We start from the raw sequence: 1,153,433 nt of genomic DNA on the forward strand, positions 1-1,153,433 counted from the left end.
CCTCATGTGGATAATATGAGGAAGGGCCTAGTGATGCTTGAGGAATGATACGGAATTTGGCAGCTAAGATTTAATGCTATAAAATGCAAGGTCATGCATTTGAGTTGCAATAACCAGAAGGAGCACGAAAGAGGAGCGCGACTTGGGTATGATAGTAGGTGATGATCTTAAGGTGGTCAAACAGGTTGAAAAAGTGACGGCAAAAGCTAGAGGGATACTTGGGTGTATACGGAGAGGAATGGTCAATAGGTAAAGAGATATTGATGCCCTTGTATAAGACTGGTGAAACCTCCTTTAGAATATTGTGTACAATTCTGGAGACTAAATCTTCAAAAAGATGTAAGGATGGAGTTGGTTCAGAGGAAGGCTACTAAAATGGTCAATGATCATTGTCACAAGACATATGGTGACAGACTTGGTGACAGACTTAAGATCTCTATATGTATATTGTGGAAGAAAGACAAGAGGGGGAGATATGATAGAGATGTTTAAATACCTACGTGATGTAAATGTATATGAGTCGAGTCTCTTTCATTTGAAAGTTCTGGAATGAGAGGGCATAGGATGAGGTTAGCAGGTGATAAGCTCAGGAGTAATCTAAGGAAATATTTTTTTTACAGAGAGGGTGGTAGATGCATGGTACAGTCTCCCAGAAGAGGTGGTGGAAACAGAGACTGTGTCTGAATTCAAGAGGGCCAAACAGAATTCCACCAGAAACAATAATTAAGACCACTCCAATTTTTCCAATTATAAGTGATCTATTGAAAGGCAATCCCAATTAAAATTAACAACAATTTGTTATTATTAGATAATATTTGTTTCTTCGCTCTCATTTCTATACCAAATAAAACTGTGTCATAAGATAATGCCACATGATTTTCTAAATGTCGTTAGCTGTTCAAAAAGGGAATTATAGCAAATTTAAGGATGTGTGGAGGCCATTGATGGATTTTTGTAAAGATTAAAAATTATTCTTCCCTGAATTAAAAATTTTAAGGAAATAGGGGAGGGAGGAGGGGCGGGTATTTTTTGATTATAATAGAATGAATATATTTTTCATAATTATATAAGGAAGGGGGATATTATTATATTTTATAAGGGTTATTTATAAGATGTCAAGTGTATTTGAAAGTGAAATTGATATTTGTATTTATTGTACTTGATTTAAGATATGAAATGAATAAAGTATTTAAAAAAAAAAAAGAATTCAAGAGGGATAGGCACGTGGGATCTCTCAGAGAGAGAAAGAGATAATGGCTCATCTAGTCTACCCATCCGCATTAACCATTTGGCCTTTGTCTGCCATCATGTTTCTATGTTAGGCAGACTAGGTAGATCATATGGTATTTTTCTGCCTTCATTTTTCTCTGTTTTCTATCTAAATTTGTTATCACAAAAAAAAAACAACTCTGGTAAAAATCTATGTTTTAGAAAGCAAATTGATTGGAGTGGCAACCAGAAATAGGTGAGCTCAAGAAGTCAAAAGCAAATGTGGTACAACAGTGGGAGAAATAATAAAATAAACCATCTTAGAAAATAACTTATCAGCAAGAAAGTGGAAAGGGAGCCCAGGCAAAAAAAAAACAAAAACTATGCAGTGGGAGCTTGAGTCAATAAATTATAGCTGCAAAGCAATGAGCACAAATGCTCACAGTGTAAGCAACAAAGTGCAGGACCTGCAAGCCTAAGGCAGACTTAGATTTTGTTGCTATCATAGAGGCATGGTGCAGTGACTCTCAATAGGACAAAACAAACCAGACTATAATCTTTCTAGGTAAAATACATATGGCCGAAAAGGTAGAGAATTAACACTGTATGTGAAAAACAATATAGCAGCAGCTGAAGTAAAGGACAACTAGGGAAAGGAGGAAACGATGTGGATTATCTAGGAGAAAGAAGATGTTTGCTTCTAATATACATATTTAGAGGTTTCTACTAAAGGAGGAAAAAGACTTCAAGGGGCTCATAATCGAAAGAGAAAAACGTCCAAAAACCGGCCTAAGTCGGCACTTGGACGAACATTGTCAAAATACGTCTGTGTCGATAATGAAAACGGGTTTTGGACGTATTTCTAAACGACCTAGGTCTTCATAGTGCCACTGAATGACCAAAGCTAAACAAGGCGTTTCAGGAGGAATGTCGAGGGTGGGAGTTGAGCAGGACGTGGGCCGGCTTAGACTTAGTCGTACAGCATGTATAACCGAAAATTTTACAACAGAGCCTAGATGGAACTTGGACGTTGTGACTTAAACCATGTAAAACATGGTCTAAGGCACAAAAACCCACCTAAAGTCACCAGATAAGCACTGCAAACACATAAAACAGAAACCCCCCCCCCACTACCCCAGTGATCACCAAACCCCCCACCCCCATAAAAATCTCATTTATGAGATATTGTCGAAGCACTGATAAAAGAAAACATCGATGAACATTTTGAAAGAAACAAATTTCTGATAACCACCAACATGGTTTCTGCAAGGGGAGACTGTGCCTAACGAACTTATTGCACTTCTTCGTAGGAATTAACAAATGGATGGACAAAGGAGACCCCATAGACATCATATATCTAGATTTCCAAAAAGCCTTTGACAAGGTGCCCCATGAAAGCCTACTCCGGAAATTGAAGAACCATGGGGTGGATGGAAACGTATATAGATGGATCAGAAACTGGTTGGCGGGTAGGAGTGAAGGGCCACTACTCGGACTGGAGGAGGGTAACGAGTGGGGCTCGGTGCTCGGGCCACTGCTATTTAATATATTCATAAATGATCTAGAATCAGGGACGAAGTGTGAGATAATAAAATTTGCAGACAACACCAAACTATTTAGTGGAGCTCGGACTAAAGAGGACTGCGAAGAATTGCAAAGGGACTTGAACAAACTAGGAGAACAGGCGAAGAGATGGCAGATAAAGTTCAATGTTGAGAAATGTAAAATATTACATGTGGGAAGCAGAAACCCGAGGTACAACTATACGATGGGAGGGATGTTAGTGAAAGAGAGTACCCAAGAAAGGGACTTGGGGGTAATGGTGGACATGACAATGAAGCCGATGGCACAGTGCACAGCAGCCGCTAAGAGAGTGAATAGAATGCTAGGTATAATCAAGAAGGGCATCACTACCAGAACAAAAGAAGTTATCCTGCCGTTGTATTGGGCGATGGTGCCCGCATCTGGAGTACTGCGTCCAATATTGGTCGCCGTACCTTAGGAAAGACATGGCATTACTAGAGAGGGTTCAGAGAAGAATGACACGACTGATAAAAGGTATGGAAAACCTTTCATACGCTGAGAGATTGAAGAAACTGGGACTCTTTTCCCTGGAGACTTAGAGGGTATATGATAGAGACTTACAAGATCTTGAAGGGCATAGAGAGAGTAGAGAGGGACAGATTCTTCAAACTTTCAAAAAATAAAAGAACAAGAGGGCATTCGGAGAAGTTGAAAGGGGACAGATTCAAAACCAATGCTAGGAAGTTCTTCTTTATCCAACGTGTGATAGACACCTGGAATGCGCTTCCAGAGGACGTAATAGGGCAGAGTATGGTACTGGGGTTCAAGAAAGGATTGGAAAATTTCCTGCTGGAAAAGGGGATAGAAGGGTATACCTTCCATATACTTTCGCAAACATCTCTCAGTAGCTTGAACATCACATATTGGGAAAAAAAAATCATTGGCATATAGCTGATACTGTAACCCCATGAGCGTAGGGAGCAGCACGGAGCATTCATCGCAGCTCCCTGCGCTAATAACTGCTATCACGGTTTAGTAAAATGGGGAGAGGGGGTTAGTTAGGCATGCTTAGGGCAAATTCTATAAATTACATTGCATTAGTGACTTCTATTCCGCCAGTACCTTGCAGTTCTAGGCAGATTACAAAAGAAGATAACTGGACATTTCCAGGAAAATTAAAAATTAGGGTGCTGTTTACATGGTTGAGACTTTGAAAGGAAATCTACAAGAGTGGGGACAGACATGGAGATGTGTTATGATTTCTTGATAAATTTTTTGAACAGGGTTTTGATTTCTTTTCGAAATGATTTGAAGTTGGTCGTTGTTTATCAAGAAATCATAACACATCTCCATGTCTAGCCCCACTCTTGTAAATTACCTCCGGCGTGCTCCTGGCAATGCCTCCTTTTCAGATCCACAAAAATGAAGTTGTGAGCCTTGTTTTACAGAATAGCATGCGACGAGATGCACGCAAAAATATTTTGGAATGGCAAATATTGTTATTAGCACCTTTTTATTGATGTTCTGGGGCTCATAATTCAATTTATTTGCGTATGCATCTGTGATATGCATGCAAAGTTATGCACCATTTTTTGAGCACTATATATACAATCCATCAAAGTAAATGCTGCAGTTTCTGAGCACCTACATGTACGTGCGTGTCTGCACTGCAGTAATTTTTTAAGGACCTACTTGAGCATATATAACACTGTTCTAAACTCTCAAACTGCTTATAAACTGCTATGTGCCTAGATGTGCTGTGAAAGAAGTAGCTGTTTGATTTGTGCATTTTAAATGAAATGGAAAAGCACATAAACAGAAAGAAAGAAAAGATTTTAAAAAAACATATTTTCACTGCAAACCCTCTAACAAAGCTACGAACTACAAACGTGATTCACAAGATTCATCTTATAAGCAGGCTGCTCAGGATAATTCCAGCTCCTTGTGACTTTAGGTAAGTCACTTATCCCTATCCCCCTTTTATGAAGCCGAATTAGGGGGTTCTTTTAATGCAGTGGTTCCCAAACCTGTCCTGGGGGACCCCCAGCCAGTCAGGTTTTCAAGATATCCCTAATGAATATGCATGAGAGAGATTTGCATATAATGGAAGTGAAAGGTATACAAATCTCTCTCATGCATATTCATTAGGGATATCTTGAAAACCTGACTGGCTGGGGGTCCTCCAGGACAGGTTTGGGAACCACTGTTTTAATGCAAGCCGCTGCAGTAACAGCTCCAAAGCTTAAAGAATTCCTATGAGTGTTGGAGCGTTTAATACAACCCTAACACAGCTTCATAAAAGGGAGAAGATAATTAATCCTTCATTGGCCCAGGTACAAAATATATACCTGTACATACAATATGTAAATTGCTTTGATTGTAACCATGAAAAGGCAGGATATCAAATCCTATTCCCTTTCCCTTAAAATATAATAGTTCATCTTTAACCTGAGATTCTTTGAAGGGATACACTTTTTTGTGTGCAATGTGAATTCATCAAGTTTACGAGTGTGGCATTTTTGGGGGATTGAGGTTATGGAAAAAGGAAGAACTGTGCCAAAGCTTCTGAGAAAGTGGTGGAAACAGATCGCGGGCATTCTGCCCTTGGGAACTGGGCCTCAGTAGTGTAGTTGGGCAGACCAGATATGAAGGAACCAATACAGTGGCAAAGCCAGGGATGAAAGAACTACAGACAAGTATAAGTTGGAATGATCCAAGGCAAGGGGAAGGGAGCTAGAGGGATAAATGAGAGTCCAAGGAATGCCAAAATAAAGCAAAGTAAGCCAGAACAGATTGGGAAGGTATGCAGCAGCATGTCTTTGGTAATACTTTCCTTTATAAATTTGTAGAAGGGACGATGGGATACTTACATTGCATACTGAATGAATGGTACGCATCAATTTGGCTTCTGCACTTGGGTCAACCTGTTCAGTATAAAAGAAAAAAGAAAAGAAAAATTGCTGAAGAAGAGGAGACAGGGCTGTTTAGAATAAAAAAAAATTATGCAAAACTGTTCATGTGTCTCTGTCTTTATTTCTGTGTACATAGTGCACATGCATTTGAATTGAGGTGTTTTTGAGGCACAGCTGAATGCTGGTATGCACTCTTTTTCTTTCAAGAGCTTGGACTAAGAAATAAAAAGGAAATAAAAGAGCTCAAGCAATATCCTCATGTGGATAATATGAGGAAGGGCCTAGTGATGCTTGAGGAATGATACGGAATTTGGCAGCTAAGATTTAATGCTATAAAATGCAAGGTCATGCATTTGAGTTGCAATAACCAGAAGGAGCACGAAAGAGGAGCGCGACTTGGGTATGATAGTAGGTGATGATCTTAAGGTGGTCAAACAGGTTGAAAAAGTGACGGCAAAAGCTAGAGGGATACTTGGGTGTATACGGAGAGGAATGGTCAATAGGTAAAGAGATATTGATGCCCTTGTATAAGACTGGTGAAACCTCCTTTAGAATATTGTGTACAATTCTGGAGACTAAATCTTCAAAAAGATGTAAGGATGGAGTTGGTTCAGAGGAAGGCTACTAAAATGGTCAATGATCATTGTCACAAGACATATGGTGACAGACTTGGTGACAGACTTAAGATCTCTATATGTATATTGTGGAAGAAAGACAAGAGGGGGAGATATGATAGAGATGTTTAAATACCTACGTGATGTAAATGTATATGAGTCGAGTCTCTTTCATTTGAAAGTTCTGGAATGAGAGGGCATAGGATGAGGTTAGCAGGTGATAAGCTCAGGAGTAATCTAAGGAAATATTTTTTTTACAGAGAGGGTGGTAGATGCATGGTACAGTCTCCCAGAAGAGGTGGTGGAAACAGAGACTGTGTCTGAATTCAAGAGGGCCAAACAGAATTCCACCAGAAACAATAATTAAGACCACTCCAATTTTTCCAATTATAAGTGATCTATTGAAAGGCAATCCCAATTAAAATTAACAACAATTTGTTATTATTAGATAATATTTGTTTCTTCGCTCTCATTTCTATACCAAATAAAACTGTGTCATAAGATAATGCCACATGATTTTCTAAATGTCGTTAGCTGTTCAAAAAGGGAATTATAGCAAATTTAAGGATGTGTGGAGGCCATTGATGGATTTTTGTAAAGATTAAAAATTATTCTTCCCTGAATTAAAAATTTTAAGGAAATAGGGGAGGGAGGAGGGGCGGGTATTTTTTGATTATAATAGAATGAATATATTTTTCATAATTATATAAGGAAGGGGGATATTATTATATTTTATAAGGGTTATTTATAAGATGTCAAGTGTATTTGAAAGTGAAATTGATATTTGTATTTATTGTACTTGATTTAAGATATGAAATGAATAAAGTATTTAAAAAAAAAAAAGAATTCAAGAGGGATAGGCACGTGGGATCTCTCAGAGAGAGAAAGAGATAATGGCTCATCTAGTCTACCCATCCGCATTAACCATTTGGCCTTTGTCTGCCATCATGTTTCTATGTTAGGCAGACTAGGTAGATCATATGGTATTTTTCTGCCTTCATTTTTCTCTGTTTTCTATCTAAATTTGTTATCACAAAAAAAAAACAACTCTGGTAAAAATCTATGTTTTAGAAAGCAAATTGATTGGAGTGGCAACCAGAAATAGGTGAGCTCAAGAAGTCAAAAGCAAATGTGGTACAACAGTGGGAGAAATAATAAAATAAACCATCTTAGAAAATAACTTATCAGCAAGAAAGTGGAAAGGGAGCCCAGGCAAAAAAAAACAAAAACTATGCAGTGGGAGCTTGAGTCAATAAATTATAGCTGCAAAGCAATGAGCACAAATGCTCACAGTGTAAGCAACAAAGTGCAGGACCTGCAAGCCTAAGGCAGACTTAGATTTTGTTGCTATCATAGAGGCATGGTGCAGTGACTCTCAATAGGACAAAACAAACCAGACTATAATCTTTCTAGGTAAAATACATATGGCCGAAAAGGTAGAGAATTAACACTGTATGTGAAAAACAATATAGCAGCAGCTGAAGTAAAGGACAACTAGGGAAAGGAGGAAACGATGTGGATTATCTAGGAGAAAGAAGATGTTTGCTTCTAATATACATATTTAGAGGTTTCTACTAAAGGAGGAAAAAGACTTCAAGGGGCTCATAATCGAAAGAGAAAAACGTCCAAAAACCGGCCTAAGTCGGCACTTGGACGAACATTGTCAAAATACGTCTGTGTCGATAATGAAAACGGGTTTTGGACGTATTTCTAAACGACCTAGGTCTTCATAGTGCCACTGAATGACCAAAGCTAAACAAGGCGTTTCAGGAGGAATGTCGAGGGTGGGAGTTGAGCAGGACGTGGGCCGGCTTAGACTTAGTCGTACAGCATGTATAACCGAAAATTTTACAACAGAGCCTAGATGGAACTTGGACGTTGTGACTTAAACCATGTAAAACATGGTCTAAGGCACAAAAACCCACCTAAAGTCACCAGATAAGCACTGCAAACACATAAAACAGAAACCCCCCCCCCCACTACCCCAGTGATCACCAAACCCCCCACCCCCATAAAAATCTCATTTATGAGATATTGTCGAAGCACTGATAAAAGAAAACATCGATGAACATTTTGAAAGAAACAAATTTCTGATAACCACCAACATGGTTTCTGCAAGGGGAGACTGTGCCTAACGAACTTATTGCACTTCTTCGTAGGAATTAACAAATGGATGGACAAAGGAGACCCCATAGACATCATATATCTAGATTTCCAAAAAGCCTTTGACAAGGTGCCCCATGAAAGCCTACTCCGGAAATTGAAGAACCATGGGGTGGATGGAAACGTATATAGATGGATCAGAAACTGGTTGGCGGGTAGGAGTGAAGGGCCACTACTCGGACTGGAGGAGGGTAACGAGTGGGGCTCGGTGCTCGGGCCACTGCTATTTAATATATTCATAAATGATCTAGAATCAGGGACGAAGTGTGAGATAATAAAATTTGCAGACAACACCAAACTATTTAGTGGAGCTCGGACTAAAGAGGACTGCGAAGAATTGCAAAGGGACTTGAACAAACTAGGAGAACAGGCGAAGAGATGGCAGATAAAGTTCAATGTTGAGAAATGTAAAATATTACATGTGGGAAGCAGAAACCCGAGGTACAACTATACGATGGGAGGGATGTTAGTGAAAGAGAGTACCCAAGAAAGGGACTTGGGGGTAATGGTGGACATGACAATGAAGCCGATGGCACAGTGCACAGCAGCCGCTAAGAGAGTGAATAGAATGCTAGGTATAATCAAGAAGGGCATCACTACCAGAACAAAAGAAGTTATCCTGCCGTTGTATTGGGCGATGGTGCGCCCGCATCTGGAGTACTGCGTCCAATATTGGTCGCCGTACCTTAGGAAAGACATGGCATTACTAGAGAGGGTTCAGAGAAGAATGACACGACTGATAAAAGGTATGGAAAACCTTTCATACGCTGAGAGATTGAAGAAACTGGGACTCTTTTCCCTGGAGACTTAGAGGGTATATGATAGAGACTTACAAGATCTTGAAGGGCATAGAGAGAGTAGAGAGGGACAGATTCTTCAAACTTTCAAAAAAATAAAAGAACAAGAGGGCATTCGGAGAAGTTGAAAGGGGACAGATTCAAAACCAATGCTAGGAAGTTCTTCTTTATCCAACGTGTGATAGACACCTGGAATGCGCTTCCAGAGGACGTAATAGGGCAGAGTATGGTACTGGGGTTCAAGAAAGGATTGGAAAATTTCCTGCTGGAAAAGGGGATAGAAGGGTATAGATAGAAGATTACTGTGCAGGTCCTGGACCTGTTGGGCCGCCGCGTGAGCGGACTGTTGGGCGCGATGGACCTCGGGTCTGACCCAGCGGAGGAAGTGCTTATGTTCTTATGTTCTTAACTTTAAAATTCAGCCTCCAGACCATCATCACCTGGCCGCCTGGCATAGGAAAGCCTAGTCGTCCAGCCCAGAGGCAGCTTAAGTCATCTTGGGGGTGGGTTAGGAACTCATGGAGAGGAGGACCCATGCCCATACTCCCCTGTAATCACTGCATTGATACTTAAACATGTGCACTCCCCTATACACCCCCAAAACCCTTTTGTACTAGCATATAAGTGGCTCCTGCAGCCATAAGGGCTATTGGGGTGGTAGATAAGTGGGTCTAGGGGATTCTAGAGGTGGTTTGGGGGGCTCACCATAACCTATAAGGGAGGAGAAGACATGGCACCCTTTTTGTGAAGTTCACAGCAGTGCCCTGTAAGGTACCCCACTATATAGGTGGCATGTCTGGGTGTGCAGTCCATCACTTTGCAGACCCCTCCCACATCCAACAGGGATTGTTATAAGCATTTTGGACTTGGACGGAAAGTTGGACGAAAATGTGGTATAAAGATAGACAATTTAGTGGCTTGGATGATCAGATCGGCAGGACGTATAATTAGACGATTTTCTAAACAAAAAAAAAGTTGGACGTATCTTTCCTAAATGTGTTTTAAGCTGTTTTTTTTACTTTGGATGACTTGGGAGATGGACGTAAACGGACTTAGATGTCCCTTTCAATTATGCCCCTCCACGTGCTCACTGTTGCTGAACATTACATTGAACTTGTTTGGTCACGGGGGGGGGGGGGGAGGGGGTTCAAGACTAACGAAAGCCCACATAAGGGTGACCGAATAAATTCAATCTAATGTTAAGCACCCATGAGCACTTGAAGTCTTTTTCCTCTCGTATTTATGAGATATTGTCGGATTTGTTCCTCTAACGAAGATTATAAACATAAGTCAGTGGGATTAATGAATACATTTCTAGAAAGAGATTATCCTCGTGATGTGGTTAAGAAGGTGGCTAAACTACCATTGTTTAACCTTAGAGAATGTTTGCTGGAATATCGACAGAAGGACTCAGTGGAGAGGATTGTTTGTGTGTTCCAATATAATTATCACACTGTCTCTTTGGTAAGACACATTAAAAAAAGACACATTAAAAACCATCTGAATGTGTTACGGGCCCATAATTTGAATCAACTGTGTGGCTGCTGTTTGGGACAAACCAGGAAAGACAAACAGTGTGGCTCTTGCTCTATTTGTCATGTGATGTGGGAAACTGTCTCTTACATTGATCCCAGAGTTGTAGGGCAAGACCCACTTAGGGCTCAGACTAATTGTTTTTCTAAGAATGTGATATATTTGCTGCAGTGCCCTTGTGGGTCATACTATGGGGGTCAGACATCACTGTTAGATTCTTCTATTGAGCAGTACATTTATGAAGAGAGGAAGGGTACTAGCACTACCACCTTCTGCCCTTCTTATAACTCCCTTTTTTCTTAACTTCATTTATATTTGCTATAACATCTTCACTGAAAAATACAGGCCAAAGCGGTGTACAATCAAAGCAATATAAAGAAAGGAACTCCAATAAAATTATAGGAAAAGAGTGCATAGCAATCATTGACAAGGCAATCGCCAGATTTCATGCCAACAATAATAAACTATGCAGCTTGCATCAACAAGACAAGCTTCCAGTGCCTAAACCAATTCTACCAAAGCTTATTTCAAAAATAACATTTTAAGTTGGGTATTAAGGAAAAGAGAATTCTCTACAAATCTGACAAGAAAGATTGTTCTACTGAAAAGGTGCCAACTCCAACCTTGTCAGCCTAGGACCCTTGTAATAATGCTTCTCTTTTCTCTGGTTTTCTACCACATTATCATGGGCAATGTTAGTAACCTTTTTAGTCTGGTCTCTTAACCCCAGTAAATAACAGACAATATTCTGAGCCTCAGGTTCTCTACTTTCCCAATTCTCTTTAAGGATGTCCAACAATTCGCTAGGCTAGGGGTAGGCAATTCCAGTCCTCAAGAGCCGGAGCCAGGTCAGGTTTTCAGGATCTCCACCATGAATATGTATGAGATGGATTTGCATGCACTGCCTCCTTGAGATGCAAATCTATCTCGCGCATATTTATTGTGGATATCCTGAAAACCTGGCCTGGCTCTGGCTCTCGAGGACCGGAATTGCCTACCTCTGCCCTAGGTGGACACCAGTAAAACACCTCAAAGGACTAATGTCTAGGGATGCCTTTATATTCTCCCTCAATGTATATTAAACTTAACTAAAGTGTCCTGTACTCAGTACCATTAAGTTCAATGCAACTTTACATCCACTCTTCCGTTCTTTCACATAACAAAAGTATCTCACAGACCTTAGAACCACCACTTGAGTAGCATAACTCAATGTTGTATCGTTCCTCATCAATCTCAATACTAACTTGTTGGCATTCATAACTTTTTTCTTTACTTTTTTTCTTCACTGTGCATTATTATTCTTTGTGAATTAATAAATACTTTTTATAAGGTACATATCAATGTGAAATCCTTTCTCTTAGCTTTATAATTGATCATCCCCTCATTGAAGTGTTTCCTTATTCTTCCTCAATGTCGGAGAGATACACATATTTTTACTGCTATAACTCTGCAAACAAATGCAAATGCATTTGGAATTGGCAGCGGCAGTTTTGCAGTTATAACAGTAAAAATATGCGTATCTCCCTGGCATAAGTAATTTAACTGGTTAGCAGCCATTTCTGGCTGGTTAAATCATTTTGAATTTCAACCAGCAAGAGTGTTAGTACAGTACATGGATAAACTTAAGCTTTTATCTACGAACATAAGAATTGCCACTGTTGGGTCAGACAAGTGGTCCATCGTGCCCAGCAGTCCGCTCACATGGCGGCCCTTGGTCAAAGACCAGCGCCCTAACTAAGACTAGCCCTACCTGCATACGTTCTGGTTCAGCAGGAACTTGTCTAACTTTGACTTGAATCCCTGGAGGGTGTTTTCCCCTATGACAGACTCCAGAAGAGCATTCCAGTTTTCTACCACTCTGAATGAAGAAGAACTTACTTACATTTGTACGGAATCTATCCCCTTTCAATTTTAGAGAGAGTGCCCTCTCATTCTCCCTACCTTGGAGAGGGTGAACAACCTGTCCTTATCTACTAAGTCTATTCCCTTCAGTATCTTGAATGTTTCAATCATGTCCCCTCTCAATATCCTCTGCTCTTTCTTCTGTGGATTTGTAGTATGGATCTGCTGCGGTTCTCTAGCTTTGGCTGTTGCAAACCTCAGCATCTCTTGTTTGGTTAATAAAAAGGGGAGCCTCGCACAGAAGCAGCACTGCTTCCAAGTAGAAACTACTGGGATCATGCTATTCACTTTATCCACGTGCATATTTCTAAAATGGCTTCTTCCGCTGCAAAACCATCAGAAAGGGTACATCTCAGCCTGAATGTCTGATCTCCATGTTCTATGTAAAACCAGGCTCCACATAAATATCCCATGATAAACAAGTGTCTGTATTTTAGACATAAATGTCTTTGCTGTATTCGGCATTTCTTGGATTCTACTATTGTGCAGGTCTTATCAACTTCCCCAGCCAGTATTTCCTTTCAAATGTTTTCTGATCAGTTATCAGAATTACATATTTTTCATTTATGGTATCTTTATGGTATAAGTCCACCTCTTACCATGCTTACATAATTTCCTTAAGTGATATACAATCCAGTTATTTCCTCCCTGCAGCAAGAACAGATTTTCTGCTTGCAGAGACTTACCATAACAAGAGAGAACTAGCTCTCAGGACTGGAACAGCAGGATCCTTGCCTATGACATCACTCACTGAGCTATCTTTTTGGTGATAGCCCCCACACTTTAGAATGTGCTTCCAGTCTCTTTCCGATTAGAATCATCCATAGCTAAATTTGAGACTAACCTGAAGACATTCTTATTTTCTGATGTCCAGAACACTAACTCATCCATATTACTTAAAATATAATTTACATATCACTAAGGGACACCTCATGACCAATGCGCAACAGCAGGGGTCACCTGTGAGAGAAAAAATCCCTTCCTCTTCCTTCCCAGCTTTCCCTCCAATCTTTCCTATCAAAAAACTATATTTCCCTCTCCTTTCTTATGCTATTACATACACTATTATTTTCCTCTCATTCTTTTCTTCCCTTAATTTATAATTTAATTTGTATGTAAACCGCCCAGATGGCTGTGATGGGTGGTATAGCAAGTAAATAATAAACTTGAAACTTTACATATAAAAAAGCAAAACTGCAATCATAAACAACCAAAAAAGAATGGTGGAGAAGATTACAGAACTTGAAGATATACGTGTGGAGGGGCATAATCAAAAGGAACATCTAAGTCCGTTTTCATCTAAATCTCAAGTCGTCCAAAGTAAAAAACAGCCTACATCACATTTTCGAAAAATACGTTCAAAATTTTTTTTGTTTCGAAAATCATCTAACAATACGTCCTGCTAATCTGATCGTCCAAGTCCCTAAATCGTCCATCTTTATACCACATTTTAATCCAACTTTTTGTCCAAGTCAAAAATGCCTAGAACAAGCCTTTCATTACTTTTGAATTTTTGTTGTGTTCCTGCCAGCAGATATGTGGTGAGTTATTTGAGCATGTATGGGACTTAACTTTTGTTGCTCCCATATGGTTATGTTTTTGTTGGGTTTTTTTAAAATTTCTTTATTCATTTTAAAGCCATGATTAAGTGCAGGATATAATACAATCATATAACTCTATTGGTTATGTTTTTGTATTTTATGGAGTCTTAACATTTTTTGTACTTTCTACAATTTCATATTTTGTAAATTATTCTCAGTACTACCCCCTGTGCCAGCATTCTTTGCTGAAACTCAGCCATGGAGGGCTCAGTATGCTTGCGTGTGAGTAGGTATGTCTACAAGCATATGTTAGCCAATTTTGCAGTAAAGAAATCCAGCAATGACATGTGTTTCTTCACCTGCTAGTATTTATCACTTACATGTTTTATGTCAAATCTCTGAAAATGCAGCAAAGTTTAGACATATTATTGATAGAGCCCATCACTCAAGGTAAGCTATCTTGGCTCTTACTGATAATTTAAATTCCTTCAGTCTAGGATGAGTTTTCTTCTGACAAAAAGGGTCAATGCTAGACTAGTTTGTAAGTTTCCATTTCAGTATTTTTTAAAAAAATTATTTTTGCTGTATCTATATGCAGAGTTAACCCTTCTCTTATCCCCATGGCCTTTCTGCTTTCACTCAAAGCCACTTATTTGTTTCTCATTGTGTGTGTCTTGTCTGTCTTGACTAGGTTATTGTCTCCAAATCATGTGGAAGATCAATTCATCTGGCAAGAGTTATAAAAATACAATAACAATCAGAGATAAAAACAGCAGAAAGGTGTCTCTTGCTGAAAGGATTTTTAGGACAGATATAATACAGCAGTGTAAAGATATAGAAATTATATAAGCTGCACACTTTTAAGGACAACTTCAGTAAGGAATATATCAGTCCGTGTGGTCAGTATTTTTTTTATTACATAACAGCTGCAGCATTTTTTTAAAAAAACAAACCTGCATATTACCCTGCTGGAATGTGCTCTAAGAATAAAGAGTAGAGCAGATATATAAAAGTTTCCTTAAAGTTCCCATAGCTAGTAACTTGATAGATCATGGCTATAAAATACTATATCAATGGCATTACAGTACTCCCCCGATATTCACGGAGGTTCCATTCCAGGAAAACCCCCCCCCCCCCCCCCGAATCTTGAAAAATCGCGAATACATTTTTTAGCAGGGGAGACAGGAGAGAGCAGCCGGAGCACTGGCAAGTGAAGGAAATCACTCACAGTATGCTCCAACAGCCTGTTCCTGCACTAAAGTCGGGCCTCACCAATCAGGAGGAATCCGATCCGATCCGATCCGTGTCCGGGAGGCTGATTCACGAATCGTAGTCGTATAGCGCTCTTTATCTATTAGTTGTCCTGGCACATGTCCCACTGATGTCACACTGTCCCCAACAACGTCCTGCGGGCACAAGGGTCGCACTTCCACTTGGTGGTTTATATATGGGCATATATATAAACCACCACGTGGAAGTGCGACCCTTGTGGGTGCAGTAGGAGTTTAGTGAGGAGTCAGGAGAGTGTTTGGAGTTTGGTGGAGGTTAGGATAGAAACATAGAAACATAGAAACATAGAAATTGACGGCAGAAAAGGGCCGCGGCCCATCAAGTCTGCCCATACCAATGACCCACTCCCTGACTTTTACTCCTCTAGAGATCCCACGTGGATATCCCATTTTCTCTTAAAATCTGACACGTTGTTGGCCTCAATTACTTGCTGAGGTAGCTCGTTCCAATGATCGACCACCCTTTCGGTGAAGAAGTATTTCCTGGTATCACCATGAAATTTCCCTCCCTTGACTTTCAGCGAGTGCCCTCTGGTGACCGAGGGCCCTGTAAGACAGAAGATATCATCCTTCACCTCTATACGTCCCGTAATATACTTAAAGGTTTCAATCATGTCTCCCCTCTCTCTTCGTTCCTCCAGTGAGTACATCCGCAGTTTTTTTAGCCTTTCTTCATATGTGAGATCCCTGAGCCCCAAGACCATCTTGGTAGCCGTTCGCTGAACCGACTCAATTCTCAGCACATCTTTCCGGTAGTGTGGTCTCCAGAATTGAACACAATACTCCAGATGAGGTCTTACCATGGATCTGTACAGCGGCATTATGACTTCAGGTTTTCTGCTGACAAAACCCCTACGGATGCAGCCCAACATTTGTCTTGCCTTGGACGAAGCCTTCTCCACTTGATTGGCAGCCTTCATATCATCACTGATGATAACTCCTAGATCACGTTCCACCATGGTCCTGGTCAAGTTTTCACCATTTAGTGTATAAGTTCTGTGTGGATTTTTTTTCCCTAGGTGCATCACTTTACATTTTTTAGCATTGAAGCTTAACTGCCAAGTTGACGACCACTGTTCCAGCTGTCGTAGGTCTTGTGTCATATTGTCAGGCACACTGCTTTTACCTACTATGTTGCATAGTTTGGCGTCATCGGCAAACAGTGATACTTTTCCTCTGAGCCCTTGGGTCATATCTCCTATAAATAAATTGAATAGAATCGGCCCTAAGACGGAGCCCTGTGGTACTCCACTCGTCACGGCTGACGTTTTGGAGGGGGTACCGTTTACCATCACCCTTTGAAGTCTACCGCTTAGCCAATCCTTAACCCATGTAGTGAGTGTATCCCCTAATCCCATCGATTTTAGTTTGTTCAACAGCCTACGGTGTGGGACGCTATCAAAAGCTTTGCTGAAGTCCAAATATATCACATCCAGGGACTCCCCGGCATCCAGATGACTAGTCACCCAGTCAAAGAAGTCAATCAGATTTGATTGGCAGGACCTTCCCCTGGTAAATCCGTGTTGGTGTGGATCGCGTAGATTTTCTTCGTCTAGAATTCTGTCAAGTTTCTGTTTGATCAGTGTTTCCATGAGTTTACACACTATGGATGTGAGACTCACCGGTCTGTAATTTTCTGTTTCTGTTCTGCAGCCTTTTTTGTGTAGTGGAATTACGTTAGCCGTTTTCCAGTCCAGGGGTACTCTTCCCGTGCGCATGGAAAGATTGAAGAGCACTGATAGTGGTTCAGCCAGAACATCACACAGCTCTCTGAGCACCCTGGGGTGTAGATTGTCTGGTCCCATGGCTTTGTCTACTTTGAGTCTTGAAAGTTCGTAGTAGACGCTACTGGGCGTAAACTCAAAATCCTGAAACAGGTCATTTTGGCTGTCTTTTGTCTGTAGTTGTGGACCAGCTCCCGGCGCTTCACAGGTGAATACTGAGCAGAAGTATTCATTTAGTAGTTCTGCCTTGGTAGAATCAGATTCTGCAAAGTTTCCGTCTGATTGCCTGAGGCGTTCTATCCCATCTTTGTTTCTCTTCCTGTCGCTAATGTACCTGAAAAAGGATTTATCCCCTTTTTTAATGTTCCATGCTAGATCTTCTTCTGTTTGGAGCTTAGCCTCTCTGACTGCTTTTTTGACAGCTTTAGATTTGAACAGATAGTCTTCTTTTGCCTCCCTCTTCCCAAGATGTTTGTAGGTGATAAATGCTTCTTTTTTCTTTTTAATGAGTTCCGAAATTTCCTTGTTGATAGTTAATATTGATTACGGAATGGGATCGAGTGATTGGAGAGTATTTCTGTGAGTGTGTGTGTGAGAGCAAGTGAGAGAGATTGTAAGGGAGACAGACAGGAGAGACAGTGTGAGTGATTGTGGGAGTGAGAGATAGTGTAGTGAGGAAGGGCGTGCCAGGAAGAGTGTGTGGCCACCAGGGTGAGTGTGGGAGAGGGTGTGTGAGTGTGTGTGTGAGAGCTTCTGTGAGTGCGTGCGGGTGTGATGGTGGAGCGAAGGGAGCCCAACTACTCCCTAGCGGAGACAGAGTCTCTAGTGGAGCTCTGTCTCCAGTATGAGGCACGGGTCTTTGGCCACAATGGCAGGAGACCACCCCGCAACGTCGCTATGAGGGCCTTGGGCAGAATACGGGCCACCCTGCATAGGTGAGAAACCCTCCCCCAGTACCTATCACTATGTAGCCAGTGTGTCCTAGTCACTAAACCTGTCACCTATTGCTCCCACCCCCATCTGTCAAGGACCTGCTTGCTTATACTGTGTTGCATAAAAATAGATATATATATATATATATATATATATATATGAAGGAAACAGATAAATAATGAAGGATAACAATATCTTGGCAGGCAGATGTTTAATATCTGGATATGTCCCTACCTCATCAGCATATACATGACAGATGTGATGTGCTCAGTGCCCTTATAACGCTGCATATGTTTGAAAAGGACTGTCACCTGACCCTATTCTCCACCATATCTTTCTTCCAGGCGTTATGGTGTGTACCGGGACCTCGAGTTCCTGAGGCACAGGTAGCGCAGGGTCCACCGTGAGAACCCAGCCCTCATCCGGCGCAACAGACACCGCCTCCGAGCTGGATGTAAGTGGCAGCCCCCCTCCCCCATACAAAAAAGTCAGTAGCACAGGTATGACAGCTGCCTTGTAAGAAATACCAGATATCCTGAAATGTGTAGGTGACTATCAGATGCTAAAAAGCTATAATGGAGGAACGGGAGGTAATGGTTAGATCAATGAATATCTCTCCAGTTGATATCGGCGCTGGTAGCATCCTGAGTGCTCATTCTCTGAAGCCCCTTCTCTGCAATCATCTGCATTGTCAAGGAGGCATACCTGAACAAGGGATATAGACCTCAGAAGCTGCCGGCCACATGTTGCTCTGGAGGTCATCCTCATACCTCCAGACCAATGTCAGGCCTGCTGTTGAGGAGGCATATATCCCTTGGTCAGGTATGCCTCTCTGACAATGCAGTTCAGTGCAGAGAAGGGCTTCAGAGAGACACGATTAGATTGTAAGCATTATGTGTAACTGTACACAGAAAGTAGTTTACATATGTGTTCACACACTGGCCTGACCTGTCTCCCACTTAGTGCCACTGGGTTGGGGGGGTGTTGATAGGTAATTGTGTATATAGTATGCAATCAATGCACGATATGGTAACCCTGACTTCATATTCTTACTGCACACAGGTCGCGCACAGCATGCTGCTGAGGGCATAGCCCAGGAGGTGGTGGTGGAAATGTGCCAAGAGGTAGCCAAGGAGGCAGTGGCGGAGGCTGAGGCAGAGCAGGAGGAGGAAGGCTACTCTGCCTCCGAGGAAAGTCTGCCACCTGAACATGTGTTGGAGGTGTCCGATGGGGAGGACCAGGCCCAGGTGGAAGTAGTGGAGGTACAGGTGGTGGCGGAGGTGGAGCAGCAGCAGCAAGTGCTGGAGGAGCAGGGCACATGGGAGGTCCCTGACCTCTATGAGGATATGCCCCCTCTTGAAGGGGATGAAGAGGTGGTCATGGAGGCAGCAGCCCCGGCCCCACCCCATGAATTCCAGCCAGCGGCCCCAATACCTCCTCCCCCTCCTGAGGCATATGGACAGTTGCTGAATGTAGTGTCACAAATGCGCAGCGAACTGCAGGAGGGGAGGAGGGAAACAATGCAGATCTTGGGAGAGATAGTCAGCCTTCTGCGCCAGCTGGTTGGCATCTTTCAGGAGCCTGTTTAGGAGCCGAAGGGGCAAACCTGAGGGCCACGCTGCCAATGGACCATTGAGGCCCCAATCATGTTATCAACAGTGTCCCTAACAGCTCACAGGTAGCTGGCAGAAATCCAATGACTGAAAGGACATCACACGGCCTCTCCTTGGCATATTCAGGAGACTTTACCTACTGTATCTCATTTGGACTAACTTGGATGTTAACCTACTTGATATTACTGGCTGTGGGCTACAATGCTGTCACTATATTCTCTGCCAATGATTGCAAGTATTGAGATGTGATGTACAGATGCAAACTGTACAGTGATGGTTAAGGTGTGCAATAGTTGCACTGAAGGTGTGTTTTAATCCCATGTCTAGGGTAGGAAGACATGCATATGGTGGGACAGTGGTATACGCAATATAGAGTACCTTCCCCATATCAGTGGTAAACAGGTATGCAGTGAAATGGAAAGACCCTGCCATCAGATGGCATGTGGTGAGGAGGCCCTAACGATTGACACTGACAACATGGGAATGGTAGGCTGCATATTTGAGGTGACAGATAGCTTGCCTAACCTATGGGCCAATGGATGATGATGTAACCAGGCCAGGGGTACAGGGAGCAGCAGTGAGATTAGAAGCCACAACCTCTGGAGACAGAGGCTGTTGCAGCAGGACAGCCCTCACACATATTTGCTGTCCCTTACAAATAAAAAAGTATGTGAGGCCGAGAACTGCTCGCTTACTTTGCACAGGTCGGAGCAGTTTCAGGCATGTTGGGCCAATCAGCCTGGCATGTGCCATGTTGTTACCATAAGTATGATATTGTGTTTTCTCATAAAGCGTACATATATGATTGTTCAATGACAATCTTTTGTGACCAGGTGTTCTAGCATTCATGTCTACCTCAGCAAAGGTGTATGCATTTATATTTGAATCATGACTAAAAAAAGCAGAACAAAATAAATAACAGATATCTACCTCTAAACTGGGTGTCATGTGTGATCCCTGATGTCATGTCACTGACCTGCACCTAACAAAAGGGCAGGCAGCCTACTGAAAGTGGGAAAGAGCCCATCCTGTAAGTGATATGTGGATGAGACCATGTCACATGCAGGACCTGAGACAGAGGGTGTGTTAGTAAGAATTCTAGAAAGAGAGGAGAGATGTAGACTTGTGGGTTCCATGATTTGCAATGCATATACCACCTGACTGCTTGAATAGCTCCCCCTCTTTCTAGAGGCCTCTGCTAACCTTAGACTGATGGGACATCTTAGGACTGAGGAGTCATGTACAGGAGAGCTAGTGACTGCTGTGCAATGCTGGGAATCATATGCAATCAGGTAGATGCCATAAGAGCAACACATGTGCAAGGTGAGGCACTAGGAAGCAGAGCAGTGACAACTGAGAAAGTATCCCCCCTCCCAATGACACCAAAAAGCTGTAACAGCAGAGCCACCAACAAGGCCACACATACACCTGTGGCCAGGATCAGGGGTGTGTAAGGCAGGTATCCCAGGGGAGGGGAGGGGGGTGAGGTGAAGCAATCATTGGAGGAAGGAGGTGGCATTGTGGGATAAGGAAACCCCCCCCAGGCAGGGATGGAGGACAGGGAGAGGGAAGAGGTGTGTTCCCCAATAAAAAGTGCCTCTACCCCCACACTCTTCCTCTAAACGGTGTTTCACACAGCCTTTCCAGAGGGTGACCAGCAACGTGAGCCCCAGACATGTCTATGAGCATTCCAAACATCATAGCTGAAGCAGGAATACTTGCTTACCTGAATACAGCCACAGGCTTGAAAAGGCAGCCCATGTAATGTGTAACATCCAGCAAACGAGTTCGGATGGCATCAGTAGATAGGAAGTTGTCTCCGAACAGACAGGAGACGGAAGTTCGTGGTGATGTAGACGTATCTCTGAATTTAAACGTACCAAGGAACGTGGGCTAGACGTCTTTCGGATTTGTCCATAACCGACCAAATGAACGTATTACGTCAGGTCGTCTAACGTACAGCTTGTTGGACATGCTTAATTGTGTATAAATACATCTAACCTCATATTATCAAAAGTGTGGGTACTTTGACACCATGGCTCCCAAAGCACTGAAAACCATGTCGAGAAAGCCTAACTTCACCCAGGCTGAGACCGAAATGCTGGTGCAGGAGGTCCACACTCACCACCAGCGCCTCTTCTCGCCCCAGGGAGAGAGACTCGGGGCATACTCCAAGAGCAAGCTCTGGACCGAAATTGCTCACCACCTCAATGCAGTCCACCACCATAAGCGGGATGTGGAGGACTGCAAGAAGAAATGGCGAGCCATTAAAAGGGAGGTGCGAGCAAAGGTGGGGAACCGGCCTCCGGATAGTGACATGTCAGACCTCAGCCCCACGGAGCAGCTCGTGCTGAGCTTTGTATCAGTATCCTCCACCTATGGTGTGGGCACCCAGGACACCTCAACTGCCCCACCTACACAGCCTTCTGGAAAGTACCTGTCTTCATCCCCAGTCTCACAGCTATGTCCCATATTCTGAGAGCCCTCTCGTTCATCCGCCTTCCTCTACCCCTCTAATGGGCCAGTGAGTACACCTGCTGTTCAAACCTTCACATAACACCTGTTTGGGACTGCTGATGGCACAGCATGGAATTAGAGTCCTTCACCCTTATACTCACAAATTGGAGCATTTGCTATGATCAGCAGGTGTGGTCACGTAAGGTGTGTGCACATACACTGCTTTCATCCCCTTCATAATGTCACCAACACACCGCCCTATGGTTGCTGGCTATGTGGTACTACACCTTTGGGATGCATGTTACTGCCTACTCATCTCACGTACACACAGGTAGCGCACCTGTGCTATGCGGTGACATCTATATGTGCTTTACCCCAATGTAGATGCCAGCTCTGATGAGGAGCAGCCCTGCGGTAGTGGCATGGACACAGCAACTCTGCAGGATAAGCCAGCCACAACAACAGGCAGCCAGCAGGAGCTTGAGGACTCCCAGCACACCCTCACACAGGAGCCTGCGAGTGGAGCTGAGGACCTGCCAATTCTCCCACCACCTGAGCAGTTTGCCACTGTGGTTGACGAGACTGAAGACGGCAGTGAGGGAAGCCAGGCTGGCCGCTGGAGGGCACCCAGTCGCCAGCGTCGACACTTGGTTCGACTGGCCCAGAAGCTACTGGGCCACAATCTGACCCTGGAGGGGTATCGCCAGCAGAAGCTCCAGCTGCTGGGAGAGGCAGTGGAGGCCCAACGGGAGACGAATGACCTTCTGCGCCAGCTTGTGCATACCAACACTGCCATCGTTGGCAAGCTGGAATGATTCCGTAGTGAACTGCGAGCTGCACACCGTACTCCCTCCACAAGCCACCACACTGATGAGGTGCCTGCACCACCCTCCAGCACTGGCTCATTGCCAACAGGGCGCAAAGCCACACAGAAAACAAAGCACCCCCAGGTGTTGGGGCCTGTTCCGCGCTTGCCCTCCTCGGCTCCTTTAAGATGGCCAGCTTTTGAACACAACAACACTACCTCCAGCAGTGAGAGTGGCAGCTCAGACACTGATGTGGCGCCAGTTGTTCCAGAGACTACATCTCTACCTAGAGGGGGTGCTGGGAGGGGTGTCAGGGGCCATGGGAGATCATGTGGGCGAGGGAAAGGGAAGTAGGTGGGGGCTGCAATTGTTTGTGTAAGGGGTGGGGGTGGGTTTGGTGAGGATGTGTGTATGTAGGGGTGGTGTTTTTCACAATATGTGGGATAATAAAGGTGTTTTTGGAAAAGAACCTATAGTCAGTGCTGTTTTCCAGCTTCGGTTTATGTACACTGAAGCTGACTATTGTCAGTGCTGTTTTCCATTTTCGGTTTATGTACACTGAAGCTGACTATTGTCAGTGCTGTTTTCCAGCTTCAGTTTATGTCACTGAAGCTGACTATTGTCAGTGCTGTTTTCCAGCTTCGGTTTATGTACACCGAAGCTGGCTTGGTTTTGCAGTCCAGTTAAATGGCACTGGACTGATATAGTGTCAGGTGGCTAGGGTACACCATCCATGTCAGACGAAGTGGGTCTGTATTAGACGGTGCCTGGCGTTGAACCCTTTGTGGACGGCACTCTGCTTGGCTCTGCGGTGTGGGGGTAGAGGGGGGCTCATCATCATCAGCATCAGGTTGTTGCTGTGGGGGATCCAGCAGTGGCTGCTGTTTGCGTAGTGCAAGGTTATGCAACATGCAGCATGCCACAAAGATGTCAGCCACCTTCTCAGGCCTGTACAGCAGCTGGCCCCCCGAGTGATCCAGGCATCTGAAGCGGTTTTTTAACTGGCCAAATGTTCTTTCAATGATGCTCCTGGTGGCTCTGTGACGCCGGTTGTATTCCTTCTCAGCTGCAGTATGAGGGTGGACAATTGGAGTCATCAGCCAGACTCGCTGCGGATACCCCCTGTCCCCTATCACACATAGAGGGAGAGAGAGAAAACAATGATGAGTGGCAGTGATTTACAGGTGCAGGAGGAGAGTGTTGGGATGGGGGGAGGGAACAGGGTAGCTGTGTCCCTGAGGTGCTTATCTAGAAGCCAAGCCCCATTGAACTCCCCCTGGGTTGCTCTCCTGTGGAGGCCACAATGTTGCACTATATAGGAGTCGTGTGTGGAACCAGGGTATCGGGCACACACATCCAGGATCTCTCCCTCTGAATTGCACACCACCTGCATATTCATGGAGTTGAACGCTTTCCTATTACAGTAACTGACCTCGTCCGCCCGAGGGGGTCTCAGGGCAATATGAGTGCAGTCTACCACTCCGATGACAGAGGGGAATTGTGCCACATTGTAGAACCACCTCATACTGTCTTGTAGGGCCTGGGGAGTGGTGGGGAAGGAGATGTAGTCACGGGTGTGGGTTAAGAAGGTATTAAGAAATTGGGTGAGGCAGTTGGAAATGGCAGGTTGAGTGAGCCCAGTGCTGGAGGCCAACACAGACTGGAAGCTCCCAGTTGCCAGGAAAGCGAGGGCTGTTGCTACTTTTAGATGCACTGGTATTGGGTAATTACGGCGAGTGGGGGCCTGTAGCAGGGGCTGCAATTGGAGGCAGAGATCCTGGATGGTGGCCTTGTCGAATCGGTATCACTCCACACACTGCTGGTCGGTGAGCTCAAAGAAGCTGGAGCGCCTCCTAAACTGCCTCCTACGGTGCACTCGATGTTGGGGCCTGTCATTCTCCATCTCCTCCTGCAGAAGGAGTTCCACAGCAATGACCACATTGATCCCTTCCATGGGCCACAAAGAAGCACCTGGCAAAGAAAGCACAGCTCATTACAGTGTAGACAGGCACCAGCCAAGCAGTCGCCCCACACTCCCTCCCTCCAGGGATTGAGCCAGGTGGTGAAACAGAACACTCATGCCACACGCTAGAGACCACAGTGCATGAGTAAGCTGTAATAGATGTAAGAGAATCACTGGTGATGGTGATAGGAGGTAGGATGAGAGAGGGTTGTTTGCAGAGGTGGATGACACGTGGGGAGACACACAGCAGTGAGACACCTCCAGGGTTCCTCCACACCCTGACCCATAGAGCCAGAAGGTGCAATTTGTTTTGCCATGCTTGGGAGGGCACAAGTGTTCTCATATATTGAGAGAGTAACATATTTTATGATGTGGATACATCCATAACATACTGTATACTTAGTTTTAATAGTAGTTTGCTGTTTCAGATATGTAAAATACAGTATAAAATGTTCATGTTTTTCAAACAAAGCTCTTTGGCATCATTATACTTATGATTTGATATGCACTGATGACAACAGCTGTTCCAACAGTGACAGAATACCCCAAAGGAAAGGAGACTGCAGGTGCTGGGCTGGAAGAGGCAGGATATAGGATGTGACTGGCCCACTGTATTCATAATTTAAAAAGTTTACTTATTACTGACAGGGGCTCATGCTGTATCCAGGCTAATGAAGGGTCATATTATTGGCCAGATTCACAGGAAGCTGTAGCAGGCCACTGGCCAAGGCATTAGGCTATGTTACCCCTGCAGCATCTGACACAAGTTGGACGTATATATGATCTGCTAGTAGGATCTACAGTGTAGATCAGGGGTGTCCAACCTGCAGCCCAAGGGCCGCATGCAGCCTCGTGAAGTATTTTGTGTGGCCCCGGTCAAGGGCGATGCAGTGTTTTCCTCTGCTGCCTCTGGGTGTTTACCGTCTTGCCGGATCCCTCCTCTGTCTTGCTGCAGTGTTTGCGCGGTCCCAGAAACAATTTTTTTGGCCAATGCGGCCCAGGGAAGCCAAAAGGTTGGACACACCTGGTGTAGATGATAATGTTTCCTTTCGAGTCTCCTTTCCCAATTAAGCGGTGTACAGCAAGGTTAAAATATCCCTAATGTATACAAGATATTTGTTATGCTCTAGCCAAATGGCAGACCTCGCTAACAGCTGGCCAACAACCAGAACATGGCAACATTACTTCAGGTGGATGGGAGAGGGTGGTCAGATACAGCAAAAAAATGCTAATTTGCCATTATGTTGGTACATATACATAGGCAGCACCAGGAACATTCAGTGATACAGAGTGTGGCAGTGGCTAATAAAGCAAAAAGAATATTAGGAATTATCAGGAAAGGAATGGAAAATAAAGATGAAGATGTTATCATGTCTTTGTATCATTCTATGGTGCGGCCGCACCTCAAATACTGTGTAAAGTTCTGTTTTCTGCATCTCAACAAAGATATTGTAGAATTAGAAAAAGTACAGAGAAGGGCAGCGAAAATGATAAAAGGAATGGGACTATTTCCCTTTGAGGAAAGGCTAAAGTGGCTAGGGCTCTTCAGCATGGAGAAGAGATGGCTCAGGGGAGATATGATAGAGGTCTATAAAATACTTAGTGAAGTGGAGTGGGTAGATGTATATCGCTTGTTTACTCTTTTCAAAAATACTAGGACTAGGGGGTATGCGATGAAGCTCCTAAGTAGTAGATTTAAAACCGACCACATTTTCTGGCAAGAAATTCCAGAGTTTAATTTCTCAACAGGTAATTAAACTCTGGAATTTCTTGCCAGAAAATGTAGTGAAAGCAGTTAGCTTAGCAGGGTTTAAAAAGGTTTGGATCATTTCCTGAAAGAGAAGTCCATAAGCCATTACTAAGATGGCTTAGGGAAATCCACTGCTTGTTCCTAGGATAAAAAAGATATGCAGGGGTAACTCATTCAAATCAAAATTACTATCGAGTGACTCAAGAGGTCAATAGAACAAAAATAAAGTCACCACTAGTTCATCAATACACTTAAGGAACTAATTTTTATTTAGAACTCTGCTCAGAGACATGAAGGCTGAAAACTCGGCCTCACCTACCAATCATTGCAGTGTTCAAAAAGGATTTTAAATTTAAAGTACCTTTAAATATGCTAGCTAAAAAGCTATGCTGAGAATATAAATGCTTCCATGAGTTTTATAGTTATGAAAAAAGACTTAGCTTTGAATAGTGACTGGTTCCGACGTGCACGTTTCGTGGCTGCGTCAGGGAACCGACAATACAGCTGGATTTAGAGCTGGTAGTGAAGTCACTGAAAACAAAAGATAAATGCTATGAAACAACAATTCTTTACAATAAATTTAGTTTACAAAAACGCTATAGCTCTATCTTATGGCTATTTAAATCTGTTTTAATCCTTGAGGGCCACTGTTGGAAACAGAATACTGAGCTTGATAGACCTTCGGTCTGTCCCAGTAGGGCAACTCTTATATTTTTATGATGTTGGTACTATAGTGAGCATTAGCACAAAGCAAAAGATGGATGTTTTTCTTGACAATATTGCTTAATTGTGATGTTCAAAAAGGAAGAATTGAGACAATTTTCACTAAGTTTATCCAAATAGCAATGGGGCAGGTAGAAGGTGTGTTTTGTGCAGGACATGGGCAGGCTTTAAATATGGATGTTTCTCAGTGATAATGGTCCAAAGCAAAAAAGTATGTTTTTATCTAGACCTGTTCAGTCACGACTAAGTCAGAAAAAGCTCACCACTGGAGGGATGAAGGCGTATCTCCCCTCCCACCTCCTAAAGTTGTGACAGTGACAGTAAGATACCAGGCTCTAGGACAGCTCCAGATATTATGGCTATTCTTAAGAAAGCAGCAAACAAGTTCATAGAGTAGCCTAATGGTCAGTGCAGTGGATTGTGAACAAGACCCGGGTTCAACTTCCATTTTAACTCTGTCATTTCAGTACAAATAGGTGAGCCTTCCTGGAACATAGAATACCTCCTGTACCTAAATATACCATATAAGTGACCTATAAGCCTGAGGGTTATTGTGGTGGACCTTTAAGTACAGGAGGTTTTCTCCGTCTCTGAAGATCTCACAGTACAATATGAAGGGGTTTAGGTGGGTTTGGACCTGTGACCCTTTATGGGTAGACCACACATAGCATTCATAACTACAAGAGGAAGAGGTATGTTTTTAGTCTTTTCCTGTGTGTGGGAATCAGCCAGTTTGAGCTGATAGATTGTTCCAGATGTATGGTCCAAGGAATTCAAAAGTGGAGTTAAACTTTTTTTTCTGGCATTTTTGTAAAGAAGATGGGAAAGGTATTTTAAATTGTTGTGTAAGTCTTGAATTGAGGAAAGTGTGAGAGACTGGAATACAGGTCAATAGTCCATCTCCATAGATGGCCTTGTTGATAACACAAGCTAATCTGAAGTGAATATGGGTGTGTTAAGCATGCAACGAGCAGCTCCAAGCCATAATCCAAGGGACGTGCAACCTCAGCCTTCGCCAGGTTGGGCTTTCAGGATTTCCACTGTGAATATGCATGGAGGCAGTGCATTCAAATAGATTTCTTGCATATTCATTGGGGGAAATCTGGAAAACCCAGTGAGATTGTAAGGACCGAAGTTAGAGATCCCTGCCATAACTGAACCAGAAACGTAGATGCTTTTCTGGTTCCATTATGGCTGTGAGCTGTACATTTCGAGACATGTTCAGCAAAATGTCTCAGTTCAGGCTTAGAATCATATCGAATATGCCCCATCCACATGTTCTAGCAAGTAATTGCAAGGTGACATTCAGATGGGGGAGAAAGGCATAGGAAAGCTCTGGGTGTGTCAGCAAGCAACACATGCAACTTATAGACTATTGTCAGTGGCACACATGAGATACCACATTTAGGTGTACACATTTAAGCCTGGTATTGATGTGGCATAAGTGGGTGTGCCTAGATGTTGGTACATAAATGCCAACTTATACTAGAATTCTATAGCAGATTTGGTGCTAATTTATCCCTCAGATTTTCAGCGCCTATATTTTAGCACACTCTAGGGTCATTCCATGTCATGCAGTTCAGAGCTCCCCAGCTAGAAGCTACGTTGGATGGCATCTGCACATGCGTGGATGCAACGTTGTGATGTCACATGCAACGTCATTGCGTCACACCAGCACACGCGCAAATGCCCTGCCAACAAGTGAGCAGGTTGAGGGGGCAGGGCTGGGGATGATTATGGGGGCCAAAAGCGGCGTGACTCAGGCTGGAACTGGAGGGGCCATGGGTCCAGTTTTTAGTTCCATAAAATCTGCTAACCATAACCACAACCCCCTTATATTTTAGGGAGATGTCTGCAAAACCCACTGTACCCAACTGTACACCAAAATAATAGCCCTTATGCAGGTGTCACCTATCTGTGGGTCCAGTGGAATTAGGATGAGGTTTGGTAGGCTAACATGTTCTACTACAAGAGTAATAGTTAGAGTGGAGTACAGGCCTGAGTCCCCAACTCTATGGTTCAATACACCACTCACCAGGCTACTCCATGAGCCTGCTTGCTGCTCTACTAGGACTATGCATAACATCTGACGCTGTCCTACAGGCAAGTATGTACTGTTTCATTCACATCTTTGGAGGGTGGGAGGAAGTCAGTGACTACTGGGGGAATGGGAGGGTCATGCTTACATCTCTCCAGTGGTCATCTGGACACCTTTTTGGGCACTTATTAAAATAGTTCCAGCCCCAGATGTCTAAATTGTGCCCTGGCCATATTCTTAAATGTTCGATTATGGCAGAAAAATGTCCAGGTCATAAGCCCTAGTCCTGCCCCTAGCAAGCCTCTAACACACCCCCTTGAGACTTAGACTTACTGCGGATGAACAAATTGGAAGGGAATGGCGAGAAAAGCATCCATCTGCCCCTTTATGCCACCCTTTGAGTGTCTTTCTTTTTTTGAAAATGAGCCCCCCAATTAAGGAAAGCAAAAGTACGCTGTGTCAAATTTTGGGTGACACACCAGTGTGTTTCAATAAACTGGTTGAGAACCACTGATCTAGAGGTTATGCTAGAGGGGCAAGAGGTACAGATAAACAAATAGTAGGGGGGATAGAGATGTTTCCACAGGGGCAAGGGACAAATTGAGGGTATACATTCAGAAACTGAGTGACGGAGCAGCCATTGCAAACACAGAGAACTGCAAAGTAGTGGGGCAAAGTGGATTCATGGTAATGGCATTAGGATAAGAGAAATATTAGGAAAAGGAAAATACAAGTAGAAATATGATCAGAAATAAGATGGAAGCAATAAATTGAAGATGAACTCTGCAGATCCCAAGAGAGAAAGATGATAAGTTTAAACTATTTATTGCAATATGTATCCTTATGTTTATGTTTGCACCGCTGTGTATGTTCCCCTGTAAACCACCAAGAACTTTGCATTGTGTGGTATATAAGTGCAATACAAAAATCCAAAAAATCACTCCAAGACAAAAGCACCACACAAGCCAAGAAAGCTAGCTTATTACTTAAGCGAAAGAAAAGCCTCAGACAAATGGAGAGGTGTACCCACACTCTTCCACTCAAGCATAATAGGCAAAAAACTTTTGCACAAGTTTAAAATTAGAAGGTGGGAGCAAAAAAATAGCTGAGAATGATTAATTGAAAAACCACTAAACACAAACAGGCCAGACCAACGATCATTTTGTGGCCTGTAACCTCTGCTTCAGGGCCTTAGTGCCAAATCCAGGCTATTCTATAACACAAAACCCAAACCCAAAAGGGAAATTAAATTTCTCACCTGCTGAAAGTTGAAAAAGAGCAGAAGCTCATTCAACTACTTACAGTACGCAGATCCTAACTGCTGCTTTCAACCACAACTTCCAAAGCACTGTTGTGGGGCTTATAACCATGTCCAGCCCTGTCAGGAGAAAAATCACATGACAGGTCAGCTGAACACGAACCAGCCAATCTGGGCAGACCATGTCAGCTCATTCACAAAACAGAATGATTGAAATCACATGAGCTAGAAACAGCTGATACACAAAAGACAGCAGACTAGACAAATGTTGCAGACAAAATAAAACTAAAATGATGGCATGATTAACTGTAGAAATGCTGACTTGTGCAAAAGTTTTTTTGCCAATGATGCTTAGGTGGAAGAGTGTGGGTACACCTCTCCTTTTGTCTGAGGCTTTTCTTTCGCTTATGTAATAAGCTAGCTTTCTTGACTTGTGTGGAGCTTTTGTCTTTGAGTGATTTTTTGGATTTTTGCATTACACTTCCCTCCATTCCTCCCTGTTTTTTGTGGTTGTATATAAGTGTAAAACATAAATAAATAATGTAAAAACTAAGATGCAATCTGAATCAGGAGCAGAGCAATGGCGGTGCAGGAAGAAAAAGGACTAAAAGTATTTCAAAAGGCATTTAAGAAGGAAAAAGCATCCAGTATAAGATAAATTGAGAAAGCAATGATTTTTCCAGTATTTTTGGAGGATCTCTGCTGGCAAATCTTCAAATGCCATTCCTATGCATTTAAAAATGTTTGACCTGAGGGAACTGAATTCCCTGGCTCACTTTCATTATTATCGACATCTACTTCACCAAGTCTGTCAATGTGTCACACACATATCAACTTTGTGAAGCCACTGAATGTGGTAAACTGTATCAGATGTATTTGGAATAATGTGCAATCACTGCCTTAACATTTTAGGAACAATATCAAGCTTTCAGTGAAGCAGAGGTGCTACAGCTTGCCCATAAGAAAATCAAAATTAACGCCACAACAATCTAAAAGATAAAGTCAGAAGGCAAATGTGAATGTGTCATCCTGGAAATCCAAGGGAAATGCTACAGAAAGAAAGCTTTTCATTGTATTTTTCGGGGGCCTGAACAATGGTCCAGGGCCATTGAGAAATATGGAAAAAGGATCAGACAGATTGCAACAAATACAATTAAAATTTGACAAAATGTAAAACTCACTCTCGTCTCACACTCTGCTTACTCAGTTTTGAAAGCCCCTCTAATACCCTTATTCTCTTCCTATTTTATGTTCTCCACTTCAAATTCCTTTTCACACTCCCAAACATCTCTGTCCCCTATCTTTAAGTTACTTCTCACCTTTACTTTTTTACCCTTCCACTGGTACCCTCTCCAATCATCTTACTTACTCTACTCACCCTTCATAAATAACCTCTACTTCCTTTACCTTCTCTCCCTTGGAATCCTATCATTTTGTCCCCACATCCTGTAGTCCTCTGATCTCATTTATTTTACTTCCTCCACCCATAATCCCAAAATCTCTTTAATCCCTATGATCAGGGGGGAGGGGGAAGGGCTGTGAGTCAGGGAGTGGAAGCCTGATTGGGGCTAGGAAGTTCTATACCAAGGGATGGAAGTGCGATGATGGAGTGGGGGGTGGGGGTTTGGATAGTTGAGTGGGAACATGATCAAGAAGTAGTCTGGATTGGCACCACAGCCTCTTAAAGCTCTGACCAAGGAGCATCAGGCCATGGTTTTGAGACCTGTTGCTTCCAGCTCACTTGTATAACACCACTCGCAAGGTAGCTCTTAAGCAGACCTTGATAACTTCCCCCACTGTGGCAATTATATCCAAGGCCAAAAACCAAGAAAACTGATATCCCAGTTCTATGCATTAAAGAATGCCTGCTGATAAAAATAAGTTCTACATGAGCAGCAAAAGGATTCCAAGTTATTCAGCATAAACCTTTATTCAGCATTCCTCTGGCTTTACTTTAAAAAAAACAACCCTCAGAAATCAGAAAAATGTCATTAATCCTTGTATTTGACACCCATAATGGATGCAAATATAAATCCTACAGAGGGCAGAAAGCACAGCTACTCTATAACTGTATTTTAACTCTGTGTTAATCTAAGAAGTTAGTTCTAAAATCAGGATTAGGATTAATTTACCACCGTTTTGATGAAATTCACCCAAGGCAGTATTAAAGCTCTTAAGAATAAGTTAAACATAGGCAGTAGTTAATTATAGCAGTAAACATATTCAGATAAAAGATACATTGAGGCCAATTCTATAAAGCAGTATCTCTCAATTTTTTTTTAGCTCCGGCATACTAAATGGAGCAAATGTTTTTCGCGGCATATTATAATTGAAATTATAAAATTGCAAAACCAACAAAAAAATTGAGAGTTATTTATTTAAAGTTCTTTAAGCTATATATGGGTAATTGTAACAATGGTGAAACTAAAGTAGATAAAATAGAATTGCTTATCAATGCGATGGATGTGCTTGTTTTTGAGTGCAAATTAACTCTAAATGCAGCTCGATAGTCGACAAGCAAACACGCATGTCATCATCCACCATCTACAGTCGTTCTCTTTTTTTCAATTTAATGTCTGTCAGAACTGAAAATCCAAGTTCGCAAAGATAAGAAGATCTAAACGGTAACAAAGCCTTGATTGCTTTGTTGCTCAAGTTAGGGTAACTACTGCATAAAAAATTAAACTAAAATTACTTGTTAGTTTTCAAGAACCAGTTACATCAAAAAATGGGCGATTGTATCCTTGCGCACACAGTCACTCATAACATTGACAGACTTTTCTGTATGCAACGTACATGTAATCTATTCTAGTGTATATTTATAAAGGGCCTATTTAAAAATAAAGTCAAATTCTAGAATCTCTCATGGTACACCTGGAATCTCTTCGGGGCACACCACTGTGCCGTGGCACACAGTTTGAGAGACACTGCTATAAGGGGTAATTCATGTCAACTGTTCCAATTTCAAGGAGGGTCCCCAGTCGACATCTTTAACAGATGCAAAATAGTGGCCTAAATAAAGGAGATCCTAACTCTGGACCTAGTTGAGATCATGTCCCAAAATTTGGATAGCTCCTGAAACAATGTCATCAATTTCTGAGATGGCTGAGTGGGGACAAGGTGCCGGGTTTTGAAAATCTATCCAGATACCCAGAAATGTCCTCTAAAAGGAAACCCAACACTCCTAGATGAGATCATAATAACCCCCTCAGACAAAGAATCAACAGCAGCATATGGAACCTGGTCCCTCTTCCCCACTATACAATGGTCAGACTTCAAACAAACTCTACAAAAAATACAGTCACGCAGCCATTGTCTTTCATATCTACTAAAAAATGCCAGCATCAAATTCAGCTCTCTCCTCCTATAATGGACGCAAGCAATGCTTACAGACAGCCTTTTCCCACAAGACCTCAGCAAAATCATCGTCACCCCAATTCTAAAAGACTCTAAAGGAGCAACAGATCAACCATCTAACTACAGACCCACATTATGTCAAATACTGGAAGGCCTAGTAGCCAAACTCCTCACTGACTATCTAGAAGACCACAACATACTCCACCATACACAATCTGGCTTCAGAACCAATTATAGCACTGAAACTCTACTAGGATCCCTCCTGGACACAGCTAGACAACACCTCAGTACAGGCAAAAAAAATGTTCCTCATACAACTAGATCTCACCGCAGCATTTGACCTGGTAGACCATAACATTCTTCTAAAAATTCTGGATGCAATTGGTATCATGGACAAAGTACACACATGGTTTCAAGGTTTCTTAAAGTCCAGATCCTACAGAGTAAAATCAGGCAACGAAAAGTCAGAACCCTGGTCTAACCCCTGTGGCATGCCCCAAGGATCCCCTTTGTCCCGCACACTCTTCAACCTCTACATTGCATCCCTCGACACCTATCTAGATAAATCAGACCTAATCTCCTACAGCTACGCAGATGACATCACCATTCTTCTCCCTTTTGATCAACCAAAACCCTCCATGAAAGACACTCTACACAAAACATTAGAAACAATAACAACTTAGATGAAAGACCACAAACTGAAACTAAACCCAGACAAAACTAAATTCATTCTCCTCAAAAATGATAAGACCCCATCCATAACAGATCTAGTAATTAAATCAACCACATTTCCCATGCAACCCACTCTAAAACTACTGGGAATGATGATTGATAGATGCTGTAGCATGCAACCACAAATCAATAAAACAATACAGAAATCCTTCGCAATCATGAGAAACTTAAGACAAGTGCAAAAATTCTTCGACAAAACACAATTCCGGATCATAGTCTAGGCTCTAGTGCTAGGTCTTCTAGACTATTGCAACATTCTCTATGTCCCCTTCCCCGCAACCATGATTAAACAACTTCAATCAGTCCAAAACACAGCTCTGAGACTCATCTACTCACTGAGGAAACATGACCACAACACTGAGGCGTACCTCCACTCATACTGGCTACCAATACAAGCAAGAATACAATTCAAGTTCTACTGTCTACTATTTAAAACCATGAATGGCGACAGCCCAACATACCTGAACAACCGCCTAATCCAAACCACCTCAACCAGACAAAGGAGAACCCACTCTCCATTCACATACCCCCCAATCAGAGAAGTCAAATAGAAAAAACTGTACGATGGCCTCCTGGCGACACAAGCAGCGAGATTGGACCACCAACTCTCCACTTTGCTGATAACGACCCCAGACTACAGAACATTCAGAAAAGAAATAAAAACCATACTATTAAAAAAAAAAACCTACTACCCAACAATTCCTTGAAATCAATCTAACACCATCACTATTCTCAAAAACAATCTAACGCCACAAGAAACACCTCATCTCTTTGAACCAACCTCACTGTTCTCAAATTCCACTGAAATGGCCAGATATATCCTTATGTAATCTGACTTGAACTGCAAGGTAACGGTGGAATAGAAATCACTAATGCAATGTAATGTAATGTATTCATGGTCACGGTCACCGTGGATCGGTTGGAAGCGAAGGATGGAGGGTCAACGGGGGTAATGCGATTCGGCTGTGCGGCGGGGGAATCGCAGCTGCCTACTACAAGAGCTTATTTTCAGGGGTAGGGCTTATATTAAGACCTACCTGAAAATCATGCTAGGGCTTATTTTCAGGGTAGGTTTTATTTTCGGTGAATTTAAATTTTGATGATTTGTTTCTCTTTTGCATTTTTTTAAGGTGGGATATTTGTAGGTGGGATATTTTCCATGGGTGATGGAAAATAAAGTAAAAGGTGTAACGAATGAACTACATTTCCCAATCAGACAGTTTGGGATGCTGAGCTTCGTAAATTGTTCTCGCTTTCATCATCATACATATACTTTAGAAAACTACTAAAATCAACTTTATTTGTCAGATTTTTGGGAAATTAATTGTCTTAAAGGATGTTGTTGTACAGTTTCTTTACCTTGTAAAAGGCCCTGCACTCTAGAAATGAAATGTTATGTTAAATGTTACAAAACACCACCAAAAGTCTAGCAGCACGCAATCCCACAGGTACCAAACAGCAAAGAAAACAGTGGGAATGGACAATGACAAGAGCCAGCACTGTGAAGTAAAATCTTGTTTATTTCAATCTGGGACGTACTATAACATGGGCCCAACACAGTACTGTGTTTCAGTGAACATAAGCGCCCACATCAGGAGTCACTAACATAGAGAAGGCCTCGTCCAAGGCAAAGCAAATGATGGGATGTATCAAGAGAAGCTTCGTCAGCCGCAAACCTGAAGTCATAATGCCACTGTATAGAGCCATGGTGAGACCTCATCTGGAATACTGTGTGCAATTCTGGAGGCCACATTACCGTAAAGATGTGCTTCGAGCCGAGTCGGTCCAGCGGATGGCCACTAGAATGGTCTCCGGACTCAAGGGTCTCTCATACGAAGAAAGACTGGGCAAATTACAGCTCTATACTCTAGAGGAACGCAGGGAAAGGGGTGACATGATTGAGACATTTAAATACGTCACAGGTCGTGTAGAGCTGGAAGACGACATATTCGTTCCCAAGGGACCCTCGGTCACAAGGGGGCACCCGCTTAAACTTAGAGGAGGGAAATTTAGTAGTGACACCAGGAAGTACTTCTTCACAGAAAGGGTGGTGGATCAATGGAACAGACTTCCGGTGCAGGTGATCAAGGCCACCAGCGTGCTCGACTTTAAGAATAAATGGGACATCCACGTGGGATCCCTACGAAGGTCGAGCTAAGGAACTAAGTCATATGCACTCAGACTTAATGGGGTGGGTCAGTAGAGTGGGCAGACTTGATGGGCTGTAGCCCTTTTCTGCCGTCATCTTTCTATGTTTCTATGTTTCTATGTTTCTATAAATAAAAAACAGAGTTAAAAATATAAAAATTTAAAAGAATGTACATAAGAGCATGACATTAAAAATACATATAAACAATAAATACATTAAAAATATGTACATAAGATGAAATGTTATGTTATATGTTACATCAATTACATTAACAGAGGACATTTTATTGGTAATATATTAATTTAAGAAATTAACATGAGCGCTGTGCTTACAGAATGTATTCACAATTAAATTATTGCTCGATGATCAACAATATATTGATTTTTTTTTTCTTTGAGGAACATCATACAAATTTTCCTCATTTCAACTCCTGAAGTAGCAATGTGTAGTTCCAGTTTGATTAGTTCAGTCACACTGAATTCCTCTACTCTAGCTATGAATGTTTGCCTTAGTAAAAATGCATCTGTGGATATCATTGGTATTTCTGGATATAGTACATTAAGTAAATTCTTCTTTACGGAGAGGGTGGTGGATGCTTGGGATGTGCTCCCGAGAGAGGTGGTGGAGAGGAAAACAGTAACGGAGTTCAAAAAAGCGTGGGATGAACACAGAGGATCTAGAATCAGAAAATAATAGTAAATATTGAAGAACTGAAGCCAGTACTGGGCAGAATTGCACGGTCTGTGTCTGTATATGGCCGTTTGGTGGAGGATGGGCTGGGGAGGGCTTCAATGGCTGGGAGGGTGTAGATGGGCTGGAGTGAGCTTTGACGGAGACTTCAGTAGTTGGAATCTAAGAACAGTACCAGGCAGAGCTTTGGATTCTTGCCCAGAAATAGCTAAGGAGAAGAAGAAGAAAAAAAAAACCCAACAAATTTTTAGATTGAATCAGGTTGGGCAGACTAGATGGACCATTCGGGTCTTTATCTGCCATCATCTACTATGTTACTATGCTTCCCCTTTACACAGCCTGTTATTGTTGTTATTTCATTTACCGTATTTTTCACATGGAGATGGAGTTCTCTAATTTAGAAGACTGGGAATATGGATTCCTAATTACATTCATCCAATTATTACAGCTATAAGAACATTAAGAACAATATTTTCCACAGGAGTTCCGATTCTTTCATTCTACAGTGCTGGTAACATTTTTTGTGTGATAGTCTATCATCATCCGAGTTCATTTTTGAAATATGGATTACAACACATGTGGAAGGGCATTTTCAAAAGAACATCCAAGTCAGAATTGGGACGTCCCACCTAACGTCCAAAAGCATGTCCATCTCACAGCCATTTTCAAACAGGAAAAACATCAGGGCTTCCTGTTCATAAATACATGAAAGTATCCCAAGTGGACAGCCATTTTCTAAAAGAAAACTTCCAAATTATGCATTCAAAAAAACCCGTGGGCCAAAGACAGCTGGCTGGCAGCATCTGTACAAAAATGACCACACAGACATCCCTGAAGAACAGAAAAGCAGCCTAATGGCCAGTGCAGGGAGCTTTAATCCAGGGCACCCAGATTCATATTCCACTGCAAATCTGGTATTTTAAATGATGAGACCTCCAAAGACAAATAAATACCTATTGTACCTGATTGTACACCACCTCAATAGCCCTAAGGCTTGCGGGTATCATAAAGATTAAGGTACAGTCAGTGGCGTAGCAAGGGTGAATGGCGCCCTCTTTTCCACCCCCACCCCCTGGCTTCTTCTCAACCCCCCTGCCGCATGCATGCCCCCTTCCCCCATACCTTTTTAATTTTCCAGGTGCCAGCAACAGCACAAACTCGCTGCCTGCATTGTGCCAGCTATTCCTCTGATGTCACTTCCTAAGCGCGGGGCCTGGAAGTGATGTCAGAGAGAGGCGACACCGACGCAGGCAGCTTGTTCATAACGCTGCTCACGCAGGGAAAATTAAAGAGGTACGAGGGAAGGGACACACGGCAGGAGGGCGGAGAGGAGGACGGATGCCTGCGCCCCTTACAATGACCATGCCCCGAGCGGACCGCCCTCCTCTCCCCGCACTCCCCTTACTATGCCATTGGCTACGGTAGGTATATCTCTGTTTATGGAGGGCTCAAAATTTAAAGGAGCAAACAAAACCAAAGCCCAGATGTTCCACAGTCAAAGAGCGGGAGTCCAAAGCACAAAAGAAGAACAGACTGTGGAATACAATGATCTTGTTGAGGCGTTTATTATGACAAGTCAGCTAAAAGTACAAATCCAAAATGAAATCATCTTCACTTCATGAATAACTGACGTGTAGTGTGATACGGACCCTACACGCCAGTTATTCATGAAGTGAAGATGATCTCATTTTGGATTTGTACTTTTTAATCTGACTTGTCATAATAAATGCCTCAACAAGATCATTGTATTCCACAGTCTGTTCTTCTTTTGTGCTTTGGACTTTCAAAATTTAAAGGAAAATGAATTCAAGGGGTATTTGAACCTGGGTCCCCTGATTTACAGTCCACTGCGCTAGCCACTAGGCTACCCGTCAGACCTGCTTGGTGTTATATTTAGAATAGTTGCAAAATATGTTGCCCCAACCTTTTATCTTATGAATCAGATTTATACATTATTATTATTATCTTCATCAGATGCTCAGAGACATAAAGTTCCTGGGAAACAAGTCCCCGTTAAGGAACTTACCACCCAATCATTGCATATGACCACGCATGGAATATGCTTCTACTTGCATTCATGAAGTGTCTTATTAATGACCCCCAAATTGTCAAAATTAGCACTAATCTTGAAAGATGCTTAAAGGGTCTCCTCGGGAAACCCAAATTCAAATGTTAGCGTGCTTATCTGGATAAATCCACAAAGTGGTTATCGTGTATTCAAACGTGTCATGTATATTCCATGCAATGCAAGGTCAGGTCTCTGTAAAAGTATTAGGGCTCCTTTTACAAAGCCGCGCTAGCGGTTTAACGCATGTACGGTAATAGCGCGCGCTAAATTGCTGGCCGTGCTAGCCGCTACCGCCTCCTCTTGAGCAGGCGGTAGTTTTTCAGCCAGCGTGGGGTTAGCGTGTGATGAAAACTCATGCGCGTTAAACCCGCTAGCGCGGCTTTGTAAAAGGAGCCCTTCGTTCAGTTTATTTTTAAAATTTCTATACTGTCTAGGTCCTAGGCAGTTTACAATATACCCACACACACAAAATGCCTTTAAAAAATACAAAAGAGAAACAAATCATCAAAATTTAAATTCATAGTACTTCCTCAAACAGGACCTCAAACCCTATAGAAAAGTAAAAAGTCTTATCAGTAATGCTTATATTCCAAATTCTTAGTACTTTCAAATGTACATAAGAAGATCCCTGTCAGAAAGTCCTGATTTAAAGGAGATTTCAATGCTTTGCACATGTGCACATAAGCGCTGTCCAGTCTTCCAACTGCTGCACTTATGTGAGGTGTAGGTGGGATATATGGGTTATATATTATGAACCCGATTCTATAAAATGCACTAAGCATCACAGCGCATAATGGCTGTCTACCTTGAGTTACGTGTCAATCACGCCTAATGGCACCTAAATTGGATCAAAACCTTAGGTGCCTGCTATTAAGCTAGGGTTTTTCTGGCCTAAATACTGGCCCATGAGTTAGGTGCCTACTGGCACCCAAGTCCATTTTAGGCACTGTTAAGGAAAACACACCTAAGATCCGCCCCCAACCATGCCTACTTTCTTGTAGGTTCCTCGGGCTAGGAGCCTACCAACTTAGGTGCCTACCATCTAATTAATTGTTTTTTTAATCACTATTTACAGTAAAACCTTGGTTTGCAAGCAAAATTCGTTCCAGAAGCATGCTTGTAATCCAAAGCACTCATATATCAAAGCGAATTTTCCCCGTAGGAAATGATGGAAACTCAGATGATTTGTTCCACAACCCCAAAACTTTAATACAAAATACTATATGTACTTGTATTGCAAGACCTTGCTCATTTAGACACTCCCACAGTGTCAGAGAGAGAACCATTGGCTCAGTTGTGATGATGCGACGCATGTATACTGTATGTACTCATATTGGAAGGCTTTGCTTGTTTAGAACAGTCACTACACTCCCGCAGCGTCAGAGAGAGAAGAGCCATCGGCTCAGTTGTGACATTGCTTATATATCAAGTTAAAATTTAATAAAATGTTTTGCTTGTCTTGCAAAACCCTTGCAAGCCAAGTTACTTGCAATCCAAGGTTTTAACTGTAATAGCAATTTTCAATTAGCATTACCAATTAAGCCTAACTTTAGACATCTCTTACAGAATCGGGATCTATGCATGTGTCTGGGGGTGTGGAGTTGTATTTATGTACACTTCCCCCTCCGTATTCATGATTTCGTCAACAGTGGTTTCGATTATTTCTGGTTTTTCATTCCCTGGCTCCGCCCCCTAATTTATATCACAGGACATCACTGCTCCCAGCATTGCACAGAGGAAATTGCTGCTCCCGGCGTTGTACAGAGCAAATCACAGGTCAGGTTATTCGGGTTTTGCATCTTTGTAGTTTTTTTAACAGAAAACCGCGAATAACATATGAAAAGTTATTTGCAGTTTTTCTGTATTCGCGGCCATGTTGTTCCCCTATGACCGCAAATGCGGAGGGGGAAGTGTATGTGCAAATAGGCATGTTTGATTGTGTGGATGATGGCAATGCTAGTGTAGCTACGTGTAGGTTGTGGATTTGTGTGTAGTGGCTTGAGGTAGAAGACTAGAGGGTAAAAGTATATAAGAGTTTGTGTGTGCTGTCTATATATGGTGCGTGTCTGTACATGACAGGTGAATGGGTTTCTATGGAGATATGGGGTGTTGGTGTGCAGAAATGGAAGTGTGTCAACGTGTGTGTTTGGGTGGGGGTGAAGATGCACAGTTCCAAACATGGGGTTTGTGGGTGGATGTACTTGTGTCCTTTTGAGGCTCTGTGCAGTGGTATAGCAAGGGTGGGAGGCGTCTGGGATTGTGACGCTACCCCCCCACGCACGCTCTCCTCTCTACCTCCCACTACTTCTGCGCCAACACACACACCCCTTTCCATCCCCGTACCTGCTTAAATCTTCGCCAGTGCAAGCAGCTTCTCTGGTCTGCTGCTCGCACTGCCTTTGGCTTTCCCTCCGATGTCACTTCCTGGCCCCGTGACCCCGAAGGGATTTCAGAGGAAACCAGGCTGACACAAGCAGCATGCTAGAGTAGTGACTCCCGCTGGCGAAGATTGTGAAGAGGTACGGTGGGCAGAGTGAGGGAGGGTGTGAGCGTGGGGTGGGGGGAGCTGAAAATGGCACCGAGGGGCGGTCTGCCCCCTTCCCCCCTTACTACACTACTGGCTCTGGGGGAACTGACTTCAAGTTATAATCAATTCAGTTAAGTAAGGATATAAATAGCATGTTTCAAAAATTGTGTTTCTAGCTCTTATTGTTTCAGAGAGCTTACGAGATAAATAGGCCAGCAAACAAACTTCCAAAAATATTTTCTGGAAAGGAAATCCTAGATTTCTTGGAGTATTCATATTTAAGCATTATCTCTTCTCCCCAATTACAGAACTTATTTTTCTTATTAACAAATATCAGTTTAGTGGATTAACATGATACTCAGGGCTCCTTTTACAAAGGTGAGCAAGCGTTTTTAGCACACGCACTGGATTAGCGCGCACTACCCGAAAAACTACCGCCTGCTCAAAAGGAGGCGGAAGCGGCTAGCGCGCGGCATTTTGGCGCGCGGCATTCCGCGCGTTAAGGCCCTAACGCACCTTTGTAAAAGGAGCCCTCAGTTCTTTAAACCAAATCCTTGACACAGTTCAAGACTTCATTTATAATTAATTAAAATATATATCCTGTATATCTCTGTCTCCATGTGTCTAGATAGATACACACAATACATTGTATGCACTATCTTTCTAAAACTCTCACACCTCGTTAACCTGAGGCTGTAAGATTCTCAACACAAGCCATATGGATCCCGTGAGAGATTGCACAGGTACAAAACTCCCCTTTCAGCGGATCTCTTCAAGGTTTAGGACTGATGCTGCAGAATGTGGGAAACACTGTGGCAAGTGATGGGGGAGGGGATCCAGCTTAAGTCTCCTACAGTATGTTGATGTATTTGATTTTCCTCTCTGCAGTTTGCAAAGTCAGGTCACTGAAAGGGTCAGTTTGTTTAGGGAAGCTCTTACTCCCTCATTTTTCTCATACACACACACACACACACACAGCTGTTGAACTGGTAATATATATATATATATTTAATTATGATTTAACTGGGCTGGACATATTAGCAGTAAACTTCAGTATGGCAGAAGACTGTATGGCTCTCTAAATTGAAAAGAAAAGGGGGATAATGACTCATGGTTAGGGTTGGCAGAATTCCTAGCAGACTCCCTAGTATGTATCCAGTTAAGGTATATGTTTACTAAAAGGTGTTAAGCTCTTAGGGCCCAATTCTAAAAACGGCATCCCGATTGTAGACGGCAGTAAGTATCCTACCGCCGTCTAATGGACCAATCGGGACACACATTTTTCTAAAAACTCAATGGGGCGAAGGATGCCTTCAATGTAGGCATTGTTTGCATGTGTACAGAGATGTCTAGGCACGCTTACAGATGCCCAAAACCGATGTACGCGTGGTTTACGCTGGAAGTAGCCTTAAGCATCCGTAGGCGTGCCTAGGCATTTCTCATAGGTGTGAGTCAGATGCCTTAAATGTGGGCCTATAAGATACATTTAAGGCATCTGTAGAAAAAAATAGATTCTGGACACATTGCCTACCGGTGACTGACATGCGGTAGGCCCCTAATTTGGCAGACGCTGTTTCCAGAATCAGGCTCTTAATGCACCCTAACATGGCTGTGAAAAACCATCCTCTTTACAAACCCGGCTCCTTGAAGACCCACATCTGCACCCCGGATGGATGGATCTCAAAGACACCACCAAATATAACAAATAGAATGTCACTAAAACTTGCATGCCACCACAAATGTAACCTGCATTATTACCAAATTCTCTGACAACAAAGATGAACCCAGCTGCAAAGAAAAGCTATTTTACCTCCATGTTATATCTACATGGAAAACGCTGCAATTTAAACCACCCTATACCACTAAGGCTCTCTTTTACTAAGGTGCGCTAACCAATTAGCGCATGCATGCTAGTCTATGGACACATTAGCGCACATTAGTAAAAGAGGGGATAAGTCTGAATTTTTAAGTCTGCATGTTATGTCTATACTGTAAATGCTGTAATCTAAACCCCTTTGTCCATATTGTAAATACTGTAAAGTCTGTATTTCTCACTAAAATTTGTCCTACCCATTCTATGAATGTACTCTTGTAACCCGTTCTGGGATCCTTTTGGGAGGACGGGCTAAATAAATAAATAAAGGTGTTAAGCGGTAATATACCCGTTAGTGTGCGCATTGGATAATATTTCTGGGAGAAGGCATAGTCACTACCCACCCAATATTCAGTGCTAATTTATTTAGTTAGCTAATTTTATAACCCGTCCTCCCCAGGAGCCTAGAACGGGTTACAGCGAAACATTCACAATATTTTGGAGGCCCAGGATTAAGGGTACATTATACTGAAGGGTGGAATAAGGGAGGAAGTGGCATATTCACAATATATTGGAGGCAGAGCATTAATGGAACATTCACAATAAACTAGGAAATTGGAGTGAGGGTTACAGAGGTACATTCACCATAGGAGGGGGGCTATAGATTGACAAGGCAGAGGTGGTTGTTAGATCAGCACAAGTTCTAGAGGTATCTGTGGATGTACTGGAAAAATATAAGGATGCATTCACAATGTATTGGAGCCATTTGATTAGATTAGCCGGCCTGGAAATGTTTTTCACTCAGAGAATAGTTAAGCTCTGCAGCGCATTGCCAGAGGTTGTGGTAAGAGCGGATAGCGTAGCTGGTTTTAAGAAAGGTTTGGACAAGTTCCTGGAGGAAAAGTCCATAGTCTGTAATTAAGACATGGGGGAAGCCTCTGCTTGCAAACACACAAAAAATATATACCAACTCAACGCTATAAAGATTTGTTTGAAAATCATTTCATGAAACATTGCAACTACTGAATTTAGTATAAGGAGGAAAAAAAGCCTCAGAACCCCGTCTTCAGATAGATGAAATCTTGCTGAAAGACTGGAAAGGATAAGTACCTCACTGGCTTTTTTTTTTTTTTTTTTTAAACCCTCCTTAAAAAGTGTTGATAAATGCTTGTTAAATTTTGAATGAAGTGATCTAAATGTTAAAGTCCATTAAATTGTGGTAAAGGTACACAGCCTATCAAACACTTTTTCAACAGGCTTATAAATACAGCTGCAGCAACTTATCCTTTGAAACAGGTGTGCTGGGCCGCTTGTGCAGGGCTATGTAAGCGTCCCTTCAGCCTTCGTCCTCCGATGATGGTAACCAGTGTTTCGCTCAAAGCTGCGTCAGAGGGGCAGGAGGGGTAGGACGTGATCTTTGCAAATCGGCATCAAACGGAATGCTTGCCCTGGATCAGTAGCATGGAATATTGCTACACCTTGGGTTTTGGCCAGGTACTAGTGACCTGGATTGGCCACCGTGAGAACGAGCTACTGGGCTTGATGGACCACTGGTCTGACCCAGTAAGGCTTTTCTTATGTTCTTATGTTCTTATGTAAGCCGGCTAACTGCCAATATTCAGTGGAAGATATCTGGCTATCTCCCGCTGAATATCCCATCCAGCTACTACTACTACTATTTATTACTTCCAAAGCGCTACCAAACGCACACAGCGCTGTACATTAAACATGCAAGAGACTAGCTGTGTCATGAACTGTGATAATGTTTAAAGTGTCATTCTCCCTCAGGGAATTGCTCGCAGCAAGAATGGGAGTGGAGCAGGGAGGTCATTTTCAGCTAGGGTGTCATTGGCACTGGTGATTATATTCAGAATTTTACCTGCATTGAGGGAGGGGAGTGCAATTTTATAATATTTCCATGGGTAAAGTGCTGTTCTACCCCCCCTCCACCCATAAAGGCTTTGAAAATGTCCCTCCCTGTGTCACTGTTAAAAAATAAAAAGGTAGATCCGTCTCCCTTCCCCTCAGCAGAAAGAGATGGCAATCAGTTCAAAGCAAACTAGTAAAACAGAAATATGAATGGAAGCTGGGTAAGCTGATTAATTTAATGCCTAGGAAGGGTTTACATTTTTTTAAACTGATACCAGCTCTGGAATGAAAGACCATACTCAAAAAAGAAAGAAAAAAAAAAAAGTTAACTTTCATCCTGACTTTAGCATGCTGTGTTGTATTATTTGAACGAGTAGCTTGCTGTTAAGATGTCTGTAAATGGAAAAAGCTTAAGCTATTTACATATTTGCTTTAAAACAAATCCTGTAAATGGACAGGGCAGGTTTAATTTTGATAGGCACATTTGAGCATACCCAGATATGAAGCCGAGTGTTATGGTAGACTTCACAGCATAATCCAGTCATTATTTATTACAATAGGCTAATAAAATATAGTTGGATGACAACTAGCCTGTACGTGCTAAACTGACTGAATAGAAAGGGCTGAAGACTAAAATACTATTACTACTAATACAACTGCTTTCTATAGTGCTAATTTCCCCCACTTGTTCCCCCTTTCCTTAAGTTCTCTCAACTTGTACTTCACTCATCTTTTGTAAACCGCATAGAACTTAACAGTACTGCGGTATATAAACTGTTATTTATTATTCAGTGCTGTACATCAAAACATAGAAATTACAGTCCTTGCTCCAAAGAGCTTATAATTTAGTCAAGACATAGAAGAAATAACAACATACTTACTAGATTTATTGCACTTAAGTTATATTAGAACATTTATTAAAATGAACAATGAATATAAGAATATAAAAGTTGCTATACTGGGACAGACTGAAGGTCCAGCATCTTGTTTCCAACAGTGGCCAATCCTGGTCAAAAGTACCTGGCAAGATCCCAAGGAGGAAAACAGATTTTATGCTGCTTATCCTAGGAATAAGCAGTGGATTTCCTCAAGCCATCTCAATAATGGCCTATGGACTTCTCTTTTAGGAAATTAGCCAAGCCTTTTTTAAACCCCGCCAAACTAACTGATTTCACCACATTCCAGAGTTTAATTACACATTGTGTGAATAAATATTTTCTCCGGTTTGTTTTAAATCTACTACTTAGTAGCTTCATCGCATGTCCCCCAGTCCTAGTATTTTTGGAAAGAGTGAACAAGCGATTCACATCTACCCTTTCCACTCCACGCAGTATTTTATAGACTTCTATCATATCACCCATGAGCAGCTTTAGCCTTTCCTCATAGGGAAGTTGCCCCATCCATTTTATCATTTTCACCACCCTTCACCTTTTCTAATTCGCTATATCTTTTTTTGAGATATGGTGACAAGAAGTGCACACAGAATTCGAGGTGCAGCCATACCATAGAGCAATACAAATGCATTATAACATTTTATCTTTGTTTTCCATTCCTTTCCTGATAATTCATAATCTTATATTTGCTTTCTTAGCCATCACTACACATCGCACTGAGGGTTTCAACATATCTTCAACAATGACACCTAGATTCTTTTCCTGGGTAGTGACCCCTAAAGTGGAACCCTGCATCACCTATCTATAGTTCAGGTTCCTCTTTCCCAAATGCATCAGTTTGCACTTGCTCACATTAAACATCATCTGCCATTTTGATGCCCAGTTTCACATCCTTCCTCCCATGGGACATCAAGCAGGGTGAGTCCTGGCAGGAGGGAGTGGGCATCCCTCCTGCTGATGTCAGGGGGTCCCCTGCCGCAGCTGCGCAGCTGATTGTGGCAGGGGTATTTTCCTCCCAATCAGATGAGCCAGCAGGACGCCCTGAAGCTGCAGTTTCAGGCAGCCCTGCTGGCTCAGCTGACCGGGGATAACTTCCCCTGCCGTGATCAGCTTATGGCTGCTGTGGACTGGTTTCAGGATCTCACAGCGGCATAGATAGGCAGCTAAAAATGTAGGCCAGGGTTTTCTGGGCCTACATTTCAGCTGCCTATCTTGGTTGCATCAGGTGCAAGTCTGTAACCGGCACTGACATGCGATCGGCAGCCACTTTTAAGGCAGCCGCCGACATAGGCACTGGTTCCAGAATCTGGGCCTATAGAGAATCAGGCCCTAAGGACCTGATTCTATAAGAGGTGCCTACATTGAGGACGCCCAGCGATGCCTAAGTTAATTGTTTTAAATTGGGTTAACTGGTATGGTAATTGACCCTGCCATTAAAAGCCCATTAAAAAAAAATAACAATTAAGGTTGTGCATGGAATACTGTGTGGTGCCTAGAGATGTTTCAGTCGAGGTGCCCTGCGATGCCTAACGACGTCTTCCTGAAAAGTAGGCTTGGTTAGGGACAGAGAATAGAGACTAGGCATCTGTGGTAAACGCCAGGAAATTAGGCCAGATAAAATCTGGTCTAATATACCGGCGCCTACCTCTAGGATGTCTAGTGATGCTTAAGTCTGCTTAGACGCCGCTAGGCATGATTCTAAAATGACATCTAGCGGTTGATTGACAACCACACGGAGCAGGACCAACAAGTTAGGTGCCGCCAGGCACCATTTATAGAATCAAGCTCAAACAGGACTTTGTGCTTTATTGTGTTGGCACCAAACCTCTGGAACAATCTTCTCCTCTACCTCAGGATAGAATCCTCTCTTGCCAAGTTCATATCTCAATTAAAGGTGTATTTGTCTCTTGCCTTTACCTCATCAATTTAAGATTATTATATTCATCTGTCCATTCATCTTGCTTGCTGCTCGCCTCTCACTGTTGCGAATCTAAGATATCAGATGTAACCTTCCCTTATGTTTTTCTCTCCCCCAGTTTTCCTGTTTGCTGATTGGATCTTCCTTCCCCCTTTCCCATTTTGTGAATTTTCTGTTTCTTGAAATTTAGGGCTCCTTTTATGAAGCCGTGTTAGCGGCTTTATCGCACGTAACTTTTCAGCGTGCACTAACCCCCGCACTAGCTGAAAAACTACCGCCTGCTCAAGAGGAGGCGGTAGTGGCTAGCGCGGCTGGCAAATTAGTGCACGCTATAATGCGCGTTAAACCGCTAACGCGGCTTCATAAAAGGAGCCCTTAGTCTGCATACTTTAGCCCTTTTTATCATTTTAGTTATGTTAAATGCGTGGAGGGGCAAAATCAAAAAAAGCGTCTAAGTCCCCTTTTGGCCTAAGTCCCTAAACGTTCAACCCAGAAGCAGGGAAAGTGTCCATAACCAAAACAAACGTCCATGTTTTGATTATGGCCTTCCTCTGCCTAAACGCCCAATCTCCACTACATCTAAAAGTACCCCCACAGTACGTCTACACTTTTTAGCCATAATGAAACAAAAACACGCCTAGGCCACAAATGTCCAACAGAAGGGCTTTTAGGCGAAGGAGGAGCCAGTCCTTCGCCTAAAAGCTGGATTCTGTAACAGGTGTCTGTCAAAAACAACACCGGTTACAGAATCCCCCCCCCCCACAACGATCCAGGCAGGAGGGTGCCCAAGCCCTCCTGCCATGTTAAGCTGCGACCCCCCCTCCCCATCCCGACAACATCGGGGCAAGAGGGAGCTCAAGCCCTCTTGCCCCCCTCCGACTCCATCGGGGCAAGAGGGAGCCCAAGCTCTCTTGCCCCCCCCGACTCCCCGACTCCATCGGGGCAAGAGGGAGTCCAAGCCCTCTTGCCCCCCAACTCCCCGACTCCATCGAGGCAAGAGGGAGCTCAAGCCCTCTTGCCCCAGCCAACAGCGACACCCCCGACATATCGGGGCACGAGGGAGCCCAAGCCCTCTTGCCCCCCCGGCTCACCAAATCCATTGGGGCAAGAGGGAGCCCAAGCCCTCTTACCCCCCGACTCCATCCAAGGCCCTCCTGCCCTCGATGAACCCCCCTCCTCCCAACGTCCACCCCCCCAAAACCTCCGATTGGCCCCCCTCCCAGCTGACCCGTGACCCCCCGGCCGACCCCACGACCCCCCCACCCCCACTCCCCTTCCCAGTACCTTTAGGTAAGTTGGCCGGACAGACGGGTGCCAAACCCGTCCGGCCGGCAGGCAGTCCTCCGACGAATGTGGCCGGATTGGCCCAGCCTAACCAAAGCCCCGCCTACTGGTGGGGCCTAAGGCGCCTGGGCCAATCAGAATAGGCCCGGAAGCCTTAGGTCCCGCCTCAAAATAGTACCTGGCGGGCCACATGTGGCTCCAGGACCGCGAGTTTCAGACCACTGATATATATACATATATATATATATATATATAAATATATATATGTTGTACCATTAAGATTACATATATAAAACTAGTACTGAGTAATTCTGGGAGTTTTTTTATTTGTGCTGACTGAATGTAAAAGGGTTAATTGAACAAAGTATAAAGCTGTGCAGAGGTGACAGCTGTCTCCTAAGGTCTCCATTTATCAAGCCGCGCTAGCGGTTTAACGTGCGTAATAGCGCATGTTAAACCGCCGACTGCACTAGCCGCTAATGCCTGCCTTGAGCAGGCGGTAGTTTTTTGGCCAGCATGGGGGTTAGCGCGTGATTAAAAGTCACCCGTGCAAACCCCTCTAGCGTGGCTTGATAAAAGGAGCCCTAAGTTTTATTGTTTTGTGACATTCTATCCAGTATTTTTCTTTTTTTTTTAACATTTGAGGACAGTTGAAAATTGATGTATGAGCTTCAGTTCCTATTAAACTGTTTGGTCAATAAAATTGTTTTAAAAGAAGCATTGTATTTTTAATATTAGAATCTAGCCTTGAGAACCGCATTAGCGGTTTTAGCACATGTAGCTTTTAAGCATGCGCTAAACCCACGCTACGCAGCTAGAACTAACGCCAGCTCAATGCTGGTATTAGCGTCTAGCACGGCCGGCAGTTTAGCGCGTGTTAAACCACTAACGCGGCTTCGTAAAAGGCGCACATAATTTTTCCTTGACACTGATATTTTATTAAGTTGTGGGTGGGTACAAGCATAGGGGAAACTTACCCCCTCTTCTACGAAACCGCACTAGCAGTTTTTAGTGCAGAGAGAGCAAGAGAGCCACACTGAATGGCTCGCACTGCTCCCAATGTTCATTGAGTTCCTATGAATGTCGGGTCATTCAGCATGGGCCATTCAGCGCAGGCCATTCAGCGCAGCTCCCCCCGAAGAGGTCCTTAAATTATCTTTTTTTTTTATTATTTGGGTAGCTAGTGTCCACAGTAAAATTGACTCATAAGAACATAAGAATTGCCGCTGATGGGTCAGACCAGTGGTCCATCATGCCCAGCAGTCCGCTCACACGGCGGCCCTCTGGTCAAAGACCAGCACCCTAATGGAGACTAGCCCTACCAGTGCACGTTCTTGTTCAGCAGGAACTTGTCTAACTTTGTCTTGAATCCATGGGTGTTTTTCCCTGTGACAGACTCCAGAAGAGTGTTCCAGTTTTCCACCACTCTCTGGGTGAAGAAGAACTTCCTTACGTTTGTACGGAATCTATCCCCTTTCAACTTTAGAGCGTGCCCTCTCATTTTCCCTACCTTGGAGAGGATGAACAACCTGTCCTTATCTACTAAGTCTATCCCGTTCAGTACCTTGAATGTTTTAATCATGTCTCCTCTCAATCTCCTCTGTTCGAGGGATAAGAGGCCCAGTTTCTCTAATCTTTCGCTGTACGGCAGCTCCTTCAGCCCCTTAACCATCTTAGTCACTCTTCTCTGGACCCTTTCGAGTAGTACCGTGTCCTTCTTCATGTACTGCAACCAGTGCTGGACGCAGTACTCCAGGTGAGGGCGCACCATGGCCCAGTACAGCAGCATGATAACCTTCTCTGATCTGTTCGTGATCCCCTTCTTTATCATTCCTAGCATTTTGTTTGCCCTTTTTGCCGCCACCACACATTGCGTGGATGGCTTCATCAACTTGTCGATCATAACTCCCAAGTCTCTTTCCTGGGTGGTCTCTCCAAGTAACGCCCTGGACATCCTGTATTCGTGCATGAGATTTTTGCTACCGACTCCAATTAGAACAACTTATAGGGATATAGGATCTTGCCTTTTTGTGTTATTAAAGGTAAGGAGTAGGTATACTGTTTTTGTTTTTTGTTTGTTTTTTTAAGAGTGCTGGTACCCAACGGTTCTCATCAACAGAAAAAGAAGAAAACTGCATACTTACCTGTGCATACCTGAAGGAATCTAGTTTTGGAAAACCACATTAGACTACCTGTAAGAGACAAAAACACACAAAGATTCAAATTCTTATAAAACTATTTAGTAAAAGACACTGATATAGATTTAGACTGATTATTTAAATATCCTTGTACTTATCTGATTTTGTTGGAGGTATTATTTAGTGAGAAAGTACTTTAAAGAATTTCTTAGCTATCTAAAAAGAAAAGATACAGTAAGAAAAAATGTTAGTGTCAATTCTGAAATTTATTTTTCACCCGGTAAATTCTCTTAAGGGTGAAGTATTGTATTTTGTGTTACTCTCTTCTCCCTTCTTGAAAGAAGTTCCTACTCTGATACTCGATAAGCCTGACTACAAAAATTAGAAACAGTAGGAATTCTCTAATCAGGAGAAAGAAATGTTACACGTGTTAATGGAAGAGAGGAAGGGAGAGATGCATGGAGAAGAATAGAGAGGTTTGACCCAGGGCACAAAGCAGGGAGAGAGAGAGAAATGGTATACAGTGGGAAAGAAATAGAAATGTTGGATATAGCAGTGGAAGGGAAAGTACAAAGACAAAAGATGAATGGTGAGCATGGGGAAAGAAGAAAGTGTCAAATGGGCAGGAGACCCTGGTGAGTGAGTTAACAGAAGACAAACAGAAACCAGAGCCTGGGACCAACATGATTTGAATAATAAGATGACCAGACAACAAAAGGTAGAAAAAATAATTTTATTTTCTATTTTGTGATTACAATATGTCAGATTTGAAATGTGTATCCTGCCAGAGCTGGTGTTAACGAGCATAAGCTAACAGAGAGAGGAAAAGTATTTTTGTTTTGTTTATACCACAGCTCTGTCATGGGGGTTGGAGAGGGCAAAGGGAGGAGGGGTTGAGGAGGCTACAAAAATAAACCCGCCAGACTATTTTAAAAAAATTCCCCATGGACACTTTTTTTATGCTGCAGAAAGGCCTTGATACCGAGGTGGTTGTGGGTGCTAATTTGCTAGAAGAAAGCAGGATGGAGGAAGGAGCTGCAGGGAAAAAGAGTCAACTAGTGGGCATGGGTGGCATCCTGATGCCCTTGGAGGTAACTTTGCTGGATGTCTGGAAGACGCTCCAGAGAATGGACAGTACTATTCAAAAGCCAGCAGAGGAAACTTTGACATTGGTAAGCAAGGTAGACTCTTTAACAAAGACTGTTGAACATTTAAAAAAGGAAAATGAAGCTAAGTTTGTAAACATCAATGAAAAAATAACTGCTCTAAAGTATAATTAAAGATAAACTGTTGGTTCACAAAAAAATAGAGCAATTGGAGAACTATAATCGAAGACTGAACTTGAGATTATTAAACTTCCCGAGATCTTCAAAGATTTCTTCAGTAGAAATGTTCAGGAAATATCTATTAGAAGTACCGAGTTTTGCTCCTGAGACTATACCTTCCTTAAACAAAATCTACTATTTACCTGGTCCTATGAAGAGAATTGGGAGCGAGACTCCAGAAGTCATTCAAGATCCACAAAATCAACCTTTTGATGGGGGAATATATCTGCAATCCTTGAAACGTCAATTGAGGAGAGAACAACTTTGCTTATTTCATTTGTTTTTCTTAAAATCTTATTTTCGGAATGCACAAACTCCTTTCTTTGGACAACGGATTTGGATTTATCCCAATGTTAACAAAACTACCCAAGAAAGGAGGAAAATATTTCTGGCAATGAGGCAAGAAACAAAAGATTTGGGGGCTACTTTTCAATTAGCATACCCATGTAAGTGCCTCATTAAATATTTAGGGTCAAAATATACTTTCTTCGTGCCAGACCATCTCCGGAGCTTTCTGGATATGAAGAAGATCTCCAGGATTTAAAGGGTAAAATAATGAGGAAAAAAAGAGGAGTAATCTCCGTTAAAACCATTTCTTTTCTTTTTGTTATCTTGTAAACTAATTAAGTTCCCAAGTTTCAGGGTTCTCCCACACACACAGGATTGTTGGGAGTCTAAGAAGATTATTAATTATTGCTTTATATGATTTTCCTATGTATTGTTAAATTTCATTTTGCCTAACCAAGTGTATTACTTGTTAATGATTCTCAAATAAATAAATAATTTTTTTTTAAATTGCTCGATTGGGCAGGAAAATTAAATCAAATCAAATTGAAAAATCAATTCAATAGACCAAATCGAATCAAAAAAAATTTACCTGAATCCGGCAGCACTAGCCTGTAGTGGGACCGACAGATGAGAGCATGACAATAGGTAAGAACAATCCATGCTAAATTGCAAATACAATGTTAAAATTCATGCTTCCTGGTTGCTGAATTACTCTAAAAGTTGTTTTGTTTTGTCTCCCTTCCCTTCTCTCCCCCCCCCCCCTTTATGGGTTCAGCATCCATCCAACTCCCCTTATTTAATCTATGTATGTGTAATTGTAACAATGGTGAAACTAAAGTACAATTAGATAGATTCTCATAACATTGACAGACTTTTGCATACCTGGTGTACATGTCATCTATTCTAATGTATATTTATGAAGGGAATTTTTTAAAATAAAGTAAAATTCTGGAAATAAAACCAAGGTATTTTGACACCCACCAGACAGGACTTAAGAGACCTAGCTTTTCTTTTGCATTACAAAACATTAATTTAAACTGCTTTGTCACCTTCCTATCACCCATCCATATCTCTCTATCTCCCATCCACCATCCCTCTCTGTTTCTCACCTTGCTCACCCCTCCCTCTTTCTGTGAGACAGTTTTGCTTTGTTTTATTTCTATATATTTCCCAGGAAAAATGGTCATACTGACAAGTGTGCCCCTGGAAGGAATAGAAAAGGTTGTCCCATTATTCTCCCAGTGATTGATGTCCCCTACTGAAAGCAAAACTTGCAAGGGATACCGAGCTCTGTGACAGCATTAGAAACAATAAATATTTATGGGCCAAGAGAGGTTCAGGGAGTCTTCCTTATAATGTTACATGTACCTTAGTGTGGTGAATGGAGGGGCAGTCCAGAGGGAGCTCATATCTTTTAAAGGAATCGATACATCGAGGCTATTTTCCTGGGAGAATATATTTTTTAAAATTTACAAAGTTGCAAAAACAAAAAAACAAAACAAAAAGCCAAACCCATGAAGGTAATCATAAAGGTTTGAATTCAATTTGAACTTTTTGGGGAAGAGATGTGCGGGATTGATTTGTCACTGACAATATACATCCATAAATCTGAGGCGTTTCACATCTACTGTGTGTGTCCTGCAGTTCAAACCTACAGTAGTAACACTAATATCCTTTTATACTTCTCTTTTCTCCAAGAGATCATAACCTCTTAAACATTTTATTGAATAATAAAAATATCAGATCATACCCATCTAGTCCCCTCAGCACTTTCCTCAGCATACTAGGAAGAATGTATAATTATAATTGAACTAAGCCATTCTCTCTCTTGGATTCTTTACCAAAACATTTCTTTCAAGGACAGAATTCTTTCTCTCCAGGGTGGGTTAAGCATTCCTGTGTTATACTATTTAGCTTCCATATTAAATAAATCTTTCCTTTGAAGAACTGCTGCAGTATGATGAATCTGCAGGAAACTATAAAGCACTGTATCTGCTGTAATTTCCATGCTCTTTGCCATAATATCGTGTTATTTGACTTCTGGAGAAAATGATGTCATGCAAATATCATTGTTTTATCTTTCTGAGGAGCTAATGCCTGTTAATTCATTAGGCCTTCAAGTTTCTTTTCCTATGTATTCTTTTAAACTGGAAGGAGTGCTTCAGGAACTCTAATTACGGATAAGTCTGATATTTCAGTTGACAACTAATATACAGTACATCCTCAATAAGGGCTTTTACTTCGGTACAGCAAAAAATGACCTTACATGCCTTTGGCTAAGTCTATGAGTTTTACTACAACAGTAAAATAGCTGATTTTCCAATTATTGTATTAATGATCATGCATTAATGTTTCCAGGGCACCAGTTCATACCATATGTCAAAAAAACTTGTATATGTGCATATGTGATATCTGCATGGGTTTATAAATTCAAGAAAATACTTGCACTCCAACAGTAGCTACATATAAAAAATAGTACTTATTTTCCCAATGGAGGCTAAAGATTGGCTTAGGCCTCTCCCATGATGCACCAGGGAGTGGCCTAAAGCTCAGTGGCATAGCAGGCCGGGTGGAAGAGCAGGAACAGGAGGTGTTTGCGGTACCTCCTTCTCCTAACAGAAGGTAAGGACACTGGGGTGGGGAGGAGGAGGGGTGGGGAGGGGGCACTGCAGTGGCAGGAGGGAGTGGGCATCCCTCCTGCTGGTTTTTTCAGGGGAGTGGGTGGGCCAGTGGGAGTCTTCATGGGAGGAGGGAGTTGGCATCCCTCCTGCCAGTTTTTGGGGGGAGTGGGTGGGTGGACGGGAGACTTCGTGGCAAGAGGGAGTGGGCATCTCTCCTGCTAGGTTTTTCGGGGGAGCGGGTGGGGTTGGGGAACAGTGGTTCAGGGGGGGCATGCCATTGTCAGCTTTTTTAATGGGACAGATGGTGCATGTTTAAGCCGCGCAGAACATCTGTCCCATTTTTAAAAAAGAGCAGAAGCCCTGACAGCAGTGACAGGAGTCTTCTTCTCCTGTCACTACTGTCAGGGTTTTGCATGTCTCAGTCACTTACTGAGCAATTGAGTTGGTGGGTTTGCATGCAAATGATTTGCATCTCCAAGCAAATTATTTGCATGCAAACTTGATAGTGAATCAATCGCTGTTTGAAAATTGGCCAGAGAATCTAGCCCTTAAAGACTTTGGCTTCCTTTTATATTTGATTTCCTTGGCTAATTTACTACAAGATCTAAAAGTCAAGTTTTATATCTACGCAGATGATATTACTATATTATTGCCTATGTCATTACATTACATTACATTAGTGATTTCTATTCCGCTTGTGCCTTGCGGTTCTAAGCGGATTACAAATTAGAAGATATCTGGACATTACCGAGAGAATTGTATAACAAAGATTCATGTACATTACATGATACAGTTGATAGTTACAAATTAGAGGATATCTGTATTTATCCAATGGAATTACATAGTAAAGATTCAAGTACTTACAGGAAACAGTGGAGAATAACAATATATTCGGGTAGCTGAGGAGGATAACCTAACATTGAAGGGATAAGTTTATTGGATATATGTGGTAGATGCTTATTTAGCGGTCTGGATATTTTTTGGTTGGTATGATTCGAGGAGTTGACTAGTGTGTTATTCACAGGGGAGAAAGCATATACGAGTGGGAGGAGATTAGTAAGTAAGGAAGTGTTTTTTGAATAGAACTGTTTTGATTTCTTTTCAAAACACTTTGATGTCTGTTGTTTTGATCATCAGTTTGGTGATGGTGGGGTCAATTTTCGCTGCCTGAGTCGCCAGGAGGCTGTCGTAAAGTTTCTTATGTCGGGTACCATTATGAGGGGGGAAGGTGAATAGGTTCTGAGTTCTCCTTGATCTGGGTGAGTGGTAGCGGTGTAGGCGGTTGTTTAGGTAGCTGGGGGCAGTGCCATGGGTTACTTTAAATAGTAGACAATAGAATTTGAACTGAGTTCTTGTTTTATCGGAAGCCAGTGCGCGTCTACATAGGCGGGAGTCATCTTTTACAGATGATATAAAAGATCAGATCACTATAATTCTGGCAAAGATAAAACTTTGGATGTTCAGAGTCAAACTTAAACTTAATTCTGAAAAAACAAAATTTTTTCTTGCTAGTTCAAACGATATTATTTCAGACAAACAAGTTCTAATCAATGACCAAACTTTTGAAATTGTCCCCTTTATTAGGATTCTGGGGGGTATATTAAATCGCCACTTAGCGTTTGAAGAGCATACAGATTTTATGATTAAGAAATGTTTTCTGATCCTCTGGAAGCTTCAAACTATTAAAAGATATTTCGACTTTGCCTCTTTTAGACTTTTGGTACAGTCTTTAATTCTATCTGTTCTCGACTATTATTTATTTGGCATCCTATAAGAAAAACTTAAAATGTATTTGTTTAATACAGAATACAGTGATGTGCCTGATTTTTGACCTAAAGAAATATGACCACATCAGTCCTTTTTATTGGCAATTACATTGGTTACCTTTCGAGGCATGCATTCTTTTAATATTAGGCTGTCTTTGCTTTAAAGCTCTTTTTGGTCTGGATCCGGGATACCTAGCCTCTCAATTCAACTTTTATAGATCATTAAAAAATACTCGTAATAATTTTATGTTTATGTACCCTTCTGTTCAGGCTTGTCGTTACAAGAGATTTTTAAATAAGACATTTGCCTTTCAATTAGGAAAAATGAATTCTTGGTTAAGCCCCCTGATCTTTCAAATGTATTCTTATAATATTTTTAGAGAGCTTTTAAAACCACACTTGTTTGATAAGTTTGTTACATAAGTTTGTTCTTAACTGTATATTTTTATCATGTTTTTTCCTGAACTTATGTATATTTCACTGATTGTACAATTCTTCTTCTTTGTGAACCACCCGGAACTTTTATGGAGGGGCGGTATGCAAGAATAAAGTTATTATTATTTATACTACAAAGAAATTTAAACTATTTTGCATAGAACATAGAAACATAGAAACATGATGGCAGATAGAGGCCAAATGGCCCATCTAGTCTGCCCATCCGCAGTAACCATTATCTCTTTCTTTCGCCGAGAGATCCCACATGCCTATCTCAGGCCCTTTTAAATTCAGACACAGTCTCTGTCTCTACCACCTCTTCTGGGAGACCACCTCTCTGTCTTCTGCTTACTCACCCACCCGTCCTTCTTCCTGTGAAACTATCATTGAAATGCTTTCATGTTTCCCTTATACTATACAGTATATACTGATTTGCCAACATTTGCTTATTTCTGATCTGAAGAAGGGGTCACATTCGAAAACCAATTATAAAATGCATTTAGTTAGTCCAATAGAAAAATGTATTACCTTTGTTTTTGTTTCTAAATATTACCTTAAAAGGACTCCAAAAGAGATAACTTCAATTTTCTATGGAAAATATATTAACATTAGATATTATACAGATAAGATTCATATAAAATTACAAGGTGAGTTTGTGTAGGCCATCTAGATAGGAGATAAGATATTCAGGTCAGGATTTTCACAATTCATGGAATATTTTACAAAAGGCTTAGCAGGAGCAGCTGTTTTACAAAAATACACATGAACATAAAGAGCAGTAATTTCTATGTATAGATGTCAGCAAATATATGTCAAATGCCAATTTTTGATACTTGTTCCTTTTCCTATATCATTAAGGGCTCGTTTTACAAAGGTGCACTAGTGTTTTTAGTGCACGCAACAGATTAGCGTGCGCTACCCGAAAAACTACCGCCTGCTCAAGAGGAGGTGGTAACGGCTAGCGCATGCAGCATTTTAGCGTGCGCTATTCCGCGTGTTAAGGCCCTAATGCACCTTTGTAAAAGGAGCCCTAAATGTTTATCCCGGTGCCTATCCATGTAATACTCCTTTATTCATTTCATGGTAGACATGTAGGAGTAAACAATCATATTGCTGAATTGTATAGGGCAAGTCTTACCAGAAATTATTTTTGGTGAAGTACTCTGGAAATGTGAGAATGGCTTTATGCATCTAGTCTAAGTTCTAACTCCAAAGACATAATTATACTTCAAAACAAAATCAGGAAACTGGTGGAATTAATAAAGATTTTATTTACATAGAGGAGCATTTGCAATAAGACGTCTAAGTCTGATTTTGGATGTTTTGAGAAAGACATCTAGAAATCCAGTAGAGAAAATGTTCATTTTCAAAACTGTAAGACGTCTATCTTTTTTTCTTATTTTAATGAGTTATGTAAACGATTAGTATATCTATCATTTTTGGTCATGCTCAAAAATAAAGACAACCACATGAAAAATGCACAAAAGCAAGCTTTTCAGACGTTCATGCAGCCAGCATTCTTAGCAAACTGTTCACGGACAGTTGAGCACAGCAGAGGGGAACTCTTAAGAGGTACTGTAGTGAATGTCACATAAAAAGTCCAAGGTACACGTCACTATAACATGCTTAAATTGTATGGTGAGCCCTCCAAAACCCACTCAAAACTTACTGTACCCCCTTTACACCACAACAATAGCCCTTATGCCTGTAGGTGTCATCTTTATGTAAGTATTGTAGGTTTTGGAGGGTTCACCATACAATATAAAACATAGTAACATAGTAGATGACGGCAAATAAAGACCTGAATAGTTCATCCAGTCTGCCCAACCTTACCCACTCTTTAAATTACTGATTTAATTTAAATTTTCCTTCTTCTTAGCTATTTCTGGGCCTGAACCCAAAGCTCTGCCCAGTACTGTCCTTAGGTTCCATCTAATGAAGTCTTTGTCAAAGCTCACTCCAGCCCATCTAAACTATCCCAGCCATTGAAGCCCTCCCCAGCCCATTCTCAACCAAATAGCCATATATGGACACAGATCGTGCAAGTCTGCCCAGTACTGGCCTTAGTTCTTCAATATTTACCATTATTTTCTGATTCAAGATCCTATGGGGCTTATAATCGAAAGAGAAATACGTCCAAGTGCCGATACCAAAAACGGGTTTTTGACGCATTTCTAAACAACCTAGGCCTTCATGTAAAACATGGTCTAAGTCACAAAAACCCTCCTAAACTCACCAGATAAGCACTGAAAACACATAATATAGACCCCCACACACTACCCCAGTGATCACCAACCCCCCCCCCCACATCCCATAAAAATATTAATCACATCTTTAAAATTCAGCCTCCAGACCATCATCACCTGGCAGCCTGGCATAGGAAAGCCTAGTCGTCCAGCCCATAGGCAGCTTAAGTCATCTTGGGGGTGGTTTAGGGACCCATAGAGAGGAGGACCCACACCCATAAACCCCTGTAATCACTGCATTGATACTTAAACATGTGCACTCCCCTATACACCCCCAAAACCCTTTTTTCCTGGCATATAAGTGGTTCCTGCAGGCATAAGGGCTATTGGGGTGGTAGATAAGTGGGTCTAGGGGATTCTGGAGGTGGTTTGAGAGGCTCATCATAACCTATAAGGGAAGTGTAGGGAGGAGAAGACATGGCTTCCTTTTTGTGAAGTTCACAGCAGTGCCCTGTAAGATACCCCACTATTAAGGTGGCATGTCTGGGTGTGCAGTCCATCACTTTGCAGACCCCTCCCACGTCCAACAGGGCTTGTTCTAGGCATTTTGGATTTGGATGAAAAGTTGGACGAAAATGTGGTATAAAGATGGACGATTTAGCGGCTTGGACGATCAGATCGGCAGGACGTATAATTAGACGATTTTCGAAACAAAAAAAATTTTGGACTTATTTTTCGAAAATGTGTTTTAGGCTGTTTTTTTACTTTGGATGACTTACGAGTTGGACGTAAACAGACTTAGACATCCCTTTCGATTATGCCCCTCCACATGTTCATCCCACGCGCTTTTTTTTTTTTTTTTTTTTTTTTAACTCTATCACAGTTTTCCTCTCTACCACTTCCCTCAGAAGCACATTCATCAACCACCCTTCTCCGTAAAGAAGAATTTCCTTACATTACTCTTGAGTCTACCACCCCTCAACCTCAAATTATGTCTTCTGGTTATAGTGACATCTGGACCTGGGACTTTTAATATGACACTCACTGCAGTAAACCTTGGAATGCCCCTCTGCTCTGCTGTGGAGATGTATATGTATATGAGTTATGTGAATCTGTAAGACAGGCTGGAAAGCATTGGTTTTAGGTGGTGGGAGAGGGTGGTGACCTCTAAGGGGTTAATGCCTTAATCCCTCCAGTTGTCATCAGTCTAGCGCCATTTTTTCAACTTTAAAGTATGGGCTTTAACAGCTCAATAAACTTTTTGACCCCTGAGGAAGCCCCTAGTAGGTTATGCCTAGCAACAGAACATAATACCGGCAGTGACAACACATGCTTAAAGCTAAGTGCCGGTTTTTCAGTTGCATTTTTTATATAATGATATAATGTTTTAATTTGCACATAGCATTTGAAAAAACTTAAAAAATTTATAAATTTTCAAACTCTAAAGCTCGATGAAAGATACCTCCTTCCTGCATAAGTTGGCTCACAAACAATGTTATAGCTAACGCAGGCATCTGAGAGCTTAAGAGATTTATTCAAGTCCACTTCGATGACAACTTTCTAAGTCCTTGTTTGTGTTTGCAAATCCTAAGCCCACCATAAGCCTGTCCAAAACACGTCTTTTTAACATGCTCCATTAAGATTTAGACGCATTGGAAAGTGACTAGAAAGATGTCTAGAAAGTTTGTTTTGAGAATGTCCACTTGGAAGTTTTGACTAGAAAGACACCCAAGTGCTGGTTTATGCTGTCTTGAGATGCAGGAGATGCGCTTCGTGTCCCACTTTAAAGTCTGATTGGTCGTGTTATACCCTGAGGCAGCAGACTTGTGAAACGCTGGATTTACGTTCATCTATCTTTTTGAGTTTTCACAGCACAGCACAGAGATTTTTTCAACTAAAAGGAAGGTTTTTGCTGATGAGGTGACCACTCAACCACCTTTAATAGCCATCTTAATGAAGGTGGGAGGGCCCTTTTCTGAGGCTTTTCCTTCTATTTAACCTGTAGTGGAGCCTGTGTTGTTCTTTCGTTACACAATTTGACATCTTGCATCACTTATGTGAAAGTGTTATAATATATTATGCTGTCTTTTGGACATCTATCTTTTTTTTAAATAAGCCCATAAGGAATACAATTATTTACATGAAGTAAGGCGTAAACAAATGAATGAAGGCAGAAATAATAAATGTCAGTTTAAAACTAATTGAATTTATTTTTAAAAAATATGCAACTCCCTAGACACAATGGGCCAGATTCCGTAAAGCAGTGGTCCCCAAACCAATCACCAGCCAGTCAGGTTTTCAGGATAGCCCTAATGAATATGCATGAAAGAGATTTGCATTTAATGAAGATGATAGGAGTACAGATCTTCCCCATGCATATTCATCAGGCCTATTCCGACTGGCTAGTGGTCCTCCAGGACAGGGAACCACTGCTATAAAGGATGGCTAACTTTAGGTGTGTGGATGTCCACTGACTTAGGCATCTAAATAAAGTGGATAATAAGTTAAAATAATGACTTTAGCAAGCCTTAATTGGAACTTAGATGTCTAAACGCTGGACACAATTCTACAAATAAACATCCACAATTTCATGGATGCCCTTCAGGAAAAGCTGTACCAAAAAATAGGTGTGGATGTGGCATAAGTGTGGTATGGTAATAGCTTTGATATGGGCATCCATTTAGAGAATTACATGCCGCTCAACACCTGAAGGTGGTTAAGGTAAAAAAAAAAAAAAGAGAGTGGCAGTGAGGAGCAAGAAAGACTTGTGGGACTTGCAGTGCTACCCCTAGCAAATCTTGTACCCACAAGTCCTCCCGGTGTGGCACCACCTGCTCTGCTTTTCATTTAAAGACAGCTTGGCCAGTTGTGTTCACAACCCACCATGGTTTTTTTTTTGTTTTTTTTTAATTCTAAGTTCCAAAATTTTTATTGAAATTTTTTATAATAACATAAAAAACTGCTCATAACAAATACTCTAATTCATGTTATATGAACTTGGTAATTTATGGCGAGCACCCCCAATCATTTTGAAAAGTTGATTTCTATGACCCAGTTTAACAATATTTCTGTACTTCTCTATTCATTGTATTTATAAATCACCTATAGTTCTGGAAAGCTCTAAGTAATACATAACATTATATATAACATAAACCATCCACAATTAGCAATCAACTGTGCTGGAAATCTAAAGGAGCAGGAAGAAACTACTGAGCCGAAAAGAAAAGAGCACATCTTGTTTATGAAATCATTTTCTCGATATAACACAATTGAAAGTACACTAGAGAAAACTTATACTTCCATTCTTGGTGGCACTCTAGGCACCTGCTGAGTTTATTGGAGACAACCTTGAGTTCTTAGAGCAGCTGTTTGTAAGAGAGCCAAAAAGAAAGCTCTGAAATCCTACATTTTCATTAGAAAGATATAGAATGCTATTCCTCTGCTTTCCACTCATGGGAAACATTTCAGAATAGCTGAGCCTGCTTAGACTGAACTGAAGTGCAAAATTAAAAATCTGCTGATTCTGTGATTCTATTATTTATAAAAATAAGTCTGAGATGCACGATATGAGCGAGGCCTTTTCTCTATTAACTAAAGCCCCCTTTTTATCAAGCTGCGTTAGGGATTTTTATCACAGGCCACTGCGGTAAAAGCTCCGACACTGATAGAATTCCTAAGAGCATCGGAGCTTTTACCGCAGCGACCCACGATAAAAAGAACCCTAACCCAGCTTGATAAAAGGGGGGCCCAGGTTATAAATCGTGAGACTCTACACAGTTGCAATGTATGGAAAATCTTACATGATGCATTGCATTTTGCTAATATATACAGCAGCCACTCAAAACCAGAGAAAAACAAAGTCCACATGAACAAAAATAACATCAGGATAAAAAAACCAATACAACAACCCCATAGACAAACCAATTACAAACAAACTTCAATACTGAACAACAAGCTTAAGAAATGAGTCCAACTCGCATCAAATTCAACTAATGTATTAAAAAAAGGCAGATACCCAGTTTTATAAACCATTTTGCATCTGAAACACAGTTTTATAAATGTGGTTATAAAATTAGGTTAATCCTAAAAGTAAATAGGGTGCAGGTTGGTAGATGCTTTTACAGTAGATGAGCACAGAGGTGGAATTAAGGTAGGATGTGAATTGAAATGCATTTTATAAATACACTTTAACATATGCATCTGTTTTCAAGTAGGGCAAGCATACATGTTTGGAAATTGGATGTGGTCATAGTTGATGCTGAATTTGCTCTAGAATTTCATAACATCACCAAATAGGCACCTTCTTTCCCTATTAACCTGAATACCCTGTTATTAAAAATAACCAAAGATCAAAATGGCCTCTTCAGTCTGCTAAGTTGCAATCTATACACTTATTCTTGTGTTCTTATGTACTCTGGGATGCGCATTAATGATTTTTTAGGATTGTTCCTGGTGCATTGGGCCTTTCCCTTCACAGTGCACCTAGGATATCCACTTTAGCTTTTTGTCATGTACTGTTGCAGCTTTCCACGCACAAAAATCTGCACAATACGTTTATAAAATGGAAGGGAACAGCATGCTAGCCTGCCAAACCTAAAACAACAAAGTTAAATATTTTTATTGAAAACTTCTATACTGCTACAAATGACTGTGTTATCAATTCAGAGCAGTTTACATTAGTTTCAATTACAGTGTTGCAATACATGAGCTTCAGTAATGATGAAACTGTACCTGAGGTACAGTTTATGAGTTTCTATAATGATGTTACAATACCTGAGCTTTAGCAATGGTGTTCTAATACATGAGTAAATGATGTTACAATACATGAGATTCAGTAATGGTGTTGCTGAAATTATGTTTATTGTGGCCTAGGTGGGTTCACTGCTAGAATCAAACTTGCAACTGCCCAGTCCACAAACCTGACCAGGCAAAATTTTGGAGTTGGTAGTAAACTAGATACTGAATAAAACTAAGCAATCTTAAGCCTTTGTGAACTAAATGTGTTATTACATGTTTAGCTTTTCCTTTTAAGCAGTTCAAAATTTCACCAAAACATCATACCAAATCAAAATCACAGGCTCTTCTCTCCTATAGAACTCTAGGCCAATTTGACTTAGTTCAGTTCATAGATGCATGCTTAGTCTGAATTCAAACATTGAACACACACATACAAAAAAACCATTCTTCTTTTCCTTTTTTCAATTACATTCCTGCCTTCAGGTAGACTTTGGCTTGGCCTATGCCAGCTGCTCCAGACCAGAATGCTTCATCCAAGGCAAAACACATTAATATCTTCATTACATCTAAGCACTGCTTTTATGCTTTATAGTTTAGGCAGTTTTCATCTGAAAATCACTATTGAGTTTTCCAAGGAGTCAAACTCAATGGCATGGGATCAACCACCCTTATTGATCAACTATAATGATCCCACCCAAAAATATTCCATTCAAGATCTTTCATTTCAGTGTACGCTGCATTGCTTAGAATCACTGCAGCAGGCTTGGCATGATGTACATTTCTTATCCTCAATGAAGTTATCAGTCTTTGTTCTCTCCCCAAAACATAGTGGCTTGGGTCTTGTACCTTGGTTAAAATTGTACTGCTTCTCTATATTTTGTTAATGAACCACAGTCTTCACATTACTAGCATATTCCCAAACAATACCTTTTTGAGTCTTTTTAGCTTCTTTAACTCTGCCCTCAGTAGGTCAGGAAAACAACACAGCTTTAAAGTTACTGCCTTTTAAAACAGTATACTTTTAGCCTTTTAAACAGTGTCCATGTTCAGCATCCTTTCAGTAGAAAATAGTCCATGAACTCATCTACCTCCTTAATTTCAGCATTCTCAGAACATAGTGATATTCTTATCCAGAATTCCTGACTCAGGGGATTCTGCCTGTGGTTCAAAATGCTGTTTGACTTGCTCCCTTGCTTGAGCTGAATTGGCTCTCCAAGCCCTACAAGGGTTGCTTTCAGATGTCCAGCTCTGCTGCTCCAGGGTGTTCCTCTTCCTTTTCCCCTCCCTGCAGTAGGTAAGTTAAAGTCAGTACCAGATGTAAGCTTTTTCCTAATTGGCTGTGGCTTTCTGAGGGATGTGTGCTAGTTCAAACCAATTTTCTGTCTAAAGCACAATGGATCTTGTTTAACCGTAGCATCTGAATTCCCTATTCCTAGCCTAGCAGAGATTTTCAGTACTGTTTTTATGTTACTGGACCCTGAGCTAGGAAAAGATAAATAAGTACTAGGCTGCATACATTCAGACTGTAAAGTACTTTTTGGCTGTGCCTTTTCTCTCTGCACTAACCTGGGCTGTGCAACGGGCTTATGTTTAATAGAAACATGAGCTAGCTTAGCTGTACTTTTATCAGCATCTGGCTTCTTTAGGTCTTCCTTGGTACTCACAGGAACTTCCCTGAGCTGTGAAATAGAAGAAAAAGTAGATGTTAAGAACTGAAAATTTTAACAAACCTAACAAATCTTTCAGGATATATGTTATCAAGATTCTGTACCACACAAATGGGTCTTTTAATTTAAACATTTTTATTGAAGGAACAAAAAGAAAATACATTCATATAATATATAAAGATATTCCTTACAAATAAATTCACATATTTAAAAATTCCATTCCATATAATACATATTATCAAATAATATTATCATTCCTCCAATCATTTTATATTATAAACTATAATCCCTCATTATCACCCCCTCTCTCCCCTTCTCACCTCCCTCCAACCCATTTGCTTCCCCCCCCTCATCCTATTCCCCCTTCCCTCCATCCCATTTTCCCCTCCCCCTCCCCGGATAAAAGGTGACAAAAAACAGCCAAGATCTGGAATGCAATTAAGACAACCATAGCTTCGATGTAATTCATTGAGAATTAAACTTCTTGCTCTAGGTGAAAGTTTTTGAACATAGGGATCCCAAGTCTTCATAAAAAGACGAGTTCATCTAGGAGATTGATGAACCTCTTTTTGTAACCAATATTACATAATACATTTATGCCCAATCATGCATGCCTTCTGAAATAAAAGTCAACCTGGGCCATCCAATCTGACATTTTATTTAAACTCCCCAGAGCCATAGAATTTAACGTGAACATCCATCTCAGTTCTCTCAAGTTTAATCTCCCTCCCACCCTACTGAAATCACATCAAGAACGTACCACTTTAAGTTCTGCAATTTATGCCCGCATAGTTTCCAATAACAGACTAACGGAAATGTTTCATTTTGATTATATACGCGGGACTTATGTTCTGTCAATTGCACTCGAACAGGATGCATAGTGCACCCAATGTGCAGTTTAGGGCATGGACATTGGATCATATATATCACATGATCCAAATTGCAATTTGTCTGATATTTCGAATGGTACAACTCACCCATGCACGGATAAGTCCATGTTTCCCCTGACAATGTAAAAGGGCACCACTGGCATTGGCCACAAGGAAGATGACAACCTATATTCCTAGGGAAGACTTCCCTTAATATACTATGATTAATATATTCTCCTATATTCTTCCTTCACTTATAGGAAAAGATGAGACAATCAGCTATATTCGGATTGGCTAATCTTACAATGTGCCAGTGTTTAGCTATTATTTGAGTGATAGTATGGGCATGAGTGGAGAATTGTTGAATGAACGCCACTAATTCAGTTGGACTCTCGTCCCGTTGGTCTTATTGGAGTAACCATTCGCGGTGGGTATATTTTGCCCGCAAGTAGGCATTCTTAACCACATCCCTGTTCGTTTGCAGAAATTAGATAGTTCAAAATCTAATAGATGCTGGCACTGTCATCTTGACATAGGGACACTGGATCATTTATTATTCTATTGTCCTTTGATATTCAGATTTTGGAGACTTATATGGAGACATATTACTCTGATTTTGGAGTCTGCAGTTCCGCTGTCATATGACGCGGTAATATGTGGGATGTTATCTCCTACTCCTCCAATAGACAGACATAAAAATAGGTTATTGGGTATGATAACTGGGACAGCCATCCAAATGATTATGAAAAATTGGAAGAATTGTGACCGCTTAAATTTCATTTTTTGGTGGAATTCGTTATGCTTGTGTTATCGATACGAGAAAATTATTTCTGAACAAAGGGGTAATATTAAATGGTTTCATCTGACGTTGGATCCATTGACCAATTTTATTGATTCTAATTGAATGGTTTTCCCTTTACTTGTGGTTATAATTTATACATACAGGGAAGGGGGTGGGTGGAAAGGTTAAAGGATAATATATAGGGTCTGGTTTATTTATGAGTTGCAAGTACAATTGTATGGTTATCATGAATACATTGAAATCAGGCAGATGGGGGTGAAAATTATTCTTCTGTATTTTATTGATGGATGTAAGTGCTGTTTTTTTCAGGTACTTTGTTATGAATTTTATTCACATAATTCACCAATTGCACCAATTGCATATAAACAAATAAAGACCCAGGACCCCCCTCCTACTGTTAAAGAAAGGGCAGGAAAACTCCTTATCTTCCCTGTCTCATCCAGTACTTGTGCTAAATAATAGACTCCCTTATACCCCCAATTTCTAAAAATCCTAGATGTCATACCAGGTGTAGCTTTCATTACCTCGAATAGGTAACATATCAGTTACACGTGGATTGTAAACCCATAATGTAACTAAATTACCCCATACTAACCTCATTGGATTTAAAATAGAATTATATCTTAAATGAACTGGTAATTTAGACTGATGTATCTGAAGAAGAAATAATAAATGAAAAGGATGAAAAAAATACTTTTTTTTAATAAACTATTGGAGTAAATAAAACATCATCCAGAACCCAATCCCTAATATGTCTTAATAAACAAGCCCTCCCATAGATGCAAAAATCAGGAAGTCCCATACCACCTCTCTTCCCCGATCCTAATAAAATATCAAAAGATAATTTTGGTTTCTTCCCGGCCCAACAAAAATTAGTAATTGCAGTTCTTAATTTCCAACAACCTCTACTCGTTAATTCCAGTGGCAGCATTTGAAGAGTATATAGCCACTTGGGAAAAAGAACCATTTTAAAAAGAACTATACACCCACCTAGGGATACAGGCAAAGACTGCCATTTCAGCAATTTCTGTTTGGTATAACTTAGCAAATATGGAATATTAGATTTATATAAAAATTTAGGATCTAACGGTATATGGATACCCACTGTATACGTAAACTATCATTTGTAGCTATAGCTTCCGATTTATCCATATTCAATTTAAATCCCAAAAAGTCACCATATTCAGCAAAACTTTCCAAAAGGGAATGTAATAAAATCCTAGGATTCTTTAAATGAACTAAAATATCATCTGCAAAAGCAACAATTTTAAAAGTAGAAGCCCTTATATCCACTCTGATAATATCGGGATTAGAAAGAATCTCACGAATCAATGGGTCCAAGGTCAAAACAAAAAGTAACGAAGACAAGGGACAACCTTGCCTTGTCCCTTGATCCATATTAAAAAATTCTGAAGGACAGCCATTAACAAAAACTCTAGCCTGTATATCTAAATAAAGGGTCTTAATAGCCTCCTGAAAATATCCCGTAAAACCATATTTAGTCAAGACTGCAAATAGGAATTCCCATCTAACCCTATCAAACACTTTCTCAGCGTTAAAACTAATCAATAACGAAGGCAGATTCTTATGATGTGCCCACTCCAAAGAATACAAAATTGAATGAATATTCTTAACTGCCGTTCATCCTTTTACAAAACCTACTTGAGGTTCAGCAATCAAATCAGGTAGTAACTTTGCCAGTCTATTAGCTAAAACCTAAGCTAAAAGTTTAGCTTCATAACAAAGAAGAGAAATTGGTCTATATGTCTCCACTTTATTAGGATTTTTACCTGATTTCGGAAATACAATAATTTGAGTTTGATGAAGAGTTTTTGGTAATATTTGCTTCTTAATCTGATTATTAAACATTAACACAAAAGGAGTCACAATATTTTGCCCAAGAATCTTATGAAACTTGGCTCTACAGCAATCCAAACCAGGTGCTTTACATAATGGGCTTTGTTGTATAGCTAATAATAGTTCTTCTTCCCCAATAGGACAATTCAAATTAGTTTGCTCCACCTGCCCAATACAAGGTAAATTCAAACTAGACAAATATATATCACTGGATAAACCTTTATCTGGATTAGGAGCAAACAAAGAAGAAGAATAATCATGAAATACTTTATAAATATCTTTATCTTTTATATGAAATTGACCTTGAACTGATTGAATTCGTGAAACTCTAAATGGAAAACATTTACCCGTAACTAACCGAGCCAATAATGCTCCTGTCTTATTTCTGTGTTTATACAATTGATATTGATAGTATTTTACAAATTTAATAGCCCTTTGATGAAGGAGCTCATTCAGTTGGAGCTGTATAGCCAATAAGTGAGCAGTATTATCTTTTGTGGGACTTAGACCATGTTTTAAATGGTCTAAGTCACAACATCCAAGTTCCGTCGATCCTGTGCTGTATAACTTTCGGTTATACATGCTGTACGACTAAGTCTAACCCTGCCCACTTCCCACCCAAATCCTGCCCTCGACACTCCTCCTGAAACGCCCCATTTAGCTATATAGCACTACTAGTTGTTTAGCCCGTTACATTAACGGGTGCTAACAGCCCTTCTCCCTTATTTTTACCTCCTCCCTGTCCAGCAACACCTCCCCCCTTTCCCTGCTCCCCCCATATAGCAGTAGCCCTTCTCCTTTTATCTCCCCCTGTCCAGCAGCACCCCTCCCATTCCCTCCTCCCTCTGTCCAGCAGTAGCTCTTCTCCCAGGAAAAGAGTGAGGATCACAGGACCAAAGCTTTTACTCCAATCCTCTTGATGCCTGACATCCAAGTAGGGGAAATCCACTCTCCCCACCTCCTTGCTCCTGCTGCACTTCCTCCTCGGCTATACACACGCGCACACATACACTTACATACAGCTCTCCGGCTCCTCGCGCCCCTCCTCCACCTTCCACTTCTTCGGCGGGGGCCAACGTTTTCTTTATTTTGTTTTCTTTTCACGTGTTCCTCCATCACGGAAAAACAGCACTACTGGCCAACTTAGTCCCTTGCCGCCCCCTTCCCGCAGTCCCAACAAACGTCCTTACTCAAGCAGGGGCCGCAGCACTCTAAACACGCTGCTTCACGGCCTGCTACTGCCCTGATTTGCTCTGCCCGTGTCGGGCAGAGCAAATCAGGGCAGTAGCAGGCCGCGAAGCAGCGTGTTTAGAGTGCTGCGGCCCCTGCTGGAGTAAGGACGTTTGTTGGGACCGCGGGAAGAGAAGAGGAGCGGCGGCAAAGAACTAAGGGAGCCGAAGGGAGGGTCAGATGGGAGGCTGAACAGGGGTTCGGGTGTACCGGGGAGAGGAACGAAGACGACGCCGACGACCGGAGAGAGAGAGAGCCGCTGCAGCGTCTCTGAAATTGAAAAAACCTTCATTCTTTACTTTTTTTTTTTTTTTAGTTGAAAGACGCGGCGGTGGCTCCTCTCATGATCCCCACCTGCGTCGGAAGTCCAACGCAGGCGGGGATCGTGAGAGTAGCCACCGCTGCTTCTTTCAAAGAACCGTAAGCCGCGCATGCGCACTTCCTATGTGTCGCTACAGCTCATGGAAAAGCGGCACACACTTAGGAACTGCGCATGCGCGGCTTACCATTTTATTATATTAGATGAAGGCCCAGGTCATTTTTAAATATGTCCAAAACCTGGTTTCATTATCAGCACTTGGACGTTTTTAACTTATGATCGTCCAAGTGCTGACTTAGGCCAGTTTTGGACATTTTTCTCTTTTGATTATGAGCCCCATAGAGTATTAATGAAAACCAACCAAATAATGGGAACCGTCCCAGCCACAGTCCCCATCAAAAACTAATAAACATATCTTCAAATGTATCTCAAACCAGTTGCCAAACTGTATAACCCCATCCCCCCTCCTATATATTCTCCATACTAGCCAAAACCTATACCCCCATCTCCCCTTCCACCTGAACCCAACCCCCCCATCCACTTTTAAACTGTTTCCTCTTATTATTATAAGGAGCTAAAGAAAGGAGATGTGGTCGATGGAAGATAGTTGATTGTTATCCAAGATATTTCTGTGTTTAAGCTCTTTTCCATGTATACATAATTCTTGAGCTATGAAGTCATATTTGTGGTTTCCTTTTGGCAATGAATCTGTTCTGTTTTATTTAACTAGGTGTGAATTACATATCCCTTGAAAACTTAAGGCACATGAGGATTTTAAAAAAATTTTAAGTCATTGCTTATACCAGACACTACAAAAACTTTAAATCAGATGCAAAATTAATGCAGTTAATATACATTCATGGTGCTTATAATAGCTTGGCAAACAAAAACCTGGGGAAACCACTCTGATTCCAATGCAAAGGTAACATTTATTATGCATCCACTAAAAAGACTCAATGCAGACCTGCGTTTCAGCACAGTGCACCTACCTCAGGAGTCAAAATCAATTTGGGAGCAACCGTTCACAAACTTATATAAAAAAGTGTGCCAGGCATCACTCATGATATTTTGAATTGCAGTAATAAAAATAAAAGAAACAGCAGGAATACGCTGCCACAACAACACAAAAAAACCTAATTACACTTCTCCCAGAGTACAGATGAGTAGAGATGTATATGTTCCATTAGAGAACAACATTCTATGCTACCAATTCTGGGCAAGCATTCCCCTTCTTTTAAAATAATGTAATTTCTATTATTTATCCTCTCTGGCTTTTTTTAAATGTCACGTCCTTTAAATTTAACTTTGAATTGTAAACCGCCAAGAAGGTTTTACCATAAAGTGTAGGATAGAAAGTTTTAATAAGCTTAGAAATTGAAACGCAGACCATAGACTTTTCTTCCAGGAACATGTCCAAACTTTTTCAACTTGTGTACTTTTATTCACTTAAATACTGCTATTCTTTGCACTTTCAAGCACACATTGTAACTACATGCATCTAGTTACAGAATTTCCCTTCATGTTTGTACCTGATACAATAAGAGCAGCAGTGAGATTGATTTTAAAGCCTGACTTTCCTCATTTCCAGCCCACTGTTCTAACCACTAGACTACCTCTCTGGTCCATTTTCATGCAAGATTCATAAGAACATAAGCAATGCCTCTGCTGGGTCAGACCTCAGGTCCATCGTGCCCAGCAGTCCGCTCACGCGGCGGCCCAACAGGTCCAGGACCTTTGCAGTAATCCTATATCTATACCCCTCTATCCCCTTTTCCAGCAGGAAATTGTCCAATTCTTTCTTGAAACCCCGTTATTGTACTCTGCCCTATTACGCTCTCTGGAAGCACATTCCAGGTGTCCACCCCACGTTGGGTAAAGAAGAACTTGCTAGTATTCATTTTGAAGTTAACATGGGTGTAACCCCCACCCCCTCCCTATTTTAGTACAAAATTATTTTTCCAATTGACTTTAATAGAGCTGAATGATTATCTAAAAATGAACTGAATGTCCCTAAATCCCACTTTTTGGGTAGTAGTTGACGTCTTTCTTCTTGTTACTCTATTTATTCTTATTACAGCAAAAGATGGTTAACGATGCAAATGTACCACTTATAAGCCAACACAGCAAAGCATAATTTGCTCTCACTAAAGTGCAGGTTGTGTTTGATTCTTCTTAGCAGTATGAGAGAGGACAGTGTGTTCTTGATAGTTTAGGATATCGTTTCATTTGGGCATTATTAACATGCTTTACGGTATATTTCAATAATAGCTACATGTTCTAAGTATAACATTGCTCCCCAGCCCCCTGTTATCATCCTGCCAAATACTCTTTGCAAACATACTCCACCCCTTGCAACAGAGGCGAACACACACACAAAAATGTTACTGTTTGAATTAGCAAACATACCTGCCCATGAACTGTGAGTCTGCAGGAGGAATGCACTCCGGCCCTAGCAGACCTTTCTCCAACTTCCCCAGAAAAGGCACTTGTGATCTTTCTGTAGATGCTGTTTGCGGAGGCTTCTTTGAGCAACATCGGGAGAATCACAGATGACTGAAGAGGCTCCCATTTCAGCTCTGCCATGACCCTTGGCAGAAAAGCCAATAGGGTTCTCAATAGCCAAGGACAAAAGCTTGCGTCTTTTGGTGTCAACGGGAATGTGCAATTTAACACTACAAATGTTTGCTTAATGCTGCTACTCAGGGAAGTTTATTTGAGCTTGTCTTTTCACCAAGGCAACCACTGTTTGCATTTGGGTTTATATACTAACTTGCAACTTTATTTACATTTTAGGAATCTTATGGCCGACTGTGTGTTCTTCTGTTTCCCACTGATACTCTGACTAGGAAATGATATGATTGCAACCAAAGCTTACTGATAACAGATCTAAAATTAAATTGTTATAAAGACTATTTCTAAAAGTCATTGTACAACATTATTTAAATTTCAAAGTTGTCTCTAAATATAGGCCAAAAAAAAATCCCAACATAATAGTTTTTATATTTTGAGATGCTTTATTGAAATAAGCCAACAGAACACTAAAGGCCCTTTTTACAAAGTTGCGGTAGTGAGTCCCGGCACAAAAAATGTGATGTAGCCCATAAGAATTGAATGGGCAACAACACATTTGCTGTGTGGGAATCGCTACTGCAGCTTTGTAAAAGGAGCCCTAAAATACAACACTGAATAAAAAATTATAAAAAGAAGCAATCACAAGCATACAGCTGGAAGAAGAACAATATTAGGGGCATAATCAAAAAACTAAGGCGTCCAAAAAAACGGCTTAGTCGGCACTTGGACATCCTAATCGCAAAGATGTCCAAGTGCCAATTTTTTTTAACCGTTTTCCTATATGTCTAACAAGATGCTTCCCCTGCTGTGCATCCAGAGTTTAAGGGGGATGTTAAGAGGTGCATTATAGGTGGACTTTGGGATTGCTAGACTTGGACATCTTGTGGCAAGACTCTAGCAAGACATCCTGGACTGAACTTATGGGCTAGACTTCTTTTGGAAGTGTCTAAGTGCCTAAAATGTACCCAAATTGACCATAGGAGGGATCAAGTAATGACACCCTTACACGCCTCCATAGGTCACTTACCCCCTCCCACCCCACAAAGATCTGAATGAAATAGTACATGCATGTCTTCAGAACAGCAGCATCTAGTATAGGGAATTCCACACAGGTGTCTTAAGCATTCCACACAGGTGTCTTAAGCAGCCAGGTGGGTGGACTAGTAAACCATAGAGAAGAGGAGCCAGACCCATACACCACTCTAACCACAACATTTAAGGTGGAAAGTATGAGCCCAATACCCTACTGTACTGCCATATAGGTGCCAACTGCAGTCATAAAGGCTATTAGGGTGGTAGACAGCTAGGTATCATAGGTTCTGGGGGAGTTTTGGAGGGTTCACCATAAATTATAATGGGTATATGATGAGATGTATATCTGGTACTCTTTATGTGATGTTCTTAGCAGTGTCTTCTAAGGTGCCCACTGCTCTGTTGGCATGCCTATATGACCAGTCCATTAAAATGGTGGTCCCTCCCACATCTAAATGGTGCTGATTTGGATGTTTCTAACTTGAATGTTTTTGTGGTCAAAAATGGAGAATAAAGTTAGAAGTCCTGGCGGTCTAGCTGTTTTGGCGGCTAAAAAGTCTGAGTTAGTGATTTTTTTAAAAAATGTGGACATCCCATTCTAAAATGGACATTTCTCTGCTTCCAACTTTGGATGTCTTGTAGGAAATGTCCAAATTCGGACTTAGACGTCCTATCAGAAATAGCCCTCTATTTCACCTGCATGGAATACAGAAAAAAATCCTAGTCCAGTCCAAGGAGGGGTAAGCCCAGTTCTTGTCACATAAATACAAAAAAAGCACTAGCCTTTGCTCCACAGCCTATGTGAGCCACAATCAGGACATAAACTAACAAAAATTTAACTCAGATAAAAAGAACATTGTGTCCCACTCACACATACACATTGCTAAGCAATGTCTGACAATGAACACTAAAGTAAGAGATGGGCTATTACAAGATTACATAATTATACAAGAAAAAGAAAAGAAGATACCTCTTTCATTGGACCAACTTAATACATTTTGTGATGAGCTTTTGAAGGTAACCTTTCTTCTTCAGATCAGAAATAAAGAAATGAGCAAATGATGGCCTATATCAGAATACATATGTGGAACATAAAAGCATTTAAATGACAGTCTCATGGGGAAAGGTAGGAATGTGTAAGAGGAGGTGAGAAACATGGAGGAATGGATGGATCAGTGAGTGACAAAGTAGTATAATGGTCTGGTTTACGAAGACCACACTGCTAAAATGGTTTGTGGTCTTCTTAATAAGGTGTATGGGGACAGACTTAAAGATCTCAATATGTATACTTTAGAGGAAAGGCAGGAGAGAGGAAATATGATAGAGACATTTAAATACCTAAGTGGTGTAAATGCACATGAGTCTCTTTAATTTGAAATGAAGCTCTGGAATGAGAGGGCATATGATGAAGTTAAGAAAGGGTGGTAGATGCATGGAACAGTATCCCAGATGTGGTGGAGACAGAGACTGTGTCTGAATTCAAGAAAGTATGGGATAGGCATGTAGGATCTCTCAGAGAGAGAAAGAGATAATAGTTACTGCAGATGGGCAGACTAGATGGGCCCTTTGGCCTTTATCTGTCATTATGTTTCTATGTGTCTATAATGTGAAAGGAAACCCAGCTCTTTGTCCTGTCTGGTGGATGCCAAAATATTTCATCATTTTAACTTCAAAGATTTTACTTTCCTGGATGGTTTTAATACAAAGCTCTAGTCTGGCAAAATGCTATCCTACAGAGGATTATTATACCACCTATGACCAATGCAGACTCTAAAGTCCATAGGGTTATTGATGAGCTAACAGTAAGCCAGAAATTTACCTACCTTTTGTTGAACTGCTATTTTGTCCTCAAAATAGTTTTAACCACTCTCATGAAGGAAGTCCTGAAGTGCTGTAGTTAGGTCCAAAATTGTACTGTCTTCCTTCTACTGTAGCTTTGGAATCTGGGGCTTCTTTGTAGATTGAGTTCTAAGTTATTGGGAGTCCTTTTTGATTCCTCTCTTACCTTTAAGGAGCAAATAAATTCCCTGGTCAAGAAATGCTTTTTTAATTTACGAATGTTGAGGAAAGTTAGATATCTTTTTCATCATCGACATTTCTCTGTCTTGGTCCAATCAATCATATTATCTTGACTAGGTTATTGCAACACCATCTATCTTGATATCACAAAGATCTGCCTTCAAAGACTACAATTAATCCAAAATACTGATGCAAAGCTGATTTTTGGAAAAAGTAAATTTGACCATGTTACCTCTTTGCTCCTGAGTCTTCATTGGCTCCCGGTTTATCTTAGAATTCAATTCAAATGTGCTTTCAACTCTTTCAAAATTTTATATGGTATTTTTATTCCTCTTGTTTCCTTATTATAGAATGCTTACAGATTTTTTTTTTGCAAGAGGCATCCAACAATTCAAACTCTCCCTTCCTTCTAGAAAAGGAATTAAAGGAGTTAAGATCTTCAGTCAATATCTGGCTTTTAAACTTTCTCAACTATGGAATGAACTCCCCTTAATTCTGAGGAGCCCCAGTTCTATTCAATCTTTCCGCAAATTTCTAAAAACTTTTCTTTTTGCCAAACATTTTGAAAACTAATTTCTTTGAAACTTTAGCTATTACTTTCTTTAGTTTTATTTAATCATTGTAAACTTTCTTTAGTTTTTATCTAATTGTTGTAAACGAGGGATCTCAAAGTCCCTCCTTGAGGGCCGCAATCCAGTCGGGTTTTCAGGATTTCCCCTATGAAGATGCATTGAAAGCAGTGCATGCACATAGATCTCATGCATATTCATTGGGGAAATCCTGAAAACCCGACTGGATTGCAGCCCTCAAGGAGGGACTTTGAGACCCCTGTTGTAAACTGAGTTGAGCTTCCTTAGGTTGATGACCTGGTATATAAAGTTAAGCCTTAGTTTAGTTTAGTTTAGTTTAGTTTAGTTTAGTTTAGTTTAGAAGGAAGGTCAGTGCAATCTTTTAGCCTTTCTAAAGCATTCCCTGGCTCACTAATGTAACCAGTTATATAGTACAGTATATAGCAATATGTGTTTAGTTCAAGCACTTGCACCAGTCAGAGAGATGCTGTCAATGCTCTGGCCTACAGTAGAGTAGGGGGATATACAGGTAACTTAAAGTATTGTATACAGTTCACATAGAAATGTGCGTCCCACCTATGATCTACCCAGATTGTGTTCTTCTGTTTCCCACTGATATACTCTGATACTCTGACCCATATTTATTTATTCATTCAATATACTGTTCTCCCAGGGGAGCTCAGAACGGTTTACATTCATTTATTCAGGTACTCAACCATTTTTCCCTGTCTGTCCCAGAGGGCTCACAACCAATCCAATGTACCTGGGGCAATATCCATTTGCAGTATACATGCTATCTAAGACAGGTGTGTGCTTACAAAACAGTGCAAAGCCAGATTTGTTATTTATTTATGCATGTCTAAATAACTAGAATATCCAGCATTTACACAAAGATTTACATGGCTCCTTATAGAATTACCTCCACAGATGGCAATTTTATACAACTTTTTCCACAAATAAATTTGTTTTGCTTGCAGAAAATTACCCCACAGATGTAATCTGGGTGTAGGTGCATTCAGGAGGCACAATTTAAGCAAAACATGAATGGAGCGAAAATTAAATTAAATTGGGGGATAAATTCCCCCTGAAGAAGCTGATTTGGTGAAACATAGGCCCGAGTCAAGACAGAGCCATTGATTTTTACTCAGGGCCCGATTATATAAACGGCATCTAAGTTGTAGGCGCTGCTCGGTGTGGTTGTCAATCAACTCCTAGGTGCTATTGACACGTTTATTCATTTATTTCAATTTCTATCCCGTTCTCCCAGCTCAGAATGGGTTACAAATTGACATTCACAATCATTAGAAGACAGACTAGTCATGACAACAAATAGGTTACAGTAGACAATCACAGAGCTTGTTCTAGAGTCCAGACTGCTCATAGAGAAGTATATTGAGGAAGTAGTCATTGATGGCTCAATTGGCGGAAGAGGAAGGTCTTTACTGCTCTACGGAAGGTCATTAGTGAGTCTAGTGATGCCTAGGCATGCTTAGGCGTCATTATATTACACCAGAGTTTTCCTGCCTTATTTATTGGCACCTAACATAGACACCTAACAACGCCTACTTTTCAAGAAGATGTTATTAAGCGCAGCTAGGCACCTTGACTTAGGTGTCATTAGGTACTGTGTGTTATTTCATGCATAACCCAAAAGCATCCAAACCTGCAAACTTGAGACCAACCACCGGAATGCAGGAAGTGGCTGGAGATGCTGACTCCTGGCAGCTAGTGACTTCCTCCACAGGAAAACGCAGAGGACCTAACTCTATCTCTTTTTCTCACATACAGGACAGCTCTACATCGACACCACAAATCGCCCTGAGGAACAGGTATCAGCTGCTACAGGAAGGTCCTGAGAACGAGGTGCAACAAGTTGTTCAGCAGACGGTTCCAGCTCCGGAATCAACAGAAGCCACCCTCAAGAAGCGCAGAATGGTGGTCATCGGGGATTCGCTGCTGAGGGGCACCGAGGGACCAATTTGCAGATCAGACCTACAATCAAGACAGGTCTGCTGTTTGCCAGGGGCCAGGATCCGGGATGTAACCGCTTGCCTTGACAGACTCATCAAGCCCCGTGATCACTTCCCCATGATTCTAATCCACGTCGGAACTAACGACACCGCCAGGAGCACCACGAACAGCATACCTGAGGACTTCAGAACCCTGGGGGAGAAGCTGAGGAGGATGAATGCACAGGTGGTCTTCTCCTCGATTCTCCCTGTGAGGGGCAAGGGCAGAGCCAGAGATGATCGAATACAGAGGGCAAACGACTGGCTGCGAGGATGGTGCAAGGAGATGAACTTCGGGTTCCTGCACCATGGGGAAGCTTTGCATGGACTACATGGACACGACGGCCTACACCTGACCAGAAGAGGGAAGAATGTCCTTGGACACCGTCTAGCCCGCCTACTTCACAGGGCTTTAAACTAGGTAAGTCGGGGGAGGGTACAGACACAAACAACATACCTGACGAACTAAACTGCAAATACTGTTTTGAGGATGTGGTAAGTAGTCACCGAAAGTCTGGGTCAGGGGCGAGTACACACACCTTCGAGTCGGGGGTAGGTTCACATCATAAGTATGGGCCACATTGTAATTCCAGGTCTAGGGGGAGTACACATTGTAATTCTGAGTCTTTGGGGAATACACATTGTAGATCTGGGTCTGTGGGGAATACATATTGTAGTTCTGGGTCCAGGGGGAACATATACAACGCAAATATTGCTGGGTCTGGGGGGAACATATATAACGCAAATTATGCTGTAGGTGTTCAAGTAGCTCAAGCAGGTATATCCCCACTGATATGTAACAAAAATACAACATGGAGGGTTATGTACGTCAACGCACACAGTTTGGGAAACAAGATCCTGGAGTTGGAAACAGAAATAAGGAATGCCGACCTGGATGTGGTGGCGATATCTGAGACCTGGCTCACAGACTCCCATGGGTGGGACATGGTCATACCGGGTTACAACTTGCTTCGCCGGGACAGAGAAGGCAGATTGGGAGGAGATGTAGCATTATATACTAAAGATGACATTAAGGTCACAAGAATCTCAGATGTCCAATACACTGGAGAATCCCTTTGGGTTAATTTGGCCAGAGGGAAGGACAAATGCTTGTATCTTTGCGTAATTTACAGACCCCCAAGACAACAGGTTGACCTGGATATGGAAATAATCGGGGATATAGAAAATATCACCTTGCGTGGGGACACAGTATTGTTAGGTGACTTCAACATGCCTGATGTGGATTGGGATACACTAACCTCCGATTCTGGCAGCAACAGGAGGCTATTAAACTCTATGAAGGGAGCTGTTCTGAAGCAACTGGTGTTGGACCCAACAAGGGATCAGGCAATACTGGACCTATTACTTACCAACGGAGAAAGTGTCACAGAGGTCTCGGTGGGCGACACATTGGCCTCCAGTGACCACAACATGGTATGGTTCAATCTTAGGAAAGGTTTCACTAAATCTAACACGCTGACCAAGGTCCTCAAATTCAAGGACACAAACTTCCAAGACATGGGTTCCTTTGTTCACCAGGCGCTACAAAGCCAAGCAAAAACCGATAGCGTGGAAGAAATGTGGTCGACTTTGAAAGCCACCATACAAGAAGCGACAAACCGCTATGTTAAATTAGTAAGTAAGCGGCGAAGAAACAACAAGCCGCAATGGTTCACTGCGGAGATCTCGGACCTCATCAAGGAAAAGAAAAAAGCATTCATCTCTTACAAACAATCGGGGAAACAGGACTCTAGAGCAGACTACCTGACCAAGTCAAAAGCAGTCAAAACAGCAGTCAGGGAGGCTAAATTCCACATGGAGGAGTCTCTGGCAAAGAACATCCAGAAGAGAGATAAATCCTTCTTCAGGTATATCAGTGATAGAAGTAAAAACTCTGGCGGAATTGTACGTCTTAGGAAACCAAACGGAGACTATGTGGAAAAGGATTCTGAAAAAGCCCAGCTATTAAATGAATACTTCAGCTCAGTCTTCACCCGTGAAGCGCCGGGGCTTGGCCCTCAACTACAGACAAGGGCTGACTCAGTTGACCCGTTTAGTAACTTCGAATTCACGCCCAGCAGTGTCTACGATGAGCTGTCAAAACTCAAGATTAACAAGGCAATGGGGCCTGACAACCTACACCCCAGAGTGCTTAGGGAGTTGAGTGATGTCTTGGCAGAGCCACTGTCGGCACTCTTCAATCTCTCCCTTAGTACAGGAAGCGTCCCGTTGGACTGGAGGACGGCTAACGTCATTCCACTCCACAAGAAAGGCTCAAAGATGGAGACAGCAAACTACAGACCAGTGAGTCTAACATCTATAGTGAGCAAACTTATGGAAACTCTGATCAAACGACAATTGGATAAGATCCTGGATGAGGAAAATCTACGGGACCCCCGTCAACATGGATTTACTAAGGGGAGATCATGTCAATCCAACCTGATCAGCTTCTTTGACTGGGTGACGGGGAAGCTGGATGTTGGGGAGTCCCTGGACATCGTGTACCTGGACTTTAGCAAAGCATTCGATAGCGTACCACACCGCAGGTTGCTGAACAAGATGAGCTCTATAGGATTAGGTGACACATTGACGAAATGGGTTAGGAACTGGCTTGGTGGTAGGCTTCAAAGGGTAGTGGTGAACGGCACCCCCTCAGAAATGACGGAGGTGATCAGTGGAGTGCCACAGGGTTCGGTCTTGGGACCGACCCTATTCAACATCTTTATAAGAGACTTGGCAGAAGGGCTTCGAGGTAAAATAGCATTATTCGCCGATGACGCCAAACTAAGTAATGTTGTGGGAAAATGCACAACGGACGAAGATTCAATGCCCAACAACATGATGCACGACCTACTCCTACTGGAGTGCAGGTCTAGGACCTGGCAACTCAGCTTCAATGCCAAAAAATGCATACAAGACTTATAATAATAATAATAATTTTATTTCTTATATACCGCTGTACCGTAAGGTTCTAAGCGGTTTACAGTAGAAACAGAAGAAATGCAATAAGTAAGATTAATTAAGATGAAGAGAAAGTACTTAGAGTTCCCTGACTGTCCCAAAGGCTCACATTCTTGCTAAAGTACTTGAGAAAAATAAATTAGTTAGGTTATAAACATAGAGTAGAAGAAGGTAGGAAAACAGTTCATAGGAAAATTAATTTCGAATACATTATACATTATATATTGTTCAAGGCGGAATACAAATTATAGGAATTACCAAAAGAATTGCGTAATAAAGATTATCTAGATAAATTACATAACAGTGATTCGTGTACATTAAATGGTGTGGTAGAGGATTCAATTTTGAGAATTACATATCAAGGGAATCAAGTGATAACAGAATATAGTGGAGATTATCAGTATATACGGTTTACAGATTGGAAGTTACCTAATAATGAAGTAAGATATTTATTGGATAGTGTGGAAAATGTTTATATAGGAATCAGAGTATGTATGATAGGAAAGGTTCTAAGAATTGAATTAATGTGTTATTCTATCGAGGGAGAGCTTGTGCATAAAGGGAGGATATTAGTTGGTAATGACGTGTTTTCTGAATAGAAATGTTTTATATTATACTTATATTATGTTATACTCTTAATGTCATGTCTTGTGTATTCCTTTTTTGAATTTGGATTAAAACAACATGAGTGGCAGTTTTCTTTGAATATCATCATCCATGACTTTTAAGACTCCTGAGGCAGGCCCGTGGGCCGAAACATGTACATGTCGAGTCATTGAGTCGTTGAATGTATTCATTGTGATATTGGAAGAATAAAGATCTTCATATTACCAGACGAGTTGGAGGACACTTTTTTAGTGCACATCATTCTGATCCATTTTGGTTATCTTGTATTTGCATTTGTGGTTTTGTTTTCCCCTGTTTTGTTCTTATTATTATTTAATTAAAACATTTTGAAACTAGACCAGACTGTAGGAAAAAAAAATTAGTTGATAAAACATGCATGTGCGCATGTACTTTATGAGTTTATGTCTATACCTGCTCCCCTCTAGGTGAAAATGTGCATGGGTTCATTTTACTGATGAATTCAGCAAGCTTTGTATGGCTATTTTGTTAAAGATGCATGGGCACTATTGCTCCCTCTATGGATTGGCTGGGTGCATGCAAATTTTTTCTCATGTGAGCAACAAATTCTAAAAAACCTTTTGGGTGTGAGCAACTACAGTTCTAAAAATCAACAATTTTCCAAATTTGCAAGTATTCTTGTGAGCGAAAATGTAAAATCTGTGAGTGATACTCCTATAATATATGAGCGATTGCTCATGTGCTCAGCTTAGAGCAGTGTCTCGCAAACTTTTTCAAGCCGGGGCACACTAAACCTAGTGTCCCCGGCTCTAGACACCTGGAAGTGCGCTGGCATTGGTGTGATGACATCATGTACATGTGTGATGTTAGCGCGCCAAATGGGCCTTGCGCCGACAGAAAGACCTGCGCTGGAAAGAAGGGCCGGAAGAGAGAAGAGGTGCCGGTGTCAAGAGATTTCTTACAGGACGTGCACTTCTTCTCTCTGCCAGCCCTTCTCTCGAAGATTGATAGGTTGGGGATTGGGAAGATTGATAGGTTGGGGATGAACCTGTCATGGTTTTGAAGCAAAGGCAATCAAACTTTAAAATGACCCTTGCTTCCACAGGCAGCCAGTGTTGTTTTTTGTAATACGGGCTTACATGATCTGATTTCTTGAGGCCATAAATGAGATATACTGCAGCATTTTGGACGATTCTCAGTCATTTGATGGTTTTCTTGAGAGATCCCAAGTATATAATATTGCAGTAGTCTAAGGTACTTAAGATCACGGATTGAACCAGCAGTCGAAAGGAGAAGAAATCAAAGTAATGTTTAATGGTACAAAATTTCCATAAAGTGAGAAAGCATTATTTGACTTGAGAGTTAGTGTGATCTTCGGTCCAGGGTGATGCCAAGGATTTTGGTTGTAGGATTAATTGGGTAATCTGACACATTTAGTCTCAAGGAGGTGTTCACGATCTTGTTATTGGGACTTGCCAAGAAAATCTTGGTTTTTTCAGGATTCAGTTTTAATTTGGAATGCAATCCAATGTTCTACCTTGGTAAGGACAGATGAGATGAATTGTTCTGTCTCTTAGGTCAATGAGGTTATGAGAATAATAATTGTTAAGTCATCCACATATATGTATGATTTCAGTTTTAAATCAGATAACATATTTCCCAGCGATGCCATGTAGATATTGAAAAGTGAAGGGGAGAGTGGGGAGCCCTGTGGCATTCTGCAGGGATTTGACCAAGCTTGAGAGTAGGTTCCTTCGCTGTTGACCTGGTAAGTACGTTTTTTTAGGAAACCCGTGAATCAATTTAGTACCTGTCCGGAAATGGCGATGGAATCAAGGCATCTAAGCAGGATGTCATGATCAACAAGGTCGAAGGCACTGCTAAAGTCGAACTGCAGTACTAGTGCGCCTTTTCCCCAGGAAAACAAATGGAAAAGATGGTCAGTCATAGAGGCTAAAACTGTTTCAGTACTGTAATTTGTACAGAAGCCAGATTGAGAATCATGTAGAATGCTGAACTTCTCTAAATATTTCATGAGGTCAATGTTAACCAGACCTTCCATTAGTTTAAGAAAGAATGGTATGTTGGCAATGGGTCTGTAGTTGGTAGTCAAGGATATGGACTCTTTTGGGGTTTTGATAATAGGAGTCATGAGGATATGACCAAGTTCCTCCGGGAATTTACCGGTACGCATGCACAAAGAAACCCAGTTAAAAAGTGCAGTCTTGAAGGAGATAGGAGCTGTTTTCATAATACGGTGGGCAGTTGTCCATTAGGCAATTGGATTTTACATATTTTGAGAAAACCTTGAGGAAGTGACTCCAGTCTGGGTTTTCAAAGTGATTCCAGATCATGTCAACAGCTGTACTTTCTTTGTCTAAGGCAGTAAGTGTGATAGGTAAATCTATGCTTGAACCTGCAAGAGATGATCTCAATTTGTGAATTTTTGTAGTGAAAAAGTCAGCTAAGATTGCCACAGGGGGTGGGGAGTCTGTATTAGAGCATTTGTGGAATTCAATATCAAACAAAGAATTGACTATTCTGAAAAGTTTGTGACTATTTAGAGTAGGAGAATTAATTTTCTGGGAGTAATGTTTGCTACGCATTTTTTTAATCATTATTTTGTTTTCTTTAACCTTTAGTCGCCAAGAAAGTCTTTCCTCATCTTTCCCTGATTTGTTCCATATTCTTTCCAATTTGCATAATTCTCAATTTAAGACCATTAAGTCGATATCGTACCAGCTGTCTGAAAAAAACATTGTCTTTTTTATGTTTTTTCAGAGGGGCTATGTCATTTAAGACCTGATCACTGAAGTTTTTCCATCCTAAAATGAAAGAGTCAAAAGCTGGGTTGGAAATTAAGCTATAGTGCGTCCAAAATTCTACTGGGTTCAGCTGTCCTCTTATGCAAATAGTTTTCTCTTTGAAGTTGTTCCTTGGTTTAGTTTTAAGTTGTCTTTTAATCCAGCATAATTCAAAATTGCATAAGAGATGGTCCGACCAGGGAGTATTGGATCAGGTTTCACCTTTGAGACTTATACTGGGGGTCATTGAGGCATTAGAAAGGAATGAGATCAGATCATTGTAAAATAGCCCCAAAACAGGCAGCTATGCCTTCCTATTCTGTGGCCTTCTGCTCAGAAACATGAAATACTATTTCCTTTTTCTTTGTTAGGCACCTAAACAGGGAGATAACCTATTTGACATTGACTTTAGTAAGCTTAACCAAATTTGCTTCGGTTAAGTTATTGCTGTTCCACTTGAACAATTTACTTCTCATCCTTCCTCTCCACTGCTTCCTTCGAGCATGAATGCCCACGGTCAATTTGTTAAACCACTTCCAAAATCTGAGTCACTCCGTAACACTGGCTGCCACTGGGATATATTGTGTCATAACATTATCCTTGGGCTATAATCAAAGGGCACGACTCCTCTTTTAAGCAGCCTGGAAATGAACCTTATCCTTTTAGAACTACAGATTACTAGAGAAGAAGACTGATAGAAAAGGAGCACTCTCTGCTACATGCCAACAGATTCAGGAAGTGTTTATCACAAAATCAATTTGCACTAGTTTTCATGAACTTTAGGTTTCTGTCTGTCAAGTAAGCTGGCAAATGTGTGTTGTTTTTTCTCTGAACCGCTGACATTGAGTGAACCATACCCACATAAAAGATTCCACTGCCTTACAGTGGTTCACCTCTGTTCTGGAGATTTATATATATATATATATATATATATATATATATATATCTCCTGTACAGCAGTGGTTTCAAACTCGCAGCAAACCAGGTACTATTTTGAGGCCCTCGGTATGTTTATCATAATCTCATAAGTAAACTAAAACAGTTTCTTGATCATATGTCTCTTTAGCTATAAATTACAATATTATTATTAAGACTTAGCCAAAAGGAAAGATTTATAAACTATAAAGACTTTTACCTCATGCAAAATTGTAATTTCTTCAATAAGACATTAACTATATTTTCCGAGGCCCTCCAAGTACCTACAAATCCAAAATGTGGCCCTGCAAAGGGTTTGACTGCTGTACAGGTTTTCTCTTCTCACGCTTTCTCTCACAACCTCTCCTCCCCTTCAGGTCACAGCACCGTGATATGCTGATAGCTCAAACTGTAACCGCAGGAAATCTCATTTCACTGCAGGATCAAACAGAGGTCATTTCCTCTAGTTTTAAATATCACCTCTAATCCAATGACAAGCAGATATGTTTCTCTGTCTTTGACCTTTTCCCCTGTCTAGCTCTGTGTTTGATTTACTCCCCAAACATCTCTTCATGTGTACTCCTTACTTCGACATTCTGCTTTTGGCTTTCTGTATTGCGAAGCATGGTCTCACCAGTCAGCATTTAGTAATTCTGACTGGTGTACTTAGAGTACGGGGGTCTTCAAATCTAGTCCTCGAGGTCCACAACCCTATCTGATTTTCAGGATTTCTGCAATTAATGTGTATGAAATCTATTTCCATGCAATGCATGCAGTGAATGCAAATAGATCTCATACCTATTCATTGTGGAAATTCAGAAAATCAATTAGGGTTGTGGACTGGATTTGAGGACCTCCTTCCTTAGAACCACATTTTTTTACTCCTTTATTCCACCTTCCGCCCCCCACCCCCACCTCACCCCCGACACACACACACTTTCTTCCCAAATGTCCCATTTTCTATCACAGTCTAGCAATATCTGTCATTTTTGTTGCTCTCTCTCTACTGGACAAGAAAAACACATGATGGACCTGGGCCATATTTCAGCAATATGCCTGCTGTTATTGTTCCAAAAATAAGTAATCCAGTTCTTTGTGGCAACGATTGCATTGGGCACATCACCACTGAGAGATATTTTAGTTTGTCATACACTGTGTTCTACAGTTCAACCTGTTTTAGCATCATACATGCCGTGCTTTACAGTTTGAATACATGTTGACCCATAAATCATTAGATTACTTATCTTTGGACCAACAACAACTAACATCTGAAACAGGCATACTGCCGAAACACAGCCCGTGCCAGGTTTTTTATTAAAGGTTGTTCCATTCCTGAGCCCCATTGTGCCATCTTTTTATTGTGCCATTTCTGCCACACTACTAACTCCCTCTCCTTTGGTTGGTCTCCTTCTACTTCTGCTGGCAAATTAATAATCTTGCTTCCTCATCTCCAACCTCCACATTTTGTACATGATGTTTAATATTATCACCTGCAAATTTGTTTTCTTAGCATCATTGGAATTTAGTTTTGTTTTTTACAAACTTACCCAGCTCCCCTTTTACTAAGCCACAGTAGACGTATCTACTATGGCCCAGAGGGCTAAATGTTCTGACGCTCATAGAATTCCTATGAGTTTTGGAGCAGCGTCAAGAGCATTTAGCTCTCTGGGCCATGGTAGATATCTCTACGATGGCTTAGTAAAAGAGAGCATTAGACATCTCTACAAAGGAATCAAGTCTCAATCTTGAAGAGACATGCCATAGGCCTTAATTTTTCTGCACAGTTAAGGAGCTCTTCTTGTATAGTTGTGTGCCTGGACTTAAGTACCAGAAGACATCCATTAGGATTCTATTCTATAAAGAGATCTAGTGCCTACATTCTTTTATAGAATACTAGCATAACAAGATATCAATGTGCCTATCATTTAAGCACTCATTCTTACACCAGTCATAGAGCTCGGGTGAAAGTGTCAAAATACTGTATGTTACACGTTAGCCACATAAGTTGGAGCCATGTCTACTTTTTGCCTAGGCCCCACCCTAATATGCAACCCCTTGTAAAAATACACTGTATAAGTTAAGTGGGCATTTGGAAAATAGTGCTTAGGTATCATGCTGACATATGCGTATGAAAGTATGCAGTTCTGTGTATTATGACAATCAGATTAGGAAGAGCTTATCATGTGATGAAACGGGAGGTAAAAATTAAGGTTAACTTGTCCTTAAATATAAGGAAATGTAAAAACAACTTCTTTGAGAAAGCTGAACTGCATTTCCCAGCAGGCAATAGGGTTGGAATTGGAAGGCGCAGGTACTTCAGGAATCTGGGAAGAGGGCCAATTAAAGGGATCTTTCAGCAGCCGCTTGATTACTGACCTATGTCAGGCTATGAGGAGACTTTAAAAGAAGGTTTAGTCTTTTGGAAGAAACACAGCATATGGGTAAAAGAGAAAGGATTTCCTCAAGAGAGTGGATTTGTCACTGTAACAAGGCTCCCTCTCCTTGCTTGCTTTCCTAAACACAGGCAGATGAGCCTAGGGAGTTGTTTGGTATTCAAAATGGGTAGCTGGGAGCCTGAGGAAGGAGAAGAGGTTTGTGTCCAACAGGCTGCCATGTCAACTGCTTAAGGAGCTTAAGGTATTTAAAAGACTATGGGCTAGATTCACTAAGGGCACTGATTGGACCCAATCCATGAGGGATCTGATCTGTGTCCAGGGGGCTGATTCACGAATCGCCTTCATGCAAATGAGGGCGATCGTAATCACACCCCAAATCAACTGCAGGTATCGCTGAATAGCGATCCCGATGCATGCGCAGACCATCTATAGATGGTCAGCGCATGCACTGGCCTCCCCATGCCCGGAAGAGCTTTTTACTTTTTTTTCGCAAGCCCATGGTTTTAACCCGCTTTAAACCCACAGGTTAAAAACACGGGTTTGGACTGCAGGGAAGAGAGCAGATGGGGCAGAGAGCAGATGAGCAGGGCAGTCAGAAAGGACCTGAGCAACTGGTCCTCAGCAGTCGCTTATTTTTGGATTTGTCAGCCCAGTCGGTGTCCTTCATTTTTTTTTTTTTTGTGAATCACTGCCTGCCTATATTTGAATGCCGTTCCCCCTCATTTGCATGCATGGATCGGAGGATGATCGGGACCAGGGCAGGATTAATTATTTGAGGGCCCCTAGGCACACAAGTACACTGGGCCCCCACCCTGGGCCTGCCCCGCCCATGCCAAGCCCACCACCCCACCCCCATTTATCTGTTTTTTTATTTACTTTTTTATTTCCACTTATATTTCTTTTTTTTTTAAAATTCAAAACAAAGATTAGCATACCAGTGCACAATTTTTCTTCTATGAACCCCCAAACATCTCTAAACAAATTCCCCTTCCTTCACTTCCCACCTACTTACCCAGGACATTAACACTGAACCCTTTCAATATGTATATAAAAGCGTTCAAATCAGGGCCGCCATCAGAAATTTCTGGGCCCCTTACTGAGCAATCCTATTGGGCCCTCCACGCACCCCTTCCCCCCCTCGACGCCCCCCCCCTTCTTCCATGGGCCGAATACACACATACTTTTCTGCTAATGCTCCACCTAAGCCAGTCCCGTAAAATCTTCTCACGTCCATTGGGTGATTTGGCATAGAGGATATATTCATAAAAAGAACGTCCGTCAAGATCTTTACTCATAGACTGTGCCATTTGCTTTAAATCATCTTCCATCATTAATCCAAATTGCACAATTCTTTCTCTGTCTTTGTCCTGAATGGCATCTGGCCACATTTCTGGATCCTTCCAGTCAACAAATTTATGAGCAGGCGCGGAGAACGCATTTTTAAACAAATGTAGTTTATCCTTGTACTCCTTATGTAATTTTAATCATCTATGGATATGTTTGTATGTTTATTGTTCAAATGGTTTTATTTATTTCCCCAAATTTATTTTTGTTATACGCATTGAAAATATTTGATATTGCGTTTAAATCAAAATCTCAATAAACTTGAAACGAGTGCCCGTGAGATTGTGGGAGGGTTAAATACTCAAAACTTAGAAGAATAACAATTTACTTAAAGTTTTTGCTATGCCAGCTTTCTGGTATCTTTACATACAGTGGCGTACGTAGCATATGTAACACCCGGGGCCCATCATTTTTGGCACCACCCCCCCCCCCCCATCTGTAAGAAAAACATGATTTTTAGTAACAAACCACATCACACATGAGTACCTAGGAAAAGGCAGCATCTTACATATTGCAGTAAGCAGTACATCAGTACACCCATTGTAAAACTAAACAAGCCAGACCAGCACAGATCAATCCTACACCGTCAATCCTAACAGAAAACCATGTCTTTCGAACACACAGAACACAGAAAACACCTTCGCCTAGTATGGAATATGTCATCACAAACTAACCCCTCACTCTTTTACAAAACTGTAGTGTGGATTTTAGCCACAGTGGTAACAGCCCTGACGCTCATAGAATTCTGAGCATCAGAGCTGCTACCACCACGGCTGGCGCTAAAAAACGCTCCACAGTTTTGTAAAAGGGGAGATAAAATAGAAATACACAGTTTCAACGCTCTAGCTCAGAGGTGCCCAAACTTTTTGAGCTTGTGAGCTACTTTAAAATGACCAAGTCAAAATGATCTACCAACAATAAAATTAAAAAACACAAAGCACACTATACGTTGAGAAAATGTTAATTATAATTCCTATTCTGGTTTTTTTTCAAAGAGGTCAAGGCAGATGACTCTATGCATTGTCACCTCAGTAACAACCATACAAAAATAGACAAATATACCCTCCATCCTTTTTATTAAACCACAATAGCAGTTTTTAGCGCCAATATATTGGTTCAAATATATTGGTTCAAATATATTGGTTCAAATATTGGTTTTTAGAACCAATATATTGGTTCAAATATATTGTAAAGCAGTAATACTATCTGAAATATAATTCTATATTAATAACCAAATTTACATCACCTAATTGCCTCACTCTACATCAGGGGTGTCAAAATCAATCACATAAGGGGCCAAAATCTGAAAAAAGGCTAAGTCAGGGGCCAAATTTTTAATTAAGATACTTAGGGGTCCTTTTATTAAGGTACGCTAACTGATATTGTGCACGCTAAATGTGCACCTTAATAAAAGAACCCCTAAGTGACTAAGGTTTAGTCTTAGCAGACATATAGGGTTACAACATCTCCAACCTCATACCGGCTCTGTGGTGGAAACAAAATAAATATTGTAATCACAAAACAGAAAATAAAATTATTTTTTCTACCTTTTGTTGGCCCCAGGCTCTGGTTGTCTTCTGATAACTCGCTTGCTAAGGTCTCCTGCCCATTTGTTGTTTTCTTCTTTCTCCATGCTAACCATCCATCCTCCTTCAGCGGGCCATCCTATTTCTTGCCCTAGGCACGTGCCTAGTTGGCCTATTGGTTAATCCGGCCTGATCGGGACAGATGTTAGTGAATCAGATCAGAGGGAAATCGGGTCATAAAGGGATCGCTAAATGGTCGGAACTTGATCGGTGGGCTTAGTGAATCTAGCCCTATGTGTGAAAAGGTAAAAACCAGTCCAGAAAGAAGGGTATGCAAGAAGCTACCTGTGAGTTTGCTTCACAGGAAGTTGTGGTTCTAGTTTGGGGAGATTTGCTTTCCTATCCAGATTCTAAAAGGCAAAGTTTAGGGGTACACCTGCAGATGCAAAAGATTGCCCTGAAATATGAAGCAGAGGTGCATAACATGGAAGGTCTGTTAAAGTTGGGTAGTACTGGAAAGAGATACAAAGTCTATGAGCTGATACTACAGTATTAAGGTACTGTTGTCAGTGTGTGTGCTTGGTGAGTCAGAAAATCTGGACTTGAATGTCATGAAAAACAGGAATTGCAAAGGAGAAAATAAGGAATTACCAGTACCTGTTGAATGGTTGTAATTGTTTGTGATATGGAGATGTCATGAATTTTATTTTATTAAGAAGCATAAAAGCTTTTGATTTTGGAAAGTTTTAGTGTGGGTCTACTGAGGCCCTTGAAAGTAGAGGGACTGCTTAATAAGGCCTTGGCAGGTTTGTCTTATTGGTCTATGGAGAACGCTAAGCAGAGAACACTGAGGATCTGGGACCAGGATGGGCAGAGATCACCACATTATTATTATTTACCATCTTTTCATGAAGAGATTCACTCAAAGCAGTTTATAATTCATTGAATAGTAATTAGGTACTTTTTAAGTATTTTCCCTATCTGTCCTGGCAGGCTGGCAATCTAACTGTGGTACCTGGGACAATGGAGTATTAAGTGACGTGCCCAGAGTCACAAGAAGCAGGCTGGGATCCAACTCCCAACAACTAGGCCACCTCCTCCAATTTATAGGATTTCCCCATTTGTGCTTAAACAGAAAGTCTCTTATTTGAGTCTGATGATGTCGGTTAAGAAGGCAGAAACCATTATACTAGAGCAGTGGTCTCAAACTCAAACCCTTTGCAAGGCCACATTCTGGATTTGTAGGTACTTGAAGGGCCACAGAAAAAAATAGTTAATGTCTTATTAAAGAAATGCCAATTTTGCATGAGGTAAAACTCTTTATAGTTTATAAATCTTTCCTTTTGGCTAAGTCTTAATAATAATATTGTAATTTATAGTTAAAGAGATATATGATCAAGAAACTGTTTTATTTTACTTTTGTGATTATGATAAACATACCGAGGGCCTCAAAATAGTACCTGGTGGCCACATGTGGCCCCCGGGCTGCAAGTTTGAGACCACTGTACTAGAGTAACTTAAAGTGAGGAGATCCACAGAAAAAAGTGAATATCAAAATGTAGGAGCTGTGCCCAGAGATGGAATCTAGAAATGATTACTGTATTTTACACCTACTTTATACTCCCAAATTCTATATATGGTACCAGAAAAATAGACACTGATCAGAACAGCACTTAGCTTGACTCTTTAAAAGGCACTTGCCATATACAGAATCACATTTAGTGGTCATAAGCATCAACAACCAAAAAAACAGGCTTAAATATCTGTGCCTATGTTGTGTGTGGATCAGGCGTATCCTATAACAGTGTGCTTAACTTTTAATAACGCCAATGACTCATTCATGTGCTTCCTCTGACCACGCCCCCTTTTGAGATTCACACACTAGGATTTACACACATAAAGGCCTAGATTCACTAAGGGCATGGATCGAATCCGATCCGTGTCCGGGGGACTGATTCACGATTCGTCCTCATGCAAATGAGGGCGATTGGAATCGCCCCCAACAGCCTGCACGGATCACTCTATAGCGATCCCAACACATGCACAGACTATCTGTAGAGAGCTTGTGCATGCGCTGGCCCTCCTTGCCCAGCAGAGCTAAATTTTACTTTATAAAACTTAAAAAAAATTTTTTCACAAGCCCTTGGTTTTAACCCGCTTTAAACCTGTGGGTTAAAACCACGGGCTTGCACAGTGAGGAAGGGCAGGAGAGTCGGGGAGAATCAGGCAGGAGAATTGGGATGGAGCAGGGCAGCAGGAGAATCGCAGCTTGAGTTGGGGCAGAGAGCAGGATATGCAGTCGGAAACCACTGAACGATTGGTTCCCAGCAGTCCCTTGTTTGCTGATTGGCCAGCCCAGCCGGTGTTGCTTTTTTTTTTTAGTGAATCGCTGCCTACCTACATTTGAATGCTGTTCCCCCTCACTGGCATGCATGGTTCGGAGGATAATTGGGACAGAGGCTAGTGAATCGGGACAGAGGTTAGTGAATCGGGTCAGAGGGAAATCGGGTCGCTAAGTGGTCTGAACTTGATCAGTGGGCTTAATGAATCTAGTCCTTAGTGCTTAGAAAGTTGTGCAGGTAACTTCTAATTAGTGTCAATTAGCATTAATTATTAGGTTTTAAATGCAAATAATCAGCACTGATTAGCTTGTTAAACAATTGTTGCATGCAAAAATCTGTGCTGCGCACAGATTTGCACACACAACTTGACATGCACAATACAGAATCTAGGTGATAATGCACACATGCATATAGTGCATTCAAATTGGAAGTCTATCTAATATAATAAAACCCTAAGCTGCGCATGCGCACTCCCATCTGCGTGCTCCCGTTTTCTGTAGGGCACCGCAGGTAGGAGTGCGCATGCACGCGAATCTCTCTCTCTGGCCGGCAGAGAATCTGTACACGGGACTCCCTGCTCTTCAGCTCCTCCAGGCAGTGGCAGACCAAACAGGACCCGATCGCAGAACCCAAGTTAATGTTCTGACCGAAGTTAGTTTTAAGTTCTAAGCCGCCACGGCGGCTCCTCTCATGAGCCGCACCTGCGTCGGAGAAGGCTTCCGACGCAGGCAGGGATTGTGAGAGAAGCTGCTACCGCGGCTTACAACTTAAAACTAACTTCGGTCAGAACTAAGGAAGTCAAGGCACCAATTGTAAAGGTCGTCATCGGCGTCTTCGCCTCTCTCCCCGGCACACCCGAACCCCCATTCAGCCTCCCATCCGACCCTCCCTTTGGCTCCCTTAGTCCCTTGCCACTGCTCCTCTTCTCTTCCCACGGTTCTGACAAACGTCCTGATTCCAGCAGCAGCCGCAGCACTCTAAACACGCTGCTTCGCGGCCTGCTACTGCCCTGATTTGCTCTGCCTGACACGGCAGAGCAAATCAAGCCAGTAGAAGGCCGCGAAGCAGCGTGTTTAGAGTGCTGCGGCCACTGCTGGATTCAGGACATTTGTTGGGACCGCGGCAAGGGGGCAGCAATGGACTAAGGGAGCCGGCCGCACCGCAGGAAGGGAGGGTCGGATGGGAGGGAAAGGAGGCTGCTTTTGGGGAGGGGTGTGCTGGGAGGCAGACAGCTTTACTTGGGGGGGAGACAGAAGGGGGGCCACGGAGAGACAGTCAGGGAGGAACTGGAGGGGGAGAGGGAAAGGGGGCTGCTTTCTAGCACCCGTTAATGTAACAGGCTTTAACACTAGTGTAACAATAAAGTGCATATAACATGTGCTATACAAGTTTATTATTCTAAAACATGCTACATTGACAAAGTATCCTCCCCCACACACACACCTTTTACAAAACCACAGAACCAAGAACCACACGCTGAATGCTCTGTGCTGCTCCTGACACTCATAGGAACTCTATGAGAGTCGGGAGCAGCGCTGAGCATTCAGCATGCTGGCCTGCACTAAAAAACGCTTCTGCAGTTTTGTAAAAGGGGGGGTGGGGGAGATGAGCTTTTTAAGGCTCTTTTTAGGCATTATTACTGCACAAAACATGCAAAAATTGAAAAAGAAAGAAGAAGCTATAAAAACAAATGTGCAAATTTTGCAGTAATCACATCTTAATAAAAATAAATGGTATAAAGTGCCCATACATATAGCATCATTTCCCCATAATGGGCTACAGATTTGCTGTGACCAATGAAGTGAAACTTGTGGTCAGCCCAAAGGAAAATAATAGAGCTGATCTGTTTCCTCCAGTGAACACAAAGATTTATTACAGAATAAACCTTTTTAGCAATCATCGCAAAACAGGATATTGCTTTGATCTCCCAAACTCTGACCATTTCATGTAGGAAAGGTAACAAGAGGCTCTAATTGCACGCCACATAAGCATGAAATGTAAGGGTGTCTGGCAGATTCAAATCGTGTAATCTTTAAAAAATGCTAATATATCACAACTATACTTGACTCCAAGAAACACCAGCAGCCAATATTTCTTTTTTTAATCAGGCTGAGACAGCAACATAGAAAGGGCACTTTAAATCTATAGCTTTCTGCTGCTTTTCAAATGTTATTTATCACAATATGGTACCCTGTTCGGATTCAATATTAAACAAAACTGTTGCTACTATTCTATATAATACAAGGATGAATTAAGAATTAAAGACAATTGTTAAATTATGCCATAACTAGAAAAGAGCTTACGAAATGTATGCATTCGTACATTGCCTGTTGGATAGTTTGTCCATGCACAGTGCAGTGCTAGGTATTTAGTAGTGTGGCTGCCACAAGGTCAGAAACATGGATGCACCATTGCAAGACTGCATCATCGAAGAACAACATGCAGTAGTGCGCTTTCTTTGGGCAGAGGAAGTAAAACTTATGGAAATTCACCATCAGATATTGACTCAGTATGGACATAGTACCATGAATCAATGAAAGGTTTATGAGTGGGTTGTTGTTAGGTGCCATCGACTCGTGCTCGAGTCCTAGCAACTTGATGAATTGCAGATCTAAAAAGAAATTGGTTTTGTGCTAGTATGGAAAGGTCCGTCAGTGTCATCCCCATGGTTGTTTTCAACGTGTTCAAATATTAGATTGCAGGTCACCCTGTTTGCCTGGTTCCTTCGATCTTCCCAGACATGATGTCCTTCTCCAGTGATCTCTCTCTTCTGATGGTGTAACCAAAAATAAGACAGTCGTAACTTCATTATTTGGGCTTCAAGTGACATAACCAGTTTGATCTTTTCCAGAATCAATACTTTAGTTCTTCTGGCAGAATCGATATGTTAGTTTTTCTGGCAATCCTTCTCCAGCACCAAAGCTCAAATGAATCAATCTTCTTTATGTCTTGTTTCCATAGTGTCCAGCTTTTGCATCTGTAACTGACCACTGAGAAAATAAGTGATGGACAAGTCTGATCTTTATTTGGAGTGTTACGTCCTTGCATTTGAATACTTTGTCGAGATCCTTTATTGAAGAGTGACCAAGTGCTATTCTGCAGAGTATTTTCTCCCTGCTAGTTGCTTCTTTGTTTACAAAAGAGCCGAGGAGATTGAAATCCTTTACAACTTCTATTCTATCACCTTCAATCTCAAAATCTTAATCATTTTCCATGTTCATGATCTTCATCTTGTTTATGTTCAGTTCTAATCCCATGTTATGACTTTCAGTTTTGACTTTTCTCAGTAGATACAGCACGGCTTTGCTGCTAGTGATGAGCATTGTATCATCTACATAGCACAGATTTTTTATATTTGGACCACCAACTTTGAAACAGATACTCTCTTATTCCAAATTTGCTTTTCTCAAGATGGTTTCATTATACAGGTTGAACAGGTAAGGTGACAGGATGCGTCCTTGCCTGATGCCATGTTTTTATTGGAAACCAATCAGTGTTACCATTTCAGTTGTCACTGCAGCTTCTTGATTTTCATATAGACTCTCTATCAGCTGAGTTATATGTCTGGGTATTCCCATTTGCACTAGAGTTCTCCATAGTTTATTGTGAACCACATAGTCAAAAGCTTTTCTGTAGATGATGAAGCAAAGGTATAAAGTAGAGAATGACATGGTGAATACACTCTGGAGCGAGCCCCGGTTTACCCATGGCAATGGAGATGCCAAAGACCATGATTGCAGATAAAGGCCAAATGGCCCATCTAGTTTGCCCATCCGCAGTAACCATTATCTCTTTCTCTCTGAGAGATCCCACATGCCTATCCCAGGCCCTTTTGAATTCAGACAGTCTCTGTCTCCACCACCTCTTCTGGGAGACTGTTCCATGCATCTACCACCCTTTCTGTAAAAAAGTATTTCCTTAGATTACTCTAGAGCATATCACCTCTTAACTTTATCCTATGCCCTCTCATTGCAGAGTTTCCTTTCAAATTAAAGAGACTCGACTCATGCACATTTACATTACGTAGGTATTTAAACGTCTATATCATATCTCCCCTCTCCCGCCTTTCCTCCAAAGTATACAAATTGAGATCTTTAAGTCTGTCCCCATATGCCTTATGATGAAGACCACAAACTATTTTAGTAGTCTTCCTCTGGACCGACTTCATCCTTTTTATATCTTTTTGAAGGTGCGGCCTCCAGAATTGTACACAATATTCTAAATGAGGTCTCACCGAAGTCTTATACAGGGGCATCCTTTCCTACTAGCCATACCTCTCCCTATGCAACCTAGCATCCTTCTAGCTTTCGCCGTCATCTTTTCAACCTGTTTGGCCATCACACCCAAGTCCCGCTCTTCTGTCGTGCACATAAGCTCTTCACTCCCTAATCTGAACCATTTCCTCGGGTTTTTTCAGCCCAAAAATGCATGACCTTGCATTTCTTAGCATTAAATTTTAGCTGCCAAATTTCAGACCATTCTTCAAGCTTCGCCAGGTCTTTCTTTATGTTATTCACACCATCCAGTGTGTCTACTCTATTGCAGAGTTTGGTATCATCCACAAAGAGGCAAATCTTACCCGACAACCCTTCAGCAATATCATTTATAAAAATGTTAAAAAGAACAGGCCCAAGAACAGAACCTTGAGGCACCCTTTCCTCAGAGCGATCTCCTTTGATCACTACCCTCTGTTGCCTTCCACTCAACCAGTTCCTGACCCAGTCCATCACTTTGGGACATTTGTGTATAACACTGTCAAAGGCTTTGCTAAAATCTAAATACACATCTAGCGCACATCCTCTATCCAATTATCTGGTCGCCCAGTCAAAGAAATTGATCAGATCTGTCTGACAAGACCTACCTCCAGTCCTGTAATCCACAGGATTCCAGAAACTTGACCATTCTCTGTTTTAAAAGTGTTTCGATTAATTTGCTTACCACAGAAGTCAGACTTACCGGCCTATAACTCCCTACTTCTTCCTTACTTCCACTTTTGTAGAGAGGGACCACATCCACCCTTCTCCAGTCCACCCTTCTCCAGTCCTTCGGTACCACTCCCGACTCTAGAGACTCACTGAAAAGGTCAGTCAGCGGAGCTACCAGAACTTCCCTAAGTTCCTTCAGCACCCTCGGATGTACACCATCCAGCCCCATCACTTTGTCTACCTTTATTTTAGCTAGCTCCTCACGAACACAACCCTCTGAAAATCAATTAGGGTCTATTACTCCTCCATCCCTTTTCACATTTGTCTTCTGCAGTTCCGCTCCCAGCTCTTCAGCCGTGAACACAAAACAGAAATATTTGTTAAGCAATTTGGCCTTTTCTTAATCAGCTTCTACATATTCCTCTCCTTTACCTTTGAATCTCACCTTTTGCACTTCTTCCTATCACTAATATATCTAAAAAATATCTTGTCTCCCCATTTTACCATGTCTGCAATTTTTTCTTCCATTTGCATCTTTGCTTGCCTGACTACACAACCAGCCTCTCTTAACTTTTCCAGATATTTTTGCCTGTCTTCCTCTTTCTATGATCTTTTGTATTTTATGAAAGCTAACCTCTTATTCCTTACCTTCTCAGCTACTACTTTTGAGAACCAGAGCGGCCTTCTTTTCCTCTTAATTTTACTTATTTGCCTCACAAAAAGGTTTGTCGCCCTTACAATCACTCCTTTCAGTTTTGCCCACCTCATTTCCACTCCTTCCAGATGTTCCCATTCACACAATTCCTTGACATAAACCCCCATCCGAACAAAGTCTAGAACCTTTGCTTTTGAATGAGCCCTCTCTATACTTATCTTAATATTAAACCGTACCATGCAGTGATCACTGGATGCCAGATGATTACTCACTGTAACGTCAGAAACACTTTCCCCGTTTATAAGCACTAAGTCCAGTATGACCCCCATCCCGTGTGGGTTCTATTACCAACTGCTGGAACAGTTCTCCTTGTAGAGAAACCAGAATCTCCCTACTTCTAAAAGACCCTGTAATAGGGATACCCCAATCAACATCCGGCATGTTAAAATCACCTATTAGCAAGACTTCCCCTTTTTTAGATATATTCTGAATGTCTACTGAATGTAAATATATTCACCATTCCCTCTTTCCAAATTGATCCACAGTACCTCCTCCTTTGTTCTGCAGATCCTACAATTGTGTAGCTTTAATATGATCTTTAATATAACACGCTACTCCCTCTCCTTTCACCATCCATGAGAACTATGAAAAGCTTTGTCCCTGTAGTTGGAAGCATCCCCTAATTCCTTACCACCATTAACTGCTTGCGGGGGGGGGGGGGGGGGGGTAGGTACTGTGCGGGTCTCTAGTGCCCTTCCCTCCCATTTGCCGCCACTGCCTGGGATCCAATTTGTAAAAAGGCCTCCTTCCTGCCCTCCAGCTGCATGCCCCCCTCCACCGAAGCCGACCTAGAAGGCTTTCCTCCGATGTCAGAGCTGACATTGGAGGGAAGCTTTCAGGATCAGCCAGGGATCCCAGTTACCTCAACAGTCCTCCTTCCAGGTGGGCTGCTCTTTCCTGCCTTCAGCTGCACTTGTTCTTTGCAGGGACATGGGCAGCAATTCTTGCACGCTGCAAGTGGCTGACCTGGAAGCCTTCCCTCCGACAGAGCTGACATCAGAGGGAATGCTTGCGGGTCAGCCATGTGCAGCACGCATGAGTCACTGTCTGTGTCCCTGCAAAAAACAAATGTGGCTAAAGGTAGGAATGAGCAGCCCAGCTGGATGGCCCTGAAGAGAGCAAGTGCGGCCATGAAGGGAACAAATATGAGAGAGAGGGGATATGAACGTGGGACAAAGGGAGAAAGGTGAGAAGGAACATTGGAACATGAACTTGGGACACAAGGAAGGGAGGAAGGGGGCACTAACTTGAGCTATAAGAGAGAGGGAGGGAATAGAAAGGGAGAATTGTTAGGCATGAGTGTATGAGTGAGAGGGAAAACATGGGGAAAGGATAAAAGAAGAAAATTGTTTGGCATATATATACTGTACAGAGAAGAGGTAGAGCTGCATGGGGAAGAGAAGGATGAGATGGAGAAATGTTGGATATGGTGCTGGAGAGGGAAACAGAGGAACAGATTGAAGGGAATGCAAGGGGGAGGAATGTTGGGCATAGTGATGGAGGGAGAGGTGTGCTATGGTGCTGGAGAGGGGTGATAGGAGAAATATTGGGCATGAGGCTGGTGGGCAGTGGTAAAAAAATGCTGCACATGATCCAGGGGATGAGAGAGGGAGAAATGTTGGATGTGGCAGTAGAGGGAGTGGTTTACCATGGCTCGCTCTCTCTTTTTCCCCACCATCTGTACACAGGGGGAGGGAATCATAGAATGGTGAAATGATGAAGGCAGGGAGATGGGCACATGAGAAATACTAGAAAGGGATGTAAAGGAGACATAGAGAAGGAAGATGCTGAAAATGGGGAACAATACATACACAGAGATAGAAGATGAATGGTAAGCATTGAGAAAGAAGAAATGTCAAATCGTCAGGAGACCCTGGTAAGTGAGTTAAGAGAAGACAAAAGAAAACAGAGACCAGCATCTGAGACCAACATGATTTGAAGAATAAAATGATGAGACAACAAAATGTAGAAAAAAATAATTTCCTATTTTGTGATTAGAATATATCACATCTGAAATGTGTATCCTGCTAGAGCTGGTATTAGACATAATTGGGGACCGCAAAGCCCAGGCCATGCTTCTTTAGCTTCCAGCTGGCTTAGGGCTCTCTCTCTGACCAGGGGGCAGTTGCCCTAGTTGCTCTCCCCTAACACTATTCCTGCCGTGTATGAGTAAAGTATTCTTTTAGCTTGATTTTTCTCTATAGCATTCTGTAGTAATTTGGTTTGTTCAGTTTTCTCAATAATGGAGGGGATATTTGTGAAGGGGAGGGGAGACAGGGGTTTTGTTGATCCTTTCTGTATATTATTTGTGTTTATAAAATGACAATTGTACAGAGTATTGTTTATTTTTATACTTTAATAAAATAAGTTCAGTACAAAATCATAACTATTCAAGACTTGTGCGGATAGGATCAGATGGCTTGCTTGGATGGGGGCAGGGACTGAGCTCTTGGGAACCGAGCTTATGGGAATGGGGCATGGATGGGGACTGAGCTGGCGGGGACGGGGTAGTAACGGGACCAAGCTCGCAGAGACGGAGTGAAGACAGGGACAATTCTTTTCCACACATTATTCTCTAGTTTCGACCTTTTCTGAAACCAGCTTGAACTTTGGGTAGTTCTTGTTGAATGTATGATTAGAATATATAGACCTAAGATTTAAGAAGCTTGACTTTAAAGGCTGTAAGAGAGAAGGGAAATTATCCCCAGAAATAGGACCAGCTATACTAGATGTTGCAACAGTCAGTCAATAAGTTCTCTTACCTGAGAAGACCATGGTGGGCCCCATTAGACTGGAAGTTAGCAGATATGATCTCACCATAAAGGAAAAGAATGGAATCACCCCCAGAAACTCCAAATCTCCCATCAAGGAGTGTAACCTCCTTGGGTGTGTACCAACCAGCATGAAATACCACACTAATCATTTTAAAAACTGACCGATGTCAACTTCTATAAGAGTAGGTGATACAATGAATGAAGCAATGTGGGGAAAGCCTCAAGGTAGCAATAGCCTGAACAGGCAGGGCACAGATTCTCCAGCAAGAGAGGACAGTTCAGGAGATGGAACAATGGATAATCTTGGGAAAACATCTTTATTAACAATGGGCAAGATTCTAAAACAAATATATAAATGGAGCATACGAGTGAAAAATGCAATCCAGAATGCCACATTAACAGCTTTAAACCCTGGCATCTGTATACCAGCAACAAATATGTGGGTTTAACAAAGCAAGCCACTATTATCAAGCCATTCTAGAGAACTTTGCATTGAAAGCCAAACCTAGAAATAGCAAGGATAAATTTATATGGGTAAGCTGTTCGATTTGAACAAATAGGAGTTCTGAAACCTGAATAGTTTTATGTGGATAACTTTTCCCTTATGAAGTTATACAGTCGGGTTCACATTACATATTGACCTCATTGTTCCCTGCCTCTACCCTGTTCCCAACTTCAGTTGCTCCTTCTTGGTTTTTTCAATTTATCATCATCATTGTTATCATCAGTTCTCTTCTGATTGGTGTTATCAGTTACTGACATTTTCAAGGTATTATGAACATGTTTATTTCTGTTCCCCAAGTATATGACTTCATACATTCTCACATTAAATCACATCTGGCATTTCTCTTCTCATTAGTAGAAAAGTTGTAATTTTATAAACAATCTCTCATACATCAGATCTTGGAGGCATCCTTTACACCAGTGTCTCAAACTTTTGTTTAGCTCTGGCACACTAAATGGAGCAAATGTTTTTCACAGCACATTATAATTGAAATTATAAAATTGTAAAACCAACAAAAAATTTAATTTGAGAGTTATTTATTTAATGTTATTTTGTGGGTAATTGTAACAATGGTGAAACTAAAGTAGATAGAATTGCTAATCAATGCAATGGATGTGCTTGTTTTTGAGTGTAAATTGACTCAAAGCATGGCTCGATAGTTGACAAGCAAACACACATTTCATCATCCACCATCTGCAGTCGTTCTCTTTTTTTTCTATCAGAGCTGAAAATCCAAGTTCATAAAGATAAGAAGATCCAAATGGAAAAGCTTTGATTGCTTTGTTGCAGAAGTTTGGATAACTACTACATAAAAAACTAAAACTAAAATTACTTGCTGTTAGTTTTCAAGAACCAATCAAGTCAAAGAATGATGCTTGCTGGACGGTTGTATCCTAACATTCACAGACGCTCATAACATTGACTGTTGCATACGCGATGTACATGTCATCTATTCTTTTTTTTAAATATCATTTTTATTAAGGAGTCAACAAGAGAAACAGGAATAACACAATGAACAAATATGCAAACAAGAATAATACAATGGCTGCCAACAGTAGCAGATCCTCTTGTTATGTATTCCAGCCAGGACTCTAAGATCAACGGAACAGCATTTGCTGACTATCCCTTCTTTAAAAATAATAGGTACCAGAAGAGCTACAATTTTTTCAGTCATAGCACCCCAGCTTTGGAACAATTTATCAATCTATTTGCGTGGAGAAACCTCATTAGAAAAATTTAAAAGCACATTAAAATGCTACCTGTACAAAGACGCATTTGAGTCATAGATAGATAATTCTCCTATCATTAATCCCAGGCTCAAATACCTAAATTTAACCAGACCTTATGTATAGGTCACAACCTCCCCATTCTCTTTTTAGGCTTAGCCATATTTGTAAAACATTTTTTATTACCCTCCTGATTTTGTTTTTTCCTTAAATGTATCTTTACTTTCCTTAAAAATTGTAGTTCACTCCTCTTCCCTTATGTATCACTAATTATTTGTGTACATACATTGTATGTTTACTTGTACAAATTGTTTTATTTTGTCTCCCAAAAATTTTTGTCATACGCATTGAAATTACAGTCAAACCTCGGTTTACGAGTAACCCGGTTTGTGAGTGTTTTGCAAGAAGAGCAAAACACTCAGCAAACTTTTGACTCATAAACCAAGCATTGACTCGATTTGCGAGCCCCCACCCGGCCCAACCCGACCGTGGGAACCAACAATATTGCCCCTCCTGAGGCCACCGGCGCTTCTCCCTCCCTTCACGATCGTCTCCTCCCCATCTACCGACCGGCCATGTCCTTACCCGTGTGTCACCGGAGTTAGAAAGGGCCTGCCGCCAGTCTGCTGCTGAGCCTTGAGCATCTGCACATGCTCAAGGCCTTCTGGATCTCATCCTCACCGAGATCTCATGATAATCTCGGAGAGGGTGAGATCCAGAAGGCCTGAGCATGCGCAGATGCTCAAGACTCAGCAGCAGACCGGCGGCAGGCACTTTCTATCACCAGCGGTGCAGGGGTAAGGACAAGGCCAGTCAGGGAGGGGGGGAAGAGGCGATAGCAGCACCGGTGGCCTCAGGTGGAGCATGGGAGTCGGGGTGCGTCCAGCAGGAGTGAGCCAGCACCTGAGAGTCCCAGCAGAGGGGTTAGTGGCATCCAGGGGGGGCAGCGTCCGGGAGCGGCAGAGCCAATAGTGTCCAGTCGGGCTCTGTGGCGGCGTTTGCTTAGCCAGCACCACCCGCAGTGAGAGGCAGCGAACAGCAGCAGAGGAGGAGAATTGGAGGAGCCGCGTGGATGGGTCTGTGGCAGAGGCAGTGGTGGAGGTGTCCCTAATGGTAATTAAGTTTTTGGGGATGTGGAACGAATTGTTCAAGTTTGCACTAACTGTTATGGGACAAGTTGCTTTGATATACGAGTGTTTTGGTTTAAGAGCATGCTTCTGGAACGAATTATGCTCGTAAACCAAGGGACCACTGTATTTGATATTGCATGTATAACAAACTTTTAATAAACTTGAAACTTGTATCACATCTATTCTAGTGTACTGTATATTTTTTAAAATTCCCTTCATAAATAAAGTAAAATTCTGGAATCTCTTTGGGGCACACCACTGTGCCATGGCACACAGTTTGAGAGACACTGCTTTACACAGTACTGTACATTGTTACAGTCAAAAGCATTATAGCAACTGGAACATAGCACAAAAAGCTCACTGACGTCCATTTCATAACGCTGATAAAATACAGTTTAGGAACTTTTCTAATATTTCCCACATTCTTCCCACCATTAAAATATGTTATAAAAATTCTCCACCAATAAAATATATCACTCTCTGGCTTAGGGCGATATATATTATAAAGAACTATTAATTTGGGGAAAGTTAGCTCACTTGATTAAAACAGCTCTATAATAACAATTAAAACTATATGAATACTTATTCAAGAAGTAAGACTCAGAACATTTATAAACAAGCTAAAAGTTTAATCAAGCAGGTAGGCAGTTGTTACAAATGGAATCTTTTTTTGTTTAAATCTTTATTAATTTTCAAACTGTAGATAGTGCAATACAATTGGTAAATCATAAAATACTGTATAGAACGCACTAATAACTATACAATTATTACATTAAACAGTCATTTACTCCAATCTTCATCTTAATTATTAATACAATAAAACAAATGGGATCTTTTGAGCTAAGACAATCAGATTGCACAAGACAAATGTTGCTAAAGCAGAAGGAACAATATATCTGGATTCAAAAGTTACTTACAACGTGAATAGTCCTTGAAATGGAGCAGAGGCCGCATGGCCTAGTAAAACAGCATGGTGATCCAGGGAGGAGAAGAATTGTAGCTTGATCCAGGCTGATTCCCAAGGGAGAGTGAACATCTTTTTCCCTCCTGAGAACGGATTTTGTTTCATTTTTATAAGGCTGAGACCAGTTCTAAAAATAGAATCCTAGGTCTTTTTTCTCTGTTCCTAGGTGTGATAATTGAATCACAATGGCTTAAAAGGATGTCCCCATACAGAGTATTGTTACTCGTCCTTGCTGAATGTGGTGTGGATCTATGTCTGAGTGGTTTAAAATGGAGTGATGAGCTTCTACTGTTCTTGCTGATTGGTGTAGCTCAGAGATGAATTTGATGCGAAGGGCTCTAATTTGATCTTGCAGACCAGAAATGACTTTGCCCCCTCTTCTATTAAACTGCGCTAGTTTTTAGCGCAGTCATGCTGAATGGCCCATGCTGCTCCTGATGCTCATAGGATCTCTATGAGCATTGGGAGCAGTGCAATCCATTCAGCGCAGCTCCAACGGTAGAAACTGCTAGCGCAGTTTAATAGAAGAGGTCCTTGGTGTGGAGGCTTCTATTGATCTTGCAGATCAGACATGAATTTGGTGTGAAAGGGCTCTTGTTTGATCTTGCAGACCAGAGATGACTTTGGTATGGAGGGCTTCTGTTTGATCTACATCCTGTTAAAGTTCTGTTTAGCTCTGGTCCATGTCCTTTGTCTTACCTGAATAGGTGTGCTTAACGCTTTCTGAAGGCAGTTTGCTCAGTCCTTGATTTTGTAATAGGTGCATTTAACACAAAAATTAGCTTCCATTGTTCAGCCTGGGGTATATAACACCTTTATAACAGATGACTGTGCTCAGAAATTCACTTTTTTAAATCCATTAATTTTTAATAATTATAAAACCATCTTAAATCCAAGCAGAACTATAAAAACATTTTAACTCCAAACAGAATTATTAAACCATATCATTTTTACCTTAAGTCCCTCAGAATAAATGATCTATTGTGTCAGGCAATAATTCAAATTCAAAATTAACATTAACTATAGTATGCTAAATATTTTAAGATCATATCAAAATTATAAAATCATGTCATGCTACCGAACTACTGAACCTTGAGTCTCATCTGTACATAATTTTAAAAAATATGTAATATCATTTTATTTCATTCTGATGCATCCCAAAACACTTTCCAGAAACAACCTAAGTAATTTAGTTCAGAGAGAGGGAAAAGGAGAATAAGAGTAAACACATCACAGCAAAAGAACAAGGTAAAAGCTAAGATCTAAAAACAAAAATTAGATCAGAAGGAGGACTGCTGGAGAGATTACAGCAAAAATCAAAGACATGGGAAAAGATGAGCTTTCAACCATCATTTGAAAAGACTTGCCCCCTCCTTTACAAAGTCACGCTAGCATTTTTAGTGCCAGCTTGTGGCAGTTAACAGTTCAGATGCTCATAGGAATTCTATGAGCGTTGGAGCTGTTACCGCAGCAGCTAGCACTAAAATTGCTAGCGCAGCTTTGTAAAGAAGGGGGTTGGTCAGATATAGGCTAGTTCATGTTTATAATACTGTGCCTTCAGGTCGAGGGTAGAGCGGGAAGAAGAAGCAGGAACTATAGCAGTGGTAGGGACAAGAGGAGGAATTTTAAGCTCATATAAAGTTTCCTGTGTATGAAAGATATATAAAGATATATATATATATATATATATATATTTTTTTTTTTTTTTAAATTTATTTTTTTTTGTTACTGGATTCAGAAAGGCATAAGGAGTCAGTGGGGCTTTCTGAGGTCATTCCATTTTGCTGCAAGAAACCAGACAGCATCAATGCCTGGAAAGTTGGAACTAAAAGAGCTAAAATAATAAAGCTTTGCTATAGCCTAAACCCAAGGAGACACATAGCTGAGTACATCTGCAGAGGAAGTATCATGGGCATAGTGAGTAATGTGCCTTATGTGATTTATCTATGGCCAGGCTCCTATTTCCCATTTAATTAACCTTATATGACGATCTTTTCCCAGTTCAGCAAGAATTTCATTGTAAGCTGCCTAGCACAACTAGATATCAGGTTCCATCAAGGCCTTAGGCTAATCTTTAAAACAAGAGATCTTTGATACCCTTGTACATTATACAAACATATTTGTATATATAAGGACAATCATTAGGTTTATGTTTATCCTTGGGTTTAGGCTAATCCTTGGGTTTAGGCTATACCACTTACTTTCAGCAAATTGTAGCTCTATCCTTCCCCCCTTTCTCTCCCCCCTTCTACACATAAGTTCATGTAATCCTTTTTCTTCTTCTCTACCCACTATTTTAAGTTCTTGTAAACCGTGTCGAGCTCCATTCTCATGGAGATGATGCGGTATATAAATTTAAGGTTTAGATTAGATTAGATTAGATTACCAACATTCAGTACCCAGCAGTTTACAATAAAATACAAAATACGAGTATAAACAGGGGTTAAAAGAACTCAAAATAGAAAAAAAAAACCAAAAAACCTGAACCATACATAAGCACATTCTTAAAATCCTTAAAAAATAATCATTCTAACTCTTGCTCTTATATAAGTTATATCCTGCAGATCATTTAATAAATCTTTTTTGCACCCTCAATTTCTAAATTAAAAGCCCCACTAAAAATGTTTTTTAATACTATCTTAAATCTTGAATAGCTTTCAACTTTTCTTACTGCAGATGGGAGACCATTCCATAAATGAGGTGCTAGACAAAAAAGGCCGTATTTCTAGTTGAGGACTATTTTGCTTTTCTTAATGTAGGTGTTAATCTAAAATCTTGTTATGATCTTAAAACAGATAAATATTGAATAACCATCGATTGTAAGCATTTGGGACATAATGTGTGATAAACCTGATGAGTTAAAGACAATATTTAAAAAATGAATCCTATACCTTACTGTTAACCAATATTTTAAAAACCAAGTGGTAAATGGTCATTTTCTATATCTCCCTATTAATTTTGTTTTTTTTTTGTTTTTTTTTGAAAATATGTTTATTAAAGGATCAATGCATACGAGAAAATACAAAGTACGACCATACAAGAAAGACATCAGATACAATTATCAAAGGTGCATGTTAAGGATAAACAAACGTCGATAAATCCACATCATATCATCCCCCATGCAGATCCAATTTTTGAATGAAACCCTCCCCTCCAGCCCCTCCCCCCCACCCTGTGCACCCATGATCTCTAACCAGCCCTAAAAGGAACTCCAATAATCCAAATAGGTCCTAAATTTCCAGCTCGAGCCCCCCGACGGTGCTGCTGCTCCCACCCAGCCATCAGAGACATATTAGCCCGCCACTGTTGCACCGATGGCTGCGTGGTACCAATCCAGTGACGAAGAATTAGTTTCTTTGTGATTCCTAAGGCCACTAAAAGGAAGCGCCTTCCAGAATTGCTAACACCCGCTTCCACCAGGGGACCCGTGACACCCAACAGCAACGTCTTATAAGACCAGTCTATAGATAATCCCATAACTTTCTCCAGCTCTCGAAGCACAAAAATCCACAGGGGCCCTACACGTGAACACTCCAAAAAGTGATGTACCAAGGTGTCCCGATGAGCCGGACAATGGGGGCAGCAGTCATCAGGCCATAGCCCCATCGTTCGTCCCTTACATCTCGTTAAATAGGATTGGTGCAGAATCTGCAGATGTACTTCCCGCAAACTCACATTAGGGGAGGCAGAGGCACACTTTCGAAAACTCAGAACTAATTCATCAGCAGTGACCTGCTCACCCAAGCTGAGGCCCAATCCGATGCCATAGCATCAAGAAACCTATCAGACCGTCGTTCCCTCCCCACTTTATACCACTCCGAGAGCGTGTTAAACTCAGATGGGGCTGACAAAAATTGTTGAACCAAGGAAGTGAAGGTGGGCAATCTGCCCTCCGGCGAACGGAGCACCAAACAATAACTACGCATCTGCAGGTACGCAAACATAGACCCTGCGGGCCAACCCCAGCGGTCCCGGCATGCCAGAAAAGAGGGAACCGATCCCAACCCCACTTCAGCAACCTGCCCCACAAAGCGACACCCAGACGTCCGAACCGAGGCAAAAAATGCATGTAACGAACCAGCAGGAAACTTAGGGTTACCCACCAATTCTGTAAAAGGCGAAGGACCCATCGCGCCCCCCAAGGAAGACCGCCACCAGCACCAGGCCATTCGTAAGGGTCGAAGCATAGAAGGGCAGGGTCCCGCCCCATGCCACAGGAGGTTAAAAACTGACACCGGAGCTGACAGAATGTACCAGAATCCAACCGGGGCAAACCTGGCAGCTCCCGTATATAATTCATGCACCCATCTCAACAAAGCAGCAACATTATAAAGACGCAAACCGGGCAAGTTCACACCTCCGTGCTCGCGCCCCCTAATCAATTTGTTATAGCCAATTTTCACCAGGCGGGAGCGCCATATAAAGGATGAAACGATCCCCCTAGAGGCCTGCACATCTTTCTGTTTGATCCAAATGGGCACCATTTGTAGTGGATACAGGAGCTTCGGTAAGAGGACCATTTTAATAAGGGCAACACGTCCCAGGAGCAAAAGGGGAAACTCCATCCACTTCTTACACAGAGCTCGGACTGCATCAAATTTATCAAGTACGTTCTTCCGATAGACCACCCCCGGATCTGCATGCAGATATATTCCCAGATATTTGAGCGTACCCTTAGACCATTGCAACGGAAAGGAAGGATCCTGCCATAGATTACACGGGGGGCGGACCGCCAGAGCCTCTGACTTATCAAAGTTAATTCTCAACCCAGAAAAGGCTCCAAATCTCTGTATAAGATCTATTAATCGAGGAACCCCCCTCTGCAGCATCTCCCAGAAAGATGAGCATGTCATCCGCAAACAAATTAATTTTAAATTCCTGGGAACCCAACCAAATACCACGCAAGTCGGTGCTCTGACGGAGCTTAGCCGCAAGAGGCTCTAGAGCCAAGACAAAAAGCATCGGGGAGAGGGGACAGCCCTGGCGCGTCCCCCTCTCGAGTTCAAAAGAAGAGGTAAGCTCCCCATTAATCAGGATTTGGGCTGTAGGATGAGCGTATAATGATCGAATCCCAGTCAGAAAGCTCCCCAAAATGCCGAACTGAGGAAGAACCCAAAAAAGATAATCCCACAACACTTTATCGAACGCTTTTTCCGCATCTAAACTAACTATAAGAGCGTTCTGCTGTCCCGGGTGTTGCCCAACAAGTCCAGGATTCTGAAGCACCGAAAGCGCCCTCAGCACATTAGCAGAGGAATAGCGGCCCGGCACAAAACCTGCCTGATCCGAATGAATTAAATTGGGCAAAACCCGACCCAGGAGAGCCGCCATGATAGCAGCAAACAACTTGATATCTTGATTGAGCAGAGAAATAGGTCTATAGGATCCCAGCTGATCTTCCGCTCGACCCAGTTTCGGTAGAACCACAATATTGGCGTGAGTTAGTCTATGAGGAGGCATTTCACCTCTACCAAGAGCCCCACATAGGGCTTGAAATGGGCCCACCACTCGTACCCCCAACAACTTATAATATTCAGAACCCAAACCGTCAGGCCCAGGGGCTTTAGCCAATTTTAAGGCCCAAATAGCTTGTTGAATTTCCAACCCTCGCACCGGGGCATTTAACACCTCTCGCTGCTCATTTCCCAGGGACGGAAGCTGTAGGTCTTGAAAGAAAGTCATCCTCTGTCCTGTGTCACAGGTCCCCTTGTCATATAGCGCCCTATAGTAGTTAACAAAACTTTGCTGTATTCCAGCTTGGGCAGTTACCTCACCACCATCAGGCGCCCGAATCCTTGAAATAATGCGCTTCGGAGCCCGTGCGGTAACCAAAGATGCAAGCAGTTTCCCCGCTTTGTTACCCCAGCGATGGAGGCGATATTTATACAATCTGATATCTCTAAGGGCTCTTTCTGCCAATAAATCATTAATTTGCCTACGTAGGTCAGAATATTGAGTTCGAGCTTGCGTAGCACCCGGAGCATGTAAACTCCCACGCAGCGCGGCCAGACGCTGTGTTAAGTCCAACAGTGTCTTATCTTGGGCTCTGCGCTTGCGGGTAGTGTACTCAATAATTTTACCACGCAAGACCGCCTTGCTCGCCTCCCAAAACACCACCTCTGATACATCAGAAGCAGGGTTTTCGTTCACAAAGAAATCCCATTGTTGTTCCAGGAAGTCCTTGAACTCATCATCTTCGTACAATGTGGGATTCATACGCCAGCTAGTAGTCGACCCCTGGGACCCCGGCCTATCAATGAGCTCCAGCCAAACCAAGTGGTGATCTGACAAAACACCATCTTCAATCACCACTCGTGGAATACCCGCCAGCAGAGAAGGATCCACCAGCAGGTAGTCCAAGCGACTATGAACATCATGCACGTGAGAGTGAAAAGTGAAGTCAGATTCAGTAGGATGCAATGTGCGCCAGACATCAATCAGACCCAGTTGGTGTAGCACAAAGTTCACCCCCTTGTGATCGCCTCCTTTCAATCGAGGCTTAGGCGGCTTGCAATCAACAAGTGGGTCTGCAGTGATGTTAAAGTCCCCACCCAGTACCAATTGGTATTCAGAAAAAGGCGTCAAAGCCGCTACTAATACAGAAAAAAATCTATGAGAATATACATTAGGTGCATAAAGAGAACAAAACACATATTTCTTCCCCAAGAAAACTCCGGCCCAGATCACATATCGCCCCTCAGGGTCCCGTATCACCTTGTGCATAGTGCAAGGATGCTTTTTATGAAAGAGGAGAGCAACACCTCGCTGTCTGGAGTTATATGAAGCAAAAACTACTTCTCCTACCCAATCCCTCTTCAGTTTAACATGCTCTGCCACGCTGAGGTGAGTCTCCTGAAGCATTAAAACATCTACTTTTAATTTCTTACAGTATTGAAATAATTTGCTGCGCTTCACAGGGGAGTGCAAGCCATCAATGTTGAAGCTGGCAATCTTAACAGAACTCACAATAGCAGTTGATAGGAAGAAAGTCCCCCCAGAGACAACAGATCTGTGGGGCAGCAGCGCCGGCCTCCCAGCCAAACCAGCACGCCACCCACTGAATTATCAGTACATTCCTGATCAGAGACCCCAGGTGCATCCCACCCCCATCCCGCCCCACCAAAACCCCCCCTCCCACCCCAATCTCGTCATCTCTCATCCCCTCAGCCCTACCCCCAGGTCCCCAATGCATCTCAACCATGCTCACACCAAACAATCCCCACACACACAACCAAAACCCCAACACTACTTCCATCCCCTTTCCCTTCTCACACGAACACTCTCGTCCTCCCCCCCACCACCCAGCCCCCCGGGTGAAAACTAAAGTGAGAACCCCCACACCAACTCTAGAGGGCTAAAACAGCCAAGCATATAGAAAACACATTAAAGCAGTGCAAAGAGAGCTGCATAAACAACAAACTGGCAAATCTCTCAAACAGGCACTCAACAGAATCTCAAACCAAGAGTCCAGCGGCCAGAAGTCCTTGCAGTGCAGGTCCCCTGCTCCCGATGGGTGTCGAGACGGTATGGCCTCCACTAACTCAAGGAGACTGTATAGACTGGAGTCATGCCACACAAGCAGGTCACACAGGCGGCAGCAAAACATAGGCCCCCAGCAGCAGTGAGCAGGACAGAATCAGCACCACACTGTCAGATGACCCAGACGACATGATAGAAGAAACACCACCAGAAACCACACGATAGACGCCCATCAGCGCTCCTGATGTGCCGGCAGCCTCTCGAGGAACTTTTTCAGCTCATCCGCCGTGCTCATGGTGAAAGTCCAATTTTCATGAGTTAGTCTCACCTTAGCGGGGTATAGAAATGCAAATCTGATTCCCCTCGTGACCAACTGCGAGCAATACGGTGTAAGGGCCCTGCGCTGATCCGCGACTTTGGTGGAGATATCTTGAAATAGCATAATCTTAGCCCCTTCATAGGACAGAGATCTATTTTTCTTGAACAGGTCCAACAGGCGCGCTTTGATTGCATAATTGTGGAATCTGGCCAGCACCGGCCTCGGACAGCCCGGTCCGTCTCCCTCGCGACGTTGACCAACACGATGGACTCGCTCTACCACCACCGGGCCAGCCTGCTCCGCCAGGCCCAGCTCCTTCGGCAGCCATCTTTCCACCACGTGGAGAAGCTCAGAGTCTTTAACTGACTCCGGGAGCCCTATCAGACGGAGGTTCTTTCTGCGGGCCCTGTTCTCCTGGTCCTCCACTTTCTCGAGCAGTTGGCACACTCGGGTCTCCAAGGAGTCAAGCCTGCTATCTGTGACCCCCGCTTTATCTTCTTGTGCCGAGACCCGTTCCTCCATCTGGTGGATCTGCGTCGCATGGCCCGCCAGCACGTCTTTGATTTCATCCATTGAAGCATGCAACTTGGCCAATTTATCATCCAATAATTGAGAGAGGTTCCGCATGGATACCTGGAGCACCTCGTCCGAGGTGCGGTCCACTGGCGCCTCCATTTGCGTCCCCGCCATTTTAAGAGCCGGTGCCACGCTGTTTCTTGGGGTCTTCAGGGCTCGAGTCGGCATCCCCCGCGCCGCCACCGTGAGTCGCGCACCAGACGCTCCCGACGCTCCCCAGCTCAGCGGGAGCGATCCCGGAAGTGCATGAGCCAAAAAAAACCCACAAGTTTATCGGTGGCGGCAGGCGTTAGGGGAGCCGAATGGTGCAGGGAGGACGGAGCTCCGTGTTCAGGCGTCCGCTCAGGTGCCGGCCATCACGTGACCCCCTCTCCCTATTAATTTTAATGCAGCATTTTACATCATTTGCAATCTCTTCAATTTTAAGAACATAAGCGATGCCTCTGCTGGGTCAGACCTCAGGTCCTTCGTGCCCAGCAGTCCACTCACGCAGCGGCCCAACAGGTCCAGGACCTGTGCAGTAATCCTCTATCCATACCCCTCTATCCCCTTTTCCTGCAGGAAATTGTCCAATCCTTTCTTGAACCCCAGTACTGTACGCTGCCCTATTACACCCTCTGGAAGCACATTCCAGGTGTCCACCACACGTTGGGTAAAGAACTTCCTAGCATTTGTTTTGAATCTGTCCCCTTTCAACTTTTCCGAATGCCCTCTTGTTCTTTTATTTTTCGAAAGTTTGAAGAATCTGTCCCTCTCTATCTCTCTATGCCCTTCATGATCTTGTAAGTCTCTTATCATATCCCCTCTAAATCTCCTCTTCTCAAGGGAAAAGAGTCCCAGTTTTTCCAATCTCTCAGCGTATGAAAGGTTTTCCAAACCTTTTATCAGACATGTCGCTCTCCTCTGAACTCTCTCGAGTATCACCATATCCTTCTTAATGTACGGCGACCAATACTGGACGCAGTACTCCAGATGCGGATGCACCATCGCCCGATACAACGGCAGGATAACTTCTTTCGTTCTGGTTGTAATACCCTTCTTGATTATGCCTAACATTCTATTTGCCTTCTTAGCGGCCGCTGCGCACTGTGCCGTCGGCTTCATTGTCATGTCCACAATTACCCCCAAGTCCCTTTCTTGGGTACTCTCATTCAATAACATCCCTCCCATCATATAGTTGTACCTCGGGTTTCTGTTTCCCACATGTAATACTTTACATTTTTCAACGTTGAACTTCATCTGCCATCTCGTCGCCCATTCCCCTAGTTTGTTCACTTTGCAATTCTTCGCAGTCCTCTTTAGTCCGAGCGCCACTAAATAGTTTGGTGTTTCCGCAAATTTTAGTATCTCATACTTCGTCCCTGCTTCTAGATCATTTATGAATATATTAAATAGCAGCGGCCCGAGCACCGAGCCCTGCGGGACCCCACTCGTGACCCTCCTCCAGTCCGAGTAGTGGCCCTTCACTCCTACCCTCTGTTTCCTACCCGCCAACCAGTTTGATCCATCTATGTACGTTTCCTTCCACCCCATGGCTCTTCAGTTTCCGTAGTAGGCGCTCATTGAGCACCTTATCAAAGGCTTTTTTGGAAATCTAGATATATGATGTCTATGGGGTCTCCTTTGTCCATCCTTTTGTTAATTCCTTCAAAGAAGTGCAATAAGTTCGTTATGAAGGTACCTTTTAGGATAAGGACCTCCGTTAGTAGTGCAGAGACTTGAGCCAGAGACTGAAGAGATTTAAAAAGGCTTTTATTAAACAAGCATATGCTGGACTTCTGAGCAGAACTGGCTGCATAAACAGAAGACCCTGAGAATTTCAAACACAAAGATTATATAGTGTCCTAACCAGTCCGAACCAGTTTGACCAGTTCTGACCAAAAGGTAGGAGCAAAGAGAAAAACAAAACCATAAATCCATCCTATAATCTACACATCTTAGGCTAACTAGCATCTACATTCCTCTGCCTCCTGGCTGTACCAGGCACTAAGACAGATACATAGTACAGGCCTGCATGCATACGTGATTTCTCAGAGCAGTAAAATGGAGTCACAACTTGTTCTTTGTACTGATTATGACCCACTGATCTAAAATAAAGCTTTCTTCATCTACACCGTGACCCAGCCATGTCAGCTAGCTAGGGATCCTTCATTCCCAACTTTTCTTCTGTAGGCTAGCTGACTAACTGGGTTACGGGAGGTCAGGGCCATCTGTATCAGAGGTGGGGACTGGGTGATAGGAGGAAAGGGCCAGGACTAGGGCGGTGGTACTTTAGTCAATCGTAGTCCTAATAGTACGGTTAAGGGTTTTCAATAAACATGGTAACAGGCAAGGAAGAACACAAAATATGACAGAGAATACCAGGAAAATTATGGTGAGGGCTTTAAAGAGTCCCGGTTTGGAGGCCCAATCAGTCAGTGAGTTGAGTCCAAACATATCATCATCAGCCCAAGTAGCAGGACCGTAGACAGCAATGATGCGCTCCGGGGGCCAAGTGTCATCCCATTTACCGATTTCCAAACTTCTTTCAGGACGGGCCCGTTGATCGAATACTGGGACAGCCAGATGTTCTCCTTCGGATAACGGGAGGAGGAAGAAGGCTGGTTTGATAGTGCCCAGAACACAAGTGCCAGTCCAATTTGAGGGTAGAGTGGGGTATGCCGTTTTCCCACAGATCCAGTAGTATCCTTCCGGTGCAGCCCAAGGGGCAGAAGCAGGCAGGTTGAGGTAGACATTTAATGTGGTAGCATTGCCAGTAGTATTCCATCGTCTGGGTATTTTTAACTTAGGATCTCCGGTCCAATAAGTCCAACCGGGCTGAGAGGTGCTGTTTTTAGTCCATAAGGATTGGCACTGCAGGTGTCCAACACGAGTGGTAAAGGATGGTCCGAGACGCTGTATGCAGTGTTTTGCCAGAATGGAGTTTTTCAGAGGCCAGCTGGGTGGCCCCGCAGACATAACAGTTTGTCAGATTTAAGGTGGCTCCTATGGCTTCAGCGAACTGTATGAAAAGGTTGCAGGTGGTGACAGAGGGCACAAAGTCTTGTTGGTCAAGTTTCATAAAAGTCTGGAAACACAATGCTGTGTTGTTCAGGGATTCGGTGTCTCTCAACGAGTTTGATGTGCAAGACAGTACCAGGGTCTGTGCCCTTACCGTATATCTGTAGGCCCACAAGATAGCGAGCTTTCCGGAGGCTATCATCGAGGTTCCATTTAAACGGCTGTAGGATAGTGAAGTTAAGTGGATTACAGTTCTGGAGGCCACAGTCAGAGGTAGTCACCACTTTGGATAATATGGCTCGGGTGGTGGGCAGTCGGGTCATACCCCAAGTAGCCCAGGATACACATTTCCAGTAGTTACAGTAGTAGTGTTCGGAAGACCCTTCACAGTGGGACGGCTTCTGTCCCGCCAGGCACATGTATTTATCATTGTGCATATATTCCCTCCTCCATGCTAGGGCACCACAACATCCAAGGAAGGTGGGGTTCTTGTCCATGGCATGGCAAGCATCAAAGAGGACTGAGGCCGGGACATGGGGATTAGTGACCAGGGTTTGTTGAATCAGGGGGGCCCTGATCCCAGACTGACCTGACCTCTATCCAAGTATCCCTATTAGTTGCTTTGGGGTCGAAACAGATCTGTGAGTCTCCATTATTACATATAGAATATTCAACCTTGTTATATATACATACAGGGGTCACTAGTTGACCCTTACACTCATAATTAGTTTGAAATCTAATAACATTTTCCGTTTTGCCCCCATTGTCCACTAGTGCCACACAAGGGGCACACCCAGGCGTGGGAGGGGTAGGGGACATGGACAATGTTGGCAAGACGTAAATCACAAGCAGTAAATATACACAACAGAGTTCATATTAAATATCTTGACAGATCTCTGGATCAGACGTGCGTGATTACTCTTCCAGAGTGTGGGGCAGCCGTGTGATTTTCAGTTGAAGGTCAGTAGGCCCTTTTTCACAAATATACTCAGCAGCGGGCTTCACACGGCTGTAGTGAATCCAAGACTCGTGGCGGGACAATTTGACAGCTGTGGGAGAAGCAAGTAAGACAGTGAAAGGCCCTGTCCAAAGGGGTTTCAGCGGTTCTTTCTTCCATACTTTTAGCCACACTTGATCCCCAGGTTTGTAGAGGTGAACAGGGGTTGTAATTGGTAGCGGGGCTCTAGAAATGACCCAGTTCTGTAATTTCATAATGGTCTTTCCTAGCTGCTTTATCTCTGCGTCTGTGATAGCGTTCCCTATCTGTTCAAGAGACTCAGGGTCTGGGCTGACTATCGGCGGGGGTCGGCCATACATGAGCTCAAATGGGGACAACCAATTGCGTTTACCTGGGGTACAGCGGATGCGAAATAGAACAGAAGGAATCAGTTTGGGCCATGGCAGGCGGCTTTCCTCTGCCGCTTTTCCGAGGAGGGTTTTAATAGTTCTGTTGATGCGTTCAACTTGGCCAGAGCTCTGGGGGTGATAGGCCGCATGTAATTTCCAGGTGATTTGCAGAGCCCGAGAGACAGCTTGTGTGACTTGTGATATGTAGGCGGGGCCATTATCGCTGCCAATCACTAGGGGCAGGCCATAGCGAGGGATGATGTCATGGAGTAAAGCCTTTACTATTTCCCTACTTTTCTCTGTGCGCACTGGGTAGGCCTCTGGCCACCCAGTGTGGGAATCAATGAAAACCAGGAGGTAACAGAACCCATGGGAGGGGGGCAAGTGGGTAAAATCAGTAGAGAGGACTTGCATGGGGTGTGAACCGATAGGCTGGTGACCAGGAACGGGGGACCTGACAGAAGAGGGGTTGTGTCGGAGGCAAATGACACAGCGGAGCAGGACATGGGAGATGAGTTGAGAGAGATTCGGGATATAGAAATTCTGTCAGAGAAGAGTGCGGAGAGCTGGGTTACCGGCATGAGAAAAATCGTGTGCACGTTGGACAACAGTGAGGGCCAGGAGTTGAGGGACGTACAGGAGGGGGGTGGATGTGTGAGAGGAAGGTATAGTAATCCATCCAGATGGGAGGGTACAATGGCCAGATTGCTGCACGGCCCACTTGCGCTTGGGGTCAGTGTACTGGGGGGAAAGGGAATGAAGGAAAGGTTGAGGGGAGGAAAGGGATAACAGAAGAGGGGGTGTGGGCGGACCTTGGAGGGCCGCCTGGCGAGCCAAGCGGTCAGCCAAGGCATTACCGCGGCTGATGAAATCATGGAGGCGACGGTGGGCCCGGCAGTGCATGATAGAAACTTTGGAGGGTAGCAGGATAGCATCCAAAAGGTCCAGGATGAGTTGGTGGTGTTGGATAGGGGATCCAGAGGAGGTGAGGAAGGAACGCTGGCGCCAGAGGACAGCGTGGGCGTGAACAGCTAGAAAGGCAATTTAGATAGGAAAAAAAACAAAAATGCAAAAAGGGAGAGAAAAATCTCCAAAAATGGCCAATGGTATGGTTGGTTTCCCTGGGGTACCCCACAAACCAAACAGATAGACAACACAAAGATTACAGGGCATAAACAAACATAGAAAACAGAAAAGACGTGGAACTTTTCTTCCAGCTGGCAAGGATTCAGAGCTGAACTTAGATCTGCAGAGAAATGCACAGTTATACAAAAACAAACGTCCATCATACCACGAATCATAATTGTGTGCACACAGTGGCAAAGTAAAGTGCGATATAACACATGGCATAATAATCACATAATCATAAAAGGTATCTAAATGGTTACTGGAACGTCCGAAAGAGAAAACGTAAGAATGTTATCACTCTGGCTTGGTGCCCTGCCAATTACATTCATAAGGCAGACAGGGACGCAACTGCTAGGGTGTGCTTCAATCTTGAAAAATAAGCAAAACTTACTAGGTACAGTGTACAATGTTAAATATAGAGGTATTCTGAAGTATGGCAATGTCAATTCAAAGGGGAAAAAAAGAAACATGTTAAATGTTAAGTGCAAGGTCATTTCAAGGTTACTGAAAGCAGAACATTGTCCTCCTTCTCTGGGTAGAAAAAGACTCATTGTAACAGGTCCAGAACAGCTCTGTATGTATGACTGCGAAGGAAAAGAAGAGACATTTTAACGTGACACCACCCCTGAGGTCACTTAGCCATGTTCCCTGCAGGCAGACCTGGAACTCTTGTCTGCCATCTGGGTCCCACTACACTCTGAGGAGTGGGCACTGCTGCAGACTAGATGTAGCTACTTTACTCTGCACTGTCCTTACATAATAACTACCCCCTTCCTCTGGAGTTTGAGCTACCAAGTTTATTTTAAAGGTATTTCTGTTTCCAATTGTATTTAGAATCTGATTGATAATAACACTTTATACAAACATGCATGGGAAGAAAGGATTCATAAAGAACACCAGGATAAAGACACAATACGGGAAAGCAAGGGAGACTGTTAGCACAAAAGAAGTAATCTCAATCCATCCGTTATCAATAAAACTCATTCATAAAGGAAAAAAAAAAAAAGTTGACCACATTACACCGCTATTGATTAAGTCCCATTGGCTACCTATTAGCCAACGAATTACTTTTAAGATATTATTCTTGGTTTTTAAAGTTCTAGCTTTCAATGAGCCTCAATTCATGTCTAGAATGATCATTCCTTATTATGCCCCTCGTTCTCTACGATCATCATCACAAGACTTATTAATTGTCCCTTCCTTAAAAATTGTGGGTACAAGAAGAAATGACATGTTTTCTGTTACAGCGCCACAAACGTGGAATGCACTGCTACTGTACATCAGAAAAGAAAAAGATCTTATCTCTTTTATAAAAACTTTGTTATTTAACTTTGTACTTGTGTCTTAAAATTGTTTGTCCTCTAAAATGTGTTTTTTTTTTTTTTTTTTTTTTTAATTGTTCAGCGCTTAGAATGTTTGTATAGGCGATTCATCAAATAATAATAAAACTTGAAACTTGAACTTGAATTATCAAGCCCATGTTTAGCAAATATTTCAATTTTCAGAAAAATATGGATACTTAACCTCTATCATTGTTAGTCTTGTACTTTAAATCCCCCAACACTGGGATACAAAGGCAGGGTGTGCCCAACACAAACCCCACATGTCTGACAAACGGTTGCTTTTTTTTTTTTCTTCTTTTTTTTTTTATTACCAGCAGACACACTTTGACAACTGCGAGAACACGTAAACTATCTGGCTCAACTTTCTTTAAATTACTCACTGTCTGTAACAAATCCACTGCACGCAACATATATCTAAAATCACAGTCTTTATTCTCGTTCATCAGTGCGAACTCACATTCTTAATTCTGTCTTGATCCACATGCATTTTACCCTGTTAAGCAACTTACACTATCCTGTCTGCAACTTTCGGCAAAACAATCATGCTGGCTTGCTTTACCAACTTTTCCCAGGTTTCCAACCTAAATGCTATTTCCATCTCCCTGGGTAATTTCTCAACATCACCAATTTCTTGTTCTCTGTGTCTTGTCAGGTGTCCCCAGAGCTTTTGTTTTATTAATTTGACAAGTATGACAAAAAGTTGATTAAATTCCAAATACTAAGCCTCGGACAACAATAAAAATAAGGGTGAAGAAAACAGTAAAGAATTACAAAATTACAAAAAAACCTCTACAAACCCAGAATTAAACGTATAAGAAACAATGAAAGAAAAAAAAGAACTTCAAGGAGGAAAGGAAAGAGGACATAAATGGGGGTGTTTGTTTTGTTGCTTTGAATTGATCTAAATGGTGCTAAACCATAAGATGAGGAGAGTTAATCCAGTCCAAGCATGACTGTGTAAAAGCCTGAACCAATTCAGAACTAATGAGCATACCTTAGTTTATTTATCATAGGCAAAATACATTGCAATCCCTAAAGCCAAACACTAGTGTTTGTTGTTTTTAGTGAGGGTAGACTTTGCCATCTTAGGGTCACCATAATCGCCAGAAAAGGCGGTTGTAAAATGTTTAAGCATGATCTGAAGGGGCTCGATGGTGTTCTGACCCATATTATACAATCTATATATGCACCCAACAAAAGTTCCAATTTCCAGAAACCAGAATCCTATATACCTCTCTGTGCTTCACAACAGATTAAGAAGTTACTAGACAGAAGAGATAGAGACAGGATAGAGAAGGAATCAACTTCTCACTTACCAAGACAGGTCCGGTACCGGCACAACAAAACCAGGAGCCAGAAATCTCCACCGATTCGTTCCTTCTCGAGGTGCAATCCGTTGTCTTCGACGAGAAACCGTTCCTGATCAACCATCAGGCTAATGCCGGCTATTACGGGTCTCGTAGGAGGCAAGGTTTGAAATCCTCCGAGGGAGACGATCGTGCCAAACAGGCTCAAGTCTGTAGATCAAGTCCCTGTTCGGCTGCGCCAAATGAAGGTACCTTTTAGGATAAGGACCTCCGTTAGTAGTGCAGAGACTTGAGCCAGAGACTGAAGAGATTTAAAAAGGCTTTTATTAAACAAGCATATGCTGGACTTCTGAGCAGAACTGGCTGCATAAACAGAAGACCCTGAGAATTTCAAACACAAAGATTATATAGTGTCCTAACCAGTCCGAACCAGTTTGACCAGTTCTGACCAAAAGGTAGGAGCAAAGAGAAAAACAAAACCATAAATCCATCCTATAATCTACACATCTTAGGCTAACTAGCATCTACATTCCTCTGCCTCCTGGCTGTACCAGGCACTAAGACAGATACATAGTACAGGCCTGCATGCATACGTGATTTCTCAGAGCAGTAAAATGGAGTCACAACTTGTTCTTTGTACTGATTATGACCCACTGATCTAAAATAAAGCTTTCTTCATCTACACCGTGACCCAGCCATGTCAGCTAGCTAGGGATCCTTCAGTTAGACACGATCTCCTGGCAGAAACCATGTTGCCTGCTTATCAGAAGATTGTTTCTTTCAAAATGTTCATCGATGTTTTCTTTTATCAGTGCTTCCGCCATTTTCCCCGGAACCGAGTCAGATCACCGGTCTGTAGTTTCCCGGGTCACCTTTTGATCCCTTTTTAAAGATGGGCGTAACGTTGGCTATCTTCCAGTCCTCCGGGATCATGCCTGTTTTCAGGGATATATTGCAAATTTGCTGCAGTAGTTCCGCTATCTCCTCCTTTAATTCCTTCAGAACCCTTAGATGGATTCCATCTGGACCCTGGGATTTGTCAGCTTTTAGTTTTTCTATCTGCCTGCGTACATCTTCAAGGCTCACTTCCATGGATGTTAATTTTTCTCCTTGATTTCCATTGAAGAATTGCTCAGGTTCCGGTATGTTGGATGTGTCTTAGTTTGTAAATACAGACGAAAAAAACACGTTAAGTCTCTCTGACACTTCTTTCTCCTCCTTCACTACTCCCTTCCTGTCTCCGTCGTCCAGCGGCACCACCCCCTCCCTAGCCGGTTGCTTCCCTTTAACATATCTAAAGCACGGTTTGAAATTTCGTGCTTCCCTGGCTAGCCTCTCTTTATACTCTCTTTTGGCTTTTCGAACCAATCGGGGACATTCTTTTTGATGCTTCCTGTGTTCTTTCCAGTTCCCCTCAATTTTGTCCTTTTTCCATTTCCTGAATGAATTTTTCTTATTGCCTATCGCTTCCTTCACTATTTTAGTTATCCACACCGGGTCTTTTGTTTGACTCTTTTTGCACCCCTTTCTGAATCTGGGGATATACAGATTTTGCGCCTCGCTCACCGTGTTCTTGAGAAAAGACCAGGCTTGTTCTACCGTTTGCCATTTTTGGGAAGTGTTCCGAAGTTTCTTCCTTACCATTTCCCTCATTGCTTCGTAGTTTCCTTTCTTGAAGTTGAAAGTTGTCGCTATGGTTCTCTTTCCTTTCAATATTCCTACCTCAACCTTGAACTTGATCATGTTATGATCGCTGTTTCCCAACGGTCCCACTACCTCTACTTCCTTTGCAGGTCCCCTTAACCCATTTAGGCTTAAATCTAGAGTGGCATTTCCTCTTGTCGGTTCTCTAACAAGCTGCTCCATGAAACAATCTTGTATAGCCTCCAGGAATTCTGTCTCCCTAGCGCATTTTGAGCTTCCAAGACTCCAATCTATCCTGGGGTAGTTGAAGTCTCTCCATAATAACCGTGTTACCGCTTTTGCATTCTCTCTTCATCTCGGCTTCCATTGGAAACAACTCTCTTCATCTCGGCTTCTCGATTGGAAAAAACTTGCATATACAGAATTACAGTAATCTAGTTTAGTCATAAATAATGAATGGAGAATGTGTGAAATGAGTGTTCATCAAAAAATGTTCTAATTGAACGTAACATTCTCAATGCAGTAAAACCTTTTCTGATAATATCAGAGATTTGATCACTAAAAGTTAGATCCGAGTCTACCCATACTCCCATATATTTAAATTTCTTCACTGGTTGAAAACATGTATATGAATATATGTCCACACATACATGTAAATGCTGGACACACGTCTAAGTACAGTTCTCTAGCTATATACATATCACCAATACCATGTAATTTGCAGATTTGTATTCAGGAGTGAGTGGAGTAAATTATATATATGGCATCTAAAACATCTGTGCTGAGCGGTATTCTACAAACACTGCCAGAATAAATCAACAACCACTGGCATTTAGGGGTAACCAGCTGCAGCTTTATTAAAACTAACACAGCTATACAAGAGGCCTTAGAAAAGTTCTCAGTCCAACCAACAAAGTTGAGGCAGGCTCCATTGAGGGCTAGACACGCGAGTCCAGCAATTTTCCACTTTTTTTTTATTGTTGTTTCATCGGAAAAATATGACCTACATATTCTGACAGTGAAACAGCTAAAGCTAGCTGTGTCTAGAGCTAGCATGTTTTTGTGTGAGGGTCCTCAGGAGTGGAATAAGCTTCCGGGATATTTACGACAGCAAACAAGTTTGAATAGTTTTAAGAAAAATGTTGAACAAACACCTTTTCTGTAAGATGAAATATGGGACTTGATCTAATTTTTTGATGTGAGGCACTGGTAGCCTCTTTGTAATTTTAGGAGGCTTTTATGTTCCATCTGTTTTAATGTACAGTGGTACTTTGGATTACGAGCATAGTCTGTTCCAGGAGCATGCTCGTAATCCAAAATGCTTGTTTATCAAAGCGAGTTTCCCCATAGGAAATAATGGAAACTTGCTTTGATAGGTTCCCCCCCCCACGAGAACCAGCATTGCTCCCCCCGAAGGCCCCCCTGCGATCCGGCACCCCCCTCACGATTCTCCCTCCCCCCCCCTGCCGCGATCCGGTACCCCCTCGACGCGACTGGGCACCCCCCCCGCCGCGATCTGGCACCCCCCCGCCGCGATTGGGCACCCCCCCGCTGTGATTGGGCACCCCCCCCGGCTACTTCTTACCGTCATCTGGGCACCTGCACCGGCATGTCCTGTGCTTGGTGCCGGTGCCCGAAGATCGGCCTCCTCTTCTGCTGGGCCTTGAGCATCTGCGCATATAACACAAATGTAATAACCTAAAATAATAACTTTTAAATATTATCCTTGATTAGTAACAAACTAACCAGTACCCTTAAACAACACCTTTGCACAAAACCCATGGCAGAGTCTGCAGTGACGCGAGACCTTGACTTTCTCCTTTTCAGGCCCATGACAGTATCAAAACGAAAAATACAAATAAAATCCAACACAATCTGTAGTAAGGAAAACAGCACAAAGGAAAACAAAGAAAACCTGCAGACAAGCGTACAAGAATGCAGGCTATATTTATTATACCAAAAAATTGAAAGCGGTTAATGTTACCACCTTTAAACAAACCAAGGGACCTGACAAGGTATCAAATAAAACCGCAAACAAAAAAAATAAGCCTGTGTGAATCGGAGATGATTGCTGAACAGCAGTCTATGTATGAATTTGCTAGTGTCCAGAAAGCTACGAAGGTACTCGAGAACAAAGAAAACATATTTAATCCCGGTGTATCTTATCAAATATTTGCAAGGGTAACTAAGCAGAAATGTTGCCCCTAAACTCTTCACTTCCTCCCTCATGGCAAGAAACAGCTTCCTCCAGTCTTGAGTAGACTTTGTCACTTCAGGAAAAATCCATATTCTCTGACTCATAAATACAGCCTGGGAATGCTGGAAGAAGATTCTCAATATAGCATTAAGATCTTGTTCAAAGATTAGGGATAATGTAAGTGTACCACGATATTCAATGTCTTCTTGGGTGGTTTCCAATATACCTGTAAAGTTATTTAAATCAATAGGTTGGGATCCGCCATTTTGTTTAACAGGTGAGGAAAATTCAGCTTTCGTTGGAAGATAATATACCTTATTAATAGGTGGAATTGCATCCAGAGAAAATTTTAAATTCTCAGTAAGGTATTTTTTAAACATGTCAAGTGTGGTAATAGTTAAAGATTTAGGAAAATTTAGCACTCTAAGATTGAGTCTCCTGTTGTAATTTGCCAGTTGTTCAATCTTCTTTTGGAAAAAAAAAAAAGCCTGTCTTTAACCAATGTTCCTGTTAAATTTTGGACTGAAGCAATTTCTTTATTAATCTGATCAAATTTTGCAGTGGTTTCAGTTTGAATATTGTGTACAGAAGCAGAAAGATCATCCAGTTTACTCACAATTGTGGTGATATCACTGGCAGATTTTGTAGTCGCCACTTCTAATTTCTAAAGCACTTGCCAAATGTCGTCCAATGTCACCTTTGATGAGCGGCTGTCCTCTGCTCCTAAACTTGATGAAGACTCGACGCTCAGAGCAGCGTCAGGCTCCTCACTGTGTGAGAGTGCTGGACTCGCAAGGACTGCGGCACTCACGCTCTCGACATCCTCCGACGCCGGTTTATGTGGCAAATGGGTAGCCGGAGGGGAGAGCAAGATTTCAAGTCCCAAGGCTCTGGTGGCTCCCTCCAAAGGAGTCATCGTTGGGTTTCTACCCCCTTCGATACTGGCCTGAGGAGCTGGTGAGAAAGCGATCCATCGACGCTTGACCGGGCATGGGGGGATCTACCCAGAGAAAGCCCTTGCATTTGGTATGGGGCATCGAAGGAAAGAAATCCCCCTTCAAACTTGAGGTATTAATTAGAAGTTGCAAGGCGCGATGGAGCTCAACTCACTAGCTGCTATCACGCCACCGCCATTTTGTTCCCTTCCCTTCTTTCTATGTGTGGCTTAGTAACTCTGCAGAGCCAGATCAGAGCCCAGAAGCACATGTTGCATACTGTGGTCCTGGCATGAGTAAGCCACAGAAGAACACTCCTGTATAAAAACACTAGGTCTTTATGTTTGTTTCCCTCACCTGTGACTTGAACAGGACTCCTGCCTGACTAGGGTTACCAGATTTTATTTTTGTAAAATCCAGACCCATGGCCCCCACCCCCAGGCCCACCCAGCCCTGCCCCATTCCGCCCACACCAAGCCCCATTCCGCCTCAGCCTCACCCCCTAACCCCACCCTCTCAAGTGCTTGGAGACTTGTCGGGAGGGCAATCTGCACATACGCAGGTGTTACATGATGACATCATGCGAATGCATGTGACATCACCGTGTTGCATCCGCACATGTGCAGATGCCCTCCCAATGCCATCCTGAGCTGGAAGCTTTTCAAAACCTGGACAAAGTTGCCCAGACTTGTCCTCTATAAAGAGGTCGTGTCCAGGTAAATCCGGACTTCTGGTAACCCTATGCCTGACACCTTCAATAAAGCATTATTTTGTTTACCTTAATCCCCACTGTGTGGCTCCGGTTCTGCCTAGCTCCAGGGCCTACCCTCACTCATAACACCACACAGTGGCATAGTGTGGGTAGGAGGTGCCCGGGATGGTGGTGCGACCTGCATCCTCCTCTCTCCCCCTATTCCTTCCGTGCACCCCCGCTCCTTCCTCACCCCCCATGCAGGGCCAGTTTTAGACATGCTGGGGCCCAGGGAAGAAATTAAGGAGGGGGCCCCTCTTCCAATTTCCATACTCACCATTACTACCATATACATATAAAACAATTTTAAATGACTTCTTCACACAGAACACACAGACAAACCTTCACCAAATATAGAACAATGGATCACAAATTAAAAATAGAAATATGAATACCATAACTGAACTGGAAACCTTTAAACAAACTCAGCAAGTACTTCATTTTATATTAAACACAATTGGTGGCATAACCGCGAGAGGGGGCTGGGCCTCCCACTTTGATCTTAGGCCCCCCTCAAAATGAACATCTCCCTTGCTGTAGCTGGTGGGGATCTCTAAGCCTCACCGGCTGATAACCAGCTCCTCAGGTCCAGAGACCAGAACTTTCCAAGTTCTGCAACTTGCAATAGTATTTCAGAGCTGCTGCTGTTGCCTTCCCACCCCCTTTGCTTTCATGCATGCATGAAAACAGTAAAAGAAGCAAAAACCTCCCAACCCCAAGAATAAAAATGGATAAGAGGGAGAGACAAGAACAAGAAGGTAAATCTACTAACGCTAATAATAATTTGTGGAGTCGGGAGAGCCCTCAGTCACACAGCCACCCACTGGGAACTCCCAGAGGAAAGGCTGTCACTGGCTTACACCCAAAAGAGTGTTAACTGTGAAATATCCCCGGGCTCTCTCCGTGCTAATTAATAAATAAAGTGCACCCCAAAAGTGCTAAGTGTGAAAAAAGATATAAAATAAATAAAAAAAACACACTCTTATACCATAACTTGTAATTGTCTCTACCCCTTATCCAGGGGGCCAAAAAGGAAAAATCCAACGTCCAAATTCAACAAAGCATACACAATCTGGAAGTACTTAGCTTCTCCGTGTGAAAAACAGCCAGCAGATGTCAACTACGTCCAACAGGACTCCGTTTCGGGAGTGCACACCCCCTTCTTCAGGAACGGCTGGACTGCGCTGTGGCTCCCAGCTCCTCTGACACAGCTTAGATAGCAAGGCGGAAAATGGCGCTCGACTGAAAAGAACACCTCTGATTTAAACTGCAGACTCAAGTACATCATTGGTTAAACGAGTCAATGACTCGCATGTTCCGCGGAGGAAGAAATAGTCATCATCCTCCATCCATGAAAAAATAGTCCAATCAGATAAACTATAGGAGAATAAGTCTTCAACCGAAAACCAACCACTAAAAAGTATGTTGCCATTCGATATAATCATTATGTCCAATGGGACCCCTCTCCCAATTTCCATACCCACCATTACTACCATATACATATAAAACAATTTTAAATGACTTCTTCACACAGTACTGAATATTTGAACTCCAAGCTCTGATTCCCATTGGACATAACGATTATATCGAATGGCAACATACTTTTTAGTGGTTGGTTTTCGGTTGAAGACTTATTCTCCTATAGTTTATCTGATTGGACTATTTTTTCATGGATGGAGGATGATGACTATTTCTTCCTCCGCTGAACATGCGAGTCATCTGACTCATTTAACCAATGATGTACTTGAGTCTGCAGTTTAAATCAGAGGCGTTCTTTTCGGTCGAGCGCCATTTTCCGCCTTGCTATCTAAGCTGTGTCAGAGGAACTGGGAGCCACAGCGCAGTCCAGCCGTTCCTGAAGAAGGGGGTGTGTACCCCCGAAACGGAGTCCCGTTGGACGTAGTTGACATCTGCTGGCTGTTTTTCACACGGAGAAGCTAAGTACTTCCAGATTGTGTATGCTTTGTTGGATTTGGACGTTGGATTTTTCCTTTTTGGCCCCCTGGATAAGGGGTAGAGACAATTACAAGTTATGGTATAAGTGTGTTTTTTTTATTTATTTTATATCTTTTTGCACACTTAGCACTTTTGGGGTGCACTTTATTTATTAATTAGCACGGAGAGAGCCCGGGGATGTTTCACAGTTAACACTCTTTTGGGTGTAAGCCAGTGACAGCCTTTCCTCTGGGAGTTCCCAGTGGGTGGCTGTGTGACTGAGGGCTCTCCCGACTCCACAAATTATTATTAGCGTTAGTAGATTTACCTTCTTGTTCTTGTCTCTCCCTCTTATCCATTTTTATTCTTGGGGTTGGGAGGTTTTTGCTTCTTATGTGATTTTTTACCTCCCTTACTCTTTTTGGGTTTCACTATTGTTCTGCATGAAAACAGTGGCAGCTTGAGGATACAGCCACTAGCTGCAAAGCTTAGAGATTTCTGGTTGCTAGCCTGGAAGAGGAAATCTTTAGTTGGCAGGACTTGGGGATCCCCACCAGCTCAAGTATTTATATTTTGCATTCAGGTGGGGAGCAAATTTGGTGCCCATCCACCCATTTTGGGCTCCAGCCCCCCCTTCCAAATTAGTTGTGTGGCTATGCCACTGAATATAATACAAGTATATTTGTGATGCACATGAACCAAAGCCAACATATTCTAGTTAATAAATTCAAAAATAAACACTTTTTTCTACCTCACCTGGACATTCTGTTTTTCCATCATCTTAGTCCTAGTTTCTCTTTCTGCTTTTGTCTATCTTCTACTAATTCTGTTTCCAGTGTCTACTGTCCATTTTTTCTCCTCTTCTCTCTTGCTCCATTCCTTCACTATGCCTGTCTCCAACATATTGATTTTGCTCTTTCAGCTTTCCTCCCTATTTTCTTTAATACCTCTGTCCACTCAAATCTCACCTTCTTTCTTACCCTTCCTTTTACATTTTCAGCTACTTATGAATTTTACACCTCCTCTCATTCTGTAGCTCTTTCATTTCCCATATCACTCTTTCCCAGCCTCCTATATCCCTCTATATACTCCCCATTACCATATTTCTATCATTGTACTCAGTGCTCTCATTCATCTTATCATCCGCTTTTTGACCTCTTCCATGTGGCTCACCACTTCCAGAATCACCCTCCCTCTCTCGTCAGGCTATATATCTCCTTATTCCTTTCTCTCCTTCCCCTACCATCTTCTTATCCCACCTCTCTTCCCTCCTATGAGTCCATTTTTCATCCTGTCTCCCCATGGTCCAACATCTCTCCCTCTCTTTTCTGTTCTTTTCTCCCTTCTTGAGGGAGGGAGAGAGGGAAAAAAGATGCTGCATCTGTTTCCCTTCCACTCCCAGACGTAACATTTTTCCCTCCCTCCTTACCCTCCCTTCCATCACCAAGTTCAATTCTCTCCCTTTCTGTTCCCAACTGCCCTCCCATGCAATATCTCTCACTTTCCAACTATCCTGTCTTCCTATTCTATACATCTCCCTCCCTCCCTCTACACCACCCCCAGGTTCACCATCTCTGCCTTTCTCTTTCTGTCTTCCCTTCAAGTATCTCATTCTCCTTTCCTTCACAGCACCCCACTCTCTCATTTTCTATCCCTCCAGACCATTGCCCACCATCTCTATCTCTAGTTCTCCCATGTTTCTGGCCCTATAAATCCTTCCCTTTCACTCTCCACCTGGCAAGTCTCTGAAACCTATTCTTAAAAAAACCCCAAAAACAGTTCTGGGGGCTTCCTGGCATGGCATGTTCTCCCCATTCACCTCCACTCAAATTTTTGTTACAGAGGAATGCCGGTTGCGATAGTGACTCTGAAACACAGCCTGCGGCCTTCCTCCCTGCTTGTGCTGCATGGTTTATCCAGGCTGAAAAAGGAAGTTGCGTCATTGGGGAGGAATGCAGCACAAGGGATGCTGGGAGGCAGGCCATAGGCTGCGTTTGAGAGTCAGAGTTGCTACTGCAGCCAGCACCGCATTCCCCTGTAACAACAAATGTGAGCAGTGGTGAAGGCGACGTCGGACTGGCACACATAGAAGGGGGAGGATATGCCAGCTCAAGGAGGCCCCCTAGAGCCTTGGGGCCCAGGGAAACTGCCCTGTTTGCACCTCCCTAACGCCGACCCTGACCCCATGTTACACTTACGACCTCCCTTCTCCCCATAAATCTTTGCCAGTGTGAGCAACTTCTCCGGCCTGCTGCTAGCACTGATATTGGTTTTCCCTCTGATATCACTTCCTGGCCCTGTGACCAGGAAGCGGTATCAGAAAGGAGCTAGGCCAGCACGAGCAACAGGCTGGAGAAATCGTTCACGCTGGTGAAGATTTAAAGATTTACGGGGGGGGGGGGAGGAGGAGGTAGAGGAAGGGAGGACACAAGTGTGGCATGGGGGAGTGGAGAGATGCTGGTGCCCCCATCAAGAAGGCAGTCCACCTCTCCCCTTACCACGCCACTGGTACCACATGCTGGTTTATGCACACCTTAAACTTTAGTAGTGCTTTTAAAATAAGCACCATTAACTGCTTTATAAAGGCGGTTAATAAATCCAAATAATTAAATAATGATTAGTTGCTTTGCATAATTCACAGCTTATTATTTAGGGCTCCTTTTACAAAGGTGCGCTAGGGACTTAACTTATGGAATAGCGCGCGCTAGCTGCTACCGCCTCCTTTTGGCGGTAGATTTTTGGCTAGCGCGTGCTATAGCGCATGCTAATCCGGTGCGTGTGTTAAAAATGCTAGTACACCTTTGTAAAAGGAGCCCTTAATGTGTTGTGGATAATGTGGTGAAATGTCTGCATTAATTACATTACATTAGTGATTTTTATTCTGCCATTACCTTGTGGTGTAATGGCAAATAAAATATGTTATTGCCATTACACAGTTAGTTATCAGGCTCTTAGGTTTTATATTTGAAGCTAGAGAGGATGAAGTGATTTCCCCAAGGTTAGTCAATGGGAGAAGTGGGATCTGAACCCTGGCTTCCAGACTACTGTTCTAGCCATTAGTCTATTCTTTCTACTTTAAAGCTTAATGTTGTAATCCTTGACTTTTGCAGAGTGATTATACAGGCAAGAGGCAGCCATGCCAGAGTTCAGGCAGATAGAATGGATTTTCCTATTCAGAATATCATTGGTCAGAGGGAGAGTGCTTTGGCTCAGGTTCTGCCACGTAAACTTAAACTACAGTAGGATCGGATGGTTTTTCCCTGACCGAGGTACAAGTTCCATCAGAAAGACTCAAGTGGCTGCATACTGCAATAAAACTCACTTATGAATTCCTTTACTTGCTTGTATTTGGCATCAAGACTACCATGAAGACCCAGGAGGAAACAGATGTCGTTTTCCTTAAACGGAAACGTGAACTGCAAGTAAGTACTGATCCAAACTTTGACGACTGGCCCATAGATCCTATATAGAAAGGAATTAGGTGCTTAAAAAGGAAAGTAGACTTGGACAATCAGATTAGTGAGTTTGGGTTATCTCAGAATAAATTCTTATCTTCACAATCCTAAGGAATTTAAAGTATACATCAATGAAAACCAGAGATGTTTAAGATTATGTCTATAGAGTTCTGGAGATTGGGGGAGGGTGCAGGGCAGTGTTTAATTATCATATGTTATTATTCCCAGAAGAGGAATCAAGTAATACCTATTGGGGATTTTGCATTTCTTCCAAACATCTGGCTTTTATGCTGTGTGCCATTAAAATAAGCAGATTTTAATTATGTCCACTTTTCTAGGCCATGCATCCTATTTTTTTGGATTTTCAGCAATTGTCCTGTAGATTTCGGTGTTTTTTGTGTTTGCACAACAAAAAAAGGCATTTCTGCGTGCACTTATCTTACCTTCCCATCTCCAGGGGACATCGTATTATCTACAATAAAATGCCTTGCCTCAGTTCTACGGAACTCTGCCAATCAGATAGCTTCAAATCAAGTACTGAGGAGTTTTGACATTCCTTCAACTCCTAAAATCAGTTTTTGGAAAATGTTAGTTATTAAAAAAAAAAAAAAAAGCACACACACATGTTCTGCGAAAGAGGTCTGCAATCTAAACAATATGCCACACATAATGTGGTATTTCAGGTGTGCCCATAACAAATAGTTAATATTCACACTATTCCAGTGAAAAAGTTTTGTTCTGTATCTTCTATAAGTATTTGAAGTTTTGTTTTTGTGCTAAATGCATATATATCCATATCGCATTAAAAAATCATCTCAAACCCCCTTCTCTACCTATTGCAGCTCTTTGTAAATTTTGGATCAAACATTTATGATAAAACGACTCTTTGCTTTAAAAAGGTTGCAGACCCTGCCCTAGGCTTTCACTTATATATGTTAAAAAGCCATAACAATCATGATAGAAATACTGCAATGCAACATACACCAATGTCACAGTAAAACAAGATTGCACTTGATAACTTCATTGCAGGGACGCCCACAATTTTTTACAGCTCTTAGTTCCTAAGATGACCTAGATAATTATGCAAGGATTTTGACCACTGTAGAGTAGAAAAGTCTTTAGGTTTGTCCAGTGGCGTACTTAGCATATGTGACACCCGGGGCCCATCATTTTTTGACCCCCCCATCTATATAAAAAATATGATTTTTAGTAACAATTCACATATCGCACAACAAGAGTGTACCTAGGAAAAGGCATCTTAAACACTGCAGTGAGCACTAGAACACCAACACATACATTGTAAAACTAAACAAGCCAGATCCCGCTCAGTCAATTGATCCTGTAGTCAATGCCAACTGAAAACTATGTCCTTTTCATGCACACAGAACAGAGATACACCCTCGCCCAATATGGAATAATCACAAACTAAAAATAGAAATATGTAGACAAAAGTTAAACTGAACCGCCAAGAAACCAGACTCTGCATACAATGCAACACCACAATACCACAAAAACAGTGACACATGTCCCCTAATACTGTGCAAAATATAAAGAAAGTAGATGTAAATTTGAAAAAACTGATACATAACAATCACCACTTTACAAATTAACAAATAAAAATAAAACAAATAATGAGAAATAAGAAATTAGTCCATTTTATTGGACTAATCCATTTTCAATTAGCTTTCAGAGGCCAAATCTTTCTTCAGAACAGTACAGTATACTGCTGTTATGGTATCCTGTCCTGAGGAAAGAGGTTGGTAAGGTTTGGGTCGGTCTCGAGGAGGACTAGGATGTCGTCGGCATAAGTGTAAATTGTTTCTAGGGGGGATAGATGGAGGAGTTTAAGGGAGGACATATAGATGTTGAAAAGAATAGGGGAAAGAGGTGAGCCTTGCGGGACTCCACAAGTTGGTTTCCAGGGGGCAGATGAGGTACCATTCATGTTGACGGTGTTAGAACGAGAACGTAAGAATTTTGAGAACCAGTATAGGACTGTGGAGTTGATGCCTATTTCGGAGAGTTGGTAGACTAGGATGTCATGGTGGACAATGTCAAAAGCAGCGGAAAGGTCGAATTGAAGGAGGACAGCAAATTTATTTTGAGAGTGGAGTAGTTGGACCTTTGAGATTAGGGAGGTCAGTAGGGATTCAGTGCTGAAATTTTGGCGAAATCTGTATTGGTAAGGTAGGAGAATAGAGAATCTTTCTAAGTATGATGCGAGTTGGGTGTCTATGATGGACTCGAGCATCTTGGTTAATAGAGGGATATTTGCTATTGGGCGATAGCTGGATGGTGTGGAGGGGGTCTAGGTCAGATTTTTTCAGTAGAGGGGTCAGGGCAATATGACCCATTTCAGAGGAGAAAAGGCCCGAGTGTAAGGCGGAGTTAATGAGTTCGGTAATAGATGAGATGGCCTGCGCGGGGATTTTCTCATATAGGTAGGAGGGGAATGGGTCTAGGGAGCAGTTGCAGGATTTCAGTTTGAGGCAAAGTTTGAGGACCAGGGATTCGGAAACGTGCTCAAAGGTGGACCAGGATCTGTCGACTGGGATGGGGTTGGAGGTCATTAGGGTAGAATTGGAGTCAGTGGGCACCAGAGAGTTGTAGGGGACTGTAGGTGAGAAGGAGCATCTCAAGGTAGTGATCTTATCGTTGAAGAATTTCTCCAGAACACCAACTGAGGGAGAGGAGGGGACCAAGGTGGAGCCTTTTTTGGAAATTAAGGAACACCAGATATTGAATAGAGTACTGCTCTGGTTGTTGGATCTGGTGATTTTATCTCCGTAGAAGTTCTGTCTTGCTTTTTTCAGAATTGTATTGTAGAACTTGATATTGACCCTCCAGGACTGTTTATCTGTAGGGGATTTAGATTTTTTCCACATACGCTCCAGAGCTCGACATTTCTGCTTTATTTCTCTGTGATAGGGGAGATACCAAGGGCCTTTACGGGAGTAGGAGATGGATTTAGTGGAAAGAGGGGCGAGGGAGTGATAGGTGGACTGGGAGAGAGTGACCCAATTTTGCCAGTTGGTTTCTGAGTCTGCAGGCTGAGGAACGGAGGAGAGAAGGTTGAGAAATTTGGTCCAGAATAGGTCGTTCGTAATTTTTTTGCGGAAGGTAATGGAATTGGAAGTGCTTGGTGGTGCTCCAAAAGGTGACATGAAAATTGAGAGACATAAGATCCCTAAGAGGTGGTCCGACCAGGGTACATGTTCCCAGCGAGTATCACCGGCTAGAGTTTTGTGGGCGGTAAGATCGAGGAAACTGATGATATCTAGTGTGTGCCCTTTTTCATGGGTTGGGGATGGGGCAGGGGGGGGAAACCAAGGGAGGTGAGGAAGCTAATGAATTCGGTTGTGTCCTTGCTGGTGAGGTCGTCTAGGTGGAGATTGATGTCCCCGATAATCAGTAGTCTTTAGAATTTGAGGAAGGCATTTGTTATAGTCTCGATGATGAGTTCAGAGAATTTGTTCCAAGGGGTAGGTGGGCGATATAGAAGCAGGATACCCAGTGCATGAGGGTGGAGTTCATCGTTGACAGAGGCTAGCATGTATTCTAGTGAGGTGTGACTGCCTTTTTCGAGGAGCTGGACATCAAAAAATGATTTGTAGAGAAATGCCAGGCCACCTCCTTTTCGGTTGGTTCTAGGAGAGAAAAGGCCATGGTAGCCGTGGGAGTAGAGTTCGTTTTGGGTAAATTGGTCATCTGTTGTGATCCAAGACTCTGTGATGCATAGGAATCCAGGATCAGAATCCTCAAGTAGATCCTTCAAAATTTGGATCTTGTTGCATGCGGATCTGACGTTGCAATAAAATGGGGTGAAAGAATCGAAGGCGAGGTTTGGGAGGTTGGCAGGGGGAATAGGCTTTAGAGAGGCAAGGTTGGTTCGTCGAGGGTTTTTTTGGGGGGAATGGTTTCTGGTGCGTATCAGCGTGGGGATTCTGAAGCCAGGGCAGATATTACTGACACTTGCGGAATTGAGGAGGTTGGGAGAGGGAGGTAATAAGCAGAGGGCGATGTTGAGCGAGGAGCAGAGTAGGAGGAGAAGGAGCCACACGGGTGGCTTCATGGTAAAGGATTGGGAAGCTTTTGGGGGTGGGGAGGCAGGACTTTTTTTTTTTTTTTGAAAGCTAGGATGGAGGAAGAGCTAGGCAGCAGTTAGGGAGTTAGGCAACAGGTTTTTTTTTTTAGAAAGCTAGGATGGAGGAAGAACTGGCAGCAGTTGGGGAGCTAGGCTGCAATTGGGGAGCCTTAGGGGTAGGGAGGCAGGACATTTTTTTTTTTTTTTAGAAACAAACCCTCAGGTTTAAGAGGTGTGGGGCGGAGGAAGGAGAGACCAGGAAAGAAAAGGAGCTTCCTCCTTCCTCTGCCTAGAGGAGAACTGGAGGGAGAGCTTTGAGGACCCTCAGTGAGCTAAGGGGGAGTCCAGGAATCCAGTACTGAGATGGGTAGGGAACAATCCTGTACAGATGGGGAGCTTTTCCAGTAGACCCCAGAGGCTGGAGGGAACGGGCTCAGAGGGAGTAGAAGCAGAGCCGATCCGGCGGCCCTCGGGGGCTGAAGATGAATCCGGCGCTGGAGAAAAAGTCGGAGTAGAAGCGGGCAAAGTCAGCCCGGGTAGTCCTGCACAAGCAGGAGCCTTTAGAATCGGCGATCCCCAGAGGCTGGGGAAAAAGAGGGCTCTGAGGGCAGAAGCAGAGCCGATCCCTCGTGCTGAAGCGGCATCGGACGGAGGAAGGAGGGACAAGATGGAGGAAAGCTTCATCCTTCCTTTGCCTGGGAAAGACACTGGGGGGGCACCGTAGGAGGGGGGCGGAGCAGGGCTCCCACGCTCCTCTCCTCGGTGTGAGGGCCGGAGAAAAGGCCACGCTGTGCCGGTGCAGGAGATTCGAAGTCGGCTCTCCTGCTGGGTCAGGAGGGGGGCGGAGCAGGGCTCCCACACTCCTCTCCTTGGTGTGGGGCCGGAGAAAAAGGCCACGCTGTGCCGGTGCAGGAGATTTCAAAGTCAGCTCTCCTGCTGGGTTGGGAGGGGGGCGGAGCAGGGCTCCCATGCTCATCTCCTTGGTGTGGGGCCAGTTTTGAGAAAGAAAAGATATTAAACTTTAAATGTGAGTGCTGCAGAAAAAATAGAGTACTTGGAGGGCTTCAGAAAAAAATAGTTAATGTCTTATTAAAGAAATGACAATTTTGCATGAGGTAAAACTCTTTATAGTTTATATATCTTTCCTTTTAACTGTTAAAGGAAAGTTTTATAAACTATAAAGAGTTTAACCTCATGCAAAATTGTCATTTCTTTAATAAGACATTAACTATTTTTTTTCTGCGGCCCTCCAAGTACCTACAAATCCAAAATGTGGCCCAACAAAGAGTTTGAGTTTGAGACCACTGCTCTAAACTATTATTGTGTCCAGAGATCTTCAGTTAGCTGTACTATCCATCCATTCGATACATCTTAAAACCATGAGAGGGATGAAGCCATGTCTATTCATCATCATTCCGCCCTCTGTACAAGGCCTTTTTTTTTTTTTTTTTTTAAACAAGCCTTAATACATAACTTTTAGTACAAATAAAGCATCTTCTACTAGCCCCTTATGTCAAAAAACAGCAAAACAGCGTGCTGTTTTTGTTTCAAAGCTCCAACTCAGGAAGTGCTTTTTGCATTATCCAGGCCTGCAGCTTCTGTACTCACAATATCAGGCAAGCATCAATAGGTGACAGTCTCATTATAAGCCTATTTTAGCGCTGAGATTATCTTCAATGGGCGGAACCCAGGAGTCACTTTCTCTCTCCCCATCACATCATATCCTCCGCTCCCTGGCAATCACTAACTGCGTCCTTGATCCCATCCGCAAGACCAGAGCAAGCCAAGCATACTTGTGAAGATCAGGAGCACTCTGGGCATTTATCTCGATCAGCTGTTGGAAGCAACAACGAACTGCCACAATCCTGCTCCATTCTCTCTCTCTTGCCACACTCCTTCTCCACATCAACACAGTCCCGCCTTTTCTTTAGATTCCTCAGCACATCTCACCTCCACATGATGACTGTGCATAAGAGCACAACCACTTGGCTCATGCTGGTTCCCACAACCACTGTTGATTACCAGAAGAGGAAGTCAGTCAAGCGTATCGTCGCAGCCCCCAATGCTTCAAGGCGCCTCAGGAGTGATTGCGCCACCACCGGAAACGCCAGTGAGGAGATGATCCGCTGCCTTATGAGAGGGACATTGCAACCTGCGATCCATCCAACTCCTGCAGGCATCCCTCTCACCCTCATCTTCCAGGGGATTATGACACTTCCTGGCTGTGTATCTGAACTCATCAGAGCAAAGAAGCAGAGCGGAGGGAACAGAACCAGAAGATCCTATGATTCCACCCTTATATTCCTCAGATGTCATCGCATTCCTGAACACATGAATTACATCAGCAACGGGTAATTTTGTTCTAACTTAGAATTTTAGCCTGTTTAAAAATGTTTCCAATTCCAAACAGCTCCAAATCAGTTGAAAATAAATTGTAGCGGCCATCTTTGATGTTAAAATAAATATTAATATATATATAATCATTTATTTATATAGTTCTAAATTCCTTATATTTTCAAGCCTAGTTTTTAAGTCTTACCATTATTTTAATTCTCAGTTCATAGGTGTTTCTTGAGAAGATAAGAACTCCTTAAGTTTTTCTGGGTCTTCAAAAAGATGAAACTTATCTTTATAAGTAATTTTCATTTGTGCTGGATAGAACAAAACCATATTTTGCTCCTATTTCTTTTAATGGCGGTCTTAGCTGTAAAAACTTTTGCCTTATTTGAACAGTTTCCTTGGCCAAATCCAGATTAAAAATCAATTTAGAGTCTTTATATACTATATTTTATGTTTCTCTAGCCGCTTTTAAATTATCCAGAACATGTTGGAATCTCAATACTTTGAATATTACTGTTCTTGGCTTACCTTGATTTTGGGATTTTTTTGCTCCAATTCTATGAGCTCTTTCTATTTCTATTGGTGTTTTTATCCTGAGTGGAAGAATCTTTGGTATAATTGCTAGAGAAGGACAAAAAAACATCCCTAACAGAACTGGAAGTAAACTCAATCAAGTACCCAATACAGAGCTCCCTCAAAATCCTGGGAATACAATTAGACAGATGCTGCACTATGCAGACACAAATCCACAAAATCATCCAAAAAGCATTCTTCACAATGCGAAATTTAAGAAAAATAAGAAAATTCTTTAACAAAGATCAATTCAGGATCATTGTCCAATCCCTTGTGCTTAGTAATGTAGACTACTGCAACAGCCTCTACCTACCATGCCCAATCAACACAATAAAACAACTACAGACCGTCCAGAACACAGCCCTCAGACTCATATACTCACTCAGCAAATATGACCACATTGCCAACGCATACTTAGAATATCACTGGCTACCAATAAAAGCAAGAACACAATTCAAATTCTACTGTCTCCTATTCAAAGTAACCCATGGCACTGCACCCAACTACCTAAACAACCGTTTTTACTACTACCTCTCACCCAGAAGAAGGAGAACACAGAACCTTTTCACCTACCCACCCCTCAATGGTACTCGACGTAAGAAACTTTACGACAACCTTTTAGGGACACAGGCAGCTAAAATTGACTCTGCCATCTCAAAATTACTGATCAAAACAACAGACATAAAAGAGTTCCGAAAAGAAATAAAAACACTACTATTCAAAAAATATCTCCCATCACTCTAACCGTCATCTAATGAGTTCCCAATCAACACGTTTGGGAACACCACCCATATAGTAACACTTTGTCCAACCCTCAAACTAAACACCTCTACAGTCTATATCATCAACATTAAGTAACCAACGTCATGTAATCATCAACATTATGTAACCACCTTCGCTTATAGGTATTTGATGCTACTCTCTACCCGATGAAACTTGATTCAGTTGTTATGTAACATCTTCTATGATCTTGAATGTATTGTAATTCTTTACTCTCCATCCGATGTAACTTGATTCAGTTGTTATGTAACATCTTCTGTGATCTTGAATGTATTGTAATTCTTTACTGTTACCTGTAATTTACTCTTCTCCTGTAATGTAATTCTACTGGAAATGCCCAGATATCTTCTATATTGTAATCCGCCTAGAACCACAAGGCACAGGCGGAATAGAAATCTCTAATGTAATGTAATGTAAATCATATTTTTCCCTTCACATCCTTCTTTTAATCCTATAATTCTCAAATTCTGTTTTCTAGAACGATTTTCAAGATCTATCATCTTATTCTGCATTATTTCTAACATTTCATGATCCTCTTTATTCTCTTTGTTCTATTTTTCCTACTCTAATTTCCATATTATCAATTCTGTTGGTAATTATATCCAGTTTGCTGTTCATCTGATTCATTTCCTTTCTCATCTCCATCAGAGTCAAACTTATGTTTTCCAATTTGACCATAACATCTATAACATCTAAAGCATCTATAGATGATGAACTGCCACTTGATGTCTGTGGATCTTCTTTTAATCTTTTGTTTTTTCCTAAAGACTTTGCTGAGATTTCCTGCAACTTCTGTTTAGTAGATGTCATCTTTGAAGATTTTTCCCCAAACAAGACAAAAAATATTATTTATTGTATATTGAACTCTTGTATTAGATGCTCAGAAGAGGGAGCTCAGTCTTCAGCCAGCCATTCACTCAGCCTCCAAGTTCTGGAATCATTATGAAGACTTTCTAAAGAAATAGAGTCACCTCAGGGGAAAAAAAAAGCAATGCATAACAATTGGAAACAGATCTTGTTAATTGTGAGTGATTCCATCATCCGTGGGCTCAGCCAGATGGATACCTTCAATTGTTCTTTAAAAGACACTGCTACCCTTCTTAATCTCTGAGACCTGACTGGAAGGGTTCTATAGTAGACATGAGCTGCCATCTTTGTTTTGATGGAAGAGTAGGACAGATGGAAACCCAGGTGTTAAGGTGTTATGAAGTGAGGCAAGAGTTCATGCAGTGCCTATAATCCTGCTTAGTGTATTTATTACAACCTGTCACTGTGCTAAAGTCCTGGCCTTCAATTAGGGTTTCCATGTATTTCATACAATCACTATAAGACACATATGTATGCCTATGGTATTCTTAATGTGACTATAAGTCCCATTTTGAACGGGACCGTCCCGTTTTTAGATCCCCTGTCCTGTTGTCCCCACACACAGCTTCGGGACACTGAAATGTCCCGTTTTCAGAGAGAGTGTCCCAAAGCTGTGCAGGGGGACAATGGGACAGGTGATCGCGGAGGCTGGCCTCTCTCCCTGCTTCCCCGCCACCGACACAGTAACAGGGCCAGGCCAGGCGAGTGCAACAACTGCACAATTGTCGACCAAGAAGCCTTCTCCCCGTTGGATAGAAAGTTCAGGGCCAGCCAGGCAGCGAGTGGCTATCCCAGAACTTCCTCTCTGAACTCAGAATTGACGTCGGGGGAAGGCTTCTGGGCCGGCCGTTGTGCAGTCGCTGCACTCAACTGGCCTGGTCCTGTTGCTGCGTCCGCAGTGGCGAAACTGGGAGAAATTGTCGGCGGCAGAGAGAGAAAGAAAGAAAAAGTTAGGGGAGTGTGGCGGCGGTGGCAGGGAAAGAGAAAGAATGACTGAAAGAAAGAAGGGGGGCAGAAAGAAAGCACAGTTAGAAGGAAGTGCAACCAGAGACTCACCAGAGAACCAAGGTAGGAAAAATGATTTTATTTTCAATTTAGTGATCAAAATGTGTCAGTTTTGAAAATTTATATCTGCTGTCTATATATTGCATTATATTTGTCTATTTTTCTATAGTTGTTACTGAGATGATATTGCATATTTTAAAGTCATCTATCTTGACCTTTTTGAAAAAAATCCAAATATAAATGATAATTAACATTTCTTTCTGCATACAGTGTGCTTTGTTTTGTTTTTTAAATTTTATGGTTACCATTATGAATTAATACGATATTGTGTGTACATGAAAAATGAATGGAAGAAATTGGGGGTGGGGTGGGGCTATGGTGGGATTGGGGCAGGACAAGGTCGGGATTGGGGGACAGGACTGAAAATCAGTAGATGTCCCGTTTTGATGAAAAAAATAAATGGTCACATTAGACATAACCAAAGAGAAGAAAGTGTTGTTCATCTGAATGGCTGTAGTCTGCCAATAGTCTGCCGCAGGGCTCAGTTCTTGGACCCGTGCTCTTCAGCATCTTTATAAACGATCTGGACATTGGTATGGCGATTGAGGTGATTAAATTTGCAGACGATACGAAGTTATTCAGAGTAGTGAAGACGCAGGGGGATTGTGAAGACTTGCAACATGACATAATCAGGCTTGAGGAACGGGCATTGACATGGCAGAAGAGGTTCAACGTGGATAAGTGTAAAGTGATACATGTAGGTAACAAAAATCTCATGCACGAATACAGGATGTCCGGGGCGGTCTTGGAGAGACCTCCCAGGAAAGAGACTTGGGAGTTATGATCGACAAGTTGATGAAGCCGTCCACGCAATGAGCAGTGGTGGCAAAAAGGGCGAGCAGAATGCTAGGAATAATAAAGAAGGGGATCATGAACAGATCAGAGAAGGTTATCATGCCGCTGTACTGGGCCATGGTGTGCCCTCACCTGGATTATTGCGTCCAGCACTGGTCGCCGTACATGAAGAAGGACACGGTACTACTCGAAAGGGTCCAGAGAAGAGCGACTAAGATGGTTAAAGGGCTGGAGGAGTTACCATACAGCGAAAGATTAGAGGAGATTGAGAGGGGACATGATTGAAACATTCAAGGTACTGAAGGGAATAGACTCAGTTGATAAGGACAGGTTGTTCACCCTTTCCAAGGTAGAGAGAACGAGCGGGCACTCTCTAAAGTTAAAAAGGGATAGATTCCGTATGAACATAAGGAAGTTCTTCTTCACCCAGAGAGTGGTAGAGAACTGGAACGCTCTTTCGGAGTCTGTCACAGGGGAAATCACCCTCCAGGGATTCAAGACAAAGTTAGACAAGTTCCTGCTGAACCAGAATGTACTTAGGTAGGGCTGGTCTCAGTTAGGGCACTGGTCTTTGAGCAGAGGGCTGCCGCGTGAGCGGACTGCTGGGCACGATGGACCACTGGTCTGACCCAGCAGTGGCAATTCTTATGTTCTTATGTTAACATCAGCAAATGGAAGAGCAGAAAATTGTAGAACAATGTCCTTGTTTTCAAAAATATGTAAACATATATAAACTTAACTCTTTCCAAAACTGATATAAATTGTATATAAGGTGTGTAAAAGTATATCCTTCATAATAAGAGCTTAACAGTCCTTACACAGCCCAGCCAGGCTTGACAAACCACTAATTTAATGAGAGAAAACCAACATGGATTTAGTCAAGGGAAATCTTTCTTCACCAATCTATTGTATTTCTTTGAGGGGTGAGTGAACATGTGGATAAAGGGTGAGCTGGTTGATATTGTGTATTTGGATTTTCCAAAAGCGTTTGACAAAGTCAAATTAGAAGGTCATGGGATGGGAGCAGTGACATAGTAAAGGGGCGGAGGGAGGGAACGCCCCAGGCACCGTCTTGATGGGTGCGCTGGCACTTTTCCTCCTCTCTGATCCTTGCTCCTTCCCACACCTCCCCCACCATGTGTGCACCTTCAGTTCCCTGCCACCATACCTCTAGTTCTTTGCTGGCGAGTAGCAGCTCCAACCTGCTGCTTGGGCCGACCTTGGCGCTCCCTTGTGATTTCCAGGTCCTGCAACTAGGAAGTGACGTCAGAGAGAGAGCAGATGCCAGCCCGGGCAGCAAGTTAAAGATGTTGCTCGTGCTGGGGAGCTAAACAGGTACGGGGGAAGGGAAGAGGAGTTTGCATAGTGGGGGGGGGGGGGCAGAGAAAAAGATGAGGGGTGCTACTCCCTCAGGCGCCTCCCACCCTCGCTTCGCCACTGGATAGGAAGTTATGTCCAATTATGGATTGACAAAAACAAAAAAGAATAAAAAGGACTAACTTATAACAAGAAAATTTTATCCATATTAAAAAAGGGAATTATTTATCCATGTAATATATTCATGCACAATTATGTCTACAAATGGTGAAATAACAAAATAGTTAACAGATACAAAAAAAGTTAAGTAAATGCAAAAATAAACTATTAATAATGACATTATATGAGAGGCATGCATTACTAAATCTTTAAATATATTTACATATGAAATTGAACGCGGTTGGCGGGGTAGAGATGGAAGGGTCAGTAGTGCGGGGGAGGGGGGTAAGGTGGGGAGAAGCGCTGCTGACGGCAATTAGGGATTATTTTTGTGGGTAGGCTTTATTTTCAAGGTAACACGGTACATACATACAATCTTACCATACAACTGAACCTTGTAAAAATGAAATAATCACTTGAAAAACTGGTACAAATTTCAGTAAAGAGTATACTACAAATAATATGAAAAATAAAGACAAAGAAAGAGTGCCATACTAGAAACATGATGGCGATAAAGGCCAAATGGTCCATCCAGTCTGCCTATTGGCAGCATCTACTATCTCCTCCTCTCCCTAACACATCATAGATGCCTGTCCCAAGCTTTCTTGAATTCAGACACAAGTGTGTCTCCACCATCTCTACTGGGAGAATATCCCACCCACTTATCACCCTTTCTGTAAAAAAAAAGTATGCCCTTAGATTATTCCTGAACCTATCACCTCTTAACCTCATTCTATGCCTTCTCACTCTGGAGTTTACTTTCAAATGAGACTTGCCTCATGTGTATTTATGCCACATAGGTATTTAAACGTCTTCTCCTCCGCCTTTTCTTTAAAATATTCACTGTGAACCAAAAAAATTTTTTTTTGTTGTGTCTTCCACAGAACTGAGTCAATTCTTATGGAAATTTAGTGTGTCCTGTCCTGAATGAAGTTGATGTAAAATATAAATATTTCAAATCGCAATGATACTCTGCTTCAGTTCAGCCCAAACAGAGATGAGGCACTGTTTAAGGTCTTTGATGTCAGATAATTGCTGTCTGGTAGATGCATTTCTATTTCAGTCCCCAAATCCAGTAGTCAACTGGGTTTAGGTCTGGTGAATTTGCAAATCAGAGGTCTGGACCAATGAAGTCTGGGGTCTCCAAATGTAGAAGTTCTTCAATGTCTTTTGCCCACGGTGCTGGGGCATTGTCCTTTTGGAAGATAAAAATAGTCTCCCAATGTACAACGGATTGCTGGCAACAGCTTCTGCATCAAGAGGACAACCTAGTAATATGCACCATTGATCCTAAACCAAGATCAATGAAGAGCAGATCCATGAATCCGAGTTTTGAGATTGTGACCAACACTGAAAGTCTGGGGGATCCGTAGCAGGCATTTGGCATTAACCTCATGCTTCAGTGTTGTTTCATGCTTCAGTGTTGTTGAAGGCACGTACAGCCAATCATTCTGTATGTTAATCAGCGGAGCTACTGTAAATATCTTTTCATCTGTAAACCAGATGAAGCCGACGCTGTGCTCCAGGTACTTGATCAAAAGCTGCTTACACCATTCCAAATGTGTGGCTTTGTTGTGTAAAGTTAACTCTTGGGCACGATGCTTTTTAAGCCACTTTAATTTCAGATCATGAATTATCCTAACTACAGTTGTCTGGCTTATTCTTGCTTATTCCTGCTTCTCTTCCATTTGGCGAGTTATTCAGTGTGGTTGTGGCATATCCTCCTGGCTCAGTACAAGATTGCGTACAAAGTCAATATGCTCATGTGTGCAAATCGAGCATGGTCATCCACTGCCTGGCATATGATGTGCACATTGCTTGGATCTTGTGTACCAGCACATCAAGGCCGATTTTGTTCCAACCCTTCCGTGGAAACCTTTTCAACAATCGTCAATGGCTGTAACCTTTTAACGGTACCAATTTCTTTATCAGAATTCGGTCTTCTGCAGTGAAAACCATTTTGATGCAGAGACTGTTTACAAGCTATTGTCTGCTACTTTATGTGTCCTCTAGCAACAATTCATTTTCACAAGGTAGTGTTGTAGTGCAGTGGGAAATATTTACAGCATTTTACATCAGCTTCATTCAGGACATGACACTCTACATTTCATAAGAATCAGCCAAGTTCTGTGGAAGATGGACAAAAAACATTTTGTTTTGGGTTTTTTCCCAATTAACAGTGTAGAGTATATATTGAGATCTTTAAGTCTGTCCCCTATGCCTTATGACTTAGGCCATCGGCCATTTTGGTTGCCTTCCTGTTTATATTTTTTTGAAAATGCAGTCTCCAGAATTGCACACAATATTCTAAATGAGATTTCACCAGAGTCTTATACAAGGACATCAGTACCTCATTTTTCCTACTAGCCATGCCTCTCCCTATGCACCCAAGCATCCTTCTAGCTTTCAGAGTCACCTTTTCACCCTGTTTGGCCACCTTAAGATCATTATTTATTTAAAACACTTGTAGCCTACATATCAACCATCTATGTCGATAACAATACATAAATTAAAACAAAACATTACATACATAATAAAACAGAATATAACAGATTATTAAAATAACAGCATACAATAAACAATTTACACATGTGCCTTAAAATAAAAAGCCAAGCAATTACAAGATTACAACGTAACCACATTTGAAAAAGCAAGTTGAGAAAAATAGGCTTTCAAACTTTTCAAAATGCCAAAAAATCAGGTCGGACGGATAGAATCTGGAACCAAGTTCCATAGTAAAGGTCCGGCTATTTGGAACATGCATGATCGATTTGCAACTTTGGTGACAGAATGAAGAGTGGGAGCAGCCAAAAAAGCTCTGTCTTGTGATCTCAAAGAATGAGAAGGCACATAAGTCTGCAGCAGAGAAGCAGTCACCTTGGGCAATATATCCTGGACAGATTTGAATACCAAATGTTAGAAGCTTAAATTGTATTCTCCAAACAACCAGGAACCAGTGAAATTCAGCCAGCACAAGTGTAACATGGGATTAACAGGGCATAGAAGCGATATTGCAGGCCACAGTCTGCAAACAACTTCCCAATAGGTGCCAGGAATAGATTAAATAACAATGCAAATAATGAAGAGCTCTGAGGTACTTCACATTTCAATGGAAAAAATGGGGATTGATTATTTCCATTAACCACACAAAAGGATCTATCACACAAAAAAGATTGGAACCATTTAAATACATTACCAACAATCCCATATCCACGTAATCTGTCCAGAATTATAAAATGGTCTATGGTAGGGTTGATTGCGATCGACCGGTAGATCACGAAGGCAAAGTGAGTTAGTTGCGGAGCACCTCCCGGGCTCCGTGATAGACTCTCATTGCCTTCGCAATATACCAGGCCGATCAGCCTTCCTCTCCCCGACGTCAATTCTGTCATCAAGAGGAAGTTCCGGGCCAGCCAATCGCTGCCTGGCTGGCCCTGAACTTCCTCTCCGACGGCAGAATTGACATCGAGGAGAGGAATTCTGGTCAGCCCGATGCTTCTACAGGGAGAGATTGGGGCAGCGGTGGCTTGGGGGCCTGTTCCCTGATGGCGGCGGCAGTGGCTTGGGGGAGGGCATGGAGAAAGAAAGAAAGGGGGCAGGCAGGGAGACAGAAGGAAAGAAGGGAAACAGAAAGAAAGAAAGAGGGCATGAAGAGAGAAAAAAAGAAAGGGAGGCAGGGAGAAAGAAAGAGCAGGGAGAGAGGAAGAAAAAGTTGGGGGACAGAATGAGGTCTGGAGGAGAGGAAGCATATAGGAGGCTGAAAGAAGGGCAGAAATATTGGATGCACAGTGAGAAGAAAAAGTTGGGGGAGAGAATGAGGTCTGGAGGAGAGGAAGCATATAGGAGGCTGAAAGAAGGGCAGAAATATTGGATGCACAGTCAGAAGAAGAAAGTGCAATCAGAGGCTCATGAAATCACCAGACAAGGTAGGAAAAATGATTTTATTTTCAATTCAGTGTTCAAACTGTGTCCGTTTTGAGAATTTATATCTACTGTCTATATTTTGCACTATGCCCCCCCCCTTTTACTAAACGCAATAGCGTTTTTTTAGCGCAGGGAGCCTATGAATGTCGAGAGCAGCACGGGGCATTCAGCACAGCTCCCTGTGCTAAAAACAGCTATCGTGGTTTAGTAAAAAGGGTTGTTACTGAGTTGACAGTGCATAGAGTCATCTGCCTTGACCTCTTTGAAAACCCCCCAGAATATAAATGATAATTAACATTTTCTCTGCATACATTGTGCTTTGTGGTTTTTTAAAATTTTATTGTTGGTAGATCATTTTGACTTGGTCATTTTAAAAGTAGCTCGCAAGCCCAAAAAGTGTGGGCACCCCTGATCTATGGTGTCGAAGGCTGATGCCACATCGAGTGAGACCAACAAGAAGTGTTTTCCATTATCAAATCCTTTATGGATCTCAGCACAAAGTCAATAACAGTAAATCCATACCGTGATCCTTCTGGAATCCAAGGATAACATACTATCACAACCAATTCCTGCTCCTCTTTCATGCACAAAAGTTCTTCACCCCCTAAACTGTACCATTCCCGTCAGTTTCTGCAGCCCAAATGTATGACCTTGCATTTCTTAGCATTACATCTTAGTTGCCAAATTTCAGTTGCCTCAAGCTTCTCAGTCTTGCCACCTCCTCTCTCAGTTCTTTTACTTCCTTCATGAGAGACTCAGGCCAACAGCTTCTACATGGAACCACTCCCTCTGCCTGGGTAACATTTTCTGTCTGCACAGAGACAGAAGTTGTAACCTGAGCAGCAGCTTTGGTGATACGATGTTTCCCAGGCATACTGTAGTGCAGTACTTACACCTGTAAGAATAAACGGCAGAAAATTCCTACTAAAGTAATGCACTGTTCCTGGTTGGCTTAGAAGCCTATAAATCAAAAGGCATTAAACATACACCAGAGCCTTTCCTCAACAGCTATTTGTTCCTTAATCTGATATTATGCCCTGAAATGCAACCTAAATCTAGGCTAAATAACTGTTTTGTATTACACCCTAACAGAGACTCTAAAGCCTACACTATTGCCTAACTTATTTTGCTGAGCTAAAAAAGAAAACTACAATAATATAACCTACTAAACCTGAAGTTTACCTTTCCCAGACAGTAGTTAATGCTGAGCTGCTACAACCTCTTTCTTAGAACCAGGCTTACTGAGGATTAGGCACTAGGCCAGCATTCCTCCCCTCAATGGTCACCTATGGAGTCAGACTGGATAGATAGGTCTTTATCTGAGCTCTGAGGACTTTCTTAAGAGATCAGACTCCATAGGTGACCGTTGAGGGGAGGAATGCTGGCCTAGTGCTTAATCCTCAGTAAGCCTGGTTCTAAGAAAGAGGTTGTAGCAGCTCAGCATTAACTACTGTCTGGGAAAGGTAAACTTCAGGTTTAGTAGGTTATATTATTGTAGTTTTCTTTTTTAGCTCAGCAAAAATGGTTAGTCAATAGTGTAGGCTTTAGAGTCTCTGTTAGGGTTTAATACAAAATAAGAAGATATTTTGGATGTTATGGCAACTTAAGATCATTAGAAGTTTTATCCAAATTGAATTATGGAATTTGGCTTGTGCAGGTTTATCTTCTGGGAAGTCAAAGTGCCTATAAACCCTTCAGAATGTGGCAATTCGATTATTAGCAGAGCCCATTTTAGAGAGCACATGACTCCTTTGTTTCCAATGTTCCAGTGGCTTCCTGTAAAATTTAGAGTAGATTTTAAAATACTTCCATTAGCACCTCCTTATTTGTCATCTTTGACAATAATATATGTCCTTAGTAAATTGCTTAGATCATTAAAAGATAATAAAATGATAATGCCTCATATATCACAAGCTCATTTGGCATCTACTAGGGATTGTGCATTGTTTTATTTGGCATTAATACTCTGGAATAATTTGTCTATTGCTTTACATAAAGAAGAATCTTTCATGAATTTTAATAGGCAACTTAAAGCTCACTTTTTTAAAATTAGCATTTAATTTAGATTGATGGGATCTGATTTTCATGGAGAATGTCCAAAATGGATGTCTGGATTTAATTTTATCTAGCATGGTTGATTAAGTGGTAATCTTCACTATGTAAATGGAGCTCCTTTCTGTTTATTTTGTTGCTTGAAATTTTTTTTCAAAGCCTCTTTGGTCTTTTATTTAGCTAAGCAGTACATAATGTGATTTATAAACAAACTGTTCCTCATTTAGTCAATTGATCCCTATCTCTTTAAAAATTTGCCATGCAGAATCCAGAAGAGACGTATTTTGAATATGTGCTCTCCAATCACCCTGCAAAGGATTTTCTCTGCTTTCTGACCCAAAGTGGTTGCTGCAGTGCTCATATGGAACGAAAAGGAGAAGAGATGTAGATCAAATAATGCATCTATGTCTTCAACTGCTCACCTCACCCCATTCCTCTCCAGTCTTCATGTCTATATTCTCCAAATTGGGGGGGGATGTTCATAAATCCCAAGTATGATAAACAAGATGAAGGCCCCTGAAGGACCACCTTGGTTTAGACATTGCAACCAGAAAAAGCCATTGTACAGATCCAAAGGGTACCTTAAAGGAACATCATAGGAGAGACAGAAATTAAAGACATCATGGAGTAGGGTCATATGAAGGCTAGAACTGCAGTTGCCAAAATGTGATGCTAAAACTTTAACCAACATTTCTATCAACATAAATCAGTAAAAGAACTATGGAATCTCAAGGTGGATCCAGATGTTCAAAATCTGTTACCTCTGGATAACACTGGATGCTTCATAGATTATGCCAACATGATATGAAAGCCTCATTCCAAAAGCAAAGAAAGAAAACAGCACCAGAGAATTGATGTGGTCAAGGAGATTCTCTCTTCGATAAGGAAAGTGTTTTGAAAATCAATTAAAAACGCAAGCCTCTGCTTATAAAGTTAGAGAAACAGAACAAATCCTATTGTTGGCAACTTCATAGAAAGGGCTAAGCAGTCAGAATGATTACAAGAAACAGGAGGGGAAAAAAAGAAAATTTGGAAGGCACAGTCAGGACACAAATAGTTTAATGCTGGTGAAAATACAAAATCTGAGCAACAATACAGCATGGAACAAGCAGAAATAAAATTTCATCCCAGTTTTAAATGGCGCCGAAAGGTTTATAGAAATAGGCTATTAAGCAAAGGTTGCATGCCCCAAGGAAGTACATTAGAAAATGGAGAGAACTAGTGCGTCTGTTCATTCCCATCTAAAATGCCATAGAGCATTTGAATTTACAAATAGTAACAAGTCTAGCAACTAGTGGAACAAATAAAATACTCTGACTTCATTTATTTACTACCTTTTTGAAATAATTTTCTCAAGGTTCTGTAAACATGTGGATAGTTAAGATAGAGTAACAGAAGAGGGACGTGTACATGTGTGTACATGTTTTCTTATTTTAAAACCTACCTACAAGCCATACAACTTATATCTTCTGCCTTATATCTCTCCTTTTTCATCTTGATGAAAATGCTAATTTTAAAAAAGTGAAGTTGCCTATTAAAATTTATCAAAAATTCTTCTCTACGTAAAGAAATAGGCAAATTATTACAGAATATTGATGCCAAAATAAAAGAATGCACAGTCCCTAGCAGATGCCAAATGAGCTTCTGATATATGAAGCATTATCATTTTATCATCCTTTATCAACCTGGAAACATTGTTTGTGGATCTAAAGGTGTCCATTGTTAGGAGGATATCTGGAATCACATCATCCATCTACACAAGAGTTCCATAGTGACTAAATAGCAGTCACATTTCCCATACTATAGAAGTATTTTTTAAAAAAACAACTAAGACCAGGGGGCATGCAATGAAGATACTAAGTAGTAGATGTAAACCAAATCTGAGAAAATATTTCTTCACTCAACATGTAATTAAACTCTGGAATTTTTTTTGCCAGAGAATGTGGTGAAAACAGGGTTCAAAAAAAGGTTTGGATAATTTCCTAAAACAAATGTACATAAACCATTATTAAGATGGACTTGGGAAAATCCACTGCTTATTGCTAGGATAAGCAGCATAAAATCTGTTTTACTCCTTGGGATCTTGCTAATAGCATGCTTTTTGCAGATGAGTATTGTCACCGGGCGTGGCCACACCCACATGGGTATGGCCAGTAGTGCCCAGAACATACAGTGCTGACCGAACAGTTATCAGCTCTTTGGTGTGGTGATAAACTTTTCTGCACGGTTTAAGTTCAAAGTCAAAAAAGTCAATTTTCTAACAAAAAAAACAAATATTCTCATTAACAGCTCATACAAGCACTGCTATGGTTATTCACAAACTCACAAAAATAAATAGCAACCTTTCGTCACCACGCCTTTCCAGTGTTTTAACAATGCTTAGTCCATCAATCTATCAAAAACAAGAACCACATTCAAAACGAAAATAGTTTCAAAAGAGTGGCCTAGTAAGCCTATGCCTACCCTAAGGCAGGTCTTCCTTCCATTTCACTTCCCATCGGGCTAATCCTTCTAGATGGGGAACACATTCAATTCGTTCAACAAAACTTGACATTCAAAATGCTTCTCTAGGCAGTGCCAGACTGGATTTTCCCCCCTGAATTTTTTCTGGCAGCTAAACTCAGGGGTGGAAAGGGCCTCCTTCCACAATGACCACTGATTTGGTCCCTCCCCAAAATAGGACTCGCAATCCACTCAAGATAACAAAGGTCACTGCCCTGACTGTGCAGTATTAACTGCCACAGCCAAACAACCCCCCCTCCCCCACTTTTCCTTTTCAGCTTTACAGCTCATTAAAGGTTCTAGAGCAGCAGATCATAGCACTTAGTCCCTTTGGCAGGCTTCCACAATCAATTTCTAGCCAAATCTGAAGGTACTTTTATCCTTAGGTTTGCTACAATGTCCAAGCTCAACACGATCTAGTTTCAGACAAAGACTGTCTCCATAGCACATTCTAACAAGATGGCGGACAGTTAAGTCATCTACTGTTCCGTCTCCTTCCAACTACTTTTTATTTTTTTTCTTTTATTCTTTTGTCTTTATAATTTTATTGTTGATTTCTAATTTTTGCTTTTGTCTTTGATCTTAGTTTCTTTTCCTGAGTTTCTTTTCTTTTGTTATATATTTATTTTTCAATATACTTACTGTTTTTGTGATTTGACAGTTGGGTCAAAATCGGCAGTTGAGGGGCCCTGCACTTGTGGTTTGATGGACTTTGTGGTGGCAGCTGGAAAAGACCGAATTGGGGCCTGGTTCTGGTTGGGGTTGTGGAGGACCTGGTCTGAGTCCTTTGCACCTATGTGCCAACGGCTGCGTGTTGTGGTTTGCCCCTGTTTGAGAGTGGAAAGGGAGATGGCAGGTTTCAGGCGGGCGGCCGGAGGCAACGATCGAGCCAGACTCCTGGGGCGAGAGCAGCGCAGATGCCGCACTGCGATCGACAGCCTGCAATTGGAGGAGCTGGAGGGAGTTTCCCACATGTTTCCTGGTGTCCAGCTTCGGCGCCCCAAGATCGTTGCGGTCCTCTTCGCTGACTCCGCTTGTCTCCTGCGCACCTGGTTCCAGCGGCAGCGGACTGTTTGGCGATTACCCAGCCCGGAGTTTGAGGACTTCTACCCCGAAATCCCAGCGTCTCCAAATTTCACCAGAATTTCTTGCCAGTGTCGCACAGTCCGTGCGCAGTGGGGAACGCAGCTACAACAAGGCAGTGGGTTCCCTGTCAGCCCCAGCTCCTGCGGCACTAACGCACACCGAGATCAGCACCGGGCGGCTTTTCCACAGAAGAGGAACTTTGGCAACCACCACAGGCCTCATCTAGGGCAGTCTCCTTGGAGCAGCCGTTCAGGGTGGCGGCTGGAGCACGGGCAATGTGACATGGGGAGGATTGCATGGAGGAAACCATCGCAGAGGAGGAGACGTGGACATTCCTACAAAACTTACTTGCTCCACTTCATCACCGAAGCTGAAACAGTGGATTGAAAATAATGTTTTATTTTTTTCCAGTTTATGAATTATTTTTAATCTTATTCATTGTTTTGCCACTTGTTTTTTGTTTTGTTCTATTTCTACCATTTAAAATTCTCCAGAATTCTTTTGTCCAACGGTTCCTCCTTCTGCATATATTCCTTTCTCTCCTCTTTTCTACCTTCAAAAGTACTTAGTTCAATACAGTCTTGTTAGAATGTTTATTTGTTTATTTTTCCTCTATCTATACATTTCACTTCTTTATTACTCTCTAGGTACTTTAGTTAGATTGTGAGCCTTCGGGACAGTAAGGGAATTTCTAAGTACCTTTCTTTCTTATAATTTTAATGTATATTTTCTGTAAACCGCTTAGAACTTAACGGATGTAGCGGTATATAAGAAATAAATTACAAATTACATTACATTCCACAGCTTCTATATTACTTTCATCAAAGTCCATGATCTCTTCTGGCTCTACATTTTCATAGTATTCATGAAATTCAGCCAGGTAGTGGCGTACCAAGGAGAGGTCGGGCGGGGGGGGGGGGAGGTCCGCCCCGGGTGCAGCCTTAGGGGGGTGCACAGCCAGCCCGGTCCCTATTGCGCTCCCACCCTCCCAGCGAGAGCATGAAACCTCCCTCCAGTAGCGACGGTTGCTACGCGGCTTTCTCCTCTCTCGACCGCGTCACTGATGACGTCATCAGTGACGCTTCACCGGCAGGAGAAAGCTGCGAAGCAGCCAATGCTACTGGAGGGAGGTTTGCTGCTCTCACTGGGAGGGTCGGAAAGGTTCACTTGGGGGGGGAAGAGATAGGAGGGTCAGCAGGGGTTCAGCTGGGAGGGGGGAGACCCGGTCTGCCTCGGTGCTCCAAGGCCTCGGTGCTCCATTACCTTCTTCGGGCAGCAGCAGCTTTTACAATTCGCTGCTGTTGCCAGCTTCAGGCTTTCCTCTCTGCCGGGTCCTGCCTACTTCCTGTTTTCATGAAGACAGGACCCGACAGAGAGGAAGGCCTGAAGCAGGCAACAGCAGTGAATTGTGAATGCTGCTGATGCCCGATGAAGTTCAGGACACCAGGCCTTGGGTGACAGAAGGAGGAAAGGGAGCAGAGGAGGAGAGAATTGGGGAGAGTGTTGCTGTACCCAACTGGAGGGAATGAAAGGAGATGCCAGGACTTGGAGGGAAGAAGAGACGCCAGGGCATGGAGGGAAGGAGGAAGGTATGCCAGATCAAGGGAAAAGGAAGGGGGAAAGGAAGGAGGAGATGTCAGAGCATGGAGGGGGAGGGAGAGATGGAAGAAAAGGAAAGGAGAGATATGCCGGGAATCAGGGAAGGGATGATGCCAGACCATGAGGTGGGAAGGAAAGAAAGGAGAAGAGAGAGATGCCAGAGCATAGGGGAGGGGGTGGTGACAGAGAGAAAAAACGGAGAGTTAAAATCAATCATGTAAGTTTAAGTTTTAAGTTTTATTAGGATTTTATATACCGCCTATCAAGGTTATCTAAGCGGTTTTACAATCAGGTATTCAAGCATTTTCCCTATGTGTCCCGGTGGGCTCACAATCTATCTAACGTACCTGGGGATATGTACAAAGGAGAGAAGGGGCACGGGATAGATAGTTTATGGAAGGAGCATAGAAAGAGGGAAGATGCCATATGGAAGAGAGAGAGAGAGGGTGCACATTGGATAGAAAGAGCATAGAGGGCAGTGAATGGAAGGGGCGAGATAGAGGGTGAACAGTAGATGGAAGGGGTAGAGCGAGGGAAACAGACACTGAATGGAAGTGTGGGGGAGAGGAAGGACAGCTGCTGAATGGAAGTGTGAGGGAAAGGGGGAGTAGATGCTGGAAGGAAGTGGGGAGGAAAAAGAAAAAAGGGCACATGCAGGATTGAGGGAAGAGGATAGAGTTAGTTACTGGAAGGGGTGAGGGAAAGAGGTGGCAAGCTATAGGTAGACACAGTGAAAGAGGGAAATTGAGGACTGAATAGTAAAAAATAATTTAGATAGAGGCAGAAAATAAATTGAGAAGGAAGACCAGGGAAGAACAGGAGGAAGGGAGCAGAGAGAGATATGCCAAAGCAGGGGGGAAGGAGAGGAGACAGATACCAGACCAATGGGGGTGAAAGAAGAGATGGAAGGGGGAGGCATACAGTTTCTGGAAGGGGCATAGAAGGAGAGAAGATGCCATATACGGGCAGAGAGATGGCAGACAGTGGATGGAAGGAAGAGAGTAACAAGAAGATGAGGAAAACAGAAACCAGAGAAGACAAAGGTAGAACAAAAATTTTCTATTTATTTATTGCTTTAGGAGACATGTGTCACTGTTTCTGTGGTATTGCATTGTATGCAAAGTCCAGTTTCTTGCTGGTTCAATTTAACCTTTGTCTATGTATTTCTATTTTATCCCCCCTTTTACAAAACTGTGGAGCGTGTTTTAGTGCCGGCCATGGTGGTAGCAGCTCTGATGCTCAGAATTCTATGAGCGTCAGAGCTGTTACTACCGTGGCTAAAATCCACACTACAGTTTTGTAAAAGGGGGAGGGGTAAGTTGTGATCACATTCCATACTAGGCGAAGGTGTTTTCTGTGTTCTGTGTGTTCGAAAGATATGGTTTTCTATTAGCAGTGGCGTATCTAGAATGTGTGATACCCGGGGCCCATCATTTTTTGGCACCCACCCCCCAACTGTACGAAAAACATGATTTTTAGTAACAAGCTACATGTCACACATGAGTACCTAGGAAAAGGCAGCATCTTACATACTTCAGCGAGAAGTACAACAGCAATACACCCATTGTAAAACTAAACAAGCCAGACTAGTACAGATCAATCCTGCAGTCAATCCTAACAGAAAACCATGTCTTTTGAACACACAGACACAGAAAACACCTTCGCCTAGTATGGAATGTCATCACAAACTTACCCCTCCCCCTTTTACAAAACTGTAGTGTGGATTTTCTCAAAGAGGTGGGCTTTTACTCTGGATATGAATACTTCCAGGGACAGAGCTTGATGTACTAAATTTGTTGCAACTTAAAAACAGTAACAATTGAGGGTGAAAGAAAACTAAATAGGTATGTCCAACAATTGTTATCAAGTTTATTTCCAAGTTTATTTAAAAATTTATATCCCACCCTAGGGAGAACCGTCAGGGCAGCTTACAATATAAAACATAGTAAAATACAATACACAGAGTAACCACATGTATATTCAAAACATAATAAAACAACATAATATACAAAACATACAAAATGCATAAAATTTAGCTTTAAGGGGAAAACACAATAAATTCAAAGAAAAAATTAACACTAGGGATATTCTTCTATTTTTCAGGACACTATTAGCGCTACCCGTTAAACCTGAGAATATACATCAGAAAAGAGATAAATTTAATAAAAATCTCAAAATCTATCAATGGAACTCATGGACCTGTGTTTTTCTGCTATAACGCTTTCATATTTCACTGTGAGGCATACCGTATTCCACCAAGTGGTATAATCTGTCTGGGATAGATCCTTCCAACAGTGTAGGATATTTTTGAGAAATCGGAGGGTGTTAAGCAATCTCAAATGATCTGACAATTGCCGGAGGCCATAATGTCCCAATATAATAATGCGCGGTTTTATGGGCTACTGTATATTCAGGATTGAAGAGATGGGTGTTGTATTACATGGATATTATTGTATGATTCTTTTTTCTTTGTACAACTTGTCTGTATCTTGCCTCGTTAACATTTCTCTTTTTGTACTTAATGTATATTAAAATCAACGAAATCTTTGAACTAAAAAAATCCTATCAATGGAAGTAGTTGATTTAAGTGCCAATGGTATCAAATTCCAATTGGACCATTAAAAGAAAAAATAGCATCTCTTACGTGTTCATGGATGATTTCTTTGTACAATGGAATGATAAGCAATTGCTTATTTCTAGATCTCAAGATTTCTGCCCGCCACATAGGGGTTCAACAAACATGCTAAATACAGTGGCTCATCTGTACTTAGTACCTCAGATGTTGTTTAAAAAAGGTAAATTAAATTTAAATATAAACAAATAGCAAAGTTAACTTAACATTCACCTGTGATCAAATTTGCATAGTTAGTGACAATATTCAAATCTCAAACAAACATGTCATGCCTTTCAACTTAATACCAACATTGTACCAGGATATCCAGAACCACAGGTAAGTTATTTGACTAGGTGACTCTTAAAACCAGAAAGTGTTTCTCAGCCCCAAAGCTCAATAAAATAAAAAAGTGTATATATGTGTATACATAAAAATAAAGGTTTTTTTAAAATTTTTAAAAAACCTGTTTTCACTGGTATCACCACTCTCTTGTATTGGTTACTGCTGAGTTGTTCTCCTGTCACCTGTCTGGAACCAGCAGCTCCTCTGAAGATTCTGAAGATACTATCCTATCTGTAAATAAATGAAAGGAAGCAAAACCCTAACCTCCCTAGATGAATTCAAGCTAGTCAGTGTCTTCATAGGCTAAGGCCATGCATTTCTATCTAAATGTGCAAAAGAACACATATTTCTTTAATCCCTAAGGTGACTCTTGCATGAAAACCAAAAACAAGCGTAAGTTATTTCCTGTAGCATACCTGTGTGGGGATCCTTCAGTCTGAGTTTTCCAGCTGCTTGAGCCAATATCAGGCTTGCTCCAAGCTGCTGACTTCATCAGGCAAAACAAGGCTGCCCCAAGTGTCATCATAGAGGGTCTTGAAGCTCCCTACAAGAGAGTTGCACTCCTGTGGCACACGGCCACAGGCACGTGACCAGAGGGGCATGCCCTGCCTCTTGGGAGCTCCTTGGAGATCTGTGGAGTGACAGGGAGTGAAAATAAAGGTATTTTAATTATTACCTTGATAATGGGGAAATGTAAAGATAAAAACCAAGGTTTCTACTCCAATACTGGTAGATCCTATGGATCACCATGCTGCACCTCTTGGCAGTTTAAATCACAGCCCAAATCAGGGTTCCTTGTCCTCAGAGCTTTCATCATCTCCTCTGGGACTTTATGATAAGAGGAACTTACTAGAAGATCCGTAATCAGAGACACAATCTCAGAAGGCTTTACAAAATGTTACAAAATTAACCTTTATTAAAATGCCTCAGGTTGTGTCTTTGTTGGACCCTCTATTGAATACCCTAGTATCTGATGATAAGCAAGATGTTATCCTTAAAGATTTGTGAGATATTAATCAAAGGATGGAAGATATGTTAAAATTTGTTATATCTCAGAATAAGGTCTTTTCACAAGAAGTAGTTGATAAATTTGCTAATGTGGACTAAAATGTTATTTTATTGGATAAATGTAGCACTGTGGTAGAATCTCAGGTTTCAGCTCTACAAGCTATTTCAGCTTCAGCAATAAAACATTAATATAATATACACTTTCAAATGGAAATGCTTGAGAATGCTGATAGAGCTAGGAACTTGAGATTTGTTAATTTTCCTATTATATGTTTGCTTTCACCTGAAATTCTATTGAGGAAATACCTCAAAGAGATTCTAGGTATAAAGAATGCTGCCAGGGGATTGATACTGTAGTATCTTCAGAATTGGATTTGACTGCTTTTTTTTTTTTTTTAGATGACTCTTAAGATAAGATATAAACAAGATCTACCCTCTTAGTAACTTGTCTTAATGAAGGTGATAAATACTTGGTAGTGAAATTAATCTTTAAAAAGAAAATAAGATTTTCTTTAGAGCCAAAGTAATGTTGTTTCCTGATGTAGCCAGGGCAATTCAGTTAAGACAGAAGGTTTTTTTAGCTTTGAATTCTAAAGTGCTAGCCCTGAAAGCTACTTTTTTTTCTTAAATTTCCTTGCAAATGTTTAGTTAATTTTCAGGGTAACAATTATATTTTTTGGGATCCACTACAATTAGAAGAGTTTCTGATAGACACAGAAAATAAAATGTCTTAACAAAAATAAGGAATATTAAGTTAAAATAATGCTGTTAAATGTTGTTAGGATGTGATATCCTAAGTGGGTTATTTTTTTTAAATCATTTCTTTAGGATTTATGAAACAACTTCTACCTTGATGTGGACTAGATAGTTTCTCTATTTGATGAATTTTCATATGATTCCTTGGGTTTTCTTTTTTTCTTAATTACTATTTTCCTTGTATTTTATGGAATTGTTTGTAACAATTTGGAAAAGTTAGTAATAAATATAAAAAATAAGAAAACCAAAACGCTTCTGATATGAAATCAGCACACAGAGATTCAACAAACACATTCACACAATATCTGAGACACCTTGATTTTATCTGTATATCCAAGTATTTTTGATTCAGAAATAATGAAACTTCTCAGTAATTACCTCACAGTTTCCTCACATATTCCTCCTATTAGTATAGGAATACTGACTGGACACAGCTCTGCACCACAGAGCTTCTTAGAATTCTAAGACAAGAGATCACTCTTGACCTTCAGTTCTCAAAAGAATATTTAGGGCTCCTTTTACAAAGCCGAAATAGCGCGCGCTAGCCGCTACCGCCTCCTTTTGAACAGGCGGTAGATTTCCGGCTAGTGCACGCAATAGCGTGCGCTAATCCGGTGCGTGCGTTAAAAGCGCTAGCGCGGCTTCGTAAAAGGAGCCCTTAGTTTTCAAAACAATAGTTTCATATTCTCCAAGCTTCACACAACTTTGTATACTGGCTAAGGTCTTAGCAAAGTCGTAATCAGAAAAGATTGCAGGAATGCACTCCAACACTGCAGCAGGAACCCCCCCCCCCCAGCTAAATACTAAATTAAATATCAAACATTTGCTTTAAGCACCAGTAAAATTAGGTAATCTGAGCTGAATTAATGGTCTTACACAGTAAAAGGATTAAAATTCTCTATTTCCCAGTACTTAACACTTCTTTTTAACAACAGGAGTCACAAAAATCCAGTTTATTTTCTGAAGCACACTGTAAAAGTTCTTAGCTTACTCCAAACTTGATTTAGCAATATTAATAAATCATGAGAACCAGCAGATATCAGATTGGTTCTTGTCCCACAACTCACACAAACTGAGCTGTATCCTCCTTCATAGCCTTCTTACTACACACCTCAGTTCAACAGCCCATGAGCAGGTTTAATTTGCAATATTTCTCATGAAATCAAACATTTACAGGAAATATTATTTAAAAAAATATTCACTCCTTACACACACACAAACTACAGAGCTAAGTTTTCAGAGCAGCCACATACCATTTCCTCACCAGCTCCTTATACTGCCTTAAACTCTCTGCTCTTCATCTCACAATGACAGTCCTGGGGCTCTTAATGAGACAGCAGGTATTAACTGCAGGGTCCCCAAGCTTCCTGCTTCTCTGTCTTTTTTTTTTTTGTTTGTTTGTTTTTTTAATCTCCCTGCAGCTTCCAGGTTCTATGTATGGCCCAGCCTCTGAGCAGCTCTAAGCACTACCCTCCTACCTCTCCCCTGTAAGTGCTTTAAATGTATTTATTTTTTCTTCCTGTTATAAAGGGAGAGTTTCTATGGATGCCTGCTACTATGCCACTCACTCTTCAGGCTGCCAGCAGCATCAGCAAGGTAAGCCTTCTGACTTTGACCTTCCTGGAAGCCTTGTCTTTGCAGCATCCCACCTATGGGGGAACAATAAGTTATAGCAGAGAGAAAACTTATGGGACAGGCCAAAGACAGCAGGGTTACCTCGCTGACGCTGCTGGCAGCCTAAAGATTGAAATGCAGTGCATAGGAGGTAGGTGGGAGAGCAGCTAAACCCGGACAAACATCTTCAAGTTAAAAAAAAAAAAAAAGTACGGACAGTCCTCTTAAAATAGGACATGTTCAGGTAACCCAGGACATATGGTAACCTTAGTCAAGATCAACTAAGGAAGCTGTTACATCTGACTGCTATTGCAATCTGTGGTAATCAGGGTCAGGGACTGTAAAAGCTAAACAGAGATGCCAAGTTATCCAGTTCAGGCTGCACGTAAAACAAAATAATTGCTTACTTTTTATTGCCTTTTCCCAACTGAGAGATCAATATAATTCACTTATGATTGCTCCAACACTATGGCCCCTTTTACAAAGCTGTAGTAGCAATTCCCATGTGGCAAATGCACAGAAGTCTATAGGAATTGAATGGGCTTTGGTGCATTTGCCAAAGGGGAATCACTACTGTGACTTTTTAAAAGTAGCCCTATGTTAGTACTTTGGCCATCCAAACTATGGTGGAAGAGAATAGGTAAGAAATAGAAGAGTGAAATAGAAGATTTTTCACAGTTGCAACATAAATTTGATCTTGATAAATCACAAAGTTATAAATGGTTGCAACTGAAGCAGGCAATTCAGGCGGGGTTCCCTGAATGGAAAAATCTTAATAATCAATATAGTTTAGAGTTCTTATGCTTTCAGGCAGACTTCCTGGGACACCTTATAAATTAAATATCTGGATTTATGAAAAAAAAAAAACCCCAAAGACTGGTCTTCGGGACATTTGGAGCACTGAGATTAAGCATCAAATTACTGCGTCTCAATGGCCACAAATTTGGTCTTGGAGGATGAGATGTACAATGTCTGCATCTATGAGACAAACATGGTTTTTCCTGTTGCACAGAGCATTCTGGACCCCTGTTCGTTTACAAAAATTAGATGGCTCTAAGTCTAATAGATGTTGGCATTGTCATCTCGAAGCAGGGACTTTAGATCACCTATTATTCTATTGTCTATTTATTTTGGCTTTTTGGAAATCAATTTGGGGCCAAATAAATTGTATGTTAGAAAATCATGTGGCATTATCATATGATACAGTATTATTTGGCATGTCTATGAGGGTTAAGAGCCAAATATCTTCCAAAAATAGTAAACTTTTACTTATTTTGACAGGAGTTGCCATACAACAAATAACATGTAATTGGAAAAATTGGAATAGATTGAACTACAGTTTTTGGTGGAATTCAGTGTGTCATATTTATAAAATGGAAAGAACATTAGCTATTCAGAAAGGGAATTTTAATAAATTTCAAGATGTGTGGGGGTCATTAAAAAATTATTGCAATGAATAGGTATTATTTTCCCTGATTGGTACAAATGAAAGAATGGGGTGGGGGAGGGGGACTTTATTATATGGTATGAGATATTGAAAAGTTGGGAGAGAAAGGGATAAATTTTATTTAATATGAAAAAATGTAGAATTTCAAGTGATGTATTTAAGTTAAAATGTGGTTACTTTTTGATGCACTTGATGTAAGTTATAAAAATGAATAAAGAACTTAAAAAAAAAAAAAAGAAAAGAAATAGAAGAGTGTTTGGCTTTCTACCTGACCAGGGTCCAAGGGGGGAGGATGGCTTGCTATCTCTCTCTCTAGGCATCACCTTAACAAATGAAAACATAACATAACTTTATTCTTCTATACCGCCATAACCGGATGATTTCTAGGCAGTTTACACTAAAGCAGGCTGGATAATCAGCGAAATACAAAATAGTTTAAAAAGTACAAAATATTTCTTAAAAGTACAATACAAACTTTTACTTAAAATACAATTCATTACTGATAATACTCACATTAGGAAATGAATCTATGAAACAACATAGTCTTAATTACTTTCCAAAATGGCTTGACAGATACATTTATCCAACCAAGACTGCTGTTTACTTGCTTGAAACACAAGGGTCTTATTCAAAAAAGTCTTGTATCTACAACCATTAATTTTTGGATAAGCAAATAAGTATAAGCTTCTAGTTTTCCTCATCGGACTCTCTTTTATGATTTTTCTGAGGGGGTGAGATTTAAGAAGTTGGGAGAGAAAATTAACAATGAAGATGATTTATGAAACAACTGGTAAATGTTCTGTGAGTGAAATAGACGTTATATTTGTGGAATCTGCTTGTTGGCCCTTTGGGGATAAGCTGATGTGAGAAAGTGTGTGAAAACTTCCAGGTGTGGCTGTTATTTAATCTGTGTGATGTGTGTGCTTTTTCTTTCTTTTTTTTGATGAATTGCCTCTCTCTGCTGGTTTTAAATGGCGTCATCTTATTCCTAATAACGGTTGCTATACAGTCTATTTTGTAAATCTTTCAATCTCATGCAGCATATTGTGATAATAGAAATGGAAGTGTCTTTGCCTTCAAAATTTCTGCATTTTGATTATGTTGAATTTTTTGATTGTATACTACTAGTACTATGAATTATTCTTTCATAAGCTATTTTTTCTATGATATGAAAAAACTGAAAACTCACTGGTCTATGTATATAGCCCTTGATGGAGACTATCCCCCTGTTTTATTAAGGTGAGCTAAGCGTTTTAGCGTGTGCTAAATCTATACACACGCTAAACGCTAATGTATCCATAGACTAATATGTATGCGTTAGCGCAGTGGTTCTCAACCCTGTCAAGTTTCAAGTTTATTCAGTTTTTAATATACCGACCATCAACAGGTATCTGGCCGGTTTACAATAAAATTATAAAAAGAGAAAAGAGTCATAAATATAAAAAGCCGATGGGTGAACATTAAGAACATAACTTGACTAACATGAAAGTGAGGATAAGAGGGAAAGGAGGGGGAAAGTTACATTAAGAGGGAAAGGAGGGGGAAAGTTACATGGGGGACCCCCAGCCAGTTGGGTTTTCAGGCTATCCCTAATGAATATGCATGACATATTTGCATGCCTGTCTCCTCCATTATATGCAAATCTCTCTCATGCATATTCATTAGGGATATCCTGAAAATCCAACTGGCTGGGAGTCCCCTAGGAAAGGGTTGAGAACCACTGCATTAGCGTTTAGCGCATGGTTAGTGCGCGCTAAAATGCTTAGCGCACCTTAGTAAAAGGAGCCCTATGTTGCTTAACTTGGGGTTTTTTTTAACCAAACTTTTCAAATCACACTCATATATTAGAGGAGAAATGGCTGAGCAGAAGGGAGCCCGGGGGGGGGGAGGGGGAAGGCTGATAAAAGACTTCAGAGGGCACAGGAACGGTGGAGATGTGTGAAGGAGCAGGATGGGATGATCTGAAGTGAAAGGCAAGGGAGTGTTCAGCAATGAAAAATCAAAGATGACTTGTTTGAGGAAGGAGAGAATCTAATTTAATCTTATACAGAATTTATTAATCACACTATACCAAAAAGAGTCAAGGCGATTTACATCCAAAGAAGCCGTAAAATCTACGGGAGAATACATAAGCAATCAATAATTAAAACACCATCATACCATGAATATTACAACAAATCATATTAAAAAGATTTCAAATTTTTATGGAACCTTAAGTAATTATTATCAGTCCTAGTGTGAACAGGAAGATTATTCCAAATTGTAATAGCAGTATAAGCAAAAGAGGAGATGAACTGTTGTTTATATTGTACTCCTCTTATCTGTGGAAAATGTAGTAATAAAGTACCACATAATCTGGTGGAAGAATAATGCAAATGAGAAAAAAGCAAAATCAGATTATCTGAAAAGTCAATCTGTAATATACGATGAACTATGCCAGCTGATTTAAACTTAATTCGCCTCTCAACTGATAACCAATGAAGATTCTTTTACGCTAATGCAATACTTTCATATCTTTTTAGACCGAAAATTAATCTAACTGCAGTATTCTGGAGCAACTGCAATTTTTTGATCAGTTTTGATGTTAAGTTCAAATATAAAGAATTACAGTAATCAAGATGAGGTAACACTAACATCTGAACCAATAGTGCAAATGATGTTCATAAAAGCACAACTTCACTAACCTAAGTTTCCTTATATAAAATCTTCCTCCATAAATTAGAAATTTGATCTTCAAATGTAAGAGAAGAGTCTAAAATACCCCAAATTATAGACTTTTATCTATGTGATGGAGTATATGTCCCATCACATGAGAAAGTGTTTCCTCAAGGGAGTGATACACCAGAGCTTAACGCTCCAAAGGGATGGCTGATAGGTAACAGGAGTTAAATCCGCCTGGGGTGGTACTAGTCATTGTGGAAGACTAGGTGGGTGGTGTTAGGAACAGGCTACCTGTTTCCCTAAAGCAGGGGTAGGCAATTCCAGTCCTCGAGAGCCGCAGGCCAGGTCAGATTTTCAGGATATCCACAATGAATATGCATTAGATAGACTTGCATCTCAAGGAGACAGTGCATGCAAATCCATCTCATACATATCCATTGTGGATATCTTGAAAACCTGACCTGGCTGCGGCTCTCGAGGACCGGAATTGCCTACCCCTGCCCTAGAGGATTGCTTTCCCCAACAGCAGAATGACAAAATGTAAAGTTAAAACATTATAGTTAATTCAAAATGCAGCAGTTCGAGTTTTAGTAAGTGACACCTTTTCAATGCATATAACACCAAAACTGAAGCAATTACATTGGTTACCAGTGAAATGTAGGGTTGAATATAAGATTGTATGGTCAGACAGAGTATCTGAAAAAAGCATTAGCTATGTATATGCCAAAAAGATCATTAAGGTTGGAAACAGCAATGAAATTGGTGGTGGACTCATAGAAACATAATGGCAGATAAAGACCAAATGGCCCATCCAGTCAGCCCATCTACAGTAACCTTTATCCCTTTCTCTTTCTAAGAGATCCCACATGCCTATCTCCAAGACTTCTTGAATTCAGACACAGTCTCTGTCTCCTTCACCTCTTCCAGGAGACTGTTCCATGCATCTACTCCTCTTTCTATAAAAATATATTTCCTTAGATTACTCCGGAGCCTATCACCCCTTAAGTTCATCCTATGTCCTCTTATTGCAGAGTTTTCTTTCAAATGAAAGAGACTCCACTCATTCGCATTTACATTACATTACATCTCTATCATATCTCCCCTCTCCTGCCTTTCCTTTCAAAGTATACATATTGAGATCTTTAAGTCTGTTCCCATATGCCTTATGACGAAGACCACGCACCATTTTAGTAGCTTTCCTCTGGACCGACTCCACCCTTTTTATATCTTTTGAAGGTGCAGTCTCCAAAATTGTACACAATATTCTAAATGAAGTTTCACCAGTGTCTTATACAGGTGCTCCTTTTCCTTACTGGCCAAACATAGTAACGTAGTAGATGACGACAGATAAAGACCCGAATGGTCCATCCAGTCTGCCCAAGCTGATTCAATTTAAATTTTTTTAATTTTTTCTTCTTAGCTATTTCTGGGCAAGAATCCAAAGCTCTACCTGGTACTGTGCTTGGGTTCTAACTGCCGAAATCTCTGTTAAAACCTACTCCATCCCATCTAAACCCTCCCTTTGAAGCCCTCTCCAGCCCATCCTCACCCAAACCTCTTCCTATGCACCCTAGCATCTTTCTAGCTTTCTCCATCACCTTTTCAACCTGTTTGTTTTGTTGCTGAGCAAGGTCATATATGTTCATGTCAAAATGTGGAGCATTGAAGATGACTGCTCAAGACTTATTAAGCTGGAAGGGATGTTCAGTTGCTGAGCTCGTTTTAAAAGAAGACATGTTTTATGTGTTAATGTGCATTGTTGTAACTGTTGTTCTTTATGCAAATGAATTGTGTATGTTTAATTGTGACCTGCCTAGGCGTTAGGTGGGTAAGAAATTAAAAATAAATAAATAAATGTGCATTATCCAGCACTTCTGTGATGCTTCTAATGATTCTGTTGTTAGAAAGAAAAATATTTTTCCAAAGTTTAATTTGAATGCAGACCTTAAGAGATAACAGCAAGGAATGTGTTTTACTATGCCACTTGAAAAAGATTCTTAAATATAGGCTTCTAGAATCTGTGTGTATTCTTCTATTGTCCGGAGGAGGAATGTGTGGTTATTTATAATGTGACTACTGGAACCTTGCTTCAAACAGATGGTGTAGGTTGTGCGGTTGAGACTTTTTTTTTCCAAGAGTTAAAATTATGCTTTACAAATATGGTTTTCTGCATGTTCCTAAATTTGTGCTGCCTGATTTAATTAATGCAAAAACAGCTGCATACTCTATTTTTTACTTAATTGCAGTTATGTGCAGTATTTGCCAAACTGTTAATTGTAGTATTCCAAAAGCAGAGGGATAAAACAATAATTAGACTAACAGAAGAAAAAAAAAAGTTGATACATCCTCTTGTGTATCCTCAAGAACATTTTTGTCACAATGAATATGAAGCTGCCTGATTTCAATACCTCAGAATATATGAATAATAAATACTTAAGAACATAAGCAGTGCCTCTGCTGGGTCAGACCAGAGGTCCATCACGCCCAGCAGTCGGCTCACGCAGCGGCCCATCAGGTCCAGGACCTCCATAGAATCCTCTATCTATACCCCTCAATCCCCTTTTCCTTCAGGAAATCATCCAATCCTCTATCTATACCCTTCAATCCCCCAGGGCTGACTCCAGCACGTGTTTCACTCACAGTTTTTAAAGACATTTATTCTCACTCATAAATGATGCATTAATCAAGGAAGACTTAGTCATGGGCGGGTAGACACTTTTGCCTCAGGCTCATCCAGCAGGCAGACACAGCATCCATGTAGCTGGTGGGGGATCTCCAAGCCCTATCCCCAGACTATAACATTCAACAGTCTCTGGCAGTAGCTTGAGCTGCTGGCATTGGCACCTCAAGCACACTCATTTTGGTGCATGCTCAGTTCATGGGTGGAAATGAGCATATTCACAGTGTCAGCAGCAGCAGCAGCAGCAACAAAACGTGTTGCCATTGGCTGATGAGCTTTACAGACTGGATATAGGCTCCATGTTTCTACACCTGTTCTACACCTGGTGAGGCTTGGGTATCAGTTAAGTTGCTTCTAATGGGGAAGTGAGGGAGGCAGAGAAAAAGAAGAGCTTAGTGCCCACCTATATTTACCATTGCTCCCCCCGCGCCCACCCTCCCCCCCAAAAAAGAAATAAATTCATGTCTGGGTACGTTACTGGTAATGATACACGTGAAGTGAATCTTGCGGTGCATGGACAAAGGACCTTGCCAACAATAGCAGACCTGGAGCAGAGAGAGTGTTATAGAAGCTTGGGGAAGGACTCAAGCCTTTAGTTTAGACTGTAGCTTCTTCTGAAGTTATTCCGACATATGATAAAGGGAGAGGAAAAACAATGTAAAACAGATCAGTTGAATAAGTGGCTTGAGGTATGATGTAAAGAAGAATACGAGTATTTTAGATACATAGAAGGATGGGGCGGTATGTGGAAAAATAGCAGGCTGTACTGTAATGATGTTCTACATCTTTCTGTGGTAGAAAAAAGAAGCAGATCAGTTGGAAAACAGATTTTTATTAAGGAACTATACTTAAAATCAACAGTAGCCTGACACAGCCATGTTTTGCCCCCTCCAGGGGCTGCATCAGGGAATGAAAACTGTATACTATGGGGCTCATAAAAACCCACCCAAGTCTGCACTTGGATGACCTAAAAGACAGGTTCCTGAGTTACAATTGTTACCGAAGATCCTTCATTTGACCCTCAAATCCCAGCTATTATAGACCAGTATCAATTCTAAGTTTCCTCTCAAAGGTTTTGGAAAAGAGTACATTTGAATGTAAACTTTCTTCAAAAACATCTCCTGCTCTTCACCCTACACAATCAGGATTTAGAGCTGGAACAGCTCTCACCGCGTTACTCAGTGAAATCTACTCCCATCTTGATCTTTCTGCAGCCTTCAACCTGGTTGACCATTCTTTACCACCTTTTTCATCATTTGGTTTCCTGGTTCTCATTTTTCCTCTTGAATCACATCTCTGAGGTAATCCACTGCTTCCCCTCACTCTCTGACCTGTGGGGTTCCATCAGGATCAGTTCTATCACCACCACTTTTTAATTTATTAGTCCTCTTGCCATGCTCATTTAGTTTACTGGTATCTCATTCCTTTTCTACAAAGATGATATTCTTTTATTTTTTTCTGCCAACCCATACACCGCTAAGATTAGTCCCCTCCAAGACTGTCATGACTTACCCCCTCTTCTATTAAACTGCGCTAGCAGTTTTTAGCACAGAGAGCCATGCTGAATGGCCCGCAGTGCTCCCGATGCTCATAGGAACTCTATGAGCGTCGGGAGCAGCACAGGCCATTCAGCGCGGCTCCCCACGCTAGAAACTGCTAGCGCAGTTTAATAGAAGAGGCCCTTAGTATCAGATTGCCTCTCTGAATATAAACTAGTCCTAAATCAACAACACGATACTGGAGGTCTCTCTACCCCTACTATAACACTAAGGCCCTCTTTTCCAAAGGTGCGCTAAATTAACACGTGCGCTAACCGCTATCGTGTCCATAGGATAACATGCACGCATTAGCATTTAGCGCTTGTTTAGCTTGTGCTAATATTTAGTGCGTGCTAAAAAGCATAGAAACATAGAAACATAGAACATAGAAGATGACGGCAGAAAAGGGCTATAGCCCATCAAGTCTGCCCACCCTACTGACCCATCCTCTTAAGTCTATACCTAGCGACCAATATTCCAGTTCGACCCTCGTAGGGATCCCACATAGGTATCCCATTTATTCTTAAAGTCCAGCACGCTGCTGGCCTCGATCACCTGCGCTGGAAGCTCATTCCAACGGTCAACCACTCTTTCTGTGAAGAAATACTTCCTGATGTCGCTATGAAATTTCCCGCCTCTGAGTTTGAGCGCATGTCCTCTAGTGGCAGAGGGTCCCCTGAGAAAGAAGATATCATCTTCCACCTCGATACGTCCCGTGATGTATTTAAATGTCTCAATCATGTCTCCTCTCTCCCTATGTTCTTCTAGAGTGTAGAGCTGCAGTTTGTTTAGTCTCTCCTCGTACGAGAGACCCTTTAGCCCCGAGATCCTCCTGGTGGCCATCCGTTGAACCGATTCGATTCTAAGCACATCCTTACGGTAATGTGGCCTCCAGAATTGTACACAGTATTCCAGATGAGGTCTCACCATGGTTCTGTACAATGGCATTATGACTTCAGGCTTCCTGCTGACAAAGCTTCTACTGATACATCCCATCATCTGCCTTGCTTTAGATGAAGCCTTCTCCACTTGATTGGCAGTTTTCATGTCTGCACTGATGATTACTCCTAGGTCTCATTCCGCCGAAGTACAAGTTAAAGTTTCTCCATTCAAGGTGTAATTTCTGCATGGATTACCGCTACCGAGGTGCATAACCTTACATTTACCAGCGTTAAAGCCCAACTGCCAGGTCGAGGACCATCTTTCCAATGTAAGCAGGTCCTGTGCCATACTATCCTGTAAAGTACATTCCCTTACTATATTGCATAGTTTAGCGTCGTCGGCAAATAATGTTATTTTACCATGAAGCCCCTGAGTCAGATCCCCTATGAATATGTTGAAAAGGAGTGGGCCCAGGACTGAACCCTGCGGTACTCCGCTGGTCACCTCCGATGTTTTAGAGAGGGTACCGTTTACCATTACCCTTTGTAGTCTTCCACTTAGCCAATCATTGACCCAAGTAGTTAGTGTTTCTCCTAACCCCATCGATTTCATTTTGCTCAACAGCCTGCGGTGTGGGACGCTATCAAATGCTTTACTGAAATCCAGGTACACGATGTCCATAGACTCTCCCAAGTCTAGCTTCCTTGTCACCCAGTCAAAGAAGCTGATGAGATTAGATTGGCAGGACCTACCCCCGGTGAATCCATGTTGATTGGGATCCCGTAGGTTTCCCTCAGACAGGATCGTGTCTAATTTGCGTTTAATTAAAGTTTCCATGAGTTTACACACTATTGATGTAAGACTCACCGGCCTGTAATTCGCAGCCTCTGCCCTGCAACCCTTTTTGTGTAGAGGAATGACGTTGGCTGTTTTCCAGTCCAAGGGTACTCTCCCCGTGCTTAGGGAGAGATTGAAGAGTGCAGCTAGCGGTATCGCCAGGACATCGCACAACTCCTTGAGCACTCTTGGGTGCAGATTGTCTGGTCCTATGGCCTTATTTACCTTTAGTCTTGACAGTTCACTGTAAACTTCACCTGGTGTAAACTCAAAATTCTGAAACGGGTCGTTCGCATTTGACTTAGCCTCTAACTGAGGACCGTGTCCTGGTGCCTCGCAAGTGAAGACAGAGCGCACCTTTATAAAAGAGGGGGGTAACTCTTCTTGGAAATTCTATTTCACCTGTAAATTCTTTCCACTATTTAGGAATCATCCTCAATTCTCAGCTCACCTTTACACTACAGATATCCAGTTTATGTAAGATCATCTTCCTTACCCTTCATCAATTATGCTCAGTCAGATGATACTTTCCATTCTCTTATTATTTGCCCTGTTGATTACTAGGTTAGACTAAGGGCTCCTTTTACTAAGGTGTATTAGTGCCTTAACGCGTGGAATAGCGCGCGCTAAATTGCCACGTACGGAAGACCTTAATGCCAGCATTGAGCTGGCGTTATTCTAGAAGCGTACCAAGCGGTTTAGTGTGCGGTAATTTTGTGCGTGCGCTAAAAACTCTAACGCACCTTAGTAAAAGGAGCCCTAAGTCACTCTCACTCAAGTTTAAGGCCCATAGGCCTACTTATCAGCTCTCACTATTTCATATTCTACCGTCTGACTCACGCATTCTGTAGACGATCACCACTTGGTTCTCCCCAAAATAACTGCACTGGGCCAAAGCAGAGGAGACAGTACTGGCTAGAGTTCAAAAGATCTTGTACTTTTGTGAAGAAATACAGTACTGGGAAAGGACTTCAGCAGATGGACTGGAGTTATTGTTAAGGTTTTTGTAATTGTTATTTGAAATGGAGCTCAAATTATAAAAAATAGAAAAAAGTTCCTTGGACAAATTTGGGGCTTTTTTTTTTTTTTTTGATTGGCAAAGTATGATGTTTTTGCCTTCTGTAAAAGAAAATTATAATCCTTGAGCTTAAAAGTTTATAGGCTAATAGATCAGTCTTCATTTTAGTTTTCCTCCAAAGAGCTGCTCTAAATTGTTAAAGGGTGTGCATAAATAATAATAATCTGTAATCTATGCATAGAATTGTGTATCTTGCATATGATCTGCCTATACCTTTCCCATATGAATGCTTTCCTGAAAAGTCTGTAGCATTGAAGATTGGTGCATCTAATATAATAAAACCCGACGCGCATGCGCACTCTTACCTGCATGTTCCATGATCTTTGATCCATGATCAGTAGGTCTGTGGCGGCAGGAGTGCGCATTCACGAGTCCCCAGCCCTACAGCACCTACCTACACTCACCGTCAGGACTGGCCGCCAGCGCTGGACTCCCTGCTTTCCACAAGATCGCAGTGTCGGCTCCTCTCACGAGCCGCACCAGCGTCGGAGAAGGCTTCCGACGCTGGTGGGGATCGAGAGGAGCCGCCGCGACACCTTTAAACTTTTTAAAAAAAATTCGCCCGGAGCAGGCCAGACCGCGGGGCGGGCAGGGAAGTGCCATCAAAAAAGACTCCAGCCGCGAGCCGCTCAACGGGACCAGGTAGACAGGCAGCCACGCGAGGGAGGGCAAAAGAATGAAAAAAAAGGTAACATGCAGGGAGAAGCTGGGCCTGCCTGCGAGAAATGCAATAAGGGAAGGGGGGCCCTTGGAGCAGGCTAGACTGCGGGAAGGGAAGGGGGAGGGGCCAAAAGGAGCAGGCCACATCGTGGTAAGAGTAGGGAAGGGGGGTGAGGGAAAATGCTGCTACTGCTGCACAGGAACCTGGAGGGGAAGGGAAATACTGCTGCTGCTGCACAGGGAAGTGGAGGGGGGGGGAGGGAAATGCTGTTGCTGCTGCACAGGGAAATGCAGGGAAAAAATGACAGACAGACAGCAGGAGGGAGGGAGACAGAAAGAAAGGAAGAAAGACACAGGGGCAGGGAGAGGGACAGAAAGACAGAGAAAGGGGGCCAGGGAGAGAGACAGTGGGAGGGAGAGAGACAGAAAGACAGACATATATTCTAGCACCCGTTAATGTAACAGGCTTCAAGACTAGTAGCTGGAATATCATCATTTACACATTTAAATGACTAGAATTTATATGTGTGCTTCCAATCTAATTCTAGTCAGCTTTATATTTATTTTAAAAATTTCTATACCGTTTAAAACTAAACGGTTTACATAATTTACATACATAATTTTAAAAGAAAAACATGTTAAAATAAACATACAAACAATCCTCAGAAATCATGTATACAGAATAATACCATAGCTTGCATAGTAAAGATCATGAATAATTCATCAACTCTGCCAGAGAGGAAAATTATTGGCTAGAAAAAGGCATCTACAAATAACTGCATCTTAAGTAATTTTCTAAACATGCCCTTTTCATGGCAATTTCGTATCTGACCCACCAAGGAGTTCCATATCTTAACTCCTGCACAGCAAAAAGTCATTTTACCAGTCTCAACATGCCTTGGATTCACAGTTGTCTTCAGTAAAGCAAGATTCTCAGAGCACAATGATCTTTTTGGTGTATAGCTAAGTGAATTATTTTTAAACAATTCTGGAATGTTTCCATACCCTTGCCACACTTTAGTAAATGGGACCCTAATTTGAAAATCAGGTGTTGCATTTTTCTCTCAAACTCTTTGCACAATAGGGCCCATATTCTAAAAGATGCCTAAAATTAGGCACCTAGATCAGTGTGCCTAGCTGATCTGGGCTTCTAACAATTATTTTAAAAGCTTAATTGGCACCAATAAGCACCTCATAATTTATTTAAAATTAATTGGTTGGTATGCACTTTACTCCTTAGGTGCCTACAAGAAAGTGAGCATGGTTAGAGGTGAGTCCTGGGCAGATCCTGGGTATGCTTTGCATATAGGTGCCTAACTTAGGTGCTGGTATTAAGGCCAATAAAACCCTGGCATAAATAGAGTGCCACTAAGGTTCAGACACCTATCAATGCCTAAATCCACTTTAGGTGCTGCTAGGCACGATTCTATAAATGGCATCTAACTTAAGATTGACACTTGCTATGTGTCACTTTCCTCAGTGCCTATGTTTTAGGCACTGTTTATAAATCGAGGTCTAGAAGTCTTATTTTAAACAGATAAATATAATTTTAGAATATTCATAAATGGTTTCTGTACTTACATTTATCGCCTTAAAAACACGACAGTTAAAATACATATTTCTCCTTCATGAGTTATCTTTATACACATACAAAAAGCTGCTACTGAAAAGGTTTTTCTAGCAGTAAAGCAAAGGCAAGTTACCATTTTTAGTGGCAGCCATCTTGAATTTCCAGCCACATTCAAGTTTTGTATAGAAAGTTCACTGGATCTAGAACTGATTTTCATTTCCAAGAAACTTTGCCTCCACCCATACAGATGCCATATGATAGAGATATTAATTCAGTTTCCCATTTCTTTTCAGAAAATCTTATGAGAATAAGGAATGGGTATTAAATCAACTTTACTTGCATTAAACATCCAAATGAATGCATATAAAGTGGATTTATGTGCATTAAACTATTTTTACATGCATGACTCAAATTTTACAAGCATTGAATTCTGAAACGAACCAAGAAAATATCAGAAAAACAGCCCCAAATCTGAATATGATGAAAAAATAAATTAAATATTTTTCCTTACACAGCTCTATCACATGCTGTGTCATTCAGTTATTAAGATGTAATGTAACCATTTTTACAGCTTTTTGGTGCAACAAGCACTCACATTTTTCAATTTATTTTTCACTATATCTTTATCATGCAGAAACCACAGTCAAACGGTTATCCCTGCAAATTGCTCATGAATGAATATACTTTTACTTTAATAACTTGTGAAATCTTGAAGAAACTGTTGTTGATCCTTATTACACCAGGCACTGTCCTCCTCCATATATATATATGTCAAACATGACAGAGACATAGACCAGCACATCTGGAATATTGGCAAGGTGAAGCTGTCCTGTGATTCAGTGCCAAACTCTATCTCGTGCTTAGCCTCTTTGATCCAGTCTTCTTGCTGTTCCTACAGTACTAAGATGAACGTGTCTTGGCAGGAAGAAATAGATATGATGGCCATTGCAGATGCAAAGAAAAAAAAAATAGGAGAGAAAGTAAAGAAGAAAGTCTTAAACTGAATATGCCTAACACTCTCCAGTAATAGAGAAAAATATAATTTAAAAATATTAATAATTTAATCCCAGGTATTCCATGCTAGGCCATATCTGGGACAGAACACTGAATATCTAAGGCTATTCAAGCATGCAATGGCTGGAGGGGCACATGCGGATCCCAGCCAATATTTAGCCAGGGTCCACATAAGACAGTTATAAGAGCCCTGGCAGAATATCAGCCAAGATCCTCGTAACATAAAAAAGTGCCCTTGTGTTGTAAAAAAATAAGAACTACCATATTGGGACAGACCAAAGGTCCATCAAGTCCAGTATCCTTTTTCCAACAGTGGCCAACCCAGGTCCCAAGTACCTAGCTAGATCCCAAGTAGTACAACAGATTTTATACAGCTTATCTTAGGAATAAGCTGTAGATTCCCCAAAGCTATTTCAATAATGACCTATGAACGTCACTTTTAGGAAATTATCCAAACCTTTTTTTAACCCCCCCCACACACATTCTAGTCCTGATCCCCCCCCCAGCAAGGCCTAGACCCCTTCTCACACACTCCTATACCCCCTCCCAGCACCCACCCCCATTCAGTATAGGTATCTACAAGCCTACCTAAATTCTTTGGTAGGCCAGTGATACGATGGGAGCCCCCCCTACATGCTCCTTCCCTTCCCACATACCTCTGTAACATTCCTGTTGCAAGTAGCAACTTCCAACCTGCTGTCGTGCCTGCGTGGGCTCTCTCTCATGACAATTCTTAGGCATGGGACCAGGAAGTGACATCAAAGGAAGAGCTGATGCAGGTGTGACAGCAGGTTGTGGGTTGCTGCTTGCACCACGAACTTTACAGAGGTACATGGGAAGAGAAGCAGTGTGCACGGTGCAGGGTGCAGAGAGGATAGACGCCGCACCCCTACCAAGATGGCAGCTGGGGCAGACCGCCCCCCCCTTTACTATGCCACGGACTGCGTCACACACTCCTCAAACATGAACCACCTTGGTAGTTTTCTTGTAGATAATTATATCAATATCATTATTCAAAAGGACTTATATGATTAGAACCTGGTGCTAATTAATTACTTTTAAATATTAAGAACATAAGAATAGCCTTACTGGGTCAGCCCAATGGACCATCAAGCCCAGGAGCCCGTTCTCATGGTGGCCAATCCAGGTCATTAGTACCTGGCCAATACCCAAGGAGTAATATAATTCCATGCTACCGATACAAGGTAAGCAGTGGCTTCCCACATGTCTTTCTCAATACCAGACTATGGAATTTTACTCCAGGAACTTGTCTAAACCTTTCTTAAAACCAGCTATGCTATCTGCTCTTACCACATTCTCTGGCAACACGTTCCAGAGTTTAACTATTCTCTGAGTGAAAAAAAATTCCTCCTATTGGTTTTAACCTGTAACTTCATCGAGTGTCCCCTAGTCTTTGTAATTTTTGACAGAATGAAAAATCGATCCACTTGTACCCATTCTACTCTAATCAGGATTTTGTAGACTTCAATCATATCTTCCCTCAGCCGTCTCTTTTCCAAGCTGAAGAGCCCTAACCGTTTTAGTCAAGTTCCATCCCCTTTACCATCTTGGTCGCTCTTCTTTGAATCTTTTCTAGTGCCATTACATCCTTCTTGAGATAAGGAGACTAGAACAAAACACAGGACTTCAGATGAGGTCGCACCATGGAGTGATACAGGGGCATTATAACATTCTTAGTCTTGTTAACCATCCCTTTTTTAATAATTCCTAGCATCCTGTTTGCTTTTTTGGCCACTGCCGAACATTGGGCGGAAGGTATTGTCTACGATGATACCAAGATACTTTTCTTGGGCGCTAACCCCCAAGGTGGACCCTAGCATCTGGTAACTGTGATTCAGATTATTCTTCCCAATGTGCATCATTTTGCATTTGTCCACATTAAATTTCATCTGCCATTTGGACACCCAATTTCCTAAGGTCCGCTTGCAATTTTTCAAAATCCACATGTGTTTTAACAACTTTGAACAGTTTAGTGTCATCTGCAAATTTAATCACCTCACTCGTCATTCCAATTTCTAGATCATTTATAAATAAGTTAAATAGCACCAGTCCTAGTACAGACCCCTGCGACACTCCACTCCATTGAGAAAAATGACCATTTAACCCTACCCTCTGTTTTCTATCTAATAACCAATTCCTAATCCACAACTGAACTTTGCCACCTTTTCTCAGGAGCCTCTCGTGAAGAACTTTATAAAAAGCTTTGAAAATCTAGATACACTATATCAACAAGCTCACCTTTATCCACATGTTTATTCACACCTTCAAAGAAGTCAAGCAAATTGGTGAGGCAAGATCTCCCTCGGCTGAACCCATGCTGACTCCGTCTCATTAAATCATGTTTGTCTAATTGTTCCACAATTTTATTTTTTATCATTATTTCTACTATTTTGCCTGGCACTGAAGTGAGACTTACCAGTCTGTAATTTCCTGGATCTCTCTTGAACCCTTTTAAAAAATCGGCGTAACATTGGCAACGCTCCAATCTTGAGGTACTACAGACGATTTCAGTGATGATTTTGCCCCCTATTAAGGGAAATAGCTCATTTGGATAATTGACCACTAGTGGTATTAGTACAAAATTACTGCTAAAGTTCATAACAGCCATTTTGAACCTAGGCAGCAATGGGAGAAGTGTGGAATTGCTCTTTCACTCTTGTTTAATTCAGTAGAGTACTATGGGTTGGGGGGGGCATGAGGTAGTGAGAGGGTTGCCTGATGGACAGAGTAGGAGAATGTGAACAGCAGTGAGACAGGCAAGGGGGATAGGCATGTGAAAGGAGGGAGTCTGACATCAATGGGGCGGGGTTGTATAAAGGAAGGATCAGACATTGAGGAAGGTATGTACTTGGGGGGTAAAATATCAGAGGAAGTATGTGCTCAGAGGAAACAGAATCAAAGCCACAAACTAATGAGTTACTTTTGTTGGACAGTAGCTCCACATCTGCAAGGTGGTATTAAGTGCAGATGTGCTATTGGCAGCTGTAACTTTTAGCATTTGGTAACAAACTGCATGCTGTTGACACTTTCCATGCCCATGTTCTGCCCATACCCCACACAATTCCTAGCCCATAAGGCCTTAAGCCAGTGTCTCACAAACTTTATGGCACTGGGGCACACTAAACCTGGTGCCGAGGCCGGAAGGCACCCGGGAGTGTGCGGACGTCAACGCGATGATGTCACATGCATGCTTGATGCCATCACGTTGATGTCCACGCATGCGTGGAGTCCCTCCGGCCACACCCTGAACCTGTCCCTTTGCCAGTGGGGAGAAGAGGAGAGGCTCCGGCGAGGGGAGTTGTCAACGCTAGCTGACAGTCTATAGGACGTGCCTCTCGACGTTAGCGCCTCTCCTTGCTAGTGTCTCGTTGCACACAGTTTGCGGTACACTGCCTTAAACAGTTAGCACATGATTTATAATGTGCTGTTGTTTTAAGATATGGTAGAAGAATCTCTGCAGGATAACCAATGGGAAACAAAAAGCAGAGGTGGCCAAAAATAGAGGTGCAACCACAAATCCAAGTGCAAGTCTTTTTTTTAATAATTGGCCCAACAAAGCTGTGTTTCAGCACAATGCCCGTGTCAGGGGTTGTTGCCTCAATGTATAGCAGACACACTTACTAAAATCCCAAAATCAAATAATTCATGTTGCTTAGGTGGGGGAAATATAAGGGACTAGAGGTAGTGCAGCAAAGAGGGATGACAATAGATATGGGTGCTTTACAAGTTGTCAGGGTAGGACACAGTATCAAAAAAGTAGGTTTTTAGCCTGGATTTAACCACAAGAGAGGGGGTTCAACGCACTGGATCAGGCAGGATGTTCCAGGCATAAAGTGCAGCAAGGCTGAAGGGATAGTGCTGGCCCTGAAGCAGCGGACAGAGATATAGTCCGCGAAACGCTGGCCACATCGGCATATCTTGAGACAAGCACTGTTTAAAAGAGGCATTTCTAGAGACAAGTATTGCCTAAGATAAGTGGCTTTTTTTGTCAATTTTTTCTACATACTGGATAAGTGGACTTATTTCTAAAATGGAGGGATAATGAAATGATAAAGTTGAAGACACTAGTGCTATTTGTATAAGCTATTATTTAAACATTTATTACAAAATATAAAAAATATATAAAAAATACGACAAAAAATAGTGATAAAGGATAGTGGAATAAGGGATAAAATAAATGTTAGCACTAGGTCTTGGGGCCAATGATTGGAGCAAACAGGAGCAGTACTACGCTGATTTTCCCAGTTTGTAATTGTACAACTGTGCGTAGGCTCCAATTCTGAGGCCTTTTGATAGTAGACTCACTTTTTTGGTTGAATGGTGGTACATATATTGCTTATACCCTTGTATTACAAACCATCATCGAGCCCGTTAGTTTTTCTAAACTTTGGCACAGTGCTCTAACTTACTACTATTTACATCAGACCCTGAGAAAAGGACAGGAGTGTAAAACAAGCATTAGGAAAAGGAAGGAAAAGATCCAAGGTAAAACAGGCAAGCAGACAAATGAGGAAAACAGGCACTTAGAAAGCCATCAGGAGTGCTGCAACCCCCACCCAGGCAATAATTTGCTACACAGTAACATAAGAGATTATTCCCATGGCTACCATTACACCAAAATCAACAGTTACTAATAGAGGTATGCAGCCAGACATTAAAAATAATTAATTTTGTGTTATTTCCATGTCATTTATGAGAATGCTCATTTTGTTCTGGAGTTTTCAGGCTTTTTTCATGGTAGAAGCTTGGTCATCAAAAGTTCACTCTCTTTTGGAAAGACCACATACACACTGTCAAAAGCATGCACCCTTCTTGCAAAGAGTGCTCCCTAAGAACTAGTGTTGCCCGAATCAGGAAAAATGTTTTCGATTCGATTTGGCCTATTGAATCGATTTTGTTTTCTATTTTGTTTTCTTTTTTGAAAAGGGCCATTTTTTAGATGTGCATCTACCTTTTTGAAACATTAACCCCCCCCCAAAAAAAAAAAACCAAAGCCCACATCCAATACAAAAACGTACAAAGCAAACCATTGGGATGTAGGCAAGCCCAGCATTTGTAGTAGACTGGCCACAGAGACATCACAGCAGAGCAGTAAACTCCATATAAAATGTCCCAGGTACACATCTCAACATAACCCCTTATAGTGTATGGTAAACCATCCAAAACCTACTGGACCCAGCTGTACACCACACCAATAACCCTTATGTCTGCAGCTGTCACCTATATGTAGGTACGGTGGGATTTAGGTGGGTTTTGAAAGGCTCATATATTCCATCATAAGTGTAGTAGTTAAAGTGAAATATAGGCCTGAGTCCCCATCTCTTTGGTTGACTACAACATCCACTAAGTTACTCCAGGAACCTGCTTGCTGCTTTAATCGGACTGGCCATAACATCTGAAGCTATCATAAAGGCAGGTATGTGTCCTTCACATCTTTATGGGGTGGGAGAGGAGTCAGTGAACACTGGGGTGTGTGTGAGGCATGTTTACATCATTCTAGTTGTCATCTAATCAGTTAGGAAACCTTTTTGGTACTTATTCCTTATTAAAACTCAATCACATACCCCCCATACAATCCACTCTAAAACTTCAAGGAATGGCAATAGACAGATGCTGTACTATGCAACCACAAAACAATACAAAAATCATTCATGGTCATGAGAAACTTGAGGCAAGTTCAAAAATTCTTCAACAGAACAGAAACTTGAGGCAAATTCAATTCCAGCTCTTGGTCCAGTTCCTAGTCCTAGGTCTTCTAGACTACTGCAACATACTCTATCTCCCCTGCCCCGTAACCATGATAAAACAACTACAAACAGTTCAAAACACAGCGCTAAGACTTATCTATTCACTGAGGAAACCTCGACTCACACTGGCTCCCAAATACAAGCAAGACTACAATTCAAATTCTACTGCCTATTATTTAAAACTATAAACAGAGACAGCCCAGCCTACCTAAACAACCGCCTAATCCAAACTACCTCAACCAGACATAGGAGAACCCACAAACCATTCACACATCTCCCAATCAGAGATGTCAAACGAAAAAAACTGTACAATGGCCTACTAGCCACACAAGCAGCAAAACTGGACTACCAACTCTCAAATTTACTGATAACGACCCCAGACTACAAATTGTTCAGAAAAGAAATAAAAACCATGCTATTCAAGAAATCCTTGAAGACAAACCAACACCGCAAGTCTCATCCAGTTCTCTGAAACAACTCGCTCTTCTCTTCAATTCCTCTGGAAATGGCCAGATAACTTCTTTTGTAATCCGCCTTGAACCGCAAGGTATTGGCGGAATAGAAATCACTAATGTAATGTAATGTAATGTAAAACAGGTCTGGCACAAATGTCCAAACTGTGTCCTGGACATATTCCTAAATGTTAGATTATTTTTATTTTTTTAAAATTATTATCTGCTTATATTCTAAGCAGCTTACTAATAAAGTAGTATTAAAAAATGAACTTGCAGAGCTATTGTTAGTAATTTGTCATTTTCTTTAAAATCCAGTATAGTACCGGAAGACTGGAGGGAGTGCAATGTGACACCAGTTTTTTAAAAAGGGTTCCAGAGGTGATCCGGGAAATTATAGACCAACGAGTCTGACTGCAGTGCCGGGCAAAATGATAGACTATTATACAAAACAATCTTATAGAAACAGAGAAAAATGAACACAGATAAAGGCCAAATGGTCTATCTAGTCTGCCTCACTATGCCATCTACCATCCTTCTCCCTTAGAGTACCAATGAACTTGTCTCAACCTTTCTTGAATTCAGATACATTTTTTGCCTCCATCACTCTTCACCACAAGCCTTTCCAAACATTCACCACCCTTTCCATGAAAAAGTGCTTTCTGAGGTTACTTCTGAATCTATCCCCTTTCACCTTCATCCTATGCCCCATTCCAAAGTTTCCTTTCAAGTGAAAGAGGCTCGCTTCATGTGCATTTATGCCACAAAAGAATTTAAACGTCTCTATCATATCTCCCCTCTTCCGCATATACTCTAAGGTTTAATGCAGATTACACTAAAATCCAAACATTCAATGGAGAATGTGCAAAAACAAAAAGCCACAAATTAATAAGATTCAAAATTAACAAAATAATTTTGTAGAAGATATTTAGCTAAGCAGGAAAAAGTTGAATAAGTAGACAAAATGACTTTTCTCCTTGATATTAAACTGATTCTGTTATATGTCCACAATTTTATATAATATGGGGCTCATAATCAAAAGAGAAAAACGTCCAAAAACCTGCCTAAATTGGCACTTGGACGAACATTTCTCTAAAACGTCCAAGTGCCGATAATCAAACCGGGGTTTGGACGTATTTCTAAATGACTTAGGCCTTCATAGAGCCGCTCAACGTCCAAAGCTAAACGGGGTGTTTCGGGAGGAGTGTCGAGGGCGTGAGTTGGGCGGGATGTGGGCCGGCTTAGACTTAGTCGTACAGCATGTATAACCGAAAGTTATACACCCGACGATTGAAGGAACTTGGACGTTGTGACTTAGACCATCTAAAACATGGTCTAAGTCACTAAAACCCACCTAAACTCACCAGATAATCACTGAAAACACATAACACAGACCCCCCACACACTACCCCAGTGATCACTAACACTCCCCCACCCCAATAAAAATTTTAATCATAACTTGAAATTTCAGCCTCCAGACCATCATCACCTGGCTGCCTAGCATAGGAAAGCCTAGTCGTCCAGCCCAGAGGCAGCTTAAGTAATCTTGGGGGTGGGTTTGGCCCCCTTAGAGAGATGGACCCATGCCCATAAGTTCCCATCCTTTATTTTTGTTCTAAGTGTTAAAGAAAAGCATGGACTTTTTTTTTTCCACTGTGCTGTAACAGAGCCTTTTCTGTAGCTCCTCTGAAGCATTCAGATGTAAATTGGAATGCTGAGTTGTAGATTCCTTTCTTCTTCTCCTTTTTCCCCCAAATTTCTTTCCAATTAAAATTTCACTTTAACTTTGAAGTGACGTTACAGAAGCTGGAAAGTTAAGACTGGATGTAATAACCTTCAGCGATGTGCAAACCTCTGGGCCTCATTACAGCAAAGGAAGAGAAACCAAGAAAAATCCCCAGCTTTTTAGATGCATGGTCCAGGAGTTCTTTTGTTATTCTCTAGTGCTATCTAGTGGTCTGAAACAATATAAAAAAAAAATCTTTCTTATGAAATGATTCTTTAATTGGTTTGTAATGTATAATAAGCATGATAGCATTGTCAAATTTGGCGGGGTGTGGGGGGGGAGGAGAAAGAGGGAGGGGGGATGTCAGATTATAAATGATTACAAAAAATATTATTGACTTTGGGGCTCCTAATCCTTCAATTGTCCACATAACAGCATCACTGGACAATTGTAAGCATTTATTACCCATGTTGAAAGGATGTCATTTTAGAATCTGCGATATGGCAAAAGTAGCAATGTTTCAAATGTAATTGGTCAATCTAATTTAATCTGGAAGTACCTAAGGATATTCTGGAAGTTGTGTGACTCATTCCTTACAATTGCTTTTCATGAAAGTGCATAAAAGTTTTAAAAAGTAATATATATGGAACACTTTGCTTACCGTCAGAAATAACCTAGTATAGGGACATTAGATCATCTTTTGTTTTATTGTCTCTATATCTTAGCCTTTTGGAATTCCATCTGGGATCAAGTAAATTGTTTACTGGAAAATCATGTAGCACTATCTTATGATACGGTATTATTTGGAACAGCTATGAGAAAAAAGAGTCAGATATCATCATTTAATAATAAACTTTTATTAATCATGACTGGAGTCGCTAGTCAACATATCACCAACAACTGGAAGGATTGTAGTAGACTTAATTTCAACTTTTGGTGGAACTCATTATGTCACATGTTTAAAATAGAAAGATCATTAGCTGTACAAAATGAAAATTATAAGACTTTTATTAAAATATGGGAGCCATTGACATCTTTTTGTGATGTTTAAACACCATAAATAATAGAGAGGGGGAAGGGTTCTTTGTTATATTGCTCATTTTAATAATAATGGGGAAGTGGGGTGGGATATGGGTTTATATATACAATTTGGAGTAAATTCTCTATTACTGCGTTTAACTTAGGCGTGCTTTGGACGTCAGATGTAAGTGAATAACTACGAAGTTAAGGGTCTTAATTAATGTTAATTGGGTAATTAACGACACATAGACGTCCCTATGAAGTACTTGACGAACTGACGTCTATCGAAAGCATAGTCCCGTCTCCAGCTCTGGACGTGGGCGTTCCCTGGGCGTGCCAAATGGGGACGCTAGATAGGCGCAACCTGAGCGAACGCCTGCGTCTAAATATCGTGAATTATGTAGACGTAAGAAACCCTGGTCTAACTTGGATTTCAATGCCGTTTCAACTATCGTAATTGCGGCTCTTTGTTACACGCGAGGCAGACGTCCGCTGTTTTTTCATCAATAATTCCAATAGTGAATTTCAATTGGTAATTTTCATCTTTTCTCTGTCCTAATAAATATAATGACACCATAACAATGGAACACATTATATTGCATGGATAACAAACCACATTTCAGCCCGAACCATAATATAATTTACACATGGCTTTTACAACCCCCTTTTTTTTCTCAACAAACAGCACTGCAATCGGCTCTCTTTTGAAAGCAAAGAAAAAACAGCACACATTATCAGCACTTAAAAAGAGAATAAACAGATACACACCTTAACATTCCAGCTTCCCTCATTGCAAAATGGAGGTCTTCAGTTGCACAAAACTGACCTCATTGTGACCTCATCAATCTGCATCTTCAAAGTAATATGCCACAATTAAAAGATGTGCTGGGTGTAGAACCCACAACCTCTGGATGTTAGGAGCACAGGCTGGCTCCTAACCCATAGAGCTACAGCTGCTTGACTGAGCTGTCTGTGCTTCATTAGGTATCATATCAGGATGAACTCAAATAAGTTTAAGCAAAGGAATGCCTAAAGATTTGGAAAGTTTTCAAGTAGAAAACAAATATCAAATATGTATTAAAGAATTGCAGCACAAATAACGCCTAAACGGAACAGATTATTTACAGTCATATATGCATTAGTACAGTGCTTAGAATGAAGATTAGCGTGTGAGAAAAACGGAGCTCCACCTCACATGCATTCAAGCACACTTGGGAATATGGGTTTGGGGCTCAGTGAAAGCAGCGCTTTTAACCATTGAGCTACCACTTTTTTTGTCTCAGCCTACTATGACATTATAGCTAAACTCCTTTTCCCTTAGCACTTCACTAAGATATGATATGACAAGGGAGCCAGAGGCATTGGAGCTGATGAGGTCACAATGAGGTCAGTTTTGTGCAACTGAAGACCTCCATTTTGCAATGAGGGAAGCTGGAATGTTAAGGTGTGTATCTGTTTATTCTCTTTTTAAGTGCTGATAATGTGTGCTGGTTTTTCTTTGCTTTCAAAAGAGAGCCGATTGCAGTGCTGTTTGTTGAAAAAAAAAGGGGGTTGTAAAAGCCATGTGTAAATTATATTATGGTTCGGGCTGAAATGTAGTTTGTTATCCACATTTTTCTAATGTCCAACCCACACCATGCTCACACGCTAATCTTCATTCTAAGCACCTTCACTTTTGTTTCCTTACATCCTAACAGTTCTCAGAAGTGGTGGAATTTGCTGTTTCTCCTCAGCATTCTGCAGCCACAGGTGCATGAGATATTTTCATTTGCTCCTAACTGCAAGCCATTCTAGTAGGAATGTGTTTCTTTTGATGCAATATAGGCATTGGCCAACAGCTATGAGTTAAATCAAACTTCAGAGGGCTTGGACAGGTGTTGAAGAATGATCCAGTTAGGGGGGGAAGGCAAGGCTAAAGAGTTACCAGGTGTCCTAGCTGAGAAATGAATATAACCTATTTGCTAACCTTACTCAAGACTTGAACCCCCTGATGTATGGAAGATGAAAAAGCAATGCCTTAAGCCATAGAGCTATAGAGGTAACTTTGTTTAGAACATAGAGCTTCGTATCAAAGCTTAGAGATGTGAAGGAAATGACTACAACGTCACTACAGCTGTATATTGCAAAACGATATCCAATGCACATCCAATTAGATTTGAATCCTAACGGTTCCTATGACGTCAGCCGCTAATTAGGCATGCTTTAGTATATAGAAAGCTTTGGCACAGTCATTTTTCCTATATAAGACCCCCTCATGTGAGTTGGTGTTTGTGGTGTTCCGTTTCCTCAATGATGAAACTTTGTGCTATGACTTGCCTGTTCTCCTTTATACTCCCTTCTGCCTTTGACACTCCTCCCCACCCCCATTATCTGTATTTGTTTAGTTTATGGATTTTTCTGGGTGTTGGTGTGAGGGATTGTTGAGGACTTAGGTTTTGTGTTAAGTGTGGAGGGGAATCAATTGTTAGGGAAAAGAAGGGGCCAGGTCAGGTTACACACAGATGCCCACACCCACCACTCTCCCTGCTTTCATAATGTCATGGTCTGCCCCACCTCCATTTTCCATATCTGCAACTCTCCATGCAAGAAATTCTATTTCCGTTTTGGAGCCATGTTGTAAGGTGAAAATATCTTTTCAGGCTACTTGTAGAACACATTCAAACCCCCCCCCCATAGGATAGCCAATGAGGTGTGATGGGCGTGGTTAGGAAGCGGGCCAAGGAACCGCACCCGAACGGTGCCCAATAGGCATTGAGAAACTTTTCCCGCCCTACTGACGTCAGACGCTAATTAGGCGTGCATGGGTATAAGAAGGTCCAGGTGAGCAGTGTTTCTTTTCTATTCTGTCCTATTCCTTATGCAGATGTTTGAGACTTTACTCTGTCTTAGTCTTTTACTTTTTTTTTTCCTATCTCTGCCTCCCATTTCTCTCTATTCCACAGAGCCATTAACAAGCTACATGTCATTCTAATATGTTGTTTTATCTTTTCTAGAAGAAAGCTCAGATAGTAAGTCCAGGTGAGAATGATATTTTGTAAGCTATTTAGGTGTCCTTATGATAGAACTAAAGAAACCAACCAGCAAAAACTGACTTCTCTTTATGGGCTTTCATTGTGTGCAATTGTTTATAATAGTTATTTTATTTCTGATATCTCTTACTCTCCATTCCACAGGGCTGACAAAAATGACTGAGAAGACTGATAAAGACCATGCTGGTAGATATTTTGCTGGTAGAAATATGGATATGTAAGTAAAATGGATGTGTTCATACATCTGAGAGGGTTTACTCATAGAGCTAAAGTTAATTCTTTCTAGAATCAAATTACAGGCAAGTTAAAATCAGGTGAGGAATGGTTCTGTGTACTAACTCATTGATAAGAATAGGTTGGATGTGTTGGGGAGGGGGGAAACACTGCCATTCAGAGGACATCCAATCAGTGTACATGGTTCAGGTGGAAAATTCCTAATGAATGGCTAATGGCTGCCATTTTTAATAAGGAGTCTAAAGGTATGTTAGCACCTCTGTTACTTCTAGGTGGGTGTTCTGCCACAACTTCAGTGTTTAATTTTGGAGACATAGGTCTTTGTTAACAGTTTCTCTTTATTCTTCATTTCAGGTTAACTATGCTCATCAGCTCAGCACACCAGCTTGCACCTAGCCAAACAGTTGTAGGTGAGAATGATATATGGTAACCTTTATTTGCTTACTCTACTATTCTTCACTTGAGTCACTCTTCTGATGAGTGAAATAAATGTTCACAAAGCTAACATGTTTCACACTTCTATTGTTCTCTTCACACAGGTATCCTTGATGACTTTCAGGAACAATAGTAAATTGATAATGTTGGCCTCATAGAACACCATGGCATGCATTCCTGCTGTTATATGCACACAAACTTTTTGTTTTCAGTTAGTCTATTCCCTCACATGAGTTCTAAACAGTAGCAGTGGAGGATTACAGGTGATATTAACCCACACCATCAGCGAGTTAAGGCTATTGCTTTAACAACTCTACCACGGTGACATCTAAGCAGCTCAACATAAATGAGGTTAACACATTGCTTCAGGGAAGGGAGGACAGATATGGACCTTGGGAGTTGAACCCCCTGTTTGTGAACCTTGTGTAAACCAGCTTCTCCTCTTTTCTGTTTTCAGGTGTCTTAGACAGGCAACTGCATTATTGTCAGATGGAGTTTTGTATTACTGAGAGCAGTGCAGCTGTGAGCATCTTTGTGGTTTCCACACCTGCTTAACCAAAATAGTGCAGCTCAAGAACCAGGAGGATAGATTGAGGTATGTGGCCTTTACTTCCATCACCTTCCGTGTAAGGAAGAAAAACCCACATGTCTCATTTGGATTCTCCTGGTGTGGAGCCAACTCTTAGTAGCAGTAACCCTATTCCTTAACAACAAATCTACCACAGTGACTTATATTCTCTTCCGTATGTAGCCATTTACTTTGGAACAGGGACTGCCTTATTTTACACATCATAGCTGAGATGTCGTCATCTACCTACAGTTGCATATACCCTTGCATTCACTTACTTTTTTCCTAGATTCTGCAATGATTTGACATCAGAGTGGCTAGCAGGTAATAGAATGAATGACAGACCCCAATAAAGATTGTCAAACTTTCTATATGTCACCTTGTTATATTGAAAAGGGCCCATTAAGCAGTACCTCCTGAACCCCTATCTACCTTGGGACTCTGTCCACTAAACTGCTGATGCTACAAGGTTAAAACCACACAGGAAAGTTTAAACTATAAAATTTTTTTTTATTCCAATAGAAACCTTTTTTTAAAATGTAAACTTTAGAAAAAAATAACTATTTACATAACACATAACGCAGGGAAAGAGGGTGGGTGTCCCCCAAGAGCAGCTTGAGCTACCTCAGGCGAGGGGGGCGGAAGAGGTGCAGTTATTGAGAGGGTGTATGGCTGCTGGTACCATGCCCTCTTTCGGCTACCAGCCGCAAGAGGGCATGTTCCATCCTCTCAACACACCCTCTCAATACCTGCACCTCTTCCAAGATGGAAGAGTAGGCCTCCATCTCCCTGCCTGCCCCCTCCTGAGGCTGGTCGGGCTGCTCCTGGGGGGGAACAGCAAGGAAAGGGGGTGGGATGGGAACAGGAAGCGCAGGAGAGTGAGGGGAAGGGCTATGGGTGGGGGAAGGGGAAGGTCCAACAGGGGATGGTGGTGGTGGTCCTGGAGGTAGTGGTGGGGCAGGCGGTGGGGGTCCAGGGGGTAGTGGTGGGGCAGGCAGTCCAGGGGGCAGTGGTGGGGCAGGCGGTGGAGGTCCAGGGGGCAGTGGTGGAGGTCCAGGGGGCAGGTGGTGTGGGTGGTCCTGAGGGCTGCCAGGCCTCTTCCTCCTCCTCCTCCTCCATCTCCTCCGCTGAGGACCAGGGTGGGGCTCCCTCCATTATTTGCGGGGCTTCCTGAGGGGGTGCCTGCGCTGCTGCTTGACAAGAGAGAAATAGGATCCAGTCAGATATGTCCAAAACACTTTTGAACATGACATTCTTTACTACGTTATTTTCTTCAAATGCTAATAACAGGATGCAAAGCACCTACTCCACTGTAAACATAAAAATGTAGCGTAAGTAAGTGAGGCAAGTAGAACACCATAACGCCATTGTGACATGATATCACAATAGCAGCTTTACTGCAGATTTTATGATTAAGAATGGTTTACAGCTACTCAAGCATTTTCATCTATTTATTCTGGTAGGCTGATCACAAAGAAACACACGCTGGACTCATTACTCACCGGCTTCAGCGCCCAATTCCTCCCTCACCCCCTCAAGGAAGGCCCGCTCCTGGCGCCTCAGCAGCCGCCCCCTTTTCCTGAGATCCTCAACCTGGATAATAGAGAGAGAGAGAAAGAACAGAGAGGGAGGGATATGATGAGTGCCATCTAGCACTGTGGCATAACATGTTTACTTAAGTATTGACCTCTATAAGCACATAAAAATGGAGTATACTGCCCTCCAAGAGCCCCTATCCGCTTTGCTGCCTGCCTCCACCCCCTTCTGCTACATGTTTTACATGAATGTATTCACGTACTCCAGCATTTTCCCCTTTCTGTGCTGGAGGCATCGCTATCTCTCTACTGTACTTGGGACAGTGGGGGGGGGGGGGGGTTTGAGGTGACATGGGCAGCATCACAAGGAGGAGTGTGGGTTTGAACTCACAACCCCAGGGTGCTGAGACTGTAGCCTATCAGCACTGCCCCACATTACAGCATGTCCTGGTGAGCTTACAATCATGCAGCAGGGGCAATAAAATAGTTTGTTCAGAAGGAGCAGCGTGGCTTGAAACCCCTGACGTCAGGGTACTGACGCTGTCACTTTAAACGTCATGCCACTATCTCCCTAGACCAGCAGATTGATACAGGAAAGGTGAAGGTATTTGTTTTCCTTTGGCAAAGTTGATTTCAAGATGTTTCTATTACAAATGCGAAGCTTGTGACCCAAAAATTAGTTGTGTGCATGTTGTGAATGGAATAGATGCCTTCTAGGAGCTGAATTTGTCATTTGAAATCCTACTACTGCTCCTTTGGGATGTGCTTTAATTTCAGTATTCAATGTAAAAGATTTATTATGCACAATTGTAGTTTTTAAAAGGAATCAAGATTTACCCAGAAAAACATGACAATTTGATTGAGACAGGTTTCCATCATCATTACATTTGACATGATTATTTGTGAGGGCCTGACTTGGAATACTTACTTCCCTGGGATATGAGGCTCTTTGATTGTACCGCCGGGTCAGGCGGGTCCAGGACTCTCTATACTGCAGGTATGACCTGCAGTGGCCAGGAATCACGAAGTAGTGATGCTCCCGGGGGAGAAACAGCCTGGCCAAGAGTCTGGTGTCAGCTGTAGAAAAGTTTGTCTGTCTCCTGGCAGCCATTTTAGGAGAAATAACTGCGTATGAAGAACGAGTGATTCTATGACGTCACAACGCAAAACAACGCGATGACGTTTTTGTGCCGCTTGGGCGTGCTTGGAGCGGCCGACCCGCGCTACATCAACACTGTTGATTACATCCTAAACCACGCCGATATCGCTGTTATACAAAAAAGTATAGCAGAACGCTTCGAAACTTACCATGTAAACCTAATGAAACTTCACCTCCCCCAAACACAATGACAAGTTTAATATTATGTCTTTGGTAACCTTAGTCAGGACTTGAACCCCTGACCTTTGGAAGATACATGCAGTGCTTTTAAGCACTGAGCTATGTTGGGGATTTGGGAATGGGAGTCTCCAGAAATGATTTTGGTACAAGCTTAGAAGCTTACCATGTAAACCTAATGAAACTTCACCTCCCCCAAACACAATGACAAGTTTAGCTTAGCTATGCATGTTTGGGTGGGTGGAAAAAAAAAGAATATTATGTCTTTGGTAACCTTAGTCAGGACTTGAACACCTGACCTTTGGAAGATACATGCAGTGCTTTTAAGCACTGAGCTATGTTGGGGATTTGGGAATGGGAGTCTCCAGAAATGACTTTAGGTACAAGCTTAGAAGCTTACCATGTAAACCTAATGAAACTTCACCTCCCCCAAACACAATGACAAGTTTAGCTTAGCTATGCATGTTTGGGTGGGTGGAAAAAAAAATAATATTATGTCTTTGGTAACCTTAGTCAGGACTTGAACACCTGACCTTTGGAAGATACATGCAGTGCTTTTAAGCACTGAGCTATGTTGGGGATTTGGGAATGGGAGTCTCCTGAAATGGCTTTACGTACAAGCTATGACGTCAGACGCTACTTTATGGTTAGGGCTAGAGTTAAGTAGCTCAGTGAATAAAACGCGCTGTACCAATCATCCATAGGTTGTGAGTTCAACTCCCGGCTTGTCTTTTACTTGATTATAACATGAGGGGTTTATGCTGCAGGAGTGTGTTGTTGGGGTGTTGCAGGGGTGTCTAGGATGACAGAGAACAGTCACTTGCGTTTTCAACAACGCATTTGAATTTCTTAAGACGAAACCTTAGTGAGCCGGGGGAGGGAGGTCACCGCAGCCTCGCGCCTCAGATGAAAAGGTTCATTTTTTAGGGACCGTGTAAGCTGATCTGGGACAGTCTTCAGTGACTCGGAGCCCTCCTCCCGGCTGGGCAGGAGGAGGCTTTAGCGGTGGTGGTTTTGGTGGTGAGTGGGGGGGGGAGGGGGGAGTCGCCTGGCTGCTGCATCTGCACTCCTGCTGGCCACAGACCTACTGATCACAGAGCAGAGATCACAGAAGCACGCAGGTATGTGCGCATGCGCGGCTAGGGTTTTATTATATAGGATATACACCTATCGCATCTCATTTTCATCACAAACACATTAGCGAGACTATACACAATACATTACAAAGTTGAGCTTGGGTTTGATAAAATAAACAGCATAATTTTTACTCTGTATTACATTTATTGAACCATACTTAAGAATATGGGTGTTGCATCCGTGACAACACTGCTTTACACCATTGAGCTAACAGTCTTTTGCCTCAACTGACTGTGATATGATAGCTAAGTAGAGTATACTTTAGCACATCACAAAGGTATGCTATGACAGGGGAACCAGAGACACAGGTGTAGGTCAGTGAGTAAAAGCACTATATCGATCATCTGTAGGTTGTGAGTTCAACTCCCGGCTTGTCTTTTACTTGTGGCATATCTACATTCCAGGTGCACCTTGATGATGTCACAATGAGATCAGCATTGTGCTGCTTGCTACTTCCTCTTCCTGTGAACTGGAAGCCACATTCAGGTTTAATCTGTGTTTTGTTTCTTGTTGTGAAGAATGAGCTGATTGTTGCAATGTTTTAAGACCAGGAGAGTGTTCTTTCGAGCAAGATATCACTTCTAAACTATCCTCTCTGAAATAATGTCTCTGTGAAATCGAGAGAAAGCTTATTGGATGACTTAGGGTGCCTTTCCTGCCAGTCTTTGTGGAAGTTAAACGAAATTTATAAAAAGTCTATATGGTGTTCAAAGTCCTATCCTTTCCACTTCTAATAGGAGGTGAGTATGACATTCCTGTACAGCTTTCTGTGTAGCACACATCTACCGGTTCCCACCTTCCATACTGATAATGCAAGTTCAACACCCACTCGGTACGTTTCATCTTCTAGTTCTCCTTTGAAACATAACATTTTTTTTTCCTTGTATTAATGGTAAACTGTACAATTCTGATATCCTAGAGGAAAAAGATACAACATAGAAGTGTTCTCTGCTAGATTAACTAATATATAGTTTACAAAATGGTATACTGTGTTTTAGTTATGTTTTTCATCATCCTATACTTACAATGCTGAATGTGTGATAATAAAGAGTATAAATAAAGTACAATTTAAAAAAAAAACAAAAAAAAACCCCTACTCACGTCTATCACGGGTCCATTGGAGAAGTTTCAGAAACCTGCGTCTATTTTGCGCGAAGAGGTTGTAGGGACGTCTACCGCACACCTAAATACCGTTAATTGGCAATTACGTTTACCGGACGTCTAAAGCACGCCTAAGTTAGACGTACTAATAGAGAATTTACCCCTTTATGTTTTTCTTGATAGATTTACAAGTGATGTTTTCAATATTATTTATGGTCATAATTGTACACTTGTTAAAAGATTGAAAATGAATAAAGATTATATATATATATATAAAAAAAAGAAAAGAAATAGCCTAGAATCTGCTATAAGCTACTGATATGATGTTCTATGAAGTGTTCTAGATGCTTTATGACTCCTATAAACTATGTAAAGACTCTTCCAATCAGCGGCCAGAACAAGCCTTACAGCTGTAAGGAACAATTTTCAAAAACTAATTATCCCAGCAGGAATATTAGGATCAAATCTACAAAAAAGGGCCACCTCCTATGATGCTGGGACTTCCCTCCCCATAATAGAGGACAGAAACATGAAACAAGACGCCTAGTAATCCCGAACCCATGGGAAATCACACCACATATGAATATAGGTCCCCAACAACCCCTCCAACACCCCACACCTTCCTTTCCCATCTTTGCAAACAAATACATATAGTACCAGCGCAAAAGCACTTTGTAGCCATTTTCTGTAAGAGAGGCTGCTATACCCATAGACGCCACCTGAGACCATATTCCTTTCCAATCAGGAGCACTGAGCCCTTATCCCAAATCCTGCTCTCAGGTAATAAGGCCCCATAGCTGGCATTGAGATACCAATAAATGGCTAAGATGGCCCCCTTCTGAAGCGTGAGGCCCATTTACTGTTCAAACTGGGTCTTACTCCATCCCACATTCTGAAAGAGGCCAGTTTATTGCATATGTTTAATTTGCAAGTAAGGAAACAAGTCCCAGGAGCGCAGCTGATATTTATCCTTGAGCTTGGGAAAAGGCCTCACCACCAACATTAAGTTCCAAATAGTCCCGTAGCCATCCCTCCACTTGTTGCGTCACCTCCGGGTCATCCACCAGACTATCATTAAGCCTCCAATATTTTTGCCCCTGACGAGGCTGGGTCCCCAACAACTGAAGCTAAATAGGAGCATGATCCAACCAAGAAATCAGTTCAACATGGGCCTCAGGAACTCTCCGAGGCAAGTCACAATCAACAAAGAGATAGTCAATTTGAGAGTAGGATCCACGGACTTAAGAGTAATGGGTATAGTCCCTAACCCGAAGATAAAGTCATCTCTACCCATCCTCCAGCTGAAGCGAACGCAGGAAGACTAAAAAAAGCTTCCTAACCTTTTTCCCATAACTCCTTACCCTCCTCGAGTTATCTAATGAAGGGGCTATTGTCAAATTAAAATTGCCCCCAGTATAAGAGAACCCTCTCCATAATGAATAATAGGGAGCAAAGCTTGGAAAAAGTCCCCCTGGTCATCTTTGGGAGCATATACATTAACTAGAGTACAGAGTACCATTAAGCAGAACTATTAGAAGAAGATACCTCCCCTGTGGGTCCTGCACCACCTTTTTCACCTTCACTTGCAACCCCTGGGCAAAGACAATCCCCACCCCCTCCCTCTTCTTGGCTGATCCTACTTGGGAAGCCCATATCCACACTAGCTCCCAAAAAAGAGCAGAGCATATATCAGGGGAGTGGCATTATAAAACACTATACGAAGATCAGCCCCAGCCATCCCCAATTCCGGAAATCAAAAAAACTCAACTTCTCCCAACCAATCCCCATCCCTCATTCCCCTCTCCCAGTCTCCCCACCCAAGACCAAACAGTGGAACCAAAACTGGTTCCCACAATTGAAAGAAGTAATTGTCTTCTAAAATCCATGATTCATCAAAAAGAACCACCTCTTTAATATCCCCTCCATAAATATACTCCAGCCCACTTGTCTATCCAGCGAGCCCTCACAAACAGCCCCCAAATCACCATATTTCCATTCTGAAACCCCCCACACATACCAGAATCCCAAAAATCATTCCATACACACCAACCAACCACCCAAAAAAATCATACCCCTCAGATCTCCACCATCACTGACCACCCCCTCCTGAAGCATCAATCACACAAACCACCACCATCCACTACATCAAAACCACCATTCATACACAATGTCCCATTCACACACACTCCTCCACAACCAATATATGACATAGTGATGGAGGACAAGAAAATGACCCAATGGGGGATCAGAATGTTCTGCTCAAGAGCAAGTCACGGCCAAAAATACAGGTAGAGAGGGATCCAATTCAAGCAGGACCCTCAGCTGAAATCAATGACAATGGTGCTGCTGTCCTTCGGGCCCTACAATCCACCCATTGCCATTGGATGCTAGCCAGTCACTGGTACACATTTCTGGTCATGATGGTAGTGTTCCCCCTCAGCAGGGACCTAGACTCCTTCTTTCTGCAAAAGATCCTGGGCCTCTTGCAAAGCAGACACTCTGATATGGACCCCATTAAAGGTGATCAAAAGTCAAAATGGGAAAGTCCACAGGTACCTTATGTTCATCTGGGTCAAGGACTGAGTCACCACCTTGAACGAGTGCCTCTTTTGCAAAGTGGACACAGCTAGATCCTGGAACAGTTCAATCTGATGCCCCTCCCAAGTGACAGTACCCAATTTTCTAACTCTGCACAATAATCACTCCTTTAGGGTAAAAATTTGGAGATACACCACCAGATCCCAAGGTCTCTCACCAAGTCAAGGACCCAATGTCTGCTCGATACCAGGATCCAGTGCCTCCTCCTGCAAGAGCCAGTGAATCAGCCTGATGACATCTCATGCGTTCCGATAGGGCCCAATGTCAGACACCCCCTGCACTCATAAGTCCTCCACTTTATTGAGCAGGCCCTGGAGCTCTTCCCGCACATCCTCCAGGCCACGCTGTGTCCCCACCACTGTCTCTTCACAAGACTGCATTTGGGTCTCAACGGTATCAATGCAAGCCCCCATTTCTGCCAAATCCGATTTGAGCTCTTGAAGAACCTCCTGTTCTTGTGACCAAACGGTGGCAATCTCTGATTTGACCTCTGCAAACCTTCCTCTCATGTCGGCTTTGGTCGATACTTCAGAGTCCTGCATGCGTGATCAAATCTGAGCTGATACCGGGAGTAACATCACAAAAGAAAACTACTGTAGAGGCATTTAATTTTTGAAAGGGCGACTATGGTAAAATGAGGAAAAGCTTCTTAAAAAGAAGCTAAAAGGATCAGTTCCAAAGGTTAGGACTGTAAACCAGGAATGGATGTTATTTAAAAATACCATCATAGAAGCCTAGACCAGATGTATTCCATGTATCAGCAAAGGTGGAAAGAAGAGGAAACAAAAGTGGGCATGTTTAAAAGGTGAAGTGAAAGAGGCTGCATCTGGGAGCCTATTTTATAAAGGCACATAGCCTATGTTGCCTTTATAAAATAGGTGTCTCTTGGGACTTTTCCACCTAGGCTTCCAATAAGAACATAAGAATAGCCATTGTGGGTCACATCAATAGTCCATCTTGCGCTGTATCTTATTTCCACAGTGGCTAATCCAGGTCACAAGTACCTGGCAGAAGCCCAACTAGTAGCAACATTCCATGCTACTCTCAATAGCAGACTACAGACTTTTCCTCCGAGAACTTGTCCAAATCTTTTTAAATCCATCTACTTTAACCACCATTTCCACTTCCTCCAGCACCAAGTTCCAGAGCTAACTATTCTTTGAGTGAAAAAAATATTTCCTCCTATTGGTTTTATAAGTATTTCCCCATAACTTCATCAAGTGTCCTCTAGTCTTTGTAATTATTGATAGAGAAAAAAATCAATTCATTTGTACCCATTCTACACCACTCAGGATTTTGTAGATATCAATCATATCTCCCCTCGCTGTCTCTTTTCCAAGCTGAAGAGCCCTAACCTGTTTAATCTTTCCTTATATAAGAGGAATTCCATCCCATTATTATCTTGGTCACTCTTCTTTGAGCTTTTTAAAATTCTGCTATATCTTTGAGATACGGCAACCCAAATTGAATGCAAGGTGAGATCTCAGAAGCATTCTAATTTATCATCACTTTTCTAATAATTATTAGCATCCTGTTTGTTTTGTATGTATGTATTGATTGCCATCCTAAGCAAAGTCTAATACCCAGATTGCCACTTCTAATTGCAACTACCGTATTTTTCGCTCCATAAGACTTCCTCCCCCCCAAAAAAAAAGTGGGTGGAAAAAAGGGTGCATCCTATAGAGCGAATACCCAACCCCCCCCACCTATTACCTTATTTAGATCAGTGCCCGCCTCTCGCCCGCTGCTGCTACTGGTGACTTGCTGCAAGTAGAGGAAGGGACGCTCGTTGCAAGTAGAGAAAGGGAAGGGCCAGGCGGGTGTGATTGCATGCCTCCGGCCCAAAAGCCTTACCCCCGATGTCAATTCTGACGTGTGTGTGTGGGGGGGGGGGAGGAGGGAGGGCGGGAGAGGACAGGCTGGAAGGCAGTGAGGTGAACATAGGAGGGAGGGTGGAAGGGACAATTGTTGGGCCTGAGTTGGGGGGTGGGGGAAGGTCAAAGACTGGAAGGCAGTGAGGGGAACATGGGAGGGAGGGAGGAAGGGAAAATTGTTGGGCCTGAGGAAAGAAACAGACAACAAAGTTAGGAAAAATGATTTTATTTTCAATTTAGTGATCAAAATGGGTCAGTTTGGAGAATTTATATCTGCTGTCTATATTTTGCCCTATATTTGTCTATTTTTCTATAGTTGTTACTGTGGTGACATTGCATATTTTAAAAAGTCATCTGCTTTGACATCTGTGCCCTGTCCCTGCCCGCCCTGTGCTCTGTACCAGCCCACAAGACCTCCAGAGGGAGATAGGGAGCAGAGCCTGGCAATGAGTGTGGGGTTGGGTACAGAGCCTGGCAGGGAGAATTTGGTTCAGAATGTTTTTTTTCTTGTTTTCCTCCTCTAATCTAGGGTGCGTCTTATGATCAGGTGCATTTTATGGAGCGAAAAATATGGTATTTGGTTTTTTACTTCAAGTATATTTGGGTTATAACAATATAAGTAGAAAAACATAAATAAAATGCATCAGCAATTGAGAAAAAAAACCCACATTGCAATATTCTAGTGAAGACATTTGCCCATTTCCATATTTTGGTTGCAGCGTCCTCATATTTCTGTACCTTACAGATGGTGTTGGGACAAGTGATTTACATCTCATTTGGTAAAGTCTTTCCAGTTCATAAGAACAAACTTCAGTGCAAGAGAAAAAGTACAGTTAATAGGATCTGATGATTGAACACAGCTGATCATTAACTCTCTCCCCCCCACCTGATTTTAATATATCAGTTGGATAAATTAGGCTCCCAGATAAGCCAAAAGGATATATATTGTTCCAGTAATCTAATAAGTGAGAAGAGAATACCAGTTTCAGGATGGCAGAACAATCTATCTACAGTACATTAAGTGTAACCCTAAATGCTAATTGCAACAGTTAAACTGGATTGGAATTACCAGGCTGATGTGCTCCAGTGAGGAAATTAAATCTCCTTCTGCCAAGAATATGCTTGCCCTGGATTCAGAATACAGTTCTATTTTATGCATTTATTTCCTAGTGTGGGGACACCAGTTTTTCTATCAGGTGACTTGATGAACTGTGCAGACTGTATTGTCGTAAATACTGTGTATCCACAAATGGCATGTATATTTCTCCTTGGAGTACAGTTCAGCTTCAAGAACCATCTGTTATATAATGGGCAGATGATATTGATGGAATTAAGCACATGTTAGTACCAATAATCTCATTATTCTTCCATGGAGTCAATTTATATTATGTTGTCATGGAGCCTCAGGCATGTCTGTGCGAGCAACCAAAATTGGTTGTCTGGCTGAAAGTTACTATAGAACCTGCATTGCAGCAGCCATCGAAGCACATCAGACATTCCAGAAATGATTCATACGGATCAGTCCTAAGAACAATTCCATCCCTTATCACATAATTTTTATTTTCTATAAGATCAAGTACTAACTCAGTGGGCTTAGATCAAGCAATCAGGTTCCGGGGAGGGAAAGGAGATGTTCATTTGTTTCATAAATTAAATACTGCATAGCAGGTTGAATAGTTCCATGTAAAAATGGAAGGCAGAGAAAAGTCCTAAAGCTGGGACAGAAAGAACCTTCTAGAATATTCAACGGACCAGGATTCCCAGATCTGCATCAGGTTTTCAAGACATCCATATCAAACATGCTTAAGATGAAATAGTTCAAACTAGTGCTGCACTATAGATATATTGTGGATACCTTGGAATCTTGGCAGGCGCTAGGGTCAATACAAAAAAATCAAAGAAATCCTGCAAGGGATCTTACTGTACAGTGGATAGGATAGCTATGCCCTCTGCTGGCCAGTATTAAAAATGTCATCTTACATTTTCTTTTAAATGCACTTCCTCTCATTCACACATTTCTATCTATCTCAGAAGAAAGCACAGTAATTTTCCCTGTCCCTTTGGCCTACAACCTTGGGCTCATCTTTGACTGCTCTGCTCATTCAAAACACTCCTTAAATGTGTAATTTGTTATGTACATTACCAACAACATCCAACATATCCTTTCCAAAGAAACTATCAAAACCCTTATCCACTCCTGAGACTATTGCAAACATCCTGCTCACAGGTCTCCTGCTGAGCTAGCTCTTTCCACTTCAGTCTAATATTCAACTGGTTTATCTTCCTCCACTATTTTTACCTCTATACTTCTGCATTCAGTTCATATGAATTCTTATCACCTGTAAGTGCATTCATTCAGGAGCTCCATGCTACCTCTCGTCTCTTATATCCCCCATACAATCCAAATATCAGGAAAGCTGTTTCAATCTGAGCCCTTCTTTCCCACTGTTAACATCAATTCCACACTTGCTGCATTGTATAACTAGTGTTGACAATCTAGTCTACATGTGTTGTTTTCCTTCCCAGACTTAAATGACCCTGTGAGCAGCTCCTTACATGGAGCTCCTTGCATGGAGTTGAAAGTTCACACATTCTTCTGGCTGAACTAAGAGAGACAATTTTAAGACTGGCCTACTCACCATTGTGCATGGCATTAAAAATTGTCCTTCATAGATTTTAGCAGGATTCTTGGAGGAAAGATTGAGGGGTACAGATAGAAGCAGAGGTAGGTTATAGAAATGACCAGGAACCACTTCACAGGTCATAGACCTGATGGGCCGCCGCGGGAGCGGACCGCTGGACGCGATGGACCTCTGGTCTGACCCAGTGGAGGCAACTTCTTATGTTCTTATTTGAAAATGGCTTTTGAAAGCTTTAGAAATATGTGGCTGGGATTGTGCCTGCCATTTTATTCAGGGTTACAGTCAGTGCCAAAATCCATCAAACCCAGAATTCTGTCTCTAACATTGGCTAATCTAGGTCAAATGGACCTAGTTGATTCCAAGAAGTAGATCACATTTTTAATAGCTCATGTCCAAGGATACAGTACGTGATGGCTCTCCAAAGTCTACCTGGCTAATATTTTCTATAGACTTTTTTGAATCCTACTAAATTGGTTGCCTTGACCAAGTCCTCTGTTAAAAGATGCCACTGGTTAATTAAGCACTGAGTAAAGGTGGAATTCATCAAAGGGTGCTAAGCACTTTAGCATGACTAACCACTAATGATGCCCATAGAAATATACGAGGGGGTGCAGTAAGGTTCTTAGCCCAACCAACCAACATCTCCAAGCAGCTGTATGTGCTGCCCTCAGCTCCCTTCTGACGTGGAAGATGCTGCTCACGCTGGTGAACATTTCAAGAGGAACATGGAGGCGGGGGTACAGCATGGCAGGAAAGAGTAGGGGGCACATGGGTCCCCAGCCTCCCTCACTAGGCCACTGCATGGGCTTATACAGTGACATATAACATAACAAAGTAAATGACAGCAGATAACCTGAATGGTCCATAGTCTGCCCAACAGTTCCCTCTCTTACTGATTTAATTTAAATTGTCCTTTTCCTAGCTATTTCTGGGCCAGAAACCCAAAGCTCTGCCTGGTACTGTGCTTAGGTTCTGAAGTCTCTGTCAAAGCTCACTCTAGCCTATCTTATCCATCCCTGCTGTCGAAGCCCTCGCCAGCCCATCTTCAATTAAATGGCCATATACAGACACAGACCGTGGAAGTCTGCCCAGTACTGGCCTTAGTTAATAATAATAATAATAATAACTTTATTTTTGTATACCACTGTACCACAAGCAGTTCAGAGCGGTTTACAGAGGAAGAGATTGTACACAGACAGCGAAGTTACAGAGAAAGTAGTTCTTCAATACATACCATTATTTTCTGATTAGAGATCCTCTGTGTTCATCCCATGCTTTTTTGAATTCTGTTACCACTTTCCTCTCCACCACTTCCCTTGTGAGTGCATTCCAGGCATTCACCACCCTCTCTGGAAAGAGGAGTTTCCTAACATTACAGTATTTGCGGTCTTACTCTCCATTTTTTGAATAATCATAAACTTTCTAAATGCTATTTTGGTAGTCAAGCTACAATGACTTGAAAATTTCAATCTATTCAAGACTTTTCATGAGTGTTGACTCCAAACACAGAACATATGGGGCAATTCTATAACTTGGCGCCTCAGTTTAGGCACACCAACGAGCCTCGTGTCGATTCTGTAATGAGAAGATTCTAATTTAGAATACAAACATATGTTGGCAAAGGTGTGGTCTGGTTTAGGCACACCCTCTTACGCCATGTCACTGGCAGGTGTAAGCTGGTGCAAACTAAGTGCATCAAGCAACATATGTAATTTATATTATTCTAGAAATTATGTGCATAAATAGAAGACATATCCATGGCCCATTCATACTTCATACACATGTACACCCCTTGCAGTTTGTTTATTTTAAAATTTATATACTGCCTACAACTAGGCGGTTTCCAAAAATAAAACATACACAATAATAAAAATAATACAATAAAAAAGTGCATCTAATTCTGCATCTATAGTGCATCTAATTCTGAATCCCTGCAGCTGGCAGCAACCAGCATTGAATTTCTAGTCTATTTTTAGCTGTGGTTGACATAGCTGGCCAAACCAATATTGGTTGACCAGCTAAATCAAAGAGGTAGTGGAGTACGAAGAGCGGGGTGGGAGGGGTGGTCCGCCCTGGGTACATGCTCTAAAGGGGTGCACAGCCAGCATACCTAGTCCGGAACCTCCCACCCTACTCTGCCGCTTTCCTAAACTAGCAGAAGCGGCAGTAAGCTTTAAAATCAGCATTGAGTGTCACATGTATGACTTTCTCCCAGTTGGTGAGAAGTTATATGTGTGTGCTCGCTGCAAAGTGCTCCTAGCTCTCGGAGAATGAGTACATTCCCTTGAGGCTAGAGTAGCAGACTTGGAGGAGCTGAGGGAGACAGACAAGTACATAGAGGAGACCTACAGGGATGTTGTAGACAAGTCCCACGTCCAGTCTGGTAGCCCCTGTGCTGCTAGGAGGAGAGAGATCTCCCAGAAGGAGAGGATTACCCTGGTGAAGTAGGAAATAATCCTGTAGCTAGGACCCGCCCACCGGGGGATGTAATATCCTCTTGCACCGAGGTTGTGTCTCCAGGGGCTTCTGCCCAGGAGGGAAAAGTTAGGACAGTGGTTGTAGTTGGTGATTCGATTATTAGGCATGTAGATAGCTGGGTGGCTGGTGGGCATGAGGATCGCCTGGTCACTTGCCTGCCTGGTGTGAAGGTGGCAGACCTCACGCATCACATACATAGGATTTTAGATAGTGCTGGGAAGGAGCCAGCTGTCCTGGTACATGTAGGTACCTATGACATAGGAAAATGTGAGAGGGAGGTTCTGAAAGCCAAATTTAGGCTCTTAGGTAGAAAGCTGAAATCCAGATCTTCCAGGGTTGCATTTTCAGAAATGCTCCCATTTCCACACGCAGGACCCAAGAGGCAGGTAGAGCTCCAAAGTCTCAATGCGTGGCTGAAACGATAGTGCAAGAATGAGGGATTTAGATTTGTTAGGAACTGGGCAACCTTCTGGGATATGTTCCGAAAGGATGGACTTCACCTTAACCGGGATGGAACTAGGGTACTGGCGCTAACGTTTAAAAAGAAGATAGAGCAGCTTTTAAGCTGAGATGTGAGGAAAAGCCGACAGTCACCCAGGAGCAGATGGATCGGTACGAGGTATTCTTGGAGGATACTATTGAAACAGGATATTTAGGGAGTCCCGGTAGAGAGGTTCCAATAATGGTGAAAGAAAGCCAGGAGGGTTTAAGAGGAAAGCAGAGTAAAAGACTCAAATTTTCCCTGTCTTCTCAGCAGCCTGTAGTTGCAAAGAAAAACACAATTTGAACTATCTGTATACAAATGCTAGAAGCCTATAAAATAGGAGAGTTAGCGTATATAGAACTGAATGATGATTGATACCTGAATGCGCAGCTAAGTAACAGATGCCGGTGCCTGGAAGTTTTGACAGCGTGGTATTTGTTACTCTTCAGTCAGTCAGGATTGGACTTTGCAATATAGTTATTGGGACTGTACAAAATCTTTTTTTTGAGTTGTAAGCACCCTTATTGGAGGTTTTTGTTTTTTTTTGAGGACCTATGAAGCCTTAACTGAGGTCCTTTTTTCGCTAATATTTATATCTAGAGTGCTCCTCTTATTTTTGACAGTGTGATATAGTGAGTCATTAATTCCCTGTCTGCCTGAAATGTGTGTCTAGCATATAATTTTGCCTTATACAGTATATGATTTTAATTACCCTAACATTGACATCGAGGAGTACTAGGGAGGTAAAATTCCTAGGTGTCATAAATGACTGCTTCTTGGAGCAACTGGTCTGGGAACCGACAAGATGGGGTGCTATTTTAGATTTGGTCCTTAGTGGCATGCAAGACATAGTACAGGAGTTAACTATGTTGGGTCTGCTGGGAAACAGTGATTATAACGTGATCAAATTTGAGCTGGTACCGGGAGTAACATCGCAAAAGAAATCTAGTATATGGGCGGTTAATTTTCGAAAGGGCGACTATGATAAAATGAGGAAAATGGTAAAAGAAAAGCTAAAACTATCAGTTGCAAAGATTAGAACTGTAAACTAGGTATGGGTGTTATTCAAAAATACCATCGTGGAAGCCCATACCAGATGTAATCTACGTATCAGCAAAGGTGGAAAGAAGAGGAAACGAGAGCCGACTTGGTTAAAAGGTGAAGTGAAAGAGGCTATTAGAGCCAAAAAACATATTTTAAAGAATGGAAAAAGGATCCAAATGAAGAAAATAAGAAGAAACACAAGCACTGGCAAGTTAGATGCAAAGCATTGATAAAGACAGCTAAGAAAGAATATGGCAAAAAACTTGCAAAAGAGGCAAAAACTCATAGCAATTTTTTTTTAGGTACATCAGAAGCAGAAAACCTGTGAGGGAATCTGTGGGACCGTTGGATGATCAAGGAGCAAAAGGGGCGCTCAGGGAGGATAAGGCCATAGGATAAATATAGAATGAATTCTTTGTTTCGGTAGTCACGGAAGAATATTTAAGAGATTTACCTGAACCGGAAATGGTTTTACAAGGGTGATGATGTGGAGGAACTGAAAGAAATCTCAGTGAATCTGGAAGATGGACTAAGTCAAATCAACAAATTAAAAAGTGATAAATCACCAGGACCGGATGATATACATCCCAGGGTACTAAAAGAACTCAAACATGAAATTGCTGACCTGCTGTTAGTGATCTGTAACCTGTCGCTAAAATCATCTGTAGTACCTGACGATTAGAGTGGCCAATGTTACTCCGATTTTTAAAAAGGGCTCCAGGGGAGATCTGCGAAATTACAGATTGGTAAACCTCACTTCAGTGCCGGGCAAAATGGTAGAAACAATTATAAAAAAATAAAATTGTGGAACACATAGACAAACATGATTTAATGAGACGGAGTCAGCATAGGGTCAGCAAAGGGAGATCTTGCCTCACCAATTTGCTTGACTTCTTTGAAGGTGTGGATAAAGGTGAACCGGTTGATATAGTGTATCTAGATTTTCAGAAAGCTTTTGATAAAGTTCCTCACGAGAGACTCCTGAGAAAATTAAAATGTCATGGGATAGGTGGCAAAGTTCAGTTGTGGATTAGGAATTGGTTATCGGATAAAAAACAGAGGGTAGGTTTAAATGGTCATTTTTCTCAATGGAGGAGAGTAAACAGTGGAGTGCCATAAGGGTCTTTACTAGGACCGGTGCTATTTAACTTATTTATTGTCAAATATATTTTTATTGAGCTCAACAAGGAAAGACAAGAGCATAATAGAATACAAAGAACAAGCTCACATTTTGGCATAGAAACTACCACATAACTCTAACACCCCCCCGCCCAATCCCCCAAGCGAACCCCCCACCCGTCCTCCTTCAGGCTATAGACAATAAAATGAACCATTTGTGAAGACAAGTACAAAACTCATCCAGAGACATAAAGGGGGAGCAAGAACCAAGATATCAGCAGTTTAGTAAGTGGCTACGAGCCAGGGGAGTCATGGTGTTCCAAAAGGGCTCCCAAATGCGCTGAAAAGAGCGACCTTGGAGAGAGGAAAAATCCAGCACATCCTGTCGTTCCCATATCAGGAGCGTGATCATATGACACCGCCCAAGGGAGCAGTCAGGCGCCTCCACCTCCAGCCACTTGAGAATGCATTTCAGAGCCACAAGGATAGTCCACCTGAAGAAAGCAGCAGTTTCCCTTCTGCGGGGAAAATAATGGAGAGAAGCACCAAAAAGAAACAACGGAGAGCGTTGTATAGTAACGTGCCTGAGTCGCTCCACAAACAAAAATATGGCTTCCCAAAAAGACCTAATAATAGGACAGGTCCAAAACATATGTTAACTTATTTATAAATGATCTGGAAATTGGAATGACGAGTGAGGTGATTAAATTTGCAAATGACACTAAACTGTTCAAAATTGTTAAAACACATGCGGATTGTGAAAAATCTTGCTACCAATTCTTCTTAATAATAGTTTGAAGATATCTCAATTCAAGAATATTCACAGAGTCCTATAAAGAGTTAACCCATATAGAATGAGTTCTTAATGAGGTCTGAAAGGGGTATCAGACGGCTCAACAAACAGTATAGTTTGAAGGGAATAAAATCTTCATTTGCCCCACGGTACCTCCTCCTCCATATTAATTATTTTTCATTTTTTCAATTATTTCTATCAACTTTTGGTCATTTTTGGTGCTTATATCTTATTATTTCATACAATTACTCATGAATATCAATTCTGAATACTTAGCTTTCAGCCTTGAAATCATTCCCCTGAACGCCAACGCGTTTCGGATTCTTTGTCAAGGCGACATGGGGAAAGCTGAAACCCAAGAAACATCATGATTAGCACTATAAAATTAGCACTATACATATTTTACTGCGGAAAGCTTAACCCTCCCACTGCTTAAACATTAGAGCTTACCTACTGTTGTGAACATACACTGCGTACCGCCACAAGACTTTTCAAAAGACAAGCCGCGGCGTACAGACTCTGGAATTTAAAGACCCCTCCTGTATGATGACATTTCTGGGGGGGGGGGGGAAAGAACACATCTACTCTAACCAAGAAATTAAAAGAGACCAGCTTTGAGTTAAAGGTCCGCTTGAGCTAACCAATCTGATGACTTATTAAGTCCCTTAGGCGACATGGTATCTAATATAAACATCCACCGGAGTTCGCATCGGTTAAGCCTCCGGGCAGTGTTCCCACCCTCCCACCCTACTGTAATGCGGTCTAAAACTCGCCACTTCAGATCTTTTAAAGTATGGCCACAGCTTATCCAATGACGGACAAGCGGGGAAGATTCGTTATGAGTATGAACTCTAGATTTGTGCTCTGTAAGGCGGACCCGTATGGGGCGAGTGGTTCTGCCCACATACAACTTTGGACAGGGGCACTGAATTTCGTAAATAACGTTGTCAGAATTGCATGTAGTGTTATGTTTGATCTTAAATATTTCCCCTGTACTGGGATGGGTCCAAATTTCCCCAGGTATGGTAAAACTACACCATTGACATTGGCCACACGGAAGGTGACTCCCACTTTGGAACAAAACTCTCTCCTGGAATTTACTGTGATTTAAATATTCACCCAAATTTCTTCTTCTCCTATAAGAACAGATGGGATGATCGTCCAAGGTGGGAATCGCCAACCTAGGGATATGCCAATGTTTCTTAACGATTTGAGAGACCCGATGGGCAAGGGTAGAAAACTCCTGGACAAAGGCCACCGTGTCCAGAGGATTGTCATCCTTACTCATATCATGCAACAGCCACTCTCTATGCGCATGCTTTGCTCTTTTATAAGCATCTTGGACAGTAGTATAGGGGTATCCACGCTGATAAAATCTCGTTTTCATTCTTCTAGCTTGCACACAAAAATCATCTATAGAATAACAGATTCTTCTCAGTCTCAAAAATTGACTAATGGGCAAGCTTTTCTTTAAGTTCTCAGGATGAAAACTATGAAAACGTAAGAGGCTGTTGCGGTCTGTTTCTTTTATATATAATGAAGTTTGTAGATGAGTAGCCCCCTTCTTCACTAGAATGTCCAAAAATGGGATCTCTTGATGTTTTATGGTAGCTGTAAATTTGATGTTATTATCCAGAACATTCAACGCTTCAATAAACTGAATCAGATCTTCAGTTGAAGCCCATACGCAAAAAATATCATCAAGGAACCTCCTCCAAATTTTCACATTTTTGTAACCCGGCATATGATAAATCTGGCCCTCCTCCAAATCTGCCATGAATAAGGCAGCCAAGGAAGGAGCCAGAGAAGCCCCCATGGCTATTCCATGCTTCTGCAGATAGAATTCATTATGGAACCAAAAATAGCTTTGGGTTAAGACCAAAGTGGCCATTTCCATAAGAATATCCAAAGATAAATGCGGCCGTATAGTTTGTTCCATACAAATACATTTTATTAAAGCTAGAGCACTATCCACAGGTATCATGGTTATAAAGCTGTCACATCCAATGTGACTAATATCCAATGGGGTTCACAGGCTTCCATGTCAGCGATAATTCTGAGCATGTGAGTAGTGTCTTTTATGAAAGATCTAATAGAGGAGACCTTCTGCTTCAAAAAAATATCCAGAAATTTGGACAAAGGTTCAAGTAGAGAATTCCGCATGGAAACTATAGGGCGCCCAGGGGGGTTGAAGAGATTTTTATGTTTTTTCGGAAGAAAATATATGATAGGCGTCACATGAAAACTAGGATTAAGAAAAGCTGCTTCTCTGGAGGTGATCATTTTCAACTTATATGCTTTTGAGACCAAAGCTGAGATGGTGTGATTTAATTCGATTGCAGGGTCTTCTGGTAGATGTTGGTAAAAAGTCAAATCATCCAACTGCCGATGAACCTCTCTTAGGTACTGTTCTTTAGACCACACCACAATGGCTCCTCCTTTTTCGGCTCGGGAAATCATTATTGACATGTCGTCTCGCAGTTCCTGTAAAGCACACCATCCAGTATATGACATGTTAAACTGAGGTTGAATGTGGGCCATTTGTCTTTACACTTGCTCAACTTCAGTCAGTACTAGGTCCCGAAAAGTAATCAGGATGGGATGCAGAGGAGACGCAGGACACCATCTGGACTTATTCGATATCAACGTCCCATCATTGATAATTTGATGATCTTGAAAGAACATCTTCAAATGCAACTTGCGTAGAAGACTGTATATAGAAAGTCGGGTATTGAAGGCTTCATATTTAGCTGTTGGAACAAAGCCCAATCCCAAATTTAAAACTTGCTCCTGTATCGGGCTGAGCTCTGTCGTAGTAAGATTAACTACGGCTGATTGGTCCGATATTGGGACCTCGTCTGGGGACCCTGGGCGTACCCCTGCTGACCCTGAAATCCCACTCTTCTCAATCCGCGACCTTTTTGTCTTCCCCGGGGGCCTCGTTGTTGAAAACCCCCTTGGCCGCGTTTCCCCCTCATCACAGAGGGACCTCCACCTTGACTACTGGTAGAGCTGGAGTCAGTGGACAGCCGGTCTTCCTCAAAAGGTTGCTTCTGAATGACATTCCCCCTAAATAGCCATAGATATACTTGATTGGTGGCATAGTCTCTCTCATCCCTCCTGTATTTTTTAATTTTAGATTGTTTAATTGATTCTCTGTAACTGTCAATTTTGGTGTTCTGATCACTCTCCAGAGTAGTAAAATCTGATTCATTGGCACATAACTGGCGAATTAACGCTTTAGATTCCTCAATCGTTTTTTTCAATTCAGTTTCCAACAGAGTAATTTGTTCAATAATTAATAGCATAAGGTCAAAACTACACTTATTAAGGATGGCACACCATTTCTCTTGGAACTGAGGTTCATTGGAAAACAACATGGGGCCTTTTTGTATTCTTAGCCCTCTTGGAATCATAGAAGTTGACACATATTGTGCCAACGTATTAGCGTGCAATTCTGCTCTCACCAGTTTCTTCTGCTGGATCTCCAATTCTAGCCATGAGGATGAACTCGTGGTTGGTATCCCTCCCTCAATCAGGGTAGGCCTATTCAGCAATTCAGTTCTTTTTTCTTCCGAAAATGAGAATACTAATGGATTTACTTGCATTTGAGCCATCTGGCTACCAATTCTTCTTAATAATAGTTTGAAGATATCTCAATACAAGAATATTCACAGAGTCCTATAAAGAGTTAACCCATATAGAATGAGTTCTTAATGAGGTCCGAAAGAGACGGCCCAACAAACAGTATAGTTTGAAGGGAATAAAATCTTCATTTGCCCCACGGTACCTCCTCCTCCGTATTAATTCTTTTTCTTTTTTTCAATTATTGCTATCAACTTTTGGTCATTTCTGGTGCTTATATCTTATTATTTCATACAATTACTCATGAATATCAATTCTGAATACTTAGCTTTCAGCCTTGAAATCATTCCCCTGAACGCCAACGCGTTTCGGATTCTTTGTCAAGGCGACATGGGGAAAGCTGAAACCCAAGAAACATCATGATTAGCACTATAAAATTAGCACTATACATATTTTACTGCTTAAACATTAGAACTTACCTACTGTTGTGAACATACACTGCGTACCGCCACAAGACTTTTCAAAAGACAAGCCGCGGCGTACAGACTCTGGAATTTAAATACCCCTCCTGTATGACGACATTTCCGGGGGGGGGGGGGGAACAGAACACATCTACTCTAACCAAGAAATTTAAAGAGACCAGCTTTGAGTTAAAGGTCCGCTTGAGCTAACCAATCTGATGACTCATTAAGCCCCTTAGGCGACATGGTATCTAATATAAACATCCACCGGAGTTTGCATCGGTTAAGCCTCCGGGCAGTGATTTCAAGGTTGAAAGCTAAGTATTCAGAATTGATATTCATGAGTAATTGTATGAAATAATAAGATATAAGCACCAGAAATGACCAAAAGTTGATAGCAATAATTGAAAAAAAGAAAAAGAATTAATACGGAGGAGGAGGTACCGTGGGGCAAATGAAGATTTTATTCCCTTCAAACTATACTGTTTGTTGGGCCGTCTGATACCCCTTTTGGACCTCATTAAGAACTCATTCTATATGGGTTAACTATTTATAGGACTCTGTGAATATTCTTGGATTGTGAAAAATTGCAGGCAGACCTTAGGAAATTGGAAGACTGGGCGTCCAAATGGCAGATACAATTTAATGTGGATAAATGCAAAGTGATGCACATTGGGAAGAATAACCTGAATCAGTTACTGGATGCTAGGGTCCACCTTGGGGGTTAGCACACAAGAAAAGTATCTGGGTATCATCGTAAATAACACAATGAAACCTTCCGCCCACTGTGTGGCGGCGGCCAAAAAAGCAAATAGGATGCTAGGAATTATTAAAAAAGGTATGGTTAACAAGACTAACAATGTTATAATGCCCCTGTATCGCTCCATGGTACGACCTCATTGCGTTCAATTCTGGTCTCCTTATCTCAAGAAAGATATTGTGGCGCTAGAAAAGGTTCAAAGAAGAGCGACCAAGATGGTAAAGGGGATGGAACTCCTCTCATATGAGGAAAGACTAAAATGGTTAGGGTCTTCATCTAAGAAAAGAGATGGCTGAGGAGAGATATGATTGAAGTCTACAAAATCCTGAGTGGAGTAGAACAGGTACAAGTGGATCAATTTTTCATTCCATCAAAAATTATGATGACTAGGGGACACTTGATGAAGTTACACGGAAATACTTTTAAAACCAATAGGAGGAAATTTTTTTCACTCAGAGAATAGTTAAGCTCTAGAACGTATTGCCAGAGGATGTGGTAAGAGCAGATAGTGTAGCTAGTTTTAAGAAAGGTTTGGAAAAGTCCATAGTGTGTTATTGAGAAAGACATGGGGGAAGCCACTGTTTGTCCTGTATCGGTAGCATGGAATATTGCTACTCCTTGGGTTTTGGCCAGGTACTAGTGACCTGGATTGGCCACCGTCAGGACGGGCTACTGGGCTTGATGGACCATTGGTCTGAACCAGTAAGGCTAGTCTTATGTTCTTACCTCTTAATATTGCTACTTATACATGTAGGACAATTTATACATTCAGACAGCTTTGTTTACATACAAAGCCTTCTAAAATTGCCTCCTTAATGTCTCAAAATTCTTTTTTGATATGTTCAACATTCATGAAAATCTTCTTGAACACCATTATCTGTGATACCTTCACCTTTTAAAACATTTTGACAGGCTGAACTTTGTGGAAATTGATTGCAGTTTTCGCTTTTTCTTCTTTAAGCTGTATGTGTTTCAAACAAGACCAAACATCAAAACATCTGATACTCAAAGCACAAATTAATAGTATTTTATTTTATAGTAATGCAGTCTCGGGGCTGGGTAGGTTTACTACTCATTTAAAACCCCACCTCCAGTGTTTACAGCCTTGTACAACATAAGTAACATATGTAATTCCAAGTTACATGTCTGAAAGAGTTTACTACAAAGAATAAGATTAAGTGGCCTACAAAAGGTGGAAAAAGGAATAAAACCTGATTCTGTTGTATGAGTTCATGAAATACCACAGAGATAAACTAATACCACAGAAATAAATTGCCAAATACCTAAATAAATTTTGATTTCTGACTGTTTATAAGATATGATTGGAAACTATACTATAGCAAAAATTCTAAATTAATTAGCCCTGTTAGTTTTTATTTATTTTAGTTCTTGCTTCAACAGGACAAGCTATACTATAGTTGACATCATGTTTGCAGTTGAGCTGTGGATCTGAAAGACGAAAAGTAACCTGTCTCAAATCACACACACATTTGCAGGCAGAGGGGAGTTTAATTCATGTCCTAGGGACTTTTATCCAACTATTTAGTTCAGTGCTCCAACTATTATTCCAATAGAGACATAAGCAGGCAATACCAAAGTACTTTTGGAGGAAAAAAAAGGCTGTTCATTTAAATAATAGAAGTCATATACAGTGCTTTCAAAAAGACATGCCAAATGCTTTCAATTAAGTAGGACGTCTACCTGATCAACTTTAAAACCGATGTTTAATCATGTGCTAGAGAAGAGATTAGATTGCTTGGACAATTACCAGAATTGACAAGTCTGTATAAGAAGGAAGATGTTTCCATTCTTCTGTAGTCTTGGGAAATCCTTGTACAGTTTAAGAACAATGTCCTATGTTGCCTTTCCTTAAAATTACTTAATTTGTTCTACTTATGATTCATTCTCTATGAAGGATGTTTATGGATTTGGATTTTTACATGTACTGTAATTGCCTTGCCAAAGCAAGTAAAGTGAGTTACTTTATGTTCTTTAAGGTTATTGCAGGGCAACTGGAGTACAGTCCCATATAAAAGTCAAGACTATTATTGTAAAACCTCTTTCGACAAATCTGACTTAATAGGTTGGTGGTTGTTCCTGTTGATTATGAAAAAATCTGAGGTGTCTGTTTTGTCTAAGCTATGTGTCATTTCAAAGTAGGTAGCTGGTAAACAGATACAGAAAGAAAGGGTAAATTCTAGTTTGTCATACTTTTTACCTTTTCCTCCCCCACCCACAATAAAAAAGGGTATTGATAGCGATAAATTTTGTACTGCACTGCTAATTTAGTAGGAGTGAAATATTAGGGCTCCTTTTACAAAGCCACACTAGAGCCTTAATGCGCAGAATAGCGTGTGCTAAATTGCCGTACACGCTAGCCGCTTCCTTTTGAGCAGGTGGTAGATTTCTGGCTAGCGCGCACTAATTCGGTGCGTGCGTTAAAACCGCTAGCGCGGCTTTGTAAAAGGAGCCCTTAGTCTTTATCACAGTTAAAAATGTAAAGTAAGTTTCTCTATTTGACATTCATATGTAAAACAATCCTGTTTTCAAATATTCTAGTCCAGTATTTCTCACTTGTAAAAAAAATAAAGGATGTAGCATTTGTATGATGTATTTCTTATATTGCTCTGTTACATGTTTTAATGTTATATTCAAAATCTGTAGTAATCTAATCCATGTTCTACATGTTTGTTTTGTTTGCTACAAAGTCCTGAATATTTTAACACACAGCTAAAAAATAGTTAACTTACAGGAAATATAATAATAAAAAAAAATACCAGTGCTTTTTTTTTTTTTACTTCTGATATACCTAAGTAATGGAGTCCTTTTTAGAGTAATGTACAGTAGCTAAACAATTTGCTCATTCTTTGCCCTACTTTATTCTAACTTCTGATTTATCTTTTGTTTTAATTAATTTTACTCTCTGTGATATTGCTAGTTGGTGATCGTCATTCTTTTTTAAAATTAATTAATTGGGTTTTTTTAACCTTCTTTATGAAGAGATTTGCCCAAGTTAATCTGCTTTGCTGAAACAATTTTTCATTTTTAAATAATTGCAAACATTCTAGTTTTGCTTTGTAGCTTAAACACATTACTCTACTAAGAAAATTAACAGTGCATACATAAATTAATTCTAGTAGGTGAAAATAGCACATAAATCCCTACTAGAAACAAACATATAGGCAAACACATTCATAACATAGTCTGGTAATACTGCAATGGCAAGGTAACCTACATAAGCATTTCCATATCTCGTTAATTAAATACACATTTCCAACTATCAATATGCTGTGCAATTGCTAGCTTAGGAAAGTACAGTCAAAGTGACTGTCCCTTTTGTTCGCTTCAGAATAGCAACTGCTTCCTCATGGGTAACTCCTTCCAAAGTATGCCCATTCACAGCGATAATCTGATCACCCCTTTTCAGGCGTCCATCTTCTGCTGCTGCTCCCTAAAAGCATAAAAAAATGCTTAGAATTTGAAACCTATGTATTTATATATTAACCTGCTTGCACTGACTGTACAAAGAACTAAGAAAGAATCAATGGGAAGATTAGGTACTTACCTCGATAATCTTCTTTCAGGAATAAGAGCATATGAGTTCTGACGGTAGTCGATATTCCCAGAGCTTGGGTGGGGGTACTCAGTTGGTATTTGTTAAGATTAGGGGTACTTGGCTTGAAAAGGTTGAGAAACACTGTTGTAGAGCCCTGTTTCTCAACTCAATCCTGGAGTACCCCCTTGCCAGTCAGGTTTTCAGGATATCCACAATGAACATGCATAAACGTGAATTGCTTACATTGCCTTCATTATATACAAATTTATTTCATGGTTATTCATTGTGGATATCCTGATAACCTGACTGGCAAAGGGGTACTCCAGGACCGAGTTGAGAAACACTGTTGTAGAGCCCCCTTCAGTTTGTACCAAAGTTTCCAAGTTTATTGATTTTTAATATCCCGACCATCAAGCAATTGTCTGGCCGGTTAACAATAATGTTTAAAAAAAGAATTGAGTGTAATAGTATGTGCAAAAAGATGTCTAAAGTTAAACATAAATGACAAAGACTTGACGTACTGGAATGTGAGGGCAGTAAGTGTGGAAAGAGAAAAAAGTTACATTGTATAGGTGAGAAGGAGAGGGTGGGGGGGAGGATTGAACAAAAGGGAGGGGAACATTAAAATAATGGAAGCTTGCTGGTCGAAAGAAGAAAGAGAGGATGCTTTTAGGTTTGATTAAAAGCATCTCGAAATAAGAAAGTTTTTAGATTGATCTTGAATTTGACTAGTTGTTGTTCGTCACGAAGATGTTGTGGCAGTGAGTTCCATAAGGTAGGGGCTGTTATAGCGAAGTTTGTTTTGCGAGTATAATAGAAATCTTTAAGGGATGGAATATAGAGAAGTTTTTGGTCGGATGATCTTAATGTGCGAGTGGCACTTTGAGGTATAAGAAGTTTATCGAGGAATGTAGGTTGATGTAAGAGTTTGATTTTGAAAGTGAGTAGAATAATTTTATAAGTGATACGATGAGAAATTGGAAGCCAGTGGGCTTCCTTTAAGAGAGGAGTGACATGATCATATTTGTTTTTTTTTATAGATAAGTTTTATTGCAGTATTTTGTATTAGTTGAAGGCGTCGTAATTCCTTTTGCGGAAGGCCGTTAAGGAGCGAATTGCAGTAGTCTAGATGAGAAATTACTAAAGAGTGGGTCAATATAGTAATAGAATCAGTGTTTAGAATGGAAATTAATGATCTAATGATGCGAAGTTTATAGAAGCAGACCTTTACTACGGAACTAATATGTTCGTGAAAGGAGAGATCTCTATCAATGATGACGCCAAGTAGTTTAATTTTAGTTTCCATATGTAGTGGGATGGATTTGATAGAGATAGTTCCTGGTAGTGATTCAGATTTTTTAGTAGGGAGTAGGAGTGCACAAGATTTGTCAATGTTAAGCAATCAAACAGTACTAAAACAAATAAATAAAAAGGAGGGGGAATGAGAAGTTTGCTTTATAAGAAATAATTAACAATACCGTAAACAACTTAGGTAAAATGAACAGAAACCATCCATCAAAATACAACCAGCATTAAATTTATGGAACTCGTAGAGTCTCTCACCACTTTACACTTTTTCTCTTTCCTTTTTTTTCCATCTGATAGGAAAAAAATATACACATCTGGACATCTCTGTTTGTCCGAACAGTAGGCAGGCAAACTCTAGACTGACAGGGTGGGGTGTCATATGCCCTTATTCCAGAAAGAAGATTATCACGTTAAGTACCTAATCTTCCCTTCTGGTGCAAAGGGTATATGAGTCCTGACAGTACGTGATATACCAAAGCAGTCTCCTGATCCTAGGGTGGGACAGATGGAGTGTGTTGGGTGGCAGGGGGGCAGGCAGGGAGAGAGGAAGAAAAAGTTGGGGCAGGGAATGGAATATGCTGAGTGGCAAGGGGGGGAAAGAGTAAGAAAAAGTTGGAGGGAATGGAGTGTGTTGTGTGGCAGGAAGGGAGAGAGGAAGAAAAGTTGGGGACCTTAACACCGAGGTCCCAAAAGCAGCATCCTCCCTTGACGCCACATCCACCCTATAAAACTTTGTAAATGTATGGCAAGTGGACCATGTAGCTGCTCTACAAATTTCTTCAGGAAGAACTGGTCATGTCTCCGCCCATGAAAACGCCACATTTCTAGAGTGTTCTCTCAAAGAAATTAGCTGCTGTTTACCACAGCCAAATGTACGCCAATAAAATAGCCATATAAATTCATCTGGAAATGGTCACCTTAGATGCTGGCTTGTCTAGACTGTTAAGACAAAAAGATGATCTGACAAAAAACATTCTAGGTTACTTCTAGGTAATGAAGAAGACTTCTCCGTACATCCAGCAATTTCAAAACTGTGTCCCCCCTCCTTGGAACCTGTGGTCTGGAAAGTGGGTAGCCTGACTTCCTGACTAACATGGCATCTCAACACAACCTACGGCAAAAAGTTCCAGTCAGTTTATGGACTACTTCCTCTGTGAGTCCTGATCAGTCAATAGTCTAAATAGGGATGCACTTGAATTCTTGTCTTTCTGAGATGGGCTGCCACTACCATCATTACCTTGGTGAAGGTACACGTTTGGGAATGCAGAGAACTGGAAGTGTCTCCCCTGAACACAGAATCTAAAGAATCTTCTGTGTTCCAGATAAATCAGAATCTGCAGCTAGACTTGTCAAATCCAGGGAGGCCAGAAATTCCCCAGGTGCTGTTACCACAATGACTGACTGCACAGTCTCCGTGCAGAAATGTGACACCTTCAAGGCCATATTGACAGACTTCAGATCCAAAATCAGTCTCCAGTCTTCCGAGTCTTTTTTGGGCACTATGAAGTACATAGTGTAGAGTATTTGCCCAAGTCTGATTCTACGGGCGAAACAGTCTCTAAAGCTCGAATGGCTAATACCCTGTCCACTGTAGCTCGGACTTTAAATGCTTTTTTGGGCCTTCCAGCCAATGAAACCACAAAGCAATCCACTAGAGCAGAGGTAGGAAACTCCGATCCTCGAGAGCCGTATTCCAGTCGGGTTTTCAGGATTTCCCCAATGAATATGCATGAGATCTATTTGCATGCACTGCTTTCAATGCATATTCATTGGGGAAACCTGAAAATCCGACTGGAATACGGCTCTCGAGGACCAGAGTTCCCTACCCCTGCACTAGAGAATAGCTGAATTTGAATCCTTTTCGGATTATGTCCCGCACCCAGCAGAATGAGCTAATCTGTGCCAAAGCCTCCCAGTAGTCCATCAGCAGTCCTCCTATCTGTGGGAGTCTTGCTACATCCCTGATGTTATTGGGACATCTTGGAGTTCATGGTGGAGTGGGGTCTGAAGGATTGGGTACTTCTGGAGGATCCTCCTGAGTACTGTCGAAAATGCCTGGAGCCATGAAAAGTACTTTGAGGAGACCATCGAGAATTCCGAGGTTTGCTATCTACAATTATCTTCAGTCGGCGATTGGCCACACTGGCCTAATCATCATCTAAACCCTTTCCAAAAAGCATTTGCCCCTTAAAGGCAAGTCCGCTGAAAGTGGCTTTGGAAACTGAATCTCCTGTCCATTGCCTAATTTAGAGCATTCTGCTGGGCAAGATAGAATAAACCGAGACCTTGCTCAGGACTGATAATGTCATACAGGGCATCAGCTACATAGTCAATCCTCTCTATGACTAGAGGGGGGCATAGTTCGATGCATGTGCTATGAATCCTATTGAATCTGGCATGACAGGTCTGTGCCACCAAAAAGGCCTCCTTAAACCCCAAGGCTTCTGACATTTAAGAACATCTATCATGCAGTCCTGCACATCCTTCAAGACTATACCTCCTTCACTAGGGAGGGAAGTATACTTGGTAATCTGAGCTACCAGTGAGTCCACCTTTGGTTGGATGAATAGCTGCTGGAATTCAGGAGCCATGGGATCACGTTTCAAGTTTTTAATAAAAATTTGATACAGTTGCTTATCAAAACTACTAAGCGAGTTATGATTAAAATAAAGGGAGTAGACAAACATACAATCAAAATTTTTTCATTTTTTTTTTATTTAGAAAAATATAGTCATTAATATAAACAAATGGACTAACATGACATGAAAGGTATATGGGTAGAAATACAATTCAAGATAGGAAAGAGGAACAGTTAAAGGAAAAAAACCAAAGGTGTTGGGTTGCAGAAGATCGTTGATTAAAAATGGGAGAATTAATAAAGTTTAACAGAAAAAGCTGAGCTTAAGAATTGAATGCTTCCTTAAATAGGTGACTTTTGAGATGGCCTTTAAAACGGTCAAGATTTTTTTTTCTTCTCGAATTAACATTGGAAAGGTATTCCAGATCTGAAGGGTGACTGCAAAGAAGATGTTCTGATGTTTGGTGCCTATTATTCTTAAAGATGGAATAGTCAGCAGGCCGAGGTTTGTAGATCTAAGGGCACGCAAAGGTTCTTAAGGGATATTTTCCTATAATTTTGAGGATTTGAGATTGTAATGTTTTAAAGGTCAAAGAAATTTTACAGGAGATCCTGTGTTTTATTGGGAGCCAGTATGCTTTTTGTAGTAAGGGAGTTACATGATCGAATTTGTTAGAATTCATGATAAGTTTGATGGCAGCATTTTGGATTATCTGTAAACGCCTGATTTCTTTCTGTTTAATTTCAGTGAATAAGCATCCGCTGAAAATCAGGGGCGGGAAATTTCATGGCGACACCAGGAAGTATTTCTTCACCGAAAGGGTGGTTGATCATTGGAATAATCTTCCACTGCAGGTAATGGAGGCAAGCAGCGTGCCAGACTTTAAGAAAAAATGGGATAGGCATGTGGGATCTCTTAGGGGAAGAAGTTAGGGGGGTGGGTCATTACAGTGGGCAGACTTGATGGGCTGTGGCCCTTTTCTGCCATCATTTTCTATGTTTCTAAGCTATTACAATAATCTAATTTTGAAATAAACAATGAGTGGATCAAAATGTTTATTGACTTGGGTTCCAAAATTTTGAGATTGAACGAATCATTCAAACTCCCTCTTCTACGAAACTGAGCTAGCAGTTTCTAGCACAGGGAGCAGCAATGAAAGGCCCGTGCTGCTCCCGAGTCATTCAGCGCAGCTCTCTGCGCTAAAAACTGCTAGCGCAGTTTAATAGAAAAGGGGGTAAATTTAAAGAAACAGGATTTAACCACACTGCAGATATGTTCGTGAAATGAAAGTTTTTTTGTCAAATATAACACCTAAGAATTTTATGGTTGAGGTCCATTTCAAAGGAACGTTATGTAATGATATTGGGGCACATAGAAAGATACCTTCTTTCCAGGGGAAAATCATAACTTTTGTTTTATTTATTTATTTTTTAAAATATTTATTGATTTTATTAAGCATATAAAAAGTGCAACAATTAAACATTCAAAAATTCAATAAACAGCACTAACATACTTGCAAATTACTGAAACAATTTACCCATCCCCCCCTTCCTGGATGTGTGTGGAAACCAGTGAAAATAAGATTTAATCTGGTAGGTGAATTATGAATCATTAAAGTGTTTAACAAATGACTCCAATGGACTCCAAATTTCTTTAAAATTCTTAATTTTTCCAGATTGCTCCGCTAACATTCTTTCATAACAGTAATATAAACAAAGTGTTTCCCACCAAAAAGTAAAATTTAGACGATCCCAATTTTTCAAATTTCTAGTGATTAGTTGCATGGCCATCCCAGTCATTATAAGAAGAAATTTATCTTTACTTTTGTCAATTGGACTTTTAGGTTTCAACAATGTTCCAAATAAATCACATCATATGACAACGGAATAGAGACACCTAAAACAAAATTAATTTTGCCCCAAACGGATTTCCAGAAATTAAGTTTCAATGGACAATAAAATAAAAGATGATCCTATGTCCCCACTTCAAGATGACAGTGCCAGCTATTAGATTTTGTGTTATCCAGTTTTTGCAGTCTTAATGGAGTCCAAAATATTCTATATAATATATAATAGTTTGTCTCATAGATGCTGAAGCTGTACAACACATTCGCCAAGTCCAAATCCGTGGTCATTGAGGAGCAGAAATATTTTGTTGTGTTTCCATACTCCAGATTATCTTTTAAGCTTGTTTTTGTTTTTTTTGAAAGATACTCATATATTAATTTGTACCATTTGGAGGCTTGATGACCTTGAAAATCCACTTGGAAACATAGGGCTGGCAGACTATGCTGACTTACTAAAGTATGCCAATCAGGAAACCCTTTCTGAATGGCTTTTTTTAATTGCAACCATTTATAACCTTGAGATTTTGAAATATCAAACGACTGCTGTAATTGCAGTAAAGATAGGCTAATATGATTGAGTTTATCTCTACTAAGCTTCTGCCAGAGACTATAGATTAGAGAATGACACGGTGACAAAATTCATCACCGTCCCCGTCCCCGTGGAGAACCGCGGGAAATAATCCCATGCCATTTTCTAGTGTCTATTTCAACCTCGGTCCTTCTACACCAGCATTCTTCAAAGCAAAGCTTGAGGGTCAGTGGTTGAGTCCATTCATACTCTGATTCTTCCCTCTCTCCTTACAGAATGACATGAAGATGGTTTCTCGCGGTTATCTGCGGGGACGGGAACGGTGATGAATTTTGTCACTGTGTCATTCTCTACTATGGATCTCAAGTGCCCACAGCTATTTGCCGTTAGAACCAGTCTTGGCTAATAGCCTATATGCAGGCTATCATTGGTCCAACTGTCTCTTTTTTATTTTTTTGTTTGTTTTATTTATCTCTATGGACTTCTTTTAAGGCAATATTCATATAAATAGTATTTCTTTAAATATCCAAATACTCTTTCGCCCCTTTTATTTTATATAGGACAAACAAAAAAATAAAAAAGAGCCAGTTGGACCAATGATAGCACGCATATAGGCTATTAGCCAAGACTGGTTTTAACGGCAAATAGCTGTGGGCACTTGAGATCCATAGTCTCTGGCAGAAGCTTAGTAGAGATAAACTCAATCTAGCATTAACCTATCTTTAGTAATTGCAGTAAAGAAGCCATTTTATCATCCAAAATTACATCATTTAATGTTCGAATACCTGCCTGTAACCATTGTTTCCACAAGATTTTTGACTTCCCTATCATTAGTTTGGGATTCAGCCATACAGACTGACATTGCTTTCTTTATAGTGACTGGTGTTAAAAGATCTAAAAATTTTAACGTTTTCCAAGTCAAATGAAAAATCATATTATTTTTATAAATTTTTGGAAGTCTGATACTCAATATATGCTTAAAATGAAGCGGGGCCATAAGATGACTTTCAGGAATCCGGTAGATTCTCCATGAGTTCAGGAAGGATCCAATACATACCCTGATGCAAGATAAAAGCTTGATGATATCTATAAAACTTTGGAAAATTTATCCCTCCCATATGTTGAGACTTTTGTAAAGATGATAAAGCTATTCTAGGAGTTTTACCAAGCCAAAGAAAATTCAAAAGAATCCCATTTAATTTTTTTGTAAAAAGATAACTGAAAATAAATTGGTAACATACTCATTTGGTAACAAACCACAGGCAAGATCATCATTTTTATAGTTTGGACTCTCCCCCATCAAGAAATATGTAATGGATTCCATTGCTCACACATTGCTTTGACTTTCAACAATAAGGATCTTTCATTTATCAACATTGTATCTTCCAGTGTCCTTTGAATCATTATATCTAAATATTTTATACCCTCTTCCTTCCATAGAAATGGGTCAAGTATTCCCTTTACTCCCATAACTTTTGCTTTAGATATATTTAATGCTAACTTATTCTCATTCAGCCAAGATCTAATTTGCTCGAGTTTTTGATTGATGACCTCTACTTTTTCTAGGTTTTCTGGATTTATAGGATGAATCAGCTGAACGTCATCAGCTAAGGCAAACATAGAGAATCTGATAGATTGACAAAGAGTCAGAAACGGAGAGAGAAAAATATTGTATAAAAGAGGTGAAAGTATAAAACCTTGAGGTACCCCATATTTACAATGGAAGTGATCCGAAGCTGTGCTATTAAATGAAACTTTAGTTTGTTGATTAGAGAAATAAGACTGAAACCACTGAAATACTTGATCGGAAATTCCGATTGAAATGAGTCTCTGCAATAGAAGAAAGTTATCAATAGTATCAAAAGCTGAGGAAAAGATCTAGGGAAATGAGAACTACAGAATTATGATGGTACAGTAATGTTGTCACCCCCAAAAGTGAATATTCCGTTGAATGTTTTTTTCTGAAACCTGTTTGATGTGGATGCAAAACATTAGTGGATTCAATGAATTCGGAAATCTGGTTGAACACCAGTTTCTGTGTTAATTTTGCCAGGATACATAAGAATAGCATTACTGGGTCAGACCAATGGTCCATCTAAACCAGTAGCCAGTCTTCTCGGTGGCCAATCCAGGTCACTAATACCTGGCAAAAAACCAAAATAGTAGTAACATTCCATGCTACCAATCCAGGGTAAGTCGTGTCTTCCCTCATGTCTGTCTTAATAAAAGACTATGGACTTTTCTTCCAGGAAATAATCCAAATCTTTCTTAAAACCAGCTACATTAACTGATCTCACCACAACTTCTGTCAATGCATTCCAGAGCTTAATGATTCTCTGAGTGAAAAAATATTTTCTCCTATTGGTTTTAAAAGTATTCCCTTGTAACTTCATCGAGTGTCCTCTAGTTTTTGTAAATTTTTGACGGAGTAAAAAAATCGATCCACTTGTACCATTCTACATGACTCAGGATTTTGTAGACTTCAATCATATGTCCCCTCAGCCATCTCTTTTCCATGCTGAAGAGCCTTAACCTTTTTAATCTTTCCTCAGACAAGCAGAGTTCTATCCCCTTTATCATCTTTGTCGCTCTTCTTTGATCCTTTTCTAGTTCCGCTATATCTTTCTTGAGATAAGGTGACCAGAATTGAATGCAATACTCAAGTGAGGTCATACCATGTAGTGAACCAGAGGCATTATAACATTCTTAGTCATGTTAACCATCCCTTGTTTAATAATTCCTAGCACCCATGCTTTTTTGGCCTCCGACGCACATTAGGGCGAAGATTTCAGTGTATTGTCTATAATGATACAAGGATCTTTTTCTTGGGCGCTGACCCCCAAGGTGGACCCTAGCATCTGGTTGCTATGATTTGGGTTATTCTTCCCAAAGTGAATCACTTTGCATTTCTCCACATTATATTTCATCTGCCATTTGGACACTCAGTCTTCCAATTTCCTAAGGCTTGCCTGCAATTTTTCACTGTCTGTATGCCTTTTAACAACTTTGACCATATGCCTATAGCCTTGTCATTGTCTTAGTCCCACTTAGGGAGCCTTCTGGGACCTCCCAATGCTCTGTAATTAAAGCAGTCAAATCTGGATATGAGAGAAAAGTGACGCCTGAGCTTGGGAAGCACTCATAATTGAGCACTGCACAGCTGCAGCCTGCAGAGTCTCTGGGATAAGTTCCAACACCACCATTGCCTTAAACAGGCTGCATACTTTCGGGTCCTTTCCCTGCTCAAGGGGGACTACAGGCTCCTGTCCTGGATGAGTCCCTGAATTCCCCAGGAGGAACGGTTTGCTCTAGGACAGTAAAAGCATTGAAGCAGACTTCCAGTCTTCCCCCAGTCTTTATCTAACTGGTCCTCTGGTTCTTGCTCAGGAATCTCTGCCAGATAGAACATAGAACAGTTACAAGAGATTCCCAACAATTTCAGTAAGCTTTCACAAATGTTGGGGTAAATCCATGACCAGGGCTTCCGTAGCACCCAATAGGGCTGATATTTGCTGTCTCTTTGAGTTCCACTGGTTCCATGTATCTGCGCTTTCACCCGATCACCATCCAAAGTCTCTGGAGGTGTTCTTTTGCTGAAACAAGGAGTCCTCTGGAATCCTCCCAGCCTTCAGGGTACCAGAAGAGGCTATGCCTGAGGCCCCCCCCCTCACATGCCCTTGGCATGTGGAAAACAACCGTTGTTCAGCCGGACATGCACTACAAATCTGGATGTGAGGGAATTACAGGCCTGTTAGTCTAACCTCAGTAGGGAGTAGACTAATGGAAATGCTTCTTAAGCGGATAGTGAAATTTCTAGAATCGAATGGACTGCAGACCCGAGGCAGCATGGTCTTATGAGAGGCAGGTCTTATCAGACAAATCTGATTGATTTCTTTGACTGGGTGACCAAACAATTGGACATAAGAGGGGCGCAATATGTAGTATACTTGGACTTTAGCAAAGCTTTTGACACGGTGCAGCATAAGTGACTGATAAATAAACTGAATGCATGTGGCATGGGCCCAAAACTGAAGGGGGGCTCTAGAGCACTGGAGAAGGAGGCAGAGCTGAAGAATGTAAATTTAATCCTTCTGCAATCAACTCATGACTATGGGTATATCACCTACTGTCAAGGACTCATATGCCCTTTAAACCAGAGGACACTCTTAGGGCTCCTTTTATTAAGCCACGTTATGGCTTTAACGTGCGAATAGTGCATGCTAGATTGCCATGCGCGCTAGACCTTAACGTCAGCATTGAGCTGGCGTTAGTTCTAGAAGCATAGCGCGCGGTAATTTCCTGGGTGCGCTAAAAACGCTAGCGCACCTTAGTAAAAGGAGCCCTTAGTTAATTTTTGATAATGATTGATCAACTTTCATGTGTTATTATAACTCTTTCCAGCAGTTTAAAAAGAAGCTGAAAACACATTTGTTTGTAAGGGCTTTTTTTTTTTTTTTTTGAAGATCTGATGGGGCATTTTTACTTATATTGACTGTTTTTTGTAAATATTATCCGTGCTTTGGAGTGTAATGTATGTTGTTTTAATTATTATGCATGTTTTCAATTGTAAACTACTTAGTTGTAAACAGGTTTTAAACTGTTAAATAAAATAAAATAAAATAATACAGCACTTCTCTGCAATAGATTCTACTGAGGAAGTAAAATTGGGATTCTCAATGTCAAGGTATCTGTAAAATACAGTCCTATGTATGAATGTTTCTCCTCATTTCTCTTCCCAAAGTAAAATCAGTTTCTGCTCATTAAACCCATGCTGAGACTCATGTGTCAAGTTTTGACTGCACATATTTTACCAGTGAAATGGAAGTTATATGCAGTCAACATATTTCCATCATTTTCTAGTGAGGTAACATGTAAATAAACAAAAACTATACAATATATATAACTACTTATTGCAGTAAACAAGACCAACTATTTTGATTGGCATTGTTATATAAAACTGAAGATATGCATTTATATATTCTTATGTCCTAGAACAGGTTATTCTTCACAATAATATACAAGTAGGTCAAGGGAACTAATTTTTAAACTTGTTAACAAAGCTCACAAATTTAACGTCTCATTAATGTATGCAAATCTAAATTATTTTAATGAAATACTGTGGCAGAAAGTGCTGAGGCACTTTGGTAGGCTGATAGTCATCACTGACTTGTCACCCCAGGCCATGAACTAATAAACCAATTCTGGACCACAAATAATGAAGTACTGTTTATACCTAAGCATTTACCTTGGCAAATACTGTCTTCACATAAATAGGCAAATCCCCATGAGGGCTTCCATATCCTCCTACAATACTGAAGCCAAGGCCATCAGGTCCTCTGTCCAGAGTAATGGTCTTATACTGGGGAGGTCTACAGTAGAGAAGATTTGAAGAGTTAGGACTGTAATACAGGGCACAACTGTCTGCAACGAAAACTCACTTCAATTATTCCCAACCGCCATCCTTACAAAGTACATATGGAGTTTATACTAACATAGTAAACGGCAGGAGACAAAGACCTGCACGGCCCATCCAGTTTGCTCAGCAAGGTAGTCTGAGCCACACCTGCTGCTCTGTGCAGGTTAAACTCATTCATGACAGAACTCTTACATTACAAACAGGGCAGTTGTCAATTTATTACTATGCCAGCCTCATATACCTCTTTCTTTTACAAGAGCTGATAGTGCAGTAAATACTCCAACACTCATAGGAATTGGGCATTGGAGCATTTGCTGTGTGGCATTGTAAAAGAGGGCAATAGGTAGCTACATATGATGCAATCACATGACTGAACTAACAAATCAACAATATACATTTTAATTTCTACCTTAAGATTATCTCCAATTCCCTCCCCTGCCCCCTTGAGTCTGTACCTATAAATTCTGTGGACACGTGAAGGGACATTTTCGATAGTGCATCTAAGTCTGACTTTGGATGTTTCTTGCAAGACTTCCAAATGCTGGGGCAGGGAAACATCCATTTTCTAAACTGTTAGACATCCAATTTTTTTAAAATGACCTATTTGGACGTCTCGGCCCCTAAGGATGTCCAACTTTTTCAACTATTTTCTAATACAAAAACATCCAGACCATATGGACATGTGAGGGGCCAGCTTAGTAATGGATTGCCCACATAGACATTGCAACGGGGCACTGCTGTGAACTTCACAAAGGGTGTCAGATGTATATCTCACCATAACCCCCTTATAATTAATGGTGAATCCCCCCAAACTGTATACCACCTCAATAACCCTTTTGGCTGCAGATGGCATCTATATAACATAATTATTTATTTACATATCGCGCAAATGCCTTTTGGTTCAAGGCGGTATATGGCAGTATAGTAGGGTTTGGGTGGGTTTTGATGGGTTCATACTTAATACCATAGATGCTGTGGTTAGAGTGTCTTATGGACCTAGGTCCTCCTCTCTATGGTTCACTAGCCCACCGAACAGGTAACTCTACACACCTGATAATCTACTAGGCTTCCCCATATCAGATGCTGTTATTCTGGAGCCAGATATGTACCTTTTTGTTCTCATTTTTGTGTGGTGGGAGTCAGTGAGTACTGGGGGTATGTGAGAGTGTCTTACCATATTGCATACAGTGGTCATCTGGTCAGTTTGGGCACCTTTGTGGCACTTAGGCACTTCTAAAACAGATCTTGCTCCAAATGTCTAAGCTCCATTGAGGACGTCTTACAAAATGTTAGATTATTGTTTCAAGATGCCCAAGTCTAACCAGTCCTTATGCATGCCCTTAACATGCCTCCACCACACCCATCTCAAGCTCTGGATGCAAAGAGGTAGGGATACCTTGCTAGATGTCCAGAAAGACAATTTAGATTATCAGCACTTATATTTTATTATGAGCCCCATAGATATCCACCAGGCATGACACTTTCTAAAACTCTGCAGGGAGGCTCCCCCATAAAAATGAACTTACAAGCCCATAAGTAATTCCCTGTTGGCTTAAAATCTAGCACACCAAGTCTTCCTCATTTTCAATTCTGACATGTTGCCAATAAACAAATTCTTATTGCTATGATCAATTAAAAAAATCTATTTATAGTAGGGCACAATGCCAAGTCTACAATGGCATGAAAATGAGGATGTTAAGAGGTTAAACAGCATTAAAATCAGCACAGCAATTATACTTACTTACACTTTTAAATTCACAATGTAAAATAATGATCAGCACAAAATGTCAAAAATAGTTTCGGTATGATGAAGACATTATTGCCGTGATAAGAGGGCTGCAAAAACCTGATGGAATGGTACAGTTTAGGGGGTGAAGAACTTATGTGCATGACAGAAGAGCGAGACTTGGGTGTGATTGTATGTTATGATCTTAAGGTGGCTAAACAGGTTGAAAAGGTGAAGGTGAAAGCTAGAATGATACTAGGGTGCATAGGGGGAGGTATGGCCAGTAGGCAAAAGGAGGTATTGATGCCCCTGTATAAGACTTTGGTGAGACCTCATTTAGAATATTATGTACAATTCTGGATGCCTCACCTTCAAAAAGATATAAAAAGGATGGAGTAAGTCCAGAGGAAGGCTACTAAAATGGTGCATGGTCTTTGTCATAAGGCGTTTAGGGGCAGACTTAAAGATCTCAATCTGTAATCTTTGGAGGAAAGGTGGGAGAGGGGAGATATGATGGAGATGTTTAAATACTTATGTGACGTAAATATGCATGAGTTGAGTCTCTCATTTGAAAGGAAGCTCTGGAATGAGAGGACATAGGATGAAGTTAAGAGGTGATAGGCTCAGGAGTAATCTAAGGAAATACTTTTTTTACAGAAAGGGTGGTAGATGCGTGGAACAGTCTTCAAGTTGAGGTGGTGGAGACAGAGACTGTATCTGAATTCAAGGATAGGCACATGGAATCTCTTAGAGAGAGGAAGAGAAAATAGTTACTGTGGATGGGCCATTTGGCCTTTATCTGCCATCATGTTTCTATTTCCCCCTGGACTGAATGGCTCAAAAAAAGAGGGGCAGGTCAGTGCAGGGAAACTTTCCTTTACAACAACTTGCTCCAGGCCCACAACAATGAGCCCCTAGCCAAGTGCTAAGTCACAGGAATTTAAAATGCCCCTCCCCATAGGTGCTTTAGGTGTTTGTGGCACCCCCCTTTTGCCACAGCTGGCAGAAAGGAAACTGAATCTTTACCTATAGATTGCCAGAGAGGTCTTTTAAATATAGTAAGTGGAGTGTGGGTGTCACAAAGGTCTGCATATTTTTGGGGGGTGGGGTGGTGGTGAGGAAGATACAATGCCCTTATCTTTTCTGGAGGAGGTAGGACTTGAAAACCCAGTGGCCCACATTTCTTCTTGGGATGGAGAAAATGGGTCCAATGAGCTCCATTATATTTTAGTGAGTAGGTCTGGGAGTACGGATGTTCTAGTACAGAGAGCAGAGAAGTATATCCTGGTATAAAAGTTAACTGCAGCTCCTGAGATGTGCTTAATTCTCCTACTTTAAGCCTCTTAGCTATTAATGTGGATATCCTAACCGATGTTAATATCTACTTAGTTTGTTAGAATACATTTTGATTATTTACATACATCTTACAGTAACATAAGCGTTTTGGGGAGAATGACTTGCTTTTTTAAAATCACTACTATAACAGTTGTGATAGCAACCTGTCAGTTTTTGACACAAATTTTTGAGACTCTAGTCCTCAGTGTGGATACATGAATAGGTACAATGTGTATTCTGGTTATCTTACAGTATATACAGTTATGTGAAAAAATTAGGACACCCCATGAAATATTCACATATTGATGTCAAATCTAATTTATCCCTGGAAAAGAAAGTGATGTAATTGCAGATAAACAACAAAAACTTTCCTTGATATACTCATGAAACAAAATATATCCACAAAAATGTGTATGCTAACTGAGGAATAAATTAAGACATCCTACTAGCTAGTGCTACCCTTCTTTGGCTGAAATAACTGCAGTGAGGTGCTTCTTGTAGCCATCTACCAGTCTCTGACATTGGTCTGAAGAAAGTTTGGCCACCCCTCAATGCAGAATTCTTTCAGCTGTGAGATGTTTGAGGTGTTTCTTGCATGTACAGCCCATTTCAAATCACCCCACAGCATCTCAATGGGATTAATTGGCTACTCCAGGACTCTCCATTTCTTAGTTTTCAGCCAGTCCTTGGTGGATTTACTGGTATATTTTGGGTCATTGTCATGTTGAAAGGTCCAGTTCTGCTTCAGTGTTAATTTTCTTACAGATGGTCTCACATGTTCCTCAAGCAACCTGATACATGGTAGAATTCATGGTGGATTATATGATGGTGAGCTGGCCAGGTACTGTTGCAGTAAAGCATCCCCAAACCACAACACTTCTCCCTACATGCTTCACAGTTGGTACGAGGTTCTTTTCCTGGAATGCTGTATTTGGTGTACGCCAAACATGTCCTCTTTTCTGGTGTCCAAATAATTGAATTTCAGATTCATCTGTCCATAGAACACTATTCTAGAAGTCCTGGTGTTTGTCTACATTCTCTCTGGCAAACTTCAGTCTGGCCTTGATGTTTCTCCTTGCACACCTCCCATGCAAATTAAATTTGTGCAGTCTTTTTCTGATTGAAGAGGCAAGCACTTTCACATCATCAGTAGCAAGAGCCTGTTGTAGGTCCCGTGAAGACATTTTAGGGTTTTTTGAGACTTCTTTTAGCATCTTGCAGTCTGCTTTGGGTGTCAACTTGCTTGGACAGCCAGACTTGGGCATGTTGGCAGTTGTTTGAAAAGTCCTCCACTTGTACACTATTATCCGGACCATGGAATGGCTAATGTCAAATTATTTTGAGATCTTTTAAAATCCCTTACCAGACTTATAAGCTGCTACAATATACTTTCTGAAGGCTTCAGACAGCTCTTTTGATCTCACCATGGTGTTCACTCACACCGCAGCAGTCATGAGCACACCAAACTAAATGTCTGAGGTTTAAGTAGGGCAAACCTCCTTCAAAATGCTGAGTAACGATGTTCTAATCATGTGCACCTGATGTGATACACCTGTGTGTGATTTGAGTCACTTTAATTGGAAGGATATGTGGGGGGTGTCCTAATTTATTCCTCAGTTAGAATACACATTTTTGTGGATATCTTTTGTTTCAGGAATAAGTAAAGAACATAAGAAGTGCCTCTGCTGGGTCAGACCAGAGGTCCATCATGCCCAGCAGTCCGTTCATGCGGCGGCTCATCAGGCCAGGACCTGTATAGTAATCCTCTATCTATACCCTTCTATCCCCTTTTCCTTCAGGAAATCATCTAATCCCTTCTTGAATCCCAATACCGTACTCTGTCCTATCACACCCTCTGGAAGCGCATTCCAGGTGTCCACCACCCTTTGGGTGAAGAAGAACTTCCTAGCATTGGTTCTAAATCTGTCCCCTCTTAATTTTTCTGAATGCCCTTTCGTTCTTGTAGTTTTTGAAAGTTTGAAGTATCTGTCCCTCTCCACTTTCTCTATGCCCTTCATGATCTTGTAAGTCTCTATCATGTCCCCTCCAAGTCTCCGCTTCTCAAGGGAAAAGAGCCCCAGTTTCTCCAATCTTTCAGCATATGAAAGGTTTTCTATGCCTTTTATCAATTGTGTTGCTCTTTTCTGGACCCTCTTGAGTATCGCCATATCCTTAAGATACGACTAATATTGGACGCAGTACTCCAGATGCGGGCGTACCATCGCCCGATACAACGGCAGGATAACTTCTTTCGTTCTGGTTGTAATACTTTTCTTGATAATACCTAGCATTCTATTTGCCTTCTTAGAGGCCGCTGCGCACTGTGCCGACGGCTTCATTGTCTTGTCCACTATTACCCCCAAGTCCTTTTTTAGGGTACTTTCACCCATTATCAGCCCTCCCATTGTGTAGCTGTACTTCGAGTTACTGTTTCCTACATGCAAGACTTTACATTTCTCTACATTAAACTTTATCTGCCATCTCATCGACAACTCTTCTAATTTGTTCAGGTCCCTTTGTAAATCCTCACAGTCCTCTTTAGTCCCAACTCCACTAAATAGTTTAGTGTCGTCTGCGAATTTTATTACTTCACACTTTGTCCCTATTTCTAGATCATTTATAAATACATTGAACAGCAGCGGTCCGAGTACCGACCCCTGTGGAACACCACTCGTGACCCTCCTCCAGTCCGAGTAGTGGCCCTTCACTCCTACCCTTTGCTTTCTACCCGCCAAAGGAAAATTTTTGTTCTTTACCTGCAATTACATCACTTTCTTTCCAGAGATAAATAAATAAATAATAATAAAAAAAGATTTGACATCGATATGTGAACATTTCTTAAGAAAGAACTGAATATTTCATGGGGGTGTCTTAATTTTTTCACATAACTGTAGATTGATTTTTTTCCCCATTAACAAAAGTTCTTGCAGCTTTGCCTAATTAAAGGGCTCCTGTAGTCAATTAAACCTCTTGGAGACTTTATATCTTGTCCTTTGTTTATAACTTCTGAAAACCCTATTAAATGTTTAAAGTGTAATGAGTCTTGGGATCAATTTGGGTCTCTAAGTATAGCATTACTCAGTCTTCTTGTTAATGACGTAGATTCACACCCACCCATCCTTGCTGGCTTTTTCATATATAAATTATTGCAAAGTTTCATTCTTGCAGATTTACTCAATTAAAGTTGCTGCTTTATCAATTATTCCCACATATAATCCATTCAGTTTAGTTTCTTCCTGAATCATGGTTCCCACAGTTTAACACAAAGCCTCATATTTGTTCTATTTTAGACTGTAAACTTTGTATAAGGGACCATCCCTTCTCCTTAGAGTTAGCTCAACTATTAGGCACATTAGGAGGTCATCTAGGGTTGCAGCTTTGGAAGCGGGAGGCAGCAGAGAAGCTGTAGATAAGGCAAAATAGGAGGTCTTTAACAGCTTCAGTTATTTGTGTTGCTACATAAGGGCATTTTGTGTATGAACACCCTCATACCTGGCTGTGTTAGTTACACCTTACACTTCTGTGAAAAATTTGAGATATGCAAATAACCAGGCTGCAGTTTTGGTTTCAACCAAAAGTGGTTAGTCTTGGTGGCAGTTTTGTTCAAAACTGAAAAAAACACCCAGTTTCAGTCGCCTCTAATTTGCAGTACATAAAGTGTTCATAAACCTAATGCTAGGCATAATCAAGAAGGGTATTACAACCAGAATGAAAGAAGTTATCCTGCCATTGTATAGGGCGATGGTGCGTCCGCATCTGGAGTACTGCGTCCAATATTGGCCGCCGTACCTTAAGAAGGATATGGCGTTACTCGAGAGGGTTCAGAGGAGAGCGACGCGTCTGATAAAGGGGATGGAAAACCTTTCATACGCTGAGAGATTGGAGAAACTGGGTCTCTTTTCCCTGGAGATGAGGAGACTTAGAGGGGATATGATAGAGACTTACAAGATCATGAAGGACATAGAGAGAGTAGAGAGGGACAGATTCTTCAAACTTTCGAATAATAAAAGAACAAGAGGGCATTCGGAAAAGTTGAAAGGGGACAGATTCAAAACGAATGCTAGGAAGTTCTTCTTTACCCAACGTGTGGTGGACACCTGGAATGCGCTTTCAGAGAGCGTAATAGGGCAGAGTACGGTACTGGGGTTCAAGAAAGGATTGGACAATTTCCTGCTGGAAAAAGGGATAGAAGGGTGTAGATAGAGAATTACTGCACAGGTCCTAGACCTGTTGGGTCGCCGCGTGAGCGGACTGCTGGGTACGATGGACCTCAGGTCTGACCCAGCAGAGGCATTGCTTATGTTCTAATCCTTCTGTAAGAGAATTAGCAGCCTTAGAGGGTACTTATATGCATAGGGAACTTAACATGTATGTAATAATATTAGGCAAACTCTGGATTACATTCACCCAGATCACAGTTTTAACCCCTAGGCAATAAAATTCCTGAACCAGGCTAGGTATTAGAAAATAAGATATTTTATTCCTACAACAAATGGCAATTACAGCAGTCAGTGCAATACATAAATCACTTGGGGAGTAAACAGCTCCTATAGGCTGTGAAAACCTGCCTCCTTCACTCCAGAACACAACAGCTGATACAACCTATTAGTGCAGGAGAGGATTCTCAGGTGGACATCCAGCACCTTCAGGTCGGAGGAGTCCAGCACGATCAGTGCAGGAGAAGTTACTTCTTGGGCTGCAGGAGCTCTGGAATGATGCACATCATTTGGTGTGATGCCCAGCACTATCAGTGTGGGAGATATTTCTTGGGTTCCTGGAATTCTGGCAAGGGAGATAACGAGGCAGGAATATCAGAAAGGTTACAGCTGGGGCTGCCTTCTGGTTCAGGCTTCTGGCATCAGGCTTGAGTCGTAGGCTTCAGGAACAGACATTTGTGTCACAGAAGGCACAGCCAGAGCAGTGTATTTCAATCAGCCATAGAGTAGAGCAGAACCAAACCCTCTGAGAATGCTTCCTTATACTCTCTGGTCCTAGGGTTTATCTTAGAAGATGAGATGTTCTCCAAACATCTCCATGCTTTCCATTCAGACCTCCCTGACCTGAGCATCTCCAGAAATATCTCCTTTACGTAAGGGGGAATTCCAGGAACACTGGTTTCTGGTAGCATCCAGAATATTCACGACCACAGTGGCTGGAGGGGTACCTTGCCCTTGATAGAGGCTCTGGGAAGAAGCATATGATGCAATAAGTTCAAGTTGCATCAATTCAGAGAGGCACAAATAAGGCATGCTAAGGAGCAGATGTAAGCCAAAGGTCCTCCCTGCTTCAGATATAGTCTTTTTAATTCTGAATGAGATGTATTAAGCTCTGTGTAAAATCTATAGGCAGGGTTTAACCCTTACACTTCTGTGACAGTATAAGTCTCATTGCAAGGGAGGGAGGATCCCTGGAAGATAGCCCCCAGGAAGACGTGAGTGTTAAGGGTAGCCTTTTGTTGAACTTCTGTATTAGGAGGTATTAGTCATTAGCGAGGACTAGGTGGTTGGTGACAAAGTTAGGCTACCTGATATACAAGGTACCTACTGAACTTTGTGATTTCAACAATAGGAAAAATCTGCTGAGTGGCTACAAGAGATTGAATAAATTAATTTGCATAGTAATTTACATGTGACTAAAAATGGGGGATAATCCTTGTGGGAAGTGCAGACTGGACTCCTAGAGACTTGTATGTAAATCTAAAAGGGGAGAGAGAAGTCCCATTTCCTTGACCACTGACTAAGAAGAGTTGTTTTACTCTATTAGAAGTGATCTCACCCCAATAGTAAAGGGGGACTGTTGCTAAGACTCTCAGGCCAACAGACTAGGAGTGGAGTTCTTGGCAACAAGGACTCCTTCTGGTGACCCTCGGTGGGATGAATGTTGACTGGTGTGATCAGAGAGACTGGAGTGACCAGAGAAGATGGACAGGGAGTTCTTGGCAACAAGGACTCCTTCTGGTGACCCTCGGTGGGATGAATGTTGACTGGTGTGATCAGAAAGACTGGAGTGACCAGAGCAGATGGGCAGGCCATATCACAACTTCACAAACACATGCATTAGTACATATGTCTAATCAAATCTAAGATTTCTGAGTCACACTGTGCCTAAATAGGTTCAAGGTGACTTACAATCCAATTTAAATTGATACAATTTAGTATAGTACAGGAAGATCTTAGTGGTACATTACAATATAGTTTTGAGAGGGGTATAATACAACAGAAGAACCAATACTGTCTGACAGGGACACTATGAGGTAGAGAATTCTTACAGTGCAATTTCAAAAGAGATACAATTTAGTGCTATCCAAGGATGCTAAAGAAGGTATATTCAGTGATGCTATGAAGCAGAGAATGTCTATTATAGTTCATCGTTGGGTGGTTGAACTGTGCACATGGCCCAGTATAGGTTATAGTGTAATTTGTGGGCAACACTGGTCAGTTTTTGTGGGTGAATATGGTGTCAAAGAGATAAGTCTTTAATTTATTTTGGTATTTGAGGTAGTTCGGTTCAGATCTGAAGGCTGTGGGGAGGTTGTTCCAAATCTTTGTGCCGATATATGTAAACATGGTGTTGTAGTTACGTTTGTGTTTGGGGCCTTTTGTTGAGAAATAGTTCAACTGAAATTTATTAAGATTTCTGTTTAAGGTGGGCCATGTTGTAGAATTTCCATGAAGGATGCAGAAGATTATATATATCTTTTTTTTTTTCCAATTCTTTATTCATTTTTTCATCTTACATCAAATGAACAATATTACATCATTTAATTCCTATACATCATTTGAAAATTATTTCAATACATATTTTAAATCCCTCCCACACCCACCCTCTCTACAAATAATGCAAATCAAACGTATCATACATGTAATGTGTTCAAAATAATAATAAAACAATAATGAATCAATATATCCCCCTTCCCCATTATTCTAAATATACTTTAGTGTATAAAAGTGCCTACTCATTACAATATGTTGTCAATGGTCCCCAATTTTTTAAAAAATTGTTATAATTTCCTTTTTGCATGGCAATTGTCCTTTCCATTTTGTATATATGGCATAATGAGTTCCACCAGAAGGTGTAATTAAGTCTAGTATAATCTTTCCAATTTCTAGTAATATGCTGAATGGCAACACCTGTCATTATTAATAAAAGCTTATTATTATTAGATGAAATTTGACTTTTTTTTCTCATGGACATTCCATGATGACAGACTGAAGAAGCTGGGGCTGTTCTCCCTGGAAAAGCGGAGACTCAGAGGAGATATGATAGAGACCTTCAAGATCCTGAGGGGCATCGAAAAGGTTGACAAGGACAGATTTTTCAATTTGAAAGAAACCACAAGAACAAGGGGTCACTCAATGAAATTGAAGGGGGACAGGTTTAAAACAAACGCAAGGAAATTCTTTTTCACACAGAGGGTGGCGGACACATGGAACACCCTTCCGGAGGCCGTGATAAGAAATAGCACAGTACAGGGTTTCAAGGAAGACCTGGATAGGTTCCTGAAGGACAAAGGGATTGAGGGGTACAGATAAGAGCAGTGGAAGGTTTAGAGATAAGTGTAGTCAGGGACCGCTGCTCAGGCAATATGCCTGATGGGCCGCCGCGTGAGCAGATCGCTGGGCTGGATGGACCTCTGGTCAGCCCCGGCGGAGGCGACTACTTATGTACTTAGAGCAATCCAACTTTTGTAATCTAACTGGGGTCCAAAATGCTCTATGTAACAAAAAGAACCAAGTTTGTCTCATAGATGTAGACACTATACATCTCATTCTCCAAGACTAAATCTTGAAATTTATTCTAGTATTGACGGGTAGCTAATGTAGTTGCTTGAGATAGGTAGAGATTGGAACGTAATTTTTCAACTTGAAGATGAGTATGTTTGCTGTATTTTCTATTAGTTGTAGTTTGTGGGCCAGTGTTGTGTTGCTACCTATGTAGAGGGAGTTGGAGTAGTCAAGTTGTGACAAAACTAGCATTTGTACAAGGATGGCAAAGTATCGTTCATGAAAGTAGTGAATTATGAATCTAATCTGTCTCATGGAAAGAAAGTTTTTCCTCCAGAGATTTGAGACTTGTGGTTCAAGGGATAGAGTTGAGTCCAGTATGACGCCCACTACTTTGGAAGACTCATCTATGTCTATTTTTTCTACTGGGCATTTTTTCTATTGGGCACTGTCTGTAGAGGAAGTGTGGAACCAGAGGATTTTGTTTTTTGGTTGCACTCAACTTGAGTTTGTTGATTTTGGCCCATGATAACTATCTTATTGATGTAATCAGCAATTTTGTTTAATGCATCTAGTTGATTGTCTGTTATGGGAATAAGGAGGAGGATGATAGCAGGAATTCGTTTTTGGTGAATGTAATGTATTTTTTATGGGCACAACTAATGGGCAGTCTGGATGGACCATTCAGATCTTTATCTGCCGTCATTTACTATGTAATATTGTTCAGAGAGCTCATAAAAAGGTTGAACAGTATGGGAAAAAAGGGGGGAACCCTGGGATACACCACAGAAAGCTTTCCAGCTTTTGGAGAGAACTCCCATCTTTATGGATGAGGTATTCTCTGTTCTGTAAGAAATTGTTGAACCAGTTAAGTGTGGTGCCTGTGATTCCTATGTCTGCAATATTCATTAGGAGAAGGTGGTGGCTTACAGAATTGAAAGCTGCAGAGATGTCGAATTGAAGGAGTGCAACTTGAAGGTCTGACCTTGGAATTTGTTTAATTTTAGTAGTAAGAGTACGAAGGAGGAGTTTGGTATTGTGTTGTGGTCGAAATAACAAACTGACAGGGGTGAAGGCTGGAGTATTTTTCCATGTAGGAAATGAGTTATTTACATATATAAATTTTCAGAAGCTTGATAAATATAGGAATACCAGCTATAGGTCTGTAATTTGAAGGGATAGATAGGTCTGCATCTTGCAATTTTGGTATGAGTGTGAGAGCTACCTTTCCATTTCAGTCGGAAGCTGGCCTTAATTTAGAAGGTTGTTTAGGAGTTTGGTGATCCAGATGGTGATTGTTTCAAGCGCAGTAGCTAGCAGGTATGAGGGGCAGTGGTCGAGGGAGCTGCTGCAGTTGGATAGTTTCTTTAGAAGACTTGCTGTTTCATTTATTGTTAGTGGTTTATAGGTGTTCCATATTTGGTCTGAGTTGTTGAGAATACTGTGTGTAGTTTCCAGGGTGGGAGGTTTGATTTTTCAACTTCTGCTTGAAGCGTTCTAATTTTATTGAGGAAGAACTCTGTGAGGTCTTGGGCATTTCGTTTAGACGAGTTCACGAGTGCCCTTTTCTGGTGATACAGTAAGGTTGAGTACAAGATGGAATAATGGACAGTTTGTAAATAGCTCATTTACCCAAGTTAATGGATGTAGATGTGTTTTCTATCTATATTTATATAACCTACTTATAGGATCATTCTAGGGGGAGGAGTTATATTAAAACCATGGGAAAAGCATGCGGGATCTCTTAGGGAGAAGAGGAGATAGCAGATGCTGTGGATGGGCAGACTGGATGGGCCTTTTGGCTTTTATCTGCCATCATGTTTCTATGTATCTATGTTTAGCTCTCTTTTCCTCTGCTCACACTTTTGCCATCCCAATTTCACTTTTTGAGGTTGACGCAGAAACCTACTATGATCAGAAGTGTATAATGCACATAGGGATTCAGTGCAGAAATTAAGTTGCACAGTATACTAAAATGAATGGTAACAAGGTGATGTCTCTAATTAAAGTAGGAATTTTCCTCAACCAAACCCATCTTATTCTTTTTCTCTTGATGTCCTTGATGATTTTACTTAAAATCTGTTGCTTTGTCTGTCTTGACTTGAATATTCTGCCTAGACTGAACTCCCTATGGAACAGGGACTCTTTCATATATATGCCCCAGGTATGTTAGATAGAGTGGGAGCCCACCGGGACAGTTAGGGAAAAATGCTTGAGTACCTGAATAATTTGTAATCCACATAGAATTGTAGGATATGTGGAATAGAAATTATTAAAAAAAAAAATAATAAAAAAAAAAAAAAAAATATATATATATATATATATATATATATACACACTAGTGTTTAAGCCCGTTACATTAACGGGTGCTAGAGTACATGTCTGTCTGTCTGGTTTTTTTTTTAATTTGTCTCTCTCTCCTTGGATGCTGTCTGTCTGTCATTCTTTCTGTCTGTCTCTCCCTGGCCCCCTGTCTGTCTATCTTTATTTCTAACTCTATCCTCTTCCCTCAATCCTGCATGTGCCCTTTTTTCTTTCTCATCCCCACTTCCTTCCAACGTTTGCTCCCCCTGTCCCACAGACTTCCATTCAGCGGCTATCCCTCCTCTCCCCCACACTTTCATTCAGTGTCTGTCTCCCTCTCTCTACCCCTTCTATCTACTGTTCACCCTCTGTCTTGCCCCTTCCATTCACTGCCTTCTCTTCTCTTTCCATCCAGTGTCTGCCCTCTCTGTTCCATATGGCATCTCCTCCTTCCTTTCCCCCTTCCTTTTCCCTTGGTCTGGCATACATTCCTTCTTCCCTCCATGCCCTGCCATCTCTTCTTCCCTCCAAGCCATTCTCTCCCCCTCTGCTCCCTTTCCTCCTTGAACTTCATCAGGCAGCAGCAGCATTCACAATTCATTGCTGTTGCCGGCTTCAGGTCTTCCTCTCTGTTGGGTCAGGTCTTCATGAAAACAGAAAGTAGGCAGGACCCGCCAGAGAGGAAGGCCTGAAGATGGCAACAGCAGCAAATTGTAAACGCTGCTGCTGCCTGAAGAAGCCAAGCTTGAAGCACCCGAGGCAGACCGCTTCTCTCCCCTCCCAGCCCAACCCCCGCTGACTCATTTCTGGCCGGCTCCCTTACCCTTTCCGATCCCCGCCTGCGTCGCACAACACCCTCTTTCGCCACCACCGACATGCCTGCATGCGCCGGAAGCACGAAGACGTCGGAAACAGTTTCACCCTGAGCGCCGGCAATCGGGGTGGCGAGGACGCGGCTCAGGAGACCGTGAAGGTGTTGGCAGGCTGGCGGTGTTCCTCTTCCCGGCAGTCGCCACCAGCACCAATCGGGGCGGCAAGGACGCGGGCAGGGAGAGAGCTTGCCTGTGCTTCCTCCAGCGGTTGGTGAGTGAGGGCGGGAGAAGGGGATTGGCTAGAGTGATCCCTGTCACCACGTTCTAAAATGGAACACGGCCACGTATCAGAAATCACAGCGGCAGGGATCACGCAGTTTTAAAAGCGCATGCGCGGGTAAGGTTTTATTATATAGGATATATACACACACACACATGTACAGTGCTTCAGGCATCCAGTAGTAGAATAAAAACAAGTAACTAACTCATTTTATATTTAGTGGAAATGTGGTTCCTACCTCAAGCAGATGCCAGAAATCTGTCCCTCATCTCAACACACATCCCTTACCTGCCCAGGCTGCTTGCAGTATACCTCCCCATTCTATGTTACTGCTTTTCCTCTTCCATCCTACTTGGTGGTCCTGATGCCTGTCTCTTTTCCTGCAGCTTTCTTACCCATCCAACATGGTGTTTCAATAACTGCATTGTATTCTGTCGTGTACATTTTACCACATAGAGCACTTCTCCTCAGCAAGAATCAGAAAACACCAATGGTCAGGAATGATTGCTATCTTTTCAGGCAGCCTTATGGACTAGGATTTAACTCATATATTCTTCCCAAATTCGTATCAACAATTTCGACGTACCTTAAAAACATATCTTTTTAGGGAATCTTTCGAAAGTTAGATATTGGATGTTTATTCATTTGAATTACTAGTCTCTGTGAACCGCATAGAACTTAATGGTATTTGCGGTATACAAGTGAGTTTTCTGTTATGTTATGAACATATCTGGTAATGTAACATAGAAGGCTCTGAAAAATGCATGACAGTTGCTTACCCTAAATCATCCTGAAAAATGGTGCTTGAAGTCAGACCAGAAAAGCTGAGACTAGATCCAGATGGCTCTTGTTGCTGACTAGTTATTACACTGACATCACCTCCAGCTACCACCTGTGAATTGTAAATAGAAGACAGACAACAGAAAATGCATAGATATGTAAGTATAGCAGTATAACTTCAATAGCTGAAAATATATTTATATTAATTTAAAATATTTTAATCTCAATTTTTCCTTTCACATAAAAAAGAACTGTCAATAAGAAAAGGTAAGATGTAAGTTTGAAAAAGAATAAAGAAATTAAAAAAAAAAAAAAAGAAGAAAAGGTACAGAGGGGCGATGAAAATGATAAAAGGGATGGAACAACTTCCTTATGAGGAAAGGCTAAAGCAGCAAGGGCTCTTCAGCTTGGAGAAGAGACGGCTCAGGGGTGATATGAGAGAGGTCTATAAAATACTGATTGGAATGGAAAGGGTAGATGTGAATTGCTTGTTTAATATTTCCAAAAATTTTAGCAATGAAGCTAAGTAGTAGTAGATTTAAAACAAACTGGAGAAAATATTTCTTCATACAACGTGTTATTAAACTCTGGAATTCATTGCCGGTGAATGTGGTAAAATCAATTAACTGAGCAGGGTTTAAAAAGGTTTGGATAATTTTCTAAAAGAGAAGACCCAAGGCCCAGCGCCTGCACCTACACAGCTCGTCCGGGGAACTTCATCGGAGCGTGGGAGCCCTGCTCCGCGCCCCCCCCCCCCCCCCCGAACCAGCCGGGACACAGATAAAAAGGCCCAAGGCCCAGTGCCTGCACCTACACAGCTGGTCCTGGGAACTTCATCAGAGCGTGGGATCCCTGCTCCGCTCCCCCGAACCAGCCGGGACACAGATAAAAAGGCCCAAGGCCCAGCACATGCACCTACACAGCTCGTCCGGGGAACTTCATCGGAGCATGGGAGCCCTGCTCTGCCCCCCCCCCCCCCCCGAACCAGCCGGGAAACAGATAAAAAGGCCCAAGGCCCAACGCCTGCACCTACACAGCTCGTCCGGGGAACTTCATTGGAGCGTGGGAGCCCTGCTCCGCCCCCCCCCCCGAACCAGCTGGGACACAGATAAAAAGGCCCAAGGCCCAGTGCCTGCACCTACACAGCTCGTCCGGGGAACTTCATCGGAGGATGGGAGCCCTGCTCCACCCCCCCCCCCCCGAACCAGCCGGGACACAGATAAAGACCTCAGCGCCAACGGCGCGCTGCCATTCGGTGCGCCGATGCCTGTGTGAAACGACCTGCGTCCACAAGATTCTAACGCCACCTAGATCTCCTGACCTCCCGGCTGCTGCTGTCGCTCTCCGCCGATCCTACCTCCACCACGAACCAACTACTTGCGACACCACTTCTGATGGACACCAGGGTCCCTCGCCAAGTCAGTTAATAGCGACCCAAACAATTAATTTTATTTCCTATACTTATCTAGTTCTAGTACAAGAACTATGCTCAATGACAAACTATTTGCTGCATGACTAATGTTTAAATATCTGCTACAAGACTGCCAAATGCGGCATGACTAACGTTTAAATATTAATATTACATTTTACTGCACATCCGACTCCTCGGTAGATAACTTGCTATCTACTATCAGACTTCTGTACTATTGTTTATCCTGCACTCTGCTGAACCAGAATACTATTGTTTAACCTGTACTCTGCTGAACCAGCTTGTTCATTCAAAACTCTCAAGTAAACCACTAGTTAGCCACTGCACCATTGCACTATCTCAGTATCCTGCTGAACCAACTAGCTTGTTTAAATCTCTCAAGCAAGTCACTAGTTGGCTCGTGCACTATTTTAGCTTCCGACTATCTCAACAATATGGCGCTCCTTCACCACAACTTGAGCATACTACTTCTCACCTTATACCTACTTGGTTTAAGAAGCAAGGCAACTGCCCTCCCTTACCTAATCCCACCCCCCATCTACTACGCTTGAATACGTAACTTCAAGCCCAAACCCTCACTAACACAAATCAAGGTAACCCTTGATGACTCAGTTTCCACCCCTTCAGAGATCCCAGTCCTTCAGACCTCCCAGACCACATATCAAAAAAGCCCGAGTACTGAAAAACTTAGCTTCTTCCCATCTCTCCCCAAAAACACCAACATGCTACTCTAATCTCAGAGGATCCTACCTAAATATAAGATCTATGAGGAACAAATCTCAATTAATTTATGACTGGCTAACAGAGACCTGGGTACTCTCGGATGATGACATTATCATCCAAGAATGCCTCCCCCCTAATTTCAAAATTCTTTCCTTAGCAAGAGAAAGAGGCAGGGGTGGTGGACTGGCAGTAATCTTTAATGCCAACTTAAACTGCACCATGCTAAGCTCTAAATCCTCCTCCACCTTGGAAATCTTATCTCTAAAGCTACATTCAGATCTCCTAGCGGACTCCCTAATAATCACTCTAGCATATATTCCTCCAAAAAAATGGTCCTCAACCAAAGAAGAATTTCTCGAATTACTGTTAACCAACTCTCTAACTGGGCCTTACAACCTCCTCTACGGAGATTTAAACCTGCACCTTGAGAATTCAGATTTGCCAGAGACCACCAAACTCTGGTCCTTTCTAGCTTCACTAGGATTCCCTCACTCTCCCCCGGTTACTACTCACAAAAAAGGCCACCAACTAGACTTAGTATCACTGACCTCATTAAATGCAACAAATCCCACGATCCGATGGATATCAGAAACCTGGTCTGATTCACTATGGTCAGACCACAAAATATGTAACTTCGAGCTGGAATGGGAACGGAAATCAACCACCACCACAATGAAAGCCAAGAACAAATCCACACAATTTCAAACACGCAGAGGCAAGATCAGCCCCGTAGAATTCTGGTCTCACTACGACATTATCCACAACCAAGAAGAGGATCTTAATCACTTCATGAACTCCTGGATCTCTACCAGCACCCAAATCCTAAACGAAATGGCTCCGCTGAAAAAAAAGAAGGATTAGACCTAGAAACCTAACAGGCTGGTTTGACCAAGAGCTCCTTGAGATAAAGAGAGAGTAAAGAAGATTAGAAAGGAAATGGTCAAAATCAGGAACCCCAGAGTCTAGAGATGCCTGGCGCCAAATGCTAAAAAACTATAAAAACATAACCAAAGAGAAGAAAAAAACCTTCTATGTACACATTATAGGTAACACCTCCTTAAACAGCAGCAAACTGTTTAAAATAGTCAATGACCTATACGATACTCATCCTTACACAAACCCGGTAGAGGAATCCACAGTTACAGCAGACGACCTAGCCGATTTCTTCAACTCAAAAATAATAAATTCAAGACTTGCTCTACCAAGCACTCAAGATTCCCATTGGAACTACTTCACCCCCCAGGACCCAGACGCATCTAAAGCCGACATGAGTTGGTCCAACATCAAGAAGACCGATTGGCAAACATTCAGCAAATTCTACAACAAATACGCCAAATCATATTGCAGACTGGATCCCTGCCCCCCAAACGTAATGAAATCGGCCCCTATCAATTTCAAAGCCCATCTACTAAACTGGATCAACCTACAACTATCCTCTGGCAAATTCCCAGACGACTTGGGTCAAATTGTTATAACCCCTATAAAAAAGAACAAAAAAGAAAAACACCCAACAACATTTCCAATTTCAAACCTGTCGCAAACATCCCTCTGGCAGCCAAATTAATGGAAGGCCTGGTAAATGCCGAACTAAATACCTATCTAGACAAATTCAACCTACTGCACAATAACCAATCTGGTTTCAGACCCGGCTTCAGCACCGAAACCATAATGGCCTCTCTCCTAAACCATCTACATTCCCTTCTCAGCCAAGGCTCCAGTGCTATGATTCTCCAACTGGACCTAAGCTGTACCTTCGACCTAGTTGACCACACTATCCTGTTGAACTGTCTTGAATCATTAGGCATCACAGGAAACACTTACAACTGGTTCCAGGGATTCCTCAAACTCAGATCCTATCAGGTATTCAAAGAAGACAAATTCTCCTTCAGCTGGAATAACAACTGCGGACTACCCCAGGGCTCTCCGTTATCTCCGACCCTATTCAATATCTACCTCATCTCTCTGGGACACCTGCTACAAAACCTAAATCTTAACTTCCACATCTACGCTGACGATATCACTGTGGTGATATTTAGACCACTATCCGGTCCGTCGCCAGACTTCATTAATCTCCTATCCAATACCCTAAATCAGATAGAGCTTTGGATGAAGGTCTTCAAACTAAAACTGAACACAGATAAAACTAAATTTTTCCTGGCATCTCCCAATGAAAAGATTAATGACAACATGATTCATGTGAATGGCCGAGATTATGAAATTGACCAAACTATAAAAATACTAGGAGTTACCCTTGACAGACACCTAACCCTGGAAAAACATACAGACCTAATGTTCAAAAAAAGTATTTCAGCACTATGGAAGCTCCGCACCATCAAAAAATTCTTCGATGAATCATCCTTTCGATTACTTGTACAATCATCCATCTTGAGCACACTAGACTACTGCAACATCATATATCTGGGAGCCTATAAGAAGACACTCCACAAGCTAAGATTATTCCAAAACGGGGAGCCTTGCTGGTGGGAGAGGATACACATGGAGAGGTTTTTCGTTCTGGTTCCCGGCCACCTGCAGTAGCGGTTTTGCTGCTAATTTCCTCCCGTGCAGGCACTGAGCAGGCACTTACAGAGACGGACCCCTTGATGTCACCGGGTCCGTCTCTGCACCTTTAAAACCAAGCCGCGGCCGCAGGGCGTGGCCGAAGGGGCATGCCCTAAGGGGAACGCCAGGCCCCTTGGGAGCCCCTTGGAGCCAGGGAGCTGGAAGCTGTTCTGGTAATATATAAAAAATCTTTCTATATACTTTTATATGACTTTAAGAATATGGGAAAAAGAAAGATAAAACCTAAAAGCTCTACACCAGTGGTATCGGGCCCAATGGACAGACATTTATTATTACTTTCGGATAATCCACCAGTGGTACCACCAGATGTAGACTCCTCTTTGTCAGGAGCCTCAATGAGTCCTCTCAATCGGACTCCTCCCCTTCATCCGGTACCCAGTGATAGTGGGAATATAACTCCCACTAAATCTGATGTTCAAGTGATTTCATCCACCCATTTAAATAAATTAGTATATGCTGAAATACCTAAACCTTTGACATTTTCCGGTGGAGTAGATGAAACCACACGAACAGAAGAAACACAGGATATTACCTTAAAAGACTTATGGTTAGGTATATGTAGGGTTGAAGGGTTTCTCAGGACAACGATGAAGCAAATGGGAGATTACTCCCAGTCAGTTTCCTCTAAATTAGAAAATGTGGATGTTAACTTAGGTTGTTTGGATAAACGACTAAATGTGGTGGAAAATCAATGTAATAACTTGCAAGCTGTCTCGGTATCAGCTGTTAAAGATTCAACAGTAATACATTCTAAAATTGAATCTATGGAGAATATGAATAGAGTGAAAAATCAACGCTTAGTCAATTTTCCAGTAACTCATTTACTGTCACCTGAGATTTTATTAAGGAAGTTCTTCAAAGAAGTACTGGGATTGACCAATGCGGAGAATTTTCCAATAAATAATTATTATTATATTCCTTTTAAAAAACTTGAATCTGCCCAGGGGGAGGACCATCTGACCACACCAGAGGTAAATTTGACTGAATTCCTAGAAGATACACAGGATGTGATTCAGACTCGGTCCACCCTGGTAATATCATGCATGAGCGAGATGGACAAAATGTTGATAATGAGACTTTATTTTAAAAATAGGTTAACAAAATTTTGTGGGGATTTGGTCAGGATTTTTCCGGATGTATCCAGAACCACACAGTTGAGGAGGAAATAATTTTTGAAACTGAAGGATAGAGTGTTGGCACTGGATGCATCCTTCTATTTGAAATTTCCCTGTAAATGTATGATCAAACTACTAGATATTGAATATTCTTTCTGGGATCCAATACAATTACAACAATTCTTAATTGCAAGAGAAAAGAAATAGAAATGAGATTTGTTTCATCTTACTGAGAAATATGAGGAGAATTAATAATAATAGTATCCTAGATTAAGGAATGACTCAGGGTTCATAATTATGAACCAAGAATTACCATTCTTTATATTTCCTGAATTTTATTTTGTTAAAAAAAAAAAAAGCAAGATATACTCCCCATTAATGTGGGCTTGAAAGGAGCTTTGTATGTATGATTTGATTATGTTTTATTTTATGTGATATCCTTTTTTCTTTTGAATTGTTGGATATTGTAAAGTATTCAAAATTATAAATAAAGAAAAAAAAAAGAAAAAAAAGATTAATCCAAAACACTGCAGTCCGACTCATTTTTGGATTAAAAAAATGGGAACACATCACCCCATACTTCCAAATACTCCACTGGTTGCCAGTGGAATCCAGAATACTATTCAAACTTGCCTGCATCAGCTACAAAGCGGTCTTTGGGATGCTCCCAACTTACCTCGCCTCCCAATTCTTCCTCAACTACGCTAATAAGAACTCTCGTAGAATAAATCTCTTTAATTACCCATCTCTAAAATCATGTCAATACAAGAGGTTCTTTGACAGAATGCTATCGTTCCAGGCAGCCAAACTGAACACATGGCTCGTAAAACCCATTCTCGAGGCCGCGTCATACGCTGACTTCAGAAAATCTCTGAAGACCCGTCTCTTTAACATTATCTGAGTTCCCTTCCTCTGACAATTCGGTTTCCCTGTAAGTACTTTCTCTTCCCATTACCCCCCCTCTCTCCCCCACATTGCATATATATTGTTATAAACCTCTCTTTCTCATGGCATGCTTCTTCTTGTAATTTGCCCCTAACTCATGTTTCATGTTGTAAACCGCTCTGTACTTCTGTACCCTGTTGTAATCATTTGTTGCCTGCTGCAAACATCTCGCACTCGCATTGCATGTATCTTCTTGCAAACCGCTCTGAACTGATGTATCTTGTTTTATACCGCCTTGAACTTATGTATCTTGTTGTAAACTTTTGTTTCTGTTGTAATCATCCCATACTCTCATTGCATGAATCTTGCTGTAAACCGCTTCGAACTTATGATATAGCGGTATATAAGAAATAAAATTATTATTATTATTATTATTGAGATGGTTTGGGAAATCCACCGCTTATTCCTAGGATAAGCAGCATAAAATCCGTTTTACTACTTGGGATCTGGGTTGCCCACTGTTGGAAACAGGATACTGGGCTTGATGGACCTTCAGTCTGTCCTAGTATGGCAATTCTTATGTATGTTAATAAAGGACAATAAAGTATAAACAAAGGTTTCAAATTGTAAGATACATATAAGATTCTATAAACTCCTATCCCACTTATATAATTTAAAAAAAATCCTTAATATTAATCATGTTATATACTGTTCCACCAAAATCATAAATCAACAATTTCAAGTGTCAATTTCAGTCCTAATAATAATAAGTATTACTGAACCTAGCTGGTATTGCTCTATTCCTAACTCCTATTAGTTAGCTTCCTCTGATGTGTGGGTATCTAGCCAAACCAAGATTATATATCATTAATAAGAGGGGGCTTGTAAATGATGATACATGCCTATAACGGGTTTCTCCAAGGGACAGTAGCTCAGCAGTCACACAACTGAATAACACATGTGAAACTTCTTCAGTTGCACTAAAGTGCAACAGTTCCTGTGTAGCTTTGGTTTAATTAATTTCTCTCAATAAGATAATGAATTCAACTCCAGAAGGGGGAAAAATTGGGTTTGTGTGACTGGTGAACTACTGTACTCAGTCAGCATGCATTATAATAAGTACAGTGGTACCTCAGAATCCAAACTTAATCTGTTCCAGACCCCTGTTTGAGCTCCATGACAATTTTTCCCATTGCAAATAACAGAAACTGGATTAATCCATTCCTTGGTCCCACAAACTCAGATTTTCAAATAGACAGCAAGATTGGGCACCCCAACGACATAGACAGCAAGATCGGGCACCCCAACAGCATAGACAGCAAGATTGGGCCCCCCCCAACCGGCATAGACAGCAAGATTGGGCCCCCCCCAACCGGCATAGACAGCAAGATCGGGCCCCCACCGGCAGAGACAGCAAGATCGGGCCCCCACCGGCATAGACATCAAGATCAGGCACCCCAACCGGCATAGACAGCAAGATCGGGCCCCTGTCGGCACAGGCAGCAAGACCGGGCCACCGCCGGCATAGGCAGCAAGATCGGCAACTGCAAGCGGTGCTCAGCCCAAAGCTTCCCTCTGACGCGAACCGCCCAGGTGGAAACAGGAAGCTGCGTCAGAGGGGAAGCATTGGGCTGAGCAATGCTGGCAGTTCCCTTAAGTTCAGATTCCAAAGCAGCGTTCGGATTCCAGGGCAAAAATTTAATTTCAAAAATAGTTCAGATTCCGAGGTACCACTGTAGTTTGTTTAATTTATTATTTTTGAGGCCAAGCAGTTCAATTAGCAGAAACTTAGGATACCCTAAGAATATGCTGAAAATAAAGTTGGGAAAACAATAACTACTATTATTAATTATTTCTTAAGCGCAAACAAACCCACGCAGCGCTGCAGTCACAAAGAAGAAAACAATCCCTGCTTGAAAGAGCTTACAATCTAAACAGCCAAGACAGACAAACAGGATGTAATGGATACAGTTAAGGAGAACGGTTAATCAGATGACTGGGTTGGAGAGCAGAGGATTAGGGTTAAGGATTGAAGGCTATATCAAAAAGGTGGGTTTTCAGTCTGCTTTTAAACAAGGGAAGGGGATTGACGGAATTTGGGTAGTTTATTCCAGGCATAGGGGGCAGCTAGATGAAAGGAACAAAGTCTGGAACTGGTAGTGGAGGAGAAGGGTAAAGCTAAGAGCAGCTTATCTGAGGAACGGAGTTCTCTTGGAGGTGTATAAGGAGAGAGAAGCGAGGAGAGATATTGAGAGGCAGCAGAGTGAATACACTTGTAGGTCAGCAATAAGATCTTGAACTGTATGTGATGGCAGATAGGGAGCCAATGAAGTGACTTAAGGAGAAGGGTGACATGAGCGTAGTGAGGTTGGTAGAAGATGAGTCGTACAGCAGAGTTTTGCACAGATTGCAAATGGGAGAGGCGACACTGTGGAACACCAGTTAGAAGTAGATTACAGTAATCTAAGCGTGAGGTTACGACAGCGTGGGCAAGGGTCCAAGTAGTGTGCTCAGAGAGGAAGGGGAAAATTTTGATGATACTGAAGAGATAGAAGCGACAGGTCTTGCAGCCTGTTGGATGTGCGTAGAAAATGAGAGGTCGGAATCAAAGACCACGCCAAACAAATACAAAATATCTAGCCCAGTTGGTTTTTACGGTCACTAAAATCTAATTTCGAATAGCCAAACGATGTTATTGCATCAGTCGATTGGTTATTTTGCATGGGTTTTTTGTTAATTTGAAAATGGGCGATAGAGGAGAAAAACATGCAGTGGGCCGTCTTGTGCATCGGATCGGTAATAGCGATCATCGCTAAAGCTTTGAACACAAGTTTAGCGACGATCGCTGACTTTAATGCATCTAGCCCTAGGTGATGGCTTTCTTACAATCTAAAGTGTATTTATCCAACTCAAGAAAAATGTTGCCAATTTGATCAACCAGAAAAGATACTTCAAACTACAGGAGGCAAGTATCTTACCTGGAAGTTCAGATTCTTGATGGTTGTTATTTCAGTACGTACAGCTGGAGAGTTAAAAGGTTTAAGATTTATTCAATTTGATTAACTGCCTGTCATTTAGGACAGCATACCAATTTGCAAAGTGATTTTAAAATACATTGTTGGAAAAATGACGAACAGCAACACATGAAGATAATTTACATCTAAAAGAGCATGATTATATATATACTAGTATTTAAGCTCGTTACATTAACGGGTGCTAAAATAGATTAGTCTGATTCAGTATTACATTACATCAGTGATTTTTATTGCGCCATTACCTTGCGGTTCAAGGTGGATTACAGAAAAGGATTTCTGGACATGTCCAGAGGTGTTACAGAGTAGAGTGGGTTGCTTCAGAGGATTGAAATGTTTCATACGATGTTAATTAGTCTTTATGGATTTCTTGAATAGCAGGGTTTTTACTTCTTTTCTGAAAGTTTTGTAGTCTGGGGTCGCGATCAGTAGATTGGAGAGTTGGTGGTCTAGTTTTGCTGCCTGTGTGGCTAGAAGGCCATCATACAGTTTTTTTCCGTTTGATGTCTCTGATTGGAGGGTATGTGAACGATGTCTGGGTTCTCCTGTGTTTGGTTGTGGTAGTTTGGATTAGGCGGTTGTTCAAGTAGGCTGGGCTGTCACCATTTATGGATTTAAATAATAGACAGTAGAATTTAAATAGTATTCTTGCTTGAATTGGGAGCCAGTGTGAGTCTAGGTATGCCTTGATGATATGGTCATGTTTTCTTAGTGAATAGATTAGTCTCAGGGCTGTGTTTTGTACTGTTTGTAGTTGTTTTATCATTGTTGCGGGGAAGGGGAGATATAGGATGTTGCAGTAGTCAAGGAGACCTAGGACTAGGGACTGGACCATGAGCTGGAATTGTTTTCTGTCGAAGAATTTTCAAACTTGCCTTAGGTTTCTCATGACCGCAAATGATTTCTGTATTGTTTTGTTGATATGTGGTTGCATGATGCAGCATATGTCTATCGTCATTCCCAGAAGTTTTAGAGTGGGTTGAATAGGGTATGTGATTGAGTTTATTACTAGGTTTGTTATGGTTGGGGTTTTATTTTTTCGAGAAGTATGAATTTTGTTTTGTCTGGGTTCAGTTTTAGTTTGTGGTCTTTCATCCATGTTTCTACTGTTTCTAGAGTTCTGTGTAGTGTGTCTGTCATGGTGGGGGTTGGCTTATCAAAAGGAAGGAGAATGGTGATGACGTCTGCACAGCTATAGGAGGTTAAGCCTATTTTGTCTAGGCAGGTGCCGAGGGATGCAATGTAGAGATTGAAGGGTATTGGGGATAATGGCAATCCTTGGGGTATGCCACAGGGGTTGGACCATGGTTCTGATTTTTCTTTGTTTGTCTTTACTTTGTAGGTCCTGGATTGTAGGAATCCTTGAAACGATGTGTGTACTTTGCCTGTAATTCCTATTGTATCTAGTATTTGTAGCAGGATATCGTGATCTACTAGGTCAAATGCTGCGGTGAGATCTAGTTGAATAATCAGCATTTTTTTTGCCTGTGCTGAGGTGTTGTCTAGCTGTGTCCAGAAGGAAGCCTAGCAGTGTCTCAGTGCTGAAGTTGGTTCTGAATCCAGACTGTGTAGGGTGGAGCAAATTGTGGTTTTCTAGATAGTTGGTGAGGAGTTTAGCTATGAGGCCTTCCATTAGCTTGACATATAGTGGAATTCAGGCTATGGGTCTGTAGTTGGATGGTTTATCTGTTGCTCCTTTTGGGTCTTTCAAGATCGGGGTGACAATGATTTTGGAGACGTCTTGTGGGAAAAGGCCATCTGTGAGCATGGTTTGTATCCATTGCATGAGGAGAGTGCAGAATTTTAGGCTGAAGGTTTTTAATAGGTATGGACGGCATTGGTTGAGGTCGCAAGCTGTATTTTTTATAGAGTTTGTTAAGGTCGGACCATTGTATTGTGGAGAAGTGGGACTAGGTTCTATCTGCTGCAGTTGATTCTTTTTCGGGGGGAGGGGGGGCTTTGTGATCTCTTCTAGGTGGGTTGGGGTTCCTGCGAAGTTTGTCCTGGCAGTTGTAATTTTGGTTTTAAACTATTCAGCTAAAAGGGTGGCTGAAGGGGGAAGGTTGTCATTTTTGGCTAGGTAGGGTTTGGTATCTGTGAGTTCTTTTAGTAATTAGAATTGTTTTTTTGTGTCTTGGGCTTCTATGCCTATTTGGTTTGTGTAGTATATCTTTCTTTTTTCTTTTAGTTTGTATTGTTGGTTTAGTTTTTTCCATGCTGCTCTTGGTTACTTTTTCTCCATTTTCTTTCTAGTCATCAGCATTGTCTTTTGAGTAGAAGTAGTTCATTGTCAAACCATTTGTCTGATCATCTGCTAATTCCTTTTTTTGTTTGTATTGGGGCTAGCTCATCTAGGATAGTATGGCTATTCTTCTTATGTCTTACCCCCCATTCAGGCTCCCATTTCCCCTTCTTTATTTCCACCTTTTTTCACCAACTTAAAAATCTGTCCCCTTTCTGTCCTTCACTTCCATAGAACTCCCTCTCTATTCCCCCTTTCCCCATCAACCTTTGCTTCTGCATCTTCACTTATTCTTCCAGCTCCTATCTTTAGCCCCTTTTTCTCACATGCCCCCTTTTAGCCCCCAGCTTCAGTCCCAGTCCTTTTCTCTCACATGTCCCCTTTTGTAGCCCCCTTCCCCCACTTTTTTATCCCCAGCTTCCTTCTCTCACACATTCCCTTTTTATAGCCCCCAACCCTAACCCCCTTCTCATACCTGCTCTTCCAGCCCTCAGTTCTAGCCCGTCTCCTTATCACACCTGTCTTCCTTTTCAGCCCCCAAATCCAGACCAAGACCCCCTTCTCTCACAACTCACCTTTTGCAGTCCCAAGCTCCAGCCCTCTTCTCCGAATTGTCTTCTTTTACAGCCTCCTACATCACGGCTCTTTTCCTAAGAACCCCCCTTTTAAAGCCTCCTTCCCACACATGTCCCCTTTTTTCAGCCCCAGCTCCAAATCCCTTTTTAGCTCCCCCGCCCCTTCTCAAGTTTCAAGTTTAATAACATTTTGATATACCACCTTATCATTTAAAAAAGGACAGAAACAGATAATATAATTTAACATAACTTTAACAAAATAAACATACACGATTAGATCAAAAACAATGACATACACGACTGAACAAACGGGTACGAGTGGAAAAGAAGGGAAGAACTAAAATAATGAAAAAAAAGTAAGATATTAAAGGTATAAACAAAAGGGTGGGGTTAAAAACAAGTAAGTCCAATAGAAGTGGACTCGTAAAAGATCAAAAAGTTTTTTTTGTTTTTTTTTAAAATAAAAATCCTTAAAAGGACATTTACAGTTGAAAGGCATCTTTAAAAAGGAATGTCTTAAGAAAAGATTTTAATTTCTCAAGATTAGTTATCTCTCTTAGAGCATTTGGTGCTGAGTTCCAGAGGGTCGGGGCAACTACTGAAAAAATAGTGTTTCTTCTGGTGTTAATATGGTTCAAGGCTGGGATTACTAATAAATTTTGCTCCGAGAAATCGCGATGTGGTGTACGGTATCAAAAATTTATTAATGAATTCTGGCTGTCCAGTGTTTCTTGTTTTAAAAGTCAATAATAGAGTTTTATAAATGACACAGTAGTGGATGGGAAGCCAATGGGCTTTTATCAGAAGAGGAGTTACGTGGTCGAATTTTTGGCCTTATAGATGACTTTTACAGCTGTATTCTGGATTATCTGTAGACATTTTAACTCTTTTTTGGTAATACTGTGATATAAGGCATTACCATAATCCAGACAAGAAATAACTAATGAATGGATTAAAGCAGGGGTGTCCAATCTGCGGCCCCTTGAAGTATTTTGTGTGGCCCCGGTCAATGCAATGTTTTCCTCTGCTGCCCCCGGGTGTTTACCATCTTGCCGGCTCCCTCCTCTGTCTTGCTGTAGCATTTGCGTGTTTGTGCGACCCTAGAAACATTTTTTTCAGCCAATGCAGCCCAGGGAAGCCAAAAGGTTGGACACCCCTAGATTAAAGTATTTAAGGCCAATATATCAAGTTATGTAGTTAGAGAGCGTATCATTCGTAAATGATAAAAACATTTCCTTATAACTGTACTTATATGATCATGGAAAGTGAGAGATTCATCCAGAGTGATACCTAGAAGCTTGATACTACATACTGTATGTATTAGAATAGATTTGATTTTAATAGGAGAGGGAAGAGAACCATCTTTCTTGAAAGGAAAGACCATTGTTTTGGTTTTAATGGTATTAAGTGACAATTTGTTTGAGTTTAACCAGTCATGAATCTTGTCAAGTTTTTCGTTGATGGAAAGAATATCATTTGGATTGTCTAAGTTGAGGAGATGTACTAGTTGGATATCGTCTGCATAAGCGAAGATGGTAAAACCAATTGATTGTCCTAGTGTGATTAGTGGAGCCAGGAAAATATTAAAAAGAAGTGGGGAGAGTATGGATCCTTGTGGTATACCGTACTTGTTTGTGAATGTGTGAGATTTTAAACCGTTGAATCATACTTTTGAAGTTCGTTCTTTGAAATATGAAATAAACCAATTAAGGATTTGGCCGGTAATCCCTATTTCTTCTAGTCGATGAATTAGCAAAGGATGATCGATTGTGTCAAAAGCAGAAGATAAGTCAAGAGAAATGAATAAAATAGAATTATGGTGGTCTAGGTGGTAATTAATGTTAGTGAGAAGACCTATTAAAGAGAGTTTGGTTGAATGATGTTTTCTAAATCCAGTCTGATTTGGGTGTAAAGCATTGGTGCTTTACACCAAATCAGTTATCTGATTGAAGGCGATCTTTTCAGTAACTTTTGAAAAGAATGGGATTTTAGAAATGGGACGATAATTAGTACATTCGGCGGCATTAATTTTCAAGTTTTTTATGATTGGATATATAAGGGCTTCCTTCCAGGATTTTGGAACAGAGCTAGTAGTCAAATCAGTAGAAACTAATTTTAGAATGTGGGGACCGAATGTTGCAAAGTATCGTTTAAGAATAGTTGGAGGAATTGAGTCAATACCAACTTTTTTGTATTCATGGAATTGATTATTCCGTGACGTTCCAAAAATGAGGGGAGTCTAAATTTAGCACATTTGAAAAGGGGTACGCAGAAATTTTGCGTAGCTGAGCCAGAGGGAGTAGGTGATGTTAAGGTATTGGAGGGTTGAAATGTAGATCTGATGTTTTCAATTTTATTCAAAAAGTAATCAACCAAAGATTGAGCTGATGAAAGCGATAAAGAATTGGGGCGTTTTGAGTGGTCTGTAGTTAATGATCGTACAATCTTAAATAGTGTTGAAGTATTTTTAGCAGTGGAGATTTGTTTAGTATAATACAGGGATTTGGCATGAATTATTTTAGCTTTATAGTGAGAAGCATGGTCCCTATATTTGAGAAGGTCAGAGATAGATTTTGTATGTCTCAATTTTCTCTCTAAGGAGCGAAGCTGTTTTTTAATTAAAAATAATTCAGGAGAGAACCAAGGACTTTTCTGATGATGACAAGAAATGAGCTGGGTTTGATAAGGTGCAAATTCGTCAAGGAAAGTGAATACTGAGTTGTTCCATGTTGAAAGAAGATTGTCAATGTTAATGTCGAGGGATGATTCAGGACTGAATTTAAAATTAGAAGAGACAATGGTAGTGTCTAAATTAGAATAATTACGGAATCTTGTCTCTTTTACAGCCTCCTTCTCACACATATCCCCTTTTCTGCCCCTAGCCCCCTTCTCTTACACATCCCCATTGTCAGTTCCCAGCTCCTTTCTCAAACATGTTCCCTTTCTACAATACTGACCCCCAACTCCAGCCCCCTTCTCCCACCTACCACTATTTTTCAGCCCCTAGTTCCCTTCTCCTAATTGACCCCGTTTGCCTCTGAAGTGTGGGTTGGACCCTGGTCCAATGAAATCGGTTCCCATTTGCTCTGGAATACTGACAGCATATCGTGCGCTGAGACGCTTCCCTGCTCGGCGGTTCTATTGTACTGCGTATGTGTTTTAATGTCCTTAGTGTCCCATCCTATGTCCTTAGTGCCCTCAGTGCCTCCTATGTCCTTAGTGCCCTCAGTGCCTCCTTCCTATGTCCTTAGTGCCCCCCACTTCCGCCTTCCTATGTCCTTAGTGTCCCATCCTATGTCCTTAGTGCCCCTTCCTATATCCTTAGTGCCCCTTCCTATGTCTTTAGTGCCTCCTTCCCATGTCCTTAGTGTCCCCAGTGCCTCCGTCCTGTGTCCATAGTTCCCCCAGTGCCTCCTTCCCATGTCCTTACTGCCCCCAGTACCTCTGTTCTGTGTGATGAGTAAAGCAGATGGTCTATGCTTTGAAACCCCAACTGCATCAAAATATCCATTGTTTTGTCAGCCTTGTGAGCAGGTGCATTGTCTTGCAAACAGAGAACTCCTTTCTGCAGCTTCCCTCTCCTTTTTTCTTTCAATGTCTCCTTTAATCGGCACAGAAAATTACAGTAGTATTTTGAATTAACTGTTTGGCCCCTTAGAAGATAGTCACCCTTAAGTTCCACATATTTGGCACATCATGTCTGAAGTTTCTGTAACCGTTCCAAAAAAATACCCTGATATCTGGTTATTGAAATACTGCTCCACTGCTTCAATCAGCTCCAAATTACTTGAAAACTGTCACCCTTTCAAACTCATTTTAAGGTTTGGAAACAGAAAATAGTCAGATGGAGCAAGATCTGGTAAGTACGGTGGATGGCCTATGCACTGAAACCCCAACTGCATCAAAGCATCCATCATTTTGGCACCCTTGTGAGTAGGTGTATTGCCTTGCAAAAAAAAAAAAACTCCTTCCCACAGCTTCCCTCTCCTTTTTTTCTTTCAATGTCTCCTTTAATTGGCACAAGTTACAGTAGCATTCTTCATTAACTGTTTGGCCCTTTGGAGGTTAGTCAGTCATTATAACACCTTCCTGATTGCAAAACACTGTGGCCATGACCTTTCCTGCTGACTTTTGGATCTTGAATTTCCTTGGCTTTGGAGAACCTGAGTGCCACTATTCCACGGACTGTTGTTTTGTCTCAGGATCATAGCAATGTAAGCATGTTTCATCAACAGTAACCAGTCGTTCCAAGAAGCTGGTATCATCTTGCTGAAAATGCTGCAAAATCAATTTGGAAGTGTCCACTTAATGTTGTTTCTCATCAGCATTCAAACATTTGGGCACTCACTTGGCTGACAGCTTCTGCATACCTAGCTGTTCTTGGATTATACACTCAACAAGTTCCCTAGATATCTGTAGGATCTCAGGAATTATTTTAGCCAATCTGCCAAAATCAGGTCATGGACATGGTCAACAATTTTAGGAATTGATGCAGTTTGAGGCCTCCCAGACCTTGCCGTATCTTCTATCTTGAAATCTCCACGTTGATAGTTTGCACACCATGTCTTCACTGTGGTGTATGATGGGAATTTGTCACTCAATGTTTGCATCATACATTCATGGATTTCCTTTAGAGTTTTCATCTGCAGGAATATGAACTTCATGACGGCTCAGAGTTCCACACTTTTCGTTGACATGGTTCAGTCAATGATCTGAAACAATGTTAAAACAGCATTATGATTCTGCACATTGGTACTTATAATAAATAAAATAAAATAAAATAAAACTCTTTTCAGCTACAGTGGCAAAATAATGCTCAGAATTTAGTAAACTGGTTGGGCTGAGAACTTTTCAGCACCCTTTATGTACTGTATGTATATATAAATATAGATATAGATATACACACACATACACAGAATATCATTCAACTACAGTTCTAGACAACACTAAGTAATATTAAAAGGGGTGATCTCTCAACTGAACACCAATCTACTTTAGTAACTTGTCCAGCTTATACTAAGTTTCATTATAAAATCTAGTGTTTCACATACATCCAATGTTTCTGTTCTATATGATGTCAAGCTTTAAACCAGGGGTGTCTAACCTTTTGGCTTCCCTGGGCCGCATTGGCTGAAAAAAATGTTTCTGGGGCCGCACAAATGTGCAAATGCTGCAGCAAGACAGAGGAGGGAGCCGGCAAAATGGTAAACACCCGGGAGCAGCAGAGGAAAGCACTGCATCGCCCTGGACCGGGGCCACACAAAATATTTCACGGTGCTGCATGCGGCCCTTGAGCCGCAGGTTGGACACCCCTGCTTTAAACAGTCAATCTAAACTAGCAATATTTTTCTTAAGTTCTTGAGTTCTAAACTAGCAATATTTTTCTTGAGTTTTTGAGTTAGATAAATACTCTTTGGATTGCAAGACAGCCATCACCTTTTACCTGGGGCAGTCTAAAAATTAGTCCCCCTCAAAAAAAATTGAGATTTTAATCTGTTGGGTTAAAATCACACTGGGGTTCCATAACAAAGTAGGTGGCTTAAAGGAAGGCTTCCAATAAAGCAAGCTGTGCATGCATTTCAAAATAAATGTACAGAAATGGGTCTTCCTTCAGTGTAATGGCAGTATATGCCTACTGCATTAAGCAGTGCTAATCCACTCACACAGCAGGCTAATCCACCCACACAGCAGTTAGCAGACATAGAAAATGCAGGGTGGCTGGAACAATGCCTTGAGCATCTGCTTATGCTCAGAGGCCTGCTGGCTCATGCTCCTTTCACAACAAAGGACACTGGCTACTGCCCATCTTCTTTAAATACTGACTGCTGCTTCGCTATCCCAGAAGGAAGGCAGCTAAAGCAAGGTATGAACACCTTTGCAGGGTAGGAGGAGATGGAAGAAGGGAAGGAAGGATTGAGTGAAATGATAGGGAAGAGATGTTGGACACTGGGGTGGGGCAGCGTGAATTGTGAGCCATCCCACAGTGGTAGTGCATAACTGAAGGTTCACCTAGGACATCAGATACCATACGGCAGGGGTGTCAAAGTCCCTCCTCGAGGGCCACAATTCAGTCGGGTTTTCAGGATTTTCTCAATGAATATGCATGAGATCTATTAGCATACAATGAAAGCAGTGTATGCAAATAGATCTTATGTATATTCATTGGGGAAATCCTGAAAACCCGACTGGATTGCGGCCCTGAAGGAGGGACTTTGACACCACTGCCATAGGGTCAAGCTTTGTACCAAGGTATATTTAACAGATTTGGGTTTGAGCCCAGTCTCAAATATGCAGAAGTATTTTAGCTGATTTTGCATGAGGCAGGAAAAAAAGGATTTAATCCTTATCCTCATTTCAGATTACAATGATAATGCTTTCTAGTGGGCTCCTTTCTAGAAGATAGGAAAATTTTAAACAATGACTCACAGAGAATGTAGGAGTAAAGTTCTTCATTCTTAACTTTACTCTCAACATTATAGATTAACTTTGTGGTAACTTAGAATAAAGAACCTGCTTAGTAAAATGTGGTAAAGTTTTGCACTCACTATACTTTAATTGGAAAAGTTACTACATGGTAAGTGCAAAGGCTGTGCAGTAACTGTTGAGAGTGTGCTTAGCATATCCCCTGCGGTTATTGCAAAAAATAGGTATTTATCGCCCATATTTTTCCCCCCTAGGATAGATACTTTTAGGCCCATATTCTCTACAAGGTGCCTAAGTGAAAAACGCGTTTAAAATGCTACTTTAAAAAAAATTAAAGGTGCCTACCGGTGCCTATAAAAAGGCACCAGAATCACATCTCCGGAGGTGCCTACCAGCGCCTAATGCCACTGAAGGTGCCACTGAAGGTGCCTCCGGAAGTGCGATTCACGTCAAAGGTAGGTACCGAAAATGTAGGCCTTGAAAACCTTGGCCTACATTTCTGGTGCTTACCTTTGCCGGAGGTGCGATTCTGTAAATGGCATTGTCACGTGATTGACTTTGAAGGCAGCTACCGACAATGGGGCCGTTTAGAGAATCTGAGCCTTAATGCCTCCTTTTCAGGTAGCATTAAGTGCACCAATATGCTAACTTCGCAAAAGACATTGTGCAGTAAGCACTGTGTGCTAGCTGTAATGTGCAGTTCATGCCCATTCTCTACCCATTTCCTGCTTTGTTACACGACATGCAGTTAACATACAAATTAGCATGTGCTGTTGTGCCAGTGTAGTAACAGCTACTGTGTTCATGCAGTAACTGACACTTAGCACACATACCCCTAAGAAAAGCTTAATTTACCTTGTTTAGTGGCAAGACAGTCATGGAAGGTATTTACTTGCACAATATTAAAATACATTTCTTTTTACTAAAGGTTTTGATTATAACATTTATATTTCTGTTTTGCAGTCCCTAAAATAAATTAAATTTGAAAAGTTTCTATCAGGAACTTTCTTACCTGCAGTTCAATAGCGCCTGTAGCATTTTTCAATAAACTGACAGCTTTGGAGTGTGCCATGCCCTCAGTGGATGTTCCACAAATAGTCACAATCCTATCTCCAACCTTTGGGGTGAGGGAAGACAGTTAAAAATGCGTTTTCAGTATTGCGAAATCAGGTCATACCCATTAACATTCTATTGTAGATATATTTTTGAAAGAGAATGGTGGGTTGTAATCATTGAATAAACATAAATCAAATGAATAAATATTAAAATATTTGAAAACAGAGCTCTGATGCATATGCTAAATGAGCATACTAGAGTTGATATTCTAAAGGAGTTTACTTTTATATTCATTCATTCATTATTTATTTATTTATATTTTTTAAAATTTGTGGTTAGCTAGCAGCTACTTTATTTTTTAGCCAAAAGTTATCAATTTAGAAAGAGGAGGAAATGGAAGTATTCTAGGGGTGAGGTACAAACTTAACAGATAATGGCGATTTTTAGCTACTGATTAAGTTTTCCATTTAAGTAGGACTGCATAAAAAACAAATGCTTATTGCAGGTTTCCGGGTCTCGCTGCGTCTTGCCAAGTAGAACCGATGTTTCAGCTATCATGCTGTGGCTTTCTTCAGGGTATGCTGTGAGGTCTGCAGTTTGTCTTTATATAATAGATCCTCAAACCCAATTGATTGGAGCTTGAGGTGTGTGAGGCAGGAAAGTCTGTTGGGCACAAATTTGAATTTTGGTGGGAAAACCAATTGGTCTCTTTTTCCCATAGAATAGAAAAGTCTCTGGTGAGTTTTAAGAACATAAGAATAGCCTTACTGGGTCAGACCAATGGTTCATCAAGCCCAGTAGCCTGTTCTCATGGTGGCCAATCCAGGTCACTAATACCGGGCCAAAACCCAAGGTGTAGCAATATTCCATGCTCCCAATACAGGGCAAACAGTGGCTTCTCCCATGTCTTTCTCAATAACAGACTATGGACTTTTCCTTCAGGAACTTATCCAAACCTTCCTTAAAACCAGCTACGCTATCAGCTCTTACCACATCTTCTGGCAATGTGTTCCAGAGCTTAATTATTCTGAGTGAAAAAAAATTTCCTCCTATTGGTTTTAAAAGTATTTCCCTGTAACTTTGAGTGTCCCCTATTTGTAATTTTTGAAAGAGTGAAAAATTGATCCACTTGTAACTGTTCTACTCCACTCAGGATTTTGTAGACTTCAATCATATCTCCCCACAGCCGTCTCTTTTTCAAGCTGAAGAGCACTAACTATTTTAGTCTTTCCTCATACGAGAGGAGTTCCATCCACTTTACCATCTTGGTCGCTCTTCTTTGAACCTTTTCCAGCGCCACTATATCTTTCTTGAGATAAAGAGACCAGAATTGAATGTAATACTCTAGATCAGGTCGCACCATGGAGTGATACAGGGGAATTATGACATTCTTAGTCTTGGTAACTATCCCTTTTTTAATAATTCCCAGCATCCTGTTTGCTTTTTTGGCAGCCACCGCACATTGGGCGGAAAGTTTCATTGTATTGTCTACAATGATACCCAGATCCTTTTCTTGAGCACTAATCCCCAAGGTGGACCCTAGCATCCGGTAACTGTGATTCAGGTTATTCTTCCTAAAGTGCATCACACTGCATTTGTCCACATTAAATTTCATCTGCCATTTGGACACCCAGTCTTCCAATTTCCTAAGGTCCACTTGCAATTTTTCACAATCCGCAAGCGTTTCAACAACTTTGAACAGTTTAGTGCCATCTGCAAATTTAATCACCTCACTCATCGTTCCAATTTCCAGATCATTTATAAATAAGTTAAATAGAACCAGTCCCAGTACAGACCCCTGTGGCACTCCACTGTTTACTCTCCTCCATTGAGAAAAATTACCATTTAACCCTACCCTCTGTTTTCTATCCGATAACCAATTCCTAATCCACAACTGAACTTTGCCACCTATCCCATGACATTTTAATTTTCTCAGGAGTCTCTCGTGAGGAACTTTATCAAAAGCTTTCTGAAAATCTAGACACACTATATCAACCGGCTCACCTTTATCCACATGTTTATTCACACCTTTAAAGAAGTCAAGCAAATTTGTGAGGCACGATGTCCCTCGGCTGAACCCATGCTGACTCCGTCTCACTAAATCATGGTTTGTCTACGTGTTCCACAATTTTATTTTTTATAATCATTTCTACCATTTTGCCCAGCACCAAAATGAGACTTACCTGTTTGTAATTTCCCGGATCATCCCTGGAGCCCTTTTTAATAATCGGCGTTACATTTGCCACCCTCCAATCGTCAGGTACTATAGAAGATTTTAGCGACAGTTTACAGATCACTAACAATAGGTCAGCAATTTAATGTTTGAGTTCTTTTAGTACCTTGGGATTTATACCATCCGGTCCTGGCGATTTATCACTTTTTAACTTGTCGATTTGACTCAGTACATCTTCCAGATTCACCGAGATTTCTTTCAGTTACTCTGCATCATCACCCTTGAAAACCATTTCCAGTTCATGTAGATCTCTTTAAAGATGTTCTCCCTGTGAAGCTGGGTTATATGTTCTCTCAGGGTTTTTGCAGCTAGCATCATGTTTATTGCAGGATTCTGGGTCTCGTTGTGTCTTGTTAGGTAGAATCGAAAGAACATGTATCTCAGCTTCTGGACAGTTCCAAATGGATTCACTTCAGAGAGTCCCATTTAAAGAGGATCCTGTTTGTCCCACTCTGATCCTATGACTCAGAAAGCAGTGTACCCTCTAAGTGTGTGCTTTGCACATGCAGACAGATCATGAACCCTGCACATATACACAAATCCAATTCACATAAGAAAATATAGTGCTGAGACATTTTAATTAATGGTAGTTAGAAAGTAGCACAGAGAAACTGAGCTGTTCACATCTATTACAGTTTGCGAGACAAACAAAACATTTGCAAAATCAGCACCTCGGAAATCGAGCATGGCTCGATTTACGAGCGCCCCCGCACGATCCGGCAACCTCCCCTCGCGATCTGGCACCCCCCCCGCCACGATTGGGAACCCCCCCGCCGCTTCTTACCATCATCTGGGCACTGGCACCGGCATGTCCTGTGCTTGGTGCCGGTGCCCGAAGATCGGCTTCCTTTTCAGCTGGGTCTTGTGCATCTGCGCATGCTCAAGGCCCAGCTGGTGCCCAGATGACGGTAAGAAGCGGCGGGGGGGGGGGGGGTGCCCAATCGCGTCGGGGGGGTGCCGGATCGCGTCGGGGGGGGGGTGCCTGATCGTGGCAGAAGGGTGCCGAATCGCGCGGGGGGGGGGGGAACGCAGGGGAGGGGGGCTTCGGGGGGAGCAATGCCGGTTCTCGTGGGGGGGGGGAACGTATCAAAGCGAGTTTCCATTATTTCCTATGGGGCAACTCGCTTTGATAAACGAGCATTTTGGATTACGAGCATGCTCCTGGAACGGATTATGCTCATAATCCAAGGTACCACTGTACTTAGCTTAAATTGGCACTCCAATTTAGCTGTTCCGGACCAATATTAATCATAAATGACTGGCAATGCTGTCATTATTAAATGTTTAACAACATTCTATCTAAGCTGTACAGTAACACAGAAACATGACAACAGATAAAGGCCAGATGGCCCATCCAGTCTACCCATCCGCAGCATCCACTATCTCCTCCTCTCCCTAGTTCTCAATTAACTTTCCATTACAAGTCTGAAATGTCTTTTTGTTTTTAATGTTAAGATAGACATAAATGATATTACAGGTACAAGATCCTTTACCCCAAATTCAGAAAACGCAAAAGCTCCAAACTGAAATTTGATGTGAACAGGAAGTAGTCGATTTCCCCGACGTGACACACATATAATCAATGCAGGTTCATGTGTATCTCCAAGCTGGCATACAGCAGGCTGGCTCCATAGGTCCACCTGAAGCTTGTCCTGCAAAGCTGCAGTCTGGATCTGCGGAAACTACTTTCTTTCCCAGGCAGAGTGTCTCAGGGCACCAAAGCCACCAAAAGGGTCAACTTACATCAAAAATAAGAAAAATAAGCAGATATGGGTGGAGCCGAAAACAATATGTGGCTTTCTGCAAGACCCGGTTCATGGGTACAGATTGAACACCTATTCTACAGATGAGTGGATGTAACAGAATTAGTATTTATAGACCACTTATAGCCTAAGTAGTTTACATTCAGCTACTCAAGTAATTCTCCCTATCTGTCCTGGTGGGCTTCACAATCTGACTAACGTACCTGGGGCAATGGAGTGTTAAGTGTCTTGTCCAGGGTCACAAGGAGCAGCCCTGAGCTTGAACCTGTAACCCAAGGTTGCTGAAGCTGCAGCCCTAACCACAAGACCACTCCTCCACTCATGCATGTTTGCCTTATTTTGAAATAAAAAAGTTTGCTACCAAATTTATAGTCTTGTGCTGTGTGTTCTTCTGACTTAACATTACCATTCCAAAATCTGAATCATTCAACAAAATGAAATATGCCTGATCCCAAGAATTTTGGATACAGGATCTTGTACTTGTATTATATTAACGTAATAATAAAAATTTTATATTTACCTAAATTTTGTGCCTTGTTTTGATTATGATTTTAAATCAAATGTTTCTCCTGTATAAAACTGCAAAATTTTCAGCCTATGTGCAAAAATTTCCATTGACCAGATTTGCAAGCAAACAAGCCATCAGTTTTTAGAGGAGAATTGCTAGGACATTTTCTCTTGCTATCAAGCAAAATAACCCTTATCATATGCAAAATAACCTAGTTCATAATAAATGCAATTTTATAACTGGCACACTGAAGTGCCAATTATAATCCAACCCTGCTGTTACAATAAATTGAACATTCCTAAAATCATGCTTAGGCAAATACAATTGAAACTTACTTAACATTCGTAATTTAAAATAAGTTTTCTTAATAACATTCTGTACATGCAGAAAACATCCCTTCTTCTAGATGAATAAAAGCATAAACAGTTAAAAACCGTTTTTGAGAGTCAGGAGCACAGGAATTCCATTCAGTGCTTTTAAATGATAAATGAATACAGCAAAATATATAATGTTTTCTCCTAAATGGGTGTTTGGACATACCGAAGTAATTTTATGGTTTTGTTTTTTTAGTTTCTCAAGCACACAGTCCTTATTCCCTGAAGCAGTGAAAAAGTGAAACGCTGGGAACCATTGCTGTGACAGATGTGTGATTTTTTTTTCTAAACATTATTTAAGAGAGGTGAAGAAAAATTTTGTCATATAGTACAATTGAAGAGGGTTTTTTTTAGCTGATGACAGAATGCTTCTTTGGATTCTGAGACATTTTCCTTCTACATTTTCATTTTTATGACAGTAAAAAACAAAAAGAAATATAAAGGGTTTTGAATTATTTTGTATGTCAAAACACACATTTTCAGTTGCACAGGCTGTCAAATTAAGAACACTTTCAAGTCATTATTTAAAGTTATAGATTTAGTTCCACAAATTTATGGAAAACGTCAAACTTACCCTTAGTTTCTGAGTTTGAGCTGCAACTCCATTTGGATACATCATGGCAATAAATATGGGAACATTACCAAGGGGACTCCCAACTCCACCGGCAATGCTAATTCCCAGTGAATCAGAAGGGCCCTATTAGTAAGTTAATGAAACAAAATCGGACTCTGTATTTGATTAAAATATTTATTTACACATTACTCAAATAGATAGCTATGGGGTTTTGCATACCAGTACTCTATACTATGGTATGTGAAAGACAACAGATCTCCTGCAACAGATATATGAATCTTTTTTTTTTTTAGTTCAATAATTTTATTGTATATATGAAAAATCATACAATACAAAGAGAAAAACATAAAGAACAAATAGGAATAACAACAATGTGGAGTAGCTTTAATATTTTTTTCATCTTAGCCACTCTGCCCTTGTAAAAAAATTAATATAGATATTGCATTTAAAAAGTACACTAATGTAAAATATAGAATAGGCTGAAAATTGCCCAATGCCCTTATTTGTAAGTAGATGCTGGAACAGGAAGCAAGCGTACTTTTTCCTGCTATAGTAGCTATAGTTGTGGAAGGGAGTGAGGGAGGGAGCAATTTCTGGGTATGCTAGGGGCTCAGAGGTCAAAAGGGTGGTGGGAGAGAGCTTGTATAGGAGATGCTTGCAAGAAGGAGGATTAAAATAATACAGGGTACATGAGTGCATATAGAAGATCTATTTTTAAATAAAACTATATGGTAACTTGCAATTAAAAATCTGTTTAAGACTATGCCAGACAAAAGTGCTTTTATACTTTACCTGCACAGAGTATTTTTGGAAACTGGATCTAGTATTTAATTAGTTACAAATAATGCAGTCCTATTGCTGGCAACATTATTCTTTTTTTTTCTTTATTCAGTTTTAAAATGAAATATAACACATTACAGAAATCAAATAGCATATCAAAAATTACATAACAAAGGTTACCTAAAGAAAAACTTCATAAACTTCACAATTTCAATAGCTATAATTCCCCTATAAGCCCACTATACTAAGGAGAGCGATTTCAGGTAAGGAGGCATTTCCCAAGAGATCAAATACAAGATAATAGAAAAAAGAATATAAAAGGCGTCTTAGACTACTTGTCTACTTATTTTCATACTTCACATTAGATAACAATTATCCATTTTCTTCCCTCGCATCCTTAATCTGGACCTGTACCTTACACTTATTTTCAAGAAAAGCCTTTAGTTGTTTGGGCTCATAGGAAAAGATATCTATTAGATTCAAAAAGAATTAAAAATTTGCAGGGAAAATGCAAGAAGAAATGCGCCCCCAGGGCCAAGGCCTGGGAGCATAGAAGCAAAAATTGCTTTCTTTTTTTTTTCCTGTGTATCTACATAGATGTCAGGAAAAACCCATACTTTCCCACCCACAAACAACTTGTCAGCGCTATGAAAATACATTCTTATTACCCAGTTTTTATCAGTCTGAAAAACAAATGACACCAAGAGTGGCTCCTTTCAATTTTTCTCACTGCTTTCCTACTACTTCCAGATGATCCCATATAGACAACTCCATGATGTAATTCCCCATCTGAACAAAATTAGTTTTTTGGGTTTTTTTAAATCTAGAATCTTCACTTTTGAATCAGCTTTCTCTATACCTTTCTTAATATTAAACCACACCATCTAGTGATCACTGGATGTTAGATGATCACCCACTATAACATCAGAAACACTTTCCCCATTCATAAGTATGGAGTTATGAGTCAATGAACACAACCTCCCTTTCTGGATCTGAACATCATCCTCCGCCATTTCATGGAAGCTCCTTTTGAACCATTGGCTCAAATGTTACTTAAACACCTCTCCTAGAAAACTGTATTTTTGATCAGTTGTTTCAGCAGGGAGAGACAATGAGCTCCAAGTTCTCATATGCTATCCTCCTTTACCAGATGATCCTTTTTAACTCACTAAACCTCTTTCCAAAAATTGTATGAGAATTTCATTTTAACAAATGCATGCTTTTTCTCCAAACCTCACTGACCTTTAGAGAAAAGTTGCATGCCTTGAACTTACTATACAGGTACACTATAATTTACTATCTATGAGGCAGCAGTTGGCGATTCTCGGCGTATTGGACCTTTTTGGTTTATGATTTTTTATTCTATATTTTTTGTGGCATATTTTTCAAACCTTTTTGCATATTGGACCACCGACGAAGGTTTGTCCGAAACACGGACCGTGTCGGGTCCCTTGTTTGGTAAAAAGGTTTTTATAAATTTATATTTGTCACAATAAATTCTGCCTGCATCTTGTACACATCTGAAATAAAGTGAGAGTAAAATACATTTTTTTAGATGTGTTAGTGACGGGAGGAAGTACAAAAGTGGCATTGAAAGACACATAAGAACCTGTCTATCTTTGTCTTGAATCCTTGGAGGGTGTTTTCCCCTATAACAGCCTCCGGAAGAGCATTCCAGTATCCACCACTCTGGGTGAAAAAGAACTTCCTTATGCTTGTTAGGACTCTGTCCCCTTTTAACTTTAGAGAGTACCCTCTCATTCTCCCTACCTTGGAGAAGGTAAACAATCTGTCTTTATCTACTAAGTATATTCCCTTCAGTATCTTTAATGTTTCTATCATGTCCCCTCTCAGTCTCCTCTTTTCAAGTGAGAAGAGGCCCAGTTTCTCTAATCTCTCAGTGTACGGCAACTCCTCTTTGCTCTTCTCTGGCCCTTTTTGAGTAGTACTGTGTCTTTCTTCATGTAAGGCGACCAGAGCTGGACTCAGTATTCCAGGCAAGGGCGTACCATGGCCTCTTACAGTGGCATGATAACCTTCTCCAATCTGTTCGTGATCCCCTTCTTAATCATTCCTAGCATTCTGTTTGCCCTTTTCGCCACATTGCGTGGACCAGTACTCCTAAGTCTCTTTCCTGGGGGGTTACTCCAAGTGCTGCACCGGACATCCTGTATTCGTGTATAAGATTTTTGTTACCGACATGAATCACCTTACACTTATCTACGTTGAACCTCATCTGCCATGTAGCGGCCCATTTCTCGAGCGTGTTTATGTCACATTGCAGATGTTCCCAATCCTCCTGCGTCTTCACTACTCTGAATAACTTTATATCGTCTGCAAATTTAATCACCTCATTCGTTGTACCAATTTCCACATTGTTTATAAATATGTTGAAGAGCACGGATCTAAGCACTGAACTCTGCGGCACTCCACTGGTGACGCTTTTCCAGTTCGAGTATTGTCCATTTACTCCCACTCGCTTTTTCCTATCCGCCAGCCAAATTTTAATCAACGTGAGCATTTCACTCTCGATTCCATGGCTCGCAATTTTTCGAAGTAGTCGTTCATGTGGAACCTTGTCGAAAGTCTTCTGAAAATCCAGATATACAATGTTGACCAGGTCACCTTTGTCTATCCGCCTGTTCACTCCCTCAAAGAAGTGTAGCAAGTTCGTCAAGCAAGATCTTCCTTTACTGAAGCCATGATGGCTGGTCCTCATCAGATCGTGTCCGTCAAGGTGCTCAATGATGCAGTCCTTTATCAGTGCCTCTACCATCTTTCCCGGTACAGAGGTCAGACTTACTGGTCTGTAGTTTCCCAGATCACCCCTCAAACCTTTCTTGAAGATCGGTGCAGCATTCGCCACCTTCCAGGCTTCCGGAACCCTTCCTGATTTGATTGACAGATTGGCTATCAGTTGAAGCAGTTCAGCTATAGTCCCTTGATTACCCTCGGATGGATGCCATCGGTCTTGGGGATTTATCATTTTTAAGCCTCAGCATACCTCTTCTAGACTGACCATCAACTCTGTCAGTTTCCTGTTTTCATTTCCCGCGTATAGCCTGTTGGCTTCCGGTTGTTGCGTATATCCTCTTCAGTACCCATAGACGCAAAAAATGTGTTCAGTTTGTCGGCGATGGCTTTGTCCTCTTTTAGTACTCCCTTCATTCCTCGTTCATCCAACGGCCCCACCGCTTCCTTTGCGGGTCATTTCCCCTTAATATATCGAAAGAACGGCTTGACGTTTTTCGTCTCCTTAGCTATTTTTTCCTCGTCTCTTTTGGCCCCTCTTACCGCCTTATGGCACCTGCTTTGATGCTGTTTGTGCTTTTTCCAGTTATCGGCCATTTTTTACCTTTTCCATTCCTTAAACGAAGTCTTCTTGTCCCTGATCGCTTCCTTCACCGCTACAGTGAGCCATGCCGGTTCCTTGATCTTTTTCCTCTTGGATCCCTTGTTGATATGCAGTATATATAGATTTTGCACCTCAGTGACTGTGTCCTTAAAAAGGGACCATGCTTGCTCTAGTGTCTTTACAGTGCTTATCCTCTTCTTGATCATCTTCCCCACCATGAGTCTCATCCTTTCGAAATTCCCTTTTCGAAAGTTCAGCGCCGTGTTCGTCGTTTTGGATCGATGTTTCGTCCCTGTGGTCCAGTTCGCCTCTACTTCTACACTTTGCACTGGTCCTCGTTGTCCATTTAGAACTAAGTCCAGAATTGCATTTCCTCTTTTTTTTTTTTTTTTTTGGTGATATATTTTTTTTTTTTTTCATCTTTATTCCTTTTTATTTCTTTCAACAAGTGTACAATATTATTACAAGTAATTCACATCACTCACTTGACATTCTTAAGCAATATTATTACACATGTTTTAATTCCCTCCACCCACCTCCCATCCCCTCCCCTATCAACAAAATATTTTATCCAAACATATACATATTTAGACTCTCCCTCCCCCCCATTTTTACAAATTATCCCCTAAGGAAAAAGAATAACCCTTAATCATTACAATATTCAATTAATGGCCTCCACACCTCCTTAAACCTTTTAAAATATCCCCTCTGTACGGCAAGAAATCTTTCCATCTTATATAAATGACAAACTGAGTTCCACCAAAAACTACAATTCAATCTAGAACAGTCTTTCCAATTAGTCGTTATTTGTTGAATTCCCACTCCAGTAAGAATCATCAATAATTTGTTGTTTGCTGCAGATATTTGACTTTTGGCCCTCATACACATTCCAAAAATCACTGTGTCGTAGGATAATGCTACATGATTTTCCATCAATATATTAACTTGATCCCATATTGATATCCAAAATGCCTGAATACATGGACAATAAAATAAAAGATGGTCTAAAGTTCCAATTTCAATTTTACAATGCCAGCATCTATTAGACTTAGAGCAATCTAATTTTTGTAATCTAGTAGGGGTCCAGAATGCTCTATGCAACAAAAAGAACCATGTTTGCCTAATAGATGCCGACATCGTACCTTTAATTCTCCAAGACCAAATACGTGGCCATTGAGATGCATTAATTTGATGCTTAATCTCAATGCTCCAAATATCTCTTAATCCATTTTTTGGTTTCTTATTCAGATAATTAGATATCATTTTATACCACTTTGCGGCCTGGTGTCCCAGAAAATCTGCCTGGAAACATAAGAATTCTAAGCTGTAATGATCATTTAAAGATTTCCATTCAGGGAACCCCACCTGAATAGCCTGCTTCAATTGCAACCACTTATAACTTTGTTTTTTATTCAGACCATATTTATGTTGCAATTGTGAAAAATCAAGCAGCTTACCATTATCAATTACTTCCGTTAAGGATCTTATACCTGCTTTAATCCAATCCTTCCAGACAATCTTAAACCCGCCTATTTGTATCTTGGAGTTTACCCAAATAGTCTGCTGTTTCGATTTTAAAATAGAATCACTAGTTAATTTATCTACAAATCTTAATGTTTTCCAAGTATCCATTAATACTCTATTGTCTTTACGTATTCTAGGCACTTTTATACCAAGCAGAAGATCAAGCCTAAGTGGAAAAATAAGTGATCTCTCCACCCTTAACCACTCTGGTAATTGTTCCAAAAGCTCTGGGAGGACCCAATACATACCTTGGCGCATGATATAGGCCTGATGATACCTATAAAAATTGGGAAAATTTACCCCACCCTCCTCAATTGGTCTTTGCAAAGACACTAGAGCCACTCTTGCAATTTTACCCAGCCAAATAAATTTAACCAGAATACTATTTAATTTTTTATAAAAAGACCCCTGAAAAAACACTGGTATCATTCCCAATTGATAGCAAACTACAGGCAAAATCATCATTTTAACAGTTTGAACTCTTCCCCACCATGACAAATGTAAAGGATTCCATTGCTCACATAACTCTGTTACTTTTTGTAATAAAAATTTTTCGTTTATTCTCGTCTCTTCAAGTGTTTTATTCAACCAAATACCTAAGTATTTTATACCATCCTCTTTCCAAATAAAAGGGAAAGAATCAAGTATACCTTTTGTACAATGCACATTTAAAGGTAAAATTTCTGATTTATTCCAATTTATTTTGTATCCTGAGAATTTTCCAAATGTATCTATTATCTCCAGTAGACATGGAATTGTTGTTTCCGGATTCCTCAAATGAAGCAATATATCATCTGCATAAGCGGATACTTTATATTCCACTCCAGCACATGGAATACCCTCTATGTCCTTTGCCTGTTGAATAGCTAACAACAAGGGTTCAAGAACTATATCAAAGAGCAAAGGAGATAATGGACAACCCTGTCTAACTCCCCTCTGCAATTTAAAAGCATCTGAAAAATTATTATTTATGTATAAACGAGCAGTTGGGGAGCTATACAGTGCTTGAATCATTTGTATAAATCCGGATCCAATACCAAACCATTCCATAGCTTGATACATGAAATTCCATTCTACACGATCAAAAGCCTTCTCAGCATCTAGTGATACTGAAAAAGCCGGATCATTAATTTGTCTTGTTAAATAATACATCTGAAATGCCAGTCTAGTATTATTTGAAGAGTGTCTTTGAGCAACAAATCCAGTTTGATTTATTCCTATTATATGCGGAAGAGCTTTAGCCAATCTTAATGCTAAAATCTTAGCTAATATTTTACCATCTACATTTATTAAAGATATAGGCCTGTAATTTGACACCAATGTTGGATCTTTATTTGGCTTTGGCAAAACAATAGTTAAAGATTCTGCCATAGTGCCTGATATACAACCTTTATTCAGTTGGTCCTGATATAGTTTTAATAAATATGGTAAAAGGGAAATTTGAAATTCTTTATAAAACTCCACTGTAAATCCATCTCCACCTGGAGCGGTCCCAACTCTAAGGGATTTCAATGCCATTTGTAACTCTTTTAATGATATAGGTTTATCTAAACTTCCTTTTATATGATCAGGAACTTTAGGTCCTTTAACTAAACTCAAAAAATCCAACCCATCTTTCTCTTTATCTAAATAAGACTCAGAAGAATACAGTGACTTATAATATTTTAAAAATTGTTTTAATATATTTCCAATTTGAGAATGAGAATGTCCTAATTCATCCTTAATTATGCTTATTTTCTCCTTTCTTTTCTTTGCTTTTAAATAATTTGCCAATAATCTTCCAGCCTTATTTGCACTACCATAATACATCGTTTGCTGAGCAAAAATATCTTTCCTTACTAATCCAGAGGAAATTTCATTATATTCACATTTTTTTTTAACAATAATTGAAATGTCTCTTGTTCCCATTTATTAACCAATTTTAATTCCAAATTTTTAATTTCTTTTTCCAAATTTGCAAATTGCTTTCTTATCTGTTTCTTTTTATACGCAGAATATGATATAATTTGTCCTCTCATAGTTGCTTTGAAAGCATCCCATAATATTCCAATCGACATTTCCTCTAGGTCATTAAGTCTGAAATATTCATTCATTTTTATCTGAAATTCAGAGTAAAAATTTAGAATCAGCAAGCAAAGTATTATCAAACCTCCATACAGGTTTGGAATTATCTTGATCTAATAAGTTAACTTCTATCCACACACCACCATGATCAGATATTACTATTGGTTCTATGTCAGCTTTTACAACTTGCTGTACAATCTGATCTGAAACAAATATATAATCAATTCTTGAAAACGATTGATGAACATGTGAACAAAATGTAAATTCCCGATCATTAAAATGAAGAATACGCCATATATCTTTCAAATTACATGCTTGTATCAAATTTTCTAATCCCATTGATTTCATAATTCTACTAGGCTTTTTATCCATTATTGGATCTATAACAGCATTGAAATCCCCAGCCACCACTAAATTAGTAGTAGCCAGTGGTAAAACTAATTGTTGTAGAGATTTAAAGAATTCACTTTGATTCGAATTAGGTGCATATATATTTAGTAACGCCATTGTATTACTGCCCATGCTCATGTCAACAAGTACCCACCTTCCTTGAGGATCTGCCTTTACCATATTAAATGTTGCTGAACATTTTTTATTAATCAATATTGCTACTCCTGCCTTCTTTTTTACCGCTGGTGCAAATAAACATTGTTTTATCCACTTATCTGTCAGCTTCATAGACTCTGTTCCAGACAAATGTGTCTCTTGCAAGAAACATATATCTATATTTTGTTGTTTAATATATTCCAATACCTTTTTCCTTTTTATAGGGTGATTAAGGCCATTTACATTCAAAGAAAAAATTTTAAAACCCATTTTACAAATAAAATATAAAATACATATATAATCCACTCAAACATAAAATATACATTTTTTCTTTTTCCTTAAACCAATATATGAGTCTCCCTCCCTCCCCTCTTTCCCCATCCCCCCTATTCCCATCCCCCACCCTCCCCTCCCCTAACACAAATGCAAACTTCGAAACGCACATATTACTGAGCAAAAATAAACTCCCCACAGGCAATAACATACTCATTTTTCTTTCTCTAATCTTTCAAACAACCAACACTAAATTATCCTGCAGTCAATCCATTCTTCAATACCCTAAATACCTATATTTACTATAATTCTTTATTATATACTTCCCCTCTCATTCAAATTTCCAAACATTCTTCCATCCTATACCTCTAATATATTTATAAAAGTATATACCCAATATTTCGGAAACCATTTCTTACAATATATACCCCCCCAAGATTAATATTATTATTTTATTATTATTTTTTTTTTTTTAACCTAAGTTTCTCACAACTTCAATGGAACATACATCACTCCATCCTATAATATTCATATTTTTTTTTTTTTTTTTTAACCTTACATCAAAAGAAGGATCAAACATTTCAACCAAGCAGACCTCATATTTTTTAAAACTCTCATTAATTTTCATTGCATCTTCAATCTATTACAGTCTATTCTCCATGCTGCACAACTGTAACACTTGTACATCTTCATCCTGCTGTTTCAGTCTCTTATTCCATCTTCTTGCAGATTGCTATTTCATCTTTCTCCAATAAAGTATTTTTGCAACATCATCCTTATATCTCAGTCAATTTCAGATGCAAATTGTAAATCTAAATAATGCTCAAGTCATTTCCATCAGTCCATCTTCACATCTTCTTCTCTTTACATCAATAGTCTTTTGTATTTTTCATCTTATTATATTCTAAGTTCCCACATTTCTCCAATGCAGCATTTATGTGTCCTCATATTATCTCAGTCACGCTCAAATGCAAATTATAAATTCACATTAAGAAACCATCCAAATCTTATAATTGTTCCTCATATTTTCTTCACTTCCTATATGCTCCATCCCTCTTCTTACCTTGTCAAAATCTTCTTTTCTTCTTTTCTTATTGTCTCTTTAAAATTTTTCATTTCTTTTCTTTAAATCTTGTTTGAAATGTTGATCCCCCTTAAACCTAACTGCAACAATTTTCTAGAAAATATTTTCTCCTTTTCTATTTTTTTTCCACTTTTTCCTTCTTTATAAAATATCTTTCAATTTTCACTCAAAAATATAAACCAAAAATAATCTAAGTATATTATTTATTACATTTTCTAAATAATTTCATGAAACCATAGGCAAATTATATTGATCTAGAAATTCCTGTAATTTGCCTGCTTCTTCAAAATTATAAGTTTTATTCTCATAAGTTACCCTCATAATAGCAGGGTATATCAATCCATATCTTGCTCCCATTGCTCTCAGTTTAGGTCTTAAATCCAAAAGCTGTTTTCTTTTGTAGGCTGTAGCTTTTGCAAAGTCAGGTACTATAAAGATCTTAGAATCCTGGCATTTAAGATCCTTGTTTGTTTTAGCCAGCTTTATAATCTCTACCACCTGCTGATGTCTTAGCAGCTTAAAGATTATTGGACGGGGACCCTTCTGACTATTTGATCTTTTCATCGGTATCCGATGTGCTCTTTCTATCTCCAAAGGAAAAGAACTTTTAAATGGCAAGATCTTTGGGATAAAATTAGTCACAAATTGAATAGGATCATTCTGCTCAATCCCCTCAGGTATCCCAATCAGACGCAAATTATTCCTTCTTTCACGATTTGATAAGTCTTCAAAATCCTTTTTCAACGCCTCTATTTCTCTGTGATCTTTTTTACACACCAGCATCTCTGCCTCAGATTTCTCAGCATGCTTTTCTAACTGCTCAATTTTGAAGTCAACTGCCTGCATTCTATTTGTCAGACTCTCTATTTCCTTCTTCACATCTTTTATATTTTTAGCGTTATCACTTACTATTTCTTTAATTTTCTGAAGTTCATTCATCAAATCACTGTTATCAATTTCTTCCTGAGGCAAAGGGACCGCTGTCGGGGATACCGAATCAATTTTTGTTCTTTTTTTACTTCCTGCTCCTGAATTCACCGGATTACTTTTACTAGTTTTACCCGAAGCCATTTCTTACTTCAATTCTCTCTTTTCCTTCACTTTTCTTTAATTTTAACTGCCAAAATCTTAATAAAATTTGCCTGTCACAACAGAGCTAATCCTCTACCCAGCCATCTTCGTGCGCTGCAAAGTTCTCAATTGCATTTCCTCTTGTATTTTCCTTGAAAAGTTGTTCCAGGAAGCAATTGCCTATAGCATCCAGGAACTAGGTATCCCTACTGCTAGAGGAAAGGAGGGACGGGGGGGGGGGGGGGGGATATGATTCAGACGTTCAAATACTTGAAGGGCATTAATGTAGAACAAAATCTTTTCCAGAGAAAGGAAAATGGTAAAACCAGAGGACATAATTTGAGGTTGAGGGGTAGTAGATTCAAGGGCAATGTTAGGAAATTCTACTTTACAGAGAGGGTGGTGGATGCCTGAATGCGCTCTCGAGAGAGGTGGTGGAGAAGAAAATGGAGATGAACAGAGGATCTAGAATCAGAAAATAATATTAATATTGAACTAAGGCCAGTACTGGGCAGACTTGCATGGTCTGTATATGGCAGTTTGGGGGAGGATGGGCTGGAGAGGGCTTTAATGGCTGGGAGGGTGTAGATGGGCTGGAGTAGGTTTTGACGGAGATTTCAGCAGTTGGAACCCAAGCACAATACCAGGTAGAGCTTTGTATTCTTGTCCAGAAATAGCTAAGAAGAAAAAAAATTAAATTGAATCAAGTTGGGCAGACTGGATGGACCATTTGGGTCTTTATCTGCCATCATCTACTATGCTATATGTTAGCATTTAGTGCGCGCTAAATCAGCTAGCGCACCTTAGTAAGAGGGGGAAAATGCGGTTTAACAAATTCCATTGTATGTAAGAGATTCAATTCATTTAATACAAATGTTAAATCAGTTATTGTTATGAAAAACGCAATGTAAAAATATCAAATATCCAAAATATCAGACTTATCTGTTTTAAAAGAAAGTCCTTTTAAAACAGTTAAGTCTGATATTTTGGATATTTAATATTTTTTCATTGCGTTTTGCATATTATTTGTGCAGTTAATGGAAAAGGGATAGTAACGTCCAGCTAACAGAAAATTGAAGACACCTCTGAGTCAGGAGGGTGTGCAATGCATATATATGTTCTCACTATTTTGGATTTTGATTTTTTTCACTGATCACTAAAAGGCAGACATTATGATATATGGGGCAAACTCATTTAGGCTGTAGTGATTGTTTATTTATGAGTTGTCAGCCCAGGGGATACAGTTGGAAATTTTATCAATTTCAGTTCCCCAGTAGGGTCTTTTCCGTGAAATATTTGAGTTTTGGTTTATATGTTCATATTGCATTGTACTACCCCCCTCAAATCAGGTCTTATATAGTGAGAGATTTCACACTCTCCATTCTTGTGTATTCTTACCATTGGGATGGAGAATGCAGTTTGCTAACCTATACAATATGCAGTAAGATGTCTTAACAAAAATAGCTGAGATTTCTTATTTCTTTAAGAACAGATCTAAGATAAGAAATCCCCACCAATTGAATAGGTTTTGAATGATAACATTATTAAGTAACCATTTGTAAGGATTCATTTTGTGGTTTATACAGCTTGCTACATTGATAAAGTCACCTAGAAAACAGGAGTTCTGCAAGAAATTTCCTAAGGAGATCATTAAACTCTAAATATGCACAGCAGCTTTTCAAAGCCTGTATTCCCATTGCTTGCTGATACAGAATATGGTTATTTGATGTGGAAAGAAGGATGAACTTCCCTACAATCACCTGTTTGAAAGCTTGGATAAAGTAGTTAATGGCTTGAATTTCAAGCAGATTGATATGTAATTTTTTTTTCTCCTGTTGCATTCATCGGCCTTCAGCTTTTAAGCAAAAGATGTGGACTCTCCAGCCTGACAGTAATGCATGTTATTAATATGAGTTTGTACTGAGACTGCCTGAACATGCAGTGCTTCTGTGTATCTGACAGCGCCTGCCACCAATGGAATGATCATTTTATAAATAAGTTTATGGCAATTTTCTTTATTATAAGTTGACAATGCTGGTTCCATTCAGCTGCCATTGCAGGGATATCATTCTGAACTTCACAATGAGAAATGAGATGTAAAGATTTTGAGAAAAGATTGTCAACTCATTACTACAGTTTACACAAAACAGACTGATAGGAAATTTTGTTGTACTCTTCAAGTATGCATCCTGCTCAAGAATAGTCTTCCAGTGTCACAGTTTTTAAGATATCAATGCATTTGTCATTCTAAGGAAGATTTTTTGACCCAAGCAAACATTCTTAAGATGAAATTTGGTGAACGGGGCTAACAAAGTCATGTGGTTAATTAAGCAAGCTGTATGTAATTCTAGAGATCAATTACTGAGTTATAGATCTAAAGAACTGGATAGAACTCTAGTCTGATTTCCTGTGTTATGCGATATTCATCGCTATCAAGTGAATTGGGCAAAAGCATTACTACTATTAATTATTTCTATAGCGTTACCAGACGCACGCTGCACTGTACAGTCACAAAGAGTAAGAAAACAGTCCCTGCTCGAAAGAGCTTACAATCTAAACAGGCAAGACAGACAAACAAGATGCCATAGATATAGTTAAGGGGAACGGTTAATCAGCTGGCTGGGTTCAAGGACAGAAGAGTAGGGTTAAGGATTGAAAGCTATATCAAAAAGATGGGTTTTCAGTCTGCTTTTAAACAAGGGAAGGGATTTGACAAACAAACTCGGGTAATTTATTCCAGGCATAGGGGGCAGCTAGATGAAAGGAACAAAGTCTGGAACTGGCTGTGGAGAAGAAGGGTAATGATAAGAGTGACTTATCTGAGGAATGGAGTTCTCTGGGAGGTATATAAGGAGAGAGAAGTGAGGAGAGATATTGAGGAGCAGCAGAATGAACACACTTGTAGGTCAGCAATAAGATCTTGAACTGTATACAATGGCAGATGGGGAGCCAGTGAAGTGACTTAAGGAGAGGGGTGACATGAACCTAGCGAGGTTGGTAGAAGGTGAGTCATGCAGCAGTTTTGCACAGATTGCAAGGGGGAGAGGCGACACTGAGGGATACCAGTTAAGAGTAGATTGCAGTAATCCAAGCGTGAGGTTACAAGAGCTTGGACAAGGGTCCGGGGGTAGTGTGCTCAGAGAGGAAGGGGCAAATTTTGGTGATACTGAAGAGAAAGAAGCAACAGGTTTTAGCAGCATGTTGGATATACATAGAAAATGAGAGGTCAGAATCGAAGATGACTCCAAGGTTGCGAGCAGAGGAGACTGGAACAATGACAGTATTATTTACAGAGATGGAGAAAGGAGGAGGAGGAGCAGAGGGTTTAGGAGGAAAGCGGAGCAGCTCAGTCTTGGACATATTTAGTTTCAGATGACGGCAGGACATCCAGGCAGCAATGTCAGCCAAACAAGCAGAGACTTTTTTCTTGGACTTTAGGTGAAATTTCAGGTGTAGAGAAGTAGAGCTGGGAGTCATCAGCTTAAAGATGATATTGGAAGCTATGGGAAGAGATCAGGGCACCGAGGGATGAGGTGTAGAGAGAAAAGAGAAGAGGTCTTAAGACAGAACCCTGGGGTATACCAACAGCTAGCAGGGTAGCAGCAGACGAGGACCCACCAATACATTTACTAAAGGTGCATTGAGAAAGGTAGGAGGCAAACCAGGAGAGGACAGAATCATAGAATCCAAATGAGGACAGCATATCGAGGAGTAAATTGTGATTTACAGTATCAAAGGCAGCAGACAGGTCAAGAAGGATAAGGATAGAGTAAAGGCCCTTATACCTGGCCATGAACAAGTCACTGCAGACCTTAGTGAGGGCAGTCTCTGCTGAGTGTTTGGGCGAAAACCAGATTGTAGAGCATCGAGAATCTGTTGAGTTGAAAGGAAGTCCAGGCAGCGATGGAGAATAGCACGCTCAAGTATCTTGGATAGGAACGGAAGAAGGGAGACAGGGCGATTAGCTGGATGGGCAGGAGGGGTCCAGCGAGGGGATTTTGAGAAGCGGCTTAATCACCGCATGTTTGAAGGCAGCAGGGACAGTTGCAGTGGAAAGAGATAGATTGAGAATATGGCATATGGGAGAGATAACAGTATGTGAGATGGGGTCGAGTAGAGGGGTGGGAATAGGGTATGAGGGGCATGTAGTAGGCTTGGATGAGGACAGAAGTTGTGCAGTTTCTTCCATTGTGATTACAGAGAAGGCAGAAAGGTCATCAGTAGTTGACAGGGGGGACAAGTGGGGAGGGGCCAGACAGGAGAAGCTTCCTGAGCTGTTTGGGTGAAGGATGAAGGGGAGGTGCGAGGTTGAAGTTCAGGAGAGTGGATGGTAGGTAGGGGAGAAGGATACAACTTTGTAGTTAACTCATTAAACTATATTGAGGGATGCTTCAATCTCATCAATGTTTTCAAAATATGGATCATTTATTATCTTACTGCAGGAACAGTAATATGAAGGTTCAACTCTGTTTATTAGATGTGTGGACTGAAAGAGGCATTAACAGGCTATGGACATTATCAACATGGGAGATGTGCTGTATGCAATATTATGTTGGAAAGGGATAGTGAAAATTCCATTGATATGGATGGTGCAGTTAAAATCTTTGACCACATGTGGTTTTTTTTCAATGTGATTTATTTTTTCCATTTCAGCTATGCTACATAGAGTAGGTCATACTTCAAGACAATTAAAAATGCGACTATTTGAGCACCATTATAATGTTGAACATAAGAGGGGGGTTGATCCCGTGACAAGTCACTGTGCACAGTACTTGAACAAATATCCTTGAATGTTAAATGTACAGCGCCTTGTATGCCTTTCAGCGCTATAGAAATAATCAATAGTAGTAGTAGTTTCCACAGCATGGCAATACTAAAGGAAGTCTTCACCAAAGGGAGCAGTGATAGATTTATACAATGGATGCTACTTGGCCTAGTGGGTTAAATCAAAACTTGAAAGGCATGCTTTTTTTTAAAATTATGATGCCACTCCGGAAGTGAAATAGAAATGGAAGCAAGATCAGTGATGGCTTTATATTTCAAGCTTTCCTAAAATAGCATTAGTGTATGAACTAGTGAGTTAATGTTAATCTCCTGAAGCAACTGGTTTATACCAGCAAAACAAGGAACATTGTCAAGAGAGGGAATGAAGTGGATAATTAACATTTTTTTTTAAAGGTTGTGGAATTGTACTGTGAAGATGAAAAAGTAGGATCCATAAGAGAAAAGGTGAGTACTGTTCTATTGCACAAATGCAGTTTTTTTTCACTTTGAGACAAGTCTTGGTTTTGAAAGGGAAGTTTTTTTATGCCAGTGATAAGATTTATGGCAGCATCTATGCAATTTTGATGCAATAGCTGCTAAGTGAGTTTGTGGCTTTTTTTCCTCCACTTTCTATTTTGCTTGTCTCAGGGGAAACACTGGCTGATAGACGTTTTATGACAAATTAGTTTGCTTTGTCTAACTACATGAGGATACCATGTGAGCAAGGAGCCTTAGTATACAGTCAATATTTACAATAAGAACATCATACATGTGTTGATACATTGTTTTATGATGTAAGGGGGCTCATTTTCAAGAGAGAAAATGTCCAAGAATGGCATAAAGTGGCATTTGCATGTTTTTCTTGCTAAAACATCCAAATCACTATTTTCAAAAGCTATATTTTAAGACATTTTGAATGAGGAATATCTTGAATAGCAACCTTGTCCTTTTTGAATCTGGCAATTTATCTATTGTACATGATTGTAAGAGAGACTGTATTTCTGTGGCTAAAAGAAATATGCTGGAGTTGCTTTGATGATAGTTTGGATGGATGCTTATTGGAATTGGATTGCCAACATTTATTATGCAACTCTGGTAAGCTATTTTGAGAACCCATATGTTCAATGTGATGCTTTGCAAGATTTGACTCCCTCCTGGAAGAAAGTCAAAAAGCTGGCATATTTTTTTTAGATTAGCAGAGATTGTGGTTAATTTCTGCTTTCTTTCCTGGGCCTTTCTTCCTGGTGGTATGCTTCAGATGTATGTTGCTCTTGCAGAGTTGGATATATTGTCAATAGTGTATTCTCAGAAAAAAGTGTTAAATTGACTTCTATAAAAGAACAATTGAGATCAGCAGGATGTGCTAGGCTGATTAGACATTGGAGTTGACAGTTCACACAACATGGAGCAATGACCTTTGATATGCAATATTTATTCTTAATCTCCCAAACATAATGTTACATATATATGGCCTATCAGTACAGCAATCACTAAAATCTTATTGAAGCTATGATGTGCAGAGCAAAGCCATTCTATATGCTCTTATTGTAACCCTGCAGTTCTAGATAGTAAAATAAAATATCTACATAGTCTAAGAATTGCAGCTTATGTTTTTAAAGTAACTATCATTTTGGGAAAAAAATATTGATGGAAATATACATCAAATTGAGTGATTGCTTCTTCAAAACTTTCAGGAATTCATCTATGTCATCTGAATCCATGTGTTGCTGGATAAAAAGAGACTTACCCAGCAAAATAGTATGTTCTAAATGAGAATGGTGATAATGTAATATCTGTAGTTTATATGCACTATTCTTGAACTAATATAGCTGCTTGGAAAACTGTTCTTCCCACTACAGTACTCCTCTGAAATTTGCGGGGGTTCCATTCCAGAAGCACCCGCAAATTTTGACAAAGCACAAATGTGGTTTAGGAGCGGATCAGAGGCAGGAGAGGGCAGCTGGGGTGGCGGCGGGTGCTGAAAGTCAGGTGCGGGATTATTCTAAGTATTTTCCAACCGCCTCTTCCGGGAACTAAAGTCAGGCTACACTAATCAGGAGCTGCTTTGACACTCCAGATAGCATGTCAAAGCAGCTCCTGATTGGTGTAGCCTAACTTTAGTTCCTGAAAGAGGTGGTCGGAAAATACCGCGAAAGACTGAGTCTGCGATTCACGAACTGCAAATTCGCGGGGGGGTATACTGTACATCAAAATTTTTTAAATCTTTGCCTGGAGACTGGCATAAGAACATTGGAAGATGTTATTTCAAATGGAAAATTGCTTGACTTTTCATGGTTGCAACAATCTTTTGGTATCTCTAAATTTCAATTTTATAAATGGTTGCAACTGAAGCAGGCTATTCAGAAAGGATTCCCTGATTGGCATAATTTTAAAAATTACTATAGCTTGCAATTCCTCTGCTTTCAGGAAGATATGTTTGGACATCAAGCTGCCAGGTGGTATAAATTAATATCTGAACTTATGCATAATAAACCCAAAAATGCTCTTAGAGATATTTGGAGCATCGGGATTAAGCAGTATATTTCTGTATCTCGATGGCCACGGATTTGGTCTTGGAGGTTGAGATGTACAGTGTCGGCATCTATAAAACAAACTTGGTTCTTTTTGTTACAACGTTCTTTTTGGACCCCGGTTAGATTGAATAAGTTAGATAAGTCAAGGTCTAATAGATGCTGGCACTGTCACCTAGAAATGGGAACAATGGATCACTTACTGTTTTATTGCCCTATGATTTTTTTTCCCCAAATCTTTATTCCTTTTAATATATACATCAAGCGTACAATAAATATAACTCATCATATTACATTATCACTTGAAATTCCATAACAATATATTTCCCCCAAATTTTTTCTCACCCCCTTTCATATCTATACACATATATTATACTTCCTATGTGTATTATTAAGCTAAAATCTGCAAATATGTATGCAAATATTTATTTAAATTATCATAACCCCCCTCCCACTCCTTCAAATTATCACATAAGGAAAAAGAATAATAACAACAACCTTAATCATTATAATAATCTATTATTGGCCTCCACACATACTGGAACCTTTTAAAATGTCCATTTTGTACTGCAAGTAGTCTTTCCATTTTGTACAGATGACAAACTGAGTTCCACCAGAAGCTGTAGTTTAGTCTAGAACAATTCTTCCAATTAAACGTTATTTGCTGGATCCCCACACCAGTAAGAATCATCAGAAGCTTGTTAATTGCCCTATGATTTTAATGTTTTCGAAATTGATTTGGGGACATAATAATATTCGAGAAGTCGTGATCCCTTTGACTTATTAAGCAGGGATTTGTGGTACTATATTATATGTTAAGGATCCCTTAGACAAATATAAAAGATGACTTTTTTAAATTATGAAGGGTACTGCTATTCAATTGATCACACGAAATTGGAAAAACTGGGACCGACTTAACTTTACATTCTGGTGGGCAAATTTATGTTTAATTTATAAATACGAGAAAATGAATGCTGACTTGATAGGAAATACAAAAAATTTCAAATTAATATGGGGCCCATTGATGTCTTATGCAGAATTATTATAGTATTATTTAATTGATGTATTATTGCATATCCAGGGGAAGGGAAATATTATTTTAAATTAATTTTTATTTGTCCTGAAAATTTGTAAGGAGGAGAGGATATTTTGGGGGGTTCTGAAAACAATTTCTAAATGATCATAAATGATTAATATACTAATATATTTATTATAGAATATAGTTTTGAGAACCAATAGATAATTTGTTTGATATTATGGGAAGGGGGGAGGGATATTACTCTGCTTACGACTTGGAAAGATATTAAGGGAGGATTAACGTGTAAAATGTTTTCTTTGATGTTTTCACTTATTGAAAGGGTCAAAATGAATAAATAACTAATATATATATGATTTAGGTTGGGGGAAGGAAATGTATTGTAATACTTATTTGATCGATTGTAGTGCTATTTTGAAACTAACTGTATGAATTTTTTTTAAAAAAGCACTGTTTTTGAATGGAAAATTAATAAAGATTTATAATAATAAAAAAGAATCTTTGCCTGGAGGGATGCAGACTTAGGGTCTTAAACTTGTAGAACCTTTAAAGGCAAATTCAACTACTATGATTTGGTGAGATAGGTAGAGACACTTATAATGCTTGTGTGAACTAGACCCTACATTGGAGGTCAAGGTGTGCTGAAATGTGGCACTGAAAGAGGATTCTGCTAATTTTTTTACTGGAAGAGTTCTGCGAATCTCTGAATTTCTTTAACAGTTGTAGCAGAAAGTTACTAACTCTGTAAGAATTAAAGGCGTAAGTAACTGGTTGAAGGACACACTAAATTGGGGTCCACGGCTCAAGGGCTTTCAGAAGTATGTAGACGTCAATGCGATGACATTGTGCACATGTCTTCACCCGAGAAGCGCCAGGGCTCGGCCCTCAGCTACAGACAAGGGTTGGCTCAGTTGACCCGTTTAGTAACTTTGAGTTTACGCCCAGCAGTGTCTACGGTGAGCTGTCAAAGCTCAAGGTTAACAAAGCAATGGGGCCGGACAACCTGCACCCCAGGGTGCTTAGGGAGCTGAGTGATGTCTTGGCAGAGCCACTGTCCGCGCTCTTCAACCTCTCCCTTAGTACAGGCAGCGTCCCGTTGGACTGGAGGATGGCTAACGTCATTCCACTCCACAAGAAAGGCTTCCACTCCACAAGAAAGGCTCAAAGATGGAGACAGCAAACTACAGACCAGTGAGTCTAACATCGATAGTGAGCAAACTAATGGAAACTCTAATCAAACACCAATTAGATAAGATCCTGGATGAAGAGAATCTACGGGATCCCCGACAACATGGATTTACTAAGGGGAGATCCTGCCAATCCAACCTGATCAGCTTCTTTGACTGGGTAACGGGGAAGCTGGATATTGGGGAGTCCCTGGACATCGTGTACCTGGACTTTAGCAAAGCATTCGATAGCGTACCACACCGCAGGTTACTGAGCAAGATGAGTTCTATAGGATTAGGTAACACATTGACGAAATGGGTTGGGAGCTGGCTTGGAGGTAGGCTCCAAAGGGTGGTGGTGAACGGCACCCCTTCCGAAATGACGGAGGTGATTAGTGGAGTACCACAGGGCTCAGTCTTGGGCCCAATCCTATTCAACATCTTTATAAGAGACTTGGCAGAAGGGCTTCGAGGTAAAATAACATTATTCGCCGATGACGCCAAACTGAGTAATGTAGTGGGCAAATGCACAACAGACGAAGATTCAGTGCCCAACAACATGATGCACGACCTACTCCTACTGGAGCGATGGTCTAGGACATGGCAACTCAACTTCAATGCCAAAAAATGCAAAGTTATGCACCTGGGCAGCCAGAATCCATGCAAGTCTTATACCCTTAATGGCGAGATCCTAGCAAAAACGGTAGCAGAACGAGACTTGGGGGTAATCGTCAGTGAGGACATGAAGTCTGCCAATCAAGTGGAGCAGGCTTCGTCCAAGGCAAGACAAATCATGGGCTGCATACGAAGGGGTTTCGTCAGTCGTAAGGCGGAAGTCATTATGCCATTGTATAGATCCATGGTGAGGCCCCACCTGGAATACTGTGTGCAATTCTGGAGGCCGCATTATCGCAAGGATGTGCTGAGACTGGAGTCGGTGCAAAGAATGGCCACCCGGATGGTCTCGGGACTCAAGGATCTACCATACGAAAAACGGCTTGACAAATTACAGCTATACTCGCTCGAGGAGCGCAGAGAGAGGGGGGACATGATCGAGACGTTCAAGTATCTTACGGGCCGCATCGAGGCGGAGGAAGATATCTTCTTTTTCAAGGGTCCCACGACAACAAGAGGGCATCCGTTGAAAATCAGGGGCGGGAAACTACGAGGTGACACCAGGAAATTATTTTTCACTGAAAGAGTGGTTGATCGCTGGAATAGTCTTCCACTACAGGTGATTGAGGCCAGCAGCGTGCCTGATTTTAAGGCCAAATGGGATCGGCACATGGGATCTCTTCACAGGGCAAAGGTAGGGGAGGGACATTAAGGTGGGCAGACTAGATGGGCCGTGGGCCCTTATCTGCCGTCTATTTCTATGTTTCTATGCGTGATATCACGTCAATATCTGTGCATGCACAGTGGCACGGAGGCCCTCAAGACGGGGCTCACGAAGTTTGGGAGACACTGCCCTAGAGGAAAGGAGGGACAGGGGAGATATGATTCAAATGTTCAAATACTTGAAAGGTATTAATGTAGAGGAGGAGTGTGTGGCGTAGTTGTTGGAGCTACAGCCTCAGCACCCTGGGGTTGTGGGTTCAAACCTTGCACTGCTCCTTGTGACCCTGGGCAAGTCACTCGGTCCTCCATAGCCTCAGGTATGCTAGATAAATTGTGAGCCCACCGGGACAGATAGGGAAAAATACTTGAGTACCTGATTGTAAAACTGCTTAGACCGCTACTTTTCAACATATTTATTAACGACCTGGAGGCAGGAACAAAATGTGAGGTTATTAAATTTGCGGATGACACCAAACTATATCGCAAAGTAAATAACATGGAGGACTGCGAAGATCTACAAAAAGATCTGACAACACTGGAAGAATGGGCCAAAAAATGGCAAATGAGTTTCAACATAGGGAAGTGCAAAGTCATACATATAGGGAAAAAAAACCCGATGTTCACTTACAAAATGGGGGGGGGATCAGCGCTAGGGGTGAGCGACCTTGAAAGAGACCTTGGAGTGATGGTAGACACAACATTGAAGGCGTCGGCGCAGTGTGCAACAGCCTCAAGGAAAGCAAACAAAATGTTGGGTATCATTAAGAAGGGTATCACGACCAGAAAGAAGGAAGTCATCCTGCCACTGTATCGTGCTATGGTGCGCCCGCACCTGGAGTACTGTGTTCAGTTCTGGTCGCCGTACCTCAAGAAGGACATGGAGGTACTTGAGAGAGTTTAAAGAAGAGCAACAAAGCTAATAAAGGGTATGGAGGACTTCTCATATACTGACAGACTGAAAAGGCTAGGGCTTTTCTCCCTGGAAAAGCGGAGACTTAGAGGAGACATGATAGAAACCTTCAAGATCATGAAGGGCATAGAAAAAATAGACAGGGACAGATTTTTCAAATTAAGGGGATCAATAAGTACAAGGGGGCACTCAGAGAAATTGAAAGGGGAGAGGTTTAGAACAAACACCAGGAAGTTCTTTTTCACACAGAGGGTGGTGGATACATGGAACGCGCTACCAGAGGATGTGATAAACAGGAGCACGCTACAGGGGTTCAAAGAAGCTTTGGATAGGTACTTGGAAGACAAAGGGATTGAGGGGTACAGATAAGAGTAGAGGTAGATTATAGGGATGGGATTAGAGGTAAGTTATAAAATTAATCAGGGACCACTGTTCAGGCACTAGGCCTGATGGGCCGCCGCGGGAGCGGACCGCTGAGCAAGATGGAACTCTGGTCTGACTCAGCGGGGGCACCTTCTTTTGGTAAAACCAGAGGACATAATTTGACGTTGAGGGGTGGTAGACTCAAGAATAATGTTAGGAAATTCTTTATGGAGAAGGTAGTTGATGCCTGAAATGCGCTCTGAGGGAGATGGTGGATAGGAAAATGGTGAGAGTTCAAAAAAGCATGGAATGAACACAGAGGATCTCTAATCAGAAAATAATGGTATATATTGAAGAACTAAGGCCAGTACTGGGAAGTCTTGCATGGTCTGGGTCCTGTATATGGCCATTCAGTTGAGGATGGGCTGGGGAGGCCTTTGACAGCTGTGATGGTTTAGATGGGCTGGAGTGAGCTTTGACAGAGACTCCAGTAGATGGAACCTAAGCAATACAAGTACCAGGCAGAGCACTGGGTTTCTGGCCAAGAAACATCTAAGAAAAAGGACAATTTAAATTAAATCATTAATTTATAGAGCATATACGGTTGGGCAGACAGGATGGACCATTTGGGTCTGCCGTCATTTACTATATTACTGTAATATATACTGATACTTATTTTGCACCTGGGGTAACAAAGAATTAAGTGAGTCATAAGGAGTAATAAGGAGTTGCAGTGGGAATTAAATCCAGTTCTCCAGGGTCTCAGGCCACTGCACTAACTATTAGGCTACTTCTCCAGGAACTTATGCATTATTAGTTGCAGCAACCTATCCACCACTTCCAATGTTTAAGGGACCATCTACTTGGTCCCTCACTCATATAGAACTCTTTCAATAGATACGTATACTTCCTTAAAGGGGCTCAGAGACCTGATGTTCACTTCTTCTATAAGCACCGAGGGGAGCTCTGAGCCCCCATAAGTCCCCTGAAAGGTTCCAATTTGATGGTAACAAAATCTCTACACCCCTATTCCAAACGCTCAGTATTGGAAGGGATTCTTTATTGGAGCTGCAACCTCTGGTTTTCAACCAGGGATTCTTTTGCTGAGCAAAAGTAGCATATACAGACATTCCTGAGGGGAGATATGATTGAAGTCTACAAAATCCTGAGTGGTGTAGAAAAAGGTACAAGTGAATCGATTTTTTACTCTATCAAAAAATACAAAGACTAGGAGACACTCAAAGTTACAGGGAATGTTTTAAATCCAAAAGGAGGAAATATTTTTTCATTCAAAGAATAGTTAAGCTCTGGAATGCATTGCCAAAGGATGTAGTAAGAGTGGTTAAAGTAGCTGGTTTTAAAAAAGGTTCCTGGAGGAAAAGTTCAGTCTTCTATTGAGACACACATGGGGGAAGCCAATGCTTGCCCTGGGATCGGTAGCAGGGAATGTTGCTACTATTTGGGTTTTTGTCAGGTACTTGTGACCTGGATTGACCACCATGAAGATGGGATATTGGGCTAGACTGACCCCCTGGTCTGAATCAGTAAGGCTATTCTTATGTTTCTAATTAAGTATGTAGAAGAACTTGGTCTACTTAAGGCAAGCAGCTCATATCTCTCCTTTTGTAACTCCACTCTGTTATAGTGACCACATAAAATTTGCTAACATATTTTTGCCTGTGTTTCTATTTCAGTATTTGATGAAGCTTAGTGTGGAAGCAGTGCTATTACTTTACACCTCTAAAATGGTGACAAATTTCATTCATATGACACTGCAGCACTAACAACTGGATCAGGTTGGCTAGTACATGCACATTTCATGCTCAAACATACCTTCTTTATTTCCACTTTTCTTAGGCCTTGTATATCAGATGCTACAATAAAATATAATTTAATAAAAATATATTTAATTGTTTCTAAAATATTTTCTCAACAGTTCTGTTCAGCTATTGATTCATAAATATACTATAGTAACAAGTTCATTTATTTTTTTTACATATATGAGATGTTCTTACCCAAAGCATTCAATAAAAAATTATTGTAAAATCTAACAGACAATGAAACAAAAAGCAGGCAGTGACAGATAATATAATAGGTCAGTTAAAAGCAACATTTTTGTGGTATGATTTTAGTTTACACTGAAAGAAAGCCTGCAGAGATCTCAGTAAATAAAATTCTACCATTAAAGAGCCATTTTACCAAAATGTGCAGAAATCTGGGCTTAACACATTCTAAGGTAGGACATTCCTCACATGCTAAGCCCAGGTTTAACATGATAATTTGTTTTATTTGCAGGTGTGATATCTGCAAAAAATTAATGCAGGAACGTTTACTGCATCCTATTTAGAAGGTGCTAGGTTTTCCCAAATTAACTCTGTTATCAGTTAGGGCCTGATTCTATAAACACTTAGTGATGTCTATGTTGTAGGTGGTACCCGGCACAATTGTCAATCAACTCCTAGGCACCATTTATAGATCACACCTATCAGTGTCTGTCTGCCCCTAAATACGCCTACTTTTTCAGACAGGAATGGGGGGCATCTCCATTTAGGCATCGCTAGGTGCCCTAAGAGTTCGGTGTTGAACTCTTAAATAGTTTAATTCATGTTTTTCATTGATTGGTTGAAAACCAGCATAGCCTTTTTTTTTTTTTATTTCTTTATTCATTTTATAACTTACATCAAGTGTACAGTAAAAATCAAACAATTATAGTACAACATCACTTGAAAATCTATAATATCATACAACAAGAAGATTTAACCCCCACCCCCTCCCAAATTCATATACAACTAAAATATACCACATGAAAATAATATCTTATGTCATTCATAAATATATTATTAGTGGAAAACCAAGAATCCCCCTTCCCACCCCAAATCCACATGAGTATTAAAATTGGGAAAAGTGTAAATTATTCATTATAATACTTTAATAATGGTCTCCACACATCCTTAAATTTATTATAGTAACCTTTTTGAACTGCCAACGTTCTTTCCATTTTATACACGTGACAAACTGAGTTCCACCAGAAACAATAATTCAGTCTTTTACAATCATTCCAATTATATGTTATTTGTTGGATGGCAACTCCTGTCAATATCATCAAAAGCTTGCTATTATTAGCAGATATTTGACATTTAGTTCTCATAGACGTGCCAAATAAAATTGTGTCATATAGTCAATTGCTATGCTGAATAAACAAATTAAAAAAAAAAAAAATTCTGTGCAGATCCCGAACTTAGGTGCTGCTAAGCAGCTATAATTAGGGCACCTAATGTAGGCATCCTATATAGAATCAGACCCTTAGGCCCGGATTCTCTAAGTGGTGTCCTTGTCGGCCGATAGCGTGCCAATCATGCAATGGCGCTGTTTAGAGAATTGTGCCACTAGCAAAGGTAGGCACCAGAAATGTAAGCCAGAGGTTTCAAGGCCTACATTACCCGCACCTGTGTAGGCACTTTATGGCACCTAACACCATTTCCAGTGTTAGCCACGCCTGCAGTGGCATTAGGTGCGATTCTAGTGCTGGATTTTTAGGTGCCAGTAGGTGCTTTGAAAATAATTTTAAAACGTCTTTTAAATGGCATCTATCACTTAGGCGCCGATAGGGTACCTACCAGTGCCTACGTTAAGGTGTCATTATAGAATATGAGCCTTAGTGCACACTAATCCTAACATGCTAGCTGGAAAATGCAGGAACACCCCTCTCCATCCATGATATACCCTTCTAAAAAAATAATTTATGTTTCAATCATTTATGTTTGGTTCTTATCTTCTTGGTTCTCTGCTGAATTAAGGACACTTTGCAAGTGCAGGAAAGTTGTATTGCTGATTTAGCAAGTTCAGCTTTAAAGTCTGACCAAGCAGAGCCTTAAAGTCTGACCTTACAGCAAGCTTCAGGTTTAAAATCTGGACACTGCTCTAGCAAAAGTGGAGCTTGGATTTTAAATCTTGTGTTTATTTCTGCTCTGTTAAAATGAAGTTTGCAAATTCTGTGTTCTACTCAGTGGAAAGTGGTGCTTTGGGTTTATTAGAAAATCCTGTATCTTTGCTCAGCTCTGTAGTATAATGACCTTAAGGATTTGGCTTGCTATTGGACCATTTGAATTTGATTAAGGGTTTGGTTTGCCATTGGACCATTTGAAAAGTTGCCTTGAATCCAGAAACCCTACACTAAACCAAGGAAAGACTGCACAAGCTTACCACCTCCACCTGATGGAGACTGAGAGCAGACTGGTTGTATTTGGGAATGCACAGCCCACTTGTACTACAGTCAAAAGTTTGTCTCAGTCTCCACCTTCTGGTCATAGTGAGTTATTATCCATCAGTTTCTGTGCCGGTCTGGAGAGACGATAAAGAAGGTGCATTTTGCCACCTGTGCTTCCAAAAATCCACCCTGGGCTGAACCAAAGTTGCTGACACTCCCTTGCCATAAAATCCCAGCGTGGCATAGCTCTAGCAAAAGTCAGAGCACTCTCCGGAGAATTAAACTGCTCCATGACCAGAACGCACATATTAGGGTACCAGGGGAAGGTAGCAAGTGTACAACACAAAGCCAGGAGGGAGTGATGGCCAGTGCGGGTTGAGAGACCAAAAGACTTACTATAAAGATTCAGAAATAAGGTCTGGCAAAGCCACAAATTCAAAAAGGCACAGGCTTGTGAGAGCATTTCCAGGTTCCCAAAACCCCACAGGGATCCATATATCCAGCACACAGTCCCTGATCTCCTGTCCCGGGAAGCTCTGCACCTGTAAATAAGGGGTCAGCAAGCAAATCATCCGCATCCGGATCCCCCAGATCAGGGTCAGGCAGCACAAGCATAGTAGCAGGGTGCATCTAAAATATGTCCAAAGGAGTAATGCCACTCAGAGATGCTGTGTAGATTGATTGGGACTGCGCAGGGGGAAAACATAGTGGTCTGAAATCCAGAGCACAAAAATTACAAAAATGTTGCAAAGGTGTCCAGCTCCTGGGGCATATGTCACATTAAGGTGGATAAACTGAGCTTTTCTGAGGCTGCACAGGGTCCATAGCCGAGCCCTGAAACCCATGAATGCTGCCCCGCTGGACTACCTGAGTGTTTCATCACCTGCTTCAGCAGGGTAGAGGCTAAGCTGAATGCTGCGGCCCACTAAAATTGCATAATCCTGGCAAGAATCCACAAGAGGAAAGCCCAAGGACTATATCCTGGCAAGTTTTTAAGCAGGCAGAATTTTAAAATCGCTCCAAACTCTAAATTACCCGAAAAGGGGACAAAATTATATCAAATGAAAACAATAAAATGGGAAGAGCAGAACACACACAATTGCATCCATGTGTGCAGAAGGAAAAAACTGTAGAGGGCACTAAACTGCACAGTGAAGTACTATAGAGGTAGAGTGAAAAATCCGGACTGAATTCCTTCTGCAGCCATGCGACTAAAGGGAAATAATGTCTCACCTATTGCACTAGACCAGGGGTGGGCAACTCCGGTCCTTGAGGGCCGGAATCCAGTTGGATTTTCAGGATTTCCTCAATGAATATGCATTGAAAGCAGTGCATGCAAATAGATCTCATGCATATTCAATGGGGCAATCCTGAAAACCTGACTGGATTCTGGCCCTCAAGGACTGACGTTGCCCACCCCTGCACTAGAAGCAGCAAAATGGATAGCTTTGAAAAGAGAAGATGGAATTTCTATTTATGTAGGTGTTGTCTACAGACTTCCAATTCAAGCACAGCAAATTGATAAAGATCTTGTTGCAGATATTCAAAAGCTGGGGAAGAAAGGAGAGATACTGTTACTAAGTGATTTCAACCTGCCAGATGTGGATTGGAAAGTTCTGTCTGTGGAATCGGAAAGAAGTAGAGAGATAGTGAATGCCCTTCAAGGAGTTCTGCTCAGACAAATGGTGACGGAACCAATGAGGGAAAAAGCGATACTGGATCTGGTGCTCACAAATAGGGAAAGTGTCTCTAATGTCCGAAGGGTGCCCACCTGATCATCAAACAGTTTGGTAGTGATCATCAAACAGTTTGGTTTAATATAACAACTAAAGAGGAGGGCAGCCATACAAAAATCAAAGTTTTGGATTTCCAAACATGTGGACTTTAGTAAAATGGAAGAGTATCTGAAGAAAGAGCTAATAGGGTGGGAGGACATAAGGGAAGTAGAAAACAATGGTCCAAGCTGAAAAGAGTAATAAAAATTGAAATTGACCTTTATGTGAGGAAAATAAATAAAAACAAGAGAAAAAGGAAACCAATATGGTTCTCCAAACTAGTGGCGGAGAAAATAAATGCAAAAGTGTTAGCAATCATGAAAATCAAAGTTACTATCCCTGGACAGCAGGCAGATATTCTCACATTTGGGTGACATCACCCACGGAACCCCGGTACGGACACATTAAAAGTACATCACCACTTTAAGATTTTTAGAAAGTTCGCAATAGCCTACACCGTGCATGTGCGAGTACCTTCCCGCCCGACGTAGGTGCACGGTTCCTCAGTTCGATTATGCAAGCTAAGAAGTCAACCATGGGAGGTGAGTGGGTTGCCTGTCTGCTGTCCCTGGATAACAGTTATGTGGGATTCCCTAGCTTACTAGAATGGGATGGAGGGAAAGTTGGCCGTTAAATTTTACAATATTGCTTGGCTGAAGTGACCATCTCATCTGGAAAAGATTCCAGACAGTAGTGTGATGTGAATGTGTAAACTGAGGATCAAGTAGCAGCTTTACAGATTTCATCAATAAGAGTGGGGTAAAGAAAAGCAACTGAAGTTGCCCTAGCTCTGACTTTGTGGGCTGTGACACGACTCCCCAGTTGTAGCCCAGCCTGAACATAACAGAAGGAGAAACAAGAGGCCAACTAAGTGAAAATCGTTCTCTTGGATACCGGACGCCCCAACTTGTTAGGATCAAAGGAGACAAAAAGTTGAGGTTATGTTCTATGAAACAGTTCTTTGCAAATAGTAGGCCATTGCTCTTTTGCAGTCCAGAGCGTCAAGAACAATCGATTAAGGTGGAATTCAGTGATAACCTTTGGAAGAAACTTAGGATGAAGCACCACTTACTTATGGTGGAAAAGTGTGAGAGGAGGATCTGCCACCAGTGCTTGAAGTTCACTGACTCGTCGAACTGAAGTAAGGAACATGAGAAAAACCATTTTCCAAGAAAGGTACTTTAAATGAGCCATAGACATTGGTTCAAAAGGAGGCTTCATCAAAGCAGCAAGGACCACATTAAATCCCAAACCACTGGAGGTGACTTGAGAGATGGTTTGACATTGAAAAGTCCTTTCATGAATCTGGACACAAGAGGATGAGCAGTGAGAGGTTTCCCATCGACTGGCTCGTGAAAAGCATTGATAGCACTGAGATGAACTTTAATCAAAGTGGTCTTGAGACCTGAATTGGATAAATGTAGAAGATAGTCAAACACTGAAGAAAAAGAGGCGGATGGGGCATCATGATGATGAAGAACACACCAGGTAGAAAACCGTATCCATTTTTGCTGGTAACACTGCTGTGTGGACAGTTTTCTAGATGCTCTCCTTGAGAATACCATGTAATGGGAGATGAAGAAGTTCTTTAGGAGGATCATAATAGTCCTAAGCCTCCAAACATTAAGCACTATGAACAAAATCAGCTTCTAACTTGACTGGAAGCTCTTTGCCCAATTGCCGAATGCAAAAAACAGTCTTTCAGTAGGAGACTTCTCTGAAGTAGTGTCATAAGCCTCTGTAGTAGACACAGAGAGAGGCACAGAAACATAGAGAAGAGATCCTAGGATGGAGGCTGAGCATAGAGACGGGGACAATGCTGAGCATGAAGAGGGACAGACATGGAGAAGACTGCTTGTTGGGGAGAGTGCATTAAGATAAGGATATATAACAGGGGTAGGGAACTCCGATCCTCGAGAGCCGTATTCCAGTCGAGTTTTCAAGATTTCCCCAATGAATATGCTTGAGATCTATTTGCATGCACTACTTTCAATGCATATTCATTGGGGAAAACCTGAAAACCCGACTGGAATAAGGCTCTCGAGGACTGGAGTTCCCTATCCCTGATATATAAGGACTGCTAGAGACAGGGATATTGCTTAAAAAGGGGTGATTCTGACAGAGGGATGATGGATGCAGGGGAATGAAGAGGGACATAGAGGGGAGAAGCTCAAGATAGAGACAGGGGGGACAGATGCTAGACAGGACAGATAGAGACAAAACATACGAACATAAGAATTGCCGCTGCTGGGTCAGACCAGTGGCCCATCGTGCCCAGCAGTCCGCTCACATGACGATCCCCAGGTCAAAGACCAGTGCTCTAAATGAGTGCAACCTCACCTGCGTACGTTCCAGTTTAGCAGGAACTTATCCAACTTTGTCTTGAATCCCTGGAGGGTGTTTTCCCCTATAACATACTCCAAAAGAACATTCCAGTTTTCTACTACTCTCTGGGTGAAGAAGAACTTCCTTACGTTTGTATGGAATCTATCCCCTTTCAACTTTAGAGAGAGTGCCCTCTCATTCTCCCTACCTTGGAGAGGAGTTTTTGTCAAGGCTTCATACAGATCATCTATGAAAACATAGGAGCTAGCTCTGTGAGTGCTTAAGCACCCCCAATATTGAACATAAGAACAGCCGCTGCTGGGTCAGACCAGTGGTCCATCATGCCCAGCAGTCCGCTCACGCGGCGGCCCCTAGGTCAAAGACCAGTGCCCTAACTGAGACTAGCCTTACCTGCGTAAGTTCTGGCTCAGCAGGAACTTGTCTAACTTCGTCTTGAATCCCTGGAGGGTGTTTTCTCCTATAACAGACTCCAGAAGAGCGTTCTAGTTTTCTACCACTCTCTGGGTGAAGAAGAACTTCCTTACGTTTGTATGGAATCTATCCCCTATCAACTTTAGAGAGTGCTTTCTCATTCTCCCTACCTTGGAGATGGTGAACAATCTGTTTTATCTGCTAAGTCTATTCCCTTCAGTAAAATAGGCAGGCGATCCTGGGAAGACAGTTAAGAAAAAACAAAGAAAAGTAGAAAAAGGGGCTCTGGGAACCTAAGAGAATTGAAAATTAACTGCTCAGACAACAAAAGATAGAAAAAAAGTTTTTTATTCTGAGTTTATTGAAACTGCTCAGAAGGAGGGAGCTCAGGCTGGTGCAAGCAGCAGGTAGGAGATACTGCTTGCTGTTGGAGAAGATCTGAGGTGGAATGTTGAGGAAGCTGTGGGCATGATGGGGTAGGGCACAGGAGATCCTCTGGTAAATCATAGATATGTGAAACCACAGATATCCCCCATCCCCCCCCCAATGTTTATAAGCATTTCAATGCTGCAAAATCAATTTTGGCACCAGATTTACTAATGTTCTTGTACAAACTAGCTGTTAACATTAGTTAATGACTGATTTTAATGCAGTTTAGTCAAACAAAACACTAAAATCAGGAATCTTACCAGCAAGCTTCTTTGGGCCAATTTCAAACATATCAGGTGTGTTTGATCCTATGACTGGAAAACTGAATGAAGAAAGACTGCCACTTTCTTCACTGACCTAAAAAATACACAAGAACATATTTTAAACTATCTGTGCTCTCTAGTTCAGACAAACCTAATTGATAAATTTAATATATGTACAGGACAGAAACCACATAATCTTTAATTCTTTATTCTCTTTTCTTTTCAATCATCTTTTTAAAAATATAACATAGTAAATGATGGCGGATAAAGGCCTGAAGTGTCTATCCAGTCTGCTCAACAAAGTAGAATAAAATACACATACTTGTTCCGGATCTCTCCTTGCCAATCTGCTATTCAACTGTTTTTCCTCAATACCATCATACTGTCTCAAAATAAAAGAATAAAATAGGCTTTTCCCTGGAGGTCTTGCCCTTTTGTCATATCATTTGCAAGCTACATAACTATATTACTACTACCTTTTTGAAAACAAGGCACAAAATATTATTTTTCACACTAGTTTTATTGTGTTACTGAATCTTAAGGGGGAAGTTTGATGACTTTGTACATGCATAAAAAGTATGTGCACACTTTTCTCTATGCAGATTTAGCTGAATTTTCAAAGCAAAATGATTTGGGTGTGTGGCTTGGCAGCGCACAAGATGGAGGCGTAACCGCAGCGCTCCTCTAACCCAGGCAACAGGCAGGAAATTTGATGTTATATAGAGCTTTTTCTTCCCCGTAATTCGCGGAAAAAGTAAAGTAGTATGGCAAACACGCCTCAAACAAAGTCGGAAACTGCATTCATAGTAGCAGGAATGGCGAAACGTGTAAAACACGACCAGTTGACGCCATCGAAAGTGCCTCTCCCTACACATGCTGCGGAAATGTCTGATAAGATGGATGTGATGGTGGAATTACTAAGCATAAAACAAATGCTTCAGGAAAATGCAAGTAGAATTATGTGAATAAATAAATAAATAAAATAAATTACACATTCTGGTGGAATTCGTTATGCCATATTTTTAAGATGGAAAGAGCAATAGCGATACAAAAAGGGACATATAACAACTTTGTAAAGATATGGGGGCCATTGGTAAAGTATTGTGATGAATAGACATCAATTGGAGATCGCAAACCAGAGAGTTTCACAGTTGGAGACTAAAGTGGAACAGACAGAACTTAATGCACTGCAATGTAAGAAGGACAGACAACTTGAAGATTATGAGAAAGGGGAAGAAGAACGTGAGAATTACTGGTTTGGCGGAAGGCTTGGAAGGGGGAGATACTATCCAGTATTTAGAAAACTTGTTACCAAAATTACTACAGTTGAATTCAAAAAGGCCGTTGGAAATAAAACGTGCTCACAGGATTCCAACAAGGCGGTCAGCAAACCAAGTGAGCCCAAGACCATTAATTTTTAGATTACTATGCTTCCAGCAGGCTTTAGAAATACTAAAATTGGCTAAAGCTGATAGAAATTTGAACTACAAGGGTTCTAAGTTGTTGCTGGTGTCGGATTTTGCAAAATCGATGGCAAACACATGGAAGCAGTTCCTTATGTTAAGGCCACAGATGAGAGAAAAAGGGTTCACATATGACTTATTCTATCCAGCAACAATGATAGTTACAAGTGGAAATAAGACATTAAACTTTGAGGACCCTGAGAAACTAAAGGATTTCTTGTCAAAGACTGAGCCAATGTCTACTTAAATTGGATAAGAGTTTCAGATGCCTTGACATTATAGTAATACAGAATCTGGTTCTATTAATTGGAGGAAAAGATGGATTTTGTTATTCTGATAGGAAAGAAGAACAAATTTAATGATTTGAACACTTGTGGAATGTGAATATTATTGGTCATTTACAAATATTTATTTAAGTATTTACATCAATACTTTAGGATGGAGAAATACAAGGATCTTAATTCTGAACTGGTTGTTACATAAAAAAAGTTCAAGATCCTATTCTTTGAAAGTTGATGAAGTAGAAAATGTAAAGGTGATGAACAATTATTGCCAGCATGTTATTCTTGGAGAATTTCTCTTAAGAAAACTTATATTCATGCTGATGAAGATGGAAAAGAAAAACATATCATCTAAACTTGGATAATATAGATGCAGTTGCTGGAGGGAAAAGGTTCTTTAAAATAATTCTTTTCTCTTATGATTCTGAAAGATTTTACAAAGATTTTTGTTGTGCTCCATGGAAGGGAAATTAATCTCTATAGATATATTAGTTGTTTTTGGGTCTTGTGGATATATGTGATATGGTTTGTTTGTTATGTTGTTCATAGACATGTTTTTTCTCAGTGCAATCAGATATTTTTCTGGGAGGTCAGAGAATATGGATTTATTATTAAATATTGATGTGGGGTTTTTAATCCCATAAGTATGTATGAGTATGAATTTATATAAGAGGTATTGGATAATAGTTAAAAAAAAAGAAGTTCAAAGAGGGAAGGGGATAAAAAAGAAAGTATATAAATTGTTATTCAGGGATGATTAATTTCAGTATTTTTAAATATGACATTTAATTTTTTTAAATTCTTTATTCATTTTCAGTTCATATAACAAGTGCATCAAAATATATCATACAAGTAATTCCAATATAGCACCATAATATCTAACACATAAAATCTAATAGTGTATAAAACAAAAAAACCCCATCCACTCACCCACCCATCCTTCATCACATTTTCAACTAAAATAGAATTTCCTATATTATATAACATATGATAACCTATCTCATTAACTTACATTCCATATCCACCCTTCCCCTTGAATGTGCTAACTGTATCTAAAAAAAGAAAAGAAAAGGAAATGAAAAGAATTGATGTCTATTCATCACAATACTTTACCAATGGCCCCCATATCTTTACAAAGTTGTTATATGTCCCTTTTTGTATCGCTATTGCTCTTTCCATCTTAAAAATATGGCATAACGAATTCCACCAGAATGTGTAATTTATTTTATTTATTTATTCAATTTTTTAGCCCGTCCTCCCAAAAGAGCCCAGAACGGGTTACAATGGTGCATTAAAATTATAAGTAAGATAGGTACTTAGAAATTCCCTTACTGTCCCGAAGGCTCACAATCTAACTAAAGTACCAGGAAAAATGACAATTAGAAGAGTAATAAAGAAAGAAAAATAGAGATAGAGGAGAAAAATAAGAAAATAAACATTCTAATAAGATTACAATGATCTAAAGGAATTTGAAAGATTATAAAGAGGGGAGATAGGAATAGATGCAGAGGGAGAACCATTGAAGCAATATAATTCTGGGGAAATTTAAATGATAAAATAAAACAAAACAAGTGGCAAAACAATGAGTGATTCTTATAATTATAAGATTCTTATAATTTTATCCAATTGTTGGTAAGTACATAAGAAGTTGCCTCCGCTGAGGCAAACCAGAGGTCCATCTTGCCCAGCGGTCCGCACCCGCGGCGGCCCTTCAGGCCTAATTGCCTGAACAGTGTCCCTGACTAATTGTGTAACTGTCTCTAGTCCTCTAATCCTATCCCTATAACCTACCACTACTCCTATCTGTACCCCTCAATCCCTTTGTCCTCCAGATACCTATCCAATCCTTCTTTGAAGCTCTGTAGCGTACTCCTGCTTATCACATCCTTCGGTAGCGCGTTCCATGTATCCACCACCCTCTGGGTGAAAAAGAACTTCCTGGCATTTGTTCTAAACCTTCCCCCTTTCAATTTCTCTGAGTGCCCCCTAGTACTTGTGGTTCCCCATAATTTAAAAAATCTGTCCCTGTCTACTCTTTCTATGCCTTTCATGATCTTGAAGGTTTCTATCATGTCCCCTCTAAGTCTCCGCTTTTCCAGGGAGAAAAGCCCCAGCTTCTTCAGTCTGTCAGTATACGAGAGGTCCTCCATACCCTTTATTAGCTTAGTTGCTCTTCTCTGGACTCTCTCAAGTACCGCCATGTCCTTCTTGAGGTACGGCGACCAGTACTGGACACAGTACTCCAGGTGCGGGCGCACCATTGCACGGTACAGTGGCAGGATGACTTCCTTCGTCCTGGACGTGATATCCTTCTTAATGATGCCCAACATTCTGTTTGCCTTCCTTGAGGCTGTGGCGCACTGCGCCGACACCTTCAATGATGTGTCTACCATCACTCCCAGGTCTCTTTCAAGGTTACTCACTCCTAGCGGTGATCCCCCCATTTTGTAAGTGAACATCGGGTTCTTTTTCTCTACATGCATGACCTTGCATTTCCCTATGTTGAAACTCATTTGCCACTTTTTGGCCCACTCTTCCAGCGCTGTCAGATCTTTTTGGAGATCTTTGCAGTCCTCCGTGTTTTCAACCCTGCTGTATAGTTTGGTGTCGTCCGCAAATTTGATAACCTCACGTTTTGTTCCTGCCTCCAAGTCGTTAATAAATATGTTGAACAGGAGCGGTCCCAGCACCGATCCCTGCGGAACTCCGCTTGTGACCCATTGCCAGTCTGAGTAATGGCCCTTTACTCCAACCCTCTGTTTCCTATCCGCCAGCCAGTTTTTGATCCATCGGTGGACCTCCCCTTGCACCCCGTGGTTCCATAACTTCTTTAGCAGTCTTTCGTGTGGTAGGCTTTTTGGAAGTCAAGGTAAATGATGTCTATAGATTCCCCTTTATCCACCTGGCTGTTTACCCCCTCAAAGAAGTATAACAAGTTTGTGAGGCATGACCTGCCCTTGCAGAAGCCATGCTGGCTCGGCTTTAGCTGCCCAGTGTTTTCGATGTGTTCCCAGATGCTGCCCTTAATCAGCGCTTCCATCATCTTTCCCGGGATCGAGGTCAAGCTCACTGGCCTGTAGTTTCCTGGGTCTCCCCTTGAGCCTTTCTTGAAGATGGGTGTGACATTTGCTATTTTCCAGTCTTCCGGAATCTCTCCAGTTTTTAAGGATAGGTTGCATATTTGTCGAAGTGGCTCATCTATTTCGTTCCTTAGTTCCTTGAGTACCCTTGGGTGAATGCTGTCCGGACCCGGCGATTTGTCGCACTTTAGCCTGTCTATCTGCCTGAGGACATCCACCTTGCTCACCTCTAGTTGGACCAGATTTTCATCCTGATCTCCTTTTACGATCTCTTCCGGTTCCGGAATGTTGGTTGTGTCCTCTTTCGTGAAAACTGAAGTGAAGAACTCGTTTAACCTGTCATCTATCTCCTTTTCCTCTTTTACCACTTCTTTTCTGTCATGACTAATAAAAGTTTATTATTATATGACGATATTTGACTCTTCTTCCTCATAGCCATTCCAAATAAAACAATATCATAAGAAAGTGCAACATGGTTTTCCAATAAAGAGTTTACTTGAGGCCAGATTGAATTCCAAAATAATTTAATATAGGGACAATAATAAAGTAAATGATCTAATGTCCCTGGTTCCAGATTACAGATTAAGTCTATTGGACTTAGAGCTATCTAATTTTTGTAAACGAACAGGGGTCCAAAAAGCTCTATGCAACAAAAAGAACCAAGTCTGTCTCATAGATGCTGACACTGTAGACCTCATCCTCCAAGACCAAATTTGTGGCCATTGAGATGCAGAAATCTGATGCTTAAATATGATATTAATAAGTATAAGCTATATGATAAAATTTGATGTTCTATAACAAAAATGATTTTAATGGTAGTAAGTATATATTGATGGTATTTATTACTTATTGTATACTAATTTAGGGCTGAGATGAATTTTTAGATAGGCTGTTCCTAGGATATGTTACTTAAGATAATTATTAATTAATGAAAGTCAAAATTATGAAATTTTATGGATGTATTCTATAGGAAATATTCATGGGTGGTAAATAAGAAAGGAGGATATAGAAGTGGTGATAAGATGAAATTAATGGGTATAGGGAATGTTTTATTGATTTTATTTTATCTCTATAAGGATATTTGGAGGTTAGTAAAGAAATATTTAATATTTTACTTAATGTGATGAGAATGTAGATACAAGTTTTTGGAAAAGTTTCTTAAAATGTATAGGGGATTGTTTTAATTTCAACTGTCTTGGTAATGAGGGAATTATTCACATTGTTAAATTAAATTATGGGTTTATTTCTTTGAAGGTTTTGATTGGGGAAGGAAGAGGTAAAGTGGCCTGGGGGAAGGGGTATTGTGATTGCTAATCCTATGCGTGCTCAAAGGCAGTCATTTTATTTGGGGGGAGGGAGAGGGGAAGTTTAATTAGGGTCTGGATGTGCAGGGGAAATATAAATTTACTGATTTATTGGTTGGTATTATGGTATCTCCTGTGGTTCCTTTTTATTACAATATTATAATGGATTTAAAAAAAATTTTGTTAAATGTTATTGGCCTCAATCATCCAATTAAAAAAAAAATACTTTCTTTTTTGAAACAACAGAATGCAGATATATGCTATATCCAAGAGACACACTTGTTGGCCATAGAATCCAAGAAACTGGAAGGGGGTTGGGTAAAGTATTGTTTTTTTGCCCCTGCTATGGGGAAAAAGGCTGGTTTAGCTATTCTGGTGAATAAGAAATGTACAGCTATATTTAAACTGATTGCTGCAGATCCCTTGGAAGATGGTTACATGTTGACATGAGCATGGGAAATATTACACTGGCGCTTTTTGTATATGCCCCTAATTCGAATCAAAGTGAATTTTTCAAAGCTCTACAGCAGTTGATACTACCACTGGCTGCTTCTAATTTGGTAGTGGCAGGGGATTTTAACACTGTTATGGATCCATTGATGGATAAAAAACCTAGTAAGATTATGAAATCATTAGGATTAGATAATTTTGTACAGTCTTGTGATTTGAAAGATATATGGCGGATAGTTCATTTCAATGAGCGGGAATTTTCTTTTTGCTCCCATGTTCACAAATCCTTTTCAAGAATAGATTATATTTTTGTTTAGGATCAATTAGTTCAGCAGGTAACACAAGCTTCCTTAGATCCAATCATTTTGTCTGATCATGGAGGGGTGTGGATTGAATTTAAAATTGCTGAACAGGATAATAGTAGACCTGTATGGAGATTCGATAATACATTGCTTGCGTATCCAAACTTTCTTGAAGAATTTCAATTAAAAATGAATATTTCCAAATTAATACCTCAGAAGAAATTTCTATGGAGACCTTATGGGATGCTTTTACGGCAACCATGAGAGGACAAATTTCATATTCAGCATATATTAGAAAACAGCTTAAAAGAAAATTTTCCAATTTGGAAAAAGAAATTAAGATCTTGGAATCAAAATTGGTTGAAAATGGGAACAAATTACTTTACAGGCTCTTTTAAAAGCTAAGTGTAAGTATAACAAGATTTCTTCATAATTGGTAAGGAAAGAATTGTTTTCTCAGCAGACCCTGTATTATGGAAACTCAAATAAGACGGGAAGATTATTGGCAAATTATCTCAAAGTTAAAAAAGAAAGACAAAAATTATTGGAATTAAAGATGAGAAAGATGATTTTCATTCTCAAATTGGACCTATTTTAAAACAATTTCTAAATTTTTATAAAGCTTTATATTCTTCTGAGCCTTATTTAGATAAGGAAAAAGATGGTTTAGAATTTTAAAAATAAATTGAAGGACCAAAAATTCCTGAGCATATAAAAAGAAGTTTGGAAAAGCCTATATCGCTAAAAAAATTACAAACAACGTTGAAATCCCTTAGAGGTGGATCCGCTCCAGGTGGTGATGGTTTTACGGTAGAGTTTTATAAATCATTTCAAAATACCCTATTACCATGTCTATTAAATTTATATCAGGTTCAACTAACTAATGGTTGCATTACAAGTACTATGGCAGAATCTTTATCTATAGTTTTGCCGAAGCCAAATAAAGATCCCATGTTGGTTTCAAATTATAGGCCTATTTCTTTAATCAATGTAGATGGAAAACTTTTAGCTAAGTTATTGGCTTTATGCTTGACTTAGGCTCTCCCTTATATCATTGGTATGCACCAAAAGGGGTTCGTTGCTCAGAGACATTCCTCAAATAACACTAGGCTAGCTTTTCATATGTTAAACTTAACAAAAGCCTTGGAAGATTCAGCTTTCTTTGTATCCTTGGATGCAGAGAAGGCCTTTGATCATGTGGAATGGACCTTTATGAATCAAATAATGGATTGGTTTGGCATTGGTTCGGGATTTATACAGATGATTCAAACTTTGTACAACTCCCCTGTTGCTAGACTTTACATTAATACCAATTTTTCAGAACGTTTCTGTTTGCAGAGAGGTGATAGACACGGTTGTCCTTTGTCTCCTTTGCTTTTTGATATTGTATTAGAACCCTTGTTGTTAGCAAAGGAGATACAGGGTATTCTTTACACAGGTCGGGAATACAAGGTCTCCGCTTATGCAGACGACATATTGCTTCATTTGAGGAATCCTGAAACAACCATTCCACATTTGCTGGATTTGATAGAGAAATTTGGGAAATTTTCAGGATACAAAATAAATTGGAGTAAATCAGAAATTCTTCCACTAAATGTACATTGTACAAAAGGATTATTTGATTCATTTCCCTTTCTTTGGAAGGAAGAGGGAATAAAATATTTAGGCATTTGGATAAAAAAATACGCTGGATGAGACAATGAAAGTGAATGAGAAATTTTTAGTGCAAAAAGTCACAGAAATGTGTGAGCAATGGAACCCATTACATCTATCTTGGTGGGGAAGAGTTCAAACTATTAAAATGATGATTTTGCCTGTGGTTTGTTACCAAATGGGTATGTTGCCAATGTTTTTTCCGGGGTCCTTTTATAAAAAATTGAATAGTATTCTTATAAAATTTATTTGGCTGGGTAAAACTGCAAGAATTGCTCTAGTTTCTTTACAAAAGCCAATCACGGAGGGTGGGGTAAATTTTCCTAATTTTTATAGGTATCATCAATCCTATATTATGCGTCAAGGCATGTATTGGATCCTCCCAGAGCTCAAGGAAAAGTTCCCAGATTGGTTGACGTTGCAATGGCAACTCATGTTTCCTCTGAGATTAAGAACAGAAAAAAATATTTAACAACTTAAAACTTGAGGTCCTTAATTAATGGAGAATACAAGAGAATAAACATAGATTTAGTTTCTATTGATGAACTTCAGAATTCTCAGTTCACATTGTACTTTCTTTTTACTAACCTGGCTACTCTGAGATGTCCTCCTCTGAGAATGAAATGGATCTGCTTTTATTCTTCCAACATCGAGTTTCACTCCACCCAATGAACACTAAAGAATGGAACCCATATTATACAGATTTTCTAGATTATACCATTACAGATCTATTTACACAAAATATTATCAGTTGCAATATTATTAAAATATAACATATGAACTTTCAAATATGTTTTATGCATATTAAGTTATATTTTCTAACTTAATAGGACAATTTTCAATTGCCTACACAATAAACGTTGAATATTATTTTCAAAGGTAAACTATTCAGCAAGTAAATGTACCTTTGTCTACATCAATATCTCACAAACTTTGCAAAGCAACGGCACACTAAAATGTCGATCAGATGACATCACGCGCATCCATGGGTACTGATTGACTGCCTACAGGATGTGCCTCTCGCCACAAGAGGCACATCCTGTAGGCAGTGGTCTGGTGCTAGCACCTCTCTTCCTCCGCAACGTCTCGCAGCATACAGTTTGCGATACACTGGCCTACATGGAACTCAATGAATGGGACACTAAGATTATGTGCATAATTTAAATCTTTTAAAAAATCTCTAAAGACATTCTTATTTGTATGGGCATTTCAGAGCTGATCATTTAAATCAGCAGATGGCAGAATATTTTTTTCTATGCAGATTGACAACTAGAAGATGACATGTTTGAAGGAAGCAGATTTATTTAATATGTATTGATGAATGTATGGAGTTTGTTTTTATGCATGTTATAATTTGTTACCTGCTTAGTAGATACGCAGGATAGAAAATTTTTAAAATAAATAAATATTTGCACAGGGGTGGGAGGGGGAATTATTTTTGAACACTAACTCTAAGTCTGTTTTTTCTTATCCTCTCTGACCACTCAAGTTCAGGCAAGAGGGACATTTTTAACTGAAGTTAATGTAAACAGACACTAATATTCTGGTTATTTCCAGTTACTGGGATTTAAAGTAGATTTGAACATAAGAAATCAAGGAATCGTAAAAAAAAGAGATTATATCCTTACTTTGATGATATATTGTCTAGTAGATATTGCATTACATTACATTAGGGACTTCTATTCCGCCTATACCTTGCAGTTCAAGGCGGATTACAAAAGAGCTGACTGGACATTTCCAGTGAAGTTACAACAGTTTTGGTGGGGGTGTGGGGGTGGGGGGTTTGGTTACAAGGGAGGAGAGGTACCTGGATTAATTCCGGAAGAACTTGCAAATTGGATATGTATATCATTCTAGACAAGAGGGTTATTTCTCCATGGCCGCGAGCTATATGCAGAAGGAATCCACTCCGGATTTTTTCTTGTGTCCCTGCTTCACTGGGAGCTCTACTGCCACCTGCAGTTAGTACCCAAGCAAACAAGAGCTCCATTGGAATAATGTAAAATAAGGACAAAAATGGGAAATTTCCCAAACAAAGCAACTGTCCTGCTCAAACATCATAACACTTGAACACTCCATGAACAAGTAACAGCCAACAGAAACATCAGTGGAGCTCAGGAAGTACCCCTGTAAATGCTAAAACATATTATACAGTATTATTCAGGGCCCAAAAGGGCTGATTGGCATTCAAGATAACTTGGAGAGGCATAAAAAGAATGAGACAATAGGCAGGCGCAGGAAGGACAGGGCGGAAGTCTAGAATGACACACCTATTTACTGGAAAAGATATTATCAAGGTAAGGACATAATCTCTTTTTTCAATGCAATAGGTGTGTCATTCTAAAGAAGTGGGATGTACAAAAGCAGTCCCAGGAATCTAGGGTGGGCTGCAGCAATGTCCACCCTGTAAAACTTTGCAAATGTGTGTAGAGTAGATCAAGTCGCCACTCTACAAATCCCCTCTGGAGAGACTGCCCAAGCTTTGCCCACGATGAAGCTACACTTCTAGTGGAATGCACCTTAACAGAAACAGGGGACTGTTTAACACAGAGCATATAGGCTAATGAAATGGCCTTACAGATTCATCTGGAGATTATGGCCTTGGAAGCAGGCGCACCATGCTTAGATGAATGAGTCAGCACAAACAGATGGTCAGAGAGCCTAAACTCGTTGGTGATCTCTAGAAAGCGATGAAGCACTCTTCTCATATCTAACTTCTTCAAAATGCGGTCCTCTTTTCTAGAACCTGTAAGATGGAATACAGGCAAACAGACCTCCCGATTAACATGAAACGCTGAAACCATCTTCAACAGAAAAGAAGTAACAGTGTGCAAGGAGATTCCAGTCTCTGAGATTCTAAGAAAGGTTCTCAACAAGACAGAGCCTGGAGCTCTGAGACTCGTCACGCTGAGGTCAGTGCTACCAGAAAAACTGCCTTTAGCATCAAGGAGGACACATCTTCCAGAGGCTTGAACATAGCTTTGGCGAGTCCTTTAAGCACCACGTTAAGGCCCCACGAAGGGAACAGTGACTTGATCAGTGGTCTAATATGAAGAGCACCCTTCAGAAATATGGCGATGTCTGGATGAGATGCTAGTGTAGGTCTACAGTCCTGAGCTCTGAAACAAGAGAGCCCAGTGACATGGACCCAAAGCGAAGCCACAGTGAGACCCTTGTCAAGGGCCACTTGGAGAAAAGCCAACATCACTGAAACCGGAGCTGAAAATGGATCCACGTGTTCTTGGGTGCACCAATGCTGGAAAGTCCTCCACACCTTAGCATCGGCACAGATTGTAGTCAACTTCTTAGATTTGAGAGGGGTGGCAATGACAACATCTGAATATTCTTTGCGCTCTAACATTTCGTGTTCAATAGCCATGCTGAAAGATCACAGCGATCCAGATCCTCCATGCATAGTGGACTCTATGAAAGCAGGTCTGGATGTACATGCAACTGGAGGCCGTGGCCAATTTGAAGATGCATCAGATCTGCATACCATTGCCTGCGAGACCAATCTGGAGCCACCAGAATGACTCTTCCCTGATGAGCTGCAATCCGTTGAATGACTCGGCCTATCATGGTCCACGCCTGCGACATGCACTGCTGACAGTACCTGAAGATGATGCTCTGCTCAATGAAATAGCAAGCGGACTTCTAGACATAGAGATGCACTCTTGGTGCCTTCCTGTCTATTGACATAGGCTACCACTGTCACATTGTCGGAAAATACTCTGACTGCTAGACCTCCAAGAGTCTTCTGCAATTTCACCAGAGCCAACCAGTTGGCACCTTTTCTGGGAGGGCGTCCAAAGCCCCTGAATTAATTGGTGGTTGCAATGGGCTCCCCAGACCAGGAAACTGGCATCCATCATTACACTACCCAGGAAGCAATCCGCAGTGGCATGCCCTTTTAGGTTGGAATCACCTATCTATGCTAGCATGAGCCTCCAATGTCCAGGGCAGAGGCTTCTGTAAGACATCCAATTGTGAAGACTAGCAGGAAAGCAATGCAGTTTGAAAGGGACGCATGTGGGCTCTTGCCCAAGGCACCACATTTATCATAGCTGTCATGGACCCTAGAACTTGAAAATAATCCCATGTTGACGGAGCAGACTTGGCCAAGAGACAAGAAGTTTAGGAGTGCAGCTTCTTTCTGCTTGCCTCTGGTAGAAAGACATGGCTGGCAGCCGTGTCAAACAAGACTCCCAGATACTCCAGGGATTGAGTCAGTGTCAAATTGTTCTTTCGGTAATTTACAATCCAGTCCAGATCCTCCAGATCTCAGATCACCTGATCCACTGTGCGCTGACCCTCGGACGAGGCGGCTCTAATCAATCAGTTGTCCAAATAGGGATGCACCTGCAGCCCCACCTGCATTTTTTAGCTACCACAACCATCACTTTGATGAAGGTGTAAGGAGCTGTTGCCAGCCCAAAGGTGTTATCCAGGGACAGCAGGCAGATATTCTCACATGTGGGTGACGTCTTCTACGCAGCCCTGGTATGGAAAGCTGCTAAAGTGCTCTTGTACTTTAAGAACTTAAGAAAGTTAATGACTGACAGCATCACACATGCGCGAGGTGCCTTCCCGCCCGACATAGGCGCACATTCCTCAGTTCAGATAGCCAGCTAAGAAGCCAACCAGGGGAGGTGGGTGGGTTATGAGAATATCTGCCTGCTGTCCCTGGATATCACCTGTTACGGTAAGTAACTGTGCTTTATCCCAGGACAAGCAGGACATGTGGGACTCCCTAGCTTACTAGAATGGGATGTAGGGAGTGTTGGCCATTAAGAAAATAAATTTTTCAATACTGCTTGGACGAAGTGACCCTCCTATCTGGAATTGAATTCCAGACAGTAGTGAGATGTGAATATATGAACTGAGGACCAAATAGCAGCTTTACATATTTCATCAATAGGAGTTGAGCGTAGAAAAACAAGAGAAGCTGCAATAGCTCAGATCTTGTGGGCTATGATGCAACTCCCAGTTGCAGCCCAGCCTGAGCATAAGAGAAAAGGATACAAACCATTAACCCTGTAGATATAGTTCTCTTGGATATTAGTATCAAAGGAGACGAAAAGTTGAGGAGATGCGCTATGTGGCTGAATTCCCTGTAAGAAGGAAGCCCAGGCTTATTTGAAACAAGAGTATGAAGAGCCGTTTCTACAGAATGAGAAAGAGTCTTAGGAAAGAACTTTTGAAGTACGGTAGATTGATTTAGATGACCTTCCGTCACTACTTTTGGAAGGAACTTCGGATACGTGCAAAGCACAACTTTGTCATGATGAAACACTGTGAACGGTGGATCCGCCACCAGTGCTTGAAGTTCACTCATTCTTCAAACAGAGGTAAGAGAAATGAGAAAAAAAAAACACTGTCCAAGTGAGGTATTACAGATAAGCTAACCACACTAGTTCAAAAGAAGACTGCATAAGTCTAGAGAGAACAACACTGAGATCCCAAACTACTGGAGGTGGTTTGACCTTGAAAAGGTCTGTTAATGAATCTGGACACAAGAAGATGAGCAGTTATAGGTTTACCATCAACTGGGCTGTGAAAAGCATTGATAGCACTGAGAAGAACTCGAATCAAAGTGGTCTTGAGGCCTAAATTGGATAAATGCAGAAGAAATCCAATACTGTAGATATAGAGGTGAATATAGCATCATGACAATGAAAATTGTCATAATTGTTATATGATTGTCATAATTGTTATATGATTATTTCACAATACTGTTGAATGTTTTATATTTTGAACTCTATCATGTTATCCCTCAGTTTGCCACCTCCAAGTTACCTCATTGATTGGATTTATCATTTCAGTATAGAGCTGTACTGAATAGTATATTTTTATTTATTTATAAATTTTCAAATATACACAATCAAGATTTAACTTGTACAGAAAGCAAGATTCAAGAGGTAAACGAAAACCATCCAGAACAAAGTTATACATATTCAAAGAATAAAAAATCCTAACTTAAATCTAGCTCAAGTCCTCTTATGGGATCCAAAATTGAACAGTATATTTTATTATTCAACTGAATACAAATAATGGGCATTGAGCTTTAACATAAACAATAAAAGAAGCAATGTGAAATCAGAGATCAAGTGTTTATTTCAGTAGGATTTAGCACAGCAAAGCCCAGGATTATTCATATTTGAATTTAAATCACTAGTCGGCCAAGGTCAACACTGTCTCCATACCTTAAAAAAGATATAACTCTGCTGGAGAGGGTGCAAAGGCGAGCCACAAAACTAGTGAAAGGTATGGAGAATTTGAGCTACAAAGAACGCCTCGGAAAACTGGGACTGTTCACCCTAGAAAAGAGAAGACTGCGAGGGGACATGATAGAAACTTTTAAAATATTAAAAGGATTTGACAAAATAGGCCAGGAAGCAGAACTACTGACTTTCTCAGATGTGACACGGACAAGAGGTCATAGCCTGAAATTGAGTGGCAGCAGGTTCAAGACAAATGTCAGGAAGTTCTGTTTCGCACAGAGAGTGGTGGATGCTTGGAATGCTCTCCCGGAGGAGGTTGTGACGGAGATTACTGTTCTGGGTTTTAAGCGCAAGTTGGATGCACACCTCCTTGCAAATCATATCGAGAGATACGGGAAATCTGGGTTTTCAACAGGGAGCACCTAACTGGGCCTCCGCGTGTGCAGGTCGCTGGACTAGATGGACCTAGGTCTGATCCGGTGAAGGCGTTTCTTATGTTCTTAAAAGTGCATCAAGTGGAAAACCGTGTCCATTTCTGCTGGTAACACTGCTGCGTAGATGGTTTTCATGATGTTTCTAAGATACGTCTGATAGGATGAGAAAGATTAAACTCAGTCCAATTGAATCAGATTGTAAGCCAAAAGGATATGAAGCCCTTGATGAAGAAATGCGTCAAGAAGATCAATGCTTACTTCGAGACTGGTACTTCGGTCTGATGCTAGAAAGATGTATGATGCGACACTGGTGTTCTCTTCATAGAACGTGAGAGAGCGATGTTTTCTCTTCGAAGCATCTGAAGAGGAAAGATGCTTATTGGATTGTCGATGAAGAACTGGACTGGTGGTAAGAAGATCGATACCAAGACATGGCCCTTCGATGTTGCTCCAGAGAAAAAAGCTGTGGTACTGTAGGACCTGGTAGCCATGTACTTAGTTTAGACCAGTACTGAGGGAGTCGATATTTGGATAAGCAGTTTATTTGCATTACCCAAGTCCCTTCAGAACAGTGCATCAGGCTGTACCCAGAAGGAAAAACACCAGTACCTCTGGTTTATCTGCTGGTACCTTTGGTGCCGTGGCTTGCTTTGAAGAGGGTGACCTCTATGACGATGCACACCTCGAGGATGAAGCAAGCCGGAAAGTGGTCGTCACTGCTTGGTTGGCATCAAGAGGTTCGATGCAAAGTGACCTGCAATGCCGATTGGGAAGCTGGCAACCTCTGAACTGGTTTACCAGACCCTTGTAAAATTCAGCACTCAGAGCAGTTTAAAACTATTGGGACTATTGGTTTAAATAAAGTCTTGATCATTGGCAGAAAAGACGCCTCCCATGCCTTTTATTAGATTGTCTGAATGTTGAGCAACCTTCTCACAGTGGCTTGAACCTTTTCTTGGCGCCCTGCAGAAGAGTCCACAAGCCAATCCATTAGAGGTTGGCCAAATTCTAGCTTGTAGTCAGACCGAATGATATCCAGAACCCAGTGGTTGCACAAAATCTGGACCTAGGCCTGTAGAAACACTGAGAGCCTGCCCCCGATATGCAGAGGTGCCTCCCTTGGCCTGACATCATTGCAAGTGCTTGGTAGATTGAGAAACTTGGGAAGTGGAGGCTTGGTTACACCTGGGTCCAGAGAACCTCTGCCTGTAGCCCTGGGAGAATCTTTGCGATGTGGAACTGGACTACTGATGAGATCGCCAGGAGCAATGACCAACTTTTGTTGGTCATTCCTTCTCTTAAAATTATTAACACTCGAAGACAATTCACTTTTACTGTAACAGCGCCACAGACTTGGAATTCACTCCCACTTTATTTAAGAGAGGAGAAGAATTTGGAAAAATTTAAGAGCCAACTTAAGAGCTTTCTTTTTATAAGATGCGTTCAATACCTAATTGAAATGTTAATTGCTCTTTCACCATTTGCTCTTTTATGCATTTTTTGATCTTCAATTATTTATTTGTCCTCCCATTCCTTTTGTTGTTAATTACCTAATTGTTTATTCTTGTCCTATCGACACATTGTATTTCTTCCCCTTTTTGTCCTATTGTTTGTCTTGTTTTTGTACTTATTTACCTTGTTTTTATTAATTTGTTTTTTGATGATTTTATACCCTTGTTAACGTTACTCTCTATTTTATGTACATTTTAGAAATTTATTTTATTATGTGTACATCGCTTAGTAATTGTAATAGGCGATTAATCAAATAAATAAACTTGAAACTTCAAAGAAAATTAGAGTGTCCTGAATCTCTAGAGATTCTGGGTCTACTATCAGACAGGGACTTGGGGCGACGGTCCACCACACAATTCATGAGATCATCCAGGCCTTTACCAAATAATAGCTGCCCCTTAAAAGGGGATTAGCAAGAGTAGCTTTAGCGGTGGAATCGCTGGCCCATTGTTTGATCCAGAGTATTCTGCAAATAGAAATAGAATAAGCTGACGCTTTACCCAGGACACGAATAATGTCGTACAAGGCATCAGATATATAATCTACACCAGATAAAAGAAATTGAGGAGGAAGTTCATCACTCTTGCTTTCTAAAGTGCGCAGAATGAACAGTCAAGCACGCATGACAAAGGACAACACTAAGGCAGCTTTGACTCCACTACCTCAAAAAAGACTCCTGTCTTGCATGTCCTTGAGCATCACGCCGCCTTCACTCAGAAGACAGGTGCGCTTAAGTGACCTGAGCAACCAAGGAATCTACTTTAGACTGACTAAAAAACTGCTGACACTCCTGTGCCATAGGATACAGCCAGGACATGGCTCTCACTATCTTGAGAGCTCCTCCGGAGAATCCCACTGCTCCGAGATCAAGATATTAATATCAGGATGCCAAGGAAATGCCGAGGTCTGAGTTCTCATTCCACACATAAGGGAGGAAGAAGTAGAAGGGCTGGATGAGTGACAATCAAACTCATGCAGAGATTCTGAAATAAGATCTGGCAAGGCAGAAGACTTAAATTAATGCAGAATCGTGGGATAGAACCCTGGTTCTAAAGCCAAAGCATGACGTAAAGAGACGGAATACGTTTCTGGGTCCCCTGCCATGAGAAGAACATCTCCAGAAAAGAGGTCTCCCAAGTCCTAGAAAGCAGCAGAATGGGAAGATATGTCTTGTGAGGCTATGACGAAGGAGACGAATCCAAGGTGTAGGGGGATGCTCAAGAGAAGTCCGGCTCTCATGAAAGGTTTTACACAAAAATTTCAGAAAGTCAGAAAAGGCATCTGGACTAGGGAGTGCTGAATCACCCTGTAATGACTCTACATTGTGTTTCTTATGCTGTGGGGTGTCCGCATCCTTACACACAGAACGGTCACTATTTCCAGGCCCAAAAAACAGAAATGGCTAAAACTGGCTGCTCCCATCTCTCCAGTCTGCGCCATGCAGCACGTGGCACAAGGATACTCCTGAGGCACACATTTTGCATAATCCTAGCATGAATTTGGGGTAGAAGAGTCCAAGGACTCCATCCCAACCAGTTTTGAAGCAAAAAAATTAAGTTTTGAAAGTGCAGGGAACTTTTGAAAAAAAATTGCTAACTTCCAAGATGGCCGCTATCAAGAGTTTTGCACCTAAAATCGCTAAATAACAAACTTACTTAACACAAAAAATGGCAAATTTAGGATTTTTAAGGTGGGGAAACACAGGAAAACATTCAGAAACCTGTTGTTCATACCTCCCACCCCAATTCACCTCATAGACTGTAACAGCCTTACTCACTGTGACCTGTGCTGGCAATGTGCTGCAGCCTGCCTCAGCTCTTTACAGTAGCTGGAAATTAGAAGAATCACTGCCTCAAGCTGGAAATGTCCCTTCAGTGCTGATATTTGGGCTGCCAGTCAGACATGGTATCTGACTGTACCGTCCACCCCCGTGGACTGATGGACGCGCTAAAAAAAAAAAATCAGCCAGAATCCTGTGAAACACTGCTGAGCCTCCTACGGATGCCTAACAACCTGCACTCAAACCCCTGCTAAACAGTAGGTGAGGATGAAAAGTGGGGACAGCCCCAAGCTCCAAAAATACTTGTGCCGACTGGCTAACAGGTACCAACCACGGATCAGCCTGTCGGCTGTAGAATGGAGTCTATTTCTTTTCTATGCAGGCAGAGCTGAAACTAAGGTGAAAGCTCTGAGCACTGAAAACACTGAATAAAGGTCAAAAACAACAAATAAATAAGAAAAGAGAGAGCAGAACAGAAACCATCCTTCTGGCTCGCATGCAGAATGGAAAAACTGCGGGGTCAGTAGAGCTCCCAGTGAAGTAGGAGGGACACAGAAAAAAATCTGCATATGGTTTGCAGCCATGGGAAGATAACCCACTTGTCTAGAATGAAACACTTATTGCATTGGAATAATAATTAGGATTGCTCATGACTAACTTTGGACATGCTGGGTTCCAGCTGACAAGAGGGATAGTCTGGGAACATATTACAAAAAAGAGCATGGGGAAGATGACAATTTTTTTTTTGGGTGTGGGGGGGGGGTATTAGTTGGAATGCATAGATTCTGAGCCAGGGACAAGTTCTGCAGTGGGAAGGAGGGAACTCTGATATACATAGGAAATCCACAGGTAGAAATAGTAATCTGCTTTTGAGAGGTGATTTATTCAATCTGTGGTAGAAGGAGAACATTGAATATTTAAAGAATATAGTCTGGGAAGCCAATTTAATACTATCTCATTCATGAATAGGCTCACACAAAAGTACAATAAAGTACTTTTTTAAGGCTATTTAGTAATCAAAATTGGCGGGTTTAAAATCGTTTGGAAGCATTGGATTATTGCAGATATACGAACTTTAAATGATGTGATTATAAATGGATCATTGCTTAGTTTTTCACAATTACAACATAAATTTGGTTTAAATAAATCAGAAAGTTTTAAATGGTTGCAGTTGAAGCAGGCTATTCAGGAAGGGTTCCCTGAATGGAAAGTTCTTAATTCTCAGTATAGTTTGGAATTTCTGTGCTTTCAAGCGGATTTCTTGGGTCACCAAGCCGCACAGTGGTATAAATTGTTATATGGATATTTGAATAAAAACCAAAAAACTGCTCTTAGGGATATTTGGAGCATTGAGCTTGGGCACCAAATTTCTGCCTCTCAATGGCCACGTTTTTGGTCTTGGAGACTAAAACTACAAGGACAGCTTGTGATAGACTTGGTTTTTTTTTTGTTGCATAGAACTTTATGGACCCCAGTTTGTTTACAGAAGTTGGATAGTTCAAGGTCCAATAGATGCTGGCATTGTGGTTTAGAAGCAGGAACATTAGATCATTTGATATTTTTTTGTCCCTATATAAATGCCTTTTGGAAGTTAATTTAGCCCCAAATTAATTCATTGTTAGAAAATCATGTTGGCCTTTCATATGATACTAAACTGCACGGGGACACCAGGAAATTCTTTTTCACTGAAAGGGTGGTTGATCGCTGGAATAGTCTTCCACTTCAGGTTATAGAGGCCAGCAGCGTGCCTGATTTTAAGGCCAAATGGGATAGACACGTGGGATCTATTCACAGAGAGAGGTAGGGGAGGGTCATTGGGGTGGGCAGACTAGATGGGCCGTGGCCCTTATCTGCCGTCTATTTCTATGTTTCTATGTTTATATTATTTGGTACATCAATGAGATTTAAAAGCCCAATTTCAGCTAATAATAATAAAATTCTATTAATATTAACAGGGGTTGTCATTCAGCAGATTACAGGAAATTGGAAAGATTATACTAAACTAAATTATACTTTCTGGTGGAATTCAGTATGCCATATTTATAAAATGGAAAGGGTGCTTGCTATGCAACAAGGTAATTATAATAAGTTTAAAAAGATTTGGGGACCATTGATGATTTATTCTAATGATCAGACATCTTAAACACTTCAGTATTGGATAAGATGAGGGGGGTGGGATTATGAATGATAATAATAGATAACTGTTAATTATTAAGATATGGGTGGGAGGGGTGGGATTCTTTTCTATATATATATTTGGAGGTATACAAATAAGATTGTCAAGTGATTAGTTAATATATTTCTGGATGGTTATTGTACCCTTGTTGTAATTTTTGAAAATGAATAAAGATTTAAAAAAAAGGCTATTTAGTAATCAAGAGAACCAGCATCACTTTCTCTTGTCAGTAAACATAAAGGTGGTAATACTATAAAGAGCCACCTAGTTTTAGGCAGCAAGAACATATACAAATGCTGAAATTCTAGTCATTTATATGTGCAAATGAACTTTTCCAACTACACAGTATTCCTTAAGAATGATGACAAGATCTGATGACATGTAATTCACAGGTGAGTATTCAAAAAATATAAATCACTTTGTACCAAAGAAAGGTGGTATATCAAATCTAAGACCCTGATGAGTGGAATTTGGGCAGAACATAGGCGGGATGCACATTTACGCATGTACATTATAAAATCTTATAGTTTATGCACATTATCTAGCATCTACGCACAAGCATTCAAACAAACTCTAGGGTGGTATAAATATCTGGACCTTCAAAGTAGGCAAGCATAAGGTGATTTATGCTAGTATTCTATAAGAAAAATTAGGAGCATGCTTTTCTTTACAGAATAGGCTTAAAAATGGTACTTTCCTTACTCCTAAATCTAGGTACCCCTCATAGAATTATCCTCAATATGATATTAATCATCATTACTACATTTCTATCACCTTTAGTAAAGCAGCAACAGCCTCCTGAGTGGCATTTCGAACATCTTCTCCGTTCACCATTAGTATCTGGTCTCCTTGCATTAATCTTCCATTGACATCTGCTGTTCCTCCTTTTACAATATCTGAGACAAATACCCCAGTATCGTTTCTACAAACACACAGTTTTTTAAATACAACTTGGTTTTCAAACTCTGAAGTCATACAAGCTTCATTTTTCATTGATACTTTTCTTTCCAAGCACTTTCTGTAATAGCAGTTTGATTTCAAAAGCTACTTATTGTGACAATGCAACATACTTAAGATATAGTACAGTGGTATTCAACAAAGTCCTCAGGGACCACCTGGCCAGTCAGGTTTTTAGGATATCCACAATGAATATGGATGACAGAGATTTTGAAAATCCAACTGGCCAGGTGGTCCCTGAGGACTGGGTTGAATACCACTGATATAGTACCTCCTCATATTTATAACTATCTCTCAATGCAAAGATGCTTACATGTAACAGACATTCTGTAAACAGCAACATTAATCAGGCACACAAATGGGTGACATCTGATGATATTGGGATAAACAGGTCTCCCAAAATTCAAAACTACATGTTCATAGCATTTGTGGCCCTTCTCACATACTTCAGGACCACCAGTCTCCTCTGTAGTCTAAAGCTCAGACCCTGTGAGGTGGGCAGGGCTGTGTGACTGATTAACTCTGCTAACTATGGACAACATTTATTATAGTTAAGCAATGTTATTTTCTTCTTATCTACACAAGTGGATGACTTCCAAGCTCAGGGATGCTCCATGTATGAGAGAACTGGGCCCACTATTGAGGAGCAACCTGCTCATATACTGTATGTATACAAGAGTTAAAAAGCTCATATGGACATATTTAGTATAGCTTAACCAAAGGCACTACCCTCTAACAACAGATTAAGTTAGCAGTGCAATGCAAAAGCATGTAATGAGGAGCTGATTTGCAGATGCTGTCAAGAAACTAAGATTTTAAAAGAGCTCAGTTGTAGAAGTGACTTTGATTTGGTGAGGTTTGAAACTGCTGGCCAGGGGAATACAATCATGATCATAAGAGCTGTATACAAAACACTAACCAAATAGCAACAGAACACTTTGTAAATGGAAAACCAAGGAGTCCTTTTACAAAGGTGAGCTAAGCGTTTTAGCGCGCTCTAAATATTAGTGCACGCTAACCATACGCTAAATGCTAATGCGTACATGTTAGTCTATGGATGCGTTAGTGTTTAGCGCGTGCGCTAAAATGGCTAACGCACCTTTGTAAAAGAGGGGACAAGTCTATGGTAGTAAAGGACAACAAACAGATGCACAGATATCCTGATGAATTCTGTTTGGTCTTTTTTTCCAGCCACTGCTTACACTGGATCGGTAGCATGGAATGTTGCTACTCTTTGGGTTTTTGCCAGGTACTATGGACTGGATTGGCCACTGTGAGGACGGGTTACTGGGCTTGAAGGACCATTGGTCTCACCCAGTAAGGCTATACTTATGTTCTAATAAGCAAGAGCTTCTTTGCAGTCCAGGGTAAGGAAAGCTTTTTCACATGTATCATTATGACTTTTTGGGTAGAAGGCTAGAAACACTATCTATTCATTGATGTGGAAAGAAGTTACTACCTTTGATAGGAACTTAAAATGTGACTATTTGACAGAACTGTGACGAAGGCTTGAATTCAATATCCTTTTGGATGAACTAACTGCTACTAGGAAATTTACTCCCAACTTAAGATGGTAATGACTAGGGTTCTAGTGGTTCAATATGTGATTTCATGAAAAAAAGTACAAGCTTCAGGTTTCATAGGTGTGACCGTTTCTGAAGTAGAGGTCAAATATGAAGAAATCCCTTCATGAATTTGGAAACAATCAGAATGTGGGAAGCCCTAACTTAATTCATCAAGACATGATAGGCCCATAGAGTACTATGGTGCACTTTGAAAGAAGTATATAGGTATAGGATAGCATTTTGTGGGAACATAAGAACATAAGAAATGCCTCCACCGAATCAGACCATTGGTCCATCCAGTTCGGTGACCCGCACACGCGGAGGCCAATCCAGGTGTTCCCTGTTTACGTCCTAGGTGTTCCCTGATGAAGACCCTGTTTTCCCGTATCCCTCAATGTGATTTGCAAGCAGGTGTGCGTCCAACTTGCACTTGAATCCCATAATGGAGATTTCCGTCACCACCTCCTCCGGGAGAGCATTCCAAGCGTCCACCACTCGCTGTGTAAAACAGAACTTTCTGACATTAGTCCTGGGCTTGTCGCCCCTCAATTTTAGTTTATGGCCTCTCGTCCGAGTCACATTTGACAATGTCAATAATGATGCTTCTTGTTCTATTATGTCAAAACCTTTGAAAGTCTCTATCATATCCCCTCGCAGCCTTCTCTTCTCGAGGGTGAACAATCCTAGTTTTACGAGGCGTTCTTTGTAGCTCAAATTCTCAATACCTTTTACTAGCTTCGTGGCTCGCCTCTGCACCCTCTCCAGCAGAGTTATATCCTTCTTTAGGTAAGGAAACCAGTGTTGGACACAGTACTCCAGGTGCGGTCTGACCATTGCTCTGTAAAGAGGCATGATGACTTCTGCCGATCTACTTGTAATACCCTTTTTTATCATGCCCAACATCCTGTTTGCTTTCTTTGCTGCCGCTGCGCATTGTGCCGATGGCTTCAGGGTCCTGTCTATCAGTACCCCCAGGTCCTTTTCTTGTTCACTTTTGCCCAATGCCACACCTAACATTATATAATCACGTTCCTTGTTTTTCGTACCCAGATGCATCACTTTGCATTTGTCTACATTAAACTTCATCTGCCACTTTTCTGCCCATTTTTTTAGCTGGTTCAGATCTCTTTGGAGTTCTTCAATGTCCTTATGTGATCCAACTGGTCGACATAGTTTTGTGTCATCTGCGAACTTGATTATATTACTCGTGGTTTCCTCTTCCAGGTCATTTATGAATATATTGAATAATATGGGTCCAAGAACTGAGCCTTGGGGCACACCGCTTGTCACATTTTCCCAGTCCGAGAACTTTCCATTTATGCTTACCCTCTGCAATCTGTTCTCCAGCCAATTTGCTATCCATCGTAGTATATCCCCTTCAATCCCATGGCTTTGTAGTTTCCTCAAAAGCCTAGCGTGTGGAAACTTGTCGAACGCCTTCTGGAAATCCAAATATATTATATCCACCGGGTCTCCGCTATCAATTTGTTTGTTCACCTTCTCAAAAAATTGAAGTAAATTCGTCAGGCATGACTTCCCCTTCCTGAAGCCGTGTTGACTAGCTCTCATCAGGTCACGATTCTCCAGGTGTTGCACTATACTATCCTTGATTATTGCTTCAACCATCTTCCCAGGAACCGACGTAAGACTCACAGGTCTATAGTTGCCCTGTTCCCCTCTCGATCCTTTTTTGAAGATTGGAATGACATTTGCTATCTTCCAGTCGTCTGGTATTTTTCCGGTTCTAATTGACAAGTTAGCTAGGGTTTGTAAAAGCTCTCCGATTTCCATCTTAAGTTCCTTTAGTACTCTCGGGTGAATTCCATCCGGTCCAGGGGACTTGTCACTTTTTAGCCTATCGATTTGATATTATATCATTTCCAAGTCCACATCCACTGTAAAGCACAGTTACTTACCGTAACAGGTGTTATCCAGGGACAGCAGGCAGATATTCTTTACGCATGGGTGACGTCACCGACGGAGCCCTCGGTACGGACCTTTTTAACTAGAAAGTTCTAGTTGGCCGCACCGCGCGTGCGCGAGTGCCTTCCCGCCCGACGGAGGAGTGCATGGTCCCCAGTTAGGATAAGCCAGCAAAGAAGCCAACCCGGGGAGGTGGGTGGGACGTAAGAATATCTGCCTGCTGTCCCTGGATAACACCTGTTACGGTAAGTAACTGTGCTTTATCCCAGGACAAGCAGGCAGCATATTCTTTACGCATGGGTGACCTCCAAGCTAACAAAGAGGGAGGAGGGATGGTTGGCCATCAGGAAAATAAATTTTGTAACACAGATTGGCCAAAGTGTCCATCCCGTCTGGAGAAGGCATCCAGACAGTAGTGAGTAGTGAACGTGTGAACTGAGGACCAAGTGGCCGCCTTGCAGATTTCCTCGATGGGCGTGGAACGGAGGAAAGCCACAGACGCAGCCATAGCTCGGACTCTGTGGGCCGTGACAGCACCTTCCAGTGAGAGACCGGCCCGAGCATAACAGAACGCAATACAGGCAGCCAGCCAATTGGAAAGCGTCCGTTTGGAGACAGGACGACCTAGACGGTTAGGGTCGAAAGACAAAAAGAGCTGAGGAGATGAGCGGTGAGCTACGGTCAAGGTAGTAGGCCAGGGCACGCTTACAATCCAGCGTGTGCAGTGCCTGTTCCCCAGGATGAGAGTGGGGTTTAGGGAAAAAGACGGGCAACACAATGGACTGGTTGAGGTGAAAAGCTGAGACCACCTTCGGAAGAAATTTTGGATGGGTACGCAGGACCACCTTGTCATGGTGAAAAACAGTGAATGGTGGATCGGCGATCAGTGCATGCAGTTCGCTAACCCTCCTGGCAGAGGTGATGGCAATTAGGAAAAGCACCTTCCAGGTAAGAAATTTGAGCGAAGTTGTGGCAAGAGGCTCAAACGGAGGTTTCATGAGTGCTGATAAAACCACATTCAGGTCCCAGACGACAGGAGGAGGCTGTAGAGGTGGTTTGACATTGAAGAGACCTCTCATGAACCGGGAAACCAGTGGATGAGCCGTGAGAGGTTTTCCGAGGATAGGCTCGTGAAACGCAGTGATGGCACTGAGGTGGACTCTGATGGAGGTAGATTTGAGGCCAGCATTGGACAGTGAGAGCAAATAGTCCAGTACAGATTCCACCGCTAAAGAATGGGATCATGATGATGCCGTAGACACCACGAGGAGAACCTGGTCCACTTCTGATGGTAACATTGGAGGGTGGCCGGTTTCCTGGAGGCGTCCAAAATGAGACGGACAGGCTGAGAAAGATTCTCTGGAGAGGTCAGCCCGAGAGAAACCAAGCTGTCAGGTGGAGCGAAGACAGATTGGGATGTAGTAGAGATTGATGCTGCTGTGTAAGTAGAGTAGGAAACACAGGAAGAGGAATGGGCTCCCTGGAGCTGAGTTGAAGCAGGAGGGAGAACCAGTGTTGTCGAGGCCACCGAGGGGCGATGAGAATCATGGTGGCCCTGTCTTTGCAGAGTTTGAACAAGGTCCGCAACATCAAAGGAAGTGGAGGGAAGGCATACAGGAACCGATCCGTCCAATCGAGCAGGAATGCATCCGGGGCCAGACGATGAGGAGAGAAGAGTCTGGAACAGAATTGGGGCAGCTGATGATTGTGAGGTGCTGCAAAGAGGTCCACCTGCGGAGTGCCCCAGCGAGCAAAGATGGAGAGGAGTGTTGGAGGATCCAGTGTCCACTCGTGAGGTTGAAGGATGCGGCTGAGATTGTCGGCCAGGGAGTTCTGTTCGCCCTGGATATAGACAGCCTTGAGGAAGAGATTGCGGGCCGTGGCCCAGGTCCAGATGCGTAGAGCCTCCAAACAAAGGAGGCGAGATCCGGTGCCGCCTTGTTTGTTTATGTAGTACATGGCGACTTGATTGTCTGTGCACAGGAGAAGAACCTGAGGGCAGAGAAGATGCTGGAAAGCCTTGAGGGCGTAGAACATGGCTCTGAGTTCCAGGAAATTGATGTGATGTTGACGCTCCTGTGGGGTCCAAAGACCCTGGGTGCGTAGATCTCCCAGGTGGGCTCCCCACGCATAGGGGGAGGCATCTGTGGTGATGATCATGGAGTGAGGGGGCAGATGAAAGAGCAGACCCCTGGAAAGATTTGAGGAGTTCAACCACCATTGGAGAGATTGCTGAAGAGATGATGTCACAGAGATGGGATGAGAAAGAAGATCCGTAGTCTGTGACCATTGGTTGGCGAGAGTCCATTGAGGTGTTCGGAGATGGAGACGTGCCAGAGGAAGGACATGTACTGTCGATGCCATGTGGCCCAGGAGGACCATCATTTGTCGGGCAGGAATGGTGGGATGCATGAGGACCTGACGACAGAGGTGGAGCAGGGTCTGCTGACGATCGGAGGGAAGGAAAGCCCTCATTAGTGTGGTGTCCAGAACTGCTCCGATGAATTGAAGTCGCTGGGTGGGAAGCAGATGCGACTTGGGGTAGTTGATATCGAACCCCAGGAGGTGGAGGAGAGAGATGGTGTGATGAGTAGCCTGTAGCACAAGTTGAGACGTAGGTGCTTTCACCAACCAATCGTCCAAGTAGGGGAACACCTGGAGGTTGTGAGACCTGAGGAAGGCCGCTACCACTATAAGGCACTTGGTGAATACCCTGGGAGATGAAGCGAGGCCAAAGGGAAGCACCTTGTACTGATAGTGACGGTGGTGCACCTGGAAACGCAGGTAGCGGCGAGAATTCGGATTGATGGAGATGTGAGTGTAGGCCTCCTTGAGGTCCAGGGAACATAGCCAGTCGTGTTGAGAAAGAAGAGGGTAGAGCGTGGCAAGGGAGAGCATTCTGAACTTCTCCTTGACGAGATGCTTGTTGAGGTCCCTGAGATCGAGAATGGGACGGAGGTCTCCCGTCTTTTTGGGTACCAGGAAGTAGCGGGAGTAGAATCCCTGACCCCTTTGGTCTGGAGGTACTTCTTCGATGGCATTGAGAAGAAGGAGGGATTGAACCTCCCTCAGGAGGAGGGGGATTTGAGATGAGTGAGAAGCAGACTCTACGGGAGGGTTGTCCGGTGGAAGAGTCTGGAAGTTGAGAGAGTAGCCATGGTGGATGATGTTGAGGACCCACTGGTCCGAAGTGATGACCTCCCAACGGCTGAAGAATATGAGGAGGCGACCCCCGATTGGTTGTGGAAGAGGTAGCGAAGGTGGAAGACTGGCTATGCCCTGGAGAGAAGAGTCAAAAGGGCTGAGACGGTTTAGCAGGAGGAAGAGGCTTGTTGGGTTGAGAGGATTGAGAACGAGCCTGTGTCTGGTGATGTTGCTGCCGTGGCCGCCGAGGATGTTGGGAAGGCGGATTGAGTGGCCTGGCTGAGAATCTGCGCTGGTATGAGGATTGAGGCCTGTAAGGTCGTGCAGGCGGAGCCTTCTTTTTTTGGTTTAATCAGGGTGTCCCACCTGGTTTCATGCGCAGAGAGTTTCTGGGTGGTGGAATCCAGGGACTCTCCAAACAGTTCATCCCCAAGACAGGGGGCGTTGGCCAGACGATCCTGGTGGTTAATGTCCAAGTCTGAGACTCTCAGCCAGGCCAGGCGGTGCATGGCTACAGCCATGGCAGAGGCACGGGAGGTAAGCTCGAAGGAATCATATATCGAGCGGACCATAAACTTTCTCAATTGAAGGAGACCAGAGATCTGTTGTTGAAAAAGTGGAATCTTCCTCTCTGGGAGGTACTTTTGGAGGGCGGACAGCTGCTGAACCAAGTGTTTCATGTAGAATGAAAAATGGAAGGAATAGTTGTTCGCCCTGTTGGCCAGCATGGCATTCTGATAGAGCCTCTTGCCAAACTTGTCCATGGTTTTACCCTCTCTGCCAGGAGGGGTGGAGGCATAGACACTGGAGCCCTGAGTCTTCTTTAAGGTGGATTCAACCAGGAGAGACTCATGGGGGAGTTGTGACTTATCGAATCCTGGGATTGGGATAACCCTATAGAGGTTATCTAACTTGCGGGGGGCCCCAGATACTGTAAGGGGGTTTTCCCAATTTTTATAGAAGGTTCCCGTAGGATGTCGTGCACGGGTAATTTAAGAAACTCCTTGGGAGGTTGCTCAAAATCCAGAGCTTCTAGAAAGGCTTGGGATTTCTTGGAGTCTGACTCCAGAGGGAGAGATAAGGCTGCAGACATCTCCCTGAGAAACTTTGAAAAGGAGGATTGCTCGGGTTTGGAGGTGGTGTCAGGAGCCGAGGGATCCTCATCGGAGGAGGAGAGGTCCTCCTCAGTACCGGGAGGGGACTCTTCCCACAAGTCTGGGTCCCGGACCTCTGGGTGTGCGTGCCGCGACACCGGGGTGGAAGGTTCGGTATGGTGAGTCTTGGACAAAGATTTCCCAGAGCGTACCGAAACGGTACCGGGAGAAGAGGACCGGTGTCGGTCCCGGGAAGAATGGTGCCCCGCCCGGTCCCGAGGAGGATCCGCAGTGGCATGGGAGTGAACCACAGGATGGGCCTGAAGTTGCTGGGCCGAAAGAATCGGCATGGAGGTATTAATAGGTACCGATGGGGTGGATACCGGTGGCTCGGTACGGGGCTCGGGCCGGTCTGGTACCGAAAGGAGCGGTGCCAGAATAGTAGGCAACAGGTGCTCGAGCTGATGTTTCAGCTGGTCTTGCAGTTGAACCTGGAGGATGGCCGCAATTCGGTCATCCAGGGGAGGCACCGGAACCGCTTTCTTTTGCTTCGGTTCCTTAGGTGCCGCTCCACGCCCCGGCGATGAGGAGGCCGATGACGAGGCACTCACCGAAATCGGGGCGGAGCGCTTTCGGGGTCGGCGCGAGGCCGGCAGGGTCGGTGTCGCCACTGTGGCTGGTGGGCGCTCGAGGGAAGGGGGAGGCTTCTTAGCCGGCTTACCTTGCGCCAGCGGCGCCGATGCGGGGTCGGGCGTCGTCGAAGTAGACGATGCCGATTTTGATGGTACCGCTGTCGATGCCGAGGAGTCCATCGTTGACCCGGTGCCGAATAAAAGATTTTGTTGGATTTGCCGGTTTTTAAGCGTCCGCTTTTTAAGAGTAGCACAGCGGGCGCAGGAGTCCGCCCGATGCTCCGGACCCAAACACTGCAAACACCAATTGTGTGGGTCAGTGAGGGAGATCGGGCGGGCACACCGCTGGCACTTCTTAAAACCGGCCTGCGGGGGCATGAAGGGGAAAACAGCCTCCGCAAAATCGAACCCCGAGGCCTGGATAATGGCAACAGGCCCCGCCGGGGCAAAAACGAAAAAAGGGTAGAAAAAAATCAAAGTTTTTTTTTTTTTTTTTTGTAAATTAAGAGAAAGAAACCCGAAGGTAAAAATAAAGAAAATAAGAAAAAATACGCGAGCGGGAAGGCAAAAAAGTGAGTTCAACGGCCGTTGAAAAAACACACGCGTCTTCTTCGCTCCGCGGAAACGAAGAAACTGGGGACCACGCACTCCTCCGTCGGGCGGGAAGGCACTCGCGCACGCGCGGTGCGGCCAACTAGAACTTTCTAGTTAAAAAGGTCCGTACCGAGGGCTCCGTCGGTGACGTCACCCATGCGTAAAGAATATGCTGCCTGCTTGTCCTGGGATAATGAGGCTATCCTCAATTTCTCCCTTGAATGCTTTCCCTGGTTCGGGCATTGTTGTAGTGTCCTCCTCGGTAAAGACAGATGCGAAGAATTAATTTAACCTATCCGCAATTTGTTTGTCTTCCTTGATGCACCCTTTTATTCCTTGGTCATCGAGAGGGCCCACTGCCTCCTTTGCTGGTTTTTTCCCTTTTATGTATCTAAAAAAGGGTTTGAAGTTTTTGGCGTCTTGCGCTATTTTTTCCTCATAGGCCTTTTTTTGCGTCTCTTACCACCTTGTGACACTTCTTCTGATCGACCTTGTGACTGTTCCAGGCTTCCGTTGTTCCTTCTCGTTTCCATTTTTTAAACGAGTTCCTCTTTTCCCTTACCGCTTCCTTCACCCCTTTATTTAGCCAAGCTGGTTCTCCTTTGTTCTTATTTTTCCTTCCTTTGGACATCTGCGGAATGTAGAGAATCTGCGCTTCAGTGATGGTATTCTTTAGTAGGGACCATACATGGTCGACCGTTTTGATTTTGGCTGACATTTTCTTGAGTTGTTTTTTTATCATGGCTCTCATGCTATCATAATTCCCTTTTTTGAAGTTAAAAATTGTGGTTTGGGTCCTGGTTCGCTTCCCCTTCCCGATGCCAATTTTAAATTTGATCATGTTGTGATCACTCGTCCCCAGCGGGACCGAGACTTCCACATCTGTTGTCCTTCCAGTTATGCCATTTAGGACTAAGTCCAAGGTTGCGGTTCCTCTTGTCGGTTCTCCCACCAATTGTTCCAGGAAGCAGTCTCCTATTGTTTCCAGGAACTTTGTTTCCCTGCCGCAATTTGAGGTTCCTATGTTCCAGTTTATCCCCGGAAAGTTGAAGTCTCCAATGATCGTTACGTTTCCTGTTCTACATTCATGGTTGATTTCCTCCATCATTGCTGTGTCTTGTGACCAGCCAGGTATTCTCCCTGCCAAGGTCCCAGTTAGGGCAGGGGAAAAAGTAAAAATGAAATCCCAGGGTGGAATCAGGAAGGGGCATATGGTTCCTGAGAGTGATAATTCATCCTGTGACCACCAGAGGGAGCCTGAAGTGTGCGAGGAAGAATTAGGTGATCTATCCCCGAGTCACCACCGGGGGAGCCCAAGAGGTCCCAGCAACTCTGCTGAGTCAACTAGAGTAGGGCGTTGCCCCAGAGTATTTAAACCAGCAGTGGAGAACAGACAGAGAGGCCAGCTAGGGAGGAGGTTTAAACCTTTTCTCCCTAGGGAGTCCCCTGGGCCAAACAGGAGCAACAAACCCATTCCTATGGAGCTGTTAGAGGCTGGACAAGCTGAGGAGCTGCCTATTCCAGAGGAGGAACAACCCATGGAGTGTGAAGAAAGTCTTGCTGAATAAGCTCCTGACTTTCCTGAGGCCATGCAGGTGGACTGGGTCTCAACCTGCAAACAGTGAGTTTTGGATTTTTCATTTGACTGGGACTATTTTTGTTTTTTTGTAAGCTAGGAGTGTGAATTATTGGGAGAGGTTTTGCTAACACCCTGGGAGGGAATTTTGAAAGCCTGTCTAGAGGCCTTACTTTGCAAAACCTGTGACACTCTCCTTTCCTGGCAGTGCTCTGAACTGGCTAGAGACTTTATTAGAACTTTGGGCACTAGAGCTATGGAACAAGTACCATGAACTGTATTTATGCTTTTTGAAACTGCCTGCTTGGGAGCAGTCAGTACTAGCTCTGTGGAGAACTGAATCCTCAGGCACAGCTGAGACTAAGTTAATGCTGAGAGCAAGCCTTGAACTTTATTTTGTGCTGTTTTAGTTGCTTGCTTCTTTTGGTATTTTTGTTTTGAGGCTGTTTGAAGTTCTGACAATTTTTCTGCTACATTAATGATCTACTTACCTTTGTGAAGGAAGGAATAAAATGGAATGATTCTCCTATGAACTACAATTGTTATAGCTGTGATTTATGGTTCCTGTTTAAAGTCCAGTCCTGCAGGGTGACTCCATTTTGGGTCACACGCTGGTGTGCTATTTTGTGGTAACCACTGGGAGTGCTGTTGAGCCCTAGTCTGGGCTACAGTGGGATTACATATTTGGTATCAGGAGTGGGATATTGCACCTCCTGCAGGACATACGAAGGAACTGCAATTGAAAAAAAAAAATAAAGTTTTGTTTTTCTTTTTGCTTTGCCATTTTTGAACTTGTGCTGGAGAAGGCATATTTGGCTTACCGTCATTGTGATTTTGGAACTATTGAACTGTCTGCTAAATTGTTCTATTGAATCGCTGTTTTTTGACGGAGAATACTTTATTTGGAGTTTCCTGTTACCTGTTCGGAGGAGGAGTTTCCAACCGGAAGGCGGAACCAGGATAAAGACAGCAGCATATCCTGTGGAGGAGTGCAACAAGGAGTTCAGTTGGAGTTCGGAGGTGGAGAGAGACAGACCAGAGTTCCAGTGCGGGAGTCCAGTTCCAGGAGGATCCAGAGGAACCAGTGGACCGAGCCGGAGACCCAGCTCCAGACCGGTGACAGCACGGGCGGTGCACCCAATCAGCACAGACGCGCAGACTCATCAGTGCTTCCGGTAAGGGTACCTGGGGTAGCTGGTGAGGATTAGGTAGTGCTGGTTGGGGAGGACTGGAGGCTGGGGACGGTTATTAAGAGGGGAACTCTCACAATACAGCCACACTTGGGTTCCTTCTCTTGTTTGTTTGTTTTCTAGGTTCTTGCTATGGAGCAGGCTCAGATTTTGGTGGTAATGGCCGAGGAGGACCAGAGACAGGCCAAGGAACTGGAGGAAATATTAAGGACCAATGAGGCTCGTTGGCAAACCCGACAGAACGCTATGATACAGCAGTACGGAACATTAATGTCATCCGTGCAGGAACAGGCCAGAGTGTTTGCACAACTACTCCAACAGAATAATACAATGCCAGCTTGTCAAGTGCCTCCAAGGGAAGCTTCTCCAGCTCCGGTAGGACTTAATATATCGTCTCATTTAAAATGGTCTGAGTCTGCGCCCAGAGAGGACCCTGAAGTTTTTCTCAGTCCTGAGGTGCTAGGACGGGGCTTAGAAGGCATGGACACCTTTCTTGGTACCCAGGAACTCTCAGGGGTAGGCCCTAGTTTAAGTCCAGTGCAAGCACACACACCTAGGCAGGACCCCAGTGGGTTAGGTGTAATGAGGAATAGGAAACCCCCTCTTAGAGTTGCCTCTATTCCTTTATCTCGGCCTAGCGCTCGGAGAAGTAAAAGGAAATGTTGTAGGTGTGGTCGGTTAGGACACACACAAGATTTTTGTAGAGTAGTGAACATATCCAGCCGGAAGGTCAGGGGTGATACTAGGGGGAACAAAATAAGTATACCTGAGCAAGGGCTGAAAAATGCATGCACTACGCCAGTGTCCGTAGGTGGACACGAAACGATAGCACTGATCGACACCGGGGCCGATCAGTCGATGATGTCAGTACGCTTCTGGGAAAAGGTGTTCCCTGGGGAGAAAGAAACCTCCAATGGGGAAAGAGTGGTTATTAAATGCATACATGGAGATAGCGTACACTATGCACTTAGGCCAACCACAATCCTACACCAAAATAGGGTTTATCAAGTATCCGTAGCTTTGGTACCCGGTGCCCCGTATGACCTGATTCTGGGTCAGGACTGGCCAGGGTTGAGGGAGTGTCTGGGTACTAAACAGGGGCTTGTTAATACTCGGTCTCAGGGATTACCCACTGTAGGTCCTGAGACAGAGATGGGGAAGGTGTTCCCTTTCCAAGAGGGAGTTGTGGAAAGGCCTTCCCAAAAACAGGCAAGAGCCCCAAGGGCTCAGAAGAGAAGGCAGCAGCAACAACGCACTCAGGCCTTGCAAAAGGTTGGTCAGACGCAAGAGTTCCCAGGGCTGCCACAAGAAATAGTGGATACCTTTCCCACATTTCTTAGGGAACAACGTGCTGACCCGTCTTTACAAGATCTGTGGCAACAGGCTACAGGACCACAATCTGGAAAAGCCGGATTTAGGATTAGAAGGGGTCTTCTTTATAAGGTAGAACCTGGCCCAGAACGATCAGGGGAAAAGAATGAACAATTGGTGATCCCGAAGGGGCTTAGGAAGATCATTCTACAATTGGCACATGATTCCCCATTAGCTGGACACAAGGGAGTGCTAGCAACCCAGACCCAGATTTTGGGCAGGTTCTTCTGGCCGAGATTGAGACAAGAGGTAGAGGAGTTTTGTAAGACTTGTCCCATCTTTCAACAGCTGACCATGGATAGGCCGCCTCGAGCACCCCTAATTTCAATTCCCGTGGTAGATGAACCCCTCAAAAGATTAGCCATGGACATAGTAGGTCCATTGGAAAGAACTGTAAGGGGGGTATAATTTTATCTTTGTGGTGATGGATGTGGCCACAAGATTTCCCTGGGCTTTCCCTCTTCGAAAAACAACTTCTAAAGCCCTAATGAAAGAGTTAATGGGATTATTTTGTAGCATTGGTTTTCCCAGGGAAGTACTGTCTGATCGTGGGAGTAACTTTCTATCTAGGGAGATGGAAGGATTTTGGAGAGAGCTGGGAATAAGGCATATTAAAACTTCTGCTTATCACCCGCAGGCAAATGGCTTAGTAGAGTGTTTTAACCAGACTCTCAAACATATGTTAAAGAAGGGTCTAAAAGGGAATATGAGGGACTGGGACTTGTTTATTCCCTATGTTTTATTCGCTGCCCGGGAAAGAGTTCAGGATTCCTTGGGGGTCAGTCCTTTCGAAATGTTATATGGACGCGCTCCCAGGGGGCTTCTTGATATAGTAAAGGAGGGTTGGGACCCACTGAATGAGACTGAATTGGATGTGTTATCCCATTTGACCCAACTTAAACAGAGGCTAGCTCAAGTTGCTGGACTGGGGAGGGAAAATTTAGAGTTTGCCCAAAGAAAACAGAAGACCTATTACGACAGGAAGGCTAAAGATCGCCAGTTTGCAGTAGGTGATAGGGTACTGATACTCGTACCATCTGATCCGCATAAGTTCCTGGCTCACTGGAAAGGGCCAGCCACTGTGATAGAGAAAGTAGGCCCTGTAAATTATAGGGTGAAAGATGAGAGGAAACACATTCAGACTTATCACATTAATCTGCTTAAGCCCTGGAAGGATAGGGAAACATTAGCGCTGGTTGCTCAGCGGTGTCAAGAGGTCGATTTGGGTCCCCAAAAAGCTGATCTAGGACGGTAAGAAAAGGTTAATGTAGGCCTGGAGCTCTCGGTAACCCAGGCACAGCAGGTGCAGGCCCTAGTGGGAAAGTTTTCGGATGTATTCTCACACATTCCAGGCCATACGAAAGGAATCGCCCATGACATCATAACCGCCCCAGGTAGGATAGTGAGGGTCCGACCTTACCGATTGTCCGAGGAGAAAAAGAAATTGGTTAATGATTTAGTCCAGGAAATGCTGACACTGGGAGTCATCGAACCCTCACAGAGTCCCTGGTGCAGCCCAACTGTGATTGTCCCGAAGGCAGATGGGTCTCCTTGTTTTTGCATTGATTTTCGGCAGTTCAATGAAGTTTCACAATTTGATGCGTTTCCCATGCCGAGGGTGGATGAGCTATTGGACCGTCTTGATCAGGCGCAGTATTTGTCGACCATCGACCTTACAAAAGGGTATTGGCAGATTCCCCTAACAGCTGCTACCAAGCCCAAGACTGCCTTTAGCACTCCCTATGGGTTGTACCAGTTTACCCGCATGCCATTCGGACTGCATGGGGCAGCTGTTACTTGTCAAAGGGCAGTAAATGAGGTTTTGAGGGGACGTCACGCCTACCTTGATGACATTGTCATCTACTCCCCCTCTTGGCATCAAGATCTCGAGCATGTCACTTCCGTATTGGAGGCACTAAGGAGTGCAGGGTTTACAGTGAACCCCAAAAAGTGTTTTCTGGGACCAAAATGGCGGCGATGTAGAGGAGCTGCGAGAGACGTTCTCAACAAGTTCCTAATCTGCGTTTCTCAAATACCTTACACGGATGCCTCCTAAGAGGAAAGGGGTGCTTAGGGCTTCTGCCTCGTCGGCCCTGATGTCCACCCCGATTCAGCAGACGATGGACCGTTTCTTCGCGCCTTCTCCGGCGCCCACACAGGCTGGAGTGGAGAGCTCGGCGTTGGGCGGTGACGGGAGGGAGTCACTGGCCCTTTCGGGCATTGAAACATCGTTGTCTCCTTCAGCTCCCACGACGCCTCCGTGTCCGGCTACAGCCGAAACGCTGTGGCGAGAGACACACGCTTCCGGAAGTGAAAGCGTGGGGTCTCCCGACGAGGGCTCAGCGTTGTCGGCGGGACGGCAGATGGAATCAACAGCAGAGAGAGGGGATTTTTCTCTCTCTCAAACGGAGGTTTCTTTGAACAGCATCTGGCAATTGTTGCAGAGGATGGAAGGGAAAATTGAAAAATCAACTGATGAGGTAACAAAATTAAATGAAAAACTGGAAATTTTGACTGGGTCAGTTGAATCTATGAAAATGGAGTTTACAGGCCAAGCCAAGCAAATGCAGGGGGACATACAACAATTGCAACAATTCAAATTGGCTTCAATTAAAGATAGCTCTATCATTCATAAGAAACTAGAACAATTTGAAAATTTTAATAGGCGTTTGAACCTCCACTTTCTAAATTTTCCTCAAATTTCAGGAATGTTACCTATTGATTTGCTAAAAAGATACCTCATTGAGAATTTGGAAATTTCTTCAAATTGTATTCCTCCAATCAATAAAATTTACTATTTACCAAATAAAAAGATGCCTAATGGAAATGGAAAAGGAAAGGTAAATGAAGATGGAAATGAGATTGGGAAAGTAAGAGAAGGAGAGACAAATGTGATAGATTTTGCAAATGTGACGGCTTTACTGGAACAAACGATAACATCTGAAATGGACAGAGCAACATTATTAGTATCATTTGTTTTTGAACAGGATGTGAATATGATTATGAAATTGTTTTTCAAAAATTCCCAAAAATTATTTGGGGGACAGAAAATATGGATACATCCTGACGTAGCTAAGACTACACAAGAACGGAGGAAAGATTTTCTTGCAATGCGACAACAGACTATAAATATTGGAGCAACATTTTTATTGGTGTATCCCTGCAAATGCCTGGTTAGGTACTTAGGTGTTAAATATGTTTTTTTCTCTCCTAACCATCTGAAGGAATTTCTAGATGTTAAGCAGATCATCAAGGATTAAGGATTAAGGGATAATAATAATTGGGCGCTAGATACATTATGCCTTTCTTTTTTGTATTATTCCTTTAAATTTCTCTCTAATTTTAGTTTTGGTCAACCCCTGTTTATTGTGGTCTAAGAAGGGGTTTATTATCATCATTATGATGATTGTGGCAAAAGTATTATTGTGTTAAAATTTTCTTTCCTGTATTTAATGTACAAGAATTAATTCTTGTAAAATAAGATTGTATAATTATAAATAAAAAAAAAAAAAATAAAAAAAAAAAAAAAAAGTGTTTTCTGGGTCAGAGGGAGGTTAAGTACTTAGGGTACACAGTGGGTAGAGGCCAGGTCAAACCCTTAGTGGATAAGGTGCGGTGCATTCAGGTTTATCCCCAGCCTAACAGAAAAAAACAAATGCGAGGGTTTTTAGGCTTGCTAGGGTATTACAGAAGATTTATTCCTAACTTTGCCACCAGGGCTACCCCGCTTACGAATATGCTAAAGAAGGATGTCCCAGATACCTAACAATGGGGAACCGATGGGGTAAAAGCTTTTTACGATCTGAAGGACAGTTTGTGTAAACAGCCGGTTCTTACCGCCATTGATTACAACAAACCCTTGATCCTGCAGACAGATGCTTCTGGTTGTGGATTGGGTGCCATACTTAGCCAGGAGAGTCACGGCATAGAGCATCCCATCTTGTATTTAAGTAGGAAATTGCATCCCAATGAGAGAAATTATGCTGTGGTGGAATTAGAGTGTTTGGCCGCGAAGTGGGCAATGCAGACACTGGACCATTATTTAGGGGAGCGGCCTTTCACGTTAGTCACGGACCATGCTGCCCTTAAATGGTTAGGTACCATGCGAAATAACAATGCTCGCCTTACCAGGTGGTACCTAGCCCTACAAACTTTCAGATTTACCGTGGTACACCGCCTGGGACGGCTGAACACTAACGTTGACATACTTTCCCGTATCCCTGAAAATGCTACTCCTACTGGTGCTTATAGGGATAAGCAGCGTTTAAGGGTGGGGGTATGTGACCAGCCAGGTATTCTCCCTGCCAAGGTACCAGTTAGGGCAGGGGAAAAAGTAAAAATGAAATCCCGGGGTGGAATCAGGAAGGGGCATATGGTTCCTGAGAGTGATAATTCATCCTGTGACCACCAGAGGGAGCCTGAAGTGTGCGAGAAAGAATTAGGTGATCTATCCCCGAGTCACCACTGGGGGAGCCCAAGAGGTCCCAGCAACTCTGCTGAGTCAACTAGAGTAGGGCGTTGCCCCAGAGTATTTAAACCAGCAGTGGAGAACAGACAGAGAGGCCAGCTAGGAAGGAGGTTTAAACCTTTTCTCCCTAGGGAGTCCCCTGGGCCAAACAGTAGCAACAAACCCATTCCTATGGAGCTGTTAGAGGCTGGACAAGCTGAGGAGCTGCCTATTCCAGAGGAGGAACAACCCATAGAGTGTGAAGAAAGTCTTGCTGAATGTGCTCCTGACTTTCCTGAGGCCATGCAGGTGGACTGGGTCTCAACCTGCAAACAGTGAGTTTTGGATTTTTCACTTGACTGGGACTATTTTTGTTTTTTTGTAAGCTAGGAGTGTGAATTATTGGAAGAGGTTTTGCTAACACCCTGGGAGGGAATTTTGAAAGCCTGTCTAGAGGCCTTACTTTGCAAAACCTGTGACACTCTCCTTTCCTGGCAGTGCTCTGAACTGGCCAGAGGCTTTATTAGAACTTTGGGCACTAGAGCTATGGAACAAGTGCCATGAACTGTATTTGTGCTTTTTGAAACTGCCTGCTTGGGAGCAGTCAGTACTAGCTCTGTGGAGAACTGAATCCTCAGGCACAGCTGAGATTAAGTTAATGCTGAGAGCAAGCCTTGAACTTTATTTTGTGCTGTTTTAGTTGCTTGCTTCTTTTGGTATTTTTGTTTTGAGGCTGTTTGAAGTTCTGACAATTTTTCTGCTACATTAATGATCTACTTACCTTTGTGAAGGAAAGAATAAAATGTAATGATTCTCCTATGAACTACAATTGTTGTAGCTGTGATTTATGGTTCCTGTTTAAAGTCCAGAACTTGCAGGGTGACTCCATTTTGGGTCACACGCTGGTGTGCTATTTTGTGGTAACCACTGGGAGTGCTGTTGAGCCCTGGTCTGGGCTACAGTGGGATTACGGTCTGCTTCTTCCGTTTGTGCTGGGGGTCGATAGTAGAGGCCAATTTTTGTGTCTGCTCCGCTCTGTCCTGGAATCTTTATCCAGAGGGACTCTAGTTTTTCTTTTCCTATCGTCTTCCCTTCTCTAATGGACTCGACTCCTTCATGGACATACAGGGCAATACCACCCCCTTTTTGCCCCATTCTATCTCTTCTGTATAGTTTGTATCCCTGAAGTACTGTGTCCCATTCATTTTCTTCATTCCACCAAGTTTCGGTTATTCCAATGATATCTAGTTCTTCTTGTCTTGCTAGTGCTTCTAGTTCCCCCATTTTGTTTGATAAGCTTCTGGCATTCGTGTACATACATTTGAGATCCCTTTGTGTTGTCTTCTTGGACTTTCCAGTCTTTATAACTCTTTTTGTTTCTTTTTGCGTTCTTTCTCTGTCACTTTCAATTTCTGCATGATCTTCCCGTTTATTTGAGCCGTTGTTTGTAGATCCATCTTTGGGATCACCTGATGTCCGGGCCATCGACTGGATGTCGACTGTCAGCTCTCCCCTGTTCCTTAGTTTAAAGCCTTCTCAAAGGTCTTCTTCATGTTTTCAGCCAAGACTCTTGCTCCTTGCTTGGTGAGGTGTAGGCCGTCGTTCCTGTAGTATCTGCTTCCTCAGAATGTCGCCCAGTTGCACACGAACTCGAATCCTTCATCATCACACCATCTTCTCATCCAGGCGTTGATTGCTCGTATCTCCTCCTGCCTCTTTCCATCTGCTCTCGGTACTGGGAGGATTTCTGAAAAGGCCGCTTTCACCTCCCTGACCTTCAGCTTTCTTCCGAGTGAGCAGAGTTGTCCCATCATTTCTTCCCTGTTGTACTTCCGTCCGCTCACAACATTGGTTCCCACTTGGATAATCACAGCAGTGTCCTCTCCTCCCGCGCTGTCTATGATCCTGGTGATCCTGCTGGCCACATCCTTCACCCTAGCGGCAGGCAGGCAGGTGACCAGTCTATCTTCCCTTCTTCCTGCAATGTGGCTATCCACATTGCGTATGATGGAATCTCCAATGATGATCTCTATCTTCTTTATGGGAATGTGAAAAGATCCTAGGGTCACACACAACAAGTGAAAAATCTTTTCCCCTTGATGGAATAATATTTCTTGGACCGGATGTGACAGTCAGTCCTAAGTAAGCAATTGGGTGTTGCTGCTCACAGGAACAGAGACTGAATGCAAGAACATCCACTGATTTTTGGATTATTAGGGTTGAGATCAGTGGTAATCTGATCAGGTAAACTCTTTAAGAAATGAGGAGAGGCAGTTCTGTCAAAGCCAGTTAGATTCTAGAGAACCCTTGTGGTGCTTGGCCTTTGAAACTTAAGAAGAGATTTTGTTATTAGGCATGTTGGTGAATGTTCATAAAGAACAGATCAAACCCAGTCTTTTGCCAATATATCTTGTGCAAGAGAAGCTGAAGACAAATGTCTAGAGCACTAGATAGCTAATTTGTTTTTTTTGCTGTTGGCAAATAGACTTGTTTGAGAAGTTCCTCAGAATTAGAAGATAGATTGAAAAAGTTACGGGTCCAGGGACCACTTGTGAGGTTGACAATTCTGCTACGTGGCTTTGATTTCCAGGGATATCATTGGACTGGATAGATATCTGATTTAAGATCATCAAATCCCATTTGTGCTGCCTCCTAACATACAGTCATGTGAAAAAATTAGGACAACCCATGAAATATTCAGTTCTTTCTTAAGAAATGTTCATTTATCGATGTCAAATCTTTTTTTATTTATTTCTGGAAAAGAAAGTGATATAATTGAAGGTAAACAACAAAAATTTTCCTTGATTTACTCATGAAACAAAAGATATCTACAAAAATGTGTATTCTGAGGAATAAATTAGGACACCCCCACATATCCTCCCACTTAAAGTGGCTCAAATCACACACAGGTGTATCACATCAGGTACACATGATAAGAACATCGTTACTCAGCATTTTGAAGGAGGTTTGCCCTACTTAAACCTCAAAAAGGCAACCTAGTCACATCAAGGTTTGTGTGTGGGATGCTCAAGACGCCAAAATTGGCTCGCAACTAACAAACCAAAATGGGGTGAATATAATATAGGGTGCTCTCAGTGTGAACCCTCAGTGATAGGAGCACAGCTCCGACACTTCACTTCTGGGTCAAGGCGGTAAGCCTCCACCCACACACCATCATTGAGCACCCTGAGTGTGCTGAAATGGCAGGGTTTGTTTGGGGGTCGCTCAGGTTGTTCGTGTTGAGTTTAATTTACTCACTTTGACTCAGGTCCCTTTAATTTCAGCACACTCAGGGTGCTCAATGATGGTGTGTGGGTGGAGGCTTACCGCCTTGACCCAGAAGTGAAGTGTCGGAGCTGTGCTCCTATCACTGAGGGTTCACACTGAGAGCACCCTATATTATATTCACCCCATTTTGGTTTGTTAGTTGCGAGCCAATTTTGGCGTCTTGAGCGTCCCCCACACAAACCTTGATGTGACTAGGTTGCCTTTTTGTGTTTTTTCTACAGTAGGAATTTTGGCAAATTTGGAGTGTATTGTTGTTGTTGTGACTACTTAAACCTCAGACATTTAGTTTGGTGTGCTCATGACTTCTGTGGTGAGATCAAAAGAGCTGTCTGAGGCCTTTAGAAAGAAGATTGTAAAGCAGCTTATAAGTCTGATAAGGGATTTAAAAAGATCTCAAAAGAATTTGGCATTAGCCATTCCACGGTTCGAAAAATAGTGGAGGACTTTCCAAACAACTGCCAACATGCCCAAACAAGTTGTCCACCAGAGCAGATCACAAGGAAGCATTAAGTATTTCTTTGCTAATCGGAAGTAGGTACTCTACATTAATCAGAACATTAATACACGACTTGCAAAAAAAAAAAAAAAATTGTAGAAATGCCCATTTTTTGAAGCTGTCCAAGCAAGTTGATCCCCAGAGCAGATTGCAAGGAAGCTTAAGTATTTCTTTGTTAATCGGAAGTAGGTACTCTATATTAATCAGAACATTAATACACGATTTGTAAAAAAAATAGTAGGAATGCCCATTTTTGAAGCAGCATTAATTTGGGGCTTACAGTGCAATAAAATCTGCATTATAGTGCATTAAGCCCAAAACTTAACGTACTTTAGCAGTATGGCCCTTTAGTTTGTGACGATCTGTATGCAAATTTTTTTTAATGAATACTGAATTTATATTTTGTTTTTTCAGAGTACAATAAATGTCTAGCACCCTGATGTAGAGCCAGCACTTGAAATGTGATCACATTGTTGTTACAGACTATTGCCAAGCACCTGAAATGTGATCACATTGTTGTTACAGACTATTGCCAAGCTAAGTACTATATAGATTGCTTTTGATTAACAGTTTAGATTTGAAAATATCTTTTTTAAAATGGAAATTAGAAGCTCATATTAAAGAAAAACAAGATAATGAAAAGAAAAACAATACATTTTTCCAGGACTGATGATTAGAGCTGTACAGTATGGTGCTTTTAATGCGTTAGCTAAAAAATTATGTCTCAGCCTCTTCTACCTCACCTTTGTCTCGACCATTGTGTCCTGCCGTTGCTTTGCATAGGACTGAACCTTATTTTTAAATTTCTAATTTGCTTAAATACACTTTATTTTTAAAGTAATTTTTATTTTGTTTTCACCTGTAATGATTACTTGTTAGGATATCTATATACATACTAGTGTTTAAGACCGTTACATTAACGGGTGCTAGAATATATATCTGTCTGTCTTTCTTTCTGTGTCTCTCCCTGCCCCTGTCTCTTTCTTCCTTCCTTCCTTCCTTTCTCTCTCCCTTCTGCTGTCTTTCTTTCTTTCTCTCTCTATGGCCCCCTTTGTCTGTCTGTCTTTCTGTCTGTTTCTCCCTCTCTGGCCCCGTCTGTCTGTCTTTCTTTCTGTTTCTCTCCCTTCTCGCTGTCTTTTGTGTGTCTGTCTTTCATTCTTGTGCGCTGCCTGCCTGTCTTTCTGTCTCATGGCCCCCTTCTGTCTCCCTCCCCCAAAGCAAACCAAGATTGCTCCCTGGCCCCCTTTCCCTCTCCCCTCCCACTTCCCTGAGCAGCAGCATTCCCTCCCCCTCCACTTCCGTGTGCAGCAGCAGTGTTTTCTTCCCCCTCCACTTCCCCGTGCAGCAGCAGCATTTCCCCTCCCCACACTTCCCTATGCAGCAATAGCATTTTCCCCCCACTTCCCTGTGCAGCAGCAGCATTTCCCCCCTCCCACTTCCCTGTGCAGCAGCATTTCCAGCCCCCCAATCCCTTCCCTGTGCAGCAGCATTTCTCTTCATTTCTGGCCAGCTCCCTTGCCAAAGTTATTTTTGAGTTCAAAGCCACAGTGGTGGCTCCTCTCATAATCTGCGCCTGCATCGGAAGCCTTCTCTCTGACGTGACTTCAGAGAGGCTTCCGATGTAGGTGCAGCTCGTGAGAGGAGCTGCCGCAGCAGCTTTGAACTCAAAACCAACTTCAGCAAGGAACTGAAGAATAACCAGTAAGGGAGTTGGCCAGACCACGGGCCGCAGAATAGTACATGGGGGGCCTGTGTTAGATGGAGTGAGGGCGGGAGTCACTGGCGTGGTTGCCGCCTCCACCGCTGGCTCCTTCTACTGCGCATGTGTGGCATGGAAGCACAGATCACGGACGCAGGGATCACGAAGAGTGAAGTGCGCTTGCACGCTAAGGGTTTTATTATAGCATATATATATATATATATATATATATTTTTTAAAAAAAATTATATATATATATTTTTATAATTTATATATTTGTATATATATATATTTTATAATTTATATATTTTTATAATTTATATATATATATATCTTTAATTTTTCTCTGTCTCAACCTTTGCTATCTGAATATGTTCTATGGAGTTCCTTTCTGTTTTAACTGTTACATTGTAAACCGCTTAGAACAGTAAAATGTGGGAGCATTATATCAAATTCTGAATAAACAAACATAACCTCTGATATCATGGTCCCATTAACCTTTTTAGTACATACATTTAAAGTGGATGATTAGAAAATACTAAATTACCATTAACTTGAAATTTATTGCACTAAAGGAGTGGGTTGAAAGGACTTTATTTTCACCATTTTTGAAAATTACCTTGAATCTGCCTTTATAAAATAGGCTTTTTTTAACATTATCACATTGACATAGGCATTTTGTTATGAAATTATCACATAAGAATATAAAAAAATAAGAATTGCCATACTGGGAAAGAACAAAGGTACATCAAGCTCAGCATCCTATTTCCAACAGTGGCCAACCCAGCTCCGAAGTGCTGCTTATCCTAGGAATAAGCAGTAGATTTCCCCAAGCCAACTCAATAATGGCCACGGATTTCTCTTTTAGGAAATTATCACCTTTTGAGAGAGAGCTAAAGATGCTTTCTCCCCCCCCCCAAGAGTTGTGCATGCACAAAATGACCTGGAAAGCGGATTACTGCCTTAGGAATCAACTCAAATTGCCTGCATGCATTGAGCTGCACATAACCACAGAATCATTAGGCCTGCCCTAAGATTTTTCCATCAGCCTGATGTCAGACATTTGTTAAGTCATATGGCTATAATTCAATGTTATTCTTAATATATATGTACACCCATAAAAAGGGTGGAGGAATAGCGCTGTACATAAAAGACTCCATACCATCAGCCAGGATGGAAACAACAGTACGGGCGGATGGCTTGGAATCACTATGGGTTAAACTACAGGGAGGAGCAGGGGCAGACATTAAATTGGGTCTGTACTACCGCCCACCTGGACAACCGGAAGAAATCGACCAGGAGCTGGAAGCTGAACTGAGGCAGGTATGCAGAAGCGGAAATGTGGTGGTGATGGGGGACTTCAACTATCCTGGGATAGACTGGAGTATTGGGCACTCAAACTGCGCAAGAGAGACCAAATTCATAGAGGTCACGAGGGACTGTTTCATGGAGCAACTGGTCACGGAACCAACACGGGGCGATGCCACTCTTGACCTAATCTTCAACGGACTAGGAGGGCCAGCAAAGGAGGTGGCGGTATTACCCCCGCTAGGTAACAGCGATCACAACACGATCCAGTGCAGGCTTGAAATTGGATCATCAAAGGGGAAAAGAACCACAACGACGGCACTCAACTTCAAAAAAGGAAATTATGATGCCATGAGGAAATTAGTGGGAAAGAAACTCAAAAGCAACATAGGGAAGACGGAATCCGTAGAAAAAGCCTGGACCTTACTCAAGGAGACTGTGCACGAAGCGCAAAACCTATGCATCCCCAAGTTCAGAAAAGGGTGCAAAAAAAATAGAACGAAAAATCCAGTGTGGATAACAAATGCAGTGAAGAAGGCGATAAGCGACAAGAAGGCATCGTTCAGAAAATGGAAAAAAGACCAAACAGAGGTACAAGGGGAGGTCCACCGATGGATCAAAATCTGGCTGGCAAACAGGAAACAGAGGGTTGGCGTAAAGGGCCACTACTCTGACTGGAAAGGGGTCACGAGCGGAGTTCCGCAGGGGTCGGTGCTGGGACTGCTCCTGTTTAATATCTACATAAATGACCTAGAGGCGGGAACCAAGTGTGAGGTCATTAAATTTGCAGATGACACCAAACTATACAACAGGGCTCAAACCAGGGAAGACTGCGAAGATCTTCAAAAGGATCTAACACAGCTGGAAAAGTGGGCCGAAAAATGGCAGATGAGCTTCAACGTGGGGAAATGCAAGGTCATGCACGTGGGGAAAAAGAACCCGATGTTCACATACAAAATGGGGGGAACACCACTAGGGGTCAGCAACCTGGAGAGAGACCTGGGAGTGATGGTAGATGCAACACTGAAGGCATCGGCGCAATGCACCACGGCCTCAAGGAAAGCGAACAGAATGTTGGGTATCATTAAGAAGGGTATTACAACCAGGACGAAAGAAGTCATCATGCCGCTGTATCGTGCAATGGTGCGGCCGCATCTGGAGTACTGCGTCCAGTACTGGTCACCGTACCTCAAGAAAGACATGGCGGTACTTGAGGGAGTACAAAGAAGAGCAACTAGACTGATAAAGGGAATGGAAAATCTCCCATATACCGAAAGATTGAAGCAATTGGGACTTTTCTCCCTGGAGAAGCGAAGACTTAGAGGAGACATGATAGAAACCTTCAAGATCCTGAAGGGCATAGAAAAAGTAGACAGGGGCAGATTTTTCAAATTAAGGGGCGCCACAAGTACAAGGGGGCACTCGGAGAAATTGAAAGGGGACAGGTTTAGAACAAACGCTAGGAAGTTCTTTTTCACTCAGAGGGTGGTGGATACATGGAACGCGCTTCCAGAGGCTGTTGTAGACAAGAAAACATTAAATGGTTTCAAAGAAGGTTTGGATAGATTCCTAGAAGAAAAAGGGATTGAGGGGTATAGATAGGTATAGACCATTGCTCAGGCAATGGGCCTGATGGGCCGCCGCGGGAGCGGACTGCTGAGCAGGATGGACCTAGGGTCTGCCTCAGCAGAGGCAACTTCTTATGTTCTTAATATATAAGCTTTATGACTAAAATTATATTTATTGCAATTTTTAGAATTTTAGATATGCATTGAAGTACTACTACCTTTTCCCAACTATACTTAATCCAAGTCCTTTGCCTGGCTTCTTCTGAAGTTCCACACTGAGTACATCATACATATCTTCCTCCTTATACTGAGCCTCATCTCTGTACACAGTAAGACGGACTTTCTGTGGTGTCTGTCGAAGTACATTTATTGCTTCATCATGTGTGGCATTTCTAAGGTCAATTCCATTCACCTGCAATGCAAAATTTTCATGTACCATCATGTAAAACCGCTCTGAGCTCTCCTGGGAGAATAGTTTATAAAAATGAATGAATAAATAAATATATATATATTCAAATATAAACCAATATGAATATAAACCGAGGTGACCTTTTCCCGCCCAAAAAAGAGGAAAAAAGGTTGAATCGAATATAAAAATTTATAATATATATATATATAAAAGGAATTGGTTATTGGATAGAAAACAGAGGGTAGAGTTAAATAGCCATTTTTCTCAATGGAGGAAAGTAAACAGTAGAGTGACGAAGGGATCTCAACTGGGATCGGTGCTATTTAGCTTATTTATAAATGATCAGGAAATTGGAACGATAAGTGAGGTGATTAAATTTGCAGATGACACTAAACTGTTCAAAGTTGTTAAAACACATGCAGATTGTGAAAATTTGCAGGCAGACCTTAGGAAATTGGAAGACTAGGCATCCAAGTGGCAGATGAAATTTAATGTGGACAAATGCAAAGTGATTCACATTGGGAAGAATAACCTAAATCACAGTTAGGGTTCACCTTGGGGGTTAGCGCCCAAGAAAAAGATCTGGGTGTCATTGTAGACAATACGATGAAACTTTCCAACAATGTGTGGTGGCAGCCAAAAAAGCAAACTAGATGCTAGGAATTATTTAAAAAGGGATGGTTAACAAAACTAAAAATGTTATGATGCCTCTATATCTTTCCATGGTGTGGCCTCACCTGGCATACTGCTTTCAATTTTGGTCTCCTTCTCTCAAGAAAAGGTTCAAAGAACGACCCAGATGATAAAGGGGATGGAACTCCTTTCATATGAGGAAAGACTAAGGCTTATTAGGGCTCTTCAGCTTGGAAACGAGTTGGCTGAGGGGAGATATGATTGAAGCCTACAAAATCTTGAGTGGATTAGGATGGGTACAAGTTAATCGATTTTACACCATCAAAAATTACAAGGATTAGCGGAAACTCAAAATTACAGGGGAATAGTTTTAAAACCAACAAGAGGAAATATTTTTTCACTCAGAGAATAGTTAAGTTCATTATCAGAGGTTGTGGTAAGAGCAGATAGCATAGCTGGTTTTAAGAAAGGTTTGGACAATTTCCTGGAGGAAAAGTCCATATGCAGTGTTCTCCCTAGGACCTTTTAGCCAGGCGCTGCGTCCGGATAATTTAGATGTCCGCCCGGCTGCCATCTATCACGAATCCTGCCAATGCTCAACATTAAAAACAAAACAAAACAAAAACCCCGAAAAAACACCTCTTACCGGCTTGGAGATTTCCTGCCTTTGCCGGCTGGCCTGGAACTTCCTCTCCAACGTTAGAATTGACGTCGGAGGTGAAGTCTTGCGAGTCCAGCACTTTTACGTGCTTGGCCTGGCTCGGGAAAGCAGCAGGGAGAAATTGGCATGGTGGCTTGGGGGATAGGGAAAGAATTGGGGAAGTGGAGAAATCGGCGTGATGGCTTGGGGGGCAGGGGGGGAGAGAGAGAAAGAAAGGCAGAAATAAAGAGGAGGGCAGGAGGAAAGAGAAAGAAAGACAGGCAGGCAGGGGGGAGAGAAAAAGAAAGAGAGACAGAAAAAAAAGGGTAGGGGCAGAAAGAAAGAAATATTGGATTTACAGTCAGAAGAAGGAAGTGCAACCAGAGACTCATGAAATCACCAGAGACTCATGAAATCACCAGACAAAAAGGTAGGAAAAATGATTTTATTTTCAATTTAGTGAGCAAAATGTGTCTGTTTTGAGAATTTATATCTGCTGTCTATATTTTGCACTATGGCCCCCTTTTACTAAACCGCGATAGTGGTTTTTAGCACAGGGAGCTTATGAGCATTGAGAGCAGCATGGGGCATTCAGCACAGCTCCCTGCGCTAAAAAACGCTATCGCGATTTAGTAAAAGGGGAGAGGATATATTTGTCTATTTTTCTATAGTTGTTACTGAAATATGTTATTGCATATTGTATAGTTGTTACTGAAGTATGTTATTGCATATTTTAAAGTCATCTGCCTTGACCTCTGGAAAAAAATCCAAATACAAATGATAATTAACATTTTCTCTGCATAAAGTGTGCTTTGTGTTTTTTAAAATTTTATTGTTGGTAGATCATTTTGACTTGGTCATTTTAAAAAGTAGCTCACAAGTCAAAAAAGTGTGGGCACCCCTGCTGTACTGTCTTGAAGAAAGATTTGGCCTCTAAAAGCTAATTGAAAAATGGATTAGTCCAAAAAAATGGTATTTTCTTATTTCTCATTATTTGTTTTATTTCTGTTTGTTAATTTGTAAAGTGGTGATTGTTATGTAGCAGTTTTTTTCAAATTTACATCTACTGTCTTTATATTTTGCACAGTATTAGGGGGCATGTCACGGTTTCTGTGGTGTTGCATTGTATGCAGTCTGGTTTCTTGGTTCAGTTTAACTTGTGTCTACATAGTTCTATTTTTAGTTTGTGATTATTCCATATTGGGCAAGGGTCTATCTGTCTGTGTGTATGAAAAGGACATGGCTTTCTGTTAGCATCGACTGTGCAGGATCTGGCTTGTTTAGTTTTACAATGCGCGTGTTAGTGTTCTAGTGCTCACTGCAGTGTTTAAGATGCTGCCTTTTCCTAGGTGCACCCTTGTCGTGTGACTCATGGATTATTACAAAATATATATTTTTTATAAATAGGAGGGGGTTGTTAAAAATGATCAGCAATGGCTGTCATATATACTAGGTACGCCACTGGATTTAATGACTCTATTCTAATTTTACTGTAGACTTGGTGTTGTCCCCCAACCACACCATTTGAAAAATGCTCTATGAGAATTGGGTGTCTTGCCTTATAAAATAGAGCACAGCTCGATGCACATGCAAATTTTAATGGGTGCCAATTAAAATCAATAATTGGATGTTAGCACTCAATTATTGAAGGTTCAAAGCTCGTTATTCAAATATGAGCATGCATGCATCTTGGGCATGTACACAAACTTGAGCACTAAATGTAGAATCCAAGGTACAGTGGTGCCTCGCATAACGGCCGCCTCGCACAGCGAACGCTGCGCACAACGAACTTTATGTCTTGATTCGTACAACGGACTTCGTTTCACACAACGAAGTCGCCCGAGCTGCATCCTTCCGGGGTTCCTGCGGGGTTGGATCGCAGCGGGGTTGGTCGAGCCGCGAGGGTAGTCTCCTTCTCCTTACCTGCCCTGCCGCGGCCGCACACAGCCGACCGGAAATCTTCCCGATGTCAGCGCTGACGTCGGAGGGAGGGCTTAAGCAAAGCCCTCCCTTCCTCCGACGTCAGCGCTGACATCAGGAAGACTTCCGGTCGGCTGTGTGCGGCTGCGGCAGGGCAGGTAGGAAGAAGGCAATGGCGAACGAAAGAGGGGGGAGGGGGCGGTCCGCCCCGAAGAATGTGCACAGCTGGTCAGGTCCCCCGATCGACCGACAACAGGCCCGGCCGACAAACCTCCCTGCCCTGTAGCCGCGAATCTAAATTACCTCTTACAGCAGCTTCACTACTCCAGCTGCTGTAAGAAGGTAATTTAGATTCGCGGCTACAGGACAGGGAGATTTGTCCGACCGGGCCTGTTCTGTTGTCGGTCGGGTGCAAAAGCGCCACAAAGGTGGAGGCAGGGAGGGAGGAAAGGTGGAGTGGAGAAGAAAAGACGCTTAAGGGGGGAGAAGGCCGCTGAAAGCACTGGGGAAGACAAAGGGGTGGAAAAGAACGCTGAAAGGACATGGGGTAAACGGGAGGAAGGGGGGGGAAGGACCCTGAAAGCACTGGGGAAGACAAAGGGGTGGAGAATGCCACTGAAAGGACATGGGGAAGACAGAGGGGGGAGAAGGCCGCTGAAAGGACATGTTGGAGCAGGGGATGAGAGGGAGGGAGAGAAGGGGAAATATTGGACAAGGGCAGAAGGGATGCTAAATCATAGGGTGACAGGCAGAGAGAACAACAGGAAAAAGAGTGGAAGCAATCTTGAACCCTGAGGGTGAGGGCAGAGAGAGGTGGTGAGATGATTGATCATGGGGAGAGGGACAAAAGGGAATAGAGATGGGATAGGAAGATAGTGGAAGTAAAAGGACAGGGAGATGTATGTTTTTAGATGTATCTAAATAAAAATAATAACAAAAAATTTATCTTTTTTTATGTCATCTTAGCATATTTTATGCTACAGAACGAATTATTTTTTTTAACATGTATTGCTATGGGAAAACGCGTTTCACATAACGAACTTTTCGCATAACAAACTTGCTCCTGGAACCAATTAAGTTCGTTGTGTGAGGCACCACTGTATATGATTTACAGTGTCTAGAAAAAAATAGGATCACCAATATTTTTCCAAATAACCTAAAAATGTCCTACTGAAGCAGAAACTTCAGCCTGAAATTCAGACATTTCTAATAGTTTAGTTTTATGCAATAGATAGAACTCCTTATATTTTCCTTTAAATTGTTTGTGTAAATTAAGGAAAATTTGGTTCGTACCTACTAATTTACTTTCTTTTAGCTTCTCCAGACTGGTATAGGATTAATCTTACAAGCGGGTATATATCTGATCATGACCAGCAAGTGGAGACTGAGACAAAACTTTGGAACTGTACAAATCATGTGACCCCTCCCTAATTGCCTTAGTCTGCTGAATAGCCCAGCAGAACTAAGAAAAAAACAAACAAGATTCTGAACAGGAGTATCAACAAATAAAAACAGAAATGCTGTTGGAAAATGCAAAGGAACAAATGCAAATAGCAAAGGTCCCAATAGCTCGCCAGCTATGCCACAGCTGCTGTTCTTAATCTCCCCGACCCTAGAAAAAATACTAGAAACCAATCGAAAAATGAAAATCTTCACGCAAGAACACGACAATAGAAAGGGTGGATTCCTATAATAATAATAATAATAATAACTTTATTTTTGTATACCGCAAATACCACAAAACAGTTCAGAGCGGTTTACAGGAGAAGAGACTTTACATATACAGCGAAGTTACAGAGTATCAGAAAAACAGTTCAGAGTAGTTTACAGGAGATAAGAGCTGTAATTATGCAGTGAAGGAACAGAGAATTAGTTATCAAGTGTATGGTATAAACCAGAGGCCAATTACAAAATGATCCGATAACTGTTGCACGGGGGGTGTGCGAACAATAGCCGTGGAAGAGGGGGGAAGGGTAGTGAGGGAGGCGAGGTTGAGATTAGTAGTTTGGTTGGGAGGGCGGGAGTTAGAGGAATTTATCAAAGAGGTATGATTTGAGAGATTTCCTGAAGGATAAGTAGGTTGGGGCAAGAGAGATGAGGGTGGTCAAGCAGTCATTCCATTTGCCTGCTTGGAAAGAGAGGGTTTTGTCCAAGAATCTTTTGTAGATGCATCCTTTTGGGGAGGGATAGGCAAACAGGTGGACATTGCGTGTTCGGTTGGATCCTGGGAAGACGAAGTGGTGTGACAGGTATATCGGGGCTGAGCCAGATAGGGTTTTGAAGCAGAGGCAGGTGAATTTGAAGATGACCCTTGCTTCAAACGGTAGCCAATGAAGTTTTCTGTAGAAGGGACTGACGTGGTCTGACTATATCGGTCTGGAGAAGCTAAAAGAAAGTAAATTAGCAGGTAAGAACCTAATTTCTTCTTTTTTAACACTCTCCAGACCGGTATAGGATTAATCTTACAAGAGGGACGTACCAAAGCAGTCCCCATCAAGAGACATCCACACGGTAGTGACTGACAAAGGAATGTAGGGAAGACCAGACCGCCGCATTACAAATATCCATATGAGGCATTAGCAAACTCAGCCCAAGAAGCTGCCTGACCTCGAGTAGAATGAGTCTTAAGAAAGTCCGGAACAGTCTTTTTCTGAAAAAGATAAGTGGAAGCAATAGTCTCCTTCATCCAGCCTGCAATGGTAGCCTTGGAAGTGCCATCCCCCCTACGAGGACCCGCTAGAAGGACAAAAAGATGATCTGATTTCCTGATCTCCTGGGTCCTGTGCAAGTAGGCGCAAAGGACCCGTACAACATTCAATTTGCACAGCTGTTTCTGCTCTGAAGAACCTGTCCGATTACCCAGGACCGGGAGGACCATTGACTGATTGACATGAAAAGGAGAAACTACTTTTGGAAGAAAGGAAGGAACAGGCTACAACACTATACCCGCTCCCTAGAAAACTCAAGGAAGGGAGACCGACAAGAGAGAGCCTGCAGCTCCGAAAAACGTCTAGCAGAAGTAATAGCCACCAAGAAGACCGCCTTAAGAGTAAGGTCCATCAATGTGCAGGTACCCAAAGGCTCAAACGGGGGGCGCACAAGAATCTGACACCAGATCTGAGTACCATGGTCGCCTGGGCCAATCCTGAGCCACCAGAACCACCAGGCCCGGGTGATGAACCATGCAGAGTAGAACTCTGCCCACTAATGGCCACAAAGGGAATACATAAAGCAGCCCCTCCATTGACCATGGTTGAACCAGAGCATCCAGACCCTCGGCCTGACCGTCACTGCGACGACTGAAGAAACGGGGAGTTTTGGCGTTGACTCCTGTGTCCATCAGGCCCATTAGGATCTGACCCCAAGACTGCATTATCAACTGAAAGGCCATGTGGCTTAGACACCACTCTCTGGGATCCAATGTGTGACGACTGAGGAAGTCCGCTTGAATATTCTCCACTCCGGCTATTGTGGTACGCTGCCTATGCCTGCTAGGTGTGTTCCTAGTCCAGAGCCCTGTCTGAAGTCCAACCTTCTCCCCGATGTTACCAATTCCTCTTGTTATGAATCTCCGGATGCCATTTCTCCTTTGCCCTCTAGAGGGAGTCGGAGAGCACATGTGCAGAATGCTCATCCCCCTCTCAGGCCCAAGCTTGCTGATAAGAAATTCTTTCCACCTGAGGGTTGGGGGCGGGGCTGCAAACTAGTTACCCAGAGAGGAAAGCTCCTGGGGAATCAGTTAAAAGGAGGGGAGGCACAGGACAGGGAGGAGAGTTCAGGGCTGAGAGATTCTGATAGCGGTTCTCCACTTGAATGCATGGAACTGACGGAAGCGGGTGAAGTATCTTCTTTGAGGGAAAATGAAGAACCACAGGCCATGGAAATAGACCTGGATTCATCTGCTGCTCCAGTTAGTGGGAACCTACCAATGGAAGTTGGCTTCTGTGAAGACAAGCTGCTTGTTGGTTAAATGTGAGTAACTGGGGACCTTTTCTGAATGAAAGACTTCCATAAGTATATTGTGCCCTGTAGGAGCTTCAGAAACCAAAAAGCTCCAGAAGATTTGAAAGACTTTTTGTTTGCTGAGAGTTTTTTTTTGTTGTTGTTTCTCTGATATGAGAAAGGACTATTTCCAGCCTAGGTAGTGGGGTTCGCCTCACGTATTTTTGTGGTGGGATAGTGGGCCTATTCGGCAGTATAATACCACGTGAAGCACACTACCTCCCCAGCTTTCCAGCAGCTGGGTAAGTCACAGCGGTGCTCTGACTAGTGCTGTGAGAGTCAATTTAAGACTGTTTGTATTTTGTTTTCCTGACTAAGAGACAAACATGGGCTGAAGCCAATTGCCTGAAGTTAGAAGGACTGAAACTGTTGGACATTTATCCTTTGGGACTGTTTGCTGTTTTTGTGGTTTTCTTTTTTGTTTGTTTATTGCTTTGGGAGCTCATTGCTAAACCTAGAAATATCCTGACCAGGTTTTTGTTTTCTCCCAATGGAAAAATAAATTCTGATTTTTATTTAAATCACTACCCTGGACTGGTGTGACAGTGTTTTTCTTCCACCATTATTTCCCTTGTGCAGCTCATCGCGGCTCACAAGAGCACAATTTTCATGTCCCAGCCGCTCAGGGCCCATTGTCCTGAGCCGGTTGGTGACACTATGTAGGAGGCCGAGATGTCCTGAAGATGCGACTCTGCCCAGAGCATGAGCAGAGTCGCCTCCTGCGCCACCTAAGTGCTCTTGGTGCCCCCCCTGACGAGTGACATAGGCCACCGCCGTGGCAATATCTACCAGAACCCGAACCAATTTGCCTGACAAGAAGGAGTGGAAAGCTAAGAGCGCCAGATGGATGGCTCTGGTTTCCAGAACACTGATCGACCAGGACGCTTCCTCTGTGGACCAGGTGACCTAGACACTGAGCTCCCCAACCGAGATAAGTGGCATCCATGAGAACCACCGTCCACTGTGCTTATCCAGACTCGTCCCTTGAACAAGATGGGAGGTCTGGAGCCACCAACGAACACTGGAGCGAGCCAAGCCCCTCAGAGGAACAGGGTGATTTAGACTAAGGATCTGGGGCAACCACCTCTGAAGCAGGGCATACTGAAGAGGACACATGTGGGCCCAAGCCCACCTCATCACGTCGTGGGAAGTCACCATTGACCCTAAGACTTGGAAGGAAAACCTGCACCTGAGAACACCGGGACGCCATAAGCAGTTGAATTTGAGAGTTTAATTTGCTTACCAAGGCCTCTGGGAGGAAGACCTTCCCCAAGGAGGTGTCGAACACCCCCAAGATACTCCAGATGCTGCGAGGGGGGCCAAACGGCTCTTGGCAAGTTGACAACCCATCCCAGTGACTGCAGGAACTCCACCACCTGAGCCATGACCTGGGTGCTCTCATGGAAGGATTGTGTGAATGAACCAGTTGTCCAGGTAAGGAGGCACCAGAATGCCCCGTGTCCGTAAGGCTGCCGCAACGACCACCATTACCTTGGTGAACATCTGGGGAGCCATGGCCAGACCAAAAGGGAGCGCACAGAACTGAAAGTGCTGGCCCAAAATCGCAAAACGAAGGAAGCCCTGATGTGAGGTCCGGATTGGAATGTGCAAGAAGGCCTCTATCAGGTCGAGAAAGGTTAGATACTCCCCCAGCTGAACTGCCAGAATCACCAATTGCAGAGTCTCCATGTGAGAAGACAGAACTGTGAGAGCCCTGTTGACCCCCTTCAAATCTAAGATGGGCCGAAAAGTCCCCTCCTTCTTGGGCACCACAAAGTAAATCGAGTACCTGCCGATGCCCAACTCCGGAGGGACACTGGAACCACAGCTCTGAGATCTAGCAATCTTTTAAGGATCTGGCGAAAAACCTGCTTCTTCTACGGTGCATAACAAGGAGAAGCTAGAAAATGATCTGGCAGGGAATGGGCAAACTGCAGAGCAGAACCATCCAGAAACACCTCCAGCCGAGCACCCACCGAAACCAGAGGGGGCGTGGGCACAGAGTCATTGGGCAGGACGGAGAGTGGGGGAACCGATGGAGGTATTCTCAGCTTCCCGACAAGCCCGACAGGACTGCATTCGCTGAAAGAAACGACCCCTGGCAAAATCAGAGGTCGGGTAGTGAGCAGTCCCACGCTCAGGGTGATACCTGCAGAAATCTCGCAGACTCCCCTGAGCAGTGCCACCTTGAAGAGCCTTGCAAGCACTGTCTTCAGGCAGGCAGGGAACTTTAAAGTTCATCAAAGTTTGAACTAACTAGTCCAAAACCTCTGACTAACAACAAGGACCCTCAAAGAAGAAAATTTAGAGAGTTTAGAGAAGGACACCGTGTCCGTTGACCAAGCCCGAATCCAGAACGTACGACACACAGCTATGGATTTGGCAGACGACTGCAAGAAGTCATAGAGGGCATCAGAGAAAAGAGGCAGCCATCTGAATCTTCGCCACCTCCTGACCATCAGTTCACTGTCAAGGACCTTCTCGGCCCACCGAAACATGGCCCGAGCCACCTGTCCCACACAAGGCAGACATCACAATTCTGTTTATGAATGGTCTCCAACTTACGCTCCTCAGAGTCTGTTAAGACAGAACTGCCCTCGAAGGGCACAGTATGCCGCGTAGCAACATCTGAGACCACCACGTCCATCACTGGCGACTTTAAAGTAGCCCTATCCCCCACTGGGACAGGATACAAACAAGCCAAGGAGAATGCAAACCAAAAAGACGCCTCTGGCGAAGTCCAATGGGCCAGGATAAAATCCAGAAATAAAAAATGGATGTATTGGAAGAGGGAAGCAGAGGAAATCCCCCAAACAAGGTCCTCCACACTCGGGGTTGCAGGCGGCGCCTGCTCAAAGCACAACACCGAGGAGATTTGCTGAATCAGATCTGAGAGCTTGTTCCTCTAAAAAAGGTACACCTCAAACGCCTCCTCGCTGGTAGATGGAAAAAAAACAAGTCCTCGGTACCAGTGGCCGTACCTTCGATAGGATCCTGGAGGTGTCTCCAAGGGTCCGGGTCCTCATGCATTAGTTAAAACTCTCTTCAGACAAGTCCTCATCCAAAGCAGTACGTGGGCGCCTGGATGAGGAAGGAGGAGGGGGAACACGAAAAGAATTAAGGGGTCAAAACATCAGGGGGCGCAGAGGGAACAAACTCCCGAGACCCCCTGGAAACAAGTAGGACCCCCGGCCATCTATATGCTTTACACAAAGCAAAAAGAAAATGAGGGCGAAAACCCCCCTCGGCGGCCCCATGGGACTCCCTGCCCCAGCAGGGGACCCTGCTGTAACCTGTCTGTGTTATGTCAAAACAGGGAGAAGGCAACTGAGGCTAAATACAAGATGGAGGAGCTATCTGAGGAAAAAGGGCAAAAAAACACACCAAAAATAGCCCCTCCAGGGCCTATAGCAGCTGAGAAGACTGAACTGTCCCAGCCGCTAAAGCAGGCAAAAGCCAGCATCAGCTGAGAGAAAAAACAGCTGACAGGAAATCCCTCTGTGGGCGGCAGGAAAGACCGGGCTTCCCTGCAAAGCTCTGCCGGCCACGAGGCACTAGCGGCGGGGAGCCTTGGACACCAGCAACCAATGCTGATGAGAATTCTACAAATGCATCGGCCCGAACAGCTGTTTTCAGGCCGACTGCGAATACCTCGCGTCTGGAATAAATTGTGCACCTCTCCCCCTGAGAAGTGCTCAATTGCTCCATATGCGACCTAGCTGAAAGAAAAGTGCCGGTTAGTTGAAAAATACAGTAATTTACAGCATATTTAAAAGGAAAGCAACCCTTTAGACCAGCACTGCCTCAGGATTTTTTTTTTTTTTCACAGAACAGATTCCACTGGCTCTCTAAACAATATGCCTTATCACCAGGGGGTAAGGCTTACTGTTGAGGCACCTCTACAAAAACGTGGGGAGGTGGAGGAAGGTGGGGGGAGGGACCCCCGCTCGAGACTTGCTGGGCTTGACACCCCCGAGGTCGGATGGACCACCAAACAAGGTCCACCCAAGCTCAATCTGGCAACAAAAAGGGACAAAAATTCTGAAAAAAAATTCCAACAGGGAGATGGGTACAGCTCACCACACCTGCTGGAGATTGAGAGAAGACTGAGGTAATTAGGGAAGGGTTACATGATATGTACAGTTCCAAAGTTTTGTCTCAGTCTCCACCTGCTGGTCATGATGAGATATATACCCACTTGTAAGATTAATCCTATACCAGTCTGGAGAGTGCTAAAGAATGAGGAAATAAAAAAAGAAAAAAAATTTGATGCATGACTGGGATATTAGTTTAGGGCAGGGGTGTCAAAGTCCCTCCACGAGGGCCGTAATCCGGGTTTTCAGGATTTCCCCAATGAATATGCATTGAAAGCAGTGCATGCACATAGATCTCGTGCATATTCATTGGGGAAATCCTGAAAACCCGACTGGATTCCGGCCCTCGAGGACCGACTTTGACACCTGTGGTTTAGGGAAAAGGAAAGACGAGAACCAACAACAAAAAGAGGCACTGGAGATGTCACAACCAAATAATGGCGCTTCATTTGCGAAGTAGAGACGCCGACACGTTCACATACACTGCATGCAGTACGTTATAAGTTCACTATTGTCCCCTGAGGAAGGCGTTGTTTGTCACCGAAACTTGGATCCTAGTCAGGACTTTGTTTTATATTTTTTAGATGTTAAATAAATCATTTAATGGAAAATTATGTAGCATTATCATACGACACAATTTTATTTGACATGCTGATGAGAGCTAAGCCTCAAATATCTGCTAATAATAATAAGCTTTTGATGATATTGACAGGAGTTGCCATTCAACAAATAAAGTATAACTGGAAAGATTGTACAAGGTTGCATTATTGTTTCTGGTGGAATTCAGTATGTCGTGTTTAAAATGGAAAGAGCGTTGGCAGTTCAAAAAGGTTACTATAATAAATTTAAGGATGTGTGGGGGCCATTTTTAAATTATTATAATGAGTAATTTACACTTTTCCCAATTTTTAATTCTTGCATGTGGATCGGGGGGGGGGGTGGATTTCTATTAATAATATATATGAATGATAAGATATTATATTCATGTGGTATATTTTTTGTTGTATATGGAATTGGGAGGGGGTGGGGGTTATATCTTTTTGTTGTATGATATGGTAGATTTTCAAGTGATATTGTATTCTAATTGTTTGATATTTGCTGTACACTTGTGAATTATAAAATGAATAAAGAATTTTTTTTTAAAAAAAGATGTTTTATTTTTAATAAAAGACTCATGACATATTGGTTGTGACATCTCCAGTGCTTCTTTTTGTTATTTGGGATATTAGTTTGACAAACTCCTAAGTTTAGAATGTAAGATTCTTGGGGTGATTTGTGATAGATCCTGAGACTTAATCAGTGTGAATCTAAATAAAATAGTTTCTTCTATCTTTTCTATACATTGCTGAGGTTCAGTGCATTTACCACTTATTTTTATTTACATTGAATTGAAATTAAACTTATGGAAGAAAAACATAGCTCCCGTTTGAGCTAAATAAAGTAATGTTAAGTTTGGACCTACAGGTGCTTCCCAGTTGTGTTTATTTCAAGAGGACAATATGTAAAAGATTTATTTGGTAATTCAAAGTTAGCCAGACAAATCCGCACTGTTTAACATTCACCATTATACTAAGGGCTCCTTTTACTAAGGTGCGCTAGCGTGCTGAAGATTAGCATGCGCAAACCCCACGCTAAATGGAAAATACTAACACAAGCTCTATGGAGGCATTAGCGTCTATTGCGTGCTTAGCATGCACTAAAACTGCTAGTGCACCTTAGTAAAAGGAGCCCTAAGTCAAATTTAATTTCTACACAAAATTCACCTTTTTAAATAAAAAAAGCCTGGAATTATTCCAGGGGAAAAGGGCACAATTAAATTTTAGCAGACCAGTATTATTTTGACTATGGTAAACTGCTTTGATAATATTCTCAAAAGGTATTATATTAAGACTGAAACTAGACTCCACAAAAAAAAAAAATGTTCCCAAATGTAGCAATGCTGTACTTTATTCACTAATAATGAACCACTTTGTCAAATAAGAACAGCTTGTAGAAGTCAGTTTTAAAAAATGTTTCTTGCATTTGATGCTTAAGTTCTGGATATATCAATGAAAAGTGATGGAAGAATCAGTCCTATCATTAACTGACTTTCTTAAAAATAAAATGGCACATGTCTATTTTCTGTTTCTTCTTTATCATTTTTTTGTTTCATTTTATATAAATTGCATTTATAGAAACTTTAGTTTATAAGAACAAAAACCTACTATACCTCCAAAATCTGGTCACCAGCCCAGAGTCTTTCATCTTTGGATGCTGCTCCCTCTTCATATACCTCATGAATGATGATTGCTCCCTAGAGTTGCCCAGCAAAACAAAGTTAAGTACATTTTACAAATTATGAAGCCAAGGAATCTAAACTGTGAAAAGGTTGGCAAATGAGGCTCTGGTATTGAAACACCAAACAATGTGCATTGTGTGTGATAATGCAAATGATTTTGGTGTTTAACATAGAACATGACATTTGCAATCTTTTTTTATATGTCTGCAAATAAGAACATCTGTACACAGTTGACCAGGTGTGGCCATTTACTTAAAATGAATAGTTACTGAGCCGATGCAATACAAAACCATGCAAAGTAGCTCACTGTTAAAACATGCATAAACTTTAGGCAAAATAAGGTTTTCAGGCTATTTATCACTATAATCGAGATTATAGTATTATTGAGAATATTTTTTTGGCTACATTTCTCCAGGAAATTGTATACAATATTTTTCAATGGGGCTTATTTGCATATGTTGAAAGATGGTGCATAAAAACAATGTATATAAAATGAGCTCTTTGGCACATATGCCTCATTATTTGCATATAATTTTTCTGGGCAAATAAAAAAGCCTGAATGAATACCAGTAAGGACTAGGAGTAAACCAGTAGAATAAATTTAGTTATCTCCGAAGACAGTACGACTACTGATGCAAATTTGATGCAAAAGTATGTGGTGTCTTTCAATGGCAAAAAAGATGGAAAAGCTCTTGCAAAACTCACAATGTTAATATATGAACATGTGCAGTCCTTTCCATCTGCAGCAGTGCTCACAGTCTCCCCCAGATAATCTAAAGCTTAAAGTGAGCTACTGAGAATGTGGAAGAGATTGTATTTGTGATTAATTCTGCTGTCTGTGGGGAACACTTAAGCAGTTTGGCTTTTTCTACTAACAAGCAAGTGAGCGACTCCCAAGCTGAACATCTTAGAAAAATTGTTCTGATCATTAGAAACAACCTGTTAACATGTTTATGCAACAGAAGAGTAGACCATATAGGAAAGTTACTCAGCTGTAGCAGATATTCTCATATATGGGTGAAGTAATTCATAGAACCCAGCATGAACAGTCAAAGGCCCTGATACTGAAAAGTGCCATCCCGATTTTAGGCAGCTGTAGGCGTCCTACAGCTGTCTAATCAATCAATCGGGATGCATGTTTTTTTAAAAAAATGCTCCCCAGGCAGGCCGCCTATATTGAAGGCGCCTCCGGGAGCCTAGGGAGGCCCGCAAGACGCCTAAGCTCGCCTAAGGGCCTTAGGCGAACCTAGGCGGCCCTACGCGTCTCCCTAGTAGAGGAAGAGACGCTTAAAATGTAGGCCAGCTATACTTATTGGGGCAAGGGATCTCTCTGCCACGATAAGTATAGCGGCTGCGGCCGCCTGTCCGATTGCCGGCAGGAGGGTGCCCAACCTCTCCTGCCGGAAGATGCCCACCCCCCCATGCCCTTCCCAGCCCATCCCACGAAGCCTAAGGCCTGATTGGCCCAGGCTCTAGAAGCCTGGACCAATCAGGCCATAGGCATAGCGGTTCCGCCCATCCCCACTAAGCCTAAATAGATATCAATATTTTAGTACAGTGTTCTATGCTTACACAGGACCCAATCTGGTACAACAAACTCACCAGCAAAGTGTCTGCACCTCCAACAATACTCAGTCCAAGACCTGTGCGTCCCTTGGAAATATCAATTGTTGTCTCACATCCTGGAATAACAGGACAAGTTGCTGGATCTGAGGCTAAAGTAGCAGGCGTTGATGATCTGCTTGCACCTGAAAATCAAAGGAAACAACATAAAGGGTAACTAGAGATGTGGTTCTTAGAAACAAAAAAATGTGATGTATCAGAGTATTACTGGCATACAGATAGATGTATCTGTTTAAACCTATTTAAGTTCAATAATCTTCTTTCCTGTAAGAAGGGACAGGAGTCCTGATTAATGGGTACTTTCCATTTACTCTCAAGGATTACAAAAGGCATCATCTACATCAGTGTTTCTCAACTCGGTCCTGGAGTATCCTTTTGAAAGTCAGGTTTTTAAGATATCCACAACAAATATGCATGAAAGATATTTGCATATAATGGATGTAGTGTATGCAAACCAAGTTTATGCAAATTCAATATGGATATCTTGGAAACCCGACTGACAACGGGGTACTCCAGGACTGAGTTGAGAAATACTGATAGGTGGCTTGGAAGCGCAGCCGGATGGTTGAGTGCTGAGTGAGCTCTGTTATCACAAGCTTTATGAAGGAAATAATAAGTCACTAATTTAGTTTTATTTTAGTGATTTCCAGGGATTTCAAGTCTGGTTATGGCTACCAATAAGCAAATGAAAAACGAAGTGGCTAGCACAAGCGGTGGAGGTGCTTAAAGATCAAAGTTAGATCCTGTGAAAGTGCCATTGCCGAACGAGGATAATGGTGACATTTCCGCTCAACTGAAACTAATTACTGAGATAGTTTCGGACAACGCAAAAAATCTGAAAGAGATGAAAGAAGAAATAAAATGTCTCACAGCGCGAATGGAAAGATTTGAAATAAAAATGGATCAAATGGAAAATAGACTGTCAGCAAATGAAGCTGAGATAGAGAAATGTAAATCATATAAAGAAAATGTGGAATTTCTCTCTAAAGAAATGGAAGATGTTATTAATAGGGGGAAACGGAATAATTTAAGAATTATTGGACTTCCTGAAGGTGTTGAAAATAATGATGCCATCTCCTTTCTTGAACAGTTATTACCACTCAAATTAAAATTTCCTTTAGAGTTTGAAAGAGCTCATAGGATTCATATGAGAAGAATTGGCAAGGATTTAAGACCACGTCCCTTGATATTTCAGCTGTTAAGACACCAGCAGGTGATGGAAATAATAATGCTTGCAAAAGAAAATAAGAACTTAAAATGTAAGGATGCAAGAATTCATATTGTTCCGGACTTTGCTAAGGCCACTGTTGACAAGAGGAAAAAATTGTTGGACCTGCGGCCACAAATGAGGCAATTAGGAGCTAAATTTGGCTTATTATACCCTGCTATAATGAGGGTCACCTACGCCAATAAAACCATGAATTTTGAAGATCCTGACAAATTGAAAGACTTTTTAGATAAATGTGAGCAACCGATGATATCATATGATGGATGATAAAAAGATGTGGTAAATTTTACTTTATTATTTGAATGATTGAGGAGAGAGGAGGAAAAAAAAAAGGAAAAAAAGATGGTAAAAAGATACAGTTATATGTTTTGTTATATGTGTGGAGAAATGGAATCCTTTTTGAATTTAACTGATTAAACTGTCCTCAGACACGCAGGATATTTAGTTAACATTCTCTTTGGAGTGCTTGAAAAGAAGATGGAGGACGATATGCAAATTAGAGAATTTCTTTCCGTGCAGATTCTATTATATCATCTTGTATTAAATGCTTTTAATGCTATGAGTGTGCCTTTGATTTAAAAGCGGCTTTAAGTCAAGGGTGAAGAAAATGTCTCTTTCAACAGTTCTCTTAGGAAAGCGGATCATTTACTTATAAAGTATGATACGTTTTTACTTCTTTTAACTTGCTATGGAGCTCTAAGGTTTGACAGAATCTTCAGATAATATCAAGTGATATAGAATTATTTAGGGGCACATGGGAAAATTCCTAGGACCATACAAAGGAAAATTTAACATTGTGCTTCTTACTTGGAGAATGGTTCCTGGCAATCCGTCTTCACAATGCTGTGTTGCAGCAGTGTTGGAATAGTCCAAGTGATTGGTGAAAAGTAAGGTGGAAATACAGCAACAAACAGAAGAAGTTTCGAGTAACTTTCAGTTATTGAGATGGAAAGATATTGGAGCAAAGTACAATGATAGGGAAAGTGACAAGTTATTTTGATTTTGTATGATGCTTTGCTTTCTTTTGTTTTATTTTTGTTTTACACTCTCATTAGGTTCGTCTGAGTTAATGGTTTCGCTCAAGGACTGTTTCTTTTCTTCCAGATCACAGGAAACAAGGAAGTATTGCAAGCGCTTTAGAATTTGGAAAATAATAAGAATATTGCGCGTTAGTTCTGTGGACAGCATTTCATGAAGAGTTAGATGAAAAATCTGATAGCTGGTGGATGGAATTTATTGGACTAGAAATGGGTTGACAAAGAGAAAGGGAAAATAATTATTTATATTAAGATGATATATTGATAAGAGGATTTTTTTTTCTCTAGATTCAATTCATATTCGTCTTTTAAATGGAATGATGTGTATTATATAATTACTTTATGCATAATATTGAGAAATATAGTCCTTGTTTAAGGATATATAACAACTGTTGGTTAAATAATAAATGATATATATCCTTAATTTTAGAAATTTTGAGCTTATTATATTGATATAATTATTTGCAATTTTAAGCTTGTGGGGAACATCTCAATACTTACTATCACATGTGCGTTTTCAAGTTCTTAATGATGAATAAGGGGGGGGATAGGGTGGGATGGGGTTATAGATATAAGGTTTTGATTCAAAAATTAGAATTTTGGAAAATGATGCATATTCAGGAGTTTTACAATAATTTGGCTTACTTATTTTGTTAGACTATTCTTATATAAAAGGCTATGAGTAATTTAAAATTTTTTTTCTTTAAATGTGAATGGACTCAACCATCAGGTTAAAAGGAAAAAATATTAGCATTCTTAAAAAAGCAGAATGCGGATATTTATTACATCCAAGAGACTCACCTGTCTATATTAGAATCAAAAAAATTGGAAGGGAATTGGGTGAAACATTGTTTTTTTGCTCCTGCAGATGGGAAAAAAGCAGGGGTAGCTATTCTTATTAATAAAAAATGTACAGCAAATTTTAAAATGATAGGTTCAGATCCAAAGAGAAGATGGGTATATATATAGAAATGAATATGGGAAATAATACCCTGGCTTTGTTTAATTTGTATGCCCCTAATTCAAATCAAAATGAATTATTTAAGATAGTATAGAGATTGTTACTCCCACTGGCTGCTTCCAAATTGGTTGTGGCTGGAGATTTTAACGCTGTTATGGATCCATTATTAGATAAAAAACCTTGTAGAGATATAAAATCATTAGGGTTAGACAATTTGGTACATTCTTGTGATTTAAAAGATATATGGCGTATTCTTCATTTTAATGAATGGGAATTTTCCTTTTGTTCACAAGTTCATAAGTCTTTTTCTAGAATAGATTATATTTTTGTTTCAACTCATTTAGTTCAACAAGTGTTAAAAGCTTCTATAGACCCAATTATTATATCTGATCATGCGGGTGTATGGATTGAGATTCAAATAGATCAGCAAGAGTATAGTAGACCTATTTGGAGATTTGATAACACATTGCTTGTTGATACAAAATTCTTAGATGAATTAAAATTAATGAATATTTTCAATATAATTTATCAGACGAAATCTCAATGGAAAATATTTGGGATGCTTTTAAGGCTACTTTAAGAGGTAATATTATTTCTTACTCTGCTTATATTAGGAAACACATTAAAAATCAATATTCTAAGTTAGAAAGAGAAATTAAAGTTTTGGAAGCTAAATTGATAAATAAATGGGAACATGACACTTTACAAGACTTATTAAAAGCAAAAGGTAATTATAATGAATTAGCATCAAAATTGATAAGGAAAGACCTTTTTTATCAACAAACTTTGTATTATGGAAATTCAAATAAGGCGGGTAGGTTACTGGCTAATTACCTTAAAGCAAAGAAAAGAAGAACAAAAGTTATTGCAATTAAAGATGAGAAAGGTGTGATGCATTCTCAAATTGAGAGCATTTTAAGTAAGTTTTTAAAGTTTTATAAAGAGCTATACTCTTCTGAATCTTATGAGGGTAAAGAGAAGGATGGTATAGATTTTTTAAATTTAATTATTGGTCCGAAGGTTCCAGATCATATAAAAAGGAGTTTAGATGAGCCTATATCATTAAAAGAATTAGAAATGGCGTTGAAGTCTCTTAGAGTTGGATCCGCTCCAGGTGGGGATGGCTTTACAGTGGAATTTTACAAATCATTTCAAGTTTCTTTATTACCTCATTTACTAAATTTATTTCAATCCCAATTGTCTAAGGGATGTATTACAGGTACTATGGCGGAATCAAATAGAGATCCTACTTTGGTTGCAAATTACAGGCCCATTTCATTAATAAATGTGGATGGTAAACTTTTGGCCAAGATTTTGGCTTTACGATTAGCTAAGGCTCTCCCTTTTATCATTGATATGCATCAAACTGGTTTCGTGGCAAAAACACACTCCTCTGATAATACTAGATTGGCTTTTCATATGTTAAATATATCTAAAGAAATTGCGGATCCGGTTTTTTCTATTTCTTTAGATGCGGAAAAAGCATTTGACAGAGTTGAATGGTCTTTTATGTATCAAGCATTTGGTTGGTTTGGTATTGGTCCGGGATTTATACAAATGATTCAAGCTTTGTATAGCTCCCCTTCTGCAAGATTGTACATTAATAATAGTTTCTCTGATCGGTTTACTTTGCAGAGGGGGGTTAGACAGGGTTGTCCGTTATCTCCTTTGCTTTTTGATATTGTATTAGAACCCTTGCTATTGGCCATTCAACAAGCAAAGGGGATACAGGGTATTTTCTTTTCTGATAGAGAATATAAAGTTTCAGCATATGCAGATGACATATTGCTATATTTGAGGAATCCTGAATCTACCATTCCATGTTTATTGGAGTTGATTGATACATTTGGAAAATTTTCAGGATATAAAATCAATTGGAATAAGTCTGAAATTCTTCCTCTTAATGTACATTGTACTAAAGGTTTATTTGATGCTTTTTCATTTACCTGGAAAGAAGAGGGATTAAAATATTTAGGTATAATGATAAAAAAGACGCTGGAAGACACTTTGAAAGAGAATGAAAAACTTTTATTAAAAAAAATAACAGAAGTATGTGAGCATTGGAATCCGTTACATCTTTCATGGTGGGAGAGAGTTCAAACAATTAAAATGATGATTCTGCCTGTAATTTGTTACCAAATGAGTATGATACCAATATTTTTTCAGGGGTCATTTTATAAAAAACTTAATGGTATTCTTACAAAATTTATTTGGTTGGGTAAAAGACCTAGAATTGCTCTAGTATCTCTACAAAAGCCAATTGAGGAGGGAGGGGTTCAATTTCCAAATTTTTATAGGTATCATCAAGCCTATATTTTGCGCCAGGGTATGTATTGGATCCTCCCAGAACTCTTTGATAATGCTCTTGATTGGTTATATTTGGAGTGGCGTCTAATGTTTCCTTTACATTTAGTACATGTTGTTAGTATAAAAATGCCTAGAAGATATAAACAGAACAGAATTTTGATTGATACATGGAAAACTTTAAGATACATTAGTAATCTAACATCTATTCCAATAAGCAAATCAACAAATAAGAACATAAGAAATGCCTTCACCGGATCAGACCGAGGTCCATCTAGTCCGACACGCGGCAGCCCATTTAGGTATTCCTTTCTGGAGACCCGACTTTACCGTATCCTTCAATATGATATGCAATAAGGTGTGCATCTAACCTGCGCTTGAATCCCAGTAAAGTAGTCTCCGCCACAACCTCCTCCGGGAGTGCATTCCAAGCACCCACCACCCGCTGTGCGAAACAGAACTTCCTGACATTTGTCCTGAACCTGCTGCCGCTCAGTTTCAGGCTATGACCTCTTGTCCGTGTCACATCTGAAAATGTTAGCAATGCTGCTTCTTGGTCTATTATATCAAATCCTTTTAATATTTTAAAAGTCTCTATCAAATCCCCTCTCAGTCTTCTCTTTTCGAGGGTAAACAATCCCAGTTTCCTGAGTCGTTCTTTGTAGCTCAAATGCTCCATTCCTTTGACAAGTTTCGTGGCTCTTCTCTGCACTTTCTCCAACAGAGTTATATCCCTCTTGAGGTATGGAGACCAGTGTTGGACACAATATTCTAAGTGCGGTCTGACCATTGATCTATAAAGTGGCATTATGACATCATCCGATCTACTCGTGATCCCCTTCTTAATTATGCCTAACATCCTGTTTGCCTTCTTCGCCGCCGCCGCGAATCTTGGAGTTTATCTTTATGGATAAACTCCAAGATTTGAATTGGCGGAGCTCAAATCTTATGGAAACACTGGATTATAGCAGGCATAAGAACTTTAAATGATGTTATTTTAAATGGTAAACTGCTTGACTTTTCACAGTTGCAAATTAGATTTGGTCTTGATAAATCACAAAGTTTTAAATGGTTGCAGCTGAAGCAGGATATTCAGGTGGGGTTCCATGAATGGAAAACTCTTTTTTTTTTTATAATTCTTTATTCATTTTCATATTTTACATGAAGTGTACAAAATATTGAGTTACAACTAATGAATACACAATATCACTTTTATATCTATTACATAATATTCTGAACAAATTTTTTTTATCCCCTCTCCCACCCCCCACCCTTCAAGTACTTTCCAATCACCTTATACATATTGTATACCATATTATAACATGTTATGTAAAATTATTTTCACTACCCCCCCTCCATGTGTGCCATAAAGAAGACAAGAAAAAGAAGAAAAGAAGAAGATAAATCCTATTATTCATTCAGTACAATACTTTGTCAATGGCCCCCATATTTTTATAAATTTAGGATATGTCCCTCTTTGTATTGCTATTACTCTTTCCATTTTGAATATATGACAAATTGTATTCCACCAAAATGTATAATTAAGGTTACTATGATTCTTCCAGTTATTGGTTATATGCTGAATGGCAACCCCTGTCATGACTAGTAAAAGCTTGTTATTTTCTGGTGAAATTTGACTTTTTTTTCTCATCATCATTCCAAATAACACTGTATCATATGATATTGCTACATGATTTTCCATCAATTTATTAATTTGTGGCCAAATTGCATTCCAAAAACTTTTAATGTAGGGACAATGATATAGTAAATGATCCAACGTCCCAGGTTCCAGATTACAGTGCCAGCATTTATTGGACTTAGAACTATCTAATTTTTGCAAACGTGTAGGGGTCCAAAAAGCTCTATGTAATAAAAAGAACCAAGTTTGTCTCATAGATGCTGACACTGTACATCTCATTCTCCAAGACCAAATTAGTGGCCATTGAGATGCAGTAATTTGATGCTTAATCTCAATGCTCCAAATGTCTCTTAGACCATTTTTTGGTTTTTTATTCAAATATCCAGATATTAATTTATACCACAATGCGGCTTGATGCCCTAGAAAGTCTGCTTGGAAGCATAAGAACTCTAAACTATATTGATTATTCAATGTTTTCCATTCAGGGAACCCAACCTGAATGGCCTGCTTCAATTGCAACCATTTAAAACTTTGTTTTTTACTAAGACCAAATCTATGTTGCAATTGTGAAAATTCCAGCAGTTTACCTTCTGAAATAACATCATTCAGAGATCTAATGCCTGCAATAATCCATTCCTTCCAAAGGATTTGAGCTCCGCCAATTTTAATCTTGGAGTTTTTCCATAAAGACTGATTAGTTGACTTGTTTATTGGGACAGGTGTTAATTTACTAATAAACCTCAACGTTTTCCAAGTATCCATTAATATCTTATTTTCTCTGTATCTTCTAGGCATGTTGATACTTGGAAGATGAACTAAATTTAGGGGAAACATAAGGCGCCATTCCAAATATAACCAATCCGGTGCATTATCTATCAGTTCTGGGAGGATCCAATACATACCCTGACGTAAAATATAGGCTTGATGGTACCTATAAAAATTTGGAAAATTTACCCCTCCCTCCTTAATTGATTTTTGCAAAGATACCAAAGCTATTCTATGCGTTTTACCAAGCCAAAGAAATTTCGTTAAAATGCTATTAAGCTTTTTATAAAAGGACCCCTGAAAATAAATAGGTATCATACTCATTTGGTAGCAAACTACAGGCAAGATCATCATTTTAATAGTTTGAACGCTCCCCCACCAAGAAAGATGTAACGGATTCCATTGCTCACATAACTCTGTAACTCTTTTCAATACAAATTTTTCATTTTCTTTTACTGTATCTTCAATTGTATTTTTAACTTGAATGCCAAGATATTTAAATCCTTCTTCTTTCCATATGAACGGAAAAGCGTCAAATAATCCTTTTACACAATGAACATTTAAAGGTATAAGTTCAGACTTACTCCAATTAATTTTATAACCTGAAAATTTGCCAAACATATCAATTAATTCCAATAGACAAGATAAGGTAGACTCTGGATTCCTCAAATAAAGTAAAATATCATCCGCATAAGCCGAAATTTTATATTCCATATCAGAATATGGAATACCCTGTATCTCCCTTGCTTGCTGTATTGCTAACAATAAGGGTTCTAATACAACATCAAATAACAAAGGAGATAAAGGACAACCTTGTCTAACTCCCCTCTGCAATTGAAAACCATCAGATATCATATTATTAATATTTAATCTTGCAATCGGGAAGCTATACAATGTTTTTACCATTTGTATAAATCCAGAACCTATACCAAACCATTCTAAAGCCTGATACATAAAATTCCATTCTACCCTATCAAACGCTTTTTCTGCATCCAAGGAAACTGTAAAAGCCGGTTCATCCATTTTTTTTCGATAAATTTAACATATGAAACAATAATCTAGAGTTATTAGAGGAATGTCTTTTAGCAACGAAACCCGTCTGATGCGTGTCTATAATATGTGGGAGAGCTTTGGCTATTCTCAAAGCCAAAATTTTCGCCAAAAGTTTATTATCCACATTTATTAAAGATTTAGGCCTGTAGTCTGAAACCAAAGTAGGATCTTTATTTGGCTTAGGCAAAACAATTACTATTGATTCAGCCATAGTACCTTTAATATCACCTTTTATAAGTTGTGTCTGATATAAATTTAGTAAATATGGGGAAAGGACATTTTGAAATGTTTTATAAAATTCTACTGTATAACCATCACCACCTGGAGCGGATCCAACTCTAAGAGATCTCAACGCTGTTTCTAATTCTTTTAATGATATAGGTTCATCTAAACTCCGTTTTATATGATCAGGAACCTTAGGTCCAATAATTAATCTAAAAAATTTTTACCATCTTTTTGTCTCTCCAAATAAGGCTCGGAAGAATACAAATCCTTATAAAATTTTAGAAATTGCTTTAAAATTATATCCGTTTGATTGGTTATTATACCATTATCATCTTTTATCCCATTAATGTTAGTTCTTTTTTTTGCTTTAAGATAATTTGCCAATAATCTTCCCGCCTTATTAGAATTTCCATAATACATTGTCTGTTTGGAAAACAAGTCTCTTCTTATCATTTTTGAAGCTAATTCGTTATATTTACCTTTTGCTTTCAAAAGAGCTTGTAATACATCATGTTCCCATTTGCTTACCAATTTAGTTTCTAGTATTTTAATTTCTTTTTCTAACTCTATATACTGTTTTTTAATCTGTTTCCTAACAAAAGCCAAATATGATATAATATGACCTCTCATAGTCGCTTTAAAAGCGTCCCATACATTTTCAATAGATGTATCTTCCATCAGCAAGAACGCTGAATCGGATTGCCAGAGCAAAGGAGAAGAAGGCAGCGTGCTTTGGTAGCCTGACTGAGAGAGGGAGAGTCAGAGACACAGAGTTCTGCACAGGGGAAGGAGGCAGGAAGAAGCACAGGACTCGGGGAAGCGGCGAGAGTACGCTCCGCCCACCCCCACCGCGTCAGAGGCAGCGTCGGACTCCCCCTTGAAAGGGGGCGGAGCCAACGCGGCGAGCGCTGAATCGGGTTGCCAGAGCAAAGGAGAAGAAGGCAGCGTGCTCTGGTAGCCTGACTGAGAGAGGGAGAGTCGGAGACACAGAGTTCTGCACAGGGGAAGGAGGCAGGAAGAAGCACAGGACTCGGGGAAGCGGCGAGAGTACGCTCTGCCCACCCCCACCGCGTCAGAGGCAGCGTCGGACTCCCCCTTGAAAGGGGGCGGAGCCAACGCGGCGAGCGCTGAATCGGGTTGCCAGAGCAAAGGAGAAGAAGGCAGCGTGCTCTGGTAGCCTGACTGAGAGAGGGAGAGTCGGAGACACAGAGTTCTGCACAGGGGAAGGAGGCAGGAAGAAGCACAGGACTCGGGGAAGCGGCGAGAGTACGCTCCGCCCATCCCCACCGCGTCAGAGGCAGCGTCGGACTCCCCCTTGAAAGGGGGCGGAGCCAACGGCGTGCAGCCGTTCGACGCGCGGCGAAGGCAAGCGGCAAAGGCGCTCGCCTTAGCGAGAGCGCCTTTGCGAAGGGCCTTTGAGAAGGGACAAGGCAACGGAGTAAGACAGAAGGGTAAAGAAGCGACAAGTACAGAAGGAAAGCACAGAAGGTAAGAAAGAGACAGACACAAAGGGCCAAGCCGTTCACACAAGTATAACAAGCAGGCAGAGGGAGAGAGTGAGAGAGAGGACATCAGCGGCTGGTAGAGAGAGAGAGGACCCCAGCAGCAGGTAGAGAGAGAGAGAGAGAGACACCAGCACAGAGCACCAACACAGCGAGAGAAGAGACAGAGAGGACACCACCAACAGGCAGTGAGCGAGAGGACACCAGAGACAGTTAGTGAAAGAAAGAGAGGGCACCAGCACAAAGAGAGAGTCAGGGAGGACACCAACAGCAGATAGGGAGAGAGAAAGGAAACAAAGCGGGCACAAGTCACAAGTAATCTCAACTGATATCTTAAAGAAGGAACAACAATGGAAGCAGAAGGAAGCCAGAAGATGAGCTTTCCAGTGTTCTGCACAGACTGTCATATGTACGACTATCTCCCCTCGGGGAGACAGTCATATGTATGCAGTCGGTGTCAGGAACTGAAAAGCTTGAAGAAGGAGGTCAAGCGACTAGAGGACAAGATTCAGGAGCTAGAAGGATTTCACACCACAGAGAGACACATTGAGGAGGAAGTCAGGGAACTCGAGAGATTCATTGAAGAGGCATACAGGACGAAGGTGGAAGAGAATGAACTTCAGATGAAAGAAGAAGCTACACGGATACCAACATGCAAGGGAGAGCAAGAAGAAGATTACCTCAAGGATGACACCCACAGAGGACTACCGCAAGAGGGGGAGATTTTGGCTAGTCGAGGCCCAAAAGAAGAAAGAGTGAAGTACATTGAGGACATTGACCTGAGACCGAAGCGAAAATTGAAGAGAGGAAAGTCAGCGATCCTAGTGGGAGACTCGATCCTTAGGCATGTGGACAGCCACATAGCAGGAGGGAGAGAGGACCGACTGCTGACCTGCCTTCCGGGAGCAAGAACCAAGGACATCGTGGACAAAATTGGAATGATCCTGGAAGGGGCGGAGACAGAAGAGACCGCTGTAGTGATCCACATCGGGACGAACGATGTCAGCAGGAGAGACTACAAAAGAAGCACGCTGTTAGAACAATTCAAGATTCTGGGAAGGAAGCTGAAGATGAGGGCCCAGAAGATAGTGTTCTCAGAGATCCTACCAGTACCGAGGGCAGATGTGAAAAGGCAGGAGAAACTACAATCAATAAATACGTGGATGAGGAGATGGTGTGAGGAAGAAGGATTCCACTTCGTGAGGAACTGGACGGCGTTCTGGGGCAAGAGCAAGCTCTACAGGAAAGATGGACTGCACCTGAGCGCAGCAGGAACTAGACTCCTAGCAAACAACGTCAAGAGAGGAATAGAACAGGCTTTAAACTAAGAAGAAGGGGAAAGCCGACAGTTGACAAAGGGTTGACGATTCGGAAGACGGTATCCTGTGAAGATACCGAGGGGAAAAATGGCTGGGAAGGAACAAGGGACAAACTGCAGGAGTCGACTAACCCAGAAGAAGTGGTTACAATGTCTGCAGCAAAAGAGAAGAAAATATGGACCGAAGCACAGGGAAAAGAAAGGAGGACAGCAAAATACCAGGATCTAAAGTGCATATATGCTAATGCAAGGAGCCTAAGAAACAAAATGGGGGAACTAGATGCCTTGGCCAACGCAGAAGACATCGACATCATTGGAATCTCTGAAACATGGTGGAATGAGGAAAGCAAATGGGATACAGCACTACCGGGATACAAGCTCTATCGCCAGGACAGAACAGGACAAAAAGGAGGTGGAATAGCCCTATACATAAAAGAAGGCATACAATCCACACAAATGGACACAGCAGAGACGGCCAGCAAGCCGGAATCTCTATGGGTTAAAATACCGGGAAGGAAAGGGCCTGAAATAAAGATGGGCCTATTTTATCGCCCACCAGGGCAAACCAGAGATATCGATGAGGAAATGGAAGCCGAGATGAAGCGTGAATGCAAAAGCGGCAACACGGTTATTATGGGAGACTTCAACTACCCTGGGATAGACTGGAGGCTTGGAAGCTCGATGGGAGACAATGGGAGACAATGGGAGACAAAATTCCTGGAAGCTACACAGGATTGTTTCATGGAACAGCTTGTTAGAGAACCGACGAGAGGAAATGCCACTCTGGATCTAATCCTAAATGGGTTAAGGGGACCTGCAAAGGAAGTAGAAGTAGTGGGACCGTTGGGAAACAGCGATCATAATATGATCAAGTTCAAGGTTGAGGTAGGAGTGTCAAAAGGCAAGAGATCCATTGCGACAACTTTTAACTTCAGGAAAGTAAACTACGAAGCAATGAGGGAATTGGTAAGGAAGAAACTTAGGAACACTTCCAAAACATGGCTAACGGTAAATCATGTCTGGTCCTTCTTCAGGGACATGGTGAGTGAGGCGCAAAATCTGTATATCCCCAGATTCAGGAAGGGGTGTAAAAAGAATCGAACAAAAGACCCGGCGTGGATAACCAAAACAGTGAAGGAAGCGATAGGCAATAAGAAAAAATCATTCAAGAAATGGAAAAAGGACAAAACTGAGGGGAACTGGAAAGAGCACAAGAAGCATCAAAAAGAATGTCACCGTGAGGTTCGGAAGGCCAAAAGAGAGTATGAAGAGAGGCTAGCCAGGGAAGCAAGAAATTTCAAACCATTCTTCAGATATGTTAAAGGGAAGCAGCCGGCTAGAGAGGAAGTGGGACCGCTGGACGACGGAGACAGGAAGGGAGTGGTGAAGGAGGAGAAGGTAGTGGCAGAAAGGCTTAACATGTTCTTCTCGTCTGTATTTACAAACGAAAACACATCCAACATACCGGAACCTGAGCAATTCTTCAACGGAAGTCAGGCAGAAAAATTAACATCCATAGAAGTGAGCCTTGAGGACGTTCGTAGGCAGATAGAAAAACTAAAAACTGACAAATCCCCGGGTCCGGATGGCATACATCCAAGGGTTCTGAAGGAATTAAAGGAGGAGATAGCGGAACTACTGCAGCAAATTTGCAACTTATCCCTGAAAACAGGCGAGATCCCGGAAGATTGGAAGATAGCCAACGTTACGCCCATCTTTAAAAAGGGATCAAGAGGTGACCCGGGAAACTACAGGCTGGTGAGCCTGACTTCGGTTCCGGGGAAAATGGCAGAAGCACTGATAAAAGAAAACATCGATCAACATTTTGAAAAACATGAACTTCTGATAACCAGCCAGCATGGTTTCTGCAAGGGAAGATCGTGACTAACGAACTTATTGCACTTTTTCGAAGGGATCAACAAACGGATGGACAAAGGAGACCCCATAGACATCATATATCTAGATTTCCAAAAAGCCTTTGACAAGGTGCCCCATAAACGTCTACTCCGGAAACTGAAGAACCATGGGGTGGAAGGAGACGTACATAGATGGATCAGAAACTGGTTGGAGGGTAGAAAACAAAGGGTAGGAGTGAAGGGTCACTACTCCGACTGGAGGAGGGTCACGAGTGGTGTCCCGCAGGGCTCGGTGCTCGGGCCGCTGCTATTTAATATCTTCATAAATGATCTAGAAACAGGAACGAAATGCGAGATAATAAAATTTGCGGACGACACCAAACTATTTAATGGAGCTCGGACTACAGAGGACTGCGAAAAGTTGCAAAGGGACTTGAACAAATTAGAAGAATGGGCGGCAAAATGGCAGATGAAGTTCAACATTGAAAAATGTAAAGTATTACATGTGGGGAGCAGAAACTCGAGGTACAACTATACAATGGGAGGGATGTTATTGAATAAGAGTACCCAGGAAAGGGACTTGGGGGTAATGGTGGACATGACAATGAAGCCGTCGGCACAGTGTGCAGCGGCCGCTAAGAGAGCGAATAGAATGCTTGGTATAATCAAAAAGGGTATTACAGCCAGAACAAAAGAAGTTATCCTGCCGTTGTATCGGGTGATGGTGCGCCCGCATTTGGAGTACTGCGTCCAATATTGGTCGCCGTATCTTAAGAAGGATATGGCGTTAGTCGAGAGGGTTCAAAGGAGAGCAACACGTCTGATAATAGGTATGGAAAACCTGTCATATTCTGAGAGATTGGAGAAGCTGGGTCTCTTTTCCCTGGAGAAAAGGAGACTTAGAGGGGATATGATAGAGACTTACAAGATCATGAAGGGCATAGAGAGAGTAGAGAGGGACAGATTCTTCGAACTTTCGAAAAATAAGAGAACAAGAGGGCATTCGGAAAAGTTGAAAGGGGACAGATTCAAAACAAATGCTAGGAAGTTCTTCTTTACCCAACGTGTGGTGGACACCTGGAATGGGCTTGGGGTTCAAGAAAGGATTGGACAAATTCCTACTGGAAATGGGGATAGAGGGGTATAGATAGAAGATTACTGCACAGGTCCTGGACCTGTTGGGCCGCCGCATGAGCGGACTGCTGGGCATGATGGACCTCGGGTCTGAGCCAGCAGAGGCATTTCTTATGTTCTTATGTTCCACTAAATTAATTTGAAAGAAATCACTAATTTGTGTTTTAAAATTTTCCAAAAATTTTTCATCCACAAGCAATGCATTATCAAATCTCCAAAGAGGTCTTCTATTTTCTAATTGATCTAATTGTAAATCTATCCATACTCCCGCATGATCCGAAATGATAATGGGATCAATGGAAGCCTTAATCACTTGCTGCACCTTATGTGATGAAATAAAAATATAATCTATTCTTGAAAATGATTTATGAACCTGTGAACAAAATGAAAATTCCTGATCATTAAAATGAAGAATACGCCATATATCCTTCAAATCACATGATTGAACCAAATTATCTAAACCTAAAGATTTTATACTTTTACCTAGTTTTTTATCCATTAATGGATCCATTACAGCATTAAAATCTCCAGCCACCACTAAATTAGAAGCAGCCAGTGGTAACAACATACTCTGCAATTTTTTAAAGAATTCTGATTGATTCGAATTAGGGGCATATATATTTAACAACGTCAGGGCATTATTTCCCATACTTATATCAACATGTAGCCATCTTCCATGTGGGTCCGAATTTACTATCTTAAAATTGGCCATACACTTTTTATTTATAAGAAAAGCTACTCCTGCTTTTTTACCCTCTGCTGGAGCAAAAAAACATTCTTTCACCCACCCACCCGTTAGTTTCTGTGATTCCTTTATATTAAGATGGGTCTCCTGCAGACAATAAACATCCGCGTTTTGCTTCTTTAAAAATGATAATACCTTTTTCCTTTTGATTACATGATTCAGGCCATTGACATTAATAGAAAATATCTTAAAAGACATAATATATTTTATACTCCTTATCATAATCTTCCTCTTCCCTTCTTCCATAACTAAGATCTAAAAAACTTCTCCCCATGGCACACATTCTTACCTCCAAATTACCCAATCCCTTATTAATCTTTTCCTTAATCATCCTAGTAATATCTTTAATACCCACCTTCTTCCCACCCCTCCCTCCCCAATATAATGACTGCTTAAGGACACACATTGGACAGTAATCCCAACTTCCCCCCTCCCCCCCAGGCAACCAATATTTATTAATAACCCCTTTATCCTTTATTGAGACAAACTCACTACCTCTCCACAATATATCTAATTATATCTCTCTTCTAATCATAAAACCTTTTTTCTTTTTTTTCCATTTTAAAGTAATTAATTTCTCTATCTATTATTTAACCTTTAGTCACATAACCATATTTATTTCCTAACATTCCATTAATGCATTTTTATCATTTCACCAATCTCTAATTCATTCCCCCAACATTTTATTTCATTCAAGAAAATTCTATCATAGTCATATATTTAATAAAAAGTATCATTTTCCTATATCTTATATTATCTAATCCATCTTCTCCTATCCTCCTTTAAATATCCAACAACAAATATCCATCTCGTCATATATTTCTGTTAAAAAAAAAACAACTTCAATTTTATAAGTTTTTATCCTCTATTTGTATTTAAACATTTGTATTTCATTTTCAAAATAATTTTTTCCCCCCTTTTTATATTTCCTCTTCTCCAAATTAAATCCAATCTTTTTAAAACTATATTATCACAACATCAATCTTTACATTCCTTCAGCTACCAATAAATTCTTATGTATCTTTCTTTTATATTATTCATTTTCCTTTCCTTTACTTGCATTTAAATATCATATAACTTGTCCTTTCTATCATTAGTCCATTCTGCAATCTTTTCCTTATTGTCCTTTCATTCTTTACTTTCTCCTTTTCTGACTTATTAAATAAACTGAACTTTCATATTTATTTCTTATCTCCATCCATCCACTCTTAAAGACTTTTGACTGCCAATTGTCATTCTTTTTTTTTAAAAATAATATCCTTTTAGTCTATCAGTCCTGCTTTATTCTTCTTCACATCTATTTATTTTCCTATTCAGTCTTCACTTTTCCTTTTGTGTTAATTTGTCCAGTCCTTTAATCCTTCTTGTTCATTCTTTTCTCCAACCATCCATCTTTCAGTCTCCTAAAAGTTCAGTCTAATAACTTCACTTTAATGTCTTTCCAATCTATCCTTCTTTCTTCTTTGCATTCTTTTATTTTCTTTTTCACTTGTCCATTTTTATTTCCTGTTCTTTGTTGCATATTCTTCTTTTTCCAACAAACTAAAGTCCCATAGTTCTTTATATTTAATTTTTTGTTTAATATCCACCAATCCAGTCTTAGTATTTGTCCCTTCATTTCAACACCCATTGTGCTAAAATGACATAGGTTCTGATTTTGAAAGAAAGGTCTTTAGTTTTTCCGGATCAACAAAATACAAAGATTTATCCCCCACAAGATACCCTCATTTTTGCTGGGTAATATAACCCATACTTATATCCTTTTTCCTTTAATTGAGATCTCAGATCAAGGAATTTCTTCCTAATATTTGCTGTATTTTTAGCAAAGTCTGGTAAAAACCATATTTTGGATCCTTTATAGTTTAAGGTTTTATCTTTTTTGGCAGCATTTAAAATTTCTATTGCTTGCTGGTATCTTAACATCTTGAATATTAATGATCTTGGTCTCCCTTGATTTTCTAGACTCTTTATTGGAATCCTGTGCGCCCGTTCTATTTCCAAAGGCTGTTTGAAATCCAACTGCAATAATCTAGGAATTAAATTTTCTAAAAACTGTATTGCATTTTTCCCTTCCAAATTTTCCTGTATTCCAAAAAGTTTTATATTCTTTCTTCTTCCACGGTTTTCGTAATCTTCCAGCTGACTTTTCAATTGAATTATTTCCAAACTGTCATTTTTGCATCTTTTTCCTTCACATTCTAAGCTCTCCATTTTAACTTCTAACTCTGTTGTTCTTTTATTAGCTACTTCCATTTGTCTGTGTATATTCAGGATTTCTTCCTTCAGTTCTGCCATATTACTCACAGTCTCTGTCAGCATTTGTTTGATTTGCCTCAGTTCCCCCATAACTTCAGCTTTGCTTAACTCCTCTGATACATCAGCAGGAAGCAGAACCTTACTCGGGGTAATTTGATCCTGCTTCTGCCTTTTCACAACCCCTCCGGTTTCACTCTTACTCTGTCGGGTGCTCGCCATGCTCCCGCTGTCCTCTCCGATGTTTTCAGCCGAAAACAGTTTAAAAGGAAATCTTTATTTATTCAACGGTTGCCTAGGTAAGAGGAGCGCTGCGATCACACGACCATTTTGTGTGCACGCTAAGCCACGCCCCGAATGGAAAACTCTTAATACTCAATATAGTTTGGAGTTCCTATGTTTCCAGGCTGATTTCATGGGACACCTAGCCGCACAGTGGTATAAATTATTATCTGGATTTTTAAATAAAAAGTCAAAAACTGGTCTGAGAGACATTTGGAGCATTGAGATTAAGCATAATATTTCTGCTTCTCAATGGCCATGAATTTGGTCTTGGAGAATGAGATGTACAGTGTCAGCATCTATGAGACAAACTTGGTTCTTTTTATTACATAGAGCTTTTTGGACCCCAGTTCGTTTACAAAGTTGGATAGCTCTAAATCTAATAGATGCTGGCACTGTAATCTAGAAGTGGGGACATTGGATCATCTAATTTTTTATTGCCCCTGCATAAGGAATTTTTGGAATTCAATTTGGTCTCAAATAAATTGCTTATTGGAAAATCATGTGGAAATATCATATGATACTGTTCTGTTCGGTATGTCTATGAGGAAAAAAAGTCAATTATCAGCACATAACAATAAGCTTTTGATGATAATGACGGGTGTTGCTATGCAACATATTACTAACAACTGGAAAAAATATAGTAATCTCAATTATACGTTTTGGTGGAATTCCCTGTGTCATATTTACAAGATGGAAAGAGCAATTGCAATACAGAAAGGAAGTTATAAAAATTTTTTAAAGATATGGAGACCGATGGTTGATTTTTGTAGTGAATAGGCATCATTTTTCTTTGATAATATACATAGGGGGGTGGGGAGATTGGAAGATAAGATGTAGCAAAATTGAAATTTTGAAGGAATATGATAGTTTTAATGATTGTATAGAAAGATGGGAGGGTTTTTAATTAATTTATATATTAAGAATATAATGTATGATGTTCAAGTGTTATACGATAGTATTTCATGTTGTTCTTTTTGTGCACTTGATGTAAATTTGAAAAAGAATAAAGAAATTAAAAAAAAAAAAAAATATTGAGATTTTTAAATAAAAAGCCAAAAATTGGTCTGAGAGACATTTGGAGCATTGAGATTAAGAATAATATTTCTGCTTCTCAATGGCCACAAATTTGGTCTTGGAGAATGAGATGTACAGTGTCAGCATCTATGAGACAAACTTGGTTCTTTTTATTACATAGAGCTTTTTGGACCCCAGTTCGTTTGCAAAAGTTGGATAGCTCTAAATCTAATAGATGCTGGCACTGTAATCTAGAAGTAGGGACATTGGATCATCTAATTTTTTATTGCCCCTGCATTAGGAATTTTTGGATTTCAATTTGGTCTCAAATAAATTGCTTATTGGAAAATCATGTAGAAATATCATATGATACTGTTCTGTTCGGTATGTCTATGAGAAAAAAAAGTCAATTATCAGCACATAACAATAAGCTTTTAATGATAATAAGAACATAAGAACATAAGAAGTTGCCTCCGCTGAGGCAGACCAGAGGTCCATCTCGCCCAGCGGTCCGCTCACGCGGCGGCCCATCAGGCCCACTGCCTGAGCAGTGGTCCCTGACTAGCTCTATAACCTATCTCTACTCCTATTCCTATACTTACCTCTACTCCTATCCCTACAACCCATATCTACACCTATCTATACCCCTCAATCCCTTTGTCCTCTAGGAACCTATCCAAACCTTCTTTGAAGCCCTGTACAGAGCTCCTGTCTAACACGGCCTCTGGAAGCACATTCCATGTATCCACCACCCTCTGGGTGAAAAAGAACTTCCTAGCGTTTGTTCTAAACCTGTCCCCTTTCAATTTCTCCGAGTGCCCCTTGTACTTGTGGTTCCCCTTAGTTTGAAAAATCTGTCCCTGTCTACTTTCTCTATGCCTTTCAGGATCTTGAAGGTTTCTATCATGTCTCCCCTTCTCCAGGGAGAACAGTCCTAACTGTTTCAATCTGTCAGTATATGAGAGATTTTCCATACCCTTTATCAGCTTTGTTGCTCTTCTCTGGACTCTCTCAAGTACTGCCATGTCCTTCTTGAGGTACGGCGACCAGTACTGGACACAGTATTCAAGATGCGGCCGCACCATTGCACGATACAGTGGCAGGATGACTTCCTTCGACCTAGTCGTGATACCCTTTTTAATGATACCCAACATTTTGTTTGCTTTCCTTGAGGCTGTGGCGCACTGCGCCGACGCCTTCAGTGTTGTGTCTACCATCACTCCCAGGTCTCTTTCCAGGTTGCTCACCCCTAGTAGTGCTCCCCCCATTTTGTAGCTGAACATCGGGTTCTTTTTCCCCACATGCATGACCTTGCATTTCCCTATGTTGAAGCTCATTTGCCACTTTTTGGCCCACTCTTCCAGTGTCGTTAGATCCTTTTGGAGATCTTCGCAGTCTTCCATGGTTTTAACCCTGCTGTATAGTTTGGTGTCATCCGCAAATTTAATGACCTCACATTTTGTTCCCACCTCTAGGTCATTTATGTAGATATTGAACAGGAGCGGTCCCAGCACTGATCCCTGCGGTACTCCGCTTGTGACCCATTTCCAGTCTGAGTAATGTCCCTTTATTCCAACCCTCTGCTTCCTGTCATCCAGCCAATTTTTGATCCATCGGTGGACCTCCCCTTGCACCCCGTGGTTCCATATCTTCTTAAGCAGTCTTTTGTGACGGGTGTTGCTATGCAACATATTACTAACAACTAGAAAAATTATAGTAATCTCAATTATACATTTTGGTGGAATTCCCTGTGTTATATTTACAAGATGGAAAGAGCAATTGCAATACAGAAAGGAAGTTATAAAAATTTTTTAAAGATTTGGAAGCCGATGGTTGATTTTTGTAGTGAATAGGCATCATTTTTCTCTGATAATATATATAGGGGGAAGGGGGTTTGGAAGATAAGATATAGGAAAATTGAAATTTTGAAGGACTATGATAGTTTTAATGAATGTATAGCAAGATGGGTGGGGGAAGGGTTTTTAAATAATTTATACATTAGGAATATAATGTATGATGTTCAAGTGTTATATGATGGTATTTCATGTTGTTCTTTTTGTGCACTTGATGTAAGTTTGAAAAAGAATAAATAAATTTAAAAAAAAAAGAAAAAGAGAAATACTAATCTACATTTTTCAACTCTGCCTCCTTGTGTCACTGGGCAGTACCCCATCTCCTCAGTTCATAGCAAAGTAGCTGATAATCCTTAAAAGAGAAATAACAAGGATGACATTGGGAACTCCCCAACCAAAACAAGCCTTTTCTGCTCTGTAGTAAAAGACAATTAAACAGCATGAAACTCAAATATAAATGAAGATGGACCCAAATATACCACCTACCTGCGTGCAACCAGCACTATCCTTTATAGTGCTTACCTGTAGAAGGTACTATCCGAGGACAGCAGGCAGATATTCTCACATGTGGGTGAGACATGAGTATAGACAGTGCAAAAGTATACTGTCACTTTTAAAATGAAAAATCTCGAATTGCTCGTACCGCGCATGAGCGAGTGCCTTCTCGCTCGCTGCTGGCTCATGAGGCCATAAGTTCAGTTACAAAGTCAAGAAGCTTTTACTAGATTTGTTGGCTTGAAGAGCCTGCACACCATCAGGTCCACTCCCTGATCCAGGGTTGCCACAGACTCTTGGCTATTATAGCCCAGCTGAGACCCGGAATCCTTTAACCCTGAGGATTCACTCTGTGGGAATATAGGCATGGACCCTGACTCCCTGTCTTCCCAGTCCTTTTCCAACCAAACATCTGGTTCAAGCGAAAAAGCTTTCCACTTAGGATCTCTGGGAACCTCTGTAGCACCAGGAAGCCTCAAAATCGGATTAAAAAAAACAACCCCAAAAATAAAAACAGATGCATAACTGAAAAAAGATACCTTCTGATCTTGCTTGCATAAGGAAAAACTGAGGAGATGGTGCACTTCCCACTGACAAATGGAGGCGGAGTTAAAAAATGTAGATGATACCTTCTGCAATCCTCACGAGTAAATTGAAAGTACCCATTAGTTAGGCCTCCTGTACCTCCTGCATTGGAACAGAAAACTATTCACAGATGAAAGTAGCAATAATAAAGAAACAATAAGGGGCTCAGATATCAATGTAGGTCATTGATTTGATGCGTTATTGTAACTTGTGCCATTTTAGCACATGTTCCATTTTGTACAACGAGACCTAGTAACTACTAACTGGATTTAGCAGTAAGATAATCTGAACAGTAACTCACATTGATAACATCCTACCTAAATCTTTAAAAAAGTGCTATAACTTGGTCCTTCTAGACAACAAATGAGTGAAATGAATAACATAGCTAATTGCTTTTTTCATCCTTAATGTAATTAGAAATAGAATAATTACAGTCTTACTTTTGACTGGCTCAACCTCAGGGAGCGATGTTACAGCAGGCTGCTGAATATTCTTCCTCTCAATTACACTGGTGCCAAATGAGTGCGTTGGGGGAAGGGGTTTCTCTATATCTGGTCCAGCTGTGTTGATTGTAAGCTTTACAGTATTCTTTGCTTTTTTCAAGAGATTGATAGCCTGATGAAATAATGTATTATATAAGCTCATCAATAAAAAGAGATGAAACAAGAACTCTTTAAGAAAACAATTTAACCAGCCATAAATGGCTACAGACTGCTTTAAATTGCTTGTTTGGTATTATCCACTAATTTTAAATGGCACTTAAGCACCTATTGTCGCTTAAAATTAGCAATTAATGCCTAAATTAAAGTCAACTATTTTGGGATTATACCAGGAGCAGAGTCAACATTTAACTGGTCAGGATAACCACATAAAACAAAGTCCTATCTTTATGCAGCTATACATGGCTGGTTAAGTTCTGAATATTGACTAAATGGCTATGTATTAGCTAGCACTGCATAAATTGGATATTAAATGCCAAAGCCTGGGAATGGCCTGGCACCGAGTATCTGGGAAAATGATGATATTGCCTGTGGTTTGTTATCAAATGAGTATGATACCACTTTTTTTTCAAGGGTCCTTTTATAAAAAATTAAATCGTATTCTTACAAAATTTATTTGGCTAGGTAAAATGTCTTTTATAAAATTTTATAAGATTGAAAAGAGTAAAATTTCTAAGATAATTAGAGTAAATAGGGTAGTATTACTATGGCAGCTGGCTCTTACTAGTTTTCTCAGGTGTGTTAGTTTGTGGTATTGTTTATGTGTGTATGTTAGCTGATTTTTTATTATTATTATTCTTTATTAAGTTTTTCAACTACTATTTTGCAACAAATGATTCACAAATATGGATACTTAAAAACAAGCACAATGGAACTTACATACTTTAAAGTACAATTATATTATCCCCACCTTCCCTCCTGATATACAAGTAAAATAAAACCTTAATAAAACTATTCATGAAATCCCTAAATCAAGTTCCCGTTCCATTTCCTCTCCCAACCCTCTCCCTCCCTGGATGTGTATGTTTACATGTCTATAAAATAAAACTCATTTATTCATCCTTACAAAATTTAGCCAATGGCTCCCAAACATCCATAAAACTCTTGTAATGTCCCCGTTGTATGGCCATGCAACGCTCCATTTTAAAGGTATAACATAGAGATTCCCACCAGAATGTGTAGCTCAACCTATTCCAGTTTTTTCCAGTTTCTTAAAATGAGTTGCATGGCAACCCCTGTCATTACAAAAAGTAGCTTATTATTTCTTGCAGATAATTGACTTTTAGTTCTCATAAGTGTACCAAATAAAATAATATCATACAATAAAGCCACTGGATTCTCTAATAAATTATTTACTTGATCCTAAATAGACCTCCAAAACTGCAGTATTAAGGGACAATAGTAAAATAAATGATCCAACGTCACAGCTTCGAGATGACAGTGCCAGCATCTATTAGACTTGGAACTATCTAATTTATGTAATTGAACAGGGGTCCAAAAAGCTCTATGTAATAAGAAAAACCAAGATTGTCTCATAGATGCAGACACCGTACATCTCATCCTCCAAGCCCAAATTCGTGGCCATTGAGACACAATAATCTGGCTTTATCTCAATGCTCCAAATGTCACAAAGACCAGTTTTTGTTTTTTTTATTCAAAAATTATTAATTTATACCACTTAGCGGCCTGGTGCCCCAAGAAGTCCATCTGAAAACATAAAATAGGCAAGCTATACTGATTTGTAAGATTTTTCCACTCAGGGAACCCCTCCTGAATGGCCTCCTTCAACTGCAACCATCTGTAATTTTGTGATTTATTAAGGCCAAATTTGTGTTGCAATCATGAAAAGTCAAGCAGCTTACCATCAGATATTACGTATACCTGCCTTCATCCAGTGCTTCCAGATGACCTTAAATCCACCTAAAATTTGAATCTTAGGGCTCCTTTTATCAAGCCGCGCAAGCGGGGTTATAACGCGTGTGACGTTTCATTACGCGCTAACCCCCGTGCTGGCCAAAAACTACCGCCTGCTCAAGAGGAAGCAGTAGCGGCTAGCGCAGCCGGCGGTTTAACACGCGCTATTACGCGTGTTAAACCGCTAGCATGGCATGGTTTCAAATGACTATGGAGAGGTGTCCTATACAGAATCGGTCCTACACTAAACCCCGATTCTGTAACCGGCGTCCATGGTACAGATGCTGGTTAGAGAATCGGGTTAATTTAGACACAGTCGCTACACTTATCGCTGCAAGGGATCTCTCCCTGTTGCAATAAGTATAGCGGCCGCATGTCCCATCACCGGCAGGAGGATGTCCAACTCCTCCTATCGGAACCCCGAACCCCCCCTCCCCCCAAACTGGTAATTGCTGACAGGAGGATGCCCAACTCCTCCTGTCGGAACCCCGAACCCCCCTTCCCCTCCCAAACTGGTAATCGCCGATAGGAGGATGCCCAACTCCTCCTGTCGGAACCCCGAACCCTGGATCCCCCCTCCCCCCTAAACTCGTAATCGCCGACAGGAGGATGCCTAACTCCTCCTACCGGAAAGCCTGATGACCCCCCTCCCCAACTAATCTCCCTCCCCCAACTAACCTTTAAATGTTGGTCAGCTGGACGGGTCTTGCTGCCGTCCAGCTGACAGGCCCGCCTCGTGGAAATGAGACGGGCCCGCCCCTTCCCGGTCCATCCCCGCTAAATCTAAGGCCTGATTGGCCCAGGCTCTAGAAGCCTGGACCAATCAGGCCTTAGGCATAGCAGGTCCGCCCATCCCCACTAATCCTAAGGCCTGATTGGCCCAGGTGCCAACTCACCAATTTCCTGTGTGACCTAACAATGTGAATGGAAGCCTGCTCTGCCTCTACCTTCCTAGCTGCACTGGGACTGCCAACAGGGAAAACATCCCTACACCTCCACACCTCTCCTCAGCAACCAGTGCCTGCTTGAGCGGTCTCTTCTCCTGTCTTGGAAGCCCCCCCCCCTGTAGGGGTGTTTCTTTATTTGCACCTGAAGGTTAGGCCTCTATGACATCATCAAGCCTGAACCATCATTTAAGCCTGAACCATTATTTGCAAGAAATCTTTCCATCATGAACCTTGCAAGAAGAGAGAAAGAACACATCTTTGCTGTTTCTGCCTGATGCATTCTGGGTATGTACCAGAATGGTTTTCTAGTCAAGGACATCCATCTATGCCTTCATGCTTAGACTGTGTGATTCTTGGAGGAGTTATACTCCTATGCTGTGCTTATCTCTTGAAAGGCGCCTGTGTCTTCCAGCCTGTATGAGACTTTACACAGAAAGGCTATTCATCTAAGTTCTGTTTCTGGATTGGTCCGAGAAAGTCATCTGACGTGATCCAAGTGAAAAGTTGCTAATTATAATTAGTCTGTGCCAGGATGGAAGGGAACTGACATCTCATCACAGATGTTCTGCACGCATCTCTTTCATAATAATTAAGACCTGAACAGTTACCTCGTGTGACTCTCTGCTTGAGAGAGAGTGAATCGGACTCTAAACATCTGAATTCCATCACTTCAAGGAAATTTTTGCTGCCAATAAATTACAGCTTTACTAGTGGCTGACGAACACTTGTTCCTGTAACCAAAGGATTTTCTACATCTGCTAAGCTGAAGAGACGTTTTCCATTTCACCTGATTTTATGCCAAGGCCTAAATGGATGGTGAGGATATGGAACTTATTATCTTATCAGCTGGGGTTAGATAAGTGCATCTGATTGTGATATAGGATAAGGCTTGTAAAGCTACTCTCGGTGATAATCTGTAATAATTTGCTGCTAATCAGGGATTATTATTATTACAAGGAATTGTGTAGTGTGTGTAGGAAGTAATTTTACTTTGTTATCTAGAAGTGTGTTGTGATAATTATGTACTGAGTTTCATATATGTAAATCGGATATTTTGTGAACAATATTTAGATATTGCTGCTGGCTTGTGAATTATATTTTTCTATTTTCATAATAAAAGTATTTTTCATTCTTGTGTCGTATAAATAGACAAAGAAATTTGGACCTGGCAGAGATATTATGGTATTCCCTAGAAAAACTAACATGCACATAACGTGTTTATGTAACTGATTAGTGTACCATAAATCTTGCTACAACCCCCCCCCCCCCCCGTAGGCCCACGGACTGAAAAAACAGATAAGCATTTGCATGACTACTCTGGCTAAAATCTAATTGCATGACTACTCCAGATAAAGTATTTGCATGATTACTCCGGCAAAATTCTACCTTACTCTCTGCATGGTTTTATCTACTAGTTTTATCTTTGGATAAAGCTTTTTCAGTCTTTGTTGATCACTCTTTAATGATGGCACTCTTAAATAACTATCTGATTTGGTTCCTTATATTCTATGGATCTGTTGCAAAAGCAGGTCAGTTGATGCATTATATGCTATTCCTATTCCAGTCCTTATAAGGTCCCGTTCTTCCAATTTAGAACCTCTTAGGGCTGCTAATCCTTTTCTATTCAATTGTTCTGAATGGGGTCCCTTTCCAATCCCGGTTGTACCCCCTTCACAAACACCTAGCACACCTTATTGTAAAAAAAGCTTACCTACTCTGTAACCACTGACGCTTCTTACTATTAAAATCTTCACAGTTTCTATTTAAATATATGATCTATTAGGAACAAGTCGTAGCTGGTCAAAGACTGGCCGGAGGAAAACAACCCCAATTTTGTTTTCCTAACTGAAACATGGTTGGTCTCAGATAACGATACTATTATACGCAACTGTCTGCCTCCTGGGTTTAAAATTATATCTCAACCTAGAAGCAGGAGTAAAGGGGGAGGATTAGCTATTATCTTAAGAGTCCTTCAAGTCTACAATCCTAGCTTAAAATCCTCGGCGGACCTTGAAATCCTTTCCTGTAAACTCTGGACAGATCAGTTAGAAGATGCTCTAATAAATTACCCTATTTTACATTCCTCCTAAGAAATGGCCCGCAGCCAAGGACATTTTCTACGAATTCCTCCTTACAAACTCAATATCAGGCCCCTATAACCTACTGACAGATGATCTGAATATTCACCTAGAGCAGGTAGAGCAGGGTGACTCTAAAGATTTACTATCCTTTATTTCTTTATTAGATTTCTTTGTGCAAGCCCCGGAAAAGACCCATCAAAGAGGCCGTCAGCTAGATCTAGTTACTTTTTCCTCCAAAGAACTAGTCAATCCCAAGATTTACTGGAAGCAAGCCACTTGGACTCTTTCTCTATGGTCAGACCACCGTTTATGCAATTTCCAATTTAGCTGGCATGTAAGACGCTCTCCAACCAAATCCAAGGAGGCAAAAAGAAACAAGAAAATGGTAGCTAGTAGAGGTTTGGTGAACCCAGTGGAATTCTTGTCACACTATGACATAACTTCTAGTTCAGACTCAGACTCTTTCTTGGCGGACTCTTGGACTAACAAGAGCAAGCAGATATTAAACAAAATTGCCCCCACTAAATTAAGAAAATGAGAAATAAGAATCTGGAAGGCTGGTACGACGCCAAGTTAGGAAATGTGAAACGGGAGTTACAGAAACTCGAAAGACAATGGTTGAAATCAGGGGACAGTGAAGGGAGATCGAATTGGAGATTAAAATTAAAAGAATACAAAAAACTAATAATAAAGAAACGTACTAACTTTCACACCCAAAAAATCAGCTCACCGAACACTAATAGTAGAAATCTCTTTGAATTAGTTAACAATCTTTATGATATACAGGCCTTTTCCTGTTCTACCCTAGATTCTCCACCATCTGCAGATGCTCTGGCTGAATTTTTCAACAACAAAATCAATAATTTGAGATCCAAACTAACGGGCTCCAAAACCAACCATTTGAACTACCCAGTTGCCCAATGCAAAGATGAACCTAGGGTAGATATGTCTTGGAATAATTTTACTACTCCATCCTGGCAATAATTCTGCAAATTTTATATGAAATACGCTGATTCCTATTGCAGATTAGACTGCTGCCCTCCAAATATTATGAAAGTTGCTCCAGTCACAATTAAAGCCAAGCTATACAATTGGCTTTCCTCTCTATTACTAACCGGTACTTTTCCTGAGGATCTAGGCCAGATTCTGATCACACCGATCGTAAAAAATCCTAAGGAATCTATCAAGCTGACATCAAATTACAGACCTATTGCGAGCACTCCCCTATTCGTTAAGCTGATGGAAGGTTTGATCAACCAGGAATTAGTAATGTAGTTGGACAAATTTAGCATACTACAAAAAAATCAGTCAGGCTTTTGATCTGGGTTTAGCACTGAAACAGTCATTGCATCACTGCTAGATATCCTTCATACTTTATTCAGTCAAGGCACAAGTGCACTAGTCTGCAATTAGACTTAAGTAGTGCCTTTGATTTGGTCGATCATGCTATTCTGATTGATTGTTTGGAGTCAATTGGTCTTTCAGGTAATGTGCTAAAATGGTTTCAGGGTTTTTTGAGTAAACGATCATATCAAGTCTATAATGACAATAAACAATCTTGCAGCTGGGTAAACTCTTGCAGAGTCCCGCAGGGCTCTCTATCCCCTACATTGTTCAACATTTACCTTGCCTCACTGGGAACTTACTGCAAAGCTTAAAAGTTAAATTTTATATCTATGCAGACAATATCACTATAGTTATTCTCATTACTACCTTGACTTCTGAGACAAAGAATCAACTATCATCCATTCAAAAGCATATTGGATTATGGATGACCGAATTCAAATTGAAACTCAACTCAGACAAAACCAAATTTTTTCTGGCAAGCCCAAACGATAAAATTAAAGACTCATTGATCTTCTTGAATGGCCAGGTCTTTCCTATTGACCATTCCATAAAAATTCTGGGAGTGACTCTGGACCGCCACCTTACTCTAAATGTATACACAGATTTATTGGTTAGAAAATGCTTCTCGATACCATGGAAACTCAGAACCATCAGAAAATACTTTGATGCAGCATCATTCTGCTTACTGGTTCAATCTTCCACCTTAAGTATGCTCGATTATTGCAACATCATTTACTTGGGATCTTTAAATAAAACCATTCTAAGACTCAGAGTTATTCAAAATTCGGCAGTTCGACTGATTTTTGGGCTGAAGAAATGGGAACATATAAGCCCCTATTATCAAAAACTTCATTGGCTGCCCCTGGAAGCATGAGTTCTGTTTAAATTTTTTTGTCTTTGTTATAAATCAATATTTGGTCTGGCCCCCACGTACCTGGTTTCTCAATTTAATCTGGATAGTTCTATCAGGCCCACACGTAGAATTCATCTGTTCACCTATCTGACAATAAAGGCCTGCCACTACAAAAGATTTCTGGACAGAACTCTCGCCTTCCAGGAAGGTAAATGGAACAATTGGCTGGGTAACATTATCTTGCATTCCTCATCCTACTTCAATTTTAGAAAATCTGTATTTGTTTAATCAATTTGTAACCTAAGAATTTTATAACTTGTATTCAATGACTTTGTGTTGTGACCACTTCGCTGTTTGTCCAGCACCTTTCGTTGTAAACAGCCTCGAACTACCACGGCTTTGGCGGTATATAAGAATAAAATTATTATTATTATTATTAGCACTCATATATATCCGCTTAACAATTTATTCTATATAGTATAATCATATTCAAACATATTCCCCTCCCTTCTTTAAAATTAAACCTTTAGTAATTCATTAGCTAACCAATTATTTATCTTAACAAACATACTTCCATCCATTAAACATCCATTCCTTGTCATCTTTTATTTAATATTAATAATCTATAAAAATACATTTTACTATTAATCAAATCATCTCTTTTTTCTCCATACAACTTTCAAACTATACTATTTTACTGTAAATAATACCCTTTTTATCCCACTATAATTCAAAACAGTCCCATTAGTAATAATTATTCCTTATGATGAGAAGCAACACCATTTACTTCTCGTATTACCAATCAGAAATCAAACATATTAATACCCATTCTTTATCATCCACACAAGCCTCATTTTTATTCCCTATAACATCTCAATCTTACATACATACCCTCTTAGCCTTAAACTAGCACATTTAATTACTAATTCATCCATTCTAAAGCAGTAGCAAAATAACCATGTAATGCACCTCCAAAAATAAACCCCACAACATTTCCTCCATTTACAATGCCTATGCATCATTATTACAAATGATGAGATAAAAAGAAAGAAATCTACATAACGGAGACAAACATTTAACACAGTACACCACCATTCAAACTAGAATCCTCTTCTTTTATTAAGGTCTTCCATAAGGCGATTGAAGTGATATTCAGCCACTCAGTAACTTATGTGACAGCATTCATCCTAGGGCTCATGTCCGTTTCCATTGATGGTGTGAGAATGAGTTAATGTTTGATACTAGTTGATATTGATTCTATGAAGCTTGCCCAATCTAAAGCCTCAAGCCTCATAGCTCTGTAATCCATAACATCTCCAAAACTCTAACTGATGATATTGGCAAAAGTGCATTAGAAACCACAGGCCTTGCTATGGAGTTTGGAGCAAAGAAAAGAAGAGACTGTATATTGACTGATTATTGTTTTATGCTGTAGGGATGAAGTTTATATTCTTTGGAACTTGGTCACATTTTTCCTGGTCTCCTGAGAAAACCACTATCTTACAGACCAATAAAAGAACAAAAATGTGAAAATAATTTTATATACTATTTTAGGATTAGGAAAATGGAAAACTAAATAATATCTGCTCCTTGTTACCCTGCACAAGTCACTTAATCCCCCTCATTGCCCCAGGTACACTAGATAGGGTTTGAGTCCACCGGGACAGATATGGAAATATGATAAAGTATCTGAATGTAAAACCACTTAGGATATAAGTGGTATATAAATAATAAAATAAAAAAACAGAATAATAAAATTTCTGATTGGTATTTCAATAAGATTAGACATATAGAGGGATCTTTTAACTAAAGCCACAGCAAAAATGGCCATAGCATGCAACTTACAAATGTCTTTCCTGTGCACTAAGGTCACTTGTGTCACAGCTGAATAATGGCTGGCATTTCCATTTTCCTAATTAATGGCTGCATGCTAATCTCACTATTGGCACGTGGTCATTAAACAATATTACCATAGAAGCATTACCGACATCTATTTCATAGGCGATAAGGGCCCCTACGCTAACACCACAATGATCAATTAGTGTGCAGCAATGCCTCAGGCACTAATTAACATTGTCATGCCAACTCTCCACCCCTGAGCATGCTCCCTTAGAGAAAAGTAACGAGTATTTTAACACATGGTATACGCAAATTTACCATGACACAACAGTGCAAGTCCTGCGGTAAGCCTGTTTAATGTGTGGTCAGTGTGTGTAAGCGTTTACCACAGTTTAGTAAAAAAGACTCCATAGCTAGGTGCTCAGCCATGAAGAAAAAGAAATACTAAAGAACAAAGTTTGAAAACAGCACAGGCTTTCAGAAATCATCAGTGCACATTTAAGAATAATGGTATAACTTTTTTTGAATTTTGGAGAGGCTAAATATTAAGCACAATGCTATGTTTTATAATATTTGCAACTTCTTCTGAACAATTTTTTTTGCATACCACAATTCACATTAAGGATGTTGCATTAATTCAGATTGTACAAATTAGGAAATCATCCTATCAGTCTAAATGATTCAGCATCCAAATAAGCTCTAATACACTGTTCTTCAACCGCCGGTCCGTGAACAGGTGCCGGTCCGCAGAAAATTCCTGCTGGTCCACGCGGGGCCGGCGAGATCGATGAGCTGCAATTTCCTGCTGGTCCACGCAGGGCCGGCAAGATTATGGGGAGCCCTTTCTATTGCAAATGCAAGCAGTGTCTCACTTCCAGCTCACCACACAATTGTTTCCCACGTATTCACCTTTATAGGACCCCCAGGGACCCCTGAAGAAGACTTTTTGTCGAAACGCGGACTAGGTCTTTTAAGGCTTTTATGTAGATAACCTATTTTTATGTGGATTAATTTATTTTTATGTGGATGAAATTATTTTATGTGGATGATTTCAGTGTACCTTTGGAACTTTGACACTTTCAAATAAAGTCCATTTTAGGAACATTGTAACTCCACGGATTTTTTTTGGTTTTCTCTGGATTTTCTTCTTTGTGGATATTTTGGGTCAATTCCTTTTGTTTTTTGAGCCTCAGACAGTGGCTTTCTCCCCTCCCAGCAGCTCTTGGTACTTGCCAGCACAGCGATTCACTAAGGCAGCCTTTGTGCTTTTGCTGAGTCGCGGCTGCCTCTGATGATGCAACTTCCTCTTTCCTCAGAGGCGGAGCGACCCATCAAAGGACCCAAGGCTGCCTTAGTGAATCGCTGCGCTGGCAAGTACGGAGAGCTGATGGGAGGGGAGAAAGCCACTGTTGGAGGCTGGGAAGCTGCTGGACAAGGGAAAAAAAAGGGACAGCTGCTACTGGACATGGACAGAGGGAGAAGGAGAGATGCTGCTGGGAGAGGAGGAGGGAAACGAGTCTGGGAAGCTGCTGGACAAGGGAAAAAAAGGGACAGCTGCTACTGTGCCTGGAGGGAAGGGGAAGGAGAGATGCTGCTGGGAGGGGAGGAGGGGAAGGGAAGAGAGTTACTGCTGGACAGGGGGAGGAGGGAAGGGAGAAGGAAAAAAGGAAGGAAACAGCTGGCAGGGAGATTAGAGGGGAAGGGGATTGACAGGAATGAGAAAGTAGAGAGACTCATGATGGGAAGGGGCCAGCAGAGAAATAAGCAGAGAGGGATAAAGATACTAGATCTGGTGTAGGAGAGATAAAAATGAAGAGAGCAGTGAAGCTGGAATGAATCATGTAAAAAGGAGAGAGGGGGCACAGGCTGGTTGGAAAGGGGAGAGGGGCATAGAAAGAAGACAGATACCATATGGAAGGGGGAGAGGGCAGACAGTGGATGGAAGGGGCAGATGCTGGATTGAAGAGACAGAGGGCAGACGCTGGAAGGAAGAGAGTGAAAAGAAGATGAAAGCAGAAATCAGAGACAACAAAAGGTAGAAAAAATAATTTTATTTATATTTTGTGATTAGAATATATCAGATTTGAAACATATATCCTGCTAGAGCTGGTGTTAGACATAACTGGGGATTGCAAAGCCCAGGCAGTGCTTCTTTAGCTTTCAGCTGGCTTAGGGTTCTCTCTGACTAGGGGGCAGATGCCCTAGTTGCACTCCCCTAACACTATTCCTGCCATGTGTGACTGTGGTATTCTGTTAGCATGATATTTCTGTGTAGCATTCTGTAATAATCTGGCTTATTCAGTTTTCTTGATAGTAGAGGGGATATATGTGATGGGGAGGTGAGACAGGGGTTTTGTTGATCCTTGCTTATGGAGTGAAAAATACGGTAGATATGTCTGGAAAGTGAAAAAGATTGAATACTGCCACTAGAAGATAGTCTAATGCAAAAGAATGTTCTAAAACAAAATCTTTCATTACTAATGCAGGCGTTCCTAACTTCACTCACAAAGGTCTATGCTACATATGGGCTAGACTCACTAAGGGCACATATCGTGTCCCGACCCTTTGCAACCCGATTTTCCTCCGACTCAATTCACTAACCTCATGGATGATCATCCTCCGATCCGCGCATGCAAATGAGGGGAAACAGCATGTAAAGTAGGCAGGCAGCAATTCACTAACAAAAAACGAGCACTGACTGGGCTAGCCGATCAAGAAACAAGCGACTTCTGGGGACCAGTCGCTCATGTCCTTTCCGACTGCATTTCCTCCTCTCTGGCCCAACTCTCCTGCTCTCTACCCCGATTGCTGCTCTGCTTCTGCCACGACTCTCCTGTTCTCTGCCCCGATCGCCTTACTTCTGCTCCAACTCTCCTTCCCTTTCCTGCAGTGCGAGCCCGTGGTTTTAACCTGTTGGTTTAAAGCGGTTTAAAACTGTGGGCTTGCAAAGTATAAGTTAAAAAAAGTTGCTGCTCTGTAAGCATGCACAGACCATCTACAGATGGTCTATGCATGCATCAGGATCGCTATTCAGTGATCCGTGCAGTCAGTTGGGGGCGTGATTCTTATCATCCCCATTTTCTTGAGGACGCATTGTGAATCAGCCCCCCCGGCCTTGGATTGGATCCGGATCGTATCGTAGGGGAGTTTAGTGAATCTGGCCCAAAATGCTATAGTAACTATTTTCCTTATTCACCTTTTCTGTTGGATGGTCCAAAACGCATTCATCATCCACTGCTAAGATTCGATCACCAACTTTGATCCGTCCATCCTGTGAAAGGAATCAGCAAAAGTATTAAACAAATACTATCCCATTATAACACTTTCCTTCTACCAGGTCAGCATTTAGAAATCTTACCTTTGCTGCTGCTCCATAGTCTGTTATATTTTTGATAAATACTCCATTAACTGTATCCTCTTCACTAATTGCAATACCTAATCCATCTTGATTCTGTATAATTAAGAGTAAAAGCATTTATTTATAAAATGGATTTTTGAAATTTTAGTTTTATTGTAGGGTTAGCTGTGAGATTATCTTCTTTTGCTTTAGTAGAAGGGGATTTAGATTTTTTTTTTTAAGGAGCTTATTTATTTTCTCTAGAGAGAGGCAAGTTAATGATACAGTACTTCTGAGGTGTTAGTTCCCTCCTTCCCCATCTTCCATTTTATGTTATGAGAAACCAACTCTTAATTAGATGAACTGAATTATAGAAATGGTTGGTATTGCATGAAAGTGAAAATTAAGTAAGTAAATAGGCCAAATTTTAGATTTGTTACAAGAAATCAATTAATTACCAGTATAAATCTGAGAGCTTTAATTAGTATCTTCTTAAATATCTGAAACAAGACTACAGAAGGGATATGCTAGATTTCACACCACATACACATAACATATGTTTTTGACACTGTAAATAATAAAACATTGCAAGCTCCAACAGGTGAGCAAGTCAACAGAACTGAACACAGGAAATCAGAACAGGGGTAGATTTCACATAAAAAAAAAATAGCTGTTCCTTTTGACCTATACAACAGGTGAGGAAAAGATAGGGACTCTTGTAAGTTGATTTTACTCTTTTCTTTAAAGTACTAAAGCTCCTACGATTGAATTATTGCTGGAAAACATCATGCTACCAAACCTATTGCCTCCATTACAGCTTCTGTTCAGACTCAGTGTGACCCTAAGTGAATGACTGGTTTCATGTGCAAGATATCCGCAGGTTGACTCTGCCTGTATTACCCTCTATTTTGGAGTCAAAAACACGGCAGTTAGAATACAACCCCTTCTCCAACATTATAGAAAATGAAACCTTTCTTCCTGCACTTTTTTAAATTTATTTTTCAAATATTCCCTTTATTACATACCACAATATCCTTGTGATCAAACATTAATTTCAAGAAAAATAATAATTCAGTCTTTAGACCACAATAAAAGAAAAATTGGATCCAAAATTAAAAGGAAATAAAATAATATCAGAAGTTAAATAAACCTATGAAAACACTCTTCCATGTTTAAGCAGTTAAGCTGAAACTAGTGGACTGAAAGATTAGGTTCTTGCCTTGCTAATCTTCTCTCATATAGAAGACATAGGATTCTGTATAGCAGCTGTTGCTTCCTATTAGTCACTTTAAAACTGTGAACTCCTCCTCTTCTGCAGTGAAGAATAGCTCCCTCTTCAGCTAGTACCAAAGCAATCAAGTTCTAGTTAACCAGAAGAAAAAAGAAGGAGGAGCACAGGAGGCTATCCCAGCAACAAACCATATTTTGTTATTCTTTGTAACTTATGATAAAAGAGCAATGGATTAATAAACATTTAACAATTTAACACTGAAAAACAAACTGCACACATGAGTATCTAAGAACGAACCTGCTAAGTGAAACTGGTAGGAGTCATAAACCACCCCCAAAGGAGAAAGGAAATAGGAGTCCTTGTGCCCTCTAGTTTTGTCTCTGCTAAATCTTAGATAAAGGAGAACAGGTCCCGAGACTAACACTAGCAATGTCCAAGGCAGGAATCAGATGACTCAAAGGCTTTTGATATGGTAGGGTGTACAGAATCCTATGTCTTCAATCTGAAAGAAGATTAGAAAAGTGGGGGGAGCTGCTACCACATCGGGATTGACTGGAGGAGACTCTGTTTTCTTGCCCTGTGTCTCCCACAGCAGCGGTAAGGCTTTGTTGGTGGCCCATTGGGCAGGCACTGGAAGAGACGGACCCCTGACGTCATTGGGTCCGTCTCTACTGATTTCCTTAAATTCAACACTGCTGCCCGGTTGCGGCCGCAGGGCGTGGCTGAAGGGGCATGCCCAAAGGGGCACATTCTGCCCCTTGGGAGCCCCTTGGAGCAACGAGGAGCTGAGGAGCAGGAATTTAAGGTTGTATTATATCTAAACTGTCAGGATATGGGGAAAAGGAAAATTAAACCTAAAAGTTCAACACCTGCTTTATCTGGTCATATGGATAGGCATTTGACATCATCAACGGATAATCCTCCACAAATTTCACTTGAGATGAACTCTCCCATATCAGGAGCATCAATGAGCCCCCTCAAAAGGATCATCCAGTATCAAGTGATAGTAGGAATATAAATCCTGCTATTTCCAATGAATATGTGGTATCCTCAACTCAGATAAATAAATTAACTTTTACTGGAACACCTAAATCACTTGAATTTTCAGGTATAGTAGAGGACCAATCACCAACAGTGGAAACACAAGATATTACCCTTAAAGATTTGTGGTTAGGTATTTCTAGAGTAGAAGGGTTTCTCAGGAAAATAGTGAAACAAACAGTGGATTTTTCACAGTCTGTGTCTCAAAAGTTTGAAAATGTGGATTCCAATTTAGGTTGTTTAGATAAAAGATTAAATGTGGTAGAAACTCAAAGTAATACACTTCAAGCTGTCTCAGTATCTGCTGTTAAGGATTCTACGATGATACATTCTAAAATGGAATTGATGGAAAAAATGTATAGAGCGAGGAATTTCCGCTTAGTTAATTTCCCAGTAACTCATTTATTATCATCTGAAATTTTGTTAAGGAAATTTTTTAAAGAAATACTGGGACTACCCAATGCGGAAAATTTCCCAATAAATAATTATTATTATGTTCCTCAAAGAAAAATAGAATCCGCCCAGGAGGTGGACCATCTGGTTACAAATGAAATAAATTTGACAGAGTTTTTGGAAGATAGTCAGGATGTGATTCAGAGTAGGTCCACTATGGTAATAACATGCATGAGTGAGATAGATAAAATGTTAATAATGAAACTTTACTTTAAAAATAGGCTGAAAAAATTTTGTGGAGATTTGATTAGAATTTTTCCTGATGTCTCAAGAGCTACGCAATTAAGAAGGAAATAATTTTTGAAATTAAAAACAAGAGTTTTAGCTCTAGAGGCATCTTATTACCTAAAATTTCCATGTAAATGTCTTGTTAAATTACAAAGATACAAAAAAGAAGGCAAAAAATGTCAGTAAGGACTCTATGAGTGTGTCTATCAGCTAATCACTACTGACAAACCAAACCACACAAATACCAAATGTCAATTAAGGAGTAGGGACGCTCTCAGTGTGAGGTTATTAGCGATGGGAGAACAAACTCCAGCGCTTCCACTTACAAAGACAGAGGTGAATCACCCCGCCTGCACACCATCATCGGGCGTCCCTAGTGTGCAAAATCAACTGTGCAGAATTAAAAACAATAAATAAGTCACAAACAGTGAACTAGTGAGAGAGTGAATCAAACTGAAAACCCACTCATAGAGTCCTCCCCAGCCTAATCCCCAAGATGCAAAATGAAACCACAGCCAACTTAGCTTTTAAAGCGAGCCAAATGAAGTCAATGAGAATTGCAAGACACCAGAATAGTCATTGGATCAACCGGTTTCGGGTGAAACCCTTCATCAGGATCTTAAGGCTGGAGCAGAACCGGCTGGGAGGGAAGCAGGAGCTCCTGCTTCCCTCCCAGCCGGTTCTGCTCCAGCCTTAAGCTGGAAAAGAGATGGTTGAGGGGAGATATGATTGAAGTCTACAAAATGCTGAGTGGAGTAAAATGGGTACAAGTGGATCGATTTTTCACTCCATCAAAGATTACAAAGACTAGGGGACACTCAACAAAGTTACAGGGAAATACTCTTAAAACCAATAGGAGGAAATTTTTTTCATACAGATAATAGTTAAGCTCTGGAACGTGTTGCCAGAGGATGTGGTAAGAGCAGATAGCGTAGTTGGTTTTAAGAAAGGTTTAGACAAGTTCCTGGAGGAAAAGTCCATAGTCTGTTATTGAGAAAAACATGGGGGAAGCCACTGCTTGCCCTGTATCGGTAACATGGAATATTGCTACTCCTTGGGTTTTAGCCAGGTATTAGTGACCTGGATTGGCCACCATGAGAATGAGCTACTGAGGCTTGATGGACCATTGGTCTGACCTAGTTACGCTATTCTTATGTTCTTAAAGTAAGAACCTAAGGGGCGTGGCTTGGACACGCATGAGGAAGGTCGGCTAACAGAAGAGCTCCGTGAAAAAAGTCCTTGAAAGAAAAAAAAAAGTTACTAAAAGTGGAGATTTAAGAATTATTTAATGATAAATAAAGAAAAAAACGCGATGGCTTCAGGAAAACAAAATAAAAATGATTTTGCGGTCTCGGGAAGCAGCAAGAGAGCAAAGCCTGAACAAGAAATAGGATCAAAAACAGGAGATCCAGAAGTAATGAAAGAATTGAAAGAAATCAAAGAAATGCTTTTACTTCTTACTAAAAAAGTTAACAATTTAACTGAAGATGTATCCACGTTAAATAAAAAAATGGATTTAATGGAGTTAAAGTGCAATGACATGGAAGAAAGATTAATAACAGCTGAAAAAGAAATTTCTAACAACATAAATGAAAAAAAGAAAATTGATTTACTTACTAAAGAGTTGGAGGATCAATCGAATCGTGAAAGAAGGAGTAATATTCGTCTGATTGGTCTCCCGGAAGGAGCAGAGAAAGGAAATCCGGTGGCATTTATAGAAAATTTACTACCTAAACTACTTCCTCTAAAAACCAAGTACCCCATAGAGATTGAAAGAGCACATAGAGTGCCTACAAAAAGATCAGGAAGGTATCAAGGACCGAGGCCACTGATCTTTAAACTGTTGCGCCACCAGCAGGTTATAGAAATTTTTCAACTTGCAAAACAAAATAAAGGATTACAATTTCAAGATGCCCGCATTCATTTTGTTCCAGACTTTGCAAAAAGTACGGCGATCAAAAGAAAAAAGCTCCTGGACTTGAGACCACAACTAAGAGAAATGGGAGCAAAGTTTGGTATAGTATACCCAGCTAATATGAAAGTAACTATTGCAGATAAAACTTTAACTTTTGACAATGCAGAAGAGCTACAAAAATTTATACAAAGCCAAGAATTACCAATTGTCACCTTAATTTCTCTTTATTATAGTTATATTATTTTAACTGGAAAAACTTTTATTTTATTTTATGATATACACTTATTAAAATAATATTGTTTACCCATAGTAACGATTTAGAATGTTTTTAACCTTATTCAAAATTACACTTCAACGTTCTTTATGCTAATGATATGGCCTGGCTAAGTATTCCATAATGGAATGAAACAGTTAAGGTATCAGCTGAATTCTATTGATCTCAATTATAATTTTTAATATTAGGAAAAACTGTATGCGAATTGATTGTAGGATGGAGCTTCCTTCCTTTAAAATAGCAGTAAGACTATTTGAACTATATGCATGTGACTAATTTAACCCCTCAAGCAAATTGAAAAGATAATCAGTATTTCAACATCTTTACTATTCTTTAATACTACAAATACTACAAATCCCAGACATCAATGCGAAAGAATCTGCGAATAAGAAGACTTCACGAAACCGGAAAGAGGAATTATAAATAGGAGGTGTTATTTCTCGAATGGATATTAAAGAATTACTTCGGTGTATAATAAACTATTAAAATAAAATATGAATGGAACAGAAACAAAGACCAACTTATATCTTAAAATTGAACGACGATGAAAAACAGAAATCACCTGGAATACAACAAAATGTGATAAGAATATTGAACTGGATATAAAAATACAAAGAGGCGGTGAAAGAAGAAGGAATGATTTTCTACGAAGAAGGAAGTACTGAACATTAAATATTAGTAAATAAAGAGCATGATATAAGAATAAAAGAGACTTCTGCGTTTGAAGGGGGGGAGCTCTGGAATATAATTTTTTTTTTTTGTCGCATACTTAACCTATACCTTTATATCTTTTAATCTTTTCATGTTTTTAAAGATTAATATTATAGAAAACAGTATATGAATGGGTTTGACATAATGAAAGATTATTTCATTTTAATATATATAAGTATAATATGATTATACAATGTGATATTTTTAAATTTATAAAATTAAATATATTTACATAAGACTTAAATTAAGGTCAAAAATAGTAATGGAACATATAATTTGATATACAGGAACCATAGAAGGGAACTTAAAATATAATCTATACTATATGATTTATTAGATTTAGATTAAAATAAGGGTGTATTGAATAATAGGATAATAAATTAATTTAAAGTCTATATTAACATAAAATCTCAACCGGATTTATAGAAATATGAAATGTCAAGGAAGATATTAATTATCTTTAAAACTACTATAATATATATGACTTATTTGTGAATCTTAACAGATTTGGACTTTCAGGGAGTGTTTTTTTATACCGATCTAATATGTGTGTTGCCAAGTGTGCACTGCTATTAATTAGGGGGGAGGGAGGGTGGGATGGGAGGAGAGGGGAAATGGGAATGGGAAATTATATTGTTATAATGTATGGATATCTGATCGTAAAGCTTATATTACATTCAAATCAAAATAGTTCTAAAATTTTAAATGGATATTAAAATATATACAATTAATGTCAATGGTTTAAATCATCCTATCAAAAGAAACAAATTATTAGGATTTCTCCATAAGCAAAACGCCGATATATACTTTATACAAGAGACTCATCTCTCAGATAATGAATCTAGGAAGTTAACAGGGGGTTGGATATCAAAATGTTTCTATTCACCTGCTTTAGGAAAAAAGGCTGGGGTAGCGATCCTGATAAATAAGAAATGCACTGCAAACTTTAAATTAATAAATTTTGATCCTTCAGGAAGATGGGTACATATTAAAATGGATTTGGGAAGTACAACCCTTGATTTATTTAATCTTTATGCTCCTAATTCAAATCAAAAGGAGTTTTTCAATCAAATTCAACAATTATTATTACCACTGGCTGCTTCTAATTTAGTAGTAGCTGGAGATTTCAATGCTGTAATGGATCCAATTATAGACAAAAAACCAAGTAAAATCATAAAATCTTTAGGACTAGATAATTTAATACAATCTTGTAATTTAATAGATATATGGCGTATCCTTCATTTTAATGATCGGGAATATTCGTTTTGTTCTCAAGTCCATAAATCTTTTTCAAGAATTGATTATATATTTGTAAATAATAACATAGCGCAGCATGTATCAAAAGCAGTAATTGATCCCATTATAATTTCAGACCATGCTGGTGTGTGGATTAACCTTCAGAATTACAATAATGATCAATTTAATTCAATATGGAGATTTAATAATGATTTATTAGCAGATTCGAAATTCTTAGAAGATCTTAAAGCAAAAATGCAAGAATTCTTTCAACTTAATACTTCTGATGACATTAATATAGAAATTTTATGGGATGCTTTTAAAGCAACAATGAGAGGAAATATAATTTCATATTCAGCTTTTATTAAAAAACAACTTAAAAAACAATATGAAGATATGGAAAAACAAATAAAAATTTTAGAAAATAAATTAATTACAAAATTGGCAAAACAATACATTACAAGAGTTGTTAAAAGTAAAAGTTAAATATAATGAGATTTCTTCTCAAATTGTGAGGAAAGATATTTTCAATAAACAAGTACAATATTATGGCAATTCAAATAAAGCAGGAAAATTATTAGCAAATTTTCTTAAAGCAAAGAAAAGAAAATCTAAGATTATTGCAATTAAAGATATACAAGGTAACACACATACCAACACAAAAGATATTATAACACAATTTCTTGATTTTTACAAGGAATTATACACTTCTAATTCTTATAAAAATAAAGAACAAGACGGATTAACTTTCTTAAATTCTTTTATTGGACCGAATATTCCGGATCATATAAAAGGAAGTTTAGAAGAACCTATATCTTTAAAAGAAATAGAAACAGCATTGAAGTCTCTTAGAGTTGGATCCGCTCCAGGTGGAGATGGTTATACTGTTGAATTTTATAAATCATTCCAAAATATCATATTACCATATCTGTTAAATTTGTTTCAATATCAAATAAAGAATGAAAATATATCTGGTACTATGGCAGAATCGATAATTATAGTCTTACCAAAACCAAACAAAGATCCTACTCTGGTTTCAAATTACAGGCCTATTTCATTATTAAATGTGGATAATAAATTAATGGCTAAAGTATTAGCATTAAGATTGGCAAAAGCTCTTCCTTTCATTATTGATGTACATCAAACAGGATTTATTGCTAAAAGACATTCATCAGACAATACTAGACTTGCATTCCACTCATTAAATTTAGCAAAAAATATAAATGATCCAGCTTTTTTAATTTCTTTAGATGCAGAAAAAGCTTTTGATAGAGTGGAATGGAATTTTATATATCAAGCTTTACATTGGTTTGGTATAGGATCCGGTTTTATTAAAATGATTCAGACATTGTATAGCTCTCCTGGAGCAAGATTATATATTAACAATAATTTATCAACTAGATTCAACTTGCATAGGGGAGTTAGACAAGGATGCCCTTTGTCTCCATTACTTTTTGATGTTGTCCTAGAACCTTTATTAATTGCAATAAACAAAACTAGGGAAATAAAGGGAATCTCATTTACCAGTTTTGAATTTAAATTATCTGCATATGCAGATGATATATTATTATATTTAAGAGAACCGGAAATTACTATTCCATGTATGCTTAATTTAATAGAAAAATACGGTACATTTTCTGGATATAAAATTAATTGGAATAAATCTGAAATCCTCCCAATTAATGTTCATTGTACCAAAGGATTATTTGATCCATATTCATTTATTTGGAAAGAGGATGGAATAAAATACTTAGGAATTATGATCAAAAATACAATTGAAGACACAGTCAAAGAGAATGAAAAACTTTTATTGAAAAAAATAACAGAAATGTGTGAGCAATGGAATCCATTACATCTTTCTTGGTGGGGAAGAATTCAAACAATTAAAATGATGATATTGCCTGTGGTTTGTTACCAAATGAGTATGATTCCAATATTTTTTCAGGGGTCATTTTATAAAAAACTTAACAATATTCTTACAAAATTTGTTTGGTGTGGGAAAAGACCAAGAATCGCTTTAGTATCATTACAAAGACCAATTATGGAAGGGGGGGTAAATTTTCAAAATTTTTATAGGTATCATCAAGCCTATATTTTAAGACAGGGTATGTATTGGATCCTCCCAGATCTCTTAGAAAATGTACCAGATTGGCTGTATTTAGAATGGCGGCTCCTGTTCCCTTTAAATCCAGAACATTTAATTTCTATATCAATGCCTATAAGATACAAAGAACACAGAATCTTATTAGATACTTGGAAAACATTAAGATACATAAATAATCTGACACCAGAACCAATTGCTAAATCCCTAAATCAATCAATATGGGTAAACTGCAGGATCAGATTTGGCGGATTTAAAATCGTCTGGAAACAATGAATAACTGCAGGAATAAGAACATTAAATGACGTCATATCAGAAGGTTCCTTGCTTAGTTTTTCACAATTGCAAAATAAATTTAGACTAAATAAAACACAATTTTTTAAATGGATGCAATTGAAGCAAGCCATTCAGGTAGGGTTCCCTGAATGGAAAGTTCTCAATACTCAATATAGTTTGCAAGTTTTATGTTTCCAGACGGATTTCTTGGGTCACCAAGCCGCAAAATGGTATAAATTAATAAATGGATTTCTAAATAAAAAAAAGAAAACTGGACTTAGGGATATTTGGAGCATTGAGATTGGACAGACAATTTCTGCATCTCAATGGCCAAAATTCTGGTCCTGGAGATTAAGATTAACAAAGTCAGCATCTATGAGTCAAACATGGTTATTTTTATTACATAGAGTGTTATGGACCCCGACGCGCTTGCAAAAGATAGATAATACTAGATCTAATAGATGTTGGCATTGTAAAATAGAAGTAGGGACATTGGATCATTTAATTTTTTTTTGTCCCTGTATAAAAGCTTTTTGGAATTTAATTTGGCCCCAAATAAATATATTACTAGAAAATCACATAGGACTCTCATATGATACCATATTATTCGGTACTGCAATGAGAACACAGAGTCCAATATCAGCAAATAATAATAAATTACTTTTAATATTGACAGGAGTTGCCATGCAGCAAATCACACAAAATTGGAAAGATTTTACCAAACTAAATTATACATTCTGGTGGAACTCGGTATGTCACATTTACAAAATGGAGAAAATTTTGGCTTTACAACAAGGAAATATTAAAAATTTTAAGAAAATATGGGATCCATTCACTAATTATTCTAGAGATCAGATATCTTAACACATTGATAATAGTAATATATGGTTAGGGTGGGAAATATAGATATTAATATGAAAGAAAAATGGAAAAACAATTAATAGGGGAAAGGGATGAATATTTATGATATGAATTTGTACATACATATATATTTTATTATACATTTTATAATATGTGATTCATGTATTGAAAGAATGAAAATTCTATAAATAAAAATTAAAAAAAAAAAAAAAAAAAAAGTAAGAACCTAATCTTTCATTCAATAGTGAAGACATAGGATTCTGTACAGTTGCTGATGTACCAAAGCAGTGCCAGACATCTAGGAAGGGATAAATGAGCCTGCCTGCAATACCAAGGACCAAAAGCGGCATCCTCTCAAGCCACCAACATCCATTCTGTAGAACTTTATAAAGGTGTTGAGAGTAGACCAAGTAGCTGCTCTACAAATTTCATCAGGTGAAACAGCCCGGGACTCTGCCCAGGAACCAGTCCCACTTCTATTTGAATGTGTTGCCATTAAAAATCTATTTTTTTCAGATGGCATTTGGAGCAGATTATCTGCCAGTGGATCATATTTACTGAGAATTCTTCAGGCATTCCATAAATGAAAAGTGTAATTAATATTTGTATGTTACGTGTTGTGTTATGTTCTCTATGTGCTATCCTATTTTTTATGGTGTTCTTTTTTTGTTTGAAATTTTACTGGTATCAGCTGCTGAGAACCATGTTAAGATTTGGTGGTATATCAAACAATGGAAAAAGGAAGCTGATTGCCTTGCCTTGTAACATAACATAGTAACAGTATATGACGACAGATAAAGACCCGAATGGTCCATCCAGTCTGCCCAACCTGATTCAATTTAATTTTTTTTAATTTTTTCTTCTTAGCTATTTCTGGGCAAGAATCCAAAGCTTTACCCTGTACTGTGCTTGGGTTCCAACTGCCAAAATCTCTGTTAAGACTTACTCCAGCCCATCTACACCCTCCCAGCCATTGAAGCCCTCCCCAGCCCATCCTCCACCAAATGGCCATAAACAGACACAGACCGTGCAAGTCTGCCCAGTACTGGCCTAGTTCAATATTTAATCTTATTTTCTGATTCAGATCCTTTGGGTTCATCCCACGCTTCTTTGAACTCAGTCATCACCCTCTCCGTAAAGTAGAATTTCCTAACATTGCCTTTGAATCTACCACCCCTCAACCTCAAATTATGTCCTCTGGTTTTACCATTTTCCTTTCTTTGAAAAAGATTTTGTTCTACGTTAATACCCTTCAAGTATCTGAACGTCTGAATCATATCTCCCCTGTCTCTCCTTTCCTCTAGGGTATACATATTCAGGGCTTCCAGTCTCTCCTCATACGTCTTCTGGCGCAAGCCTCCAATCATTTTCGTCGCCCTCCTCTGGACCGCCTCAAGTCTTCTTACGTCCTTCGCCAGATACGGTCTCCAAAATTGAACACAATACTCCAAGTGGGGCCTTACCAATGACCTGTACAGGGGCATCAACACCTTCTTCCTTCTACTGACTACGCCTCTCTTTATACAGCTCAGCATCCTTCTGGCAGCAGCCACTGCCTTGTCACACTGTTTTTTCACCTTTAGATCTTCGGACACTATCACCCCAAGGTCCCTCTCCCCGGCCGTGCATATCAGCTTCTCTCCTCCCAGCATATACGGTTCCTTCCTATTATTAATCCCCAAATGCATTACTCTGCATTTCTTTGTCTCAAGTGGCTGGTCAGCACAAAAAGGTAGTCGGAGAGCCAGGAATCATTAGTTCTCTCCGGATAAAGAAGAAAGACTCTATGCACATCTAGCCTCTGTAAAAATCTGTCCTGTTTTGCTGAACCCATAGGATGAAAGGCAGAGAAACACCTGATTCTGTAAACCGGAGGAAGGATTCACTACAGGAAATAGCCTTGCTGAGACCATGACAACCAAAAACATGGTCTTAACTATAAGATCCAAGAAGGACGCATCTGGCAGGGGCTCATATGGAGCCTGAGATGCCCTTCAGAACCACATTGAGGACCCAAGATGGGAATGACCTATGTAATAGGGGTCGCAATTTGAATGCCGCCCTCACAAAACGAGTGACGTCTGGATGAGACAATAATGACTGCAAGCCTCTCTGGGCTATAAAACACGAAAGAACAGCTTCCTGTAACTTGAGAGATGAAACGGCTATGCCCTTTTCAAGACTAGCCTGCAGGAATGCTAGAATCACCGGGATAAGAGTCTTCTCAGGCTCCAACCACTCTGTGGTTCACCATAACTGGAAAAACTTCCAGATCTTCACATAAGCCGCAATTGTCGCAGGCTTCCTTGCTCTAAGGAGTCCTAACAATAACCTCCAAATAATTTTTACAAATTAGAGCCGTGTGCTTAAGAGCCTTGCCGTAGGACCAAAGTGCTCTGTGGAACTGGGCCTTGACTGAGGAGCCCCAGATTAACTGGCAGTGAGAGATACCTACCTCTTTGCAGATGCACCAGATTCACATACCAAGGATGTTGGAGCCAGTCCATAGCTGCCAGAATTACCAGAACCTGATGGTTTGCTATTCTGCAGTACATCCAGCTTACCATGGTCCACAGAGGAAACATGGAGAAGAAACTCAAAAGGCCAGGGCTGCACAAGCACATCCAATCCTGCGCTTCTCCGTTTGGTTCTGCAACTGTAAAAATGATCTGTCTTTGTATTCTTGGCTATGGTCTTGAAATCCTCAGTCTTCCCCAGTGCTACATGAGGACAAATGCCCTCTGGAACAGAAACCACTCCCCTGGATCCAGATTCTGCCTGTTGAGAAAATCAGCCTGCATGCTCTCTACTCCTGCCACAAGGGCAGCCAAGAGGGCTGCAAGTTATTCCACCACTGGAATAACATCTATGCCTCTTAGCAAAGGGGAGCACTGCTCATATCTCCCAGCCAGTTTACAGGATTGCAACTCTTTCAGGACCAAACAAATAGCTCTCAGTTCCAGATGATTTATGGACCACTTGCTTTCTGAAGAGTTCCATTTCCCCTGGAGTGGACGACCACAGCAGTGGGTCCCCCCCAACTATTCAGGCTGGCATCTGCATGAGCTGATTATGAGAGGCATGCCCCTCGATAAAGCATCCTCTTGGAGCCACCACCGCAAGCTGTGCTTTGCTGCCGAAGTCCAGGGGAGCTGCATCTGCAGGGAGTGGTGCTGCAGAGACAACCTGGGCAGAAAAGAGCAATGAAGTGGCCGAATATGATCTCTTAACCAGGGAACAACTTCCAGGGAGGTCGCCATCGAGCCTAGTACCTGAAGGTAATGCCAGGCTGTGGGACTCAGTAAAACCAGGATCTGTAAGATCTGCTTCCTGAGATTCTGTTTGTGTGGCTTGGGGGTGTGGGTGGGGGTGGGGAAAGACCCTGTACCATGTTTAAGCAAACTCCCAGATATTCCAAGCTGAAGGTGACTTTTTTTGAAAGTTGACTATCCAACCAAGGCTCTAGAGGAGATTCACATCTGCTGCATCACATGCTCGCCTTCCTTTTGGGAGGGGTCTCTGATCAGCCAATCGTCTAGGTAAGGATGCACCTGGATGCCCATTCTGTATAGGTGGGTTGTTACAACTACCATTAAATTGGTAAAGTTATGTGGAGCCATGGCCAACCCACAAAAATAGCACCACAAATTGGAAATGTCACTGAAGAACGTGGAATCGTAGATACTTCCTGTGATCTGGAAAGATGGGGATGTGAAGTTATGCCTCCATTAAATCCAGAGAGGCTAGAAATTTTCCCGGAGCTACAGCTGCTATGATGAAGTGGACCATTTCCATGAGAAAGTGGGAGACCTTTAGGGCCTCGTTTACTGACTTCAAGTCCAGCATGGGCCTCCAATCTTCTGTGCCTTTCTTGGGCACTATGAAGTATAAGATGTAGCTGCCTGAGACAGATTTGTCTTCAGGAAATAGGTCCTATGGCATGAATGTCCAAGAGTCATTGCACTGTTGCTCGGACTCTGGCCCCTTTTCTAGCCAATCGGCTGGGCTGAGGAATCAGGAACAGATCTGAAGGAGGCCAATAAAACTTGACCATGTGTCCCTCCTGGATAATGGGGTGGGGGTGGGGAAAGACCCTGTACCATGTTGAAGCAAACTCCCAGATATTCCAAGCTGAAGGTGACTTTTTTTGAAAGTTGACTATCCAACCAAGGCTCTAGAGGAGATTCACATCTGCTGCATCACATGCTCGCCTTCCTTTTGGGAGGGGTCTCTGATCAACCAATCGTCTAGGTAAGGATGCACCTGGACGCCCATTCTGTATAGGTGGGTTGTTACAACTACCATTAAATTGGTAAAGTTAAGTCCAGAGTGTAGACGCGGCGGCTTGTCTCTGATAAGCTGTCTTGCGGTATACTGAGTAGATTAACGCTAATAGGTAAGCTATGATTTTGATATGTGAGTAAGGTTTTTAGTAGTTATAATCTTTTAGCAATACGCTAATGATTTTTGTATCTTTTTGGGTTTCAGCTTTCCCCATGTCGCCTTGATAAAGAACTCGAAACGCGTTGGCGTTCAGGGGATCGGTAACAAGGCTGAAAGCTAAGTACTCATTAAATAGCTCTAGCAGTTATGAGTGTTGTAGAAAAATAAAAAAATAATGACATAAAAAGTAAAATAAAATAAAGAAAAAGTTAGAAATAGTAGCAATATGGAGGAGGAGGAATCGCGGGTATATGAGGAATGGTTTCCCTTCAAGCTGTATCAGCTGGTAGGGTGGTCTGATACCCTTTGCGAACCTCCAATATAAACTCATTAAATTGTGGGTTTATTACTCTATGAACTCTTGGACTGTTTGTTGTAACCTCCTGGATAATGTCCAGAACCCAATAGTTGAACAAAATTTGTTCCCATTCCCTTCAGAAAGCCGACAGTCACCCTACAATGTAAGGAGAGGTGGCCGTTGCCCTGGCGTCATTGTGGCTTTTTAGACGCTGAGTCGCCATGGGAACATGAAGATTGCTGGCACCTGTAACTGCCAAACCTTGTCTGGACCCCTGAAAGGGTATCTGAGAAGAGTAACTGGAGGAAAATTGGTGGGATCTCCAAGAGACACGAAAACGGCCTCTGCTGCCCCTGGTAGAACGGCAGCCCCTGCTGTCCGGGAGGGATTTGGGATGGAGATCAGCCACACTGGCCCAAAGGTCATCTAAACCTTTGCCAAAAAACATCTGCCTCTTGAAGGGCAATCTGCTGTGGACGCTGAGTCGCCCACTCACTATCTGATCCAGAGCATTCGGTGGGCAGAAATGGAGTAAACCAAAACCTTATTCAGGACTCTGACGATGTCATAAAAAGCACTGGCCATGAATAATTTTCTAGTTCTCCTGCATATGTTTCAAACTAGTTTGGGGACTAACTCCAACGTACTTGCTATCTCACTTCATATTCTACAGCCCTATAAGACAAACCAGAAACCGCTATCTTTTTGCATACCCAAGTATTACCAATTGTAAATACAAAACCTTTCTGGATAGAACTTTCGCATACCAAGCAAACAAACAACAACACTGGCTAGACAATTACATTAATAAAGCTAGACTGACCTACAACGCTTTTAGAAAACTCATAAAAACTGCCTTATTCGACAAATATATCACCTAAACAGAATTTTCATCGAACACTTCTTTCTTTTCTCATTCCCAATATACCCCCTCTGAAATCCTAATCAAACCGTATTTTGCAATTCGGGACATGTCTTCTAATATGTCCCCCTTGAAAAATTCTTAAACTGTATATTGTAATTTTCCATGTATTTTTTGTAATTCGCGACCTTTTCCTAACAGGTCCTCTCGGAAATGTCTTAGCGTTCTGTACATTTTATATCTTCACATTCTTAAAGTTGATGTACTCTGTATTTCCTCTGACTATCTGCATATTGTAAAGCTATTTAATCTATTAAAGAACCTCACAGATACCAAACCTTACCTCTCCACCCAAGGTATCCACCCACCAACAGCCATCCACCTAGCAGACCATTTCAAAAACAAGATCACCAATATCAGATCTACATTCATCAACACACACACCCATCTAAAAAAGATAACAACAAACCCATCAACTAGCGAAGCCATCGTAGCAGACAGAAGCTGGTCCGATTTCCCAATTCTAGTTTGGTCGGATATGAACCGACTTTACAATAAATACAGCCATGCTTCCAGTGACCTAAATAATTGCCCCACCTACATATTATCAAACGCCTCCACCACATTCAAAACCAACTTCATGCTATGGATTCAAACCACATTGACAGAAGGCCAATTCCCACAGGACCTAGGAGAGATCTTAATCACTCCAATCATAAAGGATCACAAAGGCCCAATAGATAGCCCCTCCAACTACAGACCTATCGCTTCAATACCATTGTACGTTAAAATAATAGAAGGCCTACTGGCACAATACCTCACCGAATATCTGGAAAAACATAACCTACTCCACCCCTCACAATCAGGATTCCGAACTAACCATAGTACAGAAACACTACTTGTCACATTACTAGATACAGCCCGACAACACATCAGTAAAGGAAAAAAAATGATATTAATACAATTAGACCTCTCCGCAGCATTTGACCTAGTTGACCACACCTTATTACTACAAATTCTCGACGCCATAGGAATCTCAGGCAAGGTCTACAAATGGTTTCAGGGATTCCTCAAATCTAGAACCTACAGGGTAAAATACAATGATATCAAATCAGAACCATGGACAAATCCCTGCGGAGTTCCACAAGGATCACCTCTCTCACCTACACTCTTCAACCTCTTTATCTCCTCCCTAGGAGCCACTTTAGATACCCTAGATGTCATATCTTTCAGCTATGCTGATGACATCACCATAATCCTCCCATTCGACCCATCAGAGACCACCACCACAACAAAGCTAGAAACAACCTTAGACACAGTAGAAAAATGGATGATGGATCACAAACTAAAACTAAATTCTGAAAAAACAAAATTCCTTTTGCTCGAAAAAGTCCAAACTCCTACCATCACTGAACTGAAAATCAAAAATACCAAATACCCAATACAACCCGAACTAAAACTCCTAGGAGTTACGATAGACAGATGTTGCACAATGCAGCCCCAGATCAACAAAATAACCCAGAAAGCTTTTCTAACCATGAGAAATCTCCGTAAAATCAGAAAATTCTTTGACCAAGCACAATTTAGACTAATCGTCCAATCCCTAGTCTTAGGTCTGCTGGATTATTGCAACTCCCTATATCTTCCTTGTCCAGCCACTATGATAAAACAACTCCAGACCATACAAAACACCGCCCTCAGATTGATCTACTCACTCAAAAAATATGATCACATAACAACTGCCTTCTTAGACTCTCACTGGCTACCCATACAAGCACAAATCCAATTCAAATTCTACTGCCTGATATTCAAAGCATTACACGGCTCTTCCCCCTCCTATCTAAATAACCGCTTAAACGAAATCTCCACCTCAAGACACAGAAGAACCTCGAACCCTTTCGCCTTCCCCCCACTCAAAGGCACACAACGCAAGAAAATGTTTGACAACCTTCTAGCAACACAAGCAGCAAAAATCAACCATTCCATCTCCAATCTTATGACAATATCAGACAACTTCAAAACATTCAGAAAAGAAATCAAAACACTGCTCTTCAAAAAATTCATCCAAATATCTTAACCCCTCCTCTTTTATCTCCAGAAGATTCACCTACCTTCAGATAACCTTCCCCCAAATTACCCACCTTAACACCTTCCAATTAAACAAATACCATAAATAGATTGTAACCTACCCTCTCTAACTGAATTCCATATGTATTTTTCATACAGTTCTTCACTGTCAGTTTAATTTCCATCCTATAAATTCACATAGAATTTTTCTTTTTTCAACCATCTTTATTTTCTCTTCTTTATTAATTTCCAGGTACTTTAGTTAGATTGTGAGCCTTCGGGACAGTAAGGGAATTTTTTAAGTACCTTCTTGCTTCTCATTTATAATCTTAATGTATATTTTCTTCAAACCGCTTAGAACCTAACGGATGTAGCGGTATATAAGAAATAAATTACATTACATTACATTACACGGGTATAGCGTGCGGGGAGCAGAAATTTATGGAGGAGTGTGCGGCGCAGTGGTTGGATCTACAGCCTCAGCACCCTGGGGTTGTGGTTCAAACCCCGCGCTGCTCCTTGTGACCCTGGGCAAGTCACTCAGTCCTCCATAGCCCCAGGTACATTAGCTAGATTGTGAGCCCACCGGGACAGAGAGGGAAAAATGCTTGAGTACCTGATTGTAAAACCGCTTAGATAACCTTGATAGGCGGTATATAAAATCCTAATAATAAAAAAAAAAAAAAAAAGTAATAAAATTTTAATATAGCGCGCACACGCGTATACCGTGCATGCTAAAACCTCCTCCCGCCTACTCCGAACTGGCATCCTCCCCCCCCGCTCGTGTCACCCCTCCTCCCCCGTGATCCTACATCCCCCCCAGCACTGCAAAGACAACTCTTACCCGATTGGGCACCAGCACCGGCACCAGCACCAATGCACAGGCGAAGATCCTCCCTCGCTGGGCTGGGCTGGGCGGTGCGAGAGAGATCCTCCTTCTTCCTGTGCCGGGCTGGACTGGGCTTTGAGCATTTGCGCATGCTCAAACCCTTCTGGTCTCGCTCTCTCCGAGTGCCTGTGGTGAAAGACTGCCTTTCATCCCATCTGGTGCTATTTAAGTACTCTGCTTCCCATTAGAAAATCAGTCTCTCTTGCAAGAAAGAAATATTATTCTAATCTGCTCCGCAATCATTCTCATCTTTTCAAGATTCTCAAACAAGACACTAGTTCCTCAAAGAGCCTCTCTCTCCTACAATAAATAAAGTTAGTGATGGCTATCATAGTGAGCTCTGTGGAGAAATGTTCCTGGAAACCTGCTTGACAAGGATACAGACAACTTTGTTTTATCAAGAAATGAAGAAAGTTGTAAGGCCACAATTTTCTCAGTAAGCTTGGAGAGAAATGAAATTTGAAAGATAGGACTGCAGGGTGGAATGTACAAGGTGCAGGAATCTTTCTTAAAAGTCTATACAAAATTGTAATCTATAAAAATGGCTCTCATATATGGAGTGTTGACCGAACATGGTCATGTTTCGGAGAAAACTCTCCTTCCTCAGGGGTCCAGGATGTCTGATGTATTCACATTTAAAGAGTCATGTGGAACACCATTGTATAAAATAACAAAAATTTGTTAATCAAAGACAAGAAGTTCTCCTTCCAAGCTAACACACAGTGTGGGTACTGCAACCTTTCTCTTTTGGTATGCTCATCACATTATCTGACACCATGAAGTACCTGGGTGTGCAACTCGATGTACCTTTATCATTCAGTAAACAATTATCTTTTTTGACTAGATCTTGTTTTTCGTCACCTTGTTAGATCCAAGCCATTCGTCCTTATGTTGATAAATCAAGTTGTGCTTTAGTAATTTCTAAACTAGACTATTGCAATACAATTTATTCTGGTCTTCTGAATGTTGCTCTCAAAAATTACAAATAGTACAAAATACAGCCATTAGAGTTCTAAATAATGTTTGCAGATATGACCATGTGACTGCATTTTTGAAGGAGCACCATTGGTTGCCTATAAAATTCTGACTGATGCACAAAACATTAACCTTGACATTTAAAGCTTTATATTTAGATATACCTGATTATTTATCAAAGATTCTGGTACCATATAAACCAATTGGAATCCTACATTCTTCCAGCTTTCCCCTGCCATCATTACACTTAGCAAGGCTAACTTCAACATGGAATTCTGCCTTTTTTGCTTCTGTACCTTATTTATGAAACTCTCTTTCTTTAGATCTGCGTACTGAACTTTCTTACACTAAATTTAGAGGCCATTTGAAAATTTTTCTTTTTTTGTTTAGCATACCCTCAGAAGACTATCATTTCTTACTGTAATAAGATCTTTTGGATAGGAACTTAGGGTTTCCAGATTGCAGCTTTGTAGGTTTTTATATTTTAATTTTTTAATCTTATTATTTGTTTAATTTTGTTTTGTGGGGTTTGTTTTGATCTTTACTTTTGTTACTGGAGTTCCTTTTCTTTGAGTTTAAAATTGTAAACCGCTTTGCTGTTATTGTGAAGGGTGGTATATAAGTAATAATAAACAAACTGCATGAGTAATTTAATTAGTGACTAATTGATTCCACAATTTTTGTATAGTGTATTTTATAAAATACACAAATGGCACACATACAAATTTACTCCTGCTTCATTAGCAGGTATAACTTTGTGAAGCAGTTTTCTTTTGTAAAAAGTATACTGATGTTTATGTGGTGTTTTTTAAAACAGTAACAAAATATGTGCCTTGTAAGCCCAGGTGCCCTGTTATTTCAAAACAAACAAAAAAACCCTCTTAAAAAGAGTTACATGAAGTTTCCACGTATAAAAGTGTATTTAGACATGGAAATTGGCTTGCATGTATAAGTAATGTATTTTAGAAAATATGCTGCTAATATGTGCATCATTTTTTTTTAATCTACAGATGCAAAAAACCCCCACTTAAAACTAAAGTAATAGAGTATCTTATCAGAAAAAAGGCAGGCCTTGAAATATGAACAACAGAGCAAGAAATCAATGTAAGAAAGAATCACACTAATATTCTAGGAGTATGAGCTAGTACTTATGTTTTGATTTCTAAAGTGATAGAGACAATGTGGTTGCCCTTAATCAGAACAAAAAGTAGAGCAACATTATGAAATAAAAAAATATGCATAAAAGATTAATTATCTAGGAGTTAACAGATTTGACTGTAATAACTTTGGTATGAATAGATAACACACATTTACCTTTGGCAGCTCCACATACTGGACATTTTTGAATGAACTGAAGTTTGTCAAAGTTTCATAATTTGCAGCACTCTGTTCGATCTGAAGGGCAAGAAATATTTGCTCAGCACAGGTCATGGAAAAACTGTGCTTGATTTGTAGTATTGTGCGCACACAGAATGGTCTCATATCCATACACATAGGCCCTGAATCTATAACAGATGCCTAAAATAAAACACCTAGATTGGCGTGCCTAGCTTATAGGCACCTAACTTATTTAAAAAGCTTAATTGGTGCCAATTATAAGTAATTAGCACTTTATAATTGCCTTAATTTAAAATTAATTGGATAGTAGGCACCTAACTCAGTAGGCGCCTAGCCCAATGCACCTACCAGAAAGTAAACATGGTTGAGGCAGATCATGGGCGTATTTTGCATGCAGTTGCCTTAAGTGGACTCGGGTGCCAGTATTTAGACTGGTATCTCTAATCCATAGCTTCCCAAACCCTTTTTTGGGATCGCACCGTGGGTGAGCTCTCCATAAGTATATTATTCTGCACTTTCATGGGTCACTCAATTTTATTTTGTCATAATCATGGGGTTATCATGATATAATATTGACAAGCACTGCTCCTATTAAAGTTTTACCCCCTCTTTTACTAAAGTGTGCTAACCGATTAGAGCACGCTAATCAAATTAGCGCACGCTAAATGCTAACGCGTCCATAGACTAACATTCACACGTTAGCGTTTAGCACGCGCTAATCTGTTAGCGCACCTTAGTAAAAGAGGGCCTTAGTCTTCTCTATAATTTGGTAACATAATATATACCAATTTATTAAAAGATTGGTAACTGTTCAAACTAGTTTTAGTAATATTATTCTTTCAGCAACCAAAAGGGTGATCCATTACCTGTTGCTTCATTCTCAACACATGATCTGTTTCTCTTTAAGAAAGTACCTGTATCAACCAGGATCATTTTCCATTGAAAACCATTATAGAATTTGTATCATACCCAGAAAGATTTAATCACAGAATAATGATAAAAATCTCTAAGGCAATTGCATTAGCACCTGTTTGTGCTTTTAATCATGAAAAATTATCAGGTGTATAATAAATGTTGTACCGGAACTCCATAATTCATCAACAACCTGCTTCCTAACGAACAAAACTAGCCCCATCCACCCCCGGCGGAAAATTCCCATTAAAGCGTAAAGGCAAAGAGGAACTAAGAGAATGGAATTTGCAGACCCATCGCCAAGCCTTCCGCAAAGGGGAGTGCAAAACTGTAATAGGAAGGGGTATAGGTTGAGCTAAAGGGACAGAGTGAAGATAAGCACTAAAATGAGACTTTGCGAAGCAAGAAAGCTCCAAAGAAGTATTAGTAAAATGAGCAGTACCCCGAAAGAAATCATTAATGTGACGCATGCCACAACCAACAGTCAAATGATGAAGATTCAACAAGCCTAAACCACCCTTGTACCTCGGGGACGCCGCCAGTCGATAAGACAAACGAGCTCGCTTACCTGCCCAAAGAAACCTCTGAACCAAACGTTCCAGTCTCTTCTCATCCGCAGAAGTCAAGTAAAGCGGGAGAACCTGAAAAACATACAACCAACTCGGTACAAGAAGCATATTGTAGAGACTCACTTTACCCAGAAGAGATAACGGGAGACTCTGCCATAACTGCAATCGAGTAGCAAGAGTGTGGAACAATGGCTCAACATTCAGAGAATAAAGACAGGAAAGGTCACGAGGTATGAGGACTCCCAAATATTTCAGATCAGACTCCGTCCACCGGAGGGGAAAGAGACCCCTCCACCTCGTGCGAACTGCAAGGCAAGAGGGAAGGGCGACCGATTTATCCAGATTAAGCGATAAGCCAGAGTAAAACCCATACTTGGAGAGGAGATCCAACGCAGCAGGTAAAGAAACCTCAGGTCGAGTAAGAATAAGAAAAAGATCATCCGCGAAGGCCAAAGTCTCAGGTCAACTCCCGCTACACTGAGACCGCGGACATCCTCAAAAAGGCGTAAAGTGCAAAGCAAAGGTTCCAAAGAAAGAAGAAAAAGTAAAGGAGAAAGAGGGAATCCCTGTCTGGTACCCCAAAGAATAGGGAAAGAATCAGTACGAGTACCATTGACTAACAAAGACGCCCTCGGATTAGAATACAAGGAACGAATCGCCCGAAAAAAACCCCCTTGGAGCCCAACATACTCCAACGAACGAAACAAAAAGGACCAGTGCACACTATCGAATGCTTTAGAAGCATCCAAACTAACAAATAAGGCAGGAATCCGGTGTTGTTGACAATGGGCAAGCGCAAAAAGGACCTTCTGCACAATGCAAACCGATTGGCGGCCACACATTTTGAATTTTATAAGATTAACAAGAATACATACTAGTGAATAAAAAATGTTCAGCTATTTTTAAAATGGTGGATTCAGATCCTTTAGGAAGATGGGTACATGTGGAAATGTGCCTGAGAAATACTAAGTTGGCGCTATTTAATGTATATGCCCCAAATTCGAAACAAACTGAATTCTTTAAAACTGCAACAGTTAATACCACTGGCCGCTTCTAATTTAGTGGTGGCTGGGTATTTTAACGCTGTAATGGATCCAGTGATGGATAAAAAACCTAGTAAAATTCTGAAATCATTAGGATTAGATAATTTTGTATAATCTTGTGATTTGAAAGATATATGGCGGATACTTCATTTTAAGGAGCGGGAATTTTCCTTTTGCTCTCAGGTTCACAAATCCTTTTCAAGAATAGATTATATTTTCATTTCAAATCATTTAAATCAGCAGGTAACACAAGCCTCCATAGATCCAATTATTTTGTCTGATCATGGAGGGGTGTGGATTGAATTTAAACTTGCTGAGCAGTATAATGACAGATCGTTATGGAGATTAGATATTATATTGTTAGAGGATTAAAATTTTCTTGAAGAATTTCAGTTAAAAATTAGTGAATTTTTTCAAATTAATGATTCAAAAGAAGTCTCAGTGGTGACCCTATGGGATGCTTTTAAGGCTACCATGAGAGGTAAAATTATTTCATATTCAGCATATGTTAGGAAGCAGCTCAAAATGCAATTTTCTAATTTGGAACAGGAAATTAAGGTTTTGGATTCAAAATTGATTGAAAAATGGGAACAACCTACTCTACAGGCTCTTTTAAAAGTAAAATGTAAATATGAGATTTCTTCACAATTTATAAGGAAAGATTTATGTTCTCAACAGACAATGTATTATGGTAGCTCAAATAAGGCGGGAAGATTATTGGCAAATTATCTTAAAGCAAAGAAAAGAACAAAAATTATTGCAATAAAAGATGAAAAAGGTGATATTCATTCTCAAATTGGACCAATTTTAAAGCAATTCTTAAATTTTTATAAAGCTTTGTATTCTTCCGAGCCTTATTCAGATCAAGAGGGAGAGAAAGAAAGGCAGAAAGAAAGAGGGGGTCAAGAGGGAGAGAAAGAAAGGCAGAAAGAAAGAGGGGGGCCAGGGGGAGAGAGAAATAAAGAGGGAGTCCAGGGGAAGAGAGAAAGAAAGGCAGAAATAAAGAGGGGGGCCAGAGGGAGAGAGAAAGAAAGGCAGAAATAAAGAGGGGGTCAAGAGGGAGAGAAAGAAAGGTAGAAAGAAAGAGGAGGGCCAGGGGGAGAGAGAAATAAAGAGGGAGTCCAGGGGAAGAGAGAAAGAAAGGCAGAAATAAAGAGGGGGGCCAGAGGGAGAGAGAAAGGCAGAAATAAAGAGGGGGTCAAGAGGGAGAGAAAGAAAGGCAGAAAGAAAGAGGAGGGCCAGGGGGAGAGAGAAATAAAGAGGGAGTCCAGGGGAAGAGAGAAAGAAAGGCAGAAATAAAGAGGGGGGCCAGAGGGAGAGAGAAAGAAAGGCAGAAATAAAGAGGGGGTCAAGAGGGAGAGAAAGAAAGGCAGAAAGAAAGAGGAGGGCCAGGGGGAGAGAGAAATAAAGAGGGAGTCCAGGGGAAGAGAGAAAGAAAGGCAGAAATAAAGAGGGGGGCCAGAGGGAGAGAGAAAGAAAGGCAGAAATAAAGAGGGGAGCCAGGTGGAGAGAGAAAGAAAGAGGGGGGGGGGGCAGGAGAAGAAAGAAGAAGGATCAGAAGAAGGACCAGAGACTCATGAAATCACCAGACAAAAAGGTAGGAAAAATGATTTTATTTTCAACTTAGTGATCAAAATGTGTCCGTTTTGAGAATTTATATCTGCTGTCTATATTTTGCACTATGGCCCCCTTTTACTAAAACGCAATAGCGGTTTTTAGCGCAGGGAGCCTATGAGCGTTGAGAGCAGCGTGGGGCATTCAGCGCAGCTCCCTGCGCTAAAAACCGCTATCGCAGTTTAGTAAAAAAGGAGGGGGAATATTTGTCTATTTTTGTATAGTTGTTACTGAGGTGACATTGCATAAAGTCATCTGCCTTGACCTCTTTGAAAACCCGCGGAATATAAATGATAATTAACATTTTCTCTGCGTACAGCGTGCTTTGTGTTTTTAAAATTTTATTGTTGGTAGATCATTTTGACTTGGCCACAAAGGTAAGGGGGAGGGAGGGAGGGGAGCTGCTGAAAGACATCTAGTAATCCTTGCAGGCTTGACTGTGCAGGGAATTATTTTTGTAAAATCATGTTTTGTTATGTGACTGGCATTATCTAGACTTTAATTTCTATGAATGAATAGAATGAAAATGATATAAAATCACTTGCTTGCGGGAAATGCGTGTTCCGGCTCACACAAGGAAGGAAGGGGTGAAAGGGAAAAAGTTTCTCTTCCTTGGAAATAGATTCTGAAGTGACCTCATCAAAGAAGACCAGCACCAAATGTACAAGAAATCCCTTAAACAATGTCAAAAGAGCCCAAAATAGAAAACTGCTACTGCCTTGAGACTCCATTATTGAAGGAATCAACTTGAAATCACAGAAGAGACAGGAAAAGGTTAAATGCCTCATGGAATCCTCAGGTACAAAACACAAACCAAATTGTGAATGAAATCAGAGCAGACAGTAAGAATTATAAAATTGATGTCATTATCCATCTTGGAAAAAAGGCGTACTAGAAATAATGCCTCAGCAATACAATTTTCAAGTTCTATTTGCTCATGGTAAGGGAGAAGAGAGACTGCTAGTGATGGTGGGGGGACTGATAGAAGATATGAAAGAAGGGTGGTAGAAAGGAACAGATGGTAAAGGAGGGAGGGAAGGTGGTGGTGGAAAGGAATAGAACAGACATTGAAAGAGGGTAGAGAGGAACAGACCCTGAAAGGAAATGTGGAAGGCAGAGTGGGGAGAAGACGCTGGAAGGGAAGAAGACAGATGCCAGACTATGGGGGAGCAGAGGGAAGAAGATGGGTGCTAGACGGGGACGGTGACGGGGCGGTGAATGGGATGGCAGTGACGATGACGGGGCGGTGAAGGGAACGGCGGTGACGGGGCAGTGCAGAGGATGGTGGGCCGGGGACGGTGCAGTGACGGGGACAGATTTTTTCCCCATGTCATTCTCTACCCGGTAGGTTTACAAAAGTTGGATAGCTCTAAGTCAAATAGATGTTGGCATTGTCATCTCAAGGCAGTGACTTTAGATCACTTATTGTTCTACTGTCCTTTTATTTTGGCATTTTGGAAATCAATATGGGACCAAATTAATTGTTTGTTGGAAAATCCAGTGGCATTGTCTTATGATACTGTATTATTTTGTGTCAATGAGGGCTAAATGCCAAATATCATCTAAGAACAACAGGCTTTAATTAATAATGACAGGAGTTGCCATACAACAAATTACAAGCAATTGGAAGAATTGGATGAGGCTTAATTATAGTTTTTGGTGGAATTCACTGTCATTTGTATAAAATGGAAAGGACATTGGCCATTCAGAAAGGGAATTTTAAGAGGTTTCAGGAGATTTGGGAGCCATTAACAAAATATTGTAATGTTTAAATAGTGTTTTCCCCTTTAAATATGCACATCCGGGAGGGGGGATGATAGGTTAATGAATTTTGAATAACTGATATGGATGATTATAGATATTTTATGTATGGGCATTGTGATTGTTTAGGGGGAGGGGAGATTAATTCTGAAGTGGATATTATAAGAATATTAAGTGTGACATTTGAGTATAAAATGTTATTTTTACTGTTACACTTATTGTAAGTATTGAAAATAATAAAGAACATAAGAACATAAGCATTGCCTCTGCTGGGTCAGACCAGGGGTCCATCGTGCCCGGCAGTCCGCTCCCGCGGTGGCCCCCCAGGTCCATGACCTGAAAGTGTTCCCTACCTAACCTAAAATATCCATACCCTATTCGCTCAATGTCCTGTAAGGTAAACCTCTATCTGTACCCTGTAATCCCCTTCGCTTCCAGGAAGTCATCCAGTCCCTTTTTGAACCCCAGAATTGTATTCTGTCTTATCACCTCTCCGGGAAGCGCGTTCCAGGTGTCCACCACCCTCTGAGTGAAGAAGAACTTCCTTGCATTCGTTATGAATCTGTCTCCCCTCAGTTTTTCTGAATGACCTCTTGTTTTAGTTGTCCCTGCTAGTCTAAAGAATCTGTCCCTCTCCACCTTCTCTATGCCTTTCATGATTTTATAAGTCTCTATCATGTCCCCTCTCACTCTCTGCTTCTCCAGGGTAAAGAGCCCCAGCCTGTCTAACCGTTCGGGGAAAAAAAAGAATACAGGAAAAACCTATTGGTTCACTTTTTCAACACCAAAATCTTGCTGTTATAAGAGATTCTTAGAAAAAAACATTTGCATTCCAGGCCAGTAAAATGAATACTTGGTGGAGTACACTTATTTCTCAAGCTCAGTCTTTATCATTCCTTTAGAAAACTGTTGAAAACTTGTATGTTTGATAAATTTGTGACCTGATTGCTAGTGCTGTATTTTACGACATGTGTATTATATATGTAAGCAATTGATTCGCTGACTGTACAGTTTTTCCTGATGTGAACTGCCTAGAACTAAGTGTCGTGGTGGTATACAAGAATAAAGTTTATTAATACTATTACCAGTCTAGTAATGTACATTACTAGTAGTACATTACTAGTAGTACATTACTAATACTAATAGTACTAGTACTAGTAATGTACTATTACTAGTTACATTAACGGGTGCTAGAATAGATGTGTCTGTCTGTCTTTCTCTCTCCTTTTCTGCTGTCTGTCTTTCTTTCTGTCTCTCTCTCCTTGGCCGCTGTATTTCTTTCTTTCTGCACTCAGGCCCAACAATTGTCCCTTCTATTCCCTCCCTCCTTCCTATGTTCTTATTGCTCCAGTGCCTCCTTCCTATGTCCTTAGTGCCCCTTCCCATGTCCTTAGTGCCCCAGTGCCTCCTTCCTATATCCTTAGTGCCCCTTCCCATGTCCTTAGTGCCCCCAGTGCTCCTTCCTAAGTCCCCCCCTCACTGCCTTCCAGCCTTTATCCCACCCCCCTCCCCCGAAGCTAGCCAGCCTACCTCCCTCCCTCTCTGCTACACTAAAGCCAGCCTGCCTGCATAACTCATTCCCTCCAGCGCCAAAAGCTGATGCCTGCCCCCCCCCCTTACCGACCCCCGCAATTGCTACCTACCTACTGTCTTGTGCCAGCGGTCAGCCACCACAACTAAGACCTCCACATGCTAGCGATAGGGGAAGTGTCGGAAACCGCTCAGCTGAAAGAAACCACCACACTTCTCCTACGCTGCTGTGGAGACGTGCTGAAAGTGTTGGAAACAGCCGCTCCTACTGCGCATGCGGCACCACGGATTACGGATCACAGAAGCACGAATTTCCCACTGCGCATGTCCGCTAAGGCTTTTATTATATCTGATTCAATTTTCTAAAGATTTTCCATTCATAAAGATGTAGCATGATTTAGAACTACCACTAATCTCATAAATTTCCATGGATTCCGACACCATGGACCATATTTCGCAGGCTGCTTCAAGGAACCCAACTGAGAAATTTAAAATAATTGTGAAAACATCGGTCTCAAACTTTGAAACAGAGCCTCTACTACGTTGCTTCTCTTCAATGTGAATTGAATAATATTTGCAATAAAAATAAGAGTATAAAAGTAACATGCAACGGCTGGATGGTGAGACCTAACATTTGGGGGTGATCCCCCAACCAGTCTTCAGGTCTCTGAGCATATACTTTTCCAACTATATATTGCATAAATGAGAGGTTTTCAGATTTCTGGTTTTTTTTCTTGTGATTATAATTATTTTCCCAGTTTTGCTTTTGAAGTTAGCAATTCTTTATATTTTGCCCCGCCTTTTTTTTTTTTTTTTTTGACTGAAAGGGGAAAACCAACCAGGAAAGAATGTTTGGGAGTAGGTAACCAGAACCATTCAGCTTGTCTTCCTCTAGGTTGAATGACCAGTGTTTGACAATTCTGCAAGCCATACCTGCTTAACTGGGAAGGAAGATCTCAAAAGGACCATTCTCCCAGAAACTAATTTCTATTTTCTTTTGTTCAGAAACTACAGCTGTACAGGTACTGTCTTACCATCTGTTGGAGAGAGGATGATGTCATTAGTTATTCTCTATCTCTCTGTTGGTAAAGGAACTAAACCCATACCTGTGGGATATAGTCTGGTGTGAAGGAAAGGAAAATGTGCTCTGATCTGAAAGATGACTTAAATTACTCTCTTTATCACCAAAGCTTTCTTCACAGATTCTACTAATCTGTTTTAAGATTATGAATTAAGTATTATAACAGTTTTGAAGATACCAAAATGATACATATTTTAACAGTGCTTAGTCTACTTTGTAACTGCTTGCTAATCCCCTTATTCATCATTTATGAATACTTAATTAAAAAAATATTTATTATTTATATTTTTCACCGCTTATATTCTAAGCGGTTAACACTGAAGCACAACCAGGTACCCTAAGTATTTTCCCCAGCAAGATCACAATTTAACTATGCTACCTAAGGCAATGGAGGGTTAAGTGACTTGCCCAGGGTCTCGATGAGTGGTTCTGGGATCGAACCCAAAATCTCAGGGTTTCTGATATGACAAAGCAAAAAATTTAATTTGCATATGCCATGGGAGGCAATTCAATATTTCCTGGATAGTATGATTTAGGAAAGGAACCACCTAGAAAAAATGGGAGGAGGGGTATCCAATAAAAAAACTGACAACCATAAATGGTTATAGTTTATGTTAATGTTTACCTCCTTGTTTTGAAAAGCCACTAGGGTGGAAGATAATGGTTCCATTGATTTCACAGGGCAGACAGCCATTTCATTCACAGCATCTTTGTTTCTGTTAACATGTGAAACATACATATTAAAGGCAAGTAAGAAAACCCTGCTGTTTAATCATGCTTAACATGTAATATGATCTTAAAACATATTTACTAAACAGATCCAATTTACCTGATAAAAATTATCGTTACTTTTGATGGTGCACATTTAATTATTGAGGAGGCATTTTGATGGCTTCGTCCATAAAGAATTTGACCATTGATCTACATAAATGAAAAAGACTTATGAGAAGACAAGGCATTTCTAATTTCTCAAAACAAATATGAATAGTTGCAGAATGTCAATAAACGAGGCTTACAGTTTCCATCAATCACAAACTTTCAGTCTACTTCTAGTTAAACTTTTTAAGCAATAATTCGTGCAAGAAATGACAATGATTTGCAGAAAGTGACTTAGGTAGCAATGGAAACCACACTAGGACCTGAAAGACATACCATAATTTGGGGGTCAACATTTAAAGCTAGTTATCTGCCACTCAGATAATTAGCGCTCAACAACCCTAGGCAGTAATATACTGTATAGCAACATTTTATTTTATTTCAATTTGTAATATAGTTACAAATATAAATAACATCAAGATAAAAAAAAGGAAAAATATTCCTTAACAAGAAAAAAAGCCCACATCTTGAGGAGCTACCAAAGAAGAAAAAAAAGAGAAAGAACATAAATCAAATAGCACAACTTCCAGAATAAGTAAAGAGCAAGCAAAATCATTTGTATATTTACCTTAATTACGAGTCATTTCATAAATAATGCACAGGTTGGCAAAATTGGGGAGTGGATAATGTAATTGCAGTAAACCTTGTTTCACTTTAGTGCTTGAAGCAGTAGGACGTGTGCTTAAAAGCTCTGTAATATACATAGTGTGGCTGTGACAAGAGTGGGAAATGGAGGCTGCAGGTGTCTCGGGTACTGTGTCTGTTGAAAATCAGAAGTCGTACATTAATATTGAAACTGTACATGGCAAAAACCCGACAGAAATCCACAGTGCATTATGTGAAGTTTGTGGTGAGTTAACAGTACAGTTCTCGGTGGCCAACTTTTTTCGGAGTGGTTGTGTGAGCACAGATGATGATGCAAGACCAGGAAGTCCAAAATCAACAACCGATGAATGATGTGTGAAACTTGTGGCTGATGCTCTTGAACAAGATCATTGTGCAACATGCTAGGAACTTTCTGAAATCACAGGGATTCCATTGACAAATGATTTTTTAAAAAGAGAACAATCTCTGCGTGATGGGTTCTCCACTTCTTGTCTGCTGAACAGCAGCAGAGATGCATTGACAATGCAACCGTGCTGAAACAAAGATTCAACGTTAAAGGTCTGGCATTCTTGAATCGCATTGTTGCTATTGATGAAACATAGGTCAGAAACTTTGAGCTGGAGCTGAAATCACAGTCCAACAAATGAGAGCTCCATCTTCCCCACGACCAAAAAAATTTCGACAAGTTCAATCAAAAATAAAAAAAATTCTGATTTTTGCTTATGATCATGAAGGCATCGTCATCACAAAGTTCCATGTAGAAGAAGTGTCACAGCAGTGTATTATTGTGATTTTTTTTGCAAAAAATGCGCAGAAAAATGCACAAAACCTGACCTCAGTTGATCTTGACTGGGCCACTCATTCTTTACAACGCTCGCCCGCACATAGGGAATGTTGTCACTGAAAAACTACACGAATACGGCTGGGAGGTGTTACCTCATGCTCCAGACATGAATCCACCAGACTTTGACCTTTTTCCAAAGTTGGAACAACCTATGCGTGGACATCGTTTTGAATCTCTGGACGAGCTTTCTTTTGCTGTTACCCGAGCCATTCGGCAACTGAACAAAAATGGTGTCTTGGATGGAATAATGAAGCTTCCCGGATGATGGGACTCAGTCATTGCAAAACAGGGAGACTATTGAAGGATTGTAAAGAAATACTTGGAAAAAAAAATAAACATGTAAATAATTAAAAATAATAGTGTGCTTTATTTATGAAATGACCGTCATATAACCTGTATAGAAATTATTTAGAAGCAATTTCAACTTTATCCAACAAGATAGTCTCCAAATGAGTCAGGTCTATAAATATGTATGAGTTAACTCCCAAAGTGACCAGACATTTACAAGGATACTTCAAAAAGAAAGTACAGTGGTACCTCGGTTTACGAGTGCACCGGTTTGCGAGTGTTTTGCAAGGCGAGCAAAACATTCGCAAAATCGGCGCTTCGGAAACCGAGAGGCGGCCCCCACGATCCTGCACCCCCTCCCCCCCGCAATCCGGCACCCCTCCGATGTGATCAGAAATCCCCCAGACCCACCCGAACAGGCTTCTTACTTCCATCTGGCCACCGGCACCGGTATGTCCTGTGCGTTGGTGCCGGTGCCCGAAGATCTGCTTCCTCTTCTTTGCTAGGCCTTGAGCATCTGCGCATGCTCAAGGCCTGCGAGTTCATGCTCTCTTCGAGATTTGGGGGCCATTGATAACTTATTGTAATGATTAGATGCCTTTTTACACTGTAAGTATAATTATAATTAAGGGAAGGGGGTGGTATATAGTTATATTATAGGTTCAATCAATATGTATGAATATAATACATATATGATATTTTTTATTACAATATTTGTGAAAAGGGTGGGTGGGGGAGGGAGTTAATTTATGTATTTAAGATAATATATAGAAAAAATTTCAAGTGATGTATATGATTCAATTGATGTAATATTGTGTTCTTGATGTAAGATGAAAAAATGAATAAAGAATTGGAAAAAAAAACAAACTTCAACAATATTATTTCTATTATGGATGGAAAAATTACATATGTACTAATATTGTGCTGTCAGGGACATTTCTCAAAAGTTAATTTCCTAGTGATAACCAACCCAGGCATCACATTTATTTTTACCACTTGGTAATATTCCTATTTTAATTTCAATATGCATCAATTAAAGTCTCTACTCACAGAAACTAACCTCTAGTAATTCATCAGCAATCTGCAACCTCCCATCTTTGCCAGTTGCTCCATTTGGATCAATTCCTACTATGAAAACACTCATCCTAGATCGGTCTTTGTTGCCAGCAAGACTAAGGCCCAAACCAGCCTTCCCTTTCTCCAACTCTATCATGCGTAGCTCCCCTGGTAGATTTCCATAACGCTGCAAAATCTTTTCTAAACATAAATGAATAGGGACAGAAAGGCAAAATGAAATACAATTCAAAAGGAAATGAAACTTATTTGTTTTTTTTTTTTAATTCTTTATTCATTTTAAAACTTTCATCAAGTGTACAAAATTCATAATAAACACTATTAATTAGACCACTTGAACATCTTATCAGTGTATCTTATAAATAAAAAGCTTCTCCATTGAGATTGCAATGCTTTTTACAATCCAGCATTACACTCGTTCGGGCACTTGTTTTTTCCTTTAATGCTGTTTGTTGCAAAACCTTATCTACCACGGACCCCTGAGGAAGGTTTGTTGTCCGAAACACGGACCGTGTCGGGTCCCTCGGTTGGTAATAAGGTTGTATATACGATTAGAGTTTGAAATAAACAGTGCCCGCATCTTGTACATAGTCTGCAGTTGTTTTTGGTTTTTGCTTTAAACTTTTAGCTAGATTACATCTTTAGAAACTTTAGTTAGATTACAAAAGTTGGATAGCTCTAAGTCTAATAGATGCTGGGACTGTAATCTGGAAGTAGGGACTCTGGATCATTTAATTCATTTTTGTCCCTGTATTATGGCCTTTTGGAAATCAATTTGGTCTCAAATTAATTGTTTATTAGAAAACCATGTAGCTCTATCATATGATACAATTCTATTTGGGACGTTTATGAGAATAAAAAGTCAAATTTCATCAAGTAATAATAAACTTTTGTTAATAATGACAGGAGTTGCCATTCAGCATATCACCAGAAATTGGAAAAATTACACCAGACTTAATTACACCTTCTGGTGGAATTCGTTGTGCCATATATACAAAATGGAAAGTACAATTGCCATGCAAAAAGGGAATTATAATAATTTTAAAAAGATTTGGGGGCCATTGATAACATATTGTAATGATTAGACACCTTTTTATACTAAAAGTATATTTATAATAATAGGAAAGGGGGGGATATATAGTTATATTATTGGTCTTAATCAATATTTTTGATTATAACATGTATGATATGCTTGATTTACAATATTTGTGGAAAGGGAGGGTGGGGGAAGGGTTTAATTTATGTTTTTAAGATGACAATATGTACACTTGATGTAAGTTATAAAATGAATAAAGAAATTTAAAAAAAAGATGACAATAGATAAGAATTTCAAGTGATGTGTATGATTTAATTGATGTAATATTGTTCACTTGATGTAAGATGAAAAATGAATACAAAATTGGGAAAAAAAAAGAAAAGAAAAGTAGACTTCCCTAATTTGCCAACGTATGTAATGCCTTTCAACATAAGAAAGAATAATTTAAATTTATGAATAGATTACATTACATTACATTGATGTAAGGTCAGATGTTACAGGGGAATTAAAGGAGGAAGGATGCCATGCAAGATCTTAAATGTTAAGCAGGCACATTTAAAATAAACCCTGAAAATTATTGGAAGCCAATGAAGTTTTTGCAGGAGCGGAGAGATGTGATCAAATTTACTTTTTGCAAAGATCAGCCTAGTAGCAGTATTCTGGATCAGTTGAAGTCTTTGAAAGCTTTTCTTGGACAAGCTTAAATAGACCGAATTACAATAATCCAGCCACGAAAGGATGATTGATTGAACAAGGACAGCAAAGTGTTGATGATGGAAACAGGATCTCACTTTCCTCAACATATGGAGGCTAAAAAACTTTTTTTTTTTTACCATAGAATTAAAATGGTCATTGAATGAAAGTGTTGAATCTATAATGACATCCAGAACTTTACTTGAGAATTCAACCTGCAGTGAGGATCCTGAAGGGAACAGAATGGACAAAGGTAGCTACTCAAATTTTGGGCCAAGCCAAACTAACTTTGTTTTGGACTCGTTCAATTTCATTTGTACAGTAAGAGCCTAAGACTGAAGTTTCATTATACAATCTATTATATTCCCAATAAGGTTAGTGAGGTTCGAATCTATCTCAAGGAGAACAAAGATGTCTGCATATTCAAGTAGTCAAGCATTTTTTCCTGTCTGTCCTGTTGGGCTCACAATCTATCGTGCCTGGAGCAATGGGGGGATTAAGTGACTTGCCCAGGGTCACAAAGAGCAGCATGAGTTTGAACCCACAACCTCAGGGTGCTGAGGCTGTAGCTTTAACCACTGCACCACACTCTCCCCAATCGCTCAACAATTTTTAATTTAATACAAAAAATGCCAGTAAAGAATATATATATTAATTTCCCATCTAAACCTAAATTGTGAACAAATGCACATGGAAAGAAGTTAAAATACATACTGTGTTACTTACAGCTGAAAATAGGCTTGTTGGCCTAATGATTTATTATGTCTTGTTCCATATTCAGTAGTGACTGGTAACTAATGTCATTATTCCACAGTAAATACAAAGGCCCTGATTCTGTATAGGACGCCGGGGAGAGGTGTCCTATACTGAATCGGGCCTACTCTAAACCCCGATTCTGTAACCGGCGTCCATGTTACAGACGTCGGTTAGAGAATCAGGTTAGATTAGACACGGCCCGCTATACTTATCGTGGCAAGGGATCTCTCTGCTGCTATAAGTATAGCGGCCGCAGGCGCAGCCACCTGTCTGCCGGCAGGAGGGTGCCCAAACCCTCCTGCCGGAAGATGCCCCTCCCCCCCGACACTACCGATCACCGGTAGGAGGGTGCCCAAAACCTCCTGCCGGAAGATGCACCCCCTCCGCACCCCCCCCTGCGCTAACAGACCCTAAACCTCCCCCCACCAAACTAACTTTTACTTGTTGGTCAGACGGGTCTTGCCCATCCAGCAGGTAGGCACGCCTCGTCGAAATGAGGCAGGCCCGCCCCTTCCCGGCCCATCCTGCAAAGGCTAAGGCCTAATTGGCCCAGGCTTTAGGTTTTTTTAAAACGTGCATCCCTATTGGCTGATTAAAATCGGGACGCACTTTGTAGAATCAGGGTCAAAATGTTTGGATGTGTGAATGCAGAATGTTAGTCCTGCATTTTGTCAGTACAGTGGTGCCTCGCATAACGGACGCCTCGCACAGCGAACGCTGCGCATAACGAACTTTTTGTCTTGCTCCCTATAACGAACTTCGTTTCACACAACGAAGTCGCCCGAGGGGCCCGGGGGGGGGCGGAACTACTCTCGCCGCTTCCTAATGTGAGCCGGGAACAGCAGCACCCTCCTGTCTGAATGCAGTGTTCCATCATCTCCCTCCACCTTACCTTAGATGCCGAGTTTTCCGGCTTTCTTTTTCGGCCAGCCACACACTTTCAAAGAGCAGCACATGCGCGCATGCTCTGTTGTTCAATCTTCTCCTCTGACGCAACCGGAAACCGGAAGTTGCAGGAGAGGAGAACATTGATCAACTCCAGCAGCTGCGCGTGCACAGCTTTTTGAAAGCGTGCGGCTGGGTGAAAAAGAAAGCTGGCAAACTCTGCATATAAGGTGAGGTGGAGGGAGGGAAATGTAGGGCTGCAGAACGAATTATTTTGTTTTACATGTATTCTTATGGGAAAACAGGGCTGCAGAACGAATTATTTTGTTTTACATGTATTCTTATGGGAAAACGCGTTTCACACAACGAACTTTTCGCATAACAAACTTGCTCCTGGAACGAATTAAGTTCGTTGTGTGAGGCACCACTGTATTCATCAGTGTGGCTTTGGAGCAAGTTGGATAGGTCATTTTGTGTTGAGGCAAAGGAGGAGTTGCTTCTGCTTCTTATTCTTTGTGAGACTTGAATTATACTGTTATATTAAGGCAATTGCTTTTTCAGCAGTCATTAACTACTGTCAGTCATGATGCTGACTGTTTCAAATACTGGAAGTTTGGATCATCTCTCCAGATTGCAGGATCTTTAACCAGAAATTGTTGAGCCTTTTCTTGTCCATTTGTGTCAAGAAAACCAAAGAAGACAAGTTTTCTTTGTTATACACGAAGCCAGGTCAATGGGATTGAGTGACTCGGGAGAGTAGTCAAGACATTTCACCAAACTTGTGGATTGTGAAAAGCTGAAGGTTTACTACCAGCTTGGACTTTACTTCATTGTTTAGTCTGTCATCAAAAAGATCAGACCAGCCAAAATTTCTGACAAGTACCACAGATGTCTGGTAAATGTTGACACAGCATTGGCAACAACCTTGTTTGGGTATTTCTTGAGTTTTGAAAGCAGAAAACAGTCGATTGGTGCTTTTACAGTAGCAGATGTAGATGAGGCTAATAAAGAGAACTGTTTTTTGATGCCCGACCTCTCTTTTGCAGTAAGCGAGAACTGCTGCTAGAACAGAAATATCGCCATCCACCATGCATGGAGGAAGATCCTTGGTGCTCAAAATGATGGCTTTACTTTATCTGCATCTGGGCAGAAGCCAAAAAAAAAGAAACAGAACTCAAGAAGCTCTTTGTAGTCTTCCCTTGGATATGATGCATTCAAAGTTGTTCTGCAGAAAATTGCAATTTCTTTCCAAAGGACTGATATATCAAACATATCATCTGCAGCAACTTCATATGAATCCTGGCCTATGTATGACCATTTTTGCTGAAATCTTTTGAATACTGCAATATCTGGTCTTTCCCAAACTCCAAACAATTGGATGAAGATGCTTCCAAGCACCAGTTCCATCATATGATGTCAATAGGCAAACCATGCTAACGCACGTCATACTGGTGGTGATTCAGTGAAGGTGCATGCACTGTTCTTCAGGCCTTTATTACTTACAGTGGTATCAAACACCAGTTCCCAGAGGAGGCTTCGAAGACTCTGTTCATATAAAACTGTGAGACAGGCTTCAGCTTGTTGTTTGCCAGTTCCAGAGCCAATTTTTAGAACTCCGAGTAACATCTCTTCTCCGTTGCCAGTGGAAACATAATAAATGACGACAGATAAAGACCTGAATGGAATCATGATTAAATTAAAATGTATTTTTTCTTTGTTATTTCTGAGTCATGTACCTTAGAAGTCTAACCAGTACTGTCCTTAGGTTCTAACTACTGGAGTTGCCATTGAAGCTCACTCCAGCCTATCCAAACCATCTCCTCTACTGGATTCAGACTATAAAATTTTGCTCATTCATATTCTAATTAGCGATCCTCTGTGTTATTCCCACACTTTTTTGAATTCCATCACAATTTCCTAATATTACTCTCAAATCTACCACCCTTCAACTTCAATTTGTGTCCTCTAGTTTTACCAATTTCCCTTCTCTGGAAAAGATTTGGTCCTATATTAATATATTTCAAATATTTAAATGTCTGTATCATATCACTCCTGTCTCTTCTCTCCTTCAGAGTATACATATTGAGGTCTTCTAGTCTCTTCTTGTACCTCTTATAGTGCAAATCCACTAGCATTTTTGTCGCTTTCCTCTGGACCGTTTCAAGTCTTCGTATATCATTGGCCAGATATGGCCTCCAAAACTGAACACAATACTCCAAGTGGGGCCTCATCAATGACCTGTACAGGGGCATCAATACCTCCTTTCTTCTGCTGGTTACGCCTCTCTCTATACAGCCTAACATCTGCCTGGCTACAGCCACTGCCTTGTTACACTGCTTCATCACCTTCAGATCTTCAAACACTGTCACCCCAAGGTCCCTATCCCCATCCGTGCATACCAGCTTCTCACCTTCCAGCACATACATTTCCCTCAGATTTCTGCTCCCCAAATGCATCATTGAGCACTTCTTTGCATTGAATTTTATTTTATTTTATTTTTTTTGGTTTTCTGATTTATAAATCTTTATTCATTTTCTTTTTTTTTTTTAATTTTATTTATTAAATTTTTCAATTTTTACAATAGTTGAATTTCAAGTGATATAATTAATTACTATATATCATTGTATCTATCATTAATACAACTTAATTTATAAACAGTATATATTATAAATTATATATAATTAAAAGTTATACATCCCTCCCCTTTTTTCAATTAATGATTCTAAAAATTATACATATCCCACCCCTTTTCTATATAAGTATTATAATTGTGCTAAGAAATCTAATCATTAGAATAATTAGTCAATGGTTGCCAAATTTTATTGAAATTATGAAAGTTCCCATGTTGTAATGCTATTACTTTTTCCATTTTGTAGATATGACAGACAGAGTTCCACCAGAACGTATAATTTAATTTGGTATAGTCTTTCCAATTTTGAGTGATTTGTTGCATGGCGACTCCTGTCAATATTAATAGTAGTTTATTATTGTTTACTGAGATCGGACTCTGAGTTCTCATTGCAGTTCCAAATAATACAGTGTCATATGAGAGTCCTACATGATTTTCTAGTAATTTGTTAATTTGGGGCCAAATCATATTCCAAAAGGCATTTACACAGGGACAAAAAAAAAATTAGATGATCTAACGTCCCTATTTCTATTTTACAATGCCAGCATCTATTGGATCTAGTATTATCTATCTTTTGCAAGCGCGTAGGGGTCCATAACACTCTATGTAATAAAAACATCCATGTTTGACTCATAGATGCTGACTTTGTAGATCTTAATCTCCAGGACCAAAATCGTGGCCATTGAGACGCAGAAATTGTCTGTCCAATCTCAATACTCCAAATATCCCTAAGACCAGTTTTCTTTTTTTTATTTAAAAATCCATATATCAATTTGTACCATTTTGCGGCTTGGTGACCCAAGAAATCTGCCTGGAAACATAATATCTGCAGACTATATTGAGTATTAAGATTTTTCCATTCAGGGAACCCTACCTGAATGGCCTGCTTCAATTGCATCCATTTAAAATATTGTGATTTATTTAATCCAAATTTATTTTGCAATTGTGAAAAACTAAGCAGTGAACCTTCTGAAATGACATCATTTAATGTTCGTATACCTGCACTTATCCATTGTTTCCAGACGATCTTAAATCCGCCAATTTTGATCCTGGAGTTTACCCAAATAGATTGATTTAGTGATTTACAAATTGGATCTGGTGATAGGTTATTTATATATCTTAATGTTTTCCAAGTGTCTAATAATATTCTGTTATCTTTGTATCTTCTAGGCATTGTTATACTAATTAAATGATCTAAATGTAATGGGAACAGGAGCCGCCATTCTAAATATAGCCAATCTGGTACATTCTCCATGAGATCTGGGAGGATCCAATACATACCCTGTCTTAGAATATAGGCTTGATGGTACCTATAAAAATTTGGAAAATTTACCCCTCCCTCCATAATTGGTCTTTGTAAAGATACTAAAGCAATTCTGGGTCTTTTCCCAAACCAAACAAATTTTGTAATAATATTATTTAATTTTTTATAAAAGGACCCCTGAAAGAATATTGGTATCATACTCATTTGATAACAAACCACAGGCAATATCATCATTTTAATTGTTTGAACTCTTCCCCACCATGAAAGATGTAAAGGATTCCATTGTTCACACATTTCTGTAATTTTTTTCAATAAAAGTTTTTCATTTTCTTTGACTGTATCATCAATTGTATTTTTGATCATAATTCCTAAATATTTTAATCCTTCCTCTTTCCAAATAAATGAATATGAATCAAATAATCCTTTGGTGCAGTGAACATTAATTGGAAGAATTTCTGATTTACTCCAATTAATTTTATATCCAGAGAATTTTCCAAATTCCTCTAGAAGATTAAGTAAATTTGGAATAGTAATCCCCGGTTCTCTCAAATATAATAAGATATCATCTGCATATGCAGAAAGTTTATATTCCCAGTAAGAAAATGGGATTCCCCTTATCTCCTTAGTTTGATTAATTGCAATTAACAAGGGTTCTAAAACAATATCAAAAAGTAAGGGAGACAAAGGACATCCTTGTCTAACTCCCCTTTGCAAATTAAATTTATCTGATAAATTGTTATTTATATATAATCTTGCACCAGGAGAGCTATACAATGTCTGAATCATTTTAATAAAACCGGGTCCTATTCCAAACCATTCTAGAGCTTGATACATAAATTTCCATTCTACTCTATCAAATGCTTTTTCTGCATCTAAAGATAGCATAAAAGTTGGATCATTCATATTTTTTGCTAAATTTAAAGAGTGAAATGCTAATCTGGTGTTATGTGATGAGTGTCTTTTAGCAATAAATCCTGTTTGATGTACATCAATAATGAAAGGAAGAGCTTTTGCCAATCTTATTGCTAGTACTTTAGAAATTAATTTACCATCTACATTTAATAAGGAAATAGGCCTGTAATTTGAAACCAAGGTAGGATCTTTGTTTGGTTTTGGTAAGACAATAATTAGTGAATCAGCCATAGTACCTGATATATTTCCATTATTCATTTGATATTGATACAATTTTAATAGATATGGTAAAATAATGTTTTGAAATGATTTATAAAATTCAACCGTATAACCATCACCACCCGGAGCGGATCCAACTCTAAGAGACTTCAATGCTGATTCTATTTCTTTTAAAGATATAGGTTCTTCTAAACTTCTTTTTATATGATCTGGAATATTTGGTCCAATAAATGAATTTAAAAATTTTTGTCCATCTTGTTCTTTATTTTCATAAGATTCAGAAGAATATAAATCTTTATAAAAATCAAGAAACTGTCTTAAAATGTCTTTATTGTTAGTGTGTGTATTACCTTGTATATCTTTAATTGCAATAATCTTGGATTTTCTTTTTTTTGCTTTAAGGAAATTTGCTAATAATTTTCCAGCTTTATTTGAATTTCCGTAAAATTGAACTTGTCTATTAAATAAATCTTTTCTCACAAATTGAGAAGAAATCTCATTATATTTAACTTTTAATTTTAATAAATCTTGTAATGTTTTATTTTCCCACTTTTCAATTAATTTATTTTCTAATAATTTAATTTGTTTTCCTAATTCAAGAAACTGTTTTTTATGTTGTTTATTAATATATGCTGAATATGAAATAATATTCCCTCTCATTGTTGCTTTAAAAGCGTCCCATAAAATCTCAGCATTAATATTATCTGAATCATTAATTTGAAAAAATTCTTGTATTTTTAATTTAAATTCTTCGAGAAAATTTGAATCCGCTAAAAAAGTATTATTAAATCTCCAAATTGAATTTAAATGTTCAATATCATAATTTTGAAGATTAATCCACACACCAGCATGATCCGAAATTATAATAGGATCTATAACTGCTTTTAACACACGCTGCGCTAGGTTATTAGAAACAAATATATAATCAATTTGTGAAAAGGATTTGTGGACCTGAGAACAAAAAGAAAATTCCTGATCATTAAAATGAAGAATACGCCATATATCTACTAAATCACAAGATAGAATCAAATTATCTAAGCCTAATGATTTCATAATTCTACTTGGTTTTTTATCCAAAATTGGATCCATTACAGCATTGAAATCTCCTGCTACTATTAAATTAGATGTAGCCAGTGGTAAAAGTAATTGTTGAATTTGTTTGAAAAACTCCATTTGATTCGTATTAGGAACATATAAATTGAATAAATTCATGGTTGTATTTCCCAGATCCATTTCGACATGCACCCATCTACCTAAGGGGTCATAATTTATTAATTTGAAATTCGCATTGCATTTTTTGTTTATCAGAATAGCCACTCCAGCTTTTTTCTTTAAAGCCGGTGCAAATAAACATTTAGAAATCCAACCCCCAGATAATTTTTTAGATTCAATTTCAGAAAGATGGGTCTCTTGTATGAAGTAGATATCCGCATTTTGATTTTTAAGGAACGATAATATTTTCTTTTTCTTAATAGGATGATTTAAACCATTGACATTCATAGAATAAATTTTTATATCCATCTTATTTATCATTAAATTTTAACCAATATTCTATGATAATATACATGATTAGATCTCAGCACAATTAATATATATTGATTCCCATTCCCACCCTCTATTTTCCCTCCCCACCCTCCCACTATCAATGTTTGACCTGGAACACACATTGGTCATGCAAAACCTAAATTCCCTTCCCCAGGCAACTAATCATTCATAAAAATATTCTCTAATTCAATACATTTCATTTTTCTTTACCCACCTTATTATTCATTTAAACCTTCATTAAATCCCCTTATATATTATAGTTCATATCAAATTTAATTTGATAAATCATATTAATCTTTTCAATTCTTAGACATAAATAATATATTACCCCTTCAATAAATTAAATATATTTCAAATATAGTTCTAATTTCATATATATAAATTAGATATATCTATTCCTATATATATAATAATAAATATTTTAGTAAATCATTTTATATATTTGAAAATCATCATTTATAGTATCGTAATATGTATAGGTAAATATTTATATCAAAAAGATTTTATAATTAATACCTATGTTATAATAATTTCCCATTCATTTAACCAAATCCAAAAAAAAATTTTCAATTAATATTAGCAGTATTAAATATAGATGTAGTAATTCATATAAATTATAATTGGATAAATCATCTTAATATTTTCAAGTCTTAGATAAAACTAATATATTATCCCTACAATAAATTCAATATCTTTTAAATATAGCTCTAATTCCATATATCATATTGTAATAATAACATTTTTAAACATCATCATTTATAATAACCTAATATGTATAGGAATTAAATATCTATGTTATAATAATTTCCACACATTTAATCAATTCTAAAAAATTTTTTTTTCCAATAATAGCAGTATTAAATATATATGCAATAATTCTATAAATAGTATTCAATTCAATTATAATGTAAATTTATCATAACATCCAATATATTAATAATAATTGAATCAAAATTATAAAATGTTTTTTTTTTTTTTTAAATGGATGGAATAAAATCAAAAATTAATTTAAATCATAAAATTCAATATATTGTAATAAAATTTGAATCAAAAATTGTCATTCTTATTTTATCTTGCATTTTCTATATCCTTTCTTCAGATGAAACTTCCATTTTATTCTGATTATATGTAGACATTAGTTCCTCTTCTTTTTTCCTTCTTTATTTCCATCTATTTTCATTAGATAAATTTGCTTTATTCTGCTTTATTATGTAGACATTGGTTCTTCTTGTGTCAAAAATTCTTTCAGTTTAGCAGGATCTTGAAAATACATAGATTTATTTCCTGTAGAAATTCTCATTGTAGACGGATAGTAAAGACCATACATGTAGCCCTTTTCTTTTAATTGTTGTCTGAATGTAAGGAATTGTTTCCTTATATTTACAGTATCTTTAGCAAAGTCAGGAACGAAAATCAGTTTAGATCCTTTATAGTTTAGGTTTTTATTTGCTTTTGCCACTTTTAAGATCTCAAATGCTTGTTGGTATCTTAATACTTTGAAGATCAGAGGTCTAGGAGCTGTCTGGTTTGTTGGTTTTCTTGTGGGGATTCTGTGGGCACGTTCTATCTCCAACGGCCATTTAGAATTTAGCTGCAGCAGTTTAGGCAAAAGATTTTCCAAGAACTGTATAGGGTTTTCTCCTTCAATATTTTCAGCTAAGCCAAGGATTCTAATATTCTTTCTTTTTCCTCGATTCTCCATATCAATTAGTTGATTTTTTAAGGCTGTTACATCTTTCTTTTCCTCTTCACACTTTTGTGTGAAAGTTTCCAACTGACAGATTCTTTCCTCCATCACAGACATTCTTTGTCTGTCAGTTTGGATTTCTTGTTTCAGGTTAATCAACTCTTCCTTTACTTCTGATAATTTGTTGGCATTATCAGTCAACATTATTTTGATTTTAAATAATTCCGCCATGATGTCAGCTTTTTCATTAATTTCATCTGCTTCCAACGGGATTGGTACGCTGGACGGCGATACAGGGGTTACCTTTGACCTTTTCGCCGACACTCCCGATGTACAAGGTTTTTCATTTTTTCCTTGCCTTATCGCTGCCATCTCCGCCGTTGATTTTTATTATTTTTAAATCGGACAAGTGAAGTAAATAGTTTTATTTTATTCAGTTGTTGCCTGGGACTCAGGAGCGCCGCGGTTAAGCTGCCATATCGTGCGCGCTCCAAGCCACGCCCTCCTTTATTCATTTTCTTATGTTACAACAAGTGTTTCAAATAAACTCATTAGAAACTTGAATATACACACTTGATTAACTCACATATTAACGTCAAATTTAACATTTCTTTAGAAAATTAATATTATATAAAGTTATAATATTATACAAGAAATCTATATTTGTATAATTCTTATTAAATATAATAATCCCTCACCCCTCCCTCCCTCCCAATCAATAATAATACATATAATCAACTTTATTGTAAATTCATTATAATATTGATATAATATATAATAATCAGAAATAAAATCCCACCCCATTCCCCTTTAATCAAATATCTTATCATGGGAAAAGTTAATCATTCATTACAAAAATCTGTTAACGGTCCCCAGATTTTTTGAAATTTAGTCACATAACCTTTTTGTGTTGCAATGGTGAGTTCCATTTTGTATATATGGCATACAGAATTCCACTAAAAATTGTAGTTTAACATATCATGTTTTTTCCAATTGTATGTTATTTGCTGCATTGCTATTCCAGTTAAAATAAACAGAAGTTTATTGTTACTTGCCGAAATTTGACTTCTTGCTCTAATAGTTGTGCCAAATAAAATAGTATCATATGTCAAGGCTACCGGATTTTCCAACATCCTATTGATTTGAGGCCAAATTGATTTCCAGAATGATAAGATGAATGGACAATAGAATAAAATGTCCCGACTTCAACATGACAGTGCCAGCATCTATTAGACTTAGAACTATCTATTTTTTGTAAACGAACAGGGGTCCAAAAAGCTCTATGTAAAAGAAAAAACCAAGTTTGTCTCATAGATGCTGACACCGTACATTTTAACCTCCAAGACCAAAGTCGTGGCCATTGAGATGCAGTAATTTGGTGCTCTTATCTCAATGCTCCAAATGTCTCTAAGACCATTTTTTGGTTTTTTATTTACAAATCCAGATATTAATTTATACCACTGTGCGGCTTTATGATCTGTTGAATCCATCTGGAAACATAAGAATTCCAAACTATGATAATTAGTAAGATTTTTCCATTCAGGGAACCCTACTTGAATGGATTGCTTCAATTGCAACCATCTAAAATATTGTGACTTATTAAGATCAAATTTACGTTGCAATTGTGAAAACTCCAGCAACTTACTATTTTGTATTACATCATCCAAAATACGAATACCTGCTATCATCCAATGTTTCCAGATGATTTTAAAACCGCCAATTTTGATCTTGGGGTTTAACCAAATCGTTTGAGTTGTTGATTTACTTATTGGAATAGGAGTTAGATTACTTATATATCTTAGAGTTTTCCAGGTATCCATAAATATTCTATGTTCTTTATATAACCTTGGCATTTTGATATTAACTACATGACTGAGACCAGTCTGGAATATTATCAGTGGGCTCTGGGAGGATCCAATACATACCTTGACGTAAAATATAGGCTTGATGGTACCTATAAAAATTGGGAAAATTTACCCCGCCCTCCACAATTGGCTTTTGCAATGACACTAAAGCAATTCTGGGAATTTTACCAAGCCAAATAAATTTTGTCAAAATCCTATTTAATTTTTTATAAAAAGATTCTTGAAAGAAAACTGGTATCATCCCCATTTGGTAACAAACTACAGGCAAAATCATCATTTTAACAGTTTGTACTCTTCCCCACCAAGATAAATGCAAAGGATTCCATTGCTCACACATTTCTGTCACCTTTTGTAATATGCATTTTTCATTACTTTTCATTGTTTCATCCACTGTTTTTGTAATCCAAATTCCCAGATATTTAATAATCTCCTCCTTCCAAACAAAAGAGAAATTATCGAATAAACCTTTTGTACAATGTACATTTAATGGAAGAATTTCTGATTTATTCCAATTTATCTTATATCCGGAAAACTTTCCAAATTTCTCAATCAACTCTAGCAAATATGGAATGGAAGACTCTGGATTCCTCAAATATAATAGTAAATCATCTGCATAAGCAGATACCTTATATTCTCTATCTGAGTGTGGTATACCTTGTATTTCCTTTACTTGTTGGATAGCTAATATTAAGGGTTCTAAAACAATATCAAACAGTAAAGGAGACAGGGGACAACGTTGTCTAACTCCCCTTTGTAAATTAAATTTTTCTGAAAAAGTATTATTAATATATAATCTAGCAGAAAGGGAGCTATACAATGTTTGTATTATTTGTCTGAATCCAGGACCTATACCAAACCATTCCAATGCCTGATACATAAAGGTCCATTCTACTCTATCAAAAGCCTTTTCTGCATCTAGAGAAACAGCAAAAATAGGCTCATTCATTTTCTTTGTTAAATATAACATGTGGAATGCTAATCTGGTATTATGAGATAAATGTCTTTGAGCAACGAATCCTGTTTGATGCATACCTATAATATGAGGGAGAGCTTTAGCCAATCTTAACGCTAATATTTTTGCTAATAATTTACCATCTACATTTATTAAAGATATTGGCCTATAGTTTGAAACCAAAGTGGGATCTTTATTTGGCTTTGGCAAAACAATAGTTAATGATTCTGCTATAGTGCCATTAATAGAACCTTTATTAAGTTGATATTGATAAAGATTTAATAAATAAGGCAATAGATAATTTTGAAATGTTTTATAAAACTCCACTGTATATCCATCACCACCTGGAGCGGATCCAACTCTAAGGGACTTCAAAGCTGTTTCTAATTCTTTTAGTGATATTGGCTCTTCCAAACTTCGTTTTATATGTTCAGGAATTTTTGGACCCTCTAACATTTTCAAAAATTCTAAACCATCTTTTTCTTTATCTAAATAAGTCTCGGAAGAATAAAGAGATCTATAAAACTTTAGGAACTGTTTTAAAATAGGCTCAATTTGTGTATATATTTCACCATTTTCATCTTTAATGGCAATTAATTTTGATTTTCTTTTCTTCGCTTTAAGATAATTTGCTAATATTCTTCCCGCCTTATTTGAGTTACCATAATACAATGTTTGCTGAGAAAATAAATCTTTCCTAATTAACTTAGATGATATCTCATTATATTTACCTTTAAGCTTTAACAACTCTTGTTGAGAAGAATATTCCCATTTTTCTATAAGTTTTGATTCTAAAATTTTAATCTCTTTTTCTAAGTTTAAAAATTGTTTTTTAATCTGTTTTTTAGATAAGCCGAATAAGAAATTATTTGTCCTCTCATTGAAGCCTTAAAAGCATCCCATAATATTTCCACAGAGGTCTCACCATTATCATTTAATTGAAAATAATCCTTCATTTTTGTTAGAAGGTTTTCACAAAATATTGGATCAGCAAGCAATGTATTATCCATTTTCCAAATTGGTCTATTAGTATTTTGATCTGTGATCTTAATTTCAACCCATACTCCACCATGATCAGATAAAATGATTGGATCAATGGCAGCTTGTGTCACCTGATGTATCAAATGATTTGAAATAAAAATATAATCTATTCTTGAGAAAGAGTTATGAACATGAGAACAAAAAGAAAATTCCCGTCCATCAAAATGAAGAATTCGCCAAATATGTGTCAAATCACAAGATTGTACCAAATTATCTAATCCCAAAGATTTCAAAAATCTACTTGGGTTTTTATCCATTAGAGGATCCATAACAGCATTAAAATCCCCAGCTACTATTAAATTTGAAGTAGCCAGTGGCAAAATCAGTTGTTGAAGAGTCTTAAAAATTTCATTCTGATTCGAATTAGGGGCGTATATATTAAACAACGTCATGGTAGTATTTCCCATTTCCACATTTACCCATCTTCCATGAGTATCTGATGCCTTTAATTTGAATGAAGCAGAGCACTTTTTATTAACTAGAATAGCAACCCCTGCTTTTTTCCCTATAGCTGGTGAGAAAAAACAATGCTTGACCCAACCTCCTTCCAACTTATTAGATTCAATATTTGAAAGGTGGGTCTCCTGTATGAAGCATATATCCGCATTTTGCCTCTTTAAAAATAATAATGCTTTTTTTCTTTTTATCATATGATTCAGACCATTAACATTCAAAGATAATATTTTAAGATCCATATATATATTTATAATACATTTTTTCCAAAATCAAACAAATAATGATTTTTACTAATAAATTTTCCCAATACACAAAAAAATTTATGATATCCCCAGATACACCCATCCCCCCTTTATATCCCTCCCTCCCATCCCCTCCCCCCATCCCCAATTAAATACGAAAACTTGGATACGCAGGTTGAGGTTAGGTATAAATAACTCCCTCAAGCTTTTACAGAATTTTACTTTAATTACTACCATTAAGTTATTTCAATATAGCATTTAAACTGTTTCTTGAATCTAGCGAAGATATATATATATAAATATTTTTTTTTTCCCACCAAACCTCTAAATCAGAAACCCAAATATTGATGTTTAAATTTCTCATAAGAGATATATTATCATTTTCACTTGACTGATTTAATTATATAGTTCCTATAAATTTTGTAATGATATTGAATCTAGATATAGTTTTCAAATAATATATTATTTAGTGATTGTATTTTATTATATTGTAATTATCATCTTATTACAAGTTATATTAGGCATTACGAATAATAGGTCTGAAGAAGTTATCTGATTCAAAACCTATCTAAAATATAAAAGGTAATCTTCCATTACTCTTACCTTCGTTTAAATTATGAAGGGGAATCAAGAAGAATATTTTCAAAACAAGATAAAACATCTTTAAACGCTAATTTTCATACTTGCACTTTTTTTTTTTTTCTCCACGGAGGATATGACTTATATAAGCCCATTAGAGATATATATATATATATTTTTTTTAAACTAACTTTGAAACGCACTTCAAAACGAAAGTACTTCCTATAACAGGAAATACTTCATTTTAACCAATCATATTCTTTTACTTCACGTTGTATTTGGTAATGTTACTAAAGATTTCCTCCTCCTCCCCTGTAAGTAACGCCTCTTGTTTATATATAGCCAATCAATGCCAATCTCTCCCGAGGTTAACAAATTCATTTCCTGTGCTAACAACTCATTTGGATTTCCACCATTACCACGATCTTACATGCAGGTATATTTTATCTATTAGTTTGTAAAACTTTCATTATAGAACTGTAAGATCATGTTAATCTTAATATGTTTTTTTTTTGTTTGTTTAGATTGTTATTCGTCTTATAGTTCCATGCTTGTGCACTTACACGTGCGATTCTATTCCGTTGGAATTTAAAACCATCCCTATAAATAAATCACAATATTTCAGATGGATGCAATTGAAGCAGGCCATTCAGGTAGGGTTCCCTGAATGGAAAAACCTTAATAACTATCATAGTATGGAATTCTTATGTTTTCAGATAGATTCCATGGGTCACCAGGCCACAATGTGGTATAAATTGATATCTGGATTCGTACATAAAAAGAAAAAAAATGGTCTTAGAGATATTTGGAGCATTGAGATTAAGCATCAGATTAATGCATCTCAATGGCCACGACTTTGGTCTTGGAGGTTAAGATGCACATTGTCAGCTTCTATGAGACAAACTTGGTTTTTTATTTTACATAGAGCTTTATGGACCCCCACACGTTTACATAGAATAGATAGCTCTAAGTCTAATAGATGCTGGCATTGTCATCTTGAACCAGGGACATTAGATCATCTTTTATTCTATTGTCCATTCATATTAATATTTTGGAAATCAATTTGGCCTCAAATTAATAGGATGTTAGAAAATCCGGTAGCCTTGACATATGATACGATTCTGTTTGGTACTGCAATGAGAGCTCGAAGTCAAATTTCATCAGATAACAATAAACTTTTATTTATATTGACTGGAGTAGCAGTTCAACAAATTACACATAACTGGAAAAATTGCGACAGATTAAACTATAATTTTTGGTGGAACTCAGTTTGCCATATATATAAGATGGAGCGTACATTTGCAACACAAAAAGGATATATTGATAAGTTCAAGAGAATTTGGGGACCATTGACAGATTTTTGTAATGACTGATTTTCATTTTTCCCATATTAAGATAATGGTTAAAGGAGGGAGGGTGGGAGGGGGTAAGGTTTTTATTCTCTTTGTCATAAATTATAAATCATTTATCATAATAGATGTTATTCTTATGTGACAATAACAAAATGGAGGGAGGGAAGAGGATTCATAATTAAATAATAATTGATAAAATCATTACAGTTTATATGATATGTAAAATCATAGTAAAGATAAAATAAGATATGTTTTATATAAAGTACATTATAGATATATCAAGTGTATTGTTAAAATAATTGTATGAAAAAATATGACGCTTGTTGTTATATGAAAAAATCAATAAAAAACTTAAAACAGGAATTTAAAACCAATCCATAGAAGTTCTAAGTCTTAACTGAAGATCTTTTACATTTCTGTTAGTATATATAAAGTTTAATAAAATATAAATAAATAATCAGTATTAACTGAGAAAATTTCCTTTAAAATAACTTTTAGGATATCATTGGTTGTTCCTGTTGTTCTAGAAATTCTTGCAATTTTTTAGGGTCTGAAAAGTTTTGAGTTTTATTTGCAATTGTCACTTTCATTATTGCTGGATAAAGGAGTCCGTATCTAGACCCTAGCGATTTTAACTGAGGCCTCATATCCAGAAACATTTTTCTTTTAGCAGCAGTTTCTCTCGCAAAGTCAGGAACAATGTGTATTTTTGCATCTTGGCATCTGAGATTTTTATTCTCCTTGGCTAACTGACAAATTTCCATCGCTTGTTGATGTCTCAAAAGTTTAAAGATTAAAGTCCTTGGGCCCGTTTGTGAGGTTTTCTTCTGTGCTGGTATCCGGTGTGCTCTTTCAATTTCCAACGCGGTTTTAAATTTCAATGGTAGCACTTTAGGCAGGAACTGTTCCAGGAAATCTATAGGGTCGTTTTTTTCTACCCCTTCCGGCATTCCAATAATTCTTAAATTATTTCTTCTTTCACGGTTCCGGCTGTCTTCAAGATCTTTTTTAATTTCTTCAACCTCTTTCCATATTTGTTTACAATGTCTCATGTCCAGATTTAGTTGCTCAGAGTTGTCTTCTAAAATATTTATTCTGTTTTCCACTACATCCACCCTTTTGGTAAGCACTGCAGCATCATCGATTGCCTTTTGTAATTTTTTGTTGCTATCTAATACAATCTCTTTAATTTGCTGCAATTCTTCCATAACGTCGGGGCTTTCATCTGATGGCAACGGAACTTTTGAAGGAGGAGTGCCCGGCTCCGGTTTTGATCTCTTATTACTTCCTGCACCGGACCCTCCAGCTCCCGAATCGCCTTTATTCTGTTTGCTAGATGCCATTATCTTATATTGTGCAGCTTTTTTTCCTTTGAAGTTTAATTTTTTTTTGTAGTTTTTCTATAAATAAAGCTTGTCTATACGGAGCTACTCTTTTACCCGACCATCAGAATTCGCGTCCAAGCCACGCCCTCTTTGCATTGAATTTTAGTTGACAGATATCAGACCATTCTTCCAACTTTTGCAGATCTTTTTTCACGTTTTCCACTCCTTCCGGGGGTGTCCACTCTGTTACCAATCTTGGTATCATCTGCAAAAAGGCAAACCTTTCCTTCTAACCCTTCCGCAATATTGCTCACAAACATATTGAACAGAATCGTCCCCAGAACTAATCCTTGAGGCACTCCACTATTCATCCTTCCTTCCTCCGAGCAAATTCCATTAACCACCACCCTCTGACATCTATCTGTCAACCAGTTTCTAATCCAGTTCACCACTTTGGATCCTAACTTCAGTCGGTCAAGTTTGTTCAAGATGTGGTATACTTGCAGGATGCCAAATTTCCAAGACTTTGAACATGGCCAGATGAGTTGACACTTTCAAAGTAGCCTTTTTGTCAGTTTGTAAGTACATCAACTGACGAACATCTCCATTGGTTGGAAGATGTGAACTGGATAATTCTTCCGTGCACTTCCCTAGAAACAATATTTCAGCACTGCTTCTAGTCTGACATTCTTACTTCTAGTTTTTATCCTAAAATGTGACATTATCTTGGTTTTCAACTGCCTATTTATCAAAGCAGAAAGTTTTTTTTTTTTTTTTTTTTTTTTTTTTCGTTTTATAAATCTTTATTCATTTTCTTATGTTACAACAAGTGTTTCAAATAAATTCATTATAAACTTGAATAATCACACTTGATTAACTTACAGATTAATATCAAATTTAAAATTTCTTTAGAAAATCAATATTTTATAAAGTTATAATATTATGTAAGAAATCTAAATTAATATAATTATTATTGAATATAATAATCTCCCCTCCCTCTCTCCCTCCCTATCAATATTGAATGAGAAATCTTTATTCATTTTCATATGTTACATCAACAATATAAATTCATACTAATATTTCAGAAAACTAAATTTATATAATTCTTAGTTAATATAATAATATCCCATCCCCTCCCCCCTCCCTTCTATTCAGTAATACATGAATAAAATTTTTAAATGTTATTTTATCCATATTTCATATTATAAATCTAGTATTAATATATTATATAATATTTAGAGATATGATCTCTTTTTCTTCTAATCAAATTCTATACATGGGAAAATTAATCATTCTTTACAATATTCAGTTAATGGTCTCCATATTTTTTGAAATTTATCTACATGTCCTTTTTGTGTTGCTATAGTGAGCTCCATTTTGTATATATGACATACAGAATTCCACCAGAATGTATAATTTAATCTGTCATGTTTTTTCCAATTGAATGTGATTTGTTGTATTGCTATTCCAGTTAAAATAAAAAGAAGTTTGTTATTACTTGATGATATTTGACTTTTTGCTCTCATAGTTGTTCCAAATAATATGGTATCATATGTCAAGGCTACCGGATTTTCTAACATCCTATTTATTTGGGGCCAGATTGATTTCCAGAATGTTAAGATGAATGGACAATAGAATAAAAGATGATCTAATGTCCCAATTTCAACATGACAGTGCCAGCATCTATTTGACCTAGAGCTATCTATTTTTTGTAATCGAACAGGGGTCCAGAAAGCTCTATGTAAAAGAAAAAACCAAGTTTGTCTCATAGATGCTGATACCGTACATTTTAGCCTCCAAGACCAAAGTCGTGGCCATTGAGATGCACTAATTTGGTGCTTTATCTCAATGCTCCAAATGTCTCTAAGACCATTTTTTGGTTTTTTATTTATATATTCGGATATTAATTTATACCACTGTGCAGCTTCATGACCTGTTGAATTAATCTGGAAACACAGGAATTCCAAACTGTGATAATTAGTAAGATTTTTCCATTCAGGGAACCCTACCTGAATGGATTGCTTCAATTGCAACCATTTAAAATATTGTGTTTTTTTAAGATCAAATTTATGTTGCAATTGTGAAAACTCCAGCAACTTTCCATTTTTTATTATATCATCTAAAATACGAATACCTGCTGTCATCCAGTTTTTCCAGATTATTTTGAAACCGCCTATTTTGATCTTGGGGTTTAACCAAATCGTTTGAGTTGTTGATTTACTAATTGGAATAGGAGTTAGATTACTTATATATCTTAAAGTTTTCCATGTATCCATGAATATTTTATGTTCTTTGTATAGCCTTGGCATTTTGATACTAACTACATGACTGAGGCGTAAAGGAAACATGAGTCTCCATTCAAGCCAGAACCAATCTGGAATATTATCAGTGGGCTCTGGGAGGATCAAATACATACCTTGACGTAAAATATAGGCTTGATGATACCTATAGAAGTTGGGAAAATTTACCCCTCCCTCCGCAATTGGTCTTTGTAATGTCACTAAAGCAATTCTGGGATTTTTCCCAAGCCAAATAAATTTTGTCAATACCTTATTTAACTTTGTATAAAAAGTTTGGTAACAAACTACAGGTAAGATCATCATTTTAACTGTTTGTACTCTTCCCCACCAAGATAAATGTAAAGGATTCCATTGTTCCATTGTTCACACATCTCTGTCACTTTTTGTAATAAACATTTTTCATTAATTTTCATTGTGTCTTCTAAATCTTTTGAAATCCAAATTCCAAGATATTTAATAGTATCCTCCTTCCAAACAAAAGAGAATGTATTAAATAAACCTTTTGTACAGTGTACATTTAATGGAAGTATTTCTGATTTATTCAAATTTATCTTATATCCTGAAAACTTTCCGAATTTATCAATTAGTTCAAGCAATTGTGGAATGGTGGATTCTGGATTCCTCAAATATAATAATAAATCATCAGCATAAGCTGATATTTTGTATTCTCTATCTGAATGAGGTATACCTTGTATTTCCTTTACTTGTTGGATTGCTAATATTAAGGGTTCTAAAACTATATCAAACAGTAAAGGAGACAAGGGACATCCTTGTCTAACTCCTCTCTGTAGATTAAATTTTTCTGAAAATGTATTATTTATATATAATCTAGCAGAGGGGGAGCTATATAATGTTTGTATCATTTGTATGAATCCAGGACTTATACCAAACCATTCCATAGCCTGATACATAAATGTCCATTCTATTCTATCAAAGGCCTTTTCTGCATCTAAAGAAACAGCAAAAGTAGGCTCATTCATTTTCTTTGTTAAGTATAACATATGGAATGCTAATCTGGTATTATGAGATGAATGTCTTTGAGCAACGAATCCTGTTTGAGGCATACCTATAATATGGGGAAGAGCATTAGCCAATCTTAATGCAAGTATTTTTGCTAATATTTTTCCATCTACATTTATTAAAGATATTGGCCTATAGTTTGAAACCAATGTGGAATCTTTATTTGGCTTTGGTAAAACAATAATTAAAGATTCTGCTATAGTGCCATTTATACTTCCTTTATTAAGTTGATATTGAAAAAGATTTAATAAATAGGGTAATAATAAATTTTGAAATGTTTTATAAAATTCCACTGTATATCCATCACCACCTGGAGCGGATCCAACTCTAAGGGATTTCAAAGCTGTTTCTAATTCTTTTAATGATATTGGCTCTTCCATACTTCGTTTTATATGTTCAGGAACTTTTGGACCCTCTAACATTTTCAGAAATTCTAAACCATCTTTTTCTTTATTTAAATAAGTCTCGGAAGTATAAAGAGATTTATAAAATTTTAGAAATTGTTTTAAGATAGGTTCAATTTGTGTTAATGTGTCACCTTTATCATCTTTTATAGCAATTATTTTTGATTTCTTTTTTTTTCGCTTTGAGATAATTTGCCAATATTCTTCCCGACTTATTTGAGTTTCCATAATACAATGCCTGCTGGGAGAATAAATCTTTTCTTATCATCTTTGATGAGAATTCATTGTATTTTACTTTAAGTTTTAATAATTCTTGTTGTATAGAATATTCCCATTTTTCTATTAATTTTGATTCTAAAATTTTTATTTGTTTCCAAATTAGAAAATTGTTTTCTATTTTGTTTATTAAGATAAGCCGAATAAGAAATAATTTGTCCTCTTATTGATACCTTAAAAGCATCCCATAATATTTCCCTAGAGATCTCATCTTTATCATTCATTTGAAAATAATCTTTCATTTTTGTTTGAAAATTCTCACAGAATATTGGATCAGCAAGCAATGTATTATCAAATTTCCATATTGGTCTATTTGTATTTTGATCTGTGATTTTAATTTCAATCCACACTCCACCATGATCAGATAATATGATTGGATCAATGGCAGCTTGTGTTACTTGATGTGCTAGGTGTTTTGATATAAATATATAATCTATTCTTGAAAAAGAATTATGAACATGAGAACAGAAAGAAAATTCCCGTCCATTAAAATGAAGTATTCGCCAAATATCTGTCAAATTACAAGTTTGTACCAAATTATCTAGTCCCATCGATTTCATATATCTACTTGGGTTTTTGTCTAATAAAGGATCCATAACAGCATTAAAATCCCCAGCTACTATTAGATTTGAAGTAGCCAGTGGTAACATCAGTTGTTGAAGAGTCTTAAAAAATTCATTTTGTTTTGAATTAGGGGCATATATATTAAACAACGTCATGGTTGTATTTCCCATGCATATTTCCACTTTTACCCATCTGCCATGAACATCTGATTCTTTTAATTTAAATAAAGCTGAGCATTTTTTATTCACTAGAATAGCAACACCTGCTTTTTTCCCTATGGCTGGTGAATAAAAACAATGCTTTATCCAACCACCTGTCAACTTATTAGATTCAATGTTTGAAAGGTGGGTCTCTTGTATGCAACATATATCTGCATTTTGCCTTTTTAAGAACAGTAATGCTTTTTTCCTTTTTATAACATGATTTAGACCATTAACATTCAATGATATTATTTTAAGAGACATTTATAATTATAATTTTTATAATATATTTTCTATATAATGATATATAATGTTTTTTATTAATATATTTTCCCAATATACTTAATAAATTATAATTTCCTTTTATTATTTCTATATCTCCTTTATATCTTTCTTTCCCATTCCCTCCCTTATCCCTATTTCCCTCCCTCACCCCCCTCTTATTAAATACGATTACTTGGGTACGCAAGATGAGGTTAGGTTAAAATAACTCCCCCAAGCTAAGTTAAAATATTCTTTATTTACTACTAATAATTTATCTCCCTTTATCTAATATATTTCCTATATATCTAGCAAATATATATTTTTCTTATATAAATTTTATATAAAAAGTTAATGTATTTAAATCTATATAAGAAAATATTATCTTATCTTTTGATAAATCTATATAAGATTTATCAATGAGATTTACAATCTTGCATATATTTATCAAGAATCAACTTTACATTCATTATATTGATATCTAATATTATTATTATTTTAATAATACTATGTGGATCATGAAGTGGAGTCTGTGTGTCTTAAAATGTCTTTATATAGGTATGTTTGTTGCAATCAGTCTATTTTCAACCTTTATTCCAATTTGTGTTGTGAGGAAGAGATTTAGGTAAAATTCCCAGTTGTAAGACTCCTAGATTCTTTTCTTTTCTCCAATTTCTGTCCCCAAAAACGTTTTTGTGTTGCCTATTCAATTCAACCTTGTAGGATTCAGTATTCCTCTTTCATTGTTTCTGCTAAATATTCCAAGATATTCATCATTCCCTTAAGAGAGCAAGTAATGAAGATGTTTCCTGACTAGGGAATTGATTTTATTTTTGTCAGTATTGAGGACAGCCCGTCAGTCAAAGTGCCAGAGAAATAAAAGCGCTGAATAACTTCGAAGCTAGTTCAGTATTCGAGAAGGAGAAAATCAGTTACACCTTACATACAGCACAGTCTTTTTGGATTTATTCTGTGTTATTCCATACTGAATCTCCTCTCTTTCATAACAAACTTAGCAACATTTTAGAATCGGAGAGGAGTTATTAATTAGTTTTTATGAACTCCTATCATTACATATTTAGCTCGTCGTGAAAAGGTTGTCCGTGGAAGGCGACGCTTCTCCCTGGGACTCTTTTAATTTACAAAAGTACAACGTCCCCTGTCACCTCTATGTTCTCCAAATCTATCTAAAGAGAGTAAGCAGTCTGCCTCAATAGTAAGCATCACTCGATATATATAATTCACTGTTTCTTACATATAAGGAGAAGGTGGGGTGTAGGAATTAATTAAAGTTTGAAATATAATCTGCAGAGAGACTTTTAAGAGATAGAATCAAAACGGAAGCACTTCCTTTTACAGGATATTCTCTCTGTCAACCAATCTCTTTTTGTTTTGTATTTTGTAACTCCCCAGCAGCGTGATTGGAGATTTTTCCTGTCCATCAATCACATTTCCTGTTTGTATATAACCACTCCCATATTTAGTTACCATATTTACTTCTCTGTAAATTTTTCATTCGGATCTCCATTTAATCCACGTTTTCTTCTGTAAGTATATTTTCTTCAAAATGTTTATAAAACTTTCCTTTAAAAAGTATAAGTTTATGTACTTTTATAAAGTTTGTTTTATTTCTTTTATTTCCTTCATAGAATGTTGGTTTTGTATAGTTCCATGTGTGTGCTGCAGCACATGTAGTTTCAGTCCGTTGTTTTTTGAATCCGCTTCAAAGTTCTAGATTTTAACTGTAAGTCATATTATTAATAAAATCAATTCTTATATGGTGAATATTTTAGTAAAGTATTAACAGATTTATACATACTCATTTTTCTCATTAGGATTTCCATTAAGATGTTTAGGATGTCATGGGTTGTTCATATTGGTCCAGAAATTCTTGTAGTTTTGTTGGATCTGTAAAATTCTGAATTTTATTTGCAATAGTGATCTTCATTATTGCTGGATAAAGGAGCCCATATCTAGCCCCTAAAGATTTCAGTTGTGGTCTCATATCTAAAATTTTTTTCCTTTTTAATGCAGTTTCCCTCGCAAAATCAGGGACAATATGTATTTTTGAATCTTGACATTTGAGATTTTTATTTTCTTTAGCTAATTGACAAATTTCCAGCGCTTGTTGATGTCTCAGTAGTTGGAATATTAATGTCCTTGGTCCAGTTTGTGAAGTTTTCCTTTGTGTTGGTATCCGGTGTGCCCTTTCGATTTCCAGTGGTGTTTTAAATTTTAATGGTAGCACTTTAGGTAGAAAGTGTTCCAAAAAAGTAATAGGATTATTTTTTTCTACCCATTCCGGTATTCCTATTATTCTTAAATTATTTCTTCTTTCACGGTTCCGGCTGTCTTCAAGGTCTTTTTTAATTTCTTCTACCTCTTTCCATATGATTTTGTTTTGTCTTGCGTTCAGATTAAGTTGTTCAAAGTTATCCTCTATTAGGTTTATTCTGTTTTCCGTCACTTCCACTCTTTTAGTTAATGCTGCTGCATCTTCAATAGCTTTTTGTAGTTTTTTGTTGCTGTCCAGAACAATTTCTTTAATTTGTCTTAATTCTTCCATTACATCGAGGTTGTCATCTGATGGCAGTGGAGCTTTTGAAGGAGTGATGCTTGGCTCCGGTTTTGATCGTTTATTACTTCCTGTACCGGATCCTCCTGCTCCTAAATCGCTTTTGTTCTGTTTGCTAGACGTCATTGTCTTTCAATATTTAGATATTTTTCTTTTGAATTTTGATTTTTTTTTGTAGTAATTTTAAAATTATAGCTTTTGAGTATGGAGCTATTCGTTTACCCGACCATCGGAATGCGCGTCCAAGCCACGCCCCCTAAAGCAGAAAGTTTTTATTATTCAAATTATTCAATAACAGCTTCAAAGCAGCTATTAAGTATCTCACCAATATTAAGTACCGTATATACTTGAATATAAACCAAGATTTTGGGGTCACAAAAATGGAGGTCTATGTTTATATTCGAGCCACCATCTAACCACTTGGTACAGCTGTCTTCTTCCTGCTGAACTACAGGGGGATCCTCCCCTCCGAGCCACCATCCACAATACACACACCCTACCCAGAGCCGTTATCCACATACATGCCCCTACCCCCTAGTCACTGATTCCCATATACCCATTGGTGCTGCCTTTGCAGATTCGCTGACCTCCATGCACCCCTGGACTGTACTGCTACTGATCTGCTATATGTTAAACTGGACTGGGCCTTAAGTATTAGTGCATGCTCAAGACCTGCAGGCTCCCGCCTTCTATGAGAATCTCGGAGGGGGCGGGAGCTGGCAGATCTTGAGCATGTGCAGATGATCAAGGCTCTGCCTGGTTCAACATACAGCAGATCGCTTTGGCAGAACCTACGGGTGTAAAGAGGTCAGCGGCATCAACGTGGAAGTAGCAGTGTTCACCTGACTGGAGGTTGTTGGTAGCCAAGATGGACAATTGATATGAGACTTATAAAATGTCTGCCACAAAGTGACGTTGTATGGGCTTGTTTAATAGTAGTTGGCAACTCTTTCAGTTATGGTGACAACACTGACTCTGACTTACATTTAAAGGATATTGTGCACTCCCCGCATTGGTGAAGCAGAAGAAGAGTGGGGTGGGGGTATATAGTGTATTAGATTATAGCAGGCAGGTATACTGAAGAAACCCTTGAACCTGCTGATTTGGATATACTGATGTGCCGTTGGATATTCCTTATTTTTGTACATTGATATCTTCAATAAAAATAAGTTTAAAAAATAGACATTCACCATACATTTTTTAAATTAAGCATAAGATTTTAAAATCAATGTGTGTCAACACTGGAAGCCAATATAATAAATGTAGCAGAGGGGTTACACTTTCCCATCTCTGTTTCCCTAATACAATTTTTGTAGTAGTATTTTGTATTAATTGCAATCTCTGAATTGTAGTTTGAGAAGCACCTAAATACAGATTTTTTTTCTATAGATAGTTATATATGTACAGGAATCAAGTGATGGTTTTGTAGTACTACTGCTAAAGTTCAGACTGCTGGCATACTGGCAAATTTTGAAAACAAAGTAGGCATACTTCCATTTTGAAAACTACCCCAATGAATTTGTGTGTTTACATTTAAACTTGCTCTTTATCAAGCACAAAATTTTCTGGGTTAAATGTAAAGAAGCTTATTTTTACAAATATGTGCATCAATGCAAATCTTCCCCAGCTCTGCACCCCTTCCCCCACCCAAAAGTATAGGTCACATTACATATGTAGAAGCTGTGTGTGCATAAATGTATCAGCTATTTGTGCATACTACTACTACTGTTAATTATTTCTATAGCACTACCAGACGCATGCAGCGCTGCACAGTGTCACAAAGAACAAGAAAATAGTCCCTGCTCAAAAGAGCTTATAATCTAGACAAGCAAGACAGACAAAAAGGATGTCATGCATATAACACTTTTACATGCAGAATGGCTGTTGACATTGTTTTTATGTAAATTTTTTGAAAAGTTCTGCCCTGCTGTTATTAATATTTTCTAATGTTGGGCAATTTATATCTTCTATACTTTACTTACTCCAGCTGTAGCCAAACTCATCTTCTACTTCTGGATCTTCTGAGATAATGCTGCAGGATAACTGTGCAAGATCACTACTCATTCCAGAAAATTCTGAAGGAGAAGGCAGGGGCAAATTACACAATGAAGTTTTTTCTTGTTCTGAATCAGACTGACTGGATGCCTGCAAAGAACAAGAAAGTGCTATAATAAACCAGCCTTTAGAACTGGAAAAAAAACTGGGATAAGATGCATTCACATAATATAGATGTAAGCTGTTTGCAAAAATACGACAGACATGTCATTTTAAGGTACAACTAGATCTGGCAAGCTTTAAAGGAACAAAAAAAATGTTAACTTTCTTGGCAGGAACATAGCTAAGATACAGAAAATGTTAGCCTGTGCTGAACCTTAATAGGTAGAAAAAGTGAAAGAGTTTTTCTCCTCCTTCCAGAGAATGATGTCTTTTATATACCATCTGCAATACACCTAATACTGTATTTCTCCATATATAAGCTGCCCCAGTGTATAGACCGCAGAAAATGCTGAGTTTCATTATAAACCTTCTAGATAAGCTGCCCCATGTTACAGCTTAACTAGATTAGCTGAACTTTTAAAAAAATCATTCTCCTCCCCCGTACCTTTTTTAATCCCCCTTAAATACCTCCACAGCTGCCGGCTGCCTCCTCCAATCTCGTTATGCAGGGCAGGAGGATGCTTTCGATCTCAAGGCTGACCCCGCGCTGCTTCCTGAATGGCTGACATCGCGAGAACTGACGGCAGCCATTCAGGAAGCAGTACGGGGCCAAGCTTGAGATCGAAAACATTGCTTCTGCCCTGCACAGTGAGATTAGAGGCAACCGTCCAGCAAGTATTTGTCCTTCCTCATACCCTTTGCTGTTCAAAGAAAGATTTCAGGGGGAGGGGAGGGAGGCAGGGTTAAAAGTAATTTATTATAGCAGTTAACTGTCTTCAGAACTTAAGCACACCATCAAAAAAAATATAAACATTCTGAGTGGTCAAGGGATGAGCAACATATTTGGATTATCTTATTTCTTACTAGCATATAGCCAACTATATCTCTACAGTTTACAGTACAGTGGTGCCTCACACAACGAACTTAATTCGTTCCAGGAGCAAGTTTGTTATGTGAAAAGTTCGTTATGTGAAACGCGTTTTCCCATAACAATACATGTTAAAAAAAATAATTCGTTCTGCAGCATAAAATATGCTAAGATGACATAAAAAAAGATAAATTTGTCAAAATGGTGAAAATGGTGGTCTTGCTGAGGCCAAACTCTTTGACGAGGTCACACTGTTTTACCCCACATTCACTCCTTCTAATTATTTCCCGTTTCATTTCAACAGAAATCACCTTCCTGCTTTTTTTAGAAGCCATGATATATAAAAAATATAGAGTTTATCTTAAAAGGACGACTGTATACAGTGAGAGAGGGCAGTTAAGCGCAGTGACTAACGCCTGCCTGAAGTGCCTGCGCGGAAGGATGCAATACATCGGCAGCTCGGGCGACTTCGTTGTGTGAAACGAAGTTCGTTGTGTGAAACGAAGTTCGTTGTGTGAAACGAAGTTCGTTGTGTGAAGTTCGTTGTGTGAAACGAAGTTCGTTGTGTGAATCAAGACATGAAGTTCGTTGTGTGCAGCGTTCGTTGTGCGAGGCGTTCGTTATGCGAGGCACCACTGTACATTAGATTTTATGATTTAAAAAACTGCAGTGCTGAATATTGGTAAGATGTGCACAACTCGTTCTTTAAAACCTTACCCTTGATCTGCTTATAATGCTTTGTACCAAAAAGACTACAGGGTTGCCTGCTTTTCTAATGGCTTCCACAGCTTGTTCATGGCTAGCATCTCTTAGGTCAGTTCCATCCACCTTAAATCAACATCACAAAGAAATTCAGAAAAGAAACATTGTTACTCCATGAGTTAGATCCTAGGTGCTATTAGAAAAAAGACTGTACAATCTTGGCACACAAATACTCCAAAATATTTGGCAAAATAAACATAGATATTCTCAAAAGACCACAGGATAATCAGCCATGTAAGTAAGTGACATCATTCCAAGATACCAACATGGATGGCCTCTAGAGAATACAAGAAAAACCAGTAAACACTTGTCTAGGCAATTACAAGGGGTTTTTTTTTCCTGTGCATATGCCACCTCACAGGTCCATGTCAGTCTCTTATCATAGTTAATATGAACAACTTCAAAATGGAAGGAAAGTGGGAACGTAAGACCAATTAACCTGTTGTCCTAGAGAATGAAAGATTAGGTTCTTACCTTTATAATCTTCTTTTTGTAAATCCACACACTATTCCAGAACTAATGGATTATTTTCCTATGGTCGCCAGAAGCTTGTTGGGAGCCTCATTATATAAAGTCTTGAGCCCTTCCCCTCTTACCTCAGGACTGCCCCCCAGGAATCTAGTTTGTAACAAAGCAGCCAGAAACACTTGTAGAGGACAAAGGCAAAAGAGAGGGATAAGGGGATACTCCCCGATCAATAACTCCAATCTGCTCATAACATGAAATCAGAACAATCACAAACAGAAACAGGTAATTAAAATATTAGGAACCTGAACAAAAACACAACAAAACAGTGCTATAAGGAGACACAGCCTGAACTGACAGAAGGGAACATTGGGATGAGGGACCCCCAAGACAAAGTGCTAAACACATGTGGATGGTACTCTTACAAAAGTTGGTTAGAAACCCAGAAACCTAACTTATCAGTACTTGTAAAGGCAGACAATTGTCAAATCTGTAACTCCCAGGGCAGGTTCCAGGAATAGAATGTGGATTAATAAGAAAGAAGATTAGCAAAGGTAAGAACCTAATCTTTCGTTCTTGTACAATCCCAATCTATTCCTGGACAAGTGGGACATAACAGAGGAGTCACATAGAGTCAGGGTGGGACTGATATGCCTGCTGCCAAAACAGTGGAACCAAAAGCAGTATCCTGCTTGAATGCCACATCAATCCGGTAAAACTGGTGAAAGTATACAAAAGGAGGACCAGGTAGCAGCTCTACAAATCTCCTCCAATGAGATTGCTGAGGACTCAGCCCAAGAGGAAGTAATGTATCTGGTAGAATGAACCCGCACTGAAAGGGGGGCTTCTTATGGCCAATCAGGGACTTCCTTAGAGTCCTCCCTAAGGAAGTCACTGATTGGCTGAAGCGCCCCAGGCCTCTCCCAAGGGAGGAGCCTGAGGTGCCTTAGCCAATCAGGGCCTTAGGCCCCTCCCCGTGCATCAGATGATGCACTGGGGCGTGGCCTAAGGCCAGTATCGTGGCAGAGCGGCACTTCCTCCTGCTCCTGAAGATATCACGGAGGCCTAAGAAGCAGGAGGGACCGGGCACCCCTCCTGCTCCCAATATTTTTAAAGGTACGGGGAGGGGGTTGGTCAGGCCGGCTCGACCACAGGTGGGCCGGTCGGGGGTATGGTGGGCCGGTGGGGGGATTGGGCCTATGAACAGGAGGGACTGAGTACCCCTCCTGCTCCCAACTTTTACGTATGGGGGAGTGTCAGGCCGAGGGGGATGAGTGGGCAATTTTTTATTCTCCTGCTCTCTGCCGCCCTTCCCCGCAGTGCAGCCCCACTTTAAAACCATGGGCTCGCACTGCAGGGAAGGGCGGCAGAGAGCAGGAGAGTTGGGGCAGGCAGAGAACAGGTCCCGGCACAGACCAGGAGAGCCATGGGAGGCAGAGAGAGTCGGGGAAGGCAGTGAGCAGGTCTAGGCAGAGAGGAATGAAGTTTTTTACACAAGCGACTGGTCCTCACCTATTGCTTGTTCTTGATCGGCCAGCTAATCGGTGTGTCAGGAGAAAAGTTTAGTGAATCACGTCCCTGCCTACTTTGCATGCGTGTCCCCTCATTTGCATGCACAGATTTGAAGCGGATCACAGGACAGGCTTGTAAATCGGGCTGGAGGGAAATCTGATCGGTACACGATTGGTTTGCTTTGTGAATCTAGCCCTTCAGGACATGGAAAAAGGATAAAACTGAGGAAAATTGGAAAAAGCACAGGAAGCACCAAAAAGAATGCCACCGCGTAGTCAGAACAGCAAAGAGAGAATATGAAGAGAAACTTGCAAAGGAGGCACGGAACTTTAAACCTTTCTTTCGATATGTGAAAGGGAAACAGCCGGCGAGGGAGGAAGTGGGACCCCTGGATGAGGGGGATAGGAAAGGAGTGGTAAAGGAGGAAAAGGAAGTGGCGGACAGATTAAACACGTTCTTCTCATCGGTCTTCACAAAAAAGGACACATCCAATGTTCCGGAACCGGAAAAATACTTCAAGGGGGACCAAGAGGAAAAATTATCGTGCATGGAGGTAAGCCTCGAAGACATACTCAAACAGATAGATAGGCTAAAAACTGACAAATCGCCAGGCCCGGACGGAATTCACCCAAGAATACTAAGAGTTACTGCAGCAGATTTGTAACCTATCCCTGAAAACAGGGGTAATACCGGAAGACTGGAGGATAGCAAATGTTACACCTATCTTCAAGAAAGGAACCAGAGGCGACCCGGGGAATTATAGACCGGTCAGCTTGACCTCAGTTCCGGGGAAGATGGCCGAATCATTGATCAAGAACAGTATCAGTGAGCACATAGAAAAAAATAAGCTGATGAAAACAAGCCAGTATGGTTTCTGTACTGGAAGATCCTGCCAAACAAACCTACTGCACTTCTTCGAGGGGATAAGCGGACATTTGGACAAAGGTGACCCCATAGATATAGTATACCTAGACTTCCAGAAAGCCTTCGACAAGGTACCTCATGAGCGCCTTCTAAGGAAACTGTGGAACCACGGGGTGGAAGGGGACATACACAGATGGATCAAAAACTGGTTGGCAAACAGGAAACAGAGGGTAGGAGTAAAGGGACACTATTCTGACTGGAAAGGGGTCACAAGTGGCGTCCCACAAGGGTCAGTGCTGGGACTGCTGCTATTCAATATATTTATTAATGACTTGGAAACAGGGACAAAGTGTGAAGTTATAAAATTTGCGGATGACACAAAACTCTCCGGTAAGGTTAGATCTGTAGAGGAATGTAAAAAACTCCAAAGGGATCTGGACAAACTGAGTGAGTGGGCAGATAAATGGCAGATGAGTTTTAATGTGGAGAAATGTAAAGTTATGCACATAGGGAAAGGGAACCTGAAGTACAACTACACGATGGGGGGGATGACATTGGGAAAAGGCAACCTAGAAAAGGACTTGGGGGTTTTGGTGGATAAAACAATGAAACCGGCAGCCTCAAAAAAGGCGAACAGAATGTTGGGCATTATCAAAAAAGGTATCACTACCAGAACCAAGGAAATTATCCTCCCGCTGTACAGGGCAATGGTGCGACCGCATCTGGAGTACTGCGTCCAGTACTGGTCGCCGTACCTAAAGAAAGATATGGCGATACTCGAGAGGGTCCAGAGAAGAGCGACAAAAATGATAAAGGGCATGGAAAACCTCTCATATGCTGAGAGGCTGGAGAAGTTGGGGCTCTTTTCCCTGGAAAAGAGGAGACTTAGAGGGGATATGATAGAAACTTATAAGATCATGAAGGGTATAGTGAAGGTAGAGAGAGACAGATTCTTCAGATTGGCGGGGGCAACAAGAACTAGAGAACACTCAAAAAAATTGAAGGGAGATAGGTCTAGAACAAATGCTAGGAAGTTCTTCTTCACCCAGAGGGTGGTGGACACCTGGAATGCGCTTCCAGAGGGGGTGGTTGAGCAGAGTACGGTTTTGGGTTTCAAAAAGGGATTGGACGAATTCCTGAAGGGTAAGGGAATCCAGGGGTACAATTAGAGGGTTACTATACAAGACAAAATGCTCTTGAGTAATAGATCACTACAGGTCATTGACCTGGGGGGCCGCCGCGGGAGCGGACTGCTGGGCATGATGGACCTATGGTCTGACTCGTCAGAGGCCATGCTTATGTGCTTATGAGCCCTTAGTTGCCTTTGTTTTTACATCATCTGTGAAGATAATTGGATTGTCTTTCAGACATGGATATACAAGAGAACCAACGCAGTGTAGTGGATGAACAGAAAAATAAGTGTCTGTTAAATGTTTGAAATACTCCTTGATGCCAGTAATAATGGATGAATTTGCTGCATTAACACTAAGATGTTTGAGCAACTGGGAACGTAATAGAAAGATGTTGCAAGAGGTAGGAGTTAGATCAGCAAACAAGACTTGTTGCCACATCAAAAGCAGACAAGATACAAATACTGTAATATCATTACAGTAGTTCATTTAAATCCGAAAGCAGCTTCCGCAGGTTTTTTAAATGATTGAATTCAGTTGCCTAAGATGTGTTAAGTTTTCATATATTGATACAAGCATTTTATAGATACTGTTCCATCTAATTGGAACAGCCTATTTAAGGTTAGTCTCAAGTTAGAGAATGACAAGGTGACAAAGTTTGTCCCTGTCTCCATGTCATTCTCTAGAGTGAAACTGCAATCCTAAAGGTCAAACAAGTCAGGTTTCCCAGACATCCCTAACCAATATGCATACAATATGCAACTGGTTTATGTTTACCAAGGATTCCCCCCCTACACAAGCCAACACCTTCAGATTCGTACCCTAATCCTCACAGGGTTTTACTGTTTCAGTTATTATATTGTGTTTTTATTATGATTGTTTGTCTGAGTAGATGTTTTATGAAAAGCATCTTTGTGATCTGCCTAGAAGGTCAGATAGGCAGAATATAAATAATTTGAATAAATAAATGGATTTAAGAAAAAGCATCAGTTTTTTGTCAAGGCTTCATACAGATCTTCTGTGAGTGCTTGAGCATCCCCAATATTGAACATAAGAACAGCTTCTGCTGGGTCAGACCAATGGTCCATCTTGCCCAGCAGTCCGCTCACGTGGGGGCCCCTTTCCTGTGTACGTTCTGGTTCAGCAGGAACTTGTCTAACTTTGTTTTGAATCCCTGGAAGGTGTTTTCCCATATAACAGACTCTGGAAGAGTGTTCCAGTTTTCTACCACTCTCTGGGTGAAGAAGAACTTCCTTGCGTTTGTATGGAATCTATCTCCTTTTAACTTTAGAGAGTGCCCTCTCGTTCTCTCTATCGTGGAGAAGGTTAACAACCTGTCTTTATCTACTAAGTCTATTCCCTTCATTATCTTGAATGTTTTGATCACGTCCCCTCTCAGTCTCCTCTTTTCAAGGGAGAAGAAGCCCAGTTTCTTCAATCTCTCACTGTATGGCAACTCTTCCAGCCCCTTAACCATTTTAGTCGCTCTTCTCTGGGACCCTTTCAAGCAGTACTGTGTCCTCCTTCATGTACGGTGACCAGTGCTGGACGCAGTATTCCAGGTGAGGGCGTACCATGGTCCGGTTGCGTCAGAGGAGAAGCTTCCGCTCACACACACACGATTGCAGGCAGGCAGGCTTGGCTGGCTTGAGCAACTTACTTTACTAACGCGCTGTGAAGGTAAGGGGGAGGGGGATTCTCGGGCCGCGCGAGGGGGTGATGAAGGGTGGTGAGATGGCGAGAGGGAAGGGTGGTGGTGGGGAGAAGGTGCTGGAAGGGAAATGGGGAAGTCAAGAGTGGGCAGAAGACGCTGGAAGGAAAATGGGGAAGACAGATTGGGGAGAAGACAGAGATGCCAGACTATGGGAAGAAGATGGGTGCCAGACCAATTGGGGGGGGGGGTGAAGGGAGAGGCACAGTAACAGAGCAAATGGATGATGCTGAGAGAAGACAGACAGTAGATGGAAGGAATTGAATGAGAAGATGAGGAAAGCAGAAACCAGACAACAAAGGTAGAAAAAAAAATTCTATTTATTTCCTTTTTTTTGGTTTAGAATAAAGTAGTATATTAGTTGTGTTGATAAAAATTTATAAACAAAGCCCTGCCAGCTGAACATCTCTTTCTCTAGTTCAGCAGCCAGAACTTTGATTTATAAGGAAGGAATAAGCAAAATATTGCAGTACTGAGGCTTGTATGATTGCGACGGGGACGGGGCAGTGATGCGGACATAATTTTTCCCCGTGTCATTCTCTACGTCAAGCAAGATCTTCCTTTGCTGGCCATGCTGGCTGGTCCTCCTTTACTATGTCCAGAAAAATATAATTTCTGTTGGTTTTAGCATCCCCAATTTTGAAAAGTTGGTTCCTATGCATGGAAAATTCTCTCTTTACAGAAGCTTTACGACACACCTGTGTATTTCCAGCATTTCATTAAGCAACAAAAATGAAGCATGCAAAGAAAAAGTCTGGGCTTTTATCACCTTCTCAGCATTCTTAACTGAGACCTGCTACTATAACTTTCAGAGTCCTCATCAGTCAGAAGCAGCACACTTCTACTCTAACATAGTAAATGATGGCAGATAAAGATCCAAATGCACAGGTTAGTGATTATGGCTGTCGAAACTCAACAGAAACTTAAGCTTACTCAGTGAGCTACTCCCATGCTCCTACTCATGAGAAGTTAGGGACCACCTGACCATCTCATGGGCTTCTGAACACCAATTTTGTAGAGGCAAGAGTTTGTTTTCCTTTCCTCTTACCTATCTTGCAGGAAACAACAAAGAGAGGAGGAATGTGCAGCAGTGTGATATAAACGCATCTTATCATGACATCATCCTGATTCCTGTCCCTAACCAGAACATCAGTTTTGAGGTAACAGCAATATTTCACATAGAGTCCAAGAAAAAAAGAGAAGTATGAAAGTAATGAAGAACATTAAAAAGAATTGCATTTTCAAAGGCCTGGAGAGAAGAATATGAGGAATTGGAGAGACTAATTAATCTGTTTCAATAACTGAAGTGAACACAAAAATGTGTTTGACAGACAAATACCAAAGAACAATTTCTCAAATGCTGTAAAGCTGTTGATTAAATAAAAAGAGGAATACTGGAAATGGGAAAGGAAAAGAAAGGGGGGATCATAAACATATTTTAAGAATAAATATCAGTTCTATGAAATAATTTTTATACTATACCTCCACTATTCTGTCACCGGTCTTTAAAGTTCCATTTTTTCCAGCAGGACTATCTTCTAAAATATGTTTGATGAAGATTCCTCTCATAACTTCACCATTGCTTAATCGGCTTCCCATCCCTCTTCCACCAACAATGCTGATTCCAAGTGACTTACCAGCTTCTCGCCAAAGCTCAATTCTACAGATTATTACACACAATGATAAGAATCAATTAGAAAGATGCTACTGAGATGATACACTGATATATCATAAAAAACTGGGTAACAACATTAATGAAGTGGTAGATGAATTCTCCTTTAGAGCATGCCACAATATGTTCTGAAGCAGTTTCAAATGCATTTATTCAACAATGTGATTTATTTTTTAAGCCTCACTGAGAGCAGAGCAAAAACAACATACAGAATTTAATTTCTTAATAAGGTACTTAATGGTAAGTGAAATGTTCAAAAAAGCACAGTTACTTACTGTAACAGGCGTTATCCAGGGACAGCAGGCAGCTATTCTCACATATGGGTGACAACCCACCCATCTCCCCTGGTTGGCTTCTCTGCTAGCTATCTGAACTGAGGAGACGCGCCCTAAGCTGGGCGGGAAGGCACTTGCGCATGCGCGGTGCGGTCGACTCGAAACTTCTAGTTAATACAAGCAAGTCTGCTTGCGAGGCTTCCGCATCCGGGCTCCGTCGATCATGTCACCCATATGTGAAAATAGGCTGCCTGCTTGCCCTGGGATAATGTGTCTATTTGATAAAGGCAACATAGATGCCAACATGCCTTTATGAAATACGTATGCTCTAAAAATAACTGTCACAAGAGTAAAACTTCTCTTCTACAAATTTACACCTGCTGTAAAAGAATATATGTTGTACTTACATTTCTGTAACCACATCAAACCAAAATGCATTTTTGTGGTATATAAATAAAGACTTATATTATGTTATATGTTTGCATTTGCTATGATGCACACATGTACTTTGTAAAATACTTATATGTATCAGAACTGTACCTCAGCTCCACTCAAACTAAGCCATCAGGATTATCTATGCATAGGTTACATAAAAATAGGTGAATCTTGTGTGTACACTACTTTTTATGCATGTAAACTCTTGTGTAAATTGGAAAATCCAGTTTACATCTATAAAATATGTTGTAAAAATGACCTCAAAATGCAGATACTCACCGCCTGGGTTGATTCCAGTTACTATAAGCTGCATTCTGAAATTCACTTTCCTCTCCTTCTCCTTCTTCACGTTCAGGCAATTCTGGGATTTCTCTGTAAATAAGCAATAACAAATGCTTATATTGCTTGTACCACCATCTGAGTTGAAGCTTCTCTACCATTAACCTAGATCAGCTACTTATATCAAATTATTAGACCAAAATGTGTCAAGCAATTTCTGATTCATTCAGTTGTGTGCTTAAGAAGTCTAGTAAGTTATGACTGAAAGATGTAAATTGACTTGATATACAATGAGAATTATTGGTTGAGATCATCAGTTGTCTTCAAGGAAAAGGATTATTAAAATAAATACACAAAGTCATGCCACTCTACCTTCCAGTTCAGACCATGCGGATTCACCGTTTGCCAATGGTAGATCCATTCCTGTTCTTTTTGTCACAGTTTAACCTGCAGATTTCCACCATGAGGTAAGATGATATTTTCCAATACAGTAAAGCACAATTTGTGCAGTTGATGGGCTGCCGAGATCCAGTGCTGAACCAGCGGGGCTTCAATCTCTTCCCGCAAGGACTGAACCGGGAGGTAGGGTGGCATGTCTTTTTTTATTAATCTCTGCCTGATAACTCACAAGTATGGGAGACTCAAACACTAGTTAGCCTGTTCAGAATTGGGTAAACTACATTAGATGTTTTTTATGTGAACAAGAACACAGAAAGATGGTTGCACCTAATCAGCTGTTCATTGCATCATTCAAAACATCAAAGGGTTGACGTATATAAGTGGCTGGAGCCTTCAACCAGGCATCCTTTACAAATCTTGTAAAGAGATGAAGCAGGTATGGAGCGTTTGTTCTAGTGCTTTGAACATTGTTGTTGAAACACTTAACTAATTAGATTTTGATATAAGGGTTTATTAAAGTTTTTTATGTGTTTGTTTATAGTGTTCCTGTGAGTAAAATCACTCAAGTTATAACCGGGTTTCTCTGAAGCAGCCAATCAGCAAAACGGTCAGGACTAGTGCTTTAACTTCTAAGTACAATTTCACAAACTTTTTTCGAGCATGTACATATTTATTAGTAGTTTTCACAGAGAAAATACTCAATATAAGAAAAAGAAGTATTAAAACAATTGTGCGGTGATTGAGAACAAGAGTCGTTTCTACAGCGGGTTGTTTGCTCACATAGTGGACTCTTTATCCAGCATATCTCTGAGCACAAATGAATGTAGCAGTATAAGTTCTGAAAGTGGATGTATCTGGTGCATGTTTGTCTTTTTCTTTCTTTTTTTTTCTTCTATAAGGCATCTACATTTATTTACAACATACCCCATTTGTTTTTTTGGGATTATTGTCAAGAGTCTTTACCACTTGATATACTGTAAAGAACTTGGAAGATTTCCAGATACACTAAAAAATATGGTTCTCCATTCTTTTGGACTCTTTCGCAGGTTCTTCAGTGATATAATGGACCCAATTCCTCCATCCAGAAGAGGCACACCACTTTAGAACTGCAGCTAACCTTTTTCTGGACCTTGATCAGTTGGGAGGCCATTCCTAATCCTTCAAGGTAGATGCCAAAGAATACATGCTGCTTGCGACTGAGAACCTTAAGCAGGTAAACCAATCCTTTAGGGACTCCATTTGAGGTCTTTTAACTGGCTCCAGAATTATGAGAGACCTGGGGTGTTTCTGAGGGCCTATAAGTGGTAGAGATTAGGGGGAAATGGAGGACTTGTGCATCAACAACACAAATTCTAAGAAGATTAGGTTTGCTCCCTGAGAACTCCCAACAGCAGCTATAATCTGATTTAACCTCCCCACCAAGTCCCTTGCAGAGTCAGAGGAAGGATTTCTCAGGAGTCCCACAGCCATTCTACAATCAAGGGCCCAGATGCTCTGAACGCACCAAGCCTTTAATGACTGATGCTATACTAGATTTTACCGAATTAGCATTGGAAGTATTTTAACTACTGATGCACATGATGGCTCAACGAGGTATTTTCCATGCTTTCTAGCAGCCTTCGACTTTGCTATATAAATGTGGTCATTAATATTAGAACTTGACCTCTCAACTATGCTCTGACATCGCCCGTTGATGTTGATGCACAAAATCAAGCACTGGCTTTTAACGCTTCAATATTACCGGCTGGTCCGAGGGTGCCAAAAGTGTTAAAAATGTGGCTCAAGCGCATGTGCTGAAGGCGTGTCTTGAGCCATGTGTATCAAAACTTAGGTTGCCCTTTACATGCAAGCCAGTTCATCATATTTGGAGGGGGGCTTAAGTTTCAAGTTTATTTAAAATTTACTATACCGCTTACTTGAGACTTCTAGGAAGTGTACAAACATGTCATAATAATATACCAGTAAAAGTATAATTTAATTTAAAACAGACCAAGGGAAAAGAACAATGCAAGGACAAAGACAAACAGGAACAAGAGGAAAGAAGGGGAAGGAATTCCAATTATTAGAGAGAAATTAAAACACTTAAAGGTAAAAACATAAGGTTGGGGAAGTAATATTAAAATATTTTTCCAATTGTACCAATTGTATGAGGACAGCACTTGTCCCAACAAAGCAAGCTGCCGATTGCATGAGGGGAGCACTTGTCTCGTAAAGCAGTGTAAAAAAAAATGTTCCCACGTTTCGCCCCTCCCCTTTGCAGCCTAAAAAAAAATGTCACATTTCACCCCTCCCTTTTCCTCTCCTTATGACGAGTACCTATGATGCGCTCCTATAATGAACACCTATGATTAATGCTCATGCGCACATCCATGCCTCTTTCTGTGGACTATTCTGCACATCCACATTGGCACTAACGATACTGCCAGGTACCCCTGCGAACATGTCAAAAATGACTGTGGCTCTGGGAGAGAAGGTGAAGCAGTCAGGTACGCAGGTGGTATTCTTGTTCATCCTCCCTGTCGAGGGTAAAAGCCAGGGCAGAGAAGCTCGCATCCTGGAGATGAATGCGTGTCATTAACAGCGTTTTGGCTTCCTGGACCATGGGATGATCTTCCAAGGGCTGCTGAGCAGGGATGGTGCCCAAAAGAGGTGATACGATATATAAATTGCCTCCTGTATTCTCACACTTGTCGTTGTAGTATGGAATGCTCTTCAATAAATAACACTCTCAGCATACTCTCATAGTATCTGGATTAACTTACCAAATCCTCACCGGGTCTTACTTAATATATCTTGATTCACAAACTTTATCATAAAGATATTACTGTTACTTAGCTTTAATTCATTTTGTTCAATTTGTTTGTATAAGTGATCTAACTTGCAGGGATTCTTGTGCCGACAAGTTTCACCTGAAGGGTTTTTTCAAGGCTGATATCCCTGAAGGTCAAACAGAACCATCATAAATTAGTTTACAAATAATTACATTAGTTTCAAATCCAAGTGCATATACCGTAGTTAACTTTCGCCATATACACCAACCACCTAGTACTGTAAACAAGATAGCCGCGGTGTTCTCCTTTCTACTACTTATATCTCCCAGTGCAGCTGGTGGTGACATCAAACGCGACAGAACAACCACTGAACTGGGGGGAGTTCACATACTATTCCACAGGGAAACTTGTTTATTCATTTTAACCACCCCTCATATAACTTATGTAGTGAAAGCTGAAAGCTTATTATATAGGGGACCCCACAGAGAAAATCTTATACCAAAGTTAGCCATTCTAACTCCAAATTTAACCCAAATGGCGCTACATAGTTTAACCGGTAAATCCATTTCTGCTCCATAAAGTTAAGATATTCCTCCTTATTGCCATCCTCCCTCATTCCTGTCAGCTTTGCTATGACCCTCCACTGAATCTGTTCAATGGTATGTTTAAATTGTATCCAGTGTTGGACCAACGGGGCCTGAAAGGTCCCCATATTAATTCAAGATTTATGTTCAGTGAGGCGTGCCTGGATCGAACGTTTAGTACGACCCACGTACACTGGAGGGCACGGACAGACTATAACATAGACTATCCAGTCAGTCCTACAGTTGGTATTCTCATGAGCATAAATAATCTGTTTTGTCTGAGGATCTTGCCACTGGTGGCCTTCGATAGATTTATCACACCACTAGCAACTTTGGCATCTAGAATGTATGCCATCCTTTTCACCAGAATCTTCTTGAAACTCCAGGATTTGGCCAATAGTTCTTCCTTTTGTGAACGCAAACATTGGAGATTCTTCTATCCCTCTCAAAGAACTCAAAATGAATTAAAGCTAAGTAACAGTAATATCTTTATGATAAAGTTTGTGAGTCAAGATATATTAAGTAAGACCCAGTGAGGATTTGGTACATTAATCCAGATACTATGAGAGTATTCTGAGTATCCTGGTGGTATCGCTGAGGGTCTGTTATTTATTGAAAAGCATTCCATACAACAATAATAAGTGTGAGAATATAGGAGGCGATTTATATATCATATCACCTCTTTTGGGCACCATCCCTGCTCAACATTCTATAAGGATTAAAAACCTTTGTTTATTAAATTTTCCTATTACATATTACTTGTCTCCGTTAGAACTCTTGAGAATGTATTTGAGGGAGATATTGCATTATACTAATGTGGATGCTCTTGAAGTTGATAACCTGTATTACATCCCAAGAGCTTCTAAAGAAATAGCAGAAGAAGGTGAAATGGACAAATTAGTTTCATCTGATAGTTTGAATGTATCACAGTTTCTCGAATCTTCTAAAGATATAATAAATAAACAGGCAACTCTTCTTGTGGCCTTTAAGACAGAGCTAGAAAAACAAGCTATTCTGAAATTATATTTTTTGAAAAAAACAAGACCTGTTTTGTGGCCAACAGGTGATAATTTTTTCAGATGTCTCTAGAAGAATGACTATGAAGAATTCAGGAAACACCTAAAAACTTACCTATTCTTGAAATACCTAGGCAACGAACCGGAACATCAACCCCCCTCGTAACATCATCACATACCTGATCTTACAAACTGCTAACCCCAACCCCTAACCACTAACTATGAACACTCCATTCAATTTACGGAACATTTCTACCTCTATGCAAATAGCTTGGCACTTCCTGGCCTTGCAACACACAAACGGTTACTAACATTATTAATATTATCAAATGTATACTGCTATACTCTTTAATCCATTGTACGAGATGTATACTGCTATATTCTTTAATTCATTGTACGTAAAGTTTCCCTTTATTGTATTGAGATATACACTGCTATACTCTTTAATTCATTGTACGTAAAGTTTCTCTTTATTGTATTTACATTTTCCTTCATTGTATTCACAGTTTCTTTTATTGTAAACCGCCTAGAAGTCGCAAGATAGCTGGCGGTATATAAAAATAAAGTTATTATTATTATTATTAGACATACTCAGCTTAAAAGGAACCAATTCCTCCAGCTAAAGCCTAAAAGGTTTTGGCAGTTGGAGCTACTTTCTTTTTAAAATTTCCATGTAAGTGCATTATCTCATATGGAAGTAACAAATATGTGTTTTTTGACCCAGTCCAGTTAGAAGATTTTATTAAAGAAAAACCTTTGCTGAAAGTTTAATTTCCAACATTGATATTTTCATTTTAGGAGGATGATGTATGAAATATAAAGCAGCCACTTTTGCCTGTCCACGATAGTAGATAGAGTTGATTTCCTACTTAAAACGCTGGCGACCATTATAATATGGACTAGGGTTGATTAATTACCTTATATATGTTTCAATTATTTTATATACACAGTTTTTGTGGATATTCATGAATATTTGTTAATATTGTATTGTAACTAATAATCAAAATAAATATATTTTTTTTTAAAAAAAGAAAGGGTGGTAGATGCATTGAACAGTCTCCCGGATGACATGGTGGAGAAAGAGACTGTGTCTGAATTCAAGAGAGTCTGGGATAGGCACGTGGGATCTCTCAGAGAGAGAAAGAGATAATGGTTACTGCGGATGGGCAGACTAGATGAGCTATTTGGCCTTTACCTGCCATCATGTTTCTGTGTTTCCATGTGTCAATCACTTTTTCCAATGACTGATCGGAATGGATTTCCACAGGCCTCCACAAATCTCATGTGCATGTAAAGTTGCTTGAACATCGATTGTCTTTTTCAAATTTGACAATTTACTGGCACTACATTACATTACATTAGTGATTTCTATTCCACCTTTACCTTGTGGTTCAAGGTGGATTACATAAGAGTTGTAATGATAATAGGAAGAACGTATTGTTAAGATATTAAGAAGTACTTAGGAAAAATTTGAGCATTAAATAAGAGTTATTGTGATAATAGGAAGAACATATTGTTAAGATATTAAGAACATAAGCAGTGCCTCTGCTGGGTCAGACCAGAGGTCCATCATGCCCAGCAGTCCGTTCATGCGGTGGCCCATCAGGTCCAGGACCTGTATAGTAATCCTCTATCTATACCCTTCTATCCCCTTTTCCTTCAGGAAATTATCTAATCTCTTCTTGAACTTAGGAAAAGTTTGAGCATTTTCTAATTTGTTAAGGAGTAGTTGGTAATTGCAGGAGGAGTTCCGAGCCTGTTTGGTTGTGTTATATTGGTTTTATGTATTTTTTGAGGAGTAGGGTTTTTGTTTCTTTTTTGAAGGTTTTGTAGTCTGTGGTCGATGTCAGCAGATTGATGAGCTGTTGGTCCAGTTTCGCTGTTCTGGTGGCCAGTAAGTTATCATATATTTTTCTTCTTTTGACATTTTTGGTTGGTGGGTGTGTGAATATTGTGTGGGTTCTCCTGTAATTTGAGTTATTTTTGGGTAGATGAGTGATCTTTGGTGGGGTTGCATTTTGGTCTTGTATGGGTTTGTTGGTCTAGTTCTTGTGATTAGTGCGATGGGTTGGTGAGTTTGTGTTTCTATCTATTGAGAGCTGTCTGTTTGAGTGGGTAATTCCCTTGGAGGTGGATATAGTTGGTATTGGGTAGATGTAGTTTGCTGTTGCCTTCTATAGAGTTATCTGTAGGATATCTTGATGTTTTTGTGGTCTGGTTTTCATTGTGGCTCAGAGAGTGATGGGTATGGTAGTTGAGGGAAGTGGTGTAGAAGTTCTTTTCCTTCTTTGGCTTGTTGATATTCGATTTCTGGTGATGGAGTGGATATTCTGTGGTGTTGTGTTTGGCTAGTGTTGGAGTGTGGTTTCGTGAGAGCTGGTTAGGTGGACTGTAGAGGGTAGCTTTGATCGCTTCTTAATCACTTCGCAAAGGTGCTCGCTAAGGCACCCTTGATGGCACGCCGAATGTCTGTGCACCGTTAAGCGCTGAGCCTTTTATTGGCTCAGCGGTGGAACGTCTTGGGGGAGGGGGAGCGGAGTGCGCTTCCACGCCTACCTTCCCTCTGTTCCCAGTCAGCAGATCCGTAGAAAAAGAAAAAAAACAACAACCCAGAACTTTAAATTAAATTAAGAGCGTTGTTGCTGAGCCTTCCAACAGACTCAGCGATGGAACATCTGGGGGGAGGGGCGAGTGACTCCCACACCTGCCTTTCCTATGTTCCCGGTTGGCGGCCCACAGAATTTTTATGATAATTTTAGAGCATCTAGGTCAAGATGTTTACCAATTTCAAACTAGAGCTACCCTCCTGGGCCTTCTCTGCAGACCACTCCTCTTAAGATTGGCTGGAGTTCACTGCCAAAAAACACAAACAAACCCATGCCTATCTATTGTGTCACACTTATGCAAATATTATGAAACTAAATGAGGATCAATGTTGCAAAATACCTCATAATGTTTCCGGTTTCAACACCCAGTATGATGGCATTTCTGACCTTATCTGAAACATGATGATCCAGATTTAAAGCCTCTCTTAATTCTCAAGTTTGAGGCTATTTTTCACCATATTCTTTAATGATGTACACATATGCATGCTATTATCTTTTTTTGGGGGGGGGAGGGAGGGAGGGGTGGTAGATGTGTGGAACAGTCTCCCGGAAGAGGTGGTGGAGACAGAGACTGTGTCTGAATTCAAGAGGGTCTGGGATAGGCACAAGGGATCTCTAAAAGAGAGAAAGAGATAATGGTTACTGCGGATGGACAGACTAGATGGGCCATTTGGCCTTTATCTGCTATCATGTTTTTATGTTTCTATGTATTAAACAAAAAAAAAATCAAACTTACATAAACCCACTCATTTTATAAAAAGTGCCAAAAATTGCACACACAGTTTTGGTCATGTATACTAATTATGCACACAATTTACATTACATTACATTAGTGATTTTTATTCCGCTTGTACCTTGCGGTTCAAAGCGGATTACAAAGAAGAGAACTGGACATTTCCAGGAGGGTACATGACTTTGGAGAATACAGGTTGAGGGTATAGACTTAATAACAGAACATGTTAATTAGTGCTGATAATTGGCATTTTAAGAAGAAACTATTGGTGTTAATTAGAACCAATTAAAGGTTACAACAAATTTGGGTGCAGGATTCATGCCTAAATTTTAAGAGTGGCTCAAAAAAGATGGATGCAGAAATGGGTGGGTCATGGGCAGATTGGGGATGTTCCTTTCAATTACGCATGCAATTGTAAAATACAGCCTCTGTGCCTAATTTTACCATGTTTTCTTAGAGCAAATGACCACGTCTAAATTTCGTCACAATTCCCAGGTGTAAACGCTATTGTATAAACCAGGCATGTCCAACTGGTAGATCGGAAAAGGGTCAGAGGTAGATTGCCAGCCCCACTTGGCTCCATCTCTCCAGCAGCTCGTCCCGTCACTAGGAAAGAGTTTGTGCCGGAAGGTCATTTGCTGAGGGCTTGCCTCTGCTGCTGATCCTTTGCCTGTCTTTTTTCCCTGTCTGTGGGAATCTTACCTGTGATTTGATAAATGAAATAAGAAGTTTTTTGAAGGAGAGGGGAGATGACCAAGCAGAGTTGGAAGATTAGGAGTGGCTATGTGATCTGGCATTTCTCGCTGACTTTACAGGCGAACTAAGTGATATGAACCTTGAACAAGGTAAAAACAAATGTATTGGTGAGATGATAAGTACAGTTTCATCCTAGAAAAGCAAATTTGAGCTAATGATGACTGACCTTGCAAACAACACTTTTGATCATTTTCCTAATATACAGGACCATCTGGGACAATATCCAAATTTTGTTTTTCAGAACGAGAAGTATGTGACAGAAATCTGTTCTGTTATCCAGGAATTTGAAAATAGATTATGTGACTTTCCAAAAATTGGAACAGTTGTAGACTACTTGTCCTACTCATTCAAAGTAGATGGGGACATTAAAGAAACTGCAGCTGCTATCAGTAAAAATTACTCATTGAACAAGCCATCTCTTGAAAATGAAATAACCTTTAAAAATGACATTTTTCTCAAGACCCGTGCTGAGCAAGTATCTTTTTGGATGCTAGTGCCTAGAGACAAATTTCCTAACTTGAGAAGATGCAGTGAAGCTGTACACTCCTGTTTCAGTTCAACTTATTTGTGTGAATCTGCTTTTCCCATTTGAAAATGACAAAGAGTACACAACGTTCCAACATGACAGATGAACATCTCCAGGATTCCCTGAGACTGGCCCTCACGCAATATTCACCCAACTTCAAAAAATTGATGGATAAAATACAGGCTCAGATGTCTAACTAATGAGCAAGAGCGAAATATTAAAGATTGTGCAAGATCAGCCTGGAACAATACTCAACCTAAATTTAACACAAATTACTCAATAAAAGTTAAAGAAAGTTATTAAGACAGTTAAAGAAAGTTATCTAATATAATAAAACGGTAAGCCGCGCATGCGCACTTCCTATGCGTACGTCCGTTTTCCGTGAGCTGTAGCTAGGAAGTGCGCATGCGCAACTTACGGTCTGCCCTGCTCCCTGTTGAAAGACGCAGCGGTGGCTCTCACGAACCCCGCCTGCGTTCCCTCACTCCCTTCCTGTAAGTTGCATGTCCCTGCAGCCGTCGTTGCCTTGCGCACCGTACTCTCTCCGCTCTCTCTCTTCCTCCTCCCTCCCGAGGCGGATGTACACCGCAGCGGCCCGAGTCGGATGTCGGCCGCGGCGGCAGCTGCTGGCCGCGGTGGCTGTCGGCGGATGAAGTTCTGGAAGAAGATATGGGGCGATGATTGCCGACCCTTGACCTAAGGCCTGGTGCCTAATATCCTTTCACTATCGTATATACTACGGAACAAGGGTGTGTGTCTAATCCACATCAAAAGTCCCAATAGTGTCGGTCCTGGAAAACAGTCCTGCCTGCAGCTATCTGCATGAAATTTATACTGCAAATCAGGGAGCTTTAGATTTTGGGGTCTAAGAGAAGGAATGGCAGGAGACTAAGTTATTGTGTTACTAATCTCTATAGAGGAGATAGAGTAGGGAGTTACTGAAGGCAATAGGAGTTGTAGCAATATCCATGGCCAGCAAGACAGGCAGTTGCCTAAAGCAACAGTTTCCTGTGGGTAACTAAGAACAGCCGGAATCAACACTACAAATCCTGACAGCTACACAAACTCAAAAAAAACCATCAGCACATAATGTAACCTGCATTTTTATAAGATAGAAAAGGGGTTGATGGACAGGGGAAGAGATGCTGATGAACAGGGAGGGGGGTCAGAAAAATGAAGACAGGCCTACTGCTGGACAGGGGGAGCAGGAAGGAGGTGATGATGGACAGGGGGAGGTAAAACAAAGGGAGAAGGGCTTCTGCTGGATAAGGTGAGCAGTGATGGGGTGGTGGAGGACACAGGGGAGGTAAAAAGAAGGGAGAATGGACAGGGGGAGCAGGCAAGAGGTGGTAGTGGACAGCCAAGGAAAAAAAAAAAAAAATGACAGACAGAAATACAGAAAGCGGCTAAGGAGAAAGAGAAAAAAATAAAGACAGACACACACACATATATTCTAACAACCGTTAATAACAGGGGAGGTAAAAGGAAGGGAGAATGGACAGGGGGAGCAGGCAAGGGGTGTTAGTGGACAGCCAAGGAAAAACAAAAAAAATGACAGACAGAAATACAGAAAGCGGCTAAGGAGAGAGAAAAAAAAAATAACGACATACACACACACATATATTCTAGCACCCGTTAATGTAACGGGCTATAAGACTAGTTACTCAATAAAACTTTAAGAAAAAATGAACTTTCCATTTCCACTCACATAAGAACATAAGAACATAAGAACTGCCATCTCCGGATCAGACCTTCGGTCCATCAAGTCCGGCGATCCGCACACGCGGAGGCCCTGCCAGGTGTACACCTGGCGTAATTTATAGTCTGACTTACACGATTGAATTCCCACATATATTTGGTAATTTATAGTCCACCATATCTTTATATGCCTCTCTTAAGGAGATATGCATCTAGTTTGCTCTTGAAGCCTCACAGTTCTTACTGGATCTTCGTCTCTCTGTTTTTGTTTTTTGCTTAATTTGCTTAACAGCTGATCACATCCAAATAAATGACAGAAGGTTCATTAAAAAAGGAGGGGGGAATTCTCCAACTTTATTGGGTTAAAATTTAATTTGAAACTAATTTGAAACTTAATTTTCATGATGGAAGATTACCGGCACTTTTGGCCGGAAAAAGTAGATCACGACCTGTTCGATGTTGGACATGCCTGGTATAAACCATCCCTAACATGATGGCAGATACAGACCAAATGGTCCATCAAGTTTGTCCATCTGCAGCATTCACTATCTTATAGAGCAGTGCTTTTTTGGGCGCCAAATTGTATGACAACCATCCTTAACCAAACATCAAGCATATATAAAGAAGAACAATCACCGTTACCTAAATAAAATATGAATGCTTAGGCACTACTGGGGGTTAATTTTGAATAGCAGTTTTATCCCCCTCTGAAAATCAGCAGCCACAAAGTATACACATTAAAATCACCTGTGTAATGTTGGGCCCACTATTTTGCAAAAGGAAGATAAAATGGTATTTGGTATTGGAAATGCAAGTACCTACGTAATTTTGCTTTGCAAATGTAGAAATGCCCAGAACATCTGTTTTCAGCCTGACAAAAAGGGCTCATGCTGTGAAAGCTCAAGTACACTTTTAGCTGAACAGAGAGGGGGAAGGGGTGGGAGGGAGGGACACTGTGCCCAGATATATAGCTTTGGAAATTATCCTCTGTATATGAAACACCTTTAGCAATGAAATTCTAACAGCAGCTATGTTAGCAATTAGTTATTACACTATAAATGACATACCACCCCATGTAGTGTTAGCATCCTCAGTGGGAAGAAAGGCAGCAACAAAAAGCTGTCATCTTGCAGTAACCTGGATAGTAAATTCCCTAGTGCTAGCTGCTGCAGGACACTATGGCAATGTGAAATGGAAGAGAAAACACTAAAAAAACTGCCAGTATCACTTTTTTGTCTTTAATGATATCATTGGCATTTTTAAAAGAACATTCAAATAAGAAATCAGACTTCCAAATTGGGATGTCTGAAGTTCCCCTATTATTTTAGAACAGAATTTTAAAATGCATGGCAAAATGGATATTTATATGCTGTTACATGCAGCAGGAATGTCAATTTTAGAAACAAACATCAGAAATATGGATGGGGAAAAAGCAGACAGACATCCATTTCACTGCACACATCTAGTTTGTGCAATCGTAATACAGATATTCATATTGCTATCACCTCCCCCAAGCTGTAACAATCCTCCCACCCACCCATGATGCCCAACCCTCTCCTTACCAAAACCCCTCTCTCTATAAGAGTTGTAGCCATCTTGAGTCCCACCAAATCATTGGAACCTACCCAGGCCATAGATGTCCCATACGAGTGTTCCCATGCAGTAGTGGTCCCTTACTGTTGCTACCCAAGAAAGCACTAGGATCCAAGATGATACCTCTAAGTGCAAAAATCAGATGTTCCAGGCAGCAGGTCTACCTCCCAATGTCAACTTTTATAGACACGGATGTTCCTATCTCTTCTGCAATGGGGAATGAATGTCCATGATTTTAACCTGCCCAAGTCTTGCCCCAAACATGTCCAGACTATGCCCCCGCACCAGAAGCAAGTTTTGAAATTTCAGATCTTTATAGCCCAGCTCTGTAAAATCAGAATTTGGACATCCATGCACTATGGATGTCTAAGTTCCAGTTTATGAATGTCTAACACATGAACAGTGCTTCTAAAATAAGTACCTACATTTCATACCAGGAATTCACTTAGTAAACCTCATGAAATATATATGTGCTTAAAACCATCTGATATCATTTGATAATAGGGTGCTATAGGATAGTTACAGTTAAATCTGATCCTGTTGAAATAATTTTAGAAGGGAAAAATTATATAAGAAGGACATGATATACAATTTACCTGACAGTATGTGAAGAGAACAGATCTAAAGAAATAGCTCCCTCAAGATTCTGCCCCATAGAGTTTCTATATTCTTCCAGATGTTGTCCCGACACATATGTAATGCTGGAATAAAGCAAAGCAAATAAAAAGAAACAGTAACAAAACCTGGTATCATTTTCTGGGTGAGTTGAGTAGCTCAAGGATTATAAAAAACAAATAAACCATAGTACCATGACTAAAATATTATTAATATACATTCCCTCTGCTGCAAGAAATGAGTACTATCTAAATTTAAGAAATACAATCTAAAGAGGTAATTTAATATGTTATATTACCATAGTGCAATTGCACATCATTAGTTCAATTTATAAGATCTTGGAAGCTTTAAAACCATGTAAAAATCCTGTAAATATTAAAATGTTCTAACACAATTTGAACCTATATTTTCAGAACAAATTTTTAAATATGAGGCTTTTGGTAAGAACTGTCCTATTTAACAATTAAAAATGTCAACATGTATCATTCTAATTATATGCACAAATTGCATACAGTAAAAAAAAAAAAAAAAAAACTTATTAGAAAATATCAAAATTTTTGACTTTTTTTCCTCATCATCATTCCAAATAATATATAAAAAAAAAAAAAAAAAAAAGTCAAATTTCACCAGAAAATAACAAGCTTTTATTAATCATGACAGGGGTTGCCATTCAGCATATAACCAACAACTGGAAAAATTATAAAAACCTAAATTACACATTTTGGTGGAATACAATTTGTCATATATACAAAATGGAAAGAGCAATAGCAATACAAAGAGGGACATATACTAAATTTATAAAAATATGGGGGCCATTGACAAAGTATTGCAATGAATAAATAATAGAATTTTTCTTCTTCTTTTCTTCTTTTTAATAACTTTTTAGTGACACACATAGGGGGGAGGTAGTGAAAATAATTTTTATATAATATGATATAATATGATATATAATATGTAATGTATGATTGAAAAAGTAATAGAAGGGTGGGGGAGGGAAAGGGAGAAAATATATTTAGAACTTGATGTATTAGATATAAAAGTGATATTGTATATTCATAAATTGTATTTTAATATTTTGTTCACTTTATGAAAAATTTGAAAATAAAAAATAATGGGAAAAAAAGAAAATATCAAAATTGAAAAAAGACCTAAAGCTCAGTTAAAGAGATTACGTCCTTACCTTGATAATATATTTTCCAGTAGAGAGGCGAGTCATTCTAGACATGTGGGCTATCGCCCAATGACCACAAGTCATCTGCAGAAGGAATCCACTCTGGATTTTTTCTCTGACTCTCCTCTACTTCACTGGGAGCTCTATTGCTACCTGTAGTTACTACCCAAGCAAAAATGAGCTCCATTGACAGTTTGTGAAATAGGGTCACCAATGGAAACTTTTCCAAGAATCAACTGTACTGCTCAAATATGAAACCTTAGAACAAAAAACATCAAACTGCCAACACAAGTATCAAAGGAGCTCAGGAAGTATCCCTGCATGCTCCTTGAACATATATACAAAATTATTCAAGGCCCCAAAGGTCTGATTGGCATCCAAGAAGCATATGGAGAAGTATAAGCAGAACAAGACAGTAGGCAAGTGCAGGAAGGCTAGGGCAGGAGTCTAGAATGACTCACCTATCTACTGGAAAAAATATTATCAAGGTAAGGACATAATCTCTTTTTCCAGTGCACATGTGGGACCATACAAAAGTAGTCCTAATCACCTATGGCACGTTGACTGAGCTGACCCTCAAGATCAAGAACCCAAAGGCCAAGTCCCATCTTGTAGCCACATCCACTCTGTAAAATTTGGCAAATGTGTGTAGAGTGGACCAAATAGTTGCACTATAAAACTTCCCCGGGGGAGACTGTCCTAGCCTCGGCCCACCAGGCCATACTCCTGGTCGAAAGCGCCTTAACAGAAACAGGAGACTATTTACCACATAGAATGTAGGCTGACTAAATGTCCTTACAGATCCATCTAGAAATAGTAACCTTGGAAGTGGGAGCGCCTCACTTAGAAAAATGAGTCGGCACAAACTCATTTCTGACCTCCAGATAAGGCAGAACTACTCTGCACACATTCAATGTTTTCAAAATGTAATCTTGCTTCCTAGAACCAGTAGGCTGAAAAACAGGCAAACAAACTTTCTGATTAACATGAAATACCAACCCCATCTTTAGCAGAAATGAAGGAACTGTGTAGAGAGAGCCCAGTCTCCGAGATCCTCAAGAAAAGCTCTCTATAAAACAGAGCCTGGAGCTCCATGACAAGTCTCACTGAAATAACGACCAGAAAAACTGCCTTTAGTGTTAGGTCCAAGAAGGAAGCATCTTTCAGAGGTTCAAACAGGTTTGGTGAGGCCAGACAGAACCAAGATAAGGTCCTACGAAGGAAGTGACGGTTTGATCAGTGATCTAATACGAAGAGCACCTTTGAGAAATCTGGACACATCAGAGTAAAAAGCAAGCAAATGACTACAATACCAGGCTCTGAAACAAGAGATCCCAGCGACGTGGACCTGAAGGGAAGCCACGGTGAGGCCCTTATCAAGGCCTACGTGAAGAAAGACTAGCACCACTGAAACCGGAGCAGAATACAGCTCCATGCATTCTTGTTCACACCAATATTGGAAAGTCTTCCACACCTTAGAGTAGGCAGACCCAATAGTCAACTTCTTAGATGTCAGAAGAGTAGAAATGACTACACCAGAATATCCTTTGTGCTCTAATGCTTTGCACTCAATAGCTATGCTTTAAGCACAAAGCGATCCTGATTCTCTATGCGTACCACATCTGCATCTGCGTACCACGGTCTGCAAGGCCAATCTGAAGCCAACAGAATGACCCTTTCCTGATGAGTCACAATCCGGCAAAGGACTCGATCTATCATGGGCCAGGGAGGAAAAATATACAATAGAACTCCCTGCGAACACAGCTGTACTAGAGAATCTAGGCCCTCGTTCCAGGCTCAGATTTTTGAATGAAGAATTGGGCTGCCGACCCCCAGCACTGCACAATGGCTTGAAACACTGCCTAGGACAGCGTTCATATGCCTGGATCCAAGGTCTGTCTGCTGAGGAAGTCTGCTTGAATATTGTCGACTCCTGACACATATGCTGCTGAAAGGGCCTGGAGATGATGCTCTGCTCAGAGAAAAGTGCAGGTGGGCTTCTTCAGCCAAATAAACACTCTTGGTTCCTCCCTGGTGAATGACATATGTCACTGCTGTCACATTGTCGGAGAATACTCTGACTGCTTGGCACTCCAGAGTAGTCTGCAATTTCACCAGAGCCAAGAGAATAGCTCACAGCTTCAATTGGCTGACTGACCATTTATTTTGAGAGGGCATCCAATGTCCCTGAATGGGACGATGGTTGCAATGGGCTCTCCAACTGTGAAGACTGGCATCTGTCGTCACACCACCCAAGATGCAATCTGGAGCAGCATGCCTCTGGAGAGTGAATATGGAAAGAGCCACCAATCTTTGCTTGCCCGGGCCTCCAGAGTCCAAGGAAGAGGTGACTGCAACACTTCCATCTGTGGAGCCCAGAGTGAGAGCAACACAGGCTGAAGAGAAGGCATATGCGCCCTTGCTCAAGGAACCACATCTATTGTGGCTACTATGGACCCCAGGGTCTGGAGATAGTCCTACGATGACAGAGCTGCTTTGTTCAGGAAACAAGAAATCTGAAAGCATAGCTTTTGTCTGTGTGCCTCTGCAAGACAGGTGCAGCTGCTGTGTTAAACAGGACCACCCAGATATTCCAGGGATTGCATCAGGGTCAAATTGCTTTTCCTTTAATTCACAATCCAAACCAGGTCCTTCCAGCACCTGAACCACCTGATCTACCGTGTGCCAACCCTCAGCAAATGAAGGGGCTCTGATCAGCCAATTGTCCAAGTACAGATGTACCTGCAGCCCCATTTTCCTCAAATGAGCTGCCATGACCACCATCACCTTGGTGAAGGTATGAGGATCCATGGCCAGGCCAAAAGACAGAACTGAAAATTGGTAATGATTTTCTTAGGAATTTCTAATACGCCTGATAAATTGGAAAATGTAAGTAAGCCTCTGTGAGATCCAGAGAGGCAAGGAACTCTCCTACTGCTATGACAGACCTCACTATTTCCATGTGAAAGCGTGGGATCCTGTGCAGCATTTACGTGCATATGGCCTCCAATTGTTGGAGTCTTTCTTTGGCAAGATAAAGCATATGGAGTATCTGACCAAGCCCAAGTCTTCGGATAGCACCGGTACCATGGTCTGAATATCCAACAATCTTTGTACAGTGGCTTGCATTTTGACCTTCTTGTCTGAGTGCTCTGATGGAGAGTCCACAAACTAATCTGTCAGAGGCCGAGCAAATTCCAGCTTGTAGCCGGACTGAATAATGTCCAGAACCCACTAGTCGGACGAGATGCACACCCAGGCCTGCAGAAATGCTGCCCCCTATGTACAGAGAGACCTCCCTTAGCCTGGCTTCATTGCACCTTTTTGGCAGAGGGAGCCAAATGGGAGGCAGAAGACTGGGTACAACTGGAGCCCAAGAATCTCTGCCTGTAGCCCTGGGAAAATCTCTGAGATGTGGAGATTGAATATGGGCGGGAACACCTGGAACCATGAAGATTAAGAGCATCCCAAAATTCTAGAGGTTCTGAATCTGTCAGGCAGGGTCTTAGGGCAATGGTCCACCACAGAATTCATGATGTCGTCTAAGCCTTTTCCAAATAATAACTACCCCTTAAAAGGAAGCCGCACAAGAGTAGCTTTACAGGTGGAATCATATGGCTTCTGTCTGATCCAGATCATTCTGTGAGCAGAAATTGAATATACTGCCACCTTATCCAAGACCCACATAAAGTCATACAAAGTGTCAGAAACATATTCTACTCCAGCTAAAAGAAGCTGCGGAGGCAGCCCCACAGCCTCACATTTTCCAGAGTAGGCAGCCAGAACAAGCAAGTGCGTGTGACAAAGGACACCGCTAAGGCAGCTTTGATTCTCAAAGCCGCTGCCTCAAATAGTCTCCTGAGAACCATATCCACATGGCAGTTCTGCATGTCCTTAAGCACTTCACCACCCTCACTGGGTCACCTGCGCTAGGCTGACTAAAATGCTGATGACACTCCTGCTCCATAGGATACAGATGGGACATAGCTCTTGCTAACTTGAGGGCACCTTCTGTAGAGTCCCATTGCTCTGAGATCAGAATGCTCATATCAGGATACCAGGGAAAAGCAGAAGATTGAGCTCATGTTCCACAAAGGAGAGAGGAGGTAGCAGAAGGAGCCAGCTGAGTGACTAAATTCAACTCTTGCAGAGACATTGAAATGAGATCAGGCAAAGCAGCTGACTTAACGCAGAATCGTGGGATCATCCCCAGGTTTGAAAGCCATAGAAAAATCCGAAGATCTGCATAATGTCCAGAGTACCCCGCCACGGGAAGAGTGTCCCTGGAAAACAAAGGATTCACAAACTGATCATTATAATAAGTATCGCCCAAATCAGGGTCAGCTAACTCAGGAACAGCGGCTGAATGAGAAGAGGACATGCCTAAAGAGGCAAAAACCCTGAGAGACAAGTATGAGGTAAAGTGGGACTGCGCAGGGAAAGCACGGCTATCCTGAAAGGCATTCCACAAATATTTCATAAATTCTGAGAAGGCCTCTGGTTCCTGGGGAGTAAGTCACCCTTAGATGGCTTGACCTTGCATTTCTAGGGCTGAGGGGCATCCATGTACTTTTGTATGAAACATTCAGCATTATCAAGCCCCATAAAAATAAATGGCTGTCCCAATGGGCTAACCACCCGTTTTGTCACCTGCTTAGACAGAGGAGAAGTTAAGCATGGCACTGCCGCCTCTACCAGCAGCCATGCCACGTGGCACAAGATTGCTCCAGAGGTGATAAATTTGCACAATCCTGGCAAGGAATTGAAGCAGAAGAGCCCAAGGACTCCATACCAACAAGTTTTGACATAAAAATTGCAGTTTAGGAAGTGCAGGGAGCTTTTAAAAAAAGATTGTTAAAATCCAAGATGGCCATGGCTAAGAAATTTGTGCCAAAATCTTGATATTTTTCACAGTTACCAAAGTTCAAAAACAGCAATTTTGGATTTTTTTTTAGATGTGGGAACAAAGGGGGACATGCAGAAACCTTTAAAACCTTGAAATTCAGGACCCTCCCCAATTCACCAGCCTTACTCAAGCTGTGAACAGTGCTGGAAATGTGCTGCAGCCTGTCTCAGCGCTCTTACAGTAGCTGGAATCAGAGAATACTGCCTCATGCTGGGAATGCCTCGTCAATGCTGATATTTGGGCTGCCAGTCAGACATAGTGCCTGACTGTACCCTCCACCACCGCAGACCAATGGACGCTCTAAGGGAAGGATGGAGGTGAAAAATGCAGCCAGCACTTTGTGAGACACTGACAGGTTTCCTAAGGGTGCTAACAGCCTGCACTCTAACCCCTGTTAAACAGGTGAGGAAAAAGTGGGGACGATCCCGAGCTCAAAGGATACAAATGTAGGCTGGCTAACAGGTACCACCAGGCAGGCAGAGGTGAAGAAAACACTCCGAGCAAAGAAAACTCCGAAAAAGTTTGAAAAACACTGAAAAAATTAAGAAAAAGGGGAGAGCAGAACAGAAACGCTCCTTCATGTTCGCCTGCAGAAGGGAAAACTACAGATGGCAGTAGAGCTCCCAGTAAAGTAGAGGAGAGTTAGAGAAAAAAATCTGGAGTGGATTTCTTCTGCAGATGGCTCGCGGCCATTGGGAGATAACCCATATGTCTAGAATGACTCACCTATTGCACTGGAAATCTGCTTAGGTAATTTACTTAGGTTTTGCATGATGATTTTCCTTAGGGTTTTGTCAGTATTTCAGATCTCTGGTTTTAAGTCTGAGTTTCTTATATGAAGTGAAAGTAAATTTAGTGTGTAACTAGGAACATGACTACAGTAATACATTTAATAGCAATTAGGTCTAGAAAGGAAAGTGATAAGGAGTATGGTAATATCACTAAATATGAACTCTACATACTCGAACAATCTAATTGTCAATAAGTCAAATGTACACTTGATCAACTTCTTAGTCCCTCTATTATGGTAATTTTGGCAAAAAAGCAAGTGAAGTCTGATTCCTTAACAATGCATTTGCAAAATAAAAAGCTATTCTGGGATATAAAAAGGCCTTCTATGAAGGAGATTGTAAATAAAATTTAAAAAAAACCCCAAACTTAAAATTGAGAACAATATTCTCTGGTATTTCTGGGGCTATAATCAAGTCACACAGCTGGTGGCGTCTCCACTGCCACTAATCTAACAGATTTGGAAACTAGCCAGTAAGCCTGATGCCACTACAAAGAATATCTGCCAAAGCTTGGCACCTGGATTTTCTGACTGCTGTCCAAAGCAGATTAGTAGGAGCCAGTTAAACAGCCACAGGCACCATATTTGTTACTATGGTCTAGATTATTTTTAAAAACAGTTTCATTTTTGCCACAAAACATTTTGAAAAGGGTCATATGAGAAAAATTGAGAGAACTGCTTTTATCTCTACCATAAAAATATTACATAGAACTAAAATGAATACCTCTCTTCAGAGTGTAACACATTAATGTGTGAAGAAACATCTTCAAAACTATCAGCGCCAAAGATTTATTCTTCACATATCTCAAATATATCCTAAAAGGTCAAGAGGTTAGTGTCCCATTGGACTCATCTTTGCCTTTTTGAGTAACTGGGGATAGCGAAATGGAAGAGAGGAACTTGAAAGGTTAATCATCAGAAATATGATGGGTTTTTTTTAAATGTATTATTAGCATGTAGCCAGGAACTGAAAAGTAATGTTACAGAATCCACTGAATTTTTTTACAGATAAAGAGTAGAATAGCAAGTTACATTTAAAAAGCCTTTGCAAGTTTTTATCCAGCAGTACTCTGCAGCTGCCACTAGCCTCAACTTCACCTTCTCATTTTCCTCTATAGTGCTAAGATGACAGCAGTAGAAAACAAGATTCTGACACATGACACATCAAATTGGGGTCAGTGACTGCTGAAGCTGTCAGCTGGCTAAGCCCAATACAGCTTTCAATCACATAATACTAGCTTCAGAAAACAGAATTTTACAGATTATTCCAGTGAAGTACCCATATGTATTGGTTGAATCGTTTCCGATTCGAGCAGGCCCGACTGATTCACAAATCAGTTATCTTTGGGAGCAGGAGGAAGCGCAAAGTCCTCCTGCTCCTGCTGCTCCGCCGGCCACTACGCCATAGCGGCCTTAGGCCACACCTCAGCACATCATCTGATGCATGGGAAGGGGCCTAAGACCCTGATTGTCTGAGGCGCCTTGGGCTCCTCCCTTGGGAGGGGCCTGGGGCACCTCAGCCAATCAGGGACTTCCTTAGGGAAGACTCTAGGGAAGTCTGAACAACATGCAGTAGTGCGCTTTCTTTTGAGCAGAGGGAGTGAAACCTGTGGAAATTCTCCATTGGATATTGACTTAATATGTACAAAGCACCATGAATCAATGAAAGGTTTATGAGTGGTTGAAAAGGTTTAAAACGTCGCCCATCAACATCATGCACACAAGAGCACTTTGATAGCGCAGATGCCTTGATTAGAGAAGACTGATAGATAACGGTAACTCAATTGGCTGAAAATTTGGATACCAGCTGTGGATCTACATTTGCCACGTTGCATTTGGAGGTTGCAACCTAGTTCCTGAGTTGGTATGAAGAAGATCTGAGTATTCTGGAGGTAACTATCACTGGTGACGAGACATGGGTGCATCACTGCGACCCGGAGAACAAAAGACAAAGCATGATGAAGTAAAAGAAGAGGTGCTCACCTGGTTTCAGGAACAGCTTAACAACTTCTCTGCAGGAATGAAGAAGCTAGCTGAACAGGGACTAGGTGGAAAAGTGATATGTTCAATTGTTCAAATTTACTTCTATTAAATCTATTAAATGTATTTTGCCTTTACTTTTTGATTTACCCTCGTATACACACACGTGCACACCTGTATCTGGATGTATATATGAAATCAGATGTTATTAAAGCATTAAAAGATTTTGCAGACAAATTGTGACATACAGCTATAATGCGTCTTTGAATCACTAATACTCACACATAAAAGAGGGCCTGATGAACAGCAGGTGCTGGAGAAGATCTAGAATGTGAAGCATACGATGCAGCATCTTTTTACAATGGTGTTAACAAATGTCAGTGTCTTGTGCTGAATGTGAGATGCATACATATGTAGTTAAAAGTGGGGTAGGCACCTTCTTTTTTCTTTCTTTTTACTCCCCTCTCATCTCTCTTGTATCTACACCTCCCCCAGCAGGCATCTGCTCTTTACCAGAGTCTATAGCAGTGATTATTAACAAGAAAGGCAAAATGTAACTGCAATCAATCTTTTATTCTTTGATCAGAAATTCATTCCACACTTTAGGTTAAAGCAGGTGAATTTATGTTTCAGCTCAGTAATCAGATAGCAGATGTTAGCAGCAGCTGCTGTTAAGTGCGAAGCCCTGGCTTTTATTATAGCACAGAATGTAAGAACTCCTGGCAAGGTAGAGTGAGAAGTAGAAGAGAATGCATTCTTTGGGAGGCTGCACACATCTGGTTCTTAGTGGAAAATAATAAAACCTGGGAAGCAAGCTGGCTGTCCTGGACTCATAAGACTCAAGTTATGGTTTAAGAGGAAAAAAAAAAGAAAAGAAAGATTTTGTCAAAAATAAGAATGTATCTTTGTTTTCACTCTTGTCTTCTTCTTCTTGATAAACTTATAACCACGTAGGAAAAAAAAATACTGCCAGGTATAGATTTTCCATTACACAGTATAAACAGCTATAAGGCACCACCATTCTGAACAGGCTTTTCCAGTTGTCTCCTTAAAGGTGCAGGTCCAGAAGCATTAAAACTGTAAAACACATTATTCACTGGCCCACCTATACATCTTTAAAGAGAAGGGTAGGTATGATGGGATGTCATCCCATAGGACCCACAGGCAAAAAAGGAGCAGCTTTCCTTTCATCTCTGCTTTTATTTTTTAAAATCTAGGGATCCTATCAGACAATTCTGTCCCAGAATATGAGGAATTTTGTGCAAAAGATTATTTGCCTATAGTGGCAGCTTTGTAAGTAGCAATCAATGTGGATATTCAGAGTTAAAACAACAGTTGTTCAAAATGTCAACTTTATTTCTTAAACTAAACTAAACTAAACTAAACCTTCGGTTTATATACCGCACTTTCTCCGTAGACGCAGAGCTCGGCACGGTTTACAGGAATTAGGATGAGAAAGGAACTCCAGTGGAGGATTTAAGGATTAGGTGTAAGAGACTGAGGATGGGTGGGAGAGGCCTAAGAGGGGAGGAAGTGTTACAGTTTTGAGAATAGCCAGGTTTTTAGGTGTTTATGGAAAAGTTGGAGGGAGCTTGAGATTCGGAGCGGGGAGGTAAAGTTATTCCAGAGCTCAGTGATTCTAAAGGGGAGGGATGACCCTAGTTTGCCTGCATGAGAAATACCTTTTGTGGAAGGGAAAGACTATATTACAGCTTGCTTTTAAGTTCTTAGACTTCCTTTCCTTTTTTTTTGCCCAAATATATTTTATTTATACTTCCTGAGAATAAAGGTTGCAGAACTTATTTTATAAATCACATCAAACTTATACTGTGGCACCTTTTTGCAGTTGGTGCCACAGCATAAGTTTGGTGCTGAGTCTAAGAGTCAATTTTCAAAAGGAAATCCACTTCCCCAGTCAGAAATTTACAAGGAATGTCCAGTTCTTGGCAGGAATGGAGACCCATGAAACCCCTAAAACCAGTTCTGGCTTCAGTGGAGATCCTGGGTACAAATGTATTCTGAGAATTTGTAGATGCAAATGCTATACCAAGGGAAGGGGAGGTGATGCAGAGAGCAACCATGGGCAAAAGCACATGTTTGTTATGGGCTGCATGACACAGAAAGGGTTTCAGTACTCAGATTAACTCACTTGGTAGATATCAGCACATAGTATATTAAAATGTATGGTAAAGAGGATTGGATTGAGTTTATTAATTTGATACACCACTATTGACAAACAGGTATTAGCTAATCTGCAGCAATGCAGAAAAGCTTCAGACCTGTGCACTGATGTCTAGAGTGTGAGAATTTGTTGCCAAACCTGCAACATGTATACGGGTTAGAAAGAGCCCCCCTCTACCCGTTCCAAAAAAAAAAAAATAAACCTCAAAAAAAAACTTTCTGCTTGACCCTCAACCTTTCCCTGGTAGTCTAGTGACCCCTCCTTCTACCCCCAAATCGCTTACTCCTTCTTGCCCTGAATAAACCAAAAAGCTCTGATAGCCTAGTGGTCACAACAACTTCAATGTGCTATCCTGTCTAACCACTGAGCACATATGCTATTGTTTGGCTGGTTTTACTTTGTTTTTGAAACTTCTAAATCTGATGGTTGATTCTTGCTGTTTTATGTTTGCCAATTAACGATACTTGAAGACTTGGCAAAACCCCAAATAGTAACAACATTCCATGTTATCAATCCCAGGGCAAGCAGTGGCTTCTCCCATGTCTGTCTCAATAGCAGACTATGGATGTTTCTTCCAGGAACTTGTCCAAACCTTTTATAAAACCAACTACATTAACTGTTGTTACCAAATCCTCTGGCAACACGCTCCAGAGCTTAACTATTCTATGACTGAAAAAGTATTTCCTCCTATTGGTTTTAAAAGTATTTCCCTGTAGCTTCATCAAATGTATCCCAATCTTTGTAATTTCTGATGAAGTAAAAAATTGATTCACTTGTTCACATTCTACACCACTTATGATTTTGTAGACTTCAATCATATTTCCTATATATTTCCTGCAAATTTAAAAAACATCATCAATATCTTCTGTCATATCAGGCACCATTATGAGGTAAGGACCTGGAACATCTGATTATGGAGACATTTAGGAGACATTTAAAGACATATTTGTTCTTGAAACATTTAGGCAACTAACTGGTATGGATATTGTAATGAACCATCTAGATCAGTGGTTCCCAAACCTGTCCTGGGAGACCCCCAGCCAGTCAGGTTTTCAAGGTATCCCTAATGAATATGCATGAGAGAGATTTGCATACCTGTCACTTCCATTATATGCAAATCTCTCTCATGCATATTCATTAGGGATATCTTGAAAACCTGACTGGCTGGGGGTCCCCCAGGACAGGTTTGGGAACCACTGATCTAGATCGTTATAGTATTATTTCTAATTATTTGGTTATCTAATTTCTTCTCTTAATTGTAATTTTAAAATTTTTTGTAAACCGTAAAGAACTTTACAGTCCTGCGGTATATAAATTGAGAGTAGTAGAAAACTGGAACGCTCTTCCGGAGTGTCATAGGGGAAAACACCCTCCAGGGATTCAAGACAAAGTTAGACAAGTTCCTGCTGAACCAGAACGTACGCAGGTAGGGCTAGGCTCAGTTAGGGCACTGGTCTTTGACCTAAGGGCCACGTGAGCAGACTCCTGGGCACAATGGACCACTGGTCTGACCCAGCAGCAGCAATTCTTATGTTCTTATTATAATCCCCAGTAGTCTATCAGGCCCCCTTCTCTCCCCAGATTCCAACTTTAAAAACCTAAATCCCTGGTGTTTAGTGGCATGCCCAAAGCATACCTTGAGAGATAGGAGCAAAGCCCACTTGCTCCTGCCTCAAGCACTGCCAGTTTGAAAAATGACAGCACCTGACCCCTGCACCAATCTGCCAAATAAGGGACTCCACTACTACTTTTCATTTCAATAGCGCTGCCAGATGCACACAGCACTGTATATTACATCAACCATGTAAGAAACAATCCCTGCTCAACAGAGCTTACAATCTAATCAGACAAACAGGACAATTGGGGTAGGGAATTATAGAGGGAGTGACAAAATAGACATGGGTACTTTACAAGTGGGTTGGAGTTAGGAGTTAAAAGCATCCTCGAGAAGTGGGATTTTAGCCTGGATTTGATGAACACTGCCAGAGATAGAGCCGGATGTACCGACTCAGGTAGTCTGTTCCAGGCATATGGTGCAGCAAGATAGAAGGGATGGAGTCTGGAGTTGTCAGTAGAGGAGAAAGGTACAGTTAAGAGAGACTTACCCAATGAACAGAGTTCCTCAGGAAGAGTATAGGGAGAGATAAGAGAGGAGAAATACTGATGAACTAGAACACGCTTGTAGGTTAATCTTTTCCTATCGTAATAAATTTTACGTTACGCTGGTTCCAATCGTAATTATTTTAGCAAAGTTTTGTTATCATTTACGACTATTGTAAACATAATGTAAATAAGTCATAAGTCTGTAAATTCAAATATTTTGTGTTCCTGGCTCCAAAACAGAAATCTGATCTGCTCAGATGAAGTTAAAACAATCAATTACAGTAATGTAGTTAACACATTAACAAGCCTTCAAGAGGAAAAATGAATTCAATAAAATACAAGTCCAGCAAGAAATATAAACAGCCTGAACATTTATAGAGCTCAACCATAAGAATAAGAACATAAGAATTGCCATACTGGGACAGACCAAAGGTCCATCAAGCCCAGTATCCTGTTTCCAACTTTACAGAGAAGGGGTAATCCAGCCTGGGCATAGCAGAAAGAGATGCAAGCCGCCATCCAGTTGGAGATGGTACGCTTCGAGACAGGGCGTCCCAATTTGTTCGGATCAAAGGAGACGAAAAGTTGAGGAGCAGTTCTGTGTGGTTTGGTGCGATCCAGATAGAAAGCCAAAGCACAGTCCAGAGTGTGAAGAGCTGATTTTCCAGGATGAGAATGAGGCTTTGGAAAAAACACAGGAAGAACTATGGATTGATTGAGATGAAATTCAGAGACCACTTTAGGCAGGAATTTTGGATGAGTGCGAAGGACCACCTTGTCATGATGGAATACTGTGAAAGGAGGATCCGCCACCAAGGCCTGAAGCTCACTCACTCTGCGGGCAGAAGTGAGGGCAACCAGAAAAACTACTTTCCAAGTGAGAAACTTCAGCGGAGCCTTGTTGAGAGGCTCAAAAGGAGGCTTCATAAGTTGAGAAAGTACAGCATTGAGGTCCCAAACCACTGGAGGGGGTTTGAGAGGAGGATTGACATGGAAAAGTCCTTTCATAAATCTGGAAACCACAGGATGAGCAGAGAGAGGTTCCCCTTGCAGAGGCTGATGGAAAACCGCAATAGCACTCAGGTGGACTCGTATGGATGTAGACTTGAGGCCAGGCTGAGACAGGTGTAGAAGGTAGTCCAATACAGAAAATAGGGAGGCTCGTTGAGGCTCCTTACGATTAGAAACACACCAGGTAGAAAATCTAGACCACTTTTGGGAGTAGCATTGTCTAGTAGCAGGCTTCCGGGAAGCCTCCAATACATCCCTCACCGCTTTGGAAAACTGGCGAGGAGTTACATTGAGAGGAACCAAGCTGTCAGGTGGAGAGACTGCAGGTTGGGATGGAGCAGAGATCCTTGATGCTGAGTAAGCAGCGAAGGAAACACTGGAAGAAGGAATGTCTCCCTGCTGCTTAGTTGAAGTAGAAGGGAGTACCAAGGCTGTCTGGGCCACCGAGGAGCTATCAGAATCATGGTGGCATGGTCGGATTTCAGCTTGACCAGAGTCTTTTGAATGAGAGGAAATGGAGGAAATGCATATAGAAAGTATCAATAGAAGTTTCGTCAGCCGAAAGCCTGAAGTCATAATGTCGTTGTACAGGGCCATGGTGAGACCTCATCTGGAGTACTGTGTTCAATTCTGGAGGCCACATTACAGTAAAGATGTGTGCAGAATTGAATCGGTTCAGCAGATGGCCACCAGGATGATCTCGGGGCTCAAGAGTCTCTCATACGAAGAGAGACTGAACAAATTGCAGCTCTACATTCTCGAGGAACGTAGGGAGAGGGGAGACATGATCGAAACATTTAAGTACCTCACGGAACGTGTCGAAGTGGAAGATGATATTTTCTTTCTCAAGGGACCCTCGGCCACAAGAGGGCACCCGCTCAAACTCAGGGGCGGAAAATTTCATGGCGACACCAGAAAGTATTTCTTCACAGAGAGAGTGGTTGATCATTGGAACAAGCTTCCAGTGCAGGTGATCGAGGCAGACAGCGTGCCAGACTTTAAGAATAAATGGGATACCCAGTGGGATCCTTACGAGGGTCAAGATAAGGAAATTGGGTCATTAGGGCATAGACAGGGGGTGGGTAAGCAGAGTGGGCAGACTTGATGGGCTGTAGCCCTTTTCTGCCGTCATCTTCTATGTTTCTATGTAAAGAGATTCCTCCAGTCCAGAAGAAAGGCATCCGCCTCGAGGCGATGAGGAGTGTAGATCCTGGAGCAGAATTGAGGCAGTTTGAAGTTGTGGGGAGCCGCAAAGAGGTCTATCTGAGGCGTCCCCCACTGAGAGAAGATCTGATGAAGGGGCCCGGAATGGAGGGTCCATTCGAGAGGCTGGAGGAGACGACTTAAGTTGTCTGCCAAGGCATTGTCCTTCCCCTGAATGTAGACAGCTTTGAGGAAGGTGTTGTGGCGAATCGCCCAATCCCAGACTCTGAGAGCTTCCTGGCAGAGGGAGGCCGATCCCGTGCCCCCCTGTTTGTTGACATAATACATGGCGACCTGATTGTCCGTGCGAAAGAGGACCACCAGGTCGTGAAGCAGATGTTGAAAAGCTTGAAAAGCATTGAAAATCGCCCTGAGTTCCAGCAGATTGATATGGCACAGCCGGTCCGCACTGGTCCAGAAGCCTTGAGTGCGAAGACCGTCCAGATGAGCTCCCCATGCATAGGTCGAGGAATCGGTTGTGAGAACCTTCTGGTGGGGAGGGGAGTGAAACAGCAAACCTCTGGAGAGATTCGAAGAGATCATCCAACAAAGCAGAGACTGCTGAAGAGCAGGAGTAACTGTAATGTGACGAGTCAAAGGATCCGACACCTGGGTCCACTGAGATGCCAGGGTCCACTGTGGAATTCTGAGGTGAAGTCTGGCAAAAGGAGTCACATGAACTGTAGAGGCCATGTGGCCCAGAAGAACCATCATGTGTCTCGCTGAGATGGACTGGCAAGAAGACACCGACTGGCAGAGATGAAGCAGGGCGTCCAGGCGTTGAGGAGGAAGGAATGCTCTGAGTTGCACAGTATCGAGAACTGCCCCTATGAAGGGAAGAGATTGGGTCGGTTGCAGATGAGATTTGGGAAAGTTGATTTTGAACCCCAGACTCTGCAGGAACCAGATAGTCTTGTTGGTCGCCGAGACGACCCCGGAAGCCGAGGCGGCTTTGATGAGCCAGTGATCGAGGTAGGGAAATACCTGAAGAGCAAGGTTCCAGAGTGCAGCAGCCACCACTACCAGGCATTTTGTGAAGACTCTGGGAGACGAGGACAGGCCGAACGGAAGCACTCGATACTGCAGATGCAGATGTCCCACCCGAAATCTGAGGAATTTGCGAGAGGCCGGATGAATGGGAATATGAGTGTAGGCTTCTTTCAGATCTAGAGAGCATAACCAGTCGTTCTGCTCGAGGAGGGGGTACAGAGAAGCTAGGGTCAGCATGCAAAACCTCTCCTTGACCAGAAATTTGTTGAGCACCCGGAGGTCCAGAATTGGACGCAGGTCGCCCGTCTTCTTCGGAACAAGGAAGTACCGGGAGTAAAACCCTTGGTTGTGTTGGTCCACCGGGACCAGCTCGATGGCCCGAAGCCAGAGCAAAGCCTGAGCTTCCTGAAGAAGAAGGGCGGTCTGGGTCAAGTTGGAAGGATACTCTCTTGGAGGGTGGTCCGAGGGGACCCGATGGAACTGAAGAGAGTATTCTTCCCTGATGATGGTAAGGACCCAAAGGTCAGTGGTTATAGCCATCCATCGATGGCAAAAATGATGGAGGCGGCCCCCAATTGGAAAGACCGGGGGCAGCATAACGGTGTTGGTTATGCTCCCTACTATAGAGTCAAAAAGGCTGAGGAGCCTTGGGAACAGCAGAAGGCTGAGGTTTTTGTTGAGCCTTCTGCGGCGGCTGTCTCTTCGCTGGTTGCCTCGCAGCAGGAGCCTGCCTGGGAGTATAATGCCGCTGATAGATCAAGGGCGGTCGAGAAGGTCGAGACTGAGCAGGTTTAGGCTTTGGACGAAGGATGGACTGGAAAGATTTTTCATGGCCGGACAGCTTCTTCGTCACGGTCTCAATAGATTCATCAAATAAATCTGCACCCGCACAGGGAACATTGGCAAGTCTGTCCTGGAGGTTCGGGTCCATGTCAATGGTTCGAAGCCAGGCTAAGCGACGCATGGCCACGGAACAGGCGGCAGCCCGTGCCAAAAGCTCAAAAGCATCATAGGAGGATTGCATCAGTTGAAGACACAGCTGGGACAGCGAGGCGACCACCTCCTCGAACTCAAAACGAGCCTGAGATTCAATGTAAGGTGTAAACTTCCGAAGCACAGGCAGAAAGAATTCCAAATAGGTGGCAAAATGGAAAGTGTAATTAAGAACTCTGGATGCCATCATCGAGTTCTGGTAGATGCGCCGCCCAAACTTATCCATGGTCCGGCCCTCTCTGCCCGGTGGCACCGAGGCATACACCTGGGATGGATGAGAACGTTTGAGGGAGGACTTGACCAACAGGGACTGATGGGAGAGCTGGGAGCCCTCAAACCCCTTATGATGTACCGTGCGGTACCTGGCATCCAGTTTGCCAGGAACGGCAGGAATGGAGTACGGTGTTTCAAAACATCGCATGAAGGTTTGGTCGAGGAGCTTGTGGAGAGGCAGGCAAAGAGACTCAGCAGGAGGATGAGGCAGATGCATGGTATCTAGGTACTCCTTGGAGTATCGGGAACCCGAGTCCAAGGTGAGGTCGAGATCATCCGCCATCTGCCTGAGAAAAGACAACTGATCCGCCAACACAGGCCTGCGGGACGGGCTGGATGAAGTCGATGCCTCTGGATCCAAGGAGACTTGGGATCGACAAGGAGAGAAAGAGCCATAGGTATCCTCGTACTCCGGGCCCGGAGGAGAGATATCCGAAGATAAATACCCCACACGAGGAAGTTTCTTCTGAGGCGAGACTGTAGAATGCCTAGAGGAATGCCTCGAAGAATGCCTGGAATGATGCCCCTCCCTGTGTCTCGAAGGAGATCTGGACCGGCGATGCTTAGACGGTTCCACAGAGGCCTCAAAGGAGTAGATAGGGCTGGAGGTCGTAGAGCGAAGAGGAGGATGGGCCGACGCCTCTCGAGCCACATTCCATGCCTGGAAGGGACTGCGGAAGAATTCCTCCTGACGATGCCCAGGGCTTCGACTACCCGAAGGCAGATCTCAAATTTCTTCGCCCTGAAGGGGGATGGGTTCCAGAGGCGGCATGTCACTAAATGAAACCCGCCTCGATGAACTGGCTGCCGAGCGCCGCTACTCCTCCACGAGCAGCGAGAGCGAGCGGCGGGGGGGAGGAGGTGGGGGCGGCTCGCCCCCCCGAGGAGGGACTGCTTGCCCAGCCTGGATCGTGGCAAGCCACTTGGGCCCCATGGTGGTCATGATATCAATGAATTGAGCCTCCATGATCGACCGCAGCGAAGCCACCAAGGGGGGAGCCGCACTCGAAGTGGGACCTCCTGTACGGTCTTCGCGGTCCCGAGTGGTCGAGTGCTTAGCCTTAGAAGCTTTCGGCACTTTGATAACCACTGGGGGAATGGTCTGAGGAGGTACCTGATCTGAGGAGACCGAAGGAGGCACCGCAGCAGGCGACAGGGTCGAAGTCGGGACAAAGGAGGCCGGCTTAAAGAGACCCGATGCAGCAGGAGTAGAAGAGGCCTTCGCAGGTACAGGCGAAGTGCCAGCCGAAGTCGAAGCCGAAGGTTCTTTAGCAACTTCCATCTTGAACATCGACTCCCACAGGAAACAGCGACGCTTAAAATCACGTGCTGTTAGATTGGAACAAGGCCGGCACGATTTCGGAAGATGTTCTGGACCAAGACACTGCAGGCAGCGTCGATGCGGGTCCGTAAGCGAAATCGTGCGCTGGCACTTGCTGCACTTTTTAAAACCGGTAATCGGACGGGACATAGGCCGAAAAAGCTCCACGTGAGATCGAAGGAGCGGGGCCTCAGCCACGCGGCTGACCCGGTCGAATCTCCGTAAGAATTTTTTTTTTTGAAAAAACAAGAAACAACTGAATGAAACACACGATAAAGAGTAAAATAACTCAAAACCGCGGTACTAGAAGGCAAGAACACGGGTTCACTCAGCGCAGAGAATTGAAGCAAAACTTCTCAGCTCCGCGGAAAGAAAAGAACTGAGGAGACACGCCCAGTGCATCGGGCGGGAAGGCACTCGCGCATGCGCGGTGCGGGCATCTCGAAACTTCTGAAGTTTCTTCAAGCAAGTATGCTTGTGAGACGTCCGCATCGGGGCTCTGTCGGATGACATCACCCACTAGTGAGAATACCTGCCTGCTTGTCCTGGGATAATATAACATATGATCCATCATTAATATTAAACAGTTACAAATAAAACAAATGTCAAAACAAATACTAGAAAAATAGGAATTTTTCCCCTTTTGTATTGTTAATTAGTTCACAATATAAAGGAGAGAGCTTTAAAATAAATCGGAACATTCATAGTTATTAAATCATTATTAGGAAAACAGACAAGCGAACCTGAATATTATCTAGGCCATCATATTACGAGCCTTCTTCTTGTAAGTTAACAGGGTTACTAGCAGTGATCACATCTTTACCTGAAATAAATCTTGACAATTGTGAAGACTCAACAAAATACATATCTAGCTCCCTGAAAATTAACTAAACATTTACAAGGAAATCTAAGCACAAATGTTGCCCCCAATTTTAGAACCCGAGGACGCAAAATCAAAAATTGTTTCCTCTTTTTTTGGGTCACTCTAGATTGTGACCAGGCAGACACGGTGCCTGCCAGGGTCCCTGTTAGTTCAGGAAAAAAATTAAAAATGAAAACCCGAGGTGGAATCAGGAAGGTGCATGTAAATCCTGAGACTGATAGTTTATCCTGTGACCACCAGAGGGAGCCTGATTTATTTGATGAAGAATTGGGTGATTCATCCCCGAGCCACCACCGGGGGAGCCCAAGAGGTCCCAGCTACTCTGCTGACTCAACTAGAGTAGGGCGTTGCCCCAAGGTATTTAAACCTGCAGTTGAGAACAAACAGGGAAGCCAGCTAGGGAGGAGGTTTAAGCCTTTTCTCCCTAGTGCAGGGGTGTCAAAGTCCCTCCTCGAGGGCCGGAATCCAGTCGAGTTTTCTGGATTTCCCCAATGAATATGCATTGAAAGCAGTGCATGCAAATAGATCTCATGCAGATTCATTGGGGAAATCCTGAAAACCCGACTGGATTCTGGCCCTCGAGGACCGACTTTGACACCTGTGCCCTAGTGAGTCCCCGGGGCCAAGCAGGAGCAACCGCCCTATTCCCATGGAGCTGTTAGAGGCTGGACAAGCTGAGGAGCTGCTATTTCCAGAAGAACAGCCCATGGAGTGTGAGGAAAGTCTGGCAGAGTATGCTCCTGATGTTTCTGAAGCCATGCAGGTAGACTGGGTCTCTACCAGCAAATAGTGAGTGGTGATTTTTGCTCTGGATTGTTTGGGACTATTTTTGTTTTGATAAGCTGGGAGTGTGTATTGTTTGGGAGAGGTTTTGCTAACACCCTGGGAGGGAATTTTGAAAGCCTGTCTAGAGGCCTTATTTTGCAAAACCTGACACTCTCCTATCAAGTTTCAAGTTTCAAGTTTACCTTTATTTGATGAATCGCTTATCACAGTACCTAAGCGATGTACAATTAAAAACCATCAGGGTGTGGTAATACATTTAGTTTCTAATAATCAAATAATAGACAGACATACATTTAGTTTATAAAAATCACTTTAAAAAAAACGACAAAGATTGACGAACATGAAGGGGTGGGAAGAAAGGGAAGAAGTTACAATTTTGTTATTTATAAAGGTTTAAACATTCAAGGGTAGAGCACATTAGGTAGACATGGGTTAAGATGGAATAGAAGAGAATTGAAAACTTAAAAAGACTATGTTTTATAGATCAAATGCGTCCTGAAATAAATATGTTTTTAAAATTTTCTTAAACGCAACAAGGTCTTTTTCGATTTTGATAAAATTTGGAAGGGAGTTCCACAGTGTGGGCGCTTTTACAGAGAATATATCATTGCGTCTGGTGCCTATAATTCTTAATGAAGGGACTGAAAGCAAATTTAAAGAAGAAGATCTTAAGGAACGAGCAGATTTGTATGGGATAATTAATTTTGCAATAAATTGGGGTTCGTTGAAGCATAATGTTTTGTAAACCAAAAATAATATTTTAAAGGTAATTCGGTGGGTTATAGGAAGCCAGTGAGATTTAATGAGTAAGGGGGTGACATGATCGAATTTCTTCGCATTGAATATTAATTTTACTGCTGTATTTTGGATGATTTGGAGACGTCTATTTTCTTTTTGAGTTATGTTAATAAAGAGAGCATTGCAATAGTCCAGTTTGGAAATAATAAGAGAGTGAATTAAAATATTAAGTGATTTAGCTTCCAGAAAAGTAGAAATTGAGCGTAAGAGACGTAATCTGTAGAAACAGGATTTAACTATTGCGCTGATGTGGTCATGAAAAGATAGATCAACATCTATTATTACGCCGAGGATTTTCAACTTAGATACTGATTCTAGCAGTGAGCTGAACTGGCCAGAGGCTTTAATGAACTTTGGACACTAGTGCTACTGAATAAGTGCCATGAACTGTATTTGTGTTTTTGAAACTGCCTGCTTGGGAGCAGTCAGTACTAGCTCTGAGGGGAGCTGAACTCTCAGACATAGCTGAGACTAAGTTAATGCCGAGAGCAAGCCAATAACTTTATTTTGTGCTGTTATATTTGCTTGCTTATTTTGGTACAGTGGTGCCTCACACAACGAACTTAATTGGTTCCAGGAGCAAGTTTGTTATGTGAAACGTTCGTTATGTGAAACGCGTTTTCCCATAGGAATACATGTAAAAAAAAATAATTCGTTCTGCAGCATAAAATATGCTAAGATGACATAAAAAAAGATAAATTTTTGGTTATTATTTTTATTTAGATACATCTAAAAACATAATTGTTTTTTAAAACAACACACATTTTTTAAATTTAAAGACAGACTAAGTAGAGTCTAATTTTACAGTGAGAGAGGGCAGAGTCTCAGCGGCAAAAACTGGGACTTAACTGTTCATTTTTTTTTTTTCTACCGTGTTTCCCCGATGATAAGGCAGGGCCATCAAATAAGACAGCCCCCCCTTTTTAGAAAAAAATGTAAAATAAGGCACCCCCCCGCAAATAAGCCACCCACCGATACCTGCGCTTACCCGAATCGGGTGGTACGGTGGGTGACTCCGTGTGGTCCCTGGCACCCCCGACACGATCGGGGCAAGAGGGAGCTCAAGCCCTCTTGCCCCCCCGACTCCCCGACACGATCGGGGCAAGAGGGAGCCCAAGCCCTCTTGCCCCCCGACTCCCCGACACGATCGGGGCAAGAGGGAGCCCAAGCCCTCTTGCCCCCCCGACTCCCCGACACGATCGGGGCAAGAGGGAGCCCAAGCCCTCTTGCCCCCCCCCGACTCCCCGACACGATCGGGGCAAGAGGGAGCCCAAGCCCTCTTGCCCCCCGACTCCCCGACACGATCGGGGCAAGAGGGAGCCCAAGCCCTCTTGCCCCCCCGACTCCCCGACACGATCGGGGCAAGAGGGAGCCCAAGCCCTCTTGCCCCGCCGATTCCCCAACTCCCCGACAATATCGGGCCAGGAGGGAGCCCAAGTCCTCCTGGCCACGGCGACCCCCTAACCCCACCCTGCACTACATTACGGGCAGGAGGGATCCCAGGCCCTCCTGCCCTCGACGCAAACCCCCCCTCCCCCCAACGACCGCCCCCCCAAGAACCTCCGACCGCCCCCCCAGCCGACCCGCGACCCCCCTGGCCGACCCCCACGACACCCCCAACCCCCTTCCCCGTACCTTTCTGTAGTTGGCCGGACAGACGGGAGCCAAACCCGCCTGTCCGGCAGGCAGCCAACGACGGAATGAGGCCGGATTGGCCCATCCGTCCCAAAGCTCCGCCTACTGGTGGGGCCTAAGGCGCCTGGGCCAATCAGAATAGGCCCGGGAGCCTTAGGTCCCTCCTGGGGGCAGGGCCTGAGGCACATGGTCGGGTTGGGCCCATGTGCCTCAGGCCCCGCCCCCAGGAGGGACCTAAGGCTCCCGGGCCTATTCTGATTGGCCCAGGCGCCTTAGGCCCCACCAGTAGGCGGAGCTTTGGGACGGATGGGCCAATCCGGCCTCATTCCGTCGTTGGCTGCCTGCCGGACAGGCGGGTTTGGCTCCCGTCTGTCCGGCCAACTACAGAAAGGTACGGGGAAGGGGGTTGGGGGTGTCGTGGGGGTCGGCCAGGGGGGTCGCGGGTCGGCTGGGGGGCGGTCGGAGGTTCTTGGGGGGGGGCGGTCGTTGGGGGGAGGGGGGGGTTTGCGTCGAGGGCAGGAGGGCCTGGGATCCCTCCTGCCCGTAATGTAGTGCAGGGTGGGGTTAGGGGGTCGCCGTGGCCAGGAGGACTTGGGCTCCCTCCTGGCCCGATCGTGTCGGGGAGTCGGGGGGGCAAGAGGGCTTGGGCTCCCTCTTGCCCCGATCGTGTCGGGGAGTCGGGGGGGCAAGAGGGCTTGAGCTCCCTCTTGCCCCGATCGTGTCGGGGAGTCGGGGGGGCAAGAGGGCTTGGGCTCCCTCTTGCCCCGATCGTGTCGGGGAGTCGGGGGGGCAAGAGGGCTTGAGCTCCCTCTTGCCCCGATCGTGTCGGGGAGTCGGGGGGGCAAGAGGGCTTGGGCTCCCTCTTGCCCCGATCGTGTCGGGGAGTCGGGGGGGCAAGAGGGCTTGAGCTCCCTCTTGCCCCGATCGTGTCGGGGAGTCGGGGGGGCAAGAGGGCTTGGGCTCCCTCTGGCCCCGAGCGTGTCGGGGAGTCGGGGGGGGGGGGGCAAGAGGGAGCCAGGCGGAGAGAGGGCAGTTAAGCGCAGTGCCTGCGCGGAAGGATGCAGCTCGGGCGACTTCGTTGTGTGAAACGAAGTTCGTTGTACGAATCAAGACATAAAGTTCGTTGTGCGCAGCGTTCGCTGTGCGAGGCGTCCGTTATGCGAGGCACCACTGTATTTTTGTTTTGAGGCTGTTTGAAGTTCTGACAATTTTTCTGCTACATTAATGATCTACTTACCTTTGTGAAGGAAGGAATAAAATGGAATGATTCTCCTATGAACTACAATTGTTGTCGCTGTGATTTATGGTTCCTGTTTAAAGTCCAGTCCTGCAGGGTGACTCCATTTTGGGTCACACGTTAGTGTGCTATTTTGTGGTATCCACTGGGAGTGCTATTGAGCCCTGTCCTGGGCTACAGTGGGCTACAAGATACATCTGGGTACATTCTGATCTTGTAATTCATAAAATCTTTATCTTTAAATTTAAAAAATATCTATAACCAATTCCTGTCATTTCTAAAGCTAATTGAACAAAAAGTGAAGCCACTTGTGATATGCAAGGTATGCCTGCTAGGGCTGTTCCTAATATAAAGCCCACTGCTGGAGCAGATAGTGCCCAAGTTGCTTTGTTTAAACCCCAAGGTAAGCTTTTGCCTGCATTTGCTCCTGAGTCCAGCAGAGGGAGTGCTGGTGCCAGAATGCAGGTTTCCTTCCCCCACTCAGTCAGGGGAGGAAGGTCAGGATATCCGGCACACCTGAGCATTTGGGGCGTGGTCCCCAACTCCTAAACCTCAGGTCTGCCTGGCTAGAAGGGGAGAAGGCATCTGGCAGTGAAGACAGGCAGTCGCAAAGCTCAGGGCTGAGAGCTCTGCAAAGCTGTTCGGTTCCTGAGCAGATGGAACTAGTAGAGGCTGGAGCAGAGTTACCTGAAAGGCCTTTGGAAGAGTTCCAACCCATGGAACTGGATTTGGAGCCGGAGTCTTTCCCTGAGTTAACTGCCAGCACACAGCCCATGGAAGTCTGCTAAGCAAAGGCAAGTGTTCAAGTGCTGTATAACTGTGGATTACAAGTATATAGGTTTTTGGAAGGCCTATTTTTGAGCAAGGCAGACTGTGTTTTGTTTGAAGGTGGTGGGGGGTTAGCCCCATGTTAAATGTGGAGGGATAGAGGGCCATATCTTGGCAGTATTCCATCACGTGGAGCACACCACCTTATCCAGCACTACTGCGGCTGGAGGAATCGGTGCCGGTGCACTGGCTCAAGCACAAGTCTCTTTGGTGAAGAATAAGGACTTATGCTGGGAATATATTATTCGATGTGCAGAGAAACCGTATTGTTTGGGAACGCTTGTTGCAGAAAAGAATCCTTTTTGTTGAGGTTTAAGGTTTCTAGTTTTGAGTTTTGAAACCTCTTTCTTTTGGAGAAATATTGGACTGCAATAGGGCTGTTAAGTTTACCTCTTTTGAACATTTCAAGGACTTACCTATTGGCGGCTATTGCCTGACATAGTTTAGTTTTTTGATTACTTTATTTTGAAGACTGATGTCAAGCTGATGTGTGAAGCAACCCTTTTTGTTTTTGGATATTGCACCATTAAATCCGGTCCCGGTTTTGTCTTCTTACTTACCGGTTTGCAGTGTGTTTTTTCCTTTTTTGGGTTGAATCCTGACTTACTTACTCTTATGTAGCCAGCCACAGCACACAAGAGCCAATACTTCTGTGTCCCAGCGGCTCGGGACCAATTGCCCTGACCCCGCTGGTGACACACTGAAATCTGATCAGAATCTGATCTTTCTAATATATTAGTCAAATCTAACATGTCTAATGCTTCTATGGCAGGAGCCTGTTGTTCCTCAGCTGTTTTCTTCTTACCAAATGGAAAATAATAAATTCTTGACACAGGTGGATAATACGTTTGTGGAATTTTTAAAACCTCTGTGAGATACCTTTTAAACATGTCAAGTGGTGAAACAGTAATCAATTTAGGAAAGTTAATTAATCTCATGTTTTGTCATCTTGACGCATTCTCCAGCATCTCCAGTTTAAAGTTATTATGCCTATGGCCAGGGGGTAACTGAAACTCAGCATACTACGTAACATGTCTCCTCAAGTCTGCTTATTTGCTATCATCCTGACCAATGTGAATTTTGTTACCAAGAGCATACTGTGATATTCTCATCCCCAAGGATGACCCTGTCAAGGGTAGGATAGGGTTAAGCTGACTTCCCTAACCAGGAATCCCAAAGTAGGTAGAATGAATGTGATACAAACCTTGATCCCTTGCCTGAGCCAAAGCCTGTCAGGAAAACAAGCTCCCTTAGGAAATACAACCAGCTCCCAGAGTGTAATATTAACCCTGAACTGGGAGGGAGCCAGAGAGCCTCCAAAGCAGTACCTCAACCACGTAAGACTGGGAGTGGCTCGTCTCCCTTAAAGCAGCTCTCAAAGAGTCTGAGAGGGACAGCTCAGGAAGGGCTGACAGAAAGGATCCTTCTGGCCAGGTAAGGGTAAGCGCCCAAACCAGAGCCTATGGATTGGGAAAATTCTGTTACCCAGGACATGGCAAAGAATGTGTTTGAAAACTGTTTTGTTTTGTTGCACAGCAGCTGGGCTGGAAGCAGTACTGAACTGGTGCTTTGCACTAATTGAGCTACTCCACACCAGCTGGGAGAGAGCTTTGGGAGAAGCTGGTGTGTGGCTGGTGTGAGTACTGGAGCAAGACTGAGAACTAACAGGATTGGGGGTTGGGTTCACAGAAGACCTCGGGTTGGGTAATTTTGTGGGTGCTTGTGAAAAGATTTTTTGTGAGAGTGAACCCGGCAATCCTGTTCCTGGAACACCAGGACTGGAGTGCTGCACAGTGCTGGAGTTTTCTGTTTTGCTTGTTTAAAAACCCCAAGGACCTGGTGAAGACCGGGACTAAGATAAGCTAAAGTCCAGGAATCCTTGGAATATAATGAACTGAGGACTGTGAGTTTGGCATTCCTTGAACGAATAGTTAAAGACTGTGCTGAACTGAGGACTTAGCAATACTTACCTGGGTCAGGATATTTTTTGTGTTGATTCCTTTTGGCTATTTGAGCTTCCAAGAATCTGGACAGAAGTATTGTCTTTTGCTATTTTTGTGCTCAGACAAAAAACATAAGAACTGCCATCTCCGGATCAGACCTTCGGTCCATCAAGTCCGGCGATCCGCACACGCGGAGGCCCTGCCAGGTGTACACCTGGCTAGAGAATGACACGGGGAGCGATCCCCGCAGGGAGCCGCGGCGTGCCTGCGGTTTGGCTGCGGGTTATGGAGACTCCAAAGCCAAATCGCCGCAGACACGGGGACAAAAGTTTTCACCGCCCGCAAAAACGGTGAAAAGATTTGTCCCCGCAGGCCAATGTACCCCCTTCTAGGAATTGCTATTTACCTGTGTTTCACCGTGTTCGTGACCGGGTGTTTGATGTCTCCGCCATGTTGTCTGTCTCCTCCAACTCTCGATCCAACTTGCACGTTGCCGCATTGACTCCGCCCCCCAATATACTGGCTCCTCATTTGTCAGATCAAAGTAGGGGACCAATCGCTACTGCCGCACATGATATTTAATGGCTTGTAGTGCAGTAGTAGCGATTGTGATTTCGGAGCCGAGCAGAGGATTTTGATTTCGCAGCTTCTTGAAAACCTGAAAACTTCGTCGGTTACAAGCTGAGGTAAGGAAAGGAATGTTTGTGTAAAAAAAAAAAAACCAGCTCCGTGCTGAGGTCTGGCTGAGCTACTCTTTCCAATAGCATACACATTCTCATGCTGAAATTTTCATTTGCTCTGATGCAGGTGAGATTATTTGCTTTTAGGGTCTCTTTTACTAAGCCACATTAGAGACACACAGCTCAGCCCCCATTACCTTAATGAAGTGCAGAAGCCTAGTCTGTCTTCTCAGAACAATGGGATATTTACAAGTTTAAAGCAGAGGGCTGGTCTTTTGCACACCAAAGCAAGTAGTATTAGTTAGAGAACCTGTAGTCACTGTTGCACCAAGAAATCTGAGCAAGGAAAGAGTGACAAAATGAATGCATAACCAAGCAACCAAAAATAAAAAATGTTATTGATTTATTAACCTTTATGAAGAGATTGGATTGGATTGGATTGGATTTATTATTTTGGATTAACTTTACAAATCAGCAATAGAACAATTCCAAAGCAAATAACTAAAAAAAAAGTCATCCAATGATTTATCTAATTACATCAGACTAATAAACCAGTTGTCCATGCTGTGAAAGGGGTCCTAACCGATAGTGCTTGCATTAAATTGGTTAATAAAAGGACCCCAAAGTTGTTTTAAGTAATTTACACAAGTACAATTCAACATGAAACTTACAAACACAGGACCCCGGCTATGCTAGAACGATTCAAAAGCAAATTGAAATGCTATTTATTTAAGGATGCTACGTCCTTTCTTTTTCTAACTCTTTCCTTTTCCCCTACCATGTTGTTTTTACCTTAAGTGTTTTTCTTTCCTTCCTTTTGGTTCTTGTTGATTATTTTACATTTTTATGATGTTGTTGTCTGCAAGTTTATTTAATATTGTATATTCCTATTTTATCTTTTGTACATCGATTGCGACTTATCAAATTTTAAGAAAAACTTGAAACTTGAATAAGAATATTTAACTAAGTTTTACAGTTTTAAAGAATGTTTCCTTTATACGTAAATAAAGAAAAGTATATAAAATCGTACCCGCTTGAGGCTTTTATGTATGCAGCGGTGACGGTGACGGGGCGGTGAATGGGGTCGCAGTGGCGGTGACGGGGCGGTGAATGGGGTGGCAGTGGCGGTGACGGGGCGGTGAAGGGAATGGCGGTGACGGGGCGGTGCAGAGGATGGTGAGACGGGGACCAATTTTTTCACCGTGTCATTCTCTACACCTGGCTTAATTTATAGTCCACCATATCCTTATATGCCTCTCTTAAGGAGATATGCATCTAGTTTGCTCTTGAAGCCTAGGACAGTCGATTCCGCAATAATCTCCTCTGGGAGGGCATTCCAGGTGTCAACCACTCTCTGAATGAAACAGAACTTCCTGACATTAGTCCTGAACCTGTCCCCCCTTAGCTTCATTACATGTCCTCTAGTCCTTGTCAAATTGGACAATGTAAATAATCTTCTCTGCTCTATTTTGTCGATTCCTTTCAGTATTTTGAAGGTCTCTATCATATCCCCACGCAGTCTCCTTTTCTCAAGGGAGAACAATCCTAGTGTTATAAGTCTGTCCTCGTATTCCAGTTTCTCCATACCCTTCACCAGTTTTGTTGCTCGTCTCTGCACCCTCTCCAGCAGTTTTATATCCTTCTTTAGGTAGGGAGACCAATGTTGGACGCAGTATTCCAAGTGTGGTCTGACCATTGCCCTATAAAGTGGCATTATAACTTTCTCCGATCTACTCGAGATTCCTTTCTTTATCATGCCCAACATTCTATTTGCCTTCTTTGCCGCTGCCGCGCATTGTGCCGACGGCTTCAGGCTCCTATCTTTCAGTACACCCAGGTCCTTTTCTTGTTCACTCTTCCCCAGAGTTGCACCTGACATTGTATACTCGTATTCCTTATTCTTATTGCCTAAATGCATTACCTTCAATTTCTCCACATTGAACTTCATCTGCCATTTCTCCGCCCATGTTTCTAACCGACACAAGTCGCTCTGGAGTTTCTCTCTATCCTCCTGCGATCTGATTGCCCGGCATAGTTTTGTATCTTCTGCAAACTTGATGATCTCACTGGATGTTCCTTCCTCCAGGTCATTGATATAAATATTAAAAAGGATCGACCCAAGTACCGAGCCCTGGGGTACACCACTAGTCACTTTCTCCCAGTCGGAGAACTTCCCATTTATGCCCACTCTCTGCTTTCGGTTTTCCAGCCATTTGCCTATCCATCTTTGTATATCCCCCTCTATGCCATGGCTTTGTAGATTCCTGAGAAGTCTTTCGTGTGGAACTTTGTCGAACGCTTTCTGGAAGTCCAAGTATATTATGTCCACTGGCTTCCCACTATCAATTTGCTCGTTCACGGTCTCAAAAAATTGGAGTAAATTCGTCAAACATGATTTCCCTTTCCTGAATCCATGTTGACTGGGTTTCATCAAATCGTGTGCGTCCAAGTGCCGGACTATGCTATCCTTGATCAGTGCTTCAACCATCTTGCCGGGGACAGACGTAAGACTCACAGGTCTATAGTTGCCTGGTTCCCCTCTCGATCCTTTTTTGAAAATTGGGGTGATGTTCGCTATCCTCCAGTCGTCCGGTATCTGTCCAGTTCTGATTGTCAGGTTTGCAAGTTTTTGCAATAACTCTCCGATTTCAACCTTCAATTCCTTTAAGACTCTCGGGTGAATTCCATCCGGTCCAGGGGATTTGTCACTTTTAAGTTTGTCGATCTGATAGTATATCTGGTCTAAGTCCACTTCAACTGTGGTGAGGCTGTCTTCTATTTCTCCTGCAAACACTTTCTCCGCTTCAGGTATTGTTGAGGTGTCCTCCTTCGTAAAGACGGACGCAAAGAAGGAATTTAGTTTGTCTGCGATTTGTTTATCTTCCTTGATGTACCCTTTTCTTCCCTGGTCGTCCAGGGGTCCCACTGCCTCTTTTGCAGGTTTTTTTCCCTTTCACGTATCTAAAGAAGGGCTTGAAGTTTTTGGCCTCCTGGGCTATTTTTTCCTCATATTCCTGTTTTGCATCCCTCACCGCCTTGTGACATTTCTTCTGATCATCTTTATGTTTGTTCCAGGCTTCGGTTGTCTTTATGCATTTCCATTTTTTGAAAGAGTCCTTCTTTTCTTTTAAGGCTTCCTTCACCTGTATGGTAAGCCATGCCGGTTCTCTTTTGCTCTTTGTTCTCCGATCTTTGGAAATCCTCGGAATGTAGAGATCTTGTGCTTCTGTGATAGTATTTTTCAGTAGGGACCATGCCTGATCTACCGTTTCAAGTTTGTCCACCATCTTCTCGAGTCGTTTTTCTACCATGGCTCTCATGCGATCGTATTTACCCTTTTTAAAGTTCAAGGTGGTGGTTAAGGTTTTGACATGTTTCCCTTTCCCGATGTCAAGTTTAAAGTTGATTACATTGTGATCACTCGTTCCCAGTGGAACCATGACTTCCACTTCTGTTATCGGTCCCGTGAGGCCATTTAGGACCAAGTCCAAGGTGGCGTTGCCTCTTGTCGGCTCTTTTACCATTTGTTCCAGGAAGCAATCCCCTAGCACCTCCAGGAACTTGGCCTCCTTGCCGCAGTTGGAGGTTGCTAGTTTCCAGTCTATCCCTGGGAAATTGAAGTCTCCCAATATAATTATATTTCCTGTCTTGCATTCTTGTTTGATTTCCTCCATCATTTCTGAGTCAGTTTCCTCCGCCTGTTCTGGGGGACGATAGTAAAGGCCAATTTTCGTATCTGCGCCATATTGACCAGGAATTTTGATCCAGAGTGACTCAAGCTTCTCTTTCATTTCTGTTGTAACCATTTCAACAGAATCTATTTCCTCCTTAACATATAGAGCAATACCTCCACCTTTCTGCCTTACTCGATCTCTTCTATACAGTTTGTATCCCTGTAGTACTGTGTCCCATTTGTTTTCTTCATTCCACCATGTTTCTGTTATGCCAATGATATCCAATATGTCATGTCTTGCTATTGTCTCTAGTTCCCCCATTTTGTTACCTAGACTTCTAGCATTCGTATACATACATCTAAGTTCCCTTCGTGTTACCTTTTTGGACCTTCTACTCTTGGCTGTCCCTGTAGTTTCAATTACGGTATCCTTTACTGCTCCTGTGTTATCACCCTTGTTTGCTGTGTGGTCGTCCCCTCCTGTGTCTGAGTTGTCCCTTCCTGCTTTTTCTCCCTTATTGGCTGTGAGGTCGTCTTCTCTTGTGTAGGAGTAGTTGTCCTTGGCTTCTTCGTCGGGGCATCCTGCTATCCGTGCCATCGACCGGTGGTCGACTGTCGGCTTTCCCCTATCTTTCAGTTTAAAGCCTTCTCGATTGCCTTCTTCATGTTGCCTGCCAAAACTCTTGCTCCTTCCTTGTTGAGGTGTAGTCCGTCCCTTCTGTAGTACTTGCTTTTTCCCCAGAACGCCGTCCAGTTGCGCACAAAGTCGAAGCCTTCTTCTTCGCACCATCGTCTCATCCAGGCATTGATTACTTGCAATTCCCCTTGTCTCTTTCCATCCGCTCTTGGTACTGGGAGGATCTCAGAGAAGGCCACCTTCACCTCCCTGATCTTCAGTTGTCTTCTGAGTGAGCGGAGCTGGCCCTTCAGCTTTGTTTTTTTTTTTTTTTTTTGTTTGAATTAAAACTGTTGACCATATGTGATGTATCTGATGTTGATTTAGTTAATATACCAGTGAACTGAACTACTATGTAGGGTCTTCCCTCATTGGGAGCCATGCCAGGGTTGTTCTGCCACCCATCGGTGAACGCCGCAGTGCCTTTGCGGGCCCGACTGGGTGACAATACTGAGGGTGCTGTTTCCAGTCTGCCCTCGACCTGGCTAAACCCATAAGCCGGGTGCACCCATCTGCTGGATTGCTGTCCTCAACCTTGTTTACCCTGAGACAACTTACTTCAGCATTACATTACATTACATTACATTACATTAGGGATTTCTATTCCGCCATTACCTTGCGGTTCAAGGCGGATTACAAAAGGTTAATTTAGAAGTACAGAGTTACATTGATTGTAGATTTTATAAACATAAACGGGTTGTTGAAGGTGAGGTGGTTTGTAAGAGAATTAATAGTTGGTCATAGTGGAGGTTCTTTTGTTGTTGTTAGAGCAGTAATGGGTAGATCAGATGTCGGTTTTAGAGTTACTAAGAGGTCGTGATGTTATTGCTGTTTCAGGAATTTCTTGAAAAGTGTGGTTTTTATTTCTTTTCTGAACGTCCTATAGTCTGGAGTGGTCATCAGAAGGTTGGAGATCTGGTTATCCAGCCTTGCGGCTTGGGTGGCTAGGAGGCCGTCGTGTAGTTTTTTTCTTTTTACTTCTTTGATTGGGGGGGGTATGAATGGGGAGTGTGTTTTTCTGTGTCTGGTAGTGGGTGCTTGGATGAGGCGATTGTTCAGGTATGATGGGCTGTCTCCGTGTAGGGTTTTAAATAGTATGCAGTAGAATTTGAATTGGATTCTTTCTTGGATTGGAAGCCAATGTGAGTTGATGAAGGCTTCAGTGATGTGGTCGTGTTTTCTCAATGAATAGATGAGTCTCAAAGCTGTATTTTGGATTGTTTGGAGTTGTTTAATCGTGGTTACAGGGCAGGGAAGGAAGAGGATGTTGCAGTAGTCCAATATACCTAGTATTAGTGATTGTACTATAAGTTGGAATTGTGTTCTTTCAAAGAATTTTCGGACTTGTCTCAGATTTCTCATGACAGCGAATGATTTCTGAATTGTTTTGTTTATTTGCGGTTGCATAGTGCAGCATCTGTCTATGGTCATGCCAAGTAGTTTAATGGTGGTTTGGACTGGGTATTTGATTGCGTTTATTTCTAAATTGGTTGTGGTTTGGACCTTGTCATTTTCGAGAAGGATGAATTTGGTTTTGTCTTGGTTGAGTTTAAGTTTGTGTTTTTCCATCCAGGTTGTGACTGTTTCAAGTGTTTGGTGAAGTTTGTCTGTCATGGTCGGTTTAGAGTGGTCAAATGGGATGAGGATGGTGATGTCATCAGCATAACTATAGGTGGTTATGCCCAAATTGTCCAGATGCGTTCCTAGGGAAGCGGTGTAGAGATTGAAGAGGGTGTGTGTACTGTGATAAGAGCCCACCTGTGTGTAACAACTTAAGCATCAGGAATAAAGGTCAAACAGCAGTTAACCTCCCAGCTGGAAGATAAGAGGGACACGTGTTGTTTTTTTGCATTGACAGAGACAGGACAAAGGTAGTGTGGGAAAAAGGTATATAAGTAACCCTGGGACAGTACCAAAATGGATCTTGCTGCAGCCTTGGGAGCTACGTCTGCACCTTTCCCTTAATCGCTCTAGATTCCCCGACCAGTATTGGAGAGGAATCTGGCAGGCGTGGTGCAGTATTCTATTTGGTGTATATAGGTATTTTCTGCTTCTATCTTGTATATGCTCTGATGTTTATCTGTATTATTTGGTAATATCTGATGTTTATGCAATAAAAACCATATTACTCTGAAGCTTTGTTGGAAGTGACTTCTACATACACTTGTTAGATAAATATGTGGCAGTACAAAAGTTAATATTCCCATTATCCTTCATTAATAGCTGATTTTGAACAGTCAAAGTATCCAATTTTTGTCTTTGGTCTACAGATTCAGTTTCTATTTTGCCCACTCTTTGGTGTAATTGTGTTGTCTCCAAAAGCAGTCCTGAGCAATAAGTTGTTAAGTTCCGCATCTGAGTCTCCAATGAGGATTGCAATTCAGAAACAGCTTCCCATATTGAATTCAGAACTATAACTGGGGGCTTTTTTAAAGGAACTATCGCAAAAGGTTTAATTTGCACAGTACCTGTGGAATCTCACATTAAAGATAGATTCTGCAAGTCCATAGTTGACCCCAAGATCTCACGTGGTGGCAGTTGTGTTCCTGAGGCAGCCAAAATGCACTGTACAGCCTGCTCTTCCCCTTCTTCGCTGCTATCCGATATAGCTGCCTCGCTTGCTTCATTCGCCGCACTCGACGAAGAGTGCAAGGTGGCTGCGCCGGCAGCAACATGGTTTTACTAGAGCCAGGTCTTGTCAGACAAATCTGATCAATTTCTTTGACTGGGTGACCAGAGAATTTAAAAGACTGAGAGCACTAGATGTGGTGTATTTAGATTTTAGCAAAGCCTTTGTCACTGTTCAATATAGGCATTGAATAAATAAACTGAGTACCCTCAGTATGGGACACAAAGTGACAGACTGGGTTAGGAACTGGCTGAGAAGAAGGTGGCAGAGGGTAGTGATAAATGTAGTTCATTCTGAGAAAAAGGATATTGGAGCTCACTCTGAGGAAAAGGATATTACCAATGGTGTGCTGCAAAATTCAGTTCTTGACATTTTTGTAAGTGATATTGCTGAAGGGCTGCCTGGTAAGATTTGTGGATGATAGCAAAATCTGCAATAGGGTAGACATCTCTGATGGTGTGGATAATATGAGAAAGGACCTAGTGAAGCTTGAAGAACGGTCTGGAATTTAATACTAACAAATGTAGGGTAATGCACTCGGGCTGCAAAAACCCGAGGGAACAGTACAATTTAGGGGATGAAGAACTTTTGTGCACAAAAGAGGAGCAAGACTCAGATGTGATTGTATATGATAATCTTAAGGTGATCAAACAGGCAGAAAAAGGCAACAGCAAAAGCTAGAAGGATGCTTGGATGCATAGGGAGAGGAATGGCCAGTAGGAAAAGAAGGTATTGATGCTTCTATATAAGACTCTGGTGAGACCTCATTTAGAATATTAGTTACAATTCTAGAGACCGCACCTTCAAAAAACTATAAATAGGATGGAGTTAGTCCAGAGGAATGCTACTAAAATGGTCAGTAGTCTTTGTCACAAAGCATATGAGGACTTATTTAAAGATCTCAATATGTATAATTTGGAGGAAAGGTAGGAGAGGGGAGATATGATAGAGATGTTCACTTTTCCTCATTACTCTACACATAGCCATTCTCAGCATCTTTCAGTCCTGCAATTTTACTTCCAGCTTTTCTCCTTTCTTCAATATATCTGAAAAAGGCCTTGCCACCTCTTTTTATATCTTTAGCCCTTTTTTCTTCCACCTGTGCTTTCACTATTTCCGTGATCCCCTTGTATTTTTCCTTATTTCTTGAATGCAGCCTCTTTTGCCCTTATATTTTTGGCCACTTGTCTGGAGAACCATATAGGTTTGCTATGTCTCTTGTTTTTGTTCACATTCCTAGTTTAAAGATCTGTTGCCTACCCACGCCATCAGCTCTTTCTTCAGGTATTCCCCAATTTTACCAAAATCAGAATGTCAGAAATCCAGTACTGTGAGTTTTGTCCGTCTACACTTCACTTTTGCTCTTATATCAAACCTATCCATTCATGAGCACTAGATCCAGTCATCCCTTCCCTTGGGTGTTCCATCACCATTTGTCTGAGGAAAGCACTTTGATAGGCATCCATGATCTCCTGCTTCTTTCTGACTCTGCAGATGAGATGTTGCAATCTACTACTACTATTATTATTTCTATAGTGCTACCAGACCTACCAATCTACATCAAGCATTGAAATCTCCCAACTGCAGCACTTCCCCTTTCATTCTAAGCTTATGGATATCTTGGATCAGATCTTTGCCCAGCATCTCCATTTGCACCAGAGGTCTTTCCAGGGCAATCCATATAGCTTCTCCCTTTCCACAGGTCCCCTGCATTTTGCAGCTCTGATATTTTTCACATGCAGCACCACTCCTCCACCTTTTAGGACCTCCTTATTTTTCCTAAAAAGATTATAGCCCAATATAGTCACATCCTATTTATGGGATCATTGAACCATGGCTGTGAAATAGCAAAAATATCCAAGTCTTCCTCAAACATCAGGGCTTGCAAATCTTGAACCTTTTTACTTAAGTTATAAGCATTTGTTCTTATTGCTTTCCACTATTTATCAATTTATATTATTTTTTTTCAGTATTTAATAGGGTAATAATTCCATGACAACTGGTCCCCAACTTGACATCTTCTACGGATACAAAAGGAAGGTCCCCAGTTGTCATCTTCTATGGATACAAAAAAGGGGCCCTAACTCTGGACCTAGTTGAGATCAAGCCTTAAAACTTTGGATATCTTCATTAGAGGTCCCTGAAAAAAATTTCATCAATTTTTGAGATGAGTCAAGTGGGGAGCTCTGGACCACTTGATAAGGAAAAACCCCAATATAAAATCCTAATTGAAAATAAAACCTTTAGGAGCAAGGTGATTTTGACCTTTAACAAAGGTGTAATTTTGCTACAAAAGCATGTTATACCAATTTTCAAAGCAAAACTTATGCATACAAATTCATTCTGAAAATCAGCCTGGCAAAACTATCTGTAGAAATTAAACCTGCTATAAAGCACAGATAGTTCTCTTATGAAAATTTAAGTCTGTACTTTTACAAACTTAAATTATGCATGTAAATGAACATTTTGCACTCATATTGTCACCACAGAATGTCCTTCCCAAATGCAGATAAAAATGTGAACATTTATGTGCACACTTTCACCATCAGATCAGGAGGACTATTTTATGGAGGATATTTCCATGGCTAAGGAAATAACTTTAAAATTACATCTCAAAAGTACTTGAGTTAACTTACTTTATATCTGGTCCAACTAGAGAATGCCTTCTTAGCATGGCTCGTGCTTGGGCATTTGTTAAATTGGTTGTAGATTCTTCATTTATAGCCAAGATGCAATCCCCAACACCAATTCTCCCATCACGACTTATCGAACCACCATGGATGATGCTGCGTACTATCATTCCTATACCATCTTTATTAGCACTGACAGTCATTCCTAACAGATTATAAGAGTACAAAATTACTACAGTACCTAAGAAAGATAGATTGGATTCTTACATGCAGAAAGTGAAAAAAGCACAGTTACTTACCGTAACAGGTGTTATCCAGGGACAGCAGGCAGATATTCTTGACTGATGGGTGACGGCACCGACGGAGCACCGGTACGGACACTTTTAGAGTGATTGCACTCTAAGAACTTGGAAAGTTCTAGATGCCGCACCGCGCATGCGCGAGTGCCTTCCCGCCCGACACAGGCGCGCGGTCCCCAGTTATGATAAGCCAGCTAAGAAGCCAACCCGGGGAGGTGGGAGGGACGCAAGAATATCTGCCTGCTGTCCCTGGATAACACCTGTTACGGTAAGTAACTGTGCTTTATCTCAGGACAAGCAGGCAGCATATTCTTGACTGATGGGTGACCTCCAAGCTAACAAAAAGAGGGATGGAGGGAAGGTTGGCCATTAGGAAAACAAATTTTGCAAAACAAATTGGCCGAAGTGTCCATCTCGTCTGGAGAATGCATCCAGACAATAATGAGATGCAAAAGTATGAACTGAGGACCAAGTGGCAGCTTTGCAGATTTCCTCAATAGGAGTGGACCGGAGGAAAGCTACAGATGCTGCCATAGCTCGGACTCTACGGGCCGTGACAGAACCTTCCAGTGACAGTCCGGTCTGAGCATAACAGAAAGAAATGCACGCTGCCAGCCAATTAGACAACGTACGTTTAGAAACAGGATGTCCCAATTTATTCGGATCAAAGGACAAAAAGAGTTGTGGAGATGATCTGTGGGGCTTAGTACGGTCTAAATAGTAAGCCAGAGCCCGTTTACAGTCTAAAGTATGCAGAGCCTGTTCTCCAGAATGCGAGTGAGGTTTCGGAAAGAAGACAGGCAGAACAATGGATTGGTTGAGATGAAATTCAGAGACAACCTTAGGGAGAAACTTTGGATGTGTGCGCAGAACCACCTTGTCATGATGAAAGACAGTAAAAGGTGGATCCGCAACTAGTGCATGTAACTCACTGACCCTCCTGGCAGAGGTAAGAGCAATAAGGAAAAGTACCTTCCAAGTGAGAAACTTGAAATAAGCGGTAGCCAAAGGTTCAAATGGAGGCTTCATTAAAGCGGAAAGAACTACATTGAGATCCCAGATAACAGGAGGGGCTTTAAGAGGTGGTTTCACATTAAAAAGACCCCGCATGAACCTGGACACCAGGGGATGAGCTGAGAGAAGTTTTCCATGAACCGGCTCATGGAAGGCAGCAATGGCACTGAGATGGACTCTGATGGAAGAAGACTTAAGGCCAGAGTCAGACAAAGAAAGCAAATAATCCAACAATGTCTCCACTGCCAGGGAAGTGGGATCAAGATGGTGAAGAAGACACCAGGAAGAAAATCTTGTCCACTTCTGATGGTAACATTGCAGAGTGGCTGGTTTCCTGGAGGCATCTAGAATGGAACGAACGGGCTGAGATAAAAGAGTATCATGAGAAGTCAGCCCGAGAGATACCAAGCTGTCAGGTGCAGAGACTGGAGGTTGGGATGTAGAAGGGTCTCCTGGTGCTGTGTAAGCAGAGAAGGAAACAGTGGAAGAAGAAAAGGTTCCCTGGAACTGAGTTGAAGTAGAAGGGAGAACCAATGTTGCCTGGGCCACCTCGGAGCAATCAGAATCATGGTGGCTCGTTCCCTCTTGAGCTTGAACAAGGTTCTCAACATGAGAGGCAGAGGAGGGAAAGCATACAGAAACAGATTGGACCAGTCGAGGAGAAATGCATCCGCTGCCAGATGGTGAGGAGAGTAGAGTCTGGAGCAGAATAGGGGCAGCTGGTGATTGTGAGGCGCTGCAAAGAGGTCTATCTGAGGAGTGCCCCACTGAGTGAAGATGGACTGCAGAGTGAGAGGATCGAGTGTCCACTCGTGAGGCTGGAGAACTCTGCTGAGCTTGTCCGCCAAGGAATTCTGTGCTCCCTGAATGTAGATAGCTTTCAGGAATAGATGATGATTTATGGCCCAAGTCCAAATCTTCTGGGCTTCCTGGCACAAGAGGCGAGAGCCCGTCCCACCCTGCTTGTTGATGTAGTACATCGCAACTTGATTGTCTGTGCACAGCAGGAGAACTTGAGGAAATAGAAAATGTTGGAAGGCCTTGAGGGCATAAAACATCGCTCTGAGTTCCAGGAAATTGATGTGATGCTTCTTTTCCTGGGCTGTCCAAAGACCTTGAGTTTGGAACTCGTTCAAGTGAGCTCCCCAAGCATAAGGGGAAGCGTCGGTGGTGATGACAAGTTGATGAGGAGGTAGATGGAACAGAAGACCTCTGGATAGATTTGAGGATGTCAACCACCATTGTAGAGACTGACGAAGAGATGATGTCACAGATATGTGACGTGAGCAAGGATCCATCGCTTGGGACCACTGAGTAGCCAGGGTCCATTGAGGAGTGCGCAGATGCAGACGGGCAAGTGGTGTGACATGGACTGTGGAGGCCATGTGACCCAAGAGTATCATCATTTGCTTTGCAGAGATGGAACGTTGTGGAAGCACCTGCTGACATAGAGATTGAAGCGTTTGAAGACGGTTGGATGGCAGAAACGCTCTCATGAGGATTGTGTCTAAGACTGCTCCAATGAATTGAAGCCTCTGTGTGGGGATAAGATGAGATTTGGGTAGATTGATCTCGAATCCCAGCAATCGCAGAAATAAGATAGTCTGGTTGGTGGCCTGAAGAACTGTCTGAGATGAATGTGCCTTTATCAACCAATCGTCCAGGTAAGGAAACACCTGAAGGTGGTGGGAACGTAGGAAAGCCGCTACCACAATCAGACATTTGGTGAAAACTCTTGGAGAGGAGGCAAGGCCGAAAGGTAGTACCTTGTACTGGTAATGACAATGATTGATCATGAAACGTAGGTACTGACTGGAGGCCAGATTGATCGGTATGTGAGTGTATGCTTCTTTGAGATCGAGGGAGCATAGCCAGTCGTCCTGATTGAGAAGAGGGTAAAGAGTTGCTAAGGAGAGCATCTTGAACTTCTCTTTGACTAAGCATTTGTTGAGATCGCGAAGATCTAGGATAGGTCTGAGATCTCCTGTTTTTTGGGGGACTAGGAAATAACGGGAGTAGAATCCCTGCCCCTTTTGCTCCGGAGGAACTTCCTCTATGGCGTTCAGAAGGAGGAGGGATTGAACCTCCTGAAGGAGGAGGGAAGATTGGGGAGTATGCAAAGCAGACTCTTTTGGTGGACTTGTGCCTGGGAGGGTTTGAAAGTTGAGAGCCGTGATGGATGATGTTCAGGACCCATTGGTCCGAAGTGATTACTTCCCACCGGCTGAGGAAAAGAGATAGACGCCCTCCTATAGGCAGGAGATGTGAAGGTTGGATGCTGGCTATGCCCTGGAGAATGAAGTCAAAAGGGCTGAGTCGGTTTCTGTTGTGGAGGCTGCTTGACAGGTTGCTGCTGCTGCTGTCTAGGAGTTTGCCTCTGTTGTTGACGCTGCCTCCTAGGTTGTTGAGGAGCAGACTGTAATGGACGAGCCACATAACGGCGTTGGTAAGTGGATTGTTGTCTGAAAGGACGTGCTGGCGGAGCCTTCTTCTTGGTTTTAAGAAGGGTATCCCAGCGTGTTTCATGAGCAGAGAGCTTTTGGGTCGTTGAGTCCATGGAATCTCCAAACAGCTCATCCCCTAAGCAAGGTGCATTTGCTAACCGGTCTTGATGGTTAACATCCAGTTCGGACACCCTTAACCAGGCTAAGCGGCGCATGGCCACAGACATGGCCGTTGCTCTAGAGGTAAGTTCAAAGGTGTCATATATAGATCTTACCATAAATTTTCTGAGCTGAAACAGAGAAGAAGAGCATTGGTGAAAAGCCGACCGTTTCCTCTCAGGAAGGTACTGCTCAAAGGAAGCCATGGTGGTAAGGAGATGCTTTAAATAAAAAGAAAAATGAAAAGCATAGTTGCCAGATCGATTGGCTAACATCGCATTCTGATAGAGACGCTTACCAAATTTGTCCATGGCTTTGCCTTCTCTACCAGGAGGGACAGAAGCATACACACTAGCCCCTGAGGACTTTTTCAATGTGGATTCCACGAGGAGAGACTCATGTGGAAGCTGGGGTTTATCGAAACCTGGAATGGGGATAACTTTATATAGGGAATCTAATTTACGGGGAGCTCCAGGGACAGTGAGAGGAGTCTCTAAATTTTTGTAAAATGTCTCCCTCAAGATGTCATGAAGAGGGAGTTTCAGAAATTCCTTTGGAGGCTGGTCAAAATCAAGAGCATCTAAAAAAGCCTTAGACTTTTTAGACTCAGCCTCCAAAGGAATAGAGAGAGATTCACACATATCTTTTAAAAATGCTGAAAAAGACGTGGAATCATGTTTGGAGGATGGATCAGGAATATCAGGCTCATCCTCCCCTGAAGAACACTCACCTTCTGAAAGAAAAGGCTCTTCGGAATCACCCCACAGATCAGGGTCTCGAATATGGGAAGTACGATCCCGAGACTCAGGGGTGGATGGTTCCAGGTGTCGGGACTTGCGTACCGACTTACCCGACCTCATCGAAGCGGTACCGGGAGATGTTACCGGGTGCATCGGAGCCGAAGTCTGTACCGACTGGTGTTGAGTTGTCGGCTCCGGTGCAAGAATTGGCATCGACACCGATGAGGTCGAGTGCAACGGTACCGAAAGAGAGGAAGTAGACAGAATAGGTCGTTCCACTCTCGGTACCGACGGCTCAGACGAGACCGGCACCGGAAGGTTCGGTGTCAGGATAGCTGGAAGGAGTTGTTGGAGCTGCTCCTTCAGCTGTAACTGTAAGATGGCCGCAATGCGATCATCAAGGGAGGGCACCGGTACCGCCTTTTTCTTCTGCGGTACCTGCGGTGCCGCTCTACACCCCGGAGATGAGGAGCCCAATGTCGAGGGACTCACCTCTATAGGGGCAGAGCGCTTCCGCTGGCGCCTCACGGTCGGCAGGATTGGGCTCGCTGCACTCGAGACCGGAGGACGCTCCAGCGGGGAAGGCTTCTTAGCCGGCTTACCTGAGTGCTGGGATGCCGATGCGGTGTCACGCGGCGTCGAAGATGAAGGTGCCGATTGAGTAGGTGCCGAGGCCGGTGCCGATGGAACGGGGTCGGACATCTCGGCACCGAACAGTAATCGCTGCTGTATCTGGCGATTTTTTAGAGTTTGTTTTTTTAAGGTGGCACAGCGGGTGCAGGTGGAAGCCTGATGCTCAGGACCCAAACACTGTAGGCACCAGTTGTGTGGGTCCGTGAGAGATATAGGCCGAGCACACCGCTGGCACTTTTTAAACCCTGGCTGAGGGGGCATGAAAGTGAAAACGGCTTCAGCCAAATCGAAGGCCGAGGCCTCGATGGTGGCAGAAGGCCCCGCCGGGGAAAAACCAAAACTGAAGAAAAAAAATGAAAGTTTTTTTTTTTTTTTTTTTACAAAAATGAACAAAGAAAAAAGGCAAATTAAGCCAAAAAGGTTTACGCGAGCGGGAAGGCAAGTAGAAAAAAATTTCAACAGCCGTTGAAAAACGTGTCTTCTTAGCTCCGCGGAAACTAAGAAACTGGGGACCGCGCGCCTGTGTCGGGCGGGAAGGCACTCGCGCATGCGCGGTGCGGCGTCTAGAACTTTCCAAGTTCTTAGAGTGCAATCACTCTAAAAGTGTCCGTACCGGGGCTCCGTCGGTGCCGTCACCCATCAGTCAAGAATATGCTGCCTGCTTGTCCTGGGATAACTATCTAAACTTCACTTTCTACAGGTTGCACTGTGTATAGCTGAAATTATCAGAAGCAATTAAGGAAAGATTTATAACCTTTAACGAGTTTTACCTCATGCAAAGTTGTCATTTCTTTAATAAGACATTAACTATTTTTTCTGCGGCGCTCCAAGTACCTACAAATCCAAAATGTGGCACTGCAAAGGGTTTGAGTTTGAGACCACTGTTTTGGACAGATGGGTATTCAATCTGAAACCAAAACCTGTGCAGATGGTATCAATCACAGTATTCAACTCCTCCTCCTTATTCAATGCACTGTGCTGCCCCCTTAGTTTATACCAAAGCAGGCAATAGCCCCTATAAGATAAACATAAGAACAGATGGCACAGGGAAATTCTCCAAAAACACATATGAATTCAGTTCTTTAACAAGTATATGAAAATTATTAACAAACTATATGGAACAACTTATGAGAGGAGAATATCAACCAGCAAAAACATTTACAGAGCTCTACATACTTCAGCACTTTTTGTATCCTTAGACATATCTTCCTTCCCAAAGTCAGACCAACATGAAAAACCTCATTCTGAGAGCTGACATTCTTGTTTGAGACAGCAAGCAGGATCATTGAAAGACTAACAGGACAGGGTTCCAGAATGACACACATTTACAAGAAAGAATACTATCAAGATAAGAAACTAATCTTTCTTTCTAATGCTTTTGCACTCATATTGTCATAAGTTTGAGACAGCGATAGTATCATAAATACAGTTTTTATGACCGGAGCAGTTGTGGGACGGATACCAGCAACTCCACCACTTAAGATAAGTACAGGATGTTATATTAACATATGAGATTGATGTCTGTATGCAGTGGAATGAGATAGTGAACAGTTGTGATGGTCTCATTAACAACTTGCTCTGTGTTTATTCACTAGAGTTTGGTTGTTGGGTCTGAGTTTTTCACACACAAATATTTAGTATGTATTTATATAAATTTTAATTTATAAATAATATATGGTGATAAGTTATTTTGCATCAATAAGAAGATAACCTAATTGAAATAGAGTCCCATAGAATACAGCAGAGGGACAAGAAGGTCACATACATAAATTCTTCCAGTGCTTCTTCCACTGAGGAGCTACAATCCAGTGACAGTTCCAGTGTGGTGTCCAACAATAGTCAGGGGCCAAATATGCCTGTTGATTTTTTATGATTTCCAGGGAACGCAGGGCAAAAGGGAACAGTGACCCATACCAAAGTAGTAAGTCTGAGACAGCAACCTCGGAATCAGTGAACATCATCAATTTATCTGACCGAGTTTTGACCCTAATGGAAACATCTTTGCTGCCATTTGGACTTTCATTTGTTCCCCCCCATCCCTATGACGCTTTTATCACATGAAGTTATTTATATAAGTTTTTTTAGGAAACTTCGTTCGAGAGTTCACTTTGGTGTAGGTGCCAATTTTGATAATGGTGATGATAGTTTGTCTTTTTCTGACAAGTATAGGGCTAAATCTACCTGGATGCCCCCAACATAGTATATTACAGGAACTTGAGGGGATTGAGGCGAACACACATGTACCTTACAGGAATCTTTCAAGGTGACAACAGGAGGCGTTGAATTATTTATAGAATGACAGGTTCATTGTGGTGATTAGGGCCGACAAAGGTGGCGCTGTAATTATATTGAATAGAATAGCTTATGATCAAGAAGTTCTTTGTCAGCTTGCAGACTTAGAGTATTATCAGGTTTTGGGGATTAACCTGGAGGGAGAATTTAACCACTGGTCAGTCATTGGGAGGAGGCAGGCCATGCTGTTGAGGAATTGAGGTTTGTTGTACTTATGGTAGTATGATCCGATAGAGGGGGGGGAGATGTTTCAAAGATATTGCTTCGTAAGGAGCGAAGGATTATTTTTCAGTGGGGCACCATGGAATCAGCTGGCTGAGATTGAATGGTATATATTCCATGACCCCCCGGGACTGCTGATTGGACCAGGGGAGGGGCTTGGGAGTGTTAAAAACAGGGAAGGGAAGAGTGAGAAGCATTCAGCTTTTTAGATTCTTTCGTGAGGGAGTGAGTTTGTGAACCCATGCAGTTGCCACCTATATGATGAATTAAAAGTATTTCAGGTATGTTTTTAACTACAGTTGAGCAAAATTGTTTAATAATTACTATGCCTGGAACGCTCTCCCGGAAGAGGTTGTGGAGTAAACCACCATTCCAGGATTTAAGGGCAAGTTGGATGCATATCTTCTTGAAAGACACATTGAGTAACTAAGGTATTCGCCAGGGTAGACCTGGCTGGGCCTCCGCGTGTGCGGATCGCCGGACTAGATGGACCCATGGTCTGATCCGGTGCAGGCATTTCTTATGTTCTTATGTTGAGCAGGTTGTGGATCCTGTAATAAAATAGGTATTTATATTGTAGAAGTTGAAAACCTATCACAGCTTCAGCTCCTGATGACGCTGTAATAGCAAAACGTGATGCTACGTCGGACTAGCTGTATGCAGTCTAAAATGATATAAGGAGGCATTTTACCAACTTTGTCTGAGTACCAGTGAGTGCAAGAAAGTGCGTGTGAGAACTACAAGAAACAACAGACTATGTGGAGCATTAGCTTAAATTAATTCAGTAAAAGTTTTTGAATGAACTTTGAACTAGCTTCAGGTTTTCTATTGCTAAACCACTGTTCAGGTGGTTTAGATAGATTTTAATTGTAAATGTCACATGGATCCATTTATTCTATTTATTGTGTTATAATTAAAGTTATATTAAAGATATTGTATTGATGTAAAACCCCTGTCTCGTTATACATATTAAAATACTTTTGGGAGGCAGTTGGATTAATTGTACCCTATATTGTAGTGTTGGTGTACCAATGAATATATATGAGATGGATTTGCATGAACTGCCTCCTAGAGATGCAAATCTATCTCATGCATATTTATTGTGAATATCCTGAAAACCTGACCTGCCTGTGGCTCTCGATGACCAGAATTGCCTACCCCTGTTCTTCTAGGAGAACTGGTCCCTAAGCCAGAAGCTTTGGATGCACTGGCAACTTGAGACTCTTGTCTCTCTGGAGGTGGACTAAATCTTCGTACCGAGGTTGATGCGGCCAATCAGGGGCTACTAAGATTAAACTTCCTGGATAGCCTGCTATCCTGTGGATCACTCAACCTATCATGAACCATGGAGGAAACACATATAACAGTACACTTTCTGGCCACAGCACCCTCAGAAACCTTTAAAATATATTAAGACCCTCCCTCGGTTCTGTCTATAGACTGCAATAGCAGGTACTCACTGTGCCATGCTGTGCTGATATGGTGCCTCAGCCTGCTTCAGCTCACATGTACAGCTGGGATATGAACAAATACTGCCTCAAAAAGGAATGTCCAGCTCCAAAATGATGAGATCTTCGGCTACCAGCTAGACTGAAGTCTCAAAGCCTCATGGACCTGAGCACGAAGAGGAAAGACAGAACACAGCAGGCACCCTGAAAGTCCAAATGGACCATTACAGGGGCCAAAACTGCCTGCACTCAAGCGCTTGATAATTAATCAGAGAATGAACTAGTTTCTAGGGGAATGGACACTGAGCTCTTTAAATATTTAAGCAGGCTGGCTGAACAGGTACCTGAGGGCACATAGGGCTCCTTTTACGAAGGTGCGCTAGCGTTTTTAGCGCACGCACCGGATTAGTGCACGCTATAAAACTACCACCTGCTCAAGAGGAGGCGGTAGTGGCTAGTGCGCATTATTCCACGTGTTAAGGCCCTAAAGCGCCTTCGTAAAAGGAGCCCATAGTCTGCTTCTTCTCCCAGGCAGAGTTGCTCCAAAATTCAGACTAAAAATCCAAAAATAAAAAGGTTTTAAACAGAGTAAATCAGAAATACACCTTCCATCTTGCGTGCAAAAGGAAAAGCTGAAAGGGGATGCACAGTGCACTGGATAAGGAGGAGTTGAAAACTATGATCAATACCTTTTGCACAGTTTGCAGGTTCAGATTGAATAGCCATCTGTCCAGAATGACACACCTTTTGTACTAGAAAGCAACATTTGATTTAAAATTTCCACACAGATAAATATTATATTTCAACTGATAGACAATACTGTTTAAAAAATAAAGAGCTCAAATAATGGGGAGGCATAAGCATTAAACCCATGCTAAATTTAGTATATAGCAAATGAGTTAAAAATATATAGTAATTTACTAAAGCTCATAGGATCCAGTCAGCAATTATTTAGAATAAACGTAAGCAAATTAAAAGATAAGAAGAAATATATATGAATAATTTCTGGAAATGTATAGTCTTAACTTACAGTAATTGACCTTCTGAGGTATACCTTCAAGATAATATGGCAAAATTGCCACCACTAGACACTCAAAGGATTTCCAACTTCTTCATTAGGTCATTTAAATCCTTCGGAGAGAGCGAGACCAGAAGGCCTTGAGCATGCGCAAATGCTCAAGGCCCAGTCCAGCCCAGCACAAGCAAGAGGAAGGATCGCCGATGCACCGCCCAGCCCAGCACAGAAGAGGGAGGATCTTCGGGCACCGGCACCGGCATGTCCTGTGCGTTGGTGCTGGTGCTGGTGCCCAATCGAGGTAAGGGATATTGTTTTGGTGCTCGGGGGAGCATGTAAGATCGCGGTGGGGACGGGGATGACTTGAGCGGGGGGATGCCGGATCGCAGGGGAGGGGGGGTATGGAGCAGCGGCTGTGGCCTCAAGAGGGTGATTGGAGCAGCGCCGGTAGCCTCAGGTGGGGGGGAGGGGGTTGGTGGAATGAATCAAAGCGAGTTTCCATTCATTCCTATGGGGAAACTCGCTTTGATATATGAGCAATTTAGTTTACGAGCATACTTCTGGAATGAATTATGCTCATAAACCAAGGTTCCACTGTATATATGAATCATTTTTGGAAATGTATTGTTTGTTTTTCATATATATGAGTACTATAAGCTATGTATGAGTCAGCAAATTAAAAGTTAACATATGCATATAAACAAATCAATAGCATGATAACTTCCCAGGAGGGAAGGGCAAGGAACCTTTGACGGGCGTGAGGGTGAAAGGAGGGGAATCAGAAAAGTTGGGCTCAGAGGAGGGGTTATGTCTGTACCAGGTGGTATAAATGCAGTAGCTGGTGTTGATTTGAAATTCACCTTTAGTGTTGTATGGCACAGCCTTTTGTAAAATATAAGGGGAATAATGTACATCTTAAGATGAATCTTTCAAATCTTTGTCCATGTCCTATAAAAAATGTAAGCTTATTTTTTGAGAAAAAACATCTTTTAATGTACAAATGGTTCCCTCTGGTAATAATCCAAAAACTTGAAATACGTTTTTGTGGTACCGTCTGGGGATTTATATTGGGACCCATACTCTTAGTATTTTTCTTCTGCCATTAGCACTTTTGATTCAAACATTATTTGTATTTATGCAGATGGCATTCAACTGTGAATTCTTATGGAACTTATCTTAGAAACTATTACACAACCTTGTTTATATTTTAAACTTAATCATTTGGGGGTAATTTTTATCTTCACTTAGAGAACTCTTCTGATGTGAATGCAACTTTTTTTTTCTATAGTTAAAATCAAAGTAGTTAACATATTATATACAGATACTTATTTTGGTACCTGGGGCAGTGGATGGCTAAATGGTTTGTCCAGAGTCACAAGAAGATGCAGTGTAAATCAAACCCAGCTCCCCAGGCTGATATACTAACCACTAGGCTACCCCTTCACTATACACAATGCAGGACACACCTTGGATGCAATCTCAGTTTCCCCTCACTTACTTGGTCAGCTTACTATAAAGTAATTTTCATTTAAACTACAAGGTGCCTCAACAACTTGCAGATATGACCAGCTGCAGTGCAACTCATCAGTTCATTGTGACTCTGGATAAGTCACTTAATCCTGAATTGCCTGTATGTAATATGTACCTGTATGTAATATGTAAACCGCCTTGACTGTAATCACAGAAAGACAATATATCAAATCCTATTCTCTTTCGAAAGAAGCTTTCAATCCCTTCCCCTCCCCCCCAAAAGAGAAGACCATTCATGAACTCCATGAGTAATACAATATACCAAAATTGTATGCAGGGAAAACTCAATGTTTATTTGAAAGTACTAAATAGATTAAAGAACAGAAGCTGATATGACACAAACACATAAAAGCATAACATAAGCTTCTTACCTAAACTCGAACTGCCTTTTGCTATAGTAATTGTCTTCTCAAACATGATTTTTGATGCTAATGGAAGTGTGGTACATTCTTCTGTATTCAATGGAGAACTTTTTTCTAATGAATGTCCATCATCCTAATATAATAAAAAAAGACTATGTTAATAGAATTAGCAGTTTAAGAGAAAATGTAGTGGCTCATTTATAAGATTGTATACAATGAGGGTGTGCAGAACCAAAAAAAACTGTTTGGTTCATCATTGTTTTAACTTTTTAGACACTACTACTAGAAGGAATAGAGATCTATGCATCACATTTAAACTCTGGCATATCCATATCCACCTTATGTCACCAGTAAAAGATGAACTTATTATCTACAGTATTTCTTGAGATAAAAATATGTTTCACTTGTGGAACACTAGAAGACAGGCAGAACTACATAACACTTCAAAAACATAATTTATTCTAAATGAAATGCTAATGCAACCAACACTTCAAATCATGACCTGTATCAGTTATTTATTATGCAAGTCAACAAAACACATTTCATGAATGCATTTTTTGCAAAACTGACACATTTTGGGGGGTATTTTACTGGCATACAACATAATGGCCTTACGTGGTTGACAAAATCAAATGTACTATGCTCCGTGATGCCAAATTGCTTGGAATTGGTGCAGATATGACTCCAAACCAGCTTTCATAGCAACCAAAGCTACTTCATTATGAAAATCCAATTGACTCATAGACCTAGACCCATTAGCATGAAAATGAAGGTGCCATACTACAACCACACTGAATTGGAAGGACAAAGTTGGTCAATATGATCCTAGCAAATGATCCAGCAAATCCATCTCACCCATTCCTTGATTGTACATGCTTATCAGCTTTTTGTTTCAAGTTTCAAGTTGATAGTCACTTTTTGTTTCAAGCTTGATGAATACCTTTCTACCTTTTGCACAACTTTAGTTCCCATCCAGTTCAAAATAACTGTTGTCATTCCTATGAACACAAAACACTTCCATCACCTTTATAATCAAATTCACCTCTTTTTGATTAGACATTTGCTTGTTTAGTTGTCACGTACAGTTCCAGCTGCCTAAAATTCCACATTGGCTAATTCTACAAGCAAATTGTAGGATGAAAAAGTATCAAAGCAGAGGGAGTGTTGTGCTGGATTTTAAACAGCAGAAATGAGGTCAGACAACTTTTTTGCCAAATGGTTGCTTTTCTACAGATGGGTCTTTAGCACCAATATATATGTCCATTAGGGTGGTCCAAAAATTAATTAACACATTTCTTTTGTTCACAATGCTAATTTTATTCCTTTATATAAAAATTTAAAACACACAAATTTTACTTAAAGTTTAGGAGTCACCCCACCACGATGGTTTTTTTTTAAACTACCACTAAGCTTAACAGTATATTGTAGTTCTTGTGCACTCAACAAATAATCTATGGTCTATGACGGGGGTGGGCAATTTTGGTCCTCGAGAGTTGGAGCCAGTTCAAGTTTTCAAGATATCCACAATAAATATGCATGAGATAGATTTGCATCTCAAGGAGGCAGTGCATGCAAATCCATCTCATACATATTTATTGTGGATATCCTGAAAATCTGACCTGGCTACGGCTTTCGAGGACCAGAATTGCCTACCCCTGGTCTATGATAAAGAGCCACCTTTGATGCAGAAGGAAACTTCATTGGTCGAAGAACAAATTGCTTCTGTTCTTCAGCTTTTGTCAAAGTATTGTTGTATTTTTCAGTGAGGCTTATCCCTCGTTTCTGCTTAATCATCAACAGTCAGTTTGGATGCTCATTTCCAAAGTTCTTTGAAAACTGGATCATTCGTCACTCTGTGGGACGTGTCTTCAGGAATATTTTTGCTTTTTTGATCCTCTTTCAATCAAGAGATCAAAAAATGACTTGGTGTTTTCTGTGTTACAAGATTTTCAAAGGCCACAAGTTCCATTTCATCTGTATGCGTGAGATGTCGTGGAATATCTGGCAACAGTGGAAGCTGTACGTTTTGCACCATTCATAGCTTTGTTCTGGTGCAATTCTGTCATCAAAAAAGGCAAGTGCTGCTAGGTGCTCAGACAGAAAACATAAATGCCTGGAAATTGCTGTGAGCGCCCTTTTTGCAACAGTTTTATTCATGTAGTTTCTTCAACTTCCTAACGCAAGAGTCTATGCATTGTGTTGCTATCTTGGCTCAATCCCATACCACTATTGCCGACTCACACGCCAACTCATAGATTTCCAGTAAAGGGTTTCCTTCATCATAATGATGAAAATTGACCAGTCGAAGAACATCCAGTCTAAGTAGCAGTCTAGCAGTTGACAGCTGACAGACTGACTTCCCAAGGAGCCAGTTTTCGGGTGTAGATCGCAAACTAGATGATGTTATACAAACTAATTATAGGCAATCACCTACATACACAATGCACAAGCAAACACTGCATGCTGGGATGACCTCTAAATATTGTCTAATCAAGCTAAAATGTGATACATGAGAAAGACATACCAAGTGGACACAAGATTTGACGGTTGATTTTTTTGCATACTACCATGGACCACCCTCATGTCCATAGCAAATAGATAACCATTGGAGCTACACAACATACAAATTTTGTAGCCAAAATGTATTGGTTTGCCTAGAATGATTTTACAACTATAGTGACCATTGATTCATCAATGCTTAAATTTTAAGAACACATGCCAGTAGGAACTACAAATTGCTTTCGCACGTGATGACAGAATTGTGCAACTTCGGCAGCTTTTCCAATTTTCTAGATTCAAATTGTTGACTAAATAGAAATATGCTTTCAATTCAGGAAAGCACTTTCTGGATATTATTTGTGGCACAATGTTATTGGATAAATCTTTAGATGTCGACCAATAATGTTCTTCTGGAACTTTATGATGGCTGCTAAATATCAAAAGAATATCCAAGGAATTGAATTATTTCATCTGGATTTGTGTTCACATTGGCCAACATTTTGCTGAGCATATAGGTTTGTCATGTTTATCAAATATTTAATATAAATAGCACCCATTAGCTCAATGAAAATATCAAAAGGGGTTTTGACAACAAACAGATTGATGTCCAGTAAGGACTTTCGTTTTTCCTGGAAAAGCGGCTTGCTAAATAATTTCTAGGTCTTTCTAGTTCACTTGTTCAGATTTTTGACACTTCAATTTGGCATACTTGACTAAATATGTATCTTCTGAATCTGCATGACTTTTATTGTCATTTTGGGGATGAATATGCCCATCTAGTTGCTCACACATGTTGCCTAGTTCTATTTTATCTAGATCAAGGGTAGGCAATTCCACTCGAGAGCCACAGGCAGGCCAGGTTTTCAGGATATCCGCAATGAATATATACAAGATAAATTTGCATGCCCTGCCTCCTTGAGATGCAAATCTATCTCATGCATATTTATTGTGGATATCCTGAAAACCTGACCTGCCTGTGGCTCTCGAGGACCGGAATTGCCTATCCCTGATCTAGATGATCATCATCAATGCTCTTCACTTTTTTATTCCAGACGGTAGAATCTGGAACAGAAGAGTGGAAGTTTGAGGTTATTGGGGAAAGCAAAAAGGTCCACTAATATCTAACTTAAGACAGTCGAGTTGACTGCCTACTTGTGAGGCTGTGGGAGTCTGCTCAACTTGCCTGCTAAGATGTTTTGCTTCCTTGATAAACTGTTTTTAGAAATATATTGCAAGGAATCGCCCAGGACCAGATTTGGATGGCTCCTTGTTTCTTGTCTGTTCAAATGAATACCATTTGATTGAGAAGGCGATCTTGGGATGTGCAAAGAGCTTTGGGAATTGCTCATAGTTCCAGGAGATTGAAATGGAAAGTGTTCTCATGAGGAATTCAGCTGCCTTGACTATGGAGGCCGTTGAGGTAGGCTCCCCAACTCAACATGGAAGCATCCATTGCCAAATTTTTTTTTATGTGGTGGAGTGAGGAATAGAAGGCCCATGGAAAAGTTGGTTGGTGATAGCTACCCTTAAAGTGACTGGCGAAGGTCCGAGGTCATGTGTAACTATTGGAATAGTGCTCTGGTGGCTTGAGACCAATAGGTTGAGAGTGTCCCTGAGATGTAAACAGGCAAATGGAGTCATGTGAACTGTTTATGCCATGTAGCCTATGAGACACATCATTTGGCATACAGTGATCTAATCTAATTTAATCTTCCATTTCTGCGTCGCACATATCTAAGCAGGCTCAAGGCAACTTACAAAGAGAAGAGAGAGGAGTGGAGAGGTAAGGGGAGAGAAAGGGGAGGAGAAAAAGGGGGAAATTTTGAGCAGGGGAAGATCTAAGAAGTTCAAGTGTCAAAGAGGTCGGTTTTCAGTTTTTTCCGGAATGTGGTGTAGGAAGAGGCAGAGCAGATTCCCGATGAATGCTGGTGCCTAGCTCCTCCAAATCTTTGTCTGGAATTCTGAAATGGTCTCTGGCCCGAGGGACCTCCAGAATATTGGTAATATAGCTTTGAGGTTTGAAAAGTGCTATGCCCCAATCCCCAAATGGATTGAGGCCTGCTATCCTGTAAGGATTTTGGGTTACAGTCTTTTTGATTGAAATCTGGAACTTATAAGTCTCAGATTACTCTTAGTCAATTTCTGAGCAGGTTTCCGAGATCCTTTTTCCTCTCTCTTGAGGTTAACACTTATTATAATTAATAGAAGCTGTTGGTTATGTTGAGCAATTGTGTGTTATTTTGAGCTTCTTCTTCGTCTTGTATAGAACAGTGTTGGAGGAAGAATCACTTGACCACTGTCTAATCCAAAGCATCCTGTGGATGGAGATAGAATAAGCCTACAGGTTGCTCACAACCCCGAAAAGGTCAAGCAGGGCATCAGCCACATAATCCACTCCAATAATCAAAAATGGAAGATCCTTGTCCACAATAGTGTCTGGATTGTGGCACATCTTTGGAGTACAAATCAACTAGATAAGGTGATAGAGGCTGAGTGCAGTGCTATGAATAATAGTGGTTTCAGCTCAAAGAGAAGGTTTGGTAACTAAAAATGTTGGTGCTTGTAACTAAGGAGGCATAGCCCCTGACAAAACTAGAAATGAAACGGTTGGGTAGCCGTCGGGCGTAAAGATAAGTGCCTTTCCTTTGCAGCACTATAGAGCACTATTACAGCACTGTATGCACTTGATAATTTATGCAGAGCCTGTTGAAAATTAACAAAAATATTTATTGCTAAGACCAATGATGAAAACACCACCCCAGTAAGGGCACAAATAGAATTAGAAGTAATGCCTTGGGTGTTTGAGGTTTAGCAAGAAATCCACTTATTGTAGATTTGTCCTCACTATCTGACATCTTAGGAGTGACAGGCTCAGCTGACAAAAGATGTGGCCGCTTTCAAACCAGAGGCTGCAGAGGTAAAAAGTATTTTGAGAACTAAATCTATTCTACTGTTTTGGGCATACTTCAACATCACACTGCCTTCACTGGGGAGAGAAATGTGCTTGCCACCAGAGAATCCACCTTAGGGGGAACAAAGAGCTTGTTAAATGCAGCATCCAGCAGACAGAACTTAGTCATAGTCTTGGCCACCTACAGTGGTTCTTCCAACATCTCCCTGTGATCTGAAAAGCAATGTTACTTACCGTAACAGTTATTATCCAGGGACAGCAGGCAGCTATTCTCACTAGTGGGTGATATCATCCGACAGAGCCCCGATACGGACGTCTCACAAGCATGTCTTGCTTGAAGAAACTCAGAAGTTTCGAGATGCCCGCACCGCGCATGCGCCAGTGCCTTCCCGCCCGATGGTCCGGGCGTGTCTCCTCAGTTCAGGTAGCTAGCAGAGAAGCCAACCCAGGGGAGGTGGGTGGGACGTGAGAATAGCTGCCTGCTGTCCCTGGATAACAACTGTTACGGTAAGTAACATTGCTTTATCCCAGGACAAGCAGGCAGGTATTCTCACTAGTGGGTGACCTCCAAGCTAACCTCAATGGGATGGTGGGAGAGTTGGCAACTTAGGAGAATAAATTTTGTAACACTGTTTGGCCAAACTGTCCATCCCTTCTGGAGAAAGTATCCAGACAATAATGAGAGGTGAATGTATGAACCGAGGACCAAGTGGCAGCCTTACAAATCTCCTCAATCGGTGTCGATCTGAGGAAGGCTACAGAGGCCGCCATTGCTCTGACCTTATGGGCTGTGACCTTATAGGGGAGGGGTAATCCAGCCTGGGCATAGCAGAAAGAGATACAAGCCGCCATCCAGTTGGAGATGGTGTGCTTCATTACAGGTCGTCCCAACTTGTTTGGATCAAAGGAGACGAATAGTTGAGGAGCAGTTCTGTGTGGTTTGGTGCGATCCAGGTAGAAAGCCAAAGCACGTTTACAGTCCAGAGTGTGAAGAGCTGATTCTCCAGGATGAGAATGAGGCTTTGTAAAAAACACTGGAAGTACAATAGATTGGTTGAGATGAAATTCAGAGACCACTTTAGGCAGGAATTTCGGATGAGTGCGGAGGACAACCTTGTCATGATGGAATACTGTGAAAGGTGGATCCGCCACTAAGGCCTGCAACTCACTGACCCTGCGAGCAGACGTGAGGGCCACGAGAAAAACCACTTTCCAAGTGAGAAACTTGAGCGGAGCCTTGTTGAGAGGCTCAAAAGGAGGTTTCGTAAGCTGAGAAAGGACAACATTGAGATCCCAAACCACTGGAGGAGGTTTGAGAGGAGGATTGACATGGAAAAGTCCTTTCATAAACCTGGAAACCACAGGATGAGCAGAGAGAGGTTTCCCTTGTAGAGGCTGATGGAAAGCCGCAATAGCACTCAGGTGGACTTGTATAGACGTAGACTTGAGACCAGACTGAGAAAGGTGTAGAAGATAGTCCAATACAGAGGATAGGGAGGCTCGCTGAGGCTCCTTAGAATTGGAAACACACCAGGAAGAAAATCTAGTCCATTTTTGGGAGTAGCATTGTCGAGTAGCAGGCTTCCGGGAAGCCTCCAAGACATCCCTCACCGCCTGGGAAAACTGCTGAGGAGTTACGTTGAGAGGAACCAAGCTGTCAGGTGGAGAGACTGCAGGTTGGGGTGAAGCAGAGATCCCTGATGCTGAGTAAGCAGTGAAGGAAACGCTGGAAGAAGGAATGGCTCCCTGCTGTTGAGTTGAAGTAGAAGGGAGAACCAAGGTTGTCTGGGCCACCGAGGAGCGATCAGAATCATGGTGGCATGGTCGGACTTCAGCTTGACCAGAGTCTTTTGAATGAGAGGAAAGGGAGGAAACGCATACAGAAAGTGATTCCCCCAATCCAGCAGAAAGGCATCCGCCTCGAGACGATGAGGAGTGTAGATCCTGGAACAGAATTGAGGCAGCTTGAAGTTGTGGGGAGCCGCAAAGAGGTCTATCTGAGGCGAACCCCATTGTGCAAAAATCAGATGAAGGGGCTTGGAATGGAGTGTCCATTCGTGAGGCTGGAGAAGACGATTTAGGTTGTCCGCCAAGACATTGTCTTTCCCCTGAATGTAGACAGCTTTGAGGAAGGCATTGTGGCGAACCGCCCAATCCCAGACTCTGAGAGCTTCCTGGCAGAGGGAGGCCGAGCCCGTGCCCCCCTGTTTGTTGACATAATACATGGCGACCTGATTGTCTGTGCGAATGAGGACCATCATGTCGTGAAGCAGATGTTGAAAAGCTTGAAGAGCATTGAAGATGGCTCTGAGCTCCAGAAGATTGATTTGATGGAGTCGGTCCGCACTGGTCCAGAATCCCTGAGTGCGAAGACCATCCAGATGAGCTCCCCAGGCATAGGTCGATGAATCGGTTGTGAGAACCTTCTGGTGGGGAGGAGTGTGAAACAGCAAACCTCTGGATAGATTCGAAGAGGTCATCCACCAAAGTAGAGACTGCCAAAGAGCAGGAATGATTATGATGTGCCGAGTCAACGGATCTGACACCTGAGTCCATTGAGAAGCCAGGGTCCACTGAGGAATTCTGAGATGGAGTCTGGCAAAAGGCGTCACATGAACTGTAGAGGCCATGTGGCCCAGGAGGACCATCATGTGTCTCGCTGAGATGGACTAGCGAGAAGACAGACTGGCAGAGATGAAGAAGAGCATCCATGCGCTGAGGAGGAAGGAATGCTCTGAGTCGAATGGTGTCCAGGACCGCCCCGATGAATGGGAGAGACTGGGTAGGCTGTAGATGAGATTTGGGGAAGTTGATCTCGAAGCCCAAACTCTGCAGGAAGTAAATAGTGGCCAGGGTCGCCGAGATGACCTCTGGAGCTGAGGGGGCCTTGATGAGCCAGTCGTCGAGGTAGGGAAATACCTGAAGACCCCTGGTCCGGAGTGCAGCAGCCACCACCACCAGACACTTCGTGAAGACTCTGGGAGACGAGGACAGGCCGAACGGAAGCACTCGGTACTGCAGATGTAGATGTCCCACCCGAAATCTGAGGAACTTGCGAGAGGCCGGATGAATGGGAATGTGAGTGTAGGCCTCCTTGAGATCTAGAGAGCATAACCAGTCGTTCTGCTCGAGGAGGGGATAGAGAGAAGCAAGGGTCAGCATGCGAAACCTCTCTTTGACCAAGAACTTGTTGAGGACCCTGAGGTCCAAAATGGGTCGCAGGTCGCCCGTCTTCTTCGGGACAAGGAAGTACCGGGAGTAAAACCCCCGGTTGTGCTGGTCCACAGGGACCGGCTCGACGGCACGAAGCCGGAGCAAAGCTTGAGCTTCCTGAAGAAGGGCGATCTGAGTCAAGTTTGAAGGATACTCTCTTGGAGGGTGGTCCGGGGGGACCCGATGGAATTGCAGAGAGTACCCTTCCTTGATGATGGTAAGGACCCAGAGGTCGGTGGTAATCGCCGTCCATCGATGGAAAAAATGATGGAGGCGATCCCCAATGGGGAAAACAGGGGATGGCAGAACAAGGTTGGTTATGCTCCCTAAGAGAGAGTCAAAAAGGCTGAGTAGCCTTAGGGACATTAGACGGTTGAGGCTTCTGCGGAGCCTTTTGTGGAGGCTGTCGTTTTGCAGGCTGCCTGGCAGCTGGAGCTTGCCTCGGAGTGTAACGCCTCCGATAGATCAAGGGCGGTCTGGCAGGTCGAGACTGTTGAGGCTTAGGCTTAGGCCGAAGAATAGACTGAAAGGATTTTTCATGGTCAGAGAGCTTCTTCGTCATAGTTTCGATAGACTCATCAAATAAATCCGCTACCGCAAAAGGAACATTGGCCAGCCTGTCCTGGAGGTTCGGGTCCATGTCAATGGTTCGAAGCCAGGCCAGACGACGCATGGCCACGGAGCAGGCAGCAGCTCGAGCCGAGAGCTCGAAGGCGTCATAGGAGGACTGCATCAGTTGAAGGCGCAGCTGGGACAGCGAAGCAACAACTTCCTCGAACTCGAAGCGAGCCTGAGATTCAATGTAAGGTGTGAACTTCCGAAGCACAGGCAGGAAGAACTCCAAATAAGAAGCAAAATGGAACGTATAATTAAAAACTCTGGAAGCCATCATCGAGTTCTGGTATTTCCGCCTGCCAAACTTGTCCATGGTCCTGCCCTCGCGCCCCGGAGGCACCGAGGCGTGCACCTGGGACGGATGAGACCGCTTGAGGGACGATTCGACCAGCAGGGATTGGTGGGAAAGTTGAGGGCCCTCGAACCCCTTGTGATGGACTGTGCGGTATCGGGCATCTAACTTGCCGGGGACCGCAGGAATGGAGTATGGCGTCTCAAAACATCTCATGAACGTTTGGTCGAGAAGTTTGTGGAGAGGCAGGCGAAGAGACTCCGCAGGAGGATGAGGCAAATGCATGGTATCGAGGTATTCCTTGGAGTACCGCAAACCGGTGTCCAAGGTAATGTCCAGGTCATCCGCCATCTGCCGGAGGAAGGAAGAAAAAGACAATTGATCCGCCAGCACCGGCCTCCGAGAAGGACTGGACGAAGTCGAGGCCTCGGGATCCAAAGAGACCTGGGAGCGACAGGGAGAATAAGAGGTGGATGGTTCCTCATACTCCGGTCCCTGTGGAGGGGACATGTCTGATGAAGAGTACCCCATGCGTGGCTGCTTCTTCTGCGGGGAAACCTCCGAGTGCCTCGAGGAGTGCCGCGAGGAATGCCTGGACCGATGCCCCTCCCGGTGTCTGGAGGGGGATCTAGAATGACGATGCTTAGCATGGTCCCCCGACGCCTCTAGCGAGCAGATGGGACTCGAGGCCGTGGAGCGAAGAGGCAGGAGATTCGAAGCCTCTCGAGATGCAGTCCAGGCCTGGTAGGGAGTGCGGAAGAACTCTTCCTGCGACTTGCGATGCCCAGGACTTCGATTACCCGAAGAGGTATTCCAGGCCTCTTCGAACGGAGGCGTGATGGGCTCTAAGGGGGGCATATCACTGAAGGAGGCCCGCCTCGAGGGACCGGCCGCCATACGTCGCTCCTCCTCGCCAAGCAGCGAGGTAGACCGGCAAGGAGGAGGGGGCTGTCCGCCCCCCGGGATCGGAACCAGGAGGTCATCCTGGATGGTTGCAATCAATTTGGGCCCCATGGTTTGCATGAGCTCGACAAATTGAGCCTCCAAAAGGGACCTCAACGAAGCCGATATGGAGGGATCCGCACCGAAAGGGGGTCCTCCAGCACGGTCTTCGCGCTCCTTCGTGGCCGAGTGCTTTTGCTTCAAAGCTTTCGGCACCTTGATGACCACGGGTGAAATTGTAGAAGGCGGTACCTGAACCTGAGAGACAGAAGGCACCGGCGCCGAAGACGGGGTCGTAACCGGGACAAACGAAGCCGGTTTGAGGAGACCCGGAGCAGCAGGAGCGGTGGAGGGCTTCCCATGGGAAGGTGAAGCACCAGTCGAAGTCGAAGCTGAAGGGTCTTGCACAGCTTCCATTTTGAACATGAACTCCCACAAAAAAACATCGACGCTTAAACGCCCTCGCTGTGAGTGTGGAACAAGGCTAGCACGATTTCGGGAAATGTTCCGGACCAAGACACTGCAGGCAGCGTCGATGTGGGTCCGTCAGTGAAATCACGCGCTGGCACTTGCTACACTTTTTGAACCGGTGATTGGCCGGGACATAGGCCGATAAAGCTCCGCCGCGAGATCGAAGGAGCGGGGCCTGAGCCATGCGGCCGACCCAGCCGAATCGCTGGAAGAAATTTTTTGTTTCTTTTTTTTTTTTTAGAAAAAGAAATAAAAGAAATAAAACACACGAAAAGAGTAAAAGAAACTCAAAACCGCAGCTATGGAAGGCAAAGAATGGGAGTTCAATCAGCGCAGAAACGAAGAAAGACTTCTCAGCTCCGCGGAAAGAAAAGAACTGAGGAGACACGCCCGGACCATCAGGCGGGAAGGCACTGGCGCATGCGAGGTGCGGGCATCTCAAAACTTCTGAGTTTCTTCAAGCAAGACATGCTTGTGAGACGTCTGTATCGGGGCTCTGTCGGATGACATCACCCACTAGTGAGAATACCTGCCTGCTTGTCCTGGGATAAGCATCTTTGTGATATCTGAATGTGATGGAAAACAGGAAAACTGTAGCTTAGTGCTACTCATAAGTGAGCACTGCATAGTCAAGGCCTGAGGAGCCTCTAGATTTAACTCCTGAAGGGATTGTGAGATTATCCCTATCAGCGTTGATGGTTTAAATCAGTGATTCCCAACCCTGTCCTGGAGGAACACCAGGCCAATCGGGTTTTCAGGCTAGCCCTAATGAATATGCATGAGAGAGATTTGCATATGATGGAAGTGATAGGCATGCAAATTTGCTTCATGCATATTCATTAGGGCTAGCCTGAAAACCCAATTGGCCTGGTGTTCCTCCAGGACAGGGTTGGGAACCACTGGTTTAAATAGTCTGTACACAATGGGGTCCTCACCAAGATCTGAAACGTCCCCCAGATCAGAGTCTTACAATCCTGTGACTGCAGTATCATCCCCCACTGTAGAAGCTCCTGCCAAGGAAAGCAAAAGCATAAAAACAGAATCTTGATCATCTGAGCCATCCCCAAACCGTGGATGGCACTTCTGCTGGGGTATTGTGCTCTTAGAGGGGAACCCCTGGCACTAGCAGGGCTGCAATACCAGACGGATTGATGGTGCCCTTGTTAATCAAATAGGCCTGAAACAACATATTAATAAAATTCAGAGGGGTCTCTGTTTTGAACTTTTTTGATATTTCACTGTCAAATCACAGCTGTGCTTCACCAGGAATGTACTTGTGCTGCCCCCAGGCTCAAATTTTGACTCTTTCCTCAGGTGGATTGGGTCCCAGAACCCCCAAGTGACTCACGTCCCCCCTCACGTGCCACATGGCATGTGCAACATGGGTATTCCTCAGATGCCATCCGCCATAGAGCATGAATCCAAAGTATCCTGACCTGAGGAGTCCATCCCATCTGTTTTTAAGCAAAAACAAGGTGTTTGGAGGCAAAAATAAGCTTTTAATTTCAAATTGGGACATCCAAAATGACTACCATGGCAGCGATTTTAGCACCAAAAACTGCCCGGGGTAGCCACACAGAAAAATCGACTACTGCAATTCTTTATTTAAAGGAATTGCGTTACACGAAATAAAACGATTACAAATTATACAAAATGCATGAATTAAATTAATAACCAAGTCTAAAAAATTTGATCATGTAACACCACTTCTCAAAAATGCTCATTAGCTACCAGTCATTCACAGAATTACTTATAAATTATGTATAATTATTTTTAAAACCCTATATAATAAGACCCCTGCATTCTTATTTAGGTTTCTAATTCCATATACTGCAAAGAGAATTTTACGATCTAGTGAACAAAATCTATTATCTATTCCCTCACTAAAAATTATTAATACGAGACGACAATTTATCTTTTCTTGTACTGCACCGCAGACTTGGAACGCCCTCCCTATTTTTTTACGGGAGGAGAAGGAGTTTGGGAAATTTAAAAATGAGTTAAAAACCTTCCTTTTCAAAGACGCCTTCGCAACTTAATTTTACTATTTTATTGTCTTATTTAACTTTGCTATACTTTTGTTAATTATTACCCCTTTGTATTTTCCCTTAATGTCTTCTCTTTACTTTAAGAATTGTATTTCTTCCCTCCTTACCCATTGTTTAGTAATGTTAATTTAATGTAAATTAGCCCTATTTAAGTATTTGTACGTATTGTATTGTTCCCTAAACAAATGTGAATTTTAAAGTGTACATCGCTTAGAAATCCTGATTAAGCGATTAATCAAGTCACCTAATAAACTTGAAACTGGAAACTTGAAAAATAAAAATTGTGATTTGGGGATTTTTGAGGAGGGAGACCCTAGCACTAACCCTGGAAACCTCCATAAATTTTTTTTAAGGAACCTTCCCCCCCTACTCCCAAATCGATATGCCAGACTGTCAGCCAGCTATTCACTTTGCCATGCTGTGTGCTGGGAGCTGCAGAATGGAAGCTGTAACAGCTTATAGGAAGATCCTCTGCCTCAAAAAGTCTGGAATCCGAACTGCTTGTTTCTTCTGACTGCCTCTTAGACCCAATGCATCGGCCAAAGATCTCAACCCCCTCCAGAAACTGAACACACTAACAACGGGAGGAATGCAGACGGCCTCAATCCTGGAGGAAAAACACCATTGAGTCTGCACTCAAACCCACTAGCGGATGAACCTGGGGTGAGCCAAGATCCCAAGGGAACAGTTCTTCAGCTCCTGAACTATTAATGCAGGCTGTCCAAGTAGCTCCTACTGTCTTCGCTTGTAGGAAGACAACTGAGGAATCGGAGGACAGCCCAGAGGTAAGAGAGGAGGAACAAAAGTATGCAAATGAAGCTTTCTACAATAGTTCTCGCAAGAAGGGACTGACTACCTGCCGAAGGTTCAGGAATAGAGTAGGGTTGTACAAGAAATACACACAGCATATACATATATATGTCACATTAATTGCTGTCCACATATAGGTATACCTAAAAAAGTAAAATATACTAAATATTTACAATACTGGGTTACATAATTTAATCATAGGCATTTTAGATAACTAGCTAGATATAAAAACAGAAAGACAGATAGCTGTAGATATATACATACATACACATATCTTATAGTTCTCCAATATTTATTTCTACAGGAAATATTAATCTTGCACACTCAGTGCTGGTGTTTAACATGCAGGGGGGAGGGGGGAGAGAGGGGAGGGGGAGGAGGGCAGAAATTTAGCCCACTAGCAGTATCTTCTTCAGCTCCAGGAAAGTTTGGAGCCCAGGTCTAATGTTATGTAGCACTTCCATAACTGTGTGAAGTGTGCACAAAGCCCACGTCATACATTCATAGGATATGGTGAAAAATCATTTGGATATTGACTGATGAATACCTGGACAGCCATTATTTTCAATTTCCTGATTTTTGTACAAATGTACTATAACAACACAATTTATGCTGAAGAATACTATTCTACTTAGCCCATATATTAACTTTTTTGCCAGCAGTTCTGGAATGTCTACTACTGACAGTGGAATAAGCAAAAGAAAAAAAAAAAAACCCTCCAAACACCAAAAGTGCTATAACAGTGCACAAAACCAGGTTGCTCTGAGTAAGAAAAAGCCCTCTGACCTAAAAATACATAATCTTCATTTATATCTATATATAAATAACCCTATATACAGCATAGTTAATATAATAGAACTATCTTAAAATTAAAACCTACTTCAGAAGTGATATTTGTCTTTAGCAGATCTTCAACCATGTGCTGAGATTCAATCAACATGAGTGCATCTGTGCTTCCAACTTGTTTCTCATGAGAATCAATAACCAAGATATCGTTGTGTGTAAAATTAATAGGTTCCATGGTCATGTCTATGCTGACTGATACGTTCTCTGTCACTTTTTGGCTTACTTCCAAATTGTACATATCTTTACTGGACATCCTAAAATCTAGTGCTGGTGTTGAAGTTGCCCAAGACTGAGGCATAGGATCATATTTCTCCACAGTGAAAAACTGATCTTCAGCAACAAGCTCTGGAGTTAATAGAATTGAACTTTCCCCAAATAATTCTTGTCCAACATTCTAGAAAACAGAATTAAAAGTTGCCAACAGAAGTGTCACAAAATTATTGAGGAAGCACTATAGCAGACTTATAAAAACTTCTTGAGAGGTTAATTGAAAGAAAGAAGAAATCATAAACAAGACAGAACTTCCTTTTTTTCAAAAAACATTAGTTCATATATAGCACAGGATTTGCATTTTTCTCTGTAGTTCCATGAACCATAAACAGCCTGTAATACTAGCAACATTTCCTTTACTGATGAAACTACAGAGATGCTCTATAAGCTGAGATACTGGCACAAAGTAAACCAAATATATAAAATAATTTCATTTTGATTGCCAATGTTTTTTCCATCAAGAGAGGTTATTATAAGAAATTTAAAGAGGTGTGGAGACCATTAATTGAGTATTATAATAAATAAATAATTATATTTATCCCCATTAAATATATGTAGGGGGGAGGAGGGATGGGTGGGTTTTATGACATTATGAGGGGTAATATATGGAAAGGGAGGGAGGGGAGATAGTTTATGGTATAAAATGAATGTAGAGTTTCAAGTGAAGAATGTATAGTATGACTTGAATTATTGTACACTTGTTTGCATAATGTAAAAACGAATAAAGATATTTAAAAAAAAAAAAAAAATTTCATTTTACATAATTTGCAGCAAAATCAATTGAAAGAAATGTGTTTATTAAAGCAGAGTATGTTCAGGCTGTAAATAATAATATCCAGGAAGGTATTCAGTAATAAGAAGTATGATGGATGCTAGTCTTGGGTAGCTAGTGCAGCTGGATACAGTAAAGATCAGTAACTGAAAACAGCGGTCCCAGCAGTGAGCACCCCAGTCCGACAGGCCGTATCCGTCACGAGAGGGATCCCCTCCATGATCAGAAGAGGCTGCAAGATTTGGAACAAACCTATGTGGGTATCTCATGGCATTTTGGTTAATTATTGCAGAAATCCACTATAGGCTCATGGATTACAAAGGTTTTCTTATGCAGGTTGCTGTGAGGTGCTGTTGACTGCCAGTAGCTTTATAGAAGTGGTCTCAATCTCGCAGCCCGAGGGCCACATGTAAAATAAAAAAAGTTTCTTGATTATATGTCTCTTTAGCTATAAATTACAATATTATTATTAAGACTTAGCCAAAAGGAAAGATTTATAAACTATAAAGAGTTTTACCTCATGCAAAATTGTCATTCTTTAATAAGACATTAACTATTTTTTCAAAAAGTGGCCCTGCATAGGGTTTGAGTTTGAGACCACTGCATATAAGATATGTATACTCTGTTACTGGAATGGAACGAGATCTCCAAGAGAACGAGAACCAGAAGGCCTTGAGCATGCGCAGATGCTCAAGGCCCAGCCCAGGCAAGAGGCGGGAGCTCACATTCACACTTACAACGAGCAGAAGGGGTAAGGACCAAGTGCTTGGGAGGAAGGGCGGATGGATGGCGCTTTCAGCATGGGGGTGCTTTGCGGTTCTCGCGGGGGGGGGGGAGGGTTGTGATGCCGGTTCGGGGGGGTGCGATGCCGGTTAGAGCGGGGGAGGGGGTGATGGAGCAGCATCAGTAGCCTCGGGGGGGGGTTGGTGGAACGAATTGTTCAAGTTTCCATTATCTTCTAAGGGGAAAGTTGCTTTAATATACGAGTGTTTTGGTTTAAGAGCATGCTTCTGGAACAAATTATGCTCTTAAACCAAGGTACCACTGTATATAGTAATTAAACCAGGCATTATACACAGCTTTATATTTGCACATCTGACATTACATTTTCTATTTCTAGTTTATATTTTTTATTTCAAATGTTAAAATGTCTAAAATATATCAAATGAATGTGCAAGTTACTGCTAATGAACATTAGAACCTAACGGATGTAGCGGTATATAAGAAATAAATTACATTACATATGGGCAGATGTATTAACAAGTAATATAATGCTTTTACCACAAATGTTATCCTTGTTCAAACAAGTTCTTCCTTTAATCTCATCAGCTGCCATTAATAAAATACACATATTATACTTACATCTGAAATAGATGATGGAAGTGAGAGCTGATTACTATAGTTCAGATCTCCATTACAAGAACTGCCATGTAGTGCAATGAGAGAGACTTGTAAGGCGTTGTCATTCTCTTGAGAATATGGCAATTCAAATGTTGATGTATCTGCTAAGTCAGTTTCACTTGAATCCACCTAAGAAATGCAATTTAATTAGTCAGATGATCTACTGTCCACAGAGTATCACTGTTAATTTGAAGACACTTAATTATATGTTTTACACTAGAGCTGTTGTTGTCATTAGCATCCAAGACCTGCGAAGAATTCAAATATTTGATTTGTGATTTATATAATGAATAAATCAAAAATTATATAAACCACCAGTAACCAAAATGTTATTGAAAGGATTTTATAAACAGGGGGAACAAGCCTCAGATTATGGAGTTATACCCATAACAGGTTTTCTCAAAGAGACAAGTCAAGTTGTTCTCTTGCTCCTACTTACATCACTGGCTTAGGCCCATCCACCCTAATTTTTAAACTACAATACAGTGGAATCTTGGTTTACGAGCATAATTCGTTCCAGAAGCATGCTCATAAACCAAATTGCTCGTATATCTTTTTTTGTTTTATAAATCTTTATTCATTTTCTTATGTTACAACAAGTGTATCACATAAACTTATTAGAAACTTGAATATACACACTTGATTAATTCTTATATTAACATCAAATTTAACATTTCTTTAAAAATTAATATAAAGGTATATTATTATGTCAGAAATCTAAATTTATATCATTCTTATTGAATATAATAATCCCCCACCCCTCCCAAACAATAATACATAAAATCAACTTTATTGCAATTTCATTGCTCGTATATCAAAGCGAGTTTCCCCATAGGAAGTAAGGGAAACTCGCTTGATTAGTTCCACCTCCCCTCCCCCACCCCGAGGCCACCGGCGTTGCTCTACTTTACCCCCCACCCCCGAGGTCACCTACACCGCTCCACATCCCACGCGATCTGACATTGCCCCCCCTCGATCCGGCATCCTCCCCCGCTCACGTTGCCCCCTCCTCCAGCTGCGATCTGGCATCTCGGAGAGAACGAGAACTAGAAGGCCTTAAGCATGCGCAGATGCTCATGGCCCAGCATAAGCAACAGGGAGGATCTTCGGGCACCAGCACTGGCATGATCTGTGTGTTGGTGCCGGTGCCAGAGCGGGGTAAGCGATTGTGTTTGGGTAGGGGATGCCGGATCGTGGCGGGGGGCTGACGCGAGTGTGTGGGGGGGGAGGCCTCGCAAATCGAGGCAAGCTCAGTTTCCGAGGTGCAGATTTTGCAAATGTTTTGCTCGTCTTGCAAAACACTCGCAAACCGCAGCACTCGTAAACCAAGGTTTGACTGTACTTTAATTCGTTCATTTAATTCATTACTTATTGTTTTTAAAAAAATATTATTTTTTTTGCTTAAAATTCAAATAATATAGCTCTTCTACTTCATATTAAATTAAATAATCAATCACCTAACAATTCATTTTGGAACACAGAACTGACAGAAAAAAGTACTCATCTTAGGAAAGTAAACTGGTGCTTTAAAGTGCTGCATTGAAAAGTGCAATTGTGCTATAAACTTGTAGCTTCTTTTAATTCATTTCTGCTTATAAAGCTTAAAGTGCATAACTCCTGCTCTAGAAAACCAAGGCCATTGCACTTTAAGGGGTCCTTTTATCAAGCCGCGTTAGTGGGTTAGCGCTTCGGACATAAAATCCTTTCAATATCATTTTGGTTACTGGTGGTTTATATAATTTTTGATTTACTTAATAGGTAACCACCTGGGTTTTTCCTGTTTATTTATATAATGAATATGCATGTTGATTTGTGATCCATCTAGAATTGTACAGATAAAGAATATAAATTTTGTAAATAAATAAGAGCATTTATTGCCTCCTATTCAGGAGGCACTAAGGTCTGGATTCTCTATACAGTGCTGATATCAGCGGCCACCTAAAAAGCAGATGACAATCACATGTCAATTATGCAACGGTGCCCTATAATCATGTTTCCACGAAAGATAGGTGCTGGAAATGTAAGTCTACAATTCCAGCATCTATCTACGCCATTAATTGTGCCTATGTATGCGCTTAAGGCTGCCTAATGCCACTTCCGGCGTTAGCCATGGCCATATTGGCATTCAGCGGCCTAAAGCACCTACAAAGGAACTTATTTGCCTTTTTTGCCATTTTAAATGGTGTTTGTTACTTAACTTAGGCGCTATTTCTATAATTTCCCCCTAAGGGCATTAAGTCTATGTTATCTGGTTAGTGTGAGCTAATAAGAACGAATTAGCCAGATAGAGCAAGAATGCCCACACTCCATAAAAATATATATTTTTTAAAATAATATGTGCTTTAACACATTTTGCAATAGCCTTGTTTTTCACACTAATGACACATTAAAGGCTTAACTCCCATTAGTAAAAGGGCTCCTATACTTTTGGAAACAGTAGGAATTGGTCAATAAAAGTTTGGTTGATGAAACTATTATCTCTTTATTCTGTTTCATTATGGAAGCTCATTAACAAATAATAATAAAGCTAGCAGAAGATACTCATGGCAACCCCAATTCCCCCAATCCCTGCCAGATAGCACTGGTCCCACTGCTGCTGTGCTTTCATATCTGCCTCCTCCAACTCAGATGGGAAAATCCAGCTGCCTTCTGGATCCAATGACTCCTCTAAGCTGTAAGAGCACAGCAGCAGTGAGACAAAGGGGTACTATAGAGCAAAGTTGGGGGAATGAGTGCTGGGACTTCCACAAGTTGTTTGGTGAGTGCCTCCAGGAGCTTCTGCATCTTGATATCCCACAGGGACAGCTCCTTGGCTACATAAAAAGAAATGAGGTTCTTGCCTGCTAATTTTCTTTCTGTTTGCCTGTAGACTGGTATAGTCTTTACAAATGGGTTATATACCTCACTGCTACCAGCAGGTGGAGACTGAGAACAAACTTGTATATCAGGATAGTTTCCCCTCTTGTAATCCAATCCAGTTTGCCGAATAGCCAAGCACAACCAATGGGTTATATACCTCACTGTTACCAGCAGGTGGACACTGAGAACAAACCTGTATATCAGGATAGTTTCTCCTCTTGCAATCTAATCCAGTCTGCCGAATAGCCAAGCAGAACCTAGGAAACACTTCAACTGAAAACAGTAACACACACTTCGAACAGGAGTGTAAACACAACAAACACTGGTAAACTACTGTTGGAACATGTGTAAAACTGAATGCTGGTATAGAAAGCATCCCCACAGCTCATCAGCTAAGCCAGCTGAGCCATAGCCGCTGTTCTTACTTCTCCCCGGCCCTTAAAAAATACTAGAACCAGCAGAAAAAACCAAAATCTGCATGTGAATAAAACAAAAACCCGCAATCACCGCACAAAGACAGATAGGGTGGGGGACTATACCAGTCTACAGGCTAACAGAAAGAAAATTAGCAGGTAAAAACCTAATTTCTCCTTCTGTATCGCCTAGTACGGGGGTCGGCAACCTGCGGCTCCAGAGCCGCATGCGGCTCTTTTCCACCTTTGCTGCGGCTCCGGTAGTGTGTCACGCAGGCATGCAGCTTAAGTCCGGCGTCGCGGCGGGAAATAGCCATGCTGAGCAGTGAGCTCAGCACATACACAGATGAAAGCCTTGCTTGCTGATTGGTCCGGCGGCCCCGCCCCGCCGTGCCGCCGGACCAATCAGCAAGCAAGGCTTTCATCTGTGTAGTGCTGAGCTCACTGCTCAGCATGGCTATTTCCCGCCGCGACGCTGGACTTGTAAGGTGCACGAATGAAAAAGAAATCATCCTGGCCGGGGTCGGTGTCATGTTCCGGAGATCTACAGCCTTCCTATCTCCCTCTCCCTTCTACCTGCTTCCGGCCACATCCCCTGCTCCGCGGCTCTCTTCGGCAACTCAGCAGCAGCTTCTGACGTCGGGGCCTACCCTCTGCGAGTCCCGCTTGTTTCAACTTCCTTTTTCCACAAAGGCGGGACTCGTAGAGGGAAGGCCTCGATGTCGGCAGCTTGTCTTGATCACCGCTGCTGACGAGTTGCTGAAGAGAGCCGCGGAGCAGGGGGGTGTTGCCAGGTGCAGGTAGAAGGGAGAGGGCCAGATGCAGGACTCGTGGGTGAGGGAGGAGAAGAGAAAGAGAAAGAGAGAGGGGAGGGAAACAAAAGGAAATATTTCAAACTGGGCTGGGCCGGAGTGGAGGGAGGGTGGAAAGATTCTAGCTACAGGGTGCAGTAACAAAGGAAAAGGGGGGAAAGCTGAAAATGGAGATAGTGACACAAAGAAGAGAAAGGGTAAGCAGGACCTACTGAATAAGGATAGAGATACAGAGGGGACATGAAGAGGAGGTGAAATAGAGACATAGAAGTAATGCTGAAAAAGTGTGTGGGGGGAGATAAAGACATTGAAAGGGCAAATGGTGAACATGGCGTAAAGATAAGGACAGAGACAAATGAAGATTCTGAAAAAGTGGTGAGATAGGGATATAGGTGAGATGGACACAAAGAAGGGTGATGCTGGAAAATAGGTGGAATGGTAATTCTGACAGACACAGAAGGGAAATGCTGGATCAAGGAGAGATGGGGCTCAGGCTGGATGGAATGAGGAGAAATGCCTTGTTGGCCCGGAACTTCCTCTCCTACGTCAGAATTGACGTCAGGGAGCGGAATGCTGGTCAGCGCAACACTTCTGCAGGGAAAGCTTGGGACGGCGGTGGCTTGGGGGTTGTTCCCCGATTGCGGTGGCAGCAAACCGAGTGGCTTGGGGGACGGCACGGAGACAGAAAGAAGGGGGAACAGGGAGACAGAAAGAAAAAGTTGGGGGAGAGAATGAGGTCTGGAGGAGAGGAAACATACAGGAGGCTGAAAGAAAGGAAGAAAGATTGGATGCACAGTCAGAAGAAGAAAGTGCAACCAGAGACTCATGAAATCACCAAATAGCAAAGGTAGGAAAAATGATTTTATTTTCAATTTAGTGATCCTGTATATAGCATTAAGATAAGAAACAATATATGCAGTGTTAGATTTGTTTTATAATGGTTTTGCGGCTCCAAGTTTTTTTTTTCTTTTCGAAAACGGGTCCAAGTGGCTCTTTATGTCTTAAAGGTTGCAGACCCCTGGCCTAGTAGAATAGTATAGTCCTTACGAATGGGACGTACCAAAGCAGTACCCATTAAGGGTGGGACCCCAAAGGGCCGACACCAGAACACGTTCACCGAATACTGCGTCCCGACGCACTTGAACATCCACACGGTAGTATCTTACAAAGGAATGCAGAGAAGACCAAACTGCAGCCTTGCAAATATCCACTGGAGGCACTAGAGAAGACTCAGCACAAGAAGCTGCCTGACCCCTAGTGGAATGAGCCTTGAGAAATTCTGGAACAGGCTTCTTCTTCAGAAGATAAGCAGAAGCAATAGTCTCCTTGATCCAGCGCGCAATAGCAGCCTTAGAAGGGCCATCCCGAGAATCCAAGATGGCGTCTGGTACCTGTTGACTGGAGGGACACCATGAGAGTTGCTGATCGCTGGAGCGGATTTTCCTGTTGTTTTTTTCCTGCGATGCCAAAGAGAAGGGGTAGGAGTGCCACTGCAGCCTCGTGGCACTCCGAGGTCCCCCCTCTCGCTACTATTGAGCAGTTTTTGCAGCGTCTTCAGAGCGAGCCAGTTATGTCGGGGAGTCGCCCTCTGGACCCATCAGCATGGAGTGACGCTGACCCGGAAGTCCTTGGGCTAGAAACAACTCTGAGCCCCGACCAAAGGAATCCTTCCCTCTCCCCCTTCCCCTGCTGAATGCTAGCTCACCACGTGAAGGGAGTGAGCCAGGAGTGGCAGCACGCCCTGACCGAGAGGATGAACCATCTGGAAGCCAGCTAATAGAGGTCTCGACAGACTGTTTAAGCCCAGAGACTTCACCAGAGGTCATACTACTATTGGAGGAGATGACCAGGATTGGCAGACAGAAAATGGACAAGGTGAGCCAAAACAAATTTTACAGGGAATTTCCTTTTACTCAGAGAAGCCAATAGAAGTTACCCTGGACTCAATATGGGACTTGGTTTCCAAACTAGGAGACACTTTGACTAAACAGACAAGAAATTTCCAATGTTAAAGTTAAAGTAGGAGATATTGAGAAAGAAGTGACTATGTTTTAAATTCTTTATTCATTTTTGCATGTTACAAGTGTAGCAGATAAACTCATATGAACTTAAAAATACACACTTGATTAACTCTCATATAATACATTAAGTATAACAGTTCATTACAAATTAATATTCTATAATATTTTAAATATTATGTAATAAACCAAATATTTAAATTATTCTTATTAAATAGAAAATCCTCCCCTCCCACCACAATATTACATACAAGTACCATTGCATTGAAACTATTGATATAATAATATATTATGAAATAAAAATAAAACCCACCCATTTCCCTTCTAATCAAATATCTTATCTTGGGAAAAGTTAATCATTCATTACAAAAATCTGTTAATTGTCCCCACATCTTCTGAAATTTACCAAAATATCCTTTTGGTGGAATTCTGTATGTCATATATACAAAATGGAACGTACAATAGAAAGAAGTGACTATGATTAAACAAGTTCAATCAACAATAATAAAAGATAACCAGATTATTAGAAGAAAATTAAAGACAATGGAAAATAGTTATCGAGCCAATAACCTACGCTTGCTGAATTTTCCAAAAGTTCCTTCTATAAGTCCAAGGGAAATGGTAAAAAGGTACTTCACGGAGATTTTGAAAATTCCTGAGGACTCAATAACTCCCTTTACTCAGGTGTATTATTTGCCCAGTAAAGAATTGCAACAGCAAGCAGAAGATCAGAATCAGGAGCAGGATCTTCAATTAGATTTGACAGCAATCTTGGAAGTATCTGATAAGGATTTGGCTAAACCAGCAACTCTCCTATTATCCCTGGCATTATTGCCAGATAAAGAATGGATATTAAAAATTTTCTTCAAAAATAAACAAGGAGTTTCTAGGTTTGAAAATTCAAATTTTCCCAGATGTTAGTAAAGAGACTCAAAATTGCAGACAATTTATTTTATTGAAACCAGGTGTCACTCAGTTGGGCGGTATCTTTTTCTTACGTTTCCCATGTAAATGTATTGTAAGGTATCAAGGTAATAAATATGTGTGTTTTGAACAGGCTCAACTTACAACCTTCTTGACGCTGAAACGCCTGGAAAAGGAACATTGGACTAGTAAATTAGAGTTATGCTCCTCGAACCAAACACAGATACCTTTTTTGCTTAGTGTATATCTTTTGATTTTCCTTTAATATTCACTCATAAATTCTTGGATCAAAAATATGGACTTGAGATTGTTTGAAGTAAAATTATTGTAAAAAAAAAAATTATTTTGTTTTCCAAATGCTGCATTAACATACAATCTTTCTGTACAAAATATTTGATTTTGTTAAAATGCAAAATTGATAAATAAATAAATTAATTAATTAATTTAAAAAAAGAAGCGCCATCCCCCTTATGAGGACCTGCGAGGACAAAGAGATGATCTGATTTCCTGATCTCCTGGGTCCTCTGCACATAAGACCGAAGGACCCAACTAACATCCAACTTGCGCAACTGTCTCTGCTCGGAAAAGCCCTCCCGGCTACCCAACACCGGAAGGAGCACTGCCTGATTGACATGAAAATGAGAAACTACCTTTGGCAGAAAGGAAGGAACAGGCCTCAAGACAATCCGTTCCCTAGAAAACTCAAAGAAGGGAGCCCTACAAGAGAAAGCCTACAGCTCAGAAACATGTCTAGCTGAAGTAATGGCCACCAAGAAGACCGCTTTAAGAACATAATAACATAACATAACATAAGAATGCCATCTCCGGATCAGACCCTTGGTCCATCAAGTCCGGCGATCCGCACACGCGGAGGCCCCGCCAGGTGTACCCTGGCATAGTTTTAGTCCCCATATCACTCTAAGCTTCTCGTAAAGAGAAATGCATCTAGCTTACCCTTACCCATGTCACTCTATGCCACTCATAAGGAGATGTACATCTAACTTACCCTTAAATCCTAGAACGGTGGATTCCGCAATTACCTCTTCTGGGAGAGCATTCCAGGTGTCCACCACTTGTTGCGTGAAGCAGAACTTCCTGATATTTGTCCTGAACTTGTCCACCCCTTAGCTTCAGTCCATGTCCTCTTGTCCGTGTCACATTGGACATTGTAAATAATGTTTTTTCCTGCTCTATTTTGTCAGTTCCTTTCAGTATTTTGCCTCACAGTCTCCTTTTCTCAAGGGGGAACAACCTCAATCTCTTAAGTCGTTCCTCATAATCCAAGTTCTCCATACCTTTCACCAGCTTTGTTGCTCGTCTCTGCACCCTCTCCAGCAGTTTTATATCCTTCTTTAGATATGGAGACCAATGCTGGACGCAGTATTCCAAGTGTGGTCTGACCATTGCTCTAAGAGTAAGGTCAGACCATTGCTTTAAGAGTAAGATCTTTCAAAAGCAGTCGCCCAATGGTTTAAAAGGAGGGCGCACTAGAACTGAGAGAGCCAGGTTCAGATCTCAAGATGGAACAGAGGGTCGTATTGGAGGCTTGAGCAATTTGGTCGCCCGCAAGAAGCGAATCACATCCAGAATGGCAGTCAAACGCTGACCTTTCAACAACCCACAAGGCCGCAAGCTGAACCCGGAGAGAAGACCAAGCTAGGCTCCTGTCCAGGCCATCCTGCAAAAACTCTAGGATGTTAGGCAGGGAAGCACGAAAAGAGACCACTTCACGCACAGCATTCCATTCCTCAAATAGACGCCAAACCCTCACATAAGCCCGAGAGGTGGAAAGCCTCCCGGACCCCAAGAGAGTTGAGATCCAGTTATCTGAATATCCCTTCTTACCTAGGCGTCCCCTTTCAAGAGCCAAGGCATAAGACAGAAGGGACCCGAATCGAACATTGGAATGGGACCCTGAGTCAAAAGGTCATCCAAGAGAGGCAGAGGAAGAGAATCCGCCACCAGATGCCTCACCAGATTTGCGTACCATGGTCATCGAGGCCAATCCGGAGCCACCAGAACCACGAGGCCCGGATGGCGAATTATGTGAAGAACTCTGCCCACTAATGGCCACAGAGTGAACACATACAATATCCCCTTTGTTGGTCATGGTTGAACCACAGCATCCAGGTCCTCAGCCTGACCATCTCTGCGATGACTGAAGAAGCAGGTTGTTTTGGCGTTGACACTTGTGGCCATCAGGTGAGGGGCTGACCCCAAGACTGCACTAGCAACTGAAAGGCCACTGGGCTTAGACACCACTCTCCAGGATCTAGCACATGATGACTTAGGAAGTCCACTTGAACATTCTCCACTCCAGCTATGTGGGATGCTGATATTTATTGAAGGTGCAACTCCACCCAGACCATGAGCAGAGCCGCCTCCTGTGCTACCAAAATGCTCTTGGTGCCCCCCTGATGATTGACACAGGCCACCACCGTGGCATTGTCGAACAGAACCCTGACTGACTTACCCATCAGAAAGGACTGGAAGGCTAGCAACACCAGACGGATGGCTCTGGTCTCCAAGACATTGATCGACCTCCTCCGTAGACTAGGTGCCCTGAGCTGAGTGACCTAGACATTGAGCTCCCCAACCGAGAAGACTGGCATCCGTGAGCAGCACCGTCCACTGCGGCTGATCCAGACTCGCCACTAACGAAGACTGCCCCAAGCTAAGCCCAGAAGCAGAACAGGGTGATCCAGGTTGTGCCTCTGAGTTGACCACCTCCGAAGAGCATACTGAAGAGGACGCATGTGGGCCTGCGACCACCTGACTACATCGAGGGAAGCCGTCATCGACCCCAAGACTTGGAGAAAATCCTGCGCCCGAGGACACTGGGACGCCATAAGCAGGCGAATCTGAGATTGCAATTTGCTTACCCAAGCTTCCAGAAGGAAGACCTTCCCCAAAGAGGTGTCAAACAGCACTCCTAGATACTCCAGGTGCTGAAAGGGAGACAGCCGGCTCTTGGCAAGGTTAACTACCCAGCCCAGCAACTGCAGAAACTCCACCATCCGAGCTATGACCCAGGTGCTCTCCTGTAACAATTTCACTTGAATCAACCAGTCGTCCAGGTAGGGATGAACTAGGATGCCCTCTTTTCGCAACGCCGCCACAACGACCATCACCTTGGTGAACGTCCGCGGAGACGTGGCCAGACCAAAGGAAGTGCACAGAACTGATAATGTTGCCCCAAGATTGCAAAGCACAGGAAGTGATGATGGGAGGCCCAAATAGGAATGTGCAAGTAGGCCTCAATCAGATCTAGAGAGGTCAGAAACTCTCACGGCTGAACCACCAGAATCACAGACCGCAGAGTTTCCATACGTGAAGAGCCCTGTTGACCCCCTTCAAATCCAGGATGGGCTGAAAGGCCCCTTCTTTCTTTGGCACCACAAAGTAAATCGAGTACCAACCTGTGCCCCACTCCTGCGGGGGAACAGGAACCACTGCGTAGAGATCTAACAATCTTTGAAGGGTCTGGCAAAAGGCCTGCTGTTTCCACGCCACCTGCAAGGGAGAAGCGAGAAAATGGTCTGGCAAGGAACAGGCAAACTCCAGAGCATAACTGTCCCGAATAGAACCCATTGATTGGACGTGATGTCTGCCTACTATGGATAAAAATCCCTCAGCTAGGCATCTACCGGAACCAAGATGGGTGCCGGCAAGGAGTCATTGGGCAGGATGGGCGGCAGGAGACCCAGTGAGGGCGCTCCCCGAATCCCAGTGGACCCCACAAAAGGACTGCATGGCTGGAAGTACCTGCCTCTAGAGAGTCCAGGAGACTGAAAAGAAGCAGCCCCTCAACCAGGGAGGAAGTGGCAGAAATCACACCCACAAGCAGTGCTACCTCAAGCCCTTTAGACTGGCCCACTTCAGGATTTTTTTTTTTTTTTAATTTTCACTTAGTCAGAACAGACTCCACAGCTCTCAAAACTGGAGGGCTGACCAAGTAGGGGGCCAGGCTGCCGGCTGAGGCACCTCTACAAAAATGTGGGGAGGTGGAGGAAGATGGGGGAGGGACCCAGCACGAGACCCACTAAGTTTAACACATCCGAGGTCGGACGGATCCCCAAACAGGACCTGTCCAAGCTCTATCCGGCACAAAAGGTAAACCTAGGCGTCCAAAATAAAATTCCAACAGTACTAAGAGGGGAATCAAATTAGTCTTCCTACCTGCTTTAATGGAGACTGAGGAAGACTGGATTGGATTGCAAGAGGAGAAGCTATCCTAATATACAAGATTGTTCTCAGTCTCCACCTGCTGATAGCAGTAAGGTATATAACCCATTCGTAAGGACTATACCAGTCTACCAGGCGATACAGAAACATATGCACTTCCAGTTTATAGTTTATTCAAGGTTTGATATATCAACATTTGGATATATCAGCAGATTAGCTTACAATCTTAATTAACTTAAGTTCATAACATAAAAATAAATAGAAAATAAATATATATAGAGATAGAAAAAAAACTGCTATCTTGTCTGAGCTCTCTGGGGAGGATGGGATCTAAAACAAATTAAATAAATAAATGTATCCATGTCCTCACTTAATCATGCCATAATCAGGTCTCATAAGTATCCCTGAATAGAAATGTCTGAATAGAACTAGGGATTGGGACTTGTATACCGTCTTTTGTAGTTTTATAATCGCACTCAAAATGGTTTACATACAGGTATACTTCAAACATTTTCCCTATCTGTCCTAGTGGGTTCAAAATCTATCAAATATACCTGGAACAGTGGAAGATTAAGTGACTTTTTCAGGGTCACAGGGAGCAGCATAGGATTTGAACCTACCAGCTCAGAGTGCTGAGGCTGTAGCTATAACCACTACGCCACACTCTACTTAAGACCTTTCTTAAACATCTGGTAAGATGGTTCCATTCATAAAAGTGTATTTAAGTGTTCCAAAGGAAAGTACCTACTACACTAAAAATAGAATGATGAATTGAATCCAAGTGTATATGTCTAAAGGATGGAGCTGCAGCAGGAATTTATATGTAATTTTAAATGCATTTCTTTATTATGGTTCTCTTCAGGGCGATGGACTCCTGACGAAAGCTCTAGCTGAAACACAGCTATGTCAAGTCCCTACAGTAAAATGTGATACTGGTTTTATCAAGTGTCTCTACAATAAAGTGTGATATTGTTCTAACCATTCTGATTTGTTACTGGTAATCTCACTATCTGTTATCTGTTGTGCTGCCCCTCTGAGGTTTCAACTGACAAGAAGGTTCTTTTGAGAAAAGTGCAAGTGCTCAGTGATAAATAAGATAATGGAAAAGAAACTAAGAACCAGAGTGACAGAGTTTATATAAAAGTAGTATTTTAAGAAACTGTATTCTGTGAGAAATTAGAACCTATAGTTGTTCTTTTAGTATGGACTAACTTTTTTTTTAACATTTAATAAGTTTGACTGCTATACTGACAAGACTTGAAATGTCTAAGATTTGAAGTTCTATAAGCAAAATATTGCAGTAATTGATACTATTCAAAACTGTGTAATGAATTATCATTCTTAATGCCTTGGTAGAAAACAAGAACTTTATTGAATAAATCATATGCAACTTTAAGAAAAATTTCTTAGATACGACACATTTACCGTATTTTTCGCTCTATAAGACGCACCTGACATAAGACGCACCCACCTGTAGAGGAGGAAAAACCAAGAAAAAAAATTCTGAACCAAATAGTGTTCCCTGTATCTCCTCTGGTGGTCTAGTAGTAGGCTGGGCCAGGGTACAGGGCTCGTCTAGTGGTGGGCATGTCTAATGGTAGGCACGTCTAGTGGCAGCCAGCCAGTCAGCCCCCAGCCAGTGCCAAGCCAGCCAACCAACCAGTCAACCTACCCCCAAGCCAGCCAGCCCCCAGCCAACCCCAAACAAGTCAGCCTGCTCCCAGCTCGTGTCAAGCCAGCCAGCCCCAGCCAGCCCCCAAGCCAGCCAGCCAGCCAATCCCAAGGCAACCAGCCAACCCACCCCAAGCCAACCAGCCCCTAGCCAACCCCAAGCCAGCCAGCCAACTAGCCAACCCACCCCAAGCCAGTCAGCCAGCCCCCAGTCAACCCAGCCAGTCCCAAGCCAGCCAGTCCAAAGGCAAAGGCAGGCACCCCCATACCTTTTTGGGCATCCCAGCGGTCCAGTGCGCTTTCCGCGCTCCTGCCTCGTTTCCCCTGCTCTCTTCTGGCAGCGTCTGCGGCACAGCAGTGCACAAGGCAGGTGTGCACTTTTTGCGTGCGTACCTGCTTGGTTCCGCACTGCACTCCAAATGGCTGCCTATCAGTTCTCGTCCCACTCCTTAAGACGCACCCTTATTTCCACCCCCTTTTTGGGGGTGGAAAAAGTGCATCTTATGAAGCGAAAAATATGGTAGTTTAAATAAGTCATCATCAAAATATTACTCCCAGGATTCTTAATGAAGAGAGCATGCCAGACATATAGGGGAGCTGGGAGTGCATGGTTTTCTCCAATTGGAAAATCATGTCCTTAGTCTTTTCAGGATTTTGTTTCACCTTCCCAATTTGCAAACCTAGCAAGCTTCACATTAACAAAGCAATCTCTTAAGCATTTACGAGGGGTGTTCAATAATTTATCTACCCGAGTATGAAAGAAAGTAGCAAGCATGTTGAAACAAGTCTGTGCATGTTGTGACGTGACTCAAGGTTACTCATACACAGTTGTGGCTCAGTGCAAGTCTAACATTCCAAGAGACAGGATGTCAGGAGAGTCCTTCTGTGTTAACACCATTGAAGGGGAGACATGGATAGACCCCCAAACGAAGTGTACTATAACATCTTCAGTGAATACGAATTGTCAAACAGCAGGGGTTGTATATATTTTGGTGTGCCCCTGTAATTTAGTATATGTAGGCCGTACTTCAAGGCCTATTCATATCCAACTAAACGAGCATAAATCATGTATAAAAACAAAGACAATACATGCTCCCATGGTTGAACACTGTGTAACCTTGGGGCATGAAGCGAGTCAGCTAAAATGGAGAGTTGGGAGGGAGGGAAGGTTAAATGTAAATATGGAAGAATGTTTGAATTATAAGGAGCAACGTTGGATCTATACGTTGAATACAGTTATTCCACACGGGCTAAATTTAGAACTGGAGTGGACATCTTTGGTCTGATTTGTAGATTTGAATGGGAGAGGGATCCTTTAAAGTTTTTTAATAAAGTTTTCTAATACTGTAATGGGCCATCCTCTGATGTCAGGCTCTCACATCATCAAGTGGGCTGGGCCTCAGAGCCGGCCCGATGTATTAAAATGGAAGAACGCTGCCGGCTCCTCTGTAAAACATTTGAGGAGGTCGATAGTAAAAGAGGTAAGAGAGACGGATATTTTAAACAAGTCTGGTATATCTACAAGGGTTAGATATCTCAGTCTTTTATACAAGAGTTATTGAAAGCTTGTCTTAATCTCTTTTAGGGGTGGTGCCTTGATAAAGCGGTTCCCGCGAAACATGTTGGCTATGTCACCCTGCTTGATATAAGACATCTCTACATGAATGAAGGGTTTTGAGGGAGGGTGGGGAGTGGGTTACATTTATATGTTTAGATTATAATGTAAGATATGCAAGTGCCTTGTTTCATTGTGTTGATTATGAATATTGTACACTTGATGAAAGATTTTTAAAACGAATAAAGAATTAAAAAAAAAAAAGACATCTCTAAATAGAGACAACAACATATAAGCTAAGTGAAATGAAATTAAATTAAATTATAAGTTATAGAAAACCATAAGTATTTGAAGCTCTTGATGAAAGCTAAAATGAAAAAATAGACCCAGTGACGATTTGTCACGTAAAGCTCAGAACAGTGATAAGTTTGAGTTCTGAGTGGTGATGCTGAGGGCCTAAGAAGTTTCTTTAAAGGTCGCTAGTTGAAATAAGGAAGAAGTTCTTATTTCTGAATTGGTTTCAGCATGTGTCACATGGGGAAAATTGACTACTTTCAGTTCACGTCAAATTTCTGTTTTCAGAGCTTTTCGGTTTTTGGAATTTCGGATAAAGGATCTTGTACCTGTATTTGCATTTTATAGTATTAAATGTTCACCAAAAGGCTTATAACTTGGCACAATTAACAGTGGCCAGACAGAACAAAAATAGACTTATGAATGTCATGTCCTATGAACTTGATTTTTTTGGACCACCCTAATGTACATATACAAAAACTAAAAAATGCTTTAGGAATATAAATTATGCTGTTCTTTTAAAGGAAGAAGTAAAAAAATGAAATTAGGTTTGCTTATTACAGTGTTAGGACAAATAAGAAACAGAGAAGTTATTTAACAGACATGCTTAGTAAGTTACTGACACTAACCAGAGCCAGCTCAGCATGGAAAAGGGCTGCCTCAGCTGGCTCTTCTTCCTCAAATGACTGTGCGGTGTAGAAAAATGAGTCGTCCTTAGCAGAAACATAGCCTTCTTCTGGAGAAAGCTGCAGAAAGAATAAAGCTCTGAATTGGACAAGACAGCAGCAAACAGTACATGCAGTGTGAGTGATGTTAAAGGTTTACAAAGGCAAAAGAGAGAGAAACTCTCAAGGAACAACTGTTTTTTAAATTTTCTACTTCACCAATACTTTTTATGTTTTTACTACTGATAAATTTCTATTTGCCATTAACATAAGTTTAATACTAAAAAATAAATCCATTTGTAGGAAGCTCAATTTAAGTCTTATGATTATAGACCTCCAATGCTATTACTACAAAGTAATTTAAAGATTACAAGCTCTTAAAATATTCCATGATATATACTGAGTAGGCTGTTGAGATTTTAATAATATAACTACCACCAAAGCAGCACAATGATTTTGAATACTTACAAAATGGTCAATAAGACAAATAACATGTAGATGTAATCAAATTAATTACTTACGCATATATTGTAGTCTCACTTGGGAAAAAAAAGTCTCCAAGTGCAAGTTAATTCAGACAGAATATTACATCAAACTTAAGAGTCATGTTCCCATTGGTCACCCTTACACTTAAGTTGTTGAGGTAGACTGAATGTATAAAAATGGAACTAGCACCCAGTATAATATACATTATGCTACCATTTCAATTTCCTAAGATATTGACAAAATTTTCACAAATTTTTTTATGGAAAGGGAAACTAGATTGAGGGCAATTTTTATATAACTAACACAAATAAAAAGATTATGTACTTACTCTGGTAAGCTCTTTTCCAGTAGATAGGTGAGACATTCTAGACAATAGGGTTATTTCCCTATAGCTGTGTGCTGCTACAGAAGGAATCCACTCCAGATTTTTAACTCTGCCTCTATTATACTTCATTGGGCTCTCTAGCTCCACCTTCAGTTAGTACCCAAGCACGTAGAGCCACCCAACACAAGTGAAGGAGAGGTACCTGTAGCAACAGGCTTAAATAAATTGTTCTGCTCAAAAAGTACCTAAGAAGTACCATTAACTACCAACACAGGCTTGAAAGGAGCTCAGAAACTACTCCCCAATAAATTGAAACACATATACAAATTCTTCCCAGCCCTCAAGGGCTGACAGGCATCCAAGAATCAGCTTGGAGACACATAAACAGACTGAAAAGTAGGCAGGCATAGGAAGGAGAGGGTGGGAGTCTAGAACGTCTTACCTATCTACTGGAAAAGAGCTTACCAGGGTAAGTACATAATCTATTTTTCCAGTGCCAATAGGTGAGGCATTCTAGACAGTAGGGACGTACAAAATCAGTCCCCCAAAAAGCTATGGTGGGCATGCTTCACCGATTTTAAGACCGAGGACCCAAAGGCAGAGTCCTGTCTTGCTGCCATGTCTACTCTGTAAACTTTGCAAACATGTGAAAAGAAGACCACATTGCTGCTCCTGAGGCCACGGCTTCACCAGAGTGTCGAGTTCCGCGCTGCTGGGCTCGGATCTTTGATTGAAGCAGTGATCCGCTTTCTTGTTTCTTGCTGTGGCCATGAGGTCAAAGCAGGGCCACCCCCAGCGCCCCACTATCGCTTGGAACGCCTATGGGGACAGAGCCCACTCGCCCTCATGTCTGCTGAGGAAGTCTGCTTGAACGTTGTCTACTCCCTCCAAATGCGCTACTGTCAGCGCTAGGCAACAACGGTCCGCTCAAAGAAAAAGAAAATCCAGAAATTACCATTCCATGCTTTCTTGAGTTGATAGAGAAATTTGGAAAATTTTCAGGATATAAGATAAATTGGAGCAAATCAGAAATTCTTCCACGTAATGTGCATTGTACTAAAGGATTATATGATTCATTCTCATTTGTATGGAAAGAAGATGGATTAAAATATTTAGGTATTAGAATAAAACACACACTAGAAGACACAGTCAAGGAGAATGAAAAATTTTTATTAAAAAAAGTAACAGAAATGTGCGAGCAATGGAATCCTCTACATCTTTCTTGGTGGGGGAGAGTCCAAACTATTAAAATGATGATATTGCCTGTGGTTTGTTATCAAATGAGTATGATACTAGTTTTTTTTCAGGGGTCCTTTTATAAAAAATTTAATAGAATTCTTACAAAATTTGTTTGGCTGGGTAAAATGCCTAGAATTGCCTTAGTATCTTTACAAAAATCAATTATGGAGGGTGGGGTAAATTTTTTCCCAACTTTTATAGGTATCATCAAGCCTATATTTTATGCCAGAGTATGTATTGGGTCCTCCCAGAGCTCATGGAAAACATCCCAAATTGGCTGTATTTGGAATGGCGACTCATGTTTCCTTTACATCTATTACTTTCTCAGTATAAAAATGCCTAGAATATATAAAGAGAATAGAATATTGATGGATACATGGAAAACATTACGTTATGTCAGCAAATTAACACCTAACCCAATACACAAATCAACCTATTTGGCTAAACTCCAAGATTCAAATTGGCGATTTTAAAATTGGATGGAAGCAGTGGATTATTGCAGGTATAATAACTTTAAATGATGTTATTTTAAATGGTAAACTGCTTGATTTTTCACAGTTGCAACATAAATATGGTCTAAACAAATCACAAAGTTTTAAATGGTTGCAGCTGAAGCAGGCTATTCAGGAGGGGTTCCCTGAATGGAAAAATGTTAGTAATCAATATAGTCTGGAATTCTTATGCATTCAGGCAGATTTCTTGGGACACTAGACCGCACAGTGGTATCCGCTTAGAACTGCAAGGTAAAGGCGGAATATAAGTCACTAATGTAATATAATAAATTGTTATCTGGATTTATGAATAAAAAAACCAAAGACTGGTCTTAGAGACATTTGGAGCATTGAGATTAAGCATTAAATTTCTGCATCTCAATGGCCACGAATTTGGACTTGGAGAATGAGATGTACAGTGTCTGCATCTATGAGACAAACTTGGTTCTTTTTGTTACATAGAGCATTTTGGATCCCAGTTAGATTACAAAACTTGGATAGCTCTAAGTCTAATAGATGCTGGCACTGTAATCTGGAAGCAGGGACTCTAGATCATTTAATATATTTTTATCCCTGTATCATGGCCTTTTGGAAATCAATTTGGTCTCAAATTATTTGTTTATTAGAAAACCATGTAGCTCTATCATATGATACAATTCTATTTGGGACGTCTATGAGAATAAAAAGTCAAATTTCATCAAGCAATAATAAACTTTTATTAATAATGACAGGAGTTGCCATTCAACATATCACCAGAAATTGGAAAAATTACACCAGACTTAATTACACCTTCTGGTGGAATTCGTTATGCCATATATTTAAAATGGAAAGAACAATTGCCATACAAAAAGGGAATTATAATAATTTTAAAAAGATTTGGGGGCCATTGATAACATATTGTAATGATTATGCACCTTTTTACACTAAAAGTATAATTATAATAATTGGAAAGGGGGATATATAATTATATTATTGGTGTAATCAATATTTTTGAATATAACACATGTATGATATGTTTGATTTACAATATTTGTGGAAAGGGAGGGTGGGGGAGGGGCTTAATTTATGTACTGAAGATGATAATAGAAAATAATTTCAAGTGATGTATAAGATTCAATTGATGTAATATTGTACACTTGATGTAAGATGAAAAAAATGAATAAAGAATTGGAAAAAAAAAATAATAATTTTAAGACTAAGCTAAAAAAAAAAAAAAGCATGATCCGCTTTCTTGTTTCTTGCTGTGGCCATGAGGTCAAAGCACGGCCGCCCCCAGTGCCCCACAATCGCTTGGAACGCCTATGGGGACCAGAGCCCACTTGCCCTCTTGTCTGCTGAGGAAGTCTGCTTGAATGTTGTCTACTCCCTCCAAATGCGCTACTGTCAGTGCTAGGCGACAACGGTCTGCCCAAAGAAAAAGAAGGCGGGTTTCCTGAAAAAGAGGAGCGCTCTTGGTCCTTCTCTTATGATCGTTAACTATGGAATAAAATTCCTCTTATCCTAAGGGGCCCGGGTCCTTTTCAACTTTTTCGCAAATCTATAAAAACTATTCTATTTGCTAAACGCTTTGGAAATCATTTGCATTAATATTCTTTGAGTTTGTTATTTCTCTTTTATTTTTTTGTATTTCTTTTAGTTACTGTTAACCGAGTAGAGTTCCATTTTGGTTGAAGATCCGGTATACAAAACTAAGTTTTAGTTTAGTTTAGAAGACCTAGACTGCTTGGCCCTCCAGAGTCTTCTGCAATCTCATCAGAGCTAGTCGAATGGCTCTTAGTTCCAACCAGTTGACTGACCATTTTCACTACGAGGGTATCCAGCACCCCTGAACAGGACAATTGCAATGGCTCCCCAGGCCCTAAAACTGGCATCTGTCATCACCACAACCCAGGAGACAATGTGTAGCAGTATGCCCCTACGGAGCGATTGTGGGAGAAGCCACCAGTTCATACTTGCCCAGGATTCGAGAGTCCAAGACAGAGAGGCCTGCAAGGCATTCCTATGCGGAGCCCAGAAAGGAGAGCAAAGCATGCTGAAGAGGATGCATAAGCACCCTCGCCCAAGGAACTACATGCAGTGTGGCAACCATGGATCCCAGAACTTGAAGAGAATCCCATGTCAAAGGAGCCAGCCACTCCAGAAGGGAAGAAATCTAGACATACAACATCTGCCTGCAGGCTTCTGGTAGATAGACGCAGCCCACCGCTGTATCGAAAAGAACTTCCAGGTATTCCAGTATCTGAGTGGGCAGCAGCCCAGGTCCTCCAGTACCTGGAGCACCTGCTCCACCGTGTGCCATCCCTCAGTCAGTGAGGGAGCTCTGATTAGCCAATCATCCAAGCAAGGGTAAACCTGGAGACTCATCTTTCTCAGGTAAGCCGCCACTACCACCATCACACCTTGGTAAAGGTCTGGGGCATTGTCACCAGCCCAAAGAACAGGACCAAGAAGTTTGAGACAGCGACAGTATCATAAATACAAGTTTTTATGACCGGCGAAGTTGTGGGATGGATCCCAGCAACTCCACCGCTTAAGATAAGTACAGGCTGTTATATTAACATATGATATTGATGTCTGTATGCGGTGGAATGAGATAGTGAACAGCTGTGATGGCATCATTAACAACTTACATATATATATATATTTATTTTTTTTTTTGAGTTACAACATTTTTATAAGCAATATTGCTGAAGGTCTGTCAGGTAATATTTGCCTTTTTGCAGATGATACTAAAATCTGAAATAGAGTAGACATCCTGGATGGTGTGAATAACATGAAGAAAGACCTAGCGAAGCTTGAAGAATGGTGTGGAATTTGGTAGCTAAGATTTAATTCTAAACAATGCAAGGTCATGCATTTGGGCTGCAAAAACCCGAAGGGATGGTACAGTTTAGGGGGTGAAGAACATATGTGCTCGACAGAAGAGCGGGTCTTGTGTATGATTGTATATGTTGATCTTAAGGTGGCCAAACAAGTTGAAAAGGTGACTGTGAAAGCTAGGATGCTAAGGTGCATAGGGAGAGGTATAGCCAGTAGGAAAAAGAAAGTACTGATGTCCCTGTATAAGACTCTGGTGAGACATCATTTAGAATGTTGTGTACAATTCTTGAGACTGCAACTTCAAAAAGATATATAAAGATGTCCAGAGGAAGGCTACTAAAATGGTGTGTGGTCTTCGTGATAAGGTGTATGCAGACAGACTTAAAGATCTCAATCTGTATACTTTGAATGAAAGGTGGGGAGATATGATAGATACGTTTAAATACCTACGTGGCATAAATGTGTATGAGTCGAGTCTCTTTCATTTGAAAGGAAGCTCTGGAATGAGAGAGCATAGGATGAAGTTAAGGGGTGATAGGCTCAGGAGTAATCTAAGGAAATTCTTTTTTTTACAGAAAGGGTTGTAGATGCCTGGAACAGTCTCCCAGTAGAGATGGTGGAGACAGACTGTCTCTGAATTCAAGAAAGCCTGGGATAGGCACGTGAGATCTCTTAGAGAGAGGAAGAGATAATGGTTACTGCATATGGGCAGAAGCGTTCAAAGAAGCGTGGGATGAACACAGAAGATTTAGAATCAGAAAATAATATTAAATATTGAACTAGGCCAGTTACTGGGCAGACTTGCACGGTCTGTGTCTGTGTATGGCCGTTTGGTGGAGGATGGGCAGAGGAGGGCTTCAATGGCTGGGAGGGTGTAGATGGGCTGGAGTAAGTCTTAACAGAGATTTTGGCAGTTGGAACTCAAGCACAGTACCGGGTAAAGCTTTGGATTCTTGCCCAGAAATAGCTAAGAAGAAAAATTAAAAAAAATAAAATAAAAAATTTAAATTGAATCAGGTTGGGCAGACTGGATGGACCATTCGGGTCTTTATCTGCCGTCATCTACTATGTTACTATGGATGGGCCATTTAGCCTTTATCTGCCATCATGTTTCTATGTTAAACACACCTTTCCTCAGCCTTAGAGACTCGCATCCGTAGACAGAATCACACAATCCGAGATCTGGAGGGGAAGAGCCCTGGAAAGAGAGAAGGAGGGCAGGGGTGCATGTAACAGATCCCGCTGTGATTCCAGCATGAAAGCAGAGCATCCTGCAGTGAACGCTCTGACCCAAGGAACCATATCGATCATTGCCGTTGGGACTGGAGTGGCCAGAAGGTCACGGAGAATCTGTCAAAGCTTCTCCTGACGGGACACAGACAGGAACACTTTGGTTTGTCCTGTGCGAAATCGAACTCCCTGGCATTCCAATCCTGCAGAAAAACAAAAAAGAATAGACGAAGTCTTGAACTACTAAGCAGGAAACAGCAAAAAGAGGCATGGGAGATGTTGCAAACAATAATTGAATAAAAGTCTTTTATTTGAGAATTAACCACTAAAATGTGTAAAAACCAAACAAAGTCCCAAATAGGAACCCAGTTTCGGCGAATGCATCGCCTTCTTCAGGGGACAGTATCAATCATGTTGGCGTCTCTGCTACACAAACGAGGTGCCAATCCCCTTGAGTCACCGATGCTATCACTAAGCACACCATCTCCATGAGTAAGCGAGGCACTTTCAGTGCCACACTGATTGCCTTGAGATCCAGAATCGGTCTCCACTTGTCAGATCCTGTCTTTGGAACAATGAAGTATACTGAGTATCTCCCACAGCCTGAGTCTCACTCTGGTACAGGTTCTATGGCCGCAATGTCCAGAAGTCTGTAGACTGTGGCCTGCACCCAAACCACCTTCTCGGGGCAGCCCGCAGGTGAATCCAGAAAATACTCAGTCAGAGGACAGAGAAACTCCAGTTTGTAGCCTTCCCTGAGAACCTCCAGGACCAAGCAGTCGGAAGTAATGGCATGCTATACCACAAGAAAGGCTGACAACCAACCCCTGATGTGCGGGGGAGGAGACACTGTCCTGGCTTCAGAACTGTTTTCTTGCAGAAGCCGCCAGATGACTCCCCGTGGATAGCTGACGTTGAGGCTCGCCAACGCGCAGTCTGGCACACAGAGGATTGTTATCCCATGGAAGATTCCGAATACGGACAAGAGTGCCTGAAGGGACGAAAATTAGGATGCCCCGAACCCTTGGAAGGGCAGGATCTATTCATAGGCAGTGACTTGGGCCTGCGATCCTGCACACGGGCTATAAGATCATACAGACCCCAGTTGAACAAGTGTTCCTTAAAGGGCAACCAGCTCAAGGTTGCTTTAGAAGAATCACCAGACCACTTCCGAATCAAGAGCATTCTGCGCGCTGAAACATAATAGGTGAAAAGCTTAACAAAGACTTTCAAAATGTCATCAGCCATATAATCCACTCTCAAGATTATAAAATCCAAGTCACAAAGCACCATAGTGTCAAAAATAAACACAAGCAGAAAAGCTCCTACAGCCCGGCTTGTAGGAAGGAAGACTTATGTTTACAGAACCAGTGACAGTGATGAGGTATGAGGGGAAGGGGTTTAAGTCTCTGAAGTTTTAGGCTTCCTACAAAGTCCTGGCGGGTAGAAGGAAATAACCCACTGGTCCCGGAATAAAGTGAGACTGTACAAGAAAGGTCTTTACTATTTTATTTTAGGGCATTCCTTTCTGCTTATAAAATTGATGTTTTATTTATCCTGTGGGGCCAGGTGGTATGGCAAATTTAAATTAATTGTAAACTATAAAATTATATTTAAAAAAATGTATTTAAAATATTTATAACTTGCATAATCTACAATTCTTAGTTATAACAACAATAGCCTTAGTTCAGGTCTTTTTCCGGTACAGTGAACGAAGGCAGAAGAGTAAAACCTTTGCTTAAAAAGTGTTCTCTAGATTCAGCTCTCTCAGAACATATTTTTCTAATTTAACATACTATTCATTTCTAAGCTTGTAGAATAAGCTAATTTTCTTAACAACTAAAAGACTTTATTGATCAGGGAAACTTACTACATCTGTGATGATCTGGATTCAGAGAATCTCACAGCACTGAAATAAGTGTTAGTAGCTATACTTAGAGATATTTTTGAATATCTAGACAGAGGGAAAGTTATGCTGATAGTATCATTGGACTTAGCAGCAGCTTTCAATTTAGTGAATCATCATTTGCTATGAACACAACTGAGGAACATTGGTCTTCAAGGGACAATTTATTATTTTCTGAATCACTTCTTTTTTTGTTACTTTATCTTTATTGAGTTTAAATTTTTAAGATAATAACAATCATAATGAAATAAAACTATCTATCATACAGCAAATCATATAAGACAATATAAGAAAATTTAAACATTTTTTTCTACTGTTAATTAGTCCAAAATCATTGAGAGAGGAGTATCAAAGATCGGAGACTATTTAATCCAACATTTTATCTGGAAAAAAAAAATCAGGCAGACTGAAGTGGACCCAATTTACTAACTAGGAACATTATCTTGGTTACTAATAGGGGTACTTGCAGTCATCACCTCCTTATCCAAAATAAACCTCAATATATTTAGCTCCTTAAACATTTACATGGGTATCTCAATATAAACGTAGCTCCAATTTTTAAAAACCTGTGGTCTCAAGAGCAAAAATTGTTTCCATTTTTGAATTATCCTAGAAACAACTGGGTACATTCTTATTTTTTGACTCAGAAACAAAACATCTTTATATTAAAAAAACAACTTCAAAAGCAATCCCTGTCTGAATCTAAAGCTAATTGAACAAAAAGTGTAGCAACCGTTAAATGCTCTAATTCTGACTTCTCTGATAAATTTGTCAAGTCTAAAACATCTATTACAGGTTCTTGATTATCCTCCGGCATCTTCTTCTTTCCCAAGGAAATATAATAAACTATTTTATATAAAGTATTTTAGCCCGTTACATTAACGGGTGCTAGAATATATGTCTGTCTGTCTTTCTTTATTTCTGTCTCTCTCTCCCTCCCGCTGTTTTTTTCTGTCTGTTTCTCTCCCTGGCCCCCTTTGTCTGTCTGTCTTTCTGTGTCTCTCTCTGCCCGTGCCTTTCTTCTTTTCTTTCTGTCTCCCTTCCACGCGCTGTCTGTCTTTCTTTCTATCTATCTGTCTCTCTCCCTGCCTCCTTTGCAGCAGCATTTCTCTCCCCTCACTTCCCTGTGCAGCAGCCACAGCAGCATTCCCTCCCCCTCCATTTCCCTGTGCAGCAGCATTTCCCCCACCCTACTCCCCTGTGCAGCAGCAGCAGCATTTCGATCCCCCCTACTTCCCTGTGCAGCAGCAGCGTTTCCCCTATCCCCCTTTTCCCTTCCCGCATTCTGGCCGGCTTCCTTAGTCCCTTGCTGCCCCCCTTTCCCTTCAGGCGGTCCCAACAAACCTGCCGACTCCAGCAGCGTCTGCAACACTCTACACACGCTGCTTCGGGGCCTTCTACTGCCCTGATTTACTCTGGCACGTCCCTGATGACATCATCAGAGACACGGCAGAGCAAATCAGGGCAGTAGAAGGCCCCGAAGCAGCGTATGTAGAGTACTGCAGACGCTGCTGGAGTCGGTAGGTTTGGAGTCGGGACCGTGGGAAGGAAGGGGGCGGCGGTAAGGTACTACATGAGCCGGTCAGACGCCGGGAAGGGATGGGAAGGTCAGACAGCGAAGAACTTACTTTTTATAAGTTTAAAGGTGTCGTCGCGGCTCCTCTTGATCCCTGCCAGCGTCGGAAGCCTTCTCTGATGCTGGTGTGGCTCATGAGAGGAGCTGACACTGCAATCTTGTAGAGAGCAGGGAGTCCAGCGCTGGCAGCCAGTCCTGCCGGCGAGTGTAGTTAGGTGCTGTAAGGCTGGGGACTCGCGCATGCACACTCCTGCAGCCACAGACCTATTGATCACAGATCCCGGAAGCACGCAGGTAAGAGTGCGCATGCGCGGCTAGGGTTTTATTATATAAGATTTTTGAAATTGGTGGAAAAGAACTTTGTGGGACTTTCAGAATCTCCAAAAGATAACGTTTAAACATATCAAGAGCTGTGGTGGAGATTGATTTAGGAAAATTGATCAATCTAAAATTTTGTCTCCGAGTTAAGTTTTCGAGAACCTCCATTTTGAAATTAATATTGTCATTATCTTTTATAAGGAGCTGATTTTGTGCTCCCAATATTTCCAATTTTTTTCTTGCTCAAGTGAATTTTTCTCAACTTTAACAAAAGCTTCCAACTTTCTTGTTCAAGTGACTTTTCCTCAAGTTTGCCCACTTTTTTTTGTAAAATTTAAGTCTCAGATAGTATCCCAGAGCAATGAATGGATAGAGTTTGCAATTGAGTTCCCAGGAACATCTGTACATTGAGATTGCTTCCCAAATAGAATTTAAATCAACCACTGAAGGCTTTTCTAGAGGAGCTAGGGAACAATAACATTTTAAATCTTTAAGCTTCTCAGTACCTGTTTGCAAATTTGACAATAGTGGTGATTCTTGCCGTTCCTCTACATTTTCCAAGACTTCCTACGGCTGCAGTTGCATTAGAAGAGCGTTCATTTTCCTCCTCCTCACAGCTTCCGGAAGCAACCGCCATGCTCTCCTCACTCTCCTCGCCCTGCAATTCCAGTCAGGGGAGTGGCTGTGCCAGCATATCTCATTCCTCCGGTGAGAAGCTAGTCGCCTCGAAAGAGGTGGAAGGGCTCTCCGACATGCCCCCCACCTCACACCGAGGACTCTCCCTTTGGTTCTCTTTGAGACCGGGATTTGACAAACATGTCCATTGGGTCAGGCAATTGCTGTGGCCTGGGTTCGATAGAAAAAATCCGGGTCTTGGACTTACGCTTCACCATAATCAAGGTAAGAGTCTCCGAAGCGTTCAGCCTAACAGCTTCAGGCTGCCATCTTAGGTAAGCTCCTTGAATCACTTCTTAACAAACATTCCTTTTATATAGTACACAATTCAATGAGTTCTTGGAAGCAATTGCTGCAATGTGGTGTTCCTCAGGGGTTTGTCTTATCACTATTGTTTAACTTGTATCTTAGTACACTTTTGCTTCTTATTCAAGAATTTGGGATCACTGTACACTGTTTAGTTCAGTCTGCATTTAAAACATCTCTTCATGCTATAGATTCATGGTTAGAGGAACATGGATAGAAATTGAATCCCCTAAATCACAAGCAATCTGGATTACCTACTCCAAATGTATTTCCCATCCAATTATTAAAACAAGAAGTAACAGTCAAACCTGTCTTAGGTGCTAGTTTTGACTCAAAATTAACATTTGATTCTATTTCTACAGTGGACAAAAGCTAATCTACTGCTTTACATTTTATTGGTTGGTTCATGCTAATCTATCAGTACTTAGTAGACTTGATTACAGAAGCACACTTCTTAAGGAACTACCTAAATATCAACTGTTTAGAAACTACAGAACTTGGCCTTCAAGCTGATCAAAGGAGTGCAGAAATTTGACTGCGACTCTCCATTATTAAAAGAGGCACATGAGCTGCTTTGCTCTTATAGGATACAAAGATCGACTCAAGAAACTAGGACTGTTTTCCCTCGAGAAGAGAAGACTGAGAGGGGATTTGATAGAGACTTTTAAAATAATAAAAGGATTTTATAAAATAGACCAAGAAGCAGCATTACTAACATTCTCAAATGTGACACGGACTAGAGGTCATAGACTGAAACTGAGTGGCAGCAGGTTCAGGACAAATGTCGGGAAGTTCTGTTTCACACAGCGCGTGGTGGGTGCTTGGAATGCGCTCCCAGAGGAGGTTGTGGAGGAGACTACTATGCTGGGATTCAAGCGCAAGTTGGATGCACACCTTCTTGCATATCATATTGAGGGATACGGTAAATCCGGGACTCCATAAAGGAGTACTAAATTGGGCCGCTGCGTGTGCGGATCGCTGGACTAGATGGACCTCGGTCTGATCCGGTGAAGGCGTTTCTTATGTTCTTATATAAGCTTTTGTGTTTGGCGCATAAGACATGTTACTTTGGTATGCCCCTTTATTTACCCAAATTCTTAATTCTACACTGTCCTAACAAGGTTCTGCATTTATGATCTCGAAATTGTTTAGTGATCCCTGTCAATTTTTGTGCAAGATCTAATACTATACCATAGACCAGTATATCGCAAACTGTGTGCCATGGCACACCAGTGTGCCTCCTGATATTTCAGGTATGCCGACACACTGGCGAGGAGGAGAGTCATCCATGCCGGCCGATTGCCTACAGGATGTGCCTCTCACCGCAAGGAAGTCAGTCAGCGCAGATGACTCTTCTCTTCTCCCCGCACCTCCTGGATCCCTCCAACGAAGCAGGTCATGGCCAGATAGGCCTCCACATATGCGCAGACAGAGAGAGGCAGAGGGAGAGAGAAGCCAAAAGGGGAAAAAAACAGCAGGAGAGAAAAGCAGAGGCAGGAGACCAAGAGGGGAATCGGTGAGAGTTAGCTCCACCCCCCCGATGACCACCACCGAAGCTCTGCCTTAAAAGGGGAGGGGCCAATGGAGCAGAGTTGATCTGAGTAGGAAAAAAGCAGCTACAGAGAGAGGCAGAGGGAGAGAGAAGCCAAAGGGGGAAAAAAGCAGATAAAACAGCAGGAGAGAGAAGCAGAGGCAGGAGACCAAGAGGGGAATCGGTGAGAGTTAGCTCCACCCACCCCCGACGTCCACCACCGAAGCTCTGCCTTAAAAGGGGAGGAGCCAATGGAGCAGAGTTGATCTGAGCAGAAGAAAAGCAGCTACAGAGAGAGGCAGAGGCAGAGAGAACAAAAGGAGGAAAAAAGCAGATAAAAGAGCAGGCGCAACCACAGCAGATCCAGAAGGCATCCGCAGCAGACCAACAAGCAGACAGCAATGGAAGCAGCAGACTGAAGCAAGATGTTGAGCTACCCAGTTTTCTGCATTATCTGCCATATGTATGATTACCTCCCCTCTGGGAGGCGGTCTTACGTATGCACCCGATGCAGAGAACTGGAGAGCCTGAAGAGACAAGTCAGACTCCTGGAGGGCAGAATATTGGAACTGGAGGCACTTCAAGCAGGGGAGGAGGGAGACAGAGATGCAGAGAACGTTCAGACAGAGGAATCAGAGAACAAGACAGAAGACACCATCGAGGAAGAAGTCCGAGAGCTGGAGAAGTTCATAGAGGAGGCATACAGGGAGGCCGTGGAAAATCACCAGCAACAGTGGAACTGCCGAAAGACACCTATAGAGAGTGTGGCCACCCGACAGACAACCACCAGGAAGAAATGGGTGATACAGTAGCGAGAACGAAGGATACGGACCTGCGGCAGGAGAGATGAACATACACCAGGGACAGGGACCTGAGGCTGGAGAATCAGGAGAAGATAGAGAGGACAGCAATCTTCGTGGGCGACTCCATCATCAGACAAGTTGACAGCCACATAGCGGGAGGAAGTCTTGATCGGCTGGTGACCTGCCTACCGGGAGCCATGGTAGAAAACATAGTGAGCCGCATTGACAGGATCCTCAACAGTGTGGAAGAAGAAGATACGGCGGTAGTGGTCCATGTGGGGATGAACAACGTGAGCAATAGGAACTACAACAGGGAAGTACTGAAGGACCAGTTCCGGATGCTAGGAAGGAAGCTGAAGACCAGAACGCAGAGGATAGCATTCTCGGAGATCATGCCGGTACCCAAGGCAGATGAGAAGAGGCAGATGGAGCTGCAAGCAGTCAACGCGTGGATGCGGCGCTGGTGTGAGGAAGAAGGATTCCACTTCGTGCGCAATTGGACAACGTTCTGGGGGAAGACCAAGCTCTACAGGAAGGATGGACTCCACCTCAGCAGAGACGGAACGAGGCTACTTGCAAGCAACATCAAGAGAGAAGTGGACAAGTTTTTAAACTAGGAAGAAGGGGAAAGCCGACAGTCGACAGAGAGAGAGAGTCGATGGTTCGGGAACCGGTATACCCAGAGGATACCGTGCAAGAAGATAGAGGGAAAGACTCACCGGATTACAGGCAAGAGAGATCGAAAAGGACACAAGAGGGAAGGAAATGCAAGAAAGGAAAAAGCTGCAAACTCAAGTGTATGTACACAAACGCAAGGAGCCTTACAAATAAGATGGTTGAATTAGAAGCCATTGCACAAAAAGATAACGTTGACTTCATAGGCATCACGGAAACATGGTGGACTGAGGAAAATGTCTGGAACACTGTGCTACCGGGATACAAACTATACCGTAGAGACAGAGTGGCTCAAAAAAGTGGGGGCGTTGCCATATACGTCAAAGAGGAAATTGAATCTGCTGGAGAGAACATGCCACAACTGACGGATAAGTTAAGAGTCTCTATGGGTCAAAATTCCAGGAACAAATGGCCTGGAAACGAAGATCAGTATCTACTACCGACCCCCCAGGGCAGTCCAAAGAAATTGATGGAGAAATGACAGATGAGATTAAACGCAACTGCAAGGGAGGCAACACAGTTATCATGGGTGACTTCAACTATCCGGGAATAGATTGGAACCTAGGCACCTCAGGCTGCATTAGAGAGACCAAGTTCTTGGATTCTACAGGCGATTGCTTCCTGGAACAACTTGTCAAGGAAAATACTAGAGGAAATGCAATTCTGGACTTAATTCTAAATGGCCTGTGAGGACCAGCACAAGATGTAGAAGTAGAAGGGACGCTGGGAAGCAGCAATCACAATATGATCCACTTTGATCTGGATGCAGGGGAGAAACATCGGTCCAAAACGACAGCCACAGCACTGAAATTTCGAAAGGGAATTACGAAGGGATGAGACTCATAGTAGGGAAGAAGATTAAGAAGAGGATAAGCACTGTAAAAACTTGGTAAGCTTGGTCCCTTTTTAAGGACACAGTCACCGAGGTGCAAAATATATATATACCGCGTATCAACAAGGGATCCAAGAGGAAAAAGAACAAAGAACCGGCATGGCTCACTGTAGAGGTGAAGGAAGCGATCAGAGACAAGAAAACTTCATTTAAGGAATGGAAAAGGTCAAAAATGGATGAAAACTGGAACAAGCACAAACAACATCAACGCAGGTGCCATAAGGCGGTAAAAGGGGCCAATACGAGGAAAAAATAGCCAAGGAGGCGAAGAACTTCAAGCTGTTCTTTCGATATATTAAGGGGAAACGACCCGCAAAGGAAGTGGTGGGACCGTTAGATGACCATGGAATAAAGGGAGCATTAAAGGAGGACAAAGCAATCGCTGACAAACTGAACACATTTTGTGCATCTGTATTTACCGAAGAAGATGTACACAGCATACTGGAACCCATCAGGCTATATGCTGGAAATGAAGACGGAAAGCTGACAGGATTGACGGTCAGTCTAGAGGAGGTATGTAGGCAGATTGATAGGCTTAAGAGCGATAAATCCCCGGGACCGGATGGCATCCATCCGAGGGTCATGAAAAAACTGAAAAGGGACCATAGCTGAACTGCTTCAACTAACAGCCAATCTGTCGATCAAATCGGGAAAGATTACAGAAGACTGGAAGGTGGCAAATGTTACACTGATCTTCAAGAAAGGATCGAGGGGAGATCCGGGGAACTACAGACTGGTGAGTCTGACCTCGGTACCAGGAAAGATGGTAAAGGACAGCATCATTGATCACCTTGACGGACACGGGCTGATGAGGACCAGTCAGCACGGTTTTAGCAAAGGCAGATAGTGTTTGACGAACTTGCTACACTTCTTTGAGGGAGTAAACAGACAGATAGACAAGGGCGATCCAGTCGACATTGTATATCTGGATTTTCAGAAGGCGTTCGACAAGGTTCCGCATGAATGACTACTTCGGAAAATTGCAAGCCATGGAATTGAGGGTGAAATACTCACATGGATTAAAAACTGGCTGGAGCATAGGAAACAGAGAGTGGGGGTAAATGGACAATACTCGGACTGGAAGAGCGTCACCAGTGGGTGCCTCAGGGCTCGGTGCTTGGACCCGTGCTCTTTAACATCTTTATAAATGATCTGGATATAGGTACGACGAGCGAGGTGATTAAATTTGCGGATTATACAAAGTTATTCAGAGTAGTAAAGACGCAGGGGGATTGCGAAGATCTGCAATGTGACATAATCAAGCTTGAGGAACGGGCATCGACATGGCAGATGAGGTTCAACGTGGATAAGTGTAAAGTGATGCATGTCGGTAAGAAAAATCTCATGCACAAATACAGGATGTCCAGGGCGGTACTTGGAGAGACCTCCCAGGAAAGGAACTTGGGAGTTCTGATCGACAAGTTGATGAAGCCGTCCACACAATGTGCGGTGGCAGCAAAAAGGGCAAACAGAATGCTAGGAATGATAAAGAAGGGGATCATGAACAGATCAGAGAAGGTTATCATGCCACTGTACCGGGCCATGGTACGCCCTCACCTGGAGAGAGCAGAACACACACAACTGCAGTCATGCATGCAAAAGGAAAAAATAATGTAGAGGGTGCTAAACTGCACAGTGAAGTACACCAGAGGCAAAGTGAAAAAGCCATAGTAGATTCCTTCTGCAGCATGTGGGTATAGAGAAATAACCCAGCTGTCTAGACAGTCTCACCTATTGCACTGGAAATACATTTATAGCAAGTGTAAATATGTGCATTCATTTCTTGTAAATATGTAAAGGCTCTCTCATGGGCTAATATGTTTGAAAAGTATCTCATATAGCCTCCAATCTGTCTGTATCTTTTCAGAGGCATTAAAGAAAAAAAAATATTTTATGCTACATTTTCATTTGCAAAGCAATGTAATGCTTATATTTCTAGTCATTTATCCCAAACACATCATCTGAAAAATATTATTTGGGATAGATCACCTTTGACATTTCTGGGTTTAGATATTCAAATGACAGAACTTAAAAAGGTTCAGATGTCAGAGGCTAGCATATAAGAGGAAAAATGAACTTCTGTAGCTATGATCTTTGATCTGGCATTGTTTTTTAAAATAAGGATATATCTCACAGCTTCTCAGCCATACAAACAACAATTTAAAGAACATAAGAATTGCCATCTCCGGATCAGACCCTGGGTCCATCAAGTCCGGTGATCTGTACACGCGGAGGCCCCGCCAGGTGTACCCTGGCATAGTTTTAGTCCCCATATCACTGTATGCTTCTCAAGGGAGATGTGCATCTAATTTACAATCAATGAAGTTAAGAATCTTAGCTGTTCAATAATATTTGTGGGAGTACTTTTAGTGTGGAAAGCTATTTTATAAATGAAACAAGATGTTTCTAAAATGACTAGGGGCTTACACATATAGACATTTGTGCTACTGACACAAAGAGCATGTTGGGTGAGATACGAGAGGCATTCAATAATTTATCTATCTCAGTAGGAAAGAAAAGTGTTTTCAAAAAATTTTAGTTTTATTTTTCAGTATAGTCCTCTAATAGCTCTATACCAGGGGTGCCCACACTTTATGGGCTTGTGAGCTACTTTTATAATGACTAAGTCAAAATGATCTATCAACAATAAAATAAAAAAAAAAACACAAAGCACACTGAAAGGCAGAGAAAATGTTAATTATTCATATTCCGGGTTTTTTCCAAAGAGGTCACGGCAGATGACTCTATGCAATGTCACCTCAGTAACAAGAAGCAGCACGACTGCTGTGAGTTTTTCTCGTTTTTCCTCCTTGATTGACTCCCGCAAAGTGATCATTGTGTTGGCCTAACTCTCCCCAGTTATGGTTGTTTTGTATGGCATGAATTCCAGAAGCAAAAGTCCTTCATCATCCCAGAAGCCAGTTCCCATGAGTTTGCTTGCAGAATTTTCTGTCTTGAACTTTTTTACAGGTGGGGGATGACTTGTGCTTCAACTATATTGACTCCATTTTGGACTCAGGATCTCTGCAATAGACCCAAGTCCCATCTCCAGTTACCAAACGATGAAAAAAATTCACTTGATCTTCACGGTGCATCTCCACTTTCTCCTGACAGCACTGGAGCCCTGTGGCCTTCTGACATCAGCATTCTTGGAACCCATCTTGCACTAACCTTGTACATGCTCAACTTTTCATGAATTATTTTCCAAACTGTACCTGCTGAGATGCCCATTTCTTAAGCTGTCTGAAAAAAATAAATCCTCGACTTTCTTGCACATTTCTGTGGAAGTTGCTTCATCAGGATGTCTAGTGTGAGGGTCATCTTTCTACCCAACTCAATCTGCTTGCTCCAAAATTTTACTTTGTAGGATGATGGGGCAAACTCACCATAAACTGCAATCATATATACGTTCATGTAAGAGGTGATAGGCTCAGGAGTAATCTAAGGAAATACTTTTTTACAGAAAGGGTGGTAGATGCGTGGAACAGTCTCCCAGAAGAAGTAGTGGAGACAGAGACTGTGTCTGAATTCAAGAAGGCGTGGGAAAAGGACAATATAGTCATGAAGATATTTCATTTTTGCAAGCAGGTGGTATTTCAAGAGGCACAGAAATGTTATAAATGCTTGCTTTGTAATGCAATGTTGATCATTTTGATTACTACCTGCTCTGAACAAGATACACAGTGACACATCAGGTAAAGATGAGTCAAAAGAAGATCCAGACTGTATTGTCATCAAGCTGAATACTCTCAGTTATTCAAGTCTCTGCCTTCCATAGTTTGCAATATAGAATAACCTATAAGCATGAGGATATGCATTCTTCCTTTTGATTTTGTTCAGTTTGATTGCCTTGATTTCAGATATAACAAGTTGTTTAAAATAGTTCTAAAACAGCAGCATGAACTTACCAGGAAAGGCAAGCAGAGTTAAATCATGCATTCAGGGCAGGACCCAAGTGCACTGGGCCCCCTGCCCCACCCCACCCCACGATGAGCCCAGGCGGAAACAGGAAGCTGCATCAGAGGGAAGCTTTGGGCAAGCAGCACTGCTTGCACAATTACAATTCCTGTTGCCTTTCTTACCCGCATTGCTAGCTTGTCTTACTTTACGTCAATGGGGGAGCCGCGTTGCCTATCGGAGGGGTGGGGGGGCATGCGTTAGCGATCGATGCTGGAGGAGACCATCGCCGTTTCGAAAAAACAATGTTGATGCTCTCCTTCATCGAACCCCCCTGACCATTTCGGGCCCTAGGCACGTGCCTACTTGGCCTATTGGTTAATCCTGCCACGCATGCATTAAAACATGTGCAATATGGCCTGACAAATATTTTTCACAAAATTAATCTCAGTGGGAAGAAAGTGTTCACTGACAGATTAAGACATCAATGGTTAGTTATAAATTTGAAGACCCAAATTAGTTAAAACACAAATTATTTAAAACACTAACTAAACATAACTATAAAAGGAATCTACCTAAAGGCAGATTAATTATGGACTAGATATACTAAAATGCCCTATGTTAGTAGGCACTAAAGCACAGTTACTTACCGTAACAGGTGTTATCCAGGGACAGCAGGCAGATATTCTCACTGATGGGTGACGTCACCACGAAGCCCCAGTACGGACACTTCAAGAGCTTGAAAAAGCTCTTGATACCCGCACTGCGCATTCACGAGTGCCTTCCTGCCCGGAGGCGCGCGGTCCCTAAGTTAAGAAAAGCCTGCTAAGAAGCCAACCCAGGGAGGTGGGTGGATTGTGAGAATATCTGCCTGCTGTCCCTGGATAACATCCGTTACGGTAAGTAACTGTGTTTTATCCCAGGACAAGCAGGCAGCATATTCTCACTGATGGGTGACCTCCAAGCTAACAGAGATGGGATGGTGGGAGAGTTGGCCAAAGAAAATACAATTGAAAACATAATGGCCGAAGTGCCCATCCCATCTGGAGAAAAAAACAGACAAAGGGAGAAGTGAAGAAATGAACTGAGGACCAGGAGGCAGCTGTACAGAGTTCCTCAGTAATGTAACCGAAGGGAAAACAAGAAAAGGCTGCCAGACTTGAACTGAAGGACTGGGAGACGATATCCCATGCCAAGCCAGTCATAGTACAAGAGAACGAGAGAAAAGCAATCAGCCAAAAGATCGTTCTCGTGAATATAGGATATCCAACTAGAGGTGAATCAAAAAGAAAAAGTTTGGATAAAATCACTGTGGCTCCGACCTGAGTAACAAGGAGGAGAAAAAAACGCGTAAAGGACAAAAACAAAGAAAATGCGGCTCCTCGTAGGAAAAACGAGATTCAGGAAACAACACAGACAGAGCAAAATGAAAATAGTAGAAAATACTGTAGACCTGAACATAGAATCAACCTGACTTGATGAAAGACTGATAAGGATGAAGCTGCTAGCAGGGCATGAAACTCACCATTACCCCTGAAAGAGGTGAGAGACATAAGAACATAAGAAGTTGCCTCCGCTGGGGCAGACCAGAGGTCCATCCTGCCCAGCGGTCCGCTCCCGCGGCGGCCCATCAGGCCCACTGCCTGAACAGTGGTCTCTGACTAATTTTGTAATTTACCTCTAATCCTGTCCCTATAACCTTACCTCTACTCCTATCTGTACCCTTCAATCCCTTTGTCCTCTAGGTACCTGTCCAGACCTTCTTTGAAGCCCTGTAGCGTACTTCTGCCTATCACATCCTCCGGCAGCGTGTTCCATGTATCCACCACCCTCTGGGTGAAAAAGAACTTCCTGGCATTTGTTCTAAACCTTTCCCCTTTCAATTTCTCCGAGTGCCCCCTTGTACCTGTGGTTCCCCTTAGTTTGAAAAATCTGTCCCTATCCACTTTTTCTATGCCCTTCATGATCTTGAAGGTTTCTATCATGTCTCCCCTGAGTCGTCGCTTTTCCAGGGAGAAAAGCCCCAGCTTTTTCAGTCTGTCAGTATATGAGAGGTCCCCCATACCTTTTATTAGCTTAGTTGCTCTTCTCTGGACTCTCTCAAGTACCGCCATGTCTTTCTTGAGGTACGGCGACTAGTACTGGACACAGTACTCCAGGTCCGGGCGCACCATTGCACGATACAGTGGCAGGATGACTTCCTTTGTTCTGGTTGTGATACCTTTCTTGATGATACAAAACATTTTGTTCGCTTTCCTTGAGGCTGTGGCGCACTGCGCCGACGCCTTCAATTTTGTGTCCACCATCACTCCCAGGTCTCTTTCAAGGTTGCTCACCCCTAGCGGTGATCCCCCCATCTTGTAAGTGAATATTGGGTTCTTTTTTTCCAATATGCATGACCTTGCATTTCCCTATGTTGAAGCTCATTTGCCACTTTTTGGCCCACTCTTCCAGTGTTGTCAGATCTTTTTGGAGGTCTTCGCAGTCCTCCATGGTTATGACCCTGCTGTATAATTTAGTGTCATCCGCAAATTTAATAATCTCACATTTTGTTCCCGCCTCCAGGTCGTTAATAAATATATTGAACAGGAGCGGTCCCAGCACCGACCCCTGTGGAACTCCGCTCGTGACCCTTTGCCAATCTGAGTAATGGCCCTTTACTCCAACTCTCTGTTTCCTGTCCGCCAGCCAGTTTTTGATCCATCGGTGGACCTCCCCTTGCACCCCGTGGTTCCATAGCTTCCTTAGCAGTCTTTCATGTGGTACCTTGTCGAAGGCTTTTTGGAAGTCAAGGTAAATGATGTCTATGGATTCCCCTCTATCCACCTGGCTGTTCACCCCCTGAAAATAGTGAGCGATCGCTCATGCGCTCACCTTAGAGGGAACACTGGGCAGGACCCGGCAGTGAGGAAAGCCCGAAGCAATCAAGAGCAAGTTGTAAGCTGACCTGTCTTCTATAGCGAACCCATGCTCTGGGGCGTGTGCATGCCGATTTCCCTTCTCTTCCCCCCTCGGGTCGTGACTTCCGGTTTCGGAGAGAAGCGGCATTCACATGTTAGAGACCCGGAGCATGGGTTCAAGTCGCTTGCTGGCGTTAAAAACTAAAAAAAAAAAAAAAAAAAGTCAGGCTCCTGCGATTCAAGCTGTGCCGAGTCAGCCCGGTAAATCTCCAAACCGGTGAGAAGGTTTTTTTTTTTTTAAATGTTGAGCAGAAGGCAGCAGCAGCAGCAGGATTGCCATCGAGATTACAGCCGGGCGCTCATCTAAATTAGCTGGGCGGAGCGCCCGGCTGAAAGGCCCTGGGGAGAACACTGTTAGTGTGTGTTAGCACATAACAAGGTTACATTCTACAGTAGATATAGCCTTTTCTTGTTAGTGGCATAGTCATAACCATACATAATTCCCTAGATTAAAATATATTACTCTACAGCACAGGTGTCAAAGTCGGTCCTCGAAGGCCAGAATCCAGTCGGGTTTTCAGGATTTCCCCAATGAATCTGCATGAGATCTATTTGCATGCACTGCTTTCAATGCATATTCATTGGGGAAATCCAGAAAACCCGACTGGATTCCGGCCCTCAAGGAGGGACTTTGACACCCCTGCTCTACAGTATATTTAGAGCTTTTCATTTTAGGTTTTAACCAATAAACATCCTCAATTTTCTGTGCTAATGACCCTTGAACGACACAAACATTACATGTCTGATACCACTAAAAAGGTAACTGGCAATAGTACTTATGGCACTAAAATACCAATATACACCTATTTTCTGTACCCTCTAAAACCCTACTTAACTGGAAAACAAGCACCTAAATGTACAATTTATAAACACTTAGAAATAGAAGCCTTAATTATATTGTTTCCCATATTTTAGTTACAACTACAGAAAGCATGCATTTAGAACCATTTCTTACAGGTAAAGGTTTAGCAACTCCTATTCTAACTCTTCCTGAATGAGCGCCTTTCAGTGCCTGTACAGCTTCTTCAAGGCTAGCATTTTCCAAGTTGATCTCATTGACAAACATGAGTCTATCCCCAGGCAGAAGTCTCCCATCTTGCTCAGCTATACCACCAGGAACCAAAGATCGGATTACAATCACTGTATTTGCAGGGTCAATGGGGTCCTGAAAATAGAAAAGAAAACACATGAATTATCTGTACTGAATAATATTTCTAGAAGATAAAATGGATTGAACATTTACCCAAGTCAATTCTACATTTTTGGACCATCTCTATTTCTTTTCTTTTCTTTAAATTCTTTATTCGTTTTTCATCTTACAACAAGTGCATAACATTACGACCATCTCTATTTCAAAACAGATAGGCTAGTATCAGTACTGCCTGACACTGAGGCACCCCGGCCAGCATATAAAGTTAAGCATCGGTACTGTCTTTTCTTCAGCACTATGTTGACAATTCTATAATTATGTACCATATATACTCGAATATAAGTCGATCCAAATATAAGTAGAGACCCCCATTTCCCCCCCAAAAGGAGGAAAAATAGTTGACTCAAATATAAGTCGGGTAGCTGAACATTCAAGTGCCCTGCCCTGTCAGGCTCTGCACCTATTCACCTCCCTGCCAGGTTCTGCACCCAGTCCTCCCTCCCCTGTCAGGCTCAGCACCCAGCCCCCTTCCCTCCCAGACTCTGCACTCAACTACCTTCCCTCCCAGACTCTGCACCCAGCTACCTTCCCTCCTCCCCCCCTCCCCTGTCAAACACTGCATCCAGACCCCTTCCTTCCATTCCTCCATCCCCTGTCAGGCTCTGCACCCAGCCTCCCTCCCTCCCAGGCTCTGGACCTTGTTCCCCTCCCTGCCCTATCCGTCGTAACTCCTCTGCCGATCCCTTGTGGTTTCACAAGAATTCACGGAAACCAGTCAGGAAGCCACTCAGCTTCTGAAGAAAGCAGAACTCATGGCAGCCACCAACCGACCGGGTTAGCAGCGGGACAGAAGCGCGGAAAGCTAGCTCCTGCCTGCTGCACCTCTAGACCACCAGAGATCGGCAGAGGAGGTACGACAGACAGGGCAGGGAGGGGAGCAGGGTGCAGAGCTTGGCGGTGGGCTGCAATAGCTCTCGGAGGGGGGGTGCTGGCCCGAATATAAACTGGGACCCCCATTTTTGGGCCAATTTGTCAGTTTTCACACTACACATACTTTTAACTGGATTAAAGAGAATCATTCCTGAGGAAAATAAACACATGCATATTCAATTGCTCTAAATTTATACAATGAAGATGGAAGGATTAGGCTCTTAACATCGATAAGCCTTTTTCCTGTAGAACAGCATACAATTCCTTACGGATGGGTTAAACACTCCAATTCACAAGCTGCTTGCAGAAGACATCAATCATTTTCTTCTCTCTGCACCCTTGTCTCTCTGGGCAGCACCCCCTTTCCTCAGCAGTACCAATGCACGTGAGAACCCCTAGAAGAGGAAATGCAAACAAGGAGGAGGAGGCTTGGGGAACTCCCCAATCCAGATAAGTTTGATCTTCTCTGCAATAGTAAACAAGATTTATAACAATTAGCCAATAGGAGAAAAGCATCACCTACCTGTGTACAACCGGCAATAACATTTGTATAACTCATAGCAAAATAAGATTTTAGAGGTTGGAAACCCTTGAGACAACCTCAGAAACCCTTAGTTTTGCTAAAAATCAGAACTACCCCAATTTTCCCCATAGAGAGTAATGAGCTATACTCACAGACCTACCATGTGCAGTGTCTACATCAGTTTCTCACTACAGCTGGAAGTGGCTCCAGCAGTTTGTTTCTTCAGGCTGCCTTTTATTCAGGCTTCAAAAACCCTCAACCCCTCACTCTTCCACATGATTCTTCAGGTGGGGAATGCAGCAGACCTCTGTCAAGCCTCCCAGCCAGTCGAAGGGTCAATCAGCCTGTGTCTCAACTCGCTTGCAAAGTTAAAAATGAGGAGGGGCATTTCCCAGAGAGACAAGGGGGTAGATAAAGGAAAACGATTCATGCCTCTCTGCATGCAACTTGCGAGTTGGGGTGCTTAACCCATCCGTAAGAAATACTATGCTGTTTGCTCAGGAAGTGAGCTCTTTTTCTCCTGTAATCTGAGTCTCCAAAGTAAAATATGATTCCAGTTGAACTCCGATGGTGATTATAACATCCTTTAGCATTACTGAGGTTTCACAAGCAATGGGAGCATGATTAGGAGTTAGGTCCCATTTTTCTATTAATTATACACCATTTAGTATTGGGTGGGGGGAGGGTTTCAAATATATGATCTTATAATGAATAAGAGGGATTTGAGGGAGGGTGGGGTGAGTTCTTTTTATTTATCAAACCCTAATCCAAATGTTTTTCCCCCCCCTCCTGATACTCTTTCTCTTCCCTCCGGGAAACAACACTTTGTAACTTTTCTCCCCTTTTGTTCTTTCCCAACGTATCTTAGTCAGTCCGTAATGTCAGTCTGTCGAATACCCCCTTTTAATGTAGTACAATATATATTTTAATGTTGTAAGTTTTATATTTTTTTTCTTTTAATGTTACTCGCTTAGATTGTAATAAGCGAATTATCAAATTTAAATAAACTTGACACTTGATAAGATGTTCAAGTGCTCAGACTAATTGTGTTTATTATGATTATTTGTACACTTGATGAAAGTTTTAAAATGAATAAAGAATTATTAAAAAAAAAAAAAAAAAGGAGTTAGGTCCCATTTAAAAAAACAACAACAAAAAAAACATACTGCCTCTGGCTTTGAATGGTTCAATTTAACTATGTGCTCTGAAAGCCAAGCTGTAAACTGAAGATACACAAGAGTTCACTGTAGCAAGATCTCAATTATTAAGGGCAACCAAATCACTCACATTAAATAAAACCCACTGAAACCTAGACTATGGATTAAAATTACAAAATGTGATAAAAACATATTAAATAGTAAAGGTATTAAATCCTTCACAATATGTATGTATGGAATAATTTTTGCCTGTATAGAACTGGCAACATTACAAAGCTATATAACAACAAAAGTATTTTCAGTACAAAATGCCCTAAATTCAAAGGAAAGCAAAGTTCACATTCTTTTAGGATAGATTTGTCATCTCTAAGTGTCTGAAATCTACAGCTCCCAAAATATTGTATACAACAAGACCATACTTAAGTGGAAAATACTGTAGTTTAGCTCCAGTTTGATGGCAAAAAGTAGATTCATATGACATCTTATTTAATTCTTTCAATTACTTAGCATCCAACAGTTTATCATATAAAAGGCCAGGTTCAATAAATGTTTTCCACATTTGAAAAAAAACAAAAAGAACAGAGAAGAAAGTACTTCAGAAGTACAATGAAATGCACTTCATAGAAAAAGGACGTAGCACAATTTTGCTATATCTTCTTCAATATGTTTTGGCAGAAACTCATACTTTCTCCGTCATAATCAAAAACAGCTGTTACCTGATAGTCTAGTATGCTAAAACCAAGCCCAATGATCCCTTTCTCCAGCTCTATATCCTGAATGACTGCTTCCCACATTGATAATGAAGATCCTTGCAACTCTTCAGTCTCCTGACCCACAGCAATCATTTCCAAAGAGGGGTCATCTGTTTCTGAGGAACCAAGGATTTCATCAAAATCTATCTAAGAAGGCAAACAAAAAGACAAAATCTTATGTTTCTGTGTTTTATTCTACATCTTTTCTTTTGTAAAGTACCTAGAAGTGTGATGATAGGCAGTGATAAATCTAGCAAAATACAATGAAATGAAGATAATTGGAAATTCTCACCTTTCCAATCTCTCTATTACTATCTGGTAAGCATCCAAGTCTAGGCATCATCCTATTGTAAATTTTATATCACTAATACCTTTGAATACACTGCAACACACCCAGATTCTGAAAACAGTGTGTCCATATCTCTATCTCAATCTATATTTCTATAGCTAGATGTTCTTGATTCAACCTCCAAACATTTTATTTCAGAAGTTGTTATTTTTAGTTTTGAATGTTTGTAAGTGATAAAGAAGCAAGGGCGGCAAAGTCTCATGTACCACCAAGAACATATCTTTACATAAAGATTTGTATAGCTAGTCTATTCATTTCAAAGTCATAAGGGGAGATACATGGAAACTATATGTATTTCCTTAACATCTAGTACCCTTCCAACAGAAACAAACCCCTAAATTTGGACAGTGGAAAAATTAATACATCCATCAAGATACCAAAAAGTTCTGAGCAACTCCAAAATTATAAAAGGGGTCAGGGAGGGCATTAAAAAAGCAACACAAAAACAAAAAATTGTCATGTAATAAGACTCCTGTTTAATTAAAATCAAACTAATTTTGAAGTGGAAGTGGAAGTGAAAGTTCAAGCAAGCAGACATTGTTTCTCACCTATACTAGATATTTTCTGTACACAGAATGATTAAGACGGTGCAAGTGGACAATCATTGCATGTTAATAGGAAAGAGCAGCTCTCTCAAAGATCAGATCTAAGGGTAAGGCTCTGTGGTCTTTACAGTGTGCAGTGGTCTCCTTCTTCATTCAATTTTATAGGTCAAAAAGGAATGGGACTATCAAGGAGACGGGATGCACTGTATGCCTGATAAATCCTACTATCTACAGAAAAAACCTGCTACAAGAGAGAAACAATGATCATCCTGTCATCAAGCAGGACTAAGTCAGGGACACAAGTAGGTGGATTGACAACTTCAAGGCTGTCCACTATCCAGGAGCAACCCAGTTAACAAGATGACACAAGAGTTGCAATACTACAAGACTGGTTGGCCAACATAGTTCCATCACATGCACTATTTCTGGTTATAGATTGATCAAAACAGGAGAAAAAAAAAAAAAAAAGTATGTTAGTAGGACCAAGTCATGCACATGGACTTCAGCAAAAAAGATTGATGAAATTTCTCTTTACTGGTTAGAGGGAGACCAGTTTGCTCATAAAAGAAATGGATGCAAGATGCTAGTCAATTTACCAAAGTTTGTTTGACTACTGATAAACCAAATCTGAAAGATCTGCATGCTCTGATATGTAAATGTCTAACTAGAACACGTATGACTCAGCAGAGTCTCAACTCATAGCCAATGTCTCTATGAAGCATCAGGCACTGCCAAATTGATGAAAGGTATTCAGGATACCTCAGGCACAGGTTAGCAAGCTCTGAAAAAACACTCATAACATGTGACATGGGCTTGTATTCCTACAGTAGGACAAGAAAAGGGCTTCCATTTATATGTAGCGTTAGTTAAAGGATACTTTAAGTTATATGCATCCCTGCTGTACTTAGGAGCCCGCACTTATGCAGCTCTTTGGCTGGTATAATTGTTGGTGTCACATATTAGGCACACCAATATCAGGTCATGCTGGCACTCTGTAACGGGCACCCTGGACAATATAGATGATGTAAGTAATGCAATGTGGTATCAACACAACAACAAATAAGGTCATAACCATGCCAAAAGGGGTGGGTATCCCTCCTGCCATTTTTTGGGGTGGTAGGGGACCTCCGCTGGCAGGAAAAAGTGGGCATCCCTCCTGCCATATCGTTGCTGCAGTGTAGGGGGGGCACATCTGGGGACAGGAGGGAGTGGCATCCCTCCTATCATTTTTTTACATTCGGGGAGACAGTGGCTCAGGGGGGCCACGTTTGATGGGGTTGTTAGGGGAGGGGCCTGGCTGCTTCTAATTTAGTAGTGGCAGGGGACTTTAATACAGTTATAGATCCTTTGATGGATAAAAAAACCTAGTAAAATTATGAAATTATTAGGATTAGATAATTTTGTGCAGTCTTGTGATTTTAAATATATGTGGAGAAAACTTAATTTTAATGATCGGGAATTTTCTTTTTGCTCTCAGGTTCACAAATCTTTTTCAAGAATAGATTATATTTTTGTTTAGATCAATTAGTTCAGCAGGTAACACAAGCTTCCATAGATCCAATTATTTTGTCTGATCAAGGAGGAGTATGGATTGAATTTAAAATTGCTGAACAGGATAATAGTAGACCTGTATGGAGATTTGATTATACATTGCTTGCGGATCCAAACTTTATTGAAGAATTTCAATTAAAAATGAATGAATATTTCCATATACCTTGGAAGATTTCCATATACCTTGGAAGAAATCTCTTTGGAAACTTTATGGGATGCTTTTAAGGCAACCATGAGAGGACAAATTATTTTATATTCAGCATATATTAGGAACAGCTTAAAAGAAAATTTTTCTATTTGGAACAAGAAATTAAGGTCTTGGAATCAAAATTGGTTGAAAAATGGGAACAAATTACTTTACAGGCTCTTTTGAAAGCTAAGTGTAAGTATATTGACATGCAACAATTTCAAGGAATTATAATTGTACTAAAATACTCTTTTTTTTTTAATTCTTTATTCATTTTTTCATCTTTCAACAAGTGTAAAAATTATTAAACAATTGAAAATGAATACATCACTTGAATTGCTATCAATTATAGCGTTGAATAAAATTTTATCCATCCCCTCCCCTCCCTTCCAACTAGATTTCAATCAAAAATATCATACATCAGATCATCTACTTTATTATTTTCCCTATATTAAGATATTTTGGAATTCAATCTGGTCTCAAGTAAACTCATTATTGGAAAATCATGTTGTGCTTTCCTATGAGAAAGAAGCGTCAAATATCATCACATAACAACAAACTTTTATTAGTCAACATATCACCAATAATTGGAAAAATTACAAGAATCTTAATTACACATTCTGGTGGAATTCATTATGCCATATTTTTAAGATGGAAAGAGCAATAGCAGTGCAAAAAGGGACATATAATAAATTTGTAAAGATATGGGGGCCATTGGTAAAATACTGTGATGATTAGTCATCAATTCTTTTCTTTTCTTTCTTAGTTGTATTTAGCACACTCAAGAGGGGAGGGTGGAGTTGGGAATAATTTTATAGGATATGTTATAATATGTTATATAACACGTGTATATTTCTATTTCGGTTGAAAATGAGATGAAGGGTGGGTAGTTGGGTGGGGGTTATTACATTACTAGATTTTTATGTGTTAGATATTATAGTGCTATATTGGAATTACTTGTATAATGTATTTTTGTGCACTTGTTGTTCAATTTGAAAATGAATAAAGATTTTAAAAAATATATATATCATATAAAGATTTGTTCCCTTTTTTAAAAAACTAAACATTTAATAAATTTTTTTTAAAAAAATCCTCCCATCCCTTCATTCACAATTGTACTTATAGAGTAAGAATGGCATCTATTCATTACAATATTTAGTTAATGGCCCCCATATCTCTTTAAATTTATTATAAGAACATAAGAAATGCCTGCACCGGATCAGACCTGGGGTCCATCCAGTTCGGTGATCCGCACACGCGGAGGCTCAGCCAGGCATACCCTGGCGAATACATTAGTCACTCATATCCCTCAATGTGTCCCGCAAGAAGATGTGCGTCCAATTTTTCCTTAAATCTTAGAATGGTGGTTTCCTTCACCATCTCTTCCGGGAGAGAGTTCCAGGCGTTCACCACTCGCTTTGTGAAGCAGAATTTTCTGACATTTGTCCTGGCAGTGTCGCTTCTCAGCTTTTGTATAGCTATTGTTCTCTCCATTTTATAAATATGACATAACGAGTTCCACCAGAAATTATCATTTAGTCTGTTCCAATTTTTCCAATTAGTTGTGATCTGTTATATGGCGACTCCTGTCATTATCAATACAAGCTAAAAATACTCAATGCATCAAGTGACATGGTACTGGCATGCTATCCTTAAATAAATTCCTTTTTGCCATTCAAAGTAAAAATAGCAGAAGTTAAATCAAATAGTTTAGTGCTACTCCACAGCAATGACATGGGAGCTCCAGCACGTATACTGTAGAATGTTCTAGGAAGCTTTAAAAACCAATACCTAGGCACCAGGATGTCTCAAAAGTTACTCAAGAGCAAATAAGATTTTCTTTCTTTACGTCAAGAGATTATTAAATTGGGTGCTACGTTTCTTCTAGCATATCCAGGCATTTACAGCACCCAATTTTATAGTCCCTTGATGTAAAGAATATAAAAAATATATAAATAAATATATATATATATATATATACATTTTTTTTTCTCCAGACCATTTGAAGGATTTTCTAGAGGTCAAGAAGACCATTAAGGATTGATTAAGGAATAGATTTTCAAATTAGAATATAGTAACCGATTTCATACTATGCTTTTTCTTTAAAATTATTACTTTAATTATCTCCATTATGATGTTATTAATTGTGGTCTAAGGAAGGGGGTAAAGTTTTACCTACATATATTTGAAAGATTTTGTTCAAATGGTTTAAATTGTTTCTCTCTCTGTGTTTCATGGAGCAAGATTTATTCTTCTGAAAGTTATGTAAAAATTTAATAAATAAATAAAAACATGTTGTGAGCAATCGTCCATTTCCAAATCTTATGAGTCACTTGACTAAGCAGGAGAGAACCCATGTCTTCTTGCTTGTTTATGTAATACATTGCAACCCGATTGTCCATGCAAATTAGGATGTGGTTGGTCACAATGTGCTGAAAAGCTTTGAGAGCATTGAAGATTGCTCTGAGTTCTAAGAGTTTGATATGACAAAGCTGGTCCTGGGCAGACCAGTGACCTTGAGTGTGAAGACTGTCTAGATCAGGGGTGCCCAACACGTCGATCGCGATCGACAGGTCACTCGCTCAGGCGACTCCAGTCGATCGCAGAGCGGGTTCCCTTCTTCCCTTCTCTTTTTTCCCCTCCTGACTGGCCCGCTCCTGAATTCTGCTGCTGCCTCTGCTGCTCAACATTAAAAAAAAAAAAAAAACGTCTTGAAGAACTTATGCTCCAGGGGCTAACCGTGTGCTTGTACCGGCTTCCCTTCTCTTCTCTCTGAAACCGGAAGTTATGTCCGGGGGGGGGGGAGAGAGAAGGGAAGCCGGCACGCACATGTTAGAGCCCCGTTCGCGGGCTAAAGTGGGAGACAGGTCAGTGAAGCTTGCGATTTGCTCTTCTTGCTGCCAGGTCCTGCCTACTTTCTGTTTCCTCAAAGGCAGGACCCAGCAGCATTTCTCCCAATAGGTCGATCTTGGGCCGATCAGCCTTCCTCTCCCCAACGTCAATTCTGCCGTCGGAGAGGAAGTTCTGGCCAGCGGAACTTCCTCTCCGACGGCAAAATTGACATCGGGGAGAGGAATGCTGGTGGGCCCGAAGCAAGGAGAGCTTGGCCGGCGGCGGGCGGCTTTGGGGGCCTGTTATCCGATGGCAGTGGCAGTGGCTTGGGGGAGGGCAGGGAGGGAGAAAGAGAGCAGACAGGGAGACAGAAGGAAAGAAGAGAAACAGAAAAAAAGAAAGGGGGCATGAAGAGAGAAAGAAAGAGAGGGCAGGGAGAGAAGAAGAAAACGTTGGGGGGGGGATGAGGTCAGGAGGAGAGGAAGCATACAGGCTAAAAGAAGGGAAGAAAGATTGGATGCACAGTCAGAAGAAGAAAGTGCAACCAGAGACTCATGAAATCACCAGACAAGGTAGGAAAAATGATTTTATTTTAAATTTAGTAATCAAAATGTGTCTGAATTTATATCTGCTGTCTATATTTTACAATATGGTCCCCTTTTACTAAACCACAATAGAGGTTTTTAGCGCAGGGAGCCTATGAGCGTTGAGAGCAGCGTTGGGCATTCAGCGCAGCTCCCTGCGCTAAAAACTGCTATCGTGGTTTAGTAAAAAGGGAGGGGATGGGTACTTGTCTATTTTTGTATGGTTGTTACTGAGGTGACAGTGCATAGAGTCATCTACTTTGACCTCTTTAAAAAAAAACCCGGAATAGGAATGATAATTAACAATTCTACGAGTACAGTGTGCGTTGTGTTTTTTAAAAATTTTATTGTTGGTAGATCATTTTGACTTGGTCATTTTAAAAGAAGCTCGCAAGCCCAAAAAGTGTGGGCACCCCTGGTCTAGATGAACCTTCCAAGCATAGGTGGACAAATCTATGGTCAGAACCTTCTGATATGGAGGTGAGTGGTACAAAAACCCTTTGGAAAGATTGGAAGAGTTCATCCACCACTGCAGAAATTGTCAAAATGAAGATGTGTTGAGACAGAGGGTCAGAGAGCTTGAAACCACTGAGAGATGTGAGAGTCCATCGAGGGGTCCTGAGATAAAGCCTTGCAAATGGCGTAACTTGCACTGTGGAAGCATGTGACCCAGGAGCACCATCATTTGTCTGGCTGAGATTGATGGAAAATGGTAAGTCTGATCGCAAAGCTGAATCAAATTGTCTTGTCTTTGCTGATGAATGGTGTTTAGCAGAGCTCCGATAAATTGGAGATTCTGAGAGGGTTGAAGTTGGGATTTGGGAAAATTGATTTTGAACCCCATCTCATGAAGGAAGAGAATTGTCAACCGAGTCGCTGCCATCACTCCTGAGAGGTAGGGTCCTTGATCAGCCAATCATCCATATAGGGAAACACCTGGAGAACCTGAGCCCTCAACGTTGCTGCCACTACAACCAGGCACTTGAAAACTCTGGGAGAGGATGCAAGGCCAAAGGTTAGAACTTTGTATTGGTAACAGTGCTGAAATTTGAGGAATTTATGGGAGAACAGTTGCACTGGAATGAGTATAAGCTTCTTTCAGATCTAGAGAGCATAGCCAGTCATTGCGGTCTAAGAGGAGATATAATGTTGCTAGGGAAAATATACAAAACATTTTCTTCACTAAAAACTTGTTCAAGCCCCAGAGATCTAAGATTGGACGTAGACCTCCCGTCTTCTTTGGAACTAGGAAATAACAGGAGTAAAATCCCCAATTCCTCTAGAGAGGTGGAACCTCTTCTATTGAATTGAAAAGAGATTCTATCTCTTGAAGAAGGGACATTTGCTGAGGGTTGAAAGATGACTCTCTTGCAGGATGTTCTGGATGCACAGTGATGAAGTGAAGAGAGTATGTGGCACAGTGGTTGAAGCTATAGCCTCAGCACTCTGGGCAAGTCACTCAGTCCTCCTTAGCCCCAGGTACATAGATTGTGAGCCCACCGGGACAGATAGGGAAAATGCTTGAGTACCTGATTGTAAAACCACTTAAATAACCTTGATAGACGGTATATAAAAATACCTAATTGAACTTGAAACTTGAGTATCCTTCTTGAATGACTTTTAGAACCCAGAGGTCTGTAGTTATTAATTTCCAACGGTGACAATACAATTGGAGCCAACCTCGATTGGTTGAGGCAGAGGCTGGGCTGGGAAAGACCAACAGCAGCTATGCTCTCTAGAAGCTTGTCAAAACGACTGAGCAGGCTTTGAAGGAGCTGCTTATTGAGCTTTCTGAGGACGCTGTTGCTTTTGATTTTTCTGCTGCAGTCGAGGAGGAGCAGCTGGTTTTGAAGAAAAACGCCTTTGATTTGAAGAAGGCGGTTTAAAAGATTTAGAAGTTGAAGGCTTAGGCTTGGATTTAACTAAAGCATCCCAATGTTTCTCATGGTCAGTGAGCTTTTGCGTAGCGTTTTCAATAGTTTCACCAAAAAGCTCATCTCCTAAGCAGGGAATGTTAGCTAATCTGTCCTGAAGATTAATATCTATATCTGAGACTTTTAGCCATGCAAGACGTCTCATGGCCACTGACATAGCTGAGGCTCTGGATAATAATTCAAAGGCATCATCGATCTCGCCATATACCTTCTAGCTAAGGTAAGGGTGCAAAATGTATGATGAAATTCCTGCAGATGTTGAGAAGGAATGTATCTATCAAAAGAAGGCAATTTTTGAACCAGATGCTTGATATAGCAGGAGATATAGAAATTGTAATTTAGTACTCTGTCCGCCAACATGAAATTTTGGTACAGGCAATGTCCAAATTAGTCCATAGTGCTCCCTACACACCCTAGACTTTTGATGGAGTAGATTTTTTCAAAGTTGACTCCACCACTAATGACTGGTGCTGAAGCTGTGGTTTGTCAAAACCTAATGAAGGAATGATCTTATACAGAGTCTAATTTTCTAGGAGCCACTGTAATGGTGAGGGGTGTTTCCAAATTCTTGTGAAGAGTCTCTTTAAGAATACCATGTAAAGGTAATCTGAGAAGTTCTTTAGGATGTCGAATGTTGCGAGGTGGTTCCTTTGGCAAGAGCGCCCATGAGACCTCTCCAAGACTCTCTTCTAGAGAGCTGTGCGGGTAAGGGGATCCCACAGCGTTCCCACGAGGACACCTCACAGAGTCACGGGGATGGAGGCACCTCGAGGGGCATGAATGTTACCTTAGTGCGCCTCCTTTTTCTGCCCTCCAGCTGAAATCAAACCCTCCACAAAGCAGCATGCAGAGCTCCCAGCATGCCGCCCGCTCCTGACTGGGAAGCCTTCCCTCCAATGTTAGAGCTGACATCAGAGGGAAGGCTTCAGGGTTAGCCATGTGCAGGAACTATAGCCCTGCCAAGAAGAAAGTGTGGTTGGAAGGTAGGATGGAGGTGGATGACCTGGACGGCTCCAATACAGTCTCGCGGGAGGGAGGCACAGATGTAGTTGGGCCACAGAAAGGAGGTAACGAGCATGCACGCGCATTGGACCAAGGAAAGGAGAGAGAAGGGGGGCATGAACCTGGGACAAAGGTTGGAAGGTGGGAGGGGGCAGAAACTTGGGACATAAAAAGGGAGGGATCACATTTGGACACAGAAGGAAGAGAGTGGACATGAACTTGGGACATAGGATGGAGGGAGGGAAAAAGGTGCTGAGGTGGGAAGGGAATAGAATTGTTGGGCATGGTTGTGAGTGAGAGGGAAAGAGATGGTGCACACAGGGAATGGAAGAAACAGGAGAATTGTTGGACAGAGGGAGAGGATTGAGGTACAGATTGAGCAAGGGTCATTGACGCCATTTGTGAAAGCTTCAGGTTTGAAAATAATTATACATGCAAAATGACACCAGCGCAAGGTTTTAAAATTATAACCAAGATTTATTGAATTATTGTTTCTATTTTTCCATTATTAGATCAAAAGAACAGCATAATTGCTTACGTTGCGCTCATGGGAGATCATCATCGTGGCCAAAGGCTGGCCTTCTCACAATGGTCTCGTTTTACTAGCTCCAAAATTCCTATTATATGCTGTTGGCTTTTCGTGACATCATCATCATAATCAACCAATAACAATCCTATGGGTGGTCTTAAAGTTGGACAAAGAAACATTCCTCCATGTTTAAAAGTTATACAAAGTTTTCAGAAAATTACTTTTGATTTCTGAATTAACATTATAACATTCAAGAGAATCTATAATTATTAACATGGTGCTGAGAAATTCTCAGCCCTAAAGGAAAAAACTCTTCCTAAGCTGACAGGTTCAAATTGCATAGCCTTACACAGAAACCTTACTCTGGAGGAGGGGGGGGGTAGATCCCCCTCCCCTCTGCTGGAGACTGATACAGCATCTCAGATTCTAACTTAACTACTTCCAGATGTTACTTTAGGATTTTCCTTAGTGTTTCTTCTTATAAACCATTTATATCACCACATATCACATTCAGGGGCCCCAAACATTCATAATTTCATTTATATCTTGGCCATTCATACTTCATACATTTTATATATCAGTTTAGAACACGTTATTTTCCTAGCCAGTCTAAAGCAAGCCCAGCTGGTGTTAATTAACACCACGAGGCTGGGAGCGGGAAAACTCAGAGAGGACAAAGACAGAAAACTATTCACTGGCACAAGATGGTGGCCGAAGACAGGACAGATATAGTACACACAAAGAACCTAAACTGGACTCCATGTAATCATGTAATCATGATTTCCACCATGATTTAGCTCAACAGCAAAGTACACAAGAAAACACCATTCTTTCCCTTATATTAATCTTTAGTGTGTTTTTTCTTCTGGCCTTAGCTACATTATATTTAAATGTTTTATTCACCTGTTTTTCCGTACGCTTCTATTTGGGCGTGGTCCTTAACTGACACAGAATTATCTAACTAGAATTACCCAGAATCATACGAAAAACTGGCGCTTTTTACTGCACTATCATGCTCCTGACATCCATTCCAATATCGTCCCATAAACAGCACGCTGGCCACGAGCCACGACTCAAGATGCATGGGGATGAGAGGGAGAAATGGTGGATATGGTGGAGAGGGATCAGTGGGACAGATTGAAAGGAACGCAAGAGGGAGGAATGTTGGACATGACGATGGAGGGAGAGATGTGGCACGGTGCTGGAGAGGGGTGAGAGGAGAAATGTTGGGCATGGGGCTGGTGGGCAGGGACAAAAGATTTTGCATGTGGTCTAGGGGATGAGAGAGAGAGAGAGAGAGAGAGAGAGAAGTGTTGGATGTGGTAGTAGAGGGAGTGGGAGAGATACACCCTGGATCCCTCTCTCTTTCCCCATTCCGTTTGCAATAAGGGAAGGAATGAGAGAATGAGAGATGGTGGACAGTGTGAGACAGAGGAAGACATATTGCACATGAGGGTGGAGGAAAGAGGAAGAAAAGCTGTGCAGGAGAGGGAAGAGGAAAAAGAAGAAGAATGATCTAGGATAGAAGGGAGGGAGGATGCTGTACAATGGGAGGGAGGGAAGAAAGAAATGCTGGGCCATATTAAGAGGAACCAATGAACAGCAACTGCTTGAAGAAGAATTTGCAGAAGACAGAAAAGCAGAACCAACTTTTTGGAAAAATAAATCTCCAAACAACAAAGGTATAAAAAAAGGAATTTACTGATTGAAATATGTTAGCTTTGGGAAATGTATATAGCAGATGTCTTTGGTTTTAAGAGCGGATAGCGTAGCTGGTTTTAAGAAAGGTTTGGACAATTTCCTGGAGGAAAAGTTCATAGTCTATTAATGAGAAAGACATGGGGGAAGTCACTGCTTGCCCTGGATCGGTAGCATGGAATGTTGCTTCTCTTTGGGATTCTAGAATCGTATTACTCTCTGGGATTCTGGAATCTTGATATTCTTTGAGATTCTGCATGGAATGTTGTTATTCCTTGGTTTTGGCTAGGTACTAGTGACCTGGATTGACCACCTTGAGAACAGGCTACTGGACTTAATGGACCACTGGCCTGACCCAGTAAGGCTATTCTTATGTTCTTATGATGTCCATGCTTGTCCCAAACAACTACTCCTGTTGAAGTTTGTGGCTCTTGATGGAACGTTTCTACAAGGTAGAACACCATGCACAGGATTCTTGCCGGTGTTCAAGCCCAAGGCACCAACAATGCGGGTCAGTGATAGAAATTGGCCTTTGGCACCTGCAACACTTTTTGAAGCCCATTAACTGCTTGGACATGGATAGAAAGACCACAACAGCCAAGTCAAACTCAATGGCTGAGAGGAAAAAACGAAGCCCTCGACGGCAAAAGCCGTGAGAAAAGAAAGAAAAAAGACTCTTTTCTCTTTCTGTTTTTAGAAGAAGAAATATTTAAAAGAAAAAATGTGTGAGTGGGAAGGCAAATGGCAAAAAACTGAATAATGTTCACAGACACGACTTCTTAGCTCTGTGGAAAACTAAGAACTTGAGGAACCGCGAGCCTACATCGGGTGGGAAGGCACTTGCGCATGCATAGTGCGGGCAGTTCGCAAACTTTCTCAAGTTCTTAAAGTGGTGATGCGCTTTTTAGCCTGTCCATACTGGTGCTCTATGGATGACGTCACCCACATGTGAGAATATGCTGCCTGCTTGTCCTGTGATTTAATAGGGTTAATGACTTCTTCTTAGAGGTTAGTATAATAAGAAAAAGGACAGTACCTGTTCTGCTGGCTGAACAATCTCTTCAGGCTGACTGTAATTCTTTTCAGATTGGTTATCAGGTTGAACAACTGAACGACAGCATACCATTCTCACTCTGATGGGTAGCTCTTTCAAAATATTTACTACATCTTTATGACTCTGTCCAAGTAAATATATATCATTTACCTGCCATAGAAAAAAAAGGTGAACCAGAGAAGAATAAGCAAACTGTCTTCAAAGCAATACAAATATTCAGTGCTTTAAGAAGGGTCTGGAAGCAGAGACCTAATTCCTAAAGCTAAAGTATAGGAAAATTAAGGAAAAATTCTAAACCTTATCTTAGGCTTCCTTGCTTTTTTTTAAATTCAGTATTATATCTTTCCAACAGAAATGGTGCTTCCCACTTCAATAAAAATCCATATTTCAGTCCTGTGGATACCCTGAAAAACCTAATGGATGAAAGTGCCCCAAGAACTGGTTGAACATCACGGCTCTAGAATGATACTAAGGTCACTCCTAAGTCTGGAGGAACAAGAAGCTTGCTTCAAGAATTCACATCTAGTGAAAGAGAACATGGTGCTTTTAGGAATTGTTTGCGATATGAGACAAAGAGCTTAACCAGCTTGCTTTAAGAGTTTGAGGATTAAATATCTCAAAACTCCTTTCTTCTTTGGTTCTGCAGCAGTAAAAGTGGAAACCTTTCTGCTTGGAATCCAAATATTTGGGGATCTCTGCTGGTGTTTAGAGAAAACAAAGGCCCTTACAAAAGAGCACTTCATGTTTACTTTTATATCAAATTATTTTGATGTTGGCTTAATCTCAGCAGACAAAAAAAGTGGAAGGGAATTACATCAAAAGTCTTTCTATGACATACAAGAATTTATTTATTTATATTTATAGCCCACCTATACCTAAGCTTTTTAGGGATTGGACTATAAATAGACATCTTCCTATCCAAGGAAAGGATGGCTAATTCCATATTAATATAGAATTCTTCATATTACTGAGCGCTCAAATAATTATTTTTTTCTGCAACTTATTTGAAGATTAGCCCACCTAGTGCAAGCCTCATCCTCTGTTTGTATCTACTGTAAAATTACTCTTATCAAGCGAATCCTAGAGCAGTGGTTCTCAATCCAGTCCTTGGGACATACCAAGCTAGTCAGGTTTTCAGGATACCCACAAATGAATATTCAAAAGATAATTTGTATGCAATGAAGATAGTGCGTGCAAATTTCACTCACACATATTAATTGTTGATATCCTGAAAACCTGACTGGCTAGGCATGTCCCAAGAAATGAACTGAGAATCCCCCATCCTAGTTCAAGGAAGCCCCAGGCAAGATGCCTCTGATATCCTGATTCACATGTAGTGTCTTCAGCCATAATGTACCCATACGTTTCCTCACACTATAGAAAGAACTTTCATGCAGCCTATTTCAAAATCCCTGGAAGCTATCAAGAGAAGATTAGGCATAACAATTAAAGCAACAGGCTGAGAACTAGGGAAGCCAAGGTTCAAATCACACTGGCACTTGCACTTTTTGTGTTTTTTGGCAAGTCACTAAACTTTCCATTATCTCATATACTACTTAAGACTGTGAACCTTTGGAGGACAAAAAAATGATCTACTGTAACTGAATGTAACTCTCCTTGATCTACTACTGAAAGGTGTAAGCTAAGTTACTTCTGAAAAAGCATAGGCTAAATCCAATTCCTTCACCTTATTTAGGTTACTAGTCTTTAAGCCCGTTACATTAACGGGTGCTAGAATAGATGTGTGTGTGTCTTTCTTTCTTTTTCTTTCTTTCTTTCTCTCTCTCTCTGGCCGCTTTCTGTCTGTCTGTCTTTCTTTCTGTCTATCTTTCCTCAGCTATCCACTACCACCCCTTGCCTGCTCCCCTGTCCAGCAGTAGCCCTTCTCCCTTAGTTTTACGTCTCCCCTGTCCAGCAGCACCCCTTTACTGCTCTCCCTGTCCAGCAGCAGCCCTTCTCCCTTTGTTTTACCTTCCCCTGTCCAGCAGCACCTCTTCCCTGCTTCCCCTGTGCAGCAGTAGGTCTTCTCCCTTCCTTTTACCTCCCCCATGTCCAGCAGCACCCCTTTACTGTTCTCCCTGTCCAGCAGCAGCCCTTCTCCCTTCCTTTTACCTTCCCCCCTGTCTAGTAGCACCTCTTCCCTGCTCCCCCTGCCAGCAGTAGGCCTTCCTTACTGTTATCTTACCCCATGTCCAGCAGCACCTCTTCCATGCTCCCCCTGCCCATAGCACCCCTTACCTGCTCCACCTGTCCAGCATTCGGCTTCCTGGTCGTTCACGTCTGCCCTCCTCTTCAAAGCAGCCTGCTGAAGTTCGTGGCCAGCTGTAGCGAACCTCCCAGGCCGCTCTCCACGTCGATAGCACGTTCCCTCTGACGCGATTCCATGCGTCAGAGGGAACGTGCTACCAAGGTGCAGAGCAGCCTGCGAGATTCACTATAGCAAGCTATGAACCTCAGCAGGCTGCTTTGAAGAGGAGCAGCGGCAGCAGTTGGTGAGTGAGGGCGGGAGGGGGGAGTCGCCGGCATGTTCCCTGCCTCCGTGTTCAAAAATGAAATTCGGCACAGACCCAGAGACCACGGTGGCAGGGATCACACCATCCTAAGTGCTCATGCGCGCTTAGGGTTTTATTATAGAGGAAACTGGAAACATTCTCATTCAGATCAAAAATGATGACTGTCATCTGAGCTGCTTGGACAGTGGCAAAGATGGCGGTGAACCGAAGATGAAGTCATACTTACTCATGTAAGAGATGTTTTGTAAAGCTCTAATCACCAAGGTAGTGATCTCTCACTGCTCCTTGTGACCCTGGGAAAGTCACTTAATCCCCTCATTGCCCCAGGTGCACTAGATAGAGTTTGAGCCCACCATGAGAGATAGAGAAATATGATAAAGTACTTGAATATAAACCACTTAGGATATAAGTGGTATATAAATAATTAAATAAATAAATAAAATAGTTGAAAATTCAGAAGTATAAGCACTCTTTATAACACCATTGTCTATCCAGCTAGCCACACCCACACCTGTAGCAGTTACCTCTGCAACCATATTCACTACTTGTTAAAAGGACTTAAGATTTTCAGAGATTGAAGAACCTTATGCATCCTAAAGAACAGTCTTGACTGGCAATCGCAAAGATTGAAAGACAGGACACTTTTGCTTATTTGACCTTATCTGATCAACATTTGTGACATTCTCTGCCACCATTAAGCATGCAGATTTTCCTCCAGTGTGCATACTGAGCATAAATTAGGGAGATGGAAACAAAGCAGAAATCGACCAAGGGCAGAAGGACATCTATGCCTTCCAAACCTAACTCTTTTCTGCTGAAAAATCTGGGAACTTTGGCATTGTGATGGGTTGCCTTTAGGTCACTATTTGGCTTGCCCCTACCTTTGAACCACACATTGAAATGATGCATCTGATACCTCCCATTCTACTGGATCCAAGGAGTTTCTGCTGAGGATGTCCACTTGCACATTGAGAGATATCACTATTTGTGCAGCTAAGATCTGCAGCAAATAACGTTAAGTCCAGAGAAGCTGAGCTTCTGTCATCAAGGGAAGACTGCACATTCCACCCTTTCTGTTGATGTATGCTACGGCCATTATGTTGTCAAGACAGAATTTGAACGGGTCAGGACTCCAGCACTGTCTGAAATACCCTCAGGGCTAGCTGAATCGTTCTGAGCTCCAGACGACTGATAGGTCACAAACTGTGCACACTGATGAAGACAGTGAGTCTTCCAACCACTGAAACTGACCATTAGTCATCAGCACGATCCAAAGAGAGGTTCCCAGCCATAGCCCTTGGCATAGATGGTTCGGGGAGAGCCACCAAGACATGCTGCGCCATGCATGAGGTGTGCAAGGGAGCCATAAATTGTACTACTGAGAAACTGTAAACCATTAAGTCAAGATGGTTGCATGTATACCCTGGCCCAAGGTACAACTTCTAGCAATGCTGCCATGCAACCAAGAAATTGTACATAATCCCACACGAGGATTTGGGACCTGCAACGAGACAAATATAGCTTTGAAGTTTGACTTCTCTGATCTGATAAGACAACCTATCCCTACGTTGTGTTGAAACAAACACTTAAGATACTGTAGTTACTGCAATGGATTAAGAGAACACTTGTCTAGGTTGACAAGTCAGCCTAGGGATTCCAAGTGATATTACACAGCTTGTCACTTTCTGGCTTTCCTGCTTTGACAATGCCCAGATCAACCGGTCATCCCGATTTGGATGAACCTGTATCTCTTCTCTTCTGAGAAAGGCTGCCACTATCACCGTTATCTTGAAAAAGGTTCTGAGTGCCCTAGCTAAGCCAAACAGCATTGCCTATAACTGAAAGTGCTGACCCAGAAATGCAAATTGCAGAAATCACTGATGCAGAGGCAAATCTAATCTAATCTAATCTAAACCTTAAGTTTATATACCGCATCATCTCCATGAGAATGGAGCTCGACACGGTTTACAAGAACTTAAAATAGTGGATAGAGAAGAAGAAAAAGGATTACATGAACTTATGTGTAGAAGGGGGAGAGAAAGGGGGAAGGATAGAGCTACAATTTGCTGAAAAGCCAGGTTTTCAGTTGTTTGCGGAATAACTGAAGGGAGCTCAGGTTCCGCAGCGGGGTGGTGAGGTCGTTCCAAAGACCTGTGATTTTGAAGAGAAGGGATTTTCCCAGTTTGCCTGAATAGTGGATGCCGCGTGGAGATGGGAAGGCTAGTTTAAGCCTTTGGGCAGTTCTGGAGGAGTCGGGACTGGAGGAGTTGAAAGACAGTGGGATAAGAGGAGGCAGGATTCCATGAATGATCTTGAAAGCCAGGCAGGAACATTTGAAATGGATTCTGGAGATTATTGGGAGCCAATGAAGTTTGGCAAGGAGTGGGGAGGCATGGTCAGACTTGTGTTTTGAGAAGATCAGTTTGGCTGCAGTATTCTGGATTAGCTGGAGTCTTAGAATACTTTTTTTTGATAGATTTAAGTAGATGGCGTTGCAGTAATCTAGTTTGGAGAGGATGATGGATTGGACAAGGATGGCAAAGTGTTGTTGGCTGAAGTAGGATCTAGCTTTCCTCAGCATGTGAAGGCTGAAAAAGCATGATTTTGCCAAGGAGTTGAGGTGGTCATTGAGGGAGAGAGAGGAATCGATAGTGATACCAAGGACCTTGCATGAGAACTCGAGCTGTAGTGTATCGCCTGTGGGTAGTGTGAAAAGTGTGGGCAGGTGTTCGAATTTTGGGCCGAGCCAGAGTAGTTTTGTTTTAGATTTGTTTAGTTTCATCTGTACCGAGAAGGACCAGGCACGGAGTCTCATTATGCAAGCTGTAATGTTTTCGTGGAGGTTGGTGAGGTTCTGGTTAGTCTCAAGGAGGACAAGGATGTCATCTGCATAAGTGTAGATTGTTTCCAGGGGGGATAGTTGAAAGAGTTTTAGGGAGGACATGTAGATGTTAAAGAGAATAGGGGAAAGGGGTGATCCTTGAGGGAAACCGCAAGATGGAGTCCAAGGAGTGGACATGGTGCCATTTGTGTTGACGGTGTAGGAACGGGAGCGTAAGAAGTTTGAGAACCACATTAGGACGGTGGAGTCGATTCCAATCTCGGAAAGTTGGTAAAGTAGTATGTCGTGATGGACGACATCAAAAGCAGCGGAAAGATCGAATTGTAGTAGGACAGCGAATTTGTTACGTGAGTGTAGTTGTTGTACCTTTGAAATTAGGGAAACTAGGAGGGATTCAGTGCTAAAGCAGGGTCTGAAGCCATGTTGGTAGGGGTGAAGAATGGAGAATCTCTCGAGATAGGAGAGCTGGGTAGCAACTATGGTTTCTAGAAGTTTGGTAAGTAGAGGGATATTTGCTATGGGACGGTAGTTTGATGGTAGGGAGGGGTCGAGATCGGCTTTTTTCAGAATAGGTGACAAGGCAATGTGGCCCATTTTTGTGGAGAACAAGCCTGATAGTAGAGCAGAGTTAATGAGTCTCGTAAGGGAGGAGATGGCCTGTGCAGGAATGTTTTCATAAAGGTGGGATTGTAAAGGATCTAAGATGCATTTGCAGGACTTCAGTCTGAGGCAGAGCTTAGAGATCTGGGGTTCAGATATGGGTTCAAATGTCATCCAGGATCTATCCGCTGGGATAGGGTTTGAGTCATTGGGAGGAAGAGAATTGTAAGAGACTGCTGAGGGGAAAGAGCTCCTTATGGTGGAAAACTTTTCATTGAAAAATTTGGCTAAGTCGTTTGCGGAAGGAGGGGAGAGGGGAGAGGTGGAGTCGTTTTTTGAGGTTAAGTTTCGCCAGATGTAGAACAGAGTACTATTTTGATTTTTTGATCTGGTGATTTTATCTCCATAGAAATTTTTTCTTGCTTTTTTTTAGTATTGTGTTATAGCACTTGATGTTGTCTCGCCAGGATTGTTTGTCTGAGGGGGATTTCGATTTTTTCCATTTCCGTTCCAGGGCTCGACAATTCTGTTTTAGTTCCCTGTGATATGGAAGGTACCAGGGGGCTTTGTGGGAGTGGGAGATAGATTTTGTAGATAAAGGGGCCAGAGCGTGGTAGGTAGTCCCGGAAAGGGTAACCCAATTATGCCAGTTGGACTCTGGGTCTGTGTGTTTAGGAGAAGGGGGAAGTTGGTTAAGAAATTGGGTCCAGAACAATTCGCTCGTGATTTTTTTGCGGTAGGTGATAGATTTTGTGGGCCGGGGTGGAGTACCTAGATGAGACATGAAGATGGGGAGGCAAAAAGAGCCTAGAAGGTGGTCAGACCACGGGACAAGGTCCCAGCGGGCCTCTTCGGCAGAAGTTTTGTGCTCAGTCAGGTCGAGGAAGCTGATGATGTCTAGTTTATGTCCTTTATCATGGGTAGGTGTGGGTGGAGGAGTGGTGAAGCCAAGGGAGGTGAGGAAGTCTTTGAATTCAGTTGTGTCCATGCTGGTGTTATCGTCAAGGTGGAGGTTAATATCTCCTATGATCAGTAGTCTCTGGAATTTTAGGAAGACTCTTGTTATAGTCTCTAGGACAAGTTCAGAGGATTTATTCCAGGGGATAGGAGGGCGGTAGAGAAGCAAGATGCCTAGTGGGTGGGGTTGGAGTTCGTCTTTAACTGAAGCTAGTAAGAATTCTAGAGAGGTATGGCTGCCCTTTTCAAGGAGCTGAACATTGAAGAATGATTTGTAAAGCAGAGCCAGATCTCCTCCTTTCCGGTTGATTCTGGGTGAGAAGAGGCCGTGGTAGCCAGGGGGGCAGAGTTCGTTTTGTGTGAAAGTATCGTCTTTTCCGATCCATGATTCTGTGATGCACACGAAACCCGGATCGGAGTCATCGAGTAGGTCTTTTATTATTTGGGTCTTGTTGCGGACTGATCTGGCAAATTGGGATCCAAAGCCGTGAGAAACTTCCCTGGCTGCACTGCTTTCCATACGAAAATGTTTGAGACACTTGTTCACCTTTTTGAGGTCCAGACCTAGAAATAAATGGAGTGACGACCCTTACTAATTTCTGAAGCAGGAATTGCTATAACAACCCCGAACTCCTGTAACTTTTGCTGACAAGAGAGGAGAGCATGACATTACTCTGGATGTAAACATTATTTTGCTTTGTACTTTGATAATTTGGGGATAAAAGATAAATTGCAGGTTCTTTTATAAAACAGTTTAGATCTTAAAAAAGCAAACTTTACTTATTAGCTAGTTTCCATAGTATAAAAGCCTTTTCCCCATCACTTTGAAACTTGAATTTTCTGCTTTGGAATCACAAGTAAAATGATTAAATTTGCAGATGAGACAAAACTATTCAAAGCTGTCAAAACACATGAGGACTGTGAAAAACTGCAGGCAGACCTTAGGAAATTGGAATCCAAAATGGCAGATAAATGGGCATCCAAATGGCAGATAAAATTTAATGTGAGCAAATGCAAAGTGATGCACATTGGGAAGATTAATCCAAATCATAATTACCTTATGCTAGGATCCACCATAGGAGTCGGCACTCGGAACCCAAGAAAAAAAATCTGGATGTCATTGTAGACATTATGCTGAAATCTTCTGCCTAGTATGCAGTTACAGCAAAAAAAGTAAACAGGAGACTAGGAATTATTAAAAAAGGGACTGTAAGTATGGTCAAGAATATTATAATGCCTTTATAATGCTCCATAGAACATCCTCATTTTGAGTACTGTGCAATGTTGGCTGCCGTATCTCGAAATAGTAGAATTAAAAAAGGTTCAGAGAAGAGCAACCAAAATGATAAAGGGGATGGAACTCCTCTAATACAAGGAAAGGCTAAAGTGGTTGGGGTTCTTCAGCTTGGAAAAGAGTGCCGCAGTAGTAACTACCTGGAGAGAAGAGAGTCTTGGAGAGGCCATATATGGAAAGAAGAGAGTCTGCTTATACAGATTCCAGCAAAGACAACCTACTAGCCTAACTAAAATGAACTCAATAAAGCAAAACCCTATTTCCTACCAAAACTTATAACTAATTAATATTTGTCACTAACTACCTCAAAAGAACAGATATTAAAAACACCCTGAACTAAACCCCCTCCCAACACAGTTCAGGACAAAGAGAAAAACTTCAGTTTCAAAATTCATCCCAAATAAATATCAATATCATTTAAATATCATTTTAACAAACTTTAGCCAAGTTCACTATCAACTTTAGGCACAAATTAGACTAAAACAAGGTTTAAACGTTTTCAGCCACCTCAAGTTAATAAAATAAATTGTTTTGCAAAGCAGTCAAGCAAGAATTTAGGTTTACTTCTAGCTCAGCCTGACAGTATAATAAATCCAGAAAATACCAGGTGAGTACAGTCGTTATAAAAATTTTAAATTAGGAATCCTGGAGTAACTGCTGTCACAATACTCACAGCAATAATGCTCTACAAATAAAACCAAATGTACCTCACCTTTTACAAGTAATAAATCAGACACCAGAACTTTTTATAATTACTTCAGAGCCTTAAAAATAAAAATCAGCTGTACAAGTACAGAGTATGTTCAACAACCCAAAATTTCACACACATATACCTAGGGCCAAAATATACCATGAACCCTAATATTTTAACTAAACACAGACACTCTTTACTCAATTTTACCACTATAACAATTCTTACAAGGACAACCACCAACATACCTTGACCACGAGCTCCCTCCCAACCGCAGTTGCTCTAACTGAACTTCTTTTTTTAAACAGTGGTTCCTGAATGCCTCAGAGCTGTGCTGCCCAAGATTCTGAAGATGACATAGGCAGCACAGAATTCCAAATGCTGCAGAAACAGGTACACAGTTTTTGCACATCAAAATATTAATTCTCCAACAAAAACATTATTTTCCAGGAATTAATAAAATGCACTTTTATTTAGGATTTTTTTTTTTTTTTTTTTTAGTATCCACTGATTACACTAGGCGTACTAAATCTAGGAGATGATCACCAAATATTACTTCCCCAGCACGTCGCTCAACCTACAGGAAATTCAAAGCAAGAAAAAATATTATACCTACAGATCAGATATCTACTGACCACCCAAACACCCTGAACAACCAGATAACCATCATCTATGGCAATCGAACAAAAACCAGAAAACAAAACAAACCCACACATACCAGGAAATACTCAAACTTACTAGTATTACCATCTTTAGTATCTTTATTGTAAACCGCTTCGAACTTCACGGTATAGCAGTATATAAGAAATAAATTATTATTATTATTATTATTATCTCACACTAATACACCGAAGACAGCACAACCACTCCTGACCCAAGATCTGTAAACAAGCTACTATTGCTAAATGAACTAATCTCTACCAGAGACATAGGTCTCGCCTTCTTATCTGAAACATAGTTTAAAGCAATGGTTCCCAATCCTGCCTTGGAGGACCACCAGCCAGTAAGCTTTTCACGGTAGCCCTAATGAATATGCATTGGGCAGATTTTCATGCTTTATCACCTTTATTATATGCAAATCTCTCTCATGCATATTTATTAGGGCTATCCCAAAAAAAACAACTAATTGGTGGGTCCTCCAGGACAGGGTTGGGAACCATTGCCTTAAAGAGACAAACAGCCCAGAACTATCTCACCTCTGCCCCTTGGGATATAGCATTCACCACTCACCCAAATTAGACAAACAAGGAGGTGGACCTGCACTGATTTACAAAAGTTTATTTCACATATCCATAATTGATATTGCTACATTATTAGGCTTACAATACATGGTTTGCAGACTACAAGATGAAAATGATAATTACCCCGGCACTATTGGTCTACTGATATACCGCCCTCCAAAATCATGGTCCCAAAACTACAATAAGATCAAGCATGTCATGGCAATTCACCAGAATCATCATCCAAGGAGACCTAAACATTCCCCTGGAATCATATGACAATCCAACAGTCCAACACTTTAAAACAATTCCTATTAAACAGTCATCTCAAACTAATACCCTCGGATCCGACTCATGAGAGAGGTCACTTGACTTTATAGCAACCAACCTAACACACTTGGTCTCAGTCACAGACTGGACAGCAGTTCCCTGGTCTGATCATTCTCTACTATTGTTTACTTTTTCCCTCTACATGGGAAGCACAACCAACAAATCCACTAAACAAAAAATCCTAAGCAGAGGAAGAATAGATCCCAATCAATTCTTGACCAAAGTATCAGAACAATTAGGTTGGTCTCTAACTGATGCCAGCCGACATTCACCTCTTGAATGCTCATGCTTCCCTAGTTACCATGTTGGGTCGTCAAAAAGGTTCCATTTGTCTCCTTATGCTACACTTTAACCACAGCAGCCCACAAACAGTTCACAAATGCCTTAATTTCCAAAATGCTGCCACCCTTGGCCCAGTAGCCAATGATCATGTCTTTTTCAACACTAGATAGCCGAGACTTTGTCTCACTCCAAATTATACCCCTGCAACTATCCATTTCATGGCTGGCTAAATTTAGGCCCACAGTGATTAGTTCTTGAATGGGATGATCAAGCTGTCTAATTCCCAAAGTCAGACAGCTATGCCCCTTTGAAAACTAACCACCAAAAGAAGTTGACAGAAAATGTCTTACTTCCAACAGCTCATCTCCACTGAATAGCTTGCCACAGCGGCCCACGGGTCCTTCTGGTAAAATAGATCGGAGGAAATGATGTCCAGCAGTGGCTTCCAAGCTTATTCCCAATCCACTGTTTTCACTAAATTTGCTAACCTGAGCCACCTAGAGTTATAAAGGGAAAAAAAGGTATTTTCACAGTTCCAGCAGATCCATATTTTTAGTGTTTACATTATTACATACACAAACTGGAACAAATTCAAAATATTAATCAAGTCATTATGAAGCTATGCACCTTGGCTTTAGTCACCAAAAAAGGATGAATGGGCTTACACTTCCCCCTCTGTATTCGCGAATTCCGTATCTACGGATTCGGTTATTCGCGATTTATGACCAAAAAATAAATTTTAATTTTTTAGGCTTTTTTTAGCCCTGTAAGCCCTCCCTTAAGCCTTACCTGATGGTCTAGCGGGTTTTCAGGCAGGAGCAATCTTCCCATGTTTCTGCTCCGTGCAAATCGCTCACAGAAAATGGCTCGAGAGACTATGGGAGCTCAAGGCCGCCATTTCCTATGAGTGATCTGCAAGGGGCAGGAGCGTGGGAAGATAGCTCCTGACTGAAAACCTGCTAGACAACCAGGTAAGGCTTAAAGGGGGGCTTACAGGGCTAAAAATAGACGTGGGAAGCCAGGGATAAGGGCAGAACCAGCCCGAATATTGTTTGCGGTTTTTCCATATTTGCGGGCCGGCTCTACCCCTAACCCCCGTGAATATGGAGGGGGAAGTGTACTCAGATTTCCAAATAGCCTTATTTCTCATCCCTAATAGGTGCTTTTCATAGAAATAAGAACTGAATGAGCATACAATGGTAATATCAACACATGTGACTAGGATAGAAGAATGCAGAATTTAGTGTAAAGGTTTCACCATGCACAGCCTTTCCCACATATAGTAGTCTATGGAAATCATCTTTTGCAGGTGAGCAATACCACATTTTCTGTCAAGCAGAAATCAAGTCAAGTATACAGTGGATGACTCCTAAGCTTAAGCCTGATCATTTGTTTATATATTGCTAATTATTCAGGAACAGACTTCACATAAAGACAGTGTAAGAGTTGCATACTACACTGATTGGCCAGCACAGTCTGAAAAAAATGCATTCTGTCTGTGAACTCATCCGCAAGTAGTGTGAGGTGAAGGTATGAAATCAAGATCAGATCACTGCTTTACAAACAGTAACCAGTGCTACACATGGCAAGCAGATCCTAACGAAAGGGCCATTTTACTACATTGCAACATGACCCATAGGTATAAAATAGGACAAGATGTATTTAGCACATGCTAATATCCATTAGTACACACTAAGTTTAGTAAAAAGCCTCACCTAGTAAAAAAAAATAAAAGCTAGAGAAACATTTTTTTCTTTACAAAAACTCTGTTAGTGTCATGAGGGACTGTATTCTGCTTGTCCTCTAAAACAATGTGTTTCTCTAAATATTGTACAGTTTAAGATACATATCATGAGCATTTTGGGGGTAAGGCTAGGCTATGGGAAAATCAGCCATAGCGTGTGACTTTTGGGAATCTAAATGGCAATATATAAAAGGCTTCTTCATTCCCTCCTCCGCCAGGGATGACCTCTGGTGCAAAGTGTACATCCTCAGAGTAGAAGAGAGATTACAATTGCCCAGAAGATGGCTGTAGGGAGAATGGAAGAGTCCCAATACAGGGTGGTGCAGCTGAAGGGCCTGTTCTGTCCTCCTTACAGGAACCACCTGGGACAGTTATAATCTCCCTTCTGCAACTTGCACCTGAGGTCAGTGTAGGAGTAGGAAGAAATACAAAGAAGACTTTTAAATACCACTACCTGATTGCCCAAAACTTCCAGCACCAATGTGTAGGTGCCTAAAAGTCCTCCTTTGATTTGCTACAAGAGGATCTCATACACTGTATATTTACTAATATTGAATTACATTCACTGTGTAGCACTTAGAAACTGGTTACAACTAGTGCTGCCCGATTCACGATTCAAATCGGTTCGTTTTTGTGAAAAACCGGACTCACCAATTCAGCCCCGAGACAAGTTCAGGCTTTTTCCCACCGCCGGCCGCGTTCCAATCTAATGTAACTTCTGGTTTTGCAAAATCGGAAGTTACATTAGAAGAAACGAAAGGACGTGGGAGCGTCAAGCGGCGAGCGAACGGATCTCGTGCAGCAGACCTCGGCAGCAGCAAAGGGTAATTTTGGCTGGCTCTCTCCCCGCATGTCTCCTCTCTTCCCCGCGATTCCACATCCAGTCCAGTAAGTAAATGAATCGGCAGGGGGCTGGTGAGTCTTGGGGGCTGGGGATGGAAGCTGAGAATCGGCAGGGGGGCTGGTGAGTCTTGGGGGCTGGGGATGGAAGCTAAGAATCGGCAGGGGGACTGGGGATGGAAGCTGAGAATCGGCAGGGGGGCTGGGGATGGAAGCTGAGAATCGGCAGGGGGGCTGGTGAGTCTTGGGAGCTGGGGATGGAAGCTGAGAATCAGCAGGGGGAGCTGGTGAGTCTTGGGGGCTAGGGATGGAAGCAGCAGGTCAAATAATTGCTGCTCGGTGAAGTTGTCTGAAGCCAGCCAAAGCTGACAAACTAATATTTCTAAATAAGAACTGGCAAATGTAATTTATTTAATCCATGTTTCTAACTAATTTTAAACCTATTTTTGACATGATATTGCCTTGGTTAAATAAAATGTTTAAACTTAAAAAGCTGTGTCATTAACAGTGAATCGAATTGAATTGAAAAAGGTGAATCAAATCGAAATATTTTTCTCTGAATCGGGCAGCACTAGTTACAACAGATGACCAGCAAATAATACCACTCTACCAGTAAGAATATAGTTATTTCTTAATACCGACTTCCTCATATGATCAATAAGTTTATAAGAAAGAAAATTATGCTCCATTAAGTAAATATTACATAGCATTAATGGAAATTAAATTATGTTTTAACTTGTCTTGACAGACTATTCTTGGATCCTATTCAACATTGCAAATACAGTAGTGGAAACAGAATACTTACAATCTTTGCTATGCATGTTAGCAGGGATAATTATTACTTAGTAAATATTAAAATACATACCACAATCTCATTATTAGGACCCATAATTTTCCTCCATTTACTTTGTATTTCTTCTTCCTCAGCTGAAACTAACTGATGCCCTAAAAATATAATAGAAAGTACTGATGTCAAAATAAAAATTGAAATGTATATAGTATTTGTTAATTTTAACCATTTGGGAATTGAAAGGTGAAAATTGAGATGAAAAGGTTTAGGTTTATTTAGTTTTCTACCAGTCCTCCCAGAATGGGTTACATAAATACATCCATATTTATGTTATGTTTACTAGCATTTGTTATTCCGCATCACCATATTACAGACCTAAATGGTTTACATTCTAAATTATATTACATTACATATAGAAGACAAATTAATTACTAAAGAGAGATGAAGAAAAAAAGTGAAATAGTAAAGATATAAGAATGTCCAAGAATGATTAGGGAATTTATATAATACAAAATAAAAATTAAAAGAATAAAATTTAAATAAATAAATAACCTCAGAGTCCCAAATCAAAACAGAATAGAAGCCTGTTAGGCTCTAATCACTGGCCGAAGGTGATCACTGGATCCCAATTGTGGGCGAATATTGCAGGACAACATTTGTGGGCTCTTCCTCCACAGACTCCCCAACATCTGATGCACCATGGTCTGACACCAGGTCCGGCCAACTCCAGCATCCGATTCTCCACTTTCAGCTCCAACCAGCTGTTTTCTCTTCTCTCTCTGCCACCAAAATTGAATCCTGGTCGGTCTGTGGTGAAAAGTGGCTCCTCAGAAGCACTGCCTCCGAGATCACTCTGATTCACAGTTCTCCTCCGAAACAAGCCTGACTCCAATGACGGAAAAGCTTGTTCTTCAGCAGCACCTCTTGATCTGAGGGAAGAGAGAGAGAGCCGCTGCTGCCCATGAAGAGGAGTTCCATACAAAAAATGCCGCCATCTGAGGTGAACTGAGCTCCAGCAGCAGGAGCCCCCTTCACCATTGGCCTGCCGATGTTGCCATCTCTCCACGCTCCAATTTCCTTCCTTTCCTTTTCCATCAGCCCATCCAAGTTTCAAGTTTTCAAGTTTTATTTTGATTTAATAAATCGCTTATTCAAATTTACTAAGCGAATTACAATAAAATAAAAAAAGAACATACATTTAGACATGTTATTTAAAATTTTAAAAATAATGGGTTAGACTGACAAACTTACAAACTAATTGATACACAAGGAAGGGAGGAATAAAGTTACAAATCAGTGCTTTAAAGTAGAAAAAAGAACCAAAAAATGGAAAAAAAAACATTGGGGAGGGAGTAGTAAAAGCCTGGAGGGTAACTACTTTACAAATTAAAGATTAAAAGCTTCTTTAAAAAGAAAACTTTTTAAATTATTTTTAAAATGGCTAAGATCATTTTCCTCTCTTATATATTGAGGCAAAGAGTTCCAAAGTTGCGGGGACATCATCGAAAACATATCGTGGCGTCTGGTTCCGATAACTTTCAAGGAAGGAACAACTAAGAGTTTTTGGTTTGTAGATCGGAGGGAGCGCGGTGTATTATAAGGAATAAGCATTCTGTTAATAAATTGTGGTTCATTGGAGGACAGAGTTTTAAATACTAAGAGTAATATTTTAAAGGTGATACGATGGTTGACTGGAAGCAGGTCTGACAGGTCGAGCTGTGCTGCCAAAGAGACAAAGGAGCTCAACTTCAATCAGTCTATCTGAGCCGACACGCCAGAATCACCACCATGGAGCAGACATAGAGCCCCCCCTTGACTGTTAGACAGGAGCCAACGGTCCAAACGGTCCAACGGTCCAAATTTTTGAGGAGCTATTTACTCCAGGGCCAAAAAACAAATTAAAAGTGAAACAGCTAATGCAAAAAGAATACAATAAACATAAAATATTGAAAACAAATAAAGAGGTTAGGAAAACAATAAAATAAAATAAATAGGGTGAGGGAGAAAGCATAGCTGATGACTTAAATGGCCACCATCTTGAACCAATTTATCTTAAAACACATAACAAATTATGTTAATACAGTAATACCATCATAATAAAATCCAATATACTATTTCTAGTTAAATCATATTTACAATACTTCTAAATAATGAACTCAACCACTTATCTAGAAACCAAACAGATGTGTTTTAACAGCTCTTTGTAAAAAACATCAAATTGTCTAGTGATCTAATACAAGAAGGGAGTTGATTCCACAGCTTAGTCATAAACTGGGAGTAGTTCATTTACGAGCACACTCTACGTGAGGGGACATAGATATGTGAAGAACAGCAATATATATAATATAAACACAGCACAAAAATAAAACCACAGAAAATATTAATGCATCTTTTCCTACTGTGAGGACCTTCCTTAAAACTACTACTACTAGTATTAGTTATCATTTCTAAAACAAATGAATACTTAAAGAAAGTTGAGGCTTATCAGATGGTACTGAATGTCTGATGCTTTGAGCTTTTAAAACTTACGTTTAATTTGGGAGGAAGAAAAGGCTTATTAAAGGGAGCAAAATTGTTCAATTTAAATGAGAAATGTATATGCCTCCTTTAAAAAGTATACAATAGGTGATCTAGTTGTATTATATATTCTGGAACTAGGTCCCTGGTAGAAACATGGGAAGATTAGATTCTTACATCGATAATCTTCTTTCTGGTAGAAAAGTACAGGAGTCTTGACAAGTGGGTTATGTATCTTCACCTGTGAGTTTGTGTAGAAGGCTCCAACTACTGTTCTGGGCTGCACTCCAGCTCTTCCTTAGTTCCTACCAAAGCATAATAATAGGAGAAATAAATAGAAGGGGTATGTGAATTCTCTTCGACATAGCCAATTCTGTTCTGCTCTTCAAATACTGTTGAGAATCAAATCAGCTTTAATATAAAACATGGTACAAAACATGAGACAAAAGAAAAGCCAAGGTGGAACTAACAAACAATCTACCATTGGGAAGAATAGCCTGAATCACAGTTACCTGATGCTAGGGTACACCTTGGGGGTTAGCACCCAAGAAAAGGATCAGGGTGTCATCATAGATAATACGATGAAACCTTCTGCCCAATGTGCGGCAGTGGCCACAAAAGCAAACAGGATGCTAGAAATTATTTAAAAAAGGGATGGTTAACAAGACTGTTATAATGCTCCTGTATCGCTCCATGATACAATGTCATCTGAAGTATTGCATTCAATTCTGGTCTCCATATCTCAAGAAAGATACAGTGGCACAAGAAAAGGTTCAAAGAAGAGTGACCAAGGTAATAAAAGGGAATGGAACTTTTCTCATATGAGGAAAGACTAAAAAAGTTAGGGCTCTTCAGCTTGGAAAACAGATGGCTGAGGGGAGATATGATTGAAGCCTACAAAATCCTGAGTGGAATAGAACAGATACAAGTGGATCGATTTTTCACTCTGTCAAAAATTACAAAGACTAGGGGACACTCGATGAAGTTACATGGAAATACTTTTAAAACCAATAGGAGGAAGAAAAAAAATTTCACTCAGAGAATAGTTAAGCTCTGGAACGCACTGTCAGAGCTTGGATTATGAGCGGATTAGAAAGGTTTGGACAATTTCTTGGAGGAAAAAGTTACAAGTCCATAGTCTGTTATTGAGAAAGACATGGGGGAAGCCACCGCTTGCCCTGGTTCGGTAGTATGGAATGTTGCTACTCCTTGTGTTTTGGCCAGGTACGAGGGACCTGGATTGGCTACCATGAGAGTGGGCTACTGGGCTTGATGGACTATTCTTATGTACCTGTGTGCAATCAGCACTAACACTTATGGAGATCCCAGAGGTACCCCTAGGAATGCACAATTGAGAAGTTACAATGGTCTTAAAATACTGCTAAATGGTAAGTAAGCCTACTCTATAAGAAAGGGGTCATAATATGTGAACTTGAAAGAAAGAGACCTACTCTCAATTCTTAGAACTATTTTGAACCTACGGGCTTTCAAATGTGCACTACTTTATTGATGTTAGATACACTAATAAATATACTAATAAATTCTAGGTGTTTAATATGCAGCTGAGGATGGCAATCAGTTCATGGGAACTTTTTTGACAAAAAGTCAAGAGTTCACCAGGGCTTGTCAAGCATAAAGCACCCTAGAGTGCATTGCAAGGTCACCCACAAACATCATATGAAACCATCCTCTAACTAAAGACTTTTTTTGTATATATATATATGTAAAAATTATTTTGAAAATATCTAATAAATATTAATTGAGAAGTGGAAAGTTTAAAGATAATAAAGTGCCCTAAGTATCAAGTGCAAAATCGCATCGTTCCAGAATTCAAAAAGCACACTGAATGATGAGCCTCGTGAAAGCAGGAAATCACATTCATCCAATTAACTTTAACTGCCATCTGAGACCGCCAACATCCATCTGATAAGAAGGTTTTTTATCTGGGAATGCCAACTGATCGCCGCAACATCACCCTTGGTGGTAGTGCCAGCCTGCGTTATCAACGGTATGTCATTAGCCAGCAAAATATTCCTGGATGACTCCAGGAGATTGGACTCATGGTTCGTGCCCTGGGAAGGGGGAACTCCTGTTGCCAGCAAGGACATCAGAGGAGGCGTGGAAAACCCCTTTTTCTTGGCCAAATAAGCCTGGTACAGCATGTTAATAAATTTGGGGGCAAACTCATTGTCCAGGAAAGGCACAGGAACCCCCCAAAACACAACAATTTTAGGATTTTAGGGGTAGAGGGGACTAGGGCTAACCCCCAGACTACCCAAAACTCACTTTTCAAGATCCCCCAAAATCGTTCAAACAGGCCATCAGCCCTGTACTCACTGTGCAATGCTGTGCTGAGAGCTGCAGTAAAGGAAGCTGAAACAGCTTACAGGGAGATCTCCTCTGCTTCAACAAACCTTGCAACTGAACTGCTGGTCTTCTGACTACCCCTCTGGCCCGAGTCCCATGGCCAGGAATCCCTGACACCCACGGAACATGCCACGCTTACAACTTGGCAGAGGAACGCAGTAGGCTCTAATTCCGAGTGCATCACCACAGAGCCACGCATCCTGCGCTCAAATCCACTAGCAGGCGTACCTGGGGTAAGCTAACTCCCAAGGGAATGGTTCCTGAGCCCTGATCCGAAAATGCTAGGCAGCCAATCCCCTTAGAAACAGACTGTCTTCAATTTATGCGATCTCCCGTAGCCACAGCTGTCCCTATTCGGAACATCTTCAGCACAAGAGCGCAAAGCATGTAAAAATACTGACTTTAAAGAAAAATAAACATGAGCAGAAAAGACTAGCTCCTACTGGCTCAATGTAGGAAAGCAATTGATTACCTGAGGGCAGTCCTGAGGTAAGAGGGTGATGGTGATAATTACATTTAAGACAGATATAATGGAGGGACCCATAACCCAATATAAGAAGCTGAAGGATAGAAATGCTTCAGAGTTACAGTAAAACAGTATTGCTTGGTTAGTAAATGTTGGAATTTTAAAATAGATGAGTCCATGTGGCTTGCTAATGTCTGGAAAACAAGATCCTGAGGATGTGGCAGTCATAACATAACAAAAGGCTATAGTTAAAAGTCATAAACAACTTATAAATAAAAGAAACCAGTGGTCAAACTGATCTAATATGGGTTAAACTGATCTAATATGGGAAGCAAAACCTATATGGACTAACATATTTTTCAATTACCAAGTTAGGGGGAAATACTGATGAGCTTATAGTTATGAGAAGCCATGTGAATGTGAATGTAAATGCCAGAAGTACATTGTAATTGGATGATATTTTTTAACCTGTAATTTAATTGGAAGATGTACCAACTATGTATGCTTAATAATAAATTAACTGATGCTGGTTCTGGTGGGTCCTATTAAAGACTTATTCAACAAATCTCTGGAGACAGGAGTGGTTCCTGGGGACTGGAGAAGAGCTGATGTGGTCCCTATTCACAAAAGTGGTCACAGGGATGAAGCGGGAAATTAAAGGTCGGTAAGCTTCATTTTGGTTGCTGGAAAAATAATGGAAGTGTTGATGAAAGAAACAATACAGTATAATCCCATTATACCGGACTCGCTTATAACGGAACCTCGAATATAGCGGACAAGGTTCGCAGGTCCCGGCCAAGCGCCATTATAAACATACAGATATAGCGGACTCGCATATATTTCTCCCCTTCACCTTTGAGTCTCACAATGCCATTTTTGCACTTCTCCTTATCAGTAATATATCTAAAAAATGTCTTGTCTCCCTTTTTACCGTGTCAACTATTTTTTCTTCCATTTGCATCTTTGCTTTCCTGACTACATGGCCAGCCTCTCAACTTTTCCAGATATTTATGCCTGTCTTCCTCTTTCTGCAAATTTTTGTAGTTTATGAAAGCTAATCTCTTATTCCTTACCTTCTCAGTTACTACTTTTGAGAACCAAAGCGGCCTTCTTTTCCTCTTACTTTTACTTACTTGCCTCACAAAAAGGTTTGTCGTCCTTACAATTGCTCCTTTCAGTTTTACCCACCACATTTCTACTCCTTCCAGACGTTCCTATCCAGAAAATAATTCCTTGATGTAATCCCCCATCTGAACTAGAATAGATATGGCATATAAGAGGAAAAGGGGAGAAGAAATGGATAATTTGAATCAGTAGGTTTTTTTGGCTACGCTAAGTAGTCAGTCATGTGTTTGTAGTGAGAGGTATTCATTTTTGACACAAATATTGTAATCTGATTTTACTGTAAATGTTTTCCTTATTTTTTCCCTCTTTGCTTCCCTGTTTATGTGGACTATTATAATTTTTGTTGTATTTGTAATTTGCAATTGAAAAGAATAAATTATTATAAAAACCAACTTCCGAAATGTAGAGCTAAATATTGCAGATTGTGGGGCATGGCTATGTTTAGATTGTTCAGTTGAAAGAAAATGCTTCTTTTGCTAATTTGGAATTTACTTTTTCTGATGTCCTCATGTCCTTTTACATCTACTTGGCCAATTGCTGACCAGCAGATTGTCATGTGTATTGTTATGTAAACTGCAGATAACGCTTTTTCTAGAAAAGGTATTAATTTCTATATGGAATATATTGATTTCTCCTTGAATTATACAGTTGTTCTTTAATGAATGCGTCAGGGCCTAAGATCCTTTGTTCTATCTACAATTTCCTTAATTGTTTCCACAAAATAAGTTTTTATTTTCGGTTGTGCCTTGCATTTTCTTTTTTAGAAATATATAGGTTCTTACTGGTAATATTGGTGGGTTGTTGCAATATAATTTTCCATTTTGTTATATGATTTTTATATTAACATTTTCTTTGTGTTTTATCTTATTTATATATTTCAATTAGTTTAGATATATATAAATTTTTTATCATTTGTTATACATTTCATTCATAAGTTGTTCAATGTAGGCATGGAGTTCTGTAAAATTCAACAGCTTATGGAATGTCTCGTTCCCCATGATAAGAGGGAGTGGATGCATAGCATATGAAATAAAGTCTGGAATGTCCATAGAATCAGTTACCAGAGGTGTGTAATAGGTTGTATTTTAAATTATGTAAGCCGCATAGAACTTCATGGCTTTGCGGTATATAAATAAACTGTTATTATTATTATGTTGGGCTGTATTTGATCAATTTATTATGTTATTATTTGATTTTATCTTTTTTATTTTCATATTTGTTATATGTCTATGTAGACTCCTGATGCAGACTTAGGAGTAAATTCTCTATTAGTACGTTTAACTTAGGCGTGCTTTGGACGTCCGGCAAACGTAAATAACAATTAACTATATTTAGGCGTGAGATAGACGTCCCGCAAAATAGACGTGCGCAAAATAGACGTCCCTCGTCGCACAGAATAGACGTCCTTCAAAATAGACGTGCGCAAAATAGACGCAGGTATCTGAACCGTCTCTAATGGACCCGTGATAAACGTGAGTACGGGTTTGTTTTTTGTTATTTGTTTTTTTTTAAATTATACTTTATATATACTCTTTATTATCACACATTCAGCATTGATAAGTATAGGATGATGAAAAACATAACTAAAACACTGTATCAGAATTGTAAGAAATATGTTATGTTTCAAAGGAAAACTAGAAAATGAAACGTACCGAGTGGGTGTTGAACTTACATTATCAGTAATGGAAGGTGGGAACCAGTAGATGTGTGCTACACAGAAAGCTATACAGGAATGTCATACTCACCTCCTATTAGAAGTGGAAAGGATAGGACTTTGAACACCATATAGACTTTTTATAAACTTCATTTAACTTCCACAAAGACTGGCAGGAAAGGCACCCTAACTCATCCAATAAGCTTTCTCTCGATTTGCCAGAGACATTATTTCAGAGAGGATAGTTTAGAAGTGATATCTTGCTCCAAAGAACACTCTCCTGGTCTTAAAACATTCCTACTATCAGCTCATTCTTCACAACAAGAAACACAATCAAAACACAGATTCAACCTGAATGTGGCTTCCAGTTCACAGGAAGAGGAAATAGCAAGCAGCACAATGCTGATCTCATTGTGACATCATCAAGGTGCACCTGGAAGGTAGATATGCCACAAGTAAAAGACAAGCCGGGACTTGAACTCACAACCTACAGATGATCGAGATAGTGCTTTTACTCACTGACCTACACCTGTGTCTCTAATTCCTCTGTCATAGCATACCTTAGTAATGTGCTAAAGTATACTCTACTTAGCTATCATATCACAGTCAGTTGAGGCTCAATGGTGTAAAGCACTGTTGTCACGGATGCAACACCCATATTCTTAAGTATGGTTCAATAAATGTAATACAGAGTCAAAATTATGCTGTTTATTTTATCAAACCCAAGCTCAACTTTTTAATGTATTGTGTATAGTCTCGCTAATGTGTTTGTGATGAAAATTAGATGTGATACGTGTATATATATAAACCCTAGCCACGCATGCGCACATACCTGCGTGCTTCTGTGATCTCTGCTCTGTGATCAGTAGGTCTGTGGCCAGCAGGAGTGCAGATGCAGCAGCCAGGTGACTCCCCCCCTCCCTCCCTCCCTCACCACCAAAATCACCACCGCCAAAGCTTCCTCCTTCTGGCCAGCCGGGAGGAGGGCTCCGAGTCGCTGAAGACTGTCCCAGATCGCTCATAAATTAACCTTTTCATCTGAGGTGTGAGGCTGCGGTGACCTTGCTCCCCGGCTCACTAAGGTTTCATCTTAAGAAATTCAAATGCATTGTAGAAAATGCAAGTGACTATTCTGTGTCATCCTAGACACCCCTGCAACACCCCAACAACACACTCCTGCAGCATAAACCCCTCATGTTATAATCAAGTAAAAGACAAGCTGCGAGTTGAACTCATAACCTATGGATAACTGGTACAGCTTGTTTACTAACTGAGCTACCGAGCTACTTAACTGTAGCCCTAACCCTAACCATAAAGTAGCATCTGACATTATAGAAGCCGTTAGAATTTTGAAATAGTTTTGGACGTTCCTTGGGTGTTCTTAGATCAAATATACCTGTAGATACTTGCAATGATTACCCCTTGTCAAAGCTTGTACCTAAAGCCATTTCTGGAGACTCCCATTCCCAAGTCCCCAACATAGCTCAGTGCTTAAAAGCACTGCATGTATGTTCCAAAGGTCAGGGGTTCAAGTCCTGACTAAGGTTACCAAAGACAGAATATTTTTTTTTTCCACCCACCCACCCAAACATGCATAGCTAAGCATGTGAACCTCTTCATTTATTTAATTTATAACGTCACTGTGTTTGGGGGGGAGGTGAAGTTTCATTAGGTTTACATGGTAAGCTTCTAAGCTTGTACCTAAAGCCATTTCTGGAGACTCCCATTCCCAAGTCCCCAACATAGCTCAGTGCTTAAAAGCACTGCATGTATGTTCCAAAGGTCAGGGGTTCAAGTCCTGACTAAGGTTACCAAAGACAGAATATTTTTTTTTCCACCCACCCACCCACCCACCCAAACATGCATAGCTAAGCATGTGAACCTCTTCATTTATTTAATTTATAACGTCATTGTGTTTGGGGGGGAGGTGAAGTTTCATTAGGTTTACATGGTAAGCTTCTAAGCGTTCTGCTGTACATTTTTGTATAACAGCGATATCGGCGTCGTTGCGCATGTAATGAACTGTATTGCTGTAGAGTATAGTAGCTGCTTCAAGTACGCTCATGAGGCATATATACGTCATCGATGTTTTTTTCTATACTTGTTCTTCATATGCAGTTATTTCCTATAAAATGGCAGCCAGGACACAGCCAAACCAGGCTCTTCCTACCAAACGAGCATCACTACTTTGTAGTGCCTAGCCATCACAGGTCATATCTGCAATTGAGAAACTCCTGGATTTGCCTGACCTGGTGGTATAACAGAAGAGCCTCATGTCCCAGGGAAGTGGAAAGGATAGGACTTTGAACACCATATAGACTTCATATAAACTTCGTTTAGGTTCCACAAAGACTGGTAGAAAAGGCACCTAAGTAATGCAATAAGCTTTCTTTCGATTTGCCAGAGACATTATTTCAGAGAGGTTGCTTAAAAGAAGACTCTCCTGGTCTTAAAACATTGCAACAATCAGCTCATTCGTCACAACAAGAAACAGAATCAAAACACTGATTCAACCTGAATCACAGGAAGAGGAAGTAGCAAGCAGCACAATGCTGATCTCATTGTGACATCATCAAGGTGCACCTGGAAGGTAGATATGCCACAAGTAAAAGACAAGCCGGGACTTGAACTCACAACCTACAGATGATCGATATAGTGCTTTTACTCACTGACCTACACCTGTGTCTCTGGTTCCCCTGTCATAGCATACCTTAGTGATGTGCCAAGGTATAATCAGCTTAGCTATCATATCACAATTAGCTGACACAAAAAAGTGGTAGGTCAATGGTTTAAAGCACTGCTTTCACTGACTCGAAATCCATATTCTCAAGTATGGTTGAATACATAGTTCAAAAGTGCTGTCTTGATCACACACAAATTCAACTTTTCAAATGTTTTGTATCTGGTATTGCTAATGTGCTGTTTCAGATGAAAATGAGATGTGATTGGTCTGTATCTTGTAATTTTATTCAAATGAGTATTGTGTCAGCTGAAGGAGTTGAGGGTGTTAAAACCGAACTGTACTACTGAATGAATCTATTCCGTTTAGGCGCTTAACATTCGCCGTCCTATATGCTACAATAATGGCATTCCTTTGGTAAGTAATCACAACATCCTTAAGTGGTTTAAGATTTTTATTGTAGAATATTATGTCATTTCATTGACACTCAAAAGTCCAGAAAAGCGGTGTGAAATTGTAACACATGCAACTGCAGTTTGCTGAGATGGATCACAGCTACACCGGTATACAGAGTAAGCCCCTCCTAGGTCCAAATCAACTCCCAGCCTACAGGAGGAAAGGGTACAATGTCAGTGCCTGTGAAATATTAAGATTTCCTCATGGTAGGGTAAGGCAGGATGTAGGAAAAAGACAGGAAAGTAAGGAGGTCAGAGAATAAAGGCCAGAGGTTTATGCCAGAGAAGCAAGGGAAATAAAAGCCATCCTCCTTGTTACAGAGTCCATATGTGAGCTAATAACCTACACACACTGGTTGGAATGTTGAAGGTTAGTAGAAGTGAGCACAAATGTCTCATACCTACCTATGCACAAGTATCAGGAATACGTCACAGGATCCGCCCGTATCACAGGAACAGCTTCACGATGAGATGCTAGCCACATGAGGAGGAGGAGGAGATCAGCTGGGCCCGAACACCTGCAAAGAGGGGAAGCATGTTAATACATTGGAAAAGTCCCCCACCTCAAACTGTTACAATACCTACAGTTATCCTATAGCTTCAGTTGAACTTGAAGTACCAGCATGGAGAAGGGAGGGGGGGGGTGCTAGTCTTATTCTACACAGAAACTTGTAGACCCATACCATCATTAACTCCTACAAGGTGTGGAAAGCTGAGCAGCATATAGGCTTCTGATAGCCATAGTTTTAACATTTTAGCAGTATAACTCATCCAATCTGCTTTCTCTGAGCTCCCAATATAGATGTCATTTATACCTAAAACTAAGGGGGTGTTCAATCAACACACATGCTAACCTAACACCAGCATGTGTCGATATACAATTTGTTGTTGGTAAAACAACAAAAAACCAAGAGGTCCTAAACTGCTAGCTCATACCAGGCCATCGAGAAGCACATTACGATGCCCTTGTATGGTGACGATGAAAGTCTTGGACATCCAACCTGCAACAAGAGTATGAAAGCTGTTAGCTATTTGACATGTGGGCAATTCATCATAAAGCCTGCTAATGGAATGATATACAGGAGCAACATAGTGAATGAGGCCAAAAACAAAGATAGCTTACCTATTATTCTACCTTTAATACTTGAGCTGCTACCAATAACTTCTTGCTTTGCTGGTCAGGGACATCTGAACTTTAACTTCAGCCTAGAGAAAGAGGCATCATCACATTCACTCACATGAGACAGAGACAGACAGAGAGAGAGAAGCTGTTTGGGGTTCACATAAATATACTCACCATTATCCCAAGAAATGGGCTCTTATTAGGTTGTCCCTGACCACCTGCCCTCTCCTACGCTCTTCTTGCTCAGGTAGAGGCCTGCGTCTAGCTTGGATGTCCTCATCATCGTCACTGTCTTGGACCGGCTCAGGAGGGTCTGGCATCCGTCTTCTCAGCGCTAGGTTATGTAGCATGCAGCAGGCAACAAACATCCTGGACACCTTGTCGGGCCTGTACAGCAGTTGCCCTCCTGAGCGGTGTAGACATCTAAAGCGGGACTTGAGCAACCCAAACGCACGTTCCACGATGGTCCTTGTGGTGTTCAGGGCCCGGTTATATCGCTCCTCCTCTGGCTGTTGGGGACGCACAATTGGGGTCATCAACCATGTCCTCAGGGGATAGGCACGATCACCTGCAAGGAGAAACAATATTAGAAAAGGGGCACATATCTGTTGTCCATTGTTCTGCATCACCTCCAAAGTTAGCCATGACCCTGTGGTAAAATGAGAGAAAGGCGGTTAATGTAGCAAAGCTTTATCTGCAGTAGTACGTTAACTCACCAACCAGCCATCCACCTTGGATTTCACCCCTCTGGAACCTGCCACCTAGGCCGGAGTGGGCCAGGATATAAGCGTCGTGGCAGGACCCTGGAAAGCTGGCACACACATCTGTCACCTCCATGGTAGCACTACAGACCACCTGCATGTTCATGGAATGATATGCCCTCCGGTTCCTAAATTGCCTTTCAGTTTCAGCAGGTGGTCTGAGTGCTACGTGTGTGCAGTCTATAGCTCCCAGGACAGAGGGGAAACGTGCCAGTTGAGCAAAACCCCTCATTGTGCGTTGCCGCTCTGCCTCACTCATTGGAAACTGGATATACATAGCAATACGCCTTAAAAAGACTTCCAAAAACTTATTGATTATCCTGGATACAGACGGTTGACTGATGCCAGCCCCAGCTCCCAGGGGCCTTTGGAAGGTTCCTGTAGCCAAAAACCCCAGGGCTGTAGTTACTTGTACATAAACTGGAAGGGAATGTCCCCTAAGAGTGGTGCGCTCCAAATCCACCTGCAGTTGCTCACAGAGATGAACTATGGTCTCCCGATTAAATCTAAAGAGACCAATACACCGCTCATCTGTCATATCAAGGAAGTTTGCCCTGGGCCTATATACCCTGGGGGCCTGGCGTCGGCGTCGGCCTGGGCCTCTGCCTCCAACCTGGCCACGCCCCAGGGCCACAGCCGGACCTCTTCCTCTACCTCTAACCTGCCCACGCCCCGGGGCCGGGGCCAGGGCCAGGGCTGGGGCCGGGGCCGCCACCAGACCCCTTCCTCTGCGCAGCAATCTATCATGGGCCACCACATGTAAGACAAACTCAAACTCATCAATCATCTCTCAAACCAATACCAGACCAAAGACACAACTGACAAGTACCTATCTTACTTATAATTTTAATGCACCCTAATGTATATTCTCTGTAAACCGCTTAGAACCTAACGGAATTAGCGGTATATAAGAAATAAATTACATTACATTACATTACATTACACAACAAAAGGGAGAAGATGGGGGAAAGGAGAAACAATACAATCACAGTACAAAGTCACACTATCACAAATCAACCACCAGAAGCACGAACGCACGGGAGTCTAAAGGAGACAAAATAATGATTTTTTAAAGATCCTTATATACTCTCGACGCCGATGTAGCGTCTGACGTCATAACCGTTACAATTTTGAAATCTGTTTGCACAGTCATTGGGTGTGCATAGATCAAATACACCTGTAAATACTTGCAATGATTACCCTTTCTCAAAGCTTGTACCTATAGCCATTTCTGGAGACTCCCATTCCCAAGTCCCCAACATAGCTCAGTGCTTAAAAGCACTGCTTGTATCTTCCCCAAAGGTCAGGGGTTCAAGTCCTGACTAAGGTTACCAAAGACAGAATATGATTTTGTTTTTCCACCCACCCATGCATAGCTAAGCTAAAATATGTGAACCTCACTTCCCAATCTTCATTTATTTAATTTACAAATTGTCATTGTGTTTGGGGGAGGTGAAGTTTCATTAGGTTTACATGGTAAGCTTCTAAGCGTTCTGCTGTACTTTTTTGTGTAACAGCTATATCGGCGTGGTTTAGGATATAATCTATAGTGTTGATGTAACGCGGAGCGGCTGCTGCAAGCACGCCCAAGCGGCACAAACACGTCATCGCGTTTTTATGCGTTGTGACGTCATAGAATCGCCCGTTCTTCATACGCAGTTATTTCTCCTAAAATGGCTGCCAGGAGACAGCCAAACTTCACCACTGAAGACTCCAGGCTACTGGCCAGGCTCTTTTTAGTGCATGAGCACCATTATTTCAGAGTGGCAGGCCATCGCAGGTCATACCTGCAGTTCAGGGACTCCTGGAGCCGCCTGACCCGGCGCTATAATCGTAGAGCCTCCTGTCCCAGGGAAGTAAGTATTCCAAGTCAGGCCCTCACAAATAATCATGTAAAATGTAATGATGGAAACCTGTCTCAATCAAATTGTTCATGTTTTTGTGGGTAAATTTTGATTCCTTTTAAAAACTACAATTGTGCATAATAAATCTTTTACATTGAATACTGAAATTAAAGCACATCCCAAAGGAGCAGTAGTAGGATTTCAAATGACAAATTCAGCTCCTAGAAGGCATCTATTCCATTCACAACATGCACACAACTAATTTTTGGGTCACAAGCTTCACATTTGTAATCGAAACATCTTGACATCAACTTTGCCAAAGTGCTGCTATGTCATTTCAAATACCTTAAACACTCCTGTATCAATCTGCTGGTCTAGGGAGATAGTGGCATGACGTTTAAAGTGACAGCGTCAGTACCCTGACGTCAGGGGTTTCAAGCCACGCTGCTCCTTCTGACCAAACTATTTTATTGCCCCTGCTGCATGATTGTAAGCTCACCAGGACATGCTGTAATGTGGGGCAGTGCTGATAGGCTACAGCCTCAGCACCCTGGGGTTGTGAGTTCAATCCCACCTCCTCCTTGTGATGCTGTCCATGTCACCTCACACCCCCCCTCCCCCCCCCCCCCACTGTCCCAGGTACAGTAGAGAGATAGCGATGCCTCCAGCACAGAAAGGGGAAATGCTGGTGTACGTGAATAAATTCATGTAAAACATGTGGCAGAAGGGGGTGGAGGCAGACACCAAAGCGGATAGGGGCTCTTGGAGGGCAGTGTACTCCATTTTTTGTGCTTATAGAGGTCAATACTTAAGTAAACATGTTATGCCATAGTGCTAGATGGCACTCATCATATCCCTCCCTCTCTGTTCTTTCTTTCTCTCTATTATCCAGGTTGAGGATCTCAGGAAAAGGGGGCGACTGCTGAGGCGCCAGGAGCGGGCCTTCCTTGAGGGGGTGAGGGAGGAATTGCGTGCACAAGCCGGTGAGTAATGAGTCCAGTGTGTGTTTCTTTGTGATCAGCTTACCAGAATAAATAGATGAAAATGCTTGAGTAGCTGTAAACCATTCTTAATCATAAAATCTGCAGTAAAGCTGCTATTGTGATATCATGTCACAATGGCTTTATGGTGTTCTACTTGCCTCACTTACTTACGCTACATTTTGATGTTTACAGTGGAGTAGGTGCTTTGCATCCTGTTATTAGCATTTGAAGAAAATAACGTAGTAAATAATGTCATGTTCAAAAGTGTTGTGGACATATCTGACTGTATCCTATTTCTCTCTTGTCAAGCAGCAGCGCAGGCACCCCCTCAGGAGGCCCCGCAGGTGATGGAGGGAGCCCCACCCTGGTCCTCGGCAGAGGAGGAAGAGGAGATGGAGGAGGAAGAGGAGGAAGAGGAGATGGAGGAGGAAGAGGAGGAGATAGAGGAGGAGATAGAGGAGGAGGAGGAGGCCTGGCAGCCCTCAGGACCGCCCACACCACCACTGCCCCCTGGACCTCCACCACTGCCCCCACCACTGCCCCCTGGACCTCCACCACTGCCCCCACCACTGCCCCCTGGACTGCCTGCCCCACCACTGCCCCCTGGACCCCCACCGCCTGCCCCACCACTACCTCCAGGACCACCACCACCATCCCCTGTTGGACCTTCCCCTTCCCCCACCCATAGCCCTTCCCCTCACTCTCCTGCCCTTCCTGTTCCCATCCCACCCCCTTTCCTTGCTGTTCCCCCCCAGGAGCAGCCCGACCAGCCTCAGGAGGGGGTGGCCAGGGAGATGGCGGCCTACTCTGCCATCTTGGAGGAGGTGCAGGTATTGAGAGGGTGTGTGGAGAGGATGGAACATGCCCTCTTGCGGCTGATAGCCGAAAGAGGGCATGGTGCCAGCAGCCATACACCCTCTCAATGACTGCACCTCTTCCGCCCCCCTCGCCTGAGGTAGCTCAAGCTGCTCTTGGGGGGCACCCACCCTCTTTCCCTGTGTTATGTGTATGTAAATAGTTATTTAAAAAAAAAGTTTTCCAAGTTTTAAAAAGTTGATATTTTAATAAAAAAGTTGGTTATGGTTTAAACTTTCCTGTGTGGTTTTAACCTTGTAGCATCAGAAGTTTAGTGGACAGAGTCCAAGGTAGATAGGGGTTCAGGAGGGACTGCTGAATGGGCCCTTTTCAATATAACAACAAGGTGACATATAGAAAGTTTGACAATCTTTATTGGGGTCTGTCATTCATTCTATTACCTGCTAGCCACTTTGATGTCAAATCATTGCAGAATCTAGGAAAAAAGTAAGTGAATGCAAGGGTATATGCAACTGTAGGTAGATGACAACATCTCAGCTATGATGTGCAAAGTAAGCCAGTCCCTGTTCCAAAGTAAATGGCTACATAAGGAAGAGAATATAAGTCACTCTGGTAGATTTGTTGTTAAGGAATAGGGTTATTTCTAGTAAGAGTTGGCTCCACACCAGGAGAATCCAAATGAGACATGTGGGTTTTTCTTCATTTCACGGAAGGTGATGGAAGTAAAGGCCAGATACCTCAATCTATCCTCCTGGTTCTTGAGCTGCACTATTTTGGTAAAGCAGGTGTGGAAACCACAAAGATGCTCACAGCTGCACTGCTCTCAGTACTATAAAAACTCCATCTGACAATACTGCACTTGCCTGTCTAAGACACCTGAAAACAGAAAAGAGGAGAAGCTGGTTTACACAACGTTCACAAACAGGGGGGTTCAACCCCCAAGGTCCTCCCTTCCCTGAAGCAATGTGTTAACCTCATATATGTTGAGCTGCTTAGATGTCACCGTGGTATAGGTGTTAAGGCAATAACCTTAACTTGCTGATGGTGTGGGTTAGTATCACCTGTAATCCTCCACTGCTACTGTTTAGAACTCATGTGAGGGAATAGACTAACTGAAAACAAAAAGTTTGTGTGCATATAACAGCAGGAATGCGTGCCATGGTGTTCTATGAGGCCAACATTATCAATTTACTATTGTTCCTGAAAGTCATTAAGGATACCTGTGTGAAGAGTGACTCAAGAGTAAGCAAATAAAGGTTACCATATATCATTCTCACCTACAACTGTTTGGCTAGGTGCAAACTGGTGTGCTGAGCTGCTGCTCTGGTCTGAAATGAAGAATACAGAGAAACTGTTAACAAAGACCTATGTCTCCTAAATTAAACACTGAAGTTGTGGCAGAACACACACCTAGAAGTAACAGAGCTGCTAACATACCTTTAGAATCCTTATTAAATATGGCAGCCATTAGGCACTCATTAGGAGTTTTCCACCTGAACCATGTTGATTGGATATCCATTGAATGGCAGTGTTCCCCCCCCCCCCCAACATACCCGACCTATTCTTATCAATGAGTTAGTACACAGAACCATTCCTCACCTGATTTTAATTTGCCTGTAATTAGATTCTACAAAGAATTAACTTTAACTCTGAGTAAACCCTCTCAGATGTATGAACACATCCATTTTACTTACATATCCATTTGTGTACCAGCAAAATATATACCAGCATGGTCTTTATCAGTCTTCTCAGTCATTTTTATCAGCCCTGTGGAATGGAGAGTAGGAGATATCAGAAATAAAATAACTAGTATAAACAATAGCACACAATGAAAGGCCATAAAGAGAAGTCACTTTTGGTTGGTTAGTTTCTTTAGTTCTATGATAGTTCAAAGTAGCTTACAAAATATCATTCTCACCTGGACTTACTATCTGAGCTGCTTCTAGAAAAGATAAAACCACATATTAGAATGGCCAGTATTAATGGCTCTGTGGAATAGAGGGAAATGGGAGGCAGAGATAGGGAAAGAAATGTAAAAGACTAAGACAGAGTAAAGTCTGAAACATCTGCATAAGCGATAGGATAGTATAGAAAGGAAACGCTGCTCACCTGGACCTTCTTATACTCATGCACGCCTATGTAGCGTGAGACGTCATCATGGTGGGAAAACTTTCTCTATGCCCATTGGGCGCCGTTCGGGTGCGGTTCCTTAGCCCGCTTCCTAACCACGCCCATCACACCTCATTGGGTGTTGTACAGGGGGTGTTTTTGAACGTGTTCTATAAGTAGCCTGAAAAGATGGCTACACCTTGCAACATGGCTTCAAAGCGAAAATCGAATTTCTTGCATGGAGAGTTGCAGATCCTTGTGGCCCAAGTTGGGGCCAACTATGATTCCCTCTTTGGGAGGGAAGCTGATAGGATTGGGATAGAAGGCCAGCATGCTATCTGGAGAAGAATCTGCAGTGACATAGATGCTGTACACCATCAGGGCCGTGATATAGAGGCTCTGAAAAAACGGTGGCGTGCCCTGCGGAGAGAGGTCCGGCGGAAGCAGGAACGAATTAATGCGCAGGGTCCTTGTGGCAACCTCCAGCTGACTGTCCTGGAGAGTGAGGTGATGGACATAGTGGGTCCTGGAATAGGTCCTGTTGTGGGAGCCATTGATACTTCCCTGGGGCACCAAGGTAACATCACTTTACATAGAAGCCATTGACTTGTTGGTGTTTTTACTCATATTTTATATCTTTCTAAACTACAACAGTACTATACAACCAATGCAATTCATAGTAATATAATAAAAGCCATTGCCTGTTTTGATACTCTTGGAAGCCTAACATGTGGAATACGTTGCTAATGTTCCATATGTTAGCCTGCATAATACCTTGTAAATGACCGGATGTACAGTATTGTGACCTGTGATGCAATTCAAATGATGTTCTCAGATGTTACCGCTTTCAACTAATACCAATGTGTATTTTCTTGTCTTTTTGCAGAGGCGTCCCATCCTCCTTCTGCTGCTGCTAGGGATGAAGGGGATGAGGAGGAGGAGGAGGAGGAAGCAGTGGCTGGAACATCATACGCCACCCCTCCTCCTCAGAACACTGCTACACAAGCTGCACCGGCGCCCCCCCTTCATCCCCACGATGACAACAGGGCAGTAGAGGAGGGGGAAGAGTTGGAGGGGGAAGAAGAGGTGGATGAGGTTGGAGCCCTGGGGGAGGAAGATTTCCATCAGGGTGATGAGCTGGAGGCCCCCCCTGATGAGCTCCACCGTCAATTGGTGGAGGTGGGTGACCACCTCCACCAAAGACAAACTTTGCTCATCAGGGAGGTGGCTGAGATAAAAGAAGCCACACATGTAATGAACCAGCACCTGGCCTCCCTGGTGGCCGAGCAGTCTGCAACACGTGCTGTGCAGACTGCAATCCTGGAAGAACAGGCAGGGACTCGCCGGGCGCTGGAGAACATGTGTGGCATTCTTTCACAACTTCTCCCCCAGCTCATCACCCAGACTGCCTCCCATGGGGATCCTGGACCTCAATCCACCTCCCAGACCTCCTCCAGCCAGGCTCCCACCAGGCAAGGTTCCCCCCGGCCACCCGTGGCCGGAGTCGAGGCCGTGGCCGGGGAAAGGGAAAAGGAAAGGACCGCCATTAGGACCCACTATGTCCTCTGAACACTCCCAGGCCAGTCATGCCGCATGGACCCTGGGGCTCCGCTGGACCTCCTCTGCATGTACACGCCACAGCCTCTATATCACGGTTCAGTCACTGCAGATCTTTCATCCAGATAGCATCCTGGCCTGAGTGCCAATCTTCATCAGCTTCAACTCCCATCGAGGGCATCATAGTTGGATAATAACTATTACACCCTTCCAAGGATCTGTAGCTCTCCAGGAGCCATGTTGCCGACTTCATCTTAAGGTGCAACCCGTTGCCATCTGTTGGCAGCCTGGACATTTGCCTGACTTCATCTTAAGGTGCAACCCGTTGCCATCTGTTGGCAGCCTGGACATTTGCCTGACTTCATCTTAAGGTGCAACCCGTTGCCATCTGTTGGCAGCCTGGACATTTGCCTGACTTCATCTTAAGGTGCAACCCGTTGCCATCTGTTGGCAGCCTGGACATTTGCCTGACTTCATCTTAAGGTGCAACCCGTTGCCATCTGTTGGCAGCCTGGACATTTGCCTGACTTCATCTTAAGGTGCAACCCGTTGCCATCTGTTGGCAGCCTGGACATTTGCCTGACTTCATCCTTGTCACAGGAAATGAAAAACTTTTTTCTTTGAACCAGGAAGCATTTAATTATTAATTGCACACAGCACAGCGGGTTCTCTGAAGAAGCCTCCTTGGCAAAACGCGTCTGAACCCTGCCGGACCATCGCTGTATGGACTTTTAAGTTAAGTTTGCTTGCACGTTTTGAAACTATATTTTTTGGAATCATTGAATACTCACCTATGTTATGGACATGCTAAACAGAATGAAGCACTTTCAATGACCAATCTCTTTAGGGGTTTGTTCCCCATCCTGAGTTTTTTGTATTCCATCTGTGGATTCTGAGCACCATCTGAGTTAAATAAGGTATTAAATACTTCTTCAGGCTTGTTCCCTTTTGTTTTTTGTGGTTGCATCCTATATTATGCATATTTCCATCTATTATGTACAACAGCAAGTCAATGGATTTATGTTTTACAATAAAATCCATCAAATAAATGAAACATATATAGCTGACAGTGTGTTTGTGTTTCAGCTTATATTGTATTCGTTAGGTGCTTCCCAGAGCTACATTGCTGTATCATGTGGTTTACAGAGGTATGTCCCAACAGTGTCATGAACGACCACTAGGCCAGTTAAGGGTTTGAGGATACCCCTAATGGATATGCATCGTGGTAGATTTGATGGCTGACACCTCCATTAGATGCAGGTCTCTCATGCATGCTCATTAGCGCTATCCCTTACAATCCTCTTATCCCACCTTTCACAACCTAGCTCCCTATGCATCAACATCTGTCCCTCTCTTTTGTTATTTTCCTTGATGCATACCAGGGGAGGGGAGGAGAGGGCTGGAACCTACATGCCATCTCTCCATTCCACCTCAAAACCTAGTGTTACTCCCTAATCTCCTTCCATCCCCAGTGGCAACCTTTCACCCTTTCTGTTAGCAAATACCCTTGCATCCCTAATCTCTCCTTGCCTCCATGACATCCTCCACCTCTTGCTTTTATCTTTTCTCATTCAAGACTACTATCCAGCATATCTCTGCTCCCCCCTCCTCCAAGTCTGGCCATATCTAGACACCTCTCCTGCATTCAACTTAAGAATCTCATTAATATGTATCCCATCTGGTGCAGTAGCTGCCTTGGTTGATGACATATTTCCCATATTTAAACAAAGGTTCCCATCCATTCCACATGGAGTTAATTGAATGTTGTAGGCCCCCTCTGCTCTTTCTTTTTGGTGTACTCTGCTACTATGGAAAATGGAGGTGGGGCAGACAATGACATTATGAAAGCAGGGAGAGTGGTGGGTGTGGGCATCTGTGTGTAACCTGACCTGGCCCCTTCTTTTCCCTAACAATTTATTCCCCTCCACACTTAACACAAAATTTAAGTCCCCAACAATCCCTCACACCAACACCCAGAAAAATCCATAAACTAAGGAAATACAGATAATGGGGGTGGGGAGGAGTGTCAAAGGCAGAAGGGAGTATAAGGGAGAACAGGCAAGTCATAGCACAAAGTTTCATCATTGAGGAAACAGAACACCACAAACACCAACTCACATGAGGGGGTCTTACATAGGCAAAATGGCTGTGCCAAAGCTTTCTATATACTAAGCACGCCTAATTAGCGGCGGACGTCATAGAAACCGTTAGGATTCAAATCTAATTGGATGTGCATTGGATGTGGTTTTGCAATATACAGCTGTAGTGACGTTGTAGTCATCTCCTTCACATCTCTAAGCTCTATGTTCTAAACAAAGTTACCTCTATAGCTCTATGCCTTAAGGCATTGCTTTTTTCATCGTCCATACATCAGGGGGTTCAAGTCTTGAGTAAGGTTAGCAAATAGGTTATATTCATGTGCAGCCCATTGTCTAATAGTTAATGCAACCTGTTCTCTCTCATGCTGAACACCCTCCCCCCACCAAAAACATCCCCCCCTAACTGGATCATTCTTCAACACCTGTCCAAGCCCTCTGAAGTTTGATTTAACTCATAGAAAACAAATATGAAATATGTATTAAAGAATTGCAGCACAAATAACGCCTAAACGGAACAGATTATTTACAGTCCTATATGCATTAGTACAGTGCTCAGAATGAAGATTAGCGTGTAAGAAAAACAGAGCTCCACCTCACATGCATTCAAGCACACTTGGGAATATGGGTTTGGGGCTCAGTGAAAGCAGCGCTTTTAGCCATTGAGCTAACACTCTTTTGTCTCAGCCTACTATGACATTATAGCTAAACTCCTTTTCCCTTAGCACTTCACTAAGATATGATATGACAAGGGAACGAGAGGAATTGGAGGTGTGGGTCAGTGAGGAAAGGCACTCTCTACCAATCGTGCGGCCTTTGAGGGTTCAAATCCCAGCCTGTATTTTACTTGTGGCGTATCAGCTTTCCAGGTGCACTTTGATGATAGTTTCCACTTCTTATAGGAGTTGAATATAACATTTCTCCATTTAAACATGGCATACGTTGTTAGTTTTGATCGTGGTAAAGTATACATTTCTGAAATGGTGAAGAAACAATAAGCGGTATAAGCAAATCCAAACTGCTATAAGCGCAAGAAAGCATTTGTAGCTCAACACGCTAATGCTCCTTTTCTGAGCTTTGCCATCTAAAACTCCCCGGTTTGACTCCCACCTTTGCTCATTTTAATAAGGTCCTCGTTTTTTCCTATTAGATCTTATAACATTTCCCTTTGCAGGCAAACCTATTTTCAACTTACCATGGCTCGGACATCCTAAGCAGTGATGAGAGGAAACCTTTCCTCTGACAGCAAGATGACATTTGTGGATCGCCTGGTTAATGTGCTCTCATCACTGCTTAGGATGTCCGAGCCATGGTAAGTTGAAAATAGGTTTGCCTGCAAAGGGAAATGTTATAAGATCTAATAGGAAAAAACGAGGACCTTATTAAAATGAGCAAAGGTGGGAGTCAAACCGGGGAGTTTTAGATGGCAAAGCTCAGAAAAGGAGCATTAGCGTGTTGAGCTACAAATGCTTTCTTGTGCTTATAGCAGTTTGGATTTGCTTATACCGCTTATTGTTTCTTCACCATTTCAGAAATGTATACTTTACCACGATCAAAACTAACAACGTATGCCATGTTTAAATGGAGAAATGTTATATTCAACTCCTATAAGAAGTGGAAACTATCATCAAAGTGCACCTGGAAAGCTGATACGCCACAAGTAAAATACAGGCTGGGATTTGAACCCTCAAAGGCCGCACGATTGGTAGAGAGTGCCTTTCCTCACTGACCCACACCTCCAATTCCTCTCGTTCCCTTGTCATATCATATCTTAGTGAAGTGCTAAGGGAAAAGGAGTTTAGCTATAATGTCATAGTAGGCTGAGACAAAAGAGTGTTAGCTCAATGGCTAAAAGCGCTGCTTTCACTGAGCCCCAAACCCATATTCCCAAGTGTGCTTGAATGCATGTGAGGTGGAGCTCTGTTTTTCTTACACGCTAATCTTCATTCTGAGCACTGTACTAATGCATATAGGACTGTAAATAATCTGTTCCGTTTAGGCGTTATTTGTGCTGCAATTCTTTAATACATATTTCATATTTGTTTTCTACTTGAAAACGTTCCAAATCTTTAGGCATTCCTTTGCTTAAACTTATTTGAGTTCATCCTGATATGATACCTAATGAAGCACAGACAGCTCAGTCAAACAGCTGTAGCTCTATCAGTTAGGAGCCCAGCCTATGCTGCTAACATCCAGAGGTTGTGGGTTCAACACCCACCACGTCTTTTAATTGTGGCATATTACTTTGGAAGATGCAGATTGATGAGGTCACAATGAGGTCAGTTTTGTGCAACTGAACACCTCCATTTTGCAATGAGGGAAGCTGGAATGTTAAGGTGTGTATCTGTTTATTCTCTTTTTAAGTGCTGATAATGTGTGCTGGTTTTTCTTTGCTTTCAAAAGAGAGCCGATTGCAGTGCTGTTTGTTGAGACAAAAAAGGGGGTTGTAAAAGCCATGGGAATATTATATTATGGTTTGGGCTGAAATGTGGTTTGTTATCCATGCAATATAATGTGTTCCATTGTTATGGTGTCATTATATTTATTAGGACAGAGAAAAGATGAAACATACCTATTGAAATTTACTATTGGAATTATTGATAAAAAATACAGTAGACGTCTGCCTCGCGTGTAACAAAGAGCCGCAATTACGATAGTTGAAACGGCATTGAAATCCAAGTTAGACCAGGGTTTCTTACGTCTATATAATTCACGAGAGTTAGACGCACGCGTTCGCCCAGGTAGCGCCTATCCAGCGTCCCCACTTGGCACGCCCATAGACCGCCCACGGAACGCCCACGTCCAGAGCTGCAGACGGGACTATGCTTTCGATAGACGTTAGTTCCTTATGTACTACCTAGGGACGTCTATGTGTCGTCTATTACCCAATTAACATTAATTAAGACCCTTAACTCCATGATTATTCACTTATATCCGACGTCCAAAGCACGCCTAAGTTAAACGCAGTAATAGAGAATTTAGGCCTTAGTGGCCAAAGCATGACCATGTTGAGTCTGATGAAAGTTGATTATTAAAGGAATCATCTTCAGAATCCTGTTGTCTTTTCTGGTCATCTCCACTGTGTGTGGTGCAGTTTTGTATCTTGTAGATTTTTTTTGTTGTTCTGCTGCTGTATTTTTCTATTGTAGCTGTCTATATAAGAGTTTTACTTTCAATGTACTTATCTGTTTACTTATTATGTTTTTATTGAATTAATTTAAAAAAAACCAATTTAAAATAAAATCTTAGATCTTTTTGTCTTTTGCATGGTTGACTCCATGATGACCGATTCATATGTTGTTAAGAATTACTGAAACCAGGAGCAGGCTGCACTCTCTATTTCTTAATAGTCCTCTGACTGGACATTGGAGTTTGTTAGACCTTGTCTGCAGATTGTGGCGGGGTTCAGGACCCACGAGCAGGCAAGACCCAAACACCCACCACGTGCGCTTTGATCCAGTCCCCACAGTGTCAATGGAATTGTGCAGGTGGCTCTATTTTCAAAACAGAAAACCACTTTATTTTCTTTTGTATTCTTTCATACAGGGAAATCAGAATCAAAATCACTTTGCCGTTCCCCAGTCAATAGTGCCCAAAAGTTCAGGCTTTAATCATACTTCATAAAAATAAAGCAAAATTATTTCACAGAGTTTTGTCCCAGAGGCTGCAGTTTTACCACAGTTCCAGCAGCCTCTGCAAATGGGACCCAAATCTACTTTATTTTTACCACAGGCAAGGCTAGGCAACACTCCTGCCTTTAGGCAATCCTCAGACTGCTTCCAGTAGCTGCAGTCCAGCAATGGACACTCAAACAGGTGCCCAGCTCCATAGAGCAAAGGTCTCATAATACTGCCCTGACTTCCTATCACTAGGGCTAGTATGTGTGGGAACATACTCCACCCAAATACAGGGATAAACTTTGGGCACCTGAAGCAGCCTGTAAACTCGGGCTGAAACTTCAGTAATACTGGGATCCCCCCCCCCCCCCACTGCACCAGATTGTCAGAATATAAGAGTCGGCTCAATAATGCAACGGCTTCTGCCCCTAATGGTATCACATTGCCTGTTGAAAGGTCATGATTTCTATGAACTCACCTGGTTTATCACTGAGCAACTACCTTGGGACTTTAAAGGAGATAAACTGGCTCGTATCCAGTTACGTGAGCAATTTTGGATTTTTGAATTGAATACTGTTTCTCTCCATGGCCTCAATGAATGCATTGAGTGGAATACTATTGTATAGCCTATTGGCTGTTCTCTTTTGAGACTGTGATTGTTTCTTCTTCATTACGTCATTTTCCTGTTCAGTTTTTAAGTGTGTTTTTGCGCTCCGCTTTGTTAGCTCCTCCTATCTCCCACTGACTGGCTTGTCTCCGTGCCATTCTGGCCATGTTACCGATGCTTTTTGACTGTTAACAGATTCCTGAGGAAGGGATCTAGAGTTTCCGAAACCGGGCTTGGTAGAACCTGATTACTTGGTGATGGATTCCTGTCCTGCCGTTGATTCCAGTCTTATGAACTACACATTCAAGCTAAGTCATATGTTTTTCATCTAGAAGCTGCCTGAGGGACTCCGCGACTTGCCTTGCCTTTACTTTAGCACTTTAGTTTTGTGATTTATTTATATCATTGCATTGAAAATTATATTTATTAGTGTGATTTGATTTGAGCACATGGGAGGGGCCCAATGATGGTGTGCAGGTAATGTAATGTAATGTAATTTATTTCTTATATACCGCTCCATCCGTTAGGTTCTAAGCGGTTTACAGAAAATATACATTAAGATTAGAAATAAGAAAGGTACTTGAAAAATTCCCTTACAGGTGGAGATCATTGGACCTTTATCACGTTGCAGAAAGCGCTGGAGAATTTTCTTCCCTCGCTTATCCTTCACACTGAGGTCTCCTCCTTTCACATATTATTACATTATTTTATTACTCATATCCAGCATTTAGTGTGTTAGACAGGTCAAGTCACCCTGAAAGACTTATATACTTTTCAGTTTTCACTGCTCTTTTTTGTGTCACTCCTGTCCCCAAACACTTCATTAAACCTCCGTTTCAGTTCTCTAACACAGGATCATTTGTTTCACTTTTAAACAGTAAGGTTTTACAATTAATCAGCTCTATTCACACATACTTTCTTCAAATACACCTTCCTCTGGTTCATAACTACATTCCATGTTATAATCTGTGAGAAACCTTTGCTTCAGAATTCTCTCCCTCCCAAGCTAACCTTTCTCTAGGAAATGGGTTTCTTTCTTGCCTGGGAGCTCCTGGCTGCCGTTTCCAACGTGGTGGAGGAACTGGTGTAGGAACTTTCTCAGCGTTTCCTGACGTGCTCTGCACGTTGTTCAGCTTGGCTTGATCCTCCCCCCTCCAGCACTCAACTGTAGAGGTTGCACATCAGCTCTCCTGACTCCTCCCCTATCTTCAACCCTCTGTGTGCCAGGCTGAAATACTGCAGGGTTAAAGGGAATTTTCCTTTCTGCAGGTTTGAATAAGGAATAATAGGGAAATACAATAGGATCCTGATCTGCTGCTGCACTAGGTCCTCTGATCTGCCTTTCTGGTGTGCCTACTGTCTGCTTGCCAGACTTTACAATACTCTTTATCTCTCTGGGAATAGGCACTGGCTTGGCATAAGGAGGGTTAGCAGCAGAGCCTCGGGACGAGACAGGGTCCTGCCTGTCACAAGATCTAACAACAATCTATAAATAGGGACTGCAGCCATTTGAGAGTTTTGAGGTACTTTGCAAAGGTAAATATGACATTTGAGGCTCAGTTTCCTGCTGAATCTTAAAAGATCTCAAACTATATACTTTGGGGAAAATGCGGGAGAGGGGAGATATGATAAAGACGCTTTCTTTTTCCAACTTCCATAGGAATTCTGGATAAATTATATCCTCATAGAGATATATTCCTAAGTGGGGGTAATAAAATGTGAGATGGAAGACTTATGGTCCGCTCTTTCACATGTGTGGCAATGTAAATCTTCTGAAATTTCTGAATGCTATGATTGTCTAGAAAAGAAAGCAAAAGTATTCTCTTTGAAGACTAAATGACTGATAGATAAGAATTCTTCTTGATGAACAGGTGTTTCCTTGATTCTTTCTGAAGACATAATTTACAGCAAAGTTCTTGGGATCTTTGTAAAGAATCATTCAGCTATGTTGTTTTCACAGTAAGCTAGAAAGTCCTTATAAAATGTTAATCATGTTATCTGAAAAGCTGATTTAGCAAAAAAAGAAAGGTACAGAAGCTAAAAGAGGTAGTTCATTTACCTCTAGGGGAAAAAAAGATTATCCCCCACTCTTTATTTTTGCTAGCATTGAATAAGAAGTAAAAGAAAATGTAGATTTCTTTAGTGGAAAGGTACTGCCTACTATATCTTATTGTGTTTTTTTCTTTTGCTAGGCACCTGACTGACTGTGTCAACATTTTAAGGTTCAGGTTCCATGCCAATGCTCAATGTGCCAAAGTTCTAGGCCTCAAGAATGGTACTCAATGTTTGCTCCAACACTTTGGCACCTAGAGTCTATGTTACTGGATAAAGTGACTATAAATCTGATTCTTGATGAAGCACTGATATCACAGCAGGGAAGATTTGGTTCTTACCTCAATAATCTCAATAATAAAAACCTCAATAATAAAAAGCATACGAGTCTTGAACCAGTGGGTTATTCGCCTCTAATCGCAAGTTGTGTAGAAAGTGTCATCTAACTTTTTCAGCATTGCCTCCTCTATTCTTGCTCTGTGTTCTTCAGTTCAAACCACAGCAGTTGACAACCAAAAGGAAAAAAAAAAAGTAGGGGCACAGGGAACTCTCCAACCAAGCCAAGTCTGCTTTGTCATTAAATAAAAATGCAATTAAAGAAAAGCAGTGCCAAGAGGAACATGAAAACAAGGTAGAATTCAACAAGTCACCTACCTGAGTTCAACCAGCACCGATGTTTATGTAGTTCCGCAGTCTCTCGTTTGCTTTTTTTTTCCTCTTAATATACCCGATAGAGATATCTCTGGACATTGTAGAGAACTTCCGGGTATTCATCACTCTTCAGGCCTATTTGACAGGAGAAGGACAAGCATCTAGAAAACACACATATATATGAGACAATGACAGGCTAAATCGAAATCTAACAGGGCAGCCTTCAAGACTCATGCCTTTCTAGTAGAAAAAAAGATGATCGATGTAAGAACTTAATCTTCCCTTCTAGTGCAAAAGGTATATGAGTCTTGAACAAGTGAGATGTACCTACGCAGTCAGATGAGACAGCTGCTAGCACCGAGGACCCAAACGTGATGTTCATTCATGCTGCCACACCCACCCTGTAAAATTTTGAAAATATGGCAGGTGGACCATGTTGCAACTCTACAAATCTCCTCGGGCGGCACTGACTGGGTCTCCACCCATGAAAATCAGTAGTTGGTTACCACATCCAACGTAGTATGCTGAAGAAATAGCCTTACAAATCCATCTTGAAGTGGAAGCTTTAGAAGTTTGCTTCCCCAAACAGCTAGGATTTGCTAGTACAAAAAGATGATCCAAATGACAGAGATTCTTTGTCATCTCAAGACAACAAAGAAGCAGTCTTCTAACATCCAGCAGCTCCAAAGCTTTGTCCTTTTTTTTCAAACCCATAGAATGGAACAGTTATCTAGACTTCTTGATTTACATGGAAGCCCGAGACCACTTTTGGCAGAAAGAAAGATACCGTGCGCACCGAGACCCCAGCTTACTCCAGTTTTTATAAACCTGAGGAAAGTTTATCTGCACGACAAAGCCTACAATTCCAAGACTCTTCTTGTTACATTAATAACTACCAGAAAAAAAGTATCTTTATGGTAAAATCCAATAGCAACACCCTTTGCAAGAACCCATAATCTTGCTCAGAGAATGTAGAACAATGTTAAAATTTCAAGATGGAAACGGCTGTTGCACAAGAGGGCTTGGCCACATTGCTTTCTTGAAAATCTAGCCACATTGGGATGTGAAGCCAAAGAAATCTTCTCCATCCAAGACCTAAAGCAAGAGAAACCTGCCACCTGTACTCTGAGGGAACCACTCACTAGGCGTTTTTCAAGGCCATACTGAAGAAACACAAAGACTACCACATCCTGCTTAGCACTCTAACGCTAAAATGTCTTCCAAACCTTAGTCTAGGTCACAACCAATGTCAGCTTCAACTTGGGAGGTTAATCCTAACCACCTCCAAGTGTCCTTTAGCACTAATGCTGCACTCTCAAGAGCCAAATTGTAAGCCCAAAGCATTCTGGATCCTGCAGGGCCACTGAACCCTGTGAGATTTAAATGAAGCAGCAGTTTGACTCTTGTCCTTCTGCAGACAGACCCGAGCCACACACTATGAATGACGCGGCCAATCTGGGGCAACCAAGATTACTACCCCCGGGTAGGCCACTATTCATTGAATTGAATGACCCGGTCAATCATAGGCCACGGGAAAAAAACATACAACAGCTCTTTCTTTGCTCAAGAATGTACTTTAGCATCCTCTGTGGTGCTTCTGGCTTAAATATTCAGTTGAACAAACAAGAGGCTTTCTAGTTGAATGCTGATGCCATCGGATCAAATGTCAGAATGCCCCATCAATTCACAATGCCATAGAAGATCTTCAGGAATGAAGCAACTCCCATAGATCCAGGGTCTGCCGACCAAGATAGTCAGCTTGCACACTGTCCACTTCCACTACATGTGCTGTTGATAATGCTTGTAGGTGGACTACTACCCAGCGGGGCTCTTTTGGTGCTTCCCTGTCTGCAGACATATGCCACAGTTGTGGCGCTATCCGAGACTATCCCAACTGCCTTACCTTCCAGGATGCTCTCCAATGTCTGCAGCATCAAACGAATGGCTCATAGTGCCAATCTGTTGGTGGATCATTACCTCTGAGAATGCGACCATCAGCCCCTCCCAGCCATAAAGACTTACATCCGTTGACAGGATCACCCAGGAGGAGATGCGGAGAGGCAAGCCTTTCAACAGTGACTCTGGCCAAAGCAAACTTCAACATATTCCCACCATCCAGGCCAGTGGCATCTGGAGGGCCATAAAACATCCCTAGAATGAAAAGAATATGGAAAAGGAATTTTTGGTGGTGGGGAAATGAATTCAAGACCCAGAAACCCCCAAAACAGCAATTTAAGGACCCTCCAATTTGCTCCATAGTCTATAATGGGCACTCACAGTGTTGTTGGTGCAGTACCTGCTTCAGCTCACAGAGTGGCTTGAATGTGGTGGAGACTTACTGCCTCAGACAAGCATGCAGAAATTCTCCAGATGTTCCAGATTATCTTTGTGCTGTCAGTTAGTTAGAATCTGAAGTCCCAGACCCCTACAGGAACTCATGCATCTTGGGGGGGGGGAGAGAATTGCAACCATCAACTAATAAAGTCCCAGGGACCAAGCACAGATGTCAAACAGCCTGTGCTCAAGCTCCGGTAATGACCAGGAGTGAGCTTCCCTACAAGGGGAACGGTCCCTAAACCAAAAAAGTGATAATGCAGACTGACTAGGTAGGTGCCTGAACCAGGGTTGCCTTCCCAGCTACAGACTTCTTAAAGTAAGGGTCTGTGTCTCTACCCAGGCAGAGCTGCCCCAGGGAACCTGGGGACCTCTAAAGCAACAAAAAAACTCTGAAAGTGGAAAATAAGCCTGAAAATAACAAACCAAAACCAGAACAGATCAGAAAGACATCTTCAACTCAATGCTCCCAGTGTGTAAACTCAGTGCTCCCAGTGTGTAAAATGGGGAGCATCGAACACTGAGGAGGTAGAGCCAGAAAAGGTAAGATGACACCTTCTACACAACTCATGTACTGTATCGCAATTACTCAAGCTCGTGTATTGTAATACCTTTACTGAAGCGTATGCAAACCAATCAGAATTGGCTCCCCAGCTATTAGAAGTGGTATAGAAGCATCCAAAAAACAAACACAAACTCACAATTAGAGGTGAATAACCCATTGGTTCAAGACTCATATGCTTTTTATACTAGAATAGAACTTTGATGCTTGTTTTCTGGCACCAAAGGTTTTGTTGTATCTTTCTCAGGTCCTTCATCCAAATCTCATCTTCTCAGACCAAACAAGGCCAATATATGCAGGGTATACAATCCATTCTCTTGATATGAGCCTCGATCACCTCGAGAGTGAAGATACTGCTTATGTTTCTGCAGCAGATTCCTGTGCAATCGAGTGCTCTGCAAGCTTAGGCCTATGCACTGAGAAGGCCTACAGTGTCAATCCGCCACAACTATAGTAATTGTCCTCATCATGTATTAGTCAGAGGCATAAGAAGCTATGCCCCTCTAGGTGTATTTTGCCATCTCAAATGTAAAACCTTTTAAAGCTTCTGTGTCATCATCCAAATCACAATGGCTTAATCATATTCTTTAAAATTTTTAATGCACATTCTTCAAAATCAACTGAAGAACCATTATATGAAAAGAGCAAGAGCAGCATTCAGTTGTATTACTAAAACAAATGCATATATATCATCCTAGGTCCCAAATGTCCATTATTTGCTCAAGGGCATATTATGTATACTTTGTGACTTATATAAAACTCTCGTTTACCAAGGGTAGAGTACTTGTAAAATGACAGCTTGTATAGAAACATGAAGAGGCTGATTTCTCTAATACAGAGAAGAGTCAAGATCTAGTCCAAGTTGGGACATACAAGAATGTTACTTATCCCACATACAGTTTTATATGTATTGAAAATTTCAAAACATGATTGACAAATGACAAAATTTAATTTTCACATAAAAAAAAAGAGACTGAACCCTATCGGAGGCTCTGAAAGAACTACACGGCACATCTGTTCAGAAGGAGCAGATAAAGAAACAGAGGCATCTACAAAGGGATATGACGTGTGGGAGGGAATGCAATATGCAGGAAAGAAAAACATGGATGCTCAGATGCTGTTCCAGTACTTTTTTTAAAAAAAAATTATTATAATTTCAAGCCTTTCCTATCCATTTCATCAAATCAATGTCTGGTAAAAGGAAAAAAAAAATAAACCAAAACACACATATTTAAAAAAACATACAATATATAACTCCAAAAAACTACAAAACTCTGCCCTAAAATTAAAACCTAGGAAATTCTTTTACAAGCCTCCATCATCAAAACAAGACATAGGGCCTTAGAGCTCAATCACAAGCCAATATTGATTACCTTAAGTAGGCACATTAGGGATAACCATCAAAAATACAGAAGCATTCTCTAGCTAATATAAATTTCTCCAATTGATGTGAATTAAGAAATTAAATTATGTACTCTCAATTATTACAAAACATCTGGATGGAAATTTCAAGATAAAGTCACACCCAGGGCTAAAGCCTTTGGTTTTCCACCACTTCTGTGTTTCAAGAGAAAGTCTGGAAAAATCGGAATTTTTGATTTCAAGATCTGCACATTCATTTCCCTAAATACCGTATTTTTCACTCCATAAGATGCACTTTTTTTCCACCCAAAAGTGGGTGGAAATGTTGGTGCGTATTATGTAGCGAAGATATAAATTTTTAATACCCCTCCCGGTCGGGCCTTTTAAAAACACCCCAGTACCTTTTTTTACCCTTGTCCCTTTTTAAAACACCCCTCGTCCCATCCCTCTTCAAATCTCCCCCATTGCCTGGTGGTCTAGTGGTGCATCAGCTGGCAGACGCGAGCCCTGTCCCGCACCTCCTTAAATGTTTCCCACTGCCTGGTGGTCTAGCGGTGTGTCAGCATCGCCCTCTGAAAGGTGCTTTCAGTTCTCAAGTGAGGAACCTGAGCCCATCAGCAGTTGTAAATCATCCAAACAGTCCTCAACTTTAACTAGCTTGGCAGCTTGGTGTAACTGATTTTTCTCCTCACCCTCATCATTAGTCATCGATAGAACTGCCAAATCTTGATTAACTTTACCAGTGAACAAAAAGAAAAATGCCTCCAGACCTATAAATTAATTCCCATACCAAACCTATAGTAATGATTGCTGGCCTTATATAAGAACACAAGAATAGCTTTACTGGGTCAGACCAATGGTCTATCTAGCCCAGTATTCCATCTTCACAGAGACCAATCCAAGTCACAAGTGCCTGACAAAAACCCAAATAGATTATGGACTTTTCCTCCAGGAACTTGTCCAAACCTTTTCTAAAACCAGCTACATAAACCACTCTTACCATATTCTCTGGCAACGCATTTCAGAGCTTAACTATCTTTTGAGTGAAAAAATACTTCTTCCTATTGGCTTTAAAAGTATTACTCTGTAACTTCATTGAGTGTCCACTAGTCTTTGTAAAACTTGATGGAGTAGAAAATCAATTTACTTGTACCCGTTTCTACACCACTCAGGATTGTATAGACTTCAATCATATCTCCCCTCAGCTGTCTCTTTTCCAAACTGAAGAGCCCTAACCTCTTTAATCTTTCCTCATACGAGAGGAGTTCCATCCCCTTTATCATCTTGGTTGTTCTTCTTTGAACCTTTTCTAGTGTCACTATATCTTTTTTGAGATAAGACCAGAACTGAATGCTATATTCAAGGTGAGAACACACCATTCAGTAATACAGAGGTATTATAACATTATAACATAACATATCTATGACTTGCTCCAAAACTAGCTCACCTTTGGCTGAAGAACTATTGCACCACCTCTTCTAGCATAAGGCCTAAGCAAAGCAGGCATCTCAGAGGGCACTCCTTCCTCATCCAACTTCAGCACCGATGATCTCAACATAGCTGAATCAGGTGTGACCTCCAAGGAAACACCTTTGAGTCACAACAGTGTAAACTGTGCAGCAGGGCTCAATGAGGCCCCTCACTATTCTGCACCCAAGACAAGAAAAAAATTCTAAACCGCCTAACTCCTAGACTACAATAACTCAGCTCCCAAGACTGGATGACTCAATAACGAAATTTGAGGGGTAGCAAAGGATTTAGAACGCTGCTTAGCTTTCCTTTTTTTCCCATGTGAGTCAGTCAAAACTCCCCCAACTTTCACAGAACTCTTGCACACATGTCTGCCTCAAATATCATCTTGGATCTTCTTTTTCTAGTATCCCAGCACCATCCGATGTCATCACCCAATTGGGTGGCCGATTCATCCTTCTATTTAAGAAGAAAATATAGACATATAAAAACTTTAATTCCCACCTCAATTAATAGTTATTTTGTAAAGCTGTTGCATTATTGATTTTTATTTTAGATTTTGTACGTTCTTTACTCCAAGTACATCTACAAACAAATTCATATTGAAAACACTGGCTATATACAAAGTTTATAAACTCTTGATGTAATCATAATGTATATGTTATTTAAAAGACAAATAGTAAGCAAATCTACATAACTGAAAAAAATGAATAATTAAAAAAAACTAGAACCTGATTGGAGAGAATTGCTTTCCTGTGCAATATATGACATTTTGGAAGTGTCCCTCAGAGATGGAGAAACTTGCAGATTTTCACAATCTTCTGTAAAGGAAAGTTAAAATTATATAAGTTTCTGCCTTCTAGCTGACAACAGGTCCTAAAGAAAGATTTATTGCATTTGAACTACCCTCCCTAATCATCCCCCAAGCTCCCTCATTTCCTAATTCTATTTCTTTCCATTTATCCCTAAGAAAAGTCAATAACCAAGACCCATGCTCACTATACTCCCAAGTCAGTATGCAGCATTGCTGTTAGCAGTAGAAATAGCCTCATATACCAATTGCAACATTTTTATGTGTATATTGCACACACGTTAAGTGATGATTTCAGAAAGCAGCTATTTCCATGTGGAGAGCCACAACATGCGGAGATTTCAAAGGTGATGGGGTGGTGAAGGTCTAAAAGTCTAACTTGGATTTTCAAACCCACATTCCTTGGGATAGAGGAATTACCCCTGGCAGAATTATGAGCAACTGCGCAGTGCAAAATTTTCTACCATGTAAAATTCTGTACAGGTCTGGCCCTTCTCCAACCAACTCACCCCACATTTGATAAGACATCTCTCCTACCTTCGGGCCTCCTAAAGCAGCAGAGATGGTGGCCAGCTTAGGCAGCACTGTGAAGAAAGTGCTTGCTACCGACCTTACCAGGGCCTTTCCTCTGCCGAGTCACATCCTATAGATGGACAACACAGCAGAGGGAAGGCCCTGGCAGGGCTGGTTGCAAACAGCTTGATCACAGAGCTGCCTCTGCCAGCCAGCTATCATTCACCACCACTGCTGCTGTTTTGTAAAGCCCACAAGTAAGACAGATGTCTTATCACATGGGGGGGGGGTCGGTTGGAGAGAGGCCAAACCAGCAAGGAGAGGGAAGGAGACATGTATGCTGGACCACAAGTTGGGGGGGGGAGAGGATAGGACATGGATGCTAGACCCCATAGAAGAGGTAGGAAATATGGTCCTGCAAGTAGGAAGAGAGAGTGACCAAGACTAGAAAGAATGTGGGAATGGATGAAGAGATTCTTAGCCAATGGGAGAGAGAGAGAGATAAAGAGATAGAACACAGGACTAGGAAGGGGATTCAGACCGCAAGTGAGAGAGGAGTGGGATTTTGAGGGAGATAGAACTGAAGTTAGTGTGAGAGAAGGAACTGAGCAGGATGGAATGTCAGGCCTTAGGATGGGGGATTTTTCAATTTTTTTGCACACAATTCCACAAGGAGTAAGGAATGAGTAAATTTTTCAGTCTTCCAAGTGCAGGTCCTAAAGTTGGTTATGTGTTCTGTATGACTTGGAGAAGGTATAACGGCCTTTATGAAATACAGCATATGGGTAGTAACCAAAGGACTGACATAACTACACCCAGAATAGAGCGCCTATGTTTCAAATTCTGCTGGATGTTGTGGGGGCAATTTTATAACAATGCATTTGTATACAGGCACATAGAAGGTGTTTATGTGATACCTATTCTATAAAAGAAAGTAAGCTCCTACTTTCCTTTATAGACACTAGAGCCACTAGGTACAGTATATACTCACTTATGCTGTTAGGCATGAGCACTTTAGAGAGCCAGAGCCAGTGAAGTGTTCACACCTAAATACTGGAGATAAGCATTTGAGAGCCCTGCTCATGCTCCATCTATGTGTATGCCCATCTATCAAATACACATTATGCAAGATATGCACATATCTACAGTTTAAATGCCAAAATCCACCTAGGCAATATGGTCTGGATTCAGTAAATGGCACCGAAAAGTAAGCGCTAGGAAAAATTCACTTTCAGCACTATTCCATAAAAAGTGCTCTGTGAGCATACTTTATAGAATAGTGGTTAGCATGCATTCTGGAATTCAATTCTGGGTGTGAGGACTTACATCAGTTGCAACCTGGTGTCAATCCTAGCGTGCAACATGGGTGTGAAGCCCCAGATTCTATAACACTGCATATAATTCTGTATATGCCTGACTTTCTCATGCCCTTCCCATAGGTTGCATGCGAGAAGATTTGGGCCCAGATATTTATAGAATCGTGCACAGCCAGATTGGTGCGCAAGATCAAATTATAGCTAATTAATGTCAGTAACTGATTATCCAATTATTGATTGTTAACAGTTCATTAACAAATTTATTTGCAAAAGGATCTCAGGATCACGCACAATTTTAATATAGGTGTCAGCCTTGCTAGACCATATAATCCAGGGGTATGTGCACACACATGCACGTAAGTGTCATTGTTCTAAACATTTAAGTGCATATTCAGTACATACAAGTTAGTGCCCACTTTATGGAACTGACTCTGCAAACAGCACCTATAGCTTCTAAAATTTACTTAAATGAAAACTATATTGTAACCACTTTACTGTGTAAAGCATTGGGAAAAAAAAAAGAACACAGCAATAAGTGCTAATCTAAATACTTTGAATTACCTTTAGCAACATCGTTTTCCTTATTCTGTAAAGTCAGATCCTTCTCTGGGATTATAAAGGTTCTGTCATCAGGATGAAAATGAATGTCTTGTTTAGGTGCTTTTCGGAACAAAGTCAAGTGTACTGTCTGTCCTGTGTACCTTAGAACTTCTACTGCTTGTTGGTTGGTGAAGCCCTGAAGATTTGTTCCATCCACCTGCAGAAATGAGTAATGAACTACCCATAATTTTTGTTCTCTAATAAAAACAATAAAGCGAATATTCCAAACATGGATCCTGTGACTGTCACTAGATGCAAGCACAAGCATTTAAAGGTGTACTGTAAATGGATTTTCATGTACTGTTGGATAGACTGCACCTTACTTTTGCAAAGGACTGAATGGATAACAGTAGTACCCAAAACAGTGATGAGGCATTATATTAAACACCCCTCTTCTGTTTATCGAGGACAATTTCATACACAAGACTATGCAGCTAAACATTGTCTTCAAATTAAGAAAGGATATCAAAGCAATCGTGTCACAACAGAGAATTGTATTATTTTGTAAGAGAAACCTCTCATGTCTGCTTGCTTGCTTGTTTTATTCATTTATTTATATAGTATCAATTGAGGTATAAAGACAACAAAACAATCCTGGAAACCTACAAAAATAAATCCAAGAGACAAAGCCAAAATCTAATCTTCCAACAGATCTTTATGCATGGATAGGCCAAATAAAGACAATAGGTGTAGGTAAGTATGTGACCGCAACTTGATTTTATAGCCTTGCAAAACTATTCTAAGGAAAGAGAACTTAAGATCGGAATGAAGCATTGCATGGACACCAATAAAGCACAGTTGCTTACCGTAACAGGTGTTATCCAGGGACAGCAGGCAGATATTCTTAACGCATGGGTGACGTCACCGACGGAGCCCCGGTACGGACCTTTTTAACTAGAAAGTTCTAGTTGGCCGCACCGCGCATGCGCGAGTGCCTTCCCGCCCGACGGAGGAGAGCGTGGTCCCCAGTTAAGATAAGCCAGCTAAGAAGCCAACCCGGAGAGGAGGGTGGGACGTAAGAATATCTGCCTGCTGTCCCTGGATAACACCTGTTACGGTAAGTAACTGTGCTTTATCCCAGGACAAGCAGGCAGCATATTCTTAACGCATGGGTGACCTCCAAGCTAACAGAGAGGGAGGAGGGATGGTTGGCCATTAGGAAAATAAATTTTGTAACACAGGTTGGCCGAAGTGTCCATCCCGTCTGGAGAAGGCATCCAGACAGTAGTGAGTAGTGAACGTGTGAACTGAGGACCAAGTGGCAGCCTTGCAGATTTCCTCGATGGGCGTGGAACGGAGGAAAGCCACAGAAGCAGCCATAGCTCTGACCCTGTGGGCCGTGACAGCACCTTCCAGTGAGAGACCGGCCCGAACATATCAGAACGCAATACAGGCAGCAAGCCAGTTGGAAAGCGTCCGTTTAGAGACAGGACGACCTAGACGGTTAGGATTGAAGGTCAGAAAGAGCTGAGGGGACGAGCGGTGAGCCCTGGTACGGTCAAGGAAGTATGCAAGGGCACGCTTACAATCCAGCGTGTGCAACGCCTGTTCCCCAGGATGAGAATGGGGTTTAGGGAAAAAGACAGGCAACACAATGGACTGGTTGAGGTGAAACGCCGAGACCACCTTGGGAAGGAATTTAGGATGGATACGCAGAACCACCTTGTCATGGTGAAAAACAGTGAACGGTGGATCGGCGACCAGTGCGTGCATCTCACTAACCCTCCTGGCAGAGGTGATGGCAATGAGGAAAAGCACCTTCCATGTTAGAAGTTTGAGCGAAGTTGTGGCAAAAGGCTCAAAAGGGGGTTTCATGAGGGCTGATAAAACCACATTCAGGTCCCAGACGACAGGAGGAGGCTTCAGAGGTGGTTTGACATTGAAGAGGCCTCTCATGAACCGGGAAACCAGCGGATGAGCCGTAAGAGGTTTTCCGAGGATAGGTTCATGAAACGCAGTGATGGCACTGAGGTGGACTCTGATTGAGGTAGACTTGAGGCCAGCGTCGGACAGAGAGAGCAAATAGTCCAGTACGGTTTCCACCGCTAATGAGGTGGGATCGTGATGATGCAGTAGACACCAAGAGGAGAACCTGCTCCACTTCTGATGGTAACATTGGAGGGTGGCCAGTTTCCTGGAGGCATCCAAAATGCGACGGACAGGCTGAGACAGATTCTCTGGAGAGGTCAGCCCAAGAGAAACCAAGCTGTCAGGTGGAGCGAAGACAGATTGTGATGCAGTAGAGATTGACGGTGCTGCATAAGTAGAGTAGGAAACACAGGAAGAGGAATGGGCTCCCTGGAGCTGAACTGAAGCAGGAGGGAGAACCAGTGTTGGCGAGGCCACCGAGGAGCGATGAGAATCATGGTGGCCCTGTCCCTGCGGAGTTTGGATAACGTCCGCAACATCAGAGGCAGTGGAGGAAAGGCATAGAGGAACCGATCCGTCCAGTCGAGCAGGAATACATCTGGGGTCAGATGATGAGGAGAGAAGAGTCTGGAGCAGAACTGGGGCAGCTGATGGTTGTGAGGCGCTGCAAAGAGGTCCACCTGCGGAGTGCCCCAGCGAGCAAAGATGGAGTGGAGTGTTGAAGGGTCCAGAGTCCACTCGTGGGGTTGAAGGATGTGGCTGAGATTGTCGGCCAGGGAGTTCTGTTCGCCCTGGATATAGACAGCCTTGAGGAAGAGATTGCGGGCCGTGGCCCAGGTCCAGATGCTGAGAGCCTCCTGACAAAGGAGGCGAGATCCGGTGCCGCCTTGCTTGTTTATGTAGTACATGGCGACTTGATTGTCTGTGCACAGGAGAAGAACCTGAGGGCAGAGAAGGTGCTGGAAGGCCTTGAGAGCATAGAACATGGCTCTGAGTTCCAGGAAATTGATGTGATGTTGACGCTCCTGAGGGGTCCAGAGTCCCTGGGTGCGGAGATCTCCCAGGTGAGCTCCCCGGTGAGCTCCCCACGCATAGGGGGAGGCATCCGTGGTTATGATCATGGAGTGAGGGGGTAGATGAAAGAGTTGACCCCTGGAGAGATTTGAGGAGTTCAACCACCATTGAAGAGATTGCTGAAGAGACGATGTCACAGAGATGGGATGAGAAAGAAGATCCGTGGTCTGTGACCATTGGTTGGCAAGAGTCCATTGAGGTGTCCTGAGGTGGAGTCGCGCCAGAGGAAGCACATGGACCGTTGAGGCCATGTGGCCCAGGAGGACCATCATCTGTCGGGCAGGAATGGAGTGATGAAGGAGCACCTGACGACAGAGGTGGAGCAGGGTCCGTTGATGGTTGGAGGGGAGAAACGCCCTCATTAGTGTGGTGTCGAGAACTGCTCCAATGAACTGAAGTCGCTGTGTGGGAAGCAGATGCGACTTGGGGTAGTTGATCTCGAACCCCAGGAGATGGAGGAAAGAGATGGTGTGATGAGTGGCTTGTAGCACAAGTGGAGACATAGGTGCTTTCACCAACCAATCGTCCAAGTAGGGGAACACCTGGAGGTTGTGAGATCTGAGGAAGGCTGCCACCACAATAAGGCACTTGGTGAACACCCTGGACGATGAAGCAAGGCCAAAAGGTAGCACTTTGTACTGATAGTGACGGTGCTGTATCTGAAAACGTAGGTAACGACGTGAAGTCGGATTGATTGGGATGTGAGTGTAGGCCTCTTTGAGGTCCAGGGAACATAGCCAGTCGTGTTGAGAGAGAAGAGGGTAAAGCGTGGCAAGGGAGAGCATTCTGAACTTCTCCTTGACCAGACACTTGTTGAGGTCCCTGAGATCGAGGATGGGACAAAGGTCTCCTGTCTTCTTGGGAACCAGGAAGTAGCGGGAGTAGAATCCCTGACCCCTTTGGTCCGGAGGCACCTCTTCGATGGCATTGAGAAGAAGGAGGGATTGGACCTCCCTCAGGAGGAGGGGGGTTTGGGAGGAGTGAGAAGCAGACTCTGCGGGAGGATTGTCTGGTGGAAGAGTCTGGAAGTTGAGAGAGTAGCCGTGGCGAATGATGTTGAGGACCCATTGGTCTGATGTGATGACCTCCCAACGGCTGAGGAAGATTTGGAGGCGACCTCCGATAGGCTGAGGAAGAGGCAATGATGATGGGAGACTGGCTATGCCCTGGAGGAAAAAGTCAAAAGGGCTGAGATGGTTTTGACGGAGGGAGAGGCTTGGCAGGTTGGTGAGACTGTGAGCGAGCCTGAGATTGATGCTGTTGACGAGGTCGGCGAGGCTGCTGTTGAGGCGGGTTGAGAGGTCTGGCCGAGAACCTGCGCTGGTAGGAAGACTGCTGTCTGTAGGTGCGAGCAGGTGGAGTCTTCTTTTTAGGTTTAATCAGAGTGTCCCACCTGGTCTCATGTGCTGAGAGTTTCTGGGTTGTTGAATCCAGGGACTCTCCGAAGAGTTCATCACCCAGACAAGGTGCGTTAGCCAGGCGGTCCTGGTGGTTAATGTCCAGATCAGAGACTCTCAGCCATGCCAAACGTCGCATGGCCACCGCCATGGCAGATGCGCGAGAGGTCAGCTCAAATGAGTCGTAGATGGAGCGAACCATGAATTTCCTGAGTTGGAGGAGGCTGGAAATATGTTGCTGGAAAAGAGGGACCTTACGTTCAGGAAGGTATTTCTGTAAGGAGGAGAGCTGTTGCACCAGATGCTTCATGTAGAAGGAGAAGTGGAAGGTGTAGTTGTTGGCTCTATTGGCCAACATGGCATTTTGGAAAAGGCGCTTTCCAAATTTATCCATGGTTTTTCCCTCTCTGCCAGGAGGGGTGGAGGCATATACACTGGAACCCTGAGATTTTTTCAAAGTAGATTCCACCAGGAGAGACTCGTGGGGCAATTGAGGTTTATCAAACCCTGGGATTGGAATAACCCGGTACAAGCTATCCAATTTACGAGGGGCTCCAGGAACCATGAGGGGAGCTTCCCAGTTTTTATAGAAAGTTTCCCGTAAGATGTCGTGGACGGGCAACTTCAGAAATTCTTTGGGAGGTTGCTCAAAGTCTAGGGCATCGAGGAAAGCCTGAGACTTTTTAGAGTCGGACTCTAAGGGAATGGAAAGAGCTGCTGACATCTCCCTAAGGAATTTGGAGAGAGAGGATTTCTCTGGTTTGGAGACGGTGTTGGTCATGGAGGGTTCTTCGTCGGTTGACGAAGCGTCCTCCTCGGTACCGTGAGGGGAGTCTTCCCACAAATCTGGGTCCCTAACGTCGGGGTGCGTACGTTTGGACATCGGTGTGGAGGGCTCGGCATGGCGGGTCTTTGAAAGAGATTTGCCTGAGCGCACCGAGGCAGTACCGGGTGAGGAAGACTGATGTCGTTCCTGGGACCGGACAGGGTCGGCAGTATCACGGGTATGTACCAGAAGGTGCGGTGCCAGCAACGCCGGCAACAGTTGTTGGAGCTGTTGTTGCAGCTGCTCCTGTAACTGTGTTTGGAGTATGGCCGCGATGCGGTCGTCCAAGGGAGGCACCGGTACCGCTTTTTTCTTCTTCGGTACCATAGGTGCCGCTCTACGCTCCGGCGATGAGGAGGCCGATAAGGCACTCACCGAGATCGGAGCGGAGCGTTTGCGGGGCCGGTGCGGTGCCGGGAGGGCCGGTGTCGCATCCGTGGCAGGAGGGCGCTCAAGGGAAGTGGGAGGCTTCTTAGCCGGCTTACCTGGGCCCAACGACCCCGAGGAAGGGTCCGGTGGTGTCGATGTCTTCGGTACCGACTTTTGTGGTGCCGCCGACGTCGCAGCCGGTTCCATGGCAGATCCGGTACCAAACAAAATATTTTGCTGGATCTGCCGATTCTTCAAAGTACGCTTTTTAAGCGTAGCACAGCGGGTGCAGGTGTCAGCCCGATGCTCTGGACCCAAGCACTGGAGGCACCAATTGTGTGGGTCGGTGAGGGAGATCGGGCGTGCACACCGCTGGCACTTCTTAAAACCCGGTTGAGGGGGCATGAATGGAAACACGGCCTTCGCAAAATCGAACCCGGAGGCCTGTATGGTGGCAATAGGCCCCGCCGGGGCCGGCCTGAAAAAACAAGGAAAACTCGACAAGTTGTTTTTTTTTTTGTTTTTTTTTGTAAAACAAAAATAAAGGGAATCCAATAAGAATAAAGGAAAAAAAGTTAAAAAATACACGAGCGGGAAGGCAAAAATTAGTTTTTCAAAGGCCGTTGAAAACACATGCGTCTTCTTCGCTCCGCGGAAGCGAAGAAACTGGGGACCACGCTCTCCTCTGTCGGGCGGGAAGGCACTCGCGCATGCGCGGTGCGGCCAACTAGAACTTTCTAGTTAAAAAGGTCCGTACCGGGGCTCCGTCGGTGACGTCACCCATGCGTTAAGAATATGCTGCCTGCTTGTCCTGGGATAAACACTGATATCAATATGAAGGTTAAGGTCAGTTATATAAACAGTATAACATTGAGAATTGCAAACTATAAATTGAGCCACAAAAATAATTTTTGTCATTGAGTGAATAAGCCTCTTGAGATCTTAAAAAAAGCTAAATGAGCTTTCCATGCATTTTATTCTGTTCATAAAGACAAGACAACAGTTCTAGTTTCTTTTGTACTCACCTATACATACGTATACAGAGTAACAAAGGGTCAGACATGACTGAATGGATAGTAGCAGTAGTATATATATGAGAAGAATGTTGGAAGAATAATTAACTGAGTAAGGTGGAAAAGCACAGTTACTTACCGTAACAGTTGTTATCCAGGGACAGCAGGCAGATATTCCCACATATGGGTGACGTCACCGACGGAGCCCCGCAGCGGACAGCCTCGAAAGCAAACTTGCTTGAAGATCTCGAACTTTCGAGTGCTACACCGCGCCTGCGCGCGTGCCTTCCCGCCCGAACTAGGGGGCGCATCTCCTGAGAGGATCCTCAGTTCAGATACCTAGCCAAGAAGCCAACCAGGGGAGGTGGGAGGGTTGTGGGAATATCTGCCTGCTGTCCCTGGATAACAACTGTTACGGTAAGTAACTGTGCTTTATCCCAGGACAAGCAGGCAGCATATTCCCACATATGGGTGACCTCCAAGCTAAGTAAAAAGGGATGGAGGGAAGTTGGCAATTTACGAAAAAAGATTTTGCAAAACAGATTGGCCAAAATGGCCATCCCTCCTGGATAAAGTATCCAGACAATAATGAGAGGTGAAAGTATGAACCGAGGACCAAGTGGCAGCCTTACAGATTTCCTCAATAGGAGTTGATCGGAGGAAAGCTACAGATGCCGCCATAGCTCTAACTTTATGGCCCGTCACTCGACCTTGTAGAGGAAGACCAGCCTGAGCATAACAAAAAGAAATGCAAGCAGCCATCCAGTTGGAGATGGTACGCTTCGATATAGGACGACCCAACCTGTTTGGATCAAAGGATATGAAAAGTTGAGGAGACGTTCTGTGAATCTGAGTGCGTTGCAGGTAGAAAGCCAAAGCACGTTTACAGTCCAAGGTATGAAGAGCCGCCTCTCCTGGGTGAGAGTGAGGCTTTGGAAAAAATACAGGTAGAACAATAGATTGATTGATGTGAAATTCTGAAACGACTTTAGGCAAGAATTTAGGATGAGTACGGAGAACAACCTTGTCATGGTGAAAAACTGTGAAAGGTGGATCAGCCACTAGCGCTTGTAACTCACTGACACGACGAGCAGAAGTGAGAGCAATCAGGAACACAGCTTTCCAAGTGAGATACTTGAGATGAGCTTTGTCAAGTGGTTCAAAAGGAGATTTCATAAGTTGAGCTAAAACAACATTGAGATCCCAAACCATAGGAGGTGGTTTAAGAGGAGGATGTAGATTGAGAAGTCCTTTCATAAAACGAGAAATCATGGGATGTGCAGAAAGGGATTTGCCCTCCAAAGGTTGATGAAAAGCAGCGATAGCACTAAGATGGACTCGGATAGATGTAGTCTGAAGTCCAGATTGTGATAAATGAAGTAAATAGTCCAGAACTGATGTCAATGAAGCAGATCTGGGTGGTAAATTATGTGTAGAACACCAAGCAGAAAATCTTGTCCACTTTTGACCATAACATTGCCTAGTGGATGGTTTTCTGGAAGCAAGTAAAATATCTTGTACAGATGGAGAGAATTGAGAAAAGTCTGTTACAGAGAAAGGTACCAAGCTGTCAAATGTAGAGACTGTAGATTGGGATGAAGCAAAGATCCTTGATTCTGCGTGAGTAGAGAAGGAAATATTGGTAGAAGTAGGGGCTCCCTGGTGCTGAGTTGAAGTAGAAGGGAGAACCAAGGTTGCCTGGGCCACCGAGGAGCTATCAGAATCATGGTGGCCCGGTCTGATTTCAACTTGACTAGAGTCTTGAGAATCAGAGGAAACGGAGGAAAAGCATAAAGGAACTGATTCCTCCAGTCCAGTAGAAACGCATCCGCTTCGAGACGTTGAGGAGTATAGATGCGGGAGCAAAATTGAGGCAGTTTGAAGTTGAGAGGTGATGCAAACAGATCTATCTGCGGAGTCCCCCAACGAGCAAAAATTTGGCGAAGAGTAGGAGAATTGAGTGTCCATTCGTGAGGTTGTAGAAGACGACTCAATTTGTCCGCCAAATAGTTGTGTTGACCTTGAATGTAAACTGCTCTGAGGAAGATGTTGTGGAGAATCGCCCACTGCCACAATTTCAGAGCCTCTTGACATAGGGAGTGAGATCCCGTCCCTCCCTGTTTGTTGACATAATACATGGCTACTTGGTTGTCGGTACGTACTAGAATCACCATGTCGTGAAGAAGATGCTGAAAAGCTTTGAGAGCATAGAAAATCGCTCTGAGTTCCAACAGATTTATAGGACACCTCCGGTCTGCTTGGGTCCAGAGCCCTTGAGTGCAAAGACCGTCCACATGGGCTCCCCAGGCATACATTGACGAGTCGGTTGTGAGGACCTTCTGATGAGGAAGAGGGTAAAACATTAAACCTCTTGAAAGATTCAAAGAGAGCATCCACCAACGGAGAGACTTCTTTAATGAAGGAGTGATGGAAATTAGTCGAGTTGGTGGATCCACTGATTGTTGCCATTGAGATGCCAGTGTCCATTGAGGAATGCGAAGATGAAGCCTGGCAAAAGGAACTACATGAACTGTAGAGGCCATGTGACCGAGCAGAACCATCATTTTCCTTGCTGGAACAGTGGAAAGTTGGAAGAATTGTTGAGAAATTTGAAGGAGTGCATCCTGACGTGGTTGTGGAAGGTATGCTCTCAGTTTGATAGTGTCCAGAGTTGCTCCTATGAACTGGAGAGACTGAGAAGGAATCAGTTGAGATTTGGGAAAATTGATGTGAAATCCCAGACTTTGAAGAAAGAGAATAGTCTGTTGGGTCGCTACAATAACCCCTGAAAGAGATGGAGCCTTGATGAGCCAGTCGTCTAGGTATGGAAATACTTGGAGACCCTGGTTGCGAAGAGCTGCAGCTACAACCACAAGGCATTTTGTGAAAACTCTGGGGGAAGAAGCCAGTCCGAAGGGGAGAACTTTGTACTGAAGATGAAGATTTCCTACTTGGAATCTGAGGTACTTGCGAAAAGCTGGATGAATGGGGATATGAGTATAGGCCTCTTTGAGATCGAGGGAGCACATCCAATCCCCTTGATCCATCAAGGAATATAGAGTTGGCAGAGTGAGCATTCGAAATTTCTCTTTGACTAGAAATTTGTTGAGAGCTCTGAGATCCAAAATCGGTCGCAAATCCCCCGTCTTTTTGGGAACTAGAAAATAACGGGAGTAGAATCCCGAGTTCCTTTGGGAGAGAGGAACTTCCTCCACAGCTCGCAGGAGAAGAAGAGCCCGAGCTTCTTGAAGAAGAAGAGGAAGATGCGACTGATTTGAAAGACACTCTCTTGGATGGCGATCTGGAGGCACCTGAAGGAGTCGAAGAGAGTATCCCTCTCTGATAATGGTAAGTACCCAGAGATCTGATGTTATGAGCTCCCATTGATGATAAAAATTGGACAGGCGACCCCCTATGGGGAGGGGAGAATTTGGAAACAGAGAAATTTGAATGCTCAAGTTGAGATTGTCAAAAAGACTGAGCAGGCTTAGTGTTAGCAGGGGTCTGTGACTTCTGTTGTCGTTGTTGTGGAGGAGGCCGACGAGCAGGAGGTCTAGAAAAAGCAGGAGTTGTTTTCTGTGGATAGCGACGTGGAGTTTGTTTGAAACCTCTAGTTGGTGCAGGTTTAGGTTTTGGACGGATGAGGGAAGCAAAAGAGCGCTCATGTTCTGAAAGACGCTTTGTAGCTGCCTCAATAGAGTCATCGAATAATTCATTTCCTTGACAAGGAAGATTAGCCAATCTATCCTGAAGGTTAGGATCCATGTCCACTATCCGTAACCATGCTAATCTACGCATGGCTACTGCAAATGCCGAGACTCTAGACGAGAGTTCAAAGGCATCATAGGAAGCTTGTAGCATGAATAGTCTCAATTGAGAAAGAGTCTTAAGGATATTCTTAAATTCTGATAGACGAGTAGTGGAGACATCCGGGTAAAAGGAAGACAAAATCTTTAAAAAATGATTGAAATAGGACGTAAAAATGTAATTATAATTCAGAACTCTATTTGCCATCATAGAATTCTGGTATAAACGTCGACCAAATTTATCCATGGTACGGCCTTCCCTACCAGGAGGAACTGAAGCATAAATTTTGGAGGGATGTGCTTTCTTCAATGATGACTCTACCACTAGAGATTGATGAGAAAGTTGAGACTTTTCATATCCTTTAGATGGAACCGTTCTGTAACGAGATTCCAATTTAGATGGGATGGCAGTGATAGAATAAGGAGTCTCCATATTGCGAGTGAAGGTCTGCTGGAGAACAGGAGTCATAGGCAATCTGAGTGATTCTTTAGGAGGATGGGGAAGCTCCATATCCGCCAAGTACTCAGGAGTATATTTAGAGTCTGAATGAAGGTCTAGCTTGAGAGCTTGGCCCATGTCAAAAATAAATTTGGCAAAAGAAACTGATTTTGGGTCAGATGATTCTTCAGGAGAGCCACTGCGAGATTTATGTTGTACTGAGTAGGATGGAGAATTTTCTCTAGAGTATGTGGAAATGTCCGATTCCATACGCACAGTAGGAGAAGAAGCTGTACTGTGAAGTGGAGTAAGAGAATGTTTCCTCTTCAGACTCCTGGATGGAGAAGTACCCGGTGTACGTGGTATAGAATGAGTCGAGGTGTGTGGAGAACTGTCTCGACGGACTGGCTTCGATGGGGTTCTGGATCGAGAAGGGCTTCGAGTGGAGGCTCGATGTCGAGAACCCTGCTTCGCCTTCGACGAACGAGACAAAGAAGCCTCGGTATCCAACGTCGAAGACTCTCTCCGAAGCTTGGAGGCCACATGTCTGGAATGCTTCGACCGATGCTTCGGAGGAGGTGAGCCCGGAGACGACTCCGATGAAGAAATGTTTTTCGGTGTCCGGGATCGGCTTCGGGAGACTGGAAGCTCCGGTTGAATAACAGGCTGGTCAGCCCGAGGCAAGGTCGAGGACGGGACCAGTTGAGCCACCAAAGAATTAATTTGAGTGGTGAGGATAGATTTTAACATGTCCTCCAGCATCGGCACCGAGACAGAAGGTTCTGACCTCGTATGTGCAGCAGTACGCTCCGAAGAGGGCGACCTCGAAGGTGAGTATTCCCTTATCTTGGAGGTACGCTTTGAAAGTGGTCGCGCCGAGGACTCTGGTGGCTTCTTGGATACGGCACCTGAAAGGGAACTCGGAGACTTACCCCCCGTAGAAGGCTTCGTGGAAGACGTCGTCTTCGAGGCAACCGAAGTAGAAGAGGTCGAGGCCTTCGAGACCGAAACTCCAGCCGGAGTCTGGGTCGAGGCCTTCGAGACCACAGGTGTCGAGGTCGTCGGAGTCGAGGCCTTCGAGACCGGTGCAGCCGCCACGGTCGAGGCCGGCTCCGAAGATTGCTCCATACCGAAAAGTTGAAAAAATTGAGCACAACGCCGCCGAAAAGCTCGAGGAGTGAGGGTAAAGCAGCGATGACAATCTTCTGGGGAATGAGAGGAACCCAGGCACTGTAAACAACGGCAGTGGGGATCGGTGACCGAAATCACCCGATTACACTGTCGACAACGTTTAAACCCGGTAAGAGGCCGGGACATGGAAAAAATAAAGTCCGTGTCGAACGAAGGAGCCTAGGCCTAGGCCCAAAGCTCGACGGCCGAACTGAAAGGAAAAAAGAATATACTTTTTTTTTTTTTACACGAAAAATAAAAGATAAAATGAAAATGAACACAGCGACCGACTTAAAATTAAAAGAAACAGCCGCGGTGATGAGAAGGCAATGCTGCAGAGAAAGAAAACGTGTCTTCTTGTCTCCGCGGAAATAAACGAACTGAGGATCCTCTCAGGAGATGCGCCCCCTAGTTCGGGCGGGAAGGCACGCGCGCAGGCGCGGTGTAGCACTCGAAAGTTCGAGATCTTCAAGCAAGTTTGCTTTCGAGGCTGTCCGCTGCGGGGCTCCGTCGGTGACGTCACCCATATGTGGGAATATGCTGCCTGCTTGTCCTGGGATAATAGCATACTACCTTAGGAATAATAATTTAGTTATTTGCCGCCATACCAGGGAGGTTCTAAGCGGCTCACAACAAGGAAAAACAATACATACATTCCAATAAAAAGCATCCTGATAAAATACAACAAGGAAGGCAATACATACATTTCAATAGAATGTATCAAAATAAAAAGTACAGACCATGTAGATAAAAATACAAGGGGATAAAATGAAAAAATAGTTAAAATTTAAGAACAAGCGTTAAGATACCAACCTATTGAATAATTGAGTCTTTAGCAATTTCCTAAAATTTAAATAAGAAGAAGCTTCTAACATCATTTTTCAAAGCCATGTATTCAATGTGGCAGCCTGAAAAGAAAAGGTTCTCTCGAAGAACTTCTTATAATGACAAGATTTTATGGAAGGGTATGTAAATAGCTGCACTCTCCGAGTGTTTTTCTTAGAATGACTCCAAAAAACATGAGAGTAAATAACCTGGTGACAGACCAAAAGTTACTTTGTAACAGATGCATGAAAACTTGAACAACACTCTAGACTCCACCGGCAACCAGTGCAGTTTCAAATAGAAAGGAGTGATGTGCTCCCATTATTTTAAACCATAAATGAGGCGAACAGCAGTATTCTGGACTACTCTCAGTCTCTTTAAAATTTTCATATAAGCCCCTACCTACATATACAATATTACAATAATCAAGAATACTTAAGATGGAAGATTGCACCAACAAACGAAAAGAGGCTTCATCAAAATACTTTTAATGGTACGAAGCTTCCAGAGCACCGAAAAACATTTCTTAAACTTAACTAAACTAAACTAAGCCTTAAGTTTATATACCTCATCTTCTTCACGGAAGTGGAACTCGGCACAGTTTACAAAGCTTAAAAATATAAGAAGAGAAAGGAGAGAGATTTACAGGAGCATATAAATAGAGGGAATATAAGCAGGGAAATAAAGTTATATGTTAGAGAAAAGGTTTTCAGTTGTTTGCGGAATAATTGGAGGGAGCCCAGGTTCCGCAGCGGGGTAGTGAGATCGTTCCAAAGGCCCGTGATTTTGAAGAGAAGGGATTTTCCCAGTTTGCCTGTGTAGAGAATACCGTGTAGAGAGGGGAAGGATAGTTTATGTCTGTGGACAGATCTGGTGGTAGCAGGCCTCGAGGCGTTAAAGGATACTGGGATTAGGGAGGGAGGATGCCGTGAATGATCTTGAAAGCCAGGCAGGAGAATTTGAAATCGGTATGATTTTCCAATGTAAGGTGTTTATCCAACGTTACCCCCAATATTTTTATGGATTGTTCTATGTTATAATTCAATCCATTCACATGTATCATTGTTTCTTTGAGCTTGTCATTAGGTGTTGCCAGGAAGAATTTAGTTTTTTCCTTATTTAATTTCAATTTAAAAGCTGTCATCCAAAGCTCAATCTGATTTATAATGGTTGCAAAGAGATTTATAAATTCAGGTGACAGACTAATAAGTGGGATGACTATAGTAATATCATCTGCACAGATGTAGCTTTAAGCTTTGCAACAAGTTTCCCAGCAAAACAAAATAAATGTTTTACAACTTAGGGGAAAGAGGGGAACCCTGCGGTATCCCACAAGAGTTTTTCCAACGAAATGAGAAGGACATAAGACATGTGTGGAAAATCACCATGTGCTAATCAAATGGATAGATCAATGTAAAAAAGCTGGAATTCAGTACAGGTACAAGATCCTTTATCTGAAAACCAAAAAGCTCATTAATGAAGTAAATTTAGGCACCTACCGTATATACTCGAATATAAACCGAGATTCTTGGGCCAAAAAAAAATGGCCTAAAAATGGGGTCTCGGTTTATATTCAGGTCAGCGCTGACCCACCCACCTCCCAAATTTGTTGCAGGCCTCTGCCAGGCTTGCCATGAGACATGGTGGACCAGGACAGGAGGGATCCCTTCTGTTTCCTGTCCCAGCCGACTCTAATAACTTTTATCTCCATCCCCCACCCGGTGTACCTTTTAAAAACTTGGTGGTCCAGCGGAAGGCCAGGACAGCAGGGATCCCTCACGCCTCCCTGCCCCAGCCAATTCTAAGAATTTTTACCTCCCTCTTGCCTCCCCTGCACACTTTAGAATCACCTTTAATGGTGAACCACGGTAGGAGCAACCTTCCTTTGCTCCTACTGTGGTTCACCATTGGACCACCAGGGATTCTAAAGGTGTAGAGGGAAGTAAAAATTCTTAGAATTGGGTGAACAGGATTCAAGAGGGATCCCTGCTGTCCCGGCCCACCGCTGGACCATCAGGGCTAGGCCCGGTGGAGGAACCGGGTACAGAACCCAGCAGGGAGGGGGGCTGGGTGCAGAGATTGGTAGTGCAGGGGTTGGAGTGAGGAAGAGGGGCTGGGTGCAGAGACTGGCAGACCAGTGAAGGAGGAGGAACGGGGTGAGAAGCCTGGCAGGACAAGGCAAAACACTGCACTTGAATATTAACACCCCGATTTATGGGCCAGATTCACTAAACGCACCGATCATGTCCCGATCGTCTTCTGACCAGTTTGCAATCGTTCCTGGACCCAATTCACTATCCTTGTGCCCGATCCATCTTCCACCTGATCCGATCCGCCAATGCAAATGTGGGGAAACTGCCTCAATAACTAGGAAGACATCGATTCATAAACAGAAGAAGAAACAATGATTGGTTTTGCAGATCCAAAATGAAGCGACTGCTGCGGACCAGTCGCTACTGTCCTTGCCAATTCTCCTGCTCTCTGCCACCCTGAAATCCCATTATCGAGGTTACAAAACAACCCTCAAAATAAAAAATAAAACTGTACATTACTCCCCAATTCTGCAAAAAGTGCAGTGCGAGCCCGTGGTTTTAACCTGTGGGTTAAAAGTGAGTTCTGTTCCCTACTCTGGCTGCAGCGTGTTCTGTTCCATTAAATTGAAATGTCCACTCAAGTAAACTGCAGCTCCCCTCCCCCTTTGTTTTGACCTCACTTGTGCGGAAAGCAAGTGCATGCACGGATCACATCTACAGCCAACCAGGATGGTCTGCGCATGCGTCGCAATCGCTCTGCAGCGATCCGTGGGATCGCTTGTGGGTGTGCGTCTGATCGGATAATTTGCATGAGGACTCTGTAGTGAATCGGTCACCCAGCAGAATTCAGCCACGGATCTCCCAACAACGATCCAGACCGGTGAGTTTAGTGAATTTAGGCCTATATTCGAGTCAGACTTTTCCCCTCCTTTTTACGGGGGGAAAAAAGGTTACTTTAATTTATATTCTGGTCGTTTTTTATTCAAGTATATATTGTATTTATTTAGGCACCTAACTTTAGGTGTTTTTTTATAGAATTTCCCTTTTGTGCCAGCAGCAAGAGCTCATTGTAGAGAAGCTAAACTGGAAAAGAACTGTGAAGTTTTACTGGTAATAGACAACTACTTGTTGGTATGTTTTATACTTATAGAATTTTTTTTCTCTTCTTGTGTTCTATAATTTTAATGGAATTCCTTTCCTTTTAATTTAAGTTTTAAATGTGAACCACTGAGAACTGTTGTAAGCTTCGGTAGTGGATCAAATCTGAATAAACAAACTGCTCTATACATCCACCTCAAGAACTTCTTGTGAAAAGTAATATTTCTGTCATTTACCTCCAACCTATTGTGGCATTCTTACTACAGTCTTGTGACCAAGGAATTTTACATTCCATGAAGACCAACTATAAAGACTTTTTTTTCTGATTTGCATGCTTGATGCAATTAACAGAGGCATACGAATTCAAGACTTTCTCAAGGAGTTCAGTCTTAAGGATGCCATTTATGCACTTGCCAATGCCTGGAAAGATGTAACTAAATCAGCATTAAAAAATGCTTGGCATAAACTTTGGCCAGTAACAATGTGCAATTAAAATGAACCTGTAGAGGAAGACTTTGAAGGTTTCCAAGTCAGTGATGAAATGCTGATATCATCAAACCTTATTGTTTATGCCAGAATCTATCCTCTGAAAATGTTAATAAGTTAGATACAGCTGATATTAACGAAGTGCCAAATATTGACCAAGGTGCACTTTGTTGTGCATTGCTTCAGTGATGGTGAGATTGCTGAAATGATATTAAATAAAGAAAATGCAAGTTAAAACTTCATTTATGTTTGAAGAATTTGCTCCAGTACTACAGTTTGGAACAAATTTGTGTTTGAAGTGCTTGAATCTAATCTAATCTAATCTAATCCTTAGGTTTGTATACCGCATCATCTCCACGTTCGTAGAGCTCGACACGGTTTACAGTAGGAGAAATAGGAAGGAACTACAACAGAGGGTTAGAGGTAGAAGTGTGAAGAAAATTTAGAGGACTTGGGATGCCAAGATATAAGAGTTTCCTTGATTCCTAAGTTGGAGGGAGACTTACATTTTTGAGAAAAGCCAGGTTTTCAGATGTTTGTGGAAAACTTGGAGAGAGCTCAAGTTCCGAAGAGGGGAGGTAAGGTTGTTCCAGAGCTCAGTGATTTTGAAGTGGAGGGAGGTCCCTAGCTTTCCTGTGTGGGAAATGCCTTTTAGCGAGGGGAAGGATAGTTTTAATTTGTGGGAGGATCTGGTGGTATTAGGGTTTGAGGAATTCCAAGAAAGAGGGATAAAGGGAGGGAGGATACCATATAGGATTTTGAAAGTTAAACAGGCGCATTTATAGTGGACCCTGGCGATTATCGGAAGCCAGTGGAACTTGGCCAGGAGCGGGGAGACATGGTCAAATTTACTTTTAGCGAAGATGAGCTTGGCCGCGGCATTCTGAATCCATTGGAGTCTGTGGAGGTTTTTCTTAGTTAGGCTTAAGTAGATAGAGTTGCAATAGTCCAATCTGGAGAGGATGATGGATTGGACAAGGAGGGTAAAATGTTTTTGATGGAAGCAGGATCTAACTTTCCTCAACATGTGAAGGCTGAAAAAGCATTTTTTTTACCAAGGATTGGAGGTGGTCATTGAAGGACAATGCGGAATCAATGATGATGCCCAAGACCTTGCTCGAGAACTCAAGCTGCAGAGAGGAGCCAGAGGGTAGTGGAATGGAGGTGGGTAGGTGATCTAGTTTTGGACCGAGCCAAAGAAGTCTTGTTTTAGACTCATTCAATTTGCACAGTGTGGGCCCAGGATTGTAGGTTCATTATACAAGAGGATATGTTCTTAGACAGGTCGGTGAGGTTCGAATCGGTCTCGAGGAGGATGAGGATGTCGTCTGCATAAGTGTAAATTGTTTCAAGGGGGGATAGGTGGAGGAGCTTTAGGGAGGACATATAGATGTTGAAAAGGATAGGGGATAGTGGAGAGCCTTGCGGGACTCCACAATTCGGTTTCCAGGGGGAGGATGAGGTGCCATTCATGTTAACAATGTAAGAACGAGAGCGGAGGAATTTAGAGAACCAACCTAGGACTGTGGAGTTGATACCTATCTCAGAAAGTTGGTAAACAAGAATATCATGGTGAACAACGTCGAAAGCAGCGAAAAGGTCAAATTGTAGGAGGACGGCGAACTTGTTTCGAGAGTGAAGTTGTTGAACCCTTGAAATCAGGGAAAACAGTAGGGATTTGGTGCTGAAGTTAAAACGAAAGCCATATTGATAGGGTAAAAGAATAGAGAATCTCTCTAAGTATGATGAGAGTTGGGAAGAAATGATGGACTCTAGCATCTTGGTTAGGAGAGGGATATTTGCAATTGGGCGATAGCTGGATGGTATGGAAGGGTCAAGGTCAGATTTTTTCAGTAGTGGGGTCAAGGCGATATGACCCATTTCTGAAGTGTTATGTTTGCCTTATTTTGAAATAAAAAAAGTTTGGTGGCAATTTTATGGTCTTTTTCTGACTTAAAATTACCATTTCAAAAACTAAAAATTCCCAAAAATGTAATATAACATAACATCGTGCTTCTTAACCGTGTAACCGTAAGTTCAACGTGGACCGTGTAATCGTAAGTTCAATATGCTTGGTCCCAAGGATTTCAGATAAAGGATCTTGTACTGTAATCTACAAGATAAAATATTGTTCCTCACCTATCACAAGTGATATCCATAGGCAAGTAGAACTGATCAGACAAATATGTTTATGCTTGTGTGACATCATCAAATGGCACAGGAATTCAATAACTTTCTCAAAGCTAAGGATTAAACTTCAGAGCACGTGCTGTCCTTCCCAATAGCAGCAGTCTCCTCAGTTTAGCAGTTCAATAGCTCAAGAAAGATTACAATTCTCAGGAAAGTGGAAGGGATTGGGAGCTTGATCAATCCAACCAAACATACCTGCTACAGGTGAAAAAAACAATACTGCTTCTGCACATGCAAGAGTGAGTCAGGCACAAAAGTGAGCATCTTTCAGCTCACAGCTATTCAATTCACTTACATTTTCTCATCTATCCAAAATAGAGAGATTATGCCCTTACCTTGATAATATCTTTTCCAGTAGATAGGTGTGTCATTCTAGACCATAAAAACATAAAAATTGCTGCTGCTGGGTCAGACCAGTGGTCTATCGTGCCCAGTAGTCCGGTCACGCAGCGGCCCTTAGGTCAAAGACCAGTGCCCTATTTGAGTCTAGCCTTACCTGCGTACGTTCTGGTTCAGCAGGAATTTGTCTAACCTTGTCTTGAATCCCTGGAGGGTGCTTTCCCCTATAACAGCCTCTGGAAGAGCATTCCAGATTTCTACCACTATCTGGGTGAAGAACTTCCTTACATTTGTACAGAATCTATCCCCTTTTAACTTTAGAGAATGCCCTCTCGTTCTCTCCACCTTGGAGAGGGTGAACAATCTCTCTTTTTCTACTAAATCTCATGAGATCTATTTGCATGCACTGCTTTCATTGTATGCTAATAGATCTCATGAATATTCATGGGGAAATCCTGAAAACCCAACTTGATTGCAGCCCTCAAGGAACAACATTTGACACCCCTGTTCTAGACAAGCAGGTTATCTCCCCATGGCCATGATCCATATGCAGAAGGAATCCACTCCAGATTTTTTCTATGTCCCTCCTACTTCACTGGGAGCTCTACTGGTACCTACAGTTAGTACCCAAGCACACAAGAGCTCCATCAGAAGCTATATGAAGTAACATAGAAGATGACGGCAGAAAAGAGCTACAGCCCATCAAGTCTGCCCACTCTGCTTACCCACCCCCTGTCTATGCCCTAATGACCCAATTTCCTTATCTTGACCCTCGTAGGGATCCCACATTTATTCTTAAAGTCTGGCACGCTGTCTGCCTCGATCACCTGCACTGGAAGCTTGTTCCAATGATCAATCACTCTCTCTGTGAAGAAATACTTTCTGGTGTCGCCATGAAATTTTCCGCCCCTGAGTTTGAGCGGGTGCCCTCTTGTGGCCGAGGGTCCCTTGAGAAAGAAAATATCATCTCCCACTTTGACACGTCCCGTGAGGTACTTAAATGTTTCGATCATGTCTCCCCTCTCCCTACTTTCCTCGAGAGTGTAGAGCTGCAATTTGTTCAGTCTCTCTTCGTACGAGAGACCCTTGAGCCCCGAGATTATCCTGGTGGCCATCCGCTGAACCGAATCAATTCTGCGCACATCTTTACTGTAATGTGGCCTCCAGAATTGCACACAATACTCCAGATGAGGTCTCACCATGGCCCTGTACAACGGCATTATGACTTCAGGCTTTTGGCTGACAAAACTTCTATTGATATAACCCAATATCTGCCTTGCCTTAGATGAAGCCTTCTCCACTTGATTGGCAGTTTTCATGTCTGCACTGATGATTACTCCTAAATCTCGTTCTGCTGAAGTCCTAGTTAAAGTTTCTCCGTTCAAGAAGTACGTCCTGCATGGATTTCTGCTTCCGAGGTGCATGACCTTACATTTCTTAGCATTGAAGCCTAGCTGCCAGGTTGAGGACCAACTTTCCAATGTAAGCAGGTCCTGCGCCATATAATTCTGTAAACTGCATTCACTTACTATATTACATAGTTTGGCGTCATCGGCGAATAGTGTTATTTTACCTTGAAGCCCTTGAGTCAGATCCCCTATGAATATGTTGAAAAGGAGTGGACCGAGGACCGAGCCCTGCGGCACTCCACTGGTCACCTCCGATGTTTTAGAGAGGGTACCATTAACCACCACCCTCTGAAGTCTGCCACTCAGCCAATCATTGACCCATGCAGTTAGTGTCTCTCCTAACCCCATCAATTCCATCTTGCTTAGCAGCCTGCGGTGTGGGACACTGTCAAAAGCTTTACTGAAGTCCAGGTACACGACGTCCAAAGACTCTCCCAAGTCCAACTTTCTTGTTACCCAGTCAAAGAAGCTGATGAGATTGGATTGGCAGGACCTATCCAGTGGCGTACCTAGGGGGGGGCGGGGGGGGGCGGGCCGCCCCGGGTACCAGCCCTAAGGGGGTGTTCCCGGCCTTGCCGTTCAGTCCCCCGCCACCCCCGAAGGACCGCTCGCCCCACTGACCTTCCTGCACCACCTGTGAAGCAGCCCGCAGCAGGATCGCGAAGTCAGCGTCAGCATCCCTGCGCTGCTTCCTGCGCCGCGATCCCGCCCCTCCTCGAACGTCAGAGGAGGGGCGGGACCGTGGTGCAGGAAGCAGCGCAGGGATCGCTGACGCTGACTTCGCGATCCTGCTGCGGCTGCTTCATAGGTGGTGCGGGGAGGCCAGGGGGGCGAGCGGTCCTTCGGGGTGGGTCGGGGCATCAGGCCTTCAGGGTGGGGCGGGCGGGCAGGCAAGCAGGCTTTCAAGGGGGAGGGGGTGACAGGCAGGCAGGCAGGCCTTCAAGGGGGGACAGGCCTTCGGGGGGGGGGGGGTGCAGACCTTCAAGGGGTGCAGGCCTTCAAGGGGGGCAGGCAGGCCTTCAGGGGGGTGCAGGCCTTCGGGGGGGGGTGTAGGCCTTTGGGGGGGTGCAGACCTTCAAGGGGGTGCAGGCCTTCAAGGGGGGGAACAGGCCTTCAAGGGGGGAAAGGCAGGCAGGCCTTCAAGAGGGGGACAGGCCTACAAGGGGGGGGGACAGGCCTACAAGGGGGGGTGCAGGCCTTCAAGGGGGGTGCAGGCCTTCAAGGGGGAGACAGGCCTTCAAGGGGGGGAAAGGCAGGCAGGCCTTAAAGGGGGGACAGGCCTACAAGGGGGGGACAGGCCTACAAGGGGGTGGGACAGGCCTTCAAGGGGGGGACAGGCCGTCAAGGGGGGGACAGGCCTTCGGGGGGGGTGCAGACCTTCAAGGGAGTGCAGGCCTTCGGGGGGGGGTGCAGTCCTTCAAGGGGGTGCAGGCCTTCAAGGGGGGGAAAGGCAGGCAGGCAGGCCTTCAGGGGGGGACAGGCCTACAAGGGGGGGAGAAGCTACAAGGGGGTGGTACAAGCCTTCAAGTGGGGGACAGGCCTTCGGGGGGGGGTGCAGACCTTCAAGGGAGTGCAGGCCTTCGAGGGGGGTGGTGCAGGCCTTCAAGGGGGTGCAGGCCTTCAAGGGGGGACAGGCCTTCAAGGGGGGAAAGGCAGGCAGGCAGGCCTTCAAGGGGGGACAGGCCTACAAGGGAGGGGAGAAGCTACAAGGGGGTGGGACAGGCCTTCAAGTGGGGGACAGGCCTTCGGGGGGGTGCAGGCCTTCGGGGGGTGCAGACCTTCAAGGGGGGGACAGGCAGGCAGGCCTTCAAGGGGGGGACAGGCCTACAAGGGGAAGGGACAGGCCTTCAAGGGGGGTGCAGGCCTTCAAGGTGGGACAGGCAGACCTTTAAGGGGAGACAGGCCTTTGGGGGAGGACCATGATTTAGAAGTACACGGAGGGAAGGGGGTGTTCAAAGAGACATGCATATGCCAAACTTTGGGGGGGGGGAAGAAATAATGGGTCTGAAAATAGAGGAGAGGGAGAGAGATGATGGACCATGGGATTTAGGGAGGGAAGGAACAGAAAGGGAGAGAAATTGGACACAAGGGATGGTGTGGAGGAGGGATAGAGATACTGGATAGGAGGGTAATTAGGAAAAGAAAGGGAGAGATGGTGGACTCTGGGATGATGTGGAAGGAGGGAGAGATGCCGGATGAAAGGGTATTTAAGAAAAGGTGGATCTGTGGAGGGAGATGAAAAAAAGGAAAGATACCAGACTTCCTGGGAAGGGAAGGGAAATGGAAAGGGAGGACAGAGTTGGCAGATGGATGGTTAGCATGCAGAAAGAAGGAGACCCTGGCAAGCAAGTTATCAGAAGAAAACCAGAGCCTTGGACCAACAAGATTTGAAATATAACCAGACAACAAAAGGTAGAAAAATTAATTTTATTTTCTGTTTTGTGATTATAACATGTCAGATTTGAAATGTGTATCCTGCCAGAGCTGGTGTTGGACTGCAAACGTGAGCTAGGATTTAACAGAAAGAGGAAAAGTCCTTTTTGTTTCTTTATTTTATTTACACCACAGCGCCAGTGTGGTTAGGAGAAGCCAAAGGGGGTGAAAAAGCTATAAAACCCACCAGGAGTTTTGAAAAAAATCACCCAACTGGGCAGGAAAATCGAATTGAAAAACCAATTCAATAGGGCTGAATCGAATCAAAATTTATTTTTCCTGTATCTGGCAGCATTAGTTTGCGCTACTGTCTTAGACTTTAGGACCTGGGATTGGGGAGAGATGGCATCCTCAGTACTTTATAATGCAAGTGAAACGAGGATTTGGTCAGACTTTTGAAGGGTCTGCAGAAAAAAAAATATTGTATAGGCCGGGGACATGAGACAGCAGGAAATGGGAACTTTTCTTCCTTCTATTTTTGTGAATGGAAAGGCTGAGGATGTCAGAGAGGTCAGTTAAAATATGTGCTTTATAAGAAAATATAATAATGTGTTTTATAAAGTTTATAGCATAGCTGGCCTACCCAGTGAGGTGTTCCTAGTGGTGATGGTGGCAGCGTGTCAATGTGTTGAGAGGAAGAGGTGGTCTGGGAAATTCTGCTGAGCAAACTCCGGGCCCATTTCCACCCCCCAGTTAGTCCACTCCACTCAACTGATTCACACACTGAGTGGGTCTTTGGGTGTTGTTTTGGGATCTCTTCCAGTGGTTTATCTCCTTCTGGTCCAAGGAAGGAAACTTTGTTATCCTTAGCATTGACCTACAGAATATGTTTGTAACAGCGCTGCTTGTGTGGCATTAGGCTATGTAGTGATCGAAAGAAAAAAACAGACCTTTGCACATTTTTGCACTATATGGTGGGTGTATGAGGAGATTCACATTTCCTGCACAGCTAAGTCCATGTGAAGTTACCTTGTGCTGTATTTGACATCTAGCAAGGTCTCTGTTTGAAAGGAAAGATCTAAACTTAAAAATGAAGTGGCCAGAAGTTATGGTAAAAGCAGATAGTGTAGCTGGTTTTAAGAAAGATTTGGACAAATTCCTGGAGGAAAAGTCCATAATCTGTTATTAAGACATGGGGGAAGTGTCTGCTTGCCCTGGATCGGTAGCATGGAATGTTGCTACTCTTTGGGTTTTGACCAGGTATTAGTGTCCTGGATTGGCTACCATGAGAATGGGCTACTGGGCATGATGGACCATTGGTCTGACCCAGTTAGGCTATTCTTATGTTATGTTCTCATCTGTAGGGGCCTTTGTTTTCATTTCTTATTTTAATGTATTTTTTTTCTGGGAACTTATCAGTGTTTTTTATAATGGGAACAAAAATGGAAGAGAATTAATGTGTGTGGGATGAGGGGGTAACTAATTTCTTCAGCTAAATAATTCAATCCACTTCAAACAGACATAGGAGAACTCACACACCATTCACACACCCTCCAACCAAAAACGTCAAAAGAAAAAAAACTGTTCGACAACCTCCTAGCCATTCGAGCTGCAACACTCGACCCCCAACTCTACAACCAATTGATATCAACCACAGACTGCAAAACCTTCAAAAAGAAATAAAAACCCTTCTATTCAAAAAACACATAAAACCGAACTAACACAATCAGAACTGTCCCAAGCATCACCTGCAACTACTCCATATGTACTTCTAATGTCATGACAATTTAGACATAATTTATGTTATGTTATGTTTGGAATAATGGTTACATATATGAGGTTCAATAAAAGAAAATTTTCACTGCCTGTTTCTATTCTGACCATTTATTCCATTTCATGGTTATTGCAAAAAAAAAAAAAAAAAATTTTTTACATGGGGGGGGGGGTGTCAAAAAATGATGGGCCCCGGGTGCCACATACCCTAGGTACGCCACTAGACCTATCCTTGGTGAATCCATGCTGACTGGGATCCCGAAGATTCCCTTCATTCAAGATCGTGTCCAATTTGCTTTTAATTAATGTTTCCATGAGTTTGCACACTATTGATGTGAGACTCACCGGTCTATAATTCGCAGCCTCTGCCCTGCAACCCTTTTTATGCAGAGGAACGACATTAGCTAATTTCCAGTCCAGCGGAACTTTCCCCTTACTTAGGGAGAGATTGAATAGCTCGGTTTCGCCAGGACATCGCTCAATTCTCTGAGCACTCTTGGGTGCAAATTGTCTGGTCCCATGGCTTTGTTCACCTTGAGTCTTGCCAGTTCACTGTAAACTTCACCTGGTGTGAACTCAAAATTCTGAAACGGGTCTTCTGTGCTTTGTGTTGCCTTCAACTGCGAACCGTGTCCCGGTGCCTCACAGGTGAAGACTGAGCAGAAGTATTCATTCAGTAGTTCGGCTTTATCGGAATCTGCTTCCACGTAACTTCCGTCCGGTCTTCTAAGGCATACTATCCCGCCTGTGTTCCTTTTTCTGTCACTAATATACCTGAAGATCTGTGAACCATGGCCTGTGAGGCCAATCTGGAGCCACCAGAATGACTCTCCCCTTATTAGCTGCAATCCGCTGAATGACTCGGCGTATCATGGGCCAGGGAAGAACGCCAACAACAGGATGCTCCGAGGCCACAGCTGGTTTAGCACAACTAGACGCTTGCTGCCGGGCTCAAATCTTTCACTGAAAAATCTGACTGTCTTATTTTTCCCTGTCACCATGAGATCGAAGTATGGACGACCTCAGCACTGGACAATGGCCTGGACCCCAGCACTGGACAACTGTCATCAACAGTGTCCACTCACCCAGATCCAAGGTCTGTCTGCTAAGAAAGTCAGGCTGAACACACGCTGCTGACAACACTTGAAGACGTCGCTCCGCCTAGTGAAAGAACATGCAGACTTCCAGACATAGAAAGAATTCTTGGTGCCTTCCTGGCAATTGACATAGGCCAGCACTGTGGAGAAAACTCTGACTGCTTGACCTCTGTGAGTCTTCTGTAATTACACCAGAAACAACCAGATGACACACAGTTCCAGTCTTTTGATCAACCACTTTTTTCCAAGACAGCATCCAATGCTCCTGAATGGATCGGCAGTTGCAATGGGCTTCCCAGCCAAGGAGACTGGCACCTATTGGTACAACTACCCAGGAAGCAATCCTCCAAGGTACGCCTTTGGAGAGGGTCCGAGGACGAAGCCACCAATTCAAGCTGGCATGAGCCTCCAACATCCAAGGTAGAGGCTTCTGTAAAGCATTCATTTGTGGAGACCAGCGGGAAAGCAACACTGTCTGAAGAGTACTGTCTCGCCTAAGGCACTACATCTATTGGAACCGTCATGGACCCCCAGGACTGGAAGAAAGGCCCACGCCGATGGAGCAGACTTGGCCATGAGATAAGAAATTTGGGAGCACAGCTGCTGCTTGCATGCCTCTGGTAGAAATACGCAACTAGAAGCTGTGTCGAACAAGACTCCCAGATACTCCAGGGATTGAATCGGTGTCAAACTGCTCTTCGGTAATTAAGAAACAAGCTCAGATCCTCCAGGACTCGGATCACCTGATCCACCAAGCGTGAGGGAGCTCAGATTAGCCAGTTGTTCAAATAGGGATGCACCTGCAATCCTATTTTATGCAGGTGAACTGCTACCACAACCATCACTTTGGTGAAAGTGCAAGGAGCTGTCACCAGGCCAAAGGGGAGAACTGAAAACTAATAAGGATTTTCTAGAACATGAAATCAGGGAACTTCCTGTGGTCCGGGAATATAGTTATGTAAGTAAGCCTCTGTCAGATCCCAAAAGGCTAGGAACTCTCCTGGGGCCACTGCCGCTATAACAGATTGAACACATTTTTTGTGTCTGTGTTTACAGAAGAGGATATACGTAACATACCAGAAGCTGACAGGCTATACCTAAGAAACGAAGACAGGAAACTGACTGGGTTGACCGTCAGTCTAGAAGAGGTATGCAGGCAGACTTACAGGCTTAAAAACAACAAATCCCTGGGACCGGATGGCATCCATCTGAGGGTAATCAAGGAACTGAAAAGGGTTATAGCTGAACTGCTTCAACTAATAACCAATCTGTCAATCAAATTGGGAAGGATTCTGGAACACTAGAAAGTGCCGATCTTCAAGAAAGGTTCGAGGGGAGATCCGAGAAACTACAGGCCGGTGACTCTGACCTCAGTACCGGGAAAGATGGTAGAGGTGCTGATAAAGGACCGCATCGTTGACCACCTTGACGGATATAATCTGATGAGGACCAGCCAGCATGGCTTCAGCAAAGGAAGATCTTGCTTGATAATCTTGCTGCACTTCTTCGAAGGAGTTAACAGGCAGATAGACAAAGGTGACCCAGTCGACATTGTATATCTGGATTTTCAGAAGGCGTTTGACAAGGTCCCGCCTGAATGACTACTTCGAAAAATTGCGAACCATGGGATTGAGGGTGAAATACTCACGTGGATCAAAAACTGGTTGGCGGATAGAAAACAGAGAGTGGGGGTAAATGGACAATACTCGGACAAGCTTCCAGTGCAGGTGATCGTGGCAGACTGCGTGCCAGACTTTAAGAATAAATGGGATACCCATGTGGGATCCCTACGAGGGTCAAGATAAGGAAATTGGGTCATTAGGGCATAGACAGGGGGTGGGTAAGCAGAGTGGGCAGACTTGATGGGCTGTAGCCCTTTTCTGCCGTCATCTTCTATGTTTCTATGTTTCTATGGACTGGAAAAGCGTCACCATTTGAGTGCCGCAGGGTTCAGTGCTTGGGCCTGTGCTTTTCAACATATTTATAAACGACCTGGAAATTGGAAAGACGAGCGAGGTGAATAAATTTGCAAATGATACAAAGTTATTCAGAGTAGTGAAGATGCTGGAGGATTGCGAAGACCTGCAACAGGACATAAACACGCTCGAGAAATGGGCCACGATATGGCAAATGAGGTTTAACGTGGATATATTTAAGCTGATACATGTCGGTAACAAAAATCTTGTACACGAATACAGGATATCTGATGGAGTACTCGGAGAGACCCCCCCCCAGGAAAGAGATTTAGGAGAACTGGTTGACAAGTTGATGAAGCCGTCAGCGCAATGTGCGGCGGCGGCGAAAAGGGCAAACAGAATGCTTGGAATGATTAAGAAGGGAGATCATGAACAGATCGGAGAAGATTATGATGCCGCTGTACCGGGTCATGGTGCGACCCCACCTGGAATACTGCGTCCAGCACTGGTCGTCATACTTGAAGAAGGACACGGTACTATTCAAAAGGGACCAGAGAAGAGCAACTAAAATGGTTAAGGGACTGGAGGAGTTGTCGTACAGCGAGAGATTAAGAGAAACTGGGCCTCTTCTCCCTTGAAAAGAGGAGACTAAGAGGGGATATGATTGAAATGTTCAAGATAATGAAGGGAATAGTCTTAGTAGATAAAGACAGGTTGTTTACCCTCTACAAGGTAGGGAGAACAAAAGGGCACTCTCTAAAGTTAAAGGGGGATAGATTCCGTACAAACGTAAGGAAGTTCTTCTTCACCCAGAGAGTGGTGGAAAACTGGAACGCTCTTCCGGAGGTTGTCATAGAGAAAAACACCCTCCAGGGATTCAAGACAAAGTTAGACAAGTTCCTGCTAGACCAGAACGTACGCAGGTAAGGCTAAACTCAGTTAGGGCTCAGGTCCTTGACCTAGGGGCCGCCACGGGAGCGGACTGCTGGGCACGATGGACCACTGATCTGACCCAGCAGCAGCAATTCTTATGTTCTTATGTTTCCTACGAAAGCACAGAATTCTGAGCGCTGCATGGACATAAGGAAAGTCCAGAATGGTTCTCCAGCCTTTCTTTGGAGCCTTTCTTTGGCACGAGAAAATATATAGATTATCTGCCTGAGCCCAAGAATTCAAGTGGCAAAGGCTCTATGGCCTGAATATCGAGCAATCTTCTCACAATGGCTTGAACCTTGTCTGTCTCTTCCAGACACCCTGCAGAAGAGTCCACAAACGAACCCACCCGAGGCCAGACAAATCTCAGCTTGTAACTGGACCAAATGGCCAGAACCCAATGGTCGAACAAAATCTGTATCCAGGCATATAGAAATGCCCAAGAGCCTGCCCCCGGTATGGTGTCATTACATCTTCTTGATAGATAGACAGACAAGCACGTGTGACAAAGGACGCCGCCTAGGCAGCAGCAACTCGTAAATCCACTGCCTAAAATGTCTAAGAACTACATCTACTCAGCTGTCCTGCATATCCTCAAGCACCAACACTGCCTTTTGCTCGGAAGGTGTGCTTAAAGACCTGGGCAGCCAAGGAATCCACTTTCGGCTTACTATAAAAATGCTGACATTCCTGTGCCATAGAATACTGCCGGGACAGTACTCTTGCTACCTTGAGAACTACTTCCAGAGAGTTCCACTGCTCCAAGACCAAGAGGTTAATATCAGGACGCCAAGGAAATGCTAAGGAATGAGCTCACACTCCATACATAAGGGAGGAGAAAGTAGCAGGTGAGTGATTAATCCTGCAAAGACTCCAAAATAAGATATGGCAAATCAGCAGACTTAAATAAGTGCAGAACCATGGGGTCATTCCCTGTTTCTAAAGCCAAAGCATGTGCAAAAGAGCTGGTGTACATTCCTGGGTCTTCTGTCACAGGAAATTGAGGGGTGGGGGTCAGCAAACTGAGCATCCACATCTCCTGCAGAAAGCTTTCCCAAGACCTCAACAGTGACAAACTATGAAGATGTGGCTTGTGAGGCTATGCCAAGGCGCAGTGGGACTACGCAGTAGATATATGGCTCTCCACAAAAATTTCAAAATTCAAAGAAGGCATCCAGACCAGGGAGCGTTGAGTCACTCTGTGATGTGTGATGACTCTACTTTGCATTTCTTGGGCTGCAGGGCTTCCACTTCCATAGACATGGAGCAGTCACAATTTCCAGGCCCCGAAAACAAAGATGAACATCCCAAAGGGCTGGCTGCCCTTTTTGGCACCTTAGTACACAGAGGAGAGGTTAAACTGGCCGCTCCAGCCTCTCTGGTCTGCGCCGTGTGGCATGTGGTGCAAGTATGCTTCTGAGGTGATAATTTTACGCAGGTCTGGCATGAATTTGTGGTAGAAAAGCCCAAGGACTCCATCCCAACAAGTTTTGAGGCAAACACTACAGATTTGAAAGTGCAGGGAACTTTAAAAAAAAAGAATGCTAAAAATCCAAGATGGCCACCATCAAGATTTTCACACCTAAAATTGCTAATTAAGCTAACTTCCCAAAGTTAAAAATTTGTGATTTGGGGATTTTTGAGGAGGGGAGCACAGTGTGCTGCAATGTGCTGTAGCCTGTCTCAGCTCTCTTAAAGTAGCTGGAATGAAGAAGAATCAATGCCTCATACTGGATATGCCTCTCTCTTTTGATGACCTTCAGGCTGCCGGTCAGACATGGCGCCTGACTGTTTCCCTTCCCCTTCAGACCAACCAATGCACTACCAGAAATGGGGGGAGATGAAAAATGCAGCCAGAACCATGTGAGACACCGCTGAGCCTTCTACGGAAGCCTAACAGCATGCGCTCAAACCCCTACAGAGCAGTAGGTGAGGAAAGTAAGAAGAGAGGGCCCCAGGCTCCAAAAACACTAAAGCATGCTGGCTAACAGGTACCACCAGGATTTGGCCTGTCAGCTGAAGACCAAAGTCTGCTTCTTCTCTACTTAGGCAGAGCTATGCCAAGGATAACAACTCCAAGCACTGAAGATACCAAAAACGTTAAAAAAAAAAAAATCACCAAATAAAATAAGAAAAGGGAAGAGCAGAACTAAAACACTCCTTCCAGCTCACGTGCAGAAGAGAAAAACTGCAGGTGGCAGTAGAGCTTCCAGTGAAGTAGGAAGAACACACAAAAAAAATCTGGAGTAGATTCCTTCTGCATATGACTCGCGGTCATGCGGAGATAACCCGCTTGTTTAGAATGACACACCTATTGCTCTGGAAACTCTGTTATAAACACATGTTACAAAGATACCTAGACAGTATGGGTGACTGTACTATCTCTGACCATGAACTATTCCATACACTACTGTGATGTAAAAGTAGGCTCAAGGGCCAAGCAGATAGCTTTGCACATACAGACCAGTGAAGCACAATTGAAGAAAGTCACAGTGGCTGAAGTGACTGATCTCATAAGGCCTAACTTTACTGGTTAGAGTATTACCTGTTTGGTTGTATTATAACTGAATAGAGGATGCTAATCAATTTGCCAGTCTGCTAGGCTACAAAAATACAAATTTTGGAGCCAAAAGAGAAAGATATTTCAAAAGGGTTCCAATGCTATTTAGGGCAAAATATTGGAAGTACTATTTCCTCACATTTTTGTGTGCCTACTTACCGCTATAATCTGATCTCCAACGCAGATTCGTCCATCATGTTCCACAGCACTGCCTTTTGTAATGCTTTTTACAAAAATACCAGAAGGTTCTGTTTTAAAAAAAAACAAAAACATCTATCAGCAAGGAAGCCTCCCACATGAAGTGTTACTGCAAGCATAACTGTTACTTTCAAAACACCAATCTGGAATCATCAGTCTCCAAATATACAGCAGTATACATAGAGTTGAGCTAATAAACCAAGTTACTCATTTCTAGAGAATAATTCAAGTCTTCTCAAATGAATGATATCTGGCAAAGCCTTTGAGATATATAATTCAATTAGAGATACAAATTACAGTAGACTCTCAGTTATCTGGCACCATGGGGATTGGTGGATGTGATAATTGTAGTTTCTGGTTGCCTGAGAGTTACTGTTAAAATAGTTTTGTTTCCCTTTCCATCTCACTCTATCATCACCTCCACTCCACTTCACTTCTTTCTGGGTCACTTTCTTTTCCCTCTTCTCTCTCACTTTCTTTCCCCACTTATGGATCCAGCTTCCATTCATCTCTCCTGCCCTTCATCCTGCAGGCCAAGTATCCATGTCCCTTCCATCCATCCCCCCCACACATAAACACTGTCAAGGTGGAAGGGAACACAGTAGTCACTTGAGAAGTACTGCTGGATTGGTCCAGAGTCCTTGACAGCTCTCAAATCCCTTCCAACAAAACAGTAGTCCTCCTTCTGAGGGAGCTCAAAAGATAATGGCTGCTATTTAGCTCTGACAAGCACAAAAATTTACCTGGGAAATACAGCACTGAAGGAAGCACCATGATACAGCATCTTTGCCATTTATAAATTTAATTTTTCTCTATTTTATTGTAAACCACAAATGTAACACTTTTCTTTTCATTTTTTATTATTTTAAATGGGTAATACATTTGATATAATGCTTTTCTGTGGTACAATCTGGCAGTATATAAAGCACTTAAATTAAATTCCAATTGTTAGAGAGAGACAGATTCTTCAAACTTTCAGAGAATAAAAAAACAAGAGGGCATTCGGAAAAGTTGAAAGGAGGCAAATTCAAAACTAATGCTAGGAAATTCTTCTTTACACAACGGGTGGTGGACACCTGGAATACAATTCCAGAGGAAGTTATAGGGCAGAGTACAGTACTGGGGTTTAAGAAAGGTTTGGACAAATTCCTGCTGGAAAAGGGGATAGAGGGGTATAGATAGAAATTTACTGCACAGGTCCTGAACCTGTTGGGCCGCCGCGTGAGCGGACTGCTGGGCGCGATGGACCTCGGGTCTGACCCAGCGGAGGCATTTCTTATGTTCACGTTATCCCAATGAATTCAGAGCCAAAAACAAATAAGATAGCAAATCAAACTAGATACTTTTCTTGTACCATGCTTCAATCAGATAACATCACCTACTTACAAGGACTTGACATCCTGATTGTCTTTTGAGAACAATTAAGTGAAGCATCTTTTTAGCATGAACTTACTGATCAGTAATGCATACAGCAGTGTATTGAACTAAAAATTAGCATGTTTTCTGCCAAAGAACCCATTTTATCCTTATGGGCCATGTTACAAATAACATAAACTAACCTTTAGTAAAAGTATCTTTAAGCAAAATAGCTCCATTATCCATTACTGGATCACTATTACCGGATCACAAAGGCAAAGAGACATAATATTCTGCTTAATGTCACCACAGTAGCACAGGTAGGCTTCTCTCAAGTATCTTAAACTCAAACTACTAGAAATTACCTTTGTGGCTTCCTTTCATTATTACTGCACCTAAAACTTCATGACAACAGCACATCACTAAAAGTGTCCCAATTTTTTTCTCTTTTTGCTACACTTGTGGCTTTTCTTTCTGAAGTTAATTCAAAAAATGTAAATTCAAAAAATCAGATAAAATTTGAGCTTAAAAAGAAATATATACACACACATTTGTTAAGCAATACCTGATTTCTTGTCTCCAATATATCCGGCAATAGTTATTCCTAAACCTTGGGCATTTTTAGTCAGTTCCACGTCAAATGTGCCATTGTCCACATCATTACCTCCAGAAGTCACCACCTACCAAGATCATAAAAAGGTGAGAACAATATTGAGAGACCAAAATTCAAATGCTTATTAGCAATAATGCCATTTATTAGCAATAGTGCTTGAGAAGTAAATTACTAAAACAGAATCACCTAGCAAACATTCCTCCTAAAAAGATTATAGTTATACTGGTTTAGCAGTCATACCAGTTTGTGAAATATTTTTTCAAGATAAGAAAAAAAAAATCAAATGATAATATATTCTTAATTTTTTTTTTTTTTTTTAAAGACTTCTTTAATTTACTTTCTCAAAGGTCAGTTAGAATACAGATTAATAATTGTCCCTATATAATTTAATCAAGAAAACAAAATGAGAGGTTTTATTAAGCCTATATTTCTATGAGATATTGTTTCTATTATAAAAGGCACACTACTAAATATCTGCTTTACAAATTCCTTGTCTCAACTGCCTGAGCAGCTAAAGGGATTTTAAAAATATGTCCCACTTTGTAAGGTAAAATATTATGACTGGGGCACTGACCCTGATATCATCTCTTTTAAAAACATAGCAACATATTAAATGACAGCAGATAAAGATCCGAATGGTCCATCCAGTCTGCCCAAACATACACTCTCTATAATTTAATGATTTAATTTAAATTGTTCTTTTTCTTAGATATTTCTGGGCCAGAATCCCAGAGCTATGCCCAGTACTGTGCCTAGGTTCCATCTACTAGAGTTTCCATCAAAGCTCACTCCAGCAAATCTAAACCATCCCAGCCCATCCTTAACTGAATAGCCATATACGGGACACAGACCGTGCAAGTCTGCCCAGTAGTGCTGCCCGATTTCCGATTCGAATCGATTCACCGATTCACATTGGGTGAATCGATTCGAATCAATTCGTTTGTACGCAAAAAAAAACCGAACTCACCGATTCAAGTCATCTGCCTTGACATCTTTGAAGCCCCCAAATATAAATGATAATTAACATTTTTTCTGCATATAGTGTGCTTTGTAGTTTTTTAAATTTTATGGTTTATCATTATGAATTAATAAGATATTATGTGTACATGAAAAATGAATGGAAGAAATTGGGGGCAGGGCTAGGGCGGGATTGTGGGTGGGACTGACAATTAATAGATGTCCCCTTTTGATGAAAAAAATAAATGGTCACGTTAATTATACATCATATGCGTCTTTAAAAAGAAAAGCTTTCAAGTTACTTTTAAATTTATCAAGGGATGTATGTTCTCTTATATAATTCGCTGCTGAATTCCAGTTGGTAGGGGCTGTAATGGAAAAGATGCTAGTGCGCATTATGTTAATGTATCTTAAAGAGGGATGGATTAGATCAGTGTTTTTCAACCTTTTTTGGGCAAAGACACTTGTTTCATGAAAAAAATCACGAGGCACACCACCATTAAAAAATTTAACTCTGTGCCTATATTGACTATATATAAAGTAATTCTCTTGAATAGGAATCAAATAAACACAAATAAAGTATTTTATAATTACTTTATTATGAAATATCAAGTAAACAGAATAGTGAAAAATTATAAAATACTTTATTCAGTGCGAAACCTGGGCCTGTTTGGCTGAACACAAAGCTGATATTCTGGCTGGAATCTAAGAAAGACACACACGTAGCTCTTCGTCAACAGCTCTCAGTCTCTCTCTGTATTTGGTTTTCATAGCATACAAAAATAGACAAATATACCCTCCATCCTTTTTATTAAACCACAATAGCAGTTTTTAGCGCAGGGAGCTGCGCTGAATGCCCAGCGCTGCTCTTGACGCTCATAGGCTCCCTGCGCTAAAAACCACTATTGCGGTTTAGTAAAAGGTGACCATATTGTAAAATATAGACAGCAGATATAAATTCAGAACTGTGCATAGTAAGTGAAGGGAAGTTTTCATCTCTGGGAATTTACCCAGTTAACTATTAAGTTATTTGTGCAAATTCCTTTGAAAACTGTGGTAATACTGCCTCCACTTTGCTAAATTTAAAATAAAATCATTTTTCCTACCTTGTCTGGTGATTTCTGGTTGCACTTTCTTCTTCTGACTGTGCATCCAATCTTTCTTCCCTTCTATCAGCCTGTATGCTTTCTCTCCTCCACACCTCATTCCCTCCCCCAACTTTTTCTTCCTCTCTCCCTGACCTTTCTTTCTTTTTTTCTGTTTCTCTTCTTTCCTTCTGTTTCCCTGCCTGCCCCCTTTCTTTCTTTCTCCCTGCCATTCCCCAAGCCACTGCCACTGCCGCTGCCATCGGGGAACAGGACCCACCAATGGATAACAGGCCCCAAAGCCGACGCCGACGCATGCTCTCCCTGACGTCAATTCTGCAATCGGAGAGGAAGTTCTGCCCAGCCAGGCAGCGATTGGCTGGCCCGAACTTCCTCTCCGACTGCAGAATTGACGTCGGGGAGAAGAAGACTTATCGGCTCGATAGATTAGATCGCCAAGACAAAGTGAGTCCTGGGTGATCGACTCACTTTGCCTTGGCGAGCTACTGGCGCCCCTGCCTCGGGCCCCTGAATGCAGGACTGGTAGTACTGCCCTGATGGCGGCCCTGCGGCACACCAGGCAACATCTCGCGGCACACTAGTGTGCCGCGGAACAGCGGTTGAAAAACACTGGATTAGATGAACGCAATGTACGATTAGATGAACGCAATGTTTTGATTAGATGAACGCAATGTACAATGGGAGGGATTAATAGCCTGTTAATAAAATCAGGTTGGCTGGAAATTTCTCACAATCATGATTTAAATCATGTCTTAATGACTAGTGATTTAAATTGATTTGATTTAAATTAAATCCACCCTGATAAAAATAAATGAAGAATCAATTGCATTTAATATGTAATTTACCTGTTTATCTAACAAAGATGGAAATGGGTGTGGTGCTGAGGTATCCAATGGGACTACTGCAGCAGGCTCCTGCACGGGACCTCTTGCAATCACCAGTTTCACTCGATTTCCACATTGCCTCAGTACTTGTGCCACCTGCTCACTGCTCATTCCACTCAAGTCTGTGTCACCAATTTTCAATATATGGTCCCCACTGCATAGTCTTCCATGCTAGGTGAATAAATCAGTTTATCAATAAATATTTCATAATAAAACTAAAAAAGGGTGCAAATCCAAAAGATTTATAGCAGTGGTCATCAACCTTTTTCATGTAAAGGACTGCAGTGTGAATATGAGAAAGCTCTGAGGGCCACCAGAAGATTTTAAGCTTACACATTCTACTAATTTTGTAAATCATCTTGACCTGCTTGTTCAGACTGAGTATTAAACTTTAAAAATGAATACTAATATTGATTCTACAACAAGGATATATTTTAAAAACTCACTTTTTATACTGTAAAAATTGTGCCTTTTTTCTATTAATATAGACTCAGGGGTTGAATTAGATCATGTTAGCTACTATCCATAAATTTCAAATTTGTGCTAATTTATTTCATTCTTTATCTGTTACCATATTGTCAGTTGTCTCCAAAGCGTGGCCCCCAATGTTCTCCAGTGTGGCCCTCAAAACTGCTGTCTGGAATGATCTTTAAATTCTATAAGTGCATTACCGTATATACTTGAATATAAGTCGATCCGAATATAAGTCAAGACCCCCATTCCCCCCCCCCCAAAAAGGAGGAAAAATGGTTGACTCGAATATAAGACATGGGCTTAATATTCAAGTGCCATGCCCTGCACCCAGTGTCCTCTCCCTCACGCCCTCCCCTGCCACTCTGCCCCCTTCCCTCCCTGTCCTGCAAAGTTCTGCATCCAGCCCCTTTCCCTACCAAGCTCTGCACCCAGCCCCCTTCCCTCCCTGCCCTACCAGGCTATGCAGTCAGCCCCCCTCACTACTTGCCAGGCTCTGCTCTGCACTGCACCCTGTCGGCCTGCATCCTCCTAGGCTCTGCACCCTGTCCCACCTTCTCTTACACCTCTGGTGGTAGGCATGGCCGGAACAGGACAGGAGAGATCCCTCCCGTCTCCTTCCTGGCCGATGCAAATAATTTAACATCCCCCCCCCATGTACCTTTTTAGTTATCCCTGGTGGTCAAGCGCTGTATGGGCAGAAGCATGCTCCTGCCCTGCGCACCTCCTTCGAATCGCCGCTCAGGGCTCAAAGGCCAACAGGAGCGAGCTTCTCGAGCTCCTGCGTGGCCCTGCACCACTAGCAGAATGGCTGCCGCCAGGTTCCGCAAGTCTCACAACCAAGAAGAGCAGTGTTCTCCCTAGCGTCTTTTAGCTGGGCGCTTCCCCCTCAACGTCCTCCGGATTCCCCCCTAGTCTCACTGTCTCACCTTTACAGCTAATTATGGCAGTCTGCAGAGCGAACCTAGCAGGCTGCCATCGGTCTCCGCAGCATGTTCACTTTGCCGCGGTCCCGCCCCTGGGTTTTGGCCAGTTATCAGTGACCTGGATTGGCCACCATGAGAACGGGCTACTGGGCTTTGGTCTGACCCAGTAAGGCTCTTCATATGTTCTTAACGTGCTGCGGAGGCCAATGGCAGCCTGCTAAGTTCGCTCTGCAGGCTGCCGTAATTAGCTTTAAAGATTGGTCCTCGATAAGCGATGGTCACAGTGTGGAAGATGACCTATCTCGCTGGGTGCGAGAAGCAGTGGCGGTAAGGCCCCGCCCGTCACGAGGGCCTCACCGGGATGGGGATTGCCATAAAGACGTTGGATCTGCAGGGGGGAGGGAGAGACAGAAAAGGACCTTGAGGAGGGGCGGGAAAGCAGACTTGAACCAAAAGGGAGGGGAAAGACAGAGCAGATGCTGGACTAGAGGGGGTAGAGAGGGGAAACACCCTGAACTGAGGAGAGAGGGAAGACAGAGTGAGAGAGACAGAAAGACCCAGATCAAAGATGGGAGGACTAAAAATGTTAGGAAAATAGAGAGAGGGAGAAACCTGAAACACAGAGGAGGCAGAAGAGAGGGGGGCAGATGTTGGACTTAGGGGTGTATAGAGGGAAGAGAGAGAGAGAGAATGCAGACAGGTGGAAAGATTCTGGACGAGGGAGGGAGGAAGGAAGAGAGAGAGAGGTAGAGAAAGACCTGGAAGAAAGGAGAACAAATGATAGTCATGGGGGGGTGTTGTAAGCAGAAGAAAGACCGAGAGAGATAGGCCTGGACCAAAGGGGAAAGACAGGAGGCAGATGCTGGACTATGGGAGGTGCAGACAGAAGATACAGAGGGGGAGAGACCCTGAAGAAGAACAGAGATGCAAGATCATAGTAGAGGAGGGAGAGAGAGGGAGACATATTGCCAATAGGGGTGGAAGAGAGAGAAGAAAAGTTGGACTCATGGAGGAAAAAAGAGAGATGATGGTTGGGGAACGGAATGAGGTCTGGAGGACAGGAAGCATGCAGGAGGCAGAAAGAAAAAAATATTGGATGCACAGTCAGAAGGAAGTCCTACCAGAAACTAATTAAATCACCAGACAACAAAGGTAGGAAAAATGATTTTATTTTCAATTTGGTGATCGAAATGTGTCAGTTTTGAGAATTTATAATCTGCTGCCTATTTTCCTATAGTTGTTACTGAGGTGACATTGCATATTTTAAAGGCATCTGCCTTGACCTCTTTGAAAAATAAAACAAATATAAATAATTAATATTTTCTCTGCACACAGTGTGCTTTGTGGGGTTTTTTTTATTTTGTAGTTACCATTATGAATTAATAAGATTATATTTTGTGTACATGAAAAATGAATGGAAGAAATTACATTACAAGTACTTTATAATGGAATTGGGGGTCAAGGGTGGAGTTTGGGCTGGAGTACATGGTTGGTATTTGTTAGACTTAGGGGGTACTTGGCTTGAAAAAGCTGAGAAACATTGGTCTAGATCAGTGGTCCCCAATCCTGTCCTGGGGGACCACTAGCCAGTCAGGTTTTTGGGATAGCCCTAATGAATATGCATGGGGCAGATCTGCATGCCTATCATCTTCATTACAAGCAAATCTCTTTCATGCATATTCATTAGGACTATCCCAAAAACCTGACTGGCTGGTGGTCCTCCAGGACAGGGTTGGGAACCACTGGTCTAGGTGACTATGGAGTTCAGTAAAGGACCCTTTTACAAAGCCACAGTAGTGATTCTCCCATGGCAAATGCACCAAAGTCCATTCAATTCCTATGGACTTCAGTGCATTTGCTGTGGCAGAATTGCTATCGCAGCTTTGTATAAGGAGCCCTGTGCTATGTCTTAAAAAACAGATTGCCAGGGATGCAAAGCATTACTGATTCAACATGAGTTTGAAGTTGGTTGAATACCACTCTCTCAAGTATGGTAGTTTTGAAAGAAATGGAAATTTTGATACTGGCCAGTAGTTATTCAGAATAAGAGGAAAATAATTAATTAATAAAAATAGTGTACATTTAATTTTCCCCGCCCCAAATTTCCCTGGCCTGCCCCACCCGGCTACTTTTTCGTGCAATCCGCCTGGAAAAAATTTCTGGGGAGAAAACTGTCTTATTCATATAGTTTCTTTTCCAACCAAACATGGGATATTATTCTTTTTCCTTCTTTTTTTTTTTTTTAAATCATCTTCTGTAAATTACTTTATTCAATAAACTTCATATATAATACAAAGTCCATGTTGTTAAAATTAATTCCTTTTAAACAGACCATGGTTCAGAATTTAGCAAGGGTCCAGAGAAGAGTAATCAAGATGGTTAAGGGGTTGGAGGAGATGCCATACAATGAAAGATTGGAGAAACCGGGCATCTTCTCCCTCGAACAGAGGAGATTGAGAGGGGTCATGATCGAAACATTCAAGGTACTTAAGGGGGTAGACTTTGTAGATAAGGGCAGGTTGTTCACCTTCTCCAAGGTAGGGAGAACGAGAGGGCACTCTCTATAGTTGAAAGGGGATAGATTCCGGACGAACGTAAGGAAGTTCTTCTTCACCCAGAGAGTGATGGAAAACTGGAACGCTCTTCCGGAGGCTGTTATAGGAGAAAACACCCTCCAGGGTGGACAGGATCCTGCTTAACAAGAAGTCTGGTGGTAGGGCTAGTCTGTTAGGGTACTGGCCTTTGACCTGGGGGCTGCCGCGTGTGCAGACTGCTGGGCATGATGGACCACTGGTCTGACCCAGCAGCAGCAATTCTTATGTTCTTATATTCTTCCGGATCTTCAAAATATAAGGACTTGTCTCCATTTGTTACTCTCATTTTTGCAGGGTAATACAAGCCATATTTGAACCCCCTTTCCTTCATTTGAGGTCTTAACATGAGGAACTGTTTCCTTGTATTTGCCATGTTTTTAGCTTAATCAGGCACAAAAACAACTTGGATCCCAATCCCATATAATTTAAATGTTTATCAGCTTTAGCCAAGTTTAAAATATCTAATGCCTGCTGGAATCTTAGTAATTTGAAGATCAAAGGCCTTGGTCTCACTTGACTGGTTGACCGTTTTAATGGAATCCTGTGTGCTCGTTCTATTTCTAGGGGATGTTTTGAATTTAACTGCAATAATTTAGAAAGAAGATTTTCTAGAAATTGGATAGCATTTCCCCCTTCCAAACCTTCAGCTAATCCAATAATTTTAACATTCTTTCTTCTACCTCTATTTTCATAATCTTTAAGTTGTTTCTTTAATTCCTTAACAGTTAGACTGTCATTTTTACATCTCCTCTCAGAGAGTTCCATCCGCTCCATCTTGTTTTCTAAGGTCATCATACGCTTGTTAGCTATTTCCATCTGCCGATTCAGATTCAGCACTTCTTTCACTTCGGTGATGTTGTTTGCATTGTCTTGAAGCATCTGTATTATGCACCACAATTCAGCCATTATTTCATTTTTGTCCAGTACTTCTGTTACATCTCCCGGAAGAGGAACCTTCGACGGCGGCGTCTGATCCTGTTTTTGACGCTTCACTGTCCCTCCTGTCGTAAAAGCCGCTTCACTTTTAGATTGCTGTGTGCTCCCCATGCTACTGCACTTGTATGGCACTTCGGGGAAGAAGCCAAGATAATCTTTCAAAGTTGCGATCCGTTGCCCGGGTTAGAGGAGCGTCGCGATCACATCTCCATCTTGTGTGAGCGCCAAGCCACGCCCCCCTGGAAGTGACATTTAAAATTTTTTAAAGCATCGACTTTCTCCACCCAGAAAACTGATAAGCATCTAAGAGTGTATATTGATAGGTCTAAGGGATCTATCATTGTAAATCAAAGACCATTTCATACTAGGCAAAAATATTGTTTTGCCAATTGTAACAGTAAGGATGGCAGCTTCCACTCATATGGGACTGTCATAGAACAAAGAAAATAAATATGAATAAAGCACAAAAGCAAAATCTACCTGATCTGCTATTCCTCCTGGCAGGATGGTTTTAACTATAACTCCAGTTGATTTTCCTCCTACAATACCAAATCCAAGACCTGAGCCATCATTTACCAGTTCAATAGTCTCCACATGCTGCCAATAAACCTGCAAAATAAAATACATGCATTTATTTTTTATACAACATGCACTGTGTTGCACTATTCTGTCAGCTCCAAATTGGTATAAGGCTGATTATTTTCAAAAGGTCAAACTCAGTAACACATGCATGCTAACTCAAATTTGTAGCACAGATTGCTGTGCTTTAGTGAATCATCTTAAAAGGACAATTTTCATACTTCCCATATTTTTAAAAAGTCCATGGATACTTCTTATCTATGGATTCTGTACTACTTTTCATATAGTCATGTGAAAAAATTAGGACACCCCATGAAATATTCAGTTCTTTCTTAAGAAATGATCACATATTGATGTTAAATCTTTTTTTTATTATTTATCTCTAGAAAAGAAAGTGATGTAATTGCAGGTAAACAACAATGTTCCTTGATTTACTCATGAAACAAAAGATATCCACAAAAATGTGTATTGTAACTGAGAAATAAATTAGGACACTCCCACTTATCCTCCCCACTTAGAGTGTGTCAAATCACACCAGGTGCACATGATTAGAACATCGTTACTCAGCATTTTGAAGGAGGTTTGTGCTACTTAAACCTGAGACATTTAGTTTGGTGTGCTCATGACTGCTGCGGTGAGAGTGAACACCATGGTGAGATCAAAAGAGCTGTCTCATGCCTTCAGAAAGAAGACTGTAGCAGCTTATAAATCTGGTAAGGGATTTAAAAAGATCTGAATAGAATTTGATATTAGCCATTCCACAGTCCAGAAAATAGTGTACAAGTGGAGGACTTTTCAAACAACTGTCAACATGTCCAGGTCTGGCCGTCTAAGCAAGTTGACCCCCAAAGAAGATGTTAAAAGAAGTCTCCAAAAACCCTAAAATGTTATCACGAGACCTACAAATGCTTCAAAAGCTAAGAGCCACTTGTTTAGCACACAGGCATATAAATCCAATTATATAGAGTGCTAGCTCTACAATATTTCACACACTGAAACATTCAGAATTCCATAACTTTTCAAAATTAATGTTCATAAAGAAACTTTTTAACATTAAACATAGTCTAAGAAGCGAATTAGATTTTTTTGTATGGATTTTCAGAACACCGTCGGGGATGTGATAATCCCGACTGCCATAGTCTCCATCGATCCAATTAATGTATTTATTAATCACCGAATTGTTTTTCTGTATATTATTTTCTTTTATATATATATTTCTATTTCTTTGTGCAAAAATTAAACCCTCTACATCACTTATCTCGTGCGTTTTCCCTCAAGTGCATTAAATTTTCAAATTGCCACCTCTCCTGACATGCATGTTTCAAAGAAACTTTCTTCAGGGTCAAGGGGATCTATAACATCTGTGGGAGCATCTGCTCCACTGTGTGATGTCCCTCAGCCAATGAGGGAGCTCTGATCAACCAGTCATCTAGATAAAGGTAAACTTGCAGACCCATCATCCTCAGGTAAGTTGCCACCACCACCATCACCAAGGCGCTGTTGCTAGCCCAAAGGGCAGGGCCAAAATGCTGTTCCAGAACATGAAACCGCAGACACTTGCAGTGGGCCAGAAATATGGGAATTCGTAAGTATGCCTCCGTAAGATCCAGGTAGGCCAGAAATTCCCCCAGAGCCACTGCTGCAATAACTGACTGCACAGTCTCCATTCTGAAGTGGGGAATCCTGAGAGTCGCATTCACATGCTGAAGATCAAGAATAGGCCTCCAATCTTCTGAGCCTTTCTTTGGCACGATAAAATATACAGAGTATCTGCCTGAGCCCGAGAGGTCACATGACACCAACTCTCTAACTAGAATATCCAGAAAGCGCTGAACAGTAGCCTGGACTCTGAGTGCCTTGTCTGGTCATCCAGACAGAGAATCCACCAATCAATCTGACAGAGGCTGGGCAAATTCCAGCTTGTATCCTGATCGAATAATGTCCAAGACCCACTGGTCTGCTGTAATGCGCATCCAGACAGCCAGAAACTCCGAGAGCCAGCCCCCTATCCATAGAGGGGCATTCAACATCCTGGCATCATTGTGTCTTTCTGGAAGGGTGTGCAAGACAGGAGGTGAAAGGTTGGAAACACTTGTAGCCTGCATACCAACCTCGGAAGCTCTGGGGAAATCACTGCGAAGTGGAATGTGCATACTGTCTGGAGCCCCGAAAATTAGAACACCCAGAACCCCTGGAGGGTCTGGGGCTACTATCAGGCAGGGTCTTTGGGCGATGGTCCAATACCAAATCCATGAGGACAGCCAGGCCTTTGCCAAACAATAACTGCCCCTTAATAGACAGCCTCACTAAAGTTGCTTTGGAAGTGTAATCATCAGCCCACTGCCTGACCCAGAGCATTCGGCGAGAAAATGGAGTACGCTGACACTTTTACCAGCACTTTCAAAAGGCTATAAAATGCATCCACTATATAATCCATCCCAGTCATCAGCAACTGAGCAGGAGGCTCCACCATATCAGTCTCTAGCATGCGCAGCCGAGACAGGCACGTGCGACAAAAGACATTGCCACAGCAGCTTTGAAGCCCAAATTGGCCGTTTCAAAAAGTTTCCTGAGGACCTCATCCACGGTTTAGCATATCCTTCAACGCAATTCCTCCGTCTCTGTGAAGAGAGGTGAGCTTAGTCTCATGTGCCACCAAGGAATCCACCTTGGACTGCCCCAAAAGCTGCTGACACTCCTGCACCAGTGGATAAAAGCGGGACATAGCTCTAGCACTCGTCAAAGTACCTTCCAGACAGGGAAAGGTCACAGTGTGCGAATGCCCACTACAAAGCCAGGGAGAAGAAGAAGTGGACAGAGTGGCTGAGTCAGTAAGTTCAATTCCTGCAAAGATTCAGCAGGAAGATAAGGCAGAGTCGCAAACTTAATTAAGTGAAGGACATCATCAAGATCCGTGGATCCAGCACACAAGCCCCGATCCCCCGATCTGGGAAGAGCTGCACTGTCAAAACAATGGATCAGAGAAGTCAGGATCAGCATCCAGATCCCCTAAATCATGAACAGGCAAAACAGCAGCCAGATCAGACAGAGGCAAGGACACACCCGAAGGCACCACGCCACCCAAAAACATCCTGGGGGGGAAGGAGACTGCTTAGGAGAACACACTTTTTCTTTTATTTAACTCTGATTACAGGGCTCCCCCTTATCGCCCACACTATTTAACATTTACATCTCATCCTTAAGACACCTATTACAAAAGGTTAAACCTAATTCATTGCATATATGCAGATGATATTTCTAATCTAATTCCCTTGAATAGCATAACTAATGAAATCTTAGAACACATTTCTCATACTATGACTGAAATTGAACAATGGTCAACCAACTTCAAACTGAAATTAAATACAGAAAAGACCAAAGTTTTCTTGGCAAGCCCAAAGGATAAAATTACCAGAACATTACTACATCTAAATGGTCACGAATACCCAATTGCTAAAACTATAAAAATACTGGGAGTCACACTAGACACACATTTGACCATGGTTGACCATACGAATATAGTGATGAAGAAGTGCTTTTGTACACTGTGGAAATTAAGGATAATTAAAAAATACTTTGACCCTTCATCCTTTAGACCAGTGTTTTTCAACCGCTGTTCCGCGGCACACTAATGTGCCGCGAGATGTTGCCTGGTGTGCCGCAGGGCCGCCATCAGGGCAGTACTACCAGTCCTGCATTCAGGGGCCCGGAGCTGATAGGGGGCCCGAGGCAGGGGCGCCAGTAGCTCGCCAAGGCAAAGTGAGTCGATCACCCAGGACTCACTTTGTCTTGGCAATCTAATCTATCGAGCCGATAAGTCTTCTTCTCCCCGACGTCAATTCTGCAGTCGGAGAGGAAGTTCGGGCCAGCCAATCGCTGCCTGGATGGGCGGAACTTCCTCTCCGATTGCAGAATTGACGTCAGGGAGAGCATGCGTCGGCGTCGGCTTTGGGGCCTGTTATCCATTGGTGGGTCCTGTTCCCCGATGGCAGCGGCAGTGGCAGTGGCTTGGGGAACGGCAGGGAGAAAGAAAGAAAGGGGGCAGGCAGGGAAACAGAAGGAAAGAAGAGAAACAGAAAAAAAAGAAAGAAAGGTCAGGGAGAGAGAAAGCATACAGGCTGATAGAAGGGAAGAAAGATTGGATGCACAGTCAGAAGAAGAAAGTGCAACCAGAAATCACCAGACAAGGTAGGAAAAATGATTTTATTTTAAATTTAGCAAAGTGGAGGCAGTATTACCACAGTTTTCAAAGGAATTTGCCCAAATAACTTAATAGTTAGCTGGGTAAATTCCCAGAGATGAAAACTTCCCTTCACTTACTATGCACAGTTCTGAATTTATATCTGCTGTCTATATTTTACAATATGGTCACCTTTTACTAAACCGCAATAGTGGTTTTTAGCGCAGGGAGCCTATGAGCGTCAAGAGCAGCGCTGGGCATTCAGCGCAGCTCCCTGCGCTAAAAACTGCTATTGTGGTTTAATAAAAAGGATGGAGGGTATATTTGTCTATTTTTGTATGCTATAAAAACCAAATACAGAGAGAGACTGAGAGCTGTTGACGAAGAGCTACGTGTGTGTCTTTCTTAGATTCCAGCCAGAATATCAGCTTTGTGTTCAGCCAAACAGGCCCAGGTTTCGCACTGAATAAAGTATTTTATAATTTTTCACTATTCTGTTTACTTAATATTTCATAATAAAGTAATTATAAAATACTTTCTTTGTGTTTATTTGATTCCTATTCAAGAGAATTACTTTATATATAGTCAATATAGGCACAGAGTTAAATTTTTTAATATTTTCTAATGGTGGTGTGCCTCGTGATTTTTTTCATGAAACAAGTGTGCCTTTGCCCAAGAAAGGTTGAAAAACACTGCTTTAGACCACTGGTGCAGTCTTTGGTTCTGTCAATACTGGACTACTGCAATATCAATCTGACAGACTACTGCAATATCTGGGTATTCCTAAGAAATCAGTGAGAAAATTAAAAATGGTAGAGAACACGGTAGTTCGCTTGATATTTGGGTTAAAGAAAAGCGACCATGTTAGTCCCTACTACAGACTGTTGCACTGGTTACCAATGGAGGCACGAATAATGTTTAAGTTCGCTTGTATTTGTTTCAAGCAGGCCTGGGGACTAGCTCCTACCTATCTTCTACCTCACTTCATGCTATACAGCCCCACATGGACAACCAGAAACTGTAACCTATTTGCATACCCAAGGATCACCGGTTGTAAATACAAGTCCTTTTTGAATAGGTCTCTCATGTTCCCAGCAAGCAAACAACAATCGTGGTAAGGTAACTTCATCAATGGAGCTAGGCTGACTTACGGCGCCTTTCGGAAAAAAATTTGACAGATTCATCTCCTAAACAGAAGCCGCACTAAATTTATATTTTCCTTCTGTCTATCTCTTATATAACATGTTATACTTTCACTATTTGCATTTTGTAATTTGCTGATTGTCCAGCTGTCTTCAGTTCTGAACCGCCTAGAAGTCATCTGACTATGGCGGTATAGAAGAATAAAGTTATTATTATTATTATTATTATTATTAATAAAACCTCATGATTTTAGAGAAGGTATCCGGCTCCTGGGGCATAGAGTCATCCTTAGATGACTTAAATTTGCATGTCTGAGGTTGCTAAGGGTCTGTAGCCAGGCTGATTGAAGAACCAGTCATGCCAAGTCCCAAAAGTAATGGAGGCTGCCCCGCCGGGATGGCTGAGCGTTTGATCTCCTGCTTTTATGGGGGGAAAGCGAAGCTGGTCGCTGCAGCACGTGGCGCAAAGATGCTCTAAAAATGCTAAATTTGTACAATCCTGGCATGAATTCACAATAGGAGATCCTCAAGGACTCCATCCCAGCAGTTTTCCAGGCAATAATCAAAGTTTTTCAGAAGCAAGGAGAAGAAGAAAAAAAGATTGCTAAAAATCCTGTAGAGGGCGCTAAACCGATCAGTGAAGTACTACAGAGGCAGAGTGAAAAATCTGGACTGGATTCCTTCTGCAGAGCATGAGATTATGGGGAAATAACCCTATTGTCTTCTAGAATGTTTCACCTATTGCACTGGAACATATATTATCTTCTCATCAACCGGGAGATCATACATAAACTGTGTTTCCCCAAAAATAAGATTCTGTCATATTAATTTTGGGTCCAAAAAATGCACTAGGACTTATTTTGGGGGATGTCTTATTTTTTTTGTGTACAACGATCATGACAAAAACAAAAAGGTTGACCCTAGGAAATCCACAGAGAAGAAGGTCCAAGAGAAACCAAAAAAAACTGTGGAGTGACAATGTTCCTGAAATGGACTTTATTGAGTTTCAAAGTTCCAAAAATACAGTTAAGTAATCCACATAAAAATAAGGTAATCCACATAAAAACCACTGTTTGGAACAGAGGAGGTATAGAAACATAGAAACATAGAAAGATGACGGCAGATAAGGGCTACAGCCCATCAAGTCTGCCCACACCATCGACCCTCCCTTTTAAGTCTAATGTCCCCTTTAAGTAGAATTGTAATAATGCCATTCTACTGACCCGCTCTTTCAAGTCTATACCCTAGTGATCCTATCCTTTGGCTGACCCTCGTAGGGATCCTACATAGGTATCCCATTTATTCTTGAAGTCTGGGACGCTGTGTGCCTCTATCACCTGCATTGGAAGCTTGTTCCAATGCTCAATCACTCTCTCCATGAAGAAGTACTTCCTGGCGTCTCCACGAAACTTCCCTCCCCTGAGTTTGAGCGGATGACCTCTTGTGGTCGAGGGTCCCTTCAGGAGAAAGATATCATCTTCCACCTCAACCCGTCCCGTGATGTACTTAAATGTCTCAATCATGTCTCCCCTCTCCCTACGCTCCTCGAGAGAGTAGAGCTGCAACTTGCTCAGTCTTTCCTCGTACGCGAGACCCTTTAGCCCCGAGACCATCCTGGTGGCCATCCGCTGAACCGATTCAACTCTGAGCACATCTTTACAGTAATGTGGCCTCCAAAATTGCACACAGTATTCCAGATGAGGTCTCACCATGGCTCTGTACAATGGCATCATGACTTCAGGCTTCCTGCTGACGAAGCTTCTCCTGATACAACCTATCATCTGCCGTGCTTTAGATGAAGCCTTCTCCACTTGAGTGGCAGCTTTCATATCAGCACTGATGATTACTCCTAAGTCTCGTTCTGCCGTAGTTCTGGTTAAAGTTTCTCCATTCAAGGTGTAAGTTCTGCAAGGATTTCTGTTTCCGAGATGCATGACCTTACATTTCTTGGCGTTGAAGCCCAGCTGCCAGATCGAGGACCAGCTTTCTAAAGTATGCAGGTCTTGCTCCATAGCATCCTTTAGATTATAGTCGTTTACTATATTGCATAGTTTGGCATCATCAGCGAATAAGGTTACCTTGCCTTGAAGCCCTTGAGTCAGATCCCCAATGAATATGTTGAAGAGGAGAGGGCCCAGGACTGAACCCTGTGGCACTCCGCTAGTCACTTCCGACATTTTAGAGAGGGTACCATTAACCACCACCCTCTGAAGTCTGCCACTAAGCCAATCTTTGACCCATGTAGTTAGAGTCTCTCCCAACCCCATTGATTTTATCTTGTTCAGCAGCCTGCGGAGTGGGACGCTGTCAAACGCTTTGCTGAAGTCCAGGTACACGACGTCCAAGGACTCGCCTGAGTCCAGTCTTTTTGTTACCCAGTCAAAGAAGCTGATAAGATTGGACTGGCATGACCTACCCTTGGTGAATCCATGCTGACTGGGATCCCGGAGATTTTCCTCGTTTAGGATCGTATCCAATCTATACTTAACCAGTGTCTCCATGAGTTTACACACTATTGAGGTGAGGCTTACCGGTCTATAGTTCGCAGCCTCAGCCTTGCAACCCTTTTTATGTAGAGGAACGACGTTGGCAGTTTTCCAGTCCAACGGTACTTTCCCCGTACTTAGTGAAAGATTGAAGAGCACTGCCAACGGTTCCGCCAGAACATCTCTCAATTCTCTGAGCACTCTTGGGTGTAGATTGTCCGGTCCCATGGCTTTGCTCACCTTGAGTCTTGCCAGTTCATTGTAGATGTCCCCAGGTGTGAACTCAAAATTCTGAAACGGGTCATCCACGTCTTGTTTCTCTTTCAACTGTGGTCCATGTCCTGGTGCCTCGCAGGTGAAGACTGAGCAGAAATATTCATTTAGTAGTTCTGCTTTCTTGGAGTCCGCCACTGCGTAGTTTCCGTCCGGTTGTCTAAGGCGTACTATACCGTCTGTGTTCCTTTTCCTATCACTGATATACCTAAAGAAGGATTTGTCCCCCTTTTTAATGTTTTTTGCCAGAGTTTCTTCCACTCGAAGTTTGGCCTCCCTAACTGCTGTTTTGACTGCTGCAGATCTGGTCTTATATTCTACTTTAGTTTCTTTTTTTTGCGTACGTTTGTAGGAAAGAAATGCTTTTTTCTTTTCCTTAATGAGGTGCGAGATCTCTCCAGTGAACCATTGGGGTTTGTTGTTTCTTTGCCGTTTATCTACTGATTTTATGTAGCGATTAGTTGCTTCGTGTATGGATGATTTCAGGTATGTTGGCCTCACGGTAGGAAAGTCGTCAGGGTTCTGCTGCATGGGGGGATGGGAGGGAGAGATGGATAGATGCTGCACATGGGGGGGGAAGCGCTGCCGCCAGCAAATGAGGGAGTGTCAGGGACATTTGGGAGGTGCTTCGGGAGTTGGTTCAACTAGGGCTTATTTTTGAGGTAGGGTTTAAATAAGGACTTACCCCAAAAATCATGCTAGGGCTTATTTTCGGGAAAACACGGTAGTATTTGTTACAAAAGACTGGAGGGTCCACATCTCACTGCAGGACTGATACCTGCATCTTAGTACTACAGTATCGATTGTTTAGTTTTTGTTGTTCTATTTTAAGATGGTAAACATGAAATCTACTACTAAGGTGAGAGCTATTCACTTGATTAAAATCCCCAATTAAGACTTGCAGTATGAATGGAACACAGTTTTTGCCAACCCAGCTAACTTAATTTTAAGCAGTTTTAAATTTGTCCTGCTTTATTTATTACTTTCAAATAAACATAATTTCACTTTAACCCACAACCTCTTTTCCCCAAATTTTAAGGCACAAATTAACAACAGAATAATACTCAAGCATGGATAGGTCCTTTCTGTCTCCCACAGATAAATAATAGAAGTTAAACTTCACTTATGTTTCAGATGTCCAACGGTTCATAAAGGGGGTCAGCATAGAATAGATTACTGGTTCTTAAACCAGTCCTAGGGACTTTCCTGACACTGAGGCTGAGGAACCGACCAACGTGAAAACGGAATTCCCAGCCGTTCCGGCGGCAAGGGAATCCTTTCCTCCCTAATCGTTGGAGGCTGGGGAACCCTCCACGTGGGTGTCAGGGGAAGCCTGGGCTTCCCCATGATCCGAAGCAGACTCGCAAGGTACATGCAGCAGGATGCCCTGGTTGCCGGCATCCGCTGCCTATGAGGCTACCCCACTGCTCCGGCCTGCACAACGCTTGCACAGGCCGGCCGCGAGTACCTCGTGTCTGGAGCACAATGAGCACTTTTTCCCTTTAAAAGTGCTCATTGTGCTGAAAACCGCCCTAGCTGCAAGTGCCGGTTAGTTGAGAAAATATAGGAAAAAGGCAGTTTTAAAAGGAAATTAGCCCTTTAGACGGTACACCTTAATGTTTTTGTCTTTTTACAGAACTGACTCCACGGCTCTCAAAGCTGGAGGGCTGACCAACCAGGGGGCCAGGCTGCCGGCTGAGGCACCTGTACAAAAATATGGGGAGGTGGAGGGAGGTGGAGGGAGGGACCCAGCATGAGACCCTCCGGGTTTAACACCCCCAAGGTAGGACAGTTCCCCAAACAGGACTCATCCAAGCTCTATCTGGCACAAAAGGGGAACCAGGAGCCCAAAAACAAAGTTCCAACAGTGCTAAGAGGGGAGCCGAAAGTAGCCTCCCCACCTGCTACTGGAGACTGAGGAAGACTGGATAGTAGAGGGGAAGCTATACTGATATACAAGTTTGATCTCAGTATCCACCTGCTGGTAGCAGTGAGCTTTAATACCCATCTTTAAAGAAACTATATCGGTCTACAAGGTGATACAGAATGGGCTTTTGCCGGTGATATTTATTGTCTAAATGTGTATATGTTTGATGACAACTATTTATGGAGGGAGATTTCAAATAAGGATGATGAGACAAATAAAATTACCGTATTTTCTCGCATATAACGCGCGCGTTATACGTGGTTTTTACGTACCGCGCATACCCTTGCACGTTGTACAAAATTTTTTTTACATAGTTCCCCAACGACGTCCGATTCCCCCCCCCCCCCGCAGGACCGCTCGCACCCCCACCCCGAAGGACCGCTCACACGCACCCGCACCCCCACCCCGAAGGACCGCTCGCACCCCCACAGCCTCCCGACCCCCCTCCATCATGTAGAAGCTCCTACCGGTGTCCTGCTGCTTCCTCTTGGCGGTCCCGACACCCGACACGATCGGGGCAAGAGGGAGCTCAAGCCCTCTTGCCCCAGCCAACCGCGGCACCCACGACACGATCGGGGCAAGAGGGAGCTCAAGCCCTCTTGCCCCAGCCAACCGCGGCACCCCCGACACGATCGGGGCAAGAGGGAGCTCAAGCCCTCTTGCCCCGCCGACTCCCCAACTCCCCGACAATATCGGGCCAGGAGGGAGCCCAAGTCCTCCTGGCCCTGGCGACCCCCCCACCCCCCGCTAGTTGTTCGGGTCAGGAGGGAGCCCAAACCCTCCTGGCCACGGCGACCCCCTACCCTCACCCCGCACTACATTACGGGCAGGAGGGATCCCAGGCCCTCCTGCCCTCGACGCAAACCCCCTTCCCCCCAACGACCGCCCCCCCCAAGAACCTCCGACCGCCCCCCCAGCCGACCCGCGACTCCCCTGGCCGACCCCCACGACACCCCCACCCCCCTTCCCCGTACCTTTGTGTAGTTGGCCGGACAGACGGGAGTCAAACTCGCCTGTCCGGCAGGCAGCCAACAACGAAATGAGGCCGGATTGGCCCATCCATCCCAAAGCTCCGCCTACTGGTGGGGCCTAAGGCTCCTGGGCCAATCAGAATAGGCCCGGGAGCCTTAGGTCCCACCTGGGGGCGGGGCCTGAGGCACATGGGCCCAACCCGACCATGTGCCCAAGGCCCCGCCCCCAGGAGGGACCTAAGGCTCCCGGGCCTATTCTGATTGGCCCAGTCGCCTTAGGCCCCACCAGTAGGCGGAGCTTTGGGACGGATGGGCCAATCCCGCCTCATTCCATCGTTGGCTGCCTGCCGGACAGGCGGGTTTGGCTCCCGTCTATCCGGCCAAATACACAAAGGTACGGGGAAGGGGGGTGGGGGTGTCGTGGGGGTCGGCCAGGGGGGTCGCGGGTCGGCTGGGGGGGGGGTCGGAGGTTCTTGGGGGGGCGGTCGTTGGGGGGAGGGGTTTTGCATCGAGGGCAGGAGGGCCTGGGATCCCTCCTGCCCGTAATGTAGTGTGGGGTGGGGGTAGGGGGTCGCCGTGGCCAGGAGTGTTTGGGCTCCCTCCTGGCCCGAACAACTAGCGGGGGCGGTCGCCAGGGCCAGGAGGACTTGAGCTCCCTCCTGGCCCGATATTGTCGGGGAGTTGGGGAGTCGGCGGGGCAAGAGGGCTTGGGCTCCCTTTTGCCCCGATCGTGTCGGGGAGTCGGGGGGGCAAGAGGGCTCGAGCTCTCTCTTGCCCCGATCGTGTCGGGGGTGCCGCGGTTGGCTGGGGCAAGAGGGCTTGAGCTCCCTCTTGCCCCAATCGTGTCGGGGAGTCGGGACCGCCAAGAGGAAGCAGCAGGACACCGGTAGGAGCTTCTACATGATGGGGGGGTCGGGAGGCTGTGGGGGTGCGAGCGGTCTTTCAGGGTGGGGGTGCGGGTGGGAGTGCGTGCGAGCGGTCCTTCGGGGTGGGGGTGCGTGCGAGCGGTCCTTCGGGGTGGGGGTGCGAGCGGTCCTGCGGGGGGGGGTGTGAATCAGACGTCGGGGGGCATCAGGCTTTCAGGGTGGGGACAGGACTTCAAGGGGGAGAGGAAAGTCGGGGCGGGCGAAAGGAGAGTCGGGGTGGCCAGAGGAGAGTCGGGGCGGGCGAAAGGAGAGTCGGGCAGCATGCGCGGTATAAGGGTGTGCGCGGTATATAAAAATTTCTGTACATAAATTTGTGTTTTTCGCGTGCTATGCCCGTGTGCGCGTTTTACACGGGTGCACGTTATCTACGTGAAAATACGGTACTTATACAATTATATTTAATTGTTCAAATAGCTTCTGTTCTTATTATGAATACATATTCATTAGGGATATCTTGAAAACCTGACTGGCCAGGGGTCCAGTCCCTCAGGACAGGTTTAAGAACCACCGGAGTAGATAATGCAAAAGTAAAGCATAGCCATTAAAAACAAATTGTTTACATATTAGGCTTTGATGTGCTTACAGGATTAGAATGATCTGAAGCTGTGCTAGCAGCAGATGGAGTTCGGGATACTACAGGACTCATGAGCTGCGGCAATGGGCCTCGGGCAATAACAAGCTCTACATTATCTTTTGCTTTCTGCAGGATGCCGATGGCTTGTTGATGTGTAATTGTCTGATCAAGTATTTGTCCATTAATAGAAAGGATCTGATCCGCTTCTTTTAATTTTCCATTTCTATGAACAAAGAAATAAATAGGTTGAGAAGGAGGAAGTACAGCAGAAGGGCAAATTAAGTATATAAGCACAGTAACAGAGAAAGTTTAGCCATATTTTTTGAAGAGGTGTAATATCCAAATTGTATTACACGTCTGATATAATACCCACATGGCAAGTTTGGAGAATCAGACCTTAATCCATATGGTTTTCAGATAAGACTAAGGTATTTAAGAAATTTTTGCAGTAGGCAAGAAAAATAATCTAGTACCGTGTTTCCCAAAATTAAGACCTACCCCAAAAATAAGCCCTAGTATGATTTTAAAGATGGTCCTAATATAAGCCCTACCCTAAAAATAAACCCTAGTTAAGCTCAACCCCCAAAGCCACCTTGACACTGCCTGATATGCCAATCATCTCTCCCTTCATCTCCTCCACCCCAATTCTTCCTCTTTCCTTTCTCTCCCCCCCCCCCCCATGTGCAGCATATTTCCTCGCCTCTCACCCATCCCCTTGTGCAGTAGCTCTGAGGCCTCCAAAAAGAGCACTGAATGTGCCTTCCTTCTGCAGCATCTTGCTATCCCTCCCTCCCATCCCTCTGTGCAGTGAAATCCCACCGACCCTTCCACCAAGAACCTGACATACCTCCAACTCTGAAGCCTCCAAAACAGCGGTGGCAACAGCAGCTCTGAACAGGCTGCTTCATTGCCTTCCCCGCCGGGGCCTTCTCTCTGCCGCGTCACTGACATCATCAGCAACTTTCTCAACTTTTCTCAGTCTATGTTTTCTCAAAGGCCTAGTTGGATATGTGTCAGTAAACTCTGCTTTTTTCCTTTTTAATGTGGTCTTTTATTGAAAAAAGTGCAGAAAGGATGTTATTCATACTCATGTTTCTCCTCTTGGCCTCAGTCAGGAATCTTATTTTATCCTCAGTTTCCTATACAGATTTTAGTCCTTTATAATTGATCGTGTATACTACTTTAAAATTAAAACATCTAAAATAAATAAAACAGATTAGTTTTCTGAATGCTATTGGATGAGATTAGGATGCATGTGGAATTATGAATCTCTCACCTATGGGTTATACTGCCTTCTTGAATCTCCTGCACAAATATTCCCAATTCTCCTCTGTTTTCACTCTTTAAACCCACAACACTAAACCCCAATCCACCAGCTGGGGGTTTAATGAGCTTCAACACCTCAGTCTGACGACCCTGTAAAAAAAAAAACCCAAAAACAATGAACACACAACATGAAAGCATACAATCATGGTGGATTTTACTTCAGGAGCCCCTTTTACAAAACCTTAAAATGGACTAATACATTAAGTGCCACACAGCCCTTAGATATAAAATAGGATGTGCAGCATTTAGCATATGCTAGGCTTTAGTAAAAGGGCCCCTTAGTGTGTGAATGCCACATTCAAAAGACTACTGATTATGCAAGATTTAAATATATTTATCTGGTATTAACCTAAAATTATGCAGATAAGAATAAGTGCTCTAATGAATACCACCTGTACATATATGTGACCACCTCTGGGAAAAGGTAACTAAATTAGCATATCCAAAATGTTGAACATGGCTGATTTTTCATGTCATGAGTCCAAAGCAGTCTTAAAAAGTTATATGTTTGACCTTCTTTCCACATAAAAGGATGGGGTTGGATTGTGTTACAAATTGTTTTCTCTAACAGAATACATTAAAACCTTATTATTTGCTTCTGGAGCCTTTAGTCTCCTTTTCCCAGAGATAGTCACATACATCCTGAAAACATTAGGGCAGTTACACACGTATTTCTGCGGACCAAAGCATTTGTAAGTTTAGCAGAACAAAATTCAGTATAGAGCTATCTGGATAAATAGCACTGGTCAACAAGCATTTTGTTACTGGAGTTCTGTCACCTGTACCTTAATCTGACTCTAAATATGAAAACAGTTTTTGTCTATCACATCCTGTTTTTAAGTTATGCGTTTGTGTTTATATCATTTTCGTCAATAACGCTACCATGAAGCGTTGATATTTTACTGTTTCTGTAATACATTTTTGCATTTTAGGACAGCTCATCGATCACATATACCAGTAATTTGATAGTTCATACTAAAAAGTGAGTGTGCTGCTTTTTCTACCTGTGAATTTTTATATTTTGTTTGTTTTTGTCTAAGATATTATAATTATTATAAACAGATGAGGTTGTGTTAACCATCCTGATAATTTCTGTTATCCCAGGACAAGTAGGCATGATATTCTCACATGTGGGTGACGTCATCTACGGAGCCCCGATGCGGAAGCATTTTCAAGCAAACTTGATTGAAGATTTAAGTTTGCTCTGCTGCTCCACGCATGCGTGCCTTCCTGCTCCACTAGGGGGCGCATCCCCTCGTGGTCTCCAGTTCAAAATTTTCCACTGAGCCTAGAAGTCGTGTTTTTTCAGGCTCTGCCCCAACTGCCTTCTAGCACCGCAATTTTTTCTTGTTTTTCTTGATTTAGTCGCTGTGCGCGAGTTTTTTCTTGTTTCAACTGTTCCTGCTTCGTTTTTCACTGACCCGGAGGCTTCCGGGTCCCCGTGGCCACGTGGCTATTCGAGCCGCGGACAGTTTCGATTATATGTCCCGGCCTTTGACCGGCTTTAAAAAGTGCTCCCGGTGCGAGCGGCTTCTTTCCATCACAGACCCGCATCGCCGGTGCATCCTCTGCCTGGGGGCCGCTCATCCAACCGACTCCTGCCCCCAGTGCGCTACTTTCCAGAACCGGGCCCTCCGTCGAAGGAAAGCCCGCATGGCGGATCTCTTCGCCCCGGACCAACCCTCTACCTCGGCCTCGAGGTCGGCCCCGGCCTTGACCTCGGCCCCGAATACCTCAGCATCGCCTCGAGACTCGAACCCGAAGCCCTCGGGACAACAGAAAACCTCGGCTCCGGGTAAGTCCCCTCTTCCCTCTTCAGGTTCTGTGCCAGCAAAGAAACCGGCCTCGGGGACACCGGCGACGCATGGCGGAAGTCCCATGCTTATAGCCCCGGCGAAGCCCTCCAAGCCTTCGGGCCGTGCCTCCATCACACGGGAATACTCTGATACAAGGTCGCCCCCGGTGGAGTGCACCGAGGCAGTGGACATGCCCTCGATGCTGTCCGTACCCGTTTTCCAGGACCTACTCCGAGCGATGATCTCGTCGGAGCTGTCCGCTGCAATGGCCCATTTGCAACCAGCCTCGACCTCGACCCCGCATGTGCCAGACCAGCCTGAGCCTCGCGTCGAGCCACCTCGAAGAAAAGCGCACAAGCTTCGCCGCATTCCATCTTCCTCGGACTCCTCACCGAGGCACCCGAGGCGATCTCCCCCCACAGACCACCGCGGTGCAAAACGTTGTGCTAAAACGACAGAAACCTCGAACCGCCATACCTCCAAGAAGGCCCGGGGTTCCCCCACTCTACGAGGCCGTTCACCTACACCTCGTACGGGACCGCTAAGGGTGGCTGAGTTATCACTCTCCAACCCGCGCATCCTCCCAACTCCCCCTCGGACCGGGACTCCGACCCGAGGTCGCAGGTTTTCACCGAGGGAGTCCGGGTCGAGGTCACCAATTCGACATCGATCGGTACCTCGAACCCCGACATCGTCTCCGAGGGGCTCCTCGAGACGTCAGAGATCTACGACCCCGGAACACTTTCACAGTACTTCCCCGGTCTCGGAGCGTGGATCGGAGCAGGAACCTCGCTACTCGAGGGAAGCCTCCCCATCCTTCTCCACCCGACGGAGGTCTCGTTCACCGACCCCGCACGGGGCCTCGGGAACATCTCGCCCATCCTTCACTCACTTTGTCCAGGACATGGGCCACGCCTTGAACTTAGACCTCCAGTCCAACTCCAGGTACTCTAAGGAATACCTAGCGAGCTGGATATGCCATCCCTGCCCAGAGAGTCCCTCCGCTTACCGCCTAACCCGGTACTCCAACAGGCCTTCTTCAGGAACCTAGAGACCCCCTACATGGTCACAGCCGTACCCTCCAAAATCGAGGCCAAGTACCGCACAGTACCCTACCCGGGATTCGAACAACCACAGCTCTCCCACCAGTCGCTGCTAGTAGAATCCTCCTTGAAAAAGGCCCACCCATCCCGGGTCTCAGCCGCGGTCCCCCCAGGCCGAGAAGGCCGAACCCTAGACAAGTTCGGCAGGAGACTATATCAAAATGCCATGATGGCCTCTAGGGTGCAAAGCTACACTTTCACCTTCACATCCTACCTCAAACACCTCATTGGCCTATTGAGAGCCTTTGAGACTGACCTACCGGCCTCCCGCCAAGGAGCGTTTGGCCTGCTTTTAGAGTCCCTCTCCAACCTGCGCCTCCATCTATTCCACGCGGCCTACGATGGCTTCGAACTCTCCTCCAGAGAGGCAGCCTTTGCTATCGCCATGCGCCGACTAGCTTGGCTGCGCCTGGTCGACATGGACCCCAACTTACAGGACCGGTTGGCTAACCTACCCTGCGTGGGAAAAGAACTGTTCGATGACACGATCGAGGCGGCTACAAAACGCCTCTCCGAACACGAACGCTCGTTTGCCTCCCTCGTCCGGCAAAAACCTAAACCGCCCGCGCCCAGGCCATTCAGGGCCCCTCCACGCCGCTACCCTCAAAAATCCACCCCTCCCTTCTCACGGCCTCCACCCAGGCGTCCGCAAGCCCACCACCGGGCCATGCCCAAGTCCCAACCGCCTGCGACTTCCAAACCATCCCCGTCCTTTTGACGGGATTCGCGGAAGGGGACGGGCACCCTCCGCCATAGTCCCAGGCCTCCTTTCCATCGGGGGCCGCCTCAAAGCCTTTTACCCTCGCTGGGAACAAGTCACGTCGGACGCATGGGTCCTTGGCGTGATCTCATCAGGATACTCTCTCAACTTTCGGGCCATTCCTCCATACAACCCCCCAAGGAATTGCCCTCCCAACCGGACGCAGCTACCCCTACTCCTCTCCGAGGCTCGAGACCTGCTTTGCCTCAGGGCAGTGGAGGAGGTTCCCCCCGACCAACGGGGGAAGGGCTTCTACTCCCGCTACTTCCTGGTACCGAAAAAAACGGGAGACCTACGCCCAATACTAGACTTGAGACGCCTCAACAAATTTCTAGTACGGGAAAAATTTCGGATGCTTTCCCTACCGACCCTCTACCCCCTGATCGACGAGGGCGACTGGCTCTGCTCCCTCGATCTGAAGGAGGCGTACACACATGTCCCAGTACACCCCGCTCACCGCAAGTTCTTGCGTTTTTAGGTAGGGGACTGGCACCTACAATACCGAGTCCTCCCCTTCGGCCTAGCATCATCACTTCGGGTCTTCACCAATGCCTCGTGGTGGTCGCAGCAACCTTACGTTCCCAGGGCCTCCAGGTATTCCCCTACCTGGACGACTGGCTGATCAAAGCCCCGTCCAGGGAAGAGGTTATCTCAGCGACCCAACAGACTATTACCTACCTACAAAGTCTGGGGTTCGAAATAAACTTCTCAAAATCCCAACTACGCCCCTCGCAGTCCCTACAGTTCATCGGGGCCACGCTGGATACGGTTCGCCTCCGTTCCTTCCTCCCCCCTCCGCGTCTAGAGGCGTTAGTAAGTCTGAGTCGAAGGATCTCTCTGCTGACCTCGGTATCAGCTCGACAGATGATGACTCTCCTAGGCCACATGGCCTCCACCGTCCATGTCACACCCTTCGCCCGCCTCCATCTGAGAATCCCTCAATGGACCCTGGCCAATCAATGGCGTCAAGACCCGATCGACCGTCCCATGACAGTGACTCCTTCCTTGCAAAGATCGCTCCGCTGGTGGGCCGACTCTTCAAATCTTTCCAAAGGTTTACTCTTCCTCGCCCCTCATCACAGCAAGGTACTCACCACGGACTCGTCAGAGTACGCTTGGAGAACCCATCTGGACGGCCTACGCACGCAGGGGATGTGGTCAGCGGAAGACCGCCACTGTCACATCAACGTGCTAGAGCTCCGGGCCATCTATCTCGCAGCTGTAGCCTTTCAACATCTGCTCCACGACCGGGTGGTCCTCATCCGAACCGACAACCAAGTAGCAATGTACTATGTAAACAAACAAGGAAGAACAGGGTCTTGGTCCCTCTGTCGGGAAGCCCTGCGCCTCTGGAAATGAGCAATCTCCAATAACACCTTCCTTCGAGCGGTGTACATACAAGGATAACAAAACTGTCTGGCGGACAGACTCAGCCGCCTCCTCCAGCCACACGAGTGGTCACTGCACTCTCAAACCCTACGACAGGTGTTCAAACAGTGGGGGACACCTCAAATAGATCTGTTCGCATCCCCCCAAAATCACAAACTGCCTCTCTTCTGCTCCAGGATGTACTCCCCGGACCGGCTCGAGGCCGACGCCTTCCTCCTCGACTGGGAGGGAAGGTTGCTGTACGCGTTCCCGCCGTTTCCTCTGATCCTGCGGACGCTTGTCCACCTGAAAACAGTACAAGCCACCCTGATCCTGATTGCTCCTCGCTGGCCACGCCAGCCTTGGTTTTCCCTTCTACTTCAACTCAGTGTCAGAGATCCACTGCCTCTGCCTCGGTTTCCCTCTCTACTATCACAGGGTCAGGGTTCGCTGTTACATCCCAATCTTCAATCTCTTCATCTGAATGCTTGGTTTCTTTCCCCCTGACTTCTCTCCCCGTGTCTCAATCAGTCAAGGAGATATTGGAGGCCTCTAGAAAGACCTCAACGAGAACCTGCTACTCCCAAAAGTGGACCAGATTCTCAGCCTGGTGCTCCTCTCACAGCCAGGACCCGGTGTCAGTCCCCGTCCACCTGGTCCTTGACTATTTACTTCAATTATCTCACTCCGGCCTAAAGACCAACTCCATTCGAGTACACCTCAGTGCGATTGCAGCCTTCCATCAGCCCCTAGTCTCTCGCTTCATGAAGGGTCTTCTGAATGTCCACCCTCCTCTCAAACCTCCTCCGGTGGTTTGGGACCTTAACGTGGTTCTGGCTCAACTAATGAAACCTCCATTTGAGCCCCTAGACAAATGCCATCCAAAATTCCTCACTTGGAAGGTGATTTTCCTGCTTGCGCTCACTTCCGCTCGGCGGGTTAGTGAGCTACAAGCTCTAGTGGCGGACCCACCCTTCACAGTATTCCATCACGACAAGGTGATACTCCGCACTCATCCAAAGTTCTTGCCTAAAGTAGTGTCTGATTTTCATCTCAATCAGTCCATTGTCTTACCTGTGTTTTTTCCCAAGCCCCACTCTCATCCCGGGAGGTGGTGCTCCACACTCTTGACTGTAAGAGAGCGTTGGCCTTCTACCTCCAACGCACTCAACCACACCGGAAAGTCCCACAATTGTTTTTGTCCTTCGACCCAAACCGGTTAGGCCACCCAGTCTCCAAGCGCACCTTGTCCAACTGGTTGGCCGATTGCATCTCCTTCTGCTACGCTCGGGCTGGTCTCGCACTGCATGGTCGAGTAACGGGACACAAGGTCCGAGCGATGGCAGCCTCCGTATTGTTCCTCCGGTCCACACCTATTGAGGAAATCTGCAAGGCTGCCACGTGGTCTTCGGTTCATACTTTCACCTCCCATTACTGTTTGGCTCACTGTCCAGGAGCGATGGCCGGTTCGGCCAATCGGTTTTGCGAAATCTATTTGCTTAAATTGCCAACTTCCCTCCATCCCTTTTCAGTTAGCTTGGAGGTCACCCACATGTGAGAATATCATGCCTGCTTGTCCTGGGATAAAGCACAGTTATTTACCGTAACAGGTGTTATCCAGGGACAGCAGGCATATATTCTCACAACCCGCCCACCTCCCCGAGGTTGGCTTCTTTGCTAGTTAAGTGAACTGGAGACCACGAGGGGATGCGCCCCCTAGTGGAGCAGGAAGGCACGCATGCGTGGAGCAGCAGAGCAAACTTAAATCTTCAATCAAGTTTGCTTGAAAATGCTTCCGCATCGGGGCTCCGTAGATGACGTCACCCACATGTGAGAATATATGCCTGCTGTCCCTGGATAACACCTGTTACGGTAAGTAACTGTGCTTTATATCTGCGGACAATTTACTGCACAAGATCAGCGAAAGAATCTATCCAGCAGGCTTCAAAGTGCATACAAGCATTATTTTGGCTGTTACGTTGGCAACCAAGATAAAGCATGGGCACCTCATGTGTGCTGCAGTTTACTATTCCAGATTTAACACTGGCTGAATGAAAAACAGAAGAAGATGCCTTTTGCTGTACTCATGGTGTGGAGTTAAACAACAAATCATCTCTCAGACTGTTTTTTCTGCATTACAAAAATTGCCGGATTCACAAAAAGAAATAAATCAAAAATTGTGTATCCTGATTGCCTGTCAGCAATGAAACCCGTTCCTCATGATTCAGAGAATCTAGTTCCAATTCCTCCTTCTACATCTGCAGCACAATGTGCCAAAAGTTCAGATGAAGAATGTGCCTCTGCTGCTGTGGTGTTGCATGAACCTGAATTGGATGAAAAACAACCTCAAGATTATCTTAATGATCTAGTTAGAGACCTGTCACTGTCAAAGGAGAAAGCAGAATTGTTGGGTTCAAGGCTGAAGGCAATGGAATCTTAAGGCAGGACACCAAAATATCTTTTTTTCTATGATCGTCGCACCATTCTGGCTTCCTTTTACCAAATGGAAGGAAACATTTGTTTTTGTACTGATATTAATGGTCTCATGCATGAACTGGGATATGAGTAAATCAAGGAAAATTTTTGTAGTTTACCCTCAATTACATCACTTTCTTTTCCAGAGATTTGACATCGATATGTAAACATTTCTTAAGAAAGACTGAATTTTTCAAAGGGTGTCCCAATTTTTTCACGACTATATTTATATATTTTTTCATATACTGATTTAAACATTTGTTGTTGGATTCATTCTTCAACATACATTTTGCTATCCTTTTAAAATTGCTACATTTTGTTATAGTATGTTTTCATCGTTGTATCATCTAATAAGGCAAACATGTTTTTTGGGTTTCGCCTAATATGTATTTCATTTTTTGTTATGTATTTTATCATTTGTTATATATGTGTTCATCTTTTATTAATAATAATAATAATAATAACAACTTTATTTCTTCTATACTGCCATAATCTTACGACTTCTAGGCGGTTCACAGTAAAGAGAGCTAGATAGTCAGCGAATTACAGAATACAAATGGCGAGGATGATACAGTACAATCAGTGAATTACAGATTACAATTAGTAAAGTACGATACGATACAATACAATTAGTACAATACATGCATTTCTCAAGTTATCAGCATGGAGTTAATCGTTTAGAACTGGTAACTGATTAGGAGATAAATCTGTTGAATAGTGCTGTCTTGATTTCTTTCCGAAATGCGACATAGGTCAGCCTAGCTCTGTTGATGTAGTTGCCTAGCCAGGTCTGCTGTTTACTAGCTTGAGAAAGTTCTGTCCATAAAGGACATGTATTTGCAATCAGTGATCCTTGGGTAGACAAAAAGATTGGAGTTTCTGGTTGTCCTACTGGGAATGTGTAGCTCGAAATGTGGTAAGAGATAGGTAGGGGCCATTCCTCACACCAGTTTAAAGCATAAGCAAGAGAACTTGAAAATTATTCGCGCCTCTATTGGTAACCAGTGTAGCAGTTTATAGTAGGGGCTAACATGCTCGCTTTTTTTTAGTCCGAATATTTAGTGGACGGTCGTGTTCTGCACTATTCTTAATTTTTTTATAGTTTTTTTAGGTATACCCACATAGATGATGTTGCAGTAGTCCAATGTGGAAAGGACCAATGACTGAACCAGGAGCCTAAAAGATAGAGGGTCGAAATATTTTTTAATGGTCTTCAATTTCCTTAGTGCATAAAAGCACTTTTTTGCCACCAGTTTTGTGTGTTCGATCATGGTCAGGTGGGTGTCTAATGTGATTCCTAGTATTTTTATGGTTTTTGTTATTGGGTAATCGTGACCATTTAGGTGTAAAGATGTTCTGGTAATTTTATCCTTTGGGCTTGCCAGGAAAATTTTTGTCTTTTCTGTGTTTAATTTCAATTTAAAATTGATTGTCCACTGTTCAATTTCAGTCATGATATGGGTAATGTGTTCTAAAGTTTCATTGGTCACGTTATTCAGCGGAATTAAAATAGAGATATCATCAGCATATATGTAGTATTTTAGGTTTAAGTTTTGCAATAGATGACCTAAAGATGAAATGTAGATATTAAACAAGATGGGAAATAGTGGAGAGCCTTGGGGCACCCCGGAAGGATTTTTCCAAGAGCTGGAGTATTTCCCATCGCAGACTACTTGATATGATCTTTTGGACAAAAAACCCTGAAACCAGTTCAAAACTCTTCCCGAGAGCCCCAATCTTTACATGTGCTTATATTTGTAAACTCCTGACACAGGCCATAGGGCCAAAACACGCTCGTTCTGAGTCACTTGAGAGAACTGAGGTCAAACAATAAAGTATCGCAATAGTTTTTGGTCATCTCTACTGTGCTTTTGTGTACTGTAAAACTAACATTATTTGAAAGAAAAAAAGGTAGCAAATTACCGCTAATAATTCAAAGTGACACACTTTTCTAAACAAAATAATTTGAATTTGATATGTTAATTTACTGATAATTTTTTAAAATGCATTTCAGATTGGAACAGTAATCATGGGCAATGTGTCATAAAGGTCAAAGTGAGAATCCAGACACTGTATGAACAAGGTTTTTTGAGCAAAGGCAACGATGGCTACATATCATCTCAGAAGCTGGAAGCTCAGCATTGGAAAGAACATTTGTCATTAGGACCGCAAAATTCTGACACATTGTTAAATCTTTTAAATGGCATTATTTTACTGTGTTTTAAGCTTATATATTTTTAATGTGCAAGAATCGTTATGCAGTAATGTGCAAGAATCGTTATGCTAAAATATCAGTACAGGCAGTCCCTGGTTTAAGAACACTTGACTTATGTCGAACTTGTACTTACGAACCAGGGTACTGCCTCTCCCTTCTTGTGCCAAAGCGCCCCTTCTTTTTCCCTTCCGTGTCCCAACGCACCCCTTGTTGTCCCCTCTGTTCCGTGTCCCAAATTCATGCCTTCGGTGGGTGTTTATCTCCTCTGGCCAGCTTCCTCCTCCCAGCCACATTTCTCCAGGCAAAACTGCAAGAAGCGGCTCCTGCACGTGGTCCCCTGGTCTTCGCAAAGCTGCGATTGGCAACTCATGCATGTGGCCCACTGACTCATGCATGTGGCCCACAGACATCAGAGGAAAGGCTTCTGGGTCAGTGGGATGCGTGCAGCAGCTGCTGATCATGGCTTCGTGAAGACCAGCGGACCGAATGCAGGACCCACCGCTCGCAGCTTTGCTAAGAGAAGTGCGGCTGGAAGGAGGGAGCCAGCCAAATGAAGTAAATGAGGAAGGCATGAATTTGGGACGCAGAACGGAAGGGGATTATGAGGGGCGTGTTGGGACATGGAAGGGAGGAGGAGGGTCGCATTGGGAGAGGAAGGGAAGAATAGGGACTACGCTGACATAGGAAGGGAGAAGCAGGGTTGCGTTGGGATACAGAAGGAAGGGAGGGGGCAGAAACTTTGGACAAAGGATGGAAGGAGGGAGGGAGCACGAACAAGGGACACAGAATGGAGTGAGGGAGCGGAGCATGAACTTGGGACATAGGATGGAATAATGGAGAAGTGAGGGAAAGAGATGCTGAGGTGAGGAGGGAATAGAAAGGAAGAATTGCTGGGCACAGGTGTCTGAGTGAGAGGGAAAGAGATGGTGCACATGGGAAAATGAAGATAGCAAGTGAATTGTTGGGCATAGGGAGGGAAAAAGAAATATTGGACATGGTGGTGGGAGAGGCATAAGGTACATATGCATGGGGGAGAAATGTTGGATGTGGTGGTGGAGAGGGAACAGCTGGACTGATGAAAAACAAAAATAAGTGTAAATCTCCTATCTTTTCTTTCTATTTAAACTGCAGTACTTTATTTTGAGGACTGTTTCTTTAATGTTTTTATAGACTGTGTACTGTACAGGATCCGAGTAACATACAAATTCATCTTAAGAACGGTTTAAACGGAACTTGTTCTTAACCCGGGGACTGCCTGTAACATCAACTTAGGTTAAAATAATTAAATGTTATTTAATAGTAATATATTAACTATGATGACTAAGTAAGTATGTAAAATTTTTCACTGAAATTCAAAGCGATTGCTGAGAAAACTGTAGGGGGTTACTTTTTTTTCGCTTCACTCTGTATATGTATCCATATATACCCACATACATACACAGTTTCATTAACTGCCTCATTACATTTTTTTTTTTTAAAAAACCCTAATAGCTGCAAACCCCTATTTGAGTATGAAAATATGTTTTAGCATTTTCCTGACCATGTCAAAACACTGTTTAGTCGTCAAACAATACAAAATGTTCTTACCAGAGCCATATTTTTAATTATTTGATCAAACTCTTCACTGAGTGGTTTACCATTAATCTGAACAGTGACATATCTTGATGTTGTTTCCAATAAATTAACACTATTGTCAATCTGCTCAGCCAATGAATGGGATCCATTATGTGAGTAAGACCCAGAAATGACTCCATGATGTACACTTGGTGATGGCAGAGATGGTGATCCATTAACCTAGAAATAATGCAAAATATAACAGAATGTTAATTTTAAAGTGTAACAGAACAATTACAGGCAATCCTCGAGTTAAGAATGGGTTCCGTTTTTTAAATCGTTCTTAAGTTGAATTTGTATGTAACTCAGATCCTAGTATTCTTCTCACCTTCTCCACCTCCTTGAGGCCCCTCTTGCATCCCTTTTCATCCATCCCACTGATCCCTCTCCACCACCATAGATAGCATTACTCCCTCATCTCTCTCTTCCCCATGCATTTCTACCTCACTCCTCTCCCATCACCATGCCCAATAATTCTCTCTCCCTACCTATGCCCAACAATTTTCCTCTTCCTTCTTCTTCCCATGTGCACCATCTCTTTCCTTCTCACTCAGACAACCAATTCTCTCTTTCTATTCCCTCCCCCACCTCAGCATCTTTTTTCCTTACTCCCTCCATTCTTCCATCCTATGGCTCCCCTCCCTCCCTCCATTCTGTGTCCCAAGTTCCTGCCATTCCCTCCTTCCTTCCATCCTTGTCTGAAATTTGTGCTTTCTCCCTCTCAAGTCCTAATACACCCCTCTCTCTCCCTCCCGTGTCCCAATGCGCCACTCTCCTTCCCTCCATTCTGTGCCTCAAGTAAGTGCCTCTCTCTGGAGGGTGGTTACCTTCTTCTGGCCGACTCCCTCCTCCTTCCAGCTACTCCCATGTCAGAGGGAAGGCTTCTGCCTCAGCATTGGAAAACGCATAGGAGCCGCTGTCCACAGCTTTGTGCAGAGAAACAACTGTGGCTGGAAGGAGGAGGGACAGAAGGTAAATACCCATCGGTGGGAGGCATGTACTTGGGGCACAGAATGGAGGGAGGGAGGAAAGGAGAGAGAGGGGTGTGTTGGAACTCGAGGGAGAGGGGCATGTTGGGACACTGAAGGTAGAGCAGGACCCACATTCGTAAGTATGAGTACGACATAAGTCCGATGTTCGTAAAACGGGGAGTGCCTGTATTAATTTTGTTTTTGTACACAGTACTGTGCAAGAAAAGCACTACTATAGGAACATAATGAATACCATAGGTTCTAATTATTTACTACAAGTAATAAAAGTGCTTTAGATTTAATATTTTCCAGCTGAAATGGTCAATGCCCTTTACATGAAAGTACTTCACATTTAGAGCAAGCTATAGTAATGTCTAGGGTAAATGAGCTGCCAAAACGTCTGAAGGTCTCTGATTGCAAACACCTCCATTTCCAAAAGAATATTGAGAAAAGTTAAAGTAGTATTCTGCATTAAATGTCTGGCCCCTTGGAAGAAAGTCATTCATTGTAACACCTTCCTAATCCCAAAACACTGTAGCCAGGACCTTTCCTGCTGACCTTTGGGTCTTTAATTTCTTTGGCCTTGGAGAACCTGAGTGCCGCCATTGCAAGGACTATTGTTTTGTCTCAGGATCATAGTGATGTAACCATATTTCATCAACAGTAACTAGTCATGGATTAACAGAAAGAAGATTACCAAAGATAAGAACCTAATATTCCATTCTGCTACATCCACTACGGTACGAAAGGTGATGTACCAAAGTAATGGCAACGTCTAGGGTAGGACAGACGAGCATGCCCACAGTATCGAGGCCCCAAAGGCAGAATCATATCGAGCCATCATATCCACTCTAAAATCTCGTGAAGGTATGAAAGGAATACCAAGTAGCTGCTCTACAAATTTCAGCAGGATGAACTGTTCGAGATTCCGCCCACGAAGATGCAACACTCCTAGTCAATTGAGCCTTGAGAGAAACCAGCGGCTGCTTACCACAGGCAATTTAAGTTGATGAAATGGCCATGCGGATCCATCTGGCAATAGAGGCCTTGAACATCGGCCTACCACATCTGAATTGACTAGTCAGGACAAACAGGTGTCAGAAAGGCAAATTCATTAATCCTTTCTAAGTAGTGAAGTAAGACGCTTCACACTTCCAGTTTCCATAATATCCTTATCCTTCTTCTCTGACCCCGTGGGATGAAAAGCAGGTAAACAAACTTCCTGGTAGACATGGACATCCAAAACCACTTTCAAAAGGAAGGAAGGAACTGTATGGAGAGATACCCCTGCCTCCATGATCCGGAAAAGGGCTCTTTATAAGAAATACGCCTTACTGAAACAATCACCATGAGGAACACTGTCTTAGCCGTAAGGTCCAGAAGGGATGCAGCCTTTAGCAGCTCAAAAGGAGCTTCAGCAAGCTCCTTCAGCACACTATTAAGGTTCCATGTAGGAAAAGGCTGTTGTAGGGGTGGCAGCAAGCAAAGCACCCCCTGAGAAATCTAGTCACATCCAGATGAGCCTTAAGCGAACAGGAACCATTTTGTGCCATAGAACAGGAGAGGCCTGCCACCTGTACCAGAGTCCACAATGGCTAGCAACTGGGTATCATTAACACATAAGAATAGGCTAACACCAAAATCCTAGATAAGGGAAGTCAAGGGAGCCAGAAAGATTGTAAAGGGATAAGGACGAGCACCAAGAGACATTGCAAACAGATTAAGAAGAAAATCCCAATCCACCTGACGTGATCTATTAAGTAAAAAGTATTGGAATTTATTCGCATAAAAAACTACAACGACATGCCAGAAAAAAAAAGCTCTTGTTGACTCCTTAATAAAAATGATTTTAAAAAAAAAGAGAAAAGTTTAACAGCATTTTCAACAAAAATGTAAAATTATTATGCAAATTTTTTCACTAATTTATTGAACTCTAGGAAAAATAGGGTTTTTAAATATTTTCCTTAATTAGTGCTAGGTTCTTGATTTTCAGTTTGTACCTCAGAAAAGACATGTCTCGTTACAGCAGTGGTAAAAATATATTGTTGCTGAAACAAATCACAGCCACTTAACAGGTCAAGAATGCACGCTATCTCTACAGCCCACAGAAAGCAATAACAATTCCTGGTAATGCTTGGAAGCACCTTGTTTTCAGCTGATTAGCTCTCCCAGACACCAACCACATTATGCATTCTTTACATTTTTAGAGTTCAGCGTTAAATTCCTTTCCACTAATGGAAAAGTCAACAAATACAGCAATACTGTGCATTTCCAAATCAATTATGAAAGATCCAATTGAAAATATTCCAGCAGCACTTTTTATTTTAATTAACCCAAGACAGAGAAGCAGGACTTGAATTCCAAATAAAACATGTATAAAAAGTAAAATTAAACAGTAAAGCTATAGAACCATTTAAATGTGGGCAATTCATGTTTATTTTTCATTTCATGTTTTAAAGCTATGTATCTGTAGCAGATAATCTCTGTGGACAGCAGAATACAAGTCCTCACAATGCTCCAGTTTTGTAACTTTCTAGAAGACTCGTAGTCTCACAAAGATTGCCGCTGGATCTCACAGCAGCCTTTTTTTTTTTAACTACGGAGAATGCTGGACAGGAGCGTAGAGGGTCACTCCTGTTCCGCTTCATTGCTGGACCACCAGGGACCTAAGGTAGTCTTGTAGGGGGACCAGGAAGGGAGGAAATGGGGCGAGCTCGTTAGATAGTTGCATGAGCAAAGTCGTTGTGAGGGAAGTAAGGAGGGACTGACGACAGCTCCGGCTCCCCATACACCTGGACTACCATGGCAGTACTGGAGGCCTGCGGTGGGTGCAGAATGGGAGTTGGCTAGAATATAAACCGAGACCCCCATTTTTGGGTCATTTTTTTGGCCCCAAAATCTAAGTTTATATTTGAGTTTCAAGTTTTCTTTGCTTATATACGGTAAATGAATGGTATTGTACAATTAATTTGCTCATCAACCAATGCAGCACACCTTGGTTTTCTCACCATTAGGAGCACAATAATGCTGTTAAACAAAAAAAAATCTGCACACAACAGTACTAAAAAATAAATATATAGCCATGCTAAGACATGCTATTGAGCTTTCTAAAAAGGGGCCTTTAGTGTGTTCACCATTAGGACAAATCGGTTCAGAATGTTACAGCGCAGACTGGGAAACGGACATAAAGAGATGGTACGCTACCATTATGAAAATACTGCTTGATAAAACAGCCTTACACAAATACAGGTGTTCAGTACTGTATCACTCACCCTGATCAAACTCTAGCATGGCTGCCACTTTGATTCCCAAAGCCAACGCTTCAAACTGTCTTTTAAGGACCATGTCCACCTTGCAATCCTGCGTGTCCTTCAACATCACCCCTTCCTCACTCGAAAGAGAGGTACACTTAAGTCACTTGAGCTACCACAGAATCCATCTTCAGCTGTTGGAAGTCCGGAGTTTTAGGTTAAAGCCTAGACATAGCTTTTGCCATCTTTAGGCAACCTTCAGGGGACTACCATTGGTCAGTGACTAACAATGTAATATCCGGATGTGCCAGAAAAAAAGTAGTCTGTCTGTGTGTTTATATTGCTCATAACGGAACACTGGGAGGTGGATGGAAGGCTGCTGAGGTTCCAACTTTAGCTCAAAGAGTGTGACCCATATACAGCTGCGGACTCGAAAAGATGGTGCACTGGGGATCGTCACCCTGATCAACAGAGCCTCCTGGCCTCTGGCAATGGACAGGGATCCTAAATCAGTGTTTCTCAACCTTTTCAAGCCAAGTACCCCTAATCCTAACAAATACCAACAGAGTACCCCTACCCAAATTCCACCCCTGACTCCTCCCCATAATAATAATACTAATTGTAATGTAATTTCTTCCATCCATTTTTCATATACACACAATATAATCTTATTAATACATTATGGTAATCACAAAATGTAAAAAACACAAAACACACTGTACACAGAGAAAATGTTAATTATCATTTATATTTGGATTTTTTTCAAAGAGGTCAAGGCAGATGACTTTAAAATATGCAATGTCACCTCAGTAACAACTACAGAAAAAATAGACAAATATAATGCAAAATATAGACAGCAGATATAAATTCTCAAAACTGACACATTTTGATCACTAAATTGAAAATAAAATCATTTCATGAGTCTCTGGTTGCAATTCCTTCTGACTGTGAATCCAATATTTATTTTTTCTTTCTTTCTGCCTTCTGCATGCTTCCTCTCTTCCAGACCTCAACCAACATCTCTCTCTGCCCCTCCATGAATCCAACTTTTCTTCCTCTCTCATCCCCCAGATCATGTGCAGCATTTTTCACCACTGCTCACCAGCCCCAAGCCCATTTCTCCTTCTATCACCCCTCTCCAACACCATACCACAGCTCCCCCTCCATCATTATGCCTAACTATAGAAAAATAGACAAATATAGTGCAAAATATAGACAGGCCCGGAACCTTCTCTCCGACGTCTGAATTAACATCAGGGGGAGGCTTGTGGGCCAGTGGTGTGCAATCACTACATTTGCCTGGCCCTTCCTTGCCCAGAGTAGAGGCGATGGTGGGGGATGATTGGATGGAGGTTGCGGGTGCAGCAGACAGGGGGAGAGGGTGGATGTAGCGCATTGGGTGGCAGGGAGGAATCGGCGGCGGCTTCAGTCGGGGGGGGGGGCAGGCAGGGAGAGATCCTGGGCGGCAGTCAGCCCGCTTACCCCCTAGGGTATGCGTACCGCAGGTTGAGAAACACTGCCCTAATCACTCAAGCATGCAGCTGAGCCTTGAGATAATAAAGGCATGGCAAGGGACTTCCAGTCCTCCCAGTCCTGCTCCAACTGGTTAGTGACGCTTGAAGCCGACTTGTTCTGAAGCGGGGAAACCTGCTTAGAAAGGAACTCTCCCTGTTCTGGTGCTAGCAAGCTCACATGCAGCATAGGCCAGTCAAATAGGCTCTCCACAAGAGAGGGTACAGAGACGAGCAACAAAGCTCGTGAAAGGTATGGAGAACCTGGATTACGAGGAACGACTTAAGAGACTGAGGTTGTTCTCCCTTGAGAAGAGGAGACTGCGAGGGGATCTGATCGAGACTTTCAAAATACTGAAAGGAATCAACAAAATAGAGCAGGAAAAACAGTTATTTACAATGTCCAATGTGACACGGACTAGAAGGCACGGACTGAAGCTGAGGGGGGACAGGTCCAGGACAAATGTTAGGAGGTTCTGTTTCACGCAGCGAGTGGTGGACGCCTGGAATGCTCTCCCAGAAGAGGTAATTGCAGAATCCACCGTTCTAGGATTTAAGGGTAAGCTAGATGTACATCTCCTTAAGAGTAGCATAGAGTGATACGGGTAAGGGTAAACTAGATGCACATCTCCTTATGAGAAGCATAGAGTGATATGGGGACTAAAACTATGCCAGGGTACACCTGGCCTCGTGTACGGATCGCCGGACTTGATGGACCTAAGGTCTGATCCGGAGATGGCAATTCTTATGTTCTTATGTCTGCAAAACCCTGAACAGGTGGCCCCAAAAACCTATGCAGGACCTTTAACTGGAATTTCTGGACCTCCACTGCTTCCAAGTGCTTGCATTTTGCACTTTCTGAACTGGATCTCATCTCTGTTGGCTGGGATTTTGGGGGGGTTCTCCCGCCCTGGAGGACTTTAGGAAACTCTGCCCAATATTTCTGCCCTGGACTTCTCTCCCTCTAACATAAATGGCATGTCATTGGCCATTCATCTGATAAACTCCATGAAGGAGAGACCCTCCATACTAGAAACCATTCTCCTTTTGTGTAGAGAACAGAAACATAAAAGGTAAGCCAACGGATCCCTCTTCTACAGAGAACTCTGAAGACTAGTATTCATAATCCCATAAATGCTCCAATTCAGACCCAGAAAAGAAATCAAATAGGGAAATCTGGGTCTATACACTTGGCTGGCTAGTTAGCAACCCCTCACCTGTGGATAGCTCTGAGATGAGACCATCAACACTCTGGTGTATGCCTCTGCCCTGGGGAAGGTTCCTTCCACAACATACAGGAAATGGGATGTGCGCAGCTGACACTGACTACAAGGGACTTCAAGGTATTGGCATTGATGAACCACCTCAAAGGCAGAATGGGTCTCAGGGATCAGCTACAAGACCATATACACTAACAATATCAAAGCAGAGGAACAAATCAATTAAGGATTAAGAGAAACCTCATTTCAGTTTTCTTGTTAAGCTACTCCTTGAAGGCTTCCAATGTGAAGACTGAAGAAGATGCAGAAGATGAGGACATAGGACCTGGGTTGGCCACTATTGAAACAGGACACTGGGCTTGATGGACCTTTGGTCTGTCCCCGTATGGCAGCAATGTATTTATATATTCCTTCATTCAATTTTCTATACCTTTGTCCCAGGAGAGCTCAGAATGGTTTACATGAATTTATTCAGGTACTAAAGCATTTTTCCCTGTCTATCCCGGCAAGCTATCTAATGTACCTGGGGCATTAGAGGGGATTAGGTGACTTGCCCAGAGTCACAAGAAGCAGCATGGGTTTGAACCCACAACCTCAGGTTGTTGATGCTGTAGCTTAACCACTGCACCATACTCTCCCCCACCCCCTTATCATCTTCAATCTCCTGAGGAGTATTAGTGGTCTAATTCCAAGTGCCTGGAAGTTGGATTGACCCCCCTCTGATGCCAAGGAGATTGACAGAACCTGTATCTAGTTTTGAAGTTACAGCATCTCATAATATTTTGGTGCTCTTGACATCACACTCTGATGGGGCTCAGGGTCTCTCAACAGACTGCTCTCAGTGTCAAAGATAATGACAAATACAATTTGCAATACTGTCTGCTAAAAATTTCCCAGCCACTATTCAAAGCTAGTTAACCAGTCGAGAACAGACGTTGACCAGTTAACTTGCTTATATATGCTTATCCTGTCATTTCCAGCAGCACTTAATTGGTTAGTGTCGCTGAAAATGACTAGTTAGTGCCAAAGTAGAAGCTGGATACATAAGGGGGTTTTCAGGGACCTCATCCATTTAGTTCACAACATTCAGAGCTAACCAGCAATGTTTAGCACATAAATAGGACCACATTTAGCTGTCCTATCTTTATGTGCTAGCACATGGCTGGTTAAGTCTGAATATTGACTACTGGGCATGTGTTAACCAGAGTTAGAAAAACAGAAATTCAATACTGAAGCCCGCACAGGGCCCATCATTGAATTTCCAGTTTTAGCACCAGCAGCAAACAAAAACATGCTGTCTGCCACCGACTGAATATTGTCTGGCTCTTGGTTTGGGCAAGAATTGATCAATGATGCCTCTGAAGTCAGTGTCACTGGACTGACTTTAGAAGTACTGAGGATCTTTTCTTTTTACTCACTGTTCCAATCTTCCCTCCTGATCATCTGTAAAGGTAAATGCAACCGAGATAGTCTGTGATCAGACTCAAGACATAGCAAGCACAAGTTGTTGCTACCAACACCAGATAATCTTGCCATAATGCCCACAATTTTAAGACACTTGGTAATTTGTGGGTTACCAAAGGCAACAACCAGATAACCAGGAATAACATGTTGAACTGCTTGTTATGAAAACTTCTTCAGACTTTAATTGTAGCCACTGTTCAAACAATGCATTTAAATAATTAAACAATTATGTCTGATGGTTAACATGTCTCAGCTGTAGCCCACTTTCAAAAATTTTGAATTATGATATCATTCGTTATGTGGTTATCAATCAGGAGCAATACATTTGAGAAAGCATAATACAAATGCAGTACTTGGGTTCTCTACATAATGATGAAGAAGAAATATTTTTACTTGTATCCAGAACTAGTTACTAGAGTTGACAGGAAGCACCACATAGTAAGCCTTTTCAGCTACTGATTATTCTTACCATGCCTCCCTACCTGTTCTCTCTTTTGTTGAAAAGTAGCTTGTAGGTTCAGAATCTGATTAAAAAGAGGACTCTGCAACACTGATCTTAGCAAACTCAGCTTCTCTTCATTGGCTGTGTCACCTCGTTCCCGAACCTTAGCTTGAAGGCGCTCTACTGCCTGGAGTGCACGATGTGTATCTGCATACACAAAAACACTCATTACATCAGTGCCATGGGCAAAATAAGATCAGCTATTCAACATAATCATTTTGAACAACAAGGAAAAAATATATACAAGGTATTAGCACCATCAATGTCACTTACACAATTTAAATCACAAGAAATTGCACCCTCCAAAATACAGGACAAAAAAGTCACCTTTCTTTACAAAAAGGGAGAAAAGACCTCAGTGTCTAATAGGGGCTTTTTAAGCTTCCCATATAGACAGGCTAGTTTTAAACAGAATTTAATCCTAGCAGACACATCCTTGGTCAGAAAAACTCCCAATTAGTAAGTGAACCTCTATTCTAATTTTCTAATAGTTTTATATATTTTCTTATAGTTTTATATATTTTTTTAAACTTTTCTTCAAACAACAATTGTCAAAAATAGAAGTCACTTATCTGAGCACTTCGATATTCAGGTGTAGTTTTCTGACCAAGGATGTGTCTGCTAGGATTAAATTCTGTTTAAAACTAGCCTGTCTATATGGGAAGCTTAAAGAGCCCCTATTAGACACTGAGGTCTTTTCTCCCTTTTTGTAAAGAAAGGTGACTTTTTGTCCTGTATTTTGGAGGGTGCAATTTCTTGTGATTTATTTTGGGCATCCTTTTCTTGATTTTTTGGATACTTACACAATTTATACATTTTATATAAATAAATATTTATGGGTCAATATTTAAACAGTTAAAAATGGCTTCTGGCCGTTTAAATAGCTTGTTCAGGCCTATTCAACAGCACTTAAATGGATCAGGCATTTTCAGCAGCACTGTTAGTGCCTAAGCAAAAACAGACAACTTTATGGGCATTTTGAGGGGGAGGGGGGGCGAGTCGGCACTTAACCAGTTGGGATAACTGTATAAAACACAGTTCTATCTTCATGTGGTTCATTGTAGCCAGTTTAGTGCTAAATATTGCACTTTACTAGCTTTGTTTTATCTGGCTGCATATGCCTGGATATTCAATGCTGGCCCAGGACTGAATATTCAAGCATAGTGCAAGATGCAGACAAACCAACGCTGAGCACTGCTGGATGAAAATCTACCCCTCGGAGTACCTAAATTAATATCCTAGTTGCCCTGAATCTCATAATGATGTTTCATTAGCAGGCATTTATATTTTAGTTCTATACACCATACTAGGCCTCTAGTATATATTCTCCTTAGCAGCTGTTAAGTTAGCATCACTAAGATTGTCATTCACTATTTTAATTATACAGGCTCATTTTCAAGCAGTACAGTGCTTTGTAAAATATTTCATACGCTTAAAATTATTTCTATACAATCATCCCGCACAGGCACAACAGAATAACAACTAGATAAAACACTTTGGTATCAGGGCATATGCTTTGCTGAACAGAGTAAGAATGGGCAACATGAAGCTTATGAATAAATTATAAAATTCTATAATTTACAGGTACATTTGCAAGATATAGGCACAAATGTCTACATAAGTTCTAGGGCTATATGTTACAGTTTTATTTTTTGTTAAAAATTGTGATATATCAAAAACTAAATCCAAAGCGGTTTACAAAAGTAAAACCAATGGGTTAGAAATAAAACTAAAACGAACAGGGTAAAAAGACCAAAACAATAGACAGACTTACAGGGAAGGAATGGTTTACAATATTTGTAGGGGAAAAAAGCAAAAGGGAAACAACAAAAGGTTAAGGGGTAAAAGAGCAAACAGAGCATAAAAGTTCACATATTTGCCAAGATGAATAGGTCTGTAACGACCGGCAGTCAAATGCCTTTCTGAAATAATAAGCTTTGAGTTGTGACTTGAAAGTATAGATGCACATTTAAAAAAAAAAAAAAAAACCTTTGTGTAAATTGATTAAAGAAAAAGTAGGCACTTACTTTTCTTTATAAACAATGAGACACGGGCACCTATCCATGATGCCCTGTTAATAAAATTACTCTTTATTTTGTCTGACAAAAAAAAATTGGCACCAGGCTTTTTTATGCTGGGTACCATATATAGCACAGTTACTTACTATAACAGGTGTTATCCAGGGACAGCAGGCAGATATTCTCAACATATGGGTGATGTCATCCACAGAGCCCCGATGTGGACTGCCTCGCAAGCAGACTTGCTTGAAGAACATTTAGAAAGTTTGCGAGTGCTTTCCTGCCTGACGTAGGACGCGTGTCTCCTCAGCGTCTTCTCAGTTAAGAGAGCTAGCTAAGAAGCCAACCAGGGAAGATGGGTGGGTTGTGAGAATATAAGAATATAAGAACATAAGAACTGCCACTTCTGGGTCAGACCAGTGGTCCATCATGCCCAGCAGTCCGCTCACGCGGCGGCCCTCTCGTCTATGACCAGCACCCTAACTGAGACTAACCCTACCAGCGCACGTCCTTGTTCAGCAGGAACTTGTCTAACTTTGTCTTGAATCCTTGGAGGGTGTTTTCCCCTATAACAGCCTCTGGAAGAGCGTTCCAGCTTTCTACCACTCTCTGGGTGAAGAAGAACTTCCTTACGTTTGTATGGAATCTATCCCCTTTCAATTTTAGAGAGTGCCCTTTTGTTCTCCCTACCTTGGAGAGGGTGAACAACCTGTCCTTATCTACTATGTCTATCCCCTTCAGTACCTTGAATGTTTCGATCATGTCCCTTCTCAATCTCCTCTGTTCGAGGGAGAAAAGGCCCAGTTTCTCTAATCTTTCGCTGTATGGCAGCTCCTCCAGCCCCTTAACCATCTTAGTCGCTCTTCTCTGGACCCTTTCAAGTAGTATCGTATCCTTCTTCATGTACGGCGACCAGCGATGGACGCAGTACCCAGGTGAGGGTGTACCATGGCCCGGTACAGCGGCATGATAACCTTCTCTGATCTGTTCGTGATCCCCTTCTTTATCATTCCTAGCATTCTGTTTGCACTTTTTGCAGCCGCCGCACATTGTGTGGACGGCTTCATCGACTTGTCGATCAGAACTTCCAAGTCTCTTTCCTGGGAGGTCTCTCCAAGTACCGCCCCGGACATCCTGTATTCGTGCATAAGTAACTGTGCTTTATCCCAGGACAAGCAGGCAGCATATTTTCAACATATTGGTGACCTCCAAACTAACCAGAATGGGATGGTGCGAATGTTGGCAATTCAGAAGAATAAATTTTGTAATAGTGCCTGGCCAAAGTGGCCATCCTGTCTGGAAAAAGAATCCACATAATAATGAGAGGTGAAGGTATGAACCGAGGAGCAAGTGGCAGCTTTGCAGATTTCTTCAATAGGTGTAGATCTAAGGAAAGCTACAGATGCTGCCATGGCTCTAACTTTATGGGCTGCGACTCGACCCTCTACATCAGTGGTTCCCAACCCTGTCCTGGAGGACCACCAGCCAGTCAGGTTTTCGGGATAGCCATAATGAATATGCATGAGAGAGATTAGCATATAATGGAGGTGACAGGCATGCAGATCTGCTTGCAAATCTCTCTCATGCATATTTATTAGGGCTATCCCAAAAACCTGACTGGCTGGTGGTCCTCCAGAACAGGGTTGGGAACCACTGCTCTAGATGCAGTCCAGCCTGAGCATAGCAGAAAGAGATGCAAGCAGCCAACCAGTTGGAAATGGTTCGCTTGGAAACTGGATGTCCCAACTTGTTTGGATCAAAGGAGACAAAAAGTTGAGAAGATCTCTGTGGCTTAGTCCTTTGCAAGTAGAAAGCCAAAGCACGCTTACACTCTAGAGCAGTGTTCTTCAACCTTTTTACACCCGTGGACCGGCAGAAATAAAAGAATTATTTTGTGGACCGGCAAACTACTTGGACTAAAATTTAAAAACCCCGTTTACGCCCCATCTCCGCGAGCTCGGTCCCCGCAAATCATCTGATTCCATCTGCACAAGCCGCAATTATGATTTTATATTGAACATATTTTATTAAAGTATAAAAAGAAACAATATTCTGAACAATTGTGATTTTATAAATACAAATATACAGAGCACGGACCAACAAAACCCCTGTCTCCCCTCCCCTTCACATATATCCCCTCTACTATCAAGAAAACTGAACAAGCCAAGTTATTATAGAATGCTACATAGAAATATCATGCTAACAGAATACTGCAGTCCCCAGTTATGTCTAGCAGGATATATAATTCAAATCTGATATATTCTAATGACAAAATAGAAATAAAATTATTTTTTTCTACCTTTTGTTGTCTCTGGTTTCTGCTTTCATCTTCTTTTCACTCTTTTCCTTCCAGCATCTGCCCGTTCCATCCAATGTCTGCCCTCTCCCCCTTCCATATGTATCTGACTTCTTTCTATGCCCCTCTTCCTTGTCCATCCTCCTCTCTCCTTTTTACATCATTCATTCCAACTTCACTGCCTTCTTCATTTTTATCTCTCCTACACCAGATCTAGCATCTTTATCCCTCTCTCATTTCTCTGCTGACCCCCTTTCCAGCATCAATGTCTCTCTACTTTCTCATTCCTCTCTCTCCCCTTTCTCTCATCTGATCGCTCCATTCCACCCTGACCCCCTTCCCCTCCTGTAATCTCCCTGCCAGCTGTTTCCTTCCTTTTTTCTTTCTCCCTGCCCTCCTTCCTTTTTTTCCTTCTCCCTTCCCTCCTCCCTCTATCCAACATTAACTCTCTTCCCATCCCTTTCCCTCCTCCCTCCCAGCAGCATCTCTCCTTCTTCTCCCTTCCCTCCTCCCTCTATCCAACAGTAACTCTCTTCCCATCTCTTTCACTCCTCCCCTCCCAGCAGCATCTCTCCTTCTTCTCTCCAACATTAACTCTCTTCCCATACCTTTCCCTCCTCCCCTCCCAGCAGCATCTCTCCTTCTAACTCCCTTCAAGTCCAGTAACAGCTCTCCCTTTTCCAGACCTTCCCAGCCTCCTACAGTGGCTTCCTCCCCTTCCAGCAGCTCTCGGTACTTGCCTGCAGGAAGTTGCCGGTAAATCACTTCCCTGGCAAATTGGAGAGCTGGTGGGAGGGGAGACAGCCACTGTGAAGGCTCTCCAGGATCTTGTTCGCACACGCTGACCATCTCCCTCCACCTGCACCTGAATCTGCAGCTCTCTCCGGTCTAATCGCAACTTCCCCGCGGCCCTCTTCAGCAACTCGGCAGGGGTGGCGATCAAGACACGCTGCCGACGTCGGGACCTTCACTCTCTGAGTCCCGCCTATTTTGTTTCAACTTCCTGTTTCCGAACAGGCGAGACTCAGAGAGGGAAGGCCCCGACGTTGGCAGCCTATCTTGATCGCCTGAGGCTGGGAGGAACATTAGTCGGGAGGAACCGCAGTCGGCAGGAAATTTAACTGCCGTCTTGATCTCGCCGGCCCTGCGCGGACCGGCAGAAATTTTCTGCGGACCGCCACCGGTCCGCGGACCGGCGGTTGAAGAACTGTGCTCTAGAGTATGAAGAGTTGTTTCTCCAGGATGAGAATGAGGCATTGGAAAAATAACACTGGAAGAACTGAGATAAAATTCTGAAACTACTTTTGGTAAGAATTTAGGATGAGTACGGAGGATCACCTTGTCATGATGGAATACTGTGAAAGGTGGGTCTGCTACTAAAGCTTGCGAGCAGACGTGAGAGCAATGAGAAAAATCACTTTCCAAGAAAGATATTTCAGATGAGCTAAAGACATTGGTTCAAATAGAGGCTTCATCAACTGAACAAGAACAACATTGAGATCCCAAACCACTGGAGGCGGTTTGAAAGGTGGCTTGACATTGAAAATCCTTTCATAAATTTGGAAACCACAGGATGAGCAGAGAGGGGATTCCCTTCTATAGGCTAGTGGAAAACAGCAATTGCACTGAGATGGACTCGAATGGATGTTGATATGAGGCCTGATTGAGATAAGTGCAACAGGTAATCCAAAACTGAAGACAAGGAGGTAGATTGAGGCTCCTTGTGATGAATGGTGCACCAAGCAGAAAATCTAGTCCATTTCTGGTTGTAATATTGTCTAGTGGTAGGCTTCCTAGAAGCCTCTAAAAGTCCTTGACAGATTGAGAGAACTGGAAATTGGCAGTTACGTTGAAAGGTAACTGTCGGGTGTAGAGACTGCAGGTTGGGATGAAGCAAAGATCCCTGACTCTGTGTAAGCAGAGATGGAAAAACTGGTAGAAGGTATGGCTCCCTGCTGCTGAGTTGAAGTAGAAGGGAGTACCAAGGTTGTCTCGGCCACCGAGGAGCAATCAGAATCATGGTGGCATGGTCGTTCTTTAACTTGACAAGAGTCTTGAGAATGAAAGGGAATGGAGGGAATGCATAGAGGAAGAAAAGCATCTGCCTCGAGGTGATGAGGAGAGTATATCCTGGAGCAGAACTGAGGCAGTTTGTAGTTGTGGGGAGCTGCAAAGAGGTCTATCTGAGACTTTCCCCACTGTGAAAAAATGTGATGAAGAGGCGAGGAATGGAGTTTCTATTCGTGAAGTTGCAGAAGACGACTCAAGTTGTCTGCCAAGGAATTCTCCGCCCCTTGAATGTAGACAGCTTTGAGGAAGGTGTTGTTGTGGATTGCCCAATCCCAAACCTTCAGAGCTTCTTGACAAAGGGAGTCAGATCCCATCCCTCCCTGTTTGTTGACATAATACATGGTGACTTGGTTGTCCGTCCGAATGAGGACTACCTGGTCGTGAAGAAGATGTTGAAAAGCATTGAGAGCCTTGAGGATCGCTCTGAGTTCCAACAGATTGATATAACACTGACAATCCGTACTGGTCCATTGGCCTTGAGTACGAGACCATTGAGATGAGCCCCCCAAGCGTAGGTCAAGGAATCTGTTGTGAGGACCTTCTGATGAGGGGGAGTTTGAAACAGCAAGCCTCTGGAGAGATTGGAAAAGAGCATCCACCAACAGAGAGATTGCTTCAAAGGAGTGACTGTTATGTGTCGAGAAAGTGGGTTGCAAACTTGCGTCCATTGAGATGCAAGGGTCCACTGAGGAATTCGGAGGTGAAGTCTGGCAAAAGAAGTCACATGTACTGTGGAGGCCATGTGACCTAGAAGCATCATCATGTGTCTCGCTGAGATGGAAGAGCGGGAAGATACTGTATGACAGAGTTGAAGAAGAGCTTCCAGACGTTGTTGTGGGAGGAATGCTCTGAGTTGGATAGTATCCAGAACAGCTCCGATGAATTGTAGATTCTGTGAGGGCTGAAGGTGGGATTTAGGAAAGTTGATTTCGAATCCCAAACTTTGTAGGAACCAGGTAGTCCATTGGGTCGCTACAATAACCCCCTGAAATGTTGAATCTTGATGAGCCAGTCGTCGAGGTAGGGAAAGATCTGAAGACCATGGTTCCTGAGAGCTGCTGCTACCACTACCAGGCACTTGGTGAACACTCTGGGAGATGAGGCCAGGCCGAAGGGCAGCACTCTGTATTGATAAAGCAGATTCCCCACCCGAAATCTGAGATATTGACGGGAGGCCGGATAAATGGGAATATGAGTGTAGGCCTCCTTGAGATCCAGAGAGCATAACCAGTCATTCTGCTCAAGAAGGGGACAACATTCAAAATTTGACCAAAAATTGGTTGAGAGCCCTGAGATCCAGAATGGGCCGCAGATCGCCCATCTTCTTCGGAACAAGGAAGTAATGAGAGTAAAACCCCCTGTTCTGCTGTTCCAGAGGAACTGGTTCGATAGCATGGAGACGAAGCAGAGCTTGTGCTTCCTGAAGAAGGGCGGCCTGGGAAGGATTGGAAGGATACACTCTTGGAGGAAGCTCTGTTGGAACCTGAGTGAAATGAAGAGAGTATCCCTCTCTGATGATGGTCAGTACCAAGAGGTCGGATGTAATAGTCGTCCATCGGTGGTAAAAATGATGGAGATGACATCCTATAGGGGGAAGAGAAGATAGAGGCAGAACGATGGAGGTTATGCTCCGTTTGAGACAGTCAAAAAGGCTGTGAAGCCCTAGGTGCAGCAGAAGGTTAAGATTTTTGTTGCTTCTGAGGCTGCTGTTTTTTTAGGAGGAGGGCGAGTGTAAGGAGCCGTCCTTGGAGTAAAACGCCACTGATAGATAGAAGCAGGGCGTGTAGGTTTGGTAGGAGCTGGCTTTGGCTTAGGTCTGACAATAGAAGCAAAGGATTTTTCATGGTCAGACAATTTCTTGGTTGCTGCCTCAATAGATTCGTCAAAGAGGTCATTACCTGCACAAGGAATGTTAGCCAATCGATCCTGAAGATTAGGGTCCATGTCAATGGTTCGAAGCCAGGCAAGGCGACACATTGCTACAGAGCAAGCCGCTGCCCAGACAGATAACTCAAAGGCATCATAGGATGATTGGAGAAGATGCAATCGGAGTTGTGATAACGAAGCCATGACTTCCTGAAACTCAAAGTGCTTTTGAGTATTCAAATAAGTTAAGAATTTTGGTAAGAGAGAAATGAGAAACTCAAAATAAGTAATAAAATGAAAATTATAATTGAGGACTTTAGAGGACATCATGGCATTTTGATAGATGCGACGTCCAAATTTATCCATAATTTTCCCTTCCCTTCCAGGAGGAACGGTGGCATAAACCTTGGAAGGATGGGATCTCTTTACGTTCAAACTGTTTATTAAAGTTACAATAAACATACAAAAGCAGCAGAAACATGTACAGGTCAGAGAAAACAGGGAGAGCTGGAGCAAATGTCAAGAAATTGTCCATCATCGCCTAGCTAAATACAGATATGCTTCTAATATCAGCATAAACAGAGCAAAGAAACACAAGAAAGGCACAGGCGGTGCAGCGAGTAGACAACAACTCTCCAAACTCTCCCCTTCCCGCCCAACTCCCTCCCCATCCTCCCTCCACCCAACCCAACACCCCTCCAAAATAAAATTTAAAAAAAAAAAAAAAAAAAAAGGAGATGACGGAGAAAGCAAGAATGTGTACGGCTGATAGCAGAGAACTGCAAGCGCTGACCTATGGAAAGGCATAGACAATATAATGTAATGTAATGTAATGTAATTTATTTCTTATATACCGCTACATCCGTTAGGTTCTAAGTGGTTTGAAGAAAATATACATTAAGATTATAAATGAGAAGTAGGAATGTACTTAAAAAATTCCCTTACTGTCCCGAAGGCTCACAATCTAACTAAAGTACCTGGAAATTAATAAAGAAGAGAAAATAAAGATGGTTGAAAAAAGAAAAATTCTATGTGAACTTATAGGATGGAAATTAAACTGACAGTGAAGAACTGTATGAAAAATACATATGGAATGCAGTTAGAGAGGGTAGGTTACAATCTATTTATGGTATTTGTTTAATTGGAAGGTGTTAAGGTGGGTAATTTGGGGGAAGGTTATCTGAAGGTAGGTGAATCTTCTGGAGGTAAAAGAGGAGGGGTTAAGATATTTGGATGAATTTTTTGAAAAGCAGGGTTTTGATTTCTTTTCTGAATGTTTTGAAGTTGTCTGATATTGTCATAAGATTGGAGATGGAATGGTTGACTTTTGCTGCTTGTGTTGCCAGAAGGTTGTCAAACATTTTCTTGCGTTGTGTGCCTTTGAGTGGGGGGAAGGCGAAAGGGTTCGAGGTTCTTCTGTGTCTTGAGGTGGAGATTTGGTTTAAGCGGTTGTTTAGATAGGAGGGGGAAGAGCCGTGTAATGCTTTGAATATCAGGCAGTGGAATTTGAATTGGATTCGTGCTTGTATGGGTAGCCAGTGAGAGTCTAAGAAGGCAGTTGTTATGTGATCATATTTTTTGAGTGAGTAGATCAATCTGAGGGCGGTGTTTTGTATGGTCTGGAGTTGTTTTATCATAGTGGCTGGACAAGGAAGATATAGGGAGTTGCAATAATCCAGCAGACCTAAGACTAGGGATTGGACGATTAGTCTAAATTGTGCTTGGTCAAAGAATTTTCTGATTTTACGGAGATTTCTCATGGTTAGAAAAGCTTTCTGGGTTGTTTTGTTGATCTGGGGCTGCATTGTGCAACATCTGTCTATCGTAACTCCTAGGAGTTTTAGTTCGGGTTGTATTGGGTATTTGGTATTTTTGATTTTCAGTTCAGTGATGGTAGGAGTTTGGGCTTTTTCGAGCAAAAGGAATTTTGTTTTTTCAGAATTTAGTTTTAGTTTGTGATCCATCATCCATTTTTCTACTGTGTCTAAGGTTGTTTCTAGCTTTGTTGTGGTGGTGGTCTCTGATGGGTCGAAGGGGAGGATTATGGTGATGTCATCAGCATAGCTGAAAGATGTGACATCTAGGGTATCTAAAGTAGCTCCTAGGGAGGAGATAAAGAGGTTGAAGAGCGTAGGTGAGAGAGGTGATCCTTGTGGAACTCCGCAGGGATTTGTCCATGATTTTGATTTGATATCATTGTATTTTACCCTGTAGGTTCTAGATTTGAGGAACCCCTGAAACCATTTGTAGACCTTGCCTGAGATTCCTATGGCGTCGAGAATTTGTAGTAATAAGGTGTGGTCAACTAGGTCAAATGCTGCAGAGAGGTCTAATTGTATTAATATCATTTTTTTTCCTTTACTGATGTGTTGTCGGGCTGTATCTAGTAATGTGACAAGTAGTGTTTCTGTACTATGGTTAGTTCGGAATCCTGATTGTGAGGGGTGGAGTAGGTTATGTTTTTCCAGATATTCGGTGAGGTATTGTGCCACTAGGCCTTCTATTATTTTAACGTACAATGGTATTGAAGCGATAGGTCTGTAGTTGGAGGGGCTATCTTTGTGATCCTTTATGATTGGAGTGATTAAGATCTCTCCTAGGTTCTGTGGGAATTGGCCTTCTGTCAATGTGGTTTGAATCCATAGCATGAAGTTGGTTTTGAATGTGGTGGAGGCGTTTGATAATATGTAGATGGGGCAATTATTTAGGTCACTGGAAGCATGGCTGTATTTATTGTAGAGTCGGTTCATATCTGACCAGACTAGAATTGGGAAATCGGACCAGCTTCTGTCTGCTACGATGGCTTCGCTAGTTGATGGGTTTGTTGTTATCTTTTCTAGATGGGTGTGTGTGTTGATGAATGTAGATCTGATATCGGTGATCTTGTTTTTGAAATGGTCTGCTAGTTGGATGGCTGTTGGTGGGTGGATACCTTGGGTGGAGAGGTAAGGTTTGGTATCTGTGAGGTTTTTTACTAGATTAAATAGCTTTTTTGTGTCTGGGTTTTTTTTGCCTATCATTTTGGAGTAGTAGGCTTTTCGTTTTTCCTTGAGTTTGGTTTTGTATTGATTAATTTGGTATCTCCATGCAATTTTAGTGTGTTCTAAACTCTTGTTTTTTTTCCAGACTCTTTCTAGTTGTCTGCAGAGCTTTTTAGATTGGAGAAGTTCGGCGTCGAACCATTTATCAGAAGGTCTGCATATTTTGAATTTTAGTTTTTCTGGGGCTAGCTCATTTAGAATGGTTTCGCTTATGGATCTCCATTGGGATATAAATTCGTTGGGAGCTATGTTGGTGGTGGCGTGGTCTGCTTTATCCCAGAATATGGAGGGTTCGATTTTTTGGCGTGTTTTGAAGGAGGTTTTTATTGGAGGTTGTTTGTTAATGCTTTGAGGCCAGTTGATGTCAAAGGTGTATTTATAGTGATCTGACCAAAGGGAGGGGTGCCATGCCCCATTAGAGATGTTGATTTTGGGTTTGTGAGGATGTTGGGTCATATAAGCTGCAAGATCTAATTGGTGTCCTTTTTCGTGTGTGGATTGGGGATTGAGGATCTGGTAGTTTAGTGCATTGAGGTATGAGAGTAAATTTATTACTTGTTTTGAGGTGTGATCTTCTAGATGGAGGTTTATGTCTCCTAGGAGAAGGTTATGAGGTGATGTTAGGGAGTTCTGGTAAATAAATTCTTCAAGCGCTTGTTTGTTGTCATTCAAGCGCTTGTTTGTTGAGTAACAGAGGATGCATGTTAGAGTTTCTATGAGAGAATCATCGGATAGTTGACAGGCTAGGAGATCTAGGTGGGGAGTGGAGTGTTTGTCTAGGGTCTTTATATTGATGTTGTTTTTGAGTATGATGGCTAGGCCTCCACCACGTTTTTTTTTTCTGCAGATTAATTCAATTTTATAACCCATTGGACAGAGTTCTGTGATGGAGGGATCGGATTCTGAGGTTAACCAGATACAAAGATACCATACAGAGCCCTGTACTCTGATGAGCCCTGAGAAGAAATGCCAGACCTCTCCCCTCCCCATCCCCTAACTAAAATTAGAATAAAGAGAAATAAAGGAATAGGAGGTCTTCGGCCAGGGAGGGGCACCCCAGAGCAACAACGCCCACCGCTCCATCAGGTCAAAGCCTCAGAGTATTAAGAATCAAACTCCGAATTCTAGGAGACAGAGAATAGATATAGGGCCTCCAGACCCGCAGAAAAATCTTGGATTGACGAAAGGAAGCACGCACCTGACCCCTCTCTAGTAACATCAAGGCATGCAGCCGATTGCGCCAGGCCCAATACGCAGGAGGGTCAGCTGACACCCACTTGGTCAAGATAATCTTCTTGGCCACCAAGCCCGCCTTCCGCAGGAATAAACTGCCTACACCAGGCAATAAATGAAAAGCCTCAAATTTGTCTAAAAGAAACCCCACTGGTGTAAGAGGAATGGAACAGCCCAACAGAGTAGAGAGCTGCACGGGAACGGGGATGACGGGAATCCCGCGGGACCCGCGGGCATCCCGCGGGTTCCCCCTTTGGGTCACGGGGATCCCGTGGGGACGCCCCTAGGGTCGCTGGGATCCCGTGGGGACGCCCCCTAGGGTCGCGGGGATCCCGTGGGGACGCCTCCGAGGGTCGCGGGGTTCCTGCGGGGCTGGATGTACTCAGTCGCGCGGCTCTTCTCCCTACCTTCTCTGCTTGCAGCACAGAGCCGAACGGAAGTCTTCCCGACGTCAGCGCTGACGTCGGGAAGACTTCCGTTTGGCTCTGTGCTGCAGGCAGTGCAGGTAAGGAGAGTAGCCTCGCGGTTCGAGTAGCTACCAAGGGAGGGGGCGGTCCGCCCCGCCACACCCCACCCCGGTTGCAGCACAGCCGGCCAGGTCCCCTTACTTTTGTGGCACTTCCCCGACCGACCGACAACAGCCCCGGTCCGACAATCCTCCCTGCCCTGTAGCCGCGAATCTAAATTATCTTCTTACAGCAGCTGTAATAAGGTAATTTAGATTCGCAGTTAAGGGCAGGGAGGTTTGTCGGACCGGGGCTGTTGTCAGTCAGTCGGGGAAGTGCCACAAAAGTAAGGGGACCTGGCCGGCTGTGCTGCACCCGGGGCGGTAGAGAAGGAGAGGGGAGAAGGATGCTGAAAGGCCATGGGGAAGACGGGAGGAGGGGGGGAAGGACTCTGAAAGCACTTGAAGACAGAGGAGGGAGAAGGACGCTGAAAGCACATGGGGAATACAAAGGGGTGGAGAAGGACGCTGAAAGGCCATGGGAAGGGCGGGGGGGGAAGGACTCTGAAAGCACTTGTGGAAGACAGAGGGGGGAGAAGGATGCTGAAAGCACATGGGGAAGACAAAGGGGTGGAGAAGACAAAGGGGTGGAGAAGGACGCTGAAAGGCCATGGGAAGGGCGGGGGGGGGAAGGACTCTGAAAGCACTTGTGGAAGACAGAGGGGGGAGAAGGATGCTGAAAGCACATGGGGAAGACAAAGGGGTGGAGAAGGACGCTGAAAGGACATGGGGAAGACGGGGGGGTGGAGAAGGACGCTGAAAGGCCATGGGGAAGACAGAGAGGGAGAAGGACGCTGAAAGGACATGGGGAAGCAGAGGGGGGAGAAGGACACTGAAAGCACATGTGGAAGACAGAGGGGGGAGAAGGACGCTGACAGGACATGGGGGAGAAGGACGCTGAAAGGAAATGGGGAAGAGAGAGTAGGGAGAAGACGCTGGCAGGGAAGAAGACAGATGCCAGACTATGGGGGGAGCGGAGAGAAGAAGATGGGTGCCAGACCAATTTGGAAGGGGGAAGAAAGGGAGAGGCACAGTAACAGAGCAAATTGAAGATGCAGAAGGAAGAGAGACAGTGGATGGAAGGAATTGAATGAGAACATGAGGAAAGCAGAAACCAGGCAACAAAGGTAGGAAAAGAATTATATTTCTTTTTTTTTATTTTGCTTCAGGATAAAGTAGTATATTAGTTGTGTTGATAAAAATTTATAAACATTAGAGGCTCTGGTAGAAACCCATTTGCAAAGTATGTATTCTTCCCAATTAATATTTTCAAATTAATAAAGTCTTTTTGCTTATTTGTAAATGGGTTTCTACCAGAGCCTTTAATTCAGTAGCATAATGAAATGACGGGGACGGAGGGGACGGGGACAGAGGGGATTCCTCGCGGGGACGGGTGGGGACGGAGGGGATTCCTCGCGGGGACGGGTGGGGACGGAGGGATTCCTCACGGGGACGGGTGGGGACGGGTGGGATTCCTCACGGGGACGGGTGGGGACGGGTGGGACTTTGGCGGGGATGGGCGGGGACGGGTGGGATTTCTGTCCCCGCGCAACTCTCTACAACAGAGCCTCCAAAAAGCGGACCACCCTCCTCCAGAAGGACTGAACAATCGGACAACTCCAAAAAACGTGAAAGAAGGATTTAGGGGCAGCATTACATTTCTCACATTGAGCCGAGTCGGTCAAGGCAGAGCGGAACAGCTGAACCTTTGTGAAGTAAGCCCTATGGAGCACCCGAAACTGACATTCCCGTAGTTCAGCAGAAACAGAAATAGTTGGGATGCGCCGAATAAGACCTCCCACACCCAAGTCCGCCGGGAGAAGGCCCAAATCCGGGGCCCACCGTACACACAAAGAGTCCCAAGAGCGAGGCGGGGCCAACAAACAGAGGGCTTTATGCAACGCTGAAACTGAAAGCCCCCCATCTGCAAAACTAGCGAAAAATGAGCGAAGTCGGCCACCCAAACCCAGCTGCAAATCCTCCGCCCTCAAGGAATGAACATAATGGTCTAATTGTAGATATGCAAAAAAGTCAGTTTCCCGAATCCCCGTCCGGAGTCGAAATGCCGGCCAAGAGCAGAGAGTCCCAGCCTCGGTGAGGACATGCTCCAAAGTAGTCATTCCAAGTTGGGCCCAACGCCTAAAGGAAGCCGAAGAAGTACCTGGCAAGAACTGAAGATTCCTCTGCAGAGGCAACTGGTCAGATACCCCCGGCCTCCCTCCTAAATGCAACACCAAAATCTTCCAGATATCACGTAAAGATCCTAACAACAAGCTAGAGCGCAAGGAAGAAGGCACGGAAGACCGAGGCGCATGTAACAGGGAAGATAAATGCCAAGGAGAATAGTACGCCCGTTCATAAGCAAAGCAAGTATAAACGTCCTGGTCCAGAATCCAATCCCCAAGATAACGGAGCAGGCAAGCCTGATTATATTTCTGCAAATCGGGGAGACCCATGCCCCCCCTCGACCAAGACCCAATCAAAAAGCGGAACTGCATCCGCGTTTTTTTCCCATTCCAAAGGAACCGAGAAAGAAGTCTATAAAATGCCCGAAGATCCTTCTGCAATAAACGTATAGGCAATAACTGCAGGACATACAGCCATTTGGGAAATATAATCATATTAAAAAGGTGAATATGACCATGCACCGAAAGGGGAAAAAATCTCCATTGGTCCAGCCGTTGACGAGTATAATCAAAGAGCAGGCGTAAGTTTGTCTGCTTAAGGGAATCAACCGAAGAGGTCAATTGGATTCCTAAGTAACGAAAAGCACCGGTCGCCCAACGCAATGGGAATATCCCCGGCCAGGAATCCCGGACCTCCGGGGAGGTCGGAAGGGCTAGAGACTTGTCTAAATTCAATCGGAAACCGGAAAAATCCCCATACTCAGCTATCGTCATCAAAAGAGCAGACAAGGTTGTAACTGGATTAGTAAGATGTACAAGGAGATCATCTGCAAAAGCAGAAACCACAAAAGACTCCCGACCAATACGAACCCCACTAATGTCAGGGTTCTGCAACACTTCCCGAATCAACGGATCCAACGTAAGAACAAACAATAAAGGGGACAAAGGACATCCCTGCCGCGTACCTTTCCAAATATCAAAAGACTCAGAAAGGATACCATTCACCCAAAGTGCCGCCGAAGGGGAAGCATAGAGAGCAGTAATGGCCTCGAGAAAGAACCCATCAAAACCATAATGCCGAAGCGTGGCAAACATGAAGCGCTAAGAGACCCTATCAAAGGCCTTCTCTGCATCAAAACTGACCAACAAAGAAGGCACGCGACGAGAAGCGACAAACTCCAAGGAAGTCAAAAGACGGCGGATGTTTCTGGAGCTCTGGCGGGTCCGAACAAATCCAACCTGAGAATCATCGACCAGGTCAGGGAGAACTCGAGCCAATCGGTTGGCCAGAATTTTCGCAAAAAATTTGGCTTCCAAGTTAAGGAGGGAAATCGGACGATAGGAACCCGCCAAGGTGGGATCACGTCCCGGTTTCAAGAGTAGCACAATGTGAGTGTCGCGTAAAGACAATGGCAGAGATCCCTGTGCAACGTAAACAGTAAAGGTGGAGGCCAGAAGAGGAGTGATCTCCAACGAAAGCAATTTATAGAATTCAGCTCGAAAGCCATCCGGTCCCGGTGCCTTCCTCAACTGACTAGATTGAATTGCCAAGGCCACTTCATCAGTGGAGATGGGCGCATTCAACCGCTGTTGTTGAAGAGCAGTTACTCGAGGCACAGAAACATTATCTAAATAAAGAGCACTAGGTAGGTCCGGCTCGTCAGACCGGGAATATAACTGCTGATAAAAGGTGCGAAAAACCTTCACTATCGCAGCATCCGAGCCAACCAATTCGCCCCCCTCCCCCACCACCCGCAGCACTCGGCGAGGACCGTCCGCCGTACGTGCCAGATTAGCTAACAGCTTACCCCCCTTATTGCCATGCAAATGGAATTGATGTTTAAAATATAGCATCGAACGAGCAGAGCGAGCCTGCAGCAACTCATTCAATGAGGCCTGAGACGCCAATAGATTACTACGTCGCCAAGGTGTCGGAGCACAAGCATACCACATCCGAGCAGCCCTCACCTGTTTTTCTAAGCGTAAGATCTCCCGATCCCGTGCCCTCCTCTTGAAACTAGCATACGCGATTATTTCCCCACGGAGCACAGCCTTGGCTGCGTCCCAGAACAGGACAGGATCATCCATATGACCCACATTGTGAAGTTGATAATCTGTCCACTTCTGAAGCAGATGATCAGAAAACCCTGGGTCTTTGTACAACGCGGGCGGGAACCGCCATCTCCGGGAGCCCACATTTTCCGACCCTACATCCAAAGTACTCCAAACAAAAGCATGATCAGAAACGCAATATGGGCCAATCCCCGTATCTCTTACCGAAGAGAAAAGGCTAGAAGAGAAGAGCCAATAGTCAATCCGGGATTAGGTACCATGAGCCCGAGACAAATGTGTATAATCACGTTCCCCGGGATGCAACATGCGCCAAATGTCCACCAGATCTAAAGAAGAACACAGCAGGGGAATATCCTTAGAAGAATCCCTGCGCTCATGGGGACGGGGATCAGACTTATCTAAACAGGGATCATGGACAATATTAAAATCACCTCCCATCACCAATGGTACACCAGAATACCCGGTCAGCGCTTTAAACAAGCGAGTGTAAAATACTTTATCATAGACATTTGGTGCGTAAATATTACAAAGGAGAAAAGACTTCCTAACCAACGTAACATGAGCCAGCACAAACCTTCCGAGCGGGTCCTCATAGACCCCGTGCACTATAGAGTCCAAGGTCCTGCGCAAAAGAATCAATACCCCAGCCTTACGTTGTACAGCGGCTGCGCCCACCACCCTCCTCACCCACCAGCGAGCAAATTTCTTATGTTCTGAAGAGGTCAGGTGCGTCTCCTGTAAGAAGGCAACATCTGCCCTGTGTCTATTTAAGGTCTGCAATATCTTCTGTCTCTTAACAGGTGAGGTAACCCCGTTAACATTCCAAGATATGAATTTAACCATCAGGATCCAAAAAGACCCAGAGCAAAAGACAACCCTGTAACGGAGTATAAGGATGGTGAGGCCGTCCCAGCCTACAGACCCACCAAGTCCTCAACTCTATCCAAACGGTGAGCATTATCCCAAGATGCCTACGGAGGCCTCGAGCCCCGGAAGAAACCCCCCCCCCCCCCAGCCAGACCTCCAAGCAACTAGAAAAAGAAAAATACTAAAAATAAAAATACCAGAACAAGCAGAAAAGAAAAAAAGAAAAAAGAAGACCAATCCCCAGCAGCCCCCCCACTCCCAACAACCCCCCCTTCCCCTATCCCCCATAGGGATAGCCCCCATACCCCCCTTGAAGCACCTGCGTCCCAGAGGACAACCAGGGTTGCCTCGAGCCCCCAGAGCCCCCCTCGTTATGTCCAAAACCAGCAACAAATTCACAGTCCCCCCACAACCCAACCCAAGAACCATACGATGAAGCCCCTACTAAAGGGGAAAAAAAGAAAGGGCAAAACTCTGCTGCAAAAAAAGGTCTCCCCCCCACAACAATCTCCCCCCTCCCAAAACCCCAAGCAGCCGGAACCAAAGCCAGGTGATAGGGGTGGCCGCTAGTCCCCACCATACACCAGAAGGAAGTACAGCCATCCGGAGCCCAATTTTACACGCCCCATCAAGCAAACAATCCCAGAGGAACAAGAAAGAGAAAGAAACAAACCTCAGAAACTCCCACTCCCACCCTCACAGCTCCACCATCACACCTAGCACATCCACTACACATACACACCCCGCCCCAACAAGCAAAACACCCCGCAAGACACCTGTTCGATCAACAAAAGGGTCCCTAAAAAAAGAAAATGGAAACAAAGGTAAGGCATATCAGCCCAAATTGCAAAACAGAGAACCATAAGCTGATCGCAATGTCCCCAGTCCAGGAACAGTAGGCACCATCCAAAGAAGCTCCCAAGGACGATAGAGGGGAAACCCCCTCTCCCACCCGGGACTACCAGCAGAGTCAACAGGCTGGCTGATAGGGGTGGTAGATGGCAACAAGTCCAGGAATCATGAAATCAGGAATCCAGCGCAGAGTTCTAAATCGCCAGCAGTCCACAGCAAGGACCCGTCAACATTATGGGGTAGCAGAGCTGGTAGAGGGAATCGCCATCTGGGCCACAAATCGCGAAGCGGCCTGCAGGGTGTCGAAGAAGTGTGGTTTGCCCTCATAAAAGATCTTAAGCTTGGCAGGATATAACAATGCGAACTGCATGTGTTTGCGGTGCAGATCCGCGCAGAGGGAGGCATAGGCTCGCCGTTGACTGGAGACCCGAGGAGAGTAATCCTGGAAACAGAGGACGCGGTGGTTTTCGTAGAGAAGTGGCCCCTTCTGTCGGATGGCGCAGAGGATCTCCATTTTGTGCACATAATTAAGGAGCTTAAAAATCACCACCCGCGGCTTTTCAGAAGGGGCCCGCCGAGGCCCAAGCCGGTGAGCTCGTTCAATCCACAGGGGCCCCGCTGCAGAACGCAACTCCAAGGTCTCAACCAGCCAGCGCTCCAAAAACTCGCGAAGTTCCGCTTCGGTGACAGACTCCGGCAGGCCCACCAGCCGCAGATTCCCCCGTCTGGAGCGATTCTCCACGTCATCCAGCTTATCCTCAAGAGATCGAACCCGGGCTTGCAAGTCTGTCTGCGTGGTGGAAACCTGAGCCATAGTATCCTCTAGCGCTGACACTCTCTGGCAGCACTCCGCAAACTCTCCCTTCAGAGACTCCAAATGGCCATCCACCACCTCCAGCTTGTCAGTGATGGATTGAAGACGCGGATCTAAGGAGGATTTAATGGCGTCCTTCACCTCCGACACGATCACCTGTAGCCATGCAGGGCTCACCATCCCCCATCCGGGCCCTCTCCCTCCGCCATCTTAGGATCCGCGGGTTTTAACTTTTCCTTCTCCCGACGCAACGTTTTAGCAGCCATCGGGTTCCCGGGCCGTGAACAACCGCCGATGAAATCGCGCATCGCCGAGACTAGGTAGGAGCAGGGAGGAATGAAATTGCCAAGGCCAAAATGCCGATAAAGAGAGCGGGGCTCGAGGAGCTCGAGGACGCTCTCTAGCTCCGCATCACGTGACCCCTCTGGATGGGATCTCTTTAAAGAGGACTCGACAAGCAGGGATTGTTGAGATAACTGTGAGTTGTCAAACCCTTTGTGATGTACAGTTTTATACCTAGAGTCCAATTTTCCTGGAACAGCTGATATGATATAAGGGGTTTCCATGCATCGACCAAAAGTCTGAGACAAAAGCTTGTGAAGAGGAAGCTTAAGCGACTCTGTCGGAGGTTGAGGAAGATGCATGACTTCGAGATACTCCTTAGAGTATTTGGAACCAGAATCTAATTGAAGATCCAAGTCAACAGCCATCTGATGAAGAAAAGATGAGAAAGATAGCTGATCCGCCAATGCTTTGCCTCGAGACGGACTCGAGGTCGTCGAGGCAGCCTGGGTCAAAGATGAGGCTTCGGCATGAAAAAAAAGGCATCAAAAGAGTATGGAGACTTGGACAAAGCAATCGAAACCGCTGGATCCTCGAGGTTTGGGAGTGGAGACCTCGATCGAGGAGTCGGCGGTCTAGTCGAAGGAGGAGTAGATCGAGGCTTAGTGGAAGAAGGACGTTCTTTAGAAGAATAACTCTGCCTGGAAGTATGCCTCGATGAAGGCCTCGATCTTCGGTGAGAACGATGCTTAGAAGCTGATCTCGAAGAACGAGGAGATTTCACCTCGGAGACAGAAGCAGCCGATGCCACCAAAGAATGGATAGGACTGGAGGCAGTAGAGTGAAGCTCCAGAGGCTTGATGGAGGAACCTCGATGCACTCCCAAAGACTCTGCTCCTTGAATAGAGTGTGAGGATTCCTGTCGAGGCACTTGCAAAGATTCTGGTCCTTGCTTTATGTGCTTAGATGTCAGACCAGACACTCGCAGAGACTCTGCTACCTGCAAGGAGTATGTAAGTTCAGACTGAGGCAAAAGAAGCGGCTCGACCTCGCGGGAGTCTGCTGAATGCCCAGGCTGGATAAGAGGAAGAAGCTTCGGTCCTATATTAGTAAGGAACTGAATGAATTGCTTCTCCAACATGGTCTGAAAGGAAGCCGGCAAAGATGGATCTGCGTCTGAAACTGGACCACCTGCTCTGCTGGAGGTTCCACCGAGGTAGTGTGAATGTGCTTTGACTTGGAAGTCTTAGGCACTTTAATCACCACCACTGGAACTGTCTGCTGAGCTACCTGACCTGAGGAAACAGGGGAAGATACAGCAGTCATCGTCGAAGAAAGAGCCGCTGCAAACGAGGAAGGTTTGATGAGGCTCGAGGTGGAAGCAGTCGAAGCAGGAGCCTCAGTCGAAGTCGAGGCCGAGGACGCCTTCGTGGTCGAGGGATCTGAGGAAGAATCCATCCCGAAGAGCTTGTCCACCAAAATATGATGACAGTTGAAGGCTCGAGGTTGAAGAGTAGCACAGTGCAGGCACGACTTCGGTCTATGTTTCGGCCCAAGGCACTTGAGGCACCGACGGTGTGTGTCCGTGAGAGAAATCGCATGCTGGCACTGGCTACATTTCTTGAAGCCCGTGACAGGCCGGGACATAGAAGGAAATATAGCCGCCGCAAGATCGAAGCCCTCGGGCTGTGGCTGAGCAACCTGTCCCGACAAACGGACGGAAGAGGAAAAATTTTTTTTTTAACTAAAATGAAATAAATAAAATAAGAACAGCAATTCGTGAGGAAAAAAAGTACAAACCGCGGTTCAGAGAAGGCACGAAGTTACGAAGTTAAACGCAGAGAGTCAAAGACAGACTTCTCAGCTCCGCGGAAAAATGAGAAGTGAGGAGACGCGCACTACGTTGGGCAGGAAGGCACTCGCGCTTGCGCAGTACGGTAGACTCAAAACTTCGAGTTTCTTCAAGCAAGTCTGCTTGTGAGGCGTCCGCATCTGGGCTCCGTCGATGACGTCACCCATATGTGAGAATAGGCTGCCGGCTTGTCCTGGGATAATGTGGTTTGTCATCATTGAATTTTGATACAACCGACGGACAAACTAGTCCATAGTTCTTCCCTCTCAACCAGGAGGGACTGTGGCATAAAATTTTGCAGGATTAGATCTTTTCAAAGAGGATTCAACAAGAAGAGATTGATGTGAGAGTTGAGACTTCTCAAATCCTTAACAAAGAACCATCCTATATCGAGATTCTATCTTTGCTGGCACAGCAGGAACGGAATATTGTGTATCAAGGTTTATTTTGAAGGTTTGAGAAAGAATGCCATTCATGGGTAATTTGAGAGACTCCCTAGGAGGATGAGACATACCCAGTTCTTCCATATACTCCTTAGAGTATTTTGAATCAGATTCCAAAGTAATGTTAAGATCGCTACTCATTTGGGATAGAAATTTGGTAAAGGACACCGGATCTGAAGAGGTATGACCCCCATTGAGGAGAAGGTATTTTTCACAGCAGAGAATGAAGGTGAAGCCTCTCTGAAGTATTGATACCTGAGATCTGAATCCATAGGCAAAGATGCAGATGAATGCCCATTTCTGGAATGAGTTGAGGAAGCATAATGTTGTTGTTTAGAAGAACCAGCTAGTGAAGAAAACCTCGCAGGAGGAGAACTCGACTGAGGAGAATGGTGAGGCTCCACAACAGATCTCCTCGACAAAGGAGTTAGTGGTCTCGAAGAGTCTTGATGCTTCGATAAACGAGGCCTGTCTCATGCCTCGATGAATGCCTTGACAAATGATGTAGTGAAGAGCTATGCCTTGATTCATGATCCCGTGATCGAGACAAATCCAGCCTCGAAGAGGAATGTCGAGGTGTCCTGGCCCTGTGCCTCGACATGCCTTATGTTAAGAAGTAGGACTGGAAGTCTGAGACTGACGTCAAGACACTAATAAGGACTCAGCTCCTTGTATAGAGGTATCTCAAGGCACTCAGAAGGACTCAATTCCGTGTAGATTGATTTCGAGGCACTTTCAAGGACTTGACTCCTTGAATAGTGGCTAGGTTGAGCTCGAGGCACTCTCAAGGACTCGATTCTTTGTACTACTGCTGCATGCTCAGGCTGGACTGCAGGAAGCAGGAGTCAATTTGGCAAGCATGTTACCAAACTCCTGATGCAGAATAGTTTCCAACATATTCTGCAAAGCCAGCACCGAGACCACTGGATCTGGTACAATTGGTGTGGCTATGGACTCCGAGGAAAACAATCTCGAGGAAGAGTGTTGCCTCGATTTTGAGACACGTTTCCTGGATAGCCTCGGACCCACCGGTTCTAATGGTGGCATGTCCGGAGGGTTGGATAAGCTATCTTATCTGATGGAGACACTGAGGATAACGGCGCTTCAGGAGAAGATTTAGCCGATTTCCCCAAAGACGAAGACTTCCCCATTGAGGAAGGTTTGAACGAGGTCGAGGTGGAAGACTTTGCTGGAGTCGACATCGAGGTCAGGGCCGGAATTGTGGTCAAGGCCTTAGGTAAAGGCAGATCCATTCCCCCAAAGATTTTTTTCAATCTGGACTCGACGACGTTTAAGGGCTCAATTTTGAAGTGTAGCACAACGGGCGCACGACTCCGGATGATGATCAGGTCCTAAACACTGTACACACCACTTGTGTGGGTCAGTGAGGGAGATCGTGCATTGACACCGACTATACTTCTTGAAATCTGTGACAGGCCGGGACATGGAATGAAACACGGCCGCGTCTAAATTGAAGCCCGCAGGCAGAGGTCACGGAAGAGGCCCCACTGTGACACGATCAAAACAAAACTCTTTTTTTTTAACAAATGCACATATAAACACAGCGACCCTGTAAAGAAAATACACAAGCCAGGGTGAGAGAAGGCACGAGTAGAATTAACTCTTGTGCAGAAGTGAGGAGACGCTGAGGAGACGCACGCCCTACATCGGGCGGGAAGGCACTCGCACATGCCCGGTAAGGCAGTCGCAAACTTTCTAAAAGTTCTTCAAGCAAGTCTGCTTGCGAGGCTGTCCACATTGGGGCTCCATGGATGACGTCACCCATATGTTGAGAATATGCTGTCTGCTTGTCCTGGGATAAACTAAAATATAAACTGAGATTTTGGGACAAAAAAAAGGGGATCTTGGTTTATATTTGATTCTCTTGATTCTCCCTTCCTCCTTCTCTAGTGGTTCCCCAGCTGATAACCAGCACTTCTGTGCCCTCCTCGACGTCTGGGACTTCTGCCCTCCCCCCCCCACACACACACACACTCTCACTCAACGACCAACACTTCTACATTGCTCTTACCAGTACTTATCTTTCCCTGACTGAAGCAGATGTTGTGTGCTGGGTTGGTGTGGGGCCTTGAGCATCTGTACACATTCAAGGCCACGCACCAGCCCAGCACACAGCGTCGACATCAACTTCAGTAGGGAGGCCAAACTTCGAGTAGAAGAAACTCTAGCAATGAACATTAAGAAGGGGAACAAATCCATCTTCAGGTATATTGGAGACAGAAAAAGAAACACAGACGGGATAGTACGCCTTAGAAAACCAGATGGGAACTACGCAGAATCAGATTCCGATTAAGCCGAACTACTGAATGAATACTTCAGCTCGGTCTTCACCTGCGAGGCACCGGGGCACAGTCCGCAGTTGCAGGCAAGGCAAAGCGCGGAAGACCCGTTTCAAAATTTCAAGTTAACACCCGGCGACGTCTACTACCAACTGACAAGACTCAAGGTGAACAAAGCCATGGGACCAGACAATCTACACCCCAGGGTGCTCAGTGAGTTGCGTGATGTCCTGGCGGAACCGTTATCAGTGCTCTTCAATCTCTCCCTAGGTACGGGGAGAGTCCCCTTGGACTGGAAAACAGCTAATGTCGTTCCACTGCACAAAAAGGGATGCAGGGCAGAGACTGCAAATTACAGACCAGTGAGTCTCACATCGATAGTATGTAAACTCATGGAAACACTGATCAAACGTAAACTAGACGCAATCCTGGATGAGGAGAATCTGCGGGATCCCAGTCAACATGGATTCACCAAGGGTAGGTCCTGCCAATCCAATCTCATCAGCTTCTTTGACTGGGTAACAAGAAAGCTGGACTTGGGAGAATCCCTGGACGTCGTGTACCTAGACTTCAGTAAAGCTTTTGATAGCGTCCCACATCGCAGGCTGTTGAGCAAGATGAAATCGATGGGGTTAGGAGAAACATTAACTGCATGGGTCAGTGACTGGCTGAGTGGTAGACTTCAGAGGGTGATAGTTAACGGCACCCTCTCAAAAACGTCGGAGGTGACCAGTGGAGTACCGCAAGGTTCAGTCTTGGGCCCACTCCTTTTCAACATATTCATAGGGGACCTAACCCAGGGGCTTCAAGGTAAAATAACATTGTTCGCTGACGACGCCAATCTATGTAATATAGTGGGAAACGGCAATTTGCCCAATAGCATGACACAGGACCTGCAATTGGTCCTCGACCTGGCAGCTGGGCTTCAATGCTAAGAAATGCAAGGTCATGCACCTCGGCAGCAGAAACCCGTACACAACATACACCTTGAATGGTGAGACCTTAGCTAGGACTTCAACAGAACGAGACTTGTGAGTGATCATCAGTGCAGACATGAAAACTGCCGATCAAGTGGAGAAGGCTTCATCTAAGGCAAGACAGATGTTAGGTTGCATCCGCAGAAGTTTCATCAGCCGGAAGCCTGAAGTCATAATGCCATTGTACAGAACCATGATGAGACCTCATTTGGAATACTGTGTGCAATTCTGGAGGCCACATTACCGTAAAGATGTGCTGAGAGTAGAGTCAGTTCAACGGATGGCCACCAGGATGGTCTCGGGGCTCAAGGATCTCTCGTACAAAGAAAGGCTAAAAAACTTGCAGCTCTACTCTCTCGAAGAATGTAGGGAGAGAGGAGACATGATCGAGACATTTAAATATATCACCGGCCGTATCGAGATGGAAGAGGAGATTCTATTTCTCAAGGGACCCTCGGCCACAAGAGGGCATCCACTCAAACTCAAGGGTGGGAAATTCCTTGGAGACACCAGGAAGTATTTCTTCACAGAGAGAGTGGTTGATCCTTGGAATGAGCTCCCGGTGCAGGTAATCGAGGCCAACAGCATGCCAGATTTTAAGAGCAAATGGGATGCCCATGTGGGATCCCTTAGAGGGTAAAGTTAATGAAATCTGTCATTAGGAGTGGGATCTCTAAGAAAGTAGACTTGGGGGTGGGTCAGTAGTGTGGGCAGACTCAATGGGCTATGGCCCTTATCTGCCATCATTTTCTGTGTTTCAGTAAGGGATTGAACTGTACTAGTAAAACCAATGCAGAAGCCTCGGATAAGAAGGGGAGCACAGAAGTACTAGTTATCAGGTGGGGAGGCTGGGAGAGAACTCGATCTTGTAATTGTCACAAACAACCTCTAGGACCCAACGATCTGTGCCCAGACTGTCCAGTAAACTGACAGCCTGCTCCCTATCTGGGGAGGTGCGGTCTCTCACCTGGCATCTTTGCCCTTTCTTGGAAGATGGAGAGGGTGAGAGCCAGAGGCTTGCTGCCTTCTGCCCCTGCTGAACCTCTGTTGCAACTCCTGAAAGGACCTCTATGTCACTCTGCTTAAGAATGGAATCTTCAAGAGCCTCGAAAATTCCCATGCCCCAAACTCTGAACCGCCCAGGGTCTGCTTTCCAGCAATGCTTTAGGGTGACAGTCTGTAACACTGGCCATCAGCTCATATAGACCCTTTCCAAATAGCATCTGCCCCTTGAATAGAAGCCTGCTGAGGGTGGCCTTAGAAGCCAAGTCTCATGCCCATTGTCTGATCCAAAACATCTGTCAGGCAGAGACAGAATAGGCTGACACCTTGCTCATCTAAGGGTCCTCATCTTCCTCTGAGGTCAGGACCCGAGTGTCAGCATCATATCATATCCAGAGAGCAATCAAAGGATTCTGGGACTTTATATTAAACATATTTGACCCTGGGAATGCCACTGCAAGCAGACTAGATAATGCCTACAAACCAGTACTTAAGACCAACAAGAGACCTTTTGCCTAGTACTTGGGAGCGTCCGCAAGTCCTGGACTTTCAAAAGATATAAAAAAAAACCCAGGTGCTTGAGTAGAACAAAGGCACCCAAGACAGAATGGCTCCATGAACCAGGGCCACAATTCACTAAAGTCAGCGATCATCGCTAAATTTGTTTTTACAGGTTTAGCGACGATTACTGCTAAACAACCCGATTCACAAAACCACCCACCACGTGTTTTTCCCCTGGATCGCCCATTTTCCAATCTGGCCATGCAAATTTGTAAAACCCCATGCAAAATAGCCAAGTGATTGATTCACTAACATTTGCTTGTCTATTTTGCATCGGGTTTTACGATCCTAAAACCCGACTGCTGTAGACCTGTCGGTAAATGTGTTACCGACATGTCTGCTGGTTTTTTGATTCCTTCAACGTCCTCCTGGGCTCCGCAGCGTTCATGCATCTACGCTTCGTCAAATCTCCTTCGTAGGGCTCTGGCAAGGATCTCATTCCCTGGATCAAGCTTCCTGCAGATCCCCAGCCCTAGAGGTCGAGCCCAAAGCTCCCACAGCACACGGCAAATGGACGCATCTTGGTTGACCATCCAGCACAAACCTGGCTATGATACAGTGGTAGAAAGTCATGAGGGATCCATCCCTAGCGATTTTAAGGAAATTGAGGGGTTTTGAGGCTTTAGAAAAAAAGATCATTTAAAATCCAAGAAGGCTATTGCCTGCAAATTTGCACCAAAATGGCCCAGGGAGGGGGAGGGACTCCCCCGAAGTTCAAAAACTACAGGGAAAGGAGTTTTGGAGGAGGGGGCCCTAGCTCTGACCCCAACCCCTCAAATTTCATTTTTTCAGACACCCCCCTTCCCAATTTTACCCATAGGCTAGAATAGCCTTACTAACTGTACAATGTGGTGTCTGCCTGCCTCAGCTCAAAAGTGCAGCTGGAACAAATGGAGAATAATCCTTTCTTACAGGTTTACTCTACGAACTTTGTCTTTGGGCTGCCAATCGGACACATGGCGGACTGAGTCTCAAATCCCAGAAACTATCTTGCTGCGATGGGGGTGGGAGTAGAGTTGGGGGAGAACCATACAGCTGGCCTGCTATTAATCCCAGCCTGTGCTCAAGCTCCTGATAAATCAGGGATGCGAGCAGCTATTCAGGGGAAGCCCCCCCCCCCTCCCCAGCTCCAAAAATATTACAGCAGGCTGGCTAGCCAGGTGTCCCCCGAGGGCTAATCCTGCTAGCAGCAGACTTCTGCTATGCAGAGTCTGTGTCTTCTCCCAGAGGTCCAAAAAGAAGAAATCTCTGGGTACTAACTCTGAAACTTAAAATGACAGGAAGAAAACCAAAAATAATAAAGCAGATCAGAAACAGATCTGAGCAACTTGCTTGCAGAAATAAAACTGATGGGGCAGGAGCAAGTCTATTGGGAAGGAGGCAGAGTTGAAAGATAAGTGATATTCTGCAAGCAACTTGCAGGTCCAGATGCATAACCCTAGCGTTCAGGTCTACTAGTCTCATTGAAGCGGGTTTAGGCATTTTTCTTATTTGAGAAAGACACGGGGGAAACCACTGCTTGCCCTGGATCAGTAGCATGGAATGTTACTACTCCTTGGGTTTTGGCCAGGTACTAGAGACCTGGATTGGAATGGGCTACTGGGATTGATAGATCTTTGGTCTGACCCAGTAAGGCTATTCTTATTACTTTATTTAGGCGTCTGAATATTAGGCCAAGGTTTTCCTCACCTAATTTACTGGCACCTAACACAGACAATCTAATGACGCCCAAGTCAACCCATGCCTACTCTCTGCCCCTAACCATGCCTACTTTTCAGGTACGTGTCATTAGGCCCCAATAGGCACCTTGATTTTGGTGTTGCTAGATACTACATGGTATTCCGCCCAAAAATTTTTTTTATCGGTTTTTAATGATGTGGTCAATTATCATGCCAATTAAACCAATTAAATACAATTAAGTTTCACGTGGAATTCAGTTAGACATTGTTAGGCATCAATTAGGGCCCGATTATAGAATTTCCCCCTTAGTGCCTATTTAGGTGGCACTTGGAGCTCCCATGCCAATTTAAACATTTTTTGCAAGTCACATGCATTAATTAAGAAATTAGTATTTGGACCTACAAATTACAAAAAATAAAATAAAAAGCCCTAGATACTGCTATGTTGAATCTGGGTTTAATGCGTGTGAAAGTCCCACTTTAAAGGATGCTAAATTCTAATGCCTTTTAATAAAAGGGCCCCTAAGTAACACCCTCTTTTATTAAAGCCAGCAGCACAGGATGGCACTGTAAATGTTCTGACGTCTATAGGAGTTAAATGGGCATTGGCACATTTGCCATATGGCTTTGTAAAAAGGGGCCTATATAAATAAATAAGCAAGCTTGAACAATTATATTTCTTGCCAGATGAAGTCGTTTTTCTTTAGTCTTATTTTATATGCAATTATTATTTTTTCTATAACTGCACCACATAATAAAGGTTTGAAACAAATATAAGTCATATTAGATATTCCGATAGTAGAAGATAGATGTAATGGCTGACATGTTGCTTTCAATTTTATATGTAAGAGCTTATGTATGTGCTTTTAATGTAATCCGCTTAGGTTTTAAGCGGAATAGAAATTTTAAAATAAAATAAATTATACATACCTATTGATTCCAGCATGATTTTCTGAAGTGGACCAGTTATCACACAGAGATTGTATCATATGTTTCTGAAAAATATAAATTAAAAGGCATTAAAACAGATTTTTAATTTAATTAATCAGATCATCATTAATGAATGTTAATTATAAGAGTGCAGGAGTAGCCTAATGTGCAGTGGCTTAAGAATCAGGGGAACATGCAGCTCCTTGTAACTCTGAGCAAGTCACTAAACTCTTCCCTGGCCCAGATACAAAACAAGTACAGTAAAAATACAAATTTGGCTTCATAAAAGGGAGGGGGGGTTAGCATATTACCTAAGCTAGCTACTTGGTCCTTTTATAAATCCATTGAAAGTATACTTTCTAAATATTTATGAAATAGCAACCCCTTCCCCGAGTTTAATTAAATATTATGAAATCATCCAAGGATAATGGAGGAGTTTGCTTCTCTAACTTTTATCTGTACCCAGTGTTCTCCCTAGCGTGTTTCAGCCGGGCGCACCGCCCAGTTACTTTAAATGAGCGGCCGGCTGTCATTTTGCAGCTGCAGAGACCGCGCCGGACCGGTTCCGGGATTTGACATCGGACTCGCGACTCGGCAGTGGTTCGCGCATGAATTGTCAAGCGCCTGCTTCTTCCGGTTTGCCTGCACCCCGTACTTGAAGGTGAACAGACCTTTCCTGCCTGAACCACATCTTCAGCAGCACTTAATTCAGCAGCAAACTTCGTATAATGCGTGTTCTTCCGCACATGCTCAGATCAGGTCTAACTGAGCATGAGCAGAAGAACCAGAATTAGCGACCAAAGCAAGCTTGCTGAATTAAATGCTACAGCGCTGCTACAAGGATTTTCCAAGAATCACACCACTGCTCACGGTGGAGTACGGGCTGGGAAGGGGTAATTTGCATAGCGGGCCAAAAGGTTGTATTTCGATTGGTCCAACGCCTTGGCGCGCTATGTAAATTACCCCTTCCCCGCCCCTACTCCTTCACCGTGAGCAGGGAATGGTAATTTGCATAGTGTTTTTTAACATCGACCTATTAAAACATTTTCGCCCACGCTCCAAAGGTCCGCCCCTTCAACTTAGGAGCATTTGTTTCCAGCTGTGCTGAGGGACGAGGCAGAAAGTTTCGGGCGGGTTAGGGTGATGGTTCTAACTTCCCTCTGTGCTTTCAGCAGGGTATTTTTGGAGAGAAAAAAAAGTTGTAAGCTCTTTCTTACTTTTAACTCTGTGCAGCCTGTGTTGTCTGGTAGACCTATACAAAAATTTTATATTAAATTTTTGGAGAGAAAAAAAAGTTGTAAGCTCTTTCGAGGAAAGACTATTTTCTTACTTTTAACTCTGTACAGCCTGCGTTGTCTGGTAGACCTATAGAAATATTTAATAACTAGTGTTTAAGCCCGTTACATTAACAGATGCTAGAATATATGCCTGTCTGTCTTTCTTTATTTATGTCTCTCTCCCTGCTCCTGTCTCTTTCTTCCTTTCTTTCTGTCTCTCTCCCTCCTGCTATTTTTTCTCTCTCTCCCTGGCACCCTTTGTCTGTCTGTCTGTCTTTCTTTCTGTCTGTCTCTCTGGTCCCCTGTCTGTCTTTATTTCTGTCTGTCTCTCTTTCTGGCCTCCTTTGTCTGTATTTCTTTCTGTGTCTCTCTTCCCCCCCCCCCCCCAACTTTCCTTTGCAGAAGCAGCAGCGGTAATTCCCTTTCCCTCCAGGTCCCTATGAAGTAGTAGCAGCATTTTCCCCCATTCCCTTCTCCCCCCCCCCAACTTTCCTTTGCAGAAGCAGCAGTGATATTTCCCTTCCCCTCCAGATCCCTGTGAAGTAGTAGCAGCATTTTCCCCTACCCCCCATTCCCTTCTCTTACCGTTAGCTGTCCTGCTCCGTTCGGCCCCTCCCCCTTCCCTTCCCGCGGCTGAAGGTTTTTTTTCCAAGTTTCAAAGTACCGGCGGCTCCTCTCACGATCCCAACTCGGTAGCACGTTCCCTCTGACGCGATCCCGTGCGTCAGAGGGAACGTGCTACCGAGGTTGGAGAGCGGCCTGCGAGGTTCGCTAAAGCCGGCCACCATCACAGGCTGCTCTTTACAGGAAGATCAGCAGCAGCGGCGAGTGAGGACCGAGGTGTGTTCCCTGCTGAGGACGCAGGCGGGGAGAGAGCTTGCCTGGCTTCCATGGTGAGTGAGGGTGGGAGGAAGGGAGTGGCCAGAAGTTCCCTGCCGCTGGGTTGGCTGCCATGGATCATACACCACAGCAGCAGGGAACACGAAATCCTAAGTGCGCATGTGCGCTTAGTCTTTTATTATATAGGATAGAAGGTCCTCCAGAAAGGGGGGGGGAAATGAGAGTCCAGGGCCAGACTTGGCTGTGCTTTTCCCTCTTTGTGACTCTGCAGCGCTGCGTACACCTGAGAGCGCTATAGAAATATTTAATAGCAGTAGGTCCTCCAGAAAGGGGGGAAAAAAAGAGTTCAGGGCCAGACTTGGCTGTGCTTTTCCCTCTTTGTGACTCTGTGCAACGCTGCTGCATCTGAGAGCGCTATAGAAATATTTAATAGCAGTAGGTCCTCCAGAAAGGGGGGGAAAAAAAGAAAGAGTCCAGGATCAGACTTGGCTGTGCTTTTCCCTCTTTGTGACTCTGTGCAGTGCTGCGTACATCTGAGAGCGCTATAGAAATATTTAATAGCAGTAGGTCCTCCAGAAAGGGGAAAAAAGAGTCCAGGGCCAGACCTGGCTGTGCTTTTCCCTCTTTGTGACTCTGTGCAATGCTGCTGCATCTGAGAGCGCTATAGAAAAATTTCCTTAGCAACAGCAGCAGATGAATCCAGAGACCAATGGGATAGCACACATCTACCAGCAGGTGGAGATAGAGAAACTGATTAACAGGTGGTCCTATCTCCAGTATTCTCTATCTCCCAGCAGGAAATGGTCGCTATTCAACTAGCTCCTGAATTCTGGCTGTGACTGGAAAATTATTTTCTCCTGTTGAGGTTTCTCTTCAGTGAGACTGCCATTCTTTCTCCTGTTGAGGTTTCTCTTCAGTGAGCTGGCAATGCTATTTCTCCTGTTGAGATTTTCTTTTTAGTGAGACAGGGGTGTCCGGCTGAACGGTGCCGGCTTTAGGGGTTACACCTGGGCCCCCCCAGGTCCCTGCCTCACCCTCCCTCCATTGCTAGAGGGTCTGACTGAGTCTCGATTTTTTCTTCTTTCCTTTCTCTGTTTAAAAAAAAAAAGGAGACCACAGTTACTACATTCTGCTCTGTTAGTGCTGCACATCCAGCTCTAACTGGCTTCAACCGGCCCTAACAACAAGCTTGTGAGTATGTATATTTTGGGTTTTTTTTTTACTGTTGTTTGAACTTCAGGGTCTGTTTGGGAGTCTTAGTACTGTGGGTTCGGTCAACATACGTTTAAGAAATGGATATTTTATTGAGGCTAAGTTTTATGACTAGAAATCCATTGAGGGAGCCGGGACTTTCCCACCCTTTGCATACACGCGCTTGGTTTCCTTGTTGGTTACAGCGCGGCAGTAGCAGTGCGATTTCATGCTCGCATTTGTTCTCCTTGTTGGGTTTCAGTGCAGCAGTAGTAATCCTGTTTATTCCGAGGCTCTCTTTCGTCGGTGTTTGTCACGGCCATGTGCAGCTGATTGTGCAGATGCCGGTTTATAGCAGCGCGCATGAGATGGGACATGTTTTTTCCGGCGCTGTGGAAAGCACCGCACCTTTCTTCTGGTTATTCCCCGAGTCTTTCTTTCTATGCAGGCCACGGCAGGGTAAATTTTGCGGGGCTTGAATCCGACTATGTTTCTAGGAGCGTTGATGTGGCGGCCACGTGTCAGCGAGAATCAGGCATGCGCTTGGGTCTCCGGCGATGGCGAGAGAGCTGCAGTATTCCGGTAGTTTATTTACAGCTGACTTTGGTCAGGGTATGCCGCCACAAAATTGTCCATCATGCAGTTGAAAGACACTCCTGGGAGATATTTTCAAAGCCTTCATCTTTGTCTGGCAGAAGAATGGTCAGATCTCCGCATTGTCTATACACAGAGTGATGTAATGGCATTCAAAATTGCAATATATGATAAATACCTAGAGACAGTTGTCAAGCATCTAGATGCAAGATTCCCTGACATGCCAATTATTTCCAGCTTTTCAAAAGTTTTCAATGCAGAAACTCACGATTCAAGTGAATCTGCTGAAATTATTTTTGCTCATTACTCCAAAAATGGTAGCCCTCCAATTTTAAAATATGAAAGTAGCAGGCAAGAATGGACAGTTGCATCAAAAATGATCTGAAGTCAATCACACAAAGACTTCAGTCCAAAACAAATTTTATTTAAAATGGCAACAACATCAGAGCTCAAAGAGTCATTTCCAAATTTAGCCAAACTAGCTCATATTGGGCGAGTGATCCCAGTGAGCACAGCTGAATGTGAAAGGGGGTTTTCTGCCCTTAAAAGGATCAAGTCATGTTTGAGAAATCGCATGAATCAAAGCACGCTAAATAATTTCATGCTGATCTCCTTGGAGGGCCCAGATCCTGAGGACTTAGATTATTGCAAAGCTGCAGACAACTGGGCCTCTAGGAAAAAAAGAAGAATAAATATTTAACTGAAGACACCTTCTGCATATGCAAGTTGGCTTTGAAGGTAAAATTATGTCCTTACCTGATATTTTTCTTTTCTTTAGTCACAGTAGATGAATCCAGAGACTAGTGGGATGTATCAAAGCAGTCCAAACATAGGGAGGGAAATAAAGAAGCAAACGGGAAATCCCTCACCCCCAAATCCTGCCCTGTAGCATGTGTCCAAGGAGATTCTACATTCCAGAGAGTATGTTACCCACGATCATACAGAGGCTACCCTCCCTAGCCTATGTCAACAGGAGCCATCCTTGCCTGAGAGCACCATGCTGTGGAAAACACAGCTACATCCCACGAATAGAATGAGTGCAAAGCAGCCTCCCATCATATCCGACAGGCCCCAAATATCTTCCTGTGGAATGGAACCATCATGCCTGGCAATGGTCCTTAGCTGATGTCAAAACCCATGAGCAGACCAGACCTTTTCCTCGCAAGGGTCTAGGGCATCAAGCCTGGAAACGGGACAAGGGAAGACTCCTCCTCTAACTGAAGGCCTCTGAAGCACAAATCTATATGGCTCCCTCAGGAGGCAAATTGTTGACCAAAGTCAAGAAGAATGCCAGAGGAGAAGCAATACAACAAAATTGTACCTGGGCCCCGAAGTGACAAGTGCCTTTCCCAGAGCCCCCAAATAGATACAGCAACAACATCAGACACTGAGATATCTGATCCAACTTTTAGCCCACTCCTCCACATGAATGACCCAGAAGGAGTGGAAAGAAAAAAACTCTGATCCAGAGAGAAAGAGCTGCAGCTAGCCCACAACTAGCCTAGCCCCAGTTGTCAGCCGGCCGGGATTAAACAAGGTACACTAGGCTGCCAGTGAAATGGCGCCCCAGCCAAGGCCAACCTCAACTAGGGCCTGCTGAATAGTGAGGGCAAAGGAATCACTGACGGAGGGGGGAAGGGACCTGAGAGCCAGGTGTTTTGCCTCCCCAAAATGGCACTGTACAGCCCCCATCCCGCAGCTCAACTGAGGCCTGAGCCGCAGGAACCTTTCTCCCCTGAGGCCTAAAGCCGCAGGAACCTTTCTCCTCCACTGAGGCCTAAAGCTACGGGAACATTTCTCCTCCACTGAGGCCTAAAGCCACGGGAACATTTCTCCTCCACTGAGGCCTAAAGCCACGGGAACATTTCTCCTCCACTGAGGCCTAAAGCCACGGAAACATTTCTCTTCCACTGAGGCCTAAAGCCACAGGAATATTTCTCCACTGAGGCCTAACGCCACAGGAACATTTCTCCTTCACTAAGGCCTAAGCCACAGGAACATTTCTCCTCCACTGAGGCTTAAAGCCACAGGAACATTTCTCCTCTGAGGCCTAAGCTACAGAAATATCTTTCAAAATCCACCGTAGAATCCAGGAGCTGTGAGGAACCCCTGTAGTCCAGAAGGCACCACATCTAGTAGAGCAAGGAACCTGGGAGGTTTCCAGGTGTTACCTTGAAGAGGGTGAGGTAGGGACGCTGGGAGGGCCCAGGTGTACCTCCAAAGCTGAAACTTGATGGATGTAATCCTACTAGTTTCTAGATTCATTTGCTGTTGATGACGAGGAATATTTTTTTCTTTTTCTTCATTAGGTTTCCCATATTTTTTTTTCATTGTTTTCACTTTTCTTCCTGACAAGCGACGACAATACTTGTGGTGCTTGGTTTATATCATAACAATTGTTATTTAAAATTTTTGTTAGGATTGCATACTTGAATTGGATACTTTTTTAAATTTAATAAAAATATTCTGGCACAAGTGTTGAACCTTAAAAAAGGTTGGAAAATAATTAATGATAATTAATAAAAATAGTACACATTTAATTTTCCCCCCCACCAAATTTCCCCGTCCCACCCCACCCCACACGGCTACTTTTTCATGCCACCCGGCTGGAAAAAGTTTCTGGGGAGAACACTGTGTACCATATAGCTGCTATTCTCAGATATTATACGTTCTGCTTACAATCATCTGAAATCTCAGATACTTGTTCAACTTGGCTAGAATTAGACTATTCCACTTCACTGTTTACCCTTTGTTCCTATAACAATGATTCTGAATAATTATGAAACTATTATCTCAACTACAGTACCCAGTTAACCAGCACCCATGGGGATTGATAGAAGCCGGATAAATGTAGTTTCTGGTTGCTTGAGAGTTACAATTAAAAATAGGGCCAATACTATATACAGTATACACCATACTATGCCATACTATAAACTGTTCCAGACAAACTACTGGACATGTGGTAGGCAAAGTGTGGGTGTACTCAGGTGTGGCATGCCAAGTTTACACTTAAATTTCCTCCAGAAATTGATTTGATTTTCATTTTATTTATTTATTTTTTTTAATTTATTAAAAAATTTATATACCACATACAACTATGCGGTTTCCATATCACATACATATTACTCACCCCTCAATCAAAGCCATGCAAAGCAAAAATAGACCACCATCTCTCAAATCTGCTGATCACAACGCTCAAATACAAAACATTCAGGAGGAACTGAAAGCCATACTATTTGAGAAATTTGTCAAATGATCTAATCCACTGTTCTCAAACCGCCGGTCTGCAGACCGGTACCAGTCCGCTGAAAATTTCTGCCGGTCCGCGCAGGGCCGGCGAGATCGAGTCAGCAGTTAAATTTCCTGCCGACTGCGATAGTGTTGGAAGGCTGCTGTTCCTCCCAGCCTCAGGCGATCAAGACAGGCTGCCGACGTCACTGCGGGGAAGGTGCAGGTAGAAGGGAGAGAGCTATAGGTGCAGGTGGAAGGGAGTTGATCAGCGTGTGCGGGAACAAGATCCTGGGAAGCCTTCGACAGTGGCTGTCTCCCCTCCCAGCAGCTCTCGTACTTGCCAGGGCAGTGATTCATCGATAACTTCCTCTTTCCTCAGAGGCAGCAACGGACCCAAAGCTGCCTAAGTAAATCGCTGCTGCAGGCAAGTACTGAGAGCTGTTGGAAGGGAAGCCATTGTTGAAGGCTGGGAAGCTGCTGGATAAAGGGAGAGCTGCTACTGGACTTGGAGGGAGGTAGAAGGAGAGATGCTGCTGGGAGGGGAGGAGGGAAAGGGATTGGAAGAGAGTTACTGTTGGATGGGGAGGAGGGAAGGGAGAAGGAAAAATGGAAGGAAACAGCTGGCAGGGAGATTAGAGGGGGGAAGGGGTCATGATGGAATGGAGAGATCAGATGAGGGAAAGGGGGGAGAAAGGAATGAGAAAGTTGAGAGAGATTGATGCTGGAAAGGGGGTCAGCAGAGAAAGGAGAGAAGGATAAAGATGCTAGATCTTGTGTAGGAGAGATAAAAATGAAGAAAGCAGTGAAGCTGGAATGAATCATGTAAAAAGGAGAGAGGAGGCACAGGCTGGATGGAAAGGGGAGAGGGGCATAGAAAGGGGAGAGGGGCATAGAAAGAAGTCAGACACTTATGGAAGGGGGAGAGGGCAGACAGTGGATGGAACGGGCAGATGCTGGATTGAAGAGACAGGGCAGACGCTGGAAGGAAAAGAGTGAAAAGAAGATGAAAGCAGAAACCAGAGACAACAAAAGGTAGAAAAAAAATCATTTTATTTCTATTTTGTCATTAGAATATATCAGATTTGAAATATATATCCTGCTAGAGACATAACTGGGGACTGCAAAGCCCAGGCAGTGCTTCTTTAGCTTCCAGCTGGCTTAGAGTCACTCCCCTAACACTATTCCTGTCATGTGAGGCTGCAGTATTCTGTTAGCATGATATTTCTGTGTAGCATTCTGTAATTACTTGACTTGCTCAGTTTTCTTGATAGTAGATGGGATATATGTGAAGGGTAGGGGAGACAGGGGTTTTGTTGGTCCTTGCTCTGTATATTTGTATTTATAAAATCACAATTTTACAGAATATTGTTTCTTTTTATACTTTAATAAAATACATTCAATATAAAATCATAACTGCGGCTTGTGTAGATGGGATCAGATGGTCTGCGGGAACCGAGCTCGCGGAGATGGGGCGGAAATGTTTGGGTTTTTTTCAGTCTTAGTAGTTTGCTGGTCCACAAAATAATTATTTTATTTCTGCCGGTCCATGGGTGAAAAAAGGTTGAAAAACACTGATCTAACCAAACCGTATCAACCATTCCCTATAGCTATCAATCTTGTAATCTCCCTGGGAATGCTCAGGCTAATTTCTTGTTGTAAACCGCATAGACCTGAAAGGTATTGGCGGAATAGAAGACATCAATATAACATAAAACCTTGTTTCCCTACGATTAACACATATAACATAGACATGTCTAAATAACATCATTAATCGTTCCTGTTATAAACAAGGATAGAGCGCAAATTCAATCAATTCAGAAATACAAGCAAGCTTTAAATTATGCATTGCTGTCAAAAAAAAATTATATAAGGCAATTGTCATCTGAAATATACCTTAGCTTAAGAAGGCATTGGAAAATAATTGAGTTTTCAGCGTTTTCTTAAAATTCATCTTCCCTATACAAAACCGCAGGATACCAGGCAAGACTGGTTGCTTGAAAGTTCTGGTTAACAGAGAGTCTACAGTATCTGAATATATGTAGTTTTGATTGTAACCACAGAAAGGTGGTATAACAGATTTCTCTCCCTTTTTATTGAAACTTGCAAAAAGTGTTACAGTAAGACTAATCAACATGCACTGCACCACATTAGGAAATTTAACAGATCCTACCTTTTTCACACATTTGTGTTAAAATAAATGCAGTCAAGAATGCAACAGACCAGTAATGTACATTGAACAATCAAACAAGAAGACATTATCACAAATTGTCTGGTTGGTTTTGAGAAACTGACAGTAGACACCACAGAATTACTGCTGCTATGGTCTTGAGAAAGCAAAACTGTTTTTATAATTATTTATAAACATTTACAACAAAAACTAATCAACCAATTGAATTAAATTCTTAATAGAAAGAAAATGGAAGGAAAGAGAGGATAGGAAAGGGGATGGGATTTGATATATTGCTTTTCTGTAGGTACAATCAAAGCATATAGAGAGGTATTTATTTTGTATCTAGGACAATGGAGGGTTGGCTTGGGTACACAGGAAGAGAAACAACCAGCAAGGAAAAGAACGTGAGGGTGTTTCTGTGTAGGTTTCCGGTGAGGCCCCATTTAGAGAATCAAGTACAATTCTGGAGACCGCACCTTCAAAAAGAAACAAATAGGATGGAGTCGGTCCAGAAAGCAGCTATTAAAATAGTCAGCGGTCTTCATCATAAATCATATAGAGAAGACTCATAGACCTCAATATACTGTATATACTTTGGAAGAAAAATGAGACAGAGAAGAAATGATTGAGACAATTATTATTATAAGCAGCTGTTAGAAATACCATCATTACGACAGATATGGTTTTAATATGATCTCAGGTATTCTGTGTTTCAAGTCCAGAGCTGTGAAATACTTTTCCGGAGTAAGTACATCAAGTGACACCATTTTTATTTTATCGTAAATGTTTAAAAGCATACTATTTTCAAGAAGCCTTTTCTTAATATGTAATGTGACAGGGTATGTGCCGTTCTATATGTTTGTTTATGTATTATGTATGTCTTTATGATTTTGGGATGTGTGGGATATAAATTTTTTTGAAATAAAATAAATATCTGTGGCATAAAAGAACAAGAAGCAGGTCTCTCAGCTGAAAGGTTCAAGGTTCAATTTAATTTAATTAATTGCTTACGAAAGAAGTGTCAAAATGGTAACAAAATAATTAAAAGAAAGCTATGGAAAAAGTGCATAAGCTGAAGTTAAAAGGGGATAAATTCATAAGTAATCTAAGGAAATACTTCTTTACGGAAAGGGTAGTGGATGTGTGGAACGACCTGGTGTAGGTGGTGGAGAGAAGGCATGATCTCTTAGAACAATGATCTCTTAGAACAATGTTTCACAAACATTTTGAAGCCACAGCACACTAAACTCGGGGCCGTGACAAGAGAGCATCTGGAAATGCACAGACGTCGACACAATATCATGCACATGCATGGCATCATCACGTCGGTTCTCCAGATGGGGCCCTGAGCCTATTACTACGCAGGTGGGAGGGTGCCGGCGCCGGCTGACTGCCTAAAGAAAAAAATTTAAATTGAATCAGGTTGGGCAGACTGGATGGACCATTCGGGTCTTTATCTGCCATCATCTACTATGTTACTATAGGACATGCCTCTCACCACGAGAGGCACAACTTGTAAGCAGTCAGCCGGCGCCTCTCCTCCTCCTCAGCGTCTTGCAGCATACCCGGAATCTCGCCACGGCACACAGTTTGCGATACACACCGTCTTAAGAGGAAGAGAGAGTGGATTAAACGGATGGTTAAACTGAATGGGCCATTTGGACATATAGCCTTCATTTCTCATCATTTTCTACATTTCTAAGCGACTTGCACAGAGTCACAAGGAGCTGAAGTGGGAATCAAACCTGGATCCACTGATTCTCAGGCCACTCCTCCACTCCAGGAAGTAGGCCTGAACATCCAGCATAACTAGCTAAAGGTGTAGCAGGGGGTAAATTCACGCACCAGGAAAAGTGTATGCTTGCTCCAGCCAGCAAATAGAAGTTCTGGACCTGGCTCACAGCCCAACATATCAAAATACCTAGTGGCAACCCTAACCCAGCAGCCATAGAAAAGGGGTCTGGTACAAATGGTGCCCAACACTCATGAGACCTGAGAGCAACTAGAGATCGAGACTACTGAACTTGGACAGTAAATAGAGACTTTGAAAAAATTGATACCTGACTGAAGTGGATCTGACATCTGAGAGACCATATGCCAGGGTCTTTCAAGGGCTGAGGGGACCAGAGTTTAAAAACTTTCTATCCCTACTCAACTACAACCTCCCTGTACCCACACAAACACACGAAAAAGGCCATCACTTAGATGTGGTAGCCATGTCCACAAAGGAAATCATTGACCCTGTCATCTCTCTACCTGAAGGCACCTGGTGTCACAACATCTGGTCTGACCACTTCACTTATTATTTCAAGTTGATCTGGTCATACCGTAAATCTAAAATACGTCCAATGATAAAAAGAGAACATCACACAAGAGGTTATATTAATCCAGAAGAATACTGGTCGCAATACGAACTGCAAACAGAGATAAAAGAAGGAGTTGACTTCTGGGACCAATGGACAACAACCAGCTTATCCATTTTAGATAACATTGCCCCTAAAAGTAATAGCAAAAGCAATGCAAATAAATATAACAAATGGTTTGATACCGAACTTCTAAAAACGAAACAACTGGCTAGCCGACTGGAAAGAATTTGGAAAAAAACAGGAGAATTGACAGACCGTAACAAATGGAGAGCTAACATAAAAATCTACAAACAACTGATAAAAGACAAACGTAAAGCATTCTACTCTACTAAAATCAACCTATCCTGCAATGGCTCACAAGGAATCAACACAAAAGAGCTGTTCAACCTGATCACAAATCTATTTGACACCACTCGCTACACTACCCCGTACACAACACTAAGTTACCCTCAGCGAATGACAGCGCTGCATTTTGATTCAAAAATTAAAAAACTAAAAAATAACTGTTTAACAAACATCCCTAGTGATCACCAAATAGCAAACATACAAGGAAATGAAATACCAGCAGATATGATCTGGAGTTCCTTTCAAGACTTAGAATGGAACAACTACACCAAACTTTATAACAAATACTCTAAATCTCATTGCATTCTGGACTCTTGCCCCCTCCAGAAATTATGAAAGCGGCACCATTAGAATTTAAACTATCGTTGCTACACTACTTAGCACATAACATAAAAAATGAGAAGTTCCTCACTAATAACGGTCACATAATAATAACCCCAATCCTAAAAAACAGAAAAGAATCAACATTGCTAATAACCAACTACAGACCTATAGCATCCATCCCATTCATTGTAAAAATCATGGAGGAATTGGTTCACACCCAATTGATGGAATATCTTAATCAGTTCTCCCTCCTACATGAAATTCAATCTGGTTTCAGACCTTTATTCAGTATGGAGACAGTAATTGCGGCTATCTTAGACAATCTGCGCCTATTGTTTAGCAAAGGCCTCAATACCCTGATCATGCAATTCGATATGAGCTCTGCCTTTGATCTGGTAGACCATGGGAAAATGCTACAATGCGTAGACGCCATTGGTATCAAGGAAGAGGTGTTGAACTGGTTTTGTGGCTTCCTTACATCCCGTACCTATCAAGTACGTTTCAACTACGAGCTCTCCGATACCTGGAGCAATTCATCCGGTGTGCCACAAGGGTCACCGTTATCCCCATTGCTTTTCAATGTCTACATGTCCTCATTGGGCGTGCAATTAACCTAGCTGGGGATAAAACTATTCAGTTATGCAGATGACTTTACGATCATCATCCCATTCACTAACTCTATCTCGGAAACCATCCCCAAGGCATCAGAAGCTATAAATGTGATGGAGCAATGGATGACAGACTTCAAGCTCAAACTTAATCCAGAAAAAAAGAAATTCTTTGTTGCCTCTCCTCACCCACTTGACACCAAAACCCCACTATGCATCAATTAACTTAGTTACCCTATTCAGTCCACCATGAAGATATTGGGTGTTACTCTGGATCAATGCCAAGGACTTCTTAATCAGAAAGGGTTTTTTTCAGTCCCTGGAAACTTAGATCTGTTAAATCATATTTTGATACGTCAGCATTCAGAATCCTGGTGCAATCCCTCATATTAAGTCAACTTGACTACTGCAACATCGCCTATTTAGCTATCTCCCAAAAGAATATGCGACGTTTACAACTAATGCAAAATGCAGCAGTCAGACTTATCTTCGGGCTAAAGAAATTCGATCACGTGACACCTTACTATCAGCAGTTGCACTGGCTACCGATGGAAGCATGCGTAAAGTTTAAGTTCACCTGCCTCTGCTTTAAAGTACTATATGGACTAGCCTCCAAATACTTAACGGACCTTTTCTCCTTCTCCACCAACAGACACAAGAGAAGCTCACATTCGAACTTCATCTCCCCCCAAGTTAGAGGTTGTAAACTGAAAAAATCACCATGAACACCTTCTCTCACACCAAGCAGCATTATGAGGTAAAGACCTAGAACAATTGCTCTCGCCCACTACTTATGAGGAATTCAGGAAACGCCTAAAAACATACCTGTTCCTGAAGTATCTAGACAACTGACCCGTATATCTCCCTCTCCTCAATATCGGTTTTCTTGACCTTTTACCCTCTCTTGTTCACCTCTCTTATGTTCAATCATTTTGTACCTTCTGTTAATCTTTTGTAAACTGCATAGAACTTCACGGTACTGCGGTATATAAACTGTTATTATTATTATTATTACAGGTGTCTATTCCTAACACAGGGGACAAAATCTGAGAAATTGCATCAGAGTGTGTATTCAAGTTGATTGCCATTTGACTATCTGTTGGGCTCATCACGTGACATTTTGGACTGGCCACCCATTTTACTGCATGCATGTGGTTCAGCAATTATTTCCCAATTCAGATGGCTTCTCGGGATATTGTTTTCCTATTCCAGGTTAAGGCATAGGATGAGAACATCCCAAATGATTTTCTCTATGGTTCAAATCATCTGTTCTTGAAGGGGTAGGGGGTGGTGGAGAGTGTAAACAGGGGTAAATTCATGGACCAGGAGAAAGGATTATTAGTGCATGAATCTCCCCAACAGTTCCTATACTAGGGCTGCCTCTAAAAGAGTTTTAAGTGTCGTCTTTGCAATATGCAGTGTGCAGCCTGCAGAGGGCTGCCTCTGTGATTGTCATTACAGGTAGTTGAAATATGAAACATAAAGCAGTTAGTAATCTAACCCTTGAGTTCCAGCATCTTCTGGAAACTGAAGAGTTATTTTTCATAGTGTTGTACTGATGTTCAAGAAGTGCCTCTCTCTTGTTCCTGAGAGAAGGAAATAAACTTTGAGTTGTTCAAGCAGCCTAAGTGGTCTGGATTATTGAGAGGTATATTTGTTCCAGCCTGCCAGCAGAAGTTCTAGTCCCAGTTCAGGGCCCAACATATCAAAATACCTAGTGGCAACTCTAATCCAGCAGCCAGGTCTGTTACAAAGGCATCTAGGTATCTCATATTTTAGTTACTTGTGTTCCAACTTTTTCTACAGACTAATAATAAAAGCTTTAACAACTATTATATAATGAAAATGATCATCAACAATAATGCTACCAAATGTAATAGTTGATAAGTTCAAGTAACTAAAGGATATTTGCCATTTTATAAACACTTAACAGTATCTTACTTTTAAACTTTTTATACTCTAATCATATCACCAAATGTTTAAAAACTCAACTTTACCTACATTATTTCTGATTTGTTTCAGAAATGAAGCTGAATAAATTTAAAATGCGCTTACTAAGGTCTTACACAAAACTTACATGCCTTTGCGATATTAAATAACCGTATGGTGAGTTTACTAAAATCATCACAAATCTTTCTGCTATCGTTATGCAACCTGGATAGAATTGCTTTCTTAAATCATATAGTATATTAAAGGGACGGACTATATTTTGTAACAGGGACAACACTACATTTTAAGGAATGCGTTTATAACAGCTTTCCAACTGTTGATTGAAATACATCTTGTATATTTCTGCAAACACAGGTAAACTGCACCAAGTCTGAATGGTCACAGATTTCCAGTTATCAAAACACAGTATTTAGCTGCCCTCCCACACCACAAGCATCCTTGTTCGCACACAGTTAAGGAGCCAGCAGCCCCCCCCCCCCCCCGCGGTCCGTTATCTTTCCCCACTGTACTTGGTCTAACATCTCTCCTCTCCTACTCGTTAAATGTGCGCCACCACTCTCTCTCCCTTCCTACTTTCCGTACGCGGTGCAATATTTGTCCTATCCCCATTCCATCCTACCTTCAAACTTTAAGTTTGAAGACGCCGGCCGCAATTCACAAAAATCGCCAGTGGTAGCTCCAAAACCTTCCCTCCATCTCGCCTCGCCCACTTCTGACGCAACGCTTTCTTTCGACCACGTTCCGCCCCGCCGGAAACAGGAATTACATTAGGGGGAGGGGCAAAACTCGGCTGAGGGAAAACATTGAGTCAAAGGGGCGGAGCGAGTCGCAGGGAACGCTCTCAGGTTACCGCTGGCAACCTGTGCGAATGTCGGGGAGGGTACCTCAAACTCGATTTTGGAAGGGTGAATAGAAAGTGAGGGAGTGAGGTTGGACTACGGGTTGGAGCGTTTGCTTTTCGGCACTTGAAGAGGTTGATACATTGTTTCAATTTTTATCTTGTTTACTTCCTCGCGTTAGGGCTTTTCGGGAGTTGATTTAAAAGTAGGACGAGAGAGTTGCACGGAGACAGAAATCAATCCCGTCCCCGCAAGTAATCTCTCCATCCCCATAAACTTTAGAAATAGTAATTTCATTACTACTGCTACTGAGTTAGAGACTCTCTAATTGGACAATTCATGCACCAGAGCATCATGGCTTTGAATAGGGAAGGGGTAAAACACGGACCTCGCAGATCTAAAACCGCACATCCTTAAAAATCTGAGGTCCGTGCCACTTGTAGTTTTTGCCTCTGACAGACCTCTATGACAATTTAGCTCTGACGGATCCTAATGCTTTTCCCTCCCTATGCTGAGACTAGGAGCAAAACTTTTGCCCTGAGGTCTGTGCCACTTTTAGTCTCAGCATAGGGAGGGGAAAGCATTAGGATCCGTCAGCGCTAAGATGTCATAGAGGTCTGTCAGAGCCAGAGACTAAAAGTGATGCGGACCTAAGAATTTTAAGGATGTGCAGTTCAGATCCGTGAGGTCAGATGCACTGCAGACCTTTGCACACATTTTTTTAACCCCCCCCCACCCCCAAAAGCCCAGCTATTTGCCATCCAGTGTCATATCGTGGGGGCTCTCGGAATCAGCGTGGAGGGAGAGATCTGGAGGAAGAGATGATTGGGCTAATTAGCACAAACCACGGTGCGCCTCCTTCCTCCTTAGCCATTAGGGAAGGCAGAGCCTGGGGCCTGAGCTGAGCGTGCAGGGAAAATGGTGGAATAAGCTATAAGGCGGACTTCTCAATGCAGAGACCTCAGATTTTTAAAGACGTGCAGTTTTAGATCCGCGAGGTCCGTAAGGTCCATATTTTACCCCTATCCCTTTGAATACTAGCTTGCGGTACTATGAGGTAGTGTGCCATTAAAAGAAAAAAGCCCACCACCTCCAATGATGGCCCTCCCCGAAGAACCAGCTCTGTGAATCCCTCCCCCCCCCCCCGCGCCCCAGTGAAAATCAGCAGCAGGGATGCCCACTCCCTCTTGCAATAGCGACCCCCTGTGTGAGAGAAAATTAGCAGGAGGGATGCCTACTCAATCCTGCCAGGCAAACTCTCTCCCTCTCCCCGCATCAGCAGAAATGGCAGGAAGGATGTCCACTCCCTCCTGCCATGAACCCTCCCCTACTCTCCCCCCTCCCAAAATGAGGTAGTAGGGATGCCTACTCCCTCCTACTATTGGATGCTCCCCAGACCCCCCCCCCATACCTTTGTGAGAGGTTGAGAGCAGAAGGGATGCTTGGTCCCTCCTACTCCGAGGCCCGCCAGTCCAAAATGGCGGGCCTTCCCCTCCCTGATGCATAGGGAAGGCCTAATGCCCTGATTGCTCAGATGCCTAAGGCCCTTCCCAAGGGGAGTGGCCTTAGGTGTCTGAGCCAATCAGGCCTTAAGCTCCTCCCTCTGTATCCAGCCTTACTTGGGAGAAAGGAAAATAATAAGGCAGATGAGTTCCAGTATCGAGAGAACGATGAATTAGGGTGCTGATGGGATTGTCTGCTCCAAGGTCCAGAAGACATCAAAGTACAGTGCCTTGATGCTCTGCAGTGTTGGTACCGATGCCATTGAACCCCAATGCATGTGTAGTGAGCTTTGACATTGATGTAAATGTGATTCTGTTTTGGCCTGATTGGTCAGCACCGCAGAGTTTGAGGAGACTGATCCTTTAAGAACTCTATCTAATGACAGGTTTGCTGGTAAGGAAGCGTGTTTAAGAGTAGACCTCTTTGTAAGATTATGCTCAGTCAGCTTTGTAGGCTGATTTGAATATCTTGGGAGTTGAGAAATGGTCTGGTCAAACCCCTCTGGCAAAGGTCACTGATAATCGAACAACAACCGTTGTATGTGTGGAGGAGTGAAGCTGGAATTTATGTTCACTGGATGTACATCTGTAGCAAATAAACTTACTGTCAGAAACCAGAAGCCCATAAGTGGTCAGGAGGAAATCCAACAGCGAAACTGGCCACTTGGTTCATCTTCATAGTTATTATTCTGCCTAGATAGAAGAAAAGAGGGAGAAAGAATTTCTTTGAAATTTCTGCCTCTAGTATAGGCAAATTGTGGTGGATCCTGTAAGGTATCATGAAGCTGTACTATGTGCCAAAACTTCAGAATGCTTCGTCTCACCATTTGAATTCCTGAGACATATGGAAGTACACACAGATCTGAGACAGGTCTCTGCTGGGCCTGTAAAAGATATGTTCTTTCCGCCCATCTTGCCCGTTTATATGCTCTTTTCTTAACAACTGAGGCTGGATAGCCATGTGCTAAAAATCTCCCCTTGAGCAATTCTGCCCGAGTCTCAAAATCCTTAATAGAGGAACAGATTCGACGTAGTATCAGGAACTGCTCAACCGGTATATTTTGACGTAAGTGTAAAGGATGGCGACTGGTGTAGTGCAGTAGTGTATTTCTATTGGTTGTTTTTCTAAAGATGAAGTATGAAGGAGGGCTATCTCCTGCCTGGATCGAGTCATGGGGGAGGGCTGATCACTGCAGGAGAGATGGCTCATCTCTCCTGCCACTATGATGATCACCCCCCCTCCTCCGAACCACGGCACTTCAGGGTGAGCATCAAGGCAGGGCGTCTCCCCTGCCGGCGATCATCACCCCAAAGTGCCGCGATTCGGAGGGGGGTGGGCGATCACCATCGCGGCAGGAGAGATGAGCCATCTCTCCTGCAGTGATCAGCCCTCCCCCATGACTCGATCCAGGCAGGAGATAGCCCTCCTTCCTGGCGACACAATCCCCCCTCTCAGACTACGATCAGGGCAAGAGGGAGCACAAGCCCTCTTGCCCCACCAGTCTGACATTCCCGGATGAAGATCTGGGCAGGAGGGAGCCCAACCCCTCCTGCCCATGCGAACCCCCTACCCCCCACCTCCACTAAAATATGGGCAGGAAGAATCCCAGGCCCCTCCTGCCCTCAACGCCCCCCCCCCCCTCCCCGCTGACCCCTCGATCCCCCCACCCCAATCCCTCATACCTTAAAATCATTGGCCGGATGGATGGGTGCCAAGCCCATCCATCCAGCAGGCCAGCCATCCATTGAATGGCTGGCCTTAGGGCTTGATTGTCCCAGGCTAGCTCAAACCCCGCCCACAGGTGGGGCCTGAGGTGCCTGGACCAACCGGAATAGATGTCAGTGAGAGGCATAGGGCTCGGAGGACGTATGGAGGAGGATCATGGGTTTGAGGGAGAGGTGACTCTCCCTGCCACATCAGCTGATACTGGCTGGACTCCCCAAAACTGGCTCAGCTGATGGGGATTCCCCTGCCATGATCAGCTGATGGCAGGGTAGTTGGGTACCACATACTAGCTGTTTGGATGACAGAAAAGCTGGCTTTTGTGTGTTTTAATGTGGATGCTTATATATTTGAAAATGGCCAAAAAAGATAGACATACTAAGGGCCATTAAAAAAAAAAAATACACGTCTGGTGGCTTTAAAAATGGACCTTTTTACTACTAGATTTGTGGGCATCTTTCCCAAAACGTCCAACCTCAGATTTAGACGTTCTATTGAAAATGCCCCTCTTTGTATTTTTCATGTAGAAACATTTTGGGTCATTTATGTTAATATTCTATAAAGCAAAGTAGGTGTCTACTTTTTTTTTTTCAGAATAGGCCCTTTCTGACCCTCCCCAGGCATCACATGATGCAACCAGGGAGGCAAAACCCTACCATTCTGGAGTGGCAAGCCTAAGAACAGGACGGACTGAGCTTCCATCCTACTCCAGCATCTCTGAAAAGGTACCTTAGTAATGGGGGGTTCAGGGGACAGCAGGGACCTCCGGTGACAGGAGGCAGTGGGCATCCCTCCTGCCTTTTTTATGGGGGGAGGTAAAGGGGAGGGTAGAGAATGGGGGCACCTGGCATTGGAGTGGGCCTTCGGTGGCAGGATGGAGTGGGCATCCCTCCTGCCAGTTTTCTTTTTGGGGGGGCAGTTTAGCATGGCAGGAAGAAGTGGACAACTGCTGGCAATAGTTAAAACCCCTTTTGGGTTTGGGTTTTTTTTTGTATAGACAAGTGATGCTGGTGCATCAATCGCTTGGCTTCTTTGCATAGGGTTTTAGCTAATTTGAATGGCTGGATCAGTAAATGTGTGATCGAGGGGAAAAACACGCGTTGAGCCATTTTGTGAATTGGGTCAGCAATAGCAATCGTCGCTAAATTTGTGAAAATGGGTTTAGCAATGATCACTGACTTTAGTGCATTTAGGGCTTTAAGACTGGCAATCCCCTGTTCACTAATTAGGTTTAGTTAGCATTCTAACTCTGTTAGCAGCTTGCATTGACATGGAAGGGGAGTAAAGGCAGAGGGATGGCATATTCTAGGAGGATAATGGTGCTAATATGACTGAGTAGTTGTTAAAAAGCAGGCAGATTTGTCCTCCATTGAAACCAAAGAAAAGTGGGACATCAGTAAGGCAAGGGCCTCCTTAGAAAGAATCAAAATATTAAAAGAATATTCATTTTTAATTTCATTTAAAGAAAACTTTTGTCCCTCATGGCCTTGAATTCAATTTAAATGTTTCCCTAAGCTGGGTAACCAAAGTAACATTACACAGTAGAACCAATGATCAAACTATATGTAGCTTTTTCAGTCCCCATAAGTCCTTTCAGCTTGGAAATGAAATCTCAGAGCTGTCAAAGTATCCATTTCCAAGACAGAAATTTTTTAACTAGTCTTGAATTTCTGATAACTGTATCCTGAGGCATTATAGAATCTGTGGCATTTATTTTAATGCAGTGGTGTAGCCAGACAGCCAATTTTAGATGGGCCTGCGACCAAAGTGGGTGGGTACAAAATTTTCAAAGGTAGGTGCAGAAAAACTGCAAAACCAAAATGGAGTCTGACAGAGAAGGAAGGGTTAATCCCATTAAAGAGGGAAACTGGAAACTAATCAGTTCATCACTTAGCGCAGAGGACAGCCAATACGAATTCAGCCAAGGGAAGTCCTGTCTCACCAATTTGCTTCATTTCTTTGATGATGTGAATAAACATGAATAAAGGTGATCTGCTTGATGTAATATATTTAGATTTTCAGAAAGCTTTTAACAAAGTCCTTGATGAAAAACTCAGAAAATTAAAAACTGGGATAAGAGTCAATGTTCTGTTATGGATTAGGAACTGATTAATGGATAGAAAACAGAGTGTAGGGTTAAATGGCCATTTCTCTCACTGGAGTGTACTGGGACCAATACTATTTAACAATTATAAATGATTTAGAAATAGGAACTATGAGCGAGGTGATTAAATTTGCAAATGACACAAAAATATTCACAGTTGTTAAAACACATGCAGACTGTGAAAAATTGTAGGAAGACTTTTGGAAATTGGAAAAGTGAGCATCCAAATGGCAGATGAAATTTAATGTGGACAAATGCAAATTGATGCACACTGAGAAAAATAATCCAAATCATAGTTATCTGATGTTAGGTTCCACCTTAGGAGTCAGCAGCACCCTAGAAAAAGATCTAGGTATCATCATGGACAATATACTGAAATCTTCCACCCAGTTTGTGGCAGCAGCCAAAAAAAGCAAACAGAATGCTAGGAATTATTAAGAAAGGGATAGAAATAAGACAAAGAATACTATAATGCCTCTATCACTTCATGGCGCAACCTCACCTTGACTGTTGTTTGTATTTCTGGTCACCATATCTCAAAACAATATAGTGGAATTGGAAGAGGTTCAAAATGGGCAGCCAAAATGATTTAGGAAATGGAAATCTCATTTGAGGAATGGCTAAAGAGGATAGGGCTGTTCAGCTTGGAGACAGCTGAAAGGGGATATGAAAGAGGTCTTCAAAATCCTGAATGATGTAATATAGGTGAATGTGAATCAATTGTTTATTCTTTCAAAAAGTACTAAAACTTGGGGATACTCAATGAAGTTACATGATAATATTTTTAAAACAAATAGAAGGAAATATTTTTTTTACTCAACAAATAGTTAAGCGCTGGAACTCATTACCAGAGAGTGTGGTAAAAGGAGATTATGTACTTACTCTGGTAAGATCTTTTCCAGTAGATAGGTGAGACATTATAGACATTCTAACCTTATGGTCTAGAACAGTGTTTTTCAACCTTTTGATACCTATGGACCGACGGAAATAAAATAATTATTTTGTGGACCGGCACCGGTCCACAGACCAGCAGTTGAAGAACACTGGGCTAAGTCATGCCCATCTCCACTTAATCTCTGCCCCAGATCCCACCCCCATAATAGTACTAATTGTAACACCATTTTTTTCCTTTCATTTTTCATATATACACACAATATAATTGTATTAACAACACATAATGGTTAACCACAAAATTAAAATACACAAAGCACAAAGCATTTCCCCTACCGTTGTCTCTCTGCCTCCATGTGCCTTGCCTTCTGCCCTGCCCTCCGGTGTTATCTTTGGACCGGTCCACTATGCCAGTGGTTCCCAACCCTGTCCTGGAGGAACACCAGGCCAATTGGGTTTTCAGGCTAGCCCTAATGAATATGCATGAAGCAAATTTGCATGCCTATCACTTCCATCATATGCAAATCTCTCTCATGCATATTCATTAGGGCTAGCCTGAAAACCCGATTGGCCTGGTGTTCCTCCAGGACAGGGTTGGGAATCACTGCACTATGCGAGCAACACAGCATCTTCGGGCCGGCTCCCTGAGTGCTGCATTGCACAAAGCTGTGGGCAGCATCCCGCACCTCATCTGGAAGCCTTCCCTCTAACGTTGCGACGTCAGAGAGAAGGCTTCCGGTTCAGGTGCAGGCCGCACATAGGAGCCTTTTCGCACAGCTTTGTGCACTGCAGCACTAAGGGAGCGGGCCTGAAGACGCTGAGTTGATCGCACTGTGGACCGGCAGCTGAAGAATACTGTCATGGGCCTGATGGGCGTGCCGGCCCTGTGGACCGGCAGAAAATTTCTGCGGACCAGCACCGGACCACGGACCGGCGATTGAAGAACACTGGTCTAGAATGTCTTTCCTATTGCACTGGAACAGTGGTTAGTTTATCTGGTTTTTAAAAAAGGTTTGTATAAGTTCCTGGAGGAAAATTCCATAGTCTGCTATTGAGATTGAAAAGGGGAAAGCCACTTCTTGTCCTAGGTTTGGTAGCATAGAATGTTGCTACTATTTGGGTTTTTGCCAGGTACTTGTGTCCTGGATTGGCCACTGCTGGAAGCAGGATTCTGGGGTAGATGGACCATTGGTCTGCCCCAGTATGACTATTCTTTTATTGTTATGATAAATAAATTTAGAAGAATTTTATTCAAAACCATTTCTGTGGGTAAAACACACCATGGAAATAGTTGTTTACAAAATTGCTTGCTCGGTATGTGGATAAAAGCTTTCATGTAAGGCCTATATGCAAGTACTTTTACTCATAGCGAGGAGAGGTGTTTCCCAGGAGTGGGGTTAGGAAGAGATTTGCATTTATTAGCCTGCAGTGCTGGTGTATTAAGGGTAGAGTGGTAGGGACAGCCCACCGCAGGTACAAACCATAAGGGGGTGCTCTGGTTCTGCACCATTCTTCCTCATGCTGCATCTTGTAATCTTTGACTGCCAGCAGCATCAGCCTTCAGTGGCCCAGAAGCTTTCCCTCTTCTGCAATGTCCTGCCTTTGTGAGGACAGGAAGCTGAAACAGAGAGAAAGCTTCCAGGGTCACCGAAGGCAGTGTGTTCAGCTCACCGACACTACAAGTGGATCGAAGATTGCAAGCTGCAGCCTGCAGGGAGACGAAGAGAGGTATCAGATTCCATGGGAGAAGGGGTAGGAAGAGAGAAATGTTGCACCCAATTTGGGAGAAGGAGGGATAAGGGAGAAAGCTGCCAAATTGAGGGGGAGGGGAGAGAAGGAAGACCAGGAAAGAGAAGAAAAGAGAAAGGAGAGGAGAAAAATGCCAAAACGTGGTGGAGGGGAAGGGAAGAAAACACAGAAGAATGATGGCAGATAAAGGCCAAATGACCCATCCAGTCTGCCCATCCGCAGCATCCACTAACTCCTCTCCCTAAGAGATCCCACATGCCTGTCCCATGCTTTCTTGAATTCAGACACAGTTTTTGTCTCCACCACCTGTACCAGGAGACTATTCCATGCATCTACCACCCTTTCTGTAAAAACGTATTTCCTTAGATTACTCCTGAAACTATGACCTCTTAACTTTATCCTATGCCCTCATGCCAGAGTTTTCCTTCATCTAAAAAAGGCTCACCTCCTGTACATTAATGCCACAGAGATATTTAGACATCTATCATATTTCCTTTCTTCTGTCTTTCTTCCGGAGTATACATATTGAGGACTCTAAGTCTGTCTCCATACGCTTTATGACAAAGATCACTAACCAATTTTGTAGCAGCTCTCTGGACCGACTCCATCTTATTTTTATCTTTTTGAAGATACAATCTCCAGAATTGCACACAGTATTACAAATAGGGCCTTAACAGAGACTTATACAATGCTACTATCACCTCCTTTTTCCTACTGGCCATTCCTCTCGCTATGCACCCAAGCATCATCCTGGCTTTGGCCGCAACTTTTTCTACCTGTTTTACCACCTTGAGATCATCAGACACAATCACTCCCAAGTCCCGCTCTTTTGTACACAGAAGTCCTTCACACCCTATACTAAGGATGGGCAACTTCGGTCCTCGAGGGCCGGAATTCAGTCGGGTTTTCAGGATTTGCCCAATAAATATGCATGAGATCTATTTGCATGCACTGCTTTCAATGCATATTCATTGGGAAAATCCTGAAAACCTGACTGGATTCTGGCCCTCGAGGACCGGAGTTGCTCACCCCTGCCCTATACTACACCATTCCCTTGGATTTTTGCAACCCAAGTGCATGACCCTGCATTTTTTAGCATTAAATCTTATTTGCCAGTTTCTAGACCATTTCTCAAGCTTCGCTAGATCCTTCTTCATGTTATTCACACCATCCGGCGTGTCTATTCTATTACAGAGTTTGGTATCATCCTCAAAAAGGCAAACTTTACCTGACAGTTCTTCCACAATATCACATACAAAGATGTTAAAAAGAGCTGACCCAAGGACATATCCCTGTGGCACTCCACTAACAGCATCTTTTTCCATGGAGCAAACTCTGTTTAACACTACCCTTTGTCTTCTTCCACTTTAGGTCCCATACCGAGGACACTCAGTTTGTTTTTCAGCTACCTATGCAGCACCATGTCAAAGGTTTTGCTAAAATCCAAGTACACCATATCTAGTACCCTTCCCATATCCAATTGTTTGGTCACCCAGTCAAAGAAATCAAATTTGTCTGAAAAGACCTGCCTCTTGTAAAACCATGCTGCCTCGGGTCTTGCAGTCCATTCAATTCCAGGAATCTCACTATCCTCTGCTTAAGAAGCATTTCCATTAGTTTACTCACTACTGAGGTCAGGCTAACAAGCCTGTAATTCCCTACTTCCTCTTTACTTTTATTCTTGTACAGAGGGACTACGTCCACCCTTCTCCAGTCCTCTGGGACCACTCCAGACTCTAAAAAAGCATTAAAAAGATGAGACAACAGAGCTACCAGAACCTCTCTAAGTTCCTTGAGTACTTTCGGATGTTTCCCATCAGGCTCCATCACTTTGACAATTTTTAATTTAGCTAGCTCCTCAGAAACGCAGTCTTCTGTGAATCTCTCCTGGTTTACCACATATCTGTTCCCATTTGCATTTGTTTTCTGCGATCCTGCACCTGGTCTTTCATCTGTGAATATAGAACTGAAATAATTGTTAAGCAGTTCAGTCTTTTCACTTTCTGCATATTTGTCCCATTCACCCTTAAGCCTCATAATATCTAAGCCTCTGACATATCTAAAAAAAATGTCTTGTCCCCCAGTTTTACCATATTGACTGTCTTTTCTTCCATTTGTATCTTTACTTTTCTGACAGCTTTTCCAGCTTCTTGTAGCTTTGTAGGTAGATTTATGGATAACTAATCAGTTACATAAACAAGTTACGTGCCTGTCTTAGTCAGGTGCTAGGGAAAACCATAATACTTCATCCAGGTTCAGCAAGCTTTGCCCACTTACACAACACAGAGACCCAGGCTATGTGAAATACTTTATTATAGAAATATAAAAAAATATAATTCATAAGCCAGCTGTAAATAATAACTAATTATTGTTCACAAAATATCTGAATACATATATGAAACTGTAGGGGTGTTTCCTTATTTGCACCTGAAGGTTAGGCCTCTCTGACATCATCAAGCCTGAACCATTGTTTGCAAGAAATCTTTCCAGCCTAAACCTAGCAAGAAGAGAACAAAGAATACATCTTTGCTGTTTCTGCCTGATGCATTCTAGGTATATACCAGAACTGTATTCTAGTCAAGGACATCCAGCTATGCCTACATGCTCAGCCTGTGTGAATCATGGGGAGTTGTGGCTCATGTGCTGGTCTTATCTAACGAAGGTGCCTCTGTTTCACAGCCTGAGCGAGACTCTATACAGAAAGGCTATTCATCTAAGTTATGTTTCTGGATTGGTCCGGAGAGGTCATCTGAAGATCCAAGTAAAATGTGCTAATTATAATTTAATCTATGCTGGGATGTGAGTGAACTTGCATCTTATCATAGGTTTCTCTGTGTATCTTCTATAATAAGACCTGAAAAGTTGCCTCTTGTGACTCTCTGCCTGCAATAAAATACATTCATTAAACTCAGTATAAGATATCAATTTAATTAAAAGACTTTTCTTCTATGAGTGAGTGAAGAGAAGACGAGGAAAGCAGAAATCAGAGTTGACAAAGGTACACTTTAGAATAAGGTAGTATTGAAGTTGTGTTCGTAAACGTTTATAAATGGAAAATAGAAATAAAGTGATCTTTTTTTGGACTAATTCTAATACATTTTTGACTAACTTTCAGAGATCAAAACCCCCTTCCTCAGGTCAGGAAAACATACCATAACAGCAGTACACTGTATGAATAAAAGAAAAAAAAAAAAAAAAAGGAAAATAAGATAATACCATTTTATCCTATTATTTCTATTTGTTAATTTGTAAAGTGAGGATTGGGATTTGCAAGGTTTTTTTTTCAAATTTGCATCTGCCATCTTTAACACTACACAGTAATACCATATAACCATCCAAGAATGGGGTGAGAAACCTAGATGTATGACTGGACCCAAGCCTAGACATGACAACACAGATCCAACGCATAGTCAAAAACGCTTATGGCAAACTCTACTGGGTTAGAGGACTCATACCCTATCTCTCCCACCAACGTAGTAATATCTCTGGTACTCACAATCTTTGATTACTGCAATGCACCCCTTCTGGGTTTACCAAAATAAATGATCAGACAGATCCAAACAGTATTAAACACCATGGCTAGGTTTTTGATAGGTAAATTGAGACAGCGGAGAGCCACTAACTAAACAAGTTACACTGGCTCCCGATTGAAAGCAGAGTGAAATTCAAATTTTAATGCTGACGCACAAAACTGTTCACCTCTCAGAACCGCAATACCTAGCAGCCAAACTACAAAACCATACACCCCTATGCTCTGTGCTGGAGCCAAAAATTCTTACTACAAATACCCTCCTTCAAAGACATCAAATACAAAAGCACCAGGGCAAGGACATTCTCGGTAATGGCCCCAATGTGGTAGAATGCCCTATCGAAGGAATTAAAGCTAGAAAAGGACACAGGAATATTCAAGAAAAGGGTAAAGATTATCTTTTTTTCAGACTACTTCAACTGAAATTATTAAGTTGACAGAGAGAGGAAACTAGAACTTTCATTGATATGTGTAAATAGATTATATTTAGTTGAAATGGCCAACCTTAGGAGGTTCTAAATATAGTGTATTTAGCTGCAATGGTAAACCTAGTATTATATGTATATATACGTAGGATGATTAATTTGGTATAAATGTGTGCATATAAGTAGGATGATGAATGTGCCAGTAACCTAAGTAGGATGATTGATTACGACATAGGCACAAGCAAAAAATTGACCCTTAATTCCACAGAAAATGCAGGTCCAGCAGAAACAGAAAACTCTGCGGTCCTAGATATATTTTATGTGGATTATAAAATTGTACTTTTAAATAAAGCCTGCATCTTGAACATCACCATCTCTACAGAGTTTTCTGTTTCTGCTGATTATGACATATAACCATGCCGGTATTAATAACTCTGTATTGTAACACCACTACAGAGCTCTGTGTATTTCAGTACAGAGCCCATATTTTATAACACCTCACAGAAACTCTTTGCAACTATGGGCTCCTTTTACTAAGGTGCGCTAGAGTTTTTAGCGCATGCACAAAATTACCGTGCGCTAACCGCTCGGTACACTTCTAGAATAACGCCAGCTCAATGCTGGCGTTAAGGTCTAGCACGCGCGGCAATTTAGCACATGCTATTCCGCGTGTTAAGGCTTAGCGCACCTTTGTAAAAGGAGCCCTATGTATGGTAGCATCTCTACAGAAGCTCATGTAATCCACTCTTAATTGACTCCCCAGCCATTAGTAGTGGTATACAAGCTCTCAATAAATATAAACATGTTTATATTTTGCACAGTATTAGGGGACATGCATTACTGTTTCTGTGTTGTCTACATATTTTTGTTTTTAATTACTTACACCCTCATCCAGTATGGAATATCTGTGTTCTGTGTGTATGTAAACAATATGCAGGCTCATATTAAGACTGTGGGAGATTGTCGGTGATTTCCTATGGTCCATGATGATACCGGAAATTCAATGCTGGTGTTGTATCTGACCACTGACATTGAATTTCTAGTTTATTTTTTGCTGGCCAAGACATAGCTGGCTCTGCAATTATTCAGCAGCTCGCCGGCTAAGTGTCAATGGCTAAAGATATACCACCCTTTTAGGCAGTTGTATTTGGCTGCTGAACGTAGCCGGCGAACTGTTGAATATTGTCAGTGACCATCTGTGTCTTGCAACATAGCCAGTCACTAGCCAATCCACCAAGATGGATATTTAGTGTGAGATTACCGGCTATTCCCTGCTGCATATCAGTTGATAGACAGCTATGTGCTATTCAGAGGCCGGGAGCCATTCCCAGCCATCAACATAGCACTGAATACCAGCCTCATGGTCTTCTGTTAGCATTGACTGTGTAGGATCAATCTGTACTAATCTGGCTTGTTTAGTTTTACAATGGATGTATTGATGTTCTAGTGTTCACTGCAATGTTTAAGATGCTGCCTTTTCCTAGGTACACCATTGTTGCATGAATTGTGGATTAATATTAAAAATCATTGTTTTCATATAGAGGAGGTGGTGTTAAAAATGATTGGGCCCTGATGCCAAATATGTTAAGGAGCACATTTTCAAAGCACTTAGATTTACAAAGGCCCTCTTTTACTAAGCCACAATAGAAGTTTTTACTGCGGTCTGGAGCGCTAAATGTGCCAATGCTGTTCTGACACTCATAGGAATTCTTTGACGTCAGAGCATTTAGTGCTCCAGGTCTCAGTATAAACCTCTACCACAGCTTAGATAACAGGGGGGAAAGTTTCATAGGTTTCTATGTAACTTTATAAATCTTTGTGTTTTGAAAATACACCTCTTTGTATATATATATGCCATTGCTGGCCTACATTTGAATTTTCAAAACAAACCATGTTAAAAACCATGTGCACCAAAGAGCATGTATAAAAATGTTTGCATGGTTTTCCTGGGCAATTTTCAAATACATATGAAAAATGTGAATATACTTTTCGCTAACATGAACCATTATAAAATTACTCCCATGACATTTACATATATAAATAGGTCATTTATAACAATGAGCTATTTCTTTAAGAAAAACACAGTATGGTAAGGAATAATCATATCACTATACTAGACATATTAAGATTTGATTACATTTTTATTCAATTCATATTTAATGTAATTATAATCACATTTGTACCAGTAGGTGTCAGTACAGTCCTTTGGTATCACAGCATAGAACATCTCACCAAACTAAGTACTGTATATGAAATTACTTGGAAAAGACAAAGAACATAACAATTAAATGAAAGTAAAATAATTTTCAAAGTATTTTTCCACATGAATGGACTGTTTGAGAACTGCTATTCCTCAATGTGTCTAAAAGTACATTACAAAGAGTGGCTGCTCTTTGTGACCCTGGACAATTTGCTCAGTCCTCCATAGCCCAGGTATGTTAGATAGATTGTGAGCCCACCGGGACAGAAAGGAAAAATGCTTGAGTACCTGATTGTAAAAACCACTTAGATAACCTTGCTAGGCGGTATATAAAAATCCTAATAAACTTGAACTTGATAAAGACTAGTATGGTCTATCCAGTCTGGTCAGAGCTACCCATGTGCAGTGCAGGTTACTTTTCCTATGCCTATTTTTATTTCTGGGAATTGTACCTGCCACACAGTGCATGTTTGAGGGTTATACTTAGTGCTTTCCTCATAGTTTCTCAGGATAAACACAGCAGTAATTTCATCGCTGTTTTGAGTTGAGGTGCTCCATTCTTGGTTTTGTTTCTTCTTGCTCTTGCATGATGTTTATCCAACTCCTTTTTGAATTCTATCACCATTTTTTCTTCTACCACCTCCTTCAAGAGGGCATTCCAGGCATCCATCACTCTTTCCTGAATCAGCTTTGATTCTGCCTCCTTGTGGTCTCATGTCATTTACACTTTCATGTGGAATAAAAGGCTTTTCTGTTCTGTAATACCTTTCCAGCATAGAAAAATGAAGCCAGATAAAGACCATATGGATTTCACAGTCTATCCATACATGCCATCTTCTCTTCCTTTCACTCCTTTAGATGTTCTATGTACTTGTCCCAAGCTTTCTTACATTATATATCTTCTCTCACTCCGCTCCTCTCCTGTAAAATATACATATTTATACTGTTCTTGTATGTCTTCTGATGGAGACCGCTTACTATTTTGGTTGCTTTTCTCTGGATCTATTCTAGCATCTTTATGTCTTAGTGAGACAGGCCTCCAAACCAAATATAGTACCCCAAGTGTCTTATACAGGAGCATTACCACCTCCTCCCTTTTGCTGATTATAGAAACATGATGGCCCATTCAGTCTGCCCATCTGCAGTAACCATTATCTCTGAGATCCCACGTGGCTATCCCACACTTTCTTAAATTCAGTCACAGTCTCTGTCTCCATCAACTTTTCTGGGAGACTGTTCCACGCATCTACAACCCTTTCTGTAAAAAAGTATTTCCTTAGTCTACTCCTGAGCCTATCACCTCTTAACTTCATCCTATGATCTCTCATTCCAGAGCTTCCTTTCAAATGAGACTCAACTCAAGCGGATTTACGCCATGTAGGTATTTAAACGTCTCTACCATATCTTCCCTCTCCTGCCTTTCCTCCAAAGTATACATATTAAGATCTTTAAGTTTGTCCCCATACGCCTTATGATGAAGACCATGCACCTTTTTAGTAGCCTTCCTCTGGACTGACCCATCATTTTCATATCTTTTTGAAGGTGCGGTCTCCAGAATTGTACACAATATTCTAAATGAGGTCTCACCAGAGTCTTATACAGGGGCATCAAAACCTCCTTTTCCTACTGGCCATACCTCTCCCTGTGCATCCTAGCACCCTTCTAGCTTTCACCATCACCTTTTTCAACCTGTTTGGCCATCTTAAGATCATCACATACAATCACACCCAAGTTCCGCTCTTCTGTCGTTCACATAAGTTCTTCACACTCTAAACTGTACCGTTCCTTTGGGTTTTTGCAGCCCAAATGCATGACCTTGCATTTCTTAGCATTAAAGTGTAGCTGCCAAATTTCAGACCATTCTTCAAGCTTCGCTAGGTCTTTCTTTCTTTTTTTTTAATGTTAAATCATGTTTATTAAGGCAACAATGCAACCAGAATATAACAGGAATAGTGACAACATCTACAAATGAGATACACATGCAAATCAGTCTGTGGCAAATAAGTCAAAGTATACAGAGCAAAAGACAAGCGCCTGTAATACATGGAGCAACCTTATACGAACATTAATCAAAGATAGAACAGCGCACAAAAGTGAAATGCACCAGCCTTGCTTTTGGATATAGAAAAAGAGCAGTACCCTCTTATCTCTCCCTCATCTTCTCATCCATCATTCACTCCACAGTCATTCCCCCAGCACACACAAGACATAACTGCAGCGGTAAGCTCCATCCATACTCCTTCACGAAGCATGACAGCCCCATCAGAACAAAAGCATGGCGTTCAGGTAGAGTGCTACCACCTCCACAGAAGAGCACCACCAACATAGCAGCACAAGTTAAGAACCACTATGGGAAGACTGAAAATGCTTCCAAAGAGTGCAATTGTCCTTCCACACATCTTTGGTTTTTGTGGAGTAGGTTTGTAGTTCAAATTTAGCCAACGTTCTCATCCGAATAGTCCATAACCGGTATGTAGGAGACTCTGTAAAGGCCCAATATTGAAGGATGAGCTTTATTCCCAGTAAGATAGCATGAAGTATAAATTTGTGGGATGCAAAAGCCAGTCCCTGTTGGGCATAGCCCTGCATGTCACCCAACAAAAGTGCCTTGGGATTCCAGTCCAGAGGTCCGTGAAGCGTGGAAGTAAGACAGCTTTTTACAGCATCCCAGAAGGAAAGCTTGGAACACTCAAAAGAATGTAAAAATGTTCCAAGATGTTGTTGGCAATGAACACAGGTGTTGTCCGACCATAGTCCCATAACACTACCCCTAGATCGAGTCAGGTAGGCTCTGTGCAGGATTTTAAACTGTGTTTCCTGCAGAGACACTGCTTTCATATACACATATACATTTTGAAAAACATCTGCAGATTGAGAAGCGAGACTTCCCTGCCCAATTCCACCGACTACTCTCTCACCACCGGAGTGAGGCACACCACACCCTGAAACTCCCTACCCCTCCTGTACCAAGTGGAAAGTTTATTTAAATGAGGTGGAGTGACAAGAGCCTCTCCATCCAAAAAGCCATAATCCTACGAAGCTGTGGAGGTGGAATCTATAGAGTTATAGTAATGTTGAATTTGCCTGTAAGTATAGAATGAGGTGTGGCAATGAGTACACATCTGAGAAAAAGAAGGAAAATGGCCCCTACCTAATTGTAGAATATCCCCCAGAGTCACCTCCCTTTTGCCCCAAACCTGAAAACCCAGGCATAAAACAGGTATTACGCAGCAGAGAGAGAAAGGGTGAAGTGTGAGGCAGCTTGCCTTGTTGAGTTCGCCACCAGGTCCAGGCCTTACAAAAGGATACTAGAAAACTCAGGGTAGGGTGTGCCATTTGCACAGGGGGCCACGGCAAGCCGTGTATATAAGATGTAAAAGAAAGTGGGGTACAGCAAGCCACCATGAGACCCAGTGGAGAATAGCGGCGGTGGGGTACAATGTGATCATGGATCCAGCGGTATAGAGAAGCAGCATTGTAAAGACAGATATCAGGTAAACTCATGCCCCCCCTGCTTCTTAGCATGCGTCAATTTAAGGAAGCTTATACGAGCAGTTTTAGAATTCCAAATAAAAGTGCGAATAATGAAATTGAAATGGTGCTCATCCTGACAGGTAATCCATAAAGGCAGTATCTGGATGGGGTACAAAAGTTTTGGAAATTAAACCATTTTGATTAGCGCAACTCTCCCCATCAATGACAAAGGCAAAGATCGCCATCGGTGACATAAAGATTTAATTTTCCCAATGGCAGCGGAGATGCTGGCCTCATATAGTTTCTGTGGATCATGGTACAGTGTAATACCTAGATACTTCAGCTTCCCAGGTGCTATACCCACCCCCAAGTGTTCAGCCCATTGACTGTCACGGGCATCATGTAATAACAGGGCCTCTGTTTTATCAAAATTAATTTATAACCCAGAAAAGGATCTAAAAGAGGTAATTAAGGACATTAAATGGGGTAAATTCTGATCAGCATGTCGCACATATAAAAGCATGTCATCGGCGAACATACTGATTCGAAACTCTAAATTTCCAAGTCCCAACCCTTCTAAATGGGGATCCTGCCAAATTTGAATGGCCAGAAGTTCAAGGGAAAGGAGACAAAGGAAAGCCCTGCCAGGAGCCCCTCCCCAATGGAAACGGATCGGAGAGGCTCCCATTCACCAGCAACTGAGAAGTAGGATTATGGTACAAGGCAGCCACCCAGTCCACAAAGTCCCCCGAAATACAATATTGCCCAAGCGTCCAAAAAAGATGTTTCCAGGAAACCATATCAAACGCTTTTTCTACGTCTAAGCAGGTAATCAGGACTCTTTCTAGTTTCAAGTTTATTATCTTTTTAATATACCGACCATCAACAAGTATCTGGCTGGTTAACAATAAAATTATAAGCAAGAGAAAAAAGTCATAAATATTTAAAAATGATGAGTGGACATCAAAAACATAACTGGACAGACATGAAAGTGAGGGTAAAAGGGAAAGGAGGGGAAAAGTTACATGTTTTGAGAAGAGAAGGAGAAAGTGGGAGTGGGGTAAAACATATTGGGTGGGGTCGCTTTTTTAAAGCGGTTGGTTAAATAAATGAGGAACAGAAGAGTGAAGAAAAGAGAAGAGAAGGAGAGGGATGCACTATGGAGTGTTTGGAGAACTGCAAGTACTTTCAGTAAATTCATAGAAGCGTGTCTCCCAGGAACAAAACTGACTTGGTCCTCATGAATCAAGGTGGGAAGGAGAGTTTATTATTATTAAGTTTTTATTGTTAAGACGGGATGCCAAAATACCAGCCAAAATTTTTACATCCTGATTCAAAAGGGATATGGGTCTTTAAGACCATAATTGGTCCAGGGGCCTGCCGGGCTTTGGAAGTAGAATTGTGTATGCTTTGTTATGAGTGTTCCCTTGCGGTGTAATGGATTTCAAACCCTCAAAGAAGCCCTGCAAGGACTGCAGTGCACCTGGGGGTCAAAAGCTTATAAAACTCGGGACCAAACCCGTCCGGACTCGGAGTTTTACAGAGTTTCAGTTTACGGATTCCACCCTACTAATAGGTCGATTAAGGAACAGCCTCTGTTGGTCTGACACAGCGAGGAGTCAGAGGTCTTTAAAGAATTCAGAAGGTTGGCCTTTATAGAGGGCCTGGTAAAATTTCATGAAATGAGCAGTGAAAGCTTTTTGGGTCAAATGAGTTTTCCCCGATGGATCTTTAATGCTAATGATGATGTGCTTGGTCTCTGGGGGAAGCACTAAGGTGGCCAGCATGCATCCAGTTTTATTCCCCTCAGATGTGCAATTTATATTTATAAAAGTAAATACTACGAGCAGCCCGCTGATTCAGAATAGTATTGATCTGCAGCTGAATCTGTTTGATACTGTCCTTCAAGGTGGCATCTAATTGGGAAATGTGTAAGGTGCGCAAATCATGAAGTTCTTTGGTCAAAACTAGTAATTCCTACTCCCGCTTACGTTTGGCAGTCACCGAAAATGCCAAGACATGACCGCGCATAACCACTTTCACGGCTTCCCAATAGACAACCAGTCCCGCATCTGCTACTGAGTTCGTTTGAGAAAACTCCTCCCACTTCTTTCCCAAGAAGTCAGAAAATTGAGCATAACAGGTACAGATGAGGGGACATACGACTCTCAGTAGATTGAGTAAACTGTAAAGATATTCCCAAAAGGGCATGATCTGACACGGTAGGGTCCAATAGAGACGCTCGTGCCAGTTTAGGAAACAAAAGCTCAGCAATTAGAATGTAATCGATGTGGGTGTAAGTATTGTGAGGGTGTGAATAAAAAGAAAAGTCCCATTCATCTGGATGTAAGGTGCACCAGGTGTCCAGTAAGCCCAGCTCTTGCATTAGAAAATTAATCTCACGGGCATAATGGTTCCTGGAGGGTGTTTTGAGGAGTTTGCAGTCTAATAAGGGATTGGCTACAATGTTAAAATCCCTCCCCCCCCCCAAGTATCAACATATGGTCAGAAAATGGAGCAAGGATCCCCACCAAAGATGAAAAGAACGCATGAGAATATGTTTTCGGAGCAAAGATGTTGCCCAACACGATATTATTTCCCCACAGCTCGCCCTGCAAGAAAAGATATCATCCCTCGGAATCCTTTATTTCCTTATGGATGTGGAACGGGCTTCTCTTATGGATAAGAGTAGCTACCCCTCTCTTCCTGCTACTGTAAGATGCAAAGCTCAACTGCCCCACCCAGTCCCTCTTAAGCTTAAGATGTTCAGTGGCACTCAAGTGTTCCTGCAGAAACACTATATCACCCCTCTCCTTTTTCAAATAAGCTAAAAGTTTAGTCCTTTTTATGGGGGAATAAATACCATCTACATTCAAAGATTTCACATTCAGATTAGCCATCAAAATATAGCAGATGTTCATAAGCAAAAAGGACATAAGAAAGCACAGAACACAGGAGAAAGGAGACGTCCCAGCAAAATCTCCTTCCTACCCCATACCCCTGCATAGCTTGAGCCCCCTGGGCTCGCTCAAACTAGCTATTCATACTCCACCACACACGCAGACACCCCAATATACGCACAACAGACACATACCACAAATGCCTTTGAGCCATCCAGTCCCTCATACATACCAACTTCCCTCCCCTCCCCCCAGACTGTACAGTCTACCCATAACTTGTGAAAATAGCAAGATGTAGCAGCTCTGAGCCACCCTCACACACCATAGTATACAGGAAAAGAAAACCAGAAAGAAACCCAGCAATAACAAACCATAACAATCATTGTGGAAACTTCCACCTTATCAAAGCATTATCTAGCTTGGGAGGGAAAGAGATGATATTAACCCCAAATGAATTAGCAGGACCTGAGAACTCCCTCCCCCCCTCAATCAGAACCATCGTGGCTCCTGTGGTTTTCTACCACCCGAACCACTAACAGCCATGGAGCCTGTACCCCATCAAACATACAGTGTGGGACAGTGAAGACAGCATCGAATCTTCAAACGGTCTCAGCATAACAGGGAACAAAAATATACTGTGTCATTTGGTAAGCACTTCTGAGTCGACACCGAGAGAAATCCCCAAGTTGCCCCAAAAGTAAAATATAAGGTAGAGAACCTTCACAAAAAGTGCATAGGGCAGTAAACAAACTAGTCTGTGCAGCTCCCTGAAGTCAATTGAAACGAGTCTTATAGAGTATATATGGTTGGGAAGACTGGATGGACCATTCAGGTCTTTATCTGCCGTCATTTACTATGTTACTATGTCTTCAGCCCCAACGGGCCAGCAAGAAAACTTGGCAGACAGGCGTGGAAGAATCAAGCCACCTCCCAATTGGCCTCCAACACTGGTGGTAGCTGCTTAATGAACGCATCCAGGTCCTTTGGTGAGTCAAAGCAAAGAACCTTGTTATTGTGAAAAACTCGGGTTTTTGTAGGGTCAAATAACGATGCCCGAACATTCCGGTTAAAGAGTTTGTGGCAGTACAGTGCCATTGCCTGGCGACGGTAAGAAACCTGCGGGGAGAAATCTTGAAAAATAAGGATTTTTCACCTCTCAAAACTGAGCTCCTTCCTCTTATGATAAGAAAAGAGGATTTTTTCCTTTATGGTATAGTTGAGAAGTCATACGATAACTTGGCGTGGATGTTGATCATCCTCCCTGCGAAGCCCCATTTGGTGAGCTCTTTCTATAAGCACTGGAGTCTCATGGGATTACAAGTCCAGAGCAGTGGGTAACCAACCCTCAAGCCACGAGTGGAGATCTACATCGCCGCTCTCTATTCTCATGATCTTCAAGTTTCGCTTGCAGCGCTTTATTGGAAGACTCCAAGGTCCATATGCGCTCCTCAAAGTTGTCTGTCCGTCCGTTCGTTCTTGTTGAGCTATGTGATTCGCCTGCAAGTCCAAGCTTTCCCAGAAGTCCTCCATAAAAGATTGTATTTTTGTGAGCTTATCCTCCATGACTAAAGTGAGGGACCTCGTGAGTTCTTGGACCGCCGCATCATGCAGTGTAAATATGGGGACCTCGTGCAGCTCCGCCATCTTAGTTTCCAGAGGTTTCTGCTTTTCTTTTGCTCCTCGCTACAGTTTAGAGGTCATAATGTTGGAATGCTGCCCCAAAATTGCACCCTCTGGTGCGCGGCAATTTAATCTTTCAAAGAAGGTGGTTTGTAAAGGTCAGTGGAGCCAATTCAGGGTTTCAGCCAAAGAATCATAAACGGAGTGGCCCGGAGCTGCAGAGAGGCATGTCCGTTCAAGGTTCCAGCATCATGTGACCCCAGTCTTTCTTCATGTTATTCACATCATCTCTATGCAGCGTAACATCCTTGTAGGTTTGGCCACTGTCTTGTCTCCTTGTTTTGCCACCTTGAAATCAACCCAAAGCCTCTCTCCTGATCTGTGCACATCAGTCTCATGCCTCCTGTCACATAGAGCTCCCTTGAGTTTCTGCACCAGAAATGCAACACCCTGCACTTCACACTAAAGCTTAACTGCCAAGCATTTCGCCAATCTTCTACTTGTAGTACATCACTTCTCATTTTACTTACTGCCTCAGGAGTTGCAGATTTGTGTCCTCCACAAAAAAAACCACACAAATTTTCCCTTCTAAGCCTTTGGAAAGAACCAACACCAGCAGCAAGCTCTAAAGCACTTCAAAACTCTCATATTTTTCCTCTGTATGAACATAAGAACAGCCATACTGGGTCAGACCAATGGTCCATCTTTTGTTTCCCAACAGTTGGCAGAAACCCAAATAGTAGCAACATTCCATGCTACCCATCCAGGGCAAGAATTGGCTTCCCCCATGTCTATCTCAATTGCAGACTATGGACTCTTCTTCCAGGAACTTGTCCAAACCTTTCTTAAACCAAGCTATAGTTTAACTATTCTTTCATAAATATATATATATATTTCCTCCTATTTTAAATATATTCCCATGTAATTACATTGAGTGTCCCCTGGATTTTGTACTTTGGAAAATGGTGAAACATCAATTCACTCTTACCTGTTTTACAACACTCAGGATTTTGTAGACCTCAATCATATCCCGCCTTAACTGTCTCTTTCCAAGCTGAAGAGCCCCAATCTATTTAGTCTTTTTGGCTGTATATGTGGTATATAAAGATTTTAATAAACATAAACATATGAGAAAAGTTCCATCCCCTTTTTTGAGATACGGTGAGCAAAACTGTGCACAGTACTCAAGGTGAGGTTGCACCATGGAGTGATACAGAGGCATTATAATATTCTCGGTCTTATTTACCATTCCTTTCCTTTAATTTCTAGCTTCCTGTTTGCTTTTTTTTGCCGCAGTTGTAAACTGAACAGAAGATTTCAGCATAGGGTCTACTACGGTGCTTCCCAACCCTGTCCTGAGGGCCCAAGTTTTCAGGATAGCCCTAATGAATGTACATGGGGCAGGTTTGCATGCCTGTCATCTCCATTATATGCAAACATTTCTCATGCATATTCATTAGGGTTATCCCAAAAACCCGACTGGCTGGTGATCTTCATTGTTAGGGTTGGGAATCACTGGTCTACAATGACACTTAGATCTTTTTCTTGAGTGTTGACTTCTAAGGTAAACCCTAGCATCAGGTAACTGATTTGGATTATTCTTCCCAATGTGCATCACTTTGCATTTGTCCACATTAAATTTCATCTGTCATTTGGGTGCCCAGTCCTCCAGTTTCCTAAGGTCTTCCTGCAATTTTTCACAGTCCTCATGTGTTTTGACTACTTTGGTAGTATAGTGTCATATGAAAATGTAATTTGTCATTCTAATTTCCAGATCATTTATAAATATATACAGATCCCTGAGACACTCCACTATTCACCCTCCTCTATGAAAAAAAATTGCCATTTAACCCTACCCTCAGTTTTCTGTTCAGTAACCAATTCCTAATCCATAACTGAATATTACATCCTATCCCATAACTTAATTTTCTCAGGAGTTTCTCATGAGGAACTTTGTCAAAAAATTTCTGAAAAGCTTGATACACTACATCATAACATAACATAACTTTATTCTTCTATACCGCCATAACCAAGCAATTTCTAGGCGGTTTACACAGAAGAAGGCTGGACAATCAGCGAAATACAAATACGGTAGTTAAAATACAACAACTTTCTTAAATATATTCAGTGTAAATAATATCCACATTTAGGAAATAAATTTGTCAAACAGCGCTGACTTAGGGCTCCTTTTACTAGGTACATTAGGGCATTAACGCGGGAGAGGCAGGAGAGAGCAGCCGGAGCGCCGCAAGTGCAGAAAATCACTCGTGGTACGCTCCGACCGCCTCTAACTGCACGAAGTCGGGCCTTATCCAATCAGGAGCTGTTTTGATATGCGGCTCCTGATTGGATAAGGCCTGACTTCATGCAGTTAGAGGCGGTCGGAGCGTACCGTGAGTGATTTCCTACACTCGCAACGCTACAGCTGTTTATGTTTTATAAATAAAAATTATAAATGAATATGTTATGAGGTGCTTAACATTAGCGGCATACGGGGTCTGAGGCTCTTTTCCTCCTTAAAAATACAATTGTAAGCAGAGCACAAGAGAGAAGATTCTCCACTTTTTGGGAACATCAACATTATGAGAAATAATCCAGGGAGATATTGATAGAGTAGATATATTTTTTTTCTCCCAGGCTCCTGTGTATATTATTATTTTGGAAGAACCCCACTATTTACTCTTCTCCATTGAAAATATTGACCATTTAAACCCACTCTCTGTTTTTCAACCAGTTCTTAATCCATAATAGGACATTACCTCCTATCTTATGATTTTCTAACTTCCTCAGAAGTCTTTCATGAGGTATTTTGTAAAATGCCTTTTGAAAATCCAAATACACAATATCAACTGGTTCACCTTTATCCACATGTTCATTTACCCGTTCAAAGAAATGCAGTAGATTGGTGAGGCAAGATTCACCTTGACTAAAACCAATGTGACTTTCTTTCATTAATCCATGTTTATGTGTCATTTTGTTCTTTATAATAGTCTCTATCATTTTGCTCGGCACCAGCATCAGACTTACCAATCTATAATTTCCCTGGAACCCTTTTTAAAATTGGCATCATATTAGCCACCCTCCAGTCTTCTGGTACTATGCTGGTTTTTAAAGAAAAATTATAAATTACCAACAATAGCCCTGCAAGTTCATTTTTCAATTCTATCAGCACTTTGGGATGTATACCATCCAGTCCAGGCAATTTGCTACTTGTTCAATTTATCAAACTGACCCATTACATCATCCAGTGTTGCAGAGATTTGTTTGAGTTTCTCTAATGCACCAGAATTGAATACCATTTCTGGCATCGGCAACTCCCCCCCCCCCTCCATTTTCCTCATTGAAGAGTGAAGCAAATAATTCATTTAATCTCTCTGCTATGGCCTTGTGTTCCCTGAGAACCCCTTTTATCCCTCAGTCATCTAAATAATGTCAGATGGAATGGAGATGGCATAACAAGTAGAAAACTTTCTTGACAACTAGTAAGATTTGTTTCCCAAAGGATAATTTGGAATACATGATGACACCTAGGTAATAGAATGATTCTATGGGAGAAATGGAGTGATTAAACAGACTAAAGCAGTATTGTTGGCTCACTTAAAGGACCTGTGATCCAACAAATGGTAGTTTTGATGGATTGTGGACTAGCTTGTGTGATGCTAGTCAATCTGCTACAGCAAACATAATATTCTGCAAGGGTGACAAGTTGGGGGTGTTTGGAGTGGTTCAGTTTAAAATTTTGGTATTAAGTAGTGTATAAGGCCTTACATCAAGTTTTGCTGACAGTTGTACTGCTTTCCTTGCTTGAGCCATTTCGATCTTTGTGTTCACAGTCTAAGCAACTGCTGATTGTTCCGTCTATACGGACTATAGTTAAGACAACTATGCATTCCAGGGTTTTTGCGGTGGCGGGTCCTCAGTTATGGAATGCCCTTCCAGAAAATGTTCATCAAATCTCTTCATTTTTACTTTACTATAAATGTTTGAAGGCTTACTTCTTTCAGAAGGCTTTTATAAAAATGTGATGGGTTTTGACTGTATTAGAATTTAACATTGTTGTTATATTATCTACTCTATAAGTTTTGAAGAATTTGATCATTATTATTTTTTAATTGTGTGAGTGTGTATTTTGGGGACACTTAAGAATTGTATGTTAGTATTTTAATATTTGAATATGTTTGTTCACCTATGTTTATGTGTTTTCTTTTGTAACCAGCATAGAAGTTTGATTCTGTGGGATATGAATGTTTTAAATAAATAATGATCCTGGTACTTTAGATAAATTGTGAGCCTACTGGGACTTATAGGGATAATGCTTTAGTACCTAACTGTAAACCGCTTAGATCATTTTGATAGGCAGTATATACTGTAAATGCCTAAATAAAATAAATAAATAAATAAGGCAAAGTAGAAAAAATCCAAAGAATATCATCTGACTAGAAATAAAAGTGAATATTCTGATCTTGAATCAGGGTTGCCAGAGGACTAAGAAATATGTTGAAGAGTAGAAGAGAAAGCACAGAACCCCGAGGCACCCCACAATGCAAGGTCACTCCTTTTGAATCAGAACCTGTGTCAATGACAGCAAAAAACCAATCATTTAGAAACTACTTAAACCAGCTCAGAACGGAGCCAGAGATACCTAAGGAAACAAGAGAACTAATCAGAAGAGAGTGATCCAGGAAGTCAAATGCAGTGGAGAAATTGAGGGACAATCCTTTAAACTGGAGCTAGTTAAAGAAAATGTGGTAAATTTCAAGTAAGCAGCAATGATGTTAAATGCACTTTTCTTAAGGAAAATTTGTATGGCTGATTTTCCACAGATTAATATCAGTTATGGAATTATTTTAAAATCTATTTGGATGAATGTATGTTGATTTCAAAGGAAATTTTATTTCTCTTGCCAAAGCTATAGGTCAGCTGTTAATATTAATGCAAGAGCTGGAGACACTTTTTGATGCTTCTACTTTTTCAGGTACTTTATTAATCACATGTGTTTCGGAGCCAGATAAAGAAATGATTATGAAACTTTTCTTTAGAATATTTCTAAAACTTCTATAGGCTGTTAGTTAAGCTATTCCTAGATGTCATGTATGTGACACAGACAAACAGGAAAAATATCTTGGTTGTAGGATCTGACATATTGAATTTGGGTGCTTTTTATCCCATTATGTTTCCCTGACAAGTGCAGAATTGGAATATCTCATCTAGGACCTTGCTCAGCTGTCAGATTTTCTTATCAAGAAAGATACTCCTTCCTAAATTTTGTTTTCTTAAGTGACATGGAGGGCCATTTTCGAAAAGAATGTCTAAATCTAATCTGATCTAATCTAATATTTATGAATTGCTCTATACCTGTCTAGGTTCAAGGCGACATACAATCAACAAAGTTTAATATAAAAGATGAAGAACATGGAGATGGAGTTGGCAGGCAGTAAGAAGGGAGGAGGGAAAAGAATGAAGGGAAGGGCAGGGGGCTAAAGAACATCTTTGTGGGAATAGGAACACAGAGAGATGGGTAATTTCCAGGAATTAGAGTTTTTCCTAACCGTTATCAATTGAGTTGATCGATCTGAAGATGGAGGCTTTTAGTTTCTTCTGAAATCTTAGGTGATGGTGTTCTATTTTGATGTTAATTGGAAGTTTGTTCCAATTCTATGCACCGATGTAGATGAAGAGCTTGCTGAATATGTGCTTATATTTAATTCCTTTTGGTGAAGGAAGGATCAAGAGGAGTTTTCTAATGTTTCTGGTTAGGACAGACCAGGAATAGATGAATACATTTATAAGTCTGACTTGGATGTTTCCCACTAAACATCAAGAGTTGAAAGCACAGAAATGTCCATGCTCAAATGAGATATCCAAATGTATTTATTTTTTTAATCACCTACTAGACCGCCAGGACATCTAACTTCTCCCCCTTTTACTAAACCGCGATAGCGGTTATTAGCACAGGGAGCCACGCTGAATGCTCCTCGCTGCTCCCGACACTCATAGGAACTCTCTGAGCATTGGGACCAGTGTGGAGCATTCGGCGTTACTCCCTACGCTAATAACCACTATTGCAGTTTAGTAAAAGGGGGAGGGGGTTATTTGTTAGTTTTGATCACAAATGTGTCCAAGTTAGAAATGCCTAAATTAGCACCATTTAGACATGGGAAGGGCCACTGTTTTAATGGACTGGTCACAAAGACATGCCAACAAAGCAATAGGGCACCTTAGACAGCACTGCTGTGAACTTCACATAAAGGATGCCAGAGATATATCTCACCATACACCTATTATAATTTATGCTGAACCCTCCAAAACTCCCCAAAACCTACTGAGGGAGTATGTTTGGGTGTTATTACATATTCCCTCCAGTGGTCATCTGGTAAGTTTCGGTACCTTTGTGGCACTTAGATGCTTCTAAAACAGGTCTAGTCCAAAATGTCTAAGTTCTGTTTAGGATGTCCTGGGAAAGGTCCGATTATCACCTCAAGACATCCAAGTCTAACCTGCCCAAAGCAGTTGGTGTACCCCAGGGTTCTGTCTTAGGACCTCTTATCTCTCTACACCTCTTTCCTCGGTGCCTTGATCTCCTCCCATGGCTTCCAATATCACCTATATGCTGATGACTCCCAGATCTACCTCTCTACAACTGAAATTTCACCTAAAGTCCAAGAAAAAGTCTCTGCTCGTTTGGCTGACATTGCTGCCTGGATGTCCTGCTGTCATCTGGAACTAAATATGTCCAAGACTGAGCTGCTCCTCTTTCCTTCTAAATCCTCTGCTGCTCCTCCTTTCTCCATCTCGATAAATAATACTGTCATTGTTCCAGTCTCCTCTGCTTGCAACCTTGGAGTTGTCTTTGATTCTGATCTCTCATTTTCTACGTACATCCAGCAAGCTGCTAAGACCTTTCTTTTCTATCTCTTCAGTATCACCAAAATTCAGCCCTTCCTCTCTTAGCACACTACCCGGACCCCTGTCCATGCTCTCATAACCTCATGCTTAGATTGCTGCAATCTGCTTCTAACTGTTCTCCTGCAGTGTCGCCTCTCCCCCTTGCAATCTGTGCAAAACTTTGCTGCACGATTCATCTTCTACCAACCTCACTACGCTCATGTCACCCCTCACCTTAAGTCACTTCACTGGCTCCCTATCCACCATCACATACAGTTCAAGCTCCTATTGCTGACCTACAAGTGTGTTCATTCTGCTGCCCCTCAATATCTCTCCTCTCTTCTCTCTCCTTCTACACCTCCCAGAGAATCCTTCTCCTCCACTGCTAATTCCAGACTTAGTTCCTTTCATCTAGCTGCCCCCTCTGCCTGTAATAAATTACTCAGGACCCTGGGAAAAATGCATCTGGTCAGACCACTACATTGGCAAGTTCAATTTACACTGGCTAAAACAGAATACACAACAAAAACACAAAAACGTCAACACGAACACAATAACCAGCCGTGGCATTATTAACCCAACCGAATTCTGGACCCACTACGAGTTACAGCCCATAACCAATGAAATTCATGACTTCCCCACAAGATGGGAAACTTACAGCAAAGAACTCCTAGACCAAATAGCACCATATAAAACATACAAAAAGAAAAATAGACCACCAAATGAATGGTTTGACTGTGAACTACTAACCACCAAACAGGAACTAAGAAAATTGGAGAGAATCTGGCAAAAAACAAACAATGAATCAGACAAGACAAGCTGGAAACAAAAAATGAAAATATACAAAAATCTGATCAAAGAAAAACGCACTAAGCATTATGCAAAAAAAATTGGTACTTCAAAAATAAACAGCAAAGAATTATTCAAACTAGTAAAAACAATAACCGACACAACTCAAATACTGAAAAAGGACAACAAGCCCACTCCATCGGCACAAACCCTAGCCAACTTCTTTCAAAATAAAATCGCTGAACTAAGAGCAACTCTACCCACAACCACAACAAATGCTCTTCAATACCTCGAACCCCACGACCAAGACACCAGAGTAGACATGATATGGGACCACCTCGAATACCCAAGTTCCTAAATTTATTCAACAAGTACACCAAATCTAGCTGTCTACTTGACGCATGTCCCCCAAAAATTATGACAGTTACCCCTCCAGAATTTAAAAAGGAACTATTCGCATGGCTAACAACCGCCCTTACAAGCGGAACATTAAACAAAAAAATGGGTCACATACTAATCACTCCAATCCCTAAAGATCAGAAAACCTCTTCAGCACTGACATCCAATTTCAGACCCATAGCAAGCATTCCTCTTTTCACAAAGATACAGGAAGGATTGGTCAACCTTCAACTAGTAAACTACCTGGACAAATTTAACATCCTTAGTGAACACCAATCAGGATTCAGGAAAGGATACAACACAGAAACTGTCTTAGCCTCCTTACTGAACTACCTCTATGATCTCTTTAGCAAAGGCAAAAGCGCACTGATTCTACAATTAGACCTCAGCAGCGCGTTCGACCTGGTAGACCATGAAATCATGCTACTGTGCCTTGAAGTAATGGGAATTTCTGGAAAGGCAAAGAAATGGTTCCAAGAATTCCTAACAAACAGATCCTACCGAGTAATCAGCAATGGAAACTACTCCAAACCATGGAAAAACCCGTCAGGCGTGCCTCAAGGTTCCCCACTATCGCCCACCCTTTTCAATATTTATATCGCCTCCTTAGGCCACCTCTTACAAAAACTAAACTTAATACATTACATTTACGCAGACGACATATCCATTCTAATCCCCTTAAACGACATCACAAAAGAAATTATAGACAACCTCTCAAACATAATGACCGAAATCAATAAATGGACTACCAATTTCAAACTGAAACTAAACGCAGAGAAAACAAAAGTCTTTCTGGCTAGTCCTAATGACAAAATTACGAGAACATCGATAAAAATAAACAATCACGAATATCCAATATCCAAAAACATAAAAATACTCGGTATCACTCTAGACACACACCTAACTATGACTGACCACACAAACTCACTAGTGAAAAAATGTTTTTTCACGCTATGGAAACTAAGGACCATAAAAAAATACTTTGATCCAACATCATTCAGTCTGCTGGTACAGGCACTGATCCTATCCATCCTGGACTATTGCAACATCATCTACCTGGGTATCCCACAAAAAAAAAACAAAAAAAACTGAGGCTAATTCAAAACACCGCCGTTCGCCTAATTTTCGGACTAAGAAAAAGTGACCACATCAGCCCCTACTATAAAAAGCTACATTGGCTACCAATAGAAGCTCAAATATTATTCAAATTTGCTTGCACCTGTTTCAGGCAAGCCTGGGGACTAGCACCCTCCTACCTACAATCTCACTTCATCCTATACAATCCCACCCGTACAACCAGAAACAAAAACATCTTTGCATACCCAAAGATTACAGGCTGCAGATACAAATCATACCTGGACAGAACCTTTAAGTTCCAAGCGAACAGACAGCAAGTTTGGCTGAAAAACTACATAAACGAACCCAATCTGACATACAGTGCATTCCGAAAAGCGATCAAAACCGCCCTCTTCGCCAAATTCATTGACTAAAACTGTCCCCTCCCCCACTAGGACTTCCCTGCTGTAAACGCCTTTTCTCTCTCTCAAGAAGCTCCTTTCATGTATTCAGGTATTCTCTACCCATAGAACTCCACTTAATATGTTAGTACCAAAGCATTCAGGTACTCACTATCCATAGAACTCCAATTAATACATAAGTTTCCCTTTTAGATTATTGTTTAATATTTAGACTCATTGTATGGTATTGTACTTAGACTTACTGTATTGTATTGTATTGAGACTCATTGTTCGGTATTGTAAGTAGACTTATTGTATTGTATTAAGACCTTTTGTTATTCGCTGAATATCCAGCCTTCTTACAATGTAAACCGCCTAGAAGTCGCCTGACTATGGCGGTATAGAAAAATAAAGTTATTATTATTATTATTAAGTTTGTCCGCCAAGCCCCTTACCTTACCTTGTTTAAAAGCAGACTGAAAAACCACCTTAACCCTACTCCTCCGCCCTCCAACCCAGTCAGCTGATTAACCATTCCCTTTAAATGTATTCATGACATCTTGTTTGTCTGTCTTGACTGTTTAGATTGTAAGTTCTTTCAAACAGGGACTGTTTCTTCTTTGTGACTATACCGTGCTGTGTACATCCGGTAGCACTATAGACATAATTAATAGTAGTAGTAGTAACCCTACTCTTTGGTTGTTATGGGTCAGATTAACCAGGTTAGACGAATACTTCAGTGACAGCCCATGTAAAATAAGAAGTCATTTTGCCTGATATTCAGTCTGCAGTTGACAGCCAGCTGTCTCCTGCAGTTGGTGACAAAATTGGAAATTCAATGATGGAACTGTGTCTGGTTATTTTTGTCTAGCTGAGACGTGGTCGACTAAGCTGATAACAAGATACAAAGCAAAAACAAGGAAGCAAACCCTATGAGAAACTAACAGAATGTGAAAAAGTGGGAATGGAACTATACACATCAACCAGAGATAAAATAAGTGAACAAGTATTTATTGAAAAAGCCAATAAGACAGTCTTTATCAAATGTTGAATTCAATCAGGACCTTAGACCCCTCCCACTGCATCCCAAGATACATTGGGAGGGAGAAGACTCATCATTCTGAAGAGGCGTCACTATCAGTAGGAGGGAGTGGGCTCCCCTCCTGCCAGTGTTTCATTGGAAGGTACGAGGATGTCGGGTGGATGTGGGAAGAAGTCGGGGAGTGTCAAGAGATGTTGGTAGGAGGGGTGTAGGGCTCAGGACATGTGGAGGGGGGATCAGTGGGTCTGAGGGAAAGAGGAATCTCCCTGCCAGTTCAGCTGATCCTGGCAGGGGGAATCCCCATCAACTGAGCCAGCAGGACTCACCGAAACCAGCTCAGCTGATGGAGATTCCCCTGCTATGATCAGCTGATGTCAAGATTGTTGGGTACCACATGCTTGTTGCTTGGACGTCAGAAAAGCTGGCTTTTGTGTGTTTATAATGTGGACGTTTGTATATTTGAAAATGGCCAAAAAAGACAGACGTACTAAGGGCCATTAAAAAAAAAAAAGATACACGTCTGGCAGCTTTGAAAATGGACTATTTTACTACTGGGTTTGTGGATGTGTTTCCCAAAATATCCAACCTCAGACTTAGACATTCTTTTGCAAATCCCCTTCTGTATCTTCAGCCCCTTTGTATCTTCAGCTGTGAGAGCAGTGGGTTTGCAAGACGGGGGAATTAGAATTAGAATACATTTTTGGAGTCTTCCATGTAGCCTATTAGAGGAAGAACTACTCTTCTCATTATCTTTGCATTTGAACTGATCCATAATGCAGCTTCAAAATAGTATTTCAAATATATGTTGAGCTTTTTGGGATCACATATTCACGAGTTCTTTTCTGATATGTTTAGACTGATCCCAGCCAGAGACTTCTTGGTCTGGAGGTAATATCTTTATTAAAATATCTTTCTTTCTTTTTTTTTTGTACAGATGTTTTGTAACCTATAGAGAAATTAATTACCTTTCTCTAATCCTAAAGAGCGAGTGGAATCTTTACTGATGAGAGAATTATCAGCTGTGATTGGTTAAATCCCACGAGTATCCTTAACCAGCTGCCTCTGAAACTCTGCTTCTTCTTCTTTTTAATTTCCTTAGATTCCTCCTTGGTTTCCAAAATATGGTGGGTGAAAGTTTATTGCTATCTCATTGCATATATATATATATTTCCTGTAAGTTTTATTTTATTTCTGTTTTATTCAAAGTTGTTTCTTTGGATGTTAATTTAAAGTTGTTATAAATTAAAAAAACAAAAACAACGGGGAATAAAACCTCAATGAGTTGTTGCTTGCAAAAAAATCTGATGTTCCTCCATTTGATTGGTTTTGATTTGCTCCGATGCTTCCTCAGTTAATCTCAATTTTAACGGAGAAGGAATAAGAGGGTCGGGATCCTTTTACTAAGCTGTGGTAAAAATTGTCCTTAGTGCACCCTTAGGCAGGTCTTTCCCATGTGCTATGGCCATTTCTATTGCACAGTACATTGAGCCATCCTCACAAAAAATGTAATGAATAGTATAAGAACTCCCAAAGAGGAAACAGTCAAAGTTGCAATAGTGGTGTAGTGATCACAAAGACCAACAGTTTATGAATTTGTATAAATGGGATATCAGAATGACCCCCGGAGTCCACTAACTCCTTAGGTCAGGTACTTCCTCATAAATCCCTTTTTAAAAAAAAAAGTTTATAAATAATTTTTATAAATAGTTTTTAAATAAATTTTATAAATAGTATTTTAAATATAGGTTGAATAACTTAGCTTTTAGGTATGAAGCAGCCTCATAGTGTATTGATATCTGCAGCATTGACGCATGGAGAGATGCTTCAGCATTCAACTAACGCTCCCCTGGCCAATGCGTTTCGCCACACTTTATCAAGGCTGGGGGCACTACAGGAAATCAAAAACAAAACAAAATTAAAGTCCTGAGTTAGAAATCAAATAATGCAAAGATTAAATAGACTCATACCTGCATCAGTTTTCCTAGCTGTTTACTAAGCCGTCAGCATCCAAAGAAAGATGGCCGTGGCGTTCTTACACCCACTAAAATATCACGCACCCCTGACGTCACATCCGGAATTCAAAGAATCTGACAGACGGACAATTTCACTGCAAGAGGGGGAGCAAGAAAATCAAAACGATGATTAATTTTATAAATCTACCTGGGCTAGCCAGTCAGAAGTTTCATTGAGTCAGAAGTTTCATCCACCGAAGTTCTTTTAAATTTAAGTTTCTTTCAATGTTGCCACACTCCCACCCTACAGTAACAGTATCCACTACTCAGGACTTTAATTTTGTTTTGTTTTTGATTTCCTGTAGTGCCCCCAGCCTTGATAAAGTGTGACGAAATGCATTGGCCAGGGGAGCGTTAGTTGAATGCTGAAGCATTATAAAAATTATTTATAAACTTTTTTTAAAAAAAGGGATGTATGAGGAAGTACCTGACCTAAGGAGTTAGTGGACTCCGGGGGTCATTCTGATATCCCATTTTTACTACAGCCATAAAAATGCCTTTTTTTTCTATTTTGTGCTAATGTTGCCAATAATGCACGTCCATTTTTGAAAATAACCACAGCACTTACTACCACCTAGAGTGTGCAGCTGCATTAGCACATGCTAAGATGCCCATAGAATATAATGTATATATCAATCACAATAGGACCTGCATGTATCACAAATTTCCCTTATCTTGTGATACATGCAAGTCCTATTGTGATTGATATATACATTTGAGGGGACTTGAAAGACATATTTAAAATAGTGCCATAGGATTATAGGGCATAGAATATAATGGCTATCTTTAATGGTTAACACATGCTAATGTGGTTGTGTGAGCTAATGGGCTTATCGCCCTTTGATAAATTCCCCTCTAAATCAGCTATAGAATGGGGAGCTCCTTTCTTCACTCCAGCTGCTCTGGCTGCTGACACCAAACAGCTACTAAAATCAGAGAGAATCTACTTTCTGTTTCATGTGCATGGTGCCCATGGTTAGAGTTACTTGAGATAAGGAGCTCCATTTTCTGCAGTGGATTTAGTGATGTTGGGCAGATAGAAGGGGGCTGATGTGACCAGTCTGATGCTGGGGCTGAGTAAAGGAGGCTAGGGGCTAACAAGGTGGTAGATGGGAGCTGGAGCTTAGAGATGGGCTTGATGGTGTGAGAAGGAGGAAAAGGACAGATATTTGAGGGTGGGAAGAAACCTATGCATATACAGGGGAAGCAGAAGCTGGAGAGGCACAGAGATGGATGCTGGGATTAAGGTAGAAGAAAGATATGGTAACAAAATATTGGAGGAGGTGTGTAGATGCTGGGGAAGTGGAAAAGGAAATATGGAAGAAGAAATAGGGACAGTGGCTGTTGGGGAAAAAGGACAAGGAGTGTTTGAGAGATAAAAGAAGGTAACATAGGTGAGAGAGGGTGGACATAGGGGAGGTAAAAGGGGGCATGGGAACCTGTATAAGGGGGGTAAGTCAAAAGGGGACTGGTGGTGGTGAGAGATAAATAACAGGGAGGCGAACTAGACTACTAGCAAACAACGTCAAGAGAGGAATAGAGCAAGCTTTAAACTGAGAGGAAGGGGAAAGCCGACAGTCGACCAGGTGTTGATGATTCGGAAGACAGTATCCCGAAAAGTGCTGGGAAGACACCAACAACGTCAAGCAAGCAACGAAATACCGACGGAGCCAGACAAATCAGGAAAGGGATAGGAGGAATCTACTACATGGGGAAGACAATAAGGAACAAGAAGAAGGGGATGAACGTAAAGAAGAAACATACCACACACCACAGGGGAAGAAAAGAGAGACAATAAGCAAAAATCTGCAGAACAGGAAAGGGACGGAACAAATAATGAATCACAAGAGAAAATAACAAGAAAACAAAACTGTTAAGACTTAAACTGTATGTACGGTAATGCAAGAAGCCTGAGGAACAAAATGGGGGAAATAGAAACCAGGGCCAAAGATGAGAATCTAGACATCATAGCAATCACGGAAACATGGTGGAGTGAGGACAACAAATGGGACACAACACTACCAGGGTACAAGCTCTACCGAAGAGACAGGACACATCAGAAAGGAGGAGGAATAGCACTGTGCGTAAGGGATACCATTCAATCAACCGGAGTGGACATAGCAACATCAAATGGCCAACTGGAATCAATATGGGTTAAAATACCAGGAAGAAAGGGAACCGAGATAAAGATGGGACTGTACTACCGCCCACCCGGGCATACAGAAGCAATGGATGAAGAACTAAGAACATAAGAAGTTGCCTCCGCTGGGGCAGACCAGAGGTCCATCCTGCCCAGCGGTCCGCTCCCGCGACGGCCCATCAGGACCACTGCCTAAACAGTGGTCTCTGACTAATTTTATAGTTTACCTCTAATCCTGTCCCTATAACTTTACCTCTACTCCTATCTGTACCCTTCAATCCCTTTGTCCTCTAGGTATCTATCCAGACCTTCTTTGAAGCCCTGTAGCGCCGAGTTGAGGGGTGTCACACCCACGCTCTCTGAGAACACCTTGAGCCGTCGGGTAGTGACCTGAAGCTTGTTACTGGCGTGGTCCCTTTAGAATTAGGGTCACCTTTCAAGTTGGTAGTCCCTGGCAAATGCCCAACTAAGCTTATTCTCCAAGGGTTTTGAAAAAAATCACACTTTGTCAGAATGGCCTTGGTGAAAACATAAGCTTTTATTCGGCCACCGGCCGTGGAATTACTGTGCCACTCCAGGTTTTCCTGGTAGCATGAACATCATACAAAACAACAGAAAAAGTTCATTTCACTCATAGTCACCCAGTAATCAACTCTGGACTGGGTTGGTAAATCACATACAGTCATTAATATTCCATGAGGCTAGGAGGTGAAACAGTTAGCACCAATAACTTTCTCCTGTAGCTTTACAGGAGAGACATTCTTGTTCATGATTGAGAAATATGTTGTGCTGTCCTGCAGTGCATTCACTCTCTCTAGCTAGGTTGGACTTTCTCCCTAGTCCCGAGCAGGCTTTTCCCTGAGAGGGTTAATTTCCTTCTTCCTACGAGGCAGGCAGACTAATTGAATTAGTTAGTTGCTAAGGCACTATCTTAACAGCTGGGCACTTCCACAGAGTGTGGAAGTCAGGAAATTCTGGGCTTTAAAACTAGCCAGCATTACGTTTGGTTCAGCTGAGACCATAACCTGAAGAGGAGGTTACTGTATCCTTTATCAATTTCAGCAAAACAGTATGTGAAATTGCAGTACAGGATTATTTCCCCAGTAACTCTCACAGTCATTAGCTCAAAGAGCAAACAGCAAAATACAGCCTAAACAAGACCTCTGTTCACAGACCTTTTCCAGGATATTCAGCTCTCCATCTCCTCTGGCCAGCTTTCCTGTATAGCCCCACTTTCCTCCAACACCATGGGTTCTGGGGGAAGGAATTCAGTGGCCAAATTACCAGCCTGTTCCTCAATCATTTCCCAGTCAGTGCTGAGGAACTGCTCAGCCCCATCCTGCCCCTGCTCTACTGCCAAGCCTCGTTCTGCTCCTCCTCCTTCCTCCCTCTGCTCTCTAATGAGCCTGGCTTTAAGCTGAGGGGAAGAACCACTCCCCCTTGGCTTTGGATGGGGGAAGGGAATTCCTTCCTCAGCCCATGCCGTTTCTCTGAGGGGAAACTGCCTATGAGCTTTCTGCCTTACAGGCAATGGACAATAGCAAGGCAGCTTCTTCCTGCCTGGCTCTGGAACTGCTTCAGATAAGTCTAAGCCTTCCTGTTCTATTTCCATTTCATTGTCACTCACCAGGTAGTCAGCTAATTTACTGTCCTGGGCACTGACCTGGTCAGCCCTTCTGCACTGGGGTTTATATACTTTCCTTAATTTCCCTGTGGCAAACCTTGGGGAAGACGTCCGTTTGTCACAGGGGAGAATATAAAAACACAAACACCATAGTTATGGGAGATTTCAACTACCAGGGATAGACTGGAGCCATGGAGTTTCAAAATGTTCAAAGGAATCAGAGTTCCTAGAGGCTGTACGGGACTACTACTTGGAACAGCTTGTCACGGAACCAACGAGAGGGACAGCTATTCTGGATTTAATCCTCAACGGGCTGGGAGGACCTGCCCAAGAAGTGGAAGTAATGGGACCTTTAGGGAACAGTGACCACAACACGATCCAATTCAAAGTGGAACTAAGAATTCCAAAGGGTAGGAGAACCATTGTAACAACATTCAACTTCAGGAAAGGGAACTATGATGCCATGAGACAAATGGTAAAGAGAAAACTCAAGAACAGCTCCAGAAAGGAACAGACTGTGGACCAAGCCTGGATCTTATTCAAGGACACGGTGAACGAGGCGCAAAACTGATATATACCCAGATTTAGAAAAGGGTGCAGAAAGAATCAAGCCAAAGACCCAGCATGGTTAACCAAAGAAGTTAAGAAGGTGGTAGGAGATAAGAAAAAATCCTTCAGTGTGTAGAAAAAGGACAAAACCGAGGAAAATTGGAAGGAGCACAGGAAGCACCAAAAAAAATGTCACCGCGTGGTCAGAACAGCAAAGAGACAGTATGAAGAGAGACTTGCAAAGGAAGCACAGAACTTTAAACCCTTCTTTCGATATGTGAAAGGGAAACAGCCGGCGAGGGAGGAGGTGGGACCCCTGGACGAGGGGGACAGGAAAGGAGTAGTAAAGGAGGAAAAGGAAGTAGCGGACAGATTAAACACGTTTTTCTTGTTGGTCTTCACGAAGGAGGACACAACCAGTGTTCCGGAACCGGAAAAATTCTTCAAGGGGGACCAAGAGGAAAAATTATCGAGCATGGAGGTAAGCCTCGAAGACGTACTCAAACAGATAGATAAGCTAAAAATTGACAAATCTCCGGGCCCAGACGGAATCCACCCAAGAATACTAAAAGAACTTACAGATGAAATAGCGGAGTTACTGCAGCAGATTTGCAACCTATCCTTGAAAATAGGGGTAATACCGGAAGACTGGAGGATAGCGAATGTTACACCTATCTTCAAGAAGGGATCCAGAGGCGATCCGGGGTATTATACACCGGTCAGCTTAACCTCAGTTCCGGGGAAGATGGCCGAATCATTAATCAAGGACAGTATCAATGAGCATATAGAAAAATATAACCTGATGAGAACAAGCCAGCATGGTTTCTGTACTGGAAGATCTTGCCAAACGAACCTGCTACACTTCTTCGAGGGGATAAGCGAACATTTGGACAAAGGTGACCCCATAGACATAGTATACCTGGACTTCCAGAATGCCTTCGACAAGGTACCTCACGAGCGCCTACTAAGGAAACTGTGGAATCACGGAGTGGAAGGGGACATACACAGATGGATCAGAAACTAGCTGGCGAACAGGAAACAGAGGGTAGGAGTAAAGGGACACTATTCTGACTGGAAAGGGGTCACGAGTGGGGTCCCTCAAGGGTCACTGCTGGGACCACTGCTATTCAATATATTTATTAATGACCCGGAAACAGGGACAAAGTGTGAAGTTATAAAATTTGCAGATGACACAAAACTCTCCGGTCAGGTTAGATCTGTAGAGGAATGTAAAGAACTTCAAAGGGACCTGAAGAAACTGAGTGAGTGGGCAAATAAATGGCAGATGAGCTTCAATGTAGAGAAATGCAAAGTTATGCACGTAGGGAAAGGGAACCCGATGTACAACTATGCGATGGGAGGGATGGTACTGGGGGAAGGCAACCTAGAAAAGGACTTGGGGGTTTTGGTGGATAGAACAATGAAACCGGCGGCACAATGCACAGCGGCCTCAAAAAAGGCGAACAGAATGTTGGGCATTATCAAAAAAGGTATCACTACCAGAACCAAGGAAGTTATCCTCCCGCTGTATAGGGCGATGGTGCGACCGTATCTGGAGTACTGCGTTCAGTACTGGTCGCTGTACCTTAAGAAGGATATGGCAATACTCGAGAGGGTCCAGAGAAGAGCAACAAAAATGATAAAGGGCATGGAAAACCTTTCATATGCTGAGAGGCTCAAGAAGCTGGGGCTCTTTTCCCTGGAAAAGCGGAGACTTAGAGGGGATATGATAGAAACTTATAAGATCATTAAGGGTGTAGTGAAGGTGGAGAGGGACAGATTCTTCAGACTGGCGGGGGCATCAAAAACTAGAGGGCACTCAAAAAAAATTGATGGGAGATAGGTTCAGAACAAATGCTAGGAAGTTCTTCTTCACACAGAGGGTGGTGGACACCTGGAATGTGCTTCCAGAGGAGGTGGTAGAGCAGAGTACGACTTTGGGGTTCAAAAATGGATTGGACGAGTTCCTGAAGAAACAATTTGGAATTCTCTTCCTATATATATATATACAATCTGAACACAATTTACAGAAATTCAAAAATAGTTTAAAATGTTTCTTTTTTAAAAATGCCTACAATTGACTATTCGTTTCAAGTCAAGTTACTCTTGATTTTTTCCCGTCCCACTGTTCTTTCCTTTGCCGTATCTTTTCTTAATAAATATTGTAGTTCTCCCCCCCCCTTTTTCCTATTGTGTCCTTGTAGATTAGTAACAACAACAAAAAAAACAACAACCCGAAGTATGTTAAAATTGTTAGTCTCTGTGTACTTTTGTTAATGTTTTAATTATTATTGTACAACACTTAGTATTTTAGATAGGCGTTTAATCAAATAATCAAATAAACTTGAAACTTGAAACTTATAGAGGTACAGAGCTAAAAAAGTTTTAAGAACATGAAGCATATAAAAAGATGAAAGGATAAACAGATGTAACAGAATAGAAAATAGAAAATAAAAAGTAAAAAATAAAAGTGTAAAGACGGACCAATGCACATAATATATGAAGCCAATTTGGCACCAAATTTATCCTCCCTTTTGTTCTTTCCATTAATGTTTTTCTTTCTTACTTGATCAGCATTGTAACTTTTCCCTCACAACTCACGTTAGTTTTACCCTATACTGTCAATGTCACTTTGTACATCAGCACCAGATATTTATTTGTATATTTTTTTTATTATATTGTACATCGCTTAGTAAATTAAATAAGCAATTCATTAAATACGAATAAAAACTTGAAACTTGAAACTTGAGACCAATCAAAGTGCAAATCAGCAAATTTGAAATTCATATAAATAAAATGCAACATGCTATGCAAAAAAAAACACATACGTAAAAACCTACCATGGTAAATAAGGTAAACAACAAACTGCAATTTAAATGGATAAAGAGCTAAAATCAAAGATAAAAGCAAGGATAAAAATAAGAATAAGACATACATAAAACAGAAATATTTATAAAAGTATACATGAACAATTAAAAGTTTATGAATAATATCATCCCTTATTAAAAATTATCCTTTTGTAAAAAAATTTATCCTTGTTAAAAAAAATTTTTTAAACGTCATGTGAGAGGCAGTATGACCTGCACTACTAAGCTATGAAAACCAAAAGATGAAAAACGAATGACGTAGACCAATTATGAGAGTATATGAGGGGCATGGTGAGCTGTACAAAACAATATGATGTGGAGGAAATATATTAAGGCAACTAGGGGGAAGTTAAAAACATCATGCAGAGCACCAAACTACTGCATATTCAACTAGTTGACAAAGTTCTTAGAGCATGCAAAACCATGAAGTGCAGCATGTCACTGAAGATACACTTTCTACATTCACACTTGCACTTCTTCCCCACAAATCTTGGTGCAGTCAGTGTCGAACATGGTGAAAGGTTTCACCAGGACATTGCTACTATGGAAAAAAGATATCAGGGCAATTGGAATCCATCAATGCTGGCTGACTATTGTTGGACACTGCAACGAGATGCACCAGACATTGAGTACAAATGAAAATCAGCAGTAAAACACTTAGGGCTCCTTTTATCAAGGCGTTAGGTTTATGGCTTGCCACGGGGGTTAGCGCGTGATGAAATGTCCGACACGCTAACCCCCTTAGCGCACCTTGATAAAAGGAGCCCTTAGGGCTCCTTTTACTAAGCTGCGGTAGTGTTTTTAGCGCACGCTGAAGATTTGCGCACGCTAACTCCCGCGCTATACGGAAAAACTAACGCCAGCTCTATGGAGGCGTTAGTGTCTAATGCGCGTAGCTTTGTACCACGCACTAAGCGCACGCTAAAACCGCTAGCACAGCTTAGTAAAAGGAGCCCTTAGCCATGGCGAACTATCACAGCATATCAGAAACTTTGTGAATTAAAACATGTTATAGTCAAAGATACTATTGTATTTCCCAAAATTCCTACGTGATATAGTCAGTGGAAAATTATATTTGTGTTTTTTGTGAACAGTCTATCATAATCACCAGTTTGTTTTAAGGAAGCAAAATGTTAGGAAAAATTTGTTGTCTAGTGTAATATTACTTAGCATACATAACATAGCATTTGTATACCTTGCAGATCTATGTGGCTAAAAAAACCTGAACGTCTACAGCATAATGTAAAGATTAACAAACACTTTGCATATAAGTAAGTTTTTAAGTTTCCTAAAATTCATATAAGACATAGAAGTGAAAAATAACCGGTGAAGGTCAGTATTCCAAATAGCTGCTTGAAATTATAAGTCGATGATTATGATACCTTTTATAAAGACAGCCCCAAACCGATGGAAAGCCAACTAATGTTGATAAACATAAGAAACGTCTAGAACTAGGAAATTTAAAATATACAGTATTTTGCCCAACTCTGCAAACTAGGCTGTTGCCGTAGGGCAGCAGATTTGTTGGGGGAGGGGAGAGGGCAGCAGTTGCAGGGGCCATCATAGAGCAACTGCTATCAAAGCAAAATAAGAGGTCCTAAAAACCATACAAACTCCAGAAACCACTAGCTTGTAGTTTTACCCACAGGAAGAGTGGGCATTTTCACATAGCTCATTTACCCAAGTAATTGGCTTTTGGAAATTGCCTTCCTTATGTCTTTAAAAGAATGATATCCAATTATGTATTTTTACAGGATTGCTTTGAAAGACATGTCCTTATTATTATTGAGTTTAATTTAAGAATCACAGGAGAGGGGGCTTAGAGGCCTGAAAATAAACAGAGGGGAGAAGGTGTCTTATACTCTTGCATGGTCCTGCTTTTTTCCCATTTCTTCAGTGGGAGATAACAGGCTTAAAACTCTGGTAGTGATCTGGGCCAAAACATACTGGATAAGACTACTGTATGACTGAAGTATATTTATCGAATACCTTGTGATGCCTATTTTGAAAAAGTAGTGAATACTGAGTGATGGCTTGGCAAGCAGTTCAATAACAAGGTTCCAAATAGAGTCCCATAGATCTAATAAACAGAAGCAGTGGAACTTCTCTATCAACAATAGCATTAAGGTTGGGTTGGGGGGGGATGGAGGAGAAATTCCCAGAAGTCTGGAAATTTAAAGTTATAAAGTGATGATAACGTCAAACAACAGACTGTCGCTCTCACTACTCCCTTTCCATTCTCTATTGTGCCCTAGTTATATGACGTTAGCAATAAAACACGTACTAAACTATCTTTACTGGAGTGAATAGCAGATACTATACCTGAGACTAATTTTCAAGGGAAGAATAGAAAAGAATCCATGCTTTAGATCACTAGAACACTTATCAACGTTTGTGGATGGCAGCAAAACTGCACACTGAAGTACATTATCTGTAGAGAAGTTTCCTGTTGGGAAAACATCCTGCCGGAAGTGGTTAAAGAGATCTGGGTGCATGGGCTAGGACCTACATCTAGCGAGCATTAGGCAGCGGGTAAAACTGCTAATGTGACTTGCACCTGTAACAGACAATGATATCTTTAATTGAGGAAGTGACCAAACTGTCAACTGTTCCGACTGATGTGGAACAAATGCATGTGAAGTTTTCATAAACGTTGTCCTATGTAGCATGAACCCGGCTCTGATCAGTGGCGTTATGACCTTTGGTATTTCAAAGTCGGATGTAGAGGAGGGAAATGATAAGGAATCAAAGATGAGGCAAAGGAACCATGCATAAGATGAGACAAACACAGAACATCCCTGGATTTTGCTGTAACACAGTATGTGTATGGAAACTACAAACCACAAACAAAAGAGTTTGTGTTCAGAACAGTTTGATACACTCTCATTTACAGAACAGTATTATACATTACCATAATCACCTGCCTTTCCCACTTGAGCAAGAGGAACAGTCTGATTTTTAATTGTTACATAGTAAATGCCACGAGTTAACTTAATAGTATTCAGTAGCTAATTGCTTCATGATGTCAAAGTCAGCATTGGACAGAGAAGAGAACTGACAACATAGATCTTTTATGTTATAACAGGGGTTACGTCAGCAGTATTTTCTGTTGGATTATGCTGGTGTTCATCGGCTCCATATTTTGGTATCCTGAATCCATGATGCTGATGATTCAACTCAAATCTATTGTGGTCTGATGAGATCTGCAGTAGTGTTGTAAAGAATCAAGGCCATTATGGCAACTATTTGCAGCCTAGAAGAGAGAAAAGATTTAGGGGACCCTAATCTAAGTCTTCAGGCAGCATATTAAATCATCCTGCATTAATCTGTTTGTATGCATTAACCAGCAGGGCAGGATTAATTCATCGAGGGCCCCTAGGCACACAAGTCCACTGGGCCCCCTGCCCCACCCCACCCCAGGTTGTCCAAGCATCTTTTCCTCTTTCAGGGCCAGCATTAGGGGGCAGCAAACAAGGCAGGGGCCCCCGACTGTGTGGTGAGGTAAGCTTCCCTCTCTTTGACTCCTTCGCTGCCCTCTCTGCTGCTACTGCCGCAGCCTATAAGCAAATTGAATCCATGCCGCAGGGCTGCTCTAATACTGTGCACGGCCTCTTCCCTTTTCCTCCGAAACAGGAAGTTACTTCATGAGGGGGGAGTGAGGAGAATCCATTTATGGTATTGCACCTAGCACCACCTAAATTAGACTTAACCGGCATATTCACGGTATGGTGATGTCACATATGTGTCAGACGCCATGGTGCATTTAGTGCCTCTTGATTGAATTCACCATTTTTATTTAGTGGTTATGCTGAAGAAGACTTTCACAGAGTACATGCGGTAAGAGACATGTTATTACTTTTATCGGCGAAGTTGGATAGCTTGTGCAGTACAACACTTAGGTTCTCTTTCTACAGGCCTACATTTCAGCTGTTATTGCAGCTTTAGGGAGATGCATAGAGACGCTTAAACTCGCCCAAGGCCACTTCTGGGTGAAACCACGCCCAGCCTTAGGTGAGCTTTAAGTGTCCCTACACATTTCCCTAGACCCGCAACAAATGCCTACAGTGTAGGCATCCTGCCTCAGGGAGTTTAAAAAAACAAAAACGTGCATCCCAATTGGCTGCCAGATGGCGGTAGAACACCTACTGCTACCTACAATCAGGATGCCCATTTACAGAATCAGCTCATTATATATATGGTTCTATGTTTCATATTAACTAACCCCCCCTTTTATGAAGTCACATAAGCAATTTGTATTGCCAGCTGTGGCGATAAAAGTTCCGACACTCATACACTAATGTAGTTGCATAAAAGGGGAGGGGGATAAGATATTTTTTTTAAAAACATACTGTGGTTACTTTGAACAAGTGGGAGATAGTAGAGTAAATCTTGTGACTATGTCTAATCTAATGGTTTTTTTTTAGGAGGGGGGTTATGTGTGTTACTGCACAGTGCACACTCGCGGCAGGGTGATGTACGGTAATATGTACATCTTACTCAACTATTATTGTACCTTTGCTTATAATAACTGTTTTTTCTTTGCAATAACGCAAGTAAACCTTTATAAAATAAACTCTATAAGAGATTTGTTTGGGTTTATTTTTTTTTTATTCGGTATCACTGTCAAGAGAATTCTCATTTGTTTTATCAGTTACTTATTTGTATCTGCTTGAATTTAATACTGATATACTGGCTTTCAATCACCCAGTCATATTTTTATACACGTAATTACATATTTTTTTTAAATAAATTTTTATATGGACAAAATTAAAAAATGACTGTTCATTTTTATCTGATGATTGGTAATGTATTGGTATCTTTTTTAGGTTTACTCATTTTGTTGGTCCTTTGAATATCTTGTGCTACAAGCTTTTTGAAACAACTTTTTAATCCTGTGCAAGAATGTTTTTACCTCATATTAAGGTATTTTTTCCCTATAATTTTCTTCTTTTTTCTTTTTCTTCTTTGTTTTCTTTGAGCTCTCTGTCTATGCATGTATTATAGATGATTCATCTCTTTTAATATTCATTGTTCCTTTAGGCTATATTACAAGTTATATCTTTTTTTTTAACTTTATTGAATTTTAAATAATGGCAGTGCATTATGGAAATCATAATATGAAAAGCTTGCATAAAATGCACCTTAATACACAAAATATAATGAAACAACCATTTTCCCCCCCTATCATTCCACTATTAATATCTTAAATCCTATGTTTGGGGATCAGGAACGAATCAAGCGAGTTTCCCTTACTTTCTATGGGAAACTCGCTTTGATATACGAGCACTATTGTTTGCGAGCATGCTTCTGGAACGAGTTATGCTCGTAAACCAAGGTTCCACTGTAATTCTGCAATGCTGGGAATGCATATGAGGACAGTGTCATAAATAAGATATGAATTTGGTATTATCAGTATGGAGTTAATTGGTTTCAAGGGGAAAAAAGCATAAACAGTCCTGTAAAGAATTGGTATTGGTTTTAGGCATGATCTTTTATCTGATAAATATGTAACAAGTTATTTAACTTAAAGAAAGTTTGGTCTAAAGAGTTAAGGTATGTCCATAATAAAATATTCATACTTTTGTTGCTTCATAAACTTTTTTATATACGGTGGCTTGCCAGCCGTGGTAAAGGTTTATACCTCAGGCTGGCAAGATAAATGCTCTGACACTCATTGGCATTCTATGAGCATTGGAGCATTTACCTCGTCAGTAGAAACCTCTACCATGGCTTTGTAAAAGGGGCCATAATTTGTTCTTTATATATATAGATAGATTTGCATACCATTTCACTTATTTTTTTCATAGTCCAGTCATCATCCCTACTTGACGCCCTTGTTAACAATATATATATATATGTATATATATATATATATTTAATTTATTTTAAATTATTTATAACCTGCCTATCTAGGTGAGTGACAGAAAAACATACACAATATTAAAAACAAACAAAACACACATAAAATACAAAATATAGTTCACAATAAGAGTTGTTAATGAACTCAGTGGCAAGACTAATTACTGATGCGCCTAGAATGGTGCATATCTCACCAGTCCTGAAACAACTTCATTGCCTACCTATTAAACAGAGATTACAGAACAAAGCTATGACCCAGGTTCTATATAGATTGGCTCCAGCTTGATTTGGTACACTTTGGGAGATTTATAGACCTGGCAGGATGTTGTGATCTGAGGGAGTGATGACATTAAAGCTTATTTTGTTACATCGGTTTTTAGAATCCTAGTCCAATCCCTCGTACTAAGCCTGCTTGATTACTGTAACATCGCCTATTTGGCAATTTCCCCAAAAAATATGCGACGCCTACAACTGTTGCAGAATGCGGCAGTCAGACTAATCTTTGGACTAAAAAAATTTGACCACCTGACACCCTACTACCGGTAGCTACATTGGCTGCCGATGAAGGCACGCGTAAAGTTCAAATTTGCCTGTTTCTGCTTTAAAGCATTACACGGACTTGCCCCCAAATACATTACTGACCTTTTCTCCTTCTCAACCAACAGACACAAGAGAAGTTCACATTCCAACTTCGTTTCCCCCCAGTGAGAGGTTGCAAACTGAAAAAACACCATGAATTCCTTCTCTCACACCAAGCAGCATCATGGGGTAAAGACCTAGAACAATTACTTTCGCCCTCTACTTATGAGGTATTTAGGAAATGTCTAAAAACACACCTGTTCCTAAAACATCTTGACAACTGATCCACTTATCTCTTTCCTCTCAATAGCGACCTATTGTCCTTTTGATCACTTTTCTCCTCAACAATGAATTTCCTGTCTAATTACTTCTCTTTCTTCTTCCCCTCTCGAAGTCAGTCAATTTGTACCTTTGCTTAATCTTTTGTAAACCGCATAGAACTTCACGGTATTGCGGTATATAAGCTGTTATTATTATTATTATTATTAACAGTGATTAAGGAAAGAAGTGTACAATATATATTTTCAAAACCATGAATGTTTTGTATTGCTGGGGTACATCTATGGAATAATCTACCTAGACATCTAAGATTGTGTATGAACTGTGCTAACTTTAAGAAGTTACTAAAGACACAACTCTTTGTTGATGCCTACATGTTACGAGGCTAATTTCTTCTTCAGCTGCCTTGATACCCTGTCACCATATAAGATGGGATAAGAGAGAATGGTGGGGGGGGGGTTATGTTATGTTTTATAGTAAATTATATGTATGTTTGCTGCTGGAAACCGCTTAGATACTAAGCGGTCTATAAATGTTTTAAATAAATAAATACTGTTTATATTTTTGAATTTTACAAGTATACTTATATACTTACATTGTAGGATTGATTCTGTATTTAAAGATTTCTCTAAGCATTTGATATGTTTAAAAGTTTATAGTTTATAATTTACATTCTGCCTTTATACAAGGCGGATCACGACAAAAGTGTATTAGTATGTTAAAAGTTTGGTTGCAGTTCATACCAGCAATGTCTGTGATACATACTTTGAAATGATTTTGACATTATTGTCCATGTTCATTTTATTATTTATTGTTGATAGTCTCATTGCTTCAGATTAATTTAGATTGTTCATTATGTTCATCATATTTTTATTTTTTGATTATTGACTCTTTAATGTATTTTATGTATATCTTTGTAATTTTTTTTTTAATCTTTTTGGTTTTAATTTTAACATCTGTACATATTTTAATTCATTTTGTGCTTTCCATAAATCCTTGATGCAGGCCATATGGGCCAATTGTTTTGAATCTGACTTTTAATTTTGTCAGTTAACCAGAACCCATGGAGATTGATAGTTGCCGGATAAATGTAGTTTCTGGTTGCTTGAGAGTTACTATTAAAAATAGACCTAACTAATACTATACCCTATACTATGCCACACCATAAACTGTTTCTGACAAACTACCAGACATGTGGGCATACTCAGGTGCAGCGTGCCAAGTTTATACTGAAATTTCTGTCAGAAATTGATTTTATTTTCATTTTTATTTAAAGTATTATAGTATTTCTTTAATTTTATTTTTGCTGGTTGCTTGAATTCCAGTTAACAGAGAGTTTACTGTAATAGAGTTACAACATTTTTAGTCATCTCCACTCTTTCCTGTGTTTGTTCCCTCCACACTCCCTCAGTGGTCAATGACCCCTCCTCCTAACCTCCAAAGATGTGAATGAAACAGTACATACCAGCCTGTACAACTATTTCAGATGTTATGGGCAGTGCTATTAGAGCAGCAAGCAGGTCCCTGGAGTAGCCTAGTGGTTGGTGCAATAGACTGGAGAAGGGGACACAGACCCTTATCCAACTCTAACTACACTTCCCCCTCCATATTTGTGAATTCCGTATCTACGGATTCGCTTATTTGTGGTTTTAAATTAAAAAATACATTTTTATTTTTCAGGCTATTTTAAGCCCTGTAAGCCCCCCTTAAATGGTGGTCTAGCAGGTTTTCAGGGCAGGAGCGATCTTCCCACGCTCCTACCCCATGCAGATCGCCCACAGGAAATGGCTTGAGAGACTACGGGAGCTCAAGGCAGCCATTTCCTGTGAGCGATCTGCACGGGACAGGAGCGTGGTACTATCACTCCTGCCCCAAAAACCCGCTAGACCACCAGGTAAGGCTTAAGGGGGGGGGGTGGCTTTCAAGGCTTAAAATAGCTGGGGGAAGCGGGGGTTAGGGGCGCAACCGGCTTGAATATTATTTGCATTTTTTTAATATTCGCAGGCCGGCTCTACCCCTAACCCCCACGAATACGGAGGGGGAAGTGTAGTACACTTGTGGTGGAATATGGGAGTCCTCCAAAACCTACTGTATCTACATATAAATGAAACCTGCAGGCATAAGGGCTATTGTTTTGGTGTACAGTTGGGTACGGTAGGTTTTGAAGATCTCACCATACAAAATAAGGGGCTGAGATTTATATCTGGGACTTTTTATGTGAAGTTTGTTGCAGTACCTCCTAGGGTGCTTCATTGCTCTGCTGAGATGTCTGTGTGGCTCCTCCTACACCTCAATGGCTTGTTTAATGTGGTTCTCTTTTGGATTTTATTTTATTTTTTCAAATATGGTTCTTTAAGATTGACATACTATGCACAAACACATCTAAGACATGGCCATTTTTGAAAACAAAAGATAGACGTTTTCCTGTTTTGAAAGCGCAAAGTTCAGTATTGGATTTTTGAACTTTTCTGCAAAATGTCCAAACTCTGATTTAGATGTCTTATCGAAAATGCCTCTCTACATCTTTATCAAAAAGAAATGTGCTTTTTGTAGAGAAAGGATAATATTTTATGTATATCATGATTATGTTAGAAATATGTCAAATGTAAGAACTTTCTAGTATTTTTAAATGTTTTAGCATTTAATGTATTCTAGTTTACTTAGCAAATCACAAGAAAGAGATGACTGAGAAAATGAACATCAAATAAAGTAAAAATAAATCTTTTGGTATCTGAAGTGCTAATTGCCCTTTTTTCAGCTGCAAAATATTTTCATTAATAGATTTCTCCAATGTATTGAATCATGTGAAACTCTCCAGAGCTATTAATGTTATTCTGTGCCTGTGAAAAGCTTGTGTGTAAATTATGTGGACGACATGAAGGAATTGTGAAATGCAATGCTTGACACTGTTGCCAAATTGCTTAATAAAGCAGACATATTGTTTACAGTAAATACAGATTAAAAAAAACTTTTATAAACTATCCCCCACCCCCCAACTCTACCAGACCACGCAAGAGGTTTGTAGCACTGGCCGGCACGCTGAATGCTCTGTGCTGCTCCAATCGGAGCCAGGCCAGGGGGGTACATCAATGGAGTTTGGATGTTTGTGACACAAATTGGTTCATCACTCAATCTCTCTCATATGGTTATCTTAAACTGGTTCATGATCAGTATGTAATATGAATATGATTTTCTTGTGATTGACTGATCAAGAAAGTAATTAGATCCTGTTACTAAAAAGACAATTCTATAATCTGGGTGCTAGTATGTAGGCACCCATTAGCTATACAAAGAAAGCAGAAAAATACTGTGATAATCAAACATACTTCTACTTGTTATCAGAAACAAAACTGGTACATATGTGTATCACAAACACTAATACAATATCATGAAGAGATGATGAGACAACTATTAATTTCCACAGATTATCAGGAGTTAAATGGAGATCCCACTTTGGAATTACAGTCATTGATCCAGGAATAAACAACAGAAGCTAGTGAGCGGAGGTTATTGACTAAGAAGGAGGTGCAATTTTTAAATACACCCTACCCAAAGGTACCTGTTATTTATCTCCTTCCTAAAATCCATAAAACATTAAGACCCATTGTCTCGAGCCGTGGGTCTCTGCTGGAACAGTTATCCGTATTCTCAGACAGTTTATTAAGTCCATTAGTGAAAAGTAATTTTTCTTACATACAAGATTCTACTGATTTTTTGACTAAATTGAAGAGGGTCACAGATGTTCCCAGTATTTCGTACACGGTCACACTGGACATAAAGTCCCTTTATACTGTTATCCCGCAAGACAAAGCTTTACATGTAATTGAACAAGAGTTGGAAAAAGAAGCAGAAGAATGTAGAGTGCCAACTGAAGTGATTGTACGGTTGAGCGAAATGGCAATGAAAAATAATTTTTTTTATGTATGAGGATTGATTCTTTAAGCAAATTTCAGGAGTCGCCATGGAGGCCACAATGGCACCCTCTGTGGCTAACCTGTACATGAAAGCTTTTGAAGAGCGTTAGGTACTTAACAATGATTTCTCAGCCCACATCAAATTGTGGGTACGTTTCATCGACAACATATTTTTGTTATGGGCAGGTACAGAGGGACGATTGAATGATTTTTTTTCTTTGACTTAATGAAAGACACACAGCCATTCAATTTAGCATGGACAAGGATGCAACAACAATAGCCTTTTTGGATCTAAAAATTACTAAAACCGATGTCTTTTTTGAAACAAAGGTTTATCATAAACCAACAGACAAGAACACTTTTTTGTACTAAACGAGTTGCCATCTAGGAAGGCTTAAGGATAGTTTTCCTGTCTCTCATGTCTTATGATACAGGAGGAACTGCTCCACCATTGAAGCATATAAAAGACAAGCGAAAGAATTACAGCGTAAACTGCAAGATCGGGGATATCTGGAGAAAGTGATAAAAGCAGTGTACCCCAGAGCTAGATATGTAAACAGAGACTTGTTATTTGAAAATAAATCAAGGACAGGGGAAGAGTGGTGTCCTACATGCATACTTACCTTTGGAGGGAGAATAGGGAAAGTTGCAGATTGTTAAGAAACATTGATCCATAGAACAATTACATCCTACCTTAACTGACAAAGATTTAAGGATAGCATACAGTTATCAGCAAAATTTAAGGTACTAAGGTAGAAAGATTGTGAAAAGAAGGAGGACACATGAAATGTGGTAGATGCAAGACATGTGAAACCACCTTGGAATTAAGTGGCAGTTTCCTTCACCCCCAAACAGGAATAAGACACATATGAAACATAAAACATCGTGTGATACATCTTTTGTAGTATATGTTGTAATTTGTCCCTGTTCAAATATATATATATATATATATATATATATATATATATATATATATATATATATATATATGGCAAACATCTAGACCCTTTCGCACAGTGATTGGAGAGCACTGCAGCAGCCTGTCCTGCAATAGAATTGAAGAACCATTAGTCCAGCACTACATATCAGCAGGTCATGCTACAGAATTTCAATGTTTTGTTTTAAATCATATGCCACCAATGATAAGAGGGGGAGATAGAAAACTCATCTTAATGTGAAAAGAGTAGGAATGGATATTTTGCATGTGCTCAGAATAACCCAAAGGACTTAATGCAAAAATTGAGTGGCACTTATTTTTTTGATCGAGCCAGTGACATGGAGGGGCATAATAAAAAAAAAAGTCTAAGTCCCCTTTTGGCCTAAGGCCCTATACGCTGAAAGTAGCAGCAGGGAAAATGTCCATTCTCAAAAAAAATGTCCAAAATGAGTGTTTTTTGAGAATGGCCTACCTCAACGTTCAGCAGTTTAAATGCCCAGACCACCACTATGTCTAACCTTAGAACACATTATCAACCAAAAAATAGCCTAAGTCCCAAATACCCAAAACAAGACCTATTAGGCCAGGGGTGTCAAAGTCCCTCCTCAAGGGCTGCAATCCAGTCGGGTTTTCAGGATTTCCCCAATGAATATGCATGAGATCTATTTGCATGCACTGCTTTCATTGTATGCTAATAGATCTCATGCATATTCATTGGGGAAATCCTGAAAACCTGACTGGATTGCGGCCCTCGAGGAAGGACTTTGACACCCCTGTTTTAGGCGAAGGAGGGGATAGTCCTTCGCCTAAAAGCTGGATTCTGTAACTGGCGTCTGTCAAAAACAACACTGATTACAGAATCCACCCCCCCCACACAAAGATCGCTGCAGGAGAGATGGCTCATCTCCCCTCCTGCGATCGCGATTGCCCCCCCCAACTGACGCAACCCGCGGAAGGAGAGATGCCCAATCTCTCCTGCTGTGGTTTGTGGCAGTTCAGGGGGATGGACGATCGTGATCCACCTCACCCCTGAAACAATACCAGCAGGAGGGAGCCCAATCCCTCCTGCAGAGATACATCCACAACCCCCCCCCCCCGACACAATGCCGGCAGGAGGGAGCCGAACTGCTCCTGCCGAGATGCATCCGTGACCCCCCCACCCCTCCTAAAATACGGGCAGGAGGGATCCCAGGCCCTCCTTCCCATGGCGGCCCCTATTCGGAACTTATATCTTTTTTGACTTGGTTTAAGTCAAAACGTATAAGTTCTGATTGGGCAACCTGCTCAAGTTTTTGGTTATACTTGCTGTACGACTAAGTCTAGGTCGGCCCACCTCCTGCCCTTTCCCCTCCTCTAAAAATGCCTTTTTTCGCTCTAGGCGTTTAGAGGAGGGGAAAGACCTTAGCTGGTTTTAGATACTTCTAAAACCAGCTTTGATTATCGGTACTGGATGATCTGGCTTTTTGATCTAGGCCACTTTTTAGATGTTTTTAAAAATTTATTATGAGCCCCCATACAGTTTTTATGACCATGTATGAAGTAAAATGAAACTATTTTTCTTATTACCATTAAATGCCGACAATCCTAGACTGATTGGAATTTTGAAATCTATCAACTTTATTGTTTGTTTTGTTCAATGCGAGCTTTAGCTGACAGCATGAAATCAACTGTCAGTGCGTTATCAGTTGTGACCTTTATCTCTTACATCAGATGCCAATAAATGAGAGCAGTTCCTAGCAGCGGCCATATTTGCCTACATAAGAAGTAACGCCGAGTAAGTCAGACACAGAGGGATGCATGGTATTTCATTATTCCTGCCCTGACACTGCTGTATTTGTTGTTTCTTGCAGGAGTCCATTGCCTTGACGCAGCTATACAGCGAAACGCCTTCTAGCTCACGTTGGCACATTCACCTTACTATCAAAGCAATCATCTGTGATACAGTTAATTACACATATAAACCCTATTTTACTTATGAACCACTGGTTCTTATTTCATCAAGTGCAATATCTATTTTTCACAGTTACTTGAATGTTGAATGGATAAAGTATTAAATAGTTTCTAACATTTTACTTATTTAAGTATACTATAAGATGAACAAAGTTTTACTTTTATATTGAAAAAACAAAGCTTCCTCCAAAGCCATAACACACAAAGTGGGCTTTACATGTTGAGAGTGGAAAAAAAGTAATACACTGTTTTGTAAAACAGAACTTACACAGCTAAATAAGAATACATTGCCCTTCAAGCATTAGAAATCATGGCCTCTAGTCTGCAAAATTTAGCAATGCACAAACAAATATTATGAAAACTGAGTCCATTACTCTCCCCAAATATCTTTTTTGGGGGGCAACACAGGAAAAACAAACCAGACACTGACTGCATGTCTCAAAATACTCAGCTATTTGTGCAGCTCAGAAATTTTGCAGAGTTGAGGCCTTTATTCTTAAGATATAAGATTAAACTAAGTTAAAAACTTCCTATACAAACAGTACTGAAATAGTGATCCAACATTGTTGTTACACAATGGATCATGCTTTCAGAATAAGACAACCAACGCCACATTAAAATAGGGTAAGAACTTTAAATTGTAACCAATGGGTAACCAATAGAATCTCTTAAATAAAGGACCTGCTAACTCTTCATTTGGCACAGCAAATTAGTCATGCTGCAGTGTTTCTTTACTTATATAGTGTCTGGGCGCGCCTTTGTCCCGGCGCGCTTTTGACCTGACACCATAGAATCACTCCTTACAGTCCTTATGCACTAATCTTCAGAAATATTTGTGTGCTTGTGCCTGTTTTTATGAAATGTAGCTATGGGATGCAAATGAATTCCTAGTACATCTGCTTCCCACAACTAAATTTAAATGAAATTTTGTGCATGTTAACATGGCTTAGGATGAAAGAAAGCTTGCTGACTTGCTTTAGAGGCCCCCTGACCCCTTCCCCTAGGCCTCCAGTCTTTTGTTAGTCTAGTGCCCCCAGCCCTGAGGTGGAGTATTATTAATAATAAATAATTTAAAAAAAAAAGAAACTATGGTGACATCAAAGGCCTGATGGGCTATCTTTGCAGTCCGGATTCAAAGAATGTATGTTGAAAAAACCCCTCCCAATGAAAGCCTTTCCCTTCTTGGCGTTTCTTATTTAATCAAAAATAATTCTGAGCTGCTGCTACTCAAAATGGTGCCTTTTTTTTCTACTGGGGCTTCTTGCAAAAATGGGCCCATGAAGACTTTTACTTGCTTGATTTTGTAAACCACCCAGTAGTATACATAGTTTGTGATCCAAGCCTTGGAAAATAAATAAGATTTTGTCATTAGTGAATCTCTTGGCATGAATTCATATTACAGTCACTCATTAATGACAAAATTTAAATAAATGTTCCTGTGAAATGACATCGCTCAAAAGTTTATTACTGCAGAGTGCAGTTTGGCAATCAGCATTTCCACAAAAAGACTGAAATAGTGTCATCTCATAATTCCAATGAAAGCATCCGTTTCCAAATGGCAATTGAGCAATATCCAAGATGCTTCAGGAGTTTACCAACTCTAGCATGTAAAAAATAACAAAGGAGAGTTAAGTGCCCAGCACTTGTTAAATGTCATACCAGCAGTTCCCCAGAGTTCTCAATAAATATATTTGATTATAAAAGTGCAAATCAAGAAATGATTACTCATAAAGGCATTTAAGAAATTCAGGGTTTCTTTTTACTGCATCAAAAAATCTTTAGACTCTTATAACTGATCCTGTGGAGGGGCATTTTCAATATGACATCTAAATCCAATTTTGGGTGTTTTGGGAAAAACATCCAAAAATCCAGTAAAGAAGGGGTTCAGCAGACTGACCTTTTCAATGCTTCTCTAGAGTGGGGAGTGGTACCTGAGGATTGGAGAAGGGCAGATGTAGTCCCTCCTCACAAAAGTGGAAGTAAGAAAGAAGTATGTCTTGACTTCTGTGGTAAGTAAATTAATAGAAACACTTTTAAAACAGAAAATACAGTAGAATCTCAGTTATCCGGCACCTGTGGGAATGGTGGATACCATATAACTGTTTTACTGGTTAACTGAGAGTGTCATAGAAACTGAGTCTCACACACTCTCAATTTCCCCTTCCCTCCCATCCCGTAGCAACAGTGCAGCAGCAATCCAGAGCCGCAAAGCCCTTTTCCCTCCCTCCCTCAAGTCCCGAAGTGGCAGAAGCAGGCAGCAGTCATAAGCAGCAAACCCCCTTGCTCTCTCCCTCTCTCTCTCTCTCTTCCTTACCCGAAGCGCAGCAGTCAGCAGTAGGCAGTGTCAAACAGGCTGCTTGCGGTCAGCCCCGGCAGGGCCATTCCTCTGAGGCAGTGATGCATCAGAGGAAAGGCCCTGCCGGGGCTGGCCACAAGCAGCCTGTTTTCAGGCTGCCTCCTGCTGCAAAATATGCTTCCGGTAAGGAAGAGAGAGAGAGAGAGAGGGAGTGAATTAGGGAGTTTGCGGCTCATGACCACCGCCTGCTTCTGTCACTTCGGGGCTTGAGAGAGGGAGAGAGGTAGGATTTGCAGCTCAGGACGCTGCTGCTTGTGCTTCGGAGACATTATTTTTCCCACTGGTGATTTTTTTTTTTTGCCGGTTGCTGGTAAGATTCCTAGTTAACTGAGAACTGAGTAACTGAGACTCTACTGTAGTGCAGTTTCTGGAATCCAGTGGATTACAGGACTTGAGGCAACATAGATTCACTAGAGGCAGGTCTTGTCAGACAAATATGATCAATTTCTTTGACTGGGTGACCAGAGAATTGGATAAAGGGAAAGCGCTAGATGTGATGTATTTAGATTTTAACAAAGCTTTTGACAGTGTTCCACACAGGTGTCTAATAAATAAACTGAGTGCCCTCGGTATGGGCCCCAAAGTGACGACTGGGTCAGAAAGGTTGAGTGGAAGGCAGCAGATGGTAGTGATCAGTGGAGATTGATCTGAGAAAAGGAATGTTACCAGAGGTGTGTCTCAAAGTTCGGTTCATGGGCCTATTCTTTTAAACATTTTTGTAAGCGATATTGCTGAAGGGCTGACTGGTAAGATATGCCTCTTTATGATATCAAAATCTGCAATAGAGTAGACACCCCTGATGATGTGGAAAATATGAGAAAAGACCTAGCAAAGCTTGAGGAATAATATGAAATTTGGCAGCTAAGATTTAATGCTAAGAAATGCAAGGTCATGTATTTGGGCTGCAGAAACCTGAGGAAATGGTAGAGTTTAGGGGGTGAAACAGAAACATGACAGCAGATAAAGACCAAATGGCCCATCTAGTCTGCCCATCCGCAGTAACCATTATCTCTTTCTCTGAGAGATCCCACATGAAGAACTTTTGTGCATGAAAGAGGAGCGGGACGTGTGTGATAGTATGTGATGATCTAAAGGTTGAAAAGGTGATGACAAAAGCTAGAAGGATGCATGGGTGCATAGGGAGAGGAATAACTAGTAGGAAAAAGGAGGTATTGGTGCCCCTGTATAAAACTCTGGTGAGACCTCATTTAGAATATTGTGTACAATTCTGGGCACTGCACTTTCAAAAGATATAAACAGGATAGAGTTGGTCCAGAGGAAGACAACCAAAATGGCTAATGGTCTGCTTCATAAGGCATATGGGAACAGACTTAAACATCTCAATATGTATACTTTGGAGGAAAGGCAGGAGAGGGGAGATATGATGGAGACATTTAAATACTTATGTGGCATAAATACAGGCGAGTCTCATTCAATTGAAAGGAACTCTAGAGTGAGAGGTGAAGGAATTAAATGAAGAGGTGATAGGCTCAGGAGTAATCTAAAGAAATACTTTTTTACCAAAAGGGTGGTAAGTGCATGGAGTGGTCTCCTAGTAGAGGTGGTGGAGACAAAGATTGTGTCTGAATTTAAGAAAGCTTGGGAGAGGCAGGTGGGATCTCTTAGGGTAAGGAGGGGATAGTGGATGCTGCGGCTGGGCAGACTGGCCTTTATCTGCCATCATGTTTCTATGTAAAATGACCATTTTAAAAACAGAAAAATGTCTTTTTTTTCATTTCCTAGATGTGTTTTCTTTAGTACGTTTATATTTTTGAACCATTTTTGGGAAAAAAAAAAAAAAAAGTCCAAAAGAAAAGTGCACAAAAATCAGCCACTGGGACTTAAAAGGGGCCAGCATTCTTAGCAGACTGGCCACACAGACATCCCAGCAGAACAGTGGGGCAATGAACTTCAATCCTTTTGCCCCAGAGCCCTTGTGACTATCTTAATATGGCTCTGCTACTGAGCAGAGACAATCCACTTTTTCTTGCAGCCCCTGCTTCTTATGCCAGGCCAGGATACCCCCCTCAACTTCTTGGGTTTTGGCAGGGGAGTATAGTAACATAGTAAATGATGGCAGATAAAGACCCGAGTGGTCCATCCAGTCTGCCCAAACATACATGCTCCATAAATTAATTTAGTTTAAATAGGTCCTTTTTTTTAGATATTTCTGGGCCAGAAACCCAGAGCCCTGCCCAGTACTGGAGTCTCCATCAAAGCTCACTCCAGCCCTTCTTATAGCCTGCCCAGTACTGGTCTTAGTTCCTTCAATGTAAACCCATTATTTTCTGATTAGAGATCCTCTGTGTTCATCCCACGCATGTTTGAACTCTGTCACCGTTTTCTTCGCCACCACCTCCCTCGGAAGAGAATTCCATGCATCAAACACCTTCTCTGTAAAGAAGAACTTCCTAACATTACTCTTGAATCTACCACCCCTCAACCTCAAATTATGCTCTCTGGTTTTACCATTTTCCTTTCTCTGGAATAGATTTTGTTCTACGTTAATACCTCTTCTTATCTTGATTTTAGAAAACTACTGAAGACCCAAATTTGTATCCTAACTCGTTGTTTCGTTTAATAATTCCATGCTTCCGTCATGCAATGTATCATCTTCATAAATTGTATTTTTATTGTATGCTCAGTTCTTATTTGTTGTAATCCGCTTAGAACCATTCTTTTAAATTATATTTTCTACTGTAGGATTAATTCTTATTTATTGTATTTTGTTTTGAATTGTTTTTTTCCTTTTAAATTGTACTTTCCACTGTATGACTTGTGCTTATTTGTTGTAAACTGCCTAAGTTTTTTGGTTAGGCGGTATATAAAAATAAAATTATTATTAATATTATCTCCCCTTAGGGCTTCCAGTCTCTCCTCATACGTCTTCTGGCACAAACCTCCTACCATTTTTGTCACCTTCCTCTGGACCGCTTCAAGTCTTCTTATGTCCTTTGCCAGATATGGTCTCCAAAACTGAACACAATACTCCAAGTGGGGTGTCACCATCGACCTATACAGAGGCATCAATACCTTCTTTCTTCTACTGGTCACACCTCTCTCTATACAGCATAGCATCCTTCTGGCAACAGCCACCACCTTGTCACACTGTTTCTTCACCTTTAGATCTTCAGACACTATCACCCCAAGGTCCCTCTCACCTCCCAGCACATATGGCTCCTTCCAATTTCTAATCCCCAAATGCATTACTCTGCACTTTTTTGCTTTGAATTTTAGTTGCCAGATATTAGACCATTCTTCTAACTTTTGCAGATCCTTTTTCATGTTTTCCACTCCCTCCTCGGTGTCTTCTCTGTTACAAATCTTGGTATCGTCCGCAAAAAGGTAAACTTTTCCTTCTAACACTTCGGCAATGTCGATCACAAAGATATTGAACAGGATTGGCCCCAGCACTGATCCCTGAGGGACTCCACTACTCACCTTTCCCTCCTCTGAGTGAATTCCATTCCTCTGGCATCTGACTGTCAACCAGTTTCTAATCCAGTTCACCACTTTGGGTCCTAACTTCAGCCTGTCAAGTTTGTTCAAGAGCCTTCTATGAGGAACCGTGCCAAAAGCTTTGCTGAAATCTAAGTAAATTACGTCTAGCATATGCCCTTGATCCAATTCTCCAGTCACCCAATCACAGAATTTAATCAGATTTGTCTGGCACGATTTACCTTTTGTAAAATCATGTTGCCTTGGATCCTGTAACCCATTTGATTCTAGGAATTTCACTATCCTTTCTTTCAGCAACGCTTCCATTATTTTTCCAATAACTGAAGTGAGGCTTACTGGTCTGTAATTTCCCGCTTCATCTCTGCAACCACTTTTGTGAATAGGGACCACAACCGTTCTTCTCCAATCCCCAGGAACCACTCCCGTTTCCAAAGATTTGTTGAACAAATCTTTAATAGAACCCGCCAGAACCTCTCTGAGCTCCCTCAATATCCTGGGATGGTTCCCATCCAGTCCCATCGCTTTGTCCACCTTCAATTTTTCAAGTTGTTCATAAACACTTTCTTCCATGAACGACATGGTATCTACCCCATTCTCGTGTAACTATGTCATAGAATCTCAGTCCTTCTCCAGGATTTTCTTCAGTGAACACAGAACAGAAGTATTTGTTTAACATGTTTGCTTTTCCTCATCACTCTCCATATATCGATACATATCATCTTTTAGGGCTCCTTTTATCAAGCCGCACTTGTGGGGTTAACGTGCGTGACATTTCATCACGTGCTAACCCCTGCAATGGCCAAAAACTACTGCCTGCTCAAGAGAAGACGGTAGCAGCTAGCACGGCCGGCAGTTTAATGCGCGCTATTATGTGTGTTAAACCGCTAGTGCGGCTCGATAAAAGGAGCCCTTAGTCTCGCAATTCCAGTTTTCTTCTTTTTCCTTTCACTAATATATCTGAAAAGAATTTTGTCTTCCTATTTTACATTCCTAGTCATTTGCTTTTCCGCTTGTGCTTTCGCCAGACGTATCTCTCTCTTGGCTTCTTTCAGTTTCACCCGGTAGTCCTTTCTGTACTCCTTTTCTTGGGTATTTGTATATTTTACAAACAGGCCTCAAAAAACCAAAAAAGATATATCAACAAAAGTTATATAATACAAAAATAGTTGATAAGATTTAAAAAGTCTTGGATAAATCACCATTAGAAGGTACGTGACACTTCAGAAAAAAACACTCAAAAAAGTAAAGGAGAAAAATTAAATAAGAGGTTTCAGTACGGGCTTAATTATCCCTCTGAATGACCAAAAGCCCTGGACAGGTATTCATGAATGACTAGCACTTACCAATGTCTAAATGAATCCTGCCCCGTACATCTTATAACCTTTAATAAATAAATATAAAGTGCAAACGTGCCTTCAATGTGGGAACCAAGAAAAATGCAGGAATAATTAAAAAAAAAACAAAAAAACCCAAAACTCAATAAAAAAGAAGAAAAAAAAAACACCTAAGCATCACTTTATATTTATTTATTAAAGGTTATATGATATACGGGGCAGGATTCATTTAGACGTTGGTCTAAGTGCTAGTCACTCATGAATACCTGCCCGGGGCTTTTGGTCATTCGGAGGGATAATTAAGCCTGTACTGAAACCTCTTATTTAATTTTTCTCCTTTACTTTTTGGAGTGTTTTTTTCTGAAGTGCCATGTACCTTCCAATGGTGATTTGTCCAAGACTTTTTTAATCTTATCAACTATTTTTGTATTATATTTTACAAACGCCAGCTCTTATGCCTTTATTTTCTCTGCAACAAATTTAGAGAACCATTTTAATTTCCTTTTTTTAAAAAAAATTTATCATTTTATTCATATTTCAATAAGATACATATTGAACAAAAACAAGAGTCTTACACTTGTAAAAAGAAGTTATAAACAAATAAATCAACAATTTCTTTCATTATATCAGTACTCTTGTATAGTCTTCTTTGTGGAGAGAGACAATTTCACAATCAGAAGGAATGATACTATAAGCAAACAGCTTTTAAGAAAAGTAGTGACACATCCCCATTTATAATATGGACTAGCATACTAAGGCTCACTCTTGGCAATCTGCGATATTACCCCTTTCCCCTCTAGAAAGAATTGTAATTGGGAGGGCTCATAAAACACATAAGAATTCTAATCCAAGTAGATCGTACATTTCACAGGGATATCGTAATTGAAATTTTGCTCCCAATGCTTTCACGCTATCTTTCATTTCCAGGAATCTTCCCTTTTTCTCTTGTTTGTATGTATTTTCCTCATATAAAGGTCAGTAGCCATTTTTATTGCTCCTTTCAGCTTAGACCACTGTTTTTCTACTTCCCTAATGTCAGGGGTGTCAAAGTCCCTCCTCGAGGGCTGCAATCCAGTCTGGTTTTCAGGATTTCCCCAATGAATATGCATAAGATCTATTAGCATACAATGAAAGCAGTGCATGCAAATAGATCTCCTGCATATTCATTGAGGAAATCCTGAAAAGCTGATTGGATTGCGGCCCTCGAGAAGGGACTTTGACACCCCTGGCCTTATGTTGTCCCATCCTAACAGCTCTTTCTTCAGGTACAACCCCACTGTTTCCAGGCAGTTATAAATTATCCAAATCCCCCCCCCCCCCATGTATAAACAACAGGAATCATATTCTCATAACATCAACAATATATACTGAAGTCAATTACAGTTCCTCCCACCTTAGCCAGCTCTACTAGCTTATATCACCGTAGGATTCCTCGGTTGTGAAAATGCAAATGACTTTCACACAGCTGCTTCATAAAAAAGAAGAAGTTTTGCTTTAAATCATCTTCCATAAAAAACAAAGAAAAGCTTATGCAGCAGTTTCTCCTTGGAGTTTTTGATCATTCATATAGTTATATATCTGTGAAAATGCAGGATGCAATAACCAAGCATGACCAGAGATTTCTAGCATTGATTTTTCTTTTATAAATATCTTAGGGCTTCTTTTAACTGGTTTAACTGGTTTAAAACCTGATTCCTTTCTAGGGCTGGGATAATGAAGGAATAAGTATTCTTTTGAGTTCACATTGGAATTTCTAGAGGATAGATTAATCAAATTATGCATATAACCAGCAGCATGTCCCTGCAAAATAAGAAAGAGTAAGGAACATATTTTAAAGATTGTTTATAACACGACCAGTCGGTGTAACTTTGAAAGCAGGGGTGAAACCTTTTCAAGTTTAGAAGCCCTGCATATCAGCTGTGTTGCAGTGTCTGAAATCTTCTCAATACTGACCCTTTGCACCCTACATAGACAAGATAAGAACATAAGAATTGCCATACTGGGTCAGACCAATGGTTCATTTAGCCCAGTATCCTGTTTCCACAGTGGCCAATCCAGGTCACCCAAGTACCTGGCAAAAGTTTTACCCTGGAAGTTTTCTGCAATCTCAACCCCAACTAGTAGCAATATTCCATGCTACCAATCCCAGGGCAAGCAGTGGCTTTTCCATGTCTGTCTCAATAGCAGACTATGGACTTCTCAAAGTTGTTAAATCACAAGAGGATTGTGAAAAATTGCAAGAGAACCTTGAGAGCCTGGAAGACTGGGCGTCAAAATGGCAGATGACGTTTAATGTGAGCAAGTGCAAAGTGATACATGTTCGAAAGAGGAACCCAAACTATAGCTATGTGATGCTGGGTTTTATGTTAGGAGTCACTGCCCAGGAAAAGGATCTTGGTGTCATTGTTGAGAATACGTTGAAACCCTCAGCTCAATGTGTGATGGCAGCTAAGAAAGCATATAGAATGTTAGGAATTATCAGGAAAGGAATGGAAAACAAAGATGAAAATGCTATAATTCCCTTATATCGCTCTATGATACAGCCGCAACTTGAATACTGTGTGCAGTTATGATTGCCCTGTCTCAAAAAAGAGCGGAATTAGAAAAGGTACAGAAAAAGGTGACAAATATGCTAAAAGATTTGGGACAACTTCCCTATGAGGAGAGGCTAAAGCGGCCAGGGCTCTTCAGCTTGGAGAAGAGACGGTTCAGGGGTGATATGATAGAGGTCTATAAAATACTGAGTGGAGAGGAAAGAGTATATGTGAATTGTTTGTTCACTCTTTCCAAAAATACTAGGACTAGAGGCCATGGGATGAAGCTACTAACTAATATATATAAAACAAACCGTTGAAAATATTTCTTCACACAAAGTGTAATTAAACTCTGGAATTCGTTGCCGGAGAATGTGGTGAAATTAGCTAGCTTAGTGGGATTTTTAAAAGACTTGGATAATTTCCTAAAAGAGAAGTCCATAGGCCATTATTGAGATGGCTGGGGAAAATCCACTGCTTTTTCCAAAGGATAAGCAGCATAAAATCTGCTTTACTACTTGGGTCTTTCTAAGTACTTAGGAACTGATTTGGCCACTGTTGATGGCCCTTCGGTCTGTCCTTGTATGGTAATTCTTATATTCTTATGTTTTATTAGCTCATGGTATCTACAGCAGGTTCCATAGAAATAAAATGGGTCCTGTGACAGTTAAAGGCCCTCTTTTACAAAATTGATTACTGCAACAGGCCCGCAGCAATCACACTGAAGTCCATTGGAATTCATGACAACCGCTAGTATGGCTTTGTAAAAGGGGGTGGGGGGGGCAGGAAAATGTGCTAATCTTTAGGTAAGGACCCCTTTTGTTATTACTTTCTTACCACAAGTGAATCAATCCCATTGTGAGAAGACATGGATAATGCTGAGTATCTAAGTCTCTGGCTCTCTTTTTTTTCTAAATTTCTCCACTGCCTCTCCTTTCTGCTTTTTGACCATTTTCTCTTTCTACCTTTTCTCACTTCCTGCTCAGCCTGACTGTCTCAGAGCTTCTAAGTTCCAGGAGGGAGATTTGAGGAGAGTCTCAGATTTCTAACAACCCTATTCTGATACATTATGAGGCCTGCAGCAATGATTTCAATGGATAGAATCAGGATCTCCTCGGGTTGATAGTTCAAAACCAAAAATGTCCCCCCCCCAAAAAAAAAAAAAAAAAAAGATTCCCCTCCTGGAATGGGTAACTTTACGGTGCTGATGTCCCTTTTGAGTGCTACCCTGAAAAGATGGAGATCAAATGAAGCATGTTCAGAACAGGGGAAGACAAAAGATAAGGTCACAGTCATTTTCAGAGTGTGTTACTGAGAGCCGAGACTGGAAGTGCTTCAATACAATCCACTCAGGATTTGCAGATTAGATTTTAATGACGTTACTTCTTCTGCTTAAATTTATTGACTGCAGAAATCCAATCCCTCTTTCCAATGAAAGGAGTTTGAATTAAAATTAAATGTGTCTATCTCTAATAATGACTACTTTCTGCTAATCAACATGAGAGCAACATGAGAGCTCATGAGAGCAACATGAGAGCAACATGAGAGCTAATCAACATGAGAGCCTTCTGAACATTTTTGTTAACGTGAATACCACACCCGTTCTTAATCGTGTGATATTTGCAAGTAACCTTGTACTTTGGCTAACCGTTCTCTAACCCTGTATATCAATAGAATTCTTATTTAAGAATACAAAATTTATTCATTTTGATTATCACTATTGTAAAGAATGCCAAATGAATTGGTAATGACTTGGGCACTTGAAAGAAAGGGTTCTCATGTTTCAGCCTTTAGTAGGCAATTGGTAAACTTATTTATTGCTTAATCAGAAGCCATTCAACATCTTTTAAAAAAAAAATTATATTCCACGTATCCTACAATTCTATGTGGATTACAAATTGTTCAGGTACTCAAGCATTTTCCCCTAACTGTCCTGGTGGGCTCCCACTCTAACTAATGTACCTGGGGCAATGGGGATTAAATGACTTGCCATGGGTCACAAGGAGTAGTGTGGGATTTGAACCCACACCCTCAGGGTGCCAAGGCTACAGCTCTAACCACTTCACCACACACTCCCATCTTAGGGGATGGCAAGTTGGAGAAGGATGGTTCAGATGAAGAATTATCTCAGTATCTCCAGCAACTGTAAATCCTGTGGTTCCTCAAGACTCCAGACGATGAGATGAATTAGCGGAGAAGCATCAAACAAATATAAAAGCTAGAGAACGTGATTAACAAGAATTAATTTGTGAGTCTATATCTGCTAAAATAAATGCATGGAAAAGGCAGATTGACAAAAGCCTAGTCCTAGTAGTTTGCCGAACCACAAAATAATTATTTTATTTCTGCCGGTCCACGGATGTAAAAAGGTTGAAAAACACTGATTTAGAGAATTGCACCTTTGGGAAAGGTAGGCACTAGAAATGTAAGCCAGGGTTTTCGAGGCTTACATTTCTGACGCCTACCTTTGACGTGAATCGTGCCTTTGTAGATGCTTTATGTTGCTTAAAGCTACTTTTGATGTTAGCTGCGCCTACAGTGGTGTTAGGCACTGTAAAGTGGCTACATAGGTGTGATTCCAGCAGCATTTTTGGGGTGCCGGTAGGCACCTTGAAATTTGTTTTAAGAGGTGTTTTAAAAAGCGTTTTGCTCCTAACTTAGGCGCCTTAGTTAAGACACCATTTATAGAATATGGGCCTTTGTCCCTTGTGGGAGGTGGCATCCACTAAGCATTATCTCACAAAGGTGTTTATGAAAAGGATCTCCCATCAGTGATAAGACTCTCCTTAGGTATTTTTCTGTTCTGAAAATAAAGCATTAGGGGCAAAGCGTACTTGAGGGTTATGCAGCTAGAGGAAGCTGTTTATTCACCTAGCCCAGGGGTAGGCAATTCCGGTCCTCGAGAGCCGGAGCCAGGTCAGGTTTTCAGGATATCCACAATGAATATGTATGAGATGGATTTGCATGCACTGCCTCCTTGAGATGCAAATCTATCTCATGCATATTTATTGTGGATATCCTGAAAACCTGACCTGGCTCCAGTTCTTGAGGACCGGAATTGCCTACCCCTGACCTAGCCTTACAATCCCTTACTTGCTGCTGGTAGAGCTGAGACGTGCCCTCACACATCAGTACCACACAGATATGCTGCTCTTATCAGCAGGCGTTAAGGGTCTAATTAATATTAGATAGGCCTTCAACAAGGCAAACCTATTAGTAACAATTAGGAGCAGCTGCAGATCGTACAATATTTCTAAAACATGAAGGCATAGAAGACTCTGGTTGCTATCAATCCATCCTTTTGACCACTGTAGCTGGGATAGGCTTCTATAGACTCTTATCACTTATTCCCTTCATGCCTTCACATCAATGCATCCTTCCTCCTTCACAAACAAAGGTTACATAAGATGGTTCCAGTTTCACAAATGAGCTTTTATTCAGGATTATAATTACATAGTTTAGCACAACATATAATCATAGGTTCCTGCAACCTCAGAACAATATAACCATGGTGGTATTGTAGGCAAGCACTTCAAACTGAATAAATATATTCCCTCCCCAACAATCCTGGCCAGCTCCTGAGGACAACTGAAGAAGGATAGACGGTAACACTAGCACTGCACAATAATGCTGAGTGGAGAGTGAAGACCCAGGCTTCCTTTTCACCTCTGCCCAATAAGCTCAGGTGATGTGATAAAAGCTAATTCTTTGTCCTGAGAATACAATTATAGTTAAAACATTTCTGTTAAGAGTATATACTTTATTTGCTTATTTTCTTTCCAATTTCAGTCCATACGTATATCAGAACTTATGCTCTGACCTGTGCTTGAATCCCTTAAGATGTATTTTCTCTTCATAAGTGAATGGCAAAGGAAATTCTAAACTGCTGTACACCATCTTGCTGAATGAATAACTAATTAATTAATTAACTAACTAACTAAATACCAGTTCCTAAATGTAATGGGGTCAAGCAGCACTGAAAGAGGTAGGCCCAAAAGAGTAGCAGTGAAGGAAGTGATCAAAGACAAGAAAACTTCGTTTAAGGAATGGAAAAGGTCAAAAACAGAAGAAAACTGGTAAAAGCACAAACAACATCAAAGCAGGTGCCATAAGGCGGTAAGAGGGTCCAAAAGAGACTACGAGGAAAAATTAGCCAAGGAGGCAAAGAACTTCAAGCCGTTCTTTCGATATATTAAGGGCAAACGACTCGCAAAGGAAGCGGTGGGGCCGTTGAATGACCATGGAATTAAAGGAGGACAAAGCCATCACCGACAAACTGAACAAATTTTTGTGTCTATTTACCGAAAAGGATATACACAACATACCAGAAGCCGACAGGCTATACGCAAGAAACAAAGATGGGAAACTGACAGGGTTGATGGTCAGTCTAGAAGAGGTATGCAGGCAGATTGACAGGCTTAAAAATGATAAATCCCCAGGACCGGATGGCATCCATCCAAGGGTAATCAAGGAACTGAAAGGGGCTAAAGCTAAACTGCTCCAACTAATAGCCAATCTGTCAATCAAATCAAGAAGGATTCTGGAAGAATTGAAGGAGGCGAATGTTACGCCGATCTTCAAAAAAGGTTCGAGGGGAGATCCGGGAAACTATAGACCGGTGAGTCTCACCTTGGTACCGGGAAAGATGGTAGAGGCATTGATAAAGGACCGCATCATTGATCACCTTGACAGACACGATCTGATGAGGACCAGCCAGCACAGCTTCAGCAAAGGAAGATCTTGCTTGATGAACTTGCTGCACTTCTTCAAGGGAGTAAACAGATGGATAGACAAAGGTGACCCAGTCGACATTGTATTTTTGGATTTTCAGAAGCCGTTCAACAAGATTCCACATGAATGACTACTTCAGGAAATTGCGAGCTATGGAATCGAGGGTGAAATACTCACGTGGATTAAAATCTGCCTGGTGGATAGGAAACAGAAAGTGTGGGTAAATGGACAATACTCGAACTGGAAGAGCTCTACCAATGGGGTACCGCAGGGCTCAGTGCTTGGCCCCGTGCTCTTCAACATATTTATAAATGATCTGGAAATTGGTACGACGAGTGAGGTGATTAAATTTGCAGACAATACGAAGTTATTCAGAGTAGTCAAGACACAGGGGGATTGCGAAGGTCTGCAACGTGACATAACCACACTCGAGAAATTATCAGCAAAATAGCAAATGAGGTTCAACGTGGATAAGTGTAAGGTGATGCATGTCGGTAATGAATACAGGATGTCCGGGGCAGTACTTGGAGAGACCCCCCAGGAAAGAGACTTGGGAGTACTAGTCAAGTCAATGAAACCATCCGCGTAATGTGCAGCTGTGGCGAAAAAGGCAAACAAAATGCTAGGAATGATTAAGAAGGGGATCATGAACAGATCAGAGAAGGTTATCATGCCGCTGTACCGGGCCATGGTACGCCCTCACCTGGAGTACTGCATCAAGCACTGGTTGCCATACATGAAGAAGGACACAGTACTACTCGAAAGAGTTCAGAGAAGAGCGACTAAAATGGTTAAGGGACTGGAGGAGTTGTCGTACAGTGAGAGATTAGAGAAACTGGGCCTCTTCTCCCTTGAAAAGAGGAGACTGAGAGGGGACATGATCGAAACATTCAAGATACTGAAGGGAATAGACTTAGTAGATAAAGACAGGTCGTTCACCCTCTCCAAGGTAGGGAGAATGAGAGGGCACTCTCTAAAGTTAAAAGGGGATAGATTCCGTACAAAGGTAAGGAAGTTCTTCTTCACCCAGAGAGTGGTGGAAAACTGGAATGCTCTTCCGGAGTCTGTCCAGAAGCTTCTTCATTGCTTCCCTCATGCTCAGAGTCTTCTTTGAGTTCTGGCCCTCCCTGTGACCAGAATGTCTCCTATTCCTTTCCTCATGTCCATCATCCCACTCTGTGTTCCATTTGTTGAAGCGCTGGAAAAGTAAAATAGAACAATCAAAGCAGCAAAACGCTAAAAGCTAACATTATCTAAACTATTTATGAATTATTTAAACATATTTATTTGATGAAACAACATAAGTGCAGATAAATACTGAAATATGTTTGCCAAATTGGGACAAATGAAGAATTTAAAACCTCACTGAGTTACTCTGCTCAAGGGTTTAATCTGACATCCCATAGGCACTAATTTAAGGAATTTGTAATGATACTGCAATAATACTGAGAAAATTGGAGTGGATTGTACTGGTCTAATACAATATTAAGTGAATCAGGAGGATGGCTCAGTTGCAAGTGAATAAGGGCCTACATTTCAGGCATCTGTCAGGGAGTGTAGGCATGATTCTACATAGGACGCCGGTGCGTGATTGGCATGCGAAGAAGCGGCCGCTGATACCAGCGTCCTATACAAATTCAGGTCCTTAGTGTTCGCTAAATAACATGTAGCCCATTATATACCTATGGACTGCATGGTAACATAGTAACATAGTAACATAGTAGATGACGGCAGATAAAGACCCGAATGGTCCATCCAGTCTGCCCAACCTGATTCAATTTAAATATTTTATTTTTTATTTTTTTCTTCTTAGCTATTTCTGGGCAAGAATCCAAAGCTTTACCCTGTACTGTGCTTGGGTTCCAACTGCCGAAATCTCTGTTAAGACTTACTCCAGCCCATCTACACCCTCCCAGCCATTGAAGCCCTCCCCTGCCCATCCTCCACCAAACGGCCATACACAGACACAGACCATACAAGTCTGCCCAGTAACTGGCCTAGTTCAATATTTAATATTATTTTCTGATTCTAAATCCTCTGTGTTTATCCCACGCTTCTTTGAACTCAGTCACAGTTTTACTCTCCACCACCTCTCTCGGGAGCGCATTCCAGGCATCCACTACCCTCTCCGTAAAGTAGAATTTCCTAACATTGCCCCTGAATCTACCACCCCTCAACCTCAAATTATGTCCTCTGGTTTTACCATTTTCCTTTCTCTGGAAAAGATTTTGTTCTACGTTAATACCCTTCAAGTATTTGAACGTCTGAATCATATCTCCCCTGTCTCTCCTTTCCTCTAGGGTATACATATTCAGGGCTTCCAGTCTCTCCTCATACGTCTTCTGGCGCAAGCCTCCTATCATTTTTGTCGCCCTCCTCTGGACCGCCTCAAGTCTTCTTACGTCTTTCACTAGATACGGTCTCCAAAACCGAACACAATACTCCAAGTGGGGCCTCACCAATGACCTGTACAGGGGCATCAACACCTTCTTCCTTCTACTGACTACGCCTCTCTTTATACAGCCCAGCATCCTTCTGGCAGCAGCCACTGCCTTGTCACACTGTTTTTTCGCCTTTAGATCTTCGGACACTATCACCCCAAGGTCCCTCTCCCCGTCTGTGCATATCAGCTTCTCTCCTCCCAGCATATACGGTTCCTTCCTATTATTAGCGTGTGCTAATCATTAGCGCATGCTTAGTAAATAACCCATATTAGGGATCATGTGATTCCTTTATATTTGGTTACCTATGGAATATCAGATTAAATTTAAGATCATGATGTTAGCACATAGAGCCCTATTTGTATTACAACCTTTGTATCTTTTAAACTTAGTGTCTTAATCTATGTGCCTATGCAGTTATTAAGATTGTTGAATGATAATAGAGTAGCTATACCTCATATATCGAAGGCTCATCTTGCCTCAACTAGAAATTGTGCATTCTTTTATTTGGTTCTAATTGTATGGAATAATTTACCCATAGAATTGAGAGAGGAAGAATCTCTCCTAAATTTTAAAAGGCATTTAAAGGCCCATTATTTCAATTGACCTTTTTGCATTGATAGGATTTGAATTCAGTACTTCAATCTGCATCATTTCATTTCATATTTATTTCATTTTTTATTTTATTTTATATTTTCTTTCTTTTCTTTTTTTTTGAAGAATATATTAAATATTTTGTATGTTAGATGTACAATACTTATCCCCTCTTCTATTAAACTGCGCTAGCAATTTTTAGCACAGAGAGCCACGCTGAATGGCCCGCGCTGCTCCCAATGCTCATAGGAACTCTATGAATGTCAGGAGCAGTGCGGGCCATTCAGCGTGGCTCCCCACACTAGAAACTACTAACGCAGTTTAATAGGAGAGGCCCTTAGGGCTCCTTTTATTAAGCTGCGTTAGCGGAGTTAACACGCTGGATTCTTGATTGTGAAGCTATGTGTGAGGGGTAAAGAGAGTTGATCTAAGAAGTCTCCCAGCTGAAATACTGTACTCCCGGCCTGGGACCCCTTACTCCAATGCGCTAAACCTGAAAAGGACAGTGTTACCTTCCTGAAGATGGTCTCCTGAATGGAAAAAAAAAAGGCAATGAGGGATCCACCAAGGTGAGACTGCAAGTGTAGCCTCACCTGATATCATTGCTCAAATGTACAAGGGTTAGTTTCATGAAACCTAGCCAACCACTTTTCACTTTGTGAATTTTTGCAGAATTAGTCTGAGCCTATATAATGCCCTATGATTCTCATTTTACCTTTTTAAGTCTGCAGGAGAAAGCAAGGGATCCATTCTGGCAATGGCAAAGCCAACTGAAATATACCTTTTGTTAGAGAGGCCCACCAGTCTAGACTGGTGGATGTATAACTTTGGCTGAACCCCTGGCACCACAGGAAATAGTCAGGTAGTTGGGTGGGGGGAGGAGGAAGGAGAAGAGAGAGCTAGGAGATGAGGAAAAACTGAGGAGAGTATAGATTGGTGGAGGAGTTGTAGCTAGGGAGTAAAGAAGGAATGGGTGAGAAGAGTGATGTTAGTGGGCAAGGATGAGAGGTGGTGATTGACTGGAGTGAATAGGAGTTTTGGCAGGCTGAAAAGCATTTGGGAGGTGGCTAAGGAGTGGGACAGTTGTGTGAGTAAGAGGAGCTTGAAAAGTGATTTCCTCCCACCCGCTTCATTGTGGTTTAATGGCGGTCTGTGAGGTGGAGGTGGGTTTAAGCAGGGTGGTTGTAGCAGAGTTAAGTAGTGGTGCCAAATTTGGGGAGATTTTAGGTGCTTGTGGCTGGAATTGAAGTTCATGTAAAAGTGAAGTTGGGATGAGAAAAGGATCGCTCGTGGGTGTCACCACCATGAGTTGGAGGTATGACCCAACAATACTGTGGGCCATACAAAGGTGTGAACATAAGAATTAGTGCTGCCCGATTCAGGGAAAAAAATTTTGATTTGATTCAGCTTATTGAATCAATTTTTCGATTCGATTCGATTTTCCCGCCCAATTGGGTGTTTTTTCCAAACATCCTGGTGGGTTTATGTTATAGCCTCTTCACCCTCTTTGCCCTTGCCTACCCACACTGGTCCTGTGGTGTAAACAAACAAAAAATAATTTTCCTCTCTCTATTAAATCCTAGCTCAAGTTTGCGGTCCAACACCAGCTCTGTAAGGATACACATTTCAAGTCTGACATATTGTAATCATAAAACAGAAAATAAAATTATTTTTTCTACCTTTTGTTGTCTGGTCATTTTTCAAATCTTGTTGGTCCCATGTTGGTCTGGTTGTCTTCTGATCAGGCTCTCCTTCTGTCTTCTTTCTCCGTGCTAACCATACATCTTCCATCTCTGTCCTCCCCTTCTGTTTCCCTTTCCTCTCCCGGAGGTCTGGCATCTTTCCTTTTTTTCATTTCGATCCCCCCGCAGCAACGGACCCCACCATCCACAAATCCACCATCTCTCCTTTTCTCATTTACCCTTTCATCCAGCATCTCTCGGCTGTGTCCCTGTTCCTATGCTCCCTCCATGCCCAGCATCTTATCTCTCCCCATATCCAGCTTCTTCCTTCTCTCTTCCTTACCTCCTGTATCCCCTTCCCCAGGTACAGGTTTTCTCCTACTATCGCTCCTGCCATCCTGCACCTTGCCCACCTACTTTGGAGCAGTATCTGTCCCTCATGTACCCTTCCCCTTATGGTCTTGCATTTCTCTCTCCATCTCTCCATTAGCCCAGCACCTCTCCTCTGCTTTCCTCCCCCCTTTTTTGGTATCTCTCTTCCCTTCACTTCACCACAGGTCTGGCATCTCCCCTCCCCACTCTTACTCCTTCCTCCTCCTCCCTCTGCACAGGTCTGCCTCCCCACCGCCAAATGAACTCTTCCTCCTCCTCCCTCTGTACAGGCCTGCCTCCCTGCCCTGAAAGCTTGCTCCCCGCAACTAAGACCTGTTCCCCCCATGAAGGCCTTCTCCCCCCAGGAAGGAAACTTTCTCTCTTCCTCCCTACGCGAAGGCCTGCTCCCTCCACGAGGCTTGCTCCCCCCCCCCACCGCCACGAAGGCACATTTTCTCCTCCTTCCCGCCGTGAAGGCCTGATCCCGCTGTGAAGGCCTGCTCCCCCCTCGCCGCAAACGAACACCTGCTCCCCCCACCGCAAAGGCACATTTTCTCCTTCCACACCCCCCCCCCCACTGGGAATGAACGCTGCTCCCCCTGAAAGCCTGCACCTTCCACGCTCTTACCTCCTTAACGCTAATAGGGCAGCTTGCAGGCTCGCTGGTGTTATAGCAATCCCTACAGCTGCTCGTGGTCCTCAGCGGCACATTTTCTCTGCCGCGATCCTGCCCCTGATGTCAGAACAGGGGCAGAATCGCGGCAGAGAAAACGTGCCACTAAGGACCATGGGCAGCTGCAGGGATCGCTATAACACCAGCGAGCCTGCAAACGTCCCTATTAGCATTAAGGAGGTAAGAGCGGGGAAGCTGGGGGAGGCCTTTCTGACCGACCCTCCACCCTCAGGCAGGAGAAGCAGCAGATGGCCAGCAAGAGCCAGCACTGCAGCTCCTGCTTTAGGAAGGCATGGGGGATGGGTCAGCCATTGAATCGGGAGGCCGATTTTCAAATTGAATTGATTTGAATCAATTCACCTGATTCGAATTGTGAATTGGGCAGCACTAATAAGAATTGCTACTGTTGGGTCAGACCAGTGGTCCATCGTGCCCAGCAGTCCACTCCCGCGGTGGCCCCCAGGCCAAAAACCAACACCCTAACCGAGACCAGCCCTACCCGCGTACGTTCTAGTTCCACAGGAACTTGTCTAACTTTGTCTTGAATCCCTGGATGGTGTTTTCCCCTACGACAGCTTCCGGAAGAGCGTTCCAGTTTTCCAACACTCTCTGTGTGAAAAAGAACTTCCTTACATTTGTAAGGAATCTATCCCCTTTCAACTTTAGAGAACTGACAAGGGGTTGCCAAAAATATATGAGTTAGTTTTGTCACTGAATAGCTCACTAGGGGTTGAGATAGCCACACTGAGAATTGGGCAATGTTATTGAAATTAGTTCTGATTTGTTGAGTACTAGCATGTTAAAGGATTGTGGAAAATAAAGCTGCGGCCAAACTTTTATGCCACAATTAAAGTATGTTGGTCATCTTTGTAATACTAGAATGGGAGATGAAAGTCAAAGTGCTTCTTATAGACAAATTTTAATTAGAATTCCATATTTGAAATTTATCAGTTGGACAAAAGCTATTTAGGGCTTCTTTTACAAAGGTGCGTTAGGGCTTTAATGCATGGAATAGCTCACGCTAAAATGCCACGCGTGCTAGCCGCTACTGCCTCCTCTTGAGCAGGTGGTAGTTTTTCAGCTAGCGCGCTATAGCGCGCGCTAATCCAGTGCATGCACTATAAACGCTAGCACACCTTCGTAAAAGGAGCCCTTAATGGATTCTGCCTCTTCTCACTATGGCCAATTATGGAAAACTGTGACATCACATTGCTTGGTCAATAGAGTAACATGGGATAATGATAAGCTGTAGACACTGAAGGACAAGGGGAAATGGATCTTGAGACATGTTGAAAAAGTGCAGTTAACCAAAATCTCATGATTCAGAGTGAGATCGAGAGATCGTAGAGGTAGTACAGTATCTTTTATCATGTCTGAATTTCCCATTACTATTGTTTATGATCTCATATTGTTTATGATCTCATATTGTTTATGATCTTATAGAGAAAAATGTGTTAGTATTCTTTTCTTCAGTCACAGCTCTTCCTGATAAGGTAGTAACATAAGAAGATATGCACGTAAGAAGGTCATGCAACTATAGAATTCAGGAGACACACTTTACGTGCGTGGAGAATTTCCTTGTTTTCCTTTGGTTTTTCTTCCCCAAAGTAACAAGATTTTCTTTCACTGAACATCAAATTCAAATATTTTCAGTTCCTCTTCCTATTTGATCCTATTAGATGGGTGCCAAGCTGCTCTTGTTTGAATTAGAGCTGTGATTTTCCATCTCCCATATGCTGTGAATGTATAATTTTTTTGTCCTTACAGTCATGAAGCTTGTGACTGCAAAGAACCAGAGCCAAAGGGAAGTGACATAGCTCACTCCAAATGAATGAGACTCAATATGTCTGTCATATGTTAATTCAGATGCTCAGAGAACTCAGATTATCTGTACAGTGGGCTTCTCTCCTCCCCCTCTTGTTTTACATTGAAATTAGATAATATTTTTTGCCTTTCAAGTGTTGCTAAACTATAGAAACATAGAAGCATAGAATATGACGGCAGAAAAGGGCCACAGCCCATCTAGTCTGCCCACACTAATGACCCATCCCCTAACTACCTCCATGAAGAGATCCCACATGCCAATCCCATCTTTTCTTAAAATCTGGCACGCTGCTTGCCTCAATTACCTATTGTGAAAGATTATTCCAGCGATCAAGCAACCTTTCGGTGAAGAAATATTTTCTGGTGTTGCCATGAAATTTCCCACCCCTGATTTTCAACGGATGCCCTCTTGTTGCCATGGGTCCTTTAAGGAAAAAGAGATCCTCTTCCACCTCGATACGGCCTGTGACATATTTGAACATCTCGATCATGTCTCCCCTCTCTCTGTGTTCCTCGAGTGAGTACAGCTGCAACTTACCCAGTCATTCCTCATACGGGAGATCCTTGAGTCCTGAGACCATCCTGGTGGCCATTCGCTGAACTGACTCAACTCTCTGCACATCTTTTTGATAATGCGGCCTCCAGAATTGTACACAGTATTCCAGATGGGGGTCTCACCATGGATCTGTACAACGGCATTATGACCTCGGACTTACGGCTGACGAAACTTCTACGGATACAGCCCATGATTTGTCTAGCCCTGGATGAAGCTTTCTCCACTTGATTGGCAGTCTTCATGTCTTCGCTAATGATCACCCCCCAAGTCACGTTCTGCTACAGTCCTTGCTAGGATCTCACCATTTAGGGTGTAAGTTCTTAACTAGTGATTAAGAGTTCTGGTCTTACACAAAAAATGGTTCCGAGGAGGCTGGTAAGAAAACAAATGGGAAATACATTTACACAGTTCTGATAAACACATATATTTTTCATTGTTTCTCTTCTCTGTGTTGTCCTGCAGGAAACAATCTGTTTGGGTCTCCATATAGAACAAGATTTAGACTCTGTTACAAGTGATTAGCAGGTTTTATTTGGGCTAAGATGTGAAAAGTGATATTATTTTGTAATTTTGATCCAAAAAATAAGTTTGTCCTACCTAATACATCTCACTGGGGGCTCAGACATGTTAGAGTTCTCCTCACACGTGCTCTTTACAGTAAACCAGGTCAGTTCTCAGCATTGAAGAGCAATTTAGACCACTCAGACTGTTCTTGTTCGCATCCAAATTAAAGATGATTTTTTAAAAAAATATCTGCAAAATTGAAATCTTGTATTCATTTTCACCTTTATAACCAGTAGAGGGAGATCATGTTATTTGCTTTTAACTTCCAAACTAACTTCGTTGCTCGCCTTGCTCGCCATCACTACTTAATTAATTCAACATTTGAAATTAGATCACTGATTAAAATAACATGGCATTAGTATGACAAAATAGGTATTTAAGGGTAGAACATTTCCATTTCCATGAAATACCCTGTACATAACCACAGATCTCTAGTCCACTTGGATAATTCTTGGAAACCTTTCAAAATATACTTCATGGAGTTTGGTCCTATTGATTAAACTTCCTAGAATCTAAGTTTTATATCTGGGAAGTCATTCAACTTGTCTTATACTAAATGCAAACTAAGGAAAAGGCTTTGGATAATGTAAGCAGGCCTCAAATAACTGTTAGTCAGGCTTGTCGTGAACAAGTATTAGCAGATGTGAGGTGCTTCAGAGATGCCAAAGGATCTTATAAAAGAGGTCTCATGGAAACTTGGAACACATACAGTTTTTAATCTTGCCAACATTTGGGGGGGGGAGAGATAATTTTGTAACAGTGCCAGGGCACCTATATAAAATGTAAAAAGGTATCAATTTTGGAACTAATTCTATATATGATGTCAAAAATCCACACCACAAAAAATCCACTCTCGATACTATTCTATATACTGCATTTTGAGTTAGGTACGGATTATAGAATATGCGTAGCACCCATTCCCATGACTACAATTTAGATGTGGCCATTTACACTAACTGAAAGTTGGTATAAATGCCTGTGCCTACCATAGATGCAGATTGGGTATATTTTATAACAGTATGTATAACTTATAGGAATGCCCACGACCCGCTTATGGCCATCCCCTGGACATACCCCCTTTATAGATCAGTATGGTAGAATTTACACACACAGTTTTATAGAATATGCATAACAAGTTGTGTGCACACATTCTAATTAGTGCCAATTACTGAAGTGTCAGTTATAAGCTTGATTGACCTGTTAACTAGCCTTCAAGACCTTCCACAAGCTGACATTGAACTACATGACATCAAAACTACAAATTTACGTCCCAAGCACATCACTGAGATCTCAAACAGAGAGACAGCTCACACTATCACGTGGTTGTTCACTCAAAACTGAAACAGCCCGCAAACGCTCTTATTCACAGTTTATACCCAGATTCTGGCACATCATCCTCACATCCATTAGATCGCTAGACAATCTATGGAACTTCAGGAAGGCCGTGAAAATATTCCTCTTCACAAATCCAGCTCCTAAATCAACGCTACTCACGAGTTCCATAATGACCGACGCTACTCACGGGACCTAAACTGCCAACCACCAATCATGTACTCACTTACAACACTAAAACTTTAGTACAATTATGTTATGTTCTGTTAGTACAGAGAATGCTGTCCTAAATCTATACTATGCCATGAAATATCTTCTATGAATGCCGCAAATTCATCTAAGCTATGTCTGCCAAAAATGTCTTTCAATAATTTTGTCCTTGTATACTGTTAATGTACTTTTGTAACTCATTCTGGGCTCCTTTGGGAGGACGGGCTAAATAAATGAATAAATAAATAAATTTGTGTACGCAAATTGGCAAAGTACACAGATTCATGCACATAACTGTAGTTGCCATATATAGAATTCAGAGGTTTATGCCTACTTTGTAAAGACTAACATTTACACATCAAAAGCACCACTCCTTATAGTCTGGTAATTCATATGGTTCAATATTGTTCTGCAGAGATGAGAACTAATGCCCAAACAAATATTTAAATGGCATAGGTAGTCTCACGAGTCATCATTGACCCAATAATGTTTTGTCTTGTTCTTAAAAACTTTTCAAAAATCTTCATGAAAATTTTTTTTTTTTAAATCAGCTTATCTTTAATGATGCTCGTTTAAACATCTGGGAAGAATTCTATAAATGGCGCTCAAAAATAGATATTACTCACATGATATAACTCAAATGATCACCCAAGCAAAACATTTATATTCTTCTCACTTTGTATCTAAAAATTGTTCAGAACCTTGTCAGTAGAAAGACCCCTAAATGCGTCTTTCTTGGTCAATCACAGCACTCAGTCTCTATTAATTGGTATCTTGCACAAGCTCAATGTATAGGTAATATATCGTGCACTTAACTTGAGAAGATTCACAGAGAACCCTGCGGGGTCTTTCTTCCAAAAAGGTTCTTCAATGGAACTAATTTGTTCCAATTATCAGCCACATCGTAAGCAATTTTCCTATCTTTCTTGTGAGACTGCTTCCTAAACTAGATGGCTACAAAGCTGAGCAAAAATGATGGCGCTTTCACCATTCAATCTGTGAGAAAGTGCTCAAAAAAGGACATGCCAACTCTAGAGAAGCCATTGCACACACCGTTCACACCAGACCTTCGGGATGGAGAGGATGATTCCATTGCAGAACGCATTCGGCACCTCACGGAGTTGATGCAAAAATGACTTCTGAAATAAAACAAGACCTTAGCATGTCTACTCAACTCACCCAATTTAATGCTCAAATCGAGCTCTTAGAAGAATGAGCAACGGCACACGATGAGCTCCACGTGACTACCAGCGCAAACTCTGCAAAATCGATCTTCTTCAAACCGAATTAGAAGACATTAATAATAAAATATGGAGAAAAAATATTAGAATACTGGGTTTTCCTGAAACATCAGAAGGTACCAGCCCTGTGTGGTGATAAGCTACTCTGCTTACAAATAATAGACTCTTGCTTCTACCTTATCACAAATGGAAAAATCTATTCACGATATGGAATTAACCCTTTACATTCACTTTGATTCTGCTGTACAACAAACCCTTCAGAAATTAAAGTTTGACTATAATACCATGCTTTCTGATATATCACTGGCATTTTCATTTAATCAAAGTGCTCTATATTACTCTGATGCCATCTCCTGGCATCATACTTGAAGGATAGAAGAATTAAACATCGGATTGCCTCAATCAAATCATCTGCTGGTCAACTTCTCACCTCGACACCTCAAATTCTGCAAGCTTTCCAAACATTTTATCATTTTTTATATTCCTCTGAATGCAATGTTCCTTCATCTACAGTTAACAACTTCCTCTCTGATCTTAACATCCCTCAGATTAATGTGACTCAACTTTAAGACCTCCAAGCACCCATACAGTCTTCTGAAATCCTGGCTGCCATCAAGTCTCTGCCCCCGGTGAAATCTCCTGGTCCGGATAGACTTCCGGTGGAATTATACAAATCTTTCTCCTCTCTTCTGGTTCCCAAACTTCAACTTTATTACCATGCCATAACATTTAACCCTGTCTCATTGGGAAGATTTTCTGAGGCCACAGTTGTCGTCATTCCTAAACTTGGAAGGGACAATCAGTTGGTGCAAAACTATAGACCAATTTCTTTGCTTAACTTAGACTATAAGATCTACACTAAATTGTTGAGTTTGTTTGGAAAAAGTTATACAATCCCTTATATATAAAGATCAAGATGGTTTCTTGAGTAGTCATTATAGCAATGATAATAGTAGGTTGTTTTGCAATGTGATTTATTTGGCCCAATTGAGGGCCTTTTCTGTCTTATCAGTTTCTCTTGATGCGGAGAAGGCCTTCGATCGGGTTGAATGGCCATACCTGTTTACAGTCTTGGAGCGATATGGTTTCCCCCATGGTGTCATTCATATGATTTGTGTCCTTTATGACAATCCGTCTGTAAGAATCCTAGCCAATGGAGATCTTTCTGGGTAATTTATTCTCCAGAGAGGTACTAGACAGAGATGCCCCATTTTCTCCTCTATTATTTAATCTGGCGCTAGAGCCCCTTTTAATTGCCGTTAGACAGAATAAAGATATACAAGGTTTTCAATTTGGGGGAGAGGAATACAAATTGTCCACATATGCGGACAATGTTCTTCTTTACCTGACAGATCCAGAACCTTCATTGCGGACACTAATTGCTCTTGTTAACCAATTCTCTTCTTTTTCAGGCTACAAAATTAATTGGGACAAGATTGAACTCACTCATGTTGCTGAAAGATCTTTGCGCTCCTTTCTACATCCCTAATCTTTCTTTAAAATGGGTTACCACCTCCATTAAGAATTTAGGCATACATTTCAATAAGGACCTGATTACCTCGTCCAAAACCAACATGGACTTAATACTACTTAAAATCAAGCAGTCTATTTTACCTTAGTCTCCCCTACACCTCTCTTGGTGGGGGAGACTAGAATCGCGCAAGATGGTTTTAGTTCCCAAAATCTTATATCTTTTGAATATGTTTCTAATACTTTTTCTGACTTCATTGTATAGATTTTTATGGCATAACAAAGCCCCTAGAATATCCTTACTGAAACTAAAATGTCCCAAATTTTCAGGTGGAGTAGATTTTCCTGATCTACTTCTTTATCATGGATCTTTTATCTTACGCCAGGGCTTTGAATGGATTCTTCCTTCACACATCTCCACTCTACCCAGATGGCTCTCTCTTGAGAATCATTACATACACCTCACCCCTCTTTCTCACATTTTTGGGATGACTTTATCCAAAAATAGGAAAGCTAATCCCATCATAAAAAGCACTTACGATTCCCTTAAAATTTTGGATATTACATTGAAAACGCCTATTGCTAAATCCTTCAACATCCCCATTTGGAATAATCCTGCTATTTTGATAGACAAAAAACAAGTTTCTTGAACACTTTGGCAATCTCTTAATATTTGGGACATCTCCTTCTTTATTGACCCCATAACAAAAGATTGGATTCCCTTTTCTCAAGCTCAATCCAACCATAAGCTAGCCGATTCACAATTTTTTTCTTGGCTGCAATTGAGGTATTCTATTCGTAAGAGAGGGCCTTTATATTTAATCTTTCCTCACAGTTATTTGCTGGTGGTCATATTGCCTCAAAAATTTACAAACATTTTAAAAACTTCAAATTCCCTAACACTACCTCCCTTCGATCAGTGTGGACCACTGACAGCAATACTGAAATTTTGGACTCGGATTGCGATGCTGTGTGGCGCTATCTTTATAAATCCTCTAAATCGGCATCTATCATCCAATCTTTATACTTCCTATTACACAGGGCCTTGTGGACCCCTTTATGCTCACACAAAATACTCTGATTTTTCTAAGCTCTATTGGTCCTGTGGTCGACATGTTGGTGATAAAAAAACACCTTATTTTTTAATGCTCTTTGTTGCAAATACTGGGAGGAGATCTGGACCACTATCTCTGACATACTATCCATTGCTGGACCTATTTCTCTGAAAAGTATTATTTTAAAAGGGATCTACTTTGCTACTTGTTTATCAGAATCGTCTTGACATCTTCTGGACACTCTTTTAGGTACAGCTCTGAAAATTGTTTGTACTCATTGGAAAGATCTCTTGAAGGTTTCTTACTCGCACTGGTGGAATCTCTTATGTCTTACTATATATACTCGAATATAAACCGCGATTTTTGGGCCCAAAAATTGGCCCAAAAATGGGGGTCCCGGTTTATATTCGGGTCATCTCCCAGTGACCACCCGAAACCCTCCCGGACTTCCTGCAGGCCTGCCTTAGGCCGGGACAGCAGGGATCCCTCCCGCCTCCTGCCCTGGTCGACACTAACAATTACAACCCTCCCTCCTTCCCTCCCTCGCGTACCTGTTTGTTCCCTGGTGGTCCAGCGTGTATCCCCTGCTGAAATCCTCCAGAAGATTGTAAAGGTAAGTAGCCAGTAGCGCACCCGGGCCAGCATGCAGGAGCGAGCTTTTCGTGCTCCCAGCCAGCCCTGCATCGCTCCATGATAGGCTGTCGCAAGTTCTCACGGGATTCCCGGTTCTCGCAGCAGCCTATCATGGAGCGGTGCAGGGCCGGCTGGCAGCACGAAAAGCTCGCTGATGCATGCCAACCCGGGTGCGCCACTGGCTACTTATCTGTACAATCTTCTGGAGGATTTCAGCACGGGATACACGCTGGACCACAAGGGAACAAACAGGTATGTGAGGGAGGGAGGGTGGTAATTGGGTTCATAGTCAGTCGCACATGAGACACCAGCGCGCCGACAATGGAGGGCAGACAATTCAGTGCAAGACACCAGCGTGCCGCGGGAAAAGTTAGTTTTAAAGAGCTCCGAAGCGGGGTGTAAATGGGGAAACCTCCCCCCCCCCACTTTACTGCATAGTGTTTGTGCTGCTGTTGGGGGGGTTGGGGTTGGAATCCTCCATTATAGAGAAAATGGAACTTTTTCCAATTTTTTTCAGGAAAAGTTCAGTTTTCTCTATAATGGGGGGGTTGCACCCCCCACCCCCCCAACGGCAGCACAAACAGTATGCAGCAAAGTGGGGGGTGTCCCCCGTCGGAGCTCTTTAAAATTAAATTTTCCCGCGGCGCGCTTGTGTCTTGTGCCGAATTGTCTGCGCTCGATTGTCGGCACGCTGGTGTCTGGTGTGCAATTGTCCCGTCAATTGTTAGTGTTGGCTGGGGCAAGAGACGGGAGGGATCCCTCCTGTCCAGGCCTACCACTAAGTGGTTTAAGTTAAGGGGAATGGTTACCGGTAATCTGCTTTCTGGGTTAGAGGGCAGAGGGGAGTACGGGACAATCAAGCCATTGTGACATCACTGAGGTTGGCTCTTTTTAGGGGAAGAGGGTACAGAGAAGGAATATGGGACAGTGTTCAGAGCCTGGCAGGGAAGGGGGCTGAGTGCAAAACCTTGCAGGGGAGGGTGTGAAAGAGGGGACACTGGGTGCAGATCCTGGCAGGGCAGGGCACTTGAATATTAAGCCCCTGACATATTCAAGTCAACCATTTTTCCTCCTTTTTGGGGGGAAAAATGGGGATCTCAACTTATATTCAAATATATACGGTACTTAAAGACACAAATGTTATAACGCCAAGAGGAACTCTACGGGCACATCACCACTACTCTCCCTTGTTAAATGGTCTCTTCTTAAGGCATACTTGCAGTTGAAATCTGATTCCTGTACTAATGATGCTTGTTCTACTACTAAACTAAACCAACTAAACTAAACCTTAAGTTTATATATCGCATCATCTCCACGGATGTTGTGGAGCTCGGCACGGTTTATAAGAACTTAAAATATAGGAAGAGAAGGGGAAAAAAAAGGTTTATATGAACTTATATATAGAAGAGAAGAGAAGAGTAAGGGGGGATAGAATTACATTTTAGTGAAAAGCCAGGTTTTCAGTTGCTTGTGGAATAATTGGAGGGAGCCCAGGTTCCGCAGCGGGGTAGTAAGGTCATTCCAAAGACCTGTGATTCTGAAGAGAAGCTGTTATGATGTTGCTGTATGCATAAACCATGTGTATCTTTGCTTGTATTTTTCTTTTATATTTTCTTCTCTCTTTGCTTCTGTATGATATACAAAAATTTTCAATAAAGAAACTAAGACAAAAAAAAAAAGGTTCTGAGCACTTTTTAGATACAGAGTGAGAAGAATGTAAATGTTTTGGTTGGGTGATCTTTTCATGTGAGTAATCTCTATTACCAATTTGGACTCACCCTTATGCAATAAGTATTTATGCTTAGTTATTTAGCTGGGGCTCAAAAATAGGTGCCAGGAAATATCCATGCCAAGTACTCTGAGCTGAGCAGATTCCTGAGCCCATAGACATATGCCTGCTGAATCTTGGTACAAATCTTAGTGCATAAGTTAGGCATGCAACCCCTGTATTCTATAACACCACACTTAAACATTTGGAATGCCCCATCCTGTGATGCCCCTCCCATGTGCATGCCCCTCTTTGGGGTTCCACTCAAGACACTTAGGGCATGTAGTGTTACAGAATAGTGCATAGGCAGATCAGCAGTCAAATCCAAATTAATGCCAATTAAGTTCCAATTAGCAATAATTAATGCCAATAATTGTTATTATCATTTTGATTAGTTTACACGCGCATCTGGGCTCTGCATTCAAATTTTGGCGAAGGTCATATTTAGACCACATCATTAGATTCTGGCTGATATTCAGCGCTATTTTGCCACCAGGAATAGCTTCTGATTGGCCAAATAGCACATAGACAGCTATCCACAGATATTCAGTGGGAGATATCTGGCTATCTTCCACTGAATATCTGGATTAGCCTGGTGACCGACTTTATTGTGTGACGCAGCTGGTCACCGCCAATATTTAGTGGCTCAATGGCTAATTTCAGCAGCTAGATAGACCTGCCTAAAAAAGCAGGTCTATCTTTGTCTGCTCGGCCTTAGTCAGCCAGCTGATGAATATTGCCTGGGCTGGTTAAGTCTGTGGCAGCGAACTTTATCCCAGAAATTCAATGCCACTGGTAGATATGACCCTAGCATTGAATATCCGGGATTACGGCTGACCATGGGAGATATCCGGGCTGCCTCCCATGGTCTGAATATCAGGGCTATTGAATACATCATAAACAGGAGATATAATCAGACACAAATTCTCATTTTGCTACACGCTGTCTAAAGGATCAGTCTCCTGAAACATAAAAACATATTAAAATATTAAAAATATACTACCATGCATAGTCAAAAAAATATTTATACAACTAGCTGATCACCCGGCGTTGCCCGGATATAAATTCCCTTCAGGAACATTCACTTGAGGATTAACATCACACAAATTTTCAGTTTCGGCTTAACCACACCACACCACAGCGGCACTTCCTTATATACTGTTGACTGTGACATCATTCTGACTGTGTGACATCATTCCCCAAGCTTCACACCATTGGTCAAAGCAATATCTGTCTTTTTCGATGAGTCTTTACATGTCATCCCCTTCCCACCCCCACAGTATTTTTTTCCCAGATAGCAAATGATATGTATACCAAGTTTGGTTGAAATCTGTCCATGCGTTTCGGAGTTATGCTGGAACATACATACATACATCCGATTTTATATATATATAGCTGATGCCCCGGCGTTGCACGGGTATTTAATTATAGCAATAACACTGTAAATGGATTCAAATAAAGATACTTTATAGTGGTGAATGAAAGTATTTTTTTACAGCTTAATAAAAAGTACAATATTCAAATTATAAAGTGAAATATTTGACAAAATGAATACAATACAACTAACGCAAAACGTGATTATAAACAACAATTTTAGTTTCACCTCCTGGAGCAAGAACATATAAATTGTTGGGTGAACCCACCCCTGAGCAAGCAAAATAGAGTTGTGGGCCGTGAGACACCCAGAACATATCACCCCAGGTAGTGAGGGATCAGCATACCAAGTTTCGTTCAAATCGGTCAAGCCGTTTTTGAATTACTGTGAGAAAGGCAGCTTTTTCCATTTTTTCCATTGACATGAATGGGTGAAATCTGATTTTCTGTTTGTAGCTCTGCCCATGTGTGCAGGTGGGCTGCGAGACCCCCAGAACATATCACCCCAGGTAGTGAGGGATCTGCATACCAAGTTTCGTTCAAATCGGTCAAGCCGTTTTTGCGTGATCGCAGCACATCCACACACACATACATACACACATACATACCTCTGATTTTATATATATAGATTAGAATTCCCAAGCAAAATCACCTTTTTAAACAAATTGTTATCTTCATGTGGCTACTAGCATTAGCTCTCGTTATCTCTGAAAATCCGATATTGAAGCATATGATTTACCAGGTTAAAAGGAGTAGTTGTTTTGATATACAATTTTTCTCACATATCTTCTTCTGTATAAAGAATTTTCTGTGCCTTTAGTGATTTCTGATATTTTTATAGAGGCAACATATACGGGCAAAATAGATTGTTCCAAACGATCCTATTTTATTCCAATTAACAGACAACTATCACCTGACGAAACACTAACAGAAATTGGTGACTCACTAGCATTTGACTCACTAGCATTTGACCCACTTCAGTGTGCTTCTAGTTGATATTTGACTTCACTGACTAAACCTAGTTGGTGGTTGCTCTGGTTCTAATACTCATTTTGGCTGCTGTTCTATAAAAGTCTTGTGTCACATAGATTCCTATTTATATGAAAATCATAATAAACCATGCAAAATTATTGTGGTTCTCATTAAATTCAATGCAGGTTCTCACATACAGGTTAGGGGATCGGCTTTATTTAAAATATGGCGCTTGCATGAATGCACGCATTAATCCATATTGAAATTACCTTGAACTACATTAATTTAATGTGGCTAAGTGTGCCTTCATGGATAATTGACATTTTGGAGATATTCAGTCACCGCTCCTAAGCAACTATAGTTGGATGGAAGGTATTTGACTGTGCCCTGTGGAGATTCATTCTTGTGGACGATGGGGTAGGTAAATAAACTGCATGTATTAGTGCAAATGTTGCAGCACTTTTTACCCTCTGGGTTTGCGCCAGGACTTAAACCAAAACCACCTGGATAGTTTTGCTCTGATTATTGCCTCTGGAAAAGGGATTTTGATTTATTTATTTTCTCCCAATTTCACATTTTGCCTTATTTCATACACTCAAAACAATTTTGAAATAAACACCAGGTAAAATATATCAACATAATAACACCCCCCCTCCATTACATAAAATATGCCTAAAGTTAGGCACCTACATCAGCGCCCCCTCCAACCAATGTAGTTGCCTAACCTAATTGAGTAATAGGCTAAACAAGCGTCAATAATCAACACTTAACACCTCTTAATTGGCACCCAGTGTGCATAGAAAAATCTCTCAGACTCCTCCAGTGATACTATACTTTGAGAATTATGATGTTATCATAAAAAAATTTACACTGATCTAGATCCACTTTGTGAACTGAAGAAGAAAACAGTGGCATAGTTAGGGAGGGGACAGGGGTGGTGGTCTGCCCTGGGCGCTATGTTAGTGGGGGCCCCAGCACCCCTCCTCCCCCTGCCTCTTCACACTCGTCCCCTTACCACCCTTCCCTTTCCGCCCTTCCGTACCTCTAATTGTTCACCGCCTTGAGCAACAACTTTAACGTGCTCCTCGTGACTGTGTCAACTCTTCCGCTGATGTCATTTCCGGGTGCCGTGCATAGGATGTGATGTCAGAGGGAGAGTCGATGGGGTTACGAGGAGCACGTTGAAGTTCTTGTTCAACTAGAGGAATGGGGGAAGGGAAGGGAAGGGAAGGGAAAGGGGCACATGCGCGGCAGGGGGGAATCGGGAAAGGAGTGGGGGGGCAGAGATGAGGGCAAGGGAGGGTTGCCACCACCCTGGGTGCTTCTCACCCTCGCTACACCACTGGAAGAAACTAACTAATGGTTAACTTAAAATGACCAAATCGTATGTTAAACTTGACTCTGCATATCTAAGGTTACTGTACAGGTGTAAATTTATAATTTGTCTATGCATTATGTATGCCAACCTTGTTACCCGTTCTGAGCTCGTTGGGGAGGACAGGATATAAAACTAACCAAATAAATAAATAAAACTAAGTTGAGATAATTGAAAGTTAGGATCCTAACTATGTGCTTAGTGCAAAGTGCATAGTCAAAAGTGGGCATGGGTGGGGCCGATTGTGGGCATGTTTTTGAGTTAGGAGCTGTTGGGCACCTAACTTAGGTGCAAACATTTAGGCCGAGAAAACCCTGGCCTAACTAGAATGCACCTACATGTTAGAACACTTATTGTTGCCTAATCATAATTTTATAATGGCACCTAACATTTATAGAATCATATTTAGAGCTGCATTAGTTGGCACCAATTTTTTAGGGGACATACAGTATACAGTATAGAATCGGACCCAAAAGGTACACAATGCATAAAACAAATAGAACAGACTGCTTTTTCTGTTGGTATATTTTCTGATACAAATAGCACTTGAAGTTTTGAACATCCAAAACTATGGGCTCCTTTTACTAAGTTGCGATAGCGGTTTTAGCGCGCACTGAATTGCCACGCATGCTAGACCTTAACGCCAACATTGAGCTGGTGTTAGTTCTAGCAACGTAGCGCGGGTTTAGCGTGCGCTAAAATCCTGCATGCGTTAAAAACACTATCGCAGCTTAGTAAAAGGAGCCCTATATGTGTTTTTGTTTCCCTCAAACAATGTGAACAAAATTATATATGTTACAGATTGATGTATGCAGTTTTACTTGCAATGGGGCGCATATTTTCTGAGCTGCACCACCTGTTAATGTGGCACTTAGGCCCTGATTCTCTAAATGTTGCCTAGATTGGCAGTGCCTAGATGAGTTCCATGCAGAACTCACATTTTTTAAAAATTGGCTTAATTGGTGTGGTAATTGAAAATGCCATTAAAATCCAATTAATGAATGTTATGTTATTTGTGTTGATAAACATCAATAAAAATATTGAACTAAAAAAACAAATAAGTTTTAAAAAATGATTAAAATTCCATGTGGAATTCAGCGAGGTGCCTATATTAAGGCCACAAAAGACAATGAAGGTGAGCTGGGTGCTAGAGTACTTTATTCATTCAAATAGAGACTCGACACGTACATGTTTTGGCCAAAACAACTTGCATCAGGAGTCTAGTCTGCAAAAAAAAAAAAAAAAAAGATCATCAGACATTGTAAATACATTAAAAATATAAGAAAATATAAAACAGATTTTTATGTTAAATGTGTAAAAATATGAATAATGAAATAAAACATGATTTCAAAACACATGTAGAAAAAACTGATAAAACATATAATAAATAGCATATTAAATAAGCTGTAACTGATAATCAATGTCAAAATTCACAAGAAAAAAAATCTACACATCACCATTATATATAAGAAAATGATAGATTTAAAACATAAAATAAACATGGCACTCATTCATGCGGCTATACATATACATGAACAATGATTTTAAAACACATATAGAGATGCCCCTGAGAAACTAATAAAGCATATAATAAATTATATTTCAAATGAACAGTAACCAATAATCAATATTCAAATTAACACAAGACATATATGAAAATGAAAGATATAAAACATCATGAAATGAACATGTAAATATATTTTGTGGTTTCTCTGGTATGAGAAGGTGATTTCTCCTGTCTTTGGTACATTGCCTATATTAAGGCATCTATCTTAAAAGTGGATGTGATTAGGGGTGAATAATGGGCGTAGAATGACAAGCGTCAGTAGGCATCTGTGTTAGGTGCTGGTAAATTAGACCATGAAAACTCTGGCCTAATTTATTGGCACCTAACATTATGACGCCTACTGGTATCTAAGTTGAGTTAGGTACCATTAGGTGCAATTCTAAAAAAGATGCCTAGTGGTTGATTGACAACCCTGCCGAATGGCGCCTAACCATTAGGCACCGCTAGGCACTGTTTATAGAATCAGAGCCTTAATGTGTGCTGTTATTTAAGAGGGAATTCATCAATTTGTGCGGTTATTGTACCACACGTTGTGCTATTTATTTAAAAATGTATATACCGCCTATACTCTAAGCGGTTTCCATAAAATAAAAATTCATAATTACATATCAATGACATAAAAGCTTACAAACTTCCATTCACTCCTAAATAAGAAATAACAAATTTCACTCACTCCCTACAAACAGTCTATTCACAGCATAAATAGACTTTACAAACGGTCTATTCACAGCACAGGGTCCCATTTTATCCAATGAGATCTTGTGTTAAAATAGCACGACTTGTGGTACAACAACCCCTCGTAACAGTAGCACACATTGATGAATTTCCCCCTTAGTGCAGATTCTACATTGCTGGTTAATACAGTGCCTTAGCAGTTAGCAAGTGTTATTGTCCTGACATTGGCAATTGCATTGCTTTTTGAGCTCACTCATTCCAAATAAACAATCCAAATAACCATTATTGTGGATATAAACGTGGTCACAGCTTTATTAAAATAAATTTGAACATGTAATTAAATAAACTTTCTTAAACTTTTCCTATTATCAAATGACCTTCAATACAATTTATCAGTGCTTTCATAGGCAAGTAGTTGGTGATGACCTAGAAGCCCATACTTATTTATCAATAAACTATTTATTCAATTCATGCCTTTTTTTGGGTGAGTCCGACGGTATCATCAAGGCCTCACCTGCATTCGTGACAGTGTTGCACACAAGCAAATACCACTCCAAGTAATACACTTTGTTATTAAGATTCCTTCAAATGAAGGTTGTTTGAGTAATTCCCCAATGTCTTCTCTATAGTTGCGGCTCCCCAAATACATCAAACTCCAACTTAACATTGTAAAAAAGGTGTTCATTAGCATTGTAAATTACCCAGAAAATTTATCTCCCTTTTTACCAGAAACAACCCCCTATTTAAGTCATGGGAGGACTGTGTGAGAATATAAATTATTTCACAATTCACACTGCTACCACACTCCCACTTCCCTTTTTCTTCATAGAGCACCCACCAAAATAATGATCCCTTCTCAGCTTTTTCTCTCTGCTTACTACTCAGCTCACCAATCCCCAATGTTCTAGCAAACTTACAATATCCTAGGCTTATAAACTTTTCTCTGCGCTTTTAGTAACAACAAAAATCCACACAGAAAATAATAAAACCCACCATTATTAAATTTTATATACTCTCCATCTCCCTTTAAACATCTTACCCTTCTCCTTTTGCCCTTTTTCAAGCAGAAAATGAAATAATTCCATTTTTCTCTTCAAATGTTTGTTCCTTTCTTATTCTTTGTCCACCCCTTAAATAAAATATCCTAACAAGCAGTGATGCCATCGTTATTAGGCTCTCTTATAATTCTTTGAGCCATTCTTATGAACACTAACGCAGAATGGGGCAGAGAATATTTGAAGAATGGACAGTGTGAGTAAAGATTGTGCCTTGCAGTTAATGCATAAAAGAAGTTACTCTCTGTTACCTGTTAATGCTGCAGATAATGCAGTGTGGTAACCGCCACTTAGCATAAATATTCACAACTAGTCTTTAAGCCCGTTACATTAATTGGTGCTAGAATAGATGTGTTTATCTTTTTTTCTTTCTCTCTCTCCTTGGCACTTTCTGTCTGTCTGTCTTTCTTTCTGCCTCTCTCTCCTTGGCCACTGTCTGTCTGTCTTTCTGTCTCTCTCTGTCTCCTCGGCTGTCCACCACCACCCCTTGCCTGCTCCCCCTGTCCAGCAATAGCGCTTTCTTTCTCTTTCTCTCTCTCTCTCTCCTTCACCATTGTATGTCTGTCTTACTTTCTTTCTGTCTCTCTCTCTCTCTCCTTGGCCGCTCTCTGTCTGTTTTTCTTTCTGTCTCTCTCCTTGGCTGCTGGCTGTCTGTCTTTCTGTCTGTCTCTCTGGCTCCCTATCTGTCTGTGTCTCTCCCTTATCCCCTGTCTATCTGTCTTTTTTTCTCTCTTTCTCCTTGGCCTGTTTGTCTGTCTTTTTTTTTTTTTGTCTCTCTCTCTCTCTTTTGCTGCTGGCTGGCTGTCTCTCTGGCCCCCTATCTGTCTTTCTTTCTTTCTCTCTCTCTCCTTGGCCGCTGTCTGTCTGTCTTTCTTTTTGTCTCTCTGTCTCTCTCCCTGGCCCCTTCCTGCCTGTCTCTCCGTGACTCCCTTCTATTCCCCCCCCCCAGAGCAAACCAAGATTCCTGTCTGGCCCCCAGCACACCCCTTCCCAAAGCAGCCCCCTTTCCCTCTCCCCCTCAACTTCCCTATGCAGCAGTAGCACATCATGTAATTCTTACCAGCATGGGAGAACTCATTCAACAACTAAACACCTCTTCTGACAGCCGGATGTCTTGCAGCATCCTCAGGACAGAAACTGCCATTGAAACCACCGTTGAAACTGCCACATGTGCCGTGCACCGCAAACAGCCGCACATGCTGCGAATGGAACATGGCTACGGAGGCACAAACCATGGCAGCAGGGATCACAGCCTTGTAAGTGCACATGCGCGCTTAGGGTTTTATTATAGAGGATGCATTTTTAGCAATACAGTTCATAGAGATTAAACATATATCCTTTGCATGGGAAGTTGGTGTTCACGACAGCAGGAAGGAGCAGGCATCCCTCCTGCCTCTCTTTATTTTTCTTCTGGGGCTTGGGTAGGAGGGGTTGTTCGACTACTTTTTTTATGGGACAGATAAGAACATAAGAAGTTGCCTCCACTGGGTCAGACCAGAGGTCCATCCCGCCCAGTGGTCCGCTCCCGCGGCGGCCCACCAGGTCCTTTGACCTGTGAAATGATTTGACCATTTTTATATCCTACCTCTGCTTCTATCTGTACCCCTCAATCCCTTTATCCTTTAGGAACCTATCCAAACCTTCCTTGAACCCCTGTACTGTGGTCTGGCCTATCACAACCTCTGGAAGAGCATTCCATGTGTCTACCACCCTCTGGGTAAAAAAGAACTTCCTAGCATTTGTTCTGAACCTGTCCCCTTTCAATTTCTCCGAGTGACCCCTAGTGCTTGTGGTTCCCCACAGTTTGAAGAATCTGTCCTTGTCCACTTTCTCTATGCCCTTCAGGATTTTGAAGGTTTCTATCATGTCCCCTCTAAGTCTCCTCTTCTCCAGGGAGAACAGCCCCAGCATTTTTAACCTGTCAGCGTATGAAAAATTTTCCATACCTCTTATCAGTTTTGTCGCTCTTCTCTGGACTCCCTCGAGTACTGCCATGTCTTTCTTGAGGTACGGCGACCAGTACTGGACACAGTATTCCAGGTGCAGGCGCACCATTGCACGATACAGTGGCATGATGACTTCTTTCGTCCTGGTTGTGATACCCTTTTTGATGATGCCCAGCATTCTGTTTGCTTTCTTTGAGGCTGTCACACACTGCTCCGATGGCTTCAATGTTGCGTCCACCATCACCCCCAGGTCTTTTTCAAGGTCGCTCACCCCTAGCAATATTCCCCCCATTTTATAGCTGAACATCGGGTTCTTTTTCCCTACATGCATGACCTTGCATTTATCCACATTGAAACTCATTTGCCATTTTTTTGCCCACTCCTCTAGTCTCGTCAGGTCCCTCTGCAGGTCTTCACAATCCTCCTTGGTTTTGACCCTGCTACAGAGTTTGGTGTCATCAGCAAATTTAATGACCTCACATTTCGTCCCCGTCTCCAGGTCGTTGATAAATATATTGAACAGGAGTGGTCCCAACACCGATCCCTGAGGGACTCCGCTCGTGACCCATTGCCAGTCTGAGTAATGCCCTTTTACTCCAACCCTCTGTTTTCTGCCCGCCAGCCAGTGTCTGATCCATCGGTGTACATCCCCTTGCACCCCGTGATTCTACAGCTTCTTAAGCAGCCTTTCGTGAGGTACCTTGTCGAAGGCTTTTTGGAAGTCGAGGTAGATGATGTCTATGGCTTCCCCCTTGTCCATCTGGCTGTTTATTCCCTCAAAGAAGTACAGTAAGTTTGTGAGGCACGACCTACCCTTGCAGAAGCCGTGCTGGCTCGCCTTCAGTTGTCCATTTTTTTCTATGTGCTCGCAGATTGTGTCCTTGACCATCATCTTTCCCGGGACCGAGGTCAAACTCACCGGCCTGTAGTTTCCTTGATCCCTTCTTAAAGATGGGCGTGACATTTGCTATTTTCCAGTCCTCTGGGATCTCCCCAGTTTTCAAGGATAGATTACATATTTGGAAAAGTGTTTCCGCTATTTCGTTTCTCAGTTCCTTTATTACCCTTGGGTGGATGCCGTCCGGGCCTGGTGATTTGTCGCTCTTCAGTCTGTCTATCTGTCGGAGGACATCCTCTCGGCTTGCCTCTAATTGGACCAGATTTTCATCGTGTTCTCCATTTATGATCTCCTCAGGTTCTGGGATATTGGATATGTCCTCTCTCGTGAAGACTGACGAGAAGAACTTGTTTAATCTGTCAGTTATCTCTTTTTCCTCTGTTACCACTCCTTTCCTGTCTCCGTCGTCCAATGGTCCCACTTCCTCCCTGGCTGGTTGCTTCCCCTTCACATACCTGAAGAATGGTTTGAAGTTTCTTGCTTCCCCTGCCAGTCTTTCCTCATACTCTCTTTTTGCTTTCCTAACCTCTCGGTGGCATTCTTTCTGGTGCCTTTTGTGCTCCTTCTGGTTGTCCCTTGTTGGGTCCTTTTTCCATTTTCTGAAAGATGATTTCTTGTCACTTATCGCCTTTTTTACTGCATTGTTTATCCACGCCGGGTTTTGAGCTCGATTCTTTTTGCACCCTTTCCTAAACCTTGGGATGTACAGGTCTTGTGCCTCGTGCACCGTGCCCTTGAGTAGGGCCCAGGCTTCCTCTACAGTCTCCATCTTCATTGAGCTGTTGCTGAGCTTTTTTCCCACCATTTTCCTCATGGCCTCGTAATTTCCTTTTCTGTAGTTGAGTGCTGTCGTTGTGGTTCTTTTCACCTTTTGTGTTCCTATGTTTAGTTTGTACTGTATCATGTTGTGATCGCTGTTTCCTAATGGTGCTAGTACTACCACCTCCTTTGCGGGTCCCCCTAGCCCACTGAGGATTAGGTCCAGAGTGGCATCCCCTCGCGGTGGTTCCGTGACCAGCTGTTCCATGTAACAGTCCCTCGTTGCCTCTAGGAATTTAGTTTCTCTCGTGCAATTGGAGTGTCCAGTGTTCCAGTCTATTCCAGGGTAGTTGAAATCCCCCATAACCACCACACTTCCAATTTTGCATACCTGCCTCAATTCGTCCTCCAGGTCCTGGTTGTTTGTTTCTGGCTGTCCTGGTGGGCGATAGTACAGTCCCAATTTGATGTCTGCTCCATTTCCTCCTGTCAGTTTAACCCATATTGATTCCAAGCTGTCCGCCCTTACTGTCGTTTCCATCCTGGTTGAAGGAATGGAGTCCTTTATATACAGTGCTACTCCTCCACCCTTCTTGTGTGTCCTGTCCCTCCTATAGAGTTTGTACCCTGGCAGGGCCACATCCCATTTGTTGTCCTCGGACCACCATGTCTCTGTGACTCCTATTATGTCCAAGTCCTCTTTACTGGCTATAACTTCTAGCTCTCCCATTTTTGTCCTTAGGCTCCTGGCATTTGTATATAGGCAAATTAAGTCCCGGTTGGTTACCTTCTCATTTGGTTCTCCTCGTGGTTTGATGCTCCTGTCGATCCCCTCACGGTCTGCCAGTCCCTGAGCCTCGTTCTGTTCACCTTCCTTCTGTGGTGTGTCTATCCTGTCCTCCGTACGCTTCTTCGATTTTGGATAGCCCTCTGTTTCCGGCTGTTTCTTCATTTTGTCGCTCTTTAGTTCCATAAGTTCCTTGGATCCCTGCAAGGCGTCTTTGGGTTTTAGTCCAGAAAATGTCCACACAGTCTCGAGCCCTCTATTGCCATTTCCTGATTCAGTATCCTTGCTTGATACTGTGGTCCGATGTGTCGAGGTCAGATCGACTATCGGCTTTCCCCTTGTTATCAGTTTAAAGCCATGTCTATGCTGGTCTGGATGTTGCGTGCCAGCATCCTCGTCCCAGCCGCACTCAGGTGCAGTCCGTCTCTCCTGTAGAGCTTGTTTTTCCCCAGGAAGGTTGTCCAGTTCCATACAAAGTGGAAACCCTCCTCATCGCACCATCTCCTCAGCCATCCGTTTATTGCTTGCAGCTCGATCTGTCTCCTTGCATCTGCCCTCGGTACTGGCAGGATCTCTGAAAAGGCTATCTTCCTTATCCTCAGCTTCAGTTTCCTCCCCAGGATCTTAAACTGCTCGGTCAGTGTAGTTCTGTTGATGTTCCATCTGCTGACATCATTTGTTCTGACGTGGATTATCACTGCTGTCTCCTCCGTCTCAGCTCCCTCCAGGATCCTCTCGATTCTGTCAGATATGTCCTTTGTCCTCGCCCCTGGGAGACATGTCACTAGGCGGTCTGGTCTGCCTCCTGCTATGTGACTGTCCACCTCTCTCAGGATTGAGTCTCCCACCACGATTGCAGATTTCCCTTTTCTCCGCTTCCTCTTGGGTCTCAGGTCTGTATCGGTGATTTGACCCTCCAGTCCTTCCTCTTCCTGATTGGTTCCTCCGCAAGGTCCTTCTCCCCCGGCTTCTGGTGGTGGGTCCTGTTCTCCATCTGATGGTTCCCTTTCGAACTGCTGGTGATCCCGTGTCTCTACCATCTTGCAGGCCTCCTCGATGAATCTCTCGAGCTCTCTGACTTGCTCATTGATGTGGCTCTCTCTGGTGGTATCGTCAGTTGCCTTGATTTTCCATGGTTCCCCTGCGGCACAGAGTCCCTCCAGCTCCTGGACTTTGATCTGCAGTCTCCCGACCTCCTTCTTTAGGCTATCCAGTTCCTGACATCGACCGCATATGTAAGCCTGCCTCCCGGAGGGGAGGTAGTCATACATGTGACACTCGATGCAGTATACTGGAAAGCTTCGCTGGGATTCTGCTGCCTCCATTTCTCTTTCTTCGTGCCTAAGTTTCTTGGTGCGCTGGGGTGTGCCCGGCGTGTTGCTAGCTGGAAAAGTAGAGAGAAGAAAGGAGGTTATTTAAAAAGATTGAATTTGCTGCTGCGCAGCCTGGACTCCTGGCTCCTTCTCAAGGCTCCTTCGCAAAGGCGCTCCCGCTAAGGCGAGCGCCTTTGCTGCGCGCCTTCGCCGTGCGCCGAACGGCTGGGCGCCGTTGGCTCCCCCTCTTTTAAGGGGGAGTCCGGGCTTGCTGGTGACGCTCGCTGGTGACGCTGGGGGGATGGGCGGAGCTTCCTCTCGCCGCTACCCCGCGTCGCCTGCCTTCTCCCTCACTGCCTTCTCTCCCGGCTTCCTCCTCTCCTCTTCGTCGGTGCCTGCTGCCTCCTGCACCGGCTGATTCAGCTCTCCTGGTGCTGCGGTTCTCCCTCTTTTAAGGGGGAGTCCGGGCTTGCTGGTGACGCTCGCTGGTGAAGCTGGGGGGTGGGCGGAGCTTCCTCTCGCCGCTACCCCGCGTTGCCTGCCTTCTCCCTCACTGCCTTCTCTCCCAGCTTCCTCCTCTCCTCTTCGTTGGTGCCTGCTGCCTCCTGCACCGGCTGATTCAGCTCTCCTGGTGCTGCGGTTCTCCCTCTTTTAAGGGGGAGTCCGGGCTTGCTGGTGACGCTGGGGGGGTGGGCGGAGCTTCCTATCGCCGCTACCCCGCGTTGCCTGCCTTCTCCCTCACTGCCTTCTCTCCCGGCTTCCTCCTCTCCTCTTCGTTGGTGCCTGCTGCCTCCTGCACCGGCCGATATTGTGTGTATATAACACATCCACAACATCTGTGCCATTAAAAGAAAAAGAAAAATGCCCTGGACAGCTGAGTGGCAGAAGGCTGCCTTGGGACTTCCTCTGCCGCTCAGCTGTTTGGGCTTCCCCAAATTGGCTCTGCGCATGTGTGAGAGCCAATTTGAAGCCATTTGTACATTGATCACTGTTTAGAAATTGGCCAAAAGAATTGACCCACAGCAACCTGCACTGTCTTAACGACCATTTTTAGTGTATCTACAATAGCTAAGAATCAGCCAGAGGAGGTCTTGCCTCATCAATTTGTTTGACTTCTTTGAAGGTGTGAATAAACATGTAGATAAAGGTGAACCAGTTGATGCAGAGTACCTAGATTTTCAGAAAGCTTTTGTCAAATTTCCTCATGAGAGACTCCTGAGAAAATTAAAGAGTCATTGGATAGGAGGCAATGTTCAGTTGTGGATTAGGAATTGGTTATTGGACAGAAAACAGAGGGTAGGATTAAATGGCCATTTTTCTCAATGGAGGAGGGTAAATAACGGAGTGCCACAGGGATCTGTTTTGGGGCTGGTGCTATTTAACTTATTTATAAATGATCTAGAATTGGAATGACAAATGAAGTGATTAAATTTACAGATGACACTAAACTGTTCAAAGCTGTTAAAACACATGCAGACTGTGAAAAATTGCAGGCTTCCAAATGGCAGATGAAATTTAAAGTGATGCACATTGGGAAGAATAACCCATATCATAGTTACTAGATGCGAGGGTCCCTCATGGGGGTCTTTGCTCAAGAAAATGATCTGGGTGTTATTGTATACAATATGCTGAGAACTTCCACCCAATGTGTAGTGGCAGCCAAAAAAGCAAACAAGATGCTAGGAATTATTAGAACATGGATGGTAAACAAGAATAAGAATTTTATAATGTCTCTAAATCGCTCCATGGTTCAACCTCAGCTTGAGTATTATGTTCAATTCTCAAAAAAGATAGAGCAGAACTAAAATAGATTCAAAGAAGAGCGATCATGATGATAAAGGGGATAGAATGCTTCTCATATGAGGAAAGGCAAAAGAGGTTAGGGCTCTTCAGCTTGGAAAAGAGACAATTGAAGGGAGATATGACTGAAGTCTACAAAAGCCTGAGTGGTGTAGAACTTGTACAAGTGGATTGATTTTTTTACTCTATCAAAAATTACAAAGACTAGGAATGTTGGAGCATTTACCGTGACAGCCCGCGCTAAAAACCTCTAGGGCCACATAGTATGTTCTATGCTCCAAATGCCCCTCTCTTTCCAAGAATGCCAATTAATGGGATGGTTATAATTAAAATTGCAGAATTATGGCAAATATGAGATGCTTTAGAAATCCATCTATTTTTTTTAATGGAGTCAAATGTTTGAATAGCATGAATACAGTAACATAGAAACATAATGGCAGATAAAGGCCAAATGGCCCATCTAGTCTCTCTAGTCTGGTCTGCCCATCCGCAGTAACCATTATCTCTTTCTCTCTCCGATAGATCCCACGTACCTATCCCAAGCCCTTTTGAATTCAGACACAGTAGACTCTCTGTTAACCGGAACTCAAGCAACCAGAAAAAAAAAATCTAAGAAATACTGTAATATTTTAAAATCAATTTCTGTCAGAAATTTAAGTGTAAACTTGGCATGCCACACCTGTGAATGCCCGCACTTTGCCTACCACATATCTAGCAGTTTGTCTAGAACAGTTTATGGTATGGCATAGTATGGGGTATAGTAACTCTCATGCAACCAGAAACTACATTTATCTGGCATCTATCAATCTATCTGGCATCTATCAATGGAACATTGTTATAGGATCAAAGGATAAACAGTGAAGTGGAATCGAGTCTACAAAATTTCTTTCTAATTCTAGCCAAGTTGAACAAGTATCTGAGATTTCAGATGATTTTAACCAGAACGTGCAATATCTGAGAATGGCAGCTATATGGAGCAGGTAAAAGTCAGGGAAGAAAACCTCTCCGTTAGCCTTGGATGATTTCCAAATATTTAATGAAATTTAGGGGAGGGGTTGCTATGCCATAAATATTTAGAAAGTGCACTTTCAATGGCTTTATAAAAGGAACAAGGAGCAAGTTTAGGTAAGATACTAACCCCCTCCCTCCCTTTATGAAGCCGCATTAGTGTTTTTTATCACTGGCCGTGGCGATAAAAGTTCTGACACTCATAGGAATTCTATGAGCGTCAGAGCTTTTAACACCATGACCAATGATAAAAATGCTAACATGGCTTTCTAAAAGGGGGGAGGGGGAAGATAATAATTAACTATTGGCATTGTCATTTTTTTTGCTTCTAATCAGCCCCACCATGATAGTGACAAAGGAGACCATTGTTTGATGATTTTATCTACCTTAGAGTAATGGCACAGAAATTAAAGGACATTAGATGTTCTTTATCTTTAAGGAATATTACTGAGAGATGGAACATTTAAAATTTATGTTGCCGACATCAGCTTGAGTGCTATTATCACTGAGAGGCATGGATTTCTGATTTGTCCTAATTAATATGGTAGCCAGCAAAAGTTGATGACTGTGAGCCTAAATTTAATAATGCTGGAATTGAAGTATGTGGCTGTGTTTTAAAAAATTAATAGGTTGTTGGCATATGCTAGAGTCTTGAAAGGCCATATACAGACTTTGCAAGTCTGCCCAGTACTGGCCTTAGTTCAATATTTAATATTATTTTATGATCACAGAAGATCTAGAATCAGAAAATAATATTAAATATTGAACTAAGGCCAGTACTGGGCAGACTTGCACGGTCTGTATATGGCCATTTAGGGGAGAATGGGTTGGAGAGGCCTTCAATGGCTGGGAGGGTATAGATGGGCTGGAGTAGGTTTTGACGGAGATTTCAGCAGTTGGAACCCAAGCACAGTACCAGGTAGAGCTTTGGATTCTTGCCCAGAAATAGCTAAGAAAAAAAATTTAAAAAATTTAAATTGAATCAGGTTGTGCAGACTGGATGGACCATTCGAGTCTTTATCTGCCTTCTACTACTATGTTACTATGATTCGCATTTGATGAAATCCCATGTATTGTGGAAGAATTTCTTATTGCTATGAGAAGGGGCTCAGAGGCTATATTAAATAGTAGAGGTGACAGGGCTTCCCTGTCTTGTTCCTCTGTTTAGCAATACACCAGATGACCAAGTGTTACCATGTTTACCTGAAAATAAGACAGTGTTTTATATTAATTTTTGGCCCAAAAAAACACAGGTCTTATTTTAGAGATATGTACATAATCATCTCTCCTTTCCTGTCCTTCACCCCAATTCTTCCTTTTTCCTTTTTCTCCCCTACATGTGCAGCATCTTTCCTCCCCTCCCTTGCCCAGCTTCCCTTCCCTCCCATCCCTTGTGCAGTAGAACCCTTGAGACAGCCCCCCTGAGCACCCTCCCCCATAGCCGAACCCTCATCCATGCCTCCCTTCCTTCCGAACCCCGCCAACCGCGAACGAGCCCTACATACCTCCCTAAGTTGCCTTGGGCCGGCAACACTGTAAACAGGCTGCTTTGGCCTTGTCCGCCCATGAATTCACTCTGCAGCAGAGTGAATTCATGGACGGACAAGTCCTTCTGAGGGGATGATTTAGACCATTGACATTCCAGGAAGAACAATTAAGAATAGTCATTACTGATTAATGAAGAAATACAATGATATATAGCAAAAAGTACAAAATTTCATTGTGGTAAAATGATAAACCTTGTAAAACATATTGGGGTTCATAATCGAAAGTGAAAGATGTCCAAAAAATGGCCTAAGTTCGATTATGCCCCTCATTGTAAACATAGTGAATTTTATATTACAAGAATTTAGCAGAAAAGAATGGGATGAACAGTAATGACAACAATTTGTCAAGCTGGAAACCAATGTAGCAGAGAAAACTCACTTCCTGCAGATATGAGAGGGAGAATGATAACGCACCTGTATCATTGAATGAGAAACTATAAAATACATTGAATTATGAAATGAACAATAACAAATTTTCATTTTGTATAGGTTAATATAAATGTAATCAGCATAATGCAGAGATGGAAAGTCATATTAAGACTCTTATAACATGTATTACATAGAGTGAAATTCAGAGTAAGAAAAAAAAATCTTCAAATATTTAGCCCATTTTGATCTGTTGAATCCAAGTGCAAAGAGTTTCAGGATCAGAGTAATTGGTGCAATTTTGATGTGTTACTTTCATTCTGGAAGGACAGTAAAGCTCAAATTGAGCACCAAAATCCTTCAAGTTCTGTCGTAGTGCTATAAAAGCTTTTCTTTTAGTGGCTGTCATGGCTGATAGGTCAGGAACAATAATGATTTTGCAACCTTGATGTAATAAAGAAGATTTACACTTATCAATCAAAAGAATTTGTAGCACTTGGGGTAATCTGAAGAGTTTGGCAACAGTGGGTCTGGGGAATTTGGCACTAGATTGTTGCCTCAACAAAGTCTGGTGGGTCTTTTTAAATTTTAGAGTAGTAGAGAAGTCGATATTGAGAAATTTAGGTAACCAAGTTTCCAGGAATTGAATGATATCAAAACCTTCCATTCCTTCGGGCAGTCCCAAGATTTTATTTATTTATTTATTTTGTTAGGTATTTATATACCGCCTATCAAACGGTTTACAATCAGGTACTCAAGTATTTTCCCTATCTGTCCCAGTGGGCTCACACTCTATCCAATGTTCCTATGTATATTATTTCTATGATTGCGATTGATAAGATCTTTCATTTTCTGTATTGCAGCTGTGTTAGTGTGAATGGCAGGAGCCTCCAACTCCAATTCTGTGATGTGAGATGTTAATGTTTCAAGGCATTGTTGGGAAGACACAATTTGAGAATGGATTGATTCTAGCTCTTGACGCATATCACTAGATATTGTCACATGGTGTTTCATCATTTCTTTTAAACCTCTCAGTTCTTGTAGAATTGGGTCTTCTTTTAGAAAATCCTGGCCACCAGATTTATCCGGTGAAGGTGCAGCTGATTTAAGTCTTTTATTGGAAGATGTAGTTCCAATTTGTGTGTTTTTTTTAACTATATAGTTGAATAAGACTTCTCAATACAAAAGTAAATAATGAAATGTATATATGGCTTATGAAATGAATTAATTAAATTTTCTCATACACTCAGAATTGTGAGATTTGACCAAGAGCATTAGCTTCTATAGCCAAACCCACCGCCCCATCACTTTGTATGACTTTTTTGAAAAAACTTAAAGTGAATGAAGCAGTAAAGAAAATCCACGTTATATATATGATTACAAGATTTTTTGTCTGAATCACACCACTATCAGTTTTTTTGGCATTTGAGCAGTTTACATCACCTTTTGGGTTCCTTGAAAAAGAACTTCAGGGACCTGTTGAAATATTTGAAAGTTAAGTGGGAATTTTTTCCTTTTTTTGCCATTGAAAAATAGTTTCATTGTTTGACTAGCACGTTCACTTTAATTTTTTTCAAAAAAGTCATACACAGTGATGGGGCAGTGGGTTTGGCTATAGGAGCTAATGCTCTTGGTCAAATCTCACAATTCTGAGTGTATGTGAAAATTTAATTAATTCATTTCATAAGCCAGATATACATTTCATTTATTTACTTTTGTATTGAGAAGTCTTATTCAGTTATATAGTATCTAAGTACTTTGACTTCCTAGTTTTTTGTTACGATAGAACACACTTCTCCACTTAATCTACACATTGTGGGGTTTTTTTAACACATAAAATATAAGGGACCTTGTTTCTTCAAAGGTGATAACCATATAACAATTCAAAAAATAATCACCTTGTTTCCACATAAATAAACAACCAAATACTTTTATGGTCACACAGTGACTCTAGATTTCTAAGTGAGCGCTCACTCTAGTGAAAAGTCACGGAGTCAGTTATAATAGAGACCATCACAGCAAGTTCACTGCCTGCCACCTGCTAATAACATACATACCTTATCTGAATGCAGAATGGCACTGCTGTTGCTCTTTCACTGCTCCGGGTACATATTTAAAGTATTAACACATTGCAACTGCCATAAGCTGTTAAACCCCCCAACCCGGGTTTCACGATAACCCGGGTTTCACGATAACCCTGGTTTCACGATTGGCTTCCTCAGGAGGGTCTTGTCAGCTGGGTGAAGGAGTGTCCGTTCCCTGTGCCCCCCCTGAGGAAGCCAATCGTGAAACCCGGGTTGGGGAGTTTAACAACTTATGGCAGTTGCAATGTGTTAGTACTTTAAATATGTACCCGGAGCAGTGAAAGAGCAACAGCAGTGCCATCCTGCATTCAGATAAGTTATCTGAATGTATTTTTCTTGTATGTTATTAGCAGGTGGCAGAGACAGTGAACTTGCTGTGATGGTCTCTATTATAACTGACTCCGTGACTTTTCACTAGAGTTTGATTATGGGTCTGAGCGTTCACTTAGAAATCTAGTTACTGTGTAACCATAAAAGTATTTGGTTGTTTATTTATATGGAAACAAGGTGATTATTTTTTGAATTGTTTTTTTTTTTTAAAGCCACGAATAAAAGTGAGATGTTGGCATAGAAACACTGCAGAAAAGAATAAATATTTTGACATAGGGTGAGTTGAATTGCCGATATTCTAGGCAGGAAAAGGGAGCTCACAACTTATATGCCACCATGCCTGAGAATCAACCAGAAGTCCTCACGTTTTCAATAGTGAGGGACAGTGAAGCTATGCAGGACTCCAGGGAACCTGCTTGTCCTTAAAGATTGAAAACATAATATTGACGCACCACCCCCCTACTGATAGCAATGCAGTTGGAGGACACCATCTCAGCACAGAGAAAATCAGTGTTTTAATGTTTTGACTCATCTTAAATATTCTCTGATCTCTTTATGGACCCAAATCTCTGGCAAAATCATTTAAAAAACAATATAGGGGGAAATACAATTCACAATTCATTGGAAATGCTCAATTTATAATTTATATCAATCCTAGGACCCGACTTAACTAATTTTGAAGCTCTTTTACTAAAGATTAGTGCAAGTTATCTGCCGCAAGGCCCATAGGAATAAAATGGGTCTTGTGACACATAGGTAGTGGAATGCTATTTGGTTTGGGGGGCCAAGGAGCTCCATCCTTGCCCCAGTGGAATCCTGTGGCATGGCCCATCATTAGCTCCCAACTCCACCCCGTACCTGCTCCCAGTGTTGCACTTTAAATCTTTGGGGCAGTTGCTGCACAAAGTCAATGAGCAGGCTTTCCCCCAGAAGTAGAATGAAGGGTTCCTGGGCAGGCTGGTTCATTGACGTGCGCGGTAGCTGCGCCAAAGATTTAAAGTGCAACATTGAGAAACGGGTGGGAGAACAGGAACCAACCAGTGACCACCAATTTTGGGGGAGACTATGGCCCCTGTGGCCTCCCCCGTTCCGAGGCTATGCTGTGACAGATAACATATGCTAACCTTTAATACAATACTCCCTTTATTCTTATAATTATAGAAAAGGTGATATTGTGAATTGTCTCTATGAGGTAAATATATCTAATATAATAAAACGCTAGGCCGCGCATGCACACTTCCTATGCGTGCGTCCGTTTTCCGTGAGCTGTAGCGACCCATAGGAAGTGCACATGCGCGGCTTACGGTTCTTTGAAAGATGCAGCGGTGGCTACTCTCACGATCCCCGCCTGCTTCGGACTTCCGACGCAAGTGGGGATCATGAGAGGAGCCACCGCCGCGTCTTTCAACAACAACAAAAAATACAGCAAGGCGGATGTCAGCCTGTTGCCCGCCGCGGCCCGTCGGCTGTAGCCCGCCGCAGCCAAGCACGGAGACGGACCAAAGTTTTTTTCAACTTCAGAGACGCTGACGTCAGAGGAAGGAGAGGTTCACAGTCACTACAATCGAGTGAGAAAGGTCAGCCACTGTAAATCGAGAGACAATAGTACTGATTGAATAATTTATGGATATGGAGGTTGAAGAAAAATGCAAACATTGTCAGTTTTGGGAAAAAAGACAATAGCGGGGCACTTTTGAACTTTGCTATGCAGCCATGCACGGTGCCACATTGTATTGCCGTCCCCTTGGAGTGCCTGCGTGCTGTCTTTCACCTTCGGAGTTGCCCGTGTGTCTGTCTACCTGCACCCCCCTCCCCTTGCCTGCTGAGCCATTGTCATCTAAATTCCGGCAGTCTCTGGCGTCTTTTGGTAATGGAGGAGGTATTTATCGTTTTTCATTTTCATCCGTATGTCTTTTACGGACTTGAGCCGCCTGATTCCTTTATAAGACTTTGGGGGGGGGGGGGAAGAAATTTTCACATTGACCACAGAAGTCTGAATCCATGTTGACTGTGCGCGACAATTCCTGGGGGCAAAATATTAAGATGAGTGAGAGTATGGAGAGAAACAGAAAGAAACACAGACATATATTCTACCACCAGCGGGAGGAAGGGAGACAGAAAGAAAAGAAGAAAGACACAGGGACAGGGAGAGAAATAGAAAGACAGACAGACAAAGGGGTCCAGAAAGAAAGACAGCAGGACAGAGAGACAGAGACGGATATAAAGACAGACAGACAGACATATATTCTAGCACCCGTTAATGTAACGGGCTAAAATACTAGTTGTATTATATTAGTTATAGGGAATGTAGGAGATTGGGGGAAAGGGGTCATTATTACATTTTACATTAGTGATCTCTTGTGTAACCTACTTTAGAGATTTTTCTAATTAAAAGTGGCCTATAAAGTGTAAATAAAAACTACACTTGGGTTTCATATTTTGCAGGAAACATCTGATTAACTTTAAGTGGGGTATTCCACAAAATAACTTTAACCAAAATACGTGATTTAAGTGGCAAACTGAATCCACCTGATATTCAGACCAAGGTAGACAGCTGGCTATCTCCTGCAATCTGTGGCAAAATAGGAACTTCAATGTCGGTTTTCATTTTTCTTTTTGGGTCAGCTAAAATATAGCCAACTAAGCTGATATCCACTGGCTGGCCGGCTAAGTTCTAGCGGCCAAAGATAGACCTGCTTTTTAGGTTGGTCTATCTGGCTGCTGAATTGGCCCAAAAAACACAGGTCTTATTTTAGGGATATGTACATGATCATCTCTCCCTTCCTCTCCTTCACCCCAATTCTTCCTCTTTCCTTTTTCTCCCCTACATGTGCAGCATATTTCCTATCAACCATAAGCATTTTTGAAAAGGAATGTTTTTAAGGGATTTTTAAATCTTTCAAAGGTAATTTCCATTTGGATATAAATTCTATAATTTTAGAGCAACAACTAGGAAGATACGATTTTGAATGGATGAATATGTGAAATGTCTGTGTAATGGTATAGTAAGTAAATTTTGTTGAAGGAAACAAAGAGTATGAGGTTGTGTGTGAGGTATTAAGTAATTTTCTAAGTAGGATGGAGATCCATTAGCTCAGGGATGTCATTGGAATCTTGGAGAGATCAAAAACTAGTCTAAAAGACGTTTGGAGCATTGAGATAAAGCAGCAGATTTCTGTTACTCAATGGCCACGGATTTGGCCTTGGAGGATGAGATGTACAGTGTCATCATCTATGAGACAAACCTGTTTTTTTTTTTTTGTTACACAGATCTTTTTGGACCCCAGTTCGTTTGCAAAAGTTAGTTCTAAATCTAATAAATGCTGGCACTGTCATCTTGAAATAGGGACACTGGATCATCTGTTGTTCGATTGTCCTTTGATACTCAATTTTTGGAAGTTGATATGGGGACATATTAATAACATACTGGAATCATCAATTCCATTAACCTATGATGTAGTCATCTGTGGGACACTATTGCATACTAAACCCCCATTGGACTGGTATAAATGCCGGCTTTTCATTATTATGATCGGGATTAGCAAATGGTTACTCACAATTGGAAAAATTGGGATCGGCTTAGTTTCACCTTTTGATGGGCGAATTTATGTTTATGTTATAAATATGAGAAAATGAATGCTGACATGTTGGGGCATAATAATTTATTCAGATTAGTTTGGGGTCCATTAACGACTTTTGTTACTTCAGTATAGTTGTCTTTTACCTTAAATGTTCTTTAGATTTATATACAAATCCAGGGAAGGGGAGGTCATCTGTTTTGTTTTATTCCTTGACTGAATGTACTGGAAGGGAGGGGGGTAATTCATTTTGTATTGTTATTGACTGGTTGTAAGTGCTGATTCTGAGTATTACTGTATGTGTAATTTTATGCACTTTGTATTAGCCTTGAAAATTTAATAAAGATTTAATAAAAAAAATTAAAAAAAAGAATCTCGGAGAGAGCGGGAGCCAGAAGGCCTTTAGCATCTGCAGATTCTCAAGGTCCAGCAGAAGCAGTGGCAAGCGGCAGGGGGCAGGCTCTTTGGGCACCGGCACATCCTGTGGGTTGATACTGCGTGCTGGTGCCCCATCACGATAAGGGTTTGGGTGAGGGAGGGGGGCAATGCCGGTTTGCGGGGGTGAGATGGAAGCGCACCAGTGACCTGGGAGTGGGGGGTGTCTTTTGGGCATGTAGAATGAATCAAGCGAGTTTCCCTTACTTTCTATGGGGAAACTCATTTTGATATGCATAGAAACATAGAAGATGATAGCAGATAAGGGCCATAGCCCATCAGGTCTGCCCACTCTACTGACCCACCCCCAAGTCTACTATCCTAGGGATCCCACTCCTGGTGACAGGTTCCCTTGGCTTAACCCTCTAAGGGATCCCACATGGGCATCCCATTTGCTCTTAAATTATGCTCGCAAACCAAGGTTCCACTGTACTACTATTATTTCTATAGCGCTACCAGATGCATGCAGTGCTGCACAGAGTCACAAAGGGTAAGAAAAAAGTCCCTGCTCGAAAGAGCTTACAATTTAAACAGCCAAGACAGACAAACAGAATGTCATGGATACAATTAAGGGGAACGGTTAATCAGTGGGATGGGTTGGAGGGCAGAGGAGTAAGGTTAAGGATTGAAAGCTATATCAAAAAGGTGGGGTTTCAGTATGCTGTGAACTTCATGGAGGTATTGGCGGTATACAAATAAAAATTGTATTGTATTGTATTCAAAGTCCACTTCTTTGAAGCTGCTTTCCATTCCAAACTCCAACCCACCTTCTAAGTACCAGTATCTGTCTTATCATTCCCTCTGTAATTCCCCCACATGAGCACTGTGTATTGATGAACCTTCTTGCCCAGTTTGTCTGTCTTGACTAGATTGTAAGCTCTTTTGAGCAGGGACTGTCTCTTTTATGTTTTGATGCACAGCACTGCGTATGTCTAGTACCGTGTTTTCCTGAAAAACGAGACAGTGTCTTATATTAATTTGGGGCCCAAAAAAGGCACTAGGTCTTATTTTCTAGTAGGGCTTATTTTTTTCATGCACATGATCATCTCGCCCTTCCTCTCCTTCACCCTAATTCTTCCTCTTTTCTTTCTCTGCCCCACATGTGCAACATCTTTCCTCCCTTCTGTGTGCCGTGTTACTGATGATGTCATCACTATGCAGAAGGCCCCAGCGAGGAGGCCGCGAAGCAGCCTGTGAGTGCTGCTGCCCCCACGCTCATCTGCCGGAAGGTATTTATGGTCGCGGTCGGCGTGGATCGGTTGAGAGGGAAGGATGAAGGGTCAGTGGGGGTTCAGCAGTTCGGCTGTGCAGCGGGGGTCGGGTCGGGGGGCAGCGCAGCTGCCTACAACTAGGACTTATTTTTGAGGAACACGGTAGCGCTATAGAAATGATTAGTAGCAGTGGTAGTAGTAGTATAAAACTCTGCTGCTGTACATCTCCAGACTCATTATTTTTTTTCCTGTAAGGGAAAATGGAATTACAGATGCAGTGCGGTACAATTACAACTGACTCAGACCGATCCACATTGTACAGAGCTCCAGAGCTCTATCTCTTCATGGAACAATAACATCAAATGAAATGAAGATTATGAGTAGGGTCCACACCTCCCTTATTGCTGGCTCAAATTCTGCACCACATATGGCAGAAGCATAAGTTTGTACCAATCTGCCTTCTCTGGGTATTTCTGAATGCAAATAGTTTTAGTGCCTGCACAGAGGTGCTAAAACGTGTTTAGTACACTTGAAAATATTTGCATTGCAAAATAAGAGATAATGTCCTGAGGCGTATCAGTCTGATAGTTTCTATTACGAGAGTACAATACTTCCATTCTGCTTGAATTTCTGTGACTAAACAATGTCTGTTAATGAAAAGCTTGATCCCGATTTCAAAGGAGAAAGGCCCAGGGCTCACAGTAGTCTTCCTCTCGGCTTTATGTCCATTGGATATCTTTCATCTCTGAGCAGGTCCATAACAGCAAAATCTGCCTTAATTGCTCAGATATTTTTTTCTCATTCTCTCCCCCCTCCCCCTTAACTTTGGTGAGAAATTACTTGCAATTAAAAGTTGTAGCAGAGACGTGCCAAGCTATGTGAAAAATGATTTTGATATTTAATGAGCTATAGTGTTAATGCTGTTTAGAGTCTCTGTCCCCCCCCCACCTTATTTCCTCCTCCCACCCCAAACACCCACACCCACATACGCTTTCACAGTATCTCTAATCCCATCTGCTCAATTTATTTGAAGCAGTTACTAATGAATTAGATCCAAATAAAATGCGCTTCAAGCTCTGAGACATTCTGGTGTGTTGTCATTTTGTGTCGGGCTATTTCAGGCTTAAATACAGTACTCTCGTACACCCTACCGAAAGCACAAAGAGATTTTTATATGCTCTGTGGCACTGTATCTCTCTCTCATGTACCACTGCAAAACACAATCCCCTCACTGCTTAAAATAATTTACCATGAGGCATCCAAACAGGCTAAGGACTGGATTTACTCCTTGCATTTTTGTAGATTAGGATATCAGGATATTTGGATTGTGCCAATTAACAACTGTTTTCAAAATTAGCGTTTGTAATATTCATAGATATTTAGCATAGCTTTGAAAATAGTGTTTTGGGTGTGCGAAAGGAACTACTACATATTATTCCCTATACACTCTCCTCTGCCTATAATTTGGCCAACCAACTTCTGCACTCATTATTCAATTCATTTCATTTATTGTATTTATATCATGCTCTAAACATATACAGGTTGCCTAAGCTGGAAGCCCATGTAGGCCTTTTTTTTTTTTATAAACACACATATGTATATATGACTCTTTTTCAACTAGCCTTATAAAACTTTATAAAATCATGAATAAAAGGTACACACATACAGCATAGATTTACAGCTAAATGTAAGTACATTTAAACGACAGTTTACGTGCTCTTCATGGTTCCACCTGCCCTCCATCCAAAACTGTTGCACCAGTTAGTTGTTTCAATAAAAAGTCTCACTTAAGTTTTCAGTCATATATCTCTTTGGAAATTCCAGAGATTCCGACACCTAGGCCCCAGTAAGTGGAGGAGATAGAGTGGTATTACTATATGCCCCAAGGTGGCAGATGTTCCTTCATCCTTCCCTACAGCAGGGCTTTCATCTATTCTATGGGCTTATTCATTGGGTTTCCGATGGTTAATTGATCAACCCTCAGCTGTATGAAAGAAGTTGTTTAGACTGGTGAACTAACAGCCTTCACCACTCCCTTCCTCTTTGTGTGGAGCATAACAGTGAGAGGCAATTCAATAAAAAGGAAAGAACAGACAAAGTATTGCCATGGTCTCATCAGTTGGGAGTCATACTGACATTTTGGTTACTCTCCCACTACTTACTTAAGACTATTATAAAGCCCTATTATTTCTGTGGAAAAATCTCATGATGAAGCGTTGACATATCTGAACGACTGTTTTTGTGTTATTCAGAATTGGATGTCTCGAAATCAACTAAAGTTAAACATCTCGAAGACTGAGGTGTTATACATTGGTGGTGGTAGGAAATTGGCATCTTGCCCATCTGAGATTTTTCTTGCAGGCTAGGTTGTTCCTGTGCGAGGGCAGTGTAGGTATCTGGGAGTTGTGTTTGATTCCACTATGTCCTTTAAGGTTCAGATTAAGGCTGTGATATCTAGCGTGTGTTTCAAGCTCATACATAGTAACATAGTAACATAGTAGATGACAGTAGATAAAGACCCGAATGGTCCATCCAGTCTGCCCAACCTGATTCAATTTAATTTTTTTAATTTTTTCTTCTTAGCTTTACCTAGTACTGTGCTTGGGTTCCAACTGCCGAAATCTCTGTTAAGACTTACTCCAGCCCATCAAGCCCTCCCCAGCCCATCCTCCACCAAACGGCCATATACAGACACAGACCCTACTCTCCACCACCTCTCTCGGGAGTGCATTCCAGGCATCCACCACCCTCTCCTTAAAGTAGAATTTCCTAACATTGCCTTTGAATCTACCACCCCTCAACCTCAAATTATGTCCTCTGGTTTTACCATTTTCCTTTCTCTGAAAAAGATTTTGTTCTACGTTAATACCCTTCAACTATTTGAACGTCTGAATCATATCTCCCCTGTCTCTCCTTTCCTCTAGGGTATACATATTCAGGGCTTCCAGTCTCTCCTCATACGTCTTCTGGCACAAGCCTCCTATCATTTTCGTCGCCTTCCTCTGGACCGCCTCAAGTCTTCTTATGTCCTTCGCCAGATACGGTCTCCAAAATTGAACACAATACTCCAAGTGGGGCCTTACCAATGACCTGTACAGGGGCATCAAAACCTTCTTCCTTCTACTGACTACGCCTCTCTTTATACAGCCCAGCATCCTTCTGGCAGCAGCCACTGCCTTGTCACACTGTTTTTTTCACCTTTAGATCTTCGGACACGATCACCCCAAGGTCCCTCTCCCCGTCCTTGCATATCAGCTTCTCTCCTCCCAGCATATACGGTTCCTTCCTATTATTAATCCCCAAATGCATTACTCTGCATTTCTTTGCATTGAATTTTAGTTGCCAGGCATTAGACCATTCCTCTAACTTTTGCAGATCCTTTTTCATATTTTCCACTTCCTCTTCGGTGTCTACTCTGTTACAAATCTTGGTATCATCTGCAAAAAGGCACACTTTTCCTTCTAACCCTTCAGCAATGTCACTCACAAACATATTGAACAGGATTGGCCCCAGCACTGATCCCTGAGGGACTCCACTACTCACCTTTCCTTCCTTCGAGCAACTTCCATTAACCACCACCCTCTGGCGTCTATCTGACAGCCAGTTTCTGACCCAGTTCACCACTTTGAATCCTAACTTCAGTCCTTCAAGTTTGTTCAACAGCCTCCTATGAGGAACTGTATCAAAGGCTTTGCTGAAATCCAAGTAAATTACATCTAGCATATGTTCTCGATCCAGCTCTCTGGTCACCCAATCAAAAAATTCAATCAGGTTTGTTTGGCACGATTTTCCTTTTGTAAAGCCATGTTGCCTCGGATCCTGTAACCCATTAGATTCAAGGAAGTACACTATCCTTTCTTTCAGCAAAACTTCCATTATTTTTCTAACAACTGAAGTGAGGCTCACCGGCCTGTAGTTTCCTGCTTCATCCCTGTGACCACTTTTATGAATTGGGACCACATCCGCTCTCCTCCAATCCCCAGGAATCACTCCTGTCTCCAGAGATTTGTTGAACAAGTCTTTAATAGGACTCGCCAGAACCTCTCTGAGCTCCCTTAGTATCCTGGGATGGATCCCGTCTGGTCCCATCGCTTTGTCCACCTTCAGTTTTTCAAGTTGCTCATAAACACCCTCCTTCGTGAACGGCGCAGAATCTACTCCATTTTCTCGTGTAACTTTGCTAGACAATCTCGGTCCTTCTCCAGGATTTTCTTCTGTAAACATAGAACAGAAGTATTTGTTTAGCACATTCACTTTCTCCTCATCACTTTCCACATATTGGTTTCCAGCATCTTTTAGCCTAGCAATTCCATTTTTCATCTTCCTCCTTTCACTAATATATCAGAACCATTTGTTCTTCCGCCTGTGCTTTCGCCAGACGTATCTCTCTCTTGGCTTCTTTCAGTTTCACCCTGTAGTCCTTTCTGCTCTCCTCTTCTTGGTTTTGGTCAGACAAAATTTGCTTAGAAGTTTCATCATTGGCAGTCTATGCTTTCTGTCCAGGGCCTGATACTGTGGAATGCCATACCTTTGCCTTTACGCTAATCTAACATGCTTTTGCATTTCAGAAAAGGGGTGAAAACTTTGCTGTTTGAGATCTTCTTTGGTGCAAGCCTTTTGCCCACTTGAGTTGCTCTATTCTTTCTTATACTGTGTTGTTTTGCTGTTTTGTATTTGTGTGTAGTATTTTTGGTAATTATGTATGTAATTTTTGCTCCTCGCTTAGATTTGTGAATAGGCAGGTTATAAATAATTTTAAATAAATAAATACATTTCAAGGTTTTCATCTACCTGACATTAAAAGCCTTCAACTCATCTGAAATATAGCTTAGTTAGGCCTGGATTCACTAAGCTTACTGATCGTGCCCCGACCAGTTTGCGACCCTGACCCGATTCACTAACCTTCCTCCCAATCTGATCCGCACCCAATCCAATCCGCACATGCAAATGAGGGGAAATGGCATGCAAAGTAGGAAGCCAGTGATTCACTAAAGAGAAGAAGGAATACCGACTGGGCTGGCCGATCAAAAAAGAAGCGACTGCTGAGGACCAGCCGCTCATGTCCTTTCCGACTGTCTTGCTCTCTGCCACCCTGAAATCCCAGCCCTGACATAAAACATCTCCCTTGTGTAAAAGTGCCTTGCTCTCTGCCGCCCTGCCTCTCTGCCACCCTTCAAGCCCGTGGTTTTAACCCGCGGGTTAAAAGCATGTTCTAATCTGGCTGCAGCTTGGCTGGGCAGTGGGGAGCATCATTGTGGAGGCCGGTAACGTAACACACTGGTTGAGGTAGTCGGAGGCTTGCTGCCAATCCACCCCCCCCCCCTTTGTTTTGACCTCGCTTGTGCGGTCTGAGCTTGCATCATGATCACTCTGCAGCAATCCATGGGGTCGCTGTGGGGCGTGCCTCTGATTGCCTTAATTTGCATGAGGACATGTGAATTGGTCATCTGGGAAGACGGCCATGGATCACCCAATAAGGTGAGCTTTAATGAATCTAGCCCTTAATCTCTAGAACTAAATGCTGGGATCATGACACTTTTTCTCAAAGCTGAACACTGGTTACTGACATCAGCTAGAATTTTCTTTAAGATCTTGACCCTAGTTCCAACATACAACATGCTGGTCTTCCAACTTTCTTATTTGGCTTACTTATTGCCTATATATCATCTTGCATTTTGCACTCAACTTACCAAAACCTATTAGTTATTGCCTCATTTCATCAAATTCAATTTGACAATATTTGTTCCTCAATTTTCAGTGTAATTTGAGCCTGTCTTATGGAAATTACTTGCACCTTGATCCCTCCTATCAAAAGTTTTCAGCAGGTTTAAATGCTTAATTGTTTGAAAAAATCTTTCAGGAATTGATCAATTATTGGTTTAACCTAGATTTGAGGGAGGAGGACAGTGTTGGGACTGGCAGAGCATGAAATTTTAGTATAATAGCTTTTTCTCACAGAATCTGTCCTTTCTTTTCTATACAACATTGGAGTTCTGTTCCTTTTATTATACTAATATTTTTAAATGTTTGAATTGTAAACTGCACAGATGGTTCCCAATACACTTGAAAACTTGAAATTTGCTTGCACATGGGTTGTCTAAAAGTAAATGCTTTCTTTTTACCTTGTGTACTTTTATGGTGTAATCCATAAGATAATATAAGGGTAAATCAAAAAGTAAAAGCATAATACATTTAAAAGCTTTAAAATAAGTAACTGCCAGGAGTGTCAGGGGGCTTTCAGAGGTGTCGGGGCATTGTGGGGTTTTGCGGAGGACCCCGACAGTGGGCCTTTTAATTTAAAAGTATGAGGGGAGCGATAGGTTGTTGGGGATGGTGGCAGGGAACTTCAGTGGTGGTCGGAAGTGGCTGGAGGAAGTGGGCATCTCTTCTGCCAATCTTGTACAGGGTGTTGGGAGGGGGGGTGTCCAGACAGTGGCAGGTAAGGGGGGGGGGTAGTATTGGCGTGAAGGGGCACTCTTCTTTTTGCTGCTTTCCCTGCCAGTTAATCAGCTGAGCTAGCGGGACTTAGGGAAACCTGCGGCTCGGTTGATCGGGGCAGGGATAGCAGCTTTGACAGAATGGAGGAACTGTGCTTAGTGATTGCTCTACTGAGCAAATGCCAGGCACAGCTCTTCCCGCTCTGTAATGAAGATATTCTGCACAAATAGTGTGCATATAATTTGCATGCTATTATGCTGAGAATCACCTGTAAAATAAAAGTTACTCCCACTATGGGCACTACATCGACTCAACGGATTTTATCAGCGAGCTTTGAGAATCTGGCTCTCAGATTCCAGACCAGTGGCTACCTTTCTGCCAGCAGAGTCCACATCAGATTATTTGTCACATGCTCACCCTGAACTTTGCAAGCCCAGCAAGAATCATAGTTTGAAACCTCATAGATTACATGCTGAGTGGGACCATGGCATGGAAGCATGCACTCATACTAAGTCAATGTGTTCTGGGCTGCCTGAAAAATATTGCTTCAGTAGCCAAAAACAAGCATCCAGCTCAAGGAGCCAAGTTGACACATGGAAGGTTGTTGCAGAGTTTTACCAAGAATAAAAAGGGGAGCAAGGATTCAGCAATTAAGCAAGAAGAAAGCTAAGGAGTCAAACCGGGGCAGTACTTGGAAAGACCTCCCAGGAAAAAGACTTGGGAGTTCTGATCGACAAGTTGATGAAGACGTCCACGCAATGTGCAGCGGCAGCGAAAAGGGCGAACAGAATGCTAGGAATGATAAAGAAGGGGATCATGAACAGATCGAAGAAGGTTATCATGCCGCTGTACCAGGCCATGGTGCGACCTCACCTGGAGTACTGCATCCAGCACTGGTCGCCGTACATGAAAAGGACACGGTACTACTCGAAAGGGTCCAGAGAAGAGCAACTAAAATGGTTAAAGAGCTGGAGGAGTTGCCGTTCAGTGTTCCTAATTAGAAAAATTATACTACAACTCTAGGTATTTTCCTGTATTAGGATTGATGGATGTCTATTCTTTTTTTTTCCTTTTAGCATTGATCTCTTGTCTCCCTTCTTATTATGGCCTTGTAACTTTGCATATTAATTATTCTTTGTTATAACTGATTGCTTATATGATGCATCTATGGAATATTGTTTTTCCTGTACAAGTGTATTTTATTTGGTCTTTATATTTAAATCTCAATAAAAGTAAAATTTAAAAAAAACTTTAGGCGCCCCCCCCCCCCCTATTTATACCATTGTTTTCTTGGCTTAAATACCAGTGCCTAAGTCATGGAAAACACACCCATGATCCACCCTTAACCAAGCCTACTTTCTAGTAGGCACATTAAACTAGGCACCAAGCTTAAAGTATTAGGTACCTACCAAGTTAGGTGCCTAGAGAACAATTAATTTTAATTTAAGCTAATTATTATTGAATCAATAGTTTTATGTGGTATATAAATTTTTAAATAAATAAATAGAATAGTTAAGCCCTGGAACACATTACCAGTGGTTGTGGTAAAAGCGGATGGCATAGCTGGTTTTAAGAAAGGTTTAGACAAGTTCCTGGAGAAAAAGTCCATAGTCTGTTATTGAGAAAGACATGGGGGAAGCCATTGCTTGCCCTGTATCGGTAGAATGGAATATTGCTACTCCTTGGGTTTTGGCCATGTACTAGTGACCTGGATTGGCCACCATGAGAACGGGCTACTGGGCTTCATGGACCATTGGTCTGACCCAGTAAGGCTATTCTTTTGTTCTTATGTTGCACTTAACACCATACAGTGCTTTTGTTTCCCCACAAAATGGCACATATGCTTATGTGGTAAATTGAACAAAATGAATGATTTGCTATGGCCTTAATTTTGTTTTGTTTGACAATGAAATTATATGTAATAGCCTTTTTGAATGAATTTCCTCATTTTCAAATGAATCTATAGTGTAGATTCCTAGTGGTTGATAGAACTAGAAAGATATGAATGGAACTATTTGCTGAACTTCCCACATGGGGGGAGGGGATCACACTGCTTCATTCTTCTAGTGACTGCAATAATTATCCTATTCACTAACTCTGTCTCAGAAGTCACCCCCAAGGCAACAGAAGTACTAAATCGGATGGAACAATGGATGACTGAATTCAGACGAAAACTAAACTCAGAGAAAACAAAATTTTTCATAGCATCGCCACACCCACTTGACATTAAAACACCATTGTGTATCAATAACCTTAGTTATCCCATTCAACCCACTATAAAAATATTGGGAGTAACACTGGACCAGAGCCTGACCATGAAAGATCCTAATTTGAAAAATCTTTCTCACATCAGAGCTTACTTCGATGTCTCAGCATTTCGAATTCTGGTACAATCCCTTATACTGAGTCATCTCGATTATTGTAACATCGCCTACTTGGCACTCCCACAAAAGAATATGCGGCGATTGCAACTGGTACAAAATGCAGTGGTCAGACTACTTTGTGGACTGAAGAAGTTTGACCACGTAACACCTTCTTATCAACTTCTACACTGGCTGCCGATGGAGGCACGTGTGAAATTCAAGTTTGGTTGTTTTTGCTTGAAGGTACTTTATGGCTTAGCCCCTAAATATATAACAGACCTTTTCTCTTTCTCAACCAACAGACATAGGCGAAGCTCACACCCAAACTTTTTTTTCCACCGGTCAGAGGCTGTAAATTTAAAAGTCATCACCAAGATCTTTTCTCACATCAAGCAGCTCTGTGGAGTAAAGACCTAGAACAATTACTCGTGCCTACTACCTATAGGGAATTCAGGAAATGTCTAAAAACACATCTGTTCCTGAAATACTTAGGAAACCAACCTATACAATCCTAGCCCTCAACAAATGATCTCTAGAACTGTCAATCACCAAGTCTATACTTTGTTGATTCCACTCTATCTGTAACATCTGTAATCATTGTAAACCACATAGAACTTCACGGTCCTGCGGTATATAAAAAATTGTTGTTGTTATTATTATTATTATTACAATAGCTCCTAATCTAGTGGCAGATCCACATTTCAGGAGTTGGAGTTTGGAAGGTAGAAAATGTGTTCTTTCCTCTCTTTCTGCAGTGGTTGTAGGTATGATGTCACAATAGGGTCCTTTTATTTCAAAAATCCAACGTTGCTCTTTATAATTCAATATAGATTCAACATCACTTTTCTGTGCATGCAATAAGCTATACATTGGGACATCTATGTGCGCTATACAGACACGCTTAACTGAACATAAATCTAGGTTAAAGAACAAAAAAGAATTAGCACCTATGATAGCTCATTGGGAACAGACAGGTCATTATACTTTAGATTTTAAATGGAGGATTTTGGAACAAATAGTGTCTGGGTTGGAGGGAGGTGACGTTGAATCTCTATTGAATTACAAAGAGCAAAGTTAGATTTTTGAATTAAACTCATTAGAGCCCTATAGGATAAATGCAGAGTTAGACTGGATGTCTCTTACATAATAGGCGTAGTGATGTCATAGATAAATGTAAGCGAAGTTGGGTAGTTTAAACGCTGAAGTGTCATATTGTGGAGTACAAGAAGACAAAAGAACTATGGTGAAAACTCAATAGGTACGCTATTATAACGATTTAAGGTGTAAGTTTTATAGAATAGTTTTACTTAGACAGTGATATATACAGTGGTACCTCAGTTCATGAGTGCACCGGTTTGCAAGACGAGCAAAACATTCGCAAAATCGGCGCCTCGGAAACCGAGCTTGCTTCGATTTGTGAGCGGCGCCCCCCGCGATCCAGCACCCTCCCCTCCACGATCTGGCAACCCCCGCTTGCATCACATCCCCCGCCGTGATCTGAAATCCCCCAGCACCCACCCGAACACGCTGCTTACCCCCATCTGGCCACCGGCACCGGCACTACCACACAGGACATGCCGGTGCCGGTGCCCGAAGATCTGCGTCTTCTTTGCTGGGCTTTGAGCATCTGCGCATGCTCAAGGCCTTCGAGTTCACGCTCTCTCCGAGATTCTCACCAATTTGAATCTTGGAGTTTAACCATAAGGACTGACATGTGGATTGATAAATTGGAATAGGTATTATGTTATTAATAAATTTTAATGTCTGACATGTAGATAATAAAATTCTATTGTCCTTATAAATCCTTGGTTACTTGATATTTAAAATGTGACACAATCGCAATGGGGACAGGAGTTGCCATTCCAAGTTAAGCCTGTCCAGAAGATGCTCCAAGACTCCAAGAAGGATCCAATATATACCCTGCCACAAGATAAAATATGATATAACTTGTCAAACTTTAAAAATTATTTATACAACTTGACTTTTTTTTTTTTTTTTTTTTACCAAAGGGGTCCTTTTATTAAGGCGTACTAACCGATTTAGCGCGCACTAAAGATTAGCACACGCTAATCCATTATATTCTGTGGGCGCCTTAGCATTTAGCATGTACTAATCTATAGCGCAAGCTATATTGGTTAGTGCATCTTAATAAAAGGACCCCAAAAGTTATTTTTATTAGTTCTTATATACCGCTGCGACCTTACGGTTCTGTGTGGTTTACAGGTCAAGAGTTACTAACAGTATAGCAGATCATAATCTATATATATAAAATCGGAGGTATGTATGTGTGTATGTGTGTGTGTATGTGTGTATGTGCCGCGATCACGAAAAAACGGCTTGACCGATTTGAACGAAACTTGGTATGCAGATCCCTCACTACCTGGGATGATATGTTCTGGGGGTCTCGCGGCCCACCTGCACACGTGGGCGGAGCTACAAACATAAAATCATATTTCACCCATTCATGTCAATGGAAAAAATGTAAAAAGCTGCCATTCTAACAGTAATTCAAAAACGGCTTGACCGATTTGAACGAAACTTGGTATGCAGCTCCCTCACTACCTGGGGTGATATGTTCTGGGGGTCTCGTGGCCCACCTGCACACGTGGGCGGAGCTACAAACATAAAATCATATTTCACCCATTCATGTCAATGGAAAAAATGTAAAAAGCTGCCATTCTCAAAGTAATTCAAAAACGGCTTGACCGATTTGAACGAAACTTGGTATGCAGATCCCTCACTACCTGGGGTGATATGTTCTGGGAGTCTCGCGGCCCACCTGCACACGTGGGCGGAGCTACAAACAGAAAATCAGATTTCACCCATTCATGTCAATGGAAAAAAATGTAAAAAGCTGCAATTCTCACAGTAATTCAACAACGGCTTGACCGATTTGACCGAAACTTGGTATGCAGATCCCTCACTACCTGGGGTGATATGTTCTGGGGGTCTCGCGGCCCACCTGCACACGTGCGCGGAGCTACAAACATAAAATCATATTTCACCCATTCATGTCAATGGAAAAAATGTAAAAAGCTGCCATTCTAACAGTAATTCAAAAACGGCTTGACCGATTTGAACGAAACTTGGTATGCAGCTCCCTCACTACCTGGGGTGATATATTCTGGGGGTCTCGTGGCCCACCTGCACAGGTGGGCGGAGCTACAAACATAAAATCATATTTCACCCATTCATGTCAATGGAAAAAATGTAAAAAGCTGCCATTCTCACAGTAATTCAAAAACGGCTTGACCGATTTGAACGACACTTGGTATGCAGATCCCTCACTACCTGGGGTGATATGTTCTGGGGGTCTCGCGGCCCTCCTGCACACGTGGGTGGAGCTACAAACATAAAATCATATTTCACCCATTCATGTCAATGGAAAAAATGTAAAAAGCTGCCATTCTAACAGTAATTCAAAAACGGCTTGACCGATTTGAACGAAACTTGGTATGCAGCTCCCTCAGTACCTGGGGTGATATGTTCTGGGGGTCTCGTGGCCCACCTGCACACGTGGGCGGAGCTACAAACATAAAATCATATTTCACCCATTCATGTCAATGGAAAAAATGTAAAAAGCTGCCATTCTCAAAGTAATTCAAAAACGGCTTGACCGATTTGAACGAAACTTGGTATGCAGATCCCTCACTACCTGGGGTGATATGTTCTGGGAGTCTCGCGGCCCACCTGCACACGTGGGCGGAGCTACAAACAGAAAATCAGATTTCACCCATTCATGTCAATGGAAAAAATGTAAAAAGCTGCAATTCTCACAGTAATTCAACAACGGCTTGACCGATTTGACCGAAACTTGGTATGCAGATCCCTCACTACCTGGGGTGATATGTTCTGGGGGTCTCGCGGCCCACCTGCACACGTGCGCGGAGCTACAAACATAAAATCATATTTCACCCATTCATGTCAATGGAAAAAATGTAAAAAGCTGCCATTCTAACAGTAATTCAAAAACGGCTTGACCGATTTGAACGAAACTTGGTATGCAGCTCCCTCACTACCTGGGGTGATATATTCTGGGGGTCTCGTGGCCCACCTGCACAGGTGGGCGGAGCTACAAACATAAAATCATATTTCACCCATTCATGTCAATGGAAAAAATGTAAAAAGCTGCAATTCTCACAGTAATTCAACAACGGCTTGACCGATTTGACCGAAACTTGGTATGCAGATCCCTCACTACCTGGGGTGATATGTTCTGGGGGTCTCGCGGCCCACCTGCACACGTGCGCGGAGCTACAAACATTAAATCAGAATTCACCCATTCATGTCTATGGAAAAAATGTAAAAAGCTGCCATTCTCACAGTAATTCCAACTACCTGGGGTGATATGTTCTGGGGGTCTCGCGGCCCACCTGCACACATGGGCGGAGCTACAAACAGAACATCAGATTTCACCCATTCATGTCAATGGAAAAAATGTAAACAGCTGCCATTCTCACAGTACTTCAAAAACGGCTTGACCGATTAGAACGAAACTTGATATGCTGATCCCTCACTACCTGGGGTGATATGTTCTGGGGGTCTCGCGGCCCACCTGCACACGTGGGCGGAGCTACAAACATTAAATCAGATTTCACCCATTCATGTCTATGGAAAAAATGTATAAAGCTTGCCATTCTCACAGTAATTCCAACTACCTGGGGTGATATGTTCTGGGGGTCTCGCGACCCACCTGCACACGTGGGCGGAGCTACAAACAGAACATCAGATTTCACCCATTCATGTCAATGGTAAAATTGTAAAACGCTGCCATTCTCACAGTACTTCAAAAACGGCTTGACCGAATTGAACGAAACTTGGTATGAAGATCCCTCACTACCTGGGGTGATATGTTCTGGGGGTCTCGCGGCCCACCTGCACACGTGGGCGGAGCTACAAACAGAAACTGAGATTTCACCCATTCATGTCAATGGAAAGGATGTAAAAAGCTGCCATTCTCACAGTAATTCAAAAACGGCTTGACCGATTTGAACGAAACTTGGTATGCAGATCCCTCACTACCTGGGGTGATATGTTCTGGGGGTCTCGCGGCCCACCAGCACACGTGGGCGGAGCTACAAATAGAACATCTGATTTCACCCATTCATGTCAATGGAAAAAATGTAAAAAGCTGCCATTCTCACAGTAATTCAAAAACGGCTTGACCGATTTGAACGACACTTGGTATGCAGATCCCTCACTACCTGGGGTGATATGTTCTGGGGGTCTCGCGGCCCTCCTGCACACGTGGGTGGAGCTACAAACAGAAAATCAGATTTCTCCCATTCATGTCAATGGAAAAAATGTAAACAGCTGCCATTCTCTCAGTAATTCAAAAACAGCTTTACCGATTTGAACGAAACTTGGTATGCCGATCCCTCACTACCTGGGGTGATATGTTCTGGGGGTCTCGCGGCCCACCTGCACATGTGGGCGGAGCTACAAACAGAAAATCAGATTTCACCCATTCATGTCAATGGAAAAATTGTACACAGCTGCCATTCTCACAGTAAATAATAAACGGCTTGACCGATTTGATCGAAACTTGGTATGCTGATCCCTCACTACCTGGGGTGATATGTTCTGGGGGTCTCTTCACCCAAGAATTTATATGTTCTTGCTCCTGGAGTTGAAACTAAAAATGTTGTTTATAATCAAGTTTTGTGTTTGTTGTATTTTATTCATTTTGTCAAATATTTCGCATTATAATTTGATTATTGCACTTTTTATAAAGCTGTAAAAATATAATTTCATTCACCACTATAAAGTATCTTTATTTGAATCCATTTACTGTGTTATTGCTATAATTAAATACCCGTGCAACGCCGGGTCATCAGCTAGTCTATATATATAAAATCGGAGGTATGTATGTGTGTATGTATGTATGTGTGTGTGTATGTGCTGCGATCACGCAAAAACGGCTTGACCGATTTGAACGAAACTTGGTATGCAGATCCCTCACTACCTGGGATGATATGTTCTGGGGGTCTCGCGGCCCACCTGCACACATGGGCGGAGCTACAAACAGAAAATCAGATTTCACCCATTCATGTCAATGGAAAAAATGTAAAAAGCTGCCATTCTCACTGTAATTCAAAAACGGCTTGTCCGATTTGAACGAAACTTGGTATGCAGATCCCTCACTACCTGGGGTGATATGTTCTGGGGGTCTCGCGGCCAACCTGCACACGTGGGCGGAGCTACAAACAGAAAATCAGATTTCACCCATTCATGTCAATGGAAAATATGTAAAAAGCTGCCATTCTCACAGTAATTCAAAAATGGCTTGACCGATTTGAACGAAACTTGGTATGCTGATCCCTCACTACCTGGGGTGATATGTTCTTGGGGTCTCGCGGCCCACAACTCTATGTTGCTTGCTCAAGGGTGTGTTCACCCAAGAATTTATATGTTCTTGCTCCAGGAGGTAAAACTAAAATTGTTGTTTATAATCACGTTTTGCGTTAGTTGTATTGTATTCATTTTGTCAAATATTTCACATTATAATTTGAATATTGTACTTTTTATTAAGCTGTAAAAAAATAATTTCATTCACCACTATAAAGTATCTTTATTTGAATCCATTTACAGTGTTATTGCTATAATTAAATACCCGTGCAACGCCATGGCATCAGCTATCTTCTATATATATAAAATCGGAGGTATGTATGTGTGTATGTATGTGTGTGTGTATGTGCTGCGATCACGCAAAAACGGCTTGACCGATTTGAACGAAACTTGGTATGCAGATCCCTCACTACCTGGGATGATATGTTCTGGGGGTCTCGCGGCCCACCTGCACACGTGGGCGGAGCTACAAACAGAAAATCAGATTTCACCCATTCATGTCAATGGAAAAAATGTAAAAAGCTGCCATTCTCACTGTAATTCAAAAACGGCTTGTCCGATTTGAACGAAACTTGGTATGCAGATCCCTCACTACCTGGGGTGATATGTTCTGGGGGTCTCGCGGCCAACCTGCACACGTGGGCGGAGCTACAAACAGAAAATCAGATTTCACCCTTTCATGTCAATGGAAAATATGTAAAAAGCTGCCATTCTCACAGTAATTCAAAAATGGCTTGACCGATTTGAACGAAACTTGGTATGCTGATCCCTCACTACCTGGGGTGATATGTTCTTGGGGTCTCGCGGCCCACAACTCTATGTTGCTTGCTCAAGGGTGTGTTCACCCAAGAATTTATATGTTCATGCTCCAGGAGGTGAAACTAAAATTGTTGTTTATAATCACGTTTTGCGTTAGTTGTATTGTATTCATTTTGTCAAATATTTCACATTATAATTTGAATATTGTACTTTTTATTAAGCTGTAAAAAAATAATTTCATTCACCACTATAAAGTATCTTTATTTGAATCCATTTACAGTGTTATTGCTATAATTAAATACCCGTGCAACACCGTGGCATCAGCTATCTTCTATATATATAAAATCGGAGGTATGTATGTGTGTATGTATGTGTGTGTGTATGTGCCGCGATCACGCAAAAACGGCTTGACCGATTTGAATGAAACTTGGTATGCAGATCCCTCACTACCTGGGGTGATATGTTCTGGGGGTCTCGCGGCCCACCTGCACACATGGGCGGAGCTACAAACAGAAAATCAGATTTCACCCATTCATGTCAATGGAAAATATGTAAAAAGCTGCCATTCTCACAGTAATTCAAAAATGGCTTGACCGATTTGAACGAAACTTGGTATGCTGATCCCTCACTACCTGGGGTGATATGTTCTGGGGGTCTCGCGGCCCACAACTCTATGTTGCTTGCTCAAGGGTGGGTTCACCCAAGAATTTATATGTTCTTGTTCCAGGAGGTGAAACTAAAATTGTTGTTTATAATCATGTTTTGCGTTAGTTGTATTGTATTCATTTTGTCAAATATTTCACATTATAATTTGAATATTGTACTTTTTATTAAGCTGTAAAAAATAATTTCATTCACCACTATAAAGTATCTTTATTTGAATCCATTTACAGTGTTATTGCTATAATTAAATACCCGTGTAACGCCGGGGCATCAGCTAGTCGGTCATAAAATTTAACAGAAAGTAAATTTCCAACAATTTGAAAAGCTAAAATTAATCATGCTAATTGTTCTTTTAATGGCCATACATTAATGCTAACATTAGTGCATGTCCATAAAGGAAATGGTAGAAAATAAGGCATTTTTTATAGCTGTAGTAAAAATGGCCTTTAGTACATGAGAAAGACCTGTGTAAGAGCACACTAAAACTAATCCTTACTGCAGCTTTGGAAAAGGCCCCAGGCAGGAGCATTTACTTCCTTGCAGTGTAATTTGCTGTGGATCCCTTGCAAAGGCTTCTTGTTTTAGTATTCCAGTTATGGGGTTTTCATTCCATTTTTCTATTTATTTGTTGAGTTTCCCTTTGTAAAGGAAGACAGTTTATCATTCCTTGGACCTATGTCCAGAGGGAGGAAGCTGCCTTCTAATTATTTCCTGAAGCTGAGACAATAGAATCTGGATGTACTTAGGTTAGATATGGAGGGCAATGGTAGAATCAAGACTGAGAGGTGTGACCGACTCAGCACAGGCTTAATCCCAAGTAAAAGCAGCATTAAGAACTTGCGGTCCCTCACCAAGATTGCTGACCAGGTCAGTAGCAGTAGTCAGGAGTCAGCTGGCTACTCTACAGATGTGGAGGCTGAGTAGGACAGGGACTGGCCACTCAGCCATACTCAAAAAAATACATTTCAGAACAGTTTTAAGTCTAAGCCAATGAGATGTATTGCTTTCAAGGAGAAGTCTGTCACTTTAAGGCAGTCCCCAGGAAGGCAGTATAGAGAAAGCCAGGCTCTACAGTTAAGAAAAATGGATCCCCCTCCCCCGTTCCAGGTGCAGCGGGCATGGCTATCACAGGCTTAAAATGCAAGGCTTAGAACAGCAGAGGAGGTAGAAGTTGTAACTAAAGGGTGCAGGGAGCAGTACAGAGAAGGCTGGAGCAGTGCCCTTCTCATGAGCATTGGCTACGTCAGGAGATTGAGATGACCGAAGAAAGATTGGCAGTGCCACAAACTTCCAGGGATCATTCAAGCTGGGAAGCTATGGATATTATCTGTGAACCTGAGGGGCTAAGTTTTTGCCCTAACTTCAAGGAGGTGGGCCCCTAATGAGCCAAGCAGAAGTGTTCTTAAGTCCTGCACTATCATAGTTTGCCTGTGTGTTGTTTTTTTAAATTTGTTCTGGGCAGCAAACCTCTGTAGGAGAAACCCAGAGACTGTTTATGGGAAGTTTTTTTTTTCCTTTTCCCTCCTAAACAAAGACTGTATAATAAAAGTGAAGAAACCAGGAGAAATTGCAGCAGAATTAAGAAGGCTTTTTTTTTCTGCTTGTTAAATATTGATGTTTTGTTCCTACTATCCTTTATTGGCTGAAAGGTTTTGGTTTTTCCAGAGGGGGATTTCTTTTTCTTTTCCCTCTTAATGCTAAGCTAGGGCAGTCATTACAGCCAGGTGGGAACTATTTTGCTCTGATAATTTGAGAACAGAGTTTGGAGGAATAAAGCCAGAACTAGAGGCTTGTCATTTATTTTTGGTTTTATACATGAAAGTTAATGTGAAACTTTGTCTCTCCTTTTACCTGAGCCAGACCTCATTCATCCTTGTTTCCAGGAGGGAAAGGTCTGATTCCTGTGGGAAGATACTTACCTGAAGGCAGCCATCATTGGGCCTAATTACACCACAGCTTCCACCTGCCACACAAACAGTCTCAAGCAACCAAATTAAACAGTGTTTATTTTTCTGCTTGTATCTCAATAATGCTTTAATGCCTGTAAAGAACTGCAAGTCTTTAAAAGTATCAACCTAACAGAAAAATCCAAGTTGAAAAGTATTTTGTTTTGATGCAAACTGTTACCTGTTTATCCTTCAATGTTTGGTAATTACCAGCTAAGCCATTCTGACCAGTGCCCAGTAAAAGGGCTAAAATAAAAGTTATTATTTTTGCACTAAATTCTTTTGTGTGCTGGTGTGTTTTTACTGGAGTAGCCAGTACACTTGAAGGCCCTAGGCAAGTGCCTGGGCCAGTTTCAGGCCAACAGGGTTAGCTCAGTTCCAGGGGTACAAGCTGCGTGTCTGAGTTTGGTTCCCACCAGCGCTCTCTGCTGTCCTGACTAGAGGTGTGGTAGGTGACAGAGGTTATAAAATCCTGATGATTCAACAAGTCACTATGAGACCTTAACTCCACAAAGACGAACAGGGTTGGAGCTGGCACGTTAGTGGACAAAGTGAAGAGTGCTTGCAGTAGGTAGCTTGATGGGTAGCACAGTAGACTAATTTTTGCAGAGCTTGGTGATTAGTTGGGTTAGGTCTGAAGTATACTAGACCAGAATAATTGGGCACATTGAATGGGACAGCTGGCTTTATTCTGCTGCTCTCTACTATACAGTAGATACATTTAGATGTAGAAAAGTCCACAATATTTGCAATCTTTCTCTGTAATGGTTACAATTAAAGTAGAAGCTAGATTCTCACCCTCCGTGATTTTCTTCTCAGTGTTCAAGGATAAACTCTTCACAAGATGGGAACATACTGAGTCAGTCCAGAGGTACATCAAGTCCAGTATTAACAGTGGTCAATCCAGATCTCACAAGTACCTAGCGGGATCCCAAAAGGTAGATGGGTTCCATGTCGCTTACCTCCAGGAATAGGAAGTTCACCTTAATGGTTTATGGATTTTTCCTCCAAGAATTTGTGTAGTGCTACATGCATTTGGTAACGCTACAGAAATAATAAATACAGTAGTAGTAGTAATTTGTCCAAATCTTTCCTACATTGAGCTACATTAGCTACTTTTACCACATTATCTGTCAACAGTTTCAGGAGCTTAGTTATGCACTTTGCCTTGCTATTTGGAAGTATGGCAGTGTCGGATGTCCAAATCCTGCGTTTGCAAAATTGGGATTTGGATGCTTCAAGCACATGGATGTACATTTCAGTATTTTGGGACATATATATGCTACAAAAAAAGCACCTTAATGATGTGCAGGTGTCCAGATTTCCTGAATTTTTATAAATCCATTTCTTCAAACATATTGTTGGAAGGGGTACTTCATATTGAATAGTTCATCTGGCAGCTTTTAATTCCAAAGGCCCTCAGGACATTTATTTTATCTTGGTTTGCTCCCCTCCTTTATTCAGTACATGGACATTCTTCTCCAAGGGTATAGGTTCTCTCTTGGGGGAGGGCAAAAAGGGATTTCCTTTCATGCTCAGATGACGTTTCCCCCCCCCCTAATACAGATAACTTTATTGATGACTGATGCAAAACAAAAAGTAGCCTTTCTTATCTGAGGTTGTATCGAAGTATGTAAACATATTTATAGCTGTTCCCATGTATCTCCTTCATCATAATAACATAAGGAGAGCCTTACTGGGTCAGACCAATGGTCCATCAAACCCAGTAGCTCACTCTTACCTAGTACTTGGCCAAGGCCAAAACCCAAACCCAAGAAGTAGCAACATTCTATGCTACTGATCCAGGGCGAGCAGTGGCTTCCCCCATGTTTTTCTCAATAACAGACTATGGACTTTTCCTCCAGGAAATTGTCCAAACCTTTCTTAAAACCAGCTACGTTATCTGCTCTTACCACAACCTCTGGCAACGTGTTTCAGAGCTTAACTCTTCTCTGAGTGAAAAATGTTTTCCTCCTATTGATTTTGAAAGCATTTCCTTGCAACTTTATCTAGTGCCCCCTAGTCTTTGTAATTTTTGATGGAGTAAAAAACTGATCCACTTATACCCATTGTACTCCACTCAGGATTTTGTAGACTTCAATGACATCTCCCCTCAGCCATTTTTATTCCCAAGCTGAAGAGCCCTAACCTATTAAGTCTTTCCTCATACAAGAGGAGTTCCATCCCCTTTATCATCTTGGGCAATCTTCTTTGAACCTTTTCTAGTGCCAATGTATCTTTCTTGAGATAAGGAGAACTAGTCCTTGTATTTTTAGAAAGAGTAAACAAGCAATTCATGTCTACCCATTTCACTCTATTCAGTATTTTATACACCTCTGCCATATCTCCCCTGAGCTGCCTCTTCTCCAAGGTGAAAAGCCCTAGCTGCTTTAGCCTTTCCTCGTAGGGAAGAAGTCGTACCATACCCTTCATCATTTTCATTGCTCTTCTCTGTACCTTTTCTACTTCTTTTCTATCTTTTTTTGAGATGCGGTGACCAGTATTCAAGTTGCCGTTGCACCATGGAGCAATACAAAGGCATTGCAATATTCTCATTTTGTTTTCTATTCCTAATAGCCTAATAACCTTGGGTTCTGTATCCCCAACTCCTCTATGTCATGTCTGTCCAAGTTAGATTATAAGTTCTTCCAAGTAGGAACTGTCTCTTTAATGTCAAAATGTACAGCACTGCTTATGCCCTTCAGCGTTATAGAAGTGATAAATAGTAGTAGGAATTGGAAGACTTTTTGGGACTGAGATTGGGCCTGGTGTGGTGGGTGGAGGGGATAGGAATGGAGGAGGTGCAGAACACGGGGAAATATTCCATTTAAGGAGATGGGGGAATGCGGAAGTGTGAATAAGGAGACAGATTTTAAATAGAGTACAAAACAGCTGAGTCTGATATATCATAGGGAAGAGGGTGGGGCAGTGTAAGAAAGGATGGGGGTGCGTGGAGGGCAAGCCACAATGGGTGCAATTATAGCTTGCTACAGTCCTTACTGCACATAGCAGGCAACCACCTAGGAAAGGGGCGAGGCTATGCTTGGGCCAGGGGCGTGGCCATGCATCCTCTTTTTTTGTCATCACAAATAAGGTAACCCTATATGGGAGGAAGGGGGACAGCAACCACTGAGAGATTAAGGAGGTATCATGCCTTAATTCCTTCATTGGACCATTGCTCAATAATATAACGTAACATAAAAATGTATTTGTATCCTGCAATATCTTGCAGTTTGATACGGTTAACAAAAATAAAGAGAACTGAAAAGCTACAGTGAAATACATAGCATTAAACTTCCCAAAATTTTACAAATACGTTTTCAGTAACTTTCTAAAATGCAAGTAAGAGATTGACGCTGGCTATTAACTGACAAAAGTCCCAACTTGCAGCTTGAAATGACTATAATCGTCAAAAAAGAAATTCTTATATAAACAACCTTTTACAGATGGAAAAACAAATAAAGTGGAAGTACACAACAAACATCTTGAATTGGCAAATGTAAAATGCTCTACAGGATAACTAGGTGCAGGTCTTGTGACACTTTATAACATATACATCCAAATTTAACCCCCCCCCACACACACCTTTTAATAAACCGTAGCATGGTTTTTAGCGCCAGCTGTGGTGGTAACAGCTCCAATTCTTATAGAATTCCTATGAGCATCAGAGCTGTTGCCACTACGGCCGGCGCTACAGTTTAGTAAAAGGTAGAGTTAAAGATCACGCTTGCCTCAATAGGAAGCCAGTGTAACCTTCAGTAATAAGGTATCACATGGTCTTTCTTCTTTAAAGAGTAAACAAACAGCTGTATTTTGTATTATGCATAATCTGCAGAGGTTTTTTTTCTTTTTTTGATTATCCGCCAAATGGACTATATTGCAATAATCCGAAATATTCAAAACTAAGGATTGGACCAATAATGTAAATGGACATCCCTGAAACAGATCTAAATAAGGACATCCTTATTTTTAAACACAGATGTTTCCTCCATTTTTATTATTGTTGTTGAATGTCCAGATTTTAGGCCATCCCTAGCCCCATTCAAATCATACCCAGAATATGCCCCTTTGCTGCTTGGACATACTGCAGTGTTAGATGCCTCTATTCTGGTGGAATGTTCTACACCACATGGATATCCATTTCAGCTTTTTGAGAAATCCACATGATTTGAAAATGAGCGCCTATGTTTATTGCCCACAAAAATGTCCAAATATGAGGTTGACTGTGGCAATATATAACTATGTTTAGTCTTTTGGTTTGGTATCTCCAGATTGGTCAATTTCCAATTTCCATTTGACTACATCTGCTGTAACTGTCTGTGAGATACGTGATTTGGCATGGATGTGTGCATTGGCACATAAGGTGCTTACAATATGGGATCCTGGGGTGATTGCAGGATTTTCATTCATTCAAGCAGCAAAGAAGGGGCACGAGCCTTATATCTGTTTGGAGCAGCTGTTCTGCTACCCTCTTTTCTTCAGGCCAGATGCTCGGCTTTCCCCTGAGGAGATGTGAAGAAGAAGGAATGAAGTTGGGAATCAAAGACAAAAGATTAAGGCTGTTCAGTTAGAACTGCTGTTCGTTCATCTTAAGACAAAGCGAGACAAAGCAAACCACATATCCCCTCAAATCAATCTCTGACTTATTGCGTTCTTCTGATAGCTTTTACAATAAGAAGCCTTCTTTCTGAAGTGTCTGTGTGTGTGGCTATTATTTTTTGTATCCAGTTCATTAACTGACGTGCTGGGATCCCCTCAGGCAGCTGAGGCAGTTGTCTCTCTAGCAGGAAGCCGGCTTCAAAGAGAAATTTCACAAACACATTGCGTAAGACCTTCCTTTTTTCTTTTTTTTTTTTTTTTTGTCCTGCATCTGCGGGCTCTTGTTGGCTATTGCCATTTCATTAATTAAAAACAGAGTTCCGCACCTTCAGGATCTTTAATAGCAACACATGACATGATAATAGTCTTACAAAGAGGCTGGAACATAGGCAATATGTGTAGACCAACATCGGCACCTGCCAATTTTTCCTTAAGCATGCTGGTGTCAGAAAGTAATAAGGTATGCTCCACTGATGGGGGTTAAAGTTCCATCTGGCATCATTAATCGGTGGATGAGATTTGCACAAGGAGGAGTTAATTTTAAATTACTTGTGAACACAGGAATTAGTATAAGAAAAATGCCACTTTATTAAGGACATGATTGCCGCGAATTGGACCAATCTGAATATGAGGTGTGCCCACAAGGGGGCTTACACAGAGACTAGTGAGAAGGTTGCAGCAGCCTCCACCGATGTACCTGGAGAGTACTACTACTATTGCATTATGGTTTATTTATTTCTATCCCACCTTTCCCAAAGCCGGTCATAATAGATACATACTCATCATCATAACAAACGTAACAATACATAAACAAATTACAAACATTTGAAAGTTCTTCACCTGAATAGAGGAAAGGAAAAAGTAATGGCTCTTTCTATGCTTTTAACATGACAATGCTGCCCAGAAATTTCGATGCTACTCTGTGACTAGAGAATGACATGGAGCCAAATTTTCTCCGTCCCCGTGGGAACTCATTTTCCCATCCCGCCCCTGTGAGTTCTTTTCCTATCCCTGCCCCATCAACGCAAACTCCATCCTCGTCTGCACAAGCCTCAAATACTTTAAAATCATAAATGCTTGAGGCTTGTGTGGTTAAGGCACAGCTTACAGGAATGGAGCAGGGATAGTGACAAAACTCACATGGAACAGGCCGGGGAAATTAAGTTCTTGCGGGGATGGGGACAAAATTGTTCCCGTGTCATTCTCTACTGTGAACAAAGCTTAACAAAATCTGCTAGACAGATGGCTTCAATCAATGAATAAGCTTCATATGAAAAGCTGTATTCCCAGTTATCCAAGGTCAATATTGTTATGAGAAGAAAGAAAAAAATCTAATGGTAGTGAGGATGCTGTATTCCCAGAAATGTCTTGGTCTTAGTTGTAGGGCTGGTGGGACAGTTATTTTGGAGCTCAGTTATTTTAGAAAAGAGGCATTCTACCTAATTAATGTCCAGACTTCTATATGGGCACTGAGATATTATCTTTTTGAGAACCTTTAAGTAACATACTTAAGCATTGCCAAACTGGGGCATAAAGGTCCATCAAACCTAGCATCCAGGTAACAGTGGCCAATCCAGGTCATACGTTCATGAAATAGTTAATGAACATATATGAGCCACAATTTTTCCCATTAAGGGCCCCCAACTTTGGAACAGTCTATTTCTGTAGCGCTACCATGCGCATGTAGCACTACACAAATTCTTGGAGGAAAAATCCATAAACCATTAAGGTGAACTTCCTATCCCTGGAGGCAAGCAACATGGAACCTATCTACATTTTGGGATCCTGCTAGGTACTTGTGAGATCTGGATTGACTACTGTTAATACTGGACTTGATATACCTCTGGACTGACTCAGTATATTCCCGTCTTGTGAAGAGTTTATCCTTGAACACTGAGAAGAAAAGTATCACGGAGGGTAAGAATCTAGCTTCTACTTTAATTGTAGCCATTCCAGAGAGGAGTTCCAACCTCTTTATCATCTTGGTCACTCTTGAACCTTTTCTAGTGCTGCTATATCTTTCTTGAGATAAGGAGACCAGAATTGAACGCAATACTCCAGGTGAGGTCGCACCATGGAGTACTAAAGAGGCATTATAATATTCTTAGTCTTCTTAACCATCCCTTTTTTAATAATTCCTAGCATCTTGTTTGCTTTGTTGGCCTCTGCTGCACATTGGGCGGAAGATTTCATTGTATTATCTACAATGATACCCAGATCTTGTTCTTGGGCACTAACCTCCAAGGTGGACCCTAGTTTCTGATAACTGTGAGTTGGGTTATTCTTCCCAATATGCATCACTTTGCATTTGTCCACATTAAATTTCATCTGCCACTTGGATACCCAGTCTTCCAATTTTCTAAGGTTTGCCTGCAATTTTTCACAATCTGCATGTGTTTTAACAACTTTGAACAGTTTAGTGTCATCTGCAAATTTAATCACTTCACTCATCGTTCCACTTTCTAGATCATTTATAAATAAGTTAAATAGACCAGTCCAAGTACAGATCCCTGTAGCACTCCACTGTTTACTCTCCTCCATTGAGAAAAATGACAATTTAACTTTACCCTCTGTTTTCTATCCGATCAATTCCTAATCCACAACTGAACTTTGCCACCTATCCCATGACTCTAATTTTCTCAGGAGCTTCTCATGAGGAACTTTATCAAAAGCTTTCTGAAAATCAACTGGCTCACCTTTATTCACACCTTCAAGGATTTGAATCAAATTGGTGAGGCAAGATCTCCCTCGGCTGAACCCATGCGGTGTCTGTGTCTGTGTTTTCTTTCACAGGCAAGCAGGACCATTACAACCAAACTAGAAGGAAATGTTGTAGCAGAATAGTATACGCCTTCTCACTACACTAAGATGATATGGTCCAGAGGCTAGGATCATACTGAGCTAGTTAAGGCCCTGAAAGGATCCTTATATTGTACTTCATTTCACAAAATATTAAGTGATGCCAAGTCTCACTCATTAGGAGTGTGTTACACTCATTTGAAAGCTTTCTCACTCATCAGAGCTTCAGTTCCAGTGTATTGATCTTGACAACTGCTTTCATGAGAGGAAAGCCTTAGAGAAGAAATCTGAGTACACCTTCCTACCCACTGTTTCCCCTTGCCCTGTCCCTTTTCACTTTACTGCAAGTACATGTGCTCAGAAATTGAAGTACATACTTTTAATCAGTGGCGTAGTAAAGGGTGGGGGATGGTCTGCCTCGGGCGCTGTCTTGGCGAAGATGCAGACACCTGTCCTCTTCTCTGCCCCCCTATTCCTTCTACTTCCCCCCCCCACTGCTGTGCATGAATGACACTTCACTTATCCCATACCTCTGTAATGTTTCTTGCGTGAGCAGCAACCCCCAACTGGCGTTATTTCCTGGACCTGCACCTAGGAAGTGACGCTGGTACAACCCAGGAATGTTACAGAGGTATGGGGAAAGGGGAGTGTCATGCGCCTGGCAGAAGGGGGAGGGGAAGGTGCGTGTGGAGGGGGAGCAGAAAAGAGGGTGGGGGAGGGTCGCCTCTCCCCCCTCGCTAAGCCACTGCTTTAGACTATTGGGTAGAAGACAATTTTCAGCTCAAAAGACTTAAGCAAATCACTCCCTAATTTGTCTATATTCTTTCAGAGACTCCAAAGAAAAGCCATTTAAATGTTGCTCTGATTTATTTGCAAAGCAATGCTACACTTACATCATTCTAAATTTATACTCTAGATGTACTGTCTGAAAAATCTTACTCTTTGATCTTCCATCTCACTCTTAGGAAAGGTAAATCTCATACTTTGGGATGACTCACCCTTGGCATCTCTGTTTCTTTGTTTTTTGGGTGGGGGGAAGGAAGTCTCTTTCCAGTTATTAAGGATAAGTTAAAATTTTGTAGAATTGCAATAGATTTCCAAATAATGATTTGAAATGAAAGTTCACATTAGATACTCCCAAAAAATATCAGTGGAAGCAGCCATGTGCAGTTTTAGCCAACATTGAAGGTAGGCATGAACATATAGGTTCTATGTAAAATTGACATATCTCCTCCCCCAGGGAAAGAGGTGTACGTTAGATGCTGGCTATGTTGAAGGGGAGTAGCAATTTCACCAAATTGCATATGAAAACACACACATGGAAAGCACCAGGTCTTACGTATGTGTATGCTGTCACTTATATGTATAGGTTAGAAAATACGAGAGCAATAAAGGTTAGAAAGAACATAAGACCATAAGAATTGCCAGTGCTGAGTCAGACCAGTGGTCCATCATGCCCAGCAGTCCGCTCACGTGGCGGCCCTCTGGTCTAAGATCAGCAACCTAACTGAGACTAGCCCTACCAGCGCACGTTTTTGTTCAGCAGAAACTTGTCTAACTTTGTCTTGAATCCTTGGAGGGTGTTTTCCCCTATAACAGCCTCTGGAAGAGCGTTCCAGCTCTCTACCACTCTCTGGGTGAAGAAGAACTTTCTTACGTTTGTACGGAATCTATCCCTTTTCAACTTTAGAGAGTGCCCTCTTGTTCTCCCTACCTTGGAGAGGGTGAACAACCTGTCTTATCTACTAAGTCTATCCCCTTCAGTACCTTAAATGTTTCGATCATGTCCCCTCTCAATCACATATAAGGTAGACAATTTTGCAGAGCTATGCATGGAGCCCTAAACACATCTCCCCTCCCTTGGCAAAGATGTCAGCCCACTGCAAGCATATCCTCCCTTCACCTACCTAAGTGTTCACCACTTGATCACAATTCCCCTCATCAGCTTCCCCCCATAGAAAAATAGAATCATGATGGTAGATAAAGGCCAAATGTCCCATCCAGTCTGCCCATCCGCAGTAACCATTATCTCTTTCTTTCTCCAAGAGATCCCGCTCTTTTGATAGAAACATAGAAACATGATGTAACCTCCCCAGCATCAGGCTCTCCAGCACCAGAGCCCCCTGACAGCTACTACATGCAAGCCACTGGGGATCATTGATACCATTCTGATGCTAGCACCACATGGGTAGAAATGAAAGGGGATCATTCCTGCATCTCGCCACTGGGCCACCAGGAATGCCTTCTGAGTACATCTTGGAGGTGAGAAGGAAGATTGGAAGGTATGTGGGGGAAGTTTGGCATGTGATATAGGAGAAGGGTTTTGACATGGGGGGGCCTTGGATGTTGATCAGGGGGAGGTTCACTTGTAGAGGAATTGAGTAGTTCCTTTATTGGGGGGGATCACAGGGACTGGGCTGAGAACCTCTTGCTGGGGGGATGATTACATCTACTAGAGGCTAATAGAGAGAGTTGTAATGAGGGATGAACTCTTAGGAGGGGGAGAACTCTTGGTGGGAAGCTGATGGGGGGTTCTGAGGGGGCATATGAATGTATGTGAGGGAGGGAGTAGCCAGTAAGATACAATAAGAGGGCAGATCTCATCTCACCTTACTGGCATTTTCCCTGCCCTTATTCATAGGAAGAGCAGGTGTAAATCCTGATGTTATTCTGTTAGGACAGGGGTGCCAAACTCAATCACATAAGGGGCCGAAATCTAAAACACAAGCTAAGTTGCGGGCCAAATTTTTTATTAAGATACTTAAGGGTCCTTTTATTAAGGTATGCTAACTGATTTAGCACGCGCTGAATACGCACCTTAATAAAAGGACCCCTTAGTCTTAGTAGAAATATAGGGTTACAACCTCTCTAACCTCATGCCAGCTCTGTGATGTACCACAAACTTGAGTCATTGGATGCATATACGTTATTCTAGATGAATAAAGGCATTTTCTGTAAAAAATCAGAAGAGTTGAAGGACACTTCTTTAGTGCTCACCTTTCTGATTGGGACAATTCCACTTTGGTTCTGGGCTCTGTGGTGTAAACAAAATAAATAAAAAAAGATTTTTCCTCTCTCTTTTAGGTCCTAGTTCACGCCTGCTAACACCAGCTCTGCATAATCACAAAACAGAAAATAAAATTATTTTTTCTACCTTTTGTTGTCTGGTCATTATTCAAATCATGTTGTGATCCCAGGCTCTGGTTGTCTTCTGATAACTCGCATGCCACAGTCTCCTTCTTTCTTCTTCCCTTCCCTTCCGTGTCCCTTCCCTCCCCAGGAGGTCTGGCATCTTTCCTTAGTGATGCCATTTTGAAAGTTTTCCAGTTCTGCCTTCCTGCAAACTTATACTATTTTGCTATTGGTATCATTTCTAGGCTTCCCAGTCTCACATTAAAGCAGCCTGCGGAGGATCGCCGGTCAGCTGTAGCAAGCCTAGCAGGTTTCCGTTGGCCTTTGCAGCACGTTCCCTCTGTCGCGGTTCCGCCCCTCCTCTGACGTACGGGACTGCAGCAGAGGGAATGTGCTGCTGAAACTATGGCAGCCTACTAGGATCGCTACTGCCGACCAGCGATTCTCTGCAGGCTGCTTTAATGTGGGACCATGAAGCTGCATGAACCTACAGCTGATGTGGCACTTGTACCTGTCTGCCAGTGGACCAGCTTCAGTGACATTTTAAAATTGTCTGGTGGGCCAACTTTTATTACACCGTGGATCATATTTGGCCCTCGGGCCAGAGTTTGACATGTCTGTTTGACAAGTGTAATCTCTATATGAAATATGGAATACATACGTAGATGTCTGTTCTACTCTAGCCCCGCCCAGAACATACTCCTTTCTCACATGCATATCATATGACTTTACACCTGTAAATACCGATTTTCTGAAATTCAGCTCTTCCATATATTTTTCCTATTTACACATATTTAAGCAGTTCCTGTTTTTGAATATAAATCACGAATAGGACTTCTAAAATAAGGGCCATTGTTTTCAATATAGTCTTAATATTTATTTATTTAAAACTTGTACCCCACTTAAACCTAAGTGGTTCACAGAATACATTCATAATTGTTATAATACAACAATACATAACTTAAATTCATATAAAATTCTTCAAAAGCAAATGCAAAATACAAAAATTTCAAGAAAAAGCCTCTGTAAATAAAGTTTGTTTGTTTATTTTTTGCCCGCCTTTATCCAGGGCAGGTTACACATTTACATACAAAATAAAACATGACATTTATCGTACAAATCACACCAAAAAAACACACTATAAAACAAATTACGGTACACACTTACATACAAAATTCATAATTACATATGACATACAAGTCGCATCAACGCCGAACATCATTTAAGGCCAAGAAAACTGGCCAAACCCTAAAGTACATCAAAATATAAAATTGCATATTGCATACAGGTTGCCTCAATGACGAACATCATTATGACAGATAAAAACAAACAATTGCCTCCAACACGCTCTAAAATTTCTGAATATCAGAAAGCAATCCACGCGGTCCTGTCAGATTATTCCATAATAGCACTTCTGTCACAGATTATTGAAGCTTTTATTTTTGCATAATGAACACCAACAAGTCCATCACTGATCAATCTTAACATCCCCTCTGACCTTAAAGGTCTGCATGGTTGATACACTTCAACACCTGGGTCAAATACCAAGGTATCTCATAGTATATAATACTTTAAAAATCAGCACAAGAACCTTATATACAATTCAGTTGAGCAATTCCTATATAAGACAAACTGGACTACAAGTTGAGAGATGCAACTAATTAAATCTGAGGCTTAATCTGAGATTAAATCTGAGCATGTCCTTTATGACTAGAGTTACCATATACTGTAGATCCAAGTCTGTAAGGAGAATCTAAATCAGACCTGATATGATACCAATTACCTGCATGGACTTGTAAATTCCTGGTGTTATAGAAACGGGATGTTTGTGTCCATGCATTCAGTGCTTGGAAAGCCAAGAGTAGGAAAGTTTACAGACATAAAACTATTTGGTTCATTTGCAAAAACTTTGACTTTTCCCCTAATTTTTTGTTAATTTTTTTCAGTTCATTTTACATATCCATATTAACAAAAAAAAATGTTTTAACCCAAAGAAACTGATTGTACAAATGTCAGTTCATAGGTTAGAATGCGTCCATTTCACAAGATGGGGTTGGGGGAACTGGGAAATGATTTTTAGGAATGGTCTCTTTTCTGGTTTGTTCAGTGGGGGGCGATTGAAAGAGTCCCCACCCCTCTCAATGGTTAACTGTTGGTGCGTTGTTTCTGATTAGGGTTTCAGTTATTATATTAAATAGAAAATTGTTCCATATGGCTGTACTTTCACAGTTTTTGTTATATTGTATTGTCTGATTGGACAGGATGTTATATGCTCATTTATTTTGAATTCAATATATAAATTTGAACAAAAAATTGGTTTCACTTGAGCTAAAAAATTTGAAGGTGCCTTAATACCTTAAAATATGCACTCATGAATACACATCCGTAGCAAGGACTGCTCCAGCTTCTTTCTATAGATTTCATAATCTATGATAACCTAGTTTATGAAACAGAGCCTTCTGGTATCTCAAGCCTTCATGTATCAGTGCAACCACCAGAAGACCTTTTGAATAAAGCCTTGGGTGAATCTCTTCATAAAGTTGTTTAAAAAATCCAAATAAATGAATAAATTCATATTTGGTTGCTAGAAAAGAAAATGGAAGATACAGTAAGTACACTGTGAGGCTGATTTCATTGATTAAATAATATCACCCATTGTGCACTTTTGATGTGATTTTATCATACAAGTTTGTTCTTTAGAAAGCCGAAAGGCTCATGAAGAATGCACTTCATTATTTTCAACAATACTGTCACAGCGTTAAATTGCTGGGCAGATGGGAATTTCCTACTCGCTGTTATGTTCTCATGGCCGTGTCATTAGGGATGACTGACTAATAGGCTTGTTTAGAACTCATACAAAAAAAAAAAAAAAAAATCAGCGATGAATCAAACAGCCTGCTTTATTTTTCATTTCCTAAAAAGCATGGCTAAAGAGGACACTTTAGTGAATTGGGTCCTACATGATTTTAGTGACAGTTAAATACTCAGTAATTTAAAACCAGTTCAACTAGCAATAAAAATACCCCCAACTGTGTTAAAGCAGCATCGATTTTATGTAGAATAGTTCCAGCTTTTTATGTTAACCTTGTTAAGCATGCCAGTGGGATGAAGCTGATGGAGCATATGCATAACTATTTTGCCATAATATACTATGAGGCAGGCTAGCCAAGTACTATTGCATTTATTTATAATATATATTTGCATGTCTGCTTTTTCCCTGAAAACAATTATTTAAGATACAAATAACACATGTTCACTTTTCCGAGGCATATTTTGTCTCAGGTGATACCAGCTATTGTGGAAGATCAGCCCATCTGTCAGTCTGTCTGTTTGAAATTTTTACATCAAAAAATATAAACTGACAGCTTACAAGGCTACAACCTGAAGTGATTTTAAAACAGAATTTGGGCGTCAACTTGACTAAGACGATTGTTGAGTGCTAGTCTTCATACTTATCAGCCAATCAGGTCACTTATTGATGCTAAAAAATGAATGGAAATTAGAAAAAACTTCTCCCCTGTGACCTTATTACATTACCAAACAACCACAGGAAGAATGGGTAAGCATCAAACAATCCACAAACACTCAACTAGGATTATCTAAGAAAGGGCCACAGAACATAAGAACAGCCATACTGGGTCAGACCAATAGTCTATTTATCCCAGTATCCTGATTCCACAAGAGGGGCATAATAAAAAAAAAAGTCTAAGTCCCCTTTTGGCCTAAGGCTCTAGTGCCCAAAGTAGACAGCAGGGAAATGTCCATTCTCGAAAAAAATGACCAAAATGTATATTTTTTTCAAGAATGCCCTACCTGTACATTCAGGAGTTTAATCGCCCAGACCACCACTACATCTACCTTTAAGCCCTATTCTCGAAAAAAAAAAAAAAAGTCCCAAACGTCCAAAACAAGACCTTTTAGGCGTGGAAAGGACCAGTCCTTCGCCTAAAAGCATGATTCTGTAACCAGAATCTGTCATAAGTGCCAGTTAGAGAATCGTGGAACTGTCCCCCCCCCCCCGCAAAGATCGCAGCAGGAGGGATCCCTCCTGCTGTGACACTCCCCACAATGTGCTTGCTGCGACGCCCCCCACTTGCTGAGACACCCCCACAATGATCGCGGCAGGAGAGATGCCCAATCCCTCCATCCCTCCTGCCAACACCCCATGAACCCCCCAATGATCAGTGGCTAGAGGGATGACCAGACCCTCTTGCTGACACCCCCTACCCCCCAAAAGATTGCCATCCCCCAATTTTACCCCCACCCCCCTGAATGTTTGGTCCCACTCCCATCTGGACCCCCCTAACCTGGTTTAGTTGGCTGGCTGGACGGCTCCTACCTGTGTCCAGCTAGCATGCCTGCCTTTGAAGGATTGGTAGGCCTGCCCCTTTCCAGTGCATCTTGGGATGCACCGGGGAGGGGCCTAAGGGCCTGATAGGCCTAGATGCTTAAGGCCTCCTACAGGAGGGACCTTATGTGTCTTGGGACAACTGGAATGTTAGGCCTATCTCCCAGTGCATTCTGGGATGCACTGGGTGTGGCCTAAGATTCCAATTGGCCTGATCCCTTAAGTCACCCCCCATAGTTGCAACTTGTGTGTGAGTGTACCACATTTGTGTGATTTTTAGTTCTAGCTCATTACTGCTTTGTACTAATGGGCCACTAGCCACACTGCTACAGGCCCCTAATGTTCATATCAATGCTTGTTACTCCTTCAAGAGCAAAAACAGAGGAAAAGCTGATAAAAAGACATCAAGGACCAGATAATGCAAGCACAGCTTAGTGACATAGCAAAAAGCTAAATCTCTCCAGCCAGCAACACGAGTCGATAATACCTAACAAATATGTATTTCATATTCCGTCAATGTCACTATGCCCATATTATCCCTCTCCTCAAGTCACTTCATTAGTTCCTTATCCGTTTCCGCATACAGTTCAAACTCTTCATAATGATCTACAAGTATATTTGCTCCACAGATTCTCAGTATCTCTTCTCTCTCATCTCTCCCCACACTCCCCCCTGGGCACTCCACTCATCAGATAAGTCTCATATATGTACCCTTCTCCTCTACAGCCAACTCCAGATTCCGTCCCTTCTACCTTGCTGCACCATATGCCTGGAACAAACTACCTGACTTGGTACATCAAGCTCTATCTCTGGCGGTATTCAGATCCAGACTCAAATCCCACTTCTTTGAAGCTGCTTTCAATTCCAAACTCAAACCCACCTTCTAAGCACCAATATCTGTCTTATCATTCTCTCTGCGATTCCCCCACCTGTGCACTGTGTATTGATGCACCTTATTGTCCAGCTTGTCTGTCATGACTAGATTTTAATTGTGCATGTCCAGTAGTATTATAGAAATGATTAGTAGTAGTAGTAATTGAGTTGGCCTTTCTGGCATTTGCCAGAGCTGCCAGATTGCCAATCTGGGCCTGGTACAAAGTATCTGTCAGATTGCAAAGCCAGTGAGCATAATTAAAATTGACCTCCCCATCAACTTCAATTGAACCAAAATATGGCAATGGTTAGCCCCTTCCACCCTTGCAATCACAATATTTAACAAAGAACGTATCATCATCTGGCTCGATCAATATGTTTATGCTTATTAGATATTTGCTATACCGTCTTATCTGATGTGAAAGTCGAGATTGTGTACAATCTAAAATAAAAGAACTGAAAGGAATGCCATTTACAGATAGGGCAGAATCACACATTTAGCAAAGAGAAAGCACAAGTTCTCCAGTGCAGGCAGGCACCGTGACTAGGCAACCTAGAGTTAAAAAAATGGATTTTAAGAAAGACCTTAAAGTTTTTGAACGATAATTCTGAGTCCATTCCATAGTTTAGCTGCTAAAGAGAAGAATGGTGAGTGTCAGGTGGACTTATAGGACTGGATTCAAAAATAGGTGCTGGGATAGGGTTACCAGATTTCACTATTTTAAAGTCTGGATCCATATCCCCGCCCCAGGCCCGCCCTGTTCTACCCAGCCTAGCCCCGCCCCTCAACCTGTTCTCGTGCTCAGACCACGTTGGGAGGGCATCTGTGCATGTGCAGGTGTGATGTCACTGCGTTGCATTCGCGCATGCGCAGATACCCTCCCAACCTGGTCCCGAGGTGGAAGCTTTCCAAAACCCAGACAAAGTGCCAGGATTTGAGTCATCTCTTCCCTTAATTTATGAAGCCATAATTTGTGGTACGTTACTACTTTGGATAAATATAAAAGCCGTCTTTTCTTGATCATGACGGGAATAGCTATCCAAATGGTCACACATAACTGGAAGAGCCACAACAGAACAAATTACACATTTTGGTGGGCAAATGTGTGTACCACATATAAATAAGAGAGAATGAATGCGGAATGTTTGGGGTTTAGTAGTTCATTTAATAAAGTGTGGAGCCCATTGAATACATTTGTTACCTCGCAATAAGGGTCATGCATCTTTCCTTTTTTTTTAGATTTCCTTACACATCCAGGGTGGGTGGGTGGGGGGAGGGAAATGTATTTTGAGGATTTAAATTACTTAATTATAATATTGTAATCACATCATATGTCTTATTGCATTAATAATTGGGAGGAGGATAGAAGAAAATGATTGTTTTATGTATTACTTGTGTAGTTAATAGTGGATTTTATGCAGTATTTTACGTTCAATTAATTGTATTACACTGTCAAAGTTTGAAAATCAATAAAGATTTAAAAAAAAAAAAAAAGCCATCCAATGCCCGGACTTGTCTGGGTAAATCCAGACTTCTGGTAGCCCTAAGCTGGGAAAGTACACACATATACTAAGCATATGCAACAAGAGCCGGAAGGGCAGGAAGGGAGGCTGCTGACTTCATCCCTGCAAAGACAGCACTGAGGCAATTCTGGCCATGAATCCCTTCAGCTGGCAGGGATTGGGCATCCCCGCCAACAAAGGAAAGCAATACATTGGCAGTAACTTGGGGGGGGGGGGGGGAGAGGGGTATAAGAGAAGAGAAAATACATTGCCTCCCAGTCCACCCCTGGGCTCCCACCAAAATCCAGTTCTGGCTACACCCCTAAGGTGCGCATCACCTTATTCATATGCACATCCAAGTATGTCAATGAGAAACATGATCCCAGACTTTGACCCTTTTTTATGATGACAGTATTCAGGATAACATGGAAGATTGTTCTTTCCTTGTTATAGCATTGTTTTAGGGAAAGAAGAAAGGTCATCAGCACTCTGAAGATAATTTTATAAAGAATTTCCCAAGCGCATGTGACCAAGTATGTACAGTACATACATTACTTAGGAAGTACTGACCAGCATAAAAGCACACACCAATGCCATTATGACATGGTAATTTGCAGGTAGGCTTACACAGGGGTAGAATTTCGGCAATACATGAGTGATGCTAGCAAGTTCAAGTATAAATTAAGAACTACCTTAATCTACACAGATACAGTATGTACATTCATGTACACCAGCTCATCAAGATATGTTCTCTGCCATCTAGGTGACTATATCATTAAGACAAGTAAGCACCTGTTATAAAATTACTTTCCATATGTCTAGTCTGGAAATTGTACAAGCAATGGTCTTGGCTGTATCATTTAGAAAGCTTTTGATACTGCACTTGAAGTCTAGTTATAGACCAGGGGTAGGGAACTCCGGTCCTCGAGAGCCGTATTCCAGTGGGGTTTTCAGGATTTCCCCAATGAATATGCATGAGATCTATGTGCATGCACTGCTTTCAATGCATATTCATTGGGGAAATCCTGAAAACCCCAGTGGAATACGGCTCTCGAGGACCGGAGTTCCCTACCCCTGTTATGGACTATCAAAGCCTCTTACCACACACCTTGTCTCCACCACTATTCAGTATTGGCTGTGTACTTATACCTTGATAATAGCTCTGTTTTGAGTAAGTAAGTAGACAGAGCCTTATTGTTACTGCACAGCTTTAAAAAGTGAGATAATATCACTCCAATTGACTATGCGCTTCCTGTCTAGTTAATATGGAAAATCCTAGCAATTTACCTATGTGCAGTTATGGTAAAATATAACAGTACAGGTGCACTTAACTTTCCTTGTATAAATAACTTCAGGAAAATATCTATAATCATTAGCAACAATAACCTTTATTGGCATGTAAATCATTCTTGTACCAGCAGGCAAACTGTAAAATTGTTTCCTCGCCCACACCCAGTCAACTGAACATTGCTGAAATACTTGTCTTATAATCACTCTGCTCTCTGTTGCTTGCATTGTTCAAGTCCTCCTATGACTGCAAACCTGTACAAAGAATGGCGACTCAGGGCAAAATTCATCAAAGCTGTGCTGATGTAACGGGTTCCTGTAGGATTGGGGTTTTTTTTTCCCTTCACAATTTTTTTGTGTACACCACAGAAATTACCTTTCTGTTGGAAATATTTCTGGGAAACAGCAGTCCATAATTAGACATTATAAAATGCAACAAGAGCTTCTTTATTACATTATGTACATATGGGATTTTGTGAGATTGATGAACCTCTGTTGTACAGAATTTGCAAAGGAACAAACTTGACTAGGATTCTATTTCCTGCATATTAGAAATCAAAAATGCAGTGGTTAGAGCTACAGCCTCAGTACCCTGAGGTTGTGGGTTTAAATCCCATGCTGCTCCTTGTGACCCTGAGCAAGTCATTTATTCCCCCCAATGCTCCAGGTACATTAGATAGAGTGTGAGTCCACCAGGACAGATATGGACAAATGATTGTGTATCTGAATGTAAACCACTTAGGCTATAAGTTGTATATAAATACTAAAATAAATAAATACTGTAAATTTGCCAAAACAAAACTAGCTATTTTTATATACATTTTACTGTTTGGGATCTAGATTCCATCTTTACGATGATATTTCATCAAACTTTATTGTATCCCATCTTCATCAGCTGATCCATTCATGTTCAATCAAACTGCTCTGTTCTCACAATAATGTCACCCATTCAATCTCAGCAATTAATCCAAATGGGGTTACCAAATTCAAATTAAAAATCCAATTTTGTCTTTATAGTTTAGTTTCTTTTCAATATTTCCAACCTCCTACCCTACTACAATCTGGTTGATCACTCTCTATGTTATATCTTTAAATTTTATGAACGTTCTCCATCTAGTACTGGCCCAGTGGAGCCAACATATTCTCCGTTGTTATTCTTGATTTGTGTTCTTTAAAAACTAGTCTTTTAGATTATTGACATTCTTCAAAAAATCATCCAAGGTTGTACATATCCTTCCTAATCTTAAAAATTGGCAAATTGGTAATTTAAATTTAAGTCAATAATGATGATGACTAGAAAAATTGAGTAAATTGTTTCTTTTAACTTTCTTCCTACATAGAGTGGTATATAATGTCTCTTGATTTTCATAGATACACACTTGCAGCACAGAAAGCTTTTTGGGAGCTTGGTGAGGGCGTGAAACCTTTTGTAAAGACTATCTTTTTCTGAAATACTGCCTGCTATGGAAAGGGAGAGCAAAGAGTGAAAAACACAGAGGACTTTAATAGATGACTCAGAGCCTGGTGTCATCAAGAAGGCTTCAGGTACATAGGAGGATGGGGAAATACATGGAAGGACTAGAAGCTATATTGCACTGATGGGCTACATATTACTACAGCAGGAAAAAGAAACTTTGCAGAGAAATTTAGACAATATTTTTCTAGGCATTTAAACTAGAAGGTGGGGGTGGTGTATGTACAAAGGACAATTATAGAGACCACCCCCGGCAAAAGAAAAGATGTGATAGTAGTAAAGGCTGCAACATAAGCAATATCAGCAACTCATTTCTTAGTATTGCAACGGAAAGTGAAACGACACAAAAATCCATACGAAAAAGGAGATTATCGCTGAAAAATAGATGGAAAACGATGACCACAAATGCTTGCAGTCTAAGCAACAAAGTTCATGATCTGCAAGCCCTGATATTAGAGGCAGATCTAGATATTGTTGCTATCACAGAGACATGGTTCAGTGAATCACATGGATAGGATGCAAACATACTGGGATATAATCTTTTTAGGAAGGACAGAGATGGTCATAAAGGTGGAGGAGTAGCTCTCTATGTAAAGATCAATATCCAAGTGACCGAAATGCAAGGGACCTGGGGAGAGGAAGAAGTGATAGGGATTGCTCTGAAAAGAGAAGATGGAATTTCTATCTACGTGGGTGTAGTCTACAGACCTCCGACTCAATCGCAGCAAATTGATAAGGATCTGATTGTGGATATCCAAAAGTTTGGAAGGAAAGAGGAGGTTCTGCTGTTGGGAGATTTCAACCTGCCGGATGCGGACTGGAATGTTCCCTCTGCGGATTCGGAAAGAAGTAGGGAGATTGTGGATGCCTTTCAAGAGGCTCTGCTCAGACAAATGGTGACGGAACCCACAAGGGAAAAAGCGATATTGGATCTGGTCCTCACAAATGGAGAGAGTATCTCTAATGTTCGAGTGGGTGCTCACCTGGGTAGTAGCGATCATCAAACGGTTTGGTTTGATATAATGGCTAAAGTGGAGAGCGGCCACACGATACTTAAAGTCCTAGATTTCAAACGTACAGACTTTAATGCAATGGGAAAGTACCTGAAGAAAGAGCTGTTAGGATGGGAGGACATAAGAGAAGTGGAAAGACAGTGGTCTAAGCTGAAAGGAGCGATAAAAATGGCTATGGACCTTTATGTGAAGAAAATCAATAAAAACAAGAGAAAAAGGAAGCCGATAAGGTTCTCCAACCTAGTGGCTGAGAAAATAAAGGCGAAAGAGTTGGCGTTCATGAAATATAAAAAAACCCAAGAAGAGGAGAGCAGAAAGGACTACAGGATGAAACTGAAAGAAGCCAAGAGAGAGATACGTTTGGCGAAGGCACAGGCGGAAGAACAAATGGCTAAAAATGTAAAAAAGGGAGATAAAAATTTTTTCAGATATATTAGTGAAAGGAGGAAGATAAAAAATGGAATTGCTAGGCTAAAAGATGCTGGGAACAAATATGTGGAGAGTGATGAGGAGAAAGCAAATGTAATGTAATGTAATTTATTTCTTATATACCGCTACATCCGTTAGGTTCTAAGCGGTTTGTAGAAAATATACATTAAGATTATAAATGAGAAGTAAGAAGGTACTTAAAAAATTCCCTTACTGTCCCGAAGGCTCACAATCTAACTAAAGTACCTGGAAATTAATAAAGAAGAGAAAATAAAGATGGTTGAAAAAAGAAAAATTCTATGTGAACTTATAGGATGGAAATTAAACTGACAGTGAAGAACTGTATGAAAAATACATATGGAATGCAGTTAGAGAGGGTAGGTTACAATCTATTTATGGTATTTGTTTAATTGGAAGGTGTTAAGGTGGGTAATTTGGGGGAAGGTTATCTGAAGGTAGGTGAATCTTCTGGAGGTAAAAGAGGAGGGGTTAAGATATTTGGATGAATTTTTTGAAAAGCAGGGTTTTGATTTCTTTTCTGAATGTTTTGAAGTTGTCTGATATTGTCATAAGATTGGAGATGGAATGGTTGATTTTTGCTGCTTGTGTTGCCAGAAGGTTGTCAAACATTTTCTTGCGTTGTGTGCCTTTGAGTGGGGGGAAGGCGAAAGGGTTCGAGGTTCTTCTGTGTCTTGAGGTGGAGATTTGGTTTAAGCGGTTGTTTAGATAGGAGGGGGAAGAGCCGTGTAATGTTTTGAATATCAGGCAGTGGAATTTGAATTGGATTCGTGCTTGTATGGGTAGCCAGTGAGAATCTAAGAAGGCAGTTGTTATGTGATCATATTTTTTGAGTGAGTAGATCAATCTGAGGACAGTGTTTTGTATGGTCTGGAGTTATTTTATCATAGTGGCTGGACAAGGAAGATATAGGGAGTTGCAATAATCCAGCAGACCTAAGACTAGGGATTGGACGATTAGTCTAAATTGTGCTTGGTCAAAGCATTTTCTGATTTTACGGAGATTTCTCATGGTTAGAAAAGCTTTCTGGGTTGTTTTGTTGATCTGGGGCTGCATTGTGCAACATCTGTCTATCGTAACTCCTAGGAGTTTTAGTTCGGGTTGTATTGGGTATTTGGTATTTTTGATTTTCAGTTCAGTGATGGTAGGAGTTTGGGCTTTTTTCGAGCGAAAGGAATTTTGTTTTTTCAGAATTTAGTTTTAGTTTGTGATCCATCATCCATTTTTCTACTGTGTCTAAGGTTGTTTCTAGCTTTGTTGTGGTGGTGGTCTCTGATGGGTCGAAGGGGAGGATTATGGTGATGTCATCAGCATAGCTGAAAGATGTGACATCTAGGGTATCTAAAGTGGCTCCGAGGGAGGAGATAAAGAGGTTGAAGAGCGTAGGTGAGAGAGGTGATCCTTGTGGAACTCCGCAGGAATTTGTCCATGGTTCTGATTTGATATCATTGTATTTTACCCTGTAGGTTCTAGATTTGAGGAACCCCTGAAACCATTTGTAGACCTTGCCTGAGATTCCTATGGCATCGAGAATTTGTAGTAATAAGGTGTGGTCAACTAGGTCAAATGCTGCGGAGAGGTCTAATTGTATTAATATAATTTTTTTTCCTTTACTGATGTGTTGTCGGGCTGTATCTAGTAATGTGACAAGTAGTGTTTCTGTACTATGGTTAGTTCGGAATCCTGATTGTGAGGGGTGGAGTAGGTTATGTTTTTCCAGATATTCGGTGAGGTATTGTGCCACTAGGCCTTCTATTATTTTAACGTGCTAAACAAATACTTCTGTTCTGTGTTCACAGAAGAAAATCCTGGAGAATGACCGAGATTGTCTGGCAAAGTTACACGAGAAAATGGAGTAGATTCTGCGCCGTTCACGGAGGAGGGTGTTTATGAGCAACTTGAAAAACTGAAGGTGGACAAAGCGATGGGACCAGACGGGATCCATCCCAGGATACTAAGGGAGCTCAGAGAAGTTCTGGCGAGTCCTTAAAGATTTGTTCAACAAATCTCTGGAGACGGGAGTGATTCCTGGGGATTGGAGGAGAGCGGATGTGGTCCCTATTCATAAAAGTGGTCACAGGGATGAAGCAGGAAACTACAGGCCGGTGAGCCTCACTTCAGTTGTTGGAAAAATAATGGAAGTGTTGCTGAAAGAAAGGATAGTGTACTTCCTTGAATCTAATGGGTTACAGGATCCGAGGCAACATGGCTTTACAAAAGGAAAATCGTGCCAAACAAACCTGATTGAATTTTTTGATTGGGTGACCAGAGAGCTGGATCGAGAACATATGCTAGATGTAATTTACTTGGATTTCAGCAAAGCCTTTGATACAGTTCCTCATAGGAGGCTGTTGAACAAACTTGAAGGACTGAAGTTAGGATTCAAAGTGGTGAACTGGGTCAGAAACTGGCTGTCAGATAGACGCCAGAGGGTGGTGGTTAATGGAAGTTGCTCGAAGGAAGGAAAGGTGAGTAGTGGAGTCCCTCAGGGATCAGTGCTGGGGCCAATCCTGTTCAATATGTTTGTGAGTGACATTGCTGAAGGGTTAGAAGGAAAAGTGTGCCTTTTTGCAGATGATACCAAGATTTGTAACAGAGTAGACACCGAAGAGGAAGTGGAAAATATGAAAAAGGATCTGCAAAAGTTAGAGGAATGGTCTAATGCCTGGCAACTAAAATTCAATGCAAAGAAATGCAGAGTAATGCATTTGGGGATTAATAATAGGAAGGAACCGTATATGCTGGGAGGAGAGAAGCTGATATGCACAGATGGGGAGAGGGACCTTGGCGTGATAGTGTCCGAAGATCTAAAGGCGAAAAAACAGTGTGACAAGGCAGTGGCTGCTGCCAGAAGGATGCTGGGCTGTATAAAGAGAGGCATAGTCAGTAGAAGGAAGAAGGTGTTGATGCCCCTGTACAGGTCATTGGTGAGGCCCCACTTGGAGTATTGTGTTCAGTTTTGGAGACCTTATCTGGCGAAAGACGTAAGAAGATTTGAGGCGGTCCAGAGGAGGGCGACGAAAATGATAGGAGGCTTGCGCCAGAAGACGTATGAGGAGAGACTGGAAGCCCTGAATATGTATACCCTAGAGGAAAGGAGAGACAGGGGAGATATGATTCAGATGTTCAAATACTTGAAGGGTATTAACGTAGAACAAAATCTTTTCCAGAGAAAGGAAAATGGTAAAACCAGAGGACATAATTTGAGGTTGAGGGGTGGTAGATTCAGGGGCAATGTTAGGAAATTCTACTTTACGGAGAGGGTAGTGGATGCCTGGAATGCGCTCCCGTGAGAGGTGGTGGAGAGTAAAACTGTGACTGAGTTCAAAGAAGCATGGGATGAACACAGAAGATTTAGAATCAGAAAATAATATTAAATATTGAACTAGGCCAGTTACTGGGCAGACTTGCATGGTCTGTGTCGGTGTATGGCCGTTTGGTGAAGGATGGGCAGGGGAGGGCTTCAATGGCTGGGAGGGTGTAGATGGGCTGGAGTAAGTCTTAACAGAGATTTTGGCAGATGGAACCCAAGCACAATACTGGGTAAAGCTTTGGATTCTTGCCCAGAAATAGCTAAGAAGAAAAATTAAAAAAATAAAATAAAATAAATTTTTAAATTGAATCAGGTTGGGCAGACTGGATGGACCATTTGGGTCTTTATCTGCCGTCATCTACTATGTTACTATGTTACTATCCTTGCTCTTCATCATCACAAATTTCAATTTTGTTCTTTATAGTTTAGTTTTCAATTTGAATTTGGTAACCTCATTTAAATTAAATGCTGAGCACGAATGGATGACATTATTGTGAGAAAAGAGTAGTTTGACTGGACATGAATGGATCAGCTGAAGAAGATAGGATAGTATATTTTTGTGGGAAGGTCCTGAAGAACATCTACAGTTGAAATTTGTGATGATGAAGAGCAAGGATAAAATAGAATTTCTAGATCTATTTATCTATAAGAATCAAGGGGAAATTGTATACCATTCTTTAGAGGATGAAAGTTGAAAGGAACAATTTGCTCCATTTTTCTAGTCATCATCCTAATTGGCTTAAATTTAAATTACCAATTAGCCAATTTTTGAGATTAAGAAAGATATGTACGAACTTGGATGATTTTTTGAAGAATGCCAAGGATCCGAGAGGCTATCCGAGAAAAACTATAAAAACAGCTTTTTTAAGGGCATGCTATGCACATAGGGATCTACTAATGAAGGAATCAGATGTTCATGAAGATAACTGAATGGTCTGTGTGCTACCATTTACCAAGATGGCCCATCATTTGGTAAATATCATGAAAACCCATTGGAATATTTTACAGTTATATCCATCCTCCCACCTTACTACAATCTGGTCAATCACTCTCCATTTTATATCTTAAATTTTATTATCTTTCTCCATCCAGTGTTGGACCAGTGGAGCCAACATATTCGCTGTTGTTATGCTTGATTTTTGTTAATTTAAACTCAGTCAGATGTGATTTGGGACATTGTTGAAACCTAAAAGTCCAATTGATAAAAATAAAGATAGACTTCTTCTTATAATAACTGGGGTGGCCATACAACTAATCACTAGAAATTGGAAAAATCGGGATCATGTAAATTTTACTTTTTGGTGGGAAACTGTTTATATTACCGTTATGAAAGATTGTTAGCAGAGCAGTAAGGGAAAATCAAGAATTTTAAAGAAATTTGGAGTCTATTGGATTCATTTGTTAAACACCTTAAAGATTGGTAAGTTACCTTCCAGATTCAATCTTATTTTTACTGGTTTCCACACATATCCAGGAAGGGAGGGGGGGAGGGATGGGTAAATTGATTCAGTAATTAGCAAGTATGTAAGTGCTGTTTATTGAATTTTTGAATGTTTAAATGTTGTACTTTTTATATGCTTAATAAAATCAATAAAGATTATTAAAAAAAATAAGAGACACATTATGATATATATAATCTTTCTACTATTAAATGAAGTATTAGTTCTAGCTCAAATTAGTTTCTAAGCTTGAGGGTCTGTCCAAGTAGATCCACTGATTACACCACAACATCATTGGCATCCACTGCATATCTCATGAAATCCATTTTCGCTATTCATTTCAAGTAATCTATCACATTGATTCACAAAATATTCCCCAATAGTTTTCCCATGCTGATATATTATTGTTGGAAATTCTTCAAAACATTTCCCAGAGAAGGCAAGAGGAGCTGAGTATAGCACTTCCCCTATGGCAGCAATCTGTGCCTGTGAACCAGGATAAGTCCTGGCTCCACCCTGGGAATGGAGAGAAAAGCTAGAATAAGTAAGCTATTTTGGGGCCCCCAATAAGCCCCGCCCATGCCAATGTCCTTAAAAATGGATGTAGGTTCAGCAATATCGGGACTCAGACAGGGTGGTATAGTAAGTGCAAAATATATGTAAACATAAGGTGGACAAATGTAGAGTGATGAACAATGCACAAAAATAATCACATCATAGTTACCTGATACTGGGTGCTGACTTAAAGTAGAACCTATGAAAAAGATCTAGGTGTTATTGTTAACAATACACTGAAATCTGCCCAGTGTGTAGCGGCAACCAAAAAATCAAACAGAATGCTAGCAATTATTAGAAAAGGGATAGAAAATAAGACAAAGAAGACTGATATAGCTCAAAAAAGATATAGTGGAATTGGAAAAGGTTCAAAGAAGGTCGGTCAAAATGATTAAGAGGATGGAACTTCTCTCATATGTTGAAAGCCTTAAGTGGTTAGGGCTCTTCAGCTCTGAAAAGAGACAGCTGAGGGGGAATATGGTACAAAACCCTGAATGGTATACGAACGGGTAACTGTGAATTGATTGTTTATGCTTTCATAATGTACAAAGACTAAGGACACTCCAGGCTCCTTTTACAAAGCCACATCAGGAGTTTTTTTATCGCTGGCCACAATAGTATTAGCTCCGATGCTCACAGAATTCCTATGAGCATCGGAGTTAATACTGCTGCGACCAGCGATAAAAAAAGCCTAATGTGGCTTCATAAAGGGATTGGAGGGGGGGGGGGGTTGTCAATGAAGTTACATGATGATACTTTCAAAATGAATAGGAAAAAATATTTTTTTGCACAAAGAATAGTTATAAGCTTTGGAACTCATTACCAGGGGATGTAGTAAGTGGTGAATATATTTGGATTTAAAAAAAGTTTGGACAAATTCCTGGAGGAAAATTCCATAGTTTACTATTGAATTAGAAATGGGGAAAGTCACTACTATTCCTGGGATTGGTAGCATGAAATCTTGCTACTATTTAGGTTTTTCGCAGGTACGTATAACCTGGATTGACCACTGTTGGAAGCAAGATACTGGACTAGATGTATCTTTGGTTTGACACAGTATGGCTATTCTTATGTTCTTATTACGAAAGGGAATTATAATGGCAAAAAGGGTGATAATAATAACACTGCTTTAATTAATCACCCATCCACAATCTGTAAATCTCTTTATATATAAAAAATAATAACCACACGGTAAGATACGTGCTTAATAGTTACACTCAGACCCACAACTATATCCCAGTGAAATATCACGGAGAAGCTGTGAATATGCATTTTGTGCAGCTGAGGTGATTAAGAATGTACCCGGAGTAGCTGTAAGGACTACAGTACCACCTTACTAAGATAAGTAGTTTTGTTCCTATTTTAAGAGCTGTGGATGTTGCTAAGAACTAATGTTATATAGTAATGGTGGGAGAAACTGTGAACAAGCAATGATGGTCTCTTTACACAGCTTCTCCGTGATATTTCACTGGGATATAGTTGTGGGTCTGAGCGTTCACTATTAAGCACGTATCTTACCATGTGGTTATTATTTTTTATATATAAAGAGATTTACAGATTGTGGATGGGTGATTAATTAAAGCAGTATTCTTATGTTCTTACATTACTGCATGATAACTTGTTAACAGAGGATTATCACATGAGCCCTTATAAACTGGTGGTAAGTACACATGAGATAATTTTAATGCAATGGCCACACGTTAATCACAACATTAATAAAATAAATGGAAGTTCAACTATTTTACAGCTGCAGCAAACAGGGCCCCTAAGCAATGATAAAGTCTTTGTGAAATCTGCCAGGGGTAAGAAGCAAAGTTTTACAAGACCACAATATTGCAAAGCCAATTAGATCACAAGTAGAATAGAGGAAGATAGCTTTTTCTGTGTGTTTCTCAATATGTTAGAAAAGATGGATTATATGATGCAGATGAGTTCTGCCTTACACAAAGAAAATCCCCTAAAATATTTAGGAAACCATTCTGAAGAAATAAAAAGGATGCATTTTAGCAAAAGAGAAATGATTTTTAGAATTTTTATTATTACAAGTATTATTCTTATTATTACTTTTTTTTTTTTTTTTTTGCAAAAGCTTTATTGCACACCCATTTGGATTCCACAATTTCAAAGCACTTATCCTTCTGGATAATTTGCCTCTGTGTGCAGGTGTTTGCAGTGTTCTTCTGGCGCGGTTTCCTGATTGCTCCACACAATGCGCAACTTACAGACTTCCATTCAAACACGAACTGAGCTTACAACAGCATGAAAGAATAGAACTAACAGGGCATTAATAGAGTTGAAGCAGAAACTGTAGAAGCAGCTCTGCCTCCCCTCACCAGTATTCTGCACACCTGCACCTTTTTTTTTTCTTCTTCTAGGAATAAAATGATAAGGAAAATCAGAGAAGCCTCTTCCTGCTATGAAAAGTAATTTTATTTAAGAGCAAGAGGGAAGAGAGAAGCAGGGATAGAGAAAATGGCTGGGGTGGGGGAGATATAGCTGCTGTATGTGCTTTGTGTTTCAAGTTTCAAGTTTCAAGTTTATTAGTTTTTCATATCCCGATCATAAAGCAAATATCTGACCGGTTAACAATAAAAATTTAAAATAAAAGAATAAGAACTAGTTAATAGTGTATTAAAGAGTATAGGGGAAATATATTAAACATATACAGACAAACACGACCGTGAGGATGAATGGGGAGGAGGGGAAAAGTTACATAATATTAGAAGAAATGATGTAGTGGGAAGGGAAAGAACATGAAGGGTAATTGTGCGTGATGTTATGAGATGCCCTAATGAAGAAGATGAAAATTGTGAGAGTGTTGAAAATTTAATAGATGAAGTAAAGATTAAGATTTGGTAAAGGCATCTTGGAATAGGAAAGTTTTAAGATTGGTTTTGAATTTTTGTAGATGATTTTCGTCACGAAGAAATTGAGGGAGAGAATTCCATAAGGTTGGAGCAGTAATAGCAAAGTTAGTTTTCCTAGTATAGTAGGACTCTTTTAGAGACGGAATAAAAAGAAGTTTTTGATCGGTGGATCGTAAGGATCGGGGAGAGCTTTGGGGGATTAATAATTTGTCGAGGAATAAAGGTAAGTGGGATTGTTTGATTTTGAAGGTAAGCAGTAAGATTTTGTAGGTTATGCGATGTGTGACTGGGAGCCAATGAGCTTCTTTAAGAAGAGGGGTGACATGTTCAAATTTACCTGTTTTGTAGACTAGTTTTATTGCAGTATTTTGTATAAATTGCAACCGTCGAAGTTCTTTTTGAGGTAATCCATTTAACAAAGAATTACAGTAATCTAAATGCGAAATGACTAGGTTGTGAATGACTAGGTTGTGAAAAGGTTACTTCTGGTACTGTGTGAAGGATGTTTGCTTCTTCTCTTTGCAAAGGAAAATACCCTGAAATCCCTTGGTCCCTGGTTGTAGCTCCGTAAAATAAAATGGACAGGCAAACTTTTGTGCCATAATCAGTGGCGTAGCACGGGTTGGTGGCGTCCCCCCACCCTCTGCCCCCCATGCCCTCCTATGCGTCCCCTCGCTCTTTCTGTGCCACACTCACATTCTTCCTTCCCAACCGTACCTCTTTTTTCCCCCCATATCTTTATTCATTTTTAAAATCCAACATCAAGTGCAACATATTATCAAACAATTGTACAAAATAAATAGCACTTAATTCCATCAAATGATATAATAAATACACATCCTTTCCCCTACACTATAAAGATAAGCAAGAGTAATGCAAATGATCAAGACCAACAAATTACAATCAAATAGTAATTTAAAGGCATATCCCCCCTTCCTCACCCCCCTGGATGTGTATAATCAAAGGGTTAATTAATTAATCTTTACAATATTTTGTCAATGGGTCCCAATCATCCTTAAATTTCTTATAATGTCCCAAATGAATTGCTCTCATACATTCAAATTTGAAAGTTTGGCACAAGGATTCCCACCAAAAACTATAGTTTAACCTGTCCCAATTTTTCTGAATAAGTTATATGGCAACTCCCGTCATGATGAGAAGTAGTCTATTGTTAAATGAAGTTATGGGACTCTTGGCCATCAATAACGTACCAAACAGCACTATATCATATGTCAATGCCAATGGAACTTCCAGTATGCTACTTATCTGACCCCAAATGGATCGCCAAAAGTTAAGTATCGAGGGACAAAAGAAAAGCAGATGATCCAGTATCTCTATATCGAGATGACAGTGCCAGCATCTATTTGACTTAGAACTATCTAATTTTTCAAATCTAACAGGGGTCCAAAAACTTCAATGCAACAAAAAAACCCAAGTTTGTCTTATAGATGCTGATGCTGTACATCTCATCCTCCAAGTCCAAATTCGTGGCCATTGAGACGCAGAAATCTGCTGCTTAGTCTCAATGCTCCAAATGTCTCTAAGACTAGTTTTTGGGTTTTTGTTTAAAAATTCGTATATCAATTTATACCACTTGGCTGCCTGATGCTCCAGTAAATCTGTCTGGAAGCACAGACCCCGCAGGCCATACTGAGTTTTTAGGTTACGCCAATCATGGACCCCCTTCTGAATGGCCTGCTTCAACTGCAATCACTTATATACTTGAGACTTCGCAATATCAAATGTTTGTTGCAGTCGTGAAAAGTCAAGCAGCTTTCCATCTGATAACACATCATCCAATGTGTGTATGCCCGCCTGCAGCCAGTGCATCGAGAGGATCTTAGGCTTGCCAATTTGAATCTTGGAGTTCAACCACAAGGATTGACACGTGGATTGATGAATCAGAATAGGTATTAGGTTATTAATAAATTGTAATGTTTGCCATGTAGATAATAAAATTCTATTGTCCTTATAAATCCTAGGTAACTTGATACGTAAAACATGACATAATCTCAAAGGAGACATGGTCTTTATAATCTCAAAGGAGACATGAGTTGCCATTCTAAATAAAGCCAATCAGGGAGATGTTCCATGAGCTCAGGAAGGATCCACTACATACCCTGACACAGTATGTAGGCCTGATGGTATCTATAAAAGTTTGGGAAATTTACCCCATCCGCTGCAATTGTTTTTTGTAAAGATACTAAAGCAATTCTCACAGTTTTACCCAGCCAAATAAAAGAATCCCTGAAAATAAACTGGCAACATACCCATTTGGTAGCAAACTACTGGCAAAATCATCATCTTAACTGTTTGGACTCTCCTCCACCAAGATAGATGTAAGAGATTTCATTGCTCACACATTTCTGAGACCTTCAGCAACAAAGATTTTTCATTTACTCTCATTGTCTCTTCCAGCGTTTTTCAAATCCAAATACCTAAATATTTTATACCCTCTTCCTTCCAAAGAAAAGGGAATGAGTCAAATAATCCTTTTGGACAGTGTACATTTAGCGGAAGAACCTCTGATTTAGTCCAATTTATTTTATAACCAGAAAATTTTCCAAATCTATCAATCAAATCTAGTAAATGCAGAATGGTAGATTCAGGATTCTTCAAATGAAGCAAAATATCATCTGCATAAGCAGAGACCTTATATTCCCGACCTGCATAAGGAATATCCTTTATCTCCTTTGTCTATTGAATAGCCAATAGCAAGGGTTCCAGAACAATATCAAAAAGCAAAGGGGATAATGGACACCCTTGTCTAACTCCCCTCTCCAGACAGAAACGTTCTGAAAAAGTATTATTAATAAATAATCTGGTAGCAGGGGAACTATACAAGGCTTGAATCATTTGAATAAATCCAGATCCTATACCACCCCAATCCATTACTTGATATATGAAGGTCCATTCTACACGATCGAAGGCCTTCTCTGCATCCAAGGACACAGAGAAGGCCGGATCTTCCATGGCTTTCATTAAATTTAACATATGAAAAGCCAGTCTAGTGTTATTTGAAGAATGTCTTTGAACAACGAAACCCGTTTGGTGCATACTAATAATATAAGGGAGAACCTTGGCCAAGCGTAAAGCCAATAACTTAGCCAGAAGTTTTCCATCTACATTAATCAGAGAAATAGGCCTGTAATTTGAAACCAACATTGGATCTTTATTTGGTTTCGGCAAAACAATCGTTAAAGATTCTGCCATAGTACCTGTAATGCAACCTTTAGTTAGTTGAGCCTGGTATAAATTTAAAAGATGAGGTAATAATGTATTTTGGAATGATTTGTAAAACTCCACAGTAAATCCATCTCCACCTGGAGCGGATCCAACTCGAAGGGACTTCAACGCTGTCTCAAGTTCTTTCAGTGATATAGGTACCTCAAAATATCCTTTTATATGCTTGGGAATTTTTGGCCCTTTAATTAACTTTAAAAACTCTAAACTCTTTATTTGAATAAAGCTCAGAAGAATATAAAGCTTTATAAAATTTCAAAAATTGTTTTAAAATATCTCCAATTTGAGAATTTCACCCTTTTCATCTTTAATAGCCACGATCTTTTCTTTTCTTTTTTTTTTTTTTTTGCTTTGAGGTAATTAGCCAATAATCTTCCCGCTTTATTTGGGTTTTGATAATATAGGGTCTGTTGAGAAAACAAATCTTTCCTAATCAATTGAGAGGAAATCTCGTATTTATATTTATCTTTTAAAGAGGGCCTGTAAAGTAATTTGTTCCCATTTCAAGACCAATTGTGACTCCAAGTCCTTAATAATTTGTTCCAAGTTAGAAAATTCCATTTTAAGTTGTTTCCTAATATGTGCTGAATACGAAATGATTTGCCCTCTCATAGTAGATTTGAAAGTATCCCACAATGTTTCCAAAGAGATTTCCTCTGTTATTTTTTTTGAAAATATTCATTCATTTTTAATTGAAATTCCTCAAGAAAATTTGAATCTGCAAGCAATGTATTATTGAATCTCTAAACAGGTCTACTACAATCTTGTTCAGTAAATTTAAATTCAATCCAAACTCCAGCATGATCTGATAAAATAATTGGGTCTATGCTGGCTTTTGTAATCTGCTGAGAGAATTGATCTGAAACAAAAATGTAATCTATTCTTGAAAATGATTTATGTATTTGAGAGCAGAAAGAAAATTCCCAAGCATGAAAATGTTATATCCACCATATATCTTTCAAATCACAGGACTGTATTAAATTATCCAAGCCCATTGATTTTATAAGCTTACTAGGTTGTTTGTCCACCAACAGATCCATAACAGCATTAAAGTCCCCAGCTACTATTAAATTAGACGAAGCCAGCGGCAGAATCGACTGTTGAAGAGTTTTGAAAAATTCAGCCTGATTTGAATTAGGGGCATAAATATTTAAAAAAAAACATCAGAATATCTTTTCCTGAGCTCATGTGGACCTGAATCCATCTTCCCATCGGATCTGCTGAAATTACACTAAATGCAGCTGAGCATTTTCTATTTATTAGGAACGCCACCCCAGCTTTCTTTCTCACTGCAGGAGCAAAAAAACTATGCTGTTTCCCATCCCCTTCTCAGTTGGCCAATTCACTAGCAGATAAGTGAGTTTCCTGAATAAAATAAATATCCGCCTCCTGCTGTTTTAAAAAAATTGAGTGTTTTTCCCTCTTAATTGGATGGTTGAGCCCATTGACATTTAGGGCTCCTTTTACAATACATTACATTACATTATGTGATTTCTATTCCGCCATTACCTTGCGGTTCAAGGCGGATTACATAAGATTTCTTTATCCGTTCATAACGCACTGTATTCATTCTGCCCATGTCAAGTAACCAACGGTTCTTTGACCTCACTGCTCTGGATGGTTTATACAATGAAAGACATTTTGTTAAATAGTCAGGCAAGGAGCCGTAAATTCCCTGTTTGACAATTTTCAAGATTTTAAACTGAATCTGAAAATGGTTTGGCAACCAATACAATCTTTTCAGAATTGTAGAAATATGTTCATAACGGGACGTTCCCATCAACATCCGTGCTGCTGGATTTTGGACCATTTGTAGAGCCTTGGACAGAGAATATTCCTAAATATATCCCATTACAAAAGTTCAACTGGGATAATACCATCGTTTGCAACACCTGTCTAAAATCCCAGTTTGTCAACACATTCTTCAACCATGCTAGTTTTCTCATAGCAAAGTATGCACACTACACTACTCTTGATATTTGCGATTTAAATGAAAGTTTCGCATCTAGGAGAACACCTAGTACACTTATCTCTTCACTAAGAGTTTTGAACTGGTTTCAGGGTTTTTTGACCAAAAGATCATATCAAGTAGTCTGCGATGGGAAATACTCCAGCTCTTGGAAAAAATCCTTTAGGGGTGCTCCAAGGCTCTCCACTATCTCCCACCTTATTTAATACCTACATTTCATCTTTAGGTCATCTATTACAAAAGTTAAACCTAAAATACTACATATATGCTGATGATATCTCTATTTTAATTTCGCTGAATAACATGACCAACGAAACTTTAAAACACATTACCCATATCATGACCGAAATCGAACAGTGGACAATCAATTTTAAATTGAAATTAAACACAGAAAAGACAAAAATTTTCCTGGCAAGCCCAAAGGATAAAATTACCAGAACATCTTTATACCTAAATGGTCCCAATTACCTAATAACAGAAACCATAAAAATACTAGGAGTCACATTAGACACCCACCTGACCATGATCAAACATACAAACCTAGTGGCAAAAAAGTGCTTTTATGCACTATGGAAATTGAAGACCATTAAAAAATATTTCAACCCTCTATCTTTTAGACTTCTGGTTAAGTCATTGGTCCTTTCCACATTGGACTACTGCAACATCATTTATGTGGGTTTATCTAAAAAAACTGTAAAAAAAATTAAGAAAAGTGCAGAACACGGCAGAATATTCGGACTAAAGAAAAGCGAGCATGTTAGCCCCTACTACAAGCTGCTACACTGGTTACCAATTGAGGTGCGAATAATGTTCAAGTTCTCTTGTCTATGCTTTAAACTGGTGTGGGGAATGGCCCCTATCTATCTCTTACCACATTTCGAGCTACACATTCCCAGTAGGACAACCAGAAACTCCAATCTTTTTGCCTATCCAAGGATCACTGATTGCAAATACAGGTCCTTTATGGACAGAACTTTGAATTCTCAAGCTGGCAAACAGCAGACCTGGCTAGGCAACTACATCAACAGAGCTAGGCTGACCTACGTTGCATTTTGGAAAGAAATTAAGACAGCACTATTCAACAGATTTATCTCCTAATCAGTTACCAGTTCTAAATGATTAACTCCATGCTGATAACTTGAGAAATACGTGTACTGTACTAACTGTATTGTATCGTATTGTATTTTACTAATTGTAATCTGTAATTCACTGACTGTACTGTATCATCCTCACCATTTGTATTCTGTAATTCGCTGACTGTCCAACTCTCTTCACTGTGAACCGCCTAAGTTGTAATATTATGGTGGTATATAAGAAATAAAGTTATTATTATTATTATTATTAATAATCGTTATCACATTATCATGTAAATTTATTTCCCTAGGCCAATGATCTTCTTCTACCTCTCCGACAATCATAATTTCAGTTTTTCCAAAATTCAATGTGAATCTCTTACTCAGCATCCACTCACTAATCTTTTGCATATAACCATTTAGCTCTTATATCAGCTCATTACCCCATTTACGGATCTTTAAGAAAAACTGAACATTGTCAGCATAAATACTGTTCAAAACTCCTATCCTATCTAACAACTCCCCCAATGGCAAAAGATAAACATTGAATAGAGTAGCTGAGAGTGCCTAATCCTGTAGTACTCAGCATTGTAGAGCAACCTCAGATGACACTTTGCCATTGCTAAAGACTCATATCCTTCTGTTGGTCAAAAATGATTGAAACCAAGCACCTACTTTTTCTCCAACTCCTCTCTGGGTTACTCTTTCAAATAAACAGCTGTGATTTAATGTAATGTAATGTAATGTAATTTATTTCTTATATACTGCTACATCCGTTAGGTTCTAAGCGGTTTACAGAAAATATACATTAAGATTAGAAATAAGAAAGGTACTTGAAAAATTCCCTTACTGTCCCGAAGGCTCACAATCTAACTAAAGTACCTGGAGGGTAATAGAGAAGTGAAAAGTAGAGTTAGAGGAAAAATAAAAATAAAATAAACATTTTAACAAGACAGCATTGATCTAAATACTTTGGAAGGTAGAAGAGAGGAGAGAAAGGAATAGAAGCAGAAGGGGGAGCCGTTGAACAGTAGAATTCTAGAGAAATTTAAATTTAAAGAGTCAAATGCTGCTGAGATATCTAAAGAAACAAGACATAAGCAACTTTCTTCATCAATCCCTAGATGCATTTCCTGAAGAGTGGAAAGCAACAAGGTTTCAACACTATGGTCTCTCCTGAAGCCAAATTGATTCTTATCTAAACATTCCACTTCCATAACGAATCTTTCTAATTAGAGTAACACAATTTTCTCTATAACCCTAGCTAAAAATGGTGGAATCGATATTGGCCTATAACTTGACATCTGCTCCTTGTCTAAATCTGTTTTTTTTTTTCAAGACAGGCTTCACTGTACCAATTTTACAACTGTCTGAGAATATCCCTGCATCTAAAGATTTGTTAACCAACTTCAATAATAAAGGAGCAAGCTCAGTGGCAAGGTCCTGTAGTACTCTAGAGGAACGTGGTTCATTGCTGGCCTGAGAAATTGTCAAGGCTTTAACAGTATGTACCACTTCCCGGATACTAGTTTCTTCAAATCTTTCCCATTTAACCACTGGAGATGGTACAGATGGAAATACCAAATACCGAGTAGCTTAGAAAGGGTAAATGTGATTCACTTGTTTAATCTTTCAAAATATACTAGGACCAAGGGACATGTGATGAAGCTACTAAGTAGTAGATTTAAAACAAACCAGATAAAATATTTCTTCACACAATATGTAATTAAACTCTGGAATTAATTGACATAGAATGTGGTAAAATCAGTTAGCTTAACGTGTTTTTAAAAGGTTTGGATAATTTCCTAAAAAAGAAGTCCATAGGCCATTATTGAATTGGCTTAGGGAAATCCACTGCTTATTCCTAGGATAAGCAGCATAAAATATGTTTTACTATTTGGGATCTAGCTAGGTACTTGGGACCTGGGTTAGCCACTGTTGGAAGCAGGATGCTGGGCTTGTTAGACCTTTAGTCTGTCCCAGTATGGCAATTCTTATGTTCTTAATTTCTTCCTGTAGAACTTCTTATGGTTCCAGTTTGCTTTGCATTCATCAGTATAAACTCATTAAAATATTATAGCATTCATGATATAGCTAATTTTTGTGGTGGTGGTGGGACAGCTGGGAATGCAATTCCACCACATCTCTGTAGAGTCCACATCCAAAGCAGCAGAGGTCAGCTCCAGCTGCAGTGGTGTACCAAAGTGTGTGTGTGTGTGTGTGTGTGTGGGGGGGGGTCTACCCCAGGTGCAGACCATCATCGCGTCACACCAGCGCATGTGCAGATGCCTTCCCAACAATTGGGCCATGGGTCTGGATTTTCATTCCTGAAAATCTGGTATCTCTATGTATATGTTTGTATACATAAGACCTGCGGCCTATCAGCCTAACTCTGAGCAGAGGGCAGCAGCAACCATCTTTTGAGGATTATGCTGTGATGTGTATATATTTCTGGAGAATGGATCCTGTCTTGCTGGGTTTCTGCTTTAATGTTGTAATCTGAATGATAAACAGAACTGCAAGCATGTGCCTGCTTTCTAGCATGGGCCCTGTCTTGCCTTATTGCTATGTCGATATGTCTCAGCCATCTCAGTGTAACAAAGGGGCCATTATATTTCTTTTCTTTTCCACATGATATAAATCTATATTTTTATATTATTGAAACAAAACCACCAAACATCTTGATTTCTATATATTTTTGGAGTGTGTCCCAGATTGCCATTATTACTAGGGGACCTCCCACCCCCAACACACACATAATTTTTGGGGGGAATAAAAATGAAACCCATTGGTTTGGTTTGTTGTATTTAAAAATCAATAAATTAGCATATATGTATATATATCATATTTTAGATTTTAAATGTTACATGTACAAAAGACATGGGCAAAATTAAATTAATTTACATATCACAGTGTAAAGATGTCAAAATGTGTGAAAGACATGGGGAAATAAATTTACTATTTCCAACTATGCATACAATATAAACTTCCAAACTATTAAGAACAGGGCATTGATCAAATCTCTGTCCACTGGTTAACATGATAAACAGTGGTGATCTTCCTGTCTGTATACCACAGCTAGGGCTAGAAGGAAAAGAAAAAAAATAATGTGTGATGATGTCACTTAAGGGTGTAAGGTGAGGGGTAAGAGGGATAAGTATGTATCTTGCTCTACAGCTACTCCTGTATCCGTGTGTGGCCTGGGGTGGGGGGTGGAGGCACTGGCGTCAAAGTCCTCACCCCAACTACAATTAAAGAAATAAACATTTGAGGTGGTTAGGGTAAGAACAGCCAAAGCCTTGTGTGTATGTGATAGTCGAACTATGTATCTGTCTTCGATGATGAAGGCCAAGGGAACAAGAGTAGTGACTGCCAACTTGCTAAACTATTTTGTAGACCTAAAAATGTACAAGGCAGGTGATCAGGGGTGGTTGTATACTGTGGCATAGCGAGGGAGGTTGGCACCCAAGGTGGTAGCATACCGCGTTACCACGCCGTGTGCCCCTCGACTCTTTCCGATCACTTGAGCGTCCCCACCCCTCACACACCTCTTGAAATATTTGTCATAACAGAAGACCTGCTATCTCCATCAAGTCTGGCGATTCGCCCACGCGGAAGCCCAGCCAGGTGTAACCTGGCGAATCCTTAGTTACCCGTATCCTTTTATGCATCTTGCGAGGAGATGTAAATCTAACTTGCCCTTAAATCCTAGAACGGTGGGTTCCGCAGCAACCTCCACCGGGAGAGCGTTCCAGGTGTCCACCACTCGCTGTGTGAAGCAGAACTTCCTGGCATTTGTCCTGGGCTTGTCCCCCTTCAGCTTCAGTCCATGACCTCTTGTCCTAGTCACATTTGACATCATAAATAACTTTTTTTCCTGCTCTATTATGTCGATTCTTTTTAATATTTTGAAAGTCTCAATCAGATCCTCTCGCAGTCTCCTCTTCTCAAGGGAGAACAGTCCCAGTTTTCTAAGTCATTCTTTGTAGCTCAAGTTCTCCATACCTTTTACTAGCTTCGTTGCTCACCTCTGCACCCTCTCCAGAAGTTTTATATCCTTCTTTAAGTAGGGAGACCAGTGTTGGACACAATATTCCAAGTGTGGTCTGACCATTGCTCTATAGAGCGGCTTTATAACCTCCTCTGATTTACTCGTTATTCCCTTCTTTATGCCTAACATTCTATTTGCTTTCTTTGCCGCTGCCGCACATTGTGCCAACTGTTTCAGGGTCCTATCTATCAGTACACCCAGGTCCTTTTCTTGTTCACTCTTACCTGTTACACCTGACATTCTATACTCATGCTCCTTGTTCTTTCTGCCCAGATGCATTACTTTGCATTTTTCACATTAAACTTCATCTGCCATTTCTCTGCCCATCTCACTATCTGGCTCAAGTCTCTCTGGAGTTCCTCGCTGTCCTTTTGTGATCTGATTGCCAGACATAACTTAGTGTCATCTGCAAATTTGATGATTTCACTGGACGTTCCTTCTTCTAAGTTGTTGATGAAAATATTAAATAAGTGTGAGAAGCATCTTCCACTTGCTGCTTGTGCCGGCTTCGACTCCCCTGATTGATGCACATGAAACTCCTGGCACTCTGCAAGACGTTCCCTTATGCAGATCCTCTACAAGAAAAACCACAAAGCAGCTGGAATCAAACTGTTCAATTTGTACCAGAAACCTAATTGTCCCCCCCCCACCATCAAATCACACCTAACATACCATTTTCTCCATTGGTGGGCACCACAGATGTGTCTATACCACAGGGCAGACCCATGACCTGGTTGTAACGGTGTCCAACACACGTTGTTCCAGGGTGTTGAACCTCACATTGCACTGAGGCCTCCTCACCCCCCCTTCACCCCCGTTACCCTTTGTGTGTTTCCACATCTTGCAGGTCTTCTCCTTCACCATGCCACAGAAATCCTGCCACCGGTGCTTGCACTGCTTCACAGTGTGCTTTTTCACCCCCCGGTCACTGACAACTGCAGTTACTTGGGCCCACAGCAGGCTTTTCTGGTCCATAGAAAGGTGCAACCTTTTATAAAGTCATTCTAGTGTATCGCTGACCCGATACACTAGAAGCTCTAGCTTTTCCTTGCTGAACTTTAGTGCATGTGTCCTCTTGATTTTGACCCCAGCACTCTGTTGGAATTGCAGTTCCTTCTCCACCATGTGGGCCTGCTGCTACATGTGCTTTGTTATGCCTCATAAAGGGAAGCAAAAATATTTGTTATATGATTTTGTTGCAAAAGGGAGAGCGAGCAAAGAAACAATCCCAACAGAGGTAAACCAAAGAACAACCCCCCTTCCCCAGGCTGCATGCACCAATACAGACACACCATAAAAAAAGCCAAAACCGGTGAAAATCTACAACTAAAAAATATCACTGAAAAGTGAAAATGTCTCTGGATTTTTAATTGCTTTTACAACTACTGTACTACTACATGAACGAAAAGTGAAAAACGCCTTAAAGTGCTGGACTTTTAAATCACTTTTGTGACTACTAGCACATGAATGCCTTACAGCTATCAATGCATGTGACGTGCAATTATGACGTGTGCCTATTATATGCTACAATAAGACACGCCTATGACTGATGTTCATGAGTGTCTATGGCATAGCTTTTCCTGGTGCATGCACACATTTATGCCTCTTTCCGTGAACTATTCTGCGCATGTGTCAGTCGCTTTCTGTGAATCTCATTTGCAAGCAAAATTTTTTGCACATTGCTCATACTTTAGAAATTGGAAAAGTTACAGGCACTACAATGGCACACAGGATTATTCTTTGTTTAGCTGTATAAATAAAATGCCTTGAATTTAGCCTCCCATCTGTTTATCTCAATGCATGCTGTATTACCCATCTTGTCCCCATCTAATATCTGCATTTGACCTCTCAGCTGTAGGATAAGTTGTATTAGTGTCATATCTATGTTATTTGAATGTTCTGATTTGTGCTTATTAGATGATTTATATTATATCTCTCTTATTTAAATTTCAGTGCAGTTAAATATATATTTGAAACTGTTTTATGGTAGTCCTATTAATACATTTCAATTTACTGATTTTGACATTACTTCATTCATTGTATTTATGTTTATATTTGGTTTTTCTACTACTGTTATGCTGTCAACGAAATTGTAAGTTTTATGTTGAATTATACCTGCTGTACACTGCCTTCAGTGAATCTCTTCATAAAGGCAGTTAATAAATCGCAATAAATAAATAAATGTAGGAAAATCAAGTTTAGAATTCATTTAAAATAGACAGACATATATCGCTATACAATAACTTCACATAAAAAATATTTATATGTTACCAGGTCCAGAAGAACAAGCTGGTTGTCACTTGCCAACTGTTCTTTTCAATTTCTGCACATTATTTAATGAACATAAACTAGAAATTCCTTTGTAAGTCAAGCGACATGTTGGTAAATGTAACATATTGTATAGACAAAACAAACATACACAGAATAATAGCTTGCAAAGTAGAATTTGCAGCAATGTTGAGGTTTTACATGTTTTTTTCTGTATCTATTACCACACCAGTATTACAGTGATATCAGATGTGGCTCTAGACAATGGTTATTTCAAATGGAAAGCTGTTTGTTAAAAAATGTTCCTTGACTGAATCTCGATACTTGGGAGGTAATTTTATATACCTGTTTTCCTCCAAATTCTGCATATAGTGCTATAAGTTGTTTGTGGAAATCACTGCACACAGCCAATTTGTGCGCACAACTTGTTTAACTAGACCACAGGTGTCAAAGTCGGTCCTCGAGGGCCGGAATCCAGTCGGGTTTTCAGGATTTCCCCAATGAATATGCATGAGATCTATGTGCATGCACTGCTTTCAATGCATATTCATTGGGGAAATCCTGAAAACCCGACTGGATTACGGCCCTCGAGGAGGGACTTTGACACCCCTGAACTAGACCAATGAACGTGTCAATAATTTGCAATTAACTTCTCATAATTGATGCTAATTGGTATTAATTAAAAGTTACACACACAACATGGCAGGCACATACTATAAACTGGTGTGTGTTAATTCTAGTATGTGAATCTGAAAAGGGGTCATGACCAGGAGAGGAGCATGGATGGATTGTGGGCATTCCAGTGCTGATTTTTTGGGCACTATATAGAATCAGACCCTTTTTTATGTAAAATGTTGATTAAAACTTCTAAATGGCCTGAAAATATTAGGAAGACAGACTTCATAGTGGCAGTGGTGGAATATGCGCAATACAAAAAATATATACAGTATATAAAAACTCCACCCAAACGTGTATTGAAATAAATCTGGAGGAATAGCCTCAGAACACCGAGGTATGAGACTTTTAATAGGCAGAAAAACCTCCATAAATGTCTCTGTCTTAAGTGCATTAAATATGCTATAACTTATAATGTACTAATGTCCAAACTGAGTTTAAATAAGTTCCACCACTTATATTGAGAAGAACTTGCTGTTGGCCAACGTTATGATAAACTGATTCAGGGATTCAGGGAACTCTATGAATCATGTACTGCTACAGTCAGCTACCATTCATTGAGCCCTCAAGCAGTTTAGCAAAATGGTGGTCAACGTTGAGATCTTCTTCTCAAGATAAATGGTGTAACTTATTTAGACGCTGGACATTATTATGCTATACGAGGGGATGCTGAAAAGTTCTCAACCCAACCAACCAACTTCTTAAATACTGAGCGTTATTTTGCTACTGTAGCTGAAAAGTGTTATCTTATTTCATTAAGTGTCAATTTGCAGTAACCAAATTCTATATTTTGACATTGTTTCAGATTATTGATTAAACCATATCCAACGTCATTCTTTTCTTGGTTGGGCTGAGAACATTTCAGCACCCCCTTGTAAGGTATAGTATATTTAAAGCACTTAAAACAGAGACATTTTTGGAGGTTTTTCTACCTACATGATTGTCTAATGCCATAACAGGTCATGTACCTGGGTGTTCTGAGGCTTTTTCTCCAGATTTGTTTCAATACACGTTTGGGTAGAGTTTTCATATACGAGGGACCTTCAAAAAGTTTCAGCACTTTTATTTTTTTTTTTAAACACTCTTTATTAAATATCTCAAAAGCAAATTACACCACTTTCCCACATAATCACCCTGTTGCCTGACTGACTAGTCACATGGCATTCTACGACATGCCTTCTTACTACTTCTCCCGCCCCAATCATTTCCCTCTAAAATATGAAAGTGTGGAAACTTTTTGAAGGACCCTCATATAAATTTTTTTGTGCTGATAAGCCCCTCCTAATCTAGCAATATTTTATTAAATGAACCTTCAATATCTACATTTTATTCTGGAAAATAGAAATTTAACATACTTCGCTAATAGCTAAACATGAACACTTTAGTGTAGTCATCTATCAATGGAATTTCAAACACTCAAGCATTCAATGTCTTCTTTAGACAGTCTCGGGGGGATGTAGTTTCCCTGCTGCTGCCACTGCCACTGCCACTCATTTATTTATTCAGCTTTCTATACCATTCTTCCAGGGGAGCTCAGAACAGTTTACATGCATTTATTCAGGTACACAAGCATTTTTTCCCTGTCTGTCCCAGAAAAGTTTAAAAGAAAGAGTTTTATGAATTTATATGAAGGTTGAATAAATGAGAAGAATGGAAGATGGAATACAGATTAGCTACTAATTAAAGATATTAAACAGAGATAGTAAGTTTAAATTATATTAGGTTTTAATGATTGATACATAATAAATACGGCAAAGAGCTCCGATACACACAGGGTGAATTCGGTGAGGAGTGCTGCTACACTGACAAGTATCTATCAGAGTAGCGTTCTGAGATATCCCCAGTGTGCTAATATCATTGAAGAGGTCTTTGTAACTTTGATTACATATGGCAAGATAGATTTTTTTTAAAACTTTATTTAGTTGCTTGCCATTAGCCTATTCAACAGGTGAATTTTTATCAATGTATCATTGCTGAGTGAACATAAACGTTATAGCTCTAATACCATGATATTTGTTCCATTAAGCAAAAATAATAGCAAATTTTCCCCTTTTACAAAAGTTACCAGCACCAGCCAGCGCAGTAAATGCTCCGATGCGCTTAGGAAATGAATGGGCTTTGGAGCATTTGACACGCAGCACTTGGTTGCACACCTTTGTAAAAGAGGGCCTTTAAGTAAAACAGAGCTTTATGTAATCAGTAGCTTTGAGCAACCCCAGTATGGGCTTTAAACATTTTTAAAAAAAATATTTTCTGACCAAGCACAATTAAATTCATGTGAAAAACTTCAATTTGCACAATTTTAACAACTAGGTTTTTCTGGACAAACCCTCATGTGGTGTGCTCATGTGGAGTCACAATTCCATGTGAACATTTATGTCTACTCTCAAATACCTGGGATTAGATCATGCTATTTTTCAGTTGTAGCTGACTGTAGCTGTAGCTGACTATTGGTTATGTAAACAAACTAAATATACTCAACCCAAGTGGTTAAAGAAACCAATACTCATATATCCAGTAATTATTGGATATATGAGTATTGGTTGTTTCCTATCCTTTGAGGGCTTACAATCTAAGGTAATGTAGGATTAAATGACTTGCCCAAAACCTCAAGGAATGGCCGTAGGATTCAAACTTAGACATTGGAATGGGGGAGGCCAGAGGGCCATGGCCATGGCCTCCCCAAAGATTAGTGGTCTCTCGTTTGGTGCCCTCCCACCCACTTCCTGGTGTTGCACTTTTAAGTCTTCAGGCAGCTGCCACGTAGCGTCAATGAGCAAGCCTGCCCCGGAGCACTTCATTCTACTTCTGGGGCAGGCCTGCTTATGAATGCTGTGCAGCGGCTGCCTGAGGATTTAAAAGTACAGCGCCAGGAGGAGATGAGTAGTTGGGAGCTAGGGAGAGGCTGTGCCATAGGATTCTACCAGGGCTAGAACGGAATTCCCAGGCCCCCCAAACCAAGCAGCGTTCCACTGCCTATGGATTCAAAGTAGCCTTCTCTAAATCTCAGCCCTCTGCTCTAACACCATTAGGCTACACCTCCACCCCTAAGATGTAATGTCTGCAATTTCAGTGTAGGTGAGATTTCTGTAGGATTTGTTCTAGTGTTTTAGAAAAAACAAACAAACACATATTTATCTATGTTTCAATAAAATAGGACAAATCTAAGAGCTTTCTCTACCTCCAAATCTAGGTGCCCTATTGTAAAACTACCCTCCATGTGCTAGAATGCATATATGGTGCCTAAAAAAATCAGTGCCGTAAGCTTACCACTGATCGCTATTCTATAAATGGTGCTTAAAGTTAGGCATAGTTTATAGAATAGTGCTTATGCCTGGGAACCATGCCTAACTTTAGTCACATCCATTTGCACTAATTGAAATATGGATTCAAATCCTCACACCTAAATTAGGTGCAGATTAGAGGTCAGTATGGGAATGGGGATTACGGGAATCCTGCGGGTCCTGCAGGGACCCCGAAGGGATCCCCCCAGGTCTACAAGACTCCCACAGGGATCCCCCCAGGTCTACGGGACTCTCACATGGATCCCCTCAGGCTCACGGGACTCCCACAGGGATGGAACTGGAGTTCCCGAGGCCTGGAAAGAGAATTAGTAGAAGATAGACCACCAACAAAACACCTGCTCCCTGGTACACCAGCGACCTCCGATCCATAAAGAGATCAATGAGGAAAGCAGAAAGAAACTGGATCAAACACCCAAATTCTGAATCTAAAACTCACTGGGAAAACACAGCCACTACCTATAAAGCTGCCATCCTAGAAGAAAAGAAAACCTACTACTCTCACATCCTACAAAAAGTCCAAGCTAGGTCCAAACAACTGTTTGCCCTTACAAACCAACTCTTCACCAATGCCCAAGGAAAAAACAAAACAATCCAACTGAAATTGAAAGAGTGGCTCTCTTGGATTTCTTCCAGTCCAAGGTACAAATCATCTGCAATAATCTTGACACCATCACCAGCAAGAAGAGGAGACTTAGAGGGGACATGATAGAAACCTTCAAAATCCTGAAGGGCATAGAGAAAGTGGACAAGGACAGATTCTTCAAACTGTGGGGAACCACAAGCACTAGGGGTCACTCGGAGAAATTGAAAGGGGACAGGTTCAGAACAAATGCTAGGAAGTTCTTTTTTACCCAGAGGGTGGTAGATGCATGGAACGCTCTTCCAGAGGTTGTGATAGGCCAGACCACAGTACAGGGGTTCAAGGAAGGTTTGGATAGGTTCCTAAAGGATAAAGGGATTGAGGGGTACAGATAGAAGCAGAGGTAGGATATAAAAATGGTCAAATCACTTCACAGGTCAAAGGACCTGGTGGGCCACCGCGGGAGCGGACCACTGGGCGGGATGAACCTCTGGTCTGACCCAGTGGAGGCAACTTCTTATGTTCTTATGTTCTTAACCCCCACCAGCATATCCTCAACCTAACCCCAATACTCTATCCTCCACCACCCTATCCCCAGGGTTTCAAGAACTTCAGCATAGCCACCCATCCTCGACTCCAGCACCATCCTCGACTCCTGACAATCCAGCCTCCTACTATCCACAGAAGATGCCATGGCACAATCTATCCTCCCCATCATTAATTCCTCCCTCTCCACTGGGACAGTCCCACTCAGCTGGAAGTTGGCTATTATGAAACCCACATTCAAGAAACCCACCCTCGACCCCAACAAACCCGGAAACTACCGACCAGTCTCCAACCTCCCATTTGTCTTCAAACTCCTAGAACGAATAGTGCTCTGCCGCTTACATCCTTTCATTGAAGAAGAAGCAGCCCTGTCTCCCGCACAATCTGGCTTCCGAAAAGGCCACAGCACAGAGCCAGTATTCCTGGATATCATAGATGACAGTTGGTCAATACTCGACAAAGGCAGCGATGCCCTACTGGTCCTACTTGATCTCAGTGCTGCTTTTTACATTGTTGACCATCACCTCCTCTTATCCAAACTCTGTGACCTTGGAATCAAGGACTCAGCCCTCCAGTGGTTCACCTCCTTCCTTCACCAAAGAACTCAAACAGTCCTACTAGGGCTGACCAAATCTGACCCCAAACCTATCAAATATGGTGTTCCCCAAGGCGCCCTTCTATCCCCCTCCTTTTTAACCTCTACATCAGACCTGTCCTAGATATAGCCCAGAAGTACAACATCAAAATTCACTCTTACGCCAATGACATCCAGCTGCTCCTCTCACTAGGCGAAAACCGATCATCCCAAATTGATAACCTCCAACTCTGCCTCTCTGACATGAAAATCTAGATGGCAAACAACAAACTACAGCTGAATGCCTCCAAAACTGAACTCTTATGGATTAGAAAAAAAAAGTACCAAATACACACGCCCAACTCTATCATGGGACTCCACCTCACTAACAGCAGCAGATCAGGTATGCAGGCTAGGTGTAACATTAGATGGCCACCTGTCCATGTCCACCCACATATCTCAAATAGCCTCCACCTCCTTCTACTACCTCCGCCAACTGAGAAGAATCAAACCTTACATCTCCAAACCTGACCTAGCCCAAATCCTCTACGCCTATGTTCTCTCCAGGATGGATTACTGTAACTCCCTATTTAATGGAATGGCCAAAAAAGACGGGGCGGATGGGATAGAAATCGAAATAAATAAATAAATAGACAAAAGCAGAAACTGGGACCAAGATGATGGAAAAACAAAATGTCCCACCAGCTACAGCAAGGGAGATGTTCATTTTGAGGGAGGCTAAGCTCAAAATGGGAGGCCCAGACCCCTCTCATGGATATGCCACCAATTGTGTTTAGTACAAAATGAAGTACTTGCTGAATTTGTTTTGGAGTTTCCAGTTCAGTTTTGGCACGTTTTTCTTATGCAACCATTGTCCTGAAAAGTGCCTCTCTCAAATCTGCTTTAAATGTTGTATTGTTTGATTCTTTACTCATTGTTGCATTAAAAATCATTTGTGGATCTTGGAAGGACCTCTCACAAGTTACCTATGCCAGATGGTGGAACCAGATTTGTTTGCTCTACGGATATGAGCTCTATATTGCCAAAATATCCAACTCTTTTATTTCTTTTAACAAGAAATAGTTGACCCTACAGTCACATGACCTAATGTCTATTCTAATTCTTTCCGATGATATATGCATCTCTTATTTCTGTTCAATGTTATTTGTTTATATTGTATTTTATTAATGGTTTAAATAGACTAAGACTTTAAAAAAAAAAAAAAAAATCAAAACAGTCAGAAGTAATTGCTGCTTTATATGGGGACAGGTAACTTTTATGGGGGGAATGGGTGGGAACAGAGGAGATTACTCGCTTGGTCAGGCGGGGATGGAGGAGATTCTTCACGGGGATGGGCGAGGACGGAGTAGATTATGGCGGGGATGGATGGGGACAGGCGGGATTCTGGTGGGGATGGGCGGGATTTCTGTCCCCGCAAAACTTTATAGTGCAGATCTCCCTTATTCTATATCTATGCATGTAAATCCAAGGAATGCCCCCAATCCACCCATGACTCCTTTTCTGCATCCCCTTTTTTTGATTCATGCGTAAAATTTAGGTACAGATCCCACACCTAAATCTGTGCCTATAATTTGTAATTAAAACTAATTAGCACTGATAATTGCTCATTAACTCCTCCTTTTACAAACGCGTAGCATGAGTTTTAACGCTGGCAGCGGTGGTAACTGCTCTGACATTCATAGGAATTCTATGAGCATCGGAGCAGTTACCGCTGCTGCCAGCACTAAAACTCGTGTTATGCATTTGTAAAAGAGGGGGTAAGATCCCAATTATTGGTGCTAATTGACTCATCATTCAATTAAATTGCGTGTAAAAATTGGGCATATGCCCAAAATTTGCAGCACAATTTTTAGCACTTTTTAAAAAAAAATTCAGGGGCATGTGTATACTTTATATAGTAACTCATAAATATTATATCATACTTTTATTATCATGACTGTTGTTCCCCTTGAGGATGTATATGGAGAATAAACATTTTCCTTTCCATTTATTTTTGGCCGCTCACAGATTAAAGAATGGTTCCTGGCCAGAATATTATCATCATGCATGGCTTTGTTTAATTTCACTGAAACACGAAGTAAATCAGTGGTATGCTCCCCAAATATTTTACGTTCCTATGAAGCGTACTAAATCAAAGAAAAGAGTTTTCAATTTTTCCATTTGATGTTTAAAAGAACTGAACACGTGAGCTCTGACTTCAAGTCTTTGGTATGTTCAAGGTAAGCCCATATCACAGCTATATGTTTTAAAACACAAATCAAGTTAATTCAAAATTGCTATTACCTTTTGGTTTATATTCAAAATGGGCACTCTGGCAGCCCCAAATGATTCCACAATCCTTTACCTCACATCAAGTATATGTCACATTAGGATAAAAACCTATATTGATAAATCATGCACTGTAACTTTGTCAAATTTATCCCGTAACCAGCATATTATGTATATTGGCATTAGATCCCTAGTATGTGTTGAAAACTCATTTTTTGTACAAGCTTTCATGACTTGTAGTTAATACTGTATAAAAATATGCTTTCTAAGAAATTATGACAAGACAAGTTGTTTAGGATTGGGTTTATAGGTATTGATAGTAGGGTCAAAGTTGATATGCAATTTTGAAGTTTGTCAATTTGTATATGTATTTTATGTATGTTTTATTGTAAGGCACTTAGGCTTTTTAAGCGGATAACAAATAGAATACATACACTCTGAGGTGGACAGGCTGCGCGGGGTGTCCAATCCTTTTTTTAGCCACTTGGTATGCTTATGGGGGAAATTTCCAACTGCTGCTCTTCCTGAGGATTCTATCAGCTGGTTTCAACACAGCAGCAAAGAGGGGCCACTCTAACGCTGTCCTCTAGTGCCAAGTCACTTGTGAAAAAGCACACCATGCTCTGAGGGAACTGTGTTTTCTTTCATCTCTCCTAACTGCTGCTCTTCCTGAGGATTCTATCAGCTGGTTTCAACACAGCAGCAAAGAGGGGCCACTCTAACGCTGTCCTCTAGTGCCAAGTCACTTGTGAAAAAGCACACCATGCTCTGAGGGAACTGTGTTTTCTTTCATCTCTCCTAACTGCTGCTCTTCCTGAGGATTCTATCAGCTGGTTTCAACACAGCAGCAAAGAGGGGCCACTCTAACGCTGTCCTCTAGTGCCAAGTCACTTGTGAAAAAGCACACCATGCTCTGAGGGAACTGTGTTTTCTTTCATCTCTCCTAACTGCTGCTCTTCCTGAGGATTCTATCAGCTGGTTTCAACACAGCAGCAAAGAGGGGCCACTCTAACGCTGTCCTCTAGTGCCAAGTCACTTGTGAAAAAGCACACCAGGCTCTGAGGGAACTGTGTTTTCTTTCATCTCTCCTAACTGCTGCTCTTCCTGAGGATTCTATCAGCTGGTTTCAACACAGCAGCAAAGAGGGGCCACTCTAACGCTGTCCTCTAGTGCCAAGTCACTTGTGAAAAAGCACACCATGCTCTGAGGGAACTGTGTTTTCTTTCATCTCTCCTAACTGCTGCTCTTCCTGAGGATTCTATCAGCTGGTTTCAACACAGCAGCAAAGAGGGGCCACTCTAACGCTGTCCTCTAGTGCCAAGTCACTTGTGAAAAAGCACACCAGGCTCTGAGGGAACTGTGTTTTCTTTCATCTCTCCTAACTGCTGCTCTTCCTGAGGATTCTATCAGCTGGTTTCAACACAGCAGCAAAGAGGGGCCACTCTAACGCTGTCCTCTAGTGCCAAGTCACTTGTGAAAAAGCACACCAGGCTCTGAGGGAACTGTGTTTTCTTTCATCTCTCCTAACTGCTGCTCTTCCTGAGGATTCTATCAGCTGGTTTCAACACAGCAGCAAAGAGGGGCCACTCTAACGCTGTCCTCTAGTGCCAAGTCACTTGTGAAAAAGCACACCAGGCTCTGAGGGAACTGTGTTTTCTTTCATCTCTCCTAACTGCTGCTCTTCCTGAGGATTCTATCAGCTGGTTTCAACACAGCAGCAAAGAGGGGCCACTCTAACGCTGTCCTCTAGTGCCAAGTCACTTGTGAAAAAGCACACCAGGCTCTGAGGGAACTGTGTTTTCTTTCATCTCTCCTAACTGCTGCTCTTCCTGAGGATTTTATCAGCTGGTTTCAACACAGCAGCAAAGAGGGGCCACTCTAACGCTGTCCTCTAGTGCCAAGTCACTTGTGAAAAAGCACACCAGGCTCTGAGGGAACTGTGTTTTCTTTCATCTCTCCTAACTGCTGCTCTTCCTGAGGATTCTATCAGCTGGTTTCAACACAGCAGCAAAGAGGGGCCACTCTAACGCTGTCCTCTAGTGCCAAGACACTTGAGAAGGAGCACGCCAGGCTCTGAGGGAACTGTGTTTTCTTTCATCTCTCCTAACTGCTGCTCTTCCTGAGGATTTTATCAGCTGGTTTCAACACAGCAGCAAAGAGGGGCCACTCTAACGCTGTCCTCTAGTGCCAAGTCACTTGTGAAAAAGCACACCAGGCTCTGAGGGAACTGTGTTTTCTTTCATCTCTCCTAACTGCTGCTCTTCCTGAGGATTCTATCAGCTGGTTTCAACACAGCAGCAAAGAGGGGCCACTCTAACGCTGTCCTCTAGTGCCAAGACACTTGAGAAGGAGCACGCCAGGCTCTGAGGGAACTGTTTTTTCTTTCATCTCTCCTAACTGCTGCTCTTCCTGGGGATTCTATCAGCTGGTTCAACATAGCTTTCCCTGTCCCTATATAACCTGTATAGCTTGTATAGCCTGCTTATTTAACTTGTACAAACTGCATGTCCAGCATGTCATAGATTGTTATAAACTGCACCTATAGCCTGTTACCGCATGTAAAACCACATGTATAGCCAATATACGCCTGACCCTGACCCTGTTCTAAGTTCTCCTATAGGACACTATTCAGTTGCTAAGTGTCTGACCTTGTTCAAAGTTTCTTATTTGAAACTATTCAGTTGCTAAGTGCCTGTCCTTGTCCACAGCTTTTTATATGACACCATCCAGTTGCTAAGTACTTTCAATGTTAAGGGACGAGCGCAATATTTAAGCCCTCTCCTTTACCTCTATACTAGTTCAATCAAGGTATGCTAAGTCTGTCTAGTCCTCTCTCTACCTAGTTGTCTAGATCCTCTTCTTGCTTAGATACCAAGTTGCCTAGCTTTTCCCCAAAATAAATATATATATATATTATATATATATATATTTTCACAACCCAAAAGCTCACCGAAGGCTCACCAACCTCTCACCATGAAGCCACCCTCGTGGACCTTTCTCCTCCTACTTTGCTTTTCCCTCAACTCCACCCTCTGCGTAATACCTCCTTCTCCCGATCTTCTCAATTCCGCAAATACCAATAATATCTGCCCTAGCCTCAAAATCCCCACGCTGATTCGCACCAGACCACATCCTCCCAAAAAACCCCCCAAAGAATCAACCATGCTTCTTTAAAGTCTGTTTCCCCTGCCAATCTCCCTAACCTTGCCTCTGACTCGCTCACCCCAGTCCCAATCCTTTATTGCAACGCAAGATCCGCTTGCAACAAGATTCAAATTCTGAAGGACCTACTTGAAGATTCTGACCCTGGTTTCCTATGCATCACGGAATCATGGATTAAAAAAGATGACCTATTTATACAAAATGAACTCTGCTCCCATGGCTACCAAGGTCTCTTTTCACCTAGATCTAACCATAAAGGAGGTGGCCTGGCAATTCTCTACAAATCCTTTTTCGATGTTCAGCTCCTCGAAAGGGGATGCCACACCTCACTAGAATACATGCTTGCTTCCGTCAACGATGAACTTCACCCTCACCCACTGGGCATCCTGCTCCTATACCGCCCACCTACCCCTTGGAACAACTCCTCCGAACTTGTCCTTGAGACTATAACAAACGCCTTCCTCAAGTTCCAAAGATTATTGATCATCGGAGACATCAATCTCCACCTAGACGACATCACCAGCAAGGATACGATTGAACTTATTAGCTTCCTCACCTCCCTTGGCCTCACCCCCCCCTGCACCAACCCCAATCCATGAAAAGGGGCACACACTAGACCTCATTAGCTTCGTCGATCTTACCGCTCACAAGACGTCAATTGACAACACTCGCTGGGAACATGTCCCCTGGTCTGACCACTTCCTAGGGGCTTTCTGTCTCCCCATCTTTATGTCGCACCTTGGGGCTCCACCCCACACTTCTAACCCCATTACCTTCCACAAAAAAATCACAAGCGACCTGTTCTGGTCTAAATTTCTCAATCTATTCTCCTCTGCCCCTAAGCCTGCAGATTCAGGTACTAATTGGCATAACTGGGTCGCTCTCTCCAAATCCACCTATCTTTCCCTCGCCCCCCTTTCCACTAAATCCATCTCCTATCCCCGCAAGGCCCCTTGGTTCCTCCCATATCACAGAGAGCTAAAACAGAAATGTCGAGCTCTGGAGTGCATATGGAAAAAATCAAAATGTCCTATAGACAGACAGTCCTGGAGAGTCAATATCAAGCTGTACAATACAGCACTAAAAAAAGCAAGAAAGAACTTCTATGGTGACAAAATCTCCAGGTCCAACAATCAAAGCAGTACTCTATTCAACATCTGGCGCTCCCTAACCTCCAAAAGAGACCCCACCGTGCTCCCCTCCTCTCCCTCAGCCGATGTACTAGCAAAATTCTTCAACGATAAGGTTTCTTCCTTGAGATGCTCTTTCCCTCCTTCAGTCTCTTACAACTCCTTAGTGCCCACCGATTCCACTCCCACCCTAATGATCTCCAACCCTATCCCAGCTGACAGATCCTGGACCACCTTTGAGTGCGTATCTGAATCCCTGGTCCTCAATCTCTGTCTCAAACTGAAATCCTGTAATTGCTCCTTGGACCCATTCCCCTCCTACCTATACGAGAACATTCCCGCTCAGGCTATTTCTTCTATCACCATTCTCATAAACTCCGCCCTTCAGTCGGGCCATTTCTCCCCAGAAATGGGTCATATCGCCTTGACCCCACTACTGAAAAAATCTGACCTTGACCCTTCCATACCATCCAGCTATTGCCCAATTGCAAATATCCCTCTCCTAACCAAGATGCTAGAGTCCATCATTTCTTCCCAACTCTCATCATACTTAGAGAGATTCTCTATTCTTTTACCCTATCAATATGGCTTTTGTCCTAACTTCAGCACCGAATCCCTACTGTCTTCCCTGATTTCAAGGGTTCAACAACTTCACTCTCGAAACAAGTTCGCCGTCCTCCTACAATTTGACCTTTCTGCTGCTTTCAACGTTGTTCACCATGATATTCTTGTTTACCAACTCTCTGAGATAGGTATCAACTCCACAGTCCTAGGTTGGTTCTCTAAATTCCTCCGCTCTCGTTCTTACATTGTTAACATGAATGGCACCTCATCCTCCCCCTGGAAACCGAATTGTTGAGTCCCGCAAGGCTCTCCACTATCCCCTATCCTTTTAAAAATCTATATGTCCTCCCTAAAACTCCTCCACCTATCCCCCCTTGAAACAATTTACACTTATGCAGATGACATCCTCGTCCTCCTCGAGACCGATTCGAACCTCACCGACCTGTCTAAGAACATATCCTCTTGTATAATGAACCTACAATCCTGGGCCCACACTGTGTAAATGAAATTGAATGAGTCCAAAACAAGACTTCTTTGGCTCGGTCCAAAACTAGATCACCTACCCACCTCCATCCCACTACCCTCTGGCTCCTCTCTGCAGCTTGAGTTCTCGAGCAAGGTCTTGGGCATCATCATTGATTCCACATTGTCCTTCAATGACCACCTCCAATCCTTGGTAAAAAAAATGCTTTTTCAGCCTTCGCATGCTGAGGAAAGTTAGATCCTGCTTCCATCAAAAACATTTTACCCTCCTTGTCCAATCCATCATCCTCTCCAGATTGGACTATTGCAACTCTATCTACTTAAGCCTAACTAAGAAAAACCTCCACAGACTCCAACGGATTCAGAATGCCGCGGCCAAGCTCATCTTCGCTAAAAGTAAATTTGACCATGTCTCCCCGCTCCTGGCCAAGCTCCACTGGCTTCCGATAATCGCAAGGGTCCACTATAAATGCGCCTGTTTAACTTTCAAAATCCTATATGGTATCCTCCCTCCCTTTATCCCTCTTTCTTGGAATTCCTCAAACCCTAATACCACCAGATCCTCCCACAAATTAAAACTATCTTTCCCCTCGCTAAAAGGCATTTCCCACACAGGAAAGCTAGGGACCTCCCTCCACTTCAAAATCACTGAGCTCTGGAACAACCTTACCTCCCCTCTTCGGAACTTGAGCTCTCTCCAAGTTTTCCGCAAACATCTGAAAACCTGGCTTTTCTCAAAAAATGTAAGTCTCCCTCCAACTTAGGAATCAAGGAAACTCTTATATCTTGGCATCCCAAGTCCTCTAAATTTTCTTCACACTTCTACCTCTAACCCTCTGTTGTAGTTCCTTCCTATTTCTCCTACTGTAAACCATGTCGAGCTCTACGAACGTGGAGATGATGCGGTATACAAACCTAAGGATTAGATTAGATTAGATAAATAAATAAATATGAAAAACCTTACACTGGAACTATGGCAAATTATAACCAGTAAATTGTATACTATGGGGCTCATAATGAAAATGGAAATATGTCTAAAAACCTTCCCAAGTCAGCACTTGGATGACCTAAAAGACAGGTCATCCAAGTGCCGAATATCCAAATGGTTTTTTACATATATCCAGGGACATTTTAGGCCTCTGAATGCCACTGTGTGCTAAAAGGGGCATTTTTGGAGAAGTGGTGAGGATAGGATTTGGGCTGGACATGGGCCGACCTAGACTTAGTCGTACTGCAGGGATAATTGAAAGTTGTACAAGATTGTCTGGACGGAACTTATATGTTGTGACTTAGGTTATCTAAAACCAGGTCTAAGTGCCCAGAAGGTATTCAGAGTGACCAGATAACCACTGTAGACACAAAGTACAAACCTCCACACACCACCATGATCATTGACCCCCTCGCACCACCATAAAAATTGGATTAAAAATGTACATACCTGTCTCTGGAACATCAGCACCTGCTATAGGAAAGCCTAGAAGAGCTGAACAGAGGTCTCTTAAGTAGCCTAGGGGGTGGTCTAGTGAACCATAAAGAGAAGGACCCAGGCCCATAAGCCACTCTAACCACAACATTCATGGTGGAAAATGTGAGCCCACCAAAGCCCTCCAAACCCTACTGTTCTGCCATATAAGTGCCATCTGCAGCCATAAGGGCTATTGAGGTTGTATACAGGTAGGTATAGTAGGTTTTGGGGGCTCAACATTACTTATATGGGAGTTCTGGTGAGATGTTTATGTGGCACTCTTTTGTGAAGTTCACAGCAGTGTCCTGTAAGGTGCCCTACTGCTCTGTTGGCATGTCTGGGTGGCCAGTCCAAAAGGTCTTCTGGGAGTTTGGAACTTGGATGAATATTTGGATGAAAATGTGGTATAAAGATAGACATAGTAGCAGTCTGGACAATCAAACACCTGGATGTACAGCTGGACGATTTTTGGAAAAAAAACCTCCTATACTTTAGATGTATTTTTCGAGAAAGGACATTTGTGACCTTCCAACTTTGGACGACTAGCGCCCTATGTCCAAATGAGACTTAGATGTATGTTTTAATTATGCCACTCTACTTATATTAGTATTAGATCTCTAGTATGTGTCGAATTAGGATATAAAAAAAAAACATTTACTGTAATTATGGCAAATTATAACCTGTTAAGTTTATTTATGTATGTCAACCTGTAATCCATTCTGAACACTTTAGGGAGAACGGGATAGAAAACAAATTCAATAAATAAATAAATAAATCTTACCTTCAACACTATCTAAAATCCACACTCTTTTCTAGCCTACCATTAAAATAAATAAATACTGCCTTTCATAGTTGTATAATTTTTTACTTAAATCTTTGTTTATTGTGCTTGGCCTTCTGAGCATCTTAAGAGCATGCTTGGCTGTTGTTTGGACATCTCTGTGTTAATTTAAGCTGGGTTTATACAAAAGAGCTCAAGAATGTCTGTCCATCTGTCTTTCCAGCCATCTGCCTGTCCAATCGTCTGCCTGTGTGGAAGCAAAATTATGCTCCAAAAACGTAACAGAATGAGATGAAGTTTGGCATGTTGGAAAAAAAAGTATAAAGACAACTCAAGTTCAAAATAACGTCCCTCTCCTCCTCCACCCTCCACACAATATGGTCCAATGCAATTCAGTGGGAACAGGAATTCCAATTGCTGTGGTACAGGGAAAAAAGACATACAAAGTTCAAAAATGGGTCAGATTAGATCAGGGATTTCAAATAAATAATACCCCCTTCCCCAAAATATGGCCAAGTGCATTTCTATGAGGCGTTCTAACTGCTAAAATGTGGAATATTTTACAGAATGGGATGAAACTTAACATGTGAGTAAAATTGGAAAAAGACATAATGTTGAAAATGAGCCAACTTGGACCAAGGGTTCAAGAGAAATAATCTCTCTTCCCCCCTCCCCCCTGAAAAAAATGGCTTAGTACATTTCTATGGAAAAAGTTGTTCCCACTGCTTATAAAATTTTATACAGTGTAACATAGCAGAAAAGTGTGGGATGAACACAGAGGATTTCTAATTAGAAAATGAATGGTATAAATTGAAGAACTAAGGCCGGTACTGGGCAGACTTGCATGGTTTATGTCCTGTATATGGCAATTCGGTTTAGGATGGCCTGGAGAGGACTTTTCCAGAACCTCCAGCAATTTCAAAATGTGAGGACAGTGCTGAACAGACTTTTATAGTCTGTATTAAGCAAATGACAAGATGGTTTGGATAGACTGGTGTGAGCTTTGATGGCAACTTCAGTAGTTGGAACCTAAGGACAATATTGGGCAGATTTCTATGGTCTAAGGCCCAGAAATATCAATGAAACAAGACAATTTAATTTACTCATGAATGTATTGGGCAGGTCTTTATCTGCTGTCATTTACTATAGTAACATAGTAGATAATGGCAGATAAAGACCCAAATGGTCCATCCAGTCTACCCAACCTGATTCAATCTAAAAATTTGTTGGTTTTTTTTTTTTTTCTTCTTCTTAGCTATTTCTGGGCAAGAATCCAAAGCTCTGCCCTGTACTGTTCTTAGGTTCCAACTACTGAACTCTCCGTCAAAGCTCACTCCAGTCCATCTACACCCTCCCAGCCATTGAAGCCCTCCCAGCCCATCCTTCACCAAACAGTCATATACTGACACAGACTGAGCAAGTCTGCCCAGTATTGGCCTTAGTTCTTCAATATTTACTATTATTTTCTGATTCTAGATCCTCTGTGTTCATTCCACGCTTTTTTGAACTCTATCACTGTTTTCATCTCCACCACCTCTATATTGCTAAAATCATCTGTAGTACCTGAAGACAGGAGGGTGGCTAATGTTATGTCAATATTTAAAAGGAGTTCCAGGGATGATCTGGGAAATTATAGACCAGCAAGCCTGACTTTAGTACTAGAAAAATAGTTAAAATCATTATAAAATATAAAATTACAGAATACGTAGACAAACATGGATTAATGGGACAGATTCAGCATGGGTTCAGGCAAGGGAGGTCTTGCCTCAACAATTTGCTGCATTTCTGTGAACATGTGAATAAACACGGATAAAGGTGAGCTGGTTGATGTAGTGTATCTAGATTTTCAGAAAGCATTTGACAAAGTTTCTCATGAGAAGTGAGGACGTGGCACTGTGGCTCAAATAAGCAGGGTAGAGCAGATCTTTTTAGGCCTGAAGAGTGGGTAGAAAGCAACTTGTGAGTATGAGAAAACATGAAGAAAATATAAACAATGTAACCAGCAGATGGCCATGAAAACTGAATGAAAAATGAGAGGGAGAGAAAGAATCAACATTAAATGTGTGTAGGTTGCTGGGCCTTTAATAAGAATTCAGGTAATACAAGTTTCAAGTTTCAAGTTTAATTTTATTTGATGTATTGCTTATTACAAACTAAGCGATTAACAAAATATAACAAACATTGTTAAATTATATATTATTGAACATTAAAGGGGTAAAATAACAGTATCTTAGTACTACTTTAACTAAAAGGAATTGGACACACAAAACAATATTAACATACTATGACACATATGGAATGAACATGAGGGCTTAAAGTTACAAAAATATTTTCCCGAGAGGGAGAAAGAGTGGTCTGAGAGGGGAGGGAGGAAACATTAGGAAGGGATTGAAAGTTCTAAGATAGAAATTAGCAATGAAGTGAATTTAGAGGTTGAATTTACAAGTTGAATTAAATTGAATTTATAGAAGCAGAGCTCTAAAACCTGTGTTTTGAATTAAAACACTCCTCAGCCCCCACCCCCCTTTATTTTCTGTTCCTAGCCCTGGCCAAGTCGGCTGTGCTCAGTTTCCTGTCTGTTCTCTGGTGTTTCTATTTGCTCTTATAATGTTTTATTTTTACATAATAATGTATTAAGTTAGTGTTTAGAGGTAAAACTTTTGTTACTTCTTTTTATAATAGTCATATAAGATCATATCATGTGTGTGCAGTATTTCAACAAGGTTGTGTTATAAAGAATATATATACTTTGCTGTTTTCAGAATTTAAAGTGGAATGTGAAAAAAACCCAGTCTGGTAGAGACCTCTCTGGCTTCCTATATAAGGAGTCCTGCATTCCATGCTGAGGCACAGTCCAAAAATGAAGGATTACTCTGAGGCTGAATTTTAGGATATAGATTTGCCTCTCACACTATATTGTGATCTTTTATATTTTCTTTTTTTTAGTTACTGGGTTATTGTTAATCAAATATTTAAAAGTTAAGCAAGAAACTGTTATTTTATTATAATGTAAACATAATTGTATGATATGGAACAAACTTTAAGGAATGTTTTATATAGAATGCAGCTACTTTGACCAATTGTGTGAAGCTTGGGGAATGATGTCACACAGTCATTTAACAGTATATAAGGAAGTGCAGCTGTGATAGATTTGAGAACTCTAGACTGAGAGTCAGTTGATTTGAAACTTTCTGTCAGTCTTCTTGTACAATTATCTCTTTATTGGAACTTTATGAAAAGGCTGCATTTGTAATTAATTGGCTTAAATAAATTATATAAATTTATCAATTTGAAATACATATATTTGTACAATCTTTTGATTTGGGATAATTTTAGTAGGGCAGGGGGTGTAGCCTTCCCCCTTCTCAGAGAAAATTAAACAGTCAAGAGATAGAATGCAATGTCTTGTTGTGGATTAGGAATTGGTTATTGGACAGAAAACAGAAGGTAGATTTAAATGGCCATTTTTTTCGATGGAGGAGGGAAAACAGTGGAGCACCACAGGGATTTGTACTGGGACCAGTGCTATTTAACATTTATAAATGATGTGTAAATTGGAATGACAAGTAAGATTATTAAATTTGTAGATGATACTAAACTTGTATCAACTTGTTCAAAGTTGTTAAAACACACGCAAACTATGAAAAATTGCAGGTAAACCTTAGGAAATTATAAACTGGGCATCTAAATGGTAAATGAAATTTAATGTGGACAAATATAAAGTGATGCACTTTATGAAGAATAACCCAAATCATAATTAGCAGATGCTAGAGTCCACCTTAGGAGTCAGCACCCAAGAAAAAGACAATACGTTGAAACCTTCTGCCTAATGTTAGGAAGCGGCCAAAAATGGAAACAAGAACATAGAACATAAGAACATAAGAAGTTGCCTCCACTGGGTCAGACCAGAGGTCCATCACGCCCAGCGGTCCGCTCCCGCGGCGGCCCATCAGGTCCATGACCTGCGAAGTGGTTTCTGTCTAATCCTATAACCTACCTCTACATCTGTGCCCCTCAATCCCCTTTTCTTTTAGGAACCTATCTAGACCCTCCTTGAACCCCTGTAGCGTGCTCTGGCCTATCACAGCCTCCGGGAGCGCGTTCCATGTATCCACCACCCTCTGAGTGAAAAAGAACTTCCTAGCAAATGTTCTAAACCTGTCCTTTTTCAATTTCTCCGAGTGCCCCCTTGTACTTGTGGCTCCCCACAGCCTGAAAAATTGGTCCCTGTCTACCTTCTCTATGCCCTTCATGATTTTGAAGGTTTCTATCATGTCTCCCCTAAGTCTCCGCTTTTCCAGGGAGAACAGCCCCAGCATTTCCAATCTGTCAGCATATGAGAAGTTTTCCATACCTTTTATCAACTTTGTCGCTCTTCTCTGGACTCCCTCAAGTACCGCCATGTCCTTTTTGAGGTACGGCGACCAGTACTGGACCCAGTACTCCAGATGTGGGCGCACCATCGCCCGATTTAGCAGCAAAATGACTTCCTTCGTCCTGGTCGTGATACCCTTTTTGATGATACCCAACATTCTGTTCGCTTTCTTTGAGACTGTCGCACACTGTGCTGATGCTTTCAATGTTGTGTCCACCATCACCCCCAGGTCTCTTTCAAGTTTGCTCACCCCCAGCAACGATCCCCCCATTTTATAGTTGAACATCGGGTTCTTTTTCCCTACATGCATGACTTTGCATTTCTCATTTGCCATTTTCTTGCCCAGTCTTCCAATCTCGTTAAGTCCCTTTGCAGGTTTTCACAGTCTTCCTTGGTTCTAACCCTGCTGTAGAGTTTGGTGTCATCCGCAAATTTAATGACCTCACAGTTCGTTCCTGTCTCCAAGTCGTTAATAAATATATTGAACAGGAGCGGTCCCAGCACCGACCCCTGTGGGACTCCACTCGTGACCTATTGCCATTCTGAGTAATGGCTCTTTACTCCAACCCTTTGTTTCCTGCCTGCCAGCCAGTGTTTGATCCATCGGTGGATATCCCCTTGCACCCCGTGGTTCCACAGCTTCTTAAGCAGCCGTTCGTGGGGTACCTTGTCGAAGGCTTTTTGGAAGTCAAGGTAAATGATGTCAATGGATTCCCCTTTATCCATCTGTCTGTTTATAGATTATAGAAATTAAGATTATAGAAACTATTTAAGATCATAGAAATTTAAGATTATAGAAATTATTTAAAAAAGGATGGTAGATAAGACTAAGAATGTAATAATGCCTCTGTTCACCACTCCATGGTGCAGCTTCACCTTATATATTGCATTCAATTTTTTTGTCGTATATGAAAAAAGATATAGCAGAATTAGAAAAGGTTCAAAGAAGAGTGACCAAATGATAAAGGTGATGGAACTCCTCTCATATGAGAACAGACTAAAGATGTTAGGGCTCTTCAGCTTGGAAAAGAGACGGCTAAGGGGGAGATATTATTGAAGTCTATAAAATACTGAGTGGTGTAGAATGGGTACAAATGAATAGATTTTTTACTCCACTAAAAATTACAAAGACTAGGGGACACTCAATGAAGTTACAGGAAAATACATTTAAATCCAATAGGTGGAAATATCTTTTCACTCAGAAAAATTGTTGTGTTCTGGGATGCATTGCTAGAGGATGTGACAACAGCAGTTAATCTAGCTGATTTAAAAAAAAAAGGTTTGGACAAGTTTCTAGAGGAAAAGTACATAGCCTGCTTTTGAGACAGATACAGGGAAAACCAATCAGCAGCATGTGATGTTGCTACTATTTGGGTGTCTGCTAGGCACTTGTGACCTGGATTGGCCACTGTGAAAACACTGTACTGAGCTAGATGGACCATTGGTCTGACCCAGCATGGCTGTTCTTTTGTTCTTATAGGTGTATGTATGTTCTTGTCAAATTTAGGGGTCTTTTTATTAAAACTGAGTGTATGCGCTGAGGGCCAGATTTTGCAACTGGTGCCAGTATCAGCTAGCATGTCCAAAACTGGCGCCGGTCGTATGTCAATCATGTACTGATGCCATTTGCAGAATTGCAGTCATATATAAAGTAGATGCTTGAAATGCAGGCCAGGGTTTCACTGGCCTACATTTCTGGCACCTACTGTATGTACTCGAAAATAAACTCACCCTCAAAAAAGGTTGACTTGAATATAAACCAAACTCATGGCAGTCTCATGAGCTTACTGTGGGAACTCGCACCAGCCATTTTGAGTAGTGAGATTGCAAGGGGCAGGAGCATAGGAGGATTAATCTTGCCCTGACTCACCACTGGACCAGCAGAGCTTAAAGTAGGCCTAGGGAGAGGTCTGCAATGAATCCATGTCTGTTTTATCATTCCCTCTTTGAGAAATTCCCTAACTTTTATTTGTTCTGTTTGTCTGTGTTGATTAGATTATAAGCTCTAGTGAGCAAGGACTGTCTCTTGCATGTTTAACATATAGCACTGTGTATGTCTAGCAGCACTATAGAAATGATAAGTAGTAGTAGTAGTATTTATTTTAATAATTTAAATTTTACATATCCTACAATTCTATGCGGATGACAAATTATTCAGGTATTCAAGCATTATTCCCTGTCTAGCGGGCTTCTACTCTATCTAATGTACCTGGGGCAATGGAGATTAAGTGACTTGCTCAGGGTCACATGGAGTAGTGCAGGATTTGAACCCACAACTTCAGGGTGCTGAGGCTGTAGCTCTAACCACTGCACCACACACTCCCACAATAGTACTAAGACTTGAATATAAACCTAGACCCCCATTTTTGGACCATTTTATGGCCCCAAAATCTAGATTTATATTTGAATATATAGAAGGGCATAATCAAAAACAATGTCTAAGTCCCCTTTTGTCCTAAGTCCCTAGGCGCACAAAGTAGGTAGCAGGAAAATGTCCATCGCGAAAAAAAAAACCATCCCAAATGTGGTTTTTTTGAGAATGCCCTACCTGTATGTTCAGCAGTTTAATCGTCCAGACAAGAGAGCTGCATGGGAACGGGGACGACGGGAATCCCGCGGGGATCCCACGGGTTCTCCCTTCGGGTCACAGAGATCCCGTGGGGACGCCCCCTAGGGTCGTGGGGATCCCGTGGGGTTCAATGCCTTTCCTACCTACCCTGCTGCGAGGCCTCGTCTTCCATTTCCTGCCTGCCCTGTTGCAGCACACGTAGCCAATCGAAAGTCTTCCCCGATGTCAGCGCTGACATCGGAGGGAGGGCTTAAACAAAGCCCTCCCTTCCTCCGACATCAGCGCTGACATTGGGAAGACTTCCAGTCGGCTGTGTGCGGCAGGGCAGGTAGGGAAAAGGCAGTGGCGTACCAAAGGGGGGGTTGGGTCCGCCCCGGGTGCAGCCATGGGGGTGTGTGCACAGCCAGTCAGGTCCCCTTATCTTTGTGGCGCTTCCCCACCTGACCGACAACAGAACAGGCCCGGTCAGACAAATCTCCCTGCCCTGTAGCCGCAAATTTAAATTACCTTCTTACAGCAGCTTCAATACTCCAGCTGCTGTAAGAAGGTAATTTAGATTCGCGGCTACAAGGCAGGGAGGTTTGTCTGACCAGGCCTCTTCTGTTGTCGGTTGGGTGGAGAAGCCCCACAAAGGTAAGGGGCAAGGAGGGAGAAAGGGAGGAAAGGTGGAGTGGAGAAGAAAAGATGCTTAAGAGAAATGGGTAAAACTGAGGGGGGAGAAGGACTCTGAAAGCATTGGGGAAGACAAAGGGGTGGAGAAGGACTCTGAAAGGACATGGGGAAGACGGGAGGGGGAGAAGGATGCTGAAAGCACATGGGGAAGACAGAGGGGGGAGAAGGACGCTGGAAGCACATGGGGAAGACAAAGGGGTGGAGAAGGACGCTGAAAGCACATGGGGAAGACAAAGGGGTGGAGAAGGACGCTGAAAGGACATGGGAAGACGGGGGGGAGAAGGACGCTGAAAGGACATGGGAAGACGGGGGGAGAAAGACACTGAAAGGATATGGAGAAGACAGGGGGGGAGAAGGTGCTGAAAGGACATGGGGAAGACAGAGGGGAGAGAAGGATGCTGAAAGGACATGGGGAAGACAGGGGGAAGAAGGACACTGAAAGGAAATGGGGAAGAGAGAGTGGGGAGAAGACGCTGGCAGGGAAGAAGATGGTTGCCAGACCAATTTGGAAGGGGGGAGAAAGGGAGAGGCACAGTAACAGAGCAAATGGAAGACGCAAAGAGAAGAGAGACAGTGGATGGAAGGAATTGAATGAGAACATGAGGAAAGCAGGAACCAGGCAACAAAGGTAGGAAAAAAATTCTTTTTTTTTTTTTGCTTCAGGATAAAGTAGTATATTAGTTGTATAGATAAAAATTTATAAACATTAGATGCTCTGGTAGAAACCTGTTTACAAAGTATGTATTCTTCTCAATTAATATTTCCAAATTAATATAGTCCTTTTGCTTAGTTTTAAATGGGTTTCTACCAGAGCCATTAATTCAGTAGCATAATTAACTGAAATAACTATTTCTGAAGTTTATAGGGACGGGCGGGGACGGAGGGGATTCCTCGCAGGGATGGAAGGAGTCCTCAAGGGGACAGGTGGGGACAGGTAGGACTTTGGTGAGGTCGGGTGGGGACGGGTGGGATTTCTGTCTCCGCGCAACTCTCTAGTCCAGACTTATGGTTTATGGGTTGGGAATGTGTTCTAAGCATACATGTATGCTTAGAACACATTCCCGGCCAAAAAATTGCCTAAGTCCCAAACGCCCAAAACAAGACCTTTTAGGCAAAGGAGGGGCCAGTCCTTTGCATAAAAGCACAATGCTGGTTAGAGAATCGTGGAACCGTGCCCCCCACTCGCAGCAGGAGAGATGCCCAATCTCTCCTGCCGGACATTCCCCCAAACCTATGTGATCTCGATCTTCACCGGCAGGAGGGTTGCCAAATCTCTCCTACTTGGCACCCCCTACCCCCCCTGCTAACCGCCCAGCCCACCTTCCTCCACCACCACCTGGACCCCCTAACCCCACCTGAACCTCTCCCGGGCCCCCCAACTCCCTCCCCCCCCCGAATCCCCTCTAACCTTTTCTTGGTGGCTGGATGGATGGGTCCTCCCTGTGTCCGGCAGGCCCACCTTCATCTGAATGGCAGGCCTGCCCCTTCTCGATGCATTGTGGGATGCACCAGGAAGAGGACTAGGGACTGATTGGCCCAGGTGTCTAAGACTTGTCTTTTTGATCATCCAAGTACCGACTTAGGCTAGTTTTTGGATGGTTTTTTGGGGAGGATTATGAGCCCTTTACTGTATAGTACTTTACATGAGAATCACAACCACAGGAGCTCCTACTGGCATCTATGATCACTTCCGGCACAAGCCATAACCACTTTGATTGTAGGCACCGGTAGATAACCTCTATGGATGGAACATTGGTGGCCTGTTCTGTAGACACCTGCAGGCACCTACATTTTTAAAAATTAGTTTTTAATTGTTTTTTAAACAATATGGTCAATTACTGCATCATTTATTACCAATTAAACCAATTAAGTTAGGCAGTGGCAGGACGCCTACTGCTGCCTAACTTTTGGCATACCTACAAGAATCCGGGTCTAAATGCTGCATGATCTACTCTATATGGCATTTAGAACATGCTAAACTTTAGTAAAAAAGCCCCTTAAGCAGGCGTAGTTACATCAGGTCTATTTAAGGCAAGCCAATTCTGGGTTTTGCTAGTTTGCTAAAACAGCATCTGGCCGCCCAAATACTGTTATAACTAAAGGATATCACCATGTGGTGTTAAGGCACATAACAGGAGGCACCGTCTTATAGAACTGCCCCAATAGTGATGCAGAATTATGCAAGCCATGCTTCACATGTTTTCCCTATTTGTTTAAATACTTGTAGTGACATTGTCTTGGTTCCAAATAATAGGCTACTTTAGGAATTTGTCATCTGGACTGTAAAAGTATGTTCTCATTGATTGTCAAATGAATTTATACAGTACTTGATTATTCTCAATTTAAACTCTCTCATTCCACCTAATCTTTGTATCCTGAACAACCCTTTACATAAATCTTTTTAATTTGAAAATATACTTGAAATTCCTCTGTATAAAAGAAAACATCTTACATAACTTCTGAGTAATTTTTTGAAGTGCAAACAATTATCAGAGAAAATCAGGAGAAGAAATAATTATGCTCTATTCAGACACAGATTTGTAAGCTTTCCATAGGTTAATTTGTGCAAGACCTCAGAATTCAGTCTGCAGCCTTATAACCAGAAGTGCTCATACAACATAGTCCATCAGGCAATTTTCAGTCTGTTCCATTTCTGAATATAATTATGTTTCCATCTTTGCCACATGAGACCTAATTTTATAACAGGGTACTTCTGTGAAATGTCTAAAAGTTTATTTTATGAAGGCACCCACACCGCCGTTGTAAAACAGCTATGATAATCCAATTTCTAATTTTACTCTCTGTGTACAAAATAGAACAAAACAGGTCTTTTTATACAAAGGCACTGTTTTAGAGGGCCTCGTCAATTGCAGCAATTTAATAAATTGCTTATAAGACTCAAATTTCATTTCTCTTCAAAACACTGCTTCAGGGGATAAGCAAACTCCAGACGTTCCAGGAAGGCTTAAATTATTATGTCTTCAAGCATCCCGGCACACCTCTGTTTCTATAAGAGCCTACCATAAAAGCACAAAATCCCCCTCATCAGCAACTTAATTAACATACCCCCTCCTTTACTAATGCATAGCGCAGATTTTAGTGCTGGCAGTGGCGGTCACTGCTCCGACGCTCGTAGAATTCCTATGAGCATCGGAGCAGCGACCGCCGCTGCTGGCGCTAAAACCTGTGCTACGTGTTAGTAAAGGAGGGGGATAATGACATCTGCTGTTATTTCAACCCAAATACTCCACAGTGAATATGAATGTTATCTCACCTTGCTGCTCTAATAAGACTTTTAATTATACTCTGTCAATAAAGTTGAACACATTGTTGAGTCTCTGTATTTTCTTAATTCAACAAAATAAAATATAATTTAGGAATTCACAACCATCCGATATCTACACATTCACCAACTGACATACATTTACATTTAATAAATAGTAAATTGACCGACAACAAAACATTGACTTAAATAGCAATCTTTGCTGCAGCTTTATTGAGATGGCTTGGGGAAATCCACTGCTTATTCCTAGGATAAGCAGCATATAATCTGTTTTGCTACTTGGGATCTAGCTAGGTGCTTGGGACATGGGTTGGCCACTGTTGGAAACAATCTAGCCATTGTGACATCATTTATGAGACTGGATCTTAGGCAATGGTGGAATGAGGTATTATGACATCATGATCTCAGCTCTGGAATGTTGCTACTATTTGAATTTCTGCCAGGTACTTGGGACCTGAGTTGGCCACTGTTGGAAACAGGATACTGGACTTGATGGACCTTCGGTCTGTCCCAGTATGGCAATTCTTATGTTCTTAATTTAAATATTAGCAATAGTATCATTATAATCAAAGGAATATTAATAATTAACTTATTAAGACTAGATGGTGTCATACTAGTCAATACATATGTTCATTACATCAACTCACCTTTTATCCCCAATCACCTGTGGTGATGCCAAACTGAAGAGCATTACAATTCCATTTACCTACCCTCCTCTCAAAGGTACTCAGCGCAAGAAGATGTTTGAAAACCTGCTTGCGATGCAAGCAGCAAAACTCGACCACTCCATTTCCAACCTGCTGACAACAACGAGCGACCTCAAAACATTTCGAAGAGAGATCAAAATCCTGCTATTCAAGAAATATGTCCAGATACCTTAACTCTCACCCCCTCCCTCTCCTCCCCGGTAAATTCCCCTCACAAAGCCTCCACTTCTCTGGTAATCTTTTCCTTTTCTAAATATCAACCAAGAATACAGTTCCCTAAAATGTAAAGCTCCTGGAAATGTCCAGCTTTCTTAGTTGTTATCCTATTTGTAATATTGCCTAGAAATGTCCAATTCTTATTTGTTATCTAATTCGCAATATCTCCTGGAAATATCCAGCTTTCTTATCTCACTTGCAACCAAAAATTGTAACTATCCTGGAAATGTCCAGTTAGCTCTTTTGTAATCCGCCAAGAACTGCAAGGTACAGGCGGAATAGAAGTCACTAATGTAATGTAATTCCTTCTTTTCCCCTCCTTCCTTACTATATCAGCATGGCTATATTACACTGGCCTCTCTACCCAACTTAACATGTACCACTAACCAAATTGCATAAAGTAATCACATCTCCCAACTCTAAGGGCCTGTTTTACAAAGCCGCGCGCTAGGGCTTCGGGGCCATTGTCACGCAGCAGCTGCTAGCACGGCTTTGTAAAATAGGCAGTAAATCTGAGTTGCAACAAAATCACCAACTACTTCCTCCCCACTAACAATTCCTACTTATCAACTAAACTAAGAAGTGGGAGGAAGTGCAAATTAAACAAAACCCCCACACAGATCTTCAAAACTACTAACACATCTGCTCCGTTGCTCCTGAAAATCCAAATGTTCCTATAGCCTCACTTTCTGCCTTACCGTGCACCAGCCAGAACTAACCAATCCTATTTCCTGCCTCAAACCCTATTTCCCTTCACAACCCTCCTCATTTTGTACATCATAATATTAAGATCTCAGATTTTAAGGATGTGCTCAGCTAATTTAAGAGCCTTTCCCCTTTCTTAAGTCAGTTTATCTTATATTTTAAAATTAAGAGGTTAAGTAGTAGCAGTATCCTATGCTCATATACCAAAGGAAAGCTCATGCCAAATTAATCTGAATTTTTTTGACTGGTTGAACAGAAAACTGGACCAAGATGTAGTATGTTTGGACTTCAGCAAGGCCTCTGACATGGTTCCTCATAGGGGGCTTGGAAACAAATTGAATGGGCAAAAGTTACGACCCAAAGTTGTGAACTGAATTAGAAACTAGTTGACTGATAGATGTCAGAGGATGGTAGTGAATAGAATTCATTTGGAGGAAAGAAAAGGTGAGTAGTGGGGTGCTCCAAGGTTCAGTATGGGGGCGGATTCTATTCAACAGATTTATGAATGACATTGCCGAAGGGTTAGAAAGGAAATATGGCCCTTTTGTGGATGACACAAAGATTTGCACTCCTGGAGGGAGTGGACAAAATGAAAAATGATCTAAAACATAATGGCCTAATGTTTGGCAGTTAAAATTTAATGCATAGAGTGATGCACATGGGGTGTAGAAGCCCAAAAGAATAGTATTTGCCAGGAGGTGAGAGACTGATAAGCACAGACCAGGAGGTGAGTGTCAGAGGATTTTAAGGTAGTAAAACAATGCGACAAGGTGGTGCCTATAGCTGGAAGGATGCTAGACTGCATAGAGAGAGGCATATCCAGTAGAAGAAAAGAGGTGTTAATGCCTTTGTACAGGACATTGGTGAGGCCCCTTTTGGAGTATTGTGTGCAGTTTGGGAGGCTGCTGCTGTATCTCTTTAAGGACATCAAAAGACTTGAGTCAATTCAGAGGAAGGCAGCAAAAATGATATGGGACTTGTGCCAAAGATGTATGAGAAGAGACCACTTATAAATTATTCATATAAAGATTAATATTTTTCAGACACAGTGAAATGGTAAAACTAGAGGTCATGAGTTGAGGTTGCAGGGTGGGAAACCTAGAAACAATGCCAGGAAAGGATAGTGGAGTAAGGAATTACAGAGGGAGTGACAAAATAGACATGGGTACTTTACAAGTGGGTTGGTGTTAGGAGTTAAAAACAGCCTAAAAAAATTGCCCTTCCTAGAATGCCCTTCCATGGGAGGTTGTAAAGACAAAACCAGTGATGGATAACAGGTCACTATACTGTATATAAAAAGGATGGAACCAATTAAAACAAAACCTAAATGATTTCATACTGGAGTGCACTTTGACAGCAGCTTCAGAGGTTGGGAAGTAAGACCAATGCTGAGCAGACTTTTATGGCCTGATTCCATGAATGGTAAAAAAAAACAGATTGGGATTAAAGCAGGACTTTGAAAAGCAACTCTAGTCGTTGTGAAGTAGGACCAGTACTTGACAAACTTCTACAATCTGTGCCCCAAAATTGGTAGGAAGAGACAGAGATTAAAACCTCCTTTTACAAAACTGTGATAGCACTTTCTAGTGTGGGGAGCCGTGCTGAATGGCCCGCGCTACTCCCGACACTCACTGAGTTCCTATGAGCGTCGGGAGCAGCGCGGGCTAGTGCGTGCTAATCTGGTGCGCGCGCTAAAAACGCTAGCGCACCTTCGTAAAAGGAGCCCTTGGAGTATTCTACACATGGCGCCAAAAAAAAAATTGGTGCTGGTATGGATGGTGCTTAGCGTGATTCTATAAAAGATAGTAGCAGTGTATAGAATCGTGCTTAGTGGCAGTATGTATGACTAACATTTAAGCACACCCTCTTAGGTCAATGAAAACCAGGCTTAAATACCTGTACCTAAGCTGAACACATTCTATAACAGTGCGCCTAATTGAGATGCCCACAATCCACCAATGCTCCTCCCCTGATCATGCCCCTTTTTGAGATTTGTGCCCTAGAAGTGACACACACCACTTTATAGAATGCACTTAGGGCTAGATTCACTAAGCCCACCGATCAAGTTCCGACCATTTAGCGACCCCTTTGTGACCCAATTTCCCTCAGACCCGATTCAGTAACCTCTGTTCCGATCATCCTCCGATTTGCGCATGCAAATGAGGGAGAACGGCATTCAAATGTAGGCAGGCAGTGATTCACTACACAAAAAAAGCAACACCAACAAAACATTGTCTTAAATAGCAATCTTTGCTGCAGCTTTATTGAGACGGCTTGGGGAAATCCACTGCTTATTCCTAGGATAAGCAGCATAGAATCTGTTTTGCTACTTGGGATCTAGCTAGGTGCTTGGGACATGGGTTGGCCACTGTTGGAAACAATCTAGCCATTGTGACATCATTTATGAGACTGGATCTTAGGCAATGGTGGAATGAGGTATTATGACATCATGATCTCAGCTCTGGAATGTTGCTACTATCTGGCCGATCAGCAAACAAGTGACTGCTGGTGACCAGTCGTTCATGTTGTTTCTGACAGCTCTGCCCCAAATCTCCTGTTCTCTACCCCAAAGCTGTGATTTTCCTGCTGCCCTGCTCTGCCCCGAATCTCCTGCTCTCTGCCCCGAAGCCACGATTTTCCTGCCATCCTGAACTGCCTCGAATCTCCTGTTCTCTGTCCCGAAGCCGCGATTTTCCTGATGCTCTGCTCTGCCCCGAATCTCCTGCTCTCTGCCCTGAAGCCATGATTTTCCTGCTGCCCTGCTCTGCCCCGAATCTCCTACCTGATTCTCCTGCCCCGATTCTTTCCGACTCTCCTGCCCTTCCCCGTTGTGCAAGCCCGTGGTTTTAAAGCGGGTTAAAACCACGGTCTCGCAAAAAAGTTAAAAAAGTAAAATTTAGCTCTGTCAGGCACGGAGGACCAGTGCATGCTCAGACCATCTATAGATGGTCTGTGCATGCATTGAGATTGCCAAAGAGCGATCCAGGCAGGCGGTTGGGGGCGTGATTCCGATCACCCTCATTTTCATGAGGACCTTTCATGAGTCAGACCCCCAAACACAGATCGGATCAGATCCCTCATGGATCGGATCCATGCTATTAGTGAATCTAGGCTAGAGAATGACACGGTGGCGGTTTACCCGCGGCTACTGCATTTAGCCGCGGGTAACCCGCCAAAAACGGGGAATGAAAATTAGCAGCCTCTGCGGGGACGGGGACAAGGCCATCACCGCCCCGTGGAGCGGTGAATGGTCTTGTCACCGCAGTGAGGCATAAAGGATCGTGCGGTCCCCGTACCCCCATCTGCCCACCCGCACGCCGGCTCGATCGTTTAACCAGCTTCCTCTCTCTACCTCACCTTAGTTTGCCGGCTTTCTTTTCCGGCGACCGGAACGCTTTCAAAAGAGCCGCGCATGCGCGGCTGCTCAGTATTCAATCTTCTGCTCTGACCCAACCGGAAACAGGAAGTTGCAGCAGAGCAGAAGATTGAACTTTGAGCTGCCGCACGTGCGCGGCTCTTTGAAAGCGTGCCGGTCGCCGAAAAAGAAAACCGGCAAACTAAGGAGAGTTGGAGAGCAGTAGCGTACCAAGGGGGGGGCGGGAGGGGCGAAAAAGGTAATGGCGCCAGGCCTTGGAGCACCGAGGCAGACCGCTTCTCCCCCCTCCCAGCCGAACCCCCGCTGACCCTCCTATCTCCCCCCCAAGTGAACCTTTCCGACCCTCCCAGCGAAAGCAGCAAACCTCCCTCCAGTAGCGTCGACTTTCTCCTCCCTCTGCCGCATCACAGATGATGTCATCAGTGACGCGGCAGAGGGAGGAGAAAGCCGCGAAGGAGGTTTGCTGCTCTCGCTGGGAGGGTCGGAAAGGTTCACGGGGGGGGGTTAGGAGGGTCAGCGGGGATTTGGCTGGGAGGGGGAGAAGCGGTCTGCCTCGGTGCTCCATTACCTTCTTCGGGCAGCAGCAGCGTTTACAATTTGCTGCTGTTGCCGGCTTCAGGCCTTGTTCTCTGCCGGGTCCTGCCTACTTCCTGTTTTCATGAAGACAGGACCCGACAGAGAGGAAGGCCTGAAGCGGGCAACATCAGTGAATTGTGAATGCTGCTGCTGCCTGATGAAGTTCAGGACATCGAGGAAGGAGCAGGGTGAAATCGGCTGCTGGCTTGGGGGTGAGGGTAGGGAAAGAATCGTGGAAGTGGAGAAATTGGCACGATGGCTTTGTGGGGGCTAGGGGGAAAGAGAAAGAAAGGAAAAAATAAAGAGGGGTCAGGGGGAGAGAGAAAGAAAGGCAGAAAGAAAGAGGGGGTCAAGAGGGAGAGAAAGAAAGGCAGAAAGAAAGAGGGGAGCCAGGGGGAGAGAGAAAGAAAGAGGGGGGGGGGCAGGAGAAGAAAGAAGTAGGATCAGAAGAAGGACCAGAGACTCATGAAATCACCAGACAAAAAGGTAGGAAAAATGATTTTATTTTCAACTTAGTGATCAAAATGTGTCCGTTTTGAGAATTTATATCTGCTGTCTATATTTTGCACTATGGCCCCCTTTTACTAAAACGCAATAGCGGTTTTTAGCACAGGGAGCCTATGAGCGTCAAGAGCAGCGTGGGGCATTCAGCGCAGCTCTCTGCGCTAAAAACCGCTATCGCAGTTTAGTAAAAAGGGAGGGGGAATATTTGTCTATTTTTGTATAGTTGTTACTGAGGTGACATTGTATAAAGTCATCTGCCTTGACCTCTTTGAAAACCCGCGGAATATAAATGATAATTAACATTTTCTCTGCGTACAGCGTGCTTTGTGTTTTTTAAATTTTATTGTTGGTAGATCATTTTGACTTGGCCACAAAGGTAAGGGGGAGGGAGGGAGGGGAGCTGCTGAAAGACATCTAGTAATCCTTGCAGGCTTGACTGTGCAGGGAATTATTTTTGTAAAATCATGTTTTGTTATGTGACTGGCATTATCTAGACTTTAATTTCTATGAATGAATAGAATGAAAATGATATAAAATTACTTGCTTGCGGGGACCGCGTGTTCCGGCTCACACAAGGAAGGAGGGGGTGAAAGGGAAAAAGTTTCTGTTCCTTGGAAATAGATTCTGAAGTGACCTCATCAAAGAAGACCAGCACTAAATGTACCAGAAATCCCTTAAACAATGTCAAAAGAGCCCAAAATAGAAAACTGCTACTGCCTTGAGACTCCATTATTGAAGGAATCAACTTGAAATCACAGAAGAGACAGGAAAAGGTTAAATGCCTCATGGAATCCTCAGGTACAAAACACAAACCAAATTGTGAATGAAATCAGAGCAGACAGTAAGAATTATAAAATTGATGTCATTATCCATCTGGAAAAAAAGGCGTACTAGAAATAATGCCTCAGCAATACAATTTTCAGAAGTTCTATTTGCTCATGGTAAGGGAGAAGAGAGACTGCTAGTGATGGTGGGGGGACTGATAGAAGATATGAAAGAAGGGTGGTAGAAAGGAACAGATGGTAAAGGAGGGAGGGAAGGGTGGTGGTGGAAAGGAATAGAACAGACATTGAAAGAGGGTAGAGAGGAACAGACCCTGAAAGGAAATGTGGAAGGCAGAGTGGGGAGAAGACGCTGGAAGGGAAGAAGACAGATGCCAGACTATGGGGGAGCGGAGGGAAGAAAATGGGTGCTAGACGGGGACGGTGACGGGGCGGTGAATGGGATGGCAGTGGCGGTGACGGGGCGGTGAAAGGGATGGCGATGGCGGTGACGGTGACGGGGCGGTGAAAGGAACGGCGGTGATGGGGCGGTGCAGAGGATGGTGGGCCGGGGACGGTGCAGTGACGGGGACAGATTTTTTCCCCGTGTCATTCTCTAATCTAGGCCTTTGAAAGCTGTGCGTGTAACTTCTAATTAATGCCAATTAGCATCATAAGAACATAAGAATTGCCGCTGCTGGGTCAGACCAGTGGTCCATCGTGCACAGCAGTCCGCTCAAGCGGCGGCCCTCTGGTCAAAGACCAGTGCCCTAACTGAGACTAGCCCTACCTGTGTATGTTCTGGCTCAGCAGGAACTTGTTTAACTTTGTCTTGAATCCCTGGAGGGTGTTTTCCCCTATGAGAGACTCCGGAAGAGCGTTCCAGTTTTCTACCACTCCCTGGGTGAAGAAGAACTTCCTTATGTTCGTACGGAATCTATCCCCTTTCAATTTTAGAGAGTGCCCTCTCATTCTCCCTACCTTGGAGAGGGTGGACAACCTGCCCTTATCTACTATGTCTATTCCCTTCAGTACCTTGAATGTTTCAATTATGTCCCCTCTCAATCTCCTCTGTTTGAGGGAGAAGAGGCCCAGTTTCTCTAATATTTCACTGTACAGCAACTCCTCCAGCCCCTTAACCATCTTAGTTGCTCTTCTCTGGACCCTTTCGAGTAGTACCGTGTCCTTCTTCATATACAGTGACCAGTGCTGGACGCAGTACTCCAGGTGAGGGCGCACCAAGGCCCAGTACAGTGGCATGATTACCCTCTCTGATCTGTTCGTGATCCCCTTCTTTATCATTCCTAGCATTCTGTTCACCCTTTTCGCCGCCACCGCACATTGCGCGGACGGCTTCATTGACATGTCGATCAGAACTCCCAAGTCTCTTTCCTGGGAGGTCTCTCCAAGTACAGCCCAGGACATCCTATATTCGTGCATGAGATTTCTGTTACTTTCATGCATCACTTTACACTTATCCACGTTGAACCTAATCTGCCATGTTGATGCCTATTCCTCGAGCCTAATTATGTCATGTTGAATATCTTTGCAATCCCCCTGCATCTTCTCTACTCTGAATAACTTCGTATTGTCTGCAAATTTAATCACCTCGCTTGTTGTACCAATGTCCAGATCGTTTATAAAGATTTTGAAGAGCACGGGTCCAAGCACCGAGCCCTGCGGCACCCCACTGGTAATGCTCTTCCAGTCCGAGTATTGTCCATTTACCCCCACTTGCTGTTTCCTATGCTCCAGTCTGTTTTTAATCCACGTGAGTATTCCACCCTCGATTCCATGGCTCGCAATTTTTCGAAGTAGTCATTCATGAGGAACCTTGTCAAACGCCTTCTGAAAATCCAGATATACAATGTCTACTGGGTCGCCCTTGTCTATCTGTCTGTTTACTCCCTCAAAGAAGTGCAGCAAGTTCATCAAACACGATCTGCCTGCATTTCTTTGAGGGAGTAAACAGACAGATAGACAAGGGCGACCCGGTAGACATTATCAGAACTGAATGGCTTGTTCAATAATTAAGCTCCACATGCAAATTGGCTCTGCACACAGATTTGCATGCAAAACTGAAGGTGTTGGATACAAAATTTGGGAGTAAATGGGCACCAGAGAATATGGAATATAATGTGACTTGTTCAAGGTCACAAAAAGTATTAGTGGCAGAACCAAGACTTGAACCGCAAGCAAAACTTCAGTTCCAGGTTTATTCTTAAAACAAAGATCCATTTTTCAATGGAAAGCTCACATGTCCCTGGAAATATGTCAATATGCTTTACAGGTATGTGTTAATTGGAACTACAGGCATCCTTTGTTTGAAGTCCAGCTTATACACACATAATTTTGACTACGTATAAAGGAAAATAATCATCCATTAAAGATAAAGAAATGGATTGCACCTTTTCAAGTTGCTTTTTTCTTACCTTAGATTCAAAATTGCACTAATGTGAATTTTGTGTTCTTCCTCAGAAACATGTCTATTTATGTACTTTTTTAGACTAAAGTTTTTAAAATTTGATTTATTTAAGAATATGATGAATATAGGGTGATAAATAAAAAAATTGTTATAGATATAAGCAATTGATGTTGGTTTACCACTCCTCATTTTTGCAGCGTCCAACAGCGAGATGGGTACTATCCAATCCAGCAGCAAGATTTTTGACAAAATGGATCAATTTTTCACTCCGTCGAAGATCACAAATACTAAGGGACACTCGATGAGGTTACAGTGAAATACTTTTAAAACCAATAGGAGGAATTTTTTTTTTCCACTCAGAGAATAGTTAAGCTCTGGAAAGCATTGCCAGAGGTTGTAGTAAGAGCAGATAGCGTAACTGGTTTTCAGAAAGATTTGGACAATTTCCTGGAGGAAAAGTCCATAGTCTGTTATTGAGACAGACAATGGGGAAGGCACTGCTTGCCCTGGATCGATACCATGGAATGTTGCTACTCCCAGGTACTAGGGACCTGGGTTGGCTACCGTGAGAACGGGCTACTGGGCTTGATGGATCATTGATCTGACCCAGTAAGGCTATTCTTATGTTATTATGATAGATGCTATCCATTATTTATTTATTTTTGTATTGAACGCCTCCTGAAGATTAACCTATTTTTTGGCCATGCACATCCATAGTGCCTAGCCCAGTGAACCCTTAAGATTTTTATATTAACTTGAGTCCACTTTAGAAGAAAGTTTTTTTTATCCCAACCAGCTATTAGTCTTCCTTAGAGAGAAAAGACACCAAAATTTCTTCAGTTCTGAAAAACAAATGCTGGGTTTTACTAAACGGCGCTAGAGGTTTTTGTGCGGGCCGGCAAGGTAAATGCTTTGATACTCATAGGAATTCTATAAACATTAGAGCATTTACCTCACTGGCCCCCACTAAAAGCCTCTAGCGCCATTTAGTAAAAGGAGCCCAAAGAATGCTTAGTTGTACCATAATATAACTTAGGCCCCCTTTTACAAAGCCACACAGCTGAGTGCCACATGGCAAATACTCCGACGCTCATTTAATTTCCATGGGCATCAGAGCATTTACCGCGCTGGCCTGCACTAGGCTTTGTAAAAGAGGGAGCTCATAATTTCCTTGAAATAATAAAATATAATTTGCAAATGGAGAAATTTGTAATTCCTATTTCAATTTCTTCAACTCATTTAGAGGGTAATCTTAAAAAATCCTTTTCTGTGTCTAAGAGCCCATTTGAGCAGCAGTAAAATGGATTGCAATGTAATGCACCTTTTTTTCCAGGGCATATGTAAAATTTATTCATTGAGATTTGTGTACTATTGCAGCTAGGTCTGGAGCCTATTTTGCAAAAATTTCTTATTAAGTATCCTTATATAAAATAAAATCTTTAATGCCTAAGCTAAATCTCAAGGCGTTTCAGTGAGAAAAGAAAGAACAGTGATATTGGGCATCCTTTTCTGGTGCCTTTACCCATCACAGTTTCCTCACTAATATGACTATTGGTGGCCAACTTCAAACTGAAACTCAACTCAGATAAAACCAAATTCTTCCTGGCGAGTCCAAACGACAAAATCAAAGACACCTCAATCTTCCTGAATGGCCAAGTCTTTCCCATTTCAAATTTCTTAAAAATTCTTGGAGTGACTCTCGACTGCTACCTTACCTTCGAAGCCCACACCGACCTTCTGGTCAAAAAAGGCTTTGCCACCTTATGGAAGCTAAGACCCATCAGAAAGTACTTCGACGCGCCCTCATTCCGCCTACTTGTGCAATCCTCCATCTTAAGTCTTCTCGACTACTGCAACATCATCTACCTGGGATCTTTCAAAAAAAAAAAAACACACAAAGATTGCGAATCATCCAAAACACGGCAATCCGACTGATCTTCGGACTAAAAAAATGGGAACTCTCTACTACCTCAAACTTCACTGGCTACCCCTGGAAACAATAGTGCAATTCAAGTTCACCTGTTTCTGTTACAAATCCATCCTTGATTCGGCTCCCCTTTACTTGACATCCCATTTTATCCTAGACCGCCCATCCAAACTCACACTTAGAACCCACCTGTTTAGCTATCCTACCCTAAAGGCCTGCCGTTACAAAAGATATCTAAATAGAACTCTTGCCTTCCAAGCAGGTCAGCTCAATAACTGGCTGGCTCACATCATCTCACGCACTTCATCCTACTTAAACTTCAGGAAACTGCTAAAAACTAATCTTTTCACCCGATTCACACCCCAAGACCCCTTTGCCCTACCCTGACCCCTTCTATCTCACCATGTCCTCTACTATCAACCCTCTCCTCTAAATCATATTTATGTTAATGTAATATTATAAATCAGTGGCATAGCAAGGGAAGTTGGCACCCAGCATCACTATGACCTGTGCCCTGATGTGCTTTTCTCTACCATCCCATCATCGTCATGCTCCCCTACTCCCGTACCTCTTCAAATCTACACAGGCTCTCCTACCTGCTGCTCGCGCTGGCTGAGCCTTCCTTCTGTCACTTCCTTGTCCCCAAATCTGGAAGTGACATCAGAAAAAGCAGTGAGGCTAGCACAAGCAGATTGGTGTGCATAGCCAATTTGCACATGGAACTTAGGGCTAGATTCACTAATCAAACCGATCGTGTACCGATCGGTTTACGCTCACTTTCTGACTACGGCTTGATTCACTAACCTTCCTCCAGACCCCATCCGCACCCGATCCGATCTGCGCATGCAAATTAGTAAAAAGGCAGGTAAATTTCTTAAGGCATCGATTCATGAAACCATTTCATCCAAACCGACTGGCCTTTCCGATCCAAAAAGTTTTGACTGCTGAGGACCAGTCGCTTTACATCCTCGTCGACTATGCCTGCCTAGCAACTGCCGCGTGCATATTAAGAACCCCATTATAAATATATATCTACCCCACAAAAAATCCAAAATATATCTAAACTTTAAATATATCTAAACTTTCATATTTTTTATTTTTTTGGAATGCGCATAGCGAGTCAGGAGTGAATCTCGGATTTGTAATGCGCATGGCAAGAAAATCACGGATTAACCCCCATGCTCTCAATGCAGATTGTACATTTCATATATCAATGCCAAATTTTTTTAAAAAAATCAAAAATAACTTTTAAGGGCCAGCTATCCCTCCAGCTAGATTGTTGCATGCATCTGACATCATGGGGTCGCCTTTGGTTGCTTCGTGCTTCATGGCAGTAAGAGCCGCACAGCCTCCTGGGATTCATAGGCTGCATATAACAGCGCATGATCCCAGGGCATTCAACTGCTGTTAACTGTTGTGCCTTCAAGCCACTTAACAATTCTTTTCCTGAGAGAAATGGACGGTACTCATCGGCTACGCTATCTGCTTCTTTTGGAACACGAGTATGTCAAGAAGAGGTTGGAAAAAACTACAGTTCTTATATTGCATTTTTTACGACAACAATGCTTTGCAGTAGGCGCATTCGGAGCCTGCTAATGACATCTGCGGTTAAACCCTGCCCCATTTCTATGCAGTGAAGTCCTAAAGAGCTAGCGCATGCGTTATGTGCTTCAAAACCAACAAGGATACAGTGTGCACGCGCGTCGATCGATGTTACAGAAAGACGTGTACGTGAATGGGGGCATGTTTACAATTTGCATGGACAAGCTTTACTGAATCGATTGGCCAGAATGACTCAGAAACGGATAGGACACGAATCGAAGCAATTTGTGGTCTTTAGTGAATCTAGCCCTAAATTATTTAACAAGCCATTCAGCACTGATAATTGGCAATTAACACCTACTAAATGAATCTAATTGGCATTTAATTAGAAATTACATGCATATCTTTCTAAGCACATTCTATAAAATGGTGCACATCACTTCTACTGTGCGAATCTCAAAAGGGGGCATGGCCAGGAGAGGAGCATGGGAGGATTGTGGACATCTCTAAAATTTAGCCGATTTGGTGCACGCTAAATATTAGCGCACACTAAATGCTAATGTGTCCATAGAATATAATGGATGTGTTAGTGTTTAGCGTGCACTAAAATGGCTAGCACGCCTTAGTAAAAAGGACCCCTATATTATGTTTAAATCTGTTTTATTCATTTTCACATCAAAGATCAAAAACACTTTGATACAGGAAACTAAATATACTCAAGAAATTATTATCAAATCAAAAATTCCCAGTACAATGATCATAGTCCACATTAGGAGAGAGTAAAGCCATACACAATCAAGGGGAGTTGAATTAAAGGAAAACTATACTCGGTCATATTAACATATGCCTCAAAAATACAGGGTTCTTTTGGTTATTACATTAAGGCCTAAGTAGTTGGAATTATAGAGGGGTCGGGAGCCTTAATGGCAGCCTTTCCTTCCAAGAAAAATTGCAATTGTTCTGGGTCATAAAAGATATACTTATTTGCTTGATAGGTGATACAGCATTTATAAGGAAACCTAAGTTGAAAGGTTGCTCCCAAGGCCAAAACTGACTGACGAAATGTCAGAAATATTTTGCGTCTAAGCTGCGTCCACTTTGAAACATCAGGAAAAATTGCAATTTTGTGATTGTAGAATTCAACACTTTCAGTTCTATAAAAAAGACGAAGAAGCGCTTCTTTATCTTGTAAGAAAACAAAAGTCTCTAGCAAAGTAGCTCTCGCTGAGATTTCAATTCGTGAGGATTCCAACATCTCAGTGAGGTCTAGTTCTCTGGGATGAGTAGTTGACTTATCCTTATCCTCTTCGACTATATTGACTATATTCCCTCGGAGAACGGATTCGCCCAGACCAAAAGGAACAGCAAAGGCTGTTATTGCTGTCTGGCGTGTTACTGAAGAGGCAGTGGAAGCCGGGAGATCACTCCTCTGTTTCCCCCTAAGTTTCGGCATTCCTGCGCTACAAAAGGAACCCTATATTAGGTGTACTATATTTACAGAATAGCATTTAGGCAGGATTTTGTATTTGCATGTTTATCTGTGCATATCGCATATACATGCCTTACTTCTTATTTTTTAGTTGATAATTTTAAAATTTTCCAATATAACAAGATGAGGGTTCCATCAACCATAGGTAGGTTAAAGATATGAACCATTGGTTTCCCTTCTAAAGCCCCCTGCTAGCTCCCTCCAACTATATGGCATTATTCTAATCATTTATACATGCATAAATCTTAAAGCTAGTTAGTCTAAATAGTCTAAATAAGGTTAACAAGGGGCTTCTGAAAAGTTCTCAACTCAACCAACAAAGTTGGGGCAATCTCCATCAAGCGCTATACACTTACCCCCTCTTCTACGAAACCGCACTAGCAGTTTTTAGCACAGAAAGCCACGCTGAATGGCTCACGCTGCTCCCAACGCTCATAGGAGCTCAATGAGCGTCGGGAGCAGTGCGAGCCATTCAGCGCGGTTCTCTACGCTAAAAACCGCTAGTGCGGTTTCGTAGAAGAGGGGGGTTAGTCCAGCAATTTTCCACTTTTTTTTGTTCTATATTTTTCCGACAGAATGAAAAAAAGTGGAAAATCACTGGAATAAGGCCCGGATTCTCATATATGGCACCGATATTGGTGAATGTGTCAATCATGTGATGGCATTGTATAGAGAACCGCACTTCCGGGAAAGATAGGTGCCAAAAATGTAGGTAGGCCTACATTTCTAGCGCCTTTCTTTGTTGTGAATTGCACCTACATAGGCGCTTTAAGCCGCCTAATGCCACTTCTGGCATTTGCCACGCCCACACTGGCATTAAGCAGCCTAAAGTGCCTATGGAGGCATGATTCTGGTGTTGATTTATTAGGCGGTGATAGGCACCTTGAAATCCAGTTGAAAATGTCATTTAAACAGTGTTTTTTTTTTACTTAGCTTGGATGTCTACTTGTGCCTAAAAAATCGGCATCGATTAGAGAATCTGGGCCTAAGTGTATAGCCCTCGATGGAGACTGCCCCAACTTTATATGCTGGGCTGAGAACCTTTTAGCGGCCCCTCATATTCTTCATTTGCTCTTGAGGGCAGAGATTTTCATAAGTAACTTATAGTTTCTGCACCCCTCTGTTAATCTCTACTAAGAGATGCAATATTTTGTCTAATGAGCCCACATTATGTGTTCCCCATATACAGTATAATAACTACAAGCATAATGATAGGGTAACGAAGCTTTGAAAAGGTGATTTAATACTTATCACATTATTTTTCTGTTCACTTTGAGATCTTGTTCTAATTACTGCAGCCTGAAAGCATTAAAATGAATTTCTTATAGTGTTGTGCAGGTGAGAGTTTTCAGCTTTATTTTACTGTTTGATTTGCCCCAGGACTTTCAGGTGCTACACAAGGGAGTAAAGAACAGAAAGTGCCTGAGTTCTTGGTTGTCAGCCATTGGATGGCAGCCATAGCATTATTAAGCCATCCAAGCATGCTGAGTCCAAACCACAAAATTAAATTTTCCCTTACAGCGGGGACAAATCAACTATCACAGTGTTTTTAAGTCCTCTGAAGACTGTTTATTTTCTTCCTTTCAAAGAGTGAAGTAAAGCTAATTTTACTCTCTCTATCCTCACGGATAAATTAAACGTGACATGAAAAGATAAGGCACATATTGTGTCTGTAGTGTAGGATTTTATTTTTATTTATTTAATTTTTTATACCGCTCTTTCAAGGGAACTCAGAATGGTTTACATGAATTTTTCAGGCACTCAAGTATTTTTTCATGTCTGTCCCAGCAGGCCCATAATCTATCTAATGTACCTGGGACAATGAGGGGATTAAGTGACTTGCCTAGGGTCAGAAGGAGCTGCTTAGGTTTGAACACACAACCTCAGGGTGCTGAGACTGTAGCTTTAACCACCAGTGTACTATCAGGATAGTCAGAATGGATCCTCTAGCTTGGGAAAGAGACATGTCCAAAGTATTTACCCTGGTAACTTACATTTTACTTGGATAAATATCCTTAGTGACTAAAATTATATGTGTAGTTTCACAGTTGTGAAGAAAAAGAAAAGAGATAAATCTGGTTGTTGGGAGAGCAGTGACCTAGCCAAGGGTGGGCAGAGGCCCACCCACATTGGGTTAGGCCAGGGGTAGGCAATTACGGTCCTCGAGAGCCATAGTCAGGTCAGGTTTTCAGGATATCCACAATAAATATGCATGAGATAGATTTGCCTCTCAAGGAGGCAGTGCATGCAAATCCATCTCATACATATTCATTGTGGATATCCTGAAAAACCTGACCTGTGGCTGTGGCTCTCAAGGACCGGAATTGCCTACCCCTGGGTTAGGCCCACTCAGCAGTGGTGCATATCATCTACGTATGTTCGCTGGAACTCTTGGACCATGAGAACACCGTAGCAGTTAGTGACCTCACTCAGACCTACTAATGCTGGCACCCCCGCTCCCATGCATGAGCAGTTTTCATTCATGCTCAGTTCATATGTGAGAAATGAGCATGCAAGGGGGAAGAGGGGGATGCCAGTGCTGGCAGCTGCTAATGTGGCCATCAAATGCCACAATGTTCAAATGGCTCTTGGGTTCTGGGAAAGTAGCTGTTCAGCGGGTTATGGGAATTGCTGCCAGTCAATGTATTATTTTGTTTTAATTGAAAAAATGTTCAGATTTACATATGTATTAATTAGCACCAAAAATATGGAACAAAATTTTTACAAAAGTAAATTATTCTTATTTATTTAAAAAGTTTCTATACCGTCAAAAATCTCAGCAGTTTCCTTGATAATTTACATAAAAACATGAAAATCACTTAAACTAAAGCATGACAGTCCAAAATCATCACACATAAAATCATTAAAAATGCCCTTTACAATGTTTTCAGCAAACACTCATCTTCCTTAAGTTCAGGGAAAGGGAGACAGTTTCAGAGAAAAAATATCATGTCATATTAGAAACAAGCGTCAACAAATAGCTTAGTCTGAAGCAGTTTTTTAAAGGTGGAATATTCTGCATATAATCTTATTTGACCGGATAACTTATTCCATAAAGACATCCCAGCAATCATAAACATTTTCATTCCTGTAGACACATAATTTATGTTCATAGATGATTGACATACTAACCACATACTGCTAGATGATCGTAAAGCTTTACTGGGTCTATATATCTCCCAGAGACACTGGAACTAATATGGCACCATACGGTGCAAAGTTTGATGAACCAGTGATAAGACTTTGAAATGAATCCTCTGTTCAATCGGCAGCCAGTGTAAATTTTTTAATACGGGGTAATATGACATGTTCTTGTAAACAATAGAGCCAAAAAACATCCTTGAAAGAATGGAAAAAAGATCCGAATGAAGAAAATAGGAAGAAACACAAGCACTGGCAAGTTAGATGCAAAGCACTTATAAAGACAGCTAAGAAAGAATATGAAGAGAAACTTGCAAAAAAGGCAAAAACTCATAGCAATTTTTTTAGGTACATCAGATGCAGAAAACCTGTGAGGGAATCTGTAAGACCGTTGCATGATCGAGGAGCAAAAGGGGAGGATAAGGCCATAGTGGAAAGACTGAATGAATTCTTTGCTTCGGTCTTTACAGAAGAAGATATAAGAGATCTACCTGAACCAGCAAGAGTTTTCAAGGGTGATGAAGCGGAGGAAATGAAAGAAATCTCGGTGAATCTGGAAGATGTACTAAGCCAAATTGACGGGTTAAAAAGTGATAAATCGCCAGGACTGGATGGTATACATCCCAGGGTATTAAAAGAACTCAAAAATGAAATTGCTGACCTGTTGTTAGTGATCTATAACCTGTCGCTAAAATTGTCTGTAGTACCTGAAGATTGGAGGGTTGCTAATGTTATGCTGATTTTTAAAAAGGGTTTCAGGGGAGATCGGGGAAATTACAGACCAGTAAGCCTTACTTCAGTGCCGGGCAAAATGGTAGAAACAATTATAAAAAATAAAATTGTGGAACATGTAGACAAGCATGATTTAATGATACGGAGTCAGCATGGGTTCAGCCGAGGGAGATCATGCCTCACAAATGTGCTTCACTTCTTTGAAGGTGTGAATAAACATGTGGATAAAGGTGAGCCGATTTATATAGTGTATCTAGATTTTCAGAAAGCTTTTGATAAAGTTCCTCGTGGGAGGTTCTTGAGAAAATTAAAGAGCTCCTTTTACGAAGGTGCGCTAGCGGTTTTATCGCACGCAATGGATTAGTGCGTGCCATAGTGCGTGCTAGCCGAAAATCTACCACCTGCTCAAAAGGAGGTGGTAGTGGCTAGCGCAACGTGGCAATTTAGCGTGCGCTATTCCGCGTGTTAAGGCCCTAGCCTTAACCTTCGTAAAAGGAGCCCAGTGTCATGGGATAGGTGGCAAAGTTCAGTTGTAGATTAGGAATTGGTTACTGGAAAGAAAACAGAGGGTAGGATTAAATGGTCATTTTTCTCAATGGAGGAGAGTAAACAGTGGCGTGCCACAGGGGTCTGTACTGGGACCAGTGCTATTTAACTTATTTATAAATGATCTGGAAATTGGAACAACGAGTGAGGTGATTAAATTTGCAGATGACACTAAACTATTCAAAGTTGTTAAAACGCATGTTGATTGTGAAAAATTCCAGGCAGACGTTAGGAAATTGGAAGACTGGGCGTCCAAATAGCAGATGAAATTTAATGTGGACAAATGCTAAGTGATGCACATTGAGAAGAATAACCTGAATCATAGTTATCGGATGCTAGGATCCACCTTTGGGATTAGCGCCCAAGAAAAGGATCTGGGTGTCATCGTAGACAATACAATGAAATCTTCCGTCCAATGTGTGGTGGCGGCCAAAAAGGAAAATAGGATGCTAGGAATTATGTAAAAAGGGATGGTTAACAAGACTAAGAATGTTATAATGCCCCTGTATCGCTCCATGGTGTGACCTCATCTGAAGTATTGCATTCAATTCTGGTCTCCTTATCTCAAGAAAGATATAGTAGCACTAGAAAAGATTCAAAGAAGAGCGACCAAGATGGTAAAGGGGAAGGAACTCCTCTCGTATGAGGAAAGACTAAAACGGTTAGGGCTCTTCAACTTGGAAAAGAGACAGTTGAGGGGAGTTATGATTGAAGTCTACAAAATCCTGAGTGGAGAAGAACCGGGTACAAGTGGATCGATTTTTTGCTCCGTCAAAAATGACAAAGACTAGGGGACACTCGAAGTTACAGGGAAATACTTTTAAAACCAATTGGAAAACATTTTTTGCACTCAGAGAATAGTTAAGCTCTGGAATGTGTTGCCAGAGGATGTGGTAAGAGCGGATAACTTAGCTGGTTTTAAGAAAGGTTTGAATATGTTCCTGGAGGAAAAGTCCATAGTCTGTTATTGAGGAAGACATGGGGGAAGCCACTGCTTGCCCTGTATTGGTAGCATGGAATATTGCTACACCTTGGGTTTTGGCCAGGTACTAGTGCCCTGGATTGGCCACCGTGAGAACGGGCTACTGACTTGATGGACCATAGGTCTGACCCAGTGGGGCTATTCTTATGTTCTTATATCCAATTAGCCCACTTCAAGAGAGTCAAGATATCATAAAAATAAAACTGGAAATAATTTATACATAATCAAAAATTAGAGCAAAGTCCCTAATACAAAACCCTACTCTATCTTAAGAGAGGATATTTATCTCTGAGAACATAACTACACTGCCTATTAATTTTTAATGTTGGTGGGTGGGCAGGGAAGAGGAGAGGGCAGAAACAGAGATGAAATACCTGGGCCTGTCCATTCCATCCCTGGCTCACCCAGAAATTGCCTTCTGGCTATGACTCTGGGAGAGAGTAAAACTGATGAAAGGAACGTACTCAAATGGGATTAGAATTTTTCAAATCCATATGGGTACTTTTCTTGTGAACCTGTCCCACATTAAAATAAGTGGAAAGACCATGAGCACTTTTATACTCATAGATCTGGCTGGTTGGATTTCTAAAGGAAATTCTACAGGGCTTGCAAAGCCTCTAGTAATTCTAAATGAGAGGTGAAAATAAATCTCATGCTATCAGTCACTGCCTTGATCTTTCCAAAAATGAAAGTACCAGCTGCGTCATACTGAATTATTCTAATAGGCTGTCTCACCATTTTTAAAAATGATGCCTTCTCAAATATCTAATGAATGACCTTACCCTTGTCTTATTCATAGTACTAGAAACAGGCTAGGTTCTTTAGTGCTATAGCAGTGCCAAAACCATGGAGGAGAGGCCTAGTGGGCCTAGGCCCCTCATCTTTGGCTTGGGCCCCTTTTGCTTTCATGGTCTAAACTGAGCATGCTCAGGAGAGTCGGCATCAGTGGCAAAAGCTCTCCTGCTGAATTAAGTGCTGCTTAGTAGAAGAAGGTGAAATGGATAAATTAGTTTCACTTGACAGTCTGAATGTATCACAGTTTCTTGAATCTTCTAAAGACATAATAGGTAAATGGGCAACACTCCTGGTGGCCTTCAAGCCAGAGTTAGAGAAGCAAGCTATTTTGAAGTTATACTTTGTGAAAAAGCAAGACCTGTTTTATGGCCAACGGGTAACCATTTTTCCCGATGTCTCTAGACAGACTCAATTGAAAAGGAGGCAGTTTTTACTGCTAAAGCCGAATGTCTTGGCAGTTGGAGCGAACTTCTTTTAAAATGTCCATGCAAGTGCCTTATCTCGTATGGAAGCGATAAATATGTCTTTTTTGATCCAGTCTAGTTGGAAGATTTTATCAAGGATAAACCTTTGTTGAAAGTTTGAAGTTTTCACTTTTTTTTTAGTTTAGGAGGTTGTTGTGTGACATAGTAAGTAAGCCACAAATTATGCCTATTAGTGATGGTAATGTATATATAAATTGATTTAATTTCCTAGACTGCGAACTGATGACCATTATAATGTGGACTAGATCATTGATGACCAATTTCTTTATACTTATTTACTATATTTTATATGCTGAAGTGCTGTTGATATTCATGAAAATTTGTTGTTTAATTGTAATGAATAATGAGAAATAAAAAAAAAAACTTTCAGAAAATCTGGATACACTACATTAACTGGCTCACTTATACCAACATGTTTATTCTCGCCTTCAAAGAGATGAAGCAAATTGGTGAGGCCCTTGGCTGAATCTTGGTTGATTCTGTCCCATTAAACTATGTTTGTCTATGTGTTCTGTAATTTTATTTTTTTTCTCTCTCTCTCTGCCCCTTCTCCTCCATTGTCCCCAATCTCTCAAACCTTCTTTTGCGGATCCTGCCATTTGGCGTCATCATTACTAAGCACATGGAGTCAACATTACAAAACACGTGCAATGTGGAGTTTCTGCTCAGGCGTAATGTGCATCTCTGCTGGGTCCCATCCCCCTCGGACATACACTTCTTGTTGCCTTGGGGACACTGCTTGCTTGAGTTGAGGCTCTGCATTGCATTGCCATAGTTCATAATATTGACAATGTATGGAAGAAACCAGTGGTTTGAGGGGAGGGGTTTATGCCAGAGGGTGTGGCAAGGGGGGAAGATGCTGGAATACATAAGAGGAGGTGAGTGAATTAATGGCAAATTACTAATACAGCACCTAAAATTGCTAAACAAGAAGGAGATAGGGATAGCGATCTGAACTCAGAGACAAGCCACCCCCAAAATCAGAGATCTCTGGTTACCCTGTGAGAAAATTTAAAGGTGTTGAGCACTGCAGGTTTAATGTAACCCAGATATTCAATGTTGGGCCTAATGTAGGCACTGACATTTTATATCAGTATCTGGCCATTGGAAGTTATCCAGGTACTGGCTGATATGGTGCCTGGGTTGCTGCCAGAGAAAGTCAGGACAGCTTTTCTGCTGTCCTAACTTTATTTGAGCACCAGGGTCGGTGTTAGACATGTTGAGGCCCAGGGTTAGGGTTACCAGACATCCGGATTTCCCCGGACATGTCCTCTTTTAGAGGACATGTCCGGGTGTCTGGACGGCTTTTTGAAACCTGGCATTTTGTCTGGATTTTGAAAAGCTGGTGAGATTGGGGCCAGGGCTGAAGTGCATCTGCACATGCGCAGATGCACTCCAGCCCTGGCCCGAAGAGACAAGGTTTGTGTGAGGCTGGGATTGGGGGGGGGGGTCGACAAGGCGGGGATGGGAGCAGAGCGGGTGGACCCAGGAGCATTACACGGTAGGCCTGGGGGCAGGACGGGGCTGGGCTTGAGGTAGAACGGGGCGTTCCTGGGACAGCAATTTCAGCATTTGGAACCTAGGACAATACCAGGTGGATTTTACAGTCTATGACCCAGAAATATCAAAGAAGAGACAAGTTAAATTAATCATGCATTTTTAATAGGTATAACTAATGGGCAGACCGGATGGATTGTTCAGGTCTTTATCTGTCGTCATTTACTATGTTACTATGTAGAACAGGGTGAGGTCATACGTCCTCTTTTAACAGATGGAAAATCTGGTAACTCTACCTAGGGTAGAAATTAAGGAGGGGACATCTAACTCTAAGTCAGAGGGGACAGACTATGGCAGGAGAAAGCACTAAGGGAAGTACTGCAAGAGAATCGCTGCTGTGACAACAATCACTTTGCATTTTAAAAGGTGATGGGGGCTTTGAAACAGAGTAGAGAGAAGGGAAAGACAACCCAGATCGTGGGGGCCATCGCTCTGTTTGTACCCCACCCTAATGCCAGCCCTGCTGAGCACTTACCTTATTAATGACCTGAAAAACCAGTCACAGTGGAATATTCCAGCACTAAGGCCCATATTCTATAAATGTTGCCTTAACCTAGGCACCTGAAGGCACCCTAACACCATTTAAATGTTTTTAAATGATTTTCAAGATGCCTAAAAAAATGGCACTGGAATTGCACCTCTGTAGGTGCTCCATAGGGCCTAACGCTACTATAGGCGTAGCTAATGCCAAAAGTGGTATTAGGTGTCACAAAGTGCCTATGTAGGTGCAATTCATGTCAAAGCTAGGTGCTGGAAATGTAGGCCTTGAAAACCCTGGCCTACATTTCTGGCGCCTGACTTTGCCGTTTCCAAGTTTTATTTAAAATTTAAATCGCCTTTATAGGGTTTCTAGGTGGTGCACAATTTTTAAAAAAGTATGGTGAGTATTTACATAAAAGAGATACACTCTAGACCACAGTTTTTCAACCGCCAGTCCGTGGACCGATGCCGGTCCGCAAAAAAATCGTGCCAGTCCGCGAAGGATTCAGGACCCCGCTGCAACAAAAGGTGCCGGTGTCAGCTGACGTGCAACTTCCTGTTGCCGTCGCTATGCTGGCACTCCTGCCTGCCACCACCGACTCCTGCCGCATATGTCTCCGCACCCCCATACAAGCAGCGTAAGGTCTGTGTGCTTTTAACTTCGGCACACAGCTGCCCCTAGGCAGTATTTTAGCGTAGTTTCATAAGGCAGCCTCGGGGCCTTTGGTAGGCCGGCCCACATCGCATCATCGAAGCAGGCCGGCCTACCAAAGGCCCCGAGGCTGCCTCATGAAACCGCGCTAAAATACTGCTTAGGGGCAGCTGTGTGCCAAAGTTAAAAGCACACAGAGCTGCCGCTAGCCTACATAGAGGAAACATTTGCTGGAGAGGGAAGGAGGGAAGGGAGAAGGTGTATTCCTGGACAAGGGAGGAGAAGGGGCTACTGCTAACAGGGGAGAAGGGGAAGGGAAGGGTTGAGAATTACTGTTGGATAAGGGGAGGAGGAAAGGAAGAAGGGGTACTCCTGGACAAGGGAGGGGAAGGGGCTACTGCTGACAGGGGAGAAGGGGAAGGGAAGAGAGTTACTGTTGGATAAGGGGAGGAAGAAAGGGAGAAGATACTGCTGGACAGGGGAGGAGGAACATTGGAAGGAAACAGCTGGCAGGGAAATTAGAGGAGGGGAAGGAGTCAGGATAGAATGGAGAGATCAGATGAGGGAAAGGGGAGAGACAGAGGAATGACAAGGTAGAGAGAGATTGATTCTGGGAAGGGGAGTCAGATGAAAAATAAGGAAAGAGGGACAAAGATGCTAGATCTGGTGTAGGAGAGAGGGGCATAGAAAGAACGCAGATACCATATGGGAGGGGGAGGGGTAGAGGGCAGACAGTGGATGGAAGAGGCAGATGCTGGATTGAAGAGACAGAGGGCAGACGCTGGATGGAAGAGAGTGAAAAGACGATGAAAGCAGAAACCAGAGATGACAAAAGGTAGAAAAAAATAATTTTATTTCTATATTGTGATTAGAATATATCAGATTTAAAATATGTATCCTGCTAGAGCTGATGTTAGACATAACTGGGGAGTGCAAAGCCCAGGCAGTGCGTCTTTAGCTTCCAGCTGGCTTAGGGCTCTCTCTGACCAGGAGGCAGTTGCCCTAGTTGCACTCCCCCTAACACCATTCCTGCCATGTGTGACTGCGGTATTCTGTTAGCATGATATTTGTGTAGCATTCTGTAATAATTTGGCTTATTCAGTTTTCTTGATAGTAGAGGGGATATATGTGAAGGGGAGGGGAGACGGGGGTTTTGTTGATCCTTGCCCTGTATTATTTATATTTATAAAATGACAATTGTACAGAATATTGTTTCTTTTTATACTTTAATAAAATATGTTCAATATAAAATCATAACTATTTGAGGCATGTGCGGATGGGACCGAGCTCGTGGGGACATGGCGGCAATGGGTTTTTTAAAAATTTCAGTCTTATTAGTTTGCCGGTCCACGAAATAATTATTTTATTTCCGCCGGTCCATAGGTGTAAAAAGGTTGAAGAACACTGCTCTAGACCAGTGGTCTCAAACTCAAACCTTTGCAGGGCCACATTTTGGATTTGTGGGTACTTGGAGGGCTTCAAAAAAAAAATAGTTAATGTCTTATTAAAGAAATGACTATTTTGTATGAGGTAAAACTTTTTATAGTTTATAAATCTTTCCTTTTGGCTAAGTCTTAATAATAATTTTGTAATTTATAGCTATAAGAGACATATGATCGAGAAACTGTTTTATTTTACTTTTGTGATTATGATAAACATACCGAGGGCCTTAAACTAGTACCTGGCAGGCCGCAAGTTTGAGACCACTAATCTAGACCATAATTTAGTCAGACAGACTTGTGATTCTTTAAACGTCGCCATCATGTGACTGACACACAATTGGTGGCTGCTTTTATGGTGGCCACCAAAGCTGCCAATTAGAGAATCCGGGCTTAACTGGACAGTGCCAAAGAGGTCTGTGCTGACATTCAGTAGCATTCTCTGATTAAGTACTGCAGAAAATCAGCAGCAGAGCTGACTAGCTGGAATTTTTAAACAGGTAGGAATCTTTCTATCCTGTTAAATCCTACTGAATATCTACCCCTTATGTTCCTAGCAGATTATTCACATCACTTTGTGCTTATTCTCATTTACACATGTGGTTTAAGGAATTCAATGAAATGAAAATGCTTTTTGTCTATTTTTAATTTAGGAGAGAAATGGAACAGATCATAGTCTCCCTGCACCACAGCAGGGTTGAAATTATTCATTCACCAAATATACCCCCCCTTTTACAAAACTGCAAAAGTGGGTTTTAGCGCAGGCCGGTGTGCTGAATGCTCTGCGCTGCTCCTGACACTCATAGAGTTCCTATAAGTGTCGGGAACAGCACAGAACATTCAGCACGTTGACCTGTGCTAAAAACAGCTTCTGCGGTTTTGTTAAAAAAAAAAAAAAAAAAAAAGGGGGGGGTGATAGTGATCTCTTTGATAGTCTTCCAAACAGCAGGAAAAAAAAAAAAAAAGTATATATATGTATGTGTGTGTGAAATAAATCTCCATTTACATGAGATCCTGAGGTTAATACATATGTAGAATTTATATCCTTGTAAAACAGCATTTACAGAAACAGCTCACAGGACCATGAATTATTGTAATTATTATTATTATTATTTTTAACAGCAGTTTTGTCCTGGCTTCCTGTGAAAATGTTGGCGTCAGAAGAACATTTGGAAAGAGAAGAAAGCTCTCAGCTTCCTACCAAGAAATACAAGTGTAAATACTCTTAATTGCCTGGAAATAATTTGTCATGCTAAATTGGACCAAGATAAGCTGATAGAAATACTTTGGATGCACCAAGTTTGTTAGCAGCTTTACTATTTTTATTTTTTTACTCACTCTGTTCCAATAAAATATTACAGGGTAGGGTATGACTTTCACTTTTAGGTCTGGCTTCCTTTTTTGCCAGGAGCATAATAACTGGAAGAACCATAGCCATGCTGCAAATTGTATTATTTTAGGACTTCATTCTGAGCTAGGGCTGAGATTACATTTCAGATCTGAGTAATGGGCTATTGACATATATATGACTTTAGTGAGATAAGGCCTTGTTTTTTTTTCCTCAGATGGGAATTAAACCACAGTGTGCATTTGCATTACATTATAGATGTAATAGTCTCTCTTTTTTTAAGCAAATAGCATGCATTCAGAGATTATGACATGCAGCAGGTCAAAAGCAACATTTTAAAAGGAATAACGGCTTACATCCACTGTGTTCAGCACCTCTTACAGTGCATTAGCAGATCTGGAAGAAACACTCTAAAGGTTCTTCATCTCAGTCATGGTTTATCACATACTCGCCTGCACTGGACATTAATCTATGGGGAGATGGATTGTCATAGGCATGGTTCTCTGCTCCACTCTAGCCGCATGTGCATTACCTAAATGGAAATCTGATCTTCTTCATGCTATATTCTGTTTGCTGTGACTGGACTGCAGATGTCAGTGGTGTACGTTAGCAGTTTTCACAGTGCATAGTCTCCTCAGTATTTCCATTTATTTACCTACGTGCGCTCCGCAGCTGCACGGTTTCTATTTGTGGCCTGACAATGAGGGCTTTATTCTCCGCTGCTTCGCTGAGGCCTAACTAGCCCGTCAGGCTCAGCATGCCAACCGGCCAGGTATGTAAGCAGCTCAGCACCTTTCCTGTTCCCAGAAGTGTGGAAGACATAATGGGAAAGGAATGCAGAAGTTTTCACCTGCTGTAATTGTTTAATAAAGCACTTTACAATGGATTCTTTGTCATCCCTCAAAGAATGGGTCAGTTGTGAATGGTGATGATTGTGTGAGGGATTTATGTAAACAGAAAGATCTGCATAATTGGTACAATATTTCCAGAAAACTTCCATTTAAGTTGCACAGAATGTCCCCATATTTTCTTTTTCATTAGTTTTTTTCAATATCTCTTCAGATGTTCTTTATTCACTATACATGCTCTTTCTTTGAATGGGCAGAGGAAACTGAGATATATTGCTGCTTCTAAAATGAATTAGATGTAGGCAGTGGTAAAACAGTGTATTCCATTGGTAGAGAGATTTTGTGTTTCTTCTTTCAGAAAAGCTGTTAGTTTTAAATACTGTTGCAATATTATGACCAACAATAACTAGTGAACTAAAACATCGCAGTGGGAAACATTGTGAAATTTTATATCCCTGCCAAAGGTGTCAAAATGGGGGTGGAGAGGGTCATAGGGGCCATGACCTCCCCAAAAATTGATGATAGCACTGCAACAGGGCCGATGGGGATCCTGCAGGGATAGTTACACCTCTTGTGATAGCGGTGTACCTAGGCAGGCGTTACTTCTGTGGGAGCAGCATCTCACTACCAGCCAGCATATCTGCTGGTCAACTCTCTCTTCTGCGTCCCTTCCCAACATATACTCCTCTCCACCGCCACTGCCTCATGTCTACTTCAAATTTCTTGTAAAAGCACAGTGCCGCTATGCCGCCAGCCTGCACGTCTTCTCTCCACTGCGGCAAGTCCCAGCGGAAACAGGAAGTTGTCAGAGAGGGCGGGCTGTAATAGAAAGAAGACGCTGGGGCCAGTGGCAGGGTGGTGCTGTACATTTACAAGAAATTTGAGGTACACACGTGGGGGGGGGGGGTGAAGGAGTAGATGGCGGGGAAGGGATGTGGCAGAGAGAGTCAACCAGCAGGTAAACTGGCCGGTAGCGAGAATAATGCCTAACAATAAGGCCCCACTGGAAATATTTCAGATTCAGGGGAGGGGTAGATGGTAGAGAGGGAGCAATATAGAACTTGGAGGAGGGAGTGGGGGAAGGGAGAGATATTTGACTCAAATGAGGGAAGGAGGGATGTGAGACTCAGGAGGGAAAGATGTCAGATATGTGAGGGACAGGGAGAGATAGACTTGGGGATGGCAGAGGGAGTAGAAGGAGGAGAGGGAGAGGTGGATTTGGAGGAGGACAGAGGGAGCAAGAGAGGGAGAAATGGACATGGGAAAAGGCAGAGGGAGTCATGGACAGAAGATAGAAGGGGAGAGAAGGAGAGATGGTAGAGAGGGGACAAAGGGAGAAATTGATGTGAAGGGGGCAAAACAGGGAGATGGAGAGAGATTTGGTGGAGAGGGCAAAATGGGGAAAGGGAAAGAGATTCAGGGGGAGTGAGAGATGGATGACTCAGGGAGAGCATAGGAAGGAGAGGAGAAATGGACAGGGAAAGGAGGAGGGGATATGGACTGGGGGGCAAAAAGGGGGAGGGAGTAGAGATGTCAGACTTGGGAGGAGGGAGATGAAGGGCAGAAAGGAGAGATGTTGGACTTCTTGGAGGGAAAGAGAAAGAAAGAGAAGAGGGAAATGCTGGGTTACAAAGGTGAAGTAATCGACAAATAATGGAGATGCTAAAAATGGTGGGTCTATGCGGTAGAGTTGTCAAGGAGATGAGTGAGCAGAATAATGAGTATACGAGGGTAAAAATGTGGTATTGGGAAGCAGATACAAGGGAATAGGAGGATGAGAAATGTGAAAGCTAGGGGATGAGAGAAGGAGATAGAAAGTTGATGAGATAAAGAGTGAAAAGGAATAAAGCTATGTTACCTCTAAGCTGTGTGGATGCACACCTTTGGGTAGCAGGCCGTGCAGCCAACACACCAGGACTCTGCTCTTGCTGCTGCTGCCTGTGGCTTTGTGAAGAAAGAAGTGCAGCTGGAAAGAAGGAGGACAAGGCCTACTTGGATGTTTTAGAGCCAGCCAGAGCACAGGCACACACCTTTGGGCGAGGGCATGAACTTGGGACACAGAAGGAGGGAGGAATAGAGGCACGCTGAGTCACAGAAGGGAGAGAGAAGGGTGCATTGGGACATAGGAGGGAGGGGAGCATTGAGACACAGAAGGAAGGAATGAAGGGAGCATAAACTTGGGACAAAGGAAGGAAGGGGAAGAGACATGAATGTGGGTCACAGAATAGAGAGGGAACGTGTCAGGACACAGAAGGGAGAGAGGGGGCACAAATTTGGGTCATAGGATAGTAGGATGAAGGGAGGGAGGGAAAGAGATGCTGAGGGACTAGAAAGGGAGAGTTGTTGAGTATGGTGTGAGTGAGAGGGAAAGGGATGGTATACATGGGAAAAGGAAGAAAAAGAAGAATTGTTGGGCATAGGGAGAGATAGAATTGTCGGACATGGTGGTGGGAGAGGAGTGAGGTAGAAAGAGATGAGAGGGAGGAATGTTGGACATGGTGGTGGAGAGAATAGAGAAAAAGATGTGGCATGATGCTGGAGAGGATGATAGAAGGGCAAATGTTGGGCATGGGGCTGGTGGGCAAGGGTGAAAGATACTGCTTAAGAGAGAGAAAAATGTTGGATGCGGGAGTAGAGGGAGTTGGAGAGATGCACCCTGGATGCCTTTCTATTTCCCCACTCCCTTTGCAGCAAGGGAGGGAATGAGAGAGAGAGATGTGAACAGTGTGAGAGAGAGGGAGATGTTGCAGATGGGGGGTGGAGGAGACAGGAAGAAATGCTGGGCAGGGCTGGGGGAAAGAGTGTGCTTGGTGTACTGTAGTTTAATTTTGTGTTTACCATTATGTGTTGTTAATAAGATTATATTGTGTGTATATGAAAAATAAACAGAAGAAATGGCATTTACAATTAGTACTATTAATATGGGGGCGGGGTCTGAGGCAGAGCTTAGATGGGTCCGGATCCGGGTCCGGGTCTAGGGCAGAGCTTTTGGGCTCCTCCAAACAAAAAAAGTATTCCACTATTATCCTATTAATAGCCTATTATCCCCGCCAACAATTTATTTCATAACAAGGCATTGTTATACGATATACATTATGGTGATACAACACAGGGACAAGGTCCCATAACTTCCTAGTTCGTTGATGTCCTCATTTTTATATTGTAGAGGTAATAACATGTTCCACGTGGTGTGCCAATACATTCAATTGCCAAGGTCTTCATTCCTGTCGAGGACTGCCAACAGGTCAGGTTTTCACATGCATAAGAGAGATTTGCATGCGTGTTTCCTCTATAGTAAGCAAAACTTTCTCATGTATATTTATTAGGGATATGCTGAAAACCTGACTTGTGGGTGGCCCTCAAGGACTGGGATCGAAGGCAAAGGATGTATTGTGCTTTATATGTTGGAAAATGTTACTGCATATGGTAACACCCTGGAAACCAAAACATGTTAAAAAGGTATTTTTAAATTCCATTTACTGTTAAATATTTAATTTACTACATTGAAACCAGAGGTGCTGCATGCTTTGTGATATTAATCACTTCTAGAACTGTTAGTGCTCTTATATCTCCTGATATGCTAATTGACCTTCCTGTGCTACTACTACTACTACTACTACTACTACTACTATTATTTATCACTTCTATAGTGCTGAAAGGCATATGCAATGCTCTTCCTTTGACATTTAATAGAGGGTCCCTGCTCAGAAGAGCTTGATCTACCCACAGTTTTGAGTAAACTGACTGCCTAATAAGTAACTCAGGAATGGGCGAAAAACAAGGAACTCTGCTTGAATCCAGATGGAAAATCTGGTAACCCTAGGCATAAGGACTATTGATGTGGTGTACAGTAGGTTTTGGGTAGGTTTTGGATGATTCACCATACACCAATAGGGGGTTATGGTGAGATGTGTACCTGGGTCCTTTTAAGTAAAGTTCACTACAATGACACCTATGATACCCTACTGCTCTGCTGGGATATCTGTGTGGTCAGTCTATTTCCATTGCTGGCCCCTCCAACATCTCAATAGCTTGTTCTGTGCCAATATTGCCGGCCACCTTAAAAGTGTGCATCGGCACCAGTTTTGGAAGAACGCTGAAATGAAAGATAGGTGCCGGAAATGTAGGCCAGGGTTTTTCTGGGTCTACATTTCCGGCACCTTTCTTCGCATGAATCATTCCTAAGTAGGCGCTTTAGGCCGCCTAATGCCACTTCCGGCATTAGCTAAGCCTACTTAGGCATTCAACCGGCCTAAAGCACCTATGTAGGCGTGATTCCAGTGCTGATTTTCTAGGCGCTGGTATGCATCTCGAATCGTGGTTAAAGATGCCTTATGGATGGTGTTTTTAACAGAGGTATGGGTGCCTAGAAAATCGGCGCCAGTTTGAGAATCAAGCTATAGAGCACAAACACATCGATTAAAAAAAAAAAAAAAATTAGATAGATGTTTTGCAATTTTGAAAATGGGCGTGTTTTGTACTGGATTTTTGTGTGTGTTCCGCAAAGCATCTAAACTCGGTTTTATGAAAACTAGGCTTTTCACAAAAATGTAATGCTCTCCTCCCACCTATACTCAACCTCCAAACCCAATGTGTTATTCCTCCCTATATTAAGCTCTTGTAAACCGTGCCGAGCTCTATAATTATGGGGAGGATGCGGTATATAAACGTGAAGGGGCAAAATCAAAAAAAGCATCTAAGTCCCCTTTTGGCCTAAGTCCCTAAACGTTCAACCCAGAAGCAGGGAAAGTGTCCATAACCAAAACATGTTTTGATTATGGCCTTCCTCTGCCTAAACGCCCAATCTCCACTACGTCTAAAAGTACCCCTACAACACGTCTACACTTTTTAACCATAATGAAAAAAAAACACAAAATGTCCAACAGAAGGGCTTTTATGCGAAGGAGGAGCCAGTCCTTCGCCTAAAAGCTGGATTCTGTAACCGGTGTCTTTCAAAAACAACACCGGTTACAGAATCCTCCCCCCCCAACAATGATCCAGGCAGGAGGGTACCCAAGCCCTCCTGCCATGTCAAACCGCGACCCCCCCCTCCCGACGATATCGGGGCAAGAGGGAGTCCAAGCCCTCTTGCCCCAGGCACCCGCGGCACCCCCGACTCGTTCGGGCCAGGAGGGAGCCCAAGCCCTCCTGGCCCAGGCGACCCCCTTAGCCCCACCCCCACTACAGTACGGGCAGGAGGGATCCCAGGCCCTCCTGCCCTCGATGCACCCCCATCCCCCCCAACGTCCGCCCCCCCAAGAACCCCCGATCGGCCCCCCCAGCCGTCCCGCGACCCCCCCGGCCGACCCCATGAACCCCCCCTTCCCCGTACCTATTTTAGGTTGGCCGGACAGACGGGTGCCAAACCTTTCCGTCCGGCATGAAGCTCAACGAAGAATGGGGCTGGATTGGCCCAGGGGCACCAAAGCCCCGCCTCCTGGTGGGGCCTAAGGCGCCTGGGCCATGTGCCTAAGGGCCATGTGCCTAAGGCCCCACCCACAGGAGGGGCCTAAGGCTCCTGGTCCTATTCTGATTGGCCCAGGCACCTTAGGCCCCACCAAGAGGCGGGGCTTTGGTGCCCCTGGGCCAATCCAGCCCCATTCTTCGTTGAGCTGCATGCCGGACGGACGGGTTTGGCACCCGTCTGTCCGGCCAAGCTAAAATAGGTACGGGGAAGGGGGTGTGGGGGGGTCGGCCGGGGAGGTCGCGGGTTGGCTGGGGGGGGCGATCAGGGGTTCTTGGTGGGGCGGACGTTGGGGGGATGGGGGTGCGTCGAGGGCAGGAGGGCCTGGGATCCCTCCTGCCTGTACTGTAGTGGGGGTGGAGGTAGGGGGGTCACCTGGGCCAGGAGGGCTTGGGCTCCCTCCTGGCCCGAACGAGTCGGGGGTGCCGCGGGTGCCTGGGGCAAGAGGTCTTGGATTCCCTCTTGCCCCGATGTTATCGGGGGGGTAGCGGCTGCCGCAGGGCAAGAGGGCTTGGGCTCCCTCTTGCCCTGATCGTGTCGGGGGGGGGTCGCGGCTGCCGCAGGGCAAGAGGGCTTGGGCTCCCTCTTGCCCCGATATTGTGTTTGGGGGGGAGTGATTCATCGCGGCAGGAGAGATGCCTCATCTCCCCTACCGCGATGCCATCACTCCTCTACCCGAACTGCCGCAGGTGATGGTATCGTGGTAGGGGAGATGAGGCATCTCTCCTGCCACGATGGTTAGGTTGCCGGGCCGCTGAACTGATGGCACCAGCGGCCATCAGCTCAGCGGCCCGTTTTTCGGCACTTAGACCTGGTTTTATTTCGTCTAAGAGAAAGAGGTCTAAGTGCCGATTAATTTGTTTTGGTTATACCTGTTGTACGCCTAGGAGTAGGTCGGCCCACCTCCCGCCCACTGCCCACCCTTTCCCCTCCTCTAAACACACCTCTTTTCTCTCTGTACGTTTAGTGGCAGTGAAAGGCCTAAGTTGGTTTTTGATACGTCTAAAAACCAGCTTTGGTTATGGGTACTTGGACGATCAGGCTTTTTGATCGTCCAAGTAGCCACTTAGGACACTTTTTAGACGTTTTTTTTTTTATTATGAACCCCATAGTTTTTAAGCTTTATTTTGATTTTCAACATTAATGTTTACATACTCATCTCTTTAGAAAGCATAGCATAGCAGGGGGTCTTCATCCAACATAGGCTATGTTTCACCCAAAGGTCTTTATCAAGGTATTTCCCCTTAGTTATGCCCGTTCCATGAATGCTGTTGCGTCCAATTCTACAGCAAACAGAGACTTTGCCACAATATGACAAATACTATTCCAAATTTAAACAATGCTCTGACTCTTAATAGTCCTCATTAGGGAGGGACAATTCACACATCAGAGAGAGTGATTTAACTTAATAATAAGCAAAGGAAAAAAAAAATGAAATATTGTAGTGTTACATCTTCTGTTAATTCAAAGACCTTTTAACTAGAGTCAATCATAGTAGCTGTGTGTTTGAAGAGCTATACCATTGTGCATATAGGAGCCATACTACTGTTAGTTCCTTCAGTACTAATACTATGAGTGATCCATTGCCATTGGAATTGGCCATTCAGCTAGCAGCTCAGGATGGAGCAGGAGTGTGACCCACCACTCGACCACCAGGGATTTCAAAGGTGCACAGTGAAGGCGGGAGGGAGTTAAAAGTCATCGCAGTCGACTGCTGGATCACCAGGGATTTCAAATGTATGCATGGTATTGGGAGGGAGGGGAAGTGGACAGTGTACAGGGCAGGGAGGGAGAGGGGACAAGGCACAAGGCAGGGAGGAAGGGGGGAACAGGGTGCAGAACCTGGCAGGGCAAGAAGGGAGGGAGGGGGACTGGGTGCAGAGCCTGGCAGGGCAGGGCACTTGAATATTACAGTTCGTTCGGGTCAGCTTATATTTGAGTATATACAGTAAGTGACTTGCCCAGGGTCACAAGGAGCAGTGCTGGGTTTTGATCCCACAACCTCAGGGTGCTGAGGCAGCAGCTAAGATACAGAGGTAATATATTGGGAGTGGAGGAATAGCCTATTGGTTAGTGCAGTCGCCTGAGAACTGACTTTCGAGTTTCACTGCAGCTCCTTGTGACTTTGGACAAGTCACTTAACCCTCCATTGACCAAAATATTTGCATATGACATGTAAACCACTTTGATTCTAATCACAGAAAGGCAGTTTATCAAGTCACATTTCCCTTTCAATATGATTGACTTTGTATTATTTTCTTTCCTTTCTTATTAATTCCAAACATTCTGTTTGCTATTTTGGAGCATACCACATACTGAATTGAAGATTTAAATTATTGTCCATGATGATGCCTATATCCATTTCCTAGGTGATGACTTTTAATATGGAGAATAGCATCTTGTAGATATAAAATGGATTGATCTCCCCTCTGTGCCTCAATTTGCCCTTCTCCATGGCATGTTTCAAAGTGAAAGTGTATGGATACTTTTGCTTTGACAATTGGTGCAACACTAATGGATTATAAATACCTGTGAATTTTCCTCCAGTTCTGACAGTTTGAAAATTGGCCCTTTAATAGCTTGGGTGTTGTCATTTTATAGATTGCTAAGAAACTCAATAATCCAGACATTCTAGAAACTCCTTATCTAATAGAATAGTCAGGAATTCATTTTATCACTAAAATAAAATAGACATTCATGCTGGTCATTAAATAGGAACTTATGAGAAATAGGCTGTTGAAACTAACTGGGATTTCGGCCAGTAACTTAGACATCAGAGACAAAAAAAAAAAAAGCAGAGTGCAATAGAGCACATGAAGGTAGAAGCTTTTTATAAAAACCAATAGATGAGGTCAGCTATCACAGAGGAACATGTTAAGGCATAGTTTTCTCGTTCCAGGTTAACTTTCTCTTTTCTCATTTTTTCTTTTTCTTGGTATCTGTCTCTTCACAGCTGGACCTCCTTGCTTTGGCTCCTGATTCCATGCAGTTGGAGCTCCCGGTTGGGTTCCTGACTTCATGTAATCTTTATTCTCTTGCTCTGAATCTCAACTGTTTGCTTCTAGACCTTCATGCCTCAACTATGCTTCTTCATTGCTGGACTCTTCCCTGGATTATAGCATTTTGTCTCATTAAGAAACCATACGGCCTGTTCCTGGTTCAGGTTCCCAGAACCAGGATACTTGGAACACCTATTGTTTAGCCAGATCCTGACAGCAGGTTTGAACAGTAGAACTTGTACAATTTTTTTTTTTTTTTTAAATAACAAAACAGCAGTTTTTCTGTTCAAAATGAGGATCTGGGAAAATCTAAAAGCAGCAATGTTTACCCAAACTGGTAAAACCTTTATAAATTGTCTATCATTTTTGGCAACTATAAAATCTCTCTCCATATATTGAAAAGACAACTTTGACCGCAGCGGTTCATGCCATGATTAATATCACGACTGGACTACTGCAATGTTCTGTACACTGGTCTAACCAAAAAGAGTTTGCATCAGCTATAATTAATTCAGAATGCTACAGCAAGACTGATAGAAGGCTGCAAGAGGCATGACCACACCACACTCTTCCTGCACAAACTACACTGGCTGTCAGTACCTTATGGGGCTAAATTTAAATCTCTGTGTTTGATTTTCAAGGTCCTCAGACAAAATGGGCCAGAATACTTAAAGAACAAGCTAGTCCTTTGTACATCATTGAGACCTCTGAGGTTCTTTCATGGAGCATCACTATCTGTACCCTTATCAAAAGGAATTGTATCATGTGATACAGCAGTGAGCCTTCTCAGGAGTAGCCCCCATACTCTAGAACAGTGCCGGTTCACAGAAATTTCCTGCCGGTCCACAGGGCCAACACGTGCATCAGGCCTAAAACAATGTTCTTCAATCGCCGGTTTCAGAAGGGATACATCTAACTCTAGACTACCTCTACTTCAGGAAGCAGATGGAAGCCTGGTTCTTCACCCAAGCCTTTAATACTTAAGGTAACTAACTATACACTCATTCTGCTCCAGGACTAACTTGCCATACATACTAACTAAATCCATAGGCAGTGAAATACTTTTTTTTTATTGGGGAGGGAAGCTCTGCCCCAGATCCCTCTCAAGCTCCACCCCTGACCATATCCCCATAATAATAGTGCTAATTGTAATACTATTTTTCCATTCATTTTTCATATATACAAACAAAATATGAAAACCTACACTCCATTCACACATTCTCCTATCAAAGAAGTCAGATGGAAAAAACTATATGAAGGCCTCCTAGCTACACAAGCAGCAAAACTTGACAACCAAGGGCTCCTTTTATCAAGGCACTCTACGGGGGTTAGCGCGTCAGACATTTCATCATGCCTAAAAACTAACGCCTCGTCAATGGAGGCGTTAGCGACTAGCGCTGCAGGCGGTTGAACGCGCGGTATTCTGTGCGTTAACTGCCTATCGCACCTTGATAAAAGGAGCCTCAAATCTCCAATCTACTGATTATGACCCCAGACTACAAAACATTCAGAAAAGAAATAAAGACCCTACTTTTCAAGAAATTCCTGCAAATGACTTAATACTGCTAGCTCCTTCCCACTCCCAAAACCACGTCCCACTTCCCAATTCCCCAAAGCAACCTCATCCGCTCTTTATCTCCTCTAGAAATTACCAGATATCTTCTTCTTGTAATACGTTTTTTGTAATTCTTTTGTAATCTGCCTTGAACTGCCAGGCAATGGCGGAATAGAAATCTCTAATGTAATGTAATGTAATAATCTTATTAACTATACATAATAGTTAACTATAAAATTAAACTACAGAAAGCACACTGTATGCTTCTCAGCATTCATTCCTACCAGAACATCTGACCTTGGTCACACATACAGAACACAGATAACCCCTATGCAAATAGAGGACCATAGAATAAAAGTACTAACTTACACAAACAAAACCCTATGATGCCAAACTCTACATGCAGTACAATACCAGAGAAATAGAAAGAAATTATTTTTTTCCTGAACATTGCAAAATATAGACAGACGATATAAATTCTCAAAACTGACATATTTCAATCATTAAATTGAAAATAAAATAATTTCCCTACCTTTGTTGTCTGGTGATTTTATTTTTCTAATTATCTTTTTCTAGTCTCTGGTTGTACTTCCTTCTGTTTGTGCTCTTAACTGTGTTTCCAGGACATTCTTATCTATTTGTTGTTTTTCTCTTCTTCTTCACTTTCTGCCCTACATCCATCTTTCAAAATAGAACAAAACACAAAAAAAACCCTCTCAAACATCCATCTTTGGCATAACAGTCAACTTTCTTACATTTTCCTACTTCTCAAAATCTGTGTCTTCCCTTCCCATTTATCCATGTGTACCATCCCCTCCTTCTTTCTTCTCCCCCTATTCCCATCTATCTGTAAGAAGCATTTCTTCTATCTATCCCTTCCACACCCATTGCGTGTATCATCTCCTAAACTAAACTAAACCTTGGGTTTGTATACCGCACCATCTCCATAGTTGTGGAGCTCGGCACGGTTTACAGGAATTGTAATGAGAAAGGAACTCCAAGAAAGGGCTAGATGAAGATCGGAGGAAAAAGAATGTTAGAGGTCTAAGATGTCATTCCTGTGCACCATCTCCTTTCTCTATCTCCCTCTCCCGTGGTCTGACATCTTTGTATTCACCTTCCTCCCCCCCTTTTATGGTCTGGCATCTATCTACTTGCCCATGGTCTGGCACCTCTCTCTCCTTCCCTCCCCTTTCCATGGTCCAACATATTTCTCCTTCCCTTCCCCCCTTATCACAGTCTAATATCTTTCTTCTCTCCTTCCACAGTCTGGTATTTCTTTCCTGCAGTCTGGCATATCTTTCTCCCCTTCTTTCTTTCAATTCCTTTGTCTGGCATCTCTTTCTCCTTCCCCTTCCAGTGGTCTGACATTTTTCTCTCTCCCTCTTTCCATCACCCTTCTCTAGAATTTGACATCTCTCTCTTCCTTGAGTCATCTCTCCTTCCTCCAAGTATAACATTTCTCCCTCCCTTCTTCTTTTCTGCGCCCTGCAGTCCATCTCCCCTCCCTTCCTCCTCTCTCCCCTCCCAATCCAATATTTCTCCCTCCTTTCCCTCCAACAGTCTAACTTTTCACTCTCTTCCCTCTCTCCCTTTTCCTGAGTGTGACATTTCTACTTCCCTCCTTTCTGCCCTCCCCATTCAACATCTCTCCCTCTGACTCCAACACTTTCTGCCTCTTGCACACTTTTTCTCTCTCTCCTTATCCCTTCCCGCTTGTATGATATTTCTCCCTCCTTCCACCCCAGTCCATCTGTCCTTCTCTTTCTCATTGCGTGCTCTCTCTGCCCCAATTCTTCTCTACCCTGCCCCACAATCTACCTTCATTTGAGGCCTAAAGGATGTCGCTGGTGGCAGCCAGTCACATACACTACCCTGCCACCGGCACTGACATCTCTTCTGTATTGCAGGCCCACCTCTGATGAAATGGAAGTTATGTCTGAGAGGGCAGGCAACAGTAGTGAGAAGATACCGCTGCCAGCAGCAGGGCAGCGTATGTGATTGGCAACCCTAGCAACATCCTTTCAGCTGTAAATGATCATGCTAGTTTTGGGGGAGATCATAGCTCATGTGGTCCACCGTTCCAACACTTATGATGAAATCAGTTCCTTATAACTTATTTAACTGTATAAACAACTTGTCGAGTTTAGCCTCCCATATATTTATCCCAGCTGACTCTGTACCATCCCTCTTGTTCCATCTAATATCTACATTTGACCCCTCAGCTATAGGATAAGCTGTATTATAGAACAGCATTAGTGTCATATCTATGTTATTTGAATGTTCTAATTTGTGCTTATTAGATTCTTCATAAGTATTATGTCTCCCTTTTAGTATGTATTATAACTGTCTTATTTGAATTTCAGTGTTGTTAATAAGTATATTTTTAATAAGTATATATTTCATGGTAGTTCTATTATTAAGTTTTAATTTACTGATTTTGATTTTATCTCATTAATTGTATTTTTATTTATATTTGGTATGTTTCTGTTATGCTGTTAACAAAATTGTACACTGCCTTGGGTGAATCTTTTCATTACGGCAATTAATAAATCCCAATAAGTAAATAAATAACATGTTTAAGAAATGATTTAAGGATATCATAATATATTTAGGATTCTTATGGTCTGGTGAAGAATTTATAAAGCATAAAAGATGGAAAATGTTGCTGTACAGTCGGCCACGGGTTCGGGATCCACAGATTTATCCATCAGTGGCTCTCTTTTATAGGTCCACTGCCCCTAGTGTAACTTCACAGCCTATTTTTGGCCCTACAGCAGCAGCCATACTCAAAGGATGCAGCCTTTACCGGGCCTTTCCCTGTGATCTAGTCCACCCAGGAAGTTGCATTAGAAGAAGCAGGCTGGATCAGAGGGAAAGGCCCGGTGCAGGCTGCAGACTGCTTTTGAGTATGGCTACTGCTATTTCTGCAGGGCTGAAGGCAGGCTGCGAAGGTATACTAGGGCTGGGCACTTGATCTTGGGTATCTGATCTTGCCCAAATCAGGCAAGTGAGAGTGAGCTGCAAGATACCAGATAATGGGGGTAAGGAAGGAAATTAAAAAAATTTTAAGCATCCATGGATTTTGGTAGCACAGGAGATCCTGGAATCAATCCCCCACGGATACAGAGAGCCAACTGGAATTATATTAATAATTTGGGTTGGGTAACCTGGACAGTTACCTAAGTTCTCAGGTTAAATGGAGTCTGAAAAGTAACTGGGTTGTGAGACCTCATGAATAACTATTGATATCTTCTATAAGCTATATTGTCCTAAATTTTAGTATTTGCAATTCTGAAACTAGGGTTCTCTAGAGCTACTAACTGAGAAGGTTCCTTTCTGGAAATACTTTCATCTTTTATTCATGTAAACACTGAGCCAATACAACTCTGTCACTCAAACTGTTCATGTGAGCCCTGCAGAGTACATGTGTACAGACAGTGGGGAAATTACTGCAGGCAGTTTTCTAGTTTCTGGTGTGAGGAGTGAAAGTGGAGGTAACAACTGATGGCTGAATGAAGGCAGATTGGACACAGTGGATGGGGCACCATAAGGACAATTCTATGTATAGATGTCTAGATGGTGCCTTATAGGTGCATATTCTATAAAGGAAAGTAGGTGCCCACTTTCCTTTATAGAATAATAGAATAACCGGGAATATAATAATAATAATAATAACTTTATTCTTGTATACCGCATTACCATGGAAGTTCTATGCGGTTAACAAATGAAGAGACTGTACATTTACAGCGAAGTTACAATTTCAGTAATGTTACACTTACATTTTGGATGATACATTTTCAGTGATGTTACATTTACATTTTAGAAGATAAATTTACGGCAAAGTTTTTTTTTGTTTTTTTTTTCCGCTAGGTTGACATATACTGAGTAGTTTCATTTGCTGTAAGTTACATGCTGCGGTGTTACAATAGTAGTGTTACATACGGCGGAGAAGAGTCTGGGGGAGAGTCGAGGTCAGAGGAGGAGGCAAGTAAGAGGGTGGATAGATCAGAGGAATTTGTCAAAAAGGTAGGTTTTGATTAACTTCCTGAATGTTTGATAGGGGGGGGGGGGAATGTCAGCCATAGAGCTGGCAAGTGCACATTTTTCTAGTGACAGTCAGATTGTAGTAAATTCAATAAATGGTGCCTAAAAATCTGGATCTTGCTAAATATCCATGCAGAATTTTAAGGTAGTATTCAATAAAGGAGACAGAGTAGTTTTTAAAGTAGAAAAAGGGGGAAGGCCAACAGTTGATCAAAAATGCATGGTTCAGAACAAGGTATCTTTAAAAACTATCACCAAAACAGGGAAGATAGGACATCCAGATAGAGAGCAGACTGATTTTAAAGAAAAATTATCTTTTTGTCTGAAGACAGTATATCTCTTTTATACATATGAAGCTAATTTAGTTGAAAGATCAGGGAATATGGCCACATCTATGGATGTATGGAGCCTGTTAGAAGGTCTCGTTAGACAGTGTGTGTGACTGAATGATTGTCCTGCCAGATAACTGAGAGGGAGGTGGGGTGGGGAGTAGGGTGGGGGTTTTGGGTTAGGGAGGGAGGGATGGATAGATAATGACATATTCCTGTTAATATGTTTTCAAATATATTTGTGAATTGCATTATTTTGTAAGATGTTAAAATTTAATAAAGATTGAACTAAAAAAAAATTATCTATGCCAACTGCTGAGCAAGTTGTAATAAGAATAACAAACAATGTTTGAGATGTCTGCATGCAAATTCCAGAAGTCTACTACTAATATTTAGCATTTCTAAAGCACTGGAAGGTGTATGCAGTGCTGTACATGTGCATTTTAGCTTGCAAAAGACGGTCCCTGATCAGAACAGTACAGTATACTGTACAATCTAATTTACACAGACAAACAAGACATGTGAAGGTGCATAATAAAAAATTACGTCTAAGTACATTTTGGGCCTAAGTCGCTAGTTAACCAAAGTTGGACATGTCCAAAGCCCATTCTCAAAAAATACATCCAAAATATTTTTTTTCGAGAATCGTCTACTTGTACGTCCAGCCGTTTGATCGTCCAAACTGCTAAGTTGTCTGTCTTTATACCCCATTCTCGTCCAAAAATTTGTACAAGTAGTCCTATATAGTAGGGAATAATTAGGATTCATTTGAATTCAACCCATTTCTTTGTTTTCCTTTACATTAGTTATGTTATAAAATGCAAGTGTGTCTCCCCAATTTAGTGGGCTTGAAAAGGATTGTTATGTAATATAGAAGTGTTGTAAGATTTTGTGTAAGAAACCTTTTTCTTTGATATCATTTGATATTGTAAATGTATTAAATTTATATATAAAAAAAAAAAATTCGTACAAGTCAAAAACGCCTAGAACTAGACCTTTTGGATATGGGAGGGGCCAGAAAAATGATGGATTGGCCACCCAGACATTGCAACAGAGTAGTGGGGCATCTTACAGGGCACTGCTGTGAACTTCATAAAAAGGGTGCCACATAAACATCTCACAACAACTCCCTTGCAGGTCATGGTAAGCCCCCCCAGCACCCCCCAAAACCTACGAGACCTACCTGTCTACCACCCCAATAGCCTTATGGCTACAGGTGCCACCTATATGGCAGTACAATAGAGGTTTGGAGGTACACATGTTTCACCATGAATGCAGTGGTTAGAGTGGCTTATGAGCCAGGGTCCTCCTCTCTATGGTTCGATAGCCCACCCCTTAGACTACTTAAGCCACCTCTGTGCACCTGTACTAGGCTTTCCTTTGCCAGGTGCTGATGTTCTGGATGCAGATATGTACATTTTTATTCCAATTTTTGTGGCGGGGTGTGTGTGTGTCAGTGATCATGGGGGGATCTGTACTTTGTGTCTGCAGTGGTTATCTGGTCACTTTGGATATCTTCTGGGCATTTAGACCTGTTTTTAGATCGCCTAAGTCTCTACGTATAAGTTCCATCTAGGCAGTCTTGTTAAACTTTTGGTTATACTTGCAGTACGACTAAGTCTAGGTCAGCCCATGTCTCGCCCAAATTCCACCCTCACCACTACTCCTAAAATGCCCCTTTCAGCTCTGGGCATACAGCGGCACTGAAAAGGCCCAAACTGTTTTTAGATAAGTCTAAAACCTGTTTCGATTATCGGCACTTGGATGACCTATCTTTAAGGTCATCCAAGTGCTGATTTGGGCGGTATTTTAAACGTATTTTTGTTTCAATTATGAGCCCCATAGAGGTTGGGGAGTTTCTCACAGAGAGAATGGTAAGATGGACATAGATATCTTATGGTGGGTGGGAGTTAGGAGTTAAAAGCAACCTACAAAAAGTGAGCTTTTAGCTTGGATTTGAATACTGCTAGAGATGGAGCTTGACATAATGACCCAGGTAGTCTGCTAAAAGCATATGGTGCAGCTAGATAGAAGGGACAGAGTATGGAGTCAGCAGAAGGGGAGAAGGGTATGGATAGGAGGGACTTACCCGATAAATGGAGTTTGCGGGAGGGAGCATAAGAGGAGATAAGTGAGGAGAGATATTGAGGGGCTAACAAGCAAATGCATTTGTAGGTCAGTAAGAGGAGTTTGAACTGTATTCGTAAATGGATGGGGAGCCAATGAAGTGATCTGAGGAGAGGATTAATGTGAGTATAGTGGCTCTTGCAGAATATAAGTCGTGCAGATGGTTGAGCGGAAGACCTGAGAGAAGCAAGTAGCAGTAATCTAAGCGAGAGGTGATGAGACTGTGGATAAGGGTTTTGGTAGTGTGCTCGGAGAGAAGTCAGATTTTGGCAATATTATACAGGAAGAAGTGACAGGCTTTAGAGGTGTGTTGGATCCAGTGGTGTAGTAACGGGGGTGGGGGCGAGGGGCTGTCCACACCAAGTGCCTTCTTGGTGAGAGCGCCGACACCCCTCCTCTCCACTCCTTCCTACTCCTCCCCCTGCTGTGTTTGCACTTTCACTTCCTTCCTACCATACCTCCACTGTATCACCAGCGTTGACTCTCCCTCTGATGTCATTTCTGGGTTCCGTGCCTAGGAATAGATATCAGAAGGAGAGCTGACGCCAATGCGGGCAGCAAATTGGTGATGCTGCTCTCGCCGAGGAAGTTAAAACAAGTACAGGATAGGGAAGGGGGTGTACGCTTGACAGGGGGAGGGGTAGAAGAAGCAGGGGGTGGAGAAGAGGGTGGGAGAGGGGCACCAGTGCCACCGGCGCCTTTCACTCTCACTACACCACTGGTTGGATCTTAGCAGAGAAGGAGAGAAAGGAGAAAAAGATGACCCAGAGGTTGCGAGCATGACATGGAGAATGAGAAATAGAGAACAGGGGGAAGGGGGGAAGTGGGTTTAGGTGGAAAGATAAGAAGCTCGGTCTTGGCCATATTCAGTTTTAGGTGGCAGTGAGACATCCAGGCAACAATATCAGACAGGCAGGCTGAGATAAAGGTCTGGATTCCTGTAGAGGTACCTGGTGTGGAGAGGTGACACTGAAAACCATGGGAGGAGATGAGTGCACTAAGGGAGTGGGTATAGCAAGAGTAAAGGAGAGGTCCCCTGGAATGCAGTGGGCAAAAGCCTGATTGAAGTGAGTCAAGAATAGCATGAGATGAAAGGAAGTCTAGACTGCGGCGGTGAACATCACGTTTAAGTAGCTTGGATAAGTTAGAGGGGTACATAATGAGGGGTTTTGAGAAGAGGTGAAACTACAGCATGTTAAAGTTTCAAGTTTATTATTAAATTTGTTATGTACGCAGTATCAAATGCTTCAATGCGTATAACATTTTTAAAAAATGGGGGGCAAAACAAAATTATTTAATACAATTACATACAAATTCTATACATTCTAATACATGATTGGCATGGAAGGTGAGGGGGATAAACTACAATTTTTAAAGAGAGAAAGAATACATTTAAGGGAAAACACATATGGTGGGTAACAGAAAAAAAAAAGGTTATAAATTGCGTTATTTAATTTTATAAATTATGTTGTCTATTTTTCAAATGCGTCCTTAAACAAGAAACTTTTTAAGGAACGCTCAAATTGTTCTAAAGAGGATTCAGTACAAATATATATTGGTAGATTGTTCCAAAGCTGGGGCGCTATGACCGAGAAAATAATAGATCTCCTGGTCCCTATTATTTTTAATGAAGAGATAGTCAGTAGATGTTGTGTTGATCTAAGTGGCCTGGATGGAGAATACGGTATCAAGAGACGATGCAGAAAAATTGGAGCATGAATTTGTTGAATTTTAAAGGTTAACAGTAAAATTTTAAAGGTTATGCTATGTGTGATTGGTAACCAATGGGCTGCTTGTAGAAGTGGTGTAACGTGATCGTATTATTTTGAATTAGTGATAATTTTTATTGTTGTGTTTTCCGTACAAACATAATGAAGTTCCTCTTCACCCAGAGAGTGGTAGAAAACTGGAACCCTCCAGGGATTCAAGACAAAGTTAGACAAGTTCCTGCTGAATCAGAACGTATGCAGGTAAGGCTAGACTTAGTTAGGGCACTGGCCTTTGACCTAAGGGCCGCCGCGTGAGCGGACTGCTGGACACAATGGACCACTGCTCTTATCCAGCAGCGGCAATTCTTATGTTCTTATGTAACACAGTAATGTCAGTCCCCACTGTGAACAGCAAAGCAACATTGTGAAACATCTGTCATGTACCTGCCACTCAAACTCCCTCTCCTTATCCCTTCCCACCTCTTGTTTCCATACAGACTGAGGCTTTGAGGAAATGGGCCCGTTACCGTAGCAGCATAAAGCAGATTTTCTCCGGAGGGTGAGATGCCAGCTGTAGGCATAGGCAGGTGTGTATCAAATGTATATTTCATTGATTCCCCTCTTCATTTTTTACTCATCTCTATGGCAACCACTTGGGGCAGGTAACCATGTATGGCGCTCAATAAGGTCCCCTAATGGTACAGGTCCCTAGTCAGTGTAGCACAGACAGAATCACAAGGCGGGGCAGGGGGAGCTGCTGAATGAGCTGTCACCATAACTGAACACTCTAACAGGGGTACTGTATACAGCACATGGCAATGAATAACCAATAGGCAAAGGATGGTCACAAATCCCTGCATACCATGGTTAACTCCCAAAATACAATGCCTATTTTTGAATATGTAATGATCAAATGAGCAACTATAAGCAATGTCAAAGTTTACCACCTTTGTAGCTCAGCTACTGGGTGCAGTGCCTCTGGATTTGATGCCACAGGGCTGGGCTCAGTGGCTTCTAGGGAAAGGAGGAGGAGGAGGAAGAAGGGGGAGGGGGTAGTTGTAGTACTTTTATGTTTTACTCAGAGTATATTAGGCAATAACTTTTTTACTTTTACTTAAGTAAAAGTTTTAAATGTGTTCTTCTGTACTTTTTACTTTTACTTAAGTATTGAAATATACATTTATTTTCACTGTTACCTAAATATTTTCATCCAGTACTTTGAACAACGCTGCATAGGAGTAACAACAGGAAGTACTTTTTCATGGAGAGGGTGGTGGATGCTTGGAATGTCCTCCAAAAATGGAGACAGAATTCAAAAACATGTGGATAAAACACAAAATATCCCTATATACGTGGAATCAAAACAAAACTGAGGGTTTCTTAGATGAGTGGTTTTCAGCCCAGTCCTCAGGGACCAAATGGCCAGTTGGGTTTTCAGGATATCCACAAGGAATATGCATGAGAGATATTTGTATTCAATGGAGGATGTACATTCTAATATATCTCATGCATATTCCTTGTGGATATCCTGAAAACACAACTGACCATTTGGTCTTTGAGGACTGAGCTGAAAAGCACTAGCTTATACAGTGGCATAGTAAGAGGGGGTGGGGAGGGGCGGTCCATCCAAGGCGCCATGTTGGTGGGGGCACTGGCACCCCTCCTCTTCTCCGCTCCCTGCCTCTTCCCATTCCTCCCATCGCCATACGCGCACCCCCTTCCCTTCTCCCGTACCTCTAGTTCACTGCCATGAGCAACATTTTCAATGTGCTCCTCACAATTGTGTCATCTTTTCTGCTGACATCACTTCTGGGTGCCACACATAGGAAGTGGCATCAGAGGGAGAGCTATCAGAGTCGCAAGGAGCATGTTGAAGTTCTTGTTGCTCGTGGCGGTGAACAACTAGAGGAACAGGAGAAAGGAATGGGGGCATGAGTACAGCAGGGGGGATTGGGGAAGAAGTGGGCGGTGGGAAGGAGCACCATTGCCATGGGCACCTCTCACCCTCACTATGCCACTGGTCTTATACAGATACTCCAGTAGTTGAGAAGTAAGGCCAATATTGACAGACCTCTATGGTCTCTTTCATGAACCTGGCAAGACAGATCTGGCTGGAATGGAGTGGGCTTCGTTGGAGGCTCCAGTAGTTGAAAAGTAAGGCCAGTGCTAGGCAGACATCTAGGGGCAAATTCTGTAAAGAACTCCTAAAGTTATGCATCCAGAATGTGGGTGTCCAACAATGTAAGTGTCCAAATAGATTCAATAAGCACAATTAACAAATTTAACAAGCAATAATTGGAAGTTAGATGTCCAAAGGCTATGCGCGATTCATAGAATAGGCGTCTAGAATTTCATAGACGCCCATCGAAAAAGCTGCGCCTAACAGGATAGGCGTGTGTATGGTTTTAACATGGATGTCCATTTACAGAATCACATGCCACTCAGCATCCTAAAGTGTGTACATTCTTGCCTAAAATGTAGGCGTTGCAAAACCAGGTCTACTTTTAGATATGAGTTGGGCGCTAGCTAGGCACAATAAGGCATGGGTTAGGCGTGCTAGAGACATCCAGATGTAGTGGAATGGATTTTCTTTTTTGGGGAAATAATACTCCAGTTTGATATTAATATTAAAAGATATTTAATAATGCATTACTTAAGCAAAGCACATGAAAAAATATATTGCACACTAAATCTCATTCCCAAAAGGTTTTTTATTGGGGAGTAATGACTACTCCAGTTTGATATTAAGATTAAAAGATATTTAATAATGCATTACTCAAGCAAAGCATATGAACAAATGTATTGCATGCTAAACCTTATTCCCACAGTTTAAGAAAATAAGAAGAGAAATCCTACTGACAATAGCTGTGGTTCAGAGCAAGTGGACATATCTGATGCATCATCTTGACATCATTGTGACATCATCAATATGCACAAAACCAAAGTGGAATTGTCCCTATTAGAATGGTGAGCACCAAACAAGTGTCCTTCAACTCATCTGATAAATGCAAATGCCTTTATTAGTCCAAAGTCTTGTGTATACATCCAATGACTCAATGACCCGACATGTACATGTTTCGGCCCAACCGGCCTGCCTCAGGAGTCTACAAATACATACATGGATATACACAGGTTAAAAACATACACAGTGTTTATAACAATGATGAAAGAATTAATGTATATAAAAAAATATGATATAAATAATCAACAGCAAAGAATAATCACAAATGCATAAAAATACAATTAAAATATAGACATGTGAATTCATTATAAACCCAAATGGACCATATTTAAATTAATCACCAATGTTAATACATACATTAATATTCTGTATATTGTATACCATTACAATGAATATATAGTGGTTACAATAAACAACCATCACACTTCAATAAATATATGCAATTCATATTAAAACATCAACCATCTAAAAAGCTTAAAAAAGAGATATGATAATATAAAAATATAAATATATTCAGGAGTAAGGTATGAGACTACTAAAACTATATAAGAAAGAGGTATAAATATCCTTGCTATCAAGCTGTACATTATATACAAGAATAAGGCAGAAGGGAAAATTTATATAAACTATATTAATCTGTAAAAAGACATAGTTGTAAAAGCTGAAATATGCACCCAGATAGCAGAATGTCACTAAAAAAATAATAGGAACCCCTGCCTAAACAGAAGCTCCTGTGGCTAAGTGACTAAAGGCGCTTCTTCCATATATCATGGGTTCAAATCCACACAACCCTCCCAGTATCTTAGCTTCCTATTTGGTCTCAGAAGAGAGTATTGGTTGTGGACAGGTATCAGGAGGACTTTGCCTTTTACATTTCCAGGGTCCAGAGGGAAACTTATTGTTACCCTTAAATTGCTATGATCTCCTAAAGTATCATCTCACATGGCAGGAACCTCTGCCTAAAAGGAAGCTCCTGTGGCTCAGTATTTAAAGGCAGTATTTCCAACTTCTACAGGTTATGGGTTCAAATCCATAGGAAGCTGAAATAGGGTCAGGTAGAACAGCACATATTCCTATTATTTGTGACATTCTGCCATCTAGCTGTATATTGATGATGTCACAATGATGTCAAGACTGGGTGTCAAACATGTCCACTTGGTTTGAGCCACAGCTCCTGTGAGTTTGGTTTTTCTTATTTTCTTAAAATTTGGGAATTAGGTTTAGTATGCAATATATATTTTTTTCATATGCTTTGATTGAAGAACACAGATGACAAAATGTGTGAAATTTTTGTAAAATAGCAGAGGAACTGGATAAGTGTTGAAAGTACATGTTTGATATGTATCCTAGAGAAATGACTGCTTGTGAATCAAGAGGATATAAGCTTGGCTTTTGAAATGACATGATTTAATGCCTGATGTGGGGGTTTGGGGTGGGGGAAGGAATGCAGACAGGTGAGCAGATTTCTATTTTTTTTCTTTGGGAGAGTTCATTATAATATGTTCCCATTACAAATCAATTGTTGAGAGCTAATGAAACATATTGGTGGCACTAAACAGCCTCCATAACTTTCATCTGGGATAGAGAGAGCTAGTGCAAGTGAATAGTGGCTCAATATTAAAGCTGTTTCCTTAAGAGTCTGAGGTTGTAAAATGAAATCCTAGTAGTGCTCCTTGGGCAAGTGTTTATTAAAAGGATATATGTGAACTATTTTATACAGGTTTAATCAAGAATGTGTTTTTAACATTATTATTTGTAGCAGGATAGCTACACTGATACTTACAGCACGAGGGAAGGAGGTACGCCTGCTGTACTTCCTTATAAGTCTCTCCCCGGCTATTCTGGGCTGAATATACGGTATGTTCTTTTCTGGCCTGAGAGGACAAAGAAGTTATGTTTTTTGGGGAAGAAGAGCCTGGCCAGCAGCCTGGAGTCTGCCTCTGTAAAATTTGGCTGGCTTTTGCATGCCATCTTGCAGGGAATACAAAACAACATAAAATCGCCTTGCTAATGATGTCATGATGCTAAAACGTGATTACATCATTAAACTCCGCTAGGACGTCCATGTGATGCCTAAAGAGCAATTCTACAACGCACGCCTAAATAGCACATAAAACACTAGATTCTGTAAAGGATGCCTAACAATATGGATGCACTATGCACATTTCCCTATTGTGTGTCTATGCTTAATAGAATTGCGCTGAACACTGGATGTATATATGACGCCTAATATTTAGACATCCTTTACAGCATTTGTCCCCTAAAGTCTGGATCCCAAAAAAAGACAAACTTGAAACAGGATCAAGTATATCACAATGCTATATATCATATGCTATGAGTGTCAGTGGCGTACCAAGGGGGGGGGGAGGATATCCGCCCCGGGTGCAAGCCCCAAGGGGGTGCACAGCTGGCCACCCTCCAGTGTTCTCCCTAGGGCAGTGGTCAGGCTCGCGAGCCACATGCGGCTCTTTAGCCACTTGAGTGTGGCTCGCGGCTCGTCTACAGCAGGGGTGCCCCTTCTCACTGCCCAACACCAAGCCACCGCTGCCATCGGCTGGCTGGCCCAGAACATCCTCTCCGACGTTAGAATTGATGTCGGGTGGTGATAGTTGGTCGGCCCCGCGGGGAAGAGAAACAGGGAGAACTCAGCGCTGGTCTGTTTCGATTGCGGCAGTGGCATCCTATTCCCTGGCGGCGGTGGCAGCATGTTTCCCAATGGCGGTGGTATGGGGGAGGGCAGGGAGAAAGAAAGAAAGAAAGGGGGAACAGGGAGCTAGATAGAAAGAAGGGGGCAGGGTGAAACAAAGAAAGAAAGATAAAAATGGGGCACGGAGAGAGAGAAAGACAGACATAGAGAAAGAAAGGAGGCATGGAGAGAGAAAGAAAGAAGGGGGCAGGGTGAAACAAAGAAAGAAAGAAAGAAGGGGACACGGAGAGAGAGAAAGACAGACACAGAGAAAGAAAGGGGACACGGAGAGAGAAAGAAAGAAGGGGCATGGTGGAAGAAAAAAATGGGGCACAGAGAGAGAGAGAGAAAGATAGACATAGAGAAAGAAAGGGGGCATGGAGAGTGAAAGAAAGAAGGGGGCCAGGTGAAACAAAGAAAGATATGGGGCACAGAGAGAGAGAGAGAAAGACAGACATACAGAAAGAAAGGGGGCATGGAGAGAGAAAGAAGGGGGCAGGGTGAAAGAAAGAAAAAGTTTGGGGAGGGAATGAGGTCTGGAGGAGAGGAAGAATACAGGAGGCCTGAAAAAGGGAAGATACATTGGATGCACAGTCAGAAGAATAAAGTGCAACCATAGAGAGATGAAATTATCAAACAAAGGTAGGAAAAATGATTTTAATTTCAATTTAGTGATCAAAATGTGTCTGTTTTGAGAATTTATATATGCTGTCTATATTTTGCATTATGGCCCCCTTTTACTAAACCGCAATAGCGGTTTTTAGCGCAGGGAGCCTAAGAGCATCGAGAGCAGCGTGGGGCATTCAGCGCAGCTCCCTGTGCTAAAAACTGCTATCGCGGTTTAGTAAAAAGGGAGGGGGTATATTTGTCTATTTTTGTATTTTTGTTACTGAGGTGACATTGCATAAAGTCATCTGCCTTGACCTCTTTGAAAACCCATGGAATATAAATGATAACATTTTCTCTGCGTACAGTGTGCTTTGTGTTTTTAAAATTTTATTGTTGGTAGATATTTTGACTTGGCCATGAAGGTAAGGGGGAGGGAAGAAGGGAGGGGAGCTGCTGAAAGTCATCTAGTAATCCTTGCAGGCTTGACTGTGCAGGGAATTATTTTTGTAAAATCATGTTTTGTTATGTGACTGGCATTATTTAGACTTTAATTTCTATGAATGAATAGAATGAAAATGATATAAAATTACTTGCTTGTTTTTATGTGCGTGCGCTGAAGGAAAGTGGAGAGAGAGTGGGCTGAGCACGCTGAAGGGAAATGGGGAAGAGAGAGTAGGGAGAAGAAACACCAGGGAAGGGAGAGGAAAGAGATGCCAAGACCATGGGAGTAAAGGAAAGGAAAGGAGCTACCAGACCATGGTGGGGGGGGGGGGGAGAGATGTCAGGGGGGGAAAGAGGCAGATGCCAGACCAGGTGGAAGGAAGGAGAAGAGATACTAGATAATGGAGTGGGAGGGGGAGACGGAAGGAGAGGAGAGAGATGCTAGGGCATGGGGGAAAGGAAGGGAAACTAAAGGAGACAAAATGCCAGACCAGAGGGAAAGAAAGGAGAGGAGGTGCCAGAGGCATGGGGGGAAGAGAAGGGAAGGATATAGAGATGCCAGACCTTGGGATGGAGTGGGAAGGAAAGGAGAAGAGAGAGATGCCAGAGCATAGGGGAGGAGGTGAAGCCAAAATGAATCATGTACAAAGGAAAGAAAGGGCATAGGATATACAATTTATTGAAAGGACATAGAAAGAGGGAAGATGTCATATGGAACAGACAGAGGGTGGACAGTGGATGCAAGGGGCAGAGAGAGGGTAGACAGTTGATGTAAGGGGCAGAGAGAGGGTGGACAGTAGATGGAAGGGGGGAGAGAGAGAGAGAGAGAGAGAGAGGGCACAAGCTGGGTGGAAGGGGCAAAGAGAGGGCAGATGTTGCATGAAAGGGAGAAAGGACAAACACTGTATAGAAAGAAGAGAGCAAAGAGAAAATGATTAAAGCAGAAACGACAAAGGGTAGAAAGATTTTTTGTTGCTTTACTTAGAATCAAGTATTACTGTAACTGTATTGATAAAATTTTATAAATAGAAAATGGAAATGAGGCAATTTTTTGGACTAAACCCTCTTATCCTCAGGTCAGGACAGGATACCATAACAGTACTGTTCTGAAGAAAGATTTGGCCTCTGAAAGCTAATTGAAAAATGGATTAGTCCAATAAAATGGTATTTTCTTATTTCTCATTATTTGTTTTATTTTTATTTGTTAATTTGTAAAGAGGTGATTGTTATGTATCAGTTTTTTCAAATTTATATCTACTGTCTTTATATTTTGCACAGTATTAGAGGATATGTGTTACTGGTTTTGTGGTGTTGCATTGTATGCTGAGTCTGGTTTCTTGGCAGTTCAGTTTAACTTTTGTCTACATATTTCTATTTTTAGTTTGTGATTATTCCATATTGGGCGAGGGTTTATCTCTGTTCTGTCTGTATGAAAAGAACATAGTTTTCAGTTGGCAGGATCTGGCTTGTTTGGTTTTACAATGTATGTGTTGGTGTTCTAGTGCTCACTGCAGTGTTTAAGATGCTGCCTTTTCCTAGGTACACTCTTGTTGTGCGATATGTGGATTGTTACTAAAAATCATATTTTTCATATAGATGGGGGGGTGTCAAAAAATGATGGGCCCCGGGTGTCACATATGCTAGGTACGCCACTGATGAGTATCAGTGCTGTGTATCTCAGTAGGGGAGGGGATAACATGTTAAAGGGATAATTAGCAAATAAAATATTGATAGCAGCATTGTTGGATTGTTGGTTTTAATCATGAATTGACAATGAATGTGACTATGATGTAGACAAAATACAAAACCACTTTTTCAAGTTTGCATCATATATAACAGCCTGTCTATGGTTGGCATTGCGGTGAATTGCTGACTGTCCTGTTTGTGAAGCTACTGTTTAATTATGAAGGAGAACAACAGAGCGGTGAATGCAGTTCTGGCTGCCTTGAATGGGAAGACTAGGTGGACCATGCAGGTCTTTTATCTTTTATTTATTTATTTTAAATTTATGAATCGCTTAAATCTAAGCCATGTACAAAAACATTTACATCCACAATTTCAAACACAAACATTATAAAATACAGTAAACAAATAAGTCAGTCAATCTCCCCCACAAAATTTCCTTAATACAGAATTATTCAAATCTAAAACAAATAATAACCACAGAGTTAGAGAAAGGCGTCCACAAACAATTGTGTTTTTAACAATATCTTGAAACTAGATACTTCAGTTTTGGAGATCCATTTGGGTTCAGGTGAACAAAGTAGTGGAAAATCCAGTGGCACTAACATATGACACTGTGCTATTTGGCACTTTAATGAGAGCTAAGGGCTCCTTTTATCAAGCCGTGCTAGCGGTTTAAGACATGTAATAGCAAGCGTTAAACCGCCGGCTTTGCTAGCCGCTACCGCCTCCTCTTGAGCAGGCGTTACTTTTTGGCCAGCATGGAGGTTAACACGTGATGAAAAGTTGCGCTTGTTAATCCCGCTAGCGCGGCTTGATAAAAGGAGCCCTTAAAGTCAAATATCATCTCACAATAACAAACTTCTCTTTATTATGACAGGGGTTGCCATACAACTTATTTTAAGGAATTGGAAAAACTGGGATCGGTTAAACTATACCTTTTGGTGGGAGTCTCTGTGTCACGTCTTTAAAATGTAACAACTTATAGTATACAACAGGGAAGTTTCTGGATATTTGGGAGCCATTGACAAAATTCTGCAGAGTGATTGTTGATTTTGCCCCTTGATCATGCACGTCCAGGGTGGGTGGATGGGAGGGGTGTTGGAAAATATTTTTAATTTTTACATTTGAGTGCAATTTTTTAATATGAAAATGGGGGGGTGATATATGTATTTGTTATGGATTACAATTTTGATTGAATTTAGGTGCTTTTATAATGTAATATGATTGTATAATATTGTTGCACTTATTTTTGGCTTCAAAATGAATAAAGATATTTTTTTAAAAAACAACACAACAATATCTTGAAAGGCATACGATCTTTGCATAATCTCATTATACCTGGAATTGAATTCCAGAGATTCTTACCGGCAATTGAGAAAATAGATATTCTAGATTTTACATAGCAAATCCAATTTTCTTTTAAACTGATGAGCAACTATGTTACTAGGCTAATTTTAAAAAGAGCTTATAAAACCATACATTCTATTAAAAATCATTTTATATTTCTATCACATCATTTTTAACAAGAATTAAATATTTAGGATTATTTTTTTGTTTAGCTATGAATTCTAGGATTCAGTATGTCACACACATGAACATCATCTATCAAGTATGTCACAACAGAAGAAAGGTTGAAAAGTTCTGTTGTAGAAGATATCAGTAGTGTACTATGGGGCTCATAATCAAGAAATATAAATGACCAAAAAGCATCCTAACTCGGCAATTGGACGTCCTAATCACCAGGACGTCCATGTGCCAATAATTGAAACCAACTTTCTGGATGTCTAGAAAGATGTCTCGGCCTCCAAAACTTGAGATGGGCGTGGTGGAGGTATGTTTCGGGTGTGCTTTGGGCATGCATAAGAACGGGTTAGACTTGGAAGTCATGCAGAAATAATCAAATGTTTTTGCAAGACATCCAGGATGTAACTTAGATGTTCGGAGCTAGACCTGTTTTAGGAGCATCCAAGTACCATAGAGGTACCCAAACTGACCAGACGACCACTGCATGCATCAAGGTAAGACAACCCCACACTTCTCCAGTGCTCACAGATGAGTTAACCAACAAAATGGTTTACTCCACAGTGCTCATCACACTTTCGGAAATCCTGCTTCCACTCACAGTCTATTGCAGGGGTGTCAAAGTCCCTCCTCGAGGGCCGGAATCCAGTCGGGTTTTCTGGATTTCCCCAATGAATATGCATTGAAAGCAGTGCATGCAAATAGATCTCATGCAGATTCATTGGGGAAATCCTGAAAACCCGACTGGAGTCTGGCCCTCGAGGACCGACTTTGACACCTGTATTGCATACTTAGCAGCATATCTAAGCTTTGTGATACAATTGAATTGGACCCTAGAAGAAGGTTATCATTAACCGAAACCAGGACCGTGTCAGGTCCATACCATACTTATTGCTGTGTGTCATCCAAATTTACAAACTGATTTGCTTCATTTGTATTTGTGAAGGCTTTTATTGAATTTCTTTGTTTTTATTGTGAACTCTTTCATTAAACTTTTACATCAAGAGCATCGATTCCATAGCTTCTTTTTATGTTTGGTGCCTCAGTTACTATTCCTGTGATGATATTGACTTTTAGCCATGTTTATTCATTTGCTGTACTTTTTTGGAAGCTCATTAAACATAAAATTCTGGAGAAGTCTACTGACATGTTCTTTATACTGGCTTGATGGGCCTGGCCTTTCAAGAGAAACATGAACCTGTTATCCAACTCTTCTTCTTTACTCTTACTGTTACAAAATCAATTAAGACTATTTGCATAGACCTCATGGTGGAATCTTTGATAAACACAAAAGGATGGGACTAATAAAGGCTGCAGGTCTTTTATTTTTTTTTATCTTCAAATGGGAAAACTATTTGTTTCTTTCAACAACTAAAGGCCTTTTCTCATATAGAATACAGAGACTTCTTTGTTTTCTTGCATGCAAGCCACTTTATAGACACACTGGGGAGGGCTGTCACATTTGCTTTTGAGATATCCTATTCAATAATGTGATCATTTTGTCTCCCATTAAAAGTTCCATATCTTGTCTGTACAGAAGTTGGCTGGACAGCATGTCCTTAAAGTCCCTGTATAATCGTCAGCTCAAATGGCTGGCAGGTTTCACATTAATCTACAACTGGTTGTTGCGAAACAAGGATTTAGGAAGATTAGACATTTGGCAGCATGTATTCCTTTAAAAGAATGACAGTAAAAGACAATATGAGGTCAGTTCAAAAAGTTTCAGGACAGTTTGAATTGTACGCTAATGGGATGTTCTTTTGAGATGCGCTAGGTGGCTTTGAATAGCTAGAAACTTCACAAGTAACCTCCTTTTTTCCATTTTTTGATATCTGTTTTTGTCTCCGAGCTACAGTAGCTTTTGTGAAAGTGTGCTTTCGTGATTGGCTATTTTTCATTACGTGCAACCTCAATGAGCAGCTGCCTAATATTCAAGATCCTACATGGCATTCTTCCTCCCCTAATTCCACTATCCTTGAATTCTTCGAGACCTGAAACTACCAGATCCGCCCACAAACTCAAACTATCTTTCCCCTCGTTAAAAGGTGTCATGTATGCACAGTGGCGTAACTAGCATATGTGACACCCGGGGCCCATCATTTTTTGACACCCCCCCATCTATATGAAAAATATGATTTTTAGTAACAATCCACATATCGCACAAGAGTGTACCTAGGAAAAGGCAGCATCTTAAACACTGCAGTGAACACCAACACATACATTGTAAAACTAAACAAGCCAGATCCTGCACAGTCAATTGATCCTGCAGTCAATGCCAACTGAAAACTATGTTCTTTTCATACAGAACAGAGATACACCCTCGCCCAATATGGAATAATCACAAACTAAAAATAGAAATATGTAGACAAAAGTTAAACTGAACTGCCAAGAAACCAGACTCTGCATATAATGCAACACCACAAAAACAGTAACACATATCCTCTAATACTGTGCAAAATATAAAGACAATAGATGTAAATTTGAAAAAACTGATACATAGCAATCACCACTTTACAAATTAACAAATAAAAATAAAACAAATAATGAGAAATAAGAAAATACCATTTTATTGGACTAGCTCGGTCCCCATACCCGCAAACCACATGATTCCATCCAAACAAGCCTTGAATTGTTTTATATTGAACTTATTATATTAAAGTATAAAAAGAAACAATATTCTGTACAATTGTCAATTTATAAATCAGCGTCTTCTCCCCACTCTCTCTTCCCCATTTCCCTTCAGGGTCCTCAGCCCACTCTCTCTCCACTTTCCTTCAGCGCACGCACATAAAAACAAGCAAGTAATTTTATATCATTTTCATACTATTCATTCATAGAAATTAAAGTCTAAATAATGCCAGTCACATAACAAAACATGATTTTACAAAAATAATTCCCTGCACAGTCAAGCCTGCAAGGATTACTAGATATCTTTCAGCTGCTCCCTTCCCTTCCTCCCCCTTACCTTCGTGGCCAAGTCAAAATGATCTACCAACAATACAATTTTAAAAACACAAAGCACACTGTACGCAGAGAAAATGTTAATTATCATTTATATTCCGCGGGTTTTCAAAGAGGTCAAGGCAGATGACTTTATGCAATGTCACCTCAGTAACAACTATACAAAAATAAACAAATATACCCCCTCCCTTTTTACTAAACCGTGATAGTGTTTTTTAGAGCAGGGAGCTGCGCTGAATGCCCCATGCTGCTCTCAACGCTCATAGGCTCCCTGTGCTAAAAACCGCTATTGCGGTTTAGTAAAAGGGGGCCATAGTGCAAAATATAGACAACATATATAAATTCTCAAAACGGACACATTTTTGATCACTAAATTGAAAATAAAATCATTTTTCCTACCTTTGTTTGGTAATTTCATCAGTCTCTAGTTGCACTTTATTCTTCTGACTGTGCATCCAATATTTCTTCCCTTCTTAAGCCTCCTTTATGCTTCCTCTCCTCCAGACCTCATTCCCTCCCCAAACTTTTTCTTTATTTCACCCTGCCCCCTTCTTTCTTTCTCTCTCCTTGCCCTCTTTGTTTCTCTCTGTCTGTCTTTCTCTCTCTCTGTGCCCCATTTTTTATTTTTCTTTGTTTCACCCTGTCCCCTTTCTTTCTTGCTCCCTGTCCCCCCCCCATTTCTTTCTTTCTCCCTCCCCTCCCCTATGCCACTGCCATTGGGAAAATGCTGCCACCGCCCTGCTTCTCTTCCCTGCGGGTACGACCAACTCTCACCGCCCGACATCAATTCCAACTTCGGATAGGACGTTCCGGGCCAGCCAGGCAGCGATTGGCTGGCCCAGAACGTCCTCTCCGACGTCAGAATTGATGTCGGACGGCGAGAGTTGGTCGACCCTACAGGGAAGAAAAGAAGGGAGAACTCGGCCGGCTTGTTCCCGATGACGGCAGTGGAAGCCTTTCCCTGGCGGCAGCCTATTCCCCGGTGGGTAGCCAGCTGTGCACCCCCTTGGGGTGTGCACCCTGGGCGGACCGCCCCCCACCATCCCTCTTTGGTACGCCACTGTGTATGCAGGTAAATTAGGGAAATCACTTTTCTTCAAATTCACTGAGATTTGGAATAACCTCCCTGCCCCGCTGCTGAACTTAGGCTCATTCCAATTATTTCGAAAGCATCTGAAAATCTGGCTTTTCTCCAAAGCGTAAAACTATCTATTTAAAATGTAAAGCTAGCTATCCTCTTCATAACCTCTAATTTCTTATGTCCTTCCCTCATTTATTGAATTTACCTGTAAACCGTGCCGAGCTCTATCTTTATGGAGATGATGCAGTATACAAACTTAAGGTTTAGTTTAGGGTGAACAAAAAAATTGTCGAGTCTCCATTGTGAAATCACACATTTTGCACCTTTGACAGTTCAAGTGTTCTCCCTCGGAACGATCCTTAAGCTTGAAGCTGGAATCAGAGGGACATAAGACTTCTTTTAGATTGGGCAGCTGGCTAAATTCAATCCTCAAGGGCTTGGAAACAAACGTGTTGTACAACTGCATAAAGTGCCAGCGTCTGTAAAATGGACACAACACTCCCAACACCTGCACAAAATTTCAAAACACACATAAGTGACCACTCATCAGATGACTTACATGGTTTGAATAAAGGGACTCTGTTCACAAATCTTGCACTTGTCTGTGCCTAATTTTATGGGCTCAGTCCTACCTTTTCCTGGTGCAGCCGTAAGGCGAAACACTGACTATCATTGGTCGGTCAGGCTATGAGTATGTCCAGCTCCACACATTAAAAGATAAGTAAATTGTTAACACAAAATTGCTTAAGAAAAACATAAGTTAGAGAATCTGGGCAAAAGCGCATTGTTCATGTTCCCCCAGATTCTATACATGGTGCTTTGAGTTGCATGTGCAAATTAGGGCATGCACCCAATTTGTGCATACAACTTGAATAATGATCCAGTCAATGCCAATAATTGGACAGTAATAATCAGTTATTGGCACTAATTAGCAAATAGATTTTACACATGCATCTTTTTAGGTATATTCTATAAAGAGATGCACATAAATTCTAGTGTGCGGATCTGAAAAGGGGTGTGGCCATGGAAGGGGGCACAGGCAGGTCATGGGCAGACCCACAATACTGTTACAGAATACGCCTGATCCATGCCTAAATTATCTGCTGTGTTAACAGCATAAAGTATCCTACCATATTTTAAAGGCAAGGCACAGCCCCTACCCATATTCTGTCCCATTTCATATTTGCCAAAATGTGAATTAGTGCATGCTCAGGCAGTATTTTTATAAGGGGTACATGGTTAAAGTGATTTCTCAGGCATCTATGTTAATGCTGTGAAGATGATTTGTGTCTATTGGTTTTTATAAACGACTAATGCAAGTAGCAGGTGTGGCCGCAAGCTGGTATAAATATCCATACCAGTATGCTTCCAGTATGTGCTTATAGTATTTTATAGTCTAGGCATAGGTAGCCACATCTGTGTGTAAATGACTAAACTACCGCCACAGTGAGTGCGTATGTTACTGCTTAAAGAATGCACCCCCTTAAAAAAATACCCTTCAAACATCAAGCCTCTGTGTTGACACTTGTGTTAACAGCGTGCACTGATTACCTTGTTGTTCAACATTCTTTAGGAAATGAGGCCCTAAATGAAGGAGGGTTTCATTGCTTCCCGCAGCCCACCAAAAATATATTTCCAAACTTACAATTAAAATGCTTTTGAAATTTGGCAGGAAAACCCATCTAATGCAGAGTGTTCAAATCACATGCAAGTTACCTGATTTGCCAGTATGGTACATGCCATAAAACTGGCCTCTTTCAGCTTGCTAAATATTCCAACATGCAAAATTCAACACATTCTAAAGAAAACATAATAAATCTAAACTATCCCCAGGTACCTGTTGGTCCAGGAATGTTTTTGAAAAATTAATTGGAGACATATGGCTGCCAGGATACAGAGAATTAATAACAACTTTAAATTCCAGAAGTTCTCAAAATAAACACTTGTGAGTTATACAGTACTGAGGTGGCTTGGTTGGGTTGGAAACAGTTAGTAAAATAAATTACAACCAGATACTCACTCCTAGTTTTTCTTAAGCCATTATAAACTTTCTAGATACTGAAAAAAGTAGCATGATGCTCCACCATTCACTGACCTCCAGATGGCACTGCATTAGAGTTATACAAAAAATATGCTACTAATGCATCACTTCATTGAGGCCAATGCAAAAAGCCTTGTAGTAGAACCAGTTTAGCACCAAGCTCTACCGTGAAACTACTGCTGGAAAATAACTACAGCATGTACTGTATAAGCAAAGAGAATGCAAATTACTCCTGCATTCAAATTGTGGCAGTAATCTGCAGCTCATTGCAAAATGCCACCCTTCCTGCCAATGCCTGAATGGCGATTGGACCAGGCACTGACAGAAAGGCTGACATAAAAAAACAAAAATGTTGCCATTGATCATTGGACTCAATCTATCTCCCTTTCTACCCCACCTCCCCCCAATTTTAAAAGTGTCCTGATAGTCTAGTGACTCCCCTTTCTCCCCAGTATTCTGACACACCTCCCAACCTGACTTGACAAGCCTCTCCTTTCCCCTGATAGTAAAGAAACCCTTGATCCAGTAGTCTAGTGACTTTTCCTCCTCTTTCCTCTCCCCCCAAAAATCCATGGTGTCTATTGGCACCCACCCCCACCCCATGATCTCTTGGCACCTGTGCAATGATCTACTAGGTGCTGTTGTTCTACAGACAGGTATGTACTGTTTCATTAAGATTTAGGGGATGGGGTGGGGTCAGTGACCACTGGGGTGTGTGTGTGGGGGGGGGAGTTATTAATCTCTCCAGTGGTCATATGGTCATTTTGGGTAACTCTGTGGTACTTAGATGCTTCTAAAACAGGTCTAGCTCTGAACGTCTAAATTCCATCCAGGGTGCCTTACATAGTAACATAGTAAATGACAGCAGATAAAGACCTGAATGGTCCATCCAGTCTGCCCAACCTGATTCAATTTAAATTTAAAATTTTTTTTTTCTTAGCTATTTCTGGGCAAGAATCCAAAGCTCTACCCGGTACTGTGCTTGGGTTCCAACTGCCGAAATCTCCATTAAAACCTACTCCAGCCCATCTACACCCTCTCAGCCACTGAAGCCCTCCCCAGCCCATCCCCCACCAATCGGCCATACACAGACACAGACCGTGCAAGTCTGCCCAGTACTGGCCTTAGTTCAATATTTAATATTATTTTCTGATTCTAGATCCTCTGTGTTCATCCCACGCTTATTTGAACTCAGTCACAGTTTTATTCTCCACCACCTCTCTTGGGAGCGCATTCCAGGCATCCACCACACTCTCCGTAAAGTAGAATTTCCTAACATTGCCTTTGAATCTACCACCCTTCAACCTCAAATTATGTCCTCTGGTTTTACCATTTTCCTTTCTCTGGAAAAAATTTTGTTCTATGTTAATACCCTTCAAGTATTTGAACGTCTGAATCATATACCCCCTGTCCTTCCTTTCCTCTAGGGTATACATATTCAGGGCTTCCAGTCTCTCCTCATACGTCTTCTGGCGCAAGCCTCCTATCATTTTTGTCGCCCTCCTCTGGACCGCTTCAAGTCTTCTTACGTCCTTCGCCAGATACGGTCTCCAAAACTGAATACAATACTCCAAGTGGGACCTTACCAATGACCTGTACAGGGGCATCAACACCTTCTTCCTTCTACTGGCTACGCCTCTATTTATACAGCCCAGCATCCTTCTGGCAGCAGCCACTGCCTTGTCACACTGTTTTTTCACCTTCAGATCTTCGGACACTATCACCCCAAGGTCCCTCTCCCCGTCCGTGCATATCAGCTTCTCACCTCCCAGCATATACGGTTCCTTCTGATTATTAATCCCCAAATGCATTATTCTGCATTTCTTTGCATTGATTTTAGTTGCCAGGCATTAGACCATTCCTCTAACTTTTGCAGATCCTTTTTCATATTTTCCACTCCCTCTTCGGTGTCTACTCTGTTACAAATCTTGGTATCATCTGCAAAAAGGCACACTTTTCCTTCTAACCCTTCAGCAATATCACTCACAAACATATTGAACAGGAACGGCCCCAGCACTGAACCTTGAAGGCCTCCACTACTCACCTTTCCTTCCTCCGAGCGACTTCCATTAACCACCACCCTCTGGCATCTGTCCGACAGCCAGTTTCTAACCCAGTTCACCACTTTGGATCCTAACTTCAGCCCTTCAGGTTTGTTCAACAGCCTCCTATGAGGAACTGTATCAAAGGCTTTGCTGAAATGTAAGTAAATTACATCTAGCATATGTCCTCGATCCAGCTCTCAGGTCACCCAATCAAAAAATTAAATCAGGTTCGTTTGGCACGATTTACCTTTTGTAAAGCCATGTTGCCTTGGATCCTGTAACCCATTAGATTCAAGGAAGTACACTATCCTTTCTTTCAGCAACACTTCCATTATTTTTCCAACAACTGAAGTGAGGCTCAGCGGCCTGTAGTTTCCTGCTTCATACCTGTGACCACTTTTGTGAATAGGGACCACATCCGCTCTCCTCCAATTCCCAGAAACCACTCCCGTCTCCAGAGATTTGTTGAACAAGTCTTTAATAGGACTCACCAGAACTTCTCTGAGCTCCCATAGTATCCTGGGATGGATCCTGTCTGGTCCCATTGCTTTGTCCACCTTCAGTTTTTAAAGTTGCTCATAAACACTCTCCTCTGTGAACTGCGCAGAATCTACTCCATTTTCTCGTGTAACTTTGCCAGACAATCTTAGTCCTTCACAATTTTCTTCTGTGAACACAGAACAGATGTATTTGTTTAGCACATTTGCTTTTTCCTCATTACTCTCCACATATCGATTCCCAGCATCTTTTAGTTTAGCAATTCCATTTTTCATCTTCCTCCTTTCACTAATATATCCGAAAAAATTTTTATCTCCCTTTTTTACATTTTTAGCCATTTGTTCTTCCACCTGTGCTTTTGCCAGACGTATCTCTCTTTTGGCTTCTTTTAGTTTCACCCTGTAGTTCTTTCTGCACTCCTCTTCTTGGGTTTTTTTTATATTTCATGAACGCCAACTCTTTCGCCTTTATTTTCTCCGCCACTAGTTTAGAGAACCATATCGGCTTCCTTTTTCTCTTGTTTTTATTGATTTTTTTCACATAAAGGTCCGTAGCCATTTTTATCGCTCCTTTCAGCTTAGACCACTGTCTTTCCACTTCTCTTATGTCCTCCCATCCTAACAGCTCTTTCTTCAGGTACTCTCCCATTGCATTAAAGTCTGTACGTTTGAAATCTAAGACTTTAAGTATCGTGTGGCTGCGCTCCACTTTAGCCGTTATATCAAACCAAACCGTTTGATGATCGCTACTTGCCAGGTGAGCACCCACTCGAACATTAGAGATACTCTCTCCATTTCTGAGGACCTGATCCAATATTGCTTTTTCCCTCGTGGGTTCCATCACCATTTGTCTGAGCAGAGCCTCTTGAAAGGCATCCACAATCTCCCTACTTCTTTCCGATTCCGCAGACGGAACATTCCAGTATACATCCGGCATGTTGAAATCTCCCAACAGCAGAACCTCCTCTTTCCTTCCAAACTTTTGGATATCCACAATCAGATCCTTATCAATTTGCTGTGATTGAGTCGGAGGTCTGTAGACTACACCCACATAGATAGAAGTTCCATCTTCTCTTTTCAGAACGATCCATATCGCTTCTTCCTCTCCCCAGGTCCCTTGCATTTCGGTTGCTTGGATATTGATCTTTACATAGAGAGCTACTCCTCCACCTTTTTGACCATCTCTGTCCTTCATATAGAAGATTAGTCTTGGGAAAGGTTTGATTATTGCTGCAAGACATCCAAGATAAGCATACCCAAAGCCCATCCAAAACTCACCCATAACATGGCTCCTGGAGCTCTGGATACACAATGGATGAAATGTCTCGCTATATGTCTAGTAAAAGGCTTTCAGCTATAGGCCCTTGGACGTTCTGGTGATTAGGACGTCCAAATGCTGACAGGCTGTTTTTTGGCTGTTTTAGTTTTTTGATTATGAGCCCCATACTGTGTTACATACAGCTGAAAATAGGCTTGTTCACCTAATAATATAGTATGCATTGTACAATGTTGAGTGATGACTGGTAACTAATGTCATTATTCCACAGTAAATACAAAATGATTGTTAAGTGTGAACACTGAAAAGTAGTCCTATATTCAGGCTAGGGTTATTGGTACACCAACAAATCAGCGCAGGACAATTCTGCTCTGACAACTGCACGCACAGACAAGTGCGCACAGAATAATTGCGGCCCGTGAAGGATATCTGGCAGGCCCTGATTTGCTGAGACTCCTCAGGCCCTGTCTCTGTGACTTGTGAGGGCAGTTGAGACATTTCACTGAACTTGTAGATTAGGGAAGCTGAAATTTTGCCACTATTTTGTACTTTTCTTCATTGCGTAGTCTGTCATCACAAAAGGCCAGACCAGCCAAAATTTCTGACAACTAGCACAGATGTCTGGTGAATGTTGTTGATGCAGACTTGGCAAAAGCCTTGTTCAGATATTTCTGGCATTGTGAAAGCTGAAGCCGGTCGCTAAATGCTGCTTTTACAGGAAGAGGTGCTTCATGCCAGTAGCAGATATAGATGAGGCTAACATAGAGAACTGGTTCTTTGGCAGTAAGAGAGAATTGTTGCTGGAACAGAAATATCTTAATACTGTAGATGGCCTTCATCTTCCACTGTGCATGGTGTAAGGCCCCAGGTGCTCAAAATGATAGCTTTGCTTTATCTGCACCTGGGCAGCTGCCAAGAACAATTAATCAGAGCTCAAGAAGCTCCTTGTAGTCTTTTCTTGAATGCGATGCATTTAAGGCTGTTCTACAGAAAGTTGCAATTCCTTTCCGAAGGACTGATGTGTCTGCACCAACCATATCATCTGCCGCAACCTGATATAAGAACATAAGAACATAAGAACATAAGCAGTGCCTCCGCTGGGTCAGACCACAGGTCCATCTTGCCCAGCAGTCTGCTCCCGCGGCGGCCCGAACAGGTCACGGCCTGTCTGAGACACCAGAAGGGGCCCCCTTGCCACCTTGGTTTCCCATTGAGTTTTATCTTCCCATCGAAGTCCTAACCCTCCGGTCTTGCACATGCACTACCTGGTTGGGTTTCTATACTTATTACCTGGTTAGCTTTCTATACCTGTGTTACATCCCAGCACCTCTCTCAGTATCCCACGATCCCTTTATCCCTCAGGAATCCGTCCAATCCCTGTTTGAATCCCTGTACCGTACTCTGCCTGATCACTTCCTCCGGTAGCGCATTCCAAGTGTCCACGACCCTTTGGGTGAAAAAAAACTTCCTTGCATTTGTTTTGAACCTATCTCCCTTCAGTTTCTCCGAATGCCCCCTCGTACTTGTTGTCCCCTTCAGTCTGAAGAATCTGTCCCTATCCACCCTCTCTATGCCCCTCATGATCTTGAAGGTCTCTATCATATCTCCCCTGAGCCTCCTTTTTTCCAGAGAGAAGAGCCCCAGCCTATCCAACCTCTCGGCGTATGGGCAGTGTTCCAGCCCTCTTACCAGTTTCGTTGCTTTCCTTTGGACTCTCTCAAGCACTGCCATGTCCTTCTTGAGGTACGGCGACCAATATTGAACGCAGTATTCCAGATGTGGACGCACCATAGCTCTATACAATGGCATGATGACTTCCCGCGTCCTGGTTGTTATGCCCCTCTTTATGATGCCCAGCATCCTGTTGGCTTTTTTCGAGGCTGCTGCGCACTGAGCAGATGGCTTCAGTGATGCATCTACCAGCACACCCAAGTTTCTCTCAAGACTGCTGTCTCCCAATAATGCCCCCCCCAATTTGTATTTGAACAACGGGTTCTTTTTACCTATATGCATGACCTTGCATTTTTCCACGTTAAAGCGCATTTGCCATTTGTTTGCCCAGTCTTCCAGCTTGTCCAGGTCCCTTTGCAGGTCCTCACACTCCTCCCTAGACCTAACTCTGCCGCACAGTTTGGTATCGTCTGCAAATTTTATAACCTCGCACTTTGCCTCTTTTTCCAGGTCATTGATAAATATGTTGAAGAGTAACGGCCCCAGCACCGATCCCTGTGGCACACCGCTTGTGACTCCCCGCCAGTCAGAGTATTGTCCCTTTACTCCGACCCTCTGCAGTCTACCCGACAACCAGTGCTCGATCCATCTGTGCACATCCCCTCCCACCCCGTGGTTCCACAGTTTCCTAAGCAGCCTTTCATGTGGCACCTTGTCGAAAGCCTTTTGAAAATCAAGGTAAATGTCTATAGGTTCCCCATTGTCCACCCGACTGCTTATTCCCTCAAAGAAGTACAGAAGGTTCGTTAAGCATGACCTTCCCTTACAGAATCCATGCTGGCTTGTTCTCAGTAGGCCATATCTCTCGATATGCTCGCAAATACCATCCTTGATCATAGCTTCCACCATCTTCCCTATAATTGAAGTCAGGCTCACCGGCCTGTAGTTTCCGGGGTCTCCCCTCGATCCCTTCTTGAAGATAGGTGTGACATTCGCCAATTTCCAGTCCTCCGGTACCTCTCCAGTTTTCAAGGATAGGTTGCAAACATGCTGGATTGTGCCCGCTATTTCTTGTCTTAGTTCTTTCAGAACCCTTGGATATGAATCCTGGTCTGTGTATGGCCAATTGTGCTGATATATTTTGAACACCACAACATCTGGTCCTCGACCAATTCCAAACAGTTGGGCAAAGATCCTTCCAAGTAGAAGTTACATCATAAGATGTCGACAGGTGAGCCATGCTAACTCTTGTCCTATCGATCAGTGGCGTAGTAAGATTAGGAGGCACCCGCGCCCCCCTGCTCCTTCCTGTGGGGGGCAGGAATGGGGGATTCCCCACTTGTGCTTTCCCTCCCCCTGTACCTCTTAATCTTCACCATGATCCTCACGCCAGTGTTGGATTTCCCTCTGACATCACTTCCTAATCCCGTGACCTGGAAGCGATTCAGAGGGGAACCAAGCTGGCACGAGCAACAGGCAGAAGTTGCTCACACTAGTGAAGATAATACGGAGGTTTGGGGTGGGGTGGGGGATGGCACAAGGGTGGTGTGGTGTGGTAGGGTGATGCGGAGAAGTGCCAGCGCCCCCACTGACTTAGCACCTGGGGCAGCCCACACCTCCTTTACTACACCACCAATACTGATGATTCAGTGAAGGTGCAGGCACCATTCTTTAGGCATGTATTGCTTGCAGTGATATCAAACACCAGTCCTTGTACACGTCTCCGAAGATTCCACTCCTTCAGTACCATGAGACCATGGCCAAGTTTTGGAATTCTGAGTGACCTCTCTTCTCCGTTGCCAGTGACAAATACTGAAATTCTGTCAACCATTTCTTTACTTCCAGTAATGTCTAACAGGAGTTTCCATCCCAATGCATCAGTAATGGAGTTTCTGTTGTTTCATCAAGGAATTCATTTTTCATAGTGGCTGCTTCCTCAGTTCTTTCACCATGAACGTTGAAGTGGACTTCCTGACAATGTCATTTCACGTACATCCTGGCCAAGTGTTTTGGCAACAGCACCAATAACAAATGTGGCACCCCTGTCTGGTAAATTAGCATGATCTAACGTTCCGACAACTTCAGGATGTGCGCGGATATTCACCTTTGGCCATTTTGACTGAGAACTAGAACAAGGGGTTCTGCTGACTTCAAAATCAGCATCTGGATTTGAACAACTGTCATAGTCAGCTTCAGCAATATTCTTGTAATCAGAGAATCCACTAGTCAGAGGGAGAGAAGTAGCAACTGATTGTGTAGAACTATTGACAATAACATTTTCTACTTCTACTTTGGCTGCAAACCAATTAAATCTTTCTTTTTGCACTCTCTACCCTCCTTCTTTGCAAGTACAGTGTCAATGCCAGCCATGTTGCACTACAAAACCTCCTGCCTCTGCATGATTAGAAATTACCTGTCTTTTTAGATTTTCATTGTCACTAATGCATCACTGGTAGCAACATCAAAAAGATGGACGAGACGTTCTTTGAAGGTTTCTTGATTCACCAGATCATGTTCGTTGCCTCTGTGCCGGCTCTTTTTTAGCTTCTCATATTCACCATAAAGCTTCATCAATATGCAATATTCACTGATGTGGTATTCTTGCACATTGCCAAATTTCCAAGATCTTGAACATGGCCTGATGAGTTGTCTCTTTCAAAGCAGCCTTTTTGTCAGTGTGTAAGTATATATATCAGCAATCGAAGAGGCTCTGTCAATCTGGAGGCTCTAGCTAAGAATCTTGATCTTGACTACGATTCTTTTGCAGTCCTATATCTGGATGATAGGATCCAGCTATGGAACGAACACCTCTTGAACTCTACTCTATCCCCCTTTTACAAAACTGCTCAAGAGGATTTTAGCGTTGGACAGTGCGCTGAATGCGCTGCTCTGACACTCATAGGAGCTCTATGACCATCAGAGCAGTGCAGAGTATTCAGTGCACCAGCCTGTGCTAAAAACCTCTTGCGTGGTTTCGTAAAGGGGGGAGGGGGGCTAAATAGGAGTCCCTTTGAAAACCTTCACATGAATGTTCAAGAAACAGAACCATGGTATACTCCACAGCTACATCTTTTGAAGAGACATGTGGCACAAAAATCATTCCTCAGATTCTATTAGCCTAATAATAAGTCAATTCTGCAAACCCTTTGGTTAGAGCAGGGGTAGGCAATTCCGGTCCTCGAGAGCTGGAGCCAGGTCAGGTTTCCAGGATATCCACAATGAATATGTATGAGATGGATTTGCATGCACCACCTCCTTGAGATGCAAATCTATCTCATGCATATTTATTGTGAATATCCTGAAAACCTGATCTGGCTCTGGCTCTCAAGGACTGGAATTGCCTACCCCTGCTCTATGACCAGGATAGTTTATCAGTGTCCTTCACTTGAAGCCATACTTCAGTACTGCTTCTAGTCTTTGCCATTCTTATTTCTTAGTTTTTTCCTAAAATGTGACATCAACTCGGTTTTCAACTGCTTATTTATCACTAAACTAACTTTCTGCTTTGCAGCAGTACTAGTACTAAGTTGTTGTTATTCAAATAACAATAATACTACTGTTGTCAATAACAACAGCTTCAAAGAATAACTATTTAATATCCAACCAATATTAAGTAAGCAAGTAGACAGCTGCTTAATCGGAGCACTTTTCTATAACCTGGACCTGTGTGTGACAAGTACCAGGTGCATCTTGTAGCACTTTATAAATAATAAATGGAAGTAATAGTTAGGGTTACCCGAACATGTCCTCTTTTTAGAGGGCATGTCTGGGCATCTGGACGGCTTTTCAAAACCCGGCAGTTTGTCCAGGTTTTGAAAAGCTTCTTTGGGAGGGCATCTGTACATGCATGGATGCAATGCGGTTACATCATGCGCATGCATGCGTATGCTTGGATGCCCTCCTGACGAGAACAGGTTGAGAGAGCGAGACTGGGGGCGTGGCATGGGTGTAACAGGGAGGGGCTGGGCAAAACTGGGTGGGCCTGGGGGCAGGGCTATAGGTCCAGATTTTAGGCAAGTAAAATCTGGTAACCCTAGTAATACTAGTACTAGTAGTACTAACGTTCATCTTTTTGGACATGGATGTCCCTTTTACTTCTGTGATCAGAGCTGAACGTCCATATTTTGGGCCCTCCCTAGTTCCACCCAAAACATACCCAGACCATACCCCCTTGCTATATAGATATACTGCAGTGTTGTCCATATCCTGCCTTTGTAAAATTGGGATTTGGATGCCCATTATTTTTTAAATTTTATTTGTGAAGATTTATTGTACAGCATTTGAAATACCATCATGATGGTGTACATTAGAAAGTATAAACAGAAACAGAATAAAAAAAACACAGTAAAGACAAATGACAACAATGAGAACTATAAGGGTGGGAATGGAAATAGTATATAAACTATTACATTTTATGGAACACAAAAGGTGAAATGAATAAAAACAGAAAGTAGATATTTCAGAGAAGAATTATGTAGATAGATCAGGGAACAAAATCTGCAAAAGCCCAGCCAAATTTGAATGTCTAATTGCCAGTTTTAAGATGTTCTAAAATAACCATCTATAGATGCTTTATAATGAAGACTTAAGATACTAGAAAGCTGAGCCTTTACATATCCTCTACAGAAAGCCCTGGGATGGAGGAGAATTGGGGTTGGGCCAATTATACTACCACTACTACCAGTGGTGTGCCTCAAGGTTCTGTTCTTGGGCCTGTTCTTTTTAACATTTTTATAAACGATAATACTGAAGGTCTGTCGTTTAAGAATTGTTTCTTTGTGGATGATACCAAAATCTGCAATAGAGTAGACATGCCAGAGAGTGTGAATAGCATGAAGAAAGACCTGACAAAGCTTGAAGAATGGTCTGAAATTTGGCAGCTAAAATTTAATGCTAAGAAATGCAAGGTCATGCATTTGGGCTGCAAACACCCGAGGGAACAGTACAGATTAGGGGGTGAAGAACTTATGTGCATGACAGAAGAACGGGACTTGTGATTGTATGTGATGATCTTAAGGTGAAACTGCAGACTGTGTACAAGATGCAAGCAAATTTTAATATGACAAGAACACAATATATAAAACCCTTTTACCAATAAAGGAACCCGAGACACTTTTTTGGCGAACTTGATACACACAGGCATCCCGTCGAGATTCTTCATTTTTTTGTGGCATTTTTTAGCCCCCTTATTTTACCATGGACCCCTGACGAAGGTTTGTCCGAAACACGTACCGTGTCGGGTCCCTTTATTGGTAAAAGGGTTTTATATATTGTGTTCTTGTCATATTAAAATTTGCCTGCATCTTGTACACAGTCTGCAGTTTTGTTTTGGTTGCTCCTGGCTGATTTTTACTGCAGATCTTTTTTGGATCCCCTTTTTTTGTTGTTATGATCTTAAGGTGGCCAAACAGGTTGAAAAGGTGACAGTGAAAGCTAGAAGGATGTTAGGGTGCATAGGAAGAGGTATGGCCATTAGGAAAAAGGGAGGTATTGATGCCCTTGTACTGTATAAGACATTGGTGAGACCTTATTTAGAATATTGTGTACAATTCTGGAGGCCACACCTTCAAAAAGATATAAAAAGGATGGAGTCAGTCCAGAGGAAGGCTACTAAAATGGTGCATGGTCTTCATGATAAGGCATATGGGGACAGACATAAAGATCTCAAACTGTATACTTTGGAGGAAAGGCGGGAGAGGGGAGATATGATAGAGACGTTTAAATACCTACGTAATGTAAATGTGCATGAGTTGAGTCTCTTTCATTTGAAAGGAAACTCTGCAATGAGAGGGCATAGGCTACGGAGTAATCTAAGGAAATACTTTTTTACAGAAAGGGTGTTAGATGAATGAAACAGTCTCCCGGAAGAGGTGGTGGAAACAGAGACTGTGTCTGAATTCAAGAGGGCCTGGGTTAGGCATGTGGGATCTCTTGGAGAGAGAAAGAGATAATGGTTACTGCGGATGGACAGACTAGATGGGCCATTTGGCCTTTATCTGCCATTATATTTCTACTTATTATTTCTATAGTGTTACTAGATGAACAAAGCACAGTACATTAAACGCACAAAATACCGTCTGTTTGAAAGAGCTTACAATCTAATTATAACAGACACATAGGACACAGGACAAAGGGTGAATCAATATATGCTGCTCGTGAAGGGAAATACAAAGGGATGTAGAGAGGGTAGGGGGCTATAGAGAGAATAAAACCAGATATATTATATTCCAAGTTGGAAGGGTTAGGACCTAAACACAGCTTCGAAGAGGTGGGCTTTGAGCCCGGATTTCAATACTGCCAGAGATAGAGCCTAGCACGCTGATTCAGGCAGGTTGTTCCAGGCATAAGGCACAGCAAGGCAGAAGGTGCAGAGTCAGAAGTTGGCAGTAGAAGAGAGACTTATTCAAAGAACGGAGTTTCTGGATACATGATTATAACAATGAAATATTGATTATATTCTATTGTTTCCTATCTTAAGCCAATGCTTCAGGTAGGAAAAACAGAATGTACCCATGACACACCAATGCTTCAGAATGTACCCATGATATACCAAAGCTTCAGATGAAAAACCAGAATGTACCCATGACATAGCAGGTGACCAGGCAACCAAAGGGATCTGGAGGGAGAGGGGAATAGAACAAAGTAGTCAAGCACCATGGAGAGCAAGCTGCTGGCCGATGAGGTGCTTGCTGAGGAGAGGAGCCCATCCTAACCTACTCCCCTTCTTTGACTATCTGGAGCCAGGTGAAGACACCTTAGTTACAGATTCATAGGCTGGCTGTTGGGCAAGAGCCATAGAACAACTTGCTTGCTGTGGTGACCACCTTCAGGCACAGAATGAGAGGCTGCTTTCCCAGAGGATAGGGAGCTGGCCCTATAAGAACAGCAGATAAAGTGAAAAGAGAGGCTGTTGATTCAGCTGGAATCCCTCTTAAAAGAGGTAGCAATCCTGCGGCAGAGGGTAGAATCTCTGCAGTGGGAGGTAACCAAGTTAGAGAGTGACCTGATCCAACTGCACCCCAGCAACACTACCACCATGGCATCTCTGGGAACACATGATCATCATCTGCAGTCTCTCTGTCATGAGCCCTGTGAGGCTCTCAACCCTCCATGTTACCACCACTCCCATCTTCAGCCATCATACATCTTCCGCCTATAGCCTTTTCATTGCTGATATCTATAACAGCACAACGAGTATCAGCATAAGTTGTAGGGAAAGAGGAATTATTCCTGATTTTTATAGGACTGTACAGTACATCCCTATATATCGTAGCAGCCAGGTTGGTGGTAGTGGTGATGGGGGAGTATGGGGTGGGGGGGGGGTGGAGGAATAGAAGGAGGGGACAGGGATGAGGAAGGAGAAAATTATTTTGTAATGGAAAAGGAAAGATGAAAAATATGTTAATTTTCTTCATGCTCATTGTAAATAAATGTGCATTACATCACTAGAAATGCCTATGTAATTTCTTGCATCCAGACCTTGCTGGTAGGGATGCCTGACTCCTCCTCTGCTTCAGGTTTGGCTTCCTTCCCAGTAAATGCCTGTTCCACCTTGTCTCTTTCTAGGGGGCTCTGTCTTGGAACTATCTTTAATTTAGGGCTAGGTTGTGGAGTATGCAGCATGCCAGAAAGATGTCACGCACTTTGCAGGAGTACAGGCAGTCCCCGAGTTACAGATGCCCGACAACTCGTACTTAAGAAAACGGTTGCAGCTTCATTTGATTTCACTGAACAGTATTTCCAGTGGCATAGACTCCTACACTTCTCCTATAGCAGATTCGGGAATGATGCATGGCCACAGTAAGAACAGCATGTGGTTGTGTAGAGGGAACACTGGTAGGGACAATTGGCCCTTTTTTCAGCTGGGAGCAGAGGTAAGGAGCAAGAATCTTAAAATCTAAAAGTTCTGAGCTGCATACAAACCTGACGAAAAAAACAGCTTTAAAAACATAACTTGTTCTTAACCCGGGGACTGCCTGTAATGGATTCCCCCTCCCTAATTTATCCAGACAGCAGAAGCAGGCTTTGAGGATGCTAAAAATCTAAGATACTGTTATCATATTCCACATACCTTGGCTTAGGTGTGAAATTACTTACTGTAAAACTAACCTATTTGGAAACATTATTCCTCAGACAAGGGAAGATGATATCTGTGTGGGAACTCTTTTAGGACCAGATCAGGATAATATAAGGAAAAAAAATATCCAGGAACATAAGACATATGAAGTATAAATGGATCAGATATTTTGAAATTAACAAGAAAGGGCTAGTGAAGATCTGAGTTTCCTACCACATTATAAAATATAAAATTCGATTGTTTTGTCACTTTTTGATCAGTGATCCATCCATCTCTTCCTTTGCTCCCTCCTTCCTTTCCCCTTGAAACTTTCATTTGAACACTTCTATTATTCACTTATATATTCTGAAATTGTGATCTTTTGCTCATAATCTCCTGACCTGAGGAAGGAAGTGTTAACCTCTGAAAGTGTGGAAGTGTGTGGTGCAGTGGTTAGAGCTACAGCCTTGGCACCCTGAGGTTGTGGGTTCGAATCCTGCACTGTTCCTTGTGACCCTGGGCAAGTCACTTAATCCCCATTGCCCCAGGTACATTAGATAGAGTGTGAGCCCACCGGGACAGTTAGGGAAAAATGCTTGAGTACCTGAATAATTTGTAAGATATGTGGAATATGTGAAAGCCAGTCAAAAAAAAAAAAATCAAACCATTAAAATGCACCACCTTATATTTCTTTCTGTGTTTTATTTATATTTATTAATCTGTGAACACACATAAATGGGATGGCGAGGCAGTGAAAAAGTACTTTCCAAGCTTCTAATTGAGACTTAAACACAGTAGATAACAGCAGAAAAATACTAAATGATCTGCCTAATCTGCACAGTTAAACCTGTTCATACCATGAGGGATATATCCCAGCTGTCAGGCATCAATTGCAACACCCTGTGAGATACTGAGGCTCATTTTCAAAGCACTTAGATACACAAAGTACCATAGAAACCTATGGTACTTTGTGTGTCTTATGGTATCATAAGAACATAAGAATAGCCTTACTGGGTCAGACCAATGGTCCATCAAGCCCAGTAGCCCTTTCTCACAGTAGCCAATCCAGGTCATTAGTACCTGGCCAAAACCCAAGGAGTAGCAATATTCAATGCTACTGATACAGGGCAAGCAGTGGCTTCCTCATGTCTTTCTCAATAACAGACTATGGACTTTTCCTCCAGGAACTTGTCCAAACCTTTCTTAAAACCAGCTACGCTATCTGCTCTTACCACATCCTCTAGCAACACGTTCCAGAGCTTAACTATTCTCTGAGTGAAAAAAATTCTTCCTATTGGGTTTTAAAAGTATTTCCGTATAATTTCATTGAGTGTCCCCTAGTCTTTGTAATTTTTGACGGAATGAAAAATCGATCCCCTTGTACCCATTCTATTCCACACAGGATTTTGTCTGTCTAAGTGTTTTGAAAATGAGCCCCTTTAAATCTTTGAGGCAGCCGCCATGCAGCATCAACAAGCAGTCTTGCCCCCTGAAGTAGAAGGTTCCAGACAGTGGCGTACCTAGGGTATGTGGCACCCGGGGCCCATCATTTTTTGACACCCCCCCCTCATGGAAAAATTTTTTTTTTTTTTTTTTTTGCAATAACCATGAAATGGAATAAATGGTCAGAATAGAAACAGGCAGTGAAAATTTTCTTTTATTGAACCTCATTTATGTAACCATTATTCCAAACATAACATAACATAAATTATGTCGGAATTGTCATGACATCAGAAGTACATATGGAGTAGTTGCAGGTGATGCTTGGGACAGTTCTGATTATGTTAGTTTGGTTTTATGTGTTTTTTGAATAGAAGGGTTTTTATTTCTTTTTTTAAGGTTTTGTAGTTTGTGGTCGAGGTCAATAGGTTGTAGAGTTGGGGGTCAAGTGTTGCAGCTCGAATGGCTAGGAGGTTGTCGAACAGTTTTTTTCTTTTGACGTTTTTGGTTGGAGGGTGTGTGAATGGTGCGTGAGTTCTCCTATGTCTGTTTGAAGTGGATTGAATTATTTAGCTGAAGAAATTAGTTACCCCCCCATTCCACACACATTAATTCTCTTCCATTTTTGTTCCCATTATAAAAAAACACTGATAAGTTCCCAGGAAAAAAATACATTAAAATAAGAAGTGAAAACAAAGGCCCCTACAGATGAGAACATAACATAAGAATAGCCTAACTGGGTCACACCAATGGTCCATCATGCCCAGTAGCCCATTCTCATGGTAGCCAATAGTGCTGCCCGATTCAGAGAAAAATATTTCATTCGATTCGATTCACCCTGTTGAATCGATTTTTCGATTAGATTCACTGTTAATGACACCGCTTTTTAAGTTTAAACAAAGTATAACAATAAATTTCACAACAACAATAAATTTCACAAAGTACTTAAAAAAAAATAAATCACATTTTTCCATTAAAGCAGTTCTGGAGACATTTGCTTGAACAGTCTTTTTTCCCAGTCCATAAGCAAGCAATATGAAAAAGATTTCCTTAATTATCTACTCAAACATTTTTGCTATTTACTTTCATTGTACCTAGACTATTATTCAGTAGAAAAAATTTAGTTTGTTCAATCAAGCAGAACATTCACTCATAGAAGTCCAATGTCCACACAGGATTTGATTGAACAAACCATATTTTTTCTACTGAATAATAGTTTAGGTATACTGAATAGCAAAAATGTTAAAGCCACACAGAAAAGCAGTAAAAGTCAATAGGTTCTCCAAGTGGGAACAACCTGATGTCTCAGCACTTGAGGAAAAGACCACGTAATAATGTTTATAAGATAAATCATATAAATGATTATACTGAAGCAGGGTGTCCTCAGCGTGAGAGGTAAGCGAGAGGAGAGAATTCTCCAGTGCTTTACACAATAAGGCTCCTCTGCCTGCAGTGCACACCATCATAGGACACCTCAGGTGTGCTCAAATTAATCAATGTGATAAATTAAACAGTGATAAACAATTGGTCAATCACAAGAGTGCAAGATCAAACAGGTTGTTCCCACTCAGAGAACCTATTGACTTTACTGCTTTTCTGTGTGAGTAGATAATTAAGCAAATTTCTGATAGCCTACAGAACTGATTCTCACCTTCCATCCCCAGCCCCCAAGACTTACCAGACCCCCCCTGCCGATGCATTTACTTACTGCCTGAACTGGATATTAAATCGTGGGGAAGAGAGGAGAAATGCGGGGAAAGAGCCAGCCAAAACTAGTATTTGTTGCTGCTGAGTGCACCAATCCAGGGCAAGCAGACGCTTCCCCCATGTCTTAATAACAGACAATGGACTTTTCCTCCAGGAATTTGTCCAAACCTTTCTTAAAACCAGCTACGCTATCTACTTTTAACATAACTTCTGGCCACTTCATTTTTAAGCTTAGATCTTTCCTTCCAAACAGAGACCTTGCTAGATGTCAAATACAGCACAAGGTAACTTCACATGGACTTAACTGTGCAGGAAATGAATCTCCTCATACACCCACCATATAGTGCAAAAATGTGCAAAGGTCTGTTTTTTTCTTTCGATCACTACATAGCCTAATGCCACACAAGCAGCGCTGTTACAAACATATTCTGAAGGTCAATGCTAAGGTTGACAAAGTTTCCTTCCTTGGACCAGAAGGAGATACTGACAAACCACTGGAAGAGATTCTAAAACAACTACCCAGAAATAACACCCAAAGACCCACTCAGTGTGTGAACCAGTTGAGTGGAGTGGACTAACTGGGGGTGGAAATGGGCCCAGAGTTTGCTCAGCAGAATTTCCCAGACTACCTCTTCCTCTCAACACACTGACATGCTACCACCACCACCAACACTAGGAACACCTCCCCGAGTATGCCAGCAATGCTTATAAACTTTATAAAACACATTATTATATTTTCTTATAAAGCATATATTTTAACTGAACTCAGCCTTGCCATTCACAAAAATAGAAAAGTTCCCATTTCAAGCTGTCTCATGTACACTTTTCAAATCTAACATATTGTAATCACAAAACAGAAAATAAAATTATTTTTTCTACCTTTTGTTCTCTGATCAATATTCAAATCTTGTTGGTCCCAGGCTCTTGTTGTCTTGCTTGCCAGGGTCTCCTTTCTCCGTGCTAACCATCCGTCTGCCATCTCTGTTCTCCCCTTCCGTTTCCCTTCCCTCTCCCGGAGATCTGGCATCTTTCCTTTTTTTTGTCTCCATCCACAGATTCACCTTTTCTCAACTCCCCACCACCCCAGGATCCACCATCTCTCCCTTTCTGTTCCCAACTATCCTCCTATCCAGTATCTCTATCCCCCCTCCACACCATCCCCTGTTTCCAAGTTCTCTCCCTTTCTGTTCCTTCCCTCCCTAAATCCCATTATGCACCATCTCTCTCCCACTCCTCTGTTTTTAGACCCATTATTTCTAACCCCCAAAGTCTGGCATATGCACGTATCTTTGAACCCCCCCTTCCCTCTCTCCCTCTGTGTACTTTTACACCAGGACCCCCCTCCCCCGAAGGTCTGTCCCCCCTCAGAAGGGCTACACCCCACCCCTGAAGACCTGCACCCCCCGAAGGACTTTACCTCCCACCCGAAGGTCTGTCCCCCTCTGAACGCCTAAACCCCACCCCTGAAGGCCTGCACCCTCCCCGAAGGATTGTACCCCCCACCCGAAGGTCTGTCCCCCCCTGAAGGCCTGCACCCATCCCGAAGGCCTGCACCCACCCCGAATGCCTGCACCCACCCCGAAGGCCTGCACCCACCCCGAAGGCCTGCACCCCCGAAGGCCTGTCCCCCCCCCTTGAAGGCCTGACCCCCCCCTTGAAGGCCTGCCTGCTTGTCCCCCCTTGAAGGCCTATCCCCCCTTAAAGGTCTGCCTGTCCCACCCCCTTGTAGGCCTGTCCCCCCTTAAAGGTCTGCCTGTCCCACCCCCTTGTAGGCCTGTCCCCCCCTTGAAGGCCTGACCCCCCCTTGAAGGCCTGCCTGCTTGTCCCCCCTTGAAGGCCTGTCCCCCCCTTGAAGGTTGGCACCCCCCCAAAGGCCTGCACCCCCTTGAAGGCCTATCCCACCCCCTTGTAGGCCTGTCCCCCCCTTGAAGGCCTGCCTGCTTGTCCCCCCTTGAAGGCCTGTCCCCCCCTTGAAGGCCTGCACCCCCCCTTGAAGGTTGGCACCCCCCCAAAGGCCTGCACCCCCTTGAAGGCCTGTCCCACCCCCTTGTAGGCCTGTCCCCCCCTTGAAGGCCTGCCTGCCTGTCCCCCCCTTGAAGGCCTGCACCCCCTTGAAGGTCTGCACCCCCCCCCCGAAGGCCTGCACCCCCCCGAAGGCCTGTCCCCCCACTTGAAGGCCTGCCTGCCTGTCCTCCCCTTGAAGGCCTGCACCCCCTTGAAGGTCGGCACCCCCCCTGAAGGCATGCACCCCCCCTGAAGGCCTGTCCCCCCTTGAAGGCCTGTCCCCCCCCCTTGTAGGCCTGCACCCCCTTGTAGGCCTGTCCCCCCCCCTTGTAGGCCTGTCCCCCCCTTGAAGGCCTGCCTGCCTGTCCCCCCCTTGAAGGCCTGCACCCCCTTGAAGGTCTGCACCCCCCCCCGAAGACCTGCACCCCCCCTTGAAGGCCTGCCTGCCTGCCTGTCACCCCCCTCCCCCTTGAAAGTCTGCCTGCCCGCCCGCCCGCCCCACCCTGAAGGCCTGATGCCCTGACCCACCCCGAAGGACCATTCGCCCCCCTGGCCTCCCCGCACTACCTATGAAGCAGCCGCAGCAGGATCGCGACGTCAGCTATCTTTGCGCTGCTTAGGAGCTGCTTCCTGCGCCGGGCTACCTTAAGCTACTGCCCCCCCCCACGCCCGAAGGACCGCTCGCCCCACTGACCTTCCAGCACACCTATGAAGCAGCCCGCAGCAGGATTGCGACGTCAGCAATCCCTCAGCTGCTTGGGCGCTGCTTCCTGCGCCGCGGTCCCGCCCCCTCCTCTGACGTCAGAGGAGGGACGGGACCGCGGCGCAGGAAGCAGCGCCCAAGCAGCTGAGGGATTGCTGACGTCGCGATCCTGCTGCGGGCTGCTTCATAGGTGTGCTGGAAGGTCAGTGGGGCGAGCGGTCCTTCGGGCGTGGGGGGGGACTGAGCGGCAAGGCCGGGAACACCCCCTCAGGGCTGGTACCCGGGGCGGCCCGCCCCCCCCGCCCCCCCCTAGGTACGCCACTGGTTCCAGAACCTTCATGGAGGGTTCCAGAGCAAGCCTGCTCATTGACACTGTGCAGCGGCTGCCCCAAAGATTTAAAGTACAACAGCAGGAAACGGTTTGGAGGGCAGACACCAACCAGCAACTGCCAAATTTTAGGGAAGCCATGGCCCCTGTTGCTTTCCCCCGTTCTAATGCCTATGGTTTAAAATATTCCTTTTCTGCAGAATGACTGCAGGGCATTGCCAAAGGGGAGTGACCTAATGGTAATGACAGGTCCCTTTGAAGCCCATTGAAGCTCTAATTAAGTTATAACCATCAGGTAACAGTTTATTTACATTACATTAGTGATTTCTATTCCGCCAATGCCTTGGGGTTCAAAGTGGATTACATCAAAGTTATCAAGAATTACATAAAAGTTTACAGGAATAGCATATGCGATGTCATAATATTTACTAAGAAGTACCAAAGAGTTGTCAAGATCTTAAGGTGATAAATGTTGGGTATTTAGAAGCATTTTAGACTTTGTTGGGTAGTTAGAAGCAAATTAGAGGGTATTAAGGGTATGGAGAGGGTAGGTGGGGTTTGGGTAGGGACTGGTCATGCTAGATGGGTTTTATGTATTTTTTGAAGAGTATGGTTTTAATATCTTTCTTGAAGATTTTGTAGGGAAAAGGAAAGTAAAGTATACAAGCTCTCCTAAATCTAGTACTCCTCAGCATGGCCCTATGCATAAGTATTTAATATTTAAAACTCAGGAAGGGTCTTTGATAGCAGGCCCTATGCAGGACTAGGTCTCCCTAAATTTGGCCGAAAGAACTACTCCCCTTATGACCAGCACCTTCCGGTTTGTCCCAATACCTGTTAATGAGACACTTTCTGGGGAAGCTATATGAAGTAACCTCCCTCAGATATTGTTGGGGGAAAGGAAAATTATCCCATTGCCTAAACTAGTCTTGTTCCCAGGATGTTTTTCCATCCTGTATCGGTAAGTTAATGTTTGTCAGTGCGTTTGTTTGTAGCATTATTTGTAATTTGTTTTTAACGTACGCTCTTTTTATACTTTGTTTTTATATTATGTAAAACCGCTTTGGAACGACCTTACTACCCCGCTGCGGAACCTGGGCTCCCTCCAATTATTCCGCAAGCAACTGAAAACCTAGCTATTCACTAAAATGTAATTCTATCCCCCCTTACTCTTCTCTTCTATATATAAGTTCATGTAAACCTTTTTTTTTCCTTCTCTTCCTATATTTTAAGTTCTTGTAAACCGTGCCGAGCTCCACAACATCCATGGAGATGATGCGGTATATAAACTTAAGATTTAGTTTAGATAAGGTGGTATATCAAATTTTCAAATAAATCTGAAACCTGAAAGACATTTTGAATGTTTTAAGAATTGTCCAAGATGTGGAGGCCAGTGGGTCAACTTTGTTAGTTTTCACAGGAGTCTGTTTCTAAAATGGAGAACATAGATTAAAAAACAAACCAAACCCTTTCTTTAATGGAAGAGAGGCTGCATAATATAGAGCCTCAAGTTGCAATTCTAAAGACAACAGGAAGTCACATCATAGGAAGCAAGACACAGCTGAAGGAAGGCCCCAGATCTGAGCAGAAGCCATCTGTATGAATCGGTGTGACTGCCGAATGTCTGTGTCATGGCATGTTTTCAGGTATGCGGTGGGAGGTAAGGATGGAAAGGAAAGGAAAAGGGGAGGAAAGATGTATGTTGTGTTTCTTCCACTAGATCTTACATTGTCACTGTTATCACAGAAGCATTTGCTTTAATTTAGACCATGAATCTGGACTTCTTCATTGATTCTATAGGAACTACTCAGTTCTGCAGAGGAGGCTGATGCTTGCAGATGTTACTGTAGCTTGTACAATGACTGGGGTCCAGCTCATGTTGCTGCTTTTGTCATGCAATTCTTTCACCAAACTTTGTACAAAGTAGTGATCTTATACAATAACAGGTTCAATTTTATAAAGCATAAAATTATATTATTGCAATTTTCAGGATCATAAATGTGTTCTACCTTCAGTCTCATGCCTCAGAGCACTGCCTGAAGCCAGTGATAATCCTACATAAATATCCAGCCCTTTAGCTTTTATCTTTCTTGCAGAACTGTTTACATCATTTCATGAAAGCGAGAGAATGTATTGTTCTGTCACTTCTCTGGTAGCTGTTGCTATTCAGCTGTTGGCACCATGTCACACCCCCCATTTGAGGCCTGCTAATTTCCAGAACAAAAGCACTGCCGTTAGTATTCCTGTTGCTTAATGGGCAATTTTCTCTCTTTATTTCTAGTTTGATCTCCACATTTGCACAGTTTTGAGTGTAGGAGCAGTATCTGAAAAGGTTTTACTTACCGGTCACGTTTTTCATATTTCTTATACTGATTATTTTAATAAAAGGCAGGTTAGCTTTAGATTTCCATCAAACATAGTGAATATTGACAGATAAGTTCATCTACTAGGTTTTCCTCTATCTTTTCTCCCCCACTTAGCCTTCATCATTGTAAGAACATTCGAGCCTTACTGGATCATCTACCCCAGTATCAAAAGTACCTGGCAAAATCCCAAATAATAGCAACACTCCATGCTACTAATCCAGGGCAAGCAGTGGTTTCTCCCATGTCTGTCTCAATTAGTGCCTCAATTTCTTCACTTTAATGCTGCACTGCTGTAACTAGAATACATCCAGAGCACTATTTGGATGTCTGGGGCTAGACCTGTTTTAACGACTAATAAGTGCCAAAAAGGTGCCCAAACTGACCAGATGATCACTTCCTGCTTCATAACTGTAGGGAACATAACCTGGTTTTCTTTCTGAAAGGAATCATAACCAGGCATATTCCTTCCTTAATGCTTCTTCTGCGTTAGGATTTTTCCTATCCAGTAAAGGGATGAATCCTGTATGTACAGGGCAACTTTCTCTCTTTATTCCATGGGAAACTACAATTTGGCTTTAAAACTCAGGTACAAAATGATTTTTTCAGGTTGACAATGAATGGAATTACCGATACAACCATCTTCAGCCTCTAGGATTGATTTCTATAAGCTTCAGGCAGGTATAAGGAAGCAGGTTGCAGCATTCATTGGATCCTGTTCAAAGAACTGCAGCTGGTATCTTGGCAAAATCATTTCCAGAAAATATGAAGAGGGTTGCCAACTCTGGCTGAACCTATTCCTGGAGGTTTGGTCACATGACTTTACTTTAAGGACTGAGCTTACTTGTTATGCAGAAAGCAGCTTTCTGAAATATTTTTATCAGTAATTTTGCTTTCTTTTCTTGTCACCCTGCACATATTTTTCTTTTTCACCTGTTGTCTTAAAGTTACACCTCTGTACTTCCTTTTTTTAAAATTAGTCTGTCCATTATTAATCTATTGCTGTTATGAGGGGCTAACATGCTGGGATTTTATTAATTTTCAGAACTGATAGAAAGTGCAAACAAATACAGCTTCAGATAATACATAATACAGCACTTATATTCAACAAATATTAAAACAAAGTACCCTTCCCTCCCTCTCTGGATGTGTGTAACAAAAACCATTTTGGAATTAAAGGTTCCATCAACTAATCAGTCATTTATTTAACAAAAGCCTCTAATGGACCCCATATTTCTTTAAACTTTTTATTGTTTCCCACCTGTTGCACATTCATTCTCTCATACCTGTAACATAAACACAATGTTTCCCACCAAAAGGAAAAGTTTAACCTGTCATAATTTTTCCATTTCCTCATTATCATTTGCATAGCAGCCCCCGTCATAATCAAAAAAAGTCTGCTTTTATGTGTGTCAATTGGATTCTTAGGTCTCAATAACGTTCCAAATAAAACCACATCAAATGTCAATGGCATAGAGACACCGAGTATTATGTTAATTTTCTCCCATATTGATTTCCAAAAATTGAGTATTTAGGGACAATAAAACAACAAATGATCCAGTGTCCCTACATCAAGATGACAATGCCGGCATCTATTAGACTTTGAACTATCCAACTTTTGTAAACGAACTGGGGTCCACAAAATTCTATATAACAAAAAAAGGCAAGTTTGTCTCATAGATGCTGACGCTGTACATTTCATCCTCCAAGTCCAAATCCATGGCCATTGTGTAGCAGAAATGTGCTGCTTTATTTCTATACTAGTGTTTAAGCCCGTTACATTAATGGGTGCTAGAATATATGCCTGTCTGTCTTTCTTTATTTATGTCTCTCTCTCTGCTCCTGTCTCTTTCTTCCTTTCTTTCTGTCTCTCTCCCTCCTGCTATTTTTCTCTCTCTCTCCCTGGCACCCTTTGTCTGTATGTCTTTCTTTCTGTCTGTCTCTCTGGTCCCCTGTCTGTCTTTATTTCTGTCTGTCTCTCTCCCTGGCCTCCTTTGTCTGTCTGTATTTCTTTCTGTCTCTCTCCTCCCCCCCCCCCACACTTTCCTTTGCAGAAGCAGCAGCGGTATTTCCCTTCCCCTCCAGGTCCCTGTGAAGTAGTAGCAGCATTTTCCCCCACCCCCCATTCCCTTCTCTCCCCCCCCCCACTTTCCTTTGCAGAAGCAGCAGTGATATTTCCCTTCCCCTCCAGGTCCCTGCTAAAGCAATTCCCTTCTCTTACCTGAGCTGTCCTGCTCCATTTGGCCCCTCCCTGCGATCTGGCCTGCTCCGTTCGGCCCCTCCCCCTTCCCTTCCCGCAGGCTGGCCTGCTGCAGCCGAAGGTTTTTGTTTTAAGTTTTAAAAGTGCCGGCGGCGGCTCCTCTCATGCTGCTGATCCTCCTGTAAAGAGCAGCCTGCGATGGTGGCCGGCTTTAGCGAACCTCGCAGGCCACTCTCCAGCCTCGGTAGCACATTCCCTCTGACGGGATCGCGTCAGAGAGAACGTGCTACCGAGTTGGAGAGCGGCCTGAGAGGTTCGCTAAAGCCGGCCACCATCGCAGGCTGCTCTTTACAGGAGGATCAGCAGCAGCGGCGGCGGCGAGTGAGGGCTGAGTTGTGTTCCCTGCTGAGGACGCGGGCAAGGAGAGAGCTTGCCTGGTTTCCAGGGTGAGTGAGGGTGGGAGGAGGGGAGTGGCCAGAATGTTCCCTGCCGCTGGGTTGGCTGCCACGGAACACACACCACAGCAGCAGGCAACACGAAATTCTAAGTGCGCATGTGCGCTTAATCTTTTATTATATAGGATTCCAAATGTCTTTTAAGCTGGTTTTAGGTTTTTTATTGTACCACTTGGTGGCCTGATGCCCTTGCAAATCTGTCTGGAAACATAAGCCAGGCAAACTATACTGATTTTTTAAATTCCCCCAGTCAGGGAACCCCTTCTGAATGGCCTGCTTCAACTGTAACCATTTATAACCTTGAGACTTTGATATGACAAATGATTGTGGCAATTATAATAAATTAACCATTTTCCCATTTGAAATCACATAATCTAAAATACATATGCCAGCCTACAAACAATGTTTCCAGAGGATTTTAGACTTGCCGATTTGTATCTTGGGGTTTAACCAAAGGGATTGACTGATAAATTGTTGTATTGGAATAGGAGTTACAGGTGTTTATAAATTTTAATGTACTCCAGGTGGAATGAAAAATTATATTTTCCTTGTATATTCTAGGAAGCTTGATACTCAAAATATGGCTAAGGTGTAATGGGCAATATACAGAAACTGTCAAATGAACCACTTCAATGAAGAGGCCTATACCAACTGTTATTAATCATATTTTTTCATATTTTTTAAACATATTTTTCAAACGTGATTACTGTATAATTACTAAGTAATTACTATGCAGGAAAAGGCCTCAGAATCAAGGAGTACTACGCTTTATTGTCACATTGACTTGCACTATCAGCGTAGATGCTATGGGGTTAATAATCAAAAAAAGTCTAAAAAGTGTCATAAATGGCTACTTGGACGATCAAAAAGCCTGATCGTCCAAATACCCATAACCAAAACTGTTTTTTAGACATATCTAAAAACAGCTTAGGCCTTTCCCCTGCCACTAAACGCACAGAGAGAAAAGAGGTGTGTTTAGAGGAGGGGAAAGGGCGGGCAGTGGGCGGGAGGTGGGCCAACCTACACCTAGGCGTACAACAGGTATAACCAAAACATTTACAGGTTGCCTAGTTGGCACTTAGACTTTTTTGACTTAGACGAAGTCAAACCAGGTCTAAGTGCCGAAAAAGGGGCCACTGAGCTGATGGCCGCTGGTACGATCAGTTCAGTGGCCCAGCAACCTACACACCGCAAGCATCGCGGCAGGAGAGATGCCTCATCTCCCCTACTGCAATGCCATCACTCCTCTACCCGAACTGCCACGACCCGCGGCAGGAGAGATGCAGGAGCAGTGTAGAAGGCACTCAGGGTGTGGGAGCTTGCTCCGCCCCTCCCCCTCGACTTTGCACCATCGGGTTTTGCTCAACTGCTACTCTCAACCACAGCTTTTATTCCCAACTGTTATGCCCAACCACAGTCTTCACTCCCAACATATACTCGCACGCCATCAAGGCTCTCTACAGCATCTACACTAAAGTAATTCTTACTTCTACCAATCCAGGTACAACACAAGAAAAACAACTTTCTCACAGCCAACTACTCATCCCCACTACCTGCCCCCCCACCAAAATGAAGCTAATCCCACAAATACACACCCTGGCCACCCTACTGATAATCCTCCTCATTACCAGTTGGAAAGCAGTAGCAAACAACTTACCAGCCCCATCCACATGCTCCACTGCAAACAAAATCCAACACAGGAGAACCCCAATAGTTAGGAGCTCAAACCACCAAACCAGCGCTCAACATCCCACCACCTTAGCCTGAAGAAGAAGACCAATTCCCAAGACTAAACCTCAACCTCCTCCTAAAACACTCATCTATCCTGAAACGATTCACAATTTCCAAACAGATATCACCACCCTAACATGTGCCTACTTAAACATCAGAGCCTTAGGACCTAAAACAGAACACATAAAAAACTGGATAAAAACCGAAAACCTAGACTGCCTTTTCCTCACAGAAACCTGGTTAACCTCAGACGCAGATCCAAGAATAACAGAAGTCTGTCCTCAGGGATACAAAATAACAGTGATCTGCAGAGAGAGAAAAAGAGGAGGAGGACTAGCAATCTTAATCAAGGACTCCCTAACCCTAAATATACTCAAAAAAACATCCACCCCACAAATGGACTTCCTTGCCTGCCATCTCTCAAACACCACAACTTGACATTGCGGCCTTTATAACCCATCAACCATCCTCCCCAGAAATTCAAACACCTAATGGAACCTGGTCCCCATCCCTCTGGTCAGACCACTACACATACACCTTCAACATCAACTGGACCAAGAACGATACCATATCTAAACCCCCAAAAAATAACTTACACCTCATGCAAACACATCGACCCCCCTCCCAATTCTGGACAAAAATAGATGAAACAATCTAGGACTGTGACCCCCAAGGACTTCATCTCACAGTGGAACAATCTGACTACCAACATCCTTGATGAACTAGCCCCACTACAAACCAAAACTAGAATCATCAGAAGATCAGATCAATGGTTTGACAATGAACTACTCCTACTTAAAAGACAATGCAGACGACTAGAAAGAAAATGGATAAAAACTAATCTAGATCGCATGAAAACCGCCTGGAAAAAAACTAACAAACAATACAAAATACTACTAAAGGACAAGAGAAAAACACATTACACTAATCTAATAGGCACAGAAACCCAAGATACCAAAAAACTATTCCAAATATTAAAAGACCTAACAGAAATCAAACCCTACATAACCACTAACAATACCCCACTCCCCTCAGCCACCCTCTTAGCAGAACACTTCAAGAACAAAATTACAAATGCCAGAGCCACCCTCAATTATACCCCATCCCACCTAAATGAACTTACAATTCTTCCCACAAAGAATCAACTGCAGCTGACAGAACATGGTCTCAATTCCCCAACATACAATGGTCTGAATTCAATAAACTCTACAAAAAGTACAGCCATGCATCCTGTGACCTTAACCACTTCCCATCATATCTCCTTACAACCTCCAGCACAAAATTCCGTACTCTTCTTCTGCAATAGATAAAAACCATGCTCACTGATGGCCTTTTCCCAACTGACCTCAGCGAATTCATCATCACCCCAATCCAAAAAGATCCATAAGAACCAACAGACCAACCATCCAACTACAGACCCATTGCCTCAATACCTGTCCTTCTGTCAAACTGACAGAAGGACTAGTAGCCAAACACCTCACCAACTATCTAGATTACTATAATATACTTCACCCCACGCAATCTGGCTTCAGATCCAACTTCAGCATAAAGACATTACTAGGCTCCATCATTGACACAGCCAGACAACACCTCAGCACAGGAAAAAAAATGCTTCTCATACAACTAGACCTTACCGCAGCATTTGACCTGGTTGACCATAACATCCTACTACAAATTTTGGATGCAATAGGCATCTCAGATAAAGTATACTCTTGGTTTGAAGGCTTCCTAAAATCCAGAACATACAGAGTAAAATCAGATAAAGTAAAATCTGAACCTTGGTCCAACCCCTGCGGCATAACACAAGGATCCCCACTATCCCCTACTCTCTTCAATCTATACACTGCATCTCTCGGAATATATCTGGATAATCTAGGCATCACCACCTACAGTTATTCAGATGACATTACCATTCTCATACCTTTTGATCAACCAAAGACCACCATGACAAACACACTACACCGAACACTAAAAACAGTAGTAACCTGGATGAAAGATCACAAACTGAAACTCAACACAGACAAAACTAAATTCATCCTCCTCGAAAATGACAAAGTCCCAACTATAACCAATATAGAAATTAACACAATCATCTATCCCATTCAAACTACCATAAATCTACTAGGAATGACTATAGACCGATGATGCACCATGCAACTGCAAATAAATAAAACAATACAGAAATCCTTCGCAGTTATGAGAAACCTAAGACAAGTCAGAAATTCTTTGAAAAAAAAACACAATTCAAGCTTATAGTACAATCCCTAATCCTAAGTCTATTAGATTACTGCAACATCCTCTACCTCCCCTGCCCTGCTACAATGACTAAACAACTACAAACAATCCAAAATACAGCTCTGAGACTCATCTACTCATTGAGAAAACACGACCATATTACAGAAGCATACATTAACTCACATTGGCTACCAATCCAAGAAAGAATACTATTTAAATTCTACTGTATGTTATTTAAAACCTTAAACGGAGACAGCCCAACCTACCTGAACAACCGCCTCATCCAAACCACCTCAATCAGACATAGAAAAACACACACCCCATTCACACACCCCTCGATCAAAGAAGTAAAATGGAAAAAGCTATACGACGGCCTCCTGGCCACTCAAGCAACTAAACTAGATAACCAAATCTCCAATCTACTGATAACGACACCAAACTACAAGACGTTCAGAAAAGAAATAAAAACTATACTCTTCAAGAAATTCATGAAACAGCCATAACTTCAGAAAAGAAATAAAATCTACACTCTTCAAGAAATTCCTGAAACAGCCCTAATTTCAAACTTACCATCCTCCCTCCCCCCTTCTAACCGCCACACAGAAACTACATAACCTACTCTTTACCTCTCTAGAAAGGACAAATGTTCTTCCATTGTAACCCAACGTTTTTCATCTCTTTTGTAATCCGCCTTGAACCACAAGGTAATGGCGGAATAGAAATCTCTAATGTAATGTAATGTAATGCAATAAAGTACCAATCTGGTGTTATTTGCAGAATATCTTTGAGCAACAAAACCCGTTTGGTGCATTCCAATCATATAAGGGAGTGCCTTAGCTAACCTCAGAGCCAATAGTTTAGTCAGAATCTTTCCATCCACATTGATTAAAGAAATAGGCCTGTAGTTTGAAACCAACATGGGATCTCTGGCTTTGGCAGAACAATTGTTAAAGCTTCTGCCATAGTACCTGAAATATGACCTTTCGTTAGTTGTGACTGATATAATTTAAAAAGATGAGGTAACAGTATAGTTTGAAAAGATTTGAAAAACTCCACTGTGAATCCACTGCGGATCCAGCTCTGAGAGACTTCAATGCTGACTGGAGTTCTATAAATGATATAGGCACCTCAAGTTTTTATTTTATATGCTCTGGAATTTTTGGTCCATTAATTAAATTTAAAAGTTCTCTTCCATCATTCTCTTTATTTGAATATAGCTCAGAAGAATATAAAGCTTTATAATAATCCAAAAATTGATTTAAAACATCTAAAGTATGGGTATAAATTTTACCTTGTTCATCATTAATGCTGCAATCTTTACTCTTCTTTTTTTAGCTTTAAGATAATTATCCAATACTCTTCCTGCTTTATTTGAGTTTAATAATACACCGCTTGCTGACAAAACAAATCTTTCCTAGCCAATTGTGGGCAAATCTCATTATATTTATATTTAGCCTTCAACAGCACATTCAGAGTATTTTGTTCCCAAAGCCAATTGTGATTCTAATGCTGAAATAATTTGTTCCAAATTTAAAAACTCTAATCTAAGTAATTTCCTTATATACGCCAAATAGGAAATAATCTTTCCCCTGCTAGTTGCTTTAAACGCATCCCATAGCATTTCCAAGGAGATTTCCTCCGAGGTGTTGAGTTGAAAATACTCAGTCATTCTTGGTTGAATTTTCTCATGAAATTTTGAGTCTGCAAGCAGTGTATTATTAAACCTCCAAACAGGACTAATACAGTCTTCAGTGAACTGATATTCTATCCAAATTCCAGCATGATCTGACAAAATGATCGGATCAATGTTGGCTTTTGTGACCTGCTGATCTGAAACAAAAAAATAATCAGTTCTTGAAAATGATTTATGAACTTGGGAACAAAACATAAATTCTCGAGCATTAAAATGAAAAATCTGCCATATATCCTTTAATCCACACGTATGTATATGATTATCCAGACCTAATGATTTTAATTGTGTACTCGGTTATTTATCAATAACAGCATTGAAGGCTCCAGCTACAATTAATTAGTCGTAGCCAGTGACAGAATTGTTTGTTGGAGTTTTTTTTTTTAATCCACCTGATTAGTGTTCGGTGCGTAAATATTAAGAAGCGTTAGAGTATCTTTTCCTGAAGTCATATTAATATTGAGCCATCTACCCATTGGATCTGCTCGAAAGTTATCAAATTTAGCATAAATCTTCTTATTAATCAGGATTACCACACCTGCTTTTTTCCCTATTGCAGCAGCGAAAAAACAATGGGCTCCTTTTATGAAGCCGCGGTAGTGGCTTTAACGTGCATGACTTTTAATCACACACTAACCTCCATGCTAGCCAAAAAACTACCGCATACTCAAGAGGAGGTGGTAGTGGCTAGCGCGGCTGGCAGTTTAGCGCATGCTATTACACACGTTAAACCACTACCATGGCTTTGTAAAAGGAGCCCAATGTTTTATCCAACCCCCTTCCATTTTAGCTGCCTCCACTGCAGATAAATGGGTTTCATGTATAAAATAAATATCTGCTTGCTGTTTTTTCAGAAAATTGAGAATCTTTTTCCTCTTGATGGGGTGATTGAGTCTCTTTACGTTTAATGAGTATAATTTCAAATCCATTTCCTATTTATAAAAAGATACTAATAAATGATAGACTGATATCCTTTTTGTCAAAATCCAAATTAATCTTACTACACACATCCAGGACCCAAAACTAAAAATCCCCTCATTTCCTCCCCTATCCCTTCCCTGTAAATCATACGAAAACTTGGATGCATGCACACAGCTGAGCAATTACCATCCTCCCCCAAGCACATTAAATCCCTCCCCAGAATCAATCCTCCTCAGTTAATAAATCTTAATAAATAATTTATAATTCCCACAATGTCAACTATAAACAATACCAATTATATTATTAAGTCCGGATGTTCAGTTGATCAATATACATCTGATCAATAACTGTTGTTAAAAAACTATAAAAGAAAGGAAATACTTCATTTAAACCCTCTAGGATTTTAAAATAAATAATTCATGAAACAGTATACTATTTAACAAATAAATAAAGTCACATATCACAAATATTTTGATTAAAATTATGATTTTAACTGATAAATTAAATAAATCAATTAAATTTAATTAAATTCATGAGTTACATCTTAATAAAAGGAATATCTCATTATTTTATAATGATCACAGAAGTTATATATTTATCTTAACAATTAATTAAGGTAATATTAAATTATTTGAATACTCCCAATTTAAACTTAAAACTGACTTCCTAACTCACCCACTCCTTTATATTTCCCAAACAGGTACCCTAACATCTCTCCCTCCTATAAACTCCATATCTATTTACTCATGTAAACCATCAAATGCTACTATCTATCAAGATCCATAAATTTTACATTCATACTTCCTTATGTACTTATAAATCAAATCACTCCTCAATATAACCCATTTACCAACTGCGCACAGGCCATGTACGGCCTGGAGTTACCAATCTCAAATACACTGCAAACACTCTCTTTATCCATAACAAAGGCAGGCTTCTAAACACCTCTTGCACATTATTTGCCATTCCAGCTGTTACCAAATATTCTATCAGGGTTCTACCATCGTATCTCCATCCAGCGGCTTTAAGAGTTTTCTCTGTGGACAAAAGGAAACCTCCGTAGCAAGCACCAATCTCACTTCATCTTTCACTCCAGCCCTAAGCCATTACACCTTCTAACTTGTCCCTCAAATAGGTAAAAATACCAAAATAAAAGATATTAAACACTTAAACTCTACAGTCCCACCACTATATAACCAGTAGAATACAGTACAGTTCAGTATTTCACAACGCTGCTCAAACATAGCATTTCCTGCAGCGACTTCACAGTCTTCATTCCAGCTCTCCCCCAAACCCCTCCCAAAGCAGCCGGGCAGGAGGGATGCCCACTCCCTCCTGCCCCCGAACCTCTCCTTAAGCAGCTGAGCTGAAGGGATGCCCATATCCTCCTGCAAATGAGTGACATCAACCCTCCAGTCCCCCTCAACCTGTAGACCCCCCTGCACCCCCATACCTGTAGAACCCCTGGCACCTCTAAACCCCCTACTCCCCCATACCTTTCCAGAGGAAAGTCTGACCGAAGAGATGCTTATACTCTCTGGCCGGCAGGCCCACCCCTCCAAAATGGTGTGTCTTCCCCTTCCCAGTGCATGGGAGGGTTCTTAGGTATCTGGCAAATTGGAGTCTTAGGATACACTGGGAAGGAGGTCTAAGACTCCAATTGGCCCAGGTGCTTAAAGCCCCTCCTTATAAAATCACAAAAGCAGTGGTACCCCCCCCCCATGTCTGTCTCAATTAGTTTATCAGTTTCTTTACTTATTAATGCTGCACTGCTGTACCTAGAATATCCAGAGCATATTTTGGATGTCTGGGGCTACATCTGTTTTAACAACTAATAAGTGCCAAAAAGTGCTTAGGAAAACCAGGCCTAAATTCCTGTACCTACATTGTGCATGGCTCAGGCACATTCTATACCAGTGTGCATAACTTTTAGGAAACCCTACGATTCGTCCATGCTCCTCCCCTGTCCACACCCCCTATTCAGATATGCACACTAGAACTGACACACACCACTTTATAGAATGTGCCTACCATATTATGTGTGTAAGTTCTAATTAGTGTTAATTATGAGATGTTAATTACCAATTGTCAGCGCCAATTGGTTTTATTAAATAGTAATTTGTGCATGCAAATAGGCTGTGTGCACCGATTTGTGTGTACAATTTATGGCACTATATTCAGAATTTGGGGCTAAGTGTTCATTTTTCAACGTGTTTATAGTCAGCTTTACAACATTTTTGTTTAGAGAGGTATATCAATGCTTATTTTCTAGATTTTCCTTCTTTTTTTTAAAAGTGTTTTGAAGATTATTAAGTAATTTCTGTTTTAATATATTTGTGTTATAAATTATATTTGTTTGTTGGAATCCACCTAAAAATGTTGATAGAGCAAAATATAAATTAGGTAGGGAAAGGGAATTATACAGCACCTTTTTCAGGTGTACCTCAAAATGAGTTCATTCAGATACACTAAGGGACTCATAATCGAAATGGAAATATGTCTAAAATCCCATCTAAATTGGCACTTGACGATTAAGGACAAGTCGTCCAAGTGTTGATAACCGAAACGGGTTTTAGACATATTTAAAAACATCTTAGGCCTCTTCAGTGCTGCTGTACACCCAGAGCTGAAAGGGGCATTTTAGGAGAAGTGTTCAGGGCGGGATCTGTACGGGACATGGGCTGACCTAGACTTAATCATACTGCAAGTATAACTGAAAGTGTAACAAGGCTGCCTGGACGGAACTTGTACGTTGTGACTTAGGCAATGTAAAAGCAGGTCTGAGTGCCCAGAAGGTATCCAAAGTGACCAGATAACCACTGGAGACACAAAATACAGACCCTCACACACTCCCACAGTGATCACTGACCCTCCCCCCCAAGTCTATAAAAGTTGGAATAAAAACATACATGCCCACCTCCAGAACATCAGCACCTGGCATAGGAAAGCCTAATAGAGCAGCACAGAAGTGGCTTAAGTAGTCTGGGGCTATTGGGGTTGTAGACAGGTGGGTCTAGTAGGTTTTGAGGGGTGTTTGGGGGGGCTCACCATGACCTATAAGGGAGTTCTGTTGAGATGTTTATATGGCACCCTTTTTGTGAAGTTCGCAGCAGTGCCCCACTACTGTGTTTCCATGTCTGGGTGTCCAGTCCATCACTTTGCTGGCCCCTCCCATGTCCAGAAGGTCTTGTTATGACCGATCAAACGGCTGGACATATAATTAGATGATTTTAAAAAAAAAATAATAATATTTTAGACATCACCGACTTTGGGCAACTAGTGATTTAGGCCCAAAACGGACTTAGATGATTCTTTTGATCATGCCCCTCCTGGAGGGCTCACAATGTAAGTTTGTACCTGAGGCAATGAAGAGTTAAGTAACTTGCCCAAGGTCACAAGGAGATGCAATAGGACTTGAACCTTGGCCTTCCTAGTTCTCAGCTTGCTGCTTCAACCAGTGGGCTATTTCTCTATTCTTGTGTAAATTTACTATACATCTGTTTCTAGGAAAATATTCCAAATTCATTCCTTTCATGGTTTAACTTTATTGATTCTCCTTTATTGATGCTCCTTTGATTTTTATTTTTATTTTTTCGATTTTATATCTCTCCACATCACTGCAGTCTGTTCTTCAAAACCTTTACATGCTCTGCAACTGTGCCATGTTTTTCTTTTCATTTCTGTTTTGAAATTGGCCTTCCTGCTGTTTGCTGGTTCCCCTCCAGTTGGCTTACACTTCAATCTAAAATTATATGAAGCATAATATTAAGCACAGTTTAAAAATAACACTAAGCACTTATCCTGGCATAGTATAGATTTCCATAAATTAAGTAATATTTTGTAGTTTATAATCTATTATCCTTTCAACAATCCTGTTTAAGTGCAGACAACAGTCTCCAATTCTTTCGCTGGAGGAGTGCTTTCCTTTCCATCTGGGGATGTCATCATTTGGCATGTCTACTGGCCACTGGCTGCACAGTACTCATTTTGCTGTAATAGTCAAATAGAACTTCCATCATCTTAACCATTCCAGTCTTAAAATGCACCAGGATATGAATGTTCCTTGCAATTTAAACTTTATTTTAAAAACCAGCAGGCACTGCAAAACATTTGAGGTGACCTGAGCATTCAGCCCCCAATATAACCCAGACACTCTCTTCTACCTCCCCTGGCACACTCTGATTCTCTCTTTCTCCCTCCCCTCCCAATATTTTTCTCTCTCTCATCTTCGCTTTCTCTCATTTTTTCCCAATGCAATCTCTTTCCTTCTGCCAAGGCTTTCTCCCTTCCTTCCCCCTTCTTTGGCTCTACCTTCCCCTCCTCCCAAACTCTTCTCCCATCTTCCCTTTCCCCTCCAAGCACCCTTTCTGTCTTCTCCCCATTCCCAACACCACTCTGTCTCCTATGCCCCTAGATTTGTTTTTTTATTGCCTCCTCTCCCTGGCTCCTGCTGTAGCTCATTGGCTTCTATGGCTCTTGCTGTTCACTTGCTCCTATGTTGTCACTTCTAGATGATAATTCAGAAGGGTTCCACTGTAACAATTATTCTTTTTGTTTAAAATAGATATACAATGCATGCATATGTTTTTATAGACATGGAGATGCATGCTCATATACTTCTGCCACAAAACTAGGAGGAGGTTGAGAGCTACAGAACAGTTCGTCTGACTTCTGTGGTGAGTAAATTAATGGGAATGTTTCTAAAAACAGAGGATAATGAAGCTTTTGGAATCCAATGACTTGCAGGACATGCGGCACCATGGTTTTACCAGAGGTAGGTCTTGTTAAACAAATATGATTAACCTCTTTGACTGGATGCCGAGAGAGTTGGATCAAGGGAGAGCACTATGAGTTCGGCACAAATGACTTATAAATAAACTAAATGCTCTCGGTATGTGCCCTAAAGTGATTGACTGGGTTAGTGGAAGGCGACAAAGGGTAGAGATAAATGGAACTCACTTTGAGTAAAAGGATGTTATAAGTGATGTGATGCATGGCAATTTTACAGAAGGGAGAAGCAGAGGAGTAGCCTCATATTTAGAGCAGTGGGCTGAGTCAGAAGGCTCAGGCTCCAATTTCACAGCAGCTTCCTTTGGCCTTGGACACGTTACTTAAACCCTTCATGCTTTGGGAGAAAGCAACGGCAAATTACTCTTATATCCCCCACCAGGATCAGCTGAGCCATGGAGCCCTACACCCCTCCCACTGACATCTCGACATCCCCCACATCCCGACATCCCCCTGATATCCCATACCTCCCCTGATATCTCTGCCTTCCCACATCCCCCCAACATTCCTGGGCCCCCCCTCCCACATCCCCAGAACCCCCCGTTCCTTTGGAAGTGCAAATGGCAGGATGGAAGCTCACCCCCCCTTGCCTACAGGGCCACATGCTGCATTGACTGGGACTTCCCCCTTCCACTGCATCTTGGGATGCATTAGGAGGGGCTGAAGGCTCTGATTGGCTCAAAATTGCCATTTTGAGCCACTCTGGGCCTTCAGCCTCTCCCACTTCATCGTGGGAGGAGGAAGCCCTGGTCATTGCAGCATGTGGCCCTGGAGGGAGTGAGCTACCCTCCTACTGTTTGCTCTTCCAAAGGTATGGGGGTGGGGTTCTGGGGATGTGGGAGGGGGCCAGGAATGTTAGGAGGATTTGGGGAGGACAGAGATATTGGGGGAGGTACACGATATCAGGGGGATGTCATGATGTGAGGGGTGATGTGGGGGATATCAGAAGGATGTCAGAGGGAAGGATGTAGGGCTCTGTGGCTCAGCTGATCCTGGCAGGGAGAATCCCCATCAGCTGAGCCACCAGAAATCCCCTGAAACTGGCTCAGCTGATGGGGATTCCTTCTGCCGCGATCAGACAAGTTAGTTGATGGGTACATCTACAAAACTAGCTTTTATATATTTTTCATGTGGACGTTTCTATTTTTCAAAATGGGCAAAAAAGGTAGACATCCTAAGGACCAAAACTTATACCTTGCTCATTTTCAAAAATAAAAGATAGACGTTTGGCAGATTTGAAAATGGACATTTTTCCTGCTGGGTTTTGCACAAAACATCCAACCTCAGACATAGGCACATTTTTGATTATGCCCCTCTATGGAAACAAGACAGAAAGAATATTGACTCATATGAGCTTTGGTGCTGGAGAAGGATTTTATGCATGCCATGGACACCAGAAAAACTAACAAACTGATTCTGGAAGAGATCAAACCGGCTATGTTACTTGAAGCCCAAATGGTGAAGTTATGACTGTCTTATTTTGGTCACACCGTCAGAAGAGAAAGATCATTGGAGAAGGACATCATGTTTAGGAAGATCGAAGGAACCAGGCGAAGAGTGAAACCTACAATCAGATGGCTGGACACGTTGAAAACAACCATAGAGATGACGTTGGAGGACCTTACTGGACTAGCACAAAATCAATTTCTTTTTAGATCTGTAATTCATCAAGTCACTAGGACTCAAACATAAATTGATGGCATCTAACAACAACGATAACTTACCAAGACCTCTAAACTTCAGGAAGGTCTCTATGTAGGCAACATACTGTTTGACTATCTGTGCAGCTTCTGGTTATAAGCTCTGGCTTGGTTTACATGACCTTAGAGTGTCATACTGAGAAAAAGTGTCATACTAGAACTGATATCGGCTCCTTTTACAAAGCCACAGTAGAGGTTTCTAAAACTGTACCTGCCGAGATGCCCATTCCTTCAGCCATTCGGGAAACCTTAATTCGTCTGTGTTGCACATTTCTGTGGAAGTTGCTTCCATAGATCATAGACTGTCTAGTATGTCAATGGACTCTCTAACCAACTTAAACTGCTTGCTCAAAATTTTACTTTTTAGGGTGATGGGGCAGACTCACCATAATCTGCAATCATGTGTTTATTAATCTCCTTTGGCTTTTTCCTTTCTTTTTTTGAGAAATTTTATCACTGAGCGGTACTCCAAATCTAGCAATTTCTTACTTGATTTGCATGAGGACTCTCCTGACATCCTGTCTCTTGGAATGTTAGACTCACAGTGAGCCACAAATGCGCATGAGTAACCTTGAAACATGTCACAACATGTACCATTCACGTGCTACAATTCACGTGCTACAATTCACGTGTCAATTCACATGCTACTTTCTTTCATATTCAGACAGATATATTATTGAATGCCGCTTGTATTGTAATCACTAATCAGAAATTATTTTTTCTGCCTTTATTGTCTGGGTATTTTCTAGTTGTGATGGTTTAAGGCTCTGATTTCTGCTTTTCTCTATGCTCTCTTCTCTTTCCAGGGTTACCTGTCTGTTGGCCATTTCTATTTTCTTCTGTCTTCACGTCCTCCCCTACATCCATCTTTGACATTTCTTCTTTAGCTTTATTCTATTTATATTTCTCCTTCTCTATTCAAATTTCACTGTTCTTTCTTACTAAGTTTTTAATTTACATTGTTTTTAACTTTCAGCTGCCCACATTCTATCCCTTTCCTTCATTCCCACTCACACTCCCCTTTCCCATCTCTCAGTAGCTCTTTCTCTCTCCTTCCTCCTCCCCCTCCCACAAATCAGTATTCCCACTCTTTCCCTCTCTCATCCAGTGTTTTGCATCCAGCATCTTCTGCCTTTCTAGTCCCCTCATCGCCATAAGTAGCATTCCTTCTATGTGTCTCTAGTCTCCTTACCCCATGCACAACATTTGCTCTCAAATTCAGGCTCTGTCTCCTGAGTCTGTGACCCCATGTCCAGCATTACACAGGTCTCTTTCCTTACCTTACAATGGCACATAATTTCATACAGTGGTAAGTAAGGGAGCTTTTTTTTTCACCCGCTCCAGTTCCAGTCCCAAGTGGTCCAGCACCTTCCTCCCTGTCACAACATCTTTCCAGCTTACCAGGCTGGCCATATGAATCACCAAGAAGACAAAAAAGTGTCAATTTATAACACATAAGATTGTACACCACTCATTATAAAACTTTTGACCAGCCCTGAGCACTGAAACTCTGATGCTTCACATCCCAGCTCCAAAGAAAGTACAGTGGTACCTTGGATTACGAGCATAATCCATTCCAGGAGCATGCTCGTAATCCAAAATGCTCGTTTATCAAAGCGAGTTTCCCCATAGGAAATAATGGAAACTCGCTTTGATACGTTCCCCCCCCCCACGAGAACCGGCATTGCACACCCCCCACCGCGATTGGGCACCCCCCCACCGCGATTGGGCACCCCCCCTCCCCCGTGATCCGGCCCCCTGACGCGATTGGGCACCCCCCCGCTGCTTCATACTGTCATCTGGGCACCGGCACCGGCATGTCCTGTGCTTGGTGCCGGTGCCCGAAGATCAGCCTCCTCTTCTGCTGGGCCTTGAGCATCTGTGCATGCTCAAGGCCTGCGAGTTCACGTTCTGATGCTTTCTTGTCTTCTCAAGTCTCAGTAACTTGGTTGACCTGCCTGGTCAGCAGGGCTGGAGAGGGATAGCATCAAGAAAATAATGGTTTTGAAGTCCGGGGGAGGGAGAATTCCTTTGCCCATGACTCCTGATAATGTGGATAATATGAGGAAGAACATAGCAAAGCTTAAAAAAATGGCCCAGAATTTGGCAGGTAAGATTTAATACTAAAAAATACAGGAACATGCTGGGCTGCAAAAATATGCAGGAGTAGTAATGCAAAGGAGGTGCAGTGCAACTATGAACAAAAGAAGAGCAGGACTTGGGGGCGATCATATCAGATGATTTTAAAGTAGCCAAGCAGGAAGAAAAGATGACAGCAAAAGCCAGAAGGATGCTTGGGTGCACAGAAAGGAATGACTAGTATGAAAAAAAGATGTAATAGTGCTTAAGAATAAGAACAGCAATACTAGGTCAGACCACTGGTCCATCTAGCCCAGTATCCTGTTTCCACAGTGGCCAATCCAGGTCATAAGTACCTGGCAAAACCCCCAAATAGTAGCAATATTCCATGCGTCTGATCCCATGGCAAGTAGTTGCTTCCCTCATGTCTATTTCTATAGCAGACTATGGACTTTTCCTCCAGGAACTTGCCAAACCTCTTTTAAACCCAGCTATATTAAACACTGTTACCACATCTTCTGGCTTCTGTATAAGTCTCTGGCGCAGCTTCAATTAGAGTACTATGTATAGTTCCAGAGACCACATCTTCTAAAGGATACAAACAGGATGGAGTCAGCCCAGAAAGCAGCTACTAAGATGGTCATAAAGTGTATGGATACAGCCTTAAAGATTTCAATAGGTATACTTCAGAAGAAAGATAGGAGAGGGGAGATATGTTAGAGACATATAAATACCTCCAAGGCATAAATGCACAGAAGGCAATTCTCTTTCAACTGAAAGGAAGCTCTAGAATGGGGGAAGGGACAGAGGACGAAGGCAAAAGAGGACAGATCGTGGAGCAACCTAAGGAAATACTTCTTCATGGAAATGGTAGTGAATTTGTGGAATTACTCCTTGGTTATGGTATTGGAGATAAAGGCCACCTGAATTCAAGTTTTCAAGTTTCAAGTTTATTATTAAGTTTGTTATACACGGAATATCACATAATTTTAATGTGTATGACAATAAAAATTTTTGGGAGACAAACTAAAACAATTTGTACAAGTAAACATACAATGTATGTACACAAGTAATTAGCGATACATAAGGGAAGAGGGGTGAACTACAATTTTTAAGGAAAGTAGAGATACATTTAAGGAAAAAAACAACATCAGGAAGATACTGAAAAAATGTTTTACAAATATGGCTAAGCCTAAAAAGAGAATGGGGGAGGTTGTGACCTATACATAAGGTCTGGTTAAATTTAGGTATTTGAACCTGGGATTGATGATAGAAGAATTATCCTATCTATGACTCAAATATGTCTTTGTACAGGTAGCATTTTAATGTGCTTTTAAATTTTTCTAATGAGGTTTCTCCACGCAAATAGATTGGTAAATTGTTCCAAAGCTGGGGTGCTATGACTGAAAAAATTGTAGCTCTTCTGGTACCTATTATTTTTAACTAAGGGATAGTCAGCAAATGCTGTTCCATTGATCTTAGAGTCCTGGCTGGAGAGTATGGTATCAAAAAACGATGCAGAAATATTGGTGTTTGAAGGCTATCAGTGCAATTTTCAAAAAAGGTTGGGACAAGTACATAGGATCTCCAAGGAAGAGAAAGAGATAATAGATAATATGGATGGGCAGAGTGGATAGGCTATTAGATTGTAAGCTCTATTGTGCAGGGATTGTCTCTTATATGTTCAATGTACAGTGCTATGTACAACTAGCAGTGCTATAGAAATGATTAGTATTTATTTATTTTAAAAAAGTATATTCCACTTATACCTAAGTAGTAGTAGTGTGGAGGGGCATAATAATAAAAAAAATGTCTAAGTCCCCTTTTGGCCTAAGGCCTTAAACGTTGAAAGTAGAAGCAGGGAAAATGGCCATTATAAAAAAAAACGTCTAAAAGGAGATTTTTAAAATAATGGCCTGCCTCTACGTCCAGCTGTTTAAACGCCCAGACCACCACTACGTCTAAACTTACACCTTATAATCAACCTACAAAAAGCCTAAGTCCCAAACGCCCAAAATAAGGGCTTTTAGGCGAAGGAGGAGCCAGTCCTTCACCTAAAAGCCCTCCTAGCATGGTGATCTCCCCTCCCCCACCACATGATCCAGCCAAGAGGGAGCCCAAGCCCTCCTGGCCCGAGACACCCTCTAACCCCCACCCCCACTAAAATACGGGCAGGAGGGATCCCAGGCTCTCCTGCCCTCAACGTAACCCCTCCAATGTCTGCCCCCCTGAACCACTAACCAGCTCCCCCTGCTGACCCGTGCCCCTCTGCCGACCCGCCGAACTCCCCCGTCTCCCTTCCCTGCAACTCAAAAAATGTTGGCCGGATGGACGGATGCCAAGCCCGCCCATCCGGCAGGCCAGCCAGTATAGGAATGGGGCTGGATTGGCCCAGGTGGCTCAAACCCCACGCACAGGTGGGGCCTGAGATGCCTGGGCCAACAAGAATAGGCCCGAGAGCCTTTGGCCCCTCCTGTGGGCGGGGCCTTAGGCACATAGACCCAACCCGGCCCATGTGCTTAAGGCCCCACCCACATGAGCAGCCTAAGGCTCCCGGGCCTATTCTGTTTGGCCCAGGCACCTCAGGCCCCACCTGTGGGCGGGGTTTGATCCAGCTGGGCCAATCCGGCCCCATTCCTATGCTGGCTGGCGTCCGGCAAACATTTTTTGAGGTATGGGGAAGGGGGTGTGTGTGGGGGGGTCGTGGGATCGGCGAGGGGGTCATGGATCAACGGGGGCTGGTCGGGGGTTGGGGGAGGGCGGTCATTGGGGGGGTTACGTCGAGGGCAGGAGGACCTAGGATCCCTCCTGCCTGTATTTTAGTGGGGGGTGGGAGGTTAGAGGGGGTCGCTGGCCAGAAGGACTTGGGCTCCCTCCTGGACGGATTGTGTGGTAGAGGGGGAATGGGGAGAGATCACCGGTCCAGGAGGGTTTGGGCTCCCTCCTGGCCCCAACGGATTCGGCCGGGGGGGTTTTGGGTATCGCAGAGCAAGAGGGCTTGGGCTCCCTCTTGCTCCATCAAGTCGGTGAAGGTCAGGGTGCCGCTGGGAAAGAGGGCTTGGGCTCCCTCTTGCCGCGATCGTACTTGGCAGGACCAGGAGGGCTTGGGCTCTCTCCTGGTCCGATTGGAGGGGTGGATCACTGCAGGAGAGATGGGTCATCTCTCCTGCCACTTTAGCGATCCCAAGTGCTGCGTTTGGTGGTATCGCTATTGCGGCAGGGAAATGACCCATTTCTCCTGCCCTGATGGTTGCGGTGGGGGGTAGGTAGGTTGCTAGGCCGCTGAGCTGATCGCGCCAGCCGCCATCAGCTCAGCGGCCCTTTTTTCGGCACTTATGCCTGTTTTGACTTGGTCTAAGTCAAAACGTATAAGTGCCGACTAGGCAATCTGTCAAATGTTATGGTTATACGTGTTGTATGCCTAGGTGAAGGTCGGCCCACCTCCCACCCACCACCCGCCCTTTCCCCTCCTCTAAAAATGCCTCTTTTCGCTCTATGTGTTTAGAGGCAGGGGAAAGATCTAAGCTTTGATTAAGGGTACTTGGACGATCAGGCTTTTCAATCGCTCAAGTAGCCATTTAGGTCACCTTTTAGACTTTTTTTTTTTATTATGAGCCCCATATTTTATTTATCTGCCTATATATTTTTTTATTTCTGTGAAACATAAGGGAAAGAGGGCAAATTATTTTTTAATTTTCATTCTTGAATAAGGAGGGTACTTTTCAAAGGTTTTTATGAAATCCTGTTTATCCAGGAAAATATTTTTTTTTGGACTTTGCTCCTTTCCCCCTAAAAATAGTGCGGATGATAATACGTATATAGTTTCACAATATAACTGCTGTGAGAAAATGTATATACGGAGATTTAATGATGATATCCCAGCTCATATTTTCCAAGAGCTTGAAAGCACATGCAAACTAGGCAGATACAGAAGTACCAAATTCTTTTGAAAGCTAATTTGGAGGCCTACGATTACAAAACAAATTGAATGGTGTCACCGGCAGCCTCAGGGCAATGGTCCTAAGGCACCAGTAACTAAAGGAAAACTCTTGTGAGCCGCTACAGGCTGTAGAAGGAAAGAAAAAAGGCCACCCAAAAGAGAACACCAGGTAAGTATATTGCATCAAGCAAGGTCTGGGTTTATTCACCAAACAAAAGAAAAACATTCAAACCAGCCTGCTTACCCAAAGTTCAACAGTTCCACATTGGAGGAAAGAAAATCAATCTTGTCAGGATGTTCAAAAATATAAAGTATAGTCCAAAGCAAACCAACTGTAATTCCAAACAGTCTCTGGATTAGAGCCAGACAATAAAGTTCCAAAAACTCATAACTCAGTCTTTTCAAAGCTGCCGCTGGTTCTCCAGCCGATTAATGGCTTAAATTTTCAAATAATTCAAAAACAGTTTCTTGGGCTTATATCACTACCTCAGCCTGTGCTAGTGCTACTAGGCCCCAGCATCTGACTTGCTGGCCAGGGAGTGTGCTCTGTGTAGTCACAATTTGCAAATAATATGCCCTCAAACCCACCACAGAAGACATAGAGCAGTCCCCATTTCCTGGGACTGGTAACAGCCCTTCCCCCCACCCAGAGTGAAGAAACTGCCCACAAAATCCAAAAACAGTTCTTTAAAGTTCTTATAGGTGCCTCCAAGCACCACACCTTTTTCAGGGTTTACTCAGCAAAAGGCATTTAGTAAACTTAGCCAAACAGTATCCAGGTTAAACATTTAGGCAGTTTAATTTACTTGCCTTCAATCCAGCAAACTTCCATTGGCAGGGCTCCATTCAGTGGTTCAGCATATGGCTCCAGCTCCATGGTCAGAAAATCCCGAGGCATTAAGTTTGGTGGCTCCGGACCATCCTCTGTCAGCTCCATCCATTCAGGCTCTCAACCCTGAGCCTCCCTGCCTTCTCTGTTGCTCCTGCTTTTCCTTCTGCCTCTCTAGCTGTTCTGCTCTCTGATGTAATAGCCTGATGCCACTCCCCAAACTCTCAGGTGAAAAAGTTTTCCAGCTGGTTCTGCTTCCAGCCTGCATGTGACTTCTAGGAACTAAATTAGAGCTGTGTGGGAGTTGGGGAACAGGCAAATCTGCTCTCCTGCTCCCTCTAGAGGACAAAGAAGAAAAGTCCCCAAAATGGTTAGTTTGAGGTTTAAAATGAGCTGTTTGTAGAGTGTCTACTCCTGATCTGTGTACTGCTCTGGGGACAGACCTAGTAGGCATAGGCTGAATATCACATAGGCCAATGCAGAAAGCATTTTGCTGGCCAACATTGTACGCATCTATTGTGGGCATAGGGAGATACATACGGCCGCCTAGGTCTGCCTAAGGCTACTTCTGGGCCAAGCCATACCCACATCTAGCCTTAGGCAAGCTCAGGCATGCTTAAGCGCCTCCCTAGGCTCCTGGAGGCTTCTCCAATGTAGGCGGCCTGCATCGGGCAGTTTAAAAAAAAAAAATGTGCGTCCCGATTGGCTGGTTAGGCAGCAGTTGGTCGCCTACAATTGGGACGCCATTTATAGAATCCTGGTGAAAATGTGTGCAAGAAAAGTGTTATCAGACCTATAGCAAAAATGTTCTCAACTGGGTTATGAAATCCATTCAAAAAAACAAAAACTAGTGTATAATAAAAAAAAAAAAAACCAGAGTAAAAATTATTTGAGCAAAATGTCTGCCAAAATCTTAAAATGTATATCTCAGACTTAACGAAGAAACATATGTCAGTGTTTACACTGGCATCGCTGTATCATTCAAGAGTTCTGCGCTTGTGCATGAGTACTAAAAATACTTTTACTCGCAAAAAATCTGGCAATCATAAATATTAGTTAAGATACGTGCAAATGATGTAATTAACATTAAAATGTACATTAATGGAGATGCACGCAAGTGATGTGGCAGGGTATTAACCAAAGTATAAAAATATATCTGAAGCCACTGCATATGAATTAATATGCCTGCCAAGTGGTAAAATTTATATCAATGTATAAGATAACTGCACTGGGAAAAATATATTGAGATGTAAAATAACTTCACTGAAACAAAAATGTATACCTAAGCGTATGGTGGATGTAATAAATAAATATGCACATGGCCCTAAACATGCCAAAGCTGTTTTTTCAAGGGGCTTGTACAAGGGTGGAGGTGGGACCGCTAAGAGTAGATGCAAATAAATTATCTGAGTCACTGTGAATCCTTTTTCTGCTTCTTTCCTCTATGTGGTCATCTTTTCTATAATTACGATCGGGTATCATAGTATCACCTTTCAATTGGTCACTTCTAGTTGGTTTGTAAGAATTATTTAATTTAGCTTTTGCCTACTGATAGATACTACCTTGTCTGTAGTCAGTTTCGTCTCGCTTGAAGTTATCTCTTAATTTTCCTATTATCACTCCTAAAATCATTCATGCACCTATTAAAATCATAAAGTGCTACATCAAAATAACCATCTTGGTTCTTCAGAACACTCAATTTTTTGGGTAAATGAGCATGCTCTCCTTCTTGGATCGCTACCTAATTCCTTACATACCGGGATGCACACTGCATTCTTCTAGTTATCCCATACATGTCACATAACCTATGATACCACTCAGCATCAAATTTTTTCTGTCACTGGGCACTTTCTCTGGAAACATCTCCCATATTATTTAAGATATGAATCATCCTTAGACAAATTCAAAGCCCATTTAAAAATATTCCTATTCGACAATGCCCTTCCTTATGTGGCTCTTTCAAGTTTATGTGATTGGCTCTTTCCTTTTCTTGTAGGATGGCCTGAGACTGGCTTGCTGCACCAGGTATACAGCTTCCTCCTCTTCCCTATTCTATCCCTCTATCCTATCAATGACTAAATTTCCCTTTCTTACCCTGACTTATTCTCTATTTCAACCCCACTATTAACTCCTCTGCAACTTTACCTAAAATTATTACTAAATTGTAAACCACTCAGATGTTTCTCTATGAGTCCGGTATATCAAATTCAAATAAAACTTGGAAACTTGGATTTTCAATGTATCACTGTTCCTTTTAGAGGTTTTGGCCAATAATATCATAAGATCCAATGAACATTTGTTTAAAATAGCACATCATTAATCTAAAAACACTTGATTATCTAAGGACATTTTAGGTTCTTTCAAAATCTTGGGATTCTCTTTGCCCGACAGTAATCATTAATGGTTGCATCATGCATCTCATTCCTTTTGATATTCTTGTTCAATATAATTAGTTTAGACCATAAGTCTGTAATAAGTCTATAATACCTTCTTAGTTCAGCTACCTTTTGGACCATTTGTGGAAAAAAAAAGTCCAAAAGAAAAATGCACACAAACTGGGAGTGGCTTAATGGATCTGGCCAATTGGAATCTTAGACCACTCCCAGTGCATCCCAGAATGCACTGCAAATTGGGCCTACTATTCTGGTTGGGGCCTTAAGTGCCTAGGCCAATCAGGGCCTAAGGCCCCACTATTCTTGAGAAGGCAGGCCAGCTGACTGGAGGCAAGATGGATGCCTCTGGCCGGCCAACAATTTAAGGTAGTGGGGTTCTGAGGGGGGGGGCTGGAGCGATCTGGGGGGAGGGGCGGAGGGAGGCCCAGGATGGGTGGGCTAGGGGTGTATGCAGGGACATCCTTATCAACAGTAGATGGATTTTGTGGAAGCTTCTGTAGACGATCTTCAGGTAAACTCATCATGTTATCTCAAGGTTGAAAAGTCATGTGGATCTCTTGTGTGGGTCACATACAAATAGTGATAGAGAAAAAAAGAAACCTAAGTGATCTTCAAGGAAGAAAACCAATAAGAAAGCAATAGTCCAAAGCAGGAGACAAAGAGCTCTGTGGCTTTAAACATTTATTAAAATCCACAAAAGCAAGTAAAATCCTTCAATTCAACTACACATGCTTGTGACAAAAATGGACTTTGGACTTGGCACAGCCACGTTTCAGCGGTGGTGTCTGTGTCAGGAGTTGCTCATTCTAAAAGAAAAAAAAAAGAGAAAATGCCCCATAAATACATGTATATAAATACAGCAAATAACTGTAAACAAACCATTAAAACATCATAAAAAAGATATACAGTCAAACCTCGGTTTACGAGTGCACCGGTTTGCGAGTGTTTTGCAAGACGAGCAAAACATTCGCAAAATTGGTGCCTCGGAAACCGAGTTTGACTCGATTTATGAGCGCCAACCCCTGCGATCCGACATCCCCCCCAGCGATCCGGCAACCCCCCCACTTGTGTTTCCCCCCCCCCCCCGTGATCCTACATCCCTCCTGAGCACCAAAATGAAATCCCTTACCCCGATTGGGCACCGGCACCAGCACCAACGCATAGGACATGCCGGTGCTGGTGCCCAAAGATCCTCCCTCTTCTGGGCTGGGCGGTACGTCGGAGATCCTCCCTCTTGCCTGTGCTGGGCTGGATTGGGCCTTGAGCATTTGCGCATGCACAAGGCCTTCTGGTCTCGCTCACTCCGAGATTCTCAGATTCAGAATCTCGGAGTGAGCGAGACCAGATGCAAATGCAAGAGGGAGGATCTCCGATGCACCGTCCAGCCCAGAAGAGGGAGGATCCTCGGGCACCGGCACCAGCATGTCCTATGCGTTGGTGCTGGTGCCAGTGCCCAATTGTGGTAAGGGATTTCATTTCTGTGCTCGGGGGTGTGAAGGGGGAATGTAGAATCACGGGGAGGGGTGGCGATGTGAGCGGGGGGGGGGAGGGATGCCGGTTCGCAGGGGGGATGCCGGATCGTGGGAGGGGGGTATGAAGCAGCATCGGTGGCTCAAGGGGGGAAGGGGCAATGAAGCAGCGTCAGTAGCCTCGGGGGGAGGGGGAGGAGGTGGAATGGATCAAAGCGAGTTTCCCTTACTTCCTACGGGGAAACTCGCTTTGATATACGAGCAATTTGGTTTACGAGCATACTTCTGGAACGAATTATGCTCATAAACCAAGGTTCCACTGTAATTTAAACCATAAAAGAGAACACATAAAGAACTTCAATAAACAATATGATATATTAAATTAAACTAACAGAGCCTAAACTCAAGCAAAAGTAGTGCAAAAACATTTCAGGTGAAAAACTAAGTGGATGAAAATTCATAGGACTGTCTTTATCCAGCTTTTCATTTTTTCAATACGGATTTCACCACGGCTTTCTTAAATTGCATCAGCACTATCCCTAATTGAAGAGAATGTTTTATCAATTCAGTCAAAAAGGACTAATGTCTTCTTTCAAACTCTTTAAAAGCACAGGAGGGCACGTATCATGTACACCATATTTAGAATTAACAGAATCCATAACCTTAACCAAATCAGATTATTTGCATTGTAGACTCAATAAAGAGTAGTTAGACATAGATAAAGTCGGAAGAGCCAAAGGCAATGCATTAAACACTGTGAAATATCAGCAACTTTCTTTGTACATCTGAGCAAATGCTTCTAAGCAAAAGGAAAAACATTCAGAGATAGTACTATTCCTTTGCATTAGGAAATTAACAGGAGAAAATACTTTAGTTGGAAGGTTCAAAGAGAAGGATATCTTAGAAAACTAACCCCCTCTTTAACGAACGCGTAGAGGGGCATAATCAAAAAAACCATCTAAGTCCCATTTTGGCCTAAGTCCTTAAACATTCAAAACAGAAGCAGGGAAAGTGTCCATAACCAAACCAAACGTCCTTGTTTTGATTATGGCCTGCCTCTACTAAACGCCCAGATCACCACTACATCTAAAAGTACACCCCCACGACGTCTACAGTTTTTGGCCATAATGAACCAAAAAAACGCCTAAACCCCAAACGTCCAACAGAAGGGCTTTTAGGCAAAGCAGGAGTCAGTCCTTTGCCTAAAAGCTGGATTCTGTAACCGGTGTCTGTCAAAAACAACACCGGTTACAGAACCCCCCACTCCAACAATCCAGGCATGAGGGTGCTCAAGCCCTACTGCCATGTCGAACCGTGACCCCCCCCCGACAACATCGGGGCAAGAGGGAGCTCAAGCCCTCTTGCCCCGTCCAACACGCGACCCCCCGACAACATCGAGGCAAGAGGGAGCCCAAGCCCTCTCTCCTGGCCCCAGACCACCCCCCTGTGACTGGATTGGGTCAGGAGGGAGCCCAAGCCCTCCTGGCCCCGGTGACCCCCTACCCCCCACCCCCCACTACATTACGGGCAGGAGGGATCCCAGGCCCTCCTGCCCTTGACACAACCCCCCTCCCCCCAATGACCGCCCCCCCAGAACCCACAATCGCCTCCCCCACCGACCCGTGACCCCCCTGGCTGACCCCATGACCCCCCCACCCCCACCCTCCTTTCCCGTACCTTTTAAAGTTGGATGGAAGGACGGGTGCCAAATGCCAGAATGGGTCCGGATTGGCCCAGCCGTCCCAAAGCTCCACCCACAGGTGGGGCCTAAGGCGCCTGGGCCAATCAGAATAGGCCCGGGAGCCTTAGGCCACACCTGTGGGCGGGGCTTTGGGACGGCTGGGCCAATCCGGGCCCATTCTGGCGTCGGCTGCCTGCCGGATGGGCAGATTTGGCACCCATCCGTCCAACTTTAAAAGGTATGGGGAAGGGGTGGGGGGTCGTGGGGTCGGCCGGGGAGGTCGCAGGTCGGCGGGGGGGCGATCGGAGGTTCTGGGGGGGCGGTCATTGGGGGGAGGGGGGTTGCATCGAGGGCAGGAGGACCTGGGATCCCTCCTGCCCGTAATGTAGTGGGGGGTGGGGGGTCGCCAGGATCAGGAGGGCTTGGGCTCCCTCCTGGCCCAATCCAGTCACGGGGGGGGGGCCAGGAGAGCTTGGGCTCTCTCCTGGCCCGATGTTAATCGGCGGGGCAAGAGGGCTTGGGTTACCTCTTGCACCGATGCTGTGTGTGTGTGTGTGGGGGGGTGATGGATCGCGGCAGGAGAGATGCCTCATCTCCCCTACCGCGATGCCATCACTCCTCTACCGAAACTGCCGCGACCCGCAGCAGGAGAGATAGGGCATCTCACCTGCCGCGGGTCGTGGCAGTTCGGCTAGAGGAGTGATGGCATCACGGTAGGGGAGATGAGGCATCTCTCCTGCTGCGATGCTTGCGGTGGAGGGGTAGGCAGGTTGTGTATTCGGCACTTAGACGAGTTTTGACTTGGTCTAAGTCAAAAACGTATACGTGCCGACTAGGCAACCTGCCTAAGGTTTTGGTTATACCTGTTGTACGCCTTGTGTAGGTCAGCCCCCTCTCGCCCACCGCCCGCCCTTTCCCCTCCTCTAAACACGCCTCTTTTCTCTCTGTGCGTCTAGAGGCAGGGGAAAGGCCTAAGTTGGTTATAGATATGTCTTTGGTTATGGGTACTTGGACAATCAGGCGTTTTAATCGTCCAAGTAGCCATTTAGGACACTTTTTAGACATTTTTTTTATTATTATGAACCCCATAGTGTGGGTTTTAGCAGCGGTAACTGATCCAATGCTCATGGAATTCCTATGAGCGTCGGAGCAGTTACCGCCACTGTTGGCACTAAAACTCGCTATATGCGTTTGTAAAAGAGGGGGTAAGCTGCTTCCTTTATCCACTTGCACCCTAATTCTATAGATTGTGCATGGAAATTTGGGCACATGCTTAATTTCCATGCACAATTTAACCCTTTAATTGGCAGATGGTGATACGGCTGTTTGCATAACTTGATGCTGAACGAGAGCAACAGTGCCAAGTAACAGGCATTTGGAGACGCAGATCTCCCATAAGAGCCATAGAAGGTACATGTTGCTTCTGAGCAACAATGCAAAATAAAGGGTTAATTGATAACATGCCAATTACTGCTGATAATTGGGTGCTAAAAATCATATACCAATGCTAATTGCCTTTAATTAATATTTATGCAGGCAGTTGTAGGAGCCAGATTCTGCACTTATATTTAAGCATGGTTCCATAAAGGGGGCATGACCATGGGAGGATTGGGACATTCTTGGAATTTTGGTTTTCTGTGCATGACCCCCATCAATCCTCCAGTGGCCACTGACTTTTCCAAAGATGTGACAGTGCATACCAAGCTCTGTGACATTTACAGATATTTATTTATTCAATTTTTTATACTATTTTCCCAAGGGAGCTCATAATGGTTTACATGAATTTGTGCAGCTACTCATGCATTTTACTCTGTCCCAGTGGGCTCACACTGGGCTAGATTCACAAAGCAAACCGATCGTGTACCGATCGGCTTGCGACCCCTTAGCGACCCCGGCCCATTTCACTTACCTCTCTTCCGATCTGCGCATGCAAATGAGGGCAACGACATGAAAAGTAGGCAGGGACGCGATTCACTAAACAAAACCCTGCAACACCGACTGGGCTGGCCGATCCAAAAAAAGCGCCCTTTCCGAATGCCCTGCCTTCTTCTGCCCTGCTGTCTGCCCTGTCAGCCCTGATCTCCTGCTTCCCCGAATGCATCCTGCAGCCCCGAACTCGCCTGCCTTCCTGCCTGCCCCGAATACGCCTACCTTCCAGCCCCGAACCCGAACACCTTGCCTACCTGCCCCGACTCTCCCACCTTTTCCCGCACTGCAAGCCTGTGGTTTTAACCCACGGGCTTAAGCGGGTTAAAACCATGGGCTACAAAAAGTTCCTTGATCCCTATTTTAAAAAACCTATGCCGGCCCTGAGGTCCAGCGCTTTTCAGGTTCCCTGGCTGCGCTCAGTGGTTTAATGAGCAGATCCACCTTCCATTAAAAAAATAGAAGAAGAAAAAAAACTCCGATGGCCCGGAGGTCCAGCGCATGCTCAGACCATCTACAGATGGTCTGCGCATGCAGGGGATCGCTATAGAGTGATCCGTGCTGGCAGATGGGGGCGTTCCTCCGATCGTCCTCATCTGCATGTTGGAGTTTGCTGAATTCGTCGGACCTGCTTGGATCAGGCCCAATCAGGCAGGTTAGTGAATCTGGCCCACTCTATCTAATGTACCTGGTGCAATGGGGGATTAAGTGACTTGCTCAGGGTCACAAGGAGCAGTGTGGGTTTGAACCCACAACCTCAGGGTATAGCTTTAACGACTGCACCACACACTCCCCATTCCTTTTAGAACAACAAACTGGTCCTAAGAGTAGGCTAGTGATTAGTGCAGTGAACTATAGAGAAAGGGACCTAGGTCCATACCCAACTCTAATTAGTACATAAGAATAGCCTTAATGGGTCAGACCAATACATAGAAACATAGAAACATAGAAATAGATGGCAGATAAGGGCCACGGCCCATCAAGTCTGCCCACTCTAATGACCCTCCCTATTTATCTTTGCGGATAGATCCCACATGTCTATCCCATCTGGCCTTAAAATCTGGCACGCTGCTGGCCTCAATAACCTGGATTGGAAGACTATTCCAGCGGTCAACCACCCTTTCAGTGAAGAAGAACTTCCTAGTGTCACCGTGCATTTTCCCGCCCCTGATTTTCCATGGATGCCCCCTTGTTGTCGCGGGACCCTTGAAAAAGAAGATATCCTCTTCCACCTCGATGCGGCCCGTGAGATACTTCGGGCCGCGTGGGAGCCCTGCTCCGCCCCCGAAACCCCCTTCAAGCCTCACTGATTTTTCAGGAACAGCACCTCTGCCATCCGGTGCTGCTCCTCTTCAGACCAGCGACTTCGGGCCGCGTGGGAGCCCTGCTCCGCCCCCGAAACCCCCTGCAAGCCTCACTGATTTTTCAGGAACAGCACCTCTGCCATCCGGTGCTGCTCCTCTTCAGACCAGCGACTTCGGGCCGCGTGGGAGCCCTGCTCCGCCCCCGAAACCCCCTGCAAGCCTCACTGATTTTTCAGGAACAGCACCTCTGCCATCCGGTGCTGCTCCTCTTCAGACCAGCGACTTCGGGCCGCGTGGGAGCCCTGCTCCGCCCCCGAAACCCCCTTCAAGCCTCACTGATTTTTCAGGAACAGCACCTCTGCCATCCGGTGCTGCTCCTCTTCAGACCAGCGACTTCGGGCCGCGTGGGAGCCCTGCTCCGCCCCCGAAGCCCCCTGCAAGCCTCACTGATTTTTCAGGAACAGCACCTCTGCCATCCGGTGCTGCTCCTCTTCAGACCAGCGACTTCGGGCCGCGTGGGAGCCCTGCTCCGCCCCCGAAACCCCCTTCAAGCCTCACTGATTTTTCAGGAACAGCACCTCTGCCATCCGGTGCTGCTCCTCTTCAGACCAGCGACTTCGGGCCGCGTGGGAGCCCTGCTCCGCCCCCGAAACCCCCTGCAAGCCTCACTGATTTTTCAGGAACAGCACCTCTGCCATCCGGTGCTGCTCCTCTTCAGACCAGCGACTTCGGGCCGCGTGGGAGCCCTGCTCCGCCCCCGAAACCCCCTTCAAGCCTCACTGATTTTTCAGGAACAGCACCTCTGCCATCCGGTGCTGCTCCTCTTCAGACCAGCGACTTCGGGCCGCGTGGGAGCCCTGCTCCGCCCCCGAAACCCCCTTCAAGCCTCACTGATTTTTCAGGAACAGCAACTCTGCCATCCGGTGCTGCTCCTCTTCAGACCAGCGACTTCGGGCCGCGTGGGAGCCCTGCTCCGCCCCCGAAACCCCCTGCAAGCCTCACTGATTTTTCAGGAACAGCACCTCTGCCATCCGGTGCTGCTCCTCTTCAGACCAGCGACTTCGGGCCGCGTGGGAGCCCTGCTCCGCCCCCGAAACCCCCTGCAAGCCTCACTGATTTTTCAGGAACAGCACCTCTGCCATCCGGTGCTGCTCCTCTTCAGACCAGCGACTTCGGGCCGCGTGTGGGAGCCCTGCTCCGCCCCCGAAACCCCCTTCAAGCCTCACTGATTTTTCAGGAACAGCACCTCTGCCATCCGGTGCTGCTCCTCTTCAGACCAGCGACTTCGGGCCGCGTGGGAGCCCTGCTCCGCCCCCCGAAACCCCCTTCAAGCCTCACTGATTTTTCAGGAACAGCACCTCTGCCATCCGGTGCTGCTCCTCTTCAGACCAGCGACTTCGGGCCGCGTGGGAGCCCTGCTCCGCCCCCGAAACCCCCTTCAAGCCTCACTGATTTTTCAGGAACAGCACCTCTGCCATCCGGTGCTGCTCCTCTTCAGACCAGCGACTTCGGGCCGCGTGGGAGCCCTGCTCCGCCCCCGAAACCCCCTTCAAGCCTCACTGATTTTTCAGGAACAGCACCTCTGCCATCCGGTGCTGCTCCTCTTCAGACCAGCGACTTCGGGCCGCGTGGGAGCCCTGCTCCGCCCCCGAAACCCCCTTCAAGCCTCACTGATTTTTCAGGAACAGCACCTCTGCCATCCGGTGCTGCTCCTCTTCAGACCAGCGACTTCGGGCCGCGTGGGAGCCCTGCTCCGCCCCCGAAACCCCCTTCAAGCCTCACTGATTTTTCAGGAACAGCACCTCTGCCATCCGGTGCTGCTCCTCTTCAGACCAGCGACTTCGGGCCGCGTGGGAGCCCTGCTCCGCCCCCGAAACCCCCTTCAAGCCTCACTGATTTTTCAGGAACAGCACCTCTGCCATCCGGTGCTGCTCCTCTTCAGACCAGCGACTTCGGGCCGCGTGGGAGCCCTGCTCCGCCCCCGAAACCCCCTGCAAGCCTCACTGATTTTTCAGGAACAGCACCTCTGCCATCCGGTGCTGCTCCTCTTCAGACCAGCGACTTCGGGCCGCGTGAGAGTCCAACTCCGCCATCCGAGCCCTCTGTGACTCAATCTTTGTCTCTATTTCTGTCAAGTCTCTTAATAACTGTACAGCTCTATCCTAACCTAGTCAACTACCCCTATTCAAGCCCCACTAAGGCTCTCCTGATTCTATTCATTGCTTATATTTGACAAAGATCTTCAGATTCTATTCAACTGTTTTTGCTCTGCTCTCAATAGATTCTACTTTCCTCTCCAGTCCAGCTAAAGACCCCCAGATTTCACTCAATTATCTATCCCCTACTAAGGATCTCCAGATTTTTCTTAACTGCTTAAGCCCCTGCCCAATTTCCAGTCCCACCAGATACTATCCAACAGTTTTAGTCCTGCCCAATCGTCCTGCTCTCCTCAACTCCAAGCCTCCCGCTATTCTCGCCTCCCACCCTTCAAAGGTCCTCCAAACACCCCACCATGAATACACAACTATGGATCCTCCTTTTCCTTATCTGCTCATCCTCCAATCCCTCCTTCTGCCTGAACCCTCCCTCCCCTAACTTACTGAACCCCATCACTGTCAGTCCCATCCACCCTGGTGCAAAAATCCTCACGCTTTTGCGCATCAGAAGTCACCCCTCCAAAAATCCCCCCGAAAAATCAATCACGCCTCCTTAAAGCCCATTCCCCCTGCCGACCCTCCAAGCCACTCCTCAGACTCTCTCACCCCAGTCCCATCTCTATACTGCAACGCCAGATCCGCATGCAACAAAACCCAAATATTGAAGGATCTTCTTGAAGATCTGAACCCCGGATTCTTATTCATCACTGAAACTTGGATCGCAAAAGACGACACATTCTCTCAAAACGAACTCTGTCCCCACGGTTACCAAGGCCTCTTCTCCCCCAGAATTAAACGAAAAGGAGGTGGTCTGGCACTCCTCCATAAATCATTCTTCGACGTCCAACTTCTAGAAAAGGGTAGCCATGCCTTCCTTGAATACATGCTCGCCTCTGTCAATGACGAGCTCCACCCACACCCACTAGGTATCCTGCTGTTATATCGGCCTCCTTCATCCCCCTGGAACAAGTCATCTGACCTCGTCCTTGAGACCATTACAAACGCCTTCCTCAAATTCCAAAGATTACTAATCATTGGAGATATCAATCTTCACATAAACGATACCACCAACAAGGATGCAATCGATCTCAACAACTTCCTCACCTCTTTAGGCTTCCCCCCCCGGCTCCCTCCCCAACCCATGAAAAAGGGCATGCGCTAGACATCATCAGCTTCATCGACCTCACCGTATACAAAACTTCGATCGACGACACCCGCTGGGAACCCGTCCCTTGGTCCGACCACTTCCTAGGAGCTTTCTGCCTCCCCGTTTTCATGTCCCTCCTCGACCCCCCTCCCCCTCATTCCTCCAATCCCATTACCTTCCGAAAAAAAATTACAAGCGATTTGTTTTGGGCCAAATTCCTCAACCTAATCCCAACCATCCCAAACCCTTCAAACCCTGAATCCAACTGGCACAATTGGACCACCCTCTCTGAGACCACCTACCACTCCCTTGCTCCTCTAACCACAAAATCTGTCTCCTACTCCCGCAAGGCCCCCTGGTATCTTCCCTACCACAGACAACTAAAGCAGAAATGTCGAACACTGGAACGTCAATGGAAAAAATCCAAATCCCCCACCGACAGACAGTCCTGGAGGGCTCTTATCAAGTTCTACAACACGGAATTAAAAAAATCAAGGAAGAACTACTACGGCAACAAAATCTCCAGATCCAACAACCAAAGTAACACTTTGTTCAACATTTGGCGTTCCTTATCCACTAAACATGATTCCTCCACATCCCCCTCTTCTCCATCTGCTAACGATCTAGCAAAATTCTTCAATCAGAAAGTGACTACCTTACGATGCTCCTTCCCCCCTACACCTGCCTACAACTCTCTGGTGCTCACTACCTCCAACCCTAATCTAACCGAGACCAATCACATCCCAGCCGATAGATTCTGGACCGCCTTCGAGCTCGTTTCTGATTCCCAGGTCTCTAAACTCTGCCTCAAGTTAAAATCCTGTGCCTGTATTTTGGATCCTTTCCCCTCCTACTTATACGAGAACATTCCAGCACAGGCCATCTCATCTCTTACCAAACTTCTAAATTCCGCCCTGCTCTCAGGCCTATTTACTACAGAAATGGGACACATTTCCCTATCCCCTCTTTGAAAAAAGCTGATCTGGACCCCTCCACTCCTTCCAGCTATCGCCCAATAGCTAACATCCCTCTCCTGACCAAAATGCTGGAGTCCATCATAGCCACCCAACTCTCATCCTATCTTGAGAGATTCTCCATTCTCCTACCCTACCAACATGGATTCAGACCCAACTACAGCACTGAATCCCTCTTAGCCTCCTTAATTTCAAAAGTCCAACAACTCCACTCACGCAATAAGTTTGCTGTTCTTCTTCAATTTGACCTCTCCGCAGCTTTCGACATTGTCCACCATGACATACTAATCCTCCAACTTTCTGAAATTGGCATAAGTTCCACAGTCCTAGACTGGTTCTCAAAATTCTTACGTTCCCGCTCCTACCTCGTTTAGCACGAATGGTACCTCATCCTCCCCTTGGAAACCGATCTGCGGAGTCCCTCAGGGTTCACCTCTATCCCCGATTCTTTTCAATGTTTATATGTCCTCCCTGAAACTCCTCCAACTATCCACCTCTGAAACACTTTACACCTACGCCGATGACATCCTTATACTTCTAGAGACCGACTCTAACCTCACCAACCTCTATGATAACATCTCATCTTGTATAAAAAATCTCCAATCCTGGGCCCTCACCGTTCAAATGAAGCTAAATGAGACCAAAACAAAACTACTTTGGCTCGGCCCGAAACTGGATCAGCTACCCTCCCACATCCCACTTCCCTCTGGCACCAACTTGCAGCTTGATCACTCTAGCAAAGTTCTGGGAATCATCATCGACTCTACACTGTCCTTTAACGACCACATCAACTCCCTAGTAAAAAAATGCTTTTTCAATCTTCATATGCTAAGAAAAGTCAGATCCTGCTTCCACCAACAACACTTCGCTGTCCTAGTCCAATCCATCATCTTATCCAGACTTGATTACTGCAACTCCATCTACCTAAGCCTAACAAAGAAAAGTCTCCTCAGACTCCAACGGATTCAAAATACCGCGGCTAAACTAATCTTCACAAAGGGCAAATTCGACCATGTCTCCCCGCTTCTGTCTAAACTTCACTGGCTCCCAGTCACCCTCAGGGTTCGCTACAAGTGCGCCTGTCTCACCTTCAAATCTCTTCACGGCATCCTTCCTCCACTCTTTCCACTATCCTGGCTCTCGAGTACCCACTCCACCAGATCCACTCAGAAATTTAAACTATCCTTCCCATCTCTAAATGGCATTTCCCATGCAGGAAAACTTGGAACATCCCTCCTCTTCAGGATCACCGAGCTGTGGAACAGCTTCTCCGCCCATCTTCGGAGTTCGACCTCCCTCCAACACTTCAGAAAACATCTGAAAACCTGGCTCTTCTCCAAAATGTAACCACCCCCCCCCACCCCCCATTATTCAAAGCCCTCTTTCCCTCCTATCTAACAGCCCTTCCCATTGTAGTTCCTTTCTCTATTTTAATTCCTGTAAACCGTGTCGAGCTCCACTTCCGTGGAGATGACGCGGTATATAAACCTAAGGTTTAGTTTAGTTTAGTTTAGTTTAGTCTCGATCATATCTCCCCTCTCTCTACGTTCCTCGAGTGAATAGAGCTGCAACTTCCCTAACCGCTCCTCATATGGGAGCTCCTTGAGTCCCGAGACCATCCTGGTGGCCATTCTCTGGACCAATTCCAGTCTCAGCACATCCTTGCGGTAATGCGGCCTCCAGAATTGCACACAGTACTCCAGGTGTGGTCTCACCATGGATCTATACAGTGGCATAATGACTTCCGGTTTGTGGCTGACGAAACTCCTGCATATGCAGTCTATGATTTGCCTTGCTTTGGATGAAGCTTGCTCCACTTGGTTTGCAGATTTCATGTCTTCCCTGACAATCACCCCTAAGTCTCTTTCCGCTTCAGTTCTTATCAGGATCTCGCCATTTAGGGTGTAAACCTTGCATGGATTTCGGCTCCCCAGGTGCATGACTTTGCATTTTTTGGCATTGAAACTGAGTTGCCAGGACCTAGACCAGCGCTCCAGTAGAAGTAGGTCATGCATCATATCGTCTGCCATTGAATTTTTGTCTGTTGTGCTTTTGCTCACTACATTGCTTAGTTTGGCATCATCGGCAAATAATTTTATTCTACCTCGGAGCCCTTCTGTCAAGTCTCTTATATAGATGTTGAACAAGATCGGGCCAAGGACGGAGCCCTGTGGCACTCCACTTATCACCTCTGACATTTCGGAGGGGGTGCCATTCACCACTATCCTCTGAAGCCTACCTCCAAGCCAGTTCCCAACCCATTTGGTCAATGTGTCGCCCAATCCTAAAGAACTCATCTTGCTCAGCAACCTACGGTGTGGTACGCTGTTAAATGCTTTGCTGAAATCCAGGTAGACGATGTCCAGGGACTCACCAGCATCCAGCTTCTTCGTCACCCAGTCAAAGAAGCTGATCAGGTTGGATTGGCAGGATCTCCCTTTAGTAAATCCATGTTGGCGGGGATCCTGTAGATTCTCCTCGTCCATGATCCTGTCCAATTGGCGTTTGATTAGGGTTTCCATTAGTTTGCTCATTATTGATGTGAGGCTCACTGGTCTGTAATTTGCCATCTCCATCCTGGAGCCTTTTTTGTGGAGTGGAATGACGTTAGCCGTCTTCCAGTCCATCGGGACGTTAACCTGTACTAAGGGAAAGATTGAAGAGTGCGGATAGCGGTTCCGCCAAGACATCACTCAACTCCCTGAGCACCCTAGGGTGTAAGTTGTCAGGCCCCATTGCCTTGTTGACCTTGATTTTTGACAGCTCGCAGTAGACGCTGCTGGGTGTAAACTTGAAATTACTAAACGGGTCAACTGGTTTAACCCTTGTTTGTGGCTGAGGGCCGATTCCCGGCGCCTCGCGGGTGAAGACTGAGCAGAAGTATTTATTTAACAGTTGGGCTTTATCCGAGTCCGTCTCCGCATAGTCTCCGTCTGGTTTTCTGAGACGTACTATCCCGCCTGAGTTCTTATTTCTGTCACTGATATACCTGAAGAAAGATTTATCCCCTTTCTGGATGTTCTTTGCTAGAGACTCCTCCATGTGGAATTTGGCCTCCCTAACTGCTGCTTTGACGGCTCTTGACTTGGCCAGATATTCTACTCTAGAGTCCTGTGTCCCTGATTGTTTGTAAGAGACGAATGCTTTTTTCTTCTCTTTGATGAGGTCCGAGATCTCCGTAGAGAACCACTGTGGCTTGTTGTTCCTACTCCGTATGCTCACTGATTTAACATAGCGGTTTGTTGCTTCCTGTATGGTGGCTTTCAAAGTTGACCACATTTCTTCCACGCTGTCGGTGTCTGCTTGGCTTTGTAGTGCCTGGTGAACGAAGTCTCCCATGTCTTGGAAGTTTGTGTCCTTGAATTTGAGAACCTTGGTCAGTGTGGTAGATTTCGTGAATCCTTTCCTGAGATTGAACCATATTATATTGTGGTCACTGGAGGCCAAAGTTTCACCCACCGAGACCTCTGTGATACTTTCTCCATTGGTAAGTACCAGGTCCAGAATTGCCTGATCCCTTGTTGGTTCAATTACCAGTTGCCTGAGTCTTGCTCTATTCAAAGAGTTTAATAGCTTCCTGCTGCTGCCGGAAGCAGAGGAAAGTGTGACCCAATCCACATCAGGCATGTTAAAGTCACCTACCAATACTGTGTCCCCCCGCAAGGTGATATTCTCTATATCTCCAATTAGTTCCATATCTAGGTCATCTTGATGTTTTGGGGGTCTGTACACTATGCCAAGATACAGGCATTTGTCCTTCCCTCTGGCCAAATTTACCCAAAGGGATTCCCTAGTGTACTGTACATCTGTGATTCTGGTGACCTTAATGTTATCTTTAGTATATAATGCTACACCCCCCCCCATTTTACCCTCCCTGTCCCGACGAAGCAAGTTGTAACCTGGAATAACCATGTCCCACCCGTGGGAGTCAGTTAGCCAGGTCTCAGATATCGCCACCACATCCAGGTCGGCATTCCTCATTTCTGTTTCCAATCTAGGATCTTGTTTCCCAGACTGTGGGCATTGACGTACATAGCCCTCCATGTTGTGTGTTTGTTGTATGTCAGTGGGGAGAATCCCTCTTTATCAGCTAGGACACCATGAGCATTATTCGCGTGTCTCTTACACTCCCTAGACCGAGCGCTACAGCGTGTACCTGTCCCTGACTCCCCATGATTGCAGTGTGCTCCTATTCCAGACTCGGTAATGTGTGTACCCTGTGGGGGTATTCCCGTTTGGGCTACTTGAGCTCCTTTAGTGCAATTTGCAACGTGTGCACTCTCGCTGGGCCCAGAATTACAGTGTGTACTCTCTCTAGACCCAGAATTGCTATGTTTACTTCCCCTAGACCCATAAATGTAGTGTGCCCCAGAAATATAGTGTTTACTTAGCTCAGTTTCTAAAGAGTATTGGTAGCTTAGCTCGTCAGGTGGGTTGTTTGTGCCCGTACCGTCCCCCAACTTACCCAGTTTAAAGCCCTGTGTAGTAGGCGGGCTAGACGGTGTCCAAGGACGTTCTTCCCCCTCCTGGTCAGATGTAACCCATCAAGTCCAGTAGCTCGTTCTCACAGTGGCCAATCCAGGTCACTAGTACCTGGCCAAAACCCAAGGAGTAGCAACATTCCATGCTACCGATCCAGGGCAAGCAGTGGTTTCCCCCATATCTTTCTCAATAACAGACTATGGAATTTTCCTCCAGAAACTTCTCCAAACCTTTCTTAAAACCAGCTACGCTATCCGCTCTTACCACATCCTCTGGCAACGTGTTCCAGAGCTAAACTATCCTCTGAGTAAAAAAATTTTTTCCTCCTATTGGTTTTAAAAGTATTTTCCTGTAACTTCATACTACCAACTGTACCTATAGATAGGAGGCACCTGCAGATCTGAGGGCTTTTATAATGGGGTACAGTAGGGCTTTAGGTATTCCTGAAGGCCTCACAAAAGAAAATAAGGATGTTAAGGTGGGGTTTGTATCTGGGTCCCTTTATTAGAAGACCAATGCCCTGACCACTAGGCTGCTCCTTGCTCTGCTAGGATGTCTGAATGGGCATCAGGGACTGGGTAGGAAGGGAAGAAATAAAGGAAGGAGGAAGGAAAGGAGGTCTGGGTGCAAGGCAGGGCACTTGAATATAAAACTTCCTCCCCCCCACCCATGGTTTATATCTGAGTCAACATTTTTTTCTCCTTTTGGGGGTAAGAAGATTATCTCGGTTTATATTTGGGTTGGTTTATATTTGAGTATATACTGTATGGTATTCTAAAAAGGAAAGTTAAGTGCCTATTTTCTTTTATAGAACACTAGCATAATATATACTGTATATTATATATTATAGGTGCAAAAAGAGTTTGGTGTAAATGCTTGCACCCAGATTTCTAAAAAAATGCTTACTCCAGGTCCTTTTAACAGATTTCCATTTTGTGTCCTCAACATAGCGAGCAGCCATCAGGAAGGGGAGGGGAATTTCAATCCGGCCATTCAAGTTTTTATCTCTTTTCCTTATTAGCTAAGTGCTGACAGCCTTTCCAGCTGCTAATCAAAAGGGAAACAAGGTTCGTCCTGGAAAGAAATACTTTCGTGGGTGTATAGATTCAGTTCTTTATCTCTGTCCTAAACCTTCCCTTTATTTTTTTTTTTTTTAAATTTTTCTCCTCATCTGATTTTGATTAGCCAAGCTTCTCTTCATGCCCCAAATGGCTCCCAAAATCAGCCAGAAAAGGCAGTGTGCAGTACCAGTAGATAATAGGCAAACTGAAACAGTCATTTGTAACAACCCTGTAAATGTCCAGAGGGCATATCTTAACAGTGTCCCAGCTGCACCCAACTGACAGGCAGAAATGCAATGAGGGACTATACCAAAGGTAAGAGAGGGGAATCATTCACATGCATTTTCTCTGATCCAGATGATTCATATCCTCGTTTTTTTTCTAGACGCGGAACAGAATAAATACATGACTGGAAAAAGTGGAGAGAAATAGCCGAGTATAGTAGGCAGGTCCATCACCATTTGTGAGGGTGCATGTATAATTCTGCTCTGTAATGAGGGTAATACAGTAAATCCCATATCCTGAGAAGGACCCCTAAAGTCATCTCTCTTCCACATCTGGTAATGCGGGATTATGATGGGCCTTAAACACTGTATGTGAGGTTTATTCATTTCAGCAGCATATTTTAAGAGAACTAAACAGCCACACACACACACAAAAAAAAGTTATGCTCTAACTGCTGGCACGTTCCATTTTACATCTGGTAAATTCATCCTGTGAGCAAGGCAAAAATAATTCCTGATGTAGTGTCCACTGACAGGTTTCTGTCTGCCAGCAGAAGTGTAAGTGAAGTGTGCATCTGGACTGTTCTTCCCTTTTTCAGGGGATCCACCTAATTTTCAATGTTATTTTTTTTTTTTTGTGGGTTTGCTGTTTTCCAATGATTTCCCTTAGGAGTGTGGCTGAGTGTGTGCTCCGGACCTCTGACCTCCAAGTTTGGCAGAGTTGTGAAGCCCTGACTATATGATAATACTAGCAGCGCACAAATCAGAAACAGACTTGCACAGCATACCACTACTATCTGGTCTAATCTCATACTCTGATTCAATGAAACATTACCAGATTTCCGGAGGAAACGCCTGGGTTGTTTCTGAACCGCTACATCTTCCATCTGAATGTTTTCTCTGTGTCCAAATACCAGAATAAGAGTTTCCTACATAATGTCTTCTGCTAACCAGACCCCTCTTTAAAAGGATCATCCATCAATGCTGCCAGCAAGCTGAATCAGACTTGCACTTTTATAGGCAAAGCCTGGACACATCTAAGCAATCAAGCGAAGAGAAACCAACTGTGAGCATTCAAGACTTCTGGGTTCTGTGCTTGCACTGTAGTTCATCCCAATGGGGGCATCATTCGAACAAAACATGTGCACGCAGACCCTGATTCTATAAAAGACACCTAATAGCAGGCATCTAGAGTTAGGCGTCAAACTCAATTTTTTAAAGAAATTGGTTAATTGGTACAGATAACTGGAAGCACCATTAAAAATTGATGAAAAACAATTTGAACAAATGAATTAGCTGATAGGCATTTAACTTCACAGGCATCTACACTGCTACCACTATGCAGTGCTGTACATTAAAACATTAAAGAGATAGACCCTGCTCAGTAGAGCTTAAAATCTAATCTAACAGACAAACTGGACAAGTAGGGATTAGGAAGTTTCTCAGGCATAGGTGCTTTACAAGCAAGTGGGGGTTAGGAGTTAAAAGCAAACTTGAAAAAGTGGGCTTTTAGCCTGGATTTGAATCCTGCCAGGGATAGAGTTTGACGTACTGACTCGAGCAGTCTGTTCTAGGGGTATGGTTAAGATGACCATACGTTCCGTTTTGAACGGGACCATCCTGTTTTCAGACCCCCTGTCCCGTTGTCCCCACACACAGCTTTGGGACGCCGAAATGTCCCGTTTTCAGGGACAGCGTCCTGAAGCTGTGCACGGGGACAACGGGACAGGCGATCACTTCCTGTCCCTCCCTGCTGCGCATAAAAATAAATCCTTCCTCCTTCCTTTCCGCTGGTCTGCTGCCGCTGCTGCTGCTGCTGCTAATCACCGACAAGAAGACTTCTTTCTGACGTCAATTCTGATGTCGGAGAGGACGTTCTGGGCCAGCCAATTGCTGCCTGGCTGGCCAGGAACGTCCTCTCCAATGTAAGAATTGACATCAGAAAGAAGTCTTCTTGTCGATGATTAGGAGCAGCGGCAGCAGCGGCAGCGGACCAGCGGAAAGGAAGGAGGGAGACTTTTTTTTTGCACGGCAGGGAGGGAAGGAGGTAGGCAGGCAAGCAGGCTGGCTTTGGCACATCAGGGAGGGAGGGAGAGCGGTAGACAGGCAGGCAGACTGGCTTTGGGGGTGGGGTGGGACAAAGTCTGGAAGGCAGTGAGGGGGACATGGGAAGGAGGCACTGGGGGCACTAAGGACATAGTAAGGGGCACTAAGGACATGGGAAGGAGGCACTGGGGGGCCCTAAGGACATAGAAAGGGGCACTAAGGACATGAGAAGGAGGCACTGGGGGCACTAAGGACATGGGAAGAAGGCACTGAGGGCACTAAGGACATGGGAAGGAGGCACTGGGGGCACTATGGACATAGGAAGGAGCACTGAGGGCATAGGAAGGAGGCACTGGGGACACTAAGGACATGGGAAGGAGGCACTGGGGGGCACTAAGGACAAAGGAAGGAGCACTGAGGGCATAGGAAGGAGGCACTAGGGGCACTAAGGTCATAGGAAGGGGCACTAATGACATAGGAAGGAGGCACTGAGAGCACTAAGGACATGGGAAGGAGGTACTGGGGGCACTAAGGACATGGGAAGGAGGCATAGGGGGCACTAAGAACATAGGAAGGAGGGAGGGAATAGAAAGGGACAACTGTTGGGCCTGAGTGCAGAAAGAAAGAAATGAAAGAAAGGATACACAGTCAAAAGGAAACGCAACCAGAGACTCATGAAATCACCAGACAGCAAAGGTAAGAAAAATGATTTTATTTTCAATTTAGTGATCAAAATATGTCAGTTTTGAGAATTTATATCTTCTGTCTATATTTTGCACTATATTTCTCTATTTTTCTATAGTTACTGAGGTGACATTGTATATTTTAAAGTCATCTGCCTTAACATCTTTGAAACCCCCAAATATAATTGATAATTAACATTTTCTTTGCGTTTAGTGTGCTTTGTAGTTTTAAAAAATTTTATGGCTACCATTATGAATTAATAAGATATTATGTGTACATGAAAAATAAATGGAAGAAATTGGGGGCAGGATTGGGAGAGGGGCTAGGGTGGGATTGGGGCGGGGCTGACAATTAATAGATGTCCCCTTTTGATGAAAAAAATAAATGGTCACGCTAGATATGGTGCAGCAAGAGATAAGGAATGTAGTCTGGAGTTTGCAGTAGAGGAGAAGGGTACAGATAAGAGAGACTGCCCGATGAACGGAATTTCCGGGAAGGAGTACAGGGATGGATAAGAGAGGATAGATATTGAGGAACTGCAGAGTGAATGCACTTGTAAGTCAATAAGAGGAGTTTGTACTGTATGAGGAAATAGATAAGAATACGATTAAAAGTGGGCGTAGTTAGGGGCGGATTTGGGGTATGGATTAAGTTAGGTGTAGGCGTTTGTGATAGGCATTGGTATAAAACCCTGGCTTAATATACCAGCACCTAACACTATAGAAACATAGAAACATGATGGCAGATAAAGGCCAAATGGCCCATCCAGTCTGCCCATCTGCAGTAACCATTATCTCTTTCTCTATCTAAGAGATCCCACACTTTCTTGAATTCAGACATAGTCTGTACCAAATTCTATAAAGAACGCCTAAAAGTTAGGTATCGTTTAGATGTCTGGCAGTACAACGCTCAGCGTGATTCTATTACTGTATGTATAGACGCACAATAGAGAATCATACTCAGTGGCGCCCAGCAAATTTAAGCACGACTATATAGTTAGGCGTCCTTTATAGAATCACCTTTTATATGTCGCATAGAAGTTGTGACAACGTCTATAATGTTATCACGTTTTAGCGTTATGTCATCATTAGAATGGTGATTTTATGCTCAGTTTCTTTAAATTAAAATTGTATGCAGCAAAATGGCATGCAGAAGGCAGCCCAATTTTACAGAGGGGGACTTCAGGCTTCTAGCCAGGCTTATCCTTCCCAAGAAGCATCATGATTATATTTTATTTATTTATATACCACTTAAATCCTAAGTGGTTTTTACATTAGGCTACTTTATCATATTTCCCTTCTGTCCCAGTGGGCTCAAACTCATATCTAGTGTACCTGGGGTAATGAGGCGATTAAGTGACTTGCCCAGGGTCACAATGTGCAGGCATTAAACTACATGCCAATTCAAAAAACAAGCTTATATCCTTTTGGTTCACAAAAGCCATTTCTCTGGGATAAATATCCCAGTGTGTACCTTCAACACTTGTCCAGTTTCTCTGTTGTTTTCAAAATAAAACCTCTTTTGGCCTCTTTGATAATAATGGAAAAAGAAGTTTAATGCATTACTCAAGCAAAGTACATGAAAAAATGTATTGCATACTAAACCTCATAGAAACACAGAAGCATGATGGCAGATAAAGGCCAAATGGCCCATCCAGCCTGCCCATCTGCAGTAGCCATTATCTTTTCCCAAAGTTTAGGAAAATAAGAAGAGAAACCCTACTTACAGTGGCTGTGGCTCAGAGCAAGTGGACATGTAGGATGCACAATCTTGACATCATTATGACATCATCAATATGCACTTAGATGGCAGATTGTCACTAAAAAAATGTAGGAATATGTGCTGGGGTACCTGACCATACTGCGGATTTGAACTTGTGTGCTGTGGAAGAGGGAAGCAGTGCCTTTAACCACTGAACCGCAGGGGCTTCCTTTTAGGCAGGGGTTCCTGCCATGTGAAATGATTCCTTAGATCATAGCCATTTCAGGGTAAAAATAAGTTTCCTTCTGGCCCCTTGAAATGACAGAGTGCAAATGTAAATAGCAGTCCTCTAGATACCTGTCCACAACCCATGTTCTCTTATGAGACCAAGGAGGGGCTGTTGGGAGAGGGGGGATTGTGTGGATTTGAACCCAGAACCTGCAAGAAGTTCCTTTAACCACTGAGCCACAGAAGCTTCCTTTTAGGTAAGGGTTCCTATTATTTTTTTCTGACATTCTGCTATCTAGGTGCATATTGATGTCACAATGATGTCAAGATTGTGCATCAGATCTATCCACTTGCTCTGAACCACAGCCATTGTGAGTAGAGTTTCTCTTCTTATTTTCTTAAACCTTTGCTTGAGTAATGCATTATTAAATATCTCTTTACCTTAATATCAAACTGGAATACTCTTTACTCCCCCAAAAGCAAAACCTATACCACTATATCTGGATGTCTCCAGCACACCTAATCCACACCTAACTCTTGCCTAGCTAGCGCTCAACTCACACCCAAAAGTAAACCTGGTTTTGCAATGCCTACATTTTAAGCGAGAATATAGTCGCGCTAGGACACTGAGTGCCATGCTATTCTGTAAATGGACGTCCATATTAAAACCATGCCCACATCTATCACGTTAGGTGCAGCTTTTTCCGATGGGTGTCTATGAAATTGTAGATGCCTATTTTGTGAATCACGCACAGCCTTTGGACGTCTAACTTTCAAATTATTGCTTGTTAAAGTCATTAATTGTGCTTATTATTCAATCTATTTGGAAGCATAACTTTAGGTGTCCCTTATAGAATTTGCCCCTCTCTGTCTCCACCACCTCTTCTGAGAGACTGTTCCACACAATAGAAACATAGAAACATAATGGCAGATAAAAGCCAAATGGCCCATCCAGTCTGTCCATCTGCAGTAGCCTACTGCTGCCTAAGTTGATTTAGGTGCCGATAGGTGATTCTGCAATTGGCACCTAACTTTGATTGACTTTGCTAGGTACCTACCAAGTAAGATTTTTACAGAATCTGATCCATAGTTTGTGGGTGCATTTTATTCTCAGCAAAAGAGCATGGACAAACTTGGCCATGCTGCTTGGGCAGGTGTATTTTTCAATGAAAATTTATGAGTCAACCTTTGGAAATCTAAAGCAGGGATTCTGAAAATTTCATAAGATATGCATGAAAGACTATGTGCATATCAGGGGACATTTTTTGGCCCCAGTCCTCTAAAATATTGGGATTCATCCTAGACTCAATTTTAACTTATAACCCTCAAGTGAATAATGTGAAAACAGGGTTTTTTTTCAAGCTGAAACAGCTGAAATCTGTCTGTTCATTTCATTTTGCAGTGTTAGCTCAATTTTATTATATTATCATATTTAAATTATTGCAGTTTACTTTATGTTGGAATGACTGCTTTTGATTCCACACTAGAGCCAGCAGAGGTTGCAAAGCATTCAAATGAGAGACCACATTGATTTTTATGCACCGTCTGACATCTTTTCAAAGACTCTTAAGACTCCTGAAGCAGGCCTTTTTGGCCGAATAATGCGCATGTCGAGTCATTGAGTTATTGGACGAATAAAGTTATTTGGACTATCAGATGAGTTTAAAAAAAACATTTTGTTGTGTGGACATCATTCTGTTTTAGACAATTCCACCCTATACTTTGTGGAATGACTGCTGCTCCATGAAGGAAATTGCAAATGGTCCAATACAGGGTTGCACGCCTGATTTATAAGACTGAGCATGTTTTGCCTCTTCTTAGAAAACTTCATAGGCTTCAACTTTTGGAAAGGATAAATTTTATGTTGAATCAATTTTATTTTCAAACAAAAATCCAACCAACAAATACCAACACCCAGAAAACAATAGAAAGAAACCCAAGTACAAAGCAAACAGATTCAACAATCCCAGCCCAAACCCTTCCCACCCCCTACCCCCAGATCCAAAGACAAATAAAAACCAAAGTGCAGTAGGCTTGGACTCTTATAGCCCACTGTCAAGGACTAATATCGAAACCCCAACACCTAAAAAAAAAAAAAAACCCACAAAAAAACAAAAAACAAAAACAGAAATAAAAAGAAGATAAAAACAACACAGAAGAAAAGTTCACAGCCTCCCACGCACTCCTGGATCCCCCATGAAAACAATATAGAGAGCTCCGGCCTTGGAGAGGTTTACAAGGAATTCAAAATGTCACTTTGAGCCCTTGGCAATAGAGAAAGGAGATAGGAGTCCCAAATCTGAAGAAACTGTCACTTTCGTTGCAAGCTATGACACACATCCCTCCATTCCAGCAGCAGAGAATGCAAACAATTCCTCAAAGCCCAAAAGGAGGGTAAAGTGTCTCCGATCCAGTCAGAAAGAATCAACTTCTTCCCCAAGGAGCCTACCTGCCGCATAAACTGACGCTGACCCCAGTCAGGCAAACAAAAGGCCTCATATTTATCCAGCAAAAAGACCAGCCGCAGAAAGAGGAAGCGTACAACCCAAAACACCCTCTACGGAAGACAAGACCTGCCTCCAAAAGTGTTTCATTTTCACACAGGACCAAAAAGCATGGATAAACGAATGGGGCTGCATGAGGCATTTAGGGCACAGAGGTGAATCCGCATAACCCAAGTACCACAACTGACTCTTTGTATAATAGCCACGATGAAGTACCCAAAATTGACATTCACGCAGATCTGCATTAACAGAGACTCCAGGGATTCGTTTAATCAAAGAAAAGAGATCCAAAGCATCTCGCGCTATCCCCAGATCTTGACACCAACGCACCTGTAACGCTGCACGATCAGTCTGTCCCATAATACGATGAAAGTCCTTATAGAGGCTCAGTGGCATACCTAGCATATGTGACACCCGGGGCCCATCATTTTTTGGCATCCCCCCCATCTGTACGAAAAACATGATTTTTAGTAACAAGCCACATGTCACACATGAGTACCTAGGAAAAGGCAGCATCTTGCATATTGCAGTGAGCAGTACAACATCAATACACCCATTGTAAAACTAAACAAGCCAGACCAGAACAGATCAATCCTACACCGTCAATCCTAACACAAAACCATGTCTTTCGAACACACAGAACACAGAAAACACCTTCGCCTAGTATGGAATATGTCATCACAAACTAACCCCTCCCCCTTTTACAAAACTGTACTGTGGATTTTAGCCACGGTGGTAACAGCTCTGACGCTCATAGAATTCTGAGCATCAGAGCTGCTACCACCATGGCTGGCGCTAAAAAACACTCCATAGTTTTGTAAAAGGGGGGATAAAAAAGAAATACATAGACAAAGGTTAAATTGAACCAGCAAGAAGTTCGACTCTGCATAAAATGCAACACCACAGAAACAGTGACATATGTCTCCTAAAGCAATAAATAAATAGAAAATTTTTGTTCTACCTTTGTCTTCTCTGGTTTCTGCTTTCCTCATCTTCTTGTTACTGTCTTCCTTCCATCCACTGTCTGCCACCTCTCTGCCCCTCCCTATATGGCATCTTCACTCCTTCTATGCCCCTTCCAGAAACTGTATGCCTCCCCCTTCCATCTCTCCTCTAGACCCCCCCCCTTTGGTCTGGCATCCATCGTCTTCCCTCTGTTCCCTCATGGTCTGGCATCTTTTTCCTTTCATCTCTCTTTCCCTCCCCCCTGTGGTTTTTAGCATCTCTCTCTTCTCATTTCCAACGCTCAGATCTGATATCTCTGTCTCCTTCCCCGTTCTCTGGTATCTCTCTCCTCTCTCTCTTCCCTTTCCTTCTCTGGTCTTCCTTCTTTATTTTCTGCCTCCGTTTAAATTCAATTCTTTCTTACTATGCAGTCCTCAGATTCCCTCTTTTCACTATGTCTACCCACAGCATGCCACCCCTTTCCTTCACTCCTCCACTATCTCACTAACTCTATCTTCTTCCCCCATCCAGCATATGTCCTTTTTCTTTATCCCTCCTTCCATCCAGTATGTGTTCTCTTTCTCCCCTTCCATTCAGCATTTGATCTCCCTTCTCCCCACTTCCATCATCTGACCTCTTTTCTCTCCCCTTTCTACCCACTTCCATCATCTGCCCCCTTCTCTCAATCTCTCCATCCACCACAGGCCCATCTTTCTCCCTTCCTCACCTTTCCGATTTTGGCAACAAGATCTGCCCCCCCCCCTCCCCCCGGACAACAGGCCCGGTCCGACAAACCTCCCTGCCCTGTGGCCGACGATGTCTAAACTGCCTTCTTACAGCAGCCGGAGCATTGTAGTTGCATATGGTGGCCGTAAAGGTCGTCTCTGATGCAACTTCCGGTTGTGTCAGAGATGACCTTTACGGCAGCCACATGCAGCTTTAACGCTCTAGCTCAGGGGTGCCCACACTTGTTGGGCTTGCGAGCTACTTTTAAAATGACCAAGTCAAAATGATCTACCAACAATACACACTGTACGCTGAGAAAATATTAATTATCATTCCTATCCTGGGTTTTTTTCAGAGGTCAAGGCAGATGACTCTATGCACTGTCACCTCAGTAACAACCGTACAAAAATAGACAAATATACCCCCTCCCTTTTTACTAAACCACAATAGCAGTTTTTAGCGCAGGGAGCTGCGCTGAATGCCCAGGGCTGCTCTTGATGCTCATAGACTCCCTGCGCTAAAAAACGCTATTGCAGTTTAGTAAAAGGGAGCCATAGTGCAAAATATAGACAGCAGATATAAATTCAGACACATTTTGATCACTAAATTGAAAATAAAATCATTTTTCCTACCTTTGTTGTCTGGTGATTTCATGAGTCTCTGGTTGCACTTTCTTCTTCTGACTGTGCATCCAATATTTCTTCCCTTCTTTCAGCCTTTATGCTTCCTCTCCTCCAGACCTCATTCCCTCCCTACAACTTTTTTTCCTCTCTCCCTGCCTCCCTTTCTTTTTCTCTCTTCATGCCCCCTTTCTCTTTTTCTGTTTCCCCTCTGTCTCCTTGCCTGCCCCCTTTCTTTCCTTCTCCCTGCCCTCCACCAAGCCACTGCTTCCACCATCGGGGAACAGGCCCCAAAGCCGCCGCCGCGGCTGCCCCAAGCTCTCTCTGCTTCCCAACATCAGGCCGACCAGCATTCTTCTCCCCGACGTCAATTCTGCCGTCGGAGAGGAAGTTCCGCCCAGCCAGGCAGCGATTGGCTGGCCCGAACTTCCTCTCCGACGGCAGCCTGGGGGGGGTGCACAGCCAGCCAGATCTGGAAAATGGTCGATTGCCAATGCAAAGTGAGTCTATCACTGAGCCCGGGATGGGCTCCGCGATCGACTCACTTTGCCTTGGCGATCGACCATTTCCCGGACCTGGCCGGCTGTGCACCCCCCCTAAGGCTGCACCCGGGGCAGACCACCCCCCCCTCTTGGTATGCTGCTGTAGAGGCCAGAAACTGTAAATCCAACCTCCAAATATGGATCCAGAAGTGCCGCAAACCTGTCTTCAATAGGAAAAGCTAAAACGTCTTGAGGGAGAGACCAAATATAATTTGAAGTTGCCAAAAAGCAAGAAAGTTCCCAAGGGAAAAAACACCAGATGAACTAAGATTATTCCAAGATATTAAGGAACCATCAGCCTGTAGAACATGGGTAAGCAAGGTAAGGTCCCGTGATGCTAATTTACGAAAACTAGCATTCTCTATTTCTGGGCGGAATTGTAGATTCCCTTGAATAGGCAAATATCTAGTGATCGAGGGATTACTGTTCCAAAATTTCAACACATAGGACCATATTTTTCGCAAGGAATTCAATAGCAAACCACCCTTAAATTGAGCAGGTAATTCAGATCGAGGTGCCTGCACCAAGGAAAGGATATGCCATGGGGCAAAAAATTCCTTCTCATAGGGTTTAGGTGTAAAATCCTGGCGATCTGAAAGCCACTCCCCAAGATATCGCATTAAACAGGCAGCATTATACAACCGAAAATGCAGTATCCCTAACCCCCCACCCTCCCAAGCACCAAGTACGTATCGCAATGCCACCCGCGGCCTCCTTCTCCCCCAACAAAAATGAGAAATCATAGAATGTAGTTTGGTAATATTTTTTTCAAAAGCCACAATGAGAGTAACTGCAAAGTATAAAGCCATTTAGGAAAAAGGACTATGTTAAATAAATGGATTCTGCCATGTAAAGACAAAGGAAGAGTAGCCAGCGGGCAAAACACTCAGTTGAATAACGCAACAAGGAGTCGATATTAACACGATACAATGTGGATGTATGAGTTGTCGGAAAGGATAAATTTTAAACATTCTTATTTATTCATTTTAAAACCAAAATTAAGTGCAACATATTATACAGACATTTTACACTTTAACAACACTTAGGGCTCCTTTTACAAAGGCGCGCTAGCGGTGTAACACGCGTAATAGCGCACACTAAACCATTGGTTGCGCTAGCTGCTACCACTTCCTCTTGAGCAGGCAGTAGTTTTGGGCCAGTGTGGGGGTTAGCGCGTGATGAAAAGTCGCATGCGTTAACCCCGCTAGCATGACTTTGTAAAAGGAGCCCTTAAATTCTATCAAATTATATTTCATGACAAATACCTATATCATCTCCCCCTTTCTACATATCCAACAAATACACTCAAATTAAAAGTATTTCCCCACCCTGGACATATATGTTCAAAGGGCAAAATCAACAATCACTCCTTACAGAATCTTGTCAATAGCTCCCAAACCTCCTTAAATTTACTGTAATGTCCCTGCTGTATAGCAATCATACATTTCATTTTAATAATGTGGCATAAAGACTCCCACCAGAAATTATAATTTAACCGATCCCAGTTTTTCCAGTTCTTCAAGATAAGTTGTATGGCAACTCCCATCATAATAAAGAGAAGTTTATTATTATGGGAAGATATTGGGCTTTTAGCCCTCATTATTATGCCAAATAGCACAGTATCGTACGTCAATGCCACTGGATTTTCTAATATTTTATTCACTTGATCCCAAATGGATCTCCAAAATTTAAGTATCAATGGACAATAGAACAATAGATGATCCATAGTCCCTCCATCGAGATGACAGTGCCAGCATCTGTAAGACTTGGAACTATACCGGGATACAACTTATTTTGTCAGGACAGAGAGGGAAAGTCAGGGGGAGGGGGGGCACTATACATTAAAGAAGACATCAAAACTACCAGAATCACAGATGTCAAGTACACCGGGGAATCCCTCTGGGTGAACCTGGCTAGAGGCAGGGAAAAATGCCTGAATCTTGGTGTAGTATAAAGACCTACAAGACAACTGGAAGACAAAGACTCCGAATTAATTTAAGACATAGACAATATCACTCTACGGGAGAAGCTGTTCTGCTTGGGGACTTCAACATGCCTGACGCAGATTAGAACTCATACTCAGCAACAACCAGCGGCATCAGGAGACTGTTAACATCCATAAAGGGAGCACGACTCAAACAAATGGTATTGGAACCCACTAGGGCCCAGGCGATCCTGGACCTGGTACTCACCAATGGGGATAGCGTCTCGAAGGTCTCGGTAGGAGATACGCTAGCCTCCAGCGACCACAACATGGTGTGGTTCTACCTCAGGAAAGGTTTCCCTAGATCAAACACGAAAACAAAAGTACTCAACTTCCGAGGCACTGACTTCGAACGCATGGGAGATTTCGTCCACCGGACACTGCAGAACCAAGCTACGACCAATGATGTGGAAGCTATGTGGTCATTCCTGAAATCTACCATACATGAAGCGACAAGCCTCTACATTAAATCAGTACACAAACGGCGGAGAAACAACAAACCCCAATGGTACTCCGCATAAATCTCTTACCTTGTCAAGGAGAAGAAAAAAGCATTTATTTCCTACAAACGAACGGAGACTAGGGAAGCTAAACTAGAACATAGGGCGAGGTCTGCAGCGGTCAAAACGGCAGTCAGGGAGGCCAAACTTCGAGTGGAAGAGACTCTGGCAAAGAACATAAAGAAAGGGGACAAATCCTTCTTCAGGTATATTAGTGATAGGAAAAAGAACACAGACGGGATAGTACGCCTTAGAAAACCAGATGGGAACTGCGCAGAATCAGATTCCGATAAAGCAGAACTACTGAATGAATACTTCTGCTCGGTCTTCACCTGCAAGGCACCGGGGCACGGTCCACAGTTGCAGGCAAGGCCCAGCGTGGAAGACCTGTTTCAGAATTTCGAGTTCACACCTGGCGACGTCTACTACGAACTGGCAAGACTCAAGGTGAACAAAGCCATGGGACTGGACAATATACACCCCAGGGTGCTCAGTGAGCTGCGTGATGTCCTGGCAGAGCCGCTATCAGGACTCTTCAATCTCTCCCTAAGTTCGGGGAGAGTCCCCATAGACTGGAAAACAGCTAACATCGTTCCACTGCACAAAAAGGGTTGCAGGGCAGAGGCTGCAAACTACAGACCGGTGAGTCTCACATCAATAGTATGCAAACTCATGGAAACACTAATCAAACGTAAATTAGACGCAATCTTGGATGAGGAGAATCTACGGGATCCCAGTCAACACGGATTCACCAAGGGTAGGTCCTGCCAATCCAATCTCATCAGCTTCTTTGACTGGGTAACAAAACAGTTAGACTTGGGAGAATCCATGGATGTAGTATACCTAGACTTCAGGAAAGCTTTTGATAGTGTCCCGCATCGCAGGCTGTTGAGCAAGATGAAATCAATGGGGCTGGGAGAAACACTTACATGGGTCAATGACTGACTGAGTGGCAGACTTCAGAGGGTGGTAGTTAATGGTACCCTCTCTAAAACATCGGAGGTGACCAGTGGAGTACCGCAGGGCTCAGTCTTGGGCCCGCTCCTTTTCAACATATTCATAGGTGACCTAACTCAGGGGCTTCAAGGTAAGGTAACGTTATTCGCTGATGACGCCAAACTATGCAATTTAGTGAGAGATGGCAATTCACCAGATAGTATGACACAGGACCTACATTTGTTGGAGCTTTGGTCCTCGACCTGGCAGCTGGGCTTTAATGCTAAGAAATGCAAGATCATGCACCTCGGCAGCAGAAATCCATGCAGAACTTACACCTTGAATGGTGAGACCTTAGCTAGAATTTCAACAGAACGAGACTTGGGAGTGATCATCAGCGCAGACATGAAAACTGCTGATCATGTGGAGAAGGCTTCATCTAAGGCAAGACAGTTGTTAGGTTGCATCCACATGAATTTCATCAGCCTGAAGCCTGAAGTCATAATGCCATTATACAGAACCATGGTGAGGCCTCATTTGGAATACTGTGTGCAATTCTGGAGGCCACACTACCGAAAAGATGTGCTCTAGAGTAGAGTTGGTGCAACGGATGGCCACCAGGATGGTCTCGGGGCTCAAGGATCTATCATACGAGGAAAGGCTGAAAAATTTGCGGCTGTAATCACTCGAGGAACGTAGGGAGAGAGGAGACATGATCGAGACGTTTAAGTATATTACCGGCCGTATCGAGATGGAAGAAGAGATTCTCTCTCTCAAAGGACCCTCAGCCACAAGAGGGCATCCGCTCAAACTCAGAGGTGGGAAATTTCATGGCGACACCAGGAAATATTTCTTCACCGAGAGAGTGGTTGATCCTTGGAACGAGCTCCCAGTGCAGGTGATCGAGGCAAACAGCGTGCAAGAATTTAAGAGCAAATGGGATGCCCATGTGGGATCCCTTAGAGGGTTAAGCCAAGGGAACCTGTCACCAGGAGTGGGATCCCTAGGATAGTAGACTTGGGGGTGGGTCAGTAGAGTGGGCAGACTTGATGGGCGATGGCCCTTATCTGCCGTCATCTTCTATGTTTCTATCTAATTTCTGTAATCGAACAGGGGTCCAAAAAGCTCTATGTAACAAGAAAACCATGTTTGTCTCATAGATACTGACGCTATACATCTCAACCTCCAAGTCCAAATTTGTGGCCATTGAGACGCAGAAATCTGCTGCTTTATCTCAATGCTCCAAATGTCATGAAGACCAGTCTTTGGTTTTTTATTCAAAAAATTCAGATATTAATTTGCACCACTGGGTGGCCTGATGCCCTAGGAAATCTGTCTGGAAGCATAGGACCGGCAAGCTATACTGATTTTAAAGATTTTGCCAATCAGGGAACCCCTTCTGAATGGCCTGCTTCAACTGCAACCACTTATATGTTTGAGACTTTGCAATGCTGATACTCAATACATGGATCAATGTGTTCAACCATTGAATGAAACTCCTGAACTCAACTTCTAATGAAGTCTGAATGAGCAATATATCATCCAAAAGCCCTTTCCAGAACTTAATATATTGAAATTGATCAGCCCTATAGATTTCCTGTTCTCCAGATTTGCCACATACAGAGTGGCTAGCGATGGGACCAGAGAGGCACCCATTGCTATGCCATGAGTTTGACGATAGAATTCACCCTTATACCAGAAGAAACTATGTAATAAAACTATTTGCGCTAAATCCATCAAAAACATGGTAGATATATGCTGTGGTTGATTTGTTTCTCCAAAAGTAGATTCCAGTATCCAATATCTGCAAAGCTTTGTCTACAGGGATCATCGTATACATTGCGGTGATATCCATAGTGACCAATCACCACTGGTCATCAGTCTCCGCTAAGTCATTGAGGGATCTGAGGATATGTATTGTATCTCTAACTGCCTCTCTTAAAAAAGTATCCAAAAACTTAGATAGAGATTCCAACAGTGATTTTTTCAAATGGGATGACCCAGCGGGTTGTTCAACTCTTTGTGAATCTTAGGCAAAAAATATATTTTTGGTGTTACTGGGTGTTTTAACAGTAAAAAAAAAATCTGCCTCTCTTTACTATCTTCCATTTTAATGTAGTTGTTAAGAACTATTTTGATCTTTCCCATGATGTCTTGAGTTTGATTCTCATTCAACAGCTGATAATGTGTTGCATTACTAAGTTGTCTATACGCTTCTGTTTCGTACATATCCTGTGACTGAAAATAAACACGTACTGCTTGCTCAGCTCACACAAATAGGTTACTTAACGCAAAATGCTTTAACACACTTTGCAGTAAGCATTTTCACATGCGTAAAGCATGCATTAAGTTTTAATACGCTTTAATGGACATGCCCCTTAGGATGATGATGGAATCCAGGTTCTTTTATAAGGGTTCCCCTTTCAATTTTGAAGTAGATTCTTGCAACAAAACAAATATAAATTCACAATAAGCATATATGTAGTAACAATTTTTGGTCTGGATTGTATTTAGCTCTTTCTTGCTTTGGGGTTATTTTTAGAGTCTAAATTATTAGGATCATTCAAAACCTAGCAGTATTGTAGTCTAACTGTGAATTTGACCATCAATTTGTAATCAAACTTATTTGAAACTTGCTGGCAAACATCTGCCATAAAGCCAACAGCGCTCCATGATATTAAGAATAAAAAGAATATTTCCAGAAAGATTGCATAAAACGACTTAGGACTCCTTCTTTGGAATTGAAGATTGGAACAGTGCCTAAAAGTTTGCCTGTACTGTCACAAAGAAGACATTACTCCTGAACAAAATATTATTGACCAAACACAACCTTGTGAGCATAGGATTTAAACTTGTGAAATCAATACATAAAAAATTATATATCAAGGCAGCACTTAATCAATATCTGGATTTCATATCACATTTTGTTATTTGCCATCGATTAATATTGACACAAAGCCAGAACTGGATTAATCCTTTGGTGGGCCTATGCAAACAAGCATAATGGGTTGCTCCCAATAATATAGAAATGGGCAATAACATATAAGAACATAAGAATTGCCACTGCTGGGTCAGACCAGTGTTCCCTCGTGCTATGCAGTCCGCTCATGCGACGGCCCTTAGGTCAAAGACCAGTGCCCTATTTGAGTCTAGCCTTACCTGTATACATTCTGGTTCAGAAGGAACTTATCTAACCTTGTCTTGAATCCCTGTAGGGTGCTTTTCCCTATAACAGCCTCTGGAAGAGCGTTCCAGATTTCTACCACTCTCTGGGTGAAGAAGAACTTCCTTACGTTTGTACAGAATCTATCCCCTTTTAACTTTAGAGAGTGCCCTCTAGTTCTCTCCACCTTGGAGAGGGTGAACAATCTCTCTTTTTCTACTAAGTCTATTCCCATCATTATCTTGAATGTTTCGATCATGTCCCCTCTCCATCTCCTCTTTTCAAGGGAGAAGAGGCCCAGTTTCTCTAGCCTCTCATTGTACAGCAACTCCTCCAGAACCTTAACCATTTTTGTCACTCTTCTCTGGATCCTTTCGAGTAGTACTTTGTCCTTTTTCATGTACAGCGACCAGTATTGGATGTAGTATTCCAGGTGGGGGTGCACCATGGCCCCATACAACAGCAAGAAGTGCAGTAAGTTTGTCAAACAAGATCTTCCTTTGCTGAAGCCGTGCTGGCTGGTCCTCATCAAGACTGTGTCCTTCAAGATGATCAATGATGTGGTCCTTTATCAGTGCCTCTACCATCTTTCCTGGTACCGAAGTCAGACTCACTGGTCTGTAGTTTCCAGGATCTCCCCTCGAATCTTTCTTGAAGATCGACGTAACATTCGCCACTTTCCAGTCTTCTGGAATCCTTCCTGATTTAATAATAATAATAATAACAGTTTATTTATATACCACAAAACCGTGAAGTTCTATGCGGTTTACACAATTTACATACATTTGAAATACAATAAAAGCAGAAAGAAATTAAAAAGTAAGAATCAATGGCTAAAAACCCTAAAATCTGATAATTACATAATATAAAATTTTTACAAATTAACTACCTAATTGATTGACAGATTGGCTATTAGTTGAAGCAGTTCAGCTATAATCCATTTCAGTTCCTTGATTACCCTTGGGTGGATGCTGTCCGGTCCCTGGGATTTATCATTTTTAAGCCTATCAATCTGCCTGCATACCTCTTCTAGACTTACCATTGACCCTATCAGTTTCCTGTCTTCGTTTCCTGTGTATAGCCTGTCGGCTTCTGGTATATTGGCTATATCCTTTTTGGTAAATACAGACGCAAAAAATGTGTTCAGTTTGTCGGTGATGGCTTTGTCCTCCTTTAGTACTCCCTTTATGCCATGTTCATCTAAAGGCCCCACTGCTTCTTTCGCGGGAGCTAGAGCGTTAATATATCGAAAGAACGGCTGAAATTTTTTTGCCTCCTTAGCTATTTTTTCCTCATAGTCTCTTTTGGCCCCTCTTACCGCCTTATGGCATTTGCTTTGATGTTGTTAGTGCATTTTCCAGTTTTTGTCCGTTTTTGTCCTTTTTCATTCCTTAAACGAAGTCTTCTTGTCTCTGATCGCTTCCTTCACTGCTACAGTGAGCCATGCTGGTTCCTAGTTCTTTTTCCTCTTGGAACCCTTGTTGATATGTACTATATATAGATTTTGCGCTTCGGTGACTGTGTCCTTAAATAGGGGGCCATGCTTGCTCTAGTGTATTTACAGTGCTTATCCTCTTCCTAATCTTCTTTCTCACCATGACTCTCATCCCTTCATAGAAACATAGAGTATGATGGCAGAAAAGGGCCAGCGGCCCAAGTCTGCCCACTCAAGAACCCTCCCTCCTTTGAGAGTCTATCTTTTAAATATAACTCTGCAGCAACCCCACCTGTTTGTCCCAACGTCTCTGGAAGTCGATCAGGTTACTGGCCTCGACTACCTGGCGTGGAAGACCATTCCATCGATCAATCACCCTTTCGGTGAAAAAGTATTTCCTAGTGTCACCGTGAAATCTTCCCCCCTTAAGTTGTAGCAGATGCCCTCTTGTCGCCGTGGGACCCGTAAGAAAAAAGATTTCTTCCTCCACCTCAATGCGGCCCGTGATGTATTTGAATGTTTCTATCATGTCCCCCCTTTCTCTGCGCTCTTCGAGAGAGTATAAGCGCAGTCTGCTCAGACGTTCTTCGTATGGGAGATCTCTAAGTCCCGAGACCATCCTAGTGGATATTCTCTGGATCAACTCCATTCTCTTCACATCCTTTTGATATTGTGGCCTCCAAAACTGGACACAGTATTCCAGGTGCAGTCTCACCCTGGATCTGTATAACGGCAGTATGACTTCAGGCTTTCGGCTGATAAAGCTCCTTCTGATGCAACCCAGCATTTGTCTAGCCTTGGCTGTAGCTTTCTCCACCTGATCGGCAGCTTTCATATCTTCCCGGATTATTACTCCCAAGTCCCATTCTGCAACAGTTCTTGTTAAGTTCCCTTTTTGGAATTCAGTGCAGTGGCCATTGTTCTGTATTGATTTTTTGTTCCTGTGTCCAGGTTGAAATGGATCATATTGTGATCGCTGTTTCCCATCATCCCTTCTACTTCTTTACTCTGTGCCGGTCCTCTTAGTCCATTTAAAATTAAGTCCAGAATTGCATTTCCTCTCGTATTTTCTTTGACAAGTTGTTCCAGGAAGCAATCGCCTACAGCAGTGTTCTTCAACCTTTTTACACCTATGGACCGGCGGAAATAAAATAATTATTTCATGGACTGGCAAACTACTAAGACTGAAATTTTTTTTTAAAAAACCATCGCCGCCCCGTCCCCGCGAGGTCGGTCCCACAAACCATCTGATCCCATCCGCACAAGCCTCAAATAGTTATGATTTTATATTGAACATATTTTATTAAAGTATAAAAAGAAACAATATTCTATACAATTGTCATTTTATAAATACAAATCAACAAAGATCAACAAAACCCCTGTCTCCCCTCCCCTTCACATATATCCCCTCTACTATCAAGAAAACTGAATAAGCCAAATTATTACAGAATGCTACACAAATATCATGTAACAGAATACCACAGTCACACATGACAGGAATGGTGTTAGGGGAGTGGAACTAGGGCAACTGCCCCCTGGTCAGAGAGAGCCCTAAGCCAGCTGGAAGCTAAAGAAGCACTGCCTGGGCTTTGCACTCCCCAGTTATGTCTAGCAAGATACATATTTCAAATCTGATATATTTGAATCACAAGATAGAAATAAAATTATTTTTTTCTACCTTTTGTCGTCTCTGGTTTCTGCTTTCATTGCCTTTTCACTCTCTTCCAGCCAGTGTCTGCCCTAAGAACATAAGAATTGCCACTGCTGGGTCAGACCAGAGGTCCATCATGACCAGCAGTCCGCTCACACGGCGGCCCTCTGGTCTAAGACCAGCACCCTAACTGAGACTAGCCCTACCAGCGCACGTTCTTGTTCAGCAGGAACTTGTCTAACTTTGTCTTGAATCTTTGGAGGGTGTTTTCCCCTATAACAGCCTCTGGAAGAGCGTTCCAGCTTTCTACCACAGAACTTCCTTACGTTTGTACGGAATCTATCTCCTTTCAACTTTAGAGAGTGCCCTCTCGTTTTCCCTGCCTTGCAGAGGGTGAACAACCCGATGTTCAGCTACAAAATGGGGGGATCACTGCTAGGGGTAAGCAACCTTGAAAGAGACCTGGGGGTGATGGTGGACACAACATTGAAAGCATCAACTCAGTGCGCAACGGGCCTCAAAGAAAGCGAACAGAATGTTAGGTATCATTAAAAAGGGTATCTCGACCAGGACGAAGGAAGTCATCATGCCGCTGTATCGTGCAATGGTGCGCCCACATCTGGAGTACTGTGTCCAATACATGTCGCCGTATCTCAAGAAGGACATGGCAGTACTCGAGGGGGTCCAGAGGAGAGCAACTAAATTGATAAAAGGTATGGAAAACTATTCGTATGCTGACAGGTTGAAGATGCTGGGGCTCTTCTCCCTGGAAAAGCGGAGACTTAGAGGAGACATGATAGAAACCTTCAAAATCCTGAGGGGCATAGAGAAAGTGGACAGGGTCAGATTTTTCAGACTGTGGGGAACCACTAACACAAGGGGTCACTCGGAAAAATTGAGAGGGGACAGGTTTAGAACAAATGCTAGGAGATTCTTTTTTACCCAGAGGGTGGTGGACACATGGAACGCGCTTCCGGAGGTTGTGATAGCCCAGAGCACATTGCAGGGTTTCAAGGAAGGTTTAGACAAGTTCCTAAAAGAAAAGGGGATTGAGGGTTACAGATAAAAAAGAAGAGGTAGGTTACAGAAACGGACAGGAACCACATTACAGATCATAGACCTGACGGGCCACCGCGAGAGCGGACCGCTGGGCGTGATGGACCAATGGTCTGACCCAGTGGTGGCAACTTCTTATGTTCTTATGTTTGTTCTTACCTGCCCTTAGCTACTAAGTCTATTCCCTTCAGTACCTTGAATGTTTCTATCATGTCCCCTCTCAATCTCCTCTGCTCAAGGGAGAAGAGGCCCAGTTTCTCTAATCTTTCGCTGTACGGCAACTCCTCCAGCCCCTTAACCATTTTAGTTGCTCTTCTCTGGACCCTTTCGAGTAGTACCGTGCCCTTCTTCATGTACGGTGACCAGTGCTGGACGCAGTACTCCAGGTGAGGGCGTACCATGGCCCAGTACAGCGGCATGATAACCTTCTCTGTCTCTTCAGTCCAGCATCTGCCCCTTCCATTCACTGTCTGTCTTTCCCTGCCATCTCTCCTCCTGGCCGCCCCCCCCCCCCAATTTGGTCTGGCATCCATCATCTTCCTTCTGTTCCCCTCATGGTCTGGCATCTCTGTCCTTCCCTCCCCCCTATGTTTTTTAGCATCTCTCTCTTCTCATTTGCTCCACTCAGATCTGATATCATTATCTGCTCTCTCTTCCCTTTTCTTCTCTGGTCTTCCTTCTCTATTTTCTGCCGCCATCTAAATTAAATTCTTTCTTACTATTTAGTCCCGTTTCCCTCTTTTCACTGTGTCTATCCACAGCTTGTCACCCCTTTCCCTCACCCCTCCATTATCTTACTATTTTCTTCCCCCTTTATTTATCTCCTCCTTCCATCCAGTATGTGTTCTTTCCTCACTTCCATTCAGCATCTGCTCTCCCCTCTCAACTGACATCCATCTGCCTTCTGCTCTCTCCCTTCTTCTCACTTCCATCATCTGTCCCCTTCTCTCTTTCATTTCCTCCATTCCATCATCTGCCCCTTCTCTCTCTCTCCCCCCCCCAACTTCCATCATCTGCCCCCCTTCCCCTCACCTTTGCGGGTCACTTTCTTTCCCCTGAGGGTGGCTCATGTCAGAGGGGAAGCTTTGGCTGAGCAGAACCGCTTGCAAGGAACAGTGGAACTTACTTGATTGATGTTGATGCTGGGGCCTGTTGCCGTTTGAAGGAAAAAAAAAAAAGGGACCTGCAAAGGCGAGAGGAAGGGAAACCTCCAGGACAGCTGCTCTTTGCCCTCCTTCAGCGGCCCAAGAGGCCAGACCAACAGCGGCAGCTCTGTGTATTTTTAACTTCGGCACAGAGCTGCCCCTAAGCAGTAGTTTAGCGCGGTTTCATGAGGTAGCCTCGGAGCCTTTACTAGGCCGGCCCGCTTCGATGATGCGATGTGGGCCGGCCTAGCAAAGGCCCCCAGGCTGCCTCATGAAACAGCGCTAAACTACTGCTTAAGGGCAGCTCTGTGCCGAAGTTAAAAATACACAGAGCTGCCGCTGCTGGTCTGGAGGTGCGGAGACAAGACAGGAGGCAAACGCAGTGGAAGGCAGGAGTCCTGGCACAGCGACTGCAACAGGAAGTTGCAAGTCAGCTGATGCCGGCCTTTCGTTGCGGTGGGGACCAAATCCTTCGGGGACCGGCAAGATTTTTTTGCGGACCGGCACCGGTCCATGGACCGGCGGTTGAAGAACTGTGGCCTACAGTATCCATGAACTGTATCCAAGAACTGCAGCTGAAGATGCCTAGGTTCCAATCTATCCTGGATAATTGAAGTCACCCTGATAATTGTGTTGCCTCCCTTGCATTTGTGTTTAATCTCGTTTGTCATTTCTCCATCAGTCTCTTTGGACTGCCCTGGTGGTCGTTAGTAGATGTCGATCTTCATAGCCGTTCTATTTGTTCCCGGTTTTTTGGCCCATAGAGACTCCACCTTATTGTTTGTTTCCGGCGTGTTCTCTCCAGTAGACTCAATTCCCTCTTTTATGTATAGGGCAATACCCCCACCTTTTTGTCCTACTCTGTCTCTGCAGTATAGCTTGTATTCTGGTAGTACAGTCCGGGATACAAGCTATACCGCAGACGTTGTACTCGTTCTACCATGTTTCCGTGATGCTGATGATGGCTAGATTATCTTTTTGTGCCATAGCTTTTAATTCCCCCATTTTATTCCTTAGGCTCCTTGTGTTTGTGTACATACACTTAAGTTTGTGGCCTGTTACTTTCTTGCACTTCCTTCCTCCTTCTGTCTCCCTCGCTTCTGTCCCTTTCAATCCGTTGGGATTTCTATCTTGCCTATGATCCAGTGAGTCTTCCCTGCAATCTTCATGCATGGTATTCTCTGGGTATACCGATTCCCGAACCATCGACTCGTGGTCAATTGTCGGTTTTCCCCTTCTTCTTAGTTTAAAAACTTCTCAATTTTTCGCTTGATGTTGCTTGCAAGTAGCCTCGTTCCGTCTCCGCTGAGGTGGAGTCCATCCTTCCTGTATAGCTTGCTCTTCCCTCAGAATGTCGTCCAGTTGTGCATGAAGTGGAATCCTTCTTCCTCACATTAGCATCTCATCCATGCCTTCTCATCGGCCCTGGGTACCGGCAAGATCTCTGAGAATGCTACCTTTGGCGTTCTGATCTTCAGCTTCCTTCCTAGCATCTGGAACTGGTCTTTCAGTGTTTCCCTGCTGTAGTTCCTGTTGCTCACGTCATTTGTCCCAACGTGGACCACCACCGCCGTAACTCCCTCTTCTGCACTGTCAATGATCCTGTCTATGCAGCTCACTATATCCTCCACCTTGGCTCTTGGTAGACAGATCACCAGCCGATCCATTCTTCCTCCCGCTGTGTGGCTGTCGACTTGTTAGATGATGGCGTTCCCCCAAGACAATTGCTGTCTCTCTATCTTCTCTTGAATCTCTAGCCGCAGGTCCGTGTCCTCGGTATACGTCCATCTCTCTAGCCGCAATTCCGTGTCCTCGGTGCACTTCCATCTTTCTTCATCCCAGCGTTGGCTTGCACTGAACTCATCTTCTTGTGAGTTCCCTCCGCTGGTTCCATATCCTGCTGCTGTGTCATCTATTCCTTTCTTGTGATTGTCCTCCAGGTGGTCCTCACTCACTGTCGGTATATCTTGGTAGTTCCTTTGTTGTTGGTGATTTTCCACAGCTTTGTGCACTGCAGCACTGAGGAAGAGGAATCCGGCCCGAAGATAACACCGGGGGGCGGCATAAAACGGCCAGGCAAGAGCAGGCCAGAAGGCAAAGAGACAGCAATGGTAGGGGAATTATTTTATTTTTTTTAATTTAGTGATTGATTTACATCTGCTGTCTGTTCAGGAAGAGATGCATTTGTTTCTTTTCTTTTTTTTTTTTAATCTATATTGAGTTTTAATCATATTACAGCCAATAGTATATGCTTCTTTCCAGACATTGCCCTTTTTCCCATTTGTGTAGAGGCATGTAATGCTTCACTTACCTGAAAGCTTATACTTACCTGGGGGCTTTGATCACCCAGCCCCCAATAATTCTAGTTTAAAGCCCTCTTCAGTAGGTTAACTAGTCTGCTGTTGCAGACACTTTTTCCCTTCTTTAATAGATGCAGTCCATCTCTGCTCAGTAGCCTTTGGAAAATCATCCCTTAGTCCAGAAAACTAAAACTTTCTCAATGACACCATCCACACAGCAACACAATCATCTCCAGGATGTGAGCTTCTCTGCCTTGGCCTTTACCCTCAATAGGTAGGATCGATGAGAACACCACCTGAATGCCAGTCTGATTCACTTTCTCTCCCAGAGCCACCAAGTCACTTTTGATATGTTTGATGACCCTGTACAGGTCAATGGTGAAGCCCCACTTGGAGTATTGTGTTCAGTTTTGGAGACTATATCTAGCAAAGGACATATGAAGACTTGAAGTGGTCCAGAGAAAAGCAATGAAAATGGTAGGAGGTTTGCATCAAAAAACATATGAGGAGAGACTGGAAGCCCTAAATATGCATACCCTATAGGAAAGGAGGGATAAGGGAGATATTATTCAGAAGTTCAAATACTTTAAAGGTATTAACTTGGAACAAAATATTTTCCATAGAAAGGAAAATGGTAAAATCAGAGGGCATAATTTGAGGTTAAGGGGTAGTAGACTCAAGAGTAATGTTAGGAAATTCTTCTTTACGGAGAGGGTGGTTGATGACTGGAATGTGTTCCCGAGGGAGGTGATGGAGAGGAAAATGGTGATATAATTCAAAAAAGCATGGGATGAACACAAAGGATCTCTAATCAGAAAATAATGGGTATATATTGAAGAACTAAGGCTAGTACTGGGCAGATGCATGGTCTGTGTTCTGTATATGGCCATTCAGTTGAGGATGGGTTGGGGAGGGCTTCAGCAGCAGGAATGGTTTAGATGGGCTGGAGTGAGCTTTGACAAAGACTCCAGTAGATGGAACCTAAGCACAGCACCGGGCAGAGCTCAGGGAGTTTCTGGCCCAGAAATATCTAGGAAAAAGAACAATTTAAATTAAATCATTACTTTATAGAGCATGTACGGTTAAGCAGACTGGAAGGACCATTCAGGTCTTTATCTGCTATCATTTAGTATGTTACTATGAGTCCTGCTGTCCTCCTTCAATATGACCTCTTTTTCCCCACTCTGGAAATCTTTGATGCCTCATGAAGCATTTCATTGAAGTACCTCTCATTCTCACAAATGCTTCTCAGTCTTGCCATCTCCTCTCTCAGTTCCTTCATTTCCATCATGAGGGATTCAAACTGAAGACATCTTACACGTGGAATCAGTCCTTCTCCTTGGATAGCATTTTCTGTTTGTACAGAGGATGAAGCTGTAATTGGGGCAACAACTATGGTGGCACAATGTTTTCAAATTATATTGTGGTTGCAGAAATACTTGTACCTGATGAAAGAAAAGAGAAGAGAAAACAGAAAAAGCCCAGTTAAAGCCCTCAACTTTTCCCCAGCAGTTCTGTAGGTCAGAAGAAGCAGCTATCTTGCTTTATGTGAGATCTAACTCTGTTCTCCAAGTAATGGGTCAGGGTCATAGATCTGATATGCAGGCATTCTGTTGTATAATCAAAGCAGATTACATTTATTATATGCAGATATAAGCCAAAACATAGCTATAACCAATAAACTTAACATCAAAACTGATCAAAAAATTGTAGTTGCTTCAGAATAGTGAAATTACATTAATTTTTGGTCTAAAAAGATTTGAAAATGCTCCATTAGTATGTAAGAATCTTCATTGGTTATCGGTTGAGAGGCAAATTAATTTTAAATCAGCTTGCATAGACGATCGGATACTATAAACTGACACTTCGGATAATTTCATTTTGCTTTTTTTCTCATTTGCATTATTCTTCCACCAGATTATGTGGTACTTTATTACTACATTTTCCACAGATTAGAGGAGTACGGTATAAATGACAGCTCAACTCCTCTTTTGCTTATGCTACTATTATTTGGAACAATCTACCTGTTCACATTAGAACTGATACTAATTACTTAAGGCTTCATAAAAATTAGAAAACGTTTTTATATGATTTAGTGTAATAGCCATGGTATGATGATATTTTAATTATTGATAGTTTTTGCATTGTCTTGTAGATTTTATGGCTTCTTTGAATGTAAATCGCCTTGAACCTTTTTTTGGGGGTATAGTGCGATTAATAAACTGTGTATTAGCTTAGTTTAGATTAGAATGGGCTATGTGTGTGTGTGGGGGGGGAGGGGAGGCTAATAGACAGTCAAGGGTATATGGTTTGGAGTGAGGTATCCTTGAAGGGTACTGTCAAAACAGAACATTTATGGAATCTTGATAGAGAGGTTTCAATAAAGGTGGAAGAAAATTAGGAGTGTTTTAAGGGGAGAGAAGAGTAAAGATTGCAGATTATGCCTGCCAATTTCTAACCAGTTTGCAGATGCAAGGGAAAAAAACAATTTGAAGTGTCTATAAATGCTAGAAACCTAAAAAAATATGATGGGAGAGTTAGAATATATAGCTCTAAATGAAGAGGTAGATATAATAGGCATCTCAGAGACCTGGTAGAAGGAGGATAACCAAGGGACATTATGGGGCTTATTTTCAAAAGAGAAAAATGTTCAAAAAGTGGCATAAAGGGGCAGATGGATGTTTATCTTGCCAAACCCTTCCTATTTGTTAATTTCAAAACCTATTTTCTAGATGGATATCTAACCTTTTTGATCAGTAGTTTGCCTAAATCACAAAGGGGCGTATTAGAGGTATGGTGTGGGCAGGACTAGGGCAGGCTTTTGACTTGGATGTTTTTCTGCCATAATAAAACATTTTAAAATATACCCAGGTCACAAGTTAGACATCTAGACCTGTTTTAATAACAAATAACTGACAAAAAGTTGGTCTAACTGACCAGATGACCACTGGAGGGATGTAAGTATGACCACCTCACACTCTTCTAGTGGTCATTGACCCCCCTCCCTCTCCCAATGATGCCAATGAAACAGTATATACTTGCCTGTATGACAGCTTAAGATGTTATGGCTAGTCCTAGTAGAGCAGCAAGCAGGTTCCTGGAGTAGTCTAGTGGGTAGTGACATGAACCATAGAGATAAGGATTCAGGTCCATACCCCACTCCAACCAATACCTTTGCAGTGGAACCTATGAGCGTTCCGAACTCCATCCTAATCCCACTGTACCCACAAATAGGTGACAAAGACTGATTCTGAATTCAAGAATGTGAGGGACAAACGTGGGATCTTTTAGGGAGAGGAGATGGTGGATAATGTGGATGGGCTGACTGGATGGACCATGTGGCCTTTATCTACCATCATGATTCTATGTTTCTATATTTACATGGGCTATAAGCCTATTCTATAAGAACACTTATGCATGTAAATATAACACATTAATGGTGTACCAAAATAAAGGCGTGTACACACCAGGTGCATGGCTGACATAAATGCATGTACCTAAATTTGGCATTTATGTGTATAACTTAAAAGTATTCTTTATGCAGTCTGCATAAATGCTAACCCCTCCTATGCCCATGCCCCTCCCCTGTAAACACCCCCTGCAATTATGCACTAAGTCATTTTAGCACGTAAATAAAGAATAGTGGTTAGGCCATTTACATTCATAAGTGTATGTCGGGGATATCACTGAGTTTATTTTGAATCTGATATGCTTGCTGGTGATGTTTGCTGAACTGCTAAATTGTTTACTTGGCATCTAAGTCAGTCTCTGGCTGTGACCCTGGTACTGTCAATCCAGTGACATATCTGAATCCAACTCCATATTCCATCCCTTCTACTTTACCGCACCGCATGCCTGGCACAAACTGCCTGACTCAGTATGTCTGGCAGCATTCAAATCCAGATTCAAAGCCCACTTCTTTGAAGCTGCTTGCAATTCCAAATTCCAACCCACCTTCTAAGCATCAATATCTGTCTTATTATTCCCTCTGTGATTCCCCTACCTGAGCACAGTGTATTGATGCACCTTCTTGTCCAGTTTGTCTGTCTTAACTAGATTGTAAGCTCTTTTGAGCAAGGACTGTCTTTTCTATGTTTTGATATACAGCACTGAATATGTCTAGTAGCATTATAGAAATGATTACTAGTAGTAGTAGAATCAATCCAGAGGCATGCAGTAACCTTGGGCAAGGATAATTGCTTAGACAGACCCAGAGGGCCAGATTCTATAAGTGACAGCTAAGTGTGGTTGCCAATCAACCACTAAGTGCCGCTTATAGAATCCCACCTAGCGGCACCTCTAGAGGCATGCATAGGTATCACTAGGCATCCTAGAAGTAGGCGCCGGTAAATTAGGCCAGGTTTAATGGTGCTTAACTTGGATACCTAACAATGCCTGTTAACCATGCCTATTCTCTGTCCCTAACCATGCCTACTTTTCAGGTATGTGTCAGAGGGCGTTGCTAGGTATCCCAAGAGTTTGGCACTGAACTCTTAATTGGTTATTTATATATTTATTTTGATTGGCTGAAAACTGGCGTAGACAATTACCATGCCAATTAAGTCAATTAAAAAAAAATGTTATGTGCAGATTCCAAAGTTAGGTGCCATTATGCATCCTTGATTAGGGTTCCTGGCAGCACCTAATGTAGGCAATCTATACAGAATCTGACCCAAACTACTTGGTGTCTGGAATTAGTGAAATATCTGAAATGATGTCAAAGACAATTTTACAGCTTGATTTATGCCCTTCTGTTACAGATATGACAATCACCTATCAGGATGATATTATGATTTGAAGGCCGCTTCTGATAAGGATTTGCATAAAAGATGCACTTGCAAAAGGCAGAATCTATCCAGAATATCAAGTATATCAACACTGCATCACAAGGACCAAGAACATCAACAGAAGATTCTTACCATCTGCTTACCGTGCCAGCTGCCTACATAGACAAACCAATATCAACTGAGGTTTAAAGTTCTATGATCACTCTCTGGGCTCCACAAATATTTTTCGTCTTTTGTCTTAGGGCTGCTGTATAAGGTATCATTCTAGATATTTATATCATGAACTTTTAAATTCTAATCTGTTTACACTTTGTTTTCCACTTCTTTTGTAAATAAACCCTTTTCTATTTACTTAGGTCTGGATTCTCCATAAAGCACCGATATCAGCGGCCACCTAAAAAGTGGCTGCCGATCGCATGTCAATCACACAGTGGTGTCCTATAGAGAATCGGGCCTCCGTGAAAGATAGGCACCAGAAATGTAGGCTAGGGTTTTCCAGGCCTATATTTACGGTGCATGTTATTGTTGTGAATCACACTTGTGTAGGCGCTTTAGTCCGTCCAATGCCCTTAGTGGCATTCAGCAGCCTAAAGTGCCTATGTAGGTGTGATTCTAGCGCATATTATTTAGGCATCAGTAGGCACTTTAATGGTGCTGTTTTAAATGGTGTTTGTTAATTATCTTAGGCGCTGTTAGGGTGCCTATCGTATCTAAATTTAGGTATTGTTTCTAGAATTTTCCCCTTAGTAAGGTCCTTGTGGCTTATCAGTTAATAATAAGAGGGATGTCTGAATTCCTGGACCTTATTATTAGATGTTTCACCCCTAGATTTAGTCCTCTAAGATTAGTACCAATTATAACCAGTAATTAGCTGCTAATTATTATATTTATGCATGTAAATGTAATAATTAGCAGCTAATTGGCATTAATAACCAATTACTGGTTATAATTGGTACTAATTGGCACTATTTATCAGTTATGCACCTAATTGTCCTTTGTTGGGATTCTATGAATTGCGCGCAGAAATTTGTAGTATGGATATGGATCTAGAAGGAGTATGGGTGGGTTAGGCACATATCTAACACTTATGCGCACTAGTAATAGAAAACACCTAACTGACAGTAGTTACATCAGCCTTTGAATTAGCATGTATGCACACGCCTAAAGCTAAGCGTGTAACTAAGGACTTGCACTTTATTCCATAGTCCTATTTACATGCTTAATTGCCATTCTAAAATTTGTTCACAACATTCATCAGCTCAATGGGGACAAAGAAATTACCTGTATATATTTTGAGACTCAAAGGTGAAGGGGAGAAATATCTAGAAGCTGATAAAGATAAGGCTCAATTGCTTAATAAATATTTCCATTCTGTGTTCACAGCTGAAGAGCAGGGAGCTGGATCACAGAAGACAAACACAAATAGGGATGGAGGTGTGGTAGACTCTGATCAATTTTCAGAGGATTGTGTTCGGGAGGAGCTAGCTATATTGAAGGTGAACAAAACAATGGGGCCAGATGGTGTACATCCGAGATTACTGAAGGAACTTAGGGAAGTTCTTTTGGCTCCGCTGGCTGATCTTTTCAATGCTTCTATAGAATTGTGAGTGGTATCGGAGGACTGGAGAAGGGTGGATGTGGTTCCTTTTCTTCCCTTCCCTCCCCTCCATGGTCTGATATCTCCTTTCCTTCCCCTCTCTTCCATGGTCTTGGCATCTCTCTTCTCCTCTCCCTTCCCTGGTCTTCCTTCTTCCTCCTTCCCTCTCTCTCCCCCCAATTGGATGAAGCAGCATTCACCCCACCCCATGGCTGCCTGGTGAGGTGAGATCAGCTTCCCTCCCTTCCACTCCCTCACTGCCCTTGCCCACCGTCCGTAAGTGAACTGAACCCAGGTAACAGGGCTGTAACACTGCATGCGCCGACTTCCCTTCTCCTCTGAAACAGGGGAGGGAGGAGAAGGGAAGCCAGCGCCTAGTGTTAGAGCGAACTGAAACAGACAAAAAATGAAAGCAGATACCAGACTCTGCATGTCATGCAACATCAGAATAGAAACAAAAACAGTGCAAAACAAAGCCAAACAGACATAAATTCTCAACACTGCATAATTCAATCACTAAACTGAAATAAAATACATTTTCTTACCTTTGCAGTCTGGTGATATTAATATACTAATCATCTTGTTCTGCTTTCCTCTGTCTGTGCTCTTTAACTCTTTGAGGCCTCCTTTCCATCTGCTATTTCTTTTCTCACCTCCTTTCTTCTTCATTGCCAAACAGACAGACAAAAGGTGGGAATGGATCTTTCACATTCAGCTTTCTTCAATTTTTCTTTTTTTGCCTCTGTCCACTCAAATCTTCTTTCTCACCCTTCTTCTTTTAAATGTTCAGCTATCTCTCAATTCTCCATCTTCTCTCAGTCCCTAGCTCTCCCATTTCCCATCTCACTCCTTTCCCAGCCTCCTATTTTCTGCTATCTACTCCCCATAACCACATTTCTACCACTGTACTCATCGCTCTCTCACTCATCTTGTCAACTCTCTTTTGACATCATCCACATGGCTCACCACTTTCAGAATCCCCCTCCCTCTCTTCTCTGGTCAGGCTTTAACTCCCTGTTCCTTTCTTTCAATCTCCTAGCATCTTCTCATCTCAGTTCCCTTCCCTCCTGCCCTCCCATGGGTCAATCTCGCTTCTTCTATCCCCATGGTCCAACATTTTGCTCCCTCTCTTTTCTGTTTTTCTTCTTCCCTCCTCCCTTGATGCTGAACAATGAAATGGAGGGGAAAAAAGAGATGCTGCAGTTCTCTGCCTTCCATCCACAGGCCTAACATTTCTCCCTCCTTCCCTTCCATCCCCAGATCCAACTTCTTTTCCTTCCTCTTTTCAATTGCCCCTCATCCCATCTGTCCCCCTGCCTGCCTGCCTCCCTTCCCCAGGTTCACCATTTCTCCCTTTCTCTTCCCAACAGTTCTCCCTTCAAGTATCTTTTTCCCTCTTTGTCCACACCACCTCAGGTCCAACTTCTCTCCCTTCAGACCATTGCACATTCTCTCTGTCCTCTGCTTCTGGCCCCATAAGCTCTCTCCCCCCCCCTCCATGCCCAATCTAACACTTCTTTTAATACTCTCCCTCTCTGTACTTAAAAAAAAAGTCCAGAAGGCTTCCTTGGCCCAGTATGTTCTCCCCTTTCTCTCTGCACCCATGTATCTCTACCTCACTCCTCTACCACCACCATGTCCAATAATTCTCTCTCCCCACAACAGTTCTCTTTCTTCATCTCCCCATGTGCATCATCTCTTTCCCTCTCTCAGACACCCAATTCTCCCTTTCTATTCTCTCCCTCACCCCCTCCATTCTTCCATCTTATGCCTCATGCTCCCCTTCCTCTTTCCCTTCATTCTGTGTCCTAAGTTCATGCCCCTCCTTCATTCTTCCATCATTTGACCTGTTTGTGCTCCTCCCTCTCAAGTCCCAACACGTCCTTCTCCCTCCCTCCCTTCTGTGTCATGGATGTTTAGCTTCTTGCCAAGCTCCCTCCTCCATCTTGCTGCAGTGTTCGCTCAAAGCCATGGGCAGCAGCTCCTACCCGCCTCCCGCGGCTGATCTGGAATCCTTCTCTCTGACATCACAATGTCAGAGGGAACGCTTCCGGGTCAGCCGCAGGAGGCACATAGGAGCCGCTGCCTGCGGCTTTGAGCGAACACTGCAGCAAGACAGAGAAGGGAGATGGCAAGAAGCTAAACACCCAGGTGGCAGAAGAAAACGCCGCATTGTCCTCAAGTGGGGCTGCATGAGGCCCATGGGCTGTGGGTTGGGCACCCCTGTAGAGAGAAGAAATTGTGGCGGTGGGGATTGGGTAGCTAGCAACCTGCCAGTTGCGCCGATGCTGGGGAGGGGCCCGGGGGAGCGCTGATGCCGGGGGGCCTGCATTGCCATTGATGCTGGGGGGTAAGGTGGAGTGCCCATTGCCTCCCCCTAAAAAATGGAATGCTGAGTCAGTGTGCCCTCCATCAGCAAGCCTCCCCTGACAGTTTCAGCCCCTAGGCACATGGCTACTGGGCTTATCCATTAATCCGGCCCTGTCTGCAATAGAGTAGACCCCCTTGATGGTGTGAATAACATGAGAAAGAACCTAGTGAAGTTTGAAGAATATTCTGAAATTTGGCAGTTAAGATTTAATGCTAAGAAATGCAAGGTCATCCATTTAAGCTGCAAAAACCAGAGGGAACAGTGCATTTTAGGGGGTAAAGAACTTTTGTGCATAAAAGAGGAGCGGGGCTTTGGTGTGATAGTATATAATGATCTTAAGGTGGCTAAATAGGTTGGAAAGGCAATAGCAAAAGCTAGAAGGATACTAGGGTGCATAGGGAGAGGTATGGCCAGTAGGAAAAAGGAGGTACTGATGCCCCTATATAAGACTGGTGAGAACTTATTTAGAATATTACATACAATTCTGGAGACCACAACTTTAAAAAGATATAAACAGGATGGAATTGGTCCAGAAGGCTACTAAAAAGGTCTATGGTCTTCGTCATTAGGCGTATGGGGACAGATTTAAAGATATCAATATGGGGGGCTGCTGGAAAGTTCTCAGCCCAACCAACAAATTTGGGGCAATCACTATCAAGAGTTACACAAGCAGTCCAATGATTTTCCACTTTTTTGTTCTGTCAGAAAAATGCGAAATGAAGAAAGTGGGAAATCACTGGACTAAGTGTATAGCTCTCGGGATTTTGTTGGTTGGGTTGAGAACTTTTCAGCAGCACCTCATATGCACAGTATACTTTGGAGGAAAAGCGGGAGAGGGGAGATATGATAGAGACTTTTAAATACCTATATGGCATGAGACAAGTCTCTTTCATTTGAAAGGAAGCTCCGGAATGAGAAGGCATAGGAGGAAGTTAAGCGGTGATAGGCTCAGGAATAATCTAAGGAAATACTTTTTTACAGAAAGGCTGGTAGATGCATGGAATTGTCTCCTGGTAGAGGTGTTGGAGACAAAGACTGTGTCTGAATTCAAGAAAGCGTGGGACAGGCATATGGGATCTCATAGAGGAGATAGTGGATGTGGTTGGACAGACTGGATGGGACATTTGGCCTTTATCTGTCATCATGTTTCTATGTTTGCAAAAGTGCATGCTGTTGATTCTTTGTTAGTGTTGCATTAGAATCTATTGCTTTATTTGACTACACGTGTTCTTTTCTGCCCCCCAAAAGCTAACACCCTAGGCAAGGGCCTAATTTGTCTAATGGTTAAGCATGCCCTGGTTAGCAGCCCAAAGCATCCTCTATAATAAAACCCTAAGCGCGCATGCGCACTTACGATGCCGTGATCCCTGCCACCATGATGTGTGCTTCCGTGCAGCACATGCACACTGCCTGCCTTCTGCCCCGATCTCCGATGCCGGCTGACTTCCTGCACTGCCGCTGCCGGGACACCTCTTCTCACCCCCGGATCAGCAAACGCAGCAGTTACGGGGCATTTGATAGGCTGGCCCACTTCGATAATGCGAGGTGGGCCAGCCTAGCAAAAGCCTCAAGGCTGCCCGGGCTAGTAGATGCTGGACAGGGGGAGCAGGGAAAGGAGAAGGGGTGCCTACTGGACAGGGGGGGGAGGTAAAAGGAAGGGGGAAGGCCTGCTGTTGAACGGGGTAGCAATGAAAAGGTGCTACTGGACAGGTATTGATGGACAGGGGGAGCAGGGAAGAGGTGCTGCTGGACAGGGGGGAGGTTAAATTAAGAGAAAAGGGCTGATGCTAGACAGGGGGAGCAGTGAAGGAGTGCTGCTGGACATGGGGGAGGTAAAAGGAAGGGAGAAGGGCTACTGCAGGACAGGGGGAGCAGGCAAGGGGTGGTGGTGAACAGCTGAGGAAAGAGAGAGACAGAAAGAAAGAAAGAAAGAAAGAAAGACAGACAGCGGCCAAGGAGAGAGAGAGAGAAAGAAAGAAAGAAAGACAGACACACACATCTATTCTAGCACCCGTTAATGTAACGGGCTTAAAGACTGGTCATTTCATAAATAATACCACATGCAGTCATTTAATTTGTCTTCATTTTCTGTAACCAGGAATATACGCATGCTCAACTCGTCACCATCACAAAATATATCTCACTTGCGTGCATCTTTTCAACTACTGTTGCACCAAGAAACTCCTGCCAAACGTGACTTTGTTTTAAGTGCATTTTATATCCAGTGTCTGTCTGCTGCACAGTAAAGCAACAGTCATGCAGACTGGGATTTTATGTTTTGACTAAATGTTTTTACCCATATGTATTACATGAATCATTCATGACGTTTTGTCTATCACACCGTACCTCTCCGTCTTCTTACGCTTGTTTTCAGGGGAAACACAACAGCTTGTCTGACAATGAAACTGTCCACAATCAAACTAACTGCAAATATTTTTACTACATTTAAAATTGCAGTCTGTTGTTATGGCAGTCAATTAGTGCGGGAAGAGTATGATAGACAGAGAAGAACCAGAAAAGAGACTATCAAATTATGTTTGCACTGAGATGCAATGAGCAGGCTTTGGTTTAATAACCACTCTCAGTTTTGGCTTACGGTTCACTTTATGTTTGTGATTGTTTTAACTTTCCAGTTTATTTCCTCTGTTTTAATCCTTATTCACATCTGGTTAGAGATCCATTTTGCATGATTGCCCAGTGCTTGTCCTCAGTTACTGCCACATTGCCCATGGGCAACAGAATGGTGTAGGCCACTGGAGCCATGGCCTCATCAATATTTTGCCCAAAATAGCATCAGTAAATAGAGAGATTGAGAGTCAGGTGAGAGATTGGTTTGTTTGGCTCCTCCACTCAAAATGATCTTCCACTGCCTCTGATATTGCTTCATATATGTGCAAGGTTGCTGACCAAGCAGGTTTCATGAGGATGGCTTTTGGCCTGTGCTGGCTTTTTCCATGCAACTAGCACATATGTTTTGGTCACTCTAATGCTTATTTTCAAAAGACATAGCAGAAAAAGACAACGAGACATTTAAAATGTAAGCTCCTTAACCAGCGGTCTAAAATCTCCCTTGAGAAACTGGGGTAGTGAGGCATTCTGTATATATAGAGGGGCATTGTCGATATGATGTCTAAATCCGAGTTTAGATGTTTTGTGGAACAAGCACAAAAATCCATTACCAAACATGCTCATTTTTAAAACTTCAAACGTCTATCCTATTTTTTTCAAAAATTGACATTTTTAAGATGTGTGTTTATCTTTTTGAACCATTTTAGAAACCCCCCCTAAAAAAAACAAAACCCACATTCAAATGAAAATCGCACAAAACAAGCCATTGGAATGTAAGGCGGGGCAAGTATTTTGAGTAGACTGGCCATACCGACATCACAGCAGAGCAGTGGAGTACCTAAGGAGGCTCTGCAGTGAATTTTGCATGAAAAAGCCCAGGTGCACATCTCACCACAGCTCCCTTATAGTGTATAGGGAGCCTTCCAGAACCCACCTAAAACCAATTGGACCAAACTGTACACCAAACCAATGCTAGGAAATTATTTTTCACTCAGAGGGTGGTGGACACCTGGAATGCGCTTCCTGAGATTGTAATAGGACAGTGTACCCTACCGGGCTTCAAGGAAGGATTGGATAAATTCCTGAAGGACACGGGGGTTGAGGGATACAGATAGAGGTAGATATAGGTTATGAAAGAGAGCTTACATAGAAGCTCTCAAGGGAGATTTTAGACCGCTGGTTAAGGAGCTTACATTTTAAATGTCTCGTTGTCTTTTTCTGCTATGTCTTTTGAAAATAAGCATTACATAGAAGGATAAGGGGACTAAAAGAGTTTAGACACCAACCACCTTACAGGTCATGGACCTGATGGGCCGCCGCGTGAGCGGACTGCTGGGCATGATGGACCTCTTGTTTGACCCAGCAGAGGCAACTTCTTATGTTCTTATGACAAAAGGAACATGATTGAACAGGCAGAATCTTTAGTTTGGAAATGTTTTGATTTAATCATATTTCTTAAAGACTGCTTTAAAAAACTGTCATATTTGAACAAAAATATATTTGTTAATATTACTGCATGTTATCGTAATTTTGCTACAGTTGTTAAAAAGATATAAAGCAAATATTCCTTTTCCAGGTAGTACTGAGTGGTAGTGAATACAACCTATAATACTAAATAAGCAGAAATGGTATCAATAATAAAATAACAGCATTGATCATTTTGTTTATGGGCATCTAGGTCTATAATGTAATGAGTAGAGTGGAAAGTCACTTGTTCACTTTTTCCAACAAATACTAGGACTAGAGGGCATGTGATTAAGCTACTACGTAGTAGATTTAAAACAAACCAGAGAAAATATTTCTTCATACAACATGTAATTAAACTCTGGAATTTGTTATCGGAGAATGTGGTGAAATCAGTCAACTTAGTAGGGTTTAAAAAAGGTCTGGCTGATTTCCTAAAAGAGAAGTCCATAGGCTATTATTGAGATGGCTTGGGGAAATCCATTGCTTATTCCTAAGATAAGCAGTATAAAATCTGTTTTACTATTTGGGATCTAGCTGGGTACTTGGGACCTGGGTTGACCACTGTTGGAAATAGCATACTGGGATTGATGGACCTTTGGTCTGTCCCAGTATGTTCTAATATTAATCTAAAAGATTTTGGAAACTATCCACCTTTGAGATCACTATCCTCCTCTTCTATGTTTCAGAGTTATCTGTCTAGGCTAATGTTTCAGTCACATTATATACATCACATAGCCGCAGTATATCACCTAAAAGAAAGAAAAAAATCTGACCATCCAGGAACCACTATAAATAAGTTTGTGATAAAACCTAGCAGATTAGAAAAAGAGGTAATTGATGAAAAATTGCCTAGTTTATTTATGCAACAAACTATTCTTTTCATCTGATTGAAAACATATACTTCATTAATATAGTTCATAATAATAATAATAATTTATTTCTTATATACCGCTATACCGTGAAGTTTGAAGCGGTTTACAATAAAGATACATTTGACAGTACATGGGATAGAAACGGTTTACAATAAAGATACGTTTAGTTAGTACATGGGATGCAAGTGGTTTACATTAAAGATATATTTTGTCAGTACATGGGATGCAAGTGGGTTACAATACAAGTGGTTTACTATCAAGGGATACAGGTGGGTTACCATAAAGATACACTTAGTCAGTACATGGGTTACAATAAAGATACATTATGTCAGTACATGAGATTCAAGGTGGAAAGTATAATTAGTTTCGGGCCTTGGAATTAGGGGGCGAGGTGGAAGGGTCATGGCGAGGAAGAGTTCAGTCATTGCGACCATGATACAGTCCACCAAGCAGAGCAGAAGTTGTTGGGGAAACTGCTGGATAAAGTATAAGACAGATGTAGCCTGGGCAAATAGTATGCACTGAAATGAGGAGTTCAGGGGTGTATCTAGTTCCCAGAAAGGCAAGCTTAGAGTTTTAAAATTATCAGTGTGGTATATTGGTGTATGAAGGGCAGCCCTAGCATTTGGAGCTGCACAGTTTGGCGGTTGGAATGAAACAAAAGATGCTAATTAGTAACAACTAGAGGGTATGAACTTGTGACCTAGGGAGTTTGAAAAAAAGCTCATGTACCTCGGTCTCCAAGGGAACCACAGACTACGTGAAGATAGACAGGCCCCTTTGAAACAGCCAGGGACTCATGACAAGAGTTCCAGCAGTTTCCAGGAAAAGCCAAACCAGTTCTTAGTCTTCTTGGAAGGTGGTCTCAAGTTGTGTGACCTCACTTCATAAGAGATTTAAGATTTCTATTTGAGTGGGAGATTTGTCTTTTGGTCAGAGCCCCTCAACTGACCAGTACAATTGGACCAATTGCACCAACTGACCAATGTGAAATCTTATTAAGCGTTTTGGCTTCTGTTAGTCAGAGACCACCATCTAATCGCTGTAATTGGAGTTTAGAAATTAGAAATAACATCTTAGAATCAAGGAGAGGGAGAATATGTACCTCTTCCTGGTTTCACAGAAGCAAAGTTGGATTTTGTTTTGGACTTTACATCCAGCCAGGTATGTTCTGCATTATTCAAGGAGAGAGAGGAATGTCTGGTGCTTGCTTACTGTGGGACTCCAGCTGATAAGATATTCTTAGCTCTAGTCCTAACAAATATAATTTTTTTGTGTGCCCCTTCCCAGCATCTGGGTAAGCAAGGGAGTTACGCAGAAAAAAGGAGCAATATGCGACAGGTCTAGAGGGTAAAACTGTTAACCTAAGACTCTATGGGTGAGTAATGTCCATAATGATCCTGTTGTATGTGCTTGTATAACAACAGAAGAAGGGAATGTCTTTCTTGCAGAAACAATTGATACCTCAGGAAATACACATACAGTAGAATATTTACAGGGAGTAGCAGCAAAAGCTATAATAAATTGTGAACAAAAATTCAAATGTCTAGTGCACAAATCACAGACAACGCTGCAAATGTATCCAAGATGAGAAGAAATTTAGAAAGCATGAAGAAAATACCAAGCTAATAATATGGTTGCAGTGCTTATTTGCTGCACCTCCTAGCCAAAGACATCAGTGTCCCAGAAATAAAGACTAATGCCTTTAAAATTTATAAATACTTCCATAACAATCATTTTGCAGCAGCTCTGAAAAGAATTGGTAGAACTAAGCTAATGCTTCCACAACATATGTGCAGGAGTGGTGCATAAATGACAGCCACAGCAGTGAAGCTGATGCCATAAGGATTTCTACAGTTTGAGTCCAATATGTGGCAAGATGGATCAGGATAGGCTGGAGTTAGCTTGGACAGCAACTCCGGCGGGTGGGGTGCGGCAATATGGATCAGGAACAATAATTCATATTTTTACCACATTCATATAGTTGAAGTACAGGTCTTGCCTGTCTCAGGAGAGAGGGAGAAAACATCTTATAGTGGAATTTAGAAAGTAAAATGAATAACTACTGGATTGCTGGTTTAACATTGCCTCAAAAATGAATGTGACTGTTTGGTAGACTGGATGGACCACACAGGTCTCTTTATCTGCCATCATTACTGTTAGATGGAACTCTGTAGTGGACTGTTTTGAGCAGTATATCAAAAACTGGCTTATTCTGATGACAGTTTGGGAACAAAATTGAGAGAAAACAGAAAACACTGTATAACCAAAATCCTCAACACTGGGATTAAGAAAAATATTGAGGATTTTGGCTGTATGCTGGGAATCCTGAAACCTATTTCTGAAGCTTTAAACAAAATACAGAAAAATAGCTGTTTTATTGCTGATGCTTTTGAAATCTGGAAAGAACCAAGTGAGTACTTAAAAACAGAACTGCACAATGACAGAACTAAATTGCAAGCATTAAAAAAGGAATAGGACAAGCACTGTCTTCAGCTCATTTTTTTACAAATATTGTTAATATCCAGTACCAGAGAGTAAAACTTTAAGTGCTGAAGAAGAGGAGTTAGCTATGACATGGTGTGAAGGAATAAGGTGTTCTCTCTTATGAAGGTTATAATTATACCACTGGGTAGAAGGGGGCGGGGCGTATATCCAAAGGTGGGGGAACTACATGTCCCAGAATGTCATATGCTCTGCAGCTTAGAACTGAGCCACAGTGAGAAAATAAGGTGAGCCTTGCTGAGTCAGAAGAATGGGACTCAGTTATGCCCCAATCTGAACTACTTCCAGAGTGCTCTGCAAGGACAATTGAAAGGAATTACAATGGTCATAGGATAGGGGAGGAGAGTGAGAGAGGAAGAGAGAATAAAAAACACACCACATAAAAAGTGCCTGCCTGAGGCCCCCAAATCACTGGCATCCTAAAAAAGCCTAATCAAAGAGGTAGCTCTTTAGGAGGGCTCAAACCTCATAAATGACTCTTCTGAATTGAACTTCTGAATTGCATGTAGAGGTAAGTCTTGTTAAATAGACAGCTGGAATGGTCTGATGATGTGTTTGAGCAGAGGGGAGAGAGCGTGCTGATTTATAGGGAATTACCGTATTTTCACATAGATAACGCGCACCAGTGTAAAACGCGCACACGGGTATAGCGCGCGAAAAACACAACTTTATGTACAGAAATTTTTATATACCGCGCACACACGTATACCGTGCATGCTGCCCAACTCTCCTTTCACCCGCCCCGACTCTCCTCTGGCCACCCCGACTCTCCTTTCGCCCGCCCCGACTCTTCTCTCCCCCTTGAAGTCCTGTCCCCACCCTGAAAACCTGATGCCCCCCCCCGACGTTCGATTCACCACCCCCCCTCGCAGGACCGCTCGCACCCCCACCCCGAAGGACCGCCGACTCCCCGACAATATCGGGCCAGAAGGGAGCCCAAACTCTCCTGGCCACGGCGACCCCCTACCCCCACCCCGCACTACATTACGGGCAGGAGGGATCCCAGGCCCTCCTGCCCTCGACGCAAACCCCCCTCCCTCCAACGACCGCCCCCCCCAAGAACCTCCGACCGCCCCCCCAGCCGACCTGCGACCCCCCTGGCCGACCCCCACGACACCCCCACCCCCCTTCCCCGTACCTTTGGAAGTTGGCCGGACAGACGGGAGCCAAACCCGCCTGTCCGGCAGGCAGCCAACGACGGAATGAGGCCGGATTGGCCCATCCGTCCCAAAGCTCCGCCTACTGGTGGGGCCTAAGGCGCGTGGGCCAATCAGAATAGGCCCTGGAGCCTTAGGTCCCACCTGGGGGCGCGGCCTGAGGCACATGGTCGGGTTGGGCCCATGTGCCTCAGGCCGCGCCCCCAGGTGGGACCTAAGGCTCCAGGGCCTATTCTGATTGGCCTACGCGCCTTAGGCCCCACCAGTAGGCGGAGCTTTGGGACGGATGGGCCAATCCGGCCTCATTCCGTCGTTGGCTGCCTGCCGGACAGGCGGGTTTGGCTCCCTTCTGTCCGGCCAACTTCCAAAGGTACGGGGAAGGGGGTGGGGGTGTCGTGGGGGTCGGCCAGGGGGGTCGCAGGTCGGCTGGGGGGGCGGTCGGAGGTTCTTGGGGGGGGCAGTCGTTGGAGGGAGGGGGGTTTGCGTCGAGGGCAGGAGTGCCTGGGATCCCTCCTGCCCGTAATGTAGTGCGGGGTGGGGGTAGGGGGTCGCCGTGGCCAGGAGGGTTTGGGCTCCCTCCTGGCCCGATATTGTCGGGGAGTTGGGGAGTCGGCCGGGCAAGAGGGCTTGGGCTCCCTCTTGCTCCGATCGTGGATGCGGGTGCGGGTGGGAGCGCGTGCGAGCGGTCGTTCGGGGTGGGGGTGCGAGCGGTCCTGATGGGGGGGTGAATCGGGCGTCGGGCGGGGTGGGAACTATGTAGAAAAACTTTTGTATACCGCGCTCACGCGTATAACGCGCGAGGGGTATGCGCAGTAGGTAAAAACGCATATAACGCGCGCGTTATATGCGTGAAAATACGGTATACGTTTTTTTCAAGGTAGTTAGGACACCAGAAGACATTGTTTTGTGTGCTATTGTCAGGATCTTGGGTTGGATGTGAAACTTAATAGGAAGCCAGTGGTGTTTAAGCAAAGGAGTAACACATGTGAGAGCTGTGTTTTGAACGGATTATAACTTCTTGAGAACCAGATCCGGAAGATCAGAATAGATGATATTTCAATAATCGAGAATCAATTAAATGAGGGGGGTATAAGAGAGTAGCACAGGAGACATCATTGAAGTATTGATGCACTGAGCCAATCAGGCGAAGTGAATAAAAACAAGAAAAGGTGATTGATTTTACTTGATTTTGGAAAGTTAGGGCACCATCAATCCAAACTCCTAAATATTTGAAATTGTCATCCTGTTGAATTGGAGAACCTTGGAGGCAAGGTGAAGTGGAAGGAGAGAGAAGTGTTCTAGTCTCCCAAAGAGTTAATGTCTTCTGGGAATTTAGAACTAGGTGATTCTCAGGTAACTAATTATCAATTATAAAGCCATGAGATAGGAGGTAATGTCCTATTATGGATTAAGAACTGGTTGAAAGACAGAAAAAGAGTATGTTTAAATGGTCAATGTTCTCAAAAGAGAAGGGTAAATAGTGGAATAAATTTATTCATGGCTTAATCCAGATTATTCAACCGCATAAAAGAGTTGGAGCCATGGTAGGAGAGTGTGGCGCAATGGTTGGAGCTACAGCCTCAGCACCCTGGGGTTGTGAGTTCAAACCCCGTGCTGCTCCTTGTGACCCTGGGCAAGTCACTCAGTCCTCCATAGCCCCAGGTATATTAGATAGATTATGAGCCCACCGGATCAGATAGGGAAAATACTTGAGTATCAGATTGTAAAACTGCTTAGATAAACCTTGATAGGCGGTATATAAACACCTAATAAACTTGAATTGTTTTTTAGGGAAGTCAAATCAAAGAAAAACTCAAAGAGGACAGGGAAGAGGCAGAAATGGACCAGATTATAGAAACATAGAAACATAGAAAGATGACGGCAGAAAAGGGCTATAGCCCATCAAGTCTGCCCACTCAACTGACCCACCCCAATAAGTCTGAATGCTAATGACCCAGTTCCTTAACTCGACCTTCATAGGGATCCCACGTAGATGTCCCATTTATTCTTGAAGTCAAGCACGCTGGTGGCCTCGACCACCTGCACCGGAAGCTTGTTCCAGTGATCCACCACTCTTTCCGTGAAGAAATACTTCCTGGTGTCACTACTAAATTTCCCCCCTCTAAGTTTAAGCGGATGCCCTCTTCTGGCCGAGGGTCCTTTGAGAAAAAGGATGTCATCTTCCACCTCGACACGTCCTGTGATGTATTTAAATGTCTCATTCATGTCTCCCCTCTCCCTGCGTTCCTCTAGAGTGTAGAGCTGCAATCTGTTCAGTCTCTCTTCGTACGAGAGACCCTTGAGCCCCGAGATCATCCTAGTGGCCATCCGCTGAACCGACTTGACTCTAAGCACGTCTTTACGGTAATGTGGCCTCCAGAATTGCACACAGTACTCCAGATGAGGTCTCACCATGGTCCTGTACAGTGGCATTATGACTTCTGGTTTCCTGCTGACGAAACTTCTATTGATACATCCCATCATTTATTTGTCTTGCCTTGGATGAGGCCTTTTCTACCTGTTTTGCAGCCTTCATGTCTGCACTGATGATTACTCCCAAATCTCGTTCTGCTGAGGTCTTAGCCAATGTTTCTCCATTTAAGGTGTACGTTCTGCATGGATTTCCGCTACCGAGGTGCATGACCTTACATTTCTTAGCATTGAAACCCAGCTGCCATGTTGAGGACCAGTTTTCCAACGCAAGAAGGTCCTGTGTCATATTATCCTGCAAACTTCCTTCACTTACTATGTTGCATAGTTTGGCGTCATCGGCGAATAATGTTACCTTACCCTGCAGCCCTTGTGTCAAGTCCCTTATGAATATGTTAAAAAGGAGTGGACCCAGGACTGAGCCTTGCGGCACCCCGCTGCTTACTTCCAATGTTTCAGAGAGGGTGCCGTTGACCACCACCCTCTGACGTCTATCACTAAGCCAATCATTGACCCATGCAGTTATTGTTTCGCCCAACCCCATCGATTTCATCTTGTTTAGAAGCCTGCGGTGTGGGACGCTGTCAAAAGCCTTGCTAAAATCCAAGTACACTATGTCAAGAGTCTAGCTTTCCTGTTACCCAATCAAAGAAGCTGATGAGATTGGATTGGCATGGCCTACCCTCAGTGAATCCATGATGATTAGGATCCCTTAGATTCCTTTCATCCAAGATCATGTCTAATTTACGTTTAATTAGTGTTTCCATGATTTTACACACTATCGATGTGAGACTCACTGGTCTATAGTTCGCAGCCTCTGCTCTGCAACCCTTTTTGTGCAGAGGAACGACATTAGCTTTTTTCCAGTCCAGGGGGACTCTCCCTATATTTAGGGAAAGATTGAAGAGCGTGGTTAATGGTTCCGCCAGGACATTGCACAGCTCTCTGAGCACTCTCGGGTGCAATTCGACTGGACCCATGGCTTTGCACACCTTGAGTTTTGACAGTTCGCTGTAGATGTCAGATCAGAATAGTGCATCAACTCATTCACAAAATATAGACCTCACTAGTGATTAATTTATGAAATCATGTTTTGTCACCATCTGAGGAAGAAGTAATGCAGAAAGACCTCTCTTTTATACCGTCCAGCCAGGTAACAAATTTTCAAATATGAGTGGATCTGGAACTGTTTTTTTCAGATCACTTCATTTGAGGGAGTTTTTTGGAGAACCAAAACCCAGTAACACTAATGAAGTAAAGATTAAGACCAAATCAAAATGGATACCACCGGTACCTATGGGACCATCTTTAATGACGTTTAAACAGATGGTGTTGAATGACATCAATATGATGGGAGACCAGAGAGAACAGCATCGTTGGACTAGTAATATGTCTAAGACTGAATTCCAGGCAGTGAAATCCTTAAAAAATAACCCAGCATTGATAATTTGGAGAACAGATAAAGAAGGAGTCATTGTTGTTATGAACAAAGACTATAAGAGTGAAATGATGAGGCAGCTATCACAGTCCACAGATTATTGTGAGTTAAGGCAGGACTCGATGTTAGAGCTACAAACATTGATTAGAGAGTATACTACAGAGGTTTTCGATAGAGAATTTTTCATTAAACAGGAGTTTCAATCTTTGAATGTGCCTTATCCAAAAATTCCAGTCATATATTTATTACTTAAGATGCATAAAACTTTGCAGAAACTACCGGGGTGGCCAATAATATCAAGTGAGGGATCAATATTGGAACCATTATCAGTTTTTTCTGACTGTTTTCTATATCCTCTTGTGAGAGAATGTTTCTTTTTTATTTGTGACTAGCTGATGCCCCGGCGTTGCACGGGTATTTAATTATAGCAATAACACTGTAAATGGATTTAAATAAAGATAGTTTATAGTGGTGAATGAAATTATTTTTTTACAGCTTAATAAAAAGTACAATATTCAAATTATAATGTGAAATATTTGACAAAATGAATACAATACAACTAACGCAAAACGTGATTATAAACAACATTTTTAGTTTCACCTCCTGGAGCAAGAACATATAAATTCTTGGGTGAACCCACCCTTGAGCAAGCAACTGTGAGAATGGCAGCTTTTTACATTTTTTCCATAGACATGAATGGGTGAAATCTGATTTTCTGTTTGTAGCTCCGCCCACGTGTGCAGGTGGGCCACGAGACCCCCAGAACATATCACCCCAGGTAGTGAGGGATCTGCATACCAAGTTTCGTTCAAATCGGTCAAGCCGTTTTTGAATTACTGTGAGAATGGCAGCTTTTTACATTTTTCCATTGACATGAATGGGTGAAATCTGATTTTCTGTTTGTAGCTCCGCCCACGTGTGCAGGTGGGCCGCGAGACCCCCAGAACATATCACCCCAGGTAGTGAGGGATCTGCATACCAAGTTTCGTTCAAATCGGTCAAGCCGTTTTTGCGTGATCGCGGCACATACACACATACATACCTCCGATTTTATATATATAGATTAAGCTGATTTTATCAAGAAGCTTTCACAGAATGAAGATATATCTGAAATAGCATATATGGCAACTTTAGGTGTAAAACTTTATATACAGTGATTCCTCAGGATGAGGCCCTGGACATTATACAAATGGAGTTAGAGGCTGGTGCAGGAGAACAGAGAATTCCATCAGAAGTGATTATCAAATTAGTGGAGATCTCTATTTGTTTATTTATTTTTAGTATTTATATACCACTTATACCTAAGTAGTTTACATTCAGGTACTCAAGTATTTCTTCCTTTCAGTCCTGGTGGGCTCACAATCTGACTAATCTACCTCATAGAATATCCAAACACAAGCCTGTTGTGATTTGAAAGGGACAACTTCTTTACAAATACCCCTCCAACTGCCAAAATCTGTAATAGCATACTGATGGACCACACTGAATCCATTAATGTTTAAGGTACCATGGAGAAAGGAGGAAGTCAAGGAAAATGAGGTCTGTTTTTTTTTTGGGGGGGAACCACATTTTGCTTTATATACTGAAAGATGAAGTTAGGAGGTGCAGGAAGAGTAGAGAGGCATGGCTCCTTACCCGTATCCACTAATCTCAACTAAGAGGGAAAGAAGTACTTTTGGAAAAACAGGTTGAACCCCTATAATTGCTGGAAGCACTAGGCCCATTTTAGAGAATGATGCTTAAGCAAGAGCATTCCCTCTAGAGCAGTGTTTTTCAACTGGTGTGCTGAGCAATGGTGTAGCTATGGGTGAGCTCAGGCCCATCCAAGCTCTCTCACAGCGCGAGGATATGGGGGCGTCGGCCAGGCTGCAGCACTGGTCATGCTTTTAGCAGCACCATACCTCCATGCAGCCCAGCGCTCTGCCTCCAACAAAGGTGAGTTGCCACCACAGCTCCGGAGGTGGGTGTGTGTGTGTGTGTGTGGGGGGGGGGGGGCAGAAAGGACTTGACGGTGCACTTGTGCAAGTGCAATCGCATGGCCTCCCAAAATCTGCTGGCTGGCTACACTACTGGTGCCAAGATGGAGAGCTGAGTCCACAGGGATTATGCTGGTATCCCATGGAGTCTGTGGGGATCCTGCAGGCATGAAAGTAGTTCCTGTGGGGTTCCTGTTAGAGTGTATGAACCTTTCACCACCTATCTACCCAGAGTCAGGGCAGGATTAACCAATAGGCCAAGTAGGCACGTGCCTAGGGCACGAAATGGTCAGGGGGGCCCGATGAAGGAGGGCATCAACATTGTTTTTTCCAAACGGCGATGGGCCCCTCCCCAATCAGCAATGCGGCCCCCCCATCAACAGAAAGTAAGACAAGCAAGCAACGCAGGTACGAAAGGCAATGGGAACTGTAATTGTGCAAGCGGTGCTGCTTGCCCAAAGCTTCCCTCTGACGCAGCTTCCTGTTTCTGCCTGGGCGCATGGTGGGGTGGGACGGGGCAGGGGGCCCAGTGTACTTGGATGCCTAGGGGCCTTCAACGAATTAATCCTGCCCTGTCCAGAGTTATCCAAAAATGAAAGGACCGCCTCTTCCTCCCTTCAAGAATTTAGCACACAGCACCCTCCCTCCGCCTCAGCCGATGCACCAAAGCCCACACCAACACATGCAAGGGCTTGCAGCATCGAGTTTACCTGATCTACTGGCACATGGAGCTGGCCTGCGTTTCTGTCAGTGTGAACCCCGCTGCATCAGCCAGGGCAGAGAGCAAGTTTAATTGTGCTGAATTCCCAAAGGGAGGACTCAGAAGAATTGATACATAGTACTAGTTAATAAGGACTTGTTGAACAGCACCAGTTAACCAAGAACTTGCTACACAGTGCTAGTTAATCATGGTTTTGCCACCAAAGTGGTACGTATTCTGAGATGAGGACTGATGGGAGCATGGTTCTCCTTCCCCCACCTCTGATTCATGCTTATGCACTA

The 1,153,433-nt window shown here is 42.0% G+C and overlaps 1 protein-coding gene and 1 long non-coding RNA gene across 10 annotated transcripts; one reads left to right on the forward strand and one right to left on the reverse strand.

Annotated features, from left to right (window-relative positions):
• Positions 1-216,183: 216,183 nt before the first annotated feature.
• MPDZ (multiple PDZ domain crumbs cell polarity complex component) lies at positions 216,184-766,697 on the reverse strand. 9 transcript variants are annotated; one of them, XM_033918889.1, is made up of 46 exons: positions 766,577-766,696; positions 765,906-765,970; positions 736,099-736,265; positions 727,173-727,379; positions 715,819-715,958; positions 714,552-714,765; positions 701,965-702,093; positions 696,519-696,728; positions 693,563-693,677; positions 691,603-691,691; positions 660,410-660,605; positions 657,940-658,029; positions 622,076-622,155; positions 618,977-619,123; positions 607,880-608,047; positions 595,597-595,779; positions 592,076-592,285; positions 568,955-569,071; positions 553,556-553,723; positions 551,186-551,545; positions 536,514-536,637; positions 524,353-524,551; positions 487,007-487,111; positions 473,729-473,821; positions 472,550-472,727; positions 465,341-465,451; positions 463,581-463,743; positions 434,547-434,743; positions 431,702-431,793; positions 431,498-431,588; positions 422,339-422,419; positions 401,185-401,277; positions 401,023-401,097; positions 388,786-388,960; positions 366,073-366,218; positions 364,402-364,485; positions 350,713-350,906; positions 324,417-324,564; positions 312,108-312,194; positions 302,984-303,080; positions 295,389-295,429; positions 270,751-270,873; positions 265,255-265,359; positions 245,235-245,347; positions 230,104-230,227; positions 216,184-218,491 (listed from the first exon to the last, which is right to left on the reverse strand). In XM_033918889.1, exons 2-46 carry the CDS (start codon positions 765,919-765,921, stop codon positions 218,345-218,347), a joined length of 6,192 nt encoding a protein of 2,063 aa, XP_033774780.1. In that variant the 5' UTR covers positions 765,922-765,970; positions 766,577-766,696; the 3' UTR covers positions 216,184-218,344. The 9 variants fall into 9 exon arrangements, with proteins under 9 accessions (XP_033774780.1, XP_033774788.1, XP_033774797.1 ...); XM_033918897.1 differs by lacking the exon at positions 766,577-766,696 and adding an exon at positions 766,368-766,531; XM_033918906.1 differs by lacking the exon at positions 766,577-766,696 and adding an exon at positions 766,415-766,488.
• Positions 766,698-910,701: 144,004 nt separating this feature from the next.
• Positions 910,702-911,742, forward strand: LOC117353228. Its single transcript, XR_004537929.1, has 2 exons — positions 910,702-910,889; positions 911,380-911,742. It is a non-coding gene; the product is annotated as an uncharacterized LOC117353228 (long non-coding RNA).
• Positions 911,743-1,153,433: the final 241,691 nt, after the last annotated feature.

This window comes from Geotrypetes seraphini, chromosome 1, assembly GCF_902459505.1.
Source record: "Geotrypetes seraphini chromosome 1, aGeoSer1.1, whole genome shotgun sequence".
NCBI lineage: Eukaryota > Metazoa > Chordata > Amphibia > Gymnophiona > Dermophiidae > Geotrypetes > Geotrypetes seraphini.

Excerpts from the sequence above, each read along its gene's own strand:
- MPDZ (XM_033918889.1), bottom strand. Across the intron at positions 658,030-660,409 it reads GGAAAACGATGTTGCTAAAG|AAGATTGTGAAAATCTGCAA; the intron begins GTAATTCAAAGT and ends TTTCCTTTACAG. Across the intron at positions 364,486-366,072 it reads GAGGTGCAGACACTTTGCTG|GGAGCAATCATCATTCATGA; the intron begins GTGAGTTTGTTG and ends GGGCAACTCTAG.